This window comes from Panthera pardus, unplaced genomic scaffold, assembly GCF_024362965.1.
Source record: "Panthera pardus isolate Hobbes unplaced genomic scaffold, ASM2436296v1 HiC_scaffold_13, whole genome shotgun sequence".
NCBI classification, from domain to species: Eukaryota; Metazoa; Chordata; class Mammalia; order Carnivora; family Felidae; genus Panthera; species Panthera pardus.
In genome coordinates, this window is record NW_026526688.1 from 50,060,477 (window position 1) to 51,035,324 (window position 974,848).

General features: G+C 39.0%; 5 protein-coding genes, 1 long non-coding RNA gene, 1 other non-coding gene and 1 pseudogene across 22 annotated transcripts in view; 3 read left to right on the plus strand and 5 right to left on the minus strand.

The window, feature by feature from the left end:
- Positions 1 to 59,099, plus strand: part of FZD3 (frizzled class receptor 3) — a 105,734-nt gene extending 46,635 nt beyond the window's left edge. For both annotated transcript variants that reach the window (XM_019440886.2, XM_019440887.2), the window contains 3 exons: positions 36,071 to 36,219; positions 40,943 to 41,176; positions 52,726 to 59,099. In XM_019440886.2, coding sequence (XP_019296431.1) covers positions 36,071 to 36,219; positions 40,943 to 41,176; positions 52,726 to 52,939 — 597 coding nt within the window. In that variant the 3' untranslated portion in view covers positions 52,940 to 59,099. The remainder of the gene's footprint in view (positions 1 to 36,070; positions 36,220 to 40,942; positions 41,177 to 52,725) is intronic.
- LOC128776716 (U6 spliceosomal RNA) lies at positions 24,796 to 24,902 on the minus strand. Its single transcript, XR_008421895.1, has one exon. It is a non-coding gene; the product is annotated as a U6 spliceosomal RNA (small nuclear RNA).
- A 44,416-nt stretch (positions 59,100 to 103,515) lies between the features above and the next one.
- On the plus strand, positions 103,516 to 238,152 carry EXTL3 (exostosin like glycosyltransferase 3). 3 transcript variants are annotated; one of them, XM_019440891.2, is made up of 8 exons: positions 103,518 to 103,630; positions 156,356 to 156,464; positions 198,791 to 198,889; positions 200,465 to 203,093; positions 215,236 to 215,363; positions 219,614 to 219,758; positions 227,656 to 227,784; positions 234,881 to 238,152. In XM_019440891.2, exons 4-8 carry the CDS (start codon positions 200,946 to 200,948, stop codon positions 235,088 to 235,090), a joined length of 2,760 nt encoding a protein of 919 aa, XP_019296436.1. In that variant the 5' UTR covers positions 103,518 to 103,630; positions 156,356 to 156,464; positions 198,791 to 198,889; positions 200,465 to 200,945; the 3' UTR covers positions 235,091 to 238,152. The 3 variants fall into 3 exon arrangements, with proteins under 3 accessions (XP_019296437.1, XP_019296436.1, XP_019296435.1); XM_019440892.2 differs by lacking the exon at positions 156,356 to 156,464 and having other exon boundaries at positions 103,516 to 103,630; XM_019440890.2 differs by lacking the exons at positions 103,518 to 103,630; positions 156,356 to 156,464 and adding an exon at positions 161,465 to 161,730.
- Positions 238,153 to 249,651: 11,499 nt separating this feature from the next.
- On the minus strand, positions 249,652 to 352,019 carry INTS9 (integrator complex subunit 9). Its single transcript, XM_019440896.2, has 17 exons — positions 351,784 to 352,019; positions 320,646 to 320,773; positions 311,825 to 311,885; positions 308,434 to 308,496; positions 303,549 to 303,688; positions 301,263 to 301,349; positions 285,638 to 285,758; positions 284,664 to 284,798; positions 274,404 to 274,515; positions 271,962 to 272,142; positions 268,061 to 268,121; positions 264,446 to 264,617; positions 261,302 to 261,426; positions 258,853 to 259,020; positions 255,119 to 255,217; positions 253,714 to 253,851; positions 249,652 to 250,008 (listed from the first exon to the last, which is right to left on the minus strand). The coding sequence occupies exons 1-17, from the start codon at positions 351,790 to 351,792 to the stop codon at positions 249,832 to 249,834; spliced, it is 1,977 nt and encodes a 658-aa protein (XP_019296441.1). The 5' UTR covers positions 351,793 to 352,019; the 3' UTR covers positions 249,652 to 249,831.
- Positions 352,020 to 352,287: 268 nt separating this feature from the next.
- Positions 352,288 to 545,229, plus strand: HMBOX1 (homeobox containing 1). 9 transcript variants are annotated; one of them, XM_019440899.2, is made up of 11 exons: positions 352,288 to 352,590; positions 427,019 to 427,098; positions 442,771 to 443,247; positions 451,138 to 451,223; positions 482,436 to 482,546; positions 493,784 to 493,937; positions 526,132 to 526,214; positions 527,778 to 527,873; positions 529,019 to 529,113; positions 529,354 to 529,425; positions 531,113 to 545,229. In XM_019440899.2, the coding sequence occupies exons 2-11, from the start codon at positions 427,076 to 427,078 to the stop codon at positions 531,248 to 531,250; spliced, it is 1,335 nt and encodes a 444-aa protein (XP_019296444.1). In that variant the 5' UTR covers positions 352,288 to 352,590; positions 427,019 to 427,075; the 3' UTR covers positions 531,251 to 545,229. The 9 variants fall into 9 exon arrangements, with proteins under 9 accessions (XP_019296444.1, XP_019296445.1, XP_019296446.1 ...); XM_019440900.2 differs by having other exon boundaries at positions 529,022 to 529,113; XM_019440901.2 differs by having other exon boundaries at positions 529,025 to 529,113.
- Positions 545,230 to 551,689: 6,460 nt separating this feature from the next.
- On the minus strand, positions 551,690 to 749,994 carry KIF13B (kinesin family member 13B). The gene is made up of 40 exons (XM_019440893.2): positions 749,849 to 749,994; positions 734,027 to 734,120; positions 681,678 to 681,690; positions 676,865 to 676,925; positions 675,328 to 675,420; positions 673,599 to 673,779; positions 670,026 to 670,113; positions 666,917 to 667,051; positions 664,621 to 664,733; positions 663,276 to 663,387; positions 654,932 to 655,144; positions 653,464 to 653,574; positions 650,476 to 650,610; positions 639,510 to 639,640; positions 636,044 to 636,130; positions 634,313 to 634,503; positions 633,591 to 633,801; positions 632,536 to 632,698; positions 629,295 to 629,441; positions 627,751 to 627,900; positions 627,340 to 627,468; positions 621,366 to 621,539; positions 619,325 to 619,482; positions 617,523 to 617,655; positions 612,778 to 612,924; positions 612,120 to 612,149; positions 610,483 to 610,582; positions 609,776 to 609,902; positions 608,965 to 609,020; positions 607,220 to 607,344; positions 605,441 to 605,617; positions 602,315 to 602,407; positions 598,602 to 598,754; positions 597,738 to 597,815; positions 596,382 to 596,435; positions 585,516 to 585,627; positions 579,137 to 579,270; positions 558,886 to 558,948; positions 554,291 to 555,293; positions 551,690 to 552,160 (listed from the first exon to the last, which is right to left on the minus strand). Exons 1-40 carry the CDS (start codon positions 749,901 to 749,903, stop codon positions 551,871 to 551,873), a joined length of 5,820 nt encoding a protein of 1,939 aa, XP_019296438.2. The 5' UTR covers positions 749,904 to 749,994; the 3' UTR covers positions 551,690 to 551,870.
- An 81,971-nt stretch (positions 749,995 to 831,965) lies between these two features.
- LOC109262368 (uncharacterized) lies at positions 831,966 to 838,707 on the minus strand. 5 transcript variants are annotated; one of them, XR_002077724.2, is made up of 6 exons: positions 838,374 to 838,707; positions 837,867 to 837,973; positions 837,049 to 837,315; positions 836,475 to 836,531; positions 835,961 to 836,068; positions 831,966 to 835,610 (listed from the first exon to the last, which is right to left on the minus strand). It is a non-coding gene; the product is annotated as an uncharacterized LOC109262368 (long non-coding RNA). The 5 variants fall into 5 exon arrangements; XR_008421613.1 differs by having other exon boundaries at positions 835,961 to 836,064; positions 837,114 to 837,318; positions 838,374 to 838,703; XR_002077722.2 differs by having other exon boundaries at positions 835,961 to 836,064; positions 837,049 to 837,318; positions 838,374 to 838,703.
- An 86,912-nt stretch (positions 838,708 to 925,619) lies between these two features.
- LOC109262149 (60S ribosomal protein L12-like) lies at positions 925,620 to 930,531 on the minus strand (annotated as a pseudogene).
- Positions 930,532 to 974,848: the final 44,317 nt, after the last annotated feature.

A 974,848-nucleotide genomic window follows, 5' to 3' on the forward strand; every position in this document is an offset into this window, starting at 1 on the left:
AACTATTACAAAGCTGTAATCATCAAGACAGTATGGTACTGGCACAAAAACAAGGCACTCAGATCAATGGAACAGAATAGAGACCCCAGAAATGGACCCATAAATGTATGGCCAAGTAATCTTCAACAAAGCAGGAAAGAATACCCAGTGGAAAAAAAGACTTTCTTCAGCAAATGGTGTTGGGAAAACTGGACAGTAAGATGCAGAAGAATGAACCTGATCCACTTTCTTACACCATACACAAATATAAATTTAAAATGGATCAAAGACCTAAATATAAGACAGGAAACCATTAAAATCGTACAGGACAAAACCAGCAACAACCTCTTTGACCTTGGCAGTAGCAACTTCTTACTAGGCATGTCTCCAGATGCGAGGGAAACAAAAGCAAGAAAGAACTTTTGAGACCTCATTGGGATATTAAAATCTTCTGCACAGAGAAGGAAACAAACAATAAAACGAAAAGGCAACCAACTGAATGGGAAAAGGTATTTGCAAATGACATATTGGATAATGAGCTAGTATCCAAAATCTATAAAGAACTTCTCAAACTCAACACCCAAAAAATAAATAATCCAGTGAAGAAATGGGTGGAAGAGATTTACAGATACTTTTCCAAAGAAGACCTCCACATGAAACAGACACATGAAAAGATGCTCAGCATCACTCATCATCAGGGAAATACAAATCAAAACCACGATGAGATACTACCTCACATCTATCAGAATGGCTAAAATTAACAACTCAGGAAACAAACTTTGGCAAGGATGCGGAGAAAGGGGAACCCTTTTGCACTCTTGGTGGGAATGCAAACTGGTGCAGCCACTCTGGAAAACAGTATGGAGGTTCCTCAAAAGGTTGAAAATAGAGGCACCTGGGTGGCTTATTTGGTTGAGCGTCAGACTTCAGGTTACGATCTTGCAGTTCGTGGGTTCAAGCCCCACGTTGAGCTCTGCGCTGACAGCTCAGAGCCTATAGCCTGCTTTGGATTCTGTGTCTCCCTCTCTCTGCCCACTTTTGCTCACTCTCTCTCTCAAAAATAAATGGATAAGCTTGAAAAATTAAAAATAGAGCTACCCTATTACCCAACAATTGCACTACTAGGTATTTAGGATACCAAAGGATACAAAAATGCTGATTCGAAGGGACACATGCACCCCAGTGTTTATAGCAGCACTATCAACAATAGCCAAAGTATGTAAAGAGCCCAAATGTCCACTGACTGATGAATGGGTAAAGAAGATGTGGTATATATACACACAGTGGAGTATTACTCAGTGATCAGAATGAAATCTGGCCATGTGCTACAACGTGGATGGGACTAGAATGTATTATATGAAGCATAATAAGTCAGAGAAAGTTATATGATTTCACTCGTGGAATTTGAGAAACAAAATGGATGAACATAAGGAAAAATAAGATAAAAACAGAGAGGGAGTCAAACCATAAGAGACTTTTAAATACAGAGAACAAACTGAGGGCTGCCTGAAGGAGGAGAGTGGGGGGGATGTATTAAATGTGTGATGGACATTAAGGAGGGCACTTGGAATGAGCACTGGGTGTTATATGTAAGTGATGAATCACTAAATTCTACTCTGAAACCATTATTACACTATATGTTAACTACCTTGCATTAAAGATACATATATAACAAAAAATTAGATTATGGTGATGGTTGCACAACTCTGAGTATACTAAAAACTCTCAACTGTGCACTTTAAAAGGATGAATTTTATGTAAATATATATATCAATAAAGCTGTAAAATATTAAATTTCAAAAAACAAAAAACATTTGTCTTTAGCATAATAGTTTAGAGGCTATTCTGGAACATAGTGCAGGAGTGATTAAAGCTTTATCTGTGTGTGAATCTCATTAATTCTCTTGTGACTCCTGCTTTTCAATCTTGTTTAAGTAATAGATGTTGAATTAAATCTTGCTTGTTCAAAAAAAAGTGCTGTAAATATGAAGTCTTACTAGTATAAACTTCGTTTTGGTCAAAATCTGTTATCTTACTTGATATCCACAAGAACCATATGAAATAGATAGTATGGCTTCATTTCTGACACTCTAATTGGAGGAAGGTGAAGCAGTAAGAATAATATGATTTACTCAGAGTTACATTAATAAACTGTGTTGGGGGTCAGCAAACTATAGCCCATCCAAACTATAGCCCACTGACCAACAATAGCACCGGCCATCTGGGTTAGTTTTTTTTTTTTGTTTTTTTTTTTTTGTGGTAAAATATCCCCAGTAAGTGATAACATAAGATTTACCATTTTAACCATTTTTAAGTGTACAGTTCTGTGGCATTAAGTACATTCACATTGTTGTGCAACCATCACCACTGTCTATCTCCAGAAACCTTTTCATCTTCTTAAATTAAAAACTCTCTACCCGTTAATCATTAACTCCCATTTTTCCCTGCCTCCCTACCTCTGGCAATGATCATCTACTTTATGTCTATATGAATTTGACTACTCTAGGTACCTCATATAAATGGGATCATACAGTATTTGCCCTACTTTATGATTTTTTTTAATATTCAAGTATTAGAATATGTATTAGTTTTTTTTTTTCATTTTTTTCTTAACGTTTATTTATTTTTGAGAAGAGAGAGAGCATGAACAGGGGAGGGGCAGAGAGAGAGAGGGAGACACACAATCTGAAACAGGCTCCAGGCTCTGAGCTGTCAGCACGGAGCCTGACTTGGGGTTGAACTCGTGGACCGTGAGATCGTGACCTGAGCCGAAGTCGGACGCCTAACCGACTGAGCCCCCCAGGCGCCCCAGAATTTGTATTAGTTTTTATTCAGAATTTTCCTTTAGAGGAATCATATAGACTTATGAATTGAGCACCGGAGATCACAAATTCCTATTTGAAGTCATATCACTGAGCATACCTGAAGGAATACTTAACAGCCTCTGATAATAATTACTAATGGGAAGTTTTTTAAATGTATTAAACAGTGGGGCGCCTGGGTGGCGCCGTCGGTTAAGCGTCCGACTTCAGCCAGGTCACGATCTCGCGGTCCGTGAGTTCGAGCCCCGCGTCAGGCTCTGGGCTGATGGCTCGGAGCCTGGAGCCTACTTCCGATTCTGTGTCTCCCTCTCTCTCTGCCCCTCCCCCGTTCATGCTCTGTCTCTCTCTGTCCCAAAAATAAATAAAAAACGTTGAAAAAAATTAAAAAAAAATGTATTAAACAGTGATGTTGTCCTTGGGGTAGCCTCTTCAGGTGACTTAACATAATATTTGAATAAGTTGGCTCTAAGATAAGTAAGGTTGTGGGGAGCCTGGGTGGTTCAGTCAGCTTAGGTCATGATCTCACAGTTCTGTTCATGGGTTCAAGCCCCACATCAGGCTTCCCACTGGCAGTGTGGAGCCTGCTTGGGATTCTCTCTCCCTCTCTCTCTGCCCCTCCCCTGCTTGCTCTGTCTCTCTCTCTCAAAATAAATAAACTTAAAAAAAAGTTAAAATAAGGTTGCTTAATAGTCATTTTGCATGTTACTGAAGTTTCAAATATTTAATAGGTTTGTGAAGTAGTTGATCATTGTCTCAGAACACTAATTGCATTTAATGCAAATTGCATGTATTAGTTTGAAGAAATAATTTGAAGGAAAATGGGCTGGTGTAAAGTCTTCTAAAATATTTAAAATACTTCTTGCCAACTATTTAGCAAGAATGATTTTTAAAAATGTATTAAATAATACTTAAGAGGGGCGCCTGGGTGGCTCAGTTGGTTAAGTGTCCGACTTTGGCTCAGGTCATGATCTCACAGTTTGTGGGTTTGAGCCCGGTGTTGGGCTCTGTGCTGACAGCTCAGAGCCTGGAGCCTGTTTCAGATTCTGTGTCTCCCTCTCTCTCTGCCCCTCCCCTGTTCATGCTCTGTCTCTGTCTCAAGAATAAACAAACATTAAAAAAAAAATTTTTTAAATAACACTTGAGAAAGTAGTATTTAATGCCTGAATCCAGAATTAATTATGAAATTTAGCCGGAGTTGTCAGAATGGTGCATATTTTATAGTTTAAGATCAGTAGAGTATATTCCTAGAATATGTTTCTATCTTATGTATTATTTAAAGAACACAATAATTTTCCAGGTACTTGGGGAGTTTTTTTCTTTAAAAATAATTCCCTCTACTTAGTGCCTTCAAAGAAGCTTAAAGCATTTTATAAAATAAAGTCTCAAAGATTGTTGATATTCTTAGAAAGCCATTTGAACATAATATATTGGTTAAAAAATGGGCTTTAAGTCATATTGGCTGGCTTTATGTTCTGCCCCTAACATTCTGAGCTCAATTCCTTATGTAAAACACAAACAATAGGTTAAATATAGTAATATTTACCTCATGGGTAGCTGTGAAGATTCAATGAACCAATAAATTTAAACCTTGTAATAGAGTGCCTTGCACAAAGAAAAATTTCAGTAATGCTGTTATAAGTACATAATAATTGAGATTTGAAGAAAGATTATCCCTATCCTTCATTTTTTTTCTTTTAAGCATTCATTTTCAAAAGAACACGTGTCCTTTCCTAAACTGCCCCTTCATTTTTTTAAAATCTCTTCCATCCATCCAATTCAGTGCTCTATGTCTCAAGGAATTTTGATACTAGAACCTGTGTTTTGGTAATAGAAATATGTTACCATGATACAAGCAGCTTAACTAAAACTGTCACTTTCACATTAGAGCCATTTGTAGAATTCTGAAAAAAAAATCTTATAGCAAACAAAAAATTGTATTTGAATTCAGTCACACAAGGGAACCCATCTGTTATTTATCTAGTCTTGATCCAGAAAAATGCAAAAATAGCAGAATAACGTCAAATCTAACTTGTTATGATTTTAGCTTCATTTTCTGATAAGAGTGCTTCACTTTACCAGGCAATTCCCAAAGGTATCAGCAATGCCTATGAAAGGACCATAGGGGAAATGGGTAATATGGGACACTTCTCACATTAGCAACAGTGAGTAATTCTGTGTAGATATATATAGTACTACCAATCTTTTTTTTTCTGCAATTTTTAAAGTGGTAAATGTTGCCTGTGACTTCCTAGCACCAAATTAATTTTTCCTCAAATTTGTTCAGTGTCTGTAGTGGAGGAAAAGAGAATTCCCTGAAAAAATATATTCCTTGTACAAAAATATATAAAATATTAAATATTAAATTTATAGAAAACTATTAATACTGTCATATATAGGTTGTAAAATGCTGTCACAATGGCACTTTTGAATAAATAGATTAAAACATACAAGTCCCTATTATTCTGGCTTCTGTTACACAGAATAGCTGAAGCCATGAGTTTAGTGTAAGTCTTATGTTCAGATATATCTGGTGTACAAATGGTTTTTTAGGAATAATTCAGTGTGCTTGCCACAGTCTACAGCAGGGCATAACAAACTTTCTGTAAAAGATCCGATAGTAAATATTTGAAGCTTTGCCAGCTGTATGTTTTTTGTCAAAACTACTCAACTCTGCTGGTGTAATACAAAAGCAGCCATAGACAGTACATGAACAAATGGAAGTTCCAATAAAGCTTTAGTTACAAAAACAGAATTGCAGCAAATTTGGTCTGCAGGCTGTAGTTTGCCAACCCCTGATCTACAGCAAACATTATTCTTTATTACTCTTTCATAACATGGTGAACTGTGGCATTTTTGTGTCCCATGTAAATTGTCACTGTTTCATTCTCATTACTGCTTCTGAGAATCATTATTTTACTCAATTACATAATGGTATTAAAAATGTTCAATACAGGAGCACTTAGCTGTCTCAGTAATCCCTTTTGGGTAGTAACTATGGAAAAAATAAAAATAAGTGATGTCTTAAATTTACCACTAAATATAACACTATGCATACAAATATATGTTCTTATGTGAATATTACAGTACATTTTGCAAAGCTGATAGAGAATGGTGGCTCTAATTCTAAAGCCCAAATTCTTGACTAGCTGCTTACAGTGATGTTTTTTTCAAAGGGATGTGTGTGCGTCCATCTGTCTAATGGCTTTCCTCTTGCCCTTTTTTAACAAGAGAAAGGCCAAATGATCTGCTTTATAAATTTTTGTCCTAGGTCGACTTCTGGTCTTGGCCATATCTGACATTTACCACTTGTACCTTAATTGGAGAAAGTGAAGATCTGAAAATAATAACACTTATCCTAAGGCTTAAAGCTGAGTGTTTATAAACTACCCTTTATGCCTGTTTTCTCCCAGATCGCTGCCTACTTTTGATAGCCCTTACAATGGAAGGGACACATCAGCAAGGGAAAAAAGACAAAGAGGATTATTAGAGTTTTCACCCAATCCTTTTCAGTTATTTTCCTCCTCTTACAAAACGTTCATCTGTTGGTACACTGCCATATTTGTTCTCTCTGGGGATTCCATTTTGTTCTTGGTCTGTATCAGACACCTTTCTGAGTTGCTAGGTTGAAGGATATTTCCCAAGCCTTCTATAAAATAAACTGATAATCAGTGCATGTTGGATGCTTGGGCTGGAAGACTATTTTCTGGAATACCTACAGACTTCTCTTCCTTACCAGTAGGGTTACATGTTAATGGTGTCTATTCTAAATTATGTTTATTCTAAAACCTGTTTATGTCAAGTAGTATGTGTTAGTTCAGTGCAGAATTGAATTAAATATTAGGTAAACCACTGAAGAATGGATTGGAAAAGAAAGCATTATTTTCATGAAACTTAAGTTGACTGCTTTGGAAAGACTTGATGAAGTCAAGTTGCTTTTTAAAAAGATTGAAGTTAATATAGGCAAGGTGAAGTGTTAAAGGTTGGGTTGAGGAGACTGAAAAACATCAAGGATTTGCACATAGATTGCTTTATGAGTATTTGAGTTCTCTGTTCACCTTAAAGAAATAGAAACTGGAAATCATGGATGGTGAAAAGCTTGTAACATCTAAGAAATAACAAATATTAATTAGCAGATCAGCAATTAAAGAAAAAGCCTTGACCTTACATCAGATGATTAGCTGTTAATTCCAAATAAATATATTTTGTGTGTGTGATTTTTTTTTAATACTAACCAACTGCCCGATTATGTCAAATATGAAATCTTCCATTTTGTATCCTTTAGTGAATCACACCTGTTTTATCAGTGACCTTATATATTTTATCAGGTGACTGAGTTCACTGATATTTTCAGATTTTGCTAAAGAAAGAGCTAAGAAGTTTGTCTCTTAGTAGAGCACTAGCAAAATTAAAAATACACTCAACTTCCTAATGACAGTAAGACTCCTGACAATATGTCTGAATGGAAGCATCAACAATTAAAGCCTGAACCAATAAAATCTGGGAACAATATACTATTTGAGACATCACTGATCTTACATGATTTAGGAGAGATCACCAAATGGTCCCCCACTTCAAAAATATAAATTGGAACCAGCACAGTAAGAAGTAGGGCTGGTCAAACTGGGGCTCTCAGGCAAATGGAAGGGGAGGGGTTGTCTGAGGGGTTGGTGGTGGAAATTGAGACCTGAGCCAGCTGGGAAGTTAAGGTTAAGAAAGGGAGTCAAGTACTCCTTGTGAGCCTAGATCACCAGAGTCAGAGGTTTAAGTGTTTGCAAGTTAGTTCTATGTCCTGGCAATCAGCAGAAGCAAATTCTTTTCTGCAGGATCCTCACTGAGTAATTAACCAAATAGCTGGCAATATAACGCTCCCAAACACATTAGAAAACAAGCCCCTGTGACTGAGTCATTCCTATGACTGAGTCATTCCATATAACAACATCAAACCTAGAACCACAGATACTGAAATTGTGAGATAATAAAGTATGTAATATTTATAGAAATAATAGGTATAGTCACAAAGATTACCAATCTACAAGAAACTACTTGGAATAAATAACAGTTTTTGTTTAAAAAAATCAGATGTCTAGAAACAATTTTTGAAATAGAAACTGAATTTTGAAATGCAAAACAGGTTAGACTGCTGTTTAAAGAGAAATTTAACTGGTGTATGTAGGTGAAAAAGTTACCCAGAATGCAGCAAGAGAGACAGGGAAAATATGAAAGTGATATTAAGAGAAATGGAGGACAGAATGAGAAGTTTAAAAAGAGGAAAATTAGAGTCCCAGGAAATGACTTGCTAGAGGAGAAAACTGAAATAATGCATAGGAGACAATATTTAAGGAGGTAATGGCTGTAAATTTTACAAAACTGCAAATATGTGAATCCATAGATCAAGGAGGTACTATATACCCCTAGCAGAATAAATAAGAATAACACTTTTGTGAAACTTTTGGTGAGCACCAGAGACAAAAATCTTGAAAACAGTCAACAAAGAAAGGACAGCTCATCAAAAAAAAAAAAAAAAAAAAAAAAACCCCAACCCAAAACAACAAAAAAGACCAACAGAATAATAGCAGAGTCCACAACAACAATGAAAATAGAAGACCGTATAATATCTTTAAATATGGAGAAAAACTTCAACCAGAATTTTGCGCCTTGTGAAACTGCTGTGGTAAGCATGGAGATGTACTGCCAGATCTCCTTCAAAGAAAGACTCTCCATTGCAGGAAGTGTGGTTGGCAGACACCCTTTCAGCTTCAGAGAGCTGCCTTATCTGACTTCATCCCTTCCTGGGATGGCCTGCAACTACCAATTGTTAGGGTGGGATAGCCCTGGCGATTGGCCCAACGTGGGACATTTTAAAGGTCATTATTTGCTCCAAGACTCCCTATCAGTTAGTGGAGGCTTTTCTGAGAATTCATGGCAGGTCACTTTTCCTTTGCTCAGTCCTGCTTCCATGGAACCCTTTGCTTCACAGGTCTCTTCCTCATAAATGCCTTAATACTCCAAAATTCAATTCTGCATCTTCTGGAGAATTCAGCCTGTTCTCAAGAACAAGGATGAAATGAAGCCATTTCCATATAAACAAAAACAGAGTTTATCACCAAGAGACTTGTACTAAAGGCATTTCTAAAGGTTGTATTTCAAGAAGAATGAAATGATCTCTGAGGGATAGGAGATGAAAGAATGACAAGGAAATAAAATTGGGTATTAAGCAAAGCAAATACAGTTTCTGTAAAATACTAGTAGCTGCATAATTTGGGGTTTTAAAATACATACCTAAAATCCAGTAGAAAAAAAAGTACAAAAAATGTATATAGACCATCATTGGGTTAATGCTTCAATCAGTGAGTTGCATCAGAAATCAATTATTATTCCAGAATCCCTGATTAAATGCCCTTCTCTCTTTACCCTTTTTTGCTTTCTCTCCTGCCCCCTCTCCCATTGGCCACTTGTTCTTCAGAGGTTTGGGGTTTTTTTTCCTGATTGTTTTTTAACTTTTTGAATAGGTGCTGTGTTAGAATGAATAATAGTAAAAATGTATAGTTAAAAGCATTATTCCTACTTTTATTCCTCATATTCTCAATTTTCACCCCGTGTCCATAGCTTCTTGTATTTATATACAGAATTTTTTTTTCCTCTGAGACTGTCTTGAGAAAGACATAATATACTTAAAAGAGCTCAGCACACAGTAAGAAGTCACTAAATTTAATTCCCTTCATTCCTTAACCATTTTTGACCTTAAGATCCAGAAAGCATAATTAACCATGTATTTTGATGCTAGGTGTCATAACTTTTGCTTTATACCTGTAAACATAAATTAGAACCATAAAACCACATTTCATGCATGTCTTAATGAAAATTTCAAAGAGCTTTCCTAGCATTGGCCTAATTGAAAGGAAAACTATTTTTTAAAGTGAATGTGATTAATAGAAACTCATGCTTTCTGGAAAGTGATTCAGGTGTTTCAGAATATATTCATGAAATTGGAAAGTTTGTGCCTATTTATTCCAAATGGAAATTGTTTTTATCATTTTAAGTATTAAAATGTAAGATCAGGTTTTTTTAATTGAGGTATAATTGACGTTAGGGTGTACAACATAATGATTCAATGTTTGTATATACTGTGAAATGATCACCACAATAAGTCTAGTTTAAACATTTATTACCATACATAATTATAACAATTTTTCTTAGGAAAATTTTTAAGATTTACTCTTAGTAGCTTCCAAATATGTGATACTGTAGCATTAACTTTAGTCACCATGCTATATATTACATCCCTATGACTTATTTTAAAACTGGAAGTTTGTATCTTTTGACCCCCTTCACTCATTTCTTAACTACCAATCTGTTTTACCAATTTGTATCTGTGAGCTTGGTTTTGTTTCTTGGATTCCACATATAAGTGAGATCATATGGCATTTGTCTTCCTCTGTTTGACTTATTTAGCATGATGCTGTAAAGATCCAATCATACTGCCACAAACGGCAAAAGTTCATCCTTTTGTATGGCTGGCTAAGATTGTGTGTGTGTGTGTGTGTGTGTGTACACCACATTTTCTTTATCACTTCATCTGTCAGTGGACACAGGTTGTTTGTGTATCTTGATATTGTAAATAATGCTGCAGTGAACACAGGGGTGCATAGATCTTTTCAAGTTAGTGTTTTCATGTTCTTTTGAGAAATACCCAGAAGTGGAATTGCTGGATCATATGGTAGTTCTATTTTTAAGTTTTTGAGGAACCTCTACACTGTTTTCCATAGTGCCTGCACCATAGGGAACAAGGGTTCCCTTTTCTCCACATCCTTGCTGACACATTCTTGCCTTTTTGATAATAGTCCTATCAGGTGTGAGGTGATGTTGTGGTTTTGATTTGCATTTCCCTGATAATTAGCCATGTTGAACATCTTTTCATGTACATGTCTGCCGTGTCTTCAGAGAGCTGTCTATTCAGATCTTCTGCCCATTTTTAAATTGGATTGAATATTGTTTTGCTTTGAAGTTGTATGAGTTATTTATGTATTTTGGATATTGATCCCTTATCAACTATATGATTTGCAAATATTTTCTTCCATACAGTGGGTTGTATGGAAGCATCCTTTTGTTGATGCTTTCCTTTGCTCTGCAGAAACTTGTTAGTTGATGTAGTGCAACTTGTTTAGTTTTGCTTTTGTTACTTTTGCCTTTGATGTCATATCCCAAAATTTATTGCCAAGACCAAGTCACGGAGCTTACTGCTTGTGTTTTCTTCTAGGAGTTTAATGGTGTCAGATCTTACATTCAAGTCTTTAATCTATTTTGAGTCCTTTTCTGTGTATGGATTAAAACTGTCTAGTTTTCCTGACACTGTTTATTAAAGAGACTATCCTTTCCCCATTGTATATTCTTAACTCCTTTGTTGTAAATTAACTGACCATATATGTATGCATGCGTTTACTTCTGGGCTCTCTATTCTGTTCTGTTGATCTGCGTGTCTGTTTTTATGCCAATACCATACTGGTTTGATTGCTATAGCTTTGTAATATAGTTTGAAATCAGGGAGCGTGATGTCTCCATCTTTGTTCTCCTTTCTTAAGGTTGCTTTGGCTATTTTGTGTTTTGTGGTTCCAAACAAATTTTAGGATTATTTGTTCTATTTCTGTGAAAATGCCATTGGAATTTTGGTAGGGATTGCATTTAATCTGTAGATTTTCTTAGGCAATAATGGACATTTCAACCATATTAATTTTTCTAATTCATGAGCACAAATTACCTTTCCATTTATTTGTCTTGCATTTCTTTCATTAATGTCTTGTTTTATTAATCTATAAATCATGAGATTGCAGAGCAATTTTGAGGAGTTTCAAATAACTCATTTCTGAACATGGTCTATCCCCTAAATAGTTTTTGCAAGGCTGAGGAAGTTGATCTGTTGTAGTAATAATGCTTGGCAAAATCTAAACCATGTTTCTGTTACATTATTTTATACTTAATGACATACTAATTTAGTTTCTTCAGTTAATATTTTGGAAGAGAGAAGGGAACTTTTCAGAATGATTTACCCTTTATTTGTTGGGGGGAAAACTAGTTTATTTTTTTAATCTAAAAAAGAAAGATTATGCTTTTCACAAGATGAATGGTCATCATCATATTGTGAATGAACATGAGAATTCTTTATGTGCATCAAGATCAAGTGTAAATTCTACAATGTTTTTAATTATTTGCTTCCCAGTTATTGCATACATATTGTAAAGTATATGTATATAGTATACTTTCCATTTTCTAGTTATTTCTAATTTGTAAGACTAAAGTGACATCACAGTGATTATTTTTTATCTCAGGTATAATTTGGATGAAAATTCAAGATGTTGTGCTTTATTAATCAAGTGTAACTTCTGAAGAAGAGATTTTCTTTTTCATAATGTCATCAAAGCAAAGGTAGACTGGAATGAGATAACTGAATTATTTTTGCTTTCATTTTAAGTTATTGGATAAATTTTGGCTTTAAGCCTTAACCTCATTTGTGGGTTTTTATGAAGTTAATTAAATAATAGGCATAATATATCAAGATGTCATGATAAATTTTTGAGGTAATAATACTCTGTGGTTACCTTTCTGAGCATTTACTAGTTAATTCCTTCCTAATCAGCTTACTGTATTTATTTTCACAGGGTTAGAAATAAGTCAATAGGCCAAAGATTGGAAAAGATAAACTTGGAAAGTAAAAGGAAGATGCATAGATACAGATCTAATGAAAGAAGTGAATTACTAATTAGCTCTCTACTTATCCTACATAGTACTGCTTTGGTGCCTAGGTGGCTCAGTCTGTTAAGCTTCCGACTCTTGATTTCAGCTCAGATCTTGATCTCACGGTTTGTGGGATTGAGCCCCGTGTCCGGCTCTGTACTGACAGTGTGGAGCCTGCTTAGAATTCTCTCTCCTCTCTCTACCCCTCCCTTGCTTGTGTTCATTCTCTCTCTCGCAAAATAAATGAACATTTAAAAATAAATAAATTTTAGAACTATTGCCACCCCGAGAGGAACAAAGTATTGTAATTACAGGATCCTTGACTTCCTTTTTGTCTTTTCTTTTTAAAAGTTGTTTTAAATGTTTCTGACATACAGAGATATATGAAGAGTAAACATGAGATACCAATAGATTTGTCAACCACTTAATAAATAAAACACTACCAAAACCTCAGATCTCCCTCCCTGATTGAAACTCTCTTCTAAACTGTCATTATTTAGAACTTGGTGTTTTTGTATGTTTACTTAGATATTTACTTACATGTATTTTTTCCTAAATTATATATAGTATTTATTTTATAACGTTATAGTGTCAAAACTATGCATTTTTTACAGCTTGCTTTTGTCATACATTGTGTTTGTGAGATGCGGTAATATATAAGGGTTTATTTGCTTTTTCTGCTGTTCAGTATTCTGTTGTATGACTATATCACGTTTGTTTATTTTACTCTGGATATTCAGGTTGTACCTTTTTTTCCTCTATTATAAATAATGCTGCTATGAATATTCTTGTGTATCCATTTGAGCTTCTCTAGAATATATACCTAAAAATGTAATTGTTGGGTCATAAAATCTGTGATTCTTCAGCTTTACTAGGATGTTGCCAAATTGCTTTCCAAAATGTTTTAACCAATTTAAAGGGTTTGTTTTTTTTTTAATGTTCATTTATTTTTGAGAGAGAGAGACAGAACAGAGCATGAGTTGGGGGTGGGGGGACAGAGAGAGAGAGACACAGAATCTGAAGCAGGCTACAGGCTTTGAGCTGTCAGCACACAGCCTGACGTGGGGCTCGAACCCACGAACTGTGAGATCATGACCTGAGCTGAAGTTGGGTGCTTAACTGACTGAGCTACCCAGGTGCCCCTGGTTTAACCAGTTTAGACACCCCCCCCCCCATATGAAAGTACAGAAAGTTTTCATTATTTTACATCCTCATCATCATTTGGTGTCATCAGACCTTTTAATTTTGAGCAATCTTATTGTAGTCATTGCTATTTTAATTTGTATTTCCCTAATTTGAGAATTCCTCAAATTCTTTAATTTGTATTGCTAGTAAGATTGAACTTCTTATGTTCATTAACTGTTTAGGTTTTGTCTTCTGTGAATTGCTTTTTTTTATACACACACAAATATGCACACATATATTCTGGATTACAATTCTTTGTCAGTTTATACATTACAGATACCATCTAGCTTGGCTTTTTACTTTTTTAATGGTGTCCTTTGTTGAACTGAAGTTTAAAATTTTAATGTAGATATCCATTTTTTCTTTGTTGTTTTTTTTTAAATGTATTTTAAGAAATCTCTACCTGAAGGTCATAAAAAATATTCATCTGGGGTCACCTGGGTGGCTCAGTCAGTTAAGTGTCCAACTTCGGCTCAGGTCATGATCTCACCATTCGTGAGTTCAAGCCCTGCGTTGGGCTCTATGCTGACAGCTCAGAGCCTAGAGCCTGCTTCAGATTCTGTGTCTCCCTCTCTCTCTCTGCCCCTTCCCTGCTCATGCTCTGTCTCTCTCTCTCACAAAAATAAATAAACATGAAAAAAAATTTTAAATAAAAGAAATATTCATTTGTGTTTTTGTCTAGCAGTTTTAAAGTTTTGCTTTCCAGATTTATGATTTTTAAACTATAGAATTTATTTTTATATCTGGTGTGCAGGGGAAATACTATTTTTTAAGTATATAGATATCCAATTAGTGCTATTTATTTAGTCCATCTTTTATCTACTGATCTGTAGTGCTGCCTCTGTCATATGTTAAGTTACATGTGTGAAACTTATTTCACTATTCCATGGTTTGTTTTCTGTCCTTTATTTTCTATCATTGTCTTTTTTTTTTTTTTTTTTTTAATATATGAAATTTACTGTCAAATTGGTTTCCATACAACACCCAGTGCTCATCCCAAAAGGTGCCCTCCTCAATACCCATCACCCCCCCTGCCCTCCCTCCCACCCTGCCCTCCCTCCCACCCCCCATCAACCCTCAGTTTGTTCTCAGTTTTTAACAGTCTCTAATGCTTTGGCTCTCTCCCACTCCAACCTCTTTTTTTTTTTTTTTTTCCTTCCCCTCCCCCATGGGTTTCTGTTATGTTTCTCAGGATCCACATAAGAGTGAAACCATATGGTATCTGTCTTTCTCTGTATGGCTTATTTCACTTAGCATCACACTCTCCAGTTCCATCCATGTTGCTACAAAAGGCCATATTTCATTTTTTTTCATTGCCACGTAGTATTCCATTGTGTATATAAACCACAATTTCTTTATCCATTCATCAGTTGATGGACATTTAGGCTCTTTCCATAATTTGGCTATTGTTGAGAGTGCCGCTATAAACATTGGGGTACAGGTGCCCCTATGCATCAGTACTCCTGTATCCCTTGGATAAATTCCTAGCAGTGCTATTGCTGGGTCATAGGGTAGGTCTATTTTTAATTTTCTGAGGAACCTCCACACTGCTTTCCAGAGCGGCTGCACCAATTTGCATTCCCACCAACAGTGCAAGAGGGTTCCTGTTTCTCCACATCCTCTCCAGCATCTATAGTCTCCTGATTTCTTCATTTTGGCCACTCTGACTGGTGTGAGCTGGTATCTGAGTGTGGTTTTGATTTGTATTTCCCTGATAAGGAGCGACGTTGAACATCTTTTCATGTGCCTGTTGGCCATCCGGATGTCTTCTTTAGAGAAGTGTCTATTCATGTTTTCTGCCCATTTCTTCACTGGGTTATTTGTTTTTCGGGTGTGGAGTTTGATGAGCTCTTTATAGATTTTGGATACTAGCCCTTTGTCCGATGTGTCATTTGCAAATATCTTTTCCCATTCCGTTGGTTGCCTTTTAGTTTTGTTGGTTGTTTCCTTTGCTGTGCAGAAGCTTTTTATCTTCATAAGGTCTCAGTAATTCACTTTTGCTTTTAATTCCCTTGCCTTTGGGGATGTGCCGAGTAAGAGATTGCTACGGCTGAGGTCAGAGAGGTCTTTTCCTGCTTTCTCCTCTAAGGTTTTGATGGTTTCCTGTCTCACATTCAGGTCCTTTATCCATTTTGAGTTTATTTTTGTGAATGGTGTGAGAAAGTGGTCTAGTTTCAACCTTCTGCATGTTGCTGTCCAGTTCTCCCAGCACCATTTGTTAAAGAGACTGTCTTTTTTCCATTGGATGTTCTTTCCTGCTTTGTCAAAGATGAGTTGGCCATACGTTTGTGGGTCTAGTTCTGGGGTTTCTATTCTATTCCATTGGTCTATGTGTCTGTTTTTATGCCAATACCATGCTGTCTTGATGATGACAGCTTTGTAGTAGAGGCTAAAGTCTGGGATTGTGATGCCTCCTGCTTTGGTCTTCTTCTTCAAAATTACTTTGGCTATTCGGGGCCTTTTGTGGTTCCATATGAATTTTAGGATTGCTTGTTCTAGTTTCGAGAAGAATGCTGGTGCAATTTTGATTGGGATTGCATTGAATGTGTAGATAGCTTTGGGTAGTATTGACATTTTGACAATATTTATTCTTCCAATCCATGAGCAGGGAATGTCTTTCCATTTCTTTATATCTTCTTCAATTACCTGCATAAGCTTTCTATAGTTTTCAGCATACAGATCTTTTACATCTTTGGTTAGATTTATTCCTAGGTATTTTATGCTTCTTGGTGCAATTGTGAATGGGATCAGTTTCTTCATTTGTCTTTCTGTTGCTTCATTGTTAGTGTATAAGAATGCAACTGATTTCTGCACATTGATTTTGTATCCTGCAACTTTGCTGAATTCATGTATCAGTTCTAGCAGACTTTTGGTGGAGTCTATCGGATTTTCCATGTATAATATCATGTCATCTGCAAAAAGCGAAAGCTTGACTTCATCTTTGCCAATTTTGATGCCTTTGATTTCCTTTTGTTGTCTGATTGCTGATGCTAGAACTTCCAGCACTATATTAAACAGCAGCGGTGACAGTGGGCATCCCTGTCGTGTTCCTGATCTCAGGGAAAAAGCTCTCAGTTTTTCCCCGTTGAGGATGATGTTAGCTGTGGGCTTTTCATAAATGGCCTTTATGATCTTTAAGTATGTTCCTTCTATCCCGACTTTCTCAAGGGTTTTTATTAAGAAAGGGTGCTGGATTTTGTCAAAGGCCTTTTCTGCATCGATTGACAGGATCATATGGTTCTTCTCTTTTTTTTTTGTTAATGTGATGTATCACGTTGATCGATTTGCGAATGTTGAACCAGCCCTGCATCCCAGGAATGAATCCCACTTGATCATGGTGAATAATTCTTTTTATATGCTGTTGAATTCGATTTGCTAGTATCTTATTAAGAATTTTTGCATCCATATTCATCAGGGATATTGGCCTGTAGTTCTCTTTTTTTACTGGGTCTCTGTCTGGTTTAGGAATCAAAGTAATACTGGCTTCATAGAATGAGTCTGGAAGTTTTCCTTCCCTTTCTATTTCTTGGAATAGCTTGAGAAGGATAGGTATTATCTCTGCTTTAAATGTCTGGTAGAACTCCCCTGGGAAGCCATCTGGTCCTGGACTCTTATTTGTTGGGAGATTTTTGATAACCGATTCAATTTCTTCGCTGGTTATGGGTCTGTTCAAGCTTTCTATTTCCTCCTGATTGAGTTTTGGAAGAGTGTGGGTGTTTAGAAATTTGTCCATTTCTTCCAGGTTGTCCAATTTGCTGGCATATAATTTTTCATAGTATTCCCTGATAATTGTTTGTATCTCTGAGGGATTGGTTGTAATCATTCCATTTTCATTCATGATTTTATCTATTTGGGTCATCTCCCTTTTCTTTTTGAGAAGCCTGGCTAGAGGTTTGTCAATTTTGTTTATTTTTTCAAAAAACCAACTCTTGGTTTCGTTGATCTGCTCTACAGTTTTTTTAGATTCTATATTGTTTATTTCTGCTCTGATCTTTATTATTTCTCTTCTTCTGCTGGGTTTAGGCTGCCTTTGCTGTTCTGCTTCTATTTCCTTTAGGTGTGCTGTTAGATTTTGTATTTGGGATTTTTCTTGTTTCTTGAGATAGGCCTGGATTGCAATGTATTTTCCTCTCAGGACTGCCTTCGCTGCATCCCAAAGCGTTTGGATTGTTGTATTTTCATTTTCGTTTGTTTCCATATATGTTTTAATTTCTTCTCTAATTGCCTGGTTGACCCACTCATTCGTTAGTAGGGTGTTCTTTAACCTCCATGCTTTTGGAGGTTTTCCAGACTTTTTCCTGTGGTTGATTTCAAGCTTCATAGCATTGTGGTCTGAAAGTATGCATGGTATAATTTCAATTCTTGTAAACTTATGAAGGGCTGTTTTGTGACCCAGTATATGATCTATCTTGGAGAATGTTCCATGTGCACTCGAGAAGAAAGTATATTCTGTTGCTTTGGGATGCAGAGTTCTAAATATATCTGTCAAGTCCATCTGATCCAGTGTGTCATTCAGGGCCCTTGTTTCTTTATTGACTGTGTGTCTAGATGATCTATCCATTTCTGTAAGTGGGGTGTTAAAGTCCCCTGCAATGACCACATTCTTATCAATAAGGTTGCTTATGTTTATGAGTAATTGTTTTATATATCTGGGGGCTCGGGTATTTGGCGCATAGACATTTATAATAGTTAGCTCTTCCTGGTGGATAGACCCTGTGATTATTATATAATGCCCTTCTTCATCTCTTGTTACAGCCTTTAATTTAAAGTCTAGTTTGTCTGATATAAGTATGGCTACTCCAGCTTTCTTTTGGCTTCCAGTAGCATGATAAATAGTTCTCCATCCCCTCACTCTCAATCTAAAGGTGTCCTCAGATCTAAAATGAGTCTCTTGTAGACAGCAAATAGATGGGTCTTGTTTTTTTATCCATTCTGATACCCTATGTCTTTTGGTTGGTGCATTTAATCCATTTACATTCAGTGTTATTATAGAAAGATACGGGTTTAGAGTCATTGTGATGTCTGTATGTTTTATGCTTGTAGTGATGTCTCTGGTACTTTGTCTCACAGGATCCCCCTTAGGATCTCTTGTAGGGCTGGTTTCGTGGTGACAAATTCCTTCAGTTTTTGTTTGTTTGGGAAGACCTTTATCTCTCCTTCTATTCTAAATGACAGACTTGCTGGATAAAGGATTCTCGGCTGCATATTTTTTCTGTTTAGCACACTGTAGATATCGTGCCAAGCCTTTCTGGCCTGCCAAGTTTCAAAGGAGAGATCAGTCACGAGTCTTATAGGTCTCCCTTTATATGTGAGGGCACGTTTATCCCTTGCTGCTTTCAGAATTTTCTCTTTATCCTTGTATTTTGCCAGTTTCACTATGATATGTCGTGCAGAAGATCGATTCAAGTTACGTCTGAAGGGAGTTCTCTGTGCCTCTTGGATTTCAATGCCTTTTTCCTTCCCCAGTTCAGGGAAGTTCTCAGCTATAATTTGTTCAAGTACCCCTTCAGCACCCTTCCCTCTCTCTTCCTCCTCTGGGATACCAATTATGCGTATATTATTTTTTTTTAGTGTATCACTTAGTTCTCTAATTTTCCCCTCATACTCCTGGATTTTTTTATCTCTCTTTCTTTCAGCTTCCTCTTTCTCCATAACTTTATCTTCTAGTTCACCTATTCTCTCCTCTGCCTCTTCAAGCCGAGCCATCGTGGATTCCATTTTGTTTTGCAATTCGTTTAAAGCGTTTTTCAACTCCTCGTGACTGTTCCTTAGTCCCTCGATCTTTGTGGCAAGAGATTCTCTGCTGTCCTGTATACTGTTTTCAAGCCCAGCGATTAATTTTATGACTATTATTCTAAATTCACTTTCTGTTATATTATTTAAATCCTTTTTGATCAGTTCATTAGCTGTTGTTATTTCCTGGAGATTCTTCTGAGGGGAATTCTTCCGTTTGGTCATTTTGGAGAGTCCCTGGCGTGGTGAGGACCTGCAGTGCACTTCCCCTGTGCTGTGGTGTATAACTGGAGTTAGTGGGCGGGGCCGCAGTCCGACCCGATGTCTGCCCCCAGCCCACTGCTGGGGCCACAGTCAGACTGGTGTGTGCCTTCTCTTCCCCTCTCCTAGGGGCGGGATTCACTGTGGGGTGGCGTGTCCCGTCTGGGCTACTTGCACACTGCCAGGCTTGTGTTGCTGGGGATCTGGCGTATTAGCTGGGGTGGGTAGGCAAGGTGCACGGGGGCTGGAGGGGCAGGCTTAGCTCGCTTCTCCTTAGGTGATCCACTTCAGGAGGAGCCCTGTGGCAGCGGGAGGGAGTCAGATCCGCTGCCGGAGGTTTGGCTCCGCAGAAGCACAGAGTTGGGTGTTTGCGCAGAGCGGAGCGAGCAAGTTCTCTGGCAGGAACTGGTTCCCTTTGGGATTTTGGCTGGGGGATGGGCGGGGGAGATGGCGCTGGCGCCTTTGTTCCCCGCCAAGCTGAGCTCTGCCGTCCGGGGGCTCAGCAGCTCTCCCTCCCTTTGTCCTCCAGCCTTCCTGCTTTCCGAGCAGAGCTGTTAACTTATGACCTCCCAGACGCTAAGTCGCGCTTGCTGTCGGAACACAGTCTGTCCGGCCCCTCCGCTTTTGCCAGCCAGACTCGGGGGCTCTGCTTGGCGGGCGAGCCGCCCCTCCGCCCCGGCTCCCTCCCGCCAGTCCGTGGAGCGCGCACCGCCTCGCCGCCCTTCCTACCCTCTTCCGTGGGCCTCTAGTCTGCACTTGACTCCGGAGACTCCCTTCTGCTAATCCTCTGGTGGTTTTCTGGGTTCTTTAGGCAGGTGTAGGTGGAATCTAAGTGATCGGCAGGACGCGCTGTGAGCCCCGCGTCCTCCTACACCGCCATCTTCCGGAACCCCCTTTTTTTAACTTTTTAAAACTTACTCATTTTTTATATTTGGAGAGAGCATGTATATATGGGAGAGGGGACGAGAGAGAGTGAATCCCAAGCAGGCTCCACACTCAGCATGGAGCCTGATGTGGGGCTTGATCCCATGATCCTGGGATCATGACCTGAGCCAAAATCAAGCCACCCAGTCGTCCCAGGAATATAGTGTTTTAAAAGGACAGTTATAAATGAGACAGTAAAGTTTCTTGTTTGTCCATTCTAATTATACCAGGAACTGAGGTATTTGGTGGGTTTTTTCCTCAAAAAAAAAAAAAACATCTGTAAGCATTCAGCTCAATATAGGGCTGTTTTAAAATAAAAACTGAACATTGTATTCCTTTTCCTTTATTATTTTTTTTAATGTTTATTTTTGAGAGAGAGTGTGAGTGCGAGATGGGCAGAGTGAGAGGGAGACAGAATCCGAAGCAGGCTCCAGGCTCTGAGCTGTCAGCACAGAGCCCAAAGCAGGGTTCAAACTCATTAGCCTGGCTGTGAGATCATGACCTGAGCCAAAGTTGAAAGCTTAACCTACTGTGCCACCCAGGTGCCCCCCTTTTCCTTTATTTAAATATTTTTCTTTAGTGAGTTTTGCCTTTCTAGCTACTACAGATCCTGTTTTACATGCTAACTGCCTGAATTTTTTGTGTGTTTTACAGCTAGATAATAATACATTTTCTTTTCTCTTTTTCCTTGTGTATAAGGGAAAATTCCTTTCCTTACAGCAATAGGTTGGCCATTCTTTTGCAGAGTCTTGGCCCTCTGGCTCCAGCACTCTTTGCATACGGCACGTTCACAAAGGTATTTCTTGAGTCGCTTTGTTACTGTATTCTGAACATGGGCAGGTGCTGATTTGTCATCCCTGGAATTTTGGTTTTAACCAGAATCTTATAATACAAAATATTCCATGTTATATCCCTCTGTCCTTCAGTTCCTCACTGTATTGCCTTGCCTGATTGAAGATTTTGGTTGTTGCTGTTTTTACTGATTTGTTGTTGTTGACTTCACTGCTTTTTGTTTTTAGCACTTCTTCCCTTTAATTCAAGCATTTCTGTTATGTGGACAGTATTTCTAATTCATAAAAGGCAGTACAATGCAGTTTAAAACACTAAAGAAGTTAGAAGACATGGTTTCTCACTTAGGATATCTTTTTTCCTCCCTCCCCTTACCTGGATTGTCTTGTCCAGTCCCATGTTTTAGACTATATAGCCCAACTTCATTTCTGAGTTCCAGACATAAACACACACACACACACACACACACACACACACACACACACGACATTTCCTTTCAGAAATCTACAAGGCATTTGCAACTTAACATGTCTAAAACAGAACTCTTTGTTTTTCTCCTAGAACCTGCTTCCTGTGTCACATCCCCGGTTCTTCCCCCATTTAGTAAATTATGTTATGATTCATGAGTTGCTCTCACCCCAAATTAGGAGCCATTTTGAACCCTCTTTTTCTCACATACCTCATCACACCCAACCCATCAACTTCCGACCACCTTCACTTCTACCTTGGTCCACGCTATTTGATATTTCAACAGTGGCCTTCCAGTTCATCTTCTTCTATTCTTGTTCCTTTACAATTTGTTTACAATAAGTGACCAGGGTGAACTTTTTAAAACATAAATGAGGGGTGCCTGGGTGACTCAGTCAGTTTAAGTGTCTGACTTCGGCTCAGGTCATGATCTCACAGCTTGTGAGTTTGAGCCCTGCATCAGGCTCTGTGCCTAGAACCTGCTTCCAATTGTGTGCCTCCCTCCTTCTCTGCCCCTCCCCCACTCACACTCTGTCTCTCTCTCCTTCAAAAATAAATAAACATTAAAAAAATAAAACATAAATGAGATCATATTGTGCCTTCAAACAAAACCCTCAAATGACTTCCTGTTACTCTTAAGAAAAAAGTCATCATTTTCTTTATTGCCTGCAGGGCCATTTATAATGTGGTTCCTGCCTTCTCTGACCTACTGCCTACCTTTCTGCTTGCTTGCTCTGCTCTAGACACGCTGGTCTCCTTGTTATTGATCTTGAGAAACAACAGATTTGTTCTCTCAGGATTATTGTCATTGCTATTCCTACTGCTTGAAATACTCTCACTGCAGAGTATATTCCGAATCCCTGTTTAAATACTGTATTCTCGGAGATGCCTTTTCTCACTATTTTGATCTAAAATATGTGGCCCATGCACTTGCACCACCTCCAAAACTTTATCCCCTGCTCTGCTTTAGTTCTGAGTTTTTATTACCACCTGATATCACAGGATTTCTTTATTTCCTTGTTAATTGACAGCACTCCACCCTCACCCTGCCCCCACCTCTCCCTAGAATGTAAGCTCAGTGGAGCAGAGAATTTTCTGACTCATTTACTGTTAAATCTCTTGTACCAGGATATAGTAGGCACTCAGTACTTGAGTGACTGAAATAATTAGCTATATGACCTTGAGCAAATCAGTCTACCTCCCTACTTTGATTCCACACATATAAAACGAAGGAATTTGACTGGATAAGATCTCTGAAGAAGAGTATTTTAGACTGCAGATGACCAGTCATCTGGAATTGAAGGCAACCTCAAAGTCATTAAGTTAAAGCCTGCAATTTTTTAAAAATGGTTTTATCAAGGTCACATTGCTCAGGCCAGTGCTCTTTTCACATTACATAATAGCTCTGCTTCTGTACTCAAATCTGATTAGATCTCCCTCCATACCTTATTTACAGTTTTGACTAGTTTTAATTTTTAGGTTCTTGGCCTTCTTCCTATTTATTATGTGAGCCCTGTCTTTACATTTACAAATAATTGTTTTTCTTCAGTTATTCTTTTCTCACCATTCACTGAATATAAGCTGATATGATTTGAAGCATGCTTCTGAATGGTCTCATTCTTCCCCTTATCTTCCTCCACTTTTATAGGAACTTTCTCTTTTGTGAGTCAAAAGTATATAGTTATGGTTAAAATATATGTGTTAACTACTATGATAGATTTTTAAATCATGGAAAATAACTTTTGGAGCAAAATTAGACCTAATAAAAATTAGAGACTAGTCTCTAATTCCCCTAGAAAAATTTTCAAGAATAGTAGGATTACAGGGGTGCCTGGGTGTCTCAGTCAGTTAAGCATCCAACTCTTGATTTCGACTCAGGTCACGATCATACTAACCTTGAGATCAAGCCCCACCTTGGGCTGTGTGCTGACAATGCAAGCTTGCTTTGGATTCTCTCTCTCCTCTCTCTCTGGCGCTCCCCTGCTCACTCACTCACTCTCTCAAAATAAATTAAAAACAACAACAACATTAAAAACAAAAAGATTAGGGGCGCCTGGGTGGCTCAATCAGTTAAACATCTCATTTGGGTTCAGGTCACGATCTCACAGTTTGTGAACTTGAGCCCCACATTAGGGGCTGCACTGTCAATGCAGAGCCTGCTTGGGATTCTCTCTCTGCCTCCCTCTCTGCCTGTTCCCTGCTTGTGCTTGCTCTGTCTGTCTGTCTATCTCTCAAAATAAATACATAAAGTTAAAAAAAAAAGATTAATAGGGCTACAGGTTATTAGGATAAACCTTAGAATTTACCTAGTCTAATCCCTCAATTTTCACATGGGGAAATTTAACTGTATATAATAGCATTGGAAACACTGGAATAAACAAAGATAAATGGTTGTTTACTTCAGGACTTCTCAGAGCCTTTAATATATGAATATGCATGTGAATCTCCAAGGAGGAATTATAATAATATCCAATTGTATTTTACCACAGAATATCTTACTATGGATTATCTTTTAGTATCTTCTGGGACAGTAGTACCCATGTACCACATGTTTGAACATTTATTAGATGTCAAGTGCAGTTCTAAGTACTTTACATGTTTCAACTCATTTTACATACTGTCTGTATTCGTTTGTTCTTATTATTATGTGAAGATCTGTGTTCAAGAAATAATGTGCCATAGTAGAGAATATAAGGAAGTCACAAGATGTGTGTGTGTGTGTAAATGCTGAATATAAGTCCTGGGCATTGATTCATTTACAGCTCATCATCAAGTGTTCTATTTAGGTGATCATTGGTCTCTTTATATAACTTACTTTAGATACTTATGATATTCACTATACACTTTATTAAATACGAATATAACTTGGTATTTTTTTTTTATTTTTTTATTTTTTAATATATGAAAAAATATGGAACGCTTCATGAATTTGCGTGTCATCCTTGCGCAGGGGCCATGCTAATCTTCTCTGTATCGTTCCAATTTTAGTATATGTGCTGCCGAAGCGAGCACAACTTGGTATTTTCTTAGAGCAATTCATTTGTAGAACATTTACTGGTATCTACCATAATCTAGATTTACACTGTATCTCATGAGCTTTTAACATTCCATTAATACGAGAGAAATTCTCGTGGTTAATATGTTTTGTAAATGTTGATTATATACATATGGTTTTCTCCACTTAAAAAAATTCCAGAATATTAGGAAAATATTATTGTAAAACATGCTAGGAAGAAAAACACACCTCCCCATCAGTATAACCAGTATTTGCATTTTTCTTTATATTTTTCTAACATTTAAAAAAATAATGTTTATTTATTGAGAGAGAGAGAGAGCAGAGAGAAAGACGCAGAATTCAAAGCAGGCTCCAGGTTCTGAGCTGTCAGAGGCACCTGGGTGGCTCAGTCGGTTAAGCCTCTGACTCTACCATTTTTTTAAAGATTTTATTTTTAATCTCTACACCCAATGTGAGGCTTGAACTTACAACCCTGAGATCAAGAGTCACATGCTCTACTGACTGAGCCAAGCTGGCACCCCTTTCTAACATTTTGGTAGCTACTGTAGAAATATATACTCTGTTGCCTCCAGCCAGTGAATCACACTTTTTGCTCTTGTCTACGTAGTTCTTTTCCTTGAATCGGGCTGGCTTTGTGACTTGTTTTTGATTAGTGGAATGCAGCAAAAGTGATTCTGTGTGACCTTGAGGCTAAGTCATAAGAAGCCTTGCCATTTTTTCCAGGTTTTCTTGAAATGCTTCCTGTGAGAGGAACGAACCTCTAGTAAGAAGTCAGCCTGCTCTGAAACCACAAAATGTGTGGAACTCCAAACTAGTCATAAGCTTATATGGTGAGGCTGCATGAAGGGAGGAAGAGGAGAGCAGGGAAAGGTCCCAGCCAGCCTCCCACCTTTCCCAGCAATCCTAACTGATATTCTACATGTTTGAGTGAAGAAACCATCTTATATGTATATCCATCTCAGTATTACGTTCAGATAGATGATGCAGTTAAATGACAAATGGGGCTGGAATTAACTGCAACTATGCAAGAACCCAAGTGAGAGTCACCCAACTGAGCCCAGTCAACTCACAGAACTGTCAGAGATAATAAGTACCTGTTTTAAGCTATTAAGTTTTGGTGTCTACACAAGAGTAGATAGCTAGAACAGTGCATAGTGATATGTAACAAAACACTAAAAAGTCATATTCGATATGTATGTAATATGTTACAGATATTATATGTAATTTTTAAATATAAATGGGAGGCCTGGGTGGCCCAGTGGTTGAGCATCCAACTCTTGATTTCAGCTCATGTCCTGATCCCACAGGTTGTGAGTTTGAGTCCCATGTTGGGGCTGTTCACTGACAGCACAGAGCCTGCTTGGGATTCTCCCTCTCTCTCTGCCCCTCCTTCGCTTGCACACTCTCTCTCAAAAAAAATATATATATAATATAAATATCATATTTGACACATTAGTCTACACCTGGTAGTGTACTAGAGGTTGCTCACACAGGCTCACAAGAGGCAGTTGTGTGCCTTTCTTCATGACTCCATAGTAAGTGAGTAGCTTGAAAGTGGCATGGTTGGTGTATTTACACTACAGACTTTGTAGATGCTACAAAACAGAGCTTACCTCCATCCAGAAAGCCAGTTGTTAAACATAAGCATACCACTGTATCTTCCTTTTTTCACTTTACTTACGTTATCATTGTTGAATGGCTACTTATTTGGTTATTTTTTCTAGATACCTAACTAGAATGTATCTTTATTTAAACAATTTCCTATTATTGGTCTACTGTTCCTTTAGCGTGTATTTCTTGAAACAGAATTTGTCACTTAAAAGGTATACACATTACAATTTTTAGTAAGTACTGTGAGATTGTCTATCAGAAATATTATACTCATTTATATACTGCTCTTCCATGGAGATATTTCCTCATACCACACCCAACTCTTAGTTTTATATTTGGAATGCTCAGACTTAAAAAAATGAAGTTCTCTACTTTTATTCTTAAAAAATGTTTAATAGAGGGGCGCCTGGGTGGCTCAGTCGGTTAAGCGGCCGACTTCGGCTCAGGTCACGATCTCACGGTCCGTGAGTTCGAGCCCCGCGTCGGGCTCTGTGCTGACAGCTCAGAGCCTGGAGCCTGTTTCAGATTCTGTGTCTCCCCCTCTCTCTGCCCCTCCCCTGTTCATGCTCTGTCTCTCTCTGTCTCAAAAATAAATAAACGTTAAAAAAAAATTAAAAATGTTTAATAGATATTCACACAGTTAAAAACCCAAAAGTTATATGAGTATATGGGAAAAAAAATCTCCCATTTATGCCTGTGTCTCCCAGCTACCCAGTGCCCTTCCCAAGGTAACTTGAATATTACAATGAATTTTTATATCCTTTCAGAGACGCTTATGCATGTACAAGCAGGTATATTCCTTTTTCTTTGTTCACTCAAATGGTAGGTACTATTCACATTTAACTATATATCTTGGAGACTAATACCTGAAGAGAAAAGGCTTCCTCAATATTTTTTATGACCTCATAATATGCCATTCACTGGATAAACACATTGTTTCTAATATTTTACTATTGCAAACAGTTTTTATATATCATTTCACATAAATGTGAATAAATCTGTACATAAATTTTTAAAAGAATTGCTTGATCAAGAGTATAATTTTTTAGATACAGTTGACATATGATATTATATTAGCTTCATAAAGTATATAATTTTGGTAAATATTACCAAATTGTCTTTTATAGAGGTGGTATGGATTTATATTCCTATCTCCAATATATGAGAGTATATTTCTCCACACATTTGCAAATGCAACATACTATCAGACTTGGATCTTAACCTATCTGATAGATTAAAAATGTAGAATTGTCATGTAATTTTAATTTTTTTAAACTGTGAGCCTAAGCTCGTATATTTGTATTTCATTTTTTATAAACTATCCATATCTTTTGCTAATTTTCCTTAAGTAGTAGACTTTTATCTATTTATAAAACTTATTTATTAATAAAATTAGTCCCCTTATCTGCCATACATTTGTAACAATTTTATACCAGCTTTTTTATTGTCTTTTGGCTTTATGGAAGTTATAGCCATGCAGAAATGTTGGGGTTTTATGAAGTCAGATTTATCTGTCTCCACTTTTATGGCTTGTAGATTTTGTGTTATAACTAGAAAGTCATTCTCCATCCTGAGAATTTAAAAGCTTTCATCTTGAACTTTGTGGTTTCTTTTTGGTTGTTTACTTTTTTTTTACATTTGAATTTTGATCTACTAGGAATTTATCCTGGTATGAGATATGGTGTGGCTTCAGTGCTATTTTTTTCCAAATACCTAACTAGAATCCACTTACTGAATAATTCATCTTTTCCAGATGACTTGAAATATCACATGTAATAAATAGTAAAACTATGCTTCCAGTATACACAATTATATTATAGCTCAATTCTACTTATTTCTTATTTATTTATTTATTTTTAATGTTTATTTTTTGAGAGAGAGAATGCAAGTGGGGTAGGGGCAGAGAGAGGGAGACACAGAATCTGAAGCAGGCACCAGGCTCTGAGCTGTCAGCACAGAGCCTGATGTGGGGCTCGAACCCACAAATTGCTAGATCATGACCTGAGCTAAAGTCAGATGCTTAACTAACTGAGCCACTCAGGGGCCCCTACATATTTCTTTTCTCTTTCAGTTTAGACTTGTGTGTTCTTCTATATGAACTTTAGAATCATCCTGTTTAATTCCCAGGTAACTCTGTTGGTATTTTTATTAGACTTGTGTTAAATTTAATGGCGAAATCAAGGAGAATTTGCATTTTTATAATAGTATTTTATAATAGTGATTTTTTAATATTTTAAATATATAAAATATATATTTTAATATTTTAAATATATTTTAAATATATTAATTATTAATATTATATATTAATATATATATTTAATTATATATATTTAATATATATAATATATATATTATATATTTATATATATTTATATATATTAAATATATATAATATATATAATTAATAATATATTAATTAAATATAAATATATTAAATATTTTAAATATATTTTAAATATATAAAATATAAAATATTATAATATTTTATAATAGTGATTGTTTCTAGCAAAGAACATGTTTTAAGAGGAGTATATTTTAAAGTTCTTCCAATATATCACTCATTTTTCTTATTAAATATATTCCTTCCTAGTTGTTTAGCTTTTTTTTTTTTTTAAACTGTGTTTGTACTTGTTTGCTAAGGCTGCCATAACAGTATACTATAGACTAGGCAGTTTAAACAACAAAAGTTTATTTTCTCACAGTTCTGGAGGCTGGAAGTCCAAGATCAAGGTATCAGCAGGGTTGGTTTCCTCTGAGAACTCTCTCTTTGTTTTGTGGATGATCACCCTCTTACCATTTCCTCACATGGCCTTTTCTAGTAGTCTTTTTTTTTTTTTTTTTTTTTTTAATATGGTCTTTTCTCACATGGTGCATCCTTGGTGTGTAGGTGTCCAAATTTCTTCTTGTGAGGACACCAGTCAGATTTGTTTAGGACCCACCCATATGACCTCATGTAACCTTAATTATCTTTTTAAAGGCTCTATCTCCAAATGAGTCATCTTATGAGGTACTGAGAGTTAAGACTTCAACATATGAATTTTAGGGCCTTTTTTTTTGCCTACTAACTGATTGTTATGTATGTATATATGAAAGTGATTTCTGTATTTTACCTTGTACCTTGCCACCTTATGATTTGTAATAATTTTTACCTTTCTCTTAGTTTTTCCAGGTATAAAATTATATTACTTATAAATAATAATTTTATCTCCTTTATAGTTTCTATACTCACAATTTGTTTCTTTGGTTGCAATCTGTTAGAACTGTTGAAACAAGGCTAAGAGTGGTGGTATAGTACATATTCTTCTTGTATTCCTGACGTTAATGAGAATATTTAGTGGCTTCTGGCATTCCCATTAAGCATGATACTTTTAGATTGAGATAGAGTTATTAAAAAAATTTTTTTAACGTTTATTTTATTTTTGAGAGACAAAGAGCAGGAGCAGGATAGGGTCAGAAAGAAAAGGAGACACAGAATCCGAAGCAGGCTCCAGGCTCTGAGCTGTCAGCACAGAGCCCTACGTGGGGCTCAAACTCACAAACTGTGAGATCATGACCTGAGCTGAAGTTGGGTGCTTAACCGACTGAGCCACCCAGGCGCCTCAAGATAGTTATTTTGTTACTTTAAGAACTTATTCATCATCTCCATATTTTATTATAACTTTTTAAAAAACAAAAATGGATGTTCAATTTATCAAATGCCTTTGGCGTACACGAAAATGATTATGTATATTTTTCCTTTGATCCAGTGTGTTGAATTTATAAATTGGTTTCCTATTGAACCATCATTGTATTTTTGTACTTTGTATTTTGGTGATGGCATATTCTTTGAATTTGCTGTTGGATTCTGTTTGCATAAAAATTCATAAATGATACATATAGTTTTATTGTTTTATAGAGTCTGTTGAGTTAGGTACAACTTTATGCTTGCTTGTGGAATCAGTTAATATTTTACTATCATCTGTTTCAATTAATTTTCAAGTTTATTTGAATGGAATTGAGCAAAGTAATCTCTTAAAGCTATTTTAGTTTTGTTCTCTTTTTCTTAATGTTTATTTTGAGAGAGAGAGCATGTGCAAGCAGGGGAGAGGCAGAGAGGAAGAGAGAGAATTCCAAGAGAATCCCTCCCCCCAACACAGGTCTCAATCTCGCAAATTACACGAGCTCATGACCTGAGCCAAAAGCAAGAGGTTGATGCCTAACTGACTGAGCCACCCAGGTGCCGCATTTTTGTTCTTAATTGTAGCTGTGTGAATGCAGGCATGTGCATGTGTATTTGCTGTTTTCTTCCCTTTGTTTGTTTCTTCTATTTTTATTAGTTTCTGTTCCTTAGTTTGCTTTATTGATAGATAATATAGTTAACATTCCTAGTTAGTCATTGATCTATTAAGGTGAATACAGTTCTTGTTCTGCAGAAATTTTAAGTTTTTAGTAATCAAAACTGTCAGTCTTTTCCTCTTATGGCTTCTTTCATGTTACTTTTTAATTTTTTTTTTATTTTTTTAAATATTTATTTTGAGAGAGAGCACGTGAGCAGGGGGAAGGGCAGAGAGAGAGAGAAGAAAGAGTCTGAAGCAGGCATGGAGTCTGTCGTGGCTGCAATCTCACAAATTGTAAGATCATGGCCTGAGCCAAAATCAAGAGTAGGTCGCTTAACTGACTGAGCCACCAGGTGCCCCTTAGTGTTACTGTTTTTAAAATGGCCTTCTGCACCATCATTATAAAAATGTTCTTCATTCTGTTCATACTTTTATGATTTGTTGTAATCCGTCTAGAATTTCCTTTTCTTATATGAAGTGACATCTAAATTATTTTGTTTCCAGATGGATTGCCAACCATCCCAAAATTATTTATTAAACAATATATGATCTTTTCCCCCATTTATTTGAAATACTTTTATTATATACTAAACTTTCAACATTCTATGAAAAATCCTATTGCTCTTTTTGGATTGTACCAAGTTTATAGGATTAATTTGGGGGATAATTGAATTGATATCTTTAAAATATTGCGTGTTTGCATGTAGAAACGTGAACTCTTTTTCTCTGTGTCCTTTGATAGAGTTTTATCATTTTCTTTGTATTTCTTGCTAGGTTTATTTCTAGATATTTTTTTAGTTTTTGTTTGCATTATAAATGAAATTGTTTTCATTATGTTTCTTCTCTGGTTATTGATGGTATATAAGAAAACATTTGATTTTTGTATGATCTTGCCTAACTTAGTTACTGAACCCTTTGATTCTCTTGGATTTTCTGGATAGTCTTTTGTCTCCTTGTTCCCAATATTTACAGTGTTTTTTTGTGTGTGTGTTGCTTCTGGCACGGCATCTTATTGAACTGACAAGAACTTCTGGAATGGTAGCCTTATTCTTTATAGTACCAAAGGACAAAACTAGGACAGGTGGCCAGAATAGCTGGAAGAGGGGGTGCCTGGGTGGCTCATTCGGTTAAGCGTCTGACTTCGACTCAGGGCATGATCTTGTGGTTTGTGAGTTCAAGCCCCATGTCGAGCTCTGTGCTGACCGCTCAGAGCCTAGAGCCTGTTTCCGATTCTGTGTCTCCCTCTCTCTGTGCCCCTCCCCTGTTCATGCTCTGTCAATAATAAATAAACGTTAAAAAGAATTAAGAAAAAAAAAGAATAGCTAGAATAGCTAGAATAGCTTGTATTTTATCATCAATACCACTGTCTAATTATATTCATACAGTAACTAGGTTGAAAGCAAATTAATTTGTTAGGTAAAGAATAAGACTAGATGACTTCTAAGTCTTAATGATAGTTGAGAGTATAAAGAGAGAATTGAGGAGTGACTTTAAGAACTCTTGTATAGAGGGTAGTGGGGGAGCAAAGGGTAGAAGAACAGGAGTAGGAAGTCAAGAAGAAAGTAATGAAAGTGAGAATGTAATGCCTTATTAGGAGAATAATCATGACTATACAGTGTCCTAGAAGCCAGGGGAGATAAAAGTTTTGTAAAATGTGAGATAGTCATCAATAACTGATGCTACATAGAAGTATTAAGAAAAAGTGAAACAGGGATGTCTGGCTGGCTCAGTTGGTAGACCATGCAACTGATCTTGATCTTGGGGTTGTGAGTTCAAGCGCCACATTGGGTATAGAGATTACTTAAAAATAAAATCTTAAACAACAACAAGCCGTTGTATTTTTTAATGAGGAGGTTATTTGTGATCTGCTTTAGCATCTCCATCTGCTTCTTAATTATAGTTCTTAACTATTCAGTAGTTTCTTTAATTTGTATTTTCATTTAGATTATCAGCTTGATGGAAACATTAATCAAACCTTACATCTGTTTTATAAGTCTCATGGGACTTTGAAAAGAATTATTCTTAGAGTGGTGGATGATCTATAAATATTTGCTGTTTGATTTTTTAGGTAAATCCTAAAGGAATCACACCTTAGTTCTAAGTTACAATTGTAATATAAGTGCTATGTTTTGAGCTTACCAGGCTACTATAATAAACATAAACATAAAATCTAAACATAAACATAAAATCACAGTTACAGATAAAACATAACAAAATTTCTAAATGAAATCAATATAAAAGACAAAATAAACTGATTTATATAATAGAAATGCAAACTGATGACCAGTGATTAAAAACATGGGCCTACTCAACTTCAGGTATGAAGAGGTGATTTGGTGTTCAGTTTCTGGGGAGTATTGAAAAGTATAAGTATCACATGGAAGTCAGAGGACCAGAACTAGGCTCACTGGTTAAAAATAAGAATTGATGCACCAGTTGGTTAAGTGGACAGCTCTTCATTTCAGCTCAGGTCATGATCTCACGGTTCATGAGATCAAGCCCTATGTTGGGTTCTGCACTGACAATGCAGAGCCTACTTGGGACTCTCTCCCTTTCTCTCTCTGCCTCTTCCCTGCTCACACTGCCTCTCTCTCTTCCTCAAAATAAATAAATAAACATAAAAAAAAAAAAAAAAAAGGAATTGGAAATGGGGCTTCCCTGCTCCTGAAATGAAGTTTGTATAGTGATACCACCTGTCCCCTGAAGCTGTAGTTAATATAAAAATATTATCTATAGATGTGGGAGAGCGCCAGCACAGCCTTAAGACATTCAATATTTAAGCCAAACTGTAATGACTCCATACCTGAATCTCCAGTAACCAATAATACACAACCTGGTTTTTGATGAGGTCCCTGTGGGCACTGGTGAAGACAAACCAAAAGCCATAAGACAGGGTGAGATGAGGGAGAGAAGAAGGGAGAGAGAGAGAAAATTCTTACTCAAGATCTGCAAACTAAAATCCCAAAGTACAATTTTAAAAAAAAGGCCAAACCTAGAAAGCATATAACAAAATCAACAATCAGAAGATGGATTTGCTACCAGATGAAATGAAAGTAGTAAGATAATTTTTTAAAGACTTAAGAATAAGAATGTTTAGGATTCTCCAAAAGATAAACAATATAAACCATTTAAAAGAATAAGAAATTATGATAAGTCAGCAGAAATGAAATAATAATAGACAAATAAGAACCAATTTTAAGACATCTTAGAATTGAATTTATGAAAATTAAATCAGTAGATAGAATGAACCCTAACATAAGACATGGTTGAAGAGGGAATTAGGGAAGAAGAAAGTTATTCTCAAGAGTTCACCCAGAATACAGAATATAGAGAGACATGCAATAGTAAAAAATTATGTAATGTAGTTAAGAACATGAAAAATAAGGATTGAGGAATTTCAGTATACATCTAATGGGAGTTCTAGAAGAAGAGGCCATAAGAATGGCTAAGAAGCAGTAACCAAAGACCTAATGTCTGAAAATTCTCCAGAAATGAAAACTTGGGTCCTTACATTAAAAGTACATTCTGCATACTAAGTAGAAGAAATAAAAATCACAATGAGAAACATTCAGTGCAACTACAAAGTGAAAAAGTTAAAGAAAAACTTAAAAGCTGCCAGAGAGAGGAAATAAATCTCTAAAACATTATCAGTTAACCTTCTCAACAGAAACAATAGAAACTAGAAGACAATGAACTAATGTTTTTAAAATGCTAAGAGAAACTTTACCCATCTATACCACCATTCAAGATTGAGGGCAAAATAAAGACATTTCAGGCAAAGACTAAAATAATTTATCGCTGGCATACCCTATCTGTAAGAATTTCTAAACGTCATCCTTTAGCAAGAAGAAAAGGGAATCCAAAGGTAGGCATAGGGTGTACTTTTTGACAAAAAAGACTATTGTCTTTAGTATAACTAAAGATAATAAAAATAATTATTTTTGTAAAGGTTGCTTTGAATTTCTGGAAAATAATCCATAGTTGGCTAAAGTGTGCTAGGAGTATTCAAAAAGATGAAGGTGCTGATCGTTTTAGCTATAATTTTTTTAAATAAAATGAAGTATATTTTCTAAATGTATGTGTTTATTGAGTACCTACTATGTGCTGGCACTGGTCTAGATTCTGGGGATAAAACAGTGGAGAAAATAATCTCTTCATGGAGTGTATATTTTAGTGGAAGTAAACTGTATACTGCTTAAAAGAAACAGTATAACCCAAACAGACAGACTTGAATACATTGGTAGACAGGAAAGGATGCACCTGGAAAATCTATTGCTGTGATGAAGTGAAAAGCTGATGTGACAATATTAATCTCAGATAAGATACAGTTTAAGGTGAAGAGCATTAATAAGCAAAATGAGCAACTAGAGCATTATTGAATTTACATAACATCTAACAGAGGCTTGAAAGTGAAAACTGACAGGATTCGAAGAAAACTGATGAGTCCCTGTTTATGTGATCGATTTTGGCATACCTCTATTAAAACAGGTGAACAGAAAATTGAATGTATAGAAAATTTGAACGACAGAACTAATTGATATAGTACACAGAGGAGATTTTGTACCCAACAGAGAGTATGTGCTATTTTCGAGTACACAAGGAATACTTAGAAAAATCGTGTCCTAAATCACAAAGGAAGTCTCCAAAATTTAAGGTAACCAGAATAATATAGACCATGTTCTCTAACCACAATAATTAAAATTGAAACCAACAATAAAAAGAGATTTTTAAAAACTCATATCAATAGAAACTAGAAAATGTACTTACAGATAACTCATAGGTTAAAGAGGAAGCTTGAAAACAGCCAGCAGGTAGGTAGAAGGAAGGGCTATAAAAGATAAGCACAAAAACTAATAAAATGGAGGGGGGGGGATTAATACTTCCCTAATTTTATATTGTAATGATCAATGATAGGACTAACAGAATTGGCCAAGAAGAATATAGGTATTATATTTGAGGCTCTATTCCTACTCATGGCTTATTTTCTACATTAATAATCTTTTTCTTTAGAAGATACCATTGTGAGCTAATAAGAAAAATATAGGACTCAAAATACAAAATAGAAACTTAGTTGAAGAGTGTGTATCTTTTACATATAACAAAATTAACTGTAGAACTATGTAAGTGAAAATATCAAATTGTAGAATTACTTTACTGTTGTTTATTTAAAGGATTTATAATGGCCTTTGATAGACAGTTTTTTCTATATATTTAAGGTATTTTTCTTTCTCTTGTAGGTTACTCAAATGAGTCGTCCAGACCTGATTCTCTTTCTGATGAAATACCTGATGGCTCTCATAGTTGGTATTCCCTCCATTTTTTGGGTTGGAAGCAAAAAGACATGCTTTGAATGGGCCAGTTTTTTTCATGGTCGTAGGAAAAAAGAGTAAGTTGAAATTATCACAGTGTTCACAAACCTCATATTCACATAAAAGTTTTACGTTGCTTATGTTAAAACACTTTGAATTTGGAGGATGTGTTTCGACATGATTATAACCTCAGCTGCTACCACTTAGCACAGTAGCATGTCAAAAGCTAAAAGTTTATTCTGACAACGTAGCCAAGTAGAACCAGACTTGAGGTCTATGCCTTACTAATTCAGAATATTTGAGAGAAAGCCAATCTTATTTTCAAAAATTTAAATTTTAACTAAAATTAACAAATTAATGCTTTTATATATATTATTATTTGATCTTCTCAGTATTCTTGTGAGTGCTGGTATGTATTATTTCTGTGTTACAGATGAGAAAACTGACACAGAGAGGTTAAGTGCTTTGGCCAAAATCACAGGTATTAGGTTAGACTTTCCTTTTCAGTTGCCCATTATTCTTCCAAGTATACCAGAAATGATATAAAGAGATAACATGTTATTCCATTATGATAAAGTATATGTTAAAGCCAAAACAGATGATATTAAATGCATTATAAAATGATAATGAAATACATTAAAGAAATTATTTTAAATCATTGTTGGCCACACTGCATATTAGAATGTCATGGTAAAATATATTTACAGCATCTTTAATCATAAAGCAAAAGGAAAACAAGACTACAGTATTCACAAAGGAACAAATCATTTCAAACTTTTATTCAGTCTAAATCTTACATGTATACTATACCTGAATTATCACAAATTCTGAGTTGAGTCTGTATGCTTATGATTTTACCTAAACTAAGGGCCATGGAAAATGGGTTTTGGGAGAAGGTTTGTGAAGCTCTTAAGGTTATATTTAAAATGTTGTGCCTTGGGGTGCCTGTGTGGCTCAGTCGGTTGAGCATCGACTTTGGCTCAGGTCATGATCTCATAGCTCGTGTGTTCAAGCCCTGAGTTGGGCTCGTGTGCTGACAGCTCAGAGCCTGGGGCCTGCTTTGGATTCTGTGTCTCCCTCTCTCTCTCTGCCCCTCCCCAACTCACACTCTGTCTCTCTCAAAATAAATAAACACTAAAAAAAATTTTTTTAATGTTGTGCCATACATGGGTTAATGTACTTTTCCCATACAACTTAAAATGCCTCATTAACAAAATCTGTATTTTCTTAAGTACAGTAATTAGGTGTTACTATTACACAGATTAGATTGAGATAAAAATGCACAGTTTTAAAATGTACATTTCTGGGGCGCCTGGGTGGCGCAGTCGGTTAAGCGTCCGACTTCAGCCAGGTCACAATCTCGTGGTCCGTGAGTTCGAGCCCCGCGTCAGGCTCTGGGCTGATGGCTCAGAGCCTGGAGCCTGTTTCCACTTCTGTGTCTCCCTCTCTCTCTGCCCCTCCCCCGTTCATGCTCTGTCTCTCTCTGTCCCAAAAATAAATAAAAAACATTGGGGAAAAAAAAAATTTTAAATGTACATTTCTTATTACTATATCTGAGACTGCTACTAGTGATATCAGATAATGCATTTCTCCTTTAAGTAACAGTTTCACAGAGCAGAGAAGGAAAGAAGGGGAAAGAGTTATTCAACAATAACAACAAAAACCTATTTCCTGGGCATTCATTTTTTTAAGAAAGTCTTTATAGAATGCTTACTATGTGCCGTGAACTATGTTGCAACACCAGGGATGCAGCAGCAAACAAATAGGCTGAGTCCCTGCTTTCATGGAATATCTGTCCCTATGGGATTTACTGTGACTTATGTGTATATTCTTTGAAATTTTTAAATATATTTTAATCACACTAAGAGATAATACTGAGGAAAGGTCTTGTATTAAACATTTCTGGTCACCTCTGGACCTTATACAAACAGTTCTGTAATAGGGTTATATTAGAAAGTCTAGGTAGAACTAAACCCAAGCTACTCTTATGGAGAATTATCTTAATTATTTGGGGGATCCTGGTTGGGCCAGAATCATTTTGAAACTGGTCAGAACTCCCAAGACCCTTCTATTTGGTTTTCTGTGACCATGGATCCCCACCTAACAAAGCCATTGTAATCCTCCAAGCCAGGACCGTGCCCTGGGCTAGAGGGCAGCTCCTTATGCTGGAGCTCAAGGGTATGAGCATCCCATAGCTATTTCTAACATGTGTCTTCTACTTTAGCCTTGAGAAATAACTGTAGAGTAATCGTAATAATGGTTACCAATTAATTGAGCACATTTAGTATTCTAAGCACTGTTCTAAACATTGTATATATTATTAAACCATTTAATCCTTCAAAAAGCCTTGTAAGAAAGATCATCATTTTACAAATAAGGAAACTGAGGCATGGATTCAGGGTTTCATAGTGAATGCTAGAATTGAGATTCAGAACCAAGCATTCTGACTCTTGGCTCTAGTCTTTGCTCTCAACCTCTTTGTTATGTACTGTGCTACAAAGAGACTAGTTTCTAAAATTGTGCTAATCAAATTAGTGTTTTCCCTCTAAGTGAAGCCACACTTAAGGTTGTGCTTATACTAGTAATGCTGACACTGATTGAAATATTTTTAGAAATCTTCTTTTGGAATTATCTGGATCATATCACCTAATTTCTCTGTAAAATGAGGGGACAAACCTTTACCATTTCAAGGTGGATTAAATTTTTGGCATAACCAGATGTCAGTTTGAACCAAGTTTTAAAAATAAGTTTAGAAAATAAAGTCAGCAATCAAGGCTGACTTGGGATTTATGAATATATGAGTAGGGCCTCTGATGAAGGAGAAACAAATACTGTTTGTTTTTTTCAGCTATCTTTGACTTGTTCTTTCTTCTATCCAGTTTTGCTATCTTTGACTTGTTCTTTCTTCTATCCAGTTTTTGACACTTTGTTTCCAGGGTGTGTGTGTGTGTGTGTGTGTGTGTGTGTGTGTGTCTGTCTCTCTCTCTGTCTCTCTCTCACACACACACACACACACACACACACACACACACACACACACACACATATGTTATGTTTTATCATTAAGTTTGATCCTCGACTGTTGGTTTTATTGCTTGACTTTTGGAAGTTCTCTAATCCTTTAGAACCTCAGATTTTTCATCTATAAAATAGAGATCACAGTATTTATTCTTAATAGATACCTATTCATAACAGATAACTCATACTCTCTTAGAGATACCCTCTTAGGACATTGATCTCCATAATAAAATAAAAACATTATTAAGAAGGATCAAAGGAGAGTGTATGTAAAATACCTGGCACAGTGTGGGTACTCAACAGATATTTGCCTTCCTTTAGCCCTTTTACCTCACTGCTAAAACAGTAACAGTAACAACAATCCTTTTGTAATCTGAAAACTTAGAATATATGCACTCTTTTAAAAAAAATTTTTATTCATTCATTTTATTCATTTTTTAAAATTTTATTCATTTTTATTTTGAGAGAGAGAGAGACCGAGCATGAGCAAGGGATGGGGGAGACATAGGGGGACACACAGAATCCGAATCAGGCCCCAGGCTCTGAGCTGTCAGCACAGAGCCCCACATGAACCCATGGCTCGAGCCCCACAGCTCAAACCCATGAACTGCGAGATCATGACCTGAGTTGAAGTCATATGCTTAACTGACTGAGCCACCCAGGCGCCCCTAGAATATATGCACTTTGTTAATGTATGATCCAGTCTTTATATGTTAGAGTTTTGTTTTTTTCATGAAATTGTTTATCTAATTTTAATTTAAACGTCTGATTCTCATAGTTGCTTGTTTACATAAACTGACACTGATCTTTGCAACTATTTCACTGGCTCTTCTTATCAGTTTAATTACTACTTTATCATTATAAATAAATGTTTTTAACCTTTTCATAGCAGTTAAAAACTTTTGCTCTTGACAGTAATTCATCTCCTTAAATTTTTTTTCCTTGAGGCTTTAATATATCCGGTAGTTAATTTTATGTTCACTTAATTTTTCATATGTTTTGTTTTAATTATGACCAATCATGTTTAATCTAGCACTGAACAACTGCTTTACCATAAAACCAACTTGTAGCCTAAAAACAACTGTTGTAACTTACAAGTTCAAAAAATATCTGTGTTACAGTGAGGCCTCTGATACATCCATAAACCATGCAAGAACAAATTTCTCTACTTTATTATAAAATCTTTTATAATATTTCAGTGTGATTGAGAATCATAAATTTCTTTTTTTTTTTTAGTTTACTTATTTATTTATTTTGAGAAAGAGAGAGAGAGAGAGAGAGAGAGAGAGAGAGAGAGAGAGAGAGAATCCCAAGCAGGCTCTGTGCTCCTCTGCCTCACAAACTGTGAGATCATAACCTGAGCTGACATCAAGAGTTGGACACTTAACTGACTGAGCCACCCAGGCACTCCTAGAATTATAAACTTCTTTAATTGAAGGGAACCTTTTAGAAATGATAAAATTGTATAGCTTCATTTCATAGATGACGAAAATGAAAGAAAGGGAATAATGACTTGCTTAAGATCGTGTATTTATTGAACTAAAATCCTGATTTCCTTATTTTGATTCAGGCTTCTTTCCATCATACCACTTTAGAGTACAGATTGATAGGGATTTTTGTTGTATTCTTTCCTCTGTCAACAATGTTACCTTATATCTCTGCTAAAGACATTATTTGAAGAGCAATTAATTTCAAGAATAATGTCAGTATGTCACCAAAGTGTTGTTTATTGGTCTATGGGAATGTTAGTCTGTATCTTAAACTTAGTATTTTGTTTTCTAGGATAGTGAATGAGAGCCGACAGGTACTACAGGAACCTGATTTTGCTCAGTCTCTCCTGAGGGATCCAAATACTCCTATTATAAGAAAATCAAGGGGAACTTCCACTCAAGGAACATCCACACATGCTTCTTCAACCCAGCTTGCTATGGTGGATGATCAGAGAAGCAAAGCAGGGAGTGTCCACAGCAAAGTAAGCAGCTACCACGGCAGTCTCCACAGATCCCGTGATGGCAGGTGAGTTTTATTGGAAGCTTAGTTTATTTCATAAGTTGAATTAGTCACACAACTTAAGAATGAAGAGTAGCCAAATCTGAAATAGAAGTTGGACATCATTTGTATTTTTTAAAAAAAATTTTAATTGAAGTATAATTAACATAGAGTGTTATGTTACTTTCAGGTGTGCAATATAATGATTCAACAGTTCTATACATTATTCAGTGCTCATCATAAAAACTATAGTCTTAGTCTGTTTCACCCATCTTAAAGAATTTAAGAATCTTTTTTTGTCTCTTTTTTCTTTGTTCATTTATTTTGCTTCTTAAATTCCAAATGTAATGTGAGTGAAATCATATGGTATTTGTCTTTTTCTGTCTGACTTATTTTACTTAGCATTATACCCTCTAGGTTTATCCATGTTGTCACCGATGGCAAGATCTTTTTTATGGCTGAGAGTAATGTTACCCCCTTTTATTTTTTAAAGTTTATTTATTTATTTTGAGAGAGAGAGAGGAAGGTTGAGCGGGAGGAGAGAGAGAGAGAGAGAGAGAAAATGAATCCCAAGCAGGCTCTACACTCTGCATGGAGACTGACATGGGGCTTGATCCCACAAATGAGATCATGACCTGAGCCAATATCAAGAGTTGGATGCTTAACCAACTGAGCCACCCAGGTGCCCGTATTCCCTTTTTTATATATACCACATCTTCTTTTTTATTTTTTTTTTATTTTTTTTTAAGTTTATTCATTTTTGAGAGAGAGAGAAAGATGGAGCATGAGCAGGGAAGGGACTGAGAGAAAGAGGGGGAGACAACAGAATCCGAAGCATGCTCCAGGCTTGGTGCTGTCAGCACAGAGTCCGACTTGGGCATTGAACCCATGAACCAGGAGATCATGACCTGAACCAAAGTCAGACACTTAACCGACTGAGCCACCCAGGCGCCCCTATATACCACATCTTATTTATCCATTCATATATGGGTGGACATTTGGGTTGCTTCCGTATCTTAACTATTGTAAATAACGCTGCAGTAAACATAAGGGTGCATGTATCTTTTCAAACTCATGTTTTCATTTTCTTTTGGTAAATACCCACTAGTGGGATTACTGGATCATATAGTAATTCTATTTTACATTTTGTGGGGAACCTCCATACCGTTTTCCACAGTAGCTGCACCAGTTTGCATTCCCACCAATAATGCACTAAGGTTCCTTTTTCTCTACATCTGCACCAACATTTGTTATCTTGTGCCTTTTTTATTTTAGTCATTCTGACAGGCATGTAGTGATATCTCATGGTTTTGATTTGTATTTCCCTGATGATTAGTGATGTTGAGCATCTTTTCATGTGTCTGTTGGCCATCTATGTATCTTCTTTGGGAAAATGTCTAATCAGGTCCTCCATTCATTTTTTAATTGGATTATTTGTTTTTCTGGTATTGACTTGTGTAAGTTCTTGATATATTTTAGATACTAACTCCTTATTGGATATATCATTTGCAAATATCTTCTCCCACTCAGTAGGTTGCCTTGTTGCTTATTGACAGTTTCCTTCACTGTGCAAAAGCTTTTTATTTTGGTGTAGTCCCAATAGTTTAATTTTGCTTTTGTTTCCCTTGCCTGAGGAGACAGATCTAGAAAAATGTTTCTCTGGCCTATGTTCAAAACATCCAAATTGGGGCGCCTGGGTGGCGCAGTCGGTTAAGCGTCCGACTTCAGCCAGGTCGCGATCTCGCGGTCCGTGAGTTCGAGCCCCGCGTCAGGCTCTGGCCTGATGGCTCGGAGCCTGGAGCCTGTTTCCGATTCTGTGTCTCCCTCTCTCTCTGCCCCTCCCCCGTTCATGCTCTGTCTCTCTCTGTCCCAAAAATAAATAAAAAACGTTGAAAAAAATAAAAAATAAAAAAATAAAAACATCCAAATTGGTACTGAAGAATAAAACTTAACACTATGTGCAGATGACATGATGGTATATAGAGAAAACCCTAAAGACTCCACCAGAAAACTGTAAGAACTGATACATGAATTCAGTAAAGTCACAGGATAGAAAATTAATATACAGAAATCTGTTGCATTTCTTTACATTAATAATGAAGTAGCAGAAAGAGAAATTCAAAAAACAATCGCATTTACAACTGCACCAAAAATAATTAAATACCTAAGAATAAATCAAAGAGGCAAAAGACCTATATTCTGAAAACTATATAACATTGATGAAATAAATTAAAGAGGACATAACAAATGGAAAAATATTCCGTGATTAAGTTTTGGAAGAACCAATATTATTAAAATGTCCATACTACCCAAAACAATCTACAGATTTAATGCAATCTTTGTTAAAATACCAACAGTAGTTTTCACAGAACTAGATCAAATAATCCTAAAATTTGAGTGGAACCACAAAAGTTCTGAATAACCAAAGCAGTCTTGAGAAGGAAGAACAAAGTTGTAGGTAGCATAATCCCAGATTTCACAATATACTATAAAACTGTAGTAATCAAAACAAGACGGTACTAGGACAAAAATAGACATATCGATAGTCCAAAAATAAACCCACACATATGTGGTCAATTAATCTATGACAAAAGAGGTAAGAATATACAATGGAGAACAGACAGTCTCTTCAACAAATGGTGTTGGGAAAACTGGACTTTTTGTAATAGGCAAAAGAATGAAACTGGACCACTTTCTTACACCATACACAAAAATAAATTCAAAATGGGTGAAAGACCTAATGTGAGACCTGAAACCATAAAATTCCTAGAAGTTGGACATTATTAAGCTTTTAAACTTTGCTAGGTATGGTTGCCCTGGATTGTGTCCATCAGACTTAAAGCCGCTCAGAGGAGTTTAGAATTTAGACCTGATGCAGTAAACAAATAATGGAGGCATTGAAGGGTTTTGAGCAGGGAGAAGGTCAGGGTGAAAGTGGATATTTTAGTAAGATATATTTAGCAAGCAATTACAGAATGCATACTATGTTAAACACTATGCTAGACTCTGGGAATAAGATGATTTAGGTATAATCTTTGTTCTTAATAAGCTCAAGAAAGATAGTGTAGTCAGTATTAGTGCTGTAGTTAAAAACATGAGGTCTGGAATGAAAATGCTCGGTTTCCTCATTTGTACAATGGAAATAGAAATATCTGCCCCTTTAGGAATGTTGTAAAGAGTAAATGAGATAATATGGGTAATTGCTTGGAACAGTGCTTATCTCAGTAGATACCTGATATCAACTTCTGTTACTGTAAATGAACAAGTAAAGTAAAATATAAGTATGATGGCAGAGTACAGAACTTGGCAAACTTTTTCTATAAAAAGCCACTTAGTACATATTTTAGGCTTTGTGGGTTGAGCACACTGTCTCTGTTGCAGCTATTCATTTCTGTTGTAGCATGAAAGTAGCCATAGAAAATGTGTACAGTCAAATGGAAACAGCTTTTCCTTTTTATTTATTTGTTTTTCAATTAAGCTTTATTTATAGAAATAGGAAGAGCCAGAGTTGGCCACTGAGCCAGTTTGCCAACCCATTTTGTAGGAGCAGTGGTGACATGGAGGAGGGAGTGAATCTGGTCGGGGACAGGGTCAGATAGCTTCACAGAGAATCTTTGAGAGAAGGCTGGATGTGTTTTTTCAAATTAGATGATGGAGACACCAGAATTAGAAACTTCTTAGGACTTGGGGCCTGGGTGGCTCAGTTGGTTAAGCTCCGACTTGGACTCAGATCATGATCTCATGGTTTGTGAGTTCGAGCCCTGCATTGGGATCTCCGCTCTCAGCACATAACTGGCTTTGGATCTTCTGCTCCCTCTCTCTGTGCACCTGCCCCACTCATGCATGTGTTCTCTCTCTCTCTCTCTTTCTCTCTCTCTCTCTCTCTCTCTCTCTCTCTCAAAAATACATAAACATTTAAAACAACACAAATTAAAAAAAAAAAAGAAACTTCTTAGGAGCTTTGCAATAATTCGGTTGGGAGTTGATGAAGGCTTATATTAGGAGAGTAGTTGCAGTGGGAAGAGAGGAAGAGCTGATTTGAAAAATATGTAGAAAGAAGAAATGATAGTAGTTGATTACACATTAATAACAGCTGGATAGAAGAAATGTGCCAAAAGATCTTTTGTTTATTTGGTTTTGTTTTTTTTGTTTTTAAGATTTCTAGTTTAGGAAACTGAAAGAATGAAAATTCTAATGCCTGAAATGGAAAACAGGCTATGCTCACTTTAAGACAGTTTAAGCCCCTGGGTGGCTCAGTTGGTTAATCATCTGACTCTTGATTTCAGCTCAGATGGTTCATTTTGTGGTTCATGGTTCAAGCCCTGCATTGAGCTCTGTGCTGACAGCTCGGAGCCTGCTTGAAATTATCTTTCTCTGCCCCTCCCCTGCTTGTGTTCTAAATAAATAAACAAACTTTTAAAACTTTTTTACATTCAAAAAAAAATTTTTTTTAATAAATAAATAAAATACCTGTTTCTACAACTGTCTTATATCCTTCAATCTCATTCTAGCCTTTCTCCCAGTCTTCTCTGTCCTCTGAGCATAGGTCATGATTCTTACATGTACTCTTTTAAACCTCTGGTTTTTTCTTTCAACTTGCTTTCTTTTGCCTTTTAATTTGGTCCGCTACTCTGTGTTTAAAAAAAAATAGCCGTGTCTTTGTGATATTTTTTCTATCTTTTATCCATTTCTTTTTTCTTTTCCTGCCAAATTTTTTAAATGAATATTTTGAATATTTCATTTCATATATATCCAGTCTTTTTTTTTCTTCTTACCCACTTAAACTGTACTTTCTAACATCACCAATGACCTGTTTTAACCACATTCAAAGATCCTTTCACTTTTTTGCTTTTTTCCTTGCGTTCAACACTCGTATGAGAGAAGTGCTCTTCTAAGTGTTAAGGACATACAGATGGAAGACAGAAGAGTAAACAATCGGTTATAATACACTTTAATGGGTATAATAAAATCATATACAAAATGCTTTGAAATCCCAGAGAAGAAAAACATTTAACTTATTATAGAAAGTCAAAGAAAACCCCACAAACAAGATAGCATTTCTACTTGGAATAGGATGCAGAGGAGGCAGTTGAAATTAAAGACAGGAAAATAGCATATGTGGAGGCAAGGAGGTCAAGCAGGCAGTTAGGTACCAGAGTATGGCTAGAGCATAGTTTGTACACTTGGGCAGATGAAACATGCTGAGAAACTTGGATTTTTTTCCTGACAGCAATAAGAAACTATTCTTTAATAGTTGGATTTGGAGCCTGGGGATAATAAAATCAGATTTGTGTTTAAGAAAGATTACTTTGGCAACAGCATAGGAGAAGAGGAGATTGTAAGTAATTGCAGTTGAGAAGTTTCTGCAGTAATTTATGGGTCCTATCTTAAGATACTCATAAGGAGGGAGGGGATCTGAGAGTCTTTTAGAATATGTTTTGTCAACATTACCCTCTATGAACTATCAGTATTATTTGACATTGGACATTATTAGCCTCATCCTTTTCAATAAGGAATGAACAATTATTTATAACACACCTCCTATGCATGTGGCATTCTGTGTGTAAAGGGATATATAGAAGAAAGCTAATTTCTGCATTCTAGGAGCATAATCTTATAAGAAAGAGAAGACATATACCTAGGAGCCAATTACATAACAGTGTAAGCCAACATATAATTAAAACAGTGATTGTTAGAGACAATTGACATTATAGAACATTAGAGGAAATATGGAAGGTGAATGAATGGTAATAACAAATAAGTTGATACTGAGTAGAGAATTTCTGAAGGCAAATAAATATAGGGTATTCAGTCTTTCTAATCTGAATGGAACTGGAACTTAGGTAAGGACATTTATAATCATTAAGGTAGTTGACATTTTAACAATATTTGTTTTTCTAATCCATGAGAATAGAATGTTTTTCCATCTCTTTGTGTCGTCTTTGATTTCTTTCATAAGCTTCCTATAGTTTTCAGCGTACAGATCTTTTACCTCTGGTTAGCTTTATTCCTAGGTATCTTAGGGTTTTTGGTGCAATTGTAAATGGGATTGATTCCTTGATTTTTCTTTCTGTTGCTTAATTATTGGTGTATAGAAATGCAACTGATTTCTGTACATTGATTTTCTATCCTCTGACTTTGCTGAATTCACATATCAGTTCTAGCAGTTTTTTGGTGGAGTCTTGGATTTTCCACGTAGAGTGTGTCATGTTATATGTGAATAGGGAAAATTTGACTTCTTCTATGCCAATTTGTATGCTTTTTACTTCTTTTTGTCAAAAAATTAAAAATAGAAGTACCCTTCGACCCAGCTATTGTGCTACCAGATATTTATCCAAAGGATACAAAATTGCTAATTTGGGGCACCTGGGTGGCTCAGTCGGTTAAGCATCTGACTCTTGGTTTCGGCTCAGGTCACTCACAGTTTCATGAGTTTGAGCCCCACATCAGGCTCTGTGCTCACAGTGCAGAGCCTGCATGGAATTCTCTCTCTCCTCTCTCTGCCCCTCCCTCACTGGCACTGTCTCTGTCTCTCTCAAAATTAATAGGTAAACTTTTAAAAAAAGTTTAAAAATAAAAAACAATTTGAAGTGCTGATTGGAAGGGACACATGCATACCAATGTTTATAGCAGCACTATCAACAATAGCCAAATTATGGAAAGAGCCCAAATGTCTATCAACTAATGAATGGATAAAGATGTGGTATGTATATACACTGGAATATTACGTGGCCATCAAAAAGAATGAAATCTTGCCATTTGCAACATCGTGAATGGAACCAGAATATATTATGCTAAGCGAAATAAGTCAGAGAAAGACAAATACCATATGATTTCACTCATATGTGGAATTTAAGAAAGAAAACAGATGAACACAGGGGAAGGGAAGCAAAAATAAGATAAAAACAGAGAGGGAGGCAAGCCATAAGAGACTCAACCACAGAGAACAAACTGAAGATTGCTGGAGGGGAGGTGAGTGGGGGAATGGATGGGCTAGATAGGTGATGGGCATTAAGGAAGACACTTGTTGGGATGAGCACTGGGTGTTATATGTAAATGATGAATCATTGGGTTCTACTCCTGAAGCCAATACTACACTGTATGTTAACTAACTTGAATTTAAATTAAAAAGAAAAAAAAAGGTAGTTGATAATTAAAATTGTGAGATAGAATTACTTGAAACATAACCAAAAAAAAAAAAAGAACAGACCAAGAACAAGACCTTAATAAATACTTACAGTAATAATAATACAAGAAGAATAGCCAAGATGTGAATCAAAGAAAGAGCTTATTGGCATATGAAAGAATCTATAAAAGTATACTGTCATGAGAACCAGAGGATAGATTATGACTTCCTGTAATGGCCTTTCCTACCTCTGTGCTTAATCAAAATCATACCCATCCTTTAAGGCCTGCTTAATTCCCATGTCCATGGCAGTTAATTGCTTTTTAATCATTTTTATGGTATGACCTATTTTCCATACAGCAGTCTTTCCTCAGCTAAATGTGTAACTTCTAGAGAATGAGAACTAGATGACAGACATTTCTGTATTTCCCCACAGTACCTAGCACAGTTCTAGGCATATATTTCTATCTTCTATATCTATCTTCCTGTATCTGTCTATCTATCTATCTAGAGAGAGAGATAAATCTGTTGAATAGATGACTTTAGAAATAATGTAGGCGGGGCACCTGGGTGGCTCAGTCAGTTAAGCATCCGACTTCAGCTCAGGTCATAATCTCACTGTTTGTGAGTTTGAGCCCCATGACTAGCTCTGTGCTGACAGCTCAGAGCTTGGAGCCTGCTTCGGATTCTGTGTCTCCCTCTCTCTCTGCCCCTCCCCTGCTCTGTGTCTCTCTTTCTCAAAAATAAACAAACACTTAAAAATTTTTTTAAAAAACAGAAAGAAAGACAGAAAGAAAGACAGAAAGAAAGAAAGACAGACAGAAAGAAAGAAAGAAAGAAAGAGAAAGAAAGAAAGAAAGAAAGAAAGAAAGAAAGAAAGAAAGAAAGAAAAAGAAAGAAAGAAAGAAAGAAAAAGAAAGAATGAATGAATGAATGAATGAATGTGGGCATTTAGGGGCACCTGGCTGGCTTCGTCAGTGGAGCATGCTGAGCTCAGTATCATGAGTTTGAGCCCCGCGGTAAAGATTACTTTGAATGAATGAGTGAATGAATGAATGAATGAGGGAGGGAGGGAAAGGAAGGGAAGCGAAGGGTCACATTTCCCAGGAATTCAGGGCCCAAAACTAAAACAACAGTCTACTAAGGGTGTTGTGTGTGGTACATGAATATTCATACTGCAAGGCCCTCTGCCATAGCCAGAACTTAATAGCAGATCTGGGGGAGCCTTTGTGGCTCAGTCGGTTAAGCGTCTGCCTTCAGCTCAGGTCATGATCTCACAGTTCGTGGGTTCGAGCCCCACGTCAGGCCCTCTGCTGTCCACCCAGAGCCTACTTCAGATCCTCTGACCCCCTCACTCTCTGCCTTTCCCCCACTTGTGCTCTCTCTCTCTCTCAAAAATAAATAAGTAAAAACTTTAAAATAGCAGATCTGAAGAGTCCAAGGCCATCTTGAACCTAAAAGTCTAAATAGGGGTTTTCATAATTACAAAAATCATCTCGTAGAGATTTCTTTCTTAACTGTCAGTTTTTAAGTTTACATGTTAACACTATCTTTTGGCCATCACTTTCTCATCATCTCATGGTATCTTGACTATGAGATCACACACACACACACACCTACCTGCTTCTCCATATTCACTCTAGTGTAGACTCCTTGATGGATACTTATTGATCTCAGTGCTCCATGAAATAAAATAGCCTGAGGTAAACACACCTACACATGTATGTCAACTTCAAAGAATAAGTAATTGTTATTATGTGTATTATAAGTATTGTTGGCTTAGAGGATGGGTAGAAAAGGAAGTGGAGGAGTAAGTAGGTTGAGGTTTGGAAATGAATGATGTGGTGATAAGTAGGTGACATGAGAGGGTGACAAGGGAAAGCTAGAGAATGAATAATGAGATACTGGTTAAACCCAAATGAATTCAATTATTTATATAAATGGTAGCAACTAGTTTAGAGAACCAAAAAGAATAAATCATCTTTAAGTTTCTCTCATTTTGACTTTGGAAATATACCTTATTATCTTTTCAGCAAATTAACCAAATTATTTTGCCTAAGTTTATATTAAAATTAATGTACATTTTTATATTGTGTATTAGAGTAGATGGTTACAGTTTTTTAAATGACTGGCAAAAGATAAATAAACTTGGTAATTGCTATATATACAATTGAGATTAAACACTATAAATTTATTTTTCTGTGTAGTTGATTCCTAATTATCCATGGGCAGGTTGTTCATATTCTAGAATTTCATGAATAGCCTTATATTTCACTTAAATAGACAAAAGAACTCAGTATGGTAATTTTTTCTATGAAAAATGTATTCTTTGAGTCTTATTTGGTAAACTCAAAGATTTAGTTTTATTTTAGAAAATACTCAATTCATATTTTTAAATAATGGTTGGTTTTCATTTTTTAACTACTTTGATATCATTTAGTAAGCACTGCATCATACTTTGCTTTTTTTTGTTTGCCAATTCATTTGAAATAGATGCTTATGAAATCATTTTGAGAGGTGAAAGATCTCCAGTTAGCTGGCAAATTACATTTGGAAATAATCTTTCACTTGATTTAGGACAATAATCATGATGTCAAATAATAATTATTAACTAGAATAACAAGCTCATTCTGAAATATTTTCATTTGTAAACAATGTAATTAGTTTACCCAAACATGCAAATCAAAGTTAAAACTGTTTGCCCTGAATGTGAAATATCTTTTAATAGATAAGAATTAAATGCTTTTTTACCTGTTAGCATAAGAAGCTTTTTAAATTTTTGAAATTCATCTTTTCATTCCTTTTCTTTTTCTTTTTCTTTTTTTTTCTTTTTTTTTTCTTTGTCTTTTTTTCTTTTTGAGTGAGAGAGAGAGCAGGAGAGGGGCAGAGGGAGAAAGAGAGGATTTTAAGCCTGCTCCATACTGAGCACAGAGCCCAATACAGGGGCTGGATCCCATGACCCTGGGACCATGACCTGAGCTGAAATTAAGAGTGGGATGCTCAACCAACTAAGCCACTCAGTTGCCGCAATGCATCGTTTCATTTTCATATTTTCTTTTTTGCTTTATTCAAACTGGAAGCAAAAGACATGCTTTCTTTTTATCATTTTAAAAGGACTTCTGGAGTGCCTGCCTGGCTCAGTAGATGGAACATATGACTCTCCAGCTTGTGAGTTGGATATAGAGATTACTTAAAAATAAAATCTTTAAAAAATAAAAATAAATAAAAGGACTTCTCAATTGTTAAACTCTGTGATCTGATGAAAACTTTATTTGATAAGCACTTCTATAAAACTAAATCACCTCACTAGTGTATGAATCAGTCTTTAAAATCTTTAAATTTTATAAATGATTCTTACTGAATCATGAAATTTGTAATTATTATGAAGGAATGATAAAGGAATGATTTTTGACAGCCAGTAGATCTTCAGCTGCTCAGGATTCGTTCTTTTGCTGACTATTTTAAGACGGAATGTCCTGCTGAATCCTTTTTAATTTTAGAGGTATTGAAGTAAAATTTAGTATCTATTAAAATTATAAATTATATGCAGTTACATTTTCTTTGGGCTTTGTTTTACTAAATTAAATACTTTAAGAGGTGTGCGTGTGTTTTCTTATCTTTGATGTTCCCACTGTTGCCTTTCAAGATAAGCACAGTGATGGAGAGAAGACTGCCTGCCTGCACTAAGCAGTGTAGCTCAGTTAGCATACATTATACATTGTACTACTCAAAAGCTGGGTCTTGGGCTAGGGGTAAGGGGAGAATTTGCTTCGTCTGGAATATAGCTACAAATGTTCAGAGGATGTTACTAGAATATTTAAGTAAATGTAGCTTCTATGAAATAGATGTTCACAGCCTCAAGCCCTAATGAAAAGTAATTAAGACATTTACAGGTAGCTCTTCAGCCGTTAGCTGGGCTATCTGGAAAGAAGCTGTCGGCACATAACCGTCATCATTGCTTGCCAATTCATTCACCTTTTTATTTTTAGGTTACACTAATTTGTCCTCTAATTTCATATGCTCCCTCTTCCAACCCTAGTCTTTCAATAAAATTTGTTTTGTTGTACTACTGATTATAACCACCCTCATAGGCTCCCTGGGACAAGGCCATGTTGCTTCTATCATTGTTCCTCCTCTCCCATTTGAATGAGCAAAGTATCCATGCTTAGCATAGCTCTGTATCAGCCAGCTCTGTTTAACCTTAATATCTGTCCCTGTGCAATGAGTAAGACCTTCATTCTGAATTTAATTAGATGGGTTTTTACCCTTTCAGGTTAGCCGTGTGAATGTCTACTTTTTGAAATTACTATAAATCATCAAAAATTGATGGTTACTTTTTCACTGGTTGGTTTCCTAATCATTTTGCTTAATGAGACGTTTTCATGAGATTTTTAGTTTTATTTTCTAGTGTGTTGTCTTACCTACTTCAAAATACACTCTTCTGTGTTAGGTATACGCCCTGCAGTTACAGAGGAATGGAAGAGAGGCTCCCTCATGGCAGCACATCACGACTGACCGATCACTCCAGACACAGTAGTTCTCATCGGCTCAATGAACAGTCACGGCATAGCAGCATCAGAGATCTCAGTAGTAATCCTATGACTCACATCACACATGGTACCAGCATGAATCGGGTTATTGAAGAAGATGGAACCAGTGCTTAAATTGTCCTAAGATGGAGAACTTGTGCTGTTTAAAAAGCAGATTTTATTCTTTGCCTTTGCATGACTGATTGCTGTAACTCAACCGTTACCATGCTTTCAGTCAGGTGCAGATTGTGTCCATTGGGAAAGTAAATTTTTGCTTTTTATATTGCATCAACCTTAGAACATTAAGGCATCAAAAATGCTAATAATTATGTCATCACATAAATAATTCTTATTTCTAGGTTATGAAGAGATTATTTGTCTGGTAAGCATTTTTATAAACCTACTTATTTTATATTTAGAAAAATCCTAAATGTGTGGTGACTGCTTTGTAGCAAACTTTCATATGATATCAACTAGTTGTGAGATAACATTCTGGTAGTTGTATTAATAAAACAAAATTTCAGAATTAAGGAAATTTTCTATGCAAGGTTTATTTCTCAGATGAATAGTTGGACTTTGTAGTTTTCTTTCCACTAAGTGAAAAAGAACTGTGTTTTTAAACTGTAGGAGAATTTGATAAATCAGCAAGGGTATTTTAGCTAATAAGATATAAGATCAACAGAAGAAACTGAATAGTCTATTGAAGGCTCTTTTAAAATTCTATCAAAATAATCTTCATCCAGAGACACACAGGATTAGGATTAGCAATGGAATAAGAACAGAGATGGATCTTTTTTCCCCTGTGATTGTGCTGTCTTTATTACTTTTGTAAATATTACTTTTACTGGCTGTGTTTTTATAACTTAACCATATGCATGGTGGAAAAAGTTTAATTTGTAGCCACCTTTTTCCATGTAGTAGTATTGATTCATAGAGAACTTCATGTTCAGATCTGTTCCGTGGAGGCATGTAATAAGATAAGCATCACACATTATAAGCTTTTTTTGTGGGAACCACAATTACAAAATGGCAAAATGTTTTCTCTACATTCATTGTTGTATTTTTCTACAGTGAGATGTGATCTTGCCAAAGCCACCAGGCCCCTCCTAACAGTGAGTTGATTGTGTGCATTTGCATTGCCCAGGAGCCACTAGACTACAGCTTTCTGCCCCCACATTCTTATTTTCAGATTCTGGATCATTCTTTCCTTACAGTTGAAATATATATAACTTAAGTCCAAAGTGGTGATTAATTTGAGGTATTTGGAAACCATTGTAACTAAATGAAGCATGATTAGTCTTGCTGTGAAGTATCTTTTAGTCTTACCAATATCAATTCAAAAATGTTTGACATTCTGTTGTGTAATGTTTAAATAATTTACAATAAAACCGTGAACTTTAATAGGCATGAAATTGATCAGAAGGGAAAGAAAAATTCTGGAAAATGGTGGATGTGTTTTATAGTAAAGTGTATTTAAACAAGTGGTCCTCAGCCTTGACTAGACAAGAATCACTTGGGGAACCTCTGATGCCCAACACCTTCCTCTCTTTCAGAGGAGAATTTGTAGGGTTGTTTTTTTTTTAAGTTTTCTATGTTTTATTCTAATCTGCAGCCAGACTTCAGGTTGTTTTGAACTAACTTGCCCCCTGATAGTGATCTGATGGCATCATATGATATCACATGAATATCTAGGCGGACTCAATTTTGTGCTTTTATATATCATTACCTGATATGCAATTGTTCTCCACTTTATTTTCCATTATAAAATGTGGAATCTGGGGCCCCACTCCTAAAGTTTCTTATTCAGTAAGTCAAAGGTGGTAGGACTTTAAAACCTGAGTTCTAAAAATATCACACGTAATTCTTAATGCAGGTAATGCAAGAATCATACTTTGAAAAATGTTCTAGACTCTAGAGAGGCCTGGCTTTGCCATATGCCAGTTTTTTACCTTTAACGAGTAAACTGCTCTGAGCCTCAGTTCCCTTGTTTATAAATGAAGATAGAGGAGAAGTACCTACCTCACAAAGTTGTCGAATAGGGATCAAATGAAAAATCATACAAAAGCTCTTTGAAAACTGTAAAGCATTATGAAATATAAAGGATTAAGATTAAGGATTTAAGAGATTTGAGGGCTACTATTGTACATTCCTTGACATGTGTTTAATTTATGTGTACTTTTTTCTCTCTCCTTTAAAACAAAAATACCAAGAAATTAGGTGTTGAAAAAAAGGCTTCATCATGCAAAAAAAGTCAGTTTTCTGATAATAATTTGTATATCATATTTCTTTCAAAGTACATATATCTTATTGTTTATTATTGACTCTTTATAGGACATATTTGAACATTTAGCCCCAAAGTGTTTTTCTTTTTCCTCTGTCTTTATTGTCTTTCTCCTTGGAGCTGGAGTTCGTACTCAAGATACGCAGAATTTGAAATTCCCTCATAACTGACAATTAGTAAACCGTTTCTCTGAAGGCCAGACTTAGAACAACTCGTTTATACAATAAATCAATAATTCATAAGGCTTTTTTCTGAGAATCTCTCCTGAGAACAGCATGAGAAGACCAAAACAAACATTCAGAAACAAAAATAAGAAGTTAAAATAGAAGGTACCAGTTTGAGCTCAAAGATGTTGTCATCCATCGCCATCTGCATTATATTATCAATTGCCAAAATGTTAATTGATTTTCTTGTGCAAGTAGGCCAAGTGTAGACAGTTAAGTGCACATCCCTATGAAAATCTTAATTTTTGTGCTTCCTGATTTTTATATATTCATTTCTCTTGTTTGTTAAACTCCCTGTTGGCATATATGTAAATGCTATATTGATCTTTCATTTACTTTCAGTATCTTAATTTTGCTCCATGAAATTTACTTAATATCATCAGTCCCTTGTTTTAAATAACAGTATTTAGTTTGGGTCAGGTTATTTATCAAACTGGTGCTTTAAATTAAGAAATATTTTTAAGAAACTATTAAAGAACTATAGCAAACCAGCAATTTCAAAGTCTCAGTTCCCTTAAACCAACTTGAACAAGTCGAGACAGCTTTCTTACCATATGTTTAACTTTAATTTGTGTTTTGATTGGCATGTGATAATGTTTAGTATTTTATTTGTTCAGCTGACAACTGCGAAAATAATAGTTTCTCCAAGATGTTAATATATAATCAAGAGCTTTCAAAAAGTACTTTGATTTTAGCAATACTGTATTTAATTTATTCAATAATTAAAGCAAAAGATCATACTAAGCTCAAAACAATAATTGGTTTGAAAGAACAATTGATTAATAACAACTAGCACAGGGCTAAGTACAGAGTAGGTTTTTCAACAAATATTTACGAATGAACAACTCATGTTATGCAACTCACATTTACCCTTAGTAGTGAGAATCTCACCTCAAAGGAATTTGAAGTATCTAAATTTAAACTGAATGAAATGAAGTCTCTGCTTTACCAGAATAACATGTGGCAAGTAATAAATACATAACTTACACAAGAAATACTTACATAAGCTTGTACCAAAACTTGATATTAATTTTAAAAGGTGAACACCAATTCTTAGAAGTATTTAAGCTCTTGTTGCTTTATGTGAAATTAAATCTTTGTATACTAGTTGGGTAAACAAATATTCAAGTAAACCTTTGTTAGTAGTGATTTTCTTTTTCTGCTGCTTCTTAGAGCAAATGTATGAAAATTCTAAAAATCTTTTTAAATTAGAAAAATTTCCTACATTTTAGCCTACCTCATTAGTTTCTTTGTGATAAGAGCTGGATATAACAAATTATACCTATCTTAGTTGAGGCTATATCCCTGTGATGTAAAAGGAACTACTTAAAATGTTTTTAGAAAATGGTGGCCAGAGCTTAGAAAACAGTAACAGACCAAAATTTCATTATGATGATATTTGTACTGCTTTTGACATGCCAGAGGTATATTCCTGTATTATCGCTTGGATGATTTTCATCATCTAGTGCAGTGAAAATCCCTTTAGGCTTGGGATTCAGAGACCCATAATTATGATGTGAACAGGACAGGTCATTTAGTCTCAATTTCTTCAGTGTAAAATGAGGATAAGTTAATTGTTGAGCCCCAAACCTACCTCACTGGACTTTGGTTGTAAGGAACAAATGAGATAACATGAATTATCATGCTCTCTAACCTATAAATTGCTCTGATATTATTTGTTTTTGTTAGAATTTGGGGGTTGTAGAAAACAAGGATATGGTCTTCAGTAGTATTTAGCAACAACAACAAAATAGGCAATTAGACCAGTACAATCTTGGTACAATTTGGTACAATCTTTAAATCAACAATCCAATTAACTTTTTGAAAATGAGGTTCTTTTTCAAGAGTAGGTATGTCCTGAAACTGTGCTAGCTCTTGAGTATATATATAGCCAGTGTGTGCTCTCAAATTGTATACAATTAAATTTGCAGGTCAATCTCAACAGCAAGTTTGAGATCTCCATTATATTATTCTTTTGATGGAATTATGTAAGTACATGAGCTTGACTTCACTGAAACTTGTAAGAAAAATACAAAGAAGAGTGTAGGCCCTTTAACTTTTCTTTGAGGACTTTCATGTGCCTATTTCTTTCTGATTAAGAACAAGTTTTAAAAAGGTAATAGCTGTAACTTGCTGATATTCATCATGGCAAAACTTGAAATTTTAAGTTATTTAAAATTATCTTAATTGTATGTTTGTATATATAATTTTTTTAAACCTACATAAAGTAAGGATTTCTCCATTCTTTTCTGCACATCAACACACAAAAGAGCATTTTTATGGAACCTAGATTTACCAAGGAACTCATGCTTCTTTTAATTTCTTTTATACCTTTTTACAGCTGACTAAAATAAGAAAAAGTGTTTATATTCATTTATTTCCTAGTAGCCACATTTATACATTATTCTTGTATCATTTCTATTTTATATGAAAAGAATTATGTTGACATCTCTTCATAATTTAACTAATTCTCTTCTCTTTTTGTTCCAGTTGTATGGGTTTAGGGAAAGGAATAGGGAGACTAAGCATCCCGTACCCTTCATCTGACTGTAAACAGTCTCCTGGGATTTTTTTCTAATTTAATTTTAATCCTATACTTCTTTAATAGTCAAACTGAAATAGGATTGTAATTTTCTCCCAGGATCCAAAATCTTCTAGGATAGAAAATACTAAGGTCTACCTAAAACCAGCCATTTCTTAGACATTTCTATTGGATTCACAAAGATGTAATATACTAAGTTAATAAGCATATTTCCTATTCTGTGATCTCTAATTAGAAAGTAAAATTTTGTTGCCATAAAGATAAAAGAAAGTAAAGTTTCACTTATATTTTAGTCAAATCCCACAGCAGTACAACATTACATCCTATAAAAGAAAGTAGTTCCATCTATATAAATGCATTAAAGAATAGTTCCCTTCAGATTATTATTTTTTTAGTAATTATTTATCTCAGGAAATCTATTATGTCCTTTCTTGGACATTTTCATTGGTATGCTAGCATTGCTGTTAATTTATTTTCATTTTATTGGCTACTGTTACCAGTTTTTCCTGATAAATAAGTTTTTTACCTTGTAATAATTCATTTTTTGAAGATTCGGTGTTCCATTATTTTGATGATTACCATTTACTAGTGATATTAGTATTTATAAGACAGTGATATTTTTAAACTTATTATTTTATATTTCCTGAAGTAGGGTGAACTACTTTATTGTTGTTGTAGCCCTGGTGTTTTTGTTGTATGTCACCTTGTTTATATTGCTAACTTGCAAATATTTCTTTGTCTTGTGCTTATTGACTTAAAAGCTTTAGAGCTTCATAATTTTCTCTTTTCAGAATTGGCAGATTTCTTTCCCTAATGCTTAGTAAAAATACATTATGTTATTTTTTAAATACCACAGAATTTTGAGTCAGGAGACCTGGTTTCTAGTATTGCCTCTGTTTTCAGTGAGCTTTGTAACTAGAATTTTACCTCTTGGGACCTCAGGTTTTATCATCTGTGAATAGATGTGAAGAAACAGGGGACTAGTTTAGGTAGTGTCTCAAATTCCACCTGCCTGTAATTTGGGTGTCGCTTGACCATTTTGTAATCATTATTCTGGCTTACTTTTATTCTTGTTATTCTTCCCATGAACTATATTTACTAGTTCAGCCTGTACTGTTAATGAAATCTATGCTTAAATTGCTAGGATTCAGGTATGTTATTAACTTTGTTTTCCACTTATAATTTTGAGTGATTTTAAGGAGGAAATTATATTACAGATAATAAAAATAAAAGAAAGGTTACAAATAATTGACACGACCTTTTTTTTTCTTCCATAGGAAAAGTCTCCTAAAGCACTAACATAAGCACCTTAAAACTGGTATATAGGAGAAAAATGACAAAATTCTGTGGTCTTTGTTCTCTTAAATATGAATATAGCTATTTAGCCTTAACTTTAAACAAAATGTATTCATGATAAAATTAGTGAGCAAAGCGGTGATAGCACTGGCCCATATAGCTAATTAAAAAGCTCTTGGCTTTTACCAACATTAATATAATTATCAAATGTAAAAGGAATTTCGAGAAGTGGATTGAAATTTTTCTGTTTAACAATTATTCTTAAAATGTTCTTAGATTCATTGAATAAGTGTAATTGCCAGATTGCCATGAGCATTGTCCTACTTTAAAATGTTAGAGATAAATGTAGTTTTTTTTTTTCTGGCTATGCAGAAGATGTTTTCATAAAGCCTCCTTAACTGTCTAATAAAATAGAGATTGCATTAGTTCCATGTCTCAGCAGAGTTCTCTTACAGATTTAATTGTGCTCTCTGAGAACCAGGGAAGAGCCAAGGAAGTTACTTGTTACTTTTAGAGATCACTGCCTCTCTCTAATTGTCTGCATTAGCTCATATCAATCTGTTGAACACATTGGTCTATAGATTTATAATCCAGGTATTGGGTTTGGTGTTGGCTAGGTAGAGAAGAATAATGGAAGGTTGATGTTGGAAGATGGTGTGATGTCTTAGGCTATACTTGATTCCTTGTCTTTGGTCAGTCCAATGGATCAACTTTCCTGGCTTTCAGAAATTAAATGAGATGACTAGCTTCTCTCATTCAGACACAGCTATATTACAGTGTTATTTTGATTGCCTGTAAAGAAAAACAACAACAACAGCAAGAAACACCAGACCTTTATTTTCAGTTCTCTGGCTCTGCATGTTTTGTTATTACACTTGTTAAACTTGAATCTGAGGTCCAAACATTTCATTGAAGATTTTCTGGGTTTTGATAATAGGATATTCTAGAAGATAAAGCAGATAATCCTAGTGTGATTTAATTTATATTTATCCATCCACCATTTTTCTACCTACTTCTCCCCTCCCCAGTTTTGAAAAGGACGTTTAGAGTTGTCTTCCTTCACTCCCTTAGTTAGCCCCTGCCTCACATAGTTTTTCCCTAACTACTCTTGTCAGCAGAAATATTTAATAGGAAATGATTCTATATTTCTGGAACAAGATCAACAAAAAAGTTCTTGGCATTGAACTGAGGTGAATATGTAGTTGAAAATACTGTATTTTTTTAATATGTGAACTTAAAATTATTTTTTAATTATAAAAAGGGGTCTCTGATTTGAAAATATTAGTCTGGAAGTTCTTTTGTCATCAGGTGCTATTTCTACCTTATCAGAGTAAATCTGAATTCTTTATCATTCATCTTTTTAAAAAACTAACTTCTCTAGAATTACTCCATTTCACATATCTTTTAAAAAAAATTTTTTTTAACGTTTATTTATTTTTGAGACAGAGAGAGACAGAACAGAGCATGAATGGGGGAGGGTCAGAGAGAGGGAGACACAGAATCCGAAACAGGCTCCAGGCTCTGAGCTGTCAGCACAGAGCCCGACGCGGGGCTTGAACTCACGGACCGTGAGATCATGACCTGAGCTGAAGTCGGCCGCTTAACCGACTGAGCCACCCAGGGGCCCCGTCCATTTCACATATCTTTAACACCAACTTCAAACAACTTTTCTGCTTCTGTTTTCAAACGCCAAATTTTATTTTTGAGTTTTATTTCTTCATTGAAGTTTCAAAGTATTGCATATGTGAAGGAGTGACTGCAGTTTAGACATTTACTTTGGTATGATAAAGATAATACCACTACCACTGCTTTCTCCGAAACCCAGAAAGAAGAGTTCATTTGACACTCAAAAGCTATTAAATTGTCTTATTTTTTTTTATTTGGAAGAGCTATGGAAGCTGTTTCTTCTAATTTAAAATTGTTCAAGAAAATACTGACTTTACTGTATTTTAATCTGATAGTGAATTTAGGGAATTGTTTATATAAATATATGTGTCTACAACTAATAATAGTTCTGAGTTACTTTGTTTTCTATAATATTGTGATACCTGAAGCTTAAATTTATTTAATGTGAACTTTTTTTTTTTTTAATTTTTTTGGTAAGCCTTTATTTTGTCTTGTTTTGTTAGTGTTGTGTGTTAGGTTATTATGGTCCTCTCAGCAGAAAATCCTTTGTTAGATAGCCTGATTCTCAGAAAGAACAATTTAAAGAGATTTATACTATGTCATCATAGTTGGATAGTATTATCCTGAATTTGCTGGTTTTGTGAAATTGCTGGTTTTGTTCATCAAGAGTGATCAAATGTTTGCAATTTCATAATATATATTCAAGAAACAATCAAACAAAAGGTGTTTTAGAATAAATATATTAACTTTCCATTCTAATTCCTCTTATTAACCTATCAGAGACCTTACGAAGGAGATTCAAACTATAGATAACCATAGGTCCATCAAGAAAAGTCTGCTTTGTTTTGTAGTTAAATTGCCTAGTTTTAAAGATATTTAGTCAAAATGATTTTAGTAATTGAAAGCAAATACCTTTTGGGAATATGTAAGTTATATAAAAACTTTCATAACCTGGGATATTATCACATATCAAAGAACTAGTATGTAAATATCATTAGAGGCAAAATAAGTGCCCCCCCCCTTCCATATCTACTATGGACTCAAATTTTGCTAGCTATAGAATTTTATCTTCTTGGTAGGCATTCTGAAATGATACTATGTTATAGAGTCAACAGATTTGCCTTAAAATGCCATTTAAAGATTTTCTTTATACCTATGTTTCAAATTATAAGAATCAAAGTATATGGGTGTAAAAATGCATGTAAAAAATATGAATCTCCTACACAGGAAATCCAGAATTTTAGAAGAGCTATTATCTAAGAGGTTGTAAATTGGATTGTTCTAAACTCACACTACATCTCATATAAATAATATTATGAATAATAAGGGCAACACATTAGCCAACAAGAGCTGATCTGGTGCACTTCATATTAATCTAGTGTCTCAGTTTTGACTATACTTTTATGGTGGGGAAAATTGACTTAGATCTCTCAGTAATCACTTGGTATACTTCTTTCTAGGAGATACCCTGAGCCCTGCCCAGGTACACACACTCTCCATCTGGCCTATTCCTCTAATGCTACATTCCTCAAGACCTTCCTACCTGCCTTCTATCCCCAGTCTTCCTTATCAATACTTCCGAAGTATAATCTATATTCAAGCATTAGGAAGAAGGAAATTTGCTTTAATTTGTATTCAAGTGTTAGTCACTATAGCCCTTTTAACCTGCTTAAAGATAAATCTGCATTAAAGACAAACACATTGCTATTAGCACAAATTACTATCAATTGGAATATTGAGCTTTAAAACAAAAATGGAAATAGTGTTGGTTGGATTCTTTTGAGGCAAGAGATAACCATTAAGTGACCTAACTTAAGCATCTCTTGCTCTTTCTCTGAATGCATGTGATGTCTGAAAGTGCCGTATATTTTCAGTGACTTTGAGGAGGGGAGCTAGTCATTTGTAATTCTGGGTCATTGAAGTCAGGGTCTTGCTGATCCTGTGTTTTTCAGTTCAAGAGCTGTGTCAGGAGCATCTTAGATGTCTGTCACCCACACTCTTAAGATTCTGTGCTCGAGCCTCAGTTTTCTCTACCTCCCAGCTAGTCCTGTCTATCTTCCAGCTCTGCTCATTGATACTATAGACAATAGCTTTCCTCATTTTACTTTTATTGACAGTGACACCACCTTCTCCTTTTTTCAAGAGATAAAAAGGTAGAAGCGATATTCCTTTTTCATTATTTAAAAAAAAACAATTATTTTTAAACAGCTGGCACTTAGCAATTTAGTTTTCACACCCTATTCTGAATTAAATTGATATGGTGATTCTAAAATTGATTCTAAAATCTTAATCTTGCTTTTATCATGTAAGCATCTAGTTAGTGTTTATGCTAAAGACTTGTATTTTGTGGCATTAGTTCTTCACATTTCTTTTTTATGTATTTAAAATTGTTCATTTCTGAGTGGGAAAGTTACTGTTATTGAGATATGTATAGGGCAGGTGCACTTGATTAGAGCATGAACTGTACTTTCACGTTAGCTGGATGTGCTTTGCACTCTGCTCTTGTAGATTTATTTTGTTTACAGTAGACTGATGTCCATTTTTGTAAATGTTTTTACTTAGCACTTTAACTGTGAGTGTACAAACTGATTTTAAATGTAGTGGTTGTATATTTTGGTTATAAATTGGAAATTTTTAATAAAATTAAATTGTTCTCTATTTTGTCATTAGTATCTGATTGCATATAATTTTCTGTATCACCTTCTAGACTACTTAATTAACATATTACACTGCTATTTTTCAATTGGGTTTCATATTTTATATTCTAATATTACTAATATTTTTCATTTATAACATAGAATTCACATTATTCTGGAATATAGAAATATGTAAACAAAAACTGTCCAGTATCATATCCTTTTCTCTCACACTTATTTTGTCAATATAGATAAGACTGATCTCTGTTTATATAACACTACTGGGCACATAATAGGGGTTCAATACATATCTGTTGATAAAATTGAAAAGTATCTGTATCAGTTTTCTAATTAGAAATCCTACTCACATTAACAAATCAGTTGATTTTTTTCATGCATAGGAAGGCAGACCAGGATTCAAACTATTATTAGAGTTTCTTGCCTGGATCATACAGCCTTTGGTTCCAAGGAACCTTTGGAATCATAAGGTCTAACTTCCAAGCCAGTACAAAAATTCTTCAAAACTATCTTTTATAAGCCTCTGCTGGAATGATTTCAGTAACAGGAAGCTCACTACTCTGTAAGGCCTTCCATTCCATTTTGAGGAAACTCTAATTGTTGTAAAAGGCCTTGCATATATTGGGTGGAAAATGTATTTCTTTGTTACCTTCATACACTGGTAGTACTCTACAGATACACCGTAATTCTTTCACAGGACTATTTGCTAGACATTGGAGAAAAGATATGTTGTTTCCTCCAAATCTTTTCTATAAGCAAAACATGTCCTATTTTCCAGTTTCTCCATGACTTCCTATCAGATCCTAGTTGTTCCCTTCCAAAAGACTACAGTTAGGAATATTCCTCTTAAAATTTCCATAGAACTGAACACGTATCTCCAGATTCTATAAAACTAGTGAAGAATCTAATGTACACTATATTCTGTACACTATTACTTGTATTAAGTTTATCACAGAAGAATGGAGCACTTTTTTTTTAATGATCTCCCTCCAATTATTGAAGGATGAAGATATGCATATATACATGTCCATCAATTGTTCAAACTCTAATGTTTGCCAATTTCAGATATTTCTCTAAGGCACTGATTGGTCATTTACTGTGTGCCAGGCAATGAACTAAATAAAATTCTTAATCTCCTGACAGTTTATTTCTAAGGTGAACCAAATATTTAATAAAGATGTGAAAATACCCTAAATTGTTTTATGACTGCTAAATTAGGGAAGAATTTTTTTGAGTGTTTTGTTTTATGGTGATCATTAGCTAACTACACAAATTTTGATCATTAATAGTTTGAGTACTAATCATAGTGTATGTGCTGGGGCAAATACATAGACTAAACCATTGTTTTTTAGGTATGGGATCATTTCATCAAATAAAATATTACATGTCTCAGTACGTAAAACAGATAAAAGCAGGATTTTTAAAAGAGAAAGTGCCTGAAATCTTAATTATTTGACCTAGTCCTTTTATCTCTTCACTACAGCATCCTTGAATCATCTAGACAGAACTCTTAAGAGCTCAAAGAACCAACTTTATAAATTACATTACAATTTGACTCTGGCTGTGGTCACATGAATCTACACATGTGATAAAATTGCAGGGAACTATACACAGAAATGAGAGCTTGTAAAACTTGTGAAATCTATATAAAATAGATGAATTGTATCTATACCAATTTCTTGGTTTTGCTATTGCACTACAGTTACAAAAAAAATGTTACCATTGGGGAAAACTGGGTATGGGTATTATTTCTTAAAACTGCATGTAAATCTGTATCTCAAAAAGGTTAACAAATTTTTTAAATTAGTGAACTAAGTGATCTTAGGTCCCTTCTAAAATTCTGTAATTAATGCCCCATTCATTTTCTAGCTGTTTTTTTCCTTCTGTTAATTCTAAAGAACCTATTAGAATTATTTTTGAAGAGACTCTTGGTAAATGTCATTTACCCAGGAGTCCTTCAGTTCTTGTTTTGCCTTTCCTAATTTGATATTCTCACATGAAAACAAGACCCTGCTAATGTGCTCCATACATTTTGCCTGTTCCCATTCCCCTTCTTCTAAAGTTTCCAGGAATAACAATCAGAATCACCCCAGACTTTTGAGTGTGGTCAGCAGAATAATGGCCCCCAATTCCCAGAACTTGTGAATGTGTTATTTTCATGGAAAAAGGGACTTCGTAGATGAATATAAGATTGCAGACCTTGAGATGGAGATTATCCCAGATTATTCATGTGCGCCCAGTCTAATCACATGAGTCCTTAGAAGCAGAGAACTCTTCCCAGCTGCGGGCAGGGAGGTGAAAAAGGATGAAGGTGTAAAAGAGATGCAACATGGGAAGGACTTAACCCACTGTTGCTGGCTTTAAAGGTGGAGGAGGGAGACCATGAGTGAGGGAATGTAGTGGCCTCTCAAAGCTAGGAATGGCTTTCAGCTGACAGCCAACAAGAAAACATAAATCTCAGTCCTACAACAGCAGGGCACTAAATTCTGCCAACCAGAATGAACAAGGAAATTAATATTCCTCTGAAGTCTCCAGAAAGAAACTACTGACATCTTCATTTTAGCCCCCATGAGACCCATGTCAGACTTCTGACCTACAGAGATAATAAATTTGTGTTGCTTAAGCCCCTAAATTTAGGGTAATTTGTTATAGCAGGAATCAAAAACTAATAAACTGAGCCTCATACCCCCACATCTGCAGAGTGTAAGCAGTGAAAAAACAAGTAATGGAAAATGGCTCAAGGAGTCCATTAAAAATCAGAAGCACTTCAGAGAGCTGGTGAGTTGCCTGCAACAGACTGTTGAGGTTGGTGGAGACAGGTTGGAAGTATTGAGTAATAAGAGCAGTCACTCCCTGGTGCCTTTCTTCCTATTCTCTCTTTTAGTCTTCATCTTTTCCACCATTATTTTTCATTTTCATTTATTCCCATTCCTCTTATCCTCTCTTCCATCCTTTCCTCCTCTTTAAAACTCTGCTGTTCATTTTTCCCTGTTAATCAAGTATATGTTTTTATCTACTCCACATTCCCACCAGCATACCCACCCATTTGTCAGAAGAATAAGCCTTGGAAAAATATCAAGATTTTCAGGTGCAGCAAGGAGCCAAAAGGTTAAAAATCATTTATCACCTGGTCTGGGTACTCCATGCACCAAGAGGGTTATATGCAAATTGATTTATTCAAAACAAAACAAAACGGGCTCCTGGGTGGCTTAGTCTGTTGAGCGTCTGACTCTTGATTTTGGCTTAGGTCATGATCCCAGGGTCATGGGATCGAGGCCTGCGTTGGGCTCCATACTAAGCGTGGAGACTGCTTGAGATTCTCTCCCCCCACCCCCACCCCTCTCAACAACTCATGCTATTTCTCTCTTTAAACTAAGCTAAGCAGGAACTCAAAAATTTTTGAAAAATAACAAAAGCTTTTTGCTAAGGTATTGATTAGTCACTATCTTCTATTCTGCAGCTGAAGAATTATGCTGAGCACTTTTCACTATCTCTGTAGACAGCTCAAAACTAAACACCCTAAGGGGCTAATAGTTCATCAACTTCAAATAATATTAGATGAGCTACTGTATGGTAATAAATACAATTGAAGCATTTAAACATGTCACATGAGGTGAATCAATGAAGTAGGTATATTTTTTATTTTAAGAATTTTTTGGCACCAGATTTGGTAGAAAGTGCTGAATATGGGGAATAAATTCACACACTAATACCAACATGCAGACTTCGGGTTTCCCAAATGTCCTGGTGGCTAAAAGGGCAGAAGGGGTGTTCTCTGGCAACAGATCAGGCATGGTTGAGCCAGTTTAAAGGAACTGTTAATAGTCCTGAAGGCAGAGGTAATACAGGTGCCCTTGGCCATAAATTTAGTCGATTCCAAATGAGCCCTTACCATAACAACGAGGAGATAAGTCCCTCACATTCTCAGAGTTAAAATAAGCATTCTGAAAATTCCAAAGATTGTCTAGGTCCTATGGCCGCCAGATACTGGCTTGTTTCTGGAGCCATTGCTACAGCACTTAAATTTGTTAGTAAATCCAGAGGAGAACAAACTAAATCATTTAAACTTAAAAATTCTTCCTTTCCTCTCTTTTTTTCTACTTACTGTTAATTTCCTTTGCAGAACCATGCCATATTTAACTATAAGACTTTTAGCGATCATAATTTTAGTTGTTTTTTTCAGAGCCAAGTTCATATTTGTAGTGTTTTTCTTGTCCGTTGATGAAAGCTACTTTAGTAAATGATGTTTCATGTTTCTGGGAGCATTCAATAGCATGTATTAATTCATTCTTTTATTCAGCAAATACTCATTTGTTTACCTACTCTTTACCAAGTAGTAAGACCCTAGGAACTCAAAGAAGAAAATGACATGGTGTATACTCTTGCAAAGTTCACACTCCAGTGAGGAGATGAGATTTCTAACACTGGTGTGCTCAAAGTGTTATGTAAGCACAAATGTGGAAGAACTTACTTCCGCCATGAAGACCGGGCATACAGAGAACTTTATGGAATGTGAAAGAATTAATTGATTATGTAGGGGACAAAACAGGCAGTTGTTCTGTGGCAGTCCTGTAATCAGAATGTTGAGTGCAAAAGGAGGAAACAGACAATAACTAAGTAAAAAATTAACATATTAAGATAATAAATGCTATAACTTTCCTATAGGCAGGGGGTTAAAGTCTTGGTAAAAAATTAATGGATTTTGTTCAAAACGCAAAAGGGTGGGAGCGCCTTTTGGCGCTCAGGCCTTTTGGGTGGCTCAGTCGGTTGAGCGTCCAACTTCTGTTCAGGTCATGATCTATCTGTTTGTGAGTTAGAGCCCCACATCGGGCTCTCTGCTAACAGTGCAGAGCCTGTTGCAGATCCTCTGTTGCCCTCTCTCTCTGTCCCTCCCCCATTCACTCTCTCTCCCTCAAAAATAAAAAACATTTAAAAAATTTACAAAATGCAAAAGGGTGCATTGAAGCATTTTAATTAAGTTATTAACATAATTTTCTTTTAAAAAATTATTCAGAGTGTGGAGGTTCCTCAAAAAATTAAAGATAGATCTACCCTATGACCCAGCAATAGCACTGCTACCCTATAGCAATAGCAATAGGAATTTACCCAAGGGATACAGGAGTGCTGATGCACAGGGGCACTTGTACCACAATGTTTATAGCAGCACTTTCAACAATAGCCAAATTATGGAAAGAGCCTAAATGTCCATCAACTGATGAATGGATAAATTGCGGTTTATATACACAATGGAATACTACAATGGCAATTGTAGTGGCAATGAGAAAGAATGAAATATGACCTTTTGTAGCAATGTGGATGGAACTGGAGAGTGTTATGCTAAGTGAAATAAGTCATACAGAGAAAGACAGATACCATGTTTTCACTCTTATGTGGATCCTGAAAAACTTAACAGAAGACCATGGGGGAGGGGAAGGGAAAAAAAAAAAAGGTTAGAGAGGGAGGGAGCCAAAACATAATAGACTCTTAAAAACTGAGAACAAACTGAGGGTTGATGGGGGGTGGGAGGGAGGGGAGGGTGGGTGATGGGTATCGAGGAGGGCACCTGTTGGGATGAGCACTGGGTGTTGTATGGAAACCAATTTGACAATAAATTTCATATTGAAAAAAATAATAAATAAATGTGCCACTTTATATGCAATAAATAAATAAATAAGATAAAAAATTATTCTGGGGGTTCCTGGGTGGCTCGGTCGGTTGAGCATCCGACTTAGGCTCAGGTCATGATCTCACAGTCTGTGAGTTCGAGCCCTCATGGACTTTCTGCTGTCAGTGCAGAGCCTGCTTCAGATCCTCTGTTCACCGCCCCCTCTCTGCCCCTCCCCCACTCACAGGCACAAGCACCCTCTCTCTCTCAAAAATAAATAAAAATTAAAAAAATTATTCTGATAGCTTTATGAAAATGGATTATGAGGACTGAGAATTCACACAGGGAAACCAATAAAAAAGCAGTTGAGTTAGTATGGGTTAGAGATAATAGTGACTTTCATGCAGATGGTTTTGCAGAGATGGACAAAAAAGGAAGATTAAGGATGTCTTTTGAAGTTAGAGTCAATAAGACCAATATACTGGATGTTATAGATAAGGAAAAGGGGGTGAATAAAAGATAATTCTTAGTTTTTTAGCCAGGGCAGCTAGGTAGGTTATGATGTCACCGAAGTGGAAAAGACTGGAAGAAGTATAGATGTTAGAGGGTTCTGTTTTGGACAGGTTAAGCTTAAGGTAACACTACTAGCTATCCAAGTGAAGATGCCATGTAAGCTGTTGGATAGGAGTCTGGAGCTCCAGTTGAGATTTTGACCTGTGATAGAAATTTGAGACTCATCAAGGTGTAGATGGGATCTAAAGCCATCAGGCTATATGAGATCACCTTGGAAAAAAGTGGATAGAGAAGAGAAGTTGTGTAGAGCACAAAAAGTCAGGAAAGGGGACTGAGAGGGGGAGGCCAGTTAGCTAAGAAGAAAATCAAGAGAATATGTTAGGGAAGCCGGGAGAGAAAGTGTTCTAAGAGGAGGGAATAGTTCAACTGGTCAAATGATGGATAAAGATCAAATAAGATGATGACTAAGGAAGACGACATGATTTTACAATATGTAGGTTATTGAAAAGAAGTGGGAGAGAAGCCGTTGTGGAGTGGATTGGAAAGTAAATGGGGAACTCGCATTTTGAGCAGCTGGAAGACTACATACTTTTAATGACTCTCCCAATGAAAGCAGTCAAAATACTGGATTATATAAAAATCATACTGAAGGAAGTCCATTAGGCCAAAAGGAAATGACGCCAGATAGTAGCTCAAGTACACAGGAGGAAATGGATAAATGATAAATATGTGGGTTCATATGTTTTTTAAGTTTCCTAGATCCATTTTCGGTGTGGGGGGAGGCTATTTCCCATACACACCACCAATTAATTCTCAGACACTAGCAGGGTGTCCAAGAATTCCACTCAATTCTGACACTGTCCACCCAGAGATAGCATCAGATTCCACAGGATAAGGATTCAGTCCTATACAACCGCCCCCAACCACACTTCAGATGCCAGTGACAAGCCCTGGGCTATTACCTGTGCTTCTGACACACCGGCCACACAATGACCTCCACCTTAGGTTTGATTTATTTGCTAGGGCAGCTCATAGAACTCAGGGAAACACTTTCTTACTTTTCTAATTATTTTTAATTATTTTAATTATTTTATATATATTTTTAATTTTTTTTTAACGTTTATTTATTTTTGAGACAGAGAGAGACAGAGCATGAACAGGGGAGGGGCAGAGAGAGAGGGAAACACAGAATCTGAAACAGGCTCCAGGCTCTGAGCTGTCAGCACAGAGCCCGACGCAGGGCTCAAACTCATGGACCGTGAGATCATGACCTGAGCCGAAGTTGGACGCTTAACCGACCAAGCCACCCAAGCGCCCCTATTTTAATTATTTTATAGTATTAGTATTGTTTTATATCCAACAAGTTTTAATTATGTTTTATATTATATATTTTATTATATAATTTTATATAGTATAAAAATATTTTATTTTATATATTATAAACATAAAAATATATTTTATTTTATATGTTTTATTACATAAAACAATAATTTTATTATATAAAACAATAATTAAAATTTGTTGGATTTAGGGTCGCCTGGGTGCTCACAGTTGGTGGGTTCAATCCCCATGTTGGGCTCTGTGCTGACAGCTCAGAGCCTGGAGCCTGCTTTGGATTCTGTGTCTCCCTCCCTCTCCACCCCTCCCCTACTCATGCTCTGTCTCTCTCTTAAAACTAATAAACATTTTTTAAAAAAGATTTAAAATTTGTTGGATTTATAATATTTATATTATATACTAATATATGATAATTTGACAACATATATGACAAACACAAAGGAGGGGGAAGGGAATGGAGCTACATTGGAACAGTCTACACTAGCAATAAATTAGTATTAATTTTAAGTAGTTCTGATAATGCATACTATAATCCCTCGTAAAAGAAAATCCATATGGCAAGAAAATAACTGTAAAAAAAAATACAGTAAAAAAATCAAAATAGGCATTAGCATGTTCTACTACATATTTTTTAAAAACCTTGTTTAATGTTTATTCATTTTTGAGAGACACAGAGACAGAGACAGAGCACAAGAGGGGGAGAGGCAGAGAGCAGAGATGGACAACACAGAGTCTGACATGGGGCTTGAATTCACAAACCTTGAGATCATGACCTGAGCTAAGTCAGACGCTTAACCAACTGAGCCACCCAGGGGCTCCTAAATAATTTTTTCTTTAACACAAAAGAAGGAAGTAAAGGGAGAATAGTGGAACAAGAAGGACAAGAGATATAACAAAGGAGTAACAAAGTAGCAAATGTAACTCTAACCATATCGATAATTACATTTATTAACATGAATATGATAAATCCTCCCTCAAAAGCTATCAGTCAACAACCTGCACAAAAAAGCAATTTAATCCTATCTGCTCTTTCCAACAGGTACACCTTAGATTCAAAGACACAAATGGGTTGAAAGTAAAAACACGAAAAAAGATATGCCATGCAAACAATAACCATAAGGGAGCTATAGTGGCTATGCTAACACCAGACATGTTAAAGAGAATCAATATTGTTATTATAATAATAGAATTGTTATAATAATAAAAGTGTCAATACCTGAGGAAAATGTAACAATTATAAATGTATACATACCTAAAAGCAGAACCTCAAAATACATGGAATTAAACCTAACAGAAATGAAAGGGGAAATAGACAATTCAACAGTAATGGTTTGGGGTTTTTAGTAACTGGTAGAACAACTAGACATAAAAGCAGTGACAATATAGAAAACTATCAAACATCTCAGCCTAACTGACATATATAAAATATGTGATCTAAATATTGCAGGGGCACCGGAGGAACTCAGTCAGTAAAGCAAAGGACTCTTGATTTCCACTCATGATCTCATGATTCATGGGATTGAGCCTAGCATGGAGCTCTGTGTTGATGGAGCCTGCTTGGGATTCTCTCTCTCCTTCTCTCTCTGCCCCTCCCCCATTTGCACATTCTCTTTCTCTCCCTCTCTCTCTCTCTCTGTTAAAATAAACACTTAAAAATAAATAGATAAATAAATAATTAAATATTACAGAATACATATTCTTTCCAAGGACACATGGAACATTCTAGTGAATAGACCATATGCTATGAGCAAAGATTGGCAAACATCTCCTATAAATGACCAGAAAATATTTTTTTTTTTTTTTTTTTTTTTTTTTTTTTTTGCTTTGTGAACCACACAGTCTCTGCTGCAGCTGTGCCTGTTTATTCTTGTAGCACAAAACTAGTCAGAGATAATGCATAGACAGGCATGGCTGTGTTCCAATAAAATTTTGTTTACTAAACAGGTGGCAGGCCAGATTTGATTTGCGGGTCATAGTTTGCCAACCTCTGTGCTATGCCATAAAACAAGTCCCAATTAGTGTAAAAGGATTGAAAGAATGCACAGTATTTTCTTCAAACACAGCAGAGTTAAATAAGAAATCATTAACAGAAAGAAATCTTGAATAACTATTTTTTATATGAAACACACTACTACATAACTCACAAATTAAAAAGATGTCACAAGGGAAATCAGAAGATATTTTGTGATAAATGAAAATGAAAACAAAACAATGAGGAGCACCTGAGTGGCTCAGTTGGTTAAGCATCTGACTCTTGGTTTTGGCTCAGGTCATGATCTCACACATTGTGAGATTGAGCCCCACATCAGGCTCTGCACTAAGTGGAGCCTACTGAGGATTCTCTCTTTCCCTCTCTTTCTGCCACTCCCCTGCTCCCATGGTCTTTCTCTCTCAAAAATAAACAAATAAACTTAAAAAAACAACAACAATGAATTTAGAAAGATCAACCCCAAATTCATTCTATTATCCTAATATCAAAGACAAAGACATCAGGAAAATGAAACTATATACCAATATACCTCATGAACATAGATGAAAAAAATCTTTAATAAGATATTAGCAAACTGAATCCATCAATATTATAAAATATTGTATATATAATAATATTATATTATATATATAACTATTTATATTTATATTTATTATATATAAATATATATATTATATATAAAATATTTATATATAATAATTATATGCATCATGGCTAAGTGGGATTTATCCCAAGAATGCAATGTTGGTTTAACATCTGAAATATCAACAGATGCAATGTATTATGAACAAAAGGACGAAAGTCACATGAGCATCTCAATATGGAAAAAGCACTTGACAAAGTCCAACACCCCCTCATGGTAGAAACTCTTAGTAAATTACGAACATAAGAGAATGTCCTCAATTTGATAAAGAGTATTTGTGAACAACTAACACTTTATTTAATCATAAAAAACTAAATGTTTTTCCCTTAAGATTGAAAATAAGGCAAATAGGGGCGCCTGGGTGGCGCAGTCGGTTAAGCGTCCGACTTCAGCCAGGTCACGATCTCGCGGTCCGTGAGTTCGAGCCCCGCGTCAGGCTCTGGGCTGATGGCTCGGAGCCTGGAGCCTGTTTTCGATTCTGTGTCTCCCTCTCTCTCTGCCCCTCCCCCGTTCATGCTCTGTCTCTCTCTGTCCCAAAAATAAATAAAAAACGTTGAAAAAAAAAATTTAATAAAAAAAAAAAGAAAATAAGGCAAATATGTCTATTCTTTCCTCTTTCAACATTGTACAAGGCTGTGACTAGTATGAAAGCCTAGAAAATGATTGAACGATTTCAGACTGGAAAGAAAGAAAACTATCTTTATCTGCATATGACAACACTATATGGAGACAATCCCAAAAAATCTACACCCAAAAACCTATGAAGAACTAATAAATGAGTTTAGTAGTGTCACAGAATACAAGATCAATATTTTAAAAATCATTTATTTTCTTAATGTACTAGCAATAAGCAATTTCCAAATAAAATTTTAAAGTCCATTTACAACAGCATCATGAAGAATGAAATATGAATAAATTTACCAAAAGAATTGTGAAACCTGTACCCTGAAAACTACAAAACATTGCTAAAAGAAGCTAAAGAAGATCTCAAAACCGTGAAGAACTAAATCCATCTTCATGGTTTGGGAGACTCAGTATTATTAAGACTGAAATTCTTTTCAGGGTGCCTTGGTGGCTCAGTCAGTTAAGCGTCTGTCTCCAGCTCAGGTCAGGGCCTGCTTTGGATTCTGTGTCTCCCTCTCTCTCTGCCCCTCACCTGCTCGTACTCTTTCTCTCTCTCAAAAATAAATAAACATTTAAAAAAAGATTGAAATTCTTTTCAAACGGATCTATAAATTTAATGTAATCCCTGTCAAAATTCTAGCAGGTCTTTTGTAAAACATGACAAGTTGAGTCTAAAATTTATGGAAATATAATATATCTAGAATAATCAGAACAATTTTGAAAAGAATGAAGGTGGAGGACTCACACTACTGAATTTCAAAACTTATAAAGCCACAATAAATAAGACCATGTGGTATTGGTATAAAGATAGGCAGACAGCAATTAAAATCTTTAATTTATGGTTGATCAATTCTCAACAATGGTTCTAACAAAATTCAAGAGAGGAAAGGATAGGTTTTCTTTTTTAACAAATTATGTTGGGACAAGTAGATAACCACTTGCAAAAAAAAAAAAAAAAAATGAACTTAAACCCTAACCTCATACTATACACAAATGTTCAGCTAAAATACAGTGTTCACCAATATGTAAGAACAAAACTAAAAAGCTTCTAGAAGAAAACATAGATATAAATCTTCAGATGTGACAACAAAAGTTGTCCATACAAAAGTTGTCCAACAAAAGTTCAATCCATAAAATAAAAATTGGTAAATTGGCTTTGCCACAATTAAAAAGTTTTGTGTTCCAAAAGACACTACTAAGAAAATTAGAAAACAGGCCACAACGTGGGAAAAAAATATTTGAAAATCATATAAAGAGCTCTCACAATTCAGTAATGAGAAAACAACCCAATTAAAAAAATTTTTTCAACATTTATTTATTTTTGAGAGACAGAGAGAGACAGTGTGAGTTGGGGGGGGGGGGGTGGGCAGAGAGAGAGGGAGACACAGAATCCGAAGCAGTCCCCAGGCTCTGAACCGCCAGCACAGAGCCTGATGCAGGACTGGAACTCATGAATCGCGAGATCATCACCTGAGCCGAAGTCAGCGCTTAACCAACTGAACCATCCAGGCGCCCCAACCCAATTTTTAATTAAAAAAATTTTTTAAGTTTATTTATTTATTTTTAGAGAGGATGGGGGACAGAGAGAGGAGAGAGAGAATCCCAAGCAGGCTCCTTGCTGGTAGGAGCTCGAACTCACAAACCATGAGATCATGACCTGAGCTGGCATCAAGAGTTGGATGTTTAATTTTTTTTTATGATTTATTTTTTATTTGAGAGAGAGACAGAACACGAGTAGGGGAGGGGCAGAGAGATGGAGACAGAAGCTGAAGCAGTCTCCAGGCTCCAAGCTGTCAGCACAGAGTCTGATGTGGGGCTTGAACCCATGAGCAGTGAGATCATGACCTGAGCCAAAGTTTGGATGCCCAACTGACTAAGCAACCCAGGCACCCCAACAACCCAATTTTTTAAAGTTCAAAAGATTTCATGTTTATTTATTTTTGAAGGAGAGAGAGACAGAGCGTGAGCAGGGAAGGGACAGAGAGAGAGGGAGACACAGAATCTGAAGCAGGCTCCAGGTTCTGAGTTGCCTGCACAGAGCCCAATGCGGGGCTTGAACTCACAGCTGTGAGATCATGACCTGAGCCGAAGTCAGATGCTTCACTGACTGAGCCACCCAGGCACCCCTAAAGTTCAAAAGATTTAAAGAGACATTTCCCCAAAGAAGATGTATACTTGGCTAATAGACACATGCAAAGATGCCCAATCTCAGTTACTAGGCTAATTCCAGTTAACCTACAAGTTAAACCATACCCCAGCAAAATGGCTATGCTAAAAAAGACAGATAATAGCAAGTGTTGATGAAGCTGTGGAGAAACTGGAAACCTCATATATTGCTGGTGAGAACATAAAATGGTATATACACTTCGGAAAACAATTGGGCACTTTCTTAAAAAGCTAAACATAAATTTAACATACAACCCAGGAATTCTACTATGAGGTGTTTGCACATGAGAAATTAAAACATATGTCCACACAGAGACTTACACATGAATGTTCATAGCAGCATTATTCATAACAGTCCCCCAGATGGAAACAATCCACATCCTTGTTAACTGGTGAATGGGTCAACAAAATGTGGCATATCCATATAATGAGATTCTATCCATCAATAAAAAGGAAGGAATTACTACTATATACAGTGGAAATAAACCTCAAAGATATTATGTTAAATGAAAGAAGCAAAATGCAAGAGGTTACATTTTGTATGATTCCATTTTTATGGAATGCGCAGAAATGTCAAATCTATAGAGACAGATAGATTAGTGGAAATGGGCACGAGAGATTTTTTTTTTTTTTTTTTTGGCAATGATGAAAATGCTCTAAAATTGTACTGTGGCGATGGTTGCACAACTTCATATAACTTTCCTATAAATCTAAACAGGTGACTTTTTGAGGTAAATGACACCTCAAAAAAGCTAAGGAAAAAAAAAAACCAGATTGACTTTAACTGTGGAGTCAATACCTACAAAGTCGTCACTAAAAACTTGAGTCATCATTCATTAAAAATAAATTGCTGGAAATTCTGGGGATGTAATGGACAGCATGGTGACTATAGTTAACAGTATTGTACATTTGAAAGTTGCTAATAGAGTAAATCTTAAAAGTTCTCATCAGAAGAAAAAAAATTATAATTACATGAGGTGATGAATGTTGACTAAATTTGTGGTAATCATTTTGCTATATATACATTCTTTTGTTCCTGATCACCAATTCTAGAGTGTATGTTGAGGGGGACCCCCCCCCCAACACACACACATACCACCAACCAGGCCCTGATGACACCATCCTGACACTGTCTACACAGAGATAGCGGGTAGAGGTTCACCTGGACAGTCTAACATTTAGAAGTTGAAAGTGTAAGAGGAAACCAGCAAGAGGGATCAAGAAGTGGCCAGAAAGGTAGGCAATGTGTTGTCCTGGAAAGCGAGGGAAGGAAGGTTTTCCAGGGGGGTTGCATAATCAACTCTCCTGTTGGAAAGTGCTGCTAAGTCTAATAAGATGAGGACTGAGAGATGGCCATTGATTTAGCAACTGCAAGTCAGTTTCAAACACATGCTTTTGGTAGAGGAATGAGGCAGAAAACCCATTTCCGGTGGGACTAAGAATGGAGATAAGAAGTCTAGGCATATCGATGAGAGTAGATGACCAAGGGGGAGCATCAGAGATGGTTACTGGAGATGAGGTAACTGAGGGTTATTAATAGGTTAGAGGTAACAAGTAGATAACAAAGAGATGCAGTTAAAATGTCCTTTTTCTAGGGCCTCCTGGGTGGCTTAGTCGGTTGAGCGTCCAACCTCAGCTCAGGTCATGATCTCACAGTCTGTGAGTTCGAGCCCCACATCAGGCTCTGTGCTGACAGCTCAGAGCCTGGAGCCTGTTTTGGATTCTGTGTCTCCCTCTCCCTCTGCCCCTCCCCTGCTCATGCTCTGTCTCTCTCTCTGCCAAAAATAAATAAACATTTAAAAAAAAAGTCCGTTTTCTACTTGAGCGTGAGCTTCTTTTATTCATTCATTAGCTCATCAACATGGATTCACTGGATTCATTTATAGATGAACATCTTTCTTTTGGAATAGGTGAGATAAAGACAGGAAATTCTGTGAGGCAGAAGGAAATACAGTGGTTGAGCCTGGGGCTGGAAGGCCTGTGCTGGGAAAATGCTTTGAATGAGGACAGGTCAAAGGTTTTAGGCACCCAAACCAACTTCATCTATTTCACGGTTTAAAACATTTTTTTAATGTTTATTTTTATTTTAGAGATAGAGAGACAGAGTGCGAGTGTGGGGAGGAGCAGAGAAAGAGGGAGATCCAGAATCCAAAGCGGGCTCCAGGCTTGGAGCTGTTAGCACAGAGCCCGACGCGGAGCTTGAACCCATGAACTGCGAGATCATGACCTGAGACAAAGTCGGATGCTTAACCAACTGAGCCCACCAGGCGCCCCTCATGGTTTTAGACTAGATGACCCCTTGCCAGTTTAAAACAACTGAACAAGCAAACTCGGCGAGGAACCTGCCTTCTCTGGAATTCCCTTAGTTCTGTCTCCAAAGGTTGTCTTCTTCCTCTTTCATCTCTGGCTTCCCTCACTTTCCCTGGTCATGCCTAAAGTAAAATAAATTATTAATACAGAAACAACGTAAATATGTCTGTGGAGGGGGCAGTTAACTTTCTTTTACAGAATGTCAGGGTCGGGGGGCATCTGGGTGGCTCAGTCGGTTAAGCATCCCACTCTTGATTTCAGCTCAGGTCATGATCTCACGGTTCGTGAATTCAAGCCCTGAATCAGGCTCTGCACTGATAGGGTAGAGCCTGCTTGGAATTCTCTCTCTTCCCTTCTCTCTGGGCCTCCCTCACTCTTGAGTGTGCTCTCTGTCTCTCTCAAAAATAAATAAATAAAACTTAAAAAAAAAAATGAAAGTATGTCAGGGTTGGAAAAGGCCCTAGACATCATCTAATTTAGGGACAGGCAGACTTTTTCTGTAAAGGGCCAGATGGTGAATATTTTAGGCTCTCAAATTTCAACAATCTGCATCACAATTACTCAACTCTGCTGTTGTAGCACAAAAGCAGCCAGAGACAACACATAAACAGGTGGGGTTGTTTTCCAATAAAACTTTATTTATAAAACCAGGCAGTGGGCTAGATTTGTTCCAAGGGCCATAGTTTGCTAACCCCCGATCCACCCCAAGAGGTGATAAAACTGAGACCCAATTAGCATGAAGGAAAGCCAGGACAAGAATCTACTTTCCCTGAGCCTCAGAGAAGAGCTCATCTTACTACAACAAAGATTCTCAAATTTTCCTTTGCATAAAAATCACCTGGGGGATAGAAGGGATAAAATTATGAAAAAACAGATTCTCAGGCCCACTCTTCATAGATTTAGATTCATTTGGTCTGAAGTAGGACCCAGAAAAAAGCACACATGATAAATATCCCTCCCCACATCATAGATTCTTGAATCCCCTAGGCAACGAGTAAATCCTCCGTATCACAGATGGACAAGTAAGCGGGGGATGAGGAATGGTTTTGAATACTTCTCCCGATTTTTTTCCCTTCCCCTTTGCTCCAGAATCCCTTGGTCTGTAGCAGCTTGCCTGTGCCATGGGGCGGGCCTGCAGGAAGTATGCCGACACCTGCCAGCTGGCCTAGTGGGCGAAGTTTAACTCTAGGGAGGTGACAGGGCAGTTTTGAGCCAGCTTTCCTAATGAGCATCACTTGTTGACGGACTAGGGGGGAGGCGCTTGTTATGCACTTTTGGCCTGAAGCCTTCTCTGGGATTGCAGATGAAAGGATGCCATAAGGCTTCCTTGTTCACCTCAGTAGAAAAAAGTGGAAAAATCATCAAAGCAACAATTTGGTTCACACTTCTCATTGAAAAGGGTCAGATTGGCTGGAGGAAGCTTGTGGAGGTAGTTTGGCATGGAATTTTCACACTTGATCTATTTCTTTCTTCCTCAATCCATTACCCCTGCCCAGTGCACCTTGATCCCTTGAATGGGGATATTGTCTGCTCCAAGTCATCCAAAACAAAGCCTCTGTTCTTTTGAGTAATTTCTGCCCCCCAATCCCCCAGATGCTTAGGAAATATAACCCCTAAGAAAACAACATGTGGTTAAGAATATTACGTCAGGAGTCCCTATTCCTGTAAAGGGACTGGCCTAATCCAGAAACTTCGTTTCTGACATTATCCCAATTTCAAACCCCCTGCAGTACCTTTTCCTCATAGTTCTTCATCTCTTTGTAAGAACTCTAGAGCTAGGCGTATATATTGGAATTAAAAGTTAAGTTATAAGGGGTGCCTGGGTGGCTCAGTGGTTAAGCGTTTGACTCTTGAGTTGGGCTCAGGCCATGCTCTTGAGGCTCATGGGTTCGAGCCCTGTGTCATGTTCTGCATTGACAGCAGGGAGGCTGCTTGGGATTCTCTGTCTCCTCTCTTTCTGCCTTTCCCCCACTCGTTCTCGCTCTCTCTCTCTCTTTCTATCTCTCTCAAAAGTAAACTTTAAAATAAATAAATAAATAAATGTTAAGTTATGAGATAAGATGGAATTTATGGGGCTCAATTTCAAATTGCTTTCCAGGGCCATCTCCATCCGACTCTCCAAGGAAAGGGAAGAGGCCTAAGGCAATGGTCAGATTTAGATTCTTTATGGTTGATGCTTTCAACATAGATAGCCACCTTCTTTAACCATAAGACCACACTATACAGAAGTGCAAAAAGAGAGGTTCCTCCCTCTCCCCAAAAAAGGGAGTTTCCCTCCATTCCTGCCTTCATTTCTGTAGCGCACAGGGCTGGAAGGCAGAGGAAGCCTTAGCTGGTCTTTCTGGCAGCCTTTGCTCCTGCTGTCCCTCCATGTCACCTAAGACTCCTACTGACCCAGCCCTGGACAACTTCTGAGCTGACGTCGCGGTGACTCACAAATGTGCGTTTTCATCTGTGTGAATCCCTTGAGAAACAGGGGCTCTGAGAGGAAAAAGACCGGCTGAGATAACGCTGCTCAGGAGTGAGGTCTCCTTTCTGAGGTTTCCCTAGAATAGCTCATATCTGTAAATTCTAAGCCACAGTGAGCTCTTGTCATAAGGGGGGGTGTGTCTGGATGAGAGAGAAGAAGGGATGGGGAGATCAAACACGCCCTGAGGAAGGCCCAGCTTCAAAGTCAGGTCCAGCACTGATCTAGGTGTGAGAGAGGAGGTGGAAACCAGGGCCGGCCCTTTTCCTTGGGGCTCTTTCCACCCACCTCTCCATCTTCCTGCCTCTGCATCTTCCTCTGAAGAAGATGCTTCTCTGCTTCTCTGTATCCCTGTTTAGACCAGGAGTTTTCAACCTGTGGTTCGTGGGGCCCTGGAATATACAAACATATGTGCATTTTATGGGAAAAGGTCTCTCATTTCTTATATTCTCAAAGTGGACTATCACTAAAAACAGTTAAGAACCATTATTCTAGATTTTTCCTCCTTTGCCTCCTTTCTGAGCCTCCCTCTGCCTCGCTAGGATTCTGACAGTTACACTGTTTTCACCCTCTTCCCTCAGCCCACTCCTTCCTGTCTCTTCTCTCATGTCTTCTCTCTTTCTCCTTCTACCTTTGGCTTCCTGCCCCGTACCCTCTCTTTTTCCTTCTGAAATCTGCCCATAATACAAACATAAACACTAATAATTGTCACATGTTGAGGTGCTCAGTAGCTAAATGTTTAGGCTCCCTAATTATGTTCTTAATTTTATTTTTTTTTAATTTTTAAAAAATTTTTTAAAAATTAAAAAAATTTTTTTTAAATGTTTATTTATTTTTGAGGGAGAGACAGAGACAGAGTGATAGCCAGGGAGGGGTAGAGAGAGAGGGAGACAGAATCCAAAGCAGGCTCCAGGCTCCGAGCTGTCAGCACAGAGCCTGATGTGGGGCTCGAACCCATAAACCATGAGATCATGACCTGAGCCGAAGTCGGACTCTTAACCTACTGAGCCACCCAGGCACCCCTATGTTCCTAATTTTAACAGCCACTGAGTTGGACATTTTAGATTTTTCTAAAAAAAAAAAAATATATATATATATGTATATATATGTGTGTATGTGTGTGTGTGTATATATATATATACATACATATATATATACATACATATATATATATATACACACACACACATATATATATATATATGAGGGATAGTTGTTGGCTACTTCTTAGCTTATCTGTGAGAGTCGATTTTGCCCCCATGAGCCCACAGCTATGCATGAGAACAGTTTCCTGACCTTGGTCTTTAGACACCCAGAGCACGCTTGCTCCCCCTACAGTCACAGTTTTAGGTTGCTTACTACATGGCGGAGGAGGATAACCCAAAAGACAATAAACCTAACAGAATTTGAGTCCATGAGCAGGGACTGTTTTCCGCAGCTTGCTGGGCTATCAAGAAAGATGGCTGCAGACATACAGAGGGAAGAGGCAGAGGAAACAAGGAAGGGTCTGACATCTGAGCAATAGGAGACCCTCCTTGATTTACCTCAACAATTAGAGCAGATCTTTGACATTCAAGTGTACAATCTGTACAAAGTGCACTCTCGCTTTCCAGTGTTTTGATGTTTCGATATATTAATATTCCAGTATCTTTGTTTGCATGATGCTGCCATCATTATATTTTTTTAATGTTTATTTTATTAACTTTTGAAAGAGAGAGAGAGCAGAGGAGACACAGAGAGAGTGAGACAGAAAATCTAAAGCAGACTCTGTGCTATCAGCAACGTGGGGCTAGAACTCACCAACTGTGAGATCATGACCTGAGCCAAAATCAAGGGTTGGACACTTAACCTACTGAGCCACCCAGGTGCCACCCCACCATCATGGTATTTTTAAAATCAGAAACATTTACATCCTGAGATGTAGCCATAAAATTAGACACTCCATTAATTTTCAAATGGAGTAAATGTGTACTCATCCGGGAGGACTTTATGTCCCTATAATGTTCAAGAAAAGAAAGAAAAATAATTGATAATCTCTTACAGGGCGCCTGGGTGGCTCAGTGGGTTAAGCATCTGACTCTTAATCTCAGCACAGGTCTTGATCTCAGGGTGGGGAGTTCAAGCCCAGAATTGAGGTCCATGCTGCTGGGCATGAAGCCTACTTAAAAAAAAAAAAAAAAAAAAGGGTCTTTGTTTTCAAAGACTTTTGAACAAGCAAAGAATGAACATGACATCATTGAAATGGATACAGATAACTCTGTGTTAGAATCGCCAGCTACATGTGACAAAAACAAAAAAAGGTTAAAACAATGCAGACAAAAACTAGAACAATGAAATAAGTGCTATCTCTGGGGTGCGGAGGTGGGGAAGAAGCTGTCCTAAAAAGATTTTTTCAAAGTTACAAAGCATAACAAAAAATATATATATCATTTGAAGATGGACTCAGAGGAGAGTATTTGGAAATACCTTATAACTAGTATTTTCTCACTCTCCCCCTAACTAGGGTAGAGTTAAAAAATGCTTTCTCGGGGCGCCTGGGTGGCTCAGTTGGTTAAGTGGCTGACTTCAGCTCAGGTCATGATCTCACGGTCTGTGAGTTCGAGCCCCGCGTCAGGCTCTGTGCTGACAGCTCAGAGCCTGGAGCCTGTTTCAGATTCTGTGTCTCCCTCTCTCTCTGACCCTCCCCCATTCATGCTCTGTCTCTCTCTGTCTCAAAAATAAATAAATGTTTAAAAAAAAATGCTTTCTCAGCAATGGGGAAAATTTGTACACATATACTCAAAAGTGAACAGTGATACTATTGGAGTATTTTGTTCTTCAGTTTTTCACTTTTTTTAAGAGCTGAAATTGAATTTCGTGTTAAAATTTTTCATGATCATTTTCATTTTTATTTTCTTTTATTATTATTTTAAAATGTTTATTTTGAAAGAGAGAGAACTCATGTGCATTCAGGAAGGGGCAAAGAGAGAGAAAATTCTAAGCAGGCTCCAACTGTTAGCACAGAGCCCAACTCGGGCCAGAACCCATGAACCAGAAGACCATGACCTGAGCCTAAATCAAGAGTCAGACCCCCAACCGACTGAGCCACCCAGGAGCCCCTCATTTTTATCATTTCGGTATCATTAAATACCATTTATAAATATACATCTTCTATCTGATGGTTTTATGTGTTTACAATTGTTTAACTTGAAGTGCACTAAAATTTTGTTCCGATATTTAATTTCATAAATTATAAACTAAAAAAAAAACCCCAAATATGCAATATCTGCTAAGCACTGTTGTAAATTCTTTGTATTGACTCACTTCATCTTCATAATTCTATTATCATGTCCATCTCAAGATGGGGAAAGTAGAGGAAGATGAAGTAAATTTTCCAAGGTTGCACACTAGTTCTGTTGGGGCTAGAATCTGAACTGTGCCATCTGGCTCCAAAACCTACACTCTTAAACACTGTGTCATACCACCTCTCCAAAAACTGACGCATTAGGATTTCAGTATTACATGAAATAAATAGCCCTATTTTGCTTTGGCACCGGGGTTGTAATCAGCAATTCAAGAAAATATAATCCAAAAGCTTCACAAATTCCCAATTCGCAAATTCATTTGAGGTATTAGTTTAGAGATCATCAGCTCATTTAAGAAGTTTGCTTCCATGTTTACAGGCAAGTAAACAGAGGGCATACAGAGGAACAGCAATCTATGTCCTCCTCACAAGTTCGCTTTGAGGAAGGGATTATCACCCCTGTCAAAAATGAGCCCCAGGGGCAGCTCACAAGAGTCAGCGATGTTAAACCTGGCTGACGTCTACGCGGACCTGATCATCTCCCGCACAACCAACAGCTGTGTCTTGCACTATCACTGTGCTCAGCGGCTGTGGGCAGAGAAGGTGGAAGCTGTGCCTGTGCCCAGGGCATGGTCTCAAGTGAAGCATTTCCTAATGCTGAAGCATTACCTTTAGCAAGGTAGCAAAATGTTACCTTGACATTCAGCAATTGGGAGGTAGCCCAAGCCATCTGCCTCTCATTTAATTTTTTTTTAATGTTTATTTATTTTTGAGGGAGAGAGAGAGGGAGGGAGGGCAGGGTGGAGAGAGGGAGACACAGACTCTGAAGCAGGCTCCAGGCACAGGGCTTGAACCCATGAGCTGTGAGATCATGACCTGAGGTGAAGTCGGACGTTTAGCCCACTGAGCTGCCCAGGTGCTCCATCTGCCTCTTTTATCTAAGGACAGCTTTTATGGCATAGATATAGGTTTTTTTCCAGTATTATCACGTTTCCCCTTCAATCCTCTGCCCCTAAACACTCTCGCCTTTCGTCCACCCTAAGTCACATGCATCCCTCCTTTTCTCTTAACCTCCATGTCTCCCCTGTCTCTCTCCTACACCCTCTCTCCCACATACTCTTTCCCTCTCCTAAGTTTTCATACAGGCTCAGATTCAGCCCCTCATTCCTTTTCCCAGGTAAGAGCCCCTATGACTACTGACTGCTCCTCTTTCCTTCTCTTCTCAGAGCCTTTCATGGGAGGGACCTTTTTCTTCTGCCATTCCCACACACCTTCTCTGACAGAGGTATGACACTGCTCCTGAGAACTGGGGATTTGGGATGTTCAGTCTCAAAATCCTGCCTAACCCTGCCCTTAAGATCCAAGAAAGATTGGTTTGAATACCCCAGGGAAGAGTCCAGAAGTTTGCCCCCATTTCTGTTATTTCCTGACTCTGAGCCCTGCCTCTACCATTAGTGTAGCTTACAGGTCTCATGCTCACCCCGTAAGAGCTGTCTGTGTTCTGCACTGTGTCCACCTGGAAATGAGATACAGCCTTTCCCTCCGTTTCTGCCCCAAACCTACTTACAGGAGGTATTTGTGTGAGGAACAAACTTGACTGAGTGTTCAAGAGTAGGGGGTCACAAATGCTTCAAGGCAAACAGCTTCAAAAGGGACATCAGTAATTCCTGTGTTTTTTTCTGTGTGTGTGTGTGTGTGTGTGTGTGTGTGTTTAAATTTTAAGTTTATTTATTTATTTTGAGAGAGAGAGAGAGAGAGAGAAGTATGAGCAGGGGAGGGGCAGAGAGAGAGAGAGGGAGAGAGAGAATCCGAAGCAGGATCCTTGAGATCATGACCTGAGCCAAATTCAAGGGTTGAATGCTTAAGTGACTGAGCCACCCAGATACCCAAATATCTGTTTTTGAGAGAGATTGGTCATTGCCAGGGGCTGGGGAAAAAGGAAGAAGATGGGTGAAGGTAGTCAAAAGGTACAAGCTTCCAGTGTTAAGATGAACAATGTACAACGTAGGGACCACAGTTAACAGTAGTGTATCGGGTATTTGACAGTTGCCGAGAGTAGGTCTTAAAAGTTCTCACCACAAACACACACAGAAGGTAAACATATGAGGTAAAGGGCGTGTGAATGAACCTTATTGTGGTAGTCGCTTCGCAACATATACATATATCAAACCATCACATAGTACACCTTAATTATATCAACAAGTCTGGAAAGGGAAAAGTATTATTTTTTTTAAGTGTATTTATTTATTTTGAGAGAGTGTGAGTGTGGGAGGGGCAGAGAGAGAGAGAGAGAGAGAGAGAGAGAGAGAGAATCCCAAGCAGGCTCTGTGCCATGAGCACAGAGCCTGATGAGGGGCTCGAACTCACAAACTGTGAGAGTCATGACCTGAGAGTGGGATGGACGCTCAACCAACTGATCCACCCGGGTGCCCCAAGAAATTTCTATTTTTAAAAGTCCATCAGCCAGGGTGCTGGCTCTTGGTCATCTTACCTGCCTTATTGCTCTGTCTTCACTACATCTTACAGCTCTTCCTTTGCCTCTCTTCCTCACATGCTTTTTCCCAGTTATCCTAGTACACACTTATTTTTCTCTATTTAACAGGATAATTCAGCATCCTAGCCCACCATTTTTCAATCTGTGTCATAATCCCTTAGTGGGTGGTAGAGCCAATTTAGAGGGTCACAAAGATTTTCTTTTAAATAAAATAGAAAATACAAGTGTGTGCATAGTAACTATTGTTTTGTGAAATGCATTTTGATCATACCGTATAAATAATAAGAGCTATGGTTAAAAAAATAGTCTATAAGACACTTTCTGGCTTTAATGGGAGACCTTAGCTCCAGGCCCCCCTTTGCTTAGCCATAACCATCAAAGAGCTCAGCAGAATAAAAGAACCTGCCTCTCTGAGCATGACCTATTTTTCTTGAAGGCAGCTTGTAAGATGACTTTAAAACATACCCTAACAGGACTCCCATTTTCTGAAGCGGTCAACTCTGCCAGCTTCTGAACATGATTGTAATAAAGCAGAGCTCTTTGGTCGCTACCTCCTTTTGCAACTGATTTGAGGTTGCTGTTTGACTTAGGGATTTGGTGATGTAATGTGGCAGTGTCCAAATGTAAAATGGTTTCCTCGTCTGTTTGTTTTCTTTTTTTTTTTTCATGTTTTTATTTATTTTTGAAGGAGAGAGAGACAGAGCATGAGCCAGGGAGGAGCAGAGAGAAAGGGAGACATAGAATTTGAGGCAGGCTCCAGGCTCTGAGCTGCCAGCACAGAGCCCGATGTGGGGCTCGAACTCACAAACCGTGAGATCATGACCTGAGCCGAAGTCAGACGCTCAACTGACTGAGCCACCCAGGCGCCCCTCGTCTGTTTGTTTTCTTACCATGTGCAAGGCTGACATCCATCTGGGGATGGGAAATGGAAGTCATCGATGGGAGTCTCAGGGAAGGAGGGAGAATATCTGTTTCTCACATTATTGGTGATATTGCTTAAGGAAAAAAAACACTGATGGCCTTTTAGGCCATATTAAGATGCTCCTACATCAAAGCAGCTGCACCAAACTGCCACAAGCCTGTGTTGGCCCTGCCAGCCAAGTAGCGTGGAGGAAATAAACTTACCAACTCATCTTTTTTAAGGAACATGGGATGGATGTGGAAGGGACATGGGAAGGAACCAGCATTTACTGAGCACCACTGTGTGCCTGGCACTGTAACTCATACAGCCCGGGGAGGTAGGTATTATTATTCCTAGTTTTGAAAGTTATTATTCTAGTTTTGAAAATTTAGGAACATGTTCCTGCTGTGGACATTCTGTTTCTAATTTTAAACCCTTTTATTTATTTTTGAGAGAGAGTATGAGCAGGGGAGGAGCAGTGGGAGGAGGGGCGGGGCAGAGGATCTGAAATGGGCTCTCTGCATGGCCCAGTGTGGGCCTTGAACTTGTGAACTGTGAGAACTGAAGTCAGATGCTTAACTGACTGAGCCACCCAGGCACCCCCCTACTGTGGACATTCTGAAGGGTCCCACAATAGCTACTGCGGAGCTGAATCAAAGGTGGGGCCAACTGTAGTTGCCTAGCATCATCCTCTAAAGAGTGCTGACACCTGCTGAAATCTAGCGAGGTGGAGAATGTTTTATTTCCAGTACTTCTCTTGGGGGAAAGGAGTAAACAGCTGTAAAAGACAGTCGGTGGGCCCCTGGCGGTGGGGTAAAATCAACCCCTGGCTGCTAAACGGCCTCCTGGAGTATGCGGGAGGGTGAGCGACGCAGGTTCTGGTCTGCTGGGTTGCTATGCTGGGTTAGAGCGGAATTCTTCAAGACAGCGGAGGAAGGGCTGAGCAGCTGCCGCCAGAGGGCGCCCTTCCCCCCTCCCCCCTGCTTCCGGACACCTCCGCACTTAGCAGCCCTTCGCCCTCCTTCCCAGCACTAAACAGTGGTTAAAGACTGCGGATTTGAAGGCCAGGTAAATCGTTAGCCTCCTGAGGCTACCGCAGTCCAGCCCTGGTTCCATCTGCCTCTCACCTGCCTGGTCTCCAGGCACATCCCTTTGACCTCTGCAGTCTAGCCCTCCCCCAGGGGAGCTCCCTCCTCCCCGCCCCTACTCCTCTCCCTGTGGGTCATAAAGTAGAAATGAAACAAATCTCCCATAACTGCTTTTCTACCACTAGGCATTTTGTAAGTTATTGTGTATATAAATCGAGGTCATTTAGAAATTTTATGTGACTTTCACTTTGAGTAAATCTTTTCAGTACTTAATAACAGTGTTGCTGGAAATTGTTTTCCTAAGGAGAGAACAGCAAGCCCACCGTACCACAATTTCATTAGGTTTCATTTTTCTAACTTTACAGTGACAGCCGTGCAGTTTAAAAATCAAACATCCATGTCATGATGTAGATGAGTCTCAATGAACAGGAAAGGTGTTATTTATAAACCCAAATCTGGCTTTTCCCAAATTCCTTTTTAAAATTAAACAATTCAGAATGCTGTAGAAAATCATTAGATCTTTGTTCCACACTGTGGAGAAAAGACATGGATGAGCAGATCGGGAGGAGAGAGGGACTCACAGAGGGGTGGGGATAGAAAAAGAAGTAGGAAGACAAAGAGGGAATGTAGTGGGGGGAGGGCTGGGAGAAGGATGTGAGGAAGAGGATGAAACAGGTGATGCAGGGAAAAGAGAAGAGAGACATGCTGGGCACTGCGCCTCGTGCCTGCCGTGGTGGGTTAAATGGATGGAAAGGAGAACATGGGTGTTGGTGCTTTAAGAGAGAGTTTTCCTTGACCATGAGGTAGAGTGTGAGGGTGAAATCAGAGGAAAGGCAAGGGGGAAAATAATCACAGAGAGACTGCTTATTCCACTGTCTTTCTCAGGGCATATGCTCATCTTCCAGAGCCACAGCTGAAGAAATTGCAAAAGGAAGGTCCAGAACTACTCCTCTCACAAGGTGAGTATGCTTCCATCTGCCACGCTGTCTGCTTGCTTTGCACATTCTCCCCACGTCATATGCTAACAGCACCCATCGTGTGCCATCCTGGCACAAACACAAAAGGAGGAAGCGAAATTAGAATGTGGGGGAGAGGGATAGAGCACAGCTTGTTTTTTGTTTGGGAATTTGTGGTAATACATGGGTTACTTTCTTTTTTTTTATCTCAATGTATTTTCTTTTTAACTGATGTATAACTTCTATAAAGTATACTAATCATGACAACTTTTAATATGTGTATTAGGACCATGTAACCACCCACAAACCAGATTAAGGTAAATTGTGTTTCTGGACTCCAATAGCATCCCTTATGCTCTCTCCCAGTCTGGATCTCCCCAGAGGTAACCACTTTGCCAGTCTCTATCCCTATAAATGAGCTCTGCCTGTTTGATTTATATATATGGGGGGGGGGGGCGGGTAGCAGGAGACATTTGTGTGTTTTGGCTCTTTTTTCTCATCATTCTCTTTGAGATTCATCCATGGATGGTGTTGTGTATAGCGATAATTCATTCTTTTTCTTTGGTGTGTATCATTCCATTGTGTAAATGTATCATACTTTATCCATTTTGTTGTTGATGGACATTTTGTTGTTTCTAGCTTTGGGTTATTATGAATAAAGCTGCTGTGAACATTCTTGTACATGTGCTGGGTGTGCATAGACACTCATTTCTTTACTATATGTACCCTAGAGTGGAATTACTGAGTCAGAGGATATATGCAGTTTTAGATTTAGTAGGTGATGGAACCCTTGGTTACTTTAATCCAAAGTGCCTTAGAGTGACAAGAATTCTCCATAGAGACTCTTATCGGTAGTTTTGTAGAAGACTCAGTAAACTGTCAGAGGATGGGGAATAGGGAGGGACGTGAGGAGTACTCTGACGGGAGATTATAAAAGAAAAGAAACAGAGCAGGAAGGAAAACAGAAATGGGAGACAGGGCTCCAGCACATGGAGTTAAGATTTGGTTATGGGATGTTGAGGTCAAGGCAAATGAAGACAGTAGAGAGGACACTGTGGCTGGTTATGGATGGTTCTTCAGTAGTGAATATTCTCTTGCTGATCACAAAAGAGAAAAAAATGGAGAAGACAAAGTTGTATAAGAAGACAAAACCAATTGGAACCAAGCCAGTTGCCTATAAAAATGAGTAAATTCATTTCCCTGAAGACAAAAACAAAAATCATTACCCTCTGAAATCCTGTTCTGTGGCCATCCTGTGGTAGTGATGGTGAAGACTTGGTTATCGTAGATCAAAACTTAATGTCTCCAGCATGAATTTTCCAGCCTTATTTACCTAAAATTAAAACAGTTTAATTATTTTAGAGATTGCAGTCGAGAACAACTTTGTAAGCAATATATCCGATCTTACCAGTTAATGTTCAGCCTTCGGGATGGCTGGACATCACATGCCTTGGAAGCCTGTTAGGGGAAGTCTGTTCATCTCGTCCGGGTTAATTGAGCAAATCATAGCAAGGTGTTGATTTGCCTTTTCATCCTCCCAGTGCTGAGAGGAAAGAAGGTCTGTGCATATAAGTAAATGCTGGTGGAAGTTCAAGATCCCTGCCCCTGTCTGCTGTTCTCAGTCCTAAATCAGTGTTTAGCCGCCACCTGAGTAGGAGTAACACTACCCTCTCTTATTCCTTTCTTCATTTTACTAACACTTATTGAGCACCTCCTCTGTGTAAATAACTGTGATAGTTGCTAGGGGGAGATAAAGGAACTTGTAATCTTCTAGGGTAACCCTAGGTATATAAATGTAATTATAATATAAGGTAAATAAAAGAAGTAATATAATGGATTTATATACAAAAGGGTAATGAAATTTGGGAAAGTATTGGCTTATTGAAGAGTTTCTCAGAAGCTGTAGCATTATAGTTGTGCCTTAAAAATGAAGATGTAGGGGGGTGCCTGGGTGGCTCAGTCGGTTAAGCATCCAACTTCAGCTCAGGTCACACAGGTCATGATCTCGGGGTTTATGAGTTCGAACCCCATATTGGGCTCTCCACTGTCAGCACAGAGCCTGCTTTGGATCTCTCTACCCCTCCCCTGCCGGTTCTCTCTCTTTCAAAATAAATAAACTTGTTAAAAAAAATGAAGTAGCAGGATTTCAGTGGGTCCAGATTGGAGGTGGGGTGGGTACTGGCAAAATAGGAAAAGTTCACATTTGCTTTAGGTAACTAATCTTTCTTAACAACTGCTCTGCCCTGGCTTGAGAGCACCACTCCCATTCAGAATTGTCTCATTTAAGAGAGACCATAGCATTTATATAGCAGGGAGCATTCGAAACACAATTTAACTGTCTTTAAATGGATATTTGAGCCAGTCTCATTGCAGAAACACATAGAGAACTATATTTTCAGAGGTCTCTTGGTAGAGATGCCTTTGGATGTCCAGCCAGTTGAGATCCTTTAGAAGAAGATTCGTCCCTTGCCCATGCTCTTCTCACTCATGTACTGCTGCCTGGTTGACCTGGCAAGTTTCTGAATCTTGGCAACTTTCTGTGAGGCAGGATTTAGTTAGAATGAACACTCCCCTGAGATAATGCTCTTTAGTTCACTTTTGGTGGTTTGGAGTTCATTCCTTATTCTATTCAATCAACAAGTATTTGTTGAGTGCCTCCCATGTGCCAGAACAGTTTCTGGACACTAAGGTACAATAAATAAGGTAGATTGCTGTCTCGTAGAGCTTCCCTTCCAGTAGGGTGAGACAGACAGTAACTAGAGAAATAAGAAAATGATCGACAAGTGAGAAGAGCTACATAGAGAATTAAAATAAGGTGATGTGATAGTGAGTGAATGGGTGGTTTCTTCTATGAGTTGTCTGAGATGGTGACATCAAGCTGAGTTCTGAAGGAGCCTTCCATGCAGAGATGTGAGGGAAGTGCATTCCAGGCAGAGGCCCAGCTAGTATAGAGGCCCTAAGGCAGGACCCAGATTGGCATATTTGAGGCACAGAAACAAGGCGAATTTGTCTAGAGCACAGTGAGCACACAGACAGTGGGTATGAGATCTTAGAAAGACAGCCTGGGGCCAGGTCATTGAGGACTTTGTGACTCAGGGGAAGGAATTTGGATTTTTTTCTTGTAGCAAATGTACACATAAATACAGATGAAGAGAAGTTCACTGGGGAGACTTCTAAAATACCAGATAATATCCATTTTAATGGCCTTTGCGCTATTTCTCAGATGGAAAAATGAAACTATAGGTGGATCTAGGTTTTCCTGCACAGCTTATCGGTGGGAGAGGCAGAAGCTGAAACCAGCTGAGTGTGTCCCATGGCAGGTAGCAGAAGCACAGACCCATTGTAGCCCACCTGTGACCTCACCCCTCTCCAACATGACCTGATACCTGCATTACACTACCTATTGCTGTCAGTTGGACCAGAGGAAAGAGGAAGGAACTGGGATTCCAGAGCCCAGGCACTGAGTACTGGCTCTGACACTGGAAACCAAAGGAAAGGAAAATAGTTATTGAGTACTTTACGTAGTGCGTAAGCAGGGGAGGGGCAGAGAGGTAGACATAGGATCCAAAGCAGGCTCCGCACTGACGACAGGGAGCCCGATGCAGGGCTCAAGAGTCACAACCTGAGGTGAAGAAGGGCACTCAACGGGCTGAGCCACATAGGCACCCCTGCAGGTTTTCTATCTTAGTTTCCACACCAATCATGCAAAATGGTTCTTCTTATCCCCATTTCACAGATGAAGTAGCAGGGACTCCAACAGATGAAGTATGATTTCTGCAAGTTTGGGAATCCAGCCCAGGTCTGCTTGGTTGCATTATCCTCTGTTGTCTTTCCTTGTCGTGTGTCCTGCGGCCAGTCTTTTATAACCTCTCTGGGCTGGGGTCTTCTCATTCATTAAAGGGGACATGAAAAAAATCAATGTTTATGGCCTCAACTAGCTCTAATATTTGGGATTCTAAATGCCTTTGAATGAGTTTAATTCTTTTTCTGAGTGAGAGTTCTGAACCATACTGTGACAAATGCTTTAACCAGAGCATGATTCCCACCCCTTTAAGGCCAGAGAGGATAATGACCTCAAATCTGGAGCATCCGGCACAGGGGTTTGTTCTTCTGACACCAGGAAGTGAAGGCCACTTAGAAATACAAAGGATACTGTCTTAGCTTCTTTGTCCCCCTTGTTTACAGCTCTTGATTTCTTCTTTTCTTCCTCTATGTCTGGAAAATCCTTCTCATCTTCTAAATCCTTGTGCTTTGAAGACCAAGTTGGCCAGAGGAATGTCAAAGGAGACACGGGGTTAAATCAGAAGTGATTCTGTTCACTTCTAGCAGCAGAAGCCTGCCATTGTCACCCCAGACCTCGTCCTCTTGACTCCATTGTGAGAGCAGAGGCTCCACATTCCAGGGTCATCATTTCCTTTAGACTTTGCCACTAGCAAAGGGCAAGTGGCTCCTTCTTAATTGATGTTTGCCTGCTTGGGGCCAAAAGAGCACCACGAACCCTGATACTGTGACCTGAGCTGAAATCAAGAGTCGGTCGCTTAACCAAGCCATCCAGGTGCCCCTGGTCAAAACCTATCTTCAGTGCAAAAGTTATCTTGGGGGTTGAATAAGTGGGAGTGGTTGTCCATTTATAACATGTTTTAAAACTCTAGGAAGGCAAGTCTTTTCTCTCTTAGTATTCTTTATTTAGGTGAAATGTATCTGTCTTATTAATTTTTTAAAGTTTATTTATTTAAGAAATCTCTACACCCAACATGGAGCTCAAACTCATGACCCCAAGATCAGAAGCCACATGTTCCATGGACTGAGCTGGCCCTTATCTTACTTTTTTTTTTTTTTTTTAATGTTTATTTATTTTTGAGAGAGAGAGAGAGAGAGAGAGAAAGAGAGAATGAGTGGGATAGGGGCACTATCCCCTATAGTGTCCCTATAGGGACACAGAATCTGAAGCAGGCTTCAGGCTCCAAGCTGTCAGCACAGAGCCCAACATGGGGCTCCAACTCATGAGTCGTGAGATCATTACCTGAGCCGAGGGTGGACGCTTAACTGACTGAGTCACCCAGGTTCCCCTTATCTTATTTTTTATGAAAGATCCAACATGAACAATTTTTATCATGATTGGATGTTAGATTTTGTCAAGTACTTTTTCTGCATCTATTGATATGGTCAAATGATTTTTCTTTAGTCTGTTTATATGCTGGATTACATGAACTGATTTTTGGGTGTTGAACTAGCCTTGTACACCCAGGATAAATCCCACTTGGTTGTAGTGTATAATTCTTTTCACACACTTTTGGAATCCATTTGCTAATAATTTGTTGAAGGATTTTTGCAACTTATGTTCAGGAGAGATACTGGTTTGTAGTTTTCCTTCTTGCAATGGCTTTGTCTGTTTCGGTATTAGGATAATGCTGTCGTCAGAATGAATTAGGAAATATTCCCTTTGCCTCTGTTTTCTGGAAGAGGTGATAGATAATCAATGTGATTTCTTCCTTAAATGTTTGTTGGCATCATCAGTAAAACCATCTGAGCCTGGTGCTTTCAGGTTTGAAAAGTTACTAATTATTGATTCCATTTCTTTCATAGATAAAGTCCTATTCAGATTATATATTTCTCCTTGTATAAATTTTGCTAGAAATGAACTTGGTAGAAGACTTGTGTCTTTCAGGGAATTGACCTGTTTCATCTAAGTTATCAAATTTGTGAACATAGAATTATTTATAATATTCCTTAATTATCCTTTTAATGTCCATGGGATCAGTATTTATGGTTTTTAACTATATATCTACATAACGTATTAATGGATTTTGAATGTACATGGGATCTTTGATTTTTGGTATTGATAATTTGTATCTTCTCTCCTTTTTGCTTGGCTTGTCTGTCCAGAGGTTTATCCATCTTATTGATCTATTCAAATAATCCACTTTAGTTTTGTTGATTTTTAAAATTGATTTTCTGTTTTCAGCTTCATTGATTTCTACTCTATTTTTTGTTATTTATTTTCTTGTGCTTACTTTGGATTTAATTTGCTCTTCTCTTTAAGTTCCTAGGGTGGTAGCTCATATGGCTGGTTTTAGGTCTTTCTTCTTTTCTAATATGTGCATTCAGTGCTATAAGTGTCCTGTTATGCACTCCTTGCACTGGATCCTACAAATTTTGGTAAGTTGTATTTTCATTTTCACTTAGTTCAAAACATTTTAAAATTTCTCTTGAGACTTCTTTGACCCATATGTTACTTAGAAGTGTGTTTTTTACTCTCTAAATATTTTAGAATATCTTAATGTTGGGGCACCTGGGTGGCTTAGTTGATTAAGTGTCTGACCTTATACTCAGGTCATGATCTTATGGTTTGTGAGTTCGAGCCCCACGTCAGGTTCTCTGCTGTCAGCTCAGAACCTGGATCCTGCTTCAGATTCTGTGTCTCTCTCTGCCTCTTCCCTGCTCGTTCTCTGTCTCTCTCTGTCTCAAAAATAAATAAGCATTAGAATATCTTAATGTGATTGATTTCTGGTTTAATTCTGTATGCTTTGAGAGCATACCTTGTATAGTTTCTATTTTTTAAATTTGTTGATATGTGTTTATGGCCCAGAATGTGGTCGGTCTTGGTGACTATTCCATGTGACCTTGAGAGAAATGTGTTTTCTGTTGTTGTTCAGTGAAGTAATTGGTAGATGTCAATTATGTCCAGTTGATTGGTGAAGTTGAGTTCAACTATGTCCTTACTGATTTTTTTAACTTTATTTATTTATTTTTGAGAGAGAGAGAGAGAGAGAGAGAGAGAGAGAGAATGAGTGAGGGAGGGCAGAGGTGGGGTGGGGAGGACAGAGGATCTGAAGCGGGCTCCATGCTGGCAGCAGAGAGCCCAATGTGGGGCTCAAATTCACGAACTGTGGTATCATGTCCTGAGCCAAAGTCGGACACCCCTGTGAGCCACACAGGCACCCCTGTCCTTACTGATTTTCTGCCTGCTGGACCTATCCATTTCTGGCAGAGGGCCGTTGAAGTGTCCAACTATAATCGTGGATTCATCTATTTCTCCTTGTAGTTCTATCCATTTTTGCCTCACATATTTTAACAATGTTGTTAGGCACATATACAATAAGGATTATTATGTCTTCTTGAAGAATTGACTCTTTTATCATTATGTAATGCCCCTCTTTTTCCCTGATAATTTTCCTTGCTTAAGTCTGCTTTATCTGAAAGTAATATAACTAGTAGCTACTCTAGCATTCCTTTGATTAGTGTTATCATGGTGTACCTTTTTCCATCTCTTGAATTTTTTATTTAAAAAAAATTTTTTTAACGTTTATTTATTTTTGAGACAGAGAGAGACAGAGCATGAACGGGGGAGGGGCAGAGAGAGAGGGAGACACAGAATCGGAAGCAGGCTCCAGGCTCTGAGCCATCAGCCCAGAGCCCGACGCAGGGCTTGAACTCACGGACTGTGAGATCGTGACCTGAGCCGAAGTCAGACGCCTAACTGACTGAGCCACCCAGGCGCCCCTATCTCTTGAATTTTTAAAAAATACTACATGAAATCTATCACTGATGAAAGTATTACTTTGGAAAATGTAACTACTCTTGCAAAAGACAGTGTGTAAGCTATTTTCAGTCATTCATACTTTAGTATGAATTAAAGGGGCAAAAGGTTTATGTGATCTGAAGAGAAACCAGAGTATACTTTAGTATGAATTAATATAGACGATCCTGTTAAAGGTAAAGATAATTTTTCGTGGAAAGAAATGGGGAAGTGGTAAGAGATTAAGAGTCTGTAACTGAGACAGGAAGATTCAAGCTCCACAGAAAGAAAGGAGAGAGACAGATGTAAAAGGAAAATCTTGTGTTCTTTGAGATTTATGCACAAGGCTGATGTTGCCTGAATGCTTTAGAGCTTTCCTTTCTAAGTGAGTCCATTAGCAGTTGTGCACCGAGGGTAGACTTGGATATGGAGAGGGAGCTACGAATACACAAGGGCTCTAAGGAATGGCCCAGTGCCACAATACCTAGTGGCTCCCTGTAGGTCTTAGAACTTTCTGTGGTTTCTCTCACTAGGCTTAGGAAATTGAGGGAAAGGCAAAATTGATTCCCAGGCTTATTCCCCAAGGTTCCTTTTTGCTTCCTTCTTTTAGCCACATCCTCTTGTATCACCTTGAACACTTTTTACTCAGACTGCATCAAGATGGCACCAGTATGTCTGGTTATGCTCAACCCTAAGAAGCAGGACATTCTTTCAAAGCCGGCTTCCTGTCAGAGTGTCTCAGGCTTGAGAGGATCTGTCCAGGCAGGACTGGCCTTTCAGCCAAGCTGAATATGTGGTGTGTCTTGATGGTGTGATTTAAGGAGTGCCAGAAAGGTTGCTACATCCAAAAAATTTTATTTTCCACTCATGCCTAAAATTCCGCCCTTAATGATTCATACCTGTTAACAGCTGGTGCCTGGAAGGAAAAGACACAGAAAGAAGATACTGGCTGTTTACTTCCAATTTTGCTTCATGATGACCCATGACTAGGGTTACAAAAGGGATTTCTGGGGCACCTGGGTGGCTCATTTGGTTGAGCGTCTGACTCTTGGTTTTGGCTCAGGTCATGACCTTACAGTTCGTGGGTTCGTGCCCCACATTAGGCTCTGTGCTGACAGTGCAGAGCCTGATGGGATTCTCTCTCTCTCTCTCTCTCTCTCTCTCTCTCCCTCTCTCTCCCTTTCTCTCAAAATAAGTAAAATAAACTTAAAAAAATAAAAGGACTTCTGAGTGTACAATTTGGAATGTCTTACAACTTTGCAGTAAGTGCTGACAATATTCAATACAAGGTCTCAAGGCCTTGGGGCAGGGGAGAGCAAAAGGCTCTCAGTGACTATTTCTTAGGGGGCAGATTAATAGCAATGAATTGGGTTTGACCAATTCAGTCTAGATCATGACACTTAATATATGGTCAATTAAATATCCTTGTTTGTCTTCAGTATGCTCTATTACTTATTTTCATGTAAAAACAGACGAAATGAAGTTGCATGCTGGCATCCCGCCACCTGCTTTGTCCTTGTGGGGACATATTTGTTGTTGTTATAGTATGATTTAGTAGCTTGACTAAAGTTCTGTTAAGTATTCACATGACCATTTATTCTCATGTCTCTCTTTCTCATCTGCCTCCCATTCTTTTCTACTCTTCTCCTGTTAACTTAGTGATACATGCACACCCTACAGTGACCTACACATATTGTTACTTTATGAAAATGGCTGCCTGGAGACATTTATGAGTATCAAATGCAGACCCACTTTTGCCACCCTTGGCCCACCCTTGCATTTTGATAGCCCATCCAGGAAAGACTGTCATTCAGTGGGGCAAAGTGGAAACATCTTTGGTCATAGTCAGGAGGTTTGGGTTCGGGCTCCATTTTCTACATATAAAGGATTCTGTACCATAAATAGGAGTTCACCAGGTCTACAAGAGAAATAAGATCTTATCATGAGGAGGGAAAAATGCGTGAAGTATATGCCAACGTTCAAGAGCAGCATTTTTCACAATAGCCCAGAGGTGGAAACAATCCAAGTGTCTATCAGCAGATGAATGTGTAAACAAAATGTAGTATGTCTATACAATGGAATATTATCCAGCCATGGAAAAGGAAAGAAGTTCTGACACATGCTACAACATGAATGAACCTTGAGAATATTATGATAAATGGAAGAAGCCAGACACAAAAGGACAACTATTGTATGATTCCATTTATATTAAATATCTAGAATAGGCAAATTCATAGAGACAGAAAGTAGATTTGATGTTAGCAGAGGTTGGATGAGTGGGGTGTGGGTTATTATTGTTTAATAGGTACAGAGTTCCTGTTTAGGGTGATGAGAAATTATGGGAATAGTGGTGATGGTTGCACAATATTGTGAATGTAATTAATGCCACTAAATTTTTTGGTGAAAAATGGTAAGTTTTATGTCCTATATATTTTCCCACAATAAAAAGATAGTAAAATTTAAAAAACAGGAATTTAATAATAAAACTATAGATGTGACTCAAGATCCTGGCATGGGAATAGACTCATAGAGCTAGGAAAAGAGTAAAAACTTAGAGGAAACACAAAAAGAAGGCCTAGAATCAAGAAAACAGAGCTTGTTTGGGAATGGCAACCTAGATAGAGTGAAGTTACCAGGAGCAGAGCAGCAGATAAAGCTAGAGGGATGAATAGACATCAGATCGGGAAAAGCCTGTGTGCCGAATGACAGTGAACTGGCCCCAGGAAAGGGTTCTTAAGTAGGAGGAACATATATATGATCAGGTTTGCCTGTGAGACAGATCGCTCTGGCAGGTATGGGGGATGTGTTGTACAAGAACAGTATTGAAAGCAGTGCTGAGTACGAACACTGCCAGGTGTGGCTAGGCAAGAGTTACTAAGCTGTGGCCCAGGCTCACCACTGATCTCCACCATATATACGACACCCCTGAGATACAGTGTAAGTGACAGGAGACCCACCAAGTTGTCTTGGTTTTCTTACCTGCCTTCACACAAGCTTTACCCTGTTGTAACAGGAGCCCACATGTGTCCTTTGCTGGGCTCAGCCTGACACCAAATCTCTACACGGGGAGGAAGTCCATGTGGGATTTAGCTCAGTTGACAAGGATCATCTGTGTGAGCCCTGGAAGCTCTAACCTAAATGTGTCGCTTCCTGGTAAGGTCCTCCCGGGAAAATGCCCTCATAAAGGAAATAAAAGAAGGGTGTTTCTCTCCAGTCTGAGAAAATTCTGATCGCCTCTCCTGCCCTAAAGCTACCTGTCCTAATTCTCCTACCAGACCGGGTGAGCCTCTCTCAGCTCTGAAAGAATGCACTTCCTCCTTTTTGCCTGCTATGTTTGACCTTCCTGCCCATCGGCCATCCTCACTGCCCTGCAGGCTATGTGTGGACCCTGCTTCTCACTGAGTCATCCCACTGCCCATGGCTCCCCACTAGTACGGCTGCCAGCCGGGGGCTCTTCTCCTAACCCACAAGGGGTGCCCATTCTCTCCACCTCTCACTGGGGTGCTCCAGATATGGCTCCCTGCTCCCCAGCTTTGAGACTCTGTTAAGCCAGTTATGGGGGCTTGGTGGTGTGCTGGAGCTTCAACTCTGTGTTCAGTGAGCTCATGTTGGCAGCTTGAAATCAGCCATGGTGGGAGTGTTTACACCACAGAAATCTGTAAACCCCACAAATGAGAGCCAGTTTCTGGAGAGCCAGTTGTCCTTTTTATCAGTATACCACTGACTGGGCTTCTGGTTCTTTAAACAAATGAACGAACAAGCAAACTGATCCAGAAATCTTAAGGACTTCATTTCTCTCAGAGATCTTCTGGGTCCTCATCACCTCAGAAGGTAGGAGGCAGGGCTCAGTGAAGATTTAGAGCTCCTCTTCCCACCCACATGGTAAGGTTAATTGGGAGAGGCTGGCTCTGTTTGGGGAGACCAGATTCCTCCCCAGTAGGGCATCCCCCCCAAGCTGCAAGGGCTCTCATCAGCCTCTTGCACTAAAGATAAATTCTTCAGCAGGAGGGTATTTGTGGGCGCCCTCCAGTGATGGGGATCCTGCTTCCTGTAATTCTCAACCCATGTTCTCTCTGCCCATGTTCCTGAGGTTCAAATGCAAGAGAAGCCACCCTCCTCCCAGGCATTTGGACACATCTTCAAGGCCTTGCTGCAGGAGACTGGACACATCAGATATATTATCTTTAAAGCCTCTAGGCTTTGTTAGCTCATTAACATCCCCAGTTTCAACTAAAAAGGTCTGGATGGTGTTAAAGGACAGAAAGAAGAAAGTTGTAATCAACTGGGTTTTACTGTGTTTAAGTTGTTAGGGTTTTGATATGTTTTGAGATTGCATACGTTATACTATTATTTTTGTCATTCGCCAGGTACAATTTTCGTAAGATTACACTTGGAATCCTGTGATGGGTTGAATTGTGTCCTCTTTCCACCCCTCTCCCTCACCCTCCAATTACTAAAGTCCTAATCATTAGTACCTCAGATCATGAACCTATTTGGAAATATGGTTGTGGATGTAGTTAGAAAAAAGGAAGTCATACTAGAGTAAAGTGGGCCCTTAATCCAATATGACTGGTGTCCTTATGAAAGGGGAAAATTTGGACACAGGCATGGATGTAGGGAGAACACCATGTGAATGTGAAGATGGCCGTCTACAAACCAACAGAGTGGCCCAGAACAGATTTTTTTTCCCTCAACAGCCCTCAGAGAGAACCTTGATCTCAGACTTGCGGCTTCCAGAACTGCGAGACAATACATATCTGTTTAAGCCCCCCAGTCTGTGGTACTTCCTTAGGCGGTCCTGGCAGATTAATACACCTCCCCACCCCACTCCCAATAAATTTATTTCCTTTTGTGTCCCACCAGCATTTGTAGACAAGTAAAATTATCATGGTTCACTACAGCCTCAGAATTTTTTCTTTTTAGATAACTTTGTTTATTGCTTACAGCCAGGGGAAACTGAAATCTTGCATATGCTATCCAAAATTAGAACTAGCCCCAACAATTTAGAAATGTTTAAAAAATTATTTAATAAAAATAAAAGAATCTTAAGACACATTAAACTGTATTCACATTACTCCAAAGTTTCTTTTTATATTTGTGAACACATGCATTTTCACATGGTTGGAATCATTGGCTTTGTGCTTTCTTGTGTTCTGTGTTTTTCATTTAACATTATTTGATAGAAATCATTCTACAGGGTGATACTCTTCATATTCTTACTTAAATAGGTACGCATTATTTTTGTGCCTTTCATGTATTATCGGTCATTTGTTATTTTCTAATTTTTCACTATGAATATTTTTATATAGTTTACTCTTTAAAAACATACTTCTTTTGAACTATTTCCTTGAGGTACACATGCCCAGAAGAGAAAGTCCTGGATTCCAGTTTCCTAGTTTCTGTTACATTTTTCCCCATATTCTCTAGACAGGTTGAGCCCATCTGTGGTTTTACCAGAAATAAAAATTAAGTGCAGATTTTTCCATAACGTTGACGTCATTTAGTCTTACAATTTAAAAAATGAATTTCCCTATTTAAAAAGCTTTCCTGGTGCGCCTGGGTGGCTCAGGCGGTTAAGCGTCCGACTCGGCTCAGGTCACGATCTCACTGTCCGTGGGTTCGAGCCCCGCGTCGGGCTCTGTGCTGACTGCTCAGAGCCTGGAGCCTGTTTCAGATTCTGTGTCTCCCTCTCTCTCTGCCCCTCCCTCGTTCATGCTCTGTCTCTCTCTGTCTCAAAAATAAATAAATGTTAAAAAAAAAATTAAAAAAAAAAAAGCTTTCCTTAGTTTCCTTAGTTTTTACTTATATCACTACTAGGCAGGGGGCCCCAGGCACTTTGAAAGCATCTGGGTTTATAGTGCTATTTTACCGACATAGGAGCGATGTGCAATAGACACTAGTTCGCTGGGGTGGCCTTGGGTGGTCGGCCTTCCCTCTCTCTTAGCTTGCAGCTCCCGCCGCTCCTGCGAGTGCCCCCACCGTGAGCCGCCGGCTCCCTTTGGAACTGCACCCACCAGGTGTCAGCGTCCGCCTAGCTTTGGGCTCTGGCTTCCCACAATGCACCGGGACCTGTAGTCCGCGAGCCGGGAGGGGACCAAGCGGCTGCGGCTGAGCCCGGAGGGTTTGGGGCGCGCGGACCAGGCGTCCGGGGGGCGGGGCGTCCAGGGGGGCGGGGCTGAGGCGGGGGCGGGGCCAGGCGCCGCAGCCGCTGTGGCCCACAGCTGTGCGGCTCCTGCGGGCAGCCGCCGGGATTTACGTCGCACCCTTCTCAGCCTCGGGGAGCTGTCCACCTGGCGCTGTAGCAAGGTAGGGGGGCTTCTCAGGACCGTCCCTGTGGCGGGGTGTGTGTGGAGTCTTTTCTTGTTCAAACTGGAGAAGACTTAAGCTGCCAAAATTTAGACATGGAGCAACCGGGTTGGCTCCAAGGGATCTGTTTTAAAACTCTTTTGTCTGCGACCCCTTCTCGGCACCCTCTAGACTCTGTTGGGCTTTGGGAAGCCTGATTTGGGGAGTTTGTGCCTGGGTAATTTCAAGTTCTTGGTTCATCCGTTCTGCCTTGTGTGTGCAGACTTCGGGGTGGGGTTAGAATGTGTGAGAACTTGTGTGGGTGTGGGCTGGGTTTCTTCGGATGTGTGCATGTGTGAGAACTCAGGAAAATTTAGATGTCGGTCGGGGTCTGTTTCACAGTGTGCGTGAGGATCCTGAGCCCCTGCTGTTTCAGGTAGTGAGTGGCGTCTGTCGCGTGCGCCGCCTGCGACACCCTATCCGGAGGTGGCTATCCTGTGATCGAAAGCCAGTGGGTGTCCTCAAGTTATAATAGACCCAAACACACCGCACCCCAGGACTCCTTCCCAGGACCTGCTTCCCGGCAGTCCCTGCTGCCACAGCCAGAGCCCCCTTAACAGCACAGCTGAGCCTAGTTTGGAGATCGCACAGTTTGAGCTTTCCAAAAAATAAAGTTTGCCAAATTGAATGCACTAAATGGGGGAGTGGGCACCTGCGATAGCTTAAGCTTGTTGGCGTCTGTCCTCCTCAGCCTGTTTCTGGGTCACACTGCATGGCTCCATTCATTCAGTCTCCCTTCCTGGCAATAATGCCAACCCAAAATAATCCCATCCTGAAAACTCCAGGCTTTGGTTCTAAAATGATGTCCCTTTTGCCCACTTCTAAAGGTTCAGAAAAGCCCATTAGTCCTCTGATCCCTATCCCCAGCGTAAAATAAATTATATTTTTAAAGGTATATAGATTTTAAAAACCCTTACCCTATATTATATCCATTCTAATCATTATCAATTGATTGATTTTACTTATGATATACATGCAGTTTCATTTATTGTTTAATAATAAAGATTATAACTAGGAAAGCTAAAAGATATATTCTTCAGTTGAACGTGATCCTAATTAGCAAACTAGCTCATCATAAAAGGCAGAAGATGGGAAATCAGACAAGCTTGATTCTAAAACATTTCTGCCTAGAGGTGCCTGGGTGGCTCAGTCAGCTGAGCGTCTGACTTTGGCTCAGGTCATGATCTCATGGTTGGTGAGTTTGAGCCCCGCTTCTGGCTCTGTTTTGACAGCTCAGAGCCTGGAGCCTGCTTCAGATTCTGTGTCTCCCTCCTTCTCTGCCCCTTCCCAACTTGTGCTCTGTTTCTCTTTCTCTCAAAAAAATAAAATAAAACATTTTTGCCTCCAAGAAGAGAACTGTTGGATGATTAAATTTTCTTTATTGTTCCTTTCAAATATAAAATGCCATGAATCAACACAGATTTTTTTTTTTTTTTGCTAGACACAGCTCTTGATTGGAGATACCAATAAAAACTAAGAAAATTCTTTCGAACTGTTACCACCTTACCTATGCCCAAGGAAAGAGGGTAGGTCTAGAAATTGTTAGAATTCTAAATTTTTGTTAAGCAGGGATTCTTAATGGTCCTTAATGCTGTCTCTGGGTACTTTGCTCCAGAAACGTCAGTTTTCTATCAAAATGTGAAATTATGAATTACTCGTTATGTAAAATATTTTCTATTTGGAAAAGATTTGTATTCTCCACATTTAACATTACTGTTATTTTATAGCATTATGTATTTATGAGTAAAAAGATACAAACCTTTAAAAAACTAAATACAAGAAAAAAATTGTGTTGGTATACATCAGTGGTTCCCATCATGAGGTCTTCGGTTATTGGCAATAAACCCAAAAGATAAAACCAAAATCCAGTATGTCGTTAATAGTCACCAACACCCATAAGAACGAGAGGGGACTCTTTGAAGCTTAAAAGGAGCAGTTTAAGAACATGTTAGAGATAACTTTGCATAGTACATTGTAAGCATCAGTGAGCCCATAGCCTCAAGAGAGTCATGTGGAAAGACACCGACACCCACATAAGGAAACTTAAATACAAATTCGTGGGCTCACAAAAAATAAGCAGATCAAATGTTTCCTATATCAGCTGTAAATATATGCATTTTAGTTAGCTTAAACAACCCATTGCTTTTACAGTCTTCCAATGCCCTTATTCAAAAATGGCACAGCTGGCACAGTTCTTGCTTCTGAAGGAGATCAACTTAAAAACTGACCTCTAGCCACAAGCTGGTTTACAGGAGTTAGCACAAACAAGCACCTCATAATTTACTCCTTTCTTGAGCAGATCTTTATCAGGCACCTACTAAGTGTAAGAGTGGACTCACTGCTTTAGTCTACTCCTTGTGAAAAATAGCTGTAGGGAAGATCTCTTATTGGGGGCTGTGTCATCAGGACCATACAATTAAGGGCCTGGATAGTTCTTGCCTGCTAAGGAAGCAAAAGCATCTTTCAAAAGAACCGTGAAGGGGCGCCTGGGTGGCTTAGTCGGTTAAGCATCAAGACTCTTCTGGCTCAGACCATGATCTCATGGTTGGTGAGGTCGGGCTTCACCCTGACAGCAGGGAGCCTGCTTAGGATTCTCTCTCTTCCTCTCTGCGCCCCCTTCCTTGATTGAATGCATGCGCACACGCGCTCTCTCTGTCTCAAAATAAATACTTTTTTTTTTTTTTAAAGAAGAAGCACCGTGAAGACCAGAGGACCTCAATTTAAAGACACACCAATTATTTTGGAAGGAGAAGGGGATAGAGAAAATACCTTTAAATATTTCCCCTCTGGCTTCTATCCCTTATGGTGCCAGTTAACAACAACAACAACAACAACAACAACAAAAAGACACCAAATTAACAAAAAAATCATTATATAGTGATACTAAAATTATTCTAATGATGGAGTCATGTAATATGAGATTATAGAAGCATTAACTCAAGAGTTAATCATATGTGAACTATCCCAACTTTACAATAAAACCACCCTATTTGTTCATATTCATATATTTATTCAATAAACATCCTACCACTGTGCTAACACTGGAAATGCAAATAATCTAACCCCTGACTTTAAGAAGCTGATTTAGTTGGGGAAATCAACCTACAGATAATTCCAAGAAAGTGTGTGCTTGGTATGATGATGTCTGCTCATGCTGCTATGGGCTCCTATTATGGTTTGGTGGAGTTGGGAAAGGCCTTCTGGAAAAGGCAGTGCCTGAAATTCATATGAAAGAATGACTTTTAGCCAGGAAAGGGGAGGAAGAGTTCTCCAGGTAGAGGGGACAGGTATTAACAAAATCATGGGGGTGAAGTGGCAATATAGGAGGCCTATAAAGATTAGAAATAAGACTGAAGAGAGAGGTAGGGGTCAGCGCAGAAAAGGCCTGGGCAAGGGGGAGGGGAGCCACTGAAATCTTTAGCGGGAGAACAACAGGGTTGTATGTGCTTTAGACAGTTACTCTCAAGCCTGAGTGAAGGCTAGACCTGGGAGGCCAGGAGGTAGGTGGCGATAGCAGTGATTGGAAAAGCAATGATGAGGGCTTAGCATTTGTAGAATGCATTACTATTTCTGGCTTTCTCATATTTTCATTTGGTTTTTAGAACCACCCTTTGCAATCAGGGTAGGGTAAGATTCATGTCTTCATTTTCTAAGTGCTTACCTGAGTGCTTTGTGTGCATCATCTTCGACCCTCATAATAACTCTGCAAATTAAGTATTATGAGGTTACTCTACAGATGTTGATACTGAGGCAGAGTCAGAAGTGGCTCCAGATCCAGTGTCTAGTGCAGGATTCATTCTGAACAGCAAGTGGGTCCTGCCCCTCTTGAGAATGAGGCAAGACAACCCTTCTAGGCAAATCTATACCCTGGAAACACTTCTCAGGAGTCAGCCTGGCAAAAAGACTGAAATACCAGTTTTTTAAATTTTATTTATCTCGAGAGACAGAGACAGCATGAGTGGGGGAGGGGCAGAGAGGAGGGAGACAGAGAATCTCAAGCAGGCTCTGTGCTGCCAGTACAGAGCCCAATGTGAGGCTCAAACCCACGAAACCGTGAGATCATGACCTGAGCCAAAACCAAGAGTCTGATGCTTAACCAACTGAGCCACCCAGGCACCCCTGCAACCCTAGCTTCCTAAGTAGTTCTGTCTTTGCATTTAAACGTCCCATTGAACAAAACAGTGTGACAGTTCCTCAAAATAGTAAACATAGAATTACCATGTGATCCAGCAATTCCAGTTCTCGGTGTATTACCCAAAAAAGTGAAAGCAAGTCCTCAAACAGATGTTTGTATGCCTGTGTTTATAGCAACATTATTCACAGGAGTCAAAAGGGGGATCAACTCAAGTGTCCATCAGTGGACAAATGGATAAACAAAACGTGGTCTATCCATACAATGAAGTATTATTTACTCAGCCTTAAAAAGGAAGGACATTCTGACATGTGCTTCAAGACAGATGAACCTTGAGGACATCATGCTAAGTAGAGAGCCAGTCACAAGAGAACAAATAGTGTAGGATTTTACATATGGTAGAGATGGAAAGTAGGCTGGTGGTTGCCAGGCACAGGGGAAGAGGAGAGTGGGAAACTGCTGTTTAATGGGTAGAGTTTCAGTTTAGATGAGATGAAAAGAGTTCTGTGGATTAGCAGAAGTGATGGTGGCACAACAGTGTGAGCGTGCTTAATGACTCTGAATGGTACACTTAAAAATGGCTAAAGTGATCGATTTTATTTTACCACCACCGCCACCACAAAAAAAAAAAAAAAAAAAAAAAAAAAAAAAAAAAGCCTATTGAGCCTATTGAGCACTTTGGTCAGATGACCAAAGTCCAGAAACTTTAAATAAATTTGTGATAAGAAGACTAGGCAATGTAAGTCAAAAATTAAAGCAGACATCTCAAAAGGCCCAGCCCAAGCAAAGAATGCTGGCTGGATTCCCGGAGGACAGATTACGGAAGTGTAAAGTTGGAAGGTCCCAGAGGTACTGTTTAGTTCAACCTCCACCTTTTACAGATGAGCACAGTGAGACCCAGAGTCATCAAGTGACTTGCCCAGGGTCACTGAGCAAGTTCAGGCAAAGGGAGAATTTAAAGCAAAAACCTGGCCTCTGCCAGACAGTTGTGCCTGGTACTGGCAAGGCACCTCTTTGAGCTGACAGAGGTGTGCTTTGGCTTTCTTTCTAAGGAGAAAGAAACCAGGATTTCCATCTTTATTAGCCTTGCTGCAGTCAATGCAGACGATTACAATTACTGCAGAGATTTGCGTGCTTGGCACTGGTGTTTGGTTGCTGGCTTTGTCTAGGTATCAAGGTGAGGTGGGAAAGTGGGGAGAAGTTAGAGTTTGTTCATTCATTCATTCATTCATTATCAAATATTTGAGGGCCTCTGTTGTGCCACATATCCTTTCCAGTTTCCAATTTTTCCATCAAGTAACAGCTGTCTGCTAGCTTTATTCTAGATGCTGCTCTGCCAATCACCCTTGGACATAAACTCTAAGTTGCATTAACCTTCCTGACTTACAGAAAGGTCAAGAGGGGAACAGATACAATTGGAGGGGAAGTGACGTGAGGGTGACAGATACCAAAGAGAGTTGTGCTTCCCGAGAGGAAGCCACATGGAGCTAAAGGATTCTCATTAGGACGTGTGTCTAGTGGCTGCAGACCCATCAGGATGGGAGTCCTACTCATGTAACTCTCCCCGGCACAGACAAGTGTGGGGATTGCCTGAAGTTCTTAATGACTGCATGGAGGGTCAGTGATACCCACAGTGGGAACCCCAAAAGATAAACAAAAAGAGTGATACACAAGAGACAAGCAGAGGTAGAAAGAGAGAGATGTGGAAGACAGGGCAATCTGGAAAAGCCCTGACATTCATGGAATGACACCCCTATCGTGAGGCCTGTAAGGATAAAGCCAGGTTGGCCCTTCACAACTATGTGCATAAAGGTGAACGGAGGCTTTTTTTCTTTCCAGTGTATGGACTTACCTGCTTTCAGGAGATCTTAAGTATAGGACATAAGGTAAAACAGAACTTAAAAAATAAGGCACTAGGGTAGTTCAGTAAAACAAGCACCAGATTTGAAACCACTTAAGAAGGAAGGGCACATGAGAAAGTCACAGTGCCTGGCGTAGAGGAGACACACATTATATTCGAGCTAGATTTAAAATTGTAACATGTAAAAGTGGTCATAGCAATGAAGCAGAAATAGATTCTACTAGGCACCTGGGATGAGACGCTTTGGCATGGAATTTGGCTTTATGTTTCTTGGAAGCCACAATATAAGAGGAAACAGGTTGGGTTACATCATATTCTTATTCCGGCAAGATAAAATATACAGATTCAACTATAGAGAAGACCTTTTTTTTCCTCTGGAACTAAATTCAAAGAAGGATTTATCACATAGGCTCCCTTGAATATAATTTTGAAGCTGTGGACAATATCTTCAATACTATTTTATAATCCACTCTGAAAACATCATGCAGATAGGAATGGTTTTTATGCAACTAACACTTTTAGCTTTGGTGGAAACTATCTGGAGTTATCACTGGAAGTGTAAAGTACTTTTCTGTTAGAATGCTGTTGTGGTAGGATCCCAGGGGAGTCATTTTCAGGAAGTTACCTAAGGATGAGTCATCAGAAGAACTTGGGGAAGCGGACAGAATTGGACACCTGAGCAGGAAAAGGCTTAACTGTTCATTGAGTTTAGTCATCTTTACTGTCATAAAGAAGAGTATCCCTTGGCAGGAAACAAGAACTGAGTGGCCCAACAGGCATTTAAGCTTTGAAGCAAGAATAGAATAAGCCCTGTGCTACTCTTGACACAAGATGGCGGGCTCCAGGAACAATAGTACCTGCTGCTCACGGATCGGCCAGCAAGTAACAAGCAGGCAGTGAATTTACTTCATGTTAACTAAACAGGAGGTTGTGAGGTAATGGAAAGGCCACAGGCTTTGAAGTCAGATAAATCAGGTTCAATTCCTAGCTCTGCTACTTATTAGCTATGTGATTTCACAAATTACTTCCTTTTTCTCATCCTCCATAGGATGGTAATATTTTCCTTTTATGAGTCATTTTACTGATCAGGGATAAGATGTATAAACAAAAATAGTAATGGTAGCTAACAATTATTGATGCTTACTTTGGATGAAGCATTATGTGAAGTGCTTTACATGCATTATTTTGTTTATTCTTCAGAGCAGTTCTCTGTGGTACATACTACCTGGCACCTAGGTTCTCAACAGTTGGTGTGTATTAGTATTATTGGTATCAGTTATAATAATAAACTGAGTAGATAAAAATGAAGGAGGCCATCTTTGCCCTGGGAACTCGTGCTTGGAATAGGGGTCAGCAAACTTTCATCCACAGGCAATCAAGCTCATATCTGTTTTTGTATAGACAGTGAGGTAAGAGTGTTTTTTACATATTTACATGGTTGAAAAAGTCAGAAGAATACTATTTCATGACAAATGAAAATGATGTAAAATTCTGCCCATGCTGTAAGAGATGATCACTCCCACCTTTTTGCCCGTGTACCTCCTATCACAGCACCTGTCCCTTTATATTTACTTAGTCTATGAATCCTTCAAAGTTAGGGAAGATGTCCTAATCGCTTACTTCTGGGACGTGGTAGCCTCCACGTGTGAAGGCCGAGAAGGAGAATCACAGTATTCTAAAGGAGGAATGAACTCTCCAGCTCAAGAACCTGGAAAGAGGTAAGAAATGGGGCAGATAAACGAAAATCCAGGCAAGGAGGACCCAGGATAGCAAAGTTCCTGGCTGGGTTTTTGTTTTTGTTTTTGTTTTCTGAAGAACATTGAGTAATTCCATTTAGGAGTACCCTCAACCCTAAAAGACAAAAAACACTCTTCAGAGTATTGGCATCATAGCTTCCTGAAGATAGACATCACAAGACTCCACTGTAATTTAGAGAAGATGTTTCAGGAAGGGCTGAGCTAATATGGTCCCCAAACCACATGATGGTAATGGAACAGGGTATATGGATAAACTTGAACACATAGATAGCTAACTGGACGGAGGAAGGCCATCTCTTCATGCAGATGCCTCACATGAGTTCTTGTCACTCTCGTCTGAAACTTCAGAGTCTTGACACTGCAAAGGGACCTTATCTAGTAGCCTCTTGATATTTGATATTCTGTCAGCCCAAGGGGTTGTATCTGCTCTTACAGAGAGCAGAGAGCTGTTGCCCATAACTTCGATCTCTTCATTGGGCTGTCACTAAGATCTCAAAACCTTTAGTTTGCCAGCATGGTTTGAATTTTGATTTGCTTTGAAAACCCAGACTCCTTATCATCTCCTAGCCTGCTGCATCTTATCAGCCACTTTGGGCTTGGTCACGCCATTTTGTGAGGTCTTCCTGTGGTTTATCTCCATCAAGTTGGCAGTTCACTGTGCAGAAAAGCTGAATGTCATAGAAGCATACTTACCAGTTCCTCCTTTAGGTTAGTAATGACGAATATTCCAGTACTAACATTTTCTTTTATTTATAAAAGAGACTCTCTTATAATGGTCTCGTTTGTAAATCAGTTGTCTCATTATCATTAGAAATTTACTTTCAGGTTTCGTTCTTTCTTCGACTTACCAGATTTGGGTAAAACCAGGGAATGGTTACTGTCATAAAGTGGGCCCTCAGAGTTTCTAGTCAATTCTTTTTTATTTTCCTAGCCTCTCTCCTGTTCCCCAGAGCAAGTTTTCAAACAGCCTCTCTTCTCCTTAAACCTCCCACCACCCAGGTTCTCCTTGCTCTCCACAAAGGACCATGCCCACTACTTTACAGGGAAGATAGAGGCGGTCAAACAGTAATGCCTTGAGTTCCTACTGCCATGTGAAAATGTCTGGTTAATTTTGCATGTATCCTCTGCTCTTTCTGTACAGTCCCAACTCAAGAGGTATCCTTCCCTTGAGTTAGGGGCAGCCTTTAAATCTGTGCCTTGGCCTGTGCTCTGGACCTTCTCCACTCTCCTTCTCAGGGACCCCTCCCAATGATTGCTGAGTTCTTGGCACTAGCCTTTATACATGCCTCCATCTCACCCATCTGAAAATCACTCCCTCGGACAGCCCTTGTCTTCACGACATGACTTATTTAAAAAAAATTTTTTTAAATGTTCGTTTATTTGAGAGAGAGAGAGAGAGAATGAATAGGGGAGGGTCAGAGACACAGGGAGACAGAGGATCTGAAGTGGGCTCTGCACTGAAAGCAGAGAGGCCGAGAGCAGGCTCTGCACTGAAAGCAGAGAGCCTGATGTGGGGCTTGAACTCACAAACCATGAGATCATGACCTGAGCTGAAGTCAGACACTTAACCAACTGAGCCACCCAGGTGCTTCCACAACTCAGCTTCTTGATTTAGAATTGTTTCTATTCTACTTCCTCATCTCAACTCTTCAGCTTTCTTTACTCTGGCTTGTACTCTTATCACTCCACTGAAATTGTCCTCACAAAGGCCACTGACTACTGCCGTGTTGTTGACCCCAGTGCATTTGTCTTATCTCTCAAAAGCATTTGACTTTACTGACTACATGCTTCTCTTTGAAGAGTTCTCTTCTTTTGGCACTATACTTTCCTGGGTTCCTTTTTCCTCTTGCTTTCTTCTTGGGCTCACTTTCCTGTGTCACCTCTTCAGTGGTAGTTCTACCCTGGGCTCTGCCCCCACTCTTCCCAGCGTTCTTTTGGTTCCAAGTAATAGGACCCCACTTCAAATTGAACTGAACAACCTACCAACCAAACCACCACTACCACCATCACCACCACCAAAAACCACAACAAAGGAAATGCATTGATTCATGTGCCTGCTGGGATAGCCGGTCCAGAGACATAAAATAAGGACGTCACAAACAGCCTCACTCTATCTCTTAGCTTTGTTCTTCCTGTGTTGACTCCATTCTCAGGCAGCCTCTTTCCAAATGATGGCAAAATGCCTGCCAGCAACTCTAGGCTTATATCCAATCCTCTTAACAAACAATGGAAAAATTTCTACCCAATTTCTCAATCTGGAGTTCTAGGAATCAGTTTTTGAGTCCTCTTCCCCCACTGCTTAATCACTAAGTCCCATCCCAGCTTCTAAATATCTATCCCCTCTCTGCTGCCAGTATTTTAGTTCAGGTCACCACTTTTTGTCTATATTCCTGCAACAGCCTCCCAGTGATTTTCTCAATTTTTTCTTCACATTCCAACCAGGGTCATCTTTTGAAAATGTTCATCTGATCCTATCACAAGCCTTTGATGACCCCACATTGGTGGGAAGCTAAAGGCAAGTTAAGTTCTGTAAACACTCGTGTGATTCAGCTCTTGCTTGTTTCACTTTTGACTTCATCTCTTGTTCTAGGTAGTTCAGCCATAGATGCCAGATTAGCCACCTGTCTCCCGGCTGTGCACCTTTTCACGTAGCGCTCCCTGCACCTGGACCATTTCCCTCTTGAGCCCCCTTCCTCATGAACCTCTACGTCTCTTTTCAGTTCCCACATTAGATACAACTGTATTGAGAAAAGCCTTCCATATTGCATTGTGCACATATTTTTTCCTGTAAGAGCGTTCTACTTTCCCATCTTAGCAATTATCACACTCTGTTGTAATTGTTAAATCATCTATACCCCGCAGCAGACCATATAGTCTGCGAAAGCAGACATTTCCCATGTTTTATGAAATATCCTCAGCATCAGAGTAAGACACTCAATAAATATTTATTGCAATTGTGACATAAAATGAGACATTATTGTCCTAAGGGATTTTCCAGTTTTCTTCTGGATTTTAGAATCTGGGTTGTTTCAATAGGCTACTGGAATATCTAGAATACAATGTCTACTGCCTTTTTGAAACTATGCTTATTGGTCCTCCTTAAAGAATAGTAGTTTTCTTTCTTTCATTCTTTCTTTCGGGCACAAGTTGGGGGGGGGGAACAGAGAGAGTGAGAGAGATAGGGGGAGGGAGAGAGAGAGAGAGAGAAGTGGGACTCACCCGGGGCTTGTGTTTTTTCACCCAAAGCAAGGCTCATGCTCACCTGAAGTAGGGCTCAAACCGTGTGATCATGCTCTGAGCTGAAGTCAGATGCTTAACGACCGAGCCACCCAGGCACCCAAGAATAGTAGAGTTTTAGAACCGAAGAGGATCCTAGCACTCATCTATCTCCCTTCATTTGGCCGATGAGAAAGACAGCCCAGAGGGACTGTAACATGTACAAGCCACAGAGCTAATTGGACTAGAACTCAGAGCTCATGACTTGCAGAATGGCTTCTTCTTCTATGGCATCATGATATCAGCACTTCTAACAGACTAGTGTAGTATGATTATTATATTAATTCAAAGGAATCTTATTGCCTCTAACCTCACATGTTTTACTTTTTAAAATATACTTCATGATCCTGTACATCTCAATAGATTCTAACACTTTCTCAGGATGAAAACCACTGCTTGGTCTGTGGATACCCAAGTGTCATCTGGAGTTCTCTCCTCCCAGGTAGGGTTGATGGTGGATGCCCTTGGCTCTCTAACAAAGAACTAGAAGTTATGCGTTGGATTCATTGCTTCACTGTTTTGCCTCAGAAGGGTAATTACTGAGTAGATGCCATCTGGATTTGATCTGAGGAACACTCATGTTGTGTAAAGGAAGCAACACACTTCTGTTTAACTCGTGTGAACTTCTGTTCTCCATTGCCTCTCTGATGTCCAATATGAAACAGGAGCTTGAAAAGAGAATTGCTTCTACACTTGATTTTAGCCAAAAGGCCAAGAAGCGATGAGAATTGCTTTTATAAAAGCCAAGTCGAGATGTGGAAAAAGACTGGGTGAGAGTAACTTACTAAGGATAATTATAATAGAATTGAGTATGGGTGAGGGCGCCTGGGTGGCTCAGTCCGTTAGGCATCCGACTTCAGCGCAGGTCATGAGCTCACAGTTCATGAGTTCGAGCCCCGTGTTGGGCTCTGTGCTGACAGCTCAGAGCTTAGATCCTGCTTCAGATTCTGTGTCTCCCCTCTCTCTCTCTGCCCCTCCCCTGCTCACGCTCTCTCTCAAAAATAAATAAACATTAAAAAAAAAAAGAATTGGGTATGGGTGAGGAAACAAATATTAGGGAAAGTTTTTAGTTAATTAAAAATTTTTTAATTTAAAATTTTAATTTAGTAAAATTTTTATTTTACTTTATTTTTGTGAGAACTAAAATTATATGACATTTTAATTTTAGGCTGCGAAAACAAAAACAAGCAAACAAACAGTAACAACAAAAAAACCTGAAATAGGCTTGTCAAATGATGTAAATTCATCCTTTCCAGGGAAGCAGAAGGTAGACCAGTGCAAGTTATCCTCAAGGCCACTTAATTTGTTAAAAATTTAAAAAAGAATTGTAAGGAAACCAAAAATGGAACCACTTAACCAAAGCATTATGAAACTCCAGTTAATGGACCTATTCCAAAAGAAAATGCCTTGACGGTTCATTCAGAGATTGTGTATAAATAAATGTTCTTCAAGCATTAATTTAAAATATAACGTTCAATATATTTTTTCATCATGATGCCCTGCTTTTCAAGGGCTCGGACTAGCCCTACATATTTCCTTTCTTCTAAATCTTCGTAGGGTGCCTAATGCAATGTTGTACATATGCCTTTGATGATGGAATTTTGTTTCCCAACCTATTTTGGGGGCCAGCTATTCTTCCTTTGTTTTTTGTTTTATTTTGATGGGCCATGAACTTTTATTATCCCTATTTGAGAAGCCACAGTATTACCAACTAGTCTTTCTCACTCTGGGTCAACATTGTTTTGTTTCATCCTTACCCCCTTCTTTTTAACTTGCAGATACTATTTCTTCCAAAAAGGAGAGAGAGAAATAGAATATATAAAGAGATGCTCAATCAACCAGTCTCTGTTGGAGGCTTGGCATGTTATTTGTCGTAGTTCTTGATACTAAAAAGGAAACTAAAAATGAAGTGAAAGACAAGTTAAAGTATATTTAAAACAGATGTCTGTGCTTAACTTAAAAAATTCCAAATGTAACCCTTTGACCCAGCAAGCCTACTTCTCGAAATCGATCCTATGGAAATAATTAAACACATGCAAAAAGATTTATCTCTACCATGTTCATCTCAGCCTTGTTTATAATGGGGAAGAATCAGAAACAACTTGAATTTTTAGCCACTGGGACTTAACATATAAATACAATGGAATTCCTCAGTTAAAAAAGATGCACTTATGGACATATAAAGATAGTTACCTTTATTAATTGGAAAACGTAAGTTATAAAGTGTATACAGATTCAGGGCCCTTGGGTGGCCCCGTTGGTTGAACATCCGCCTCTTGATTTCGGCTCAGGTCATGATCCCAGGGTTGTGGGATTCAGCCCTGCATGGGGCTGGTGCTGGGCATGGGCCTGCTTAAATGTCTCTCTCACCCTCTGCCTCTCTCCCGTGGGCATGCATGCTCTCTCTCTCTCAATATATGTATTTATATATAAATAAATAAAGTGTGCAGTTTCACCCCACTTTTGTAGAAGAAAAATAGGCAGAAATGACTAGGAGGAGATACAAAGATTATATGGTGGTAATGAAATCAATTTTTTAATCTGTAATTTTTTAAACTTTTATACAATAAATTTCTATAAGGTTATATTTAAATTAGAAACTGCTCCAAACAAAACAGTTTTCATTAATGTCATTATTTTCTATGATCTTTTTCTTGAGAAGTAATTGATTATAAATAAATGTGGAGATATTTGAGGTCTTATGAAAAGGAAAGTGTTTCTTTTACTTTCTTGCCTTCATACTGTTTTTTCTAGATGCAGTGGATTCCAAATCAATAGCTATGTTAGTTGGAGTGTTGTGAGAAGAAAGCACACTAGTTTACTTCAATTCTCTTTAGAACTTGGGACGTTTAGTGCTGCCTGGATGGCTCAGTCGGTTGAGTGTCCGACTTCAGTTCAGGTCAGGATCTCACAGTCTGTGAGTTCGAGCCCCGCCTCAGGCTCTGTGCTGACTGCTCGGAGCCTGGAGCCTGCTTCAGATTCTGTGTCTCCCTCTCTCTCTCTGCCCCTCCCCTGCTCATGCTCTGTCTCTCTCTGTCTCCAAAATAAATAAAAACATTAAAAAAATTTAAAAAATAAAAGAACTTAGGACATTTAATTTTTAGCTTTTTGTCTAGTAACTCTCTGTGAAATGTGGAGAACTTCCTCATTACTATCCCAGCAGAGACACTGGATAGTGGGCTCTACTCCTGGACTAGAACATGGCCAATCTTTGCCAAGAAGCCATAGGTACACATAATAAATACTAAATTAAGGGGAATCAATTTACTATAAAATTCGTAATAATTCACCTGGCCACCTAGGGTAACTCATCACTCTTACCCAAACTACTGTGAACATTTACTAAATTGTCAAAATAATTATGAGCTATTAATTCAACAAATATCTGAAAATTGACAACCTGGAATCAAATCCTGGCTCTTCCCTTTAACTCTGTGAGCTTGGAGAAGTAAGTTAATTTCTCGGGGCCTCGGTTTCCTCATGTATAAAATGAATAGTATAATACATTGTTGTTGTAAGGATTAAATGAGAAACAAAATGTATAATGCTTAGCACATAGTAAGCTCTCAGTAAATAGCAACTATTAAGTACCTAATATGTGCCAAATACTGAGATTCACACTCATTCATTCAGCAAACATTTATTGAGTGTTTAGTGTGGGCCAGAGTTCTAGGTACTTGGGTTTTACCAGTGAACAAAAAAGACGAAACAGACTTTCCTGTTATCATGGAGTTTACATTCTAGCAAATGCAAAGATTAAATACAATGTAGTCCAACCCATGGTTACTGATAATACAAATTTCTGTTATTACTATGAATATGTTATGTGCCAGGCACTGTGTGAGTGATTTTCATATATAATCTTAGTTTCTCATTAACCTTGTGAGGTAGGGATTATTGTTGTTACTTGATGTTGTGGAAACTGAGCATCAGAGAGGTAATGTACATTAAGTTAGCAAATAAGTGGAGGAGTTCATATTCAAAGCCACTTCACCACCACACCTTGCCGCCTACACTTGGTAAGTCATTGGTGATTGTTATTTTCTTCACTTTCTTGCCAATGCTTTTTGCTCTGCAGTGGGAGCTTCAAGGGAATGAAATTTGAGTGTTCCTTATTTCGTATTAAAATACTTAATTATCTTTGCAGGAAATACTCAGAGAGCGAATAAATGACTCTCCTCCATGTGTAGAAAAGGGGTCACCATTAGAGGGAGAAGTCACGGTGCAGTCTTGAGAGCGGCACGTAGATGGGGTCTGGGGGGAGACTCCCAGGGGAGTTCCCTTGATGCTGATCATCCTACCAGGAAGGAAACAAAGAAGTTGATGCCTCCGGTTTGTATCTGATGATGTTGCATCATTTATGTTTCCTGGCTCGGAGTCTTTAGGAAAGAAAGATGCAGCTTCTCCAGCTCTAAATATCTCTCATCTTCTGTAGTTGCCCAACTGTCTGGAATGTTCATGTCCTCAAAGCCATGCTGGCTAACTACTGCTAGAATTTCAAAAATTGCTCTTATGAAATATTTCAAGGGTCTAGAAAAGTGTGAAGAACATCATGTACTCACAACTTAGTTTTGTCAAATCTTAAGATTTTGCCTTTTTGTTCCAGTTCCTTTTTTTTTTTTTTTAAGAAAATGTATGCATGTAGCTGAATCCTCGGTGAAGCCCTCTCCCCAATTTCACTCTCCTCCCTCCCTCCCTTCCAGAGGCCACGACTGTTCTGAAGTATTGTTACAGGGCATGATTTCATTCTGTCACTTGCTACATATACATATGTGGATAAACACACTTAACGCATGATGCTCTGAGGCATATTCTTGTAGCCGGGTCCTTGTACACTTGGGTGGGAGTTTCTCTAGGGTGTTTGTCTATAGCTGCAATTGTTGAGTCATAGTGAATGTACCCTGATATCGCCAAATTTCTCTCCACGGTGATTGTACCAGTTGATGGTTTGTGTGACAGCTTCTGCTTCTGCACTGCCTTACTTATAATAGTCATGCCTACTGTTGTCTGACTTTTACAATTTTTTGCCAATCTGATCCATGTGAAATGGTTTCTCGTAATGGTTTGTATTTTCCTGATTACTAATGAGGTTGAACATTTTTTCATGTGGTTATTGGCCATTTGAGTCTCCTCTTTGTTGAATTATTTGTTCATATTCTTTGCTTTTTTGTCTCCTGTGTTGTTCTTTTTCTTATGGGTTGAAGTAGTTCATTGTATGTTCTGGTTACTTACCCTTTACTAGTCATGCACTGTGCAGGGATCTCCAAGTCTCTTGCTTGTCTTTTGCTTTGTTTATGGGGTATTTCAATATACAGACAAATTTAATTTTAAACTTAGTGACCTCACAATCTTTATTATTTGTGTTTTCAAGTCTTATTTATTTTTAAATATTTATTTATTTTAAGAGAGAGAGCACAAGTGAGAGGAGGGGCAGAGAGAGAGAGAGGAAAGGGAGAATTCTAAGCATGCTCCAAACTGTCAGCACAGAGCCAGATGTAGGGCTCAACCCCACAAACTGTGAGATCTCAACTTGAGCCAAAATCAAGAGTTGGACGCTTAACTGACTGAGCCACCCAGGTGCTCCTTCAGGTCTTATTAAATTTTTTTTTCTCCCACTCCAAAAGCATATGCATATTTTCTTTCTAAATTTTTTTTCAGGCTTGATATTCACATTAATCATGTAACACATCTAGAATTTATTCTGTGATTGGTATCCATTTCTCTTATTCTTTCATACAGATAATCAATGAGTCCAGCACGTTTATTGTATAAATAAATCAGTTTCTTTCTCCACTGATCTGTTATGTCTGTCTGAAACCAAGTTTCCATACAGTTGGGTTTGTTTTGGGGACTTCTTTGGTTGATTGATCTAGTTATCTATTCCTGGGCTAATATAACACTATCTAAATACTATAACTTTTTATATATCTTCATACCTCATACAGACAGGAGGTCTACCTTGTTTTTATTTTTTTCAAAATTGTTTTCTGTTATTCCTAGTTCTTTATTCTTCCATTGGATTTTAGGATCAGCTTATCTAGTACCAGAGAGGTACAATCAGTGAACCTATATTGATGCCTCATTATCTTTTTTTAAGTTTATTTATTTATTTTGAAAGAGAGAGTGTGTGTGAGTGGAGCAGAGGCAGAGAGAGGGAGAGAGAGAATCCCAAGCAGGCTCCATGCTGTCAGCACAGAGCCCAACATGGGGCTTGATCCCACGAACCTTGAGATCATGATCTGAACCAAAATCAAGAAGTTAGCTGCTTAACTGACTGTACCACCCAGGCACCCCATCATTATCACCCAAGGTTTATAGTTTACATTGGAGGTCATGAGTTTTAAAAATATATAATGACATATATTCACCATTATAGTAGCAGACAGAATAATTTCGCTGCCCTGAAATCCTCTGTGTCTCACCTGTTTATCTGTCTCTCCTTTCTACCACTCCCTTTGCCCATTTTTAAACTGGGTTGTTTGTTTTTGTATTGTTGAGTGTTAGGAGTTATTTATGTATTCTGGATATTAAACTTGTATTGGATATATGAGTTGCAAATATTTTCTCCCATTTTGTGGGTTGTCTTTTCATTCTCTTTATAGTGTCTTTTGATACACAGAAGTTTTCAATTTTCATGAAGTCCAGTTTATCTATTTTTTCTTGTGTTGTCTATGCTTTTGGTATCATATTTAAGAAACCATTAACAAATCCAAGGTCATGCAAGGTCAACCCAAAATTTCCCCTATGTTTTCTCTAAGTTTATATTATTAGCTCTTAAATTTAGGTCTTTGATTCATTTTGACTTAATTTTTGTACATGGTATAAAGTAAGGCTCAACTTCATTCTTTTTCATGTGGACATCTGGTTTTTCCGGCATCAGTTTTGAAGAGATTGTTCTTTCTCCTTTGAGAGCTTTTGGCACCCTTGTTGATATCAGTTGGCCATAGATTTGGTTTATTGCTAAGTTCTAAATTTTATTCCATTAGTCTATATGTCTGTTTGTATGCCAGCAACACAGTTTTGACTACTATATAGTTTTGTAATAAGTTTTAAAATCAAGTGGTGTGAATCTTCCAACTTTGTTCTTCCTTTTCAAGGTTATTTTGGCTATTCTGGGTCCCTTGAAATTCTGTGCAAATTTTTAGGTTGGGTTTTTCCATTTCAAAAAAAAAGACCTTTGAGATTTTGATAGAGACCACATTGAATCTATGTGTTGCTTTGGGTAGTATTATCATCTCAAGAATATTAAATCTTCTAATCCATGAACATGGGATGTCTTCCTATTTATTTAGATCTTTACTTTCTTTCAGCAGTGTTTTACATTTTTTTCACTGATGGCTTATGTTGTTTGTTTGCTGATACTTGCTGGGAAGATAGTAGCACTCTCTATAATACAACGTAAGAGATTTTCCCTGAGATGTAAAGTCCTATAAATGTTACCTAAAATGGGAGAAAGCAACATAGTATTTACTTTTAGTACCAGAATTGGTTTCCCTAGTCATAATCTTGTAGGATTGTTTAATAAGGAAAAAGAGATAGAAACTTCTCTGGCTTAAAGATTCTTAGGAGATTTTGTTGACCTCATTGTCCTCAGAAGGTCAGAAGAGATTAGTTTATTCTATGTTGAATTTGACTAAAAAATTTTTTCAGGAAGATTTTTTTTAATGTTTATTTACTTATTTTGAGAGTTAGAAAGAGAGAGAGAAAGAGAGAAAGAGAGAGAAAGAAAGAGAGAGAGAACAAGCTGGGAGGGGCAGAGAGAGAGGGAGAGAGAGAGAATCCCAAGCAGGCAGGCTCTGCACTGTCAGTGTAGAGCCAGACATGGGGCTTGATCTCATGAACTGTGAGATCACGACCTGAGCTGAAGTCAAGAGTTGGATGCTTGACCAACTGAGCCACATAGGTGCCTCAGAACATCTTCTTATTGAATCCATCTTCAACATTGCAAAATCTTCTCTAATTACATCTTCTATCGTTATATTCCATTGCAATTTATATCATATAATAATATAGGACAGAATACTCCAGGTGTTTGATCCAAAGCCCTGTATTCTTTCTCCTACCCCAAATTAGTCATAATTCTTCAAACATTTAAATTTACTGGCACATGCTACACACTCCTCCTAACCCCATCATTAACAGTTCAGCAGTATGGTGTGAAAATTACTTAAGTTACTCAAATTTTACTAAAGCATTCAGGGAATTAGCATTCTCAAACTTTTCTGTCTCCTTAAATACAGTCCCAAGAAAGACTCCAAGCCTTTTTCTTACAGATAACTGTTCTGCATCAAAGCAGTGCTTAACAAAGAAACTAAGATCTACTATTTAGGCATACCTTCCAGGCTTAGGAGGAAAAAATGGTGGCTCTTTGTGAGCCAAAGCAGGATGGGAGGAAGGGAGCAGATTTAGTCTACTGGCTTAAACATTTACCTTGCATTTGCTTATTGACCTTCGTAAGGTTAGCATAAGTCCTCTAATATCAGAAGCAAATATTAGATATTCCCTTAATATTCTGGGCATTTTAAATTCTGTCACCTGTTTTTACAGAAGGTCTTCAAGACAAATATTATTATGCCAGTTTTATAAGAAAATCAGCCTCAGAGAAATCTAATAACTTGCAATGGTCACACAGAGAGTAAGTAACAGGGCTGTGTTCAAACCAGAGCTATCTGGTTTCAACATCCATGCTCTTGTCATTTCCTAGGCTTGGCTTCATTAATCTTAAACTTTGGGACTAAAAATAATTTATTTCTCAATAGGTATTTTGCAAATAAGAGCCTAGGCATCCTATTTCTCTTTCTAGTATTTATAGAATGATTCAGCCTGGTTATAATGTCCTGAACCAGGATGGTGGTACATCAAGGGGAGGGGACTAGATGGAGGGTTGCTATTGACATAGAAATAATAGGATTTAGTTGGTAACTGAGTGGGTGGTAAAGAGCAGGTGGTGTCAAGATGAGTCAGGATGTAGGCTCATTGAGAATCATTCTGCCTTTTTATATAATCTATTCATTTTAGAGAAGCACCTTCCATTAAAAATGCTTTTCTCTGAGGCATTATAGACCCTTGTTATTTATAATTTACCATCTGTGAGCAATCGGAATCCATGACATAACAGTTTGGATTGAGCTAAGGTGGAATAATCTTGAATTGTGTGTGCTGTGAGGCTGGTGTGTGGGAGGGAAGCTCCTTGCTTCTGAGAGCACCTAGGCAAAGGCCCAGTCTCTTTATCTCGCTGTAGCTTTGCTGCATAAAAAATAAAAAAGGACTCCCATAAAAGTTGAAATGTCACTTACATTTTTCAGTTTTACAATATTCTTTTATACTGGAGTGTAGTAGCCCTCTGTCTTTTTGTTTATTTATTTTGGTCTGTCTGGCACCTTCTGTATACTGAGATCAGCTTTTCCTTTACTTCAGCCATGTGATTCTAGAAGGAACTGCCATGTTCTTAGAGCTCATTGGTCCAGGGTGGACACCTGACCTTTGCTGACCAATTAAAGACTCTTCTCAGGATATTTGAACTTAAGACCAGAAAAAATTTGAGCAACTCCTTGCCAATGGTAATACTAGATGGACCTCTCAATGGCCACGTTTCCTATCATGTGGAGTAGGAAATGAAAATGGCTTGCCTGGAGAAGTATAAATGAGAGATGGACAGAGTCTGGACAGTGTATGTGTCCCTGGGTCCTATTTTTTTTGGTAGCCTACTGCACCCCTATCTTTTCTTAGATTTGGTTGTTCAGCCATTCCTTGAATTCTGTCCTGTGATATACTACTTTTTTTTGTCATTCGAGTGCCTATCATTTACAATCAAAAGACTAATAAAGGGGAAAGTTTTATGTGATAATGCTGTTGTCACATTTGGGATTCAGGAGGGTTTTAGGATAGATCCATTGCAAACATCAAGGGCCACTCTATATTTTTTCTTTAAAAATTTTTTTTATTAAGTTTATTTATTTTGAGAGAGAGAGAGAGAGAGAGAGAGAGAGCGCGAGCAGGGGGAGGGGCAGGGAGAGAGGGAGACCCAAAATCTAAAGCAGGCTTCAGGCTCTGAGCTGTCACCGCAGAGCCTGATGTGGGGCTTGAACCCACAAGCCATGAGATCATGTCCTGAGCTGAAGTCAGATGCTTAACTGAGCCACCCAGGTGCCCCAACTCTATATTTTTTCAAGCACTGAAGGGCTCGATTTTGCATCTAACTCTACTGACTTTCCTTTAGGTAAAACTCTTTTTTAAACGGTGAGAAACCTTGTTAGCCTCAACTATGTCCAAACCTAATCCAGTAATTTGAATATTAACTTACTTTTCCCACAATTACTAAGGAGCTGAAAGGAAAAACTGGCCAACTTTCAAAAAGTATTTGTTAAGGTTCTGAGATGAATAGGACTATCATCATCATTTGAGTTTTTTTTAAATTATTTATTTAAGATCAGTTGAACAGAATAGAGAACCCAGAAATGGACCCACAAATGTATGGACAACTAATCTTTGAGAAAGCAGGAAAGAATATCCAATGGAAAAATGACAGTCTCTTCAGCAAATGGTGTTGGAAAAACTGGAAAGCAACATGCAGAGGAATGAACTTGGACCACTTTCTTACACCATACACAAATATAAACTCAAAATGGATGAAAAACCTAAATGTAAGACAGGAAGCTATCAAAATCCTAGAGGAGAAAACAGGCAGCAACCTTTCTGACCTCGGCCGCAGCAACTTCTTACTCGACATGTCTCCAGAGGCAAGGGAAAGAAAAGCAAAAGTGAACTACTGGGACCTCATCAAGATAAAAATCTTCTGCACAGCAAAGGAAACAATCAGCAAAACTAAAAGGCAATTGATGGAATGGGAGAAGATATTTGCAAATCGCATATCAGATAAAGGTTTAGTATCCAAAATCTACAAAGAACTTAGGAAAGTCAATACCCAAAAAACAATCCAGTGAAGAAATGGGCAAAAGCCATGAATAGACATTTTTCCAAAGAAGACATCCAGATGGCTAGCAGACACATGAAAAAATGCTCAACATCACTCATCATCAGGGAAATACAAATCAAAACCACAATGAGATACCACCTCACGTCTGTCAGAATGGCTAACATTAACAACTCAGACAACAACAGATGTTGGCGAAGATGTAGAGAAAGGGGAACACTTTTGCACTGCTGGTGGGAATTCAAACTGGTGCAGCCACTCTGGAAAACAATATGGAGGTTTCTGAAAAAATCAGAAATAGAACTACCCTATGACCCAGCAATTACATTACTAGGTATTTATCCAAAGGATACAAAATGCTGATTCAAAGGGGCACATGCACCCAACGTTTATAGCAGCACTATCAACAATAGCCAAATTATGGAAAGACCTTAAATGCCCATCAACTGACCAATGGATAAAGAAGATGGGGTAAATATATACATACAATGGAATATTACTCAGCAATCAAAAAGAATGAAATCTTGCCATTTGCAACTACGTGGATGGAACTAGAATGTATTATGCTAAGCGAAATTAGACAAAGACAAATATAATATGATTTCACTCATATGTGGAATTTAAGAAACAAAACAGATGGACATAGGGGAAGGGAAGCAAAAATAAGATAAGAACAGAGAGTGAGGCAAACCATAAGAGACTCCTAAATAAAGAGAACAAACAGGGTTGCTGGAGGGGTGTTGGGTGGGGGGATGGGCTAAATGAATGATGGGCATTGAGGAAGGCACTTGTTGGGATGAACACTGGGTGTTATATGTAAGTGATGGATATTCTACTAAATTCTGCTCCTGAAATCATTACACGATTTGTTAACTAACTTGGATTTAAATTTTAAGAAAAAAAGAAAGATAAAATAATGATAAAGTTTATTTATTTATTTTGAGAGAGAGAGAGAGAGAGAGAGAGAGAGAGAGCACAAGCAGGAGAGGGGCAGAGAGAGAGTGAGAATCCCAAGCAGGCTCCACACTGTCAGCATGGAGTCCGACCTGGGACTTGAATTCACGAACCATGAGATCATGACCTGAGCTGAAATCAAGAGTCAGATGCCCAAACGACTGAGCCACCTGGGCGCCCCACCATTTGGGTTTGAAGTGCTGGATACGGAGTTTCAAACTCAATGAAAGAAAGATTGGGCAGGCCCTGGCTGTGACTTGGAAAGCTAGGACTAATACAGGCATCTCTTAAATGTCTGCCCTTTCCTGCCCTGGAACCATGGACAGTTCCACTCTGCCTAGCCTGACGAGGCAGGTCACACTGACATACAGTTAGGTGACATCTTCAGCATTATAGGAAAATTAAAAGAAAAATTACGGTATTCTTATTTTTATTGTTTACAGCTGTAAAATTTTTTTGAAATTGTATTTTGTTATTATTATTTTTTTTAAGTAGGCTCTATGCCCAACATGGGGCTTGAACTCATGACCCCAGGATCAAGAATCACATGCTCTATCAGCTGAGCCAGCCAGGTGCCCCTATGCCTGTGAAATTCTTATGCTGCCCATTTGAGCTGCCTTTCTTTATCATTCAAAGTTTCTGGGCTATGTAAGAATCATGGTTTGGTTTTTAATATATACATCTTTCACATTGTATGCAATATTGTTTTCTTTTTCTTTCTTTCTTTTCTTTCTTTTTTTTTTTTTTTGCAATATTGTTTTCTAAGAGTAATCTATACTGATTTAAAACAAAATTGGACGGGGCGCCTGGGTGGCTCAGTCGGTTGAGCGTCCCACTTCGGCCCAGGTCACGATCTCACAGTCAGTGAGTTCGAGCCCCGCGTCGGGCTCTGTGCCGACGGCTCAGAGCCTGGAGCCTGCTTCAGATTCCGTGTCTCCCTCTCTCTCTGCTCCTCCCCTGCTCATGCTCTCTCTCCATCTCAAAAATAAATAAAAACATTTAAATAAATAAATAAATAAATAAATAAATAAATAAAATAAAATAAAATAAAATAAAAAATTGGAAAGCACATCAAAGCATAAAGACCAGGGGAAAAAAAACACCCATGATTACACAATTTGAAGCCATCAGCATTCACATTTGGGCAGATTTCTCTGGTATCTTTGGGGAGTATTTGCTAAGCTTGATTTGGCAGGCAGCCAGGCATCTGTCCCAGACTCTTTGACCTCCTGCGCGTTACTCTTCCCTTAATAGAAATTTACTTAATCAACCCTGCCCTCCCCCTTCTACCTCCACCCCCACCCCACCCTGCCATAGTAAAAATTAAAGCCAGCTGCTTGAGGATTCTGGTAACTGGTGAGGATGGCTGGGCATGAACCTCCTGGCAACAGGGGAGGCAGGAATGGAATCTGGGCTCTCATGAACGAGAGGTACTGGGCAGGGAAGCATTTCAGCTGGGCAGTGGCTCAGAAGCCTTCAGTGCTGCAGTGCAGAAACTATGTGTTCTCGCTCCCTTTCATTTTCCCTACTGTTCACAGAGCTGGCCGAAGCGTAGGTCCATGCCTGACATAGGGCAAGGAGGAGTCCCATGGAAACCAGTTTCATCCTCATTATGCTGGGCCTCCTTGGGGGGTGTTTTTACATTACTGTCTTCTTAATTGTTTTGAATGGGAGGACATTCACATGGTTCAAAATAGATCAGTGTGTTTTATACAGCAGAAGTCTCCCTCCTCCCTTCCACGGCACCCACTTTTCCCCCTCCAACTCACTGCTGGTCTCAGCTTTTAGTTTTTTGTGTGTATTCATCGAGAGTTTACTTATGAATATCAAAGCAAATACAAATATATTCTACATTCTTGTTTTTCCCTCCTTGTAAACAAAAGGATGCATTGTACATACATTTTCTGCAACCTGCTGGGGTTCCTCCCCCCCACCCTCCACACCTCTTAGTAGATCTTGGAGACTTTTAAAAATACCTGTGCACTGAAAGCTTCCTCATGCATTTTTATACCTTCAAATATTCTGTTGTATATACATAGCATAATTTATTTAACCAGTTCCCTATTCAAGGATATTTGAGTCCTTTCCAATCTTATGTTATTTTGAGTCATGCTGCAATGAGTAACTTTGTATATATGTTATTTCTTAAGTATGGCGGAAACACAAATTCCCAGAAGTTAAATTACTAGGTCAAAGGAGATACTTGGTTGTAATTTTTATCTTTGTCCACAGGAATTCTGTCGGATCTCTGTCCACAAATTTCTTTCACAGGGATTGTACCAATTTATACATCCACTGGGAAAGTATGAGAATTGTTGTTTCTCTTGGGGGATTATTACATGCTTCTTTCACGTTGCTTTGAATTGTTCTTCAGTTGTCTTAACTTGGATGCTGTCCTCCTGATTAGGTGACAGGTTTATTGAGAGCAAAGACGAAGCATTTACTGCTTTTGAATCATCTGCATTTATAAAATGATATCATATGGCACCCTAGGAGCACAATAAATTTATTTGCAGTGTCATTTGGGAAAAGAAGCCAGTTAAACCTTACTGATCAAAGATTTCTGTACTTGGTAAGAGTTCAAGTGAACTGACTTCTCCCCTCCAAAGTAAAGTAATTATGAGGCCTTGTTGCAGGTAGTCATGGAATGAGTCCTGACATGAGGTGTTGTGACCTGGGCTTGCAGTGGAAGGGCATGTGTGTGGGCTTCTGTCCTGGAACCCAGGGTCATTTTCCCAGATTCGATCTGGTGACGCCTTGGCATCAGCAGGTCAAACTGCGTGCCTGTGCTGTCATCTCTTTTCCTTCACATGTGCCAGTGCCTGCCCCACAGTAAGCAGGAGAACAAAGAGCTGCTTTTAAACTTTTTATGTCTACTGCAAATGTAAACATTATGTCATTGTAATCTAGCTTTCCTATATCTTCGTAGCAAAAATATACTGATGGTTTCTTTGTTCTCTGTTTCTGCTATGTTGGCTTCACCCATATATATTATCCTGTATCAGCATCCAGGGATTTTCAAACTTTTTGGCTTGCACATCCTCCAGAGGATTTTGTAAAATTACATGCCCCCCTCACCCATTTACAGTCTCTATCTAAAATTTTATTTTGTTTAATTAGTTGTGAAGGATATATTTTAGAGCTCATTGTCAATATTGACTTTAAAAAATAATTGCTGAAGGGTGCCTGGGTGGCTCAATTGGTTAAGTGTCCGACTCTCGATTTCAGCTCAGGTCATGATCTCACTGTTCATGAGTTTGAGCCCTGCACTGGGCTCAGGGCCAAGCATAGAGCCTGCTTAGTATTCTCTCTCCTCCTCTCTCTCTGCCCCTCACTTACTTGCACCTTTCTCAAAATAAATAAATAAATAAACATTAAAAAAAATTGAATATACATGCACTTACATATGTATGTATATATATGTGTGTGTGTGTATGTGTGTGTGTTAAACCATTATACACATACACAAGATATTTATCAATCATACCAGGGAAATATCCCTCTGTTTCTACTTTTTTCCTTTTTTTCCTATTCCTATAGGAACAGGAGAGAATTTCCTCTCTTTGTTTTATTTATTTATTTTATAGGAATTTCCTATTCCTATAGGAATAGGAATATATTTATTTTATTTATTTATTTATTTTATAGGAATTTCCTATTCCTATAGGAATGGGGAGAATTTTCCTCTCTTTGTTTTATTTACATACAATAGAATGTCAATTTTAAGTGTACAGTTTGAAGAATTTTGGTAATTGTATGTAATTACATAATTTCACAAGTATATTCATGTTGAGGCATGTGTATGTATATGTATAATACATGTATGCATTTATATACAGTGTAAAGCCTTAGCACAAATATAAATGTGCAAATATGTATGTGTGCATGTATATGTGTATGTGCATTTATTAAAATATACACACCAAAATATAAAGTCTTAACATGAATATATACAGATCTATCTATATATTTATTAGGCATATGTAAACACACATATATATTTAGTTTATATGATATAGCACATATATAGGAATGTATACACACACACACACACACACACACACACATATATCCCTACTGAAGCTGTATATTATATAAGAATATATTTATATTTTATATAATTTATAAATAAAATCTAAATATATTCATATAAACCATAGATTCTAAACTACAGAGCATTAACACAGATATATTTATATATACCATTTTATATATATATATATATATATATCCATTCAGATGTCCCTATATATGTATGTATGTGACACACCCAGAAAACTGTAACTTTATTCTTTTAAATGTCTACAGAGGAATCTAATAGTGTCTGATACCCACCATCATCCATTAAAAGAATACAGGAACAGGGGCGCCTGGGTGGCTCAGTCGGTTGAGCGTCCGACTTCGGCTCAGGTCACGATCTTGCGGTCCGTGAGTTCGAGCCCCGCATCAGGCTCTGGGCTGATTGCCCAGAGCCTGGAGCCTGCTTCCGATTCTGTGTCTCCCTCTCTCTCTGCCCCTCCCCCGTTCATGCTCTGTCTCTCTCTGTCTCAAAAATAAATAAATGTTAAAAAAAAAAAAAGAATACAGGAACAAGCTCTCCTTTAAACATCAGAAATTTTATATCATTCCTTTTTTCCCCCTGAATTTGAATTTCCATTCCGCTTCCCATATGGACCTTTTCCATATATATTTTTATGCTTGAAAATCTTTCAGTGGTCACCCTATTGTACTGCAACAATATAACTATATACATGTATAAATTGAAATTAATATTTTTATTTCCTGTGACCATAAGTCCTATGATCGTTGAATAATCTCTTCTTTTTTTTAATATATATTTTTAAAGTTTATTTATTTATTTTTTTTGTGGTGGGGGGAGGGCAGAGAGAGAGGGAGAGAGAATCGCAAGCAGGGTCCACACCGTCAGCACAGAGCGCGATGTGGGGCTGCAACCCATGAACCATGTGATCATGACCTGAGCTGAAATCAAGAGGAAGATGCTTAACTGACTGAGCCACCCAGGTGCTCGTGAATAATCTCTTCTGATGGAGTTATCATTACAATTATTAGCAAGATACTTGGTCAAAACAACAATATATATCCAAATTAGTAAATAATTACTAAATATAAAGTTACATTTTGGTGGAAATATATCCTCTAAGGAGAGAGATGGGCTTTTTACCACAGTGAGTGTATGTATCTGGGTTTGATTATTATTCACTGCTAGAGTAGGCCAGCGTTCAGTATCAATTGTGTTTCTCAGTAGAAACACAGGGGAATCCTGTTCATACAAAAAGAAGATAGGAACTAGGGTCCCTGGGTGGCTCAGGCAGTTAAGTGTCCGACTTTGGCTCAGGTCATGATCTCCCAATTCATGAATTCAAGCCCCGAGTTGGGCTCTGTGCTGACAGCTTGGAGCCTGGAGCCTGCTTCAGAATCTGTGTCTTCCTCTCTCTCTCTGCCCCTCCCCTCCCACCTCTCAAAAAGAAATAAACACTAAAAAAGTTAAAAAAGAGAGAGAGAGAGAATGGAAAGAATTGTGTTACAGTGTTCTCAGTTAATTCTTTGAGCTCATTCTGAGCCAAAAATCCTATGTTGCCCTATTGTCAAAAATCATTTTGAATGCTAAGTTTGTGACTCTCTGAGGTCTCCTTCAATTTTGTTGAACACTTAGCTTTAGAAACCCCCTGCCTTACACAAGCATGTCTTCCTCAGTCTTTAAAGCCATTTCTTGCCTCGGCACGAACCCTGGTATTCCCAATCCTCTTTCTGTTTGGTGCCCAGGGAAGTGTGCCATAGTGAGAACAGCATGGGTGAGAGGTGTTCTCATCTTTCCCAAAGTGGAAGAAGGACTACTGGGGAAAGGAAGAATTTGCTCATGCAGCACAGGCAAGATCTCAGGCAGGTAAATTGTTGAGTTTTTGTTGAGTATATGGAAATTGATTCCCTCAGCTGCTGTTGCCTCGTACCATGTAGAAAGTGTTTGTATACCCCCATGTGAAGACCACTATTTGTCAAAACCCCTAGTTTTTTTCCACTTTACCACAACTTTCTTAAACCTGCCCTCAGTGGAACACATATCAGATAGAGGTTATGGTTATCTTCTTTTTTCTGTTGTGTAACAGGGCTGAGGAGACTGCTGGTCCAGGCTGGTCACCGGACTGCAGACACTTGATCTTAAAATGCAGACTCCAGAATTCGGCTGTTCCAATGGATAGGGGTTATGAAGAGACTCTTGGGAAAAGAAGAGAAAAATAGGAAAATATTGCTATCTCTGTACCTTTCAGAATGCAAGTGGGGCCTGACCTGGTGTTAGCTGGGTCTTCTCTCTTAGCCTTGTCAACAACGCGAGTGTGCTTGCTTGCTTGTCCACTTAAAGGGATTCTCAAAGCTGATCCTCAGTGAAAAGTAAAATGACATTTTATATCATCTGTATACTTGTGTAAGCCGTGGGTATTTTTAGAAGGGGCAGTTTGATGTTTACAATCGTGACAGATATACACCTGAAATTAATACAATGTTCTATGTCAATTATATCTCAATAAAAATAATAAAATTATGATAGATATTCTGTTGAGTGATGGAAAAACAGTTACCTCACCATGAAGCTAAAAAACAGTTTGGTGAAATTTGATAGAAACTTTGTTGCTGGGGGAAAAAAAGGAAGAAAAAGACGGTCCCATAAATCTGTTATGAATTTACGAATATGGGCTCTTTTAGGGATGCTTGCAAAAGAGGCAGAAGCCTAATAAGTAAGCTAATGGGGCCTTAATGCTGAAATATGAATGTTTATTTTATAGAAGGAGCTATACAGATTTTCAGGTATTCAACATCTTCTTTGTCTGTGACAGAGTGACCATTTGATAAAAATGCACTTGACAAACAATTGATGTGAGAATGAGCAGAGAGAAGTGAAATGGAATTTGGCTGAGTGTCTTAGTGCATTCGGGCTTATATAAGAGAATACCACAGACAGGGTGGCTTGTGAACAACATTTATTTCTCACAGTTCTGGAGGCTGGAAAATCCAAGATCAAGGCAATGGCAGATTCACTGTCTGGTGAAGTCTGCTTCCTCATTGATGCTGTAACCTCACAGCAGAAGGGGTCAGGAATCTTTGTAGAATCTTTTCATAAGGGCACTAATCTCATTCCTGAGGCTCCACCCTGTCAAAGGTCCCACCTCCTAATACCAACCTACTGGGGATGAGGTTTCAACAAATAAATTTGGGGGAAAGAAAACATTTGGTCCATATCAGTCTGCTTAGGTGGCTTAAACAACAGAAATTTATTTTCTTACAATTCTGGAGGCTGCAAGTCTAAGATCAGGATGCTAGCATAGTTTGGTTCTGGTAAGAGTTTTCCTCCTGGTTTGCAGCCAGCCACCTGCTTCACCTCCATGCTTAGCACAGAGCCTGATGCAGGACTCAATCCCAAGACCCTGGGATCATGACCTGAGCTGAAATCAATAGTCAGATGCTCAACTGACTGAGCCACCCAGGCACCTCAGAATATGAGGGTTTTAACCCAGACTGTGCCACTAAGAGGCTGTGATCTTAGGCACGTCACTTTATTGATTTTCTGGGTGTTAAGGCAAACATTTTGATTGTGGGGAATGGTGCGCCCTTCTGTGGTACAAGATCCTGAACTGAGGAACAAGTTGCATTTTGTTCGCTGCATGTTTACTTTGGCAAAAGATAAGACAAATACATTCAAAACTATTTTAAAAATTACAAACACTGAAAGAGAGCCAGAAATTTTAAGGCATTAGCGAGAAAGCTCAATATTCCAGAGAGCCCTCTGATAATTGGGATTTTATAGTACACCAGTACCAAAAGTATGACAAAAAGTCAGATGGTGGTGGTGGTGGGACATCTGTGTAGGGTTGGAGCGATTAAAGAAAGGAATAAGGCCAATGTCCGAGTTTGAGTTCAGTGACTCATCTCTCAGTGAGCACCAGGGTGGAAGGAAAGGGCAAATGACCCACAGAAGAGTACAGAGCATCTCATTCATAAAATCACCTGCCATGATTTCATGAGACCCAGATCACTCCCTCTCTTGGATTTTTTTCATTTTGTGTGAGTGAACACCTGAAGTAATTTTTTTCAGATAGGATGAGTGTTGTAGACTATCTTGAGTTTTTTATCAAATAAAAAACAATTTATTCATAATCTGAATGTTATATTTTGAATGATCGTTTAACCACAGAATTCAGAGCTCCAAATATTCTTTCTCTCAGGAGTTTGAAGACATTTCTCTATGGTCTTCTAGCAACCAGTATTGTTGATGAAGTTTGATGTTTGTTTAATTCTCTTTCCTCTTCATAAACATTTTTCCCTCTTGTTGGAAACATTCAAAATTTCTTGAAGTTTTAACTTTCCCAAGAAGGTGACTAAGTTGGGTGTTTGTTCGTTTGCTCTGCACAGCACTCAGTGGGCCCTTTTAATCTGAAGACTTTGGTTCATTTTCAGCTCAGAGACATTGTCTTCAATATCTTTTATGATTTCCTTCCCTTTCTTATTTCTTTTGTTCCATCTGGAATTCCTATTGAAGGAATATTAGGCTACCTGGCTCTATCATCCACAAGCCTTATCTTTTCTCTCTTATTTCCTTATTTTTGTCTATTTGCTCTTTATTCTGAAAGTTCTCCTTTATGTCCATATTTCAAATTGAGTCTTTGCCTATCAAAAAGAATGAAATCTTGCCATTTGCAACAACATGGATGGAACTAGAGTGTATTATGCTAAGAGAAATTAGAGAAAGAGATATCATATGACTTCACTCATATGTGGAATTTAAGATACAAAACAGATTAACATAAGGGAAGGGAAGCAAAAATAATATATAAAACAGGACAAAACATAAGAGACTCTTTTTAATTAAAAATTTTTTAATGTTTATTTTTGACAGAGAGAGTGAGCAAGCACAGGGGAGGGGCAAAGAGAGAGGGAGACACAGAATCTGAAGCAGCCGCCAGGCTCCAAGCTGTCAGCACAGAGCCCAACACGGGGCTCGAACTGACAAACCATGAGATCATGACTTGAGCCGAAGTTAGATACTTAACTGACTGAGCCACTCAGGCTCAGAGAACAAGAGACTCTTAAATACAGGGAACAAGAACTCTTAAATACAGAGAACAAGGCTCACCCCAAGAGACTCTTAAATACAGGGAACAAACTGAGGGTTGCTGGAGGGGATTGGGGTGGAGGGGGGATGGGCTAAACGGGTAAGGGGCATTAGGGAGGACACTTGTTGGGATGAGCATTGAGTGTTATATGTAGGGGGTGAATCACTAGATTCTACTCCTGAAATCATTATTGCACTATATGCTAACTAAAAAAAAAAGAGAGAGAAAAAAACAAATTGAGACTTTGCCTGTGTATGTTCTAATAAATTCAGTTCTTCTATTGGATTTCCTCCCCACCCCCAATAAGTATAGTTTCATTACCAATTGCTCTTTTTTTTAGTTCTTTTCTAGAACAGTTTTCCATGTTTAGCTGGAGGGCAAAAGCTAAATTTGTTTAGGCGGAGAACACTGGAGGTCCCAACTTTGCCAGCAGCCTAGAATGCTTGTTAACAAATTACCCTAATAGTTGTCTGTGGGGCACTTTTGTACTTTCTATCTGTTGCCACTCACTTCGAAGCTTCCATGGAACTTCTTTTCAAGACCTCTGTTCCCCTGAGGTGTTTAAATTGTGGTGTCCTTAGCTTGTTCTTTGTTAACTGCATTCTAATGCTCTCTGCCTTCTAAGAATTCTCAAGATTTCTGGGCCTATCATGGCCACCTTTTCTTATTTTTGTACTGCTGTTATGACTTCATTCTTTCTCGAAATATCTTTGTAGCATTTCCGTGGGCTTTTGGATGGGAGAGGAGAAAGGTCTTATACCCACCAGTTTAAACTGGAAGGCTTTCTTCCTTAAAATTGTAGCCTGGTCTTCTCCTCTCCTCCACCTCCCTCCCTTCCCTCACATACACTCTTTGGCTTATCTTTTTAGTTTGCAGGAAGGTTCCCACAACTAAGCATTCTGGAAAACTCTCTAGGTAGGCTGGATTTGGGAGCTCCTTGTAATGGTAGGTTTGTTGAGTCATCACCAAGTTACTCTGTGACTGCAGGGGTGAGAGAATACAACCATACTAACAGCTCTTCCAGTGTTTGCCTATGCCCTGTCAAAGAAAAGTTGTATCAGACTAATTAAATAGGTGAGGAAGAGGGGCACCTGGGTGGCTCAGTCGGTTAAGCGTCCGACTTCGGCTCAGGTCACGATCTCGCGGTCCCTGAGTTCGGACCCCGCATCAGGCTCTGTGCTGATGGCTCAGAGCCTGGAGCCTGCTTCCGATTCTGTGTCTCCCTCTCTCTCTGCCCCTCCCCCGTTCATGCTCTGTCTCTCTCTGTCTCAAAAATAAATAAACTTTAAAAATTAAAAAAAAAATAAATAGGTGAGGAAGACTTTATTCAAGACTAATGCATTAGGGGTCAAGACTGTTGCAGTAGGGGTGAGAGATGGAACTCAACTCTGGATACAACAGAAGTAGCTGGGGTGTTGTAGCCAACAGGCAGGATGAGAGGCATCAGTGGATGGGAAATTACTAAGAGGAACTTGGTTGGATACCCAGGGTTGGGGGATCCTTGCTAAAGGATTGGCAGGATTGTGCTGAACTGGCCTTAAGCAGGCTGAGGGTGGTAGCTTTAGGACACAGTCTAGTCAAGAAGAGAGCTCAGAAGAGCTGGACCAAAGTTTGGTCAAAAAAGGGATCCTTGTCAGCCCCTTCCTCATTCTATGTACATGTGAATATTTCCGTTCAGTACTGGGATTCTTGGCCTCCTGACCAAGTGGCTATCATCCTAATTGAAATAATAGTCTAGACTTAATGTGATATCTCATTCTTATTTATTTGTTTGTTTTTTTTTTGTTTATTTATTTATATTTGATTCATGATATTTCCTTAAAGATTAGTTATTTCTAGCACTTTAGAAAGCAGAAATGAATTGCAGTTCAGAGAACATGCTTTGGAATGGGAAGCACTTGGGGTCAGATCTTTGCTACTTATTAGCTGTATGGCTTCGGGCAGGTCACTTAAAAATACCTTCTTCTATGAGTTAGCTATTAATGTAATTATCACTGCTAATTAAATGGAAGCTACCATTGATATTAATATTATTTTTGACCCAGACTCACATTATCTGGATCTCCTGAAGCTAACCTCAACAGTAGTCCCTATACCAGGACTGATACACAAATTTCCCTGAACCTGGCAGACTGGTGAATATCTACTAGATACCAGTAACCTACAGAGTAGCCCCGTTTGCTCTGGTAGAAGCAGAGTCACTGAGGCCCTCAATGGTAGCTTTCTTACTCTGAATAGTATTCTCGGGTTCCTTTATCTTACACTGTGCTACCTATAAGGAAAATGTCCTAACTTTATTCCAATAGGCACATCAAAACCATTGGAACATTCTTTTTTTATGGCATAATTACTAAAGTGGTTACCTATATTAGTACTTAGAGTGGAGTGTTAATGTTATACAGCTTATCTGCTCTCTCATGCCAATCAGATGCTTCTCTTTAAGTTACTATCTCCTGCAAAATGCTGTTACTCTTTTTAATTAATTGATATGTCCTCTATGGCTTTTTTACTTTCAAAAAGTACAGCTAAAAGTTTTCAGAAGTTTCACAAGGAGTGTGTGTGTGTGTGTGTGTGTGTGTGTGTGTGTGTGTGTGTGAAATGGAGCAGGATCCTTGCAAATTATGGAGACCACAAACATTGTTTCTGCTTTTGATATCATTTCTAACTTCTCTACTCTCAGATAATAATAAAGAAAAATCAACACTGCCTAGGTTATAACAATGGCTATCTTTTTTTTTTTTTAACGTTTATTCATTTTTGGGACAGAGAGAGACAGAGCATGAACGGGGGAGGGGCAGAGAGAGAGGGAGACACAGAACCGGAAGCAGGCTCCAGGCTCTGAGCCATCAGCCCAGAGTCTGACGCGGGGCTCGAACTCACGGACCGCGAGATCGTGACCTGAGCCGAAGTGGGACGCTCAACCGACTGAGCCACCCAGGCGCCCCAATATAACAATGGCTATCTTAAATGAGCACATGTTCCCCTTTCAGCAGGTTTCAACCTGGACTTTACTTCACCAGGGCTGAGAGCACAACAGGGCTGAAATCACCAGTGAGTCACTGAATCAGAATCACCTCTACTGAAATGTCTAGTTACAGACATCCTTTAAAGGGACTTTGGTAGAGGTTGCTAGGAATGGTGCTGATTTTTAATTAAGTAGAAATTAAAGCAGAAAACAGGTGATTTAGAAAGAAATTTGTGTCCAGTGCTGTATTAGGATTCTTCAGAGAAACAGTATCAATGGGATGTGAGTCCGTGTATGTGTGTGTAATCTCTTTTTATACAGATAAAGAGATTTATTATAGGGCATTGGCTCGTGCAGTTATGGAGGCGAGAAGTCTCAAGATCTTCAGGCAGCAAGCCAGAGACCCAGGAGAGCTAATGGTGTAAGTTCTGGTCCAAAAGCCTTCAGGCTCGAGACCCCAAAAGAGCCAACATTTCAGTTCGAGTCTGAAGGTGGAAGAAAGATCCACATCCCAGCTCAAGGTAGTCAGGAAGGAAGAATTCCCTCTTACTCAGCCTTTTTGTTCTGTTCAGGCCTTCAGCTGAGGCTCACCCACATAGGTGAGGGCAGTCTGTTTTATTTAGTCTACTGATTCAGACATTAACTTCATCCAAAAAAGACCCTCACAGACATGCCCAGAATCCTGTTCAAACTTCTGGGCCCCATCCCCTCCTGGCCCAGTCAAGTTGACACATAAAATTAACCATCACAAGTGCCTCCCCGTCTATATTATTTTGATAATAATATAGAGGATAATCCCTTCAACTTTGGGAAACATAAAGAAGGACAGAACAGTGTGACAGCAAATCCTTAATTCTTTTCCTGAGAGCATCAGGGTGCCTGCTTGAAATGTTAATTGGACTCTTAAACTCACCTGATGTTAACACATCAGTCACTAAGCCAGGATAAATAGTAGTTACTAAAATTCTTCTTTCCACTGACACCACTCTGTGAGGAGAAGGAAACCTCAGGAGAATGGGAAATCATGGGAATGATTTCTTTATTGTAGGTATTTTCTGCCTTTGCTGCAGTTGTTTTTCACAGAAGAGCACTGCAAGCGTTTGGAACCCATGTTCCTCTTGCTTTCCCAAAACTTAGCTTTTATATAACAGCTGACATTCTCCTCTCATACGTAGCATGGAATAGGCAGAGGCTGTTAAAATGTATAATTATAATGATTATTTGCTTTTCTTATGATATGGTTTTCTTGAGGCACGCAGGGTTAGTCTCTCTTGGTGGTAAAGATTGGCAGGTATAGGAATTCTACCCTTGACTTTGCTGCTTCTCAAAGCAGCAATATCAGCAATATCAGTATCACCTGGGAATTTTTTAGAACTAGGAAATCTTTGGTCCCACCTCAACCTACTGAATCAGAAACTCTAGGGTTGAGACTCAGAAGTTCGCATGACATCAAGCCTTCCGGATAATTCTGATGCTTGCTCAAATTTGAGAATTGCTAATCTGGTATCTTTGCAATTAATGCTTGGGAGTGATACACATATCTTGAAGTTGAGGAACCATAGCCATTAGCAGGGTATGTAAACCATAATTCTAAAGAACTCCAAAACTATACAGAAAACATTCTTCCTCAGAGCAGATATTCTCATTACTGTGTGGTGAATATAAGCCTTGCTTGATTTAGTTATGTCCTTTTATATGTTTTGATTGATCATCAATTTGAAGGGGGGATCACCCACAAATGGAATTTGTCATACCTTGATGTCCTTTAGTAATGACACACAAGTTAGGGGCGCCTGGGTGGCTCAGTTGGTTAAGCGTCTGACTTCAGCTCAGGTCACGATCTCACGGTTCGTGGGTTTGGGCCCTGCGTTGGGCTCTGTGCTGACAGCTCAGAGGCTGGAGCCTGCTTCAGATTCTGTGTCTCCCTCTCTCTCTGGCCCTCCCCCACTTGTGCTCTGTCTCTTTCTCTCTTTCAAAAATTAAATAAACATTAAAAAGTTACAAGAAATAATGACACAAGGGTGATACTTCTTGTGGCCCAAATGGTGTGAAACGGATGAGGGAGAAGAGATGTATGCAGGTGAACTTGCCATCGTGATTGTGCCCTTTTAGCATTGGCTTTCTCTATCAGCTGACAGAACTTCTGAAGATTAGGTTAAAGAAGCTCATGGAATGGGAACAGAGATGGAGCACACAGATTATGACCATCAGCAACCCAAGGTCTTACTGTTTTCTCAGCCCTATTTGAAAGAAAATCTGTTGAGGGGCTCCTGTTTACCTGCATGGCAGCTGCCATGAAGAAAATCATGTGGAGAGTTATTTTCATGTTTTTCCTCCTCAGAATTAAGTAGAGGGAAAGACATTTGCCCAAGGACAAGTATGCCTGTTATTGGCAATAATATCAATGATTAGACATTGTGATATCCTTTAAAAATACAAATGGTCATTTTTCCTTGCAGATCCAAAGACTGAATATATTCCCAAAGACACAGTAAGATTACCCCCACACTGATTTAGGTGTCACTCCATGTACCTCCCTAAGCTTATCCCTCATGTCAAATTGAGTATACTGTTAAAATTATTGGCCTACTTGTTAGCTTAGAGGGCAGAGAGTTTTTGTCTTGCTCATTGTATCCACAATGCTCCTTGCATGATGTATGTTCAGTAAATTTTTGTTGGGTGCACCAATTAACATAAGGAAAAAAAAATTTTCTAAACGTCCTCAGTGTCAGGGCCTGTGCTTGGTGCTGGCTATACAAAGGCAAATAAGGCAGGCTTCCGGCATGAAGGTAATCTAGCCTTACTGCGGAGAGAAACATTGGTAAGTACTCTATAGTGTAAGGAAGACTTCCCAGAGGATTTGACATCATCTGAGTGAGGTTTTAGAGGATGAATAGAAGTTTGCCAGGACCACCAGCTGAGGTAGGAAGGCATGCAGAAGGAAGGACATATCAGAATCAGGCACTAGTAGGTGCCAAGACACAAAGTTGCAAAGTGGCATGGACCATTCCCAGAATGGGAGGTAATTTGATACTACTGAAATATTTGTTTATGGAGGGGAGGATGGATGGGAAATACATTGGAGCCCAGGTTAAGGGGCTTAGGAGTTATGTAAACAATGGGGATTCATTAAAGGGCCTTAAGCAGGGAGGTGATGGGGTGGCAGCATGAAGGAGGACTGATTAGGGAAGAGGAGCATTGACAGGGTGCACACTGGGGAAGTGGTGGAGGTGGAACTGTTCACGCTTGGAGACTGGCTCGGAGTGGGTGAGGGGTCCAAGGTGACTATGTGGGTGGTAGTGCTACCCTGCAGCCCAGTTAAAAGAGATATGGAGTGGGTATAGGAGGAGATACTGGGTTTGTTTTAGATCTACCGAGTTTAGAAAATTGTGCAACATTTTGTCAGAAAGGTCCACAAAGCAACTGGCCATTCTCAAGGCTCGGAGACGAGGCCAGGGAAGCAGTGATTCTTAAACTGATGCATACCTGTGTTCAAACAAACAACTAAATCAGTCTTTGGGTGGCTAAGATCACTTAGAGAAAGGAGATAGCTAGGAAAAGAAGAGGCCAGGACAGAGCCTTGGGGAATCAAACATTAAAGGGACATAGGAAGGCATTCCAAAATGGCGAGGAAGCAGAAACATGGAGCAGAGGCAGTGCTTCTCAAACTCAGGTTGCCTCAGAATCACTTGGAGAGCATATTAAAATGGAAGATCTTGGACTCCCACCCACGGAAATCCTAATTCCGTGGCTCTGGGGTGGGCCTGAGGATTGCATTTCAGATGCACTTCACGTGCTGTTGATCCTGCTGGCCACAAGCCACACTTTGGGAGGCACTGGAATACTCAACAAGGAGGCAAGAGAGTGGTCATTGGAGGGTAGTTCGAGGCTCCAGGGGATGTAAGAACCTTGCGCATGTTTACAGGTTGACGTGAAGGAGACAGGGAGAAGTTGGACATCCTGGAGAGGAAGGCAGTGATTCATAGATGAGATCAGAGGAATGATCCCAAAAGAAGATGGAGGTTCCAGATATGGTCCCAGTAAAAATATCAGAGGGCTGTGAACGTCCACTTTAAATACCAAAGCCCCTTTAAGTAAGATGACTTTCTTATAGCTTCTCCTTCCTCTGTTTTGTGTTTTTATCTCCTGCCTCCTCGGGCTGCTGTTCACTTTTACCTCTCTGGCTCTCTCACTGTGCCTAGGAGCCTTTGTCTCTCTGTGAAAACCCTCCCAGTGTGGTCACTTCTGGGTACAGACACATAAAGACACGACTGGCTACAGATGAATGATCGGTAATGAATAGGCTTTCAGCAACACAAGGCATTTCAAGGATAAAGGAACATTTCAAAAAAGGTTTGATCATTATTGCTAAAATTGTGTTTCTACCACCTTCTTGCTAGAATTGCTGTCAAGCTGCTTGGCAGATCCCCTGGGATATCGCTCCCTGGTATTGCCATCACAGTGAAGCACAAAGACACAGCTCTCTCTCTCTTACTAATGAAAGCCTGCTTCCTTGTAGCCCCAGAGCCCTCGGACAAACTAGAAAAGCTTCAAAAATCACTTTGTATGATTAAAAAATACAACCACCACCACAAGGATAGCTGTGAGCAATCACATGCCTGTGTATGCATCACATTGTCTGAGTTCAAGACAACAAAAGTTTACTGAGGGCTTGTCATAGAACAAGCCACCACCGAGATCCAAAGGTTAGTAAAATAATGTTGGGATTCTGAGGGGGCCTTTCATGCCCCTTTCTTTTCCAAGTCCTGAACCAGAATGACATAGAGGAAACAGACTGGGATTGAAATATCATCTTTCTTGCTGCTAAAGCTGGTCTGGAGAATGTTGCTTAGACCCGAGCCCAAAATTGGCTTCTCATTTCTTCCTCCGGGAACTGAACTTTCTCCCTGGACATAGGCAGGGTGGCTGGAAACTGCTTAACCTGCCACTGCATGAGGAGAGAACACATATGGCCCGTGGGGCAGACATCTCTGAAAGACAAACTTGCAAGGAGCTTGGGTAGTGAGTGTGTAATGACCCTGTAGGTAGGCTTATCAATAATCTAAGTGATGTGTTTCTTCCTTGAGGAGTATATAAAGGAAGTGGGAAGAGAAGGATAGAAGCTATCTTCTCAGTACTATGGAAAAGATTATTTCCTATGTTCTTGATCAAAGCAAACATGGGGAGATGGGAGGAGCATGGTTTCACCTACACTCTCTCATGGTCTGATCTTCTAACCCATGAGTTTTATTTATTTATTTTTATTTTATTAAAAAAATTTTTTTTATGTTTGTTTATTCATTTTGAGAGAGAGAGAGAGAGAGAGAGAGAGAGAGAGAATCCCACGTAGACTCCACACTGTCAGCACAGAGCCCAATGTGGGGGTCAAACTCACAAACCGTGAGATCATGACCTGAGCCAAAATTAAGAGTCAGACACTTAACCAACTGAGCCACCCAGGCACCCTTAACCCAAGGGTTTTATAATTAGCCCTGTGGCCAACTGAGGATGGGACTGCCCTCCTGTTACACATGTGTTGGAAGTGATAAGACAGATACATCTGGGGTTGTAATTCATCTCTACCTTCAGGGGCCCTCTCCCTCATACATATAGCACCCTTGTGTATCTGCATGGGACCTTGTGTATCTGCAAGGGCTTTCCAGCTTTGCCGGCAGAAGTCTCCGTAAAAGACAGAATGGTACATTGTAAATCAACTCCAGTACTTTCCTATGCTACAAACTAAGTTTTGTTTTCCATTCTAGTTCTCATCTCAGCAATGTCCAGCCATGTTTTGCAATGAGCCCAAATTGTAGCATCATTGTACTCTAGTAGTAATACAATGCCAGCAGCATAAAGTTATCCTGAAGGAGAATACTTCTCCCATTATTAAATTCCAAAGGCAACTTAAGTTCCTGCCCCAAGAGGCTCTCAATCTAGCAGAATAAGACAAATGCTTAAATAAATAATTACAACCCAATCTGAGCATTTTAGAGTAAAAATCAAAACATTTAGGGGCACAGGGGTGGCTCAGTTGTTTAAGCATCTGACTTTTGGTTTTGGCTCAGGTCATGATCTCATGGTTCATGGGTTTGAGCTCCTCACTGGGCTCAGTGCTGTTGGTGTAGAGACTGCTTGGGATTCTCTCTCTTCCTCTCTCTGCCCCTCCCCTGCTTGAACTCTCTCTTTGTCTCTCAAAATAAATAAATAAACTTAAAAAAAACCCCATAGCTTAGAGGAGGCAGCATTAATTCTAACTGGGAGAGTGGGAAAATATTTTACTTGAGTTACAGCTTTAAAAAAAAAAAACTTATTTTGAAAAAAAAATCAAACTTATAGAAAAGGTGCAAGAATGGTAAGCATTAACTCAGATTCACCAATTGTTAACATTTTGCTCTATTCTTTCTCTAGATACACACAGACACATTTTAACTGTTATTTTGAATTTTGCTGAAACATATTTTAGTTGTAGACATTACCATCATCCTAATACCAGCATCCTAAATACCTCAGGATGTATCTCTCTTTTTTTTTTTTTTTTTTTTTTAGGATGTATCTCTTAAGAACAAGGACATTCTCTTCCATAACTACAGTGCAATTTTTAAATTCAGGAAATTTAATATTACTGTAATGCTATTATATAATAGAGAGTCCATTTTCAAATTTACCTACTTGTTTCTATAACGTATTTTATAGCATTTTTTTTTCCAAACTAACATCCAATCCAGGAATACACATTGCATTTAGTTGTCATGTTTCTTTAGTCTCCTTTGATCTCGAATATTTCCTCAGCCCACCGCCTACCTCCCTCCTTCCCTCTGAACTTCCTCTCTTTTTTTCATGACATTGACATTTTAAGAATCTAGGCCAGTTATTTGGTGAAATGTTCCTCAACTTGGGTTTGTTTGATTGTTACTGCATGGTTAGATTGCCCCATGCTTTCTTTTTTTCCTTTGAAACAGTTTCAAACTTACATAAAAGCCAGAATTATATAGAGTTTTGCAACTTTTTTTATAAGTTCCAAATAATTCTTACCCAGATTCACCAATTTTTAACATTGTGTCGTATCCACATTTACCATTCTTTCTTCCTCTCCTTCTCCTTTTATGTTTGGTGTGTGTGTGTGTGTGTGTGTGTGTGTGCTGTGTGTGTATAGAATAGTTTTTTTGTTTTTTTTTTAAAGTAAGCTCTACGCCCAAAGTAGGGCTTAAACTCATGACCCCAAGAATGAGCCAGCCAGGTGCCCCTAGACTAGTTTCTTTTTTAAATTCTGAACCAGTAAAGAATAGCTGTCACCCTTTTAATGACAGCTTACACTTTTTAAAATTTTATTTTATTTTATTATTTTTTTTTGAAAAAAATATTTTTTTAAAAAGCTTATACTTATTTAATGTAAGCAAGATAGGTTTATTTTTATTTTTTTATTTTTATTTTTTTTCAATATATGAAATTTATTGTCAAATTTGTTTCCATACAACACCCAGTGCTCATCCCAAAAGGTGCCCTCCTCAATACCTATCACCCACCCTCCCCTCCCTCCCACCCCCCATCAACCCTCAGTTTGTTCTCAGTTTTTAAGAGTCTCTTATGCTTTGGCTCTCTCCCACTCTAACCTCTTTTTTTTTTTTTCCTTCCCCTCCCCCATGGGTTTCTGTTAAGTTTCTCAGGATCCACATAGAAGTGAAAACGTATGGTATCTGTCTTTCTCTGTATGGCTTATTTCACTTAGCATAACACTCTCCAGTTCCATCCACGTTGCTACAAAGGGCCATATTTCGTTCTTTCTCATTGCCCTGTAGTACTCCATTGTGTATATAAACCACAATTTCTTTGTCCATTCATCAGTTGATGGACATTTAGGCTCTTTCTATAATTTGGCTACTGTTGAGAGTGCTGCTATAAACATTGGGGTACAAGTGCCCCTATGCATCAGTACTCCTGTATCCCTTGGGTAAATTCCTAGCAGTGCTATTGCTGGGTCATAGGGTAGGTCTATTTTTAATTTTCTGAGGAACCTCCACACTGTTTTCCAGAGTGGCTGCACCAATTTGCATTCCCACCAACAGTGCAAGAGGGTTCCCGTTCCTCCACATCCTCGCCAGCATCTATAGTCTCCTGATTTGTTCATTTTGGCCACTCTGACTGGCGTGAGGTGATATCTGAGTGTGGTTTTGATTTGTATTTCCCTGATGAGGAGCGACGTTGAGCATCTTTTCATGTGCCTGTTGGCTATCCGGATGTCTTCTTTAGAGAAGTGTCTATTCATGTGTTCTGCCCATTTCTTCACTGGGTTATTTGTTTTTTGGGTGTGGAGTTTGGTGAGCTCTTTATAGATTTTGTATACTAGCCCTTTGTCCGATATGTCATTTGCAAATATCTTTTCCCATTCCGTTGGTTGCCTTTTAGTTTTGTTGGTTGTTTCCTTTGCTGTGCAGAAGCTTTTTATCTTCATAAGGTCCCAGTAATTCATTTTTGCTTTGAAAAAATATTTTTAACATTTATTCATTTTTGAGAGAGCATGAGCCGGGGAGGGGCAGAGAGAGAGGGAGACACCGAATCTGAAGCAGACTCTAGGCTCCGAGCTGTCAGAGCAGAGCCCAATGCAGGGCTCGAACTCACGAACTGCGAGATCATGACCCGAGCCAAAGTTGGACGCTTAAGCGACTGAACCACCCAGGCGCCCCTTAAACTTTTTAAAATTTTAAATAAAAAATTTATATATTAAAAGCATACAACATGATTTTGTATGTATATCCATAGTGGAATGATGACTGCAATCAAGCTAATTAACAAATCCACTTCCTCACCCAAAAGTAGTTACCATGTTTTTCTTCTTTGTGGTGAGAGTACCTGAAATTTAACCTCTTAGCAAATTGCCAATGTTCAATACAATATTATTAAATATAGTCATCATGATGTACATTAGATCTATAAACTTATTCATCCCATTTAATTGCAGCTTTGTACCCTCTGATCAACATTTCCCCCATTTCCCCCACCCCCAGGCCCCTAGAAACCACCATTTTATTCTCTGCTTCTATGTATTGGACTTGTTTAGATTCTACATATAAGTCACATCATGCAGTCTTTTTCTTTCTGCATCTGGCTTATTTCACTCAGCTTAATGTCCTTCAGGCTCATCCAAGTTGTCACAAATGGCAGGATTTCTTTCTTTTTTAAGGCTGAATAACATTCTATTGTTTGTGTGTGTGTGTGGGTGCATGTGCACACATACACATATGTAATACAGTTATGGCATAAATGTATATCAAATTTTTTTATGCATTTGTCCATTGATGGACAATTAAGTTTTCACCATGTCTCAGTTATTGTGAAGAATGCTGCAGTGAACATGGGAGTGCAGGTATTTCTTCAAGGTAATGACTTTACTTCTTTTGGATATATACCCAGACTAGGGATTGCCAGGTCATATGGTAGTTCTTTTTTGGGGGGTGGGACCTCCATACTATTTTCCAAAGTGGCTGTACCAAAATTAGATTCCCATCAACAGTGCACAGGGGTTCCCTTTTCTCCACATCCTTGCCAACACTTGTTATCTTGTATCTTTTTTTTTTAATCTTTTTTTCATTTTTGATAGAGAGCGAGCAGGAGACGGGTTGAGAGACAGGAGGACAGAGGACCCAAAGTAGGCTTTGCGCTGACAGCACAGAGTCCAAAGCAGGACTCGAACCATGGACTCATGAACCAGGACTCATCAACCGTGAGATCATGACCTGAGCTGAAGTTGGACGCTCAACCAATGGAGCCACCCAGGGGTCCCTGTTATCTCTTACTTTTTTGATGATAGTCATCCTAACAAGTATGAGGTGATATCTTATTATGGTTTTGATATGCATTTCCCTGATGATTAGTGATGCTGAGCACCTTTTTTGTACTTGCTAACCATTTGTATGGTTATCTTTGGAAAACTGTCTATTCAGGACTTTTACCATTTAAAAAAATTTTTTTTTTTTTTGCCACTGAATTGTAGGAGTTGTTTCTGTATTTTGGATATTAACTCTTATCAGATATATGGTTTGCAAATGTTTTCTTCTAATCTGTAGTTTACCTTTTCATTTTATTGTCTTCTTGCTGTGCAGAAGCTTTTAAACTTGTTTACTTTTTGGTGGCTGAGCTTTTGTTGCCATATAAGTGACAGCTTTTGAGGTAAGTCTTAAGGGGGATGAATAAACTTGCCAGTTGGACAAAAGAACTTGGGCACAGGAAGGGAATTATAGCCAGAGGGATTCACATGTGCAGAGATGTAAGCTAGTATGTACAGAAATAGCTGGTGAGCAGCCAATATTTTAGAGTAACTGGTCTGGGAGAGAAGGAACCAGAAAGCCAGTTGGAACTTACCATGTTAAGGAATTTGGACTTTGCTCCATAGGAAAAAAGAAAATGTTGAAGATTTGTAAGCAAAGAGATAATAGTATCACATTTATTTATTTATTTATTTATTTATTTATTTATTTATTTATTTATAAGAAAGACTAGGGCAATTTGGAGGAGAAAAGGGCAAGAGAGACCAAATAGGTAGATATTGTATTTCAGCAGGTGGTGAAGAAGACCCGAAGGAAGAGGTGTAGGGGAGTGTTTGCTGAAGTCCTACTGTGTGCTGGCCATTTTGCATGTGATATCTCATTTCATCACCACAAAAACCTGAGGTCAGAGAGGTTAAGTAATTTGGCCGAGAACCATCATAGTTAGTATTTGGACCCAGGCCCATGTGACTCTAAAGCCCACTTGGAACTACAGTGAGGTCAAGGATGGAAACAGGAAGAATCACAGCTGGTGTTAATCAGGAAAATGACTACGAGGGGAGGGAAAGAATTGGGGAAGTCAGAATGATGATTGTGCTAACAGTACCTATAAACATGGTTTGGGTGACTGGCTGGGTTTGTGAAACACCTAGGGCAAGATACCTAGTGGGCAGTTTGGCTCAGGAGCTCAGAAGAAGGGTCTTGGTTCAGGGTAGTGGTCTGGCTGCTAAAGTCATGAATACGTGCTCAATGAGAATGGAAGATGATGGCACACCAACATTTAAAGGGTGGTGGGGAAAGAAGATTCAGTGAGAGAAAAGAGAGAGGGTAATGAGAGAGCGATGTGTTGAGAAGCCAGGATTGAACCATTTCAAGAAGCTAAGTGTAGAGGATTAAGAAGAATTCCAAAAGGAGGCCTGAGAAGTTTCACTGGCATTACTGAACGAGGAAGTCTCTGGTTACCATAATGAGAGCAATTTCAGTAGTTTGACAGGAGCCAGCTTTCTGGATATGAAAGAGTGAATGGTGGTAGAGAAGTGGACATAGAGTAGAGATTACTCTTTTGAGAATTCTGGTGAATGATGATGATGATAGCAGTTAAGTAAGAGGGCTATTTGCCAGGCACTGGACTGACAATTTATACTCATTATCTAGGTTAATCCTTACTGTATTCCTGTGAGGTGTGTACTATTATTATCCCCATTTTCTGATGAGAAAATTATAGTGAGGAGAGCATATAGAGGTTAAGTAATATGCCCACGGTTACCCGACTAATAATAAATCAAGGTTTCAAAATCTAAATCTTTGGGAATTCAAATCTGGTGTTGTAAGATGGTGGTAGTTTGGGCCTGGGCCTGAGCCTGTGTATAAGCAGTGGGGGTATAAGCAGTGAGATTTCCTCTGTAATGAGGAGAATATTGACTATATGTATTAGAGAGAATAATTGACAGAGCAAGGTCAGAGGAAGGAAGGATATCAGATCACACTAAAAAAGAGAGTGCTAGTCTTGGACATCCCTTTGTCAAAGGCCAGAACAGATGAGAGAATAATCCATGAATATGGACCCAGATGTCAGTTAAGATAGATTTTTTTTTTTGAGATTTAAGTAAAATTGACTTAAGTTCCCATTCCACATTGGGATTTCATGTGGAAGTTCAATGCCTATTCCAAGATTTCTGTTAATTCCTGCGAGCTCATCTAATAGTTTCTTTAGCTTTTGAGTTTTGCTTCTATTAAATTCGTCTCACTTGTAATTCAATTCCCGTGTTCTTATTCCTTATTTCCATCTGACCTGGCTGTAGAACTCAGACCAGTCCCCTCTACATCTTTTTCCCTTGATCTCCCCCCAAATCACTCACATAAGGCACTTGTGCATATGTCAGATATTACTGAAGACTTCAGGGATTTTATATCCTTAGCAACACAAACAATGTGAAGTCCAATAATAGATATTTCTATTTTAAACATGCTTTCAGCTCCCCCATCACTGGAACTCACTCCCCAACCTTCAGCCTCCCACACCATTATTTAAGCCTCATCTCTTCTTACTCTCCTCCCATTTCCTGTCCTCTTTGCCCTGTTCCAGTCTTCATATTCTTCTTTTTCTCTTCCTCCTCCTCCTCCTCCTCCTCCTCCTCCTCCTCCTCCTCCTCCTTCATCTTCTTCTTCTTTTTTATCCAGATCTGTTTAGCTATCTCTGTTTTACAGTTTTGTTACAAGCCAAGCTTTCTTCCTCCATACTCCAGGTGTCATATCAAGATAGTTTCCTCAATAAGGTATTTTCTATTCCTAAGAGGAGCTCTGGCATCAGCTGCTGAAATAATTTTTTTTTCACCTCAGAGTTTAAAGATGGTGTAAATGTGGGAGGAGAGAATTGAAAGGGATTGCTTCTATTTTCTCAATGCACATGAGAGATCTTCTTCTGTTGAGGTAGGGATGGATCTAGGAAAGATTTGACAGCTAAGGTGAGGGATTCTGTCAATAGAAATTTACCAGATTTCTAAACTTTGATAAAATACCACATTTACATAGAATGATTCCTTTAACTAAGCCTATAAAAACTTATAGAATTGATTCCTTTGCTAGAGATGGATTATTCAGTTTACCAAGTGCTCTGGTCAATATGAGAAAAGTAGAAAAAGCAATGGAGAAGGGAAGAGTCAGTGTATGTAAACTAAAGTCAGGATAATTGAGATCACAGTCCTTGCTAATCCTTTCTCCCCCCCACACAGGCATGAACACAAACATGCTCAGCAGTTTTGTCATATTCATCTTGTAGCTGAAAAGGGATACAGGAGTCGCATTAGTTATTTGTTGTTCCATAACAAATTATCTCAAATGTAATAATTTAAAACACAACTACTTATTATTTCTTATTTTCTATATGTCAGGAATTCAGGGGGCACTTAGCTGGTTGGTTCTGGCTTGGGGTCTTTCAGAGGCAGCAGCATCATCTGAAGGCTAGACTGGGGCTGGAGGATCTGCTCCCCAATCCCACTCACATGGCTGTTGGCAGGAAGCCTCACTTCCTCACCACAGGGGCCTCTCTACACTGTTTCTCATGACATGGCATCTAGCTCCTTTCAGAGTGAGTGATTGAAAAAAAAAAAAGAACAACCACAGTGAAAGCTGAAATGCCTTCTATAAATTAATCTCAGGAGTGACACACCATCACTTCTGCAGCATTCTGTTGGTCACATAGATCATCTGTGGTACAGTGTGGAAATACTATATGAGGGTGGAAATACTAGGGAGAGAGATCATTAGGGACATTTTGGAGGCTGGTTACCATAGAAGTCTTTCCAAAAACATTTTGGGTGTTTGTGTGTCTGTGTGGGCTCATATTTTAAAATGAAGGGGTGTAGTTAGATAGTTAGCTGACTTCTGGATTTAATGGACTAGTAAAATAACAAGTAATTGGTGGTCCGGGGGTGGGGTGGGAGCAGGGAACCAAACTAAATATGTCTCAATATTCTGTCATGTAAGGAAGATTTTTAAAAAGCTGCCATCACTATCATTTCATAAAAACAAATTTTAACACAAGAAAGGGGAAAGGACATAATCTCAAAATAAAGGACAATCTTTAAATTGAATAAAATTGAAACCTCAATAACTTGCCTTTGCTTTTCTCATTTAACTGTGGACTGACAAAAATTTCATCCTATATTGGTCTACAAACTATCATTCAGGAACTACTGAGAACAGATATGGAATGTTCTAGTACCTGTAAAGATGACTATGAGAATGATGTAGAAACACATAATAATCCATTCAAAGTAAGTGAAAAAGGAAGAAATTGAAATGGTTGATACATAAAGATAGCAATTTTATAAAATTATGCTTGTGAGCTTGAAGGAAGCCACAGAGCTGGCAAATATTTATCAGTTTATGTGTTTTTTATTATTTGTGTTCCTATGAATATTTAAGTGTTTATTATTTAAGCTAATTAAAGATGAAATACAAAAAATTGAACATTGGGGTGTCTGGGTGGCTCAATTGATTGTCTGACTTCAGCTCAGGTCATGATCTCATGGTTCCTGAGTTTGAGCCCCACATCAGGCTTGCTGCTGTCAGCCTGTCAGCACAGAGCCCGCTTCGGATCCTCTGTACCCTTCTCTCTCTGCCCCTCCCCTACTTGTACACGCTGTCTCTCAAAAAACAAATAAAACTTAAAAAAAAAATTGAACAGCGGTGCCTGGCTGGCTCAGTCGGTTAAGCTTCCAACTTTGGCTCAGGTCATGATCTCACAGTTTGTGGGTTCGAGCCCTGCGTCAGGCTCTGTGCTGACAGCTCAGAGCCTGGAGCCTGCTTCGGATTCTGTGTCTCCCTCTCTCTCTGCCCCTCCCCTACTCATGTTCTGTCTCTCTGTCTCTCAGAAATGAATAAATGTTGAAAAATTAAAAAAAAAATTGAACATCATTGCAGCATAGTTAAATGTACATAAAAGTAATACAAATGCGTGGTGGTATTTGAACTTTTAAAGTATTTTCATATTTAGTTAATATATAGTTAATATATTTTTGGATTATTTGCTTCATTTATTTCAATCATCTTTTTTCTAAACAATCACCTCTTTGGGCACCTGGGTGGCTCAGCTGGTTGAGGGCCTAACTCTTGATTCTGGGTCAGGTCATGATCTCACAGTTGTATGAGTTTGAGCCCCGTGTCTGGTTCTGTGCTGACAGTGCAGAGCCTGCTTGAGATTCTCCCTGCTCACACTCTCTCTGCCTCTCTCAAAATAAATAAATAAACTTCAATAATCCCTTCTTCATTTTAGAGATATGCATTTCCTTATAACCCACACAATGTTATCATGTGTGTCCCTTTTTACAGAAGATGAAACATCTGGAGTGCCTGGCTGGCTCAGTCAGTGGAGCATGCGACTCTTGATCTCAGGGTTGTGAGTTCAAGCTCCTTGTTGGGTGTAGAGATTACTTAATAATAAAATCTTTTTTAAAAAAGTGAGGATGAAATATCTGAAACTGTCCATTAGGAGTGAGGTTTGGGTTGTTAATTTTAGCCCACTGAATTGATGGATTTGGAGAAATGTCACATTTTCATTTGGTTTCATTTTTGACCTGTGGCATAGTATTTGCAAGGCTGAAGGCATGGATTGAGGAAGGGATCAGTGATTAGTTTGTTCTGGCATTGACTGGGTCCCACTAGATTCATGCTCTTATCATTTAGGTTGAGAATTAATCTCAAGCAATATTTAGGAAAATAGTGAAAAACCTTCTCTTCAATAAAATCTTACTGTAAACATTCATGAGTTGGTTTAAAACCTACACATTTTTTTCTTGATAATGGTTGGTAGAAACTACTGTTTGTTTGTTTTTTAAATATACATGAACTCCATGTTATTACCAACTTATATATATTTTTAAAGTTTTAAAAAGTTTTTAGTATTATTATTTTCAGAAATTTTGCTTTCAATTTTGATTTTATAGCTAAATGGGTTAACTAAGAAGTTAATTGATGTTCTGTAAGTACTTCTATGACATTCTGCCCATTTTCAATTGGAGTGCCTTGTTTATGTGAGGCATTTTTAAGTAGTGAGTAGTTGATTTTTTGAATGTATGGGTAGCTTTTTTGGTGTAAGGACAATCCTGAAGTGATAGAGCTACAATGTGACATTGGAACTTTATCAATGCTCTGCCTGATTTTTCTTCTTCTCCTCCTTCTCCTTCTTCTTCTTCCTGGTTACAACTCTCATTATGCTAAATTCTGCAAACACTCAGACATGCCATGTTGTGGCATGTTGTTGTAAAACTGAGCACAGTTTTACTCCTCACTGGCATAATTTAGGGTAAATGTTAGGTGCCTGTATTTTTGCCTTGGGGGGACATTTGTATCATTACTTGGAACTACCAGGAGCAAGCTTTTGGTGGCATTTGATATCTACCGATGGTCAAACCTGACTGCCTCTGCAAGCTGTGCCGACATGGTGGGGAGGGAATAAAAACTCACAGGGGAAACAGTGCTTGAAGGAAGAAGGGACTTTAGAGACAGATAGGTTATATTTTAGGGACGACAGCTAATTTTTAGAATGTTAATTGGTCATTACAGATTATAAGTCTTATGTAAGTGACAGGTTTGAGCCATGCTAAGCTTCCTAATGAATGTGAAACTAGTACAAAATTTATTTTTCACAGCCACATGCAAGATAGTGAGTACTATGACATGAGACAAGGAGTTAACAAACCGTCTTCTGACAATAATGTGTGTTTTGTTTTGGACCTGATATTAACTCAGTGTTCTTACTACAAAGTATTTTACAAAACATCCGAACTGTTGCACCTTTTGCCAGATAAAAAACAGCCACTTTTAAAAGATAACATCAAAGCCAGGACTTTCAGAGTGAGCCACTTAGCAGGCTAGTGAGTGCTATCCATGGAGCCTCAGAAGATGACCTTTTGTCTTTTTGGCACTGATGGACCAAAGGGAAAGAGTAACCTTGGAACTCCAATCTGGAAATTGTCATGCATTGTTCTAATTATAAGCCACAAAAATTGCTCAATCATTTATATATAGAAAAGATCTTGAATAGTGGTTGTCAGCACTTTCCTTTAAAATCAAAGCATTACTGATAGAACAAGTTCTTACCTGACTTAAACTCACTGATAATTCCTGAATCATACCTTTTGAAGGTTGCTGGGGGTCACCAGTGGCTTGCCTGTGATTGATCTAGCAGCCTTGCTGAGTGGATTGTGGGTCTGGCAGCTACCTTCATGGAAAGTGACCACCGGTGCCTCTCTCCTTAAGACTTGAAGTTAACTTTTATCAATTTCTCCTTCCATGAGACTAAACCCCCCTTCTCCTGGATATTAACATTTTGGGAGAAACAGGTAACCAGCAGGGATCTTCTAGGAGAGCATTTTGCTGAAATCTATAAGATAAATTTCCTGGCATAATAACACAGTCTCATTAGTATAATCTGTCACACTGCATGCGTTTTATATTTCTCTAACATCTACAACTCAAAGTATAATTCCCTTGTGAAAGAAATAAATGCTTACCAACTTCTTAGGCAGCCAGTCTTTTAATCTTTTGTACCATTTCTACATTTGAACTCATTTAACGGAATCAGATGCCTTAGTTAAATCCATTAATGCAACATAGAAATCACATTGCCGTTTTCTGCATTTCTGTTGCACTGCAGTGTAGGATAGTTTTCAGATTTCAGGCTCTGGAGTCAGACTCCTTGGGTCCAAATCCTGGCACCACCACTTACCAGGTGTGTGATTTACACAAGTTACATATAACCTCCCTGGGCTTCAGTTTTCTCAACTGTGAAGTGGGACTCATAATGGAACTGAACCATATAGGGTTGTTAAAAGGACTAAATGAGACTATACATTCCACACACAGAAACATATTCACCCTAGCTTAAATAAGTAAGGTCTTCTTTTGTTTCTTTTTTTCAGTAGTAAGGCAACATGAGCAATCTCATGGATACCCAGTGACAGCTGGGATATATGAGACTTGAGCTGGAGAGTGAGCAGCCTCTGAAGCTTTCCCCTCCATTTCTCACAGGTTTGTTTGCTTCCTTCTTTGTGTTGGCTCTGTTTTCTGCAGACCAGCGTTCTTGGCTTATTGCTGTGTGTATGTCCAGGAATTATTTTTTTCCCAGTTCCATACAGTTTATTAGATGAAGCACTCTTATCACCTGACTCAGCTTCACGTGTTCTGCTCCCAAGTTTCCAGATGAGCAGGAAGTCCAGTCAGCTGGGGCTGAAGGGGATGAGGCCATGTGATAAGAATGGTGGCGATATGCAAAGGCTGATAGTGGCTTACGGTCTCTAAGAAGGTGGTGTAATGGTGCAGGTATGTGCAGTAATTGGCAACTCTAGGATATTTATAGTGACAATGTTCAAGGGTGCTTAGAGGCTCGTTTTGCCCATGAATTACTTTTTTTAAGTTTATTCATTTATCTTGAGGTGGGGGAGGGCAGAGAGAGAGGAGAGAGAGAATCCCAAGCAAACTCCATGCTGTCAGCGCAGAGCCCGACACGAGGTTTAAACTCACAACTGTGAGATCATGACCTGAGCTGAAATTAAGAGTCAGATGCTTAACCAACTGAGCCCCCCAGGTTCCCCCATGAATTACTTATTTGAAAAATCTTTTTATTAAGGGATAATACACATATAGCGAAGGATACTAACATAAGTGTACAACTTGATGAATTTTCACAAACTGATAACCTGTGTAAGCAGCATGCAGCTCACAAAATAGCACATGACCAGTACCCATGCAGCTCCTTTTGTTCTCCTCTGGTCACTGCTACTTTTTTTTTTTTTTTTTAAAGTTTATGTATTTATTTTGAGAGAGAGAGAGGGATAGAGAGAATCCCAAGTAGGCTCTGCGCTGTTAGTACAGAGCCCAACACAGAGCTCGATCTCATGAACTGTGAGTGAGATCATGACTTGAGCCGAAATTGAGAGTCGTCTGACACTTAATCGACTGAGCCACCCAGGCACTCCTGCTCTTGTCATTGCTCTTGACAGGTATATTACTTTTGCCTGGTTTTATACTTTTTGTAAATGGAATCATATCCTATGTACCTTTTTGTGTCTGGCTTCTTTTGCTTAGCATTGTTTGTGAGATTCATCAGTATTGTTGTATGTATTTGTAGAGCATTCTCATTGCTGTAAAGTAGTCATTTGGGTGAATACACTATACTTTGTTGATCTAGTCTATTACTGATGGACTTTAGGTAGTTTTCTGTTTCTGTCTATTCCTCACGGTGCTGTTGTGAGCTTGTTTTGTAGAATATGCACACATTACTACTGATTACTTTTTTTTAATGTTTATTTATTTTTGAGAGAGAGAGAGAGAGATAGAGAGCACGCGCATGAGTGGGGGAAGGGCAGAGAGAGAGGGAGACACAGAATCCGAAGCAGGATCCAGGCTCTGAGCTGTCCCCACAGAGCCCGACGCGGGGCTTGAACTCGTAAACCATGAGATTGTGACTGGAGTCGAAGTCGGATGTTCAACCAACTGAGCCACCCGGGGGGCCCCACTGCTGAGTACTTTCACCACCACAGGCTCATACAGGGTGTGCTGAATTATTTTCCATCACACGCAATTGAATTGGTAGTCTCTTATGGGTGAATATTGTTATGCACTTTATCTGGTGATTTCTTATCTTTTTATGTTGTGTATTTCATGGTATGAGGGTAGGGTTAGGTTGTAAACATTTTGCATATATGAAAAAACCCAGAATATATTTTGAGAGGGTGCTCAAGTATTTGTTGAACAATGAATGAACAAATGAACAATGGTGTATGCCGTTTCCTTTTCTCGGAACAAGCCCTATTTATATGAAAGGCTCTAATTGCTGTATTTAGACAAGGCTGACCTGCTGCTTAGCCAAAGCTGATTGATCGAGGGGTTGACACAGGAGACAAGCCAGGACAATCATGTCTCTTTTCTGGGAATTTAAAATTTGGAACAGAAAGAGAGAGACTGGGTACTGAAGAGTCCCTATGACTGTGCTCTAGAGAGAAGACCCATAGGCTCCTGGAGCAGATAAAGATCTGCATATATGATTGTTAAAGAACAATGCAAAACTATTTTGATTAAGTTCCAAAATACAAAGTAGAGACAATAAATGTAGGTGAAGGCTTCGAGTCTTAGAAATTGATTTAGTGTGAGGGTAAAGAGAGAAGTCAAGATGGTGCCAGGTTTGAGTTTCTGAGTTAGGAAAAATAATGGTAACACCATTATCAATATTATCAAAAGGACATTTGAGGGGAGCAAAGGGGGAAGCAGTAAAGATGAGTTCAGTGTGGGATATACTAAGTTTAAAGTCCTGGTGAGGTGTGACTGGGTGGCTCAGTCAGTTAAGTGTCTGATTCTTGATTCTGGCTCTAGAATTGATTCATGATCTCACAGTTTGTGACAGCATGGAGCCTGCTTGGGATTCACTCTCTTTCTCTCTCTCTCTCTCTGCCTCTCCCCTGCTCTCTCTCACTCTCTCTCTCGCTTTCTGTCTCACACACACACACAATAAAATCCTACTTGGGATTCTCTCTCTGCCCCTCCCCTGCTCACTCGCTCATGCGTGCTCTCTCTCTCAATAATAAGTAAATAAATAAATAAATAAATAAATAAATAAATAAATAAATAGACATTAAAAAAATAATAAAGTCCTGGTGAGACAATCTGATTGTTCTGGTGAAGAATACTGGCTTTGGAGTTCAGAGGACTTGGAGTTCCATTTGTACTTCACACCTCACTCTGTGATCTTGGGCACTTTATTTAGCCTCTTAATGTCTCAGTTCTCCGTCTATACACTGATATCTCCCTGTAAGGATTAAAATGAGACAATGCCTATAAAGGGTTTAGCTTATTGCTTGGCAATTAAGTATTTATAAAACATGTATTAAGAGTATGACGATGATGTGATGGTGTCTGGAGTACAGCTGGAAGACAGGGACTGGAGCGCCATAGGGAGGGATCTGCTTAAAGGTGCAGATGATGCAAGGGAGCTGACTGAAATTGGCAACAGAGTGTGGAGAAGAAGAAGAAGAAAGTAGCCCGTCATATCTTTTCAGAGAACACCTCTTAGGAGTCAGGAGAAGGAACAGGAACCAGAGGAAGAGACTGAGCTAGAACTGTTTGAGAGAAGGAGATACGAGAGAGGACAGGCTCAAAAGAGCCAAAGGAAGAGGATGGTCGGCATTAGGGGCTCCAGTAAAGTCAACGATACATCATATTTTGGTTGGGTATCCCTTTTTCGTCTTAAAGCCTGCCTATCCTAAGAATAGGCACCACCAGGTGGTGAAACAATGTGTTAATTCACTCAAAAGTGTAAGAAGTTATTTAGGCTGAGTCCTCAGGTAGCAGCTATTTGCAGGTCCTCTCTTGTCAGCGTGGAGATGAACCAATACCTGGTAATTCTTACCATAGCTTCTGGGCCTGTGTCTCCTCCCACACTGCCAGACTTCTGCCTGCTGCCACACACCTCTGGAGGAGAGCCAGGAAGATGAACTGTTTAAAAAAAGAGAAAGAGAAAAGAAAAAAGCCAACTTCAGATTTTTTCAGGATATTCGGGCAACAGTTTTCCTCATTTTCACTTCCTGGAATGGTTCTCATTTTTAAAAATTTGATTCCCCCTCTATGACTTTCCTGAACACATTGATAAAAGAAAATTTTTTTTGTACATACGTAATGGTGGTGAGGCTCTGGATATTTGTTCATAGTGAAATTATTACAATAAAGTAATAAAGGTAAGGAAAACAGTGAGGTATGAGAAGAAAGGGAAATAGGGGTGAGTAAGGAGGTGTCAAGAAAGAAGAAAAAGGAGGATCAGAAAGAGGAGGGGCTGCTGGGTGTGGAGAGATGAAGAGTATGTTCTGGAAAACAGTTTGCTAGGTTTTTTTTAAAGTTTTGTTTTGCAGATGGAATCCTGAGCTCAAACTGTCCCCTGTGGGAAACTAATCAATCTTCAATGGTTTCTCAGCCTCCTAGCTAGAGCGTGGGCCTGGGCTCCAGCAGGAAGGGTGTTTGGATGGGTTACATGGCAGCTGTGGACCTGTCTCAGGGGGTGCAGTTCCTCTGAACTACCAGACCACCCACGCACAGGGATGGGAGCCGGCCCCTGGCCCTCCTCAGCTTCTCCAGGTTCTGGTGTGTTTTTGGTTTCCTGCTTAGGAAACCCTGGAATAGAAGCCCTGCCTTTTGGGGATTAAAAACATGCTAAAAAAAAAAAATGTTGAAGCAAATTTAATCTCAGATTTTACTGCACTTATAGATTTTAGATGGTTTAAACTCATTCTTGAGTTAACAATAATGATCAGGTGTGTCTTTTAAGATTGGTAGAGTTCCTTCGCCCACCCCCATTGTTCCAGTTACCCTAAAAATCTTGTCCTGACTTTGCAGGTGTTGGAGTGTCTCTTAGGATTGTAGAATATGTGCATTTTCAGATTCACAGGGATTGGCTCTTAAGTGTTTCAAACGGTATTTCTTTTCCCTCCTAGTTTTGGTTGATCTTGCCACACGACTGGATTAAGCTATTGTTTTTGCAAAGCCCCGGGCTTTTTGTTTTTGTTTTTTCCCCGAAGCATGCATGCCGCCTGGCCTTTTCTTTGTTGTTAAATATTAAAAGTGTTTCAAAACTCCAGTCCATTGTTGGAGCCGGTCAGCTCATTTAGGAGGGCCTTTTCTACGGGTCTGGGTTTATTTTTGGATTGAATTTCACTGGGCCCGCTCGAAGCAGCTGAGGCTGTCGTAGTCGCAACCTGTTCCAGAACTGTCGGGGGCATTCTCTCCGCACTCCATAGGTAGGTTTCTCTAAAGGACGAGGAGCATTTGTAGGGCGCTGGTTTGAAGGCTCAGGGGACCTGCCGGGTCTTTTCTTCCCGCTCGCCCGGCTGGCCGCCCTCGCACTCGCTTTCCCACAATCCCCGGCTCTGTCGCCGCCGCCGCCACAGTTCCTGGACCCTGGCGAACCCGGCGGCTGAGCCCGAGGCCTCGGCGGCCCTTCGGGCGCTGCCCGGAAAGTCGCCCCCGCCCCTCGCCCCTCGGCTCGTGAGAGCCCGGGTTCGGCCATTTCCGGCCCGGCGCACTTCGGCAAGTTCCGCAGACGCTTGTCGGAAATGGCTGCCCACCGGCAGGGGGAGCGGAGGATCCGGCGCGGCCTGGAAGGCGGGCGGGAGGCGGCGAGAGCGGCTCTTGGGCACCCGAGTTTCGCACAGGCGGCGGAGGCTCGTCCCTGAGCTGGAAGCCGGTCGGACTCCTGGCGACGGCGGCGGCTGGGGCCCCGAGCAGGGAAGCGGCGACCAGGAAGCGGCTCGTGGTAGGGATCCTGGGGCTGGCCCTGAGCGCTGGGCACCGGGCAGGCGGGAGGGACCGGGTCCGGCAGTGCTGGGGCCGCGGGAGCCCTGGGGAGACTGCTGCTCTGCGCGGCGGGGGCGTGCAGCTTCGGAGTAGGCCTTCCCAGACGTCTCGAGGAACTGGGGAGAGGACCTCCAGGGCCTTAGCCACCAGCAAGGAGGGGTTAGCCGGGTTCCGGGGGTTCTAACACGCCCCTCCCTCTCCCCGGCGCCCCTTGTAGCCTCAGTTTGGGGCTGCGCTCCCACCTCCACCTCTTCTTCTGGAAGCTCGGCTTCAGCTGTGCAGCGTCTTCTGTTCCCTAAGCCCTCCATCCTCCTGCCCCCTGTGTTTGTCCAGCTGCTTGTGTAAGAGCATCTTCTGTCGACGAAGGGGCAGCCCATGTCTGCCTCCCTCCCATGTTCCCGGTGCACACACTCCCACATCTGCTTTGCGCTGCGTTCAGACACAGTCGCCCGCAGCTGTTTCTCCTTTGGCTCTTTTCACGGGGTTCACCTCCTTTGATCATAAGCCCTCAGTCAGAATAGCCACTTCCTGTCCGAGGGTTCAGGTGCCGCTGTTCTCTGCATTTGGGGCTCTTGTGCCCAGGCCCAGCTGTGTAGCGATGGGCCTAGCGCTGCTTGGGCAAAAGGGCTGCAGGGTGCCTGTCTGCACTACTGAAATCTTAGCCCAGTGACCCGACCCGTGCGCTGCAGGGGACAGTACGAATCGCGAACCTTTTGAAGATCAGGCAGGGCTGCCAGATAGAATGTTTATCTCTTCTCCACATTGAGCCAGTGGTTCAGTTCCTTTTTAGGTATCTGTAGTTCTCAAAAGACTTGAATTTGGTAGATGTGAACTTCTTTTCTTTCCTTTTAAAAAATTCCAAGGGCTTCATCAAATCCTCTTGGTTCAACTCCCATGGAGGAGGAGGGGGAGGAGGCAATGCAGAACAACGTGTGTCCTCCCCCCGCCCCATATGTGATTTACTTAAGAGGTGTCTTTGGCAGTTCTTCCCCTCACTTTGTCCAATTTTTCCTCTAATTTAGGTAGCTTCACTTTTTAAGGCTAGGCTCTCCATATTTTCTTTTGTTTTAAAAAGATCTTTGTGTGTTGTGGTCATGGAGACTATCTGAATTTTTCCCTGTTTTGCTTAGTGGTTAGTCTTGCACTCTGTCCAGTTATTATACGATATATCCAGAGTGCCTGGGATAGTAACCTGTGGGGTCTTGATAGTCTTGAGTGAATCTAAGCATTCTCCACAACTTATTTAGCAAGGAGGCTTTTCAATATTTCCTGATGAAAGAAAGGCTGTCTTCTAAAACTCTTATTTGGTGAGTTAAAAATACCTTATCCTGTGGGAATTTCCTGATCTTCTGGGGGAGCCTGAGGAGTCCTAAGTACTCATAAGTATGTGGGATGCTAGCTTAAATACTTTCTAGAAGAGAATTAGAATTGTGAATCTTCGGAATACTCGAAATTTTTATTCAATACCCAAAGAGAATGGTCAGTGCTCTCAGTGGGCGTAGCTACTAACCAAATATTGAAAAGAATGTGTCTTCATTTCTTCATATTTCTCTCCATTTTCTAGGGAAAAAACTGGCATTAAATGTTTGGTGGGTAGTTGGAATCTCTTAATGATGAGGCCTCAGAGTTGTAACCTATGAGTAAAAAGACAAGTTAGAAATGGGTCAGGGGTTGGGCCTGAGAAGTGGATTTGTATGATACTGTGGAAGGTTCAAAGGATGGTTGAATGCTATCAGAAGAATGTGGTGGTAAGATAAGGACGTGCCCTTTCCCTCACGACACTAGGCTTGCTGTTGTGTGGAAAGTCATTGACGGGTGGTGTGGAGTGAGGTGGTGGCAGGGGTGTGTGTGTGTGTGTGTGTGGTCCCTACCTGAGGTGAGACTGGTAAGTAGTCCTGGGAGGAGGATTGGAAATATTGCTGAAGTAGAAATAGAGTCAGGTATTAGAAAAATGAAGATCCCTCTAGATCTACTGTTGGTAGAGATTTGAGTGTCTTTGCATGTAGTAACTTAAGAGTGAGTCAAGGAATATGAATCTTTCGTAAAGTCCTAACACTGTGCACTTATTTCTGCTGGATATTAAGTTTATATCAGAAAACTTATTTTAGCATATTTCCATTTTATTTTTATTCCCTCATAGTTTTTGGTAACTCTTTTGAAGACGTATGATAGGATAAGAGGAAAGAAAAGATTTTTCATGTATTTGTATGTTCCATGAAAATAGTGGGGCTCAGACACATGGGAGTCTGAGAACTTACGAGGGACAGAGGTAGATTCACCTAGAAGCACCATTTTTTCCTGCCTGAACCAGTCCCACCTCCTGTACACTGGGAATTTTTCACCTCTCTTTGCTGATGTTACTAGGTGGAAGAGAGGCAGGATTAAAAATTTTGTAATCTTGAGTATGTAAGAGGAATATGGAGTCTCCATTTAGCAGCATATTTGCCTCCCCTACACCTAGGCCATAATGTTTAGTGTAGGATTTTGCACCAGAATGACCCAGTAACATTCCAGGGATGGAACCATAGGAAGATGAACTACGTCTCAGTATTCAGCCACCTGTGTGGTTTGTAACCTGAGAGTACCTTTACAGAAAAGTAGGTAAACTTTTTCAGGGATGGAACCATAGGAAGATGAACTATGTCTCAGTATTCAGTCACCTGTGTGGTTTGTAACCTGAGAGTACCTTTACAGAAAAGTAGGTAAACTTTTTCTGTAAAGGGCCAAATAATAACTATTTTAGGCTTTGCAGCATTTCAGCTATGCTGCTGTAGGGTGAAAGCAGCATATATGTGATACATATTACAATAAATAAATACAGTAGTATATACATACAATCCATAATTGAATGAGCAAGGCTGTGTTCCACTGTAACTTTATTTACAAAACAGGCAGCTGGCTGTAGTTTACCAGTGCCTGCCTTAGTGGATCAGCCCCTCACACACATGTCATTACCTTTTGTATATTCCTCTGCTTGTGCACAATACCTTTTAGACTGGTCGGTGATATTAATGATTAACATCCTGGATGTTTGCTTTGGTGACAGTTTACTCTGTTATCCTATCTTCTTATATTGTTGTCAGTTTAACCTTGTTTTCCACCTTCCTTTGAAACATTTTTTGCAGCAAATGTTTGATCTGTGGGAGGAATAAAAAATGAATTAGGTTGGGAATATACGCCTAGCTTGTATAATAAAAGAAATACATAAATACCTTATGATGGTAGGTTGTAATATGTCTTAAATGACTGTAGTTCTTTGGCATCATATAGTACTCTTTTTTTTTTTTGGTCACATGGGTTTTGATCTTTACAGTAACTTTGAGAGATAGGAGACTAAATGTTAACAATATTCCTTCTTTTGAGGGGGAAGGAAGGTCAGAAAGAAAAGTGAGATGTGGGGAGGTTTAGTTATTTGACCAAGTTTAGTGGTAGTAAGTGCAGAATTCTTGAACTGGCCAGTAATACTTACAGAGCTGTCTCCATTTGAATATTTACAATGACATGAACCTCCCTGGGCAGCTCATTTGAATTTGTAGATGAGTTTTCTTTTTCCTAATTGAGCTGCGGTTGGCCTCTGTAATTGTCACCTTTCAGGGCAGTATGAAACAAATCTATACCTCTTCTCTGTGACAGTTCTTCAGATGTTGGAAGGTAGTCATCATGTTTCCCCAGGACACGAGTTGCAAACTGGTGTGCAGGGGTCAAATAAGGCCTGCACACATAATCATTTGGCTGCCCAGTTTATGCAAAAACTTAAATTGGGAGCCGACTTTTAGAAATGGGGATATTTCACATAAAAATTTCTATCTGGCATTTCTTGAGAAAAAAACTTAGAGGATTCAGTGATACAGAGCTCACAATTTCTGATGGTAGTAATTTCCCTTAGATGCTAAATATACTCTCCATTTTGCTAAAGTGTCTACCTGCTGGCTTCACTAGTTTACTTCACTTTGAGGGCTTTTGTAGTCCTTGAGATTGCTGTCCTTTTCTTAAGGTTTTCTGTTCCACAGTCTAAATAAACATTCCCATTTCCTTCAAATGTTTCTTATTTGACAGTTTCAGATCTCCTCATCAGCTTCTTAGTCCTCTGCCTTTCATTTACTTTTTACTGTCCCTCTTAAAGTGTACTCAGCACAGCTTATGGTATTCAACATTCACTGTCGCCTTACAGGGTGGAGAGTAACCTTTACTCCTTCCTACTTCAACACTAGGTTAAGAAAAAAAAAGAAAGAGAACAGCAGAAAAACAAAGTTTAAACTTTGGGTTTTTTGCCCTAAGGGTTTTTTGTGTGTGTATGTGAGTGTGCATGGTGCAGTTAAATCAGATCATTTCCATGTAGTTTCGGCATCTAAGTGCTGAACTTCCCTTTATCTCTATTAAATTTTATCTGCTTTGATAGTCCAGATTGATAAAATCTTTTTGTATCCTGAATTTTTTTCCAGCCTTGACTTACTCTTCCCAGCATGACTTGTTTATTGTTGAAATAGAGCTGTAAAATATAAAAGCACTGTGGCTTAGGAAATAGTTGATGAGGACCCTGTTACAAATGGAAAATTAAGGGGGGCCTCAAAGAAAGCATTGTGTTGAAAATCTTGGAGGTGAAACAAAAGGTCTTGGGAAGAGCCTAGCTGTCCTAAGTTGACCTGTTGGTACTATTCTACCCCCACAATAAAATATATATGTATGTGCTTTCAGTGTGCAAGGTGGTTGTAAGTCAGTGGGGATCCAAGAATCTAAAAGGATCTTTGAGGTCATCTACTTCAGTCCTTTAATTTAGGAGTTTAAAAAGGATAAGGAGCATATGAGTCCAGAAGGACAAGAAATTGTGAAGTTAGAGGACCTGATGAATCAGATGGTAATGAGAGAGGGACAGCAAAACTGGAGTCTCAGGTTGAATTCACCCATGAAGGTTGCAGTCAGATGCCTGAGTCATAAAGCTGATTTATGTGTGACTTAGCACACTTTTACTTCAGTTTTCTGTGCCATTCATAGCGTAAAATAAAAATCATGTTTTCCTGAGTCACGGAAACCTTAGAGAAATTAGTTTGCACTCTAGGTACTTGTACATCAAGTTGACTGTTCCAGGAAGATACTTTAGCAAAATCCATCTGAAGACCTTATTTTTAAAAATGTGTTTTTCCACTTCCCTCCCTCCTGTATAGTGGAATCTCTATTTTTCCACTGAATATTTTCCAATTTTATTTAAAATGATTGAAAAGCTTATTGACAGCTTGATAGTCATTTTAGTGACATGGATTTTATCATACTTTATACTTAACCATGCTTCTAATTTTGGAAATTTAATTAAAATTTTTGTTTTTATTTTTGCTATTAAAAAGAATGCTGTGGTTATTACATCCTTATAAAACAAATCTTCGTTCACATGGAATACATTCCTAGAAAGTGAAATTGCTGGACATTTTAAAGACTTTTATTATAAATGGCAAATTACCTTTCCATTAACCTTCCTACTAACTTAAGCAAGAGTACCTGCCTCACAGCGTAGCTGCCCATGTGGTGCAGAGCCGCACAGTACCTTATTAGTGGTATACTTTGTAATGTTTTAGTGTGAACATTCTTGAGGTTAAATCTTTTTTCTCATCCCTGAATCTTACCTAATAATAATTTCTGGAAGTGGAATTGTAGGGTCAGAGTGTAGGCACAGTTTCAGGGCTCTTATTACTTAGTGCTGAATTGTGCTCCAGAGGTGTGCCAGTTTTCACTTCCAGCGGCAGAATGTGGGGATGTTACCCTTAATCCAGGCTAGCACCGTATGTTAAAATTTTACAATTCTTTGCTGATACACATGTGGAAAATGTCCCTGTATCTTGATTATATGTCAATTTCTATGATTGTCAGGGTAATCAATCATCTAAAACTGTTTATCATTTGGGCCCTTCTTATATACTGGCATACCTCAGACACATGGCAGACCACTGCAGTAAAGTAAGTAACACAATAAAGCATGCCAAATGATTTTTTTTCCCTCTGTGCATATAAAAGTTATGTTTATGCTGCAGTGTAGTCAATTAAGTGCACAGTAACATTATGTCTAAAAAATGTACATACCTTAATTAAAAAATATTGCCAAAATATGCTATCATCTGAGTTTTTGGCAAGTCACGATCTTTCTTCTGGTGGAGGGTGTTGCCTCAATGCTAATGGCTGCTGATCGATCTGGGTGGTGGTGTTGGAGGTTGGGGTGGCTGTGGCTGTTTCTTCGAAGAAGACAACAGTGAAGTCTGCCCCATCAATTGACCCTCGAACAATTTCTCTGGAGTGTATGAAGCTGTTTGATAGCATTTTATACACAGTAGTACTTCTTTCGAAACTGGAGTCAGTTCCCTCAAACCCTGCCACTGCGTTGTTGTTCTAACCCCTTTGTTGTCATTTCTACAGCTTTCCCAGCATCTTCACTGGGAGTAGATTCCATCTCAAGAAACCACTTTCTTTGCTCATCTGTAAGAAGCAATTGCTCATCTGTTCGTTATCATGAGATTGCAGCAAGTCAGTCGTAACTTCAGTTGTTAGGCTCCACTTCTTTTTTTTTTTTTTTTTTTTTGAGAGACAGAGAGGGAGGGATAGAGAATCTCAAGCCAGCTCCACACCTGGCACAGAGCCTGACATGGGACTCGATCCCACAGACCCTGGGATCATGACCTGAGCCGAAATCAAGAGTCAGATGCTCAACTGACTGAGCCACTCAGACGCCCCAAGAATCACCTTTTAAATCTGTAGATTCCAGGGCTTATGCCAGACCCTGTGAACCAGAATCGTGGGGCCAGAGCCCAGCCTCTTTCAGGTTCCACTCCTTGTCCTTGTTCTCTTGCTGTTTCCACCACATGTGCAGTTACTTCCTCTGCTGAAGTCCTGAACCCCTCAAAGTCATCCATGAAAGTTACAATCAGATTTCTCCAAAATTCTGTTCATGTTGGTATTTTGACCTCTTCCCATGAATCACAAATATTCTTAATGGTATCTGGAATGGTGATTCCTTTTCAGAAGGTTTTTAATTTACTTTGCCTAGATCCATCAGAAGAATCCCTGTCTGTGGGAGGTGTAAGCCTTACAACATATATTTCTTTTTTCTTTTATTTTTTTTAGTTTTCTTACTTAGCACACACAAGTGGGGGAAAGGCAGAGAGAAGGGGAGACAGAATCCCAAGCAGGCTCTGTGCCATCAGTGCAGAGCCTGATGCGAGGCTCGAACCCACAAACCGTGAGATCATGACCTGAGCCGAGATCAAGAGTCAGACACTTAACTGACTGTCACAGGTGCCCCACAACATGTATTTTTTAAATAATATGACGTGGAAGTTGAAGTGCTTCCTTGATCTATGAGCTACTGAATGGATGTTGTGTTAGCGGGCATGAAAACAACATAAATCTTATTGTTCATCTCTATCAAACTGTTGGTCATGAGTGACCAGGTGCACTGTAAGTGAGCAATAATATTTTGAAAGAAATCTTTTTTTTTCTGAGCAGTAGGTCTCAACACAGGCTTAGAATATTCAGTAAACCGTGTTGTAAACAGATGTGCTGTCATCCAGGGTTTGTTCCATTTATAGAGCACAGGCAGAGTAAATTTATCATAATTAAGGACCCTAGAATTTTCACAGTGATAAATGAGCATTGGCTTCAACTTAGCTGCATTAGCCCCTAACAGGAGAGTCTATCCTTTAAAAAGCTTTGAAGCCAGGCATTGTCTTCTCCTCTCTAGCTATGGAAGTCCTTGATGGCATCTTCTTTCAATAGAAAGCTGTTTCATCTATATTAAAAATTAGTTTAGCTTAGCCACCTTCATTAATTATCTTAGATCATCTGGATAACTTGCTGCAGCTTCTACAGCAGCACTTGCTGCTTTACCTTGCACTTTGATGTTACAGAGATGGCTTATTTCCTGAAACCTCTTGAACCAACCTCTGCTAGTTTCAGGCTTTTCTTCTGCAGCTTCCTTATCTCTCAGCCTTCACAGAATTGAAAACCTTTAGGGCCTTGCCCTGGATTAGGCTTTGGTTTAACAGAATGTTATGCTGGTTTGATCTTTTGTCCACACCACTTGCTTCATATTAGCAACAAGGCTATTTTGCTTTCTTACCGTTTGTGTGAACATTTTTAATTTCCTTCAAGAATTTTTCCTTTGCATTCACAACTTGGCTGTTTGGCATGAGAGCCCTAGGTTTTGGCCTTGTGGCTTTCAACATGCCTTCCTTACTAAGCTTAATCATTCCCAGCTTTTGATTTAAAGTGAGAGACATGTGACTCTTCCTATAACTTGAACACTTACAGGCCATTGTCTGGTTACTAATTGGCCTCATTTCCATATTGTTGTGTGTCAGGGAATAGGGACACCTGAGGAGAGGGAGAGATACAGGGGAATAGCATAGGTGGAGCAGTCAGAACACACACACACAACAGTTATCTATTAAGTTTGCTATCTTAGATGGGCACGGTTGGTGGGGCCCCGAAGTAATTACAATAGTAACATCAAAGATCACTGATTACAGATCACCCTAACAAATAAAATAATGATGAAAAAGATTGAAATATTGTGAGAATTACCAAAATATGACATAGACACACGAAGTAAGCAACTGTTGGAAAAATGGCAGATAAACTTGCTTGACTCAGGTTGCCACAGGCTTTGAACTTATAAAGAACACAGTATTGTGAAGTGCAATTAAATGAAGCAAAATAAAATGAGGTATGCATGTAATTTCCTGTTTATTTACCTTGACCACTCAAGTTGTATTGCCTTTACTTCTATTAATGTCATATTGCAAATATTTTCCCCAGTCTTTTCATTGAATCTCAACTTTTAAAAAAGTAAATATATAGAATCTTTTGAGACTTATGTAGTCAAATCTGTTGAACTTTTACAGATAATGTTCTTCTTTGAATTCCTGTAGTAGTGGCTGTACTCACCTTGAGATGATATTACATGTATTCCTTTTGTTCTTTTTATGGTTTCATTTATTACAATTACCTCTTGAATCCATCTGGGACTTATTTTTAGATTTGGTTTGTCACACAGGAATTTGAATTTATTTTTTTCCAGAAAAGTGAATTGTCACATTATTTTTTGAAAAATCTAGCGTGGTGTACTTTAAAGTGAGGGCAGCAAGGTAATATTTTTCTTTATAAAACTAATATATGCTTTTTGTAAAAATGAATGATGACAAAAATGAGTGTTAAGTAAGCAAATAGTAGACATGTGAGTAGCATGGTATAGAACAGATAGACCTGGATTTGTATCTGGGCTCCTCCACTTATTTGCTGTATGGCCTTGAACAAGATACCTAACATCAGTGATTCATACTCCTTTATCAGTAAAGAAGAAATAATACCTACCCACAGATGGTGGACATGAGGATGGAATGAGATAATATGTGTAAAGTGTGTTATCTAGAGTACATTGTAAATATAAATAAATACAGTTACAACAAGTGAAAAGCCTCCTCTACCTTCCATGTCTTCCAAAGGTGTAGTCTGTAGAATTCTTACTTGAATAAGGTGTATTGTTGTTGGCCTTCCTTAGTTGTGTCTAATTACATTGATTCAGATGTCATCAATCTGAATGGGAGTTGTCATTAATTCTTTGTTAGTCCAGTGGTTTTGAGTTAGAGTTGTGTGTCCTGTGTTAAAATCACCTGGGAGTTTTGTCAAACCACAGGATCCTTGGCCCACACTTTGGAGTTCTGATTCAGTTAATGTAGGCAGGGCCGCAGTTTATCATTTGAAAAAATTCTTGAGTGAGTTGTGAATCTGATTTGTAACCTTAGTTAAAAAATGACTGGTGAAGCAATATGCTTTTGGTTTGTGGGACGTTATGAAACTGGTGGGAAGGGAAACGTATAGGAAATGGCATAATTTTCAAATTGAAGACTTATGTTAGGAGTTGAGAGTTCTGGTTTCAGGTTTATTGCTGACTAAACAGGTGACCTGGGTTAATCAATAATTTTTGTTTACTTGTTAATACCTTGATTTGTTTGCGAGTGATATTTGTGGAACATCTTTGGCCTTAGAAATCTGCTCTTGAGCCCAAAGAATACTTGTTCTCTTTCTAACAGCCCTATAATAAAGGTGGCTTCACTGTGGTTAAGTTTGTGATTGTATTGTAATCTTGAGTCTCAACTCAGTATGCTAATTTTTCTTACTTTGGCTTTTAATTGGTGACAACTTTCTATTTCCCTTGTTTTATACCCAGGTTGAGTTTATCCAATAAATAAGCTACTGTGGTTGTTGTATTGTGAAAAACACATGGCTCAAAAAACTGCTAGAACTGATACATGAATTCAGTAAAGTTGCAGGCTACAAAATCAATATACAGAAATCTGTTGCATTTCTATATACTAATAACGAAGCAGCAGAAAGAGAAACTAAGAAAACAAAACAGTTGCACCAAAAACAATAAGATACCTAGGAATAAACCTAACCAAAGAGGTAAAAGACCTGTACTCTGAAAAACTATAAAACCCTGATGAAAGAAATTCAAGATGACACAAAGAAATGGAAAGACATTCCATGCTCGTGGATTGGAAGAACAAATGTTAAAATATGCATACTACCCAAAGCAATCTACACATTTAATGCAATCCCTATGAGAATACCAACAGCATTTTTCACAGCTAGAGCAAACCTAAAATTTGTATGGAACCAGAAAAGACACCACATAGGCAAAGTAACTTTGAAAAAGCAAAGCTGGAGACATCACAGTTCCAGACCTCAAGTTATATTACAAATCTGTAGTGATCAAAACAGTATGGTATTGGCACAAAAATAGACACAGAGATCAGTGAAACAGAATAGAAAACCCAGAAATGAACCCACAACTATATGGTCAACTAATCGACAAAGCAGGAAAGAATATCTGTGGGAAAAAGACAGTCTCTTCAACAAATGGTGTTGGGAAAACACCAAACACATTTGGTTAGCTACATGCAAAAAGTGAAACTGGACCACTTCCTTATACCAAACACAAAAACAAATTCAAAATGGGTTAATGACTTAAATGTGAGATCTGAAACAGTAAAAATCCTAGAGAAGAACACAGGCCTTTGTTGGCTATAGCGGCATTTTCCTAGATATGTCTCCTGAGGCAAGGGAAATAAAAGCAAAAATGAACTATTGGGACTACATCAAAATAAAAAGCTTCTGCACAGCAAAAGAAACCACAGCAATAAAATTAAAGGCAACCTTCAGTATGAAGAAGATATTTGCAAATGACATCCGATAAAGGGTCGGTATCCAAAATCTATAAAGAACTTATCAAACTCAACACTCAAAAAACAATCCAGTTAAGAAATGGGCAGAAGACATGAATAGACATTTTTTCCAAAGAAGGCATACAGATAGCTAACACATGAAAAGATACTCAACATCACTCATCATCAGGAAAAGCAGATCAAAACTACAATGAGATATCATCTCACACCTGTCAGAATGGCTAAAATTAACAATACAGGAAACAGCTGATGTTGGCGAGGAGCAAGGGGAACCCACATGCACTGTTGGTGGGAATGCAAACTGGTACAGCCCCTGAGGAAAACAGTGTGGAGGTTCCTCAGAAAAATAGAATCACCCTACAATTTAGCAGTTGCACTAAGTATTTACCCAAAGAATACGAAAATACAATTCAAAAGGCTGCATGCTCCCCAGTGTTTTATAAATAGCATTGTCTACAATAGCCAAATTATAGAAATAGCCCAAGTGTCTATCGACTGATTAATGGATAAAGAAGAGGTGATATATACGTATACAGTGGAATATTACTCAGCCATCAAAAGAACAAAACCTTGCCATTTGCAGCAACATGGATGGAGCTAGAGAGTATTATGTTAAGTGAAATAAGTCAGAGAAAGACAAATACTATGCATACGATTTCACTCATACTGGAATTTAAGAAAGCAAACAAGCAAAGGCGGAAAAAAGGCACACTGAGAAACAGACTCTTAACTGTAGAGTACAAACTGATGTTTACCAGAAGGGACGTGGGTGGGGGGAGGGGTTAAATAGGTGACGGGGATTAAAGAGTGCACCTGTGATGGGTGCTGGGTGTTGCATGGAAGTGTTGAATCAGTATGTTGTACACCTGAAACTAGTATTACACTGAATGTTAACTAACTGGAATTTAAATAAAAGCTTAAAAAAAATCATAGTGGGGAAAAAAAACACCCATGGCCTCTATCTCCTTTATCTTGTGAAGTGCCTATGTGCAGTTCTTACCAATTATGCTTTATTTACAGTTAGCTTCTCTGGAAAGTGCCTTATGTTGTTTTGAACAACAGACGAGAGTAGTCAGAATCTTAACAGTAGTACTAGTATCGGGGAATTGTTTTAGTGCTTTTTAAAATATTTCCTGATTTTTGAACGAGGCACTACCTTGCCATAACAGGCTGTTAGTCATGCCTGTGTTTAGTAGGAAATCAGGAAATGATGTTCTTTTGGGTTGCTGGTATTTAAAAACAAAACAAAACCTCTGAAATATTGCTTTCAACAACCTTACTGAAATGATTTCCTGTACAGAACTGTGTTTACCTAATTTGAAGGGCTAGTGGCAATAACAGCAGCAATGTACAAACAGTTCTGTAGAACCTGCACCTGGGTTGAAATGAGATGCTGCCTCCTTGATGGGCCAATTTTGACTTTAAAAAAAAAAAAAGAGGTAGCACTGCATCCACAGATACACAGGTAAGTCATAGGTTACATCAGCAAAGGTATTTTGCTGAACATATTATTGTCTTACTTTGTTTAGCAGATAAATACTTCAAATATGAATAGAGTGTTAGCTTTTGGTTCTGAAGTAGTATTACTGTGTTTTAATTATAATTATCCATGGTTACAGTGGAGCAATAGTAATATGGATAATTTTAAAATAATTTATGCATGGTATGCATGTGCACTATGTTCCTTGAGTTAATGTCACAGGCAATTCACCATTAATGGTTAAGGGATTAATAGTGTGAGCAACTCTAAAATGAACCCTCAAATCAAAGCAACTCTAAGAGTTTGATTTGAAGCTAAGCTTTATTTAGTATGGATGGTCTTAGGCAAATTACCTAACCTCTGTTCTTTGGTTTCCTCATGTGAGAATTAGAGTAGTACCTGTTTCATAGGATTGTTGTGTAGATTAAGTATGTTTAGAAGTATAATCAGTTTAACCAGGAACAGTAAACATTCAATAACTGTTAGCTATTATAATTACTGACAATATTAAAGTCAGTTGAAAGTTTCATTTGGGAACGTCTTATAGTGTTGAGCTTCTTCCTGTTTCTTGCCCCATTCACTCTTCATACCTTTCAGATGTGATACATGATGGCAGCCCAAATGGAACCAGCCATTCCCTTCTTTCCTCCCTTCTAATTTTTTTCTCTTCCCCTGTGTGTTTTACTTTAGTTCAGGTTATTTTTGTTTTTGTTATGAAGAAAATTATATAAGTTTATTAAAAGGCATAAGAGAAGACCTGAATAAACAGATATCCCACATCCATGATAAAGAGTTTAAATATCAAAGTATTTTAGTGGTTTTTAAAAAAATTTTTTTTGAGAGAGGGCATGTGAACACACAAGTGGAGGAGGGGAAGAGGGAAAGGGACTCTTAAGCACGCTCCATGGTCAGCACGGAGCCTGTTACAGGGCTTGATCTCCCAACTGTGAGACCATGACCTGAGTGGAAACCAAGAGTTGGGTGTTTAAACGACTTAGCCATCCAGGCAACCCCCAAATATTTTATTTTTAAAAAAATTTTATTTATTTTGAGAGAGAGAGAGCACACGAGCTGGAGAGGGTTGGAGAGAGAAGGAGAAAGAAAGAGAGAAATTCCAAGCAGGCCCTACCCTGTCAGTGCAGAGCCTGATGAGAGGCTCAAATCCACAAACCATGAGATCATGACCTGAGCCTAAATCAAGAGTTGGATGCTTAACTGACCAAGCCACTCAGGAGCCCCCAGAGTATTTTAGTTTTAAAAGAAGAAAAGTCCATTCAGTAGGATGGTTGTTGTATCATCAGACCCTTGAAAGCCAACTCCTGATCACAGGTAACATTCCTGCTGATAGTAAGAGTTTGCCAGTTGTGAAAAGGAATGTCACAAGAGAAGACTGCTGCAAAGAAAAGGTGATAACAGAGAGCATTGATATGAGGAAGATGAGGGGGGAATACAAGTGCATGCAAAATTCTGAATTGGAACTGTAAACCTCTTGGACTTTTGAATTGAGTTTTTCATATTTCTACTTAACAGGAACGGAACTTGTTTCAAGCCCTCAAGCGAGTGGCTAGTGGATGAAGAATTCTACTTTGTATTTTAATCAGCAAAATGTTTTGATTAGAGGAAGATTAGAAAGTTAGGCATCAGCCAGCCATGATCTGAATGGTAAATCACCGTGTACAAGTATTTAGAATTTTTTCTTTTTCTTTGCTACAAGAAGAAACTTAACTACTGTAACTTCCTTATAATCATAGATGTACTCTTATTACCATTGGAACATTAAGGTGTGCATGTCTGTGTTGCTGACCGTGGAAAGGGAGATATCAGGAGGAGGTCAAGGTTAGGTAAATTTAGAGTCATCTGGTTGAGGGGGCTAATTGAAGCTAATTGGTGAGCTCTTGTAAGTGAATACTAAAAGAGGACAAAGGACGAACTGGTGAAGAACTATTGTCTTTAAAAGTGGTGAAAGGAGTCAGAGAAAGAGCTGTTGGCATGGAGAACCAAGACAGCAGATGACTAAAAAAGTATAAAATACAAATTAACTTAGTATGAGATAAGAGGTGTGTGTGAGAAAAATGACAAAACATTTGGATGGAAGAAATAAAAGAAAATGTGAATAAATGGATGGATTTTCATGCTTCTGGATAAGATTATATGAAAATAATACTTCCATACTTAAATGCAACATAATTCTTTTGTATATATTACTGAATTCTGTTCACTAATGTTAAGTTTTTTCATCCCTGTATTCATGAGAGATTATTTGTAGCTTTCTTTTTTGGTGGTTTTTGTCTGGTTTTGGTATCAGGGTAATGCTAGCTTTATGAAATAAACTGAGAAGTATTCCCTGTGGTAGAGATTGTATCATGAGGGCTGGAGATTCCTCTGTGGGGAGGGGTTAAAATTACAAAGTTGACTTATTTATAGAATTAATTATTTCAAATGTTATTTCATTTCATCTAAGCTGTCAAATTTACATGTGTAGATGCACTGCGTTAGCTGAGTCCCACAAATATTTTTTGTGTATGATATGTTATTTCAGTCTTCCCTTACTATCTTTTTGATGCCTGCAGGGACTGTAGTGATCCTGTTTCATTCTTGACGTTGGAATTTGCAACTTTTCTTTTTTTGTCAGTCTTGCAGGTTTTTCAAAACTCTTGACAAACTTGGTTTTTAAATTGATATTTTGTTTTTGTTTTTCTGTTTTTTTATTGGTCTGCTCTTTCCTTCCTGTTTACTTTGTGTTTATTTTGTTCTTTTTCTAGGTTCTTTTTTTCCCCTAAGTTTATTTATTTATTTTGAGAGAGACAGAGACAGCACAAGTCGGCGAGGGGCAGACAGAGGGAGAGAGAACCCCAAGCAGGCTCTGTACTGTCAGCATGGAGCCCGATGTGGGGCTCGAACTCAAGAAACTTGAGATCATGACCTGAGCTGAAACCAAGAGTTAGATGCTTTACCTGACTGAGACACCCAGGAGCCCATTTTTCTAGGTTTTTGAAGTAGGAGCCTAGGTTATTGACTTAAGACTTTACCTCTTTTCTGAAATGTGTAAGACTTTACCTCTTTTCTAATGTGGGCACTCCATGAATACATTTTCTTTTGAGCACTGCTTTAGCTGAGCCCCATGAATATTTTTTGTGTATAATATGTTATTGAACCCTGGAAGTAGGTAGGATTTTCTTTTCTTTCTTTTTTTTTAATGTTTATTTTTGAGAGAGAGAGAGAGAGAGAGAGAGAGACAGAGCACGAGCATGGGAGGGGCAGAGAGAGAGGGAGACACAGAATCTGAAGCAGGCTCCAGGCTCTGAGCTGTCAGCACAGAGCTTGACATGGAGCTCGAACTCATGAATCATGTGATCATGACCTAAGCCAAAGTCAGATGCTTAACTGACTAAGTCACCCAGGCGCCCTGGGGATTTTCAACATCACTTTAAGGAGGAAATTATATAACATTCCTAAATTATCAAAGCTTTGTGGAGTCCTGAGACAGATGGTATGGCTGCAAGTCAAGGTGGCCTTCAAGCTTCCTCCTAGCTGTGAAGTTCTCTTTTTATTTTACAATGTTTTATTTTCCTTGAATCAAGACTACCTAGTCTCTAAATCTTAAACTTGATGTAGAATGAAAATGTAAATTAAGACTTTCAACTGGCATCATTATTCATTGAGCAATGATTAGATACCCAGAACTTTGTAGTGTTCTGTGGGGGGATTTCAAAAGTGGTGAGAAAAGTAGTTTCTTTCTGGAAGGAGTTTTAATCTAGCTGGCAAGAAATAAATTACTTAAATAAAACTAATGAACAGTTGATTAAGTTCTGAATCCTCTGAAAGTGGGTGTTTAGAGACTTGAGAAATCAAGTGTAGTTGGAGAAAGATTTATGAAAGAAGTCAGTCTTTAAAATGGCCCCACTCTGTGCTGACAATGTGGAGCCTGCTACAGGTTCTCTCTCTCTTGCTCTCTCACTTGCTCACTCTTTCTCTCTCTCTCTGTCCTCTACCCCTCTCTCACTGGCTTTTTCTCACTTTCTCTCAAAATAAATAAACATTAAAAAAAATGTCCCCAAAGAATAAATGGGTAAGTGGAAAAGAGAAAGAATGCCAATCCAAGTGTCTGTTAGTGTGTCTGTTGGGGAGGAGAGATGGAGAAGATTGGAGAAAGAGCCACAACTTGAGCTGACTCATTCTTTGCATTACGGGAGCGCTCGAAAGAGTCATGATTTGAATGTATGTGGAATAGTTTAAATAAGGTGGATAGGTAGAGCAAACCTTGTTATAGAGGTTTCCGCTATTAATGATCATGTAGTAAAATGTCTAATGATGTGGGACATTAGACTGTTCTTGATGTCAGGGAAAAAATCAAATTACAAAAAGAATATACATGTTTAATATGTTTTTGTATGCATATTTATTCATGCATAGAGAAAAGACTGGAAGAGGTCTCTGGTTTTGACAAAATAGCAGACCAGATAAATATAACGCCCCTGCTGCCACAAAATGCATATTGTACTCTCCAGAAAAAAAGGTAACAATCCTCATTAAAATAAAAAAGTGTGGTAGGAGCAGGCAAGGATGGGGATCGAAAAAGCATGTGGTGTGCAATTTGATGTTATATTCCCTTAGAGTGTTTGCTAGTCTTAGTAACTTGCATTTTAGTTTCCATAGAGACCAGAGAAAAACCCTTAGGCCTGTGCGTGTTAGAATTGAGACAGCAGATAAGAGTATATTCAAAGGGCTGAACATTCACTTAAGGAGTAGATAGACTAGAAAAAATGTGCCTGTGAGCATACACAGATGTCTCTGTTAGTCTGGATCCTGGATTTGTTGGGGAGGGGAGTGCTGAGAACTCAAGACCATGACTTTCCCCTTCATGTCGGTATTATGTTTGAATTTACAGTACATGTGGGGTCTGGGAGAATCTCCAGATTGAGAATTGACATTAAAAAAATGGTTTAAGGCTGATGATATGACAGAGGTATTTGGAAAACAGAAACTGTTCTAGAGGGGCATATCCTCAACCCAGAACACATGTAATTCCCAGAAATAAAACACTACCAAAAATGAACTTAATATAGAATTATAAAGCACGTGAAGAAACAGTCCATTATTCCTCTAAAAGCAAGAATTAGCAGATAGAACAAATTAAACACATGAAGGGAAGGAATAGAAAATATGATAAAGAATAGGTGCTATCATAAACATAAGGCCACTTAAAAAAGAAACTAGTAGAATTTCTGAAAATGTAAAATTTAAACCCAGTGGGTAGGATAAACAGCAGCTTAGAAACAGAAGAGAGAATTAATGAGCTAGATCAGAATTTGGCAAACCGTGGCTTATTGGGTGAATCTGAGTTGTGGCTTGTTTTTGTATAGCCTGCATGGCAAGAATTTTTTTTTAATATTATTTTTGAGAGAGAGAAGAGTGAACACAAACAGGGGAGGGCCAGAGACAGACAGACAGACAGACACACACACACGCAAACAAACAATCTGGAGCAGGCTCCAGGCTCTGAGCTCAGAGCCCAATGTGAGGCTTGAACCCACAAACTATGAGATCATGACCTGAGCTGGTCAAATGCTTAACTGACTGAGCTACGTAGGTGCCCTGGTAAAAATAGTTTTTTATGCTTTTAAAGGATTGTTTAAAAAAAAAAAAAAGACTAAAGAAAACATTCTATTTATGTAGACTGTATGTGGCTCCCAAACCCTAATATATTTATTTTCTGGCTCTTTACTGAAAAAATTTCCTGTCCCTAAACTGGATAGATCTGAGGAAATTTCCAGAAGGTAGCACAAAGGACAAAGAAAATATAAAAGAGAGGTTTAAAGACATGGAGAATGGAATGAGGAATTCTGACATGTATCTAGTCATCTAATAGGAGTTCAAGAAGGAGAGAATGAGGGATAGGCAATATTCAAAGAGATGATGGCTAAGAATTTTTTAGATTAATGAAAGACATGAATCTTAAGAATCAATGTTTAATGAATGCTGAGTGCCCCTTCCCCCACTACCCCAATTGTACATGTAGACACCTGCAGAACCCCACAAGTGAAAAGATATTTTATTACAAATTTTTTTTAATGTTTATTTATTTTTGAGAGAGAAAGAGACAGAGTGTCAGTAGGAGAAGGGCAGAAAGAGAGGGAGACGCAGAATCCCAAGTAGGCTCCAGGCTGTGAGCTGTCAGCACAGAGCCCAATGTGGGGCTTGAACTCGTGAACCGTGAGATCATTACCTGAGCTGAAGTCAGATGCTTAACCGACTGAGCTACCCAGGCACTGCTGAAAAGATCTTAATGACCAGGATGAAAAGTCTTATTATCCATAAAGTACAACCGTTAGACTGACATTTCACTTCTCAGCAGCAGCAGTGATGGAATCCAGAGGATTCTTCACTCTTGGTGGAAAAGAATTGTGAACCTAGAATTGTCTCTCTAGCTAGATCATCATTTTGATTTAGGGTAAAATAAAGTATTTCCACATAAAAATAGTTTATCACCAGTAGTCTCTCACTGAGGGAACTACTTAAGGAAAAAGAAAACCATAGGGTGGGAATGAAATGCAAAAAGGAATGGAATTCTGAGTAAGGAAATTGGTAACTATGTGGGTGAATCGAAACAAGCATGAATCCTATTAGTAATGATAAGGGCTAATATTGAGCATAAAAACAAGGTGGAGCTAAAATATCAGTCAATAATGACATGAAAGTCAAGAGGTAGGTCAGTATAGGTGAAGATCTTTTATTTATTTTTTAAATTCTGTAATGTTTTATTTTTGAGAGAGAGAGAGAGACAGAGAGAAAATGAGTGAGGCAGGGGCAGAGAGAGAAAACAGGCTCTAGGTTCTGAGATGTCAGCACAGAGCCTGACATGGGGCTCAAACTCATCAACTGCAAGATCATGACCTGAGCCAAAGTTGGATGCTTAACCGACCGAGCCACCCAGGTGCCCCAAAGATCTTTTGTTAATTGAGAAGAGGGAGGAAATATTAGAGATACTGTTAAACTTTTGACTTAGGAATGCATGATATGGGGAGTCTGGCTAGCTAAGTCAGTAGAATATGTGACTCTTGATCTCAGGGTTGTAAGTTTGAGCCCCACATTGGGTGCAGAGATAACTTACAAAATAATAAAATCTTAAGAAAAAAGAATGTATGTTACATTTTAAGAGTTAATCTCTTAAAGATAAGTTGAGTATTAACTTATAGACTGGTAGAGGGGTTAAAAAAGAACAAAAACCTTGATAACAGAAGATAAGAAAGGGGTGAGGAGCATAGAAAAACATAAATAACACAGATTAAGAGTGTTATAAGTAAATCTTAATGTATCACAGTGTAAGTGGATCAAACACTAGTTTAAAGACAAAGATTGTTATATTGGAGTTTTATTTAAAAAATGAAGTCTTGTTCTCAAATGTTTGTAAGAGGTACCTGAAACACACGAATATGGAAAGTTTGCTAGAAGAAGAATGGAGAAAGTTCAGCTAAGCAAATATTAACTAAGACCTCAGTTTCTGGAAAGGTGGAAACAGCCTAAGTGACTATCAACAGATGAATGGATAAACAAAATGGTGGTATAGGCATACAATGGAATATTGTTCAGCCATAAAAAGGAATGAAGTTCTGAGACATGCTACAACATAGACAAACCTTGAAACATAATTATGCTAAGTGAAATAAGCCAGGCACATAAGGACAAACATTGTATGATTATACTTATATGAATATCTAGAATAGACAAACTAATAGAGACAAAGTTAATTAGAGGTTACTAGTGACTTAGAGGAGAAACAGAGTTACTGCTTAATGGTTACAAGAATTTCTGTTTGGGGTCATGAAAAAGTTTTGGAGATAGATAGTGATGATGGTTGCACAACATTGTGAATATAATTATTACTGTTGAGTGGTACACTTAAAAGTGATTGAGATGGCACGTGTTATGTCTTTCATACTTTTTTACCACACAGTAGAGGAAAAAGGGCCTAATGGACATTCTAGAACTGAAAAATACCTAAAATTAAGAATTTATTGGATGAAATTAATGATAGACTAGATATGGTTTGGTGAACTCAAAGACAAGTCAATTGAAATTATTCAAACTGAAGCACTGTTAGATGAAATAAATACTGACTTAGAGTAAAACAGGATAAATTGATGGAGAATGTGAGATTAGGCATTATGGTTTGTCACGGTCCAGTACTAGAGTGAAGGCAGAATAAAAGGGATAAATGCAAACATTATTGTAAATTATTATTATTGCTGTTATAAATATTATTACTGTGATTATTATAAGAAAGAATGAGTATAGTTTGGCAGGAGGTCAGATGTGGACATAAGCAGTTGGAGGAATTAAAAAATAACTCTAAGACTTGTGGTTAATAAATAGCCTACAATATGCTAGATATCATGCAAGGTTTTTTTATTTGCTATTTCTAATTCTCATAACAGTCCTAAGCATGACTGTTATCTTTTTGCTGATGAAAAAACTGTGCCTCAGAATGGTTAAGTGACCATCTAATAGCTTGTAAAGCTGGGATTTGATCCCAGTCTTGCGAGCCCTGAAGTCTGTTCGCTTTCCTGTATATCACATTGTTTTTAGTTGGAAAGACTGGAAGGATGTAGTATCATGGGCAGCACTGAAAGTTATTGGAAAGATGAGGTATTTGGAATCATGATGGTGATATATATCCTAGGAGAGGTATCCTTCAGGGAGTTGGAAATATTGGTCAAGTAGTGCAGAGCAGAAAGGCTAAGGTTGGAGTATTAGCTCTGGGGGTTGAAGCCATTTAAGTGGCTGGATTCATTACTAGGTTAAGTTGAAAACCATGGCGGGCAGCATTTTCCATATGAAATAGTTAGAATACTGGTTTGTTTTGCCAACAAAGCAAAAAGGGCGAGTAAATTGGGGAATTCGGTAGAACACCAGGAAGTATGGTTTCATGAGAAATTAAGTAGAATGTAGAATGAGAAAGTGATCAGTGATATAATTAATTTATTTAACTGATGTTTATAGAGGACTTATAAATACACTGTGCTGGGTACTGGTGATATAGCAGTGATCCAAGCAAATGAGATTCCTGTCCTCAAGGTTTTGGTGGGGAAGATAAATAGTAAGTAAGTAAATGAAAAGATATGAAGGAAATAAATAGATCAGTGCCGTAAAGTGTCAGGAGGTAAGAATGACTATCTTCAATGGGAACAGCAAGGAAGTTAAGAACTGAAGGATGAGAGTCAGCCAGAGAAACCCTGGGGAAGAGCATTTGAGACTAAACAGATGGCAGATATAAGAGTTCTGAGGCAGTAAAGAGCTTGGTGTAGTTAGGGAATTGAAAGGAGCCTAGTTTAGCTAAAGTTGAGGGAGCAAGTGGAACAATGATGGCAAATGAGATTAGATAGGTGGTCAGGATGTAGTTACAAAGGGCCTGGCAGTAGAGTGGGAAGCCACTGAAAATTTTTAAGGACGGGAAAGACATGGTTTAATTCCTGTTTGTTTTTTTAACTAATATGTAATAGACATAAAATATTCTGTTAGTTTTAGGGGTACATCATAGTGACTTGATATTTTATCCCCATGGTAAATCTGGTTACTGTCACCATACAAAGTTACTACAATATTATTGATTATATTCCTTATGCTGTACATTATATCCCCATGACTTATTTATTTTATAACTAGAAATTTGTACCTCTTAATCCCCTTCACCTATTTTGCCCACCCCCAACACCCTTTCAGTCCCCCTCTGGTAATTAACAGTTTGTGTCCTGTATCTATGAGTCTGTTTCTCTTTTGTTTTGATTGTTTTGTTTTTTAGATATATGTGAAATCATACAGTATTTGTCTTTCTATGTGTGCCTTATTTCACTTAGCATTATACCCTCTACGTCCATACATGTTGTCTTTGATGGCAACATTTCATTCTTTATGGTTAAGTGATATTCTACTGTGTGTGTGTGTGTGTGTGTGTGTGTGTGTGTGTGTATATACACACACCACATCTTTATCCATTCATCTATTGATGGACACTTAGGTTGCTTTCGTAATTTTGGCTATTGTGAAAATGCTACAGTGAATGTGGGGGTGCATATATCTCTTCAAATTGCTGTTTTTGTTTTTGTTTTTTAATTTCAATTAATTAATTTATTTTTTAAGTTACATCCCAGTTAGTTAGCATATAGTGCAATAATGATTTCAGGAGTAGATTGCAGTGATTCATCCCCTATGTATAACACCTAGTGCTCATCCCAACAAGTGTCTTCCTTAATGCACCTTACCCATTTAGCCCCTCCCCCCTCCCACAACCCCTCCAGCAACCCTCAGTTTGTTCTCTGTATTTAAGAGTCTCTTATATTTTGTCCCCCTCTTTGTTTTTATATTATTTTTACTTCCCTTCCCTTATGTTCATCTGTTTTGTATCTTAGAGTCCTCATATGAGTGAAATCATATGATCTTTGTCTTTCTCTGACTTATTTCGCTTAGCATAATACCCTCTAGTTCCATCTACATAGTTGCAAATGGCAAGATTTCATTCTTTTTGATTGCTGAGTAATACTTCATTGCATATATATACACCACATCTTCTTTATCCATTCATCTGTCGATGGACATTTGGGCTCTTTCCATACATTGGCTATTGTTGATAGTGCTGCTATAAACATTGGGGTACATGTACCCCTTGGAAAGAGCATATCTGTATCCTTTGGATAAATGCCTAGTAGTGCAATTCGTGGGTCATAGGGTAATTCTATTTTTAACTTTTTGAGGAACCTCCATACTGTTTTCCAGAGTGGCTGCAGCAGTTTGCATTCCCACCAGCAGTGCAAAAGAGATCCTCTTTCTCCGCATCCTCACCAACATCTGTTGTTGCCTAAGTTGTTAATTTTAGCCCTTCTGACAGGTGTGAGGTGGTATCTCGGTGTGGTTTTGATTTGTATTTCCCTGATGATGAGGGATGTTGAGCATTTTTTCATGTGTCTGTTAGCCATCTGTTTGTCTTCTTTGGAGAAGTGTCTATTCATGTCTTTTGCCCATTTCTTCACTGGATTACTTGTTTTGGGGTGTTGAGTTTGATAAGTTCTTTATAGATTTTGGATACTGACCCTTTATCTGGTGTGTCATTTGCAAATATCTTCTCTCATTCTGTTGGTTGCCTTTTAATTTTGCTGATTGTTTCCTTTGCTGTGCAGAAGCTTTTTATCTTGATTAGGTCCCAGTAGTTCATTTTTGTGTTTTTGTTTTCTTTGGATAAATACACAGAAGTGCAATTTGGATGGTCTCGTAGTTCTGTTTTTGAATTTTTTTGAGGAACTTCCGTACTGTTGTCCATTTTGACTGCACCAATTTACATTCTCACCACATTTTCTTTTCTCTACATCCTCACCAACACTTGTAATTTTTCGTCTTTTTTGATAATACCAGTTTAATAGGTGTGAGGTGATATCTCATTGTGGTTTTGATTTCCATTTCCCTGATGATTAATGATGTTGAGCATCTTTTCATGTGCTTTTTGTGTGTGTGTGTGTATCTTCTTTGGAAAAATGTTTATTCAAGTCCTTTGCCCAGTTTTTAATCAGTTTGGTTTTTTGATGTTAAATTGTGTAAGTTCTTTATATAATTTGGTATTAATCTCTTATCAGATGTATGATTTGCAGATATCTTCTCCCATTCTGTAGTTGCCTTTTCATTTTGTTGATGGTTTCCTGAATTGCTCTGCAAAAGCTTTTTGGTTGGATATAATCTCAATTGTTTTAGTTTTTGTTGTCCTTGTCTGAGGAGACTGATCCAAAAAATATTGCTAAGACTGATGTCAAATAGATTACTGCCTATATTTCCTTCTAGGAGTTTTTTTAGATCTTACATTCAAGTCTCATCCATTTTGAATTTATTTTTGTGTATGATATTTTTGTGTAAGATAAAAGTCCAGTTTCATTCTTTTGTACATAGCTGTCCAGTTTTTCCAACACCATTTATTGAAGATAGTATCCTTTCCCCATTGTATATTCTTGGCGCTTCTCGTGTAAATTGACCACATATGTGTGGGTTTCTTTCTGGGCTTTCTATTGCATTGATCTATGTGTGTGTTTTTATGCCAGTATCATACTGTTTTGATTACCACATCTTTGTGGTATAGTTTGAAATCAGGAAACATAATACCTCCAGCTTTGTTCTTTCTCAATATTGCTTTAGCTATTTGAGGTCTTTTGTGGTTTTATACAAATTTTAGGATTGTTTGTTCTATTACTGTGAAGAGTGCCGCTGGTATTTTGATGGGGATTGCATCAAATCTATGGATTGCTTTGAGTAGTATGGACATTTTAACAGTATTAATTCTTCCGGGGCACCTGAGTGGTTCAGTCAGTTAAGCGTCTGACTTCAGCTCTGTTCGTGATCTTGCAGTTCGTGGGTTTGAGCCGCGTGTTGTTGGGCTCTGTGCTGACAGCTCAGAGCCTGGAGCATGCTTCCAATTCTGTGTCTCCTTTTGTCTTTGCCCCAACCCCTGCTTGCATTCTGTCTCTCTGTCTCTGTCTCTGTCTCTCTCAAAAATTAACATTAACAGTATTAATTCTTCCAATTCATGAGCACAGAATATCTTTCTATTTATGTTGCCTTTAGTTTCTTGTATCAATGTCCTATAGTTTTCAGAGTACAGGTCTTTTACCTCCTTGGTGAAATTTATTCCTATATATTTTATTCCTTCTTTTTTTCCAAGAAGCTTATTGAAATATTTATTCATAGTCCCACTATTTTAAATGTGTATTTATGGACTGTCCAAAAGCAATAGTTTCAGTACCCCCTCAGACTCCTGGAAATGTTAAATGATCCAAGAAACTTTTGTGAAGGTCAAGTTTTCTTTTTTCTTTTTTTTTTTTTTTTTACTGAGGACATCCTTAGGTCACCTTTGCGCTCCTAGAAAAGATTCAGTTAGCAGCAGTCTCTGTTTCAAGCATCCATCTTTCATCTGCAAAGTTAATGATATTCATTTGATTTTTGCAGAGTTTTACAACTTGAAACAGTTATCAAGATCTAAACCTTAAATGGCACCTTAAATGGTGACGTGATTTCACACTGTGATAGGGCAGGCATACATGACAGTTATACAGTGAGGTCTCTCTCTTTTGCATGAGAGAAATCTCTGCCTGGCATACAGCTGATGACGAGTAAACTAAAATGTACTCAAACCAACCTCCCCATATCCTGGCATGGGAACACAGACTGGGAGCCTCTTGGGGACCTCTTGAGGTCTCCTGGACAATGTGGTCTGGGCCAGGCTGCTGCCCTCCACACATTCAGGTCATGGGACCCTCAGACTCACCCCTGGCCTGGTTGCCCAAGAGGCTGTGTATCCTGAACTACTTACCATTCCAGAACCCCCAGTGCAGCACATCAGCAGAGAGCAGAGGCAAGATTAAAAATGGCATTTTATGTTTTCTTATGCAATTGTAAATGGGATTATTTTCTTAATGTCTCTTTACAATCGCTTGTTATTAGTGTATAGAAATGCTACTGATTTTTGTATGCTAATTTTGTATCCTGCTGCTTAACTGAATTCATTTAGTGGTTTGCTGGTTGAGGCTTTAGGGTTATGTGTGTGTGTGTGTGTGTGTGTGTGTATGTATGTATGTATATATATATATATATATATATATATATATATATATATGGTATCTTATCATATGCAAATAGTGTTTTACTTCTTTTTCCATTTGAATGCCTTTTATTTCTTTTCCTTGCCTAATTGCTGTGGCTAGGACTTCCAATGCTATGTTGAATGAGTGGCAAGAATGGGCATCCTTGTCTTATTATTGATCTTAGAGGAAAAACTCTCAGCTTTTCACCACTGAGTGTGATGCTAGCTATGGGTTTGTTAAATGTGGCCTTTATTACATTGAGGTACATTCCTTCTATGCCCATTTTGTTGAGAGTTTTTTTTTTTATCATAAATGGATGTAGCATTTGTCAAATGCTTTTTCTGCATCTATTGAAATGACCATCTGCATTTTATCCTTTGCTTATTTAATGTGGTGTATTGTGTTGATTAATTTGTGAATGTTGAACCATCTTTGCATTCCTGGAACAAACCCCATGTGATTATGGTATGTGAACCTTTTTAACGTGTTGTTGAATTCAGTTTGCTAATATTTTGTTGAAAGTTTGTGCATCTGGATTTATCAAGGATATCATCCTGTTATTTACTTCCTTTTTGTGGTGTCTTTTTCTGGGTTTTGGTATCAGGGTAATGCTGGCATCATAAAATGAGTTTGGAAGCATTCCTTATTTCTTTAAGTTTTTTGGAATAATTTGAGAAGGATCAGTACTAGATATTTTTTATGTGGTAGAATTCATGTGTAAAGCCATCCAGTTCTGGAGTTTTGTTGTTGGGGGAGTTTTAAAATTACTGACCCAATTTCATTACTTATAATTGGTCTATTCAGATTTTGTTTCTTTGTTATTCAGTGTTGGAAGGTTATGTTTCTAGGAATTTATTTATTTTTCTGTACTTTCCAATTTGTTGGTGTATAATTGTAAGTCTTTTATGATCCTTTTGTATTTCTGTGGTGTGAGTTGTAACTTCTCTTTCATTTCTGATTTTATTCATTTGGGTGCTTTTTTTCTTGAATCTGGCTAGAGGTTTATTGATTTTGTTTATCTTTTCAAAGAACCAGCTTTTAATTGATCTTTTTTTTATTGATCTTTTCTGTTCTTTATCTTTGTTTCATTTATTTCTGCTCTGATCTTTATTATTTCTCTCCTTTTTACTGACTTTGGGCATTGTTTTTCTTTTTTTAATTCTTTTAGATTATTTATAATTTGGGATTTTGTCTGTTTGTGTTTTGAGAGAGGGCTGCATTGCTGTGAACTTCCTTTTAGAACTGATTTTGCTTGTCCCATAGATTTTGGAAAGTTGGGTTTCTATTTTAATTTGTGTTAAGGTATTTTTAAAATGTTCTCTTTGATTTCTTCATAGATCCATTGGTTTTATTTTTTAGTAGCATATTATTTAGTGTCCACATGTTTGTGTTTTGGAATTTCTAGTTTTATTGTAACTAAATTCTAGTTTCATACTGTTAGTAGTTGGAAAAAAATGCTTGATACATTTTCAGTCTTCTTGAATTTATTGAGACTCGTTTTGTGGCCTAACGTGATCTATCTGGGAGAATGTTCCATGTGTACCTGAAAAAAAAGTGTATCCTGCAGTTTGTGATAAAATGTTTTGTATATGTATCTATTGAGTCTTTCTGTACAATGTGTTGTTTAAGGCCAATGTTTGTTTACTTGTTGATTTTCTGTCTAGGGGATCTATGCATTAATGTAATTGGGAGTTTGATGTTCCCTATTATTATTGTATTATTTTCACTTTCTCCCTTTATGTCCGTTAATACTTGTTTTTAATATTTAGGTGCCCCTATGTTAGATGTATAAATACTTATGCATGTTATGTCCTCATTTTGTATTGACCCTTTTATCATTATGTAGTGTCCTTCTTTGTGTTTTTTTACAATGTTTGTTTTAAAATCTGTTTGTCTGATACAAATATTGCTACTCCAGCTTTCTTTTCATTTTCGTTTGCATGGCATGGAATGCCTTTTTCTATCTTTTTACTCTGAGCTTTTGTGTGTCTTTAGATCTGAAGTGAGTCTCTTACAGGCAGCATATTGGGGCTTTTTTTTCCCTTTCACACTTTATCTTTTGATTGGAGTGTTAAGTCTCTTTACATTTAAAGTAATTATTGATATATACGTACTTATTGCCATTTTGTTAATTGTTTTATGGTTGTTTTTGTAGCCCTCTTCTGTTCCTTTCTTCTTTTCTTAGTGTCTTTTCTTGTGGTTTGATGGTTTTCTTTAATGTTATGTTTGGGTTCCTTTGTCTTTATTTTTTGTGTATCTTTTGTAGGTTTTGGTTTGTGGTTACCGTGAGGTTCATATATATTGACCTATATACATAGTTGTTAGTCACTTAAGTTCAAATGCATTCTAAAAGCACTACATTTGTACTCTCCCACCCCCACCATTTTATGTTTTTGACTTCATGTTTTACATCCATTTTTTTTTGTATCCCTTAACTATTTATTGTAGTTATGATTGATTTTCCTATTTCTAGTAATGGCCTTTTCTTTTCCAGTTAAAGACTCCTTAACATTTCTTATAAGGCCAGTTGGAGTGAGCATGGGCCAAAGGATGCATGCAGCGTGTTACACAGGAGCTGCGTTGGTGGAACGGCTGGAGCTAGTGTGGGTTGGGAGTCTGGGATGTGCTGGGGAGGCCCTAGCAGGTCAGCTAGAGCACCTGGACCTTGCTCTTGTTCAAACTATCAAGGTGGAAGGACTCACTGGTGCCTCTGACTCCACAGAGCTCGAGCAGTTTCCCTCCTGTATGGTGTATGCTCAGGAGTTAGTAAATGAATTTCCCTCACTTGTTGTGTAGTTGCCCTTTAAATCACTGTTTTCTCACTGTGACCTGGGGTACATGAGTCAGTGCACAGGCCCCTCAGTAACATTCCTCCCTACTGCAGCTTGATGTTTTGTGGGTGGGGTTCCTGTCATTACAGTGTCTCTGTTTCCTACCCCTTTCTGTGTGTGTTCCCTCCATTGTTTGTTGTGTAGAAGCTGTTCAGTCAGCCCTCGATTCTTCTTCAGGACGAATTGCTTTATATGTAGGAATAGATTCAGTGTGTCCTTGGTAGGAGGTGAATTCATGGTCTTCCTACACTGCCCTCTTGAACCACCAATATTCTAATTCATGTTTTGGAGTACCTGGCTGGTTCAGTCAGTTAAACGTCCAACTTCACTTCAGGTCATGATCTCACAGTTCATGGGATCGGGCTCTGTGCTGACAGCTTGGAGCCTAGGTGGAGCCTGCTTCGGATTCTATGTCTTCCTCTTTCTCTGCCCCTTCCCTGCTTGCACTCTGTCTCTCTCTCAAAAATAAATGAACATTAAAAAAAATTCTAATTCATGTTTTTAAAATGATGATTCTGGTTGCTGTGTGTAGAATGCATTGTAAAAGCAGGCTAAGGGGTGCCTGTGTGGCTCAGTTGGTTAAGTGTCCAACTTCTGCTCAGATCATGATCTCACGGTTGGTGAGTTCGAGCCCTGTGTCAGGCTCTGTGCTGACAGCTCAGACCTGGGAACCTGCTTCGGATTCTGTGTCTCCCTCTCTCTCCCTCTCTCTGTTCCTCTCCCACTTATGGTTTCTCTCTCTCTCACTCTCTCGCTCTCAAAAAAAAAAAAAAAGATTTAAGAAAATTTTAAAGCAGGCTGACAAGTTAGGCATTCACTGCTGGGGCAGATGGTAAAGAATAAGGCAGGTTATATTGTAGTTGGATTAAAAAAAAAAAAACTCTGGAGATTGCTTCTTATCAGTGTTTCATTGACATTTATTTCTAGATCCTAATAACTTCATTGCCATTTTCCAGAGAATGACAGAGGAGATTCTGGGGGTTTTCTTTTTCTTTTGTGCTTGCAATAATTTAATTAGCTGTTTAGGAAAGAACGTTTTATGCTCCTGGACATTGATGACAGTTTTGCTTTATTCCAATAAAAGAGATGGAACTTAATTGGAAGAAATTCTTTTGAATCATTATTGAATTATTGGTTCCCATTAGAACTTTTGTTTTTTTTTCCTACCTGTGTTCATATAAGTTGGTAGCACTAGCAGTATTAGATTAAGTGTAGCCAGTCTCCAGATGACATTTAAAAAAACGTTTTGTTTAGACTCTGTGTAATATATTTGAGAGTTCTAAATGTAAAAAAATTACAAACATGTAAATGCAGACTATAGTGTAATAAATCCCCATGTATCCCCATCATTCAGTGTCAACAGCAGTTAGCTCACGGCTAATCTTGTTTCATCTATACTTCTAAACACTCTTCACCACCCTCATTCATCCTGTTTACTTTTAAGCAAATTCCAGATAAATTGTTTTCTCTGTAAAAATCTCAGTATATACTTCTAAAAGGTAGGAACTTTTTTTTTTTTTTTTAACATTTCATTGTTTTGGTTTATTCCCTCTTCTTAGAGCACACAAATAGGTAACTATATATCTGGATGATTTGTCTTCAAGAGTGTTAATTTATGCCTCTTGTTCCAGTGTAATTATTGATAGCATCCCTTTTCACTTAAAAGGGTGTCTCTGTTTGAATGTTAAATTCTATGGTGATTGATGTTGAGCATCTATCTTTTCATGTGTCTGTTGGCCATCTGTATGTCTTCTTTGGAAAACTGTCTGTTCATTTATTCTCATTTTTTAATTGGATTGTCTGTTACCTTTTAGTTTTGTTGATTGCTTCATTTACTATGCATAAGATTTTTATTTTGATGTAGTCCCAATAGTTTATTTTTGCTTTTATTTCCCTTGCCTCAGGAGACGTATCTAGAAAAATGTTGCAACAGCCAATGACAGAGACCTTATTGCCTGTGCTCTCTTCTAGGATTTTTATTGTTTCAGGTCTCACATTTAGGTCATTCATTAATCCATTTTGAGTTTATTTTTGTGTTTGGTATAAGGAAGTGATCCAGTTTCATTAAAAAAAATTTTTTTTTTAATCTTTATTTTTGAGAGACAGACAGAGTCTGAATGGGCAGGGAAGGAGACACAGAATCTGAAGCAGGCTCCAGGTTCTGAGGTGTCAGCACAGAGACTGATGCAGGACTTAAACTCACGAACCGTGAGATCATGACCTGAGCCAAAGTCAGATGCTTAACTGACTGAGCCACACAGACACCCCTCCAGTTTCATATTTTGCATATAGCTATCCAGTTTTCCCAACACCATTTGTTGAAGAGACTTTTTCCCATTAGATATTCTTTCCTGTTTTGTTGAAGATTAGTTGACCATGTAGTTGTGGGTTCATTTCTGGGTTTTCTATTCTGTTCCATTGATCTAGGTGTCTGTTTTTGTGTGAGTACCATACTGTTTTGATTACTACAGCTTTGTAATGTAACTTGAAGTCTGGAATTGTGATACCTCCAGCTTTGTTTTTCTTTTTCAAAGTTGCTTTGGCAATTCTGGGTCTTTTGTGTTTCCATATAAATTTTAGGATTGTTTGTTCTAGCTTTGTGAAAAATGGTGTTGGTATTTTGATAGAAATTACATTAAATGTGTGGATTGCTTTGGGTAGTATAGACATTTTAATAATATTCTTCTCTATGAGCAGGGAATATCTTTCCATTTCTTTATGTCATTTTCAGTTTCTTTCACCAGTGTTTTATAGTTTTCAGAGTACAAGTCTTTCACTTCTTTGGTTAGGTTTATTCCTAGGTATTTTACTAATTTTGGTGCAGTTGGAAATGGGATTGTTTTCTTAATTTCTCTTTCTGTTGCTTTATTATTGGTGTATAGAAATGCAACAGATTTCTATACCTTGATTTTGTATCTTGTGACTTTACTGAATTCATTTATTGGTTCTTGTAGAATTTTTAGGGTTTTCTGTATCGTGTCATCTGAAAATAGTGAGTTTTACTTCTTCCTTACCAATTTGGATGTCTTTTATTTCTTTATGTTGTCTGATTGCTCTGGCTAGGATTTCCAGTACTCTGTTGAATAAAAATGGTGAGAGTGCACATCCTTGTGTTGTTCTTGACCTTAGGGGAAAAGCTCTCAGTTTTTCCCCATTGAATATGATATTCACTGTAGTTTTTTCATATATGGCCTTTATTATGGTGAGGTATGTTCCCTCTAAACCTATTTTGTTGAACTTTTATCATTAATAGATATTGTACTTTGTCAAATATTTTTTCTGTGTCTATTGAGATGATCATATGGTTTTTATCTTTTTTCTTATTTATGTGATGTATAACATTGATTTGCAGAGACTAAGCCACCCTTGTATACTGGAATAAATCCCACTTGATCATGGTGAATGATTTTTTTAATGTATTGTTGGATTCTATTTACTAGTATTTTATTGGGGATTTTTGCATCAATATTCATCATCAAAGATATTGGCCTGTAGTTCTCTTTTTTTTTGTGGTGTCTTTATCTGGTTTTGGTATCAGGGTAATGTTGGCCTCATACAATTAATTTGGAAGTTTTCCTTCCTCTTCTACTTTTTGGAATAGTTTGAGAATAATGGGTATTAACTCTTCTTTAAATGTTTGGTAGAATTTGCCTATGAAGCTGTCTGATCGTGGACTTTTCATTCTTTGAGGTTTTTTTTTTTTTTTTTAGATTACTGATTCAGTCTCCTTGCTGCTAATAGGTCTATTCAAATTTTCTATTCCTATCTCAGTTTTGGTAGGTTATTTGTTTCTAGGATTTTATCCCTTTCTTCTGGGTTGTCTAATTTGTTGGCATTAGGTTTTCATAATATTCTCTTGAAATTATTTGTATTTCTGTGGTGTTGGTTGTTATGTCTCCTCTTTCCATTTATAATTTTATTTGAGTCCTCTCTTTGTTTTTTGATGAGTCTGGCTAGAGGTTTATGAATTTTGTTGATCTTTTCAAAGAACCAGCTGCTGGTTTATTTATCTCTTCTACTGTTTTTTTGTTTCTCTATCATTTATTTCTGCTCTAATCTGTATTGTCTCCTGTTGTTTGGGGGTTTTGTTTGTTCTTTTTCTAGCTCCTTTAGATCTAAGGTTGGGTTGTTACCTGTATTGCTGTAAACTTCTCTCTCAGAACTGCTTTTGCTGCATCCCAAAGGTTTGGGACCCTTGTGTTTTCATTTTCATTTGTTTCCATGTACTTTTTGATTTCTTCTTTGCACTCTTGGTTGACCCATTCATTGCTTAGTAGCATGTTATTTACCCTGCATGTATTTGTGTTCTTTCCAGATTTTTTTTTTTTTATGTGTGTGTGTTTGATTTCTAGTTTCATACTGTTGTGGTCAGAAAATATGCATGGTATGACTTCAATCTTTTCGAATTTGTTGAGATCTATTTTGTGGCCTAATATGTGGTCTGTTTTGGAGAATGTTCCATGTGCACTTTGAAAGAATATGTATTCTACTGTTTTAGGATGGAATGTTCTAATATAGCTATTAAATCCACCTGATCCAATGTGTCATTCAAAGCCATTTTTTCCTTGTTGATTTTCTGATTGGATGATCTGTCAACTGGTATAAGTGTCGGGTTAAGTCCCCTATTATTATTGGGGCACCTGGCTGTCTCAGTTGGTAAAGCATGTGACCCTTGGTCTCAGGGTTGTGAGTTCAAGCCCCACATTGGGCACAGAGCTTGCTTTAAAAATAAATAAATAGAGGGGCACCTGGGTGGCTCAGCTGGTTAAGTGTCCAACATCACCCAGGTCATGATCTCATGGTTCATGAGTTCAAGCCCTGTGTGGGCTTTGTGCTGATGGCTCAGAACCTGGAGTCTGCTTAAGATTCTGTGTCTCCCTCTCTCTCTGCCCCTCCCCTACTCACGTTCTGTCTCTCTCTCAAAAAATGAATAAACGTTAAAAAAATAAATAAAAAAAGATAACTAGATAGATAAATAAGTAAAGTCCCCTACTATTATTGTATTACTGTTGACTAGTTCCTTCATGTTTGTTATAAAATGTTTTATGTATTTGGGTGCTTTCATGTTGGGTGCATAAATATTTATAATGTTATATCATCCTGTTGGATTGTCTCCTTTATTATTATGTAGTGACCTTCTTTGTCGCTTGTTAACAGTCTTTGTTTTAAAATCTGTTTTGTCTGATATGAATACTACTCTGGCTTTCTTTTGACATCCATTTGCATGATAAATATTTTTCCATTCCTTCACTTTCAGTCTGCACGTGTCTAGGTCTAAAATGCATCTCATGTAAGCAGCATATAGGTGGGTCTTGTTTTTTAATTCATTCTGTCACCTATGTCTTGTGACTGGAACATTTAGTCCGTTTACATTCAAGGTAATTATTGATAGATAGGTATTTATTGCCATTTTATTCCTTGTTCTGCAGTTATTTTTGAAGTTTTTCTCTGATTTGTTCTTCTCTTTCCCTCTCATGGTTTACTAGTTTTCTTTAGTGATATATTTGGATTCCTTTTTCTTTATTATTTGCATATCTATTAGTAGTTTTTAGTTGTGGTTACCATTAGATTTATATATAACATCTGCATATAACAGTGTATATTAAGTTGATGGTTGTTTAAGTTTGAATTCATTCTTTACTCCTCCTCCATACATTTTAGGTATATGGTGTTATATATCCTTTTACTTTGTGAGTTCCTTAACTGTTTTTTTACAGAAATATTCATTTTTTTTCTCTTTTGTTTCCTACTTTCATACTATCACTTTTGATATTTCCTTTCTACTCAGAGTCCTCTTTAATATTTCTTGCAGGGCTGGTTTAATGGTCACAGACTCCTTTATTTTTTTTGTTTGTCTGGGAAACTTTATCTTTCCTCTATTTTGAGTGATAGCTTTGCTGGATAGCATATTCTTGTCTGTAGATTTCTCTCATTTGGCACTCTGAATATATCATGCCACTCCCTTTTGGCTTTCAGAGTTTCTGCTGAAAACCCACTGATAGGCTTATGTGGTTTCCTTTGTATGTAACTGCCTTCTTTTGTTTCTTTAAACGTGTTTTCTTTATCACTACCTTTTGCCATTCTAATTACAATATCTCTTGGTGTGGATTGCCTTCTGTTGATTTTGTTGGGGGTTCTCTGTACTTACTGGATCTGGATATCTGTTTCCTCCCCCATATTAGGGAAGTTTTAAGCTGTTATTTCTTCAAATAAATTTTTTGCCCCCTTTCTCTCTCTTCTTCTTTTGGGACTACTGTAATACCAATGGTATTATGTTTGATAGAGTCACTGAATTCCTTAAGTCTGTTCTTGTTTTGTGTAGTTTTCTTTTCTCTCTTTTGTTCATCTTGATTACTTTCTATTACTCTGTCTTCTATGTCATTAATTTGTTCCTCTGGTTCTTCCAACCTGCTGTTCATTCCATCAAGTGTGTTTTTAATTTCATTTATTGAGCCCTTTATCTCTGCTATGTTATTCCTTATCTCTGTGTTAATGGTCTCAGTGATGCTTTCCACTCTTTTCTCAAGTCCAGCTAGTATCTTTAGGATCATTACTTTAGATTCTCTGTCAGGCATGTTACTTATATCTGTTTCACTTATATCTCTGGCTGTGGCTTTCTCCTCTTCTTTCATTTGGGACAAATACCTCTGTCTTCTTATTTTTTCTAATTCTCTGGTCCTGTTTCTCTATGTTAGGAAAGTCAGGTATGTCTCCTGTTCTTGAGGGTAATGGCCTTATGAAGAAGAGATCTAGTAGTGCCCTGCAGTGTAGTGTCCCGTGTTCCCCAGGGCCTAGCACTTCAGAGAGTGTCTTCAGTGTGTGCTGCATGTGCTCTGCTATTGTGTTCTGGTCGCTTTATCCTTTAGGCCAGTTGTCTGCAGAGGCTTTCTTTGTCTGTAGTGAGCAGTGTTTCATCTCTGGCCTGAATGTGGTGAGTTCTAACTAGATGTGTTCTGGTCTGCTTATGAAATGAGACCTGTTACCACTATTGCCTGAACCAAGGCCCTGCAAAACTCCCAGGTTGGAAGATGTGGTGTGGGCAGGGGGTTATGCCAGTCTCCTGGGGTAGGGGTCCTGCTGAGCTGGGATTGAGGGCAGTTCCACCTGAGCTTGAGGGGTTGGGGGCTTGGTGTAAGCAAGTTAGGTAGGGAGTGTCAGCGGTGTGCTGGTTCCTGCAGGTGACTCTGTGCTTATGCTGAGGTGCAGGGGAGAGAAGTGGTGCAGGTCAGTTCCATTGTTCCCAGAGAGGTCTCTCTGCAAATACTACCCAGGCTCTAGGATGAGCAGGTAACCTCCCCACTGTGTGCTCCAGGTGCTCTTCAGATTGATGTTTCTACTGAAAGTCCACTGACTGTGCCCTGCCTTCTCTCTAGGAATAGTCCCAATGCCCTTTGGCCTCTCCCTTAGTCTGTACCCTCCCACCATCCCCCAGCCCCCCCCCCCCCCCACACCTACTGTTAAAACTCCAGGCTTTAAGCCCCACCAATTGCAAGAATTCATGACATTTGGCCCCTCTCGCTTTCCGAGCCAATTGCTATGGGAATTTGTGTTCCCTGTGTCCTGGTCTCTCTTGCCCTTCTGTGGCTCCCCACCCACCACAGTGGCCAGGATCCATTTCTCTCACAAACCATGTGTCCACTCTTCCTGCCTTCTCTACCTTTAGTTGTAGAGTTTGTTCTTCCAGCCTTTAGGTTTATTTCTGGGGTATTGAGGATGATTTGGTAGTTATCTAGTTGTGTTCATGGGATGAGGCGAGCCTGGGGTCCTTGTACTCCCCCAGCATCTTCCCCTTCAGTAAATACATTCTTTAATAATGCCTTTAGTATTGAGTATTTTTCTAATAGCATGTCACTTTTCTATTTTCTATCAGGAGAGCAAGCCCTGGACCTGGAGCTTACTATTTTAAGAAATTATATACTGAAGTAAAATGCTGCATGAGTTAGAGAAAGGAAGGATCCAGAAACATATGGTAAGGAGGGAATGAATCAACTGAATTTCCTTGATTATGCATTCCTTTTTTTCTTCCACTTAATTCTTTCTTTGTTATAATTTGTTTGTAAGGTGTAGAGAATATTCTTTTGAAAACAGGAAGAGAAATTTTTAACATTTGATTTAAAAGGATAATGCTTTAGAAATATTGACTTACATTTTCTGGGATATTTGGTTAGCTGTTAATTATCCAACTTTTGATCCTCCAAGTTTAAGCTTTTTTGTGATCAATAGTTTTTGTTTTTTGTTGTCATTATTCTCTTATTCTGCTTACTCAAGCCTTTTATTAACATTGGCAACTTTTTTTATTTAAAGGAGAGGTGATTCTATCCCAGCTCTAATAATTTTACACCTCTAACAAGCATAGAAGCTAGAGAGAAGATTGAGCACCTGTGATGTGCTACTTATACTACCCTGTAGTAGTGTCCTTGCTGTTTGTTTATATTTTATCTCTTAGGTTAAAGGAGGTTCCACAAGGTTGAAGATTATTTTGCATTCTCGCTTCTCCTGTAGTTATACTGAGCATGTTTTAGACATGTTAAGAGTATGGTAAATACTTTCTGGAGGAAATAAATGAAAGGAATTGGGAATATTCTTTGGCGTAGAATATTATGAATTCAGTTCTAGATATGTTGAGTTCAAGATGAAAGCAAGTGAAGAGCTTTTGTAGCCTGCGATAGTAAAGTTGGTAAATGAACAGGAGTGAGAATGTTGTTTCAAGATTTATTAGCTGAAAGTACTCTCACATTCTCTGTCCTTTCTTGTCATAGCAACACAATATATTGTTTCTGTCTCAGTATACTTATCTCCATTTGGGGAGATTAGGAAACTGAGGTATAAGGTTTGAAAGCAAATCTGTCTCCAAAGGAGAAGAAATAATGCCCCACATTTCTAAGTATAGTAGTCTTTCTGAAAGACCAAGTTACTATTTATATTTTAAAGAGGAACACTTGATGTCTGCTAGCATAAGATAAATGAGAAGCAAACTAGGAAATACATTTTGTCTCTGGATTAATGCACCTACTACTGGGTAAAGATCAAAAGAGTTCTCTTCCATTAATTTCAACTCTGACTGTAAAGCCTTGAGCTTTTCAGAGTCTTTTTTTTTTTAAGTGGTTCAAAAGGAGGCTCATGTTAGGAATAAACATGACTAAGGAATGAACATGACTATCAAGGCTGGACAGGATGGTGTTTCTTTCCATTTAGAATAACAAATTGTCGCATACATCTTTGCCCTCTGTTAAATGTTGTTGATCTTCATTTTATAGAGCTCTAATTCTGCCCTGTATCTTGTTAAATTGGAGGACAGGGTGTGTCTATGTGTATATAAAAACTGAAGTTGTTTTTGGACGCTTACCCATTTCTTATTAGCCATACTGTAAAATATCCATACTAAGACAACCTGAACCAAACTTAAAATGTTCTGTGAGACACACATCAGTGTTCCAACTATTATTTTACCTTTTCAGATTTAAGCATTTTCTAGAAACTGGGGAAGGGTGGGGTTGTCGCACATAATCTTTTCAAGACTTACATGGTTCTCTTTTTTTTGCAGGCCTCATTGTTGGCAAGGACATCGATAAGAGGGTGACATTCATTTCTGTTCTAACCAGCTACTTTATAACTGTGAATAGTAACTATGCATATTTGTTGCTCAGCAAAACCAAGGAACAAGAGCTATGGCAGTTGAAAAAGTCTGTCTGATTCCAGGGTATTTTTCCTGGGTTTCATCATCAGGGACCTTCTCCTTTTCATCTCATCAACAATGTGGTACCTTTTACCATTCAGTAAAGATTAAGGACATGTTCTTTGGTCAGCAACCAGAACTTAAAATCTGCTGGAATAAGGTCAGAGACCATTTCAATTACAGCTGAGGAAAATGAAATTTCCATTTTATTTGGTGCCTTGTACAGGGAGCACACTAACTCTTAACAGAAAGGTCTGAGTGAAAAGAGATTGAGTTCGTCTAATAGAAACTCATGGTTATGGCGAGTGACCCAACGTGATTAGAGGGGGCAAGAGCCACACAGGAACTCATGACGGGCTATACCATGTTGCGGAATGGGGGAGTGGGGAATGGAGGTCAAACCTGTATGTTACGGTGGTCCAACCGGATCCGACTCACGTGGCTCAGTTTCACGCTCTTCATCATTCTGGTTTTCTTCCCCCTTATTGCTCACTATTATCTCACCACTCTGGATGAGGCTGATGAGGCAGGCAAGCGGATTTTTGGCCCAAGGGCTGGTAATGAACTATGCGAGGTAAAGCATGTGCTGGATCTTTGCCGGATTCGTGAGTCTGTAAGCGAAGAGCTTTTGCAGCTGGAAGCCAAGCGGCAAGAGCTGAACAGTGAAATTGCCAAGCTGAATCTGAAGATTGAAGCCTGTAAGAAGAGCATTGAGAATGCCAAGCAGGACTTGCTTCAGCTCAAGAATGTCATTAGCCAGACTGAGCATTCTTACAAAGAGCTGATGGCTCAAAATCAGCCCAAACTTTCTTTGCCTATCCGATTGCTTCCAGAGAAGGACGATGCCGGTCTTCCTCCCCCAAAGGTCATACGGGGATGCCGGCTGCACAATTGTTTCGATTATTCTCGCTGTCCTCTCACCTCTGGTTTTCCAGTCTATGTGTATGACAGTGACCAGTTTGCCTTTGGCAGCTACCTGGATCCTTTGGTCAAGCAGGCTTTTCAGGCTACAGCGCGAGCCAGTGTTTATGTTACAGAAAATGCGGACATTGCCTGCCTTTATGTGATATTAGTGGGAGAAATACAGGAGCCAGTAGTGCTTCGGCCTGCTGAACTTGAGAAGCAGCTCTATTCTCTACCACATTGGCGGACAGATGGACACAACCATGTCATCATCAATCTGTCGCGGAAGTCAGATACACAGAATTTACTATATAATGTCAGTACAGGCCGGGCCATGGTGGCCCAGTCTACTTTCTATGCTGCCCAGTACAGACCTGGATTTGACTTGGTAGTGTCACCACTAGTCCATGCCATGTCAGAGCCCAACTTCATGGAAATCCCACCACAGGTGCCAGTTAAGCGGAAATATCTTTTCACCTTCCAGGGTGAGAAGATTGAATCACTGAGATCCAGCCTTCAGGAGGCCCGCTCCTTTGAAGAAGAAATGGAGGGTGACCCTCCAGCCGACTATGATGATCGTATCATTGCCACCTTAAAGGCTGTACAGGACAGCAAGCTAGATCAGGTCCTGGTAGAATTTACCTGCAAAAACCAGCCTAAACCCAGTCTGCCTACTGAGTGGGCACTGTGTGGGGAGCGTGAGGACCGCTTAGAATTACTGAAGCTTTCCACCTTTGCCCTCATTATCACTCCTGGGGACCCTCACTTGGTTATTTCATCTGGGTGTGCAACACGGCTCTTTGAAGCCCTGGAAGTTGGTGCTGTCCCAGTTGTGCTGGGGGAGCAAGTCCAGCTTCCCTACCAGGACATGCTGCAGTGGAATGAGGCAGCCCTGGTGGTGCCCAAGCCACGTGTTACCGAGGTTCATTTTCTGTTACGAAGCCTCTCAGATAGTGATCTGCTGGCTATGAGGCGGCAAGGCCGCTTTCTCTGGGAGACGTACTTCTCAACCGCTGACAGTATTTTTAATACCGTGCTGGCTATGATTAGGACTCGCATACAGATCCCAGCTGCTCCCATCCGGGAAGAGGCGGCAGCTGAGATCCCCCATCGTTCAGGCAAGGCGGCTGGAACGGACCCTAACATGGCCGACAATGGGGATCTGGACCTGGGGCCAGTGGAAACGGAGCCGCCTTATGCCTCACCCAAATACCTCCGCAACTTTACTTTGACTGTCACTGATTTTTACCGCAGCTGGAACTCTGCTCCAGGGCCTTTCCATCTGTTCCCCCACACACCCTTTGACCCTGTATTGCCCTCAGAGGCCAAATTCTTGGGCTCAGGGACTGGATTTCGGCCTATTGGTGGTGGAGCTGGGGGTTCTGGCAAGGAGTTTCAGGCGGCACTTGGAGGCAACGTTCCACGAGAGCAGTTCACGGTGGTGATGTTGACTTATGAGAGGGAGGAAGTGCTTATGAACTCTTTAGAGAGACTGAATGGCCTCCCTTACCTGAACAAGGTCGTGGTGGTATGGAATTCTCCCAAGCTACCGTCAGAGGACCTTCTGTGGCCCGACATTGGCGTCCCTATTATGGTAATAGAAAAAAGCAGTTTGTTTTACTGCATGAGATAGCATTTTACTCCTTAATCCTTTTTCCAAATATATATAAAGTGTATCTTTATAGATACACTTTTTCCCCCCCATACAGATTTCCTTTCCCCATGGAATTTCTGCTTGCTTCTTTTTCAGTCCTTTCAGGCCTTGCCAGTTCCATTTCTGCTACTCACTTCCTCTAAATCTCCTAAGACTCTCCAAAACTGAAATCCATACTGGCCTCATGAAGGTTTACAAAAGCCCTTCAGTTACCCCATTGATGTTTTCTGTGTCATAACAAACATGTTGATGAGAATGATGATGACAGAGCTATTAGTAAGCACCTGTGATTTCAGGGTTTATAGAATTTAGGATTTATAGAACTTACATTATTATGGTCTCTTCACTTTATATCTATGGAAACTAAGGCTTCGAGAGATTAACTGTTCTGCCCAAGGTCATGATTAATAAAGGACAAGCTGAGCTTTAGTGTCTGATTCCAGAAGCTGCATTTTTAATCACCTCCCTGTTTTAGCAGGAAGACCCATTTCTTTATCAGGATATTACAGAAGTCTTTTGAAGGATTAGAGTTGGGGGTTTGAAATATTTGGGAGTTGGAGATCCTGCACCTTTTCTATGGTCTCTTACAGGTTCTTTCTCAGATTCTTTACTTTATCTGTTGACTTGGATGCTGTATTTTACAGGAAAAATAATCTGTTATGTAGAATAGGGCTTTAGTTCTGAGTACTTTGTTTATCCACCTTCTGACATAAAGTTGGCCTTAGCAGATTACCCATTTATCTTAAATGTGAGGCCTTAGAGCAAGTCATAAGCAAACAAAGTTCCAACCACTTACCCCATGGCATAGACTTTCCAGAAAAAGGTAGCAAAGATAGGCAAAAGTTCTGGTGGGCCATCCATTGCCAAAAGCTTGCTTAAGAAAATTAGTGTAATTTTTAGGAAGAACTTGTCTGAAGGGGAATGTTTGGACTAGACCAGTGTTTTGAAAATTTATATCAAGAAACTAATTCATGTGAAGTATTTTCTAAGCAGCAGCATGGTATAATGTTAGGGCAGTATGAGTTTTGGATTAATATAGACCTGGGATTAAGTAGTCCTTTTGGATCTTTGATGAGTTAATTAACTTCTTTGACTTATGGGTTAAACAGAAAAATAAAATAATACAAGTAAGGAATCTAGAAAGGTGCCTAATAATTTTTTGATTCCTACTTACCCTTTCATGTCCAAGAAGATGGGAGGCAGTATGGATATCTGTCTATGTTGTGGACAGGGTTAACTCACTTCACTGATAAAGGCTTCTTGTATCCTCTGCATAACAGCTCTTATTACTTGCTTTCTCCTGTACAAATCTTTAAAATTGTCTTTCTTATTACTGCTGCTATGTGCTTACCACCACTGCTCATCTTTTCTTTTCTTTTATTTAGTTGAATTTATACTCTGAGGCTCTTCAGAGACTGTAGTGTTCTAAAAACTTTTGATCCCAGAATTTATCTTGTATATTAAGAAAAGTGTTATAAATAGGGAGATTTCTTTATAAGATTTCTTTCCAAATAAATTTCACTTTTTTCTTTCTCAGTTACAGCTTCTTAAATGTCATTGAAATTAAAAAGAAAAAAGCGTTTGTTCTGTGAAAGGTGGATGCTGCTCAAATAGAATAATAAAGCAGCCTTGGTTTTCCTTTTTTCCTGAGTTTTCTTTGAATTTGATAGGGATGTAGAGAAGCTGATGCCACCCTGTTAACAATGACTGAAATTAGTTAGAGAACTTACCAGAACTAATCCTCTCTTTTAGCTCTGGTGGGAAATAAGTACTCCTCTTTGATTACTGGGCAGCTCATTGCAATAATACAATGCCTAGTTGGAAAGTGCCAGAAACTTTCCAAATGGGGGGCCATTCTGAATAGCTTGCCCATACTCATGATACCAGTTTTTTTCCTAGTTCTTCTGAAAAAGAGGAAACATTTTTAAGCTGGAGAATTCACTGTATTCTCTAAATATTTTGCCTGTTCTTTCTGTTTAAGAGAGGCAGGTTTTTTGGGGGGCAGTGGTTGAATTGCTGACCTCTTGGGCACAGAGCCAACACTACCAGGTATCAATACTAGGAGGGACTCGCAGCTCTCTCTCTCCCCTGTGGAGAAATGGCACCGTTATGAGACGTTGCAGAGTAGTTTTCCTACCCAGGATGCAGATGTACCCAATTCATTATGTTATAATTAACGGGTCTTTATAAAATTAGCAGTAGGGTGGTTCCCAGGCAATCTGTCAGATTCCAATCCTGAAGGGAAAATGATTTCAAATCAGCATATTTGAATTAATCTAGGAACCCACACATATCATTTCAGAAATTGAGGGGCAATTTGTGCTTCCCTTGTGCTCAGGTTCTCACCTAAGCATGAGGCATAAATGGTAAATATTTGTGGGCTATGAAATGTATTGAGCACTAGGTTTTTGAGTAGAGAGGGATTGTCTTAGGGGTGCCTTCTGGGATTTGTCAAATTCCTCATACTTGTCTATTATTTAGATGACAAAGGGGAAACTACATTGGATCTGGCTTAAAGCAAATGTGATCTTTACCACCATCCTTTGACACTCTTGCCCCAAAAGATTTAATTCTCTTCAGTTCAAATGGGAAAGGGCCTGGGCAAGGTGACTAGACTCCACCCAGAGAGATGGGGCAAGTGCCACTAGTTGAAGTAGCTGACTCGTCAGAATGGGGCGGGGCTGCTGAACAGAGGTGGTGGTGGTGGGTGACTGCTCTGTCTCTTGCCTGTTTTGTAAACAGTTGAATCAGGTTCATTAGCTCTGGGAGCTTAATAACTAAGAATGTCTAATGGAAGTGGAGAGTAGTATTAATTCTTTTTTTAAATTTTAGAGAGAGAGAGGGAGTGCAAGTGGGAGAGAATGGCAGAGGGAGAGAGAGAGAATCTCAAGCAGGCTCCACACTGAGTGCAGAGCCCGATGTAGGGCTCAGTCTCAGGAACTGTGAGAATATGACCTGAGCCAAAATCAAGTCTGACACTCAATGGACCCAGCCATCCAGGTGCCCTGTGTGGGGAATAAGTATTATGTCAAAGGATTTGAAAGCTAGTCCTTTGAGAAAAACTCCCTACTGGGTTGGGGACCACCACTTTCATGCATCTTAAAGATGTTCCACTGTTTTCAGGTCTCCCTTGTTTCTGATGGTATGTCAGTGGTCTTCAAATTTTTGTTTTCCTATATGGAACACGTTCTTTTCCTCTGGCTGCTTTCAAGACTTTATGTTTAGTTTTCAGTGCTTTGAGTATGATATGCCTTGGCATGGTTTTCTTCTATTTGTGTTCTGACTGGGGTTCACTAAGCTTCTTAAATCTGTCAATTTATTTTTTCTTCATATATTGGAAAATTTTTATGTCATTATCTATTCAGGTATATTTCTCTGCCCCATTCTTTTCCTCCTCTCCTTTGGGGGCTTCATTATATGTATATTAGACATTTAAAAATATTTATTTATTTTGAGAGAGTGAGAGAGCATGCATACGCATGCTGGGGAGAGGCAGAGGGAGGGAGGGAGGGAGGGAGAGAGGGGAGGGAGAGAGAGAGAGAGAGAGAGAGAATGAGAATGAGAATGAATGAATGAATCCCAAGCAGGCTTTGCACTGTCGGTGCAGAGTCTGATGTGGGGCTTGATCTCATGAATTATGAGATGATAACCTGAACTGAAATCAAGAGTCAGATGTTCAATCGACTGAGCCACCCAGATGCCCTGTGAATATTAGACATTTTGATTCCATCCCACAGTTCTTAGTGTCTCTATTCATTTTTTTTAATCTTTTTTTCTGTTCTGCAATTTTGATAATTTCTCTTGATTTATCATCATGTTCACAAACTTTTGTGTCATCTCTACACTTAAGCTCATCCAGTCAATTTTAAATTGCAAATATTATATTTTCCAGTTCCAGAATATCCATGTTTTTAAAGTAATAGTTTCCATTTCCCTGATGAGATTTCCTCCCTTTTTTTTTTTCCATTCTGAGTACATTTTATTGAGCATAGTTATAATAGCTACTTTAACACCTTTGCTGATTCCAACATTTGGGGTTTTGCTTTCATTGATTTTTCTTTTTTCTTGAAGGTCATGTTTTTCTGGTTCTTGGTACATCGCACAGTTTTGTATTAAACTCTGTACATTGTGAATATTACATTGTGAAGACTGGATTTTGTTTTATTTCTCTGTGAAGTATTGATACTTTAGTTTTCACAAGCAGTTTATTTGGTTGGACTCAAATGGCAAGTTCCGTCTCTTGAGTGAGTGGCAACTCAAATGTTAGTTCAATCTTTTTATCTTTTATTAGTCTGCTTACAGATAGTACCAAGCATGCATGCATGCTTGGCCATGGTAAGGATTCTAGATTTTATTAGAAGTATGTTAGGATGCCATTGGAGGGTTTTGAGGAAAGGGTAATATGTGTTGGACTATGGGGAAAAGAGCAGAAGAAACAGTTCAGAGGCTATTATTGCAGGAGCCTAGGTGAGGGGTGTTGTAAACTTGGACCAGAGCAGCAGTGGTAGAGAGGGTCAGCTAAGCATATCACATCTCCCTACTAGAATCCAAGGTCTCTGTGGAAGTGTTAAGACCAGAATGTGCCCATTTTTCCAAATGAAAACTATATAGAGAGATACGAGATTGTTTTTCACTGCCATTTTCCCTCCCTCCCAGCCCTTAATAGTAAAACTGTAAAAGGAGAACCCCATTTTGGAAACCTAATGTCATGCCAGAGTAGTTATTGTCATGTCAGTCATCATGGTCAACTAAGGGAACAAGAAGGAAGACTAGAAGAGAACTCAGTGTCATTAATAATCAGGCTTGGACTTCTGCCAGTCAGGCTGTTAAAGGCTTTACTTCTGGCTAGACCTCAGGCAACAGTAGAGATAATAATAAAGGCTATTCCTTATAAAGTTGGTACACATTGTTTTTTTATCTGTGTCCACTCTCCTTTAAGAAATATTACTTGAGGGGTGCCTCAGTGGCTCAGTTGGTTGATTTTAGCTCAGGTCTTGATCTTAGGGTTGTAAGGTCAAGCCCTGAGTTGGGCTCTGCAAGTAATATATATGTTACATGAATAGATCAGATGATATTTTCCTAAAATGTGATTTCTAAGCAAAACTAACAGGAAAAATCTTGTCCAGTTTTTCTAGGTCTAAGATTGTACAAAGTCTGGTAGACTTCACTAGGTTTAGCATCTCTGGTTTTTTTCTTTGACATTATTTAATAACTTGGTGATTATAGCTATGGCTCTCGTTTTTCTGTTTGAGAAGAGGCTACGTGGCTGTGAAGGAGAATTTATAAAACAGAGCTACCAGAAATCAGAAATTATAGCAAAAATTATAAATGTGTAATATAAAGGAATTGCTGAAAAGTCATGTTGCATAAATGATTTCTTAATTGCTACAAATCAATTCTTTAGGGAATGTCTCCTCCTCTTAGTCTATTTGTACTCTTTACTAATTCAAAGTAAGGAATCTGAGACTGAGAGAATTTTGTTTTGGGTCACTCAACCAATTAATACCCAAATTAGAACTTAGGTCTTAGGACTTCTGACCATGGTCAGTGCATGTTTTTCTTTTTTACCAAATCTAAATTTCTTGAAAAGGCACAGCTTACATGCATAAATAAAATGTTTACAAAGTAAAATAGGAGGAGATTGTATTAATCTTATGTGATAATAATTGCTAACAAGTTTTGAGCATTTTCTATGTGCTCGGTCAGCACTGTGTTGTCCTCTTGATATGCATTCTCTTGTTTAAAAACTATTTATATATTTTGAGAGAAAGCAAGAGAGCGTGGGCACATGAGCGGTGGAGGGGCAGAGAGCCAGGGAGAGAGAGAATTGCAAGCAGGCTTTGCACTGTCAGCGTGGAGCCCGACTCAGGGCTCCATACCAAGAACCCGTGAAATTACGACCTGAGCCAAAATCAAGAGTTGGACACTTAGCTGACTGAGCCACCCAGACACCCCTGCATTCTCTCATTTGATGGTGAACCTCTAACCTATGCTATTTGACCTACAGCTTTATAGGGATCATGTACAACTTCTTTTATGAGTTAAAACAGACTTATCTCATAACCTAAAATATAACCTAAAATCAAAACCTAAATTGTTTTTTAATACTGCATCAGACCCAAATTTAAAGTAAGTTATAAATAGAAAAGTAGTTCACTGTGTTCACCTTCTTATTCCTTTCCCTTTCTTTTCATTACCTAACTTTCCCTACTGCTTAATGTTTATTGAATGAATGAGTCCCTTGAAAAATCAAGATATTTTAATGCTGCTTGGTCTCTCTCTGTTGATTATCTCTCCACCCTAGTCACCTCAAGCTGTTTCACATGGGTCCTTGTCTCAAAAGCAGGTATACAGGACTATGAGCTTCCCTTTATACCTCATTTTCTTAATTCCTGAGCTCTGTGATGGGTTACTTCTTTTTAAAACTTTTTAAATTTTTTAAATATATTTTTAATGTCTATTTTTGAGAGAGTAGAGCGGGGTCGGGGCAGAGAGAGAGGGAGACACAGAATCTGAAGCAGGCTCCGGGCTCTGAGCCATCAGCACAGAGCCCGGCACGGGGCTTGAACCCGTGAAGTGTGAGATCATGACCTGAGCTGCAGTCGGAAACTCAACTGACTGAGCCCCCCAGGCGTCCTGGGTTACTTTTTTAAGTTAGAGGAAAGGGGAGGATGGAGGACAAAAGCTAATTGCTGTTTACCTTATTGCCTGTATGGTGACTTGACATAAGGCTCATTTTCAGAAATGGATTCATTACAGAAGTGTATCACACATGTGTATGTGTTGTTTGAGACTGGAGACTGTTGACTTTGGCTAGGCAAAATTTTAAGGAGAGAAAGGAGAACATTTTAAGTGTATTTAAATTGCTGAATTTAATAGGTGGCATTATGTGTTTGTATGGTGCTTTATATTTTCCACACATATTTTCTAATTTTATTACTTGTCAAGTATGTTTTACCTTTTTGTGTTCCCTGTTCTTGGTCTACTTTATGACTTGGGTTCATACACTTAATTTCTTCATGCCCTATTTTTCTTGCTTCCCAACTTCAAAGACCTGCCTATGGCTAGTTGTGAGCTGCTTTTATAAAAGATTCCATATTTAGGTAGTTCTTCCATTTGAATCCAAATTCCTCTGCTGCACTTCAGCAACTGTCACTTACCAAATTGTAGAAATGTTCGATTGTTGCTTGTTAATAGCAATAACTACTTACATTTCCATCCCTTACATATTAAGAGATATTGGCTATCTATTAATTGGGGATCTAACTTATGATAGCTAATTAAATATTTATGATGTAAATTGATACTTTCCTAATTAATGTGAATTTGCTGATTTCTGCCAGGATTTAGAAGCCAAATACCTTATTAGCATACTAGGAGAAAGGATCTTTGTAGAGTAGTAGCTCTTTATCATTCATAAATTCCAGAATTCCTCAAGAACCAACTTAAATGTTATGTGAGGTTACTAATTATTTTTTGATCATGCATGTACTTGCATACATTTGCATACAGTAGGACTCCAGGCCATGACTGCTGTATTGTTCCATTGTGATGGGAAGAAACGTGCAGTGAGTGGAAGTCTAGGCTTTTATGAATGATGGTAGAACTAGTCAGCAGGAGAACTCATGTAGCTTCCCCAGGAAGCATTGTTCATGAAACAAACTAAAAATGAATGTTGGCGTGCATGGCTCCTGACTTGGCAGTTGTAGGTTGATGGATTGTTTTGCTCTGGAATACTAGATTAAATGCTAGGAGGTTTTAGTATGTAGAATGTTATAGTTTTGATACATAAAGTTATCAAGTCTTTATTCCATATTCTGAAAATAGAATGGACAGGGCTAAAGTAGGGTTTATTTCCTAGTCGTTTGGTTATTTGCTCATTTATAAGATGTGTTGAACACCTACTGTATGCCAGGCACATTGCTCGGTACATTCTGGTCAGTGTCATAACCAGTAATTGACTTAGTAACTTGAGGGTCAGTTTTCATGTCCACGAGTTACCAAGGTATAATCATTAGGCATGAGAAAATAGCCAGTGTTGAAGAAGCAGGAGCTGTTTTTTAGTTTTAAAAACAAAACAAAACAATGTCAACAAAAATGAGCAACATGACTTACTACTCTGGTTGACTCATTTCTATCCTTTTCGATCTGCCGTTTCTCAAAAATCTTAGATGCCAATGCTGATCTGATGGATGTCTGCATTACAGATATTTAAGTTTTTTAGTCCTTATGTTTTTGGTGCCAGAATTGATAACAGTAGGTTTGCTGAGCAAAATTTTGTCTAGCTATTAAGCAGTATAGCTTTGAAGCAAAACTGTTAGAAGAAAGCTTTTACTCTTTCCTCCTAGTTAATTTTAGTTTATATTTGCAATGTCTGTAAGTGCAGAAATCTCCTTTTGGTTGTAAGGAAAAGGTAAATTGTTCTTAAATAATGAACTGTATGTGCTGTACTGTCTTCTGAATGTTGACTCTAAATCAGAGTATCTCCTCAGTGGCACTAATGACATGTAGGGCTGGATAATTCTTTGCTCTGGGTGGTTGTCCCGTGCTTGTAGTATTTAGCAGCATCCCTGGCCTCTGCTGACTAGATACGAGTAGCTCACCCCGTTCCACTACCAGTTATGACAACCAAGACTGTCCAGCGTCATTGTTTTATATGTTTCTTGGGCAGAATCGCTCATAGTTAAGAATCACTGCTGTAAATTCTTAAAGCAGACTTTTTGACCACAATTGTTTGTGAGCCAACCAGAAATAAGCTGCTGCAGTTCATGATGCTGTGTTTCTGTGAATCCTCAAATCTTTCCTTTCATTCTGATGGCTGTTGCGTCAGTTCCCTAATCCTGAAAATCTTGCTGCCATCCAGCCCAGAGGGGTTGTGCCAGGATGAGCAAAGGTAGTATGTATACTTTATTTCTGGAATCCACAGTAGTTGTTTGTAATGGACTTGCCTCTTACTGGACTTTAATAAACTTGCTAAAAAATACAGATGTGAAATCTAGGCTAAAACACATTTGGTATTAGATCTTCAGTTCTAAGTCTTCCAGAAGACAAGCAGGTCCTCTTGATTTGGTTTATTTTGTAAATTGGACAAAAATTTTGGATGTGCTCTAGGCATCAAATCATGACTATTTTAGTTTGTGTTGTTTTTAGAGTGAATGAGGTTGTTTATAAGATGGTCACGTTTGGCTGATGAATAAGTTCCATTTTTGCACACAGTATGGGGCTGTATTTAGGAGAGAGGTTCCTCACTTACCTTTGCACAAGTAAGTGGTGGAGTGGGAATGTGAACTCAGGCTTTTCTTTTTAAAAAAAAAATTGTCTCTATTTTCTTTTCTTTCTTTCCCCCCCTCCCCCTTTTTAGAAGGAGAGCGTGTGAGCTGATGAGAGGGTCAGAGGGGGAGAGAGAGAGAGAGAGAGAGAATCTTGGTCTGGAGCCTGACACAGGCCTTGATCCCATGACGCTAGGGTCATAACTGAGAGTCGGACACTCAACCAAATGAGCCATCTAGGCGCCCCCAGGCTTTTTTGATGGACTCCAAAACCATGCTTTTCCTCTACCAACCCTCTCAAAATTTAATGTGCATAGGAATCACCTGGGGATTTTGCAGGTTTCTGACTTGGTAGGCTTGGGGTAGGCCTGTGTTTCAAGAGAGCCCTAGGGGAGGCCCGTGTTGGTGGTGTTTGGCTTACACTTTACTAAAGTTCTGTGCTGTGTTCTTGGATTGCTAATTTTGCTGTAGATAATCTTCCTAGTGTCTAACCTGTAAAACTGATAATCTACAGTTGAATATTCAAGAATTGAGTATGTTTTCTTCATTTTAAGCTGTGTGTATTTGCTGCTAGAATTGAGGGGGAGCTTTGTCCACCTGAGCTGCCAGAATTGCAGTTCTGTATTAAGTGGATGCTAGGTGTGTTAGGAAAGTAAAATGAATGACCAAGAGTGGTTTGTTGGGGGTGGTTGAGCAAACAGCTGCCATAGTGCATTGATTCTAAGGTGGACGTTATTTTATATTTTAACACCTCTGAAATTGGGTGTGTCTTAAGATAGATGGCATTTTGTGTTTGCTGAGGTTGGCATTTGGCTCCTGCTACTTCTGACCATTTCCATGCTCCCTGGGGATGGAGCCCAGCAGCTACTGAGGTGAGTAGTTGGTCATCTCCCCCTCCCTGCTCATCTTTACTGCAACCCAGACCTCAGTGCTTTGTTCTGCAACTGCTGACTCTGAGCTTGGGAGACCTGGGCTTGCTTCCAGGGACTTTTTATATGGCCAAACGTGCTGCAGGGCAAGGGGGATTTCTGTGTCTATTGCTTGGCTCTGACATCTGTTTTCTGTAGTAGCAAATCTGATTATAGATTATAGATCCTTTCTTGTCTTGACTTGGGAGGAACTCCTCTGGGGCTGAGGCAAAGTCTTTTAAGACTTTTTAAAGCTCTTTAGTAAAGTAAACATTCTAAGTGATGTTTGGTTTGATGAGATTGATAAATTTAATGTAAGTTTAGCAGAAAAAGACTGATTTGGAGTTAGAAGGCACTAATTAGTGTCTAGCTCTGCCACTTGCCATTTGTCCATGTACAAGGTGAGAGTTGGCCATATGATCTGTAAGGCCTTTTGATCTCTGAACTAATTGGATTCTAAGTATGTTAGAATGCATTAGTTGAAGTATGAGGACTCTGCTCTAAGAACATAGAAGTGATTGGGGCGCCTGGATGGCTCAGTCGGTTAAGCGTCCGACTTCAGCTCAGGTCACGATCTCGCGGTCCGTGAGTTCGAGCCCCGCGTCGGGCTCTGGGCTGATGGCTCAGAGCCTGGAGCCTGCTTCTGATTCTGTGTCTCCCTCTCTCTCTGCCCCTCCCCCGTTCATGCTCTGTCTCTCTCTGTCTCAAAAATAAATAAAACCTTAAAAAATTAAAAAAAAAAAAGAACATAGAAGTGATTAATTTTGACAAGGGTGTAAGTTGACAGGAGGCATGTGAGCTGGGTCTCCAGGGAGAGAATGATTCTGGTAGAAGAAGAGGAGAAAGAGTATTTTAAGCTATGGAGACAGTATTTGTGAGATCACAGGAGTACCTTTGAAAGCATTCATGAAGTTTTAGACCATGGATATAATTCCATTCATCAAGCTAGGTAGAGCTTATTCTCAGTACAAGTAAAAGTTTCTGTTGAAAGTAAGATGACCCTCTCTGTCTTTCTAAAAAGATGATTCTTCAGGAAGTTCCCTTTGTTTCTGGTTTTTGAGAATAAATTGATAGTTTCCCATTAGGTGGATTAATTAGATATAGGTACAATAAAAATAAAATGAGCTATTAAAGTACTGAGTATGGTCATCTTCATATTGGGCAAGGTGAATAACAAAGCTACCACCTACATTGTTAGTAAACTGTGCTTATCTAAGATGTCTAAGTAAAACATTTTCTTTGTAATGTAATTCTGTTTGGGCACTAATCTTTGTTTTATGAAGAAAATACTGCTTTGCATATATGGGTCACTTTGGATAGAGAATCTTTGAATTGGGATTTGCTGTAAGTTAACACAGCTGTTAATTTTGCTGAGTTAGGTACCCCTTGAAAGAAAAAGCATCTGTATGTGTAGTCAGTGGGAATTGCAAAGGTGAGGTAATTAACCTCAACTGGATGGGCTCTCCTTTTTTAGGCATCAGAAATGACACAAACTCAAGGGATTTCTGAGTTGGGCTTTAAAATTTATGAGTAAGCCTGGGGATTTCAGAGCTGGGAATTATAATCTCAGTTCTACTCTGCCACCTTGTGTTCTCTTGGGAGAGTTATTTTTAATTTCTGTAGACTGTTTATCGTTTATGTAAAATAATCCTCAGCTTTAACTTGTTTCACAAGAAAATTAGTTAGCAAATGAATAAAGCTTAAAATGTGAAATCCTTATACATTTGCTGAATTATAAGATCAGTTTCTGTTCCTGAAAGACATGTACTGGGTTTTATGAGTGGTAGGCAACCTGGCAAGATTATTTAGTAAATTTAGCCACAGTCTCCTTTGACCAGAGGCAGTTTTGGTTTTGCATTCTATAATGCAGCATTGATCATTAGTGTTTTTCCTTCCTCCTTACAGGTGGTCCGGACTGAGAAGAACAGTTTGAACAACCGCTTCTTGCCCTGGAATGAAATTGAGACAGAGGCTATCCTGTCTATTGATGATGATGCTCACCTCCGCCATGATGAAATCATGTTTGGGTTTCGGTGAGCAGCTACTTTTTAATCAAGAAACACTTTTGTTTGCAAGTGACAGAAAACCAACTCAAAGGTGGATTAGGCAGCAAAATGAATTTCTTGGCTGATAATAAGTACTCAGAGGTAGTAAGGGCTGACAGGACATAGCTGGATTTTGGGTCTTAGGTGATGTTGGAGAACTCCATTTCTCTTCATCTCTAGGTTTTGCTTTCCTCTTTGTTGCCTGTGATCTCCCATAGGCTCTCCCTTTGAGGGAGGGCAGGGAGATGGATTCTGTGATTGGCTAGATCAGGGTTATCTGCCTGGCCCTGGAGCTGAAACTATATCATCCTCCAGCCACAAACATGGACTGAGTGGAGGCAAGAGATAGTTCCCTAATGGAAATGTGAGGTTTTTGTGTTTGCAGGAATAGCTCCCAGTCAGGCAGAAGCAACATGTTTGCTATGTGTTGGGTAATGGAATGGTGCCAGAATCCTGGGGCTTGAAAGATTTGGGGAAAGATGGGGTTAGGAGCAAAGATCCAAGAGGAAAAAGAGAGGGAGGAGGAGGTGGTTCTTATGATCAAAATGCGTGACATTTTTGAATCCATACTGTGTTCCAGAGACTAGCTGAGCACTTTGTGTGATTTTATCTCATTAATAACTTGACGATGTAAGTTGTACTCCTCTCCATATCACATAGGAGTAAACTGAGATCAAGGAGAGCAAAATCATGATGTTAGAAAGTAAATGGCAGAACTGGAATTCAAATGCAAGTTTGTCTGACTCCAGAATTTCCAGTCAATCACTAAACTATGTAGTTTTCTTGAATCTTAGTAGTTCTTACCGGGGTTTATATATCCCATTTGAAGGATCATTACAGATAAGAGAATGGAGTACATCAGGGTTATTCAAAGTGTGTCATGGACTAGTATGCAGGCCCATGGGCAGTTTATTATGTGTCCACAGTGAAGTAAGTACAAAAATTGAGGGTAGGCCTTAGCAACTTTAAAGCAATTTGACATTTATTGTGACATCCAAGCTTGTGATCATTTTCTTGCAAATCATTTTTGGGTAATGTTTATTGAGTACAATTTATAAGTCATACAATTCACTCATTTAAGTGTAATCATTCAACAGTTTTTAGTATATTTACAGAGTTATGGAACCATCACTGTGATCTTTTTAGAAATCTTTTATTACCACTGAAAGAAACCCTGTACCCATTAGTGATCACTTCCCATTTTCCTCCACCTTCTCTAAGCCCTAGGCAATTATTAATCTATCTGTGCCTCTATAAATTTGCTTATTGTGGATATCGAAAATAAATGGTTCCATATAACATGTGCCATTTTGTAACCGGCTTCTTTCACTTAATAGATTTTAAAAGGTTCACCCATCTGGGGGCGCCTGGGTGGCTCAGTCGACTGGTTAAAGCATCCGACTTCAGCTCAGGTCATGATCTTGTGGTTCATGGGTTTGAGCCCCGTATCGGGCTTTGTGCTGACAGCCTGGAGTCTGCTTCAGATTTTGTGTCCCTCTCTCTCTGTCCCTCCCCCACTTATGTTCTGTCTGTGTGTCTCTCTCTCTCAAAAATAAACAAACATTAAAAAAAAAAGGTTCACCCATCTGAGCATGTGAGTGTATTGCCTTTTGTATATATGCATTTGGTTGGTCCATTTCTCTGTTGGTGGACATTTGGGTCATTTCTGCTTCTCGGTTATTGTGAATAATGCTCCTGTGAAAATTTATTTTATTTTATTTTATTTTTTTTCCTGTGAAAATTTATGTACAAGTGTTTGTATGAACATTTCCTTTCTCTTAGATATATACATTGGACTGGAACAGCTAAATCGTGTGGTAACTCCAACATTTTGAGGAACTGCTATATTTTTTTCCACAGAGGGTGCACCATTTTATATTGCCACCAGCAGTATATAAGTGTTCTAATTTCTCCATGTCTTTGATAATACTTGTTTTTCATTTTTTATTTATAGCCATTCTATTGTTTGTGATGAAGTAGTATTTCAGTATAATTTTGACTTGCATTTCCCTAATGACTAATGATGTTCAGTATCTTTTTATGTGCCTAATAACCGATTGTAGTGTGTTGGTAATTAGAACATTAGCACATTTAAAGAATAATTCATTAAGGGTAAGGCATACCAAAGCATGACCTATTATAATATGGCACATGAGTTAAACATATTTAGTGCAGCGCAGGTTGAGTATAAGGTTAAGGAACTGATTATGTCCTTTGTTTTTATATGTAAATCAGTAGCATTATTTGTAGTCAATATTTTAAAATGCCTAACTTTCAAATATTCACTGAGGCCATACCATCTAAAACTACTGATGCATTGCCCCAAGAATTTATTTAAGCCTTTATCTGAATTTATCTCATACCAGTGCTTCCGTATTGAGTTTTCCCCTTATTATTTAATAGCTAATTAACCATATTTTTATGATATATAATTAGCCTTATTTATTATTATTTAATATATAATTGACCATATCATGGTTGGCAGCCCTTAAAACAAATTAGATATGGTACCTTTTGATATCATGTATGTAGCAAATGAGATTCTGTCTTATTAAGGACTAATTGCATTATATTGACTTAAATTAGCCAAATAGATGATTAAAATACTCAGTTTCTGGGGCGCCTGGGTGGCTCAGTCGGTTGAGCGTCCGACTTCGGCTCAGGTCATGATCTCGCAGTTCGTGAGTTCGAGCCCTGCGTCGGGCTCTGTGCTGACAGCTCAGAGCCTGGAGCCTGCTTCGGATTCTGTGTATCCGTTTCTCTGCCCCTTTCCCGCTCATGCTCTGTCTCTCTCTGTCTCTCAGAAAATGAATAAATGTTAAAAAAAAATTAAAAAAAAATTCAGTTTCCTATTCTTTCTGCTGCTATTTCAGGACTAGTAGAAGTAATAGGCATTTGAAGAGATCAATATTTTTAGGAGTATTGGTAGAACATTTGGATATCCTGGTGGTATTTATTAGTAATTCTTACATTCTGTAAATGTCAAAGTATATAATAAAAACTTCTTGTAGCTTTTTGGGCTAGTAATTTGGATTCCTTCTTAGGAGATAAATTAGGACAGAGGTAAGACTTGGGTAGGAGATGCCAGAAGGCCACCTAGGAGGCTGTTACATTGTGATAGAAGTTGTGGTTTCTGGTGTATTGGACTAGATTAATTGCTTTCAAACTTAATAGGAGAGGAAGTCTTTTGGAATGAAATCTTTTTTGTGTTTTAGGAATTGAAACTCCATGTAAGTGATGAGAGAGTTTCTCAGGCAGTTTAAATCTCTGTTTGGGGGTGAGATGGAGTGGGGATATGGTGGTTTATTGCTTATGAAACCAGAAGCACTTCTACAGCTTGTAGGGTTCTGTAGACGATAAGTACTTTCAGCTCTATGATTTTAGCCTGTGAAATTGGGGAACCGATTTTATTGTCCTACCTTACCTATAAATTTAGGGATTATATAAAAGTTTAGCCTGGAAACATACTGAATTCTGAATTTATTATTTCATGCATTTATGAATCTTTCATTTGTATAGTCCTATAGACCACTTCTTTTGATGGTACAGGTTTCGGCCTCAGCTGTGCTCAATTCAGGAATTAAGACTGTTGCACCTACTCCAAGCAATAGTCTCCTGTGGTTAAACCAGGGGGCTCCAAGTTTTTTTTTAATGGTGTACCCCCTCAGTAAAAGAACAGTTCTGTATGCAATACACGTAAATTATATACAAGTCCTACTGTACTAACATATTATGCTCATGTAAAACAAAACTTTTGAGAAAAAATAAAAATAAAAAATAGAAAATAGAACAGAAAAAAATAGAAAATAGCACATAAAAATATAACAACTTTTTTTGGAAATTAAGATTAAAAATAAATAGAAGTAGAAATTGATATTTCTTCCTACTTGTTAGCAGATTGCTGTTCATACCCCATTTTGGAGACTCTTGACTTCTAGTTAACTCCTTTCCATGTTATTCCAGCTTGTTCTTTCTGTAAAGGCTTAGAGAGGTGCTGGCTGCCAGAAGTTAGAAGAGCAGTAAGCAAGTGCTTATTAAGGAAACTACATGTGGCACTCTTTGCTTGTTTTTATCCTGTTTGGCCTGTGATTGATCTTGCTATTTAAAGAAAAACCTTTTAAAGGAAAAAAGTAACAGCCCAAGGACCAGAGCCTGCAAGATAGAGACGGTAATTTTAAACTTTCTGGTTATCTTAGAGCTTCATACTCAGGTGTGTGCATATACTTGTGTTTTTCAAGGGTGTGGAGAGAAGCACGGGACCGCATTGTGGGTTTCCCTGGCCGTTACCATGCGTGGGACATCCCTCATCAGTCCTGGCTCTACAACTCCAACTACTCCTGTGAGCTGTCCATGGTGCTGACAGGTGCTGCCTTCTTTCACAAGGTAAGAAAAAGCTTGATAAGATTGGCATGAACTTGGTTAAGAGTTGAGCCTTTGGGTGGTAGTGAAATGCTGCCCTAAAGTTAGCCATCCTAATGTTTCTTATATGTTCATTTTTTTTCTTTTAATTTTTTTAAATGTTTATTCATTTTTGAGGGACAGAGTATGAGTGGGGGAGGGGCAGAGAGAGAGGGAGACACAGAATGCAAAGCAAGCTCCAGGCTCTGAGCTGTCAGCACAGAGTCCGATGTGGGGCTCGAATCCACAAAGTGTGAGATCATGACCTGAGCCGAAGACTGACACTTAACTGATTGAGCCACCCAGGTGCCCCTCTTACATGTTCCTTTTATGCTAGAAGTAAGTTATTTCTATTTTTAAAGATTGTTTTCAAGATGCTCAAAGCAACTCTGGAATAAAAAGTCAAGGTAGTAAGGTTGCCTGCACGATTGCATGTAGGCCCTTAGGGAAATTAGTTTACCTTTCTGGGCATTGGCTCTCATCCTTAAAACTGAGAGCTTTGGGCTAAATATTGTTGTTTTACCATTGCCATCCTAGACATGGCCTGGCTGATTCTCTTCTGATTCAGGCTAACCCACACTATCAAACCCCACTATGAGCCTCTGTAGTGGTTGTGCAAGTTTTGTTTATTCCTTAGAGCTTTCACCATGGCATGCATCCCAGTTTTTAATGAATATCCAAAATGCATACCCCTGCAGTCATTACTTTTCTCCTGTATTGTTATTGCTAAATGTTTTTGCTCCTGACTCATCTTTCATCTGTATCTTGTCTATACTATGAAGTAGCCACTGGCCACACGTGGCTATTGAGTACTTGAAATGTGACTGGTCATTATTGAGATGAGCTGTAAGTATAAAGTGCACACCAGATTTTGAAAATTTGGCATGAAAGAAAGAATGTAAACTATCTCAATAATTTTTATATTGATTGTATGTTAAAATGCAATTATTTTGGATACACTGGGTTAAATAAAATATGTTCTAATTAATTTTACTGTTTCTTTTTTTAATTTATTTTTTTAAAAATTTACATCCAAGTTAGCATATAGTGCAACAACGATTTCAGGAGTAGATTCCTAAGTTACCCTTACCCATTTAGACCATCCCCCCTCCCACACCTACTCCAGTAACCCTCTGTTTGTTCTCCATATTTATGAGTCTCTTATGTTTTGTCCCCCTCCCTGTTTTTGTGTTATTTTTGTTTCCCTTCCCTTATGTTCATCTGTTTTGTCTCTTAAAGTCCTCATATGAGTGAAGTCATATGATTTTTGTCTTTCTCTGACTAATTTCACTTAGCATAATACTCTCTAGTTCCATCCATGTAGTTGCCAATGGCAAGATTTCATTCTTTTTGATTGCCGAGTAATACTCCATTGTATATATATACTACATTTTCTTTATCCATTCATCCATGGATGGACCTTTGGTCTCTTTCCATACTTTGGCTATTGTCGATAGTGCTGCTATAAACATTGGCGTGCATGTGTCCCTTCGAAACAGCACACCTGTATCCCTTGGATAAATCTAGTAGTGCAGTTGCTGGTTTGTAGGGTAGTTGTATTTTTAGTTTTTGAAGAAACCTCCATACTGTTTTCCAGAGTGGCAGTACCAGCTTGCATTCCCATACTGTTTCTTTTACTTTTTAAAAATGTGGCTACTAGAGATGTGACTCACATAATATATCTTAGATAGTGTTGCTCTATACCTTTCCTTCCAAGTACTTCCAAGCTCTGAAGAATCCTTTTTCTTAGATAGCCAATTCCCTGCACCCCTCACTTCACAGAATACCTCTTCTGTCTCCTTGACCTGATTAATACCTGACTTTTCTCTGAGGATAGTGCTTCCCCTTTACCCTGTTCCTATATTTCTTCCTGGGACAGTGATTTAGTCTGCTCATTTTCCCAGATATGTACTTTGGAGCAGGGAAGGTACAGAGAATCATTTTTATTGCTTACCAATGACACTTCCAGACAATTCTCAGCTCTCATATAAAATCTCATTTGAGTCTCATTTGAGCATCTGTCTTGTTGCTTCCATCTAGGAACCTCCTAGTTATTTCTTCCTGGTCATCAAAGACATTGCCACGTGGCCCATCATCCTGATCTCCACTCCATGCCCTCTCTCATCCTGGGCAACTTGCACACTGTTTTCCCCATAAATGTTGAAGTGTCTTAGAGTTCTGGCTTCTGTATATAGTGCTCTTCTCACTTTGTGTTTTCCCTAGACATTCTCTCATATCTCAAGGTCTTGTGGATTAACATCTACAGGCTGGTGATTTCTGTGTCTATATTCCAGCCTTGGCTGTTGCCTGAATTCTGTACTCCTATACCTAATGATGTTTTCAGGACATCCCCTATATGTCCCTCTTCAAACTTCAAACTGACATCCCAAGTTTCTCCAATCTTTTGTCCCTCATGTATTTCATATTTCCTGTGGTGGCATCTTGTGACCCACCTCAAACAGAACCTTGAAAGCCATCTTACTAGGGACATTTTGAACTAGACTAAGAGATCATTAAACTTTCAGATTTTTTTTTTCTTTTTAAAACTTAATGTGTGAAGCTGATCTGCTTGTTCCATCTTTAACCCTTGTGCTTTTTTTTTTTTTTAATGTTTATTTATTTTTGAGACAGAGAGAGACAGAGCATGAAGGGGGGAGGGGCAGAGAGAGAAGGAGACACAGAATCGGAAGCAGGCTTCAGGCTCTGAGCCATCAGCCCAGAGCCCGACGTGGGGCTCGAACTCACGGACCGCGAGATCGTGACCTGAGCTGAAGTCGGGACGCTTAACCGACTGCGCCACCCAGGCGCCCCGTGCTTATTTTCCAAACATGGGTGGGCTTTGGTTGGATAGGAGTTGCAAGTAGGATTAGAAACTATCAGCTGAGAAACCATACTTAACTGGAGTCATTTATTTTCCTACTGGTCATCTGAGAAAGAGCCACCAATTTTAGCATTGCTACTCATACCTTAAGAATTTACTTGCCTTCTGAAAAGTCTGCCTGTTCTCAAATTCTGATTGCTCTTTAAAAGTTACAATAGCCATATCCCTTCACTTTTAAGTAATAAATAATTTACTTAATAAACCTTAGGGTTTTGGTTTTTTTTTTCTATTTGAAAATCTAGAGCAAAGGTTATAGAGTAGCAGCCCTCAAGCCTTCTGTGGCTAACAGAAATGTTTATTTAGTCCCCTAATGCCATCCCATGCACTGCCAGGTTTTAAACACCAGAGAAGTTTACACAAACATCTGGACTTCGGTGAACATGAAGATCAGGTCATACTTGGGTGTTCTTCCTGCCTGGCACCAATTGCCTGAAGCTGTGTAGTCACTGTCCCCTGCTGATGGGCTTGTATGCACTTATTTGCTCCACGTCTCTTTATTTTTCTTACACCAGTTTCTTTAAAGTGTCACTTATTTATTTACCTTACTTGTTTGGTCCTTGAAAGCAATGAAGTTGGTCATCCCTGATTTGAGAAATCAAGTTTTCTGTTTATAAGTACCAATCAATAAAAAATTTTAAACCTGTACCTCATATATGTGTGTATTTATTTATATGCACTACTGTACTTATAGAAATTTTTATAATGTTGAGATAAAGATGAAATAAAGTTTCAAAATGATATTCTTACTGAATTTTTATATTTTAGTGAAAGCAAATGATTGAATATTCTTCTTCCTCCCTCTTTCCTTTCCTTTCCTTTCCTTTCCTTTCCTTTCCTTTCCTTTCCTTTCCTTTCCTTTCCTTTCCTTTCCTTTTTTTGTTTTAATTCCAGTTAACATACAGTGTTATATTAGTTTCAGGTGTATTATTTTAAAACCTTAATTTGACACTGTCTTATGGCAAGTCAGAGATCTATTTCTTTTTTTTTTTTTAATGTTTATTTTTGAGGGAGAGATACTGAGCGTGAGCTGGAGAGGGGCAGGGAGACAGACAGACAGACACACACACACAGAACTAGAAGCAGGCTCCAGGCTCTGAGCTGTCAGCACAGAGCCTGATGCGGGGCTTGAACCCACGATCTGTGAGATCATGACCTGAGCTGAAGTTGGCTGCTTAACCAACTGAGCCACTTGGGTACTCAGATCTATTTCTAAAGTAAGCATATTTTTGATAATTGGTTTTAGTCACTGTCCATGTAAGAAATGCCACATTGCTGGACTTATTAAGTCATGATATTCATCCACTAATTTGGTAGCATTTTGTTAAAATCCGCTTAGAATTTTCATCTTCTGAAATGCCTTTTTTTTTTTTTAAGGAAACTAATGAGAAAGTGTTACTTTTCTTAGAGTAGGTTCTAAATGCATTGAAACTTTTCATTTAAAATATTTTTAAACAGGCTACAAAGTTTTTATTTTTTTAAAATGTACAACATGAAAGCGTTTATTTATGGCATCAATCATAATCACATAATGGTGGAAATACTTCTAAACATTTGTGTTCATAATGTCTTCTCCATATTTTTATTTTTTTATTTTTTCAATATATGAAGTTTATTGTCAAATTGGTTTCCATACAACACCCAGTGCTCATCCTAAAAGGTGCCCTCCTCAATACCCATCACCCACCCTCCCCTCCCTCCCACCCCCCCTCAACCCTCAGTTTGTTCTCAGTTTTTAAAAGAGTCTCTTATGCTTTGGCTCTCTTCCATTCTAACCTCTTTTTTTTTTTTTTTTTTTTCCTTCCCCTGCCCCATGGGTTTCTGTTAAGTTTCTCAGGATCCACATAAGAGTGAAACCATATGGTATCTGTCTTTCTCTGTATGGCTTATTTCACTTAGCATAACACTCTCCAGTTCCATCCATGTTGCTACAAAGGGCCATATTTCATTCTTTCTCATTGCCACGTAGTACTCCATTGTGTATATAAACCACAATTTTTTTATCCATTCATCAGTTGATGGACATTTAGGCTCTTTCTATAATTTGGCTACTGTTGAGAGTGCTGCTATAAACATTGGGGTACAAGTGCCCCTATGCATCAGTACTCCTGTATCCCTTGGGTAAATTCCTAGCAGTGCTATTGCTGGGTCATAGGGTAGGTCTATTTTTAATTTTCTGAGGAACCTCCACACTGCTTTCCAGAGCGGCTGCACCAATTTGCATTCCCACCAACAGTGCAAGAGGGTTCCCGTTCCTCCACATCCTCGCCAGCATCTATAGTCTCCTGATTTGTTCATTTTGGCCACTCTGACTGGCGTGAGGTGATATCTGAGTGTGGTTTTGATTTGTATTTCCCTGATGAGGAGCGACGTTGAGCATCTTTTCACGTGCCTGTTGGCCATCTGGATGTCTTCTTTAGAGAAGTGTCTATTCATGTTTTCTGCCCATTTCTTCACTGGGTTATTTGTTTTTTGGGTGTGGAGTTTGGTGAGCTCTTTATAGATTTTGGATCCTAGCCCTTTGTCCGATATGTCATTTGTAAATATCTTTTCCCATTCCGTTGGTTGCCTTTTAGTTTTGTTGGTTGTTTCCTTTGCTGTGCAGAAGCTTTTTATCTTCATAAGGTCCCAGTAGTTCATTTTTGCTTTTAATTCCCTTGCCTTTGGGGATGTGTCAAGTAAGAAATTGCTATGGCTGAGGTCAGAGAGGTCTTTTCCTGCTTTCTCCTCTAGGGTTTTGATGGTTTCCTGTCTCACATTCAGGTCCTTTATCTATTTTGAGTTTATTTTTGTGAATGGTGTGAGAAAGTGGTCTAGTTTCAATCTTCTGCATGTTGCTATCCAGTTCTCCCAGCACCATTTGTTAAAGAGACTGTCTTTTTTCCATTGGATATTCTTTCCTGCTTTGTCAAAGATTAGTTGGCCATACATTTGTGGGTCTAGTTCTGGGGTTTCTATTTTATTCCATTGGTCTATGTGTCTGTTTTTGTGCCAATACCATCCTGTCTTGATGATTACAGCTTTGTAGTAGAGGCTAAAGTCTGGGATTGTGATGCCTCCTGCTTTGGTCTTCTTCTTCAAAATTACTTTGGCTATTCTCTTCTCCATATTTTTAAAAGAATGCAGTTCTTTCTTCTTGTTTTCATGTCACCTTCCCTTGTTGAGGATATGGATTATGTTCTCTACCTATGTTCTCATTTGCACACTAATGGCAGCCACTGTCCATTTAAAGGGTCGACAGGCACTTGGGTGGCTCAGTCAGTTAAGCATCCCACTCTTGATTTTGGCTCAGGTCAGGATCTTTTATTTTGTGAGATCAAGCCCTACTTCGGGCTCGGCATTAACATCAAAGAGCCTGCTTGGGATTCTCTCTCTCCCTGTCACTGTGCACCTCGCTTGCTCTCTCTTTCTCTCTCTCTCTCTCAAAATAAATAACACTTAAAAAAAAATAAAGAGTCGGCAAGTTTTAATCCTCTTTCTGTAAGAGAAAAATGTATAATTCATCTTTTAAGTTCACTTAAGTACTTTGCCGTAAGATAACCAGCAAACCACTATGTGGTACAAAAATTTTATTATCATTATTTCACTACATAGATTCTAACTATTTAAGGTAATAAAATATATAAATCCGTTTTATTGGGCACCTTACCTATTCATTCATCATTAGCACATTGCAACACATCATAATTAATAATTGCCTTGTTTTATAGCATTTGTCCTTTTCTGTGGTATAAGTATTCTTGCTGCGACTGATTTCAAGCTATAGACATGAGTCACTGAACTTGAAGTTAGGAAGGGATGGGCAGTTCTGCACCATTATATAGTATTTTCACCATCCAGATATGGTAGATATAAACAACCTCAAGATAACAGTAAAATGTAATAAATAATAGTAAGCTAATTAAGTGATGTGCTTTAGGTATTTATTGGTTTTAATATAACTTATTTAATTTTAAGTTTATGTGATTATATTTTTAATAATGGCTATTTTTCATAACACGCTCACAGAATTCCTAAACAGTCTCAAAATTCTTGGTTAGCAATTGACATTCATTAGCAGGTGTGAGCCAGCTTTCGCACACCATTTTGTGGGCCTTTCAGGACAATTTTCAGAATGTAGACTTCGGGGCGCCTGGGTAGTTCATTCTGTTAAGCATCTGACTTCAGCTCGGGTCATGATCTTGTGGTTCGTGGGTTTGAGCCCCGTGTCAGGCTCTGTGCTGACAGCTCGGAGCCTGGAGCCTGCTTCAGATTCTGTGTCTCCCTCTCTCTCTGCCCTTCCCCTGCTCTCACTCTGTCACTCTCTCTCAAAAATAAAATAAAACATTAAAAAAAAAAGAAAGAAAGTAGGTTTTTACTCTGAGTGAAATGAAAAGCTGTTGAAGGGTTTTGGACTGGCATGTTAAGTTGGACTTGTGTTTGAACATGATCACCCTGCTGTGCATAGAACGGACTGTAGGGAAGAAAATATGACAGCAGGGAAACTGTTTAGGGACAGTATGAATAATCCAGGCAAGAGATGATGGTGGCTTGGAGCAGGGAGTAGCCTATGGCAATGGTTGAGAAATAATCAGATTCTAGAATCCATATGTAGAGGAACTGAGGGATTGGATGTTTTATGGCTCAATAACCAGGCTTTCCCCCTCACTTATCCCTTATTGTCATTGTCACAGAATGTTCAACTGAGCCACTGTCTGACCTAATTTGAAAAAATCTTTATATTGTTGTAAAATGAACTTTTGATCCTCAAAGGGGGGTGATAATGGCGATTTGGACGGGAAAATTATTTATTATTGCAGAAGATCTGCCTTGTAGGATGTTTAGCATCCTTGGCCACAACCCCCTAAATAAATGCCAGTAGCGATTCCACTAATGATTGTCACACCCAGCCCTCCCACCCCCACTACACTTCCTAACAGCTCCTAGATCCATGTATGTTTTTGCTGAAAGCCAAAGAACTGTGGCCTCTAACAGAGTATGTGATTCTTTTTCTACCCCTGACAGTATTATGCCTACCTGTATTCTTACGTGATGCCCCAGGCCATCCGAGATATGGTGGATGAATACATCAACTGTGAGGACATTGCCATGAACTTCCTTGTCTCCCACATCACTCGGAAACCCCCCATCAAGGTGAGGGTGCCAGTACTTCTGGAACTGGGGGTGCATGTATACTTCAGTCACTTATTTTGCGGTAGTGCAATAGGTAATGAACCGTACCTCAGAGTCCTCATCTGCAGTTGTTGCAGAGTTAAGTGAGTTGTTCATACAGGGGCTCTCTGCCGCTAAGGCATAAATGGACAGAACTTGGAGGGTTTGGAACTTGGATGGGGAAAATGTTACATCTTTAATTTTCACTAATCTCTAACTGGAGTTAGCATTTCCATCAGTTATCAAACATGCTACAGTTCCTAAGAGTATTTACAGTAACTGATTTGTCACCAATAGAACTGACAGATATTTTCATATCACATTACATTTGTTGCTGCATCTTGAAGTATTATTTATGTTCACCATTGCTTTGAAATTATGGTAGTTACTAACTTTTCCATAGATCCATGGCATAAAAAATGTAAGGTTTCTGTGTTAACATACGTAAAGCTCTAAGAATAGTTCCTGGCACATAAGTAGTGCTATGAAAGGCATTTACTCAAAAACAAATCATCAGTACCTTCTGGATTCTAGAAATTTGAATTCTGTTTTTGTCTTTGAGTTAGTGAATAGATTTGACCAGAATATAATAACTTAATACTCTGTGCACAGAGAGACTGGTTACATAACCTTTTATGTCATCATCGCAGGTTCAGACAAGTGAAAGCTCTTCTGGTAGGGATGAGGGTCGGCCTCGTAAGGACCTTGCAGCAGTTAATATTTGAGAACCTGTTTGTCAGTTCAAACTAATAGTCTTTATAACTATTCTGTCAGTATTTGTGTTATGGATTCACACCTGCTGTCCTTGAGGTTAAAAATTAAAAAGCTGATTAAGATCCTGTTGTCTTTATTGTTAAAAAGGCATATTATTTAATTTTATAAAATAAGTTTACCTTCACGTATTAATTAATAATAATTGGGCGGATATTTCATTCCTCTTATATTTTGAAGGTAAGTTGTAGACGAAGTAACCACCAGCATATGCTAATGATACTCCAGTCATATCTGTAGTGGTAGCAGAGTGGTAAACAGAGGACCTTGGGTCCATGCAACAAAGCATAAAAGGAAAGAAAGAAAAGCAATCGGAGGCCTTATGCATTCATTTATGCCTAATCAAACCTTTTCCCAAGTATGGCTCAGCATTATAACTTAACTCCGGATTACTCCATAGTTTTTTTCTATTCCTGGGCCTTCTGCTAAAGCCTCACAAGAAAATAATTAGCAAAACAATGCACCAAAAATTTTTTTTAAACTGTGAATAATAGTCATTACAATTACTTATATAAAAGTATAGTATGTTTCCCAGGTGCAGTGATAGATACTAATTAAATATTAAATGAAAATCTTTGTTTTCATTTTATGTGATGTTAGATAAAAAGCAAACTTCCTTACAAACGTTAAGCTAAAGAGACAGGGTTCTCAGAAATTAATGATTGGTGCAATTTTCTTTTCTTTCTTCATCCTTTCTTATGTGACCAGGGACTAAACTTCATCCAAGATGTATGCTTCTATTTATACTTCCCTAGTAGATCAGAAGACATTATCCATGAAAATTTAAAGTATCTGAGTGATTAGGTACCTAATAATATCATCAGTCACCTGAAGCACTCACAGACATGATGAATTTTTCATCCTTATTAAAGCGTGTTTGTCTACCATATTAGGCCAGTGTTTCATGAGCCAAACCATCTCTTCAGTGTAGAGAGTTAGACACAAATAATTTGCACTTGGTATACATGATCCTTACCAAGTAAAAACTTGAAAAATAAGTATTCTCTGTGAATTTTCTCAGTTCTGTGAGAATATAAGAAGAGTTCAAGATTAGGATGACTTTTTTAAGTCAAAAGTCAATAAATTAAGAATGTCTTCAAATTCTTAAATTAATTCCTTCAAATTCTGAGTCCAGTGATTTACTTAATAGTATAGAACCAGTTTGAGCTAAATATTTCAATTAATTTACCTAATTTTTTTTAAAAAATTTTTTAATGTTTATTTATTTTTGAAACAGAGAGAGACAGAGCATGAAGAGGGGAGGGTCAGAGAGAGGGAGACACAGAATCTGAAACAGGCTCCAGGCTCTGAGCTGTCAGCACAGAGCCCGATGTGGGGCTCGAACTCACGGACCGCGAGATCATGACCTGAGCCTAAGTCGGCTGCTTAACCGACTAAGCCACCCAGGCGCCCCTAATTTACCTAATTTTAATAGTATTAGGTATATGTGCTATTTTATGTTCTAAAATAGTAATTCTTTTTTTCCCTTTAACTACTTCAAATTTTCACTATCAAACTATATTCTCTCCCTTGTTATGATTAAGCAGGTATGACTGTTTTATACGATTAGCAGTGTTCTTTGAAAAATGTTAATATTGTAGGTGCTCCTGGGTGGCTCAGTCATTTGAGCATCCGACTCTTGATTTTGACTCAGGTCATGAACTCAGGGTCATGGGATCCAGCTTCTCGTCAGGCTCTGTGCTGACTGTGACGCCTGCTTGAGATTCTCATTCTCTCTCTCTCTCTCCCTCTCCCTCTCCCTCTCTCCCCCTCTCCCCCCTTCCCTCCGCCCCTCTTCCCTGCTTGTGCTCTCTCCCCCACCCCCACGAAAAGTATAATAAATAATAATAAAATGTTAATATTTTAACAATATTGACTAAATAAAGAAAAAGGAATTAGTTTCATATTATTGCTTTGAAAAATGTACTGTTTTCATTCAAGGAGGAGAAGATCTAGAATGTAAATAAGCTTCATTCAGAATAAAGGGCTTAAGGGGCACCTGGGTGGTTCAGTTGGTTAAGCATCTGACTTCAGCTCAGGTCACGATCTCACAGTTCATGAGTTCAAGCCCCATGTGGGTCTCTGCACTGACAGCAGGAACCTACTTGGGATTCTCTGTCTCCCTCTCTCTCTGCTCCACTTACACACACACACACTCTCTCTCAAAAATAAATAAATAAACATTAAAAAAAAATAAAGGATTTAAAAGCCCAGCAGGAATTAAAAAGGAAGTAGAGAGTGATAAGGAAGTAGAGGTAGAAAGCATAAGTACGTATCTTAATTCTCTAGTAATAAAAGAGTCTCACCATCTGTTGAAGGGCTTTCCTTTCTGTTACTATGCCTGACACTAATACTTCTCTTGGACTGAATGTTCCCACATAAAATATAATCTATAGTATTGGTTAAGTGTTAAAAGTTCAAACTTCATTTTATACTACAGCTGTTGCTTCATGTTTCTAAATTCCTTTGTTTTGTTACATAATAAGGTGTTTTATAATATATAAATACATATCCCAAAATGTATAGAAATGTATTTTATAAATGTACTGGGGTTGCTGTCTCAAATTTATTTTTACTGGTGGGGCACATAATTAGAAACCACTGCTTTAAGTGAGAACAGCATAAAATATCTTTTTGTGTCAAATGGGATCATTTGCAGGGTTAGGGGCTTCTCTGTGGTTAGATGGTGTCTGGGATGAGGAGGAAGATTTTCAGGTATAGGGAGAACAGACTAGAATACTGGATATAGATGCTGTTTGATAATATCCTTCTCTTGACGAATCCTTTTTTTTTTTTTTTTTAATGTTTATTTTTGAGAGACAGAGAGAGAGACAGAGAGAGAGAGGGAGGGAGGGAGGGAGGGAGGGAGAATGAGTGGGGGAGGGGCAGAGAGAGAGGGAGACAGAATCCGAAGCAGGCTCCAGGCTCTGAGATACCAGCACAGAGGCTAACAAGGGGCTTGATCTCATGAACCACGAGATCATGGCCTGAACTGAAGTCAGACACTTAAGCAACCCAGGCGCCCCTTTTGATGAATTCTTGATGCCCATCTCCTGTTTCAGTGAGGGTGGTGGAAAAAGTGGTAACTCACTACTTCCTGTACACAACAAGGATCCTGTGAGAACTGGGAAGTGGGGGGGCCTGGTGGGCTCCTTTACAGGGACCAAGGGACCACCTCTGTAGAAGTCCTGACCCCCTCAGACTTTTGGCTGTGTGGTGAGCAGCACCTCGGAGCACTGACCACTGCTCACCCGGTTCAACTATGGAGACTTGTGCGCTGACAGCTATGATTGGCTATATGTGATGTTTACTTGTTAGCTAAAAATTATGGGATGGGTCATTTAAGCTTAATTTCTTCCCTCAATTTATATTAGTAATAATAATTTTTAAATTATTTGTTAAAATATCTGTTCATAAATAAAAATTACTCAAGCCTTTTGGCTTTTTTTTTTTTCGTTCTCTGTGGTGGTAGCCTTTTTATTTTTATTTTTTTTTAAATATGTACTTTTTTGTAGTCTGCTTTTTAAAAAGTTCACAGTAAATTTTCTGGTTCTGGCAGTATTGTGGACTAGGTAACCTAAAAATAACATGTTTTTAGTGTTTATGTAACAGACTTTTCTTTCACTGTATAGTTGGGCTTATTATAAGACAGGAAGGGGGAACTAAAAATGAGAGTGGCAAGCATGTAAGGTGTCACTGGAACTCCCTTGGCTGGGATGCTGTTAATTTCATCCTTCCAGAGGCTTGTGTTTTATCACTCACGTGAAAAGGAGTGAAGAACCATTGGGCCTGTCAAAGGCAGAGAATCAGATACATCTGTACATATATGAATAAAGTGCTTATTATATATATATATATACACACACACACACACACACACACACACACACACACACATATATACATATATGGAACGCTTGCTATTTACTACTGGTTTACAATATGTGAATGAAATGTTTTTAAAAAGGGAAGAATATAACAAACATCCGTACCCATCAGTTTTGCCAAATATTGACATTTTGCCCTATTTGTGTCAGATTATATATTTTTCTTCCTTTTTTAAAAAAGAAACAAATGGAGTAGATCCGTGTATCACCCTGTTCATTCCTCTTCTGCTGGGTCATGGCTACATGTACCTTCGGTTATACTTGATTATGCCAAACTATCTTCAAAACAGATGTACCAATGGATATTCTCACCCACACTGTATAATAGTTGCAGTTCCTACACATCTTTATTAACATTTGGTGCTGTTAAACTTTCATTTTTGCCTACTTGATAGGTATAAAGTGTATCCCATTGTCTTAATTTACACTTGCCTGATTATTAGAGAGGTTGAGCATTTTTCTCCTTGTTCCTTAGTCATTCTCCCATACCACCCGCCCTGGAGGCAGGGCAGGGCGAAGAGAGGCCCGGCTCCCACAGGCAGGGGTGGGCGGGAGCAGCTCTTAGCAGGCCTGAGAGTTCAGCCAGGGAATGGTAGTGAGTCAGGGTCTTTTTTTTCTGTTGCAGGATCAGCTTTGCCTTTTTTGAACTTTATATAAATGGAGTCATACAATATCTCCTCTCCATGTCTCTCAGTCTTGCTTTCGTATTTTTTAAAGCTTTTAGTTGATATTTTCTATTTATAATAATTTTATTATACTTTTCATCACTGACCTCTTCACACCCATCCATTGATTGAATTCAGTATGCTTTTCATTCCTATTCTCTTTGGTTCTTTTTCATAGTCTCTAGGACTGTTTTGATAATCCCTTTTTTCTTTATCAAACCTTAAGTAATCTTGCAAAATTTCCTTGCACGAATACACATTTATTGTCCTAGTAACCATCTGATAATCCTGCATTTTTGCAGGGTTTTGGGTTTTGTGATTTTACAGGGTTTTGGAGTCTAATTCTGTTGTTTGTTTCTGCAGATTTTCCCTCATGTGGCTCATTCCCTTTTCTTGTGTGTGACTTTTGATTGTGAAATCCTATTCTTTGAGATTTTACTTATGGCATTTGTAGGAAGGAGGGGTGCATTTATACCAGAGAGGATTTGCTTCTTCCATGCACCTGGGGTCAATACCTTGAGACCTGTTGAAGCTAAATTAGCATCTTGGGGCTTTTCAGGACACACAGGTAACATAACTCAGGTGTGTGAGGGCTAGCATGTGGTTGGTTATACATTCTCACAGGTGATGTTTCCTCTTCCACTTAGAGCTAAGACTGGGAAGAAAACAGCTTTCTGTGGAGCTGCCTCCAACCCATGCAGCCTTCCACTGGGTCCTGGTGTGTAAAAAAGTCTCCAGTAAGGTTTTGTAGCTCTTGCCTCCCCAGCCCGTTAAAATCCAAAGCTCCTGGCTATCTCATTGGATTCAGACTTTTTCATTATTTTGGCCTCTGAGGATTTCACTTCTTTCCTGACATTTCATCTCCTTTCTTTCATTATGAGCTTGGCCATACATTTAAAGAGATGGTGTATATAGTTCATACTGAATTTTCAGGTACTCTGTGCTGAGGGTGTTCTTATGTCATTTGGTCTGCCACATTGCTGATCTTGAAGCTGTTAAATTATTTATTATGCTTTTCTAATTTCTTGAAATTTCCCGGGCATCATCGTAACTACTGCTGTATAACCACTTTTCCATGCCTTTATAATTTTCCTAAACCTCTTTTTTTGTAAACATTTTTTTAATGTTTATTTTTGAGAGAGAGAGATAAAGTGGGAGCGGGCGAGGGGCAGAGAGAGAGGGAGACACAGAATCTGAAGCAGACTCCAGGCTCTGAGCTGTCAGCACAGAGCCTGTTGCCGGGCTCGAACTCATGTGTGCTGGGAGATCATGACCTGAGCCGAAGTCTGACTTAACTGACTGAGCCACCCAGGTGTCCCCCTAAGCCTCTTTTTAATGGATGTGTAGTATTTTATAATTATTTAAATAGTCCTCTTTTGATGGGTACTTTTCTATTATCTTGCTATTGCAAAACATTGATGAAATGAACCATCTCATACCTACGTCTTGCTGTGCAACCAAGATAAATACTAGAGGTGGAGTTACTGAGACAAGTAATACTAAACATTATAAGGCTTTTGGTCTCTACAGTTCAGGTTATTTGGAAAGAGCACCCTTTTCAATGATATAGATACATATGTGACAGAAAGAAAGCCTGGGCTGTGGCTCCTGACGTGCTCTGTGGGTGAATGTGGCCACCCAGGGTCACTGTCTTCCCTGGGAAATTGGAAGCATCGGATTGGTTAAGCTGCAGGATTTCTGTTGTACTAGCACCTGCGATTCTCACTCTGTTTGCTCTTTCTTCCCTATTCCCAGGTGACCTCTCGGTGGACTTTCCGATGCCCAGGATGCCCTCAGGCCCTGTCACACGATGATTCCCACTTTCATGAGCGGCACAAATGTATCAACTTTTTTGTCAAGGTGTATGGCTATATGCCCCTGCTGTACACTCAATTCAGGGTGGACTCTGTGCTCTTCAAAACCCGCCTGCCCCACGACAAGACCAAGTGCTTCAAGTTCATCTAGGGGCATTGCAAGTTTTAGGGAGAGGATGAGCAGAGAGGGGGAGATGGCTCCTAAGGTTCCTAGACATTGAAGGACCTCAGGGACATCCGCTGGGTGGGTGGCCCACGCCCTCTGCTGGGAGAGGTGGCAGGAAGAATGGAAAGGAAATAGCCTTCTTTCTCTTAAAGTCGGCCACACTGGGCCTGGAACCCTGGTCCAAGGACACCGGGGTTCCCTATACAGGGCACTGACTGATAGCTTACACTGAGGACCATGGGGACTCCGGAGAGTCACTCACGCAGTTCATAAGCCCAGGACAGCTGGTTTGTGATTTTTAAATTCAGTAACAGCTATTATTATTATTTAAAAGGAAAAAGTTTCAGATTTGCCATTCAAGGCTTATTTATATATATGTGTGTGTATATATACATATATATGTGTGTATATATGTATATAGATGCACACACACACTCTCACATACATATACATATACATATATATATATATATTTGGGTGGGGGGGGAGTTTGAAATTTCTGCCTGTTTCACAAAGTGAGGGACCCATCAGGTCTTCTGATGTTCTGTATGTTGGTGGAGACGGATCCTGGCCTCATGGTATCTAGCTCATCCTTAAGGATCATCTCCACACTCCCCAGGGCATCATTGTGCAGAAACAAAAAGGCCAGGCTTGGCCCTCCTGTGGGGCCTGGACGAGATAAGCCGTGTCGGTTTGTTCCTTCCCCCATCTGTTGCCACCCGGCGATCTGGAACTCGCGTCTTCCTGTTGCTTGAGTCCGTGGGGAGGACCTGCACCTCTGGGAACAGCGGAGCTTCCCTGTGCTGGATTCAGTGGTTTCAAGGATTCATCATTAGGCCGTGCTGTCCCAGAACTTGTCCCTGCGCCCCCCCATTCTCTCCCCTGTTGGAAAGAAGAATGAGGAAGGAGTGAGACCTGAAGACAGCTCTCCCAGATGGCTCTTTTTGTTCAGCCCTCCTTTTAAAACACATGTTGTGCTTTGGCTTCAGGCTTTCCTGAAAGTTATCTCTTGTGTAAGAGAACAGAGAACTGGCAGGCACTTCCAGGTGTGATCTGCAGTGGTTTGCGGGTTGGCCTCCTCTCTCTGGCGTAGAATGAGTGAGCATCCTTTGCGGATCCCCACCCGGCTGGCCGGGAAGTCTTACAGCAAGGCGCCTGCCTTGGGATAAATACCTTGGTGAAATTCACCTTCCCCTCCGCCTTTGTCTGGACCTGTGCCCTATGTTACCTGTAGTTTTTAGATCCCCAATGCCAGGTTGGTTCCAGGACCCCTTGAGGTTTGGTATGTGCCAGAACGATAGGAAGATCTAATTTGTTAAGTTAGGCTCCAGTCCAGCCTGAGATTTCACAGGCATTTGTACCCACATTACCACTTTCACTCCAGGTTTACATTTCTATTCCTTGGGCTGAAATGGAAATAAGCTATTGGTTTTTTTGTTTGTTTGTTTTTTGTTTTTTGTTTTTGGTGGTAGTGGCAGTAGGGGAATGGAAGAGGGTATTAGAGGCATTTGGCAGGGATTTAGCCCATGGCTTGTACCATTTTTCTGGACCCCACTTTCTTTCAGTGAAGTTGAATATAGGTGGTTTCCTACAGCTGGACAAAAGCTCAGGTCTGTCCTGGTCATGCACATGCCTTAAGCCAGTTCCGTCTTCCCCAGACCTTGACACCCTGTGCTTCTATTTCTTGGGGGCACGTTCTCCTCTGACATGTCTGTATCAGTGGGTCTCTTCAAATATCATTTCAAAGCCAGACTCTGTCCCGTATAGATCCCATCCAGCTGGAGGGCTAGCTGGACCTAAGGGGCCTCTCCTTCTTGGCAGACAAGACCAGGGCTGCGCCTGGGACTTGTGTCGTCCAGAGGTTCCCACTGGCATCCCACTGGCTCTTCCACAGAGGCAGCTACCCAGGAAATTCAATTCAGCTTCTCAGCAACCCAGCAAAGGGGTCCAGACTCCCTGCATCCTAGCTTTCTAACTACCCTTTTCTTGATTCCTGACTTTATCCTTTTTAGCGGTAGCCTTCTTCCCTCCGGGGAGCCAAAGAGTGTGGTGTTTTGAGCTATATATGTGGCTGCTATTTTTATCTTGTTTATTTTAATGTGAGGAACTCATAAACTGACTTTTAGTGGGACCTGGTGAGAAAAGAGCAGTCTGTGTTAGGACCCCCATATATTGGAGCCAGGTTTTTTGGTCCCTGAATGCTCTTGGTGGATCCAGGAGTAGCTGAGTGGTCTGAGATTATGGATGACATCAAAGCACACTGCAGAAGGGCTAGAATGTCAGAGCCCCTGACAAGGCGAGCACTATTTTGACTTGAATGGAACACTAACCTGAAGGACTCCGAACAGCAGGCCCTGGTGGACACTGGCCATGTTCTTAAGGGACTCTCCTCAGTAGCAAGAGGTGGGGCAGTCAGACCTTTTATGTTGCTTGGTTAGGTGCTACTGGAGAGTGAGTGGCTGCTGCTTTTTGTAAGCTGGGTTAGGGGGAGGCCCAGCTCCATGCTTCAAATGCCTTTGATGCTGATCGGTCACCTTGGGAAACACAGATGTCATCTCTACCATGTAACTGTGACTCATTTGGAAGATGAAAACCGCTCACATGGGTTTCCCCAGCTGTCTGTAGGTAACACCTTGTTGCCTAGTCTTTGCACCCAGGGCCCCGGACATCCTTGTCCCCAGGTAGCCAGTTGCTTTTCACCATGAGGGACATTCACCTAAGTGAGAGCCTCCCCAAGGTGCTCATCAGTCTGTCTTGAGCCTTTGCACTCCTGGCAGTGGTTGTCTGTCTGGTGCGGACTGCTCCTCAGGCCGGGCCGGCTCGTGGTCACCGGGGTCCTGTGTTGGCAGGTGGAGTGGTCTGTGCAGGAGCTGCCTGTGTGTGTGCTCAGGGAGCTCCCGCTTTGAAATGATGATATGTTGAAGGGGGAAGCTCTTTGATGTCCAGGCCGTGTCCATCCGCCCCACCCTTTTTCCAGTCATGAGCACAATGGTCTTATGTTGGATTTTTGTAAAAAAAGAAAAAAATAAATGGAGACTTTAACTCAAGCAGCCTGGAGGTCCTTTGTGATTTTCCTCTGCAGGAACGGAAGAGTGACCCAAGAGAAGGTGCCTACCTGATTCCAGGGAGCCACAGCTGGGGCCCCTGCCAGCAGAAGGCCATGGGCTGTGTGGTTTGGTCTTGGTGCAGCCTTCGCACTTGAACCTGGGTGATGCTGTAAACACACATGGATGTGGGCAGCCTCGCCTGGGTCCATTTCTGGGATTAGCCATTTGATTACATTGAAAGGAATTTGGGTGTCCTTTAACTGAATTGACTGGGATAGAGGATGGCATTTGCCACATTCTACCTCCTTCCTTTTTTCATGGTAATTAAGTGTGTTGTGATGCTGGGGGCTAGTGCGTTTAAATCTCAAAGATCTGCTGAGAGTTAATAAATGCAAGGAGTCTGCTGTTTGGCATGCAGCACAGATGAATGATTACTGGGGTAACGCGCTGAGAATTTCTCAGCAGCTCTTTCTGCATTCCATTTGTCTTAATGCCAACTCATTGTTCAAGGCAGTTGAAGCACTGGCTTCAGGAAGTCTTCCCTTCCTCGACACCACTGCTTGCCCCTGCCCCATCTCCTGTTTCGGCAGCTTGACCTGCCCGTCACCGCACCACACACCTGATGGCTTCCAGCTCTGCAACCCATGCCACATTGGAAGTCTCTTGAGAACTGAGCACATCCTGAGTGCTGAATAGCTTTTTGATAATAATGATTTGACAAATCCAAAGAGGGTCACCTAGGAATCCTAGCTGGCAACAAGCTGAATAGTAACCAGTATCCTAGCGTTTTTGGACTAGAGCTAATGTGGTATTATCAGATAGTGAAAGGAAGCCTGGCCCGTAATGGTTGACAAGTTTTTATTCTTTAATCTTCATTGACAAAGGAAGACGAGAGAGCATGCCAAGAAGAGTTAAAAGACACTGAACGGGTTCCAGAAGAGACCATTAAAGTAAGGTGGGCAAGCCTGGTTTGTTACTTAATTTCACCTGTTTCTTGACTGACTGATGTATGTATGTATGTATGCATGCTTGTTTTCAAGTTTTTCAAGTTTTTATTTAAATTCCAGTTAACTCTTAATTCAGCCAGTTGTTTTCTCTTTCTCAATTTGTCTTCGTATTTTGTGAAATTACAATCCTCATATTGCAGGGTTGTCCTGTTAGGATTTATTTAAACTATTGGTCTCAATATTTCTTTATGAAAAATTAAGTATAATTTTTATGGTATAAACTTGTATACCTAACAATTATTTTACTATACTTGCTTTATAGCTATCTATTTATTGCTCCATCCAGCTATTCGTCCCTCTATTCATCCTTTATTTCTATTATTTTGATGTTTATTCATTTTTGAGAGAGATAGAGTATGAGCAAGGGAGGGGCAGAGAGAGGGAGAGACACAGAATTTGAAGCAGGTTCCAGGCTCTTAGCTATCAGCACAGAGCCTGATGTGGGGCTCAAACCCATGAACGGTGAGATCATGACCTGGAGCTGAAGCTGGACACTCAACCAACTGAGCCACCCAGGTGCCCCTATTCATCTTTTTATTCATCCTATTTCTGGTACATTTCTAAGTGAATTACATTAGTACACTTCCTTCCAAATATATAAGCACACATGTCATTAACTGGAGGTCAGTGTTAGTTTCTGTGTGTTCCATGTAAAATTTAAATACTAAATTTACACACTGAAGCACTCAGATCTTAGTGTACATTCTCTTGAGTTTTGACAAATGCATCCACCTGTGTAACCCTACCCCCCAATCAAGATACAGAACATTACTGTCAAGCCCAGAAAGTTCCCTTATGTTTCTTCCTTGTCAATCTCTGCTTCCAACCCCCCAGAGAAATCCAGTGATTTTGATTTTGTGTTTTCCACATTGGATTAGTTTTCCCTGTTCTAGAATTTCATATAATGGTGTCATATAATTTTACTTCTTTGTGGAAGGCTTCTAGAAACTCCGCATAATATTGTTGAGAATCACCCCATGCTGCATTTATTAATTGGTTCCTTTTATTGCTAAGTAGAATATACTTGTATGGCAACATTTGTCCATTCTATTGCTGGGAATTGGGCTGTTTATGGTTTTTAGCTATCAGGAATAAAACTGCCATGAATATTCATGTGCAAGTTTTTTTTTTTTTTTTTTTTTGCCTTTTTTAAAATGCTTCAAATTTTTATTTCTAGTTAGTTAACATGTAGTGTAATATTAGTTTCAGGAGTAGAATTTAGTGATTATCATTTACATGTAACACCCAGTGCTCATCCCAACAAGTGCCCTCCTTAAAACCTGTCACCCATCTAGCTCATCCCCCGCCCACCTCCCCTTCAGCAACCCTCAGTTTGTTTTCTGTAGTTAAGACTCTCTTTTATGGTTCACTTCCCTCTTTTTATTCTTTCCCCCTATGTTCACCTGTTTCATTTCTTAAATTCCATATATGAGTGAAATCATATGGTACTTGTCTTTCTCTGACTTATTTCACTATTTCGCTTAACATTATACTGTCTAGGTCCATCCATATAGTTGCAAATTAAGGTTTCATTCTTTTTTATGGCTAATAAATATTCCATTGTGTGTGTGTGTGTCTTTATCCATCAGTTGGGACGAGCGGACATTTGGGCTCTTTCCATAATTTGGCTATTGTCGATAGCACTGCTATAAACATTGGGGTACATGTGTCCTTCTGAATCAGCATTTTTGTATCCTTTGGATAAATACCTAGTAGTGCAATTGCTGGATTGTAGGGTTTTAACTTTTTGAGGAATATCTATACTGTTTTCCATAGTGGCTGCTCCAGTTTGCATTCCCACAAACAGTGTTAAGAGGGTTCCCCATTCTCCTTCCGCATCCTTGCCAACATCTGTTGTTTCTTGTGTTAATTATGGCTATTCTGACAGGTGTGAGGTGGTATCTTATTGTAGTTTTTTTTGTTTGTTTTGTTTTTTTAGAGCATGAGTGGGGGAGAAGGGAAGAGGTAGGGAGAAAAATCTTAAGCAGGTTCCATGCTTAGTGCGGATCGGTGCCTGACATGGGGCTCAATCCCACAACACTGGGGTCATGCCCTGAGCTGAAATTAAGAGTGGGACGCTCAACCAACTGAGCCACCCAGGCATCCCTCTCATTGTAGTTTTGATTTGCATTTCTCTCATGATGAGTGATACTAAGCATCTTTTCATGTGTTTTGTTAGCCATCTGGATGTCTTCTTTGGGAAAATGTTTATGTCTTCTGCCCATTTTTTAACTGGATCATTTTTTGGTTGTTGAGTTTGATAAGTTCTTTATAGATTTTGGATACTAACCTTTCAATATGTCATTTGCAAATATCGTCTTCCATTCTGAAGGTTGCTTTTTAGTTTTGTTGATTATTTCCTTTGCTGTGCAGAAGCTTTTTATCTTGATGAGGTCCCAATAGTTCATTTTTGCTTTTGTTTCCCTTGCCTCTGGAGATGTGTCTAGTAAGTTCATGTGCAAGTCTTTTTGTGGATTTATGGTTTTCTCCCAGATAAATACCTAGGAGTGGAATTGTGTGATAAGGTAGGTATCTATATATTTAGTTTTATAAAAAAAAAAAAAAAATGCTGGACCTTTTCCCAAGGTGATTGTACCCATTTCATACCCCTACCAATAATGTTGAGGGTTCCAATTACTCACCTCCTCATCAGTCTATGCTGTTGTTAATCTTTTTAGCCATGCTGGTGGGTAATGGTATCTTGTAGTTTCAGTGTGCATTTCCCTGAAGACTAATGACATTAAGCATGTTTTTTTACATGCTTACACCATTTATATATATATTCCCTTTGTGAAGTATCTGGACAAATCTTTTTGCCCACATGGGGTTTGTCTCTCTCTCTCTTTTTTTTTTTGTATTGTTTAAAAAAACATTTTTAACAGATTTGATTTTTTTGAGCAGTTTTAGGTTCACAGAAAACTTGAGTGGAAAAGGAGAGCTCCCTCCTCTCTCACCCTTACCATCTTGCATTAGTGTGGTAAATTTGTTACAACTGATAAGCCAGTATTGACATATTAACTCAAGTCCCAGCTTACATCAGGGTTCATTCTTTGTGCAGTATATTCTGTGACTTTGACAAAAGTACAGTGACCTGCCCCAGACCTACTGACTATGACAGTATTCCATGGAAGTTTCACTGTCCTCCAAATTCTCTCTGCTCCCACTATTTGGTGCCTCCTTGTCTCTAACTCCTGGCAGCCATTGATCCTTTAACTGTCTCTTTCATTTTGCCTTTTCCAGAATGTTACATAGTTGGAATTGTATAAATGCAGCCTTCACAGAATGGCTTCTTCCACTTAGCAATATGAATGTCAGGTTCTTCATTGTTTTTGTGGTTTGATAGCCCATTTCTTATTATTGCTGGATAATATTCCATTGTAATGTCTTTTTATTGTTGATACTAGTCCATTGTCAGACATCTGTTTTATACATATTTCCCCCAACTTGTGGCTTGCCTATCCTTTTTCTTTATATCTTCTGATCAGCAGAAGCTTTTAATTTTAATGAGGTCCAATTTATAACATTTTCTCTTTGTTATTGCTTTCTATGACTCAAGAAACCCATGCCATGAGTTCTAAAGACATTCTCTTATGTTTTCCATTGAAAGCTTTATGGTGTTAGCATTTACACTTAGGTCTAGGATCTATCTCAAATTAATTTGGGGGCATGGAGTATAGTAGTCAAGGTTCTAATTCTTTCTTATTTTCTATTATGAATGTCTGATAATTCTTTTTTATTTATTTATTTATTTATTTATTTATTTATTTTTTTTACATTTATTTTTTGAGAGACATAGAGCACAAGTTGGGGAGGGGCAGAGAGAGAAGGAGACACAGAATCTGAAACAGGCTCCAGACTCTGAGCCGTCAGCACAGAGCCTGACGCGGGGCTTGAACTCACAAACCATGAGATCATGACCTAAGCCAAAGTTGCACGCTCAACCCACTGAGCCACCCAGGTGCCCCTGAATGTCCGATCATTCTAACACCATTTGTTAAAGACTTTAATTGAGTTGCTTTGGGGCCTTTGTTGAAAATGTAGTGACCGTGTAGGTGGGGGTATTTCCCATCTCTCTCTATTGTCCGAGCTGATTTGTCAGTGCTGGTTGCTAGCACAGTCCTGGCTGGGTTACTGGAGCTCACAAGGTAGTCTTGCAGGAAGTAGACGTCCTCCAACGTGGTCACTGTTCTCAAGATTGCTTCGGGTACGATGGTGGTTACTTTGTAGTTCTCTAAATTTTAGGGTTAATTTGTCAATTTCTTTTAAAAACCTAAAATTAAAATATTTTTATTCTGGTAAAATTTACATAACGTACAAATGACCTTTTAGTCTGTTTTTATTTTTATTTATTTTTTTAACGTTTATTTATTTTTGAGACAGAGACAGAGCATGAACGGGGGAGGGTCAGAGAGAGGGAGACACAGAATCTGAAACAGGCTCCAGGCTCCGAGCTGTCAGCCCAGAGCCCGATTCGGGGCTCGAACTCACGGACCGTGAGATCATGACCTGAGCCGAAGTCGGACGCCAACCGACTGAGCCACCCAGGCGCCCCTTAGTCTGTTTTTAAATGGACAATTCAGTGTCATGAAGTACACTCACAGTGTGTAACCACTACCACTAGCAATTTCTGGAGCTTTCTCGTCTTCCCAACAGAAAAAGTCTGTTCCTCACTCCTTTCAGTCCCTGAGAACTTCTGTTTTGTTGCTATGAATCTGTCTATTCTGGACATTCATATAAATGGAATCACATAATATGGAGTTTTATGTGTCTGATTTAATTTACTTAGCATGTTTTCAAAGTTCATCATGTAGCATGTGTCAGAATTTCCTTTTTATGGTTGGATAATATGTCATTTTGCACACACACGTGGTCTTGGAAATTTGTTCTTCTGTACTTAGGAGAAATTTAGGAGAAACTTAAGTTTTATCTGTTATTCTTGTGAACTAAAGTCAAAAGAGCACAATGCATAGATTATATAATAGGTGCCTAATAAATGCTCATTGATGACTGGAAGGGCCTATAGATGACTGGAAAAGACTATATAACATCAAAGTTCACTATTTTCAAAATACTCTGAACATTGTAACTAGTTACTAGATTAAAAAGTTATATTAGATAATGTAAAAAAAAATGTTATCACAGGATTGTAGCAAGTCAGTCCCATCTCCAGGCTCTACTTCTACTTCCCTCGCTATTTACACATCTGCGGTTACTTCCTCCACTGAAGTCCTGAAACTTCAACATGTAAAAAATGCAGTATCTGCAAATCACAAAATGCCTGCACAGTATTTGTCTTTCTCTGACTTATTTCACATAGCATAATGCCTGTAAGGGCTAGCTGTGTGGCTGTAAAAGGTAGAATTTACTTTTTTTATGGCTGAATAATCTCCCACTGTGTGTGTGCACGTGCGTATATCCCACATTTTCCTTATCCATTCATCCATTTATGGACACTCAGGCTGCTTCCATGTTTTGGCTGTTTTGAATACTGCTGTAGTGAACACAGGGGCTGCAGATACCTCTGAGATAATGATTTTATTTCCTTGGAATATATGCCTAGAAGTGGAATACTGGATCACATGGTAGTTGTAGTTTCAATTTTTTTTTGTAGGTTCAATTTTTTTTGTTTTTCACAGTGACTGCACCAATTTGCATTCCCACCAGTAGTGCACAAGGTTCCCTTTTCTCCACATCCTTGCCAACACTTATTTCTTATCTCTTTGATAATAGCTTTTCTAACAGGTGTGAAGTGATATCAATATTTACATTTTCCTGATAGTGATGTTGAGCACCTTTCCATGTACCTGTTGGCCACTTGTAGGTCTTCTTTGGAAAAATGTCTATTCAAATCCTTTGCCCATTTTAAAAAGTTTTTTTTTGTTGTTGTTGAGTTGTAGGAGTTCTTTATATATTTTGTATATTAACTCCTTGTCAGATAGATGGTTTGCAAGTATTTTCTCCTATTTGGTAGGCTTCCTTTTATTCTGATAGTTTCCTTTGCTGTGCAGAACTCTTTAGTTTGATGTACTTCTACTTGTTGAGTTTCACTTTTGCTGCTTGCGCTTGGCGTCCTATCTAAAATATTATTGCCGAGGCCAGTGTCAAGGTGCTTTCTCCCTATATTTTCTTCCAGCAATTTTGGGTCTTAAATTTAAGGCTTTAATCCTTTTCAGATTAATTTTTGAGTGGTGTAAGATAGCAGTCCAATTACTTTATAATATAATTTATGGGGCGCCTGGGTGGCTCAGTCGGTTAAGCGGCCGACTTCGGCTCAGGTCATGATCTCGCAGTCTGTGTGTTCGAGCCCCACATCGGGCTCTGTGCTGACAGCTCAGAGCCTGGAGCCTGCTTGGGATTCTGTGTCTCCCTCTCTCTCTCACCCTTCCCTGTTCATGCTCTCTCTCTGTCTCAAAAAGAAAATAAAAACGTTTAAAAAAAATTAAAAAAAATATAATTTATTATCAAATTGGTTCCAACACCCAGTGCTCATCCCAAGTGCCCTCAATGCCCATCACCCACTTTCCCCTCTCCCCTACCCCCCATCAACCCTCAGTTTTTTCTCAGTATCCAAGAGTCTCTTATGGTTTGCCTCCCTCCCTCTCTGTAACTTTCCCCCCGCCCTTCCCTCCCCCTTGGTCTTCTGTTAAGTTTCTCAGGATCTACATGAGTGAAAACATATGGTATCTTTCTCTGATTTCACTTAGCATAATACCCTCCAGTTCCATCCACGTTGGATAGCAATCTAATTACATTGTTCTGCATGTGGTTATACAGTTCCCATTTACTGAAAAGACTATCCTCTTCCCATTGAGTATTCTTGCGCGCCCCCCCCCCCCCCCCCCCCCGTTAGTTGACTGTTTAAGTGTGGGTTTGTTTCCGGGCTCTTGAGTCTGTACCATTGGCTTATGTGTTATTTTTATGCCAGTACTATACTGTCTTGATTACTATAGCTTTGTAGTAAAACTTGCATCAGGAATTGTGATGCCTCCAGCTTTGTTCTTTCTCAAGATTACTTTGGCTATTCAGGGTCTTTTGTGGTTCCACACAAATTTTAGGGTTGTTTTTTCTATTTCTGTGAAAATGTCATTGTAAATTTGCTAAGTATTGTTGTATTGAATCTATGGATGGTAAAATGTTTTTATGATATGACTAAAACCTATTAATAGGCTACTAAAAAGCAGTAGAGACTATGGTGTTTAGTCTTTAGTAAACGAACTCATGATTGATGTTGGCTTTATCCTCTGGCAAGATTAGACATCTTTGGCTGTTGTTCTACACTGCCTGTCTCAAGGTTTTGCAACTTCCTTTAGAATTGTAGCTGGTTATTTCTAACCTCATTCTGGGTTCAGAGAGTAACATTATTTACTCCTAGTTCCACTACGGTGGTTTTGAGAACATCAGATGTTTCCTACCTTACCCACAGTGTAGCAATAAAACACTGAGACAATATTCAGCTTCCTTTATGGCTGTAGGGAAGACAACTCAGGGCCAGAGAAAAACAGTATCTCCCTTTCCTATCCACCAGTTTGCTTGGCTCTTATGAAAGTATCATCATACAGCTTAGGAGATGTCTTCATTCTTATTTCTGCTGGTATTTCACTATGGTCTGGAAAAGCCAACTCCTGCCTCTCTAGGACAACTGTAAAGTCCAAAAAGCTTCAAGCTCCCAAAGGGATCAAGGAGAGGCGTAGCTGTTGCCTTTCTTGAAAAGCAGTGGACGAACAGGTATGTCCCCTTCCCCAGCTCGCTCCCGATCCCTGATACTCACATAGGACATTATGGTAAGGCAGATACCATGTACTGACTATATGTTTTGGGAAAAGTTACTTAAACTTTGTACCTCAGTTTCCTCATCCAAAATCTTAACTTGGAGAGACCACCCTGAGGCAGGAGCACCCAGCCAAGCCAGGTCAGATTCCTGACCCACAGAAATGAGATAATGTTGCTTTAAGCCACCGAGTTTTGGGAGTAATTTGTTGCACAATAGAATACCGCTTCTTAGATGAAAAGAAATAACAAAACCAGGTTCTCCTTCACTATTAATGGTTTTTCAGTTACTAATTATTAGGATTTTGTTGGGCTTGAGTAGACACTGGTCTAAATGTCATACCCTTCACCAGGTCAGCATCAGTGGGCTGCATGTCTATACCACTGACACACCATCAGTGGTATAACTGTAGCATGGGAAGGCAGGTCCTGCCATTTCTTCTGGGTCTTCTACCAACCAACCTAGTTTGCTATCCAAATACCTGAACTCTAGGTAGTTATTCATAACTGCTCTCTCCTAATACTTGCAAAGGCCAGTTCTAGATTTTCTCTCTGCTCTAACAAATGACTCTTTGCTTCTTCCTGCCTCTCTGGCTTCTGCCACTAAGTAGGTGATGGTGACTTGATTACAGCCTTTATAATTTCTCAATTATTTCTTGCCTGTCATTGCTTCTCAGCCTTTTGGCTAAGATCATGTGTATTCCTTGCCTGACAGTGTACTAATTTGCATTTATATACGGTTTGTTGAGTAATCACCTCTCAAAGGATCAGTGCCTGGGGCTCTCTGAGCAAGCCCTTTAACAAAAATCAAACTTGGACAAATCAAAGTAAAGTAACCATTTTGATTTTCTTGAGCTCTATTTTATACTACTTTTATATTTTTAAAGATGCTTGAAATTTAACTTGATTTCTCTCAAAAGTTTTCGTAGAAAGTATTCCTACATGTGATGCATATTTATCATTTCCTCCTAAGATAAAAAGTAAACTTTCACGGTGATGGCTTGTCAATCTCTTGTAATGTCCATCCCCTCCCATGGCTGTAGCCCCGCCCCCCCCAACCCCCCAGGTCATTCTGTAGACACATCCTAGGCCCCCTGATTGGGGTGATGACCTGTACCCTGGAAAACAGAGGCCTGCTGAAGCCGAGCACTCCTGTGTCCGAGTCTGGCCAAGTCAGAGAAGGCATCGTCCTCTAATGAAGAATTCCTTCCCATTGGTAGGGCCATTCCAGAGAATGGACAATCCAGTCTCCATAAAGCCTGAGTAAGTAGTTCTATAGGATTTTACATCATTCATTCTTGACTCAGTAAATCCCTTTGTGATGCTTAGCTGGTGGCTAAGTTGGAGGATGGGGACTACTGACTGAATTTCAACCAGTCTGCAAAGATTGTAGGGACAGGCTGACCTGGGCCTACTTCCCTAGCTGACCAATTCCAAGACTTGTACTCTTACCCCCCAGCCTCCCCAGTACTTGCATAACTGGCGTGTGTGTGTGACAACTGATGCTTAGATAGATGTCATCTGACATATCTGTTTTGAACAATTAAGCAGTATTATTTCCAATGCAGTAGCTTACTATTATGAGGATCTATGGGCAGTGGAGTTTAATGCTCTGCTTAATGCAGACAATCCTGATAATCTGCAAGGAAGGCAGTGATGGGCAGGGATTAACTAGCAGAGCCTGAACTGTTTTGTTCTGGACCTTCCTCCAGAAGGTTAGGCTGAAGGTTGATACCAATCTGTGTTGGTGTTTTTTTGTTTTTTTTTTTTTTAGTTTATTTGAGAGCGAGCAGGGGAAGGGGCAGAGAGATGGGCAGTGAGAGAATCCCAAGCAGGCTCCGTGTTGTCAGCACAGAGCCAGATGCAGGGCTTGAACTCATGATCTATGAAATCATGACCTGAGCTGACATTAAGAGTCAGACGCTTAACTGAATAAGCCACAGGCACCCCTGTGTCAGTGTTTTTTATACAGATACAGCTCAGATAAAGTTAAGCACCTTTTCATACAGTTTAAGAAAAATATATGAATGCACACATCAAATTAAAATTTGCCACGGTATTTTCTAAGTTTATGCTGTTCTGTATATTTTCATAGGTTTTCAGACACTAAATAAATATATAAATTCTAGGTTAAACAGGGCACAGATACTTCTATAAAAATAAGTTTTATTAACAAAATGGGCTCACAATATAAAATAAAGATGGTTCATTTTACCAATTTGGGGGATCATCTTTCTTACCGGGCATGGCACTGTAGACAAGTAAATAAAACACAATCGAAGACTAGTTTTCCTGCCCAAGGCCTGTGAAACCATAAAAATAAACACGGACCACTTAAGTCAGTCATCTTTTTACCTATCCCTTCCACCATTAACCTCTTGGGAAGCTGCTTCTGTTACTTTTATGCTACTCCTCAGCTCGCTGCCTTACCGTTCCTGGCTACCCAGAATTGGGAAGAAAATGAATGTAAGTTTAAAGCAGAAGTTCTCGGGGCGCCTGGGTGGCGCAGTCGGTTAAGCGTCCGACTTCAGCCAGGTCACGATCTCACGGTCCGTGAGTTCGAGCCCCGCGTCAGGCTCTGGGCTGATGGCTCAGAGCCTGGAGCCTGTTTCAGATTCTGTGTCTCCCTCTCTCTCTGCCCCTCCCCCGTTCATGCTCTGTCTCTCTCTGTCCCAAAAATAAATAAACGTTGAAAAAAAAAAATTTAAAAAACAAAAAAAAAGCAGAAGTTCTCCAGGAGATTCTGGCCATAACTCCCGATAATCATGTCCCTCAAGGGTCACTTATTCCTTAAGCCACTGACCACAAAGACATGGCCAACTGTGCCCTTCCTTGGTTTGTGCTGGGCAGCCACAGTGAAGAACTGAAGGGTTTCAGTGAAATACAAATGGTTTAGATGTTCCATTTAGAACTTCTGTAGGAATTTGAGAACGAGGTCCCGCAGTCGTACCCTGAGCATCTCATCATTGTCACAAATGATATGGGTCGAATCTTCCTCAATCTGGATGAGTGTCTCAGCTTCCTGGAGCAGGACAATATGGCCCTTTGCTGTGTCTTCTACCTTAACGTCGCTGAAGCCATGCTGTTCCAAAGAAAAGAGAGAGGAAGATGATGGATACTCTGAAAGCAAGGGGCTGCCTGAAAGGCTGGAGGATATTGCAACTGACAGTTCCAAGAAATGACACTCCCTACGGGACAAGACAAGGATGTCCCCTTTCACCACGTTATTCAACACAGTATCACAAATAAAAGGTATCCAAATCAGCCAGGGAGAGCTCAAACTTTCACTCTTCGCAGATGATGTGATACTCTATATGGAAAACCCAAAAGATTCCACCAAAAAACTGCTAGAACTGATCCATGAATTCAGCAAAGTCACAGGATATAAAATCAATGCACGGAAATCAGCTGCATTCCTATACACCAACAATGAAGCAACAGAAAGAGAACTCAAGGAATCGGTTCCATTTACAGTTGCACCAAAAACCGTAAGATACCTAGGAATAAATCAACCACAGAGGTGAAAAATCTATACACTGAAAACTATAGAAAGCTTATGAAAGAAACTGAAGAAGACACAAGAAAATGGAAAAAGATTCCATGCTCCCGGATAGGAAGAACAAATATTGTTAAAATGTCGATACTACCCAAAGCAATCTACATGTTCAATGCAATACCTATCAAAATAACACCAGCATTCTTCACAGAGCTAGAACAATCCTAAAATTTATATGGAACCAGAAAAGACCTGCATAGACAAAGCAATCTTGAAAAAGAAAACCAAAGCTGGAGGCATCACAATCCCGGGCTTCAAGCTGTATTACAAAGCTGTAATCATCAAGACAATATGGTACTGGCACAAAAACAGACACTCAGATCAGTGGAAGAGAATACAGAACCCAGAAATGGACTCACAAACATATGGCCAACTCATCTTTGACAAAGCAGGAAAGAATATCCAATGGAATAAAGACAATCTCTTCAGCAAATGGTGCTGGGAAACTGGACAGCGACATGCAGAAGAATGAACCTGGACCACTTTCTTACACCATACACAAAAATAAACTCATAGTGGATGAAAGACCTCAATGTAACACAGGAAGCCATCAAAATCCTCGAGGAGAAAGCATGCAAAAACCTCTTTGATCTTGTCTGCAGCAACTTCTTACTCAACACGTCTCTGGAGGCAAGGGAAACAAAAGCAAAAATGAACTATTGGGACCTCATCAAAATAAAGCTTCTGCACAGTGAAGGAAACAATCAGCAAAACTAAAAGGCAACTGATGGAATGGGAGAAGATATTTGCAAACGATGTATCAGATAAAGGGTTAGTATCCAAAATCTATAAAGAACTTATCAAACTCAACACCCAAAAAACAAATAGTCCAGTGAAGGAATGGGCAAAAGACATGAATAGACACTTCTCCAAAGATGACATCCAGATGGTCAGCAGACATATGAAAAAAATGCTCAACATCACTCATCATCAGGGAAATACAAATCAAAACCACAATGAGATACCACCTCACACCTGTCAGAATGGCTAACATGAACAACTCAGGCAACAACAGATGTTGGCGAGGATGCGGAGAAAGAGGATCTCTTTTGCACTGCTGGTAGGAATGCAAACTGGTGCAGCCACTCTGGAAAACAGTATGGAGGTTCCTCAAAAAATTAAAAACAGAACTACCCTACAACCCAGCAACTGCACTACTATTTATCCAAGGGATACAGGTATGCTCTTTCCAAGGGGCACATGCACCCCAATGTTTACAGAAGCACTATCAACAATAGCCAAAGTATGGAAAGAGCCCAAAAGAAGATGTGGTGTGTATATGTGTGTGTGTGCATTGTGTGTGTGTGTATGCACACACACACACTGGAGTATTACTCGGCAATCAAAAAGAATGAAATCTTGCCATTTGCAACTATGTGGCTGGAACTAGACGGTAGTAAGCGAAATTAGAGAAAGACAAATATCATATGACTTCCCTCATATGAGGACTTTAAGAGACAAAACAGATGAACATAAGGGAAGGGAAACAAAAATAATATAAAAACAGGGAGGGGGAAAAAACAGAAGAGACTCTTAACTATAGAGAACAGAGGGTTGCTGGAGGGGTAATGGGAGGGGGGATGGGCTAAATGGGTAAGGGGTATTAAGGAATCTACTCCTGAAATCATTATTGCACTATATGCTAACCAACTTGGATTTAAATTAAAAAAAACAATTATTAAAAAAAAGAAATGACACTTCCTAGACTTGGCTAAACTGAACATTCTAGAAACTGCCATTTTTGATGCTCCTCCATACAATTCTTCACACTTGTCACATGACCTTCTATAGCAATAGAATTCAAACATAGCTTCATATACTTTAAAAGAAGCCTCCAAACATGCAAGATTATACAAACCACAACAAAATTTCTATAACCTGCTTAAACTTTTGTAAGTTATCTGGGGAACACATCTAAGCTTGGGTTCAGGAGTCCAGGACACTGGGCCGTCCATCACCAGCCTCCATATGCCAATGGTCTCTGATAAAAAAAGCTCCATCCTATCTCAGGAAAATGCATTCCTCAAAGCAAGACACCAGTGACCTTGTGATTTGGCGAATCCCTTTCAAGGAAGGACACAAGGCAGCACAAGAAATACTTCTCTAGCTACCTTAATGTGAGTTATAGAATTTTCTTTCACATCATACATAAAGTTGAGAAAGCAGAAAAGTAGTAGAAATAAGGCTGATATGCCTGAAAGGGACACAGGATAGGCAAAGAAAATGGGCTAGGAAAAGTCTCTACCCTTAGTTCTAGAAAGCTTGTATAGGTTAGGGCAGGTACTGATGTTCCTCTTGCAGGAGAGGAGGCAGAAATGGTGAAAAGGAAGAGTCCAGGTCAGATCCTAAGGGTCAATTCCTTGATGACCCAGGCGAACTAAGTGAAGGTCTTTCTGGGAGAGCGAGTTGTTCCAAGTTTATAAAAAACAAGTCAAGCTCGAGTCCTACCAACAGGGGCTGGAGCACTGCACAAGGTCACAAGGAAGCAGTGATTGACATGTTCACCTGCATCACAGGGGACACTCCCATGTTAATTACTAGTGACCCTACTCTCAGGGGCTAGGAGGGCTGCACAATGTGGCTGCAGTCTTCTTCAGGGAAAATTAAAATTCTAATGGATGGCTGCTGATTTGGGAAAGGACCAGTGTCTTCCAGGTGACTGCTTATTTCTTCCCTCTCCTCCCACCCCGTCTGGGGATTGCTGGTCCTGCTTCTAGAATTCCCAGGGATCCAGCAACACTGGCGCCTCTGCCCTCAGTGCCCCCCAGGCCCAAGCCTCTCTTCTCTTGTGACAAGCCATGTTGGTGCTCTGGCAGCAAGGGGTCTGCTTGAGAAGTGAGGCTCTAAGGGGCAGACTTCCTGGCCGCTCCCACCTTGCCCATCCATCGCATCTAGGTTTTTGAGGAAGGGACTTCCTTGGTTTAGTTCCCACAAGACACAGATGTCATGAGGCGGTCTTCTAGCGCCCTGGTGCCTGATGGGGAGGAAGAGGCTGGCAGAGAAGCAAGTGGGGGACCTACAGTGAAGGAGGGCATGGTCTTCTCTCAACTCTGTGACCCTCCCCTGGTTCTGTTTCCTGCCACGGCCCTGGATCAAGCAGATGCTTCAGAGACAGGAGCCCAGACTGTGGAGACTATGAGAAAGGCAGCAGCACACATTTCTTGAAGCAGGTGAACAGCAGGAAGGGAGGCTCCCGCGCAGCTTTTGCAGGTGCAAACCGAATGCGCTCACCTTCTCCAGGGCCTGCACGAACTGTTCTACCGGGATGGAGCCGCTCAGCAGTGGCTTCAGCACTTTGCAGTCTGGAATGTCATCGCTCGCCCGCTTTCTCTTCTTACCGCCTGTGGGCTGGGTGGGCCTGGGTGGGGGCTAGAGAGGGAACAAAAACACCATCTCAGCAAGAGGTCAGTGCAGGCCACAGCCAGAACCCGTCTGTCCATCCTACCAACACAACCTTTTTCCTGGTGGAGGCCCTGGCGCCCAGCCCGGCGTCACCCCGTGTGAGGTCAGCCAGCTCTTGAGTTCAGAGTCACTGTTAGCTGGGGGCTCCATCTGGAGTTCTTCATAACATAAGCTAATGCCAAAGCATCCACACAGCATCAATATTTTTGGCAAAGAGATCTCCCTTTTATCAAGACTTGTCTCTGATTCAATTCAGTATCTTCTGAATAAAATTTTTAAGATTTTATTTTTTTAAAGTTTATTTATTTAGAGAGAGAGTGTGAGTGGGGGAGAGGGGCAGGGAGGGGGAGAAAGAGAGAATCCCAAGGAGGCTCCAAGCTGCCACCACAGAGTCCAACATGGGGCTCCCTCTCATTGAACCCTGAGATCATGACCTGAGCTGAAATCAAGAGTCGGATGCTCAACTGCCACCCAGGTGTCCCTTCTGAGTAAATTCTTAATAATAACCTGTGCTGGCCACTGCAGGTGTAGCAACAGCAGGTTGGTCACAGCCACTAGCGGTGGGGTCAGACTCATGGGCCGACATGAAGGTCAGAGAAATTGTCTAAAAAGCGGTGATGGTGGAGCTTCGGGAGGGTGAAGTAAAGGCGAAGTGGGAAATACAGCAGGTGAGGGCACAGCATGCGCCTCATGTATTTGAAGTGGCAGCTCCGTGCAGCTCATTCAGGGTGTCAGAGCAGCACAGCCAAGTCCGGAAGGAGTTTTTCTAAGGGGGATGAGGGAGGAGGAGTGCCTGAAGAGCTGCACCGTGAGGCAGTGAACATGCGTGAACGTAGGGCATGGGGGGGGGGGGGGGCGCAGAGGGGACAACCGTGGGTGGCTCCCAAGCCCCACCCACTTCCGCAGGTGTGGGGCTGGCGCCCACCCAGCTCTCCGCACTGCCCGCTGCCTAACAAATGCGCCCGCGGGAGCTGAGTGGGGCCAGCACTTTGGGAGCCGGGAAGGGCACTCAGGCTGATGTGTGGCCTCCACTCTACAAGTAATAGCTGCTCTTCCCTTTTATCTCTCTGAGGCATGTGGCCAGAGAAGTAAGTAGTGAAGAATCTATATGCAGGGCCCTCTTTGTTTCAGATCGAATCCATTACGTAGTGTGCTAACTTCTGCAGTGGGACACTGGGACCACGATCGTGGGCGCTTCCTCGTGGACTCAGGCGCAGCCCACACTCCCCCATACCTGAAGGACGTGCTTGTTATCTTTCGTGTGCAGCACTGCCGAGACCGTTGCCAAGGAAATGCCAGGCTTAATCTCCATGGGCACCAGTGAATCTGCAAGCTGGAAGCACACAGGGGTTTCAGTCGGGCTCGCCTCAATTTGGGGACGAGGTGCAGCAGCTGTGCTGTCCAGTCAGGATCTGGAGGCCACACCGGGCTGGGGCTTAAGTGCCCCCGCCAGCCTGGTGGGAAAGACACGGCATCAAACGCCATAGCGCTGAGCCTTTCATGATCACCTTTATTCATTTCCTTTTCTTTTGAACTTCTGTCTACATCACTGCAGTCTAACATGGCCATAATTTTAAGGAAGAAGGTAAAAACATTTTTAAAATAACGTTAATCAAAAATGTATCGCACACACAAATGTGTACCTCGGTTGTAATAAAGAAAGGAGGTAAGAGAAGCCGGAGAGGCAAAGGGGATAGTGGTGGTGGGTAAACTGGGCTGCGAAGACTTAGAGAACTCGTCCGACCGCAACTTCTTAGACAGTGTTCTGGGTGCCCTTCCCGGCGACAGCCCAACACTCTCCAGCCGTCACCCAGTTGCAAGCCTGTGCCACTGCGTGCTGGGACCCCAGCATGCTGACCCTTCTGCTTCTCCCTTTTGTTAGCTCCACCCCCACCCCAAATGATGAGATGCCCACACTGTGCTAAGGGCCCATCACCTGAACTGCCACAACCTCACATCCATCTTTCAGGTGGCTTCCAGGCGGCTCCGAACACTTTCACAGTATTCTCCAAAACCTCAGAGGGCTTCTCTTTATGCAGAAATACCTACTGAGTGCTGACTTTTCATGCTAGCCTCTGCCTCTGTCCTCATGACCACTAGGTGACTAGTGTCAGGCAGGAAGGACAGGGCAGTAGCATTTGGACTGAGTGAGCTAATTCCTGGAAACGTGACTTCTCCCAAAGGCGGAACATCCAACCTTTACCTGGGGGCCATCTCTTTCCCTACCACCCGAATCTGAGGTGTACCCCATCTCCTGGGCAGCTTTAGAGCTCCCTGACCCCGCCACTGGCAGTGATGTGTGATCTTCTAAGAGGCCGTAGCGCTCAGCTTTAGTTGGCTATTGCTCTTGCTGTTTTATTAGGATTCTGTGACTATAAGAGTTACTTTCCAGTAACAGTATGCATACTCTTTCTGGAAAATTTGGAAAACAGAATACACGTAGACCCCGGTCTGTCCCAGTCTCCTAGATTTAAGAACAAAAGTAAACAAATATGCAAGATGCCACTTAGGTAAATATGAAGATCTATATCACATGGGCAGAGGAAGCAGCTCAGGGTATTTAGAAGAACTGGAAAGCGGAATGTGAAAATTGTTTCACGAAATAAGAAAACATATGTGGCACAAGTGTGAAACGTTCCCCCCGGGGGAGACATGTCTGCTCCGGTCTCCAGACAACACCCGTCCGTGAGCATCCTTTTCCTTCCTACACTGCAGTTACGCCCATCCCAGGGGAGCCTGCCTAGCAGAACTTTAAAGCCAAAGAACTGGCCTGGGAGGTTTGGGGACGGCACTGTGGGAACACAGCAGGTGAGATACTCTCCCTGGGCGGCCCTGTGAGGGAGATCTAAGACTCATCTAGGCTTGAGGGAGGTCTCCACTCAGATACCTCCGTGAGGGAGGGAGCACCCCTCGCCGCCCTCGAATAGACAGTCTTCCGAGAACCCGTCCATGAGGGTTGTCGCATCCGATCTCCCGTCTTGCACTCAGAGGGACAAAGGGGGAGGATTTATGGGAAGCTGCAGAGGACACACTCTCGTTTGGGGGAGGAATAAGCATCCTTTAGTAGCAGCAAAACCTAAAGAGCAGCGCCAGATTTTAACCTCCTCATCTCGCACATGCGTCTCCCAGGCAAAACTCTACATTACGTCCACGGACAAAAATTTATGTAAAAGAATGTTTCTGAAAGCATTACTTATAACATAGAAAAAGCAGAAATAATAAAGCTCACCAATGAAGGAATAGTTATGATAAACTTATGATAGACCATTACACCCCCACTAAGATGTTTACTTGTCGTGACCTACTACTGTTCCATGACCAAGGCAGCATGCCGGGTAGGATTCAACTACACACACACACACACACACACACACACACACACACACACACACAGAACAGACAAGGCAAATACACAAAATTCTGAGCAGTAGTTATCTCTGGTACGGGGACCACGACTGATTATTTTGTCTTTATCCTTTTTTTTATTCTATTTTCCGAATTTTCCAGAAAGAGTATGCATACTTTTATTGGAAAGTAACTCTAATAGTAACAGAATCCTAATAAAACAGCAAGAGAAGGCAGAAGGGCCTTAAAAAGATGGCTGTGCAGAGCACTGCTCTCAGGAAAGTGTGGGACCTGAGCCTCTTTCAGGGGCATCGTGGTCAATGTGACTGTCCTAATAATGTGACAGTTTTAGCCTTTTCACTCTTGCTATCATGAGTGTTCACTGGGATTTTCTCAAGGTTACATGACATAGATTATCCACAACAAAGTGAAAGCAAAAGGAGATAGGACAGTCCACAAGCAGACATTAAAGAGATTTGCAAATGGAAAATAGTGCCCCTGTTCTCATTACCTTTTTTCAGAAACATTTTCTCATAAAAGATATTTTAGTTGTGTTAGCATCGAATGGGTTTATGTCATTATTTTTATAGCTTTTTAAAAATTTTATTTTAGAGAGAACAAGATCACAAGAGGGAGAGGGGCAGAGGAAAAAGGAGAATCAAGTAGGCTCCATGCTCAGCATAGATCCCGACGTGGGGCTCAATCTCAAGACTGTGAGATCATGACCTGAGCCAAAATCGAGAGTTGGATGCTCAACCAACTGAGCCACCCAGGCACCCCCTAAATCATTATTTTTAAAATGAATAAATATTTTTAAAATGTCTTCGTTTTAACATCTAATATAGCAAATATCAATAGATGTAACCCACATAAACAAAAGCTCTCTGAGGTTCTAATTTTTTTAAGTAGGCTCCATGCTGGGCATGAGAGCACGACCTGAGCTGAGATTAAGAGTCAGATGCTTAACTGACTGAGCCACCCAGGCGCCCCTTGGGTTCTAATTTTTAAGAAGTTTTGAGACCAGGAATTTTGAGGACATGTTCAAGCTATCTCAAGAGGCAAAAGGAAGCCAAAAGTAGCTTCCTACAGAGCCTTCCACACTAACATTGCAGGAGCTAGGCCATGTGACTCGGGCTGCCTTGCCCTCAGTTGGTCGCTCATGCACAGTATACCTCAACTGTCTCACGTGTACAATATGCACACAAATAATCACATTTATAATCCTTATATGTTGATTACTCTTATTTCCTCCATCTATCTCTGAATTTGATGAAACTTGACTCACACTCAAATGAGGTCCAGAAAGGATGAGAAAAATCCACCGTGGTCAGGGACGGAGCTGACATCAGTGCCTCTGTTCTGAGAGGCCCTGGCTTCCTGGCTTAAACATGTTAAATGTGAACACAAGCAGCGGTCCTGATGTTAACAGCTGTTACTTCATTGCCTGAAAAATAAGGCGGTTCTGAAGATCCCGCCTCTCTTGCCAGTTCCTTGCCTAAGGGGCTGTGTTCTTTGGTTCATCCGCATTTGACACAAAGCCAAGAAAGCCACCTCTGAGATCATCTTTTTTCAGATACTCAAGTGGAAAACCTGGGTCTGACCATGAGAAAGAGAACAGCTCACCTCTGGCATGATTTCGATCTTCTCGTACCGACGCTTGAAAGGCAAGGCGAGGACCTCGGCCCGCCGATAGGACATTGCGGGCGGCTGGCAGTCGATCATCAGGTCCATGCGGTGGGACTGCGCTGGGGGTGGCTGCGTGTACTGCTCAGGGCAGACCACGTGCAGTGGCTGAGAACCAACAGGACAGGGGCAAGTAAGGGAGGAGGCCCACCTCAGTGTGCCCGCACTCCTGCTCCGCCTCACCACCTCCTGACCCCCCTCCCCTCAAACCCAAACACTGGGCAGCAGGAGAGGGGAGTGCAGTGCGGGGGAAAAAAATAAACATTTCAGAGAAAAGCCCTCAACTGCCAGTCATGTGGACTAGTGGGGGATCCACTGCCTCCGTTTGCATTTGTTTTTATGTTTTCACTGTTTTTAAGTCATTTTGATGGTAACTTCCATAGGTCTATGCCCAACTGGTGCCCAAGCCCCTTGAGGGCAGTCTTCTTGTCACACCTACCATCACTGACCGGTACAGCTGTTGGCCGATTGGCAAGAACTGCTGACTTTGGTGCTAGTCTGGTGTTTTGGGGTGGGGGCTTCTCTGGTATCTGCAGGTGCACTGGTGTTAGACAGTGGGCAGTGCACAGCTCACATACTCCACTGTGTGGGACACACTGAATCAGATCTTTTTGCAAAATATCTCTTTGTTATTCTGAGAGACAAAAATAGTAAACCAGCATTTACTTGGGACAAATACCACCCAAGTGAAAATGGATCCCGGTAGCCCACTGAGTTGTACTGACACTGCTTTTACTTAAGAGCCTGGAGCTCACCTCCAGCTCCTGGAAGGCCTTCCAACAGGAAGCACTGGAACAGCCGACCGGATGCACTAAAAACAGCACTTGTTCCGTTGGGCTGATCCTTTTCTTCCTCCTGACGGAAGGTTAGGTTAGGATCTCCTAACTCTTCTCGAAGCCATCCGAGTGCACAGTCGCAGCCTGAGGACCCGTCCCCGCTTCCCTCTCCTACAGTGGGGACCAGGTGGCCTCTGGCTCCCACAGTCATATACCGCCAGGGGCTCCATGAGCACATCGCTGCCGTGTGGACCACAGGGGGAACTTAGTCATGAAAACAACAGGCTCTTAACTGCTTCTGCCAGCGTGCTGATGAGTACACGGTGGGTATCGAATTGCCAAATCAGCCCAAACTTATCCACTACTCTCAATCATGTCTAGAGAAAGCCCATATTCTTTCCTTGTAGGGCCAGCAAGCTAGTGATGGCCATAATCCATTATTTCTGCATTCCTGAGGTTCTTCAGCTTTTCATTTCTTGTTACCCTTCCTTAGAGCTCTGGGTAAGTGCCTCCCATCCTGAGGTCATAGGTTCTGTGAGGAGGAAAGCAAACTTCTGACCTAGGCCAAGAAAAATGAAGGGAGCTAATCGTACCTTGCTAAATTACTAGGTGAAACGACAGAAGACGTGCCAGGGCGCCCTGGTGCTCCTTTAAGCCCCTGAGGCAATGGGGAATGAGAAGTTTTCCTCTTGCCTCTCTCCCTCGCCAACTGCAAGCAGCCTCCCCCAACCCCACTATCAAACTTCTGCCAAGAGGTTGCTGACCCGGTGCAGTGATTTTTACTCCCCGCCCCCGCCCCCCCCTACATTCTCCTGTGTAGATGGTCTTCCTTAACCCACCGCTTTACCCAACTACTTCTTCCCTTGCCCTACGGCAGAAGATGCAAAAGGAAAAAACAAACAGAAGCCACAAAAAATAAATCAAAACAAACCCCTAACAAAAAGCAAAATAACAGGGGCGCCTGGGTGGCTCGGTCGGTTAAGCGGCCGACTTCAGCTCGGGTCATGATCTAACGGTCCGTGAGTTCAAGCCCCGCGTCGGGCACTGTGCCGACAGCTCAGAGCCTGGAGCCTGTTTCAGATTCTGTGTCTCCCTCTCTCTGACCCTCCCCCATTCATGCTCTGTCTCTCTCTGTCTCAAAAATAAATAAATGTTAAAAAAAAAAAAAACAATTAAAAAAAAAAAAAAAGCAAAATAACAGTGTCCATGGTACTAACCCACATCTGCAACGAGGAACCAGTACAGGTTTCAGTGAAACTGCCTTTCGGCTTGAGGAGTCTGTTTCTAGGGCTATTTTGGTGGGGAGACGGGGCGATTTGCTTTTGACTGGACACAGACGGTCCTCATCAAAAATAACAGGCTAATGCTTTCCTTCCCTTCCACCTTTGATTTCTTTAGAACAGAAACTGCTTCCAGGTCTTAAAGCCTCCTACCTGGGGCGGGGCGGGGGGTGGGGGGAGGGGGGCGGTGACCGGCACACGTGCCAGCATGCTGCGGACTCAGGACTCCCTGAGACTCGAGGAAGGGAAGAAGCGCAGCCAGACAGCCCGCCCTGCCGCAAACTCCCTGCTGTATCAGGGCCATGGGGAGACACCAGCACTTCCCTTCCTTACCTGTACTTCTTTGAGCAGCTTTGACACTTGGATGAAGTTCAGTCGCGTATCGATGGGGCAGTAAATGCATTTCATGGCCAAGGGCTGGTAGGGAGCCAGTGCTTCCAGGTAGGAGAAATCAGGTTCTAATGGGAGCACAAAAAGGAAAATTTAAAATGCAAGCAACAGAGTTGCTACCAAGTGAGGAGGCGGCTGGTGTGGTCAAGGCCAGGCAGGATCCGTACCGAAGTGCAGAGGCTGGCGGGAGCTGGATTCCTGATCACTGCAGAGGGTCACTTACTCACAGGTAAGGACGGGGAGAGGCCAGGATGAACCTCTCCCCGGGTGGGTGTGGGCTCAAGATTTTCAACACAGAGAGACGGAGGAGATAAATGAGGGGATACATAAGTAAATGGGGGAGAAGGGAAAACTCTTTGTTGCAACAGAATGCCAAATAAATGTAAACAATGAAAGTAAAAAAAAATTTATCATTTGGCAAGCATCACAGGAATAGTTTCTTCGGACCAGGATCATCAATAGATGCAAAAAAAATTAGATAAAAATTTGAGGAAGACAAGGATACATAGTCTCAAAGTGTCCCCCCACCCAAGATACTTATTAAATGTAAAAACTGACTTCACAGTGGGGAAACCTGGCACAGGCCTCTCGAATCAAGTGCTCGAAGTTAACAAGCAGGTATGAGACAAATGACATACCACTGACTTGACAGGGCAGACATGAGAAAAGGACCCTGGCCTCATGTCAACAGATGCTTTTGCTGCAACTGTCATGCTCCTCTCGGCAAAGCATGGCGTGCGCAGTGACTGGGAACCACGCTTGCCATGACGGCCCATTTGTTAAACCCAGAACTACTCACTGTGGCCTGTGTGGCAGAGATTACATTTCTGGTGTGAAATATAATACTTAGACTCACAACAGCCTGTGCCCCCATGAGGACATCACTTCTTACAGCCCTCTGGCTTACATTTACCCATCCCATTAACTCTCCCAGTGCATTAAGGATGACTGATGGAACTTCCAGATTTTTATTAAAAAAAAAAAAAATTTTTTAATGTTTATTCGAGAAAGCAAGCAAGCGAGTATGAGCAGGGGAGGAGCAGAGAGTGGGGGGGAGACACAGAATCTGAAGCAGGCTCCAGGCTCTGAGCTGTTAGCACAGAGCCTGATGTGGGGCTTAAACTCAAGAACTGCAAGATCATGAACTGAGCAGAAGTCAGACACTTAACTGAATGAACCACCCAGGCACCCTGGAACTTCCCGATTTTTCAATTACTTCCCCTTGGTGGCTCCTGTTTCTCTAAGAAGAACCCCCCAAATATGAGGCAAGGACAGCTACCTAGGAGAAAACTGACTCCCTTTTTACGTGTACTATGTGAGCTACAACTTTCCCACAGCTGTAATACAATCCAAAAAAGTGGTCCAAAACTCATCTCTGACGTGACCAGACATCATACATGACATAGCTGCTCTGAAAGTCCCTCAAAATGGGTTTAGATTTAAATTCATTACCAGGGTTGTTATGGACAATCAAACAATCCTTGATTTCTTCTTAGCTGGCTAAAGGAAAAATTATACTACAGCAAACACTTCTTACTGTGCCTATAAAAATACTGTACCCACTGTCATATCAGAGTCAGTAACCCCTCAAAAAGAATGAAAGACCACCTTTACTACAATGTTCTCCAGAATACCTCTTGCTTAGCAAAAGTTGGCCATGGTGAGGTTCTGGGTATTGTGGGTCAATGTCTTGTGACCTGACTTCCTCTGCCTTTGGCCAAAAGGGGGCCTAGGAAAAAGAGAAGAAGCCCCTGAAGCTGCTTTTCTGAGCTCTCCTGGCACTTTCTACCAGGTCTTGGAGTTATAGCTGGAGCCGGCCTGTCAGTCATGGCCAGGCCATGTTGTTCTCCTATTGGACATCAACAATTTCACAGAACCCTAACACCAGACATAGCCATTTGGTGACCACAATGGATCAAGACAAAAACAAGAACCCCTCCATAATCATGCCTGAACACACAACCACAACACTGTTCTCGAACCACAAAAGGAGCAAACATTACCCTATCCTGGCTCCATTCTTCTTGCCTTCTAGATAAGAACTATTAAGATATTCAATCATTTAACCACTCCTGCTTCCTAACAGCGGCCAATCCAGAGCAATGTCCCACATATGTGAACCTACCTCAAAATCACCCAACACAAGTCCAAATCCATAAGTTCTTTCCAACATGTTCTGAGATGCCTCCCACTTCCCCATGTGTTCTTCTCAGCTGCAATGAATCAATAAAGCCAACTTTGTTTGACCGGTGGTGTGATGGAGGCCTCTGGCACTCCTCACAAACAGGCTGAGCACAGGAAAGGGCCCCAGTGTCCCTGATCTTGAAGATTTGGGCACAGTTAGACTCTATTCCATCATTCAAGTCTTAAAAGCAATGAGAAAGAAATCAACTGATAACTTTCTCAACAACTTTTATGTGCCAGGCACTGCATGAAGTGCCTTCTGATAACATTTCAGTAAACACACAGAGTCGCCCAAGGAAGGAGCCATCAACAATCCCATTTTATGATGAAGAAAGTGAGGCTCAGGGAGGTGAGGTAACTTGGCTTAGATTATAGTACACTGAACCAGATTCAGATCAAGGTTTTTCACTCAACTGCCCGTAAGATTTCCAAATCCCGAGGCTGTCTGAAGACCTAAAGTTGCTAAAATAATATAGTGATTAAGTAAAACCCCTGCTTGGGTTCATTAAAGGATTTGTTTTACTCTGAGGGTTTTGTCTCCAGAAAAAACAGTGTAAGCCAGAGCAAACTATAACCAAAGGAGAAAAACCCAACTCAAGAAATAATTCCTAAAGGGTAACACAAGAGTGGTTACTAGGATTACTGCCATTCTTGAAACAGCTTACAAAATCCTATCAAAAGCAGTTCAGTAGAAATCTGCCTCACGGAAAAATCTCCGAAAAATGGGTATGAAAGCTTTGTCCAGTACAGTTTCCTAACAGTCCATCTTGCTTTACTCTTTCCCTTGTGGTTTACGTCAGATGAGTGTTCATATTTATGCCTTACTGAAAATTTTGTCCTGGTCGGTGCACTGGGTGAAAGTCCCAGTGGAAAGGGCAGGGTTTTATTTGTTTGTTTACTTACCTGTGAATATGACGGTGTTGAGACTAGATTTCCCCCAGAGCTCCATGAAATGGACCACGTCCCCAAATCGGAGGGAGGGGTGCCCAGTGAACACCACACATGGTTGCCGGAAATCACTGCTGAAGTCTCCGTGGAGGCTCGGGTAGTGCTTCAGCTTGTTGGTCTGAATGAGCTACAATATGTACAGGGAAGCACACAAAGAGATGTTAGCCTGTCCAGGTGGAGGGAAGGACTGCACAGCATGGGAGCATGAGCAGAAGGAAGAATACAAATGAATCTGATTAGAATTTGTGGGAGATTGTGTTTTTTGTTGTTGTTATGTACAATGTGACTTTCTGAACAGATACAACCTTCTGGTACGTATTAACATATTATTCAGGCTGTTAAAGGCCTGATGCAGTCTAACCCTTCCTTTAGAGCTTCCTGACACTCGGGAGTCCCGGCCCTAGAAGTTCCCAGGATCAGTTATTATTTGAAGTACAAGTAATTTTCCCAAACATGTGACTCACCAAGTTCTGTCAACAATAAACACTTCACACAAGAAAAACTGTTTACCTGCACAGGACCATCTCTTGAGATGTAAGTTACTGCAGCAACTTACCAAAGACAAAGGCCAAATTGGCTTTCAGAAATTTGGGAGTGTGATGTCCTCCCAGAGATGTCCTACGCAGAGAGCTGTAGTAAGAAGTGGGCCATGTACAGCCTCAGACTCGTCTCAAAAGTGTACGTTTTGAATCAAATGATCTCCCTTCCAGAGCAATACCTGGCAATTCTCTCCCAACGTCATAACCGACTCAAGGCAACACCATATAGTTACAGCCACAGATGGCATCTTGTGACATGGCTCAGCAGCTCTTCCTGCTGCCCTGGCCCTGCCTCCACCTCCCTACTCTAGCACCAAAAGGTAAGATGACAAACACCCAGACTTCAGAGACCTTAAATGCCAGCTAGATCAAAGGGAATACTGCCCTGAGATATTGTCTAATAGATAAAGAAATAGTCTGTGACATAAGTTAATCCTGAACCAACCAATAATGCATAAGAGGGGAGCCCAAATCCAACAGAAGTCATCCAAATAGTGAAGTGTGGCCGGAATGGGACAACCCCCAAATGGAAGCTAAACTCTCTTCACTATAAAGATTTAATTTTTAATTCAGAGAGATTGCTTTTACTGGTAACACTGCAACACTACTCTAGAGATCTTAGCCAGGCATCCCTGGTTTGGATGGGATATGTTGTAGTAAAGATGGGACAAATGCTGAATTCCCACCTCCCTTCCAAGTTATATACAAACAAAAGGGACATTCTTTTTATAACTGATCTGCCCCCAAATCATTACTTGTCCCATTGAAATGGGTGAGCGCTGTCTAAAAGACTAAGCCTACTGTATCCATTGCCGTCAAGGAGACGAATGGGATTCTAAGAATAGCAGTGGGTCTTTGCACACAACTTAAATCACTTTTTAGGCATTACCTACAGTTCCTGAAGTTCTACTGATCAATGCATAGCAACTAAGAGAAATTCATCTCTTTTCTTTTGCCCACCGGAGCTACCTTTCTAGCTGACTTACTACATTTGACCATTCATTACCTCGGTACTTATTTAAGGTCCAACTGTATAGGCAATGAAGCTGTAGGGTAGGAATTCTGTAAAAAAAAATTTTTTTTTTTTTTTAATTATCAGTACTAAGGCTAGAATATTTTCTCTTTGGCACTGGTCACAATACTGAGTCAACTCCATCATATCCTAAAGTAGGCAAGTGCGTTTCAGGAACCCTGATCATGCAACTATGGTCTTTTCATATTCCTAACTAAATGGGACAAAAGTAATCTGTGACAATATGTGGGTAAAAACGTAGAGTAACACTCTTAGAAAACAAAAAAAGGCTAATTTTTGTTGGGGGGAGAAAAAACCAGCCTTCAGTGGTAAAGTCCACCATAAAGTATGCTTTGCCACGCTTAATTTTCAGACATCACTGCATTTCTAGCCTGAAGTTCACTGTGGTAATGACAAAGCTTGGAAAAACTTTGGCTGCTGTAACGGAATGTGTGGACTGAAACATGACTTTGTCAGAACCTTCCGCATGAAATTCTGGCTCATAAAGGTCCTTTGGAGTAGCAATAAGCAGGGGTGGCAGGAGTTGTCAAATTTAAAATAGCGGGACATTTGTTGCTATTTACGCTGAATCAAACAGTTAACTGTAAAACAAATAAACCAACTAAATCCTATACAAGCACATCCACACAGACATCTGTGGATGGATGAAGTCTGTACAAACTGAAAAGTCCATGTTCCCAACTGCACACTAAGGAGCAGTGTGACCAGCTTCTTAGAGGTTCCCCTTTGTCCTTTTCCACTTACTACTGCCTCCAACCCCACCCTCCAGGATAACTGCAATCCTGGCTTCCGATACCACAGAATTGTTTTGTGTGTTCTTGAACTTTCATATAAAGAAAATCACACTGTCTACTTATATCTCACTTATTTCACTTGCATGATGTTTATGAGATTTGTTTACATAACTTCGTATAATTGGAATTCATTCATTCTCACTGATGTAAGTAAGGTATTCCATTGTACAGAATATACCACAAAATCCGCTTGACTATTAACGGCATTTAGGTATATTTCAGCACTATTACCAAGAATGCTCTGAAGATTTTTGTCTGTGTCTTTTGGTGACATACCCATGTATTTCTGTTTGGTATATAATTCAGGAACAAATTGCTGAAGCATTTCAGCTTTAGCAGATACTGCCAGTTTCCTAAAGTGGCTTATACCAATTTAAACATCCTTTTTAAAAATGTAACAAAAAATTGGGAGTAACTCTTTTGTTGGATAGTAAGAGAATGGTTAAGTACATTATAATATGTTCATATGATATGCTATGGAATACTAGGCAGCAATAATAATAATAGGAGGCACACAGAAAAATATCCATGATACACTGTTTGGTGAAAAATGTAATGAAAACAAAACTGGCTATGTTATGTTGTTACGTTATATATATTGTATTTGTTTCAAGTGTCCAATAATATATATATTGTGGAAAAAAAATCACCACAGTAAGCCTAGTTACCATCCATCATCATAGATAGTTACAAAAGATTTTTTTTTGGAGAACTCTTAATATCTGCTCTCTTAGCAACTTTTAAACATGCAATACAGTATGGTTAACTACAGTCACTATGATGTACTTACATCCCATGAATTATTTTAGAAGAAGTTTGTACTTTGACCCTCTATTTTTTAAAAACTTAAATGTTATTATTTTCATCATTAAAACTTCACATCTATGATCAACATAACTAACTGGAAAGAAGACTTTGACTATAAATGAATCTGTTGTTATGCAAAGAAATTAGTAGCAGGGGTCAGATAACACTCAGTGAACAGAACAGAGGTAGGTTATGAACTGCAGACACGTACTGGCAATAGAATGTGTTAATGAGAAGAGAAAGTAACATATTTTGAGTTAGAGTACTTCGCGGTCATCTCACATGGGAAACAAGGGACTATATGAGTTTACCTAAGGATTTCTATAATCTAGTGACATGTTATCATCCATTTATCTACAGTTTTTTCTTGCTTTGACCCAATAATGCCATTTCTTACCTCTGCATGAGGAAAAGGTGGTTCTGGGAGATACACCTTAGTCTGTTTGTTGTGACAAAGCCTTTTAAAGAGGAAAAACGGATGAGCCTGTTAGGGTAGGGCATACAGGATCATTTGTTGCCACCTAGTGGTAGCAGCAAAAACACTAGTAAAGCGTATTCAAAATTTTCCTGTTAACCAATCTCACTGTGATTGAAAGCCAGGATCTACGTACGGAGTATTCAGAACAAGACCCTTGTGAGCATTTTTTAACCATTAAAATTCCTGAGTACATTTTTTCCTTGAAAAATAAGCTTGTTATTTTGGAATAATTTTAGATTTATAGAAAAGTTGCAGAGACAGTACTGACTTCCCTTAGGCCCTTTACCCAGGGCCCCCTTAATGTTAACATCTTACATAACCATGATACATTTGTTGAACTGTGAAATTAACATTAGTGCATTACAACTAACTAAATTCCAGACTTTATTTGGATTTCACCAGTTTTTCCACTAATGTCTTTTTTTTTTTTTTCGCTCCAGGATCCAATTTGAAATATCATATTGCATTAGTAGTGATCACTTTTGAGGAGAAAGTGACAGGCTTTCTTCAGAGACCCAACTTTCTGTTTTGCACATGCACTAAGCAACACTGGTCACTGAAACTGGAGAGTAACGTGGTATCTCAACTGGGAGACTCTATAAATGTTTTAGGTAGTCTATATTTCTTTCCTAGACAGAGCGGACATTTAAAAATGGAGATGTCTGAATAAAGCAATTGTGGCCAAAGTTAACAACTGATAACTCAAAAGACAGGTGTTCTGTAGGTTTGGCGTTATGTAGTAATAACGCATGTTTGTTCACGACTACTTGTAAGAATTCTACTAAAACAGTATTAAAGTATTTCAACAGTTCTACCAGATACTCTTTTTTGGGGAGTAGTTCAGGACTCCAGGGTTTGGGTTTTATATGAACTTCATGAATACAACTTATTAATTTTTCCTACACTTAAAATTTCCTTTAATCTTGATTTAAAAAACATTACTTTATATCCTTTTTGGAGGAAGATGTAAATAGGGAAGGAAGATATTTTTGGAGGGTTACCTTATAATATCTAAATTACATATATTTATATACATAGAATTATACATAATATCTAATCAGGAAGACAAAACTTTTTAAAGTCAGGAAGAGAGACAAATAGAAGATCTTCATTTAAGGTTTCTTAGATTGTTGCAAAGGATACTATGTTGCATTAGTTAGTATCAATATATAAAAAAACTAAAGTATTTCTGACAAAAAAAAAACCAAGACAAAACAAAACAAAACAATAACTTAAATGCATTGTGGTATCCTTGACTGGATCCTGGAATAGAAAACTGACATTAGTGGGAAAACTGGTACAATCTGAAAAAGATTGTAGTTCAGCTAATAATGTGTGCTAATGTTCATTTCTTGGTTTTGATACATGTGTATGGCCGTGTAAGATGTGGCCATTAGGGAAAACTAAGTAGAAGGTATATAGTTCTTTCTGTACTACCTCTACAACTTTTCTGTAAATTCAAAATTATTCCAAAGTAACGACTTTATTATTTAAAAAACAAATCAAAGTTAAAATCCAAAGTGCCAAGAAGGGGAAAAAAATATCTGCAGATGTATAACAAAGAGTAGAGTTCAAATAAATTGGTAAGAAAAGTATAACATCTCTAATCAGTAAAAAAGGGATAATTTACAGAAGACAATGGGCAAGAGGAACAATTTACAGAAGACAAAAATCTTTCTGGAAAGCAACTGAGATTTGTATAATCAACATTAAAACATATTTATACTCTTTGTTCCTGTAATTCCACTGTTAGTAATTTACCTAAAGCAAAAGATGCAGTCGTATATACATACAGCGATATTAATTGAAGATTTATTACTAAAAGGAAAAAACTGGGCAAAGCCTGTTCGTCCAACAATAAGACAACAGTTAAATAAATAATACAGTATACAAATGATGTAATAATGTATTCATGTAAAAACTATGTCCTCAAAGTTTTATTTTAATCCTCTAATCTCACATTAAAAATGTGAGATTAGCAGGGGGCACCTGAGTGGCTCAGTTGGTTGGGTGTCTGACTTCAGCTCAGGTCATGATCTTGGGCAGTCTGTGAGTTCGAGCCGCGCGTCGGGCTCTGTGCTGACAGCTCAGAGCCTGGAGCCTGCTTCAGATTCTGTGTCTCCCTCTCTCTCTGCCCCTCCTCCACTTGCACTCTGTCTCTCTTTCAAAAATAAACATTAAAAAAAGAAAATTAAAATATTTAAAAGCAGGATCCAAAATTAAATAATTGGTATGATCCCCATATAGAAAGAAGAAATCCATCCAAATGCCAACAGTGATATTACTTCTGGATAGTGGGTTTACAGGTTCAGTTTTTCCTGTTTTCTGTAACTTGTATTGTTTTCTATAGTAAGTGTGTATTACACATATATTAGAAACGAACAAATATAAACACCCAGAAACAAAAACAACCTACTCTAATTAGAGTGGTCCTGACTTCTAGCCCGTAAGATATTATTTTGACAAGAACAGCACACAGTGGGGACGGAGTGGCTTTGAGGAGCACACCATCCCCCAGGCCTCGCAGGGCTGGCTGGAGTTTTTTATTAAGGATCTGGATGAAGAAATTCAGAACATGCTAATTGTGCAAGTGATCCTTAGGCTGTACTACTAGTTATTCAAGATTAACTTCCTATGCTGGGGGAGAAATGACCCAATGCAAAGGATAAAATTCAACAGGTACCAATAAAGTGACGGCCCTACGGACAAACATGACTAACATGCACACAGGATGGAGAAGTTTGTCTGAATGGAGATAGAGAAAAAAAGTCCTTGACTACAACTTTTAAAAGGGGAGGAAAAAATGCCCTTTAAGAAGGTGGAGTGGGGAGACAGCATATAGAACATGTTAGGACAGAATGATATACAAATCCCTTCTTAATTAGAAACTTGGTAGAACACTGTGTCCATTACACTACCATACAATCAAAATGGATTACACACCCTATGCAAGTGTCATGCCCCCGTCTAAAAACACCACTCTAAGGCACTTGAAGGTCGACTGTAAAAGTTCTGTATTTCCCTCATCCCTCCCTTTTTTGGGCCAGGTGAGTTAGATTCAAACATGCATCTAAATAATCCTAAAAAGGTTCACTAACTTCATACTGTTCAATAATTTACCCATCTCAGCTGGATCAAACAATTTCCTACTGTAATAAAACTTAGTTTTATCAAATATCATGCTATTGAAATGAAAAAGAACCTAGCTTTTCTTATCATCAGATTTGGTATTAGAAATTCCAGACAACATGAACTTGGGCTTTTTTTGAGCCTCTAGAATGTCACTTCACTTTGTAACAGGCAGAGGGTAGCATGGGAGAAGATAAATGTATAATATTTTGTCACTGAATTTGAAAGTGCTAAGTTAACCCTTTGCCTTTCATCCTTCCTTCCTTGACAACTATTCCTCCAAACTCTAGCAAAGTAACAGATTTGGCTTTCATTAATACAATTTTCACATCACAGACATGGAAAGACAACAAAATCAAAGTCTCATAGTAATGTGAGAAAAAAAAAACCCTTTATATTTTTATTTTTGACAGAGAGAGAGAGTGCGTATGTGTGGAATGAGAGTGTGTGGACATGCACGTGAGTGAGCAGGGTGTGGGGCGGGGTGGAGAGAGAGAGAGAGAGACAGTCTTAAGCGCAGAGCCAATGCGGGGCTCAACCGTGAGATCACGACCTGAGCCGAAATCAAGAGTTGGACGCTTAACCAACTGAGCCACCCAGCCGCCCCTATACTTTTTTCATTAAAAAAACTTTTTCCATTTTATTCTTACTGCTTGAATGTACTGAATTGTGGAGAAGAATGCAGACATACCACTCAGCAAAAATCTGGGAAAACTCAAGTGAACTGTTGGCCACGGGGGAGATGAAGTAGAAAGGGATGTTGGAGAGGCCGGCGGAGTCAATGTACTGATACAGGCATTCCAGGAGGTCATAGATCACTCCAGAAGGGTAACAGGGCACCAACACGTTTCCTCCATTCCGGACTGTCAGTGCTAGAAAAGTTGAAGTCAGAGAGAAAACAGTGGTGTCAGAAGAACAGTTTTATAAAGGTAGAAAGAAACTTTAAAAATAATATTTGGATTTCTTTCATTTCCTACTTCTGTTCATACAATTCATTTCTCAGGTACAATGATCTGCTTCTTTTGAAGAATAGCACAAGAGTGGGAGAATCCAGAGGCTAACAATCAGTTGGGTTTTTAATGGACGTCTCAGTCCCTGGGAACAAGGTGTGCAGTTAAGGGTTTGGGCTTTAAAGGTTACCAATGGCAGCCGAACTTCAGGACAGACCCTCCAAGCTCCTTCTCTTTTTAGCTCCTGCTCAAAACTTTGCTGGATTTGTCTCTGTTCAGTCTCTGACCACTGCTGTATGACATATAAGGAAATAGGCCAAGTTTTTCCATTTGACTCATTTTAGTGGCATTTTCTTTCATTAATGTGTTATTTGTAAGAAAAGCCTCTACACTTTAAATACTTAAAAACAAGTTATCAAAAAGGACTTGCAACTTAATGAGTATAATTATATTAGAAGTTATAACTGGCTACAAAAGAAAAAAAATATCAAAGCCCTCTTAAGTTTCTCTTTTGTTTAGTTTCCAAAACAAACTGAAACGCAGAGCTTTCGGGTGTAGATCTTGAAGCCTCTGGTGTCTTGTATCCTCCTCTGTTCCCAACCCTGACATATGGGTTCTCCCAGACGCTGTACTTGGAGTACTGGTTGACTTGCTATTACTAGAGTATGGTACCGAGGGGAGAGACAGTGGTCAGGGCTCAAGAGGCCTGGATCTACTCCTGCATTCATCACATGCTATAGGACCCCATGTAAGCCACTGAAACCTGGCTGGGCCTGTTTCCTGATTGGTTATGAGAAGAGTGGACTAGATTAGTGGTCTTCAAGCTTTCGTAAGTGTGAAAATTGCCAGGGAACATGTTGAAAATGCAACTTTGCTGCTGGGTCTCTCCTGTCCCCAGAGAATCTGACTTACTAGGTCTGTGGATGGGCCCTCAAATTTGCATCTTTAAGAAGTGGCCTCACTGATCATGAGGCAAGTGGTTAGTGGACTTAAGAAACAGTAGATTAGATGCAAGGTTCCTTTCAGATCTAAAGTGTTTTGAGTCTGTGATTCTAGACAATAAGCAAACAAAACATACAAATCAGGGGTGCTATTTAAGACTAGTCCAATAATTTTTTTCAAGGAAGAATAAACTGTGTGAAAGGGGTGAAAGGTCTGAGCTCATTAACTCCTCTTTGGCAACTGTTATGGACTGAACATCTGTATCCCCCTAAAGTTCATATATTGAAGCCCTAACTCCCAATGTGATGGTACTGGGTCAGGGGTGCTTTGGGAGGTAACTGGGTTTAGATGAGGCCATGAGGGTACAGCCTCCATGATGGGATTTTTGCCCTCATAAGAAGAAGACGACACGAGAGCTGCTTCTTTCGGCCAAGGGAGGACACACTTGCGGGTGTCTGCAAGCCAGGAAGAGAGCCCTCTTCCACTGGTCAGACCCTGACCACACTGACAATCTGATCTCAGACTTCCCTGCCTCCAGAACTGTGAGAAATGTTTGTTCTTTAAGCCACTCAGTCTGTGGCATTTTGTTACAGCAGCCCATGTTAAGACAGTAAGCAACCTATACTTTTCTAAAAGAAAGGCAGGATTTCTAGATTTTACTGACAATTATATCCAAAGAAACATACGTTTCTTCCGGGTAGCAAGTCTCTTCTCCAAATTTAGTCTTCTCTCAAAGAAAAAAACAACACTGACCAAATATTGGTGGAAAAATGTATCTGCTAAGTATATTGCTATTGTGAATGCAAAGTATTAAGTCTTTTCTGTGCTATTACTTACAAGCAAAGATGTGATTGTTCCCTTTTTTGACAACTGCTATCCTGTATGCACCCCCGTCTTGCCCCCAAATCCCACCACAGAGCAAACAAATAAGAATTTTCAACATAAATCAAGTGGGAGAATGTTGAGTATCTGTTGCATAAACGTGCTAAACATTTGAATTTACCCTTACAACCATTCTTACATTCTTCAGATTTATGTTGCTTAAGAATTGCTTTTGCTGACAACAGCAAGCTTTGAAGGATGGGCAGGAAGGGTAGAGTAGGCGGGGCAGGGGAAACCTTGAACCGGGGTATCAGAGGGGGTGAACGTGAAGAGAAGGAACACAAAATGCTACAGAAGCAAGAACTGAAAAGTAAATTTAGCACATTTCATCCTGTTCATGGCCTGAGCTGGACACATACCCAAGTTGCTGCAGAACTCTCCCACCATGCCATCCGGGTTGGCGGTGGGGATCTGGGTGAGGCCTGTCAGAACGAGAACGTCGCTGTTTTTGAGAGAAGCCTGGTCCATGGGCTGAAAAACCAGAGAGAACTATGCTCAGTACTTCAAAAGGAAATGGGAAGTGCAAGTAGTGAAGGAAAAAGAGAATAGTCATTGCTCTGTGTTTGGCTCATCACTGTCCTGTTCCCTTACTTCCTCTAATGAAGTCTGTCAGTGAACAGTTAAGTAGCTGCCCATTGGGGATAGGGACAGATGAGAGGAGGCATGAGGGAACTTTACAGCCATGATAAAAGAGTTCTATGCCGGGGCACCTGGCTGGCTCAGTCAGTTAAGAGTCCGACTTCAGCCCAGGTCATAATCTCATGCTTCGTGGGTTCAAGCCCCACGTCGGGCTCTGTGCTGAGAGCTCTGAGCCTGGAGCCTGCTTCAAATTCTGTATCTCTCTCTCTCTGTCTCTTCCTTGCTTGCACTCTGTCTCTCTGTCTCCCAAGAATAAAGAAATATTTAAAAAAAAAAAAAAAAAAAAAAAGTTCTATGCCTCGGCTGGTGTGGTAATCACGTGATGTGAAAATTCATAGAGCTGTATGCTTAAGATCTCTGGGTTTCACTATACATAAAATTGTACCTCAATGAAAAAAAAAAGAGCTTATGATCTCAAATTTGTAGAGCGCTTTGCTCTTTTGAAAATGTCATGTCACACATGTCGCTGGTGGGTTTCCAACATGAGTGTGTATTAGAATCACCTGGACGGTTTACTCAACTGTGGGTTGCTGGGCACTGAACCCAGAGTTTCTGATTCAGGTCTGAGGTGGGCCTAAGAATTTGCATTTCTAATGAGCTACCAAGAGATGCTCCTGGTGCCGGTCTGGGTCACGCCTTGAGAACCATTGTGCTGTATAATCTGATTCTCAAGACAGCTCTGCAAAATGAAAACAAGTGTAAAGACTTGAAATAAATACATGAAGTTTATATTATGAAAACATGCAACCTGGGACTCAACTAGTCAAGGCAATTTTCCCTAAGTCTCAGTGGCAGAGAAGCCAGGAAGAATACTGAATTAGGATCCAGAAACAACGAGCTTCCTTCCCATTCTCTTACTGGTCACGGACCTCAGGTAAGGCTCTGAGCCGGGTTTCTCATAACATGGGCATATTTGTGACCCATAAGCCTTCATTGATTTCTGAGAGTCTTATGAGCTAATATACATGATCTTCTTGTAAACTATGAAGTCTCAACAGTGCACTATTATGTGATCCTCAGGATGTTGAATTTTTATTTTACCTTGCACAGTCTGAATTTAATTTTGATGGTTTTCAGAGCATCTAAATAAATAAGGAAGTAAGTAAGTAAGTAAGTAAGTAAGTTAAGTAAGTAAGTAAGTAAGTAAGTAACTGCCTTTTCCAAAGAAACCGGGATTCAAACTGAAAACAAAAATGAGGGCCCAGGGATTGAGATGCTAGGTCTCATTTCGTAGCATGTCTTTTCCTTAGTGTCGTTCCACATACTCAATGGAACACACGAAGATAAAAGTCAGAAACCCAGTTTAGTAAGAAGCTTCATCCCTCCTTTCTCTGTTCAACCCGTATTTTCCAACAAAGAAAATTCCAAACAGTAGCAAGCAAAGACCCACCACCTGCAATGTTATCTCTGAGTATATGTACCTTTTGATGTATATTCCTTTAGCATTTTATATAAACATGAATATATGGCTTCATTATTTTTTTTTAAATAACATGACTGCAGTTATATAAGCTGCTTTCTAACCCGAGAAACATTTCTTTAACACAGATAAGTATAGTCGTGACAGCTATATCTAATAGATTCTGATTCCTATTTGCACTTCTCTGATAAAATACATATGCATTGTTTCCAGAGAAGAAGAAATACAATGGTTTATAGTAGCAGATGTGCAATGAGCCTAGAAATGTTCACTGTGTGCATGCATCAAACAGAAGGACCCGGAATGCGGACAAAAGGGATCAAACTTTGTTAGACAGCATATTTAGCTTAAAATGACAATTTTATAAGAACCTTATTAGAACAAACCAATAATGATTCACAGGGCTGATGGGGGAATTCAGATGGTCTAGGAACCCTCGAAATAGCATACACAATTCTGTGTGCGCACCTATGTACATTTTCCCAGAGGTGACTGGGCTGTCATATGGGGCCATAACCCCCAAAAGGTTAAGAACTACCAATCTGAATGAAAGCATCTAATGGAGATCAAACTGTGGCCCTGAAAACATTATCTCTGTACCTCAGTCATCGATGCTGCCGTCCTTTGAAAATTAAATGTCCACACAAAAAAAAAAAACACAACAAAACAAAGGCAGTACTGTAATACAAATACCACCAAGTTGGAAGTTATGAGATACTTCATGATCAGATCAGACAAGATGTTTGTGATTTTAGGAGACATACTTGGGAGACATTTCTTGTAGATTACTAGGGCTACTGTAAAGAGTTAGCCCTTAACACCTTGTAGTGACATCCTCTGAACCAAGCTGACACTGCCAACATCTCCATTTCATCACCAAAGAGCAAATGTACATATTACAGGTGTCTATGGCAACTCACTGAGTGCTTCAAGTGGGAACATTTTATTCAAACACACACTTTGTATGTTCCAAAACGACTACAATAAATACAAATTAGTGTTCTAATCAGAAATATAAGGAAATAAAAATATTTTAAAAGAAAACAAAAATTCCACTGTGAGATTCCCAACAAGATAGAGAATGAACACAGGCCGCTGGCTCCCTTCTAGAATCTAAGCTGAGAGAAAGCATAGAAATAAGGGCACCTGACAGTTTTGAGAAACTAAACAACCACGATGAATTCCTGGGAAACCATGGGTGTAGGAATAGGGACAAGATGGCAAGCAAGAGCCAAAGAGGGCTTGCACTGCAGGAAGAATAGAGGGTGGCAAGGAACTCCTTGTCCTTTTCTCTCTCTTCCATACTGCCTATGTCCTGCTCCACCATACTGTGAAGCAGAACATAGCAGAATAGTGGGATGAATGTTCATAAAAGGTACAGGCAGACCTATCAGCCGTTCCTTGTTTCCTCACACTACCAGGCTAAGTGGTAACACATCAGGAAGACAAATCCTGGGAAAAAAGCAGTGTCTAGAGCAGAGGTACAAGAGGATGTCCCTGAAAGCCAAGTAGTAAGAGCTCACAGGGAAATAAAACAAGACCACTGAGGAAAACAACATCTACTAAATACAATAAGCTAAAAACCTACGCCACGTGGAGAATTAATAAACCAAATCGAACAGCAGAATATGCATTAAAAAAGTCCACACACAAAATAAGCAAAAGAAAAACAAGTATAAAGAGAAACATTTCAAAATATTATGTATAAAAATACAGTGACTGAAATAAAGAATCCAACACAAAGGCTGAAGGGCAGTATGGATAGAGCTAAAGAATGAATTCTTGAGCTGGAAGATCAAGTTGAGGAGTTTTTTTTCAGGAGGCATCAAGCAGGAGAAGGGGGTAAAAAAAAAAAAAAGGAAGAAAGAGATATACAAAACATAGAAGTGTCAATACCTGTGTATGAGAAATTCCATAAGGAGAAATAAAAAAATCAACCAGAAGGAATAATTTTAAAAACAATTAAGAATCTTTTTGTGTTAAAGTTGGAAGATTTCTCAAAGTATTATACAGAAAAAATACACATTTAAGATATGTCACAGTAAAACTTAAGAATACTGAAGATACAGTGAAAATTCTAAAAGCAAATCCCAGAAAGGAACACAAATCTAAAGAGTTTTGCAGTTCTTAAGTACAACAAGGGTACAAATGGAAAATGAATAAAGATTTTCAAAGCTTTATAGTTTCCAAATTCTTTTCCTTGAATTTTATATCTATCCAAGCTATCATTTAAATGTGAGAAAAAATTAAAACTATTCTTAGTACTTCAAAGCCTCATAAGGTTTACCATTTTAAGACGCTCTTGGTGAACATTCCTCAAGCACTCCTGGAAGAAGGAAAGTCAATCTAGAGGATTATGAGATATATGGGAAGGTAAGTTGGAAAAAAAAAACCCAACAACAACTCAGTAAAGCTGTCTAAATAAGTGATATATTCAACACTTGATGTATAGCCTAGATAACCCAGAACTAAAATTCCAGACAGTATGAACATGGTGGGTCAGGGGAGAAGGAAGAGGAGAAAGACAGGAAAGACAAGAGGAAGGTGTGGCTCTGGAGGGAAAGACAAAGATATTGATAAACTTAGGACACTCAAAGGAAAAATAAATGAAGCAACAACCCAGAAGAATAAAAATAAAATGTGTGTTCAAACTTAACAGAAAGAAATTATGTCATCTGAAAGAAGGGGAGAAAGGATGGGGAAAAGAATGAACTAAAAAAACCATGAAATAAAATTACAAAAATAAACCCTCAGTACAATAGTAATTACAGTAAATATAAATAGTTTCACCATTCCAGAGACTCTTGACTAAAAAAGAAAAAACCCTTACTATGTCTACAAGGGACTCACTAGAAAAGGATACAGAAGGAATGAAAAGAAACAGATGGAAAATAGTATCAGGCAAATATGGAGGGGGAAAATGTCTCTTAGCTTTTAATGCAGGTTTGATAGAGAAAAACATCAGCATCCTGATAAAAGGAGTAATTGTTCAATAAAACATAATGATCACATATACATCTGATCACATTGCTTAAAACTATAAAAAGCAGTAACTGGTGAAAGTATAGGCAGAAGTAGATAAATCAACAAATAACTTTCTTTCCAGAAACTGGGAACTAAGCAAAGATATGATAGAACAGAATAACACAATAATTAGAAAAGTTTTCATTCAACGGTAAACACAGTCTTTTACAACATACACAAAACATTTACAAAAATGGACTGTTTCAAAGCAACACTTCAGTGAAGGAGTATATTCTTATCATAATGCCAATTAAAAAAAAAAAGGAAAAATCCAGAAACATTTAAGCATGATTGGAAAAAGTCTCTTGTCTAACCCTAGGTCTAATCATATTGGATGGACCAGAAACAAACACAAGCACTATAAAACAACCTTTGGCTACTTAAATTATGAACATTACGAAGGAAATTACGATATACTGAGAGATGAATGACAGACCCCTACATATTAACAATTTAACAGAGTTAAATGATACTGAGAGAAATATAGCTTTAAGTACACTTATTGGAAAGCACAAAAGGATGGAAATGAATGGGGTAAAGTATTAAAGTAAAAGCAACAGGGACAACCCAAAGATGAAAGGCAGGAAATAATAAAGGGCAGAATAGAAAATGAAAATACAACAAAAACAATTAAAAACAAAAACTTATTTTTTTTTGTTTTTAATTTAATTTTTTATTTTTAAAAATTTACATCCAAATTAGTTAGCATATAGTGAAACAATGATTTCAGGAGTAGATTCCTTAATGCCCCTTACCCATTTAGCCCATCCTCCCTCCCACAACCCCTCCAGCAACCCTCAGTTTGTTTTCCATATTTATAAGTCTGTTCTGTTTTGTCTCCCTCCTTGTTTTTATATTACTTTTGTTTCCCTTCCCTTACGTTCATCTAAAAAACTTATTCTTTAAAGAAAATCAGTAATGCAGATAAACCTCTGGCAAATCTGATCAAGAAAAAAGGTGTTAAAATGTAGAATGAAAATAGAATTACACAAAAAAGTTTAAACAAATAAAAAGGGTAATAAACAACTTCCATGGATATGATTTTGGAAACCTAGGTAAAATGGACAAATCTCTGCTATATTCGCACAGCTCTGACCCAGAGAATATAGTTCAAAGGTCATGAGAAAGTTAAAATGATAATCTCAGGCCTGGATAATTTTATGGGGAACTGACTTTCAAAAAAAGAGAACAGCTATCTTGTGTATAGCTATAGAGTGAAAATGGGGCTCCTGGGTGGCTCAGTTGGTTGAGCACCTGACTTCGGTTCAGGTCATGATCTCTTAGTTTGTGAGTTCCAGCCCTGTGTTGGGCTCTGTGCTGACAGCTCAGAGCCTGGAGACTGCTTCAGTCTGTGTCTCCCTCTCTCTCTGCCCCTCCCATCTTGTGCGCGCTCTCTCTCTCTCTCTCTCTCTCACAAATAAGCAATAAAAAAATTTTTAAAAAAATAAAAAAAAAAAAGAAAAAGAGTGGAAGGTACTCAAATCATCTCATGAGACTAAATGTATACTGATGCCAAACAAATGAAGACAGAACGAGAAAATAAGGTATGGGTCTATTTTTCACTTATGAATACAGATTATAGGCATAACTTGGAGATATCACAGGTTGAGGCCCAGACCAATAAACTGAATATGGCAATAAAAAGAGTCAAACAAATTTCTGGTTTCCCAGTGCATATAAAAGTTACATTTATACATACTATTCTGTTAAGTATGAAATAGCATTATGTCTTAAAAAAAAAAAAACAACCCTACATACTTTAATTAAAAAAATATCTGATTGCTAAAAAATGCTAACCATCATCTGAGCTTTTAGCAAGTTAAAATCACTGATCACAGGTCACCATAACAAATGTAATAACAATGAAAAAATTTGAAATGTTGTGGGAATTACCAAAATGTGACCCAGAGACACAAAGTGACCAAATGGTGTTGGAAAAAAGTGCTGATGGCCTTGCTCAATGCAAGGTTGCCACAAGCCTTCAATCTGTAAATAAGGCAGTATGTAAGAAATGCAATAAAGCAAAGCACAATGAAATGAGATATACCTGTATAAATTTCAAAAAAATACTGACCAACTTATATTCCAGAAGTATATTTTAAAAAGAAAAAACTGATCAAATAAGATTTATCACAAGATTAAAGGATGGTTAAATGTGAGAAAAGCTGGGGGTCTGGGCGGCTCAGTTAAGTGTCTGACTCTTGATTTTGGCTCTGGTCGTGATCTCATGGTTCATGGGTTTGAGCCCCACTTTGGGCTCTGTGCTGACAGTGCAGAGCCTGCTTGGGATATTCTCTCTCTCTCTCTCTCTCGCTCTCGCTCTCTCTGCCCCACTCATGCTCTCTCTCTCAAAATAACTTAAAAAAAAATGTGAGAAAAGCTAATACTACAATTCATTACATTACTGGTTTAAAGGAAATAAATCACATGATCATCTCACAGACTGGAAGAAGCACTTGATAAGGTATAATGTCTACATCTGACTTTTAAAAATAAGAAAATTAGGAACAGAGGAGAAACTCCCTAACCTGATAGACAAAAACCAGTAGGAAGCCATCCTATTTAATGAAGAAGCTACAAAAGCATTCCCTTTAAAATCTGATATAAGAAAAGGCTGCCACTGTCATCACTTCTGTTTACATGGGACTAGAATATGTGATTGTAAGACAGGAAAACGAAATAAAAGATAAAAAGATTGAAAGAAAAGTGACAAAATTGTTACTTCTTTGCAGATAATATTATCATTAGATAAATACTAGAATATAAGAATTCAGTATGTTGTTGAACACCAGATCAATAGGAAAATTAGTACTGAGGCTTTCCAGTCAGTAAAAGCTAGTTCTCTTCTGCCATTTGGGATGAGATGCTGTACTTTTGTGGGCCTCAGTTCTCCTCTAACTCTCCATTCTTATTCAAGATTATTTTTCTTCCTTCTACCTTCTATTGGTAAATGTCCCTCACAGCTCATCAGTCTTTCCCCTTAGGCTCTTTATTTACATACTTTAAAAAATCTGATGCTCTAATTTGTCTCAGGCTTGCTGTCAAATCCAAGTTCCAGTTCTAGATTTTCATGTCCCCGGTGTTCACTCAAATTGCTATGCATCATACTCACTACTCCCTTCTAAAACCAGAACCCCCTTTGTCAACTCCTTCTTGTCAAGTGGGTAAGTGTCATCATTACCATTCTCAATATCATCTTGGCATGAAATCTCTGGCCTGTATTTTTCCTACCCTGGAGACAGCAAGCATTCAATAAGTATTTGTTGAAATAAAGACCTGCCAATGTTTTCTTTGTCATTCCATTCTTACCATTTCAGGCTTAATCCAAAGCCTCACTCTGCTATGCTTATTAGATCACTAAAGCAGCCTATTTTTTCTACCTAGGGAGGTTCCACTCAAGTAGACCAGTGGTTGGCCTTTTCTGTAAAGTCTAAAGCAGAACTTTGCTGGTACAGTGTGCAAGCAGCCATAAACCATCCATAACCAAATGGATGTGGCTGTACTGCAAGAAGACATCATTTATGAAAACAGGTAGCAAGCCAAATTTGGTCCATGGACAATAGCTTGCTGACCTCGGAAGCTGACTGTTAAGTTTTTCAAACTTAAACTTTTCTTATCCTTGCTAATTCAATGCAGAATCCAATTATCATTGCGGCGCCCAGGTGGCTCAGTCGGTTGAGTATCCAACTCTTGGTTTTGGCTCAGGTCATGATCCCAAGGTCGTAGGAGCGAGCCCCTGCTTAGGATTCTCTCTCTCTGCCCCTGTTCTCTGCTTATGCTCTCTCTCTCTCTCTCTCTCTCTCAAAAAAAAAAAAAAAAAAAAAAAAAAAATCCAATTATCTGGGTGAAAGGAAATCGAATTCATTATCTTTTTTATATACAACACTGGTTGCCAGCTTGAAATTAAAATTAATTACTTAGGTATGTTGCTCATTACTTTCAAGACCTTATTTTCCCTTTAAATTTACGAACCTTGGAAGAATAATTTACTGGAAATTACATCAGTAGTACTGTAAAGCCTTTGATCTAAGCAGGACAAATCGGAAGAGTTGGCAGCCAAATAATTTTTCTGTCTTTTATGGAAGAATATATCAAGAATGATAGAAGCTGCCAATAAAGTATTTTGATTCAATGAAGCAGATTAAGATGACACTGATGGGCTTTTGATTTCAATAAGCGGGAAAGGCCCAGAATTCTGCTAGCTATAGGAAAAAAAAAAGCAACTTGTCCCCTCCTCTAGACCTGGAGATGAAATTTGATTATAAAAGAAGGTATGAAAAAAACCAATACATGGTGACAGATCATAAGCATCCTGTTGTTCTAGACCTACAGCAGGCATTTTTCCTCTTCGTATTAAAATAAGATATGGGCTTCCCCAAGTTATCCATCTACATATCCATCCATCAGCTAACTATCTGATTTCTGCCCCTCCTTTACAAATATGGAAAGAATCAGGATTTATGAAATGGACAATAAATTCATTACAAATACCTAAAAAGGAACAAACAATACATTTGTAACAATGGGTACGTATGTACTTAGCTTCTTGTCAAATATGACTTAACAAATAACCAAGCTAAAATCTTCTAATAGCTTCCCTCAACACGTTTAAATAAAATAAATTAAGGAGCACCTGGGTGGCTCAGTCGTTAAGTGTCTAACTTCGACTCAGGTTATGATCTCATGATTTGTCAGTTCAAGCCCCACATAGGGCTCTGTGCTGACAGCTCAGAGCCTGGAGCCTGCTTCAGATTCTGTCTTCCTCTCTCTCTGCTGCTTCCCTCTCTCCCTCTCCCTCTCTCTCTCTCAAATAAACAAACATTGAAAAATAAACAAAATACATTAAAATAAAATCCAAATTTCTCATCATGGTCAACAAAGTTCCACCTCACCTGGCTGTGCTCATTTCATGGACACCCCTGCTGACCATACTCAGCATGCTGCAATCACAATGGCCCCTCCTTGCTCTTCTGAACATAGATTCATGAGCTAGGACTTTGCCTGTGGGTCACCATGGACCCTCTAATACCTAATGAGTGCTTGACACATACATAGTAGACCCTTAGTAAAGAAATAATTAACATCTGCTGAGTAAATGGGTGACCATTTCTGTTGTATATTAGGCTATGGTTATTGAAAGTGGTGGGAAATCTCAAAATCCTAGAGATGGACCCAAAGGCAGCAGGATCTTACAGAGGACCTTGCAATCCTAAACACTGGGACATGGGAAATCTACCTTTCAGGAAGAGTGTCTTAACATAAGGTTTCAGTTAAGCAAGATAAGCTCTAGAGATCTGCTATACAACACTGTACTGTAGTCAACAATAATGTATAGTATAAAAATTATTAAAACGGTAGATTTCATGTTAAGCATTCTTACCAAAATAACAATAAATTTTTTTTTTTTTTTTTAAATAGGATACTTGTAGAAACCAAAATTAGGAAGATTTAAAAACAACTGATGATGTTCTGGATACATTATCAATTTGGGTTCAGTAACCAAAACACTGAACTGTTAAAAGAGAATCAGAACTACCTGGGGATGTGTGGTAAGTAAGGAGGATCCGGAGACATAGGATACTTTCTCATAATGGGACTGGATAATCCAGTTGGAGCTTCCAAGGGCATAGCCTGAGCTTAGTGGAGTCACCTGAACTGCACCAAAAAGCTCCTAGAAAAGAACCACAGTAAGAGAATGTGTGATGAGCTTTCAGCAGTACAGTCATACCAGATAAGTCTTTGCAGGAAAAAAAAAAAAACAAAAAACACCAAAAAAACCCCAGAAATATCCTTCTCTACTTAGATATAGAAATTTGAAAGTAAAACAGAAAGTATAAAGCAAAAAAAAAAAATCAATGGAGACCAGATGGTAGACCCAGAAAGCAATCCTTACCCCCTGAGTTTCAGAATATCTACATGTACCAGGCACTCAGGCCTCACTCATGAAAAGACTGAGGCAATAGATTTTTTATTTTTTTAAATAAAGAGGCAATAGATTACCAGCAACACCAAAGAGACAAATACTTGGGTTTTCTTTTTCTTTTTTTAGGTTAGGCATTAATTGCCTGGTTGTTCTATACTGAGTGGCTCTGGGCCTAAGTTAACAAAAATGGGGACACTTACTATCAGGTCAGAGCTCAAAAGTTATACCTGCCAGCAAATCGCTTCTTGATCTGTTTTATGCTCTTGTATTATTTCACTTGTCCAAAATCTATAAAGCTGCGCCCACTGTTCTTAAGTGAATAGGATGAGATGTCTTTCTCCTGACTCATTACATGCTGGTCAGTAGAATGCTGGCTAACGATGGGGAATGTAAGGGTTAGGAAAGAACACAACTATCAGCCTGGAGGGTGGAAGACAGAGGATAATGACAATTGCTCTGTTTTTTCACCTTGTACAAGATTCTCAGTAAGTGAATGGCTGAAGAAAGGGAACGAGAAGATCCTCCCAAAGGGTAACAGGATGAATCAAAAGCATTCATGCATCACTTAAAACCATATTAACACTCACAATTTTCTGAGAATATCCCACCAGCTGGATTTTGCTAAGGGCAGAGTTCACCTCTTGCATTGTATAACATCTTCTCCAGGTTGATACTTCGACTGCGTCCTTGAGTGGAGAAGGCAGCAGCCTGTAAATGCATCACAATGCCAACTCTATGTTATCACGAAATCCTTTCAAGTAATTTGTCCACTTTATCTGAGTTATTACAACTTACTGGCATATAACTGCCTCCAGGATTCTTTTTTTTTATTTTAATTTTTTAAAGTTTATTCATTTTTTTGAGAGAGAGACACAGAGAGTGAGTTGGGGGAGATGCTGACAGAGAGGGAGAGAGAGAATCCCAAGCAGGCTCTGCACCATCAGCATGGAGCCTGATGTGGGGCTTGAACTAAAGAACTGTGAGATCATGACCTGAGCTGAAACCAAGAGTCGGAGGCTTAACCAACTGAGCCACCCAGGCACCCTGACAGGATTCTTTTATAATCATTTTTATTTCTGTAAGGGTGGTAGTACTGTCCCCCTTTCACTTCTGAGTCCTCTCTCTTTTTTCTTGGTCTAGCTAAAAGTTTTTCAGTTTTGTTGATCCTTTTTTAAAAAACCCTAACTTTTCTCTATTTTCCTATTCTCCATTCTGTTTATCGAGCACAAAGCTGGATATGTTTTTTTTAATTTAGTCTGACCATCTCTGACATTTGGACTGCTTAATACATTCACATTTATTATTGATATAGTTGGATTATGTTTCCCAATTTAACTTTTGTTTTCTGTGTGCCTCAGGTCTTTTTTTTCCCCTCTGTTCCTCCTTTACTACTTTACTACTGATGCAGCCTTTTAATTTCCTTCACGATGTTTCACTGTATTTTTTTTCCTTAGTGATTGTTCTAGGGCTTATCATATACATCTTAACAAAGAGCATTTCAATAGGACATTTCAACTGCTCCTCCCTGTTCACGAGTGATATATGAAATACACTTTACTCATAGGCCTGCAAAGCTATAGAAAGGGATTGAGTTAAACACAGCTGAAGCTTGGCATAAGGGAGGAAAATAAAACACAATTTGTGACCTTTCAGATTAGCATCAGGAGTATCCCTTAAAACAAGCAAACAAAAATTTGTCATTAGAAAAACACTGTATTGTTTGCTGTAACAGACTCAGGAACAGACCTGAGAGAGGGACTTCCCTGAGATTCTCTGTACAAATAGGTCAAGGATTTTCTGGTGAACTGAAAGTGTGCGTTAGTTCTGTTCTCTCTCCTTAAATACCACTGAATATAGTTAAGGGCTACACACACACACACACACACACACGCCTTTAAGACAAAGAGAATGAGAGAAGAGACATAGCAACAGCATTTTAGAAAGTGGAAAGTAGGAAGACAAAAAACTGACTTAGCAGACACAGGAAAGTTTAATTCAAGCAATTTATACTGCAGAACCCATAAAAAGCTCAGCAATCTGAAACAATAGGTATATCTGGAAGTGAGACTGAAGGTGAGCCTAAAAACAAGGGGATTTGTTGAAAAAAACTGATGAGAAATAGAACCTTCCAATTCTCATCTATTCCACATAGCTCAGCACTGCCTCTTCTCCTCCCAGGCATGTTGCTAGAGGTTATTCTCTGGAGAGAATAAAAATGAGGGTCTGGACTAGGGGAAACCAACAACTAGAAGCAGCTCTGTTATTTTTCTTTTAAATTTTTTTTAATGTTTATTTTTGAGAGAGAGAGAGAGTGCAAGCAGGGAAGGGGTGTGCGCGCGCGCACGCGCGCGTGCACACACACACACACACACACACACACACAGAATCCGAAGCAGGCTCCAAACTGTCAGCACAGAGGCCAATGTAGGGCTCGAACTCATGAACCATGAGATCATGACCTGAGCCGAAGTCAGATGCTCAACCGACTGAGCCACTCAGGTGCCCCTAGAAGAAGCTTTATTAAGCAAAGTTTATATACCAAGAGTAACAATTTTCTTCTCCTCATATGGCTCCCAGAACACTATCAGTCAGGCTTATATCCTCCAGGGGGGTAGGAGACCAGAAGAAACTTCTCTGAAAAATTTGATCAGTACCAAAGAAAACAATCAACTAAAAGACACCGCCACTGGGGGTTTCATGATAAAAAGGCCCAACCAGATTACAGTATGGTGAAGTCTATAATTCAGCAAGACTTAACTCATGGTACACAGATTTTCTAATCAGTTTTTTTACTGTCCGACTCTTTTTAAAAAAATCTTTTTTTTACTGTCCAACTCTTCAACATGAGCCAAGAACCAAGGATTACCATACATGTGAGGAAAGTCTCTAAAATGATAAAGGCCAAAACAAATGAAGGGAGGAGGACAGGAAATAAATTAGGCTGGTAGAATAAAACTTAAAAAAATACTATCATTATGATCCTTAGATAAACAAGATAGTATATCTAAGAAAAGAGACCTTTTTTTTTTTTTTTCAACGTTTTTTATTTGTTTTTGGGACAGAGAGAGACAGAGCATGAACGGGGGAGGGGCAGAGAGAGAGGGAGACACAGAATCGGAAACAGGCTCCAGGCTCCGAGCCATCAGCCCAGAGCCTGATGCGGGGCTCAAACTCACGGACCGCGAGATCGTGACCTGGCTGAAGTCGGACGCTTAACCGACTGCGCCACCCAGGCGCCCCGAGAAGAGACTTTTTAAAGAAGAGGGATAATGAGAAAAAGTTTAGACATAAAAATATAACAGCAGAGACAATGAAATCATGCCAACATATCAAAATTTCAAAATAAGTTAAAAACATAAAAAAAATTATACAAGACACAAAAGAACCACATAAAACAAAAATCAGGCAAGGAAGATGCAACATACAGAGCACAGGAGTCCCTAACAGAAATCCAAGCCAAATACTAAAACCTCTAATTGCTAAAATAAAAAGAGGTTTGAAACTACACACTGAAAGAACTGAACGCATACCTGAAATACTGACCCAGAAGAACACAAGATATATTCTGGGAAAATATTTACACTATAAATAAAACAAACTTTGGGGGCAACTAGGCAAAAAGAGCGAGTGACTTACAAAGGAAAAAATATGATACCAGAGTTTCAACAGCAATGCTGTTTTACTCAAAGAAAACAGAGTAAAATATTTAAGACATTCAAAGCAAGAAAATGCAAGCCAAAGATTATACAACTAGCAAAACTTTCAAGGTCACTGAGCACAGATAAACAATTATTAACCTGCGAGAACTCAGGGAATATTGTTCTCATGATCCCATCCTGAGACAGCTTCTGAAGAATGAGTTTCCGATAACCAAATTGACTACAGAAACATCAATGTATCAGCTGAACGTTTATGTGCAGTTTTCCAGAAGTAAGGCCAAATGAAGGTTCAGAGGGAGAGAGGATAGAATGTGAGGGCTGTATGTTCTGATAATATAAATATAATAAAAGCATGAAAAAAAGGGAAGGAAAAATACATATGCTCCTTCCTTTGAATGACAACCTAGAAACAACAACCAATCAGAAGTAAGGAGTATTGTTAGCAACCAGAACGGGAGCTTAAAATTCCATTTCCAACTAAAAGAATACAGAGTTTTTTTAGAGAAATGGGGGCTTCAAGATTTAGGACAGGGAATAAACAAGAGGAGTGTTAAACTAGATTAGCAAGGAAACAAAGGATACATACAAAGGTCACAATAAAAGGACACAGTGGACACCATGAAAAGGCTCACTGTCCAAAGATGGGAAAATCTGAGCTGCAAAAAGACAATATTGGAATGGGTCAAAATCCATGACATATGTGTCAGAGTGGATTATAATTAGATTGGGGCACGGAGAGGAGCTTCTGAGTTACTGGAAATCTTCTATTTTAGACCTGAGTAGCAGTTATAAGGATGGTTGCTTTATAGTAATTTATTAACTATATATTATCTGTTTTTTATTTGTATATTACAATAGAAGTTCATTTAAAAAATAGAAAAAACTATGCCCAAATAAGAAATTATAATAGCAGAAATGAAAAACTCATGGATAGGTTGGGAGGTAAAGAGAATTTCTCAGACGAAAGAGCAAACAAAAACAAAGGGATGGAAAAAGAAGACAGAAAAAAAAAAACACCTGAGTTCCTGTCCAAGAGGTTCAACATCTAAGTGTTAAGAATTCCAGAAAGAAAGAACATAAAACACAAGGGAGAACATTTTAAAAACAAAAAAATTTTTTTGCCAAAATTGAAGTTCTTAACTTTTCAGACTTAAAGTTTTTATAAAGCAAACATGCTTTCTAAAAAAAAAAAAACAATATTTTAAGCTCTGTAGACCACATTCTGTCGCATCATTCAACCTAGCTATGTAATGCCACAGAAAATATGTAAATGCATGAATGTGGCTGTATGCCAATAGAACTTTACTTATAAAAACTGGCAGGACACATTTGGCCCACAAAACAGGGGCTTGGCCACAGTTGCAACCTCTGTTCTAGATAAGGACCCACTAAGTACTCAGCCCATGAATGAAAACTGTCCCTTAGTAAAACCACATCATCATGATTTTCTTTCTTTCTTTTTTTAATATCATCGTGAGTTTAAGGAACAAAGAGGATATTCTAAGTTTTCACAGAGGAGTAAGAGGGATACATACCACAGATTTAGACTCAGAATAGTACTGGACTTTTCTTTTTTTAAAAAAATTTTTTTTTCAACTTTTTAAATTTATTTTTGGGACAGAGAGAGACAGAGTATGAACGGGGGAGGGGCAGAGAGAGAGGGAGACACAGAATCGGAAACAGGCTCCAGGCTCCGAGCCATCAGCCCAGAGCCTGACGCGGGGCTCGAACTCACGGACCACGAGATCGTGACCTGGCTGAAGTCGGACGCTTAACCGACTGCGCCACCCAGGCGCCCCAGTACTGGACTTTTCAACAGCACTTCTGGAAGCTAGAGAAAATTTATCAAATCCGGATTTCTACCCATTGGAGGGTGAGGGCACAACAAAGGCATTTTAGATGTGCAGTGTCTCAGAAAGTTTGCCTCCCATGCACTCTTCCTCAGGAAGTTAGTAGGGAATGTGCCTGGCAAAATGAAGGCATGAACAAGAAAAAGACCCAGAAAACAGAGGTTGCAACAGAAGAAAGAGGTGAGGATCTCTTCAGGATAATGGTGAAGAAAATCCTACATGGAGAGCCATGCTGCAGGCCCAAGAGCAGCTGAGATCAGACGGGGGAAAGAGAAGGTTCTGGGAGAGAATTTCCAAGAAGATAAAACTGTTACAACACACTGAGTTTGAACATACTGAGGAGAGACTTGTACAAAGAGACAGGTTGGAGATAAATTAGTAAGAAGTGTATAGGAAACTAAGCAGACAAGATCATTACTAACTCAAGGGAAAACAAAAAGTTGTACAGGAAAAGTAATCCTAACAATGTTATAAGGCCAGGGAGTTGCATTTATACAGTCAGAATAATATAAACACTGAATAGAGGTTTAGCTAACCTAGCACATGGATCACGCTGTCCCAATTCTCCTTACCTTTGTTTCTCCAGCAACAAAATATTAATAATCTTTCTCTTTACCTTCTGCATAAACACACTCATGAAGATTTTATTTCACTTATCTGTCCTACATACACTGGATTGCTTTAGGTTTTACAATATTTATTCAATAAATATTTAGCCCTGACTATGGCCATAGCACTGAAGTCCTATAAGGGCTAGAACAGGCACAACATAAAGGCTTCTGCTCATAAGGAGTTTAAGTCTAAAACATTTTTACAACAGTACAAGGCAATAAAAAGATGTCAAAAGCCATGAGTCATCCCTGCCTGCAGACTTGCCTTCTCTCACTGAAGGGTCTAAAAGATATATTGAAAATGCAAATCCACACACACACACACGCCCACCCACCCACCCTCCCTCCCTCCCTCCCCTTTTTCACTTTAATGCTTTCCATTACATTCAGAATAAAATCCAAGGCTCTTAGCATGACTTTATAAGGCCCTTCTTTATCTGGGTCCTGCCTCAGCCTTTGTTCTGTATACTGAGTTATAAACAGCTCTCTTGGTGCCACGTTTCCTCCAGCCTGTAACCTATCATGTTGTCTCCTCTTCATATTTTGTGTGGACAACACTTACTCCTTTAAAATCTAGACAGCTTCTTTTTCTCAGGTCTTGTGACAGTGGTCAAGGCCAGGTACACATCCTATGTGCTCTTTGGGAGAATGGCCTAACTGTGTATCAGAGACAGGGAAGTGGTACAGGAGAGCCCTTTGGATGCAGCTACTGGTAGGGGCTGCTGCTACTGCTTCTCTTCTCCTTTCACACCCCTGTTGACTCTCTGCCAACTACTTGGAGGAAGGAGAGGTTTCTCTCAGAGGCACCTGATGGAAGAAACAGGATTTACAGTCTTGTCTGGATATAAATCCCAGCATTACTTCTTCACCTCTGAGCCTCAGTTTCCTCATTTGTGAAACTGGGAGAGCAGCACCTCTAGAAGAATTTAGAGTTGTTCTGTGAGGGGTAAATAGTATAATGTACATGAATGTCTGGCAGAGAACAGATGCTGAATAAAGATGGTCTCTAACCACTCCCTCCCCCAACTCCTCCCCTCCCAAAACACAGCCAACACAGCTCCAGGAACATATGCATTTTCCAACAGTATCAGAGTAAACTTCAGCCCAGGGTGATTTACTTCAATGAGCAGCAATGACTCTGAACTTGAGTGGCCCACGCACTGCTCTATAGTGTCTCAAGAAAGAACCCAAGCTACTCCCCTGCTTTAGCTCCTTTAAATTCCTCAGGATCAGGGAGCTTCATGGTTTGGGCACCCTAGTGCTGACCTTCATAAAAATAAAGACTTCTTACTTTGGGCTGGGTAGGAGAAGAAGGGTTTGTTTCTAAGCTTTAAGCCAGAGCTGGAAGGCTATTATGGGAGTGGCTTGAGAGGGTGGGGCGGATGAAAAATAACACTTGCAGCCTAATCACATCTTTCAACTTAGGTGAATTTGTCTTACACTGCCCTCAGCTTTGCCAAGGCGCTGCAACAGAGTCATCTCTGTTAGAGGTGGAGCAAAAAGTCATACTCAAGGCTAGATTCAACCCGCTTTCCTTACAGTGAACCTTCTTCCCATCCCTTGACAACCAGTACGGCCATTACCCGAAACAACTTTCTGGGCTTTACTTTCTTCCCTTGAGGACCCTTCCCAGCATACTCTCCCCTTGCCATCTGGGACAATGTCCTCTACAAATTAAGCAGATTAAAATATGAAAGTCTTTCTCAAGACGAAGCATTTGGCTAATGTTTCCTTCACTCTCTGTTGGAGAGTAAACAATCATATATTCAACCTCTAGAATAAGCCACCAAATGCTGAGCCCTTGATAAGAGAAAAAGGGAAGACCAAAGATGTGAAATATCTATTACTTTTGTCTTCAACAGTCCAGAACCTACTTCTGGAGAAATTACTAGAGTGTAGAGAATAACAATTTCCTTAAGCAAAACAAAAGACTTGTGAAAAATTCAGGTATATTTCAACTTGGATCTTCTCTCATCTTCCCGTTAGGGCAAATGGCATAGAAATAATAAATTTATGTTCCAGAGAAACTGAGGAAAGCATCTGTTTATAAAGAAACATTCATGATGATTTTTAATAACTAGTTTAGGAGAGCACTGTTGGGAAGGAGATAATAGCCTTATTAAATACAACAATAAAAACAATAACATATATGTTTTTATTCCATTATATTGTATTACTCACACCATAGTATCTTTTTGCATTTTTGTATCCTGACTGAGCAGTGCCCAACACAAAAGACACTCACAAAATAAAAATGTCTGTTCACTTGTTGCCCCAGGAAAGGCAGGAACCAGTGAGTCAATTATTGACAAGTTCTGTCCAAAGTGCACCAATAAGTTTGGCTAGAGAGCCCTATGACAGTGTGTGAGGAGGTGAGAACTTCAGGGAAGAACCAACCAGTGAGCCAGAAGAGGAAGGCTATGCAGGTCCCAAGGACTCTGGTCTGGAGTCTGACCTGCTCAGTGTAGGATTTTATGACAGGCAGCTTCTAACATGGTCCTAAGGATCCCTGGCCTTCTGTATTCACTCCCTTGTGTGGTTCCCCTCCCCAGAGGGTGGGCTGGACCTAGTGGTTTGCTTCAAGTGAAGAGAATATGACAAAACTGAAGGGATGTCACTTCTTCTAAGATTAGTTTACTAATGACTGTGACTTCCATCTTGCCCATATTCTCTCTTTTGTCCTCTTGCTCACTATGATGAAACCGCTATGAGACGCTCTGTGGACAGGTCCACACACAAGGGCCTGAAGGAGGCTTCAGGCCATCACCTGTGAGGAACAGAACTGTGCCATCACCCACATGAGTGATTCCTTCCCAGTGGAGCCAGAGAGAGGTGAAGCTCTTGTAGGTGACTCAGAACAGACAACCCAGTGTTATTCATAAATTATAGTTTTCTGGATCACATGTTAGCACGGAACCCATGTTTAAATACCTTAACTAAGTCTGGGCTTTCCTGAGGTCTCCTCAATGACATTTTTACAAGCACTAATTATACAGAACTTCTGTAGAAGGGTATTCTTCATATCCAATTTAACTTCAATTTTTGCTTATTTTGGTTGCAACATTGAGCGATTTACTTAACCTTTTCTTTCCACCATATTTCTAAACTGAGGGTAAAATACTTCCTTCAAAGATTGTTGTGAGGACTACAGCAAATGTGTTTATATATATATATATATATATATATATGTGTGTGTGTGTGTGTATATATATATATAAAATCATATATAGGATAATCAGTGCTTTATGAAATTCAGCTTTTTAATGAAATTCAATCACTTTAGCTCCCCCCTTATACTTAAATTCTTTGGGTATCTTATTCTGGTACCTTTTATTGAGTACACTATTTTTCAGATTTAAAACTAATTATTTGTCATTTTTCTATTGGGAAATATCCAGAGGTTTCCTTTTTCATACAGGTTTGGTGACAAAATTTCCACAATTTTGGTGAATTTCCTATCAGCTGCAGAAGAGATTTAAACTAGGAATTAGTCAAATATACTGGTGGCTTTTTCAAATGACCAAAGTTTCAATAATCCTTTCTACAATGTTAATTTCCAATTCTTTTCTCTCTTTCCTGGTATGCACTGGCTGGTTTGAACCAATCCAGTCACTTCTCAATCATGCCATGTTGCCCTGTTTTTGCCTCTACCCTTCCTTTATCTTAGAATCGCCTCTTCCCTCTTTGAAACTCTACTTAAATCTGCCAAGTCCAGTATAAGTCTGGCCACTTAGTATATAATCTTTGCTTGACAAGCTCCTTGGGTACAGGGATTATGTCTTAAACTTTTGGGGGCATTTTCCTGCAAACTTATCATGATGTCAGGCACTTGGCAGTTAGTCAATAAGTCGTCTGAATTCCATATTTATATTCACAAATTCCTTTCATTGACACCCTTTTCTTACTCCTTTGCGGTATTTAGTCACTTGGTCACTACTTCCTTATATTTCCTAACATCTAACCTAACTTTCCCTAAAATTCTGCTTGTGCTTACCTGAGGCTGTAATTATAGAGAGGGATTTATAGAGCCATTCGAAGCTATTAAGATGATTGGCTGATTCAGGAAAAGTTGGATAAAGAAACCCAGTGGGAACTAGTTCTATTTTTTCTGGCTTTCTAATTTATCAAAGTCAAGTTCTCAGAGTCTAAACGTTTAATAAGTACTTTCTAAAAGATTTCATTGTTTTGTTTTTTATCACACTTGAGTACTTAAGAAACTTTCCCCCAGTGTTCTGACATCATGCCAGAGCTCTGCTGTCTCTTCTTCCATCTTACCAGCATCCAACAAGCAGCAAAGACCATGTGTTTGTGTTAAAGAGTAAGACTTTTAAGTCCATAGGGACCATTTAAAAGCTTAGAGATAAAACACTGGTTGGGTTTTTTCTAAGTGTGTGATGAATGAAGGAATCTGCAAAATGAATGTAAGAGCAGAATACAAAGAATATAAGCAACAGCAACGTCTTTTTCCTCTCATTACAGGAAAGTGTGCTTAATATACATGTGAATGGGGTGGGGTGGAGATGTTTTAGCAGAGTGATGATCTATGTGGAGTTTACTAAAGTGGAGCTTGATAATCAAGCATTTCTCAATATTTCTTTTTAAGTTTATATGAGAGAGAAAAAGCACGTGAGCAGCGGAGGGGGTGGGGGTGAAGGAGTAAGACAGAGAAGAGGGAGACGGACAATCCAAGTAGTCCTGCACTGTCAGTGCAGAGCCCGAGGTGGGGCTTGAACTCCTGAACTGTGAGACCATGACCTGAGCCAAGATCAAGAAGAGTCTGACACTTAACCAACTGAGCTACCCAGGCGCCCTGGGCATTTAATATTAACCTAAAACTATAATTTCTGATTTCTGTTTTAGACCCATTTATCTCTAAAAAGGACAAAGGCAATTGCTTAGGCTACTAAAGCACAATAGAAACAATTCTCCAGAGTACCTAAACTACCTTTGCTTTGATTCGATTCTCATCAAAAAAACCTCTTATCTATAACTTGATCTCTTAAGTGGACTTGCTGACCAGACCAGAGTGTCCTAGATAGATGAACCATTTTAGTTCTGGAGCCAGGCAGATGTCTCAGTATAAAGTAATTAAATGGGATTTTTGTTTGTCAGTCAATATCCTGGGAGTTTAGTTAGCCGGAATCAGTCCCTCAGAGGCTAATCAACTCTGAGTGAAATGAAATGATTAAGTTTCTGGAACTGCAAAGCTCAAGGACAAGCAGTGATGACTTCATCAAAGTACTGCCACTCCATGAACACTGGCTTAAGGAGCCTCTCCCTTGGACATCTTTAAAAGCTGTAACCTAAGTGAACTTAGAGATAATTTAATTCAATTCTCTTGTTTTACAGAAAAGGAGACTGAGTGCCAGCGTCTGGATGACAGTGCTAACTAACAGGAGACAACTGTGGAATCAGAAAAATGGTTTTCCTTCTTTTATACTACCTTACTTTCATCAGGAAAGGTAGCACCTAAAGATAAATTAGGTTGTGGAAGGCACATGTGTGCTGATTACGGAAAAGAGGTTATGTGAGCCAAGGGTATCATTAAAGGGGAAAAGGATGCTGGTGTTTACAGAGCACCTACAATGTGCCTTGCATTGTTTGAAGGACTCTCATGCTACTTATTTAGTCCTCAACACAACCCTGCAAGGCTGCTAATGTTATTCTTGTTTTATAAATGAAGAAACAGAGCCTAGAAGAAATAAATTGCTACAGCTACTGAGAAGCAGATATGAAATTTAAACACCTGTCTATTTGATCTCCAAGCCCATAGCTTTAATTTTTTCCCGACCATATAGTTAGCCCTGATAAATTCCTCTATAAATACCCATGGAGCATCAGAGCTGAGGAACTTCAACCATGTCTTCTTTTATGTTTTTTATAAGGGATGAATCCACATATTTGAACTCTGACTACTGAAAACTGCCACAACATTTCTGCCAGGAATATATCGGTGCATAATTCCTTAATGCTTGCAAGAAGGTTATGACAATATCCTGTAATGATTTATCCTTAATTATAACCGTAGACTTCTAGGCTAATACAGGAAAATCCTACCTGCTGGTTTAGTTTCTTAAGTGGAATATTCTGTTCTAAATTTTCCTGTTAAAAACCCTAAACCTTGAAGTGGGTATGGGAAAGTCAGAGACTCAAAAATTATCTTGCAGAGGGAGTCTCCTTTTCCTACCCTTCAAAATCTCTTTTTCAAGAAGAGTAAACTGCGGCCATCAAAATGAGGAAGAAAGATGTCTAACTTCTAAATAAATCTCAAGGAGCGGTGTCAACTGAGGCAGGGGAGTCAGACAGCTGCCAAAAAGCAAGAGTAATAGCTTCTTTTGGTATACATCCTAATACTAAATCAAACGCTAACTCAAACTAACTTCAAATGATTTAAGAGAATTTGTCAGATTCCTTTGACCAATGAGTCTGAAAGGTTTTAATTTATTTATTTTTTTAGTTCATGGTCTTATTAAATAACTTAAGCTACCAAAATGCATCAATTCTAGGCACTTAACCAAGAGACCGCCTGTGTGAAGTTTAAGTCAAAAACTGGGGGCCTGAGTCTCAAATCCAACTCAGAGGTGTTTTACTTGGATCATACAGGATTTTATCTTCATGTGTGAGCCAACATTTTAAAAAGATGAAAAAAAAAATCACATTTAAAACATCCAGAGTTTGGGTTTCTCTTAAAAAAAGAAAAAAAGAAAAAGAAAAGGAAGATTTGGCAGCAATAGACTCACGTTTCCATATGGCCATAATCTGCTGAAGCTGTGCCCCTTTAGAGGGATGTGATCCCTAGTCCACAGTTACAGGTGGCCCACTTTACTCTTGTATTGACCTTTCCCATCCCTGGAGTCATCTGAGTTTGTAAGCCCTACTTAAGACCCCTCTCAATAAGGTGAGTACAGGAATTAAAGGAGGAAGAAAAGGGGGGAATGAAAAAATAGAAGACACAGCCCATATCACTTGGGAAAAATGTCAATGTAGCAGACAGCAAAAAACAGTGTTTCTCACTCAATTTAGTGTGCCACAGTACTTTGGGACACTAGATATGAACTGGCTTGTGACAGAAATTTTAAAGTGATGTAAAGCCTTCAGCATAAATGTTATTCAAATGAAGCACTTTTAGTATTCTGGCCCAAGGTTAAATTCTAGGTGAGTATTTCACAAGAACTCTTTTGTCTGATGTCAATTACAAAACAGCTCTTCAAATTCCTCTACCGCTTGTAATATTTATGCGGAGTTTATCCAGGAGAAAAAGAGGACATGACTTGCTCGGTTTGTTTCTCTAACACTCAGCATATTCTTTCCAATAAGAGTCTTCTCTTTATCAATAACTATGGCTCATCTTGTGCTCAGATGCCAAAACACAATACTTGATCAGGATCAGAAATATGGTTTCAATATATGAAATAATGAAATGAGGTCTTCTCCACTAGTCCAAGTTATTCGGCTTGCTCCTTTACCAAGTTAGCTTTCAACAGTTTCAGATTTTTGCCCACTAGGTGGCGAGATAGCGAATTCAAGGTTTTAATTCAAGGAGCACCCTTCTTTAAAAGGGAGATTTCCTAAGCATCTTAGGAAATAACTTCCAGTCTACCCCTGCAACCTTGCCCTCCCCATCCTCTGCTCCTTCAAGGTCATTTCACCCTTCTCCCTCATAAACGATGGCACTTCTTTTGTAAGTCAGTTATCTCGTTGTATTTTACAAAGAATGGGAGGCAAAGGAAAATTGCCAAGGACTCTGCCCAAGGTCACAGAGGAAAAGGCAAAATAAGGACATGGGACTTCCTAAGACTTGGCCCAGGGTTTGGGAGCCAGGAAACAGTGACCTTTGAACATCACTTCTGGTGTGCCAAAATTATTTGTGGAAGAATACCGTAAGGGGTATAAATTTAAAAGGAGGAAATAAGAGCCAATGTGTACATGTTCCATGGGGAAAGAGAACAAAGTCCTAAAATTTCTAAGGCGGGAAATGCACACAGCTAGGTCTGATGTGCTCCAGTGGGCACACAGGAGAGAGAAAGAAAAGGGGAAGGAGGGATAGCAATGGGCAGGAGGAGAGGCAGCTGAGAACAAGAATGCAAAATGAGAAGGGAAAGGGACCTTGTTTTAGGCAGGTGGGTGTACACACAGAAGAGTCAGACACACGTGTGAGTCTTTCCTACCATGAAGCCATACAGACACCATATCCCTAAATCACAGAAATCGAGACCCAAACAATATCAATAAAACAGAGGAGAAAAATGAGCACAGTTACACATACTTCCTCCTCTCCTCACCTGAGGGGGCTCACATGCACTCAAAAAGTGACATGTGTGCCCTCAAGGCAGCCTGGCATAATGGTTAAAAGCACAAACTCTGGCACCAGGCTAGCCCTACTGCCTGGGTTCTAATTGAAATCCTACCAGTCACTAGTTGGCTGACCTTGAGCAAGTTACTTAACCTATCTGTGCCTGTTTTCTCTTCTGCAAAATGATCATGTTACAGAACTAAATAAATCAAGTAAAATGCTGAGACTTTAAGTGAATTAAGAAAAACAAGTGTCTGGCACACAGTGTAAGTTAAATAAAACAACACATACACAGAGGAAACTCATATGCTCAAACTCTGAAACAGTTACAGTATAAAAACAAAGCATATTCTCTTAGCTACACAAACATATTTTTGTAGAAGGAATAGTCTACGAATTAAGTCTAAGAATTAAGACATTCTAAAGCTTAGATAACTAGAGAGCTCACAAATCACTGACCTAGAGGGAAAGAGAACACAGTGGCAAGGTGGCTGGAAAAGAGTGGACTTGGGCAGGCACACATGGGACACCCACTACTTAAAAAGCCAATGACGGAGTTTTTACTCCAGACTCTGGATGCTAGGCCTGGAAGGCTGGGACTACCGTGATGGAGGGTAGGCTCACAGAAACCGTAGTATGTTCAGACTGGCTAGGGTCCTCCGCTACTACTGAAACATGAGCATGGAAGTAGAATCAAGCTGCCTCCTTGCCTCTACTATTATATTTCTACTATGTCACCTCTTACGATCTGGTTTTTGATCCTAGCACTCTAGTGAAACTAACCTCCCTGGGACTTCCATTAACCAAGGGTCTTACCTCCATCTTATCCATGATGATATTTCTGCAGCATCTGATACCAAATGACAAGGCCAGGTGTGGGGAAATTCCCTTTTACCCTGGGCTGCCGCTCAGCTCTCCTCTGATCTTCCTAAGGATGACTTCACAGCCTCTTTCACAATTCATATCAATTCTTCTCCATTCTGTCTTAGAAATTTCTTCATGCTCCCTGCTACTGCCTCCGTTCAGGCTTTTGTTCTCTCCCCTGGGTTTCTGAAAGAGTCCTACACCTGGTCTTTTGCCTCCATCTCTGCAGCCAACCCATCTTTCGTGCTGCTTCTAGAGTCACTTTCCCCCAAATGTGTGATCACAACATTCTTCTCCTTACAAACCTCCACAGAGGGACTTCCCACTCTCCATAACACAAAACTCAAACTTCACACATCAGATTCTTCATTATCTTGCTCCAATGTACCTCTATAGTTTCATTTCTCACCTCTCTGCTTTCCCACTCTCATCCACCCTGTACTTCTCACTGTTCCCTGAATATACTATATCCTGTCATGCTGTGCTGGGACGCACTTCCTGACCTTTTCTATCAGGAAAGTCCTTTTCTTCCTTCAAGACCCACCTTAACTGCCACCTCCTAAGGATGTCCTCATCAGCTTCCCTACACAAAGAGTTCTTCATTCTCTGAGTGCCTATAGCACTGTGACGAGCACCTCTTACAATACATGCCATCCAAAGCTGTAATTTATCTGTCAATGGTCTGACTTCCCATCAACCCCTGAGCACCTCAAAGACAGCGCCAATTGTTTTACTAATTTTAAAAACCTTTTGGACCCTGTACAGTACCTTGGACATGGTCTCTCACAATATATTGGTTGTATCAAACATAGCCCTTCCATAAGATAGGGAGTTCTAACAGTAAAAGCGTAAAGCATAACACAAGGAACAAATGGTACTGTTTCACAAAGCCTGTGGGTCTACTGTCAAGGGGAACAGACAGGTCTACTGCTCACCGCTGAATATCCTTGTTCTTCCACAAGGAGGCAGACTGAGCCTTGGGCACTCTTTCAATGAAATTCACCAGCTCTTCCATGAGCAGCCTGAGTTTAAAGAAAAAAGTGATGAGCACTCATAGAAAAATGAGAAAAACACCACATTCGTAACATGGTAGCCAAGACGAGTGGGCTTGTCTGCCTTCCCCCTCCCTAATCATTTTTCTCTCTGTTGCATATAAATTTGGACACCCATTCACATAAACCTGAACAGAAACCCAACCATCTTTTGAATTTCCATGTTAGACATTTCGAACATAAATGATTTAATTCACCTTTAAAACAAGCCTGGCATGTATCTTATCTTTGGACACTGAAATATACAAGCCCATGGTTTAGCTCTCATTCTTAAGATCTCTGCCTTCATGGAACTAAAAATATGAAAGGAGGAAAAGCCAAATGACTGTGAAGTACCTGATTTTGGTGGCAGCAGGGGTGGGGTAGGATTGTTTTTTTTAAATGTTTTTATTTATTTTTGAGAGAGACATAGACAGCATGAGCAGGGGAGGGACAGAGAGAGAGGGAGACACAGAATCCGAGGCAGGCTCCAGGCTCTGAGCTGTCAGCACAGAGCCCGACGCGGGGCTCGAACTCACAGACTGCGAGATCATGACCTGAGCTGAAGTCGGACACCCAACCGACTGAGCCACCCAGGCGCCCCAGGATTGTTTTTTTAATGACAATATTAAGTGGAAATTTTACACTGGAAAAGCACGTTTTCTTGACATGCGTTTTGGGAATTTACAAAATTCCACATGGAAGAATACTCTTAAGAATTAATCCTAAAAGCCTAACTCAAGACTTGCAAAAGGACAGGTTCTGTGTGCAGATCATGAGATAGATTACCACAAAATCACAACAGAGGGGAACCTAAGAAATGCTTTACTCGAGTGGATCGATGATGCAATGTGCTCTGAGAAGTGCATGGCAGAGACCTGTGAGAATCCTGGATGACTAGAGGATGACCAAAAAGCAAGAAAAAGATTTTCAACATCTTGACTCCCCTTTCAGAACGCAGTAGAGAGGACCCATATTGACTCAAATCCTCTCCCAATCAACATAGAGATACGGTAGGCTGTAGTTAGCACTTGAACAACTTCATTTCATTTCCATCGATTTATTTATTCCCCATCCCATCTCCTTTCATCTTGAAGGAGCAGCACTAGTTCTAGCACATTCAAAGATCTGGGACCCAGGCACATTATCGTTCTGGCTGGAGTTCCTGGAGAACAGTCTGGTGTGTCCTTCATCATGCTTTAACCTTTTCAGAGTAGAGTCTGATGTTTTCAGCTTATCCTCTCATTATCAGTGATCCACCACCATGTGTTTGCCTTTCCTATAATGTCCCTTCCTCAGATCTCCAGGCTTCTCCTGTACACATGAAATGTTCTTTAACGTGAACGGACACAAAAAACAAGGACACATTTGGTTTCTTTCTGGTAATTCCATCTTGTACTTTTGCAAGACACTGGAACCCGAAGCTAAGAGTCTGTATCAACACCTCGATCCTGTATTTTGAGTCTTGCTAGTTTCACTTTATACCATACTTGTTAGTCTGCTTCAACATAATTCTTTTTTCTGGGGTAGGTAATTTTCTTCACGTGATTTTTCTCTCACTAAATGATGCTATAGGTACTGGCAGCAACCACTTGCATTGTGAAGGCTTGGGAGGGGCAGAGGAAGAGACAGCAGAGCATTCTCAGAGACAAAGGCAGGCTCCTTTTACTCCTTAGAGCTCTGAGTTTCACCCTGTCACAAGTACAGTCAACTTAACCATCTAATTACTTATCCTGTTTTCTACAAGCTGTCTCCATTTACAGTCTGTGCTAAATCATACAGGGAGGAAATTCTGAAAGCAAAGTAATACGATCTCTTCTTTTCAATAGGCTATGCTCCTTTCTCCTGAAGCTCTTTGCATTACATCTTTGTGACATCTTACTCAACGTTACCTCCTCTAATTAGGGTCATCTGCACAGAGGACCGGTCTCTGTGAACACCTTCTTCCACTCTTTGTTTCAAAAAACCAAACAAAAGACTGAGACTACTTGCTGCATTAATCTTGAGGCAATTCCAATGAATGCTTGTTTTATTTGTGGAGAGTAGTCTACTCACACCAATTCTACTTCTGGGTTAGCTGCTCAGAAGGAAACACCAATCACTCTTGGCACAACATTCTGTTAAATGGTCACCAAGGAAGGAAGGAGTTCTTCAGCCACTTTCTGCTGCTGGGAGAATAAATACTCTCACCTGCCGATCTGGACGGTGGGCTCTGTGGCATACACTGTGCCTGTGAAACCAGTGTGCTCAGTGATGTAGGGCAGTGCCATCATGCAGTGGTAGTTAGAGATGAGGATCACATCTACCGTAGACAGATCTATTAGCTCGGTCTGAAAAGAAAGGGGAGGGAATGATACATATCTGTTCAGGGCACATAGATCAACATGATGTGACTGAAAAATGATGCTGTCAGAATGCAGAGGAGTTGTTCTTGTACTACAGAATAATGATGCCTTTCACGCAACGCTTCTATTCTCTCATTTTAGGATGTTTCCTAATGTTGGCATTAAGTAGCAGGACAGGATGGCTAACAGCGAGAATGCAGCCAGTCAGTGCACCAGCAGCACTCAGATTTTGCCGAAATAGAGTTCTGAGTTAGGCAGATGAGGGGAAATGACAACAGGACGTCTCAGCAGCTGCTGCCTAGCACGTGCAACCAGGTACCGTGAAGCAGAAAGAGCACGACAGAAGCCGTGAGGGGAATGCAAATCTAATGCACCACTGCCATGGATTACTGGTGACAGAGGGAACAGCTTAGGCACAAACTAGCCCTTCACAAGGCAAATGCAGGAGGAAACTTCTTTTTCTTCTAGAGGGAAATTTTGACCACTAGTGCTGGATATAGATCCAAAACAAATCTAGTGTCAGAATCACAAAAGGAAATTATACTGTCATATTCTGCCCTAGCCTTAACCTTAAATTTACCTTTTACTCCACTATTAAGGTCACATGAAAAGGGAAAGACAGGTTGGCAGGTGAGGGAAAAATGCCACTCGTGTTTAGTAAACTTTATGAAAACTCTTTCAGCAGAAAGGAATATTTCCCCATATATTTAAGTCCTACTTGTCCTTTAAAGCTTAATTCACTTCCTCTGTTAAACCTTCCTGATTTGCCCAGATGAAAAAAACACAATTCTTTCTCAGAATTACCAAGGCATTTTCTGGAAGCCCTCTTTTTTTTTTTAAGTTTATTTATTATGGGTTGGGGGGGGGAGAGAGGGAGAGAGAGAGAGGGAGAGAGGGAGAGAGGGAGAGAGAGAGAGAGAGAGAGAGAGTGAGAGAGAGTGAGTGAGTGAGTTTGGGAGGGCAGAGAGACAAAGGGAGAGAATCCCAAGCAGGTTCTGCACTATCCGCCTGACGTGGGGCTTGAACTCACAAACTGTGAGATGATGACCTGAGCCAAAGCTGGATGCTCAACCAACTGAGCCACCCAGGTGTCTCTATGTAGATGCCCCTCTTATGACTGTTGCCATTCTGTAAAACAGCTCCTCAAAGCACCACTTTGTCCCTCCAATATTAAATGTCTCTGAGGATAAGAATCCTGTGTGACTCATCTCTGTCCCCTCCCAGTTGTGGTAGGCAAGTGCAAAACAGGCCTAGGCGCACTGCTGTTGGAGGAATGCATCATTAGAACTGGCACTTTCTGTGGGAAAAGTGAATTGCGATTATTCAGAGACATTGTCTCAATCACTAAAGTTACCTCTGAGAAATTGTATGGTGTACTAAGGACAGCATAGGGTAAGTCAAGGAAGTGTTTCAGATGGGAGAATGGGTTGTTGAACTAATATGTCTCCCACAGAGAAGAAGTAAGAACAAAGAGCTCTGTGCCATCTTGCAAATAATAGAGACAGTTTGCCATTTTGGCTGTGGGTATTTTCTGGTTGAATGGCTTTACATACAAAGTAAGTTAATTTAATAAAGCCGGCAAGAGATAATCAGCTCCTGAGGACAGCATGTAGATTAGAGGTCAGAAGTTACTCACTGCTAGGGCAATGGCAATCTGTGTGAATAAAATGCCTAATGACAGTAACAGCCAATTTACACCACCCTTAACTCCATGTGTGCATTGCACTTCCAGGACAATATCCTCATAAGGAAGGGTCATGTAACATTCCAATAGTTCTATTCCCTACTACCTCTCTAGAACCATTCTTAAACAAATAAGAAAATTAAGACATAATCGCAGAGTGACAGATCCAGAAGAAAACAAGGGAATGCCTGGGTGGCTCAATCAGTTAAGTGTCTGACTCTTGATTTCGGTTCAGGTCATGATCTCACAGTTTGTGGGATTGAGCCCTGTGTCAGGCTCTGTGCTGGCACTGTGGAGCCTGCTTGGGATTCTTTCTCTCCCTTTCTCTCTGCCCTTCCCCCCGCCCCCCCAAATAAATAAATAAACTTAAAAAAAAAAAACTTTAGAAAACAAGAAAACAACGGTTGAAACAACAAGAAAGCTCAAAAGCATCTCCTTTCCCTCTTGCACAGAGAAACTGGGTGAGTTTGAAATTTCTCTTTAATATGTAAGAGTCAGCCCACAGAGTCTAGAATGATTAGAAATTTGGTAAGGACAGCTAGAAGAAAAAAATATATGTATACATATATATTCTGTCTGTATATATATCAAGGGTGCCTACATAAGCATTTTTCCTGAGAAATAAATTTAACATCCAAACCATGTTTATATACTCGCATTTATGTTTTTATTTACATTCTCTCACTCAAAATCCAATAAAGATTATTTTAATTTTAAACTTGTTGTATATAGACATTTGGGTTCTATAGACCATGAATTGGGTCAAACACTCATAATTTATTGGTTTCTTACTATATTGCCCTAGACTTTATACTCAGTCTACAGTGTGGACTTAGGCAGATACAAAAATATTTAAGGTAGTTGCACTAGATTTTAAATTCCAGGAAGACTGGGATTAGCTCACCTATAAGTCTCTGAAGACTGCACTGGAATAAGTATATCTGTCCTGATTCTGTGACTCTCCTATTTTCTCCCAATCATACAATGCCCTGCCTCTACCTTAAAATAGTGACTATTACTAACTTGACACAAACTACAAGACAATACAAGCTGAAAAAACTTACATAGCTCTAGAAGCCTAAATATATCAATAATCCTTTAGCCAAGGAAAGGTGAACTGTGAAATAGTAATTTTTAAAAAATGTTTATTTAAAACATTTAAATGAGAGACACAGAGCATGAGCAGGGGAGGGGCAGAGAGAGAGGGAGACACAGAATCCAAAGCAGGTCCAGCCTCTGAGCTATCAGCACAGAGCCTGACACAGGGCTCAAACTCATGGACCGTGAGATCATGACTTGAGCCGAAGTCGGACACCTAACTGACTGAGCCAACCAGGTGCCCAAAATACGAATTATTTAATTCCAATTTCTAATTGATTAGTACTCAATGGAGCAGGTCCGAAAGTCATCAGAACACCAATTCATAAATTCTACACTGTGGTCCATAAACTGAAGGTTGCTGCAGTCAGTGCCATATGTAGCAAGCTGAAAATAAATGCAGCACCTGGGATTAGGAATCTTTGAACAGATGGGGACCTGCCCCACCAATTCCTAAATGACAAATGAAGGTGACAAAAGATTTGAATAGCAGTTAGGAAGAGCTCAGGATTCTTGGCAACTCTTTACCTTCACTGTTTCTCTTACTACTTTATCTCAAACTTGTTCCCTTGTCTGCCACCTTCAGTTACCAATCTTGCTCCACAACTCCAAAAGGACACATACACATAATTCAACGAGAGAAAACAAGTTTATCTACAGAATATCAAAGAAGGTGTTAAAATGGAAAGAGACGGAGAAAGAGTACAAAAATAAGGGAAACAGTACTTCAGATTTTCTTCTGGCACTGGATTGTGACAGTATTTTCTAGAGGCACCATAATCCACTGGGTACATGGAAAGACCAGGATGGTAGCTTCTCACTGATTTCCTTAGGAACCTGGGACTAGCTACTGGCCTCCCTATACTTTGTCTGTTGAGAATGCCATCTAGACCGCTCTAGAGATCAGGACTCTGTCAACTGAGATTACTTAGCTGCATTTAAAGTGAATGGGGCAGGGGCAGGGGCACGCCTGGGTGGCTCAGTTGGTTAAGTGTCCGACTTCGGCTCAGGTCATGATCTCATGGTTCCTGAGTTTGAGTCACGTGTTGGGCTCTGTGCTGACAGCTTGGAGCCTGGAGCCTCCTTCGGGTTCTCTGTCCCTCTCTCTCTAACCCTCTCCCGCTCGCCTCTCTGTCTCTCTCTCAAAAATAAATAAAAACAGGGGCGCCTGGGTGGCTCAGTCGGTTGAGCGGCCGACTTCGGCTCAGGTCATGATCTCGCGGTCCATGAGTTCAAGCCCCGCGTCGGGCTCTGTGCGGACAGCTCAGAGCCTGGAGCCTGTTTCAGATTCTGTGTCTCCCTCTCTCTGACCCTCCCCCGTTCATGTTCTGTCTCTCTCTGTCTCAAAAATAAAACATTAAAAAAAAATTTAAAAAAATAAAAACAAGGAAACAAAAAATTAAAATGAATGGAAACTGACCTTTGTTTTCTTTAAAATGATAAAACTGACCCCAAACTCTTAAAACAAGTGTCACTGTGATAATAATATGTAAGTGAATAGGTATCCGTGGCTCAATTCAGAATCTGTGAATTTCAAGCAATATTTGATATTACAGTTTACTGCATTGGTTGAATAACAGCAATTCCCAATTACCCACTGTAAGCAAGACTACAAACAGTATGGCTAATCTAAGACACAGGGATATAATTACAAAACTGAAAGGCTTGAGTTATTTCTGTATCATGCTCAGAACTATGCCCTGGTACAAGTGTCAGTGGGGATTATAGAAAGAGCTAGGAATACAAAAAGGAGAGTTAAATTTCTTACAGATAATATAAAAGGCTCCTAAATGATTATATTTTAGTTGCATGATAATGTGCCTGGAATAATAGATTCATTTCATTTTGAAAACAGAAAGCTAAGCCCCTTAAGATTATTTCTTGACTTCCATTTTGAGAGATGACAAGATATGCTTTGTTTCTACAATAAGAATCACTTTCATCTTACCTCTGGCAAGCAGAATTCAGGCACAGAATCCACAAATACATGACCTGAGCACTCTTTTAATTCCTAAAAGAAACCAAAAGGAAAAAATTCTAGGAAGAGATATCCAACAGATATAGCACCAAAGAAACTTCATCCCCAAACCAAACTTTCCATGAAGAATCACAGACTGCTAGAGAGTTGGAGGGAAGTCGGAAGGTTATTCAGGCCAACTGCTTTTGTGTTTAGGCTCAGGGAGATTAAGTGTCTTATGCAGGATAAAAAACGCTGGTTGGTGGCTGACTTGGGGCTTCAACGCGCATTTCTCGATGTCTCTTCAAGCATGTGTGGATATACGCTGCTTTCTAAATCACAATGCAGTGCTTCCCAAGTAATAGTTACATAGCCTATACCAGCAATATCAGAATCATCTGGGAACGCTGATGGAAGTAAAGATTCCTAGGCCCCATCAAGGGATTAGAAATCTGGATATGAGGCCTTGAAACCTGTATTTATAATAAGCACCTCTAATGATTTTGTTATGCAATCAGGTTAGGAGTCCTGGCCAAGGACAAACGACTTAGAGGCTTTTTCTCCTCCTACCAAGGATCGAGGGGTGAGGGACAAGGGGCAAGCAAGGAGGGAGATGAAGCGCAGAGGGTAGGGATTAAACCACCACCACTACTATCACCTCTGTGAACGTAACCTTTGTCCTCACGGAGCGCACAATTCATTTGGGATTATAAACCACATGTATTTATTCAAGAGAAAAAAGTACACTTATATAGAAAGAGAATACAGTACAATTCCCTACTCTGCTTGTGCCCTACCATATTTAATATGTCTTAGTTTGAATTCCCTCATAAACAGACCTTGAGAAAATGGTGAGTGCAAGCTAACACGGAAGTGCTGAAAAAAGGGCAGGAGGATGAGAGCCCTGATGGGCGATCAGGGGAAAGGAAGGGGGCTGATCATGGGTATGTTACTAAGCTGTACCCCACTGTGGGTAGCTGGGACTTCTTCCCATGGGGAACTCTGAGAAATGGTGTGAAACACACACCTTGGAGTTACCCTCCTCAGAGGCAACGGATCTAGGATATTTATTTACACGGTAACTCCTGCATTTGTGCAGCTTCAGGGGAAAACTCTCCGGCAGACTCATACAGGTATGGGCAGCTGAAATTATGACAGAGCAGCACACTGAAGAGGCACGAGGGGGCCACCTATGGGGTCTGCTACAAATGCCTCCAGAAAGCCACTCGAGTGGCTATCTTCCCACATTATACTTGAAACTGAAATCTGTGGAGGATTTTTTGCTTCATCAAGGTCAAAGTTTTCTGTGACTTTATAAGGAAACCAGTAAAAGTGAGAATTTGCTCGACAGTTTGCTCTTTCCAGAAAAAGAAAAATACTGTTAGAATTTTGTTCCATCATGTTTTCATTAGTCATTGAACATGTATTTCTATATATTCATATACAAGTGTCTTTACACATGGGAGCTTGAATGGTTTTATTCTCAATCTTTATCTGAAATTAGGGTATTAACTGTGTAATTCTCCTTTTGAATTTTACAGGTCTTATATCAGAACCTTGACAGAAGGTTTCCTCCCCTTACCTTCCACAGTAAACTCTGGTTCCGGTTCCTCTCTTTATATGACTACCTTTTAAACAGTGAAACACTAAGCCAAAAACGGACTGAAAATAGTTCTTAATTACAATGTACCTGCTAGCTAAAAACAAATGAACAATTACGTTTAATGGGAGAAGACTCCCAACTCCCTTAGGATGAGGTTAAATATGATTAGAGACAAATCATGGGAAATTTCAAAGCCCTGACTGCTCTTAAACTGGCTATGTAATCTTCTTCTCCATAATGCTGCACATCAGGGCATGTCTAGCTCACATGACAGAGCCTCTTCTGACGCTTTCTGGCCTGGAGAAGCATATTTGCATTCCACGCACTTACAGTGCCCCTGTATTTTATTCACCACTCCCTTCTAATGAAATGCTCCCACATACACATGCAAGTCATTTTCGCTCACAATGCACTGGTAATGGGATGCTTCTGAGCCTTTCTCAGGGAATAATGATTTACAGCCAGCAGGAGAGTTAGGCTGAAATCAGGTGCACAGGTTTCTGAATGTCACATAATTTTATAGTTGGCTATGAGGGAAACCTGGTTTCAAATTATGCATTTGCCTTGCACTGGAGGTTGGGATGCAGTTACAGAAATTAATTCTGTAAAAAGATCCCCTCTTTATTTAACAGTACCTATTACGAGAAGGAAATGCCTTATGCGGATGAGTCATTTTGAGGATCTTTACATTTCTTTAGTCTTTCAATTGTGAAACTTGGGAGAGGAAGAATGATTTAGAGGACTGAGAATGGCATGGATGAGCTTCACAGTTTTTGACCTTCCTTTGCCTGTGATTTTTTTTTAGGAGAAAATGTGACTAGATTATAGTTTTAACATTTTTTGTACCTTTGGTCTCTCATTTATAAATTAACTGCCTAAAAACTGGTCGGAGGAAGGAATTATTGTGATGATAATCCAATGTCAAAAATTTAATAGCCTTGAAGAAAAAAGTTATTTAAGTCATTTACTGTAGGGCTAGTCCATGATTAAAGTCAGAGTAGGGCCCCAAATCCTAGATTCCTAGTTGTGTGCTCTCTTTTCATACCTATAAGGTTATCCATTCCAGGCTACCAGGAAAGGCTGGAGTGAGATCTTAGTTCATGGTTTGGAAGGCCCTCAATTTGAATTCACCCAAGATCATGTTACTCTCCCACTCCCCCAAGAACATTACCTGGGAAGTTAAACACTGGCTTCATAGTCTGTTCCCCACAAGGCAGCAAGAGATCTGATCAGATGATGACACTGCCCTCCTGCAATCTTCCATGGCCTCTCCTCACCCAAAGAGTAAGAACCAAAATTTTTCAAAGCCCCACCTTCCCTAAGCATGGATAGAAGCAGTTTAAAACTCACATACTTGAGGATTTTAAAGTCTTTTTTTTTTTTTTTTTTTTTAAAGTTTTACTCTTTCCAGTCATGGTGTCAGTCTAGCCTGAAAATAGAATGAATTGGATGGAACTCTCTATCAGTATTACCTTTGAAACTCTCATCGCAATTCTAAAAATAATAGTTTTCTTTCTGTGGTGATAAAATGTATTTGCAGCAGAAGTTTTTAGATTTTTACATACGAGCAAATTGGACCTGAATTTGAACACTGAGATTCCCTAAAAGGCTCTTAAAGACAATAATCACCAAGTACTGAAGACCCTACATGGATCTTGGGTTTTTTCTGAGAGAATATATTGAGAAAAAAATGAACCCATCAGTCACAGTACTATACGGTGGCTCTGGTGTGACAAGATGGCTTTCCACTGGGTATAGATATGCTTCAGTTATCATTACCTTGTCCAAGAAAGCATTTCCATCCTTTAGGGACCAGCCAGGAAGATTAGACAGCCTGGGACTGCAAAACAAAAGATTAAATTATCCTAAATCGATTACAGTCCTCAGTGATTTCATGGTGACTGTTATCATCTCCATAAAGTTAAAAACAGTTTGAAATTACTGGCAACAATGTCCACCCAAAACACTAATCAAAAAGATGAAAGAAAAATAACCACACTGTAGCAAGCTTAAGAATTATGTGGGGATGGAACATTAACAAGCCAAAGAGTTTAGCACTCAACTGGGAAAATTAAAAGAATCCTATGCAAAATAATAAAGAGAAAAAAGAAAGATGAGACACTAGAGCATTTTATAGTTTTCCAATTACTGCCCCTGACTTCACCCTGCTTGTGCCTGACAACAAGCCTGCAGGGAAGGCTAAACAGGATCATCATACTGTGGATGAGAAAACAGACTCAGAGGGGTCAGGTGTTCTGACAAGAACACTTAGCTGCCTATCAGTCTGAATTCACTGCAAATAAAAATACAGTACCTGAATTCTGGTCAAGTCCACATTCCACATCCACTGCTTATAAGTGGATTAGTCACTTTGCACCTGTGGCTTGGGTTTCCAAATCTGGAAAACGAACCTAGTTTTCCTGAGTGTTACAAAATGACAGCATAGGTGAATAATTTCTAGGAGGTGAGGCTCGTTTCACATGTAGGATACACTAAGAAAGTCTAGATTCAGAAATCATGCACTTCTGGCAATCTCAGGTTTTAACTGTGTGCTATCAGTTGACTAGCAGAATTATGCTGAAGGCTGAAAATGCAAATACCTTAGGGAGAAATATGCTGGTTAAAAGAAGAACTTAATGATCAAGGTGTTAGGTGAAGAAAAGCACGTTGGGAGTACAAGTTGGGTGGCAACAGGATTTTAGCGCCTCCTCACAAAATTACTCTGTAAAGTAAAAATTAAGGGCAAGGTAACAGTGTGGGACTAAAAGACTATAATCAGAAACCAAATTAATATTAGCCTCTTGCCAAATAGGTTTATCAAATTCTGACTTTGTAATTAGGTGAAAGAGAATGAAAATAAGAAACATAAATATTGTGAATATTTTCCAATCTTCTAGGAAAGGCTAAAAGCCTGAATAAAAATACACATGCATCTAATTTCAGAAAACAATAGGAATTTGGGGGATATCTATTAATTTTGAAGTAATTCAAAACTTACAGAGAAGGTGTGAGAATGTAAAGACTAGGAAGTCCCACATACGCTTTGCCTACATTCTGTTTACATTTTGCTTTGATTTACCAAAAAGTGAGAATTTTGATTTCACACTTGGGAATGAAAATTACTACTAGCAGAGTAAGTTTGGGTCATATAAGTTATACCTGATAAACTTGTTTTTTAAACTCTGGGAGTTTTCTGCACTAACCTCACAGAAAAATATTCTATCATTAGCTCTTTAATTCCCATCTCGTTTCAAAGTCACGTGTGTCTTCACTTATAGACTTATTTCTTGAAAAATACATTGACTGCCAGGTCAGATTAAAAAAACCAAGCATTCAGATAAAAATGTAATGACAAAACAGTGTGAATACTGTTCTCATTCTGTGCATGCTAGCTCTCTAAAGGAAGGTTGTAAATATTCACTTCCCTTTAAAAGTGAACTGAATCATAGGACATGCATTCTGTTTCCCATCAGACACACAGAAATCAGCCTTCAAATTACAGATAACTGATTCAGTTAGTTGTCTTCAACAAATGATCAGAATGGTACACTGCTTATCAGAGAAATTTGTTTGTTTATTTAGAGAGCGAGAGAGGGAGCAAGAGAGCAAGCAAGAGAGTACAAAAGCCAGAAAGGGGTGGAGGGAGGAAGGGAGGGGGAGGGGGAGTGAGAGTGTGAGACAGAGAGAGAGAGAGAGAGAGAGAGAGAGAGAGAGACAGAGACAGAGAGAACCTTAAGCAGGCTCCACACTTACAATGGAGCCTGACACAAGGCTCAATCCCATGAACCTGGGATCATGACCTGAGTTGAAATCAAGAACTAGACACTCAACCAACTGAGCCACCCAGGAGCCCAAAAATAACTTTTTTAAAACGTAAAATTTTCAGATACTGTACTTTTTTTTTTTTTTTAATGTTTATTATTTTGAGAGGGAGCAAGAGAAAAAAAATACAAGTCGGGGAGAGATACAGCGAGAGGAGAGAGGGAATACCAAGCAGGCTCCATGCTGTCAGCGCAGAGTTTGACATGGGGTGTGATCTCATGAACAGTCAGATCATGACCTGAGCTGAAATCAAGAGTCAGACCCATAACTGACTGAGCCACCCAGGTACCCCCCCCCAACCTTTTTTTTTTTAAGATTTTATTTTTAAGTAATCTCTACCAACATGGGGCTTGAACTTACAGCCAGCCCCAAGATCAAGAGTCACATACTCTACCAACTGAGCCAGCCAGGTGCTCCTAAGATCCTATAGTTTTAACTCTTGCTAAATACTTTTTTTAAACATCAAAGCCTTCTATAAAACACGTGTGGTTGTTCTGGATTTGAGAAATTGCCAGTAAATGGGAATGACTGCTCAAAGAGCCTGGCCATGTTATAACAATAGTGCCAAAAATGAGGGCCACAGACGTGTCACCAAACGGCAAAGGGATGCTGACTACAGAGATGAAAATATTTACTTACTGAGTTCCACTCAGTTAATGACTAAATCATAAAGAGTCAGTACACTTTAAGCTACCAAAAGGGAAGGGACTTAGGACTTTGCTCTTAATGATTACAGAATTTGTATTAGTTAGTTAGTTAGTTAGTTATGTGGCACAAGTGGGGGAGGGACTAGTGGAGAGGGAGAGAGAAAATCTTAAGCAGGCTTCACACACAGCGGGGAGCCTGACACAGGGCTCCATCCCACCACCCTGGGATCACGACCTAAGCTGAAATTGAGAGCTGGACATTCAGCTGATTGAGCCACCTAGGGGCCCCTAAGTTTTTTAAAAAAAATTTTTTTTTACATTTATTTATTTTTGAGAAACAGTGAGACAAAGCGTGAGCGGGGGAGGGGCAGAGAGAGAAGGAGACACAGAAACTGAAGCAGGCTCCAGGCTCTAAGCAAGCGGTCAGCACAGAGCCTGATGTGGGGCTCGAACCCACAAACTGTGAGATCATGACCTGAGCTGAAGTTGGATGCTCAACCGACTGAGCCACCCAGGCACCCCATAAGTTTTTTAAAGCAAGGAAGAAGAAGTGTCTCCATAGAAATATACCTTATTAAAATATGAGAGGTGAAGATATTAGATAAATTATGATTATAGATTAACACATCTTTGCATCCCCTATTTAATAATTTCTTAGAAAAGAATGCCATTAAAAATATAGTCGAGAAAAAACATGTATACAAGATCTTTTTCAGTATTTTATATTATTGAAGTATAGTTGACTGACAGCATTAAATTAGATTTAGGTGTACAATATATTGATCTGACAATTCTACATATTACTAAATGCTCACCATGAGAACTGCAGTCACCAGATTACCATACATTACAATATTAATGACTGTCCTTTTCATCTCTGTGACTTATTTACTTAATAACTGGAAGTCTGTGCCTCTTAATCCCCTTCCCCTGTTTATTTTTTTTTTTTAAATAAGTAAAATATTATCGGGGTGTCTGGGTGGCTCAGTCGGTTAAGCATCTGACTCTTGATTTTGGCTCATGTCATGATTGTGGGATTGGGTCTCATGTTGGGCCCTGTGCTGGCAGCACAGAGCCTGCTTGGGATTCTCCTTTTCTCTCTACCCTCCCCCGCTCATTCTCTCTCTCAAAATAAATAAATATTTTTTTAAGTATAAAAATTAGGTAAAATATTCCCATAAGTAAATAAATAACCCAAGGCATTTAAAAGTAATCTGTTACCTAACAAAATAGCAAAAGTTAGAATGAACACGGTATGCAATTCATTTTCCCCTTATACTTTTCATTTTTCCAAATGCCTATTTTGAAATGTATTACTTTTATAATCAGAAAATAATCTAAGAGGCATGACTACATTCATTCATTCAAATAATATTTAATAAAAGCTTACTCTGAGCCAAGTATACAAAGTGCACATAACAATGTACTGTAATGTAATGACAGTTCAAAATAAACCTTGAGTTTTAGGAGTTTGCACTTTAGTAAAGCGAGATGGTAAACAGCAATTAAACAGAATAAAATAAAAGCATGATGGGGTAAGCAGAAGTGTTACAGGTTCACATAGGAAGGGCACCTTTGACAGTGTGTGGTGTTGTGGGAGAGCTGGGAATAGGAGTTAGGAGGTGAGGGTGGAGGAAGTGTTTCCATAAAAAGGGAACATGGAGGGAAGAACTTCAACATTTGGTGTAGTACTGTAGGAGTATTGTTCATCTTCACTCATTCATTAATGAATATTTATGTGTCAGGCATGCTGGTGATATGACGGTGAACAAAACATACCTGTCCCCAAGTTAGCAGGGAAGACAGACATTACAAGTAATCACACAAATAGAGAAGAAGATACTAAAAATGATGATGCAGGATGGTACAAAATTCCCTAAAGAGGGACTAGTCTAGGGGCGCCTGGGTGGCTCAGTTGGTTAAGCGGCCGACTTCGGCTCGGGTCATGATCTCGCGGTCCGTGAGTTTGAGTCCTGCGTCGGGCTCTGTGCTGACAGCTCAGAGCCTGGAGCCTGTTTCAAATTCTGTGTCTCCCTCTCTCTGACCCTCCCCCATTCATGCTCTGTCTCTCTCTGTATCAAAAATAAATAAACATTAAAAAAAAAAAAATTAAAATTAAAAAAAAAAAAAAAGAGGGACTGGTCTAGGCAGCATCAAAAGACTTCTCTGGGTCTGATGACTGAGCTGAGATCTGGACAGTCCTAGATTCAAGGGGAAACTGGGCCAAAGGACAGGGTTGGAGGGAACAGAGAAAGACAAGACCCATATTTTCCTCCAGTAATTCTCACCAGCCTTTGGCATGGACATCTTACATAGAAGGTTATTCAAATGAAACTTCAAGAAGAGGCCCACACACTCTGTCCCCCTCACCCGACCAGAATACCATCTTTATGTCCTTCTTATATAGAAACTGAAGTCATAAATGACCTGAAACACGAGCTCCTGTGAAGTAGGCTCAGGGAAAGCAGGATGGGGCTGGGGGAGAAGAGCCTTTACGACTGACGGAAAAAATGAGTGTGACTGCTCCCAGGCAAGAAATAGGATTTCTTTGAAACTAAAAGGAAATAAAAAGTAAGATACTAGAGGGGTAGGCATAAACCGTAATATACCAAGATGAACTTGGTATTTATCCTAAGAGCGATGAAAACCAGTGAAACATTTTAAACAGGTGAGAGACAAGACTAGATGTATATTTCTACAAGACAATGTTGAAGAAAATTGATATCATGTGCATTCTGATAACATATACCACCATTTATTTTTGTGGTATTTCTATCAAAATAATCCTAACCTAATCATGCAGAGTATCAGACAATTCCAAACTGAAAGACATTACATAAAATAATTAGCCCGTACTCCTAAAAATGGCAAGGTCATAAAGATAGACTGCAAAACTCTTCCAGATTAATGGAGACTGAAGACAAAACAACTAAATGAAATGTGTGATCTGCACTGGATCCTGGAACACTACTGTTATTCTTCTTTTTTGCTATAAAAGGCATTATACTGAAATATGAATTGGTGTAACTCGGGAAATACGAAGAAGGTAGACAGCTTAGATACTAGCATAGTGCCAGTGTGAGTTTCCTGATTTTGATTATTGTATTGTGGTTATGTAAAATAATTTCCTTTTTCCTAGAAAATAGGCCTCAAGTATTTAGGTGGTAAAGGAGCATCCTGTCTGTATCTTTCAACTGGGTCAGAAAAAGTTGTATGCATATGTATAAACAGAAAATTATAAAAGTACATATGATAAAATGTTAACAAGAGTAACTGGGAGATGTTTGTACTATTCTTGCAACTTTTCTGTAAATCTGAAGTGATTTCAAAATGAAAAAGTTACACAAAAATGGCTCTGGATTCAGAAAAGGGCAAGATCAGAACTGAAGACACTGATGAGGAGGCCTTGGCAGTAATGCCTGTAAAATACGATAACACCTGCAGCAGAACTTAAAGAGAAGTTACTGGATTCGAAACTGTTTGAGAAGGTAAAACTAACAAGGCTTCATGAAAGACTGGATACGGGGAATGAGAAATAGTGGCATATCTAAGTTAACTCCCAGTTTTCTGGCTTTCAGAACAGCATGCCAGTCATTAAGATAGGGTACTGTGGGGGATAACCAGGTCTGGGAGGGTCTTCTCTTCTGAACCATCAATTCATGAGCTGAGCTTGGGGCATGCTGAGTTTTGAAGTACCTCCAAAGCCACATCCAAGGAGAGAAACTCAGTAGGCATTTTGGGTTTATGAATCTGGAACTCAGAAGAGTGATTACTAACTAAAGATACACATTTGTAGGTTATTGTTTAGATGGTAATCAAAGCCCTGAGCATTTAGGAAATTTCCTTGGTGGATACTCTGATGGCCAAGTACTGGATATCAAAGAATTCTGATATATGATTGTCAGTCAAAAAAAGATGAATCTCCAAGGTAGATAGAAGAGGAAGAGTTAGAGAAGAGGAGAACCAGGAATGCATTATGATGGAGGAGAACAATGCTGAATGGCCAAGTGGGGATGAGAACTGACAAACGTGCATCTAATGACACGAAGTCATTTGTGATTCTAGTGAGAGGTGTTCTGGTAGGTGGTGTGGGCACATAGACTGGAGAAGAGTTAGTAATGCTGAAACGGAAAGTGGAGTCGAGAGAAGGTTAAAAAAGGTTTTTTTAAATATTAAGTTAGAAGTAATTGAGCATAATTAAATGGGAAGAACTGAATCAAGATGGGAAGGTTCAAGATAAAGAAACGATTATAATGAATAATGAAATCACACTTCAAGAGGGCAGGAATCCAGAGAAGATTCACTCATAGGACAAATCTTGTACTGAGTAGCTATTACGTGCCAAGAAGTATTTTAGGCAAGGGGGATTCAGTGGTGAACAAAAAGATCCCAGCCCTTATAAAACTTTTAGTGGAGAAGACAGACAACATATAAACTAAATATGTATATATAATGTAAGGACAAGTGCTATGAAGAAAAATAAAGCAGGATGAAGGGCTAGGGAGGGACTGGGGATACTATTTTGGCCAACTGTATCTCTAAGGTTTCTGGCCTGAGCAACAGAAAACACTTTTTTTTTTTTAAGAAACTACATATGGGTTGCCAATCATCCCTCTAGTATAACTTCCCTCTGAGAGAAGAACAATGACAAAGGGGAAGAGAGAGTAGAAGTGGATTCCAATGCTGAGCCAGGGCTGTGAGAACACAGAATTAGGTAAAGACAAAAGTGAACAGGAAAGGGAAAATATGTAGCTAAAATTGCCCAATTCAGGACTGGAGCACCTAGGTAATTCATGACCTCGCAGTGCATAGAGGCTGCCTCTTGGAAACTCTCATAGTACTTATATTTTGTTTTTTTTAGTAATTATCACAAGTGTATAGTTGTTCTCTTAACACAAGTATAATGAAATTTTCAACTGTGGAATACTTTCTCTCCAACACAATGTAAGCTCCACGAGAAAAAGAAAGTGGTCTTGTTTAGATCTGTATCCCCTGCTCCAGTCCAGTGCAGATTCTTAATAAACAACAAACAAATGGACACTGTAATGTTTGGGGGATAAACAGACAATAATATCAGGCTATTTTAGTATGAAATAACTTGTCAGTCACTTTTGTACAGAAATATACGTGATACCTACAATTTCTGAAACAGTTGTAAATATATATAGAGATAGATAGTATCTGTGGATAATAAATGTATTTCTAAGTTTTAGGTGTGATTATAACTGAATTTTATCAGCTTTACACAAAACGTAATCTGGAATTATCTCTGTCCCCTTTACCTTATTGGTATTCCTTGTCTCAAAAAAACAAAAAAACAAAAACAAAACCCAAAGACGGATTTTTAATTATACTTTTTCTAGATGGTTCAGGAGATTATCATTATGAATAATCATTGCATACGGTGATATCTTCAGGAATGAGGTATATTAGATGGTTTACCTAGGCTGCTATGCTTTTAAGCTCTTAAATCTGTTTTAGATAGCTTTTCTGTCTCTCCTATGTGATACCACTTTTTGTTACTGGGAGCATATTTGCTTATATAAGTTACCCACTTCTCTTATAAATTGCTGCTTCCAAATAACAGCAAACTGGGAAGCCGATTTCCATGACAAAGTATTTGTAAGAGTAAACAGTGGTGACTATAGTCTTGAGATATCTGCTTTAAGACAAGGACTTTGGCTTCATATATGATTCTATGATATCTACAGCTGACAATTATGAATATAATCCATAGATACCTATCAAAAAGAAATGTCAGGCTCTATGATGTCAAGTCGCTGCAAAGGCAGTTAAATGGTTCTAAAATTCAATTCTTGGGCTCATCAGCTGACTATTTATCAGCTCTTATATGAATTAGCAAGAAAGATGAAATATACATGACCTCACTTGCATAGAGCAGTTGCAGGAACATTTTACAGAAGCTCAGAAGTTATAATAAAGAAGTCAATCAATAAATCAATACAACACTTTCCATCAACCCAGCCAAAGGAAATGATTCTGATAAAGAACATTTTTAGGGAACAAAGTAAACTAAGGACAACACACAAGGTACTAGTAATCTCTATGCTAATCGGTACCATTTTTCAAAAAACGAAATCTCATTTTGTCTCAGATGCAGCAGCACATACCTTTGAACAAGTGGCAAAGGAAGGAAATTGAGAGTGGAAGTCATGTCCAGTCCACAGTCCAACATAATAGTAGTTGATTTGAATTTGAGCACATTGCATGGTAAGGTTGGGTGCCCTGACAGGCAATACTGAAAGAAATAAAATCACTTTTATCAATAATCAGTTACAGAAAAAAATCTAAGAAGTGATACAGTGAATTAAGTAGAACTGATCATTTTCTCTCATAAGAATAGCCTGTAGATTCAGCTAACTTTCTATGCAGCTTCCTCCTTTTTACAGCTCTGGGTACCACTTCCCTCAGCCGCTCAAAAATCTCAGGTCATCATTTTTCACAGAGTACCAAGTTCCATCTCAGGCAAACACAGTTTTGAAGAGACCAAAGTTATTCCAAGTAGAAGGTTTACAGGCTATAGTTATCTGTCCCACTCCCACACGACACTTCCAAATCTCTACTATCCCACTGCACCTAAGTACTGCCTAACGCTGTGGAGGTCCATTAAATTCTAATCTGGATTCTCAAACTGTACTATAGGTTAGGTTTTCTCCCGTAAATAAGTGATTTTCCTCAAAGAGGAAATGATTGGGAAGGGTTAACAAGCAAGTATCAGTAAGGAGTTATGGCCCTTCCTTGTCAGAAGACAAGACTCAAAAGGACAAGTGACTGTCCTGATGTGCAGATTCTAAAGCAGGAGTGAGGGGCACCTACTCCCAACCAATCAACAGTCTCTTGCCTGTGGAAGCAGACCTCAAAAGTGAAAAGGGCACAAGCCACAGTGGCATATTCCAAGGAGAGTGATGAGGCAAGACAATACACTGACCTCAAACATTTCTCATGTCTTCCTCGATGTAGTGGGGATGACAGATATGCCACAATGAAAATTATTTATATAGGGTGTACCCTGTCACCTTTCATAATTCTACTACTGCTGTGAAGAAAAGAAATGGAAGAAGGAAAACACCTTTCCCCCCACCTTTAAAGTCATTCCGGAGAAGCCTGCCTTGAACAGCAAAGCCCAGAAATGGAAGGATCGACGTTCTTAATCCCTCAACAAGTAACATTCTCTCTTTCTGATTTCAGTACAAGCTCAACACAAGTCAGGGTAATGTGGCATCAATGCCTGGCCCTGCACAGACACAATAGGTCAGGCTGCCTTTCTAGGTATTTGCTGCTCTGTTGGTTCTGTCACTGGATAAATTTCCCCCTTTTCTCCAGAGGATGTTACAGGGACTGACGATTTTTTAAAACTGCATGTTCTAAAAATGATAAGGACAAGAGCCAAGAAATTGTGGTTATTCTGCAAGCTTTTTTTTTTTTTTTATTCCAAGTTTATGTCTGGTGATTATATTTTCCAGACCAAACTTCACAACTCATGGTCTGAAATGGTACAAGATAACCTGCAATGAAAATATCACAAGTTATTTAAAATTGTAATTGTCCTAAAAAAGTCCAGGAAGTATGATTCGGGTAATTATACTTTACATAAGTACATTCTTTGACAGGTATCAGAATTACAGAAAAAATTGTCCTACTAATTAAGACAGAGCTATCCTTACCCCATCCTCCATCTGGTTCCCTATTGCTAGTTTGGTCTTTATCTCTGTATAAGAATTACTTGTTAAAGGTAAACTACCTTGGGACGCTTGGGTGGCTCAGTCAGTTAAGTGTATGACTTCGGCTCAGGTCACGATCTTGTTGTTTGTGGGTTCGCGCCCTGCATTGGGCTCTGTGCTGACAGCTCAGACCATGGAGCCTGCTTCAGATTCTGTGTCTCCTTCTCTCTCTGCCCCTCCCCTACTTGTGCTGTCTCCCTCTCAAAAATGAATATTAAAATACAAAAAGGTACACTACCTCAAAGCAAACAGAAAACGTCATAATAAACTTGCCCCAAACATACAAACGATCTAATGAGAGCTTTCCTATAGTTCTACTTAAAAAAAAAAAAAAAAAAAAGTCATATTTAGAAAAAATTAAGAAATAAAATGAAACGTATAATGGTTATTTCTTGGTGGGAAGATTATCGCATAGCTTTCTTCTTCCAGGTTTCCACATTTTTCACATGTTCAACAATGGCCACTTACTTTTTTTTATAATCAGATAAGAAAAGGATTACAACAAAACTGAAAAGTTTGCTGGCCATACTGAATGACAAAATCTTTTCTTCCTTCATCCTTAACTCTAAATTACAGGTAACAAGTTACTCTAGAAGACAGACGTGTAAAAGCTGCTGCTCAAAAGATTTCAGACAAAAGAAGTTAGCTGAAAGACTTTATATTTGCTCTTGTCATGCAAAGAGAAAGGTGAGGAACACTTTATAAGGGCCATAACTGAATGGAAGGAACATTTTCAGAGCATCTACTAAAGGAGTGCCAGACCTTGATCTCACTAGCTCCATTTTTATGGATGAGGAAATTGAGCTTTACAAAGTTTGAGCTACTTGTCTAAGAGCCAAAGACACACACAGTAAGGTCCCCTGACTCCAAAGATTCTAGTCATGCTTTGCAAACTGCACTGCTCACTTCATGGGTCAAATGAGTCAGGTGAGACAGAGTGACTGGCCGAGGTTCATGCAACCAGTAAATGAAGCACCTGCAAGGTTCTTGAAGTCTGCCTGTGTCCAGTGATGCTCTCTGCATGTTTTTTAACATGCAGCCTGCAACCACACAGCTTATAATCAAGCAGTTGTTATAATCTAGTGAGGGTTAGGAGACGAATACACAAAAACACTAGGTAATCATGTGATTTAAATCTTAAGGTTAGGAATAAATTTATATTACAAAAAGCTTGAAAAACAGCAGAAAGAAAAAATATTACACACAGTTTTCTATTCCATCTTTTTTTCATATTTGTAAAGAATGTAATTTTTGTAAACATACTGCTGTGTGCTACTTTGAAAACTCAAGATGCCTGTTTTCTTTGTGCTGCACCACACTTCATTTTTATTGGCTGCCTAAGTAAATATACCATGGTGTGTTTAATCATTCCTCTACTGATGAACATTCAGGGTTGCTTCCAGTTGCTCTATTACAAACATGGCTGTGGTGATCACTGTAGTGCTTATGGCTTTTTCCATATTAGACTATTTCTTTAGAGGATTCCCAGAAATGGCATTAACTAGGTCAAAAAATGTAAGCATTTTATGGCTCTTGAAATATGCTGCCAAAATGCTTTCCAAAAAAGGCTGTACCTATTTACAATGACATCAGTTATATATCAGAAGATCTGTTTCACTGCTTATTCCCATCAGCATTATGGTCAAAACCATCTAGAAGCTATACTAAAATGAAGCTGAATGTTAATAGTAGCCATCTTAAAGCAATTATATGGCCCTCAAAAGGAAAGTCAACTACTTGATACAAGGTTTTAATTCTGAGAGGGAGTTTGGAGAAATGATTTAAAGCAGGGGGTCTGAAATAAGACTGCCTGGGCTCAGATCCTGGTTGAGCTCATTATTAACATGTGATTTGGGGAAAATCACTTCATTTTGCAAAGACTGAATCCTCCTATCTGTAAGATGCAGACAGACACTACCCTCCTTAAGTTGTGAGGTCTAAATGAATGGAAACAGTGCCTGACCCACAGAGTGTGTTTACTGCTAGTTATAGAACCGTTAAGGGACTGAAAAGGCCACCTAAATTTGGGGGGCCACCTAAATCGACAGCGTTTTAGAGAAGAAATTCTATTCTATAGTAGCATTCACTAATGTCTTAGATACTTGTTATCCCAGAAGAGTAGGGACAGTGAGTGAACAATTTTATAAATACCGTCTATTGCTAGTTTTCCCTCTAGTTAGATACAGTCACTACCAAGTACATAAGTGAATATTCTAGCCAACATAAGGTTTCACACTTTTTTTTCTAGCTTAATAAACACACACCAATGCTTTCATGTTAATTTTATTTCTAACTAATACCAAAGCTGCAGGTTTTTCTGTGTAATGATTTATTATCAATACTTCATTGTCTGCCTGTTGATCCCTTTTTTCCACTGAATAAATAGAATGTGGTTATAGAACATATATGTTTAACATATATAAACATTGTTCATATTTTTGGATAAAAATTTTATCAGTTATACACACTATATATCTTTCCCATTTTTTTTTACTTTCATTGAAAAAATTATTATGGAAAATCCCAAATATACAAGTAAGCAAAACTAGTATAATAAACTCCTATTACTCAACTTGGATAGGTTTAACAACTATCCTTATTCTGCCTTTGCTGCTTTCCTTCTGATATTGACACATTTCAGAAGAATAGCTATTATGGTGACAAACCTAACTGATCTCTGAAAATAGATTTTTGTAAATAGTCCTAAATTGATCTCTTATCCACAACAGGGACAAAAACCTAAGTCCATTTTCCTCAGGGTCCTAGCAAAATTCATTAAAGGTGATTCCTTTCACCTTTAAGTTATTCTTGGTTTGTAAGTTACACCTCCAAGTTCTGTAATATTTTATATTTTTGAAGCCTCTGTTTTATTCCCTGGTCTTGTTTTTCATTTTTAATACCAATGCTGTAACATTTATATTTTGTAATATTTTCAAGTAAATTAGAATGACTAGACTTTTAAACACTCATGTTCCCCAAAGATGTCAATGGAGGCTACTTCATTCAATCTATATGTGAATTTACAGAATGCTGCCATTTTTATTATACAATAACATTTCTCAAGCCAGGAGCAATGCAGTGTTTTTTTCTTCTATTAATTTTATTTTTTCTTCCTTTACAATTTAAAATATTTTCCCTTAGGGGCGCCTGGGTGGCTCAGTCGGTTAGGCCTTCGACTTCGGCTCAGGTCATGATCTCATGGTTTTTGAGTTTGAGCCCCGCGTTGGGCTCTGTGCTGACAGCTCAGAACCTGGAGCCTGCTTCGGATTCTATGTTTCATTCTCTCTCTGTCCCTCCCCCACTTGTGCTCTCTGTCTCTCAAAAATAAATAAATGTAAAAAAAAATTTTTTTTTAATATTTTTCTTTAGTACATAAGCAACTATTCAATTATCAATAATGTTAAGTATATTTTGCTTTTCAATTTTTTTTTAACTTTTTAAAAAATTATTTATTTTTGAGAGCAGAGAGAGAGCATGAGCGGGGGAGGGACAGAGAGAGAGGGAAACACAGAAACACAGAATCTGAAGCAGGCTCCAGGCTCCAAGCTGTTAGCACAGAGCCTGACACAGGGCTCAAACCTACGAAACCAAGAGATCATGACTTGAGCCAAAGTCGGATGATCAATTGACTGAGCCACCCAGGCTCCCCTGCCTTTCAATTTGTATTTAACTTATGTTCTCAGTTTTATTGTTCTGTTACATTTTAGAAATTTCTGCTGTTAAATGTACAGCTGATTACAATATGCACTCAGGCGAGGGCGCCTATGTGGCTCAGTCCATTAAGTGGTTAACATTATATAAATCAGACTTTCAACACTCTCAAAGCAATTGGCTCAAGCTCCTTGCAGAGACCATCTTCCTTATTGACTTCTTGAGCAAGTGAATGATACTTTTCTAGTTCTCCTTTCACTTAGGCACATACCCTTTGGAGGTTTCAGATTACTGACCGTGAAATATGTGTTTCTGAATATTACATCTATTACTAACAAGACTCACATCACAACCTCAGGTTTCAGCAGTTCTAATACTTTCAAAAGCTGCTATGAAGACAAAATGACAACTGGCCAAATTAACCTCACAGAAATCTTCAAAAGCAGTACGAATTACTGTAAACTTCACAAAACAAAACCAGAAAATTTAACAAATTAGTACATTTGGTACACTTGGCAATTTGGTCATAGCAAACTGAATTTTAGAGAATTGGCTGTCTTCTGCAGAAAGAATCATGGACCAAAATATCATGTATGTTCTTCTACTTCCTAGTGTTGTTTAAAATAACAATATACACAGTTATTTTGATATGGTGTTTTTTGCAGTGTAAGGCACTCTGTAAAAACTTTATATTTAACTTCTTTAATCCTCTCAAGAAAGTTATGAGGTAGGAAGTGTATTCCTATCTTACAAATGAAGAAAATGAGACACAGAGATTATGAAATTTGCACATGTTCCCAAAGTTGTAAGAGCTGTATCAGGACTCGAATGCAGGACAGTGAGATCCAGAAAGAGTACACTTAACCACCATGGCATTTCATGTAACACAGAGAAAAAAGAATCATCAGAGATTTAAAAAAACAAGTTTTTGTTTTTGTTTTTTTTGCAGAGATAATGTGCTCTAAAAGGCCACAATGTGAATTGATAAGAACATAGACTGAATTTATAATCTAGTTGAGAACAAAGAAAATTAGTTAGCTGGCTAATGTAAGATAAAGCAAAGATCCCAACTAAATCACAATATTAAATTAGTCTATAATCCATCATAACAGAAATTTTCTTTTGTTGGGTGTTCTCTTCCGTTAAAAAAAAAAAAGTATTAGGATTCTCTCACTGTAAAGTAGTTTTGCTCTGAAATTACTTTTCATTATCTTTAATGTAAACTATAACTTTAGGTTGAGTTAATGCCAAAAGCTCTTTAATATTGTTTGGGACAATTGCACAGCACTATAAATGAACTGCTTTTTATAGGCAATTGTGTTAATGAAATAAGTTATAAATGATATCACCATTTATTTCCTTTTTCTCCTTTGTCTATTTAACTAAGTCATATATTCACTATGTATATCTATGAGCAAAGAGAAAACAGGTTTAGTTTGCTTTTCTCCCTGGCAGTGAAATAAAGAAGTGACTTTGGTTGCTTCTCATTCAAATACAATATTAAAAAAAATACTTTTAGCCAATTGATTTTTGTGTAATAGTTTTGCTTCCTGGTACAACATTAGAAAACCTATTAATATAATTCAGACATAAACGAGTATAGGAAAAAACAAATCTCAATAGATTCAGAAAATATATTTGAAAACCACAACATTGATTCTAGGCAGAAACTCCTAGCAAACTATAAATGGAAGGGTATTTCTTTAATTTGATAAAAGGTTCATAACCAAATCCTTTATCATAGTTAATGATGAAGTACACAAAACTTATAGTCAAGAACAAAACAAGGAGGGGCGCCTGGGTGGCTTGGTCGGTTAAGTGTCTGACTTCGGCTCAAGTCATGATCTCACAGTCCGTGAGTTCGAGCCCCGCGTCGGGCTCTGTGCTGACAGCTCAGAGCCTGGAGCCTGTTTCAGATTCTGTGTCTCCCTCTCTCTCTGCCCCTCCCCTGTTCATGCTCTGTCTCTCTCTGTCTCAAAAATAAATAAACGTTAAAAAAAAATTAAAAAAAACAAAACAAAACAAGGATACTCACTATGACTGCTTAAATTCAACACTATACCTGGAAATGTTATATAATGTAATAAGACAAGAAAACTAAAAAAGATGATTAGAAATAGAGAAACAAAAAGTCACTGTTCCCAGTTGATATGATTAAAAGACACTCTGAAAACAAACTATTACAGCTAATAAGAGAGTTCATCAAGGTTGCTGGATACAAAAATCAATGTACCAAAATTAATTGAGTTATTTTATTTATTTTTTATTTAAAAATTTTTTTTTAATGTTTATTTATTTTTGAGAGAGACAGAGTGTGGAGCAGGGCAGAGGCAGACAGAGAGACACACAGAATCTGAAGCAGGCTCCAGGCTCTGAGCTGTCAGCACAGAGCCCAACTTGGGGCTCGAATTCACAAACCATGAGATCATGACCTGAGCTGATGTCAGACGCCCAACCAACTGAGCCACCCAGGCGCCCCTTAATTAAGCTATTACATGCCAGCAATAAACAATTAGTAAAAAGTAATAAGAGTTAAAAATTAGAATACCATTTATATGGCAAAAATTTAAATGCACCATAAAAGTAAAAAAGTGTAAAATCTTTAACAAAAAATTTTATAAAACTCTTGTCAGAGATAATATTAATTGGAAAGGAAAATAAACTTCTGCAAAAATAGCAATTCTCACTAATCTACTTTTTTATAGAGTTTAAGAATCATATCAAAGAGTCAAGGGCTAAGATTACCTAGGAAAAAACTAAAGACCAATGATTAGTGAAGACTTAAATTTTCTGATATTACAACTTAACTATAATGTAATTAACAGTAGGATGTTGAACTGTGATAGTTAATGGACAAATGAAATAGAAATAAACAGTCCAGCAAACAGACACACATATCCAGGGGCTTGCCATATGATAAATGTGGCATTTCTAATATATAATGCTGGGGAAGTTTGCAACCCATCTGAAAAAATTTACTTCATACCATACACAAAAATCAATTCCAGAGGACTTAAATACTTAAGGTACAAAGGCAAAAAATTTAAAACTTTTAGTGAAAAATAAAAAGAGGGTAAGTTCTTTACTACCCTAGGGTAGTGGAGACTTTCTTTAGAGACAAAAAAGTACAAATAAGACAAAGATTAAGAAACCTGACTACAGTACTTTAAAATGAAATCTTCAGGGCGCCTGGGTGGCTCAGAAGGTTAAGTGTCCAACTTTGGCTCAGGTCATGATCTCGTGGTCTGTGAGTTTGAGTCCTGCATCAGAATCTGTACTGACAGCCCAGAGCCTGGAGCCTGCTTCAGATTCTGTTTCCATCGCTCTCTGCCCCTCCCCCGCTCTCGCTTGCTCTCTTTCTCTGTCAAAAATAGACATTAAAAAATTAATAAAGTAAAATGAAAATCTTCAAAAGACACCAGTAACAGAGTGAAAACACAAGCCAGAGATTGGGAGAGGATATTTCCCATACGTGTTAATAAAAAAGCACTAATAAAGTTATTAGTAACTAATAACTAGTAAGTTATTGCTAATAACTTCACTAGTGCCTTTTATTTGTAACCTATTCAGTATAAAAAATTCATATAAATCAACAAAAAAAGATTTAAAAACCCAATAGAAATGAGGAAACAAGAGTGGGCAATAAATGTAGATATAAAAAGCTCAAAATCACTAGAATCAGGGAAATGCAAAATAAGATGATAACGAGCAAATGGACTAATGATGCTAAGTACTGAAGAGAATATAGTAAAAATGGAGTATAAATTGGTGTAACTCTCAAGAATTTGGCAATACTAATAATATTGAATACATACTTTAAATATACTAAGCTAATAAAGGCATGTATAGGTATGATGCACATCAACTTGAGGAAAGTAGTAAGGGAGGAAAAGCAAAGGTTGGTGATTTTAACCTTAGATATAACTATGTCTTTAAAAAGGGGGTAAGGGGAGAAAGGAGATCTGGTTTTTTAAAAAAGGCAAACTATTTACAACTATTTAATATTAGTAACAAGTGCTAAGGTGTCTTTTCTGTATTGTTACCAGAAACTTCCGCAGACATCAGAATTATTTAATTATACCTTTCCTACCATTGTCAAAATCTGTAGTGCTGTTTTCCTTATGACAAAAGTCTCATGGTACAAGATATGGCCTTGGGCAGGGGGAAAGGAAAGAAATAAAGATAACTCCCAGATTTTTAGCCTAAAATTTTGAGATTATGTTAGTACCTTCAGTGAACTCCTTGATGCTTCCTAGTCTTATGAAGTTTAGTAAAACACTTCCCTAACAAGATTTGGCAAGGCTTTATAATTTTACAAGAAGTTTTTCAAGTGATGTTGAGCGTTATTTAATTACCAGAAATGTTATATTAATATGATGGCTATATTTATAAGATATACATATTCATAAAAATACACAGTAATGCTGACACTTGGAAAGGAATTCTAAAAATAAAATTAGACCACAGCTCAGAAAGGAGTAGCAACTGGAAACTTCATTGTATGAATTACCTTCACAAACAATAAGAATTACTGACAAATATTTTCTATCCAGTATTTAATTAGTCCTTTCCCAACAACTGAATAAATGTTATTGATACTAACTTAACTGTCAAGGCCCAAGATCACACAATTAATAACAGACTGAATTTGCACTCAAACCAGCACAAGTTCTAACTGCTTTCTCTTAAATCTTTCCACTAATATACTAGTAGGAAACCTATGATAGTGTACTATATTAAGAGCAACATATTTAATATGGATAGGAAAAAAACTTAAGAATCTTAGAAACAAAAGTGACTATAATTTGTTCTAGTCATCTTTTCCCTCAATATTGCTTTCCTGTTGTACCACTAACCCCTGCTAGCTTACTTCTAAGGCAGACAGCTTGGGATTAAGACTACTGACTTACTGACTACTAATTAAGACTACTGACACTGTCATTTCTATATCCCTGAGAAGTTGTACCCTAGTGCATTTTAACATTAAAAAATATATTTCCTAATGATAAAATCTACAGATTTAAAAAAAAAATTTAATTCTTTTTCCCAGCCTTGCTTATGTTCATTGGACTCTTAGCTTCCATAAAAATCATAAAATATTGAGGTTAAAGGGGCCTTTAAACTTGGAATGGATCATAGAACTAAATGTAAGAGCTAAAACAATAAAAACTTCTGGGAAGTACATGCAATATAAATACAATACATGCTACATACATAATTTTTAATTTTCTAGTAGGTAAATTAAGAAAGTAAAAGGAACAGGTGAAATTAATTTTAGTACTATATTTCATTTAACCCAATATATGTAAATTTTCAACATAGAATTGATATAAAATATTAATGAGACATTTTTACATTACTTTACGGTACCAAGTCTCCAAAATCTAGTGTTAACATTATACTTGCAGCATATTTCAATTCAGATGATAAATTTTCATCTGAAATACTTAGTATGTATTGAGATTTCATAAAACTTACAGTTGAAAAAGTAGATCCACATACTCAAGTTCTTTCAAACATACTTAAAATTTTCTCAATAATTGAATTATCAGCTTTTATTAAAAATTTTTTTTTAACATTTATTCGTTTTTGAGAGAGAGAGAGAGACACAGACAGACAGAGTGTGTGCAGGGGAGGGGTAGAGAGAGAGGGAGACACAGAATCTGAAGCAGGCTCCAGGCTCTGAGCTGTCAGCACAAAGCCTGATGTGGGGATTGAACCCACGAACCGGGATATTATGACCTGAGCCGAAGTCATCCAACTGAGCCGGAGCTCAACTGATTGAGCTACCTATGTGCCCCGAGTATCAGCCTTTAAAGTTTAATTAAAATACATTTTAAATTTCAGTTCCTTAGTCATAATAGCAACTTTGTGTTTAATAGCCATATACCGCTGGTGGATACTCTACTGGACAGGGCGACTCTAGTAAAACAGAGGAAAATCTTTGTGCTTTATGTTAGCCAAAAATTTTAGATTAGACACAGAACAAGAACCATAACAGAAAATCTATAAATTGAACTTAATTGAAACTTGAAACTTTAGTTCTTCAAAAGACACTCTTCAGAAAATGTAAGATAACTCAGACTGGGAGAATATACTTGCAAAACACGTATCTCATAAAGAACTTGAAAGCAGAAAATAAAATAAAATAAAATCCTTACAACTTCAAATCTTTTCAAATGAAAAGATGCTCAATATTAGTCCTTAGAGAAATACAAATTAAAACCACAATAGGATACCACTACACTTTTACTACAAGGGTCAAAGTGAAAGACTGACCAGAGCTGGCAAGGAGGCTGAGCAACTCGAAATTTCATATACTACAAGCATAATGTTTTTGAGATTCATCCTTCTTGTTGCTCTCAGCAGGTCATTCCCTTTTATTGCTAAAAAGTATTCCAATGTATGGATGTACCAGAATTGGCTTATGCATTCACAAGCTGATGGACATTTGGGTTGCTGTTCCAGTTTTTGCCAAGTATTAATAAAGCAGTTATAAGACATTTACATTATAGGTTTTTGTAGGGGCATATAATTTCATTTCTCTTGGGTAAATACTTAATAGTGACATTTCTGGGTTAAATGTTTAACTTTATAAGAAACTACCAAACTGTTTTCCAAAGTAGAAATTTATTTTTAGCTTAAAAAAAAAAATCAGTCAGATTTTATTGCTGGGCTGTGATTAGTTCTAGGCATAAAGTATTAGTTTTTAACTTTGCCTCTAATTTGTTATTAGTCCAAATCCCTAAATTCTCTGGGCCTCAAATTTCTTTACCTGATGAATGAGACTTAATTAGATTATTTCTAACCTCTCTCTTAACACAAAAATGTTCCTTTTCATCATTCCATCATTTCCCTGGGTGGACTGCACCCTCACTCTTTTATATAACCTGTCATCAAGATGTGTTTATACCACTGTGTTGTTTACAATTGACTTTCTGAAAACATAATACACAATTTATAAGATCATCTAGTCCAAATACCTCTTTGAAAAATGAGGAACCTAGCTCTTAACAGGGCTTGTGAACTTTCTTTGAACCAACACCCCTGAGTGTACATACACTTGTTGCCATGGATAGTTACAGCTCACTAGGAGATACTCTATGCCCCAATAGAGATGTATAAGATTCTTAGTGCCGCAGGGAAAGAGAGCACACTCTATTGAGAGTCTCCACCTTGTACCACACCATCCTGAGTTAAAAATGGTTACCGCTGAGCCAAATTTGCCTAATTTGGAACTATTACCCCTGCTAAGGATTTTCGGCAAGGCTCTCCAACACTCAGAGATTTCTATAAATACATCTCAATTTTATTTGGTAATCTTGCACTTTCTTTCGCTTTCCATCTTGATTCTATCTTGCAGGAGAGCTGTTAAATGTGCCAATCATACTCACTGTTAAGCTGACTACACAGCTGGATAGAGGGATAATTTTCCATTTGAGCAGAGAATCTGCAGCATGCATGGTGAACACAGTGAAGCCACTTTCTGGTTGGAGAGTGGCTAGATAACACACACAGCTGGGGAATTGACACTTATGGCTGCTCCTTCATGCTTATCCTCTTCTCTGACTTGACTCTTCAGTAAATGCGTAAAGCAGCGGAGAGTGGTCATAGAAAGAAAACAGCCCAACTTAAGTTCAGGAAGGGTGGGAATGTTGGCAGTCAATATTAAAGAGAGAGGGAAAATAGGCAGGAGTTGGCTTGGGAGCAAACATCATTGGCTGTCTGGTACCAGAACTTTAAAAATGTTACAAAGTAATTAGAGTTGATGGTAAAGAAATTCACAGAGCTACGCATATGACCTCATTTATGTAAATATATAGATGTAATTAAAAAAGACTGAGCGCATATACCAAACTGGTAAAAGTGGTTACTGCAGGGGAGAGGGTGGTTGACAATACTACAACTTTCACTTTCTACTTTAGCTACTTCTTATATATACACTCTTGAGTTCTTTTTAAATTTTTATTTTTGGTGTTTATTTTTGAGAGAGAGAGAGAGAGACAGAGTGCGAGTGGGGGAGGGGCAGAGAGAGAGGGAGACACAGAACCTGAGACAGGCTCCAGGCTGTGAGCTGTCAGCAGAGCCTGACACAGGGCTCAAACCCAGAAACTGTGACATCATGACCAGAGCCGAAGTTGGCCACCCAGGTGCCCCTTGAATTCTTTTTAAAACCAGATTTCAACCAGATTTTTGGGGGGATGGGGGGAAGAACCAAGACATTTTTTTTTTTCTCTTTGGGAATACAGAGCAATTACCACAGAAGTTTCTATTAGAGACAACATTTTAAAAGGTTGACAGCAAACAGGTAACAGCATTTAGAGGAAAGGAAATAAGGAATATGGGATATAAAGATAAGGTTAGAAATAGTTAATGATAATAATAAATTAAAAAAATAAGTACTACTCTAACCTAATCTCTCACACTATGGATATATCTACACTTCAAAGCAAAAGCTGTGGTCCACAACCACCAAAAAGAAACTGCGTTAAAGATCATACACGACAGGCCTACATGATGCTTCTGTTCCATAATGTTTGTTTTATTTGAGATTGCTTCTCAGGTGTTTAATGAACATTATTAACCCAGTATGTCCTATAAGAACAAAAGTAGCAAGGGTGATAAAAGTGCTAGTAAAAAGCAACATATGAATATGATGGATAAAAGTAAAGATACCATTAAAAAGGGAGAGAGAGAGATGGAAACTACAAGTATTATTTATGGGATGAATAATTTAGAAGCAGAGGCAAGTTAAGGACAATAGAATTTATACGAGTTGCTGAAAATCCACAGCAATGACAATGGGTGAGAAAAAAGGAAAAAGGTTAATAAAATGGTACACCAGTAAGTGGCTAAGAAGATCAGCATCAACAAGGAGAATCATTATTCGTTTAACATTAATTCAAGAGTAAGCTAGTTTATTCTAGTCATGTTATGTTGGGATGAGAACTGAGTGTTGTATGTAAGCGAAGAACCATGGGAATCTATCCCCAAAACCAAGAGCACACTGTATACACTGTATGTTAGCCAATTTGACAATAAATTGCATTAAAAAAAATAAAAATAAAAACGTTGTGCACTCCCCCCAACCCAAACCACAGATAATGCATTGGTTCAAACTTCAGTGTCCAGACAAATGTGGACATCAAAGTCAACTGTGAAGGAGAGGGCACAGATACCATGGTCACTAGGGAGTTCCCTGTGGCACGTGGGTAGGTAACTGGCAAGAGGTGTTACCTAACTGAACAGACTTTCAATGCTGACAAAACTGTGCTGTTTAGTGGGAAGGTGTCAGGTATAATTAGGGGACAAGCCCCTTTTATTCCTTTAGATTTTCAAAGAAATGGATTTAAAAACTGCTTTTGATTAAGTGAAGAAGTTTATAAAAACAGCTACCATTTATTGAACACTTTATGCTGGGTCCCTCACATGCATTTATGTCTGGACAAAAATCAGGCAATCAGCAATGTTTTGGGGTCTGGAAAAGGCTTTTCAACCAAAAAATTTCCTACTAATCACACCAGTTAACATGTCAGGGATCAGAGTAAAGGAAAGGGTTTTGGGGACACCTGGGTAGCTCAGTCAGTTAAGCCTCTGACTCTTGATTTCAGGTTAGGTCCTGATCTCATAGTTCATGAATTTGAGCCCTGTGTCAGGCTCCGTGCTGGCAGTGCAGAGCTTGCTTGAGATTCTCTGTCTCCCCATCTCTCTGCCCCTCCCCTGCTCCTTCTCTCTCTCAAAAGAAATAGACATTAAAAAAAAAAGTTTTCATTTGCCTGTACCATCTGGGTCCTTGGGAGAGAATAGAAGAGGCAGCTTCTTTTACTAATTAATACTGAGCCTGCAAAAATGGCAACAGGGAGACCCACACTTACTGGGGAAAGCAGTTTGATTTTGATTTTCAGTTTGTTGTAGTTGATAAAGTATATCTTTAAAAATCTTTGTATGGAATACTAGAGAGAGATTCTAAAACTTTAGGGAAATATTTGATATAATCTTGGGGTGGAAAAGGACTTTTAAGTGTCATCCTAAAGCCATGATCCTGAAGAAAATAATAAAAGATGTGTTTATTTATGTGAGAAACAAAACAAGGCAAAAAAAGAAAGATATACTGGCAAAAACTATAAAACCAGGAATTGATATCCTTAATATATAAAGAACTCTAATAACTGAGAAAAAGACAAAGATTCCAAGACAAAAATGAGCCAAAATCAGAAACAGGCAATTTGCAAACGAAGGCCAACAAAATACTGAAATCACAAAACACCAAAAACAAATGAAAAGCTGATCAATCTACAAGTAATGGAAGTGTAGATTAAAACTACAGAGAGGAAATGGTTTGTCCAAACACTCACATAAAGAAACTAATCATGAGGACGTGGGGAAATGGAAACTCAATTATTCCTGGTAGGTGAAAATGAAAGGACTTCTGAAAAGCAGAAATGAATCAAAATTTAAAATGTGCATGTGTAGCCCTTGACCTTGCAATTTTACTTAAGGAATTTACTTACAGTAAGACAAAAACCAGGTGGGTGGGAAAAAAAAAAAAAAAAAAAAGGCAAATAAAAATATGTTCTCTTCAGCATTGTGCAGGATAATAGGGGATGGAAACCAAAATATTCAACAGCAGACTAAATTCACATAACGCAATACTATAAAATGCTCCAAATGAGCAATATACATATTTAAAATGGAAATGCTTGTGACACTATTGTCCCATTATCTGTATCTCCTTCTGTCTTTTTTTTTTTTAATTTTTTTTTTTTTTTAACGTTTATTTATTTTTGAGACAGAGAGAGACAGAGCATGAACGGGGGAGGGTCAGAGAGAGGGAAACACAGAATCCGAAACAGGCTCTAGGCTCTGAGCTGTCAGCACAGAGCCCGACGCGGGGCTTGAACTCACAGACCGCGAGATCATGACCCGAGCCGAAGTCAGACACTCAACCGACTGAGCCACCCAGGCACCCCATCTCCTTCTGTCCTTTTAAAGGAGAAACCCAAATCTCAGCTGGAATTATGGCCACCTGGAATAAAGGCTATTTCCTAGCTAGTCTCTCTTGCAACTAGATTAGCAATGTAAATCCTGGTCAAAAAGATAGATCAAAGTGGAATATGCAACTCTGAGAAACTAACAAAGGGAAGGTGCATGTCTTTCTTTGCCTCTTCCTCCTTCCGCGAAATAAGGACTTGATGGCCTTAGATGAAAAAGTCACACTGGATCACAAAGAGTAAGCCACATATTGAAGATGGTGGCAATAAGGTGTCTAAGGATGATGGACCTGTTATATCAGCTCTGGACTATTTACCCTCAGACTTCATTATGTAAGAGAGAAACAAACATCAACCCTATTTAAGCCATGATTATTTCAGGCTTCCTATCATTCAGAGTGGAATCTAATCCTAAGAGATTTATAACTTTAGAGTTACTGATATAGAAGGATATCAGTGCACACATCCACCACAGATTACCTGCCAAAATGTTAAACGGTGATTACTCTAAGCAGTGAGATTACAGGTGATTTTTGTTTCCTCCTTTGTATCTTTCAATCATATTATGAAAAAAAAAATTTATGTATTGATTCTACAATAGTTATTTTTATTTTCAGAAAAGCATTCTAAAAATTCGAGTGAATTAAAAACCAAGTTTTATTTAGTCCCTCTGCAGAACTCTGATAATTCAGATTTTCTTTTTAAAAGAAACCATGTTGTGTTTGCCCGACAGTCTCCCACTGAATTGCAGTGGCTTGCCAAGCCCAGAAATAGGTTTTACCAGGCTGAATTTCTCAGGGTTCCTTCAAGAACCCTACAAAGAGATGGTAATCTCACAGGCAGCTTGCCAGTCCTCTACAAATTGCTCTTTATCATGGGGGGAGGCGGGGTGGGCATAGGTTAGCCAACAAGTCAACAATTTCATCCTCCAAAACTTTCAGGTCAACAATGTGTTGAGTTAAAGAGGCCAGACATAAATGAGAACACACATGAATGCATAACTAGATAAAAATTCATCAAACTATAAGCACACTTGAAATTTATGCTAGTTTAAATGTACGAAAATTATATTTAAAAAAATCCAAGGACAGCATCACACTTTCTAGTGATTTATCTATATTCAAGCTGTCGATGTAACCAAGAATATTCTATGCATTTATCAATTCTGTAGGAATGGGACCCTTGCCCAGCTTTTTCTCAATAGAGGTGAATGTCAAGGAATTCACTGTTTCTGTTCTCTCCTTTTTTTCCTACCTGGGTATTGTTCTTCTATGGTGCCCATCAATTTGTCCCACTGATTCTCCAAATCCCTTTCACCTTCTGATGTATTTATGAATTCTGTTATTGCTTATGAGGTCCTCGTAAAGTACTTAGAAAAATCTTGTCCTAAGTAGGGTAATTCTGACTTTGTGCTTACTTTGATGCATTTGCTATCTTTCCTAATGCTTCTTAATTATATTTCACTTTTCAAAATATTTTCTGTAACTGCAATGAACCATACTTCTCTGATTTCACATTCCGAAGTTTTTCTTAAGTGTGTAAAATATAGTTCTTCCAATTCCTTTGACCTAGATTTCCAAAGGGATAAATTAAAAACTCTAGGTGTTTAAACATTCTTACTTTAAAGCTCCAAAACTTCATTGAAATATATATATATATACATACACACACACACACATATATATATGTATATATATATATGTATATATATGTAAATATCCTTACTCTGTGACTGTCCAAACCACTAAGTCTCGTATTCAAAGCCACCACTGTGGCTTCAATCTACCTTTCCAACTTTTGTTTCTCAGAAAGTTCACCCCTGACTCCAATGGCAGTGACACAAAACTCTTCTGACATATTTGCCAGCCAGCATACCTTTCAAGGCCAACTCAGATTTTACTCTTCTAGACAACTTTGATTTTCTGGTTGCAATACATCCTTCATAATCCTAAACTTACAAACCCTACTACTGCCTTTTATCAAAGTCTGTTACTAAAACTACATACACTCTCACATACGTACACAGTATACATATACATAGTATACTGTATAAATATACTGTATCCATGGTTTGTTAAATAGTGAGTTATTGATAGTAGGATCTATCTCTTACTCATCTTTAGTATGTCCCATGACATCAAGGAGGTTTTGTATGTGATAGGCATTTAGTAGCATTTGTTGGACTGTACAGCCAAACAAAGGATTTTTGTTACTGCTTCTCTTTTCTGTTAATTTTATCACATAGCCATTCATCAACAGTTTCTTCCTATTGGATCTACAGAGCTTGAATCAAACACAGCTTAAAATAAATAAGCCCCTGCCTAGGGCTCTGAACCCTTTTGTTTCTACAGAGATTTTTTTTGTTGTTGGTGGTGGGGTAATTATGTTTATTTTAACAGACCAATTTGTTTACATTTCTTGCCTTTATCAGGCCTGTCTCTTAAGTACAGAGAGAGAAACTATTTCTGGCTGTTCTGTTTTCTAAGGAAACCCTGCAATTTTCTCTTAAGGTCACAGAAGTCTTTTACTTCTGTGAATCTGCTATACACCACCCAAGACTTTAAGTTCTAAAAACCATTGTTTTCTCAAAAGTCTGGAAATGGCTTGCAAGATATAATTAGCTGACTAGAACAAACAATACCCTACAACACAAATAGATCTTCCCCTTAAAAAATAACTTATTGTTGGTCTATGTGAAAGAATCTCACTTTCTTAGTGACTAGAAAATTCTAGAGCAAGAAAGTAGCTAGTTACAGCATGTAAATTAAAATATACAAAAATTTCAAGCCAAAAGTTGATCTAATAGTGACATGTCGAATTAAAGCAGCATATCCATTGGTGTCAGAAATAGGACAGAGAGGCCTACCACTACCACTCCTGTTCCAAACTATCCTGCAAGTATAAGCCAATGTCATTACACCACAGGAAAACAATGAGTTTAAAAAGATTCTCTGCTATGGGGCGCCTGGGCAGCTCAGTCGGTTAAGCATCCGACTTCGGCTCAGGTCATGATTTCACGAGTCCCGTGTCGGGCTCTGTGCTGACAGCTCAGAGCCTGGAGCCTGCTTTGGATTCTGTGTCTCCCTCTTTCTCTGACCCTCCCCATTTATGCTCTGTCTCTGTCTCAAAAAGAAATAAACATTAAAAAAATAAAATAAAAAGAAAAAAGATTCTCTGCAAAGTTATACACCTGGAAGACCCGTAAGAATTAGTTGGAAAAACTACTAAAAATTAAAACAATTCAACAAGGGGCTGTAGAGAGAATACAAGAAAGAAATACCCATCTTATATGTAAACTATGTAGGAAAAGATTCCAATTACAGTAACAACAAAAAAAGATGTTTAAGATTTAAAGGAAAGCACATTTGTTCTTAGACTCAATTATATGTTGAAAGAAATAAGTCACTTCTCTCCTTACATTTTATAAATTTAACCCGATTCCAATAAAAATAGAAATATTTTAGTGGGAACTAATAATTTTAAATTTTATATGACATCTAAAATTCTAAATTTTATACAAAAAATAAATGTTTGACAGCAGTCTGGAAAATTCTAAAGTGAAGAGCAATGAGTGGGAACAAGTACTATAAGATATTAAAATACATTCTAAAACTACAAAAGATGAAATAGTTTAAGTACTGTAAAATTAATAGATCAAGTGGGATAAAAGAGTTGAGAAGGAAATAGAAACATAGATGCTTTTGTAAACACATAGAAGTATGTTCTACATCTTACACCTAGGAGGAAAAAAATTTTTAAAGTCTAATGACACACTATTTTTTCACTTTTCAGTGAGAAAAATATAAGACAGTGTGATGGTTACATTGCAGTGGTACACCGGGCTATGCTGCTGGAGAGTGTAATCTGATAGGTCTCTATGGGGGCATTTTGGCAATAAAATGAAATAAAAAATGCACATACCCTTTGAAACACCCATTTCACCCAGAAATGTATCCTACATACATCTAGAGATGCTCACAAAGGAGATCATCCTGCAACATGATTTCTAATTGCAAAAGATTGGAAACAATGAAATGCTCATCACTGAAGGTTTGGCCAGATAAATTATGGTATATCTAAACAATAAAAGACTATCAACTGATTTTTTTTCTAGCAATAGTATGATATATTTTTGAGATATGTTGACACTAATTTCATGTTATGTCTTATATTAGCAACAAAACCATGCCCTAAACAATGAATGATTTCAAAATCATTGTGAGGGATGTAGGTGCAGGGAGTAGAACTGTATCTTCCAGCCCAACATCCATAATTCTAAACTCAGCCTTTAGACAATGAAAATACAAAATGTCTGTTAGAAATATTTTTAAAGTATCTGAAAGGAGCACTGAAAATATTTTATTGCCTAGCATGAAAGTATTGTGAAAACAGATGACCCAAGATCTTATCGAATGCAGACTCTGACTCATTAGGTATGATTATATAGTGTTTTATAAAATGAAGCCGTGGTAGATATTGATATGAAATGATAGGTAAGATGCATTTCTAACTTAAAAAAGAAAAAGGAATTCACAAAACCAGTGTGGGTGGGATCTCACCGTGTATGTAAAAAAAAATTTTAAAAAAGGATGGAAATTTTATATATGTAAGTCCACAGAATATCTCTGAAGGGTACACAAGAAACTGATCACTGAGACTGCTAGTGGGGAGGAAGACACAGATAGGAGATCTCTTCATTTTTTTTTGTCCCTTAAACTTGTTGTACAGTTTACCCTTTTTAAAAGTTAAACAATGTACGTGTATTACCTATCTAAAAAAATACAAAAAGATGCTCAACATCACCAAACATTACGGAAATGTAAATCAAAGTCACAGCGAGAAACTAGTTCACACCCAATAGGATGGGTATTATCAAAACAACTGAAAATGACAAGTGTTGGCAAGTGGTGAAGATGTGGAGAAATTAGAACACCTGTGTCTTGCTGCTCAGAATGTAAAATGGCGCAGGTGCATATGCTGTGAAAAACAAGTGTGTTCATTCCTCAAAAAGTTAAACTGAGAATTACCGTGTGATCTAGCAATTTTATTTCTGGGAATATATCCCAAAGAATTCAAACAGAGATCTGAAGAGGTATTTGTACATCCATGTTCAAAACAGTTTTATTTGCAATAGCCAAAAGGTAGAAATGACCTAAGCGTACACAGATGAATGGATAAACAAAATGCGTTATACACGGTTGATGGAGTATTATTCAGCCTTGAAAAGGAAGAAAATTCTGACACATGCCACAACATGGACAAACCTTGAAGATACTATGCTAAGTGATGTCTGGAGATCAACGGTGATGGTCACACAACAATGTGAATGTACTTAATGCAGCTGAACTGTATGCTTAAAAATGGTTAAAACAGTTAATCTTATGTTGTGTATATTTGACTATAATTTCTAAAAACCGTAACACACAAAGAGAAAATCTGGAGACCTATATAGCAAGTAAAGAAAGTGAATCAGTCAGTTAAAAATCTGTCCATAAAGAAAAGCCCAAATGACTTCATTGATGAATTCTATCAAACATTTAAATAAATGATATCAATTCTTTGAGCATTCTTCTAGAATACAGAGAAGGGAACATTTCCTAACTCACTCTATGAGAACAATATTACTCTGATACCAAAACCAAAGATCTCATAAGAAAACTACCGAACAGGGGCACCTGGGTGGCTCAGTCAGTTGAGCACCTAACTTCAGCTCAGGTCATGATCTCACTGTGAGTTTGAGTCCCACATTGGGCTCACTGCTGTCAGCACAGAGCCCGCTTTGGATCCTCTGTCCCTTCCCTGCTCACTCTCTCAAAAATAAACATTTATTAAAAGCAAAAAAGAAAAGAAAAGAAAAGAAAAGAAAAGAAAAGAAAAGAAAAGAAAAGAAAGAAAACTACAGAATATCTTTTGTGAATATACATGCAAAAATCCTCAAGAAAATACTAGCAAACCAATTCCATTAATATGTTTAAAGGATTATACATCACGACCAAATGGGAATTATACCTAGAATGAAAGACTGACTTAATATTCAACATTCAATCAAGGTAACACACCATAATAATAAAGGACAAAAACCATACAATCCTCTTGACATGTAAAGAAAAAGCATTTGGTAAAATCCAAGACCCATTCATGATAAAAATGCTCCATAAACTAAGGATAGAAGGGAACACCCTCAACCTGATCTACAAAAAAACCAAAGCTCATATCTAATCCAGTAAAGACTAAATCCCTTCCCCTTCAGACGGGGAACTGGGAAAAGATTGGCAGGGATGTCTGCTCACACTGCTTCTATTCAATATTTACTGGAGGTTCTAGCCAGTGCAATCATGCAAGAAAAAGAAATGAAAATATGGAGATATTAGAAATGAAAACTCTCCACACATAATAGCCCCAAAGTGAAAACAATCCAAATGTCTATCAAATGGTTCATGGATAAACAAAATGTGGCATACTCATATAGTGGAATATTATTGAGCAACATATGCTACAACATGGGTGAACCTCAAAAACATTATGCTAAGTGAAAGAAGTCAGACACAAAAGACTGCATACTGTAGGAGTCAATTTATATGAAATGACAAGAAAGGGCAAATCTACAAGACAGAAAGTAGATAAGTGATTGTCTGAGCCTGGAGATAGTAATGGGGATTGACTGCTAATGGGCACAAGGGATCTTTTTGGAGTGACAGAAATATTCTAAAAGTGGATTTTGGCGACTATTGCATATTTCTTTAAGTTTACTAAAAGTTACTACATAGTACCCTTTAAATGCATGAATTCTGTGGTATGTAAATTATACCTCAATAAAATTGCTTTAAAAATGTAAAAAAAAAAAAAGGGTAGGGGTTATAATATCTACATTACTAAAAAAATTTGCAAATGTTTATTCATTTTTTGAGAGAAAGAAAGAGAGAGCGCAAGTTGGGGAGTGGCAGAGAGGGAGGGAGACACAGAATCTGAAGCAGGCTCCAGGCTCTTAGCTGTCAGCACAGAGCCTGATGCGGGGCTCAAACCCACAAAGTGAGAGATCATGACCAGAGCTGAAGTCAGCTGCTTAACTGACTGAGCCACCCAGGTGCCCCTCCTCTACCTTATTAACACTACTGCTTGTTTACTCCTATTTCCACATGTTGGAAAAACATATGGGAAGGAAGACTTATTAAATTAGAACATCTAATTATGCCTTCCTCTATTTCACTGAAATTTAAAAAAATGCAAAAATATTGTATTTCGGAAAAGAGAATCTCTGCTTGGGCCATAAATCTGAGGAATGGATTATGCAAGACCTTTTATTATTCACCTCCTCCCACTCTTTCATAAACATGAATGATGAAAAATAAACTGTACCTTAAGGGCAAAAGGGGTGTTCGTTTTGCAACTTCTATTAAAAAAAACACTTTCTTGAATATCATCTATCTGATTATATATCCTTGAGAGAGCTAAAGTTCATTCAGTTGTGCATTCAATAAATTTAAATGTTTTAGACCTTACAGGCATTTCCTTCAGATATATGGTCAATCAGGGACAATTGAAACTTCCTGTTTTTCTCACAGTAAAGTTCCCACCACATAGTTCTTAGACTTGATCACTGAGTGTCTTGGGGTTTTCAAACTGACTCTTTTCTTCTTACAGTGTTTCTTATTTCCCTTCATCCTTTTGGTTTGCAGCGTTGCCTTTTTTCTTAATCTCTGAAAATTCTGGCCCTTTTTCTTAGCCCTTCCTGATACATCAAGTTCTAGCTTCATCTCACAGGTTATTCCTTTTCTGGGGATGATGGGGGATCTCATCTGTCATTTACACACACCTGGTCTGGTTGCCTTTCCAGCCCATTTGATCCCAAAATACTGCCATCTTAATTACTACACCCATGCGCATCAGCATTTTCAAAGCAACACCAAAAATTCTTTAAAAAATTCCTTTTAAAGACTTTCATGACACCACTGTTTTATCTGAAGAAACGTGTTCCCCTTTCCAGTACATTTTCCCACATCCATACATCATTACTGTAAGGACGTTTTACTAAATATGGCTGAAGTCTAAGAGACAAGAGGGCGTGTGGATTGATGAAAGGAAGTTGCATTAGGAAGACACATAGTAAGAGTAAAGAAACAGATGGCATTGTTGGCAAGGGGGAGTTAATGCATTCTCATACGCTACTGGTACAATGGTAAACTAGCAGGCAAGTTGGCCATAATTGTTAAAATTTTAAGAAGGAATGTTCTTGGGTACAATTAAATGCATTGTTTGGCCATTACATTAAAAAAATGCTTGAGCCAGTGCCCAATGACATCTCCACATCAGGAAGTTCACCGTAATATTGTTTGAATTGCACCAGTAAGCCCACTAGACATTACCTTTCATAAAGGCAGGGAGTAAATCTGTTTTGTTCACTGCAATATACCCCGTACCTTGAGCAATGCCTAGCACAGAGGAGGAAGGTGTTCAGGAATATTTGTTGAATGAATAAATGAATCATAATGGAGATCTGAGGGGTAGTTTGTGCCTGGACCTCAGTTGGTATTTAGCACGCCAGGAGCAAATTTTCCATTTGGAATACTGTATTTTACTGATTTTCAGGCCATGCTACACTCCTGGCCTTTGTCTGCCAAGTACACTCTACTGATCATCAGAGACAATGATAGCAGGATTTGAGTGCTCAAAGCAAACCAGTCACAAAACAGATGTACTACTGCAGTTATATGCAACACTAATGATGTCATGCTTACATTGAGAGCCAATATAACTATTTCAATTCAACCATTATTTTCAACTATCATTACTGAAAAAAATCTATGATTGGTACACTTTTTTTTTTTTGCATTAAGTATAAAAGATTTATTCACAGTAATAATTATGACTTTGAAATGTCCGAAAGTAAAATATCTGTTTTTATCTCACAGCACTGCTGAACAAAGTATGTGACTTGGCCTTATGTTACACATTGCTTTTCAGTTTGAGGAAAGAAAGGAAAAACACCTATCATACCAAATACCAAGGTGGTGATAAAACATGACCTTTCTGAAGCTCAAAATGATATTACATCAAAAAGACACACGAGGGCACTCTAATCAACCAGCAAAAAGAAATAGAAAAGAGTGAAATCAGGTTGACATTTTAACAATCAATCTGAAATAGGTGAATTAATAAGCACTGGTAAAATTGTGAATGTTGGTAATTTATAGCAAGAGATTTTCTATTCTTCACCCAAGTTCTAAGAAGCCTAAAGGATTCTGCAATTCTGTAAACTGGAGAAATAAAATATCACTCTCAGATCCAAGTAAGGATTAACCACACCCATCCTAATAATTTGTTACATTGACTTTGTGGTAGAATTTGCCCCTTTCAAGTAAAGATCTTGTAGATCATCTACAATTCCAGTTGGTATTTTATCTGTCCTCCACAGGGAACAGTCCATGAATCCATTTCTCTGCTCCATCTGTTTTCCTAGGAGAAATGGTGAGTGAAAAGTTTGAGCCTTCCCCCAAATGAAATAGCACTTTGTATAAAGGAGACTAGATCACTGAAGAACATCTCCTGGCCTTCTTGAATTTTTTAATTTGTAAATACAACTATAGCATACAATTTCCTCCATCAAATTAAAAAAGTATAGCATAACAAGCATTTAAATAACCTTCCTTTCAGGGGCGCCTGGTGGCTCAGTTGGTTGAGCTTCTGACTTCGGCCCAGGTCATGATCTCACGGTCTGTGAGTTCGAGCCCCGCGTCGGGCTCTGTGCTGACAGCTCAGAGCCTGAAGCCTACTTCAGATTCTGTGTCTCCCTCTCTCTCTGACCCTCCCCCGTTCATGCTCTGTCTCTGTCTCAAAAATAAGCAAACATTAAAAAATTTTAAAAAATAAATAAGTAACCTTCCTTTCAGAACTTGAACAAGACAGCAACAATAACTACAGAAAGCCACGGACTCTGAGGTAATCAGGCTCATTCATTCACTAAGGATTATCACTAATCTTAAAGTCACATTCAAATTTGTGCCTCAGCAAAATCCCAATAATTCCCTGTCATCAATCTTTGGGGTCAAACGTAAAAATTAAAATGGAAAGTATTAAAACTTTGAATGCCAGTATACTGTGGTTGCATAATAAATCTTTGTTGACTTAGTCAACTAGAAGATTCTCTCCATGTCTGGAACTATCTATAGAAAGTATGACAGGGGCGCCTGGGTGGCTCAGTCGGTTAAGCGGCCGACTTCGGCTCGGGTTATAATCCCACGGTCTGTGAGTTCGAGCCCCGCTTCGGGCTCTGTGCTGACAGCTCAGAGCCTGGAGCCTGTTTCAGATTCTGTGTCTCCCTCTTTCTGACCCTCCCCCGTTCATGCTCTGTCTCTCCCTGTCTCAAAAATAAATAAACGTTAAAAAAAAAAAAAAAAAGTATGACACATGCTGCATTCTTGCACACTGCTTCTTTTATTCATTCACTTTAATCTTCATCTATTTGAATGACTAAATTCCTGGATATGATGTTCCAAACTCAATTTGTCAACGTATTCAGTATTTTTTTGTTCCACAAGGTTCTTGTTAAGGACTGTAATGAATTCCAGTTTCTATCCTTTGCTGAATTGGCCATCGGGGCATAGCTAATTATGCTCAGTTAATACTAATAACAGAACATGCTGTAAAATATCCTGATTTAGAGGATACACTTCCAATTTTCCAGTTCTTTAAAAATGATTCTGGTTAACTGAAGGTGCCAATAAAATTTTTTCAGTTAAATAAAGCCACCTGAATACTGCATGATATTGTAGACAGTCATTAAGATCCTTTTGAGTTAGTATCTCTCTAGGGAGGAGATATCCAAGGATTACTTTATAATGATATCCATGGTCTTCCCTTGGGTGTGTGAAAAGCCACCAAGAGAGTGATGTGTAAAGTTAAGAGAACTATAAATGGTATTACAGAGGCTAAACTGAGCAGTATAAAAACTAACCTGAGCACGCAACCTCATCGGTATGATCTGATATGGAGCCCTTTATATTATCAAGGAAGTTTCCTAACTTTGATTTCTTTACCTGTAATCTTTTTCAAAGATCTTAACTTAATCACATTTAAAGCTAATTTTAAAAACAGCCTTCAGGGGCACCTGGGTGGCTCAGTACGTTAAGCATCAGACTCTTGATTTTGGCTCAGGTCATGATCTCACAGCTGTTAAGATCGAGCCCCACGTCAGGCTCTGTGCTGTTAGTGCAGGGATTCTCTCTCTTCCTATCACTTGCTCGCGTGCTCTCTCAAAATAAATAAGCTTAAAATGCACTCTGGCTTCCTTTTATCAAGAGATCACCGAACATATGCCACGCATTGTGAAAGGTGCTGGAATCCCTGCTTTCATTAGACAACAGACTCTTGAGGAAGGAATCTTGGTTCTACCACTTTTTCATCTGTGTAACTTTGAGCCACTTCACTTCCCTGAGGCTCAGACTTTTTATCTGTAAAATGGGAATACTATCACCTAGATCAAAGGAGTAAGTGGGACACCAAACAGCAAGTGCCCAGCACACAGCAAATTGCTGCTTAAACACTCCTTAATCTTTTCTTATCAACAGTCACAGATCTTGACAATCTTTCAGAAATTATTCAACTATTCAGTGGCATCATACTATGTGTCAGGCCATGGGAATATATGAGGGAGGACAGACATAAAACCAACAACTGCCACAAAAAGAACATGTGCCATGGAAGGATATAACAGGGGTGCCCAATTCAAGGAATCCTTGAAGAAGTGCTCAACCAAGACCTGACCTATATGAAGAAAGTGGGCAAGCAAAAAAGTGTTGTAGGTGATGCAACACATTTAAAGTCCCAGAGACAATGGTGAGCTGAAGGACCCGGAAGATGTGCAATACAATTGAAACCGGACAGCAAGGGAGATGAGGGCTAGACAGAAGCCTGAAAAGGTAGGCAGGGTCATATTTTGCAGGACCAAGTAAGCCAAATTAAGAATTATAAGACCTTATCCTAAGGGCAAAGGAAGCTACTGAGGGGTTTTATGGAACTCTGCAATTTAAAAAAAAAAAAAAAAAAATTTTTTTTTAACGTTTATTTATTTTTGAGACAGAGAGACACAGAGCATGAATGGGGGAGGGGCAGAGAGAGAGGGAGACACAGAATCGGAAGCAGGCTCCAGGCTCTGAGCCATCAGCCCAGAGCCCGACGCGGGGCTCGAACTCATGGACCGTGAGATCGTGACCTGAGCTGAAGTCGGACACCCAACCGACTGAGCCACCCAAGCTCCCCATGGAACTCTGCAATTTAAAATAACTTCTGGGATGCAGAGTAAAGAACAAACTGGATGGAGTTAAGATTGAATGCAGGGACTGGGCACATGGGTGGCTCAATTGGTTAAGTGTCCAACTCTTGATTTCAGCTCAGGTCATGATCTCAGGGTTTGTGGGTTCGAGTGTCAGCCACTGCGCTGACAGTGTGGAGCCTGCTTGGGATTCTCTGTCTCTGTCTCTCTCTTTCTCAAAAATAAACATTTGAAGAAGATAAAAGAAAAATAAAGATTGAATGCAGGGTGATCAGTTAGAAGGTATTGTTGAATTCCAAGTGTCAAGTGAAAAGAGCCACTACAAAAGCAGTATTAGTGGGACTGGAGAGAAACAGACTTGTTCAAGAACAGACGGAGAATCAACAAGATATGGTCAGATTGTGCATGGGGAGGGTATTTTGGGAAGTCATAATCTCAAAAACATGAATGTGCTCAATAAAATATATTTCTGTGTTTCATGATATAAATGTAAAACATGACTTATTATCACATTATTCCTGAAGCAGTGCACAAAGTTAAAAATTTTAGGCCATCAGATGATTTATTTCAACTTTATGGGAGGCATGACCCACAAAAGAAGCCTTAGTGAGTGTCAATGGTTTAGTCAATGGTTTTGAAACCACTTTGCTATGTTGACAGTAATTCCACATTAAAGATCTTCTAACCACCAAATGAGTTTTAATATGTAACACATGGATTAAAAGTAAAGCGGGAGGGACTATAGATAGAACACTTTCTCTTCCTTTGAGGCACATTTTGGTTCTTAACAAAAAAAATTTTTTTAGGGGCGCCTGGGTGGCTTAGTGGGTTGGGCATCTGACTTTGGTTCGGGTCATGATCTAGCGGTTCGCGAGTTAGAGCCCCGAGTCCGGCTGTGTGCTGACAGCTCAGAGCCTGGAGCCCAGAGCCTGCTTGGGATTCTGTGTCTCCCTCTTCCTCTGGCCCTTCCCTGCTCGCACTCTGTCTCTCTCAAAGATTAAAAAATTACATTAAAAAACATTAAAAAAATTTTTAATCTTTATTTATTTTTGCCCCAGGCATATTTTGGTTCTTAAAGGAAAAAATAAGTTACTTTTTTCCCATGTTTTCACATTTGTAAATAAATTAAGCAGGAGGATATTATGAGCAAACCAAAGTTTATGTAAACTTGGCTCTCCGATACTCAAATGAGTTTTTATGGAAAAAATTGTTTCACATTTGCATGCCTTCTCAGTAAGCACACCAAATGTGATTTATCCTTTATTGAGGACACATGGTCTGTGTTCCAACCACTTAAGTGCAATTTCTTTGCACCTGTAACCCGAGCCCTCTTCATGGAAGGCCTACTCATTTTTCCTATCAGTTTGAGTCTTGTCTATCTCCCTCCTCTCTCCCACCCCATTATCCTTTCAATTCCCCAAACCCTGAACACGCTCTTCTTTTACCATGATCATAATGCATTATAATTTTGCCTCTTTTCTGTCTTCTTCATTAAATTACATATTTCTTTAGGGCAAGGCAGTGACCTTCAATTCTGCATTCTTACATGTTTTACACGCTGACCCAGGAACAAATTAACACTCAAGATTTACTGATCTGTACCCTTCTCCCTACATAAACAGCTTGAAATGGAAGCAGTTTTGAAGTTAAATCTACTTTAATACTTTCTGTGACTTCTTTTCAGAAAACAACTGACACTTCACAGAGTATATGTCTATAGTATGTGTGCGTGGGTGCGCGCATACGGGCACACATGCTTTGGAAAGTATGTTCAAATAGGAAAACAAACATTTTGTTTTTGTATAAAAATCACAGAAAGTAAAGCTTGACAATACTTGGCTGCAGGAACAGGAATTTTAGAAGGTTGACAAACAGTATCTCACACCGAATTATGCTATTAATTCCATACAGGTATGGAATAAACTAGGTAGATTACACAATACGAGTAAAATGGCCCAAAATAAAGGTCTTGGAAGCTTTTCTGTATGCCAAGTATTTGGGTTTTGTGATACAAAGACTTCTCCAGATATACCGGCATGTTCCGTCTAACCTTGGCTCATGCAGTCCCTAGGTTGGAATGCCTTAATACTTCCTCTCAGAACACTGTGACAGGATTTATGACTTAAATCTTCCAAGATCACACCCTGACTTTGTCCCTCTCTGAATTCCTAGGGCAGTTAAAAGTCTATAACACAAAATTTAATAAGTGATTACCCTCTGCTCAGTATTTTCTACTCTACTCATATCTAACCAAAGCCACGTGAACGGTGGGAAAAACGCTAATCAAGTGTAAGCAGCATGAAAGAAGTTAACCTATTACAACACTCACGTGGCAGCTGAGACACAAAACCACCCTGGCTCGTAAAGCCCAACTTTAGTTTGTAGGAGAAGAAATGCGACAGAGTGAACGTCTTTAACCAAAGGGACCCGCCAATGGATGGATAAGATCTCCGGGTAGCTGGGGGTGAAGAGTGGGGGGAGTAAGATTCAAACCTCCTCAACACAGCAGTTTTCCTTGGTCCACCCCACTGTCTACTTCCCTTCCCAAAGTGGAAACGACGAAGTCCAAAAGGATATGGCATCACCTTTGCCCTCTGACCTAGGAGCGGAGACTCACCAGTTTCATATTGGACTTTTGGTTGCTCAGTACCAGACACTCCACTTCTCAAACGCAGAAAGCGTCTTCCGGTTCAATCTCTGCCACTAGCCCGCCGAGAGCATCGCGGGACATGCAGTTCTTTTTCTCTACGCCCCCTTCCCGGGGCATGATGGGAAATGTAGTCCTCTCTCCGTGCATCATGGGAACTGTGGTCATCTTTCTTTTTCGTCCCATTCCTCTCCAACACCTCCCTCGGTCAGCTCAAATTCATCCCCGCCGCCAATTCATCCTCCCTCTGCACCCCAGCATGATATCGTGCGCCCTAGCCCGGCCTGGGACCCATGGTATTCTGGGATGTGTAGTCCCCATGGCTCTGGCCGCCCCTTTCCCCTCCTCCCTGTGGGAAGGCAGATGGGCGCGGGACTTGCCGGGATCTGTAGTTCCCTGGGGCCTCTGGATGCCAAGTTCCGAGCTTTTACTCAAGGGAGGCAGGAACTACAACTCCCAGGGCCGCCTGGCTGCAGCAGGTGGGAGCGGGGCTGTTGATATCAATATGGCGGTTGTCAGCCAGACAAAGACAGTCAGTCTGATGTGATTGAGACAAGGGAGGTTTTCAGGGGGAGACTGGGAGATAGGGGCCTCCCCTCCCCCTTCTCCTCTTCCTGTGCGGGCCTCAACCCCTCCCCAGTCCCCTCCCGACTGGCGCCCCACGCGGAAGACACCCCTCCCCCTCCCGCTTTCCCCTCCTCCCTGCCTCAGCCTTTCGTACTGGGACGTTGGGGAGGGGGCTGTGCCGGGCGGAGAGAACTCAGCAAGGATTCTGAGGTGAGTCGAGCGGTTTTGAAGCCGGACTACCTCAAGTCTCTTTCCTCACTTCTTTCTCTTCACTTTTTTTGTTTTTTTGAGGGGTTTTGGGGAGAAAGTGAGTGGGCTGGGGATGGGTCCCTTAAGCGGCCCGATTGAGAAGAGGGAGGAAACGGGGCTTCCGAGTGGGTAACCCGAACGCAGGGTGTGGGGTGGGGCAGTTTTTGGGGGGCGATAATTGAAAGGCGTCGGCTGCTCCCCAACTCTTTTCTCCTGGTTTCCTCCACTGTGGGCGGAAGGTTTGAATCCTGGAGGTGGGGTCTCCTGTTTGGAGTTTGGGAAACTGCGAGGTGAATTTGAGGTGTGTGGATTTGTTTGGGGTTTATAAGTGTGTTTTAAACTGTGTGACGTGTACTTGTGTGATGTGTTAGTAACGAATAAATGTCTGTAGATACGAAGTTAGATAGCTGGAGTCATAGCTTTTAACTGGGCCTGGGCAGAGAAGTGTGCGTGAGGTCCCGAGTTCTGGACCTCTGGGCTGGCGACGTGGTGCGGGGTAGCTGGGGTTAGCAACTCGTTTGTGTCCCATTGCCGGCTCACGCTTCTCCCCGCCTCCGCCCCCTCCCCTGGACAAATCTCCACCCCAAACTCCGGGCTGAAGAATTTTAGAAATGAGGTGGTTTGGAGATGGATTTTTGCATCCTTAAGTCCATAGATAGGTGGGAAAGGAAAAGTGTTCTTAATATTTTATTCCGGAACCGTGTTTTGGTTACACTATTGGGGCTACTTTGAAAGGAGTCCTCCACCCACCCTCACCCCGAAACAGTAGGTAGATGTATCTTGTCGTCTTCACGTTAAATGCAATAAACATTACTTAAGGTTCGGGGGCGTGCTGTGGGGGTCTGGAGTGCTGACATGTGTATGCGTCTCTGTGTGTCTACTAAGGACATAGAATGACTGTTGTGTATCTTAAGATAGGGAGACTTATTTTCGTAGTAGGAAAAACTGTTGGAAATTATTTGGGGGCGGGGGGAGTAGCAGAAAAGCGCTGCTTGTATTTTTCTTCTACCCCACCCTGTTCTGTTTCGGATTTGTCTGAAAGCTCGTATGGAAGAGTGAGGAAGCATTGGGTGAGTGAAGGATGGAAGGCAGTTGACATGAAATATACTATACTGTGTAAAGTTGAATGGTGTAAAGTGATTGCTGCTTTTTACCCTGAAGCTTTAAGAAACCCTTATGTATCTAATAGGATAGAATGATGTGACTAGTTCATTTCTCTCGGATCCTTCAGGTATAGAAACCTCTGTCTTCCTTCCCTTCTTCCTTCCCTTCTTCGTTGTTTCAGTCCTTCCTTTCTTTCTTGGCATGCTACATTTCTTTTCCTGGATGGACATGATGCCTCTTGTGCCTGTTTATTTAGTTTGTGCTAATATGATTGTGCTTTTTGTGGTTTTGCTATAAAATGCATCATTAGATGAAGAGGACTTGCATTTGTTTTTATTTTGCATTTATGCCACAGGTAATTGTCACATCAGGATTGAAGTGCTTTGCATTAAACTGATTTTAAAATTGCACAACTAAGTTGTTAGAGCTAGGTGAATTGGAATATTTGAATTCTGATTTTTTTTTCTCAAGTTTAAAGTAGAGTTATAAAGGCAAGAGGATTGCAACATCTTTTTTTCTCACAGTCTTTAATATTTAATAACATTACACCAGGAGAATTTAAGACCGTATATTTTGTAGTTTTTTCAGTCCAAAATTGAAATTTTCACTAACCCTTCTGTGACAGGTGTGTGTGTGTGTGTGTGTGTGTGTAATGGACCTTTACATGACTAAAGGAATTGGCATAATTGCTCTTTTAACTGTTGAGACTTCAAAGCATTTACATATTTGGCTCCAAATTGATCAATTCTTGAACCTAAGAGTAAAGGACCTCAGATTCCATAAAAACTGAAAAGTCACATAGTTATAGTATGTGGTTTTATGGTATGTCTTATAACCTTAGATTTGAAATTTCTGCAGTTGATCATTCACACAGATAAGCTGACTATAAATATGAGGTAGTATGTATATTTAGATTGACCTGAATAGAAAAAAAACTTGTGTTTTTTAAATCTCAAATTTAGGCTATGTTGATACAAGGCTGAACCTTTGATTTGTTACAGACTAGGATTTCCACAATTTTTTGTTTTAATCTTCTATCTTAACCTGAAATACTACTTTGCCAAAACTGGAGGAAAATCCTGTATAATTATATAATAGAGTATACATTTGCTGAAAGATATCCTTTTAGATGTAGTTTTTAGATGTTAAGTACTTATTTTAGAAATAAAAAACTCAAATGTTTAAGAGTTGGTAAAATATTATCTTCCACCTTCCCTACCTCAGATTTTCTTTTTGTTTTCTTCCGTGGAAATGCAAAGTTACTTACTGGAAAAGCTTTCATTAAACTTTTTCTGACTAGTAGTCTGGTTGAAATCACTAAAGGTAAACCAAACCTATTCCTTGCATTTAGTGGAGGTGATTCTGTTGCATTTTAAGCACTGATCATTAAAATGATGTAAAGCCTTTACTGCAGGTTAAAACATAAAACATTGTCAGCGTGTGGAAGTCATATGGTTTATGAAAAAAGTAGAAAATCAGGGCATTGGTGCCTGTCCAGCTTAAAATTTCATCCCGTAACTGTGAAAGACACATTTATTTGAATATGATTGCTTCTAAAAATGTTGCCTGTATTATGGGAAGTTGAGAATCCAAACTGTTTTTAACCAATCTGTTGCTAGTTTAGTGTATTGCATATCATGAATACTGTGGTTGCAAATGTGCATCAGGGAGCCTTTAGGGGTCAGCTTTATGTTGAATGTCTTTGGTGGGGCTTCATTTTCACTGGTGTATGAACAGATTTCACTCTTCTTAGCACAAATCCATAGTTGAAGCATCACTAATAGTATTGGTAAATTATAAAATATATTGCAACAAATCTCGTAAGTTAATCATTTTTAAAAAATAGAGATAACCAGTTTATGGCTGTTTTTGTGCTACGTGTTGAAATGGCATTGCTTGTTTCAGTAGATGTTGAACACATTGGGGATACTTATACTAAGTTTGTTCATTTGGGGTCTTTTGTATGTTATTTTCAGTCCATCCACTTTTAAATGTTGCAGACAGCTTCCGTGTTTCTTGTAAAACCATGTTTGCTTTTTTGGTTCATTTCTTTGCAGCTCTTGCATCTATTATTTTTGTCTGCAGATCTTTAAACTTGAAGTATTTCTCTTGGAAATTAGAAATTTACCCTAGGGTGTCATTTTTCATAAATGAAAGTTGGTGTACCACTCAGCCTTTTAAAAATGTGAACATTTATAGGTAAACTAGAAAGTGCTCAGTGAAAATGTGTTGAATTTGTTTGTTTTGAGAACCTGCTTTATTTAGTTTTTTTTGGCTTCCAGAGTTAATTTTGTAGCTCCCTTTGCTTTTTGGCTGGATTTTTCTCTTTAACTGCTGGGTTTTGCTTCTCAATTTAGTAGAACTTTAATTTATAAAAAAAATTGTTATGAGTGGAAATCACAGCTTGTCTAGAGTGTCATATAGCTATATTTACATATGCACTCACATAAAGCACCATTATGTTTGTTTATATATGAAATTGGTGTATATTTGTGAGACATACAGCCTGTAAAAAAGGAATCTGAACCATAGATAACAGGAGGCTAAACAGTGGCTCACACTAGAAACCGGAGTAACTACCACCATATGCTGTCCACATGATAGGAACTATGGAGATTTTCAGCATCATTATAAAGCATTAACAGATTCTGCCAAAATCTGTTTCTCTCAAAATGGAAGCTATTGGTATTGAAATTTTTCTCAAAATAATATTAATTAGTAGGTGACTTAGATTCCTACGTGCAGCTGTCTCCCCACCTGACCCTTACAGGTCTTAGGGCCCAACATAACTAAAGATTTTTCTGATTATTTGAGGTATAACTTCTAGTTAGAGACTGTTTAAACTTAATCCAGTGCTTTAGATAACTTGCTTTTCCTGATCTTAGATGAAACAAGTTGGAAATTTACTATAACATGTCTTGGACACTTTCCAAGAGCATTTAGTTACTGGAAGTCTTTGGCTCTAGCATAGTTTTACCCTTACAATGGTAATAAGGTTGAAGTTACAGTAAGTTTTTCCAGTAGTTATTATAATTCTGATGCAGTACTTTACAGATCCTTGACTTGGGGTATAAGTAAGGATAGCAGTTTTTATTTTTGCTTTTTCATTTTTCAAAGGAGAAAAAACTATATTTAGCTTCGAAGTTATGAGTTATTTTACTTTTTTTGAATCTTAAAATAGGTGTCTATAGACCCTTCCTTATAAATGATCAGATGAATCTAATTTATTCAGAGGGCATTTAGGTTTTTTTACAACTTAGAATGCCAATTAGATAAGAATGTTTACTAAATTGCACATATTCTCAGTAGCTTCTCTGTATTTTATGTTCAGTGATAGTCTGCGTGTGGTTTATCAAAAACATTTAATAGCTCTCTTTACTGCATACATATTAAACAATTAGTGTGGCGTTGCCAAGGGGCAGTCATTTTAATGTATATAGTTACAGTTTTCAGAAAGGGGAAAGTCAAATGCTGTGGCTGTTGCTGAAATGAAGATGACCTGAGACTAAATTTATCTGCTTTAAGATTTTGATAAAGTAGTGGTGTGATTAAAATGTGAAGCTGTAGGGTGGGGCCTAGTCAGTCAAGACTTGAGTTATTCTGATTCTCCACGTCCAATCATAGAATCAAGTTGATTTTATATCCTTTGTATCTATCAGTTCACTTTTCATTATATGCTATTCCCTCAATTCAGGCCTTTATCATTTCTGTCTTGCCACATCAGTCTCTTAACTAATCTTACTACTTTCACTATTTTTTCTTAGTCATTTTTCACTCCTACTGAGTGATCTTGCTAAAACAAAATGTGAATTTGATTGTTAGCCGTAACTTTGCCTGTAATCCTTCAGTGGCTCCCCAGCCTTTCAAATAAATCTAAACTGTCATTCCACCTGTGTCCGAGTCCTGGCTTTGCTAATTACTGGCTATGTGACTTTGGGTAAGTCATTTAATCTGTCTGTTCCTCATTTTCCTCATCTGTAGAATGGGGATAAACAGTCCGCACTTTATAGGATTATTATGAGCCCTTAGAATGCTGTTAAGTCCCTAGAATACTTCAGGCATATCATAAATGTTAACTATTATTATTATCATGTTATTCCATGTATTTTGTGTTCTGGTTCCTGCCTTGTATTTTATCATTATCAACTCCAGACCCTATGCCTTTGCCATGCCAAACTACTGGTAGGCCAAACAGGCACTCTTTAGCATAGATAAGGAGGGTGGGGTATATTATTAGTCTGTAAGGGTTGCAATTGTTAGTAATGTCTTCAAAAGTAAGGAATTAATTGTGAACTTTAAAACCTATTGCTGTATAAAGAATGATAGTATATTCTGTTGCTTTGGCTTCTGTTTTTTCCTCTCTAAATAAAAGGCAGTATTAGATTATTGCCTAATTCAGACAATTTAAAGTTTATTTATTTTGCCTTGTTAATACATTTTTATGTTTCTAACATAGTTTCCCCCTTGCTAATCCAACCTATTCATCTTACCTAACTTCATGAAAGCCCTTTAAATCTGTATAGTTTCTTTCACTTTTTTCCCCACACATCCAAATTCTTACTCTATTTCAGTTTTGTTTTGTTTTGTTTAACATGGCTATAGTGACAATTGAGTAGTTGCATTATGGGATTTGGAAGCTTCTTTGACAAACATCTGTTTTATTTATGTACTAATATTTATACTTGAGGTTGGGTGGCTAGTTTATTTCTACTGCTTCAGTTGATTTTCCAAAGTGGTAGATGATACACATATGGCAATTTATATTTGTGTCTCATTCCTCTCAAGGAGGAGAAAGAATGTTCTGTTTTTACCAAATTGAGACAAGGATAAATCTTACCCAAAACTATGGTATAGAGGCAGCAAGATGATAGCTAAGGTACCAATCCAGATAAAATGTAATTTTTGTAGGAGGCTAAATTATGACTGTAGTTTGCAGTCAGTCATTTAGCTGGGCATATACATTCATGGAACATAATTGTTCATCGTGGAGAACTTGAAAGTAGCTGTTCTGAATATTATCTTTATTTGGTTGCAAATCCATTTTCTGGAGTCAAAGATAGCCTATGTTTAGTTTTACATAGTAGCTGTTTAGAACCATTCAGGACAAGAATATTTGCTGTACACTCTGTTGTCTGAGGAAGACCTCTCTGAAAAGATGGCATGATGTTATTTATTTGAAATTCTGTATCCTCTTTTCCAATAAACTTTCATTTTCCTCCAAAGGTGGTAGGTCTAAAGGTTAAATAAAAATATTTTTTAGTTTTTTGCCTTCAAAAAAGTTCTTTTAGTAAAGTATAATAATTTAAAAATAAATCTATTACTTTTATTTCAATGCAACACAGCCATCATCCAACCTTGTCTTCCCTAAGACAAGGAATTACTTACAAGAGTACAAGTTATTGGTTACTTCCCATTTTAAGTTCCATTTTCTGAAATAGAATGTCTTGATTGACAGCATGTCAATTAAGTGAGTTCACTATGTTATTGACAATGTAAGTTTGTATGTATAAAAGATTAGGTCTCTACTTTCTGGTCAGCTAAATAGGCTATTTAGGTTAATTAAAAAATATATATATGGTATTTTTGTTATTAATTAATAAGTTGTTTGCTTATTCATTTATTTTGAATTATTATTCATTTTGAAATGTAGATTCATAGGACGTTGCAAAAACAGTAGAAAGGGCCCTATACCTTTCACCCAGTTTCCCCTAATGGTTACATCTTATGTAACTTTAGTGCAGTATTAAAATTGGGAAATTGATATTGGTACAGTGTATGTTTATAGTTCTATGCCATTTTATTATGTGTGGATTCTATAACCACCACCACAATCAGATACTATTCAAGAACTATTCTGTTGTTACAAAGATTGAGTAAGTCCCCTCTTAGTCATAAATTTTGTTTTGTCAAATATAACTAAGGAGAAGGACACCAATTAACCAATTATTGAATCAGTAATTTCACTCTTTCGCCTTTTGTAGTAGTTCAGAAATTCTTTTGGCACATCTTGAAATTTCTTATGGAAAATTCCAATGAGACTTGTGAGAATTTAAAAATTGGCAAGCTTTACTTAATTGAGGATTTATAATATTAATACCCATTAAACTTGTTAGTAAAAGTTAGTAACCTTGACATTTTTGGTAAAGTGAAAGTTTTAAATGAATTCAAGGCTTAAGTGATATATTTCTTGCCAGACTGGAATTATGCTAGAATCTGTATAAGATAACCAAATTATAATTATTCTGATGTTAGTTTGGTCTTTAACAGCGTTAAAACAAACTTGCCAGATTAATTGATTGTGAGCTCATGTGGTAGTTTTATTTTGGATTTGTTCTAAGGGAACGCTCTTCAGAGAAAGTCAGTTCAAAGATTGTTTCCAGAGAAAGGATCTGTAGAGGAAAAAAAGGGTTCCAGATACTATTGTTAGTCTAGGTACAAGAAAGGACTATCAGGTTAAAGGCTGGTTACAGGACTGACCTTTGCCTTCTCTTTATCAGTTGTGTAAATTAAGAAACCTGTCTTTAAAGATGAGGCTATTAATTTAATATACTACTAATTATCATAGACATCAGATAACAAAGATCTGCTTTAAACAGGCTAACAAAAGATTCTCAAACATGTTACCAGAAAAGATATATATCATTGTGGGCTTTTTCTCCTCTGAGTTTGAGACAGTTTTTTGTGCACAATGATAATTTCCTTTGAAAACATCAATTAAATTCTAATTTGTTTCATTGACAAGAATATGGCAAGTGTTGGTGGTACTTTCTCATAAGTCAGGTTCGTATTTAGAAAACTTTTTGGCTAACCTGAAGTTACACTTCCTGGTGCAATTTTTTTTTCCTCTTTGGATTTATCTGTTGCCAGCTTTTTATTTATCTCGGTGTATAATCTAAAAAAAAAAATAGTATTTTAATCAGGGATTCTTTTGGCTTTAGAGGGAGGTTGTTATAGGGATCCAGCTGTTTGGGGTTATGCAAAAGGGAGATCTATCAGGAATCTGAGAAGCTAGTCTATCTGCCTCTCATTCTGTGGATGTATGGTTTCTTGTCTTGCCTTCTCTTTTTATGTCTGCTTCATCAACCTTTTGTTACTTCTCCTTTCCACTTCTATTTGCCTTGCTGTATTTTTTCCACAGTTTATTTCTCCATGACTTTGACTTACAGGTGGATTTGGTTTGCCAGTGGTGCTGACTTGAACTGTTCTTTTCTTTTGACTAAAGCTTACATCTTAGTGGTGACTGTGCTTCTTTTATTTAGTTCAAGTGGCTAGAGAGAAATCTGAATGTATTGCATGACCATGAGTTAGATGTCAATTTGTATTTCATGACCTTGGGGATAGGACACAAGGGGAAGTCACCTTTTTATACAAGACTAATGCTTTTGGTGCTCTGCATGAGGAGGATTCTCTTGTAGAGGTTGAACAGGGCACTCAGTTAAACATGTCAAGTATAGCAGCGCATGTTTAGGTACTCTGTGGGATATAAAGATTAGTTGGATTTAATCCTTTTCTTCAAAGATCAAATAATTTGCAGGAAATGGCAAAAGTCTCAGTGTAATTTAGTGTTAGCTTTTTATGTTCTTCACCTCAGGCAAACCAGAAAGATGACAAAGTAGAACTATGGAACTAGACAGGATTAAGGACAGAACCAGAGGTAACACTAGACATGGCTGTTCCATCTTAACAGTTTGAATCACAGATCTGCTAAAGTTTGAAAGTACATGAAGCTATTCTTTCAGGATCCTAGTTGCTGCTGTCAAGGTGGGTCCCCTGTTGACTAAAGAGGCTCTTTTTCCAGTTCTGCCTCTTATCAAGTAAACAGCCTGTTGGCTGTCATTTGCCCCATCATTGAGGTCAAGAGACATCTTAAAAGAACTCACTTTTTCAGAAACAGGAACACTGCTGTAGATATGGTCTATATGGTGACAACCATTTTCATTTCATGAAAGATGAAAACGTCTTTCATTCCTGACAAGCTTTTGTGCTAAATTAATACCCATTAAACTTTCTAGCAAAAGTTAGTAACAAAAATGGAACATTTGGGTCCCCTTACTCTAAAGGCAATAAATAGGCATTCATATGGTGAGTCTGTAGTAGTGAGCATTTTATTTTCTTCACTACAGATCTGACAACGTAAGAATTGACATACTGGGTCAATCCAGTGTCTAGTCAACAACATATGCTATATTTAACAGAGGATCTATGATGTCAGGGAAAGGAACTAGAGCTTTCTTCTCTCTGTGTCAGTATTGGAGTTGGTATGGATTTAAGAGCTAAAAACTCCAAAGCTAAAGTCTTGATTGTGTTAACCAAACCAAGACTGGGAATTTAGAATAAGTCAAGCATAGGCAATGAAAGAATTTAGAAGATCTGTGTCAGATTATATAAGCCATCGAAGATAAACGGTTGGCGAGTCCTAGAGTTCTAATACTTAGACAACACAGGAAGGCAGTACATCTCAACTCTTTGAAAAATAATTGCCTGGAAAATATATTAAGATTTTTGTTTTCTGAGCTCCACCCCCAGATTTAAAAAATTTTAGTTGGGCCCAGGAATGTGTCCTTCGTAAATGCCAGGTAATTCTAATAAGATGGCCTTTGGAACTTTTGGAAAATGCACAGACATAACATAATACCTACTGAGAACTTACTATGTGCTTGGTTTTATGGTAGAATACTTAGTAATGTTAAATGTCTATACAACTTGAAATGTTTTCTCCCTGACATGTGCCTGCCTTATTTTAAATATCCATATCCATCCTCTATAACTGCTTATGCCACTAAATTGTGCCATGGGATGTGTTTTGGTTAATCGTGGCTGTTTTTCTAGATGTTATACTTAATGGTTAGTATTATACCCCAAATCATCTAGTCTTTTATGGTTATATCATCCATTCATTTTCTTTAACTTTTATATATTTAAAAAAAATTTTTTTAATGTCTACCTTTGAGAGAGAGACAGAGAGATGGTGTGAGTGGGTAAAGGGCAGAGAGAGAGACAAAGACCCAGAATCTGAACCAGGCCCCAGGCTCTGAGCTGTCAGCACAGAGCCTGACGTGGGGCTCAAACCCATATGACCTGAGCTGAAGTCGGATGCTCAACTGACTGAGCCACCCAGGCACCCCTTAAACTTTTATATTTTTATATACCAACTCTTAAGGCAATCCTTCCCCTGGTCCCTACTCCCACCCCCCTTTGGTCGATAAGTTCTCCCTTACCCTTGTTTTCTAAATCTATTAAGCAAGGTTTTTTTTTCAATATATCTGCTTTGATATATCAACCATCTCATGAACCTTTACCCTCACAAAGTAATTTCTCACCTTTTTTTTCTTTCTTTCTTTTTTTTTTTTAATGTCATCATTCTTCTCAGAGTCTTTTAATTAATCCTAGAATATTGAGCTGATTGAGAACATGGACTTGAGACTACCTAGGTGTAAATCTGACTTCCACACAACTTACTGTGTAACTTTGCATGAACCTTGCTGTATGTATCCATTTTTCTTTCTATAAATTGGAGATAAATAATTGTACCCATATCACAGGATTGTTGTGGGCATTTGAGGCAATATTTGTAAAGTGCTTAGGAGACTGGTTCCACAGATGAAGGCACACCTTATCATTTTACTATTAGTTGGCCTCTGCTTCTGTTTCTAAGGTATTTACTCTCCTGAATCATTAGAATTCTCATATGTTGCAAGTAATGTTTTTCTAGCTATTTTTGTTCGTTGATTTGTTTTTCTTCTCAGTTAACCTTTTGTAGGCTTTAATTGCATTTGATGCAAAATGCCTATTTCCTTTTAGTTAAAATTCTTTCTATCCAGATCTTCTCTCTTCCATCATCCTTTTACTTTCTTTTTAAAATTTATCTCTGGTCTTGAAGTTCCTGGACTTAAAACCTTTAAAACACCCCTTTAGTACTTTCCTTTTCATGCTTCTCTCCCTCCTCCCCCATCTAATTCATCAGCAATGTTCCACTGATTCTTTCACCATCACATCTCTTAGATCTTTTTACATCTATAGTTGCCATCCTCATCGCTTCTTGCTGAGATGATTACAACAGTAAAACTGGCCTCTCTGCCTCTTCCCTACTTTATTCCATGGTGCACAGTACTGTTAGAATAATTTTCATCAAACACTTTTCATCAAGTCATTCAAGAAGTTGCTGTACCTTAGTTTGAATTGTGTTATATTCCAATTTTAATCCCCATGCTTTTTTTTTTAAGGTTCTTTAACATTTTCTTTCCTCCCTTACTGATATTGTGTTTTCTTATTCCTAAAGATTTTTTCTCAATTACGTTCAAGTAAATTACCTTTCTTCCTGCTATATGTTTTCAGCCTTCATTTCTTGGTATTTTCTACTTTCTCCCACTTAATATCTTGTATATCCTTATCTTGCCAGTTAAAACCTTCTTAATAAAGCCCACTTAAAGCCTTTTCTCTCTGAGGAGGTACTTTCCGATGAACTCTGTCACACTTGGCCCGGTCATTTACTCCATATATAAGCTGTACATGTGCACTCAGCTAATAGTATATATAATTTGAATTTACTTACAATGTGTATCACATTTTAAATATTCTAGTTTTCATTTTGTGTATGAATTAGATTCTAGCTGAAGTGTAAGTTCCTTCAATCTCTTATTGACTTATCCCTCTCTGCATTCTTTTTCCTTCCCCTTTAATTTTCAAAGTCCATTTATTCTTATTCATCTAATATTGATTACATATGATATATAAGACATAGGCCTAAACTCTAGGAAGCTCACAATTTGGATTTGATAAGATCAGAAAGAAGACTGAACCCAGAGGTACAGATTTCAATACTGCACCTGAGTTATTCTTGGTTCAGTAATTTCTCTGATCTACCCTCAAAAATAGTGATTAACACCAGGTAGATTGCCGAGTTTAGCTTCCTGACAAATACTTTTGGCTGTAGAATGCTGGTACCAATGATAGTGATTAAGAATGGTCAGTGTAGATGATATGTAAGAGTTTTAAGTTCCCTCTTTCCTGAGGATAAGCTCAGTTTTCCCCTCTTTTTGCCAGAACAGCAGGAGATATACGGACTTAGAATTGCAATTATAATGTTATTACATAGAAAAGAATGCAAACGATGAAGAAGTATTTGTAAAATAATAAGTGTAGCTACCCTCTCCTCTTCCTAACATATTCTACCCCAGTGTTCTATTACTCATAACAAACCTCTTCAAAACAGTAGCTTAAAACAACAAAATGATTTTATTATTCTCTTACAGGGTTCTGGGGGTTTAGTTAAGTGATTCTTACCTGGGATTTTTTACCTGGAGTCATCTGAACTAGCTCACTCATGTGTCTGATGCCCAGGTTGGGAGAACTCAAAACAACTGAAGGCTGGTGGTTCTCCAGTATGGTGGCTTCAGAATAGTTGGACTTCCTACATGGTACCTCAGGGCTCCAAACTCAAGTGTTGCAGAGAGAAAGAAAGCTAGGCATATCACTTTTTATGACTTAGCCTTGGAAACCACACAATGTTACTTCCTCTGTATTCTGTTTATTGAGGCAGTCCTGCTGGCCTGCCTGGGTTCAAGAGCAGGGAATACAGAATCTTGATAGGAAGAGTGGCAAGGTTCTAGAAGAGCATGTATGAAGGAAATATTGTTATGCCAGTTATGGAAAATGCAAGAGGGATTGCATGGGATAAATGCTATTAGTAATTTGGTTTACTGTCAGATCTTTTTCTTTGCACGTACAAATTGTATTTCCAAATACCAACTTAAATAATTGTATCATATCCAACTTACATCTATTTAACAATATGTGATGGTGTCAGTACATAAAGACTCACCTTAAATTTTTGTACATCAAAATGAGTGAATCATACATAATTTGCTATTACAATGGTAGACATTTAAGCTTTCTGAAATTTATGCATAAGGAACCTCTCTTGACTGGTGTTGGATGGTCCTGCAGTAAATGTTGCAGTGAATAGAACCGTGTAGTCAAAGATAATAAGCTTTCTCCTTATGCTGCTCTTCCAACCATCTGGAAGTTGTTTTTTAAATTTCTTTTGTTTCTTTTGCTGCTTCTGCCATCTTTTCCTGCCCTGACCTATTCAGTAATTCTTTGCTTCTGTTTTGATCTCAGAAAGGTTGTGCTAGAAATGGGAATATCATCATATATAAATTAAAGCTATCTTATTCACTTACTATCTTATCCACGTTGTGAAGTTAAGGGTAGTTTTTTTTTTCTTCCTGTTATGTATAGAAAAGCCATCTTATATGACTTAATTTGAATTAGTAGTTGATCATTTATTCAAAAAAGTTGGTTATAGTAAAAATCATTAAAAACTAATTACTTTAATGAAAATATATACATATACATGTATTCATCAATTGTTTGATACAGGGCAGTAGTTCTCAGTTGGGATAATTTTACCCCCTAGAGATATTTGGCAATGTTTGGAGACATTTTTGATTGTCATAGCTGGGTGAGGGTGCTGTTGCCGTTGTGGGTAGTAAAGAGGCTAGGGATATGCTGCTAAACATCTTTGAATTCAGAGGGCAGTATTGCACCACAATCTCCAAAGAATTTTCCAGTCCAAAATGTCCATAGTGCCAGGATCAAGAAACCTTGATCTAAGGTTAAGGGCTTTCTTTTCTTGGTATATGAATCCACAGATTGGCACTCTGCATTAGATTTTCATGCATATACTATACCCAAATGTATTATTTACGATTTCAAGTTCTGATTTCTTTGAAATGGAGAGAGACCTTGAAGACACTTACTTTATAATCTGTGAATCAAATCTTAATATTTTATTATTTTCCCCAAGTTTTTTATGGTAGTCTCACCCACACCCAACTCAATAGCATTTTCTTTTTTAGAATTTTCTTTAATGTTTATTTTATTTATTTTTGAGAGAGATTGTGTGTGCAAGCAGGGAAGGGGCAGAGACGGAGAGGGAGACACAGAATCTGAAGCAGGCTCCAGGCTCTAAGCTGTCAGCACAGAGCCTGGTGTGGGGCTCAAACTCATGAACTGTGAGATCATGACCTGAGCTGAAATTGGACCCCTAACTGACTGAGCCACCCAGGTTCCCCAGTATTTTCTTTTTTAAAGTAAATCATCTATTATACCAAAATATTCCATCTGTTTTTTTCTACTTAGTTTTCATAGAAACAATTCTTCATACTCCTATTTTGTTGGTTTTAGATGATAGATAATTAAATCCCACAATTGCAAGAATACTTGATGTATTCCTGCGAGGGATACAAACCAACCTACTCTTGGTTGGCACAAAGAAGAGTGTATGAGGTAGGTGCCATTAGCATCCCGTATCTGGTTTAAAAGGGGAATTTGGATTGCATTGATTGGTTGTGATGGTTGGTTAAGTGGAGGTTGGCTAAGAGCTTCTACATGAACAGTAAGGAACTGAGGAATTTTTCTTGTTAAAAAGAATTGTTCTCAAAGTAAGTTCATTGAAAACCATTTCTTAAATAAATGAACAAGTCCAAAACAAACCATACACACGTGGAAAGCAAACACAAACAAAAAAAGTACAAGCATAAGACAGTGTTATATTACAATTGAGTTTTGTCTTACTCCAAACTGGTAGAATTTGTGAGGATATCATGGAGGATAAAGGACAGAGGCAATACCAGTGGTGGCCTTCAAAAGAGAATAATGATCTTCACTCTTGATGTACGTGCTTTGGAACTTAGCAATTTTAGGTATTTGTGATTATCAGGAAGCCATTTCTATCTAAAAATTAATAAATTGTTTGCTGGGTTCCAATCCCTTTCATGAAGCATATTTTTGTGTGTGCTTCAAAGACTATTATCAGCTGGCTATATCCTATTTACCAACTCTGTTTTAAGCAGGTTAACTTCCATGATTGTCTTGTACTTCTGGATTACCTTTATCTGGACCTTTGCATAATAAACCCCATCAGCCAGTTTCCTGCTTTTTACCAAAACATTTTTTATACTTCTTTAAAATACTTAAAGTCAGAATCTCAATTTTCACTAAATAATTGGTTCTAACACATTTTCAATCGTTGTATTACTAGCACATTTTTTAGTTTTGATTATATGAATTTTCATAATACATGCATACTTTTGGCTACGTGAATTTGTGCAAGCTGATTTATTGCCTAATAAAGTGGTGTTACTTAGAATTTCATCAGAGATTAATCAGAGAAATCCAGAAACTGGCATTTTAGATACCCAGTGAATTATCTAATAACTAGTATCCAGTGGGAAATAGAACCTGAATTAAATGGTTGCTCCTTTCAGAGCTAGAAGATTAAGCTCAATTAGAATAGAATTGTTAAAGTTGTTAATTACTATTTGTGTAGTTATTGGGGGAACATATTACCTCTTTTTCCCTGCACTTTCTCTTAATGGTGTTTTTTGTTTGTTCTGTTTTTGTTTTTTTTTTAAATCTAGAGAAACAGTGAGAGAAGGATAAGAGATTACTTAGAGTATCATGGCTGGGTTAACTCTTAATGAGATTTTTAAAAATAATCATTTCTCTTAAGCTTTTATGAAAACAAAATTTATTGCATAGAAAACTATTTTATTTGTGTATTTATGTAGTTGTCTTACATGACATTTATAAAATATATTACATTTATGAAATACTCATGTGAACATTTTTTTTACTTTGTATTTCCATTTCCACTCCCCTTTTGTTTTTTTAAAAAGTTTATTTATTTATTTTGAGAGAGACAGAGTGTGAGTGGGAGAGGGGCAGAGAGAAGAGAGGGAGAGAGAGAATCTCAAGCAGGCTCCGTGCATGGTCAGCGTGCAGAGCCTGATGTGGGGCTCAAACCCATGAAATCATGAGATCATGACCCAAGCTGAGATCAAGAGTTGGTCGCTTAACTGACTGAGCCACCCAGGCGTACCCCTCTGCCTTTTCAAGCCTAATAGTATAAGTAGAGATTCTTAGGAAAAACTTTTTGAAAAGGATGTTTTGAACAGATTATCAAACTAATAATTCCTGATGTATCAAGATAATAAATTTTAAGTCAAACATATTTTAAATGTTATCAGAATTATGTGGAAAATAATTAAATGGGAATTTTGAGACAGAAAAATTAATTTCTTTTAAATGAAAGATTATTTTCCAAATGAACCATCTATGCAGGATTCAGTTTAGAAGAGGCACAGTAAATATTTTAAGGCAGTTTATTGAATATGTGTCATGATGATTTTTCCATTGTTGGTACTTCTATCAACAAGCTTTAATGCAGAATCCTTGAAAGGAAAGCACCAAAAATAATCTGGTTTATCAGTTGTGTCCAATAAGGAAATGAAGGGAGAAAAATGTTCTTGTCTTAAGTCTTATTGCCAGGTAGAACCCAGGTCACCTATCTTCTCATTTGACATTCTCTCTATTGTACTACATGTTAGAAAAGGCAACTAAACTTTCTAATTCATTGTGCTCAAATTCTGTAAATTTGTGATGGACATTTAGGGAATTTGAATAACTTCCTTTTTATAGATTTTTAACAGTGATTCATTCAGTTTATGTCTCTTTTGTTTACATTATTTATTATATAGTAAACATCATCTAAACAATCCTATACAAGTAGTATAAAAATGATTTATACAGTTAGTGATTTCTTATATGCCTGTGCACCTGACTGTATGTCATAGGAGGCCTGTAGGCTACTCAGCATCTTTGAGGGATCTTAGCTTCTCTTCTACTTTTGTTTTGAGTTGTCTAACCATTTGTTGACCTTCACATTATACCCCTCTCCTAGAGATCTCCTAAGTAACGTATGTATGCTTGGTCTTTGTATTACCTGATTTAATTTATTGATACAGTTTGGAACATCATGTGTATAATGTCTAGTTAATGGTTTATGCTGATTGAAATATAATTTTTTGCATTAATTTCCAAATGAATATAGGAACTGTGGTTTGGTTTGGTTTGTACTTTTATTTTAAAATGAAAATATAATCAGCTTGCCTTGTTTTGATTTATAGGATCTTTCTTAGGACAATAATCTATCTGATTTTAAAGACTAAATTTTTCCTTCAAATTCAGACCTACTTTTTTATTGAGGAAAAGGGAAGAAAATTGACATTAATTATATATCGTTTGAATTTTTATCTTTTAATTATAAACTTGAAAATATATTTATAAAAGCAAAAATAGATGAACATTTATTAAAATCTGGATTATGCAGAAGGCCCTGAAATTTGGCATTGATAGATAATACTACCAGAGTAGTTGGAGCATTTGAAAACTTGTTTTTTAATGCCTCTGAGAGAGGCAGAGAGAGAGAGTGGGACAGAAGATCCCAAGCGGTTCTGTGCTTACAGCGGAGAGTCCAAATAATGGGGCTCAAACTCACAAACTGTGAGATCATGACCTGAGCTGAAGTCAGATGCTTAACAACTGCGCCTTCCAAGGGCCTGCAACACATTGTTTTTTAATTTTCCAATCACTGACTGACTGATTCTTCTGTAAAATATAATAAAAATGAATGACTAGAAAAATGAAATGGAAAAAAATAGCCAAAGAAATATAAGATACAAGTCCAAATATTTTATCAGATTCAACAGATACAGTAATACTACTTTGTCAAATTGTTATTAAAATTTATTTTTTTATTTTTTGTTTTTAGAGAGAGTGCATATGTGTAGTGAGGGGAGCAAGGGGCAGAGAGAGAGGGAGAATCTTTTTTTTTTTTTTCAATGTTTGTTTGCTTGTTTATTTATTTATTTTGAGAGAGAAAACATGAACTGAGGAGGGGCAGAGAGGGAGAGAAAGAATCCCAAGCAGGCTCCGCCCTCTCAGTGTGCAGAGCCTGATGTGGGGCTCGAACTCAAAAACTGTGAAATCATGACCTGGGCTGAAGTTGGATGCTTAACAATTGAGCCACCCAGGCACTCCAGTGGGAGAGAGAATCTTAAGCAGGCTCCATACTCAGCAAGGAGCCCTATGTGGGGCTCAGTCTCGCGACCCTGAGATCATGACCTGAACTGAAATCAATAGTTGGATGTTTAACCGGTTGAGCCACCCGGACACCCCACATTGTTATTAAAATTTATAAACATGTATTCTCAACTTCTGTAATTACCTAGTCATGGACCAATTTCATACAGTAACAGTGCACATAGATAGGCATTGGTCTGCAGACTACACTTTGAGGAGCACTGTTCTAGAACACACAAATGTTACAAATAACTAGGCTACAAAGCTCTCTTTTTACAGCAAATACTACCTACAAGTAATATGCAGGTGCTTGACCTACTGAAGTGCTAAATTTGCCTCTGTGACCAAAAAGTGAGACTTGGGAACATAGAAAAAGGAAAAAACACAATTTTATTGAGATGTAATTTAGATAACATAAAATTCAATTGTATTAAGTGTACAGTTCAATGTTTTAGTAAATTTGCTGACTTTTTGCAAAATATCACCTGAGGTATAAACCCAAAAGAACTGAAATGAGGTATTCAAACAAAAATTTATACATTAATGTTCATGACAGCATTATTATTCATAATAGACAAAAGTAGAAACAACTCGAATGTGTATCAGTTGAATGGATGAATAAAAATATAGAACATTTTCATCACCTTGGTAATATCTCTGATGCTCTTCTATACTTAATTCCTATTCCTATCCCCAGCCTCAGGTAAGCCCAAATCTACTTTTTGTGACAATAGATTTGCCTTTTCTGGACATTTTATGTAAATGAGATCATACAGTATATGTCTTTTGTGTCTGGTCTTCTTTGCTTAGTGTAATATTTTTGAATCTTATCCATGTTGTGGCATATATTGGTATTTCATTCTTTTTTATTGCTGAATAATATTCCATTGTATGGAAATAATACATTTTGTTCATTCACCAGCTAATGAATATTTGGATTGTTTCCAAATTTGAGGATATTATGAATAATGTTATGTGAACATTTGCATGCAACTTTTGTGTGAACATGTTTTCATGTCTCTTGGATAGATAAGGGGCGGTATTGTTGGCTTGGATGGTAAACTTATATTTAGTTTTTTAAGAAACTGCAAAATTGTTTTACATTCCCACCAGCAATGTATTAGGGTTGAAGTTTATTCATATCCTTGTGGACACTTGTTATTTTCCTTTTGATTATAGTCATTCTTGTGGAAGTAAAGTTAATATTTCATTACTTTTTAGTGGTACTAATTTGCATTTCACTAATGACATTGTCTTTTCATGTGTTTATTGGTCATTCATATATCTTTTTTGGTGAAATATTCATTCAGGTATTTTGCCCATCTTATAATTGGGTTGATTGTCTTACTAAGTTGTAAGAATTCTTTATCTTCTCAGATATTTGCTTTCCTGATGTTTTTAACTACTGTTTGGTTTTTTGCTCTTCTTTTACTGATGTGTTTTGAAGTGATAATTTTCCAAATGGTTCCTTATTTTAAAGAACCACAGGAACTAATGAAAAGACCAGTTTTCTGTTTTCAGCCCTATTTCAGAAAGGATTTACATGATCCTAGAGTTTGTTTGCTGAGTGATGCTTAATAACTGAGTCAGTATTTGAAACCAGATATCCTGGTATGTATGTTGGGGGAGCTGTTTTCCCACAGTATCATTGACATAAAGATCAGCTTTTGTTGTAATTCCTCAAGCAGTCAGGTTTCTTAGTTGGAGCAACAAAAACTGACTATGACTAAGCTAAAAGTAAATTCGTTAAGTGGATGTTAGGAAGCTCTCAGCATTTCTAGGAAGACCAGAGAACCAGGCTTGTACAATGGGAAGAACTGTTGGGAGCTGTCCCCTGGCAGGAACCACAGCCAGGACCGGTTGGCACTTGACTTTTGTTGCTCCCCTGAAACTTAATCTTGCTGCAATGGACCTTTTTATTTAAGGAGGTTCTTTCTGGTTGTTTGTGACAAAAATTCCCCATTCAAAGTCTAAGTTAGGTACATCTGCTTATGTGCTGTTTCTAAAGGAAATTGGGAAATGAGTATTTGGCATTTTCAAACTTGTTAATGAGAGACAAATCCTACCTCTTGTTTAAAAATGCTCCAGTATTGGGGTTAAGTGTCCGACTTTGGCTCAGGTCATGACCTCGCTGTGTGTGAGTTTGAGCCCCGTGTCCAGCTCTATGCTGACAGCTCAGAGCCTGGAGCCTGCTTTGGATTCTATGTCTCCCTTGCTCTCTGCCCCTCCCCTGCTCCTCATGGTTGGTCTTTCTCTCAAAAATAAACATTTTGAAAAATGTTTAAGTATTTTCCAACTTAAAGAGACAAAACAAAAGCTCTCTCAACCTCATTTTCCCATGCAGATTCTGCCATATATCTCTTCTCTCCTCTACAGATGATATTGACTACCCTCACCTCCATTTCCTGACCTTTCATAGACTCCTCAATTCACTATTCTCACTAGTCTCCAAAACTGTTTTCTACAATATAGCTAAAATCCATGGACAATTTCAGTCTTCTAGTTTGATATCTCAACAGTTTTTGTCAATGATTATGCCTCTTTTCTGAAACACTTCCTTACTTCTTTGATACCTCCATCTTTTGGCTTTTTTTCTTAGTCTCTCAGAGGCTTCTTCTTGTCCTCCAAATTCTTCATATTCCTCAAGGGTCTGCTCCGGGCCCTGTTATCATTACGTATTGCACAGGCAAGCTCATTTATTCCCATAACCTGTTACCACTTGTCCAGATTTGTCTGTTGAATTTCAAAAAGAACTTTATATCCAACTAGCCATTTCTTCTTCTGTCTCAAAGCCATCCCCAAATTACTATTTTTAGAAACCACACTCAGGTTTTCCCTTCTTCTAGTATTGTTATTGCTTGAAATGACACCACCAATCAACATCTGTTTAAGCTAGAAACCTGGAGATTGTCCCTGATTTTTCTGTCTCCTTCACACCACATCTTCTAGAATTACATTTACTGAATAACTGCCAGTTTACCAATTCTTTCCTTTCCTCCTGCAGTTACTCTGGTCCAAGCCACAGTCAATGATGGCCTAGAATGGTTACTGTAGAACCTTCTAATAACACTCACTCCCTGGTCCTGGTCTTGTCCTCTTTCCCATAGGCTAGCCAGATGGATGTAACTCCTTAAATCTTTTAATGGTACTCCCTTGCCCTTAGAGAGTCCAAACTATTTAATGTGCCTGTTAAGGCTCTCTAGGATACTTGTACCCACTTATCTGTAGAATTCTTTATTTTTGCTTTTCTTGTACTTGCTATTCTAGCTATACTGAACTTCTTTCACTTTCTCAGTTGGGCAGTCTTCTTCCTGCCTCTGTTATCTCACCTGCTATTTAAGTAGGACACTTTTTCCTCCTACTTCTACTCTGCCTAAATTATAAAACTAAGTTGTCAAAGTGGATATTAGAAAATGATTGGAACTTATGTCATAAAATCTGTGTTTAGGAACTTAAGAATGAAATTGTAATTCTGAGATCAAATACATAAACCTATCTATAGAATGGTCAGTGGGAAATTTAACTTCTTAATTAAAAGTTTACAAAATTTAACTCCCATCAAATATATAACCTATCAAAGATGGTCAATGGGAAATTTAACTTGTTAATTAAAAGTTTACAAAATTTAGCTCCCATCAAAATGATCTTTTTAACTTTTAAGTCATTGTTTTGCAGAAGAGGCAAATATCTGAAATATGCCTTCATTCTTCTCCTTTATTCTGATAAATATCTGTATCAAATTCAGCCTAGCATCCTTTGAACCATAGCACTAGACTAGAAACAGCCATGACAGATGATGTGGCAATGATATTTGATATCCCTAGCCTAAGTAGGGGCTCAATAATGTTTGAATTCATAAATGAATATGCAGTTTTCATTTCAGTGAGAATTTCTTTTTTTCTATTATTTCATTGAGAACCTACTTATTTGCTTAGAATTTATTCCACTTTATTTGAAAACAGTGTTAACTTCTAATATCTAGAATGGAAATGAAGTACTTTATGAAAGTGCTTTATTAAAAAATGATAACATATAAATGGAATGCAACATTTAATGTAACATTAATGTAACATAATAAACATATATAAATGGAATGAAAGAATTACAAAAAAAATTTCTACAGAACACCAAAATATTCAGCATGTAATCAGCATAAAAATTATTAATGAGATGTTTTACATTCTTTTTATTTTTCATGCTTTGTCTTCAAAATCATGATGTATTCTACACTTCTAACACATCCCAGTTGGGACTAGCCACATTTCAAGGGCTCAGTAACCACATATGACTAGTGGCTACTTTAGTAGACAAACAATTTTAAAGTTTCTGCTTTTTCTGAATGCTGCTTCTCCCCATTTCCTCAAGTTGGCCATCTGCAGTCAGTGAAACCGTCCAGGCCTAGAGGGTTTTTTTGGGGGGGTTTTAAAACTATGATCTCAACTTCTTTTATAGCTGTTGGACTATTTAGATTTTTCTTTTGGTAATGTGTGTATTTCAAGGAGTTGGTCTATTTTATCTTAGTTGCTCAGTTTATGGACATATACTTATTTTTATTTTATTGTTTTAATTTCTGTAGGGTCTCTAGTGATGTCCTCTCTTTCATTATCAAAAAACTGTAACTAATTAAATGTTTGAACTTCATTTGAGTGTATAAACATAATTTTATGACCAATGTACCAAATTTGAATGCTTTCAACCTTTCACTTAGCCTGAGTGTCTAAAAGTGGTAGAATTGAGGTCATTCAAATACACAGTCCTTTTCCCTTAACTGTAGAGAACAAACTGATGGTTACCAGTAGGCAGGTGGGTGGGGGGATGGGTGAAATAGGTGATGGAAATTAAGAAGTATACTTGTTGTGATTAGCACTGGATGTTGTATGGAAGTGTTGAATCTCTATATTATATACCTGAAACTAATATTACACTGTATGTTGACTAATTGCAATTTGAATAAAAACTTTAAAAAAGAACAAATGTAGTCATTTTCTGGGACATGAGTGAACAAATAATTTAAAAAGGGCTGCTGATGGTGTTTATGATATGTTATCAAAGTATTTTAAGCACGTGAATTTAGTGAGGACCACTAAAGTCATAATCCAGTTTTAAATAGCCAGAGCCTCTTCTGAAGACGTTATCCAAACATTGTAGTCATTTTTACAGCATTTTTTATACTGTCAATTCTAAATTGAAAATTTTGGGAATTAAAAAACATGGAAGTTTTTTTCCTGGCCAAAGTACCAAGAGGAGAGTGACAGACAGAATAGAATATTGGTTTCTCAGTGTTCCCGTCATAGCCAACTTTCCTTTTACAGTGAAGGATTAACTCTCTTAGCAGATATGTGCAAAAGAAAGATGTAGAGGGGCGCCTGGGTGGCTCAGTCAGTCGAGCATCTGACTCTTGATTTCAGCTTAGGACATGATCTCACGGTTCATGGGTTCAAGCCCCACTTCGGACTCTGTGCTGACAGAGTGGAACCTACTTGGAATTTCTCTCCCTCTCTCTGCTCCTCCCCACACTCACACTCTCTTTCTTAAAATTAAAAAAAGAAAGAAAGATGTAGGATATTCACAACTTGATTCTGGATGTGAAAGTAATAAACCTATTTAACTTTCTTTCAGCAAAAAATATCCTTGAGAGGTAGTAAATAATTTGAATTGTCATATACCAAATTTTGTTGCAAATGCCATAAGGCAGAACAGATAAAGCTAAAAAAAAATTCCTGTTTAAAAAATTTTTGGAAAATCAGTACTCATAGATCTTTGTTAGAAAAATTTAGTCTTTGTTTATCCTTTTTAAAGTTCACAGGTAACTGTAGATATGGATTTTCTTTACGTGAGTTAACATTACCTTAATTTAAAAATGAAAGCCTTAGTCAAAAAGATCTTTCAGATGTTAAATATTATGAAGAACAAGCAGAAATTTTTAAAGCTAGTCTCAGAGATGTATTGCATACAAAATTGGCTTATGAGTAAACAGTTATGTTTATTGTGACAAATATAGCACTTTAAAAATATTTCTTCTAGGATTTAATATTAGCCAGGTAAACTTGATAACAGCTCGAGTTTCAAATCTGTGTGTTAACCTTTTATATATATTATTTATTCAGTTTACCAAATTTTTATAAAGTTCCTACTATGGACGAGGCACTGGAGTAAGGCTAGAATACAGTTGTGAATAAGACAGACTTGGTTACACCAGACCAATAAACTCTTTACTATGTTTGTAAATTAAAACCCTAGACAATATTTGTTTAAAGCATGAATATATTTTCAGTTATGTCATTATGAGAATTTTATGTGTTAAGTTCAAATTCAACATTAACTTGTGATATCCTTACATGTTTATTTCTACTCATATTTATGCAAGACCGTACATATATACTACATACGTGTATTGGCATGTTTGGAACATAATTAGAGCATAGTGGTTGACAGCATAGACTCTGGAGTTACGTTATCTGAATTTGAATTCTAGATATGCTGTTTACAAGCTGTGTGATCTTAAGGTAATACTATCACCTGTCTCAGGATTGGATTGAATGAGTTGCCTGGTATAAAGCACATAGATTTGGTGCCTGTTATATAGTTAGGGCTCTGTTTAATGTTATCAATTACTATGTCAACTAATACCTGTGTTTTGCCAGAAAATAAGTGATTTTATTAATTTGCAAAAATTAGAATAAAGCCTGTGAAGTCTCTGTTAGCTGCAAATGAGCTTTTTCTTTTGTTAACTGCCCCGGTTATGTTTGTTTGGAGTTTTTTCTCCAATTTCGACTTAGCTGACTCTTTCTACTTTAATCTCATAGATCAGAACTATATTATGTGGACATCTCTACTCTCAAAAGTGTCTGGTGACTCCCATTGCCACTACAAACAAAATCAGAATTTTGTTAGTAAGGAATAAAAAGAGATTTTTAACAAGCAATTAGCAATGCCTGCCATAATTATTTTCTGTAGAATAATTTTTCTTTCTCTTGTTTTTGTAGCTCATATCAGGAATTTCCTTTCTAAGCAAAACAATAAAAGACTGATACAAAATAGAAGTGTTGGGGACACCTGGGTGGCTCAGTCGGTTAAGCGTCCAACTCTTGATGTTGGCTCAGAGCATGATCTCACGGTTCGGTTTGTGGAATTGAGCCCCATGTATTGCTCCGTGCTGACAGCCTGGAGCCTGCTTGGGATTCTCTTTCTCTGCCCCTACCCTACCCTGCCCATGTTCATTCGTTCTCTCTCGCTCTCGTTCTCTGTCTCTCAAAATAAAAATAAATAAATAAACTTAAAAAAATAAAGTGTTGGAAATAAATTTAATATTTTTATAAATGTAATGTGTGCCATACACCATCTATGTACTCTTTAAATGATACGGTGATGTTATAAATAAAGATTGATAGCTACTTGGTTCTAGATATTAGGTGATTTTGACTCCAGTGAAATTTTAACTTAGGCTCTCTTTTATGGAGAGGGAGGATAGTTTAAGTACATCCTATTCTTTGTACTTGAAATATGTGTAAAGGGCTAAGTTATTCTGGCACTGCTTGAAATTTATCCCATGACTATTTTGTGCTGACATAATAGAAAAGACAGAGCTGTTAGGATATTGTGTGGTTGGATTATATTAGGAGCTTTATCTTATTTAATGATTCCGTATAAGCATGTATCCCTCATACCCAAATACTTTCTCAAAGAAGTTAATGAACAAACATTTATTGAGCACGTAGTATATCAGAGACTATGCTTAGGTTTTAGAAAAAAATAATATGAATGAAACACAGTACCCTAACCTTATAAGGTTTACTGTATGATGAAGGAGATAAGAATATAAATGAAGTGAGTACTGTGATTATTGCCATAGTGGAAATATGCCCAAGATGGTTTAGAAGGAAAGAGAAGGAAAATGCTTAATTATGGTTTGATTTTTGAGAGGTGAGTCTCAGAAAGGGCTTCATCTATCTTTCAAGAGACTAGAAGTTCTATAAAATAATGAGGGATGCAATAATAATAATAGTGGAGAACCTAGGATAAATGAAATTGCTAACTTAAGTGGAGATTTATTTCCTATTTAAAAAAATTTTTTTTAATGTTTATTTATTTTTGAGACAGAGACAGAGCATGAATGGGGAAGGGTCAGAGAGAGAGGGAGACACAGAATCTGAAGCAGGCTCCAGGCTCTGAGCTGTCAGCACAGAGCCCGACGTGGGGCTTGAACTCACGGACCGTGAGATCATGACCTGAGCCGAAGTCGGATGCTCAACTGACCGAGCCACCCAGGCGCCCCTTTATTTCCTATTTTGAGTTAAAGAATGACTTAGGTAAACTAGACTAACCATAGAAGAAAACTCTTTATGGATTCTAGTGTAATTTATGAATACTTCTAACATTGTGATGACCACCCCCCGCAAAAAAAACCCTTTTAAAACGAGCATTTTATAAACATTTAGATCACATTTAGGCCAAACATATTTTAATAGTTCCTTTGTCATCATTTGATGTCAAAATGATGGCTAATGACCTTACATTCTTAGTTTGCCACGCAGTGAGTAGTGTGGTATAAAGGAAGTCTGTAAAGGTTCTGGAAAGATTTTAATTTATTTCTCTCTGTGTAGATAAAGTAAGCATTTATGGACAATACTAATAGTGCAGTGAAGCATTGGTATATGTGGTTGACCAAATGAGACAACATGGTTAGGAGTGACTTTAATGATGACTTTGATAACTGTGTTTTCATTTTATTGTTAAAACTGCAAAATTATCCCAAAATATGTATGTCATTTGAAATATAGAACATGAACCTTAATAAATAAAACATGCTTATAACTAATTTTAAAAGACATGTGGAACATATAAAAGTAATTTACAAAGGTAATACTTAGAAGAGGAAAAAAGAAAAATAATAAATAATAATAAAAGAAATAATTATGAACTAACTCTTCAGGAAAAGCTTCAGGGAAGAGGCTGGACCTAAGCTTAACTTTGAAATAATAAAGCATTACTTTGGTAGGCTTTTTATTTCTGAGTTCTACTTTTTTTAAGCACTTTATCTTTGCAAGACAAGTCTTTTCTTTGAGAAATCAAATCGTTCTTTTGTTTAATGGAATCTTTGTGGCGTATCAGTAGTTGTCAACCTGGGTACCATTGAAATCTAAAAATCATAAATTGTGTACTCATAGTGATAGACATACAGATGCACATGCACACATACACACACATACACAAAATTTCATATAATTTCAAGCAGCTCTCAGACTTCTGGTTAAGAACTCACCAAACATAGGGGCACCTGCTGGCTTAGCTGGCTAAGTGCCTGACTCTTGATTTCGTCTCAGGTCATGATCTCATGGTTTGTGAGTTTGAGCACTGCATCAGGCTCTGCACTGTCAGCTAAGAATCTGCTTGGGATTCATTCATTCATTCGTTCTCTCTCTCTCTCTCTCTCTCTCTCTCTCTCCCTCCCCCTCCCCCTCCCCCTCCCCCTCCCCCCTTTTTCTCTCTTCCCCTCCCTCCTTTTTCTCTCTTCCCCTCCCCCCCTTTTTCTCTCTTCCCCTCCCTCCCTCTGCCTTGCCCCTCCCCTGCTTGCTGGTGTGTGCAGTGTGTTCTCTCTCTCTCTCAAATAAACCTAAAAAAAAAAAAAAAAAAAAAACTCGTTAAGCATTAATTTTATAGTTGTTTTCTTAAGTTCTTATTCTATAATGGAGACTTTGAACCCATAAAGTTGTGTTTGAAGAGGAGTGACAATGTATAACTTCTAATATATTCATTCTATCAGCAACTTGAATATATACTATTATATACTATAAAATATATTCCATATTCTGTGAATTCTCATTTATACAGAGTGTGTTTTGGTAGCAATCATACTTTTCTGGAATAATAATAGTTTATAAAGTGATGCTATGTACCCAGTCTTATTTTACACATGTAGATAGGCAAGCATTTTCCCCTTCTTGTTCTTTTTCTTATAAGATTTTTTTTACTGTGGTAAATGCACATAACACAAAATTTTAACCATTTTAATGCATGCAATTCAGTAACATGAAGTACATTCACAGTGTTGTGCAGTCATCACCCCTATTTAATTCCAGGACTTTTTATCACTACGGCAGGAAGCCCTATATGAAGCAGTGACTGCCAATTCTCCCTCCCCCTATCCCCAGGCAAGGAAGGACTTACATACTTTCAGTCTCTATGGATTTGCCTATTCTGGACATTTCCTATAAATAGAATTATACACTGTATATAGGCTTTGTGTCTGGCTTATTTTACTCAAGATGTTTTTAGGGTTCACCCATGTTATAACATGAATCAGTACTTCATTCCTTTTTATAGCTTAATAATCTGTTATATGGGTATGCCACGTTTTGTTTATCCATTCATCAGTTGATGGACATTTGGATTGTTTCTACTTTTGTCTATTATCAATAATGCTGCTATGAAAATTTGCAAATTTTTGTTTGAACACTTGTTTTCAGTTCTTTCGGGTTTATATCTAAGAAGGGGAATTACTGGAATTATCATATGGTAATTCTATGTTTAATTTCTTGACGAACTACCAAACTGTTACCACAGTGACTATGCCATTTTACATTCCCATCAGCAATGTACAAGGGTTCCAGTTTGTCCTCATCTTCATTCACATTTGCTGTTTAACATTTAAAAAAATTCTAGCCACTGTTATAAAGTGGTATCTTGTAATTTTGATTTGCATTTCCGTGATGACTAATGTTGAGCATCCTTTCATGTGCTTGTTGGTCATTTGTATATCTTCTTTGGAAAAATGTCTACTCAAGTCTTTTGCCCATTTTTGTATTCAGTTGTTGTTTTGTTTTGTTTTTTTTTTTGTCATTGAGTTTAGGACTTCTTTGTATATTTTGAGTATTGATTTGCAAATATATTTTCCAATTCTCTGGCTTGTTTTTCCATTCTTGTGTTAGTGTCCCTTGATACACAAAAGTTTTTTTATTTTGATGAAGTTCAGTTTACCTGCTCTTTAATTTTGTTGCTTTTGCTTTTAGTGTCATAGCCAAGAAATCCCTTGCCAAATCCAATATTATAAAAATATTTCCCCTATGGTTTCCTCTAAGAGTATTATAGTTTTAGCACTTTTACGTTTGGGTATTTGATCCATTTTGAAGTAATTTTTGTATGTATATATATTTTTTATTGTTGAAGAAAGTGAAGTTTACTGAAATCATGGATCACATATCTATAAGAGCCAGAACACATCATCTGGCATATTAGTGATTTTTCTTCTAGACCATGGGTTGATAAACTACCAGAGTCCATTCTGGTTGATCACCTGTTTTTGTACAGCCCATGAGCAAAGAATGATTTAAAATTTTTAATTTTTAAATTTAAAATTTTTAATATTTGAAAAAAAATCAACAAAATAATATTTTGTAACAAAAGTATAATTGTCCACAATATAGTTTCAGTGGAACACAGCCACGCTTGTTTGTGGTGGCTGTAGAGTATATCAGGTGTTTTTCATCAATGATTAGGAGCTGAGCCCCTGAGGAAAACCTTAAGAGAGACTAAGCCAAGATTTACGTCTGGTCACACTGGTTTGCAGAAACTTATTTCCCCAGGGTGTTCTTCTTAATCCTAGTTTTGTTCTTTTTAAATTAGAGCCATATAGTTACTGTTTAATCTTTTCTTTTGTTTCTTTATTGGCTAACAGTATATTTCTTATTGCTTCCTTTCAGCTACTTAGTGAGGATGGGAAAAATCTTTTGAAAGCATGTTGAGTTCTATAAGTGAAAATTAAATGTGTTTCTAAGTAAAACACTGCAGGTAAAGTATTTTGACCCAGTCAGAAATATTGACTTAGTCTTGAGGGTTTAACTCAAAGCACCTATAAACCTGAAAATCATTTGTGAAAATATCTCATTATTTTATAGGCATCCATCGACGCTGTTTCTTCCTCATGTTGTTTCTTTCTTTTTTTCTTTTCTTTCTTTTTCTTTTCTTTTCTTTCTTTCTTTTTTTTTTTTTTTTTTTTTTTTTTTGGTCTTTTTACGAGAGGCATCTTTTATTTCAAAGAAATGTTTTTATTTAATCCTTATGAAGTCAATTTGTGTATATTTTTAAAACATATGATTCTAAAAATAAACTACATGTGACTTACAGCTGTTCTCTCAACTGTGGTCTTTGGTGACCTTGAATCTACTTTTAAATATTTGTGGTAGGTGAAAGGTTGGACGCAGCTAAAGTCTAGTGTGCAAATGGCAAAAATGATGTTTATTACTCCAGTGAAGCACAAACATTTCATAAGCTTTAGTTTTTTGATATTGATTTATTTGGTTATTAAAAATAAATCTGAATTTGTTGCTGGCTTTCTACAAAATTTGGTAAAATACTTAAATAATTTCTATTTAAATATGAAAGAATTTTGTGACTTCATTGATGATTATACACACATACACATCCCTACATATGTACACATTCATTTAGAAGATTGATGTATTAAATATATTAAATTTCTAATGTTTGAATTTTTACCTTTGATTTTGAGAAAATACTTCTCTCATAAAATTACAGTGCTTCTAGCAACCTCATGACTTATACCAGATCTAGTTTAAGAGACATTCAATTTAATTCTTAATTTACTAGGATAGAACATTCTAAGATAAGGCTTTATTACTATGAATTCAGCAATTTGTTTTAATTTTGTCAATAACAATTTTTACAAGGCAGACAGTCTTTAATCAGATCATCCATACAAAAAATAGGAAATTGACACTGAAACGACTACTATAACCAACTACTATATACTATATACTATATATATACTATATACTGTATACTGTATACTATACTATATACTATATATAGTATACTATATACTGTATACTGTATACTATACTATATATATACTATATACTACTATAAACGACTACTATAGTTGCATGGTGCTATGCCTGCCAGTTGGACCTAGTTTAGGAAGTCAGTAAAGACTTTTCTTCAGCTGCAATCTGAGGGATGAGTAGAAGTTAACCAATCTGGAAGGAGAAAAAATGATTTGAAGCAGAAACCCTGTGGTAATGTGGAGTTTGACAAAAATAAGGATCAGCCAGTATGATTAGAGATGAAAGATCTGACAGGTGTGATACAATAAGGCAAGGAGAATAGGATGGTGTCAGATTACCCATGGCCTTTTATAACATGTCTTAAGGAAATTAGTCTTTATCTTTTTTTTTTTTAAACTTTTTTTTTTTTAACGTTTATTTATTTTTGAGACAGAGAGAGACAGAGCATGAACGGGGGAGGGGCAGAGAGAGAGGGAGACACAGAATCGGAAGCAGGCTCCAGGCTCTGAGCCATCAGCCCAGAGCCCGACGCGGGGCTCGAACTCACGGACCGCGAGATCGTGACCTGAGCTGAAGTCGGTCGCTTAACCGACTGAGCCACCCAGGCACCCCGAAATTAGTCTTTATCTTAAGAGTGTTTTAATGTTTTGAAAAATGTTACTTTGGTTGCTCTGTAAAGAATGATTATGGGAAGGGAAATAAGGAAGCAAGATGAATATGGACTAATCAAGAAGAGGTGATGGTAGCTTGTACTTGGATTGTAGTGGTGGTGATGATGACAGCAGTTGAGGGAGGTAAGTGACAGATTCTAGAAATATTTGGTAGATTAAACTGACAGACTTTGGGCAAGTGAAAGAGAGTAGAACATCAAGGATAACTCCAAGGTCTGGCTTTTACAGTCTTCATGGAAGGTATTATTTACTGAAATAAGACAGTGGTTTTTATTGGGTTATCTGTTTAGGATATAGAGATTGGAGAGTGGGAAACATTCATGCATTCCCTTTGGACCTGTTTGAGTTTCATGAGTTGGATATTTATGTCTGGAGCTCAGAGGAGAGATCTGAGATGGAGAAATAAATTTGTGAGGTCCCCTCTGACTACCCTTTTTACAGTGAAACACTGCTGTCCTCTGCTCCACACACCCTTGGTTCTTCTGTGCTTTTCTCTCCCCCATAGCACTTATTTTCTAACATACTATGTCATTTGTCATGTCATAGGATACAAACATACGTCACATATTGCTTATGTTTATTGTATATCATTCATACCCTCCCCGAAGTCCCAAAAGGTAAGGTCCAGGAGGACATGAAATTTTGTCTTCACTGTGTCTCCCACCTGGAGATCAGTGCCTGGCATTTAGTAGGCCTTCAGTAAATATTTATTGGATGTTGAAAGAATGAATGAAGGGAATGAGATAGTATAAGGTTAGCTTGAGGTAAGAAAAGGAACATTTCACTGTTAAGAGTTTAGGAAGAGAGAATAGAATGCAGTTGTAGGTATGTTTTTTGCATTTCATATTGGTAAGATGTTGGGGTTCTTGCCTAGTGGTTAGTTTCTCTAAAGTTGGAGGAAAGGTCATCTTTCATAACAAAAGAGAGAAGTGTCAGTCAGAGGATCAAAAAAGTTGGAGAAGATTTGCAGTAGCCATGGGGGCATGTGGAAGAATGCATTAACCAAAGAAATGTAGGATTGTTCCCTTGCATGGAGGTCTCCTTTGAGATCAGTAATGATGAGTTAATAATGGAACGAACTTGTCCTTTGGAGAACTCTCCCTAGTAATTGCTTGACTGCTCAGGTGCAGTCATGCATGGAGAAAATGGATAATAATAAGATATCTAAGTTATTAATGTTGGTGAAAGAGCAAGTTGAGTGATGATCAGGGTCCAAAATTTTACCTTGGCAATGGATGATTATGATGGCGTGAAGGAGAGTATTACTGGACATAACCTGAAAGCATACTGTTGGGAAAGTATTTCTTTTGGATCTGAAATGATGACAGGGCTTAGAGGAAGGAGGCTGTAAGCTGGATGCCAAAGACATACACAAATGAGGAGAGGATGCCTGGAAAGTTAAAAAATGATAGCAGTGAGGAGGAGAGAGATGGTAATATAGTTGAGAGGGCCTGAACATCAAAGAAATAAGTTGTTTTGTTTGTTTTTTAATGTGATGATAGAAGAGTAATTTTTGGAGGTTAGGGTAGGACCAGGGAAACCCCTTTTTTCCTCCAAGCCCCGAGGTGACTACCATGTGAAGGGAAAAAAATAAAACACACACACACACACACACACACACACACACACACACACACCACTGGATGGGCTGCAAGTTAGTATTATATTTAGAGGAGAGCCAGCTTTATTTTAAAGTAAGGAGATACAATCAGAAAAAAGTTTGAAGATAAAATGTCTGGGTTATTGCTAAAGAAAATGCCAGAGGCGCACTGGATCAGTTTAGAAGGTAGAGAAGCATAGGTAGAGTGAATTGGCAGGAAAGCACAGGGTGTTCTGGGCATAGACTTTGAGCAATATGATGAAAGGTATTATGGTCTTATTTCGACTGCCTTTTTTTTTCCATTGAAATGAAATTTACATAATGTACATTATTATTATTATTATCTTTAGAGAGAGTGTGAATGGGGGAGAAGGGCGGAAGGAGAGAGAAAGAGAATCTTAAGTAGACTCCACACTCAATTGTGGGGCCTGATGTGGGGCTGCATCTCACAACCCTGGGATCATGACCTGAGCTGAAATCAAGAGTCAGATGCTCAACCAACTGAACCACCCAGGAACCCCTAAATTAACCATCTTAAAGTGTACAGTTCAATGGCTTTAATGTGTTTATAGTGTTGTACAGCCATCACCCCTATCTAGTTCCAAAGCATCTTCAAAAGAGACCTCATACCCATTAAGCAGTCACTCTCTATTCCTTCCTCCCATATCAGCTATCATTTTAAGGATGTTAGGCCCTGAGCTTAATGGCAGAGAAACACGTCTCACTTGGCTACTTGATGGTGTATATAGAATCACTCATTAGATAGATGCTCTAGAAACTGGATGTGCCATTATTGCTTCAAACCTATTTCTGAAATCACTCTTACAGCTCCTCTCTATCTGGACTTCATATCATACTCTTGTAACTGAGTCTAAGCCCTGGCAGACTTTTTACCTTCTCCCCCAGTTATCATCATACTCTGATAAATTTCGTCCTTTCTGTTTTCACTGTTATCACTTTAACCTGCATCCTTATTAACTTTAGACTGCATCTTTCATAACCAGTCTCCTTGCCTCCAGTTTCTTCTTTATCCTCTAATGGATGGAGTAGTCTCTCTTAGATGCTGCTGCTAGATATTTAATACCTGATATTCAGGGGACTCTGCCATCCACCCTTTCTCATATGGTTGTTTTGGTGATCAAATGAGGTAATATAAGTGAGATATTGTACAAATATCAAGTATTACTTTAGTTATTAGACTTCTTCTTTTTCTCTCACTGTTACCTTTACCAGTCTCTTGTTTTAGTCAAACTAGTGTAGTCAGTATCCTTAAGCATACTTAGTGTTTTTTTTTTTCTTCTGTTGGCATCTTTGTTACAGCAATTCACTTTCCTGGACTAGTCTTCTTTTCTTTCTACTTATCTAATTCCCACATCTTACATGAAATCTTAATTTATTTGCATTTTGTGATCATTCGTTTGAATCAGTTGGAACATATATTGTTTGTACCACTTGTTTAGTGTTAGGCCTTTCTGCCTTAAATTGTTGTTTGTTTGTAACTATATTTTAATTATCTTGACAATAGGTTGTAAAAGTTATGAGGTAGGGAAAATGTCACTCATTACCTAGCTGGGTATTCTGAATAAAATTATAGGCAAATGATTTATGATTATGATATACTATGGTATTGAGAGAGTGACCAGAAATTCTTTTAGGAACTCTTTTTTTGCTTTTTATTAGCACATTAATTTTCAGTATATTTTAACTAAAAGTGATTGTTTTCCATTGAACTTGAGATTTATTTATAATCTCAAGAGAGGAGATTTAAAACTAGTTAGATTAGTTTTCAATACCTAATATATTCCAAATGATTAAAAATTAACAAATGTAGGAAGTTGTATATTGACAATTGGAAAGACTGTATTTGTTCCTTCCCCACCAAGTTCCTGCCTGCAGTCTTTCTTATGTAATACTGTTATTTTATTTTTAAAAATATTTTTAAACATTTATTCATTTTTTTAATGTTTATTTTTGAGAGAGAGAGGGAGAGAGAGAGAGGGAGACACAGAATACAAAGCAGGCTCCAGGCTCTGAGCTATCAGCCCCCGATGTGGGGCTCGGACCCACAAACCATGAGATCGTGACCGGAGCCGTGTCGGAGGCTCAAATGACTGAGCCACCCAGGCGCCTCAACATTTATTCATTTTTGAGAGACAGAGACTTGAGAGACAGAGCGTGAGTCGGGGAGGGACAGAGAGAAAGGGAGACACAGAATCCAAGACAGGCTCCAGGCTCTAGGCTCTGAGCTGTCAGAGCCTGATGTGGGGCTCCAACCCATGGACCGTGAGATCATGACCTGAGCTGAAGTCAGATGCCTAACTGACTGAGCACCCGCCCCCCCCCCCCCCCCCCCCCCCCCGGCGCCCATGTAACTCTGTTTTTAGATTGTATGCTCTTCAAGTATTTCTTTATGCAAATAACATACTCTTATTTTCACTTCCTTTTTCAACTAAGGTAGCATATTTTTGTGTTTTTCATCTATATATGACAGTTGTATAATGGCAGGTTTTTTTTGTATCGATGCATAGAGAACTTCCTCATTCTTTCTTACATTTGCAAAGTATTGCATTGGGTGGATGTATTAAATACCACCATTGGGTGGATGTATTAAGTAGCTCCATATTGCTCATTTCATTAAGATTTGGCTAGAATGAAGGTTAGCACCACATTCCTATGTAATTGTGCTTTTAATTACTTATAAGAGTCATAACCCAGGTGATACCAAGAGAGGAAGAAAAACAATGACCATCAAATTTGTGTTTTTTATTCACTTGACATAGCAAATTTAAGTGAAATTCAAGAAAAATCATGTGTTGAGTGCTTGCCAAATACTGTTGAATTGTTTATTCTTAGGAGTTACAATAACATTTTAGAATTGAAAATCTTTGCTCTGACATGTATCTAAAATATCCGTTTCTCAGAGCACCTGGGTCGCTCAGTCAATCAAGCATCTAACTCTTGATTTTGGCCCAGGTCATGGGAATGAGCCCCACGTCAGGTTCTACACTGACAGCATGGAGCCTGCTTGAGATTTTCTCTGACCCTCCCCTGTTCATTCATTCTCATTCTCTCTCTCTCTCTTTCTCTCAAAATAAAGAAAAAATAAAATATGAATTTCTTTTTTTCCCTAGTGAAAAGTAACATACAAGGTTTATTGATCATATTAATTGCAGAGTATTTCATGAATTGCATCAGGAAATTGTTTTGAGTTCAGTTGTAAGAAACTCTAACGTAAAAAGTATAGTTACTTACCACCTGGGTCCCAAGTTAATTAAAAGCTCCCAATAATGTATGTAAACCAATTTGATAATAAATTACATTAAAAAAAAAAAGCTCCCAATAAACAGTATTGTTTTGAATGGTAGGGTTATAGTAGACAAGACATGGAGAAGAGCAGAAGTTTTTAGTTGTATGTTAGGCACTCCAACTGAGGAGATAGAGAACTTAAAGTAGTTTTCTGTTGTTGGTGTACAAACCAAGTTCCTGCAAAATGCAAAAAAGAGGAAAATCAGTCGCAGAAAAGGAAGGAAGTATGCAACAGAGAGGGAGAATTAAAATCGTAAGTGCTGAGGTGACAAAAAGAAATTTTGTTGGGTGAGCATAAAGCAGCAAACTGAGAGGAAAATTCAGATAAACCAGAAATTGTTGGGAAAGTGAAAGAAAACGGAGACAAAGATTTTCAAAGAATATTCAGAAGTTGTACAAATTTTGCCTATTTCAGAAAATAACAACAGCAAGTACCTAAACATTCAAAACATCTAGATTATAATACACATACCTCGTTTCATTGCACTTTGCAGATAATTGCATTTTTTTTTTTAATTGAGGGTTTGTGATAATCCTATGGGGAGCAAGAATATCAGTACCATTTTTCCAACAGCATTTGCTCACTTTGTGCATTCATGTCACATTTTGGTAATTCTTGCACTATTTCAAACTTTTATTTTTTATTTTTTTATGTTTATTTATATTTTTGAGGGAGAGAGAGAGACAAAGCGTGAGTGGGGGAGGGGCAGAAAGAGAGGGATACACAGGATCCAAGCAGGCTCCAGGCTCTGAGCTGTCAGCACAGAGCCCGATGCGGGGCTCGAACTCGTGAACCTCGAGGTCACGACCTGAGCTGAAGTCAGATGCTCAACCGACTGAGTCACCCAGGCGCCCCATCAAACTTTTCATTATTAGTATATTATGATGATTTGTCAGTGATCCTTGGTGTTACTATTGTAATTCCTTTGGAACACTGAGAAGAGCACCCATCTCAGATGGTGAATTTAATCAAATGTGTGTTTTCTGACTGCTTCACCAGCCTGCCATTTCCCTGTCTCTCCCTCTTCTTGGGCCTCCGTATTCCCTGAAACAACAACAACAACACAAATTCCTCCAATTAATAATCCCACAATAGCCTCTCAGTATTCAAGTGAAAGGAAGAGTCGTATATCTTGCACTTTAGATCAGAAGTTAGAAATGATTAAACTTAGAAAGGAAGGCACATGGAAAGCTGAGATAGGCTGAAAGCTGGGCCTCATGTGCTAAATAGCCAAGTTGTGAATGCAGAGGAAAAGTTCTTGAAGGGAATTAATAGTATTACTTCAGTGGACATACAAATGATAAGAAAGTCAAGTAGCTTTTTTGCTGATATGGAGAAAGTTTGAGTGGTCTGCATAGATCAAACCAGCCACAACGTTCCCTTAAGCCAAACCCTACTCCATAGCAAGGCCCTAACTCTCTTCAGTTCTGTGTAGCCTGGGAGAGGTGAGGAAGTTGCAGAAGAAAAGTTTGAAGCTAACAGTGGTTCATGAGGTTTAAAGAAAGAAGGCATCTACATAACATCAAAGGGAAAGGTATAGCAGCAAGTGCTGCTTTAAAAATAGAAGATCTAGCTAAGATAATTAGTGAAGGTAACTATGCTAAGCAATAGATTTTCAGTGTAGAGGAAACTGTCTTCTGTTTGAAAAAAATGCAATTTAGGACTTTCATAGCTAGAGAGGAGAAGTCAGTGCCTGGCTTCAGAACTTCAAAGAACAGGCTCTCATTAGGAGCTAATGCAATTTTAAGTTAAAGTCAATGCTTATTTACTATTCCGAAAATCCTAGGGCCCTTAAGAATTATGCTAACTCTACTCTGCCTGTGTTCTAAAAATAGAACAACAAAGCCTGGATGGCGGCACATCTGTTTACAGATATTCTAAGTCCACTGTTGATAACTGCTCAGAAGAAAAGATTCCTTTCAAAATATTACCGCTCACTGACAATGCGCCTGGTCACCCAAGAGTTCTGAGATGAGTGTTGTTTTCATGCCGCTAAGCCAACATCCATTCTTCAGCTCATAGATCAAGGGGTTATTTCAATATCCAAGTGTTATTATTTAAGAACTACATTTCCTAAGGTTATAGCTGTCATAGTTAGGGATTCTTCTGATGGATCTAGGTAAAGTAAATTGTAAACCTTTTGGAAAGTTTTCACCATTCTAGATGCCATTAACAATATTTGTGATTCATGGGAGGAGGTCAAAATATCAACATTAACAGGACTTTGGAAGAAGTGGATTCCAGCCCTTCTGGATAACTTTGAGAGGTTTGAGACTTGTTTGGAGAAAGTGACCGCAGATGTGGTGGAAATAGGAAGAAAACTAGAAGTAGAGCCTGAAAATGGGACTGAACTGCTGTAATCTTGTGATAAACCTTTAATGGATGAAGAATTGCTTCTTACTGATGAGCAAAGAAAGTAGTTTCTTGAGATAGGAACTATTCCTGCTGAAGATTCTGTGAAGATTGTAGAAATGACAACAAAGGGGTTAGAATATTACAGAAACTTAGGTAATAAAGCAGTGGCAGGGTTTGAGAGGATTGATTCCAATTTTGGAAGAAGTTCTACTGTGGGTAAAATGCTATCAAACAGCGTCGTATGTGACAGAGAAATTGTTTGTGAAAGGAAGAATAAATCGATATGGCAGACTTTATTGCTGTCTTATTTTAAGAAATTGCCACAACCATCCCATTCTTCAGCAGCTACCACCCCTATCCATCAGCAGCCATCAACTTTGAGGCAAGACCCTGCACTAGCAAAAGGATTATGATTTGCTGAAAGCTCAGATAATGATTAGCATTTTTTAGCCGTAGAGTATTTTTTAATTAAGGTATATATGCTGATTTTTCAGATATGCTGTTGCACACTTAGTAGGTAGTTTAACATAGCTATTATATGCACTGGGAAATCAGGAAATTCATTTGACTTGCTTTATTGCGATATTTGCTTTATTATGATAGTCTGGCCCCAAACCTGCAATATCTCCAGGGTATGCCTGTATTCTTACTAAATTAAACAGTACAGTGGACTCTTGAAAGACAACATGGGTTCACTTATACACTGTAAATATATTTTATGATTTTCTTAACGTTTTATTTTCTCTAGCTTTATAAGAATATAGCATATAGTGCATATAACACACAAAATATGTGCTAATGTACTGTTTATATTACTGGAAGAACCAACAATAGACTATTAATAAGTTTTGGGGGAGTCAGAAGTTATATGCAGATTTTCAGCTGCATGGCAGGGTGCCTCCAACTCTGCATTGTTCAAGGGTCTACTGTGTATCAATATACTTTAGAGGGATTCTCAGTAATCAACTACTATGGAATATTGTTGCTTTAAAATGAATTCTCACATAACCAGAGTATGTAGAAAGGACTCATTCCTGATCATTTCAGTTAAATGTAAGTTATTGTAAATAATTGTAGATGAGATCTCAGGAAAGGCTTGAAATGATAATTTTAAATTGAGTTTTACTGAGAGTGGAATTCTGTGTCATTGTGCTTGGCATAGCTATTCATAGTCTCTCTTTTTACTTTTTTCACTTCAGTAATTTTATATATTTGCATATAAGTGATTATCCCATTTTTGTGTCCAGAGTAGTAAATTTCATTTGTTGAATGCCTGTGAACCTGGATTTCTTTCTGCACCCAGCTACTAAAAGCTATGTAATTATGTGAAGTTGTATGTATACATTTATTTGGCCATTAAGTAATATTCAGTTTCACTATGTGATTAGTACTATAAAAGATAAAGAAAAGAAATACAGCTGCTATGCTGCCTGTGACTTAGAGGATAGAGCATAGAGCTCTTAAGTCCAGGTTGTCACATTCTAGACAACCCTCAAATAGTCTCAAAAATTACTTGAAGTTACTGCATGAAATTCCCCACACCTGGAAATTTCTTCATATACAGTACATAGTGTTATAAAAGCTACTCAGTAAAATTTTCCAAATACAGCATTTTTAATACCAGAGTTGTTCAATTTCTGCCTCTCTACATTGTTGTCACACTCAGTATATCCTTATGAGGATGGGACATCTCTCATTACAGAGTCCTTCTGCCTCTCTTTCTAAAATACAAAGTTTTTCATGGTGTTTTCTGTGGGCACAGGTGAAAATACTTTTGGAGTTAACAAAATCACCTAAGCTCCCTAACCTAGGAAATGAAGTGGATTCTCTTCTTTCCCAGTAGTATTGGAGAGCTCCCACAGAATTAATCCTAATTCCTGATGCTATCTTTCCTAGGAGAAAGTGCCTTTTGATTATGCCATTTACCTCTTAATTAATAAATTTAATCACATGAATTTCCTGGAGACCTGTGGTTTGATCTATTCCTAGGAGCTTTCTTCTAAGATGACCTTAAAAATTTGAAATGGTTGCTTTGGTTTTGAGACCCAGTGATAGGTAGTTTAGACACACCCACTATCTGTCTTTAAATATATGCAAATAAAATATCCAATAAGGAGTTAATACCCAAAATATATGAAGAATTTAAACAACTCCAAAAAAACACAAACAAAACAAAACAAGAAACAATTCAATTAAAAAATGGTCAGAGGACCTGAATAGACATTTTTCTAAACAAGATACAATGATAGCCAACAGACACCTGAAAAGCTGCTCAGCATCACTAATCATCAGGGAGATGCAAATTAAAACCAAGAGATATCATTTTACATATATCAGAATGACTAAAAAAAACAAATGCAACAAGTGTTAGTGAAGATGTGGAGAAAAAAGAACCCTAGTGCACTGTTGGTGGGAACGCAAACTGGTGCAGCTGCTGTGGAAGACAGTATGAAGGTTCCTCAAAAAAAAAAAAAAAAAATAGAATTACCATATGATCTAGTAATTCCACTACTGGTTATTTACCCAAAGAAAATGAAAATAGACATCTTGGTGGCTCAGTTGGTTGAGCATCCAACTTCAACTCAGGTCATGATCTCACAGTTCGTGAGTTCGAGCCTCACATCAGGCTCGCCGCTGTCAGCGCAGAGCCCGCTTCAAATCCTGTGTCCCCCTCTCTCTTTGCCCTTCCCCCACTTGCATGCTTGCTCGCAATCAATAAACATTCTTTAACCTCCATGCTTTTGGAGGTTTTCCAGACTTTTTCCTGTGGTTGATTTCAAGCTTCATGGCATTGTGGTCTGAAAGTATGCATGGTATAATTTCAATTCTTGTATACTTATGAAGGGCTGTTTTGTGACCCAGTGTGTGATCTATCTTGGAGACTGTTCCATGTGCACTCGAGAAGAAAGTATATTCTGTTGCTTTGGGATGCAGAGTTCTAAATATATCTGTCAAGTCCATCTGATCCAATGTGTCATTCAGGGCCCTTGTTTCTTTATTGACCGTGTGTCTAGATGATCTATCCATTTCTGTAAGTGGGGTGTTAAAGTCCCCTGCAATGACCACATTCTTATCAATAAGGTTGCTTATGTTTATGAGTAATTGTTTTATATATTTGGGGGCTCCGGTATTCGGCGCATAGACATTTATAATTGTTAGCTCTTCCTGATGGATAGACCCTGTAATTATTATATAATGCCCTTCTTCATCTCTTGTTACAGCCTTTAATTTAAAGTCTAGTTTGTCTGATATAAGTATGGCTACTCCAGCTTTCTTTTGGCTTCCAGTAGCATGATAAATAGTTCTCCATCCCCTCACTCTCAATCTAAAGGTGTCCTCAGATCTAAAATGAGTCTCTTGTAGACAGCAAATAGATGGGTCTTGTTTTTTTATCCATTCTGATACCCTATGTCTTTTGGTTGGCGCATTTAATCCGTTTACATTCAGTGTTATTATAGAAAGATACGGGTTTAGAGTCATTGTGATGTCTGTATGTTTTATGCTTGTAGCGATGTCTCTGGTACTTTGTCTCACAGGATCCCCCTTAGGATCTCTTGTAGGGCTGGTTTAGTGGTAACAAATTCCTTCAGTTTTTGTTTGTTTGGGAAGACCTTTATCTCTCCTGCAATCAATAAACATTACAAAAATAAATAAAAACAGTAATTCAAAAAGATACGAACACTCCTGTGTTCATTGCAGCATTATTTACAGTAGCCAAGATGTGGAAGCAACCCAAGTGTCTATCAATAGATGAATGGGTAAAGGAGTGGTATATATGTATTATTATTCAGCCATAAAAAAGAATGAAATCTCGGGGTGCCTGGGTGGCTCAGTCAGTTAAGTGTCTGACTTTGGATTAGGTCATGATCTTGTGGTTTGTGGGTTTGAGCCCCGTGTCGGGCTCTGTGCTTAACAGCTCAGAGCCTGGAACCTGCTTGGGATTCTGTGTCTCCCTCTCTCTCTGCCCCTCCCTGGCTCGTGCTGTGTCTCTATCTCAAAAACAAATAAACATTTTAAAAAAAGAGTGAAATCTTGCCATTTTGCAACAACATGGTTGGACCTAGGAGGTATAATACTAAGTAGAATAAGTCAGTCTAAGACTAGTATCATTGATTTCACTCATGTGGAATTTAATAAATGAAAAAAGAAAAAGACAAAAACTAGGTGTATTGAAACAGACTTTCAGAATTTAATGATTTTTTAATTTTTTATTTTTTCAAAATGTTTATTTTGAGAGAGAGTGTGTGAGTAGGGGAGGAGGAGAGAGAAAGGGTGAGAGAGAATCCCAAGCAGGCTGTCCATGCTGTTGGTGCAGAGGCTGTCACAGGGCTTTATATCCTACGAAATGTGAGATTATGACCTGAGCCGAAACGAAAAGTTGGTTGCTTAACTGACAGAGCCACCCAGGTGCCCCTAATGATTTTTTAAAATAAACTTAGCAGTGTCACGTTCATGTGAAATGAGTTTACACATTTTTACAGACTTTTCAAAATTACAAAATGTATGTCCATGGCACAGATTAGTTTAAGAACAATGTGTACTTTTCTAGAAGTCATGCAACATCATAGCAGCAGTTTATAAATGTAACAAAATTAACTTTTTTACTTTGAAAATTTAGTACCTAGAAGAACTTTTTATTGTTCAATAATCTCAAAGCACTTGAGATTCATAGTGCCAATCAGAGTTGAAAGACAGCCCTGAAATATAGGAACTATCAGTCTAGAACCAAACCAAAAAGTCACAATAGCCCTCTGACTCTTCTGTATCCTGATGTTTATTAATTGACAAACAGTGACAGTGTATTCTTCATCTGACCTTGATCTGCAGATGCCTCTTCTATGTCAAGACAAGTTAGTACTTTAAAATACTGAAATGTTTGAGACTCTTTTACTTGATGTGGCATATTCTGTTGCTTAGTTCAAATGGTCTAGGATGAAATGTACTATGTACAGTTTGTGTAAGCCCCTTTTCATTTAAAATTAAATCGTGAGTATTTTCTGTGTCATTAGGTATTGATATCCAGAATTTTTCCGTAAGAGTATATATTAATGAATTCTGTAACCATGTTGTTATATGTAACAATCATCTATTGTTGGACATGTGAGTTTCCAATATTTCATTATTCTGAGTATCCTTGCAGCTTAGTATTTGTACACATCTATGTAGATGTAGATATATACCAAATTTGAAGTTCTCTTATTTGTATAGTCTTATTTTAATATTTAATCTACTTGTGTCTTCACACATATTAAGTAAACCTGCTTTGGTATTTCCTTCACTATAGATTTCCATAAAAAATTATAATCTATCAGAAGAATAATTTAAAATGCCAGATAATTATATAAGTCATACATGTAATGTCACAGAAGGCTTGAGTGCTCAAGAAAGACTTATTGAAATATCAGTATTTGTGATTGGACCTTTTTGTACTTTTGGTTGCCTAGTCAGTGCATCGCTCTTTTTCCTCTCCTTGTAGAGCTCTGATTGTTATTGTGTACGTTGGTGTACCTATACATGGCCCTATCTATAGCTTAAATCTCTTAAGCTCTTTTTTTCTCATTTGGGATGGCTGAGCAGGTAAAAGGGAAAAGGTTCTTTGATAAAGATCTTTGGTTTTCTCAGTTAACTTATTCTGAAGCTGCCTTATCTTCCTGAGTTCTTATTATATGAAATAGTAAACACTCTTGTAAGTTTAAGCCATTTTGAATGGTGCTATTTATTACTTGCTCCAGAAAGCATATGGTTAAACGTTGAGAGATGGAATTGGTTTTGTAGAGATGAAAAATCCTGCATATAAACATTTCTGGTGGGAGAAATCACATAAGCAAAGATGAGACATGTTCCAGGATTCATCAGACTGATGGACATACATAAGTTTCTCATGCCTTCTACCAAAGAAGGGAGAGTTGCCCTGTCAGACTATCTGTTTTTAACAAAAGTGTTATCTCAGTCCTAAAGTGTTGTTTAGGACTCTTAGGGGTTTCTGAGGGTATCTTACCTCATTTTCTCCAGCAGGCTTGAAGCTTGGCTTTGGGGCTTGAATTGTGTTTTGAGTTCTCCTGTGAAGAAAGTTACAGTCAAAATTCTGTCAATAGGAAAGCACTAGTGTCATGTGCTCACACAGAACCCTGGTTTGTAGCATAAAGTGTGGGAGTTGTGCTAGCACAGACCCTTTTTAGTTAAGGGTGACAGCTTATTAAATAATTGAATGCTTTTCTTAAACCTTTCAAAATACTTAGTTCTTTATTATTAGGGAGCTTGATCGTTCTCAACTTTTCCCTCATGGGAGTGGGGTGAGAGTCCCAAACTAATACCTTATCTTTACATAATTCATTTATTAAGAAAACAAGTATTTAAGCACTTCCTGTGTGCCAGACACTATGGTCTTGGGAATACAGTTTATTATTCTAAGCAGGGTCACAATGGTGAACTAGCCTGAAACAATTTTACCTTTTTTTTTTTTTTCTCGAGAGAAAGAGCACGAGTGAGCCAGGGGCAGGGAGAGAGAGAATCCCAAAGTGGGGCTGGAGCTCACGAACTGTGTGAGACCATGACCTGAGCCGAAGTCAGATACTTAACCAGCCCAGGCACCCCAACAATTTTTACTTTGATAGAGCTGGGAGGACAGATACACAAATAAATAAGTAAATAATTTTAGTAAGTACTAGAAGAATGGAAGTCAAAGTTATGATAGTAGGTAGTATTTTAATTGGGTGGTCAAGAAAGGTCTCTCTGAGGTAACATTTGAATTAACATCAGAATAAGAAACCAGCTGTGAAAAGAATATTTTAGGTAGAGTGCAGTTGAAGAATCTAAAATAGGAGTGAGCGTGGGGTATTCAAGGATGAAAAGTAAGGCAACTTGTGCCTAGACTGGGGGAATGAAGGGCAGAGGCCATATCTTGTAAGACAGTGTAGATCATGATAGAAGATTTTAAGTTTTATTCTCTGTGCACTGGGGAGGCACTGTAGGGTTTTAAGTAGGGACATGACATGATTTTGAGTTACAGCTTTAAAGATCACTCTGGCTACCATTGAGAATGGGTGGTGGGCTCTGTTTACCAAAGAGAGCAGAGATTAGCAGGCATTGATAGTGTAAAGCAAATATATAAATTATGGGAAGCCCTTATTTAAGTTTTTCTACTTCATACTCCTTCTTTTATCTTTTTTTCTTTTTTGCTTTTGTGGCTTTTAATGAGTATGTTTAGCAATATCTCAATTGGTTTAAATCTTATCTTTATGTTTTCCCTTAACAACTCCATAAAGAGAAAAATCTTTTATCTATTTTCTATCAGTACTCAGTAGTTTCAGTTAACTACAGATTAACCAGTCACTTTACAACTTAGGAGTGAACAACAAAGATTTATTATTTGTCATAGTTTTGAGAACTGATTGGGCTGCTCCTCTGTTGGATTAGCCTGGGCTTACTCATGGTGCTCCATTTAGGTGGAGGTTTGGAAAGGCTGAAAATCCAAGACAGCATTACCTACATGTCTGTCTGCTGGCATGCCTTGGTTCTCTTCTGTGTGGCCATCTTCTTTACAAGGTAATCTTAGGGCAGTAAAGTAGGCCATCTTCTTTACAGGGTAATCTCAGGGCAGCTCTCCAAAAAAGTGAAAAGCAGAATTTACCAGAGGCGCAAGGTTTGGTTTGGGAAGTTGTATAATCTCAGATTCCAGTTCTCTCTCTCAATGGACAGAGGAGCAAAGTCACACACCAAAGGAGAAATTATTACAACCATCTATGAAAATAATTACCACAGTCCACTCTCAGGCCACTACGTTTTATATTTCTCCCACATGGAAAATATACTTATTCTCTTCCCAAATTCCACAAAGTCTTATCTGATTATAGTCATGCTCTCCAAGTCCAAGATCTCTTGATCTGCATCAGGTTCAGATGTGAATAGGCTCCTTAAGTTCAGTTCCTTTGGTGCAGGAACTCTTTTGATTTGGACTCTTGTAAACTAAATAGAATACCAAATAAGTTAACTAAGTTTCTAGCTCAAAAAACTAGGTAGAGATGAGCAAATATCTTTCCCAGAATAAGTCAAGGGAAAGAAATAATCAAGAATGGTAATCAGTGAAATAGAAAATAAGCATGAAAATCAGTGAAACCAATAGCTAGCTGGTTCTTTGAAAAGATCCATAAAATTGACAGACCTGTCAAGAGATCAAGAAAAAAAGAGAAGACACAACAAATATCTGGAACAACAACAAAAAAGGATATCACTATAGATCCTGAAACATTAAAACTTAGATAAAAAAAAAAACAACTTATGATCAAATTCCTTCTTGGATACAAACTATGAAAGCCCACTCAAGAAGAAATAGATCAACCTGAACGTCCCTATGTCTATTACTTAGATTAGATTTGTAGTTAAAAATTTTCCCACAAAGAAAACTCCAGGGCTTTATAGCGAATTCTCCCAAACATTTAAAGAAGAAATAATGCCAATTCCACATAAACTCAGAAAAGAGAAGAGAAAAGGAACACTCCTCAACTTGTTTTAGGATGGCTGTATTACTCTGATACCAAGACAAAGACATGACAGAGAAAGAAATCTAAACCAATATTCTCAGGAACATATGCAGAAATTCTTATTGAAATATTAGGAAAGGATAAACAAAATAACAAATTGTAAAAAGTTAATACCTCATGACTAATGTAATGTCAAAATAAGGTTGGTTAGTTTAACATTCTGAAATCAGTGTGATTCATCATATTAATAGACTGAAGTGGAAAAACTATTGTAATTTCATTGCAGAAGATGCAGGAATTGCAGAAAGTTGTACAGAAGATGCAGAAAAATGCCACTTGTGATTTAAAAACAAAAAACTAAAACTAGGCAAATTAGGAATAAAAAAGAACTTCCTTAAACTGATAAAGGATATCTACTAAAAACCTAAAACCAATGTCATATTTAATGGTGAAAGACTGCACGCTTTTCTTTTATGATCGGGAATAATGCAAGAATTTCTGACCTTACCATTTCTATTCAACAGTGTACTGAAATTCCTAGCCAGTGCAGTAAGGTAAGAAAATAAATAAAAGACACATAGACTAGAAAAAAATAAAACTGTCTTTATTCATAGACAACCTGCTTGTGTTTCTAGAAAATCCTAAGGATTTTTTAAGAAGCCCTTAGAACTATTAAATCAGCCTAGTGAAATCACAGTATATATAATCAGTATACAGACACCATTTTTAGTTTTGTATACGCTTATCAGATAATAGCAGTGAACAATTGGAAAGTGGAAGTTCACTAACAGTACCATTTATAATAACATAAAAAATGAAATACTGAAAAATAAATAATAAATGTGTACAAGACCACAAAATACTGTGATATAAAGAAGACCTAAGTAAATGGAGATGTATACTATTTTCATGGATCAGAAGACTCAAAAATTTTAAAATTTCAGTTCTCTCAAAATTGATCTATAGATTCAACAGAATCTCAATCAAAACCCTAGGAGGCTTTTTAGTAGGACTTGATAAGCTGAGTCTATAATTTATATGGAAATTCAGAAGATCTAAAATAACACATTTTTTTTAATAGAACAAAATTTGAGGAATTAACACTATTTGATTTTAAGATTTGCCATGATAAAGTTGTAGTATTCAGGACAGTTGTGTTGTTAGCATAAGGACAGATCAGTTGAACAGAGCAGAGTCTAGAAAGATGTACACATTTATAGTCAATTGATTTTTGACAAAGGTGCCAAGGCAATTGAACATATGGTGCTGGAGGAATGGTATATCCTTCAGGTTTATGGTATGTGCTGTGACCCTTATGTCATACTGTATCCAGAAATTAACTTGAATGAATTATAGTTGTAAACCTAAGAGCTGAAACTTATTATAAAACTTATAGAAGAGAATGTGACTTTGCTAAGGCAATGTTTCTTAGAGAAAACCCAAAAAGCATGAATGATACGAGAATGAATATTGATAAATTTCACTTCTTGAGAATTAAAGACTGACTTTCTTTGAGAGACATGATTAAAGAGCAAGCAACAGGGTGACATTACCAAAAAAAAGTATCCTGAGATGAGTGTAATTTGTATGTAGCCTTATTATGCAATCCATTACTCCAGTATAGTGTAGTAGAAAAAGTGCTGGGGTTTAGACTCAGGAACTTCTCATACATAATCCTAACTTTAGTACTTGTCAAAGGTCCAGTTTATGAAATTTAGTGTTTTTTCACATTCTCTGAGCCTTGAAGGTTCATTCTTTTTTGTGAAATTGTAATATTCATACCTATCTAATAGGCTTGTAATGATGTTCAAACAAAATAGGTATAAAAATATTAGAATGCTATTGCTATTTTTTTATTAAATTTTTTTAAAATATTTTTTTATTCTTGAGAGAGAGAGACAGAGCATGAGTGGAAGAGGGGGCAGAGAGAGAGGGAGACACAGAATCTGAAGCAGGCTCCTGGCTCTGAGCTGTCAGCACAGAGCCTGATGCGAGGCTTGAACTCACAAACCGTGAGGTCATGACCAGAGTTGAAGTCAGACGCGTAACCAACTGAGCGACCCAGGCACTCCATAGAATGCTATTACTATTCTTAATGTATCATTGTCATCATTATTGTTATCATACATAATTGGGCCTTAGTTACTCCCCTTAAATAATGGTTAGTATGAAAAGACCTCTCCTTTTCACATAACTATAATTATGTCTTTTTAAATTTTTTTTAGTGTTTATTTTTGAGAGAGAGAGAGCACACACGAGCACAAGTGAGGGAGGGTCAGAGAGAGAGGGAGACACAGAATCTGAAGCAGGCTCCTGGCTCTGAGCTGTCAGCACAGAGCCTGATGTGGGGCTCGAACTCACGGACCACAAGATCATGGCCTGAGCCTAAGTCTGACGCTCAACCAGCTGAGCCATCCAGGTGCCCCTAACTATAATTATATCTAAGGAGAGTCTAAAGTTTTTAAATTTTTTTTAATTAAAAAATTTTTAATCTCTACACCCAATGTGGGGCTTGAACCCACAACCCTGATATCAAGAGTCGCATGTTCCATGAACTGGCACTGACTGAGCCAGGCAGCATTCCCTGAAAATTTTTAAAAATATTTTACTAGCTGTATGAACATCCGTAAACTCCAGTTTATCCTTCTGATCCTTGTTGACCATGGAAATCAAAAGTGGATGTAGTCTTTTTTTTTTTTTTTTCTCTTAAGGGACAGTCTGCTCACACTACTTTTGTGTGTGCTCTGTAGTTTTATACCAAGCCAGTTCTTTTTAACAGCAGTACTTTTATGAGCTATTGAAGAAACATTCTCTAGAGAGGTAGAGATAATAAGTAATAGTTGTGTCATTTTCCTATAAATAAATATATACTATGTGTTATATATTTAAACTATAATAACTAGGATTAATTGGTCATTAGTTTACTTTTTTAGTGTAGTGAAATTCAGCTGTGCTCTAAAACATGTAATGATCTACTGTAAGGAATGAAAGATAGTTAAGGGGTTACAAAGAACATATTAGGTACTTTGAGCTAAAAAGAGAATGATTTCATGTCAAATGAGATAAACTGTATTGCTTCACAAATCTACTTGTCTTTGGCACAGGGAAATTGAGTTTTTTAATATCTGAAAGTTAGATTACAGAGACTCACCCATGACTCATCCATTATAAATTTAAACTTTCTATATTACAAAGGTTAAGAACCTTTTGTTTATCAACGACGACTGAACAAAAAAGAATGGCAACCAAGGTCACTTTCAAGAAAACCAAATTAAGGGATTTGGGAGCAAGAAAATTAGAAAACATTATCGTCATTGTACTTGTAAAGTACATGTACATATGTACATATTACATAGAACAAAGAACATATTAGGTACTTTGAGCTAAAAAGAGAATGATTTCATGTCAAATGAGATAAACTCTATTGCTTCACAAATCTACTTGTCTTTGGCACAGGGAAGATGGGTTTTTTAATGTCTGAAAGTTAGATTATAGAGACTCACCCATGACTCATCCATTATACATTTAAACTTTCTATATTACAAGAGTTAAGAACCTTTTGTTTATCAAGGACCACTGAGCAAAAAAGAATGGCAACCAAGGTCACTTTCAAGAAAACCAAATTAAGGGATTTGGGAGCAAGAAAATTAGAAAACATTATCATCACTGTACTTGTAAAGTACAGTATTATTCTTCATTTTATATTAAGGTAGATAGGATATGAGACAGTAGAATTGGAAAAAATTGAAAGAAAAAAACTACTATCTTCCTTGTGTCTTCCTTTTTTCAGTTGTTCACTACCTGTTTAGTCACCCAGTTCATTGGGACAGGATGAGAAAGACGGACAAGAGGAATGATACAGGATTGGTAGTGAGGATGGTATAGCTGAGGGAGACAAAGAGATTTATCAATTGGTTCTGTAGGATTTAAAGTGGGTATTAGTATTTCCATACAGAGACCCAAAGTTCTTTGGATTGTGGTAATAAGTTATTACTGTTATTCATACTCCTTGAAGTTCTCTAAGTTTCTTACTAGCAGTTAACTGTTATTCCACCTCTGTTCTTTCCAACTTTATGCTACCTTTTTACTAAAGAAAATTATTCTTATATGTACAACATAATCACTTTATGGAGTACTTGTTATAGGCCAGATTTATAAGCCAGAGGCACCTAGTTCCTTGGATCAGTCTCTATGTGATTTGGATCTTCTTATTCATGGCTTTTAAAATTTGTTTTTCTATAGAAAAAAAAAAATGTTCTTTCTGTTTGTGGGAATAAAGTGCAACAGATTTTGTTGAATACAGAATAGCGATTGGACCTGCTGATGTTGCCAAAATAAATAAACCTTTGAGACTGGTGACTTTGTTTTTGTATCTTCCATAATATTTTATGCAAAGTAGAGACTTAATATTTATTAATAAAAGTAAGATTGTTATTTGCATCATTTAGAATCCTCATGTGTTAGAAAAGGTAAAGAGCAATAAGTATGTTTGATGGCTAAGAATAGCATCGAATTTCAAAGTGTGATCATCAAGAGATTTCTTGAAGGCAACTTCTGGGAGAAAACTGAAAAATCACTTCAAAACATTACCAAGTGCTGTTTGTGTTTCCGCTTATCTGTTCACTTTTGCCCTTCAGTATATTATGCTACTTTGTTTTGCCCTACCTCCTTAGTCCTTTACCCACAATTGCTTTTTTTTATACCTCAGTTATTAGGGCTTATAAGGGTGCCTCATTTGAATCTCTGTCTTTCTGTTATTTCCTGTTTCTCACTGTCTAAGAAGACCACATACCTATTATTACTTTCATTTAATTAAAAACAAATAACTGGCTGTTGCCTTAAATTACTATAGTAGAGCTCTTATGTATCTTAGAATCCCAGGCCTGGTCAGTTCTCCATATTTCAGATAACAAACTTTGATCTGTTCCACATCCTGATGATCAGAAATCTATAACGTTAAAAGGAAAGAGCAGTGTTGAAATGTGACCTTGCACAAGTCAGCCTCATTTAGCTGGCTTTCTTTATCTGCAAATTTGATAGAGTTAATATTTGTCCTTGAACCTAATAGAATCTGTTGTGGGTTTAAAATTAAACAAAGCCTTGTAAGCTGCACAAAACCTCTGCAATTCTAAGATACTATAGGGATAATATTTCTAAAGTACCACTTAGAAAAGGCTACATTAAAATAAAACATTCACACTTCTATGAAGCAGCAAGGGGTGTCTTTTCAGTCTCTTCCTTTCTTTATCTGTAGTAGCCTCTCAATCCTTGATGGAAATTCAGTCCACCTCTAAAAGCCTAGGGCAAATGTCACCACCTTCATAATTTATCTCTTTATGCCCTGAATTAAAAGTAGTATCACCCCTTAGAATTCAGATAATTCAGATTCAGTAATATCACCCCTTAGACTTCAGATAAAACCTTTAATGGACACAGCAGTTGCCTTTTATTTTCAGTCTTTTCAATCCACCCATTACTCTTGAGTGAAACATCTAAATATTATAAAATAAATTGGAGTAGAGCAGTAGTCACTCAAACCTTAAATGTGTCTAAGATCACATGGGGAATTTTGATCTCTCCCCTTATAAGTTGGGAGTTAGAAGTTGGGAGTCAGGCCTTCTGCTTCCGACACACTGTGCTTGTGTTTTACATGGTTGCTTGTGTTTTACATGACTTCTCCAGCAGGTCTTTTGCACATGATATTGCCTTAGTCTAGAATCAGTGTTTCCTTTCTCTCTTTGTGTGGTGCCTATCCATAAGATCTGAGGTTTATCATTAATTCCTAAGGGAATCTTTTCCTAGTCTACTAACCGATTCCTAGTAAATCCTTAACTAGGTCAACTCCCCCACATTATATATTCTCAGAGCACTGAGTATTCCATCACAAGTGAAGCTTTGCCATGTATTTGTAAAATTATTTGAATGACTTTCACTAACCTGGAAGCTCATGAGGGTGGAAATTATATATGTTCTTGTTCTGTGTTATATTGCCATGCCTGCATATATGCCTATTGTCTATAGTTCCTGGAACACTGTCTTAGCTTAGTAAATAGTGTGCATAGATGAATAATAGTCCACAGACATCATTTAGACAAGTATTGGACCAGAAGTTCTGGACCCTTACATTCTATCCCTGGCTTACAACTGACTTGTAAGTTCTCTCTTAACCTTTCTGTTTGGGGATCTAAAACTGAGTGAAACCTGTCCTGCCTACAGGGCAGATGTTCACGGGGTATTGAGGACATTATCGAGGACATTAAGTGAGAAATGTGCAGGCACTTTGAAAAGTCTAAAGTGCTATTTAAATATAAAGTTACATTAAATAGTGATATGAGTGGAAGACACTCATGGATACAGAGTGTAATACATGAGCCATGTTATTGTTATTTATTGTTTAAACCATAGGAATTGCATTTCAAGATGGAATTTAATCTCTACTTCTTGTACATTTGACTTCTTGTTTATTTCACAAATTATAGCTCTCACTATCCATTCTTTATGGTAATGAATATCATTTATTTCTACTTGTGAAAAACATATGAACCAAAATTGCCCAAGACTAGCCTTCAGATTTCTTTTTATGGTTCAGCAAGCCCTGTGGTATTAATATGTACCTCATCTTTCACAAATGGCTTATCTATGTGTTTGTAATTACTTAATACTATGTGCTGTTAGGCGTAAAGGGATTGTATATGTTGACTGGGTAAAATGGAATACGAAAACATCAGTTAAACAGATTGAATGGATACTTTGGTATATTTTTGGAACAGGGCAAGATACCCTCGACTTTTAAAACAGACTCTATATGTGGTCATTCCATAATTTTCTTCCGCTAGCCTATTAAAATATATTTATGTTGCCCCCCCCCTCTGTGTTTTATGTTTCCAGTTCTTTCTACCTTCATCCTTTTTCATTCCTCTAATTTTTCCTCTTTTTAACTTCAACAATTTGGGTTGCAGGGGAAAAAACCTGGCACTTAATCAAGAACATGATCTCATTGCTTTCAATGGCTTAGAAAAGAAACATTTTAAAGCAGTTGAAAGATTTCACTTTGGAAAGTAGGTACTGCATAACTAAGTGTGTTGGTTCCCAGCAGAGCCTTGAGTAACCTCTTTCCAGCCATCCTCATGTTTTTTCTCTTCTACTTCCTGTTCAGTGAGCAATAGCCTAGGTTTAAAAAAAAAAAAAAAAAAAGGCCAGTAAGACTTTACTTCTGGCTCTCTTGCCAGGGTATTGTTTTCTGTTCTTTCACTCTTCTGCATAATACTTGTATATTTTTGTAGCATAATGTTTCTAGGCTTCATCACCTATATAGACATAGAATATAATTGTTAGTTCCCTCCTGCTCACACAAGCCCCCCAGCCCTTTTCAGAGTTCCCTTAGGTATTTTGGGGAGTCTGAGTGGAATGTAACATGTGTTCAGGAACATGAAGTGAATATTCTTTTCTTACAGCTTACTTGGGAAGTCCATCCCCCTCAAGCCACCCCAATGTGGTACCTTTTCACTGCCACTGCTGCTGGGTCTTCCGTGAGGGGTAGTAGCTAGATTCTGTTTGGTGCTTTCAGAGCTGCCAGCCTTCAGAGTACCCAGGAGTGCATGACTGAATTAGAGAGTTCTCCCTACTTCCCATCTCTGTACGCTTTGTCCCCAAATCCCAAAGCAGCAGAGTTTGTGCTCAGAGTTTCAGTCTCTCTTGAAAAGATTTCTTATCTTTTCCATCTATCCTTTTATTTCTGGGCTCAAAACCAGTTCAGAGAGCCAGATGGAAAAAGATATCATGCCATTTCTCCCATTAGCCTTTATTTCATCTCACTCTCCTTTGCTCACCCTCTCGCCCTTCTCTAAATTCCTGCTGAAATTTGCATCATCCATGATAGTTGCTGAATTCTTAATCATACTTGGAATCAGCTCAGTCAACCTGTTACTTCTTTAAAAACTGGTTTCACTTGCTACAGAATTCAAAAGATACAAAAATATGTCCAGTGAAAAGTCTCTTAGTACTTTCATCCCACAGGTGTCAAGTTCCCCACCTTGGGGGAATCAGTATTACCAGTTTCTTCTGTTTCCTTCTAGAAATTCTTTATGTGTGTATAAATAAATCGGTATAGTTAATGTATATATTCTTCCCCACTCTCCCCCTTCTTCACAAATGACATGTTTGCTCTGCTTGTCCTTGTTCTATTCACTAGAAGACTGTTTTGCATTAGCAATCAAGACTTTGCTTATTTTTTAATGGCTGCATTGCATGGTTATATAATAACTTATTTATCTTGTCCCCTAATGTTGGATATTTAGGTTGCTTCTAATCTTTCTCTATTACAAGTAATGCTGCAGAGAATAACATTTAACATAAGTTATTTTACCCATCTATATCTGTGGGGGGGTAAATCCCCAGAACTGGAATTGCTAGGTTAAAGGTTATGTAATTTAGAACCTGCTGCATTTTCAGTTACTAAATTCTTAGGAGTTTGTTTTTGATTTCTAGGTTATATTCTAGACTCCTCCTTTAATGAGCTGTGTCACTACCTCATTTTATTTGGTGATTGCTCAGGTAGTACCCAGGAATCATAAAGAAGTGGACCAGGTAAGGAGAAAAAAAAAATTGTTTTTGTTTTCATACTTTTCATAGAGATAAAAGTACAAAGAATTATTTCTCTATCCTGGAACAAACCTTAGTATAAGCTTGGTGATGAATGGCAGCTGATATTTAGTGTCTAAGTAGGGACTGTGCTGAACTGGAGGGTGCATGCCTTATATGAAGGGGGACAGTGCAATTCAACTCCAGCCAATTGTTGGCACACTAGGTATTACAAACTTAGTGGTGACTCAGTGGTGACAGATGCTGCAGTTTTTTTCTTTAATTCAGAAGGCTTCATATTTATATTCTGTCTCCTAACGTCAAAATTCCATGTAGACCAAACAAAATCCATGGGATTGATCCAACTTGCTAAGCCTCCAGTTTATGCCCTCCACTGTTGCACATACAGAGGTAGCTTATTTGGTCTATTTCTCCAGCTCTGACTCCCACATTTTCTGGTTCTTCATCATCTGCTATCAACTAGATACTGCCTCTGGGTGTTCTGTTGATTCTTAAATATTCAGTTCTGGATATCATCGTTTTCTATTTTCTTAAATCTTTATTTGAAACTTCCTTCACCCTTGAGGACAACATACAGAATCATGAGATTTAATATCTCATTTCTATTCATTTAGTTGCCATATCCCATGACTCCAGCAAGCATTTTCTATTTTAGAGGTGTAAAACTTTAGCAGGCAGGATCAGAAAACACTGATATTCATTGTTCTTTCCATGATCTCTACCAGAATTCTTTCTAGATTTTGGTCATTATTTGAAGGGACTGGGAGGATATGATCATAGATGTTAATAAGTATTCAAATAAAACTTAGCCAGGCTGTAGTCGTTCATGGCAGCATTTTGAATGTGTTTTGTTCAGTGAGGTATTGGAAGAGGAATTAATACCTTGAGCCAAAGTCCCCAGACACTGATGATTCCCATTGGATCAAAAACTGTTACCTACGTAGTTCATATTTTTGTATTCCATGTTCCAGAATTTCCTACTAGAGAGTGTTATACAATTGTTAATATTACCTCTTCCCTCCCTTTTGTCATAGACTTCGATTGCCCCCATCCCAGTCAGATGGTTAGAAACTACTGCTCTTGATGTTTTTTCTCAAGTAGTTTGTCACTTATTCATACTTAGAGTAATTGAAAGGTTATTTGGAGGCACTATAAAAAAAAAAAACAACTAGATTTGGGAGGAAAACTCTTGGGACAGTGAGTCCTGACAGTTACTGGGGAGAAGCAAGCGTTGTCCAAGCAGTTCTTGGCTGAGAGCTGTCTGTCTAGCTCTCCATTTCTGCATGCTCACAAAACTACTTTCTCATGGTATAGTTTTCCAAATAAACTCCCCTACTAGAAAGCAAGTGTTCTCAATACCAGCCATTACATTGTCTTTCTGATAGTCTCCTTAAATTAGTTTTCTCTTAGGTTACACTAACCTTTTTGAAAGATTGATGGTTCATACTGACAAAGGAACAAGGGAGCTAACCTTTCCAAGTGCCTACTTTAGGTTTTTTCTGTATTTTATTTTAGTCCTCATAGTGACCCCTTGAGGCAGATATCACTGTTTACAGTTCGCGGAGGAGGAAACCAGGGGTTAGCAAGGTTAAGACATTTGTACAAGACCAAACTGTTACCAAGTTGTAGAACCTTAGCTTTCAAACACATAACCATCTTGCTCCAAGTCTCTTATTCTTTGTATTATTCCATTTTATTCCCAGTTTTGAATTTTAGAAAGATTGTTTTGTTAACTATGTATCACAAGAATGGAGATAGGCAGGACAGTTGGAAACCATGGTATTAATGCAGCAGAAAAAAGGTTTCAAGTACGAGAGAGAAAGAAGGTCACAGATAAAAGAGCCTGGTAAGAGAGTAATTGAAATGTTGGTTTAGCATATACTTGTGTGTTCTTTTAGTTTACCATATAAAGAGTGGATTTTTCAAGCTATAAATTCCAGTTTAAAATGACAACCTATCAATTATATGTTGAAACTATTAACACTTAGTATTTGGGGATATGGCATAAAGTATAAATCAGAATCTTAAGACTGAATCATTCTCTGTCCTTTGTAGAGATTTTCTTTAATATGAATGTGCTTGATAAGTATTTTTAAATCTCTACTTTTATTTATATATTAATTCATATAAAAGAAGTAGTAAAGAGCACAGGATTTAGCATATTTTTTTATGCTGGTTAGCCATAATATAAAAGAATGTAAAACTCATTTGAATCTGGAAATTATTCCAAAGATTGAACAAGTTTTGCCACTTATAATTAGATATGAATCCATTGTACAGAGAGTGCTTTTTGAGAGCTAGTTGTATTTGGTAGCGTATAATAAATAATTTAAAATATTAATACTGTATATTTGTATCGTGCATTATACTTTGTTACTGAGGTTTGAGAACTCATGAGTTTGTCAGTAGATATCTGAGGAAAATAATTCAGAATAACAGATCTGAAATATAAAGAGATTATAGCAAATAAAATTTAGATAATCCATTATGATTCTGGAGTAGAGTACATGATCTTGTTGGGAATGGCCAGGTCATGGGGAACATAAAAGAGCAAAAGAAATAGGGAAAATGAGATGGTATCTGCAGCCCCCCAGGTTTTTAAAGATGAGCATGAGAAAGCTCTATGCTCCCTAACTCAGGTGGAGAGCCTTTTCTAATGACTTGAAGTGCTATTCAGATCTGTTCAGTCAGGCAACACAAAATGCAAGGCTCTGAAATAACTATAGACTGGGAATGCAGGAAGTAAAAGAAACTGCAGCTGTCCTTTAGTGTTGTAAGTATTGGGATGAAACATAACTTGGCTCCTTGGAATTTGACTTCAAGTTCAGTTGTAAAACATAACCTGATTGGCTACCTCCTTATTTTGAATTATATATTAGCATATCCTCCTGAGATGTGGAAGGTAAAAACACTTCTCCGCTTCTCTTGCAATGAAGAGCATATGAATTCCCTCATCCTCTGCCTTTATATCCTCCTTTTAGCACTCACCTCCTAATAAATTGACAAGAGGATGCTTCAAAGCTAGTCATAAGAGTAGTTGATGATGCTCTCTAAAGTCAATTTAATGGATGCTGGGAATGCCCCAAAATAACATTTCTATTAACCTGTTGTTGATATTATCAGAAATTTCTACCATTACTGATTCATGCTAAGTTTCCTATTAAATTGAGTCATCCCTAGTGAAGCTACTGATTTAATTTCTATCTAGCCAAGATAATATTTAGTATTTTTAATAGAAATTTTCAACTACAGGTTCCTCTTTGATCTGGGCCTCCTGGTAGCTCCCACTTCTCTGATTTCATGTTCTATTGTTCATGCAACTCTAGCCACGCTGTCTTCGGTGCTGTTCTTTGAACATGATAGACAGTTTCTGCCTCAGGGTCTTGATCTTAAATGCTTTCTCCCCTTTATCTACATGGCTTGCTTCCTAACTTCATTCAGGTCTTTACTCTGATTTAACTTTCTTGCTGAGGCTTTCTCTGAGCACCCTATTTAAAATTGTAACCCCACCACCCACAATCCCTAAATGCTTTCCCAGCTTTATTTTTCTCTGTTGTACCTACCATGATTTAAATACTGTATGTTTGACTTTTTTTTAAATTTGCCTGCCTTTCACCACAAGAATGTAAGCTTTATGTGAATAGGGATTTTGATCATTGCTGTATTTCCCAGTGTAATTTCTCACATGTAGTAGATGCTCAGTAAATATTTGTTGAAAGCATAAATGAATACAAGGTACTGCAGGATTGAGCATAAAAAGAAGTGCCTATAGGGAAAGTGAATACCAAACAATTATCTCGTTGTGTAGTTTTTCTTATGTTGTTTCGCAAAATATAATGAATTTTATTAATCCCTTTCCAAGAAATACTTGCCCAGGACCAACTATGGACAGCTTCTGTTGGCATGTTTATAACAATTCTGAACTCAACAAAACCTTTAAATGACACGCATTTATATAGACCCTAAGTTTCTAGAGCACTATGTTGGATTTTTTGCACTAACCTGGGAGTCAGGGTTTCTGGCTCCTATTATCTGATTTTTGTTTTCATCTGTAAATAGAGGTGATTGGAAAACACTAACATCTGGTCTAGCTTAATCTAAGATTTTATGATTTACTTCATTGATTTACTTCATTGTATGATTTTATGATTTACTTTACTTAATGAAATCCTTTATGCCAATTCTATAATGATTTCATTTATTAAACTTTGGAAAACTGCTGGGATGGGGAAATGCAAAAATGGGAAGAAAATATTGAATCTTTCAGAAATGCAGAACCACAAGGGTTTGCTCTGGAGGTTGTTTATCAGTATGTTATATCCTTTGCCTGCAAAAGAAAATAGAGGCTTCAAAGCCATATGAATGTTTGAGCCGTGGATCAAGGCATGTGAATTGGTTCTGTGAGTAAATCGTTATATTTTAACATCAAAATACTCTGGATGTGTGTCAATAGGGATTTTTTTATGTATTTGTTTTAGTCCAGGGGGTAGTTCCATTTTTGAATGATACTACACAAACTTTAAAAATTATTTATAATGAGGGCACCTGTGTGGCTCAGTTGGTTAAGCCTCCAACTCTTGATCTCAGCTCAGGTCTTGGTCTCAGGGTCGTGAATTCAAGCCCCGTGTTTGGTTCCACACTGGATATGGAGCCTACTTAAAAATATATATATGATGATGATAGACTTTGCCTTCAAAATAAGTCTTCCTGTTGTAGTGAAGTAGAATTCTACCAAATTTACTTTCAATTATGAATAAGATTACTCAGCTTAGAGTATTGATTGGTATGGGAAATAATAGGAAATATTTTGGATGACATTATTCTCAAAATTGTCTTTATGCCTAGATGTTATATTTTATACACCAGGTATGGCATTGCCATATTAATTCTTTCTTGTTCTCTGGCACTGTGGTGTTAGAGTTCTTGCTTGTTCTCTAACCTAGTAGTTTCCAAGCAGCATTACCTCCAGGAGCTGTTTAAAAGTATTCTTGGACCCCTACCCTCAATTATTTGGAATCAGTAGGTACAGAATTGGCTAGGGATTCTGTGCTTTTAATTCTGATGCATGGCACAGTTTGGGAACACCTGTCCTAAACTGACGTGGTACAATATATTTGTACTGCAATTCAGTAAGAATGAAGTAGGATCATGTGTAACTTAACATTAACAACCCCATGAGATTCAAACACCCTGAGACTTTCATAGTAAGGAATGCAAAATAGTATAATATAAACAGTATGATAATAAATGAAAACAGCTTCATGTGTTTTGAACTCAAGTAAATAAAATCTGGAACTACAACTCTTTCAGATATAAATCCACAAGAAAGTGTTATCTAAACCGACTGTAATATAAAGGTGCTTCTGGTTGGAGTCCAGTACATTTGAGGCCACATATAAAGGCAGAGAGGTTGGCTCAGCCTCTGACTTAAGCATATCCTAACATTTCACAGCATAGTTAAATAGAGTTTACTAGTGACCTTCTATTAACAATGTATATTTTTATTTTCAGGTTATATAATTATTTTAGAATGGAGAAATGCAAGTAATATTTTGAAGGTAACATCAAAAACCACCATATATCTTAAAGTAATCAAAACCTTTAACTCCTATATTAGACGACCATAGTAAATTCTAGAGGGCATGTGGCAGTCATGTGGCTTTTCTGATTAATTGTGTTTATTGATAATGCTTCAACATCTAACAGTGAAGTATAGTAGCCTAGAGACTCCTTCCAAGAAGCTATAAAAAATATGAATGTTCTACCCTCTTCTGTCTATTCATGAGTTAGTTCAACAAATAACTGTAGTGCCTGTTGTGTTCCAGATACTGCTTTAGGAGCTGGTACAGATAATAGGCAATCGTGACACAGATAATAGACACATACGATAAATATATAACATGCTGATTAATATTGGTCATATATATTAATCATATATATTAAAGATTAATATTTGCTTAGAAGAAGAAGCAAAAGTGAAACTATTTTGCTTTTTTGTTAAAAAAAAAAAACCTGAGTTTAGGAAAGGGAAGTTTGGCGTAAAAAAGAAGCCTGATTCAGTTAACATCATAGATATTTAATCACTGCTTCATGAATGAATGTGTGGAAACTTTTTTTTCTGCAAATTTAGTACACACAAAATTGACTTGGTAATGGAAAAAAGTAATATTGTTTTAGGTCTAGTACCGGAAAACCTGTATCCTGCTCTGATTAGGCTCTTTGCAAAAGTGTTGTGTCAAATTTGGGGAGCCACTTTTTAAGGGAAGTCAGGATAATGACAAATGAGGAAACCATGTCAAACTGGAATCAGGACTGGGAATACTTAGCATGGAGACTCTTTGCAAGATTCTGCAGATAATTTAAAAGGCTGCCTTGTGGGAGAGAAAAGGTAAAACTTAGTCTGTATTGATTCAGCCAGATGAGTGGATTGAAGTTCTAAGAAACAGTTTAGAATTTTATAAAAGGAAGATCTTTATCAGCAAAACTCTCCATTAAACTTCCCTGTCACTGGAAATGTAAGAAAAGCCACAAGAGTATATATAGGTCTTTAAAAATTTGACAAATAGCATATGTAATAATTATTTTGGAATAAAAATGTCCATGGTATACAATATCCTTTAATCCTGAATCATAATGAGTAAAACTTGATGTAAATACTAGATTTTTTTTTTAGTGGTGTGTCTGTTGTTGAACTTGTTGCATGGTACCTATCACAATGAAACATTGCCCCAGAAAAATGATAAAAAATTGTATCCCTAAACTTATACTTGCAGAAAGATGGAGCCCAACACAAGTACTTATAGTACAGTTCTAATAAGAAAAGGGAAGTCCCATTAGTTTATTGACGTTGGGCAAGTAGTGTCTTGTCTTAATTCCCTACCTCAGGGAATTGTGAGATTAAATGAGTTTGTATTTGTAAAATACTTAACCAGTAAGTATTTGGCCCAGGGAAGTAAACATTAAATAGTGGTAGTGGTTGTTATTTACAGTTTTAAACTACCTAGAGGCATTATTTGAGAGATTAGTATTCTAATCTAGATGAGTTAATTTGCAATATCTGTGGTTCTGTTTTCCTGTAGTCACCAAGCATTCTTCACTGCAGAACTCTGCAAATTGCCTCTCAAATCACAGCTAAATGTAGTAAATCCTCATTTACCCAACATTGTTCAGGGGGAAATTGTTTAGCATAAGTGAAACACCTTCTGATTAACTTCCTAAAATGTAAACTTTTAACCATTTTCAACTTTTGAAACAAGTGTAACACATACTTTCCTGCCTTTTTAAAACAAAGACCCTAAACATGACTTTAATTTTTTGATGAGTTAGTGTTATGTGTATCTATAATTAAATAGTTGTTGTCATTTATTTTATTTTGTTCTTCTCAGGCAGCTGTCATTTTTTTTCTGTGGTAAAGCCTTTTTAAACACTCCCAACCACTTTCTAATTTTCTGTGTCTAATCTGTTCTGGATTTGGAAACCAGATATTCAGGCTTGCTAAGAATTGTATGTTAAAATGATTAAGATGTCTGGAATTCACTTGAAAATAATTAACAACTCCCCTCCCTTCTTAATTATTCAAGCTGGGTGATGGGCACTTGAGCATTTATTACTCTGTTCTAACTGCCCTTGTACATGTTTGCAAATTGTCATAATAAAAGTATTTTAAAACGACCATTAAAAAAGGAATTGTATGGTAGCTATATGCAGGTCTAAGTATATTTATTTCTTAATTTTTATCTTTATAAGGATTTACAGGAAACTTAACAGTATTTATCTTTGGACAGAAGGACTGAGAGCTAAGGGAAAGGGATGTTCACTTTAGAAGAATTTAAGACCTTTTTTAGCTGTGTGTGTGTGTGTGTGTGTGTGTGTGTGTGTGTGTTTACTGTATATCTAGTCAGGAAGGAGGTTCACTTTAGTAAATTCTTTGAATTCACAATCTGTAAATTGAAAATACTAACAGCATCTAACTTGCAGAAACATGAGACTTGTGTACCTCTGTATTTTAACATATTTTTTGCTTTATTTTAAATAGTTTAAATGGTAGCACTGGGTTCTGTGTGAGATGCTGAAAGAGCAGTAAAAAGAGCTCTGTAATGGCTGTTTTAAACTTTTGAGAATTCATGTTTGGTATCCAAATCTGGGCTTAAAGGGTCACTAATTGATGTTTGCAATGTCCCCTGTCATCTCTCCTCTTGATTGCTTGCTTACTGCCTGTGGTACAGCTAAGCTAACTCTTCACTCTTTCTTATGCTTTGCTTTCTTCCTAAAGCCTTACACTCCTTGTTTCTTTCTTTCTTCCTTGATTTAAATATTCTGTCCTTTCTGTGTTTACTATTATTGAGTGGAACATACAAGCTGAACCGCAAAGTATAAATTCGATTGTAAATTGCCACTGGATGTACTGGATTCACAATTAAGCTTTACCTGAAGGTGGGGAGTATAAATTGTTGCCTTTTTGGGAGGCAATTTGACAAAACCTAGCATCACTTAAAATGTACATATTCTTTGTTATAACAATTTTTCTGCTGGGAAATTATCATAAAGTTATAGTCACTCTTGTATTAAGATGTATGAAGAAACTGAATGGTGTCTGAGTGGAAGAGGAAAAGGAGTTTGGAGTAAGAGGCAGACTTACCGTTTATAGTATAGGTCTTCTGAAATTCACCTTTTCCTTTACCTTCTACAGTTACTACTTTTTATGTTAAAGAGAAAATGTAGGGTAAAAAAAAAACAACAAAAACCTTTTACCACCTGTGGATTACACAGCATCTACAGGTTCTTATTCCTAATGGATTTTCTGGATTTTATTTTTCTTCAAGGGTCAACAATGCTGATAGTAGGCTTCTTCATTGCTCAACTTGACTTTGTGTAGTATTTTGATAACCCTAAATTAATCATTTGATAATTGAGTCCATTTCTGATATTAGGAATTTTTATAATTTTATTACATAAATGTGGGTGTATGTGTATCTATTGCATAGATGCATTTATCCTTCCTGATCATATTCCAAATACACATACCCGTCCTTAATCCCAACTCCATTATCTGTTGACTACCTGTTTTTCTATGTTCAGGTACTTAGGTATGTGTCTATGTATGTATATAGGTATACACACTGACATAAGACATACACATACAAAGTGATTTTTTGGTTGTGGTTTCTTTTTTTTTTAAATCTTTTTAATGTTTATTTTTCATAGAGAAAGAGAGAGAGAGAGAAAATGAGTGGGGGAGGGACAGAGAGAGAGGGAGACATAGAATCTGAAACAGGCTCCAGGCTCTGAGCTATCAGCACAGAGCCTGATGGGGGCTCCATCTCACAAACAGTGAGATCATGCTCTGAGCTGAAGTCAGTCGCTTAACTGACTGAGCCACCCAGGTGCCTCTGTAGTTTCTTTTTCTTTAAGCCTGATCATATTATACTCATTTGATTGCATTTTACTTTTTTTTCAGTCAACAACTGCATTGTGCAGATCCCCACCAAGTCACTTAGTAAAACTGATTTATTCTTTTTAATGATTGCATTGTGTTAATTGATCAGAGTATATTGTAATTTATTCAGCCATTCCTGTATTGATTGAAACAACTCTGCTTAGGGCGCCTGACTGACTCAGTCAGTAGAGCATGTGACTCTTGATCTCAGAATTGTGAGTTCAAGCCCCACATTGGTCATAGAGCCTACCTTGAGAAAGAAAGAAAGAAAGAAAGAAAGGGAAGAAAGAAAGAAAGAAAGAAAGAGAGAAAGAATACTGTTTATACAGACAAGAAATTGGAAAATAAGTGACAGTAAACATCTTTGTATGTATTACATATGATTACTTTTATTTCTGTATGATAGATTCCCAGAAATTGGACTGGTAGGTTACAGGGAGAAGGAAGTACTTTACCTTTTATACATGATACCAGATTTCTTTCCAAAAATGGGGCACCTGGGTGGCTCAGTTAAGTGTCTGACTCTTGATTTCTGCTCAGGTCATGATCTAACTGTCGTGGGATTGAGCCCTGCCTCATCAGGCCTTGCACTGAGCTGCGGAGCCTGCTTAGGATTCTCTCTCCCTGTCTCTTTGCCCCTCCCCTGTGTGCTCTTGCTCTCAAAATAAATAAACTTTAAAAAATACACAAAAGGATGTCCTAATTCATTTAGATGATAAAATATGACAGTACTTTCTTGATGAGATATTATCAGTCTTCTACATTTTTGCTAAAGTGCTGTCTCATTAGAACCACTTAATTGTTATTTCACTTTTAGTAAGTTTGAGTATTTTTTATAAACTTTATAATTTGAATCTGCTCTGTCTCTACATGTCAAATATTTTTTCCAGTTTAATTGCTTAGTTTGTTGATGCTTTTTTCACTTTTTATGTCTAAGAAATTTTGAACTTTTATGTCTGCCTGTCTCTTCAAATTTTTGCTCTTTGTTAAGATTGTTTAAAAGACATATCATCTTATAAATTTTACTGTAGAATGTGTTGCTGTGATTTATTTTTTTCACTTGTTCTTCTTTATCCTACCTGGAGCTCTTTTTTTTTTTTTTTTTTTTTTTAATAAATAATGTAAGATAAAGATCTATTTTTTTTTTTTTGCTTGATAACCAGTTTTGTAATGATCATTTGAGAAAATAATTTATCCTTTACTGCAGAAGTAGAATTTAACTTCTGACTTGTACATTTTTTCATATGTGCTGGAATCTATATTTAAGGCTTTTATTCTGTTCCACTCATCTGTGTGTCTATTCTTAAACCAGTGCCATATTGATTTGATTATTGTCTTTTGAATGTATTTTGATACATATCATTAAAGTCTATTTTTAGTTTTCTCCTTTTGCTCAGGTTTTTTGGTGATTCTTGGACTTTTTGCTTTATAACTTTAAGTTCCTGTTTTTAAATTAAAAAAAAAAAAACAAATCTTTTGGCATTATTTCTCAATACGGTCATGTATAAATATTGGGAAAAAGTACTGTGAATGAAATATTTTTCCCATTATTTTTGTATGTGTTAGTTTCTAAACTAGAGAATTTTTTTTATTTTTTTATTTTTTATTTTTGAGAACTTTTTAAAATTTTAACTGTATTGTATCATACCTCTTATTGATAATTTACTTTTATTTCAATTTTCTTTTACTATAATTGCTTGTATTTTCTTTTTTTTTTTTTTTTTTTTTTAATGTTTATTTATTTTTGACAGTAGAGAGACAGAGCATGAGCGGGGGAGGGGCAGAGAGAGGGAGACACAGAATCCGAAGCAGGCTCCAGGCTCTGAGCTGCCTGACGTGGGGCTCGAACTCACGGACCGTGAGATCATGACCTGAGCCGAAGTTGGACGCTTAACTGACTGAGCCACCCAGGTGCCCCTGCTTGTATTTTCTAAGTATTCCATCAGGTCATTAACAAAAAGGTATTTTGTCTTTCATTCTGATATTATGCCAGTTAATTCATTTTCGTGTCTTAATTAGTTCCTATAGTCTTTAAGTCATTGTTGAATTTTTTTTTTTTAATTTTTTTAACATTTATTTATTTTTGAGACAGAGAGAGACAGAGCATGAACGGGGGAGGGGCAGAGAGAGAGGGAGACACAGAATTGGAAGCAGGCTCCAGGCTCTGAGCCATCAGCCCAGAGCCCGACGCGGGGCTTGAACTCGCGGACCGTGAGATCGTGACCTGAGCTGAAGTCGGATGCTTAACCGACTGAGCCACCCAAGCGCCCAAGTCTTTGTTGAATTTTAAAGGGGTTAGTGGGCTTCCTGTTCTAATCCCTAATTTAATTAATTTTATTTATTGATTTATTGAATGAGTAATGATTCAATGATTCATATGATTAAAATAATAAAAATTAACTGTGAATAGTCTCCTTCCCATCTTTTCCCTAATCGTTTCACTTCCCACCCTGTACTCAAAGTAACCACAGATCATCAGATTTCCATATAGAAGCAAGTTCTTGATCTATACATAAACACACATACCTCTGTACAATGTATGTACAAATTTATTGTATGTTCATATAACCTTAATTTTATTTGAAATGGTTATCGTGTTTTGCTATATATGATACTACTGTTCTTTTTTTCAGAAATGCTTAATTTTTTTGTTTTATTTTTTTCCATAGAGCTTTATTAAAAAGCTGAGGGGCACCTGGGTTGCTCAGTCAGTTAAGTATCCTCTTGGTTTCTGTTCAGGTTATGATCTCACAGTCGTGGGATCAAGCCTCACATTGGGTTCTGTGCTGAGCATGGAGCCTACTTGGGATTCTCTCTCCTCTCACTCTGCCCCTCTCCCCTGCCAGTACTCTTTCTCTCTCTCAAAATAAATAAATAAACATTTAAAAAATGGTTGCTGAATTGTATCAAATGCTTTTCAGCATCTAATGATACGATGATATGATTTTTTTCTCCTTAATTTGTTGATGTATTAGATTATGTTGATTAAAAAAGAACCACTTGTATTTCTGCAATAAATTATAGTAGTATATTATTTTTGACATGTGCCTGGACTCTATTGTCTAATTTTATTTTTTTAAATTTATAATTACATTTAATTTTTTTTAATGTTTATTTATTTTTGAGAGAGAGAACACATGTGTGCAGACACAAGTAGACTGCACTGTCAGCACAGAGCTCAACGTGGGACTTGATTTCATGAACCCTGGGAGATCATGACCTGAGCTGAAACCAAGAGTGGGATGCTTAACTGACTGAGTCTCCCCGGCGCCCCTAGAATCATATTTAACTTTAAAGTGAAATCAGTTTATGGGTATATTTTATGTACTAGTACCTTTATTAGATTTTTGCATTGAGTTATTTTTACTTGATAAAATGACTTGAAGCATTTTTTGTATTTTTCTGTGGTTTACTATTATTAGAATTATGTTTTTTTAAAGATTAAGAATCTACTGAGAACCCAGCCCAGTGTTGATGTTTTTCTATAGTAGATTTTTAATTACCTTTAATTTATGGTGTTTTGTTCTACTCAATTCATTTCTCCTGGGTCAATTTTGATATTTTCTATTTTACTGGGAAATCATCTTCTCTTTCAGGTTTTGAAATGAATTGCCATGAAATTGCATTTGTCTTTTTAAAATTTGTCTTGTTTTCTTAATTATCTCCTATACTTGTGGTTGTATTTCTCTTTCATTCTGAATCTTGTGAGTTTTCACTCCTCTTGTTCCCTTTTTTTTCCACCCACTCATCAGACTCTGATTATTTAATCATCTTTCAAAGAGCTACCTTTTCGATTTATTTATGTTCTCTATAAAGTCTTTACTTCTTATGAATTTTAAGTAATATCTCTTAATTTCTTCTTCCTAATTTATTTTGATAAATTTTGTTTCTTTTCTCATTTCTTTTTTAAGTGTTTTTCTCTCTTGCCTTTTAAAAATATTAAAATTCTTTAAGGCCATAAATTTACTTCTGCATATAAATTTTACTGGATCACATGGGTTTTAATTATGATTTTATTTATGTATTGTCATAGCTTACCACATAGAGCATAATTTCCCTTTTGATTTCCTAATTGATCCAAAGATTATCTAGGGTCATAGGTTTTAAGGAAAGATATCGTAATTTTTTTTTGAAAATTTTAAGGTATATATCTCTGAAGTTAATTAAAACTTTCATTATGACCATGTTTATGATAGGTCATGGTAGTGAACATAGGAAAATCTGTTTTTGGTTAGAGGGTTACAAGGTAGCTTTTAAAAATCATGTTAATTGATACTATAATTAAATTTATATTCTTTCCAACTGTATTTGTCTATTCTAAAAAGTATACTGAAATTACTGTATATTTCTATTTTTAAAAATAAATTTATTAAAGTTCTAGCAAATTTTGCTTTCTTACCTGCTATGTTATTTTGTGTATACAAGTTTGTAACTCTTATATTTTAATCATAAACTGTATATTTTATAATTATATACTCTTTCTCTTTATACTGATAAGTACTTTTGACATTAAAATTATACCTTGACTGATACATGTTTCTCTGCAGTTACCTGAAAACAAAATACTCTTTTCCCCCAAAAGATGCTCATTGCTTTCCTTGCCGGCTCCTTGACCTTGAAGAGATGAGACTTTTAAGGGTACTTTTATTTTCTGCCCCTCTTCTTTTTTTCCCTTGAGCCTCTTCTTCCTTGTGAGATCTTGGAAGTATTTTTACTTCTGCTTACCTTCATCTCACCTGTCTACAACTCTTTTACTTTGTATAGTTTAAAAATTTATTAAAATTTCTTTTATGATATAGTGTTTTTGTTTCAGGAGTCTTTATCATACAAGTTATACATTCCTAGACATTTGGTTATTATTTAAATGTGTATTATATAATAGAAACTGGAAGTTTCATTGCTTACAGTATTATCCTTTCTCTTCATCTTCCCTATTACCACATCTCTTATTCTGGTTTGTTTTTTTCTTAGAACCTTTTCTTAATTATTTTTCTTAATTGGGATGCCTGAAAAAATACATTCTCTGAAGTTTTACATATTTACAAATTTTTTTCACATACCAAATGTAAGCTTTGTTGGTACAGAATTATTTTATCTTTGTCATCTGAGAATGTTCTTCAACACACACTCTCTCTTTCTCTCTTTTTAAAGTACAAAAGATGAAGAGTCCAATGAGGAGCTGAATCTTTAACTTTTATAAGTTACTTGCTTTTAATTTTATTTTTATTTTTTTAGAAAGAGACAGAGCATACACAGGAGACAGGGACAGGGGAAAAAAGAGAATCTTAAGCAGGTTCCATGCTCAACCTGACGTGGGGCTCAGTCCCACCACCCTGGGATCATGACCTGAGCCAAAATCACCAGCTGTGTGCTCAACTGACTGAGCCACCCAGTGGCCCCCTAGGTTACTTGCTTTTTAGAGCTGAATGTGATCCAGTATCCATGAATTTTTATCCTTAAAACCTTCTTAAGCTCAGATTTCTTATGCTTTAAGTTTTTTGAGTATAGTTGATACACATGTTACATTAATTTCAGGTATACAACATAGTGATTCAGCATCTCTTAATGTTATGCTATGCTCACCACAAGTGTAGCTACCACCTGTCACCAAACAGTGCTTTTGCAATATCATTAACTATAATCCATATGCTGTACCTTTTATTCCCATGACTTATTCATCACAGAATAGGAAGCTTGTATCCCACTTTCCTCCCATTTTGCTTATTTATCCCTTCACCTCCCTTCCCTCTGGCAACCATCAGTTTGTTTTCTGTTATTTATAGGTCTGATTCTGATTATTCTTTGTTCACTTATTTTTTAGATTCCATACGTGAGTGAAATCATATGGCATGTGTCTTTTTCAATCTGACTCATATCTGACTCTCTGGGTCAATCCATGTTTTCTCAGATGGCAAGATTCCATTCTTTTTTATGGCTGAGTAATATTGCATTGTATGTATATGCCACATTTTCTTTATCCATTCATTTATCAGTGGACACTTAGGTTGCTTCCATATTTTGTCTATTCTAAATGATGCTGTAATAAACATAGGGGTGCATATATATTTTTGATTTATTGTTTTTTATTTTATTTGGGCAAATACTCAGTAGTGGAAGTACTAAATCATAAGGTATTTCTATTTTTAGTTTTTTAAGAAACCTCCATGCTGTTTTCCATAGTGGCTGCACGATTTTTACATTCTCACCAGCAACGTACTGGTTTCATTTTCTCCACATCTTTGTCAGTGCTTGTTATTTTCTGTTGGTTTTTTTTTTTGATAGTGCCCTTTCTAATGGCTATGATCTTAATATACATCTTTATTTAATTATTAAACTCATTTTTAAAACAAGGTGTAAAAAAATCTGTCTTCTATGTAGAGGGGGATTTGTGACAATGAGCCTGAAAGTAGAGAACTCATAGCACCATACTTGCTTGCTTTTTTAGAATGTTTTAGTTCTATTTATTTTATTTTATTTTATTTTATTTTATTTTATTTTATTTTATTTTATTTTATTTTATTTTATTTTATTTTATTTTATTTTATTTTATTTTTTTCTTTTTAACTTAGAGAACACACGAGCAGAGGAGGGGCAGAGAGAAAGGGTGAGAGAGAGAATTCCAAGCAGGCTCTGTACTGTCGGTGTGGAGCCTGATGCAGGGCTTGAACTCATGAACCGTGAGATCATGACCTGAGAGATGTTTAACCGACTGAGCCACCCAGGTGCCCCTAGAATATTTTAGTTCTACTGAATATTTTAAACCCATTTATATCTATAATATGAATGACATAAACGCAGTGATTTGCAGTTACACAAGTCTGTATCAGTAACTTTATATCAGTTTCCTCACTTGTGAAATGACAATCTTTGGTGATTTACTTCTGAGATTGTCTGATTCAGTTGTACCGTGGTCCTCATACTTGCATAATAAAGGTCAGTCAGGATTGTTGTGAGGCATTTGCCAGCCCTCTGAAGATTGTGGAAGGATTCCCTTTCTAGTCTGTATATTCCTCACGTATACATGTAAAAGGCCGTCAATAAAGGTCTATTTAATCCCTAAACATACCTCATAGTCTCCTTTAACTGTTCCTTCTCCCCAAAATCTTTCCTCCACGGATTCTCACACTTCTCTTCACACTTTGGTTTGGTGGAAGTCTTATTCTAATCTTCAGCTAACAGCTGAGATCTCACTCTAAGAAGTCTTCCCAGTTCTCTGTAGCCTAAAATAATCTCTAAATTGTTACTCTCAGAAAACTTGTATTTTTAGTCTTATCATATTATGCATGTTATTATAGAGGTAGGGGTGTGTGTGTGTGTATAATTTTTATTTGACATTCTCCTATAGTTTAATATGCTCCTGCATTACTGGGGTCTTATCTTACTGTTATGATTTTCTGCCTATCTCAGGGCAAGTAGGTATTTAGTGTATTTTTTTAATGTCTATTTATTTGAGAGAGAGAGAGAAAACGAGCAGGGGAGGGGCAGAGAGAGAGGGAGACACAGAATCTGAAGCAGGCCCCAGGCTCTGAGCTGTCAGCACAGAGCCCGACGTGGGGCTTGAACTCAAAAACCGTGAGATCATGACCTGAGCCAAAGTCAGACACTTGACCGAGTAACCCAGGGGCCTCAGAATTTAACATATTTTAACTGGATTTGAGCAAGAATGAAAAGTGTATATTGACCATTAATCAGTTTTGTGGCTTAGTTTTGATATTTTTACAATCAGCAGCATTTTCAGTAGGTTTTCTTTGTACTTCTATTTTTTTTTAGGACAGGTATTTTTTAAGTCAGCAAGAAAATTAACCACAACAGGAACTTCATTAAAGCTACAATTCAGGATATGCAAATATGAAAGGTTTCTAACTTTACCCTGTACATTTCGCATATATCATTAGTCACTGTTAGACACTTTGGTCTTGCTTAATATAATTCAGTGCTGAGTGTGTATTTTAGTGTGAGAGTTTTGACATCAACATTTTTAACTTTCGTGTAATTTATAATCTTAACTTTGAGTTAATGGAAATTGTTGCCTCTTTAGATTGTGGTTTGAAACTGCTAATAAGTCCAATCAGTAATACATGATCTTTAGCTTCTAAACCATGAATAGTAGATTTCATTTTTTGTTAAAATCTATGTCTAAACTGAAAGGGGTCGAAGGGTCTGAATGGTGAATAAAAGCAGTAGAATGCTAATCAGAAGATAGAAGTACTAAACTCCCTCTATTAATTTACATTGTGTTCAGTAATCTAAAGCAACATGCATATTAGTCTCCTTTTTAAATTGGTAATAGCCCCTGCGACTTGAGAGTTTGTGAAGTGCTTCATGACCACCATTTAAAAAAATGTGTTAACTTCTATAGCTCTTCAAGGTAGTTATCAATCATCCCTGTTTTATAGATGCAGACATTGAGACTTAGAGAAATTAAGTCACTCAAGATTTGGCTAGTAGTTAAATAAGTACTAAAATACATGGAAGTATACCCCAGAATTTATTCCACAGTTAAAACCTTTAGCTGCAATCATGGGTTTTTTGCTTTAGAGGATTCTACATAAATGCACTGATACTGTTATCAAAAAGTTGTCTTGAGGGGTGCCTGGTGGCTTAGTTAAGCATCCAACTTCAGTTCAGGTCATTATGTCAGGGTTCATGGGTTCGAGGGTTCAAGCCCCACGTTAGACTCTTCACTGACAGCTCAGAGCCTGGAGCCTGCTTCAAATTCTGTGTCTATCTGCCCCTCCCTGCTGTGCACACACTCTCTCTCTCTCTCAAAAATAAACATTTTTTTCTTCAAAGGCTTGAATGTCACAATAATATATATGTTCCGTCACAAGTTTAAATGTTTCCCTGGGTGATGTCTGATAACAGATTAAATTTCAGGGGTATGATTTTCATTACTTTTTCCAAGGTAATAATTTTGAAAGCTATCAATAATATTTTTTTATTTTTAAAATTTGCTTCAAACCAAGGTTTCACTTAAAATTACAAAATAATTTTTAAAACGTGGCTACCTGATGTTGACTGTTAATATCTTTACGATATGTAATTAAAATTTTTATTCAACATTTGATTACCAAGTATTTCTGAATTTTCTGTCTTTATTCTACAGAATGATAAATAACGCTGATCATCTCTAGAAAGGATATTGATTCACCTCATGTAAAGTATGCTCAGTTCCTTTCCAGTGGTGTAAGTATCTAGTCCTTTTCTTAATTTTATCTCTTAATTGTTTTAATAAAGTGAAGAAATCATTATGATTATGATCCAGAAATGACAGCAGTCATTTGTAGAGTTGAAAGAATTTTTTCATAATCATGTGGAAAGGAATGAATTTTCAAATTACCTTTCTCTTCTGTTTTCAACTTTGAAGTCTGACATTAATTTTCAACTTGAAACTACTCTACTAATTATTTCAAACTGTTTAATAGCCTAGAAACTTCCAAAATAGATGGCTAGCTACTATTCGATTCCTTGTGACAAGCAGAATATTGGAAGCATGTTACTTTAACACTGCCTTTGTATGCAGACTCCTAAGCACCTTAGCCATTTTCCTTTACCTACTGGAGATAATGTAGTTAAGTCTATTAGCTAATGTCATTGGTAGCCTTTCTTTGGAGTCAGGCAAAAAATACAAATTGAGATGGTGGTATTATGTTGAGAGTTTTTTTTTTTTTTTTTTTTTTTGTGCTAGGATATGAACTGTAACCACTAGTTCATATTAAATAGGCCTCTGAATAAAAGTATTCCGGGAATTTCAGATATTAGAGAAGATAAAGTATCTATTAGCTCATTAAGTGGATCTTTGAAGTCTAATGCAGAGTGCCTTTAGCATAAGTATTTTCTAAAATTTGGTGTAGTCTATGTTTCGATTAAATTCCTTCCGTTTTGTTTGACAGTTCTCTAATCCAGTAAGTAGACATTAACATAGATTTTCTTTATTATTTAGGTTTTTCATTAAAGTTTTTTCCTGTCTCATTGACTCTATCACATATCGAAAAGTCTCTGGAATAGGCCCAAGTGATGTAAACTGTAGCCTGAATTTTTGGTAAATAGCTATGTCTTTGGGAAATGGCAAGGCACTGCATTGCTTTGGGACTTAATTTCCTTTTTTTTTTAATGATATAATTGCTGATAGCTATTTTTAATAGCCATTAGAATGTAAGCATCATGAGGTGAGGAGTTTTTGCCTGATTAGTTCCTTGTTGCATCCTTTCTTCCTTGTATAAGGTCTGACACATAGGGCATATTCAGTAAATGTTAGTTGAATGAATGATTTTTCTCTAAATAGTGTCCAGATTTCTGATTCCATACCTAGTTTATATTTCCTTCTATAAACTTGCATGTTTTTACTTGAATTTGTTTCCCCAAACATGTATGAGGTGGCTACAATAAAAAATGTCATCTTAATGATAATTTAAAAGTAATTATTGTAAAGTGTGATTGGCACAGTGAAATATAATTTTGTTTCTCTCAAAGTCTTTTTATATATGAAAGAACTTTTTTATACTGTTGTCTTTTTTATACTACTTTTTTATACTTTTTTTTATTGTTTTGCTTTAGTCAGTTCTCCTATTGGTTTGAATTATAGAATCATCTTAACATACTCAATCCCCAAAATCTTCATTTCTCACTTATTCTCACTTCCTGTCATTTTTAAACTTTAAGACTTCCACTCCTTTGATGGTAATAATTATGAAAGAAGTTAATGTGCCATAAATACTAAGAAGGGCCTGAGTACATCTTTAGTTGATGAATATTATGATTAGAATGTGTTAGATCATCATGTGGTAAATACCATGTATGCAAAACAAAAGTAACTTATGACTAGATCATATTTTGCTTACTCATTCTAGATGAAAAGATAGCAGAATCAAACTGAAGAAAATGCTGTTATTTAATAAAATCTTATTAACTGTTAATGCTTTACAAGCAAGGTAGTAATGTCATTTTTGCACAGGTGATTTCAAGATTAATCATTTGTGGATGGTTTAACCTTCTTTGCTTTGTATGTTTGTAGAATTTAGGTTTTTTTAAAAAATATATTTTTTTAACGTTTATTTATTTTTGAGACAGAGAGAGACAGAGCATGAACGGGAGAGGGTCAGAGAGAGAGGGAGACACAGAATCCGAAACAGGCTCCAGGCTCTGAGCTGTCAGCACAGAGCCTGACGCAGAGCTCAAACTCACGGACCGTGAGATCATGACCTGAGCCAAAGTCGGACATTTAACCAACTGAGCCACTCAGGCGCCCCTGTAGAATTTAGTTTAAGAAAGTGTTCTGGACCTCATGGTTATCTAAGAAGGGTTTAGGTGCATATCCAAGTAGGGATAAAATTTATTATAAAATAGGTTTACTATTATGGTCTGATACAGTATCGTCTTTTAGAGTATCCGTTTATGAACTGAGCCATAATTCCTGAATTTAATTGTTCTTTTCTGCTTTAAACATTGTGTTACTGCAGTGTCAAAATTCTTCTCACATCATTTTCAATTATTGTTGGCCTGAGTCTGCATTCAGATTAGTAATTTAAAGTGAAAGATACTCCTTATCCTGTGAATAGTATTTGTGCTACAGAAGAAAATTAATTCAGTTTTTACACATTATCTTTTTTTCTGCTTATAAAAGAATTGCTGGTATTGTGGACATAGATGAACTTTGTAGGTCATTTACTGCCATAATTTCAGGATTACGTGCTTTAGGTAAATTATAAGAAACAAAGTGTAGAAATGACAGAATGTACCTTTGTTAATGCACATTGAAATACTATTCTTGATATCTAAGAAAACTTCAAATCTTGGCATTTTCTCAGTGAAACATAGTACCTTCAGTGTTATATGTAGGATTTGATCCTGCTCATCATGCCATTGTTATTCTACTCTATAGTGATCATACCTTCCATTCTAGCAATTGTAGATCTTTTTACATTAGGTATATCTTTGTACTAGGGACCTCTTTTGGTGCAAGGCACAAACATCTAATTTAAACAAACTTTGGGAGGAAATTTAAGCTCTTACATCACATACAGTAAGAGCAGAGATATAGCAGTGTCTCAGGAATTGCTAGAACAAAGAATATGAACACTGCAGAGCTTTCCCTTTTGCTCTGCATTTCCTGCTATGTCTGCTTTATTCTGCTACAAAGTGGCTTCTTCCACAAGGTGAAGAATGTACCAAACTAATGTCTTCCTGCAACTGAGCACAGTTAGAGTGACTGTCCATCTTCCTGCTGGTCTAACCTAAATATTTTGAATAAAGCAAGACTTGACTTCCTTGTGTACCTACCCCTGTGATTGGAAACAGTGAGGCATTCTAGGCAGACAAAATAATACACATTATCTCCTTTTCTGGCTGTTATCTCCTTTTATGGCTTTTGGGATAAAAGTGTTTCCCATAGTCAGTTAATCTGAAATTACCTAAAATACTAAATTGTTTTAGATTCTGTGTGAATTGTTAGTTTTGATATTTCCAATACAAGCTTTAGGATGGATTCTTTTCAGTAATTGGTTAAATTCACATAAAATTTATTTTAGTTTTATGCTAACATACAGACTGCTGCTCCATACAGAGAAAGGTTTGAAGAATTATATACAGATACTATTGTATTGATTGATTTTTTTTTTTTTTTTTTTTTTGGTCCATATAATAAAACAGTTCTTGAAGTCTCATTTAAGTAAGGTCAGTTTTGGGGGCACCTGGGTGGCTTAGTCGGTTGGGTGTCTGACTTCGGCTCAGGTCATGATCTCACAGTTTGTGAGTTTGAGTCCCACCTCAGGCTCCATGCTGACAGCTTGGAGCCTGGAACCTGCTTCAGATTGGGTGTCTCCTCTCTCTCTGCCCTTCCCCTGCTTTCACTCTGTCTCTGTCTCTGTCTCTGTCTCTGTCTCTGTCTCTGTCTCTCAATTAAAAAATAAAAAAAATTAAATTAAGGTCAGTTTTGGGGTACCTGGGTGGTTCAGTCAGTTAAGTGTCCAACTTCAGCTCAGGTCATGATCTCGCAGTTCACGAGTTCGTGCCCTGTCAGGCTCTGTGCTGACAGCTCAGAGCCTAGAGCCTTCTTCGGATTCTGTGTCTCCCTCTGTCTCTCTGCCCCGCCCTCACTCATAATGTCTCTCTCTCTCTCTCTCTCTCTCTGAAAGATAAATAAAATATTTTTAAAAATTTTAAGTAAGGTCAGTTTATGAAGTATTTTGAAAGCATTAAGACTGATGTTAGCAAAGGACAGGCCTACTTTATTTACAATAGAAAAGAATGGTGTATGGAAACCTCAGCCTATCAAATCAGTAAATTAAGGGGTCAGTTTTTTGGATTACTAAAGGGATTGGGCAGTCAATCTTTTATTTTTTAATTTAATTTTTAATTTTATTTCCAGTATAGTTAACATGCAGTGTTATATTAGTTGCAGATGTACAATATAGTGATACAATTATATACTCAGTGCTCATCATGATAATTGATGACAGGATTACTCTTAATCCTCTTCGCCTATTTCACCCATCCCTCACCAGCCTTCCCCTTGGTAACCATCAGTTTGTTCTCTATAGTTAAGAGTTTGTTTTTTGCTTTGTCCCTTTTTTCTCTGCTCGCTTGTTTTCTTCCTTAAATTCCACATGAGTGAAATCATATGTATTTGTCTTTCTCTGACTGACTTATTTCACTTAGCATTGTACTCTCTAGTTCTATCCATATTGTTGCAAATGGCAAGATTTCATTATTTTTATGACTGAATAATATTCCATTGTATATCTATACCACATCTTTTTTATCCATTCATCTGTCAGTGGATACTTGGGCCACTTCCGTAAGTTGACTCTTGTAAATAATGCTGCAGTAAACATAGGGGCTCATCTATCTTTTTGAAATAGTTTTTTGTTTTCTTTGGGTAAATACCCAGTAGTAAAATTACTGCATCATAGGGTAGTTCTATTTTTAAATTTTTGAGGAACCTCCATACTGTTTTCCACAGTGGCTGCGCCAGTTTGCATTCCCACCAGTAGTGCATGAGGGTTCCTTTTTCTCCACATCCTCACCAACACTTCTAGTTTCTTGTGGTTTTGATTTTAGTCATTCTGACAGGTGTGAGGTGAGATCTTGTAGTTGTTTTTTTTTGTTTTTTTTTTTAAGTTTTTGAGAGACAGAGTGTCAGCGGGGGATGGGGGTGGGTGGGGGGGAGGGAGGGACAGAGAGACACAGAATCTGAAGCAGGCTCCAGGCTCCAAGCTGTCAGCACAGAGCCCAACGCGGGGCTCGAACACGTGAACCGTGAGATCATGACCTGAGCCTGATGCAGATGCTTAACTGATTGAGCCGCACAGGTGCCCCTAGGGATCTTGTAGTTTTGATTGGCATTTCCCTGATGATAGTGATGTTGACCATCTTTTCGTGTGTCTGTTGACCATCTGTATGTCTTTTTTTTTTTTTTTTAACGTTTATTTTTGAGACAGAGAGAGACAGAGCATGAACGGGGGAGGGTCAGAGAGAGGGAGACACAGAATCCGAAACAGGCTCCAGGCTCTGAGCCGTCAGCACAGAGCCCGACACTGGGCTCGAACTCATGGACTGCGAGATCATGACCTGAGCCAAAGTTGGCCGCTTAACCGACTGAGCCACCCAGGCGCCCCAAGTATGTCTTTAGAAAAATGTCTGTTCGAAAAAAAAATGGAAAAATATTCTATGCTCCTAGATAGTTAGAACAAATATTGTTAAAATGTTAATACTACCCAAAGCAATCTACATATTCAATGCAATACCTATCAAAATAACACCAGCATTCTTCACAGAGCCAGAACAAACAATCCTAAAATTTGTATGGAACCAGAAAAGACCCTGAATAGCCAAAGCAATCTTGAAAAAGAAAACCAAAGCAGGAGGCATCACCATCTCAGTCTTTAAGCTGTATTACAAAGCTGTAATCATCAAGAAAGTATGGTACTGGCACAAAAACAGACAGATCAATGGAACAGAATAGAGAACCCAGAAATGGACCCACAAACGTTTGCCCAACTAATCTTTGACAAAGCAGGAAAGAATATCCAATGGAAAAAAGACAGTCTTTTCAGCAAGTGGTGCTGGGAAAACCAGACAGCAACATGCAGAAAAATGAACCTGGACCACTTTCTTACACCATACATAAAAATAAACTCAAAACGGATGAAAGACCTAACTGTAAGACAGAAAGCCATCAAAAGCCTAGAGGAGAAAGCAGGCAAAAACCTCTTCGACCTTGGCTACAACAACTTCTTACTCAAAAAGTCTCCACCTCCGGAGGCAAGGGAAACAAAAGCAAAAATGAACTATCGGGACCTCATCAAGATAAAAAGCTTCTGCACAGCAAAGGAAACAATCAGCAAAACTAAAAGGCAACCGATGTAATGGGAGACGGTATTTGCAAACAACTTATCAGATAAAGGGTTAGTATCCAAAATCTATGAAGAACTTATCAAACTCAACATCCAAAAAACAAACAATCCAGTGAAAAAATGGGCAAAAGACACAAATAGACACTTTTCCAAAGAAGACATCCAGATGGCCAACCAACACATGAAAAAATGCTCAACATCACTCATCATCAGGGAAATACAACTCAAAACCACAATGAGATATCACCTCACACACCTGTCACAATGGCTAACATTAACAACTCAGGCAACAACAGATGTTGGTGAGGATGCAGAGAAAGAGGATCTCTTTTTCACTGCTGGTGGGAATGCAAACTGGTGCAGTCACTCTGGAAAGCAGTGTGGAGGTTCCTCAAAAAACTAAAAATAGAACTACCCCATGACTCAGCAATTGCACTACTAGGTATTTATCCAAGAGATACAGGTATGCTGTTTCAAAGGGGCACATGTGCACCCCAGTGTTTATAGCAGCACTATCAACAATAGCCAAAGTATAGAAAGAGCCCAAATGTCCATCAATGGATGAATGGATAAAGAAGATGTGGTATGTATATGTATATACACACACATACCACGTATACATACATACATACATACATACATACATACATACATACAATAGTGTATTACTCGGGAATCAAAAAGAATGAAATCTTGCCATTTGCAACTATGTGAATGGAGCTAGAGGGTATTATGCTAAGCAAAATTAGTCAGATAATCATAGGACTTCCTCATGTGAGGACTTTAAGATACAGAACAGATGAACATAAGGGAAGGGAAGCAAAAATAATATAAAAACAGGGTGGGGGACAAAACATAAGAGACTCTTAACTATAGAGAACAAACAGAGGGTTGCTGGAGGGATTGTGGGATGGGGATGATCCAAATGGGTAAGGGGCACTAAGGAATCTATTCCTGAAATCATTGTTGCACTATATGCTAGCTAACTTGGATGTAAATTAAAAAAATAAATTTAAAAATATAAAAACAAAGTCACTGTTATAGAAAATACAACAGAGAAAAAATGATAGTTAAAAACAGTTGAATGTTAATATATATAAAATAACACATATTACCTTTATGACATATAATAAGTCTTTTACATAATGTAAAAAAAAGAAAAATGTTCTTGTCTTCTCATTTGTTAATTGGATTATTTGTTTTTTTGGTGTTGTATAAATTCTTTATATATATATATATATATAGTTAATACAATTTATCGTCAAATTGGCTAACATACAGTGTGTAAAGCGTGCTCTTGGTTTTTGGGGTAGATTCCCATGGTTAACCGTTTGCATACAACACCCACCCAGTGCTCATCCCAACAAGTACCCTCCTCCATGCCCATCACCCATTTTCCCCTTTCTCCCACCCCTCCATCAACCCTCAGTTTGTTCTCTGTATTTAAGAGTTTCTTATGGCTTGTCTCCTTCCCTCTCTGTTTGTAACTATATTTTTTTCCCTTTCCCTTCTCCCATGGTCTTCTGTTAAGTTTCTCAAGGTCCACATATGAGTGAAAACATATAATATCTGTCCTTCTCTGACTGACTTATTTCATTCACCATAATACCTTCCAGTTCTATCTGTGTTGCTGCAAATGGCATCATTTCATTCTTTCTCATTGCCAGTAGTATTCCATTGTATATATAAACCATATCTTCTTTATCCATTCATCAGTTGACGGACAATTAGGCTCTCTCCATAATTTGACTATTGTTGAAAGTGCTGCTATAAACATTGGGGTACATGTGCCCCTATGAATCAGCACTCCTGTATCCTATGGGTAAATTCCTAGTAGTGCTATTGCTGGTTGTAACGGTAGCTCTATTTTTAATTTTTTGAGGAACCTCCATACTGTTTTCCAGAGCAGCTGCACCAGTTTGCATTCCCATCAACAGTGCAAGAGGGTTCCGTTTCTCCACATCCTTGCCAGCATCTGTTGTTTCCTGAGTTGTTCGTTTTAGCCATTCTGACTGGCGTGAGGTGGTATCTCAGTGTGGTTTTGATTTGTATTTCCCTGATGATGAGTGATGTTGAACATCTTTTCATGTGTCTGTTGCCCATCTGGATGTCGTCTTTGGCAAGTGTCTGTTCATTTCTTCTCATGTCTTAAGTGGATTATTTGTTTTTTGGGTGTGGAGTTTGGTAAGTTCTTTATAGGTTTTGGATACTAACGCTTTATCTGATATGTCATTTGCAAATATCTTCTTCCATTCCATTGGTTCCCTTTTAGTTTTGCTGATTGTTTCCTTTGCTGTGCAGAAGCTTTTTATCTTGATGAGAGCCCAATAGATCATTTTTGCTTTTAATTCCCTTGTCTTTGGAGATGTGTCGAGCAAGAAATTGCTGTGGCTGAGGTCAAAGAGGTTGTTGCCTGCTTTCTCCCCTAGGGTTTTGATGGTTTCCTGTCTCACATGTAGGTCTTTCCTCCATTTTGAGTTTATTTTTGTGTGTGGTGTAAGAAAGTGGTCCAGGTTCATTTTTCTGCATGTTGCTATCCAGTTTTCCCGGCACCATTTGCTGAAGAGACTGTCTTTATTCCATTGGATATTCTTTCCTGCTTTGTCAAAGATTAGTTGGCCATACATTTGTGGATCCGATTCTGGGTTCTCTATTCTATTCCACTGATCTGAGTGTCTGTTTTTGTGCCAATACCATACTGTCTTGATGATTACAACTTTGTAGTAGAGGCTGAAGTCTGGGATTGTGATGCCTGCCACTTTGGTTTTCTTTTTCAATATTACTTTGGCTATTCAGGGTCTTTTCTGGTTCCATATAAATTTTAGGATTGTTTTTTCTAGCTTTGAGGAGAATGCCGGTGCAATTTTGACTGGGATTGCATTGAATGTGCAGACTGCTTTGGGTACTATAGACATGTGATGATATTTATTCTTCTAATTCATGAGCAGGGAATGTTTTTCCATTTCTTTGTGTCTTCTTCAGTTTCCTTCATAAGCTTTCTGTAGTTTTCAGCAAACAGATCTTTTACATCTTTGGTTAGGTTTATTCGTAGGTATTTTATGGTTCTTGGTGTAGTTGTAAATGGGATCAGTTTCTTGATTTCTCTTTCTGTTGCTTCATTATTGGTGTAAAGAAATGTGATCAATTTCTGTACATTGATTTTGTACCTGCAGCTTTGCTGAATTCACGTATCAGTCCTAACAGCTTTTTGGTGGAGTCATTCAGGTGTTCCAGGTAGAGTATCATGTCGTCTGTGAAAAGTGAAAGTTCGACTTCTTCTTTGCCAATTTTGATGCCTTTTATTTCATTTTGTTGTCTGATTGCTGATACTAGGACTTCCAGCACTATGTTAAACAATAGTGATGAGAGTGGACATCCCTGTCATGTTCTTGACCTCAGGGAGAGTTCTCAATTTTTCCGCATTGAGGATGATATTAGCTGTGGGCTTTTCATATATGGCTTTTATGATGTTTAGGTATCTTCCTTCTATCCCAACTTTATTGTGGGTGTTTATTAAGAAAGGATGCTGTATTTTGTCAGATGCTTTTTCTGCATCTATTGGCAGGATCATATGGTTCTTATCCTCTCTTTTATTAATGTGATATATCACATTGATTTGTGAATATTGGACCAGCCCTGCAGCCCAGGAATGAATCCCACTTGATCATGGTGAATAATTCTTTTTATTTGCTGTTGAATTCATTTTGCTAGTATCTTATTGAGAATTTTTGCATCCATGTTCATCAGGGATATTGGCCTGTAAGTCTCCTTTTTGGTGAGTCTCTGTCTGGTTTGGGTATCAAGGTAATGCTGGCTTCATAGAATGAGTCCAGAAGTTTTCCTTCGTTTCTATTTTTTGGAACAGCTTGAGATGGATAGGTATTAACTCTGCTTTAAATATCTAGTAGAATTCCCCCGGGAAGCCATCTGGCCCAGAACTCTTATTTGTTGGGAGATTTTTGATAACTGATTCAATTTCTTCACTAGTTATGGGTCTGTTCAAATTTTCTATTCTTCCCATTTGAGTTTTGGTAGTGTGTGGGTGTCTAGGAATTTGTCCATTTCTTCCAGGTTGTCCAGTTTGTTGGCATATAATTTTTCATAGTGTTCTCTGATAACTGTATTTCTGAGGGATTGGTTTTGATAAATCCATTTTCATTCATGATTTTATGTATTTGGATCCTCCCTCTTTTTCTGAGAAGTCTGGCTAGCAGTTTATCAATTTTGTTTATTTTTTCAAAAAGTCAGCTCTTAGTTACATTGATCTGTTTTTCTTGGATTCTATATTGTTTATTTCTGCTCGGCTGCTGGCCTTGGAGTTTCTTTGTTGTTCTGCTTTGAGTTCCTCTAGGTTTTCTGTTAGATTTTGTATTTGGGATTTTTCTTGTTTCTTGAGATAGGCCTGGATTACAATGTATTTTCCTCTTACGACTGCCTTTGCTTTGCTGCATCCCAAAAGGTTTAGACTGTTGTGTTTTCATTTTCATTTGTTTCCATATATTTTTAAATTTCTTCTCTAAGTGCCTGGTTGACCCATTCATTCTTTAGTAAGGTGTTCTTTAACCTCCATGCATTTGGAGGTTTTCCCAGACTTTTTCCTGTGGTTGATTTCAAGTTTCATAGCATTGTGATCTGAAAATGTGCGTAGTATGATCTGAATTCTTCAATATTTACTGAGGGCTCTTTTGTGACCCAGCATGTGATCTATCTTGGAGAATGTTCCATGTGCACTCAAGAAGAATGTGTGTTCTGCTGCTTTAGGATGAAAAGTTCTGAATATATCTGTGAAGTCCATCTGGTCCAGTATATCATTCAGAGCCATGGTTTCTTTATTGATTTTCTGTTAGATGATCTGTCCATCATTGTAAGTGGAGTATTAAAGTCTCCTGCAATTACCACATTCCTACCAATAAGATTTCTTATGTTTGTGATTAATTGTTTTATATATTTGGGTACTCCCGAATTGGATGCATAAACATTTATAATTGTTAGCTCTTCTTGATGGAGAGACCCCATAATTATGATATAATGCCCTTCTTCACATTTTGATACAGCCTTTAGTTTAAAATCTAGTTTGTCTGATATAAGTATGGCTAATCCAGCTTTCTTTTGACTACCAGTAGCATAATAGATGGTTCTCCATCCCCTCACTTTCAATTAGAAGGTGTCTTCAGGTTGAAAATGGGTCTCTTGTAGACAGCAAATACATGGGTCAATTCTTTATGTATTTTGGATACTAACCTTTTATCAGATATGTCATTTGTAAGTATCTTCTGCCATTTATTAGGTTGTCTTTTAGTTTTGCTGTTTCCTTTGCTGTGCAGAAAGAAGCCTTTTATTTTGATGTAGTCTCAATAGTTTTTCTTTTTGTTTCCCTTGTCCCAGGGGTCTATCTAGAAAGATGTTGTCAGAGAAATTATTGTGCTCTGTTCTGTCTAGGTCTTATGGTTTCAGGTCTCACAGGTCCTTAATTCATCTTGAGTTTATTTTTGTGTATGGTATAAGAAAGTGGTCTAATTTTATTCTTTTGCATGTAGCTGTCCAGTTTTCCCAATACCATTTGTTAAAAAGAATGTTTTTTCCCCATTGCTTAGTCTTGGTATTTTGCCAAAGATTAGTTGACCATATAATCGTGAGTTTATTTCAGGGCTCTCCATTCTGTTCTATTGATTTACGTGTCTGTTTTTGTGCCAGTACCATACTGTTTTGATTACTACTACTTTGTAGTAATGGTACTTTGTAGTATATCTTGAAATCTTGTAGCAAGGTACTTTGTAGTATATCTTGAAATCTGGGATTGTGATACCTCCAGTTTTGTTCTTCTTTTTTAAGATTGTTTTGGCTATTTGGGTCTTTTGTGGTTGCATACAAATTTTATGATGATTTACTCTAGTTCTGTGAAAAATGCTATTGGTAATTTGATAGGGGTTGCATTAAATCTGTAGATTGCTTTGCATAGTGTGGACATTTTAACAATATTGGCTTTTATAATTCATGAGCATGGAATATTTTTCCATTTGTTTATGTCATTTGCAGCTAATTTTAAAGAGAAGTTCCTAGGATTAGGGGTTAATATATTACTAAGCACTGGATGGAGCAGACAAAAGGTTAAGGGTTATAACAGAAAGTGGAGTGTTAAGTGTACTTATAAGCCACTCAGAAAATGTTCACATAGATATTCAACAAACTTTATTTAAGCATAATATACCTACTGAAAAATACACCTATCAATAGTCACAACTTGATGGATATTCACAGTGAATGTAACAGTGTAATGTTAACTAGCATAGAGCATAGAACATTAGCAACACTGCATAGCATTTTAATAATATATCATTTATGTTAAGCAGGGTGTATTGTTCTTTTGAAATTGGTCAGGAAAAAAAGTAAATGAGTTACTCTGGTTGTGAAATTTTCTCTTCTCTGTCAACCAGCTTATGATATATGTGGCAGGGGGGCATTTATTAAGCTAACAAGTAGTAAAGTACAATTGTAATAGCCACAGTATTTAGGTAGCTAACGATTGGGAACAGTCCATGTGTCTAAAATAGAATGGATAAACATGTAGTATATTCCCATAATGAAGTACTACTCAACAATAAAAAGGAACAAACTACTGATACAACGTTGTAGATCAACCTCAAAAACTTTATGCTGAGTGAAAAAAGTACATAGAAATTACACAAAAGAGTACATAGAACTTCCATTTATATCAAGTTCTAGAACAGGGAAAACTAATCTGGGGTGGGAAAAATTTGAGCAGTGGTTCCCTATGAGAGAAGCAGTCCCGGATTAACTGGGAAGGGGCCAAGGATTAACTGGAAATGGGCACTTCTTGGAGTGGTAGTAAAATTCTTTATCTTCATACACATTTTCACAGATTGTGTGTGTGTGTGTGTGTGTGTGTGTGTGTGTGTGTGTGTGTGAGAGAGAGAGAGAGAGAGAGAGAGAGACAGAGAGACAGAGAGAGAGAGAAGGAGAGAGCATGCAGATGTTTTCACAAGTCAGGGAGGGGCAGAGGGAGAGGAGGAGAGAGAATTCCAAGTAGGTTTCATTCCCAGTGTGGAGCCTGATGCAGGGCTCGATCTCATGACTGTGAGATTATGATCTGAGCCAAAACTAAGAGTCAGATGCTTAACTGACTGAGCCACCCAAGTGTCCCTTTTTAAATTATTTTTATTTTATTTTTTATGTATTTCATTTTTACAGTATGTACTTCTCAAAACTCTTAGAATGGTAAACATAAGATTTATGCATTTTCTTTTATGTAAATTTTACCTCAAAAGAAAAACGTGAACAAATAACTGAACTCAAGTTAATGAAATGCATGTGGAAGTGTCTAGGAGGAAGTGTACAGATGTCTGTAACTGAATTTGAAATGCATAAAAAAAGATGAATGTAGGTATGAATGTAGGTATGAATGCATAGGGAATGCATAGGGAATGGATAGTTAATGGATATAATGGATAGTTATAAAGTAAGTAAAATGCTAATGAGAAAATTCAGATGGTTAGTATGTGGGTGTTCACTGTAAATTTATTTTAATTTTTCTGTATGTTTATTATTTTTCATTATAAAATGTTGGAGGAAAAAACTTAGGCAATACAGTAATCATGAAAATAGGACTTTTGTCATGGATAGCTTGTCACAGTGAGTATTGGAAGAAAACAGAAGATAATGTTTAGGTGTAAGACATTGTAGCCTGTGACCACAAATGGCTTGCAACATGTTATTTTTGGTTCACAAAATGTTTGTTTTTATTTTTAATTAGCCTGTCTCTAAAACTAGAGTGATTTCACATAAAAGGTCTAGATTTCTGTCTGCTTATTTTTAGGATTTGAAAGACAAAACAATCAATGGAATAAAATAGAGAATCCAAAGATAGATACAGGTTTGTATGGATATTTTGCATATGAGAAAGGTGGTATTTCAGGTTAGAGGAAAATAAACATATTACTCAGTGAAGCATTTGGGAAAAAATAAAGCTGAAATCCTTTCACACTTACTAAGTAAATACAAATTCCAGATGGACCAAAGATTAAAAAAAAACAAAAAACTATTCCTAGAACCCCTAGTCCATCAGTAGAGTGATTTTATCTAAGTGGTTTTAACTGGAGACTTAAAAGAGTATAGCCTATATCTCAGATCATAGGATTCCAGTAAGTTCTGCAATATACTGGAAAACGGAATCATACATGCTTTTGGAGTCAATAAGATCTAGGTTTAAATCTTTTTTCTGCTCTTAATCAGACTTTTTGCAAGGTACAGAACCAATCTGAGCCTTAGTTTCCCCAATAATCAGTCAATATAAAATCTTAAAATTCTGCCACAGAGGGTTGTTTTGAAGATTAGATGAAATTTCATTATATGAAACTGTTGCCCAATTCCTGCCGAGAAGTGAATGTTCAATAAATTTGCAGTAGAGAGGGATGAAGAAACAGACTTTGAACAGCTATGGAGAACTGGCCCAGAACAGATATTTACCTGTAAAGGTTGAGAAAATTCCTTGACGTTTATTTCCATTAGCAAACACTTATCTAGAGCCTACTGTATGCCATGAATCCTATTTGGCACTAGAACTATAATAGTAAAAATAGAAGAAATTACCACTTAAAAAAAATCTTAAATTAGGATAGTCAGGTTTTTTAAGAAAAAAATTCAAGTAGTGAGAATATTTAAGTTTGATAATTTCCTTAAACTTAATATTGTTATGACTCTGGCATTTTGTGGTGTGCTACAGTTTCTTGTGTTAGTTAAAGGAACCATGTGGAAGCAATTTTCTAAGAAAAATGAATAGTTTGGCTACAACCATGAAAGATCAATTTCTTGGGATAACTGTTAAGAGAGAATGCATTACAGAGATGAGATACTAAACGAAATTGCTAAGTGGTGGGTGAAATGCTTAATGAGATTTTTAATGTACTTCTCTTTTCCATTTAAATATTTTTGCTAGTTACTAGTATTTGCCTAGGCTTACCTTACCAAATCATTTGTTTACACTAAATGAAGATAATAGAGTTCCTAGGTCAGTTTTGCTGATATTTAGTAAATCGAGACAATACAAACTATTTTCTCAATAACTTTTCATTAACAGTACTCTAATGTAGAGTACTGAATTTGAGATGGTAAAAATACCTGCAAGTAATCAGATAAGCTAGGATTAAAAGTATATGTATCTAATCTGCTATTTTGGTATTAATGCCATATCTGAAATTGTGCTTCCAATATTTACCAAATTGCAGAAAATGTAAATTGTATGCCAAATTGGGTTTTACGTTATATCTAATGTCCATCTGCTAATAAACTCCGTAACTATACCAATCCATTTGCCATGACAATAATGTTTTGGCATGGAGAGATTATTATAATATATAATGTAATTTTTTATAATAGTAATGTCTTAATCACTTTCATTAAGGTGTAGAAATATTTTGCATCTTCTGAGCATTCTCTATAATGATACGTTTTTTGGTAGTATTGTAAATAAACTTTTTTTTTTTTTTAGTTTGCTGGAAACCATGTCTCACTATACAGATGAACCCAGATTTACCATAGAGCAGATAGATCTGCTTCAGCGCCTTCGGCGTACTGGAATGACTAAACATGAAATTCTCCATGCCTTGGAAACGTTGGACCGTCTTGATCAAGAGCATAGTGACAAGTTTGGAAGAAGGTCCAGCTATGGAGGAAGTTCTTATGGGAATAGTACCAACAATGTTCCAGCATCTTCCTCTACAGCTACAGCTTCCACACAGACCCAGCATTCTGGAATGTCCCCATCACCTAGCAACAGTTATGATACCTCCCCACAGCCTTGCACTACCAATCAAAATGGGAGAGAGAATAACGAGCGATTATCTACATCCAATGGAAAGATGTCACCCACTCGCTACCATGCAAACAGCATGGGTCAGAGGTCATACAGTTTTGAAGCCTCAGAAGAGGACCTAGATGTAGATGATAAAGTGGAGGAGTTAATGAGGTTAGTTATTCTGCTTACTCAAGAGTCCCCAGAATGTCTGTGTTCTTAGATTGGTTTTGAGTAATATACTGTATTTCAGCTACTTACCTGTTAAGAATTGTGATTTCCCCCTCCTCCTCTTGGAGATGAAAGAAAAAAAATTTCTAATTTTATGATTATAATTCAGATTTTGTCTTCTCTACCTTAGCCCTTTCTCTTTGCTGCTTGATAAACCTTTTACATTCTGTTTACCAAAGCAGAAGTTAGCCTTCTCTTTGTAGTTCTAATTGCTAACATCTGTATTTTCTGGATTTTTAACAGACACATTCTGATCCTTAGAATTTTTTTTTTGATCCTTAGAATTTTTGAGAGAGATGATTTTATGATACAAAATGTATACACTCTTAATTTTTCACTCTAACATACCACAACAAAAGAATTTTGAGGACCTGGTATTTAAAAAGTGTACTTACAAAGAATAGACATGGTTTCTACCCCTAAGCAGCTAAAGTTCTAATTTAAGAGATGCATATATTTATATATTTTTTGTTATCCGTTACAAGGGAAGTATAAGCCTTTGTTGTTTTAAACACTGAAAAAGAGAAAAGTCCACTTTCAACAGAGGTGATTAGGAAAGACTTCACACTGGACCTGGAACACTTTGAGGACAGAACCATGTGTTTTCAAATGTTGTGTTTCCAGAATCTAGAATTGTCCTTGACACAGAGTAACGGTTTAGTATGTTATGTGAATGGATGAATTTGAGCTAAATCTGAAAGAATAGCCTTTGTTTTGAAATATAGGAATTTTATTTAAAGTTAAGGGAATAGTAAATAATAGGTAGAAAAGGCAAGACATGTTTAGGCTTCTAAAGATTGTATGGGCTAGACTATGGTAATAAGAATATTACGACTCAGTACAGGTTTTGGAAGATTTGAGTTCCACGCAAGTAGTTTATGTTTAATTTGACTGGAATTAAGGCTTTTTTACAGGTCTGTGGGAATAGACATGATAAAAGCATTGTTTTCAATAGATTACCACTACTGTAGTAGGGAGGAGAGCCTGCAGGTAGTTACAATAGATAATGAAAGAATTTACAGTACGAATTTTGTCAGAAATAAAATTAAAACCTATGAGTTATAGTTCTTCCTAAAGATTTTAAGACTTGAAGATAGTATAATGGTGACTTAATATTGCCGTATGGAAGATCTATTCTATAGTACTGCCATGGTAAAATACCTTTTAAACAAACAGTCCCAAATTTGTTTTTAGGGTTACACTGCCTTATATGGAATCATGAGTTGAAGGGCTATTGCATCTAGATGCCAATGTAATTCCTGTGATGAATAGGTTCATAGAGCAGCCATTGGACCCTGTTATTTAAATGTTTAAAACTTAAAAATATAAGAGATCAATTTGGCTTTGAATTCATTGTCATTTATTAAAGCAGCTAGCCACAGTTTAGGTGTTCTTTTGATTTTAATATGTATATCATTGTCATGATTGAGCGAGAAAACCATTTGGGCAAATAGAAGTTACTTAAGTCACTGAAATATAACAAGGTTAGCTTTTAATTATTCTGAGTAGAGAGGGTATCACTAATAAAATTTACATGCTACTCGTTTTTTGTTGTTGCTGTCATTAATCGGTTTTAATAAGCTTTTAACATATAATAGTTAATTCCCAAATGTGTATTTAGGGAAACTTTCATGTTAACAAAGGGCTCTGGGAGGTTGACCAAGATCTAAAGCTTGACTACAATGGTCTAAAAACTTAACTATTAACTCTTACATTGGCATATTGTTGTAATGCAACTATGTTTTCAAAATAAACAGAAAACCTATTTAGCAATGAACAGGATTTGTAATTAAATCCCACCATAAATGCACATTCACGTTTCATCATTAAATGTATACATGTTTAGGCACTGTTACCAGCATTTAATTTACAAACTGCCACTTGTTGTATAGTTAGGATACTTTGTCCTATTCTCTGCTTCTTTGAACTTCTACTTTGGTTCTCTAATCATCTAGGGGGTCTCACTGAACTTTCTGGCTCTCTGTGGTCCTCTGCCATTTTGTTCTCACCCACACTGGCACTCCTCCTTTGTACCCACTTCTAATTTTTCTCAAGTTTGCACATAGTAACCTTAGATCAGAGGGAGAAGTTTATTGCATGACTATTCTCAACCTTTTAATCATCATAACAGTGCTGTGTGTGAAGTGGAGCAGAAAAATTGAGATTCACAAAATTTAAATAACTAGCCCAAGAAAACCTAGATATTAAGTGGCAGAGCCTGAATTCTGACCCACGTCTTTATTACCATGTCTCTGGTATCTGTTGCCTCTGTAAATAAATTTTTCACATCTGCAGATTTCAGTAAGATTTTAAGAACAGTGGTAGATACAACACAAGACAAAGTTGTGAATGCCTTAATGGGCTGTTCCTCCCTCCCTCACCCCCCACATGCATTTGCCACTTTAGATCATTTACTAACCAGATGAATTTTTATTTGGTAGAGTGTTAGAGAAATTTTTGAGCGGTGGATCTTTCAGTATCCTGTGCCCACATGGGGCTATCCTGCCCTCACTAATCACTCAACACTATGGTGACATTATAGTGAATTAGATTTGGTGGCTGTAAGTAGGGAGAATGAGTACCTGCATGCCTTCCTGTCTCCTTTTCTAGATACATGTAATTCACATCTTGCATGCTCACATTTCCCTGCGTCTACAGCACTCAACCGTAAGATAAATATTTTTCAAATTACATAAGCCGTTGAGTTCAGACTTAATACCTAATAATTTCAGGGCACATAAGGAAATTTTTTATAGAAATTAGGTTATAATTGTATATTTGATCAACTTGTTAGGAAAGAATCAGAAAGAAAGTAACTTTTCTCATTTTTAATTGATCATGGTGAAACAAGAAAGAAACTAGAATGTGAGCTCTCAACACATTATTGAATATATAACATTTTAGGAAGAACTTTAAAACCAAGAGCTAGAATGAAAACCCATTTCACATATTAATATTTTTAAAATGCATCTATTAACACACATATTTATATACTGTTGTATATATACATCCGTTTATATTACAGTGTACATCTATTAAAGTGCGTCTGCTCTTTCACGTATGTATTATAAAATAACAAGTAAAATGAGGCTTATGAAGAAGTCATAAACAATGCCATATATTATAGGTGTTATGCTTAACTACCCATGTACTTAAATGTTAGTATTTTATACAAACTGCGTTAGTATTTTATACAAGATCTAAGACTTTATTCTGAGTGGTTATCTATATGCCTAACAATAAGTGATTTAGGATATTTATTTTCTAAATTCAGTTATCATGTTGTTTATACATATAGAGTAGCTTTTCTTTGAAAATTATCTTTAAAATTTTTAAATTATGCTTTGTCTCCATGAGTAGAAATTAAAGGAGCAGATTTTTATTTAAAAGCTAAAGAATTTATATGTAATTATATTTTCTCACCTGTGAAATAGTCTTTGTAGGGACTGGTCCATCTCTGGAAGTCTTTGAGATAGATGGCTACCTTTAAGGGGTCCTAAAGAATGTGTAGTGTATATCAACTGAGAAAATACAGAAGATGTTAAAGCATACAACTTTTAAACACGTAGTCTTTAATAGCCTTCATTCTGGAAATGGAAGGATTGCCATTTTGAACTAGCATAAATAACTCTTTTTCCATTCTGATTTAGGAAGCTTAAACATACCTGAGATTAAGAATTTAGAGCTGTTTTATAAATTATCTAGATCAGGTTTGCCGTACTACAACCTTTTATCTTCAACTACAAATTTGTTCATTCACTGAACAAATTAAGCTCTATTATATGCAAACCCCATGATGAATAAGACGCAATCTTTGTGCCAAAAGACTTCACAGGCTAGTAGGAGCGATAAGACCAGGTCTGGGGAACTGCTATAATACAGAATACCATGTAATAGGTTAGCATGTGAGTAGTATAATTGAAATGATAAAGTTAGTTGTTGTAAGAAAGAGATCTTTCTTAGCTATATCAGGGAGAACGTCTCTGAATAGATGACTGTTAAATTGTGTCTTAAAGAAAGGGTGATTCTACAAAGAGGCATTCCTGATTAATTCATTTGGATATTAAGAAAGGTCTGTGGGTAACAATGGAAAGTTTAGCAAGTTATAAAAATAATGACAATGGAGGGTGGAAAGGAAGAATTTTATCCTCATGTGGAAATCACCCAGATAGATGAATTCAGCATGGCTGTGATTTGGAAAAGGTAGTAGGAGGAGATGACATCGATTTTAAGTGGTTCGATGCAAATAGAGTGGTAGATTATCTTGGAAGTAAGCCATGGAATCAAAGAAGATCAACTTGTGTTTCACTTTAATTTTGTAAGACTTGAGGAGTACAAATCATGAGGAATGTGAGATTTTTAAGAGAAGTGAATCATGATAAGCACTTGGTGATTAAAATAAAAACTTGAAAAAATTGGTTTTCCTAAAAAAAAAAAAAGTGAAGAAAAAGGGATCCATTCTTTTTAAAGAGGATGAAAAATTTCAAATGAAGACAGAAAGTAAGCAGTAGGAGAATATAAGGAAGTTAGATTTGGAGTAAACAAAAGAGTTTTTGCATCAGGAAACTGGTGATTTCAGAGTTTTGATGTGGACAGTAGGAGAGCCTTGTTGTTAAAGAAGACTGAATGAGGGGGAATATGTGAAAGTTTAAAGAACATAGTTAACCCTGTAGAATGGAGGTCTTTGAAATACACAAGAGAACTGGACACAGTGACAGTTGAATGCTATTACTATTTTGAAAATACAGGTCTCCCCTCACCCCCCGCCCACCATCTGAAAGCTTGAGTTATACCACTTCACTTTTAGGAAAGACCTACATTCGTACCTGTTTTCACTAACCGAAATCCGAAGGAGATTTTGGCTTTTACCAAACTAATGTAGCTCTTTTATAAAAGCAGAGTGGCATACGGCGAACCTTCAGAAAGCAGGGGATACCTATACCTGATGAAACCGACTAAACACATCACTACCTGTGTCTAAATCTTTCCATGGTGCCTTGAAGCACCTGATATAGATGTTTACTTCAGATGTAGGTAATTATAGCAGATCCTTTGTTTCTTCTTCTGGGATTCTTTCTAGAGTTTTATAAAATAATAGTCATTGTTTAATGGTTTTACAGTTTCAAAAAAATTTTCATTGAAGAATTTTTTTTTATATTATGCACATATACACACATATACATACATTTAATACTAAATTTTATTTAAATTTAATTTCCATGCTTGGAGAAAAATTTTAAAAGCCTTGTGATGGTGGTATTAATGTTCTCATTTTACCAGATGATGAAACCAGGGTCCAGCTTTATTAAATGACTTGCCCAAGCATATCCTTATCTTTTAAGTCTTAAGTTTTTCTTCAGTTTGAAAAAGCTTCTCTCTGGTAAAGCAGTTGACTAAAGAGGTTTTGTTACTATTATTTTTTTAACTTATTTTAACTTGGTACTTAGGAACTTGCCAAGTATCTAAAAATATAGTCTATGGGAGGGTAAATGAATTGCTGCTGTTTTGCAGACTTTTTGAAGTTCTTTTTGTCTTTCTGCAGCCCTTGATAATGTCATACTGCAAGGCTGTGAATAATTCACAAATTGGATATTTCCTATTGGAATAATTGAATGTTATCTCCTCTTTATGATTTAGTGTCTACTCTAGGTGAATTTGATTTAAAATAAATTGATTTAAATTCCAATTTAAATCCGTAGTCAAGAAAATACCATTTAATCATTTTTCCCAGAAAGCACGTTTTTTATTTAACCTTAATAAATATTCTGTTAAACTCACTTTTCATTTTCCTAAAAGGATAGTCTATACATTGCAATGCAGTGCTTTATTTAAATTTTTTCAGATTAATTTTGAAGCTGTATCAGAGACCAAATGATTTGGTTGTTTTATTTATGTAAGGCAAATTCATACTGCTGAAATTATCCCTTGCGCAGGTATTTATTGGTGGATTTTGAGAGCCATTTGGTCTATACTACCTGTATTATACAGAGCAGTTTATTTTATTTGACTTTAAAATGTATTTAAATGTATTGTGCCTTTTTATTTCAGATACACAGTTTTAAATCAAATGAGAGTGCATGTTTTTCAAAGAAATAACTTCCAGTATGAACAAGCATTTTGGAGGGAATCTAGCCAGTATCTAGATCAGAATCTAGAGGAGTATGAGAAATTTTAAGTATTGGATTAGGCAGCTGTTTTCTTTCTTTAGGAATTTTTTTGACTAGCATTTCTAATCAGTAGGTCAGGAATATACAGTAGAGCTTCAGATTGAAAGCTTGTCACTACTATTACTTCTCTGTTCTTTTCCAGAATTCCTGAAAGGGAACATTGGTATCCACTCACACAATGTATAGCCCCTCCTCACGAAAGGGCTAACATACCTGCTCTAAGTTAAATCACAACTGATTATTTTTGGGTAGGATCTTTTCTTTTGTTACTCCAAATAATCTTTAGAAAGACTTGGGCTCCTATAAGTAGTTTGGAAGTTTGTGGTTCATTTACAAAATGATTTGTAAAGATTTCGTGATCCTTTTTTCTCAGATCAGGGGTCGGAAAGAGTAGATGGTAAACATCTTACACTTTGTGGCCAAGAGGCAAAATAGAGGATATAATACACATACTTAATACTTAACATCTAAGAGGGAAAAAAAAGTCACAGATTTTTATTGACAAAATACAATATTGAATATAGTTTTTAAAACATAGGCCTACCAATAGAAGGATGGAATTTTTGGTGAGGAGATAATACTTTGCTTAATTCATGTTCAGAGTTAGTGTTCTCTGTCATCACATAATGACTGCAAGTGTGAAAAACATTCTTACTTAGCTCTTACAGGTTGTATAAAAACAGTTGGGAGGCCAGATTTAGCCATAGTTTGCTGACCCTGTATGAGATTATAAATTACCACTATTCTGTGGTTTTTTTGAGCTTGATCAAAAATCAATACTTTATTTATGTAATCCTTTTGAACATAAAGTATTCAAAGAGAAATTGGTTGGTTTTAAGGGTATAAGTTTTACTTAAAGTGTATTTGTTGTGGTGGAGAAATAGAAGTCTTGCCTTTCATTGTTGTTCTAGTAAATGTCTCGTCTTGTGAGAATTTGTTGTTGTCTTAGTGGAGGAAAAATTAGATCTATAATATGTATGTAATCTCAAGGACACAATATAGTTTTAAGTACTCTATATTACATATAATAGGAAATTAATGTTGCCTTTTTATATTAAAATTCTATATTCATTTCATCCCACTTAATTTTTTTTTTTTTTTGGTTTATACAGGAAAAAGAAGGCAAATTAAAATTTTCAAATGGCTAATGTTTTTAGCAGTTGTAAGAATGATGATGATTTCTGTTCCTTTAACAAAGGTTTTAAAATGAACATTATTTATGCAGTTTCATAGTTAACATGCGAGCCCACAGTCTACTCACAACTGATTTTTGTTGTTGTTATTGCTTTTTATTTTTCTAGGATTTCTGTCTGTGTAAGGTATATTCATTCCTCAGTAATGAAACTTAGTATATACCATATGGCAGCCTTGTTCCTAATGTGAATTATACACAGCATGCGATTAACCATCGTCTGGTATGAGACTTATATCTACTGTGGCATTCACTAAAGCGTCTGTCTGATGGTGTGATGTTTTAGGACTTGAATATTTGGTGTTTCTTGGTTTGTTTTAATTTCATATTTTCACACAAGCTTGGTCTGTTTACCTTTATTTTTGTGTTCTTTCTTTCTATGTGCTCCCCACCTCTCTGCTTCACCTTTCTTAGCAAAGATGAGGATTTCTACCTTCAACATACATTGTTGGTCTTGTCTTCTGTTTTTGTTAGGAGGGACAGCAGTGTGATAAAAGAGGAAATCAAAGCCTTTCTTGCCAATCGGAGGATTTCCCAAGCAGTTGTTGCACAGGTAACAGGTAAGAGCTAAAGAGCCCTTTATTCTGGAATCATGTCTAGTCTCTGCCTTCTGGTGCAGATGTTGGAATATTGCTTGCATTTCTGCATTGCAGCGCAGACCTGTCAACTTAGGCATAATAATGTATGCCTATGATTTAAAACCCATTGTCTCTGATATCATGAAACTTCTCCAGTGATTTTTTTTTTAAACTGGTGCTAGTAAATTTTATAGCATTTGTGATAACCACAAAATTCCCCATTTTATGACTAAAAAAGGGTCTCTGGTTTTCTTGTAACTGACAGAGCTTATGACACATGCACATCCAACTGCTATCTACATTTCATGTTTTTAAAAGCTTGCAGTCCTCCTGATTCTCGATTTTACCAATTAAAAAATTATCCATGAGAGTAAAGGAAGTTTTTTTTTAAGCCCTTTTCATATGTGAAGCTCTCTTCGAACTGTTACTGAGAAGATAAGAGTTATCATTGTCTTCTCTTTGTTCTTTATACACCATCCCATTACCCACCCCACCGCAGCCCCATCTCAAGTATGTGGTGTATATGTGTCATTCTCTATTCAGATTGCGTTTTTTATGGAGTTCTTAAATATGGGGGTAGCATGTCGTGTTTGTTGGTATGTATTCTTTCTTTCTTGGATATCAGTGATTTATTTATAAGACCTAATATAAACTCAACTATATCTTAGTCGTTAGAAGAACTGGAAACTCTTTTAACTGCATTTTGTATTTGGTACGTTGTTGTATGTTGTACATTAATGGATTTAAAAATTAGTTTTTTCCTCCTCCCCTCCTTGTTTGACATGCCGTTAGCACCTACGTGACTTTGGGCTTTTTAGCCTCTGCATCTCAGATTCTTACCTATATGATGAAATAGTTGGATCTAATTACATAGTACCTTCCAATTTTAAGATATCATTTCTGTTCTCTAGACATCGGTATTTATTGAAGCTAATTTATGTAAAAAAGTTGTTATTGACCATCAGTATGGTAAAAAATGAAACTTGAGATTTCAGAAGTCTTAAATTTCATCCCAAGAATCAACCAATTCTAATACATATGTGTGTGTGATATATAACACTACTAACATACTTTTACAAATGATGCCTATATTCATGGTAAAAGATTCTAATTAAAGGCATATCCTTCCATGTAGAAATCTTTCTTAATAGAAGGATGTGTACACATTTAATTTTTATACCTTTCAATAGAATATGTAAAATACATTTTTACCTTTATCTTCAAGGATTAAGGAATATGCTAAGGGCATTGTAAGGGCAAGTTAAGTGGGTTTTACCAAAACCCACTGATGTGCACTGTGAAAAGACAGAGTATTGTCTTTTCAGGGCTTTTACTTTATCTCTAAGATTAGAAACAATAGTATCTTCTAGTTTGTCAGCCACAAAAAAGAATAAAACTGTAGTGTTATAGAACGGTATTATAGAGTTGGTTATTTTTCCAGGTGGAAGTGTTTTTGAGGATCTTGAATCCCCCGAATCTTGAGTCATCTTAGACTTTTAAAATAGTAGCTTTTGGGGTGCCTGGGTGGCTCAGTCAGTAAACTGTCCAACTTTGGCTCAGGTCATGATTTCACAGTTTGTGAGTTCAATACCCACATCTGGCTCTATGCTGACAATGCAGAGCCTGCTTAGGATTCCCTCTCTGCCACTCCCCCACTTATGCTCTCTCTCTCTTTCAAAATAAAGAAATAAACTTAAAAAAATGAAAGTAAATAAAATAGTAGCTTTTGAAACCCATGTGACATTGATTCACATTATAAGAAAATACCTTTAAAAGGAATTTCTTAGGAATATCTAAAGGGAATAGCTACAGCATAGTGGATTAAACACAGTAGTATTGCCTTTTTGAAAAGGGAAGCTGAAAGATGTTTTAGCGTCTTGCTACTCAAAGTGTAGTCCGTGGAACAGCATTATTTGGAGCTTGTTAGAAATGTAAAGATACAGAGTACCACCCTAAACCTGCTGAATCAGAATTTTCATTTTAACCAGATCCCCAGATAATTTGGGTTTGAGAAGTACAATTCTAGGAGATTGGTAAGCTTTTCTGACATTAAATTTCAGTGGACTGGCATATTTTTAACATTGTGCCACTCAGTAAGAGTCCTCATAATGCCATCTTGTGGTTCTGAAAATATTTTTACATATTTATTATTTGTTATATCACGTGACCTTTATTTTGCTTCTATAATCATAGGATTTGGTACTGTTAAAAACTTCTTCCCCCATTTCAACCTCAATCCAACTTATTCTTCCTCCTCTTCATTCCTATTCCAAAAGCTTGGGCACATTTTCCCTTGATCACATATCTTTAATGGTTCTCCATTGTCTGAAAAATGAAACTCCTTATAGTCTGACTCCAGCCTTCTTTTTATTGCCATCTTCTCTTCAGTATTCTCCCTAACTAAATTTAGATACTCACCATTTTCAGAATTCTCATTTCGATGCTTACAAATCATTGTTTGTGCCTAGTATGCTTTTCCCCTTCACACTTCAGCCTTATAAAGTTCTGTTTATCAAGATTACCTTGAGGTGCCTGGGTGGCTCAGTTGGTTAAGCATCTGGCTCTTGATTTCAGCTCAAGTCATGATCTCACAGTTGGTGAGTTCAAGCTCCACATCAGGTTCTGTGCTGATGGTGCAGAGCCTGCTTGGGAATCTCTCTTTCTCCCTCTCGCTCTGTCCACTCTCTCTCTCTCAAAATAAATAAAATTAAAAAAATTTTTTTACCTCAATTATTACCCTCATTCTGGCTTCTTTGATCACTTTAGCACACGTAGATCTCTCTCTCTTTTTTTTTTTTTTTTTTTTAATGTTTACTTATTTTGAGGTGGGGTGGGGCAAAGGAAAAGAATCCTAAGCAGGCTCCTCACTCTCAGCTCGGAGCCTTATGTGGGGCTCAATCCAATGAACTGAGATCATGACCCGAGTTGAAATCAAGAGTCAGATGCTCAATCAACTGAGCCACCCAGGTGCTCTTAGAATTCTCTCTTTATGAAATCAGTTACACTAAGTTCACCACTCTTAGGTACTATGCCTCATTTCAGTTATGCATTTTAGAGTAAAGTTATTTAAAAGCAGTGATCTTTCAGGGCACCTGGGTGGCTCAGTCAGTTGAACATCTGACTTCGGCTTAGGTCACGATCTCATGGTTCATGGGTTCAAGCTCTGCATGGGGCTTGCTGCTGTCAGTGCAGAGTCCGCTTCAGATCCTCTGTCTCCCTTTCTCTCTGCCCCTCTCCTGCTCATGCTTGCTCCCTCTCTGCCAAAAATAAATAAACATTTTTTTTTAAAAAAGCAAAAAAACAAAAAAACAAAAACCAGTGATCTTTCTTGCACATTCCCAGAGAGTCAAGCATTATACATACTTTCTGAAGATTTCATGTTTACCTAGCTGCCTTGTAGTGCTGTCTTGTAGGGTAAAAGGAGTTTTAGTGAAGCCGACACAAGCTGAACATATGAAAGTTTATCCAATATTAACTTTGTCCAGTGACGTTCCCTCTCCAAAAATAATTATTTGTTCACCAAATGCTGCGTGAATTTCTGCCCTTAAGGAATTTGCATCTTTCTTTTATCTGCTTTAATTCAGTTATTTACATAAGGCAGGGGAGTGAGGGTGATTTATAACAAGATTGTTTCATTGTCCCATTGGTCAACTTAGTGAATTCATTTATTTCTCATGTATTACTGTGTTGCATTTTCACCTGGCCCATCAAACTAGCCTCAGGGTCAGGGCTTTTCATTCTAGAAAAGAGATCCAACTAGAAAATAGTGAGTTAGTGAGAATCCATAGAAAGCTTGTCCATCATAATTGGCATACCTGGCATAGAGAAGCCTACATAAGCTTCTAGACATCTAGGACTCACTCACTAGGGGTACCTGATCTCAGCGTATAGCCACTTTTTGTCTTTAAACAAATTAGTGAAGTGTATCTTACAAGAATATCTCTGCCTGATGAAATCTTCCCAAAATAAAGTTTAAGGTGTGGAGCCCCAGAATCTATGTCCTGTTATGGAGTCTTTAAAAAGTTAAGTTCAACTCTAATATGTGAAATAATGAAATAAATCAACCTTGAGATAAAAATGAGAATGAGTAGGGCCTAACAAAAGAGATTGCTAAATAAAAAAAGTGTAGTGAGGTGCAAAATTATAACACATGTGCTTGTTCCAGAAACTAATACAGAGGCTTCTTTTTATAGATTTGGAGGATTTCTATAATAAGATAAACAAGAAGTTCATGGGTGGGGTCTGTATAAATAATATCCTACTGATAGGAAAAATGACAGTATAAACAGGATATAATAACAGTGCCTGCTGAATTTCCCAGCATGTTATTTGTAGCTTCTTTCACAGAGTCACAGCTGCTCCCACTAAGGGTGGATTTTTACCTCTGTAAGACGTCGAGCAAGATTCTAAATTCCGACTATCAGTGGTGGGATGGGGAGCGTAGCCCTTGCTTGAATAATAACCCACACGTGGGTTTTATATTCACTTTCGTGGTGAAACATTGTCTTTGGCTTTTAGCATTCTTAAAACATGATTTTCTTTTTATATGACCTCTGGGAAAAATCAAGCAGGCAGAATAAATGAGTAAGTGGGCAGCTCGAGTGAGTGCTTATCAGCCAAAGAAATACACTAATTGGATTCTTACCCTCTTAAAGTGGAAAAAGAAAAAAAAGTTACATCTGTGTCTTTTAAGAAATCATAATTTTGTTTTCTTTAATGGTAGTAGTATAATGAAAAGACAAACTTGAAACTTTAGAATACCAAAGTTCTAGTCCTTCTATCTTAAATAGTCCTGGGGAGAATCATATAGCTTCTCTGAGCCTCTGTTTTATTTTAAGATGAGGGGCTTTGACCCAATATTTCCAAGTATGTTTTCTAGTTAGCTGATTCTAGGCTGTTTTTAAACTAAGTACATTTAACAAGTGTGGATCTTACTCATATATTAGTGACTCTGATTCCCAACATGTAAGAATTTGTGTAAAGAGAATCTCTGAACTGGTTTTAGAAATGTTCCAACTGTACTGAGATCATTTCTCTTTTTCAAATGTATCTTTAAAATGAAGTATGAGAACATTGCATATTCAATTTATATAATAGTTTCTTTACAAAGTGGGTATATATTGATCCTCTCCCTAATCAGAGAACTTCATACCAGCTACTAAAAACCAACTAAAGTGTACATACACCTTTTTAAAAAATAGACTTCATTTTTTAGAGCAGTTTTAGGTTCACTGCAAAAGTGAGTAGAAAGTAGAATTTCCTTTTGCTCCACGCCCCCTACACATGCACAGCCTCCCTACATCTGGCACGTCCTCAGCATCTGGCACTGAAGTGCTACATGTGTTATAATGTGTGAACCTACATCGACATCATCATTGTCAAAGTCCATACTTCACATTACATATAAATGGTTTTGTACATTCTGTGGGGTTTTGAAAAATGTGTCATGACAAGTATCCACGGTTGTTGTATCATAATATGATACTACGATTTCACTGCCTAAAAATCCTGTGTTCCGCCTATTCATCCCTTCCTTCTTCCTCACTGACCCTTGGCAACCACTGACTTCTCCATGGTTTTGCTTTTTCCAGAATGTTACCATATAGTTTGTAGCCTTTTCACATTGGCATCTTCCTCTTAGCAATATGCTTTTAAGATTACTTAAGGTCTTTTCATGGCTTACTAGCTCATTTCTTTCTGGTGCTAAATAATATCCCATTGTCTCAAAATAACAGTTTATTTTTCCATTCACCTACTGAAGGACATCTTGGTTGCCTCCCAAGTTCTGGCAGTTATGAGTAAAGTTACTATAAACAAGTAGAATTTATGTCTACATTAGGAAGGCAATGTTGATAGGGCATTTATCACAGACTAAAGAATTGTCCTCTTGTCATATAACCAAATATAATTAATTGTCTGCTTATTTAACAAGATTTTATCAATTCCTATCTAATGAGTTTCACTAGTTTTAGGTAGATCTCCAATTTGAAGGCAATTATCTGTCTACAAAAAGGGCAGATTTCTGTATTTGAGATGTAACTTCTGTCTCCAAATTGAAGAAGATTAGAGGTTCTGTTTATTAGGAGAAAAACGTATTTTCAGATCTTTGAATGGATTTCAGTTACCAACAATATAAATATTTTTGTAGAGTGAATTTAAAATTTTCTCTGGTTTTGTAGACTCTAGAGAATAAGAACAGATGTTGTCCTGTGGTTCAAAAAATTCTTAAGTTTTTATCTCATTTTCTTCTATCTTCTGCAATTTGTTGGCTATTTTATTACAAACACAACACATTTTTTTCCATGAAAAAAAAAATCCAGCTTCTATATCTGAATACTCACATTTTCCCACTTTGGTGATAGCTAAATGAAAAGTTGGGATGAAATAATTTCAGAGGATACTTTTGTTGTTCGAACATCAGTTTTCTACAGTTCTTGAAATTTGTTGTCCTACCAGGGCTTTCATCATCTCAAAGGCAGGGTATAGGACTGTACATTTTTAGTGTCAAAGTTATGAAGGTTGGTTTGCAAGTAAGAAGATTTTTCTTCCACCTGTATTTAAAGTGGAAATTATATTTAAAAATTTTTTATTCTACCATAAGCTTTGACAAAAGTGACTAAAAGGTTAGACACAAATGGCTTTTCCCCCCAATCAGTAATTTTCATTTTTGTTTCTCCCTAATTCTTGTTTCCTAAGATTGTGGAGGAAAGTGTGTACTTGAGGTATAAATATTACTTAGGCAGTTTTATAAATTATTTCTTACTTAACCCAAGTTAATTTTCCTTGTATTTAAAAAAAAAAAAAAGCGACAGGGATAAATGACAAGAAAACCTTAGTAAGAAAGTCAGAAGAAAGTCAAAGAATACCCTAGTAAGAAAGTGTCTGATGAAGTAACAAAGTCTAAATTTCAGCTGAAGTCCATGTGAATCATCAGGCAATATTATAAATAACTTCCTGCAGGAGAAAGCTCTGAGGGATAAATAACATTTTTTGTAAACATAGATATGGTCTTTTGTGCATTAAGGAATTATCCTGTTAACTCTTGAAGTTTACTTAGCGATAGATCTTAAAGGATTTGACATCAATTGCTACAAATAATTTGTTGTCAGAAAGATATACTAGATTTAGTAGTGTGTAGTTACTAACTTTTTTAGGTAAGGAACTGAAGCTTGAACTAACCAAACTAACCAGTTTGGGGGCAGTGACAGCTGAGACATCTGTGAGGCCAAATTCTTTTGGCCTTTAAGAAAGCCTTTAATATCAACATGGGTCAACTTCAGCTAAATTTAACTATGTCATGTGATCCTCACAAAATAAACTTGAGGTATGCAGGGGAAATGTGGGTTTTTTCTTTATTTTTAATCACTTTATAGTCAGATAAAATTTGTGTAAGAGTAGAGTTCTCTGAATTGTACCAGATTTATACAGTGGTATAACTAAAAGCAAGAGATAAAACATTGTCAGTATTTCATTAAGTTCTCTCTTGCCTCTTTGCAGTCACATACCTCACCCCACTGCAAGTCCCTGCCAGTCACAGATCTATGTTCTGTCAGGATAGTTTTGTATTTTCTAGAATATCATGTGACTAGAATCTTACAATGTATACCTTTTTTTAATGTCTGACTTCTTTCTTTTTGTGACTTCTTTCACTTAGCATGATACTTTTGAGATTCATTAAAGTTGTTACATGTATCCGTAGTTTGTAAGTTTTAAATGATGAATATTAGTCAATTGAATGGATATAACAAAATTCACTTATCCAGATTAATTGATGGGCATTTGAGCTATGTTTAGGTTTGGGCTATTATGAATTAAGCTGCTGTGAACATTCGTTTGCAAGGTTTTACATGGACATTTGTTTTCTCATACCTAGGAGTGGGATTGTGGGATTAGTGGCAAGTATATGTTTAACTTTTTAAGAAACTGTCAAACTGTTTTCCAAAATTACTAGACCATTTTGCACTCCTACTAGCAGCATATGAGACTTCCAGTTGCTTTGCATTCTCTTCAGCTCTTGGTATTTGGTATTTGTGTTTCTCTTTAAGTTTAGCCATTCTAGTGCATATGTAATAGCATCTCACTCTAGTTTTATTTTGCATTTTTCTAATGACTAATTATGTTGAGCATCTTTTCAGATGCTCATTTGCTATTCATGTATCATCTTAGGTGAAATGTCTGTCACATCTTTCACTCATTGTTTTTTAATCAGGTTGTTTCACTTATTATTGATTAGAAGAGTTCTATGTATATTCTGGGTTCAAGTCCTTGAATATGTGGATACACAGATATCCTAGTCTGAGGCTTGTATTTTCATTTTCTTAATGTTCTCTTTCAAAGATGAAATGTTTAAAAAAAAAACAAACAAAGATGAAATGTTTTTAATTTTGCTGAAGTTGTGTTTTTTTTTTCCTTTATGGTTCATATTTTTTGTGTCCTAAGAAAATATGCCTAAATTAAGTCTCAAAGATTTTCTTATGTTTTCTTCTGAAAGTTTGATAGTTTCAGCTTGTACATTTAAGTCTGTGAACATTTCAAGTTAATTTTTTGTGTATGTGTAAGGTAAGGGTTAAGACCTATTTTTTTTCCCTATGGATGTCCAATTGTTGGAGCACCATTTGTTGAAAATGGTCAGCAGTGGTCATGAGACTAGTCTTTCTCTAATTCAGTTACATTGGCACCTTTGTTAAAAATCAATTGAATTTGTATGTGTGGGTCTATTTTTGTGCTGTCTGTTGTGTCCCATTGGTCTTTATGTTTATTCTTATACCAATACAAAATTGTAAATTATTATAGTAGTCTTGAAGGCAGAAAGCATAATTCCTCCCAACTTTGTTTTTCTTTTTCTTATTTAAAAAATTTTTTTTAACGTTTATTTATTTTTGAAACAGAGAGAGACACAGCATGAACAGGGGAGGGGCAGAGAGAGAGGGAAACACAGAATCGGAAGCAGGATCCAGGCTCTGAGCCATCAGCCCAGAGCCCGACTCGGGGCTTGAACTCGCGGACCGCGAGATCGTGACCTGAGCTGAAGTTGGACGCTTAACCGACTGAGTCACCCAGGCGCCCCTGTTTTTCTTTTTCGAGATCACTGTTGTTATTCTAGCTCTTTTGAATTTCCATGTATGTTTTAAAATCAACTTGTTAATTTCTTTTATTTTTTTTAATGTTTAATTTTGAACGAGAGAGAGACAGAATACGAGTGGGGGAGGGGCAGAGAGAGAGAGAGGGAGACACAGAATCCAGAGAAGATTCCAGGCTCTGAGCTGTCAGCATAGAGCCTGATGCGGGGCTCAAACTCATGAACCATGAGATCATGACCTGAGCCAAAGGCAGAAACTCAACCAAGCTATCCAGGTGCCCCAATCAACTTGTTAATTTTGACAAAAAAAATATTTGTAGTGAGATTGGGATTGGTATTGTGTTAAATGTATAGGTCAGTCTAGCATTTGGAATTGACATCTTAATGATACTGAGTGTTTTTGTCCATGAACATGGTATATCTCGATTTGTTTAGGTCTTCTTTATTTTCTCTCAAGAATGTTAGTTTTCAGTGTATAGGTCCAGAACATTTTTTCTTGAATTCATCTCTAAATATTTTACATTTTTGATACTATTGATATTATCCTTAATGTCGATTTCCAGTTGTTTATTTCTTATGTCATAGAATAATTGATTTGGTTATATTGATCTTCTATTTTGTAACTTGGCTAAATTCGTTTATTTGTTCTAGTAACTTTAAAAAAATTTCTTGGGATTTTCTACATGGACAATCATATTATTTGTGAATAAGGATAATTCTACTTCTTCCTTTTCAATGTGTATGCCTTTTATTTCCTTTTCTTACCTTAATCACACTGACTAGGACCACCAGTTAAATGTTGAACATGGTAATGAGAGCAGACATCTTTGCATTTTCTCCAAACTTAGGGAGCAGGCATTCACTTTTTCACCATTAAATGTGATCTTAGCTCTAAGTTTTTCATAGATGTCCTTTATCAAGATGCTCTTCAAGCGAAGTTTCCTTCTATTTCTGGTTTCTGAGAATTTTTATCATGAATGGATGTTTGTACTTTATCAAATGCTTTTCTGCATCTATTGAGATTACCATATGATTTTTCTTATTTTAGTCTTGTTAATATGGTGAATTACACTGATAGATTTTCAGATGTTAAACCAGCCTTGCACTCTGGGAAAAATTCCATTGAATCATAATGTATTACCTTTTGTGTATGGTTTAGTTCAATTTGCTGATACTCTAGTATTGTAAAATTGTAGTATCTGTGTTCATTAGGAATATTATTCAGGGTTTGTTTTGCTTGTTCCATGTAATGTCCTTGTCTAGTTTTGTTAAGGTAATGTGGCCTCATAAGACATGTTGGAAAGTGTTTCAGTCCCTTGTGTTTCTAGAAGAATTGGTGTAGAATTGGTAGTACTTCCTCCTTAAATACTGTTCTTGATGATGATGATGATGATGATGATGATGATGATGATGATTGTCTTACACTTGGCTATTATTTAACTAAAGGATCTTAGTTAAGGGCTTGTGCCCTGTACTGAAGGCAGCAGATAGAATATAGAAATAGTGGAGATTATTAGGTCCTTAATACCTCAAAGGTTGCCAGCACTCTTCTACATGATTCTGTCCTTGGCAGAAATACTTTTCTCTTGCCAGTTGCCTAAAATTGCCAGGTTACAAACCACAAACCAAATTGAATTTGCTTTAGATAGAGCCATAACCCTGTGCCCTCCTATGCCTGAGTATAGAACATAGTTTTCACACACTTAAGCTATGAGATTTTGCTTCCTGTAGTAGTTTTAAAAATACTAAGTGACGTATCTCTAAATCTCTTCTCAAGCAGATCTGTGGACAACTTCTTGGTTTTGAACACATTGATTTAATGTATGAATCCAATATACATTGCCCCAGGCTTATTGTCATTGTTCTTGATGAGAAACATAGGAAAGAGTTTTTAGAAACATTCTTAGTATGATGTTTATTTAAGACCTAGAATATGCTGTTTTCATAAAAGTACATTTTTGGGGGCGCCTGAGTGGCTCAGTCGGTTAAGCGTTTGACTTTGGCTCAGGTCATGATCTCACTGTTTCTGAGTTCGAGCCCCTCATCGGGCTCTGTGCTGACAGCTCACCTGGAGCCTGCTTCAGATTCTGTGTCTCCCTTTCTGTCTCTGCCCCTCCCCCCACTTGTTCTCTGTCTCTCTCTCTCAAAAATAAGTAAACATTAAAAAATTTTTTTTTAAGTGCATTTTTTTTTCCTTTGTTAAAAAGATTGAGCATTGCACACAGGCCCTTTCATTGCTAAATATTTTTTTGGAAGACATATTATCAGTTGTCTTGATTTTTCTAGGACATAAAGAATGTCTTTGAAATGTTTGAGTGCTAAGTGTTAAAATAATTATCACATATAATAGTATGTAGTAAGAAACAGTATCTCTTAAAACATTATTGCCCATGCTTTTTTTGTCTTTAACTCAGCTTTATCATTGTGCTAAGTAACCTACCAGGAGAGCATATAGCCCTCTTGAGTGGTTTGTAGATGACCCTTGGCTCTGCATTTTACTTCTTTGCACCTGGTTAGCTAAACCTCTCTTTTTGGAGGGTTTTTATTTTTAGCTGTAATTTATTTTAACACTTACCAAGGTGCTAGATGCTGTGCTAACTGTTTTATGTATTTGAGAGGCAAGTGTTAACTTCTTCAGTTACAGACGAGAGAACTGAGCATAAAGGCGAGTCAATCATTTGCCTATAGTCACACAGCTAATTACTGTTTGTCTTGCTGCAAAGCCAGTGTTCATGACATAGCATTTCAGTATATAGATACAGTATAGTGCAGTGGTCTACAGCATGACTTTGAAGGTTCAAAATATGACTTCTGTCACTCACTAGTTATATAACTTTGGGCAGGTTACTGAACATCTTAATCTTCAGTTTCCTCTTTTGGAAAATGAGAATAATAGTAATACCCACCTAACAGCATTTTTGAAATTAAATGAATTGGTTTATGTAAAGTTTCTGGCACACAGTGATGCCACAGAAGTGTTTTTTTATTATTATAATTATTAACCATTGTAGTCCTTCATCCCTCTACAAATTGACTTTTCTGAAACTAAGCTTCCTAAGACTAAATATGTTAACCATAATGTTTCTAACCTCTGACCACTTAATAATGAATTTTTAAAAATATATAGCACCCCCCTGTTCATTGCAGCATATTTATAAGCCAAGACATGAAAATAACCTACCCAGGGGAATATTATTTACCCATAAAAAAGGAGATCCTGCCATTTGCAACAATATGGATAGACATTGAGGATGTTATGTTAAATAAGACAGAGAAAGATATTGTATGATATCATTTATATGTAGAATCTTTAAAAAAACAAAGTCATAGATACAGAGAACAGATTGGTGTTTGCTAGAGGTGATGAGTAGGGGGCTGGACAAAATGGGTGAAGGTGGTCAAAAGGTACAAACTTCCCAGTTATAAGATAAATAAGTTCTAGGGATATAATGGGCACAATAGTTAACAATGCTTTATTGGACACTATAGTTAGCTATAGTTAACAATGCTTCATTACACATTTGAAAGATATTGAGAGTAAATCTTAAAAGTTCTTATACACACAGAAGAATTTTAACTATTGTGATGGATTTTAACTAAACTTATTGTGGTAATCATTTCATAATAAATATATCATTATATTATATAAAACTAACAAAATTTTGAAAAGTTCATGATAGTTTGGTGGATTTCAATGTAAGAGTGTGAAAGGGGCGCCTGGGTGGCTCAATCGGTTGAGCGACTGATTTCAGCTCAGGTCATGATCTCATGGTTTTTGAGTTCGAACCCCGCATCGGGCTCAGTGCTGACAGCTCAGAGCCTGGAGCCTACTTCAGATACTGTGTCTCCCTCTCTCTCCCCCCCCCCCCCCAACTCATGCTCTGTCTCTCTCTGTCTCAGAAATAAACATTAAAAAAAATTTTTTTTAAAGTGTGAAAAAGCTTAGTGATTTCAGATTCAACATCGCAGCTAACCTTTAAAAATACATCACTTGTCAAGTTTTAGCGTAATATCAGAAAATACCAAAAGTCATTGCAAAAAGGTATTAAAATACTCTTTCGTTTTCCATCTAAAAAAATACTGTGTAAATTTCATTTTGATATTAGCATGGGAAACTTTCTTCACCCTTACTAGTCTTACACAAAATTCCCTTAAAAATGTTAGGTGGGAAGGAAAATATCCAGCTCCCTTTGTAGGAGATCTTCCTTTTCTCTGCTCCATAATTTTTCTACTTGCAGACGTTGCCAGGATTCTGTCTGATATCTCATTTTATTATTCAAAAGGAGGGAAAATCAATTGTGGTGATGGTTGCACAACTCTGTACTAAAAACCATTGAATTGTACACTTTAAATGGGTGAATTGTATGGTATGTGAATTATATTGTAATAAGTCAGTTTTAAAAGATAGAAGGGAAAATAAAAAGCTTCAAAAATATCCTTTGAAAAGAGTTCCCCAAAGTAGAATTTTAAAATTTTGTATGTATTCTTATTACTGAATAAAAGCCTAATAAACTAAAAATAAAATAATTAAATTATAAAACATAAATTTACTTTTTGTATTAAAAAATATATTCATGTGGTTCAAACTTCAGATTACATAAGGGTGCTAAATCTGTCTTCTATCTCTGTCTCTCAGCCTTAATCCCCTTCCCAGAGGATATACGGACATTACCAGTTTCTGGAGGGATACTTTATGCATTTAAAAACAAATAGTATGTCTATAGTCCTTTCTCGTTTTTTGCCAGACAGGTAATATGCTATTTACACTATTCTGCACTGAACTTTTCTAACTTGGAAGTTATCCTGTATCAATACATAAAGAGTATTATCACTGGATTTGGTTGTTTTGTTTTTGTTTTTGTTTTGGCAGTTTTGTTCTTTTATTAGTACATACAATAATGATCATCTTATAATCGGTGTTGTCATAGATTTGATGAAATGTGGTAAAATATTGATGAACATCCTGCTTGGCTTGACCTCCAAATCAGTTGTAGCTATCTATACTTTAACCATTGCTGTCCATTTTTGCCAACAATTTGTACGTTGTTTTGCTAACACGATAAGTGTGAAATGGTATTTCACTGCAGTTTTATCTTTTTATTTTTTAAGGTATATTGACAAATAACATATTAGTCTTATGTGTGCAATATAATGATTCAAAATTTATATACATTGTGAAATAATCACAATAAGTCTATTAACATCCATCACCATGCATAGTTATAAAATTTGTTTTTTGTCTTGTGATGAGGACTTTTAAGATTTACTCTCTTAGCGATTTCAGTACTGCAGTTTTAAATGATTTTCCTGATTAATATGTAGATAAAGCATCACTTCATATATATTGACCATTTACACTCTATGAATTGACTGTTTAAATCTGTCACCATGGGGCGCCTGGGTGGCTTGGTCGGTTGGGCGCGCGACTTCGGCTCAGGTCATGATCTCACGGTCCGTGAGTTCGAGCCCCGCGTTGGGCTCTGGGCTGACCGTTCAGAGCCTGGAGCCTGTTTCGGATTCTGTGTCTCCCTCTCCCTCTGCCCCTCCCCTGTTCATGCTCTGTCTCTCTCTGTCTCGAAGATAAATAAACGTTAAAAAAAAAAATTTTTTTTAAAAAAATAAATCTGTCACCAATTTTTATAGGGTTGTCTTTTTCTGTTTTGTTTGTTTAATTTAAAAATTTTTTTACAAATAAAATTATATATATTTAAACTGTAAAATGTGATTTTTGGTATATCACTGTTGAAAAAATGCATAGTATCCCATCTTGTAACTACTGCAATTTTCAGTCAACTGTTAACATTTAGCAATTTAGTAGCTGCTTAAACTACCCTTTTGCCTTTATCCCACATGCAGATACTAACTAAATACTTGTTTAATAAATAAATAAAATTTAGATAAATATTTAAATAAGGTTAATCTTGATGATAATGATCTTTTAAATACACATATTCTTTGGGGTGGGTGGCTCAGTCATTTAAGCATTGGACTATTGATTTGGCTCAGGTCATGATGTCGCAATTTGGTGGGATTGAACCCTGTGTCAGGCTCAGTGCTGGCAGCTGGAGTCTGCTTGGGATTCTCTCTTTCCCTCCCTCTCTGCCCCTCCCCTGTTTTCTTTCTCTCTGTTTCAAATAAACAAACATTAAAAAAATTTTTAACTACACATATTCTTTTGTATGTGTAACTTTTTTTAATATTTATGTACACTCCCTTTGACCATGTAATTTATCTTCTAGCAGTTTATCCAATAGAAATAGTTGCATATGTCTAGAATGATGAATATGCAGGAATATTTATTGCAGCATATTATATTTTAGCAAAAGGTTGCAAATAACATTATCTAAGTGTCCAGGACTAGGAGACTAGTTAGGCAAGTTATGGTGTATCATAATATGGAGCACTGTTTGTTTATAAAAGAATAAGGCAGCACTATATGTCTACAGTAGGATGAGGAAGGGAATGTGTTGTATGTAAGGTGTGGGAGGGAGGTGACTTATTTTATTGTTAAGCATCAATTTTTAAAACATATACCATGTTACAGGCTCAGTAATAATGTGCACTGGCTAGATTCACCTCAGGTATTGCCAGCTTGTTCTATGTGCTTTTTGATACGAATCAGAGTATCAATAGAATTTTGTTTTTGATATAATTCTAAAATTCATCACTAAGGAAAAATGCATAAGCATAGCTAAAACATTCTTTAAGAAAAACAGAGGAGAGTTTGAACAAATTTGCCCTATTAGATATTAAAGTATACTGTATGGTTAGAGTAAATAAATAAGATCATATTGTCAGATGGTACAGAACAGAATTCATTAATAGATCTTGTATATGAGAAATTTAGCTTAAAAGAAGTATTTCAAATCTGTAAGGAATGGTGTTTTTCCATTGGTGTTTTTTTGAAAGTGAAAAAAATCAAATAGGTGCTGACATCACACCAGAAACAAACATCAGTTTCCATATGGAATAGAGAACTAGATATATATACTTTTTAATACTGGATGAAAGTTACTGTTATATTACTATTAGAAGAAAATATTGAATATTTTTTAATTTTAAGGTAAGAAAGCTTTTCCTACATAATAAAATCCAAAAGAAAGTTAGGTGGATTTAACTATGTAAATTTTTAAGATATGTCCAATAAAAGACACTGTAACAAGATTCACACTGAAAGATATTTGCAATATAGAGAGACAAAGGATTTATATCAATGATATATCAAAAGAACAATTAATGTTATGAAAGCAATAAATAATTCAATATAAAAATTTACAAAGGCTATCAGTATGTAATTTACAAAAGATTTAATATAAATGGCCAGTAAAGATAAAAAAGATTTGCAGCCTCTTGGAAAATTAAATAAGAACAATCAACTGCAAGTTAACAGTGTTTTTTGTCCCCCCTCCCCCCGCCCCCATTAGACCAGCAAACATTAGAAGATTAAGGAAAGTGCTGGTTTAAAGTAGCAGTATAAGGTGCACCTGGGTGGCTCATTCAGTTAATGTCTGAATTCAACTTAGGTCATGATCTCATGGTTGTAAGATCTAGCTCCACACTGGGTGTGCAGCCTGCTTGAGAGTCTCTCTCTCTTCTTCCTCTGCCCTCCTCTCCTTGCACACACAGGCACATGCTCGCGCTCTCTCTCTGTCTCTCTCTCTCTGGAAAAAAAAAAAAAAGGAATACATTTTTTCTTCACTTCTGGTTATCATAACCAAGCAGAAACAGTAAAAATAAACAGAAAAGAAAAAATTCTGTCTTCGATGGACTTTAAAACACAGACTGAATCAAATATAAATTCTGAATCAAACAAGAGAAAATGATGGGAACTGACATGCCTCCATCCTGGAGAAGGAAATAAGTTTGCCTGAAGGTATCTTAGTTATGAATGATTGATCCATTATTTTTGGTTTAAGAATAACAGTTCCAGAGGGATGTTGCAACAAGAATAATGGAAATATTCCTTATAGATAAAGTTCAACATAGAAACTCCATACTAAGCATTCATTCCCCAGTTCTTCATTCCCTCAGATCCTGGCAATCACTAACTTATTTTCTGTCTATAGATTTACCTCTAAAGACAAATTTCTGGCTGTTTCATAAATAGGCTCATTTACTCTGAATTTTCATGTCTACCTTCCCTTTACTTAGCATAATGTTTTCAAGGTTTACCTATGTTGTGGCACGTATCAGTACTTCTTTTAATAGATAAATGATTTCCACTGCATAAATATACTACACTTTATTTACTCATCAGTTGATGGACATTTGGATTGTTTCCACTTTGGGGCTATTGTGCACAGTGCTTTGAACTGTGAAGTTTTTGTGTAGACAGATTCTCTTGGAATATACCTAGGACTGGAATTGTGGGTTATATGATAATTCAGTGTTTAACATTTTGAAGAACTGTCCAAACTGTTTTGCATTTTGCAAACCCACAAATGTATGAGGGATCCAATTGCTTCACATTATCACCAACACTTGTTATTATTCATCTGTTTAACTATAACCATCCTAGTGGTTGTAAAGTGGTATCTCATAGTTTTGATTTATATCTCCTTAATGACCAATGATGTTGACCATATTTTCATGTGCTTTTTGACCATTTGTATGTATTTTGGAGGAACATCTAGTGAAATTGTTCATCTATTTTTTTAAATGAGTTTTATTTTTTAGTATTGAATTGTAAGAGTTCTTTATGTATTCTAGGTAAAGTGCCTTGTCAGATATAGAGTTTCCATATATTTTCACATTCTTGGTGGTAACCTTTGAAGCACACAGTATTTTAAATTTGATGACTTCATTTTTTTTGTTGTTGCTTTTGGTGTCATAGCTAAGAAACCATTGTCCAATTCAAAGTCACACAGATTTATATCTCTTTTCTTCTGAGAGTTTCATAATTTCAGCTCTTACATTTAGGTCCCTGATCCATTTTGAGGTAATTTTTGTATATGATATAAGATAGGAGTCCAATATCATTTTTTTGCAGGTGGATATCTAGTTCCAGCACCATTTGCTGAAAAGATTATTCTTTGCTTATTGAATTTTCTTGTCAACTTTCTCAAAAATCAGTTGACTGTAAATGAATGACTGGACTTATTTCTTGACTCTTGGTTCTATTCCATTGATCTATATGTCTATCTAAATGCCAGTACCACATAATCTTGATACAATTTGACAGTAAATTTTGAAATTGGGAAGTGTGAATCCTCCAACTTTGTTCTTCTTCTTCTTTTTTTTTTAAAGATTGTTTTGTCTGTTCTGGGTCCCTTACATTTCTATAGGAATTTGAGGATCACTTTATTAACTTCTGCAAAAAAAAAAAAAAAAAGCAGCTGGAATTTTAATAAGAATTACTTTGAATCTGTAGATCAATTTGTTGAGTGTTGTCATTTTAATGATACTAAATCCTCCAATCCATGAATATGAGATGTCTTTCCATTTACTTAGGTATTCTTAAATTTTTTTCAACAGTATTTTGTAGTTTTTGTTGTACAGGTTTTGCATTATTTTTGTTAGATTTATTCCTAAATATTTTATTCATTTTGATGCTATTGTAAGCAGAAATAGTTGTTGAAATTTTTTTTTTTTTTTTTTTTGCGTCATTGCTAGTGGATGGAAATAAAATTTAATTCTGTATGTTGATTTTGGTGTTCTGCAACCTTGGTGAACACAATTCTAATAGTTTTGTGTTTGTGCATGTGCTCATGTGGATTCGTTCAGGTTCTTTAATACTCAACATCATGTCATCTGCAAACATGTTATTTTCCTTTTTCCTTCCCAGTCTGAATGCCTTTTATTTCTTTAACTTGCTTTATGGTTGTCCTGGCTGGAACCAGAGCAAACTTTCTTGTGTTGTTGCTGATCTTAGTGGCAAAGCTCTCAGTCTTTAACTACTAAGTATGATGTCAGCTGTGGATTTTTCATAGATGTTCTCTATCAAGGTAAGAGAGTTTGCTTCTGTTCTTGGTTTATTCAGTGTTCTATATCACAAAAGGGTGTTGGATTTTGTCAAATTCTTTTTCCTGTCTATTAAAGTAATCCCATGGATTTTGTCATTTACTACTAAGGTATATTACATTGATTTTCACATATTCAGTGAACCTAGCTTTCCTGAGATAAATCCCACTTGGTCATGGTATAAAATCCTTTTTATATGTTGTTGAAATCAGTTTGCTAGTATTTTGTTGAGGATATTTACATCTATACTCATAAGGGATGTTGATCTGTAGTTTTCTTGCAGTGTCTTTGTCTGGTTTTGGCCTTACAGAATGAATTGGGAAGTGTTTCCTTCTTTTTCTAATTGAGTGTGTGAAGGATTAGAGTGAGTGTGTGTATGTGTGTGTTAATTAGTTTTGAAACACTTGGTAGAATTTACCAGTGCAGTCATCTGACTTTGTGGGAAGATTTTGACTACTAATTCAGTACCTTTACTTGCTATAGACCTGTTCAGATTTTCTGTTTCTTCTTGAATCAGATTTGGTAGGTTGTTCTAGGAATTTGTCATTTCATGTAGGTTTTATAATTTGTTGACATATTGTTGTTCCCTTTTTATTTCTGTTAGGTCAGTAGTAATGCCCTCTCTTTCATTCCTGATTTTAGTTTTGAGTCTTCCCTCATTTTGCTTGTCAGTCTACCTAAAAGTTTCTCAATCCTATTGGCCTGTTTCAAAGAACAAATGTATTATTTTGTTGGTTTTCTCTATTATGTTTCTATTTTGTGCTTCATTTATTTCTCCTCTATATTATTTCATTTTCTTTCTTCTGCCTGCCTTGGAGTAAGTTTGCTCTTTTTCTAGAGTTTTTAAGGTACAAGGCTAGAGTATTGATTCATCTTTTTTTTTTTTTTTTCTTTTTTCAGTAGAGACACAGCAATAAATTTCTCTCTGAGCACTCTGAGCACTTCTTTATCTTCATCTCATATGTTTTGGTATGTTTTGTGTGTTTGTGTGTGTGTTTGTGAGTGTCTGTATGTGTTTTAATCATCTCAAGGTATTTTCTAATATCCGTCATTTCTTCTCTGACTCATTGGTTAGGACTTCTTAATTTCCATATGTTTGTGAATTTTCCAGTATTTTCTGTTCTAATTCATTCTAATTCATTCATTTCTAATTCATTCTGCTGTGTTTGGAGAGCCTACTTTGTATGATTTAAAAATTATTGAGACTTGTTTTGTGGCCTAACATATGTCTGTCCCAGAAAATGTTCCACATACACTTGAAAAGAATGCGTGTTCTACTGTTGTTGAGTGGAACATTCTTAAGCCGTTTATTAGGTTTAGTTGGTTTATGATGTTCACGTCTTTTTTCTTATTAGTCTTCTGTCTGGTTGTTTTATCTACTGTTAAAAGTGAGTATTGAAGTATCCAGCTATAACTGTTGAATTGTCTATTTCTCCTTTCAATTCTGTCAGTTTTTGTGTCATGTATTTTGGCATTCTGTTGTTTGGTGTGTATGTGTTTTTGTTTTGTTTTGTTTTTTTCCTCATGTGTTATCCCTTTTGTCATTGTAAAATGTCCTTTTTTTGTCCCTCCTTACAAATTTTGTTTAAGTCTATTTTGTCTGATATTAGTATTGCCACTCAGGTTTTCATTTGCCTATGCTTACATAGTATATCTTTTACCATTCTTTTACTTTCAACCTCTTCATGTCTTTGAATCTAAAATGTATTTCTTATAGACAGTATACAGTTGGATCTTGTTTTTATTTCATCCATTCTGCCAGTCTCTGCTTTTTTTATTGGGGTGCTTAATCCATTTAAATTTAATATAATTATGATGAGGTAGGATTTACATCTGCCATTTTGTTATTTGTTTGTCATGACTTGTGTCTGTTTTGTTCCCCTTATTGCTTGGTTACTTCCTTCTTTTGTGTTAAATAGATATTTTCTAGTATATCAGTTTAAATCTCTTGTCATTTCTTTTACGATGTTTTTTTTCAGTTATTGTCTTAGTGGTTGCCTGAGGATTACCATTAACTTATAATTATGTAATTATAATTATTTAATTTATAATAGCTTAGTACAGATTAATAGCCACTTAATTTCAATAATATAGAAAAACCTGCCTCCCTTATAGCTTCATTCCTTCTCCTTTGTGCTATTATTGTCACACAAATTATATGCTACACATTGTGTGCCTATCAACTTTGATTTGTAATTATTGCATTATCTAATTTGAAATCAAATAGGGATAAAAGTAGTTCCAAACAAAAAAATACTTTTAGACTGTGTTTTGTCATTACTTCATCATTGCAGTTACTGGCACTGTTTATTTCTTTTTGTGTATTTGTATTACTATTTTGTGTCCTTTCATTTCATCTAAAATAATTCTCTTAGCTTTTCTTGTAGGTCAGGTCAGCTGACAGCAGATTCTATCCAGTTTGACAATGTCTTTCTTTTTTTTTTTTTTTTTTAATTTTTTTAATGTTTATTTATTTTTGAGAGAGAGAAACAGAGCACAAGTGGGGGAGGAGCAGAGAGAGAGGGAGATAGAATCAGAAGCAGGCTTCAGGCTCCAAGCTGTCACCAGAGAGCTGTCAGCCCCCAGCATGGGGCTTGAACCCACAAACTGTGAGATCATGACCTGAGCCGAAGTCAGATGCTTAACTGAGTGAGCCACCCAGGCACCCCAGAGTTTGATAGTGTCTTAATGTCTCTTTCATTTTGGAAGGATAGTTTTGCTGGATATAGAGTTTTTGATTGACATTCTTTTTTTCTCCCCAGCACTTTGAATATATCATCTTACTGCCTCTACTGACTGTTTCTAATGAGAAATCAGCCATTAATCTTACTGAGTATTCCTTGTACATAATGAGTCACTTTTTTCTCTTGCTGCTTTCAAATTTTCTTAGTCTTTGATTTTCAACAGTTTATGTTTCTACGTGTGGATCTCTCAAAATTTACATTACATAAAGACTTCTGAACTTCTTGGATGTGTAGATTAATGTTTTCTTATAAAATTTGGAAACTCGCCATTATTTTTTCAAATATTCTTTCTTTACTTTTCTGTTTCTCATAATAAATCATCTCAATTGACCTGTCTTTAGTTTTCTCCTGCCAGTTCTGATGTTGAGCCTCTTTAGTAAATTCTTCCTCTCACTTTTTGTACTTTTCAACTCCAAAATTTCTATTTGATTTTTTCTTATAATTCCTGTCTCTTTATTGATGTTTTGTTTGATAAGGCATTTTTCTCAGTCTTTCCTTTAGTTCTTTAGACATGTTTTGTCTGCTTCTTTGAATATCTTTAAAATAGCTATTTTAAATTTGTGTCTGGTAAGTCCACAAATTTCTTCAAAGACATTTATTGATGGCTTTTTTTACTATGCATATGTCATACTTCTTATTTCTTTGCATGGTTTATAAATTTTATTTTTCAAATTGGGCACTTCTTAAATAATGTAGAAATCTGGAAATCAGATTCCTCCTTACCCTTGGATTGTTGTTATTAGTGTTTGATATTGTTGGTCTTTCTTTGTTTAGTGACTTTCTTGAACTAATCCTATATACAGTGTGTGGCTACTGAAGTTTCTTGTTAGCTTAGTTGTCAGCTAATTATTGGACAGAGATTTCCTTAAATGTCTGGAACAATAAGTTTCCCAGCTTTGTAGAGGGGCTCTGAATGTGTATTATGGTATGCTTTTAATGCTCAGGTAGGCATTTCATAATTCTGCCTTTGCCTTCACTTTCTCTTTACACCATGCCTCAAGGTCAGCCAGAAGTGAGAGCTTAGGAGTTTCACATGTACGTTACTCTGATCATGCACATGGACCTAGGCATATACACAGCCCTACACATGCACCTGGCCTAAAAGGCCAAAAATATGTCAAAGCATTTTTTTTTTTTAAGTAGGCCCATGCCCAGTATGGGGCTCAAAGTCATAACCCTGAGGTCAAGAGTTGCATGCTTTACAAGTGCCCCTGTCAAAGCTTTTCAGAGATACTGATAGACATCTCATTCCTCAGCTTTTTAAATATTTTGATCAATTGCTTGTTTGCCCCAACTGTTGTCATTACCTCAGTTAATATTAATGGTGTTGTTAAATGACTGCCTCTGATTGTTTTCAACAAACCACCACCCTTTTTCTCCCCTCCCAGGGAAAAGGCTATTCACCCTGAATGAGGTCTGAATCAATAAGGACAAGACTTGCACATGGGAGTTGGCAGAGAATTGACAGGTCAAATAATGACAGTTCTCTTTGAATGGTGTTTTAGAGAACTCCAAACCTGTTTTACCCCCTCCAGTGGCTACTAGGCTACACCTGGTTTCCACTGTGATTGCAGGAATATTGGTTTTCAAGTCTACTGTGCTGCTGGGATGATGGGAATGGGTGTAGGTCTGGTTAAAATGTCAAACATCTCTTATTAAAATTTAGCATTTTTTCTTGAATAAGTACTCCTCGGATTGTTGCAAGCCTTTTGTTAATTTCCAGAGTTCTGAAAACGTTGATTCTAATAATTTTTGTCAGTATTTTTATGGTAGAGCTGCTTTTGCTCTTGTTGCATTTATGAAGGACTGGCTTTTCAGAGGCCCTTACTCTGCCATTCCCATTGACATCACTCCAGCCAAACAGATTTCAAAGGAAACCCTAATCCCCCCAATAGAGTTGTCCTCAAAAAATAAACATGGAAGACAAACATAAGCATACAAGGACTGGGAAGAATAGCATCGATAAACCTGCAGTAATAAAAACTTCTTGATGAAGAAATACTGCCAAAAATTAAATTGAAAATGTAGAATTTGGGATTAACTGGAAAGGCACAAGAAGGGTCTTTTAGGGAGCATGAAAATAATCTATTATACTAATTTGAGCAATGGTCATATGTGTGTATACACAGTCAAAAGTCATTGAAATATATATTTAAGAGTAGTGTACTTTACTGTAGGTAAAATATGTTTTAATTAAAAACAAAAAATGTATGGAGTGGAAAACCTGGGGAACTGTATGGTAAATCTTGAATCCATTCAAATTTAGAACTTTGAGTAAACAACTATGGGAATTATGAATCCAGAACAGATTACAAATGTTAACTATGCAAAAATATATTCCAAATATCAGGAGTGGGGTATAAAGGCCAGGGAGAGAGATGAGGAAAGTATAGTGTATGTATGCATATGAGTTATCTATTGCTGCATAAGAAATAACATAAGATCTAGGGGTGCCTGGGTGGCTCAGTTGGTTAAGCATCCAACTCTTGATTTAGGCTTGAGGTCATGATCTCATGGTTCAGGAGACTGAGCCCCGCACTGGGCTCTGTGCAGACAGTGCAGGGCCTGCTTGGGATTCTCTCTCTCTTCCTCTCTCTCTCTGCCCCTCCCCTGCTCACACTCTTTCTCTTAAAATAAATAAACATTAAAAAAAAAAAGAATATCAGATCTTAACAACTTGAAACCTAAATATTTATTGTCTCAGTTTCTCTGGGTCAAGAGTCCAAGAGCAGCTTAGATCTTTCTGGTTCAGGGTGTTCTCAGGAGGTAGCAGTCATTGGGAGTCTTAACTAAGACCAGAGGACTCCCTTCCAGGGTGATTCACTTGCATAGCTGTTAGTAGAATGACTCCGTTTTTTGCCATATAAGTTTATCCATAGGTCTGGTTGAGTGGTCTCACAGCATGGCAACTAGCTTCCCTCAGAACCAACTTTCAGAGCAAGGCAGAAACTGTAATGTCATTTGTGACCTAGCACAGAAGTCACAGACTGTCATTTCTGCCATAGTCTGTTAGTTGCATAAACCAACCCTCAAGCAGTGTTGGAGGGGATTACACAAAAGGAGGAAGACAAAGAGGATTATTAGGGGTCATCTTAGAGCCTGGCCACCACAGCCTGCTAATTCCTCAGCTTTTTAGCCAGGAGCCATTACATTCTGGCCAGAAGTCAGAAAGTAATGCTTCCAGCCTCCCAGTGCTTTTGTATAATCCTTTTTCTTGTTTTAATGCATTTTTTTAGGTACCTTATTTGAATTTGCTAAATTCACAGAAGCATTTACTAAAGTTGAATTGATCTTTATTTACACTCTAGTTTATTAAAAATTTTTTTCTTACATCTAAATCAGACTGAATTTTATGTTTTTATTTTTTAAAATTCTGTCTGTAGTATGTCATTTTAGTAATTCTGCCTGTCCTATGTCTACATATGCTTGGAATGATCTTGTTATGAGTATAGTTATATTTTAGTGGTGAGAATTTGGATGCGTGTGAGGGTGGGGGGTTTTGGGGGTTTTTGGTTTTGTTTTAGATGTGTATGTTTTTTATTATTTATTTATTTATTTATTTTGAGAGAGAGAGTGCACTGCATGAGCAGGGGAGGGGCAGAGAGAGAGAGAGAGAGAGAGGGAAAGAAAGAATCCCAAATAGGCTCTGCACTGTCTGCACAGAGCCCAACATGGGGCTTGATCTCACGAACCATGAGATTATTACCTGAGCCAAAATCAAGAGTTGGACAAGTTGGACACTTAACTGACTGAGCCACCCAGGTGCTCCTGTGTTTTGTTTTGTTTTGTTTTGTTTTAATTCGTTTTCCTCTTATTTTTTTTCCTTTTGAATTGCTTATAATTTTTTTTTTATAATGAGCATGTATTTCAAAATGAAAGACTTTCAAAAATAAGTTTTATAGTATTCAATAATCATGAGAATGTAAGGAGACATTCTCATCACTTGGTTAGAGTATAAAATGTGGTACAATCCTCTTCGGTATTGTCACAAACTTAAATGCTCATATACTATGAATCAAAAATTCCATTCTTGTGACTCTCTCCTAAAATATCCATTCATATGCACAGAGATACGCATAGAGTGCTTATTTCATCATCATGTGTAATTAAACCATAATTATCCTGTATCGTGTGTGTGTATATGTGTGTGTGTGCATATATATATATATTTATATATCATGTATGTCATGTATATATCATGTATAATTAAACCATTAGCAACAACTGAAATGTTCAATAACAGGTAGATATGTAGGTGGATTGTGGTGTAGAATATTACATAGCCATTAGAATGATGAAAATTCATTATGTACTACATGAGAAAATTCCAAGGCATTATGTGCAAAACATTACTTATTACGTATAGAATAACTACAAATATGTGTTTTTTTTAAAAAAACTATATATATATACAGATACATGTTTATGTCTTAAAAGACATAAGTGCATAGGAAAGAGTATGGAAGGTTTCATGCCAAATAAACAAGGATATTTCTAGGATAGGGAATAAGAGAAAAGTTGAGATGGAGGATGGACTTTTTTCTGCATGTTAATGAATTATTTTTATGGAGAATGCGTTTTTTATTTCATTTTTTTTAACGTTTATTTACTATTGAGAGACAGACACAGAGCATGAGCAGGGAAGGGGCAGAGAGAGGGGGCGACACAGAATCTGAAGCAGGTTCCAGGCTCTGAGCTGTCAGCACAGAGCCCGACGTGGGGCTTGAACTCACAAACTGTGAGATCATGACCTGAGCTGAAGTCAGATGCTTAATTGACTCAGCCACCCAGGCACCCCTATGGAGAATGTGTTTTAACTTAAAACTTTTGAGATACAACTCTGGTTACACTGTGGAAGGTAAATTATAGAGATGACTGCAGTTCTCAGGTAGAAAATTACTTGAAGAATCACATTTTACTTTTTCAACTGTGCAATGATCTTGTAATAAAAAAGATCTGATCATGAGGATTTTGTACTTTGTGGATCTTAGATGGCTTGTTCTTGTATCAAAGTTATTTCAATTCTCCAGGCAAAAGGGGGTGAGATTCCAAACTGCAGACATGAGAATTAGAGAGAACATAAAGAGAATTTTAAGAAGTGATTGGATATAGTAAGCATGTGAGATTTGGAGGAAAGAATAGAATGGTAGGTAAAATTGAGATGGGGGGGGGGGACACAGAAGAAGAGCAGATTTAAAGGAGGAGGATAATGAATTAAATTAATGATATTGAATACCTGTTGCAAAATTTCATGAAACTATCTAGCAGATGGTTGAAATAACAGTCTGGTGCTCTGGAAGTCATCGACACTTAGAATTTTAACGTCACGATTATTGACAGTTGAGATGACCAGAGGAAGAGTGTGTAGAGTAAGAGAAGATTCTTAGAGATGGAACCCTTGGGACACTAGCATTTAAGGAGCTAGCAAAGCAGTCCCTGAAGCTGACTGAAAACTCGCACTGGGCAGTTGTATCTGGCATTTCAAAGATGAAGATGATGGGAGTGGTCAGTAGTTGTGGCTTTCCACAGGACGCGGAAGGAAGAGAGAACATTTAAATTGTAGCATTAGGGATTTTGACCAGATTGGGTTGTGGTAGAGAGCCCTCTAGTGGAAGGGAGCGTGGCATTTGAGGAACTGGAAGGAGCATGACAAAGCTGAAGCTCAGAAAAGAATGTGCATGAGACTGGCATTTTTTTGTCCTTTGTGATCCATCACTTTCTTATTGGAAAGAAATTAATGGGGGTTAGTTGTAGTCTCTGAGTGTATGAAAGTTATATGTAAATTTTTCTTTTCTTCTGCCCTGTGAAAGGTGGAGAAGGGGTTATGAGGAGCTAAAACATGTGGAGAATGACTTTTTATTTTTTTCAGCAGTGGGAGGGGAGTTAGGGAGTTTTTCTCCCAAGAAGGAGTACCAAAGCAGACAAAAGCAGCAGGGCTTTCTGACACCTACCTCAGTTGAAGCATGGACCAACTCAACTGAACCATGGACCAAAGGCATGGACCAGCCACGGAAGGATGCATGTTAAAGGAACCTCACCTATCAGCAAGCTGCTAACCAAGAAAAATGACTGTGAAATGTGTTATTGTACATACTCAGCTTTTGTAGTACCTCTTCTGGAAAAAACTACTTGCTTTATTACTTTGTTTTCTGTATTTAGTATATGAAAATGAATTAAATTTACAGGGAAGAAGTTCTTTGTTTATTATCTGCACACATAAAAGACTAGACAGGAGGATATTCTTTATTATCTTCTTTTGTTTTATAAATTAATAATTACATATGGAGAAAATTGTGGAACAACATAAATTAACAGTTAACATTACTTACCTCAGTGGAATTGGTGAGGGAAGGCTGAAATTAACTTCTTTTTGCAGATCTCTGTTGTTTAGCATCGTTACAGTGTTTTTAAAGCAACCAACAAAGTATGTAGTGTTTATAAGGAAAGGCTAAATATAAAATAAACTAATACATATTTGTAGAAAGATTAAGAAAATAATGTAGAGGTATACAATGTATGAAAAGTATGCCATTCTGAATTCCTATTGTGTATCTTTCTATATATAAGGTTTTGTTACTTCACAAAACAATGTAGATTATGTAAAAATATATTCATAAAACTATATGATTAATGACTTCTTATAAAGTGAATATACACATATAAAGCTTAATGATTTCTGTAAAGTGAGTATACACATATAACTGTCATCCAGATCAAGATCAGTAATGATGCCAATCACTACATAACCCTTCTTTATACTTCCTCTCCTAACTGTAGGTAACCACTATTCTGATTGCCACCCATATAGATAAATTGTGTCTGTTTTTTAGCTGTATATGCATTGAGTCATATAGTTGTGTGTGACTTTTTTATGTGCATCTAACTTTTTTTGGCCTATATTATTTTTGTGAGATTTATTCATTTGGTTGCATATAGCAGTGGTTTGTTTATCCTTTTGCTATTTGGTATGGTAGTCTCTAGTTGAATGTATAAATCATTATTTTTATGTATTCTCCTGTTGATAGACATTTGAGTTGTTTCAGATTGGGGATCATTATGAATAAATGCTCCTGTGGGTCTGTACATGTACAAGATGTACATGCCTTTTGCACACACTTCTATTGAGTATGTACAAATTGCTGTATATCAAGGAAAGAAATTACTAGGTCATACGGTATGCATTTATTCACCTTTAGTAGATACTGCCCAGTTGTTTTCCAAAGTGGCCCTGACTTCTTACCCTTCCATCAGCAGTATGAGAGTTCCATATATTGTACGTTGTTGCCAGCCATTTGGTATTGATGCCTTTTTGTTTGTTTGGTTTGTTATTATTTGTTTTTGATGGCTGTTTTTGAATATTTTTAAAAGTCTGCCCAGGGGCGCCTGGGTGACTCAGTCAGTTAAGCACCAACTTCAGCTCAGGTCATGATCTTGCAGTTCGGGAGTTTGAGCCCCATGTCGGGCTCTGTGCTCACAGCTCCGAGCCTGGAGACTGCTTTGGATTCTGTGTCTCTGGCTCTCTCTGCCCCTTCCTGACTCATGCTCTGTCTCTCTCTTTTTTTCTCTCTCAAAAATAAATAAACATTAAAAAAAAAGTCTGCCCAATATTTTATTATGTGACTAGATCATAATTTAATCTCCTTTGATGGGCTTTTTCCCTCTTCCTCCACTACAGCACCACCAGAACCTGGACAGTTCCAGTATCTACTGGCTCTGTGATCTGTGTGCAGATTTAATACTGAAAGTTTCAGAATCTCTGTATATTCTTTTTTTTTATTTTCTCAACAGATTTTTGTCAAATTACCTCTGGTTTCGAGTAGTATGGTGCCAATATGAAGAATCCATATTAAATATTTTCGTTTTATGACCTGAAAACCAATTTTGATTTCATAGTGGGAAATGGTTGTTTTTTTCACTCTTGTTTAAAAGTAGTGTAAAAGGTAGTATAATATCTGAAACTAGAATTTTGGTGAAAGCATTGCTAAACACAGCCAATTTAATTATCCAGAATAATTTGCATTCTCTTAGAACAAGCATACAGTGCTAGCTGCCAACACCTGCATCACATACATCTTCAGTCTACTGGAAAACTACTGTGAATTACTTGATAATGTAATCACTTAGGTTTTAGAACCTATTTGACTTTCACCCTTGAAAGTGAAGGGTATTTCCAATCAGAGAAATTTTCTTCGAACCCCAGCCTTTCTTTTAACAAATTTCCTTTCCCTGGTTTCCTGAAATATTCTATTAACATTGGTTTTTAAAGTATGAAACTCCAGGGGCTTGCTTTTAATGAGTTAAATGTGATCACCAGACCCCCAGCTTCTTCTCATGTTAGGAGGTGTGATTACTTCCATGACAGCACCCTTCCTATTGTGCATTGTGGTTTTAAACAGGTGTTGGCACAGGTGGCATTCGGTACTATCCAGTTACCATAAGTAATTCCTTGGGAGAATTTAGATACTGTTAACCCTCTGTGAGAACTGAAGGGTCTTTTGGAAGTTGCCTTATGAGTGTATAACAGAGTTTTATCTTTCCTATTATTCTTTGCTTTTGCCAGTTGTATATTGAATTATTCATTTTGGAATAGCTACAATGACCAGAAGAAGCATGATTCTCATACTAGTAAGTTTTAGACATGTGTTTTTACTTTCAGATGTGGAGGTTTTTCACATTTCTAATTAATTGCTGTCAGGAACTTTTTAGAGGTAGTTGAAAACTGCTTTATATTCTATTCAGTTTTTTTTACTGTTATAAGTCTGTGTCTTAGAAGAATGTCTTTACCTCTTGAGATTTCTTAAGAGGTCATCCTGCAGCTTAATTCTAAAATTCTTTCAATTCTTCATCACCTGTACTAATAGTAACACGTCTGAAAACACCTACATAAATTAACAAATAAGCCAGAAACCTTATTGAAAAGGTTTTCATGACCTCTCCTTTCTCAGTCCCTAAATCTTTTTCATCAGTATTGATAATGAATAGCAAAACTTGCTGGCTTCATTTTTTTTTTTTCTTCTCAGTATCAGGTAAAAGTTCTAATATTCTCAACCAGGATTGGGGTATAGGTGGTGATAGAAGGAGCACAAATCTAATAGACTTCTGACATATAACTATTAATTAGGAATCTCTTCATTTATCTCACATGAACCTAGCTTATAGATTAATTTTAGAGACCACTTTCAAGTCTCAGTTAATAAAATGCTTTCACCTCTAGTAGGTCATTGCTGAGTATATTCTAGCCAGGGCGGGCGGTCAGCCTTTACAAAGAAGTCTTATCATGAGAGAGTTTGCTCGAGTTGCTTCCTTATAGAGTAACACAGAGAATAAAGCACCCACTAACCTAGGACCAACATAGCCCTCAGCTTCCCTGTAATTTCAGTACCCGCAACAGCTGTTTCTCTTTCTACACAGGGATCAGTCAGAGCCGGATCTCTCATTGGCTGTTGCAGCAGGGATCAGACCTGAGCGAACAGAAGAAAAGAGCATTTTACCGATGGTATCAACTTGAGAAGACAAACCCTGGTAAATATCATTTCCTTATTTTATTGCATCTGAAACAAGACTATAATTAATTACTTTTTTAAATTTGTATGCTGACTTGTCTTCACTAAGGTAGTTTCATACTTTCCTATTGTTCCTTTTTCCTTCTAAACTGTAAAACCTAAGCCCTGATTATATCAGTTTTTAGTTTAGGGTCTAATACTAGTCCTTTTCACTCCTTCCTCCAAGGCACCTCTTTGTTTCCAGGTTATATGCTTTTTCTAACCATAGTTTGAAAGCAGCAGTGGCTGATTTCTTTTTTCAACTATAGGTTCACACATAAGATTCCATATCTATTTTTTTCTAAATGTTACTTTAGTTAATAATGTTAATTTCATACTTTTATTTATTCTATACTGTATCCAGTGATCTCTGCTAATGATCTTCTATTTCTAATTACCTGGATGATGAGCATGTCTTTGGACTTTAGACTGAAACTGCCCTGATGACTTTGGCAGCAGCAATAGGTTGGAAAGTAGAATAAAATCTGAAGGAAAAAAGATCGCGAGAACCCTTATGTCTGAAGTTGCCAGGAGTAGGCAAGATCTGTTGTAGGATACCCTTAACAAGTGGTATATAGAGTCTGATGTTGTATGACAGCCTGTATCAATCTACACACTGCACAGACTGGTGGCAGCGAGCCTGATCTCAAGGTTAGCCTTGTGATTGAGCTGTATTCTGTAATAGCACAGCATTAAAGCCATTGCTTATTATAGGTTAAATCATCAGTTGGAATATTGCATATTGAAGACTTAGCTAATAATAGTATTGACTCTGAGATAGAAATAATGTTGCAAAACATATTTATGTGTATGTGAGTGGTAAGTTTTTTGTTTTTGTTTTTTTAAAGATCACATTCCTGATCTGAAAGGCCCAGGCAGGACAAAATAGACAGACCATATCAACATCTCTGCAATGGATTTTTTTTTAATCTACCCTCCCCCAGTTTCTATTTTGAAATGTTTCAGATGTACAGAAAAGTTGAAAGACCAACACAGTGAACACCTGTTTACCCTCTTTTTAGATACAATAATTGTTAACATTTTGCTGTATTTGCTTTATCCCTGTAAAATAAATGAATAAATTTAAAAATCTATTTATGTATATGCATGTATACACCTGTCTTTCTCTTCAGCATTCCTCTCCTGAATAAAAGAATAATCGCCTGAATAACCACAGCCCCTATGGTTGTATAATAGATACAAACATCTAGTTTATATTCCTATTTCTCTAGTTGCAAGAATGTCTTTTTTTTTAATCAAATAGTATCTGATTTAGGTTGACAAATTGGAATTTGTCATATCTCTTTAGACTCTTAAGTCTGGTCACTCAAACTTTTTTTTTTTCATAACATAAACTTTTTAAACTCTCTAACCTTACAGAATGTCCCATATTCTGCATTTTTCTCTTTCCTCTTAGGGTCAATTAAATTATTCCTCTCTAGTGCCTGTATTTCCTGTAAACTACAAGTTAGGATTAGAGGCTTGATTAGATTCAAATTAAACATTTTTGGCAGGAATACTTCATAGATTATTTAGAGAGGGCATGTAGTAATGTCTACAATATACTTTGAAATGCATCAAAATAAAGTGGATAAGGAGGTAGATAATGTGATAAAGTAAATGAGTACAATGTTATATGATATGAATATAGATTTTCATCATAAAATTTCTTCTTTGTTTCTGTATGTTTGAAAATGTTCACAAACATTGGGGCAAAATGCTTTGTGAGTAACGTTTACCTCATGTATCAAGGTTTATGTAATGTCAGGTTGTAGCACTGTTCATATGCTAAGTTCAATCATTTGTTAAAGTAAGAACCACTGGATCTTGTCTTTGCAATTTGTAAATAATCTGTAGGGTGTCATTTTGTCACTGGATGAACAGCAAACTTTTGTTAATGGTTTTAGCATCCATTGATGATGCTTACTTAATGAGTTATTCTGTTGGGGATTGCAAAATGGTGTTGATCTTATTTATTTAGTATTCCTTCGACATTTATTAGCTGGCAGTTTTTCTGCAAAGAACCTTCATTTTTAGGTATTCTTATGATAGGTAGATAGGCAAGCAGATCTCTCAAACTAATGACTCTATTGTTGCTGCCATTAGCTAAATGTTCTAAAGGGGCACAATTCAATAGAAATATAATGCAAATGACATGTAATTTAAAATTATCTAGTAGCCACATTTTAAAAAGTAAGAAATAGCTAAAATTAATTTTAATAATCTATTTTATTTAGCAAAGATATATTGACACTTCAAGTTTAATTTGATACTTTTCAAAATTATTGAGACTTCTTTCTCTTTTTCTTTCTCTTTGTACTGATTCTTTGAAATTCAAGTGTATTTTACACTTCAAGCACACACCATTTTCAACCAGCCACTTTTAGGTGCTCAATAGCCACATGTGGCTAGTGGCTACCCTATTAGACAGTCTTAAGATAAAATCATACTTGAAGCAACACTTAAAACTCAACTCTAAGCAGTCTTCTCAAAGACATCACTTCATCCATGACTCACATACAACAAAGCAAATCAGATGGTGAATGACAAAAACTTGGCACTTGGTCTGCTTAATAGAGCAGTTTAGGCTGATAACAAAGGTTCAGGTAGGTAAATAAGGAGCTATACCTAGGGGGTTCATAAACCTGGCACATCTCAGCAATTGTCTGCCAGGAGGGAACACCCGAGAGATTGTCAAGATATTCCAAAATGTATAGGGCAGAACAGTGAAGAATTTGAAGGACAAATACCAGTCAACTGTGTCAGGCATTCATCCTCTATAAGAAAAGGGATTTTTGTCTCTTGCATTGGCACTTAGAACAGTGCCTTGATATATCATCACAGTTGGTGAGGCTACATTCCTATCTCACACTGGGATTTCAAGGCTGAGCTCTAATTCCAGGAGGAGACTAGGATGCCAGGAAAATAAATTCACCAGAAAGAGGAAGGGGACTAAGGTACAGCTCTCAGGCCACCGCAGCCTTGTTGTTGTAGCTGATCTGATAGCACTGCTGACTGCGGAATACTACTATTGGAGTCCAGTTTTTAGCACTGGGGTGATATAGTGTTCTTCTGAAGCTGTTTTATTAAAAATTGTTGAGTGCTTGGCTGAGGAGCCAATGGGACAAAACTGCCATCTGTGGGATTATGATTAAATGTCTCTATGTCAGAATCCCGCCCAGATGGAACAATACAGGCTGGGGTCAGGACCGGTGGGGTACAGAGAGCCCCTAGGTCAGGAAACGGGCCGGCTGGAGAGGGGACCACCCCTCACCCCTCACGCAGTGCACTTTGGTGGGGAACCTGGTGCTAAACCATTCGTAGGTGACCTGCTTCTGGGTCCAGGTTTCCTGCATAGCAAAGCAGCTCCCTAGCTGCGTTCTATTGAAAGCCCTCTACACAAGGGTTTGTAAAAGTAAATTTTCTTAACTTAAAAAAAAAGAGGGACACCTGGGTGGCTCAGTCAGTTAAGCATCTGACTTCAGCTCAGGTCATGGGTTCAAGCCCCACGTTGGGCTCTGTACTGACAGCTCAGAGCCTGGAGCCTGCTTTGGATTCTCTGGCTCCCTCTCTGTCTCTACCCCTCCCTTGCTCATGCTTTGTTTCTCTCTCTCTCTCTCTCTCAAAAATAAATAATCACTAAAAACAAAAAGAAAAAATGTTTTGTTTTTTATCTTATTTTTTATTTCAGTTTGTCTTGGGATCAGAGTTCCACTAAACTATTATCAGGAAATTGGAGGAAGGTGGAACTAGGGCATTAAAACAGGAAAATGGGAAAACACTAATAGCATTCATCCAGCTGTTGATAAGGAATTAGTTTCTTTAAGGAACTAGTACCTCCATTTAAAAATAAGTTCCCCTAGGGGCACCTGGCTGACTCATTTGGTAGAGCATGTGACTCTTGATCTTGGGGTTGTAAGTTTGAGCCCCATGTTGGATGTACAGTTTACTTAAAAGTAAATAATAAATAACTAAATTCCTCTAATTATGTACATTTGGTTTTCAATGAAGTTGTATTGCTGATTGTCCCCTTTTTAAAGGACTTCCTATTTTTATTTGAAAACCAAATCCATATAGGTTCCAAGTTCTTTCTAGTCTGGTTTTCTGTAGGACAAAATTTAAAGTTAGCTGAAGAGAGGAGGATAAGTTTATAATTGTCAACTGGTAGTTTTCATAGCATTAACAGTAATTGGATGTTAGTGATTGAAAGTTAATTTTTAGAAGTTTTTCATTGCATTTTCACCTTTAATATAAGAGCTAATATGGTATAGAATTCTTTCTAGGTATAAATGCATCTTTGTTGACTTTAAAATAACCTTTGATTGTAGCTGAAGAATTAGTATTTTTTCTTCATGGACCTTTGAAACTACTATTCTGTTTAGATAAGATGAACTAAAATTATGTTAACACCTAAAAATAGCTTATGCACTGTCCAGTCATTAGTTGCTTGTAGTACATGAGAATTTTCTTTGCAGGTCATTGCAGGGGTGATTGGAATCTACCTAAATGCCTCTCAATCAAGAACCAGTTAAATGAATTATAGTATATCTATAAAATGGAATAGTATGGAGACTAAATAGCTAGGTTTTAAAGAGGGCTTTATATGAGTTAAACTTAATATGTAGAAATATCAAATTCTTAAGTGAATAAAGTAAGGTGAAAACATTAGAGTATACTGCCATTTATATAGAGGGAATACATACACACATGTATATGCTTATGTAAACATAGAACATCTCTATCAGGCTGTATTCGGACCTAAGAAAAGTTCTGTGGAGGCTCTGAGAGACTGGGAGTACAAGGTAGCAGGAATACTATTAACTGTATAACCTTTTGTATCTTTATCAATTTTGTACTTGTACTATAATATTCAAAAAGTACATACAAAGTTTCATGGAAAAGAGAGAAGGAGGAAGAAAGGGAAAGAAGGAAGGGAGGGAAGGAGAGAGAGAGGCAAAAAAAAGAAATTAACCTGCCTTGTTAACAGCTTTCAAGATATAAAAACTACAGAACCTAGGTTCACATAGTCAAGACCTGTTTATTGATAAGTTCTTTTATATCATAATTTTTTACTTGCTCATCAGAATAAATGGAAATGGTACCATCCCATTGCATATATTCTGGGAGGAAAATGCAAAATTAAGAAAAATCATTAAGATGAAAAGTGCTTTTTTTGTAAATATAAGTATTTAGAAAATAAATTTAAAAAAATGTTTGTACATTCTGTCCCTCTATTCTTGGGCTCAGATCATTTCTCTCTATATTACCTTGACTGAAGTTCTTTTTTTTTTTTCAACCTTTTCATTCTGGATCCATTTGGATACAGGATTTTGTTTGTTTGTTTGTTTTTTAGTGTCTTTTTAAGTAGACTCAGCAAGAAAAAGAATAAAGTAGATATTTAGGTTGTTTTTACTGATAATCCAGTTGATATAGATATAGTGTAGTTCTCTGATAACAGACACATCATTAGAATTTCCCAGCATATTCCAAAGCCTGCCAAGGAGTATGAATAAAATGGACTGATGGAAACTGATCAAATACATTTTATCTTGTTTCTTATGAAAACATTTACAAGAAAATACCTATTTTTTTTAAAGAAGTGTGTACTAAATTCACCATGGTTGACATCAAACCCCCCTTTATTTAATCAAATTAAGCTCAGCAGTCTTTTCCCTTGTCTAATTTAAACATTGCTATAGCAGACAGGGTTTGCTGAGTTCCTCTTGGCTCGTGGTACTGCTCTGCCTCTTTCTAAATTAAACAAATAAAATTTGCCAGGAGGCTCATGCAGGGAGCACATGAAGTAAAATATGGAGAGCAGAAATTATGCCTTCTGTCTTCACTACTGCAGTGTCAAGAGCGTCGGGGAAATCACGTGTGTGACATAGGGGACAATGAGAAATTGCTTTTGAAGAAGCTAGTTTCTCTGAATGGGATAGTATGTTGTAGTCATACTTTTGTTAGTTGATTGGCAAAAGCTCACCCAAAAGTAAACCTGATAAGCAAGAAAATTATCATATATACAAAGAAAACATTTATCAAAATCTAATGATCTTAGCAAATTAGGAACAGGTTTTTTTCCTTTTCCTCTTGGGTTTAGATTTGCTAGATAAATGTGCAAAATTTTGTTCTTAATGAGAGCCCAGATACAAGATAGAAAAAAATGTTTCTATAAAGAAAATAGGTACACATTTCCTGTAGGGAAAAAAAGTGGGTTCTTTAGCTAATCTAGAACTCCTATATTCAGAGGGGTTTAGAGTCTTACATACATTATTCCTGCATTCTTAGTATCTTTGTATTTTTCTGTCAGAGTCCAGAATTTTGAACCCATTCTTGGATTATTCATTGCTTTCCATCCATGTTGACTAAAGCAAGATTAACTAAGGTTTCTAGAATAAATCTGTGTTTATTGGAGTATTTCCAGAATGCTGCTTGTGCTATTTTTAAATACTGCTATATTGAAGAAGAAAAAGGAACAAGAAAAAATACCTCAAAAGTAATGTGATAATACTATGTTTCAAATTCAGTATATTTACAAGTTTGAAATTACAGAGTTTCCAGAGTTTCCACCTTGTGCATAAATTATAAATTGCCTTGATTTATTTTAAAGTAACCAGGTCACTACTTAATTTCATCTCTTCTTTTTTTCCCTCCTTCATTCTCTCTCCCTTTCTTTTTCCTTTGTGACCAATTTTATTTCACCTAAGTTTCCTTTTTATAGAAAAACTGGACAATACAGAATATTATAAAGAAGCATAGTTACATGACCAATAAGCCCCAATACCAAGAAAGAGCCATTATTATCAGTTATTTTCTTTTCTTCAACCTCATCTTTGTATTCTTTGTTTTATTTATACCCATTTATCACTCAACTAAGAAAGCATGCCATAGTTTTAATGTGGACTGCTAATTATAATTTATTGACCTATTCCTCATCCTTCATCCACTGAAGCCCTGAAACTTTATCCTTTACCAGAAGCCAGGCTTTGGATGAAAGGACCTACTACTGCCTTAGCCAGTCTGTTTTTACCTCATCTTGATCAGCCTTGATAGCTGCTTGGCTCTGTTTTGAACCTTCTATCATGGCTGTTGAACAAAATTTATATAATGTAACTTAGGTAGATTCTAGAGCCCTTGTTATTCTGTAATTCCTGCTTGCATTTAGAAAATGCAAAGACTCTGAAACACTCCAACCCCATTTTTTTCCTTTGCCTAAACTTTGTTAACTTTGATGCAAATGTAATGTAAATGTAAAACTTTGATGTAAATTTAACATGTAAATGAATGAGTATGGCTGTGTTCCAGTAAAACTTTATTTAAACTATGGCAGCAAGCCATAGTCTGCCTACATTTAAGCCATGAATCTCTAAAGCATTGTGTGATGATACATTTGTCCATTTGAGGAAGAAGGTAAATATTTACTTCACACACAATAGGAAATCATATCTATTGAGGGTTCAAACAATAAGTCTGTAAAAATATTCTGAATGATAACAAAACATGTTGGCCATAAAAGAAGAGGTTGACAAATTTGACTTCATTAAATTTAAGATCAGAAAGCACACCATAAATAAAGATAAAAGGTGAATAACAAACTGGAAAAAAAGTTGCAATCTGTGTAACTAGCAATTGGTATTGTTTTAACACACCAGTAAGGTGAATAACTCAAAAGAAAAGGCAAAAGACATAAATTCACAAGGAAAGTTATGTGAATTTTGGTAAACAAGAAAATATACTCATTAATAGTAAAATCTCAGTATTAAAGGAAATTTTTTTTGCCTGCCAAATTTGTAAATGTGAATAGTTAGTAATACTCATAATCCTCAGTACACTGGGGAATATGGGGAAATAAACAACTGGAGATCGTTGCAATGTCTTACATTTATTTTGTATTATTGTGCAACAGATTACCCTACAACTTAGCAGCCAAAAACAGCAAACATTTATTATCTCACAATTTCTCTGGGTCAGAAATCCAGGAGTGGCTTAGCTAAGGTGGTTCTGCTCAGAGTTCTCATGAGGTTGTAGTTGAGCCATCAACTGACTGGACAGTCTACCTCTAAGGCCACTCTTGTGAGGGTTGGCAGGCCCCAGTTCCTTCCTCCTTATTGCCCAGGGATTTCCAAGTCCTCGCCACATGGGCATCGCCTCTGGCTCCCCAAGTGTCCTTACAACCTGGCAACTATTTTTCCCCCAAGCAAGTCATTCATCTAAGAGGTAGAGCACCTAAGACAGACACCATGGTATATATATTCTATAACCTGATATCAGAAGCGATGTATCATCACTTCTACCACATGTTATTGGTCACACAGAATAATCCTGGTATAATATGAGAAGGAACTACACAACAGGGTGAATACCAAGAGGCAGGGATCCTTTGGAACCATCTTGGAGGCTGACTGCCACATAGCTATATTGGTACTGTATGCCTAAGGTCTTATTCCTCTCTGTCTGCTGGGTTATACTGTTCTCTACATGGTATCTGATGTAGCTAGAATGTCCAGAATGGCTTTTTTTCCTCAATTGTGGCACCTGGGAGCTGGCCAGGCATCTTTTTTGTTTGTTTTATTTTTTTTTTCTCATGTGTATTTATTCTTGAGAGAGAGAGAGCCAGTTTTGGTGGGGGGCGGGCAGAGAGACAGGGAGACAAAGAATTGGAAGCAGGCTCCAGGCTCTGAGCTGTCAGCACAGAGCCCAATGTGGGACTAGAACTCATGAGCCGTGAGATAACGACCTGAGCTGAAGTCGGACACTTAACCAAATGAGCCACCCAAGCACCCCTGACCAGGCATCTTTCACTCCATGTAGCTAACTTGGGCTTCCTTACAGTATCATAGGGTCAGGTTAGTCATACTTCTTATATAGCAACTGGCTTTTCCCAGAACCAGCATTGCGGGAGATCTAGTAAGAAGCTGCAAGGCTTCTTATTACCTAGCCTTGAACTGTTTCCGTTTTCTGTTGTCAAAACATGTCACAGGACAAACTTACATTCAAGAGCATGATTACCAAGAGGTGTGACTTACTGTGAAGGGCCATCTTTGGAACTATCCCAGGAAGTTAGGCTTTGGAGAGATGATGCTGGCTTGTTCTAAAGCTAGTGGAGGTAATACAAATTGATCTGAGCCTGGATATACTTTGAAGATAAAATTGACAGGGTTTGCTATGGACTGGATATGTGGTATGTCAGAGAAATAGAGAAGTCAAAGATGAATCTGGAATTTTGCACTGAGTAATTTGAAGAATAGGGATGCTATTTACTCAGATGGGAAGGACTGTAAGCAGGTTTGGAGAGGAAAATCAAGATTGGTTAAAATATTGAGCCTCTGTATAAGAGAATGCATATAAATATATAGCTATTAAGGTGAATCTACATAGAGATCTATATGTAGTGAAATAGAAACACTTCCCAAGGTATTAATTACAAGGTACAATATACAAAGTATGGGTGCACCTGGGTGACTTAGTTGTGCGTCCAACTCTTGATTTCAGCTCAGGTCAGGTTATGGGATCAATCCCTGCATCCGGCTCAGTGCTGAACATGGAGCCTGCTTAAGATATTCTCTCTCTCTCTCTCTCTCTCTCTCTCTCTCTCTCTCTCTCTCTCTCCCTCCCTCCCTCCCTCCCTCCCTCCCTCCCTCCCTCCCTCCCTCTCTCTCTCCCTCTGCCCCTCCCCAGCGTATGTGCACATGCATGGTGTCTCTTTGTCTCTCTCTCAAAAAAAAATAAGTAAATAAATAAAATAAAAATAAAGTATTCTTTTTATGAAGAAATAAATATATATTTATTAATATGTGCATTATTCCACATAATTCTAATAATTTATAACCTTTCTAGGGCTAGATTAAGAGTTTGTATTTTATTCCATAGGCAGAGGGAACTTTTTGAAGGCTTTTGGTCACTGGAATGCTGTGATCATAATTATGCTTTGGGAAGATGAATTTAGCAGTATAAAGAATGAAGGAACAATGGGAGATCCAGGGACTGAGCTCTGTGAATGCATACCAAGTTATATTTAAATTCTTTGAAATAAGTCTACAGAGTTCAGAGACAGTATTGCTCTTTTGTTTTGTTTTGTTTTATTCATAGCTTCTATAGCAAGCTTAAGTCTATAGCAAGCCAAAAGAAGGGGGGGTGGGGAGGTTGGCGAATGGTGAATACACGCATTATCAGAAGTTCATTATTTGAGAAAAGGCTAGTCTAAATTAATAAAATATCCCAGTTACATTTTTCCCCATTGGTTTTATTACATTCAAAAGGTAACAGAAAATAATATAGCTTTAAGAGGTGGTAGACCTTTGGAGATCTAATTTAGTTACCTAATAGACTAACATCATGTCAAAAACTACCTTACTGCCTTTGTGCTATATATATTTAACTTTTTTTCTTTAAAAGTTTACAATAATTAGGATTATTTTAAATTCATCTTCTACCTGCATACATTCTTTAAGGGCTCCATTTTCTCAATAACAAAAGTCCTTTGAGTGGTAATGAAAAGTTTTGAAATGTATTGTATATTGTTCAAAAAGATTAAAATGGGTGCCTGGGTGGCTCAGTTGGTTGAGCGTCCAACTCTTGATACCAGCTCAGGTAATGATCTCTAGGTTCGTGGGTTTGAGCCCTACGTTGGGCTCTGCACTGTTAGTGTAGAGCCTGCTTGTGATTGTCTTCTCTCTCCCTCTCTCTCTGCCCCTCCCCAACTCACACTCACAGTCTTTCTCTCAAAATAAATAAGTAAACTTTAAATAAATAAATAAGCATTTGTTTTAAGGAAAATTAAGTTCTCACTAGTTCAAAGACCAACACTTTCCTATTCCCCTAAAAAGAGAGATTTTGGGCTTTGTTTCAAAAAATGACATAAATGACAAGCGACCAAAAAAATTTGACATTTTAAAATGATTAATGATGAATTTTTTAAGGAGAGTTTTTTTCCCTTTGGATTTTTGTTGGGGCAAAATTTTTTTTATTTCTCCATGCTTCAGTGCCGGTAGCCTGTGGCACAGAAGCCAGGCAATGTTTCAAGGCAACAGTTTGCACTGGCATGGGGCACTGTGAGAGACCCTGGGGATTTTTTTTTTTTTTTATGTAAATAGCAAATGTATTTGGCTCACAAGTTTCAATAGAAGGACAACAATTTATTGTTGATTTCATGATTATATTTGTCATTGGTTTTAATAAATTGCAAGGTATTTTGCTAAAAAGTCTTGTTTGTTTCAGGGGCTACACTAAGTATGAGACCAGCCCCCATTCCAATAGAGGACCCAGAATGGAGACAAACACCTCCTCCAGTCTCTGCCACATCTGGCACCTTCCGACTACGACGAGGGAGTCGATTTACCTGGAGAAAGGAGTGCCTCGCTGTCATGGAAAGGTACGTGTCTCCTTTCCCGTGAGCAATGTCCCAAACTTAGGAAAGAGAGAAACTTCAAGATAGATTTGGACAGTTTCCATTTCAGACGAGTAATTTGGGATGTAGGTTCTATCTCAAAATATATTTTGGGGTATTATAAACGTTATATTATTGAAATAAGATCTTACCATTTATAATTCATAAAACTGGAGTTAACATGTATGAATATAACTAAACAGTGTTCTCAGTAACTTAAGAAACTTTAGAAGACTTTTTCTGAGTTTAGATCTTTATATTTTATTTTGGAAATGCTCTTTGAAGTCTTATTTTCATCAGAAATATTGAATAATTATATAGAAGGCCACTGAGATTTTACTTCCTTCAATCAGGAGTATGGCCTAAATGAGCTCAGTCCCAAAAGTTAAAAATACTGTTTTTTACTTTGATTTGTTAATTTATCTTCTGACTCTAGCACCAGTACCTTATCCATAGTCAGTATATTCAGTATGTTTTAGATTGGAATTTGATCTTAGCTTTTGTTTTTCTACCCAAAATGGTATAGATTAATTAAATATGATTATTAAATGTTCAGTATATTTAGGGTAGATCCTGTAGTAGAATTGCCCTTTTAGTCTCCTACCTAAAAGTAATGTTTATGGAATTCTGTTTTGATGGAGAGTTTTATATTCAATAAGGTAATAATTTTCCACTTAAAAACTATTTATTCCCAAGAATAAATATAGAGAAAAAAGAATATATTAGGCAAAGGTAAAAACAATTGAATTTTCATATTGAGATTTCTCAATAATTTCAATAATGGAAAAGAATGGAATTGAACGTTTAAAACTGGGTTTAACTTCTAAGTTAAACATAGAATATGTTTACATAGAATACAATGTTGACATAGAATACATATTGACATTGAGCCAGCTTCACCTTTTTTCCCCAATTGTCTAATCTGATCAGTCGAACAGCAAACTGGAAAGAGCATTTGACTGCGAGTCAAAGACCTGAAACCTGGATTTGGCTTTGGCATTAACCAACTGTGCAACTTTTGCAGCTCACAAACTCTAAGCAGTAACTTTTTTATCTATAAAATGAAGGTTTTTAATATGTCATCTGGACTTCTGTCATCTCTCTTCCTGCCTATTTCCTGATTATCTCCCAGCTCATTAGACATTACTACCTGAAGTAGAAGGATATTTAAAATGCCAAAGTTGAGGCCATGTTTTTTGTTCTTGTGATTAGGTTGAAATTAAAAGGTTGCTTAATGAGGATGTTGGATCCAGTAGCCAAAATGAAACTATAGATTATTCATTGATGTTATCATCTATAACTTTTCTCACTCTGTCTATTGTAGATTAGCGTAGAGGCCATTCATTGAATAACAAATCCTTATATGCTTGAGCAGTTAAAATAGAAGAGTGAGACATTTTCATCCCAGAGACCTGATGTTTATAATCTGCTTTATTTTTTTCATCTAAAAATTTTTATTCTATTAAAAAATTTCCCCAGAACTTACACATAACACACATAAATTTAAATAATACCAAACTTAAAAATTATTTGTGGTACTATACCTTTTCCTCTTGGTAACAAAGTAGGCTTTGGTATTAGTTTCTAGTTGGTGTAAGTTCTAATTTTGCTACTGATTCAGCCATTTAATTTACTCATAAAGATACCAATATACATTTATCACATAATGTTTGTGTGAGGAGAGATTAATTTTAAAATTGATAATATTAGGGATGGGAAAAATAATAAAATTGATAATATTAATAATGATAGGCGATATTCCTAATGCATTTTCAGAATTGAACCTCATAAGCTTTGCGATTCTTTTTATTTTTTCCCAAAGCAACAAAATCTACCCATGGAATCACACTAATTAAATTTCAGTTAAAAAGACATTGAGCACTTACCCCATGTAAGACTCCCATTTAATCTTAATTTTCATTTTTTAACCTTAATTTTAATAAGTGTATCCAGGAATTGGTTATCTTAGGTTTAATTTTATCTTACTTGGCACAACCAGTAAGAAAGTATGTGGTTTATTCCAGTAGTTGTAGAAACGCAAAAAGCCTTTCAAAGTATTTAATAGCATTAGTACAGAAGATCATGGAATGATTTCATTTTGTGAAAGTGGAACTTTTTATTTTCTAACATGGAATATAAAGTTCCCTAGCCTCAGAGCAATGTGTGATGTTTTTTCCTACACTGAATAGGTGGATAAATATTTATGCACAGACTGTAAATCCAGCAAAGTACGAGGGTTACTCAAATATATTAGTAGCAGTCAAAGTCACTCCATTCTTCATACCATACACAAGACAAATTTCAGATGAATCAAAAAAGGTAGTCCATATAAATAATGGAAGAAAGTATGGGTATCCTGGAAATGGTGAAGTTTTTCCTAACTAGGACTCAAAATCCAAAATATGAGAAAGGATTGATAAATTTGATTACATAAAGTAAAAGATAAACTTTGAGGGGGCTCCCGGGTGGCTCAGCCGATTAAGTGTCCAGCTCTTGGTTTCAGCCCAGGTCACAATCTCATGGTTTCATGGGCTCAAGCTCTGCATCGGGCTCTGCACTAGCAGTGGGGAGCCTGCTTGGGATTCTTTCTCCCCCCCTCTCTCTGCCCCTCCCCAACTTCTGCTATCTCTCTCTCTCTCAAAATAAATAAGTAAACTTTTTTGAAAAAGAAAAAAACTTTGGGGATAAAAAACAAAAACAAAAGAAAAATTGGAAAAAAATATTGGCCACATATTATTATCCCTGATGTATAAACAGCTTTTATAAGAGAGAGACCAACAGCTCTGTAGAAAACTAAAGATATCAGCAGAAAAGCAAATGCAAATGGCTCTTGAACATATAAAAAGATGTTCAATTTAACTCACACTAAGAGAAATTCATATTAAAATTACACTGAGATACTATTCTTATTCTATCACACTGGCAAAAATCCAAAAGTTCCATAACATGTTCATATTGATTGAGCTGTAGGGAAATGGGCACTCTCATATACTGCCTGTGGGGAATGCAAAATGGAACAACTTCTGTGGACAGGAATTTGACATTATTAGGGACAGTTACTCACAGATTTGCCCTTTGACTCAGCATTCCCATTTCTAGAAAATTATCCCAGGGGTAAACTGACAAAAATGTAAATACAGCATCCCTGTTTGCAATAATGTCAAAATATTGAATACAACCGGTGTGTCTATGGGTGGTGGACTTGGGTAATTAAACTATAGTGCACCCACACATTGGATGTGCAGGCTCAAATAATACAGTGCTATGCCACAACAAAAGGAATGAATTTTCCTTCCTAGAGAATGAAAATCATACTGTGTCCTTCTGTACTATCACTGTTAAATATTTCGTAAGGCTTTTTTACATTTTTGTAACTACTGGAATGAATACTTTTCTATATACAGTGATCTCCAGAATATAATGTTTAAAAAAAACATTTTTTTGTCTGTTGTATATAGTTGGCTATCATTTATGTATTTATATATTTGCTTATAATTTGTTTTAAAATGAAGGAATACACCATAAAATAAACGGCTACCAATAGAAGAAGAGAAAGAAAAAACAGAAGGAACAAGAATAGAAGCTCAACTTCTCTAAATATACCGTTTTGACATTGTAACCATGTAAATATTTTATGTATTTATAAAACAAAATTAAGTTGAAATGGGGGGGAAGGTGACCCCTAAAATATAATGAAACAAACCTCACTGACTTAAACATTCATAACCTATATCAAATAACTTTATAACACAGTATTTTGACTATGCTTCTTGGTGGGATACAGCTTAGGATAAGAAGAACTACAAAAAAAATCTTACCTTGTTTTTACTAATTTGATAATATTAATATTGTTACCCAGTTGCTATTTTTATTTGTATAGATACAGATATAAATAAGACAATCATAATTAATGTTCCTAGGAATCAAAGTTTTTGGTGTAAAACAGATATAAAATCAAAATAATTAAGTAAAACACTATAATGTGTATGTGTGTGCATATAGAAATTTATCTCGAATTTATTCTTTTAACAACAGTCTTATTGAGATACAGTTCACCTAAGTAAAGTATACCATTCAGTGCTTTTTAGTGTATTTACAGTCATGCAACCATCACCATAATCAGTTTTAGAATATTCGCTTCACCCCCTAAAAAGCCCTTGTATCCAGTAACAGTCACTCCTTTTCCACTCATTCTCCCCCAACCCTACATAACCATTAATCTGCGTTCTCTGAATGTAGATTTTCCCTATTCTGGACATTTTATATGAATGGAATAATACAAATGTGGCCATGTGTGACTCACTTCTTTCACTTAGCATATCTTCAAGGTCCATCCATGTTGTAGGTTTGACATACTGCATTCCTTTTTGTTGCCAAATAATATTCCATTGTATAGATATGCCATAGTTTATTTATTCATTCATCTGTTGATAGACATTTGGAGTTGTTTCCCTTTTCCAGCTATCATCGCTAATGTTGCTGTCAACAAAATTTGTGTACTAGTGGAATTACTGGGTCATATAGTAATTGTGTTCAGCCTTTTGAAAAACTGCCAGACTGTTTTCCAAAGCAGATGTACCATTTTACATTCCACCCAGCACTGTATGATGGTTCCAGTTTCTCACCAATACTTATTATCTGTCTTACTGTTACTACCCTCCTAGTGTGTGCAAAGTAGATTCTCACTGTGGTTTTGATTTGCATTTCCCTGGCCAATAATGTTGGGCATCTTTTCATTGGCTATTTGTATTTCATCTTTAGAGAAATGTCTATCCAGATCCTTTGTCCATTTTTTAAATTGGGTTATTTGTCTTTGTATATTGAATTGTAAGTTTTCTTTATGTATTCTACATACAAGTCACTTATACATGGTTTCCAAATATTTTCTCCCATTCTGTGGGTAGTCTTTTCACATTTTTGATGATGATCTTGGAGTACACAAGTTTTTGACTTTCATAAACTCCAGTTTATTTTCTCGTCTGTTGTTTGCACCTTTATTGGCTTGTCTAAGAAAGCTGTGCCTACATCAAAGTCACAAGATTTATTTCTATGTTTCTTCTAAGCGTTTTGTACTTTTAACTCTTAAATTTAGGTCTTTGATCCATTAGAGTTAATTTTTACATCTGATGTGAGTGAGGTTAGGGACTGAACATTATTCTTTTGCATGCGACATCCAGTTGTCCCAACACTGTTGAAAGAACTATTCTTTTCCCATTGACTAGTCTTGGTACCCTTGTCAAAAATCAGTTGACTAAAAATGTGAAGGATCTCTTCTTTTCTATTCTGTTCCACTGATCTGTATATCACCCTGTCATGATTACTGCTTTATTGTAGTAAATTTTGAAATCTGGAAATACAAATTTTCCACTTCCTTCTTTTTTAAGATTGTTTCAGCTATTCTGGATTCCTTGTATTTCCACATGAATTTTAGGATCAGCTTGCCAATATCTGCTAAGAAGCCAGCTATACTTTGGTGGGAAATCCCAAAATCTTGAATATGAATTATAAATAAGAATGTGAATTTGTTATAGTTTCTCTTGGACAAAAGGAGGCGGTGTACTTTCCATCTCTGCTTAACTCAAACAACCCATAAACAGTGATCAACTTAGTAGACATTAGCAGTCCTAGGGCACAGAGTGTGGTCATAAGTGCCATTAGCACTCCTTGGAGAAATGTCTGATTCTAGACTTGGCACAGGAAATATACATGATAAGACTAGAGATCCTGTTAAAGCAAGAAGGCCATTACAGATAAGTGACTAATACCAAAGGGACTCAGGAGCTAACTTGAAGAGGCTCCCCCTTCCAAAGATGGGGGTAATTTGAACATCGAATTATATTACCATTATTATTATTACCATTGGTAATAGATTGAAGCACAACAAACTTATTAAAAATCCATATATAATAATGTTACTAAAAAAATTATTGGTCACACCAAGAGAATGTTAGAGAACCAACTAAATATTGAAAAGTGGTAAAAGGAAAGAACTGACTATTTAACTTGTCTTTCGCATATGAACTTTATCCCTGATTAACCAAAAGGCTTTCTTTAATGAAGGATCTCAACTAATAAATGAAAAAGGAATAATATAATTAAAATATCTTCATTTTGTATGAAGATATTTTAATTATTAAATATCTTCATTTTGTAAACTCCTAATGAAATAATAGATCTGACAATGATCATGAATAGGTGCTAACAAAAAGACAGACAACCAGGCATTATATACCTCTTGGAGGATGTAAACACCACCACCCACATAGAGTATTCTGCTAACAAAATTGAACCTGAATCAAATCAAGTGTGTAGGTCTAGCTCTAGGTTGGTAGGAAATGTTAAACAAAGTTCTGTCAAACAATACTATGAGGAATTCAGGTCAACAAAATCCATGATGTGAGAGATACTAAGAATATAATAACTCAGTTATTTCAAGTGCTTTTTAAAAAATGTATTAGCCAATTAAAGAAATTTGATACACTGGATAAATGATGATTCTAATTTCAGTTATGATAATGGTAGCTTGTATGTAAGTGGTGCTACATTTATAAAAGAGTTTTTGTCTTTTAGAAATATGTACTAAAATATAGAATATGATGAAATGATATGATATCTGGGATTTACTTCAAAATGACAAAGTGGAAAGGCAGAGGCAAGGGTGTGGGTAAAACAAGAGTAGTATTTGTAAGTTGATGGTTTCTATAGCTTCTGTAGTACTTACTTGGGGGTTCATAGTACAGTTTTCTCTACTTTTGTACATATATTGTATGTGTGTTAAAGATCTAAATTTTGGATCAATTCATGTAGAATTATGAGAAATGAATGTCTTCATTACCAAAAACCTCAACTACACAATGTTATCTAATAACATTTACTTAACAAATAAACAAATGTCACTATACAATGCAATGGTGTGAGCATAAATAGTTCCTTCAGTCTTGGAGTTTACAATCAGCTTGGAGAGACAGACATTAAACATAATTAGACAAATCGAGGTAAAATTGCAATGGTAATACATGTATGAAAGGAAAGGTTCATGGTGCTGTGAGATATTATAATAAAGGATAAGAGTAATGAAGTAAATAGAGGATAAGAGTTAATGAAGTAAAAGGAAAAGGGCAAACATTGCAGGTGGAGAGGAGAGCTGTAGTCATCTAGAACTGCACTGTCTGATACGGTGGTGACATGTGACTATTTAAATTTAAATTACTTAAGATGAAATAAAATTTAAAATTCAATTCTTCAGTCACACTAGCCACAATTTAAGTACCTACTAGTTGTGTATGGCTACTGACTGTAGTTTTAGACAGTATTTCTATCACAGAAAATTTTATATGGAATATTTGTATCGCTGCAGAAAATTTTATTAGATGGCTGTGATACAGAACAACTGTAACTCATCCCCAATAAAGAAAATAATGGGTATATTTGCCCCATAATAATTTGTTTTTGTTTTTCTTTTTACTCAAAATCATAAGGCAAATACAAATACAAATTAAAAAGCAAACATTAAGTCTACTGAAATATTTTAGAAGATTTTCTATATGACAGTGACAGAAACAGATTTTACTCATTCCCATATCAAAATTATTTTGCTTCTGTATCCACATATAACCCTGCTTTCCACACCCAGCCCTGTTTTTCAGAGTATAAGATTTAAGAATTTATTATTTATGATGATTGGTCTTTTTTCTCCTTTAGTATGCATGCATGCATGCATTCATTCATTCATTCGCCTGTTTATCAAAAGTATTTATACATGCTACATCTGGTAGATATGTCTCTTGAGTCTTTTAATTTGCATTCACTCATTCACTTGTTTATCAGAAGTATTTATACATGCTGCATTTGATAGATATGTCTCTTGAGTCTTTTAATTTGTAACAGTTCCTTACACGCGTGCATGCACACACACACGCACACACATGCACACACACACGCACACACACACACTTTGTTCATGTTGTTCATTTGTTGAAGATACTAAGGCATTTGTTGTATTGAATTTCCCACATTTTAGGTTTGGTCAATCACATCCTCTTATGTGTCTCTTAACATCACCTCATATTTTCTGTAGAGTGGTAGTTAGATCTAGAGTCCTCATTTGATTTTGGTTTAGTTCTTTTGGCTACTTTGTCCTTACTAGTACATCATATAAGGAGGCACATTATGTCTGGTTGTCCCATTTTTAGTAACTATAGGATTAACCATGGGATTCAGTTCTGTCATCTTGATCCACTTATTAGAAAGTTCCCCATCTAGTGAATAGTTTTAGGGCAGTGATTCCTAATTTTGACTTCATATTAGGAGCACCTGGGAGGTTTTAAAAATATCAGTGAGACACTACCCCTGACCACAGGGACATAGAGGTATATTTGAAAAGTTCCCAAGTGATTTTAAAGTACAGCTAGGATTGAGAATCACTGTTGTGTCATCCAGTAATGACTTTTTCCTAGTCACTTTTTTAATAAGGGGTTACAAAATAGTTACATTCCTAGGGTGCCTGAGTGATTCAGTTGGTTAAGCATCCAACTTTGGCTCAGGTCGTGATCTCACAGTCCATGGGTTCAAGCCGTGCGTCGGGCTGTGTGCTGACAGCTTGGAGCCTGCTTCAGATTCTGTGTCTCCCTCTCTCTGTCACTTCCCTGCTTGTGCGCTCTTTCTCTTTCTCTCAAAAATAAATAAACATTAAAAATTTTTTAAATGGTTATTTTCCAATTTTTTCATTTCTTCTGCATTAATCAGCTGAATTCTTCTATAAAGAAGAACTTTCCCTCATCAACTCTTTAGTTACCCTGAAATATATTCCTTTACATTATAGTAAGCATATAGTGGAGCATTATAGTATAATGCTTACATTATAATTATAGTGAGCATATAGTGGAGCATTATAGTATAAGCAATTACAGAACTGAGGAATAAATGCTATTATGAAGATGGGTACTTGAGTTTATGGGACCATGAGATGCAATCAGAGGAAAGAGACTTTAACAAAATGATGACATTTTGGTTGCATTTTGATGGATGACAGATTCTAGTTCACCAATTAGAGAAGGAGAAAAAGAGTATTATAATATTAGATTATCACTAAGTTCTTTGTGGCAGAACGTGGAGTTTTTCGTTAGGAGCATCTCTACCTTGATTATACAGGACTTAATCATACTGTGCATGCTATAATTAAATAAGTCCCATGCTTAATTTATTACCACAGCTTGGTGTTCAGGCTTTTTCAGAAAGGAGATTGTACCTGATTAGAATCGTCTGTTAGATAATATTAGTAAGAGTATGGAAGATAGGCAAGAAATCAGCCAATCAAGTATGTATTTGAACACATACCAGATGCCTAGAGCCAAGGGTAAATAAAATTTAAATAAATGTTAAGTTGTAGTACCTGCCCTCATATATCTTAAGGCATCTTATATTTGAATAAGATTTTACAGTTTGTATACAATTATTGATCTTACTGATAATTCTGTATGACAGTTGACCTTATTTAATCTTCAAAATTTTGTACTGTATATATTTTATTATTTACAGATTTTATGTAAGAGCATTAGAGGAAGGAAGTATGACTAGCCTACATGTAAATGGATTGGAAGTGGGAAAAATGAAGGCCAGCTAGGAAGCTGTTAGAGTAGTCTATGCGTGAACGACGAAGGCCCAAAGGATAATATCAAAGCAAACAAAATAGATAGAAGGTAATAGGTATAAGAAAAAAATGTGAAGAAAAGAACAACCTAACCTAGTTACAGACTGAACATAGAAATGACAAAGCAGGAGGTGTAAAAGAGAACTTAACAGATTCTGGGAAACAGAATCTGTACCTTTAGAAAATAGTTTGATTTTGGGCAAATCATTCAACATCTCTTAATATTTGAAATATTTAGAAAAAGAAGAGTTAAGTATTACGATACAGTAAAAAGCGGATGGGCTTCAGAGTCATACAGATTTACGGTTTAGTCCCAGCTTCATTTTATGTTAATCGTTCAGAATTTCAGTTTTCTATAAAATGGGAGATGCTATTATGAGAAGAGTTGCATGAGATCATGTATGTAAAGCACACAGTAGAATGCCTTCCTCATAACTGGTGTTGAGCCAGTGTTCTTTTTCCATTTAAGTTCTTTCCACTTAGAACTTTGCGAACTCATTTCAAGATGTTAAGAGATCTCAGTGTCTCTAGAAAAGGAGATTTAGGAGGCATCATTATATCAGGTACAGTTAAAGCCACAGTATATCAGTGAACCCTGGTCAAATCCATGTCTTGCATTTTGCTTATACTGTTTCTGCATTTTTGTAGCTAAATATGGCTAGAGAAAACTTTAAACCCTGCAGACTGATCTCATTTTAAATTCATGACCATGAACCTCAAGTGGGCCTGTAATTCTGCCAGACATTCATACTATACCCACCTGGTTCAGTCTTTCCCAGTATCCTAAACAATTATTTCACACTTTGTTCTCTCTGCCAACTCGCGTTCTCCTCATGGTGACATGCTTCCTGTTTAAATGAGGTGAATGAAACACTCAGAAACACAAACATGTATAGATTTGAAATTTTCCATAATTAAAAAAAAGATTATTGTTACAAATTTAAAGAGGACCTGGCTAGATTTGAATGGATAAAATAGAATAGATAATTGACTAATACTTATTCATTTATTTTTATAGCATCTGCTATGTGCTAGCACTGAGGTAAGCTTACTCCAGTAGTTTGCATACTCACAAGAGGAGAAAATATCATATATATCATAAGTCAGAAATAGCTGCTTGTGCAAATAATGTAATGTCAGACTCAAATGTGGTTTTTCTTCAGCAAACCTAACCATCCTTTTGCTAATTCAACAAAGGACTTACTAGGTATGAGGCAAGGTGCTAGGGATGGATACCTTCTAGGTGAAAGGAGTAGAGGGATGATGAACCTAGTTGGCTTGAGTCTTTAGAGTTTATGGTCAGAAGTGTTGGAGGCTTTATGGCCCAGGAACAAGGTGTCTAATGTACTCCTTCCTTTTTTCCTTTCTTTTCCCCTTTCAGCAATTTGGGCAGGGTATGTGGAAACAGGTGTGGCTCTGGAGTGTTAGGATATGACTGGGACACAAAAGAATGAAACCTGGCTGTGCACCTGTTCTGGCCTTAAGGGAGAAAGAGAAAAGAACACTTCAAATCTCCGTATGTAGGGTTTTCAGCCCAATTAAGCGAGATAGAAAGAGAAGCAACCACTTGGAGAGGACTTTAACTAGATACAGGAATAAATGTAAGAGTACCTGGCTGTGACAGGTAGAAGAAATAGCACATAATGGTTAAGAGTACTAGCTTTGGAGCCAGATTTGTGTACATAGGGTACTTCTTGCTGTTAATTTTCATCACAGTAGCTGAATGATCAGTCTGTATCTGAATGTGTCCAGGAGAACGGAGGCAAAATGAATATTTTGTAATTCTTCGTGTATTTGTAATTAAAACTATTGCATGTTTTTATTTTTTTTATGGAGCCAGTATACCTGTATACTATTTTTTTTGTTCCTTCTCTTTCCATGTTTATCTTCAGTGAGCAATATAAAACAAAATCATTACTAAAGCCCAGAACCCTCTGAAATTATAAAGAAAACATTTTTTGTTGCTGTTTAACTTTTGTCAGTCTCCAAAACAACTTTTAAAAATAAACCCAAAATATTCTTCCCAACGGCAAAGAATCAGTATTAAAAATTTTAGCTTAAGAGCGTCTCTCCTCCCTGCTCCCCCAATTTAAGCATCTAAAAATAGCTTCTTAGGATAAAAGTGCCTCTTCATGAGCAAAAATAGCGTCACAACCACAATACTATAACAAACCAAAATTAAATCATAGCTCTAAATTTGGTGTCACTGCTGTTAAACTGACATGTTATACAGTCTGAATATATAATCTGAATTAGAGACATGGTAGAGTCTAACTACACAAATACATTTTGTATAAGTGTGTTCTACATCCTGGTAGAATCTGCATAGAAGAGACAAATAAGTTTGTAAAGTGTGTTTCTAGAACGTTGCTTGAGGCTTCTGTAATTTAATTCTCTTGTATTTACTGCGTCTTGGAATTCTTCCCAGGACAGTTTATTAGTACTTGGATTTTGGTTTCAGTCTCTTTCCTTTCTCCTTTTTACTTTTAATTTTTTCAGTGAATACTTGGACTGTGAAGGTTAAGAAGACCAATAGTTCCAGAAACTAAATTCTATATTTAACTGCAGACTGGGTGTGGCTCAGACAACTGCAGTGCAAGCTTGCTCGTGTTTTGCCAGTCATCAAAACCCTGACCTACAGGGAACATTCCTTTTCCTAGTCTTCTGACTTTGAAATATGCTGAATTATGATGGTATGATGATATATAGTACACACATTGTATGTATATACATAAAATAAAGACCAAAGAGTCGCATAGGTTCAAACTTAAGTGGCCCTGGAAGATGTTTTTTTCTTCTGTGATCTTTTATAGTAATCTCCCAGTGATATTAACCCACTCTGTTTTCATCGTGCTGCTTCCCATCATTCTTTTATTACTTTTAATTACCACTGTGTGATTTAAAAAATTTTTACACAGGACATCTTCTCCACTTCAGCTCCCATTTCATGAAGCCACATTTTCTTTTAATGTTGTTTTCTTCATGTTTTGCATTATATAGGACAGTTATTAGTGTAGTATAGTTTGAGACTTTATTTACCATAAAAAAATGGAGAAATAACTGCTTGTTCTCCTAATAACATCCCTCCCTGCCTTTTTTTTTTTTTAAAAAAGCACTCTATCTCTTGGACAGAATCCTGTTACTTTGTAAAATGAAAAAATAACCACCCAGTATCCTTCTGTATTATTTTGTAGTGTCCCAATATTATTTGATGGTATTCATACCAAATAGGAATCCAAGGAGTAAGAGACCCTGCTCATTTCAGTAAGATATACCTAGCCAGAAACAAAAAATGTTTTCCTAATGTTGCTCTTCTTAGAGCTTGAGACCTATCCAGATGTTTCTTTGAATGACAACTTGTGTCATATGAACAATAAAGGGACTAATTGGTGTCCGTTGTACAAAAATATATAAATTGCATCTTCTGACCACTGATTTAGTTTAGCCTCATTTGAGCTAAGAACATTCCTTTGATTTTATTTACCTATATTTGGTCACTATTTCTGCAGAGAATAAGGAAGAGACCCTAAAGATCATATGGTTCAAATAGTTTATTTTTTTAAACCAAGAACCTATAGTTAATAGGTTAATCAACTTGGCTAAACTCACAGAAGAAATGAGATTAAGTTGCTTATTCTGAATCCATTCCCATATGAACCATAGGATATGATTTTTAAAAAAGCATATTCGCTGAACTTCTCAGCCCTTGTTTTAAAAGTTTATTTATTTACTTAATTAAGTAATCTCTACACCCAACGTGGGGCTCAGACTCAAGAACCTGAGATCAAGAGCTGCATGCTCTTCTGACTGAGCCAGCCAGGTATCCCTCAGCCCTTTCTTTCTATCCTCTTTAATTTTTATGTGATAAACATTTGTGTAGTGTCTACTGTGTGCTAACCTGTATGCCAAGAATTGGGATGCAAAGATGAGTAAGACAAAAGTCCACTTACCACATTTCACTGAATTTCTTCTTGTCTGTGCTTCTTTATTCATCTCTTACTTCTCTCATGCCCTCTGAGTCTTCCCTTTTCCCTCCCTCACATTTTTTTCCTTTAAGTACACCTTCTACCATCACACTTCTGTTCTTAGTTGATCATAATGTGAACTGCGATGTATACTTTAGTACTTCCTATACTTATTGAATAAAGTATTATGCTCCTTTATCATTTAAAAACAAATTGGCCATTATATCTTTCAAAGAATTAGTAAATGTTATAGAATTTCTGAAGATCTTTCAAGTTTTCAAATTGTATTGCTCTATGATTCTAAATAATTTGTTTCGTGTGGACCCTTTGTTCTTAGACTCCATGGCTTTTGATAGGAAAACACTTCCAATCCTAGAATTAAATCTTTAGAAAATAATTGGTGCTTAGCATAACAACATGAATAGATTAATAACTTCAAAGAACAGAATCACCTCCATGATAACTAAGTTCTATCAGAAGACTAGTTATCTAGGACTGTATTTATGTATATTCATATAATCTGTCTCAGCACCTTGTCAGTCAGCTTGTGTTCTGATCTCTCAATTTCTGTGTTCTTATATTATAGTAATGAAATACCTTAAGGGTATTACAACCTGAAAATGCATAGAAATCATTGTTCACCTACATTTTATGAGCTTAGGTAGTAAGGATTAGTTCCTTCTTTCTTATGAGAAAACAAAAAAATATCCTCACTCATTAGAAGAAATTTGCTTACTCCTATTTTTCATTTTAACTCTTAAGAGTAAAACTTCCTTCATTACTTTACAATTGCAAAGAAACTTACATCTCATTTTCTTCTGTGTTATGTTGCTGCTAAATTGAGTGGACTAACTGAAGAGAATAACTTCTTTACATCTAGGACCAAAGAGGTCATGTATCTGACTAAGATAGTAATTTTGTTTGGATAGGAAATTCAGAGACTTTTTTTCTTTCAACTTCTTTACATGTAACCATGATAGCTTTTTAGGAAGTGCCTGAGTCAGTGATGATCAGTCTATTGAATGGAATGTCATGATAGAATGACAGATGTGACCATGTAAATCTGAACAAAAATGTGAATGAAATAATGTTAAGCAATAAAAGAAAACTTACATTATTAAAATAATGTAAAAAAGATATAAAGATACATTCAACATACAAGTGCAGTGGGACCGAGGAGAGTGGTATGAGGAAAGGCAATACTGAGGCAACGTTCAAGCAGGGTCCTATAAAGCATTGTGGTTTTGATGCATTGGGAAGAGGAAGAAAAGCATTCTTGGCAAAGGCACAGAGGCATGAAAAATTAGGTACCTGGAGTGTCTGGTCAGTCAGGCAGGAAATGGGGCTGGAAGTAAGTTGCATCCAGATTGTGGAAAACCCTTGTAGCGCCACAAGTGTAACATTTGTCTTTCTCAAAGGAGGTGTATTTGCATCCATGCCCAAGTATGGTTGTTCTCCTGATTGGAAGAAGAAAAAAATCTCTTGTAATCCATTTTCTAGGTTGTTCCTGCCATTTTCCTCCCACATATAAAGCATCAGTAGGAACTCTTTTCTGACAGGGAGTCAAATTATTTTGAGGATAGTGGCAGATTTTGTTCTAATATTTGCGAAACATCCTGTGAATTAAAAAATTGAAACTATTTTGAAATATCTTTTCAGCCTTCCTTTTTTTAAAGACAAGAGCCTAAATCATATTCTCTTTTCTATGTGTTCAAGGAAATATGTTAAAATTCCAACTGTTTCCATTTTTTAAAGAATTTTTTTGACCCATTTTTTCCCCTGCTCACTTGCATTACAGAAGTGGATTATCATAAAATAAAATCCAACTCTTCTACTGACTTCTGTTATAGAAGAAAATTTGAACCATATCTTTACCAGAATGAGTTATTTCACTATCCATGAAGTAAATTTTACCTGGCACTTCAGTGGTGAGGTTTATATGCTCCCACAGGCTAGGGTGTGGTTATGTTTAGCTGGCTCCTAGGCTAGCACAGTGCTGTGCATGAAATCTGACATCAGTAAGTGTTGCTTAAAACTTAAATATTTAGGAAGGCTCTACAACTTCAATTAGAAAATGTTATCCCCATGTATCCCCTATGAGACATATTAGGCTCAGAATAGGGGATTTTTTTTGTTAAAGTTGTAAGTCCTTCAATTCGGTTCAATTCTATGATGAATAATAATTTGATGATTTAAAATGATCCAATCAAAATGATTCAAAAACAACAGAAAAATGACTTTCAAGTGCCTTGATGTCATTTTTTCTTGGCCTGACCATCATGCCACCATTTCCCCCCACACACAAACCACTCTGTGGGAATAGAGTTGAGTCCTGTAAAATCAAATGTTTGTTCTGGTCTAAAATGAATGAGAACCTAAAATATATGTACTCTGCCCTCCCTTAGGTTGTCTTGCCATCACTGCAACCCCTGGCAAGCTGGTTTTCCTTTCCCTCACTTCTGATGTCATTGCTGTTCTAAGATGGAAAATGCTGCAAGAATTTCCTATAAATTTTGGAATTAATGGATGCTGGAAGTTGAATTTTAAAAAGAGTTCAACCTCTTTCATACTTCTTATGGAATGACTCGGGTAGAACATAATGAACTACACCTCCTGTATCTCTGCAAATAGAAGGAAGTTCTTAACATTTATATAAGACAGCAGGAGCCTGGACATGACCTCATTTCAATCCATTAGACTATTTGAGGAAAAAAACAACAAAACTTTCCCACTTATTGACAGGTAAAGTTATCCCAATCCATTTCTCATAGCCAGTAAGAAGATGAACTGTCCTTAAATGCATTTTAAAATTGGCAAATTACACTTCCTGGTTCCTTTTTGGTCAAACAGAAATAGCCAAAAGAAATTATCACAGTGTTTTTGAGGCAGATTAAAAATTCTCACTATCCTCATATAGATTTGCCAGCAGTTTCATTTTGTAAAAAAAAAAAAAGACCCCTCATTTCTCTAGTCCCTTGACCAATTAAACACGACAAAGACCCCATGTTCCTCATACTGTTCTTTGGACACAGTTTACAAAGAAATAAAGTATATATAGTTTGGGAAATATTGGTGTTGTAGGTGATGAGTCACCAATGAAGATATGATTCATCCCAGAAGCAGAATTATAAGCATATTATAAACATTAATACAGACAGAGACCAGTTTATAGACTAACTGAAAAATCTTCACAGAAAATGAATGAGCATTTTCTTTTTTAAACTCAACAAGTATTTATTGAACTTCTACTTAGTACCCACTCATTGTAATAGTGCATTAGGAAGTCATTATTGGTAGACTAAACATTCACAGCCTGTACCAAGGTTTGCTTATGTGTTTTATGTTTGAAGATCTTGGGATAGTAGAATATGGACTTGGTGGGTAAATATTCTATTTCTGTTTTAGTTGCCTTTTGGTTGAGGAAGTCTAAATGGACTATGTAATTTCAGCAATAGGAAGTAGTATCTGAAAATGGTCTTTATACTTTGAAAACCTGCATATCCTAGAAATCCCAATCATAATAGTGCCTCATCATTCTGTCTCATTGGTTCCTCCTTTGAAATGTTATTCACTAAAAGGTTCTAACCATTTTGAGACTACCCTATAATTATCATCTTTCTAAGGAATAGAAACTATACTTTGTTATCAAAACATCTTCCTTGGAACATAACTATACCCCAGATTTGCTTGGTAGTATTACTATGAAGGAATTTAACTTGTATACAGTTGGTATAACCTTGCAGCTCTGACAATATTGATGTAAGTAGTATGTTTTTTGTCAAGTGTTATCAGAATTAATCTGGCTTTTTAAAAGGCAATTAGAGTCATTTATCCTGGGTGGTTTGATTGACTCCCAATAAAAACAGCAGTGAACCTATGACACAGGAAGTAAAAGGTTAAGTTTTAGAGGAAGTAGTAAGTACCCCTAAGTACAAAGTAGTGTGTTTCTCACTCTTCAGGGAGGTATGAGGATAATCCCCAACTAGTGTACTCCTGATTCTCTATAAAGAATCTGTGCTGTTGTCTGTGGTTGGTTTACTATTTGTTCAGACCTCTCCCTGGGAGAACAAGTTCTCATTTTGGATACAGACTGTTCCTTTTAGCAAGAAGTAGTTACTTTGCAGAATAGTATTGATCGTAAGAAAAACCATGCAGGAGACAATGGATTGATTTGATCAATCCTCTTCTGTTGGTATTCACTTTATAGTAAATTTTTGGTTGGTAGTGTCAGGTTGGTAAGTGACCAGTTTATACTCAGTGCTTTATATTTAAAAATAGGCTCCCTGCCTTAGGATATCTTGTACACCAGGTGTAAGATACTTAATCACATCACCTTACAAGTCTCTTTTGTAAACTTACTTCCTATCAGCAAAGGCTGACAAAACAGGGAAAGGAAGATATAGCTGCAACCCAGCCAGGAGTGAAGCAAATAGAGCCAGGGGCACACCAGCTTCAATGCCTTGACTTCCAAGCCTTCAGTGCTTCTGAGTATGCCCTCTGGTAGAAACAGGTCACTCTCCAAGGTACCACAGTTCCCACCGGTATGGTAGATGAAAATTTTATATTTGGGCACATTTCATACATGGTATCCATAACTCTCTCATATATGGATTTTTCTTTTTCTTTTTTTTTTTTTTAACGTTTATTTATTTTTGAGACAGAGAGAGACAGAGCATGAACGGGGGAGGGGCAGAGAGAGAGAGGGAGACAGAGAATCAGAAGCAGGCTTCAGGCTCTGAGCCATCAGCCCAGGGCCCGACGCGGGGCTCGAACTCACGGACCGTGAGATCGTGACCTGAGCTGAAGTCGGACGCTTAACCAACTGAGCCACCCAGGCGCCCTGGATTTTTCTTTTTTAAGCAAGTGAAGAAAAGCATCTTACCATCTTGATATGGACTTGGAAAGCGTGTGTATGTGTGTGTGTGTGTGTGTGTGTGTGTGTGTGTGTGTGTGTGTATGTGTGTGCGCGCGTGCACACTAGTGTCTGAAGAGGTACTGCTAACTCTTCTGTTAGATTAACTACTCTATATACATAGAATTTAAATGTGTATTATTACTATGTTTTAAGGAACAAGTCCCACAGTTTATTTAGTTCTCCACTGCTTAGGGGGAAAATAAGTAGGTCAGTGTTGTGGTTGTCTCCAAAGCAGTTTTAGATTTCCTAATTGCTAAGAGCCTTTAGGTGAAGATATAGCTGTGGTCCTGGGGCTGTCCTGGGTTTCTTACTGATGCTGTCACATCTTTGCTTCCAGGAGCGCTTGTGAAATTTACAAGAGTTTGGTTTAGATGATTCATTGCTACAGAAATTTGCATCTTAAAGGAAGTCTGAAACAATACCAAGTCTTAACGGAATAATGACCATTCCTGTGAGGCCTTCGAGCCAATGAACTGAGTCAGGAAACCTGAGATCTAGGTCATGTGACCTTGAACAAGTCAAGTCTCATCTGTATAAAGTTCATGTCCTCATCTGCAAAATAAAGAGGGTGACTTGATAATACTTCCAGCTTAAAGTACTTTGATTCTTTGTCAGGATCTACTCTGTGATATATCTAAATCCATGTGTAATGAGTTATGTTTATGGCATTCCATTGCATTTATGAATTAGGATTCCAAAATTCAACTTCTCATATCTGAATTCTTTAATTTGTTCATAGGGTAATACTGATTTTTCCACTTTACAGGCTTTTCTATTCTGAAACTTTAACAAGCTGCAAAGCCATGAAAACTTACAGCTTCTTCTGTAATAGAACTCATTTATATTTTAGCTTTTCTTTATAATCATGTGAACCTTCCAGAAGGCTGATTTGGAGAAAGCCAATATAAATCTGTAGAATTCAAAATGAACTCTTATTTATAAAAAATACATTAGTATAGAAATCTTTTGTTTGTTGTATTATAGTGAGTTTGCAAAACAAACATTAAAAGTGTAAATTTGTTGCTGAAAGGCATTAAGAAAAAGCAAGAAAATCATTTAAAAATAATTTATGCAATGTTATTTTGCTCATGCTTTGAGACTGCAAACTTTATTTTCAGATAATGCTTTTTAAAATTACAAAATTAACACATGCATATTATATAAAATAAAGAGAAATGTAAGGAAATATAAAGAAGAAAACTAAAATACCCTTTAACACCATTATTTAGAGATCATCATAAATATTTTGTTGATGAATTTTTCAGTCATTTTTGTGTTATGTATGTAGCTTTTCAAAGAAGCTTATACCAGATACATAGTTTTAGATTTAGGATCATTCATATGCTCTTTGAAAACATGATTTTTAATGACTAAATCCATTTTAAGAGTATATATAATTTATTACCCAGTCCCTCGTAGCTGGACATTTAGGTTGGCAACTGTATCTAGTTTGGGTCCTGACTTCATAACTGGCTAGATTGCCAGTTTGTAGACAGATACAGGGATGGTGAAAGAAGAGAGTGGCATTTTGAAAAGCAGTTTTAAAATTAATCAGAAGTATTTTTTTTTGTAATATTACATAACTCTGTTTTGGGTAACATTTTATTAGAAAGTTGATAGTTACACATTGTAAACTTTTAAAAAACATAAGGTGTAAAAAATAAAATATTTCCATTCATAAATAACACTGAAAATATTTGGGTACATTTAGTGTTTCTATCTATGTATCTCTCTATATATAATTTTTAACATAATTAGAATAACACATACATGATTTTGTAACCTGCTTTTTTTCCAACGTTTTTTCATGTCATTAAGAACTCTTTGAAAATGTGATTTTTTTTTAAATGACTTTCTTCTTCAGATAATTTATTTAACTATTATTACTTTATTAAACATTTAAATCTTCCCAATTTTGCCCTCCTAAATAGTACCAACAATGACCATGTTTGTACTTGCTTTTTGTCTTAAGAATAATGATACGTTTGGGGGCACTGGGTGGCTCTGTCGGTTAAGCATCCGACTTCGGCCCAGATCATGATCTCACAGTTCATGGGTTCAAGCCCCACATTGGGCTCTGTGCTGATGGCTCAGAGCCTGGAGCCTGCTTCGGATTCTGTGTCTCCCTCTCTCTCTGCCCTCCCCGCTCACACTCTGTCTCTCTCTCCTTCAAAAATAAACGTTAAAAAAAAAAAAAAAAAAGAATAATGATACGTTTGGCCATATTATCACCACTTCCCTCCAGAAAGCTGAATTGATCCACATCACTAACAGTGGCCTTGAGCATATACTGCCCCTGTCGCCAGAGCCTGCCTTCCATGCACACTGTAATGATCTTTTTGTGGAGGGAAAAATCAGCCTTGTTTTGCCTGTTCGGTAGGTGTGAAAGCAGGGTTTTATTTTTGTCTACTAAACTTCTCTGATTGCTAGTGAAGCTAAACATTGTACATGTTTATTATTCATGTTTGGTGTTTATTTTTTCCTTTAGCCATTTTTCTGTTGTGTATTACTTGTATATTAACTCTTTTTAGAATGAGATCATTAACCCTTTCTGCTATATATTTGCACTTGTTTGTAATTTATTTTTCATTTACATATAGGTAAATCTGTTGCTCTATTCTTGTGCAGCTGCCTCCATCATTTGTTTCCTTGTTCAGATGCTTTCTTCTAGTATGTATGTATGTATGTATGTATTTTATGTATTTTATTTATTTTATTTTATTTTATTTTTTAAATGATTTCACTTTTATATTTAACCCTAATATTATTGGGTCTGTAAATTGAGGATCTAGTTTGGCCTTATTTTCTAGATAGCTGATTTTCTCTTCTTCAATTTAAGATTCTTTCTTTCTTTCTTGGGGCGACTTGGGTGATTCTGTCAGTTAAGTGTTCGACTCTTGATTTTGGCTCAGGTCATGATCTCAGTTTCCTGAGTTCAAGCCCTACATCGGTCTCTGTGCTGACAGTGCTGAGTCTGCTTGGGATTCTCCCTGTCTCTCTGCCCTCCACTATTTGTGCTCTCTCTGTCTTTCAAAATAAATAAATGAACTTAAAAAAAAGATCCTTTCTTGCATATAAAGTTATTATATTTGTTGGTTCTGTTGATCTCGGTAATCCTTGAATCACAGTTTTGATTATTATAACTTTATAATTTCACAGTATTTGACAAGATAGGGCCCATTCATTACTATTTATTTTCAAAACATTCTTAGCCATTTACGTCTGTTTTTCCAGGTGAACATTGAAATCATATTGTTGACTCCTACCATTCCCACCGAGCAAAAGGAGAGAAGAAAACAATGTGTGTTTTAATTTGATTAAAGTGCATTAAACTTTTAATTCATTTTGGAAGAAATGACATTGCCATATTCATTTTTTTTAATGTTTATTTATTTTTGATAGAACACAATTGGGGGAAGGAGAAGAGAGAGAAGAGACACAAAATCTGAAGGACGCTCCAGGCTCTGAGCTGTCAGCACAGAGCCCAAGATGGGGCTCAAACCCACAGACCATGAGATCATGACCTGAGCTGAAGTCGGTCGCCCAACCGACTGAGCCACCCAGGCACCCCTCATATTATTCATTCTTATCTATCAATGTGTTATATGCCTCTTCATTTCTTATATCTTTTTTATACCTCAACAAAGTGAGTAAAATATTTTTAGTTTTTTATGTGGTTTCTATATTTTTCTTGTCAGCTATTTTTATGTTTCTCATTTCTCTTGGTCTCTTAAATAGATGCTTTCTTCTGTTAGATTGTATCAAACTGATTATTACTGATACATTGGGAAGTTTTGATATTTTTGTCTATTTAGTGCCCAACCATCTAATTATTTCTGAGGCATTTTTAATTTATCCCTTGGCTTTCTTGGTATAGTATAATATGCCAATGATAATTTTGTGGCCCTTCTTCCCAATTTGTTTCTTAATTTTGTTTCATGTCTTATTCTACAAACTAGGACTTTCAGAAAAACATTAAATTGTAGCCAGAGAAAAAATTGGGCTCTCTTACATTGTTTCTGATTTAGTAGGGATGCTGCTAGCATTTTATCATTTTATTATTAATGTTTTCCTAATACTTTATTATGAAAAATTTTAAACATACAGCAGAGTTGAAAAGTTACCACCTAGATTCTACCAATAACATTTCACTATACTTGTTTTATTACGTATCTCTTAGCAGATTTTTTAATTATCAGTAATCTTGGTTGTATTACAGAAGTAGTTATCAGTACTTCGTGTCCCAAGATTTTTCAAAATCAGCACTGCACTAATTGTTGCAGATAAAAGTGAATATGGCAGTCTCGTAGCCCTATTTATCAAGAAGTAGCCAATCTAAAAACTTTTAATAAAGCTTTGAAATGGGAGCTTATGAAAACTGTTCCATTGAAGGACAGTGTTAAGCATCAGAAGAAGGGTTGTAGTCTAACTTGGATTACAGAAAGAAACGGAATTGAAGCTTGAATGTTTCAGTATTTGACCAAACTTTCTAGAGAAGAGAAAGCTTTTGTTTAGCTGATAGACTACTTACTTACAAAAACAGCTGCTTATTCTAGTCTACAGTGAACTAAAGTCCATCAAACTGTGATAGTTGAATCACATTAGCCTTTAAGGCCATTCTTATACTGACTCTATTTCCCTGATTAGTCTCCCAGGCAGACCTAACAAATTTCTGTAAACCGGATGGCTTAAAACAACAGATGTGTACTCTCGCACAGTTCTAGAGGCCAGAATCTGAACTCAGGGTGCCAGCAGAATTGGCAGTTGCCCACAGTCCTTGACTTGCACATGCATCCTCCCAGTGTCTGCTTCCCATTTCCACACTTGTCTTCCCTGTGTCTGTGTTCTCATTCTCTTCCAAGGACACTCTTGGTGGTTTTAGGGCCTAGTGTGAGCTCATCTCGAGCCTTACTATAATTACATCTGCAAAGACCCTATTAACAAATAAGATCACTTTCTTAGGTTCTAGGCCAACATGAATTTTTAGGTGACACTATTCAGCTCACTACACCCAGCAGTGTTCTTAGCAAGCAGTAGTAGAAAGAACATGAGCTCAGGAGAACAAAAGCTTGGCTCTGATCCTTGCCAGTTCTATAATTTTTGGGAGAGCTTGTCATCTATAAGCTTGTCATTGTCTCCATTTCTCAAATGAGTATGTTGATCAGTGCATAATCTTTCAAGGTCCCTAATTGTCCTGAAGTCTACATTAACTAGTGAAGAATCATATGCATAGCTAATTTCTAGCTCTACTCTTGTGTTTCTCTGGTCGCTGATTGTTTCTCAGGGGTACTTTAAGGTCTGATTAGTATCAGAGGGACTTTGACATCTTTGGATAAAATATAGAATATCACTATCCTGGTTTGCACGTGAATGTGAACTAAGGGGGTTCCTTAGGCCTTTATGGATCAACAAAAGATAGCTGCTACGCTTGGAGGTTTTCCCATTTCATCTCGGTCTTCAGTCTGTTGTTTAAAAACAAACGAAAATAAAATGTAGAATTTTTTTGTTGCCAAAGATCATGTAACACATAGATGACTCAAGTAGGAGATGGGACAGTTGGGTTCCAAAGTGCTTTAGTTTCATGTTATTCTCTTTCCTGTCTACTGCTCAGTAATTTTACTTAGTAGTGAAGAAATGCACACCAGGTTATAGATAGTGGGCAGTGTTTGAAGGTCCTGAAACCTTATTTTGAATTACTAAAATAGCGAGGTTTAAATATCTCTCCAGGAGACATAGTTCACATAAAGGCACAGGGGGGGAAAAAGTTCATTTACATGCCATTATCCCTTAAAGAGTCCTTCCCCATCTTTTCTATATGTTCACCAAGACACAAAAGGAGGAATTTTCTGGCTGCAATTTTTATAGACTTCAGTGTTATTGAAATGAAAGTGCTTCAAGGACATTTCCATTTGTTACTAGCTTATGGTTTCTCATTTCATGTAAATTATTTTGCCACTTTTCATTTTAATTCTTTGCTGTCATTGTCTGGCAAAACGATCATTTGATTTCTCTCTGTGAAGATATTCACTGATTACTCAGCTGACGATGTCCTTTGTCTATAAAAGTGTAGTGCCTTAGGATTTATTTTATTACTTTTTTATTACTACCTGTAGATTTCTGTTTACATTCTTACCCTTTTTTGTCTTGGAAAATGTCTAGGATTATAAAATATTCTTACTTGGGACAGAAGTATGTTTTGAACTCCAGAGTTCCAGTGTAGAAACAGATCTCTTTCAGAGTCTTAGAGACTTTAATATGACAAATTCTCCTATAATTTGTCCACTCGGTAACAGTAGAAATACCTATTTCTTTGACATAATCTAAAGGTTAAAATGCTTGAAGGTAAATGATAAATAGCATGGACTATTCCTAAGGCTATCTTTTTTGTGTATGGGGATAGAGGTTCCTAAATGCAGGAGGTCTTGAGTTATTCCCATGTTGAAATGTCTCTTGAATCTCACCTTTCTTCTCTCTTTCCATGCCTGAGCCTACTGCAGACCCTCTCCTCAGCTATTGCCACGCTAACTGGCTTCTGTGTCGAGTATAACCAGAGATACTGCCCTACAAAAATAAATCTGACCATATAATACCCCTGTAAAAACCTTCATTCCCAGTTGCCTGAAAAGTTTACTGCAAACTCTGTCATATTAAAATCTGGACCCAGTGTTTTTTTTCAGTTTGATCCCCAACTACCCCACCTTAGGTACAATATATTCCAGCCATGTTCCTCCACATTCTCAGAACATTCTAAGCTCTTTCATAACTCCCTTTCTTTGTATATGTTGTTACCTCTGCCTTGTATAAATTCACTTTACCCACCCTCCCTGCTCTTTTTTTAAGACCCTGCACAAATGCTCATTCCTCTTTGTTCCTATATACTATATTTATACCACCAATATAGTACATTCTTTTTTTTTTTTTAAGTTTATTTATTTTGAAAGAGACCATGTATAAGCTAGAGAGGGAAAAAGAGAATCCCAAGCAGTTTCCACGTGTCAGCATGGAGCCCAATGCAGGGCTCAAACTTAAGAACTGTGAGATCATGACCTGAGCCGAAATAAAGAGCCACCCAGGCACCCCAATGTAGTCCATTCTGTAATATTTTATATGTTTTATTACATACACACATCCCTGGTCTGATTATCTTTGCCACCATTTAGCCAATTGCCTGGGGTAAACAAGGACTTAACATTTGGGGGGGGGGGGGCGTGCCTAAATGATTATTTCCAAAATTAAAGTCATTAGGCCTATTTCCCAACCTTGCTGATAATCTATTCGTTATATATATGTCAGAAATAAACATTATACTAATATAACTTTATTCAACTATATCTTAGTCTAAATATATAATATGGTGAGATCTCAGTTGGCTTTCTCCTGAAAGATATTCTTGGTTTCATTAAAAGCCTTAACTGAAGGGGCGCCTGGGTTAAGCATTGGACTCTAGGTTTCTGCTCAGGTTGTAATCTCACGATTTATGAGTTTGAGGCCTCTGTTGGGCTTCCCACTGACTGTACGGAGCCTGCATGGGATTCTCTCTCTCTCTCCCTCTCTCTCTGCCCCTTCTCTGAGCACTCACATACTCTCTTTCAAAATAAATAAACTTAAAAAAACTGAAAAAAAAAAGCCTTAACTGAAACCACTATTCTCTGTTTTTATCTTTGTTCTTTCTTTCATTCATTTATTCCCTCATGTATTTATTTATTCAACCATCTATTAATCAAACAGTTGCTTACTGAATTTCTGTTATGTGCCATGCAGATTCTTTGGGCTTAGATAGCTCCTCTTTTGAGTAACTGGATAGAAACTATAGTTAACCATCTTCTTTGATGCTTCCTTTTTTTCTGAGCAATTAACATGCCCTCTTTCAGAGAGCACATATGAAAAATATTAGGGCATTTTGACACTAAATTCAGATAAGTCAATAATGTGATGTGGTTGCAGGGTGACCACGTATTGTCTAAAGTGGGATACTTTGGGCAAGTGAGTTTGTTAATCATTCAAGGTAACAGCCCTATCTCAGGCAAACCAAGATCTCCCTGTAAATAACCCCTATAGTCTAATCAGATTGCATTACCAGTTGTCTTGTTTTCCAAGCACATTTCAGGGTTTTATGCCTTTATATCTTTGTACTGTTAACTTTGACCTTTCCTCACCAATGCCTGGAGTCTGTGCCTTCGTCAAAAGCTTGCCCAATTCAGTGAGCTTTCCCAGATCAGGGTTGGGAAATCTATTCTGAATTTATTTAGCACATCATTTATATTCTTAGCGGCTAGGTGTATTCTGGTTTGTCTGTTACTGTTTTGACTGTTGTTTTGACTCCTTCTACTATTTAACTTTTTTTATATATTCCTCCTCAGCTGTACCACATGTTCTAAAGATGAGGGCTTATATTTGAACTTACGTTCACTCCTCAAGTACAGGGCCTTACTCACAGTCATGTAATACATTTTTGTTGGATATTTTATTTCCTGGCCTACCTTTGTCTTTCCTAAAACCGCTTCCACTTTATGTTGGTATTGTGTATCTGTTCCCACTGCAAAAAAAAAAAATTTAAGAGCTTTGTAATGAATATTTTTAATTAGTACATCTTAAACTTATATAATTACGATGGGGTATCTTAAACTATATTTTATCAGTTTAGATTATACTGTCTGTCTTGAATTCATATTTTTTAAACATTGAAATACTATAGAAAGGCAAAAGATGAAAGTGGTATTCCATAGTCTGGCATACACACTTCCAGCTGTAGTAGTACATTTTACTGAAAACTTATATTTTCAGTAGTCCTACATTTCTAATTATAAAAATAATAGGACCTTAACAGAGAAGAAATGACTAATTGTCAGGCTTAAAGATTTAAAACTATAGTGAGTTCTTACATTCTTTGATTTGGAAGAAGTTACTGACTTATTTTTACTCTGATCATCTTACTTTTATATAATTAGATCCTAAAAATACACAGTAAAAATGATTTTTAAGACTTTTTAACTCATTAAATCACATATGCCATGAATAACTGCAAATTCTAACTTAGCTTCCAAACATACTGTGGCTTTGTTCTACTAATCATTAGAATAGTAGTCACAATCCTAATATTTCCTGGCTGATCTAAATACACTTTCCAAACATAAATTGTTTATGGAGTATTAATCATTAAACTAATGTTTAATTGTTTCAGTGTTTTCCCAAAGTTCTTTTATTAAAAATTTATAAAAATAGCATATGTTCATTTCAGAAATTCAGCTGAGAAGTATATAAAACAATGTGAAAACCAATCTTAATTACTACTAGTATTTCCCTGTCTTCCATTCATCCCAGTATTCTTGCTCTCAAGAGATAATCATCTCTTTAATATGTATCTTTGAGACCCTCTTACAATACTTCTATAACTCTTGATTTCCACCAGTTCACTTACAGTGGTGTTTATTTCTTTTGGAAACTCCTACACTGGGTTGAGGGTGACTTTACTTTGTTCATCATTATTGACTTGTCAGTGCTGTCATCAGTGAGGAGGGCATATAAGGATGAATCAGCCTTGTACCTCAAGTGGCTTTCAACGTAGTCGGGGAGAGATGTATACAGTGATAACTATAATACGAGATGAAAAAATGTAAGAGAGGGACAGATGGAGTGCTTTGGGATTCATGGAGTGATATTTACCTTTGACTGGCCAAGAGCTAATACCTGACCTATATCCTGAAAGACAAGATTTGGGCTGGGGGGAGGCAAAAAGCAAATACACTGGCAGGAGAAGGGCACAGAGATACTAGGAGTTTACAAGGTTATTCCATTTTCCTAGACTGTAGCGTGCATATATAGTAGTAGCAGCAGATAAAGAAGCTAAGGTAGTTTGGGGTAGAGCTCTGAACACCTCTATAATAAATCTTTAAAAAGTTTTAACAGAATAGTGCCATGACTAGAGATGTGCACTAGGAATCTTAAGTAGACATTATAGGGGTATAGAGTCAATCACTGGCTTTGCAGTAATTTGGAAGAAGAGTTGCCATAATGAGGTATAGTGGCCCTAGAGCTGCTACTGAAATAGAACCTGTAGGTCTGAACCATATTCCATCAAATCTGAGAAGGCGTTGATTGTAAGACACACCTTTATTTTGTGTACAGTGAGGGGAGACAAAAAAAAAAAACACTGCCAGTTATTTTTAGACACCACTAATTATAAGATATAACCTGACTTTAGAGATTATAATAATAAACATACATCATAAAATCAGCAAAATAGAGTAATTGCATATATATAGGGAAAAAGGTTGGGCATGCAAGAAAGACAGGAGAAAGCTGAGCAAATGAAAGAAAGGAGGAAGAGATCAAAGATACCATTGGAAAAGGAGACCTTGAAGAAGAGAACACATCTTCCTCTACCATGAGATAAAGAAATGAATGAGCAGTACTCCGAGAAGTTTAGAAGTTGAAAAGCTAAAAACATTAAGCAAACTTCATTAAATAACCTCTATCGTGGTAAAAGAGGAGGCAAGGTCATCTGTAAAAAGAATGACAGTGGTGGGTTTGAGGGCTTGGGACTTAAGAGTGAAAAGGTTTCAGGTAAGTGGGGCCTGAAAGATGGAATATTAAAAACAGCAAGGACTGAATGAGTTCCCATCAGAAATGAGGGGCCCAGTTAAGGTTGAAAAGCACAGATTTATAAAGAAACCAACTGGCCCTATTTTATGACTTTGTCCAGGAACACTTGGTACCGTGAGAGAAGGATGGACGAAAACTTGTGGAAGGTGCTTTCTGCAGGGTAGGAGATTTGCTGGACAGGTATGGTGGAAGGACAGAAAAGCTAAATAATCTAAGTTTCTCCCAAGGGATATTATTGATTTGGCTCACCATGAAGTTCAGGCTAAGAAATGAAAGGTGAGGCCAGAAAAAGAATAGATAAACAGATTTTTTTAAGTTGGGTGGGGGGAGCATTTTTAAAGGGATTCAAGGGACACCTGGGTGGCTCAGTCAGTTGAACATCCAACTCTTGGTTTGTCCGACTCTCACAGTTTGTGACATCACTCCACCCACACCCCTGTATTAGGCTCCTCGATGGGCATGGAGCCTCTCTCCAATTCTCTCTCTCTCTCAAAATAAATAGATAAAAACTTTATTAAAAAAAGGATTTGAGGGACGCCTGGGTGGCTCAGTTGGTTAATCATCTGACTTCAACTCTGGTCATGATCTCACAGTCTGTGAGTTCGAGCCCTGTGTCGGGTCTGTGCTTACAGTTCAGAGCCTGGAGCCTGCTTCAGATCCTGTGTCTCCCTCTCTCTCTGCCCCTCTCCTGCTCATACTCTGTCTCTCTCTCTCTCAAAAATAAAATAAACATTTTTTAAAAAGGATTTGAGATTATTAAGAAGGTGAAAAAATTATTTTGAAGAGGAGGAGTAGGTAAGTAGAAAGTTGATTGGAGAATTTCAGAATTAAGATGATGGAGGTTGAATTCAGAAGATTGAATCTGGAAGATTGTAATCTTTCTAAAACACAGATCGGAGTATGTCTGTATGTGACTTGGAAACCTGTATTTCAAAGTGATGTCTGTACTACTGACAAGAACAAATAAGGCTCATCACAAGCTGACGCCATCCTACTTTTCCAGGCTAATATCTCCTCATTTCTTCCTGTGAACCCCATAGTCCAACCACTCTGAATTCTCTGTGGTCACAATCCTCAACGCTTTTATCTACCTTTTGCTTGTACACATGCTGTTCCCCTTGCATTAAATACCCTTCCTCCTCTTCTTTGCCTTGCAAACTCCTGCCCATCTTCAAGACCTAACTCAAGACCACACTTCCTCTGCCACATCCTTCTGGGTGCCCGTACACCACACTGGGCACACTTTCATCTGTGCGCCAGGAGTACTCCCTTCAGACAGCCTATGGAATTTGGCCACAAGTATATTGATTTCCATGTCTTCCTCCAGTAGATTGTAAACTCCTTGAAGTCATAAACTATCTAATTCTCTTTACCCACAGTGCAAACATACAGTGTTAGGTACTTAATAACTGCTTTTGTTGTCTTCGTTGAATTTTAAATGAAGAAGCTAATCCAGTGCTTCTCAAACACTAATGTGCATTCGAATCACCTGGAGATCTTGTTAAAATTCAGATTCTGATTCAGTCTGAGGTGGGGTCTGGGATTCTACCTTTCTAACAAGCTCCCAGTTGATGCCGGTGCTGCCGGCTCCTGAAACTAATTCAGAGTGTTTTCGCACAAGTGGAGTAAAGGTAAAGGTCCAGTGAGAGTGTGGGAGTGGGGCAGTTACGGTGACAGTCACTTGGTATGAGCACTAGAAAATCATGTAGGATGAGATGCTTAAATCACAGAATCAAGCAGACCGCTGTGGAAGATGGTTGACAGGACTGGTATGATCTAGTTCTAGGACTTAAACTGTTTTCAAAAAGGAAAGGCTTTCCAGTCCTGGCAGCTGTGTCGGGACCACAGCAAAGGATGCATTCCATGGAGACGGCGGGGATGGGAGATGGGGTCAGAAGTCGGGTTTGGGGGCTCACAAGAAGGGTCTGCGGCCTCCTGTGTTTATTCCTGGTGAATGGCACATCTACCAGAGGGGGACGGAATGGAAAAGCTGCATTGTAAGAGAAGGGAGGCCCCTGAAGAGAGGGGAGGTTTAGCACCTTGACAAGGGATTATTTCCTGATCATAAGTTGATGGATTCAAAGTATGAAGATCTTCTTTCTTAAAATCATAGATGACAACAGAAGTAGCATTTAGTAAGCATTCTCTTCCCACATAGAGTCTCACAGGTCTGATAATGCTAAAGAGAAGTTCAGTAAACCTAATTTCTTTTAAGTACTATCGTACAGAAGTAATATGTGCTTTTGTAACATATGAAAAAAGACAAAAATATTTAAATCTCCACCACCAGTCCCCTTCCCCCACAATGAAGTAATTGATTTTTACAGCTTGATGTGTACTCTTCTAAGCATTTATCCATGCAAATTTATGTACACGTAGACAGGATTTTTTCAAATTCCATAATAGCATTTTCCATGCATACTATTCTGCAGATTGTTTTTCTCGCTTAGGAATGTTGTAAACATCCCTCCAGGTCAGTGGATAGAGCTCTTATTTTTTCCTAGTCATTTTTAAATAGCTGTGTATAAATATAGATGTCCTGTAATTTGTTCTGCACAATTTGGTAATCTAAAATTTTTGCCACTACAACCAATATGACACACACAAAAAGATCCTACTGTTACCAGCACCTCCGTAACACAACTCTATGATTTCAGCCAACTGTATGTATACAGGCAACTTTTATATCAAGGACATCTTTCAATGAGGCAAAGCAGTAGCTAGGCCTGCACTAATATAGTAGCCACTAGTCACATTTAGCAATTTAAATTTAAATTTGCTAAAATTAAATCAAATTAAAAATTCTCTTCCTCAGTCACATCAGCCTCCTTTCAGCTGCTCAGCAGCCACATGTGAGTAGTGGCTACCCTATTGGATAGTAAAGAACAGACCATTTCCATCCTCACAGAAAGCTCCATTGGACAGCCTGGACTAGATGCTGTAATGCCACATCATAAAGAAGAACGTGATTTTTCAGTGGGTTAGCATTTTAATGAGAGCACATTTCTTAAAGTACAAACTTTGTGTCTTAATTGGTTGCCCCTGCAGTTACTTCAATGAGAATCAATACCCAGATGAAGCCAAGAGAGAAGAAATTGCAAATGCTTGCAATGCAGTTATACAGAAGCCAGGTAAGGCGGCAGCTGCCACTTAACTCAGCGGTGGAGCTCTCGGCCTCACGTCATCATCTGGGACAAGAATCTTCTTTTACTCATTGCAACTGAGTGCCCTAGGTTCCATTCCCACCACCCTCCTGTGCAGTCACTGCCCTGTCCTGTTTGGGTGGTACTTCTCGGGGATGTAGTTCTGGTGGTCCAGATCAGGTGTTCACATGGAAGGTTGCAAGAGAGTATCCCTGCTTAAGATAGGAGGCCTAGAAATGATAAAGACTAGATAGATGTCTTTAAAAATAGAGCATAACTATATCAATTCCAAAATAATTTTAAAGTTTGGAATATTTAAGCAAGTCTTGTAAATGAAAAGATGTATGTATGTATGTATGTATTTTGCCAGTGTTATATAATTCTGTATTCCTGTTTGAAGAATGAATTCTTATTAAAATTGGCATGTTAATCTTTCCTGCATTGGGATGAGTTCTGCATCGTTAGGAAAAACTTAGGGTAGTTCCATTCTAAAGTCCTGTTGTTCCCGTGCAAGTCAATGGAGCCACTTAAAGACACAAGACTTTTTTTCCATGTGTTAAAATGTTATTCCACATTTTATGGTTTTTGTTACCAGAAACTGTTCTCAGTTAAGATGATCAATTGATCTTCATTTGGCCAGTTAATTTGAATGGCCTAAAGGCTATAGATACAAAAGTGTCAATATTTTATCATAATTAAACTGTAATTTATTCTCCCTTACCCGGAAGCCTGACTTCTAGCAATCTAGACCCTACAGACACATCTCCAGTGACACCTATACCCTAACCTCACACCAGCCACAGTCCCACCCCAGAAGCTGTGCAGGAACTCAGAGCCTTCCTGGAAAACACTTCACCCTGTGTCATCAACACCTTAACCTTTTTTCTGGCTTCTCCACCCACTGTGGATTAAAAGCTTAGTAGACAGAAAAGGACAGGGGAGGAGGAAAAGGTACAGGTGGACCCTTGTTTGCAGGCATGGTGTTAATCTGTAAGAATTCACATTTGACAGCAAAGAAGGTAATAAATTTAAAATGCAACCTGAATTGTGCTATGTGTTCTAGTATAGTTATAATAATGGATGGTCAGAGTCAAGAAAACATGGACAATAATTATTCTTCTGTCTTAAGACAGCAGGAAACTAGTTTATATAAGGCTTTAAAGATTTAAGTAAACTTCAACTACCTGGAAACTTGATGAAGAGTAACACACTCATCTACAATGATGCTAATTGAATGAAGCCTCCATGTGCTATCATCTGACCTTTGAACCCTAGAGTTGAATTTGTGGAATTTATTAATTTTGTATTTAGTATTGAAATTTCTTTAGTATTGTGTGGTTTTCTGAAATATTTTGTTATTAGTTGCTATTTCTGTATTTAGTGTTTATTCATTCAGTAATAATTTAAGTGCATACATACTACTAAAAAAAAAATCCCCCTGTATCTGTTGTTCTGGCAATAAATGCAATCAAAAGAACTTTTCAAAAAGTATTATTCCTTAAAACTAGTCTCAGATGCAGACTATCTGAATTTTATTGCATGCATTCACAGGCAAAAAACTGTCAGATCTGGAACGAGTTACCTCCCTGAAAGTATATAATTGGTTTGCTAACAGACGGAAGGAGATCAAGAGGAGAGCCAATATTGGTAATGTATCAGAGAGGCTGCTTTCTTTTTTGAAGCAGTCCTAGACATCAGTTTTTGGTTTTTGGTTTTTGGTTTTTTTTGAAAGTACCTGCAGTTTAGAACTGCAGGTCTTAACAATCCTTACTTTTAAGCCTAACAAGAATTGTCCTTATGTTTTTCTTTGTGTTTTTAAGAATTAGTATTTCTTGCAGTATTTGTATTATACTAATAATGGCATTGTTCTTAATGTTCTAGAATCTAGAATTAGACCTGGCCCCTGACCAATTACTCCTGTGCCTCATAGTAAAGATGCTTGTTAAGGTCTTGAGAGAGTGAGTGAGACCCTGAGCTTCTTTGTTGTTACTGGGCTGTGACTTAGGTATTAAGAAATGTACGATTAATAGAACTGGAATGAAAGAGTCTTAATAGGGAACATAGCAAAACACAGATTTTTTATTTTGTTTGTTTATTTATTTATTTATTTACTTACTTATTTATTTATTTTCAATATATGAAGTTTATTGTCAAATTGGTTTCCATACAACACCCAGTGCTCATCCCAAAAGGTGCCCTCCTCAATACCCATCACCCACCCTCCTCTCCCTCCTACCCCCATCAACCCTCAGCTTGTTCTCAGTTTTTAAGAGTCTCTTATGCTTTGGCTCTCTCCCACTCTAACCTCTTTTTTTTTTTTTCCTTCCCCTCCCCCATGGGTTTCTGTTAAGCAAAACACAGATTTTTAAGAAGAACATTTCAGAAACATGAATTAATGAGATTGGGGTGGGGGGTTGGTTTTCAGCTTCTAAAATTGTGTTTCAATTCTAAACTTACTCCCCATCAATACAATTCTCAAACACTTTACAGAACCCCAAGACAGGAGGGCTGTTTAATTAGTTGGTAAGTATTTATGAAGCACGTATGTAACAGTCAACCACTCAGATGTGGCATGTGAGGCAGCAGGGGCTCCAGAACGACCACTGTGTTCCTCTCCTGGCCTGTGTGCAGCTGAATTCTACCTGTCTGCAATTTAAAAGAATCAAAATGTAGAGGAATCTAGGTTCTTGTTTAATTACATTCTGATTTCCTCAGCACAAAGATAAATTCAGTGTTTTGGCTATTACAATAATGTAACAGATAATTTAGGGATCTATTTGCTTTTTTCGAAGAAGCAGCAATCCTGGAGAGTCATGGGATAGATGTACAGAGTCCAGGAGGCCATTCCAACAGTGATGACGTTGACGGAAATGACTACTCAGAGCAGGTGAGCAGCTGAGCAGAGGTTCTTGGTTACAGAGTGGGTGGGATAGTATGACAACTCAATTCTGTGGGTGTGTTTTGTACGGGGTGGGAGAGAGGAGACAATCTAATGTCCCTCCACTCTGCTCATGTGTGTAGTTAGATTTTCATGTAATTTGAAAGGAATGTGGTATAAGATTCAGTTGTCCTGTAAAATTTGTAAGAAACTGTTATTCACCCACATGGATTTATTGTCATACAACAGGATACTTGGCAAGTACGCAATGGGGAGGAGGAGGAGGGAAGAAGTTCAGAGGGAGGCAGAGAAGCAGAGAAGGTAGAAGAAGAGAGGAGGATCTGATCCAAACAAGCAAGTTACACCATCCACCACACACACACTCAATGTTTGAGAATACTAAGGGCTACTGGGTAGCTATACTCCATGCCTAAACCTGTACCAATGCAGCACACAGTGGAAGGTCCCGCCCACCACGGCCCCATTGCAGTGAGAACCCTCATGCCCGGATGAGTGGTTCTTTCAGAGTCTCTGGCACATTGACACACACATCCTCTCATAAATGCATGTCTTCTCACCTCACCCTGACTTAGTTTTCATTGCTTGGGGGAAAAATATATATTTAATTGTAGCCACTGGATGGAATAATTCAGTAACTAAGAATGTGGGAATTTTCCCCCCACATACCTGTTGACAGATTTCATTAAAATTTTCATAGGTTTTAAAATTCGTTTCTGTTTAGAATATGAAAAAAATGTATGATGTCTTCTGGACCACAGCAGGAGAATGTTTGCTGTTTCCTGTAGTATATATATATATATCTCTTCCTCGCCCCTCAGTCAGTTCTGAAATAATAGCCCACTTACGTTCTTCCTTCTGCCATCCATTTTGCAGCCTCTGTTTACCAGCTTGAGCGCAGACACTGCAGGAATGCACGAACTTTACACGAGCCCCTTTTAAACTCTACAGACCACTTTGTGGAAATGAGAATGAAACAGTGAGGCCCATAATTCCCAGGGGTTACCTTTTTTCTTTGTACACTCCCAAATCATAGCTCCACATTTTACTGAAGAAAATATCTGTCTTTCTAATCAGAAACATTCCTGTTATTTTTCAGTCTACTAATGTAGATGGATCACTCCCCGTTTTTTTTTTTCCAGATGCCCTAAGGGCAGCACATCCCATGATTCCCTCCCTCCCCACCCCACCCCCCCAACCCACCAGGATCTTACCCTTTCCCAAGCTTTTTGATGCGAGAGTTCCCCTGAAGGCATGACAGGTGAGAAACTTATCCCTTATTTGTAACACCATCTTCTGGTGCCTGACAAACATCCTGCGGTGCCAGTTTCCTTCACAGCTTTCACACTGAGTTGTGCACGGAGGGAGAGCTTCCCGCTCCCCCTAAATATGACACCTGCCGCTTCCCTGGTGTCTTCCTGCAGGAGAGCACCACACGTTTTCACCCATAGCCATTGCTGGCAGTTATACTTTTGTCCTGTTGTAATCGAGAGTTTTTTGGGTCTTTTGTTCTTTTGTGAAAATGCATTTTTATCCATAAGATGTTGGTGTCTGTAGTTTAGTCTAGTTTTCTCAGCTCAGTAGAAAGATACCATGAGCTCTGATAAACTGTACGAGTACTAGTCCAGAATTCAATAGCTCACTAGTATGGCCTTCAGTGACTAGTGCTATGTTTGTTGCAAACCTAGAATGATCAGGTTTGATTATCATCACCAGCAATCTTTCTGATAGAAGGAAAAAATTCTCAGCAAGAAAAAAACATTTTGGTGCTTTTTATTTGTTGAATCCTGGAAATGTCAACTGGAAGTCTGGACCTATTTCCATTCAGTGTCTACTTAAATACATTTCACCTCTACTCTGTCACGAGCCCCTCACCCACTGTGTCCTCCCACGAATGTTCTGCCTCCCTTGCCCTCAGCATGCCTTTCTGTGAGTTGGAGAATTTTACCAATCCACTAATAACATTTGTTTCTTATTTCTGCATGTCTAGGATGACAGCACTAGCCATAGTGACCACCAAGACCCCATCTCATTAGCTGTGGAAATGGCAGCAGTCAACCACACTATCTTGGCCTTGGCCCGACAAGGAGCCAACGAAATCAAGACAGAGGCCCTGGATGACGACTGATCAGGGAGGGTTGAACATGAGAAGTTAACTTAGTTTAGACGTAGCACCTTAGCAGACTTTCCTCGGTCCTTAACATGTGTTCTTACAGTATAACTTGCAGTTTCTTGTATGTCAGTTAGCCCTTAGGGTCTTGTTCTGTGAAGATGGCATGGTGCCCTCAGCCTTTGCATATACTCTCTCAGTATTAATTCCCAGTAAATAATAACCAACCAACCAACCAACCAAACTTCCCTCTCCCAGCCCCCGAGGCTAGAAAATCTTGCTGCTCTGTCTTAGCATTCCAAGAAAGTGCTTCCAGGTATTTAGATAGCCCTCAGTTCTCAAATAATAGGCTACGTGTAAAACCTTGGGTACCTTTAGATTCCTGTAACACTAGTCTGTACCCTTTTCCTTCCCCAAGACTGATAGGATGCAAGCTGAGGTAGTGTGGCCCAGGATTGACAGACACCATTTGGGGAGTATCTGCAGAGTAAAAGGAACACTAGAATTCCCACTCAGCGTGGGAATAATTGATTTCCAGCTGCAATAAGCCGTGCCTCATAATAGTCACACTGTGGCTAGATTATACTTCTTTGGGTGCTGTGGAAAAATGTGGAATGTCCATGGAAAAACTTGATCTCAGATTTTGGTTGATGTTAACATGCCTGACACAGACATCCTTTCCTCTCACAAGCTGTGTGACTTAGTAGATAAAATACTGCCTTCTGCCTTTGGGACCATGATTCAAACACACAAAAAAACAAAAGTCATTTAAAAAAACAAAACAAAACAAAACAAACCCAGCTTGAGAGCATTGGAAAAAAAACAAAACAAAACAAAACAAAAAACATGAGCTGAATGTCTAATGGATGTTAAGTCCAGTTCTCAGAACCACTGTACGTTACGCGGCACAGGTATGTGCCTGCCTGCAAAAGTGCTGGAGGTCATCATGGACGCTGCTTTGCCTCCTGTTTGTGTCCCCTTTCCCTGCTACCAAAAAAAAGTCTTTCAAGGATGGAGCTAAGGTCACAAATGAGTGAATGAACTTCCAGTCTTTGTATCCATTAACTGAAGCCCCCTCAATATGAGAGGTTGATAGAGGACTTTATGGTGGGATTATGCTGACTGACTATCACAATTGCAAATACTTTCCTAAAAAGGAGCAGAAAAAAGCAGGGGACAATTGCCACTTGCGTGGTGTGTCTTCAAGATACAACGTGATGTGACTGCTTTGGTGTTCTCTTTACTCTGTCCTTGTAGAGGTGTGAAAAGCTATATTGCTACAGGCAATTTATTTAATAATTGGAAGCCATATTGATAATGGATGTGGTAATATTTGTAAAGTTTAATCTACTTTAAGCGGCAGTAACTAATGGAATTTTTTTCCTTGATCACATATGTAGCACTTTTGTTACTTTTTAAAGATATTTATATTTGATAAATCTTTTTTTCATTTTGAGAACTCAAAATACCAAACAGTGAACTTGCGTTATAAAGTCACCCTGTGATCACCTTGTCATCTAGTAGCAAAATGATGAACTATTCATGCATCAAAGAAAATTACATCTGCTGGCCTTGTATGAAAATGATCTCTTGGCATCCCGATTAAATGACACACTGTCACTGTGGGGAAGAGGAAACAGCCTTCAATGTAGCGGCGTAGGGTGCGTCTGAGGGAGGCATGACTGCTGTGTATTTTCTGCCTCGTTCCATCTCCTTTCTGCGCACAGTGGAGCCTTGCTTAAAGGGGGATTTGGGGCTGGCTGTTAACTGTCTTTTCGTCCATTATCTAAGAACAATTTCTAAGATGGAAGGAAGGCGCCATTTCCTTACCTCTTCACCTCCATGCCCCCACCAGATGTATTCAACCTAAAACCATTGAGAAGAGAGTGAGACTGACCTTCTTTGTTTTTCCCTTTCTCATTAGTAGATATTAAATACCCACCAGTTTTTAGCTGGTCTGACTCCATTTAAGGCGTATGCTGACAAGGTCTTCTCCCTGTCTGTTCATCCTGCCTACGCCAGTGTGCGGAAGCCTTTAGAGGGCATGAAAATGCCACCTTATATGGGTCTGTGACTTTAAAGAGCTAAGGGCAGGGACTGGGCCTGCTCTTGTCTGTGGATTTCAGGCAGAAAATGTATATACTTCTTCCAGCTTCCAAGAATTGGAGTAAAATGGGGTAGTCTTTTCTGTTTTACTGTATTACTTGAACCAACAGATTCAAGAGTAGCATTTGTTATTCTCAGGAATGATCCCCCTGCTCATTTTCTTTCTTGGTGTGTTTGAGTTTTTATTTCAATTAGGAGATTATGTTATCTTTCTTTCCTTTTATATTACTTAGAAAAAAAAATGTAATGTATTGTATCTTCCCGTTCTGGTGAAATTTTGTCTGCTTATTCTCAGTTGAATCAGAAAGAAAAGAGAGGAAAATATACTGTCTGACAAGCCACATCCATGATTTATTGTAAGGAGATTATTATAATTGATAGCTTCTTTATGATGGGATTGCTAGTATCATTTGTTCTTGCTGGTCTTTTTAAAGAAACAGACTCAAACTGTTAAGACAGCTGCAGTTTCTAAAGAAATACAGTGATTGCCAGAGAAGAGCTAAAAGGTTTCATTGTTTTAAGGCCTTAAGGAAGGAGAAAAGCTTCAGAGAAAAAAGGGGAGTCAGTATCCATGAAAGCAGTAGCAGGCCCTATCTGGCAACCTGGAAAAAGTAAGAGCACATGTCTACCAATGCAGGATAGCCACATACTGGGTTCAGGAAGAAGGAATCTTTCATCCAGAATTCTTCTTTTAATTGAAGAAGACTGCTGGCCTGCTCTTAAGACCCGCTGCCTTACATATAACTTTTGCTTTTTCACCGAGAGCAAAAATACAGTTCTTTGGGGCCTAGATTTAAATCTGCCATTGTTTTTTTGTTTTTGTTTTTGTTTTGTTTTTGTCCCTGGGTTCAATTCTGCTGTCTTGTCCAGTCTACCTTAGTTCTCATAATGGCACACAGAGTTGTCACTGTCTTAATTTGTAGTATCTTTGGATGGTGAATTTTTTTCTTAAAAAACCCTAAATTCCTGTCTTACTGAAGGGAAAAGAGCCAGACTCAAAAAAAAAAAAGAAAAAGAAAAAGAAAAAAAAATCCCATTATGTACTTTTGGGTTGATCTACCCCTCTTTTCTTACTCCATCCTGTACATCCCTCAGGCCCCAGAGGACTGTTTCAGGACTGCTCTTCCCTAGTGAAGAAGACTAAATAAAAGGGTGGGGTGGAAACCTTGTCAGCAGTTCTTATAGGAACTTGTCTGTTATTTTTTGAAAGACACTTTCATTGAATTACTATAGTCACATGGGTAAACTTCCTACTCTTCTTACAACACAGCCTTACAAAGGGACCTTTTAAAGATGGACCATCTGAATGAGATTTCTGATTTGCTGTTGATAACCCTAATGTGGGGTGAAGGCCAGGGAGGGCAATACAGTACACTCTTAGCTGAGACCTTCTGGTGTCAGTCAGTACCAAATAGACACTTTGGTTTATTTCAGCAAAGCTTGTAATTGTTGAGTACCCCTTAGGGCATTTCTTCACAGTCTCAGTCCTTTAAGTGGTTGAAAAGTGCGGTTACCTTCCACCTACCTATGGGATCTATACAGTTCCCACACACTGTCTTTGGGTGGGCGCCCCCCCCCCCCCCCCCACATTCTCCTGTTCCTTCCCAGGAAGAAAGTTCCTGGAACAGGAAGACCCCTTTTAGGTACCTTTCACTGTAGCTCAGTAGAGGTGACCACCTAAAAAGATACGGGTGAGGAAGCAGCTGCTCAACAGTGAAGTATGCAAATCCAGTACTGTGGTTCCTGGTAGATTTTCGATGGCACGCAGTCCAGTAACCGACAGTACCGCTGTTGGGGCCAGATACCCACATATATTTTTACCTCAAAGGGGACAACTCATGAAGAGCTCGCTCAAACACTCATTTCAGTTCTTTACAAACTTCCCTCCTGGACTCTAGCCATCAAGCACCAAGTGTAAATAGACTTATTTCATCAGGAATCTCCAGTCACATTCTCTTCCTCTGTGAACAGCTCCCCTTCCATTTGCCTCTGGGCTCCAATACTAAGGGCCTCATCTTGAGCAGACATCTTTGCTGGGATTTTTATCTTCCACAGAAGGCAGAGCATGTGGGTGTGGTCCATCTCTTCACACAAACACTCCTTTCTGTCTTGCAGGCCATCTTTGTGACCAGCTACGTATTCCACTGACCAGCTACATTATCTCTGCCCATAACAGTGGAAATAATCCCTTTTTCACACACAGTCCTCCTACCCATCCTAAAAATGTGAACTTCAAGTCCTTACTCTCTTGGTCCTAAGAAGGGTTTGGGTAGAAGCAGTCTTCCCATGTAACTTGTAGCTCTGCCTTTTAAAATTGCTTTTTGTCTTTTTTTGTTCAGAGAACAACCAGAGTATTTTTCCCCAATAAGTCTCAACAGATTCTTAGGCAATAATTTTTCTTGTTATTGATGATCTTGTGCTCAGTAGCACTCTACACTGAATAGTCCTGACCCTTCACGTTGTGCGTTGGTTTTCTGTGTTAATCTCTGTCCGTGATTTAAATCTTAGGTCAGAGTGGTGATAGATTTTGTCATTTTGTTGTTGTGATTATTAGTAATGTTTTACTACTGTATTCACTGGGGCTGCATTGAGACCAGCCAAATCCATTTATAGCTTTACTGAGCCGGTTTTGTTTGTCAAGATTTCCCAAGTGAAAGTTGGGCGCACTGACCAGCTGCTGGCTGACAGCGTCTTTCTGGAGCATAGGGATGGGGTGGGGGATGCACTGGGGAAGGGGTGGGAATTACACATTTAAAACATTCCTTTTTGTGTGCTCTCTAAATAGCAAGGATGTTTACTCAGGATTCGGGTATCAGTTGTCAGCCATGTTGAATTTGGCTAACTGAGCTGCCTGCCCGAAAACCTTCTTCCTGTTTCTTAATTTCCAGACTAATTTACATTACTTCAGTAATACCTAAGTTTTCCAGTTTGAAGGTATTGTACCATAATGAGAACACAAGGTTTTCCCAGGGAGGCAACTATGAATGGCCACGTTATCTTGTAAGGATTTCCCTAGTGGTAGCGTATTGTCACAGTAGAGGCCCTTTCTTTTTCAGTACCGCGCTCTCCTTCATCACATGCTCTTCTCTTCAAAAGATGACTATCACCTAAGAGGAAAGCTTTCTTTACCCCTCTAAGGAGAACTACCATACTGAGATGGTGGGAAAGACTTTTTCAATACATCGACCCCACAAGTTCCTTTTCCAGTCACAAAAACTCCTCTTATAAACAGGTTATGTTCAGAAAGGCTGTTCTTCAGTCTCTTTACTTACAAGCTAAAAGTGATAAGCGACTGCTTTTGTCATCTTAAAGGACCAACGGTTGACTCACTTATCTCTGAAGTGCAACTCTGTTCCTATCTATGGACATTCGAAAGCTGGAAGTCTTGGTGGAGATGAAAAGTAGCAGCAAAGAGAAAGCTAACGATGTGAGAAATCCAGTTTCCTATAACATTAGTTTTCTTTAGTAATTAAAAGGGGAGTACGTAGGGTGGAGAAGGGAGGGGAAATCTGCTTGCACCAAAAGATCTTGCACCCCGTGCTTATCGTCACCCAGGGACCTTGAGGGTGTAGTAGATGCTGTGGGTAACCATTGTGCAGAACCCTGGACTTCTGTTTTATCATGCTTCATAGGATGCTTGGGGCCAAGCATTGCGCAGAACTAAATCTAACTGATTCAAGTCAAGTCTAACTTCTGGCCGTCAGCCACCCATGTTTCACGCCCGTTATCTTGTTAGCCCGTGCAGCGCCCTGACAGCAAACAGGGATGCATCTGCAGGAGGCTCTGCCTTTCAGTCCTGACACCTTTTTTGCTTGACAAGTTTGGGAATTGATTTGCCCATCTGGATAGCATGACCGTGCCTTCCATGGGTGTCTGAGCCCCAAAGTGCAGTGGTGTGGGGGCAGCTGTCGAGTGTGCCCTGTCACTATGACTGCCACACGCTGACCTGAGCAGGGCGTGTGTGCCTGGCTCAGACATCTTGGGATGCCGCTCCCTTAACTCCATTTTCATTTTCTCTTTTAATAAAAGTGGCTCTATACAGCCATAATTAACTCTCAAATTCACATTGGTGTGCTGTGATCAAATGAAGGTTTGCCTGAATCCTTTCAAATTGTAACCATGGTAATTGAGGGGGGTGGCACAGAATGAATATATAAAAATATAACGACAATTGTTCTGAATGACTGAGTGTCCTCCTGACATGTAATTAGCTGTTTTAGCAAGATGTAGATTGGCATGGTCATAATTAAAAGGATTTCTGTCCTTTATGCGATGGGAAATGGCAGATCTCCCATTCCCTGTTCCCTTTTAGCACTGATGCTCCCAAGAACATTTGGAACAGCAGCTCAGTAAACTAAAATAATGACATGGTGTTCGTGTCCTCTCCCTTTAGTGAAAGAGAAGGATTTGGAGTTATTTCAACTTCAAAATGGAAGCCTTCGCTGTTGCTCCCCACTTGACTTCTATATCATTTGAAACCTCTGTCTCACATCGAGTTTTGACTAGCTCCACCTTTGGCAGAAACTTTAGTCAGAACCCCAAACTGAGTCAGTCCCTGACAAGCCCTTCATGACTGCCCCACTTGCTGGCCAGCTAAGCACATCATGTGGCCTCACTTGAGGACATTTACTGTCTAACAAGCTTCCTGGGATTTTGATTTTCTCCTTGGTTACTTGATATTTCCATTGTCACCATTAGAAAGTATCAAATGGGAATGTACACGTGAGTTAAATAGCGTTTTCCTCACTGAATCATAGGATCTTTGACAGACATGATACAAACAGATGTAAACACATGAGCTTTTAACAACTATGTGGCATAAATGGAGTCCTGATACTTACAGTGTCCTGTAGTTAATGTATATGCATGAGTGTCACCCAGATTTCCCCACATTGCTCTTACAGGGCAAAACCAGGTTCCTTATGTCAGCAGCCTTTTGTTATCCTAGTTTTCCCCATTGCTCTGCTGAGTCAGTGGGATTGTCTCCCCAGCCCACCCAGGTGCATGTTTTCTCTCCCTTTCACTTTGCTTGCTTTCTCTTCATCACTTTGTCCCCCTGAGCATCGTGTGGCCTTGACACCTTACACCGCCTGCCCAGGATGTCTGCTGTTCTCCCGCCGAGGCCTCCCACTGGAGGGGAGCTGCTGTGTCGCCAGCTAGCTTTTCTCTAGAATATGCTTTGGTTTTTTCCATCACTTGCAGAAGTCTTCATTCAGTTCTATGATCAAGTGAGCCTCTGCACGAATACCAGCACCCAGCATAGTGCCAAGCAGCCTCTCACAAGCTGCTTCGTTTCCGTGGGGCTCCTAGCTGTGCCCGTGAGCCTGGGCCACGAGCGCCTTCTTCCTTCAAGCCTGGACACTCCGGGATTGCTTAGTAACCACTGAGAAAATGCCACTCTTGCTTTTGTTCGTATTTTGCTGCTTACCCTCATACAAACCTTTTCCCCCGTCTCCACATATCAGAAGGGATCCTAACCAAGTGCTAGTTATACTTCATTTTGATGAAAATGCTGAGGCAGGCTGCTTCTCTATAACTGTTCTCTCCCCGTCCACAAACAGAATTTGGGAAAAGGTTCTGCCTTGAGGTCTTTTATTCTTGTTCTCCTCAAAAATACCTCCAAAATGTGTAGTCATTGGGCCAGATCAGGAAAAATGCCATTAAAAGTTCTTACACGGTGCTTCTCTTCCTATAGGATCTAAAAGTGACTTTCAGCCCCACCCCCATGCGCCTACTTTCAAGATACATGTGCTAGTGTGGAGACTTCCCTGTGGGGTCCTATCAGTCTTCTGACAGTTGGAATGATTGTGGATTTATGGCCCCAAAGAGCAGAGTACCCCATCCGTTATTTTCCCAGCTGCTGAAAGATCACCATCTCCATTACAGTTGAGAAGCTGTTTTAAGATTAGAAATTCTGAGAACTCACTGGAGTATGATTCCGATTGCTGAGACAGGCATTCAAACAGCCAGCACAACGTTCTGATTATCTGCTTATATTCAAACAAAATAGAATTATCACTGCAGTTAAAACCTAACACAATCTGCTCTTTTAGGGATCAAAGTATTCGATGTGCCGCTTAAGGAATGGTGCTACTAAAAAAGAACTGGAGTTGGCAAGACATTTCCCTCCCCAGTTGTTTCCACAGGCCATTTTGGTGATTCCAAAAACCCTACACCTTATAATGCCATTACCACCAGCAGCCCCCACTAAAAAGAAAAAAGCAAAAAAGAAAGCCAACTCACCCAAATCCCTGAAAGCATGGGTAGTACTTACCCATGAAATAGTATTTTTTTTGGAAGAAAACACCAGAAGTTACTCTTACAAGAGACCAGAGTAAAGAAAGATGTCATTCTAAATCATAATGCAACAAGAGACAAACATTCAGACCTCCTGAGCATTCAGAGCTCATGATCATAGCAGCTGACATTTATTGAGCATGTACTATGCGCCAGGCACTGTGCTGAGTGTTCTTACTGTCTTGTTTATTCTTGAAGATTCGCAGACCCTACACTGAGCAGCATCACCTTAATGGAGTCGAGGAAAATCTCCAGTTGCTTCTTTCACGTTAGTAGATGTTATTTGGAGAACAGGTTGCAGGGTCTGCCTGGCATTGCTCTGAGTGAAATCAATGCACTTAACCTATTTTGTTCTCTCACAAGACAATGCTGGATAATCCCCACTAGCACACTGTCACATCGCTATCCTCTGTCTGTGCACTTCATTCCCCCTGACACTGAACTAGTGTTACTTTGATGATCTAGACATTAGAGCATCCCTTCCCCTTGGCCTTTCTCCGTGGTTAGTGATAGTGACAGAAACGCAGTGAACTCAGTGAGGCTCAGCAACAGTGATGTGAAACCTGTTTCAAACATCCTGTCTCTAGAAGGCAAATGTGAGGTCCTGCCTTTTGCGGGCAGGAGGAGAAACAGAATGGCTGTCTCATCATCTGCGTTTTGAGGAGAAGTAGAATTTACTAGCACTCCTTGGGTGTAGTTGCAGTTAGTTGAGGCAGAGAGTGCACTTCCTGTTTTCCCTCTGTTTAGCTCTTCAAGCATTTTCTTAGTGCCTGTTACTGTTAGGCATCCTGCTTCTGCACAGAAGTGTTTAGCTAAGCCGTTCTAGCTCGTTCTGCTGTCCCATCATAGACACGAGAGACAGTGGGGCTGAGCCATTACTTTTGGAGATTCGGGGATTCTGGTATTAGTGTCTGCCCCACATGGAGACAGGTCCAGATTTGGGATCGGCATAGAACTGTCTAATGAACCACAGTCCAGCAAAGGGGCCAGCTGCCTAGGGATTCAGGTGGCAGCTCAGTGACCATTGTCAGGGGCCCGGGCTCCAAGCTGACCGGAGGACTGAACTAAAATTCCATGTTTCTCTCCCCCTCGCTTCTCCAGCTCTTTTCCTCTTGAAAGTAAGTTCCCAGGGGTTGTCACTCTCTTCTCATCCACTCCATCACGTCCTAGGCATCCTTGGAGCCCAAGAGAGTGGAAACCACCCCAGGAGGAAGGCCCCAGTTGGAGTGGCCCTGTGAGCAGATCTATCAGGTTGACTATTTGAGTTTGGTGGCTCTGTAATAGGTACCTTGTTTCATTCGCTGGCTAATGGGATTTTTGATTATCCCCCCCACCCCACACCAAAAAAAAACCCAGCCTAATGTGAAGGGAACAAGGTATGTGTGCCTTCTGTTTAGCTGTTGGTCCAGATTTGGCATCTCTGGTGGCAGTTGGGTGCCACTGAAATTTTGGAATGGAGACATTAACTCCATGCTTGGAAAGAGCACGTGACTCTTACCAACCAGTATGGGTGGCAGAGATGAGTCACAAGATTTGTGTTGCCTTTATAACTTTTCCAGCTTCCCATCACTTCCAGGTCAAGTTGAAGTCTCCGTCTTGTTTTCTGGCTTCCTTTAAGCCCAGAAACCGCTCCCCTTTTGTTGCTTTACTGGAACTAAGAGCCCAGCGTAAACTTATGAGGTTCATTTTTCCACTTCATCATTCACTGAAGCTATTAAACTGGAAACAAAATGACATTAGTGCTATATTAATGTAAACAGCAGCCACTCTAGTGATATTACATTGAACTCTTTTGTTTTTATGCCAGATTCATGGGCGGGGGCAGGCAGCGCATACATTAGTAGAGTGGATTGAACAGAGGTGAGGGCTCAGCTGTGGGCTCCTTTCAAGAGCATTATTGTTAGTGATTTGCCTTGAAAACCACATTTCAATATGTTAAAGTCAGTGAGCCCCTTAATCCTGCATCTCTGAAAATGGGCACCACAAAACCAAAGTTCTTTGGGGTCAGGGGGAGTTCTCCCTTCAAGCGTCGGCATCTCTGGCAAGGCTTTTCTTCGTTGCTCACGGTTTCGCCGGAACACTTCTCTCGAAAGGGCCTCTTCTAGTAGTTTTTCTCACACGGGAAATAGCAAGCAAGCCTGTGCAGTCCTGTAGCCGTGAGTCTGGAGCAGACCGTCTACACACCCACTCTGCCCCGATCCGTTTGCTCTGGTCTGCAGAAACAGGGAAGAGCAGAGCTGCTGCTGGGCCCAGCCCCGGTGTTTCCATCTTCACCCAGGCTGCAAGGTGGGACATTGCCCCTGCCAGATGAGACCAAGAACATCATAGTTGCCTCCCCTGGAAGAGCCCACAGCCTTCTCTGATTCCCCATGGGCTCCCCTCCCTCCCTTCCACGGCCATAGTCACCAGTAGGTATGCAGTACCTTCCAAGGATACATTTCTAGTTCTGTTTTTTAAGTGCCTAAGCAAGTTACAGACCTCTGGAACCTGCCGGAGAGTCGGCCTGTGCCCTGCCCCCTCCTCTTCCCCTCCCTACACTTAGCCCTCAGGGGCGGGTGCAGATAGCTGCCCCTCTGCAGGGCCCCCAGCATTCTGCTGGCAGAACTACAAGGGCAAGCTCGTGGGCAGGGCGGCATTGGCACTGGCCCGTCAGGCTGGCTCCGTCACTCTGTCCTGCGCTGCTTTTTAAGGGTGTCTCTGTCAATGGGGTTATGGTCTTGGTTCATAGAGAATGTTAAGGAGCCTGCTTAGCAAAATCTACAGCTGTCGAGTGGGGAGATCGGGGAGAGCAAGACCGCCTCAGCGCAGAATTCGGTCTGTCTTTGTCCGCAGCTGGAAAGTGCATCCAGACCCAAGAGGGCAAAGAGTCAGATAATCATGGTTTAAAACACAATGATTCATTTGCCATCATTAATCACTGGAACCCTGGCTGCCTCTTCTTGTCCTCTCCCTAGATTTGAGGGATCAGGGTGTCTGCTCACAAGGGCTCAGAAAGGCCATCGTCGCTGGGGGTGAAGCAAGATCACAAGTGTGTCTTTGAAAATGAGTGTGAGATTATCTGTTTGCTTCTTTTTTAAAGTAATTTAAGTCTGACCTAAATTTGGGGCCTTTATTATGTGGTGGGTGTACGACGGATTATTTTGTGACTGCACTCTGTTCACATCACGGCACTAAGCAGCGCTCAGATGATTTGTTGGTGCATTAGAACATTTTGCAAAACGGACAAATCCATACCAGGCACTTTATTTTCATTAATAATCCAGCGTTTTTGTTCAGACAATGTCATAACCCAAATGGTGGGCATTCACATTTAACAGGTATGGGCAAATTTGCCAGAGGAATTCTTTGGATTGGGAGAGAGAAGGGAGGCAGGTTGATGAAAGTGGTCAGACGGGAGAATCTTGAATCCGTGGTGGAAATGGAAGGGAGGCTTCTCTGGAGCGCGTCACCCCAACCCGGATCCGGGCAGTGCGCTGTTGCTCTGTTCTCCAGTTGCTCGTGTTTACGGGTTCTACGAGTGCTTGTCCATTGTCCCAGTGAGCGTGCGCGGGAGCACTGCAGAGCAGGGGACAGCAGTGCAGCGAGCGGCACCACAGCCCCCCTTTCTTCTCAGTTACCTGGACCCGAACACCCCGGCGCACAGAGTGCGGGGGACTGTTTTCTGTTGCGGAACCGTGTGCAGCTGTGTCTCCCTGTTCGCTGTGGGGGTGGGAACTAGCTGGCGCAGGTTGGAAAGTGGAAAGTGAGGTTGACAGTCGTAATCCGATCAGATACCATGGACCAGATGCCTTGGGACTGCCTGAAAGTCTTTAGCGTCCACCAAATACTCGAGTATCTGCGACGGGCTGTGTGGGGTCCCTGCCAGATGGCTTTGGGGCAGAGTGCCCTTCCCTGCCTTGGCCGTCGTGTGTCTTAGTCTTTGTGTTTCCCTCTGGCGTCTCCTGGTCTCTGTCCCCCATCCTGTGCACCATGTGTCCCTGAGGGGAGTCGCACCTGTGTCTGAGTCTGCTGTAAGGTGTTCAGTCTACCTCAAGGGGTCATCATGGTCAACTCTGTCCCATAGCAATCCTTCTGACATCGCCACACACACTGGAATGTATATCTGCCCCTGGCCCTGGCCCTGCCTTCCCTGTCAGTAACCTCCTGACCCCATCTTTCCTATAATCACCACAAACTCCTAGTGCAAATTGGATGCTGCTTTAAATGTGAAAACAATTGTTCAAAAGCTATAAAACCTGAATGAAAGCTAAAGCTGAATTTATAAGCCTTGTTGCATATGAGCCAAAAGTGCAAAAAGCTCTATATAATGAACTAACCTGCCACTCGTATAAATATAAATATATATAAATATATTAAAATCAGACTGTTCTACAAAATTGTGTATTTGTATTTTTGTGTACGTACAATTTTCTGCTAAGCAGAAGGAGGATGTAGTATAGGATGCTGTGAGAAGAGATTTGGTTTAATCCTATTTCTTTGTTACTTATTTTTGTTAACATCAGATGCCTGTCTTTGTCTTCTCTGTGTATGACACTGTTTGGAAAGCTGCAGTATCTCTCTTCCTTAGGTCCAGAGTCCGTTAGAGAATGAAATCTGGGGTTTAGAGAGTTGTCCAGGTCACCAAACACGGACAAGCAGAGACACAGCTTGGCCGTCTACTGCCCAGGAGCTGTTCGTGGTTCTGAGGCAGCAGCGAGGCAAGGCACAGCCTCTGGGAAGCAGAATCCCACTTCTAGAAGGCAAGTTCCAAAACACAAGATTGTAACAGGTCTCTCTCAACAGAAGACTCTCCACCGGGTCCATCAGGAGGGGATGCAGGGCCTCTCTGAATGGAGGAACGGGACCTCTTATTTCTGGGCCAGAAGTTTGCCCAGAAGGTAGCAGGGGGCTCTGCCTGGCCGTAGTGCCCAGCTCACTAGCCGTCCCTGGGCTCTGTGTCCCTCTTCTGAGTAGTCGCTGCCTTTTCTCAGATCAGGTTACCAAAATGCCTCCCCTCTGCTGAGCTGCTGGCGCTTCATCACCCAGACCTCCAGCCCCAGTTCCCTGGAGCATCTCAGAACCCACTTTCCCGGTGCTAACACACAAGAGGGGGGTAAAGTGGCTGCCAGTAATGGCCAGAAACCAACTATCTGGGAGGCCAGGCTGGAAGACAAGCTCCGCGCACCCAGGGCAGTCGGCCCATCCGCTGGGAAGGCACCCGGCAGCCCTGGGCCCGGGCCCCGCCCCCCACCCACCTCTCAGCCCCACACAGTCCCTCGTGGCCTGAACCTTCTCTAGGGAGAGCGATACTGCACCTTCACCTGTGGGACTCATATTTATAACAATGTGTAATGACTGTAGCAAAAAGCCCTTGTTTCTAGATGTAAATGGTCAAAGAAACAAGTGCTCTATTGTATTGATTAAAATAGTTTAAATGAGTCCTGTATCATTGTATCTCCTATTCTGGATTAGTGCCTTTTGGACAGTAGACTGTTCTGTAATTAAAATGTAGTATACTGCTTTTTTGTACAGTTTTGTTTTAATAAAACTTTTTTTTAATTTGTGTTTATTTTAGTATTGTACCTATTAGAGAATAAAATGTATAACTGAACAAAGCCTGGCCGGGATTTCTTTGGGGGGGAATAACGATCGTTTGGGAAGCTTCCCAACACTAACGGGTGGCAGCCTTCCGTTTTGGACATCAGTCCCTTCGTGCTTTAAAAAGCAGTTGGCATGCCCAGAGGCCAAGGACACCTGGAAAGGGTTGAGGTGACAGACACTACGCGGTGGGGCAGGAATGCCTTCTGCTCTGGAAAGCCCCTGAACCTGCCCACCTCCTCCATGGGGCTCTCCTACCCCAGGAGAGGCCACACCTTCCCCTCGCTCCCTTGCCCTGGCTGGGGGGGCACTCTCACATCAACCCCAGCCTCCTCCCTCCCTTCCCTGTCTTCCCACATCTCAGCACCCCTGGGGTCCTAGCAGCTTGTCCACGCTGACAAGCTCCACACACTTTCCCTCTCGGGCTCCAGGCCACGTCCCAAGCACCTGATTTTCTCAAAGAGCCGTCTTTCCGTTTGCAGTGAAAAATGAAAAGAAACGAAGCTGAAGCTTCATTGTTTTTCTTTAAAGACACCTATGGTTGGGGAAGATTCTTACCCGGGACTCAAGGACAGAGTGCCCAAGCCCCCTTGTCCCCCCACTCATCCCACAGGCTAGGATTGACTTGTTTTACCCCTCCTCAGAGAAAACCTAAGAAATAAATGGTTTCCTCTTAGGAAGGGCTATGCAAAATTTTAAGTTGCCTCAAACCCTAAGTCCCCAGGTGGAGGTAAGCAGGGGATGGGGGAGGGGATGCTGAGGACATTGTCTCCTCACGCTCCTCCTCTGGGCCAAAGCCTGCAAAGGAATACTGCAAACGCACCAGCCTAGAAGGAACGTCCTCAACCCCTAAAATCCTCCAGGGCCCCTCCCGCGAGCACCGTGCGCTCCGACCGTGGGGACTGGTCGGGATTGCCCATCCGCGCTGTTTGCTACACAAGGCCTGGTGCGGAAGAAGCACACAAATGTTCACCGAGTGACTCAGCGAGAGGACTAAACGTGACACAACCACTAGAGCTCGTTTTGGGGTCTGAGCAACCGTAACAACCCCACAGCCTCATGCTGTGGGAGTTCTCATGAGCTGCAGGAAAGTAGCAGCTTGGAAAATTGAGATTCATCCTAGGAGCTAGATCAATTCTACATTCAGACTTGCCTCAGAACAGGGCAGCTCCTGGCTGCCAAATTTCTGTCATAATTTGGCAGTACTTATCTCAGAGAACCCAGAGAACTTAGGAATATAAACCAGCCCTGCAAAGATGTGCCCTGACTGGTTGGTGGCCACCTCCAGTCGGCCTTCCACCTGCAAGGACATGATCCATCAGAGGAGAGCCAAGTGATTTACTGATGCAGGGCCGCCGGGGAGCCCATTTGCCCGTGAAAACAGCACACCCAGCAGCCTTGCCCCTGCCTGGTGCTGGGCTCCCTGCAGGCAATCTCAGGAGACCTGGTCACCTCCCCAGGGAAGAGGGGCTGGGCCCAGCACCCCTAGTGCCCTTGCGAACCATGCTGGGCCCCGGCCGGGAGGACGTCCTGAGGATGCTGGCCTCATGGGTGCGAGCAGGAACCAACAAATAACACTGGGTTCCAAGCCTGCAGGGTGTGACCCAGCCCTGCCAGTGTCCACAAGCATCATCTCCTCCCCCAAACGCCTGTTGCAGAACCTTCAAGGGTCAAGCTGCTTGTGCAGCAGCGCAAGGAAGTCCTCAGCTCGCAGGTGTGGGGCTGATCACGTAGATCAAGGTGGACAGTGGAGCCGTTGCCTGAGAACTGGGACATCCTGCTCCAGAGAAGGGGACTGTCCCCCCACCACCACCAACCTCCTCCAGACCAGCTGTCTCCCAGTTAGCCCAGAAGCTCCAGTTACCCTAGTTCTAAGGCCATCAGAAAGTTTCTATTGGCTCTTGGCTCCTGTAAGAGGGTCTCGACCAAGGGGAGTAAGACTTGGCCACGGAACCTGTGGGGCCTGCCCGGTTCTTTAGTCCAAACCACAAGGGGTGCAGGGTTCTGGAGACGTGCACTCAGGGACCTGCGGCTTCCCTGAACCTCCCCGTCCTAGTCTCAGTCTTGAAGAGTCTTGGACCCGGGCCACCCCTTGCCCCATGGGACAGCCTGGAATGAGCTCAAACACCCCTGCCTCAGGGGTGGGGGGAGGGGAAAGCAACGAGACCAGCCTCGGACGTAGGCATGAAATCATCTGGTTTTATTTAGAGGCTGCTGGTCATACGACGGAAAGGCATATATGGTACAAAAGTACAGACCTTTAGTTCATTATATAATACAAATCATTAAGTCTTTACAATTCATTACAGAGTCTTTGGATTTTTTAAACTCCCACTTGATGTGCAGCAAATCAATATAGTCGCCCAATCAAAATCATTTCTTTATACGTGAACCTGTCGTATTTACAGAACTCCACACATGGAGAAGACCCTCCAACACCCCCCACAAAATTAGTGTCAGCAGCCTGGCTGAAGGCACAATGGACTTCTCTGAGAGAAAGACACGTGTGGGGACGGTTGAGCCAGTGTTTTAGGCTGCAAGACAGGCTGCACCCACCATCCCCAGGGTAAAAAGGCACGACAGACAGGTGGCTGCCTTCTCAGGCACTCCCTGTCCCAGACGCAGGCCTACAAGGCCAACCTCAAGCAAGTGGAGCTAATCTCAGCCAGGAAAATAACTACCCTTGAACTTCTTGTGGGTTTCACATACAGGGAACGTTAAGTCAAGATGAGAAAATGTAAGGAAGTAATGAGGGATTTAAACACCGTTTAAGCCTTTCAAACTCTTCAAGGGTCCCATTCACAACTCAATGGAAGCTCAAATCTCTCACTAAACGCACAAGGCCCTTCGTGGCTGACCCCAGCCACATGCACTGGCCGTGCTCTCTCACTCTCCTGTGCCCTCTGGTCAGGCTGGGATTTTGGACAGCTGCCCCCTGCCGCCAACCCCCCACACCCCCACCGCCACTGCAGTGCCCTGGGGGTGACGGCCAGTGGAGATTGTACATGTGCAGAAAGGGAGGCAGAAGCCCAGGAGGATCCCGGCCTGGACTCTGACACATCCTGGTGCTGCCTGGGGCCGTTGCGGGTGGCCCCAGCATCCAGGTGGCCCATCCCCTCCTGCTGTCACACCCAATCCCAGAGCCTGGGACCTGCTGGAACCACATCTCAAATCTTAGTGCCGACACTTCATTTAAAACCAGGCCTATTAGTAAGGTGAGAACAGAAGGTGGGTGCGATGGAGCCCCTCCCTCCACCTCCCACGGCCATGCCCCCGGCAAGACCGCACCTTTGGCCGAATAAACGCTGGGCCATAGGGACTGCCTGGGCTATGGCTTTAGTGAGCACGTCTTCCGCACGCCACTGCTTTTCTAGTAACAGGTTAACATGAGTTTGCACCGAGGAGCGAGAGTGAAGGCCGCAGACCAGAGCAGGGAGGCCTCCCTCAGACTCGCACTGCTTATCCCCTGGAGGAGGAGAGCTGCCCCGAGCTGCCCAGGAAGACAGCAGACTGCAACGGAGTGACGCCTGCACCCTGCTTAACCCAGCGACACCGGGACCTTGAAGGGACGCGCCGGTTGTGAAGCAAGAAGATAGGGAGGGTCGGGACTGCAAACCCTGTCCCTAGGACAAGCCACACAGGCCTCGTGGCTCTCAAGGTGCCTGTGGGGCCAGAGCTGAGTCAGGACAGCCAGACCAGCCTCTCCCGGTCCGGGGGCAGGCCCACTGTTGACTCTCCAGCCACAGTGGCAGCTCGCCAACGACACCAACGGGACAGACGTCTCCTCTCTCACACCCTGCAGGGCGGGGCCCAAAAAACGTGCTCCAAAGCAGGCGAGAGCTGCATACCAGACAGCAGCCACAGTAATGCCTTCCTCCCAAGACCAATGACGGCCCTCCCACCCCGTTGGCAGCCAGGCTGTTCCGGCAGGCCCTCTGCTCAGCTGCTCACACTGTCAGCTGCTTCTGCACAAGACCCAGGGGAAGCCACGGCTGGGGCAACGCTGCTCCCCTGGGAGGCAGACCTGCAAGGAACGGGGATGGGTGGTGGGGAATCTCAGGCAGAGGAAACTGGGAATGTTGGAAAAGCAGGCCCAGGGGACGGAGGGAGGCCATGCTGGCTGCAGAGGGGACCTTGGGAGAAAGAGAAGGTGGTCCCGAAACCTCCTTACACCCCAGGCTGGTCTCTTCCACGGCTCCTGCAAGCTCCAGCAAGCTCCAGCTGATATGACCCCGCTCAGGTCCATAATTCCACTGCAGTCCACTCCATGTCAACCAAACCAAGTGACAGAGACAGAGCATGACACCCATCTCCTGACTGGCCTTCCCGAGACAGTTCTATGGAAGGCTGCTGAAAGCACGCGCAGGGCTGGGCTCCGGCAAGTGCTTTGCCAGGTAAATAAGGATCATAAACGGCCAAATGACCTTCCATTTGTTTTCCCCAGTGAGCCGGGCATGCGACGTCTGCCCACAGGCAGGTCGTCGGAGGCTGTGAGAGCATCGCTGCTCCCCTCAGAGGAAGGGGTGGTGCCAGTTCGCACATCAACGGACTACACTGATGCTGGTGTCCGCAGAGAAAAGACCTACCTGAACACAGATTTGTGGAGGACTTTTGTGCTGAGAAGGTTAGGCAGAAACTGAACATTTGCTGAGATAAAGCTACACGAGGGGTGTGCCCTTCAGCTCCGGGCCCGTCCTCCTGTGGCAGCTCGAGTCACGGGGGCCCAGCCCAGTGAGGAGTGAGGACTGAGGCACACAGGGTGGGCGGGAGCGGCAGCTCTCACCTGGTACACAGCTGGCTGTTAGGAAGCTGGGCCCCAAAGCGGTTGGCTGGCGGGCGGCGCCACGTGTAATTAATGGAAGCTAATTAATCCCGGGCTCCTCCCCAAGGGGGATTCGGGCCCGCGGCAGCTGCAAACCCTCAGGTACCCATGGGCCCCACACAGCCCCACTCTGGGGCAGGGAACCTAACATGACTTCTCCGTAGGGGCTTCAAATCCCTACGGAACAGAGATTTTTCAAAAAGGGCTTCCTGGGCATCGTTTCTAAGAGTCTAAATGTGAGAACTAAAAACAGGCCTCCCAGTGCCGTGCACAAATCCTGACCCGGGGTTTGTCCCCGGGCTGTCCCCAGGGTGTCCTCTAGGGTCCTGCTCCCTTGTGAGGACATACATGGAAGGTAGCTGAATGCTGGGCACTAGGTCCCTGGGCTACTCCCGTGGAAAGTTCCAGAAGCACTAGCTCTCCCATGGAGGTTCCATCCCACCTGGCACTCCCCACCGGAGCCACATGCCACCCCCTGGTCCCAGAGGCACCAGCCCTCTTCTCACTTCTGCAGACTCCGTTCCAACTCCCAACCAGCCTGGCGGGGAAGGGTTCCAGGAAGTGTCCTGCGAGAGCTGGGCAATGCTCGTGGAGGGTCTCCTGCTGTCCAGGTCTGGACTGGTAGGGACAGTGGGGAGCTCTCCTTGCACAGGCCCACCTGCTAGGCCACAGCCCCCCAGCCTTAGGGAGTCATCAGGGTATAGAACTGCCAAGAAGTTAAACTGGTCTCAGGCCCTTCCAAGAAACCAAAATTGCACCAAATAGGGTCGTGACACCTCTGCTGACTTTGACATTGCAGATGCACCATAACATAATCCTCCAAGTTTTTGCTCTCTTGGAGTAAGGCCACTTGTGCATCTGTGTCAATGATAACCTAAGGAGGGGCATCACCCTCTGTCCCCCTGGGAACCCCTGCCGGAGGCAGGAGGCTGGCAGCTGCTGAGCAGCCTCAGAGGCTGGTGATGTGCAAGGCAGGCCCGGGGCACTCATGCCTGGGCAGATGATTGTGGCTCGCGAAAGATTTCGGATTTTGAAAAAATAAATATAAATAAATATATTCCAAGCACTCTGTTAAGGGAACAAATGGCAAAGAGAAAACGCTTTCCAGGTATAATGACACTAACATGCCCACAAAGAAACCGCTAAGAAACCCTGTGGAAAGGAGGAGGGAAAGGTGGGAGGGTCAGGCCCAGTGCCCGTTGCTGTGGCGCCCAGGACCTTGTGCCAAAAGTCCCACCAGAGGCACTTGTGGGAGTCTGTTACTTGGTGTTGGGTCTCTGGGGGGCCAGAGGATGCAGTGAGCCTGGGGAGCAAGCCAGAACCACAGCGGGTCGGCTGGGGCGCTGGCCCTGGAGGCAGAGGGAGGATGCCCTGCCTCTGTGGGAAACAAAGGCACTGGTTACGAGGTTGGTTACGAGGTTAGTGGGGTCATCAGAACAGAAAAGAGGAACAACAGCCCCAGGTGGGGAAATCTCCAGGCAGGGGCCTGGCTCCCACCAGGGAGTTGGCAGGGGCCTGGCTCCCACCATCAAGGACTGCTCTGGGCTCCTAGAACCTTCAACCCCACCGCCTTGTGGAGATGCCTCTTCTCTGAGCAGAGGAAGAAATGAAGCTTCCAGAGTCCCGGGAGGAGCAGGGAAAGGTCACGAGCCCTGTGTTGTGCAAAAAGAGTTCACTGCCCTGCTCCCCAGGGAAGGGAGTCTGAGGTGTCACTGCCCACCCCAGGGCCGTCACGTCACCGGCAAGGCTCGGGAGCCACGCCCTCCGGCAGCACTGGCCAGGGAAGCAGGCCAGCAGCCCAGGAGGACTGTGAGGGAGGAGGGCCGGGGCGCCGGCTTAGCTGGCCCAGGACTTTCGGTTCTCCGGGTTCTTATGGCTCTTGTTGGCCCTCAGCGCTGTGGCGCCCTCTGCCTTGGCCAGAGCCACCGTCAGGGAGGCCAGGTTGGTGGCGGAGCCGGAGAGGGTGCTGCTCCTTCGGGGCTCAGGGGCGCCCTGCAGCCTGGGCCCCGCGCTGCGCCGCTGCCCTGTGCCCGTTGCTCTGCGCACCCGGCTTGGCCTCACCAGCAGCCCGTGGCCGGGGTTGCACTTGAAGTACTGCTTCCCTCCGATGGAGCCGTCATTCTTACCTGAGGGGAAAAGAGAAGAAGACACAGAGGTGGCTTCCCAGGGCCTCTAGCTCCCTGTCAAACAGATGAGGCCGAGGGCACAGGCTCCCAGGCAGCATGTGCTGGCTGCTGGTGACAGGCACCCCCAGGCAGCCCAGGTGAGGTCGATGCGCCCGTCCTGCCATTTCCCATGGCCAGGTGCAGGCAAGTCAGCAAAGCAGAAGTGGCACCAACCCCACCCTCCTCCAGGGAAGAGACCATTTTCAACCTGGATGGAGGTGGTTGGTGGAATGATTATTTTTCCTGAATCCATTAGATGGAAACTGGCAAATTACCAAATTGTAGCTAGTCAGATGTCATGCTTAATGTGTCAAAATGGAGGAAAGAAGTTTCCTTTGTAAAAACAGAAAATGCATTAAGGTGAAGAATGAACCCAGTGCTCAAGTGGGTAGAGAGAAGAGGATACCTGAGCAAAGGGACCACCCTGACCCCTAAATGTCAGTATCTCATGGTGACAGGTTGGTGGGGAACATGATCTTTGAAGCAAAAACAATCATGAATTGTCTTCACTCACTGCACATCCTAACCTACCCTTCTCTCTTCCCCCGACTCCAAACAGGCCCACCCTCACCACCTCCTCTCTGTCAGCAAGGACCCCTCAGGAGCACCTCTCAGCGCATCTAACAGACCATGTCCCTCACTGTGTGGCCACCGCTAATCCCTCGGCTCCCAGGGCACACCCCCCACCCCTGCCCACCAGCTCCCCACTTCCAGTCTCCCCACTGTCCTCTGTCCACTCACCCCATTTCGTTTTCTTCACAGCACTTACTACTATCAAGTGTTAATTATTTCTTCGTTTGTTTACTTGTTTATTTTCTCCCTCCCAAAATGAAAGTCCAGTGAGACCAGGGACTTTGTTTTGCTCCCCAAGGTATCCTTGGAAACCAAGACAGTGATTGCCACATGGTGGGCGCATAATTGTTGAATGAATTCATCTATTTGCTAATTCCCCTTCAATTCTTGAGTCCAACTGCAGATATAAACTTCTCTCCCAATTTCCCTGCACATAATAGCAGACACTTCTTTAAAAAATGTCTGGCCTGTGCTGCATTACTCTTCTAGAACCACTTCCAACTTACAGCATTTTTCACAGCAGCCAAAAAGTGGAAACCAACTGATGAATGGATGAACAAAAGGTGGAACTTCCACAGGCTGGAATACTATTTGCCCAGAAAAAGGGATGGAGTGCTGACACAAGTTGTAACCAGATAAACCTTGGAAAATTATGCAGAATGAAAGAAGCCAGTCACAAAAGCCCAGCATATTGTAGGATCCCCTTTATGTGAAAGTCCAGATTAGGACATTGCATATAAATTTAGAGAGATGAAAAACTGATTATTGGTTGGTTAGCTAGGACTTAGGGAGGGACAGGGCCTTCAAAACAGACATGTGGCTTCTTTTTAGGTTGATGAACCTGTTCTAAGATTAGACTATGGTAGTGATTGCACAACTCTGTAAATCTACTCAGAACCATTAAATTAATTGTACAATTTTAACAGGTAGACTTTACAATATGTGAATTGGTATCAGAGTAAAGCTGTTTTAATAAAAGGAAACATCTAAAGGACAAAGTATTTCCTTAAGTTATGGCCCTGGTTTTTCAGAAAATGGTGATCTATTTGCTTTTAAGGTGTGCCATTCTGTAATGAGACATAAGAGATCACCTCTTCTGTTCTCAAGCCAAGGCATCCAGCATGCACTCAGGCATCAGTGTTTGCAACCTGAGCAGAAACAGCAGACACAGCTACTGTTACACTGTTACAGTTCAAAAGCAGATGCCTCTGTGACTTAAAAAAAAAAAAAAAAAAAAAAAAAAGGCATTTAAATTCATAACCAAATTGATAGTAGCTTTCAATCAATGTCTTAGGTTTCTGAAAAATGTCTGGAGGTTTAACAAAGAGAACACTTAGGTAACTTTCATTCCTGATTTTGAAAAGTGACCTGGAGGCTCAGGGAGGTCAAATGATGTGCCCAAGGGCACATAGCAAGTTCCCCGCAGTGCTGGGACAGGGCCAGTACTCTCCCCCCAGACCACAGTTGGCGAAATCCCCTTAGGAGCCCCGGGAACCATCCCAAACAAGTAGCACTCACCTGAAGGTGAATGTAACTCTACTCCGATCCACGTCCCCTCTTGAAAGTCAGTTGGCCCGATGTACCTCACAATGCCTATCTTGTTGGTGCCCACGGTGACACATTCTCCCTCTTTGAGCCACTCTGGGACTTCGCTGGCTTCTTCAGAATCTGAGGAAACCTCCAGCTTTCCCAGGGCCTGTGTCCCAGCACTGCTGTCGCTCGGCCCCCCGGAGGCCGGCAGGTCCTCCTCAGCACCAGAGGGGCAGCTGGAGTCCCCACCCAGCATGCGCGAGAACGACTTCAGCTCGGAGGTTCGCACCTTCTGGATTCTGAATGGAGACGCCAGAGCAGGTGATTGAGACAGGAGGTCTGGAGGCTGTGGTTTGGAGACATCCAGCTCTAAGCTGGCGGCAGGCTTCACATGGTCCGTGGCTCTTCCGAGCTGCTTGGTGGCTGAGGAAACTTTGCCGCCGCTTTGCTGGCTGGGTGATTCCTTCTGGGGGGCAGGCATGGGGAGATGAGTCAGTGAAGCCCTTGCTTCTTCATTCTGCTTCTCCGAGGAAACTGCTCCCCTGGCCTCGGACGCACCGTTGCTGTTGCCCCAAGCATTTTGCGTTGCCAGGAGTGGCAGGGACAGAAGGCTGCGCTGACCCTCCAACTGGGCAGGAAGATCACTGTCTGCAGTGGGAGCAGCAGATGGAAATGGGAGCTCCGTGTCTGGGGTGGCCAGGCAGAGGGCAGGAGGGGGCGAGCCAGGCGTCTGGCCCCCCACTGCAGCCGCGGCATCAAGGCTAGGGACCAATGCATCGGACAGTGTCGCGGTGGAGACGCTGTGGGAAAAGTACCCACTGGAGGCCTCACTCAGGGGGCTGGGCGGCCCTTCCTGAACTTCGGGGGCCTGGGTGTTGGCAGTGACGGACTGCTGGGGAGGTGCTTTCGTGGGTCTGTCAAACATCTTCACGGGGGCCATCTGCACAGTCACATCAGGAGCCGCACTAATCCCCATGCTCTCTCGGTAAGCCTGAATCAGGGAAGGGCCAAGAATAAAGGTTAAAATTCAAAGTCAGCTGCTCATTTCCAAAAGAATTCAGACAGATCTTGTGGTCAGTTGAAACATTACAGCTTTGACAGTGAAAAGAGCGCTGCCGTGCACCTGGGCAGACCGGGTGCCAGTTCTGTTCCACCACTTCTGTCCGGGTGACCCCAGTTTTTTCCGCAGCAAACACTGAGGAGCCCGCACTCTGCACTATGCTGAGCACGAAGCAAACAGTCACCCACCTGCTCGCTGCCTGAGATAGAGTGACTTATAATAAGAAATACATATTTGGCCTTCATCCTGTTTCTGCCACAGAGCTCTGGAACCCTTGGAGTTTCCTAAGTGGTAAGAGTGATAAAGGCGTTTTGATATTCCTAACAAGCCCCTTCCAACAACATCTGAGTTCATGTTAATGAGGTGACTCTGGGCCTGCACCTAAGGATGGGGGCTGGTTGCCAGGGCAACCCACCTTGTGATTTGAGCTTCAGCCCCACAGCCAACCTCCAGGGAGGGAAGAGGGGCTGAAGGTGAGCTAATCACTAATTGCCAATGATTTAATCAATCATGCCTATGTAATAAAGCCTCCACAAAAACCAAGAGGGACAGGCTCCTGGGAGCTGCTGGTTTGGTGAACACATGGAGGTATGGGGAGAGTGTTGCACACAGGGAGGGCGTTAAAAGTCCACGCCTTCTCCCCACACCTGGCCCTATGCACCTCTTCCACGTGGCTGTTCCCCAGTGGTATCCCTTGTAATAAACTGGTGATCTAGTAAGTAAAATGTTTCTCTTGAGTTGTGTGAACCATTCAGACAAATTAATCAAACCCAAGTAGAGGTTCATTGGAACCCCTTATCTACAGCTGGTTGATCAGAAGCACAGGTGACCGACCACCTGGACTTGGGACTGATACTCAAAGCAGGGACATTCTTGTGGGCCTGAGCCCTTAACCCATGGGCTTTGATGCCATCTCCAGGGAAGACGGTGTCAGAATTAAGTTGAACACTCAGCTGCTGTGGGACAAGGGCTTGGTGGTGGGAAAGAAGACTACTCGACGGCCATGTAGTAGGGTCAGTGAGGCATGGCAAGGTCCTTACCACAGGGTGCAGCACACAATAGGTGCACATTAAATCTCGATTCCCTCCCTACCCACCAGCATCCCCAGCCTCCCGGCATTCAGGCTAAGCACCCTGCTCTGATGGAAACAGATCCTCCTGCCCACCACCAACTTCACGAGGGACTGAGAGAATCACTAGAAGCCAGAAGAATACTTTCTCCTGCAAAGTTGAAATGAGGATCTCAGTGAAGGGTGTGGATGTGCCTCAACACAGCTTCGCCAGTGCTGCCAGGAATGACCCTTGGGCCTGGTGGCTAGCTTGTGGCTCCTGGCCGGGAGTCAGGTGAAAGAAGAGGAGACAGGCTGCCTGCAGGCTGGTCCCATGTCATGGTTCGGGGGCCCTCTGGTCCAGGGAGATGCAGGCCAGGCAGTAACCTCCCCTGCAGTGAAGGGGGGCTGAGCGTGGAAGGAGCCGCAGAGGCTGGCTTCCCCATCTCGTATGACTCGTCTGCCTCACTCTGACAGAGACACACAAAGCCCCATCCCCTGGGGAATGACGACAGCCACTGCTCGTCCACATTCTACTGGTTCTGAGGTGCTCCTAGGGTGCTCTTTCAGTGATAACTGAAGCCATTTGAAGAAGTTAGCAGATTATCTCTCTATTCCTGATTCACAATGACAGGGGTAAGAGAGAAGGCAGGAACAGGGAATGGGGTTGGTGCTCTGGAGAAGGATGCCGTTCAGAAAAAGAAATATGTTTTCCAATATTTACGGAAAGATTATTTATATTACAGGAATGGCCATTTTCCATTTGAAATACAGGATTTATTTGAACTGGGAAACAGCTGAGATCTATAAGTCTCTTACAGTTACTTGGCTTAACTCAGCAGTCTGATAAATCATGCATTTTCACGTGAATTGTCATTTATATTCCTGTCTCCAGAGGCCCTCCTTTCCCCACAAGGCACACTTTCAGGGTACGAAATTAACGGCACCTCTTGAGATTAACAGCCCATTTTTGTGATGGATCTCCAGGCTGCAAAATTTACTAAATCCAATAGATCAATAACTGTCACCAACATAAATACTCTAAAAGATTAGGCAATCCTTCAATCATTTTTCTTTTGCAACTTGTACATGTTTTATTTATCCTTTTCTATTTTATTTTTAATATCACTGACCAGGCAGGGAAGAATATACAAACAAAACTACCAGAGTCTAGAATCTGCACAGGAACTGTGGTTCTGAAATAGTACATGTTCCCTATTCTCCGATGGTAACACTGCATCATTGCCACACGGACAGCTGTCTGCAAATGGCCAGCTCAGTCCTGTCCTGAGGAGGTGACAGTCCAGTGACAGTGGCTTGGATTTCCCTGGTCATTATCCCATTTGCCTCCACATGAATCCTTCGATATAGGCCGGCAAGTACTACCATATGCATTTTACAACATGGCCCAGAGAGGTTAAAGGATTTATCTAAAGTCTCCAGTAAGTGACAACCAGGGATCAGAGGTCAGATCCACAGTGACAAAAGGGACCAAAGGTGGCAGAAGGCAAGCGCTGATTGCTCGGTTCTTTCCTGCTGAGCCTGAGCACAGCCTCAGATTCCTTCCGTTACAGCACTGCAGGAAGCCGCTCCCACTTGACTGGAGTTGATATGTGAGTGGAAACCGTCTCCCCCCATCTGTGGGTTATTCCCTTACCGCTGACACTTCCAGAGCTGCCCTGAGCCACAGAGGCTGTCACAGGTCTGGTGCCCTCACCCGTGAAAGACGTGGTCTCCCTCTGTCCCACTGGCCTTGGGATCCCAATCCTGCCTCAGCAAAATAACAAACACAACTCACAGGGGACAGGGTTGGCGGGGGGGGGGGGGGGGGGGGGGGTTGGTGCACATGAACATCAAATATGTTCTGGATTGAAAAGGGCCTTTTTAGAAAGGAGTGAATCCATGGAGGTCTGAGTTCTCTTTCAAATCATTTACCCTTTTTGGCCGTTGTTTTAATAAATAAAATTTTCCGATAAAGATACAGCCCTTCCTAAGAGAATGAACGCACAGTGGGAGAAAATAGATTTGCTATTCATAAGATGAGAAGTGCTGTTCATCTGTGGGAGATCATAAGAGACTATTTTCTCCCCAGTTTAGCATTAGTCTTTTCACGCTGATATCATGAATCAGAATGAAATGTAAAACTGAGAATTAAGCAAACACTCAGGATAAGGAGATTGTTCTGTTTATAGAAATCGCCTTTGCCTAGCAGTGGGCTATTAAAGCAGCAGACTACATTAGCAGTCAAGCACCTAAAAGTTTAGCAATCATATGATTAACAAGTTGAAAATAGAAAAGTAGAACAAGGAAAATATAGAGGGAGAAGACAGTGACCTATATTATAGCTAATTATCAAAACGGGAACACTAAAATGAAAAACCCATGGGTGTGGACTCAAAAATTAGAGCCTTGGGGCCACCCACCACATGTGGGACAGCCACCAGCAAAGGTGCCACCTCCGCCCGACTAACTCACCTCCACCATTCTGGGCGTCCCCACGTCCGGGAAGGCAGACTGCACCATGATTCGGGGCACGGGCTGAGAAAACAAGTGAACAGGCAGGCGTAAGGGACCAAGAGAAGCAGAGAGATCACCACAGAAGGTTTTAATTGAACAGACGGGACAGCCCATCAGGAGGACGCACTCAACGTGGAACTTTTACACCTTCAGGAATTCTAACAAGTCCCTGCCAGTTAGGCATGCCAAGGCTAGTGGCGCCACACTCCACAGGGAAGTGTAGGAAATACGGAGCACAGCGAGCACGTATACCCCAGTTGGCAACACAGGACACATGCTAAAAACCACACCATAGATGGCACACCTACACACTCACAGGCTCCCTCTCCACTCACATATGGAGCCTGTTTGTCAAGGGCTGTTCTGCACATACTAGTGTTGCAGGACTCTAGAGAGAAATGGTTGGGACAGGAAAGGCTTCAGGCAGGAGGTGGGACACGAAGCAAGCCTTGATGGCCAGGGAGAAGTGGTGCCCAAGCATCGTCACAGGAAGTGAGGAGTAAGGAAGCTGGTCGGGCTAGCACACAAGTCTGGGGCATAAAACACAGCAGGACAGACATGTGGATAGAGGCTTTGGTGTCTGCAGCTACCCTCATCAGGTAATGACGAAAACCACCACAGGTGCCTGAGTGGAGAAAGCAGAAGCTTGAGGAGATGGATCTGGTGGTAGAAGGCAAACTGATTGGAGAAATATTTAAAGGCTAAGGTAGACAAATTACGATGAGACTCCAGCAACAGAGCAGATATGAGGGGTAAGAGCCTGAATTAATGGGTGTCAGCAACAGCACAAGGAAGGACTCATTACTTATGGACATGTGCTTCAAGGAACATTAAAAAAAAAACCAAAACAGTGAAAAAATAATTAGCACCAGGATAAGGAAAACGTATGTCAAAAGAAGGAGCTGGTAACTGCAGAGGGGAAGAAATCAGATATTCCTTTAGTAGCTGCTGGGTTTACAGACGTGATTCTCTCAAAGAAACCAAGAATCCACCACTTCTGCCTTTATTCCAACAATCAACCTCTGGCCCCTTCCCAGGTCTCCCTGTTCCAATGCAAGAGTCTGGACCTTGCCTCAGAATGCTCAGCCCCAAGAGGGCTCCATCCTGGCACCACCAACAAGCCCCCAGGAGGAGCCAAAATTGGGCATCACAGTTTGTTTCCGTACAGTATGAGTGTCCTTTCTCTTCTTGGATCCAAAAGGAGAAGCAGCAAACCACGGATCTACTACCTGACCTAAACTGCCTAGACATGTAGACTTCATATCTCCCCAATTTCCTTCTGACCCCCTTCGGACCCCAGGTCCTCCCAGTTCCCAAGATGTATCTGGGTGCCTGAGGCTTCTCTGCCATAAAGATGCTCTCTGGACAGGGGTGCTAGGTGCTCATCGATTAAGTGTCTGACTTCGGCTCAGGTCACGATCTCATGGTTTGTGGGTTCAAGCCCCACGTTGGCCTCTGTGCTGACAGCTCAGAGCCTGGAGCCTGCTTTGGATTCTGTGTCTCCCTCTCTCTCTGCTCCTCTCCCACTTCTTCTCTCTCAAAAATAAATAAATGTTAAAAAAAAATTTTTTTTAAAGATGCTCTGGACAGTGTACAGGCACTAAGACTGGATGGCCAAAGTCCTGCTTCCTACTAAGCAGCCCAAACTCTTACCTGAAGGGAGAGGGGCCCACTTGGAACAAGATGGCTCACTTAGGAGGTGAACCTGAGTTCACAGCATCAAATAACAGCATTTTAGCAAAGAGTACCACATTTTAGCAAAGGGTACTGCTGTAACCATGCTTTGCGACTGCCTTTGGGAGAAAAGAGCTAGAAGGGATTAATTCTGCTGAAGGTAAGGGGGATGGTGGTGGGATCTCAGAAAAGGCAGAGAGGACATGCACTTAAGAAACGGTGGGAGGTAAGTCTAAACACATGGAAGAACCCAGGGATAAACTAAAGGAAAGTACACTTTACCCTGCAACACTGGGGAGCCACCAGGGGCTAATGGCCAGGGAGAGCTAGCATCAGAGGTATGTTTAAGACAATGTGAGGGGCACCTCAGTGGCTCAGTCAGTTGAGCATCCAATGTCCAACTCTTGATTTTGGCTGAGGTCATGATTTCATGGTTCATGGGATCAAGCCCTGCGTTGGGGTCTGTGCTGACAGCATGAAGCCTGCTTGGGACTCTCTCTCTCCCTCTCTTTATGCCCCTTCTCCACTCATGTTCTCTCTCTCTAAAAATAAATAAACTTAAAAAAAAAAAGAAAGAAAGAAAGAAAGAAAGACAATGTGAGTGGAAGAGAATGAAGGAGAATATCCTGGTGGGGGAAAGGCAGCTGCACATGATGAGGGCCTCAACCACAAGACCTTCCAGCCTTTCCTTGGATTCCTGGACCAGGAAAGCCTCTCCCCTCAACTCACACAACACATCACTCCCCCATCCCTCACAGCACCTAGCCAGTTCTCTCTCACAGGAATCTCCATTTCTCCACTCTACTGTCAACTCAGTAGACAGTGATACTCGAGTTATTTCCAAGCAAGTATCCTCCACCCTGCTTTACAGTCTTTGAATATAGGGGCTACTGTCTGTATTTTTATATTTACTTTCTCCCATAGTATCTAAAGTTACCCCTGGTACCCAGGGCCCAATGTCATGGCTATAGGCCACTAAGCTGAGACCTCACATCTTCCTCTCACAAGCTTCCTGTCATAGTCAGTCACCCCCATTGGCCATTTCATCAAGAAACACATCTGCTTCATAAACAGGCCCACCCCGACTCCACCAGTCAGATGACAGGGGTGCAGAGCAGGACACTGGACACACAAAAAATAGTGTCAAAAATAAGATGGGATCAGGTCTGAGCGGGGTCCTCAGTGTAATGTCAAGTACTTTGCACACACCTACTTTTCTGGTTCACATGCTACCCACTCATGATGCCCGCTCTGTGGGAAGCCAGGCAGTGGTGGCTGCCAGAAAACCGACTCTGGCTGAGTAAGCGTCAGGTAGATATTTCTCCACCAGAGGACTCTGAGAGGTACGTGCAAATGACGGTAGGGTATGGGCATACAAGCTTGGCCATGTATTCATTTTTTTGATATTTTTTTTCTTTTTGTTTTAAAGTTTATTTATTTTGAGAGAGAGAGTAGGGGAGGGGCAGAGACAGAAGAGGGGAGAGGGTGGGAGGAGCGGCAGAGAGAGACAGAGAGAGAGAGAGAGAGAGAGAGAGAGAGAGAGAGAGAGAGAGAATCCCAAGCAGGCTCCACACTGCCAGAGTGAATCCCAATGTGGGGCACAAACCCATGAACCGTGATATCATGACCTGAGCCAAAACCAAGAGTCAGACACTTAACCGACTGAGGCACCTATAACTGTTACTGAAACTAGATGATGAGCACACAGGGGTTCACTGTGGTATCCTCTCTACTTTTAGGTATTTCAAATGTTTCCATAAAGCTGTCCTACATGAAGGAGATAACTGGGACTCTGATTCAATGTCCAAATTCAGTTCAACAAACACTCAGGTATTGGCACAAAAACAGACACACAGACCAATGAAATAGAATAGAGAACCCAGAATGGGACCCACAAATGTATGGCCAACTAATCTTTGACAAAGCAGAAAAGAGTATCCAATGGAAAACAGTCTCTTTAACAAATGGTACTGGGAGAACTGGACAGCAACATGCAGAAGAATGAAACTAGACCACTTTCTTACACCATACACAAAAATAAACTCAAAATGGATGAAGGACCTGAATGTGAGACAGGAAACCATCAAAACCCTAGAGGAGAAAGCAGGAAAAAACCTCTTTGACCTCAGCCACAGCAATTTCTTACTCAACACATCTCCAAAGGCAAGGGAATTAAAAGCAAAAATGAACTATTGGGACCTCACCAAGATAAAAAGCTTCTGCACTGCAAAGGAAACAACCAACAAAACTAAAAGGCAACCGACAGAATGGGAAAAAAGATTTGCAAATGACATATCGGATAAAGAGCTAGTATCCAAAATCTATAAAGAACTCACCAAACTCCACACCCGAAAAACAAATAATCCAGTGAAGAAATGGGCAGACGACATGAATAGACACTTTTCCAAAGAAGACATCCAGATGGTCAACAGACACGTGAAAAGTTGCTCAATGTCACTCCTCACCAGGGAAATACAAATCAAAACCATACTGAGATACCACCTCACACCGGTCAGAGTGGCTAAAATGAACAAATCAGGAAACTATAGATGCTAGAGAGGATGTGGAGAAACGGGAACCCTCCTGCACTGTTGATGGGAATGCAAACTGGTGCAGCCACTCAGGAAAACAGCATGGAGATTCCTCAAAAAATTAAAAATAGACCTACCCTATGACCCAGCAATAGCACTGCTAGGGATTTACCCAAGGGCTACAGGAGTGCTGATGCATAGGGGCACTTGTACCCCAATGTTTATAGCAGCACTTTCAACAATAGCCAAATTATGGAAAGAGCCTAAATGTCCATCAACTGACGAATGGATAAAGAAGATATGGTTTATATATACAATGGAATACTACTTGGCAATGAGAAAGAATGAAATCTGGCCATTTGCAGTAACATGGATAGAACTGGAGGGTATTATGCTAAGTGAAATAAGTCAGTCAAAGAAAGATACCCTATGTTTTCACTCATATGTGGATCTTGAGAAACTTAAGACCATGGGGGAGGAGAAGGGGAAAAAAAAGTTACAGAGAGGGAGGGAGGCAAACCATAAGAGACTCTTAAATACAGAGAACAAACTGAGGGTTGATGGGGGGTAGGGGAGAAGGGAAAGTGGGTGATGGGCACTGAGCACTGAGGAGGGCACCTGTTGGGATGAGCACTGGGTGTTGTATGGAAACCAATTTGACAATAAACTATATTAAAAAAAAAAAAAGACCTGAGCTGAGATCAAGAGTCGGTTGCTTAACCAACTGAGCCATCCAGGTGCCCGTCTATTATTTTTAATTAGCTTGAGGTTAAAAATAAGAAATTAAGGGGCGCCTGGGTGGCGCAGTCGGTTAAGCGTCCGACTTCAGCCAGGTCACGATCTCGCGGTCCGTGAGTTCGAGCCCCGCATCAGGCTCTGGGCTGATGGCTCGGAGCCTGAAGCCTGTTTCCGCTTCTGTGTCTCCCTCTCTCTCTGCTCCTCCCCCGTTCATGCTCTGTCTCTCTCTGTCCCAAAAATTAAAAAAAAAAAAAAAAAGAAATTAAGTGGCTTGCATAAAAAAAAAAGTTTATTTGAGAGTGGGGGAGGGGCAGAGACAGAAGGGAGGGAGGGAGGGAGGAAGGAGGGGCAGAGAGAGAGAGAGAGAGAGAGAGAGAGAGAGAGAGAGAGAGAGAATCCCAAGCAGGCTCCACACTGTCCAAGTGAAACCTGATGTGGGGCTCAAATCCATAAATCGTGAGATCATGACCTGAGCCAAAACCAAGAGTCAGACACTTAACCGACTGAGCCACCCAGGCACCCATAATTGTTACTGAGACAAGGTGACGAGCACACAGGGACTCACTGTAGTATCCTCTCTACTTTTATGTATTTCAAATGTTTCCATAAAGCTGTCCTACATGAAGGAGATAACTGGGACTCTGATTCAATGTCCAAATTCAGTTCAACAAACACTCAGGTGTGGGTGTGCAGGTTGCTGCGACAAGCGCTGTGAGGAACACAAAGGTCACAAAGTCACAGGCTTTGCTCTCAACAGACTGGCAAGGACATGTATGCAAATAACTGAAACATCAAGGAAAATGATAGATATTAGAATCAAAGTTTCAAACGCAGAGAAAATTCAGAGTAGAAGGAATGATAAATGAAACAGGTCTAGAATACCCTCATGAGGGCTATTTTACTTTGAGACAGGCCTTGAAGACTGAGTGGCTTTCCTGGGGCAGGAGGACACTTTCAACATGAAGAATGACATGGCAAAGGAGCTGCTCTCTGAGTCTGATCTGTTCCCTCTACTGCCACCTCTGCCCCAAGAAAAGCTACTCAATCTTCCAGGAGGTCTTGGGGAAGAGAGAATGATCTAGAGTGACCCACATCAGGCAGAGGGAAGCAGGTTAGGGTGGTGTTCAGGAGGCCTTGTGAGCTCACGGCTGATTTTCACCCACAGGAATGAGCTATTAAAGGTACCGAATGAGCAGTGATAAGAGCTACATGTAGACAAGATTAATCCTGAACCAGGGGAGATACGAAGCTTGAAGAGATCAATCAAGAAGTTGCTTCAGTGGTTTGGTGGAGAGTCAATAAGTCAATAACTTGGATGGTAAGAGAAAAAGGAAATGGAAATTTGGAGATATGAGGGAGACTACTGAACACTTGGAAACAACCGTCGGGGGAGGCTGGGGAAACAGAGTCAAAGGATGATGCCCAGAAAGGATGGATATCAGGGAGGAGGGTAAACAGTGGTATTAGCAGAATCAGTGTCTGTTTGTGTACACGTGTGCACACCTGTGCATGTGCCTATGTGTGGGGGGCAGGGGGCACCCAGCTTTCTGTATTTGGTGATGGCCTGTGATGAATACAAGAACTTCATTAAGGATACCAAAAATACCTACAAAGTGTACTGAAATCTTAAGTGTGCCATTTGTCCTTCACACATAAGAGCTCAAATTTTCAAATGTGTATTGTTTGCATTTTAATGCTCTTTTACATATCCCTTGTGCAGGCAGTTGCCTCCTATTTCAGGAGCTCAAAACATTTCAGATCATAAGTTCATTAATCCTTACGACACATCTGGCAACTATTAATAAAAATGACTGCAAAGTATTTTGCAGCTATAAATATTAAGGAGAAGTCCCATGAGGCAAGTGAATAGAAGTGTAATTATCTACATCTCACACTACAGAAACCAAGGCTCAGAGACATTCACCTAATGGTTAAATGCATCCAGGCTACCCCATGAGTCAGTGACAGAGATGGAAAAGGACTGACTTCTCAAGCACCAGCTGAACCTGCAATCGTGCTGTCTGCTGAGCATCACTGAAACTTAACAGATGAGTAGGTTACAAGCAAGAGAACCGCTTAGAAGTATTTCACGGAAAAGATGAGGGTCACTTGCCATATCATAGCCCATCATTTTTTAACTCTGGTTTTCACATGCCACGTGAATGAAGAAAATAGGGAAGATCAACTCAGAATTTCAACTAGGCATAAGACTTACTGGGAGACCCCCTTGCCTAAAAGAATATAAAGGTTTAACATCTTGGCAACACGTACAGACCCTCACTTCTCCGTGAGGCTGCACCTTCTCCTCACTTGTTAGGCTAACTCCACTCTGTACTGACTCCACTGCTCTGTCAGAGCCTTCCCTGCACTCTTCTTTCTCCCTAGGCAAAGATTTCTTCCTGGTGCGCAGCCAGTCACGTTTGTCTCAGCTAGAGCACACCTTCACCATGTCAGTCAGCCTCAGACATACACAGACTACAGCATCTACAACATCATCCTATTTGGCTTTCTGAAGGGTAGGCATTATGGCTCAATCATCTCTGTATTCCCATACAGAGGAGAATAACTCCATGTTTGCTGAATGAATACATACATAAATGAACAAATTAATTACCTAAGTGACATGAAGAAGGCCAAACTGTACAGTTACAGACAATCTGGAAAAGATTAGATGTGCTGAAATTTGGGCACAAGGGTAGGTAGGGGGGAGAAAAAATATTTAAAAAAATTTTTTTAATGTTTGTTTATTTTTGAGAGAGAGAGAGAGAGAGAGAGAGCATGAGTGAGGAGGGGCAGAGAGAGAGGGAGACACAGAATCCGAAGCAGGCTCCAGGCTCTGAGCTGTCAGCACAGAGCCCAATGCAGGGCTCAAACTCACAAATTGTGAGATCATGACCTAGGCTGAAGTCAGATGCTTAACCAACTGAGCCACCCAGGTGCCCCAGAAGAAATATTTTAAAGCAAAAAATACACAATTTGTTCCAAAACACTGAATTTTCTGATGCAATTTTTTTCTTGTTTGAAAATGAACCTTTCCTAATAATCACCCCTTCACCCTGAACGCGGTAAATTCTTAAATGCCATTTTCCAATGGATCCTACGCAAATATGATCTTCCATGTCTTTTAAGATTTTATTTTTATTTATTGTTTTGAGAAGAGGAGAGGGACAGAGAGAGAATCTCAAGCAGGTCCTCACCCAGCACGAGGATTTATCTCATGAACCATGAGGTCATGGCCTGAGCTGAAATCAAGAGTTGGATGCTTAACCGACTGAGCCACCCAGGTGCCTCAAGATTTTATTTCTTAAAGTAATCTCTACACCCACCATGTGGCTCACACTCACAACCCCAAGATCAAGAGTCACATGCTCTGGTGACTGAGCCAGCCAGGAGCCCCTCCCCCGCTCCCCCCCCCCCTCCCCCGCCCCGCTCCTTTTTAAAACTCTAACCAATCATTTAAATCCAAGCATAAGAATACATAACAAGAGATGTAGGATTTACCTTTGCTACAAATAATCAATAGACAACCTTTGATTTTCATGCTGCTAAAGTGAGAAAAATATAATAAACGAGACCAACCAAGCAGGGCGAGTGCATATAAATAAAATATTTCCTAATCTTTGAATATGTTCTGATAAGCGTAATAAACAATGGATAAAAACAGTCATGTACAATTACCTAAAGATCAAGACTCAGCAATAAATAACCTAATCAATATAAACATACTTTTTAAAGGTTATGTTAATCAGAGGCAGAGTGGTTAGGGTGGAAGAAGGGGAACTGGAAAGTCACAGGAGGAAGGCTGGTAGGAAGCACCCTGCACTAGTCCAGAGACTGACACTTCAGCTGCCTGCAGGAACTGGTTCACATAGCCAGCTCCCCACTCACAGAGCTGGCTCAAGATTTACACGCTGCCTCTCCAGGGCGATCAGGGTTAAGAGTATGTTAGCTATGATGACTCCAGCACTTCTGTCCATCTGGCAATTAGATTTCTTATTTTAAATGAGTGACTCAGCATTCTACCTGACCCATCGGTCATTTGTTTGTGTGTAAGCCTGATCATCTCTGGTGTTGCACATCCAGAAGGTGGTAATCCAGTCCACATGCATTCTCTGAGCAATGCCACACAGAGTGGAAGACAGGTGGCCACCAGCTGGTCCCCTTCCAGACACACTTTTATTCTACCTGCCTCATGCCCCTTTCAATCAGTGACATCAAGTATCAATGTGGCAGGCATGGGAAGGTGACTTCATTTTTCTGCCCAAAATTACAATGCCTCATGAGGTTTTTAGATACACTCAAATAGATTCTTTCAGTTTTATCCTCTTCTAATCTACCCTCCAAATTGCAGTCAGAAGAACTTTCTGAAATACAAATTTGACCATGTCACTCTCCTGCCAGAAAGCAGTTAATGATTCTCCACTGCCCACAGATAATTTTTTTAGAAAGGAATGGGCAAGAAAATACAAATAGGTCCTATTCAGTGTATTTCCATGGTTTGACCAGTCCCTAATTCAAATATTTTACTTATTTTGCTTTTTTAATGCTTAGTTTTGAGAGAGAGAGAGACAGACAGACAGAGCATGACCAGGGCAGGGGCTGAGAGAGGGCGACACAGAATCTGAAGCAGGCTCCAGGCTCTGAACTGTCAGCACAAAGCCCAATGCAGGGCTCAAACTCGTGAGCCATGAGATCATAACCTGAGCTGAAGTCGGACACTTAACCGGCTGAGTCACCCAGGTGCTCCCCACTCCTTCAAATACTTTAGATTCATTCATTCTATAAATATAATCGCTTGTAATATTTTAGTCAGATCCAGTGAAATCTCTTAAGGTCACAATTGTGCATGCAATTTTGTTCCTTGAATATAAATCTCAGTATGCCACTCACTAGGCTCTGTAACCTTAGATGAGGTGTTTAACCTACCAAAGTCTCATTTTCCTCAATATCTCAGTATCTAATATCACCCTCTAACCCTGTGCTCTCCAACATGGTGGCCACCAGCCCATGTAGCTACTGAGCACTTGAAATGAAGCTAATGTGACTGAGGAAGTGAATTTTTAATTTTACTTAATTTTAATTATTAATATATAAATTTAAAAATTAAAGTGCCTTTGAATACGTTTAGAACAGATTGGGCACGGGGATCTATTTTGTCTACTTCATGAACTCTAAATGCAGATCAAGTATTTCCGACAAAAATTTAGTATCCACATTGAGATGTGCTAGAAATGTAAAATACACACTTGATTTCAAGAACTTTACAGAAAAAAAGAAGCAAATATCTCAGTAAATTTTTTATACTGATTACAGGTTAAAGTGACAGTATTATGACTATACTAGGTTAAGTAAATTATATTACTAGAATTAATTTGACCTGTTTCTTTTTACTTTTTTAAATGTGCCTGCCAGAAAATTTAAAATGTCACGTGGGGCTCACATTCTTCTATTGGACAGCGCTGATCTAACTTAGCACCACTATTGAGCTAATGCATATAAAATCTCTAGCATGCAGTAAACACTCAGCACATTTGGGAAATACCATGGTTTTCCTAATCACTGGAATTTTGTGGTGTCTTCAAAGATACTTCTAGCTTAGGTTGCTACAAGCCCAGTTTTAAATAATCAACAATTATATCTGATGTAAAATATAAATCCAAAGATTCTACTTCGTTTATCAGTCCCAAAGCCATTCAGGATACAATATTTTTTTTAATATGAAATTTATTGTCAAACTGGTTTCCAGACAACACCCAGTGCTCATCCCAAAAGGTGCCCACCTCAGTACCTATCACCCACCCTCCCACCCCCCATCAACCCTCAGTTTGTTCTCAGTTTTTGTTTTTTTTTTTTAATGTTTATTTATTTTTGAGACAGAGAGAGAGCATGAACGGGGGAGGGTCAGAGAGAGAGGGAGACACAGAATCTGAAGCAGGCTCCAGGCTCTGAGCTGTCAGCACAGAGCCCGACGCGGGGCTCGAACTCACAGACTGTGAGATCGTGACCTGAGCCGAAGTCGGACGCTCAACCGACTGAGCCACCCAGGCGCCCCTGTTCTCAGTTTTTAAGAGTCTCTTATGCTTTGGCTCTCTCCCTCTCTAACCTCTTTTTTTTTTTTTTTTCTTCTTCCCCTCCCCCGTGGACTTTAATTCCATTTTCTTTCAAATAAAGAACCTTAGATATCATCAATTTACTCATTCACAAACACATGTCAGGTGTCTGCTATATTCCAATGACTGTGCCAGAAGCTGGGGATATAGGGGGGGCAAAACCACACACAGAGTCCCTTGCTCCTCAGAAACAGGCACGCGGGGACTAACTTATACTCCCATTTAACTTTAATTATATAAAACAACTAAAAGGCCCATTTCTTCCATCAACAAGTGAACTATTTTATCAGAGGGTAAAAGTGAGTGAGACCATCAAAACAGACTTTTTATTTTACTATATTATTTATATATGTGTTAGTTCAACTTATTTGAGGTACTATGTATAGGAAATTTTAAATGCTAGTATTTCTGGAGTTGTGATAAAAGATAGTTTCTTATTTTTACTTTTTAAACTTCCACATGATAGCTATTAATGCTTACTTAAATATTCATGTGAAAAAAACTTACATTTTTTTAAAGGATGTAATATTCACTTCATTAAAAATAATGGTTGTTGGTTTTTCAAGTGTCTATGAAGGACAAAAGGTGTTTACTTAAAAGAGAATATTTGTTAATCTTAAAATTTTAAAAACTGGGTCTAAATGTAGACTATCACCTGTTTGGTATAACCTGTAAGCTAAGAATGATTTTTACACTTTCAAATTATTGAAATAAAAGAATACTTTGTAACATGAAAAAATTATATGAAATTCAAATTTGGGGGTTATAAATAAAATTTTCTCAGAACACTCATTTATTAGAGTAGACTCATTTATTAGAAGTATTATCTATGGCTAGTTTTGACAGGCCTACAAAACCTAAAATAATACTTTCTGGCCCTTAAAAAAAGTTTCCCAATCCCTGATCTAGAGAATCATACAAAAGTATACAATGACAATTTCTGAAAAATGACTGGCAGACTGAGGTCTCTTCAATCAACTTCAGTAATGACTCAGAAACTCATATTTTCACTATTTTTCAAATCAGCTATTATACCTGACTGTGAAGACAACACTGTCAACTCAGTATCTTTCAATACAGTGTCCATATATTTCTGGGGCAAAGACAGGCAGCAAAACATTATGAAAATTTTGGAAAACTGACAGTACTAAAAGTGACTAAGAATTCATCCCTAAAGCAACTGAATGGAAATCATTTGCCTTAAATTAAAAAAAAAGCGGGGAGGGCGCTGGGTGGCTCAGTCAGTTAAGCACCCAACTTCAGCTCAGGTCATGATCTCACAGTTCGTGAGTTCAAACCCCACATCAGACTCCACACTGTCAATGTGGAGCCTGCTTGGGATTCTCTCTCCCTCTCTCTCTATGCCCCTCCCCAACTCGCACTCTGTCTCAAAATAAATAAACTTAAAAAAAAAGTCTGTACTCCAAAGCAGACTTGCCTTTATGAACTCAAGAACAACTGAATGTATGATAACATATTCAAATGTATTTATTACATGTGGCACTTACTAAATTACAGGCAGGAAATGCAAATATACATTATTTTCTTTTAAGTTTATTTATTTATTTTGAAAGAGAAAGAGAGCGTGCATGCAAACAGGGCAGTAGCAGAAAGAAAGGGAAAGACAGAGAATCCCAAACAGGTTCCATGCAGAGCTGGGCTCTGGGCACGATCTCATGAACCATGAGATCATGACCTGAGCCAAAATGAAGAGTCAGATGCTTAACCTACTGAGCTACCCAGGCACCCCTATGTTATTTTTTAAAGAATCTGAACAATTAACGAACACTGAAGGCTGGAAAACAAGATATAAAGCCTTTTTCTTATTTTAGTTAGTTATGGTGATGACACATGGGGCAGCATTGATAAGGTTTGTTTCATCAAGGAGTCCACGTATGAGTAACCCTAAAAACAGCATCTGTGTGCACAAGGAAAGAACTAGTAGTTGGTTTGTTTTTTCCCATTTTATTTATTTATCTTTTCAGGTTTGCTTATTTATCTTGAGAGAAAGAGAAAGAGCACAAGCCGGGGAGGGGCAGAGAGAAGAGAGAGAATACCAAGCAGGCTCCGCACTGTCAGCACAGAGCTCAACTGGGAGCTCAAACTCACAAACCTGACCTGAGCCGAGATCAAGAGTCAGACACTTAACTGACTGCACCACCCAGGTGCCCCTTTCCCCCCCATTTTATGTGCAGAAGGATTGCTGACACAAAGGATGGAATAACTAACTACACAAGCATCTTTTCAATTAGTACTGGAGATGTGCAGTGCTGCTCTCTCACCTCAAGGCTTTGTCCATCCTCCATGCTGGAAACAGTGTTGAAAGAGAGAAAAATATCCCTGTGGTTGACAAGATAGCCCCAAGCAAAGTGCAGGACACAGAAAAGGGACAGACTGTAAAACATAGATAGGCTGAAAATGGGACTGTGCTTTTGATGGTGAAAATTAAACCTGAATATTAACTCTTTAATTCTCCAGATGAACCAGAGGCATCATTTAGAGTCCCAAAGTTTGAAGCACATAAATAGCTTCATCTGAACACAAACTTCTTGATACATGAAAAAAGCTATTATGCCAAATTAATTCAATCTAACTAATTAGAGAGCAGGAAGTTCTTTCAATTATTTTATGTGCTGTCTGAGACACACACTTGAATATGAGTACAGATTTCATTAATTGCAGTTCATTATTTTCCAGATTAGTTACTAAACTTGCATCAGAAGGTCAAAGACAGCAATTTCGTCAGCTGCCACCTCTTTCAGTGCAATATCTTTTCATTTCTGGAACTCAGAAATTGATTACAAACAAAAACAAATCTCCATAAAAATGAGAAACATAAGTCTTTATGAACATGTTCAAACCAAAACATTTTGTACAATGTAAGAATCTTTGTTTTTAAATCTTCAGAGTAAACTATTAACTTCTACCGTACAAGAAAAGATCCATGAATCTTTTCAAATACTGAAATATAATGCCAAAAAATAATAGCATCTTGATGTGAAAACCTGCTGACTCCAAAGAACAAGTTAATAAACATTAATCTTTTCGTTAGAGTTTCACCATAGTTGTACGTTTGTATCTTTCCATGAGGGAGAGTACTGAACACTCTTGTTTGAAAATGTCAAGGACACTCTGATTAAAAGTACTTTTCTGAGAATAATCCTGCCTTCATTACACAACTTCTGTCTCTCTTCCACCTAACAGTGAAATTATAGGAATGACGGGTAGAAACAAGACCTATCCCATTCCTCAGTTATTACCTGGACTATTTTTATATTTTCAAAATCTTATTTTTTAAAAAACAGAAGTGACAGCAATTCCATGGTACTTTTTTGAAGAGAGCACCCTGCTATCTCTAAATCATTCTACTTATTCACAGCTGTTACCAGTCTCTCTGTTAATTTCACCTCTGTCATTCTGTGCCTTCCACCCCCTGCTGTAGCAGAGCCATCCTACACAGCTCTCACCGCCTCGGTGCTGCCGTCCCTTGACTGCTTATACAGTCAGCTCTCTTAGTCATTGTTTGGTCAAGCTATAAATAACTCCTTTAATCCTTCCTCATAAATCATTTCTGACGTTATCCCCTGAAATAATTCCAATTGGTCAATGGATTTCCCATAGTGACACATCCAGGACCAACTGCAGTAATCTAAGCATGGTCTAATAATGCCAAGGGTGGTGTTCAGGTGAGTCCATGTGAGTTTCTTCATTATTGTGACTATTTCAGAGAAGAACTTTAAGTCTTCAAACTAAACTGGGACAGAAATATAAAAAAGGAAGAAGTTTTAGTATCTTTCATCATAGTTCAGTGGGAAACAGCTTTAAAAATGATAAAAAGAGAAAGTTGGGGGGAATAGAAATAAAATAATATCCTATCATATGTGGTCTATCTGGTTACCACATATTGTTGATACTCAAACCATTGGGGTTTTGGGGGTTTTTTGTGCTGTTGCACATTATATAGCTTCAGCAAGGTTACTATATATTATCTCTACATCTTATGTAGTATTAATAATTTATCCTTTCCCATACTGTAGAATTGATCCAGATTCCTTTTAGGATATGCACTGATTTCTATTTTTCTGGGTTCTATCTTTGATGTTATTCTATAACACACTAAGTTTTTTAGTCTTAGGTATTGATTATTTAATGACTATTTATACAGGCTACTGAAATGAGTGTATTAACAAAGCACTAGCAGCAAATAAAACACAGAATCAAAAGGAGAGCAAGGTTCATGGCACTTGTGTATTTCTTTGCACTACTGGTAAATGTTACCACTAGATAATTCACACAGAGCTATGGCAAAGCCAGGCAGTGAACAGAGTAGTTTAGGAATGTTTGCCAGCATGAATGTGTTTTAGGCTTGTTACAAGACTGGTGATACAGAGAAAGACCACGGACATGGTGTCCCTTTATTTCCATAATGTATCTAACAAAGTCTCCCATGATCTCTTTGGTAGAAAGAGGAAGAAATGTGGACTGCAGATGGTAGTTGCTGAACACGTAAAGCTGAAATATGCTGATCTGTCACCCTGTGACTTGAGGAGTGATCTTTAGTTGCCTATGACAGGGCTCTCTCTTAGGCCCTCTAACGTTCAATTATTTTACTTATGACTCAAATGAAGACAGACTATGCCCTTAAAAAGTTTGCAGAGATAGCTGGATCAAATGTATTTTCTAAATAACTACTTAAGAAATACCTTGATAGGTACCTGGGTGGCTCAGTGGGTTGAGCGTCCAACTTCGGCCCAGGTCATGATCTCGCAGTTCGTGAGTTCGAGCCCCATGTCCAGCTCTGTGCTGACAGCTCAGAGCCTGGAGCCTGCTTCGGATTCTGTGTCTCCTTCTCTCTCTGCCCCTTACCCCCACTCATGCTCTCTCTCTCTCTCTCTCAAAAATAAACATTAAAAAATTAAAAAAAAAAAAAGTACCTTAATATTCTAGGAGCATTAAAACAAAACTAAGATGAAAAATTTTAGAAATGAATCTAAAGTTCCTTAAGTATTTTTATACATCAGCTAGACAACACAGTAATAAAAAAGAACTGCACTGACAAGAGTGTAAACAAACAAACAAAAAAGGGAATGTTAACTGACCAGAGGCACAACAAGCTAATACTGGCTTTAAAAAAAAAAAAAAAAAAAAAGTACAGTCATATGTTGCTTTGGTAGAAGTACATTATTTAGAAGAGGAAGATGATGATTCCACTATTTTCAAGTGTGCGTTTCAAAATACTTCCAGGCTCCCCACTTGAAGCAAGACTCTGACAAGGCAACTGAAGAATGATGGAGCATTTATTATGAGATATAGTGGACTAACCTATAGCTATTAATTAAGTCTAGAGAGAACCTTCTCCTCCCCTCCCTTTAACTCCTAGGTAACACCAGAGGAAACTCTGAGGCAAAAGCTGGTTGGAAGGAAGCGGATTTTTTTCCTGGAGGACTAAGAGTTCCCACAAGGAGAGGCAGGACAGATCATCAACAACAGTAAGACCCTCAACTTTAGGTATCAAAGCTCATTTCCAAGTGAATGGGATGCCATTATAGTAAAGACTACTATTTAAAAAAAATTGAGGAGCACTAAAGAAGTCTAACCAATACAACATTCTTCTTACTGCTGTTACTTTGAAATTCCATTTGCATTACAGTGCTCCATTTCCAAGGATGAAACACCATTCAGGTGGCAACAATTTAAAACATATTTAAACAAAAGAAAACTCCATATTGGCAATGTCATTTAAAATTATGCTTTACTTCTCTGAGAGCTTTATCCCAGACAGTCAATAAAAATGATGTGAGCACAAGCATCTTTGATCAACTAAGTCCTGATGATACGCTTAAGTTTTCCCCTCCTTTAGGAATAGTTCTTCAGTGGAACTTGTATCAATCTAGGCAAGAAAGTTCATAATTATGTCTTGATATCGCAAATCCCCACTCAGATGTGATTCCCTCACCTCTAAGCTGCAAACATAGTACTTTATACCACTGGATGACACTTGACACATACAAACTATCTAATATTGTAATCTGCATATGTCAATGGTCAACCAATTCTAGAGAAGAGCTAATAAACATATAAACATAACAATAACATCCAATGAAGATTAAATATGGTAATAGTATACTAATGTGGTGAAAGCTATTGTTTTAGTTTAGCTGGTCAAGGCCTCTCTAAATGCAAGTGTACTTCCTTAGACTGGTCTATCTTGACCACTCTAAATAGTAGACCACTCTATTAGAGACCTAGTAGCCATGCAAAAACTTTGGGAAAGAGTATTCCAAGTATAAGGAAAGGCAAATGCAAAAAATTCTTGAGACCAAAATGAACTTCATGTGTTCATGAGATTAGGAAGCAAGGGAGGGAGGGAAGGTAGGAGGGAGGGAGGGAAGGTAGGAGGGAGGGAGGGAAGGGAGGGAGGGAGGGAGGGAGGGAGGGAGGAAGGAAGGAAGTTAGGAAGGAAGGAAGAAGGGGAAAAGGCCAACATGACTTAGTATGGTGAACAAAGAAGAAATAAAGGGCATAAAGATTAGAAGTCAGGGGAACAGATCATATAGGATGCTGTAAGGCACAGTAAGGAATTTTGATTTTATTCAGTTTTAGTGAGAAGCAGTGGAAGACTTCAAGCCATGAATTTAAGTAAGATTTTGGAAGGTCACTTTGGCTACTTCATGAATAATAGACTTTATGAGGCAAAAAGTGTCAGACAGACCTGTATGTAGGCTGCTGGAATAATCTAGGCAAGAGATGATGGTGGCATGAATGACTGATGAAGATGGAGATGGTCAGAAGTCACTGGATTGGAAGCAGTACCTATAAAATTTTACTGATGCACTCTGAGATATGAGCAACTAGGTGGACATTTGTGCTACATACTGAGATGGATTTGTAGTTTTAAGTAGTTTGTGTGTTGGGAGTAAATAGACTTGTGAGCTGAAACCAACGGTAATGTTTTGGACTTATAAAATGTGAATGCCTAATTGATTTATGAGTGAAAAAGCTTAATGGGTAGTTGGCTCCATGAAGCCCAAGATCAGGGGCAAAGTTTGGGCTGGCGATAGAAATTTGAGCGTTGAAAATGCATAAACAGAGCCATGGAAGTAAATGGGGTGACCCATGGAAAGAAGGCCCAGAATGGAGCTCTGGGGCACCTGAATATTTGCAGCTTGATGGAATAGATGGTCCCAGAAAAGTCAACTGAGAAAGACTGAGCAGTCAGAGGAAGGGATGCCAGGAAATGTCACAGCACTGAAGCCTAGAGATGCAAGTGTTTCAGGTATGATGTCAAGTCAGATGAGGACTGGAATGGTGCAGGCAAGATTCAGCTCCCTGGTGACCTTCAGGAAAGGTCCTGCAGTGGGGTCGAGCTTTCACAAACCAAACCCCAACTGGACTGTTTAACTCCACCACTAGGCATCTTCATTCAGGCAAGTTTTGTATTTACATTATCATTTATTTATGAAATGTGAAATATCTGGGCTACTCTCTCCAATGCCATTGCTCATATATGCTCAAAAAAAGTAAACCAAATGGACAAATATTGCGTAAGGTATCTTTGAAATATCTCAAGATTACCTTCTTAAACTGGACATTACAAAATGCAGTTATTTGCCAATCACTACATTTCTTTCTAACACATTATTGTTCCTCTCATATCCAGAAGAATCAATCATTTACTGGCAAAACAGTAAAAATAATTTATTGTAGCAGGTGATTTGACTTGCAACATCAAAAACTCAAAGTAGCACTGAAAAACTAACTATGACTACAGAGTATGATTCAATAACTTCTAATGCCGTGTCAATTTCCTTTAACTTCTATAACTGTCTTCACCAAATAGCAATTGGAAAATGGTGGTTATCAAACTTTATATTTTGATAAAATCACCTGGGTGCTTATAAATACAGATTATAAAGGCACTCCCAGATGGGGTATGGATTATGAGGTCAGGCTGTTATTGCTTTTTTTAAAGTTACATTCTTAAAAATCTACCATGGAAATTCTGACACAGAGAGTCCATGCATCATACACTACAAACCAATGATGCAGTAACAGAATAATATATACAAATCCTTGGAAAAATCATTTTTGCCTAAACTCCAACCAAGGATTAGACTTGCTATTTCTTTTAGCTCTCATGGTCATAGATTCCTTCAATAACTGTCAAGCACTCCTTATGTGCTTAAATTTAGTTTAAGCATCCAAAATCGTGATTTTTTTCCATCCAATATGTGTAAATGTCTGCTTCAGTAATGTTTATATAATGCTAAGTTGAAAAAATTATATGTCTATATTGCAGCCTTACAAAACTAATACTACCCCCCCGAATATGCATTCATAAACTCAGAAAATTCTTTTAAATAGTTAAAGGTCTCAAACAAGGACTCACCTGCATTTCTGCAACTTGAATGTTTTAAGTGAATGTGGATAAGCTGATGTCAAAAGACCTATTTCAACAACTGAACTTGCACTGTATGTGTTTTTGAAGGAGTATAAATAAATCCTCATTTATCATTTTCTGCTGAATTCACACCTACATAAGGCTGGAAATTACATTTCCAACAGGCTTCCCATTCACCATCGCATAAGAGCAGATTCCTGATTATGTTGAAAACCCTCTAAGATTTTCTTTAAAACTTATTTGAAGGCTGGGTGGAGAGTTTTAAGAAAAAGGGGAAATAAGACAAGTGATCACTTGTAACATTTTAAATGAAGGAACAGGTAGACCACAGCAGAGGAAAAAGAGGTGGAGAGGGAAGGACAGTGATGACATAAAATTGTTTGAAATAAGAAATGAAATCAAGAATTAAAAATAGAATTACATTTTCTGTTTGGCAATACACAAACAACACTAAGTGCACTTCATAAATTTTACTATTGTTGCTCTAAGTAATATTACCATAAATCACATTAGCAGTGTACTCGGCACCTTTTAAAAGCAGAAAGGATTGAGACTGTCAGTAAGTTTCAACAGCTCTGTTACCTCTGAAGAGAGTGAAGGAGAAATTATCACAAGCTTTTACTAGGCCTAAAAAGGCTGGTTCTAAGGCCCCACCACCACTGCTATCCCTCCCCTTCAGCATCAATGCGACGACACAGAGCATCATTCCACCAGGAATTAGGAAATGTTCACCGTTGCTTTCCTGATGCTTTTACCTGATGTACAAGGGGAGACGGCTGCTTGCCCCTTTTCTCATCACGGACAGGGAAGAGCGACTTCAAGAGCTTTGGCATCTGCGGCACAAAGGATTTTACTGGATTCAAGTAGGAGGCTGCTAGGCTACTAAATCCTGTCAACAGTATTGAAAGGAAAAGAGATAAAATGTAAACAACTACATAGACGTTTTCTTTCTTGCAAGTTTGCCAAATTTCATTTGTAGCAAATATAACAATATAAATTATTCAAAAGTATCCTTTAAAAATATTAGAAAAACATAGTATTATTATGGCTCTCCTCAAACAAAATGTTATTTCCTTTTCCAATTAAAATTAACAGCAATTAGGGTAGTCCAAAAACGTTCTAATATCCAGTGTTCCTGTTAGTATCCGAAGGGTAATCCAACCCCAGTCCTGTCACAAATTGGTTCAAGTACTACCTTCTGCCCTAGAATAAGATGGGGGTTTTCATTTTTACATCACACAGCTGGTGACACACATGTACAGCTCTCTATCTAGACTTTAAACTCTTTGAAGTCAGGGACTATGTCTTCTCCAGCTTTAGCTTTTCATACCTACTTACTGAATGAAGATGATGAAATGGAGCTTTTAGGAAGAAGGTGGTGTTTGTTTTTACAGGAGAGGGATCAATGCCCTGACCAACCACGTTCTTACTTGCTCTAAATTACCAAAGGCTGGGATCGGACATGCAGACAATATCTATGATATAAAAAGATTTCTCTCCCCTTAGTGAATAAAACTGAAGTTTTAGGAAAATGTAACCTAAGTCACAAACTGTAAAACACTGTATCCACATAATACTTTAAAAACAACAAGCAAGTCAACCTGAGGAACTGTGTGTGATGCTGCCCCAATGGAAGCACACAGCCACCAGCATACCTCTACTCTACACTGGCCCCTGAAATGACTTTAAGTTCATTGGCAATACAGTTGTGACATGGACCCATACAGTTCCAAGGTTTGTAAATTTTACATAAAGTAGTATAATAACTCTAAGTAGACTGTGAAAGGTAAGGATATTTTATAATCATGAGAGCAATCACTAAAACAATAAAGCAAAGAGATAGCTATAAATTCCAAGAGATGTGTTAAAGCGGATTTCAAAAAAGTCAAATAATTTACAAGAAGGCAAAATTAGGAAAGAGTAGAACAAAACAAAGGAAACCAATAGAAAATAAGTTTGAGATGAATAAAGAGCCAGAAGGACATAATCATCTAAACGCTGAGACCAAACAACAGGGACAATCTAGACTTCTCCCTACAGTTAAATTAACATTCTACACTGAGGAAGACCCTTAATTAAATGAAGATCTGGCCAAAAATCTTTCAAAGGCTGCATATATCACAAAGTGAGACAATCAGACACAAGGTGTCTCTTGAGGTAAGTACACAAAACTACCCTTCCATTTATCCTACCTTCCACCCCTCCCTCAAAATGGCCTGAATCTGTTCAAGCCTGTAGAGCTAACTACCAATTCACAGGAAAACGGTTGATAGAGAACCCTGTTTAAACAACCTCAGGGGGATGGTAACATAGTCTACTGTGCAAAAGACATGGTCTCTTCGGCAAATACAATGGATGGGGGAAAAAGACAAAGAACATATAGATTAAACTTTAACTCAAGACACATATCAACTCATCACAATAAATGAACCTTACTTAGATTTTCATTCAAAATAACTAAAAGGTATTTTTGAGCCAATTGGAGAAATCTAAATACTGACTAGATATTTGATGATATAAAGGACTTATTTTTAATTTTTCTTAGGAGTGAAATGTTATCAGCTCTAGAGAAATGTTACTGCTCTAGAGACACATGTACAGATATTTACAGATGAAATGGTATCCGGGATTTGCTTCAAATTATCCAGGAGAGGGCTGGGAGATGTAGCAGGAGTAGGGGTACATCAGACTAGTGATGAACTGATCATTCTGAAGTTGGGAGGGCTACCTGAGAGCATATGGTGTTATTCTTTCTACTCTTGTATGTTTGATATTTTCCATAGTAAAAGGATTCTTCAAAGTGAAGACAAAATAAAAACTTAAAAATTTTTTTTTAATGTTTATTTATTTTTGAGAGAGAGACAGAGCATGAGCAGGGGAGGAGCAGAGTGAGAGGAAGACAAAGAATCTGAAGCAGGCTCCAGGATCTGAGCTGTCAGCACGGAGTCCAACGCGGGGCTCGAATCCACGAGCTGTGAGATCATGACCTGCGCTGAAGTCGGATGCTTAACCAACGGAGCCACCCAGGAGCCCCAAAATAAAAATTTCTAAAGGGTTTGTCACTAACTGATGACTGCTAAATGCACTGATGATACATGTAATTCACAAAAAAGAAACTAAACTCAGAAAGACAGAGTGGGATGCAAGAAGCAATGATGAGCAAAGCAAAGTGGAAAATAATGTAAATCAAGTAAGCATGGATTACAAGCTTTAAAACAACAACAACAAATTTACAGAACTTTAAAACAAGGTATTTCACTCCTAGGTATTAACTCAAGAGAAGTGTTCACAAAAACACTTATACAAGAACAAACTTTATTCACAGTAACCAAAAAGTGGAAATAAGCCACATGTCCATAAATAGAAGAACTAATTAAAAATCGTGACAAATTCAACTGTGATAGTGAATGTTTCTCAACAACAAAAAATAAATTACTGAAGGATGCAACCGTGTGGATAACATGAACAGAAATGTTGAATAAAAGAAGCATAACACAAAAAAAGCATATACTGCATGATGCCATTTGTATGAAATTGTAGAACAGGCAAAACTAATCTGAAGGAATAGAAATCAGAACACTGGCTGATTGTGGAAAGTAGCTGGAGTCCTGTACATCTTGTAAACTTGACTGGTGGGTAGGTTACACAGGTAAATGCATTTGTCAAAACTCATTAATATGACCCATAGTCAAGAAAAAAGCAGTCAATGTAAATAGACCATGAGACGGCCCAGATGCTGGATTTAGCAGATAAATATGTTGAAGTAGTTTTAGACACAGGCCCAAGGAAGTAAAGAAGAATCTGATCTTAACAAATGTATAGGTATAAAATATCCACAGAGAAATTAAAACTTTAAATAAAGAAACAAGTGAAATTCTAGAACTGAAAAGAATAATAACTGAGATAAAATATTCTCTGGATGTACTTAACAGAAGGTTGGAAATGGAAGGAGAAATTATGCAACCAGAAGATATAAGAATAAGACAAAAGGATGAAAAATAAAAATTAAAAAAAAATTGAGCTCCTGTGACCTGTAGGGTAATATTAAACAATCTAATACGTGTAATTTGAATCTCAGAAAGAGTAGAGAAAAATTGTTGGGGGTAAAATGTAATAATAGCTGAACATTTCCCAAATTTGTTGAAAACCACAACTTACAGATCCAAGAATATCAATGAAACACAAGTAAGATAAGTACTAAGAAAACCATACCTAAGTATACCTTAGTCCAAGTGCTAAAAACAAAAATTGAGAGAACTATGAAAGCAAACAAGAGAGTAAACACAGACATATTACATGTAGGAAAAAGAGACAGAAATGATGGCTGATTCTCAGCAGAAAAGGAATCTAAAAGACAATGTAAGATGTTTGAAGTGTTGAAAGAAGCTATCTACCCAGAATTCTCTAGCTAGTGAAAAAATTCTTCAAATAAAGTGAAGTGAAGATAATCTCAAAAAGGGGAGACAGCATTCTTTTCTCTCCAAGAGAACTTCACAATAAGAAATACTATAGGATATTCTTTGGACTATAGAGAAATGATATTGGATAAATATAAGACTTCATGAAGGACTGGATAGTGCCAGAAATAATAAATATGAAGAAAAATATAAAAGATTTTCTATAGTCTTTTAATCTGGCTGTTTTAAAGCAGAAAGAGTAACATCGTAAATGGGTTCATAATGTCTATAAAAGATATAACAACAATAATACAAAATAAGAGGGCTCCAGGAACAGGCAAATGGAATTATACACTTACAAGGTTCTTATATTTGTGCAGTGGGAAGTGATGTATTATTAATTCTAAGTAGACTATGATAAGTTAAGAATCTATACTAGAATCCTTGAGCAAAGACTTTAATAAATAAACACAGAAATACCAAACAGCCAGAAATAGAAATAAAATTAAATACTAAAAAATATTTTTCCAATTATCCCAAAAGAAGGCAGAAAAGAAGTTACAGTGGAAAAATAAAATAAAATACAAACGGCCAAAGAGAAACCAACAGCAATGTAGCAGACATAATAATAATATTAGATGTAGAAGAATTAAATATGCCAAGAAAAAGGCAAAACTTGTCAAGCTAGATTAGAAAATAAGTTAGAGCTAACTATATGCTGACAAGATAGCAAATATTTGTTCATTTAAAGAGCGAATATAGCTAAAATTTTAAAGACTGAGAAAAGGAGACACCATTCAAACAATAAGCAAAAGAAGGTTGATGAGGCTACGTTAATATCAAGTGAGACAGATTTCAAAGTAAGAGAATTCCAAAGATATAAAGGGACATTTAATAATGATAGAAATATCACTTCATTGGGAAAAAATAATGTATATACCTAACAACAAAGTTCCTACAAGAATGATGTAAAAACAGATAAATGAAAAAGTAGGTAATTTTTCATAATCATATTTGGAGATTTAATGCCCTCTCTCAGTGATGGATAGGACAAATAGAAAAAAAATCAGTAGAAGGACAGACTATTTGAAGAACCGATCTGACTGAATAAGCTTATCAACCACACTGACCTGATATATACAGAATGCTATGCCCTCAAACAGAACAGACCTTCTTTCCAAGCATACATGGAATGTTTACCAAGGTAGAACATAGTCTCAAAAACATTCCAAAAGACTGAAATATTAAAGAGTCTCTCTGATCATAAGGAAATCAAATAAGCAATCCATTAATAAAAAGATTCTCACCAGACATATGAAAATGAATTAACATGCTACCCAATAACTTACGAGTCAAAGAATAAATCAGAGGGAAATTAGAAAATATTTTGAATAGAATGAAAATGAAAGCACCATATTCCAAAACTTGTGAAATGCAGAAAGAAATAGAAATCAATGAAACAATCAAAAATAAAAACAAAATCAATGAAACAAAGTAAACAATGAAGAAAGTAAGACCAACTTTCGTTCTGAGAGAAGACTGAGAAAAATAAGACATGCCTCAAATGTACTCAAGAAAAACAGAAAGAAAACAAAAATTATCAAAAATAAAAAGGAGGGGTGCCTAGATGGCTCAGTTGGTTAAACATCTGGCTCTTGATTTCAGCTCAGGTCATAATATCACAGCTTGTGAGATTGAGCCCCACATCCTGCTCTGTGCTGACAATGTGGAACCTGCCTGGGATTCTCTCACTCTCTCTCTCTCTCAAAATAAATAAATAAACATTAAAAAATTTTCTTAAATAAATAAATAAAAAGAAGGAATATCACAATAGATCCTATAAACATTAAAAGGGCAATAAAGGAACACCATAACATTTACTGAAATAAGAGTAATAATTTAGATGAAACAGAAAATTACCTGAAAAACATAACTTATGAAAACTGACTCACAAAGAAATACAAAAAGTTAAATAGCACTTTATTAAAGAAAATGAAGTCATAATTTAAAAGTTTCCCAAAGAGAAAATTCCAGGCCCAGATAGTGTCACTGGTGAATCCTGTCAAACATTTAAGGAAGAAGTAATACCAAGCTTGTATAAAATCTTTCAGAAAAAAAGATGGTAAGGAAATATTTCCCAAGTCATTTTATGAGGCCAACATATTCATATCAAAACCTAACTAAGGCATTATTATGAGAAAAGAGAAGTATTCATCATAGAACATAAACACAAAAATCCTTTACAGAAAGTTAGCAAGTAGAATAAAGAAAATATAAATGATAACACATCAAGTGGTATTTAGCACAGTAATGCAGGATAAATTCAACATTCAAAAATCAATGTAACAACATGTTATAAACCAAAAAAGGGAAAAAAATCAGATGAGCATTCACTAGTAGGATAGTAGTTACAGGGTAGGAAATTCTGTTTTAAAATTTGTCTGTTTATGTATGTTGTATGTATGTATGTATTTTGAGAGAGACAGAGAATGGGAGCAGAAGAGGGGCAGAGAGAGAGAAGGTGAGAGAGAATCCCAAGCAGGCTCCATGCTGTCAGCACAGAGCCTGATGCAGGGCTGGATCTCACGTACTGTGAGATCATGACCTGAACCAAAATCAAGAGTTGGACGCTTAACCAACTGAGCCACCCAGGTGCCCCAGGAAATCCTGTTTTAAACTACTTCTGAAAGATGCTCAAATTCCATGACAGTGGTTGACAAATGAAAATGTAACCTACCTGGGTCGGGAGAATGGTTATTATGGGGACGGTCTGGGAGAGATGGGGCAACAGGAGCTATCCCTCTGGAAACTGCAGTTTGGGATACATCCTGTTGACTTTCCCACCGGCCCTGTTAAAAACAAAAACAGCAATTTTTATTCAAATCAAATAGTTGACAGAAAAACCTGAAGATATTTAAGAAAAACCTGTTATCATTTCTAAAGCTTTATTCCCTTTAAAGACATGACCGATTTGATTATGTACCTTTCCTCTTGTACTTTCATCTTTATAGTGCAAATTTCCCAAATACTAACAATACCTCAAATTTGGATCTCCTCTCCAGTTCACAATTCAGTCTCCTCAGCTCTGTCCTAACCTTCTGTCTGTAAATCATGCTGCTTCCCAGGAAATACAGATACATGAAGACATTCCTTTTGGAAACCTCCCTTACGTTCTGCCTCAGAGAGGCTGTTTCTTTCTGCTCATCTGCTTCAAGATCCTTTCGCTTCAGATTCTCAGCTGAGACTGAGGAAAAACTCTTAATGGTGTAGGCTGTGTCTTCTCCCTTCTCCAGGGTGTATCTTCCCATCCATTCACACACTGTTCATGAAAGTAAAAATTCTAGAACAGTATATTACCAAGGCTCTTATTTTCAACACGCATTAAAGTTCCAGTTGAGCACAAATCAAGTAATCACCAGTTCCCAATAATGGAAGTCTCTGGATTAACAAATTTTATTGTACCCTGAACTTATTTTGTAAATCCCCATTAAAAAGATTTCATTGCATAATACAAGAACACCACCAGTTGGGTGATGGATTAATGGTGATATCATCAAAGCACTTTTAACTTCAGTCCCATCTCATAAAGAAATAAACCCCAACCAAATGCTAGAAGTACAACACCCAGTAATGGGGATGAGATGCAAATCTTATAAAAGCTTTAAGTTCCCTTTTGATCCTTTGATAATCACTCTGACTTTTTTTGTATCCAAGTTAAATAAGAGTATTTTACATTAGTTTAAGCTGGTATCCCACAGATGAGTGATGCTAACGACTTTTGAGTTCTCCTTAGTAATCGCCTGCAGAGTGAGTTCTTCACTGCTCCCAAAGATGGATGGAGGTGGAAAGACCTCTAAGGTTTCAGATATGTATTGGAAACCTATCCACTTTTAGCAGCAACCTAAGTACTGATCATAAAATCAATAAGCCCTAAGTGATCTGGATCCTGTTTACCTCTGAGAATGCCACTTTTCCCTAGGAACTCTCTCAGCCCTTGATAGTTTTAAAAAAATGGTATGATGTTTTAGCATTAGGAAGCCAGGAAACAAAACAGACATGAAAAGATGATTAGGGAAACCATGAACTCTGAAATACTTCACTGTAGGAGCATTTGTGTTACTATGAATCACACACTCATTTACATACTTTAATGTTTCGTTAATGTCTTTTGCATTTAAATTTAATTGTCTGTCTGGGAAGCTGCAGCTTTGTGTATTCTGGGACATCACAATCAGGTAGCTGAACACTAAGGTCAATATTCTTTGGAGCTTCTCAGAGGAAGAAAAGCCTCATTCTTTGTTTACAGTGTTAAGCTCATGCAAGGTTGTTTTGAAGACAACTTACTTAATTTGAGAATAAATGTATTTTTGTGTTTCAGATTTCTCTTTCTTGTTTGGCAGCTGACATAGTGGCACTCTGTCCCTTAGGAAAACTAAGTAGCTGATTTGGAGTCAGCACCTCAGCCATTTGGTGTATAATGGTCCAATGACAAATAATGTTGGTGTCCTCTCTTCCCCCAAGGCACACTCGGGGCTCCGCTAGCTTCCCAGGTAATATTTCCCAGCTGGCACCCCCACACATAATGTTACTAACAAATCGGAATGGAAGCAATAACTTTTACTGCATCATATATTCAAATATCTCAAGTGAGAACATTTGAAAGGACGCACACAGTATATACATACTGCCTTAGCCATACCACTAGCCCTGTCGGATAATGAAAAATGGAAATACATTTCGCTTCATCCATCTACCTTAACCGTCATCTTAACCTTGAGGAATTCCACATGCTAACTATTCCCAGGTCTCACCAATCAAAGGCAGGGACACAGAGATCTGGGGTAGAACAGACGCTGCTTTAGAGGGAACAACAAATTTGGATGATAAACTGGGTACAACACTCCTCCCTCCTCTTTCTGACACCCACAGATCTCTGGGGAAACATTCTACTGAAATCATTCACTTATTCTTTTCCTCCTATAATGCATGTCCATTCTCTTGCCAGAAATGAAACCTGTGGTTCAGTGTGTAACTACACACACTGCCCCCCAGGGACAAGGCAATTACTGTCTTTCCAATAAATTTTACATCCCTGGCTGTTCCACAGTTATTCTCCCTTTACTAAAATGTTGGGGGAGGGGGAGAGGTAGCATCCCAGTTACAGTTACTTCAGAGAGAGATGAACTCAGGACAGTGAATAAACAGGACTTGGCCAAACACTAGATCATTCTGATCTCTTAGGAGCTCAGCTCTCAAAATGAAGAAAGTATGTATGTATGTATGTATACATATATATACATACATACCTGGAATCTAAAAAGATAAATCTGTGATTTTTTTCTAACATTCTACATGTCTATCAAACTTCAGAAATCAGCCAAGATGAGGATATACAAGGGAGAAAACTCCAGCTTTGTTTAAGATTTTTAAACTAGCTTCATACTTATTAGGGATTATTTGTGCTGACAGGCTGAATTCAAAGAAATAAAACCCTATTTGAGACAGCAGTTATGCGTGGCTACCATCATGCTTAAAGACAAAATCAAACAGGGAAAACAGAGAGGCTCTCAGCTGATTTGAGAACATGCTTAGGTCCTCCTGGTGCACCTAAAATTTCCGTTACTGCTCTTTCCAGACACAAATGCTTTAGGTTTTTCAGAAAGAGGTCTGTTTTTAATCAGGAAAGAGATAAAGGGTAAAGAATGAGAAGTGCCAGTGACATTACAGGTCCAAAGGTGGCTTCCAATGCAACCAAAGAAGAAATGACTCATATTTGGCATCGGCCTTTACCTGTGCCACACTAAATCACTGCAGTTTTCAGGAAGGTGAGGCAGCCAAAACACACAAAAATCAGTTTTGTTAACTGAATATTCATTTAGGCATTTGGCTACTGCATCAAAAACTCCAATCAGAGGACAATAAACACAATATCTTACTAACTTAAAAAATATAAAAATTATAAAAAGTATAATTCCATCTAAAATGGCTTTAGAAATACCAATATTTTTAAGTTGACAGTGTTCCTTGCATCACAAAAGGTCTCAGTGCACAGCCAATTTTAGATAGAAAAACAAACAATATGCTGAAATTAATTCTGCAAGCGAAGTCCATCTTGGTAGACTGGTCATAAAAAGCTTGCTAAGTTTTCATTATATCTATTAAAAAACTGGCTTACAATAATGACAGTAACAGTAAATAGCAGTAAACAGCAACATCACTGCAATTTTATATCGATAGATAGATAGATAGATAGATAGATAGATAGATTTTTTCTATTTCTCAGTGCTCATCAAGATAAGTGTACTCTTAATTCCCTTTATCTATTTTACCCATCCTCACACCCACCTTCCTTCTGGCAACAGCCAGTTTGTTCTCTGTATTTAAGGGTCTGGTTTTTAAGGGTCTTTTTTTTGTTATTGTTCGTTTACTGGAGGGGAGATGGGTGGGAGATGGGCTGAATGGGTGATGGGTATTAAACAGGGCACTTCTGATGAGCACTGGGTGTTTTATTTAAGTGATGAATTACTAAATTCTACACCTGAAATTAGTATTACACTGTATGTTAACTAACTGGAATTTCAATAAAAACTTGAGAAAAAAAAAATGAATGATTGCTTTTAGGCCCTAAGGTGAACTTAAAAGTTGGGAGTGGTTCATCAAATTCCATTTATCTTTTTAAGATTAATTAGTCCATCAATTCAATCTTGGTGGAGCTCAGTACAGCAATTCCAATTCTAACATGGAGTGAGCATCAATAATAAGGGCATGTAAAATATGGCGAATTGCAAGTATCATAGGCCAAACTAGAGACTGTTTTAAAAGTAGCTCACCATCTCCTCTCACCTCCCCAAGAGCCCTAATCCTACGAACTCTCTGCCCTTGCTTCCCTCCCACACCGTTTAGTGTCACTTTGTCTGAAATGACTAATCTTTGCCATATCAACTGAAAATTAGGAGGAAAAGGGAGATGTGAACCTCTTCTGTGGCCTCTCCCCGCTTCTGAACATCATTTCATCTAACCTGAATGCTCCCATATTACACAGGGGAAGACAGCACATCAAAGTCTGTGGTCTATAATTCTGATTTCATAATCAAGATCAGAGGGCTAGACACAGAAATGAATGGGACACAGAACCCAGAAATAGGCCCACACAAGTTTGCAAGGTAAATGTAACTAATATTCAAGTATTTCAAAACTCATTTTCTAGCATCTTAAGCAAGCATCATCAACTTCAGATTAAAATTATGTTTCTGACTCAACTCTCTTGTGCATTAAATACTTTCATTGCAAAGAAACCAAGATGGTCCTGCTAAGGAAAGTTCTGTGGTGTCAAAGGAATGCCCCAAGCACTTCTGCCATTTTTTTTTTTTTTACTCCTCTTTCCCTGTCCCATGCTCGAGAAAAGGACATCTTACAAGTTCTCAAATATTTATTTATATTATTTGCTTAATATGAATTATTCCAACTTCTCACATTCCAGAGCCTTCTAAATTCAGTAAGATGTCTTAATTCCTGGGCTCTTTTCACAGATACTTTCACAGTCTTAGAATAAGAAACATTTGAAAGGAATCCTACATACTGACTACCAAAGTTATTTTTACAATAAAGAGCCAAAAAAAATGATTACAGTGTCAAATTTAGTCATCTTATAAAAGCTACATTTAAAAATTCATTTTTTATAATTTTTAAAAATGTTTATTTATTTTTGAGAATGGGCGAGCATGAGCAGGGAAGGGCACAGAGAAGGAGACACAGAATCTGAAGCAGGCTCCATGTTGTCAGCACAGAGCCCGACGTGGGGTTCAAACTCAGGAACTGTGAGATCATGACTTGAGCCAAAGTCGGATGCCTGACAGAGCCACCCAGGTATCCCTAAAAATTCATTCTTATTCTCAAGGTAAAAACAAACATGATACAAGTTTTAGGTAGTAGGATAGTATTTATATCCCACTCATTAGGAAAACCTAATGGATTAATTACCTCTCCCTGGATATCTGAAAACTGAAGAATGCAGGAAGTTCCCCAAAGAAAAGAAAAGAAAAAAAAAATGAGTCTGAGATTTTTCAAAACAGTTTCTTTTAGGATTTTGTGTATAAATTGTTATAAATAAAGCAATTGGAGACCTCCTCAAACACTATACACAAGAGAACTCTTCCTACTTAGAAGAGTAGGAAGTAAAATTCTTCACTTCTGTTTTTTAAAGGGTGTTGAATTTTGACAAATGTTCTTCTCTGCTCCTATTGAGATTTTCATACATACACGTTTTATATATGTTATATATGCTTTTTAATTCTAATTTATTTTTTAAATAGCTAATATGTTCACATGATCCAAAAATCAAACAATAGAAAAAGGCATCATGACAAACCTCCTACCTTTACCCCTACCTGCTCTTCCCCACACACTTCCACCCTCTCTCCAGGCAGATAAATAATGGTATTAGCTTCTTATATATCCTTGTAGGGTTTCGTAGGCATATGCAAGCAAATCTATACACAGTCACACACGCTTCTCTCCTGTCCCTTTTGTAATACAAATGGCAGCAAACTATTCTGCACTTAATTTTTTTATTTTAATTTTATTTTGATTTTCGTGAACATACAGTGTAATATTGGTTTCAGGAGGAGAATTCAGTGATTCATCACTTACATACAACACCCAGTGTTCATCACAAGTGCCCTCCTTAATATCCATCATCCATCTAGACATCTCTCATCCACCTCCCTCTATCCGCTGTTTGTTTTCTATCATTGTGCGCCTCTTATGGTTTGTTTCCTTCTCTCTTCCCTCCCTTCCTATATGTTTATATGTTTTGTTTCTTAAATTCCACATGAGTGAAATCATATTGCATTTGTCCTTCTCTGACTTATTTCACTTAGCATAATACACTCTAGCTCCGTACACATTATTGTAAATGGCAAGATTTCATCCTTTTTGATGGTTGAGTAATATTCCATTGTATATACACCACATCTTCTTTACCCATTCATCAGTTGATGGACATTAGGGCTCTCTCCGTGGTCTGGCTATTGTGTGTGGTTTTTTTTTAAGTTTTTTCTTTTAGGTTTATTTATTTTGAGAGAGAAAATATGTACACGTGTGAGTGCGAGAGAGTCGGGGAGGGTCAGTAAGAGAGGGAGAGAGAGAGAATCCCAAGCAAGCTCTGCAATTCACAAACCATGAGATCATGACCTGAGCTGAAGTCAAGAGTCGGATGTTTAACTGACTGAGCCCCCCAGGTCCCTCTCAGTTGGCTACTGTTGATAATGCTGCTATTAAACCTGGGGTGCATGTACCCTCTCAAATCCGTATTTTTGTATCCTTTAGGTAAATACCTAATAGTGCAATTGCTGGATCATAAGGTAGCTTTCTTTTTAGTTTTTTGAGGAACCTCGATACTGTTCCCCAGAGTGGCTGCACCAGTTTGCATTCCCACCAGCAGTCTGCACTTCATTTTTAATCATTAGGTATATCCTGGTTATTTTTCTATATTAGTACCTGGAAGGGCTCCTAATCATTCTTGCAGCTGCATAGTATCCCATTTATTTATATGTGTGTGTGTGTGTGTGTGTTTCGCACATGCATGCACATGTGCAGCATGTGCCCAGATAAAGTGTATTTAACCAGACCAAACCAATGGACATTTGCATCCAATCTGCTGCCATTATAAACAAAGTTTCGTGGACACTCTTGTCCATATCTCACTTCACATGTAGGTAAGCACTGCTACTGTGTAAAGGGATTCTGGTATTTTGTATGTCATTTAGTTAAAGCACCACCCAATCTTGAGGAATTCTATTATGGGTAGTGTTAAAAACAGGTTTTGAATACAAGGCCAATGCTGCATTTGAAAATGTTTCCCATTGTTTCCTTTAAAGGCCAGAGGGAGAGCCTCTGTTCCTTGCTGCTATTAGCAGGGAAAGGGTTTTGTTTTTGTTTTTGTTTTCTCGCTAGCAAGAAAATATAAATTTAAGAATATTTATTTTTCCTAAAAATCTTTTAAGAAGCTCTGCTTTAGATGATACAACTACTGAGGAACCCCTCCTCTGAAAATGGGGTAGTTACTCTGTACTCCCTTCTGAAGTGAGCCTAGAATCGAATCCTCTTTGCTCTATATTCTTTTCACTTAGTTTTCTAGCATCACGGATATAAGCCTCTATCAGCTGAATATCCTTACCCATTCAACAGGTCCATCCCATAAAAATCAGTCTTAGAAACAGTTTTCTCCTCCCTTTCTCCTAAAGGTCTCTAATTATGATGTATGGACATTTCATGCAACCTAGCGAGAAGTCCCAGGATGCCCACAGCAATGAGATGGTGACTAAAGCCCAGCTACACCTACTAACCTCAGGGCCCAGGGATGCCAAGAGTCAAAAAGGAGGTAAAATAATAGCTTTACAGCTGAACTGGGAGCAAAGTTAGTAATGGCAAGCTGGCACCTTCCGTTTTCCCTGACAATACTTCCAGAGGGTGGGGAACGCTATGGTTGGGGAGAAGCAACTGAAGCCAAATTTTGAGGAAGATTGCCAACTGCTGCCATGGGAAAAAAGAGGCATTTAACTTGTTTGAAGTGTATGACAACTACTAACATACACTGAAATAGAGTGGAGGGATCCAAATCCTTGTTGCTGTGATGGCACCATGACACCAGTAAAACCTGAGAGGGTGAAAATCAGATTTTCCTCATCTTCACTAAGTTACTCAGGGACTCCAAGAGATCAAGATGACTAAAAAAGGAAGGTCCTCAGTAGAGTAACAAAAATGTGTAATGTTACAGTTATTCACTTAATATGATAGGTCCTGCTAACTTCTCCCCAACCCTCCACAGAAATTGCCATGGAAAAGGCTCCAAAAATCTCTTCACTGTCACATCTGAAACAGTCTTTTCAGTCCTCATCTTGCGGTCCCTGAGGAAACTGGAAGGAGTCCTTCTTCAAACTTAAAAAGTCCTTTCTGCCCAGTTTTCAAGCCACTCTCTGTGGGGTCTTCTTTCCTCTTTGGGGACTCCTTCTCCATCAGCCAGGCCAGCTTCTCCTCGGGCACATGCTCGTGAGTATTATCAAGCCCTTGAGCTCAGCCTTTATTTAGATCTAAGTCCTCACTCGGTTGTTCAACTATGCCCCTCAGCTCCCTAATCTGTCTTCTGCCCAGGCTTCCAGACCCTTCAACTGGCACAGACACCTTATGTCAAAAACTGAACTAAATCATTTTCTGCCCCAAACTTGTCCTTCCTACAGTTCATCTCTCCATTCTGTCACCTTTGTCTCCTCCCTTGGCCAACCTCATTCTTCAGGTCCTCAGAGTTCTAGACATTCTCTCTTTAATATACCTGAACCACTCTCCCTCTCCCTCCCACTGCTGAATCTACTCCCCTGATCTCCTCCATCCTCCAATTAAATTTTTTTCACACTTTTACATTGATAACTGTATGTATTTGTACTACATCCATTATTCTAATGTAATTTTATAGGCCACAGCCAGGAACCCAAGTGGGGTTTAGGTGGACTGTTAAAAAATACTTTCCACTTCAACTTTAACCATGTTACTGCCATTACTCCTTCAGCAGCTACCTGCCTCCCCATTACTCCTTGGCACAAAATGTTAGAACTTCTATAATCAGGCCCCTTTCCTCTGGGTTCTACCCCCCAGTACTCCCCCCGCCCCCGCCTTCTTTCAGTCACAATGCATGCACTGTCATTAACTTAGCAAGCTTTTTCATCCCTCCATGTTTTTGTTCACACTGCTGCTTTGACTCCTTCCCTGCCTTGAGTGGACTTCATTATCCTTCAGCTTACAGGGATTATCACCTCTCTGCAGCCTCTCCTGATCTGTGAATACTGCCTATAAAAGTGTCCACTCCCTCCTTTGGTCTCCTACTCTATCATACTTCTAGTATAGCATCCATGTTCCCTTACTCCATTTATTTGTGATTTAGATGAAGCACAATAATTTTCTTTCGAGTGATGATATTATTTAAACATAAGGAAATCGGGGTAGATAGAAAATTTTGGCCATTTCTTTCAAGGAATTTATAATATAATTGAGAATTTGGGTTAGAAGTAACGTAAAAAATGCAAAAGTCATGTTTTCTTCTTTATATTTTCCTTAAAGTATTTAATTTATTTACATTAAAAAATAATGACATAATCAATTTCCCAAAATCTCAGCTTTGTTCTGGTAATCACAACTTATGCTGTGTTTATCAAGAACAAATCAGGGGTGCCTGGGTGGCTCAAATGATTAAGCTCAATTGATTACGGGGTATCTGACTTCGGCTCAGGTCATGATCTCACATTTGCGTTGACAGCTCAGAGCCTGGAGGCTGCTTCGGATTCTGTGTCTCCCCCTCTCTGCCTCTCCCCGACTCATGCTCTGTCTCTCTCTCTCTCTCAAAAATAGATAAATGTTAAAAAAAAAAAAAAAAAAAGAACTAATCAAACCCATCACTGGATCAGTATAAAGGAGTAGTACTTAGTACACTTTGAGAGACATGGTAGGTGATTAGTAAATTAATAAGCTGGAGAGAAACTTATATGTCTATAAACATATATATATAGCTCATTTTTCAGATCTAGGTTACTAGAAGTTTGCCTGAAATAATAGTGTGTGTATATACATATACATATATATATATATGTATATGTATATACACACATTTTTATGTATTATTTCAGGCAAACTCCTAGTAACCTAGATCTTAAGAATGAGTCTAATTATTCATCAAGTTAATTGTTCTTTTTCTTAAGTTTTCATGAGGAAAATTTCAAATGCACAAAAACTGTGTAGAATAACAAAAATAGAAAGGATAGTATAATGAATCCCATGCAGCTATAACAATTATCAGTAAATAGTCCATCTTTTTTTAATCTATACCCCTGTCCTCTCCCTCAGATTATTTTCAAACAAATGCCTGGCATCAGACTATTTTATAAGATACTTTTTATAAGTCACTTTTAACCTCCTCAAGGGTTAAGATACCAATACAGGGCTTGTTGCCCACAGTTGGTTGAATGTCACAATATCTAACCAGGTCCCTCAAAAAACATCAGACACAAAAAATACTGTGATATAGGACATCCAGTTATAACAATTTCAAGTGTGATCCCTTTAAGTAAATGATAAAGAATTATCTATGCTTAAAAGTCTCTTAAATTGGGGAACACTACATTAACAATGAATAAATTCCAGCTAACAAAAGTTCTGTTCCCTTATTTTTCTTTCTTCTAGGAAATTAACTCTCAGATAAAATCTTCTTATTCTTCACAGATGTGTAATCATTCCATCGACATTTTACTATTAAAAATCTGATTCGAAGTTCTTTTATTGACACAAACAGGAAGATTATTTTAAGTAGAAACATGAACCTAAGTAATAATATTGGGGTTTAACCCTTAAAGAGTAGAGTAATAAGGCATAGTAAACCTTAATTTAACTGGCAAATAAAAAGAAATGAACTCTAAACACTTTCAAATAAATTTCACACAGTATAGAAGAGAAGGAGAAATTCTGACACGCAAAACTAGCGTGTGGTATTTGAGCAGGGGAAGCTGAATGGGCAACTAACTGTTCTAAGACTGACAGAAAACAAGTTATAAACACTTACCTTGTTGCTGCCTAGACTGTAGAATGGAATAAGGTCTTGTCGGCTGCCAGACAACTGAAGAAGAAATACAGAGGGTGTTAGTCCTTTATGTGAGAAAGTATATAAATCTACAGTCCTGGAAATACAAGAATTTGAAAACCAAATCAACAGGACGTTAAAGTCTGATAGCAGAGACGTTGTGGAGACCAAAGCTGTAAACCAGGCTAGCGTAAACTTTGGGATGTTATTAGGCACAATTTTTTTTTCTTTTTAACTGAATGGAACTTTAAGGCAGAAGGCTTGTGTAAGATCAGATACCCCATTTACACTGAGGCAACAACTGGCTGGGCCTGAGTAAGGGTACTTCATCTGTGTTTCCCCTTCTATTGAAAGAATACCAGGTTACTGGTTATCTTACCATGTCCTGATCTTACGACTTCCTTCTCTGGGTATTCGTAGCAGATGTATAGACACAAGCTATTTAATTTTAAACCATAGGATTCTAAATGCCAAACCTCTGCAAGTATCTCTGCATTTTGATGTGTCATTTTCTAAAGAAATGAGAAGATTTTAAGTTGAAATAAAATATTTCTTACTGTCTGAGAATGTTCCCAATCTTTCAGTCTGAGATCATTAGTGATGTCATTCGGTCACTCGGAGGCCCCATGTGCCCTCCCATCTGATACTCTCCCTACCTGTCACTATGGTCTCTCAAACACTAAGGTTAAGGGTCAGCTGCTCTTTACAATGTTTGTACTGTGGTTTTCCTTAGTGCAAAATTCAGACAAAGGTAGTATTTTTCATACCCACATCTTTGTCAGAAGTAAGGAAAGGAAAGATAAATCACAGGGCCACAATCATATTTCTTTGTGAAGAATTATTTGTATGCTTAATATGCACATAAATTATATCTATGCTTCAAAAAACAACAATAAACTTAAGACACTGTTATGAAACAAACCTAACTTATTTTACTCATTTATGCTACCCTGGATGGCCTTTCAGCAACTGAGTTTTGTAAACCGAGTCCAGACTTCTCCTCAATTTAAAAGTAATGAAGTTAGGCCCAGAAAATTCAAATGACTTACGCAAGGCACTTGGCTAGTTTTGCTTTAGTTCAACACACACTCACTGAACACCCAGTCACTGTGCTAGGCACTGCTCATACAAAAATAAAGGAGAGACATTAGAAACATACTTTAATGGATACTTTCCTTACCACACTGGCTAGCACAGTAGCACAGTCGCTACATCAGTTCAGAGAAGGAAATGATACCCGAGATGAGAGTTACAAGGATGGAGAAGAGTTATCCAAGCAAAGAAGAAAAGGGAAGAAGAGCCCAGGCAGAGCACCAAATGGGGAGTCCATGTACTCACTCTGTTCACATTTGGAGAGCTAATACTCCTCCTACTCAGTTTCCCCTTTCCTGTCAACTGTTCCTTCACTGTAACTTCCTGTCAGAAAATGTACACAGGAAAAACACGTATCTGAGACAGACCTCCAAAGCAATGGCATGTAAAGCAGTCTTTGAGCTACTATCTCTACACACACGTTCCTCGTTCTTTAAATAATGGCTGTTACTTCACATGATGGAATGACCCAATTCCAATCACTGTGGAATATTCAAAGTTAATTATATAGCTGTTGGTTACTTAGATCACTCTTTTATCTCTTGATGGCCCCCTTGAAGCTGGCCAGAAGTTAGTTCCAGGAGAAAGATCATGAAAATTAGATCATTCACTTTTATTTTTCATTAGGATCTTTGGTTAGAAATAATAAAAGTCTCGATATTGCTATGTAAAATGAGGTTTAAGGTTCCACTAAGGATTAGGTTTACTGCTGGCATCTCTATTATCCCTTCTAGAGAACCACTCTAAGGCTGTGGCTGGCATATCCAGCTAAGCAAAGAAGGGTCCATTCTGCCTCATACCTACGTATTTCTTCCACAACATTCTTGTCCATTACCAAAGAGTTTTTAAAATAATTCTTCAGCCAGAGAGAGTTAAATATTTTCTCCCATTAACTCAGGGCAACTAGACACCATTTAGTGTACCGAGAAAAGTAACTTCCCAGTGTAGCTTTTGTATGTTCCAAGACTTAACTGATAAGTTGAGTCTAAATTAATATGCCCCACTTAAACAGATGCTTCAAAGGTTTGGATGTAACAATCCTGTGAATTGTAGAGAGGCAAAGAGAATCAGGCTGGGTCAGCACCACTGCTACCAGCTCTGTTGGCTAACCTGGCGAAGACGATCCAAAGTGAGAAGGTTCTCCACAGCCAGCACACTTCTGAGGTATTTTTCAATATAAGCCTCTGAGTCAGCAGAAGCGGTGTTTTCAACATTAGCTGCCATTCTTGCTAATGTTTCTCGTTCCTCTACTCCCTGGGCATCCTGGAGAACAGAAAGTTGTGTATTAAAATTAAGTACTTGATAGAAGAAAACATAAAAGCTTCTTGATCTATACAAGTACACACACACACAGAGTACTGAACTAAATGGGACATATTCCAAAACTCCATTTTACTGCCAGCTTTCAGAACTCAAAATGCATTTCCCCACAGAAATTACGGTATGAATTGGTGGTTAGGTTAACTTGAAAGGTTAACACAGTGCCACTGAAACACAGCACATTCTCAATAAAATTGTCCTCTGCTATGTTTCTGTTGCAAACAGAAATGTTACTGGTTACAAAGGATTTGGTGGAAATAGCTGGAAATATACCACCACCACAATACTTCAGAAATACATCATGAGGGGCAAGAGAGAGGAACAAGAAGCTGGGGTGACAGCAAGACAGGGGTCGGGTCCAAATAACTCCAGTAGGAGGCAGACACAGGTATGGAGAAGAAGAATGCAAAAGAAGGTTGGCTTTCCACCCGTTCCCTAAGCAGCAGACCACGGACTACACGTCCAAGAAGTAGCAGCTTTTAAAACTGGTCTCAGTCCTCAACTCTGGAGTGAGACAGGCCAAAGGCAGCATTGCACCCACCAAGAAGAAAAGTATCCTGGGAAATTCTCACTTGCTGTGCTCTTGCCAAGAGCCCATCCCTGCTCCTCTGACATGGGCGGCCCGTGCAGATAAACAAGATGTTCACAAGTCAGGGAGGGACGTTGTTAATGTATTTAATCATGTCAAGCAAGCTTGGCTCCTAACAAATTACTCTATTCAGAGAAAATCTGATACTTTATTTACTTGCGAATTTGTCAGAATAATGTCAAAAACCACAAAATATATATCCATATGCCACTGCATCTTTACATGCCATCAACTTTAAGGAAAAGAAAAACATTTTATATACCACTAAGGAGAAAAGAAAAAATTCTGCCAATTAATTTTAAGATATCAATTATTAGACACATTCTAACATCAAAAATATTTCTTAAAATTTAAATAAGCTTTAAGAACAGATAAAATGTGGAAGAATCTGGAAGGTGGCTTAACTTCACAAAACTTCTGTCTCCTACCACTATAGGATTCATTTGAGCCTTTTAATAACTCTGAAAAGAAGCAATCATCCTCATTTCATGGATGAGGAAAGATGAAGGCCACGTAATTGGCAAGAGAGTCAAGATTAGAACTTAGGTCCCCTGATACTCCTGACAAAGTAGTCCTTTTACCTCTCAACACACAATACTTTTTGGTGTCTGAAGGGAACAGGCATTATCCTGATTTTATAAGAAAAGGGAAACTTGAGTTTTATAGAAACAGATACACTCATGTTACCCATGTCCCTATCAAGATACAAAACATTTCCATTACTTCAGAAAGTTCACTTACGGCCTACCCTTCCCCCCAAGGCAAGGTAATTTCTTTCACCACAGATTAGTTTCACCGGTTTTAGAATTTCACATAAATGGAATCATCCTTTCTTGTGTCTGGCTTCTTACATTCAGCATAATGATTCTGGATTCATTGAAGAAGTTCATTTCTTTGTGTAGCTAAGTGATAGTCCACACTATGGATATACCACAATTTGCTTATCCATTCATCCACTAATGGATGTTTGGATTGTTTCCAGTTTTGGGTTCCTCTGGATTCAGCTGCTATGAGCATTCCTGTACACATCTCTATGACACACATGGTCACTTCTCTTGAGTAAGCACCTAGAGGTGGAATTACTGGGTCCTGGGGTAGACAGTTGAAACCATTTCCTATTCTCTGGCCTACCATCAGTTCTTTTGCCACTAAGCTCTCATAGCTGCTATAACAGGGAACACAGAGAACTTTTCAAGGATTTTTCATGATGAAACCTAGATTCCTTGAGGAATCTTTTTGTTTCTAAATAAAAAATAAACTAAATGTAGTCCTTTTCCTGTTAAGTTTTAAGTCTCGCTGTTCCTTTTTCTTTATCATCAAGATTTGATAATGTGAAAATAACACTTGCCAACTTAGATGTTTAGATAATTATTAACAAGCAGCCCAACCACATGAGGCCATATGCTTCTCTCTCAATGGATCCCCCTGCATTTCCTCCCTTTGAAAACTGTATCACTCAGGGAATAAAAGCACCTTTAAAGAGGATAAGGAACCTACAGGTGGGAGGGAATGAGACAGGAGGGGAAGGAAAATGAGAGAAATGGAAAAATGGAAGAGAGTTCACTACAGCAGTCATTGTTTCTCAACTGCATTCAAACCATGTATAGAGTTAAAGTATGAAACAACCAGAAAGACATAAAACATTCAGACACAGAGAATAAACACTGCATCTCTTGCTGAGCATGTAAGTATACAAAGAGTAATCGACTACAGACCCAAGATTTTGCAGCTAGTCTAACTCTGAAAACAGACTTATTTTTAAAATGTGCAGCAGGCTCCAAATTAAACAGTTAAACAGCTAATACTTACTATGTAAGTCTAACACTTTGGAGATCCAGTACAAGACTTCCTGTAGTATAAGAAATCTAAAGCAGAGCCTAAGCACTATATAATCTTTTCACCCTTCCAAAAACTCACTGCTTAGAATACATTTTGTCCACCTACTGTTCACTCAACAGAATCAACAACTTCCAGCACTCAAAAATGAAGCATAGGGTGCTGATGTGGACCGTGTGCTTAGTAGGGAGTGTCCACTCCCAGCACACTCTCCCATTCTTCACTCCCTAGGAAAGTATAATCTGCACCTCCTCACTCCTCGATTCTGGATGGTGAGCGTGACAGACAGGACCGCTCTGATTTCCCTTTTGCAGAGTCCTTTTCTAAGAACCCTCATATCTTCCTACCCCTGTAAGGAAGGCCTCCATTGCCAGCTGTGTCGAAGACCAGGTGAATAAATCTGGGATTAAATATTAGGAAGCAAATGAAAACTACATCGTCCAGCAAGCTTCTGTCCGGGGGTATTTGAAACTCCATTTGTTTGATTCCTATGGCTCTCTCAGTTCAGAAAGGGAAATAAGGAGAGGAAAATAATAATAGGATCTATAATAATGGCAATTACAATTTACTGCTGTGTGTGTGTACAACATCCTTAAAAAACAACCCTGTACAGAGGTATCACTAACCCAATTTGATAAATGAAAAAATTGAGGCTCAAAGTAACTCACTAAGTGCACCTCACTGAGAGGTGATGAAAGTAAGATTTCTGTGTGATTCCAAAATGAATCTCCAAAGCTTGAATCTCTATTTTGCGCTATGTTGCTTCCCTTTGAGAGTTACAATATTGTTACCTTATGTCTACTAGAAATGAAAAGGAGTGCTGTCTTCTAGGAGTATTGATTTGCTTTTCAAAAGAAAGTTCTTCTTCAACAAAATACTAAAACCAGAACCTTTGAAGCCACAAGTACATTTTACTATGAATCACATTAAGATTAGAAAATTCCTCTACAAACCTACAGCATTTGCCTAAACACACATTTTCATGGACTATGTATTTCTTGGGTAGGTGACTTTTCAGGGACGTAGCTCTTTTTACATGTTTATTTTTAGTAAACTCAAATTTTGTACAATCCTTCACCTCTGGAATATTGGAGACAATCTCAAAAGTCACTCCACAGCCAGGAATAGAACTTCGATGTGACATCTTTTTTAGGAGACTCTGAGCAAAACCCTAGAGAAAAACAAAACAGAAAGATATGGTTTCCTACCTCAAAAACTGAGTGTTCATTAACAAAGCATAAGGGATACTGCATTCATTCTAACAAAAAGAAACAGAGTATATTTCCAACATAAGCAAGCTGAAATCCAAATCACTAAATAGAGACTCCTCAACTTCATTTTAGTGCACAAAACCAATTTATTAGATCCTTGCCGCGTGACAGGTGCTAGACCCATAATATGAAGAGTATAAACCCAAAACTCGAAACAGACACTGGGCATCTGGTTCAGCTCTGCTTAAAGGCTACAGAAAAAAAAGACTGTTGACTTCGACACAATAAAGTGACCTTCTGAGATGTAAGCAAGGACTGGTACTGTTACACTTTTTTTTTTTTCCAGTACAATGGACATCTTGCAGCATGAATATTGACAAGTTCAGGCATTAAATTCTTGACCAAAGCAGGATCGTTATGAAGAATGATTTAAGAGTGCATGGTCATTGTTTATGCTGACTGTGCTCTTTGCACAGTTAAGAATTGAACTGTTGAATTAATGCATAGATGACTCATTTGAAGATGCTGCTAAGACTGAACATCCTGTAGAGGTTGAAGAGAGCAGGGATGAGGGCAGAATACAATTGGTGAATCAAGATAAGAAGAAGAGAGAATATTAAACTGATGCCCAACTTTTTCCCTCATTCAAAAGGGAAGCAGGAAATATGTGAGAACCTCTGAAAGAAAATAGAAAAATCCAGCTATTTGGTCCTAGAAGTACATATTTTCACAAACCTCCTTAATAATAATTTCTCTCCTCTTCAGTGATCTATAGTTAACTTTTTAAAAGACTGTAACTTTTATGGGGCACCTGGGTGGCTCAGTTAAGCCTCTCTTGATTTCGGCTCAGGTCATGATCTCCCAGTCTGTGGGTTCGATCCCTAAAGCAGGCTCTGTGCTGACACCATGGAGCCTGCTTCGGATTCTCTCTCTCCCTCTCTCTCTGCCTCTCCCCTGTTTGCTCTCTCTCTCTGTCTCTCACAAAATAAATAAATAAGCATGAAGAAAAAAATAAGAATAAAAATTAAAAAATAAAAATTAAAAACTAAAATAAAAAATGTAGTTTTAGAATGCAAACAGACCACTGATTTCAGCCCTTCATTCTACCCACTTCAGCCTTGCAATGCTGAGCCACTGCCAATTACACTGGTCAGAGCTCAGCTGTAGGTTTGTTTTCTTTTTAACGGGTGGGGAAGGGAGGTGTGGGTGCTGTTGTTACCTACTTTTTGCTTTCCTTCTGTATGGAACTACTGAAGCTGATTTGCACACGTTAGCGTCATAAGGAAGTCCCTGTTCTTGTATAAAGAAGCAAATTTTGGGAATGAAGTATCTGAAATCAGGAGGGAAACTGGCATGCCCTAAAACACTATTACATCATTCAGCATCAATTTGATAATGTCATTTCAACCAGGGAAAAAATGTGGCAACTTCTTGTCGCTATAATAAAAAATAAAAAATAAAAACAAACTAGAGAAACACACACACACACACACACACACACACACACACACACACACCAGAAGGAGTTCAGTGATGCCATGATGCACCCTTTCTGTTAAGGATTCTGTGGGGCTGGTGGTTGTCCCAGGGCAGTCTCAGTGCCTGGCAACCAGAATCTCTAGCTCAGGCATGGCAAATCGCTCTTCAAAATGCTCAAGAGCAACACGTCTTTTTCAATCCCTTAAAGACTTCCGAGAAAAGAGAGATGGAGAAGAGCGAACGGGAGCCACACCATATACGTCTAGCTGACCCGATGACCTGGATTTTATTGATGCTGGATTGCCAAGCTAAAGAGCTGCAATTTTAACAGCATTACCGCCAGTCTTCATTTCAAAGATTGATATCAGTGTGACATTTAGAACTAAAGATTAATTTTTAGGGGTGGAGATTACATCTAGGACTCTGTCAACCATGACTGTGCTCTTTTAAATGAAAAGATTTCTTTTCATATGTCCTGGTTTTAGTCAGTGTACTGAGAAGGCCTCAAAAAAAAAAAAAAATGAGCACAGTTAAAAGAATCTCCAGAATGAGCCTCCCAAGTCCTATATTTGCAAAGCCAATGAAAGAAACAGTTTATACCCTTACCTAGAAGTTTTCTACTAACCCCAGTCACATGGCACAAGGTCGTTCCTGATCCAGCTGCAACTGCGTGGCTGGCCACGGACCTGGCCCCCGCCCCCCAGCACACCTGTCAACACTCTGCTTCTCGTGGTCTGAGCCCTCCATGCTGTCCCTCCTCACTACTCCTGCACACGTGTTTTCTCCTCTCCACAGAAGAGTCAATTCCTCCTCTGCCTGCCAAACTCCCTTGTCTGTAAAGGAGTGGCTCGCATGCTACCCCCCTCTCTGATACCTGCTCTGACTCCCTTGGTGTGAATTCTCCATCCCTCGGCCTGCAGCCTTCCAGCTCTCAGGGAGCACCGGCATTACAGCACTAACCCAACAGAGACAGATCACCTGTTAATATATGTCTACGTACACCAACGGACACTAGCTATTTCAAGATGCAGACTACTTCTAACTTATCCTGTTACCCAAAGCTTGACAGAGTACACTCTCTAAATATGTGAATCAGTGAATTAGCAGAGATGACTGAAAGGGAAGAAAGAGATGCAAAGCGGAGGGTAAGATGTCCAAACAACAGCAAACCTACAGAGAACCTTCACATCTTGCGTGACCCAAACGAAAAGTCAAAAAACAAAACAGTGAACTTCACTTTGACTGGGCTCTGTGGCAACGAAAAGAATGGCATTAATTTGTGACTATGTAATAAGAAAGACTGATTGTAACAACTTAATGTTGTCTTGGAGAAGTCGGGATGGAATGTGCCAGAACGAAGCAGGCACAGTTACAAGACAGTAACAGGCAAGCTGAAGAGAAAATGCTTCATAGAGTCTGCTTAGATGAGAGGCCAGAACAATCATCCCCTGGCCCTGCCCTCAACGTCAGACCTGTGATTAAAGTCATTTCTTCAACGAGGATTAATGACTCACCTGCCGGCCATGAACATTGACACAAATTCGTTTCCGTAACACTAACTGCATGTCAGCTGGATGGCTGAGCTGGACTGTCACCCGCACAATCAGATACACTCGCTCATCCGCAGGGGTGCCTTTACTGAGCTGAGGACAGCTGTGCACTGCAGAGTCCCAAGAGGCTTCTGCTCTCACCTGCAGAGACAGAAAGAACATACTTTTCCCTCTCCTCCTGGAAAAACAAAACAAAACAAAACAAACAAACAAAAAAAAACAAAAAACAACCTCACGAGGAAACATCTTGACTTGGCTACAGTCCTACAGGCTGGTCATGAGTGCAGATGTACTAGAACCTCCCTGAAAAGCTATGGGATAGGAAGATATGGTCTCCACCACCCTAGTCTGGGAAGAACAGAGCATGATATTCCTGGCTGGCTGGCTTTTAAAATGTTTTTATTTTGAAAAATGCTCAAACATAAAGTGCAAATTCAGGACAATGAACTCCTGTATATCTTCCATCTAGAATCATCAGCTGTTCAGGACAATGAACTCCTGTGTATCTTCCATCTACAATCATCAGCTGTTAATATTTTGCCACTTTTCCTTTCTCTTTCTCACAACACATATACACGCAGTATAATTTTTTTGCTGCACTACTTTAGAGTAAGTTACAGACTTGTAACTCTACATGCCTACATACATTAACAAGTATCTTCTAACAGCAGGTACATCCTCTGACTTAACCATAGGACAATTATATTCAGGAAATTTAACATCAATAAAATACTATTATATTATACATAGTCTACATTCAAATCTTTCAGCTGTTCCAATCCAGGATCACTAACTGCATTTAGAGGTCATGTCCCTTTAGTCCATGTCAATCTGGAATGGTTCCCAACCCTTTCTTTGTTGCTCATGATACTGACTTATTAAATAAGAATGTACAGAATGTACAGAATTGCACAGAATGTATCACAGTTGGGTTTGTTGTCTTTTTCCCTGCTATTAAAGTTTTGCATCTTAGGAATACCACTAAGTGATAATGTGCCCTAAGCATCACATCAGCTTTCCTTGTTTAAACTATTTTATTGTTTTTCCGATATACTCAAAATTAGAAAATAAGCTCCCACTATATACCCATCACCCGGATTCAAACATTATCTAGATTTTGCCACACTGACTTCATCTTTTTTCTCCTCTTTAAAAAGCCTTTACCACAGGGCCACCTGGGTGGCTCAGTCGGTTAAGCGACTGACTCTTGATCTTGGCTCAGGTTATGATCTCACAATTGGTGAGGTTATGATCTCACAGTTGGTGGGTTCGAGCCCTGCATCAGGCTCTGCACTGACAGCACAGAGCTTGAGATTGTCTCTCTCCCTCTCTCTCTGCCCCTCCCTTTTCATGCTTTCTCTCTCTCTCTCTCTCTCTCTCTCTCTCTCTCTCTCTCAAAATAAATAAACTTTAAAAAAAAAAGTTTTTAGTAAAGAATTTCAAAGCAAATCCCAAACATCATGTCGGTTTATGATGGACCAAAGCTGACCTGAACTATGAATACTAACAGAGAGAGATCCTTTACCAGGAGGGGAAATAAATGGCAAATGGATGTAATTTGACCATCTACTCCTTCTGGAAGCGGTTCCAATCTTTCTGGAAGTCGTAATGAAAGGTTTTCATTTATGCATCTTGACAAATGTAAGCATTAAAGTGATTACATTGCTGATTGTTTAAAAAGACTCAAGGAAAGGTTAAAGAAACTACTTTTCATCTGATTTTCCCTAGTTATGCTTTGTTTACCTCTCCATCATGCTGTTTTACAATCTGCAGTTCAAAGAACTCATCCTCTTCTTCTCCAGTGAGGGTAGCATCCCATCCACCAGCTTCTGGGTCATCAAGATTATCCTGGGAGCTGAAATCATCAGCTAAAAGCAAAGAAGTTCCATTAAATACAGAGATCATTTTAAGGGATAACCCTTACCAGCTAAATTTCAATGTGCTTGGTATTAAAATTCTACTGCCTCAAATTTCATTTGCTTTTGGCTCTAAAATCTTACATGACATGGAAGAGGACCATTAAACAGTTCTTAGAGATGGATAGACTCTCAAGAAATTATCTTATCCAATCTCTTACCTTTATGCTTTATTTTACATGGAAGGAAAATGAAGCCAAGATACCCAAGAGGTTATTCAAGGTCAGCCCATAAATGTTAATGATAGGATTATAACCGAAATTCCCTATTTTTTAGTGCATTGAAAAATGAGAAGCGAGAGTGATTCCAATTATCTGACAGTTGAGTTCAACAAAAGAATCAATTGGCTACATGAGCCGGAAACTTGGAGGGTTGCCCCCTGACCCTTTAGTTATTTAGTTCTAAGCCTGGACCTTCCAACACCCTATCCATCTTAAGCTTGTAAGTAGGCACCAAAAGTATCTTTTCTAGTATGTGGGCTTGTGTGGATCAAGAATGGGCAAAAGGCTGAACAAGCTCTTGACCATGTCTTGGAATATCCATACAACAGGTCTTCTATAAGCTTATTCTTTTCCACTCTTACCCTCCTCCACATGCACACACAAGCACACACAAGAGCACCTCACCTATCTAGAAACCTAACATAAGAATAGGCTGGAGTAACCCTCAGCATGCAAGGCTCAAGAGAACAAGATAGGATAGAGTGCTGTGGCAAAACACTGAAACCCCATCAGGTAGACAGACAGTAGAAATGGCTAAATATTATTTACTAACTCTGTGTGCATATAATAATTTTCCATATATCTAAATAAGTTAAGTAGTACAAAATGCTAAATACCTCAGATATTATAACTCACTTTCAGCTAGGTGGAAGAAACACACTGAGGACATCTAAGCTTGTCTATTTAGGATAGTTAATTTTAACACATGGTTTTCCTGCAGATATTTAGGAATGTAACTGCTGACTTTTAACTTATTTTTAGCTCTTTAATCTGCCTTTTCATTTTTATTTTCCTTCCCTGGGCAGAGTATAGGTAAAATGTAGCCACATCCAAAACATTTTACATGAAGGAGAAAAAAAGAAAGGAAAAATTGACAGGTTCTCATAACTAAGCAATGCAGGAATGAAGGGCATAAGAACTCACAGAAAAAGTAAGAAATTTATTAGATAGTTCTAAGAAAACACCAGATAAAAGAAGCATGCTACATGAGGATCTCTTTCCAGACAGAAGTCTTTTCCTAGGAATTAAAGAAGAAATTATTTTAAGTGCAGGAAAATACTACCACTACACCTAACCTGATGATGAGAACAAAGCATACACACAACTGTATGGATTATAGATTGAAATGTGAGAACGCACCATGATGAAACATACCTATCACTGCTACAAAAAATATTATTCTTACAGAAAAGTCATTCTTTGTCAAGTATCAGTGTCCCTCAGCATACATAATATAGACCCTAACCTTAGGCTCACAGAACTGCCTAACTGCAAACTTCGTTAGAATCCAGGTGCTACTTGGACACTAATTTGTCAGAGGTAAGCCTTCAGAAAGCACCTCCTAACTTACCATTTAAGTCAAGGAATATAACAGGAATGTGTGTTTCCATCCCAGGAACTGGGGTCCTAAAACATAATGAACAAAGAGCATCTCAAATAAAGCAGACTTTCTGAGCAGCATGTACCTTGAGTCACAGCATTAATCCACACTGAGAATAGTACAGATGAAGCCAATAATAACTGTGGGTATTGTGTTTTTGTTATAATTTCACATCAGAGATGCCCCTAAACTAACCTGTAACTGCTGTTGCTTTTCACTGGTGCTCTCATGTATAATTATCATATGCTCTGATACTAGAATTCAGTCTTCTAAGATACCTCTATCTGTTTATAATACAGCTCACTTGTTTAAAGTTACTTTTTTATAAAATTACATACCGAAGGGCCTCATATGGCTTAATTTACTATTTTTAATTTCGATAAAGTGGCACAGAACATTTGCTGACAGTACAGTTTAAGCCAGCCCCAAAACCCAAAACTCCTGGAGATGCAATTTTATTATGACCGAATGGTCTTTTAAGGGAATGACCCAAGTAATTAACATATTAACTTTTTTTTAATGCTAAGTGCACTGGTATTAAATATTGATTTAGATTCTCAGAAATCTTAATTACTTGGGCCAATAACAATATTATTTAATAAAACACGGTTTAAGGCCATAGTTATTCCAATTCATGAAAATAATTTAACACTTCCTCTAATTCTTTTCCCCTGTGCTAGGATGAGTCTTCCATTAATTGAAACACAGGCAAAATTCATACAGAAAGCAGGCAGCTCAGGGAACATCTGGAACATCAGAACACATGTGACAGCATTCATACCATTCTGCTGGGGCCCCTGGAATGCCACTGCCGGCAGAGGGGACCATTACCGCATTCCGCTCCTCAGTCAAGGTCAGTCTCATCTCTAGAAGTTGAGCTTCACGGTCGGCATCATCCTCTGTTTTATCTAGAACGTCAGGAATAAGGATGAAATACAGATTTCTCACACAGATTTCTCTCTTGATATTTACACTTCTGTCCAGCGTATCCACAGGATTTGCCTGCATTTCAGTCACTGGTTGATGAGGGTTCACCAAAAACTTATTACTTCCCTAATGAGTGATTAAAAAAACAATCATGATAAAAAGTGAACTGTAAGAGCATGGCTGTACTCTTATAGAAAGGCCATCTTTGGAAAGCCAACATGGACCACCAGCACATGAATAATTTCTTCCAGAGTTGAAGGATTCAAGTACTTTTGGATAAGAAATCAAAAATGTTAGCACCCTCCTTAATTTATTTTTGAAGGACAATGTTTACATACTATATTTTCTCTCTTTGTTGCGGGTAAGGGGAAACCTACAGAAAGATATTATTACAGTTAAATAAATGTTATTCTGAAAGGACAGGACATAAATAAGAAACATTCCTATGCTCTTGCCATCCCCATTATTGATGTGTTCATCTACTTCTAATTGATGTGGCTGCAAATAGAGATTAATTATGCACAGACTGGGGGGGATAAATATTCAATTTGCTTTTCCTACCATGTTTACTGACAAGCTTTTGCAGTTGTTGATCTAAGTACTCCTGACGTTTTGTTAATGCATTTAGCCATTTTCTACGCAGTCTCTCTAAATCCCGATCCTGGAAGAAAACGAGGGAAATTATGGCAAATATAACGGCAAGACAAAATACTTGAAACCAATGCTCCATCTACCTTACTCTAAGTCTTCAAACTGTAAAGTATCACACATCAATATCTTTGCCCTCACTACTAGTTGACACTAATCATTATTTGGAACAGAAAGTTCCAGAAATCAAAGAATTGTTGTTCTAGAACAAGACAGCTTCTGAAAAGACATTCTCTGATACCTAGAACCAGTTTTATTTCTATTGGTTCAAGGGGCAAGCCTTACAACTAAGATCTACAATGTCCCTTTGCTGGATAAAAATCACAAATACTGGGGCGCCTGGCTGGCTCATGTGACTCTTGATCTCGGGGCTGTAAGTTCAAGCCCCAAACTGAATATAGATCCTACTAAAAAAAATAAGTAAATTAAAAAAAAAATCACAAATATTACTCAACAATCTTAAGATTTATATCCCTGGGAACCATCATAAGAATTCCTCAAATCTCTTAACTTGTTTCAGCCTTCAACTTGTTTCACTAGTCTCTACAAACAACATGTAATGTTTCTCTCCCTTGTTTCTTGTGTGTAGGGGGCAGTTTGGAGGGGGAGAGGGCGTTATCAACAGACGAAGAACTCTACCATTCAACACCTGACTGTATACCAATCTTGCCTCATTTCCTTTTGTAATAAAGTTAACAAGGCTGGGTAGATCAGTGGAATGCTGAAGATACAGTGTGTATCTGGATTTCACTAAGGCACTTAACCAAATAGCTCATGACATTCTTGTGGACAAGATGGAGAAATGTGCAATGAATCTACTTGAATGAAATCATAAATGACTGAAATATCACATCCAAAGAACAGTGATTAATGGAATAATGTCAGCTTAAAAGAAGTCTCTATTGTTGTGCCATAGGACTCTGTATTTAACCCTATCTGATACAATATTTTTATCAGTCACTTATAGGAAGGCAGACATTTTTATCAAATTAGAATGATGCAAAACCAGGAGAGTGACTACACTGGATGACATAATCAGGATCCAAAGAGCTCTGACAGTCCTAAACAATGACTAGCAAGACTAACATGATAGAACTGGACAGACATAAACAAAATCTTGCAGGAGATTAGGAAGGGTGGAGGGGGCAAAACCAAACCCGTGTGACTCTTATAAGTGGGGAAGGCAGACCTGGTTTAAAAGATGGAAAATACCTAAGCAGTGTGGCTTGACTGAAGCTCAGTATGAGATAGCTCTTACAGGGAAAAGGAGGGGTGACTCCACTCAAGGAGAGAGGGAGTGCAAGGAAAAGGATCTGGAGAAATGGATCTGTAGGAAACTTGGATGGGGAGCTCTAAGTTTGGAAAATGATGAAAGTCACAAATGATTTCTTATACATAAGACTACAAAACTCTGTTTTAATTTGAGAAAAGCAATATTTGAATCAAAATTAATTGTGTAATTATTAAATAACAGTATAGCAAGACTCAGGAATGTGTACTTCAGTACTTTAATCAAGCTCATTTGATGAAGCTAACAGGTGCTTCCTTACCTGGTAGCTGTCCATGTCCTCCTCTTCCTCCTAAAAGAAAAAATATATTACACATAACTAAAACAATTATTTTTTCAAGAATCAGGCTATGCTCAACAGCCAGAATCTTTTGCCAGACTTTATATTTTCTAATTTAATGAAAATACTGTTTCATCTCCCACCTATGTTCACCCTCACTCTTTGCTTTATAGTTTTCAGGAAGTTGGGAGTAAAACCTTAAGCTTCTCATAGGAAAGTGAAGAATGCTCATTTGACCTTTTCAGGAACCAGTACAATACTCTCCCTGCTGAGTTTATAGTCCCACTCCCCAGGAGAAATCAAACACCTGCTGGCAAAGAGTCTTTACAAGCCAGTAGGGGGTTTCTGTAGAAGGGTGGGTGATGGGGGAAGTTAATCACTAGTAGGCAACTGAGGAATTTCTGGAGGCTGAGATGTCTTAACCCTCAGTTTGCCATGTACCAGGGCAAAACCACAGTCTGGTTCAGGTGCACTGATTTCATGCAAAAGTAATACAGTAACAAACAAACAAAAAAAGACATCAAATTAAAAACTGAAAGAAGTGTTCATGGAAGGCAGTTTTCTGGCAAGTTCCAAAACACTCTCTTATCTCATTGGGTCTTTCACCAAGAATATAACTGGCACAGAGACAGAAACTTACATGAAAGGTCTCAAGAGTCTTGGGGGATCTGAATGTTCTAACTTTTACACATCCAATGCCAACAGACAATATACATTCTTCCATCAGTGGTAAAGTCCCAGATTCCTGCACAGACTTCACTTCCACTTGAACTCGCCGAGACTGTCCCTGTATCAGAGACAAATTTAAATTTATTAAAATCAGTTTAATTTCCAAATATTTGGTTTAGAGAGACCCCTACAGGCTGATGTTGAGAAAGCATTTAACTTTGGAGACCTATCTCACCACATCTTTAAGTAGTAAACTACAAATTGAAAAACTAATCAGGAATAATAATTTACCTTTTCAGCAAGTAGAAAGACATGGAATATATGGACTGCATATTTTTTCAATAAAAAGAAACATTATGAGAAAAAATTCTAACAAAGGAACTGCAAAAAGGAAGGGACAAGCAAAACTGTTCAACTCACTTACCATCAAATAAATGCAGATTAAAATAAGCACAAAACACTTATTTTCACTTACTAAACTAGCAATTACCTTTTAAAAAGGCAATTTTCAATATTGCCCAAAGGTTATGAATCAGGAAATTACATACATTGTTAGTGGGAATATAAATTGGTACAGCATTCTGCAAGGCAATTTGCCTTAAAAATTTAAGTATCCCCTGGCTCAGCAATTCAACTTTCTAGGAAGCTGTTCTCAGTAAATAATCATAATATGTGTATAAAGATCTTAAAACAATGTTAAGAATAACAAGAAACTAGATACAAATAAATGCATAATATTGACAACTGCTTAAGCTACAGTATATAAATATAAAATATACAGTCATTAAAATATTGTTGTAGAAAAACATACATAATATATTAAGCTAAAAAGTATGATAAACAATGTTAACCAGACTTAGAAAAAAAAAAGAGGGATTACCAAACCCAATAGATATAGTAGGATCTACTTTTAAAAATCAGCAGAGTAAGAAATAAGAATGGTGACCACTATCCTGGAATCACTGCTCTAATCCCAAATAATTTAACACCATGTTGCAAAATGAAGAATTGAACAGAAAGCTGTTCCTTCTTAAGCATATTTTCATAATAAATACTATGTGATCCTATATGTTTACAATGAAACAGTATTTTAAAATTCCCAATATTCCCAAATTACTGACTTCAGAGTTGGCTTATAAATTTTAGGGATGTAAAACAGAATCTGAACAATGAAATTTGAATATACAATTTCAAATCTCCTCCCCCCTTCCATCAGATTTTTTAATTCCCAAGAGCTTTGCATTATCAGGGAAATCAATTTAGGCAAATGATTAATCTGAAGGCCAGATTTGAAGAGATGAGTTACAGATGTCTTTTGATTTAATATTTTCCAATAACTATGCATCGCTTATTTTGTGGAAAGAGTACCCCCAGAAAACATTTTGATTGTCTAAAATAGTTTACTCATTTCAATTAGCTACGTTTTATTTGTTTACTTCCCCTAAGACAGAAAGTAACCCACTTTCCATGGGTGCCCACATGCAAAAGGTGAAGTACAGGCACTGTGTCGGGGGAGCATTCAAGGTAGGCAGAAGTAAGAAAAAGGACACAGAAGATCTGAAACTGCTTACTGTTCCACAGAAAAGCTTTGAACAGTATACCTAAACTAATAGATTGAACTTCGTGTAACTGCTGATATTTGAGCATTTTTTAACTACAAAACTGGCAATTTTTTATGGCGAACCTAATCAGCTCTCCTCTGCCACTTTCCTGTTCGAGAACAGTACGTTCTGGTTTTCAAATACATTAAATTCAAATGAGACTACTATCCAAGGCCCTCTATGAACTAGCTGCCACATGTTTCTATAACCTCCTCTGTTGCTGTTTTCCAGATCTTCCTACATATTACTTTCTACCCAAACTTACCTAATTCCAACTACTGTATCTTTATTCTTGCTGTTTAGGTATGAAAAATGTTTCCAGCCTTTGCACGATTGTTTTGGCATCCACATCAAGACCCACACCCTTCAGAAAAAGCCTTTCCTGGGGTGCCTGGGTGGCTCAGTCAGTTAAGCATCCCAACTTTGGCTCAGGTCATGATCTCACGGTTTGTGAGTTTGAGCCCCACGTCGGGCTCTGTGCTGACAGCTCAGAGTCTGGAGCCTGCTTTGGATTCTGTCTCCTTCTTTCTCTGCCCCTCCCCAACTTGTGCTCTATGTCTCTCAAAAAATAAATGTAAAAAAAAAAAATTTAAGAAAAAGATATATATTTAAGAAAAGATATATATCTTCTTTAACAGATGTTCAGAAAAAGATGTTCTTCACACCCATGAGAATCCTATTTTATATATACATCTGATGTTATAATTTAAACTAATTTCCTTTTGCTTTTAGATCTTTGCCCATATATGAATGAATTTGCTAAAATTCGTTTGCTAGGGTCAGAGAACAAGTATTTACCACCTTCCTCCTTCTAAAACATTCAGAAACTTAAATATTTAAGCAAACTTTCTTTTTCCTTTAACCGTTTCTCGTGTTTTGCTTTGAATGATTTTGATATTCATTTTTCAAAAGCTATTCTAATATTTTACTATTGTTCTAAAGTCTGGAAACTATCAGGGCACCTGCATGGGTCAGCCAGTTAAGCATCTGACTCTGGATTTCGGCTCAGGTCATGATCTCACAGTTGATGAGATCAAGCCCCAGGTTGGGATCCTGCTTGGGATTCTCTCTCTGCCCCTCCCACAGGTGCATGCTCGCTCATTCACTCTCTCTCTCTCTCTCTCTCAAATAAATAAATAAAGTATGGAACCTATCAGAGGATACAATATTCTACTAAATACTGAATTAATGTAAAGTATAGCAAAAAAAAGAGTATTTCCAAATCTTTTATGTAAATTCTATTAAGATATTCTCTCCTATGGCAGTGTAGACACTTTATAGGTTACAATCTGCCTGCAGTTAAGTGAAATTTCCCACATATTTCTCTGCTGTATTGATTTCTAGCAAATATTCATGCAACTCAGCTGCATTTATGTAACATCTCCTATAGTATCATACAAAGATACTTTGTCTTTGTCCTCAGATCCTGGCAGAGAGCTCCTAAAACTCACAGAACTTCCTGAGTGATAATGATTATAGGTGCATCTTTTAATGATGCAACTTAAAAAAATTTTTTTTTTAATGTTTATTTATTTTTGAGAGGCAGAGAGAGAGCGTGAGTAGGAGAGGGGCAGAGAGAGGGAGACACAGAATCTAAAGCAGGCTCCAGACTCTGAGCTGCCAGCACAGGGCCCAATGCGGGGCTTGAACTCACAAATCATGAGATCATGACCTGAGCCGAAGTCAGTTGCTCAACCGCCCCTGCCACCCAGGGGCCCCTTAATGATGCAACTTTAAACCTTATAATCCTCGGCAAGCCCCTAGATAGCTTCAGGAGAGGGGCCAATAGTCCAAAAAAAACAAGCCTTGATCAGAAGTCTGGAACTGTCAGGTCCACCCTAAAACCTCAGGAGAGAGCAGAGAAAGGATGGAGACTGAGTTAATCACTCATCAGTTATGCCTACATAATGATGATCCATAAAAACCTACAAACAATGAGGTTCAGTGAGCCTCCAGGCTGGTGAACAAAACAAGGTGGTGGGAGGGCGGCATACAAAGGGAGGATGCAGAAGCTCCTTATCCCTCCTCCTGTACTTTGTCCCATCATCTCTTCCTTCTGGCTATTCCTGAGCTGTATCCTTTATTATGGGAACTACAAATAGTAAGTAAAGGGGAGGAGAGTTGGGTGAACCTCCGATTTTGTAGCCAAGCTAGACAGAATTGAGGACCAGATACTTGGAACTGGCATCTGAAATGAGGACAATCTTGTGCTGAGTCTAAGCCCTTAAACCTGTGCAGTCTGACACTAACTATGAGTGAACTGAGGTTTCAATTCAAACCGAACTGAACTGTAGGACACCCAGTTGGTATCTACAGATAATCAGAGAATTGGGTCTAGACAGAAAAAAAACCCTTTCATTTCCCAAGTACCAAGCACTGGGCTTCATACACAGTATCTCTATACCTCACACCTGTCCTACAAAGTTGGTGTTATCATCACACTTCCACTGTATACCTAAGGAAAGGTTCTGAGAAGTGACTGAACTTGCTCACAGGTTTACAGCTAGGCTGTAGGAGACCAGAACTGAACCCTGGCATGTTAGACTGTGAAGTGCCTGTTCTTTCTGCCACATCACAATGCTTCTCCTTGTCCTTATAAATATTCTAATGCTGCTCAATGTTTCTATTATTGCCCATAATTCAATTCTAAGTTGTTCTTTAAGCTTATCTTTTTTCTTACTAAACCTATCGGGTGCTGATTTTAAAGTATTATAAATAGCAATATTTTTTTTCTTAACATTTATTTATTTTTGAGAGAGACAGAGTGTGAGTGGGGGAGGGGCAGAGACACAGAATCCAGAGCAGGCTCCACACTCTGAGTGGTCAGCACAGAATCCGATGCAGGGCTCGAACCCACGAACTGTGAGATCATGACTTCAGCCAAAGTCAGACACTTAACTGACTGAGTCACCCAGGTGCCCCACACAGCAATATTTTTTTAAATGAAAGAAAATAGACATGAAGTAGGAGACAATTTTAATACAAAAAATGGACTTGGCCAGTCTAGATTTCATTATCAATGACATTTCCGCTAATAGGAATCCAATATTAAGCTTTATGGTGCCAAAGAATTTAATGTTAACATTCAGAATGATAACATTCACAATTTTGTTACCTGCCGGAGTTGAAAGATTCCTCCTGTTGGCACATCCTTTGCAGAAATTACTTCTACAGGGCAGTATTCACCATTCTCATTCTGTTCCAAGATTTGGACCCAGAATTCCACTTTTCTGGTGACTTCACTCCATCTAGGAAATACGTGAAGTTCTTGGAAAATCATACATTTCTATTTCAGCACAGACAGCTTAGGATCCTTCACATGACAACTAGCAATGATAATGACCTCCAAACAAACTAATTCAGTAGAATGATCTGATTCAGTGAGTAATACACAAATACATACTAGCACATATAATTAAAAGCAAAATTAAACAAATTTAACATCAGAACTAGAAATATTTCTTTTAATTCATTCTAAAAGGTATGATAATGGGGTGCCTGGGTGGCTCAGTCAGTTAAGCCTCCGACTTCAGCTCAGGTCATGATCTCATGGTTCGTGAGTTCAAGCCCTGCATCGGGCTCTGTGCTGACAGCTCAGAGCTTGGAGCCTACTTCGGGTTCTGTGTCTCCCTCTCTCTCTGTCCCGCCCCCGCTTACACTCTCTCTCTCTCAAAAATAAAAAAACGTTAAAAAAAAAAAAAAAAGGTATGATGATTATAAATATATTCCAAAGTGGTTATTCAAAAATCCAAACATGGTAATCAGATGCACAGAAACAAGTACAGTGATTATCTTTTCATAGATAAAGGTAGTGCTATATATGCTTTGGTAACTTGACAAGTATCTTTGCTCAGGTTAGTAAAAGAATCAAGAAAAAAGTCTCAATGTCTAAGTTTAGGAGTTGCTAAAACTTTCTACATGCAAGAAAAGAAAATCTGGTTCTCTTCTATAGTAAAATGAAAAGCACAAATATATGCTTTCAGTCATTCCCCTTCAACTTTTTTTTTTTTAATTTTTTTTTTTAACGTTTATTTATTTTTGAGACAGAGAGAGACAGAGCATGAATGGGGGAGGGTCAGAGAGAGGGAGACACAGAATCTGAAACAGGCTCCAGGCTCTGAGCTGTCAGCACAGAGCCCGACGCGGGGCTCGAACTCACGGACCGCGAGATCATGACCTGAGCCAAAGTCAGACACCCAACTGACTGAGCCACCCAGGCGCCCCCAACTTTTCTTTTTAAAATTCTGGTCAACAAATAAACCTGCTTCCTTCCATGACTGATGGCATTTCACACTTGATCTTAGCCAAAAGACTGAGAAGAGATGACTGATAGAATTTCAAAAGAACTTTGAGCTAAAGACAAAATAAGTAAAACCTGAATTCTCAGGTATATCATGATCCATTCTCCCTCTAGTTGATTAACTAGAAGTAATTCAGAATGGGGTGCCTGGGTAGCTCAGTCTGTTAAGCATCTGACTCTTGGTTTCAGCTCAGGTCACGATCTCAACAGTTTGATGGGTTCAAGTCCTGCATTGGACTCTGCACTGGCAGCATGGAGCTTGCTTGGGATTCTCTCTTTCTCCCCACCTCTCTCTCTGCCCTTCCCCTGCTTGCACTGTCTCTGTCTCTCTCAAAATAAACTTAAAAAAAAAAAAAAAGTAATGCTAAGCAACTATTCTCTAAAAATTCATTCACTCTTTATTCTTAACTATCTATACATTTAACTTCTCTTCCTTCACTCTTTCAAGTTCACTCCTCCAAGGAAGTTTAACTGTGCTTTAAATACCCTGGAAATAATACCATCTATCCCTGGAACACTAGTAATGCTCAGGAAAGGGTTACCTTTATAAATAGCAGTATTAATCTCTAGCAACTCTTTAAAATTATAAATGGAATCAGATGGTATCTAAAATTCACCTGTCCCGAAGACTACGTGTTTTTGCTTGGATAATCCCTAAATCCCACAGGGCTGGGTTTTTCCGAGGATCATTCATCTTATGGCCATATACTTCAATTGCCAATGCCCCTTCTGAAAGATGCTCAATGAAGTCTTCAGTAACGTTAACAGAAAACTCCTAAAAGAAAATAATGACAAAAGAGGAAATACCTTCTGATAACCTTATGATTATTCATACCCACCATCACATATCTACTCCATTATGGAGAAGAGAAATGGAAAAAAAAATGTTTTAGTTCTAAAACAGAATCTTTGAACATGCATGATGAGTGCTCAGAAGGTCTAAGGTTCTTGACTTTAAATATAATTGTAACTCTGATTTAAAAAAAAAAACTTTTCGCCTTGAAAATCTGTTGTGAAAGACCAGCACTGTATTCTATTTTGTTAGCAATATTTGGGAAGCTATTTTAAAAGTATAAATAGTTATATTAAGAATTCCAACAATGAGAGGTGCATGGCTGGCTCAGCTGGTAGAGTATGTGACTCTTGATCTTGGGGTTGTGAGTTCAAACCCCACACTGGGCATGGACCCTACTTAAAAAAAAAAAAAAAGATTTCCAACAATGATCTACAATGTCTTCATATAAAAGTTATTACATGCAATAAGGTAACAGTGTTAGAACAACAATTTTTCTAGCTTTAGGACACAATTATCTCCAATAACAGGAGAGCAGGAATAAATAATGATTATCAGTGCAAAAAAAAAAAATCACCCAATTTTTAAAAATTCTCCCAACCTATCCATCTTTACAAGATATATATGACAGCATTTTGCAATAATTATTAAGTTCCAAAATAGTTTATTTTAAAAAGTCATAAAATCCACACTCTCTCTCTTGGTCTTTAACACACAAAGGTATTTCTATGTTTAAAATAGATGAAAAAGAGACCTCTGTCTTGAAAGAAATGAGATGGATCAACTGTGGTTCACTAGAAAAACAGAATCGACAGTCTGACCATCCTGACTCTTCTAATCACTCGCCACAGGTAAACTGACTTCTCTGAACTGACTGCTGCTGCTAAAACAATAAAAGCACTATTATCAAATGCAACAGTGGTAAAGATCAGATGAAGAATAATATAAACTGCTTAGCAGGGCATCAGGTGTTCACTGAAGTTCATCATTGTCTCTTTTCTATCTTCATTTTCTCAAAAACACTAGTTTCTTACAATTTTTAGATGACAATCTCTCCAGTACTCTAACTCAACACATGTATTCCATTGAGAAGAGTATATATGGCTGACCCGTGAACAACGCAACAGTTACCAAAACCCCGTGCAGTCAAAACTCCACACAGAACTTTGGACTCCCCCCCAAACTGAACTACTAATAACCTGCCATTGACCAGAAAGCCTTACCACTAACATAAAGGTTTTTAAAAATTTTTTAATGTTTATTTATTTTTGAGAGAGTGAGATAGAGTGTGAGCAGGAGAGGGGCAGAGACAGAGAGAGACACAGAATCTGAAGCAGGCTCTAGCCTCTCAGCTGTCAGCACAGAGCCCAACGCGGGGCTTGAACTCACGAGTCATGAGATCATGACCTGAGCCAAAGTTGGACACTTAACTGAATGAGACACCCAGGCACCCCTAAACAGTTGATAAACACAGATTTTGTATGTTATGTATATCCTATACTGTATTCTTACAATAAAGTAAGCTACGGAAAAGAAAATGTTATTAAGAAAACTGTAAGGAAGAAGCACCTGGGTGGCTCAGTCAGTTAAGCATCCGACTTTTGATTTCAGCTCAGGACATGATCTCATGGTTGTGAGATTAAGCCTTGAGTAGGGCTCCCTGCTGAGTATGGAGCCTGCTTAGGACTCTCTCCCTCTCCCTCTGCCCTTTCCCTGCTTGCAAGTGCTCTCTCTCTCAAAATATAAAAAATTTTTTTAAAAAGATATATATTGATACCAAATTATTCAACAAAATATTGCTCACTTTACAGTTTTGTTTTTACCTAAGTATTTAAATGCTGACGGAGTCTGGAAAACAAACTTACATTGCAGTGATCAAAGACAACCATGCATTGAGGCTCCTTGCTGACAGGAGAGGAAGAGGAGGTATCAACTTCAGGTGCAACAATTACTGGCTCCTGTTGGTCCCAGAAGTTGTATTTGCAGAACACAAAGTGGGACAGATGCTGTGGCAAGCCAGTGGCTTGAAGTATTTTAACCTGAAGGAAAAGGAAGGCTCTATTTGTTTTTAACTCAGAAAAGGTGGAACAAGTACTCTGAGTTAGAGATGGACCCCAGTCTTGACTCTGTCACCAACTATTGGTTTTTGTTGACCAAATCCCATTCACTCGGGGGCTGTATTTCTGCATCTATGAAAAGGTGACGACAACTATTATATTTAGTGAGAGGTTGACAAGAGAGTAACACGACCTTGACTTGGATGTTTTCAAGTATCTACAGAGCAATTCTAGCTTCTTATAACTACATCATCATCACCGTCAATCTCATCATCATCATCATATTATTATTAATTATAATTAACTGAGAAAAAGAAGGTTCTCAACATCAACACCACTCAATGATATGAATTTGGCTAACTATGGATGTGTCATAAGAACATAAGAGTGTTAAGAATGATTAATGAAGAAAGAAATCAGCATCCATGACAATAAGGAATATTCAGTAAAGGGCGAAAAACATTTATTTGATATTTTAAAGAATAAGAAAGAATAAGGTTCTTGAGTAGAATATTATATGCTACTAGAGGATTTTCTGGAAAATTTAAAACGCCTTGGGAATGTATACTTTGAAGATCTGAAGGGATAAATGGAGATTAAAGATGATGAATGCTGACCATCTCTGTACCAACTCTTACTGAATGCCTCCTCCACACAGATTCAGGGAAGAGATGAATCAAAGGAAATGCACCCTGGACTGTAGGAGTGCAGGGCTTTGTGATAACAACATGCAATTAGAAATATATGTCTAATCAGGGGTGCCTGAGTGGCTTGGCCGGTTAAATGTCCAACTCTTGATCTCAGCTCAGGTCTTGGTCTCAGAGTCATGAGTTCAATCCCTGTGTTGGGCTCTGCACTGTGTATAAAGCCTACTATAAAAGAAAGAAAAGAGAAGAGAAGAAAAAAGAGAAAAGAAAAGAAAAGGAAAGAAAAGAAAAGAGAAAAAAATGTATGTCTAATTAGACCCAAATGTGCCAAGAATAAATGCCCATAATGGATTTTAAAGCAGTCAAATATTCTAAATATTTCTTTTGGCAGGCAGTGCCAAGTTGATTTTTAAGTTGGAATTTTTGTGATAAGTTGTGACATTCTAAAACTCCTCCAGCTATGACAGAAATTAAATTCTAAAATTAACTGAGCAAAACTAAATTCTGATTTTATAATTGATTAGGGGCTGACTTTCATGACTGAGCATTGATTATTTATTATGTTTTTCACTTAGTCACTTCCTGCATGTTGTATGATGTACTGTGTCTCCAGTAGATAAATTTAATAAAAATAAACTTGAATATGTGGCTGAAGTTGGTATAGTTCAGCAACCACAAATGTAATCATCTTAACATTTCAGGAAGCAATAATAAGACAGAATATCATGCAAAGTAGAGGACTATTTTCTCCTATACCCGGTACATAAGGGGTAAGCAATGGTGGAGAACTCCATTATTATTCATTATTCCCTACAATGGCAACAAGATTTTGAGACATTCAGATAGCAATTCCCCTGATAGGCTACAAAAAAGACAGATTGACTAATGCATTTTATTTGTCTAAACCCAATAGAGCAATCGGTGTTTGGCAATTAATTTTTTGTTAAATTTAAAAAACCATCCCTTTTTCACTAAGTGTTTAAAATTTTTTTATTATATTCTTTAAGGTGAGACAATATGGTGTTTGAGAAGATTACAAGATTTCTGTAGAATAAATCTAAATAAAAATCTCTGTCACATGTTAGCTTCTGCTTTTGAACAGATTAAATTCTTGGTTTTCTCAGGCTGAGACTTCTCCTATGTGAAACAGGACAGCTACCTAATGATACTGGCCTGAGTACTGACCATACCAATGGAATGAAATGAAAACACATCAAAGCATTGAGTGGACAGATGTTTGATACTATTCTTTGTGATTAAATTCCATCGGAAAGCCAATTTTTTCCCCTTAGAAATCAATCTCAATTTTAAGGTTGAAATAAATTAAAAAGATTTCATATGCTGAACTATATCCTACAGGCAACTTATCAGGAATAAGACTGCCAGGAACGAAGAATACCAGGAATGAGGAATATCTTGCATCCAGAACACAGTTTTTGGGTCTTTTTGCTTTTTAAGTTTCTACATACAGAAATCAAAATCACCACAAGGTGTCAGAATGCCACAGATTTCGACTTGCCACTGTTCATTATAAAGCCCAGGAATGTTAGAAGACATGTTGTTTGGGGTTTTAAAATACACTAATTTAATTTAATGTAATTGAAAACATCAATATGTGAATATGTGCACACTTATCTTTCATCATAGAAAAATAAATCTAGACTGCTGTTATAAGCTGGTGATACCTATTACTAAGTGTCCCAGAATGATTTGTTTTTCCCACCAATATTTTATTGTCATATAGTCTGTCTTCCTCATTTTACACAAAAGACCATTATATGCTTAGAATATGGTCTCTAAAAAACACTTTCCACTGAAAGGAACTAGGTTCCTTGGAGACCTAGCTGATTCTAGTTCTGGGAGAGGAAAAGTCCAGAATGAAACTAGAATATTCATCATACCAGGAAGCAAGAGAGCTTGTAGCATAGTCTATGAGGGTTACGTTTGTGTCAAAAGGACTCAAGAGACAACTGAAGAGGAGCCCACAGGCCAAAGATGGGATAATTTGAGCTTCAATATAGGTAATAAATACAATGGATCAAAACACATCAAATATTTTTAAATCAAAGAGTTCACAATGACATTTGGGCAAAAAAAAAAAAAAAAAGCAACAAACACCTCACTGGCCACTTTTGTATGTTAGTAGGAAAACCAATTAATTATTTTGAAAATTAGTTTAAAAATTTTTTTTCAATGTTTATTTCTGAGACAGAGAGAGACAGAGCATGAGTGGGGGAGGGGCAGAGAGAGACAGAGGGAGGCACAGAATCGGAAGCAGGCTCCAGGCTCTGAGCCGTCAGCACAGAGCCTGACGCGGGGCTTGAACTCACAAACCGTGAGATCAGGACGTGTGCCAAAGTCGGCCGCTCAACCGAATGAGCCACCCAGGCGCCCTGAAAATTAGTTTTTAAAAAAAAGGAGAAAAGAATGCAACATTTACCCTGCCTTTCCTATACAAATTGTATCCCTGAAGAACAAAATAGCTGATATAATAGGAAGATTCTCTCTAGAATCTAGAGAAGAGTTCTATTTTTTTAATATAATTTATTGTCAAATTAGCTAACATACAGTGTGTACAGTGTGCTCTTGGTTTTGGGGGTAGACTCCCGTCTTCACTTATATACAACACCCAGTGCTCATCCCATCAAGTGCTCTCCTCTATGCCCATCACACATTTTCCCCTCTCCCCCAATACCCCCATCAACCCTCAGTTTGTTCCCTGTATTTAAGCGTCTCTTATGGTTTGCTTCCCTCCCAAGAATCTAGAGAAGAATTCTAGCTAACAAATGGTGATATAATTATAGTATCATTCTTTTCTAACTCCTAATGAAATATCTAGGTAATGATCATCAGTAATTGCTAACATCTCCAGAAGAAAACCAGACATAATATGACTGCGGATTGAAGAACACACCAACACCTATAAAATGCCCTTGCTACTCCCCTTCCCCATATTATCACCTTCATATCTAACTACCAGTTTAACACATTCAATAATACCAATCAGCAAAATCTAGATTATGAGATAATACAAGACCAGTAAGTCAGTTTCTACAATAAAGAAACTATAGGGTAAGAGAGAGAGAGAACAAGAGAGGAAGCAAGCCAGCACAAGGCCAGTGACACTTTAGATTCAGATCTAAATCTAAAGATTAAGATTTAAGTGACACATCACACAAGCCAATCAAGGAAACTGGGTAAATCATGATATTAAGAAAGTATTAATTTTAGATTATGGTATAATAGTTATTTTTTTAAGTACTCTTCTTTTGGAGATATATACTAAACTACTACAGATGAAATATGATGTCTGGAATAGTTTCAAAATAATCCAGGGGAAACAGACAGCACAGAGCAGCTTGGGTGTATGAGTCAGACATGATTGACCATGAGTTGATAATGTGGAGGGAGGGTAAATAGGGATCAATAATATTTTTCTCACTACTTTTTTATATGTTTGATATCTTCCATTAAAAAAAATCTGAAAATATTTTAAATTCTTTTTTTTTTAAAGCTTATGTTACCCACTATATACTACTTCTTTTTTTCAGTTCTGACTTTCTCAAATGAAACTGTATCTGTGTATGGTACCTTACTAATGGTAAACTTTTACATAGTTGCATTTACTAGTCCATCACTTTTAAAAGGAGCCATTATGGAGTCATCAAGTCTATGTCTCCACCTTTGATAATCATACAACCTCAGAGAAAATGTTCTAGAATCAAGAATAATACAGTAAGGATTAACCTTTTAGTGAATTAAGAATTTTCCCTCACATTCTGAAGCACCTGACTTAAACATCCGAGGCCTTCTTAATATATACAAAGACCCATAGAAAGGAGCACATCTTTAACAGCTGTAGTAGTTTCCCCATAGCTCGCAGCAAATGCCTCACTTACTCTTTTCAGTATTAACTCCAATTTTAGTATTTAGTATTTCAGTGTTTAGTATTCCAATTTAGTATTTCAGTATTAACTCCAATATTTACTGAGACATGGAACTGGACTAAGGATGGATTATGAAATACACGTTAAGTTTAGGCTTCCTTCATTTCACCTTTTAATGGCCTTCTTCTCACTCATACACTGGTCCTATGATCCTCGTGGATTTCTCTTCCTCAAAAACCCTTTTAACTGGGTCCTACAGAGATTCTCAACCAATGGCACACTGGATCAACACACTATTTGGAAATGTGTAAGAGTTTTTTCATTGTCCTAATGAGTGACAGAGGTGGCACTAACTACACCAATTGGGTAGGAGTTCAGGAATGTAATGACCTATTTAAGGTCTACCTAGCTATTACCCATGAAAATACGACAGTACCCTATGGAGAAAGAGGTTTATATCACATGCTCCCCCCAACTTCAAGTTCACTCTGAGTCTCACCTCCAGAAATTTTCCTCAGACTTTACTCTCTGAATTAATTACCTCTCCTCTATGTCCCAGAGCAACTCTTTCAACCTCTCTCAGAGCACTTGGGTCACACGATATTGGATTCTTGTGTGTCCCCCTCCACATAAACAGAAACTACACAGGTTGCTCCTTGACAGCAGAAATCCTGTCTTATTCATCTTTATGTTCTCAGCACAATGTATCACTCAAAAATACTCTTGAATTGTATGCATGGAAAGACCAGAAAGAGCAGGGTTTGGGATGAGCACATGCTGGAGTAGCATACACAAAGGCACATGGGTAAGGGGAACCAAAAACACATGGAAAAACACGTGAAGAGTGACTTCTATATAATAGGAGCTTAGGAGCAGAACCAAGACTGGAGTAAATCTCTAGCATCAGCACAAGTCAAGAGGTCCAATAGGAGGAAGAAATTCATGTGAAAAAAACTTTGTTTCTCTACAGAGAAGTTCACATAAACATAAATCCATATAACTTTGGAACAGAATGTCCCGGAAAAAGAGGTGACTTATCTGAAACTTCAAAGAGGAAGGTAGTAGAAGTACCTAACTGGTAAATCAGTATATATGATGAAATATGGTCTCCAGAATACCAATACTAAAGATTTCTTTAGAGACAGGTATTTCAAAATTCGAAAGAGAACACAGTATTTATTGTCTAACTACCCACAATCCTCAAAATCCACCACACTTCCATTACCTCTAAATGAAACTGGGACTTACCATGCACACAAGTCTATTCTCCTGGGTTTCCTTATCACAGGAGAGATCTGTGGTGTCATCACCTCCAGCAATCCTTTCCCCAATGTCACCACTGATTCGCATCACCTCCACATGCAGCCGACCTGCCACCTATAACAAGAGAAGAAAAATGGGATTTTGTTATTTCTCCCATTTTAGAGTCAGGTGGTTGGGTTAATGGTAAATGAGAATTTAGAAGTGTAGGTTCTAACAGTTACTTTTCCTCAAAGTACTTGGAATAATCACCACCAAGCAGATGGAAACACAGGTAATAATAATACACATAAATAACACTTATTATTGATGAAAAAGAGTCACAACAATGTACTACCACCACCGTAATGTTTCCTAAACTTTTCTCTGCAGGGTATAAGGCATAAAGAGAAAACTAACCTCTCCTTTCTGGTTGACAATTGGAACAGCATACTGTAACTTCACATCATAGAAGAGGGACTCGAGGAAGACATTCGCCACCCCAATGAGACTGTGATTTTCCTGTTCGTCATAGAATGGATCAGCACGCTTGAAGTAGGATCGTATAACCTTTAAAGAGATTTGGAACATCGCAACTTCAGAAATCACTTAAAACAAATTAATTCAGGGAGGCTGGGTGGCTCAGTCAGTTGAGCATCTGACTTTGGCTCAGGTCATGATCTCATAGCTCGTGAGTTCGAGCCCTGCGTCGGGCTCTGTGCTGACAGCTTGGAGCCTGGAGCCTGCTTCGGATTCTGTGCCTCCCTCTCTCTCTGTTCCTCCTCCGCTCATGCTCTCTCTCTCTCTCTCTCTCTCTCAAAACTAAATAAACATTCAAAAAAAATTTAAAACAAATTAATTCAACCTACTACCACCTTTTCATGGCCAGTAAGAAAGTGATCAAACTCAGCTTAAGTACAACACTGGGTCACACCCACTCCCTCTTCCTCATCCCCATCAGAATGGGGATCAGCATCCTTCACCCATGACAGAGCCATCTCAGTATATCATTACTTTATTTCTTCTCCTTTATGTGGAAATCTTGCCATGAAAATAGAAAACACATATTGGCTAGAAAAAGAAGTCGAGTGTACAAAAGTGCTCTTCAGTTGTCATTCATATCTATTCCACTTGTTCCTGCCAAACCATAAGATAATGGTGCTGCTTAACGAGAGCTGACCCCATATGCAAGAGTGGTTTGCTTTTTTGTAATTTGTTAATGTTGTTTTCTTTCTAGGCTGACATACAAGAGAAATACAGAAGAAAAGAAAAAAAATTTAAGAAAAAATATCATCTAACTATAAAGTCATTTTTTATGACAATCTGGAAAAATAACATTTATTTTTAAAAACAAGATGCTAAGGAAGTAAACAACTCTGAGGAAACAAGACCAACAGTGTTGAAAGTTGTATAAATATACATAACATGTATTTCTGTTTTAAATATGCACAAGTACATGGCCAACCTAAATGGGAAAACCTGCAACTTGAGGAGAAAGTTCCAGAGTACAGCTCTACATCACCCACTTTAGGATCAAAACACCTTCAAAATCTGCTCTTAATGGTATAAATATTAAGGTACCACTGATGTTGTACTCAAAAAAGTGATACTACAGGATACTATTTGCAAGGTTAAATGTGTGGAGAAGTGGGAAGAGAGATAATAAGGCCTGGTCTCTGTCCTAAGTAAATTCACAGTCCTGCACAGGACCAGACACACATGACAACTACAGATGTCAGAATGGAATGTAGAAGATTCTACAAGTAATCCAGAGAACATACAATGAGGAGAGGAAAGAAGATTCTTGATTAGCAAAACAATTTAGAAGGTTAAAATAAGTATTATTCTAAAAACAGGATTACTATTTTAGAAAAATGAACAATTCTTCCCTAAAATGGTTAGGCTCCTTCCTGCTTGATTCTTTCTATGACTACTGGTTAAGTCCTTTTTCTCAGATAACTTACTGGAGTATCTTCTTCACACTCCTTCCACTCCTGATAAAGGTCTCTCATATCCAGCAATCTGTTGTCCAGTTTTTCTAAAGACCAAATCTGTTTTCCTTTTCCTTTTCTTCTCACCTGGATTGCAGGCTCACTAAGAAGAGAGCCTCGCTGTAAAACAGTAAGAGTGACCATGTGAAACACAAAGATATCCATCACGGAAGTCAACCCTGACCATTCTCTACCCACCAGTCAAATGTCATCAACCCAAACTAAAGCTGCTATCATCCTCTATTCAGTTCACTGCAAAACTTCCCAGAAACCTTACAAGCTTAATATGATGCCATTATATTCAATGGCGATCAAAATTTAAATTTAAGTATATAAATTACATGTAATTTACAAAGTAAATTTACATAGTATATTATTCATATAGTAAATGGGATATAAATTTAAATCTAAAACCTAACAGACTAAATCATGTTTAATGGGATATTAAAAATGTTTTATTCAGACCATCATATGATCAGAGAGTCCCAGTGGGTAGAAAAAAGTCATAAGCATTGAATGGGAAGGGAAAGTTTGCTGGGATGGAGAGCTAAGAAATGATCTTTTACTTTCAAGTTTGAATTTAAAAATCTTTTTGAATGGGTAGTATGTTAATGTGGTACAAAACACAAAATGTTTAAAAGAGCAAACCATGAAAAGAATCCCATTTACCCATTTGGAGGCAACAAATGACACCAACGTAAAAATACACATAGCTTGAATTTAAAATTTAAAATTTAAAAGAACAGTATAGAACTAGACAGAGATGCTGGTCACACAACACTGTGAATGCACTAAAGGCCACTGAACTGTTTGCTTTAAAACGGTTAATTTTATGTTATATGAATCTCACCAGAAAAAAACCTAGAATTTAATGAAGTTTTTCCAGCTTAAAAAAGCAATGTGTTTTTAATATAGAAAAAGTTTTTAAAACCACAAAGTAGAAAATAAAAATACCCCTGTGAATCTCCCCCAGAGAGACGTATCTATCAGTTACTCATCAATTTAGAGTCACCAGATAATTTATCAACTGTTTGGATATGTCTACTCGGAACTTTAGGGGACTGTGAATACACCCATGTTACTTTAACATCCCACGTATAATCATTTTCAAAGAAACAGAATTCACATGATGAAACAAAGATTTTAGAATTCTGAAGCTCAAAAATTACCATTCTCTCATACTATAAAGACTCCCCTACCTAATACTCAGCCAACCAGGGAATCAATACAAAAAGCTCATCAGTGATCTGCAGAGAGTGGTACTACAGGCAGAGAATGCTAGAACCAGGAGGAAATGGCAACCTGCAATATGCTGAAGCATCAAGACTTGGCCCTCCTGCAATTACAATAAGAATTGGAAAAAAGAAAAAAAAAAAAAAAAAAAAAAAGAAATTTCTGCCTCTCACCAAAATCACCAGAAAGAGGCAAGTACAAGGTCAGGAGTAAGACCAGAACAAATAACGGCGTGCACAACATGGACACGACATTAAGTGAAATGAAGAGTTTTCAAGTACCAAAACCAAAAGATTTTGTTGGATAAAAGAGTTAAGGCCCAGCCTGAGTTAAGGAGACTCTCTACTTAAGAAATACTTTCTTGTCAAGCTCATCTCTCCAGGTGAAATCTGAAAATACTAATCTAGTAAATCTATGATAGCAGTGTAGATTAGTAGCCGTCTGTTAACGATGGCTGCTTCAACACCAGCAATGTGCATCATCTCTACCGGCCATCACATACCCCATGAACATACTCCCAGGTGTCTGGGAGAGAGGGATGCCCAAAATGACCTGTGTCACTTCTAGGTGTTGACCTGGCTGCCTGGAGACAGGGTTGATCTTTCCAACAAGGTCCGAGCCAGGATACACAGAAAAAGCTACAGAGAGTCATGCTTAATGGGGGAAAAATGTTTGTTTCTGTTTTTCCAACTCAAACACTACAGAATGGAAAAAGACCTTGCTCTGCTCAGTCTTCTAGAAGAATATAAGCCCTATACCTTCTGCCCAAGATTAGCTTTCCTCTACTGCTTTTTGTCTGAGTCCCACTGCACCCATGGTTTGCCCTACAGATGCCAACAAGCAAAATAAAGTTCTAAGTTCACAGAATATATACCAAAAGACAAGTCTCAGGGCACCTGGGTGGCTCAGTCGGTTAAGTGTCCAACTCTTGATTTCAGCTCAGGTCATGATCTCACGGTTTGTGAGTTAGAGCCCCATGTCGGGCTCTGTGCTGACAGCATGAGGCCTGTTTGGGATTCTCTCTCCCTCTCTCTCTCTCTCTCTGCCCCTCCCCTGTATGTGCATGTGCATGCTCTCTCTCAAATAAATAAATTTTTTTAAAAAATGCAAGTCTCCATAAAGCAATGAATGCATCACATCCACAATACCTATATTACTAAAAACATTAAGTATCATATTTGCCAAATATCTGTTCTGTGGAATCATTGACCTTGATGTTGTGATGCCACAAGAAAAAGATAGATGTGGTCCTTGCTATCAAATTAGAACACCCAAGAAGGATTCATTAAACCTCTGCTGTGTCAAATACTGTAGGGGAAACAAAGCACACAGACCCTCAAAATATTTTTCTGAATATAACATTCTATCATAAAAATTACATATGAACATGATTGAGAGCTAGAAAAGAACCTAAATAACAAAGAAAACACCTGAATGGCAAGGATAGAAAACTCTGATGGGAACTTCCCTCTATATTTTATTAAGCTTATTACATAATACCACAAAAATTTGTGACCATGAATGCACACATGAAACAACTAATAAACAGTTTTGCAGAGCAATCTGTTAGCAAGTGGAAATAACATGGTTTATGTAAAATAAACAGGTACCTTAAGGGAGGAGGGTTGTACAGTGGTAACAAAATGAAGGGGAAACACCACTTTCAGAAGATTCATCAGGAAAGACTTTTCAGAAATCATTTAAACAAACTGGAAGAAAGGGAGTTGAGGGAAATAAATTGGTAGAGTGTGGTGGGTGGAGGTGGAGAGGATATTCTTGTGGACAAAGGACATATATGCACAGAGGCAGAGAATTAAAAGCAAATAAACTCTACTGGAGAGCGGAGAGCAAGTACAAAAGGATACAGACTGCAGAAAGTATAGGTGGGGAGAAGGGCAAATCCACTGGTATTTAATAACACTGGTGAAATAGACAATGTCCCCAATGACATCTTTGCCTCTTCCATGAATGGCAACCTCACCTTCCTGTTGGCATCCAGGCTGGAGGCTGGAATCTGCAGGGTTACTTTATACTCTGTTCTTTTATCCAGTTCCTCTGCAATGTAACTAGCTTCTCTCACCAACAGATTGGCTTTAACAATTTGTTCCCTCAGCCTCATCAGGCTGTTATTCAGTGTTGCTTCTCTTTAAAAAAAAAGGGGCGGGGGGAGGGGGATAACCGTCAAGCAGCACATCAGAATATTATGTACTACATAATACACAAATGCTAATCTGCGAACCAAGCTTTACAACTGCCTTTTGCACACAGGGAATACATTACTGACACCGACCCATGCATGCGCTTGTATCCGGGCTAAGTTATACGTACAGGCACACGCTCGTGTAACAAGCTGGCCGTTGATTACGACAGTGCTCACTTGACTGTGTATACAAGTCACCTGGGGGTCTTGATAAACTGAAGATTTTGACTCATGAGTGCTGGGGTAGGACCTGATATGCTACACTTCTATCAATCACCACCTCAGAGAGATGCTGCCTATCTGCAGACCAAACTTGGAATGGCAAGAGGTTAGTTAAGTACAATCTGTAACCGTAGATGAGACATTTTAGTGCAATGCTAATTAGCCCATATAGAGATCAAACTTGCAATCTGCATCTCATTAGCACCATGCTTTACCTACCTGAACTAATCAGTCCAGATAACCACCTTTCTTTTTTTTTCTTTTTTTTTAAAAAGCATCTACCCAAGCTTCAGAACCTAAAGTATAATACAATGATAAAGTATAACTTCTAAGTACAAATATTTGTTTATTCAATCCAAAAGCCATACAGACTAAAATGTGGCAGTACCTAACAAGGGCAACTTTAAAGAAATCAATATAAATTGGTAATTCCTGTTTTTTTCAAAAATGAAAAAAATAAGATAATGCCAAATGATTCTTAAGCTATAACACTCTCTTTTTAATCTAACTTTTTTTCAAGTAATTTCTAGATCTCTTCACCCTGCATCTGACCTGGGCAGGTTACAGTAACAAGCACTGGCTGTGCATGTGTAATAAAGGCCCTATGCACCTACCTCTCTTCAGCCCACTGTCTCAGTCGCTGTTGAGCACTGGGTGAGTGGAAAGAAAACCTGTCCCCGCTACGGCAGTTTTGCTTCTCAGGAGACAGCCTTCTTCGTAGCTGCTCCAATTCATGTTCATACATAAGCCTCTGGCGCTCTAATGCAGATCGTTTCTCTTCTTCATGCTGTTGTTCTAGGCTGTTCAATATGGACTGCATTGGATCTAAACAAGGGTTTTTTAAAAAGGTAAATAATGAACGAAAGGTGACTGTACAACACAATATATTTCAAATGCTGTTCTATATATTGCTATGCTGTTTGTCACCCTAATTAGTAAAAGAAGACTCTTGAAGACAGTTTGGAATAAACTCAGTTTTCCTTACTCACAATTACTCATCATATCATCTATTCTTGTTAGATATATGCCGAACTGTTTTCCATCCAGACAAAGCAGGTCTTATTGTGTGTTCTACACATAACCTAAGAGTGGCAGTCAAGTGTCAAATCTGAGAAATTCTACCACTAAGAATAAAGTTGGCAGTGATTTGTAATCAAGGCTGAAAGAATGAAAAGTTTATATAAATAAATTAAAACCAAAGACACAAAAGAATAGAGTGCAGGGAATAACATAAAGATTTCCTTTTTTGGTTAACATTTAAAAGGTCTCAGTCACAAACATGTTTAACTCTCCACCAACTTTAAAAGATTCTAAAACTCACAACAGATCTGCTCACCATTATTACCCAGAGCCTTCATGGTAACCTCCATCTGTGCATACTCATAATTGAAGTTGATTTCACTGGACACCTCACTGGAGGAGTCTCCGTCTACATCCAGTTGCTCAGAACTGGTATCATTCTTCATGGAGCTGTCTTGTTCCTCATCTTCTCTATCTGCTTTCTTCTTCTTTTTAGGCAAATTCAGTCTTGGGAGAAAAAAAAGAGTATTATTTTTAAAATAAAGATAGGCACATATTCATTCCATTCATTAAATACTGGTATTTGTTAGATGCCAAGGGGGCACCATGTAAGTGTAAGGCAATTACTATACCCAGGAAGTTTATCCTCTACTAGTAGAAATACATACACATACATGTGAATAGTTACAACAGACAGCATGACTTGGCCACATGACTGTAACAAGCGAGGTGCTGAAGAAAAGCTGAGGAACACTGTGATAACAACAGAAAGGATGACAGAGTAGGAAGTCATCTGAGGCAAGCCTTAAACAATAAGGAGAAAGCAGGGCATTAGGGCAGTGGGAACAGCATGAGAAGAGATGTAGAAATGGAAACTCTCATAGTCTGGAGAAATTATGAATAAAACAACACAGGGGCACACAAAATGTGTATAGCAGGAATTGTGGGAGATAATGCTGGAAAAATCAATTTATCCCAAACTATGAAGGTTTTGAAAACCAAGCCAAGCAATTTCTACTTGATTTAGTTTAAGAAGGAAAAAAATGAAAAATATTTTCCACATGCTTTGTACCCCTCTACCCTTTCCTCAGTAATCAAAATATCGACTGGCCTACAAGCAAAGGATCTCCATTAGCTATAAGAAAAGTCAGCTGATATCCCAAGCAGGGTGACCAGTGACAGGAAGAGGAACACAGCAGGATTCTAATTCTGTACAATCTCTAGTCCGCCCTTCATTAGCAATACAACACCAGTTTTCTATGGGAAATAATGTGTGCAGTCCCGGGACACACACTTTCTCAGCCTCTCTTACAGGGGACAGGCAAATTCTAGCAAATGAGACAAAAGTAGAAGGTTGCTGGGGACTCTGGAAGATTTCTGCTTTTTCTGATCAAGAAGACAGGGCTAGTATCACCACCCATCTCTCTCAGTTTCTTCATATGTGCCCAGATGCTGCTTTGAAGCCTGGAGTGCTGTAGCCATCTTTAGACCACAGACCACAGGGAAATGCCAAGACAGTGAAACAGTGACAAGACTTCTACCATGACAGTTTTGAAAGGCTTAGCCAATGCTACCAACCATCCACCTTTGGATTTCTTATTCTGTCAGTGAACAAACTGTTTAAGTCATTTTAATAGTTCAGTTTGCTATTACTTGCAGCCAAAAACATTCCTAAATGAAATACAAATTTTATTTCATGAAGAAGGAAACTAAAAGTACTACTCTTCCAATAAAAAATAAACAGATAAAAAAATAAGCATGTCAGAAAAAAAATTAATGAATTCTTATACCAGATGGCAAAACAATCATCTTCCAATGGGAAATGAAAAGGGAAAAATAAGTAAGTAAACTCCTTATTGTCCCTGAGTATAGGGTTCATACGCCTCTAGGCTCAAACCATACAGTGAACAAACCATATACAGTCAATAAATATATATGTACACAAAATAATGTCTAATTTTTATGGAGCTAAGTTTACCTAATATATATTCTTCTATTTCAGAGTACAATCTTCAACAATCTCTAAGAGCCATGAATAATGTCATACCTGAAGAAGTGGTTGTTTCCCCATAATATCCTGTCCCCATGGTGTAGCTGTATAGGACTAGATACAGAAGAGCCATTTACAAATGTTCTGTGGGGAGAAGAGGTCAAATATGCAAACAATGATTATCAACGTTTTCTCCTTTACTATACCATAGAGATGTAGTTACCAGGAAAAATAAAATAATCAATTCCCCAAATTGATTCCCAGTAAATTTCATTATTTGTATTTACTTCTTTGCTGATTTACCTAAAAAGCTTATGGTACTAAGTATAATATATTATTATCCTCTACTTTTCAAAGTTTCAAATTTGTTATATAGTATATTAGGGAGTATGGAACTATTATAGCCAATAATAAAAAGCTGGTAGCATATACATTACAACTCAAATTGAGTATGTCCAATCTACATGGATAAGAGCCAATCAACCAACCAGAATCTAGAAATATCTACAGATATCAGTAATAATAAATGAGACCTATGCTAGAATCTTCTGTAACTTCCTAGAGCACAGAAAAAACATTCATATCCTATCAATATATAAAAGACTTGTCAGGTCCACTTGACTGCTTATCTTGACAATGGAGTTCAACAGATGGATGAACAGAAGGATATGAAGGGAAGAATTTGCAGAGGCAGGAAATAAACAGAAAAATTATGCATACCACTATAAGACTGATATTCCTGGAATACCAGTTTCATCAAGCCTCCTTCCTGCTGAAGGACTCATTTGCTTAGATACAGGATAAAGGTCAAGTTCTTTAACTTGATACTCAAGGCCCCATAAAAGGAAGCCTTCTTTATCTCCTTTCCCCTTTCCAGTGAATTCTCAACTCCAGCCAAAAAAACAAAAGGTTTATGTTCTGTCCACTGAACATGGCTGACTTACTCTTCTTTCAAAGCCAGGCTTATACCAGCCAGTCCTGCAAACTAGAACAGAGTTCCTGTCCCTCTCCATTCCCCCCAAGTCCTCAGCTCTCACAGCTCAGCTGGTTTCAGCTTCCTCTATAAAGTCTGCTCATCACCCCAGCCTATAGTATCTTAGTTTCTTTGCCATCCTAAGCACTACCTGGTTTTATATTGCTAATTACTTTTTATGTATATGCATACACACAAAATCTTACTCTCTGTATCTAGATTTCACTTGCCATGTGGGTTTTTAAACACTAGAAGTAATTGGTCCTCCTACAGTCTGATTATGTAAATCTCGAGGCTCAAAAAATATAACAAGAGGGAACCTACTAAAATTAGCAGATTTTAGCTTTTATGACACAAATTCCTTAAATACAATGAGGAGTTTAATTAAAGGCAAACTTATATAGAGGCTTATTTTTAAAGGCTACAGCAGTTAAGCTATAATTAGTAAATAAAAGCATGAACACAATAACAGTTTCCAAAGTGTGGTCTCTGGGGGGGGTCCCCAAGATCAAAACTATTTTTATAATAATGCTAACCTGCCCTTTTTCACTGTGTCATTTATACCAGCAAATGAGTAAAACTGCTGGTGTTTTAGCACAAACCAAGGCAGTGGCACCAAACATTTCTAGTAGTCACTGGACTACTCACTGCCATGCACTCACAATTTTTTTTTTTTTTAACGTTTATTTTTTTTTTTTGAGACAGAGAGAGACAGAGCATGAACGGGGGAGGGTCAGAGAGAGGGAGACACAGAATCTGAAACAGGCTCCAGGCTCTGAGCTGTCCACACAGAGCCCGACGCGGGGCTCGAACTCACAGGCTGAGAGATCATGACCTGAACCGAAGTCGGACGCTTAACCAACTGAGCCACCCAGGCGCCCCATTTAAAAAATGTTTCCTTTGAGAATGTCTTTGATGATGAAGTAAAAATTACTATGTTTTTTTTTTTTTTACTCTTGACTCTGAGTACCCAACTTTTTAAACATTTCAGGTGACAAAATGGGAAGTACATAAAAAGCACTGTGTCCATTCATACCAAAGAATGAAGGCTGTCCTGAGCAAAAGACATACACACAAAGTGTTATTTTGGGCATTTTCTTGCAAATAAACAAAGCAAGGAAACGAATGGCAGTATTTGTTGCCAACTGTAAACTTCAAATGAGAACTGGAGTTTGGAAGACTTGTGTCTGTGTCCTCCACCCAAAGACCATGAGGAGCACTCCTGTGGTGAACATGCACAGGGAGAAGACACAGCCCCAGGAAGCACAGGGTATCTCAGTGAGACTGTGCTGGGAAGGACTGTGGCAGGATCTGGGCTTTAGCTGGATGACTTGGGAAGGGCTCTGACAGCATGGGGTGCTGTATGTGCTGGATGCTGTATGATCGGGCATTTCAAAAAATCTTATCTATGGAGGGGAGACTCCAATGAAGATGTGACGAGTGAAGAAATAATCGCTCACCTCAACCAAGAGAAGGTGTTTGGTATTTGGTGTGTGGCAGAGTGACCTTGATTTTTGTCTGTGCTGAAACAAAATGATGATATGGCCTGCTTTGTCTTATTTATCACAGCCTCAGAGTAACATTGCCTGAGGTTGATTTTTTAATAGGAGAATGGCATGCCCTAACTGGGAGTGCCAGGTCCAGTGTCTTCTCTTTTTTTTCCCCTTTCTTATTTGCATCCTTCACCATGAGCTTGATTGCTTACCAATATTTAAAGACTTTGTGGATAAAATCAGTAATGATATTAATGATTATTCAGTATCACAGGATGAAATGGTCCAACATTTGGAAATTCAATATAAATCAGTTAACAGTTATGGATCATTATATAACACACAGCCCAAGGAAACAAACTGACAAACATTTAATTTATATATAATGGTACACCTCTTCATTCATCCATTACTTACTGAGCACTTATATACTAGTCTTTTATTACATACTAAGGACAGAGAACCAAAAATAGAAGGGCCCTTGTCCTCAGTGAGTTCATAGTCCATTGGGGGTAATAAAGGCTAAGAGACCACAAAAATACAAATACAAAGTGTTGACAGGAAGCATAAGGTGTATGGGAATATGTACTAGGGGCCCTTCACTTAGACCAAACAGGAAATTCCCCCAAAGTAGATAATGACAGAGCTTAACCTTGAATGTCAAACAGGAATTAGCTGCCCAAAGGAATGGCAGACATAGAGGAATAGGAGACAGACAGGAGGGATGTAAGGGATTTTGTATCAAAAATAGTAGAAAGCCATTCGGCTATCTGGTGAGTGACCCAGGAGAAAAGGTTCCAATCAAGATATGATGAGGGCCTTGTTTATTTATTTATTTATTTTTTTTTTATGAGGGCCTTATTTAAATAAGGCCACGAGAGTGAGTATAGAGAGGGAACATGGCTTAAGAACTACTAAAAAGTTAAATGTAAAGGCCTTGGTAACGACGTGAATATCTTCATTAAGTGAACTTAAAAAGCAAAGGCCAAGCATCCACAAGTAGTGTCCTTTCTTCCTCTTAAAGACTGTGACATTAACACTAATTAAAGTACATTACCTGGTGTTCTTCTGAGGAGTCAGCATAACCTGGCCTTCTGATGTGATGTCTATAATACAATGTTCAGGAAGAATTCCCATTCCACATAGCTGGATATCTTGGGAATTTGCTGACCCTATCAATGTATGTTCCTACAAAAGAATCAAATTCACTGATTAACATTGTATTCTTACATGTATAGAAACTGAAATCATCTCCCCTGAGCCCTCTTATATTGATCCATTACCTTAGCTAAAAGATTTTCTTAAGCAAATGGAATGGGGTAGGGGGAATTTCTGGCTTTCTCTGAAATACATTCTATAAATTGTATTTCCTTATAAGGAATAATGCAGAGTTGAGTTATACCTTTTAAACCTAAAGCTATAGTTTTATATTAATGTCTATACTATATTCATTATTTTCCATCTCAATCTTGATTCCAAATACTTTATACTACTCTCAGAGCATGAGCCATATGTCAATGATATACCAAAAATATTGGTCTGAAGACCACAGTTACTTAAGCTGCACATCATTTATCTGGTCTCAATCAAGATGAGTCAACCACAAAGATAAAAAGCTATTCAAATCTAAGCATTTTGAAAAGATTACAATTATTTTATGAATCCCATGGTCTCTCTAATCCTCACAGAAGATATGATGGATGTGTTCTTCTTACTGTAGAGTCGCAGTTATGCAATTCTTGAAGCCCCAATCACCAGCCTTGCTTTCTGGCTGGCAACTGAGAAAGTGGATGTAAAAGTTAAGTTCCCTCTTCTGCACTTCAACATCTGACTGCCCATACATAATTAAACGCTGATAAGACCTGGATGTGTCCCTAGGCCACCTCCTCCTTGCATACACCTGGATCAGGGGTCAGATACAAAATATGTAAGGCTTTGCAAGTTTTATAAAACCACTCTGCCTCATAGTGTGAAAGCAGTCAGATAACACACATATGAACAAGTGTGGCTACTTTCCAACAAAACTTTATTTATGAACACTGAAATTTGGACTTCACATAATTTTCACATGTCTGAAATATTATAGCTTTTCTATTTTTTTTCCAACTATTTCAACAATGTAAAAACCATTCTTAGCTCCCAGGCCGTATAGAAGCAGGCAGGGAGCTAGATTTGGCCAGTGGAAACAGTTGCTGACCCTTGATCACAATGACTTCATCCAGCCCCATGGGTTTTAAATGCTGTTGAGACAGGAAAACTAAAGGGACCCTATGAAAAACTGCTTGTTTTGCTCCTTTTCCTGCTTCTGTTCTTGCTAGGACCCACATCCCCCTACAAATACACAACTTATAGAACAGATAATGTGTCCTCCCGGTAAAGGCAAAGGAGTTAATGATTTCTTTGGAGTCTTCCAGCACAATAGACACCATCTAAGGAGTGACCAAGACCACTGATCCACCAAGAACTGTGGCCCTAGGGCACAAGTGGCTTATGGAGGACACATAAACACTTGTCTATGTTCCTGGATGCCTGAGAAGACACAACCCTCAATAAAAACCCCAGGCTTCAAACAAAGATGAGACTTACTTTCCTTTCAGAGTCTCCCAGTTGCTCTGTATCTGCTTTCTCTACATATCTTCAATAAACTGCTCTCATTTCCTCTTGGCTTACATTTGGTTTCCATCCTGAATGAAGTCAAGGACCTTCTTGGCTGGTTCTGGAGAACCCCACCTGGGTCCTCAGACCTCGCCTGCCTGCGACACTGTTTCTATATAAATTAAATCACTAACCAGGAACCATAAGCTTTAGTTCATTATTTTCCTGCCTCCACTACCACTATTCTAGTCTCAATAACCATTATTTGTTGCCTACTTGGATGTCTAAAGACATTTCAAGGTGTCTAAATGTCTTTAATGTTCATTTATTTATGAGAGAAAAAGACAGAATGCAAGCAGGGGAGGGGCAGAGATAGAGGGAGACACAGAATCCCAAGCAGGCTCCAGGCTCTGAGCTTTCAGCACAGAGTCCGACACAGGGCTCAAACCCACAAACCACAAGATCATGACTTGAGCCCAAGTCGGAGGCTTAACCAACTGACCCACCCTCTAAATGTCATTTTTAATGACATTTGAGTATCTAAAGACATTTCAAAGTGAAAGGGCCAAAGCAGAACTTTTGCTCCCCCAACCTCCACCCAATGAGTCTATTCTCTTCTCCATTAATAGTGGTACTGCCACCACCCAGGTAGTCAACTAAAAAGGTTAGGTGCTACTGAGCCCTATCTTCCCCTTACCAGCCTACTCCTGGATCCATGTTGATCAGAACATCCCTACAGACTGTCCCTCCAAAACATATCAAGAATTGGCTCATTTTCCCTCCACCTCTACGATCACGCTTTACACTCTACTGCTCGGGTGAATACAGGTGCCTCCTACTATCTCTCCACTCCTAATCCCTCACCCCCATCCACTCCCAGCACAACAGCTGATCGTGCAGCGCCCCCTACTTAAAACCCTCAAGTGGCTTCCCTTTGAACTTCTAATGAAGTCCAAATTCTTACTCAGGCTTACAAAAAACGCTCAGTGATGTGGCCCTGCCTGCCTCTCCTATCCTAGCTCTTACTACTCCCCCTTCTCCTGGAACATGATAAGGCCATACTGGCCTTTTATATGTTCTTTGAGCACACTGGCTGGTTCCTCCATCTAATCTTGATATTGGTAGTTTCTTATCATTTCTATCTCACCTTTTAAGGGAACATTCTCAGGGAGGTGTACTCGGAACTGACAATCAGATATAAGCACCCCACCACTCTCCTATTTCAATTCCTTACCTAGCACTGACTATGGGTTGGTTTACTATATGTCTCCACAGCTAACATGGAAACACCACAAGAGCAGAGAACAGCCTGACCTGCTCCCCACTGTAATCCAAGCACTTAACACATGCCTGGCACAATTAGTCATTAAAAAAATATAAAGGAAAAATAAATGATCATTTGTCTTCAGACTCAAAGGAAGATGATTCTCTCCTCCTCTTTGCTGGTAACCCTTCTAATTATGTTGTGGGTCCCAGTGATTCCTATCTCTTCTGGGACCTCAATCTCATAAAAAGGGCCCTTCCCCACTAGTATATTCATTTCACCTTTCCTGGGGGTTTCTTCTCTCAGCTGTACTGCAGTGGTGATTCTAAGGAAACAAAGAGCTGGGATCCAGAGCTGCCCCATGGTATCCTATTCGGTCCCCAAGGAGTATATAAAATACAGAGGACATTCCACATAAAGCTTTACTCTTCACTATTAGCTGAGGCTTTCTGGCCAATCCTATACTTTCCTAATCTGGAGAACAGGGTTTGACTCCATGAAACTACAAGTAATGCTTTGTGATGCTCAGTAGCAGGCCTCAAGAATCTATTCCATGCCTATCTGCATTCCCCACTTTGGCTCCCCCCCCCCCCCCCCACCGTACAACACCAACCCCACAGTGAAGTTCCAAAAGGGGGGAGAAAAGAGTCTAAAGAGAAAAAGGGCCCAAGACCACCTAAAAAAGAAGGAAAAATTGTCAAAGCACTTGCCTTGAACTATATAACCCAGGTTGGGGTTTGAGTCTAGAACCAACTCCCACTACCATAGTCTGACTGCACACAGATTCAGGTCCATGTCTGTGCCTTTGCTCTTGTTCTCTTTGCTTGAAAGACTCCCTCTTCCCTTCATCTAAATACAAGGGTCTTCTAATTGAGGGTCATTTTCTACTTGAGAAAGTTTCACCAGTAGGCAACACTGACTTCTCCCTTCTCTGAATCCCCTTAGAGGAGATACCATATTTCACTATCAATTGCACAAATGTTGCTTTTTTCCTTTATTTAGACAGCAGTCTTCACAGAACTCCTGCATCTTCTACAACAATGAGCACAGTACATGACACATGGTGTATGCTAAGTATCTATTGATAGACTGAATTAAAAATTATTGGAGATAAGATATTAACACAAACATGCAAAGGCCTAATCCAAATTCTGGAAGGAAAACTTCATTTTTTTAACAAATGTATACTAAGTACCTATTATGAGTTGGGCACTGAGTCACAAGAGACAAAGTCCCAATTATGGTGCTTACAATGTCAGTGACAACTTAAATCTCTCAGTTGAGGTTATAATCTATTCTGATTTGGATGATGATTCACTGTAATCTCAAACACTGCACTCTAACAGCTCAATCTGCCAAAGCATTATTGTTTGATGTTTAGGCAACTTAAACAATAAGCTTTTTGATAAGTTCTTCCTATTGTGCTCTAAGCACTGCAATAAAAACACTGACAAGGAAAAAAAAAATAAACTTATCATAGGTTGGCACAGTTTATCTAATGAGTATCTAAGTGCTATGAAAGTACAAGGTAATCAAAACAAGATAAATTAATCAGGGGTGGCTTTTCAGTCTCTTTGTGATATGTGGATACAATGATTCTTAAACCAGACTACTTTTGGGGCGCCTGGGTGGTTCAGTCGGTTAAGCGCCCAACTTCAGCTCAGGTCATGATCTCGCAGTTCGTAAGTTCGAGCCCCACATCAGGCTCTGTGCTGACAGCTCAGAGCCTGGAACCTGCCTGGATTCTGTGTCTCCCTCTCTGTCTGCCCTTCCCTTGCTTGTGCTCTGTGTCTCTCTCTCTCTCTTTCAAAAATAAATAAACATTAAAAACAAATTTAAAAAATAAAGTAGGGGCGCCTGGGTGGCCCTAGTCGGTTGAGCGTCCGACTTTGGCTCAAGTCATGATCTCACGGTCTGTGAGTTCGAGCCCCGCGTCGGGCTCTGTGCTGACAGCTCAGAGCCTGGAGTCTGCTTCGGATTCTGTGTCTTCCTCTCCCTCTGACCCTCCCCTGTTCATGCTCTGTCTCTCTCTTGTCTCAAAAATAGATAAACGTTTAAAAAAAATAAATAAATAAAGTAGACTGGTTTTAGGGAAAACTTTAGCAAATATAAAATACCATATGTAAAAATCTCAGAAATAATCAGAGGCTAGAAATGGTTTTTAACCTTTTTTCATCCGTTTAAGTTTAATTTCACTGGAGAAGATTAGTTAACTATTCTATGAATTTACTGTACCTTGCTTCCTTTATAAATCAACTATTTATGTGGCTCTTTTGAGAATCTCCCTTTGACCAGCTAAGTCCTAAAAGAAAGAGTAAGACAGAGACAGAGGGGAAAAGAGGGAGGGGAAAAAGGAAGATGAAGAGAGACAGGACTTGTCCACTAGTGACATATTTCACAGGGTAGCTTTTCCCAGCCTGCAAGAAGAAAAAGTAGCATATGGATAAAGCCCATGAGGTCCCTCAGTCTTACCAGCATTCCCAGATAATTTCTGAAGGAAAAGGTAAGTAAGTACCAACGGCACTAAGCAGAAAAGTACCTGTTACTCTTCACATATCTAAGTAATCAAAATTCTTTAATAAAGAAGTCATGCTAGCTTAACAGAACCTAGACTCTGAAGACAGCTTTTCTGGAATGGAGGTGAAAAGGGCAGGAATGCTATCTTCCCATCTTTTACAAATTCAAACACTACACCACACAGACCAAACCGCTGCCAACCCAAGAACTCCTACTGTGCCATGACTGTGTCTTCTTCATCTTGGGGTCCTTGGGGCCCAACCCACAGCTCCACAAACACTGAATGGCTGATGCCTCTGCCATTCTCATCACTTCAGTCGGTGACTGTGAATACTGGCAAAGAGGACAACAGGCAGTTTACTTTCAATGGGAGCTATACTATAAAAGACATGTGTTTTAAAACTGCTGCCGAGGGGCGCCTGGGTGGCGCAGTCGGTTAAGCGTCCGACTTCAGCCAGGTCACGATCTCGCGGTCCGTGAGTTCGAGCCCCGCGTCAGGCTCTGGGCTGATGGCTCGGAGCCTGGAGCCTGTTTCCGATTCTGTGTCTCCCTCTCTCTCTGCCCCTCCCCCATTCATGCTCTGTCTCTCTCTGTCCCAAAAATAAATTAAAAAAAAAAAAAAAAAAAAAAAAAAAACTGCTGCCGAGGGGTGCCTGGATTGCTCAGTCAGTTGAGTGTCATGATCTCACAAGCCCGTGTCGGCTCTGTGCTGACACCTCAGAGCCTGGAGCCTGCTTAGGATTCTGTGTCTCCCTCTCTCTGCCGCACCCCACTCACATTCTGTCTCTGTCTCTCTCAAAAACAAACAAACATTAAAAAAAAGTTTTAAAGGGGCACCTGGGTGGCTCAGTCGGTTAAGCATCCGACTTCGGCTCAGGTCATGATCTCGCCGTTTATGAGTTCAAGCCCCATATCAGGCTCTGTGCTGGAAGCTCAGAGCCTGGAGCCTGCTTCAGATTCTGTGTCTCCCTCTCTCTCTGCCCCTCCCCCGCTCACACTCTGTCTCTCTCTCTCTCTCTCTCTCTCTCAAAAAAAAAAAAAAACATTAAAAAAAATTTTTTTAATAAATAAATAAAACTGCTGCCTGGGGCACCTGGGTGACTCAGTTGGTTAAGCGACCAGCTTCAGCTCAGTCATGATTTTCACGGTTCATGAGTTTAAGCCCCACGTCCCACTCTCTGCTGTCAGCACAGAGCCCACTTTATTATTTTTTTAATTTTATTTTTTTAATTTACATACAAATTAGTTAGCATATAGTGCAACAATGATTTCAGGAGTAGATTCCCTAATGCCCCCTACCCATTTAGCCCATTCCCACCCCCCACAACCCCTCCAGTAACCCTCTGTTTGTTCTCCATATTTAAGAGTCTCTTATGTTTTGTCTCCCTCCCTGTTTTTATATCATTTTTGCTTCCCTTCCCTTACATTCATCTGTTCTGTCTCTTAAAGTCCTCATATGAGTGAAGTCATATGATTTTTGTCTTTCTCTGACTAACTTTACTTAGCATAATACCCTCTAGTTCCATCCACATAGTTGCAAATGGCAAGATTTCATTCTTTCTGATTGCCGAGTAATACTCCATTGTATATATGTACCACATCTTCTTTATCCATTCATCCATCGATGGAAGCTTGGGCCACAAAGCCCACTTTAGATCCTCCATCTCCCCTTCTCTTGGCCCCTACTCCCTACCCCACTAGCACGTGCTCTCTCCCTGTCTCAAAAATAAATAAAAACATTTAAAGTTGTTGCTGAATCGCTGGTATGAATCCTTATCAAGTGTGTACATGTATAATTTGCTCCAAATCCTTCAGAATCAGCCTTGTTTCCAGGGCCATTAATAGCTGACTTGTGCAAAGAGCAGATCCAGAACCGCATAAGCAAAATAGCCCTCCTGAGAGATCTGGAGGATAATTGAAAGGCATGATGAGAATCAATTATACTGTGATCCCATTTCTGTAATTTAAAAATATGTATCAGTATAAGCCTATAGACATACATATAGGAATAGACCCAGCAGATACAGATAAAACTATTAAATGTTAACTGTGGTCATCTCTGCATGTTGGAATTTGGGCACAAATCCCCCCCTCTTTTTCTAGTATGTGTTTATAAAACTCTTCAGAAAACAAAGTGTATTACTAGCATAATGTTTTTAAGGTGGGGGAAGCAGCTCTTCCCTCTAGAAGCTTGGCTGGCACTGGTATAAATGTCCAAGACTGTCTTAGAATCACAGGCAGTCCTTGATTTGCATGAGAGCAAAGGATTGTAAAAATAACATTGCAAGGAGATCTTAATAATCAATGGGGAAACTGCAATTATTCTGTGACTTTTTAAAATGTCTGTAAAACCATTAAGATTTTTCTTACTGTTACAACATATAGGATAATGAAAAAATAGTAAAACCGATATTTATTTAGTATACTGTAATTTAGACTATTAGAAACACTGAGGGGCGCCTGGGTGGCTCAGTCGGTTAAGCGGCCGACTTCGGCTCAGGTCATGATCTCGCCGTCCGTGAGTTCGAGCCCCGCATCGGGCTGCGTGCTGACAGCTCAGAGCCTGAAGCTTGTTTCAGATTCTGTGTCTCCCTCTCTCTGACCCTCCCCCGTTCATGCTTTGTCTCTGTCTCAAAAATAAACATTAAAAAAAAATTTTTTTTTTTAAAAGAAACACTGAAATTTAAAGCATTTTATTTCTGGGGTGCCTGGGTGGCTCAGTTGGCTAAGCATTGGACTCTTGATCGCAGCTCAGGTCTTTTTTTTTTTTTTTTTTAAGATTATTTATTTTGAGAGAGAGAGAAAGGGAGCATGAGCAGGGGAGAGGTAGAGAGAGAGAGGTAAAGAGACAGTGAATCCCAGGCAGACTCTGTGTTGTCATCACAAAGTCCGACGCAGGGCTCCAATCTTACAACCGTGAGATCATGACCCAAGCCAAAATCAAGGGTCAGATGCTTAAACGACTGAGTCATCCAAGTGCCCCATCTCAGCTCAGGTCTTGATCTCAGGGTCGTGAGTTCAAGCCCCACTTTGGGCTCCATGCTGGGCATGCAGCCTATTTAAAAACAAAAAGTATCTTATTTTCGTTAAAAGCTTATCAGGAGTAGTATAAACAGTACCTGCCTTCTTCTCAATACGTAACTTACAATATGGAGGGAGCATATTTCCTGTGCCTTGACAAACTGTGATACTCCTTTCTAAGCTTCTACCGTTTTAACCTCTGTGCTCTAGATGCTGTGAAATATCTCCAAGAGCTCCTTTAGTGTGAAGTGTTCTCCAGTGTCCCTTTGAGCCATCTTCATCCTTCTCATCACACTTTCATTATTTATATCGGTAAGTTCATCTTCACATTTCCCTGGCTGCATGTGTAGAATCTCACAAACGGCAGTGGCGTCAGCATCATCTACTAGATTGTGGTAACTGGAATTTGTGTATGTTGGAACCATGACATGTAAGGACTGCCCACACATGCAAATTAGATGCAACATTATCTTGTGAGTTATGTTCCACCTATGGTTTGGCCACCATACCTTGCCTCTACCAGTTCCAGACAAAACAAATATATGGAGGATTCTGTTCTGGAAGAGAATCATACCACTTGGAACTAAAAAGAACGTTAGAGAGAATTTAATTCAGGGTCCTCTTTTATAGATGGGGTGCTGAAAATCACCCAGAGATATGAAGTCATCTGTCCAGCATCTAAATTGATTTCAGAATTTGAAGGCAGGAAATAAAAAATGCTCAGCCTCCAGATTCTTCCAACCCACATCATGGTATCACTTTACTGAAGCAAAAACTGTTCTTGGATTGAGATCATCCTTTTGAATGTGCTTGGTCATGAATATACTTTTGTCACGAGGTTAGCCTGGGCAGTGAAGAAATCAACACTGCCTTAGACTCTGCCAAAACAGGCTTGACCACACAGTCTGAAACAGAATCCCAACACCTCCACACAAGATGACCAGAAATATTTTGACTACTCTCCAAAAGTCTTTAAATAGTTTCTTTGTTTAATTTTTTAGTTAAGGAACAGATAGAATCAGGTTTTTTTTCTTGTTGGCGTATGTGTGTGTTCCAATTTGAACTTCATCACATCAGAAAGAAAAAGAATTCATAGTTCTGAGAAATAAAAAGGGCAGAATATTTGTGTCTTATTCTGTCTTGTACCTCTCCTAAAGCATATGAATACCTATAGCTGAAACCCTAACAGAAAATGCTGCCCACATCATTAAGAAACATAGTAAGTGATATGATCACTTATCATTTTTTTGCAATAGACAAGGGTAATATACATAAGGTACCACGCTGAGTATCAAGTAAGAAGATGGTATGTGGAATATTTTATATTTTACAGTGCTTCTGTTTACAAACTACTTTGTAAATATCAAGTCTTATTTAATCCTCATAGGGCTCCTGTGAGGGAGTCAGACAGGGAAAGCACCCTTCTATAGAGGATGGATCTGTAGACTGGAGGGGGCAAAGGACTTGAGATCACACATCCGTTCAGCAGCATACCAAACTAAAAACGTGGGTCATCTCCCTGCCACTCCCATGTTGCTCCCACTTGAACACAACAGCTGAGAGTGCACATATACTATATGTATCAAAAACACAATTTAATTCACAGCATAATACAACATGGTATCAGATACTCATTAATAAAGGGGCTTTATTTATCAAAATAACACAAACCAATTACCCCAGGATATCTTTAATAAAACCTGGGAAACTAGCCAATGCATCGTGAATTCTTTAGTCTCTTTAGAAATGAAACCACACAATTTTCTAATTTTAAAGCAGTTTCCAACTTTACCAGCTCATTATCTTTAATTTCTTAGTCACTTCAGTTAAACCTACATATATAGTATCCATATTGTAAGGGTGGAAAAGATTTCCTCCCAGTATATATTAACCACAAGTCAAAATCATATAGTCCATTACCTAATTCATTTACGCCCTGGGACAAGGTGATTTTGGTGAGCTCCTCCTCGTAATTTATGTAGTGTCTCAGGATTCCTGCTTATTCTAAAGTTGTCTCTTGTCTTCCTGATAAGTGCCACAATTTACAGATTTCAACATACATCGCTATTTGGGTTTCTGACCCTCTCATTCTCTAAGTCATCTATTCTTTTTTTGTAAGTCAATAATCCAAATTTTTGAATTTTCCTAAATTACTGGAAACAAATTTCATAGTAAGTGGTCCTACACCATAACTTTCTTTAAACATTTCCTCTTGTAATCTGATAACCACTCAGAAAAGGGTGTGCTTCACATAAATGACAAAAACTTTAGTCTACTAATAAATTGTTTAGTTCGAAAAGTCATTCTTTAAGCTTTAAAGTTATCTATCTACTTAGCTCCCTGGCATAAATCACAGTCAATCATAGTAGCTAAGATAGTTAATGTCTTGAAAATAACATCAGAATATTAGTTTTTATATTACTAGGTTGAATTACATCACTTGAAGACTAAAAAGGGTAACTAATCTCAGAAACTCAAGATTTTTCTACCTTCTAGTTTATTCGAATAGAAACAATTGTGTTAATTCATTATTTTTGAATAAGCATGTTTCTTCAAGTTAAAAAAAATACTATGAAATATTGTTCTATATCATGGCAGGAAATAGCAGCAAAGCCTGTTACTTCACCTTTAAATAGTAAACCAGAAGTTCATTCAGAGCAGGATCAGCATTCAGATTAACAAGGAAGCATTTATCATCCCCAACTTTAATCCCAGAAGATTGAAGAGATATTCCAAGACTCTCAAGTTGCTTCTGTCGCTCCTATAAATGTATTAAAGAAGGATTAATTCCATAGCTATTGACACAGCAAGATATAAAAGGTCTCACGTTGGAATAATCATTAAATAATTTTATAATTTAAGTATGTTATCTTAGGACATGGTATTATAGATTATTGCATTTTTTCTTTCCAAACTATATAATGTTTTTCATTTTGTTAATTAAAACTTCGTTTTGAAAAATAAGCCATTACCAATAGCAACAAAGTATACTATTGAATTCCCAATGTTCCTTCTTAAAAATATCTAACATCTTGAATTTGTGTTTCTCACTTAGTTCTATACATATGAGCAAAGGTGTTTTACCAACTGTGATCTTTCTAAAAGGCCAAATTTTCAATACACTCCCTTGCTTGATACCCTCAGTGATTCCCCAGCAGGATAAGGGCCAAACTCCCTCAACAAAGTCCACAAGGCCCTTCAATCTGGCCCGTTTCCTCTCCACCTTCATGTCTTATCATTCCTACTCTCAAAGCCTGTGCTATAGTTAAATGGAACTCTTCCAGGTCCCTCAAAGTGTCAAGAATGCTCTCTTAAGAGATTTTACACCTGTTTCTTCTATCTGAAGTATACTTGTTCTCATACTTGGTAACTCAGACTTGTTTACTTGACCATTTCTCTATGAGGGCATGGATCCTATCTATCCACTGTGAATTCCTGGCACCTAGCAAGCACAGTGCATAACCAGTGAGCACTCAAAACATCAGGTTTGTAAATTTACCAAAATAAAACTTGTAGGGGCACCTGGGTGGCTCAGTCAGTTAAGCATTTGACTTGTGATTTTGGCTCGGGTCATGATCTCACAATGCTAAGATCGACCCTGCTGCACGTTGGGCTCTGCACTGGGCGTGGAGCCTGCTTGCAATTCATATTCATTCTTATTCTCATTCTCTCTCTCTCTCTCTTTCTCTCTACCTCCCTGCCGCCCCTCCTCTGCTTGAGCATGTGCTAAATAAATAAATGAATAAAACTTGCATATGCATCAAGTACTACTTTCATAATAAGAGTATGAACCTTTCTTTTTTATGACTGTCTCTGAGACCACACAATATATGAATGTCTGCATATAGGGGGAGATGCATGACTCCTGCAACCAATGCTCTACAATTAAAGTATATGAATTGGGGCAAAGTAGGGTGTCTTTGACTATATATAAATAACAAATAGTAATGAGTCACAGCCACCAAAAGCCTTTGATTCTGAGGAAAGACAAGACAGGCTAAGTCATTTAATTAGGGCCACACAGTAAGTTTGCAGCACAATTAAATTACAGCCTGAAGAATTTGCTATTTTTAGGGATACCATCCCAAAGTTATTTGACCATGGACCATTTTTCTTCCCAGAAGACTTATTAACAATTTGTGGCTATACTGCCAGAAATACAATTTGGGATATGCTTGTCTCTTTTGGAAAAAGGTCAATGACTAACAGACCAGATCTTTTCCCATGAAAGAGGCGTTAGCAAGCTCAGCAGCACTGAAGCCTGGGGGCTTGCAAAGATAAGGTGCTAAATGAGGTGTGAGATAAAATCAGGCAGGGTTCTCAAAAGGGACGTGTGAAAGACGCAGAGAACAGTTAGGTAAGGAAAAGATGCTAATGATAAGATTCACCAGTATTCACCAGTATTCGCACTGCAATTTTACTTAAGACCGACCCTGTCTTGTAGCAGCAAAGCAACTCAAATACAGTAGCACTTCAGGGTCAATGTTTACTTTTGGAGTAGCTCAAAAAGGCTCACACAAATTAGTTCTAAACTGGATAATTATTAGAATGACTTATAATTTATGAAAAACAAGTGAAATATGTAACGAGAAATGGAGTTCATACACTGGAATATTCTCTTCTCTGTAATTTGAAGGATATGTATTAAAATAACCCAGGATAGGGATACAGTTAAAACAAGATGGATTACATGGTGATCTTTAATGAAACTGGGTGATGGTACATGTAGATTCATCATACTCTTCTTATTTTGATCTATTTTGAAAATGAATATAATAAAAAATATTTAAAGTCTGTCTGCACTAATATAAATATAACATCCACTTTATGCTACATAACAGTAGTACCATCCTACAACATCTGATGTATAGATTGATTCTGGGCAGCACTTTTAAAGATGGAACCTGCTGGGTGACAAAAGAAATACCAAGTTATATATATTTACTAAACAAGAAACCGTTGAAAACACTAGAGATTTTTAACTTTAGAAAAGGAGGGGAATAGGCAGAGGTTACCTTACCATGAAAAGACTGCTCAGTGGGGTAATGAACTCCACATTCTATTTTTAAGAGCAGAGGCTGAACATCCATCTAACAGGAAAGCCATGGAGCAAGTCTTTTACTAAGTAAACAACTAGACATTTAAGATTCTTTCCAAACGCTAATGTTCCTACCTTAAAATTTCACAACTCCACCTGTATTAAGTGTGAGAGACAGTCACCTCAGATTTAGGTATTTCATATTACTTTTACTGAGTTGTCATAATGAAGCCAGAGGCTTATAGCCTAATATCTACCACTAAGCATTTTATAGTTTGGGTAAGTTCCTTAGGTCTTACTTAACTAGGTATTCAGAGTCAGAGGCTACAAAGTAGTTATTTCATTTAAAAAACTTCTATGACCCTAAACAAGTATTTCTTACACAATGAACAATTAATTGTAATTTGTCTTCTTTGTCTTTGTAAGGCAGAGACTCTTGAATCTAGGTTCTTATTAGTGGTGCTAGATTTGCCATCTCCAAAGCTAAAAAATCAAAACAGGAACCCAAAATGACATCTGAGTTGCATTGCACAAACTGCCAAGAGGTTTCTGTGTCTTTAATCAGAAAGCACAAACCTGTGCAATCTCCTCGGTTTTCCTTAATTTCTCCTCCCAGGTCACAGTCATTTCCTGGATTAGCTTCTCTGATTCTTCTAGCCGGTCTTTTAGCTCTGGAGATTTCATTGCCTATAAGCAAAATGTTTATTTCATGAAATGTCTGTACCATGCTCTGAAGAAAGCATTAACTAAATCCAGAAGGATAAAAATAACAGTCTGCCTCCTCTCGGCTCTACAAGTCACCACGGTCTCTGATCTACTTAAGACATAACAATGAATGCCACGGACACACAGCATCCAGACTGTATGCACCCCACAAGCTCAGTCATCCAAGGTGGGCTTGAAAGGAAGACCTAACTGCTTCCTTTTCCTCCAACCAATTGTCACTGTGAAGATGTAGCTTCACAGAAAGTTCAAGTTCTCAAGGGCTTATTTTTAAATCCCAATAGGTCATATATCTAGACTTATACACAGGATTCATTCTAGTCTCTACTGATGACTTCAGGTATTGATTCAAGTATATACAGATGTACATGTTACAAACTGAATGGTGTTATTAATACCAGGAAGACAGAAACAAAATTTCAAAGAATCTTAATAAACCATAAAATTATTCCTATAAAAACAGGATAAGTTTCAACAGGCAAAAATATAACCAAAATGACGTTTTGACCATGTATTTTACCAATCTACTACCAGAAAACAGGTTATAAGAAAAGAAAGGGCTAATGTCCCAACACCAGGAAAGAGTCCCATAGTCCTGGGAAATTGTGGGAACAGAAATGTTAATAAAGTAGAGATCCTGAATCTGGTATTTTATTTCACTTTTCAAAAGAAAAACATTTGGATGCAGGTTAGAATTGTGTAGGTTTCAAATTCAGTAATGGAACATAAATACCATACATTATAGAATGTACATAGGGTAGTAGAAATAGAGTACCTCTAAATAGGTGGGTATTTCTGCTATAAAATACGTTTTCTATAAACATAATTAAGCCACAAGAAAAAACTAGGTTATCAAGAAGTGGAAGATGTCCTTAAGATTTTCATTCTGACTTCAGCCAGTGAACAAATGATACAGCAAATATCTGCTTGAGTTCTCTTCCAGTTAGTCTATGCCCACTCTTCACCATTTTCTGCGCTAAAATTATATACATTTTGTTTCAAGCGTCTCTCTCCCTCTCTCTCTTATTCAATTATACCTCTTCTTTTTTGTCTGCTGCCTATACTGTGGAAAGGAACATTTTCTCAATTCCCTATATTCTCTCTTTCTGTTCAATCCTTTCACACCTGTGAAAAAAAAAACTCTCTAAATTTCAACTATGACAATCTATCTGCCTTTATTTATTATTCATCTCAAATTTCTCTTACTATAGGAAACTCAAAAATTTTAAGTGGAGTACTTATCACTTACAGCTAAGGGGAAGAAAATTCAAGTTCTAGCTTTTCCTAGACCCATAAAGTGTGGCTTGGCTGTGCCTTATACCTCTGCTTTAGTTAGCTGTTCTCGGAGTTTTTCTACTTCTTCCCGGAGATCCCGGATAATTCGTGCATTAGGATCCTCATTCACCACAGCATGGTTCACGATGTGCTTGGCGCGGTCTGCATACCGCAGAGTTGAAAGGGTTTCATCATAGTTATCGGCGGCTGGACTAACAGTGGCCACCATGGCTGTCTTGCTGTTACCCCCAAGACTGTCCTAGATGAAGAATGAAATTGAGTAGGATTTTTAAGTTGGAAGAAAACATCATATGAGAAAGATGAAGTCAGAAAGGGTGAGAGAACACATATTTAAGGACAAAACTAGAACTGAAATACTGACATGCTGAACCCCAGTCCCATGCTCTTTCTTCTCTGCCAAGCTGTGTTTCTGCAGAAGGGAGATCTGGTTATTAAGAAAGGACGGGGAAATACAAAAAAGGCTCCATTTATTTCAGTTTAATAACAATTGGTTCTAAGTTAATTTGTCCTCTTCTAACAGGCAATATGATGTCATAAGTCAGCACACTACTCAAAACAAAAAACAATGATTTCTTAAATGACTAAAAATCTTCCTTAGAGAAACTGAACAATCATAATGTTATTTGTTATCTGATCAAAGAGTGATTACCTACAATCTAGAGCATGATGCCATGTACTTGGAATCTATGTGAAGCCTAAATAATGGCTCAGAAAGTGTTGCTGTTACAGACTATCAGTCATCTTGTAATTTTTTTCAAGAATTTTTCAAGAATTATAGGTAGAATTATAGTCTTTAAAACAAAAGATATGTTGGAGGCACCTGATTTTATTCCCTCTGACAGCACTTCAAAAACTACTCAAAAGGCTTTACTTTCTAAACGACCACTTCTATAGTTCAGACAAGGGTGCTGAAGAAAAGATACTCTCTTCATTATACTAAAACTGATCAGTATGGTGAAATGGGCTTTAGAACAGGCTCCAACAAATTCAAAAAATTTTCACTTGACAACACTAAAAAACAACTACATATAACTCAGAATTACAAAACTAGAAATCAAATCCACCCGGACTCTGCTTCACCATCCAAAGGCTGTATGTCACCCGCCTGTGGCAGGCGGCCTCTAAGACAGCCCCCCAGGATCCTCATCTCCAGGTATTCATACCTCAGTACCATCCCCCTCTCTTGAGTGTGGGCAGGACTTCTGATTTACCTCTAAGGAACAGAATACAGCAGAAGTGATGGCATGTCACTTTTGAGGTTAGATTATAAAAAGACTATGGCTTCTGTTGTGGGTATTTTCTCTCACTCTTGGGAAACCACTGTCATGAAGTGAGGTGGCCCTATGAAGAGACCTCAAAAGTGAATATGGAAAGAGATCTTCTGGAGCCTGCCAACAACCACTGAAGTGAGCAGATCCAACCCCAGGTCAAACCTTGCAATGACGGCCCCAGATGACACTTTGATTGCAGCCACATGGGAGACCCCAGCCAGAACCACTTGGTTAGGCCACACCCAGAATCCTGACCCACAGAAACTATGAGATAATAAATGGTTGTTGTTTTTAGCTATTAAGTTTTAGGGGTAATCTGTTACATAGCAATAAACATCTAATAATACACTAATATACTATCCCAAGATGAAAAGAACAACCCAAAAAAAGATCTGATACCCTCTTTCAGCAATAGGATATCACTGAATTATGGATTCTCAAGCAGGCCAATATGGGGAATCAAAGATCATAAAAAAACCAACTTTTTACCTTTGAAGATAAAAGGTTTTTCCAATTATCAATATATCTAAAATTTGTTTGTGCAATCGGTGATTTATACCATCCTTGTACAAATTTTACTTAGTCCTCAGCCTTTTGTGAATTATTTTACAGATAAAAAACAAAACAAAAACCAGAGGTTTGTTCTGACAAAGCAGGTCAAATACTCTGCCTAAAGATCCAGAACTAGTAAACTGAACAATATTCTAATCCAGTTGTATTCTGCCTTCAAGTCCAATATGATTTCACTCCCCCCCAGTCACCCACAATAATATAGCAACAAAGTGCCACTTGGCAACAGAGCGAGAGCTCAGATCTGAGGAGCAAGTAAGGTGACTGGATAGCTTTCCAAGTTATTTTGTCTTAGTGCCAGAGTCAAAATAATTCCCTAGGTACTGCTAACAGTTCAATACAATCGCAGACTATGTATCTGTTTATTCATCCACTACTGAAAACTAGGTTTTCCACAGAAAATAAAGCTTAATGAGGTCTTTGAAGGAAATACACTCCAGCACATGAAAAGGAAGGAAACATAAGTAATCTGGACTCTAGAAAGCAGAAGCAACTTCTGCCAAGTCTGTGTGATCACTTGCTTTCCTCTTCGCTTCTAGACACTGATATCACACTGTTGGTGCCCAGCTTTGGCAACGTCCAGAAGAATACCAAGATGCACATTAATGAAATTCCAATGTTATATATAAAGATCACATGAATTACATGTCAGATTATAATTCAGTTCACCAACAGCACCATGGTAGAGTGTTGCCCTTCAAGAACTACGGCATTCTGTTAGCCCACATGAACAGCAAATGCTATTGGGTAAAAGGGGATTTGTAACAATAACTACCAAAGGGAAAAAGCATGCATATTGTGCTTTAATTTGTGCTGAGAAAAGGAAACCTGGAAAATGACAAATACTTGATATTTTAAAAGCCCTTGTGCATGAGTAACAATATGCTTATATTCAAAAATGGCCTCATGCCATTAGCAAAAAGGAAACAGCAACAAAAGAACTGGCACTCATTCAAGGAGAAAGTATAAAGCTTCTTGTTACTCTTTAATTGTTTAATTAGGCAAATCAGGCAAGCTTTGTTTCAAATGTGGCAACTGCAAATTAAATGGACATAAGAAAGAAATTGAATTTTGGAAGGCAGGATTTTTTGAAGCTGAAAGAACGCTTTGAAGTCATCTAATGAAATTACTTCATTTTACAGATGAGAAATTGAGACCCAGGAAGATTGACAGACTTACCAAAGGTCATAATGCTGGTTCAGAGCAGAGCTGAAGGTACTCATTCACTCAGCTCTTTACAGCGTTTACATCTAGAGGGTGGTGCTCTACATACAACACGGTAAGAACTAGAGTAGGGATAAACACAACATGGTCACAGAAAACAGAGAATGAGCAGAAAGCCCAGTCTTGAAACGGTAGGGAAGACTTTCAGAGAAAGTGACATTTGAGACCTAAGATGAATAAGCATTGTCCAGATAAAGATTTATGGGGAGGGCAGTGGGAGGAGAGATTGCAGAGAGGAGGAAGAATGTTCCAAACACGGTAAGAATAATGTCCTAGAAGTAAGAGGACTCAACACTTAGCTAGGACTGATCATATTAAGAGCAAGAAGAACAATAAGAGGTAGTGAGGGGTCAGATTACTGAAGGCCTATTAAGTCACAAGTCATTAAAGAATTTGGACTTTATCATAAGGGCCTCTAACAGAATTATTGAAGAGACTGAAGTTTAAGAAGAGTATTAATTTTAAGACAGTACAACCTTACTATAAAGAAGGAATGGATTAATAAAAAAACTCAAGGGAGATGTTTCAATCATCCAGGCAAGGGATGAAAGTTGCCTTCATTAGGTAAGTGGCAGTAAGAACGAAGAAGGTGGATGAAGTCAAAAGATACGTATTATTTGAGTGTTTATTACCAGAAATTATTTGATGTTAAGAGGCTCACATTTAGAAGGTTACACAGAGAAGCAAAAAAATCTCTTGATAAGAAATGGTTCTCCACTGACCACTTACCAAATGAGTAACCACTCAACCCACCCGGAGAGAAGAGTGACAGAAGAGCACTCATATGTATGCCCCACCAAATCACCTAGGGTACTCATTTTCTCTGACGCTCAGATGTGGTAAATATCAAGAGCATAACACAATTATAATGCAAATACAATGCAAAAACCCTTTTAAAAGAAACTGCAAATCTGATAAAGGCTGAGCAATTTTATGAGTTCAATGATAGCTATGTTGGAGAATACTAGAATCATACGAAGTCGAACAAGGATCAGGGAGAGTTAGACTAATTTAGAATTAAAGAAGGACAGAGCAAAAAGGACATAAACGCTACTTCAAAGGAGACTGATTTATGTATCAATGGATTCTGAGAGGCCTTTGGGAAAACTGTTTAAACATCGGAATAAGTTTTGCAAAAATGCCCCACTTGTGATCTTGCTGCAAAAGTTACACATGACAAAGAAGGTCACATGGTTTTCAAGTAAAAAACATGACAAGAAAACTTCATTTTTTTAGCCTAAGAACTGACACACGGATGTTATAATTAAAACCTAATTTTATTGAACAGAAGATAAAGTGAGTTTTCGAAAATATTTAGTTTTGCTCTTCAAGTATTTTCATGAATTTCTATCAACATGTGGTAAAAGTAAAGTGTTTCTCCTTCTAACAAAAAGTAACCTTTGACAGGATGTACACTACATAGCCTAGGCAAGAGAAGATGGGCAGCGAAGTCAGCCCTAATCTTATTTCTGCGACCACTGTCCCACTGTAACATGGGAACATTACCATTTGCTTTCAGAGAAGTAAATGAGATCATGTGTATGAAGCACTTTGCAAAGTAATTGATTCTTCTGGCCTCCAACCTATGGAATGGACACTCAATAATTACACTGGCTATTTTAATTCTGTGAATTAATTTAATAAAAGATATTTCCTAGTGTTTGTTTAAATGGACTGAGGTAGTAACACTGAAACAGGACAATGAATATTATGTCTTTTAAATCAGGCACATCCAGGGAATAATCATGAATTATCAGGAAACGTTTCTGTGGGAAAGTCTGAGGAATAAATGAGTATCTTATCAAAATGTCTCCTGGAAATTAAACACATGAGATTTCAAGGTTAATTACTGATGACCAGCATGATTAATGTTTTGTAATACCCCTTAAATTCAAGACCTATCTACAAGTGTTTTTTAATTATCAAATTTTGTTTGTTTATTCTTTTGTTTTAAATTTCTATTTTTTTTTTTTTTTTTTTTTTGCATTTTGGCCAATGGAAGTAATCTACCTGATTTTTTACACTGTGGCCAGTTTCACTTAATGAAGCATGCTCAAATGGTGTGCAGAGTTCTAGAAAGTAAAGATGAATACCACTAACCTTTTGAGAGAGTAGAAAATAGAAGAAAACCCAGCTTCCTTTATAAACATGTTATAGACTAAGTCAAAAGTTGTGTCACCTTGGAATAACAAATATTGTTAAAATGTCCATACTACCCAAAGCAGTCTACACATTTAATGCAGTCCCTATCAAAATACTAATAGCGTTTTTCACAGAACTGTAAGAAAAAATCCTAAAATTTGTATGGAACCACAAAAGACCCTGAATAGTCACAGCAATTTTGGAAAACAATTCCAAATTTCAAGTTATATTACAAGGCTGGAGAAATCAAAATGTAATGGTACTGGCACAAAAACAGACATATAGATCAATGAGGCGGAACAGAAAACCCAAAAATAAACCCACAATTACATGGTCAATTTATCTTCGACAAAGCAGGAAAGAATATCCAATGGGAAAAAGAAAGTCTCTTCAAAAAAGGGTGTCAGCTACATTTGAATGAATGTACTGAGTGGTCCAGAATGAAACTGGACCACTTATCTTACACCACCCACAAAAATAAATTCAAAATGGATTAAAAACACCTTTAATTGAGGTGAAACCATAAAAAATCCTAGAAGAGGGGCACCGGGGTGGCTCAGTCGGTTAAGAGTCTGACTTCAGCTCAGGTCATGATATCATGGTTTGTGGGTTTGAACCCCAAATTGGGCTCTGTGCTGACAGCTTGGAGCCTGGAGCCTGCTTCAGATTCTATGTATCCCTCTGTCTCTCTGCCCCTCCCCCGCTCTCTCTCTCTCTCAAAAATAAATAAACGTTAAAAAAATTTAAAACAAAATCCTAGAAGAGAGCACAGAAATGTCTGTGACATTGGCTATAGCAACATTTGTCTAGATATATCTCCGGAGGCAAGGGAAATAAAAGCAAAAATAAACTATTAGGACTACTTCAAAATAAAAAGCTTCTGCACAGTGAAGGAAACAGTAAATGAAACTGAAAGGCAACCTACTGAATGAAAGAAGATTATTTGCAAATGACTTACGTGATAAAGAGTTAGTATCCAAAATATACAAAGAATTTACGCAAATCAACACCAAAAAAATAAATAATGAACAATCCAATTAGAAAATGGGCAGAAGACATGAACAGACATTTCTCCAAAGAAGACATCCAGATGGCCAACAGACACATGAAAAGTGCTCAACATCACTCATCATCAGGGAAATGCAAATTAAAATTACTTCATACCTCTCAGAATGGCTAAAATAAAAAACACACAAAAATAATAAGTGCTGGAGAGGATGTGGAAAAAAAGGAACCCTCTTGCACTGTTCGTGGAAAGTAAAATGGTGCAGAAACTCTGGAAAAAGTATGGAGGTTCCTCAAAAAGTTAAAAATAGAAGTACCCTAAAATCTAGTAATCCCACTGCTGGGTATGTACCCAAACAATACAAAAACACTAATGTAAAAGGATACATGCACCCCAGTGTTTATAGCAGTACTTTTTACAATAGCCAAATTACAAAAGCAGCCCAAGTGTCCATCAACTGATGAATCGATAAAGAAGTGGTATATACACACAATGGAATATTATTCAGCCATGAAAAGGAATGAAATCTTGCCATTTGCAATGACATGGATAGAGCTACAGAGAATAATACTAAGCAAAAATAAGTCAGTCAGGGAAAGACAAATACTGCATGATCTCACTCATATGTGGAATTTAAGAAACAAAACAAACAAGCAAAGGGAACAACAAAAGAGAGAGAGGGAGACAAACCAAGAAGCTGACTCATAACTATAAAGAACAAACTGATGGTTACAGGGGTGGGGAGGTGAATTATGGTATGGGGATTAGGAGGTGCACTTGTCGTGATGAGCACTGGGTGATGTATGGAATTGTTGAATCACTATATTGTACACCTGAAACTAATGTAACATTGTATGTTAACTACACTGGAATTAAAATAAAAAATAAAATAAAATTTTAAAACAGCCAAAAAAAGGAGTTGTGTCCTATACTAAGTGTTATATTCTCAACCCCTAGCACAGTGAGCAATAGGTGTTCAATAAAGTCTTGATCAGTGACAGAATAACCTATCACAAAACTAAACAGAGCTCATAAAATTATTTCTTTATTTTAAAAAAATAGAAAAAAAAGTATTAGGTAAAATATTTTGTTCTAGGTTGGTAACTCTATACAGAGTTAAACTGTCACTGGATTTTCAATCCTCTAGCTCCCAGTCCCATAGCCAATTCACCACGACACCTCCAAGAGGACTACAGGGAGGAGCGCCTGCCTAGGTGGCTCAGTCGGTTAAGTGTCTCACTCTTGATTTTGGCTCAAATCATGATCTCATGGTTCCTGAGATTGAGCTCCGTGTCAGGCTCTGCACTGGCAGCATAAAGCCTACTTGGGGTTCTCTCTCTCCATCTCTATGTGCCCCTCCCCTGCTTATTCTCTCTCTCTCTCTCTCAAAATAAATAAACTTAAAAAAAAAAAAAAGAGAGACTACAGGGAAACTTGAAGACAAGAAGAGACCTGGAAATAGCCTCTCTCTTCACCAAACACCTATTACATGTCCTTACTATCTCTCTTATGGAATCACTGACTCTTTTATAATATTTTGTGTACACATCTTATCTCCCTTACTAGATCCTGAGCTATTATAGAGGGAGGAGGGTCTTACATTTCTTTACATTCTCCTCATAGCACTCCATAGTCTTTTTTCTTTCTCATTTCCATCTATCTTACACATACTAAGTCAATTAACAAATTAATGACTGTGTGCTCTACTCTGTATCCTTAAACAACACCTAAGATGAAAGTAAATTAAAATGATCATGAGTAGTCTTGATGTTAAACAGAAAAACAAGGTCCAAAATGTCAGCCAAACAAAAGGAGTCTGTGAGAAAGACAGAGTAGTCCAGCTGAGTCCATAAGACTGTGGAAATCCTTTCCTATGACTCACTCAGCTATCAGATTAACAGGAGGTCCTTCTGCTACACCCCAAAATCTCAGAGGCAACTGTGTGATTCAGTGTGCCCTAAATCCCATTGCTTCCAGATTCTGATGAATCAGGTGCTTAATCTACTGAAACTATGATTATCATGTAAGAGTTTAAACTTGAACATTATTAGAAGAAATGGTAATTGGGAGGAATTAACAATCTACTCTTCTCTTCCTTTCTACCAACCACTAAGAGTACGCCAGAAAGGATGGGGGTGGGGTGGTGGGGAGCTTACTTTGAGCAGCCAAGTGAGAACTGAGTCACGATATGGAACAAATTTATTCTTGTTTTTGCCAGCACTCTGATCTGCTAGGGCTGAGATAACGAGACCGAGGGTCGTGAGGGACCTGCATGGTGCAACAAACCGGAATAACCATAAAAAACTGAGTATATTAAGTATCATATTTTAGCACAAAACTGAACATCAAGATGCCTTGTACCTGCATTAGAACAGCACTGCCATCAGCATTTTGCTGCTCAGTTGAAAAACCCATGAACTCTAAAAGCTAATATCCTTCTAATACTACTGCAAGCAATTAAATTGCTTAGCTCTATTATTTTTTTTCATTTTTGTAAATAGCAGCATGAGCTGTAAACCTTTAGGTTAAGATAAGATACAAACACCACATATCTTTAAGAAAGGAAGCCACAAACACAATACAATTAATTAAAACTTAGTATAAGGCAAAAACATTTATATATGTGTGTCAGTATATCTATCTATCTATATATATGTCATATATATCTATAAATATATCACACACAATATCATTCATATATATCACCATTCAATAATACAATAACAACATAGCATCTGGATGATGGTCTTTTATGATCTCCAGTAAGTGACTCTCACTGTGTTTCCTTCTGGATTCCTGCCCACAGGAGCTAATAATTTAGCTTGAGGTAGAAAATATAACCATTTAAAGGAATTGGTACACAAAATATTACTTTATAAAACCCTGGCTTCTTGGTATAAATAAGCACCACAACAGTCATAAAAGGAAAAGCTCAACGTGGCTAGTACACAGGTTGATGTTTGCTCAGACCGTGACACCCAGGCTGAGATGTCTCAACAGCTTTTCCATAGCTTAGACCAGTGGTTCTCCCGTGGAGGGCTACTGTGCCCCAAACAGGGAGCAGCTGGCAATGTCCACAGATATGTTTGGGTTGTTAAAACTGGGGGTGGGAGAAGAGAGGTGGCAGGTACTACTGCCATCTAGTGAGTAAGGCCAGGGATGCTGCTAAACATCCTACAACACAAAAGAACAGTCCCTGGGACAAAGAATCACTCCAAATCTCAGTAGGGCTGCTCTTGAGAAACCTCTGACTTGACTGTGCTCTTCAGCCCCATCAGACATCTCAACAAAACATAAAATATGCTTGGGCCCATAAATATCTATGTCTATATAAATATAGATATATATTTGAAAAAAGTATATATATATGAAAAAATTCTCGATTATTTATTCAATATAGCCTCAATAATTCCAGAACCTTATTCTTTTAATAACCACAGAAGTTCCCCATTTGGCTCTTAAGTCAGTAAAGTAATAAAAGTAAGCTTCTGGAAAACTTACTTGTTGATGTTGCTCCCCTCCTTCAACCTGTCCCCTGCGGCTCCAGTTTTCGTTGCTCGCTCACTGCCAGCTAAGTCAACCAAGCTCAGTTTGCCCACTTTCTCTCCAGATGTCTACAAAGTAAATCAACAAACACTTATAAACAGTTAAAGAATACAGAAAATGCTACATCTCTACCGAATGATTTTATTATCTAAATCCTTTATTAAAACATTCACTGTTATTTCAAAATTATCTTGTGCTCACATAAAACAGTAAGAGAACTGTCCAGTCTAGTAGTAGATAGATACACACAAAATATTCACGGCTTTACTAATTCAGACAAGAGTGAAAGCTGCCTCAGAAAAATAGTGCCCCCAAAATGGGATATTTGAAAGGAGCCCAATAAAATTTTCATATAACAGCACTTGTAAAATATAAATTTTAATGACATAAAGTTGTTTAAAATTTCACAAATATTTACCAATAACCCTGAAGGAAAATATTTGCAATTCTTACTGATGTAAAAAAAAAAAAATTAAAATTTTATATAATGGGGTCTCTCAAAAACCCAACACTTGCTTAAGTTTTTCATATTATTTATATATAATTCCCTTACTTCATAGTTTCAAGTATAAACTTACATATTTTTCTAGTTATTATATATATACACATATATTGATATGTCCTTTATCAAAAATGTTCTGTAATGTAATCACACACATAACACATATTTTATACTTCAGCAGAAATACAAGAAATGTGGGAAAGCAATGCCCAAATCTACAGACTGGATCTTTTTTTTTTTTAATGTTTATTTATTTTTGAGAGGGAGAGAGTCAGAGCAAGAGAAGGGCAGAGAGAGAGGGAGACACAGAATTGGAAGCAGGCTCCAGGCTCTGAGCTGTCAGCACAGAGCCTGATGTGGGGCTCAAACTCACAAACCGTGAGATCATGACCTGAGCCGAAGTCAGATGCTTAACTGACTGAGCCACCCAGGCACCCCCCAGACTGAATTATTTTTTAAAACTTTTCTTTAATATACACATTTATATTTATTTCCATAAATAAACTATGTTGCTAACAAAAGGATATTTGGCTTCCCAAATCAAAAGTACTTTTGGTTTAAAAAAAAAAGTCATCAGTATGTTTTTTGTTTTATGCTGAAAAGGAAACAGAAAACAAAGAACTCTTTGTTGTTACACTAATCTTGCTGTGATGGCAAAAAAAAGAAAAATATGCTTTCAGCAAATGAAAATCTTACCAAAATCTAGCATTTTGCCAGCATGATTATTTTAGCTTCTGGCATTTAAAACTGATTTGCTGGGGTGGGGGGTAAGGCATCATAATAAAATATGCAAATATTCACATAAAAAGTAAGTAGTAAACCAAGAAGTTTCAGTATGGTGGAAGCATATACATTTCTGGCTCTGTTTACTCTTCATAAGCTTCAAAACCAAGTATTCAAAACATTACTCTACAAATCTGATACTTTTATAGTACAATTTCCCCAGTATAGTTTATTCCTTCTAATACTTAGCTGTTTAGCAGAAGAGAACGTTTCAAAAGAATCTCTACTAAATTATCTAGAGTTAACATTAGCTTCTGCAGTCAGCCACCACCAAAGTTTAAAGCTCAAAAAATTCTGTGGCAGAGACCGTGAACCATCAGCATGTTTAACTTCTGTTCCACGTTCCTTTAGTTGGACAGGATGGGGCTAAAAACTACATTTTTCAGATTCCCTTACAGCCAGGGTTCATGATGTGACTTAGGTTCTGTCAAGCAGATACATGTGCTTCAGATTTGGAAAGGAGAAGTAAAGTAGAGGTCATCCCCCGGACTGTTTTGGCTGTTTTCTGCTGGCAAGCAGGATCACGGAAATATGAGGTTTTCTACAAGTGTCTCAGCTTACATTCTCCAGCTTCCAGATCACTAAGAGGCAGCTTCATTAACTCCTATGGCCTAGATCACAGCTACTGAGCATGCCTGGATCTCACAGCCCTGGTGGTAGCCTCAGAGGTAGTCTCATCCTTGATGGGGGAGATCTGTGTGATTATTCCTAGAGATTTACTCTAGAGCCCACTCCCCGTCAGGTGTTCTAACAACGCTGTAATCACCCAATTCCCTCTGTTAAATCCCTTTCTGTTAATCTACAGTGGCTTCTGTTTCTTGCTGACTCCTAATTCATACCCATGTCTAGCTAGGATTCTAAGTTATATGACACTTGAAGGAATAGAGTAAGATAAATCGTGATCCACTTTTAAAATATTAAATAAACAAACAAACAAACAAAAAGGTCAGGCATCTGAATACCTACCCCAGACTTCACATCATATAAAGTATGGGTAAGGGTGATTTTGAAGACTGCATGGGATCGACTGCTCTCCTCATTCATGTTCGTGGCAGCAACTGTACGAGACTTGTTACCCTCAGACATCAAAGACTCAATATCCTAAGTGGAAACAAGTCATAGATACACATTGCATTGTCAAATAAAACTCTGCTATCCTATGAAATACATTACAAGTATCACTACTCAGACAACCACATTTGGAGTTTACACATCTACACTTTGTTTTTCAGTGAACATTAAGCCCAACAGAGTAAAATAGCCAATGCTGTCTCTGAAAACTAAAAAAAAAAACAAACCACATTTATTTTCTGTAGATGCCAAATAAAGTAGCAGGTTTGAGAATTAGGAAAGTTTAGAAGCCACGGGTGGAGACCCACAAGATGGACAAACATACGATGCCACCCCTCATCTAATCTAAACAAAAAATTTAGTTTCTTTAATGACAGAAGCAACAGAAGACAACTGTTAAATTAGATCATATGAATAAGCAACAAACAAAAATGATTCTAAACCCTTCACACAGGCATAGCAGTGCTGCATCACCCATGTTAGTGTGTATTATACCAGACCTGTTTCTGAAAACTGAGACATCAAGAAATGAATGTCTGCACAGATTTACTACTTCATTGCCATTACTGCTAAAAGGAGACAGCAAGATGCACTTGAAAGATCATGGGATGGGATCTTCATTTTTTTAAATGTTACAAGCTCTAAAAATAGTTACTTAACCAAACTGAATTCTAGTTTCATAAATAACAGTACAGAGCTATAATATGATTTACCTTACAAGAATTTTAATGAGGAACAAGAAAGATGGTATGTATGAAAGAGTTGACTAGTTGTCTCCTCTTACCCCATCTCCTTTTCTTTCTAGTAAAGGAACCCAAATTTTAGCTAAGCACCTTGCCGTGGAACTAAGAGACTATATTTCCCAGATGCCCTTGCAGCTCAGTCTGGCCATAGGACTAAGTTTTAGTGAATGAGATGTAAAGTCATCTGGGAATTCTCCTTAAAGGGAGTAGGCATGCTGTCACATCTTGGTTCTAAGAGCTAAGATTTTGAACTATGAGAATAAGGGTATTACTACAGAGCTGGCTCCATGTGGAGAGCTGGAAGGAATCTAGGTCCCTAACAGCATCTTGGAGCCACTATATCAGCCCTCTCACCATTCATTCTTTCATTTATTCATTTAAATATATATTGAAGTCACCTATTAGATGCTAGTGCATTTTGAATACTGAAAATAATGAACAAAATAGATAACAATTCACATTCTAAAGAACTTAAATCCTATTATATTTTCCTGTTACTTGCAGCCAACACAATCCTAACTGACACATATATATAAAAAACTTTGAAAATCATAATTTTCTATTTTGCCATAGCAATGAAAAAGAATAATGTTTAAGGAAAAATTGTATCTGACAAATAAAAAGCCTCAAAGTAGAAACATTAACTATAAAGAAAAGTTTAAGTAAGCACCAAAATGGAAAATTCAACACAAAAAGAAAAATTCAAAATGTTTTAGATCTATTAAATCTGACCATCCTGAGACTTAATGTAAAAGCTTCACCCTATTTAACCTACACTTATTCATTGGCCTCTAATTTGTTGTCTCATGCATAAACTCTGTATTGAGTCCTTTTTTTTCTACAGAGAGAGAGCACATGCACACAAGCGGGGGAAGGCCAGAAAGAGAAGGGGATAGAGGATCTTAAGTGGGCTCTCCACTGACAGGCTGACAGTAGCGAGCCTGATGTGAGGCTCAAACTCATGAACCATGAGATCATGACCTGAGCCAAAGTCAGAAGTTCAACTGGCTGAGCCACCCAGGTGCCCTGAGCCTTTAAATTTTTTAAACAAGCAAAATGTCTCTTGTCACTTTCCAATCTCCTCTGAGCATTCAAAAACATCTTGATCTCTCTCCATTGTTGTATAATAAGTCCTCAAATAATCATTATTAAAATAACAATACTTACTAACATTAATACCCTAGGTTTCTCAAAGACTTTTCACATGCATTATCTCATTTGATCTCCTCCAGGAAGTCTTCCTAGACTCCACCCTCCCCAGACACCTACATATTCATTTAAGTTAGGTATCCCCCTCCTCCAAACTACTAATCCTAGACAAGAATTTCTCATTGCTCTTAGTCATGTTGTTTCAGAATACTTTTATAATAACATCTACAAGTATCTTGAGGGGATGGACCATCTCATTCATTTTTTATATCCTCAGCACCTAGTACAATGTCTGGCACATGATAGATGTTCATTAGATGTTAACCAAATGAAGTAACTAACACCTACTAAATGAAGTATCACTGACCAAATGACAGAACTGATTAAAGAACAAAAAAAACCAAATGGGCCTACCTCATAATATACTCAAGACAATACAACTAATTTCCATTTTATAACTTGGGACAAAGAGGCTTTTAGTGAGGTAGATGAATCCAAAGTCATACAAGAGTCACGCAATAGGATTAAGTATCACCAGATCAATATTCTGTGACTCTTAATCCGAGGTACATGACATCACAGCATCTCACTCCACCCCCATTTCCCCAACGCGCAAAGCCTGATGGATCCACACAAAGCAGAAGTGTGAAGTTGGAAAATGAAGAGAATAAAAGACCAATGCGTGATCCTCTCAAATTAGAAACAGACTTTGAATTCCAACTACCCAATTCATATATTTTATTTCACTAAATCAATGAAATCATAAGCAACTTCATTATTTTATGTACTGCTCGGGAAGAAAAATGCTGCCATTTATAATTTTAAGATGTAACCATAAAGAATATCACAATTTTAGAGTTCATAAAATATGAAAAAATATGTATCTCACAACAGATGACCAGGTATGCTTGGCAAATGTGTATAACCTTCTCTCAAAATTAAACTGTCCTAATAGCCATAAATAGCTTTTCAAGACAGATTTTTGTAAAAAGTAGCTTTTAAGTAATACTACTGTAATTTTTTTTAATTTCATGAAAAATCATCATCACAATTTAAACAAGAAGTAATTTGCTACAGTGACTGTAAGCAGTTTACATAAAGGATGTTATTACCTTGTAGCTTGTGACAGCCAGTTTAGAAAGTCCATCGACATAGGGTCCCAACACACTGTGCTCTCTGACTTTTAACGTTTGACGACTTCTGCTCATTAAAAAGAAAGAATTTTAAAACAATAACATGTTTTTAAAAGGACTCAATCGTCCTCCATAAAAATATACACTGAATTCAATAAAGATCCCAAGTAAAAAGAACCAACTAACTTGATTCAAGAAGAATCTAAACCAAAATTTAAAATCTTGACTGGTAAGAAAAACTTCATAATGTGGTAAAATATCACATCACTCAAAAGGGTACACTGTGGGATGTCTATTTCCTACCACAAAGAATGCAGAGTCAAATAAATACAAACAATCTACTTGTCATTTCACAAAAAGTGGTACAAAGAACAGAACTCAATAAATGTTAACTGTGCAAGAAAGCTCAGACCAATCTCAGTCATGAATAAAAACAAACAAGCCAATACACTGAATTTAATCATGATTTAAAAATGTAACATTAGGCTGATCCCAGGGCTGCTAGGTTGTTTTAACACTGATTCATGCCCATTATCACACTAGACTGATAGACTAAATGGGGAACAAAACACAATCATTTCAATACATGTAGTGAAAAGGATTCAGTATAATTAAATACTTATTCATGATTAAAAAATAAATAAATACCACTTAAAAGAAAGAACTAATAAACCCCGTAAGGGGAATCTGCCAAAACCTAGAACATACAGCATTCTTAATACATCAACCAAAAAACATTAAAAATATTTGTTGATGATTGTATAGTACATGAATTCTCTCTCAAAAAAGCTCCTTAAAAAATATAAACAATACAATGGGGCACCTGAGTGGCTCAGTAAGTTAAGCGTCTGACTTCGGCTCAGGTCATGATCTCACAGTTCATGGGTTCCAGCTCTTCATCAGGCTCTGTGCTCACATTACACAGCCTGGAGCCTGCTTCGAATTCTGTGTCCCCGCCCCCCTCTGCCCCTCCCCCACCTCTCAAAAATAAACATTAAAAATTTTTTTAAATATAAACATTACAATGAAAAAAAGAATATTTGTTGCTGGTGAGATTACAAGTGATTCTTATTTTATGTACTGATTTTCTAATGATTTGGAATCCTCTAGCACCCTAGGATCAACCACCAAAAATTTCACTTACCACTATAGAACTGTACATGAAGTAAATATAGAACAAATATTTGACTTAATTCTGATCTCAAGATATACTATAACTTTTTCCTTTAATTTTTCTTTTCTTTTAAAGATAATGTGTACTGTATTACCTCCTGAGTATAAAACAACATAATTATATCATTACACACAGTAGATACTGAATTCATAAAATCAGTACTTGATTTAAAAGTTCTCTCAGACAGTCTTTGACTGAAAAGGGATCACTTTTAGAGTTTTTAATTCTATTCACTTCAACTCTTCAGAAACATTACAAAAATCCTCAAGAAACTTTCATGGAGGAGACAACAGCAGCTAACTGAGCACTTACTATGTAACTGTTCTAAGACCTCAGGTGTATCATCCCAGCCAATCTTCACAACAGCCCTCTGCAATATTATGTAATATTATCAGCCCCTCTGTACAAATGAGGCCTAGAAAGCATATTAAATTTGCTTAATAGGTAACAATTAGAGGGACCCAGATGCAGAGCTATGTGAACCCCAAGCCCATGCTGTTAAATACTAACTATATACAAGACAAAGATAAGAAATTATTAAAGACTCCAGGCAAACTGTGGATAAAAGTTGGAACTATTGCACACAAGCAATGTGGAATACAAAGTCAGCTAAGAATTCCTGGCAAGAAGAACTTTGGGATCTCAAAGAAAGTGATGCTCTTCACTGAGGTGAAGATGCAGAAAAAGTACAAGGACACAGTATTCAGCAAGATGTGGGTACTTAAGCTGGAAACTTCCTACCTCTGGCCTCCTTTGGTTCCCTGTTTAGACTTCCATGCTCAGTGCCCTCCAGCCATGCTCAGGGTCCTCCAGCCACCCTGCACAGTGGGGTCACTCTCCAAGCAAGTGATGTCTTATACCTCCATTCTTTTAGCATAGGCTGTCCCCTATGCCTGAATGGTTCTCACCTAACTTCTCAGTGGACAAACTGCTACTCAGCACAAAAATCATCCAGTTCTCTTCGTGGACTCTTCTTCCCTTCTCCTCATTCCCTCTTTCCCCTCACCTATTTTATATAAGCCTCCTTCATAATTTAAAAGCATCACTGCACTGTATTACAATTACTTGTTTCCAAAACTCTCATTCTGTCCACACTGTGAGATCTTCCTTTACAACTTGCCTAGTGCTCGGCATGTAATAATGATCATTCAATAAATGTTAAGGTTTTTTTTTTTTTTAATGTTTATTTTTGAGAGAGAGAGAGAGAGAGAGAGAGAGAGAGAGAATGACTGGGGGAGGGGCAGAGAGAGAGGGAGACACAGAATCCAAAGCAGGCTCTAGGCTCTGAGCTGTCAGCACAGAGCCCGACACGGGGCTTGAACTCATGAACTGTGAGATCATGACCTGAGCTGATGTCACACACTTAACCAACTGAGCCACTCAGGCGTGCCTAAATGTTAAGTTTTACAGAGAAACACTAAGTGCCAATTGAATGTCATTGTAAAAGGACTGAAGATCATTACCTTTGACAAAGAAAACAGATACCAGTGAGGGATTGATACGTTTTCTTACGATTGAGCATCACTATGATTCACTGCTTCTAAGACCACCTTTTTTTGATCATCTTCTTCATCCAAGCATAATTATGCATCCCCTTTTAACTCCACATTCTAAGCCTCAGTTCATGTGGCTCTTTGACCTTATAAACACTGTTCTTACATCTATAAACCACAGGCTGTGGTTATTATCTGTTTCTTTTTCACCATTGTTGCACTTCCTTAAAATCTGACTCAGAAAACTGTGCAATGGACAGATTTCCTCAGATACTTATCTTCCTCATTAGGTTCAGTTATGACTGCAGAGTGAGAACAGCATTTTCTAAGGCTTTCTAATACTTTCAAACCAGTTCTCTTTCAAAGTCTATGCCATAAAATGGAACATTCTTTTTCTCTGGGGATCTTTAAAATTAACTATCCTAAAGTCCAGGGTTCAAATCTCTGATTATGCCCTTCTCAGCAAGCAAAGAAAAAATGGCTAATAACCTGAAATTTCTTGGCCTTTTATAAAAGAAAGAAAAGAAAGAAAGAAACTCCACTTGATTAAGGATACCAGTCCCTCATGATACTAAGCAACTTAATTTTCATTGCATATTTTTTGTTTGTGGCTTTGGATGTATGTGAAAAAAGGCAGTATGAGGCAAATACATGTGGCTCAACAATACTTCCCTCCCCAACTCAGCCCTAAACTCAAAAGCCAGAATTGACTGCAGGAAGCTGCTCAATGTGACTGAAAACACAGTCACAAGGACAATAACTAGATAAACAGATAAAAGCACAAAGAACTCTACCAGAGTTCAATATAAAAAAATTCACTTAAGTCAATTTAGAAGTCTGTTTTAGTCCTTAATGCTATAACATTAAAGTTTCAAAGTCCTTTACCCTTTGGGATCAAGAAGGTCTCTAACTTTTTCATTATAAATTTCCATATAGGACACTTCTACTTTAAAACTCTGCTCTTCATTTTCCTCTTTCTGAGTTCGTTCAAAGAGTCCACTGCAAAGTCTTGGAATTAATCCAGGTTGGTCGGCTGTGCCCATCATGGTATAAGATTTTCCAGATCCTATAAAGTGGAAATCATAGTTATTACTGTCTCTGAGAAGTTTAAATACATAACTCCCATTCCATTGCTCATAATAAATTATAGCACTTAGTAAAATGCCCAAAATAAAATAAGAAATATACCAAGTATAATGATGAGACTAACCAAATATGGAAGCTTTCCGATTACACATGTAAAATCTAAAGTAAACACTTTTGGGAGCCTGGGTGGCTCAGCTGGTTGAGCATCCAACTCTTGATTTCGGTTCAGGTAGTGATCTCACAGCTCGTGGGACTGAGCCCTGCCTCAGGCTTCAAGCTGACAGCGTGGAGCCTGCTTAGGATTCTCTCTCTCCCTCTCTCTCTGCCCCCACTGCCCTACGCACGCACGTTTTCTCTCTTTCAAAATAAATAAAATAAGCACCTTTTAGGAAGAAAATAAAAACATAATTTAACCATCTTCATACTTTAAAAAAATTACCTAAAACAACTGAAAAAAAGTGAGGTCTAACTAGTTTTCTAAAATTAACTGGGAAGATCCATATGATGAATACTACTGTGACTGTTCCCAACCACTAATCATAGCACAAAAAATACACATTATCCCTATAGGCCCCAGAGCAAATTAACTTACTACCCTTTGGCAACAGTGTAAAAACCAGAGTAATCTTCTTTCTCTACTATAAAATTATTTTCTCCATTGTACCAAAAATACATATTCATTAAAGAAAATTTAGAAAACACAGGAAAATAGAAAGGAAAACATTAAATCATGTATAGTCCTAACTTAAGTATAACTCTTTTTCCTTCTTTAGTAGCAATGCTTTTATAAACATATTTTTAATTCTACAAATTGCTGCTTTTATCACTTGACATTTATCATTGTCATAATATCTCAAACCAATACACCACTTCTTAAGTACCAGGCTTTTTCTGTAAGTTTTTGATGTTAACTAATTGTGACAACCCTATAAGGAAGGCTTATACTTACCAACATTTTACAGATAAGAAAACTGAGGTGAAGTTTCATAGGAGCTGGGCTGGAGCTGGGCTGGAGCTGGGCTACCCTGGCTCAGAATCTGTGCTCTTTTAACCACATCATATACTGGCTCTTAAAAATATCACAACCATTCTAATTTTTTTAATGTTTATTTATTTATTTTGAGAGAGAGAGAAAGTGGGGGAGGGGCAGAGAAAGAGGGAGAGAAAGAATCCCAAGCCAGTTCCATGCTGTTAGTGTAGAGCCCAACATGGAGCTTGATCTCACATAAGATCATGACCTGAGCCAAAATCAAGAGTCGGGCACTCAAATGACTGAGCCACCCAGGCGCTCCCAGAACCATTCTTCCACAAAGACTAGTTTTCAATTGGACAACCTATGCAACATACCCTTATAAGAGTGACTCCTTCACTTTATATAGATTTTCTTTCCTGTTAACCACAGAAGTACAGAATTCAAAATGTTCCTTATCAATTGTAACTGATAAGATGCTAACAATATGTATTCTCTTTGTTACTTTCTCTGTTACGGTCTTTAAAGCTTAAAAAAGTATATATTATTTAACATTACCAGTCTGTCCATAGGCAAAGATACATGCATTGTAACCATCAAACGCATTCTGAAGGATATTCTCCCCAAGGCACTTGAAAACATCATCTTGACCTGAAAGAGAGAAAAAGAATAAGAAAGGATATTTTAACTACATATGAACAACTTTTTAAAAACTAAAAACAACCCCCTCAAAAATGCACTTTTTCAAGCTGTAGATCTCCAAACAAGATTTTAGGACTTGATGAAGGTGTCCAAAGGCTTATGTCTTTCAAGTATTTCTAGTTAGCCCAGGATAGGAAATGAGTAAAAAGTTCCTGGATAATATGAACTTGAATTAATAAACACTGGCCAAAAATCCTCTGCAATGCAAAGAGCTAATGAACTGCTAATTTTGTAAACGATGATTAAAAATATCCAAAGTTTATATTTGGAACCTCAGTAAACCTGAATTAAACAATTATATATATCAATCTCCTCTCCTTTTCTTCAATGATAATTTTTAATTACAGGGCCTACAATACATACCAGCTAGAAGAGAGAAGATCTTGAAAATTTCTTCTAGCTTTCAATCATGGACAAAAATAATAGGTTCAAATTCTCTTCCACAGGCTAAATTAAGTATGTCAATAATCAAACAAAATCATTCAGCCTCTCTTTGAGTCTTGAATATAATATGAAATATGAAAGACCTGGATGCTGTTATGCATCCAGTTTGTTATATACTTATATATATACTTACATAGAAAGTATGTTTGTTAGAATGCTAAAAATAGCATTCCAATATGCCCCACTTCCTAGTTAATTTCCCAGATTAGCGTATCAGCCTCTTATTCCCAATACAGAAGCAATCTGTAAGTAATCTGTCAGGCCAGCTATACTAAACTAACCTTAAGTTTTTGAACCAGCTGTAATACTACTCTGTCTCATGACAAAAGCCAATACAATATGACAATATTTAAAAGATACTGCTTAGAAACAGGTGTCATAAAAGCAGTTGGGAATAAAAGAAATTAGAAGGCTGTCGCTGTAGTCCTAAACTTGTAGACAAGTTCTAAACTTAAGACAGTCATCGTTGAGTAGAGTAAGAAAATAACAGAATTCCAAGCAAATTTAGAGAATCCATTAAAGAGAGAAATGAAACAATGAAACATAAGTGACTTACTAGTCACAGAGGCAGGTAGGAGCAGAGCCTGGACTAAACTAAGGGTTTCCTTTTCTCCTTGGCTCATCTTTCCTTATATCAAGCTGCCTCACTAGACTCATCACGGACATCGAAGAGAATCTAAATAGTTAGTGTACTCCAGGTCCCGTGTAAGGCCTGGGAATGCGTGTGATAACTTCAACCATGTACCCTATTAATCTACCTTCATTGTCTTATACCAAGAACAGCACCTTGTTAATCTATTTCCTGATTAATATAAAAACAGCAAAGATGGGAGGAAGTTCTCTATATAGTTTTTAAAGTTATACAAAAAATAATGCTGTCATACTTTATGGAAAAAACATAAAAACACCTTTTCTATATTGTAAGTAGTTAATAGGATGCTGTACTTACCTGCATATTTTTCTCTGACTGATTCATCCATGGACCAGAAACAATGATCATATGCAAACACCTGTTGAAAAATAAAAACAGTATAGTATGTACTAAGAATAAACCCTTAATATACTTATAATGCTATAACAATGTTGTAACATTGATAACATTGTTCACAGTAGTGAAATAAAAATAACTTACCGTCTTCACAATGGAGGTTAGTTAAATTATTTATGGTACAGTTTTACAACAAATACTCTATAAATGATATAGACCTTTATTTCACATGGAAAACACTTCACAATGTTAAGTGAAAAGGGGGAGGTTACAAAACAATATTTATGGTGGTTATTATATACACATATACATGTACACACACCTAGTTACACATATAAAATTTATTTCTGCATAAGATTAGTGATCTCTGTCCTCTTTATGCTTTTATACATTCTCTACAGTTTTAGTTTTCTCAGAGAAAATACAGGTATTTTAAAAGAATTAAGATGTAAAGATGGTTACTACAGCATGTTGAAAATGTTACAAGACAGCAGAATCGAAAAATTATAACACACCCACGTACAATACTGCATAGCTTTTAGTTGCAGAACACTGATAAGAAAATGTTCATGTATTAATGTGAAAGTTATAAAGTCTGGACCACAGTCCCATGTTTGTTCCAAAATCTATACAGATGAAAAGCTTAGTAAGAATACACACTGGAAAATGGTTAGTGGTTAATGCCACCTGGTGAGATATCACAGACCAGCTCTGTTTGGATCTTTTACATTTACGACTTTCCAAAATATGTTTGCTTGCTTGCTTATTTATTTATTTATTTAGCAATCTTTAACTTTTTTTCATTGGTTTTTCTTTTTTTGATTTCATGTTTTATAATTAAGTCTCTAAGGATTTTAAGTGTAATTGTTTTTAAAATCATTTCAGCCTGTAGTTCAAACTCTCCAATTTTGGGAGTCGGCTGCCTCACTTCCTGATAACAGTTTTCCTCTTGGGCCTTTATATGTCAGTTTGCAAGTGCATCTGAATAGGGAGTTTGTGTTTTATGGTTTACGTGGTTGCTTGTTTTTTTCCTCTCCCTCTGGCCACCTTTACATGACTAGTCACACGGCCACTCCCAGATACTGAAGCCCAGATTTTGGTCTTTCCAAAGTCCAATGTCTCCACGCCCTCTAATTTCCACAGACAGCTCAATGTTGGTGGCCAAAATCTTTTTCTTAAGACTTCGTTCATGTTGGAGCCTCACTCAAATCAGTTTTCATATGATGAGTTCTCCAGTCCTCATCCACCCATACATCAGGGCCCCCTCTAATCTAATCTAATAAGAGGTGAACCTCTAATCACTTCTGAGAACCTGTGTCTGATCCCAAGGTCCAGTAAACACTGCATTAGCCCCAGCTTGCTGCTAGTCCCTAAAGTTACATTATGTTGTTTTTGAAGCAATTTTTTTTTTGGAGAGAGAGCAGAAGGGGGGACGGGGAAGGGGAGAGGGGAAAGGGAGGGAGGGAAAGGGAGAGAGGGATGGGGGGGGGAGAGAGAGAGAGAAAGACACTCTTAAGCAGTCTCCAAGATCAGTGCAGAGCCCAATGAGGGGCTCAGTCCCACGACCCTGGGATCACAACCTGAGCTGAAATGAAGAGTCAGATGTCAAACCGACTGAGCCACCCAGGCGCCCCACATTATGTTGTTTTTGAGTATGATGACATGATTTCAGTATTTTAAAATATTTTATCTGTCCCTCCAGGAGAGTGCATCTGTGTAAACTCACAAGACTACCTGGATCGAAGTTCCTAAAGTTAAAAAAAATTTTTTTAAAGAAAGGAAATTAGATTAAAACCGTAAATTAAGTATGCATGCCTATATCCCCCTCCCACTTGAAATTAACTCAAAATGATGGAGCGAAAGAAGGGAAAGGGCCAAAAGGGGAAAGAAGAGGGGAAAGGAGAGCAAGTTTTTGAAAGCTAGACTGCTTGCTTCTGTCTGGATAGAAATGGAGATTCTCTGAAAAATAGCTATAATGAGACTGATGGGGGACAGGGTAGGGCAGAACGGGGCCAAAACACTGCAGAAGAAGATGGTTGCAAAGGTAAGAGCAGTTCTGGGAGAGCACCAAGAGAACAAGTAAATGGGCATGAGAGCACCCTGGGGGCAGCCGCCAGGATGACTGGTTAAAAAGACCTTTAAAGCAGAGAATGATCAGAACACCCCTATCTTTCTGCAAAACAGCAGACAGGGAGGTGTTTGTTCCCTGGGAGGGAGCAGTGATGGGAATGCTAGGCCAAGAAGGCAAGGAGAAGCCCAATGACTAGCAAGACCCAGGAAGAGGTAGGAGCCCTGGAGCCCAGAAGCCATCCACCGGCTGAAGCACTATGTTGTACATTACTGACCCTCAACATTTTTCCAAAGCTAGACCTGTATCTGTCAAGAGTGGTGGCTCGCTGTGTTAGCAATACTCCAACAGAGAGAGGAAGAAAAGAAAAAGGAATATGGAAGGTGGTCCCAAAGGACTTGGGTTGGGGCAAACTGCATTTTGGGTCCTTTTCAAACTGCATTTGTCAGCCATAGTGACAATCATTACAGCATGGTGAGGATGAATAAAATGTGAAATTCAAATTAGGTTTCTTCTGTTCTAGCTTTCAACTCTCATCTCTTATTTTATTTAATTCTGTTCTTAATCAGGATAAGTAGAAACTATCCTGCTTCTTGTTCTGTAAGCTTAGCTCTCACTTCAAAGGTGCCATCCCCATATGCGTGCACTTACCAGAGAGCAGGCTCAGAATGGCACTCCTCTCTCAGTCATTATGGGTTTGTTTGGTTTTTCCTTTTCTTTCTTTTTTTAACGTTTATTTTTCAGACAGAGAGAGACACAGCATGAACGGGGGAGGGGCAGAGAGAGAGGGAAACACAGAATCAGAAGCAGGCTCCAGGCTCCGAGCCATCAGCCCAGAGCCCGATGCGGGGCACGAACCCGCGGACCGCGAGATCGTGACCTGAGCCGAAGTCGGACGCTCAACCGACTGAGCCACCCAGGCGCCCCTTTTCTTTCTTTTTTTAATTTAGGGATTTCTTTAACAATTGCATTTCTAATTCTCAATTGCAGTAGAAATGCTACATTACAGAAACCACTAGTCAATACAGGTGCTAGGCCCTGTTCACAGGACACTGAGGTATAAAGAAATTAAGAATCTGGTAGCTGGCAGGTGAGGGAGCTGGGATTGGAAACAGCTGGGGTCTGCTTATCACTAGGCTCTCCATCATTAGGTTGGATTAGCTGTATTCCTCAAATTATGTGAAAGTGCCACAGCCTGGTACAAAGTTGGGAACTAATGACCACTTAGTTTTTATTTACTCACAATGCTGAATGGTCTCTAAGTTTAAGCAATTTTGTTATATAGGAATCTTCGAATTATTATAAGAATCTTCAGCCAAGGATGTCCTAAAGGACAAGCCCTTTTCTTTCTAAATATTGTTCCCTTAAAATAAAACTTTATTTTCAAATAACAGTAAAGAAGCACACATTCACTACACAAAGTCAAATAACACAGAAACATAAAGTAAAAATTAAAGGTGTCCCATTCACTAAGCATACCTCTCCCTAGAAGTAACCACTATGTTAGTAATGTGATGTTGGTCCTTCTATACTTTTTATGTCAACAAAATGTTGTCTCTAAACATGAAGACAAAACTGAATTAAATAAAACATGAATAGTTTTTAAATGGTCATGTAATGCTTCCTCACATCTTTACTGCAATCTCCAGTCTCTGGCTCCATCAAAAAAAATAAGAAAACAAAAAATAATCCAATACCTGTACACAGAAGAGATCAAACTAGTAAAGTGAATTTTATAAATATAAAGAAATCCAGTGCCACATTATACTATTAAAAAATTATTCAGTCCCAAAGAGCCATTCCTATACATATTTTAGCAACAATAATAGAGATTGGAATTACAATTCAACCACAGACTCTTAAAACAAAAACAAGGGGCGCCTGGGTGGCGCAGTCGGTTAAGCGTCCGACTTCAGCCAGGTCACGATCTCACGGTCCGTGAGTTCGAGCCCCGCGTCAGGCTCTGGGCTGATGGCTCGGAGCCTGGAGCCTGTTTCCGATTCTGTGTCTCCCTCTCTCTCTGTCCCTCCCCCGTTCATGCTCTGTCTCTCTCTGTCCCACAAATAAATAAAAAAACGTTGAAAAAAAAAAAATTAAAAAAAAAAAAACAAAAACAAAAACAAAAACAAAATTCTAAGAACTTAGATAAAAATCTGAATTTCCTGACAAGTTCCAAGTAATGGCAGAGTATGGTCAATTCAAAAATATAGTCCTTGTGCCCACTTTGGCACACCTATGAATTCCTTAGGAGATACTGATGCGCTCCACAGAAGTTTCTTTAGAATCTGGGCTCAAATCTAAGATGAAAGCACATTTGCCTGACAAAGCTGTGGGCCAGGACTGCTTTCTGTTGGCCTGAGAATGTGTCCCCAGCTGTCTCAGGAGCAACATGGATGAGTCTGCCGAGCACGGTTCTGACCACAGTCTGGAACGACCAGTTTCGAGCCAATCCATGGTGAACAGTAGAGCACAAAAGGAATCTGTGTTATAGCTGCCAGGAAACTGGCCAGAATTGGTCAAAGTACAAATACAGCTTTTCCATAAACCTCCAGTTCCTCCTATGCCAATAAATGATTTTGGATTTATGAACAGCTTGCATTACTTTTACAAAAGTGACAGAAAAAATTTTTGAGAAGAAAATTACCAGTACTTATAAATACACACATAAGATCTTCACAAGCATTTATAATAAATCAAGTATCTTACCTTTGGCTGGCTTCTGAGTTTCCAAAAGGGATGTCATTGTGGACATGAAAGAAGAGGAAGAAAGTTAAAAAAAATTTTTTTTCTTGGTTAGAAGACAATTTTTGAAGGGTAAAATGATAATATCATGTAAATTTTTATTACTACTACTAAATATTAACTTTGAAATCAAACAGCAATTTAAAATAAAGGCTAAATTAATATCTATTAACTAGTAGGGTAGAGTCCTTCATTTTTTTTAATGTTTATTTATTTTTGAGAGAGAGCAGGAGCAGGGGAAGGGCAGAGAGAGAGGGAGACAGAGACCCCAAGAGGGCTCCCCACTGACACCAGCAAGCCTGATGCAGGGCTCAAACCCACTAACCGCAAGACCATGACCTGAGCCGAAGTTGGACACTCAACCAGCTGAGCCACCCAGGCACCCCTAAGAGTCCTTATTTATAGAAAACTAATTTGTATCTCTCAGGAAGAAGAAGCATCATCTGAGCACTGGATAGTTTTTAAAGTCCTAATATTTCTGCTTTATCCATTCTGCTTATCCTTGTATGGGTCTTGTAAAAAATATAATTTAAACCTTCATTACTTTTTACCATCTGATTTCACTCCCAAGTAGTTTTCTCTGCTTTGATACAGCAGTAGCTCACTCTTTATATAGGTCCTTCTATTAAAAAACTGAATTCTGGGGCGCCTGGGTGGCTCAGTCGGTTAAGCATCTGACTTCGGCCCAGGTCACGATCTCATGGTTCATAAGTTTGAGCCCCACATTGGGCTCTGTGCTGATGGCTCAGAGCCTAGAACCTGCTTTGGATTCTGTGTCTCCCTCTCTCTCTGCCCCTCCCCTGCTCTTGTTCTGTCTCTCTCTCTCTCTCTCTCTCTCTCTCTCTCTTTCCCTCTCAAAAATAAACATTAAAAAATTTTTTTAAAAAACCTGAATTCTGTTCTGGCTAAGGAAAAAAGGTTTAATTTAAGGAACAACTAATTTTTTTCCCAGTAAATTACTACTTACTGAATCACTCACTTATTCTATGCTTACCCAGGTGCTTCTAACTCCCCTCACCCCAAAACTGCCACACACTGACACCTCCTCAGGGTACAGGCATACAACTCAACCCAATATAATTTTGAGATTGTTTTTTAAAATTTTTTTAAGTTTATTTATTTGAGGGAGGGAGACAGAGACAGAGAGAGAGAGAGAGAGAGCAAGCAGGGGAGGGGCAGAGAGAGAGAGAGAGACAGAATCCCAAGCAGGCTCTGTGCTGCCAGCACAGAGCCAATGTGGGGCTCAATCTCACAAACCATGAGGTCATTACCTAAGCTGAAATCAAGAGTCAGATGTTTAACTGACCGAGTCACCCAGATCCTCCAAGATAGTTTTAAACTTAGAGAAAAGTTGCAAGAAAAGCACAAGGAACTCCCTTCCCCCAAAACAACTTCACCAGTTAACACTGCCACAGCTACTCTATCATTCCCCCCCACCGCCCATCTCTTAATCATCCAAGAGTAAGCTGCAGACATGCCCATTAGTGCTAAACATTTCAGTGTGTAATTCTTAAAAACAATGATATTCACTTTCACCACCACAGTACAATGTCAAAATCAGAAAGTTTAAGAATAAAGGAAAGGACTTTTGAAACTGGAGTGAGACAAAAACAGTAACTGGCATTTTAGGAATAACTGGTTTCTCTCCAAGGATCAAAATGACAACTCAAGCCTAAGACTTTAAAGGAAACTGAACACAGAAATGCTTCCTTCTAATTGTCTATACAACTTCTTATCCCTTTGTCTCATAAAAAAAATTTCTTCTAAAAAAATTTAGTACTTACTTACATCAAATGATTTCAGATAAGAACATTAAAATACCAAGGAAAGGGGCGCCTGGGTGGCTCATTCGGTTGGGTGTCCGACTTCAGCTTAGGTCATGATCTCACAGTCTGTGAGTTCGAACCCCGCGTAGGGCTCTGTGCTGACAGCTCAGAGCCTGGAGCCTGCTTCACATTCTGTGTCTCCCTCTCTCTCTGCCCCTCCCCTGCTCATGCTCTGTCTCTCTCTGTCTCAAAAATAAATAAAAACATTAAAATAATTAAAAAAAAAAAAAAGAAAGAAAATACCAAGGAAAGTCTACCAAAGAGTGACACTTGTCTAATGGATCCTGGGGTGACAGCCAATTATGGCTGACATACAAAAGAAAGTAATTTCTCTGGAATAAGAGATATGGAAAAACTTCCCAACAAAAAGACCCTATGAAATACTGGTAGAGATCACTGACACATGCTGTCATCTTTGCGGTTTTACTGTTTTTCGGGGGTTTGTTACTATTGTTGTTTTTTAGTATAGTTGACAAACAATGTTATATTAGTTTCAGGCATACAACATAATGATTCCACAAGTTTATACATTATGCTGTACTCACCCCATGTGAGTACATGGAGATGGTGGAAGCAGGGCCACCATCTGTCACTATACAACCTTATTACAATACCATTGATTACACTCCCTATGCTGTACCTTTCATCCCCATGACCTATTCATTCCGTAGCAAGAAGCCTATACCTCTTACTCCCCTTCACCCATTTTGTCCATCCATCCACTGCATGCCCTCTGGCAACCATCACTTTGTTCTCTATATTTACAGCTCTGATTCTGCTTTTTGTTTGTTTATTAATTTATTTTTTTAGATTCCACATGAGTGAAGTCATATGGTATTTTGTCTTTTTCAGTCTGACTTATCTAGGTCCATCCATGTGGTGAAATATGGCACGATCTCATCCTTTTTTATGACTATGCAATGTTCCATTGCATATATGCATCTCTGCATAGGTCTTTAAAAGCAAAGCAGATTCTCATCCATTGCAGATGGCTTACTTATAGAGCTAGCTGGAAGTAAGAACAGAGCCGGCATATATGAAACGCCCACATCAGGCCAGGGACATTGCATGCTACTTCATGTAATTCTCACAATAATTTTGCAAGATACTATAATTTTTCCAGTTTTACAGATGAGAAACTCAAGGCTCAGAAAAGTAAAATGACCTGACTTAGACAATAAAGAGCAGTGATGGGTCTGGGATGTAAAACTAGGTCTTCTGACTCCCCAGTCCAGGCTCTTCCCCTCTTCCACACTGATCAAAACAGCCTCATCAAGTTTCTTCTAGACTTAAAAATCTATGAGTCATACATTAACAACTGCTCTTGCTAACAGAAACATTTCCCAATGTATTAATTTCCTCCATTCTAATTATTACCCAATAAAAGATTACCACCTGGTGCTTATGCCAGTGTCAGTTTACTTATTCATTATACTTATAAAACTCCAGACAGTCTTTTCTGAGGTAAAAATATGATATTTAGCATGATATTTCAAGTTTAAATATTTTATACAAAACTCAGCTCTTCCTAAGAGACAATCGACAAATATAAAATTCAGTAATATATGACCCATCACATAAGAATCCATGAGACTAACCTGAATTCAGAACCTAATAATAAAAACAGAAACAAACCAGCAAATTAATTACAGAGCTAAGTTTCCAGCTAGGGATTCTGGTGACTACAGCAGCAAAGCTCAAATAACCTACAGAGCCATTGGAAACCCAAAGATGTAATTACAGCTCTGTACAAAGATAAATAAGTAAATTAATGAATTAAACAAAACCTTTCAAAAAGTGTAGTCGCAATCCAATATAGTAATGGCTAACTTCTCCCCAAATCCCTCATTTAGAAACCTCACAGTGCCCAGTGTCCAGCTTACAGTGGGCATTTAGGAAGCAAAGAAAATCAGTCCCTGACCAATCAAGAGAGATGTCACAAAATAAAAACCTGAAAGTCTTAGTTCTCTCAGCTGAGCTGAATTACTTTTTGTTGTTATTGCTTAACTTCACTTTAAATACCTTCAGAATCACAAAACATTCCAAAAATAGTACAAAGAATTCCTGTGTATGCTTCACCCAACTTCCCCAAATGTTGACATCTTACATAACCATAGTCATAATGATCGAACCAGGAAATTAACCATCAACACAAAACATATTAAGTAGTCTACAGCCAACCTTATATAAACATTTTGCCAATTGTGTCCCACTGATGTCCTTTCTCTGGTCCAGGATCACACCTGAGATGCAATTGTCTGTCTCCTCCCATCTGGGAGAGTCTGTCTCTCATGACCTTGACACTTGAAGAGGACCAGCCAGTTATTTTGTAGAACATCCTTCAATCTGGGTTTCTCTAATGCTTCCTCAGAACTAAATTCAGGTTAAGCATTTTGGCAAGCACAACACACAAAAAAATCTTGTGCCCTTCTCAGTGCCTCATACCAGAAGGCACATGATGATGTCCATCCACATCTTATAACTGATGACAGTAACTCTGTGATCACTTGCTTATGGTTGTATCTACTAGGTTTCTCCACTAACATTACTAGTAATGTTACTAGTTTTCCCTTCGAACATTTTTCTTTTAAGGGGAGACTTTGAGATTATGTAAATACCATTTCTCATCATACTTTCACCCATGAATTTGAGGATCCATTGATGAATCTTGCCTGCAACAATTACTGTTTCCCAAATGGTGACTGTCTAGTTACTGGAGATGTTAACAGCTCAGGTGGATGAACATGGATGGATGTGCTTTTCAGGAAGAAGTCAACTTGGGAAACAAATGATTTAGTTGCATAGTTTGGACAGAACAGTTATCTGTGGATAAGCTACTCATCTCCTTCTTTTTACTGACCTGGTTTAGGGGTGCAGCTTATGTCTCATTTAAATAATAAATCCATACCATAAAATTATGTCTAATTACACTCCTAATTTTTAGAATGCCACAATATGAAGAAGAAATTTAATGACGATTTTATATGTTAGTGATCTTTGGAAATTTTTATTGATATTTTTTACCATAACAAAAAAAATCAATTTGGGACTAAAATAACCCACATAGTACCCTCTATGTGTAAAATACAAAGCAATATCAGTAGAATTACAAGTTACAGGGGCAGCTGGGTGGCTCAGTTGGCTAAGCGTCTGATTTCAGCTCAGGTCATGATCTCATGGGTTGTGAGTTCGAGCCCCACGTTGGGATCTGTGCTGACAGCTCAGAACCTGGAGCCTGCTTCAGATTCTGTTATCTGCCCCTCCCCTGCTTGCACTCTCTCTCTCTCTCAAAAATAAACATTAGAAGACTTTATTTTTAAAAAAATGACAAGTTACAAATCAATTACTGCTGTCCACCTACCAAAATTAAACATTATATCCAAATATCAACACCTCTTTTAAAGATTTAAGTTTCTGAAACCTTCACAATTAGAAATATTTGAAATCTCAATTTTAACGGGATCTCTCTCCAACTTACTCCATAACGGATGTATACATCACAAAGAGCTTATTCTAACACAGCCATGCTACGTAATGATATTGTTGCTTTTCTGGACTTAGCTGGCAGTACCAGCAACCAAACAACAATCTGTGTGATGATCATTATTTTTTCTTGGTCACCCCTCCCCCAATGTGCTTTCCACTTAAGGAATAAAGCTGATCTGACTAAAAATCTTGACACTGACCAGACTCATGAGTCAATCTTTGCTTCTCTAGCCAACTTTAATAAGTATAAACATCACTAAAAGCCCTATTTATTGTTTTACTGACATTTGGAGTACTCCACTTTTGAAGAAAAATTTTAAAAGCATCATTGATAAACTAGAATATTTTGGAGAACAGCACTCAGGATGTAGAAGGGTTTGAAAATGCTACCACTGAAAGAATAGATCAAAGGACTGGAAATATGTAGCCTGGCACAGGGCAGGGAAGATTAAAGGAAGACATGACACCACCTTCTGATTTGAGAGGGTTCACATACTTGTCCCCAAGAGGAGAAACAGACTTGTTCTAGGTCAGTTTAGAGGCTGAATTTGGTGATCCACTGGAGAAAGCAAAAAGAAGAGGGATCTCTCTCTAATACAAGAATAATAAGCACTGTGTTGGGGCACTTGAGTGGCTCAGTCAGTAAAGCATCCAACTCTTAATCTCAACTCAGGTCTTGATCTCAGGGTCATGAGTTCGAGCCCCATGCTGGGCTTTGCACTGGGCATGAAGTCTACTTTAAAAAGGCAGGAGTAGGGGACGTCCTGGGTGGCTCAGTCAGTTAAGCATCCAACATCTTGATTTCAGCTCAGGTCATGATCTTACAGTCATGAGATCCAGCCCTGTGTTGAGTCCCATGTTGAGCCCCACGTTGGGCTCTGTGCTAGGCATAGAGTCTGCTTAAGATTCTCTCTCTCCCTCTGCCCCTCTTCCCTGCTCATGTTCTCTCTCTCAAAGAAAGAAAAAGAAAAGGAAAGGAAAGGAAAGAAGAGGCGAGGAGAGAAGAGAAAAGAAAAAAGAAAAGAAAGAAGGATAATTAGCACTGTGTTAAAGAGCCAGTTCCCCATTAATGGAACTATCTAACGAGAGAAGAGAGAAGCAGCTGGTAACGATGTTGCAGAAGAAATGAGAAGTTATAAACCAGATCACTTGTATAGCTCTTTTTACTTATAATAAGAACATGAACATCAAGCATTCAACAAGTTCTATTTCTGGTTACTTCTAGCACTGATATTTGCAGATGCCTGGTATGTAGAGGTAACCCAAGTTACTAGTCGAGCATCATCTCCCACATCACAGCCCTATAAGATTCCTCCACTCCAGCAAGCTAGCATACTTCCTGTATTCCACACACTTACACTCAGACAATGCCACTCCCTCTAACAACTATGTTTATTCAAGCCCTACCCCGTGAGTAAAGCTCAAACTCTAGCTCCCTTAAGAATCCTTCCATAGGGGCGCCTGGGTGGCCCAGTCAGTTAAGCGTCCAACTCTTGATTTGGGCTCAGAGGTCAGGATCTCATGTTTCATGAGTTTGAGCACTGCATCGAGCACTGCATTGGTCTCCATGCTGACAATGCAGAGGCTGCTTTGGATTCTCTCTCTCCGTCTCTCTCTCTGTCCCTCCCCTGCTCTTGTTCTCTCTCAAAATAAATAAATAAACTTAAAAAAAAAAGAATCCTTCCATAAGAACCCCAAAAGTGAGTTTTCCTCCCATAATTCCTACAAGTCAAAACTATCTCTACGTTTACTTACTACCTATCATTTGGTCATATTACCTATCATTTGGCTGCATGATATAAACTTTTTAATACCTGGGTAATCTCTTCAGCTAGACCATAGGCTTCTACAGGACAGAGTATATCTCTCTGAATTTATCAGTATCCAACACAAGGCTCTTTGTTATTCGGCAAACACTGTTTTAAGCTCTCTAGGTGGCCTGGCACCTGCCTCTGTCTCACCTGCAATCCAGCATCACAATCCGGCACACAATCCGGCACCGTCTGCCTTTGGCCCACGCTGGCCATCTCTAATTGGCCAGGGGTGCCCAGTTTTCTAGCCTCAGGGCTTTCATTTGTGACTTTCTTTCTGTCCTGAAATCTTGAGGCTAATTCCTATCCATACATCATTTCTCAGCTTAATTATTTCTCTATATTTATCTTTCTTAAACATCCAATGGTCACTTATGTTATTCCCAGTCGCATTTACCCCGGATAGAATAAAGACATTTCCTCCAGCATTTCTGCTAACATCATCCCCCAAACAATAAAGCAAACAAAGAACAAATACAAATTCTGCCTTCAATGAGAAACTAGGAGATAATTATAAATGACACACATTACATGAAGAGAGAAAATGCATCCATGGACTGCCAGAAAAGATCAGAAATGGGCAATGCTGAATATCCCAAAAAATGAGGCAGGGAGGGGTCTTCAGAAATGGAAGAACATTTGGGTCACTACCTCTGACAGTCCTTGGAGAAACAATCCTCTTCTATTAGAATCTTCCACCCACACAAACTACAACTGGTTGAGAACAGGGGAACATCCAAAAAATATGGCTGGTGAACCACAACTGGCATATTTCACAATCACAAAACTTTAGAAATATGAAAACCCTTATTTATAAATTCATACAATTTCAATGATCAATATTGGGATAGTGCAATTCAAAGAATACATTCACCATTAACTCAGTCACTTGAAAATCACCTGCTTCTTCCCCTCTGTGTTTATCTTTCTCCTGAGACACGAGCACAGTAAATTTTAATCTATTGTCTACCTGAGCTCGAAAGTTTAAATCTGGCCAGAGAATTACAACAATATTGGTGCACTTTTGTGTGTGGAGGCGGCGGGGGGGGGGGGGGGGGAGATTGTGAAATATATTTCACATCTATGTTAACAGAATCATACATATTCATTTTAGTAATTATATGTTAAAGTAACTTCCAGGTATACAAGAGATTAGTATAGATTACCGAAAGACTCTTAGGCTCCAAGCAAAGCAGCTCTTATAATTACTTCTCTCAGTGTTTGTAGTTATCCTTGGGTTTCTAATTTTATGAACCCATATTTCTCCAGTTTTATTGTGATTAGACTTCTCTTTGATTGGACTGGATTTAGCAGGAAAAAGTTTTTACTGAGTATGAAATTAACTCTCCTGTTCCCTTACTCTTTTTAGCTAGATCCAGACTTCAGTCTCCAAACCAGAAGTCACATACTCAAGGTCCACAGGCCCAATACAGCTCACAGCTGTCTTTTGTTTAGTCCTCACAGTATAGAACAAAGTCGAAAATTGGAAGATTCCTCATCAGAATTCTCTTAAAAATTCAGAGGATCTGGAAACACAAGGCCTAAATTCCCACACATCAACATTGGCTACATCTGAACTACTGCTGTCTTCCACATGGATCTACCAGGTGGCAGCTGAGTTTTAAACTCCTATTAAGAAAGAAAAGTAGAACTGGATTTTATTCGTACTCAAAGAAAATGGAGGCTTACAAATTCACAAACATAAGAAGGTTTCCATATCCAATCTCAAGAACCCAAAGTAGAGTGCCATCATAATCCTATCAGGACTATACTACAGATTCTGCCCACCCAATTAAATAATACAATCCTCTTTAATATCTCCACACATAATCCTGGCTGTCAAATCCTAAATAAGGCGTCCCAAACTCAAATGTCACATGCAGCAGTAATGACATTAGAATGAGTAGCCAGGAAACAGAATGAGAGCTAAAGTCCTTATCTTCACTATAAGCAGTAACAAGCCTAGAATTCAGACTAAAAGTGGAAAGGCTGAGGGCTTCAAGGAAAAAAAGAGCATATATATAATGCCCGATGCACATACATTCATGCACGCTCAATTTTGATTCATGAAACAACGTTAACTTGGGGGTTAAGTCAGTTAGCAGGTTGAGAAAAACTGTAATTTCTAGTTCATTACTATAATTACTCTCCAAATCCATTACTTAGCAAAGATTTCCTTAGCTTCCTTAAGTGGAAATTCAATGTCCAAGAATTCCCCAACTACATACTTCACTACTTAGAAGGGTAAGAACTGCTTAGTTAACTTACTAAAGATTGCTGTGTTTATCCTTCTCCTGAGACATGATTTTCACCTTTTTTTAAAATTTTTTTTTTAACGTTTATTTATTTTTGAGACAGAGAGAGACAGAGCATGAACGGGGGAGGGGCAGAGAGAGAGGGAGACACAGAATCGGAAGCAGGCTCCAGGCTCTGAGCCATCGGCCCAGAGCTCGACACGGGGCTCGAACTCACGGACTGTGAGATCGTGACCTGAGCTGAAGTCGGACGCTTAACCGACTGAGCCACCCAGGCGCCCCATGATTTTCATCTTTGACACGTCTCTCAAACCCATCCCCTCATCCCTTCTCACATTCACCCTTTCCCTCAGCAGTCTTTACTGAGTATCTAGGAAAAGCCAGGTGCTAATCTCAGTACTGGCAAAATTGCACTGAATAAATCAGACAAAAATCCTAGCCCGGTTAGAGCTTAAATCCTATTACAGTTGAATGAATGAATGAATGAATATGTAATACAGTAAGTGCTATGGGAAAAAAAATAAGGCAGGGAAGGGGAGTACGAAGTGAAGCTGGGGTTGACAGTTTAAACAGGGTGGTTAGAAGCTTCGTGGAATGGCATTTGCATGGAGGCCTATGGGAAGTAAGAAGGCATATGCATTGGCAGCAATGCCCTATTTCTTCATCTCCCTCTAGATTTACCCACCATGTAGCTTCCTAACTGTGCTCACACGCCTCCTATCTGTTCTCTACAATTCCTCTCTCATCCACTATGTATTTAAGCCACAAGTCTCAGCAGGTCATAATTCTGCCCTACAACCCTTCACTGGCTCCCTATCCCCTAGAAGGTAAAATCCACTCTTTGAGCAGGACAGGCTCTGATGCATATACATTCGTGCACGCTCCATAAATGTTAGATATCATCATTATCGTGATTTGAGTCCTGATACAGTGGTAACTTGGGGTTGAACCTCTTCCCACCTCTCCAGTCTCAGTCTCCTACTGCTCCTCCCTGCTAATGCCTTGTGCTTTACACACGTTTGGATGTGTCATGTCCTTCAGGCTTGGTTACTTTTGTACTTTCGGCGACCTGCGTACTTCTCCCACTTTTCAGCCTAGTAATGACCTTCTTGTGCAAAACTACAAAAAGGTACCTTCTCTATCTGTTTTTAGAAACTTTTAGGTCCCCTAGGTCTTCTTTCCTAAGAAAGTGTTGTGGCTGTATTTCCTCCTCCTTGATAATGAGTTCCTCGAGAGCATAGGGCATGTTTCATTCTTCTTCGTTTTCTCAGTGCCTGACATATGGCAGGCGCACAACAATGCTTATTGGAATTACCAGATGATGAGCTTGTCCAAACTGTTCAGTTCTTAAATGGACTCCTGATTTACAATATCCCCAGGGTCTCTATAATTCTTTGAGTGTCCTAATGTTCATCCAAAAAACATTTGCTGTTAGGTACATACAATAAGATACCTTTTTAACCAGAGATTAGAATATCATTTACCAACTATTCAGAATATGTTTAAATCAAAAGCAAACAATGCTTCCAGAAACAAACAAACAAACAAAAAAAAAACCAGACACCATGCTTATCTTCATGATATCAGACCTATCAGACCAGGACCTAAAGACTTAGTATCATAACTGTAATGTAAAGCTGTAGACCACAGGAGTTCGGCTCATCTGTTTCCCTCTAACGATCTTGACAGTTTAAGGAGAATCTGAGGTGACATCTTACTAGAAGCCATCAGTTGTTGCTCGAAGGGATGAAAAGAAATGTCAACAAGAAAAGCACAATATCTTAGGGCCGATTTGCTGTACAAACCCTGAGCAAGTACTCGTTTTAAAATTTACTGACAGATTGCAGAATAAATAAGGAACCACTCCTTGCCCTCAAGGAGCTCTTCATGTTCCTCATGAAAAAGATTCTAAGCCATTATCTTCCATCAATTTTTTTTCCGTCAGGGAAATAAGATGTATTTTAGAAAGCTTTATATAAAAAAACTATTGAAATGATAAAAAGTTCAATCTTTTTTGTGGCTGAATGAGCTTATTTCTCCGTATCCAGGAATGTTGACTCATCTAGCATGTCACCTCCCATGATACTGCATAAAAATTGTGCTGTTTAAACACATTTGTACATATACTTGTTCACAATGACTCCTAAGGTATAGGGAAGACTAGTCAAAACTTCATACAAACAAAATATTGTATCATAGTAACAAAATGAGTAAATATGCATGAAAATAGGTGAGATCTTTGGTCCATGGATGGGCTTCAGTGGGTCAGTAAATTCCTGATTTTTTTTTCTGGGTAGAAGAGCTATAGTTTTCAGATTCTCTAAATAGAGTCTATAACCCAAAAAAAGGTTAAGAAAGAGTGCTGCAGAGACATTTTCCGAAGAGCAATGGAGTTTCATGTCCTAATCCACGTTTGGCTTAAAAGACTGAATATACAAATGGACAATGTCCAGACCATATATGACAACTAGAACCCACAACTTCTGCAGCAATTGACCCAGAACAGTCAGGAATTGGTCAGTGACTTCCCTATTTTCTGCCCGTTTACAACTCAGAACCAACCAGAAAAAGCCAAATAAGCTCCCAAACCAACCACAAATGACACCTGCTTCTAGTTAACCAGCCTCCAGCTTTCTCATGCCAACAACCTCCATCAGAAACACACCTGAAGTGCTCTTTTTTTCTTTTCTTTTTTTTTTTTTTACTATAAAGCTTTTGTGCTCCTCTGCCTGCCTTTGAGTCTCTGACAAACACAAGTGACTGTGGCAGACTCCCTTGCTATAGTAAACACTGAACAAATAGCCTCTATTTGTTCCCATCTTAGTTTAATTTCCATAGATTGATTAGCTAACATTTTAGATAAGAAATAAGAAAGACACTGAGGACCAAATATAAATGAAAGGCATCGGCATAATATGAAAATAACACTACCTTGCAAATTTTTATTTCGATAATAAGGTACTTTCAAAAGAAACCGAAAAGGAATGACCAAAGGAGGAAAACCAGGTTAAGAGTGGCATCGCAGGGAAAAAGAGAATTTCAAGAAGGAAGAAGCATAACCAGTATCAAACAGTATTGAGAAAACAAGCAAATTAAGGAGGGTAGAAGGCTCCATTTGGTCTACCTCCTAATTTTGGTGGGGACTTTTGGTGGTGAAATAATGTACACATAAAAAAATTTTAGATGTCAGTTATATCTCAAAAAAAAAAAAAAAGACAGTAATAGGCTCAAGGGGATGGTATCTAAAACTAAAGTTCATGGGGCGCCTGGGTGGCTCAGTCAGTTGGGTGTCTGACTTTGGCTCAGGTCATGATCTTGCAGTTCATGGGTTTGGGCCCCGCGTTGGGCTCTGTGCTGGCAGCCTGGAGCTTGGAGCCTGCTTCAGGTTGTGTGTCTCTCTCTCTACCTTTCTCCTGCTTGTGTTTTGCCTCTCTCTCTCAAAAAAAAAATAAATAAATAAATAAAACATTTACAATTAAAGTTCACAGGGGCACCTGGGTGATTCAGTTGGTTGAGTGTTTGACTTCGGCTCAGGTTATGATCTCGTGGTTTGTGAGTTTGAGACCCACATCAGGCTCTGTGCTAACAGCTCAGAGCCTGGAGCCTGCTTCAAATTCTGTGTATTCATGGCTCTCTGCCCCTCCACCACTCACACTCTGTCTCTCTCTCCCTCTCAAAAATAAACATTAAAAAATTTTTTTAAATAAAAGTTCACAGAATTATTATTCATTATACTTTTGTTTTGATTGCAAAAAAATAAATTAAAAAAAAAACAAAAAAACTTGAATTCCAGGTTTCTTTCCAGAGCACAAAGCCAGTCTTGTAGAGCCATCCCCCACACAGTGGACTGTGTGGTTAAATGTTTCTTGCAGGGAACACCAGCACAGGACTTTTTTTCTGATCCCTTCCAGGCGAGGTCATACCCACACACACCCAATACCATTTCCAGCCTCACTCCCCAAAATAATGCCCCAAGAAAATGCCATGTTCCCCCCCAAATTTATAGGACTCCATTTTGATTAGTTTGACAGAAACAAAATGTGTGGGGCAGATAACATTTGTTTCAAGCGAACTAATGAGAACCCAAAGGAAATATTTGGTCTTCAGATATCTACTAAAATGAGTTCCTGACACATTTTCCTACTATGTAATTCAAAATAATGTCAAGGACCTTCTTCCCTGTCCTTAGCCTTTAACTTCTTGCCAAATTTATTTGACCCCTCTTTTGAATGGAGAATGTAGAAAAAGAAATTTTCAGCAAGTTTTCCTCATAAGAGGTACAACTGGAGTACAAATGTTCCAGAATAACAGTATTAATTTTCATTTGCTCCAGCAATTGACATACTATGTGGGGCTGGAAGAAGAGCTGTACCACGTTAAGCCAGACCACTGGCCATGACACACAGTTGCATGTCTGTGTACTGCACAAAGGAACACCTGGCCCAGAGGTGCAGTGCGAGCTAAAACACAGCCCCTGCTACAATGACCAAGCACTAAATGGGCCATGGCAAAGGAAGGGGCTCAAAGACAAAGGCACCATTTGCTTTTCACAAGACTGGGACAGCTCAGAAGGAATGCCTATTTCTAACTGGTCTGGCTAGAGGGGCCACCTTTTCTTTATTTGCACAAAAGCACCATTTGCTACAAAAGCCCTGTAGAGTACTCGGACTCACAGTAGCTGTTTGCCCTCAGAGCTGCAGGAAAATGTTTCTCCTCAGTATTCAACAAGGAAGTTAAGTCTCCAACTCTAGCCAAGACAGAATAACTGGTTCTAGCTCTCCTACCATAAACAAGAACACTGCCCAAAAGATATGAAGCAAATGTTTTCATAAAATGGCAGTGCGGGATTATGATCTTGGGGAGAAGGCAAACAAGTAAGATGGGCCCTACAGCTACCCGAGCTTTCTACCTAGAGACGCTCTGTACGGGAAGAGGGAACCAAGCCAGAACAGGTTGGCCTGAGCTGAGATGGTAAGATTGGACATCTGAGATCTGACGCAGCTGGAATTTGTTGGCCAGAGAGACGTAAACAGTCCAGAAGAAAAACTCCAGGAATGTGCATGGGGCCCCCACTGTCTCCGACTGAATACTAAATTGCACATGCAGAAGGTGAGACGCCAACCGGCCATAAAAACTATCTGGGAAAGAGCTACTGCTGGAGAAGTAGGTGTACTTTGCAGAGCTCACACAGGGTTCGGAGACAGGAGTTACAAGCAGCCACAGTGGACAGATCTCCTTGGACACTACAGAGTAGCTAGTGGATGAGCCCCAAAAGGCCTCAATTTAGGTGTACAGCTAAACTTGCCCTAGAATAAAGGCTCCTCTGGCCCCAACCTAACAAAGCTTATAAACAGGCCAAGATCCAGCTGATCCATAAGTAAATTACCCATGAGGACTTTCCAGTGTCTCACTCACACCAACAAAGGATGGAGCAACAACTCACTCAATCTGGACTCTTCTAACTTGGAATCCTGTAGATACAGGCCTAACACAGAACTGATTTTATGGAATGGTAACCAAGCACCAAGCACTATATTAAGTACTTCACAATCATCATATCTAACATGGTAAACCCTATGAGATAGTATCCTCATTTTACACCTGAGTCAATTAGTACTCAGCAATTAATATAGCTAGTGGAGGTGAATTAAGATTCAAACTGGCATCTGCCTGATCCAAAGCCTACGTTTAAAAGGCTGGGTGCGGGGCGCCCGGGTGGCTCAGTCGGCTAAGCGGCCGACTTCAGCTCAGGTCATGATCTCGCGGTCCTTGAGTTCGAGCCCTGTTTCGGGCTCTGTGCTGACAGCTCAGAGCCTGGACCCTGTTTCAGATTCTGTGTCTCCCTCTCTCTGACCCTCCCTGTTCATGCTCTGTCTCTCTCTGTCTCAAAAATAAATAAAAACGTTAAAAAAAAAATTTTTTTTAATAAATAAATAAATAAATAAATAAAAGAAAGGCTGGGTGCTACAAAAATGGAGCAAATACAAGGCAGTCAGCCATTTCCCCATTTCAAGCTCATGGTGAAGGTCACTAATGAATCATGACACTCTTGTTCTTCATTAAAAGAAATTTCATAATCTGAGATACTATCGGAGGGAATGTGCTAAAAGCAAAATCATAAAACGTTAAAAAGTAATGCTAAAATGTGACAGAGAACAAAGTAGGAATACGATATTTGGAAATTACTTAGCTTTACAAAGATAAATGTGACAAGGTAAACAGAATATTTTCACAAAAAACCTCCAAATCAAAATTGCATTTGTATTTTTGATCAATTTTAATTATACTATTGATATTAATTTCTTCTGCCAAAAACTAACTTGGACTTATCTGCTAGAATCTCTGCTACGTATCACAGAGCGAAATATTCTACCATTGTTTTAGTAAAAGCCTGAAATGTGAAGGAAAAAAGACACCTATTTCTCATTGTATAGTTACAACAGTCTTTTTTTTCCTTTTTGTAAGCAGGAATTGTGTTCATTCACCTTATAACATTTCCCAAAGGAAATAAGTTTTACATCATCCAAAAAACACCCTGTTTCCATTAATTTCATCTCTGTAAATATTGATTTTAATAAGCAAAGAAATAACAGAGAAAGCAAAATAAATCAATAAAAGCCTTGGTCATTTGTGGAATGAGAAAAGAGTCAAGCTATAGAAAGAAGAAAAAGGATTAAGGATTAAATTGAGGCCACTAGCAAAAAATGGCAACATTTTACAATGTAGGAACAAAGCTATGGCGATAGTTATTTTGAGGAACCAAAAATGCCTGGACCAGCAAGAGCCAAAATGAATGCCAACCGGAAGAACTCCTTCTTTAGACCAAATGGATTCTTTAAACTATATGCATCCGGGGTGCTCAGGTGGCTAAGTCAGTTAAGAGCCCAACTCTTGATCTCAGCTCAGGTCTTGATCTCAGGGCCGCAAGTTCAAGCCCTGCTTTGGGACCTGCACTGGGTGTGAAGCCTACTTACAAAACAAAACAAAACCCAAAAGACTACATGCATCTGCACAGTCACCCCATGTTCCTTCACATTTTGTGTGAATTAGCCAATATCAGCTGCTAAAAGAAGATCAGGAAGAAGTGTGAAATATTAAGTCACAGAGGAGTGAAAGCTCAGGTAAATCTTTGGCATTTCCTTAAGAGTTGCTTAAAAAAAAAAAGCAAGTTTCAAAGATATAAAAAAACCTAACAAATTCTAAATATGTGTGTACATAGTTCCTTAACAGACTTATTGAGATATAATTTATATGCCATAAAATCACCCATTCTAAGTGAACAGTTCAATGACAATCTGTTTTGAGACCATTTCCATCATTGCTCCAAAATGTTCCCTCGTGCCTGACTGCAGTCAATCCCAGGACCTACTCCCAGCCCCAGGCAACTACTTATCTGTTTTCTTTCCTCCTTATTTTCTGGACATTTCATATAAATGGAATCATACAATATGTGGTCTTTTGCATCTGGTGTCTTTCACTTAGCATGTTTTTGAAGTTTATCCACGTTGTAGCATGTTATTGGTTCTCGGTTCCTTTTTATTGCTGCTGAATAGCATTTTTGTTTCTCCGTTCATCAGTTGATAGGCATTTGGATTGTTTCTGGTTTGGGGATCTTATGAATAGTGTGGCTGTGACCATTCAAGAACAAGTCTTTGTGCAGACGATTCTTTTTATTTCTCTTGAAGAGATACCCAAGAGAAGGAATGTTGGGTCACATAGTGTATATCTACCTTTTCAAGAGACAAACTGTTTTCTGAAGTATATTTACTGCTTTATATTGCCACAAGCAACAGGTGAGAGTTACAACCGCTCCATATCTGTACCATCACTTAATACCACCTGTCTCATATTACAGCCATTCAAGTGGGTATGGAGTGGCATCTCACTGAGATGCTAATTTACATTTCCATAAGGACCAAAGTGGTTGAGTTTTTTAAGAAGTGTTTATGTTTCACTGTAGAGAACAGGAAAATTCCCATATCCTTACTTTTAGACTACTATAAGGATTGGCAAACTCCTGGTCAAATCCACACTTTTCCTTTATTCTCATTCATACTCATTTCCCTGTGCCATTTCTATTATTTCGTCCACTTTTTCTACCTCTTTAACCAGTTCCGAGCTACTTCACAATCTTTGTGTAGACATTCATGTTTATTTCCCTTGGATAGCTAAGAGTAAAACTGCTAGGTCATATGTTCAGCATACATTTAACTTCACATTTAATACTTTTTAATGGTCCATATGTGCAAAACTGCCTATTGAAATTTAGACCAATCTTTTTTGGACCAAGCTCAACATGTGTAAATTAATTACAGTAAATTGTATTTAATTACTCATGTCCACACTGGATGACTCAACAAATACACCTGAATCATTATGCTAAAGTAGTCTTTATTGCTTTGTCTCCAGTTTCTAACTATGTAAGCATCTATAATCAGACGGTACCATGCACTTAGCTGAAGTCCTCAAGAACCTTGCAATACAGTGGATAAAACAACACATCATTAGATATCAAAGACACTGCCTTCATGGCATGCTGCTAGAGCAAAAGGCATCTACACCAGCAGTTAAAGAGAAACCTTCGTTTAGTTAGGTTCTTCCTTTCACTAGCTCATGATCCTAATGGTCAGTTAACCTCATCAAACCTCTCTGCTACTTCAGTAATCTGGTGGGGCTACTACTACATACATAACCTACATGACACTAATGTACAATGTCATGTGTATGGTGGAAGTAAGCCAACTTGGGTTTCAATCTGGATCCAATAAAGGTTTGTGATCTTCCTGAGTCCAAGCATTATTTTAAGTGCATCCCGTGTATCATTTTCTTTAATCCTCACTACAACCTTAAAGGATAGATCCTATTATTATCCTCATTTTATAAGTGAGGGAACCAAAGCTCAGAAAGATTAAATAACTTGCTCAAAGTCAACAATTAAATGTTAGACGGGGATTCAAACGAAGACAGAAGCAATACTCAGCTGGAGGGACAAAATCGAAACCATACAGTTCTTGTGAGATCATCAACACTGAATTTTCTTTTCAGGACCAAGTTGCTAAAGCAAATTGTGTGGTGGCTCTTCCTTCTGTGACTTAGTCTTTCATGGTTTTGTTTTGGTCCTCCTTCCCTCCCTCCTTTCCTGAATAGGAAAACAGACCTGAGGAAATGTGTTCCAGTCCCCAAGTAGACTAAGTGGTGTGTAGGGAACAGGGAAGGGGGGTTACAGGTACAAAAGATTTATCAAGCCTACCTAACAAACAAAAACATTAATTTTTGTGCAACACAGCAGTGGGAGCTAGGGGTTGGGGGGTAAAGATGAGAGGGACAACAAGGGAAATGTGCTAGAAAAGAAAAAAAGCACCTACATCCTTTGTTTATTTAATATCCCAAGATATAACCAACAAACTCTTAAAGAAACAGTTATGCCATCAGAATTTATGATATTCTTCAACTAAGCTAAAATGTTTTACAGAAAGCAGCAGCAATCTTTGAATGCATTAGCTTGAAGGACAAAGAAAAAAAGCACTGGAAGCTTTTGAATGCAAATTTCGACTCTCAGAAATAAAAGGAAAAAAAAAAGATAAGGATATGAATTCTTAAATTTAAAACCTGATTTGCATACAACATATAGATAACCAGTACCACATATTGGAGGCTTAGTTGCAAATTAGTTTTGTGCACTCACCTTCATACATGAGTGTGCCTACAGATAACCAGACAAAATACCCAAATATTCATCAGTATTCCTGTTTCCCAGCAGTGTTGAAAGGAGACTTGCCTAAAAAACCTGTTCATATAAAATTATTTTTTAGGCTGAAATTATTTTTTAAGCATTCAACAAGCTTAAGTCTGTATTTTTCATATCTTTATTAACATTAGAAGCTACTTTTTGTTACTGTCAAATACCTGGCATACTTTATCTCTAATCCTCACACCGACCCTACATCATAGGTCTTACACTCTCTATTTTATAGATTAATAAGGAAAGAACAGCACAGAGATATTAAATGATTTATTCAGTGGCAAAATTGGGATTCAAACCTAAGTTTCTTGTTCTAAAAATTATGCTCTTTCTACTTTCGGATTTTGCCTCTCTCTTTTTAGGGCAAATGATGTGGGGGAACAAGCAAAAAACAACTTTGCTTGTTTCAGGAAACTTGAGGAAGGATGTTTGTTTAAAACGACCTAATTTGGAGTTTTATAGTTTTTTGTTGTTTGCCTTCAAATGAAACGGATGGCATAACAAAGTGAGCTATAAACTGCAGAAAGCTATATGGATAAGTATATACAGTGGCAGAAAACTGAAGTTATGTAAGCTTCAGGTGCTTAGTTTAAATCTTGCCTGTTGGGGAAAGGCTGCCCTTTCTGTAAGCTCCTGCATACCTATGCTAAGTATCCAAAAGACTCGGCCTTTAATGAATCAGGAGTGCTAAGGTGAAGATATTTAATTCCTCATTCCTCGTGTTTCCATGTGGAAAAATTCGAAGTAACACTCCTGATGTCTCTAAGTCCCTTCACTCCATCCTCCTGAGGAAAGGAAGGGTGAATTATCCAGTCAGTGATGTTCAAGAGAAGGGATAGGGCAGTACACAGGATCTGTTCCTCCACAACCACAAAGGAGGCATACAAGTTGTCCAGTTTGCCTGTGCCTGGGGAAAGTCTGTAATTCAGGGGTGAGGAATCGGGAAACCCACTTGTTTCAGTCCTAAAGCCATTTTCTCCATCTGTTCTATCAGTAACTGAGGTGAAATGAGATGCATAAAAATAGTGGTAAAGAGATCAGGCTCTGGAATCAAATTGCCTGATTTTGAATCCCGGCTCTACCACTTACTATGTTACATTGGACAACTAACCTAAACTTTCCATGCTCTGGTTTCCCTTACCTATAGATGATAAGAGAACCTATTTCACAGGATTGCTATGAAGATTAGAACAGTGCCTGGAGCATATTATACACCACGTGTAGTGTTTTTATTTTTGGTTTGTATATTTCCTCTATCTTACTAACCCACATGACTACCTCAGTTCACAGTTGGGGTGGACAAAAATCCCAAAGACAAAATGAATCTCTTTCAAAAATGGGGATGAATGCCTTTTGGCTACGATGACAAGATGATGCAAATGTCTTATTTTACTCTCTGGTAAACTAGTTTGGAGGAAACACCAGAATAAGAGCTAGTCCAGAGGAGACAAGGAACTCAAGTGCCTAGTTCAAAATTTCCCCAGTCATATTCTACCAAGTGGAAACTCATTTGCAAAAATAAGTTTTTTCCAGGCCCAAGGGCTGTCAGGGCACACCCCTCAAGATGGTTCTTTATACTTTGCTGTATTAATCAGATCACTCACTAATAATATATGCTAAAGTAAGGCAGCTTTTCCTAATACCACCTCCCCTCCCCTTTCCTTTCTTTTATGGTATCAATTGATTCCCCCTTGAACCTCTTTAGACTTGTTTCTTATCTGAAACACCCGTTGCGTCTTAGGACATTATAAACATAGCTACATCATGCTTCCTGGATAAGATAAAAGAATCACAGTAGTGAAGGATTAAAATACTATAAAGTTTCCAGAATTCCTTAAATATGTTTTCTTATAACATGTTTTACATTATATCAACTGCCTACAGGTGCTTCTGCAGCCTGCTGCTTCCACACCAGCTCCTTCATCTTGATATCTCAGCCTCTAAATTTAGCTCAGTCCCTGCCAAATTGTAGGCATCAATGACTGTTTATTGAAATGAGAGACTAAGAGTTAGGTTAACCATGACTACGCCCTGTCTAAAAAAAATCTTTCCTTATAAGCCTCTCCTCAAATCTCCAGTAGCCACTTTTCCTATGTATACTTTGTCAACATCTTGTCCTTCCTCAATTGTTACACACTAGACTCCAAAGTACTAATTTCCTTAAGAATTGATCTAAAAATTAAAAAGAAACTGAAAATGTTAATTATTCTTCACTGAATTCCAGATAAGGAATTGCACAGGAGCAGGCTGAAAGAGCAACCACAAGACAGAAGGCTCTGAGGTAGAGATCTCTGGAAGAATTTAGTAGAATGGTACAGCTAAGAATTTGGAAGGAAAATTTTAAGAATATGAAAAAGATAATCAAATATTTTTTAAAACTGCAGGAAAAATAAAAAGCTATTCAGTAAGCCATTGTCCAAATACAACGCAAACAAAAATGCAGTAAAATCTAATACAAGTGACGGAATTTAAGAAAAGAGAATTTATTTGCACTTTATGCTAGAACACTCTCCATCAAACAGCCTGTGGGTTGTGATACTGAACCCAGAGAAAGACCAGCAATCCCAACATACTATTTGGTCTAGCACTGAGAGATAGATAGACAAATGGATGGGTGAATGTATAGATGGATGGATGGACAAACAGACAAGCAAGATGGCAGGTGGGTAGATAGATGGATACATACATATATCATATAAAATAATGTCAACTTAAAAATAAAGCAAGTAGATTATGAAAAGAGTTAGACAGGAGGAGGACAGGGTCCTTAGTTTGTTAAAGAAATAGTGAAGAGATAATATTTAAGGTTAATTTAATAAGAAATACAAGTTTCAATATGTTATGTAAAAACATCACAGAAATGACCAACAGAAGAAATAAAAATAATACAAAAATCAAACAGTGGTAAAAGAGGTATAAACCTTATACTATATACTTTATATAAGTAAATCTTCAGTGAATCATTGAATATATGTCTAAGATTAATAAATCAAAGTACATGCCCATTACTTACAATAATCCTCAAGCTTTTTCACTCATGGACCCCCAAATTATCTTATAACTTCTAATATATTTTTAAGTTGACATATAAAATTTTTCAAAATTGAATTTAAATAGTTACAAAAGATAAAATTTCTGAAATACCATATTTTAAAATAAAATTCCCTTGGGGCGCCTGGGTGGCTCAGTCGGTTGAGCATCCAACTTCGACTCAGGTCATGATCTCATGGTTTGTGGGTTCAAGCCCCACATCAGGCTCTGTGCTGAACACTCACTCAGAGCCTGGAGCCTACTTCAGATTCTGTGTCTCCTTCTCTCTCTGCCCCTCCCCTGCTCATGCTCTGTCTCACTCTGTCTCTCAAAAATACATAAATGTAAAAAAAATTTTTTTAATAAAATTCCCTTAATTATATCCTTCAGAAACCAAGTACCATACATTTTTGCAAATTTGGGTATTTTATGATTTTTATTATTGATATTATCAACTATTTTTTTAATAAAAAAACTCTTCTTTAATAGTCAGTAATTTTATACCTTTACTTTTTTCCCCATGAACTCATGTTTCCATTCCATTCCACTTTCCACAAAGTATCTTATCCTAATATAAAATCTTTTGTTAACCACTCTACCATTCTTTTCAGCAAAAAATCTATATAAATTAAATTTTTAATTTCTCTACTTTTCTTCTAAAAGAAGAACATATTCTTCTGTATGTAATATGTAATAAAACATATTACAAATTGTGATAGACATAAAAAGTAAAACTGAACTGGAAAAGTATCTCTTTTGTTGTTGCTTTGTTTTTTTTGGGGGGGGGAGGTTAAAGTTTATTTTGTGAGAGAGAGAGAGAGAGAGCAAGAGCGAGGACTAGTGGAGAAGGGGTAGAGACACAGGGAGAGAGAATCCCAAGCAAGCTCTGCGCTGTCAGCACAAAGCCCAATGCAGGGTGTGATCCCACAAACCATGAGATCCGAGATTATGACCTGAGCCAAAATTAGGAGTCAGATGCTTAACCAACAGAGCCACCCAGGCACCCCTGGAAAAACATCTTTTAATGAAATGAATCCATGGATTGACTATAGCTTACTACTAAAATGAGACGTCACCAAACATTAATTCTTTTTTTTAAGTTTTTACCTAAATTTCAGTTAACATACAGTGTAATATTAGCTTCAAGTGTGTAATAGAGTGATTCAAAATGTCCATACAACACCTGGTGCTTGGGGCGCCTGGGTGGCTCAGTCAGTTAAACAACACCTGGTGCTCATCACAGGTGCTCATCACAAGTGCCTTTAACCCATCATCTATTTAACCCATTCCCCCAACTGGTAACTACCAGTTTGTTCTCTATAGTTAAGAGTCTACTTTGTTCCCTTTGCCCATTTGTTTTGTTTTTTAAATTCCACGAGTGAAATCATATGGTATTTGCCTTTGTCTGACTTACCTCACTTAACATAATACTCTAACTCTATCCATGTCGTTGCAAATGGCAAGACTTCATTCTGTTTTATGGCTAATATTCCATTGTATGTATGTATATACATATATACATATATACATATACATATACATATACATATACATATACATATACATATACATATACACACACACCACCTCTTCTTCATCCATTTGTCAGTCAATGGAAAGTTGGGCTGTTTCCATAATTTGGCTATTGTAGATAATGCTGCTATAAACACCAGGGTGCATGTATCCCTTTGAATTAGTATTTTTGTATTCTTTGGGTAAATACCCAGTAGTGCAATTGTTGGATCATAGGGTAGCTCTATTTTTAACTTTTTGAGGAACCTCCATACTGTTTTCCACAGTGGCTGCACCAATTTGCATTCCCATCAACACTGTAAGAGGGTTCCCCTTTCTCCACATCCTTGCCAACACCTGTTGTTTCTTGTGTTGTTGATCTGAGCCATTCTGACAGGTATGAGGTGATATCTCAATGTAGTTTTGATCTGTATTTCCCTAATTATGAGTGATGTCAAGCATCTTTTCATGTGTCTGTTGGCCATCTGGATATCTCCTTCGGTGAAATGTCTGTTCATGTTTTCTGCTCATTTTTTAGGATTATTCACTTTTTCAGTGTTGAGTTTTATAAGTGCTTTATGTACTTTGGACACTAACCCATTATTAGATATGTCATCTGCAAGTATCTTCTCCCATTCTGTTGGTGGCCTTTTAGTTTTGTTGACTATTTCTTTCGCTGTGCAGAAGCTTTTCATTTTGATGAAGTCCCAAACTTTATTTTTGCTTTTGGTTCTCTTGTTTCAAAAGACCTATTTAGAAAGAAGTTGCTACAGCTGTTGTCAAAGAAGTTACTGCCTGTGTTCTCTAGGATTTTTATGGTGTCAGATCTTACACTTAGGTCTTTAATCCATTTTGAATTTTTTTATATGTTTGGTACGAGAAAATTGGCCAGTTTCATTCTTTTACATGTTGCTGTCCAGTTTTCCCAACACCATTTGTTGATATTCTTTCCTGCTTTGTCCAAGATTGACCACATACTTATGGGTTCATTTGTGGGTTTTCTATTCAGTTCTACCGACATGTGTGACAGTTTTTATGCCAGTACTATACTGTTTTGACCACTACAGCTTTGTAACATAACTTGAAGCCAGGAATTATGATGCTTCCAGCTTTAGCTTTGCTTTTCTTTTTCAAGGCTGCTTTGGTTATTTGGGGTCTTTTGTGGTTCCATACAGATTCTTATTTTGTTCTAGCTCTGTGAAAAATGATGTTGGTACTGTGGTAGGGATTGCATTAAGTGTGTAGATGGCTTTGGGTACTATAGACATCTTAAAAATATTTATTCTTCCAATCCATGATAATTTATGGAATATCTTTCCATTTCTTCGTGTCATCTTCAATTTTTCATCAGTGTTTTGTAGTTTTCAGAATATAGGCCTTTCACCTCTTTGGTTAAGTTTATTCCTGAAAATAGGACCAATTCCTTAACTTCTCTTTCCGTTGCTTTATTATTGATGTGTAGAAATGTGACAGATTTCTGAACATTTTGCATCCTGAAACTTTACTGAATTCATGTATCAGTTCTAGCAATTTTTTGGTGGAGTCTTTAAGGTTTTCTACATAGAGTATCATGTCATCTGCAAATAGTAAAAGTTTGACTTCTTTCTTGCCAAGTTGGATGCCCTTTATTTCTTTTTGTTGTCTGATTGCTATGGCTGGGATTTGTTGTACCCTGTTAAATAACAGTGATGAGAGTGGACATCCCTGTCTTGTTCCTGACTATAGAGGAAAAGTTCTATTTTTCCCCATTGAGGATGATATTATTGTGGGTTTTTCCTATATGGCCTTTATAATGTTGAGGTATGTTCCCTCTAAGCCTATTTTGTTGAGGATTTTTATCATGAATGGATGTTGTGCTTTGTCAAATGCTTTTTCTGAATCTATTGAAATGATCATACAGTTCTTATCCTTTCTTTTTTTTAATTTTTTTTTCAACGTTTTTTATTTATTTTTGGGACAGAGAGAGACAGAGCATGAACGGGGGAGGGGCAGAGAGAGAGGGAGACACAGAATCGGAAACAGGCTCCAGGCTCCGAGCCATCAGCCCAGAGCCTGACGCGGGGCTTGAACTCACGGACCGCGAGATCGTGACCTGGCTGAAGTCGGACGCTTAACCGACTGCGCCACCCAGGCGCCCCTCTTATCCTTTCTTTTATTAATGTGGCTTATCACGTTGATTGACTTGCAAATATTGAAACACACTTGCAACCCAGGAATACATCCCACTTGATTGTCGTGAATGATTTTTTTAATGCATTGTTGTAATTGGCTTGCTTGTATTTTATTGAGAATTTTTGCATCCATGTTCAAAATCATTGTACATATCATGTACAAGATATTGGCCTGTAGTTCTTTTTTAATGGAGTCTTTATCTGGTTTTGGTATCAGGGTAATGCTGGCCTCACAGAATGGGTTTGGAAGGTTTCTTTCCTTTTATATTTTTTGAAATAGTTTGAGAAGAAGAGGTATTAACTCTCCTTGAAATGTTTGGCAGAATTCACCTGTGAAGCCATCTGGCGCTGGACTTTTGTTTGTTGGGAGTTTTTTGATAACTGGTTCAATTTATTTGCTCATTCAGCATTAATTCTATTCCTGTTTTCTTTTGTACTAAAGCAAAACACTGAAAACCTTGCTCAAATATATAAGGTATGAGACTGGAAGGAGTTTGTTATAGCAACATCACACAAATCCTTGCACTTCTGCCATGGTACATGCCAAAAAAAAAAAAAAATCACATAGTGATCTAACATCAACTATTATTTTTAATGATCTATAAGCTAATGAATCAATTAGGCTCCTGAAAGCAAAGAACTGGAAACTGCCTGACTTGTCAGAGGAGTTGCACTCACATCACAGAGTATATTCATGGATATATGCCAAAGACTTCATCATAACAAATTAATCACACTTGCTACAGTTTTACTTACTGGAACTTTGCTTAGCCTCTGAAACTCATAAAGAAAAAAAAAAATCAAACCTTAACTCATTACACCTTTCAGAAAATACTACTACTTAACAAAATTATATCCTCTTATGACATGCTTTAAATATATTTTCCTCAAAAAATTGAAGCAGCCTTTTTAGCTGATTCAATTTATGGGAAAGTTTATCCCGTATAATATGACTGGAATGTGGCTTTAGTATCAAATCCTTATCTTACATATCTTATCAAATCTTGGTTATCTTATTATCAAACTAACCAGGTAAATAAACATGATTTCTGTACAAAATAGCCTGACCTCTTTTTAAAATTTAAATAAAAGTTTTAACATTCATTTCAAGGAGAACTGTATTATGGAATACATTTCGTAAGATAAATCACTAAAAATAATCAGGTAAGGATTTAAATTATATACATCTAGTAATTTAAAATGGATAAAAGATATATCAGTATGTTGTTTCTCATTTATTGATTTATAATAATAAAATTTAATGTATAACTAAAACTAGAAGCTATTCACAGAACACGGGGTATGATAAAGACATAGTATTCATTCAGTTAACACATATATCAAACTCTAGTATACTGAGTTCTTGAAAATAATTAAATAGGAATGAGAAAGAAGTCCATTAACTTTTTCTTTAATATTTATTTTGAGAGAGAGAGTACACACGTGAGCAGGGGAGGGGCAGAGAGGAACAGAGAGAGAGAATCCCAAGGAAGCCCTGCACTGTCAGCACAGAGCTGCCCACATGGCTCAATCTCATAAACCGTGAAATCATGACCTGAGCCAAAACCAAGAGTCAGACACTTAACCGACTGAGCCACCCAGGCACCCCAGTCAGTTAACTTTTTTAAACATCAAATTAGACTTTTTCTACATATTTAATGGAAGATTGTAAACTACTCTAGCAGTTGGCATAAAATGCTGTTAACAGGTGGCAGAAATATTAAATATTTTATCACCTGAAATGAGGATCGACTGTAACTGAAATAAATACTTCATGATGTGATTTAATAAAAGTACATTTTAACTACCTTATTGAATCCCTATTAAATAAGGTACATCGAAAACCTGAAACAAATGGTATAAAAATTTTACCTGTACATTTTGCTGATGCATCCTAAGGAAATAATTCCAGTTTTCCTGCTTTGACTGAAAGTACCTTGCCTTCCAATTAACAGCTTGTCCCAGGGATGAATATTAAGAATAGAAAAGAATTGCTTGCACCTTCCAGCCTGGAAACCTACACTTTGGTAACTGTAATTAACAACTAGATCTAAACAGAGGCAATTTATCAAGAAACCACAGTTTAAATCAGACCACTAGTCTGTCAGCATCGAAGTGAAAAATAAAAACATGGAAGTAAAAATGGGAATATAGAAGAGAACATATTTGAAGGACTATGAGGGTGAAATTTTTAACATTTAGTCTTGACTGACCTGAAAATCCTCATTGCTTTATGGTGGATTAAAAACAGGGTCACCTGGGTGGCTCAGCTGGTGAAGCGTCCAACTCTTGATTTCAGTTCAGGTCATGATCACATGGTCATGGGATGGAGTCCGCGTCAGGCTCTGTGCCAGGCGTGAAGCCTGCTTGGGATTCTCTCTCTCCCTCTTTCTCTTTCTCTCTCTCTCTCTCTCTCTCTCAAAATAAAGAAATTAAAAAAAAAAAAACAAAACACCATACTTCTGAGCAGAGATATCAGGCAGTCTGAGGTCAAAGGAAGAGCTGTGTGGGTAAGCATGCTGGGAAAGGACATCACAGGACTTCCTGCCCACCTGCCACAGGCCCCTAAGAAACGTCCATCCAATCTATGAGGCCTGGAGGTGAACCTGGACACAGCCAGTAGAAAGCTTTGTGACCAGGAATGAATTTACTTCATCCCTATAAATGCAAAATGTGGATTAGGAATGTTCTATGAACTCCCAGTTAGCGCCAATCATCTATAATACAGAGAACTATGGGCCCTGGTTATTTATCTGCCAGGCACTACAAGTTCACATTTTTGAGCCCTCTTGAATCTGTCAAAGAACTCACTACACTGCCAGGAACTTGTCTTAGACCTAGGAAATCAGGACTCACTGAGGTGTCTGCTGCATTTTACATTCAAGTATGAATCAATCCTGCTCCAGGTCCGAAGCGCACTGTTAGTCTCCCCTTGGCCTAAAACTTTCCCTCGTACTTCTCTGGAATTTTCTCAAAGTGATTGCTAACAGTGAGCCAGAATTTGAATGTTCCCTGTGCTGTGACAAGGCCTAGGTATGTGTATCTTATAACTGTGAGCTTAGTCACCATGTAACACTTGGGAAGCTTTCTGCTGGTGTTTCTATCTAGACAAGTGGCTAAGTGGATGCTTACTGTAAACATTAACTGGTGCTTACAATAAAAGCCTGCCCACAATGATCATTCTACAGGCAGTAAGAGATACTTATAGGAATTGATCCAGCCAAGTACATATTTTAAATGGGCTGGTAAAAATCTCTATGTAGAACCCTGGACTTTCATTTCCAATTTTGAAGATGTTGCCTAACTTGAAAATTCAAACATGTAGACTTCCAAGCTGGAAAATGCTTTTCAACTATTCTCGCTGCTCAGTGTTCAGGCCACAATAACCATCTGTACCAGTATCACCTTAACAAGTCTCTGACCTGATTTTCCTATCTCCAGTCGTGCCCTGCCTACCCTCTCCTCCACACCATCATCAGTGTGATCTTGTATTGAGTTGTCCTCAGTCCAGCGGAGCCAGACAGGCCTAGTTGTTGTCTCTGGGCAAGATACTTAATCCCTCCATGCCTGTTTCTTCATCCATAAAATGCAAATAATAATAAGGCTGCTGCGAGGATTAGATAACTTAACATGTTTAAAGTACTTATAACTGTGCCTGGATAATTGGGTCACTCACATGTGAAAGAACCTTCTGTGCCCTTTCTTCACGTGTGGCTCCATCCTGCCTTTCCAGCTTCCGCCCCCACCATCATACTAGTCTCTATATCTGAAATATCTTTATTTCTGAACCAGACAGAACAAAGCCTGCTAATCATATATTTTTCTGATGTCTTTTTCAACCTCAAAGAAAGAATTACAGTAATTATAACCTTCATTCCTTCTCCTCACTTTTTTCCAACACCCACAGCACACACCACTGTATTCATGTTTACCTAGCTCCTCTTATCATATAGCCTCTATTTTAGACAAGATCCTCTTTATGGCTCTCTCCTATGGAACTCCTCACACCGTCTGTATTCATTATTTGTACAATGCCATCATCCCTACTAAATTATACCCCCCAAAAGGAAAACAGTGATAAATGCAAGTGTTTGTTTTAATCCACATATAGGGATAATTAGTTAACATTTGATATCCTAATCATGAATATACACTCCAGGGTTGATTAGGTAGCATATGAAAGAGTCTCGGTTGAGCATCTGGCTCTTGATTTTGGCACAGGTCATGATCCCAGGGTCATGGAATCTAGCCCCATGTTGGGCTTAAGATTCTCTCTCTCTCCCTCTGCCCCTCTCCCCAACTCGCTCTCGCTCTCTCTCTCTCTAAACTAAAAAAAATTTTTAAAAAATGCACACCTTAGAGTAGGGAAGATTAAACTGGATAGAAAGAATGAATGCCTGAGAAGACAGGGAAAAAGTTATACTTTGATTTTTCATGAACTTATCACTGACGTTTAGCAAGTACTCTCAATTATTAATGTAGGTAATACATTACAGTATTAGCAGTGACACTGTTACCAATAAAAATCACACCTATTTTCAGATCACATTTCAATTGCTGCAAATACCTTACATTTACATTTCTCACAATTTTGAAATTAAAGCAGCAATGGTTCCCAACACTAGATCTTGTTAGTTAATACCATAATAAATAAACACATATTACTGCCTCGCATAAATAAAATATTTCTAATAACTACATTTCATCATTTTCGGTGTCCTGTAAGCCTTTGTATTTTATGCTTTTAAAAGATTATTCTGAGGGGCGCCTGGTGGCTCAGTTGGTTAAGCATCCGACTTTGGCTCAGGTTTCATCTCACTATTCATGAGTTTGAGCCCTGCATGGGGCTCTGTGCTGACAGCTCAGAGCCTGGAGCCTGCTTCCAATTCTGTGTGTCCTTTATTTCTGCCCCTCCCCTGCTCACACTCTGTCTTTCTTGTGCACGCAAAAATAAACGTTAAAAAAAATTTTTTTTTTTTTTAAAAAAGAAAGATTATTCTGAGGAGGGCCCACAGACTTTATCAGGCTGACAAAGGGTTCATGGCAAAAATGGGTTATGAATTTCTGCTCTAGCAGTAGGTTTTATACACCATCCACTATCTTTTTTCTTTATTTATTTTTTTAATCTTTTTTCTGATCAACAGTGGAAGGTTTGTTAATCAACACAAGGAATGTTAGAAATAAATTTTCACTGATAAAAAGTGTTGTGTTAAAACCATGTAGACTGGTTAGAAATATTATAATAGGTACTTCCATTCTTAGGAGAACAAAGTCCAGGACTCTCACAAACCTAGCATCCTGTGCCAGTGAGAACAGTATTATTGGCCTAGGGCTCCAGCTTGACCTGAATTAAGATTCTGTCACATAATTCCAACCAAGGGGTACCAAATTCTGCTACATTTGTCTCAAGGGAAACTTTCTAGCAAGATTCTTATTTAAAAGCTGTGACCTCCCTGAGCTCATACAAACGGGTTTGTCTGACTAATGTTGTGCTTACCTGCTAATGAACATGTAGCAGAATTCAGTCAGAATTTCCTGGTACTGTAGTTACGGGGATGAAAATACCTATAAGTGACTACCTAGCTCTAATCCTAGGTGATTATATCTAATCTATATCTAATCTGATTATAAATAACCAAGATAGCAGTTCATAATACCCGTGCTAGACTAAAAAGCTCCATAAAGCCTGGAACCTAAATTTTCTTCTGTTCATCATTGCTTTCTTAGGGTCAATACCATCCTGACATACACAGAGGTCACTCAACAAATAGTTGGTGAATGAATTAATGAATGTGATATACTTAACAGTGTATGGGTTTCCCTAACTCCAAGATGTAAGTTCCTATAAACAAACAAAAAAAAAAAGAGCATTCAGAGAAAGACAAATACCACATGATTTTGCTTATATATGTTATTTAAAGTGCTCGCTTCAGCAGCATATATACTATATGTTATTTAAAAAACAAATAAACAAAAAAGCAGGAACAGACCCATAAATGCAGAGAACAAACTGATAGCTGCCACACAGGAAGGGGGAGGGGAGATTAGCAAAATAGACGAGGGCGAGTGGGAGATACAGGCTCCCAGTTATGGAATGAATAAGTCACAGGGATAAAAAGTACAGCCTTGGGAACACAGTCAATGAATGGTATTGTAACAGTGTTGTATGGTGACAGGTGGTGGGTACACTTGTGGTGAGCACAACATAATACATAAAGTTGTGGAATCACTATGTTGCACATCTGAAACTAATGTAACTTTGTATGTCCACTATATTTCAGTGAAAACTAATAATAAAATGGTGAAAAAATAAAAATAAAAGTGCTGCTTAAATTCCAAAGGAATAGGGTGGCACCTGGGTGGCTCAGTCGGTTAAACATCCGACTTCGGCTCAGGTCATGATCTTGTCGTGTGTGACTTAGAGCCCCACATCAGGCTCTGTGCTGACAGCTCGGAGCCTGGAGCCTGTTTCAGATTCTGTGTCTCCCTCTCTCTCTCTCTGACCCTCCCCAGCTCATGCTCTCACTCTCTCTCTCAAAAATAAGCATTTTAAAAAATAAAAATAAATTACAGAGGAATAATTAAATAAAATAAAAGACCTTTTCGGTCTGAAAAGGAAAAACTAAAGACAGATGTAGAGTAAAACATTTTTTTAAACAAATCTCAGGTTACTTAAGTTTTGAAATTAAAAGTTCTAGTTATATCTTGGATAAGCCTTCCTTTTGTACCTTGTTATTCCAGCCTTAGCTCCCAAATGAATTCATTCCTCAAAAATGTAAATTTCGTAAGACCAGGTACTTTGTTTTATTCACTACTATATCCCTAGCACCTAGAACAATGCTTGGCACATAGTAGGCATTCAATAAATATTTGCTGAATTAATGATAAAAAATAAACAGTAAAGGAAACTGGGTGACGGGTAAACAGAAGAATTCTCTATAATAGCTTGGCAATTTTTCTGTAGGTCTAAAACTATTCCAAAATTAAAAGTATTTTTTTAAAAATCATTTTTAAAAGGGCAGTTCAGGAGTGCCTGGGTGGCTCAGTGGGATGAGTATGTGATTCTAGACCTCAGGGTCTACATGGATGTAGAGGTTACTAAAAATAAACTTTAAAAAATAAAATAAATAAAAGAGCATGTCATATTTATCTTTCCCTTATCAGGCACCTTGCCAGGGTTACATAATAATAAATATCAATCGATAACTGCTGAATGCCTATTTGCTCTAATATGAAATAACCAATTATAATTTTTTCAAATGTTTATAAATCAAGAAGAAACTCTTCTGTAAAATCTCAGAAGGAAACAGAAACAATGAGTTCATCTGACTTTGAGAAAATGAGCTCAGGAAAACCTGAGTTCCAATTCTAGCTCTGCCACTTACTAATTGTGTGATATCAGAAAGCCCTACTGCCTCATTCACCTCCAGAAAATTATGAGAAAGCATGGTGCCTGTATCTTTTGTTGTAGGTACTTTTGTTATACCTATAGATTAAAAAACTCTTGCAAAGTATCTGACACACTGTAAGCAATAATACAACCTATAAATAAGTGCTATTTATCAACAATCAGAAGATCCAAAAACTAAATTCTATTCACTCCTTGTATTTCTAAGAACTCTGAACTAGCTGTCTCTGCATTTCCTACACCTTCAAGTATTCGAAAACCTTGACCACTGAGTTCCTTTTACTATATATAATAGTTCTTTGCCCAGAACAAGGAAACCAACTCTGAGAAACAGTACGCAAATCAATGCACTTCAGAGGAAACCCACAATCCCTGAAATAAACATCTTGCAGTTGCTATCTAGAGGGTTAAGAAACTAGAAACCACAGCTTAAACCACCTCAGATTCTTGCCAATTAAAAGCAAAAGGGCATTATTTGTTATTAGGAACATGGTATGATAGTTTACCACATGTCTAACCCAGCCAATAAATATTTACTGAGTATCTAGCATATGTCAGTGTTGTTTGAAAAAAAAAAATTATTGGGGCACCTGAGTGGCTCAGTCAGTTGGGCATCTATCTGACTCGATTTCAGCTCAGGTCATGATCCCAGGGTTGTGGGATTGAGCCCTGCATCAGGCTCCGCACTGAGCATGGAGCTTAAGTCTCTCTCTCCCTTTGCCCCTCTCTCCTGCTCATGCTCTCTCTCTCCAAAATAAAATTTTAAAAACTTTTAAAAAGAAAAAAAATTACTTAAAATATGACATTTCAATAAATAAAAGTTTTATATAGTTGATCAAGATAAATAAATCAAAGACTAATAACAGCAGCTACCATCTACTAACCCACCATGTGCCAAGCATCTGATATAAATAACTCATTTATGCCCATGGTATTATCACCTCCATTTTACAGAAAATGAAACTGAGGCTCAGGGAGGTGAAGGAAACTTCCAAAGTCACACAGCTGGTAAATGGCAGACCAGAATTCAAAGTGTAGTCTGAGTCCTACTTCTTGAATGCCCTTCAACCAGCTCTTGCCTTTTCCTATCCTTATAAACAATGATGATGGTTAACTCTACTGGCAGCACCTCAATCCTTACCATTTCTAATTCTTCCAAGGTTGATAAATTTAAAAATCAATTCACTCTATGATCAACAAGCCTATCCTCTTCCTAACTATTAAGTCCAAGTCTTTATTATTAGTACCAGGTTAGGCCAAAATACATCAGATCAACTGATAGCTTAATGCACAATCAAGGGAACCCATTACCATATAGAGTGAGGGCATACAAAAAGGATGTCCATTCTCAGCATGGATTCCTCAGAAAGCAAAACCTAAGGCTTATCATAGAACACAGTCCCAGGGAAAAAGGGGAAGAGGAGGGAGCCATGAGGTGTCAGATTATGTCCACATGAAGTTGGTCAGCATCCAGTTTGAGTTGGCAACAGCTAGGGCTACAACATGATCAAAGGCTCTAGGGAGAATAAGGCCAGGAAGATCTAAAGTGACACATAAAAAGTATGTGATACAGGAGACGAAGGTGAAAGAGTCAGAAAACCTATGAAGCTTACAGAAATGACAAGGCCTTAGTTCAGTGCCAAGGTATGACTTAATCTTGAGCCAGCCTCTGTCCCAGTATGCTGCTTTTAAGCATCCTTCCTGATGCAAGTGGATAAAGGCCAGCATGTGGGTTCAATTCTAATAAATCAAGCTTTCAGGAAAAGAATTTTCACACAATAGGGTTTTCCTATACTAACTTACATAACTTAATTATAATGACTAATGTGAAATAGTACCAAATGTGTATATGGTGTCCACTTGCTTCCATTATATTGCAGTTTCCAATCCCCCCAAAGAGTATATAGCAGACTGCAAGGGTAGCCATGACTGGCCCAGAGACTAAGTGAGAGTAATAACTGAACAGGCTAAGTTTTACTTATACACGGGGTTTTTGTTTTTTGCGAATAAAGTTGAACAAGGAAGTTTATTTGTTACATATGACCAAAACATCAAGTCACCCAATTTTCTACACTGAAGGATATGTAAGTCAAGTAAAATTATAAAGTATAATTATAAGAACAGTAGCTACTCTTCAGGTTCTTATGATGGTTTTCATTTTGTTGGGTAAAATTTATTTTTTTACAACACTTGATAATTTTTTTAAGTTTATAACATCTAAGAAATAAAAAGGAAAAGGTTTTACCTTAATAAAGATTTAGATATATATGTATTCTTGCATAAAATTGCTATAAAAGTCCCAGGCTGCAAAACAAAGAACTCTAATCAAAAGTGCTTATGCATCACAAATTCAACTTCCCAGAAATCTGTAAGGCTCCAGCTACATAAAAACTAACAGATATCCTGAAACTTAAATTACTATATTTCCAACTGAAAATAAAAATAAGATTAGTCTTGGCCATCCTTTTCTCCCTCACAGTACCTACATTCCGTTGACATCTGAAATCTTTAGTTACCGATCTTTCTATTTAGGGATATTTTTTTTTAATTATTTTTTTAATGTTTATTTATTTTTGATAGAACACAACAGGGAGAGGAGAAGTGAGAGAGGGAGACACAGAATTCAAAGCAGGCTCCAGGCTCTGAGCTGTCAGCACAGAGCCCGACGCAGAGCCTGAACCCACAGACCATGAGATCATGACCTGTGCCCAGCTGATTGAGCCACCCAGGCGCCCCATCTATTCAGAGATATTTTTCAATTTTTTTGTTAAATTATTATAAATTTTCCAACATACAAATTTACAATCAAATAAATCCATCCTGTTGACAGTAAGCAGGATTTTGATTTGTCAAAGGTTTCTTGCTTTCTTCACTTCACTTTTAATATAAACTCATTTCTTGCCCTTTCTGTCCTCTTTAATACCCTGGTAGACACAGAACTTCACATAACCCACTATGAAGAACAGACCTGTCCCGGGAATCTCACACCTGGAGGAGCTCCTTCTTGAAAGCTACAACACAGACCAAGAAAGCCATCAGAACTAGCCCTCCTCAGGACCAGGGATGGCAGGCCAAAGTACCTCCAATGACCAGCACTACAGTTAAAATACACCTAAATTTGTCTTCTCCATATATACTCTTGTAAGACTTGTAGAGCCTGTTCCAATCCACATCATAAAGGAAATTGTATGAGATTAGGTTGAGGACTTTCCACTTTCCTCTTAGGGCAACAGGACAATATACGTGATTTTTTTCAATCTAAAAGTATTGCTTGAGCATCTGCGTGTCCAGCCCTATGCTAGATATTAGCACATAGATACTCTATATCTATTAATCCTTTGAACATGAAGGATAACCGGATAAGACTCAATCCCTAACCCAAAGGGATCTAAAATATAGTTGGAGAAACAAGATAGGTGTTGGCAACTAGAGAATTTAAAAAAACCAAGCATGTGTCAGGAGTACACGTGCTATCCTTCTACTTGGACAGCTGCCCAACTGAACTGGCCTGGGAATTCCCCTATCCGCAAACAGTTGCTGGGAACGTCTCTCCATACTGTCTATCTCCCTGTCTATCTCACCACAGCAAAAGCAAAGAAATTCCTCTTCTCCACCCATATCTTGCTTTACTTAACTCTTCTATTACTCCAGTAATATAAGGTGAAGACTCTGTAATGATAGAACAAAGTATACCAAAGTGGAGAGAGGAAGAAAGATTCCCTCCTTGATCCTCTGCTGGGGAGAAGTAATGGGTGACTGATAGATGGAAAGAAGAGGGAGAAGAAACTTCAGGAAGTCCTGGCAGGGCATGTTCTCTCCTAATTTGTCCACTCCTCAAAGGGAAGGAGGTAGGATTATTTCAAACCCCCAAAGTCTTTAAGAAACCTGTTTTCTTCTCCACAACTCCTTCTCTCACCCCCTAGCATCTGAATCTCACAGGAGAGCCCCCAAAAAAATCCCAAATCACAAAAAATTACGTCTCAGTTCTTCAAATCCTCTTCCCACCGTTTACCCGACAAACTCTATCAAGAGCAAGAGAATCAGAAAGGCTTAGAACCAGGTAATCCCTGACTCCCCACTATAAAAGAGAGGGTTAGATTTCTTGGCCTTGCTAACCTGGAACTCTGAATCAAAGAATTGTTTGCTTAAAATGTCTTAGCTAAATAGTGCTATAAACTTCAGAAATACCATGGGCTAAATAGGCTTTTGCAGGGACCTAGAGATGATTTGCTCAGAAGGGGAAAAATAATTATGTTCTAAAATTTTGGTGTATGCCTCAGACAATTTTAATTATCCTTTAGGATCAGAAATTCTTAAACCTTTTGGTATCAGGACTCCTTTACACTCTTAAATATTACTGAGGACCCTAAAGAGCTTTTTTTTTATAAATTAAGGTCCATGTTTGAGTGAGAATTTAAAACTGAGAAATTTTTAAAACATTTTATTAATTAATTTAAAAAATAGCAAGATTATAGGTTAACATAGTATTTTAAGAAAAATAACACAGTTCTGAAAACTATATATGTAAATATAACTATACATTTAGTGAAGATAGTATTGTTTTATATTTTTACAAATGTATACAATGTATTAAGTTGAACACTTAATAATTCATAAATAAAGTCATGTCAACAATTATGGAATTTGCATTTCTTAATAAAGAAGAACTGATAACATATTTAGAATGCAAACACTGATGGTCTCAAAGAGTAATGTGAGCCCCAAACCCCTAAGCTGAGGTCGGGAAAGAATGTGTTTTGTGACTGAACCAGTAAGAATCTACACCAAAGGTTATAAATGGAAAGGTCCACAGGGGCCAGGTAAACAACATAAATAAGGGAGTTCACCAGCTGGGGACCTGAAGAGCTCATGGCCTTGTCAAAGGAGGCAATAAGCCCAGTGTTGCCAGATTTTGGGGCTGTTTAAGAAAAACTACAAATCTGAATTTTTATATGAAACTTCCTGATTTTTAAATACTGAAACTGCAAACCAAAACAAAACACATCTATGGGTAAATGTACTCCGTGGCACCCCAGTTGGCAAAATGTATTTTCTATATTACAGAGTTATTTAATCTTCAGGAAATTCTTCCCAAAGGAAATTTATCCTACAGTATGATCCTAATATTAGATCACTAGGAAATGGTAAACTTAAATATAATGAAACAGCATTGAAACAAAAGGTTGTTGTCCAAACGACAAAAATAAAACAAAAGCCGTGGTGCTATGGGAGTAAACAAGCTACTGTATCTAGTGGGCAAGGATACTAGAAAACTGCCCTCCATATGGTAAAGTGGATGGAGAAGGCTCATCAGGCTCTACCACTGTCTTGAAAAATACTCTTCATAAAATCTAACTCCCTGATTTATAAATCACCCTTCCAATTACTAATTGGGGGTAATACCAGAACAAGGGAGCTTCTGAAAACAAGCACTAATACAATAGCTATAATCAAGAAACACTCACTGAACACCTCGTTGGAAAGCACTGCAAGTGACACAAAGAATAGAAGTGGTCTCAGCTTTCAAGTAGCCAGTCTAAAAGGGGAGGGGCCTCAAAACACACAAGAAAAAGCTAAACAATATAAGCATTTGAAAATAGGACAGGACAAACATAAAAGATGTCACCTAGACAGTGACATTTCTTAGTTACTAGAAATAATAAATGCTCTAAATTCAAAAGATTCTAGAACACAGGAAGTAGTGGCAGTCTTGAAGGTAGATCAGTCTGGTATTAGTGGGTTTCAGAAATCAGTTAAAAGCTATGTTGTAATCTAAACATAAGGCAATTACGGTCCTTAACTAGGGTAATGTCAGAGAGAGGAAAGGAATTTTGGGATAAAAATACTCACCAGAAAAATCAGGAAGATTTGACATCTAACTAAGGATAACACATCCTCTGTAATAAATTCACCTCTTTATCTACAGAACAAGCAACCCAGTTTCTTCAACAACTGAAGGAGCAATAAATCAAAAAACATAATCCAATCACAATGTAGAGACCATATTTATATGCTATTCAAAACAAACTATAGGGAAAAAACTTTATCAGATAATTAGACAAGTGAACACTGAAAACTTGATGATAATATAGGAAAGAAGAAAGAATTGAAGATCTGATTAGGACCTTATTAGCCACGAGCTAATGATTTTGAAGGCTGAGTAATAGGCACATGGGGGTTTATTATACTATCCTATCTACTTTGGTGTATCTTTTAAATTCTCTGTAACAAAAAGTTTTTAAAAATTAAGTGACAAATACAACTTTTACCTACTTAGTGATCTTTATGCAAATTCCATTTCAGTTTTCCTAAAAGTAGAACAAAGGGATTACCGACTTATTTCATATAAGGGCCAAAACAGGAAGATAAAGACTCAGTATTGCTCTTAATTATTACCCATTTTATACAAGTTTTTATTTAATTATAAATATATATAAATGAGGTTTGATGAAAATGAAGCAAAAGTAAAATTCACCATCAAACAAGACACTTCTTTAACAAACTTAGGAAGAAGTAAACAGGGCTCCAGAACCGTAAACTACTAATGTTCAAAATAAATCATTTTTCATTTTAGCTAAATATCACTCTCATAAAAAAATGCACAATGCTCAAAATTAAACAATAGAATCATTTCAAATCCGAGTCTGCAAAAATCTAACCTTACAAAGTCCACAAGAGAGTAATTCAACTTCTCAACTCTTCAGTCTTCTGTTTCGCTTTGTGTTTTGTTTTACTAGCGTTTACAGACATTCTAAGCTAAAAATAATTTAACTACGATGTAATGAAACTAAGGATTAATAAAGATTATCCTAACTCTTAGCTTGATACTTGGCAAAGAGCTGATGTTGAACTGTTGAACAGATCATAAAGATTGCTAAGGTACTGTGATACAGCAACTTTTTGGGTTAGAGTGGTTTCTCATGTGACACTTCCTCAAGGAGTAGCGCTACCTCTATCTTTAAAGAAAAGTTTGGATTCTTATACAATATCTAGTTTACGTTAGCAACAACTCCTACACTAGAGACTGAGACAAAGAACCCTTAAAAAAATGTATTGCTAAAGAACAAAGACAATTTAAAAACCTCAACAGTGAGACTTGATAGTTTTACCTAAATTTTATTTGTAATTAGATATCTAATATATATTATCTGATAATTTTCTGTGCCGAATCTCGAATTCTGGATAAATTCAAAACATTTAATTCCTATTAACCTTAACCTAGTAACGAACACATATAACGCTAAGTTCTCATTATAGCAAATGTTAGTAAACAAGTAGACTTAGTGATAGACACTCTCTATTCTCATATTTTAAAAAACGGTTATTTCTGGGTGCCTGGGTGGCTCAGTCAGTTAGGTGTCCCACTCTTGATTTCAGCTCAGGTTATGATCTCACAGTTTGTGGGTTTGAACCCCGCATCAGACTCGGTGCTAACAGTATGGACTCCACTTGGGATTCTCTCTCTCCCTCTCTCTGCCCCTCTCCTGCTCACACACGCATGCTCTCTTTCTCTCTCTCAAAATAAATAGACATTTAAAAAATAAAGTTAAAAGTTTATTTCTTGTTATACCAATAAAAGGATGAGATAATTAATATTTATATACCCAATGGCAATGTTAAAATATCACCAATTCTACTATAAAAGTCTAATTTTTGTTCAGGCAGGTTTACTAACAAACTATCTCACATTTCATTTTGGCCATCTACTAGCCTTTTCTGGCAAAACTTCAAAAAAATCTATATTTAAAGCTATTTAATTATTTGCTATATTAACTGTATAAAGATATGAATACAGTTATACATATTTTATTATCTTTTCAGCTTTAACAATCTGATTCATTTTTATAACTATATTCAAAAGTAGTACATGACTTCTATACTCAATGGTCATAGTACTTTTTTAAAATAGAGGGAAAAATCATCTTAACTTTCTGAGTATACTGAACAATGCTCTCCTCACTTTACTCTGACATAATCAGGGTGGACAGGCTCCCCAAGGAAGAGGCTCTTTATAAAATTAAAACATACCACATACTGTTCTCCAGAGGAGTAAATTCTATTTGGGCAGAATTATTAGCCTCACTCAAGTCATTTCACAGCAGAAAGAACAAACAGGTCTATTGTACATACCATAATTACATTTTGCATGACTTCCTTCAATTAAAATCTTTACTTAAATTAGTATCCATATAGCAGTAGAAAATTTTAAAAGTCATCATCTAATATGACCTAATGATGCCTTCCACTAACAAGGAATTGCTCCGAAAATGACTTCTGATATTTCAAAGCAATTATTGGCATTAGGCCCTCTCCTAGGCAGCATTGCTCAATCCATTTGCAAGAGAAATGTATATGCATGGGTCAGCCTCACTAAAGTTTGTATATATTTGAATGTATATGCACATATTCATTCTTCTACCAGGATCAGAGTACTATGAACCTCCAAAGAAAGACGGAGTATGTTTTGCTCATATTAAGTAATAATGACATGACTAAACTGATGTCTAGTATAAAATCAAAAGGAATAAAAAAAATTTTTTTAAGTTTATTTATTTATTTTTGAGAGAGCAAGAGAGTGCAAATGGGGTAGGGGCAGAGAGAGAAGGAGACAGTGAATCCCAAGCAGGCTCTGTGCTATGAGCACAGAGCCTGACTCAAGGCTCAATCCCACGACAGTGAGATCACGATCTGAGCCGAAATCAAGAGCTGGATGGACACTCAACCTACTGAACCATCCAGGTTCCCCAAGAATAAAAAGATTTTTAATGACCTTACTAACCAGTACTGGTTGAGACCAACATCTCAGGTATTTTTCTCACTAGACTGGCAGTTATCCTCATACATATCAATTAGTCTTTAGGTTAAACATGACCAAATGGGAAAAAAGAAGGAAGCACCATAGTTTTACTATAGAACAGAAAAACACGGCATACCTGTGCCATTTATGGCTAATGACATCCATGTTGAAGAAACTCTTCTAAAGAACAGACCATTTCACAAAATACAGACCATGTACTAAAGAACAAACCATTTCACAAAATACCACGAAAAAATCAGTGTTCACATTCATTAAGGTCTTAAAGTCTAACTCTCAAATGTTTTCTATTTCAGAAAATTCTTACCTTCAAAGCTTACATTTGGTGGGACAGGGTGAAAAAGAATTGTAAGAAAGACTCCCAAGTTAATGTATTAACTCTTACGGTGTTACATAACACACACACACACACACACACACACACACACACACACACGATAGAAAACACAGAGCTAAAGAGGAAAGTAGACTAGTGGACCAAGGGACTGAACAATGCAATTTTTAGTGAGAATTTCCTTCTCTTATTAGGTTTCAGCTGTGGTGTTTCAAGCAGCACCTCTGAACAGGCACAGCTCACTGATCCACAGTCTCCTCAAAGGGTTGGAGGCACACTAATACAATGTCACTGCCATTCTTGTCTGGAAGTCACTGCAAACAATAGAGGAGGAGGGAAAAGCTTTGGTTTAGGTCTGGGTTTTTTCAGAGGAAAAAAGGAGGAATATGGTATGTGATTAAATATCAACTTTTAGCTTCCCTCCTAAGATAAACTTATATTTCTTTTGGCTCCTATTAACACTTTTTTTTTTTTTTTTTTTTTTTGCTTTTAAAAATCAGGCATTAGGCAGCTCTTCCTGCCCACGCGTCCTGTCCCCAGGCTATAAATCAGTCAATCAATCAGGCATTATACTGTATAAATAGTCAAACTTTGAGTCACTTATCTATCTGATCTTTTACTAGAAACAGTCATTCACATACACGTAATATATGCAAACAATTTACAAGTACACAAACTAAAAACATAAAGAAACACAAGGGAAAGATAAAAAAAAAAAACTTCAGGAAAGTGGTTAACTGTAGTAGAGAGGAAAGGGATTAAAATTGGAAGGAGGTTCACACAAGACTTAAATTGTTTGTATTGGTAATGGTTTGTTAACGTGATCAATTAACATAAAAGTGTTTTATTCTTTAAACCTTTTTGCATTGTTACTTTTTAAAATTTGCTCAATTTTTAAAAAGCTGTCAAGTCAGACTCAGTAGGAAAGTATCCTGGAACCTGGGGTTCCAAATCAGCAGCCAAGGGCTGAATCTGGCCAAGACCTGTTTTGTTTGGACAGCACAATGTTTTGTTTTGCTTTTTAACTGTAATTTGAATGCCTTCAGGCAGGGTATGCGCTCTCCAATTAGCCAGAGTCACCACCATTTTCCTTTCAGTAAATAAGCCTTCTTTCAAAGCTTGAGAAATGAGAATCCTCATACAATGCTGGTTAGGAATGTAAAATGGTGCAGCCGCTTTGGGATAGTCTGGCAGCTCCTCAAAGTATTAAGCATGGAGTTACCACATGACCCACTCCTAGATATCTACCTAAGAGAAATGAAAACATATGTCTACACAAAGACTCGTACATAAATGTTCACAGTAGCATTATTCATAATAGCCAAAAAGTGGAACAACCCAAATATCCATCAACTGATGAACGGATAAACAAAACAGAATACAATGAAATATTATTCCACCATGAAAAGAATGAGGTACTGATAAATGCTACATGGATAAACCTCAAACACATTATGCTACATAAAAGAAGCCAATCACAGAAGACCATGTATTGTATTATTTCATTTATATGTCCAAAATTGTCAAATCTCAAATCTACAGAGATAGAAAGTAGAGTGACAGAATGATTAAAATGTCATAAAATTGGATCGTGATGCTGGTTGCACAACTCAATAAATATAATAAAAACTACTAAACTGTTTAAACAATGAATTACAGTGAATTACATGATATATTTATTACATTTCAATAAAGTAGTTTAAAAGTAAATAACCAAAGACATCCATCCAGTTCTTACAGGCTATGAATGAATGCCTAAATTTGGTTCTTAAATGGTCATGTAATGGGGTGCCTGTGTGGCTCAGTTGGTTAAGCCTCCGACTTCAACTCAGGTCATGATCTCACAGTTTGTGAGTTCGAGCCCCACATCAGGCTTTCTGCTGACAGTGCAGAACCTTCAGATCCTCTGTCCCAGTCTCTCTCTGCCCCTCCCTTATCTCTTCTCTCTCTCTCTCTCTCTCTCTCTCTCTCAAAAATAAATAAACATTTTAAAAAATGTTAATTGTTGTGTAAGGACTCCTAGTGGTCTTGAGGTAAGAACTATGTTCATAATAATACCGTTATTTGCCTTTTTCATTGTTTCAAAAACAATAGTGGGTTTAACTGCTGGGACTTTCTGCATGGTGACACTAAAGGATTCTGGTTATTGATAGTCTTGCATTATTCACTGCCACACACCCAGAGCCAAAATATATATATATATATGTATATATATGTATATATATATATATGTATATATATGTATATATATATATACATATATATACATATATATATTTTGTCTCACTTCAGAATGTCCTCAATAAGGAGGAAAAATTATTAATTTTATTCAATCTCAACTCTTGAATACAATCTTTTTAAAATTATGTGTGACAAAATGAAGCACTTCTGCTGCATACCAAAATGTAAAAATATGTGATTGATTCCATGAGTCGTGGGCCAAACTAGTCACTTTTTTAATAGAATAGCATTTTTACGAGGAACAACTGTCAGTTCCCATGGGAAAATGCATTCCCATTTCCAAATTCACCTATACATAATTTTATAACATAACTGTTTCATAAAGTAGATGCTGCCACTCTCCATGGGAAATCACACCTTACTCCCTTTTAAAACAATATTAGTATTTCAATGGACTTTAGCCAGGGTTAGTAGGAAAGGCCTGTTTGGTGGGTAGATGAGGGAAGGAATAAGGCAAAAGGCAGAAGATCAACCTCAGCCTAAGAAACTATTTTGCCCTATCATGGTGACAGGCTAACTAGCATTAACATTTATTACAGGATAAAATTTTAGTAAGTTTTAAGAGTTTAAGTTTTAAGTTTTGGGTTGTTTTTTTTTTAAGTTTATTTATTTTGAGAGAGAGAGAGACACACACAGAGAAAGAATACCAAGCAGGCTCTGCGCTGTCAGCACAGAGCCCAATGCGGAACTCGAACCTACAAACCATGAGATTGTGACCTGAGTTGAAATTAAAATTTTCTTTTGATTTAGACCAAATAAGGCTTAAAGGTTTATTCAGTTATTTAAAAGGAGACTGTTCTTGGGAATGCAAGCTGGTGCAGCCACTCTGGAAAACAGTATGGAGGTTCCTCAAAAAATTAAAAAAAGACCTACCCTGTGACCCAGCAATTGCACTACTAAGTATTTATCCAAGGGATATAGGTGTGCTATTTCGAAGGGACACATGCACCCCCATGTTTATAGCAGCACTATCGACAATAGCCAAAGCATGGAAAGACCCCAAACGTCCATCAATAGATGAATGGATAAAGAAAATGTGGTGTGTGTGTGTGTGTGTGTGTGTGTGTGTGTGTGTGTATATATATATATATATATATATATATATGTATATATACTGGAGTATTACTCGGCAATCAAAAAGAATGAAATCTTGCCATTTGCAACTACATGGATGGAACTGGAGGGTATTATGCTAAGTGAAATTAGTCAGTCAGAGAAAGACAAATATCATATGACTTCACTCATATGAGGACTTTAAGAGACAAAACAGATGAACATAAGGGAAGGGAAACAAAAAATAATATAAAAACAGGGAGGGGGACAAAGCATAAGAGACTCAAATATGGAGAACAAACAGAGGGTTACTGGAGGGGGTGAGGGAGGGGGGATGGGCTAAACATGTAAGGGGCATTAAGGAATCTACTCCTAAAATCTCTGTTGCACTATATGCTAACTAATTTGCATGTAAATTTAAAAAAATAAAGGTATGATGTTGAATAAACAAACAAATAAATAAATACATACATACATACATACATAAAAGGAGGCTGTTCTATACCATGGTATTATTTGTAACTTAAAGTGCTCCTAAATGCTAAGAATCAAACATTGAGAATTATAATTGTAAAAACGTACCAAAAATAGATAATGAATTGGTCATTAGCTCTAAAAGATGATCTGTGAACATGGTGCTTATGAAGATTTGAAAAACCCCCAGGACGAATCTAGAAAACTAAACTGATTCAGGGCAAGAAAGTAATTCCAAAAAAACAGTTAATTGTACTAGTAGTCCAAGCCGTGTGGCACCGCATGAGAAAATACATAGAGTAAATCTGTGAGTGTGTACCCAGTCCTCCATACACAAGAAAAAGATCGGTCTGGTGGATGCAAATGTATCAGTCTCTAGTGGGTTTTTTTGTTTTTGTTTTTTAATATTTATTTATTTTTGAGAGAGAGACACAGAGCATGAACAGGGGAGGGGCAGAGAGAGAAGGAGACACAGAATCTGAAGCAGGCTCCAGGCTCTGAGCTGTCAGCACAGAGCCTGACATGGGGTTCAAACCCACGAACCACAAGATCATGACCTGAGCCAAAGTCAGACGCTTACTGACTAAGCCACCCAGACGCCCCATAGTCTCTAGTGTTTTGAGTATTGTAGAAATAGAAATACTTCGTCCATAATCTTTTCCATATTTGATAAAATGTCCTTTTGTTCTTACCCTATGCTCATAAGCAATGTTTTGATCTGGTTTCCCAAATTAGTTGATACTAAGGAGAAGCTTGATGGCAGGGACTATTTTATTCACTGTAAACATAAAATGAAGGGTCATAGCTTTCTAACAGATGGCATGTTAGTCCCTAAGTGCTCCATCAACTTTGGGCAAACTAGATCAAATTAAGTTTCTGACCTTGCACAGCTGAAATTTTTATAGAACTAGGTAATTTCTTGATAAGCATATATACTCTATTATTGAACTGAATATATTTTGTTTTAAAATTTTTTACTTCCTTTATGAAGTTATATTATATCTCACTGAATATACCATAAATACAGCCCATAATAATAACAGTAATATTTAAACTAATAGCTAACAGGGGCGCCTGGGTGGCCCAGTCAGTTAAGCGTCTGACTTCGGCTCAGGTCATGATCTTGCTGTTCGTGAGTTCGAGCCCCACATAGGGCTCTGTGCTGACAGCTCAGAGCCTAGAGCCCGCTTCGGATTCAGTGTATCCCTCTCTGCTCCTCCCCCACTTGCACTCTGTCTCTGTCTCTCTCTCAAAAATAAACATTAAAAAAATTTTAATAAAGTAATAGCTAATATTTATATATGGTTTATTATATACCAGGCACTGCCATTTTACATATTTTAACTTGTTTAAATTGCCATAACAACCTACAAGCAGGTACTGATGTAATCTCTACTTTATAGGTGAATAAACAGAGGCAGAGGACGATTAAGTAACCTGCTCCACAACACACATGGTAAATGGTGAGGCTGAGATTTAATCCACTATTTCTGGCTCCAAAGTTGGCATTCTTAATCTCTTCTCTAGCCTTGTGTTATCAATTTTCTGAATTTTAAGCATCTTACTTTATAGAACAGTTTTGAAATTCCATATCTAGCACAGCAAAAAATATTTCCCAAATTCCCATGATGAAGCTGTTATGTTGGAAATAGTTTACCCATTCAACTATAGCTTCTATTAGTTTTAATAAGCACAAACATCAAATCATACAACTGCCAGAAGTTAACACAAAACTAATCAGAAAAATATACAAATCATTACTTTAAAATGTATATATGTTCACTTTCAAAGTATACCAACTTGAGTTGTTAAGTATACATATAAAATTAGTCATGATTTTACATTAATAAAATTGGATACTATTCTAAAAGCAAGGATTTTATAGCTTTTAAAGAAAAAATATTAATTTGAGTCTTTCTGACTACTAAACTTAAGTCCTAAACTGACTAGAGCCTTAAACAGACTCAAATCACTTACATGTTAACTTCAAATTTCTGGCTCTCTAGTTATAAATATGCTAGCATAACTTGTTGTTTTATGGATTAGCCATTCTACAAGCTAGACTGTAATTAACCACACATCACATAAAATAGCTTTTTATTTATGCTTTCCTTCCAATTATTCCTCAGATTTAATAAAGTCAACACATATCACTAGACTGCTATATTCCAAAATTTCTATTTTCTCTTTTTACCTTGATATTATATTAAAAGAAAAAGCATTTCTCCAGAAGCAATCTTTTTTGTTTTTTTTAAGTTTATTTCTTTATTCTGAGAGAGAGAGAGAAAGAGAGCAGGGAAGGGGCAGAGAGAGAAGAAGAGGGAGAGTCCCAACCAGTCCCCACGTTGTCGGTGCAGAGCCGGATGCAGGGCTCAATCTCGTGAACCGAGAGATCATGACCGGAGCCAAGATCAAGAGTCAAATGCTCAACCAGGCACCCAGAGACAATCTTTTGTTTTACTAGCAATGTTCTTGGTTGTTTTTTTTTTTCTTTAAGTTTATTTATTTTCTTTTAGTTACCTCTACACCCAACATGTGAGCTTGAACTCACAACCCTGAGCTCAAGAGTCACATGTTCTTCAAACTGAACCAGCCGGCATCCCAGCAATGTTCTTGTTTTTTCTCTGGATGCCAATTACAGGAGTGTATTCAACTCATGAAAATTATGAAGCCATGTATACTTCGCTATATGTATATTACATATGTCAATAAAAAGCTGTTTTTTAATGGGTGTCTGACTGGCTCAGTAGGAAGAGCATGTATGCTTGATCTTGGAGTAGTGGGTTCGAGCCCTACGTTAGGTGTAGAGATTACTTAAATAAATAAGCTTTTTTTAAAAAGCTGTTTCTTAAGTCTGTGCTTAACTTTCCTTCATCAAAAACCATTACATATCAACCTTACTGGCAGCTGTCATTTTAAAAAAAAAAAAACAACTTTTTTTACAATGTTCTATAGCACTGAGTGATATTCGACTTGTATTTTCAGCACATGGAAAAAAAGAGCCATCCAAGATGTTCTGCGAAACCAAGAAAAGCTATTTGATTCTTTCAGAAACCCCTAAGATTTAAAGATCTCAAAAGGAAAGAAAACATTTTTCAGCTTTTATATTGTCATGTTTTTCTCACAACAACTTTATCAGGTAGATACTATTACACACTTGTGGGAGACTGTGTTTTCCAAAGACAGCCACAACAATACATATCCCATCCCAAAGGCTTTTCTCATGTGACACTGATGTTCCTCCATTAAAAGATTAGTCTATGTTCTCTCTCTCTCTCTCTCTCAAAAATAAATAAACATTAAAAAAAAAAATTTAAAGGGCGCCTAGGTGACTCAGTTGGTTGAGGGTCCAACTTCAGCTCAGGTTATGACCTTGCAGTCTGTGAGTTTGAGTCTCACGTCGTCGGGCCCTGTGCTGACAGCTCAGAGCCTGGAGCCTGCTGAGGATTCTGTGTCTTCCTCTTTCTCTGCCCCTTCCCCACTCGCATTCTGTCTCTCTCTCTCTCTCTCAAACATAAATAAACATTAAAAAAAAAAGATGAGTTTATGCCTCCTCTTCTGGAAACTGTTTAGATCTTTATACCAACCTGAGTAAATAAATGGAACAGAAGATACCGTGTGACTCCCAAGGTTAGGACATAAAAGCCAGTACTATTTCCACCTGGCTTTCTCACTCTCTCAGGACACTTGCCACCAGATTGTGAGTAGGTATTCTGCCTACCACCCCAGCTACACTCAAGCCAATAGGCAGCATTAACCACCAGACCTGGGTGACTGGGCCTTTTCCAGATGATTCCCATACCCAGCATTCAAGTCTTCCAACTACACCCCAGACAGCATGGGGCAGAGACAAGCCCTCCCTGCTTTGTCCTGTCTGAATTCCTGACCCACAGGAAACCATAAGATAATAAATGATTATTGTTTCTTAAGCCACTAAGCTATTAAAAGTAACTGGTTATGCAGCAATAAGAACTAAAACACTTTATAAATAAGGATCACAGGTGGGTAACCATCTACCAAATGGCAAAGCCAGAATTCGAATCCATGTCAGCCTATAGGTAAAGCCTATACCCTTCCTACCATAGGATATTGCCTCCATGTTTGTTCCGAGATACCCACATTTTCAAATAAAGCAACAATCTCCAGATTGAGAATTCTAAGAGCAATAAACAGCCTCCAGTATTAATGACTTCAATTAATACTTAGGACAATAGGTCATTCAGTTAGCAAGCTCAAAATTCTAGCATTATTTTTGACACATCTATACCCTTCACACCCTAATAACATCCTATCTAACAGTACCCATATCCTAGTGATGCTTACAAAATCTATGTTGGGGTGCCTGGGTGGCTCAGTCCGTTAAGCATCCCACTCTTGATTTCAGCTCAGGTTATAATCTCACGGTTTGTGAGTTCAAACCCTGTATCCAGTTCTGCGCTGACAGTGTAGAGCCTGCTTGGGATTCTCTGTCTCCCTCTCTCTCTGCCCCTCCCCTGCTTGCACTCTCTCCCTCTCCCTCTCAAAACAAATAAATAAACTTAAAAAATTTTTTTTCTACATCAATGACAATAAACCTGGACAATTACAGAACAATCACTAATTTGATCTTCAGAAAACACTTCTATTAGATAGGTAAGGCATACGCCATACAGATGAGGCTCAAAAAAAGTCAAAAATAACTAGCTACTAATTTAGTAGCTACTTAATAGTTAAAAACATCATGGTTAAGTAGGGATTCAATTTAAGATTTTCTGACACTAAGTTCAGTGCTCTTTCAACTCAAAGAATCTGAAAAAACATTTATGGATCACTTCTCGGCCTTTTGTCTAAGATCAAGTGTGAAAGAACATTTATGCAATGCCTTCTGTGTATATTTCCACATACAACATTTTCTCTACAAATTTAAGTTATCTACTTCATGCTAAGCACCATGGAAGGCACTGTTTAATTTATGTTCTTCACTCTGACTAAAGCTGATCTCTATGAAAAGCCAGTCTTTCCCCACTTGGAACCATTCTCTATATGGCCAATTAACAACTTTTCCTAATCTACCTGCTTAACCACAGTGTTTAAAAACTGTCAAAGATGACATCTTACCCATAAAAATAAAGGTCAAATTTCCTTATCTTCTTTCAAGATCTTCTGTAATCTGATCATACCTTATTTTATTAAATTGACTTCCCTGCACTTGCTCAGAAAAACCAAATAAATCTCTTGCTTCTTCCCCAAATTCGCTTTCTTAACACTTTCTTGCTCTTTTTTTGTTTATACTGTCATCCAAATCTGTAAGTGATTCATCTTCAACCCTTGACAGACAGTCCCTTCCCTCCAACACCTTACAATCCACCATTGAGCTACAAGTAACAATCTAAAATAATGTATAATAATTCAGTTGGGTAGTATACATTATAGTTTACAGGGATTTAGAGGGGAGGAATCACTGAGGGATGCAGCAATGCCTTCAGGAAGAAGTAACACTTGAAATGGGCTCTAACTGACAGACAGGATTCAAAGTGGCAGAAGTAAAAGCAGCCCAAGCTGAAGAACAACCTAAAGGCCTTCTCTTCTACTCTACTTCTTCCCATTTACATCTCACTAATCCTTTAGCCAATATCATCTCCTTCAAGGCTTCCTCAGTTACTCCACCATCTTACCTAAAGTTCTCTTCTCTGAGCTTCTGGTACAACTGCTATCTACAACACTCGCTCTAACACGTAATCATTCCATATTATAGACCTTCCTCTTTGACTTGACAGCTACATGTCTCTACATAGTCATTAGGCATTTGTTATCTGCTAAGCTGAACTCAACTCAGCAGCCATTGTTGCTTTCAGTCATTTAAAAATCCACTGAACAGGGGCACCGGGGGGGGGGGGGGGGGGGGGGGGGGGGTTCAGTTGGTTAAGTGTCTGACTTCAGCTCAGGTCATGATCTCGCCATTCATGGGTTTAAGCCCCATGTCAGGCTCTGTGCTGATGGCTCAAAGCCTGGAGATTGCTTCAAATTCTATGTCTCCCTCTCTCTCTAACCCTCCCCAACTCACGCTCTGTGTCTCTCTCTCTCTCTGTCAAGAATAAACACTAAAAAATTGTTTTAAATAAATAAATAAATAAATAATAAAAATCCATTGAACATAACACTGTTTCTTAACTTACCGGGCATCTCCTTTGGAAAGATTAGTATTTACAGGACTAAGAATAACCTTGTTTGCATCTACATCCACCACACATTTGGTATGCAAGTCAATTTCTGCAGATGAAAAAAGAAAAAAAAAACAGAGAAAATAGTCATTTTTAAAGTAGTTTATTTCAGAAAAAATCATTTGACAAAAATCCAACACTCTTTACACTCAACAAACTAGAAATAGAAGGGAACCTCTCAACCTGATAAAGGACATCTACAAAAGCCTGCAGTTAATACCGTATTTGATGGTGAAAGACTAACATCAGGAATAAGAAAAGGATATCCTATGACTGCAACTTCTGTTCAACATTGTTCTAGAAGTTCTGGTCAGGGCAGTTAGGCAAGATAAACAAAAAGGATCCAGATTGGAAAGAAAGAAGTGAAACTATCTCTACTTGCGATGATATGGTCCTTATAGACAGAAAATCTTAAGGAATCAGGGGTGCCTGGGTACCTCAGTCAGTTGAGAAGAGGACTCTTGATTTTGGCTCAGGTCATGATCCCAGGGTCATGGGATGGAGCCCTGTGTTGGGCTCTTTGCTGAGCATGGAGCATGCTTAAGATTCTCCCTCCCCCTCTCTCTCTCCCTTTACCCCCTCTTCCCACACGCACTCTCTCTCTCTCTCTAAATAAATAAATTAAATTAAAAAAAGAAAATCCTAAGGAACCCATTTTAAAACTATTAGAATAAACAAGTTTTGCAAAGTTGTAGGATACAAGATCAATACCGTATACAAAAAGCAGTTGTGTTTCTATACACCAGCAATTAAAAAAAAAAAAAAACCGAAACAAGAAAACAATTTCATTTATAATGACATCAAAAAGATTTAAATACTTTTGAAAAGTATTAAAAGAATATAAAATAGAATATAAAAGAATAAATTTAAAAGAAGTGCAAGACAGGGACACCTGGGAGGCTCAGTTGGTTGAGAGTCCAACTCTTGGTTTCAGCTTAGGTTATGATCCCAGAGACATGGGATTGAGCCCCACATAGGGCTCTGTGCTGAGCATGGAGCCTGCTTAGGATTCTCTCTCTCCCTCCGCCCCTCTCCCACACCTGCACTCTCTCTTCCTAAAAGAAAAAAAAAAAAGTGTAAGACTTGTACAATGAAAATTCCAAAACACTGCTGAAATTCAAGACTTAAATACATAGAAAATTATTTTACATTCATTAACTGAAAGACTTAATACTATTAAGATGACAATATATCCCAAATTGGTCTACAAAATTCAAGATAATCCCTATCAAAATCCCAGTTAGCTTGTTAGCTTTTTTTTTTTTTAAAACAAAAATTACCAAGGTAATCCTAAATCTATATAGAAATGCATACAACCAGGAATAGCCAAATAATCTTGAAAAAAACAAAATAGAAAGACTACATTCACCAATGTCAAACTTAACTAGAAAGCTATAGTAATCAAGACAGTGCAGTGCTACTATAAGGACAGAAGGACAGACATATAGATTAATGGAATAGACAGTCCTGAAATAGACTTGTCACATTTATGGCCAACTGATTTTGACAAGACAATCCAGTGGGGAAACTACAGTCTTTCCAGCAAATGGTGGTGGGACAACTGGATATCCACACACACAAAAATGAACACCATACACAAAAACTAATTCCAACAGATCATAGAAATAAATACGTAAGAGCTAAAACTATAAAACTCATAAGAAAAAAAAAAAAAAACATGAGTAAATGCACATGATGTTGGGTTAGGTAATAGTTTCTTAGACACCAAAAGCACAAACACAAAAGAAGAAAACAGATAAACTGGAAAGCATCAATATGAAAAACCTTTGTACTTCAATGGACGCCATCAAAAGAGTAAAAAGACAACCCACAGAATTGAACAAATATCTAATAAGGGGCTTACCTCAGAAAATATAAAGAACTCTTACAACTCAATAATAAAAAGACCAATAATCCAACTTTTAAATGGGCAATGATCTGAACAGATATCTCTCAAAAAAAGATACAAAAATGGCCAATAAGCAGAAAAGATGCTCAACAGATTACACATTAGGAAATGTAAATCAGAAGTACAATGAGATACCACTTCACACCCACTAGCATAACGATAGTCAAAAAGATAATAACAAGTGTTAATGAGGATGTAGAGAAAATGGAATCCTCATACATCACTGATGGGAATATAAAATGGTGCAGTTACTTTGGAAAACAGTCTGGCAGCTCCTCAAAAGGTTAAACAGAGAGCTGGTATATGACCCAGTAATTCCACTCCTACATATATATTCAAGAGAAATGACAATCTAGGTCCACACAAAAGCTTGTGCATAAATGTTCATAACCCTAGTATTTGGCTATTCATAACAGCCAAAAAGTGGAACAAGCCAAATGTCCATTAACTAATAAATGGATAAATTTATTATATCCATAAAATGGAACATTATTTGGCAATTAAAAGGAATAAGGTACTGATACATACTACACGACATGAACAAAGCTTGTGTGAACTGAAAAAAGTCAGTTACAAAATACCACATGTTATATGATTCTACTCATTTGAAATGTCCAGAATAGGCAAACAAGACACAGAAAATAGACTAGTTATTCCTATGGCTGTGGAGTGACTGCTAATGGGTATGACAGGGTTTTTTTAAATTGAGGTATAATTGACATATAACACTGTATTAGTTCCAGGTATAAAACATGTAAAATGATTCCATATTTATGTATATTGCAAAATGTTCACCACATAAGTCTAATTAACATCTGTCACCATATGCAATTACAAAAAAACTTTTTTCATTATGAGAATTCTTAAGATCTACTCTCTTAGCAACTTTCAAATATGCAATACACTATCACTAACTATAGTAACCATGCTGTTACATGGGTATAGTTTTCTTCTGGGGGTATGAAGATATATTACAATTGATTATGCTGATAACTGCACATAATAAAAACCACTGAATTGGTTGAATTGTATGATATGTGAATTATATCTCAATAAAGCTATTTTTTTGTAAGTATAGGCCACGGCATGTTTATGTTCTCATATTTTTATATTCTAATATTTTTCTGACCCAAAGTATGAAACTATTTGTTTGCCTTATTGCCATTACCAAAAGATAAACCCTAAGGAAAGGAGCTGCACTGCCCTGGAGCTATTTTGTATTTCCCAAAGAACCTTGGCCAAATGTCAATGTCACCTCATTATAACTTAGAAGTATTTCCACTCCCAGGAAAGGTCATTTATTTTTTACATTTTAACTTACATAACTGAGACAAATTAAAAAAAAAAAAGCAAAACAAAAAATTCCCTCCCTGTACCTGACACAATTTTACTTATATTGGTTATTCTACATTTGTTCTCAAAGATGTATTCTAGAAGTATAAAAAATTTAGCAGTCTTTCTTTTAGCCAACACATTTTTTTAGGCAAAGAAAACTGAAAGGAAAACTACAGAGTTAGGTGTGGAAGACTAATCCCAAAGCAGCAAATGTTCCACTGTGGTCAACTGACACTAAAGTCTATAGCCCCAGAGCTCAAGAAAGTTTATAATCATACTTTGTTAACACCACTTCTTAATGGTGTCTGACCACATTGTATTGGCTGGCCCCTCACAGTCAAATCTATATTATACACAAATGCATTATCAACCCTCCGGAAACTGTGCTGTGACTCAGAATCTACTGTCTCACCACCCACCACAAAATTAGTTATTAGTGTCTTGCAAGAGTGTTTGGTCTGAGCAAAGGAGCTGTGTGTATAGTTCTGCATGCAAAAGTACACATTAGAATGCATGCCTGAAAAACTGTAAATCCAATATTTTCTCACTAAGTGCTCTGCCATCATTTTAAATGATCTTGAATTGAAAAGGGATCCAAACATTTTCCTTCAACATTTGTATACTTTTTCCTTATTCTCTTCATAGCTCCTCCCTTCTCTGCCTCTTCTTCATGACTTCAATAGATACAACTAATAATTTGGGAGCATTAATGACATCATGAAGGAACCAACGCCTGGAAAATCCTATATAATACACAGAATCACCTAATAACTAATATCCAACCTAAATTCATTCTGTCCTGAAGACTGCAATACTTAGAAATGTCCCTACATCGAACACTCATGAAAGGTGGCCTTTAAAATATTCACAACTATCTTTATTTCATTACTTCAGTTTTTTTTTTTAATGTTTATTTATTTTTGAGAGAGACAGACAGAATGCAAACAGGGGAAGGGCAGAAAGAGGGAGACACAGAATCTGAAGCAGGCGCCAGGCTCCAAGCTATCAACACAGAGCCCAATGTGGGGCTCAAACTCACAAACCACGAGATCATGACCTGAGCCAAAGTTGGAAGCTCAACCGACTGAGCCACCCAGACACCCCTCATTAGCTCAGTTTTTAATCAAACAAAATTCCCACTCCAATTCTGTTGATTGATGAATAGATATTAAGACAAGGCTTTTCACAAGACTGTTTAGAATATGGGTGGAACATCTAGGACACACACGCAAGCAAATAAAATCTGTGAGATCTGAAGAGAGTTTAAGGATCAGATATATGAAAAACATTTAATATAAAATGCTATAGCTAGAGTACCATCAAATGCTACTAGTTGGTTGAATTCAATTATATTGCAACAAGATTCTAAATATGATATGTTCTCCATTTAAGACTTCTTGATCTATACTGCTTAGAAAGTAAGTAGTAGTTAAATAACAGTAACAAATTTAGGCCCTAACTTTAATGTGAATTTTAAAAATTAAAAAAAAATTTTAAAACACCTACCAAAAATTCAAAAGATAAGCAGCTTCCTCTTAGTTTGGAGCAATACTTAGATTAAAAAGATAAGGACCTGGGGCACCTGGTGGCTCAGTCAGTTAAGCGTCCGATTTTGGCTCAGGTCATGATCTCACGGTTTGTGAGTTTGAGCCCCGCGTCAGTCTCTGTGCTCCAGCTCGGAGCCTGGAGCCTGCCTGGATTCTGTGCCTCCCTCTCTCTCTGCCCCTCCCCCACTTGTGCTCTGTCTCTCTCTATCAAAAATAAATAAAATGTAAAAAAAAAAAAATTTTTTTTTAAAGATAAGGACCTAACTTCTATGAGCTGCCTTTGCAAAAACTGCATTAAAGTATACCCATGTGCACAGCAGTAGTCACAATACCCAAAAGGTAGAAACAATCTAAGTGTCCATCAATGAATGAATGGAAAAACAAAATGTGGTATAATTCAATGTAATATTATTCAACCTTAAAAAGTAATGAAATTCTGCTAAAACATGGATGAACCTTGAAGACATTATGCCAAATGAGATATACTGGTTGTAACAGGTCAAATACTATATGATTCCACTTATAAGAGGTACCTAGAGTAATCAAATTCATAGAGATAGGAAGTAAGATGGTAGATGCCAGGGGCTGGGCTTAAGAGTCAACAGAGGAGTTTCATGGATACAGAGTTTCAGTTTTACAAGATAAAAAACGTTCTAGGGGTGGATAGTGGTGATGGTTGCACAACAACTTAATGCCGCTAAACTTCACCCTTAAAAATGGTTTAAGATGGTAAATTTTGTTATATATACTTAACACAATAAAAAAAAAGGCACTAAACACTCACGACTATTATAATAAGTAACACATGGACAACAGTTTATACCTAGCGAAGTCTATAATAATGAGATTGGGATTTAATTAGTACTATGTCTGAAAACCAATAAAAAACCAGAATGATCTTAAAGTTAAGTAATACTATAAGTTTATGTCATGACTAATTGAGTTTTATCATACTTAGAGCCATGAATGCTTTGACGTATCCATGAGTCCTTAAAAAAAGGAAATTTACTCCACAAAGATCCCATATTATTTCCCAAACAGGATCCTCTTCTAGGTCAAGTTCCTCAAGATGAATATTAAAATATTAACAGCTGACAATTCAGCTTACTCAGCCAGCAAATTAGTCACCCTGTACAAGTGAACAATCATTTGAAACAAGTCTTTCTTCAATGCATAAATCAACTATGGCTCGTTCCTCAATGACATCACAGTGAAAGACAGGCAGGGTCTAGGACACTCCCTTTACATAACTCATGTTGCATCTGAGGAAATGTATCATTCTCAGTGTGAATAAAATAATTCTGACTTGCTCATTTACTAATCTGTTCTCTAATTCTCCAGAAAATTATTAATAATTTTCAAACCACATATACTACTCAGAAGTGTAAATGTACTTCCCTTTACCTACCAGTCACATTCCTAAAGAGCTTATTGTATCTTACTCTTAAATTCAATAGTCAATTGATTTTCAACAAGGGTGCCAAGAAAATCCAGTGGGGAAAGAACAGTCTTTTCAATAAGTGGTGCTGGGACAACTGGATATCCATATGCAGAAGAATAAAATGGAACCTTTACTTCACGTCACATTCAAAAATTAACTCCAAACAGACCAAAGACCTAAATACATAAAACTATAAAACTCTTAAAACATATAGACATAAATCCATGTGACCTTGAGTAAGGTAATGATTCCTTACATATGATATCAAAAGCACAAGCAACTAAAGAAAAAAAAAAAAAAAACGGATACATTGGACCATATCAAAATGAAAAACTTTTATGCTTCAGGGGTGCATGGCTGACTCACTTGGTGGAGCATACAAGTCTTAATCTCGGGGTTGTGAGTTCAAGCCCCACATTGGGTGTAGAGATGACTTAAAAATAAAATCTTAAAAAAAAAATGTGTGCTTCAAAAGACACCATTAATAAAATGAAAAGGCAACCCACAAAAATCAAGAAAATGTTTGCAAATCATTTATCTGATAAGGGACTGGTATCCAGAATATATAAAGAACTCCAACAGCTCAATAATAAAAAGACAACCCAATTTTTAAAACAATGATGATTTGAATAGAAATCTCTCCAAAGATATACAAATGACCAATAAACACATGAAAAGATGTTCAACATCATTAGATACTGGAGAAATGCAAATCAAAACCACAATGAGGTACTACTTCACACACACTAGGATAGCAATAATCAAAAAGATAAAACAAGTACTGGCAAGGAAGGACATGGAGAAAAACTTTCATACATGGTTGGTGGGAATGTAAAATGGTGCAGTCACTTTGGAAAACAATTTAGGAGTTCCTCAAAAGTCAGAATTACTATATGACCCAGCAATTCCACTTCTATGTGCGTGTGTGTAGTATATATGTGTGTATGTGTATGTACGAACGTGTATGTATATATGTACATATATATATATCATATATATACACACACACATACCCAAAAGAAGTAAAAATATACATCCACACAAAAAGTTATATACATAAATGTTCATAGCAGTATTCAAAATAGCTAAAAAAGTAGAAACAAGCCAAATGCCCATCAACTAATGAATAGGTAAACACATGCAGCATATCCATATCGTATAATACTATTCTACTTTAAAAAAGAATGAGTACTGACTCATGCTACAACAATGGATAAACCCTGAATACATTATGCCAAGTGAAAAAAGTCAGATACAGAAGTCCACACACTGCATGATTCCATTTACATGAAACGTTCAGAATAGGCAAATCCATAGAGACAAGAAGTAGAACAGTGGATGCCCGGGACAGGGGAGAGGGGTAGGTGTGTGCTGGAGGACAGAGGGTGTCAGGAGGGTGGACAGTGACTGCTAGTGGGGTCAGAGTCTCTTTGGGATGATGAATATGTTCTGCCATTGGATAATGGTGATGGGTACACAACTCTGCAAAAACACTAGAACCACTGAATTGTACGCTTTTGATGAGTCAATTATATCTCAAAAAAATTAGCAAGAATGACCCCACTGCCCTCAACAGATATAAAATATGGTTAGAGCCCTTTAATTAAATTTCTGAACATTGCTCTGAAGATCCCAGTCAAGCCAATCCTTCTTACTCTCAAATAACAACGTCACAATCCACCTCATCAAGAAAATTAAGGACTCCAGGGCTTTCCCATTATATAATTATCCTCTTCTTCCCATATTTCAAAAATTTCCCTCTCTTGGCTTTTTCTGTCTACCACAAGGCTCAAACATCTCTCAGACTCAAAGGGGAAAAAGGTCTGTTCCTAGGACACCTCCGGATGCCACTCTATCCTTCCCTTCTAAATGGAGTTTTTTGAGGGGTGCTTGAGTGGCTCAGTCAGTTGAGCATATGACTCGATCTCAGCTCAGGTCTTGATCTCAGGGCCATGAGTTCAAGCCCCACATCGGGCATGAAGCCTACTTAAAAAAAAAAAAAAAAAAAAAAAAGAATTTCATAAATGGAGTTTCTTGAAAGAATATTCATGTATACTCACTTCCACCATATTGGCAACCCACTTACATCTCAGACCACTACCAACACACCAACACTAATTTATTCATTCAGTCAAAATTATTCTTCTGAAAATTACCACTGACCACCATATTGCCTAGTCCACTGAACACAATTCATACATGCCATTACCATACATGCCATTCCTGTGATCTCCTACTGACCATTCATCCTTTGACACATTTTCTCTCTGGGTTCCATATTACTTTTACCTGCTTCTACTTATGTCTCTCCTCTTGGCCTCTATGACCTCCTCCTTTGCACACACCTTAATTTGGTATTCTATCTTATACCTACAGTAATGACCCCCAAATCTACACACATCTCCAGTTCCTTAGGTTCAGACTCCTATGCAATAACCTTCTGGATCCACCCACTGCACTGCAGACACCTAAGAGTTTCTTCCACCTATGTACAATATCTTATTCATAGTCGTAGGTGCAGTAGGCACCACTGACTAAATATTGTTGAATGCCCAAGAACAGAACTCATCATTTCCTACACCTCCACCCTAAAACCGGCTTCTCCTATACTTCTAATGTCAGTTAATGACCCCAACATTTGTTCACTTAGTCATATAAATCATCTAAACCAGAAGCTTTACAGTCTTCCTGTATTTCCTAACTTTCAGTTGCTCTAATGCCATCTTGACATGCTCCTGCTGGTGGTATGAGCTAAGCCATAAATGCTCTTTACCCAGCACCTCTGTCAAGAATCGGTCTGCAGTCAGCAACTCTGAGAGACAAGTTTGTCCTTCGGGACAGAGAGCAGGCTTGCTTACCACTTAAAACAATGGATTCCCCAAGTCCTGTGTTCCTCAGATGCAGCGCAAACCAACTGCTTGCACGGCATCCATTTGGACACTCCACATCACCCCTGTGGGATTGGCCAGTGAGGGGAGCAACTCACAATGGCTGCTCTGCCATGAAGTCTTCTGACCCAGAAGTCCTATGTCTTCTCCTAGCATCCATGAAACAGTAACTAGCTAACTTATTAGCTTATGAGCAAGGTAAAAATACATAGATTAATTCCAACAACTTGTGTTATGTACCCCACCTACCATGCATGCCTCCCTGCCCACTGTCTTCAACTCAACCCTTACCATTCTCAAGTCCCACCCCCATTTCTTTCATTTGTAATGCACTAGCATCACTGTGTACATATGTTCTTGTAATTGACTCACCTGTGCATGCATCTCTTATTACAAACAAGACAGGGAGTCCCTTTGGTCAAAGATCATGACTTATGCTTCTCGTATATCCTGCACATCTTTGAAAATTACATAAACTCAAAAAAATGCAAGGTCCCTTTAAAGATCATCACATCCAATATAGCAGTAAAAGCACAGGCTTCAATGGGAAAGTAGGTGAAACTCAGGCTCCAAAATACTGGTCTTGTAATTCTGGGGAAATTTACTTATCCCTGTCTGAGATTTTGTTAAATGGTAATTCTATAAAGTACCTTTCAAAGTTTTGTTTAAAGAATAACATATACAAAGTACCGAACTCTGTAGCTAACAAACAGCTCTTAAAAAGGAGTAGCTATTATTCTTTTCTTCAATCAACGCATACTGAATGGGCTAATACCATCTTTCAAAGATATCTACAGCAGGGGCACCTGGGTGGCTCAGTCAGTTGAGTGTCTGACTTTGGCTCAGGTCATGATCTCATGGTTCATGAGTTCAAGCCCCACATCTGGCTCACTACTGTCAGCATGGAACCTGCTTCAGATCCTCTGTCCCTCCCCACCTTGTGCTCTCAATCAAAAATAAATTTAAAAAAATAATAAAGGTATCTCTAGCACCCAAAAGCTCAAGCCCAGTACCAATTAAGTCATGGGTTTGTGTCCTAGAGATCAATTAGTTTCACATACTTCCCCATAAATTACACTGCTCATCTCTGCCAAGTTTTTTTTTTTTTATATGTTATGTTGAACACAAGGGAAACCTGATCAGCAAGCCAAGAGATCAATAATAATCCATTTCCACTCAATAAACATCTCCATTCATCTGCTTAATGAATAGTTTTGTCAGTAGTATCCTCCATCTTCAGACCTTAAGGACTGGAAAAGTTGGACATTAGTCATTGTTTTATGGAGGTGAGGGGGTAAAAGTAAATGCCAACTCAAACAAGTTTTTATTTTATTTTATCATGTAAACTTGTACTTTCTTCTCCAAAAGCCTGTGGCCCTGTATGTATAAATCCCAATTTCAGTCACTGAGTAGACAGCAGAAACAAAACAATGTTGTAAGAGTTGTGTGTCTCATTCTCCATTAGCATATCAAGCAGATGCTAGAAAACAAGGATCTTCTGTTTTAGAAAGTATGTCAGAAATTTCCATCCACAGCCGTCCTCAACTCCAGTATCAGTCATCTCCCTGAGCCCACCAATGTCCTGAGGGTCAAAACCACCTTCCTGTATCAGAATCTCCTTGCTACCCTGCCCCTTCATTTCCTAAGGATCACGTGTGTCTTCCCAGACTGTCAGCATGTTCTCTAAGCTTCCTACTTCCTCAGTTTCACCTTGTAGTTTCACCTTGTCTTCTGAGTCATGACTGCTTACCTAAGTTTTGACCAGCCTCCTTACTCTTCCTATTCACGTGGCTTAATTTTCACAACCCGCTCTTAAATGTTGCCCAGCTGTGCCCTGAATCAGGCATCTACCCAGGCTTTTGATCCTGCTCTGAGACCTGGCAGTCTTCCTTCTCCATGCTGTGTCCGAGATCCACGCGAAGTTCTACAGAGCTAAAGAGAGCACATGGACCAGCCACCCTAACCTGGACTTCTGGGCCGAGCCAGCATTAAGGGCTCCCTGCAATTCCACCCTACCTTTCTAATTTCATCCTTCTGGCAGGCTTATCTGTCTCTGCCGCCTAAACTTGCCTGGTTCATTCCTGTTTCTGTGCCTTTGCTCTCAGGCCACACTTCCTCCTCAAAGACCCAACGCTCTCTCCTCCCCTCCTACCATGCACCCATTCCGATCATAAGCTTCCTCCCTCTAAGTCTAACCAAGGTTCTCCCTCCCCAGAGAAGCCTTCCCTGATCACCAGGCTTCCAGGGACCTTTCACTCCTCTGAATTCCAGTATTGCCAGATCACTCACCTGGCAATCTGTGATAGGTGCTTGTTTACCTTTTAATCTTATCTTTTCACAGGACGGCCATTTCCTCATGAGCGTGACCCATGAAGCACATTTTAAAAAACTGAATATTACAATACTAGTCAACACTAAGAGTTTTTAGGATGTTAAGATTCTCCCAACAAGAATAAGCAATCTCATTTTTTCATGTTTCTTTCTAGCCCTTGCCCATCCCTGTTTACATTTTTATACAGTAATAAAATTAACAGCAAATTCAACCTTACAGTTACACATTCTGTTTTACATTCTGGTTTTTCTGCTAACATAGAAAAGTCTTCCTTGTTAAATGATGTCCATTGTCATCATTCTTAATAGATACATAACAATTTTTCCACTGAGATACTAGACTATGATTTCCTTAAGCACTGACTTCTATCAGTACATTCTTCTTTGTGTCTTTGAGCCTTTCACTGAATTAAGTACTATAAAGTGCAAAGTAAACCCTTGAGAAATACCTGTTGAAATAAATTTATTATCCATGTTTCCTAACAACTGAAATAACCCATTTCACTACTCTTCTCTCTAGCTAAACATCTAATGTAATTTTTGGTTTCACTACCTTAGACCAGATAGATAGCAAAGGTATTTTCCAAACACTTTTGGTGTAAATTTATTTACTTTGGTAATTGATTTTACGCATATTTAAATATGGGAAACCTCTTGCAAAAAGGCAGTAAGATCCCATACTATCTAATATAAGCTAGACATCTGGCAGGCATTCAGTAAATACTAAATATTTTTTAAACCATCTGAAGTCATAAAACATCAAATTCCTGAATAGGAGAGTGTCACTGATCTACCTAGTGCCATCAATTATGCTTGTAAACCTTTCGGTTCATTTAATAATTATACTGGTTAATAATGTATGAATGGGTGTTCCTTACAGTGGAAGAACACAACCAGAGTTACGTGGTGAGTTGTCCATGTCTGAAAAAGAATATGAAAAACCAAACAGTATCTGCAAATAGAACTTCAAGAGAGCATGACAAAACAGGTTTACAGCTTTTCTTCAGCTCATTTGAGTTCATATTTCAGATGAAGAAAAGCAAAACAGAAGTTGTAATGTTAAAACTAGGTAAAATTACATATAATTTTTTATATTGGGTATATTTACATATACCCAAACCCACGTATAATTTAGCAAAAAAAAGACTGAAACACTCTTACTTCCATGATAAATGTTAAATAATAAGCCAACTAACTACCTTAACACCTTAGCAGATACTGAACCACATAAAGATCTTAATGGTACATTAGAAGCTTCCTGCAAATTTCAATTTTCCTCAAAAAGTAGCCGATGAGTCCAAACATCAGAAACTACACAGTAAAACATCCTTGTAACCCATTCTCATCTCAATCTTATTTGTGAGGAGTGATATCTGAGGTTGCTTCCTGAACTAATATGCTATGAGAGAAACAGCTATGACTAAAAGTTTACTATTTGTCACAATCATATACTACTACTTCATACACTAATTTTCACAGAAGTAATGATTAGACAAAGTAATATGATTCTTCTCAAAATTCCTGGAAAGGAATATAGTTCCATTGTAGTCTTTTTAAACAAATTCTAGATAGCAGTTTAAAAATCACTGGCTTTAGGGGTGCCTGGCTGCCTCAGTTGGTGGAGCATGCAGCTCTTGATGTTGGGGTTGTGAGTTTGAGCCCCAAGCTGGGAGTGGGATTACTTAAAAATGAAATCTTAAAAAAAAAAAAAAAAAAATCACTGGCTTCACAATAATAATACACTGAATTCCACAACTTCTAGATTTATGTAAATGACTACTTCATGACAAAACAGAAATAGAACCAATCTTAATTATCTGTGGTAATTACAGAAAAAAGAAGTCCATATGCATTCAGGAAATAACAAGGCTAGGTAAGAGATGTCACTAAATGAAGGGGGAAGCAGTTACCAAAATAATGCACTTCTATTTACAGAGTAATGAATCTATGTATAAACCTAATTTTAAATCTTTTTTTTTGGGGGGGGGGGGCAGGTTTGTTTGTTTTTAGCGATAGCACAAGCAGGGGTAGAGGGAGTGAGAAAGAATCCCAAGCAGGCTCCACACCCAGCGTGGAGCCCCATATGGGGCTCAATCCCATGACCACAAGATCATAACCTAAGCTGAAATCAAGAATCAGACACTCAACCCACTGAGACACCCAGGCACCCCAAACCTTAATTTTAAAATGAGTTCAACCAAAGGAACTGCTAATATCCATTCCACAGTGAAAATTAGTATTCTATGTGTCCCTGGGCACTCTGATACAACAATTATTATAATCTAATTAATGACAATTTATATAGTACCTTCCCTCAAAAACTGAGATTCATGGGGCGCCTGGGTGGCTCAGTCAGTTAAGCATCTGACTTGATTTAGGCTCAGGTAATGATCTCACAGTTCTCTGAGATCAAGCTCCATGTCAGGCTCTGCACTCGCAGCGTGGAGCCTGCTTGGGATTCTCTCTCTGCCTCTCCCCTGCTCTCCCTCCTTCTCTCTCACTTAAAATAAATACACTTAAAAAAAAAAAAATAACTGCTGCTTCAAATTCTGTTTCCCTCTTGTTCCCTGCCCCTCCCCCACTCATGTTCTGTCTCTCTCTCTCAAAAATAAATTTAAAAAAACATTTAAAAAATGTTTAAAAATTGAAATTCATGTGGGGAGGGGAAGAGGGTAGGATTCTAATGATCTGAGATGGGTCTTTTGTGATGGTTAGCTACATCTTTTTAGCACTGACATTTCCAAGTTTTTTGTGAAAAGGAAATTTTAAGAATGTGCTGAAATCATCCTTTCAGAATCAAGTTCCAGATAAAGTTGTGTTTTATATGGCCTGCTTTTTCATTTTTTTTAAATCATTTGTAATGGTAATAAACTTGAATAAAGATGCCTGAGCACCTAAGAACAAAAGCTTCTGAAAACTTTCAGAGTTCATCTAAGACCCTTTGATTTTGTCAAAGGAAAGACTGAAGACCCAAAATGTGCACTAGTTTAAGTTCTTAGGGGAAGGAGAAAAAAACAAAACTCTCGTAGGTCACATGACAGCCTTACACTGACCTAGCAACGCCAAAAGAAATGATCTTTTGGGAAGATCTGACTCCTAGGGAAGACATAAACCAACTTGGAAAAGAAGGACAAACCAACAAAACATACCGTCAACTGGCTGATCTGTATATCTCAATATATACAAAAGACAGCAGAGAAAAGGAAAATTGGAAAACTCGTGATTTCTACATAGACTTAACACTTGAATATGAACACAGAAGCTGCAAAAAGAGTCTTATCAATTGAAAAGTCATCTCCTGGGATTATAACAGTGATCTCAATAACATAGCCTTGTACAGAAAGTGTTTTCAAATATATTATCTCATTTAAAGTTCCTTGCTCAGTCACGCTGCTGCTTAAGCATTAAAGCCAAAACCCAGCCCACCTCACCGCGGTACTCTTCACTCCATTCGACAGTCTAAAGAGGATTTAAAATGTACTCGGTTTATCTGCTTTCTCTACCCTCCCTGCAGAATTGAGAGAATGTCTGAAAGATACAATTTCACAAGAATCTTGGCACTTAAACTATTTATTGTTGAGAGATGACGAATATGACTTCAAGCAAAAACAAAACTATCTCAACAGTCAAAAAAGCGGGGGATGGAAGGGCATCTCCTCTCACTTCAAAGTTTTTACAATTCTTTATGACCGCCCAGTTAAACGTATAGAATGAAAAATCAAGACGAGGAATTTTTGCACTTGAGTGCTTTTTCAAGAGTAAACCAAATTCCCTGCCATTTTTTCCTGCCGCGGACCACAAAAGTGCAGGGTTGAGGTGACTGGGCCGGAGACGTGGGGCCTCGGGGTGCCTGGCCGTCCCGGCCAGGGTGGAGGGGTGAAGACCGAGGGGCGGGGGCCACTCTGACAGCTGGCAAGGAAAAAGCAGGGGACGCGTCGGTGCACGGGCGAGGAGTAGGGGCGGGGGAAGGAGGAAACGAGCCCGGGGCGAAGGACCAGAGCGCCCTCCCGCAAGGGCAGGAGAGGCGTGAGGGCGAAAGGGCGCCGGGGCGGGGCGGGGCGGGCGCGCCGGCGGAAGGGGCAGCGGACCGGGACGTGGGGCCCGCCGCGTCCCGGACGCGGTGCGGGCGAGGGGAGGGGCGTCCCCGCGCAGGACGGCCGGGCGCGGGGAGACAAGGATTCGGGGTGCGCCGGCCGCCCTCTCGCTTGGTCGCGGACTGCAGGGGCGGGGCCGGCCGGACCCCACACGGCGGCCGCGGGTGAGGGAAGGGCGCGCCAGGCACCTGCCGCCTCGACCGTGGCGGCCCCGGGCGGGCTCGGCTCTCACCTCTCCGGTTCATGGGCCGGATCCGCACAGCCACTTTCACTTTGGAATCCCCCATCCTGCTGCTGCCGAGACTCTCCCTCGGCTTCCGTCTGCCTCGGCCACCGGGCAACTCTTCGGGGCTGGCCGGGCGGGAGGGGGCTGCGGGAGGGAGGGGCGGGGAGGGGGCGGAGCCGGGGCGGGGCGAGGCAGGTCGCCGAGCTCTCGGCGCTCCCTGGTTGCATGACGGGACTTGTAGTCCCTGAAGGCAGTCGTGGGCAGTGGGCAGGACAGCGGCGGAGGGGCTCGGGTGGGGCAGGAGACATTAGGCGCATTTCGCTCCCTGGAACGTGTAAATGCTCCTCTGTTTCTAATCATTCTACTCTCACAGCTAGTACTGAAACATACGCCGTCGGTAGGCTGATACCACACCTGAAAATAGTTGAATAGATGACATTGGAGACCCTGAGAGCGATTTCTTCAGACTTATTTCCCGCTAACCTTAAAGTTTGATCCCCGCCTCAACTTCCTCTGCCTGGATTGCACTCCCGGCCTTGTTTGCTGAAATCTTCCTTCAAGACAAGGCAAAAGTTAACCTCTTCAGGATGTCTTCATAGATCCGCAGGTTAACCGTATACGACCTCGCCCTCTGAGCCCCTACCAATCTATTCCAGTCTTGACCTTGGGCTCTGGAACCAATCCGAATTCAAATCCTGCACCAGCACTTTCCAGCGGTGTGACCATGGACAAGTGATTTGATATTTAGTGCTTGTCTTTTCATGATTAAAATGGAGACATTAATGCCTACTTCATAGGATTGTTGCAAGGCTTAAATGAGTTAATACGAATAAGTTCTTTTAAAACTCCCTGGCACATAAGAAGTGATCAATAAAAGTAAGTCATTATTATCTTCGCTTTGTTATAGCACTTATGCTGCGATTATTTGTTCTCCTGCCATATATTTTTTAAACCATGCCTTATGTGTGTAGCGTAGCAGGTAGTAGAGACCCAGTAAACATTTATTGCGTGAATGAGTGAATGAATGAATGCATGAAGCCGCGCTAAAATTAGCTCGTTATTAAACCCAAGCAGAGACTACTAACTGGTGGCCTACTGGCCAGATCTGACCTGTAAATATGTTCCATTTGGACCAACAGTACTGTCATGAAAATTAGGAGACTTGTCTGTGTAATTCTGGGCCTGTGCAATTACATCCTGAGAATAATGGATTAGAACTAGGTGGCAGTGGCCACTTTTATGAGAGGCAAGTTTCTCCCTTTCACCATTGCCTACTTCCACTGGGCTTTACCACTCATGTGCCTGGATCCTGTAGGTTTGTGATGCCTACTTGGATATGCTTTAATGATAGTACAAAACTCAGAACTATTTTACAGGTGAATAAATACAGAAAGCCAGCATGACTTGCCCTTTTACCAACCATCCTATCGCTGACCTGTCAAAAAGGTTAAAAGCACCTTTAAGCAGAATGTAATTCTTGTACCACATATAGATGAACATTGAAGACATTATGCTCATTGAAATAAGCCAGACACCACACACAAAAACACTGTATGGTTTCATGTATATGAGATACCTAGAAAAATGAAATTCATAGAGACAGAAAGCAGAATGGTGGTTGCAGGGGGCTGGAGGAAAGCAGGAATGGTAGTGTGTTTTGTTCTGTTTTGTTTAATGTTTGAGAGAGAGAGAGAAAGAAATGGAGCTCGAGCAGTGGAGGGGCAGAGAGAGAGGGAGGCACAGAATCCAAAGCAGGCTCCAGGCTCTGTGCTGTGAGCTGTCAGCACAGAGCCTGACACGGGGCTCAAACTCATGAGTTGTGAGGTCATGACCTGAGCCGAAGTTGGATGCTTAACCGACTGAGCCACCCAGTGCCCCAGTGAGTTAGTGTTTAATAGAGTACAGAGTTTCTGTTTGGAAAGATGAAAAAAGTTCTGGAGAAGGATAGTGATGATTGTTGACAACAATAGGGATATACTTAATGCCACTGTACACTTAAAAGTGTTTTAAATGGTAAATTTATGTTATATTTTACCACAACTTTTTTTTTTTTTTTTTTTTTGAGACAGGGAGAGACAGAGCATGAACAGGGGAGGGTCAGAGAGAGGGAGACACAGAATCCGAAGCAGGCTCCAGGCTCTGAGCTGTCAGCACAGAGCCCGACACGGGGCTCGAACTCACGGACCATGAGATCATGACCTGAGCCGAAGTCGGACGCTTAACCAACTGAGCCACCCAGATGGCCCTACCACAACTTTTTAAAAAGGTTTTGTTATGTCCCCTTTACCAGAGTTGGGTACTCTGGTCCTAAACATTCTTCCTAATAACCGTCTTCCCACATTCAGATTATAGTAAATAAGGATTTCCAATGTGTCAAGGTTCCTGGGCAGCCATTCTTCCCTTTATATCTCTTTTATAATGTGGCAAATGTTGGTTTTAAAAGGCATGTTGTTGGGGTGCCTGGGTGGCTCAGTCAGTTAAGTGTGCGACTTCGGCTCAGGTCACGATCTTGTGGCTCGCGAGTTCGAGCCCCACGTTGGGCTCTGTGCTGACATCTTGGAGCCTGGAGCCTGCTTCCGATTCTGTGTCTCCCTCTCTCTCTGACCCTCCCCCCATTAATGCTCTGTCTCTCTCTGTCTCAAAAATAAATAAACGTTAAAAAAATTTTTTTTTAAAGGCATGTTGTGATGATAGCTTGAATCTAGCATTGTAAACCAAGGTCAGACAGGCAGAAAAAGAGAAGGCTGCACAGTTTCTGTGGGAACCTTGTGTTTGAATTTATGCTCAAATTTCAGAAGAAAGCCCCTAAGGAGGTGAAGTGGGGGTGGGGCAGAAATTAATAGGGAAGAGGTGAGGACTTTCTCTAAAGTTCCAAAATCATTTAAATTGTTGGGGAAATGTTTGATTGGAAGAAAATGATAGTAGCTTCCCAAAGGACTGTAGAGAAAACCCCTGTGGGCCATTCTCTGTTCTGACTTCTATTCACACCAACTTCTCTCTTTTAACTTCTGCAATATAGATGAGGAGAGAGGATTCTTAGAGAAGAGAGTCCAAGACCAGAAGTGCCTTTATCTTCCCATGGAAAGTCTTCCTGAGGTAGACCAGAGAGAAAGGACTGAGATACAGGTTTCAACCTGCAGCCCAGGAACTTGGGGGCTTTAACATCAGGCGAACCTGGAAAGCTGCCTAGTCACTATGCAGGGGGTGTGGGCTCAGGCTCCAACAGGAGACAGGAAAAGTCAGGTCTCTCTCTTAACTACTCAGAGGAATGAGGGGAGAAAAAAGAACTTGGTAAATAAAGCACTCCCTTGGACCTTTGTTTTGTAAAGCAAGGATTTAAGAAGCCAACCAATATTTATTGGGTACCTACTAGATTCAAGGCATTGTGATAGGTCTGTTTGAGGTTGATTTTGAGCTGTGTTGATAAGTGTCTTATTTTTTGCCCTGACATTTTGCAAATTTACTCATTCTAAACCTGATTTCTGGTTTACTTTTTGTTACTTTGATCCACTCATTCAGCAGTTTCTGGAGACGCCTGCGTGGACTGAGGAATACATTTTGCTTTCTCTTTATAAGATCATCACTTACAGAATAATACTAGCTAACATACTCTGAATGCTCACTATGTGCCAGATACTGTCATAAACATTTTACACGAATTAATTCACTTACCACTCACTAACTCTGTGAAGTACTTACTGTTATTATCCCTGCATTACAGATGGGGAAACCAAGGACCTGAGCAAATCACCGAAGGAGCCACGGTGCTCCTACTGTTCAGACCTCCCATCCACAGTCTTCCCGGATGGGAGGTGTCTACATGCAGATTGCTCAGCCCCTTGGAACTTGAGATTTATTTTTCACCATTCTACTTTCCAAAAATCGTTTCTAAAACTCCATTATTGTAAAAAAGTGGGAACTGTGTACTAAGTTCTGTTTTTGCCTTTAAAAAGGAAGGAATGAGCTAATGGCTCCATCAGGCAAAACATTTCTTTCCAGCATAAATCAGGATTTACCTGTGTGTCTTAGCTGTGCCAGAGCTTAGTTTTCCCAATTAGAATTGTCTCTTCCAGTCTCCTCAGCTATACTGTGAGCACAAGGAGGGTGTCTTTTTCAAGTCTCTTTGTCTCCGACACTCACTACAATGCCTGGAACTGAGTAAGCAGGCACTTAATACATTTAGGGGAATGAAGATACTAGCAACACAGCATCACAATTGACCTCAGACAGATTGATTAGATGACTTGCCTCAGATCACACAGTTAGTAAGCGGCTGGGCTGGAGGACAAACACAAATTGGTCTGATTCCAGAAATCTAGGCTGTTTTCACAAAGAAGCCATCCCCATGGGTCCTTTCATGTATTTTTCATGCTTTTCTACCTTGTGAATCCTTGGTGGGAGACTTGGCCTCCATAATAGCAGTCATCATGTCATAGCTGTTATTTATGGAATGCTTCTGTGCCAGGCATTGTGCTCAGCACTCCCCATATATGATCTCATTTAGTTTTCACAACTATCCCATGAAGTGGGTGCTATGATTATAGCCTTTGACAGATGGACAACTGAGACTTAATAAGGCAAGTTAACTCACACAGTAGCCTGAGTAAGAAGTTCCTGAATGCAAATCCTGGGTGTCCCTTGTCTAGACTGCCAAACCATTACCACTACCCCACCCTGTCTCTTCATGTAGTACCTGATGCTCAGCTGGTCTTGCAGTGTTTACTGACACTCCTCATCAACCACCCACTAACAGGACCACACCTGGATCTTGCCATGACCTAAGACTGCTCCACCTATGAAATTCAATAACTCTCATCCATAACCTCAACTTCATCCAAACTCCCTCACCCTCCTACTCCCAAGGACCAAGTACATCGTTCTTAAGCCTCTAGTTCTTCAACCTACCTCATTTCTCATACTCAAACTCCTTTAAAAAAAAAAAGTTTATTTCTTTTGAGAGGGAGAGAGAGGGGCAGAGAGAGAGGGAGAGAGAGAATCCCAAGCAGGTTCCATGCTGTCTGTTCAGAGTCTGATATGGGGCTCAATCTCACAAACCTTGAGATTATGACCTGACCTGAAACCAAGAGTTGGATGCCTAACTGACTGAGCCTCCCAGGTGTCCCTCATACTCAGACTCCTTCAAGGGTTCATTTTTACCTTATTTTCTTTCTTTCTTTCTTTCTTTCTTTCTTTCTTTCTTTCTTTCTTTCTTTCTTTTTCTTTTTCGTTCTTTCTTTCTTCCTAGAGATAGTGAGTGGTGCAGGGATAGAGACAGAGGGGGACAGAGGATCTGAAACAGGCTCTGTGCTGACAGAGAGCCTGACATGAGGCTTGAACTCACGAGTTGTGGGATCATGACCTGACCCGAAGTTGGACACTCAACTGATAGCCATCCAAGTGCCCCCAGAGATTCATTTTCTTACAACCCTAGTCTAAACCTTGCTCTTGACTATATCATCAACACCACTCATGACCTGTAAATCCTTAAACTTGTGTAATCAATTTCCCTTATCTTGTGTGCCCAGGAACCCAGCTAGAGGAAGTCACACATCCATACACAGTGGTGGTCTTTGATCAAAGACCAAATCTGTGGCCTTTGATCTCAGCGTGGCCCTCAGTAGAGCTTGAAAACTGTTCTCCTGCTCAGGTCTCCCTCCTGTTCCTCCAGAGGCTTTTACCATCTTCATCACTCTCTTCAAGCCCCCAGCCCAACAAGGCCACCCAGCCCAGCATGGCCACTCCCAAATCATGCCACTCCTACATTGCAGTAAAAGATCAAGGCTCTCAGGTGAAAATTCCCTAAATTTCCTATGCCCGTAATTTTATCTAGGACTATATTAGCACAAACTTTTCCCCTCCAGTTGCAGAGGTAGGTGTACCTCTTGAGCCTCCAGCTCAAGGCTAAGATCTCTATTCCATGATCTTTCATCCCACCTCCATGGCAAAGTTGTTCTGTTAGTCATTCCCTGTCTAACCAATTCAACCTTTCCTTCTCCACTAGCTCCTTCTCTTTAGCTGGTATCTCCCACAGAAAAATCAAAACAAAAAATAAAACTCAAGGAAAAAAAAAAACAAGGACAACTTTGTGTCAACCCTTGGTCCACTTGTAGTTACCAGCCTTTCTGCCTCGTAGCCAACCTCCCCCAAATAATAATCCATACTCATTGTTTTTCCTTCCTCACCTATCATTAGTCAACCAACTATTAATTTAATCATGCTTTCACCCACCCTCACCCCTCTAATAAAACTGTCATTGCAATCAGCCTTCCTATTGCAAACCCAGTAGGGTATCTTTCAGCATTTTACTTGATACTTGATTTCTCTGTGATATTTGGTGTTATTAGCCATCCCTCTTCTTGAAGCTTTTGAGTCTGTCCCTTGATTTCTATGGCAGCACTCTGTTCTCCTTGTTTTAATCAACTTATTACCCCAGTCAACAAACTTCCCTATCATGTGCTTGACACTACTGTGTTAGGTGCTTTGGATACAAAGATAAGAAAGACATGGTGACTGTCCTTAAAAACTAAAAGATTTGCTTAGATTTCTGGCAAATTAGTAACTTCTTCAAGTTCTTTTGCTGCCTCTTTGCTTGTTTCTCAGTGCCATGTAGGAGTCCCCTTTAAAGACAATGGCCTCAAAAAGGGGCAGGCTCGGTATGCCAGGCCTGAGAGATCACACGGAAGGCAAAGCTAAGGATACTCCAGCCAGTTCCAGGGTGGGGAAGGAAGAGCCAAGAGATAGAATGGGCAGCTAAGAGGTAGAGAAAGTAGGCGCAGAAGAAGGCAAAGGAAAGAAACAGTAGTATGCACTCTCCTAAAAGGGTAAGGCCACAGCCTTGGGGTTTAGGAGGCTGAATGGAATTAGCTTGGATTTTGAGAGGTTTAGATGATTAGAAGGGTGCTCTTGAGGGTTGGAGATTAAAGATCTCCTCTGAGGGGCGCCTGGGTGGCTTAGTCAGTTGAGCATTCAACTTGATTTCAGCCCAGGTCATGATCCTGAGCCCCATATTGGGCTCCACATGAGCATGGAGACTATTTAGGATTCTCTGTCTCTCTACCTCTGCCTCTGCCCTTCTCTCTCTCTCTCTCTCTCTCTCTCTCTCTCTCTCATAAAAATTAAAAAAAAAAAAGATGTCCTCTGAATATACTAAGTAGGGTGGCCCCAGGCAAGGCCCTCTTTCCCTGGGATCTCATTTGGAATGAGATATGGTTTATGAGACCAGAGAGCAAGGTGTAACTTGTAAACTCAATTATTTACATACTAATGTTCTTTTTGTTCTCTTTTTGTGCTTAGTCAACTTTTCTTAAACTTATGTTTATTTGACCTATGCTAAGGGGAAGCAAAGGAAGGGGCTTTTTAACAGATCTTTAAAAAGCAAGTCTATCTCTGAGGCCAATGTGGTAAGGGCAGTGGGGACTGGGAAAAGACCACAAGAGTCAAATCAGAAGTACAGATTTGAGATCACTGGGTTCTGCTCCAGTAGAGTCCTCTCTTCATGCTGGCTTCACAGACCTGGGTTTTACTCTTTTATGGAGCGTGGCATTCCCTTACCATCTGCCCTTACCACTTACTGCTGTCTCCAAGACTGTTGGTACAGTCTCTATCATCCCCCACACTTGCTTTGATTACTCTCACTCAAAACTGCTACCGTCCTTGGGATGCCCTCCCTCTGCCGGTTGAAATCTAACCATTCAAGCCCTATTTTCTCCGTAAGGTCATCCCTCACTAATCCTACACACATTACTATTTCCCTTCTGGAAACTTTTCTAGTACTGTACTATGTTAGCATCAGGTTACGAGCCGACTTCAATAATGTATATAAGTCTTGTCTTCTCCAATTAGACTGAGAACTCAGTAGCAGGGATGATGTCTTCTCATTCTTGGTATTGCTCAAAGCAAGGAGCACACAGCCAACACCGCATATACTAGGTGACTGAATTGTTTCCATTTTTAAAAGGCACAGAGGTGAAAGAGCCAGGAGACAAGAGAAGGGATTTAAGTTAATTATTTTGACTGATATTCTAGAGTAACAAGAAATTCCAGGAATAAATAAGCCTGGAGAGGAAGTGGGGTAGAAGATCTTTAGAATAGGGGCGCCTGGGTGGCTCAGTCGGTTGAGCGTCCGACTTCGGCTCAGGTCACGATCTCATAGTCCGTGAGTTCGAGCCCCGCATCAGGCTCTGTGCTGACAGCTCAGAGCCTGGAGCCTGCTTCACATTCTGTGTCTCCCTCTCTCTCTGCCCCTTCCCTGCTCATGCTCTGTCTCTGTCCCAAAAATAAATAAACATTAAAAAAAATTTTAAAAAAAAAATAGAACATCATTTGGCCCTTTTTATTGAGGAAATTTAAATTCCTACTAATCTCTGAAGAGCCAGAAGATGGCCTTCCAAAACACAGATTTTACACCAAGCTCCCCCAAAGTGTTCACTCTACGTACAAACATAAATTTACTTCCCCCTTTGCTGAAAAGCATCTCTTGGGATGCCTGGGTGGCTCAGTCGGTTAAGCATCTGACTTAATTTTGGATTAGGTCATGATCTCACAGTTTGTGGGTTTGAACCCCACATCGGGCTCTGTGCTGACAGTTTGGAGGCTGCTTGGGGTTCTCTCTCTCTGCCCCTCCCCTGCTCGTGCACTCTGTCTCTCTCAAAATAAATAAATAAACTTAAAAAAAAAAAGAAAAGCATCTCTTAAGGACATCAACAACGAATCTCTGATAGGCTTAGTGCATCTCCATAAATCATTCAGGAACAGAGGTCAAGAGGAGGTATTCTTTTGATATTATTCAAGCCAGATTGTACAGATCAGTGCCCGTAAGTGAGCACAAAGGGACATCTATAAAATATTCATGGGCTATGGCACAAAGCACTGACTGCTTGGGGGACCCGCTGCACCACCTAAGGGATTAGATTAGTCAGATCTGTGGTGGCAGTGGTCTACTCCCTTAAACTCAGAGATTTCCACAGCTCATCAACAAATCTGACTTAGAATTTAAAGGGATTTTTTGAATCTTTGAAAGTTTAGGGCAGGCTGGAGGTAAACTATTTGGCTCAGGCTCCTTGCCTAAGGGAAGCGACTGACTTTTTCACAAAGAAGGCTATCTGGAAAAGGAGCAAAAACCTCCTCTGGGAAATATTGTATAGAGCTGGAAGACAATTAATCTCTCAGGAATATACCTTGAGAGGAATCTTTGCCATCAAAGATACTCTCCTCCCTTTGTTCCTTATTGATATTGTTAAATCAAATATTATTTAATCTAACCAATATTTATGGGTTTTTTTTAAGTTTATTTATTCGTTTTGAGAGAGTCAGAAACAGCATGAGCAGGGAGGGGCAGAGTCTAGAGAGGGGGAGAGAATCCCGAGCAGGCTCCACACTGTCAGTGCAGAGCTGGACACGGAACTCTATCCCATGAACTGTGAGATCACGACCTGAGCTGAAACCAAGAGTTGGACGCTCAACTGACTGAACCACCCAGGTGCAACTAATCTAACCAATATTTGATTGCATGTGTGTGTGATCAAATACTTGCCTGTGATAAGGAAGCAAAAAATGAGTATGACAAGCTCTACATTTCCAGAAGGTTATAATTTATTTGAAGATAAGTATGCTGTTACAATGGAAGGAAATATCCACAGAATTCCACCTTTGATACGAGGGAGGTAATTAAGATCCTGTTTTCCCGGGGAGATTGTCACATATCACAGTAGCAGGTGGGTGGGGTGGAGGCCAAAGTGTAGCTGGGGAGAGAGGACCATTCTGAGTCACCACAGATTCAGATCTAGAAGGTGTCACCTAGGCAGGAAGCATGAGGGTGGGGCACCCAAATCCCGATACTGGAGGGAAGACAAGAGGAGAGGAAATGTTCCAGGCTAGGATAGATGCCACGTGTGGTTTTAATCTTCTAGGCACCAGGCAAGAAGTGGTTAAAGAGAAACCCAAGACAGCTGTAGCCTGGGGGGGCCTCTGTAATAGGAAGTATCATAGAGTTCATTTTTCTATGTCACCAAGGGAGACTTCATTCAGCTGGGACCCAATCTGGAAGCTATTCTACCCACTAGAAAGCCAGGAGCTATAACACCCGCCCAATGCCACAGAATGACTCAGAGGCAGCTGAGCAAGCCCCAGAACGGAGTGGGGACAGCTGCACTATTCTCTCACTGGCACATCATCTGTGGAAGGAAAAGCAAAACCTCCTTCGAAATATAGAAAGATGTAGCCATCATTCACCAGTATGATTCCAGACAGATCAAAGGCTTACATGCATCAACTTGAACTAGAGAAAAGTAAAAGTGAATATTTAGCTGATCGCAAGCAAAGAAAGAAGTCATCAGTAATAGTACAAGTACCAAGAACTTGTTCGAGGTCTGTATAGGTGGAAGTGGGACTCAAACGTGGGTCCGGGCAACTCCAGAACTCTATTCTCAACCCTGTACAAAACTGCTTCTTTAAGAAAAAACAAAAACAAAAACGGGTAGTTCAAAAAACAAAGATTTCTAAAGTGTGCCCAAAAACTTCACCAAAAAAATGGAAAGACCAAGCCACAAATTGAGAAGTGTGGCAAGTTTGATTGACGTAGACTTACAGTCCTAAAGAAGATTTATAAATCAAAAAGACAGAAAGAGACCAATAGAAATGTTTTTAAATTTATTTTTAAGACCAATAGAAATTTTGATAAAAGTAAGAAACAGGCTGTTTCCAAAGGAAAAATATGTGGTTCGTGAATGTGTGAAAAATGCTCAATCTGCTTCATAGTAAAGAAATGCACGTTTGATGGTGTGCCTGGGTGGTTCAGTCAGTTAAGGGTCAGGCTTTGGCTCAGGTCATGATCTCGAAGTTCGTGAGTTTGAGCCCCATGTCGGGCTCTGTGCTGACAGCTCAGAGCCTGGAGCCTGCTTCAGATACTGTGTCTCCTTCTCTCTCTGCCTCTCCCCCACTTGCACTCTGTCTCTGTCTCTGTCACTGTCTCTCTCTTAAAAATAAACAATAAAAAATATTTTAAAAAGAAATGCACATTTGACAAAGACATGGCAATTTTCCTTCTAACAAATTGACAAACTTCTAACAAAAAATTAATGCCTAGTTTTTGGTGACATAAAGTTGGTAAAGGGACTGTTTTTTTAGAGAGCCAACCCAGGACACAATCATTCCAGAAAACAATTAATAACAATAGAATATATAATAAATAACTAGATATATGTGTTATTATTTTAACATAAAAATATGAAAACAAGATATTAATCTAAAACTATATGTTATTTAGTATTGTTTACTTATCCATTACATAAATGCTATTTATTTATTTATTAAATGTTTATTTTTGAGAGAGTGAGTACATGCACACACACACATATGCATGAGCAGGGAGAGAGGCAAAGAGAGAGGGAGACAGAGGATCCAAAGCTGGCTCTGCACTTACAGCAGAGAACCCAATGCAGGGCTCAAATCCACGAACTGTGAGATCATGGCCTGAGGCAAACCCAGACATTTAACCAACTGAGCAACTCAGGCACTCCCATAAATGCTATTTAAACAAAACCACAATAAGACTAGTTAACAAGGGCAACATATATTTGGTAACAAGACAAATTAGAAAATGATGTGCAGGAAAAATATGTTTTTTTTAATGTTTTTAATTTTTAAGTAACCTCTACATCCAATGTGGGGCTCGAACCCACAACCTCAAGATCAAAAGTCGCACACTCCACCAACTGATCCAGATAGGTGCCTTGAAAAATGACATTTTTATCATGTTTCTTTCGATTCTCTGATACAGCAACTTACTTTTAACTTTTTAAAACTCTTTTTTTGGATATTTACATTTTGTAGGCTGTATTATTATTGTGTATGCTTAAGATACACAAATGTAATACTTTTCAAAAGGGGAGTGTAAAAACAGTAGGACTAATTAAACAAACCTTAACCTATGTTTAATAAAAAAAAAAAAACAAAAGATGTTTCTTTCTCTCCCATAATACCGTAGGATATTTTTACCCTTTCTGTTTCCTTTTATAATAACTTAGAGCCTCCTTTTGTTTTATATAGTGATAGAATGAATATACTCAAATGTAAAAGTCAGTTTGATTTACAGAGATGCTCCTATCAAGCCCACATTACACTAATTCCAATGTGATGGAAACAAGCTAATATCCTCTCAACAAAGCATTTCAGCATGGAATACTTAGGATTTTACCTACTAGTAATAGCACGGTTTTAGACATGTAAGAATTTGTATCCAACTCTGCAAAAATGTTCATCCACTTTGCAACTACAAGCTTGTTTTGGCAGAAATAACAGCTTATCAATGTCTTTATCAATAACGTCTTTGCGTCTCTACATCCATCTTATCAACTATTCATATCTAAAATGCTCATCATTCGTGAGCACTCCAAAGCAAGCCATTCTCCAGGCCCATGTCTCAGAAGGCTATCTCCTTCCATTTTTATAGCCAAATATCTCATTAAGTTATTCTGCAGTTTTCAAGAGCCTGAAAAAGGACCAAATCTTTTGTAATGAAAATTTCAATTTCATAGGTGAGCAAATCACATTCCTCTTTTAGCAATGTGGTGGTGGTGTACAAGGTATGCAAAATATGTAGCAGAAAAGATCTTTTTTCATAGTCTTTGGTGAAAAAAGTATAGACTGAATGTAATTTGCCCAAATTTACATTTTGAACTGTCTGCCAAATATGCAGATAAGCATGATCCAGCTTGTAGTTGGATAATATATCAACAACCTTTTGTTTTATGTTTTCTATAGTTGCACTAAAGTCTTCATAGAAATCAAGAAGATGATTTGGAATTCCGTTTTTCCTATCAAAGTACCCAAGAAATAGAACTTTTTTTGCTGTCAGGGAGGAAGTTTTCCTATGCCCTCTTAGTTCAGTAGCTGGAGCCTGTGAATTAAACTGACAAAGACCAATTAACAGGAGAAAAGGTATAATTTTTATTTAATATTTATGTGCCCAGGAGTTCACAGAAAAGAAGTGAAACTCAAAGAAGCAGCTAGACTTGGGGGTGTATATACCATTTGAACAAAGGAAAGGAGGTTTGGGTTCCAAGAGATGATAAATCACAGGGAAGAGATTGGGGAATATATGGGGGAACTAATGGAAAATAATGGATATTTTAGTAAGGTCTGTTTATGCAAACCCATCTCAGTTTCGACTCCCTATTTCTGATGATGAAAGTGCTCTTCTTCCTGGTGCAAGGGGCAGGGCTGGGGGGGAGGGGTGGGGAGGCACCTTTCTCCAGGGAAAATTTAATGTTTTTTTATTTATTTTTGAGGGAGATCGCATGTGAGGAGTGTAGGGGCAGAGAGGGGGTTGGGGGGACAGAGGATCCGAAGCAGGCTCTGTGCTGACAGCAGTGAGCCTGAGGCAGGGCTCCAACTCAGAAACCGCAAGATCATGACCTGAGCTGAAGTCAGATGCTCAACCCACTGAGCCACCCAGGTGCCCCCAGGGAAAATTTATATAGTGCTTTGAGGCAGATGGAAGAGGGCAGAGAGCATGTTTTGTATCCGCTGTTTCTCTAGTGACTTCAGCTCAAAAGAATATGCCAAGCTGGCATATTTGGGGGTGGCATATCCTGGTCCCCTTTAGTATCACCACTGTTGCTGTGATTTAACTTATCACTTGATACACTGTAGAAAGTGTAATGTTGGTGAGCTCTGCCAGAGTCGCTCTCCATTGCAGGAGGCCAATACATTCGTTATCAGAATTTCCTCTTTTTGTTCTCCCGTTCTCCCACAGGACACTTCAGTTTTAACCTCTGAATCAGGAAATGTGACTTCACTCAGTCACAGAGCAATCAAAAGGAGAAATATGAAACTGTGTGTTCCTTAGTGTGGTATGTTCACACTAATTCAATGGCCACTCTTTTCCACAAAGCATTGGTGCCCTTTGGAGAAACAAACAAACAAACTTTTGATTGTCTCATCCCAGACTTCTGAGATTCATTCTTCATCTGTGATTTTATATCTTCTCCACCATACCTGACTCCAATTTTTTTTCTGCACCTGCATAGTGTGCCCTGTTTTGGTTATTTACCTCCCCAACCCCGTCCCTGTGTCTTTTCATCTGCCAGTAAAATGACACAGTTTAGCCCTCGTTTTCAGCGACTTCTGGGTCATGCTGGAGTTGGTATTATAATCTGAATTCTTAGAAAACATGATCACAATATTCACGATGTTAAATATTAAACTCGCACTCAATACAAATTCTCAGTACAAACAAAGCACAACAGTTAATCCATAGACAGAGACAAAGACAGTTAAGCCTCACAGTTACAAGGCATTTTGAGTTACACTCTTAAGTCAAATCATGCTGATGATCACAAGGAACTGAAAGTCATGGCAGCCAACATGGGTAGTTGGTGACCATGGAGGGTGGATAATCTATGCCATATCCATTTGACGCTAAAAGCAATGTTGTTTTCAGCCACATGTTTTAGCAACCACGTGCATCTTATACTTTTCCCCCAAGCCTCCACACCCATACTGAATGAAAACTTGGAGATCTAGAGGGGTTTCCTGGAATGTGGAACTTTCAGTGCTAAAGCCACAGGGGGACAGTCCCTATGACAACAGCGCTTTCAGATATTTCTGGTAGGAAGTATATATTGGTGCAACTTTTCTAGAGAGCAACTTAGACATTAAAGAGTCTTAAACATGTTTATACCTGTGAACCCTCTGGTCATTCCACTTCTAGGAAGTTTATCCTAAAGAAGTAATTAGAGGAGGTCATAAATAAACATTTACAATTATGGATAATCAGTTGGGTTTTATTTATAGTATTCAAAAACTGAAAATAGTTTAAATTTCCAACAATAGGGACATAGATAAACTGTTATATGTACCTTTTATAAGGGGATGCAGTCATTACACACAATCGTTAAAATTCATGTTTTTGGAAAATATTTAATGGCATGGAAAAATACATTCTAACAATAATTTAAAAAATTTTTTAATATTTATTTTTGAGAGAGAGAGAGAGAGAGACAGAGTGTGAGTGGGGGAGGGGCAGAGAGAGAGGGAGACACAGAATCTGAAGCAGGCTCCAGGCTCTGAGCTGTCAGCACAGCCCCCGACATGGGGCTTAAACTCACAAATCGCAAGATCACGACCTGAGCCGAAGTCAGACGCCTAACCGACTGAGCCACCCAGGTGCCTCCTAACAATAATTTTTAAAAACAGTTTTCAGTATGATTCCATTTTTACCTAAGATATGCATTTATACCCATATATAAACCTGTACACTAAAAGAAAAAGAACAACTAGAAATACCCCAGAATGTTAGATTTTAGTTGGGAGGACTATGGCTAATTTTAATGATTTATTATACTTTCCATATTTTCCTAATTTTCTATAGTCAATAAATTTTTTCTGACTTTTTTGCTTTTGTGACATTTAACCATTTCATATTTTTGAATTACATATTTCAATGACAAAAAAAGTGCTATAAAAATAAGACAGTAAACTTCTCTGTACTATAATGAAATCAGAGCAGTTTTAAGGTATGGCCAGATTTCTTGATTAGCCACTGTCAAGATGAGAAGGTTAAAACAATTTTGATAGATACCATCCAAGGTCCAAGCGAGTGACACCAAGGGACCCTACCCTTAGGGTCACTTCATTCAGCTACATTTTGCATAAAATTCAAGCTGGTCTTCATTCATAGGCTCTTCTCAGACTTGGAGCCATTGTTTCTTTCATAGACAATTGATGTAATTATCCTTCAGACCTTCTCTTGTAGATTTATTTGCCTGATGGCTTAAAAACATAATTAGATCAAATGTTTTAATACTGTCTGAGGAAGGAGCAATTGCCAACCATGAATGTGAGTTTTCTGGAATTAGTCATAAGGGTCATAATGGAAGGAAATTACTTTTTTCATTATAGGCTAATATGGGATGCTACTGATGAAGTAAATCATAAGAAAATAGGAGACTCTGTGAAGAAATTTGTCCAAGTTTTCACCAAGATGTAGAAAAGGAATTAATATCAAACCGCTACTCCATATTATTTATAGTTATAATTTAAGTGATTATATTTAAGCTAACTATAGAGTAAATTGTACCCAGTTGTCATTTCCATAGTGTGGATTCCCATATTCTTAGGAAATCTTTTAGTTGCCTGTCAAGTCTTAAGTGAAAGAACCCCTTGAGGTGTCATCCCAGCTGGATTTGTGAGCTAGGTTGCCCTCAGCTGACAACTGCGGAAGGGATGTAGGTGCTGGAAGTGAGCTGATGTGAGAAGCAGCACCCCTTCTCCTAAATTGAGACTAGCTTAGACCTGCATGACCCAAGGCAAGGAGGGAGAAGATGACCATCTCAAGTCTACCACAGGGGCCTTAATTAAAGAGCAGGGCCCTTCCAGATTAACGATACAGACATTACGTGAGGGACCTATACAAATACTGAATCCTGGTACCTGTCACTTTCTTTGCCATTCTGCAGTGGTTCAATTTGACTCTGAAATCTCATTTTGCCCTCACTGTAATAGAAATTCAGATTTCCTATTTGGGCTCCATGTGTTTTGTGTGCTAAAAGGGAGGAAAGCAAAGCTGGAGGAAGGAAGAAATAAGGAGTGGAAAACATGCTATTTAGATGGAAAGGACTGTGATTTTTGCAGTCTACTGGAATACCCTATGCGTTACTTTAGGTTCCTAACACACACACGCAAATGTAAAACTGCCCCCCTCCCTTTTTCTCTGGATTAACTTATTCCAGACCTCTTGCTTCCTTGTTGTTCAAAGCTCAGCTCGTCACCAAGTTCTCTATCAGAAAAGTAAGTAGAATCTGGTCACCCCAAGTGTACTGATGGCTGGGATGGGGGCCGGGGGAGGGGACCTGGGATGGGGTTAGAACCACAAGATGGAAGGTAAAGATTGTAAACGCTCAGAAGGCTAGGGGCTATCCAGGTGAAAGTCAGGAGGCTAAGTCCTAAGAGTCAAAGAAATAATCAACTCCTGCCAGTCTAAGACCAGGGAGGAGCCCAGAGAACGTGAAATTCCAGACCCAGCCAAGGGGTGAAGGGATCACTGCAGGTCAGAAACAGGTTCTCCAGCTAGGATGTTATCAGTAAAGTGTAAACTGGATCAAGAGTCCAGGAAGTTATGAGGGTGAGTCAAGATGTGTTTGTGGCCTGATTGAAGACAAGGCTTGTTTTCCTCCGAAGGTACTTCTTTATGAATCCTTCAGGGTAGGATGTGTGTCTGGGGCCTATACCAGGCAAACTGGGAACAGGAACAGCCAGCTAAAAAGCAAGAACCTCAGAACTGTGTGGTTGCAGGTAAGTTGGCATGAAATTCCTACCAGGTATGACAAAGCAGAGGTGATCAGAGTGCCACTCGATCCTGGCTGCATATTAGACTCATCGGGGAGCTTAAAAAAAAAAAAAATCCCACCGTGCAGCCACACCCCCAGACCAATTAGATTGGAATTTCTGGGTGTTGGGCCTACTCTTTGGAATGCTTTAAAAAGCTCCCCAGGTGATTTTAATATGCACCTAGGGGTGGGAACCACTGAGTTTCAGGTAGGTTCTCAGAATGCTTCCCTGAAAGGTTAATCCTGACAGATTCATTTTCTTGTGATCAACTCCTAATTACAAAAGAAGCTTTACAAAAATGGTGCTTAAAGAAACATTTAAACAATAATAAACATGTTTATTTAAACACATCTAAACCATAAATCAATACCTACTGAAGTTAAGGAGTTGGGGCTTCATCCAAATTGAGCAGGCCCCTGGAGGATTTTGATCAGGGGGACGATATGACAAAAGTGACATTGTAGAAAGAGTAACTGAACATTGATGTACAGGGTAGAGGAAATTCAATTCAGCAAGCATTTATTAATAATGGTGGCTAGCATTTAAAATTTTTTTTTAATTTTATTTAAAAAATAATGTAATAATGTTTCAGGAGTGGTGTAATAATGGTTTCAGGAGTAGAACCCAGTGATTCATCACTTACATATAACACCCAGTGCTCATCCCAACAAGTGCCCTCCTTGATGCCCATCACCTATTTGGTCCATCACCCACCCAACATTCTCCAGCAACCATCAGTCCATTTTATATACGTGTGTGTGTGTGTGTGTGTGTACTCACACCACATCGTCACATTGTCTCTATCCATTTGTCAGTCGATGGACATTTGGGCTTTTTCCACACTTGGGCTGTTGTCGCTAGCACTGGAATCAGCTTTTTTGTATCCACTGGATAAATACCTAGCAGTGCAATCGCTGGGTCGTAAGGTAGTTCTATTTTTAATTTTTTGAGGAACCTCCATACTGTTTTCCAGAGTGGGTGCACCAGTTTGCATTCTGGTGGCTAGAATTTATTGAAGCAAACCCTGTGACAGTCTTACTCAATCCTGTCAACAGTCCAGTGCAGTGGGTACTTTGGTTACCTTGTTTTGTAGATGGAGAATCTAAGGATTAGAAAGGTGAGGTGACTTGCCCAAAGTCACAGATGAGTAAAGAGCAGAGAGTCAGAATTTGAATTCAGGCAGTGGGACTCTGAAACCCCCTTCATAACCACTTAGCTGCACAGCTTCTTGTTCAATGAATGACTGTGCCCATGAATTCTTCGAGAACACAGAGATCACAGACAAGTCAAGAAATAATCACAATGCTGGGGGATAAGTGCCTTAATAGTGTTCTGAGGACACAAATGAGGCACAGTTAATTCTGCCTAGGGGAATGATGCTGGAAGAAAGCAACAGTGGGCATGTCTTTGATCTTAAAGAAGAGAAAGAATGGAAACAGGGGCCTAGTTAGAAAATTATTAGTAGGAAATAATCAGGTCAGGAGCTGGGACTGTGGCTTTGGGGTTGGAAAGCAAGGGTCAACAGGGTGGGACTAAGGTGAGTGTCCTAGTCCTTTCAGGCTGTTAAAATAAAAATAGCACAGACTGGGTGATTTATAAAGAACAAAAATGTGTTTCTCACAGTTCTGGAGGCTGGAAGTCCAAGATCAAGGTGCTGGTAGATTCGGTGTCTGGTGAGAGACTGCTTCCTGGTTCACAGCTGGCCATCTTCTTGATGTGTCCTCATATGGTAGAAGGGGTGAGAGATCTCTCTGGGATCTCTCTCTAAGGGTCCTAATCCCATTTACAAGGGTTCCACCCTCATGACCTAGGTCCTAAAGAATGAGGAAATCCAGGGTAAACCTGACCTTCATTCTCTAAATCTTTTCTGTATTTGGCTGAAGGGAGAGTGACCACTCTCCAAGTATATTTGGAAGAAGGTCAATCCATGACACTGATGGACTAGATGGGGGGGTGAGAAGACCCCAGCTCACCATCATAGCTTCTGTGTCTGTGAGCCAGCCCCTCCTTGGGCCAGTGCAGAAGAGGACTTAACCCAGGACTTGGACCAATAGTCAGGTCTGTATCATGCCCCTGTATCTATGGTATTCATTGGTGGGTTTGCCTCCATTCTCACACAAAGTATGCAATCACTTAAATTATGCAGTTCTCATTTGGTCCCTAATTACTAGTCAATGATTATATTTCTTGTGAAAGGTTCATTTATTTATTTTTGAGAGAGAGAGCACAACAGGGGAGGGGCAGAGAGATAGGGGCACAGAGGATCTGAAGCAGGTTCTGTGCTGACAGCAGTGAGCCCAATGCGAGGCTCTAACTCATGAACCATGAAATCATGACCTGAGCCGAAGTCAGTGCTCAACTGCCTGAGCCACCCAGGTGCCCCTATTTCTTGTGATTTTTAAGGACTATAACACACCTATCATTTATTTCCCTTCCTCTAATGAAATTAGCCATTCTGATATTTTCCAATCATGCTTCAAGATGCCCTTTTGGAAAGTTGTCTCCTCCTTATTTCTGAAAATTTTATTTACCTAGGCAGGAATTTTAGAAGAATGCCCTATGTCTGTTCTCTTTTGTCTTATTGTGACTAAAATAGAATTCTGAGTTATAAAATAGTTCCTCTTTCATCATTTCTATCCACTTTCTGTGGCAATTTTGCCGCTGTTTTAGGCTATGCCAGCCTAGTGGCTGTTGTTAAAATCCAGTGGGGTGATATACATGAAAGCACTTTGAAAAGCATGAAGACACCACTCAGAATGACTCGTTAGTGCTGTTATTCCAAATGGACTTTATTTTTATTATCATTTAAAAAATGTTTATTTACTGAGAGAGAGAGAGAGAGAGAGAGAGAGAGAGAATGAGGGGGGAGGGGCAGAGAGAGAGAGAGGGAGAGAGAGGGAATCCCAAGCAGGCTTCATGTTGTTAGCACAAAGCCTGATGTGGGGCTTGATCCCAAGAACCGTGAGATCATGACCCAAGCCGAAATCAAGAGTTGGACGCTTAACCAACTGAGCCACCCAGGTGCCCCTCCAAATGGACTTTAAATAAAGTTGTGTCTTTTTACTTTCAGGAACACGTACATTATTATCACTTGAAACTATATGTAACCTAACAGAAAGCAACTACCGGAAACAACCATCAGTTTTACTGTTTTTTTCTAGTGATGATTTCTACATTTTTCATGGAGTAATTTTTTATTTTATTTTTTATTCATTTTGTTTGTTTTTTAAAGACTTCATTTTTTTTTTTTTTTTTGGTAGTCTTAGGTTTGCCACAAAATTGAGAGTAAGGGCCAGAAATTTCCCATATACTCTCTATCCCCACATATGCACAGCTCCTCCATTATCAACATCCCTCACCAGAATGGCACATTTTCTACTAATGATGAACCTACATTAACACATCGTCATCACCCAAAGTCCATGATTTACCTTAGGGCTCACTCTTGGTGTTGGACATTTTATGGGTTTGGACAAACAGTAGAATGACATGTACCCATCACTATAATATTATAGAGTGTTTTCACTACCCTCAAAATCCTCTGGACTCTGCAGATTCACTTTTCCCTCTCCCTAACCCTTGGTGACCACTGATCTCTTGACTGTCTCCATAGTTTGCCTTTTCCAGAATGTGATGTACTTGGAATCATACGGTACGTAGTCTTTTGTGTTAGCTTCTTGCACTTAGTAATATGCATTCAAGTTTTCTCCATGTCTTTTTGTCCTTGACAGCTCATTCCTTTTTATGGCAGAATAATATTCCAATGTATTTCAGTTTATTTATCTATTCATCTCTGAAGGACATCTTGGTAGCTTCTAAGTTTGGGCAATTATGAACAAAACTGCTATAAACATCTGTGTGCAGGTGTTTGAATGGATATAAGGCTTTTTATTTATTTATTTTTTAACATTTATTTATTTTTGAGAGACAGAAACAGAGCACGAGCTGGGGAGAGACAGAGAGAGAGGGAGACCCAGAATCTGAGGCAGGCTCCAGGGTCTGAGCAGTCACTACAGAGCCCAATGCGGGGCTTGAACTCATGAGCTGTGAGATCATGACCCAAGCTGAAGTCAGATGCTTAACCAACTGAGCCACCCAGGTGCCCTGAATGGACATAAGTTTTTAACTTCTTAGGATAAATACCAAGGAATACAATTGCTGGATCTTAGGGTATGTTTAGTTTTATAAGAAACTGCCAGACTGTCTTCCAAACTGACGTGACCATTTTGCATTCCCACTAGCGATGAATGAGAGTTTCTGTTGTTCCACATCTTCCTCAACATTTGTTATTGTTGGTGTTTGCCTTTGGGCCATTCTAATAGGTGTGTGGTAGCATCTCATTAAAGTTTTAATTTACATTTCCCTACTGACATGATGCAGAGTATTTCAATTTTTAAAATATCCCATTCCCCGGGCACCTCGGTGGCTCAGTCAGTTAAGTGTCTGACTCTTGATTTTTGGCTCAGGTCATGATGTCATGGTTCTTGGGATCAAGCCCCGTATCAGGCTTTGTGCTGACAAAGCCTGTGTGGAGCCTGCTTGCGATTCTCTCCCTTCCTCTCCCTCTGCCCCTCCCCCTCTTGTGCACACACACTCTTTCTCTCTCAAAATAAATAAATAAACATTTAAAAAAAATAATAATAATAATAAAGAAAATCATTCAGAATGGAATTTGGCCAATGCTTAGATTTGGATTAAAAAAAGCAGAAACCAAGAGTGTCTATTACTGCTATGTGGAAGAGAGGCAGCACAGGCCACAGGAGGAAGCAGGGAGCCCATTTAGGAGTCCAGGTGAGAGATGGCGTGGCCTGGCCTTAGAGGGTGATGGGGGCCAAGGTGAGAGGCAGTCACCTTCTGGATCTATTTTGAAAGTAGAGCTAATGTGACTTGATGATGAATTAGATGGAGATAAAAGAGAAACAGACCTCAAAGGTGACTCTTGTTTTTGTTTAGAATTTTATTGTGGTAAAGTAAATGTCACAAATTTACCTTCTTGACCATTTTTAATACACAGTTCAGTGGCATTAAGAACATTTACATTGTTGGGCAACCATCATCACCACCCATCTCCAGAACTCTTGCCATCTTCCCGAACTGAAACTCTGTGTCCTTTAAAGAACAACAACTCCCCAATTCCCCCTGCACCCCCCACACCATCCCTGCCAACCATTTTTTATCCTATGTTCTGTCTCTATGATCTGACTACTCTAGATACTTCATGTAAGTGGAATCATATAGGATTGGTCCTTCTGGGACTGACTTGTTTCACTTAGCATAATGTCTTTATGGTTTATCCATGTTGTTGCTCTCCTGGGTTTCTGGCTTGGCAACTTGGAGATACCATTTGCTGAGATGGGGACTAACCTTTCTACTCAGTTGGTTGTGAGCGCCCCCTCGAGGGCAGAGACTGATATCTCATCCCTATATGTCTGAAGGACAGGTACATGATAGGTGCTCCATAAAATGATTGAGTGAAATGCAGTCATCCGCTATGTTTTAAGCTTTCATAATTAAGTAGACAGGGGCGCCTGGGTGGCTCGGTTGGTTAAGCGTTCGACTTTGGCTCAGGTCATGATCTTGCGGTTTGTGGGTTTGAGCCCGGCGTCAGGCTCTGTGCTGACAGCTTGGAGCCTGCTTCAGATTCTGTGTCTCCCCCTCCCCTGTCCCTCCCATACTCATGCTCTGTCTCTCTCTGTCTCTCAATAATAAATAAACGTTAAAAAAAGTAAGTAGACAAAGATGATCCTGAATGTGTGGATCTAAAAACTAGGAATAAAAATAGAATTATGAACTTTTGGGAAGAATAGAGAAGAAGAATTTCTTTTGAAATTCAAAGTTAAGAGAATCATGAAGAACAAGTACAGTATATTTCATACATTCACCTGCAGTGGGCATTTCAAAATACAGACTCAGCGAAGCACTTCAAACAAATGCCTGGAAACTTGAACTGTGCATTTTCTGTAGAATTTTCTTCTAGAAGCGTTTCAATTCCCACTGCAAGAGAACATGCATGTCAGCAAAGTTACTCTGTGAAAAAAAATGTGCTGCCATGATTCATCGTGTGCCATTCTGGTGAGGGATGTTGATAATAGAGGAGGCTGTGCCGGTGTGGGGGCAGAGAGTATATGGGAAAACTCTGGCTCTTACTCTCAATCTGGCTTGGCAATGTAAGGCCTTATTGAAATATTTGCTACTTCCTGGGGCGCCTGGGTGGCGCAGTCGGTTAAGCGTCCGACTTCAGCCAGGTCACGATCTCGCGGTCCGTGAGTTTGAGCCCCGCGTCAGGCTCTGGGCTGATGGCTCGGAGCCTGGAGCCTGTTTCCGATTCTGTGTCTCCCTCTCTCTCTGCCCCTCCGTCATTCATGCTCTGTCTCTCTCTGTCCCAAAAATAAATAAAAAACGTTGAAAAAAAAATTAAAAATAAGAAATATTTTCTACTTCTTGCAGGGAGCTTCAAAGGAAAAAAGAGTGAAAGCATGCCTGACGGTTTTCTTCTGAAAACATTACCAATCCAGATTTGATTAAAATGGTCCAAAATATTTTCTTCCTTCGTTCATAATCAGGAGAGAGTGGGAACCAGGGCAAGTGGCCCACTTAAGCACATGAAACAAGTAATTTCTCTTTTCTCATCCTGTGTAATTAATGAGAAATGTGATATTTCTGATACTGCTATGAAGTCAAATGTATTGAGAAAGTTGAAGCCACTGGCAATCTTTTTTTAAAATTTTTTTTAATGTTTATTTATTTTTGAGACAGAGAGAGACAGAGCATGAACGGGGGAAGGTCAGAGAGAGGGAGACACAGAATCCGAAGCAGGCTCCAGGCTCTGAGCTATCAGCACAGAGCCTGACATGGGGCTCGAACTCATGGACTGTGAGATCATGACCTGAGGTGAAGTCGACTGCTTAATCAACTGAGCCACCTAGGCGCCCCTAACCACTGGCAACCTTAATCTTTGCCATCTTCAGCTCCAACTCCAGGTGCTGACATTTTTATTTTATTTTATTTTATTTTTTTAACATTTATTTATTTTTGAGACAGAGAGAGACAGAGCATGAACGGGGGAGGGGCAGAGAGAGAGGGAGACACAGAATCGGAAGCCGGCTCCAGGCTCTGGGCCATCAGCCCAGAGCCCGACGCGGGGCTCGAACTCACGGACTGTGAGATCGTGACCTGAGCTGAAGTCGGACGCTTAACCGACTGAGCCACCCAGGCGCCCCAGGTGCTGACATTTTTAATTGCTCAAAGGATGTTTGGGGAAAATTGGGCTAAAAAATGTTCAGTGGGGGATGCCTGGGTGACTCAGTCGGTTAGGTGGCCGACTTTGTCTCCGGTCATTATCGCACAGTCTGTAAGTTTGAGCCCCGTGTCAGGCTCTGTGCTGACAGCTCAGAGCCTGGAGCCTGCTCCGGATTCTGGGTCTCCCTGAATCTCTCTGCCCCTTGCCAGTTCATGCTCTGTCTCTCTCTCTCTCTGTCTCTCAAAAATAAACATAATTAAAAAAAAATTTTAGTGGATTCATATGAATAGCATTGGTATGAATGGACCTCTCTGCCCTTTCCTGCCTTTAATTTTTTATGGTCTTTGCTGGGTATTTTTTTTCCTCTTTTGGGTTAAAAAAAAACACTCTCTAAGATGGTATAGAATAATGCATATAATAATATTTCTTTGCAAATATAAAAAATAATACAAGTAAATAAACTGGCATGCATAAATGCTGTTTTCTAGAAAGGTATGCCAGCAGGAGCTTGGCAGAGAAAAAAAGACTTTTGCTTTTATTTCATGCATTTTTTGTAAGTTAAAAAAATTGTTTAACTACATGTATATATTTTATTTTATTTTATTTTTGGTCAATATTTTTCAGTGATGGGATTGTGAGTCTTCTAGAATGCTTTTCTGGGGCACCTGGGTGGCTCAATCAGTTAAACATCTGACTCTTGATTTTGACTCAGGTCATGATCTCACAGCTTGTGAGTTCCAGCCCTGCATGGGGCTCTGAGCTGACAGCATGGAACCTACTTGGGATTCTCTCTCTTCCTCTCTCCCTGCCCCTCCCCTGCTCTAGCATGGTCTCCCTCCTCTCTCTCTCTCCTGTTTCAAAATAAATAAATAAACTTAAAAAAAAAAGTTTTTCTATATTCAAAAGTTAGTTTACACCACCCCCCTCACCCCCACCACATGTGTTGGGGCAGGCTCACTGCTTCTCTGTGGTCTCTCTCCTTTGCTTCTTTCTCATTTGTTCCTCCTCTTGCCAGAAGTTGTCACTAAAGTCTTTGACTCTACACACATCGGGCCCGGAGGTGCCCAGGGTGCACACTCTGGGACTATGTTTCTTTCACTGCAATGACCACTCAAGCAGGTGTTTCATTTGTCACCCCTCATTTTTCATCACAGATTCTACTTACACCTCTATAGCCATGTCGGTGGTGTCTACTGATGGGAAGACCACTCTTAATTTTTTCCCTTCGTTCTAGAGCTCAGAAATTGATGCCATAAAATACTCTGATGTTTTTGGGGTTTTTTGTTTTTTGTTTTTTAGGGAAGGTCTGCTAATGGGCACATGATATATAGAGATACACCCATACACATATACATATTATCTCCTCCTCGTATAAGCCACACAGGGGCTTCTCTGACACATGTTGCTGTCCTACCAGTGGCCTCCAGAGCAGAGAGGTATTTCTCTGTTGACCTCTCACTTTGACCTGCTGATCTCTTTGGCTGTTTTTTTTTTTTTTTTTTTTAATGTTTATTTATTTTTGAGACAGAGAGAGACAGAGCATGAACGGGGGAAGGTCAGAGAGAGGGAGACACAGAATCCGAAACAGGCTCCAGGCTCTGAGTGGTCAGCACAGAGCCCGGCGCGGGGCTCGAACTCATGGACCGCGAGATCGTGACCTGAGCTGAAGTCAGACGCTTAACCGACTGAGCCACCCAGGCGCCCCTGTTGTTTTTTTTTTTTTTTTTTTTTTTAAAGTTAGTTTATTTATTTTGACAGAGAAGAGGGAGCACAGCGGGGGAGGGGCAGAGAGAGAGAGAGAGGGAGAGACAGAATTCCAAGCAGTTTCCATGTTCGGCCAGGAGCCCAATGCGGGGCTTGAATCCATGAACTGAGAGATCATGACCTGAGCCGAGATCAAGAGTCCCACGTTTAACCGACTGAGCCACCCCGGCGCCCCCCACCCTTTGGCTGCATTGGCTACAGTTTGTTGTTGTTGTTGTTGTCCCTACCAGGTGTGGCACTAAGTGAAAATTGCTAGAAATGACTCCACAAATTGTCTGCTTTCGGTGATTCAATTTTTTACATATTCTCAGCACACCCCAAACAGGCCAGAAAGAGTCCTGATAATGACTAGCGTAGAGGTGTTCTCGGATGAAGCCGCCAGCCTCTGCCTTGCAGACTCTCCCAGTCTTTTGAGAACGATGGGCAAGGTTTCTCATAAAATGAAACAGAAAGACCACACGATCCAGCAATCCCACTTCTGGACATATACCCAAAGGAAGTGAAAGCAGGGTCTGGAACAGAAAGCTGTACATAGCTGTGCATTATTCACAACAGCCAAAAGGAGGAAACAACCTGTGTCCATGGATAGATAAATGGATACACAAAATGCTATACACGTTGGATGGAATATTATTCAGACTTGGAAAGGAAGGAAATTCGGACACAGGATGAAATTCGTTCACATGGATGAACCTTGAGAGCCATCAAGCTCAGTGGAATAAGCGAGTCTCCAAAGGACAAACACTGAATGATTCCACTTACAGTAGTCAGAGTCAGAGAGGCAGAAAGTAGAGTGGTGGTTGCCAGAGACCCGGGGTGGGGGAAGCGGGGAATGGGGAATTGTTGTTTAGTGAGTACAGAGTTTCAGTTTGGGGAGGTGACACTTTCCGTGTATGGATGTTGGTGATGGCTGCACAACCATGTGAATGTACTTAATGCCACTGAAGTGTACATTTGGAAATGGTTAAGAGTAAATTTTGTGTTATTATATCTTACCCCAGTTTTTAAAAAAACAGAGAGAGAGGCAAGTTACAAACGAGATCAGCGTGTTAGTGTGGAACAGGCAGGAGATCAAGGCCCTTTGAGGGAGGGGGGTGAGAAAGCACTTTACTCTGCCCACGGCTGCCAGGGAAGGCTTCTCCAAAGAGGGTTAATTCATGATGTGGTGAATTCTTTCCTCGGTCTGTCTTCTCCTCCATTCAGTGTTGCGGGGCTATGAGCCGCTTAAAGTTCCTTGTATGTACATCCTTCCCATATTCCTACCACCTCTTGTGTAGACTGTCAGCTGCACGCTGGAATCACTGGGGAACTGTAAAAGCCACTGATGTCTGAGTCTCATCCCGGAGATTCAGATTTAATTGGCTCGAGGTGTGCTCTGGGCAGTAAGGGAATTTTGAAATCCCTCTGGTGACTACAGCATGCGGTCTGAGCTGAGAACCCTTGGACACTGTAGTTCAAGACCAGCAGCCTGGGAAGCTTGAAATGCTGAAAGCTGGGCCCTCCTCAGCCCTGCATTTTAACACCATCCCCGGGTGATTTGTTTGCAAATTAACGTTTGAGGAGCTCCATTCTTCCAGGATGCTCTTCTTGCACAGGATCTTGGGTATGAAGTCCCTCCAAGGACGTTTGCTTGCTTCCAGCATCTGGTCTGCCATTTCCTCACACTTACCCACCCCATTCAGCAGGCCCACCTGCTTTTAGGTTGCCTCCGGCTTAAATTTTCTTTCCTGGGGCCCCTGGGTGGCTTGGTTGCTTGAGCATCTGGCTTTGGATCAGGTCATGATCACAGGTTCGGTTCGTGAGTTAGAGCCCCGCGTCAAGCTCACTGCTGTCAGCACAAAGCCTGCCTCGGATCCTCTGTTCCCCCTCCCTCTCTGTCCCTCCCCCACTCACACTCTCTCTCTCTCAAAAACAAATAAACATTAAAAAAATAAATTTTCTTTCCTTTCCTGTTTACTTGGGAACTCAGCTAAATGTCCCCTCCTCTGGGAAGCCTTCCCTGACAGCTTTGGGCAGATTTAAATGCTTTCTCCTTCCTTCACCCTTGAACAGCAACACATTGTTCTCCTTGTTTGTAACTATCTCTCCTGCAGGGCTGAGAGACCCTGCATGGCAGCAGCCAGTGGCTTCCTCTGTCAACCCCCTATGGCTAACGAGAGCTTAGCACACAGTAGGCACTCGAGGTATGCACTGTCTCATTGATGGAATTGAACAATCTTCATTAAAGTCATATCAGAGCCTAGTCCCACTGGTTTGGCTACAGGAACAAAAATAAAGTTTTCATAATGTGCAGAGTGGAGCGTAAGGTGTTTTACCTGTATTTAATTCCCTAAATTCTCACAGCAACTGGATGATGGGTACTCTTATTCTCCCTCATGTACAGATGAGGAAACTGAGGCACAGAGAGGTTAAGTCACTTGCTCCAGTTTAGATGGCTTTAGTGACAAAGCTGACCCTAAAACCACTTATAATAATAATAATAATAATAATAATAATAATAAAAAACCAACCATGAGCATATTACTGTGGAGCCCCCACACTGATCCTCACAAAGAACCCCACTTCCAGTACAGGGCCCCTGGCCCCACCTCCTTTGCTAAAATTTGTGGGAGAGGCTGCACAGGCAAAGCAGAAAGAGGATTCTCTGAGAGGAAGATGTATTCACATCTCAGAGCCACCGTCAGCTGTGTGCCTCCAGCCAAGATCATTAGCCTCAGTTTTGCCTCCATAAAAATGGGGCTAATCAGGGCATGTGGGTGGCTCAGTCAGTTAAGTGGCCAGCTCTTGGTTTTGTCTCAGGTCATGGTCTCATAGTTCATGGGTTTGAGCCCTGCGTTGGGCCCTGTGCCGATAGCATGAAGCCTGCTTGGGATTCTCTCTCTTTTTCTCTCTCTCTGCCCCTTCCCCCTCACTCTCTGTCTCAAAATAAATAAATAAACTTTAAAAAATGGGGCTAATCATAGATTCTTCTTGGGACTGTTGTGAGGATTAAATAAAGAATGGCCCAGAGTAGATACAAATGAATTGTTTGGAGGACAGGAGGTGAGTGGGTGCATTCTGCTGAATTGGGGTCATTCATTTATTTGCTTCCAGGTTTGAGACTTTACATTTATTGCAGATTCAACTTCACCTAATTGGGTCTAGCTAACTGTTACTGCCAATTTAGGTCGTTCTGAATCATGATCAAAAGTGTTTGATAACCTTCCCTCCTTTGTGTTGTTGAAAACAGGGTCAGGGTCTGGTGAAACACAGAACTTTTAACTCACCTCTGGAAACCTCCCTCCACACCCCGCCCCCCCCCCCCCCGTGTACACATATTCAACCCTCATTTCTTTCTTCCACAAAGAATAAGACCTTGGCCATGTCTTACTGAATGACCGCATGGAATAGACAGAGAAAATCGAGCCCAAGCAGAGTATACTTAACCTCTTAGCTGAGTAACCCTATCAGAAATAGGAAATGAGCTCTAAATTTTGTCTCTCTCTTTTCTTGCTCTGATGAAATCAAGTTGAGTCTCAGATGGACCCAAAGGTAGAGACTGACTGTGATTTCATCATTGTGCCCATCATTTTTCCTCACTTTCCAGATTTAGTAATTCAAACTAACGTGGGGATCATTTAGTCTGATGGGTGGAGACCCGGCATCCCCGCTGAAAGGAGAGGCAGAGGAAAGGTTGACGCTAAGGCAACAGCGCCACCTTGTGACCAATATTTTTCCTGCAGTCAACGTGTCCCAGCAGTAGGCTTCAAAAGCATGTAAAGAATATACACAATATTCCTTTTCAAATCCTTTGAGTTTTGTCAACTGTTGAAGTCTTAACTTGAGCATCGAACATGGATTATATATCTAAACCATAGATGTATATAGTATGTTACCCATTTCCACATGTATCTTGAGAATCGTAGATTCTGGAGAATTGATGCACTTTATTTCATTAGAGGCTTGCTAGCAAGTCTTGGTTTAAAAAAAATTTTTTTTTAACGTTTATTTATTTTTGAGACAGAGAGAGACAGAGCATGAACGGGGGAAGGTCAGAGAGAGGGAGACACAGAATCTGAAACAGGCTCCAGGCTCTGAGCTGTCAGCACAGAGCCCGATGCAGGGCTTGAACTCACGGACCGCGAGATCATGACCTGAGCCAAAGTCGGCCGCTTAACCGACTGAGCCACCCAGGCGCCCCAACAACTCTTGGTTTTTACTACATTATCGTCAACCCATCGCCAAGCTCTGTAGTGACACTGGAGAAGACATGACATATGGTATAGAATCTCTGACTTCAAGCAGATTACAACCTGGTCAAGGTGATTAAATTCATCTTGCCTCAAACTGGCCTGATGTCTCCTTCCTGCAAGCTTATGACACCAAAATGTGAGCAAACACCGACATTCAGCTGATGCCAAATACCACCACTTAATTCCAACACATTTGTCATTGGCCAAAAACGTAATTAGGAGCTTGCTTGATCTAGAAGATTTCCTCAATACATATTTAGTTCTTCCCTAACCCAAGGAAGCTCTATCCAAGGACATATGTCTTCCTATATTGAAAAGGAAAATATAATTATCTTACCCTGAGTAGATAGTTGGACTTCTCTAGCTAAAACTGGTGTTTCCTAACATCCGGGCCTCTGCATCCCAAGGGAATTGGGAAGCCCTATACATCTCAGATTCCCTCTCTCCCTCTCTCCAACCCTCTCTTCTTTCCCCTCCCTCTCCTTCTTTCTTTCTTTTTAATTTTAAGCATTTCAAAGCTCCACTGGATGTTTTACATTTCCCCATGGGAAAGCTAACTAAAAACTATTGGGGGGGTGGTGGTAGAATTTTGTAATACTGGTTATCTCAGAGTGATGATCTGAAATGTATGGAGGCTATTATTTGCATCTTTGATAAATAAAATTTTGAAACCCAAGTTGATTATTTCTTTATAAACTCAGTTTGTTTGGCAGACAAAATATTTCAAGGCGGTTAGGCTTTAAATGAAAAAGGTAGCAATTCTGCTTTAGAAAGGGAGAAGTGCTGACCTCTAGTGGAACTACATAACATTACAACCTATGAATGAGGATGGGGGTGTGGGGAAAGATATTGCTGGACAAGTGGCTATAGAATGCGTTCTGTAGAGTGCTGTTTTCTTCTTTGAGGATTCTTTGGGGAACGCCTGGGTGGCTCAGTTGGTTTAGCGTCCAACTTGATTTTGGCTCAAGTCATGATCCCAGCATCATAGGATGGAGCCCCTCATCAGGCTCCATGCTGAGTGTGGAGCCTACTTGAGATTCTCTCTCTCTCTCTCTCTCTCTCTCTCTCTCTCTCTCTCTGTCTCTTCTCAACCCTGCTCATGCAGGTCATGATCTCACTGCTCATGAGTTGGAGCTCCATGTCGGGCTCTGTGCTGACAGCTCAGAGCCTGGAGCCTGCTTTGGATTCTGTGTCTCCGTCTCTCTCTCTCTCTCTCTCTCTCTCTCTCTCTCTGCACCTCTCCTGCTGGAACTCTGTCTGTATCTCAAAAATAAGTAAATATTAAAACAAAAAAATTTTTAAATGATTAAAAATTTTTTAAAAAGTAAGGTTAGCATCCAACTCTTGATTTTGGCCTCAGGTCATGATCCCAGGGTCATGAGATCAAACCCTATATTGGGCTCTGTTGCGGGTTGTGGAAGCTGCTTAAGATTCTCCCTCTCCTTCGCCCCTCCCCAGCTCATGTGTGTGTGTGTGTGTGTGTGTGTGTGTGTGTACTCTCTCACTCTCTCAGAAAAAAAAAAAAAAAGGATTCCTTGGGACCCTGAAAAATTCTTCTTTATCTTCTTAACCATCTTCCACGTCCTAGCAGCCACAAAATATCTATAATTCCCTGACTAATAAGCTACCTAATCATCTACTTCTCATAACTAGTACCTTTCCTCTTGCCTGCGTGTGGCCTGATTACAATTTCTTATTCATAAAGCATCCAGATAACCCATTAACCAGGGCTTCTCCTAGTTCTGTTCAGTGTCCATTTCTTGCTGCTGGGGCAAAAGGTAGAGAAAAGAGAATAAGGAGATATTGAGCAATTTCTCTTCATTGTGACCATGAAGGGCCAGTTGCCGGTGGTCTTCTACTCTTGCAACAAGTATCCATTACTTCATAGCATATACAGGCCATTTATATAAAACATATTAGTGAACAAAACCCAAAAGGCATTTTCCCCTTCCTTAAATAGCAAAGCAAACAAGGATGAAGCAGTGTAAAGTCTTTTGGCTGGGGAAATGAACTAGGTTCTAGCCCTAGCCCTACCCAAATGGCCATGGGGCACTGGGAAAGTCCCAGTCCCTCAGTTTCCTCAACTGTAAAATGAAAGCATTGGATTCAGTGAGCTTTAAGAATGAGTTCAGTTCCACTTTTGTAGTTTTACTTGTATTTTTGTCTGGATTTCTCTTCAGAGGTACTTTCTCTGATGATTTTAATTATGTGTTAGTGTATAAACATGCTCAGGAAGACAGTGTGGTCTCAGTTAGATCTGTCCAATATCAGACTACCTCATCTTAGCAGTATGTATTTGTTCTCTACTGTGTACACATGACTCCAAAGCTTAGTGGCTCCAAACAACACTTACTATCTTACAGTTCCCATGGGTCAGGAATGTGGCCATCACTTAGCTGGGCTTTCTGGCTCAGGGTCTCTCAAAATGCTGCAATCATGAAGATAGCCGAGGCTGCAGCCTCATCTGATGGCATGGCTGGGGGGAGGATCTGCTCTCATGTTCATGTACGTGGTTGTTGGCAGACCTCAGTTCTTCTTGGGCTGTTGCACTGAGGGCCTCTGTTTGTTTACATGGGCCTCTCCATAGGACAGCTCATGACATAGGCGCTTGCTTCATTGGAATGAAAAGAGCCAGAAGGAAATACAGACAGTGAGATTAAAGTTAGTCTTTTATAACCTACTCTCGGAAGGGACATCCAACCACTTTTCTTTATGCTGTTGATTAAAGTGAGTCACTACTTTTAGCTCACTTTTTAAAAAAATTTTTTTTAAATGTTTATTTATTTTTGAGACAGAGAGAGACAGAGCACGAGCTGGGGAGGGGCAGAGAGAGAAGGAGACACAGAATCTGAAACAGGCTCCAGGCTCTGAGCTGTCAGCACAGAACCCGTGGGGCTTGAACCCACGAATTGCAAGGTCATGACCTGAGCCAAAGTCAGACACTTAACTGACTGAGTCACCCAGGTGCCCCTACTTTTAGCCCACTTTCAAGGAGGAGGGATAATACACAGTGTGGTGGGGATACCAGGAGGCAGGGATCTTTGGGAACCATTGTGGAAGTTGTGTGTCATGCAGTGTGACTTCAGGAAAGTGAATGTCTTCCTACCTCAGTTTCTTCACTTGTAAAATGGGGATAATAATGCTTATCTCATAGGTAAGAAATAGATGTAGAGTACTGGGCACCTTGTAATTAAGAACTCAGTGACCATTAGTTCCTATGTATTCCTGGTAGAAGACCTCTCATATAAATAATTGTAGATTGAATTACCCAGGCTGCTTCATGTTTTCTCCCCAAATAGGCTTTGAGCTCTCTGAGGAACAGTAACAAATGTAAAATAATGGAAACACAATGATTTATTTTACCTTAAAGTTATCAATCAAAATAATAAAATAATCTTTAAGCTGCCAATTATATCCGGGAAAGAAATTAAGTAATCATTAGAAGGCTGGTTTCTGTATTTCTCAGAGTTGTATTCTTAGCACCACTGCATCTGATTCATGGCAGACACTTAATAAATATCTCCTGAATTATATGCTCTTTTGTTTTATGAACTATTTCCCAAGGAAACTAACATAACATGTTGCTTTAAGGGACAAGCTTCTTAATATATTCTTAATTCATAGAGAATGTTATTAAAAAGAAAGAACCCAGACATTATTGTCTTCTCCTTGTTTAAAGCTAGATATTTCTCCACATGGAACACTGAAATTTCTGGTACTCTAAGAGAAAAGTTCCCAGTGAAGGATATTTTGAATGAAGATCATAATATGAAACTCAGAGAGCCATATCTTTAGAGTAGTGATGACCTGGTGCTCAGAGGGATTTGTCTGTCAGGTTTATACCATCTGAGTGGTTCAGGAAACTTTGGGCAGTGTTGGGACCTGAAGCATCTCCACACCAGGGAGAAGCAAATGCAAATCCTCTCTGGGCAAAAAAACTTCATCTGAGGCCTCAAATACTTCTTGTAAGTAATTCTCTCTAGTACATTAGCAGGACACATAGATGATAAATGCAAAAGGAGAACAAAACTATGACTGAGAACCAGAAGAAACAATAAGACAAGACTCACAGAGACACAAGTTATTGGAATTTTCAAGCATAATTAAACAACTGTGCTTACTATATTTAAATAGATAAAAGATAAGCTTGAATATATTTATAGGGAAATGGAAATAAATGGCAAGAACAAAGTTATTTTAATAGAAAAAGGACAAAATAGAATATCTAGAAGCAAAACTTCAATAACTGAAATTAAAACCTCAGTGGATGAGTTCACCACTAGATTAGACATAGCTGATGAGAGAATAAATCATTTTGAAGAAAGGTCTGAAAATTTTTCCAGCAGGTAGCACAAAGAAGCAAAAACATAAACACACACACACACACACACACACACACGAAAAGGTTAAAAGAATGAAAAGGTCTAACGTATATTTAATCAAATTTCTATAAGGAGAGAAGAAAAAAGGGCAACAGCAATACTTGATGAGAGAAAGGCTAGGAATTTTCTAGAACTTTCTAGAAACAATAAGAGACACCAACCCAGAGATGTAAAAACTTAAGAATCACAAGGTGTTTCAATTTCTTTTTAAGTCCATATTGAGATTAGAAGACCAAAAACTAAGACCTGATCTGAAAAGTATCCAGAGAAAAAAGATCTTCAAAGGATCAACAGCAAGACTAATAGCTGACTTCTCAATAGCAACAATGGAAGCCAGAAGACAATGGAATGAAATTTGTCAATTCATTAAAAGAAAATAACTGTCACTTTCTATACAGTGAAGATAGATTCCAAGAATAAGGGTGACATAGAGATTTTTTCATACAGAGAAACATGAAGAGAGAGAGTTTGATAATATCAGAAGCTCAATAAAGCAAATTCCAAAGGATACTTTAAAAAAAATTTTTTTTTAATGTTTATTTATTTTTGAGACAGATTCAGACAGAGCATGAATGGGGGAAGGTCAGAGACAGAGGGAGACACAGAATCTGAAGCAGGCTCCAGGCTCTGAGCTGTCAGCACAGAGCCTGACGCAGGGCTCAAACTCACAAGCCATGAGATCATGACCTGAGCTGAAGTCAGAGGCTCAACTGACTGAGCCACCCAGGCACCCCAAAAGGATACATTTCTGGGGCGCCTGGGTGGCTCAGTCGGTTGAGTGTCCGACTTCGGCTCAGGTCATGATCTTGCGGTCTGTGAGTTCGAGCTCTGCATCAGGCTCTGTGCTGTCAGCTCAAAGCCTGGAGCCTGCTTCGGATTCTGTGTCTCCCTCTCTCTCTGCCCCTCCCCCGCTCATGCTCTGTCTCTCTCTCTCAGTCAAAAATAAATAAAAAAAAACATTAAAAAAAAATAAAAAAAAAAAAACAAAAAAAACCAAAAGGATACATTTCTAACAGAAATCATATGATACCAAATTAATAAATAATAAAGACAAAGTGGCAAATATCCAGATAAAATCTAAATTAACATAAACTAGATAAAACAATAATAATGTCTTGTAAGGTTTAAAATAAAATTAAACTACATAACAATAATAGGAAATATGTTGGACAGAGATAAATGGAGTTAAAGCATTCTAAAGATTTTTAATTGTCTAAGGAAAGAATATCAACTGACTAATCTTAGATTTTGGTAAGTTAATTATGTATGTTTTAATTTTTAGTTATCCATTAAAATAATAGAAGTACAATATTATAATATATAAATCAGTAGGGAGGAAAACAGAATCATAAAACATAATCAAGTGAAAAGATGCAAGGAAAGAGAAAAGAAAATATATAAGCAAAAAAAAAAAAAAGAGAGAATAGATAGGATAATTAGAAAGTATCACATAAGGTATTAGACTTAAACCCAAATATATATAAGCAATTGCATTAAGTGTAAGTGGATCCTATGCTCCAGTTACAAAACAAAGATTATCAGACTGTAAGGAAAAATAAAAGCAAAATTAAATCATATGTTGTCTACAAGAGACTTTTTTTTTTTATAAAAAAAATTTTTTTAACGTTTATTTATTTTTGAGACAGAGAGAGACAGAGCATGAACGGGGGAGGGGCAGAGAGAGAGGGAGACACAGAACCAGAAGCAGTCTCCAGGCTCTGGGCCATCAGCCCAGAGCCCGATGCGGGGCTCGAACTCACCCTGAGCTGAAGTCGGACACCCAACCGACTGAGCCACCCAGGCGCCCCTACAAGAGACTTTTTAAGCATAACACTTAAGAAGTATGAGTAAAGGGATAGTGTATTACTTTTCTATTTTTGCTGTAACCAAGTTACATGAACCATGATCTTGGTGGGTTAATACAAATGAGGTCTCACTGTGCTAAAATCAAGGTGTTGTTGGAGCTGTGTTCCTTCTGGTGGCTGTAGGTGAGAATCCATTTGTTTGCCTTTTCCAGTTTCTAAAGGCCGCCTACATTCCTTGGTGCATGGCCCCCTTTCTCTATCGTCAAAGTGAGCAATATTAAGCTGAGTCCTTCTTACATTGTACCAATCTTACCTACTCTTCTCCTCTGCCTCTGATATTTTAAACAACATTTTTGATTACATCAGACTCATCTGGATAATCCAGGGTAGTTTTTCTATATTAAGGTCAGTTGATTAGCCTGATCAGTCTTAATTCCATCAGCAACCTTAATTCCCCTTTGCCATGTAACCTATCATTATGCACAGGTTCTAGGGATTAGGATGTGGACATTTCTGAGGGGGCACAGGTAGGAAAAGATACACCATGCAAATATTGACCTAAAGGAAAGCTGGTGTACCTATATTTCTATCAGGCAAAATATGCTTTAAGAAAGATATCAAAGAGAGTCTAAATAAATGGAGATATATGCTCTGTTCATCAGTTGGAGGACTTAATTTCATTAAGATGTGAATTTCCCCTAGTTTGATTTGTATCTTCAATGCAATTCCAATTAAAATCCTAGCTGGAGGTTTTATAGATAGACGAATTAAATCTAAAATTTACATAGAAAAGCACAGGAGGGGCACCTGGGTGGCTCAGCTGGTTAGGCTTTGGGCTCTTGATTTCTGCTCATGTCATGATCTCACGGTGGTGAGATTGAGCCCTGTGATGGGCTCTGTGCTGACAGGGAGGAACCTGCTTGGGATCTCTCTGTCCTCTCTCTGCCCCTCCCCTGCTTGTGCTTTCTCTCTCTCTCTCAAAATAAATAAAATAAACATTTTTTTAAAGAGCACAGGAAATAGAATAGTCAAAACAATTTTGAAAAGGAAGAAAAGTTGGAGAATTTCCATTACCTAACTCAAGGAGGAAAGAGTAATCTTTTCAACAAAAAATACCAGAACAATTGGACAATTGCAACCCTTGCCCCCAAACAAGCCCCTCAAAACCCTTGACCCATACCTTAGATACTATATAAAAACTAACTCAAAAAATCATAGACTTAAGTGTAAGATGTCAAACTATAAAACTTCTCAAAGAAAACATGTGAAAAAAACTTTTGACCTTGAGTTTGAGAAAGTTTTTTGGACATGGCACCAATAGCATGATCCATACAAGAAAAAAAAAGGGAGTTCAATAAAATTAAAAACTATTTAGTGGTGCATCTGGGTGATTCAGTTGGTGAAACATCTGACTCTTGATTTCGGCCCAAGTCATGATCTGGTGGTTGGTGAGCTTGAGCCCTGCATCAAGCTCTACATTAACAGTTCAGAGACTGCTTGGGATTCTCTCTCTCCCTCTCTCTCTCTGCCCTTTCCCTGCTCTCTCTCTCTCATTCAAAATAAATAAGTAAACATTTAAAAAATTATTTATCTTTGAAAGACATTGTTAAAGGACTGAAAAGACAAGCCACAAACTGGAAGAACGTTATTTGCAAATAACCTTATATGGCAAAGGACTTGTGCACAGAACTCTCAAAACTTGACAACAAAAACCAACTGAAATTTTTAAAATGAGCCAAGGTTTGAACAGACACTCACCAAAGATATAATGGATACCTGTGTAAAATTGTTCAGTATCATTAATCATTAGAGATATGCAGATTAAAAGCCCAAGAGATACTACTGCATACTTAACAAAATGGCTAAAATAAAACAAACAAAAGCCTGATAATACCAAGAGCTGACAGCAATACAGAGCAATAAAACTCACACCCATCACTGGTGGGAATGCAAAATAGTACAGCTACTTTGGACAATAGTTTGACAGTTTCTTATGAAGTTCAATGTTGATGTACCATATCACCTAGCAATACCACCCCTTAGAAGAAGAAAAGGTTTGTTTTCATGAAAACCTGTATGTGAATGTTGATAGCAGCTTTATTTCTAACCACCAAAAAAACCCTGTAATGAACCCAAGTGTTTCTCAGCTGGAGAATGGATAAGTAAATTTCAGTACAATCATAATATAGAATACCACTTAGCAACAAAAAGAACAAATTATTGATGTACACAATAATATGGATAAATCCTGAATGCATTATGCTATTTGAAAGAAGCCAGACTCAAAAGGCTGTATACTTCACAGTTCTCTGTGTGTGATATTTTGGCAAAGGCAAAACTATAGTGATAGAAAACAAATCAGATCGCCAGGGATCAGTTGTAGGCGTGTGTACAATGGAGAAGCATAAAATCGTTTTGGAGGCTGAAGGAATTGTTCCATATCTTGATTGTGGTGGTGGTTACACAAGTCCATACACTTGTCAAAACTCATAGAACTGTACCAAAAAGAATGAATTTCAGTATTTGTAAAATAAAAAGACACTATAAAAGGACTTTAAGGCAAAAAGCAATTCTAGACATAAAGAAGGTCACATGAAAATGATCAGAAATATTGATTAATTTCTAAATTTGTATTTACCTAATAACCATTCACAAAACTTAATAAAAGAGAACTTGACAGAATCATAGGAGAAAGAACCAATCTACAATTATCCTAGAAGATTAAAAAAACTCTCAATAATTTATAATTTAGGGATATAAATTTAATAATTCAGGGATCTCTCATTAATTTATAGAAGAAGCTGCAAAAGAATTACTAACAATGAAGATTAGAACATCATGATTAACAAAAGGGAACTAATGTAAATATTTAGAACACTGCTTCCAATAACTTCAGAATAAAAACATTTCTTTTGAGTGCACATGTTATACACTTTTTTGAGTGGCCACTTCTGGGCCACAAGTGAAAAAAATCTTGATGTATTAAATCATGCACTGCTTATTTTTTGAACAAAATATGATTAGGCTAGAAATCAATAATGAAAATATAACAAAATGATCTCCATAAATTTGGAAATTAAGAAATGTACCAGTAAATAACCATGAATCCAAAAAGAAATAATAACATAAATTTTGAAATATTTTGAGTTGAGCAATAATAAAAATATTACATTTCAAAACTCATTGTTACAGCTAAAATAATACTTAATGGGGCATTTACAACTCTGAATAATTCTACTCTAAAAGAAAAAAAAAGACTGAAAATAAATGAGTTCAACATCCATTTTCACTACTAGGAAAGAATAATAAAATAAACTTCAGAAAGTAAAAAGAAGGATTAGTTATGATGAAAGCAGAGATTAGTGGAATGAAAAACGAATCTACAGCAGAGAGGTTTGATACGACCAGAAATTGTTCCTCCAAAAAGATTAATAAATTTGACAAACCTTTGGTGAGACTGATCAAGGAATAAAGAAAAATAGTACAAAAATACAGGAATGGAAAGGAGAGATAACTTAGATACTAGAAAAATTAACAATATAATAATAAGGTATTATAAACAACTTTATGCCAAAACACTTGGGTGACATGGATGAATTCTTAGGAAAAAAAAAACACTTGCCCAAACTGAGTCTGAGTTCTAAAATAGGATTGTAGGTGCACAACTCTGCAAATGTACTAAAAATTATTCAATTATACACTTAAGATGCTTGAATTTGATGGGTGCTTGGGTGGTTTAGTTGGTTAAGCTACTGACTCTTGGTTTTGGCTCAAGTCATATCTCATGGTTTGTGGGTTTGAGCTCAACGTTGGGCTCTGTGCTGACAGCGTGGAGCCTGCTTGGGATTCTCTCTCTCTCTCTCTCTCTCTCTCTCTCTCTCCCTCTCCCTCTCTCTGCCTCTTCCCTGTTCACTCTCTCTCTTTCTCTCTCTCTCAAAATAAGTAAACTTAAAAAAAAAGATGCTTGAATTTGATGCTATATAAGTTATCCCTCAATAATGTTTAAGATGAAAACTGACTCTGGAAGAGAAAAAAAAAACCTGAAAATTTGTAGAAGTGATTGGAAAAATTTAATTAGTAATTAAAAATCTTCCTACAAGCAAAATCCCAGGCCCACATGGCTTCACTGGAAAGTTCAACCCAATACTCAAGGAACAAGTGATGGCAGTCTTAAACAAATTTTCAGAAAACAGGAAAAGAGTTTACTTCTAATTTGTTTCTCAAGCTGTCATAATTTTGCTATCAAAATCTGATAAGGGTATGGGGCACCTGGGTGACTCAGTCGGTTAAACATCTGACTCTTGGTCTCAGCTTGGGTCTTGGTCTCAGGGTCATAAGTTCAAGCCCCCAGTTAGGCTCTGCACTGGGCTTAAGGACCACTTGCAAAAAAAAATCTGATAAAGATAGTATGTGAAAAGAAACTTTTAGGCCAGTCGCACACAGATATAAAAACTCTAAACAATATAATAACAAATAGAATCTAGCAATGTAAAAAGGATAATATATTAGCACCAAGTTGGTTTATTCTAGGAAACTAGGGTTGGTTTAATTAGAGAAACAATTAATGTAAATCAGCACAGTAACAGATTAAAGAAAAAACACTTGTGATCATTTTAAAAGATAGAGAAAAGGCATTTTATTAAATTTAGTGTCCATTCATGGTAAAATTCATAGCCAAATGGGAATAGATTTTTTTTTTAACTTTATGAAAACTGTCTTCAAAACAAAACACAGTAGAGTAAAACAAACAAATAAAAAACAAATCCTCAGGGCCCCTGGATGGCTCAGTCAGTTGAGCATCCAACTTCAGCTCAGGTCATGATCTCACGGTTCGTGGGTTAGAGCCCCATGTCAGGCTCTGTGCTGACAGCTTGGAGCCTGGAGCCTGCTTTACATTCTGTGTCTCCCTCTCTCTCTGTCCCTCCCCTGTTCACACTCTGTCTCTCTTTCTCAAAAATAAATAAACATTAAAAAATTTTTTTTTTAAATCCTCAACAAGCCACACACTTAACGAAACTTCACTTTCTGTTTGAGATGGAGAACCAAATAAGGATCCACTATCACTGCTGTATTCAGTAAATAGAAGTCCTCATTAGCACAGTAATGCAAGAAAAACAAAATTAATAAGGAGGAACAAAAGTGTCATCGTTTTATGTAATCTGGTTGTATGCATAAAAATTCCCCAAGAATTTATGGTTCAAAGGTTACCATCAATGAATGTTTAGCCAATTGACTAGATACAAAAACCAGTTATGTTTCTATTCTACTAGTCACAAACAGAAAATGAAAAATATTTAATGTGTATATAATTTTATAACATAAAAAACATGAAGTACATAAAAATGTCTATATAATACTTTTACCAAAATAAATAAAAATCTTTAGCATGAGACATTAAAGCATACCTAAATAAATGGAGAAATATACCATGCTTGTAGTTTGGAAGATTCAATATTATAAAATGTTATCTTGGGGTGCCTGGGTGGCTCAGTTGGTTAAGTGTCCGACTTCAGCTCAGGTCATGATCTCACGGTTGGTGGGTTCCAGCCCCGCGTGGGGCTCTGTGCTGACAGCTCAGAGCCTGGAGCCTGCTTTGGATTCTGTGTCTCTCTCTCTCTCTCTGCCCCTCCCCCACTTGCACTCTGTCTCTCTCTGTCTCTCGAAAATAAATGTTAAAAAAATTTGTAAGTAAAATCAAAATAAAATAAAATAAAATAAAATAAAATGTTATTTCTACTCAAGTTTATCAGTAGATTCAGTGCAATCCAAACAAATTTTGGGGGGAACTTGATGAAGCCAATTCCACAACATGTATAGAAGTACAAGGGGCCAAGAAGAGTCAAGGCACACATGAAAAGAAACATGGTTGAAGCAGTTATTTTACAAGTTATTGAAAATAATTGTAAAATTGTAATAATTAAATTTTTTTAATGTTTATTTATTTTAGAGGGAGAGAGAGAGAGCATGAGCGGGGGAGGGACAGAGAGAGAGGGAGACACAGAATCTGAAATAGGCTCCAGGGTCTGAGCTGTCAGCACAGAGCCCAAGGCAAGATTTGAACCTGAGAACTGTGAGATTATGACCTGAACTGAAGTCTGATGCTTAACCAACTGAGCCACCCAAGCTCCCCTAAAGCTATAATAATTAAAAAGGGTAGTATTGGGATAAAAATAAGCAGATAGATCATTGGAACTCCAGAGATATCCAGAAACATTTAAGGATACTACATGTATTCTAGAGTTGGCTCTGCAGAGTAGTGCAGAAAGAATGGTATTTTCAGCAAACAGTTTTAGGATGAGTGGATACCCATTTGGGGGAAAAAATGAAGGTGGATTCCTATGTAACATCATCATTTGCAATAAAGCATCCCAGGCGGAAAAAAGTTTTTAAAATGAGAAGAAGAAAAATTAGGAGATACAATAAGAGACTATTTTAATAATCTTGAAGAAGAGAAGGATTTTTTTTATGTAGGACATACAAAATTTCCTAATCTTATGATGAGGAAAAGACTATATATTTGACTACATAAGCATTAAGAATTTCTATTTATCACACCATATGGTACCTAACTTGAATGTAAATTAAAAAAAAATAAATAAAATTTAAAAAAGAATATAGTCAAAGAAAAAAAGAAAAATAAGAATTTATATTTATCAAGGCTATGAAAAGCCTTTTTAAAAAGACACAGAAAAGAAGATATTTGTTTCAGCACATATAATTTACAAAAGATAGATCTAGAACATAAAAAGAATCTCTGTAAATCAATAATAAAATGGTAAACAGCCTTCCCCAAATGAGCAGAACACTTGAATAGAAGAAAATTCAAAAGTCCAATGAAAATATAAAAAATTATTCAACTTTTGGTAACCAGAGAAATGCAAATTTAAATGACTGTGAGATACCAATATGCATTCATCAGCTGGTAGAAATAAAAAAATCTGCCAACTATCCAACATGTCAGGAAAATTTAATACCAATTGTTCACAAACTTTTTCAAAAAACAGTAGAGAAGGGAACACTTTATTTTATGAGGCTGGTATTATCCTCATATCAACACCAGGCAAAGACATCAGAAGAAAAGGAAACCACAGACCAATATCTCTTATGAATATGTAGTTGATATGGGTTTGAATAACATGGATTTGAACTACAAGGGCCATTTACATGTAGATTTTTTATAGTACAGTCCTATAAATGTATTTTCTCTTTTTCATGATTTTCTTAATAATGTCTTATTGGTTTACTTTATTGTAAGACTACAGTATATAATACATATACAAAATACATGTTAATGGACTGTTCCTGTTATTGGTAAGGCTTACATTGACTGTGTGTGAGGTCAGGGTCCCCACGTTATTCGAGAATCGACTGTAGACACAAAAATCCTCAACAAAAATTAGGAAATTGAATACAGCAATATATGCAAAGATTTTACATTGTGACCAAGTGGGATTTATCCCAGGAATGCAAGTTTGGCTTAACATTCAAAAATCAGTGCAACATTTAAAAAAAAATGTGTGATGCACAGCATCGATAGAATAAAGAACATGATCATCTGAAAACATGTGGAAAAAAGCATTTGACAAAATCCAGCACATTCCATCATGATGAAAGCACTCAACAAACCAGAAACAGAAGGGAACTTCCTTCATATGATAAAGGCCATCTATAAAAAGCCCACAGCTAACATCTTACTTAATGTGAAAGCTTTTCCCCTAAGATCAGGAATAAAACAAGGATGTCTGCCCTCACCACTTCCATTCAACATTGTATGGGAGGTGCTAGCCAGGAGGATTAGGCAAGGAAACTAAAAATTACAGAGCATGGTTGACAGGAATTAAAGGCTCATTCTTTGGGCCTTTAATGATGAGAAGATATCCTATGTTCATGATTGATTTTGTTACCATGATTGATATTGTTAAGATGGCAATACTCCCCAAATTGATATACATATTCAATACAGTCACGATCAAACTCCTAGTTGACTTTGCAGAGATTGCCATGCTGATCCTAAAATTCACATGAAAATGCAAGGGATCCAAAAACAATTCTGAAAAAAGACAAAGTTGGAGGATTCATACTTCCCAGTTCAAAATTTACCACAAAGCTGTGGTAATTAAGACAGTGTGATATTGGTATAAGGATAGACACATACATTAATGGAATAGATTGAGAGTAGTCTACAAATAAGCCCTCACATTTTCAGTTAGTTGATTTTTAACAAAAGCGTCAAGACAATTTAATGAGAAAAGAATTGTCATTTCAACCAGTAATATTAGGAAAACTGAATATCTATATACAAATAGATATCCTCATGGAATAAAATTGGACTCCTATCTCACAGTATATATAAAAATTGATTCAAAATAGGTTAAAAATCTAAGTGTAAGAGCTGAAACTATAAAAGTATTAGAAGAAAATGTAGATGTAAATCTGCATGGTCTTGAATTAGGCACAATAGTTTCTTAAATACAACACAAAAACATAAGCAATAAAATAAAATATAGGTAAACTGAAAGTTAAATTTAAAACACTTGTGCTTCCTGCTAGGAATTTACCCAAGGGATACAGGAGTACTGATGCATAGGGGCACTTGTACCCCAATGTTTATAGCAGCACTCTCAACAATAGCCAAATTATGGAAAGAGCCTAAATGTCCATTAACTGATGAATGGATAAAGAAATTGTGGTTTATATACACAATGGAATACTACGTGGCAATGAGAAAGAATGAAATATGGCCTTTTGTAGCAACGTGGATGGAACTGGAGAGTGTGATGCTAAGTGAAATAAGCCATACAGAGAAAGACAGATACCATATGGTTTCACTCTTATGTGGATCCTGAGAAACTTAACAGAAACCCATGGGGGAGGGGAGGGAAAAAAAAAAAAAAAAAGAGGTTAGAGTGGGAGAGAGCCAAAGCATAAGAGACTATTAAAAACTGAGAACAAACTGAGGGTTGATGGGGGGTGGGAGGGAGGGGAGGGTGGGTGATGGGTATTGAGGAGGGCACCTTTTGGGATGAGCACTGGGTGTTGTATGGAAACCAATTTGACAATAAATTTCATATATTAAAAAAAAATAAAATAAAATAAAACACTTGTGCTTCAAAGGACACTAACAAGAAAGCGAAAAGACAGCCACAGGATGGGAGAAAATTTTTGCAAATCATGTATCCAGTAAAGAAGATATATCTATCTTACAACTTAGTAATAAAAAGACAAATAGCCCAATTAAAAAGTGGTCAATGGATACAGAAAAAAATCACTTCTCTAAAGGAGATATACAAATGACCAATATGCACATGAAAAGATGCTCAACATCAGAAGCCATTAGGGAAATGCAAATCAAAACTAGAAAGAGATACCAAATTACATCCACTAGAATGGTTATTATAAAAAACCAGAGATAATAACAAGTGTTGGAGAGGATGTGGAGAAACTGGAACCATCATGCATTGTTGGTGGGAATGCAAAATGGCACAGCTGCTTTGGAAAACAGTTTGACAGTTCCTCAAAGGGTTAAACATAGACTCCATGTGATCAGGATCTCCACTCCTAGGTATATAATCAAGGGAAAAGAAAACACGCGTCCATACAAAATCTTGTATGTGAATGTTTCATAGCATATGTTCACAATAGCCCCATAGAGAAAGAACCCTAATGTCCATCAACTGATTAATGGATAAATAATATATGGTATACACATACAGTGGGATATTATTTGGAAAAGAAATGAGACACTAATACGTGCTACAACATGGATGACCCTTGAGAAATTATGCTAAGTCAAAGATGCCATCGTTAAGTTCCACATATTGTATGATTCCACTTATATGAAATGATCAGAACAGGAAATGTGTAGAGACAGAAGTAGATTAATGGTTGCCTAGGGCTGGGATTGGAAGATTGAGCAATGAAGTCTAAGGAGTGTGGGGTTTTTATTTGGGTGGTAATTAAAATGTCCTAAGAATTTAAAGATATTAATTCTTATTTTTTCAGCTTTATTGAGGTATAATTGACAAATAAAATTGTGAGATATTTGAAGTACACATTTTGATGCTTTGATATATATATATATATATATATATATATATATATATAGTCCCCAAAATTTATTGTGATGACAGAAGCACAACTTTGTGACTATATTAAAACCCATCAAATTGTACACTTTGAAAGGGTGAATTGTATGGTGTGTGAATTATATCTCAACAAAGTTGTTTTAAAAAACTCTCTGACAATACCACGTATTAAGGGTTATATAGAGCAATGGGAAATCTTAGGCACTGTTGCTGGGGGTGGAAACTAGTATAACCTCTCTGGAGAGATGTCTGGCAATATCTAGTAGTTGAAGATATGCATACCCTTGATTCAGCAATTTTACTCCTGAGTGTACCCCTAGGGAAACTTGTACACACACATACCAGGATGCATTTACAAGAATACCAGCATTACTTGTAATACACAACCCAAATGTGCATCATCAGTAGAATGTGTCATTAAGGTATAGCCATATAATGGAAGACTATCAAGAAAGAAAAGAAATGATCTAAAACTGTTTTCAGCAGAAAATATAAATTAACAAAAATTAAAAAAATAAAACTGTTTGGGGCGCCTGGGTGGCTCAGTCAGTAGAGCGTCAGACTCCTGATTTCAGCTCAGGTCATGCTTTCAAGGTCACGAGATCGAGCCCTGCATCAGGCTCTGCACTGAGAATATAGCCTGCTTGGGATTCTTTCTTTCTGCCCCTCCTCTGCTCAAGCACATAGACACATGTGTGCATGTGCGCTCTCTCTCAAAACAAATAAATAAAATAAAAAAATAAAAATTTAAAATTTAAAAACTCCTATTCTTAGCAAACATGAATAAATCCTAAAAAACCCAATGTTGAGGGAAAGAATCAAAATACAAAAACACACAGTCCATTTACATAAAGCCCAAACCAGCCCAAACTAAAGTTTAGCATTTAGGAGTATATCCATAGACGGTAGAACAAAAAGAAATGCGAGAAAATGATTATCTCAGAAGTCAGGATGGTGTTTACCTTCCCTTTGTGGGAAAGGGACACACAGGGGGGTTGGAGACCCTGGCAATGTTCTTTCTTGACGTGGTATGAGTACATAGCTGTCCCTTTAGCATGGTTCATTAAGCTGTATATTTATACATTTTTGGTTTTTTTCTGCATGAAATAATGCACAATAAAAAAGGGTCAAAGAAAAGTTTGAAGAAACTTTTGGAACCAATACAAGGAGCATTGTGTTAATATTTTAAACCCACTTTTATTTATTATTTATAGGTATTTGGAGTGAAGTGGGAGAATTATATGTGCTTACATATAATACTGCCCTCCTGACCCAGAAGTTGATATACTGCATTATAAACAAAAGAACTCATTGTCGGTAGTGCCTGGAGTGGGACCATATGCTGAGGTTCAGGAGAGGTTTAGATGAATTGATGGAAGAGAGATCTCAAGTGGTGATACATAAGATAAATTCCTAACCTTTTGAAGTGGATGTCAAAGAGGGTAATTGGATTCCCTTCAACATGTTTCTTGTTGCTGCTGTCAGATAGAAAGCTAGACTGGATCGATGGAGGGGCTGACCCAGGAAGGCAAATCTCATCTTCTTCTGTAACTACAGAAGATACAATTCTTCCCCAGAGGATCTCAGCCCATGTCAGGTGCCCAGAATGAAGGTTGCAGCTGATCAACTAGAATTTGCCATATAATCTTGGACTAGATGAGATTCTTGGTCCCTGGTTTCAAAGAATTTTCAATTTGACTGGGGAGACAAAACTGACACCTGAATGGAAACTTTGAATTTTGAATTATGGGGTTTTAATCACCAATGTATTAAGAGGGAAAATATTTGCAGATAGAGTGCCAAAAAAATTTACAAAGCAATAAGATAGAACAATCCAATAGAAAAATGTGCAAAGGATCTGAGTAGGCAGTTCACAGAAAAAGAAATTCAAACACACGAATAATAAGCATATGAAAATCTGCTCATTTTCCCTCATAATTAAAGAACTGTATATCAGAGCTATTTCTTATCACCTGTCAGATTGGCCAATATTTACTGGTTTGAAAATAGCTGGGGTTGGTGAGGGTGTAGGGAAATAAACATTGTTTGTGGCTGGTAGAAGTGCAAATTGGTATTTAGTAAGTCCTAATTAGTATTACTAATTATTGAATTGATGTTTATTAATAACTCAATATTTACAAATTATGTGAGTAATTTTATATCATAAACTTTATATGAAATTTATTGTCAAATTATGTGAGTAAATTTATATCATAAGTTTTATATGAAATTTATTGTCAAATTGGTTTCCATACAACATGCATTGCTCATCCCAACAGGTACCCTCCTCAATGCCCATCACCCACTTCCCCTCCCTCCCACCCCCCATCAACCCTCAGTTTATTCTCAGTTTTTAAGAGTCCCTTATGGTTTGCCTCCCTCCCTCTCTAACCTTTTTTTCCCCTTCCCCTCCCCCATGGTCTTCTGTTAAGTTTCTCAGGATCCATATAAGAGTGAAAACATATGGTATCTGTCTTTCTCTGTATGACTGAGTACAAACTTCTTGAAGGACAAGTTGCAGTATCACCTAACAACCCTACAAAACCACTATTCTTTGACCCAACAAAGACCCCACTACTCCAAGCTATTACTTGGAATATAGCTCTTGGATGTTCTCTTCACTGTATGGCAATGTAGACATAGGTAAGAAAATAGTGACATTAATTGCTTCTATGGATGGGGCAACTGGGTGGCTGGGGGTTGGTGGAATGGGGATTATAGGAAAGAAGAGGAGACTTTTTACTCTATACCCTCTTGTACATTTGGATTTTGAACGATGTGACGTGTTACTCTTTTTTAAAAAATAGACTTAAAAAGGGGACCTCAAGCCAACTTCATTGGAACATTATTACAACAAAGAACTGAAAATTACCCAATATCCACCAGTAGGGAGCTGCTTAAGTAAATATGCATGTGGTAGAATACTATGTAGTAGTTTAAAATAGTGAGACAGGGGCGCCTGGGTGGCTCAGTCAGTTGGGTATCCGACTTTGGCTCTGGTCATGATCTAGCAGTCCTTGGGTTCGAGCCACGCATGGGGCTCTATGCTGACAGCTCAGAGCCTGGAGCCTGCTTTAGATTCTGTGTCTTCTTCTCTCTCTGCCCCTTCCCCACTCACCTTCTGTCTCTGTCTCTCTCTCTCAAAAATAAATAAACATTAAAAGAATATTAAAAAAAATAAAATAGTGAGACAAATTCTATAGAAAATCTCCCAGATGCATACAACAAAAGCAAGCTGTATATATACATATATGCAGGGTAATTCCATTTTTTAATAAATATATGTATGTGTGTGTGTGTGTGTGCGTGTGTGTGTGTGTGTAATCTTTGGGGAGAACTGGCGTTGGAGAGGGAGATTTATCTTTATTTTGTAATTTTTGTATCGCTTGAACACTTTACATTTTGCTTTTTTAAGTATGATTTTTAATTTAAAATATTTTAGTAAAGTTCTTTGGGACATCATTAATTTGGCAAACACTTCCTGACGTTTGTTGTGTTCTACACTCTGTCCTCGGCAGAAGAGATGAGATGTGAAAACACACAGCACCTTTGCTGGAGGAACTCAGTCTAACTGGAAACCACAAAAGTGTTTATAGGGAATTGTCATATAATGGAATAAGCCCTGCTGGGAAAGAGTAACTGACACTATCTAGAGAGTCAAGGGAGACCTGAATATTGCAGAATCTGTGAGGGTGTCCCAGGCAGCGAAGAGAATGTTGTCCCAAGCCAGGCAAGTGATGATCAGGATCCAGTCTGGAGCAGTAGCAGTGAGGATGGAGAAGAGATGAGGGATTGGAAAACTGTTTCAGTAGTGGAATTGACCCAATTTAGGTGACTCATGGGATGTGGGTGGGGCTAGGGGGTGAGGGAGGGTTATTTCCATGTGATTGGGTTAGAGACATCAACTGAATTTGGCATTATTCTCAGAGCAGCAGAAGCTTTTATGCATACGGACTATGCTAAGTGTTGGCAAGCAAGAAATGTACAGTAGGGTCCTTATCCCCAAAGAGGGTTACAATCTTGTTGATAAGAAAAATAACATTGGCTTCTACTGACTGTTGGTTTCACTGATCCTTTCATTCACTGAAACCTGCCCTTTTACTGACAACCACTCATTGTCTCTGTGCAACATTTGTTAACAAGCACCATCAAACACTCATTGTGCAGCATTGTTGTGTGGAACCACCCTGTCTGACTTCGTCACTTAATGGCTGTATGATCTTGAGCAAGATCTACAGCTGCTCTACACCTTACTTTCCTTATCTGTGAAATGGGCATGGTAATAACACCCACGAATCAGACTTTTTATGACAAGTAAATGATCAAAGATGTATAGAGAGCTTAGCACAATGCATGACACATATTTATGCTCAATACATGTTATCCCCTATTGCTACTATGTTGTATTTATATATATTTATATATTATTCTTATGTTATTTATGTTATAAAAATTGTGGAGGTAGGAACTTAGATCCTCATCAGCAGAACTCCTCCTGGATATTTTAAATTGTGAATAGGCAGCAATGCTACTTGAGCTATGAAGGTTAAATACATATATGCAGGCTTTGAGAATAAAGTCCGCAATAAAGGTGGTCCAACCATCTGAGGGAAGTGTATGTTTGTAGTTGTGCTACATGGTAATTAGATATATACAGCAAGCCATTCATATAAATAAAAATAATTAGTGTTTCCTTTTATAGTTAAATAATATTCCATTATGCATATATACTACATTTTATTCATCCATGCACCGGTCGATAGACATTTTTGTTGCTTCCACCTCTTGGCTATTGTGGATAGTGCTGTTCTTAACATGGTGTGCAAATATCCTTTAGATCTTGCCTTCAATTCTTTTGGATATATAACCAGAAGTGGAATTGTTAGATCCTATGGTAATTCTATTTTTAAATTTTCGGGAACTACCATACTATTTTCTATAGTGGTTGCACTATTCTGTAATCCTACTAACAGAGAACAAGCATTCCAATTTCTCCAAATCCTTACCAACACTCACTATTTCTTTTTTTTAAATAGTAGTTATCCCGATGTGTGTAAGCTGATATCTCATCGTAGTTTGATTTACATTTCTATGATGATTAGTGACACTGAGCATCATTTCATTTTGGCCATTTGTATAATTATCTGTGGAGAAATGTCTATTTAAAGTCTTCTATCTGAGTGGCTCGTTGGTTAAGCGTCAGACTTTGGCTCAGGTCATGATCTCACAGTTCGTGGGTTCAAGCCCCATGTTGGGCTCTGTGCTGACAGCTCAGAGCCTGGAGCCTGCTTTGGATTCTGCGTCTCCCCCTCTCTCTCTTCCTCTCCCCCACTCACATTCTGTCTCTTGCTCTCAAAAGATAAATAAAACATAAAAAATTTTTAAGTCTTCTTATTTTTAACTGGTTATTTGAATTTTTTGTTGTTAGTTGTAGGAATTTTTTGTATATTCTGGACATTAACCCCTTATCAGATATATGATTTGCAAATATTTTCTCCCATTCTGTAGATTGCCTTTTCACTCTGTTGACTGTGTCCTTTGATGCGCAAAAGCTGTTGAGGCTTGATATAGTCCTATATGTCTACTTTGCTTTTGTTGCTTGTCCTTGCCATATCTAAGAAATTATTACCAAATCTATGATCACAAGTATTTCTCCCTGTTTCTTCTGGAAGTTTTACAGTTTGGAGTCTTATGTTTAGGTAACACATTGATTTTTAAAATTTCCATGAGTCCATACTAATAGCTAGAATAAAGATAAAAATAAAATTAATGATAGAAGAAATGATAGAAAGCCATTTTTTTAAGTTCATTTATTTACGTTGAGAGAAAGAGAGAGAGAACAAGTATGTACAAATATCAAGGAGGGGCAGAGGGAGAGAGGAGAGAGAATCCCAAGCAGGCTCCACACTGTCAGCACAGAGACCCACGTGGGCCTCGAACCCACAAACCATGAGATCATGACCTGAGCCGAAATCAAGAAGAGTTGGGTGCTTAACTGACTGAGCCACCCAGGTGCCCCAAAAGCCATTTTTTAAAACCTCTAATGTAATAGTTGATTCAGGTATGGATTATGAGTGGATGAATACAATTGTTGAAGAATAACTTATTCCCATGGTCTCAAAGTTTCCCCCCTCAGAATCTTACTAATTACCAAGGACAACATGGACTTTTAGAGTGGGCCATTACCTGAGCTCAGAGATTAAATTTAGCATCACTAGTCATGGGACATCCTAACATTCTGTGCCTCCTGAAGTAGAGTGATGGACAAGAGGTGCAACATCACCTAGGATGTACTCTTGCCAAAAATGTCTAACTTGAAACTAAGTTATGAGGAAGCAATAAGACAAATCCAAAACATGAGGCTTTCTATAAGACAATCAGACAAGTGACCCAGACTTGTCAAAAACTATAATAAATATAATATAATATAATATAATATAATATAATATAATATAATAATATAAGCAATATAAGACAATATATTAAAAAGGCAATGAGACCATTTTAACTTAAAATAGAGTAGAAAGTCATTATACCAAATGCATGACATTTGATTAGATCTTGGATCAAAATAAAACAATACCCTAACCAGCAGAAATATTCTTAGATGACTAGAGAAATTTGAATACTAACTGTATATTGGATAATGTAAAATTATGGTGAAGTTTTTAAGTGTGATAATGCTATTGTGGTTCTACAGGAGATGTTCTTTTTCTTAAACAATGCATTATGGAAATATTTAGGGAAGAAATATCACTATATGAAAAGAGAATGGGCAAAATGGCAAATATTAACTAGTGAAGGGTTTGTGGAGCTTCTTATGCTAGTCTACCACTTTTTTGAACAAATAAGTTGGGAGAGAAATGAAATGTTATGTGCCTGATAATGCAGCAGGTGATCAAAAAGTCACTATTATGATGATCATATGTTCATTCATGCTAATGTACGTGCTTATGTAGCCCTTAAGGATTTTTTGTTTTGTTTTGTTGTTTTGTTTTTTTGGTTTTTTGGTTTTTTTAAAACTATGTTCTCAGGGCGTCTGGGTGGCTCAGTTGGTTAAGCGGCAGACTTTGGCTCAGGTTATGATCTCATGGGTTATGAGTTCGAGCCCCACATTGGGCTGTCTGCTATCAGCACAGAGCTTGCTTTGGATCCTCTGTCCTCCTCTGTCTCTGCCCCTTCCCTGCTCCTTTTCTTTCTCAAAAATAAATAAACATTAAAAAACTTAAACAATTAAAAACAACTATGTTCTCTCTGACACATTTTAAAGTTGACACTAAAAATGTTTCATTATAAGTTTAAATATTTGCAAGAGCCATGAAATCCAATATACTGCAAACACTGAAAATTTTAAACAAACTATTATATAACTCTTAGTATATCCTTTGGAACATAAATGTTATGGTGATTTGATACCCAGAATTACCCACTTAAAAAACTAAATTAAACATTTCTTTAATAGTTAGAAATTTTACATAATTCCATTTCTCCTTGGAACTTATAATTTTACTATACTTCCTGCACAGAATTTTATCCTAATGTGACTTTTTTCGTGTGTTGGCAGATTCTTCATTGATCGTCTTATCGTACTTTGCTACTATAAAATATGTATATAAAGTGAAATGTTAAACTTGAAATCATAAGGCTCTACAGTTCAACACATTTTTTTTCAGGGTTGAGTTAGTTTTATCATTAATATGCAATCAAAACAACCTAAGTATTTTAGAAATAATGATTCTCTCCATATTCATTTCCAGGCTGGGAAGTTAGGCTGAAGGCTCACTATTTAACCAAAAAGATAGGGTTTTTTTTTGCCTGGGCTTTTCCTGTGCCACAACCAGTTTGGTTCTTTCTTGGATAAATGCTTGGGGTTGTAGAAAAGTGTGCTTGCAGCTGAGGGGTTTCCCCTCAGGAATGCAGGGCTTTCAGGGATAACACTGGGACAGTCCCAGCAAACCAAGACGGTTGGTCACTCTATGTCTGCTTACAAAGCCTTGGTTTGGACTCTGGCTTGGCTATTGTATCAGTTAGGGATCAACATAAATAAATTATACCATGCAAATTAAGATAATTCAGAAAAGTAGAAGAATAGTACAAGAAACACTCATAAACATGTCACCTATTAACATATACCACATTTGGATATGCTTCCACTCTCTCTTTCAAATTAAAACAATTTGAGAGGGTTTTGTTTACAGAGTAACTCATTTCAAAAGTGTTTTTAGGTGAAGAGGAACTACAAGAATGTTGTAGGAACATGGGGCTAGCAGCACTGAAGGTGTTACCACTCTTAAGGTTGAGGGGAAGAAGTTTCCAGAACTGGGAGGGAACGTTATGTAGAACAGGTTGCCTTGACCTTTGGTCCAGAGCAATGACCTTTGGTCCAGGTTCATGGTGCTTTGAGAAAACTTTATTATTTTTTTTAATGTTTATTTTTGAGGGACAGAGCACTAGTGGAGAAGGGGGAAAGAGAGGCGGAGACACAGAATCCAAAGCAGGCTCCAGGTTTTGAGCTGTCAGCATAGAGCCCAACGTGGGGCTTGAAATCACGAACTGAGAAGTCATGACCTGAGCTGGGGTCATGAACTGACTGAGCCACCCCGGCGTCCCCCTTCGAGGAAACTTAAGGAGAGAAACCAGGGGAATAAATATCCTGACCTCTGTCCCCTCCTTCCCTTCTTCTGATCCCTTGCCAAGCTCCTCACTGGCCAGACTCAACCAAAGTCACATGGCACAGGACCCTGCTGGTCACATGAAAGTCAACTTTCTGTGACACTGATAGGGTGGGAAGAGTGGATGTGGAGGGGCCAACAACAGATGTTTGGCACATGTAGATATTGGCTCTGTGGTTCGAGGCAACCTTAGAGTTGTCATAAGAAGTAAATGGGGGTGATTCTGGTGAAAACGTTGGCTAAGCCGTAAAGAGTTATTACATCAATTCTATTTCATAAAAACCATATCTGCTCCAACTTAAATCCATTGCTTCTTGTCTTATGCAATTCCTAGTGTGGTCCCTAGTACCAACAGGAATCTGGTAAATGTTTGTTGAATATATGATTGGTGGTAGTAATTAGTGGAGGTGGGTTGAGTGGGTGGCTTGATCATAGCTAAATACCAAGATATGCTCGGTTCATATTATTACTCTTATAATTAAAAATAAATAAAATGCAATAAGAAGAAAATGCATGGCTAATAAACTCAGAAAATAATGAGAGAAATTTTTGGTAGAGAAAACTTAGCTAGGGTAAAGACGTAAGGAAGAAACCTCAGAGATTCCATGCCAGTGATAAGGGGATAAAGTGCAAAGAACAAAATGTGAAATGAAAGGAGAGGCATTTCTGGAAGAGGGAAGAGTCCTGAGGCACCATGCATGTGTGGGGCAAGGGGTCTGTGGGAAATGTCTATACCTTCTCCTCAATTTTTCATGAACCTAAAACTGCTCTAAAAAATAAAGGCACTAAAAAAATGAGTGAGAAGGGAAGGGTAGGGACAGGCAGTGACTTTTTCTGCTGCCTAAAATGTCTCTTCAAGGAGAAAAGCATCTATTGATGAGCTGTAATACATTCCTCCACTTGACATTTGGAGGTAGTTTTGAGAAATCCTGCCTCAATATACTGGGGGTTGCATGTTAAAGCCTGTCTAATGCCAGATGGCTGGATGGGGGTGGGTTTCTTTCCTCTTGTGTTCTGTGCCAAAGATGCCTTTCGAATGAGGACCCCTTGGCCTTATGAAAACACAAAAGGGGAAGTAGGCTTCCTTGGGTGTAGAAAGTCAGTGCTGGGTAGAGTGGAGAATATGGGGTCCAGTTGTTTACTGGTGGCCTGTGCCTCCATCACTATGCCACGTCTTCAAGCCCTGCTGACATGTATCCATGCAAATACATAAGCATGTCCATCTCAGCAGATGTCTATTCAGCAACAGCAAGTTCAAGTGCTAATGTGTGGGCTGACCCATATGATCCTTCCACCAAAAAGTGGAAAGGAGGCCACCAACTCCTAAGAAGCCATACGCTTTTCTTTCTCTTATTTCTCCCAGGGACACCCATTGACCTACAGGTGGTCAATGTTAAATTCATGTGCAGAGGGGTGGAAGAAGAAGAGGAGGGGAGCACAGACATAGTTCACAATTTATCGAGAGTGATAGTGGCCATGCTTTATTAAAAGTATCTTTCTAGAGCACCTGGGTGGTTTTGTCAGTTGGGCGTCTGACTCTTGATTTCTGCTCAGGTCATGATCTCACGGTCGTGGGATCAGCTCCCTGTCAGGCTCTATGCTGACAGCACAGAACCTGGTTGGGATTCTCTCTCTCTCTCCTTCTCTCCCTGCCTCTCCCCTGTGCACACTCTCTCTTTCAAAAATAAATAAACTTAAAAAAAAAACCTTTCTATATTATTGGCCCCTTTTAGCAATTTGCAATGTCACTTTTTATATTAGGATCTACAGTCATACTGACTGAGGCTTGTAAGCTTTTAAAGAGCCTACAAAATAGATGGAATGAGACATAGAAAAAAAATGCATGGCCCCAAAATTAAAAAAAAAATAAAAAAGAAATTAACAGATGTTGAACTAAATATCCACAAAAGATAATTTTATATCAATTTAATAAATTATTAAAGTTATTGTTCATAAAATTCATTATATTTATTATACATATTATATATACATATATTTTTTAGAGAGAGAGGGAGAGAGAGCATGAGCGGGGGAGAAGGGCAGAGGGGAGAGAGAGAATCTCAAGCGGGTTCAATGCCCAGCATGAGGTGGGGCTCCATCCTATAACTCTGGGATCATGACCTGAGCCAAAATGAAGTCAGACACTCAGCTGACTGATCCACCCAGGTGCCCCTAAAATTCGTTATATTTAAAAGCTATCTGTAGGTTTGATTTTTCTCAGTTTACAAGAATTCTGCTATATGGTAAATGATTGCTGAAAAGTCATAGCCAAATTAAATGTGCTCCTTACAGCTAAATTATTTCAAAAGCAACTTATAAAAATCCTTTACATTTTTACTGCAAAAACAGTGATGTTTGATGTGAGCTGGAGGTGTATTTTATAATGTTTGGTATGATGTGGGATGGAGCTGTAAGAACAGGCTGTAATCTTAAAATGGCAATACATGCAAATACCTTTCTACAAGGATGTTCATCACAGTGTGATTTACTTACAAGGTTGTTTATCACAGTGATTTGAAACAACCCAATTGCCAACAACTGGAGACCATTTTAACAAATGATAGTACCACATAATGGATACTAGATGACCATTGAAAATGAAGTTGTGGGAAAATATTTAATGATCAAGAAGGATGTTCACAATACATTAAAATATAAAAAGTTTGTGAAATTATTGCTCTTGTTTGTAAAAGAAAAAAAATATTCTTAGATAAAAGACTGGGAGAACATATACCAACATGGTAATGATTAGTGGTTACCTCTGGATGGTAGAATTATAAATCAGTTAACTTTTCTTTTTCTTTCAATTCTCTGTATTTTCTACCATGAACATTTATCATTTCTGGAAAGCAGACAGATAAGGTTTATAGAGAGAGGAAACCCTTTTGATTTGATGGTTCTTTCTCTGATAATTAACAAATTCTAATCCCAAAAGCTTATGTGTGGATTGAGTAGAGGTTGCTCACATTTGCCTTTCTCATGTCTAAGGTTGAACACCATGGGAACATCATTTCAATGTAGATTTTTTTTACTGAATAATGGCAATAAACAAACAAATAGTGACTTGTTTTGATGCAACCAGTGGTCAGAATAAGCCACTTAAAAAATAAATTAGGGGCGCCTGGGTGGCTCAGTCAGTTAAGCATCCGACTCTGGCTCAGGTCATGATCTCGCGACGGTGAGTTCGAGCCCCACGTTGAGCTCTGTGCTTACAGCTCAGAGCCTGGAGCCTGCTTTGGATTCTGTGTCTCCCTCTCTCTCTGTCCCTCCCCACTTGTGCTCTGCCTCTCTCTATCTCTCAAAAATAACTAAATGTAATAAAAAATTTAAAAAAAAAATTAAATTTTGTAGTCCTTTAATGTCTTCTCCTTATTCTTAGGATAAAATCCTAAAGCTTTATCACAACTTACCCCCTTCTCTGCAACTCTCTCTGTATCTCTAGGGTCATTGTCAGCTACTCGTATGCTCCAGTGTGAGAATCTGTAGTCATGAAAAGATGCCCCTATCCCACTGGTGAGGGAAAGGGCAGATTACCAAATCATATTTATGGCTTATCCCCATTTATGTAAAAGTGAATACCTATATTTTAATTTGAATATATGCACAGGATATACTGGAAGTATATACTAAAAAATGTTAACGGTGGTTAACCTTGGGTAATGTCATTTTGAGGAACTTAATATATGGTTTGAAATTCTTACAGAGAAAAAAGGTCACTTTTACAAAATTGATCTGTGACTCTTACGTTGTTTGACGCACTGCTGTTTACTTTAATAGCTCTGATAGAGAAAAGCAAATTAAATAAGGTCTCAAAAGTAAATTTTTAAAGAGAGAAATGGATGGAAATTGTTCTAGAGCAGTAGGATGAAGTAGAGCTGCTGAAATGTTTGGTTTCATCCTGTGAGCATGCATGTCTGGTCTTGAGGCTAAAATAACCACTGAGTGTGTTATGAGAAGGACATGAGTATTTGTTGATTTTCTGCAGGCTAAAGGCTCAAGATGTCAACACTGCTGAGGCCACTCTTCTTCCATAGAGGGGAGGAGAGTCATTCTCCTCTAGGCAAGAGTCATAAATGTGCCCAAGGGCCCTACTATCTTGGAGGAGGATACCAATTTGCAGGCAAAGCGCATAAAAGAAGAAAACCATCTTTTGAGAGCTGAAACTTAAACAGTCAATTTAAAGAGTTGTGGGAGGTGCTATAGAAAGCTGGTTCATTGGAAAGGTATGGAGTCAGAGAGGCTTCTGTTCCAAGTCTGCTTCTACCACTCACTGGGTTTGGACCTTCTTAACATTCCAGACTCATCAAATGGGCGATGTGCCACCCATTTCCTGTGTCAATGAAGGACTCTTTGCCCCAGCTGCCGGAAGTGTGATGAGCAGACTTTTTCCAGTTGTCGGCCTCTTTGGGATTTACTTCAGCTGCAGAGCCACCTTACCTAAAGTCCACCCTTCTGAAGGATCCATGTTCAATGACTGATTGAGAGGGAATATAAAGACCTGGCCATCTCAGCCCAATTTGAGGCAATTCTGAAGCACTATTCTGGCTCCAGAGCTACCCATGGGTTGGCTGAGGCTGTCAATGGGCATCATAGCTCAATTTCTCCTTCTACCCACTCCCATTACCATCCCCTCTGCTCCACAGGTCCTAATCTCAAGGGCATTCCCTAACAAACATCCAGCACAATAATTCCAGGGTCTGCTTCCTGGGCAGCCCAATCTGGGACAATTCAGTTACTTGACCACTCGGAGCCTCCACTTCTTCATCTATAAAAATCATCTTCATCTATAAAAACCATAATAATAATAGGCCCATTACATATGGTTGAGAATTACATGAGATTATGTATGTAAAATGCTTACCAAATGCCTGGCATATAACAATTATTCAATAGATGGTAACCATTATTATTGTAGTTACAAAAGAAATAGCCTATCCTTGACCACCCACCACCATCATTAACAGTTTATCAAGAGTTTGTCTCAAAGAGAAGGGTTTTGAAGACATGGATATAGGGTAAAGATATGTTGGTGGAAAGAAGAAGGTTGGGAGCAAAGGTTATTACCAAATGAGGACAGCCTACAGGATATGCATTCTCCTAATAAAAGAGTTAGTCAACAGACATCTGGTTTACCAGTGAGTCTCTTACAAGATTGGTCAGCACAAGGCAGTCCTGCAGGGCCTGGCCACTTTGGAGCAAACTGATCAAGTTGAAGTCCTAGCCTGCAAGGCTGAGAGAAGGAGCTATAACCTCTGTGTCTTCTGGAAGACGGAAGTATTCTAAACAGTTCACCTTCTTGATGCATCATACATGACCATGGTGGCTTACATGGGTAGTGTAAGGGCCCTTAGCAGGGCCATGGGTATGCATGAAGGCAAGCCCTAATTCTTTAACAAGGAATGGAGATCAAGTGGACTGTGTTGTTAGAGGAGCATATGCCCTCCCTCTGTTACGACTGTGTTCTACTGACCTCCACTCACCCTGCACATTTCCAGGGCTTTGGTGTCTACTTTGTGGTCCTCCCCTACTCCCCCACCCTATGTGCACGTGGTGCTCAATTCTGAGTAGCAGAGTGATCGATGACTTTATAGTGACTGGGACTTTTTGTTCCCTGGGTTGTTTTTGTATCAGTCTTGGCTGCATTTTATTCTAGAAATCTGTGTCCTGGGTATAGATTTGGCTTTGAGAGAACTGTCCATCTGGATTTGTTTGATTGTAAAGTTCTGTCTTGTATTTAAAGCTATGGTTGTTCATGATGAAGAGCAGACCCGTGGATGTGGTTTTCTAGTGCAGAGATTGCACAAAGTCTCTGGGGCTTAGATGAATATGGGAGGCGTGTGGTCTGTAAAGTCATCTGGTGTTCTGAGACACCCGATTTGTCCCTGAGCTCTGGCAAGTAATGTTCAGAGCAGCCTTTGGCTGCCAATCTCTTTACACAGTGCCTATAAATTTTAGAAATCTTACTTTAAGGATATTGTTTAACTAGCATATAATTTTTCTGATGGTTTATTGACACTCAAAAATAATATTTGCAATATTCCAAGTTTGGACCAGTATGCACTGATGGTCTACCATCTGGATCATTAGGAAAATAGGGTAATCCTCTCTCTAAAAAAATGATAATCCTATTACATAGGAAAGTCACTTTCAAGGTAAACATTTCTAAGATATAATACATACTTCATCTTTTTTCAAAAATTTCTATTATTATTGAATAATAATAATAATAGCCATGTACATACATTATTGTATTCAGCCCTTAACAACCCTGTAGATGGGTATTATTATCACCCTCTATGCAGTAAGGAAAACGGAGACTCAGAGAACTTATGTCACTTGGCTAAAATCACATGTTGGGTGAAGGCCAGAATGGGGATTTGAATCCAATTTTGTCCAACTCCAAAGCCAATGTTATTGCTACCACACTGTGATAACTCTCCTACTTTTTACAAATTAGAGATTATCAAGTATATATTTATTTTTTAATTTTATTTTTTATTTTTAAAAATTTACATCCAAATTAGCATATAGTGAAACAATGATCTCAGGAGTAGATTCCTTAGTGCCCCTTACCCATTTAGCCCACCCCCCCACCCCTCCAGTAACCCTTAGTTTGTTCTCCATATTTATGAGTCTCTTCTGTTTTGTCCCCTCCCTGTTTTTACATTATTTTTGTCTCCCTTCCCTTATGTTCATCTGTTTTGTCTCTTAAAGTCCTCATATGAGTGAAGTCATATGATTTTTGCCTTTCTCTGACTGACTGATTTCACTTAGCATAATACCCCCCAGTTCCATCCATGTAGTTGCAAATGGCAAGATTTCATTCTTTTTGATTGCTGAGTAATACTTCATTGTGTGTGTATATATATATATATATATATACCACATTTTCTTTATCCATTCATCCATCGATGGACATTTGGGCTCTTTCCATACTTTGGATATTGTTGATAGTGCTGCTATAAACATGGGGGTGCATGTGTCCCTTCAAAACAGCACACCTGTATCCTGTGGATAAATGCCTGGTAGTGCAATTGCTGGGTCGTAGGGTAGTTCTATTTTTAGTTTTTTCAGGAACCTCCATACTGTTTTCCAGAGTGGCTGCACCAGCTTGCATTCCCAGATTATCAAGTATATTTTAACCTTTTCTTGATGAATTAGAGACAAAATTATAAACATTAGTGATAACACAGTGCTGAAGTACTGCTTTTGGTGAGACCCTTGGTTGAAGTAACAGAAATCCAGCGATGCTCACATAAGCAAAGGAAGAAAGATTTATGAGAAGATCAGGTGCATTGCAAGGTGTGAGAGCAGCATGCACCCAGGTTTAGCAATGAACTGGGACTTGACACTCAAGCCCATCAGACCTTCCCTGTTCCTCATCCCTGCTTTACTCCATGCATCTTTTTTTCTATTTTCTTGTTTCTCTTCATGCAGACTGGTCTGAAGGTAGGCAGTCCAGGGTTGGTGCCATGGTTCTAGATCATCAAAGACCTAGATACCTTGTAGCTGCCTGCCTGATCTTTCTTTTACTTTTGTTGTCATTATCAGATGGTTGCCATATCTCCTGACATCAAGTTCTTATTTCAGGATAGAAGACTGGAAAGGTGATGGGCAAGAGGGAATTTGCCTTCTTATTCAAAGGATGTTCCAGTGCACAGAATGATTTCCTCCATCTTTTTTATGCTTACATAGTATTCCAAATATATGGATTTATTATAATTTATGTGAATCTTTAAAAATTTTTTTAAGGTTTTTACTTATTAAGGGCTGTTTTGTGACCCACTATGTGACCTATCTTGGAGAATGTTCCATGTGCACTCAAGAAGAAAATATGTTTTGTTGCTTTGGGATGCAGAGTTCTAAATATATCTGTGAAGTCCATCTCATACAATATATCATTCAGGGCCCTTGTTTCTTTCTTTATTCTCTGTCTAGATGTTCTATCCACTGCTGTAAGCGGAGTATTAAAGTCTCCTGCAATTACCACATTCTTATCAATAAGGTTGCTTATGTTTGTGATTAATTGTTTTATATATTTGAGGGCTCCCGTATTTGGCACATAGACATTTATAATTGTTAGCTCTTCCTGATGGATAGACCCTGTAATTATTATATAATGCCCTTCTTCATCTCTTGTTACAGCCTTTAATTTAAAGTCTAGTTTGTCTGATATAAGTATGGCTACTCCAGCTTTTTTTGACTTCCAGTAGCATGATAGATAGTTCTCTATCCCCTCACTTTCAATCTGAAGGTGTCCTCAGGTCTATAATGGGTCTCTTGTAGACAACAAATAGATGAGTCTTGTTTTTTATCCATTCTGATACCCTATGTCTTTTGGTTGGAGCATTTAGTCCATTTACATTCAGTGTTATTATAGAAAGATATGGGTTGAGAGTCATTGTGATGTCTGTAGGTTTCATGTTTGTAGTGATGTCTCTGGTACTTTGTGGTCCTTGTAACATTTCACTCACAGAGTCCCCCTTAAGGATCTCTTTTTTATGGTTGCATAGTATTCAAAATATATGGATTTACTATAATTTATGTGAATCTTTAAATTTTTTAGAGGTTTATTTGTTTATTTTGAGAGAGAGAGAGAGAGAGAGAGAGGGAGGGAGAGAGAGAAATTCAAGCAGGCTCCGCACTGTCAGGGCAAAGCCTGCTGCTGGGCTCAAACCCATGAACCGTGAAGTCATGACCTGAGCCCGAATCAAGAGTAAGATGTTCAATTGACTGAGACACCCAGGAGCCCCTATAATTTATGTGACTCTTGAGGACTTTTAAAAAATTCTCATGCTCTGGGTTTGCCCCAGATTTAATATCTGGACATGATGTGCAGACAGATGTGAGAACCATTGGGGTAGTTTATTGGTATCTTTCTTCTTCAGTCTATGACAGGAATGAGGCTGGTTTACTAGAGCTCAGAAATCTGGTTCAGGGCTCTGGAAAGTCAAGTGAATCCCTTGCTTCTGATGAACAGAAAGCAGTCATAAATAAGATACTCCTTAGCGAGAGACACAGTCACAGGAAATTGAGAAAATCTGGCTTGAAGCCCTGGACCTGCACACAAAAGGAGGGTAGGGGATTGCAAGGTGCAGTCTCCAAGTATGCAGACTGCACAGAACTTACCAGGTAGTGAAAACACAAACTGAGGGTCATAGGATGGAAGAACCTCTTGCCATACTCTTTGAGCTGCAGAAAAGTATCAAATGAGTTTCAGCATGGCTAAATAAAAGATGGAGTATTGAGAAAAATAATAATCCAAACTATACTTACAGCTTTTTGGGCTAATTGTCTGTGGAAAATATTAGACTGTTCTCTGAGTTTATCAGCTTCATGTAGCCAAAAAAAGTTAACTAAGTGTGGGCCCAACCAAGAAAGGTATTAAAAACATAAGAGAAAATATTATCATTGTACTATCATTTAAAAATATTGCATTCTTGATTCTGATTTCTTTGTGGAATTTTAGTCAATAAACCTCAGAAAAATATGCTAGGACTCTGAAAAATATGCTAGGATTTTAAAAAGTTAAAGGAACAAACAACAGTAGGGATAAGAGAGGAAACAAAGTATTTGGGCTTTTGAATATGATAAAACTGATGGCTAAAGACCTAATTTAAAATTATTTATTTATTTAATTAATTAATTTTATTTTTCAATGTTTCTATTTATATTTGAGAGAGAGAGAGAGAGAGCCTGAGCGGGAGAGGGACAGAGAGGCAGAGACAGAATCTGAAGCAGGCTCCAGGCTCTGAGCTGTTAGCACAAAGCCTGACGTGGGGCTCAAACTCATGAGCAGTGAGATCATGACCTGAGCCAAAGTCATATGTTCAACTGACTGAGCCAACCAGGTGCCCCCAAAGACCTAATTTTTTGAAAAAAAATTTATAAAATCAAATAGATTTTGAAACTGGAAACAACCCAAGTGTCCTTTAGTAGGTGAATTATTCAACTGTGCTACATACTATGGAATACTATTCCATATATACTATGGAATACTATTCTGCCAGAAAAAGAAATAGACTATTGACACCTGCAGCTACTTGGGAGGATCTCAAATCTTGAAAGGTTACCTACTATATGGTTGCATTTATGTAACATTCTATTAACAAAATTATAGAGCTAGAGAACAAAGTAGTGGTTGCCAGGGGTTAGGGAAGGAAGGGAGGAAAGGAGGTGGCTTTGGAATGGTAGCATGCCAGATCTTTGTGGCAAGAGAACTGTACTAAAGCGTGATTGCATGGTGAGTACACAGATCTACACCTGTGATAAGATTACATAGAACTGAACACACACACACACACACACACACACACACACACGTGTATGTAAAACTAGTGTCTAAATAAGGTCAGTGGATTGTAGCAATGCCAATTTCCCAGGTGTGATATTATACTGTAGTTATGTAAAATGCTTCCATTAGTAGGAGACTGGGTGAAGGGTGCATGTGATCACTTTGTATTATTTCTTACCCCTGCATGTGAATCTACAATTATCTAAAATCTAATTTAAAAAATTAAATAAGCCTACAATATTAGCATTAGAGAAAATTAGAAGTGGACAAAGCAACACTGACATTGATTTTTATCCCATTCAAAAAGGGGCAGCTCTTGACCTTTAATAGAAGTAGATTTAAAACCAATGGGACTATGTATCCTTTCACACACTGAGTAATGAACTTACAAAATGTATTCACGTAAGAGATGTGAGATAAGCACACTTTTAAAGATTTAAATATACTTTTAAAAAGCAATAATGGTCTCTAAGACACATTAAGATGTTTTGGAAACTTTTTGAATCTTGGAGCTCGATGTCACAAAGAAGAGCTACATACTTTTACAACACGGTCATAATGTGAGATGTAGGAATTTTTAAATTTATTCAGAACACCTTTGCTGAGCTCCCATTTTGTGGCAGGCACTGTCCTAGGTGCTCTGTGTCAGAAAGGCAAATGACACAGCCCTGTCCTCCAGAAGCTCATTACCTAGAGTTCTTCTGTAACTCTGTAAATGTTCCACTGTTCAGGAATTCAATGCTGGTGACATTATTTATGGAACAGAAATGAATGTCATCCTGACAGATATTATTTTTAATGATATCCTGATTAATAGTCACACTTGAGGCTATTTTAAAAATGGAAGCAGCCACCACGAAGTGTGATAGGAGTTACCCCAAAATAGACCATTTTATCCTCTGTGAATAATTTAGACCCTGGCACTCCAAATGCAGTGAAGAGCATGAGGACTGTGGAAGAGTTGATTGGGAGCTTTCAGAAAGTAAGGCCGGCATCTTATTTCTGTATTTCAGGACTTAACAGTGTGTGTTTGGTATGCAGCAGGAGCTCGATAAATGCTGAACTGACAACCTAGAGGATCTTTTTCTCTAATTTTATATGAGTTAGGCTAGGAGGAGCTTATGAACTTGCCTTTCATGACTGCGAATTGATTTTGACTAGTGTCAGAAGGATCTGGAATGGGATATAAAATAAAAGAAAAAAGCTGAGTAGAGATATAAAAAACCATTGACAAAGGACTGACATGTAATTGCACCCGGGGAATGCCTTTGTCAACCAGAGGGACTCAGGCTTGCACCAGATCAACTCTGCACAGTGGCCACTCTGCTCCCATGGACTTGAGTTTCTCCTTTCTGGGTAAAGGGACAGGATCCCACCTGCCCACTCCTTTCCTTTCAGAGGTAGCATGGGGATATGCTTTGATTGACCATTAAACTTTCATGCACAGAGATTAGCCTCACATTGTGAACATTATAAAATGATGCCATGGCAGTGGCAAATCATTGTGAACACTTCTCAGTGGTGAGCTTCTCAGAAGGCAATTATCAAAAAAATTATGGGGGGCAAAATGTGAAGATGGCCTTTAGCACCCTTGCCTTCACGGACTGCCATCAGTGTTGTTTTTGACCTGTAGGAGAAAATAACAAATACCTACCAATATGGTGGAGATTATGCAGTGATAAGAAGTTTACCTCTGCAATTAATTGGAAGAAGTGGATATTGAGATCAACATTCAAGGATTTAAAAACATGATGTGCTTATTCTTTTGTTGAATGTAACATTTTTTTTTCTCTTTCTTCCCGGTTGGAGTCAGAGAAGGCCTGGAGCACTGTGGAGTAGTGACTGAGCTTGGCCGACTTCTAGCTACAGGGATCATAAGGGACCAATTTCCCTGGCTCTTTTTTCTGAAATCCGCAGCAGTATTTGTGCTGAGTCAGGACTTCCCATTGGGTACTCCCAGTCAGTGACTAAATGTGCAAGGATACTGATAGTTGATGTTGACTCCAATACTTCTTAGTGGCCTTGCTGAAACTTTCTTAGACTTCATGGCAGTCCAGGATGTTTCCATCTAACCTTCTTTCCCCCCTCTCTCCTTCACCTGGGAGAAGTGATCTGACATGGCTCTCTAGCCTTTGGGGCTTTCTTCCCATTTGCTCTCCCATAGGCATTTCCCCTTGCATGCTTATTCCTTTCATGGGTTTGATTCTCAGAGGACTTGGACTAACACAAGTGAAGTGGTGTGAGAGTGGTGTGAGAAAATAAGAGGCAAGATGGGTATGCCCACCACTCATCCAATATAGAAAGAGGAAGCCATTTTGATTAGTAGGTGGGTCACAAATAGTCACCACAATGTGGTGGCTCAATTGCTAAAACTATCACTGGTGGTGACTTGAGAAAATGTCATGGTGGAGGGTAATTCTGTGGCAGGTGTGATGATACAGGAATTTGGGGAGAAAACGGGGAAAACAGTGCCTACAGAGACAATGGAGCTGACTGATTACTGCAAAGTTGTACTGGTATCCTGCAAAAGGATAATGAGAGACTGAAGGCTATTAAAAAGCAGATAATGGCTAAATGCAAGATCCAGAATGCCTTGGTGGTAGTTCACAAAGAGGCTTTTTCCACCCAGAGTAAAAAGGCAGACACACTTGAGCAGCAGGCTGAAGACCTCATTGTGAGTCACAAAGCCCCAAATATGTTTGAATGCTCAGCTAAGGCAGGTGCATTATGCAAAGGACAGGGCACTGTGAAAATCTGTGCTATGAACTGAATTGTGTTCCCCTCAAATTCATATGTTGAAGCTTTAATCACCAGCATGATTGTATTTGGAGACAGGACTTTTAGAAGGTAATTAAGTTAAATTAGATAATAAGAGTGAGACTCTAATCTGACAGGACTGTGGCCTTCCAAGAAGAGAAACAGAGATCTCTCTTCCTGCCATGTGAGGACACAGAAAGAAGGCAGCCAATCTGTAAGCCAGGAAGAGAGCTCTCACCAAAAACCAAATCGGTCAGCACCTTGATCTTAGATTTCCAAGCTTCCAGAACTGTGAGAAAATAACTCTCTGTTGTTTAAACTGTGCAGTCTGTGGTATTATGTTATGGCAGCCTGGGACCCTAAAACATGAGACTGGACATTTGGATGGATGTTGAAGATATTAACTCTACAACCACCATAGGACCTTCTGGGCTTGCAGAGGTAGCTCATCCTTCCCTAGTAAGGCCCAGAACTTTTGTTGTGCTGGAAGATGCTGCAGAAATCATTCCCCTACAATCGGGTGCTTCCCCTAAGGAGTTGACCTCATCTCCTCTCCTGGCTGCCAGGCCGATAACTAGTTAAATTTCAGCATAGATTTAAATCTGACTGGAGATGTGCTCAGCAAGAGGAAGGAGAAAAGAGACTTTATACCTAAAGAATTATAAAAACTAGATGACATATACTGGCAGGAGCCGGGGGGCATGTCTGGGATTGAATTTTAGGGGTACTTGACCAAGTACATGGGATGTGATGCTGGACAGGCAAGAATGTATTGACTTGATGGGGCACCTGGGTGGCTCAGTCGGTTGAGCGTCTGACTTCAGCTCAGGTCATGATCTCGCAGTTCGTGGGTTCCAGCCCCGCGTCGGGCTCTGGGCTGACAGCTCAGAGCCTGGAGCCTGCTTCAGATTCTGTGTCTCCCTCTCTTTCTGCCCCTCCCTCACTCATACTCTGTCTCTCTCTGTCTCTCAAAAATAAAGATTAAAAAAAAAATGTATTGATTTGGAGGCCCCTCATGAGATTTAACACTCTATTGAAGACCCCAGAGGATGGAAAAAACTCAGCTGCTTGCTGGGGTTGCTCTTAGAAGCCTGGAAAAAGACAATGACCAACACTAAGCAAAGTGGAAAATGCCTGAGTTACTCTGGAAGATGGTAGTAGAAGGCAGAAAGAGGAAGTGGGTATACTAGAATGGACTTATAACAGGAGGCCAGAAGAAGATCCACCAGAGGATTATGTTCCATGGGAAGGCCTGGAGGATACATCATTTTACCAAGGGCATCAGGAATGAATGAGAAAGTTCTGTAGTGTCTTCCCTCTGCAGGCCAAGATGGGTAGAAGAAGTGGTCGCAGAGCTAAACCCATTAATCTCTATTGGGATTACTTATTACTTATTATTACTCCATTACTGTTGCAGTGGAACAGGGAGTACTCCTCCCCTCTACCCACAGCATCTCATGGAACTAGTGTTCTGTGGACCACACCATGGAAACGCTAGATATGCTGGCATAGAGAATAAAATCCTGGATTTCAAGGCCCCATCGTCTAGGCTGTTGAAGCCTATTTTCCTTCCTAAATGCTTGTTCCAGGAAACAAACCACTCACTGTGTCTTCTTATGAATATGTCTGCCTTTGGATATTTTGCATTCTTCCTTCTGTTTCTATTGTCCTTTTTCCTCTTTACATGTTGAAATTTACTGCCCTTTCAGGCACAGGTCCATGCTACCTCTTCCAGGAAGTCTTGTCTGAAATAACATGATATTTTTAAAAATTGTGGCAAAATACACATTTATAAAACTTATCACCTTGGCCATTTTAAAGTGCACCATTCAGTGCTAATGAAAAATACATTCATATTTTTGTGCAGTCATCACCACCATCTGTCCATGGAACTCTTCATCTTGCAAAACTGAAACTCTGTGCCCATTAAACAATTCCCCAACCTTCCCTCTCCCCAGGCCCTGGCACCACCGTTCTGTCTTTCTCTATGAATTTAACCATTCTAGGTACCTCACGTATGTAGAATCATCCAGGATTTGTCCTTTTGTGACTGGCTTATTTCACTTAGCCTAATGTCTTCAAGGTTCATCCATGTTGTCATGTGTGTCAGAATTTTACTCTTGTTTAAGACTAAGTAATATTCCATTGTATGGATAGATGACATTTTGTTTATCTATTCATCTATTGATGGGCTCATGGGCTGCTTTCACCTTTTTGGCCATTGCAAATAATGCTGCTATGAACATGGATGTGCAAATATATGTTTGAGCCTTTGCTTTCAATTCTTTTGGATTTGTACCTGGAAGTGGGGTTGCTGGACTATGTGGTCCTTCAATTTGTAATTTTTGGAGGAAACTGGTACCGTTTCCCATGGTGGCCGCACCGTTTTACATTCTTGAAACTACATGACTTTTTTAACAGCAGTCTATGTTAATTATCACTTTCTGTTATGTTTTTAGCCCTTTATACAAGTCTTCTCTTCCCTGTATTGTAAGTTTCTAAAAGTTAAGATCCATATCCAATTTTTCTTTGTTTCTTCCCATACATCTGGATTAGTGCCTTAATGTAGTGCTGTTCTGCCCATTACTCCTGCTTGCTGGACTGAATTTCTATCTACACTGACATCCTACTAATGGTATTCACAAAGAGTCACACGTACACACTCACATCATAATCTTTCTACTCTTCATCATGGCAAATGAAACCTCTATCACAGGATATCAAGGAAAATCAATATATTTATTTGCACCAAAAATATGGTCCTGATGCACCAAAGTGCCCCAGAACACTGAGTAGAGATGGGGCTTTTTCAGTGTTAGTTATTTGTTGCATCAGAACAAACCCACCTCACAGATTCACAAGTATTGCTTTGGGCTGGATGTTTCCATCCTCCCCTACCCCCAAATCTATATGTTGAAACTCTAATCCCCAGTGTGATGATATTTGGAGGTGGACCTTTTGGGAGGTAACTGTTTGAATGAGGTCATGGGGATGGAGACCCCATGATGATTGGTGCCCTTATAAGGGGATAGAGAGACCAGAGCTCTCTCTCTGCCACGTAAGGACATAGGAATAGGGGCACCTGGGTGGCTCAGTCGGTTGAGCATCCAATTTCAGCTCAGGTCATTATCTTGCAGTTTGTGAGTTTGAGCCCATGTCAGGCTCTGTGCTGACAGCTCAGAGCCTGGAGCCTGCTTCAGATTCTGTGTCTCCTTTACTCTCTGCCCCTCGTCCACTCATGCTCTGTCTCTCTCTCTCTCAAAAAATAAAAATAAATAAATAAATAAATAAATCTTAAAGACACAGGGAGAAGGCAGATGTCTGCAAACCACGAAGGGAGTCTTCACCAGCAATTGAGGTGGCTTCCCAGCCTCCATAACAGTAAGAAGAGTCTGTTGTTTATGCTACCCAGGCTATGTACTTGTTTTTTTTTAAATGTTATTTATTTATTTATATTTATTTGAGAGAGACAGAGAGAGAGAGAAAGAGCACAAGTGCGGGAGGAGCAGAGAGAGGGAGACAGAGGATCTGAAGCAGGCTCCACGTTGACAGCAGAGAGCTCCATGCGGGGACCTGAACAGAAGTTGGACACTTGCCTACTGAGCCACCCAGGTGCCCTATGGTATTTGTTATAGTAGCCCTGACCAAGATAGGATACAAAACTGGAAGGCTTCCAGGTAGCTCCCAACCTCCCTGTCAAGGTCAGGCTTGGTACCCTGCTTCCATTCCCATCCTGGAGCACAGCTTCTCTGTTAAATGAAGATGGTGAAAATCTCCATCTTTCCTACCTGAGAAGGAAACGAAGGGGAATGGGAAGCGGTTCCTAAGCATTCTCAATCCCCACTACTTTGGGAGGAAGACATCCACACAGCAGGCCTTTCTTTCTGTTTTCTCTTTTACATTCTTCTCCCATAGCTCCTGTCCTTCTTTCCTCAGGTTAACATTTAACTTGGGGAAAAAAATCAGCTACTTAGAATTTTGAGCAAATGTTAATCACCAACAGCAGTCTTAGTAATCTGCTTTTAACATTTCTCCTGAGGTGGGCAAGGCTAATTTAGCTCTTCAGTGGAGGTTCTGTCTGCTATTAACCTCTTCACCTCTTTGTCTTTCCCAAGTCTAGTTGCTTTTGCAGGTTTAATTGGATTAGGGTTAGGGTCTCAGATACTTTCAGATCTGGAACTTTTATTAGATGAGACAATGGAAAACAGGAGGTATGGGGGTTGGGGGACAGTAATTCAATGCCTGGCTCACAGGAGAGAATTAAATCCAGAATTAGTGAGGCCTGGAGGCAGGGCCTTTCTGTGGGGATTTCCTTCAGGTCCCAAATTACTCTCTGTCCAGGAACCCCTGGGAGATGAGGCCATAGGCATTTCTGGTGCTCCCCCCACCTTTTCCTTTCTTAGGGAGGAGATAAGTATTAGTGGCTTGTGAGGGAGAGAGCACAGTAAGATAGAGAAGCAGGGTGGTGTTGTGAAAAGCACCAAATGTTATACAGTTGGTTAAAAAAAAAAAAGTAACAATTTGTGGTCTTCACAACCAGCTTCTCTCATAAACTAAACTTGACCTGAAGCTTGCTGGGAGCTTGGCACCAGGGTCAGAAGTGATTAACATTTTAAACTACAGGACTCCAGAGGATGTAATGGGCTCTGGTGCTGAGGCCTTCTGAAGAGGGAGGATATAGGAGAGAGATACCAGCCTGGTGGCTTTGAGTCCAGAAATAGGATTTCTACCAGGACCTCCATCACAAGTCCAAGGGCACCATTTCACAGGACATGGGTGGTCACAGGACATTGTGGTATTAACTAGCCAGTACCTTTTTCTAGGTGGACACCCCTCCCTTACATCCACAGTTAACATGGGAGCTCCATGCCTACACCTAACTCACACTTAACCAGTTGGGGCTTTCCACCTCTTTGGTCAAGTTGATTGGCCCAGGGTGGGCATCTGACCTAAGCAGGCTATAAAATGTAAAACCCAGGAAAATCCCAATGGCCACATGTCTTGCTGTGAAGACCTGGGAAGCAGAGGCCAGTTTGCAGAAAGAGAAGAATTAAATACAAGCAGAAAGGCATAGAGACAGAAGACTAAAAGAGTGCATGTTTCCAGCCGTCCTTTAGTTACAAACAGATTCTTGTACAGGGTTTCATGAGTCACTAAATTCCCCTTCATGCTTAAACTGGTTCACATTGGGTGTCTGTCACTTGAAATGATCAGAGTTCTGAATAATATGCCAGAGGTCAGGGTCATGGATGTAAACATACTACTGTTTGAAGTCCTTCATCAGATTTGGAATAGGTATCCTCCAGTGGTCAAGCCTTGCCCTGAGGAATTGGAGTCAGGCAAGAAGGGTTTCAGAGATCCAACCAAGGAGGAACATTTGAGGATTTAAGCACAAAGTGCCAGGAGACATGTGATGATCAGAGGGTATGCAGGTGACCAGGGCGACTACCTAATATTAGACTTAGGGCAGTAAAATTTTATTCAGTGGGTTAGGACTCCTGACTCCACTCCATTTGTCAGAACTGCCTCAGAGTAATGATTGTCACAGCAGCAACAAAACCCAATTGAAAAATGGGCAAAGGACTTGAACAGACATTTATCCAAAGAAGATCTATAAATGGCCAATAAGCACATGAAAGACGCTCCAACACCACTAGTCTTGAGAAAAATGCAAACCAAAACCACAACGAGATACCACCTCACATCCACTCGGGTGATTGCTATTAAGAAAAAAACAACAACAGAATAATAACAAGGGTTGGCAATGTTGTGGTGAAATTGGAATCCTTGTGCACTGTTGGTGGGAATGTAAAATGGTGCAGCCACAATAGACAACAGTATGGTGGTCCCTCAAAAAATTAAAAATAGGATTACTATGTGCTATGAACTGAATTGTGTCCCTCCCACCCCAACTTCATATGTTGAAGCCCTAACTCCCCATGTGATGGCATTTGGAGATGGCAAATAGTATTTGGCAAATGGTATTTGGGAGGCGATTAAGCTTGGGTGAGGGTGGGACTATCATGATTGCCCTTATAAAAAGACCAGAGTTCTCTCTTTCTCCCTCTTTGTCACATGAAGACACTGCAAGAAGACAGCCATCTGCAAGCCGGGAAGAGAGCTCTCACCAGAACTCGACCATGCTGGCACTCTGATCTTGAACTTCCAGCCTCCAGACTTGTGAGAAAATACATTTCTGTTGTTTAAGCCAGCCAGTCTGTGGTATTTTGTTATGGCAGCCTGAGCTGACTAAGACATTATATGATCCAGCAATTCCCACATGCAATCTGGTCCCACACTTTCTTTCTGGTATGTTGTCATTATACCTAGGCTTAGTCTTGCAGAGTCTTCACATACCTGGGATGGTCCTCAAGCTAATCTTTCCATTTAGGATGCTCCCCTCCCCTCAATATCCCACCTGCCTCTTGAAGTTTCCCTAACTCTCTCATTGGAAAAGGCATTTCTTTCGTTTGAACTCTCCTAGCATTTTGACTGTCTCTCTCATATGACACCAATCACACTTATTTTAGTTTTTCTACTGGTCTGTAAGATTACTGAGGGCAGAGAGGGAGTGAATCCTATGTATCTACAAGTTCCTCCTAGCTGACACCAATGTTTGACACACAGCAAGATTTTAATAAAAATTGCTTGAAAAATGAATATGGAGAAAGCTAGAAAAGGTCCGTAATTAACAGTATGAGAAATTAGCACAGAATTAAATTTAGGAGCATGTCCCATACTCGTGTCTATTTTCTCTCACATACAATTTGGTCTGTGAATAGGAACAAATGTCAGTCACTAGTGTGACCACGTTAGTCCTGTCATTTCTGTTGCACAGATGTACCAAGTTATTGTTGCCAAGAATAACCCTCCACAAAAGCCTTGCTCTCCCTGCTCCTTACACATGCACATAGCAAAATAATCCTAGCAATTGCAGAAGGCTTCATGAAATCACAGAGGGGAAGGTCAGGAAGGGCTTGTCTCACAGGCCCTGGGTAGAGCAAAGGACAGGCCTGTTCCAATCTAGAATCTGAGGGAAGAGAAGGAGTCATTCCCTGTGTCTGGGGAGGGATGGACCCTGAGAGTAATGGCCAGTAAGCATTTATTGAGCACTTACTGTGTGCCAAGTATTATGCTGAAACCTGCATTGTCTGGCATGGGAGCCACTGGCTACATGTTGTTAGTGAGCATTTGAAATATGACTCCTACAACTGAAGAATGGAATCTTTAATTTAAGCTTAAAAACACATGCTCTGTTTGGTTATTAGAAAATGTTAAAAATGGTTAGAACTAACTTGGGCATGTGAATTTACCTCTTTAACTATACACTGTATGAAATTGGAATATGAAACAAGTATTTCTGATGAAAATTTAGCATATGAATTGAGTCATTCTATTGACTAAAATGGTAAGTATAACATACACATCAAAGTTTGAAGACTAACGATGAATAAAAGAATGTTAAATATCTTAGTAACAATTTTTATATTGATTACATGTTGAAATTATAATGTTTTGGGTTACATATATTGGGTTAAATAAAACATGATTAAAATTCATGTCACGTGTTTCTTTCTACTTAAAATGTGGCTACCAGAGAGCTTAAAATTCCATATATGCTTGCATATAATTCTGTTGAATACTGCTCCGTGCTACGCTAAACATTTTAACACGCGTTGTCTAACTTAATCCTGACAACAACTCTATAAAGTAGGTAGCATAATTATCATCACTGTCTTACAGAATATGCTCAGAGAGGTTTAGCAACGTACCTTATTTCACATAGCCCAGTGATGGAGCCAAGAATCAAACAGAGGTGGTCTGATGCTAGAGCTTGCAATCATATACCCTATGCTATGCTCTCTCTGGGGGCCAAGGGCTATGCCTGAGCATACAGGATTTTCTGCTCGGGTGCCAGAGTCACAAAGGGTCTCATATGCAGACTTTTTGGTAACATTTTTGGAAGATGCTATACATACCACCCAGGTTGAGTAGCAGAATTGAAAGCAGACATTAATCATGTAATTTCAAATTCTTCTTTCTTTTAAAGATTGATAGTTCCTCTTTTTATTTCATGTATTATTTTTTTAATATGAAATGTATTGTCAGATTGGTTTCCATACAACACCCAGTGCTCATCCCAACAGGTGCCCTCCTCAATACCCATCAAATTCTTAACTATAAGCACATAAAGTACATCACATGTTTGGTAACCCTGCTTTTGGCACGTCTTAATTTTATAATATCCTGGAGGCTTCAAAAAATGGAAGAAAACCAAATCCCTCTAGACTTCTGGGAGGCTCTGGTATTGCATTAAATAATGTTCCTAGATGCCCCAAATGCTGTCTCGGATAGGTTTTAGTCAATAGAATGATGAGTGATTCAGGAATTGAGTAAGACAGGTTTAACACAACAGGGATGCAGTATGGCCTGGCAGCAAGATTATGCTCCTAACTTCTCATGCTACCTTGTTGCTATTGATTAATTGTCCACAAGGAGGTGGCGAGATGCTGAGGTAGAAGAGGAAGAGTGGAAAGATGAGAGACATTTGACATTTTCCAAATCCAAGTTTTCTAAGAGGTTGGCAGAAAGCTGAGAAGGCAGTTACTGTATGTGCTGGAAAAAAGTCACAACCTTTTCTGCTTCTTGCCCTACAAGAACATGCTCCGGGTCCTGGCTTTGCCATTGTCTGAAACATAGGTGTGCTGTGGGGACAGGACACAGTCAGGGTGTCAAGGGGAAGAGGGAGCTCCACTAGACAAGGGAAGGGTCAATTAGAGAGAGGAAAGTGAACAAAACCAATGCTGGACTGTGGCAAAGTCAAGCTCTACCCAATTCCAATTGTGCCTGGAACTCCTTTGAGTCTGCTTTGGATTCTGGAGTGAAGTGGGATTACCATGCCATATAGGCCAGCATTTAAGTGAATAATTAATTGTGATTCATGGAACAGAAAAATCAGAATTCACAATTATGCAAAGTGACATGAAAGGGCTGGTTTTAAATGTGGTGGCCATAGCCTGGGCCAGTAGGTATTTATTATGCAAAAATCACAGGTGTTTTTCTTAAAGGCTCTAGGTGCTCCTCCCTGCCTTCTATACTGACTAGTATAATGTCAGAGCTTAAGGTGGGAACCAACAAGGATTCATTTGGGGTTCTTGGAATGTGGGATTTTAAACAAAATTTTTTAAATGTTATTTATTTTTGAGAGAGAGAGAAAGAGAGAGCATGAGCAGGGAGGGGCAGAGAGAGAGGGAGACACAGAATCCGAAGCAGACACCAGGTTCTGAGCTGTCAGCACAGAGCCCAAAGCAGGGCTCGAACTCACGAACCATGAGATCATGACCTGAGCTGAAGCTGGGCACGCTCAACCAACTGAGCCACCAGACACTCCCTTGGAATGTGTTTCTTAATGAACTATGTCATATCTATGTGTTTGGAGCATTGGTCTGTCTGGCAACGATGCTTTCCTCACACAAAAAGTGGGAAAGCTGGTATTTCCCAACTTTCCCAAGTTGATGTTTCTCTGCTTTCCCACTTTTAAATGCCTTTACAAGAAACTCCAACAACTGAATCTCACTTGTTACATTAAGCATCTCTTCTAAAGTGGAAATATCTCTGGGACAGTTCAGAGACTGAGCCATTCACATATTGGTATGAGATGGCTTGGCATCACTGATTTTCTCCTAACACCTGTTGACCGTTGAGAATATAGATGTTTTCACCGGGCTGGGAGGAGGACAGTAGAAGGGAATAGAATTGGTATTTTTGTGTTTACTTACAGCACACCCCCATGGGGCAGACCTTGGATGATTGGGGGTGATTGGGGGTGATGAAAGGGAGAGATTTGCATAGAAGGGTAATTAGAAAGTGAAAGAAGTGCTCTACAAGGAAGATAGAAGGATTTGTTTGTTTGTTTGTTTTTATTCTGAATTTGTGTCTGGGACTGGGCATGTACACAGTCTCTACAATGCATGGACCACTTGGAAATCAAACTCCAGACACCTGGATGAGTTAAGCAAGGCTGAGGCTAGGGGACGAACCAGAAACATCTTTAGACCCCTTCATTCTGTGAGGTCACTCTATTCTCTGCCCCAAAGGCCTGAATGCACAATTGGAGCTTTTCTGCAAGAAAAGCAGGACAGCTGCTGCTAATTTAATTACATCCAATTTGGTGGTATTTACTGAGCCTTATGTGTAAGGCACCTTCTTAACAGTGTTCCAGACCTACATGCACCCTCACTTCCTTCCTCTGAAAAACCTGACCATGGGATTCCCAGGCCATGGTGAAAGCCTTCAGCCTCCTCTGGCTTTATCAGAAGGGGAGGGAGCCTCCAGGTGGCTCAGGGAGGCCTCAGCTAAAACCAGTTGCTCTGACATTTTGTTTTCTCTCCATTCGATTCCGATGCTGACACTATGCAGGTTGCTATAGAACTGCCAGAGATAAATGTAAGAGCACAACAGAGCATTTAAAGCATTAATTCAAAGGGGGGCTGGAAGAAGGGAAAACAAAGAAGGATCTTCCTGCTGTCGTTATGATTTTTACTTTTATTTTCCTGTTTCCAGAGCACCAGTAATGGGAAGTGCTTGCTTCTGTGTATCAGTGAACTCGGGGCACACAAATAAAAGGAGGCAAAAAACTACTTTTTTTTTTTAAGGCTCTTGTCCCCGGTTGCATCAGCTCCACATGCTAAGGAGGGAAAGCAGGAGCTGTTTCCAGGGTATCTGTGGTAGAGACAAAAGCTGCCTCCTCATCTCTGAAAATGGTTCCTTTTCCAACTCGCATTTTCAAGTTTTCCTCCTTGAAATATGAAATGACATGGTCTGGGCACTGTTAGAGTCCAAGGTGTCATATACATGCTGTAGGTAGCTCGCAGGCGGCCCCTGGGGGAGGTGACAGGAGAGCCAGGATGCAGGGGAAACTCTAAGGATGAGGCACCCTTGCTTCTGGCTGAAACAGGCTACTCCAAAAACCGCTCCAGAACAAGGAAGCCCAGAGGTGGTGAAGAGAGAGTTGAAAAACTTAAATTTTCTTTTCTAAAAAGTGCCGATTGTATACTTCACCTGCGAAGAAGAAATTTCTCTCAAAAGGAGAAAAAAAAGTCTCAAAGTAACCCCCCACCCAACTGCGCTAAGTGCTGGAACAAACAAAATGACTGATGTGCCCTGTAAATCATCTAGGGGTGGGGGAGGGGTCTGAATCAGGCAAAGGGAAAAAAAGCAGAAGCCAGGCATAGTGTTAGCTGATTCCAGCAGAGGCAGTAAGCAGCAAGGGGCCTGGGCTATGGGATACATAATTGGCTAACGAATAATAAAGCCAAAATTGGATATTAACAGCAATTAGTTTCTGTAGAGGCACTAGGGAAAAGAGCTGCAGAAAACCCCATTGGGCCTTAAACCGAGGCAATCTGAAATTAAACCAGTGTCTCAATTAAATGGGAATAAATATTGCCACATCAATCTGTGTAAGTGTGAGAGGGGGCTGAAGGGAGGCCCCCTGTTAAGTCCAGGTGCACTTTCCTGTATGTCAGAAGCTTTCCGTGGCATGACCTTTGCCAGGCACGTTCTGGTCCGGACCTGTGGTCTCTTGAGGCCAGTGGGCCTCCTTTTCCTGGGGCACATGACCTTGAGACCAGGGCTCTAAAGGTTATCTCAGGGCACTGGTCTGTTAATCGGAAGGAGCCTCACATCATGGACTCTGCACCCTGGTGGGCCTAGCAGGTGAGGAAAAGGAGGGAATTAAGTTCTTTTTAGATGAGGGACCGTGCCCAGGGGACAGGAAGGACTCCTGGGAGAGCGGCAAGGGTTCGGAGGTTCACGAAGAAAGAGCATGTCTGCTTCTCTCTTTCAGACCAATTTCTCGGCTCCCTTTTCTGTGGCGTAAGACTAGCATCAAGGCTAAAGGAGAAATGTGTATTTTCCTTCTGGGTTGAGGGTTTTGTGTTGCTGTTTTGGCTTCTCTAGAGAGTGCTGTGAGGGTGCGGAAGGAGGGTGTTGGGGATGATGAGGACGTGTTGCTAGGTCCTGGGGGAAGGTGCCCACTGCCCCGGCCCGTGGCCAGGTCACTGTGGGTATGGGGATAGGGGAGGCTGGGCGCCGTAAAGGGGAGTCACGTAGGATGCACTGGGACGGAAATCCCTCCCCTTCCAAAAATCCACCCTTAAAGTGCTTTCACCCTGCTGCCGGGTTGGTGGGGAGTCAGGGGAGTGGCTGAACAGTGACCTTTCGGTAGAGCCCCAGTCTCAACCTCCTCCCTGGGCTGTGCCCGCCCCTCTTTCTCGCACATGCTGAGGCTTTCCGGGGTGCGGGATGAGGTTATGGAGACTGCAGCTTCTAGAGTGGACAGGAAGGCGGCCTGGAGGAGGATAAGGGGAGAAGAACAGCCTCTGGCGCTCCCCGCGCTGCGCGCAGGCCAGGCCGGGGGCCATGGCGGAAAGGCGCAGGGTCTAGGCCGCAGCCTGCGGCTGGGCAAGCGCTGGGGTGCCGAGAAGGGAGGACATTCCATTCTGCCAAGGCCTTAGGTTTGCCACGTCCCATTTTTCAAAGCTAAAGATGTACCCCCGCCTTGGCCCTCCCCCTATTCCCACCCCGACTCGGTAATCGTCTCTAATGTTGACTGTCGTGTGTCCATCTGGCGCTTGAGCCAAATTGGGAAACGGAGGTGAGCGGCAGGGGAAAAGAGGTGGGCCCTCCAGGGCTGTCTTCACCGTGGGGGTTTCCGAGGCTACCCCCGAACCTCGGATCAGTCTGAAGCTTTGGGAAATACAGGACCACCCAGGGCCTTGGGGCCCAGCTACTGTTCCTCTTCGCCTTGCTCAATTTAGAGGTCTCAGGGGCATTGGAGAAAGAGAAAAGTGAAAGCCTCCTGCACGCTGGAAAGCAGGTCACTGGGAAGCCCTGGGGGTGGGGCCGCAGGCCGGGTGGGTGGCGAGGCCTAGCCGGGTATCCCCCCGCTACCGAGGCTGGACTGCACACTCGTGCTTTCCGCAAAGACCGGCTTTAAACGGGGTAGGCGAAGTAGCAAGTTGAACTTCCCCCGATAGTACTGCCTCCTAGGTTCTAAGTCTCAATATTTGGACATGTTTAAGAAATAGACTGGATTTTAATTTAAAATAAACCTGCCCCCACTTTAATTCTAGAAAGCCCCTAGTGATCCTCGAGGTTTATTTTGGGGGGCTTATGCAGCAATGACCCAGGTCCTCACTTCTGGGGAAACACTTCTTAGGACAAAGGGAGAAGGGTAAGAAATGAGGTGAGCCCTATTGAGAGCTGCTGACACTTCATTTCTGACCTGGAACATTTTTTGCTCTCAATAAGGCCTGCATTTTTTCCAGGCCATCTAAATTTGGTGCAGATCTCTCCAGGCCCCGGGCATCCAGGATAAGGTGGCACAGAGCACAACACATTGACTGGACTTCAGCCCCTTTGAAGTCCTTTCTCTTGTTTTAGGTCTACATTGGAGATGCAATGAACTATTAAATATTTTAGTTTTTTTTTTCTTTTAAACTGGAGTCAAATTGAGTAAGACTTGGCAAAAACACCCCAATGAAAGAATTGTAGATGGGACTTGGAAGAAAAAAATCTTTATTAGGCATCATAATTCTCATAATTGTTATTATTGACATACTCATCACTGTGAATCAGCCAGGCGAGCCTCAAACACGTACTACCAGCACAGCCCTCAGTCCCGGTTGACTCATGGGGCTCTAAAACCACCCACAGAGTAGATGAGGGAGGCTCCATCTGTCCTAGGGAGAGTGCTTTGCAGCTGCCCCCAGAGGACTCCATTCTAAGGTTGGAACAAGGGGGTGGGGGTATTATGTAAGTTCAGTAGAGGCAAAGAGAAAATTATTTCCCTGTGGAGACAGTATAGATAGATAGATAGATTTCTGTGTGTGTGTGTGTGTGTGTGTGTGTGTGTGTGTGTGTGTTTAAATGCTTTCCTATAAATGTTAGCGATGGATGTGGTTAGGAGAGAAAATGTATGTATATATGTACATACACGGGCATATGCCTGCTCAGAGAGCATGCTTCCGCCCAATTATTTATTTCTCTGGCTAAGGCTCCTCATGCAGCCACAAAAATTGTCCCTGCTCCCCACCCCTTTGGTGATAGAAATGACAGAGGAGTTTACCTTAGCTTTTGTTAAAAGATCAGTTTCTTTTCTGCTTAAACAGAGATCTCGGCCTGGGCCGTCGCTGGCAGGGGAGACAAGAATATTACCAATTTTTCCTTTGATACATTTCTAAATCCATCTTAATGTATCTCATACAGTCACCTTGGGCAACATATGAGCTCCCATGGTCACAAGGACCATAATGATGGTGATGTGTGTGGACTCATGGGGGCCTTCTTAGCATATTCAGTCAGCACACTGCCTCAACGTGTCCTGTGTTTTAAAAATCATGCATTTTTCCCTTGGTTTAAGTCACAGGATGTAATTAGAGGGGCTCAAATGGACAGGGAGGGGATCTGAGAAATGCCTTGGAAGAGCATCAGTCTTCAGTTTTCTTACATAAATATCACTAGGCATAAATAGGCCCAGAATATAGCAGAAGGGAAGAAGCTAGGACTGACCTTCACTCAGATACCTCTGTTTGGTGAACACAAAGGGGGCCTTGAAATTACACCAGGAGCGGAGTGTACATTCATCTCTGCCATTTGCAGCCATTAAAGCCCCACATAAAAATACATTTCATAATGAGAGCTGGTGAACACAGGAAAACCCCACACCCATGCACACAGACCCGGCAAACCTAGAACACTCCCACACCCATTAAAGCTTTCTGGAACAAGAATTTACATAAGTAATAAAAAATATGCCCCTCCCTTCCATAGTTTATCAGCAGCAGGAACCTGGCAGGCCTTGTCCATGGTGCCTGTGGTTGAAGCTCTCAGGGAGAAGCGTGTTAGGTTTCCACCTAAAAGGGCCATTACTTGGGGGAGGCATCTGGAGATTGTGCTGACGGGCAGGCACATCAGTGAAGGGTACAGCCCTGTCTGATGGAGTTATGGGAAAATAATCAGAGATGAATCACTATCGTGGGCAACCGTAGGGCAAAGGGTTGGTCATCGGAGGCTTAAATTGTGCCCCCCAAAACCACAAGAGCAGCCTTCTTAGGGAGGAGGGTGGGGAGAGGCAAGGGGATTTATACCCCAAGGAGGCACCATTTGGAGGATGATCTGTTTTGAAGGCAGTGGCTGCCTGTGCCTCTTAGGACAACCCTGGCTAAGGTTCAGGGGGCAGAGAAACTGCGCTCTCTTCTGTCCTTTAGCCAAACTTGCCTTCTGGGAGTTGAGGGATAGCACCATGCCTGCAGTTTGCATGATGGAAACTGCAGCCTTCTAGAGAGAAGGGGTAAGCAGGTGGTGGCAGAGAAGGTTCTGGGAGTATCTAGATGGGGTACAGCACGTTTAACCTCTCCTGACTCCAGATACTCCTTTAGGAGGGCAGAGGAAGAACCTAAGATATAATCATTACACGGTGATTGGCACATAATAGGTACTTAATAAATATCTGGGAGGAAATGAGGCTTGGGATCCATCGTATCTTTAAATGCTAATTTGCTAAGTGGGCTAGACTGAGGCTTTGCAGAGGAAAGAATGCCTCAGTAAGCTTCACCCCGAAACTCCTTTAGGCCTTGGTTAACGCGTGAAGAATCAAGACTAAAATCCTGTGCATCCCTTATGGCCTTGGTCTTGCAAAGACAGGCCTCTGCCAAGGGTGGGAAAAGGGATGCAGCCGGCTTCCTGGTAGGATGATCCAGCTCTTGGCCTCCTTTCTCTGCAGGGACCTGTCCCTCTCCCATTTCCTCCACCTGGAAATTTATGAGTTTAGGTCTTGCCACCATCCACTGCAGCTACGGGGGCTCTCTAGGATCAGCTGCTGGTCTGTATCGAGTGCTGGGGAGGAAGGCCTGATTTGGGAAGCAGGTTCTTCAGAATGAGGGAGGGTTAGCCCTTTCCATTCCCTGACAGCCCCTTTCAAAAGAGGCTTTCCTCAGAATCAACACTTGGGCACATTCTGTTTTTCCTTCAGTTCAGATTTAAGAAGGAATTCATCCCCTCCCCCCTTTGGTACATGTAGGTTACTGCGCCTCTCCCTTCCTCTGCATCTCCTGGATCTCTGCCTGAAACTACAATTACAGCCGCAAGGAGGAAGTGAGATGCTCCTAAGAGCCCTGGCCACGCGCTTTCAGCCCTGATTGAGCTTATGAACCCTCCAGGAGTTTGTTCCTTCTTCCTTCTATATCCCAATGACTTCCTTAAGCTTGACAGGTGCCCACAGCTCGACAGCAAAGAATGACAAACACCTCCCTCCTCCCTTCCAACTGGCTACCCACTCCACCCCCCCCCCCCACACCCCCAGCCTCAAGGAGAACACAATATATCTGTGGTCCAAGCCCTGGCACAGACTGCCAGTCTTCTGGATGCCAGATTATTTTTTTTTAAAGGGCGAACCAAAAGCTAAGCCCAGAACAAAAACACAGCCACGGAAGGTGTCGACCCACATACAATGCGCCCCGAGCCCAGAGAAAAATATGCACACAGAAGCACTCCGTAATGCGCTCACAGGCACCCCCCCTCCGCCCCCATCGCATCTGTGCTTGCACAGATCTGTTTCTGTCACAGAATCAGCTTCTCTCCCTGAGTCTGTCTGCCTCTCTAAGCCCATGTCTGTCACAAGCTGCACACCTCCCCGCCCCAGGGGCTCCGGTTCAGGGTTAGCCCAGCCAGCGGGAGCCCGAGACCCCTCCCGCCCGAAGCCGCGGCGCTGAGCTCTGCGGAGGGCGCCTCGGCTCTGTGGCTCCTTCCCGGCGGGCCCTCGCGGACCGACGGTGCTCAGCCAGCCCCATTCTTGGCATTCACCGCGTGCCTTAATTGTATGGACATTTAAATCAAGGTCCGCTGTGAACACGGAGAGAGAGGCCTTTCTCCTGAGGAAGTAAAGGAGGAAGGAAGGACAGGTGGAAGAAAGGAAGGGGGGTGGGGAGAAGATGGGATGAAAAAAAAACAAGGAAAAATAAGTAAAAAGAAGGGCGCGTGCGTGCGCACTGACAGCGGGGAGAGGGTTGGGGGTGGGGAGGCAGGGAGAACAGGACCACAGCATCCTCCCTACCGCAGCTCCCCCAATCACACAGACAATGAGATAACAGCGACGTCTTCCAAAGGCTCTTTGTTCTCCCCCATCCTTTCGGATCCAGGCTTTTTCCTGCAAAGCGGAGGGGGTGGAGGGTTGGGGGTGTGGGTGGAAGTGGGAGACGGAGGGGTGCCTCCCCCGTGTTAATTACCCTGACTCCCTTACCCCCTTCCTCACGCCTCGCCTCCCCTGCAGCTCCAGACAATGAAAAAACAAAAACAAAAACAAAAACAAAAAAAACAAAACACAACACCAACCCCACCTCGCCCCAGCACAGCAAACCCTACCCACCCATCTCTCACTCTCAGTTTAGCCCAGTAAACTGAGGGGGCCAGGAGGAGGAAGTCGAGGGCACAGAAAGCGGAGGGCAGCGGGGGCTTGGCAGCGGCTGCCAGAACAGGGCGCGCCGCCGCCGCCTTTACCTCGCTGGCTGAGAGCGGGCGCAGCCTGGCCGGGCGTGCCGCAGGGGCGAACTGCCGCGCTCCGGGCCGGGATCAGCCTTCCGAAACTCGCCTGCTGCAGTCCTCTTGCTCAGGTCCCAAGTGGTGGAGGGGAAAAAGGAAAAGAGGGGGAAAAAAAGGGAAAAAAAAAAACCCATAAGAGCGAGGCCCATCTGGCCCCTCATCAGCTTTGTCAAGTCTTGCATACGCTAAAATGCTAATGACCTAGATAGCTCATGCAAAATGCAGCAGGGAGGGAGGGAGTGAGGGAGGTGGGAGGGAGGAAGAGAAAGAGTGATGGGGGGAGAGCGAGGGAGGAGGAGACGGAGGGGAGGGGAGGAGAGGAGAGGAGGGAGGAGGGAGGAGAGAGGGGGAGAGGGAAAGGGAGAGGGGGGCAGAGAGAGGGAGAGAGAGAGAGAATATATATGTCTTCGAAACACCCCTACCACTCTCCTCACCCCACCCCACCCCACCCCAAACTGTCAACGGGCTTTACCAGGTAAAGGGTGGGCGTAGATTTAAAAGGTCACTCGTGTCTAATGCAGCTGGATCCCTAGGTCAAAAAGGGGGGGAGGAACAGAGGATGAGAGTCCCCAAAGCCAAAGGGATAATAAGACATTATTTTAAGCCCCCTCCCTCCATGCGCCCCTTCACCTCTCCACTCTGTTTACACACAAATCCAGACGCCTCCTTAAGTGTGTACATGGACATATCAATTTTTCATCAATTTCTCAGAGCTTCTATCGGCAGACACCCATATTCTCCTCCCCAGCAAAACTCATCTTGTGAAGCTGAAGGGGGTTTAAAAAAACCTCTTTTTTTCCCCAAAACCCTCCTCCAGCTGGCCAGTCCCCACTCACCTACACCTCACTCCACTCTCCCGTTAGCCCCCGGACAACATCTCCGGTGTCTACTTTTTTTCTAAGCCTTCTACTTCCTAGTCTCTTCTCCAACACCTGGATCTCGAGGAGGGGAGGCAGGGGAGCAGAAAAGCCAACTTAAAGTCTACCTGACCTCCCACCATTCAGTTCTCTTTCCCAGAAAAAAAACGAAACAAAACAAAACCTTACCCCTTTCCAACAATGTCATCGTTCAAGCATGCCAAAAGGATAAATAAAATTCAATCCGAATATACCCTCAGAGGTCCGCACGCTTCATGGGCGCTCTTTGGCACGGGAGATCACTCCAGTTCCCAGCCAGCGCTCCCGCGCGTCCCTTCTTGCCGAGCCCAAAGTGCTTTGTCCTGGGGTCCACTCAAGGTCTTCCTCTTTTTGTTCTTTTTAAGAGACTGGTCGCAGTCCGAAGTGTTTCAGCCAACCCATCGAAAGGCAGTAGATCTACTGGAATAAAGGGATCAAGATATATACATGCAGATGAATGAGGGAGGGATGCGGACAGGCAAAAGGAAGCCCACATCTAGGGAGCGGCCGCCCCGGCCCGGCCCCAATTGCTTCCTTCGCTGGGGAAGGGGCGGGTGGCGAGAAGGCGCTGGTGGTCGCTCCACCTGGCAGGAGGAAATGATAACCATGATAAGGAGCATCATGGTGATGATCATAAGCATGATAAAAAATTCAGAATCTCCCTTTGGTGAACCAGAGCATGCGTGCAGGAGGTACTGCACTGCTGGCTGCAGCGGCCGGGGGGAAGGAGAGGAGCGCAGGAGGCAAAGGTTGTGGCGGCAGCACCCTCAGATGAATAATAATAACGCGCAGCGCAAGTTGCGGTTCAGCCTGAAAATCCAGCCCTCCGCGTGAACTCGCGTCGAGTGCGGATTGCAGGGGATGAGGAGGAAGGGGGGGAGGGGAGGGAGGTGAAGGGAGGGGGAGGCGGGTAGAGAGGGAGGCAGAGAGGGACAGACAGAATTTGGAGCCTTTTAATTTATCCTTACCAAGCCCTAATCTCGTTCGCCATCCTCTTTGGGTGAGGTCGATCTCCTTTTTAAAAATTATTATTCCTTTAACGGATTATTCAGCTAAAAGAAGCCACATCTGCTGACTGTACCGAAAACAAGAGGATTAGGAGCCGGTCCACAGAGCGGGGCCCGCAGCCCCCCACCCGCTCTCTGCACCAGCACACGTCATTCTCACTGCCCCCGGGTACCTCCCTCTCCTTCTTGCTCGGGGAGAGCTGTGCCAAGGAAAATGCGGATTTGGGGAAAGTGAGAAGTGGGAGCGCTCGGAAGAGCGGGAAAGCCAAGGTTGGAGGTGGCAATTCGCACCCCCACATTCACACGCGCTTCCGTTTATCCGTTTCTATCCTGGGCAAAGGGGGCGCTTTCGCGGTGCCCGCAGCGCGGCACCTGCAGTGAAGCGTGCCCTCCGCCCCCTAAACGTAACCGCGGCTGCACCAGTCCCGGGCAGACTCCTTTCAGCAGTCCTGGGTGTCAAACCTATACCTTAGGTCGACCGCCCCCTCCCCTTCCTCCGCCCCCGTAGCCGCGGCACCAGGGTTCACCCACTCCCTGTCTCTTCCGCTTTTGCAAACGGAGTGGGGGGCTCAGGGCACCCTCACTCCCCCAGCTTCTCGTCCCCAGGCTGGAGGCGCCAGACAGAGGTTTCCGCGGACCGCGGCGCGGGCGAGGCCCAAGGTGGGGGGTGGATGGGGGGGGGGGGTATGCTGCGGCGGATGCGGTTGACATCACTGCGGAGAGCACGCGGCTGTCCGGCCGCAGCAGCGCCGCGAGCGTCTTTGCACCTCCCCTCCTTCCCTCCCTGCCAGCCTCCAGCAGCGTCTGGGCAGGACAGTGGCGGGGGTGGGGTGGCGTGGGGAGAAGGGTTGTGGTGGTGGGGGAAGGTAGTCCCTTCCTCCGCCCCCCGCCCCCCCCGCAGTCAAGGTGAATGTGAAGGAGAGCGGGAGCGCGTGCCCGCGCCTCTGGGTACGTGCGCGCGCCCCTCCCGGGTCCCCTCCTCCCGGTTGCCACCCCCCCCCCCGCCCCCCGCCCCCCGCCGCCTCCGCCGCCTCCGCGCCCTCCAGTCCGCCCGCGTCCGCCGGGGCCAGATGGACTCCCGAGATTAGAGAGGCACAAAAGTGCGTCTCCACGTCCGGCCGCCACCCGTCCCGCGTACATTTAGACTCCGGGAGGCGCCTTTGTTGTGTTGGTTGTGGCCGTGTAGTGTGTTTTTCCGGGAGCACGGGGTTAGCTTGGCCTTAAGGAAGGACTCAGGATGAATCTGCCTATGAAAACAAAACCCAAAGGCACCCCCCAGACCAGACCCTCCGCAAAAACCCAGCGCCAGCAATGAGAAATCTTCGGTCTTTGCGAAGAGTCCGTTCTGCAGTCGCGGGAGTCCACCTCAATCCCGGCGATTTCCGCACACGCAGGGCCCATCTGCTTCTCCTGTTCGGGCTTTTCTTCTTTGATGACTTTTAAAAAATCCACAACAACAACAACAACAATAATAACAACAGCAACAACAACAACCCAAACTGTTCCTTGGGCAGCACTGGATTCAATGCAAGGAGGGATGGATAGGTAGAGCAAGCCCCTGACAGCTAAGAGCGGCTCCTCAAATCAGATGGCCCGTGCGGGGCGGCCGAGAGAGCGGTCCTGCGGGGGTCGCTGCAGATGGGCGCCCACCGAGCGGGAATGGTCCAAATGAATGGAGACCCTGGGCGCTGTCCTGCCAGCTTCAAGGCCATTTGGGCTCTGGTCAATTACTAGGTGTTTGTCCCAATAAAAGAATAGCAATCTCAAAACCTCTTAGCACTGGCTTTTTGCCTCCAACAGTGTACCACGAGAAGCTTAAAAATAAGCAGTTTTTGTAAATTCTAAGACAAGGAAAGCTTTGGTTTAAATTGAAAAGGGAGACTGAGACAGACAAGGAGAAATAGAGCCAGAGAAAGAAGAGAATATAAAACACTCCTGCGATAGATTTTTTTTTTTTTTTACTTCTGAAGACTGTAGTTAGTTGGAAAGAGCCATCATCTGGGATACCTTTCCGGGGGAAAACTTAACCATTCTGGTAACGTACCCCTCAAACTAAAATACTTTTCTGGTGGAAAGACTATACTGGCGGTAGTTTGGTTCAGGACTTCCACCATTTTGATAAGGGTTTTAGATTCAGGACTGTTTTCTATTCACTAAGAATTCCTTAAGCAGTTTCTGAACCCCTTCTACGTGGAGGGATGGGGCTGTGACTTGCAGTTCGTCTTGACTGAGAGGAGGCAGGGCACACGGCTGCTGCCCTTTCCTAGGTTTCTCTTAAAGGCCTGGTTTTGTTTGGCTTGAGGACGGTTTCAATGCAGTCCTCCCGCGCTGTTGCTGCAATGCAGGATATTTGCTCTCTCATCTTGCGGCATGGGGGGAGGGGAGCAGAGAGATGGTTTTGTAACAGGCTCTGCAGGCCTGAGTGGGAACGCCTTAAATGATGAGCCCCGGGTTAGAAAAGAAAAGAAAAGAAAAGAAAAAAAAAAAGCAGCTGATGCTGAATTAATAGTTACAGCATACCCCTGGGGCTGTCTCCAACGAGGGGGTCAGGAGTCCTTTCCCTTCCCCCAGTCACACATTTCTTATCTGTTTTTAACCAGTCTGATCAGATGCTGGGACATTTGTGATGGCTTCTTAAAACCTAAACCCTTGGGCTTAAGAGCTGTCTCTACCCCTGATCAAACTCACCCCAAATACTAACACGTTAAGAAATTACATTGTAAAACCTCCCCAAATCCGATTGACTGGGCTGTTTGGGGCCCATATGGCTGGACAGCTGTGCTGCTCCACGTGAAAAGACACCATTGCCCCTCGGATGGTATAAAGCGGGGTTCCCCAGAGAGCTCAGACATGACCTAAGTATTAGCTTAGCCTGGGGTGAAGACTGAGTTAAATCTCTCTCTTCTTGGAGGTTAAAATAAAGACAACAACAAAAATCAAAAGAGGTGCACTTTTGAATTCATTGTAAATTGCATGCCTCCTGCTGGTTCCACCAAAGGAAGGAAAGAAGACCGGAGAAATAAACTCTCTTCAGCTTACCAGGAGCATGACGTTAGGCAAACTGAAGACACAGGAGATTGGAAAGAAATATATTATTTGCCAGGCGTACCATGTGTCTGTGACATTTGTGGTTCCCTGTTCAGAGAAGCAGGGTTCTGACCTCAGCCGATGCCTCAGTGTTAACCATAAAGAACAGCCATCAGAACGCAATTTCCATGGTGAGAAGATGAAACCGTGCTTTAAAAAGGAAAGCCCATTATGAAATGCAGCCGGATTTAATTTTTAATATGATGGCGGATCCTCTAACGCATTCTTTGCTGGTGTTTGCATTCAGGAGGAGTGATTCATTCAGTGGCAGAAATCAAAATAACACTGCAGTACTTTTAACCGGCCTCCTCGTTCCTAAAGGTGTCCTGAAATAGAATATTCTATAACCTTCAAGTTGTGGTGGCTGAAGAAACTGAATACAGAGCTCTGTTCCTACTGAAGTGTTCAGGCTAGATAAGAACCAGGCTTGTTCTTACTTACTTATGGGTGCCTACACTTACTGCCTACCTATTCCTAGTTCTCATCAGGCCTTAACAAACCTTTTTAAATAAGGAAGAGGGGAAAAAAACCCCTCACAAGTCAAGCTGGAAAGTGAAATGGGGAAAAAAAAAATACTGGTTAGAGGGTTGGATTCATAAGCTCTTAGTCCAAAGTCAGTCACCATTGTTTTGGAGAATTATTTCAATAGTGAAACTACCTCCTTTGAAAGCTTTACATAAATTTAGCAGACACTTCCTTTAGTATCAGTTCACATCTTGGAAATAGCTACAGATAGTTCGGCAGTTACTGTGGCTTCCAAAAACAAATCCGTTTTGGAGATATCATTTGAATAGCATAACTAATGATGGAACCCTGGAGAGCGTTTGGTTTTCTTCTTATTTAGATAAAGAGGAAAGCAAGAGAAAAGCAAGGCCCAGAGAGAAGGAAACATTGCTTCTAGAAATCATGTGTATGGTGTGTAGCAAATCCAGTGATAAAGTTAAAAAGAAAGCCAGTTCTCTTCGTTCCTTGCCTGTATATTTTCCTCATATCACATTTGACCTTTAAGTTTTCCTACGACTTTGGTAAATACAAGAAATAGCAAACTGACCCTAGCAAGTACATTCAGTGAGTAACTTGGATTTAATTTTGAAATTCAAGTCTCTATTTAAATTTCTCTAGTTTCAATGATATTTCAGAACATATTTAGAAAAACACACACTGCCAGCCTCTTGTGGCCCCAGAGGGATAGGGCGAGAGTCACACAAAAGTTTCAGAGCCTTTGGCCAAGTACCACAACATGCCTAGAAAATAATTACGTTAAAGCCTGGGCCGGAGGTTTTGAGGAAGAACCCCCAAAACAGAGGTCTGGCAAACAGCACCCTTTCATAATCATTTTGGGGGAAGGATGAGGCATGTGGCAAGAGTATCTGACCCATATCTAGTTTATCAGGTGGCAGTTACCAAGTCAATTTGTTTTGTTTCTGCATTACTTAATCAATTATTCATATTGTACAAAAGTGAATCTCTAAAAGAAAACAAAAGAAAATGAAACAGTTGTATGATGAAGGTGACTTGTATGACCTTGGGCAAGTAAGTCACTCTCCTCCTTGTCTCACATCCTCTCATTCAACATGAGGTGGTTGGAGTACATGACTTGTAAAGCCCTTCTCGACACAAATAGTGTAGGATTCTATCGTTTAAAACAAAATCCACATGTTCCTGAGTCTGAAAGATACGCTCTCCCTTTTAAAATCTATCTGGCAGACACTTTTCAGGGCCTGAAAAGTTGAACACAGAAGGCTTAGAGAGAAGTTGTGTGTGTGTGTGTGTGTGTGTGTGTGTGTGTGTGTGTGTGTAAATGTCATTCATCTGAAAGTACAACCTCTTTGTTCTTGATTACTCTTTGGGTCAGGAAAAGGCCCCTATATCAGGTGAAAGCATTTTTCTATCCACCTTAAAATGTCTCACCACAATGTAGCTGTCTGTCTCTTGTGCCTTCACATAAGCAGATCCAACCTGAGCCCTGTAGCCGATTTAAAAGCCCTTCCCTTTAGCTCCATCCTGACCTAGATTGCAGGATGACGACTAATGATTCATTTGCAATGCTTATGATGGGCATTTACTGCATGGCTCTCCCTCCCCCTTGCTCAGAAAGAAACCCTGTTACCCTTATCATCTGATATTACCACAAGTAAATATTTTTGTTCAATTGCTACATAGGGCATGAGGCTATTTCCTAATGAATTATCTGCCCCAGGGAGAAGATCTATAACTCGCCAGTGCTTCAGGCAATTTTTAGCCTGTGTCAGATTGTGTTTGCATTGGAGAACTTGGACTGTTTGTGTGTGTGTGTGTGTGTGTGCGCGCAGACAAACTGTTTTTCTTTTCGTCCTTATGCAGAGATATACAATTCAACATACCTTTACAAAGAGAAAAGCCTTGTTTGGGTTTAACAGCCTGACGGGAGCATGCAAACAGTGTTCATGTGTATAAAGGATGAGAGCCTAGAGAGGATATGATGTTTGTACTCACATGCCAGATACTGTTTTCATGCAAACTGGACAAGGCTTTCTTTGAGTTTCACTTAATGGCAGCTACCTTGTACTGTAAATTATGAAGTCAGTGCATTAGACTGGAAAAAAATGGTCCTGACTGATAATGAGGTGCCGATTGGTGTGTTCATTAGATATACAGATTTGAAGCAGAATTAGTAGAAATTAACTGAAATGGAAATCTTGTCAATCATAAATGAGACAGCTGACAAGTCAGAGGGAAAAAAAAATCCCGAACGTGATTCATATCTTGTAGGATTGTGTCTGAGGATGATTTAAATAAATATGGACATTAGGTGGTGACAAGATGAAAATGAAAAATAGCATCCAATTGGGCAAAAGACTGTAGTAGGGCCTGGGGGAGTGTAAAAAAAAGTACAGGGGAAAAAGGAAGAATGAGGGGGTCGTTTGGAGGATAGCTTGTTTGTAATGAATGAATGAATAAATGAAATCTACAATATTTATTTCCCAGTAGCCGACACTCCGGAGACATTCAACTATTGTTCATAAAATAAAATCAGTGTCCCTTCTGTGTTGAGCAGCACCAAACAGATTATCTGCATATATAACTCTGCTGGAAGGCCAAAGAATTGTCAGCCAGAAGTAGAGTGCAGGGAATGTCAGCTTACTTTCAATCTTTAATTTCAAACTGCCGGTAAACAGGCATTTAAAACCACTGTATGTGAAACAAAGGGGGCTGCTGTATGCCAGTCAGCCGCGTGCCAGGCACAGTGCTGTCTAGGTGTTTTTCATATATTATCTACAATCTCACAGCCTTGCTAACTCCATTTTACAGAAGAGGTGGCTGCTTCCCCGAGCGGTTAAATGACTTTCTCAAGTGCATAAGCTGGAATTGGAATTCAGTTATGACCGGCCCCAAAGATTCTGCTTTTTCCATTACAACTCCATGCTGCAGGCTTCCCAGAAGGAACAAGAATAACATTATATAATGTAAAGCTGATATAAAAAAAAATCATAAGCGTTTGTCCTACCTCATGTACCAAGTTAAAGCAAGCAGTGTGAGACTGACAGAGCAGATGAGAAACACCACTTAAGATAATTTTTCCTGCTAAACTCTGTTGTACACTATGCAAATATGATTGCAAAAGTGGAACATTATCAACACTTTAATGCTAGTTATCTTTCAAAGATGATACTTAGAGTAATCAACATAAACTTAGTATACTGTATCCTAAATAATAAAAATGTTGGCTTGCATCATTCTGACATCTTAGTACGACCTAGAAAGCTGATCTGGATGATATATGGTGATAATAACATTCTGCATTTAAACAGCATCTTAACCAGTCACAGTGTTTCATCACCTGGGATGAGGTGGGGGAGGGGAGTTGGAAAATAGAGAAGGACTTAGGGGCTCTTTTAAGGGCAGAGTTCCCTAAAGGAAATTCTTGGGATGGAGGATGGTAAACCAAGGTGAATATACTTCCATTTTGTTCTGGGTGATCTCAGGTTCCCTGTCTCCCCCAAGGCAGGGCTGATAAGCAGGACTCTTGCTTGGCAGAGATGTTCCCTGTTTTTGGTGCATGACCAGATACTCTGAGCTGATACAATACGAAGGAAAACAGTGGACTGAAGCAAGTGATAGACAAGTTAGGAGGGAATAAAAGGGACAATGGGAATTTCTTTTTTTTTTAATGGGAATTGTTTCTCTCTTTAATATACACTTTTTAAATTATGGGCTACCCTAGGACAGGAAAAGAGGGCATTTCATCCCAAGTTCTTTACTCATTATATGTCAACAACCACAATATTACCAAGAAAGTTCCTTGCAGCATGCAGCAAGACACTGGTCTGGGAGGCCTGAGTTCTAATTCTTCCTTTGCTGCAAGTAGTGACCTTAGACAAGTGATTTTTCCTTTCTGAGCCTAATTCTTGTCTTACTGGGAAATGGAGGGTGAAGGGATTTTTTCCACTCACTCAGAGCTCCAAGCTTTCTTTGTTCTGTTCTCTTCTCCCCTTTCTTGAGGCTCCCTCCTGATGCTTCCAGAACAAGATCCCAGTTGAGTAACCTGTACCTAACTATGCTTCTTCTCTTAGGGGAATTTTTAAAAGGTGGTAACATCAATTAATAGCATTTTGGGGACTCATAAGCCAGTGAATGATGGATGTTTGGGGAAGACAGAGGATGTTTTCCTGGCACTTCTGAAATTGTGCTCGATTTACATAGGTCTTTGACTTCTACTGGAGAGTGTGGATTCTATGGGAGAACAAGTGTGGGTTTTAGAGCCAAGACAGATGTGAGACCACATACTAGTTCTACTACCTATGTACTTTGGGCTGTTTTACATACAATACAAGGGATGATGATAATGCTGGCATCATAGGACTATTGTTTACTGAGAGCACATCTGTACTGCTCTATCTTTCTGCCTTCTCTTTGAAGATGGGCCCAGAAATGATTGGGCTCCTTTCATCGTCTCCTCCACCCCAGAGAAAGGGGTCAGGGAAGCAGGCAGGTGAAATGCAGTGTCACATGCTGTGTGACCCATGTCAGCCCCAGTCTGAGCAGAAGGGAAGCCTAGGGAAGGATTATTTCATGATGTATCCTGTGGTTGACCCACAATCTGACTGAACACGCATTGTAAAAATAGCACATTATGAAACAGGGAGAAATACAGCCATGAATTCCTTCTGAATTCTGGGGAAAGATTTCGAATCCTGAGGATCTCAGAAGCTCCAACAGAAACACAGCTCTGCCTCCCCCTGGTACACTGGCAGTCTGGACCCCATTGTATGTGAAGTCGTCAGAGATGAGAATCTTAGAGCTAAAAGATAAGGAAACTGAGGCCCAGAGGAGTAAAGCATCTTGCCCAAGGCTACACAGTTACTAAGTGGCTAGAAGTCAAAGACAAAAGGGCTGTACAGTGTAGGAAACGAGAGTTGGGTACAGATGAGAAGAAGTAGAATTCTATGTTGGGAAACTGTAGAGTCTGTTGATTTGCTTTCTCCCTGGGCCTGAGCCCAGCTCTGACAGAACCTCAAACTTTGGAGGTCCTCTTTTACAGGGATAATAGTTATATCTACTTCAGAGAGTTATTGTCAGGATAAAATGACATAATGCATAAAAACAACAACAACAACAACAACCACAGTGCCCCATCATAGTAAGGGCTAAACAAATATTAAAGACCTTCTTTTTCAACTTAAAAAAAAAAGGTAGCTATTGGCAAAGAAAGACTGTTAGTATAATTTGTTATTAATGAAGCCAGATAAATTCCTCAATGCCTTATGGTAATAGCATACCATTAATTTCCAAGAAGGCCAATTGTAACCACATTTTCCAAGGGTCTAAATAACTCTATTTCCTTTGAAGACCTGAGCCTTAAAGTTAAGGTCTGTTTTCAAGTAAGGGCCAATCTACAAGATCTACTTCATCATTTCACTTCTGGTACAAATCTATTAGCAGGAATAAGAGGAGACACTAAAGACTTCAGTTGTAGATGTGAAGTTCTTTGGGGATGTCTGGGAGGGACAAGATGAAATCTGGTGTAATGGAACAGCACAGACTGAGTGAGAGAAAGGGCCAGTTTTTAACACTCTAAAGGGAGAAACAGTGAGAAGCACCCTTAGAAATCTTACTAAATAATGTGGTCCTAGACCCTTCATTTCTGGCAATAAGAAACCTGAAAACCTCCTAGAAGTCAGTATCTAAAATTTTCAGATAAGATATATGAATATTCTTCTAATGGCATAGCAGAGCTCAAAGGAAATAAATATAACTGGACCAGAAATAAAAATCTAGCTATGTGCTGTTTGAAAGAGATGCATAAAAACATGTTAACAAAAGGGTTGAAAGGAAAGGATGGAAAAGAAATAACAGGTAAATACTAACTAAAAGAAAACTGTAGTTCATTAATGTCAGATAAAATAGACTTGAAGACAAAAGACTTTACTGGTGATTAAGATGCTCTCCACATAATAAACAACGTAAGAAGAAGAATTAAGTAGAAGAACAGTTTTAAACTTGTAGTCCCCTAGAAACATAGCTTCAAAATACAATGGCAAAAAAAAAAAAATAATTTTAGGAAGAAAAAGACAAATTGGAAATGATAGTAAGAGATTTTAATGTAGCTCTCTTGGTAATTGATAAGAATAGTTGGAAAGGATATAGAAGATTTGAACTATCAAGCTTGCTGTAATGGACAAGCTTGGAAATCCCTTACCAGTAATTAGAAAAAGTACAATTTTTTGGAGTGTACATGGGACATGTACAAAACTTGATCATGTAGTAGCCCACAAATGAAGACTGAACAAATACTATGATATGATATCATACTGATTGTATTATTTGACTACAATATAATTTAGTGAGATATCATTACCAAAAAAAAAAAAATCCACTTGCTTCTTCCCATGTGTTTGGGAACAAAAGACATTTCTAAATTACTCACTGGTCCAAGAATAAATCATATTGTAAAATATTAATTATTTGAAATAATTAGTTAAAATATCAAGACCTTGTGTCTTGCAGTTATTAGAAGTGCTTAAAGGAGACCTTGGTATTAAAATGCTTATATTAGTAAAGAAGAAAGACCAAAGATGAGTGATCTAAGTGTCCAATAGAAAAAGTTTAAAAAAAGGAAAACAGAGTAAGCCTAAAGAAAGAATGAGAGGAGAAGAAAAGGAAGGACAGGTGGTGAGATTTCCCCTCTAATAACATCTGGAATAGATTCATAGCTATTTAATGGATGAGGAGAAAAATCCCCCATGCAAATACCTTTCCATCTCAACAGAATGTATAGTCTCTCCCCTTTGAAGGCCCTTCTCACTGAATCTGTGCCATCTTTGCTGCAGACTGAAACTGTTTTGTTCATCTCTGTAGCCTTCACATCTAGCATAGGTGCTCAGCAATTCTATCCAATGACTTTGCTTCTTCGTATTTCTGTATTTGCCCCTTTTGCTAGACTGCAAGCTCTTTGAGGCAGAGATGATATCTTTCTCATCTCTGCTCCCCAAAACATGTAAGCCAGAATCTTGTGCAAAGAAGGTACCTGATATTTAAATGTGTTTGAAGTTGAATTGAGTTTGCAGATAGAGCTTTAGCTTATAGACTGGGAGAAAAATGGGAGAAGAAACATGGAAGTGATTTCTGACTCTTCCAGACTTGGGAATCTGTTCATAAATAGGTTACTGTTGACCTTAAACACAGAAAGGAACTTTCCCAATGTGTGGGCTTTATTTTGTGGCTTCTTAAGAAACAAAAACAAACAAACAAACAAAAAATAACTAAGCCCTCCATTAGAGAGGGAACACATTCCTTTCTGAGTCCTGTCTGTGGTGAGAATAAATGAGGAATGGTTGAGGTAGAAGACTTTGGAGTCATTCTACCTAGGTTAAATTTCTCTGCTGCTGTATTTATTATCATGGTAAAATATACATAATATAAAACTTACCATTTTAACCATTTTAAATTGTGCAATCCAGTGACATTAAGTGCATTCATAATGTGGCACAACCACTACCACTATCTATTTCCAAACATTTTTCATTATCCCAAACAGAACCTCTGTCCCCACCACTTTCTAACTGCAATTTTGGTCAAGCTGCCAGTCTCTTCATCTGTGAATTGAGACTAATCATATTATATACTGAATAGGATTATTGTCTGGATTAAATGATGTAGTGCATGAAAACTGTTTAGCACAGTGCCTGGCACTGTGTTTTACTGAGTAAGTACTCAATAAGTGTTATTATAGAAAAGAGCAAGGGGAAAGGAAATTCAAATCATTTCCAGCTGGGAGGGGACTTGAGTAGGGCATACTTGGTTCCCAGAAAGCATGCTGGATCATGTCTTGATGGAGCTTGACTAGAACTACACCTGCGTGAGTAACTCTGCAGGCTTGAGAGGTGTGGGGCTGGAGGAGGTTATCTCTGAAATTCCTTCCACCACCAACACTACATCTGGTATGTCATGGGAACTCAAGAAACACTTAAGTAAGTGAATGAATGAACACATACATAAACATTTCAATGCTCAAAGGGAGGATAGAGATCATCTAGTCTTTGTTGTCGGTGTATCAATGAGAAGATTCAGAGAAGTAAACTGACTTATTCCAGATCACACAATTAGGGGTAGAGCTGTATTTAAAGAGCCAAGTTTCTTAGCCGTGTTGTGCAATCTTAACTTGAACCAGAATCCAGAAAAATAGGAGAAAAACCTGAGAAAACCCAAAAGGCCCATACAATGCCTAATTTGGAGTCAAAACCTGCAAATGTTCAATGTCATTTTCCCTGATCTGACTACACATTTGATCCAGAGTGTTGCAGATAATGGCTTTTCGTTAAGGAGAGAACATTTCCTTCTATTTCAGGGGCAATGGTCATTCTGGTAAAGAGGATCATAGAAAATAACTATTTTTAAAACCACAATTCTTAGAACGAGGAACTTTTAAAGACGCAAAATAGCCTGCATACTTGAACCTCCCTCAGCCTCAGTTTTACTTGTCCAAGATGGATAATAATGCTTCACAAAGCTGTGAGGAGAATGAACTGAGGTAAAGAATGTGATGGTGCCTGGCATATGGGTGGCACTCAGCAAACATTTGTTCCAAGCAAAGGGGGATATTATTGATGAAGCACACTCTCCAGCCCTATCAACAGCCCACTTGACCCCGCCGGGAGGATTTGCCGGTGCTGTATACACTTTGTTTGCTGTGTGACCGGAGAAATCACCTCGAGGGAGGAGGTTGCCATTAGGACTGGAACAATTTACGGCAAACACGTGCTGCTGTTTTGCTGCTGTGCCCCAGATTGCAGTTAGTCAGAAATGGCTTCTCATGCTTACTGGAAACATCCAGAAGGGTCTCAGTGACACTAATGCTGTGGTTACAGGTTTCAGGGATACAGGTCACTTGGCATAGAGGCAGTCATCTTATACCCATGTATAGCAATGGGAAGAATCCTGCACTGGAGATCAGAACACTAGGTTCTAGACCTGGCCACTTACTAATTCTGTAGTCTCAGGCAAAAGTCTTCACTTCTTTGGACCTCAGGATCCTCTTCTGTGAAATAAGGGGCTTGGAATGCATGATTTCTGTGACCCCCTCCAGCCTGAAAACACGACATTCTATCTATTTATTCCACTTATAGCTTTCCAAGTATTGCTGCTCAGTGAAAATATGAGTGCCCATATATGTGTACAATTACATATGCACACACACACACACACACACACACACACACACACACACATCCTCTTACACCCAGAACCTTCACTTAGGAAAATAGCACAAAAACCTAATGCCCCAGTGAATAGCCATCTTACTCACCACCTTTAGAGTGACATAGCCCAGCTGCTTCTGGACTAGAACCTCATCTTCCCTGTGACTCGGTGCTTCTGCTGCCAAATGAGGTAGAAATGGTGCAATCTGATTTCCACCCCCTAGAGCAACTGCTGCTGCTGTGGCTGCTGCAGCCGCCCGCCTTTTTTGACCATGGATGCTGCATCAGCACAGAAATGCTGAGCACAGCACATTTCTGAGCTTTGGGAGGCAGACCGGCTTGCTGCAGAGGGAAATGGGTTTCCATTCTTCCAAGGGCTATTTCCACCCAGTGAGTTTTAGTGGTGGGAGGAAATTTTGTTTTAAACATTGCAGCCCCCAAAGGGATGACTTTGAGAAACCTTGGCTTTTGCCAAGATCAGGCCCCCCTTGTAAAGTCAGATTCCATCATCTGGGACTATGATCTCGCTTCCGACTCCAGACATATACACTAAGGCAACATTTGTGTTTGTTGATGGGGATGGTGACAGTGTCTTTAAAGCATCCTAGGACAAATGCCTGGCTTTTTTCGTAAAAGATGATGTTTCTGCAGGCTTCCTGGGTTCAGGACAACATCATTCAGTCTGATAGAATGAGATATTCTTTGTGGTGCTGGCTTTCCTGGCATACTCTGTTAGGAATAGAACAGAGCAGATCCTGGGACTCAGTAGCTATGGGGGTGGAGTTTGCTTGTTAATTTCCACAGCTGTCTCCCTGAATTGCTCACTCAGCTTTTGGGGTGCCAGTTTCATTGGTGGCCAGTCTTCACTTCCACATAAATGTTTTAAATTTTATTTTCAAGAGAGAGTGAAAGCAGGGGGGAGGGGCAGAGGGAGAGGGAGAGAATCTTAAGCAGGCTCCACACTCAGTATGGAGCCCGATGTGGGGCTCTATCCCACGACCCTGGGACTATGACCTGAGCTGAAATCAAGAGTCGGACACTCAACCAACTGAGCCACCCAGGTGCACCTACTTCCACATAAATTTTATAGCTCATGGTCTCTGGGCATTTTTTGCCACTCTGAGTTTCAGTTTTCTTAACTGCAAAATAACACCACTCACAAGTGATTCATGAGGAATTGTTCAAATGAGTTATGACAATGGTCTCCAAATCTTTTTGAGAATGTTTTCCATCAGTAAACATGTATTTGTGTGTGTACCCCCAATATACGTATGCTTATGTATTTGTTAATTGCATCACTTATATCATTAGCTAATATCTCAAGTCATAATATACACAAAGGATAAGGTTTATTATTGATGGTAGTGGATGTCAAATGATATTTTAAACAGTTATGATAATTTCAAAAAATTTTGGCCAACTTCCTAGATATGAGTAAGTCCTAATTGTCTTGATCTTGTATTATGGCTATTATATGGTTGAGCTCTTACTAGGAGTGGAAGTGTCAGCCCTGCCTATTCTTGTTGCTTGTCTTATAAGTATTCACTTCCATTTGCGATTTCTATTTATTTATTTATTTATTTATTTATTTATTAATACATTTTTTAATGTTTATTTTTGAGAGAGAGAGAGAGAGAGAGAGAGAGGGAGAGAAATAGAGAGCACAAGCAGTGGAGGGGCAGAGAGAGAGAGGGAAACACAGAATCTGAAGCAGGCTCTAGGCTCCGAGCTCCGAGCTCTCAGCACAGAGCCCAATATGAGGCTCAAACCCACAAACCATGAGATCATGACCTAAGCCAGAGTCTGATGCTTAACCCACTGAGCCACCCAGGCACCCCTCCATTTAGGATTTCTTTCTGAACCAAGCATCCACTTTGTGTGTGTGTGTGTGTGTGTGTGTGTGTGTGTGTGTGTGTGGTGGTGGTGGGGGGTTAGTTTAATTAAAACTAGATCATATAATCTGCAACCCCACATAAGCCTTCCATGTTGTTGTGGAGCTCTCACTCTTTCCCCAGGTAACACATATCCTGTGTGTTACACTTGTGCTTCTGACACAGGGACAAAAAGTCATCAATGTCAATCCATGTATTAGATATTAATAAAAATCAATTTTGGCTATTTAACACAGGGGCTCAGATACTTTCTTTCCTACAGTTCATGGATGGTTCTGCCTATCCCCTGGCATATGTATGTGCTTGCACCCTTTTTTGGAGATCCCTAAGTTAATGAATGTAAATGTGCTTTATAAGCTGCAAAGCACTGACTACAGAAAGCAATGGTGAGCAAGTATATTCAAAGAGGAATGTGTTCATGAGCAGAGGCTATACTTACCTAAAGCTTTATGGACCTGTGAACATTTTTTAAAGAAAGATCAATCCCACTGGTGCCTGGTCATTCCTCCTTTGTGATTGGAGTTCCAGGCAAGTTGGGTGGTCACACCTGGTCGTTTCTGACTCCAGCTATGCTCCCTGCATGACTATTAGAAGCACCTTGAGTATAGGTCTCTGCTCCTCCTTCTCTGGGTTGGAGGCCTAAGAGAATGCTCTATAAGGATGATTTCTGTGGGTTTAGTGTGGCTAAAGAATTATAAATGGGAAGAAAGAAAAAATGCTTTTGCATTGCAACTTTGGAAGGCTTTGTTGGACTTCAGAGAATCAGAACTATTATCCTTCCCTGGATCCTGAGAAATTCCAGTTCTTTCTTCAAAAGCAGTTAGGTTACAAGGTTCTGATATGAAATATGTGAGGTCAGGTCATATTGGGCATTGAGCCAGAAGAGACGTTGCTATGACCAGCTAGATCTGGGGAGAGATAGAATATTCACAAATTATTAGATAGCTAAAACTTCAACCTGGAAAGTCTCTGTAGCTCATCTTGCATCACATACATAAGGAGGGGAAAAAACTATAAGCCATTGTGCCCTCCAGATTTTATTGAGCATGGAGAAACTCTAGAACATAGGTTTTCTCTAGAACAGATAGTCCCTGAAAGTCTCTTTGATAGTTTTCTGGTCACTTTGAGGGCAGGTGAGAATGGCCCCTATCTGGAGAGCATTTTGGCTTGACCACTGCCTTGGAGGGAGTGATTCTCTCTGGAATAAATTTGGCTTCAGAAAGAATAATAGAGTAGAAAAGTCTCAATGAATATGTGTTATCCAGCCCCAAAGGGAGGAATAAAACACAAAGAGATAATTTTAGGTTCCTCTTAGTAAGCTGTTTCTTGAAAGTGGAACAGTAGCCGGACACATGCTTTGTGGCAAGACTACCATTCCCAGCTTCCCTTGCTATTAGGTATAGCTATGTGATTGGGTCCTTGGCAACAGAATTTGAGCCACTTCTAGGTCTGTTACTTAAGATATTGGTGTGTCTCCACCATGCTGTCTTTCTCCTTCCCATGACATGAACCCAGACAATATGGTGACCCAGCTTTGGAAATGTGGATGATGTCAATTTTCTAAGGATGGCTAAGCAGTGATGGGATCCTTGAATGGCCATGTAGAGTCAGATTGCTGCCCCCATTCCAAAAGCTGAACTACTGTGTGGTGAGCTGCTTAAATTTCCCTCTTCAGATTGGAAGCCCTCATTCCCCCTGATTTGGGGAACATTGGCTGCTGAGGGTGCACATTTGGACTTTTTAGGAGTTGCTGTTGGCCAAAGAGAGTTGCCCCACCTTAAGTTCTATTCCCTCCTTCAGGGGAAGACCACCATCCAGTGATGGTCAATGTGTGGTCAAAGGGCCTGGCCCCCATGCCTCAATTTTGGAGAACTGTAAAGGGAATCCCAGCTACAGAGCTTCCTGTGATATTCCCTGAAGTTTCTATTGCAATTGCAACAGCCCCTCGGCCAGTTCCTGTTCCAGAAAGCACTACCCAGTAATGCTCTGGCATACAAGTCTCCTTATCAATCTATTTTCTGGGCCATCCGACCCCATATACCACTCACATTGTGACTGCTACATGAATGGGTAAAATTCTTATTTATACTTCATGTCTCTGCAGTATTGGGTTTATTTGTTGCAACACCTCAAACTTCACCTTAATTCAATTATTGAGCAGTGAGAAACAAATTGACCTGGGAATTAGAAGACACGAATCCTAGTTCTGTTTTCTCAGGAACTCGTGTTTTGACTTTGAACTTCACCTCTCTTGGCCCTAATCTTATCTGTAAAATGAAGGTGTTAGATTAGATCATTTTAAAGGTCTCTTTCAACTTTAATAATCTGTGGTTATGCTCTTTCTAAAAAGTATCTCTTCATGAGGCTACAGCGATATCCAGTGGCAGTTATATCAGTTGAAAATTTCCACCCAAGCCAAGGATTTAGAATGTAACCCTATATCATGACCTCTCTTTTGCTTCTCCTCATCCCATCTCCTTTCCCTTCTGCCTGCACCACCTGTCCTCTATTCCTTTCTGATTCATCTCATCCACCAGCCAGAGAGTAGGTCCAGAAAACCTCAGTCATTTCTTTGAGCTCAGCTGCTGCTGTATGCTTCCAGCTGAAATTCCATCTGGAGCTACTGTTTTAGGCCAACTCCTCCTGTGAAAGCTGTCTTTTTTCTATTGCACCTCTCAGCTCTTCACCCCAGGGATGGCTTGGGCAGAACTGGCCACTAAGGACAAACATTGTCCTTTTTCTTTCTCCAAGTCAGAGCTCTTTTGGAATAAGAATGTTCTTGACAACTCTCTCTGGGAACATGATGCTTTGTTAGGCACTGGAACCAGTGAGAAGAACCTAGCCCTGCCTTCATGGCACTTACACACAAGTTCAGGTATTGTCACTCAAAGAATCAGAAAATGGTTAGCCTTTTGTTTAATAGTACTTTGCAGTTTAGGAAGTATGTTTTCATATTATGTCAATTCATCTCTGAAATAACTCAGGGAGTCTAGTATTATTACTCTTCTCACTTTGCATGTGAAGAAAGAGAAGCTAAAGGACTTTCATAAGATCACACTGTAATTGGCAGAATTAGGACTGGAGCCCACATCTTCCAACCATAAAACCTGCACGTTTTTTTTTCTTTACCCTTTTATTAACCTGATAAACTTATTTTCTAGATCATTGCCTAGATCCCCTAGACAGGTCTCTGGGCCTCCATTAAACTTGGCTCATGTCTTGATATATAAATTATTAGTTTGCATGATGCCACCCATCCCCTCAACTGTGTTGGGGAAGCTTTGATAATAGAGCTTGTGTCTTGGTCATCCTTATATTTTACCTGAATGACCAAATATCTATCTATCTATCTATCATCTATTTTTATTTAAATCCAAGTTAGTTAACATATGGCCTAAGAATAATTTCAGGAATAGAATTTAGTGATTAATCACTTACATATAACATCCAGCACGCATCCCAACAAGTGCCTTCCTTAATGCCCATTTAGTCCATCCCCTATCCCAACACCCCACCAGCAACCCTCAGTTTGCTCTCTGTATTTAAGAGTCTCTTATGGTTTGCCTCCCTCTCTGTTTTTATCTTAGTTTTGCTTCCCTTTCCCTATGTTTTGTTTCTTAAATTCCACTAAATATTTTTGGTTTATAGTAAGTTCAGTGTGTTTTTTCCCTATAATACTAGAACTTTTCACATTGTGTAATGGCAATAATAATGAGGACTGGTTATATGCAGAGACAATAGGAGGCTGCTTATGGGTGTGATGTTGGAAGTCTGGAGGAATCTCCTCCTTCCTTATTGCCTCCCAAATACCTTTATTAAATGGTGGTGTAACCTTTCATTTCATGGTATGTAAGTTCTCAAATGACTTAAATTCATTCTAGTTTAGAAAAGATTACTCCCAGACTCTCTTCCAAGAAGAGGAGAAGCAGATTGTGGAAGACATGTACTTGAGACAGGGTAAGGAGGAACCACAGATAAACAAAAAGGGACACAAAAAGTGGATTCCTAGGATATTAGTGGCAAATGATCTCACCTTCCAGTTGGCTTGGTACATGTCTCAGAGCTTCAAAAATCCCTTTTCTGTTTCTTCAAGAAGCTTGTGGGAGTGGTGGGAATAAAGGTAAAGGTGGGCATTTTAGGCACTTTTGTCTCAGTTCTGAAACAAGCAATTCCAGGGTTGATGGAAACATGACTCAAGAGAAATCAGAAGTGGAGCATGGCACAGCCCGAAATCACCCTTTGCTGTCTCTGCATGTTCGGGCACAAGGCTGTGCTACTTCAGCACCGAAGACAGCGCCACGAGGGCCCCCATCCTCTGAGCTGGGGCTCTGTGGCTGTTTACACTGGGGAAATTTGCATGTTTGATTCAGTGTCCTTGGCAAGCTGTGCCAAAGATTGGAACCTGGAGTCTTAAGGAAGGCTCAGCATCCAGAAGTCTAACTCAGATTCCTTTGGGTTTTACTCTAGGCTAGTAATCACTTCCTTTTTAAGTTCATTCTTTGGGCTTTAAGCCTCTCCCCTTTCCCCCCAGGCTACTTGAGGCATTTATCTAATCCTTTCTGTCCCATTCTATCAGAAAGAAGATGGAATCCTGTGGCATCTCCCCCTCCCCCCCTCCCCCCCCCCCCCCCGCCCCCCGCCGCCCCCAACTAACCTCATCCCTTTTGGTTTAAATATACTCTTTCATTCCTTGGATCTCAGGCTGTTTTCCATGTAAGATTTGGCTAAACAGCCCTGGATTTCAGGGAAGCATGGATGGACACTGAAGTATAATTGACAGAGAATTGGATGCCCATTTCTTTTCCATTTTCCAAGGCAGTACTTGGACCCTATGGCAGGGATCTTTTGAAGACATCATGTCTTAGCTCAATGGACATGTTCCCATGAGTAGGAATTTCAGGCTTAGCTTCAGGGCAAGATTGAAGAAAGTCTCTAAGACTCTTCAAGGCCTCCAAAATGCCACAAATTATGCAATAAAAGGCACATTGATATTCTGCCTCTATGAAAGACCACCCTGGATATAGTTTTAATTTTTCACCATCAAGATTAGAACAGGTCACTCAACTTCCCTGAGTCTCGTTTCCTCAACTGTAAAGGGTGATAATAACAAATACCTATCTTATATAAAAATTAATGGGATCAGGGAGCCTAGGTGGCTCAGTCGGTTAAGCGTCTGACTTCGGCTCAGGTCATGATCTCGCGGTTCGTGAGTTCGGGCCCCGCATCGGGCTCTGTGCTGACAGCTCAGAACCTGGAGCCTGTTTCATATTCTGTGTCTCCCTCTATCTCTCTGACCCTCCCCCGTTCATGCTCTGTCTCTCTCTGTCTCAAAAATAAACGTTAAAAAAATTTTATTAAAAAAAAAACTAATGGGATCATCTATGAGAAATTGTTTTGTTAACTGCAGAGTGTTACCCAATAATTAATAATAACAGTCTCTACAAAAAATTTGATGGGATGATATTGGCATTTCTGGTTTCATAATCATTATGGACTATAAAAATGTCAAACCATGCCCGTCAGAGATGAGAAGATAGTGATGCCAGGACAATTCAAAGAGAAACTTGTTATCCTGCTTTGAGTTGGCTGTTGCTTGTGAACTTGGCTTTGGTCCCTTCTGCATCTTAAATTTTTTTTCTTGTATTAACTTAATAAACCAGGGACACTCACACTGACACTCTTGATTTATCAGACAGTCACAGTGCTGCTGGAAACAGTTAGTGACACACCCCCTCCTCCACTCTCATTTCCCACTGGCAGTTAGACATTTCAGACCCTTGCAGAAGCCTGTGGGTTTTATTAGTCATTGCCCACGTGTTTCCATCCATCCCCCAGCTACCTTCATGTCACTTCCACTCATTGCTGCATATCTTTTGGATGATTTGACCTTCTTCTGGAGTTCCTAAGAAAGATCACTTTGTATTGTGTCTAAGAAAGAATAAGCCCTATCATCTCTAAGTCTGTGGACAATACAATTTCTGCCTATATGCTCATTTAGGTGTTTAACCCTTGCCAGTGGTCCCATTAAGCCCTTGGATGGTTTGGGTAATGTTTGGTTGTCTACACACCTCCATTTCCCCTTCTTTCCCAACAGAACTCCAATTGTGTTCATTCATATGTCCTCCATTCTCCATGTAGCCATGTGCCAACCTTACCTCCCAGCTCCAGAGTAGGTCTGAATGGGGAAGGGGGTATTTCTCTTCCCTGTACCAGTGGCTAGTCCTGCAAAATCTCTGCAAAAGGCTTTTTTACTCTTAAGACTCAGTGAAGTGTCTGGATGAGATGCTGAGAATTGTTGTTGCCAAGTTGCTACGAGCCTAATATTAAAGCTAATACTGCACACCGTAGGGCAGAGACATGAAGAGAACCTGGTTCCTTGGTGACATCGACAGGCCACTGAATCAATTCTGAAACTTGCATTTCTTTGGCCTTCCTGTTATGTGAGCTAGTCAAGTTCTTTATTGATTGAGCAGGGGTTTCTGTCACTTGCAGCTAAAAGCATTCTAATACACTGAGTTGCTAGTCTAGGTCATTTGTGGAAGATACAGTGCACGCTCAGTCTACTGTTGAGCCCCACAATCAGTACTCCAAATTAATCTACAGAGCTTCTTAAACCAATTGCATTTTCACTCACTTCTGCCACTTTTAGCCACATGTGTCAGATGACGTAAGGTGGCAGCAGTTAGGAGACATATTCTGCCAGTTTGTGGATTCTATGTTGTTGGGGGTATTCTGATTCATTCTTGATCATCACTGGTTCTATTTCCTCCAGGTGCCAAGCCTCATTTGCTAACTTAATTGCTTAATTCCTTGATTACTTTGTTTTAGTAAAAGAAAGAGTTCCTTCAGCTACATAGAACAATGAATTAACCAAGGAGGGAGATATTTGTCTTCTCACCCTTTGCTCCTTGGAAGCCCATGTAGGGGCCCAGGATTCTGTAAATAAAAGATTTCTGGGGGCCACATTTATTAAACTTCTGTAAAGGAACATGTTGGGAGGCTGTCACAACCCCTCTGTGCAAGACTCTCTGATGATCTGTCAGTGGGAACAATAATTTCTTCTGACTCACAAGGGTGGTAGAAAGTGGAGGCAGCCATTTTTAAAGACTGATTCTTCACACTCATAGACAGATGGTTGATAAGCTACTGAGGGAAATTAGAAAAGAAAGGACAGATGGGGAAACTGAGGCACAAAAGGAGCTGTGAGGAGATTAATTACATATTCCCCCACAGATCCGGTAGTCAAATCCAGTCAAGAAATCATACTGAGTGCCTCCAAGTGTAAGTTTGGTGAGAGAGGCACTGAGTTTCTCTGTCATTGGGGTTTAATTGTCTAGTTGAAAGATGATATAAACAAGCAAAAAGTTACTTTTAACTATAAAACTGCCTGAATAAAAGTTATGAATAATTGTCCTGGACAACAATAAGAGCTACAATGAAAAGATAGGTCATCAATTTTTCAAATGAACTGTACAGATAATAATCTAGAAGAGAAAGGAAATGGAAGCTACTATGGACTAAGAAATAATGGAAGATGTGGGGATGATTTCACTACCTCTGCTGTCCTAATTACTATTACCACTGTTACTCTGACAAGAACAGACTCTGTTAATTGAGCATCTATTCTAAGCCAACACTAGGCACTTACTACAGCCACTCAGTCTTCACAACAACATTGTCAGGTATTATACCCGCTTTGTAGCAATGAAACTGAGAATTAGATGCTAGGAATTTTTAAAAACAGTTTTATTGTGGGGAGCCAGGATGGCTCAGTTGGTTGGGCATCTGACATAGGCTCAGGTCATGATCTCACGATTCATGAGTTCAAGCCTTGCGTTGGGCTCTGTGCTGACAGCTCAGAGCCTGGAGCCTGCTTTGGATTCTGTGTCTCCCTCTCTCTCTGCCCCTCCTCTGTTCTCTCTCTCTCTCTCTCTCTCTCAAAAATAAACATTAAACAATTTTTAAAAAGTTTTATTGATATACAATTCACATAGCATAAAATTCACCCATTCAAAGTCAACAATTTGGGGCACCTGGGTGGCTCAGTTGGTAGAGTGTCCAACTCTTGATTTCAGATCAGGTCATAATCCCAGAGTCATAGGATTCAGCCCTGCTTGAGATTCTCTCTCTTTCTCTCTCTCCCCTTCTGTCCCTCTCCCCGCCCACCACCAAAAAATAAAATAAAATAATTAAGTGTACAATTCAATACTTTTTGGTATTTTCACAATTACACAGCCATTACCACAATCAATTTTCAAACATTTTCATCACCCTGGAAAGAAACCCTAAATCCATTAGCTCCATTTCTCCCCAAATCCCCAAGACCTCTAAGGGTTTTAACTCAGGCCTGTTGAGCACTGAAGGATTTGTGAAAGATTACAATTCCTGAGTTACTAGAATATTACTTAGCTCTCCAAGCCCTACTAAGTTTGAGACTGATTCTGACAAGACAGGTAAGTAAATGGTTTAATTGAAATATGAGGGTGAATTGCTGGATGGATTCTTACTACATAGTGTCTATTGTGCTCAGTTTTCAAAGGTACTGACTGGGATAGGAAGTTCTACATTTGCACTTTTAGGCCATTTCTCTTTTCTCTGTTTATGTGCTGTCCAAGGGCGGGACTATTGCAAATTTCAAATAAAATTTCCTTTGCAGTTTGGGCTGAGAGCAGAGAGCAGAGAGAGCTGATTCACAGATGACTAAACAAATAATGTTTAACATCCTTGGCTTCACCTTCAAACTGGGAAATTGGTTACTAAATAGCATGCTTTCCAGAAGCAAAAGCTCTGTCTTTTCTCCTTTCATCATTGAGTGGTTTAGCCAAGTTGGAAATTGGTATGTGTTCCCGTTATAGAACTCCCAAAAGATCCCTCTGTATTGAGATCCAGTCAGCAAGACTTAAACCCTAATGTCTAAATATAAAAACTTGGTGAATTTGAGATGTGGAATCCAAAACTGAATGTTAAAAACATTTGAAACACAAGCACTAGGATACTGAAGCATAAAGCAAGGACCTGGAATCTTCTGATATCTTACTTTCAGTAAACAAGGACAGGAAATCAGAGAGTGAATGGGTCTGTCCAGACTGTCCTTTAGCTCTGAGATTGAGAGCATATTGAGTAACTTGTCTAAAATCACTCAGCTATACAGTTGAGGAAGAGCTGAACTTTAAACCCAAGTCTGCCTGATTCCCAAGGGCACGTTCTTTCCACTATACCAATGCGCTAAGAGCAAGTAGAGTCATGGAGAAAAACCAATGAGCCCGGAGAATGAGTGATAACAAAACATACTCTGAGCATCCTAGTGGGGAGTAGAAATTGCTTCTCCCTGCCAGCAGGAAAGGTGGGCTCAATACGAGGTTATTTTGAAGGGGGGTAGCAGAAACTCCTTCCCTTTCATTTGCTTATTCTCTCAGGACTTCTGTTTGTTCCTCTAGAAGATGCCATGTGAGTGCGGGGTGGGGGGAATAGGGCTTGAAACACTAACATCCTTCTCATCTTTATTGTTATTTTTTTTTTAATTTTTCTGTTCATTTATTTTTGAGAGAGACAGAGTTTGAGCGGGGGAGGGGCAGAGAGAGAGAGAGAGAGAGAGAGAGAGAGAGAGAGGGAGAGAGAGAGAATCTGAAGCAGGCTAAAAGCTCCAAGCTGTCAGAACAGAGCCCCCGACGCGGGGCTGGAACTCATGGACCACGAGATTATGAGTTGAGCTGAAGTTGGCCGCTTAACCCACTGAGCCACCCAGGTGCCTCTATCCTTCTTATCTTTAAGAGGCTACAGACCTTGCAGCATATTTATTTCTTGATATTTTAAACTTGATGGAGCAAACCGTGGCCCTCACATAAATTCCCATTTACATGTAACAGTGCCAGGAGCATGACATCTTTATCTTTCATGCCAGGCAAGAGAGGAGTGAAGAGGAACAAGTTCAGACACATGGGCAGGGGCCATGAGCCTCCTTCTAGACTCAGCCTACAGAGAATTGTCCCCGTCCCTCCTCTGGGCTTTTGCTAAGAGCCTGTGGAGAAGAATGTGATCCTGTCTGAAAAGTGAACTGAACTTGGAGCAAGAAGCTAAATAACTCCAAGGTCCACAAGTGCCATTATCTGTCTCCTGTTTCTAATCCTGATTCAAGGACCAGATTGAGTTTATCTTTTAAAAGAACTGGTCAGCTCTCAAATCAAAGAGCATAGTCCTCTTATTTTCCTTTTCTGGGTTTTGGAATAGTGACGAGAGCCCCCAGTGCCATGGCAACAGAGCTGTAGAAAACCTAACCCAGAAATGTGAGATGGAAAGGAACTCGTGGAGATGGCAGCTTCTGAGGGACAAGAGAGTCATCCTCCTGAAGGCAGATGGGAAACTGGTCCTTCACTCCATTGTGACTGTTGCCCACTGCAGCCAGGATTTCAGGGACTTGGCATGACAGGGAGCCAAAACATGCAGTGCTCAGTCTGAATGCCAGCCCAGATACTTACCAGCTGTGTGACATTTGGCAGGCTGATTAACCTCTCTGAGCCTATGTCATGGGACAGTTGTGTGGATTATACAGAGGCTGAATGATTTTAAGTGCTTGGCACATATTAGATGCTGAACAAATAGAAGTCATTATGGCCTATTTTACGCATTGGGTTTCTCACTCTAAGTTTTTTCCGATGATGTGGTTTGTCTATTTGGAAGAGGCATGGTGAGAACAAACTCCCATATCTCAGGCTTACTTAGATCTGGGAGAATCTGGGGAAAACCTGCCTGAATTATCCCTATATATGCAGCTCTTCCTGCTCAAGTTGTGATGATAATGGAGGGAAGAGAAAATTTGCAGGCAGAGAGCCAGGAATGGAAAAACCTGGATTTCTACAGCCCAACTCACAGACAGACCCTGGGCAAGTCACTTCCTCTCACTGGCTTTAGACTTCTGCTGTCACATGGGTTCCAAAAGGTTGCAAGCTCATTTAAAAAAACTCATATCAGGGTTTGGACAAGGTTGCCCTCCTCTGCAAAATACCTTTCTACTCAGCTCCCTGAGGCCTGAAACCCTACTGCCAGAGTGTCCTTCCCTGCACTAATCCAAATAGGGGTTTTGTCTGCTGGGCCAAATGCAATCACTGGATGAATCACCGGGTACACCACAGCTCTGGGGAGGTTGGGAAAGGACAACCCTGTGCAGGGAGGAGGAAGGAAGGTAACAGAAGGCCAAAGCTGTAAGGCCCCAGGGCATCTTCTACCTTCAGCATTTCCTCAGAGCTGGTCCATTGGCCACCTACAAACAAAGTCCCCATGAAATCAGTAGAGATGATAGAGGGACTCGGGGGCTCACTGGGGACCCTTGGGAAGGTCCCTCCACCTCACCGGGTCCCAGTCCACATCTGTAAAATGAGAGGGTTGCACCATTCAAGTCTGGAGCTCTGATTGGGTTGAGCCTGTGGGAGGATGCTGCCCTCCTGGGTTCAGACTGCCAGGGGTTAGCAGCCAGGAGCTCAGAGTTGGTGCTTTTAGCAACAGCCCTTCTGAGGCTAAAAGCCTGCTCAGAGGGAAAGGCACAGCTCACTGCTGAAGGAAGGTCCTCTTGAACTCTCTTGCAAGACCTCAGTGAGAGAAAAGGGCCGATTGGAGACAGGAATTCTGCAGGAAGTGGTGGCTGGCGCATGGACAGAAACCCCTCTCCCTTTCCTGTTTACTGTTATTTTATCTTTTCAATATGTATTGAGCACCAAAGGTATAGTAGGTAATTGTTCACATCAGTATACAAAGCACACAAAAGCCATGGCTTTGTAAAGCATATGGTCTAGTACAGGGAGATAGGCGGTAAAAATTAGAAAACACTAATTTACAGTGTCTTGATGATAAGGACTATGGGAGACAGAAGCAGGGTGTCACGGTGTGGTTTTGACGGGGGTGTGGTTGTGATGAGAATAAGTGACTTTCGAACAAAGATTGGAAGGACGTTGGCTGGTGGAGGGGAGAACATTTGGAATACAACTACCTATGAATATTCACAAAACGCCCTTTAACGATGCTATGCATTAGTGCTACTTGTTTGTTAATAATTAATAAATGAGCCATCATCTGTTCATTCGTTTTTCCCCCTTCGTAAAGGTTTATGCACGCTTTGTGTTCCCCAGGCTGTCCAACTTTTCTCTTTGTCTCCCTCTTCTTAGGGATGCTACTGTTTCTTCCCTCATTTCTTCCCAGTCACCTGGGGTTTTTCCATCCCAGTTGTTGCCACTGCCGCGCCCCTCCCTGCTTCCCTTCCCCCATGTCGGCCCCCCCCCCCCGCCCCGCCCCGCCAACCCGCACCCCGCTCTGCTTCAGCTCCCCGCCAGCCTGTCAGTTTCAGTCCGCTGCTGCCCGCAAACAGAGTGGAACAGCGGGGCAGAGGGAGACGAGAGGCAGGAAAACCCTGGGGCCATCAGAACTCATTGCGGGTGCTCCTTGGGGGCGCTTCTGCTCAGTTCTCCTTCCCAAAGTGATTGGGGTGCTGAGGACAACGGAGGACGGGGAGGAGGCCTGAGTTGGGGGCGGGGAGGCTTGAGTCCCCTTTCTGATGCAGTTGGGCCGCCTCGAGGAAAGGCACCCCAACTGCAAGCCCGTTTCCTCAAATTGGGAATCAGAATAATGGTAATATTAATCATCATACTAGCTCAGAGTTCTTGTGAAAGTGGAATAAAAAAAAAAAAGTATGTGACAGTGCTTTGGTAACATGCCCTACTGAAACTCAAGATGTTATCGGGGACGCGGGGCAGGAGGCCCTGTACTGGGCTCTGAGGGGGCTCCCCATGAACACACAATGGCCTGCAGGGGTTTGTGTTTCCCTCTGGGTCAGAGAGAGGTGTGCCACTGGCTTTAACAGCTCAGAGACTATGGCAAAGCCCGGCACAGAGCTCTATCCTGGCCTGAGGATTAGCAACTATCCCTTCTTTGTATTGGGCTGGAGGAGTCTAAATGTAACTGTGACTGCAATATGGTAAGGAGCCGATGATGATGGGCTGGGGAGGTGCAATTCAAGGACAAGTGTCCGTGTGGAATGGGCTTCCATTTCCCAGGAGTTTGGTGACCGGACATGCCGGGTAGCAGGGAGGATGCTGAGCCCAGCAGGATGAAGGTAAAAGGGCTGAGGATGTGGTTAAGATGCTGCTGGAGCCCTCTCCCCGCCTGCTCACTGATGTCACTTCTGGTCCTTCAGAGTCTGTGGTGAAGGGGGTGTATTTTTACATTCCGTGGAGGCAGAACAATTTTATTTTATTTTAATTACTTTTTATTTTATTTTTTAAATTTATTTTTGAGAGAGACAGAGCAAGCAGGGGAGGAGCAGAGAGAGGGGGAGAATAGAGAATCCCAAGCAGGTGCCAGGCTCCATACCATAAACCGAGAGATCATGACCTGAGCTGAAATCAAGAATTGGAGGCTCAACTGAGCCACCAAGGTGCCCCACACAGGACGATTTTTGTGCAAGCATGTTTGTCACTGTACCCGTTTTCCATCTCTCTATTTGTATTGTTTTGTCTTATTTTTTGTTTTATTTGTATTTTTAAATTTGCTGAGGCGCTTAATATACTGCAAGCAATACTCCTTTTCTGGCCTGCTGTCAGTACTTTTTCCAGTTTGTGTTTTAATTTGTTTATAATACTCTTGACACATTTTTTGGGGTTTAGTTGGTGTACAGTAAACTGAGCATATATAAAGTGTTCAGTTTTATGAATTTGGAAACGTGTGTATCAGTGAAACCATTATCGTGATCAGACTAACATGCATTTTTATCACCCTCTGAAGAGTCCTTCAGGCCTTTGGTAATCCCTTCTTTTTCTGCCCTCATCCACAGGTAACCCCTTGGTCTCCTTTCTGCCACTATAAATTAGTTTATAATTTATAAATTTATAATTTATAAATTTATTATAAAATTATAATTTATAAATTATAATTTATAAATTAGTTTACATTTTCTAGAATGTTATATAAATGGAATTACACAGTATGTATTCTTTTTTGATCTGGCTTCTTTTACTCAGCATAATGATTTTAAGATTCGCCCATGTTGTTACATGTACGAAAAGGGTGTTCTTTGTTGTTGAGTAGAAGTCCATTGTATGGATATACCACTGTTTGTGTATCTGTTCACCTGTTGATGGACATCTGTATTGTTTCCAGTCTGAGGGTATTAAAATTTTAGCTGCTGTGAATATTTGTGTTTAAGTCTTTGCATGTCAAGTGGGATTTTGATGGCTAGAGATGCAAACATGTTTCAGACAGAGGGAGTACATGGCCACAGAGAAGTAAAGACAGGACACAAACAAAGATTGGTGTTGTTGCCATCTGGGGTAGGCAGAATATAAGATATTAGCTCAGAGAGCAGGGGAGAAGAGAGGTAGGTTGGAGCTGGATCTCAGAGGGCTTTGGAGTTGATGGTTTGGGCTTGTTTTATTCTATACACAATGGGGAGCCATGGCAATTTTTTTTTTTTTTAAGCAGGAAAGACACAATTAGAATTTCAACTCTGTTCAGATTAATATCTCCTCAATCCATATTTTGCTGAATAGTTAAGCTAAATAGTCAGGTTGCTTTTAATGTTAGCATTGGGAGAAATTTGCTTAAGCTGAAGCTTGGAAGTAGCCAGTGGCAGAGCCCCAGGGACTTGGGATGAAAGTAATGTCCTTTATCTCTTATTTTCCCAATTGTATGATAAAATAATTATAATGAACTGTCCCTTGTGCAGGTATGCCTTTCTGTAGTGGAATATATGTATTCCAAAATGGTTTGTAAGATGTAAAAATGGATTTCTGGTAAATAAATTCTAATTTCTCATTTATTTCCATTGGAAAATTGGATATTCATTACTGTAGAAAAATGGCACCTTACAAAAATAATCCTTATAAAGTGAATTAGTCAGGGTCCCAAGAGGAAAAAGGCAACAACTCAAAATGGGATAAGTAAAAGGGACTTTTTTTTTTTTTTAAAGAATTTTTTTACAAAGGCATGAAGCTATAGTGTGGGCCCATAAGAGACTGTGTGAGAGTCAGAAGGGACATGTGGAATGAGCATTTCTTATGGAACCTGAGTGGAGACTTGTGTTCTCAGCTTCCCTTTATTAAGGTAGAGATAATACAAAACAAACAAATAAATAATAAATAACACCTTGATCATATTCTCATCTCTGTCAATGGCTAAACCCAACTAGAAGCCAGAGATCATGGGATGTGGCCCTTCAATGGGGTCCTCACAAGTAGAAAGTAGGCTAGAGAAGGGTAAGAATACATTTATGAGGTGTATGAAATCAACTTCTGTCACATTTGCCTCGGGCACCCCTTCCCCTCCTGCTCTACTCTCCATTCTTCACTCCACTTTGCCTTTCAGGGTCACCCCTGCCCTTTGGTTTCTGGTTAGATTTGGCCAACAGGAGGCACCACCAGAAAGAGTGGTAGGGTATTAATTCCCCTGGCTCCCTCCTTGCTGTATTGCTGCAGGCTGGCTGTGCCCTGTACCAAAGGCCACAGCTGCTGTCAGGGAGCGTCTCCCTATAGAGCTACTTTCCCCCAGGGTCTGGCAACCTTTGTCCCTGTGGGTTCAGAAATGGTAATGAGTCCCTGATGTTTTAGCCCCGGGGACATCATCCCTGGTTAGTTTCATCTAAACTGCCAACTTCTTTATAAATAATTTCTTACCATCTCTCCTCTTTTACCTGGCTTGGATTGTTACCCATTTCCTGTCAGACTCTGATGGATAAAAAGTCAAATACAAGTAAAATTGCATTGGCTCTCTTAATATGCAAGTGACTCTCTGCATCTAGGTAGACTAACATGGCGCCTGGAAAAGTTGGCCCATTCCACATCTCCTGGCCTCGAGTTTCCGTACAGATTGTATTAGAGCCTCAGGGATGCTCTTCTACTTCTGCCTCCTACACCTGACCGCTCCATCTTATCTGATCACTTTTGGGGAGCCTCCACTTCAGGCCTGCTTCTCACACACGCAGCCATGTGCAAGGAGGCACAGCAATGGGGAACTTCAGTTTCCCTCTGCTTGCTCATAGCTGCATCCAGCCTATCCCAATTTGTGTTGTGCAGAAGTGAGATCTTTCCTTGAAAGACAAGGGAAGCCAGGCCATACGTTGGAGTAAGACTTGTTATTACAGTTTCTCCTACCAGTGAGCAGTTGTTAGCAACATAAACTGCATTATGGGTATGTTGACTAAAGATCACAGAATAGGAATAGTGGGTCAGTGGTTCATACCTGTTTTAATTTATCTTTTGATGCATGGCTCCATGTCTAATTCTCTGTCCATTTTTCTTAATTAGGTTGCTGGCATGTACCTTGCCATAGAATTTTTGTTCTCCTCAGAGTCCATCAGCTTGCTCCCCACACTGCCCTGTCCAGGAGCTCCTTGTCATTCTTTGTCTGGGCGAGGTGTTTTCTCTGGCTTCTGGTAGAGTTGCACACCAGAAAAGTTTCTCTTATGACTCCTGGCTTTCTTCAATTGATGGAGGGGTTAGGAAAGGCCAGGTGTCACTTAATATTACTGAGCTCATAGACCTTATGAGGCCAGGTGCCTGGTTACACACAAAACACAAACAACAATCATAAAATATTCAAGATATTTGAACATGAAAATGAATGGAAACCAGGAGTAAGTTTATTTATTCAACAAATATTTATTGAATATATACTATGTGTCCAGCATTGTTCTAGTTAGCAGGGAATGGATCGGGTCCATAGACTATTTCCAGCCTAATGGTATTAGTATTAGGCTACTGTCGATAGGTATGATTAGATATTAGTGGCTTATTGAGGTATTGGTAAGTCACCAGCTAATTAAATAATTAACTTACAGACTATTTAGCACATACAATGGGGATTTATTGGGCTTGGTAAGGTTAACTCTGAGGAATGTTAATGCAGTTTATTTAGAATCTTATCACATCATCACATTTGCAAGGTAGCATGTTATCAGACTGTATTGTGTATTGTGGTTGAGAAGACAAGATTTGCAGTAAGAAAAGCTGGTCTTCAAAATCTGACTCTGCTGCCCACTGTCTGTGGGATTGTGGGCAAGTTAAGCAACCACTCTCTCTCTTAGTTCTGTTCCTTATCAAATGGGAATAACTGGAGTATCTACCTCGGGTAGATGCTTCCTAAATGGTAACTGATACAGACACAACCCTTATGACCTGCACAGTCTGTCTTTGAATTGTAGTTATTTTTGTACTTTGCATCTCCCCTGATTGCATGTAATTTGTCTTAATCCACTCAGGCTGCTCTCAGAGAATATCATCAACTGGGTGGCTTATACAGAAGAAAGATTTATTCCTCATAGTTTTAGAGTCTGGGAAGTTTAAGATCAAGGTGCCAGCTGAGTTGATGTCTGGTGAGAGCCTGCTTCCTGGTTCATAGACAACTATCTTCTTCTCCCTGTGTCCTCATATATGAGCAGGAGAGAGGGGGATAGTTGGAGAGGGGCGGGGGGGGCGGGGAGGAGAGAGAGAGGGAGAGAGAGAGAGAGAAAGAATCTTAAGCAGGCTCCATGCTTAGCACAGAACCCGATGTGGAGCTCAATCCCACGACCCTGGGATCATGACCTTAGCTGAAATCAAGAGTCAGATACTCAACCACATGAGCCACTCAGGCACCCCTGTGGGGTCTTTTTTATAAGGGTACTCATCCCAATCATGAGGCTCCACCTTCATGACCTAATCACCTCTCAAAAGGCCCTGCTGCCTAATGCCATCATATCTGGGGGACACGAACATTCAGTCCATAATGTACCTTTAGTGTATCCCTGTGTTTCTCATGATGCCTAACATAGGAGCTTGACTGGCAATTACTGAAAAATGTAAAATAGCTGCTACCACTTACCAAATGCTTACTACATGGTAAGCATGTAAGGTGGTACTGTTCTGACCTTTGACGTAAGAATAGTCCTATGAAGGAGAAACCACTATTATTACAGTTTCACAGTTGAGAGAATGAAGGTACAAAGAATGTTAAGATTATAGAGATAGTAAGAAACAGTATGAATTTGAACCCACAGGCTAACCACTGCGTTAAAATATCTCCCAGAGATGTGTTTGATGGGGCCCTGTACTGAGGCAATTATAGTAGGCATATAGGGATGGATAAAGACAGCTGCACAGAACCTCACTTTCTCCACACTGGGGAATGGTACAACTTCCTTATGTCTCTATTTGCTTCCTTATTTGTCCTTATTTGGTTCCAAGTCCTGTTCAAGTCTGGCATCTGCATTTGAAGAAGTTGTTGCTGACTCCTTAGAGTAGATTTGCTTATTCTTTTTCCTGTACTCTTGCAGATTTACCTGGACTCTCATAGTCTCTGTTATGCTTTGCAAAAGTCAGGGCTTAGATTATGCTATGGAGCAGAGTGAACCCAACTAACTGAGTATGTGCTTGTGACTTTTTAAGTTCTTGTCGACTCTTGTCAACTCTTGCTGCCCAGAAGGCCCTCCAACTCAAGAGATGGTGGTCTGGGACCCTGAGGAAAGAACACTGACCTGGGACTCAGATATTTGGCCTTAATTGTGGTTCCGCTTTTCATTAGCCAAAAGTCATACACAAGGAGTTCAACCTCTCTGAGCTTCACTATCTATTTGTGTAATAGAAAGGCTTTTCCCAGCTTGACATTTCTGATTGCATGTAATTTCTGCCCTATTTATTTGAGGGCTGGCCATGTGCTAAGCACAGCTAAGTATGAGTGAAATATGATTTTTGCCTTTAAGGAACTCTTGGTCTGGTGGGCCTGGGGAATTGATATGTTGAAAAGGGGATAATCAGGCATCAGAACAAGCTGAGGTGCCAGTTAAGAATGCAGATTCCTGGGCCCCACCTCTAACATATTGAATTAGACTCTGGTTCTTATGCACAATAAGGTGGAGGACTCTTGCTGTGTTGTATTTGGATGCTGGTGGTGATGGAGCACAGATGGAATGCCCAGCAAGAGGTAACTGCCCCACAGAGGATGGCATCCGTCCCTGTACCACCTTCTTGTTCTTTGCCATAACTATGTAAGCCTGCTCTGTCATTTACTTAATAGTTTTCTTTAGATTCATTTATTTAATGATCTGAAATATACTTATTTAAAATCAAAAATTTATGCCATAAGTGTAGATGGTAAACAAATACTGCTTGTCATGATAGAAGGGAACTGCAAGGGGAGCACAGTGGGAAAACAGGTTACGCAATGCCTTGAGTCCACATTTTCCCAGTTAAAGTAGGAAATTTGCAAATGTTAGAGAGATGGGAGCTTGTGCTCAGAGAGTAAAAGAGGAGTTACTGAACGAAGGTCAATTTGATGTCTGTGGTGCTAAACACTTGAATGTTGAACAAGAAGAGAGCTTTGCAAATTTATTTCTTGACGCTTCCTCAGAAAACACTATACGGAAAGACTAGTGTGTAAAACAGATTAAAAGCAACAATAACAAAACACAAAACAAAACAGCCGCTCTGAAAAAAGCCAAGATAGGGGACCCATTCCCTACTATGTCAGAACCCAAAGCATTCAGACTGCACTTGGAGAAACACTGGCTTTAGGGACCTGGGGAGCCTGGGGGCATGGGAAGTACCCAGAGCTGGAGGACTTGGCTACAAGGACAGGACTCTGCAACCTCAAGGACAGTGGGGACAGTAGAAGCATAAGGGGTAGGTGAGGGAAAATGATCAGAAGAAATTAGCCATACTTGGGGTAGGATGAGGGTTATGAGATTTCTGACCTAAGAATGAGGCTATTTTATTTTACTAGTTTCTTTAGATCTACGGAGGCAACAAGGCAGCGTTCTCTTGGTCTAGAGCAAATAGCTGGGTTTGGTCCTTTGGTTCAGGAGGTTCAAGGGAAATCCAGGCATGGTGGTTAAGAGAGCTGAATTTGTATTCCAGATTATTTGTTACGGAAAAGGTTTCTGGAATTTGGGATTACTTGAGGCCTGGCTCCTGCCCTGTTGCTCTGGTGAATCAGGGAATCTTTGGAGCCTAGAAAGAAACATCATATGATGATCATTCTAACCACTCCTTGGGAATCTTTTATGACACCTAATTGAAAGCCTTTTTGACTCTAGGAAAAAGTCTATGGTGAATCAGTGTGCTTAATTTTGGAGGAAAACCAGAATTAGATTAAGTCACAATTTTTAACATGAGAAGTTCAGTCAAGATAATAGCCAACTGTAGTGAACATTGTAGGGGTTCAGAATGAGTTATCCCAAGATAGTCAACTTTGGCACACAGATTGAGTTAAAAACAATCAAGGCCCAAAAGACTCAAGAAGAACTTTCACTTTCCCTCTAACTACCTAAAAGATAGAGGACATGCTCCAGGAAGAGAGCTAACACCCGAGATATCTACATTACAGTATGAACTAGTTCTGGTAGACAGGGAGGAACCTAGCAAGGCCAGTTTGATCAAAGTCCTTTCTATGTCTCACTGTTTCTGGATGGCCCCCAAAACACTTGTTCACCAAACATTTACTCTTTCCATTTGTCTTGTGAATTGCCTTTCTTCCCTTTGAAGCCCCAGAACCCTACCCTTTCCTCCTTAGTTCAGGATGACATATGTACCTCATGTTGCCCAACTGGTTCGCAATCTCATGCTTATGTGCATTCCCCATATGTATGAAATTAAAATTGATTTTCTCCTATTAATCTGTCTCATGTCAACTTGATTTTTATACCAGTCAGAAGAACCTTAAAGGGCATAGAAACATTTTTCTTAACCAAGAATATTGTGGCATTCCTCCTAGATCCCCTTTCTGGGGCCAATATGCCCATCCCCGCCCCTTTGGAGCACTGGTTTACGAAGGGCTCAGAGTTGCATCTCCTGCTCAGATTTGCCCTTGGCAACAGAGAACGGCCTCTTCCAAGGTTATATTCCCCTCAGGAGGAATCCTGCCTGATGACTGGCTGATATAGGAATACAAAGGCTGACCCCTTGGCTTCACTCTGGGACAACCCTGAAGGGCCATCCTAGCTTAAGAGTCTTCTGTGGGGTTGATTCAGGTCTCAGTTGCAAGCTCATCCTAGGTCAGCTCCCATCTTCCTGCATTCTTGGTGACATCATGATATAAAACCAGACAATGGAATTAAATAATATTAAGTTTCCAGGAAAGTGAAATTCTCCTCAGGAGTAAGGATGCCTCCAGGCAACAAAACTGCTCAGAACTGTAGAACCTGTCTTCCAAGCCTCCTGTATGGGGTGGGCTCTCCCTGTATTCAGGGGACAAGTAATAAAGGCAAGTGAATACTGATAACACCCGAATGTGTGTACATAGATACACAATTCCAATATAAAAGTGGCATCCATGTCCATCGGTGTGTACATCTGTTCCAGATCCAGTTTATACTCCTTCCTGATTTGCTCAGTCTCAACTACCCTCTAGTTTTGGCTGTCTGATCAGTGAAGAACTCCAGCTGCTTCTTCTGTCACCTCATCTCCTAACACTGCCATCTGTCTCAGCCTCCCCCGAGTAAGGACCAGACTTTGGCAAGGCCTCTGTAACGTCTGCTGTGGTGGTAGCCACAACAGCTCCAGTGTGTAGGGGTGACCTGATGCACCCACAGAGGCATAGGTGCCCTCATGTCTGGTTGCAGAGGAAGCACCAAGTCATGGACATGGGGCTTGGTTTCCCTAGTGGCTGCCCTGAGGATGTGGATGACACAACCTGGACATGTAGAAACAGGAATTTTATTTTTAATTTTTTTGACATTTATTTATTTTTGAGACAGAGAGAGAGGATGAACAGGGGAGGGTCAGAGAAAGAGGGAGACACAGAATCTGAAACAGGCTCCAGGCTCTGAGCTGTCAGCACAGAGCCCGACACGGGGCTCGAACCCACGGACCGCGAGATCATGACCTGAGCCGAAGTCGGACGCTTAACTGACTGAGCCACCCAGGTGCGCCGAAACAGGAATTTTAATGCCCATTGGATGAAGTTTGACCAAAGAGAGCCAGGAGACAGAAAGGAACCAACAAATAAATGACTCCCTTTTTCTCCTTCCTGGTGCCACAAATTCCATGTAGTCTTTCTGGAGACTTCCATTGTGACTAAACAACTGGCTGTTTTGTTTTGTGAAGCTGTAGCCAGCTCGGTATTTGTCTCTGTTCTTTCCCACCTCACTTCCCTTTTCCCCCTCACCCTGGTGGCCCTGTGATTGTATCGCTAGTAATATGTTGGCTGATCAGATTTGCATCAGACTGCTTTCTTGGGAACCTGGGGTAAGGCAGCATCTGAGAATTTTCATGTACACTGAAATGAATATTTTATATTTAAGTACTGTGTTTAGCATTCAAATGTGAATAAAACACCAACATGAGCATAACAACTGAACTGAATATGTGCAAAAATTGAATAAGTGTATTAACATCTGAACGGACCTGGGGAAGAGCTAAAATGGGGATGCAGAGCTTGTGGGGGTTGTACATGTTAAAACTGGTGCATTGGTTATCTATTGCTGCATTACAAATCACCCCAAAATACAGCAGCTGAAAACAGCAAACATTTATTATCTGACAGTTTCTAAGTGGGTCAGGAATCTGGAAGTAGCTGAGCCAGCGATTCTAGCTCAAGGTCCCTCAAGAGGCTGCAGTCAAGTTGTCAGCTCAAGGTTCCACTGGGGGAGAATCTGCTTTCATGCTCACTCCTGTGGCTATGGCAGACCTTAGGTACTCACCATGTGGGCTCTTCACAGGGCTGCCTTGCAACGTGGCAGCTTGCTGTTTCTAGAGAGAGCAAAGGGGATCCCCAAAACGAAGCCATAGCCTTTTTACAACTGCATCTTGGAAGTGACATACCATCATTTCTGCCATAATCTATTCATTAGAAGTGAATTGATAAATCCAGACAGCACTTAAGGGGAGGGGATTATGCAAAAGTATAAATACCAGAGGGGAGGATGATTGGGGATATTTTAGAGGTTACCTACCACAATGAGCATTCTCTTCCAGTGTAATTTATACCCACTGCCTCTGCTTAGTCTTAGAGAAATCTCCTCATGTCTTATCCCAAGATTCCCTTGGATTTGTTCTGATGATTATTCTGAATGAGCTGAATAATTCTGCTGTTTTTGTTTCCAGTTGTGTGGGATCTGAAAATCCCAATTTTCCTAACTGTGTTTGTGATGGTATTTTGTTCAAAGCTGGGAGAAGTATGGCATTTATGTGGGAGCAAAGGTGGACAAGGCTCTATTAGAATGCCATGAGGACAAATCACCCTGAGAGTGAAACTATAGGCCTGAGAAATGAGGACAGAACTTTCTAGGTGGCATGGCCAATCTTGCCTTTGTGTTTAGGAGGCAGAGAGTTTCATGCAGCACTTCCCACTGAGACTTGCTATCTCAGTATTGCCCTAGGTACTGTGAGGAATGCACTGATGAATTAAGACAGAATCCCTGTCTTCATGAAAGTTATTTACAAGAGCCTAGAGCTCAGAGAGGGAGGTCAAAGCTACAAGGGGAATATATTTGGTAAAAACATCAAACTATGGGACTATTATAGGGGAGTGGGTGTAGATAGAGCCCAAAGGGGCTGAAGACAGATTAATGGGCACTCCAATATTTAGTGATTGGGAAGACCTAGAAGGGAAGGGAAGTCAGGAAGTCTCATCTTATTTGTCCTTAAACAACATTTGACCCAGCTTGGTTAGTACCTTGTTATGAGACTCGCTCTGGCTCCCCCTGAAACCCAGTTGCAGGTCCCCACACCCCCAGTTTAGAATAACCACAACCTCAGGGGGCTCTCAGCAATAGTTTTTTTAAAATTTTTATTGTAAATCGACTCCTTTTTAGAATGGTTTTAGGTTCACAGCAAAACTGAGCAGAAGGTACAGAGATTTCCCATAGACCCCTATTCCCATATATGCATGACCTCCCCTACCAGAGTGGTACATTTGTTATAACTGATAAACCCACAGTAACACATCATAACCACCCAAAGTGCATAGATTACATTAGGGTTCACTCTTGGTGGTGTATGTTCTATAGGGTTTGGACAAATGTATAATGACATATATGTACCATTCTAGTATCACACAGAGTAGTTGCACAGCCCTAAAAAATTTGCTCAGCAGTTTTTAAACCCTTTTTGTAACAGAAAAGTGGAGGGGGTTGGGGAAGTAGAGTGGAGCCACTCTACATGTGGCTTCAAGGATAAAGCAAGATGTCATCCTCAGTCTCACAAAGGACACTTAGGCTGACCACTGCCACTGTCTGTCCCTGCACCCTGGCCTGCCCGGTTATGGCTTCAGTCCTGCTCACTCTTACTCTGTTTCTCTGTTCCCTTTACAACATGTGGGAACATTTATCTGGTTTTTGAGTCAAGCTATCCATGTTTAAATGTTTTCTAAAAAACATGTTATCTGTAAGTGCTATGTGTTAGAGCAGATATGTCCACCAAAATTTGAACTTACTGCATCATCTTGACTGCAAGTTTCTGTATGGAGCCAGATTTGCTTTCTTTTGGGTGTGAGTGATCCCTGAATCTCAGATTCCAAGAGTTGAGTGTGATGAAGGCACACGAAGACTGAATTTTATTTAGGTCATACCAGAGGGAGGTGGGTGATCATTATAGCTGAGGGAGTACTGATTTTTGATTGTGAAATAAGAAAAATAATATCTTGCTTTGCATTGAGTCTTAATGAAATGGTATATGTGGAGGTGCCTTGGAAATTGTAAAGTGTCCTATGAGTTATAATTGTGGCCAAAGAAGTGTCATCAACAGGGAGGAGACTCTTTCCAAAGATTTGATTCACAGAAACCTAGGGTACTCAGTCTAATTTATTCAAACAAAGTGTGGTAGGCAGAACCCTGGGTTTTAAAAAATGCATATTCACTCCTCATTCATCCCTCCTTTCAGGCTCTAGGGCTGTAACCAGATATGGACCTGAGGCCATGCCAAAATGAAGGGAGAACCTCTGGTCAATAAAAACAACCTTTCAAACTGGTCCAAAGATTTGGAGCCCAGATCTCTGGTAAATGACTGGCTGAATTTTCTGATTCAACTGGTAAGATGTTTTGGGGTTGCATAGACACTACTTAAGAGATCAAGGGTCAAACAACAAATGGAGAGTTTAATTGGGCTTAAAACTTAGAGTGCTTGTGTTGAGCTAGGCTGAGCTCACCACCCAGTTCTTGGGAGGGGCCTCTGAGTCTGTAGGATGGAAGCTGGAGAGTCAGGGAGATGAGTCCTGGAAGGAGCTCAACCAGGTTCATTTTTCTGGGCGTTAGTCAGGGAGCTCCTTCCTGTCATCCTGGTCCTCTGAGTCTTCCCAGCTCCATTTTAAGTGTCAGCAGTGATGGATCACTTCCTAAGGGATGCCCCTTCCTTTAATGCACCTGGTCTCTGGGGAGCTGTTCTTTCCTGCTCTTCTCCCTGGATGCTTCCATTCGGGTCAAGGCCACCCTGGGGACACTCAGCTTATCAAGACCAACCTATTCTCATTCCCAGAATCATTTCACAGACTGAGATCAAAGAGGCTCAGAGGCCTTCATGGCAGGAAGAAGGCTCAGGAAATAGAAGTCAGAATTATTACGGGAAAACTGAGACATGGAAGGGAAAAATTAAGAGACCTCTCCATAGCACATTGTCTCAATGAGATAATACATGCAGAATGCTTAGAACAGCACTTGACATACAATTAATACTCAAAAGATGTTAGGGATTATGATGATTATTAGCATCATTACCATCTGAGTTTCTCATAGAAGTTTGTTCCTTTTCACTTTGTAAGAGAGACCTCTGAATCTAGTGAGATAATGGATACAAAGCTCCTAGCACTGGGCTTGAAAGTTGGTGCTCAACCCAAGTTTTCTTCTATGTATGTGTCTTCTTCTAGTCTTCTCTGTATCTGCCACAGTGCCTAGCATAAAGTTGATGCTGGATTCAGTCTCCTGACTGAATAAAGAAGCTTCATTTTATTTGACATACCAACAAACAGGCTGTTCCTTAATGGTTCTCAGTTGAGAGAACTGTTTTCCTAGAAAGGGGAACCATGGCCACTCATACCACTGCATGGTAACATGGGTTGGATGTCTGCAAAGATAAGGACTGCCATTTTTTTCTCCTCACTGGGAAATCCAGGGTGAATGTGTCCTCCAACCTTTCTTCCAGGAAGCAATACAGCCTTCCTGGATTTCTCAGTGAGTGTTGATAGCTGCTTTCTGCATTATATCCCCACTTACCTCCTTCCACCCCTAACTGGCTGCCCACAAAATACTGCCCCTGAATTTCACTTAGTCCTCATACTACCTTGTGGCTAAGCAATATCCTGATCCCTCTCTCAGAAAGCTGCCATTTCAGACCTATTTCCTGCCTCTCCAGGGCCTGAGCTGTAAGAGACTCTGAAGCTCATACAGTTGAAAAGACTAATCCAGTCAACCAATCAATGAAGAAGCACAGCTGCAATCAGAACACAGGGCTTCAGACTCTCCATCCAGTGCTCTTTCCATTTTACCTAATCTAGCTCTCACTTCCTTTCAAATGTGTGACCCATGTGAGGTTCCTTTTCCTTTTGTTCTTAGTTGACTGTCTATCGAAAAGGGAACGAGTTACTTCATTTCTTATAAGCTCAGCATGAATAACATCTCCCAGAGATGCGGCTACTTTTCAAGGCTACCCTAACGTGGTATCTCAGGTTGGATGGCAGAGTGTCTCTCGAGAAGGAGTCTCTTTAGGGGATGAGAAGAACCTGTGGGATGGCTGGGAAGTTGGCCGGGAATTGGTGGTGGGTGCATGAGCTCCAGAATTGAGAGCCTGGATCATTTGTCAGCAGGTTGCAAGACAACGGTATGTCATGGTGTGGCCTCATCATAGTTTATGCTGAATATCCCTTTCCTCTCAGTCAATCTGTAGTAGTTTAATTTATTTATTGAAAGTACAGGTCACAGAACAGACCTGCTTGAATGTTTTTTTTAATCATTCCTTGGGTCCCCTCTCTGGATGGCAGAAAGGCTAAGTACGTACATTAGGGTAATCAGTCAGCCCTGGCTTCCCATACTGGCTCTCCTGATCTACCAGTTATATTAGCCTAGTCAGGATAATAATACCTATGTGTTGTTGTGGGACTAAATATAATGTATGTACCTAGTAGGTGTTTCATAAATAGTAGTTAATATTGTCATGAACATTGTTAATTATATAATCTTGGGCAAGTTACTTAACCTCCCTGAGCCCCAGCCTCTCCTCTGTAAATTAGGGATAATTTTATGTTTAGTGTAATCAAATGTATCAAACTTTTTTTTTAAAAGAAAAAGTTGTTTTGGACTCTGAGGCTGTAAAGATTCAAGCTTCCTATTAGTTTTATATTCATGTGCACCTTTCTTGCCTCAAAAAGTTCTTTCTAGACATTAACATCACTTTGTAACACAGAGTTTTGCTTGCATACCTCCTGTGATAACTAAGGAATATCTAGTGCTTTAGCTAGGACCTGAAGTGCCCCGTGTGTCCTGTGTCCTATGGGCACCATGCCATGGAGCTTCATATAGTCCCTATGAAATAGATTCTAGAGAAATTCTACTCTGTAGACAAAGAAGTAGCCTTACAGTGGTATGTAGCCTAAGAGTGGACAGGTTTTTTGCTTATGGCAGACATGTTAGCTGATCTTTTTAATCCCCTCCTGCCTTGCTCCCTTTGGCTACAAAGTGTGGGAAAGCTAACTGCTCATTCTCCCAGCCTTCTGTGTACTAGAAGTGGTCATCTGCCAGTACTGGCCAATGAGGCCTAAGTGGGGCTCTCTGGTTCCTTCAGGAAAAATCTTTGTTTTCTTAATGGACAGATTTACAGGAATGACATCCCTTCTCCCTTCTATCTTTCTTGAATGCAGATGTGATCCTTGGAGCAGGGGCAGCTATCCTGAGACTTAGTGACAAAAAGCCAAGAAGCTAAGCCTGGCAGAGTGGGAAGATAGAAAGATCCAGACTTCCTGGTGGCATTACTGAGGTCTAAACAAATAACCACCTACTTCCAATTAACTCTCTAAAATGAAAAGCTATATGAACATCCATATTGTACATATGTGGGGAGGTGTGAGTCCTCTTTATGCCGAGAGAGGGTAATAGAACTTCTTGGCTCTGTCTCAGGGCAGAGTGAAAGGGATGGCTGAATGCACAGCTAAGAAGTTTGCTTTTTTTACATTACTGAGTTTTGAACACATTTCTAGGACAATCTCCACAGAGGGCCCTGCTATGAGCTGTCCGCCAGGGTGGTGCTGATATGCACATAAGCTGCCTAGCTAGTGAGGATCCTAGGAGCTGTCCCTACTACAGCCACAGCACGGCAGCAGCAAGGAAATGACAAGGTGTGTGTGTGTGTGTATGTGTGTGTGTGTCTGTGTTTCTACCATTCAAGGGAGAGTCATTCCTCATAACTGGAATAACTCACTGGCTATGGCATTTTCAAATATTCTTCGCAAAGAAAAAAGAATCTTATGGGGATGGGGGCTAGAGTTCTTGTGCAAGCCCCACTGACAACTGTATGAGAGCCTGATTTATTTCCCAGCCCCTTTGGTTCAGTGTGGGATACAACAAGGGGGTCTATGAAGTCTAATCACGTGGGCAATTGGTTCTGATTTTCAGGTAGATGAAGAATAAAATCCTGAATCATCTCAAGGACATATCCCACAGGAGCCTTCTTCTGGGACACACTGTCATGAGGACATATCTGGATCACAAGAACAGCCTTTAGGGTTTGATTTTTCCTTTGAGAACCTGAAAGATTGGACATTTTGCTCATCCTTTTTGCTGTCCTGTCTTGTCACAACCTTACCAAAGAGGGCATAGCACATACTTTTTCCCCCTCTCCTCCCATTCCTTGGTGAATGCACAATCCTAAGCATTTTTGCTGAGAGTGATTCCAGAGATACTGACATGGATAAAAACAAAACAAAAACCAAACATAGGTCAGTTGCTAAGTTACATGAAGTCGTAAAAGCTTTTGAGAAATAGCTGGTACTGATCTTGGTTGAAATCTAAATGGAGCTTCTTTTGACTCTATTTAACCCCTTTCTGACCCTTTCACAGGCCCATCTCTTGGATTTTTTTTCATCCCTTGAATTCTGATTTGATTCACTGGACTGGTGCTTTTATATCTCTCAACCTCCTTCTCATTCAGCCTTTGGCTATAGAAAGGCAGCAATCCACTTTATGGAAAGTGCGAGGTACTCAAGAAGACAAGGACGATCCTAGGGGGCTAATGGGAAGTGAAATGTGCTGGTTCTTATCTTCACCCTGAGCTCTTTCTTGGAGGTCTATTCCATGCTTATAGTTGGATATATATATACATATATATGTATATATATATATATATATATACATATATATATATACATATATATATATATATATATTTGTTTATTTATTTATTTCAGAGTCCATGACTTGTGCTTAGTAATTTGAAGAGAAAGTCTTAAATAGTTATACCTTTGGATTTAATTATGACAATCTTTTCCTACTTTTCTTTCCATTTTTAGTTTTCCATTCTAGCTCCATTTTTTTTTTCTGTGAAGGCTTCAAGTAGTCCAGCATGGAAGGATGTATCCTTTTGGCACTTAGAGTTAAGATATGCAGGATGACTTGATTAACACTAAATTACTTGTGTATTGTGTTGCTCCCAACCAGAATGTCTCTGTAGCTAGTTAAGAACTCACAGATGCTCCTCACGTAATTGAATTGACTGTATTTTGAAACATTTTGGATACCATCACGATAAATCCAGAGATGAGTAAAGGTGGATTTAATCATGATTTAAACACAGTTTTCTTATTTTTTGGTGATCATTCACTTTTTTTTCTGTCTACCTCTGATGAGCTGTCTACTGATCAATCTACTCTCCTTACCAGTCTCCCACCTGCTTCATTTGATCCCCGGATCTTCTAGTTACAAAGTTATGTGTTCTTTTATCTATCTACATATCCACATTTCCCCAATGCAGGACTCCTTTGAGCATAGGTTCCCTAACCACTGGACTCTCTTTACAGAGCTCAGTTCTCTGGCACACAAACAAATTGTACTCTGCCAGATATCTATGGGTTGATCTTCCAATCACAGTCTGTTTGGGAACTTCAGCTTTGTAGAACTCTAGATTTAACAAAAGCTTCATTAGTGGGTGATTATCCATTTTACAAAGGATTCCTTTAAATAGCAAATTCCCAGAATGGGCTTAAAATAGGTTTAATTTAACTCCAGTCCAATTGTACACTCTGTTCAATAACATGATGATTGTTAAAGATAAGGTACACTTATGCTTATTTATAGACTAATTGCTTGTTTGTCCTTTTAGTCCCCCTACTTTGTACCTAGTAGATCACACTCCCTCTTTCAAATTCTTCAAGATTCTCTCCTTGGGAAGGCTATTTTCTCATGAAAAAGAATACCGTCAGGTAGCTCCAGCTTAGTCTTGTCATCACTACTGTCCATGATCAAAGAGAAGAAATTATCTCCACCAAAGGCCACCCCTATACACATAGCCTCTCCTATCTCTCTTTGTCTCTTTATTGGTCTCTCTCTCTACCTCTCAGAACACCTAACCAATGATTGTAAAGTTCATAATTGACTTTAGTCTGGGTCTCTGGGTCCCCTTTACTGAGATAGTGTTCAACCCACACATGGTCTTTGAGATAATAGAGAGAAAGACTATGGTCTCATTGCCTGTACTCATCATTAAAACTAGATGAAGGGAAATCTTCCTTCTGCTGAAATTGTACCTGATATTCCACAATAGATATCACTGCATATTTCAGTGCACATAATCTGTGATTCTCATGCTATGGTTGTGTCTATAGGATTCTGACTAAGCTGGTAGTGGCTTGAGGAGAAAATTCAGCTTATCTTTACAAGTATTTTTTGAGTGTTTCACTTATAAACTGAATGTTTTGGAAGGTGGCCTATAGGTGGGTCTATGCATAGGCCATTGTTAAAAAGCTGTTTAAAAGGATGGTTTAGCTAAATGGGTGATGGGTACTAAGGAGGGCACTTGTTGGGATGAGCACTGGGTGTTATATGTAAGTGATGAATCACTAAATTCTACTCCTGAAACCATTATTACACTAGATGTTAACTAAATTGGATTTAAATAAAATTTTTAAAAAGAATGGTTTAACAAATTGTTGCCATAGCCTTTTGACTGGTCTTCCTAAAATCCCACCTTTTTCATGAAAATATCTCCTCTTTAACTGTGCACCTCAAACTTTAATGCATGTGGATCATCTAAGGAGTTTGTTAAAATGCAGATTCTGATTTAGTACATTTGGGATAGGAGCTGGGATTTTTTTTAAATTTCTAACAAGCTCCCATGTTATGCTGATGATGCAAGTCTGTGGATTGCACTTTTGAGTATCAAGGCTCTATAAACTTCTAGAGTCATCATTCTAAATGTGAACCTGATCATATCATTTTCCTACTTGAAATCCATCAATAACCTCCATCACTTCCAAGGCCAAATCCAAAATCTTTAGATGGCATAAAGAGGCCTTTATAATCAGCTCCTTGTGTTCTAGTTTCATCTGCCACTTACATCATTTCCAGAACTTGTCATGTTCTTTGTCACCTTGGCACAGATTATAGACCCCATTGACCTAGCAGAGTTCCACTCACCCTTCTAGATTCAGCTCATAGTTACCTTCTCCAGGAATCCTCACCTGTCATCATGAGGCTTCTATACTTCTTCCTTGTGCTCCCCAAGTACCTGCTATGTATCTCAATTACATATTGCACGGGTGGAAAGTTTTGTCTATATTTTGTTCTCCCTATTAGACTGTCAGTTCCTGTGGGGGCATTGGTCATATTCTCTTAATCTCAGCCTCACCAGCCCCTAGCACTGTGAGTGGTACACTTAATAAATACTTGAGTTAATGTAGAAATGAGCTAGTAGTTTTGTCTTTTTGATCGCTACATGGCACTTTCTCAGCTGGGGTCAGCCTATCTCTGATTGTTGTCTGCCAAGCTCTCGTTCTCAGAAATTCATGTTCTACCTTCTATCCGGGGAGATGAGTCTGATGCCTAAAGTCATGTCTAATTCCATGGCCTGAACATTAGCAGCAGTTAATTCATTGCTGTTGTTTGGAAAATGCTAATTAATCAACATGATTTGTTGGGTGCCCAAGGGAAAAAATCAAAAACTATTTTAAAAACAGCACTTACTTCTTTAGGTAACTAAGTTCTGTTAAGTAAGGCAGTGGGTCTTAACCCAAGCTGCCCATTAGAACCACTTGGGGGTCTTTTAAAAAATGCTGGTGCCTGGTCCCAACCCCAGGCAATTCCAGTTTAATTGTTCTGGGGTTAGGGTCTGTCAGCAATATTTTAAAGAACTACCACTGAAAATCACAGTACCAAGTTAAGTGTCATAACTAGCAATCATATCTCTTTCCTAATAGAGTTGCCACTTATCTGATGATGGATTATCCAACCATTGTTCCTCCCTGGAAACTCTTGATTTAAATTTCTTCTTGACATAATTAGCAAAAATGATAAAGTTCTTATTTCAACTTATTCAGTAGCTCTCATTTACCGTTATGCTTCTGTGCAGTCTATAATTTTACTAAGAGGCCTTTTGAATTAAAACCCTTGCTTATCAACTCCAATCGGGTTTGAATCAGAGAGAGGGAAAATCAGCTTCAGGTTGTTTTACATCAACCCTAGAAGTTTTCACTGCTTATCTCTAGAATGTACATATGTATGAAGAAAAGTTCAGGCAAGGATAGGGGTACAACTTTTTGGCTCTCTCTGGGTCAGTTTGGATGGAATAATTTCTTTATAGCACTGTGTAGTCTTAGAGCCCCCAGATATGATTTATGAATTAGTTATAATTTTGAAGTAAAGCTGTTAATGATATTTCTCTTTTTGGCACAGAGAATTGACAGTAGAACTTATAAAATGTTACCATGGAATCTTGTAGAATCAGAGGTGATTTTTCATAGGGGCCCTGCTTTCCCTTCAGAAGGAATGAGGTTTTTAGGGCCTGGTTTGGGAAGGTGCCTCTCATGTGTTCTCTCCTCACTTGGCAGATACAGGCAAACAGGGTCCTAGGAGCCACTATCCCATAAAGGGAGATTTTAAGGAGACCCATAAACACTGGCCAAGAACACCATCACACATTTCGTAAGGTTATAATGCTTTCTGGCACCAAACACATGGGTTCAAGGGCCCAGTGTGAGGGTCAGAGCAAAGGCTACTAAACTTTTTGTTGACAAGTGGTAGTTTAAAGTCATTCATAGTGCCTGGTCTGGTTCAAAGGAAGGTTAGCTTTTTGGATCATACATGTTTCAGTAGATTTCCCACCTTCAATTTATAAAGCTGTCTCCTAAATAAGATCAAGGGTTTTAGAGTGGTTTTGACTCAGACTGGTAATGCCTTGATAATCCTAGAAAAAAGTCAAGAATTTTTTTTTCCTGGTAAATTTATAGGAAAGTTTTATTTTATTTTATTTTATTTATTTTATTTTATTTATTTTATTTATTTTATTTGAAAGAGAGAGAGGTGGAGGGAGCAGAGGGAGAGTGAGAGAATCTTAAGCGGAGCCTGACACAGGGCTCAATCCCATGACCCTGGGATCACAACCTGAGCCTAAAACAAGAGTTAGCTGCTTAACCAACTGAGGCGCCCTTTTAAATGCAACCCCACTAGGGGTGCCTCCAGTTCCTGTGATTAAGCTCTGCACCAAGCTCTGAACTGACAGTGTGGAGCCTGCTTGGGATTCTCTCTCCCTCCCTCTCTCTTTGCCCCTGCCCTAGCTCATGCTTTCTCTCCCCCACCTTAAAAATAAATAAATATGAATAGCCAAAGTAATTTTGAAGAAGAAGACCAAAGCAGGAGGCATCACAATCCCAGACTTTAGCCTCTACTACAAAGCTGTAATCATCAAGACAGTATGGTATTGGCACAAAAACAGACACACAGACCAATGGAATAGAATAGAAACCCCAGAACTAGACCCACAAACGTATGGCCAACTCATCTTTGACAAAGCAGAAAAGAACATCCAATGGAAAAAAGACAGTCTCTTTAGCAAATGGTGCTGGGAGAACTGGACAGCAACATGCAGAAGGTTGAAACTAGACCACTTTCTCACACCATTCACAAAAATAAACTCAAAATGGATAAAGGACCTGAATGTGAGACAGGAAACCATCAAAACCCTAGAGGAGAAAGCAAGAAAAGACCTCTCTGACCTCAGCCATAGCAATTTCTTATTCGACACATCCCCAAAGGCAAGGGAATTAAAAGAAAACATGAATTACTGGGACCTTATGAAGATAAAAAGCTTCTGCACAGCAAAGGAAACAACCAACAAAACTAAAAGGCAACCAATGGAATGGGAAAAGATATTTGCAAATGACATATCAGACAAAGGGCTAGTATCCAAAATCTATAAAGAGCTCACCAAACTCCACACCCAAAAAACAAATTACCCAGTGAAGAAATGGGCAGAAAACATGAATAGACACTTCTCTAAAGAAGACATCCGGATGGCCAACAGGCACATGAAAAGATGCTCAACGTCGCTCCTTATCAGGGAAATACAAATCAAAACCACACTCAGATATCACCTCACGCCAGTCAGAGTGGCCAAAATGAACAAATCAGGAGACTATAGATGCTGGAGAGGATGTGGAAAAACGGGAACCCTCTTGCACTGTTGGTGGGAATGCAAATTGGTGCAGCCACTCTGGAAAACAGTGTGGAGGTTCCTCAGAAAATTAAAAATAGACCTACCCTATGACCCAGCAATAGCACTGCTAGGAATTTACCCAAGGGATACAGGAGTACTGATGCATAGGGGCACTTGTACCCCAATGTTTATAGCAGCACTCTCAACAATAGCCAAATTATGGAGAGAGCCTAAATGTCCATCAACTGATGAATGGATAAAGAAATTGTGGTTTATATACACGATGGAGTACTACATGGCAATGAGAAAGAACGAAATATGGCCCTTTGTAGCAACGTGGATGGAACTGGAGAGTGTGATGCTAAGTGAAATAAGTCATACAGAGAAAGACAGATACCATGTTTTCACTCTTATGTGGATCCTGAGAAACTTAACAGAAACCTATGGGGGAGGGGAAGGAAAAAAAAAAAAGAGGTTAGAGTGGGAGAGAGCCAAAGCATAAGGGACTGTTAAAAACTGAGAACAAACTGAGGGTTGATGGGGGTGGGAGGGAGGGGAGGGTGGGTGATGGGTATTGAGGAGGGCACCTTTTCGGATGAGCACTGGGTGTTGTATGGAAACCAATTTGACAATAAATTTCATATATTGAAAAAAAAATAAAAATAAATAAATAAATAAACATTAAAAAAATAAGTGCAATCCCACTAGATATAATTTCTTTGTGGATAGGTGGCTATTTTGTTCACTTTTGTATTATTCCCTCTACCCCTTCCCTACATTGCTTTGCATATTATGGACATTCGTAAATGATAGTAAATAAATACAGCTAAAATTATATACAGCACTTATTATATGCCAAGTACTCTATGTACAACCTTTAATTAAACCTTATCAGTAACTCTGAGTGGTCAGTGATATTATCAACCAGTTTTACAGATGGAATTATTGAGGGTCAGTGAAATAAAATAACTTTCTCAAGGCCATATAACCAGTAAGTTGCAGAAATAAGATTCAGCCTAGGTTTGTGTGATTAACATTTGCTCTTAATCTTAAATAGAGCTAGGAGTGTCTCAATCCGAATCATGGGGTAGGGTAGACAATTTGTAGAAATGCAGATTTCTGATTCAATTGATTTGATTCTGATTTAATTGGTTTGATGTGGGACCCAGGGGTCTGCTGTCTCTCAGTTACTTGCTTGTTGGATTGCCTGGCACATCAACTGAGCTTTCTTGGAGAATAAGCATCTTTGTCTTCCTCTCCTGTGGGTGTTGTCAGGACACCCAAAAATGGTTCAAAATTTCCAAGCTCAGACTTTCCTTAGCAACATTAGCCCTCTACACATCAAGAAGAGTTCTTGTGTAGCACAAACACACATTTCACCTTGGTCTCTTATGAGGCAAGTAGCTTCACCTGTTTGCTGAAGTGGGTCCTGTATTACCTACATCAGTATTAATGTATGAATCACATACAGTAAAAGCTCTTAGAATCTCATCAAGGAGTTCCTCAATACCCTCTATCACTGTAAATTGTGCTCTTGTAGGTTTTCTCAAGTGTGGCATTTCCGTCAGCCTTAAATGTTAATTCTGCATCAATTTATAACAGTATTTGTTCAGATTCTCAGGTAATGTGGGCTTCCTCCTTCCCATGAGTTCCAGAATGTGACTTAAGGAAGACTCTTAGACTAAGCAATGGAAGGAAACTTTGAGGTCCTTGTCTGACTTCCCAGTTCCCCATGTCTGATAGAGGAGAATTGCTGTACTTGTCTGCTCCATTAGGGGGTGCTCACCCTCTCTACAGACCGTGGATGCCATTGGTTGACAGCTCCAGGTACTCCTTAAATTTTTTTTTTTAATTGTAGAATGTATCATACACATACAAGAGTGTATAAAATGTACCATGTAGAGTTGAAAAATAATAGTGAATGAACTCTGTATATATCTCTCACCAGGTTTAGGCACTAAACATGACCAGACCCTTCAAGCCTGACATAGGTACCTCTCTGTATTCCTTCCTCCCAGAGGGGTCTTCCTTCTGGAGTTTTGATATTCATCATTTCTTGGTTTTATTTCTATGTTACCACTTACATATGAATCAAGTTGTTTCCTATTTTATTGTAGAGTCTCATGGCAGAGTCCACTAGTGTGGACTCAAAAGCCACACTTCCTGGATTCTCATCTGATTTGTCACATGCCAGTTATGCAATACTGGGAAAACAATCTATCTTCTGTTTTCCTAAGTTTTCCTCATCTGTGAAATCAGAGGAATGATAACAGTTCCTGCTTTACAGGGTTGTTGGGAGAAGTAAATGAGTTTACATTGCAAGCATTTATAATAGGACCTGATACATAATATTATGACAGTGTTATTGTTCTTTACATTAAGCTGATGTCTACCTTCCTGTAGATCAGTGCTTTTCAGATATCTCTGTGGTGGAGGATTTAAAAAAAATTTTTTTCCAATCCATTGTGGACTGATAATTTTGTAAAATATAATAACATTGAATAAGTAGAAAAAATGAAATAAACAAAACAGACATACAAAATTCAAACTCTAATTTTTTATTGTTAGAGTCAACAGAAATAAAATTACCATGTTAAATTGCTATAAGTGTTTTTAGATAATTACTTTCAATTTCTGCACTTACTTGTCATGAGCTGGTAGCAAACAGCTTGTGGATAGTCACTGGCTCACAGACACACTCCACGTCTCCCTGCTCTAGACTTCCACACACTGGCTTTTGCCCAGTTCTGTATGAGGCCCATTTCTTGGTTTGGCAGTCTTTGGTTGGGTGGCCAGGATGTTGTTTTTCTCATAACTGTTTCTTAGAACTGCTTTTCACCTGTTAGAAATAGAAATGATTTTATAAGTTTTTTACTTATTTTTGAGAGAGAGAGAGAGAGTTGGGGGGGGAGGTAGAGAGAGAGGGAGACACAGAATCCAAAGCAGGATCCAGGCTCTGAGCTGGCAGCACAAGAGCCCAATGCAGGGCTCAAACCCAAAAACCATGAGATCATGACCTAAGCGGAAGTTGGATACCTAACCAGCTGAGCCACCCAGGCGCCCCAAAATAGAAATGATTTTAAAATAAACAAACATAGGGGCACCTGGGTGGCTCAGTCAGTTGAGCATCCAACTTCGTCTCAGGTCATGATCTCACCATTTGTGAGTTTGAGCCTCACATTGGGCTCATTGCTGTCAGCACAAAGCCTGCTTTGGAAGCTCTGTCCCACACTCTCTCTCTCTCTGCCCCTCCCCTGCTCGTGCTGTCTCTCTCTCAAAAATAAATAAAGCATTTAAAAATAAAATAAACAAACACATTTGGTTATAAACAATAAAGAAACAAAATAAGTGCTTGGCTATTACCAGAGATCACAGTTCTTTTTCCTTCCTTCCTTCCTTTCTTTCTTTCCTTTGTTTATTTGTTTTGTTCTCTCTCGCTCTCTTTCTCTCTATCAAGAAATGATTTCTTGTGTTAAGGAATCTTAAAGACAAAGAGAAATGTGGGTCTACATTCTGAATTTTCTATTTAGGACTAAGAAAAGAGCAAAATTCTAATTTTCTGAGTCGAATTAGATTGTGAGCTCTTTTTTTGGCAAAAGTTTATTTATTCTGAGAGAGAGCGAGAGTATGTGCACAAGCTGGGAAGAGAGAGAGAGAATCCCAAGCAGGTCTACACTGTCAGAACATCCAGAAGTACAGAGCTGGATGCAGGGCTTGATCTCACAAACTGTGAGATTATGACCTGAGCTGAAATCAAGAGTTAGATGCTTAACTGACCGAGTCACTCAGGCACCTCTAGATTGTGAGGTCTTAAAGCCTTCTGTCTCTTCTCCCTCCTGTCTCTCTAGTAGCACCTTGAGTCTAGTGGACACAGTGGGATTCACAAGACAGCAATCAAGAGACCCATTCATGTTATAAGGTTGAACCACATGACCTTGCTAATGCTCTACCATTTTTGATGACACAAAAGGCAATTTCATATGGTCCAATGTACTATTTAGGTTTCCAGGTTTGACCCATTTCATCTGGAGCCTCTCCCCACAGCTCTGTTGAGTCATCCTTATCTGGGAATGGGATGCTTCCATTTCTAGGTACTCACAGAAGTCTCAAGTCCTGGGTGGGGAAGGGTGGCCTATTGGCCTCATCTTGCCTCTGTGTCCTAGCTTTTCACAGTCGCTACTGGAACTCAAGTTCAAGGAGTGACCTTCCTCCCACCCCAGGTATCTGTCAAGGAAGAATTTGTTTTACTATTAGAGATGAACAAAATCTGGCTGACTTGAGAACTGTTAAAGAAAAATTACTCGGGACACTTGTTAGAGATGGTAAGAAAGATGTTGTTGAAAGGTAGCTACTACAATGAGGTTGTGCGGTAGGAAAGAGAAATTGGGATCAACTCCAAATACAGGAAAGAAGGGGGGATTTGTAGGTGAGGAGCGGAGAAGCGATCAGTGGATGGAACATTACTAAGACAGCACAACAGGAATGGGGGGGATTCTTGTCAAACAGACTCAACATGATATGTGTTGAAGGCAGGCCACGGGGATCCCATGTTACCAAAGGTGGTGGCAGATGAGGCAATCTGAGCAGATATTGAGGGTGATCAGCTATTGAGGACGGGCATTCACTCCAAATTGACTTAGCAGGATTCTTGCCAAAACTAGATTTAGAAGAGCAGAGATGAAAGCCCAAGGTGGAGCCTAGTCAAGCAGGGCTCAGAGGACCCTGACTAAAGTTTGGGCAAGGAGAGAGTCTTTGTCAGAATGTAACCGTCGATCAAAGTTGGAATGCCTGGGTTCTTCCCCAAGCTCTGCTGTGAATTTGCAGAAGGTCATTCTGTCTCATAAATGCAACATTCCTGCAGCAACCCAAAGACATCTACACATGACTGAGATCAGAATTTAAATCAGATGGTAGTTCAGAGCTTCTTCTGAGCTAGGAAGTCTACTATTTATTTTTAAACTATTAATGTTCACCTAAGAGTAGGGGTCAGAGGCTCTGTCTCTCTGATATGAAAATAACTGTTTTCAATTCTAACAACTGACCAATTCTATGGGGGCAAAAACCAGAAAAGCTGTTTGAATTTTAGTCAAAAAATTGTCAATCTGTTGACCCTGGATTAACATGTGTGTTTTCTGAAAGCCCCCAAGAGATGAATTTTCATTGTCATCTTATCTGAGAAAAGGAACATGTCAGTTTCTGCCTGCCAAAATCTGCCATACAAAATTCATGCCTTCCACTGGCCCTCAGACTGAAGGACGAGCTGCCAGAGGCTGTCACAGGTTACTGATCCTGTGTTCAGAGGTGTGCGCTTGAGAGAGCAGGAGGATGGCCACCCTGTGGTAACCTCAGCCTCGCTCCTTCAACAGACACATGTGCTGAGGTTTGCACACGGCCACGTTCATGCAAATGCACACTTGTAGACACAAACACATAGATCACCCACAAACATTCCCAGTCCCATACTCATGCCATATGCACTACCACACACCCCACTGCTAGCGGGAAGGGAGTTAGAAAGATGGTTAAACTCAATCTCAGCATAATTAGTGGACAGTATCTCACATGGGGTAAAGGATGAGGAAGACAAGCACAAAGGATAGTCCAATTTAGAAAAGTGGTAAGGGAGAAAAATTAAGAGGTTGAGCAAGCAGCAGGTGGACTGAGATGGGGAAATTACCCGGGGGGGGGGGTGTACATGAGAGTCACTCAGTGGCAGGTGGTTTGTTTTGGGCAGTGAAAGGTCTGGGTATAAAGTAGCTGTGCAACTTTGGGGCAGTCACTTTACCTCTCTGGGTCTCATGGGCAGCCACAAGGACTAGATATAACTCTAAGTTGTTGCAGTTCTCAATTGTCAGTGATTTTGTCCTACAGAGGCCGTTTGATGATGTCTGGAGACATTTGTGATTGTCTTCAATCAGGGAATGTGCTATTGGCATCCAGCAAGTAGAGGCCAGAGATGCTGTTAAACATCCTACAATGCACAGGACAGTCCCAACCCCCAACAAAGAATTATCTGGTTTAAAGTATTAGTAGTACCATGGTTAAGAAACTTTGTTCTAAGTGATATTCAGGTAGGTTTGATTTTGGATGAGGTTGGTAGATGCTGGAATACACTGGGTAGTAAGATGGATGTTGAGTTCTCATACCCCAGGAAGGAAAACGTTTACAAAACTGACCCAAGACTCTGCGAGCTAGGTTCTGCTCCTTGTCCCAAGACCTCACTCAAGGCTGAGCAGGGCAATTGTGACCCTTTGGAAGCTTACAGATCTCAGATCCAGGGAGGCTGCCCAACGAAGCACAAGGGCTGGCTCCCAGCAGAGTACATTCCTGAAGCCATATCCATCCAGGCCCTGCACTGGATTAGGACAGTACTAGGTGTTGATTGCATTGTGTTTCCTTTCTCTGCTTCCAACTTGTACGCTAGTGAATGAGGACAGCCCGTGCACGTTCTGATTGCAAGCTTCACATTATCAAGTCCCTAAATTTGCAGAATGTTGTAAGCCAGAAAGACGTGTGTGTGTGTGTGTGTGTGTGTGTGTGTGTGTGTGTGTGTTGTGTGGTGAGAACCACATATTCAAACCATTCCCTATTTCTGCACCTCATCCTGCCAATTACAATCTGCTTGGTGGTGTGAAACTGACAGCCGGCAGCAGTGATGGAGACAGGAGAACGATGAACAGGGCTTTGTGCATTCTCAGCTTTAGAGAGAATGTTCACTGGGGCGGACAGGCATGTAACTGGCAGGTTTAGGAATCAGTAAAAACCAAGAACTGGAAGTCCTAATTTATTGTCTGTTTCAATACAAGGCTAGACACAGGCTATTTAATATAATGCATTGTTTACAAGTGGAGGAGAGTGGAAGTTATTGATGCATTACAAATGCAGGCAAATGCATCTCATAAGCCAAGGGGTAGGTAATAACAATTGCAGAAGACTAAATTTGACTTTAATCCCCCCGAAGAATGGCATGCATACAGCTTAAAATGATAAAAGCTGGAGGGGTGTGGCGTGGGGGAAGAAGGAAAGAAGGAAGGGAGACAGGGGAAGAGAGAAAGAGACAGAAAGAGAGAAATGAGAGCTGATTTTCTCCTGGGATTATGCATTTCTCAATTAGGAAATAGAGTGGAAATTGAAAGAAAAGATTTTTTTTAACCTTGTTTTGATAAACAGCATCATGCTTGGCAGTGTGTTTTCGGTAGCAGGTCTGGCGTCGTGGTCAAGCAGCTTGGAGTGATTTAAAGACCTGCCAATCCCTTAGATAATCCTAAAGACAGAAATAGAAAACAAGTCTTCGTTTGATTAGTGCATATAGCCTTTTCTGTGTCCCCCCTTTCTGGGGTTGTTAGAGCCAAGGCCACAGTAGCTGGGTGTAAACAAGCTTGCCCTCCTTTGTGGCTAAAATTCCCCACTGCTGACGCTTGGTGCATGATGCCTTGGAAAGAGCAGGTGTCCGTGAATGTTGGCTGAGTGAATAGGGGCAATGAAGACGCCGATGAAGAAACGATGTCGCTGGACTCCATGTTTCAGAGTTTCAGCAGCCAAGTGGCTTTACAGTAAGCAAAACTGAGTCCACTCCCCCCCACCCCCGCCAAATCCCCTTTGCAATATTACTGACAAAAAGTGTTCAGGGGCACCTAAGGGGCTCAGTCGGTTAAGCATCCTGCTCTTGATTTCGCTCAGGTCATGATCTCATAGTTAGTGAGACTGGACCCCATATCAGGCTCTGTGCTAATAAGGCAGAGCAGCCTGCTTGGGATTCTCTCTCTGTCCCTCCCCTGCTCTCTCCCTCTCACTCTCAAAATAAATAAGCATTTACAAAAAGTGTTCAAATGTAGAGTGAAAAATCATGTGATAGGGCACCTCTTGTCCCTGATGCACCCCAACCCTTCATGGAATAGGATTTAATAACTGTCAATATTTATTGGGTGTTTTCTGCGTGGCAGTCACTGTGCTAAAATCTCTATGCGGTTTATCTTTATGCGTATATCCAACTTAGGAGGTAGTACGCATCTTTTCCTTTTAAAGATGTTAAAATTGAGGCACAGAGAGTTTTCACCGCTGGTAGGTGGTGGAGGAGGCTCACTCAGTGGGTCACACTAGGAAGTATTGGGGACATTCTTTGTGTTGACCCTGAGTTGTGCCTCCCACTGCACCCAATGGACCCATGGTAGGCGTCAGTTCTATGGGCTGGTGTGCCCAGTGTTGGATTTCTATTATCAACATGGTTCACATTTGCCTGGTTTATGGATGTGTTTGCAGTGCACCATCTGCCTTCTCTGGTGATCCAGTGGCAAACAGAGGGAAAAGGAAGATTGGCACTGGAAGATCTTTCTATGACAGCTTTCTAAATGTGACAGCCAAGTGCATCTAGTTTGGGTCATGGAGCACAGAGTCCCTGGTCATAACTGCAGGAAGCCACTATTTGTGGATCACTCTAAGATAAACAAGTGAACTTACTCTGGAGAAAGAGCAGTGGTTTCAGTGGCCCCCATCTGTGCGCTTAAGCTGGTTGAATCCTAAGGGGAGCCAGAATTTCCACCTCTCTAGGCTAACCCCAATATGGTAGGCCCTCGGCAAACATTTGTCAGCTATCTGATCTGACAGCATTTCTGCTGATGGTAATGCTGCCAGCTCATGGCCTCAGAAAGGCTGAGCCTGGAGAGAGGAAACATTTTTTATTTGGAAGGATGATCTTGACCATTTGTCTGTGACTTTGGGGGTAAGAAGACCTCACAACCTGGAGTCCTGTTCTCTTGCAACTGGCTTATGTTTTCATGCTTTGTGTTATGGGCGTTTGCCCTTTAGGCACAGTGGGGGTCTTTGCTTGCACCTGGTTTCCTATGGAAAGCTGTGGACAAATCACTTCCTGTCTCTGGGATTAGAAAGGTCTCTCCAGATGCTTCAAAGAGAGAAGCTAAACAATTTCCAACAAAATATATGGCATACCTCCAAACTATTGTGATTATTTCCTTCTCTTTCTGAGGACTGTTTCTTCTAATGGAATCTTAATTTTTGCATTCAAACAAACTTGAAAAAAAAAAAAAACAGGGGTATCTTTGTCCTCTCTCCTGACTCTCACATTTAATCAATTGCCCATCCTCATGACTTTATTTCAGAAGTGTCTCCTAGGCCAGTTTGGGTCTTCATCATCTCTCAGTTGAGCAGTTGTGGGAATCTCCTAACTGGCTTTCTTGCCCCCAGCTCTCAATCTACTTTGTTCCTGCACACAGGCAGAGAGAATTTCCTAATGAGGTGGTATTCAAACTGTGCCCCAGGAGCCCTAGTGTTTCCCAGAAGTGTTGTAAAGTAAGAGGCCAGGGCTCCAGTCTCCAGAGGTCTCTGGGGGTCCTCAGTGCACTTTAACTGCTTCTAATTTGAAAATCTTTTGAGATTTGAAATAGAAAGACTTAAAAAGCCATAGAAGATCAGCTCTACTTTTTGTCTGTTGTGGGACTTTTGTATGAAATTTTACTTAGAGAAATCTATAACTAAGATTTTTGAGAATCCTGGTCTAAAACACAAGACTTTGTTGAAGAAACTATAAGATGGAGACTTAGTCTAGATTTGAAAGCTTTCCTGGTAAGAGAATCATTTTCTCAACTTATGTCTTTGGTTTCCAAAGGCTAGTGGGGCATGGGGACATTTGGGTTTCTTACAAACCAAGTGGGGGATAGTGGGAGTGAAGACAGTCCAAGGAAAGGTTGGTTGAGTTGATTCAGTTACTCTAAGACTTTTTATCTAATCCCTGAGAAGACAAAACAGGAAATGGCTTGAACTAAATCTGAAATTAAACAGGGGAACCACTTAGATGTCACTGCCACAAATCAGGGAAAGGTATTTATTTCTTCTCCTGCTGTTGGTAAGGTGACATACTTTGGAAGTCTAGAGAGGGAGAAGATGTCTAGTGAGTCCTTGTCTCATTTGTGTTTTACAAGCAAAGCCAAAGATGATGGCAGCTTGGTTCAAAGTTCTCAGAACACAAGAAATGAGGCATCTATTCTCTAGCTTTCTTTCTGGTCTCTGGTATGGAGCATGTGAGGTTTCCCAAAGCTGGGATCAGGTGTGCACTGCCCTGGAAAAGCTGTGACTTTTGTTCAGGAATTTTTACAGGTTCTGGTTGTCATGTACATGAGACTTGGCTGGGATGGATGGTTGGAATAACTGAGTCAGTGAATGTGAAAGGAAATCTAATATTTATCAAATGCATCTTTTATGCCAAGATTCAAAGCAGGTCAGTCTGATGACCATGCCTGTGTTCTTACTGCCATTAGCATGCCATTGGGGTAATTTAGAAAGTCTAATTGCTATACAAATGTGAAGTATTATGATGATGATTATTATTACTCTTAGTGTCTGACACAGCATGAAACTACAGGTCTCAAAGAGGAATGTGGCTGTATTTTTAAGTGATTTTACTATGCCCTCTTCAAAAAAGAGTTAAATAAAAGACATAGAGCTAGTGAAGCTTAAACCATGAAAACAAGAGTAAGATAACAAGAACCAAGTAATAAAAAGGAGTCAGGAAGTACTTATAAATCAGAAAATGTAGGCTAGATAGCCATTTGTCTTGACTTCTAAGAGCCAGTTGTGAATATCTCCTTTAAACTCCACGCTCAACAATATCCCATCACAAGTAACAATGGTGGGAGTATTCACACCACAGAAATTGGCAAATACCTCAGATCAGGGATCCCCACTCCCCACCTCAAGAGCCGGTTGTTAGCTATTTACCAGCACACCAGTGGACTATGGACACTGCTACACTAGCATGGTGTGCTTTAAGCATTTAGACCTGCTATCCACGAAGTCCTTGTTCCTTACAATCAGCGCGAGTGCTTTCCATTGTGACTGCTGGTGGCAGTGGTGATGGCATCCCCCAGTTGGGTGAGTGGCTAGGATGAGAAAGATTATCTCAGAGACTCTTTGTTTTTAGGGGATAAGATCCCCTAAAACTGGCTTAAGCAAAAAGAGAAAGTCATCAGAAGGATAGAGGCGTCTCTCGAAGATCCCAAGGACAGAGTACACGCCTGGGTCTCATAAAGGGTTGGAACCAGCAACTGGAAGACTCACAGGAAGAAGGCTTTCTCAGTCTCTCTCTCCCCCTGCTCCTCTTTCTCTATCTCCCTCCTCCTCTCTCCTGTGCATATTCTCATTCTTCTTCTCTCCAGATACCTACTTTATTTTTTTTCTCTCCGCAGACCACATTTCTCAGTTTGACTTCCATATGGAACAATATAGTCTATTTGTCTTGACCATGTTCCAACTTAGTACTCAAAGGAGGCTACTAGATTATCTGGAACAATGATTGCTCCTTGGAAGAGAGAATCTGGTTGGCACAGTCTGGATCAAGTGGTCATCCCTGGTCCACTGGCTGTGGTTGAGGGGATAGGTCACTTGCTACTGCTTACTCAGCAGGAACATTGAGAGAAGGCAAGAAGACAAATTGACTGATATGTGGTTGTAAGTATGCATTAGTGTCCCTTGTGTCTGCACCAATACCGAGGGGTATGGATGTCAAATCTGGACAACAAGGCATACCATATTGGTTACATTTCCCTTTTAACGTGCATGGTCCTCCCTTACAACAAAGAATGAGTTGTATTAAAGGAAAACTTAACTCTGTTCTTAATCTTTTAATGTTCATATTTCAGGTAGTTCATGCTACATAAAAAGAAAGAGAAGGATAGTGGTAATGGAGCAGGACAAAGAGAACCATGGCAGTGAGGGAAAATATCAAGCAGTCTTCTGGCCCGGGCCCTGCGTCTTGATAGTCAGCAGGTCATTTTCCCAAAACAGATAATATGTCCTATTTACATGTTGAGTGTTAAAGCCTGGTGCAGCATTTACTGGTGAAGGAATTCTTTCTCTTTTATTTTTTTTTAACGTTTATTTATTTTTGAGAGAGAGACAGAGTATGAGTGGGGGAGGGGCAGAGAGCAAGGGAGACACAGAATCCGAAGCAGGCTCCAGGCTCTGAGCTGTCAGCACAGAGCCTGATGTGGGGCTTGAAATCACGGACTGCAAGATCATGACCTGAGCTGAAGTCGGATGCTCAACCGAACTGAGCCACCCAGACGCCCCTATTGGTGACGAAATTCTTACTGTATTTGTGTTATTTGCCCATCTTTCCACACTGATAAAATGGGAAACAGTGTCTGGAGAAAGAACTCGGGTAGGCTACTATGTGCTGTTTACCTATGAGTATGAGCCAAATGCTGGTTACCAGGGAAAGGAGGAGAAGGTGCAGGGCTGCTGTGCAGCAGGGTGTGATATCTGCCACTGTGTTGGGATGTAGGCATCATGAGCATGGCTATAATTTATTGAGCACCTACTCTGTGCCAGGCATTGCTCAAATGCTGTTCATACATAATTTCTAATTCTTGCTACAGTTTTGCAGTATAGATGCCTGTATTATCATCCCTATTTTGCGGATCAGCAGCTGGGGTTCCGTAGAGAGTCAGAGCTACATAGTTGGTACTTGGCAGTGCCAGGAATTGGGTCCAGCTCTTTGGCTTTAAATCCCACCCCTCTGTTCCCCGTCCTTTTCCCCACATCACCCTCCTTCCAGAAAGAGTCAGCGATGGAAGAAGAAATCAAAGGCAGAGTCATCTGCAAGTCACTGAGAAAAAAAAAGGAGAGGAGGGTAATGACTTATTTTTGTTAGGATTTCATTTAGGCTTTATTTTATTTCGGCTTTCACATGGTGATGCTATATGCCTTATCTGAAGTTGCTATCACTGATAGTTATATGATGGGTAATGTGGGGTCTTTAAAGGTCTTTCTTTAAAAATGAAAACGTACATTATGTGTATATTTTATTTTTGGGGGGTATGGGCCCTTGATGTAAGACATCTCCAGAATACAATCACAGCCGGAGAGCAGTGGACAGGGCGAGGGGGTGCCAGAGGGTCTGGGGTCTGAGAGGCAGAATGGTAAACAACACTGCTTCTGGGGGCATAGGTTTCAAGCCAGAGAAAAGCATTCCTGTGTGATGTGTTGTGGAGAACTATTTGCCACGCATTTGTCTTTTTAGCTGTGTCTGCTCCCCTTGAGAGGAAAACAACAAGACATACCTGTTTTAATTTTGAAGAACTGGAAAGGCTCTTAGGAGGATTGTCCAGAAAGCCAAGAAAAAGCATCAGTGATTTACTTCTTTGAACTTTGAAATCTTTGTAGTTGGATATTACTACTTTCCCATATTTCTGATGCCTAGATAGTCTGTATATATTGTTGAGATCAAGTAGGCAACTAATTTGGAAATCGTTTCATTCATTTGGAAATTGATTCATTTGGGAATTGTTTCAACCACAGAGCCAGATATTTTGGGAAATATTATTAAAAATTCTCACTTGAAAATGAATGTTTATATAATATTTTTAAAAATTGTGGTGAATTAGGGGCACTTGGGTGGTTCAGTTGGTTAAGCATCTGACTCTTGGTTTCGGCTCAGGTTATGATCTCATGGTTCATGAGTTCGAGCCTCACACATTAGGCTCTGTACTGACAGTATGGAGCCTGCCTGGGATTCTCTCTCTCTCTCTCTCTCTCTCTCTCTCTCTTTCTCTCTCTTCTCTCCCCCTCCCCTGCTCGTGTCTCTCTCTCATTCTCTCAAAATAAATAAATGAACTTAAAAAATTAAAAAAAATTGTGGTGAGTTATACATAACACAAACCCCACCATTTTAATTATTTTTAAGTGTACAGTTCAGTAGCACTAAATACATTTACATTGTTGGGCAACCATTAGCACCATCCATCTCCAAAACTTTTTATCTTCCCAAATCGAAAGTCTGTCCCAGTATTTAAATTTTTTTTTAAATTTTTTAAAATTTACATCCAAATTAGTTAGCATATCATGCAACAATGATTTCAGGAGTAGATTCCTTAGTGCCCCTTATCCATTTAACCCATCCCCCCTCCCACACCCCCTCCAGTAACCCTCAGTTTGTTCTCCATATTTATGAGTCTCTTCTGTTTTGTCCCCCTCCCTGTTTTTATATTATTAAAAAATTTTTTTATATTTATTTTTGAGAGAGAGAGAGAAACAGAGCGTGAGTGGGGGAGGGCGGAGAGAGAGGGAGACACAGAATCTGAAGCAGGCTCCAGGCTCTGAGCTGTCTGCACAGAGACTGATGTGGGGCTTGAACCCATGAACTGCGAGATCATGACCTGAGCTGAGGTCAGACACTTAGCTGACTGAACCACCTAGGCGCCCCCCACCCCATTATTTTTTTTTAAAGTTAAACTACTTTTATTATTTTTTAAAATGTTTATTCATTTTTGAGAGACAGAGAGGGACAGAGCACGAGCAGGGGAGGGGCAGAGAGAGAGGGAGACACAGAATCTGAAGCAGGCTCAGGCCCTGAGCTATCAGCAGAGCCCAGCATGGGGCTCTAACCCATGAACCATGAGATCATGACCTGAGCTGAAGTTAGACACTCAACCAACTGAGCCACCCAGGCACCCCTAAAGTCTCTCCCCATTAAACACTAACTTCCCATTTCTCCCCCCAGCTCCTGGCAACTACCACTCTACTTTGTCTCTATAAATCTGACTACTCTAGGTATTTCATATATGTGGAACTGTTTATCCTCTTGTTCCTGGGTTATCTCACTTAACATAATGTCCTCAAGGTTCATCCAAGGCATGTGTGGCATGTGTCAGAATTTTGTTCCTTTATGAGGCCAAATAAAATTTGTTGTATATATAGATCACATTTCATTTATCCATTCGTTCCCCAACAGGCACTGGGTTGCTTTTACCTGGAAATGAATTTTAAAGCAATGTTTTATGTGGGAACAAATACTGATGACTCAGAGACAACTGTCGTAAGCTTGCTTCACAGGGCCATCGGAAATATTTTGATAAAATTGCTGTTTTATACATTCAGAGTCCAAACATTTTCTGTAGGATTGTAGTCAGGTTGCTCATATCTAGATCTAAACCAAGCTGGGGGCCAAATATTTTGGTGATGCCACATTTAGACCTGCCTGTGGTAATCTACCCTGAACCAATCCCTAGAAAGTAAAAGGTGTATCAAGGCGGGAAAATGTGATTCTTTTTCTAGGGTCACATATCCTTGAAACTTTTAGGGTCTTAATTTTATTTTTGGTGCAATTACACTGTTGCCAGAGTCAGAATTCAAGGAGAGCCCACTTTGGCCAGGGGCGAACTTGGCAAGTTTGCTCTGACACAACAGAGGATGTGAAGTGGTTAAGGAATCACATCTAGGGACGCTGCAGGCAGGGATCAAGTGCCAGAAGTGGTCAGCCAGCAATGCTTTTACAGAGGCAGGGAGAGGAAACAGTATCTATTTGAATTTGCAAATTAATATTCCCATCAAAAGGAGCAAGCTTAGAAGTTCTCTACCTTCCTCTAGGATTTTGAGGGATCATGGAGATTTCAGACAGAGGTAGTCAGGGAGAGACAGAAAGCCACAGTCACGTATGAGGAAAAACCAGTCCTGAGATGACAAATGACGGGCAAACAGGCATTCAACAGAGAGCACTAAAAGAAAAGCAAGCATTCTTCTCTAACTACAGTAGTTGAAGACTCTTAAAAATCGAGGGCAAGAGACAGGTACTTTCTGAAATTAGTAATAATGACACTAATCTCAGGAAGTAACCATTCCAGCACAGAATGGCATAGAACAAGAACAGCTTGGGACGCACAGGACCAGCAGAACCTTAAATCACTTGAGAAGAAAATAAATCCCCACAAGACCAGACAAAACCCATTCCCTGCCACACCTGACTTAAAGGCTTTTTCACCAGTTCCCCAATGAGGGGAGATTGGAAGTTAACATCAGAACATTGCTGTAGATTTCTTGTTGCTGTTGTTTGTATAATTGTGTTTAAGTTAACCGAATATTAAACCGTATATACTTCTCATTCCATCGTGCAGACTCATTGATTTCCAACCAGCCTTTTCGTTGCCTTCATAATGCCTTGAGTTAGAGAGCCTCTTCAGGTGTTCTTGTAGACTGATTTGTGAACAGGCTGGAACCTTCTTACTTCTGCAGGGAGAATTCTGGTCCTGAGCATCTTCCTTATGGAAGACAGCCTTAGCCTGGAGTATTTCTGTCTGCATGGGCTACACAGTACCCAGCTATTGTTAACAAAATGAAAATTTAGCTTCAATTTACTGCCTCAATTGATTTTGTGTTCTACCATCCTTTTTGTTTCTTTCCAGTACTTTCTTGATGCTGCTAAAGATCTCAGCAGATGCAACGCATGAGTGAGGAGGAACTGAGTTTCCCAAATGGCTTCACTCTCAATAGAAAGCAAAGAAAAGGCTAGCTGGGCTAGTAATCACCAGACTGACCTTGGGAACAGGTAGAGGCCATTTGCAATGACAATGCAGCAGCCTGAACACAGGGCAGGGAGCAGCTGAGAGGGTGGCTGCTGGCCAGCCGTGCCTCTTGAGGTATGACCCTAAAGCTTATTAAAGCGATTAGCCTTTGGGGTTGCCTAAATCTTCCCTCCTAACTCCTGTTGACACACCTGGATGCAGAGCACTTGCTCAGCTAACATGTCCCTCTGCAGGGCTGCTCTGTGCCAGAAGGTGTTCCCTGTGTTCGCTGCCCTCACGAGCTGACATGCCTGCCAGGCTTCCATGTATGGAGACACTGAAAATTACTTTTCCCCCCCAATTCTTTTTTTTTCCCATGGGGAAAGGGAAAACGGATAAGGGTAGGCTCATTTTCCATTGAGTTAGAGCTAACTGTCTTATTTTTAGTTGATTCCTACTGGGTGGCGGGGGGGCTGGCTTCTGGGATACAATATGATTTTCGCTCATCAGTTTCTAAGTCACAATTGATTTTCTGGATCACCTCAGATGGGACCTTTCCCTTTGCCCCTGTTTTGACATCTGTGAATTGGAAAATTCTAGGTCGTTTTTCTGTATACTTCACAGGCATATAGAACAACCAACAAAGCTGTGTTCTATTACAATAAAATAAGTATTTGGGGGAAAAGAGTCTAGACTCAGTTTTCTGAAGTGTTTTCATAGATAGGAAAGGCAAGTTGAGAATATTTACACTTCGATATCCTCTATTACATATGACAGAACTGTAGTCCAGAGAAAGCATATGACTTGACAAAGGTCACAGAGTAGCTTCATGGCAGAGCTGGGTCTGGGACTCAAAGCCTCTGACTCTCAAATTATGTCTCCCCCTGACCCCCATTGTGCTTTGCTCTTTTCCTATTGTCTTTGTTTAATGTATCTTGTCAATTCTGAAACCCCAGACATTTAGGTGCCTGTGTACACCACTCAAAAATGATTCTGTGTAGAAATGAATGTAATTAAACTAGCTTTTCCTTAACAATGGGGCAAGATTGACATTTTAGCAGCTTAAGTCCTTCCCCCCCCCCCCCAACAGATTATTTTCTTTATTCAGATAAAGCCTGTGTTCTATTTTGAATGCTGGGAGAATGTAGATTTTTTTTTCATTTAGAGTTTGAGGCAATTAGAGCCACAAATTAATTTCTCACATTAAGAGGAATGTTTTGTCCTCTGATCTGCACCTGCTCAACCCCATTTCCAGCGATTTGTAGGTTGTAATACTAAAGAGGAAGAGGAAATACTTAGGCAGGGTCAGAGGGAATTACTAATGGCTAATCAATAACTATGGAGGATTTCAAAACTCTAAAGAGACATGGCATAGTGTTGTGGAAGATAGTGGGACCACTTAGTTGTGGTTTACTTGTATGGGGTTTCCGGAAAGATCCAGAATTGACCACCAAGCATCAAACAACTCCATTTATATGTCTTTTAGTCACTTCAAACTCAAGGACAAATTCATGTATCTCCCTTACCTCTCTGTTCTACTCCCAAATTTACTTCTTCTCTGGTATTTCTAGTCTTTGTTAAGGGTGTCAATGTCCACAGCTATCAGAGCCAGGAATCTTGGTGTGTCTTTGGTGCCTTGTTCCTCCCATTCCATCCATGGACAGGTTGGCTTCTTCCCCAGCATCCATTCCTTCCCTTTCCCATTGTTCACAGGACCCCGCTTTCCTTTGGAGGAATCACTCCCCCACCCCATCCTATATTTGTTATGTGATTTGGGTAGAATTCACCCTACCCCTAGCCCCACTGGTGCACCAATCAACATGGTTCCATCTCTCTTGCTACAGAGATTGGCTCAGGGGCCCAAGCCGTTTAGTGTATGGCCCTCCCCTGGCCCAGAGGGTGGTCCAGTTTGGTCTAAATAGAGTAAATGCAGGGGCTTTGTGTGATGACTGCAGAAAAACCTCTTTTTTCCCACCAAATGGGGTGATATGCAAATATGAAGTCAGAAGAAGCTGAGCCTGTTTTGCTCCCATGAAGAAGGCCAGTGAGAGGGTGCAACCCATTCACCTGGGACAGCAGAGCTAAGCGAATCATGGCAAAACAGAGTCAGAGCCCAGGGTCTTTCTCACTGAGGCATGTCTGGAGCCCATTCTATAGCTGGATTCTTTCAATTACATGGGTGAACCGGTTTCCTTTATTGTTTATGCCAGTTTGTGTTGAATATTCTGGCAATCAAAAGTATCCTTAGCTAATATACTCTCCTCCAATCATTCACTACATCCTCCTGATTTTGCTTCCTTAATATATCCCAAATCCAGCCTCCCTTTGCTCTCCATACTATCACTGGATAATACACTAGATAGTCACTATCTTAGTTATTGGGACCCAACTTAATTTTTGAAATAACATTTTTATGATTGAGAAACTTTCTAATAATATGGAAGCCCAAAAAGTCTGAGATTAGAAAGCTGACTGATGATCCCCAAAGCTACCAAATATGTGGAGTGTTTGTTTATTTAGAGTGACAGAGAGAGAGAGACAGAGACAGAGACAGAGACAGGAGGAAGGGGAGAGAGAGAGAGAGAGAGGGAGAGAATCCCCAGTAGGCTCTGCCAATGCGGGGCTCCCTCTCATGACTGTGAGATCATGACCTGAGCCAAAATCAAGAGTTGGACCCTTAACAGACTGACCCACCCAGGCGCCTCTATGTGGAGTGTTTTATATTCCACACAAAAGCCTTATGTAAACAAGGCCCTTCATGAGTTTGTTCCAGTTTCCTAACCTCACCTTCCACACCCCTTGTCCACATGCCTCATGCTTTCTTGAAGAAACCACCCCATGTTTCTTGAAGTTTCTTGAGTTCTACAGTCTGTTATTACTCTGTATTTTCTACTTCTTTTTTAATATTTATTTTTTTATTGTATTAAAAAACACATAACATAAAATTTAGCATCTTAACCATTTTAAGTGTATGGTATTGTTGTGCTATTCGCATTGTTGCAAAATAGTTTTCCAGAAGAACTTTTTTATCCTGCAAATCTGAAACTCTATACCCATTGAACACACTACAACTCCTTTATTCTCCTCCCTCAGTCACTGGTAACCATGATTCTACTTTCTTTTCCTATGAATTTATCTATTTTAGATAACTCATATAAGTGGGATTGTACAGTGTCTTTTGTGAAATGATTATTTCATTTAGAGTAATACCTTCAAGATTCATCCATATATTAGCGTGTGATAGAATTTCCTTCCTTTTTAAGGCTGAATAACATTCCATGCATGCATATGCCATGTTTTTTAAAAATCTGTTTATGTATTAATGGACATTACTTTGCTTTCACCTCTTGGCTATTGTGAGTAATGCTGCTATGAACATGGGTGTGTAAATATCCCTTCAAGACCGTGATTTCAATATTTTGAATATATACCTAGAAGTAGAATTCCTGGATCATATGATAATTATATTTTTAATATTTTGAGGAAACTCCATACTGTTTTCCATACACTTGTATCATTTTTCTACTCCACAAACAGTGCTCAATCCCTCCTTTTCCTACCCAGAAAGCTGCCACTCATCCTGTAGTGTAAACTGGAAATGTATTAGTCTGCCATATTGGGACAGATGTAGAGACACACAGGCCTGACCAGGACCAGGGGTCAGAATAGATTGACCCAAGGCTCTTGAGTCAGGTGATCCAGAGACTGGTGATTGAAGCATAAATAGGGCTCAGGTGGTTATAACAGGTTCACACAGGCCAGAAATCAGGGCCAGAGTATCTGGCAGAGTTAGAAGGGGGGTCATGCAACAGCGGCCCAGTTAATGGTGATGTTGAGCAGGACTTGAAAAAGAGAGAGCAGACCCCAGAGCTCCAGGCTCCGTGTGAATAGTCCTGAGCTCACTGTGGCTAATCTTAACCAGAAGAAGTCAGAAGATAGGAAAAGAATCCTACCCTTGATTTAGGGACCAAGAGAGTCATGCTGAAATTAATTTCAATGGTCATTTTAACTTATGATATGAATGACAGGAAAGGAAGGCTAAGAAATGGCTCAGAAATCACAACTCTATGGGGGAAGAGTACCCACATTGTTTGGCTATTTTCAGAAAGAATTTTTGAGGCCACTGAGAAGAAGGTATTCTCCCCCTCAGGAATACTAGGATCTGGAGATGGGGGAGATGGTGATGTGTGATTTTTGAAGAAACTCTTCAAGTATTCCTGATGCCCGCCCCCCCCTCCTCAACCTGCACTTCATACCCCAGGATTGCCCTGAGGGTGATCCTGCATCTGCTTGCATTTGATTCTTCTGCCCTCACTTCCTCCCTGTATGCTCCCTATTTACAAGTCCCTGCCTTTGCTTGTGTTGTTCCAGAGTGTTCTTTTTCCATGTTGTCCTCTGTCACACACCAGCTCATTCTATTCATATCAGCCATCCTCAAGCATTCTATTCTCAATTCTGTCCCCAAACTTCTCTCCCCTTCTACTCCAAGTTAAAGCCCACACTCCCTCTGCTGTCACCGTAACCTGACATTCCATTTTAGGATGCATGCTTTGTCTTGCCATTATTTACCTGCTTTTCTGTCCTACCAGGGGTGAACTCTTTGAGGGCTAGGACTGTTTTTTCCTCTCTAGAGCCATAGCTTTTCCTGAACATAGTAGGCTCAATTACTAAGCACATGAATATATGCATGGACCCATCAAATGGAATAAAGGCTGTGAGGGCACTTTGTAAAGCATAAAGTATGGCAGAGATGGAAAGCATTATCACCACTAGTTAAAAACACTGAAAAAATCTCAGAAGTCTTCACATTTTACATTTCCCTTGAATGTCCCCCCAAGACAGAATCAATGACTATTTTCTTAGAATTCTCTCAGTGTACTGCACTTGGCATCTTTTTCCCAGGATGCTTTATGCAAATTACAAGCTTATGCACTTGTCTTCTTTGGTAGATAGAAAAGTCCTTTAGGAGAGAAACGTGATGGCTTTATCCTGGGGATCCTTCCTGGAACCACCCCAGTGTTTTGAACATTAATATTAGTGGTCTTCCTGCCCTCCTCCGTCCCCAGGGCAAATATCTGTATCTGCATCCAACTTCTCTCCTTCCCTGCTCTCAGAGGAAGAAGCAAACCTTTACTCCATTCTCCTGTGCCCTTGGGGTTGAAGATGGGGCTGGATCTAGTTTCCTTTAATCACTGACAGCTAATGTGTCTGCATGATGGATAAAGAGAAGAGGCCTCTTTACCTCCCTGAAGAGAAGCCTCAGGGAGATTTAGAGAAGGGACACAGGAGCCATGTGGAGGACAGGACTTCGGATGGTGAGGGCTTCCTGAGCAGCCGATGGAGCCCAGTGGGGTTCTGCTGGTGTCTGTGCAGAGTCCAAAGCATCCTTGATGGGGACTGAGCCTGGGATTGGCTGGATTTAATCAGGTTGTACAGCACCTTGTGGAAGCAGTCTCTGCTGCTGTTCCTAGGTCAGCAGAGCTGACCTCTGCATCTAGCCTAGGATTTGGTGCTTGCCTGAGCTTAACATAAATAGTGTTACCCTGCTTATTGGTCCTGTCTGTCCGTGGTGAAGCAGCTGCTGTTTTCCTCAAATGGAGGCCTGTGTGAGCACTGTGAACTGATGACCAGCCCAGGGAGGACGCTGGGGGAAGGGGAAGGGTTTCAGTCACAAATAAAGCCTGGAGCCTCAGGGATGGCAGATGGAGCTAGCTGGCATGGTGTGGAATCATGGGATTCTGGGGCAGGAGGGGTAGAGATCATACAGTGCATCATTTAATGGATAAGTACCTTACAAATGAGGCCCAGGGACTTGCACAAAGTCATTGAGTTAGGCAGAGCCTTAGTGAGAACAAGTCTTACAGCTGACAGACTAGAGCTCTGTCCATGGTACCACAGATTGGGCACCTTTGTAGACAAAAGGGCTTCATGGAGGTCAAAACAAGAACAGTTCTTCATCCTCAAGGGTTGAAAGCCCATGGATGGATCAGGAGAGAAGCTGGCTTGGACCAAGAAGATATTGGGATGGGGCAGAGAGATTGGGGCATGACATCTCTTGGTGGCCCCTTTGCTCCAGTGATGGGCCTTACCTATGTTATCCTGTGGCTATATTAGCTCAGTTCTTTTTTTAAAAAAAATTTTAATGTTTATTTTTGGGAGACAGGGACAGAGCACGAGTGGGGAGGGCAGAAAGTGAGGGAGACACAGAATCTGAAGCAGGCTCCAGGTTCCCAGCTGTCAGTATGGAGCCCAACGCGGGGCTCAAACCCATGAACCATGAGATCATGACCTGAGCCAAAGTTGGACACTTAACCGACTGAACCACCCAGGTGCTCTGATTAGCTCAGTTATGTTACTACATGCTACTTGTCTATTCATGATGAATAAAGCCGATTTCCTCCTTTTCTCTGTCCCTCTCTTCTCTTTCATTGCTTCCTCCCTCCTTGCCTCCCTTTCCTTCTCTATTCCTTCCTGTGTTTTTCTTCCTCCCCTGCCTCTCTCCTTCTTTCCCTCCTTTTTTCTTTCCTGAGCATCACTCTTGTGTCAGACATTGTGTACTGCTGATTCAGAGATGAAAAAGATCGGTTTATGTCCCCTAGGAACACATGGTATAGAGGGGAAGAGATGGGCAGCCAGTTGGGTTCTGTTGGGGAATTAATCTTTGGTTTGAGGACTCCCTTACATGGAAATAATAAAATAACATCAAAATAACTCTGGAATAAAACAAGATGCTCTTAAAGGCAACCCTCATTATTCAGTGTGAGAATCATTCACGTATGACTCCTTCCCTGATACCCCCACTTCCCTGATACCTCCTTGAATTTATTTATATTTGACCTTCAGCAAAGTTTCATCTACATTCATGCATTTTTATAAACAACAAACAAGTAGAAGGACCATGCACACAGATATGCATTTATGGAATGACAGCTCTACACGAATACACATCCCTCCTCAAACATTCATAAGTATAAATGTGTACAAATGTCAGTTTACGTGGAAACACATATATACAGATATCAGCAGAACTACATAAATATATACATATACACGTACATGAAAAAAGCTGTATTAGGATTTGCATAACAGCATTTTGGTTGAGGAAGGACAGATAAGTGCTTTTTCAAAACAACAACGACAATGAGAACAACAACACATCGTACCTGAAGAAACATGGCCAGGTTTCAAGTAATTACAACTTTGAATGCCTTGACTCTCACAGCAGAGCTCAGTCAGAGAAAATTCTTCAAAAAAATCTGGTGTTCCATCAAAAGAAGCAGTAGAAATCTGGTTTCTTCTTTCAGAGGAGCACTTTGTGCAGGAGAAGCCCTTCCTTTGTTGTCATCACTGGCTTATTGATTTGTTTCTGCCACTAGACCATAAGTTTCTTAAGGCACCTAGTGTTGCAGTCACCCAGCTCCTAGCACAGTGCTTGATTCAGAGTAGGGGCTCAACAAATATTTATTGACTAGTCAACATGACTAATCAAAGAAAATACACACGCACATGCACACACACAATTGGATACTAGTTAGACGTAGAAAGGAAGGAAATCCCACCATTTGTGACAATGTAGATGGACCTTGAAGGCATTATGCTAAGTGAAATAAGTCACACAGAGAAAGACAAATATTGTATGATCTCAATTATATGTGGAATCTAAAAAAAACCCAACCAACAAAACTCAGAATAGAAATTAGATTTGTGGCTAGCAAAAGTGGAAGTGGGGACATTGGGTGAAGGTGGTCAAAAGGTACAAACTTCTAGTATAAGATAAATATGTTCTAGGGGTGCCTGGGTGGCTCAGTGGGTTAAGCATAGGGCTCTTGATGTGAGATCAAGCCACACTCTCAACCCAGAGCCTGGTTGGGATTTTCTCTCCCTCTCTCTCTGCCCCTCTCCCCTCTCAAAATAAAATAAATAAACTTAAAACAGATAAATATGTTCCAGGGATGTAATGTACAATATGATGACTACTGTTAATAACTATATAGTTATGACTACAGTTAATAACCATATAGTTAATGACTATAATTAATAACCTAATACTGTTTTACATGTTTGAACATTGTTAAGAGACTAGATCTTAATGTTTTCATCATGAGGTAAAGAAATGTGTAACTGTGTGAGGTGATGGATGTTAACTAAACTTATAGACAGTGGTGTTCGTTTTGCAACATACAAAGGTCACCCCTTCCATTTTGGTGCATTTCCCTTCCTCTAGGTGTAGCAGATAGTGTGGCTGGGATCCCTAAGCCTCTATTTCAACCTCCTTCTCTCTAGAGTCGTATTATTACAGACTCTGGAAAGCCAGGAACGACACTTTCCAGATTCCTTTGCAGCTATACTTCTGGATGTGATTTAGACCGTGTCAATCAGCTGCACTAGCGGCAGATGCACAGTTGATGCTGAGAGGGGCAGGCAACTGCATTGCAGCAGACATGGTGGGGCTGGGGTTCATTGGTGTAGTGGTAGCTCTCTGATTCACTCAGGAATTTCCTGACTGAGGTAGGAAACTAGGTGGTCCAGTTCTGCACTGTGCTTTTTGGAAGGTCAGTGTGGAGCTCTCTGAAGCTGTCTGTCTCTGATACCATGAGCCGCACATGGGATTCCTTGTTGTAAATCCCTTTCTGTTCAAATCAGGGAGAATGGGGTGTGTTCTTTGCAGCTTATCCTGACTAATCCACTGTCTCAGGGACAAGTGTGATCTGTGCTTCAATTTTAGGGAAGCCAGGAGCACAGTTCACATTGAACAGATTAGCCTTCTCATTACGGTATCCATGTGAAATAGTTACAAGATATAAAGACTGCCCATCTTCTCAAATAATAAAACCTGACATGTTATTTGAGATACAGAGATGAAAAAGACCAATTAGCCTGCAGTCTAGAACGGGAGAAAAAACAGGGAAGCTGCTAGGAGGCGGTTAGGCAGCAAATCTAGCAAGAATGCATCAGAAAGTGGGGGTCACATGACACACCGGGACCCATAATGGTCAGACCCTGTAGGAGGATGCTCTGGACTGTCCCCTCAGTATTCGTATTTTGAGGCCCTAATTCCCAATGTGGTGCTGTTTGGAGATGGAGCCTTTGGGAGGTAATTTGGTCTGGGTGAAGTCATGGGTGGAGCCCCCACAATGAGATTGATGCCCTAATAAGGAGTTGAAGAGATTAGAGCTCTTTCTCTCTCTGCCATATGAGGACACAGGGAGAGGGCAGCCATCTACAAGCCAGGAAGAAGGCTATCACCAGACACCAGATCTGCCGGCCTCTCGATCCTGGACTTCCCTGCTTCTAGAGGTGTGAGAAATAAATGTTCGTGGTTTTACCCACTCTATCTATGGTTATTTTTGTTATAGCAGCCCAAGCTGTGAAGACAGAGGGGTAGTTGATGCAGCAGTGAGCAAAACAGATAATGTTCTTGCCATCATGGGGCTCACCTTCTGATAGGTGACTATGGATAGAAAAAAATGACAATTAAATACATAATATGTCAGGTCAATTCTCTGACAGTTTATGTATGTTTGCCTCAATTTTTCAGGAAGTTTTAAGGACCTTGTGGGCAAATGGTCTACCATTTTGTGACCCCATAATAATGCCTAGCATTGAACTTGTGGTAAATAAGAGATAAATGCTTGTTGACTTATTACTTGAGGTTAGCTGGATTGCATGGCAAGGCAGAAAGATATGAAAATTGGGCCTCGCTTACATAATTCCAAATGCTATGGACAATTTGCCTCTCACTGGGTTGGAAGTAATATCTCTTGTTTTAAGATCTATGCAATTTTTTTTCTCTGTAACTACCATGATTGCTTTAAAAATCCAATGGTACAAATACAGGCTGAACATATATTACATTTATTTCATCATGACTTGGTTACAGAACAATATAAAAAGGAAAGAGAAGGAATTTTATTAAAATCTTTCCAAGCACTATCCCCAAAGTACCGCTGTAATATGTGCTATTATCCTATACTTTCCCCTTTAAAATGGATTTTTTCCTACAAACCTGCATAAATTTTGCTTTATAGCCATTTGCCTTCTATATCTATATATCATTAAAACTTTATTGCTTTAATACAAAATTGTATGCTCCTTCTAATTACAACCAAGCAAAATGATGTTTGCACATGGACAAAAGCCAGAAGAGAATAAGAAAAAAGGAAATCAGTTATTGGGTGAGGCTCTGAGACTAAGGGTGGTTCTCTCTTCTTTTTTAGGTATTCCTTTCATGCTCTCATCTCGCATTTATACAAGACTATAATTTACTATTGATTAGGTTTAAAAAAGAAGCTTGTCTGATTGAAAAGAGTTTAAAACCCAGCAGAATGACCCAGAGAGCACTGGTCTGTGCCATGATGCTGCTGGCCTCAGTGAAGCAGCCTGAGGGGTGTCCTTGAATGCACTCTCCACACCTAGAGGATGCAGAAAGGATTTGCTCTCCCCAGATGTCGTGGGCTCCAAGGGCCTCAGAAGGGCTTCAGAACTCTCTGGAACTGGCTTCAGTCAGGGAAAGCACTGGGTAAGGAGGTCTCTGGGGAAGCCATTGCCATCCAAGACCCCTTTGGATCTCTGTTTATGTCCCTTATTTGATTCCGCAGACTTGATGTTATCATTTTTCTATTATCTCCCTTCCTCGTCTCCCCTGTCCCCACTCCAAAGATGTAACACAAAGAGAAAGGAACTATGACTCTGGAGAAACTCAGGTCTAGTTCTGGTTCTGCCACTGCTGCTTAGCACATCCTCTTAACAAATTAGTTCATCTCGCAGAGTCCCAGTTTCTCACACATAAAAATGAGGACGTTTGGTGATCATTTCTGGTATTCCATGATTCTAAGAATAAAAAAGGACAGCAATGCATTTTGTTCATCAGGCAGAGCTTTGGGTCTCAGTCCAAAAATACTACTGTTGTGGCTACTTAAGAGGCCCCCAAACTCAGAAATTTAGGCACCCAATCTAGTGTCTACAAATCAACAAACAATGCTTCCTTATCTTTTCCTTTTTAGTTTATTTATTTATTTATTTTGAGAGAGAGATTGCAAGTATGGGAGGAGCAGAGAGAGAGAGAGAGAATCCCAAGCAGGCTCCACAAGCGCAGAGCCCAATGCAGGGCTCGAACTCACGAGCCCAGAGATCATGACCTGAGCTGAAGTCCAACGTTTAACCAACTGGACCCCTCTACCTCTTTATTTTTAAAGACAGCATTGCTAGGTAAGCTTGGAATTGCCAACAAAAAAAAATTCTACTATTAATTCACATAGCTAGGAACTTCTAACTTGTTATACAAACACACAACAGAAGGCATGAAACAATGCAGGTTTATAAAGACAGGAAGACAAGGACCTCAACTGGAAGTGGGGAGGGGATAGAGGGAGTGGAACAGTTGTTGAATACTAAGCTTTTTTTTATTTTTAATTTTTTTTTGAGAGAGCGAGTGCAAGTGGGGGAGGGGCAGAGGGCGAGAGAATGCCAAGCAGATTCCACACTCAGCACAGAGCCTGATGAGGGGTTCAATCTTATGACCCTGGGATTATGACCTGAGCCAAAATCAAGAGTCTGACACTCAACTGACTGAGCCACCCAATTGCCCCCATACTGGGCATTTGTAAAGGCAAGTTCCAGAAACCCAAGTCAAAAGCAGACTTTATTGGCTTATGCTATGAATGTGTTCTCCCAAAACTTGTATGTTGAAATCCTAGCCCCATGGTGATGGTATCAGGAGGTGGGACCTATGGGAGGTGACTAGGTCATGAGGGTAGTGTCCTCATGAATGGGATTAGTGTCCTTACATAGGAGGCCCCAGAGAGATCCCTTGCCCCTTCCACCATGTGAGGGCACAGTGAGAAGACTCTGAGGAAGCTGTTCCTCCCCGGACACTGAATCTGCCAGCACCTTGATCTTGGACTTCCCAACCTCCAGAACTGTGAGAAATAAATGTCTCTTGTTTACAAGGCACCTGATTTATGGTATTTTGTTGTAGCAGCCCTACAAACACACCAAAAGAGCTCACATAATAAAAAATCCAGTTTTGCATTCAGCTTGACTGAGGGACTCTAACAATATCATCAGATCTAGATTGTCCTCTTTCTCTGTCCCTGATGCTGGCTCTTCCATGTTGGTTTCACGCATAGGCAGGCCCTTCTTTCAAGGTGGCCTCTGTCCCTTGGAGCGTATATCATGCTCACTTCCAATCTCACTCCCCAGGGCACCCACTTTTTCAGCCATCCTTGTTTTGGGTTCTTTTGGTTAGTCATTTTAATAGTCTCTAAAACAAATGATTATATACCAATATAATCAGGCTTCTGTCACTATTTCTTCCTTTATCAATATCAATTTCTTTTCATGATAGAGAAAGATCAGGTCATTCTTACCTTGTCTAGCCCAACAGAGTTCTAACACTATGCTTGGTTTCTTCTTCTCTGGATGACTTCAGCAGCAATCAACAACATATTTATTCTTCATTCTTGTTCCAGTCACTGTATTTTTACTCTTTATTTTGTAAGAGGAGGAATCTGCTCTCCTCCTTCCTTCCATTCCTCCCAATTGCTTTCCACCTCAAAGTTGGTAACAACTACAATGTATTCCATAACTACCGTGGATTTTTCCAAGATTTCTCAATGTGTTGATTCTATAATCTTAAAACCAGGAAGCATTGTTTACATTATTATGATCATGTAAATATTGTTCACTGATGTGCAAAGTACCACACCCAGGTTTATTTTCTGTGGGTGTAATACCATCACCACTTTGCCACTTGATGGAGATTGTGCCTAACGTTGAGTTTAAGCAGATAATTTTTTACACTCCACTACTTGCTTCTATCATATCCTCAACTTTTTCTAACTTCAAACCCTATTTCTATTGCTGTTGTTGTGGTTATAGTTTATATTAGTGTATGTGTTTTCTTGTTTTTTTTCTGCTTACTTTTACAATCCCTTTATCCTTGGTATTCTGAAATTTCATCATGCCACATCCAGGTAGGGATCTTTTTTCATCCTTTGAGCCTTTGCTCAAAGGCTTTCCTTTTAATCTAAAGACTTGTGTCTTTCTTCAGCTCTGGGATGTTCTCTTACATTACTTCCTTGATAATTTCTTCTCTCCTGCTTTCCTTGTTACCGCTTTCCAGAACACTTGTTAATCGAATGTTGACCTCGTGTCTGATCTCTCACTCTTAAAATTTCTCTCATATTCCTCAAAATTTTTTCTTCTTCTACTCTGGAAAATAGTCTCAAACTTATCTTTCCATCCTACTATGGCACTTTTCAAATCTCAACAACTGTACAGCCAGATTTTTGAATTCTAACAGCTCTTCCTTATTCTCTCTTGGCTCATTCATAGAATATAATTCTTGGTTTTACAGACTTTGCTTGTGTTTTTAGTTTTCTTCTGTTCCCTGAATTGGGGTGTGTGTGTGTGTGTGTGTGTGTGTGTGTCATTTTTCCTGCTTGATTTTTTCATTTACATTGCAAACTTTTGTTTACATTTAATACTAGAGCAATAGAAAATGAATTGGGATTTCTGTGTATAGAACTGGGGTTGTTGACTATGAGGCTTTTGGACAGGACAGGTGGGGAGCAGGCTGTTATGGGGAGCCCTCTATATGGAATTAAATGGAGGACTCTATTCTGTGGGGATACTGATTAGTGGATGCCCTTATTTCCCCCCAGATAGCATTTAAAGTTGAGAATAACTTTTTTTATAAGTTAAGAATAACTCAATTTCTGGCCAGGGAGAAATATCTGACTGTGGCTGTCCTGCGTTGAGGGGCCACATATCCAACAACTGGCTTTCATTTGCTCCTGGTGTTCTCAGCTCTGCTTCTCACACCTGTGCCCGAGTCACCTGCTATCTCAGAATCTAGAGTTTTTCAGGTTCTGCAGATCCTTTTATTTATATCTGAGGCTGATGCATCCTTTCTTTCCTTTCACCAGTCAACATTCGTCCATCTGCTTTATGTCTTCCAGCAATTTATTCAAACTTTTCATCTATGTTGGCTCTTCTCTTGGTTCTTTTGGGGTAATATCTTTGAAATGATTTTACCATCTTTATCTTTTTTTTAAAATTTAAATCTAAGTTAGTTAACATATAGTGTAATAATAATTTCAGGAATAGAATTTAGTGATTCATCACTTACATATAACACCCAGTGCTCATCCCAGCAAGTGTCCTCCTTAATGCCCATCGCCCATTTAGCCCATCTCCCCACCGCTATGCCCCACGAGCAACCCTCAGTTTGTTCTCTGTATTTAAGAGTCTCTTCTGGTTTGCCTCCTTCTGCTTTTATATTATTGTTGCTTCCCTTCCCTTATGTTCATCTGTTTTGTATCTTAAATTCCACATGTGAATGAAATAATATGTTTGTCTTTCTCTGATTGGCTTATTTCGCTTCACTTAATACACTCTAATTCCATCCATGTTGATGCAAATGGCAAGATTTCATTCTTTTTGATTGCAAAACAATAATTCATTATATATATATATATATATATATATATATATATATATATATATATCTCACATCTTCTTTATCCATTCATCAGTTGTTACTATCTTTTTCATGAGATCTTGGAAGGAGCTGAGATACCCATGTGTGCTTGGCACTCACCCTGCACCACCCAACTTTATGCTGATGTTTTGTGTTGGATGACTCTCTGGATTTTCAATTGATTATGAATGTGAAGAGACTTTGAATTTACTTCAGAATCCTCCAGTTTAGGGTTGGAAGGAGCTTTGGACTGTAATAAAGAAATCCCACCCACCTCTTATTTTATCAGTCATGGTGCAAACAGAGAAGCATGACCACTAGATAGTCATTTATTTTTTATAGGAATTTGACCTTACACCATTGTGGGAGGTGACGAAAAAGTCTCTCTATGACCATTATCTTTGTGTTAGATCCTGGCATTTGAATTCTGCAGGGTGGGCAAGAGAGATAAATGTAAAGCAGGGGACAGTAGGAACAAGGTGGAATCCAGAAGCATGAGCTGGAGCCTATGAGGATGGAATAAAACAAACCTGTGTCTGTTCTTATTGCCTTTGACCTTGATGGTGTGGATGTCCTGCTGAAGAAGCTGGTGCCCTTCATCACAGTGGTAAACACACATCTATTCCAGGATGTGGAGAAGCTGAATGAAGATCTGAGGGAAGGCAGAGGAGTTTCAGACTGACTGCTGCCCACACTAACAAGTGGAGACAGCATGTGACAATGCACATGACTGCCTGGCCCCCTGCACCAACCTGCTGAGCATAAGAACAATATGGCTACTACTTTACTATGACCTTCCAGTTTTGGAGACCTGTCCTAGGTGGGAATTTAAGGGAAGGGAATTTTAGGATCTGGTCTAGTTTCATCAACTTGACACATTGTTGAGCCACCACATTTCAGATTTGAAAAATTAGGCTCAGAGACATGATGTGAATTAGCTAAAACTCAGTAATTTTTTCAGTGGCAAAACTTGGACTACAACTAGGTCTCTTGATTATCAATTCAAATATTTTCTAAAAAGTTCCCCCTCCATCACTAATGGACACAACACATTCTTATTCAAAAAAACTAGAAAATTAAAAGATCACCCAGAGTTCCATCATTTAAACTCAGCCATTAATATTTTAGTGTATTTCCTTTTTATTCCTTTTCCTATGCATATCTGCCAATATTTTCAAAATTATACTATACATACATATATGTGAATAGTTTCTTATGCATTAAATCCTTATCAGCATCATAAATAATTTATTTAACTATTTGTCTAAAATAGGCATTAAGGATATTTCTAATTTTCTGGCTATTACAAATAATGCCGAGTAATACAAATAATGATGAATATCCTTGTGTATACATTTTTATTCTATCCTTGTAATAGAATGTTAAAATTGGCGGCAAATACTCTGAAATTGCTTTCAACAAAGATTATACCAATTTATCAGAAGTGTGAGAATATCTGTCTTCCTCAACCTTTGACAGCATTGGATATCATCTTTTAAATACCTTTGTTATCAAATTTTATCTTATCATTTTTTAAATTTGTATTGTTTTGATTACTTGAGAGGGTGAAAATTTCACCTGAGTTTGTTAATTACTTGTGTTTAATTTTGGTGAACTCTTTGTTTATGCACTTATGAATTGAAGGTCTTAATTTTATGTACTGTCTTTCACTAGATTAAATATATTAACTCCTTGTTATTTTGTTACAGATACACTTTTCTCCTGAGCAATTTGGTGCTCTTAGTCATAACGATGACAGACAATGGGCCCCTGAGAACAGAAGCGCAGCCATGTGGGGATGGGAACTAGCTGACATTTAGAAATATTCTGGTCAAGAGTTTCGATTGCTGTTTGTGTTTTGGGGATGCTGGTGTGAAGCCCAGCTAAGTCATCAGGGTTAACAGGTAACCCCTGATTAGATCAGCAAAGCCCTGTGGGGCGCAGGGAGAAGACAGAAGCTGGTGAAAGGCACATGCCGAGGCCTCCCTGAGAATCAGGAAGAGTGTCTGGTGAAGTGGATGTGATGGAAACAGTTGGAGAGTGTGACTCTGACAACTTAGAGTTACAGGCAAGCACTGTCCTCAGACTTTGGGGGAAGCGTATTTGAAAAAGTTCAGATGACAGATGGATGCAACTCCATTCCCTAGGATGAAGGAAGCTGCTCAAAAACAGAACTATGACAAACGCATGTAAGAGGATCCTAAAAATTTAAACTTGGAGGAAGCAGCCAAAACGTTTTGCTTTTCAATGTAGGGAGAGCAATGGGAAGTATGTTTGGATACAGATTTCATTCTCAAAGGACCAATGAATTTTGTACATAGTGAATGGGAATAGATGTTCTCACCTAAATAGCTTGCATATATCATATATCTCATATATGTTGCGAATATAGAAGTTAGGACATAGAACATAAATGATTAATGTGGGTGTGTTTCCTTCCTCTGTCTGAAGAAGGCTTTGTTTATTTGGAGGGCCTGCCAAGGAGAGAGGTTCTGGCCAGGTTTAGAGTATGAGAGAAATAGTATAAGAAAGGGGATTTTTACTAACAGTTGATGTAGTCTATGTAAACTCCCTTTAATGTTCCAAGAGATATGAGCAAATAATGGTATCCCCTCTTGTTTTTCACAGTCTGTTGAACGGTACCTTTGGTAGGGAGTGAACCATCCATGTCTCACAAAATATTGCCTTCAACTTTGGTGTATAAAAAAGTGAGATACGAGGGTATATAGCTTTGTACCCTCAAAGGCCTTTGTGTTCGTTTATTTTGGGCTCCATTTCATTCTAGGGTTTGGGCTTTCCTGTTTTTCCTCTGCTGCTTCCTTTACTGGGAATAATTCCTTTCCTTCTCTTCTCCATGTAGTGAACTCCTACACATACTTGAAGAGCCAACCCACTTATCACCTGCTCTCTGAAACCTTCCCCAGCTTCCCTGGGCATGAAGAACTCCACTTTTGCTGATGGACGGCTACCACGTTGGATTGTTAATAGTTTCTGTGAGATTATAAACTCCCTGAGGTCTCATTGCTCTCTATATCCTCATTATCTAGCCCAGAGCCTGCCAAGTATACATAAATGATTGAAGCATGAAGCACAGAAAGTCCTTCATGGTGAATGGACTTCGTTTCTTTTTGTTTTTCCGTGTGGAGGGACTGAGAGCAACATTTCCGGCCTCCCCTTGCTCTGCTCCCCATCCCCTTCATGTCTCCCCAGGGGAGGAGGAAGGATACCTCTGATTAGCTTGGGCTCCTTGGTCAGTCTTCATGCAGTTGGACTTGACTGAGAGGTGAGTTTAATTCTGGGGTGAAGCATGAGGAAGTTCACTGTGGCCCTGCACCTGAACCAGCTGTTATCAGTAATAAGTCTGACAAGCTGATCTCAGTCTGGCTGACTCCCTGTGTCTCTTTCTCAATTGGTTCCTGACTCAGGAATGGAAGAGAGGCATTATCTATTGCTCCCCTGCTAAACCCCCAACATCTGACATTTGTACAGTGCTTTTCAGTTTACAAAGCACTTCCACATCCATTATTTCGAGGGTTGTAAATAAGGTAACAAAGTGCTGTGGGAGTTTTGGGAGCAAGTGATTAATATCAGCTGGGGAAGCCACAGCTCACATGGAGCTGCGTGTCTGTAGGCCTCGTTTAGCACAGGTGTCTGGCTGAAAAGTCTCTGAATTCTGCCCCTTCCAAGCCTTTATAAAAAGAAGGGAACCAGCAGGGGACATTAGCCTATTTCCAGAATTTGCCTTATCTACCGCCTAGTTTGCTTTTTCTGATCCCCTGCACATCTTGTGTGTCTTCCCCCGAGTTCTGACGTCTATTGGTTATTCTCTGTTATTTCCAGTTCTTACCTCGGGAGGCCCAGGCTTTGTCAATCTTTTGGACATGCTACTGCTCCATGACCTGGCATCCCTATGGGTCAGGACCTGATAATCACTCTCTAGGATCATGCTCTGTGACCATTGCTCCTTTCCCCAATCTCACCACCATAAAATCAGCTGGCACAGACAGCTTCGAGCTCTAACGTTCTATCATCATTGGCCTTAATAGCTTTAGAAGCGACTGGATCTCTTTGCTCAGTCACAGCAAAGGCCTCATGACATTAGAGGTATTGTCACATTGGAGGCACACACCGGGTGACTTTGTAGATGCCAGCAGTTTTCCCAGGATGTGGGTCCACCAAGAGACACTGCATTGATGTGGATGTGCTAAAAGGCATTTTGGAACAAACAGCTTCCACAAAAGTGCCAAATTCTAATTGACATTGTTTTTCAAAGTGTTAGAATATAAATTGAATTTCAAGGCAAAGGGAAAAAAATTAGAATTGGAAGTAAGAAAGTGAATTTGCAAGCAGAAATGAAATGAGTCAATCTAATTTCAAAGTCTGTCCTGAACCAAGGGTAAAATAACAAACAGTGTTTGTGAAAAAAGAGAATCTAATATTTATAAGGGGTTCAACATCTAAGGGATGATAAATTGCACTTGAGAGGAAACGCTGCATTAGATAAATTTTATCTTGACACTGAACCCTTTAACATGCCTGTAGAGCTTGTCTTGTACATCTGTTGTAGCCCACATACCAGTCTGTCCCTGGTAGTCACCGAAGGGTTATTTTGCTGAGAAAAATCTGTTTGACTTAGAAGCTGGAAGAAGGGAGAGGCAAGCACAGAGATTGGAATCTAAATGAGTAACAGAAAAATTTCAAATGCCACCATGGCAGGAAAAAGATGAACAAGTCTATGATAATTGACGCCTCTTCTTACATCCAATTCCATTCTATATGATCTCCAAACACATTCTTAGCCTGGTTTGACATCATTTATGTCTGTTTGGAATCACAATAGAGAATGTGACAAAGGAAGTTGAAATCAGTGGAGTGCATTGTTGGGTGAAATTATCTGTGGAGATACAAACCCATGGAGATGGGACATGAGGTGGTTCTGTTTCACTGTGGGCCCTAAGTACCTGTGGGTCTTCTTTGATAACAGGTGTTGATGGGACAGAAGAACAAGGAGAGAAGGACAGAGTTCAAGGTTGGGAGTATATAGGCTTGGGTGGGTAGGGAGTTAGGGGCTAACTGAAATCATGTGTGTGTCTGTGTGTATGCATGCATATATGCATGAATGCCTACAATGAATGTAGAGTGAAAATCGGAATCTAATGAGTGGGGTATGTAGTTGTGGTCGGGTGAGGTTATGGCCAGCAGTTTCTGTTATAACATCTCCTTTCTTTGCTTCATGATTCAGCTTCTTTAGTTGGTGATTGACTTCACTCATCAAAGCTTCAGAAGGGACATGTAAGACAAGGCACTTAATGCAAATAATCCAAACTATGCCTTTAGGATAATCTAGGTAAAGGATAGACATTAACCAGTGTTTGTTTAATATCAAGTATGATAGTTTTATATGAGTGCATTTTAATTTTACATATAAATAATGAGATGATCGTGATATTTTCTTACCTTATAAGTATTTGCTGATGAATATTTGATTTGACACTATAGATATTAAATTTTTTTAAAATGTCATTGAGTTTTGAGAGAGAGAGAGAGAGAGAGACAGAGTGTGAGTGGGTGAGGGGCAGAGAGAGAGGGAGACACAGAATCTGAAGCAGGCTGTCAGCACAGATCCTGACGTGGGGCTCGAACTCATGAACCGTGAGATCGTGACCTGGGCCGAAGTCAGACGCTTAAACAACTGAGCCACCCAGGCACTCCAATACTATAGATATTAAATAGATCTGGATTCGAATCCAGTTTCCACCTTACCTTGGGAACTTTGAGTTCTTTGAACCCAGTTTTATCATTTGGAAAATGGGGATAAAATCCACCTTGAAGGCTTCTGATGAGTATTGATTACATGAAAAAAATTGTAAAGAACCTAGAACACATTAGGTGCTCATTAAATTCCCTTTTCCTACATTCTGGACAAATAAAATTTGATTTTCTTAAAAAGAGAAAAGTGTCAAATGGTAGATTTTTGTTTCAAAAAGTCATTTTTCTTTAGACCTTAAATATTTGATCAAGGCACTTCATCCCAAATCTTCAAAGTAAAAGTAATAAAAAATACTATATAATTCTTTTGAAAATAACTGAAAATTTGAAGAAAAGTTTCAAGAATAGGAATAGTACAAAGAAGACCTGATTACATTTTATATGGATTTACCTTTACTTAACATGTTACCTCATTGGCTCTATCATTCTCTCTTTCTCTCTCTCTGTATGTATACACATATACATATATATATATATATATATATATATATATATATATATACACATTTTTTTTCTGAACTGTTTGAGAGTGTGTGGCATACATCCCAGTCCTTACCCTTCAATATTTCAATGTATATTTTCTAAAAATAGGATGTTCTCTTATATTACCACAATACAGTTATCAAGCTCAGCAAAGTTAACATTGATAGAATACTTTATAGCTAATCTCCCATCCTAATTCCAGTTTTGTCAATCAACACAATAATGTTTTTTACAGCATATTTCTTTTTTTTTCTGCCAGTATAGGATTGGTTGCTGCATTCAGTTGCCGTGTCTCCTTTAATCTGATTAACAAAAATTATATATTACCATTTATTTGATCATTGATAAATGATATACATGGCTGGCTAATTTATTTATGATTTAAGTAATAGTGCAATAGAGTAATCAACATAGCAACAATTTTAAACTCATCTGCCTAGCTTTCGAGTCCTCTGTAATCAGCCCTCACTTTTTTTTAAAGTTTATTTATTTATTTTGAGAGAGAGAGAGAGAGAGAGAGAGAGCACAAGTGGGGGAGGAAGAGAGAGAGAGGGGGAGAGGGAGAGAATCCCAAGCAGTTTCTGCACTGTCAGTGCAGAGCCCAAGGCAGGGCTTGAGATTACCACCTAAACCGAGATCAAGAGTCAGGTGCTCAACCAGCTGAGCCACCCAGGAACCTCTGCCCTTACTTTAATTACCTATATGCTGCTCCCCTATGGTGGCAGCACCTTGTAGCTGGAAAAACACAAGCTTGGGGCAGGTGCTCTGGGTGTGAATCCTGGCTCTACTGCCTTTTGACTACATGGTCTGTAACAAGTTTCTTAACTTCTAGCTCCTTCCAAAAAACTTGTAGCTATTCAATTAATAATTGAGGAACCAATAAATAAATCTAGTGCATAGGCTTGGTAGGAAAATCAAATGCAATCATTTGCCTAAATGAGCCCACAAATGTTCTTGGCACATAGGAATTTCTCTGAAAATGTTTATTCTTTTGCCTTCCTCCTTGCCGGAGCCTGGTTTTTGCTACATTCATTCCTGCCTCCCTAGCTTTGTTCACACAGGTCCCACTTCTGCCTCTTTTTGAAGCCTACCCAAAGCCCAAGTATTTGTTAAGATTCAGCTCTACTTTTTTTTTAAATTCTTTTTTAATGTTTATTTATTTTTGACAGAGAGAGAGAGACAGAGCATGAGCAGGGGAGGGGCAGAGAGAGAGGGAGACACAGAATCTGAAACAGGATCCAGGCTCTGAGCAGACAGCACAGAGCCCGACGCGGGGCTTGAACTCACAGACCACGAGATCATGACCTGAGCCGAAGTCCAACGCTCAACAGACTGAGCCACCCAGGCGCCCCCCCAGCTCTACTTTTTTTATATTCGTCATGAAGTCCTCATTAATCTCAGTACTCTCTCTACCTTTGAAGACTTTATGATCCTTTATTGAAATATTTTCCTTTGTAGTTCTTAACTAGCTGGGCATTCCCCTGCGCCACTGTCGATGTCATCTATGATGTCATGAGGGTGGTGGCCATCAATATGGCAGCTCACAGATTGGGCAGTCCCCAGGATCTCTCTAGTGATTCCAGAGAGTTCTCTGGCTAGAGATTGGTGCTGCGTCTGTCAGGCAATGTTGATAATCTTGTCAGAAGTGATGTTTCCGCTGTGCTTGATGTTTTTCTGCTCCTTTCTGTATCTTGGCGGTTCCTTGAGGGCTTTGATCATCGGAGCAGGGCCCGAAGGTACCACTTCAATCTGGGCCTGTGTATTCTGAATGGTCACTTTCACTGTCATCCTCAGACCCTTCCCATCACCAGTTGCATTGGTGATGTCATCACAAACTTCTTTTAGAGACAGACCCAGGGGACCGATCTTCAGGGCCAGGGCAGATGTGGCACGGACTGCCCCACCTGTGCACCTCAGGTATATGCCTTTGATCTCTTTGGAGAATAACTTAGGCAGCGTGGTGGAGGCGGCTAGCGTGGGACGAACCAGGGTTTGGGATAACCGAAGAGAGTTGCACCTAGGCCTCCTCCCAGCCAAAAGCCTAAAGTGAACGAGATATTAGACACTAAAATTTAGGGGTCCCAATAAGGCCATAAACAGAGAGAAGCTCTCACATAAAGAAAGGAAAACACTCAACAGTTACTGAGCAGTGACGAGTGCTTTCCCTGCACAATTATGTTTATCCTCACAATGGCCTCAACAGGGAGGTCTTCATAGTCCTATTTTGCTGATGAGAAGCCTTTGGTGCAAGGTCACAGAGCTGGAAATGGCAAAGGTGGATTTTGAACCCACGGTTGGTTGCACACTTCCTTTTAGGTTGGATTGCCGCCTTCACTGACATTTATGTTAAAAAATATTGGTTTTTAACTCACGAGTGATAAGTCCACATTAAGTTTTTGAGAAACTACAATGGTAGCAGAGATGGGCATATCTAACCTCTCGTTCAACATAAATTAATTTTTGTCCCCGTGAGTCAAGGTAGCCTGTGGTTTACTCAGTGTGACTCAAAAATGACAGTTTTATGTGCTTCGGAGGGAGAACTGGTTGACTAATGGGTAGTTCAGAAACCTTTTACACACAAAGAGCTCAATAATTTCCCACTTTAAAAGTGTCACTTGCAGGTATCAGTTAATGACCAGCAATGGCTACTCAACAAACAGGCATTTATGATGAGTGCTTCAGTGTGAGAAGTTGGACAAAATGACCTCTTGGGGCCCTCCCCATGGATGTAATCAATCTCATCAAACCTCAGGCTCAGTTGGAGGCCAGAGTGGAGCACTGCTCTCCTGTTTTGAGCTGTTACGTTCCTGTTTTGAAGGAACACACCTTATCTCCCCAACTGGGAGGTTCTGTGAGGGCAGAGACTTGACTTTTCGTTTTTCTCCCAAAGCAGCAGGTGCAGAATTGAGCACGTAGTAGGTACTCAGTAAACACTAATTGAATGATTACTTCAAGATCTTGTAACTCCAGATGCTTATAATACGGGGACACTTAAAGCGGGGTCAGAGCAACAGGGGACTCTAAATAATGGTCCTGAAAAGCCATTACAAAATAGATTGGGCAGACTCCCCAGTAACAGACAACATTTATTGCTTTAGAGATCTAGTAGCCACTTTGTTATTGTTGTTGTTAAACATGGACTTAAGTAAAAGAATAGGTCTCTTTTCTCAACTCTGATTCTATTTTGGTCTTAACCCTGACAACATGTGATACAGAAATAAGCCTGTCTTTGTCCCTAATAAAGGAAGTTTCTTGAGTTAGAAACACTAATCAGTTTTAGCGGTTTAGAGATGTGTGAGCCAGCACCAAGATTTTTCATAAGCAGAAGTATGGGACACCTTTGTAAAGAAGATAGAGTAAAACTAGATCATAAGCTCTTACTCCTACAGTACCTGATGGAATGAATGACCACGTTAAAAAGTCAAAACAAGGGGCGCCTGGGTGGCTCAGTCGGTTGAGCGTCCGACTTCAGCTCAGGTCACGATCTCACGGTTCGTGAGTTCGAGCCCCGCGTCAGGCTCTGGGCTGATGGCTCAGAGCCTGGAGCCTGCTTCCGATTCTGTGTCTCCCTCTCTCTCTGCCCCTCCCCCATTCATGCTCTGTCTCTCTCTGTCTCAAAAATAAATAAACATTAAAAAAAATTTTTAAAAAAAAAGTCAAAACAAAATAAAACACCAGAGAAAGTTTTTAAAAAATGATGAGCAGCATTTAAACAAGAAAAAGTGTATTATTTTCTTTATATTTGATCCTAATTTTATAAAAGTATTTCTTATATCCAGTTTATTTAAAATTTTTTAACTGTTTATTTATTTTGAGAGAGAAAGGGAGAGAACATGTGTGTGAGAAGGAGAGAGGCAGAGAGAGAGGGAGAGAATCCCAAGCAGGTTCTGTGCTGTCAGTGCAGAGTTGGACGTGGGGCTCAAGCCCACCCACAGTGAGATCATCACCTAAGCCCAAACCAGGAGCCAGACGGATGCTTAACCGCCTGAGCCACCCAGGAGCCCCTATCCAGTTTATGCACACATGGAGAGCTGCTGAGGTGATGTGCACTTTAATATTATGGGGCGCCTGGGTGGCTCAGTTGGTTAAGCGTCTACCTTCGGCTGAGGTCATAATCTCACCATTCATGAGCTCAAGCCCCACACTGGGCTCTCTGCTATCCGTGCAGAGCCTGCTTCAGATCCTCTGTTGCCTCTCTCTCTGTCTCTCCCCCGTTTGCACACTCTCCCTCTCTCTCTGTCTCAAATATAAATAAAACCTTAAAAAGATAATTAATAATGATTTATTTCATGTGGTGGTGTTTGAGCTAAAACTTCACATTTGCATATTCTACATTACTTGAATTCTTTGCTATGTATATACATTACCAAAAAGTCAATATATATTTTGAATGCTGCATTAGCAACTTTTCAGGGTATTGCAAACTGAGGCAACTTCCTCCTGCTCATGTATGGCTGTACTCATGGCCTGCACTCAGCTTCGCTTCTTTTCTTACTCTGGACACTAGTCAATGTATGCACAGCTAATTCTAGATGTAGAATTTCTTCTCCCCAGAGTTCTGCCCTGTGGCGTTGCTATAGATTGAATGTTTGTGACCTCACCCTCACCCCCCCCAAGTCACATGATGAAATCCTAACCCCCAAAGTGATGATATTGGGAAGTGAGGCCTTTGAGATGTGATTAGGTCAAGAGGGTAGAGTCCTCATGAATGGGATTCATGCCCTTATAGAGGAGACCCCAGACAGCTCCCTTATGCCTTCTACCATGTGAAGACACGGTGGGAAGATGGTCAACTATGAACCAGGAAGTGGGTTCTCATGAGACACAGAATCTGCTTGCACTTTGATCTTGGACTTCCCAGGCTCTAGAACTATGAGAAACAAATTTCTTTTGTTTACAAGCCACTCACTCTACTGCCTAAATGGATTGAGACAGGTGTCCAGTCTGTCCTGAGGTGGCCTCCTGGCCACTATTTTCTTAATGTTGGAGTTTTACATTGCTTCTGCTAAGGATGGAAATTTTAACTTGTCATCACTGTTTTTCTACATAAATCTTCATTCATAACTTTGACTACTTTCTAGGAGAAAATCTTAGAAGTAGGGTCAAAGCATATGACTTCTTTTCTCTTTTAATGCTCATGATTTTATATAGCCAGATTGATTTTCAAAAAGGCTATACTAATTGATGCTTTCACTAGAGGTATTTACAAAAGTGCCTCTTCTGTAAATCTCTTACAGTCCTAATCATTTTTTGTTTGACATTTGTGCCCATTTGATAACTAAAAATGATATTTAATTGCTGCTTTCATTAGCATTTTTATTATGAGTGAGGTTGACTGGTTTTCATATGAAGATTGAATTTTTTAAATTTCAGTGGAATTCTATAAGTGGGCAGGCAACACAAGTATATTTGTTTATTAGAATAAGAATTTGGGGGAGGGTGTTGCACATGGGTGGCCAGAGGAGCCCCAATGTCAGGGATACCAGAGAGGAGACCTCAGTGACCATCCTGCTGGTAGGTTATGAGGGCCTGAACCAGGCAGGGAAGGCAGGAAATTCAAGGGCGTTCCACCTCCACCTCTGACTTCCTTTTAGGCTTCCAGATTTCCTGTTACAGTTTTCCACTCTGAAAAATTAGTATAGCAATAACCGTGTGACCCAATTAATTTCATGATGTTTTTAATCTCCTTATTGGGGGAAGGTTTATAATTCTCCTGAAAGATCCATTTCTACATTCCGCATCTAGAGAATCAATCATTCAGAAAAGAATTTGGCTGCAAGGTGATGAATTTTCTTCCCTGTGACACATTTGTGGGGAAAGGTGGAAATGGATTCTACGGATCTAAGTATGATGAAGAAATGCCCTGATTTGCTACCAGCTTTTTGCTAGTGCTGGTTAGTCTCTTGGCTTTTACCTTAGAGTCCTTGTATGTTACATTTTTAAAACAGAGAAGCGAAACATACATAGGTTTTAGCCAAAGCAAATCCTGATGAAAAAACCATGGGCCCTCTGTCATTCTGAGCTGGATTGTAATTCTTTGTTCTCTGTAGACTTCAGATAAAAGGATTCATGTGGGATGGTAGATAGGGCGGTTTTAATTTGGATCAACTGGACTTACTGCTGGATTTTACACCAGCCACGCTGTGAGGCAGGTTCTTTGTTTTCAGCAATTATCAAACTAAGCCTAATTAAACTTGCTTTGCTTTGATGTACTGTAATGTTTTCCATAATTTTATATTCCGAACCATTTTCATAAGTCCTTGTTTGAAATCAAGGATGGACTAGGGATTCATTTTATATCTGTCATGTCATGATTTAGTATGTATCTAATCAGGCTTTAAGATGCTTACTTTGGGTTGATGTAATTCGACATTCTTCTTGTTGTTGTGTTTTTGCAACTGGGACCCCTGGGATTGCTTTTAAATACAATATGCTAATATAATAAATACAATAGATATATGTGGAAGGAAAGTGCAGACTTTCAATCCTACCAATTAAATATAGCTCTTAAATTGTATAACACACTCCTCTAGCTTGTAAAATTCAATTGATTTCCCTTTTTGTTGTGTTGTTCCTTAAGGGGACTTTTTTTTTTTTTTTTTTTTTTTTTTTTTTTTTAAACAGCCTGTTTGGCCCAATTGACTCCATGTATATTTCTTTTGTGTAGCTAGGTTAAACAAGGTACTTGGTTTTTTTTTTTTTATATTCACAAGTTGTTCATTTCCCACTTAGTGGAGGGTCCATTAGATCTCTTTTGCTTTATGGGTGCTAGCACAGAAGAGGTGAATGTTTTTCAAAGAGAATTTTTCTTCATCAAATATAAATAATTTAAAAACACATGTACTTCGTTCATCTAGTATCATACTTGGAGTTCTTGTTGCCACAGTGCCCTTTGCTGCCTTTCAAAATACACTTAACTGGTTTTTTTTATCCTAATTTCCTGTGGCTTTTAGCTTATCAGTTGGAATGGGCAGAGGATACAAAACTTGATCAATTATGTTGCACAGATTCCTCTTTCAGCCCATCTGTAGAGGGGACTTTGCTACAAGACTCTCTTACACATTTTCGAATGAAGTAATTCCTCCGTCTTCAAGATTTGTCATGAAGAAATATTATTCTTATCTGTTGCCATGAAAATCAAGAAAACTTAGGGCTAGAAACTATTATCGATATTAGAAAAACTTTGTATTGCTGGGCATAATTTGATAACATTTTTTAAAACTTTGTGTGGCAGTATAATCCATATAGAAAAGTGAGTGCACAGCTCAATGAATTTTCACAAACTGACCACACCTGTTTAACCAGTACTCAGACCAAGAGAGAACATCCCCAGCATTCCAGAACATATACCCCCTCATGCTCCTAACTAGTCACTGCTTCCCACAATTCACCCCAGAATAACCACTTTCTTGACTTCTAACACCATAGTTCTGCCTGCTTTTATGCATTATATACATGAATTATACAGTAGGCACCCTTTGATGTGTGGCTTCTTTTTTTAACATTGTGTATGCAAAATTCATCCGTATTGTTGGATGTGGTTGTAGATGTTCATCCGCATTGCTTCATCCATTGTATGACTCTACCACAGTTTATGTATCCATTTTACTGTTGAAGGGCAGCTATGTGGTGGTGGGAGGTGGTGAGAAGGCACTGGAAGAGGGGTCAAATGACTTTACCTTTAATTCCTGCTCTAGTATTAGCAGGAACTGTACACAAGTTAAACAGATTTGGTTCTAACCTCTCAGTGCTTGTTCATTCTAGATAGTAAATACCTGGAGGATAAGGGACTAGCTTGGTTTATTTTTCTCCTCCCACTAACTCAGTGCCTCCTACAAAGGCACTCAAATGAATGTTGATACGATTCAAAATAGCTTGCCCAGGCAGAGAAGCAATAAAATGCAATTATGAGATGTACAATGTGAGACATGAGAAAAATAGTGCAGGAATTTCCAAAAGAAGAAATGGCTGAAAGATAGAGAAAGGGGGAAAAGATAAAATATAATATAAAACAGCATAAAACAATACTTATTTATTTTGCTATCATGTAAATGAGCCTAATTAAATAGAGTTTGTAGGGCATTACTACATCATCTGTTAAAATGTATAAATAAAACAGTGTTTTGGTTTGCTGTTTTCTTGTTCACTGCACAGTAACCTCCCTTGATCTCCCATCTTTGATTATTTTACATGTATTTTGTTCAATTCACATGATTTTTTTGACTGCCCAAAGCATCAACTGAACTGAATAAACCAATAATTATATGAAGTTGACATTCATCACAGCCATGTAAATGTTTGGTATTTTAGCCAATTTTGCTTTTCCATTTTGTTTTTGTATCAGGCTTCACTGTGGATTCTACAAATTCTGGTTGTTGTTTTTTTTAAGAACATATCATAATTTATATTATTTTATTTATTTCTTTTATTGACTTGATTGAAATTGCTCCACAATCTCAATAATCAGTACACTAATACATGAATAATTATTGCTATGTCCCAGTAAGGGGTAGTAAGATAATTATAGAGCTAATACCAGTGCAATAAATAAATTATTCATTAAAACATACAGTGCCTATTTGAATATATTGTTGCATTCTACTAGCAAAAGCATCTAGTACTTTATTGGAGGCTCTCATTTTGATTAAAAAAAAAATAAGATGGCCCATTCATTCTGGTAGATTCAGAGAGTTAATAATTTGACTACTCTAGGAATTGGCCTCAAGGGAATGTAAACAAGTGACAGACTTGGAAGAAAGGCAGGGTGGAATTTGATATGGCTGATTTCTGATCTTTGTGTATTAGTTTGTTAGAGCTGTCATACAAAATACAATAGACAGTGGCTTACACAATAGAGGTTTGTTTTCTCACAGTTCTGGAAGCTGGAAGACCAAATCAAGGTGCTAGCAAGTTGGTTTCTTCTGAGGCTTCTCTCCTTGACTTGCATATGGTCATCTTCTCCCTTTGTATTCATATAGCCTTCTCTCTGTGTGTGCCAGTGTCCTAATGTCCTCTTCTTATTAGGACACTAGTTATATTGGATCACAGTCTCCCTAATGACCTTATTTAACCTTAATTACCTCTTTAAAGACCCTATTTCCAAATACAGTCACATTCTGAGAGGGCTCGGGGAAGCTAGGACTTCAACATACAAGTTTTGGTGGGGAGATACTTTAGCCTGTAACACTCTGTCAAAGACAATACTTGAAACTGATATGAAATACTCAGATCAGGCACATCTCATACTCCTTCTAAGACTCAATGCTGTCACATTCGAGTCCTCAGCTGCTTGTTCTGCTTCAGCTGCTGCTCTGGCCTTCCCCCTCTGGGGCTGCATGGCTCCATTACCTGGACGTGGCCAGTCACTGGGGCCTGATGCACAACCAGACTGATCAGTCACCACCCTGAGTTTTTGTCTTTTCACCCTCCTATAGATCATGGATGAGATGCTGTGTGGTGGGGCATGGGATCTCATTTTTAGAGCACCAGCCAAAGAGGCTACAAGATGCAACTGAAAAATTCAGATGGGTTAAGTCCCCACTGGGGCAAACTTTGACTAACAGAAGGAAATAAGAGATGGGAAGGAGCTGGGTAGATGAATTACTGCTCATTACTGCTTCCCATGGCTGGTCCCAAGCCACAGTTTCTCTGTATTAGCCTGTCTAGAGACTCTGGCCCAGTGGTTATATCTACTGAGTAGTCAGCTTTATATCCTCACAGCTTATCCCTTTTCTCTCTCTAACTTCCCTGGCACTGCTGCTATCAAATGAAGCACTAAAACTCAATCCTTGTCTCAGGCTCTGCTTTCTAGGGAATCTGGAATAAGATAATATTTTTCATGTTATAGAAATCTCACCCTAATTGGAGGGGTAGGAATAAATTTGAATATAGAGACTATTATTATTTAATATTTATTATAGAGCAGTTAGTCACTGTTCTTGAGATCCTACTAGCAAGGGGGCTACAATAAAGTTATGATAAATTACAGTGCACAGTGACAAATATTAACTCAGTAGCACCCCTAGCCTTATGTAGATTCATCAACTGGACTCATCTGCTTTGCTAAATAATTTTTCATTTTAGTTTTTATGAGAAAATGTGTTTATAATTTGAACAAGAGCATTTCTTTTTTTAAATTTTTTTTTTAACATTTATTTATTTTTGAGACAGAGAGAGAGCATGAACAGGGGAGGGTCAGAGAAAGAGGGAGACACAGAATCTGAAACAGGCTCCAGGCTCTGAGCTGTCAGCACAGAGCCCAATGCGGGGCTCGAACCCACAGACCACGAGATCATGACCTGAACCGAAGTCAGACGCTCAACCGACTGAGCCACCCAGGCGCCCCTGAACAAGAGTATTTCTTAAACCACATCTTTATCTGCTATGAAGAATGTGCTTTTCTTTCTAGCAGAATCCATGTTGTTATCCATGATGATGACATCATAATGGAGGAATTCATGAATAAAGTTTCTTAAACTGTTAAAAAAAACTCATCAGAGGGGCGCCTGGGTGGCTCAGTCGGTTAAGCATCTGACTTCGGCTCAGGTCATGATCTCACAGTCTGTGGGTTCAAGCCCCGCATCGGGCTCTGTGCTGACAGCTCAGAGCCTGGAGCCTGCTTCCAATTCTGTGTCTCCCTCTCTCTCTGTCCCTCCCCTGCTCATGCTCTATCTCCCTCTGTCGCAAAAATAAATAAAAACATTAAAAAAAATTAAAAAAAAAACTCATCAGAAAATTTTACCTTCTTCAAAATCTCAAACATTGAAATATAATGTGTTATTAATTATTTTGTATAATCACTAAGTAGTACTAATATTTGGCCACTTGAAAGAATTTCCTGAAAATTCTAGTTTTCAGAAAGTAATTTTTCAATTCCAGTGAATTCTTCAGATAGGTAGTATATAGTAAGACCATACACCTATTATATACCCATATGCAAATAAAGTTCACCTGAACAAATGGGTTAGACTCTTGTGCAAACTTTCTGATGCATTGTGTGGCATTAGTAAATGAGCAGGAAAAACTGTAGATCTGACAAGGGGTTAACATCTGAACTATATAAGAGACTCCTACAACTCAATACCAAAAAACAAACAACCCAATTAAAACATGGCAAAGGAACTGAATAGATATTTTTTCCACAGAAGGCATACAAATGGCCAACAAGTACATGAAAAGGCGCTCAACATCACTAATCATCTGGGAAAAGGAAGTGAAAACCACAATGAGATATCACCTTGCACCTGTTAGAATGGCTGTCATCATAAAGAGAAGAGCTAGGAAGTGTTGTTGAGAATGTGGAGAAAAGGGAACCCTTGTGCACAGTTGGTGGCAATGTGAATTGGTACAGCTATTATGGAAAACAGCATGGAGGTTCCTCAAAAACTAAAAATAGAACTACCATATAATCCAGCAATCTCCTGTCTGGATACTCAACAGAACTGAAATCAGCACCTTAGAGAGGTATCTGTGCTCTCATGTTCATTGCAACATTATTTGCAGTAGCCAACATATGGAAACAACCTAAACATATGTTGATGGATGAATGGACAAAGAAACTGTGGTATGTATATAGAATATTTTTCAGCCTTAAAGAAAAAAGATCTTACCCTTTGTGACAACATGAATGAAACTGGAGGGTGTTATGCTAAGTGAAATAAGGCAGATACAGAAAGGAAGAAACTATGTGGTCTCACCGATATGTGGAATCTAAAAAAGTCAAATGAATATAAAACAGAGAGTAGAATAGTGATTACTAGGGTCAAGGAGTGAGAGGTAATGGGGAGATTTTGATTAAAGGACATAAAGTTGTAGTTATATAGGAAGAATAAGTCTAGCGATCTAATGTATAGCACGGTGACTATAGTTAATAATATTGTACTGAATACTGCAAATTTTCTAAAAGAATAGATTTCAGATTCTTTCACCATAAACAAAATCATGGAGACTATGAAAAGGAGATACATTCATTAGCTAGACTGTAGTAATAATTTCACCATATAGATGTAGGTCAAATCATCATGTTTTACACCTTAAATATATACAGTTTCTATTTTAAAATGTACAGGAAGTAGAATTTCCAAATTCATGACAGATGTGAGTATTTAGAATTAAAGAATGAGAAGTTAGAATCCCTGGGGATTTCCAGGAATTCCCAAAGCCAAACCTTATATTGTACTTTTTCACAGTTTATTTATGAGTTTAAAAATAATAAGCAACCATAATAATAAATAGTGAATTTCTGTGATGGTGTTATATATATAGAGGTTTTCTATACAAAAAATCTACCCCATGTAATAAATGACTGTTTTATATAAACTGATATATTATGAACAGATTATACATTTCAATAACACACAGAACAATGTTTTCTTGATATAAACATTTGATAGTAGAAAACACCAAAAGAAGGGACCATTGGCACCAAATAAAGGCCAAAAAAACCCCCTCTAACAGTTTGAAAGATACTACAAATATTTAATATTTAAAAGCTGTCATCCTAAAATAAAAATTTTAAAGCACACTACACATGAATTGTCCTTTCCAGTAGTTTTGATCTCTGTTTTATGACAAATATTTCAGACGTAGAGAAATTTCTTTCATTTTACAATATTGGTAGGAATATTTAAGGGTGCATCCAAAAGCATCTCCAAGTTGGATATCAGGGTTTGTGCTGCTTCATTTAAACTCATTTCCTTTTTTAATGTTAAAAATAATTTGTTTTTCCCTATTTTGGTATTGCCATTGAAATCAATATTACTTTTGCCAATTTGGATTTGAGATCAATTTCTAATTTCATACTTAAATATTCTATGATAATTTTCACATCTTATTCTCTTTGCATTTTTTTTGGTAAAATATTTATAAAAAACTATAGTCTGGGGGTGTCGATTAAGCATTGGACTCTTGATTTCTACTCAGGTCATGATCTCACGGTTCTTGTGAGATCAAGCCCCAAATCTCCTTGCTGACAGTGCTGAGGTTGCTTGGGATTTTCTCGCACCTCTCTCTCTCTTTCTCTCTGCCCCTCTCTCACTCTTGCTCTCTCAGAAATAAAATAAAATAAAATAAAACAAAATAAAATAAAATAAAATAAAACAACTTAAAAAGAAGAAAAAAAACTATAGTCTGTAGATAATATTCAACTGTTGGAAAACATCAGTCAATATTATTGGGGAGTGTTTGAATAGTATAACATTTGGATATCCTAGTAAGTTTAATAGCACTACACAGAATCATGTGTTGGTATTGCCAATTTAAGGACTTATTTGGGTTTCAAAACTTGTTATTTCTTAGAACATCACTCATAGGATATTTATAATGTATTCTATGTGTTAAAATTTAGTAATATCAATTTTATTTGTAAGAATGATTTACCTACCATTAAGAGCAGCAGCAGAAAAAGAGGCTGTGCATGTGATCACTGATCATCTCGAGACTGATTTAGCTTAAGAAAATAGGTGTCATCATAGAAATGTGTGTATCAAGAAACTGAAAAGAACAAAACCATGCATTTTAAATGACTATGACCCTTGGCATACAGGGCTCTTCTCTCCCTTTATGAACAGAAGACTTTACCATCTCCATGTTATCACAAGTGCTGGGTATAGAAATGCTGGGAGAGTCCCCTCATATTTCTCTTCATGGCCAGAAAAGATCTACTGTTTCCCTCAAGGTTTTGAGATGGGACTACTAGTACTTTGAGTTATCACAAGAAATCTCTGATAATCTTGAAAGACTTCTCAGGTGAGACTATAAAATACTTGGGCACATTTGGCCAGGATTTTGGTATAACTTCTCAAAAAAAAAGTTGATCCCCATCATGGATTATGCTGAGCAGACTACCATGTTTTACCCTTACATGTAGTCTTTGGCTGTAAAAGTTTGTTTCAGAGCACATGGCATAGTCTGTACCCTCTTTGTTAAGACTATTTTCAGCACTAACTATTGCTTAGTATAAGCAAGGTTAATAGGGAACTGTTTTTTTAGGAATGACAGTGTGATTGCCTCATACAAGGCGATGTGTAAGTAGTCATGTTGAAGTCTTGTGTATGGTTTCATCTCCTTAAGCAGTTTCTTGTAAGGCATTTCAATATAGCATTCCTCCCCATTAATCCTTCAGGCTTGATCAACATGGAAAACAAAATGACCTATGGAAGTGACACCTTATAAGCCAGTGTATTCAATAGCAGATGATTCAATCCATTCATATTCATAATACTGTAGACAGGCATATAGATCTAAGTACCAAGCTGCATATGTAACCCACACATGTAAGAAGGCGTGAAAGAGTAAAGTAGTTAAATCCTATGGGGCAGCAGGTGGCTGCTTTTAACTCTAGCTGCAGTGAGGGAAGGGGGCGGGGTGATGAGTGAGGGAAGTTTCATGGTGGGAGACAGGGCATAATCATAGAAAAACTGGCTGCTGTGTGATGGCTCAGTCCTTCAGGCTGCACTTGGAATTAAAGGCCATTACACCTGAGGACATTTGGAGGCTGGGCAGAGTGAGGGCCAGTAATGGAGTCCTCTGGCATTGGAGGGGAATTACCTCCACAACATTTCCGGCATTTCTTGGCTTTTTTGAAAGGCAACAGAGAAATCACTGGAGCAATAAAAATGCCCTTAATGTTTTTGAGGCACAAGCAGGTAGAGTGATTTTTGAGCAGTTGCAGACAGCAACCAAGAGCACTTCAAAACCAAAAAGCAAATGGACTCTTGTGGGACCTGCAGGGAAAGCAGGTGGCTGGGCAACCCTGTGCACCCAGCTGCCCCAGCCCAACCTGGACAAGTCATTCTTGACCCCTTCAGTTTCCACCTCTCACCTTCAAATGAGTTGTTTCTAGTTTTTTTCCTCTTAAGAACTATATTGCTATGGACATTTTATACATATTTCCTGGTCCATTTGTGCAAGAGTTTTATCAGGTAATGCTAAATTGTTTTTATTAAAAATTTTTTTACTATTTTTTTGAGGCCGGGGAGGGGCAGAGACAGAAGGAGAGAGAATCCTAACCAGGTTCCTCACTGTCAGCCCAGAACCTCATGTGGGGCTCAAACCCATGAGCCATGAGATTATGACTTGTGCTGAAAGCAAGAGTCCGACACTTAACTGACTGAGCCACCCAGGTGCCCCTGACTTTTAAACTTTTTAATCGGGTGGGAGTTTTCTTTATTTTTTTAATGAAAAAATTTTAAGGTTTGTTTATTTTTGAGAGAGGGAGAGAGACAGAGTGCAAGCAGGGGAGGAGCAGAGAGAGAGGGAGGCACAGAATCTGAAGCAGGCTCCAAGCTGTCAGCACAGAGCCCAATGTGAGGCTTGAACTCATGAACTGTGAGATCATGACCTGAACTGAAGTCAGACGCTTAACCAACTGAGCCACCCAGGTGCCCCTGGTAGGAGTTTTAATATGCATTTCTACTCAGCCTTCATGGCGAGCTTACGTGTTTCTTCCTTGGAGATGCTATCTCCGACCCTAAATCAGCGTCTCCTGCTATACTCTTTGTATTCCAGATTTCTCCTGCATTGCACTCCTCACAATTAATAATTATATATTCATTTGTGAGATTATTTGATTAACATTAGTCTACTGTGCCGTTGTGTAAATCCACCAGGTGGGATACAGCTTTGTTTTCTGCTGTATTTCTAGTGCCCAGCACATTGCCACACACATAGTAAGCACTCAATTTACAGACTGAATGGATGGATGAAGAAGGATCATATATGACACCAATCCTAGGCATATAAGAAGACCTGGGTAGGACTGAGAAGTCACTTCTGGGTGAGAGCTACGTCAGCCACAGTGGCGGTAGGGGTTCATGCCAGAACCCCAAGAATTGTGCCATTTTTTTGTAATTTGTTCTATATATTTTTACAATTTCTTATAAATATTAACTGTTAATAAACTGCATGTAATTCCTTCTGAGGTAGTGATTCATTCACAATCAATGGGTTATGAAATCCAGAAGAAGAAGAAGTCCTCTAGTTGGGGTTCCATACAAAGAACTAGTAGCTAAACTAACTGGGGCCACATGCATGGTGACTGACAATTCTGAAATTTTCAAGGACTTGGGAATTTCGGTGCTAAAGTAATGAAACTCCTGGGCAAATCCAGGGTTGGACTGCAAAATATCATTTGCAGTTACCACACTGGGTGCCCACTGGGAAGTCCTGAAAGCATCAGCCTGTAAAGGACAGGATCTAACATCATAGGAACACATTAAGTCTTAAACCAGAGATGTTGGTTAATTTTAAGAGGCCTGTGTTCACAGGCCTATGTTTGTGCATGCATGCATTTTGGAGGGATTTTTATTTATTGTTTGTATCTTCTAATATGTATGCATGATGTGACTGAAACAATCAATAATTTCCAATGGAAAATGTTAAATATTTAATGGGAAATGATAAAAACTCCCCTGAAGAAAGAAACCAGGCCAATGGTAAAGGTACAGCCATAGGAGCAGGGAAGGTTTTGGTCAATTTGTGCATGGGTGACCCTGTAGTTGTATAATAAGCAATGGACAGTGTAGAGGTCTATTATTTAGGGGCCACACCCATTTGTAACACCAGAAAGGAGAGCTATTGCTTATGAGACACAGCACTTGTGTTCATTGACATAGGCTGTCATGGACCAAGAAGTCAGTAACTGAGTTTCCAGAAAACATCTTCAGGCTGTAGAGTCAACCAACTCTATTGGATGATGAAGTGGTTCAGTAATGGCTGCATTTTGTGGGGGGTAAACTCAAGGGCTTTGTGAAACAATTTTTTGAAGTTGCATTTACGGATTATATATTGAATATCCAGTTGATTCCATGGATGACCATTTACTGGTGTGGTGGCAAACATTGCCATATTGAGAAACCTCTCCCTTCTTTATGAAATTCTTACCTCTACTGACTTCTGTTAATACCCTCCCCTCCTGGTTTTAGTTCTACTTCTCTGGTTCCTTCCTTCCTTCCTTCCTTCCTTCCTTCCTTCCTTCCTTCCTTCCTTCCCTTCTTCTTCCCTTCTTACTTTCTTTATCATATATATATATATATATTGTGCTAAAAACACACACAACATGAGATCTGCCCTCTTAATAAAACAATGTCGTACATCAGATCTTTAGAACTTTATCTTGCATGGCTGAAACACTATACCCTTTGAACACCAGTTCCCCATCCCCCCCGACACCCCCCAAGCCCTTGGCAACCACCATTCTACTTTGTTTTCTAACTGCTCTTTCTTGTCCTTTGGGCTCCATTTCATCCCAAGGGGCCTATCCTTGTCATCAGGGCCATTTTGTCCCTGCTTGTCCTCTTCTCATGGAACACACTCTTCCCAGGGTGACCTCATTATAGTATCATTTCTAATAGCAAAACCATGATTTTGAAACAACTCAATAGTTCAACAGTACAGGATTGGATAAATATGGGTTGTTATTTAAGTGGAATACTATGCACCATTTGTTGAAAATTGCACTGTACAAGTACATTTATTGACATAGATGTTCATGCTACTGCTTAGTTAATAAACCATGTTATAATATTGCATGTGTAATGTGATCCCATTTGTGTAAAAAATAGGTAAATATACAGTGACACTTGAATGAACATTCACCAAATATATTAACAGTATTTATCTCTGGGTGGCAGGATTATGCATGATTTAAGCATTATTTCTGCTTGTCAGCAGTTTCTAGTTTTTCTACAAGGAACATATATTTCTAGCGTAATGAAAAAGAAATATATGTTTTATGAAAAAATTCTCTTAGGATCTGAATCCTGGTCAGCCAGTTGACTGCATAAAACTCTGCAATAAATACTTAAGCAATCACTTCAGGTGCAGAGCCAGCCCCGCTCAGGGAAGGAGGCCATGCTCAGTTACTTACCAGTCCTTTGTAAAGACACACTTTTCTTATTGTAATAGAGGCCCAATTCTTTTTTTTTTTCCTAGAAACTCATTGTGCTACAGAGCAGTAATGAACAGATAAGAAATGATCAGGACTTGAATATGGCGTTATTTTCTTGTTGCAACTATTGTAAGAGCCAACCTCACTGCAAAGTGTGGGAATGCATTCAACCTACTGGAATGCAGAAGACACCAAAGCATTCACTTTGAACTGCTTGTCCTGCCCCTGGACCCGTGTAACAGGTACCAGAGCTTAAACACCTAGATGAATGTTCTGGAGTCTATATCTTCAATTGTGTTATTATTATTCAAAAAAATTTTAGAAGCCTTTTTAAAAAAATGTTTATTTATTTTTGAGGGCAGGGGAGGGGCAGAGAGGGAGGGAGACACAGAATCTGAAGCATGCTCCAGGCTCTGTCAGCCCAGAGCCCGACGTGGGGCTCAAACCCATGAACTGTGAGACCACGACCTGAGCCAAAGTCAGATGTCTAACCAACTGAACCACCCAGATGCCCCTAGAAGTCTTTTTTGATCCATAATAATAATAATGATCATATTCCTTCTGCCTGGTTCCAAATCCGGTGCAGAAACTTGTCCATGCTGTCTCCAGATCCAGCCTGAAATCCTGTATCTTTATAGCCAACCACATTTTTGACTGAAGACATTAATGACTAGTTTAATCATCTGCTCAGAAAGACTTCAGAGTTAAAGATTAGGCACCAGAAATCATACTTAAAAGGATGTCCCTCAGGTTCTGAAGCCCCGAATCTTCAAAGAAGCATTCCCCAAATGAAATGAAGAGCCACAAATCATCAGAACTGCTATTTAATTTTCCAAGGGATGGCTGTGAAGAACACCACCCATTTGAACAAGTGATTCCAAGTCTTCTTGGGAAAACCAGTTGGTTATTTCCTTTAGAATTCTGTCACTTTGAGAGTCTGAATGGAGTTTTTAGAAAAAACCATGGCTTTTAGTCAGAGACATTGGGCTCCATCCCTTAGCAGCTATGTGACCTTGGGCTTGTCACTTAACCTTGTTGAGTCTCAGTTTCACCATCTTTGAGGTGAGTCTTATACTAACTTCATTAAGTTGTTTTGAGGATTAATGATCAGACACCCATCTCTCTCACCTGGCCTGCAGTCATTCTTCATAGGATATGAGCTCTGAGAGTCCTTTGTACTATTAAGTAGTTTTGATCTTTATATGACTGATTAACTCACAGAGGTAGTATCTTTTAATGCAAGTTTTATACATGAAATGAGGTGCCAAGTTAACAGCCCAGGAAAACAGAAGGCTTATGTTTTTCCACATAATAAACTGTGAAGAAATGAATTGGGCCAGCTCTCTGGCCTCTCTGTGAGTGCAGCGTGCCTATAAAACACACAATGTACACACAAAATCCTCTTTGAGACCCTGGGTGGCTCTAAGGAATGGAATGCTATGATTATCCAGAAATTTTCTAGAATCTGTAGCCAGAATAGAATAGCCAGGTTTGTTTAGTGCTGCACTTGCACAGAAATCCTATTATTTACCAGACACTGGATATTAGGAGTTCAGAAATAAGACCACCCCCACCAGGATCCTCAGTCTTGGGGGATGAGAGAAGCACAAGCCAGTCGCTTCAATAGCCTGGGGCAGAGCCAAGAGTGAAGTTTTCCCAGGGTGCTCTGGGAGCACAGAAGAGACATGTTCAGCTCATTCCCTTACAGAAGATTGGGACTGACACATTTCGATATCATCAGTAGCAATACAAGCCCCAATGAGGCTCCCAAGTGGCCTTCGAGAATACAACACAGACATAGAGGGAGCAAAAGACTCTTAATTTCCCAGGGAAATGGAACCCCATTTCCTACCTAACACTTGTATGTCAAAGGAGTTGCTTAGTCAACACAGGGCTGGGGCACAGCTTTGGGGAACTTATGAGTAGAATAAGTGCTTCACTTCCTCTGGCTCAGCACCTTCCATAAACAGACATTGAGGGGGAAAGTGAGCAAGGTGTCGCCTGATTGCCAGGAACGTATAGTCTAGTGGAACGGATTAGTTCCCCAGGGCCGCCATGACAAATTACCACAAGCTGGATGGCTTAAAATAGCAGAAATGTATTCCCTCACAGTCCTGGAGGCCAGAAGTCCCAAATCAAGGTGTTGGTAGGGCCATGCTCCACCTGAAATGATGGGTAGAATTTTTCTTGCCCCTTTTTAGCTCCTAGAGGTGACCAGCAAGCATTCCTATTCCTTGGGTTACAGCTACATAACTCCAGTGTGCCTCCACCATTACATGGCATTCCCCCTGTGTCTCCACTTCATGTTCCCATGTGGACACTAGTCATGTTGGATCAAGAGTCCACCCTATTCTGGTATGCCCTCATCTTAACTAGTTATATCTACAATACTCTATTTCCAAAGGAGGTCACATTCTGAAGTACTGGGGATTCTGACCCCAGCATATCCTTTTGGGGAATACAGTTCAACCCGGGAGATAAGGTGAATGCACCAATGTGAGGCCATGTCAGCAATCCTCCAGAGCTCTCCGGAGCCCTCCCGTCTCTGTTCCCTCTCCAGCTTCTGTGTGCCTACAGGTGCTCTGCCTACATTTGCGGAGCTCCTTGCCTGGGATTTCACATCTCTCAGAGCAGCCCTTAACCTCTTGCCCCAAGAAGAACAAATTTAGGTATAATTTAGACTCCAAAGGTCCCTGGGGATGAGGCTGAGCCTGGGTCTTTGCCTGAAGCTACGCATTGATTGGCTTCTTCTGCTTTCCTCTCCTATCCCCAACCCCACCCATTCCTTTCTTTAATAAATGAATTGTACCTGAGTCGTCCTCTAGGGGGTGTGCCGCTGGGGAACCAAATCTATGACAACAAGTTACTGTAATACAAGGCAGAATAGAGCAAGACCAGACAAAGTATGTGGGGACCTTAGAGGAGGAAGGGTAAGAGCATACTTGGATGAAAGAATCAGGAAACTGGCTGGCAAACAATTTTTAAAAAGGTGGAGGAAGAGGGAGCATGGAGGGGATTATGTGCTTTTCAGAAGAGAAGCAGCCTACTGTGAGGCATCTGGCAGCCTCTAGCATTTGGAAGAGCCACTGAACAGTTTCCAATGATTCTCTAAATGCACGTCTCTGGTTCAACTCTAAGAAGCCAGAGATGAGAATATAGGAGCTGGGGATTTTCCAGTCTTTTTGCAGGGGACAGTTCCCAAAGCCTGTGCTGTTGGGACCCATCATACTGTATGGTAAAAGGAATGTGGATATAGAGATGGAAAAGCCTGGGATCCTGCCTCACTCCCTTGTGCTGCTTACCTCTTGGGCCTGTGTCTTGCATCAGTGAAATGAGATGGTGGGGCCACCTGCCTCCTAGCACGTTCTGAGAACTTTGGTGAGCTCCATTCCCATGACCGAGTTGGGCCTCAGCACGCATAGTAGAAATATTGCAGTGCATAGTCTTTGTGTCTAGTGGAGAGCACTGTGCCTACTTTTTGAGAAGTTATTATGTTTTACCAGGTTTGTCTCCCAACTCTTACTGCCCCCCCCACCCCCAGCTTTTGGCACCTCTTCTCTAATCGCTTCCAGTTAGAACCAAGAAGAATAATTTAGAATTTTCCATCAACTGTTAATTACTCTTTAGGGTGAAGGAATTACCTATCCTAAACATTTGAAAATAAAACCTTCTGACTCAGTGTCTTAAAGGAATTGAAAACACCTGCAAGCAGGCAGGCACGTTCTTTGTTTCAATTCAAGAGATTTGCCATTATTTCTAAAATCACACTTTGAGGGGCGCCTGGGTGGCCCAGTCAGCTGGGCATCTGATTTCTGCTCAAGTCGTGATCTCGCAGTTCATAAATGAGTACAAGCCCCACATCAGGCTCGCTGCTGTTAGCACGGAGCCTGCTTCGGATCTTCTTCTTCCTCTGTCTCTGACCCTCTCCCACTTGTGCTCTCTCTCTCAAAAATAAATAAACCTTAAAAAAATCACACTCTGATGATCATCAGAGAAACCTGAAGTTAACCTACTGAAACCTCCTGGGACAGCCAGAGTTGGGTGGGGCGGGATGGCCTCCATCCACCCCTTCTCCTCTTTATAGAGGCTGATTTGCTGCACCTTTGGGGGTCTGGGGCTCAGACATCTGCAGGTGTGAGGAGCGAGTTTTCCAGCTCCAGGACCTGGTTCCTATCTTGGCTGCGCTTGGGATGGCTGGGCAGGCCTCTCTCTCTGAAGCCTCCCTGGCCAAGTCCCTGCTTTTTGTCTGAGCTTAGGGACAGACCATGTCCTTTTTCACTGTCTCTAGACTCTGATTCTGGGAATGCAGACAGAGCCTTTCTGGAAGTGCTCACTGAAGTTGGGGAAGGGTGCTCTTGATTTCTTGGAAGGCCCCACACACAGCCTCAGGGTTCTAAGTTTCTGTTGTCCCAAGTCCCCTGCTACTCAGGACATCACAGACAAAAAGCAGAGAGTGACTGACTCTGCTGCTTATGGACATCTCAGCTACGAGGGAGGCCATGGGATGTGCAGAAAGAGGCTTCTTTCTGAGCAGCCAGGAGACTGCGTTTGTGGGAGCTGAATCCTTTACCTCATGTGAGAAAAGGTTCTCAATATTGATGCTGACTGTCGTTACAGTAAAGTAAGGAGATGATAAGTAGAAACATGTGCTAACTGGAAAAGCAAGCCCGCTCATGGCCATTTACGTTGATACCATTCCAGTTGATGCACCAAAATGCCCATCATACTTATAATAATACTGATGTGTATTTTTTAAGGTTTATTTGAGAGAGAGAGAGAGAGAGAGAGAGAGAGAGAATCCCAAGCAGGTCCCACACCATCAGCACAGAGCCCAACTCAGGGCTTGAACTCACAAAGCATGAGATCATGACCTGAAACCAAGAGTAGGATGCTTAACTGACTGAGCCACCCAGGCACCCAATACTTATGTGTATTTTTATGTGTTTTGGATTAATGTGATTTATACTTTATATATACTCCCAGCTTTCTGTTGCTATTTATTATTTCCCCTTGCTTCATTGAAGTATAATTTACATACAAAAACATTCCCCAAGATATAGAACATTTTAGTTATGCAAAAATGTTTCCTCCTATCTTTTCATGGTCAGGCCAGTTCCCCAATACCTGGCCTAAGGCAACCATGATCTGCTTCCTGTCACAATTCATCGTTTCTAGAATTCCATGTAGTTAGGATCATACAGTATTTAGTGTGTCTCACTTAGTGGAAAGTTTTTGAGACTCACCCATGTTGTGTGACTTAATATTATCTTCCTTTTAATTGCTAAGTAGTAGTCCATTTCATGGATGTATCACAATGTATTTAAGCCATGTATCATTAATGGATATTTGGGTTGCTTCAAGTCTGGGGGGCAGATAGACACATTCACGTACAAATCTTTGTGTGGGCATGTGTTTTCATTTCTGTTGGGTGAATACAGGGCTGTACTCATGGGTGTGTAACATGAGTAGTGGCAGTTAGAAAGGTCTTGTGCTTGGTTGGACGTTCTCCTTTGTGTCTTGAGCAGTTGTGCCATTTTTGCTTCCCCACTGGCAATGTACAAGAGTTCCAGTTGTTCTATACCTTCATCGGTTTCTGTTACTTTCTACTGTAGTTATCTCTTCACATCTCTAAAACTAGAGAAGGGATTGGTATGTTGTGAAAATGTTGATGCTTATCCATGAACATCTTTACCACCTTCCCATCCTTTGCCATCTCTCCTTTGGACTTTGGCTTCCATGAGTTAGTAAGAGGCTAAATAAACTGGTGGAGAAACTAATAGAATTCGTGGAATCATGAAGTTACACAACTGTGGGTCTCTCTTTGCTCTCAAGCTGACATGGTCATGTTGTCTAATATCTACAGTTTATGGAATTTAGGCATACAAATGTTTTCCAAGCAAAGAGACCAAGAGAATTAAACTTCTTTTTTGTCTGTGACCAATAGCAACTCTGAAAAATGCTAGTTGAATTATCCTATAAGAATAATGTGTGTTTGCCATGGGCTGGTTGTCTTTCAATTTAATAAAGACACGTAGAGTTAAAAAGATATCTCCCTGTCAAGTACAACTTCTCCTCCAACAACGTAGCCGGCACCAAACAGTTCACTACATTCTTTGTGACAGAATCATATTTGTTAGAATAAAGGCTTCCTGAAATCCAGACACTTTACATATAATTCTTTGCCCTTATCTAAAAGTCAGTCACCCTGCTCTAGAAGAAATCAGATTCATCTGACATGTTGTGCTCTTCAAAAAACCACATTTGCTGCAGTCACATTGTGATTTTATAGGCATTTCCTTAAAGCAACCAAAATATAACTTGTAAGATGAGCCATTTCTTCATAACCAAAGATGACTGTGATATTTTCCTCTATTTCCTGTGATTTCTTAAAATGTCATAACAGAAACATTTTGGTATCTTTTTCAAAAAAATTTTTAAACATTTATTTATTTTTGAGAGACAGAGAAAGACAGAGAATGAGCAAGGGAGGGGTGGAGAGAGGGAGACACAGGATCTGAAGCAGGATCCAGGCTCTGAGCTGTCAGCACAGAGCTGGATGTGGGGCTCAAACTCACAAACTGCAAGATCATGACCTGAGCCGAAGTCGGATGCTTAACCAACTGAGCCACCCAACTGAGCCACCCAGGCACCCGTAAGCATTTCAGTTTCTCAAACATTCTGGTAAATATGACACTCTGGATTGCACTTCTGGACACATTTTGTTGCAAGTTGTTATAAAGTAATAATGAATCCATTTAAGAATTAGGTAGACCTATGTAAAGAAAATGCTAAAATTCACTGAGGCAGAAATTTAAAAAAAAGAAATGGGGAGACCTATCACTTTAATGGATACAAAGACTAAAGATGTCTGTTTTCTCCACCTTATGACATAGGTATAAAAAGATTCCAATCAATGGGGCACCTGGGTGGCTCAGCCGGTTAAGCGTTGACTTCGGCTCAGGTCGTGATCTCAAGGTCCGTGAGTTCGAGCCCTGCGTCGAGCTCTGGGCTGACAGCTCAAAGCCTGGAGCCTGTTTCAGATTCTGTGTCTCCCTCTTTCTGACCCTCCCCCGTTCATGCTCTGTCTCTCTCTGTCTCAAAAATAAATAAACATTAAAAAAATTTTTTAAAAGATTCCAATCAAAACCCCAAAAGATTTGGGAGGCAATTGACAACTTATTCAAAATCTGTCAACAAGAATGAATAGGAAGTAAAATGATGACATTTTTAAACAAGAATATTAACAAAGAAATACCTCACTAGATGTCAAAGCATTTTATTTTATTTTTATTTTTAAAGTTTATTTATTTATTTTGAGGGAGGGAGGAGAGAAGGAGGGAGAGAGAATCCCAAGCAGCTCCTTGCTGACATAGAGCTGATGTGGGGCTCAATCCCATTAACCATGAGATTATAACTTGAGCTGACACCAAGAGTTGGATGCTTCACTGACTGAGCCACTCAGGTATTCCAGATGTTGAAACACTTTATAGAAAGTGCTTGGTGTCACTGAGAAATCTCTATTTTCTTGTTTATCTGACCATGCAGGGTTTGGTAAAGACAATAGTAAATATTTCAGCATAAATGTGGTAAAATAGGTTTATATTTTTTACTTTTTTAATGTTATTTTTTCATTTGAGAAAGACAGAGCATGTGCGTGGGGGAGAGGGACAGAGGGAGGGAGGGAGAGAGAGAGAGAGGGAGGGAGAGAGAGAGAGAGAGAGAGAGAGAGAGAGAGAGAGAGAATCTTAAGCAGCCTCCACACCCAGGTGGGAGACTGGTACAGGGCTCAATTCCACAATCCTGGGATCATGACCTGAGCTGAAATCAAGCAACTCAAACAACTAATCCCTAGTTTTTGTGTTTTTTTAAGATTTATTTATTTAAGTAATCTTTATACCCAGTGTGGGGCTCGAACTCATGACTCTTGAGATTAAGAGTTGCATGCTCTATCAACTGAGCCAGCCAGGTGCCCCTATATGTTTTACTTTTGAACATTTCGATAAGGGAAAACCGAACAATAGCTTGCTCTGGTTGGGCTGAGGGTTTTTCCCACAAGGGTCAAATTCATTCCAATACTATCCTTGTGTGGATGTCATGCTTTCCTTTAAGATGGTCCCTGCTGATTGCCTGAAAGTGACATGGTGCTTTTAATATTAGTAAAGGGGCACAGTAGCTTTCCATTAGTGCATTCCTTATAATGCTAGGATGTTCTGATTGGTTCCAAGAACAGATGGATACTGAGAGCATTTAAATGAGAGAAAAATAAGCATATTATTGATACCTAGATTAACAGACAGACTTAGTGAATTGCTGGGGCTGCATCCGTAAGCATCCTTCATAACTTCTGGCTTCTCATTTTCATATTAACTGGCATGAATTTCTTCTAAAATATGATAAGTGGGAAGATGAGAGGGGGGAAAATGGACTTATTAATGGAAGGGGAAATAATCCCCTCCCTCAAGAATTTGGTAGCTTTTTAATTTCAAATTCCAGTAGATGAATAACACTGATATTTCCCCAGGGTGACCTTGATTGCAATTCTCACCCCGTCTGAGATAGCCGGGGAAAAGACAGAGGTGGATTTTGTAGCGCTGCATGCCAGGGGGAGTCTCCCATTCCTCCCCACTTCCCATCCATAGCGCTGATCAGGTCCAGGGCTCAGTGCTCCAATCAAGGCTGAAGATAATGAGTGATGGCTTGCCCTGGACAGGAATGACTCAGCACGGTGACTTCAAGTACAGGATGTTAATGCAGCGAGATACATACTTGGTGGAAATAATTATTTTTGAAACTATCCATAACATCTTCACAAAACCAGCCCTTCACCTGGCTCTGGGTCTGCGACCCCCTCAACTCCAACCTCATTTCGAGGCACTGGTTTGCAGAGTATGTTAGGTCAGTGTCTTCCTATTCGGCCTGCCAGGTTATCTGTAAATACTCAGGTGGATGTAAGGACGCATATTTAGTCATCTGACATTTATTTAACACATCTCTTCCAAATGTGAGTACTATAATATCGTGGGCTGGAATAATCTCTTTCTTTCCCATAGCACTGATGCTGATCAGTTCCAAATTTATATCTCTGGCCCTGACATCTCATCGTATTTCAGACCTGTATTTTGTGCTGCCGATGGAACATAGGTTTATGAGCCAGATATCTGGCAATCATCCCAAACTCCTCTATGTATCTAATCTCTTATATCCAAGTCACAAAGACCTGTTCATTATAACCTCTAAATATTTATCAAGTCCATCTCCACTTGTCCCTCTTTTGGGCCACTAACTTCATCTAGAAACCCTCATAATGTCTTGCGTGGAACATATTAGCAGCCACCTAACTGGCCTTGCTGTGTGTCCTTTCAAGCTAATATCCATCACGCTTCCAGGGCAGTCTCCCTAAAATGCAAATGATTTTATTATCACCCCATTTAAAGTCCTTCGGTGGCCCCATTAGCAGCGGGGCTAGAGGCCCATCTCCTGAGCATGCCATGTTCCACCCTCGGGAGTGGGCACTTGCTTACTTCCCCAGCTGCAGCGTTCACCATCCCTGTTCACAGTGGCCTTTCGGGCCCCACCAAATTACCTGCAGATCCCCAAATAAGCCTTGCGTTTTTAATCCTTTGCATTTCTGCATGTGTCTCCATTAAATGGAATGGCTTTACCCCTGTATCTGTCCGGTGAATTCCTATGCATTCTGCCACATTCAGCTCAAACTTAATAGCCTCTCAGGAACCTTCTCTGACCTTGCAAGGCAGAATGTGCTCCAGTAACACTTTGTTGCTCAGGGGTAATGAGATAGAGCTAGAGGGGCACACCTGCAGTCTGGAACACAGGCTCAGACTCCTTTTTGCTGTCTTACCTCTTCCGAAAGCTGAAGGTCGGGAGGTGGTGTTTAACTAAGTTAGGTGGGCACCTGGAGCTTATCTACTGACCCTGGGGTCCCTGGATCTGCAACTGTGATCCCATTTAGGGTAACATGGCTTTAAGGTTATACATCATGCAGAAATATAAACATTTTTGGCTTTTGAGGAAGGTAGGATACAAACTTATACAATACATGTATAACTCCATTATTTTCTTAATCATTATTTTCAGCTGATTCCAGAAAAGAATTTTTATTTTCTTTTCTGGTGTTTTGCCTATTCCATGAGGGGATAGAGTCCATTCCCTCGTGTTCAGTGTGGGATAAAAGAGCCCCTGTCAGGGTTTTTCCAATCTCCACCTCAGCAAGCTGATTGTAATACTGTTCTATTTGTTCAGATATCAATCACTTTGCCTGTATTCCCTGAGAACATTAGCCTCTCGTATTGGTTTTCATCACCTAGGCACACTGGCACGTGGTAGGTGCTCAGTAAAGCTTGTCTTAGCATACAATTACAATAAAATAATATAGGTTTTCTTATTTCATCACTCATAGACTTTACTATGTTGCTCTTGATATTAAAGTGGCCCTGAGGTTAGAATTATGAATATTTCTCGTGGATTTTTAATATTCTCATATCACTTACGTAGCATTTCATCGTAACACATCTTGTAAGACACACAGGAAGAAAAGGACAGTCCTGGCGTTTGTTGAGGAATGCAGAATAATTTCCATGTTTGGCCTTTCACTGATGTTGTAGTTACAAGTGAAAGCCACCAGATGGCTTAAGGAAATGAATTTATTTCCAATCGAGGTTTTAGCTTAGAAATCTGGGACCAATAAAAGCATGAGTGGAGGGAGATCAAAAGGCTCTCCATAGTGAACCCCAAATAACTGACTAGTACCCACTGACTAGTATCACCTGATACAGAAGTGGGGTGGGTGTGTAGGGGTTTTGCAAACTTCACCAGTGAAAAACGCTAAACTGTATCATCCATCCAGTGTCCACATGCTTTAAGAATTACCGAATAATTACCGAAATTCAGTTCAATTCCACCTATATTTATTGAGTACCTAAGTTCCAATTAAATATTATGAAAGGCCTATTGAAGCATATGCCACATGGAGCATAGCTTCCTAAACATGGAAGAATGTACGGCTGACTAGAAGGAGAGACAGACATCTTTTTCTCATGAGTGCCCTGGTGATGGTTAGTTTTTCAGGGAGAAATGCTGATGGAAAAAATAATTATGACTTGGAAAATTTGTGCATATTATCTACAAACAGAAGAGGTAAAAGACAAAACAAAACAAAGCAAAAATCTAAATGACTATAGTATTTATAAATCAAAATGTACTGTATATGGTATTTGTATATGAAAACCAGAGTTGAAATTAGATTAGATTAAAACATTTTAATGAGGTAATTAAAAATAAACCCATATATAAAAATATCTGGGAGGATATACATCATTGGTAGAATATGTTCAAGTGGCTCTTTTACCGTATCCTCCAGATGCTCTGTACTGCATGAAGGTTTTGGAATGAGCACATGTTTATTTATAGTTTTGAAATGTAAAGAGTGAAATATCAGCCTAGTTAAAGATAATTCCATTCATTTATTTGACAAATATGCTATGGGGTAGGCACCATGAAGGAAGCAGAGCTCAAAGATAGAGTCGTGAAATAGAGATGCTAATTTCTATTTACACTAACAGATAGTAGGCTTCATTAACCTTTGCAGACAATTAAAAAATTATGTGAACCTTCAGGGGCATCTGGGTGGCTCAGTCAGTTAAGTGTCTGACTTCGCCTCAGGTCATGATCCCACGATTTGTGGGTTCAAGTCCCACTTTGAGCCCCTGGAACCTTCTTCAGATTTTGTGTGTGTGTGTGTGTGTGTGTGTGTGTGTGTGTGTGTGTATGTGTGTCTCTGCCCCTCCCCCTTCATGTTCTGTCTCTGTCTCTGTTTCTCTCTCAAAAATAAATAAATAAACATTAAAAATAAATAAATAAATAATTACGTCAACCTTCAAGTCTGCTTTTTAACATATACATTAAATATATATTTAAATGTGTTAAATATATGGGGCACCTGGCTCACTCAGTCAGTGAAGCATGTAACTCTTGATCTCAGGTTGGTGGGAATGCAAACTGGTGCAGCTTCTCTGGAAAACAGTATGGAGGGTCTTCAAAAAGTTAAAAATAGATCTACCCTATGACCCAGCAATAGCACTGCTAGGAATTTACCCAAGGGATACAGGAGTGCTGATGCATAGAGGCATTGTACCCCAATGTTTATAGCAGCACTTTCAACAATAGCCAAAGTATGGAAAGAGCCTAAATGTCCATCAACTGATGAATGGATAAAGAAATTGTGGTTTATATACACAATGGAATACTACGTGGCAATGAGAAAGAATGAAATATGGCCTTTTGTAGCAACATGGATGGAACTGGAGAGTGTTATGCTAAGTGAAATAAGTCATACAGAGAAAGACAGATACCATATGTTTTCACTCCTATGTGGATCCTGAGAAACTTAACAGAAGACCATGGAGGAGGGGAAGGGAAAAAAAAGTTAGAGAGGGAGGGAGCCAAACCATAAGAGACTCTTAAAAACTGAGAACAAACTGAGGGTTGATGGAGGGTGGGAGGGAGGGGGGTGGGTGATGGGTATTGAGGAGGGCACCTGTTGGGATGAGCACTGGGTGTTGTACGGAAACCAATTTGACAATAAATTTCATATTAAAAATTTTTTTAAAATAAATAAAATAACTGGGTAAATAAACATTAAAAAAATTAAAAAAATAAAAAAATAATTTAAATAAAAGAAAAATAAAAGCCCTTCAGAAATATTCACTATCAGGAGCACCTGGGTGGCTCAGTAGGTTAAGCATCCAACTTTGGCTTAGGTCATGAACTCACGATTTGTGAGTTCGAGCTCTACATCAGGCTCTGTGCTAAGAGCTCAGAGCCTGCTTCAAATTCTGTGTCTCCCTCTGTCTCTCTCTGCCCCTCCCCTGCTCATGCTCTGTCTCCCTCTCTCTCAAATATGAATAATAAAATATTTTTAAAAATTAAAAAAAAAGAAGTATCCACTATCAGATCATTGTTAAACTCCTGAGCAAAGTTTGAAGTAGGTACAAAGGAATTCAGCAAAGACTTCTGAGGGTATAACAATTTTGTAATTGTTGGTTAGCGATTTAAAAATATTTATTTGCTAGTGAGAATTTCATAAAAGAAACCAAATAAATACCCTGTTTTCAAACATGACCTAAAAGTGGACAGTTAACTAAAGCACTAATTTCTTCTGAAGGTGCAGAAAAAAAACCAGCTTATTTTCTTTAGACATCTTATCTTTCTATTCTATTCAGGCCATGAATAAACCAAAGGAGAAAATAGCCTACATTAATGAGGTAACCCAGTATTTGAGATTAAAGGAATAAAGTTGAATTGGTTATGATAATTTACTTGCGTTTTCATTTTACCAATCTACAAGTCATCATTGCATTGATACTTTTTGGTTAAATAAGTTGTTTGCTTCCTCATTACAAAAGTGATGTATGTTCATTCTAGAAAATACCCACATTTTCATTACAGAGTAAAAACGGCTATTGGCATTTTGGGTTATTTCCTTTCATTCTTTTTCCTATGAAACTAAAATGACATTTATGTAACTGGATGTTGAGGGAAATCTCACCTGTTTCCCAGGAGGTGGCAAAGAGGACCCAAAACTTCAAAAAGAGAGCATCAAGTACTCCATCAAGTACTCCATTTAGACATCTTGAAAAAGATCTTCAAGCAGTAGGGGTCTCACTGCTCACCCAGAGTTTATTAAGAAATGGTCAAACTTCTCCAATGTCTATAAGCAAAAGGCTGATGGGGGTGGGGTGGGGGAAGATGCATCAGAGTCTAGAATGGTCTGCCCCATGCAGAGGACTCCTCCACTCCTCCCACCAAAGCTAAAGGGACTCTTGGCACTTCTCCCCTGGGTAAATGCTGCTAGCACCCTATCTTTGTAGACCCACTCTGTACTCTTGCTAGTAGGGAAAAGGAGAATGAAAAGGTGAGACAGGATTGAGAGATAAGTGGTCCCACTCTTCAGTAAGAAGAGCTTGGATAGGCTCCTCTGGGACAAAAGGACAGCTTTGGAAGGCAGTTTAGCCTGATTCAACTTGCTTCTAAAACACCCAAGAGGGTTTCCTAAGGGAGCAGGGGTTGGGGGAGAGACAGGTCCTAGGAGCCAGACACCATGGAGTGTACCTCCAGGCCAGGAACTAGAGTGTGTTTCCTGTCTGTGGAGCCCCCATATTAAGGTGCCATGCTAAGGTGCCAAGGAGGCTCACTTGGCCATCCAATCAAAGCATCTGCAAGTGACACTGCTACATGGGAGCTTCTATGCCAATGGGTGTGACCTGAGAAGCCAGTAGAGAAACCCCCAGAGAATCACACTGATGGTCCACTTGAGGAATGGTGTGTCCCGTTTTTCCCATCCTTCTTCTCAGTTCCCAGTCCTAAAGAAAAGCTTGGTCCTAGGAAAAGGGAGACGATAGAACAAAAGTGATCCCTTCCCTCTTTATAGCTTTTGGGATGGAAGCCAGGTTTGAGACTGGGAAAGGGAGTAAGTGGGAATTAAAATAGATATGAGTGAAATCTCCAAATATGGACTGAACTGGACTGGATTTTTAATAACTGGAAATAAGCAGAAAGTTTGGGGAATCCTCTAGACATCCATAAGGGTTGGGAAGGGAGATTTGGCCTAGTATTTTATGAGTAATTTGTTTTCTCCTTTACATTTGAAATTTTCTTTAAGAAACTATACTCTTTTTATAATTAGAAAGTAAAGGCAGTTAGTTAACCATGTTTATATCCCCTATGTTCAGAATATTCAATAATTACAAGACAGAATTAAAAAATAAACATGCAAAAACCTTCAACAAAATATTAACAAACTGAATTCAATAGCACATTAAAAGGATCATACATCATGATCAAGTGGGATTTAGTCCAGGGATGCAAAGATGGTTTGACATCTACAAATCAATCAACATGGTACACCACCTTAACAAAATGAAGGGGGGTGGGAGGGAGGGGAGGGTGGGTGATGAGTATTGAGGAGAGCACCTTTTGGGATGAGCACTGGGTGTTGTATGGAAATCAATTTGACAATAAATTTCATATATTGAAAAAAAAATGAAGGGGGAAAATGATATAATCATCTCAGTAATAGATGCTGAAAAAGGATTTGATAAAATTCACTATCTGTTTACAGTAAAAATTCTCAACAAAGTGGGTATGGAAAAAAGCACCTCAACATAATAAAGCCCATAAATGACAAACCCCAAACTAGCATCATACCCACTGTTGAAAAGTTGAAAGCTTTTCCTCTAACATCAAGAACAAGACAAGGATGTCTACTCTCACCTCTTTTAGTCAACACAGTAGTGAAAGTCCTAGTCAGAGCAATTAGACAAGCAAAAAAATAAATAAATAAAAGGCATCTAAATTGAAAAGGAAGAAAGAAAACTGTCACTATTTGTAGATGATTTGATACCACCAAAAAACCTGTTGGAACCAATGAAGGAATTCAGTAAACTAACAGGATACAAAATCTGGTGTGTTTCTTTACATTGATAATGAGCTACCAGAAAGACAAATTAAGAAAATAATCTCACTTACAGTTGCATCAAAAAGGGTAAAATATCTAGGAATAAATTTAACCAAGCAGGTAAAAGACCTCAACCTCAAAAGTTTGTGAGTCAGTGAATTTAGAGAAATTGTGTCTTCTCTCCCTTTCCCTTCTACTTCACAGATGAGAAAAACTGAGACATTAAAATACTAGGCAAAGGTCACAGAACTAGTTAACCCAGAACTAGTTAATCCTAAACTAGTACTACAATCCAGACCTCCTCTTTTTTTATGAATTCCCTTTGCCACCTATTCATTTAATTATCAAATGTTTATTAAGTCTCTCCAATGGAAGTCCAGGGCCAGGCTTCTCATGTCTTATCATAAAACCAAAAATAATAAAATTAAAGCTGTTAGGCATTTGGCACTATATGAAGTATTTTCACTAGCATTCTTTTGTTTATTGGTCCCATAATGTTAGCAAGCACTTAGAGAAAAAAACACAATGTTGACAAATTGTAGTACTCTCAAAAAACATTTTGGGGTCAAGGGGAGAGATGAATTGGCAGAGTATGGAGTTAATTTTTAGGGCAGTAAAAGTAGTCTGTATGATAATATTAGATACATGTCATTATACATTTGCCTACATTCATAGAATGTACAACACTAAGAGTGAATCCTAAGGTAAACTATGGACTTTGTGTGATTATGATGTATTAATGTAGATTTATCCTGTAGCATTCTGTAGAATGATGTTGGTAATGGGGGGGGTGCTATTCATATGTGGGAACAGAGGGTATATGGGAAATCTTGGTACTTCCCTCTTAATTTTGTTGTAAGCCTAAAAACTGCTCTAAAAAAATAAAGTCTTAAAAAAATTCTAAAGAGGTATCTATACTCCCATATTCACTGAAGCACTATTCGCAATAGCTAGGACATGGAAACAATCTAAGTGTCCATCAATGGATGAATGGATAAAGAAAATGTGCCATATACGACACCTGAAACTAATATTAAACTTTATGTTAACTAACTAGAAGTTAAATAAAATCTTGAGAAGGGGTGCCTGGGTGACTTAGTTGGTTGAGCATCTGACTCTTGATTTTGGCTCAGGTCAGGATCTCATGGTTTCTGAGATCAAACCCCTAGTTGGGCTCTGTGCTGACAGGACAGAGCCTGCGTGGGATTCTCTCTCTCCTTCTCTCTCTCTGCCCCTCCCTCCCCTCAAAATAAACAAATAAACTTAAAAAAAATCTAAGGGAAAAAAAAGAAAAAAGAAAAAGTGGCATATACATACAATGGGATATTAGCCAGTCTTGTAAAAGAGGGAAAGCCTTTAATTTGCTACAGTGTGGATGAAACTGGAAGACATTATGCCAAGTAAAATAAGTCACAGAAGGACAAATACTGCATGATTCCACTTACATGGGGTATCTAAAATAGTTAAACCATAGAAACAGACAGTAGAATGGTAGTTGCCAGGGGCTGAGATGAGGGGAAAATGAGCAGTTGTGCTTCAGTGGGTATAAAGTTTCAGTTATGCAAGATGAATAAATTCTAGAGAGATCTGCTGTACAGCATAGTGCCTATAGTTAACAATATTGCATTGCGCACTTAAAATTTTATGAAGAGGGTAGATTTCATGTTAAGTGTTCTTGCCATATAAAAACAAAACAAAAGGGACACAGGAATTATTTTGAGCTTTTTATCAAGTTTTTTTTAAATTAAAAAATGTTTATTTATTTTGAGAGAGAGAGAGAGAGAGAGAGAGCAAGCTCAAGTGGGGGAGGGGCAGAGAGAGAGAAGGAGACAGAGAATCCCAAGCAGACTCCACGCTGTCAGTGCAGAGTCTAACTGGGGGCTTGATCACAAGAACTGTGAGATCATGACCTGAGCTGAAACCAAGAGTTGGATGCTTAACTGACTGAGCCTCCCAGGTACTCTAAGTTTTTCTAATTTTAATTTCAGTATACTTAACATACAGTGTTATATTAGTTTCAGGCATACAATATAGTAATTCTTTTTTTTAATTAACGTTTATTTTTGAGAAAGAGAGAGAAAGAGTGCAAGTGGGGTAGAGGCAGAGGGAGAGAATCTGACACAGGCCCTGGGCTCTAAGCTGTCAGCACAGAGCCCGACATGGCACTTGAACCTACCACCCATGAGATCATGACCTGAGCTGAAGTCGGACACTTAACTGACTGAGCCACCCAGGTGCCCCTACAATATAGTAATTCTAATTCAATACATTGTTTAGTGCTCATCATGATAAGTGTACTTTTTAAGTCCCATTCCCTATTTCACCCTTCCCTCCACCCACTTCCCCTCTGGTTACCATTAGTTCTCTAAGAGTATGTTTCTTCATTTGTGTGTGTCTCTCTTTTTTCTCTCTTAATTTGTTTTGTTTCTTAAATTCCACATATGAGTGAGATAATATGGTATTTTTCTTTCTCTGATTTATTTTGCTTCGCATTAGCTCCATCCATGTTGTTGCAAATGGCAAGATTTCATTCTTTTTTATGGCTAAATACTATTCCAGTGTGTGTGTGTGTGTGTGTGTGTGTGTGTGTGTGTGTGTATCACCTCTTCTTTATTCATTCATCTATCAGTGGACACTTGAGCTGCATTCATGGGCTGTATCCATAGATTGGCTGTTGTCAATATGCTACAATAAACATAGGGATGCATCTTTTTTTTCAAAATGTTTGTTCATTTTTGAGAGACAGAGAGAGACAGAGCGTGAGCAGGGGAGGGTCAGAAAGAGAGGAAGACACAGAATAGGAAGCAGGCTTTAGGCTCTGTGCTGACAGCACAGAGTCTGATGCGGAGCTCGAACTCACAAACTGAGATCATGACCCAAGCAGAAGTCGGATGCTTAACCACCTGAGCCACCCAGGCTCCCCTGATGCATGTATCCTTTTGAATCAGCGTTTTCATATGTTGGAGGTAAATACCCAGGGTATTTCTACTTAGAACTTAGGGTAGAACTGAGGGTAGTTCTACTTTTAAATTTGCTGGGAACCTCCATACTCTTTGCCACAGTGATGCATCAGTTTGCATTCCTACCAACAATGCATGAGGGTTCCTTTTTCTCCACATCCTCGTCCACACTTGTTGTTTCTTGTGTGTTTGAGCTTAGCCATTCTGACAGGTATGATGTGATATCTCATTTCAGTTTTGATTTGCATTTCCCTGATGATGAGTGATGTTGGGCATCTTTAATGTGTCTGTTTGCCATCTAGGTATCTTCTTTAGAGCAATATTTGTTCATGTCTTCTGCCCATTTTTAGGTTGGATTATTTGCCTTTTGGATATTGAGTTATATCAGTTCTTCACGTATTTTGGATACTAACCCTTTATTGAGTACGTCATTTGCAAATATCTTCTCCCATTCAGTACGCTGCCTTCTAGTTTTGTTGATTGTTTCCTTCACTGTGCAGAAACTTTTTGATGTAATCCCTCAATATCATTTCTTTACCAGAAAATGAGTTGGCTAGATGTTACTTAGACAAATTCCTCTGCTCTTAATCTATTACTTAGAGAGATTTTTTAAAATCTAAATGTAAAACAGAATGGAATGATTTGGGCAGAAGGTAAAAGTTTCCTTTAGGGTCTTTCCTAAAAGATTACCAGTTATCTCCCAATATCCATTACCCACTTCTTCAGTCAATAACTCCACCTCCACCCAAAGTTGTAATTAGGCCCAAGATATAAGGTAAAGATGACCAGGTATGGTCATGTGACTAGGTGAATGTCAACAAGATTGGAGTAGAAGTAATATGTGCAACTCCTAGGTCATGACCCTAGAAGGAAGAAGAATAATCTCTTTTTACCCTCCTTTCCCACTGGCTAAAACTCAGGTGTAAGAGCCAGACTTGAGTAACCACTGCAGACCAGGAGATCGGAGCTGCATATTGAAAGGAACAGAGTGACCCTAGGTCGCCAACCTCATGGAACTGCCAATTCATTCCTAGACTAATGCATTAGTCTAGGAATGAACTTCTATTTTATTCAAGCTACTGTGGTTTTTCATAGCTTAGTGGTTCTGAAGCTCAGCATATATCAGAATCACTTAGAGGGCTTGTTAAAACATAAATTTGTGAGCCCCACCAGAGAGTGTCTGATTCAGTAGTTTTCTGAGGGGGGTGTTGAGGCTAGCATTTCTAACAAATTCTCAGGTGATGCTGACACTGATGGTCTAGGCACCAAATTTCTAGAACCACTGTACTAGGAGGTACTATACTTCCCACTACCTACTACCCCAACCCTCCATAAACATGCCTCTGGTACCCCCGGAGTCTAATGATATTCTCAACTGCTTTCACCCACATCAGATCACACATTGAACCCTAGATCAGTATTAATTTCTCTACAGCTATCATTGCTAAATCTAAAGAGATTTGTAACATACCAGAAATCACACAAAGAGCTAGAAAATACAGTATATCCAATGGCATCTAAGAGAATCTGTTGGACCTCATAATCTGGATTCTAGAATCTAGATAATTTCAAACTTCTCTTTGTCATAATCCATCATTTTCATGAATTACAACTGGAACTTCAAAAACAAAAATTTTAAATTCCACGTTTTGTTTCCTATCAAATTAAATAAGGCTCTGATTTTCAGTAGTTCATCTTCCTACACCAAGCACGTCTTCAATAGGATCAGAAGCTACAGAGAGGGTAGAGCATATGAAGCAACAGCCCAGTGATTGAATATGAAAAGTGAGAATCCCCAGGGGAGATTCTTAAAGTTGTAAGTGGCAAGAGTGCTCAGCAGACAATACAGGCAGTGACAAGCTGAATGCTTGGGAAACAAAGTATCAAAAGATGCTATAAGAGAATATGCAGGGAAACATTTAGGTGTGTAACTAACATGTAACTCAACCTTCCACCAAGCCACACTGGCCTTTAGAAGCATCTGATGGGAGATATCTCTGAGCTTTTTCCCTGGCAGCATCCCAGGTGACTTGTGAGCTTGCCTCAGCTGTCACTGGTGTCCCCCCACTGCCACCACAGATGCCACTCTCGTACTGCCACCATCAGAGCATCTGACACTGCCAACCCCGTGCTGCTGCCACTCCTTAGGGTTCAGGGGTCACCTCGTTTTAATTAGATACCCCTATGGGTAGCCTGATGCACTTCGTCTCTGAACCCCCCCTCTTTAAAGAACTCAGGATCAGAACTTTCAAGTGAGGTCAGAGAATAATTCAGGAATAAGGTTCGGTACTGCACAGACTCCGGCATATAGGAAGCAGTATGTAACAAATAAATGTTCATTTCCCACTATCTTGCCTCCTACTAACAATTCACTAATACCCCCAAAAGAGCATGCTTCCAGCACTCCCCTACTGCTTGCAGGATACCCTGCCCACCTTGGGAGGTGAGGCAGCCCCGATAGTCTTTTCTCAGCCTTCCTTGTCCCCCCGGCTAGGTTAGTTCTCTCAGAGAATGATTTCATCTCACCATAAACCTTTCCTTCATAGCTTTTATCAGATATACAACTGGGGACAATAATAGTAACACCGAGCTCACAGGTCTTTTGGTTTTGTTTCAGTTTTTTCTTGGTGATGATTAAATAAGTTAATGCAGGAATAGTGCCTGAAATTATGTCTGACACATAGGAAGCCCTCAATAAATATTAGCCATGATTATTATATACATTTATTTGTGTGATCATTTGAAATATGTCTCCTCCACTAGATGTAACTATAGGAAGGCACGGATTGTGTCCATTTTTTGTTTTTTATTGTATCCCATCTGCTTACTCAGTGCCAAGGGACATAACAAACACCCAGCCAATATTTGTTGAAGGAATTCATGAATCACTCATAGCATCTCTTGAGCCAGCCACATAAGTCCCTGTAAAAGTCTTTCCTTACCCCTTCTCCTGGGTGTCTGCTGGGTCTCTATGCAAATAGGACTTCTTGTTTTGTTAGCTAAGTGTTCTCTGGTTACTATATAAATTAAATCCCTTCATATACACACATGTGCGTGCACACACACACACACACACACATGCCACAAGAGCACCCCCCAAGCATGTAAGTGGATTTTTTTTGTATATTTGTTTGTTTTAATAACTTTACTGAGAAATACTTGATAAGCTGTGCATATTTAACGGATAAATCTGATGAGTTTGGACATACGCAATCACCTATGAAACCATTACCACAACTGAGGTAATACACATATCCACCACCTACAAATATTTCTTGGGTCCAAGGAAGGCATCTAGATGGAAAACAGACACATTAAAGATGCCCAACATCACTCATCATCAGGGAAATGCAAATCAAAACTGAAATGAGATATCACATCATACCTGTCAGAATAGCTAAGTTCAAACACACAAGAAACAACAAGTGTTGACGAGGATGTGGAGAAAAAGGAACCCTCATGCATTGTTGGTAGGAATGCAAACTGGTGCATCACTGTGGCAAAGAGTATGGAGGTTTCTAGCAAATTTTAAATTAGAACCACCCTAAGATCTAGTAATCACACTACTGGGTATTTACCTCCAACATATGAAAACGCTGATTCAAAAGGATACATGCACCCCTATGTTTATTGCAGCATTATTTACGATAGCCAAGATACGGATGCAGACCATGAGATGAATTGATAAAAAGGTGATACATATACATGTATGTATATATATGTGTGTATAATCTACAATGGAATAGTATTTAGCCATATAAAAGAATGAAATCTTGACATTTGCAACAACATGGATGGAACTAGAGAGTATAATGCTAAGCAAAATAAATCAGTCAGAGCCCAAATACCATTTATTTCTCACTCATATGTAGAATTTAAGAAACAAAACAAATGAGCAAAGGAAAGAGAGAGAGAGAGAGAGAGAGAGAGAGAGAGACCAAGAACCAGAGTCTCAACCACAGAGAACAATCTATAACTATAACTTAACTATAAAGATAGCTACCAGAGGGGAGGTGGGTGGGTGGATAGATGAAATAGGTGATGGGGATAAAAGAGTGCAACTATTATGATAAAAGATAAAATTACTTTAAAAAGATTAAAGGTACATACCCAAGCACACAAAAAGAAAAAAATGACCTTGAACTTGAGAGTTAAGAAAACTCAGGTTTGAATCCAAGTTCTTCTTAGTAGCTCTCTTTGCTTGGGTTTCTTCATGTATAAAACTGTGACAATAGGTCAGAGTGAAGGTTAGAATAGTATATGTAAAGCTCCTAAATGGTAACTGGAGGTTAAGAGGTGCTCAACAATTAGTATTGTTATTATTGTTATTTTTATTTTCCTCTTAAAACTCAGTGAAATAATCCATGTAATTAATTAAAATGCTTAAGATAGCTTTGTATCTTCTACAAATACACTGTAAATAAGGCCACATGGTTTTTAGTATGCTAATGTAAAGTGTCGTACTAAGCTTTCATTTATTCACTTATAAAGGTGTCTGTACCTAGTTAAGTGGATTTTTATCCAAAAAGCCTGATTTCATTTTGGGTATGCCAGGGTATCCCCGCAGTTTTTCAGGGTTTTAAAAGAGCATGGAAATAAGATCTGAACTGTCTCTGGGAGGGGACAAAGACTTGCCTTTTGCACAAGCTGTCCTTGACTTCATTTCCTGCACCTGTGACAGCTCCTTTTTTTTTTCAGTCCTGATGCATGTCCCTCCTTATCCACTACGACCTGCAACTTCACAAGTTGAGGGTCTGATCTTCTATCTCGAAAACCCCACAGCTCTTTGTCCAGGGCTATGCTACGGAGCACTCGTTGGTCTGCCTTGTGGGGTCCTGTGGCTGGCTGGGCGTGGGATGTCTCCCCACCACACTGTGCACCCTTGGAGTCCTGGAAAGGCCTTACTCTTTGATGTTGTGTGCCATCCGCTTGGTGCTTTGCATATGGCATGAGTTCAATAGTTTTTACTAAACAAATGAGGGTTTCAGCAGGATCTGCATGTAGGAGCAATACAAAAAACACTCTTAAAGCACTACCTCAAAAAAAAAATTATAATAACATTTGTCCGAGAAGCAGACATGTTCTCTATAATTTAGTTAATGACATTCTGCTACCTTACATAACAATCGATTTCCCAATTCTTACTAAATGAAAATGTCTTCGTGTATTATCTGACTTTTCAGGGAGTATGTTTTTCTTCCTTATTTTTTTAGTAACCCTGGCACATAGATGGTTTTATAAAAGAAAATTAATTGACAAAATCACTTGGCACTGAAGTTTCTAAGTTTCTAGAAGGGTGTCAGTATGTAATTAGGCTCATTTTGTCAGTGCACAATTAGTATCATGATGGAGCTTAGAAACTGGGTAGTGACACAATTTTATAGATGCTTCTGGGCTGGCACCTCTTCTTGCCCTCCTCTTTGCCGAGCACTAGCAATCCTCAGCTTCTTCCCCATCCCTATGGATCTTTCTAGGATTCCATCCCCAGGTTCATGCAAGGGCAGGAGGAGGCTTGGCCTTCTCTCTCATCCCTTAAGCCCTATCTTTTATAACCTTTCTAGTCCACCTGGGGAGAGGTGGCTTAGAAAAATGTGTGGTTAGGAAAGCTGAGAGGGAGAAAGAGATGGAGCCGGTGAGAAAAAGAGCAACAGCTACGTGTTAGGAAGTGGGATGAAGTTGGGAGGGTGGATGGTAAAGACTGGACAAGGGAGGAAGAGAACTTTTGTTAATGGAATACCTATTCTGTGCAGGGACTGTTATATACAGTACTTCAGTGAGTGCTACGCTTGCATTTCAAGAGCCAGTAAAATTGGACCAAACCTTTTGGAAGCCAGCAGAGGTTGTCCATTTAAAAAAATTTTTTTTAATGTTTTGTTATCCATTTTTGAGAAAGAGAGAGAGAGAGAGGCAGGCGTGAGCAGGGGAGGGACAGAAGGAGAGGCAGACATAGAATCCGAAGCAGGCTCCAGGCTCTGAGCTGTCAGCACAGAGCCCGATGCGGGGCTGGAACTCATGAACCATGAGATCATGAGCTGAGCTAAAGTTGGACGCTTAACTGACTGAGCCACCCAGGTGCCCCATGGTTGCTCATTTTTGACTTTGCCAAAAAAGGGCCTTAAGAGAACAACTGCTGTCTCTCACTACCACAATATAAGAAGGGTGTTTTGACAGCAGAAAAGTCAGAGGTATATTATTTTAGAATAAAGGATAGCTTTTCAAATTGAATACATTTAGCATTATGAAAAGAGTTGTCACATTATCTTTTCTCCCTCTAATTTGACCATTTTGTTGTAGACTGTTACCATACAATATTTCATTTGTTTACAAGATATTCTAGGAAGTAGAGAGCATCCCTTACTCGTAGCCAGGGGTAAATACCCATTCCGTATGCTTTGATAGATCACATGTAACAATGCCAAAATATAAACAACATAACTCAGATGTATGAAAAAATGTTAATTGCCCTGTTTGCTATAACTGATCTCATCTTGCTCTCATTATTCCTAATGATAGAGGAAAACACTTGATCTTGCCAAACAAAAGTGGCTTTTTGGTGGTTTTTAGTTTTAAATTGCCTATTTGGGCAACTGCTCAGTCCTTCAGGAGTCTCTCCTTTTCTCCTCTCTTTTCTCCTTTTCAAGATGACATCTGGGTACTGGGAGAGCTTATGTGTCCTCCTGGCCTAGTCGCCTCCCATTGAGGTGTCTCTTGGCCTTGGCCTCTGTCCTAGTGTATCTGCCTTGGTGTGGTTTGGACTCCTGGCCACTGATCTGCTGCACTGCTGAGACACAGCTGCTCTTGCTCCCATCCTTTGGGCATCATGCTGGCTCCCGCTACTGAGGACTGAGGTCTTTGTTTTTGCATCCCATCACAAGGTCTGAATACTTGGGTCTCCTTGTATATAAAGTCTCCAACTCCAGACTTTATTGGGGTCATTGGTTCTCTCAGTCCTTCCATATCCCCAACCCTTTTGTGGGACCTGGGAATGCTCTCCTGATTTCTCCACAGTCATGTGCAGGATGCTGTGAGGTTGCCCTCAGGTCCATTAACTTTGGCCCCTGCTCTCAGCCATTGCTTCGCCTCTGCGCACACATCACGTTGCATGCCCTCCCAAATGCAAGACTCTTCTGAGAGATTTATAGTCTCTCCAGACCATGGATTTCCAAAAAAATTTTTTTATCAGAGGCTACACTAAGAAATATATTTTATATCTAGGTACAGTGCATATATAGTACACACACACACACACACACACACACACATATATATATATATATATATGCCAGAGAAATATAAATTTCCCCAAATTATATTTATCCTCACTACTTATGGATGCACTCTGATATCTTCTAATCTAGGCTACTCTAAGTCATTTAAAAACATGCTGATCCAATCCATTAGACTGATTTATTTATGCACCAATGGGCCACTTTCTGAGGATACGCCCTAGGAAATGAAACACTAGCTCCCAAATCATCAGATTCTTCCCCAGCTCATACAGGATGTTTTGAAGCTTCCATCCCCAAGTTCATCACAGGGTAGGAGACTAAGATAAAGATGTTTGATATTCTTTCTTATCTCTTAAGTCATGTCCTTTATCCTTTCTAGTCTAGGGTTTATTTTAAAGTCAGTTCTGTATACTTTGGTTCTTATGTATAGTCAGTTAAGAAAAACCCGTTAACTCTGATAAGCCTGATTTTTAAGAATATTGTCTCCTTATCTCACCATGTCTTTAAAAAAGAGTTAAAAAAAACAAATATTTTTCATCTCATGGTTTCTGTGGGTCAGGAATTTGGAGGCACCATGGAAGATGGCTGGTTGTGGCTCAGGGTCTCTTATGAGGTTGCAGACAAGATGTCATCTGAAAGCTTGACTAGGGCTGAAGAACCTGCTTCCAAGATTGCTTACTCACCTGGTTGTTGGCAGGAGAACTCAATTCCTCCCCATGTGAACTTCTTCATAGGGCTGATTAAAGATCTTCATGATGTGACAGCTGGCTTCCCCTCCAGGGGGTGATCCAAAAGCAAGGAAGAAGGAAGCTGCATTGCCTTTTATGACTTAGTCTCAGAGGCCACACACCATCGCTTCTGTCTTATTCTATCCATTAGAAGCAAACACTAAGTCCAACTAAAATGTAAGGGGAGGGGAATTAGGCCCCACTTATTTAATTTATTTATTTATTGACTTTATTTTATTTTATTTTTTTATTTTTGCATTACCAGGGTATTGTTAGAAGTTTTTTTTTTTTAATATAATTTATTGTCCAGTTAGCTAACATAGAGTATGCAGTATGCTCTTGGCTTTGGGAGTAGATTGCCGCGATTCATCACTTACATACAAAATCCAGTGCTCATCCCAACACGTGCCCTTCTCAATGCTCATCACCCATTTTCCCCTCCACCACACCAACCTTCAGTTTATTCTCTGTATTTAAGAGGCTCTTACAGTTTGACTCCCTCTCAGTTTATAAGGGAGTGTCAAATAATTCATATACATACTTTAAACCTCCACAGTAACTTGTGTATCTTTTCGGATAATTATTAGCACAAGGCAGTATACGCTATGCGCTGAGTGGTGTAAATAGTGAGTTTTATGGGAGAACCCAGACTGCATGAACAATCATTGTTTTCTTGTGCAATCAGGGTAGGTTGCACAGAGAAGATCAGTCTTGAATTGAATGGTGAAGAATAAGGTCAGAAAACTAGAGAGAAACAGGCAGGGATTCCAGTTGGTATAAACAGAACGAGTAAAGTTGTGGAGGAAGGTTCGAGAGCCCTGAGAGTGATCCATATTACTCACTCTGGTTTCCCATCCACCACATTGGACTCTTAACAGCAATTCACACTCCTGACATCCAACACTCTCTTTAACAAAGCTTGACTGTCCTATGTCTCATGACTTCTGGGCTGCTTTCTGAAGAACAAGAGGCAGTTATGTAGGTGGATCTGGGCTTAAGCATCAATGTATTCACTCCACCCACATAATAGAAACACACTTTTAAAAAGTGTGTATAATTCAACAGTGTTCTAAATAGGGATACACTTGGGAAACCATCACCACAATCAAGCTAATGAGCATATCCATAACTCTCAAAAGTTTCCCTTCAAACCTTTTTATCCCTCCCTCCCATCCCTTACCCAAATTCTCAGGCAACCACAGATCTGCTTTCTATTACTACAGATTAATTTGTATTATTTTAGGATTTTAAATAAATGGAATCACACAATTCTTACTCTTTTTTTACTTTGGTTCCTTTCACTCAATATAATGGATCATCTGTGTTATTGAGGGTATCAATAGTTCATTTACCCTTACTGATGCGTAGAATTCCATTGTAAGGATATACCACAATTTGTTTACCCCTTCACCTGTTGATAGTCTTTTGGTTATTTCCAGTTTTTGCCTATTACAACAAGACTGGTGAGGGGGGTGTGGGTGGTGCAGTCCATTAATCATTTGACTCTTGACATTGGCTCAGATCATGATCTCACCGTTTGTGAGATCCAGCCCCATGTCAGGCTCCACACAGTGCTGAGCCTGCTTAGGATTCTCTCTCCTTTGCTCTCTGCCCCTCCCCCACTCTCCATCTCTCCAAATAAATAAATAAATAAATAAACTTAAAAAATTAGACTGCTATGAACATTTGAGTGCAAGACTTTATATGGACACATACTTTCATATGAAATTGTTGGGTCATGTGGATGATGAGTGCTTAACTACTTAAGAAATTGATGAACTGTTTTCCAAAGTGGTTGTATAATTTGGATTATTACCAGCAGTGTATAAGAGTTCCAGTTCCTCAACATCCTCATCAACACTTGGTATGGTCAGTCTTTTAAATTATAGCCATCCTGATGGGTGTGTAGTGGCATCTTATAGTAGTTTTTATTTGCATTTCCCTAATGGCTAATGTTGTTGAGTAGTTTTTTTTGTTTTTTTTTTTTTTTTAATGCATGTTTGATGGGCACCTGGGTGGCTCAGTCAGTCGAGCAACCGACTTCAGCTCAGGTCATGATCTCACAGTCCGTGAGTTCGAGCCCCACGTCAGGCTCTGTGCTGACAGCTCAGAGCCTGGAGCCTGCTTCGTATTCTGTGTCTCCCTCTCTCTCTGTCCCTCCCCTGCTCATGCTCTGTCTCTCTCGATCTCAAAAATAAATAAATGTGCATGTTTGAAATCCATATATTTTTCTTGGTGAAGTGTCTGTTTTTGTTCATTTTGCTCATTTGAAAAATGTGCTGTTGATTTCTTATTATTGAATTTTGAGGGTTGTATATTCTGGAGACAAGGCCTTTATAAGAAATATGATTTGTAAATATTTTCTGCCCATCTGGAGCTATCTTTCTATTCCCTTAAGAGTATCTTTTGAAAAACCAGAAGTTCTTAATAAAATATAATTAATCAGGTTTCTTCTTTTATGGATCATGCATTTTGTGTTATATCTAAGAAATTATTCCTAGTCTAAGGTCACAAAGATTTTCACCTATGTTTTCTTTTATAAGTTTAGAAGTCACCGTTTTAGAAGTCTCAGGCTTTGTACCTTGATTAAAAATTAATTGAACACATGTGTGTGGGTTTCTTTTGGGACTATTTTGTTCCATTAATCTGTTTGTTTCTTGTGGCCAATATCACACTTTTTTTGGCTATTGTAGCTCTGTAATAGGTCTTGAACTCAGGTAGTGAAAGTCTTCTAATTTTGTTCTATTTCATATTTTTTTGGGTCATATTGTCAGGTGTTGGGGTGGTCAGCAAGGAAAACAAGCAAAACTGAAAGTTACAATCAAGTCTTTATTCACTTACTGTGATAGTGTAGGTAGGAGGCCCAAATGGAAAGTGCTGGCTCCTTCTGTTCCATTTTTCCCCCATGGAATAACATTGGGTGCAAGGATCAATCATATGACTGCAGAAAAAGTGGGTGAAATTGTCTCTCTGCTGAAGAGCATTGGACAGAAGTCTCTTATATGGAGGGTAGGGTAGGGTATGGAGAGAGAAACCTCTCAAGGAGGCTTCCAAATGAAGATGCCTGGGCTAGAAAAACAGTTATGATTATGAGCATGGCTGGTGTGGGGTGAGTCCTAAGTCCTTGACTGCAATTCCCTCCAGGAGACTGCAATTCATTGCCTGTGCACCAAGTTTGGTGTGAGGACGGCAGTTTTCCCTTGTGAGGCCTGTCAGGAAAAGCTTTTGTAATTGCCTGTTGTTAGCCCTAAAAGATGACATGTAGGATTATGGCCTGGAGCTGGACTCCTCAGTTTTTGCTATTATAGGTCCTCTATTTTTGCACTTGAGTTTTAGAATCAGCTTGCCAATTTCTAGAAAAATATCTGTTGAGATTTTCATTGGGATTTCATTGAATCTATACATCAATTTTAGGAGAAGTGGCATCTTAACAATATTGAGATGTTGAATCTTCTGATCCATGAACATGGTATATCTCTGTATTCATTTAGATCTTTAAATATTTCTCTTAGAAGTGTTTTGCGGTTTTTGGCATAAAGGTCTAACACATCTTTAGTTAGGTTTATCTCTAGATACTTAATATTTTTTGAATGCTACTTTAAATGGTGTTTTTAAAATTTCCATTTCCATTTTTTCTTCATATAGTAATACAATAAATTTTTGTGGATAGGTCTTGTATCCTGAAGTGTTGCTAACAACATATTAGTTCTAGCAGTTTTTCTGTAGAAGCCATAACATTCAACTAAACTATAATGAATTGGTTTAATGGCAGGCAGCAGACAATGACACAGATATTACAGGCTGAAGAGCTGGCGTTCCTTTTTATGCTGCCATAAAACATTTGATAAAACTGTCAACTCAATACCTTGGAAGGCAGACCACATGCTCTTTGAATCTGTAACTTTAGGGAAAATGGTCAGAAGGATGATTCTCCGACCAATGAGAGAGTATTGGCTATTGCCTGCCTCCTTCAGCAAAGTCCTTTGAGAAAGATGGACTCAGGTAGATGCAGCCATTTTGTTAACAGAGATGAAAGGAAACAAAACTCTGCTAGGACTGGAATTCTCTGTCTGCAGCCTGCAATACAAATTGACTGAGGGTGGTTATTTAGGGCCTTCTAGTTTTGATTAAGCCAAAAGCTATTATACTCCCAATAGCAGAAGATAAAACTGCAACCCAAAGCCCTTCTCAAGGGCCATTAGCAAAGTGTTGTCTGCCAGATGATGGAAGCCAAGCATGGGAGGCAAGCGGTGAAGATCATATTAAGGGGATTGCCTTTCCAACCAAACCTGCTGTTTTTGCTGGCTGCAAGGGCACTGTAATTAAGTTAATAGATACAGGATAGATGGGACAAACAGAGCCTAGTAAATAAAAATGAAGAGTAATTAGGCATAAGAAATATGACTAGCTGAGATCTGTAGCTGTGGTTATTTGTACAAGGAATTGTAAAAGGAATAAACCAGAAATATATCCTGTATTTTTTTCAAATGGAATTGACAAAAAAGCTGCAAGTCTAGCTTGCTGATACCTGTGTGTCTTTGACCCTGAAGTAATGCATAGTCCCTAAAAACTGCACCAGTAAGAAACCGGGCACAAAAAGATGTGTAGCCTCCTAGGAGGGCATACTTTTCAATATACCCTTTAAATGCAATCACGGAGGATCACGAATAAGAACCTCCCAGACGTAAAGCCAGTAACTTCAAATGCAACAAGCAGGAGAGTTCCTTCTGGAAAGCAGAAATGGGGTTTAAGAATTTACTTGACTTCTTGGGCAGTCTTTGAAGTTTCCCTTTTGCAGCATTTTGCTAGGCTGCAGACCAGTGATTACTTTTTCCACGACCATTTTTTTTTTTCCCAAATAGTTTTCCATAGTCTTACCTCACCAGGTGTGTGAGGGACGATGTGGGAGAGGGGAGCAGATACCTCATCTTTTAGCAAATAGATCACTGTGTCATAAGGAATTACATCCAAACTTGTAAAGGACTTTACATCATCTCCCGATCATGGACTTAGAACTGGATTCAAATACTGTTGGAACTTAGGCTTTTCTCCCTTTGGAATACTGCGTGTTCTGTGTTAGAAGAGGGGCATATATAAATATTTAGATGGCCAGAAAAGTGGACTGTGATGGAGTTGTCCGCCAATGTACATTCTCACCTTCTTCCTTTATTACTAGAACTGCTAATTATTAGTGGTATCCATGATTGCCCAGCTAGAGAATTTTATTTCCCAGCTTTCAGTTATATGTGGCCATGTCTTAAATCAGGTCAACGGAATAAGTAGAAACAAGTGCTACTTCTGGGACACATCCCCAGGACTACTGAGATGTACACCTCTTTGCTTTTTGCTGGGTTAAGATACAGATATGATAGGGGCGCCTGTCTCAGTTAAGCATCTTGACTTTTGCTCAGGTCATAATCATCACGGTTCGTGAGTTCAAGTCCTGCATTGGGCTCTGTGCTGACAGCTCAGAGCCTGAAGCCTGCTTTGGATTCTGTCTGTCTCTCTCTCTGCCCCTCCCACACTCACACTCGGTCTCTCAAAAATAAATAAATGTTAAAAAAAAAGACACATATATAATGGGGGTGCCTGAGTGGCTCAGTTAAGTGTCCGACTTTGGCTCAAGTCATGATCTCAAGGGTTCGTGAGTTCAAGCCCCACACTTGGCTCTGTGCTGACAGCTCAGAGCCTGGAGCCTGCTTCAGATTGTGTGTCTTCCTCTGTCCCTCCCCCATTTGTGCACTCTCTCTCTCTCTCAAAAATAAACATTAAAAAAAAAATAGATATGATGGAGATTATGTAGGAGGATAGCAGCACTGCCTTACTAGTCCTGGACCACTTACCTCTGGACCAGTATGTGACAGAAAAACCCTAAAACTGTTGTCTTGCTTCAGACCCATAAATACACAGAACAAACTAATGGTTTTGAGGGGAAGCAGGTGGGGATGGGTAAAATGGGTAAAGGGGAGTGGGAGATATAGGCTTCTAGGTATGGAATGAATAAGTCACAACATGGGGAAGATAGTCAATGGTATTGTCATAACATTGTATGGTGACAGATGATAACTACATTTGTGATGAGAATAACTATAGATTTGTTTAATCACTAGATTGTAGATATGAAATGAATGTAATATTGTGTCAACTATGCTTTAATTAAAAAACCTATCTTATTTCAGATACAATATTCTCAGGTCTCTGTTAAAGCAACCTAATCTATATCCCAACTAAAACCTAGGCCTAGATTTGGGATAGAGTATTAAGTATTCTTGTCTCCAAGGGCCAAGGCAGAGCTGTTCTTAAACAAATGGGAAATAAACTTTGGTTAATCTAAATCAGGATTTTGGCCCAATTAAACCAATACTAACCACTGGGCACTAATGTAAGCTAATTCAGTAAGAGATAGAAGAAAAT

Excerpts from the sequence above, each read along its gene's own strand:
- HMBOX1 (XM_019440899.2), top strand. The coding sequence starts at position 427,076 with ATGCTCAGTTCCTTTCCAGTGGT. Across the intron at positions 451,224-482,435 it reads AGTTGTTGCACAGGTAACAG|GGATCAGTCAGAGCCGGATC; the intron begins GTAAGAGCTAAA and ends CTTTCTACACAG. Across the intron at positions 526,215-527,777 it reads TGCAGTTATACAGAAGCCAG|GCAAAAAACTGTCAGATCTG; the intron begins GTAAGGCGGCAG and ends ATGCATTCACAG.
- EXTL3 (XM_019440892.2), top strand. The coding sequence starts at position 200,946 with ATGACGGGCTATACCATGTTGCGGAATGGGGGAGTGGGGAATGGAGGT. Across the intron at positions 203,094-215,235 it reads ACATTGGCGTCCCTATTATG|GTGGTCCGGACTGAGAAGAA; the intron begins GTAATAGAAAAA and ends TCCTCCTTACAG. Across the intron at positions 219,759-227,655 it reads GTGCTGCCTTCTTTCACAAG|TATTATGCCTACCTGTATTC; the intron begins GTAAGAAAAAGC and ends TACCCCTGACAG.
- INTS9 (XM_019440896.2), bottom strand. Across the intron at positions 308,497-311,824 it reads GAAATGCTTTCTTGGACAAG|GAATTAAAAGAGTGCTCAGG; the intron begins GTAATGATAACT and ends GGTTTCTTTTAG. Across the intron at positions 255,218-258,852 it reads AGATCGAAATCATGCCAGAG|CTTGCAGATTCACTGGTGCC; the intron begins GTGAGCTGTTCT and ends GTGTGCTTCCAG.
- KIF13B (XM_019440893.2), bottom strand. The coding sequence starts at position 749,903 with ATGGGGGATTCCAAAGTGAAAGTGGCTGTGCGGATCCGGCCCATGAAC. Across the intron at positions 650,611-653,463 it reads AAACCGAGGAGATTGCACAG|GAGCGACAGAAGCAACTTGA; the intron begins GTTTGTGCTTTC and ends ATACATTTATAG. Across the intron at positions 598,755-602,314 it reads TTGTCTCCAATATTCCAGAG|GATGCCCAGGGAGTAGAGGA; the intron begins GTGAAGGATTGT and ends TCTGTTCTCCAG.